Below are 1153433 nucleotides of genomic sequence, written 5' to 3' on the forward strand. Positions count from 1 at the left end.
TGGGTTTTGTATTGTGTTTTTTGAAAGATTATGTTCGTTTCAGATAAATTTGAATGTTATAACAAAGCTTGCGGTTATTTTTAAATGTCAAAAAGAAAATAGCTGTATCGTTTTACTCTTTGTTTATTAAAAGCTCTGTCGAATTCATCAGTTACTAAGTATCTACCTACAACGAACAAAACTATAAGTTTTTTAAGTTTTTGCGCACATTTAATTGGATTGCTAGGCAAGCACATCTGCTATTGGAATGCGTTGTTATCCAAGTCACCCTGTATAAACGAACGAACTTTTACGATCCAATAAGAAACCGATAACCTTCCGCTGCGGTTTGAAACGTTAGACCTGTTTGTAATAAACCCCCGAAATAAAAATTATGATGTTTATAAGGCAAGCGCGCTGAAAAATTTAGATTTGAATTTTACGAGCGACAGTCTAATCAAGCACCTCAGCCATGAACTTGCCTTCTAGCTTTTTTCTGCTTGAGTTTATTCATATTGCGAAAACTAACAAGGATGCTTTTAGACACCGCGCACAAACAACCATAAAATTTTAATGTGAGAATAAATATTTGATATTTGCACTCGTGTCGCCTTTAAAATAAATGGGTGGGTATTTTGAGAACAGAGCAACAGGCGTCTTAATTACGGATTGATATGTATGAAGAAGGAAATGGCTTATTTGGCGGAGATCCGAGTCGGCTAACATAACTGATTCTGTTTAGCTTAACTAGATCCAAACTAATCTCCATTACCGTCACCGACTCGGGGCTACTGCAAATCAGGTGGTCGGAGGGACTGAATACTTGAAATTACGTGTCGCGTGACCGAGGATTTCAGAATATTTGGGTTTAGTTATGGTGTTATTAACATCATAACTGAGGGAAAAAAAGTCAAGGAACCTTCATCAAGCTAATAATAAAGTGTGGCAATTAATTTGTCACCTTGAGTACAAATAGATCTAGTGTGAAAGCACACAGCTCTGATTTTTTTTAATATTCAAATATTACTATTCTAATAAATTAACGGAATCACAGATGAGAATAGTGACAAATAAGAATTGATCCTTTAACACTAAACACCAACTATTATTAGTTATATCAGATTAGAAAAAAGTGAAGTTTTGCTTATAATTGGTTGCCTATAGCATGATACTGAGATTTCGTAAGCTGGTGTCCGTATATCATCAAATTAAGGCACTTAGGTGCAAATTTATGTTTAAAATCACATCAGGACTGTTATTTCAGCGTTAAATGCACTGTGATGATGGATTTCTCTAGGAAACTTGTTGGGCACGTGTTAATGCTTCTGTTTCAGTTCTGCATCACTTACTGAAAAACCGCCACTAGTTGAATATGAGCTTTTAAATGTTTTGATTTTTGCTGTATTTTTCATTATTACGATTTCCAGAATTTGTATGTTTTTGAAATCATTTAGATAAAAACATTTGTACAAAAATTATTGAAAATATAATACATATATGCAGTGCCGAAACTAGCTATAGGCCGAATAGGCCCTTGCCTAGGGGCGCCAACGACAAGGGGCGCCAAATTCGTCCAAAAATTATGTTGTATAGTTTTGGAAATTTCATTGTACCCTATAAAATTTTATTGGCAATAACGAAACGCACAGTAGTACAATAGCAAGAGATATTTACAACTTGCGTACCGGTAATCCCCAGATGTTAGAAACCAGAATAATCCAGGTCCGGGCTGGTACCATCGTTACTTATGAACGGACCATTATTTTATGAGTACAACTACCTGCCAAATATTCTCAGACAAATTAAAGTGAACTGGTGTGAGCCATAAATATTTCTTACGATTGTACTACTGTCTGTCTCGTTATCGTCAATAAAATTTTATAGGGTAGAATGAAATTTCCAAAACTATAGCAAGAATTATGTCATATTAATATTTTTTTATTTTGAACGGAAGCTCAGAAACATGTAACCGGTGCGACAAGTTTTTTAATGTTGATTTTATTTTGAACTTAGGTATATAATATTTATAGATTTATACATATTATATACCTATATGTATAATCACGAATTTTTTTCTTTGTTTTATATTTTATCATAGTATCTGTTTTGCATACGTATGAAAAAATATAAATAAAACTGTTCTGTAAAATTGCATTTTTATGTGTAGGGAAGGGGCGCCTAACGCAAGGTTCGCCTATACCTAAATATTCTTTGGTTTCGGCACTGCATATATGTGTAATATACGTCTGTCGCCCATAACCTGTTATTATGTCTGTCATATTCGGTTGGCTATTAGTCAGGAAACGTTGCGCACTTAACCTGGTCTAGAACAGAAAATCCTGACACTCATTATATGTCTACGAGCTTTATAGTCGTTGAAAACCTTCTGGAACACCAACCTCTAGTGTATAGTAATTACTGCTGGTTATTCCTATGGCTCAAATCCGTTGGCTATTTTCTATTTCTCACTTTGTATGTAATGAACGATTTTGTTTTCAACGACATCCGCACATCTTTGGCGTCACAGTTAATTTGCCACTACTCAGGACGCGTTGCACATTTAGGCTGGAATGAAAGCCCTTACAAGGTATAGACTGGATTTGCAGTCACAAACATTTTCGGTTCAAAAATCGTAGAGATCTGTTTCTATTCTGTTTCCTCTTTCATTTCCCTCCTTCATTGTTACCAGTACGCTTTATATTGAGTCACTGTTTCCAGATGTACTTTCTTGATTCCGTTGCTTTCATTTTTGTATTATAAGCTAGTCCGTCGACCGACTCTCTACTTTTACGTTTTCTCGACCTTTCATGACGCCTACAGTACGAAGAGATAGGTCTCCCGTTTCCGTCTACCATCTATCCGTCTATCCGTCTATCCGTCTGTCCGTCTGTCCGTCTGTCCATCTGTCTGCCGTCCCGGATTTTTATTAAGCAGATAATCTCCGAAAGTACGAGACCGAATTTTGTCAAATTTTGTATTTATATTAGGAATATCATGTAGATAGTAAAACGCTAAACAAAATTTGTCTAATCATCCCCACCAATAATGTAATGACGTCACTTCAAAATTGTACGTAGTAAGTGGGTTTTAAAATAACATAGTCATACACATGTAGTTTATAACTTCGAATTGAGTTTTTACGCAAAACTTCCAGATTTTTGGAAAAAAAAATCTAAATTATGAAACAACATTTTGCAATTCAATTTTGAATCTGCAAAACCGACTGCTGTCTAAAATGTGTGGGTCAAAAAAAAAAAAATGAATCAGTCAATTTATTTAATTATATATAATCCTATATAATCTGAAATCTTGTAGAGGTTTTAAAGTTATTGAAAACATGAAATTGTTAATTAAAATATATCTGTTTATTCTCCACAAAAATACATGACTTCATCTCAAAATTTTGCCGAATAAATTCTACCCAAAATGTGCAAAATAAGATGACTTTTTACTTGTGATTTGTCACTGTATTCATATTTTTTAGATTTGCTTATACAGGTGGCTCAAAAAATTAATGAATGAGTCAATTTATTTTATTGATTAAATCAGGAAAGGCTCACCCCATTTTCTAGAAAATTTTGGGAATACAATACTGTAATTTTTGAATTTCCATTTTACATTAAAGTAAAAAATAAAAAAATAAGCTTTTTTCTAGTTTTATGAGCAAGCAGTAGCCAAGCCTATCCACTCCTTCTTCGTTCCAGTGACTACTCTTAATATTGTTCAGCCTTATTTAGTAAGTTTTAACCCCGCCCACCCACCTTTTTTTTTCTTTTTAAGGATATGTCATTTACAGAAGATCAATCTTATCTTAACAAGTACTAGTGCTCTATTTTCTTAGAGGGTATCTCATTTGCCACAATCAATCTTATCTTAGCAAGTACTAGCCCTTCCCACCCATTCTTTATTTTCTTAGAGAGTAAGTCATTTACCAAAATCAATCTTATCTTAGCCGGTACTGGTCTCGCCCACCGACGATGTTCTCATTCTAACCATTTTATCTCTCTTCAATTGAGATCCACCTCTCATTCGGGCTAGATCAAATGAATCATTGAAATGGAAGCGCGGTGGGTGGGCGGGGTGAATTATATGTTCTTTTGTAAAGTGGGAATTGGAACTAATAGAACATAAGCTGTTAAAATAAGCGTGAATCATATATTTTGGAATTTTAACTCCTTTCTTGTCGTAATATAGAACACGTATACGACGTGCGCCGGAATAGGATGTCGAGTACGAGCTACGAGCTCGGTGTCGGTGTCGGTGTCGGTGTATGTAACAGAAACAGACCAAGTACGATATTTCCTTAATTAAAACAATAAAGGAGGATGTTGTTGTAAACAGTTTTTGCTAATTTATACATCATGCGTCAATAGTGAATGTTATTTAATGAAATTACGAGCACTAGTTAAATTAATAATTTTTAAAGTTGAATTTTGCGAAATTTTTCAGCGTGACCGATTTTTTAAGATATAAATACTGCTCTAGCATTTGTAAATATTTACTTGTTACTTTAGTTGGTAAATTACACATTGTACTTTAATTTTTTTTATACAATATTATTATAATAATTAATTATGATATTTCTATATAACAAATTAATAAAAAAAGCATATTTTATAATAAACAACAATTGACAATACATGGATATTTACTTTAATTAACCCAATCATCATCATTTTGTCAAAAAATACAAATGCAACATATTTTTGGTTTTTATTATTTTTTAAGAGAACATTATTGACTTCCCCGCGTATACGTATTAAATTTATATAAATTGACAACGCAGAGTTAAAACTCCAACCGTGCGTCCCTGGTCAAAGCACTCTTTTTTTTTGTTATACTACTTATTTGCTGTAACATTTATTTCTTATTTCTGAACAGAAAAAAAAAAGAGAACGGGTAGGTGGACGGGGCTAAATTTAACTTTTTCCTACAGAATCTTTTATAAGCAAGCAATAGCCCCACCCACCCACCCCTTTTCATTCTAGTCAAAACTCTTAAATCTTAATATTGTTCAGTGATTTAGCAAAATCAATCTTATTTTAACAAATACTAGCTCCGCCCACCCGCCCTCTATTTTCTTAGGGAGTAAGGAATTTGCCACAATCAGTCTTATCTTAGCAAGTACTACATTACACCAGTCCAGGTTCATATACGTGTCCTTGCAAAAATTACCGACGTTACCACAAAATTGTGTAAAGTAAAAACTCGACTTGAAAATGCTGATTGAATCTGTTTCATTGTACTTTCGGTGCGAGGGAAATTCTGTCGAAACAACTTTCGACCAGTTTTTTCTTTTTATTTCCCGAGCATAAGCTAAGGAAGTATAGTAATCGAGTTCATCGGGCGAATTGCCACTTTTATGTTTTCTCGATGTTTCATGGCCCTACAGTACGAAAAAGTAGTCTTCCGTTTCCGTCTGTCTGTATCCGTTTCTATTAGAATACCACAACCGCTGTTATAGGAACTTTGACCAATGACAGACTAGTTCAGACAGATAGGCGTCGTGACCTTTTTGCTATTCTGTTAATTTGTTTGATTATTTCTGGTTAATAACATGCGACGAATTTTTACTTTCTGGACGTAAGCTAAATAAGTATTGTAATAGTGTCCAATCGATGAATCTTTGCTTTTAGGTTTTCTCAACGTTTTATGATCACTAGAGTACGAAAAAGTATGTCTTCCATTTCCGTTTGTCTGTCTGTCTGCTTGTCGTCTGTGTCAATTTGTACTAGTAGTTCGATTGTTGTCAAATTTTATTTGCATGTCAAGAATATCGTGTAAAACGCTAATCAAAAATTGTTTAATCATCTCCACCATCAATGGGATGAGATCATCTCCGAAATCTACAGTCTTAGTAAATATTATTTAAGTTTTATAAAATAAAATACTCCTGCACTTATAGTATATGAGTTCGTCCTAAGCGTGATGAGGCCGTAATCAAAATTTATCCGTTTGCCTCCTCCCAAAAAAACTGATTACGTCATCTCAAAATTTTGCTGAATAAATCCTGTCTAAAATATGCAAAATATTATGACTCTTTATTTGTGGTTTGTTGATGGATTCATAGTGAACTAGGAAATTGATTTTACATAGGCACAGACCTGTACTTTAACAGTTCGTATATTTTTATTTTAACACAATCGAGGAAACCGTATTTTTCGATTGTATAGGCGATATATTATAGTTTTATTAAATGTAGAGGACTCAATAATTTAGTTTAGTACGAAAAATATAGTCATTGATACATTCGAAAAAATGTGTATCTGCTGTTTTTACAAAAATAGTATAAAACATTTTTGTCGCTTTGAAATTGGAAAATAACATTTAATTAAGTTGATGAAAAGATTTAGTAGCAATTTTCATTTAAGTTTTTTCCAAAACAGCATTTTTCCCGAATATTTTTCAGCGAGCCAAGGGAGCTGTATTTACTAGTCTTGCCAACAAAAGTCTAAAAAAGTTAAAATTGACATAAACATCGATACTGGCTACAGTAGAACTTGTTTCGCTTGGATTTTTGATATAATAACGATATTGGATAAATTTAATTTATTTCAAATTATGTAATAATTTGGTGTTATTAAAAACTTTATTTATCTTTGTAATTTAATTAAATCTAGAAAACTTAGTTAGTGTAAAGTAAACAAAGCAACTAAAAATTTTAGCAGGCAATAAATTATTAATTTAATTTAACATTTACAAATATTTACTACCAATCTTAATGAGCTTTTCCCCTAACACTCTTTAAGCCACAGGTATGCACCTTATTAAACAAACCACTCAATACCTCCCCCGACGCAACCCCGTTTTCCAAGAGCATAAAATACGGAACTTAAACCCCCATAAATTCCGCCTGATGCAACCCCACCTTCGCATAATTAAGAAAATCTAATTACCTCTCGTACTTCAGCATTTTTCAGAAAAATTCAGTTATTGATAGTCGAGTTGATGATAACCATGCGCACGGACATAAAATCCAACGCAACTCTAGTCTCTAGTTGAACGTTTCAGGCAGTTTTCGACCAACGCGCTGAAAACCACCACCACCAGCAGCGCTGAAAATTACGCGCGAGTCTGAAACTTTCCGCGAGTTGGTTGCCGGTTTCGCAATTCTTCCGAAAGTGATGTTACAGTCTCAAGTTTAGAAAAAAATACGATTTAGGCAAAAATGATGCTGTGAGTATTATTGGCAAATATTTGATGTTGTTGCAATTTTTAACAAAAGTTTAAATAAAAAAACAAATTTGTTAATATATAATGAAAAACTTCCATGAAAATTTTGGTTGTAGTTTGTTTATTTTTCAGTGGAATTTTCGCGGAAGCAGCTGAGCTTTTGCTTAAGGATGTATATTTATTAATTACAATTTTATTTTTAGAACTAACATCAAACTATGTTTTTATTAAACACAGAATATCGATTATCGGATTTTTGCGTCGTTTTTAAGTAAGGTGTTACTTAAATTTAAAAACATGTCTTGTTTATGTTTCAGGTGTACTAATTTTAAAATGCTTTTTTAAACTTTTCTTACGAAATAATTCCGTATTTTAGCGAACGTGATTATTTTGATATTAAAATATTTTGTCGAGGGAAAAATTCATTCATAAAAATTAACTCAGGATTAAATTAAATTTTGAAATGACTTCGTGAAGCCGACAGTTTTAATAAAAGCGGTTTTTAAGAGAGAAAGTATGATAAAACTTTTAAAGCACTTGTGTGGGAAAATAATAGCGTCACGTGTAAATAGAATAGGAAACAAATTTATACGAAAAATCTTCTGGATAGAGTTAAAATCATTATTATTATTCAATGGATAGAAGGCCTAGAGATAATATCAGCCATTAAAACGTCTAGCGTTGAAATATGAAGCTATTAAACGATCACTTCTTTTGTCAAGATTATTTGCTATAAACGCCCTTTGTGTGTCCTGAGTTATGTTACAAATATATTGAATTTTTTTTTTACTTCTCCACTCTATTTCAAATCTATGTTCGCCTCTGTTATTCGCTTTTACTGTCCAGAACGATATTTATCGCACAGGATATTTCTAAAGAATGTTTAATTTTATATTCTGATTTCCCAGTTGTTCTTCTTCGTTTCTATTTTTCTTTACTTGTTCATTGTTTTTAACAAGAACCTTTTTGAAACGATCAAGTCATTATTATTTGTCAAGAATCTAACTCAAAATTATACTTAACTTTATGTAAAGTAAGTTTACGTAAAACTACTTAATTCTTCAAAGTTAAGAAAAGGGATAAGAGTTTTTTTATGTTAAAATTGGAGAACCTTTCAACGAGTTGAAATTTTTAAGCGAGCGAAGTGAACCGTATTCCAACTACATATAAAAACGATGCCGTCCCTTAAGAGATTCGTTCAACGAGCGAAAGAAGCAATCTGTTTTAAGTTACTGTTAGTTTTAATAGTCGAATAACAACCGACTTCTTCGAGAGTAGCCTGACTACCGACTACAGATCTATGCATCGTTTGACAGGTGGCCACTATTCTGATCTGAACGGCTTGGAGTTAAGCTGTTTTACTAATATGATATAGTTTTGTTCCTGCCAATAAAAGTGTCAAGAAGTTATAATAGATGAATATAGTCAACAGCAGGATTTATAGTCAGCAAGAAAAAAGATAATTTAAAATTATAAATTCTGATCCTTTGCGTTAATAAAAGTGGTTCAAATTCCAAAAATGTGTTCTTTTTTGCATACCTAAATAATTTCACAAAAATTCCTCCTGTCTTCTCAGACTAGTCCGCACTATTCCACTACGTACTCATGAACTCCTGCTTAAAACTAATAACTCCCAAGTCCAAATCGTCACGTAAACCGATATTCGAACATCGGATCGATTAGAACCCGAAACCTTCCTCTCCAATTTTTCACTCTCTAATCTTCCATTAAGTTTTTCCTTAAGCATCTCAAAAACCCCTAAATTGCGACCCCCGGCGCAAAAACTTTTATCGCAAACACATCAAATCAAACGTAGACAAAGTTAAATTCTTGAGTCAATTTTCTCGCAACAATGCCACTTTTGACGCAGCAAACACAAAGTCAATTTGTAGCCTTTTACAGCAACCCCCGATAAAGTTTAGCTTCTTATACGTGTGCGTCGCCATCGCTACTAGCTGATAAACCTTCTCGGCCATCCCTATAAAGGCAGGTACTAACTGTCGACGTAAAAATGTATTGCCTCGATAAACCGAAACTTTAATTGCTACAGTTAAAAGGTTTAATTCAGGTCGTGACAGGAAATCGCTGGGGTTTTTGAAGCAGTTGGTGTTAATCATTTGATGATGATACGAGGTGTTGAAATTAAATTATTTTACTTTTTCTTCAATTGTCTAGAATTATTGTGGGTATTTTAAAAGCTGGTGATAAATTATGAAGTAATATGTGTATTTGAAACCAGAATAAATCAATAAATCTGTAGCAAGTTTCTCTAACAGTGTAATTGTGTTGATGATAAAGCGAACTAGATCAGAATAGTGTAGGTTACTTGTTAGAATTGTGCGTGGTCGTAGTGATCCCGGCTTATGAAGATAGGGAGAATAACAGCAGGTTGATTATAATAGGATGTTGTAATTATAAAATTTTGAATTTTTGCTGCAAGGTTAATTAATAATATTGAAGAAGTAGATATACTTATATTATGTTGCATTTTTATGTAATCTTTGTATGTGTGAATGTCAGACAAGTTTTAAGTTATGCTCATAAATGTTTTTCGATTCAGATCGTCGAAATCTCTCAAAATTTTGGAAATTTTTGAAAATTTTTACTTTTACCCAAGCATCGTTTAAAATTAACAAAAAAATGTTTTTGTTGATTTTGATTTCCAAAAGTTTTTTACATCTTAATTTATTGGACTGTCAGAATTTTTCCCTACCCAGTTTTTCTGAAGTCGGGTTAAATAAAAAAGCTACATCACACTATTTTGGATATTCATTTGCAGCCTTGATCAGGGACCATCAACATGCTATATTTTTTTCGGTGCGTCGAAATATACCTACTTCCCACAATATTTGTGGAATTTTAGCCAAATTCTTCGTAAGTTCACGAAGTCAGGTTAAGTCAGGTCAGGTTGTGTTATGCCAGGTTAGGTCATGTCAGGTTAGGTCAGGTCAATTCCTGAGTTTTCTGAATTTAATGTCTATATGAAAAATATTAAAGTCAGGTCAGGCCAGGTTAGAGACCTCAGATAAAGTCAAGTCAAAGCAGGTCAGGCTAAGTCAGCTAATATTAGGTTGTATCAGGTTGCATCTTGTCATGTCAAATCAGGTGAAGCAAAGTCTGGTCAAGTCAGTCTCCGGTCAAGTAAATATCTTGTGTCCTACCGAAACTAGTTTTTACAACTGAAACCGAAACTAACTAGTTTTTACAACCGAAATCGAAACCTAAATTTTCTTTTGTCGTGATTCCTCATTGTCATTTCTTAGTCAATGAGTTTTAGCTGCAGATATGTACTCCATGTGTTAGCAAAAATTCATTTATAGTGCGAACTTTACATGTTTCTTGCTCGATTATGTAAGAGCAATAAAACTATTTGACTAAATAATTGTAATAGAGTCCGCTTAACGAATGACTATTCACGTGTTTTCTCGACGTGTCATGACAAGTAGAATACAAAAAATAGGTTTCCCGTTTCCGTTTGTCTGTCGTCTGTGTCGATTTTTATGGGACAGATAATCTCCAAAACTTTTAGACCGATTGTAGTCAAATTGTCTATGTTTATTAAGAGTATCATGTAGATGGTAAAACGTTAACCAAAACTTGTCTAATCATCCGCAGAATAATGTAATAACGTCTCCTAAAAATTTTGCAAAATAAATTCGATTTAAATTTTCTAAAATAGCATGCTCCTATACTTGTGGTTTATGAATCCATCTTGAATGTTTACCCTACACATCCGGATTATTGGAAAAAAAAATTATAATAACTTTTTGCAATATAACTTTGAAACTACAACACCCAATACTATGAAATTGTGCAAACTTTTTGAGGTTATCGTAAGGTTGGCAATCGTTAATCAAAATTTATAAGTCTATGCTTTGTGCTTTGTCAAAACAATAATATTTTTACTTCCCGAGGAAGTATTGTAATCCGGTTCGTCGGCCGACTTTCTACTTTTCCGTTTCCTCGATCGTTCATGACCCCTGGAGTACGAAGAAATAGGTCCCCCGTTTCCGTCTGTCTGTCCGTGTGTCCGTCTGTCCGTCGGTCTGTCGTCCCAATTTTTATTAGACAGATAATCTCCGAAATTACTGTGCCGATTGTTGTCAAATTTTGCATTAATCCCCACCAATAATGTAATGGCGTCACTTCAAAATCGTACATAGTAAATGGGTTTTAAATTATATACAATAACATAGTCCTAAACATGTCGTTTGTGACTCCGTGTTGAGTTTTTACCCGAAATATTATGAAAAAATCCAAATTATAAAACAACATTTTGCAATTTAATTTTGAATCTGCAAAACCGAATACTTTGAAATCTTGCAGATGTTTTAAAGTTATGAAACGCGTGATACATTTTTAATCAAAATATATTTGCTTATCTCCTCCAAAAAACTGATTACGTCATCTCAAAATTTTCTAACTCAACTCGAAAATGCTTGATATGTTTCATTGTGCTTTAGGTGCAAGGGAAGTTCTGTCGAAACAACTTTAGAACAATTTTTTAGAAACTACAAAAAGAAACGAATGATGCAATTTATTCTACTGATGAAATGAGGAATGTTCACCCCGTGTTTTAGAAAATTTGGAAATACAATTCATTATATTATTAGATATATTATTTATACAAATTGATGTAGCTGTCCTTCGTAAAATGTTACAATAAAATTTTTTAATAAAAAAACTCACTTAAAACTTACACATAGCATGCTTCTTTACTTTTGTACTTTTGTCTTGACGTTACATACATATCTTTATTTTCACTTATAGGGATTCTCCTAAAAAAAAATAAAATTTGTATATATCTTATATCTCTCTAGATAATCTTAGATCAATTTTTACTTCCCGAGCGTAAGCAAAGGAAGTATTGTAATCGAGTCCGTCGGCCGACTCTCTACTTTTACGTTTTCTCGATCTTTCATGACCCCTAGAAGACGAAGAAATAGGTCTCCCATTTCCGTCTGTCTGTCCGTCTGTCCGTCTGTCCGTCTGTCCGTCTGTCCGTCTGTCCGTCTGTCCGTCTGCCGTCCCGGATTTTTATTAGACAGATAATCTCCGAAAGTACTCGACCGATTGTTGTGAAATTTTGTACTTATATTAAGAATATCATGTAGATGATAAAACGCTAACCAAAATTTGTCTAATCATCCCCACCACTAATGCGATGACGTCACTTCAAAATTGTACATAGTAAATGGGTTTTCAATTGTATAAAATAACATAGTCCTACACATGTAGTTTACAACTCCGAATCGACTTTTCACCCGAAACGTCCAGATTTTTGGAAAAAAAATCAAAATTATAAAACAACATTTTGAAATTTAATTTTTAATCTGCTAACCAGAATGCTTTGAAATGTTGCAGATGTTTTAAGGCTATAAAGAGCATCATAAATCTTTAGTCAAAAAATATTTGCTTATCCCCTCCAAAAACTTGATGACGTCAGCTCAAAAGTTTGTGGAATAAATCATATCTAAAATGTACAAAATATGATGAGTCTGTACTTGTGATCTATCACTCCATTCATTTTTTTGGATTTGCATATACAGGGTGACTCAAAAAAATTAATGAATGCGTAAATTTATTTTATTGATTTAATCAGGAACTACAAAACCGAATGCTTTGAAATCTTGCAGATCTTTTAAGGTTATAAAGAGCATAATAAATTTTTAGTCAAAATATATTTGGTTATCTTCTACAAAAAACTGATGACGTCAGCTCAAAAGTTTGCCGAATAAATCGTATCCAAAATGTACAAAATATGATGAGTCTGTACTTGTGATTTATCATTCCATTCATATTTTTGGATTTGCATATGCAGGGTGACTCAAAAAAATTAATGAAGGCGTGAATTTATTTTATCGATTTAATCAGGAATTACAAAACCGAATGCTTTGAAATCTTGGGAATATTTTAAAGTTATTATAAGCATGGTAAACTTTTGTTCAAAATGTATTTGTTCATCCCTCCTAAAAAAATTGATGACGTCACCCTTAAATTTTGCTGAATAAATCCTATCTAAAATCCAAAAAATATGATGAGTTTGTACTTGTGATTTATCATTCCATTCATATTTTTTAGATTTTCTTAAGAGGTGGTTCAAAAAAATTAATGAAGTCAATTTATTTTATTGATTAAATTAAAGGCAACACTTATTATTAGTATTACACCCCAACCAACCCAATTTGGTAGACACAAAATTTGTTAAAGGAAAAACTCTGTTGAAACATAAGGGTAGCACGCTTATTTACATCTATTTTAACATTACAGACGTGCGTTTGTTTTGTTCGTTGACTAGGTTCCGCGAATGTGGAATAGACATGTTTATAATCAACCAATTGTGAATTTCACCGTCAAGAATTAAAATAAAACCCAATGTTTTATATAATAAGCGGAAGTGGAAGCAATAAAACCGATGGTCGTTTTGTTTACAGTTTCTCTGTTTGACTCTCACGTATGCTGTTACGCTTGTCATCTTAATTTAAGAATGTTTATACATAAACGATTTTCAGTTGCCTTTCATATTACCAGACAGCGGATTTTTGTCGGGCTACGTCACGTTTAATCGGTACTAATTCCATAAATATAATTAACGATTTATTAATCAAACGACTAAATAAATGAGAACGGGAATTAACAGCAGAGTGCAACGAAACAACGTTATTCTAATCTCAAATAAATGAAGTGCAGTCCGCAACGGCAATGAATTCGCATCCCGTGCGAGCCGTACCGAGTTTGGCCTTGCCTAGCCCGACAGAAATCCGCTCTCTAGATATTACACACCGGCGCCGTATACGTGAGTAAATTGTTTCGTTATTTTATTGATTATAAGAAATCAATATTCAAAACGACCCAATTCATTTTCCCGAAAATTTGGGAACACAATAATTTTATTCTTAGTATTACACTACATCTATCCCAACTGATATACGTGTCCTTGCAAAAATGTTGATGACGTCATCACAATTTTTTTTTAAATTCCCACTACAAAAATGTAATGAGAAAAAAAAACATAATAGGCATGCGGTCGTCAAGTTTCCGACAGCGAGGGAAGTACTGTCTAAACTCTTTAGACCAATTTTTTTAAACTCGTACACATCTGCAGCTAAAATTTCCAGAAACGTAGTCTTAGACTTGGAAATGTTAATGAAAAAAATTTGTCGAAGGTTGTTTTGAGAGAGTTTCCCTCGCCCCTGAAGAACAACAAACCATCGAGTTTTTTGGAAAAACTATAAAATTTGCTTTTGTGAATGTAATTATTTTTATGAGAACCCCTAGCATTTAAAGTAAAGATATGTATCCAATGTTAAAGTAAATGAAAGAAGCATGCTACGGCTCTATTTCAAATGAGTTTTCCTTTATAATATATTGTGATGACGTCATCAACATTGTTTGCAAAGACATGTATTGTCAACTTGGATAGGTGCAATGTAATACTAGTAATAACGGTATTATATTCTCAAATTTTCGGGAGAATGGAGTGATCCGTTCTTCTTCTCGTTAATCAATAAAATAAATTAACTCATTCATTAATTTTTTTGAGTCACCCGGAATAAGTAATTAAAAAAATATAAATGCAACGATAAATCACAAGTACATACTCGTCACATTTTGCACATTTTCGGCAGAATTTATTCGGCAAAATTTTCAAATGACGTCATACATTTTTGGAGGGGATAAACAAATACATTTTGATTACAGATTTAACGTGCGTACGATAACTTGAGGTCTGCAAGGTGTCTGATTTAATCAATTAAATGAATTGACGCATTCATTAATTTTTGAGTCACCCTGTATAAGCAATTCTAAAAAATATTAATGGAAAGTTAAATCATGTTTTGCACATTTTAGACAGAATTTATTTGTGATGACGTCATCAATTTTTTGGGAGGGGATAAACAAATAAATTTTGATTAACGATTTACCATCATTGCGATAACCTTAAAACGTTTGCAAGATTTGAGAGCATTCGGTTTTGCAGTTTCAAAGTTATATTGCAAAATGTTGTTATACAATTTTGAATTTTTTCCCAAAAATCTGTATGTCTGAGGTGAAAATTCAACACGAATTCATACACCTCAAGTGGAAGAGTATTTTATTTTATGAAATTAAAAAGAATATATTATTGTAAATGTTGGAGATGACGTCGTCCCACTGCTGGTGGGGATGTTTAGCCAAATTTTGGAGAGCGTTGTACCATCTACATGTTATTCTTAATATACATACAAAATTCGACAACATTCGGCACAGTAGTTTCAGAGATTATCTGTGTAATAAAAATCCGGACAGACGGCAGACAGAGAGACAGACGGAAACGGGAGTACTCTAGGGAGTCCGCCGATGGACTCGATTACAATATTCGTTAGCTTATCGAAATAGTTCAAATAAGTAATATAGAAATTCTGTAAACATTATTGTTTTTAGCTTGAAGGGGGAAGCCTCATTTAGTAAGTTACAAAACTATGCTTTTACTTCCCGAGCTTAAGCTAGGGAAGTATTGCTATAGGCTTCACGGGGCGACTGGTTAGTTTCGTGTTTTCTCGATGTTTCATGACCCCTAGAGTACGAGAAACTAGGTCTCCTGTTTCCGTCTGCCTGTCTGACAGTCATCTATTTGTCGTTTGTGTCGACTTATATTAGACAAATAACCTCCGCAACTACCAGACCGATAGTTGTTAAATTTTATGCAATATTTTCCGCTTGGTTCATGTAGCCGATATCTGAATCAACTGGTTGGTGATTCAGTTGTATTAATAGCTTACCAAGTTTTTTTTTCACTGTGACTTGTATTATCTACATACTTTTACGTAAATACAGGAGTAACATAAGATAAATAAAAGTTGAGCTTCGAATACTTTTTCATAATTGAATGGAAACTTTATACACGTAACGTTTCGCTCACCACGCGAGCTCTAATTATTCTGTCACGCTCCGCGGACACATCGATCGCTTTGCGAGATCCATTTGAGATTTTGGTAACACCAGTAATGTACATGTAATAAAATACGTTTTTCTCCAATGAAAGTTTACACGCAAAGCCGCCATAAAATTAGTTTCGTATTTTCCACTCTCGTTTACTTTAAAGTGAATCCGGAGGGACACTTAGTTTAAGATGCAGTCTTGTGCACTTTGTCAGACAGCACTGTGTGCTGAATTTTTAAATTCTCAATTTTCTGAAGTTCTTCAAAGATGCATACGTCCACAAAGCTTCTTTGATCTCGAAAACGAATCATGTGAGATTCGCACAGTATGTGCGTATAATAATAATTAGTCGGGGTAGAGCGCCCATTCTTTTATGGGTTATAAAGCTAATGTAATTGTAATCCACCTTTGCTTTTTTAGTTTAATCCTGAAGGACCGTGTTTCCACTTTTACACACCCACGAACCCATTTTTGTAAAACCGTGTTTTCGTATTTATGTACAGTTTATGATTGATGATTACCATTTGAGTTATCTTAATTGCCCCCACTAGATTAAACCGCGGCTTTTAGCGTAGTACCATATGGTCGTAGTAAATTAATTTACTCGATAATTATGCCCCGAAATCGTTCTTAACTCCCCATTACCAAAAAATTCCGCATTTTCTGCGTATTTATACAAGTGGTTCCGTAATCTGATAAATCGCTATTTATTTTAACGAAAGGAAAATATTTACGCGAACAAGAGCCGAAATAAAAATAAAGTCATGCTGAATGCATTGTTTAAGCTAATGGAATAATGCTGTGAGTTCACTTGTGGCACGAATGACAAAAGCAGTGAGGCCATGTACATCTGAGGTAACTTCCGTCAAGCCGAAACTTTCATAATGTAAAGATTCCTTGTTGAAGTTTCGCTAAGTTCAAAGTAAATTTTGAGTCGAGAAGAGGGAAATCTGAAAGTGCGGAAGCTGTAGGCTGTGTAGGGTAATTTTTTGAGGAGATTATTTCGATGCGTGGGAGACAATCCGAGTTTAGAATATTTAAAGTTTGAAGGTCCTAATATGGACCAGAAGCCAGATTCTCATCACCGAAATGAAAATCTATAAGCAGTAAGCACCGAACCTCCTTCGCCTCGCCCGACTGAAAGTTAGGTACGCTACAAAATTTAGAGTGGTTTGAACTCAGACAAGCCTTAAAAAAAATCATGCAAAGGAACAAATTAACGCCAACGCAGTGGAACTACACAAACGACTTTAAAACACACAGCAGTTATAAACAACAATTCTCTTCCCCAGTTTTAAATTAAAAAAGTAATAACGTGAATTATAAAACACAGTTGAGCTATCCTACTAACTGCACCATTTTCGCGACTGTTTGTTTGTCGCAGCTAATAAACCTAAAAATAACGTCGATGTCATTCTTCCTTCTACGCGAAAACATTTATTGACAAATCTGTTAGAGTTTACGAACAAAAATGTCGCTTTACTTATGCATTATGATCTCTCCAAATGACAAGTGACAAAAACTTGTATCCCCCTCTACTAAAACCACACTTCACTAAATTGAATTTTTGAGTTGTTTTTCCGCGTATATTTTAAGACCCTTTCAGCTTCCAATAATACAAGCTCTCCATTTTTTCAGTGGAAGAGCTTTTGATGTCAATACTGATATTGCAAGTCACACGATGCAGCTATAGTCAACAGCGACATAATCTCGTTAACTATAACAAAAGGGACTTGTTTTAATTTAGTTATGAAGATCTTGTAACAAAGACGAGATAATTGTAATTAATAGCACGTTCTGAGTAAAAAGATAATGACAAACATTTGGTTAAAACTGTGTAGCGAGCGATTTGTTAAATGAATAAAATATCACATTCCGGGGAAATACAGGATTGCGATGACTGGTATAATAATTAAAATCTAAATTAAAAGTTGAATTGGGGTAATAAGAAGGGCTTGCAGTGTTCAAATAATATTAAGGAGGGTTTATTATTTCTAGTTCATTGTTCCAGAGGTGGAAGATATTGAAAATTTTCCTCTCTTGTCAGTATGAAATGGGGGAGTTGCGAATGTTGGAAATCTCATATTTGAAGAGATTGCAGTTCGAGATGTTAGAAAAAGTGTCGGAAAAATTCATAAATCTTAAACGTTTACGTGTTCACTCAAAATAAAGCTGCAATACTTTGAATATTATGTAATTAAGTAATATTTATGTCACAAGTGACATAAAAAGTTTTTTTTCCGTACGAGGGTGACGTTTATGAAATGTTAGCAGCTAACAGAGATGAGTTTATCAAAAGCAGTCGTAAAAATCAAATTTATGACGGCAATAATTGCAAACTTTCGTCACCATTTTTGTGTACTATGTAAGCTGTCATTAAACTTGGTTTTTATTGCATGTCTATGTTCCCATTAATAAACTAGTTACTGCGTCAACACCGGTCCAGCCACGAAAAGATAAAAAATAATATTTTTATTTTACGTAAAATGATTCTCTACACAATTTTTTCCATCTCTAAACATCATATATTGACATTCATCTTGGTAAAATTGAGTTACGAAGAGTATGTAATATTTTTTTAACACATCAACGAGTACCTATGATATATTTAAAAGACAAAATAAACAAAAGTTATCTAATCTTCTACACACAACCAACTGCGTAACTATCAACTACTGATGCTTTATATTTACAAAAATTTATGATGAAAAGTTTTCACATGTGCTGTTAATTTTGGCTATTTTTAAAATACGAATAAAAAAGGAAAATAAACACGAGACAGTTACATTTTCAGAATTAGCGTTCACCACACGAGTATAAATGTTTAAAAATAAACTTTTCACATTACAATGTGTGCACACAGTAAACAAAACTGACATTTTTATTAGTTTAATTAAAATAACGTGTTAAAAAGAACGTCAAACATACACAAAAAGGCTTCTGTGTGTTAAATAAAGAAACAAACGTTAATGTAAGTACCTGAAATACAATGCAAGTGAGTCCCCTTTTCATACGTTTATCTTGTATAAAAATGTATTTACTGAATAAAACGCAAAATAAGTAACAAGGTTATTAATAAAATTCCTTATTCATGGAACTGAAATAAATTCTTTGTTGACGTGCTTAAATCATTTTAAACCCCTTATTAAAATTTCATGCTTTCGAGGTAAAGAATTTCATTACTTGTTCAGAATTCATGCACATATTTATATCACCCTGAAATACGACACAGATGTTTATATGCACGTTATCCAGGATAGAAAAATTTCTGAAACCTTGGTTTTGCCAGTTTTAAAGTCTCGAGGGTTTAGCAATAATATCTACATAATAAAACTTTTTGATTTAATTATTACAGAATACGTATTTGTTTATCCTTTTTAGAACCTGGTGATTGTTGAATTATTATTAAATAGTATGTCTTCAGATGTGTTGTTTATGGATATTTTAATATAATTTATATTTTTATTTTGCTGATTCAATCAAAGACGGCTTACCGATTTTTTCCGAAATTCTGGGAACGAGTGTCGAGAAAACCCAGCAAAGTTGCGCCGGATTTATTTTGTAAATAATCGCTGTAATAGTTAGTCGTGTAAATTCGAGTTAGTAAGAAATAAATTGTTGAGTTTACCCACGCCGATTTTATTCACTGGTCAACGTAACAATATCTTGATGAAGCGTTAATCAAAATATATCGACACCTCTAAAACTATTAACTTCAAAAAATCATCCAGAGATTTTAAAACCAAAAAAATTAAAAAAACTTTCTTTGCGAATGAATAGAAAAATATTCCCTAACGATCTTTTCCCCAATTACGTTTAAAATGAAGCAAATCGCCTCATCAATAAATCAAATTAAAAAAGCCCCTTTTTAATTCACTCATTCCGATTCAAATTATATTTCTTAATTTTTATTCCTGCAGCAGCGAAAGGATTAATTTGTTCCGGCCGAGCAGCAAACGACGATTTCTCCGTTTCAACGCCTGCGACGCTACGATCATTGTTTTAAAACCTGTCGCAAATTAGCTCTTCCTGAACCTTGAGCGCAAAACCGAAAGAGAAAAAGAATTGCGTGGAATCAAAAAGGTGCCGATGGGCTTTTTGCGGCATTTTCCCACATCTTAATAAACGCCCGCCGGAGCTTCGCGGATGAATTATCGAAAGAAACCGTGTTAATTTATTACAGTTTATTAAAAGCGGCTCTTTGGAGTTGCTGGATTTTTGTGCGGATTATTTGGAGCGGCCCTAATGGATGATGGAGTTTTCTGGTATTTCGTGAGCGAGGTTTTGTGCGTTTACCTTAGGAGTGGGAAGCGATGATTTTTGCTAACTGGGTTTTTAGTGTTTTTGAGTGTGGAGGAGTCGAACGGTGAAATGGGCTAATGAAAATTTAATTAGCTAAATGTAGAGAAAACGGGATGTACATTGAAAGAAATTATTAATTCATGGCACGGTGTTTCAATGTTAAAGCAAAAGGTCTAGCGATGTACATAAATTAAAGCGGATTTGCGAAGATGTACTGGGAAAGTAATTAGCCTCTAAGATATCCACGTTACTTGAGGTAAGTATCAAGCTGGATACAAGCGCACGAGTATACAAAAGTCAATCAGTGTCGCAGGTTGTGACATAAGCGCAGTACAGTTAAATAACCAATTAAAGGGCTTTTCAGCGGGATTGCACACTCTGAAAATAATATGTATTGATTTATGTAACACGTTTGGAAAGAGCATATTTCTTTATGTAATTTCTTGAAAAAATACTACCATTATACCGGTAATGTGAATGTCGTAATAACATTCGTTTTATGACTAGTTACAAAAAGTGAAGAGTATACGGTAAATATTTATCTTTCACTTCTTGAGCGTAAACTATTGAAGTACTGTAATAGGGTCATTTTCACGGGTTGCTAATTTCATGTTTAATTAAAGTTTCCGTCTATCTGTCTGTGCAGGTCGTAAAACGTTAACCAATGTTATGTCAAATATCATTTGAAATCATTTTCATAAAATAATTGTATATTTTAATGTGAAAAAAAAAATAAAATTAGTAACATTAAATTTTATACGTTGCCCTAGAACTTTCAAAATGACTTTTTGAAATTATTGCAAGCTACTAACAGTGGTTTTCTGGTTACTAATTTTTGTAAGAAACAGGGCTAGTTATAAAGCTAAAGCACCAGTTAACACATTACAGGACACTAACAAATTTTGTTTGATGATCTCCAAAAGTTGACCACAACATCTGAAGAACTTTTTAAATAAATATTTATCATGACTCACTTTGAAGCCAGGTTTTAGTTTTTACGACTATTTTCAAAGGAACTGATTATATTTTCAGTTTTCTCGTAAGAGTCTGTTCAATTTTTTCTATTGTTTCAAAATTGACCCATTTAATTTCTCTAAAATTCCTCGAACAGAGAAATATTGTGATAGTTGCTATTACAAATATTACAACTCAAATGTTTCTCCTTACGAAAAATTAATAAATTGTTTTCATGAAATAAAATAGTTTGTATTACACAAGTTTTCACTATTCAGGCACTTCCACCTCTTGCTGAACAATAACCTGAGTAATTGAATGATTAAATCATTCTTTTCTACAAAGTTTCTTGTAAGAGAAGTTGCTTTAAAAGACACAAGAGGGAAGCCACAAAAGAGACTTAAATAAATTTAAATAGCTTGTGAGACACTACTTTGAAGTCAATTTAACTTCCACGCAAAGTCTAAATTTACTGGTCACGTGCGGTCCACGTGACTGGTAAGACTGCGCTGAGTGGTGTGGTTCCTGGGTAAGAGAGGGAAACAAAACGTGTCATTATTTATTAGTGAAACAGTAAAACAATACTGAACCCTTCTTAATATAATTTAAAACAAAATGTTGTCCTGTGTTGAAGTGTAGAGTTCGCTGGTTTAATAGATAATATTGTCACGAAATAAATCCATACGCCGTCCCGGTACGACGCCTATGGGTTTTCCAGTATGTGCGGCGATGATGGATGACTCATTGTCGGTGACGGCGGCCGGACGCTAAAGAAAAGCTTGGAAGTGGAAGTCGCGGTGGGCGGTCCAGAACAAGCCTAGAAGCGGTGACGGAGACCTTTGCTAGAAGGACCGAGCGGGTGTTTAAATGGGAACCACCACCGGGAGAAGTCAGTGGAGTCTAGACCATGGGAGAGTTATTCTGTACATAATCGCTGTAAATTTGAGTTACTGAGAAATAAATTGTTGAGTTTTACCCACGCCGATTTTTAAATTACCGATTAACGTAACAGTATTTTGAATTATGGATCAGAGGTTCGGAATATCTTTTTTAATTTTTACACTTCTAACAATTTTTACTTCCCGAGCAGATAATGTCTGAAACTATAGGACCGATTATTATCAAATACATAATATGTTAGGAATATTGTGGTTGTCTGTCTGTGTGTCTGTATGTTTGTCGGTCTGTCTGTCACATTATCTCCGAAACTACAGCACCGATTGTTGTCAAATTTTATATTTATGTTAGGAATATCATGTAGACGGTAAAACCCTAACAAAAATGTCCCTAATCATCGCATCAAAATTTTTCATACTTGTTCTTGATGAATCTTGAATTTTTGGAAACAAATCGAAATTGTATGGCAAACTTTTCTACGAGTATAATAGCAGTGTTGCTACAAGTTTACAGTGACTCATCGTGTAATGCACTTGCTTTCAAGCATGTAACACGAAAACGGCGAACGTTCGAATGCAGTATGGGTTTTTTTGTTTCATATTACTGACACTTGAACGGTGTCGGTGTCGGTGTCGAGGAACTCTGTCTGAGTGCAGATATTGTTTGACGAATTATTCTTGGAGCCAAATATATTGCGGTGAGGCGATTAGTGTGCGTAGTCGTTGACGGGCAGTGCCTCCTGTCCGCAGCGGTAGCAAGTAGCAACTCGAGCGAGGTTGAGACAAGAGGAGTGGGAGCGCGTGAGTAGCATGGGCGTGATCGAGAGATCGAACTATTTAATAAAATGTGTTCGTTTGACTGTTCCAACGACTAAATTAGGTACAACAATTGATGCCGTTTTCACACGTTTAATTACTCATTTAAGAACTGATATTTATATCACTCATTTTAGTCACCATAGGCCACTAATAACTGTATTAAATGATTTTAAAAATTATTAATTTAACTAGTGATCGTTATTTTATTAAAAAACCATTCACTATTGACACACATGTTGTACAAATGAGCAAAAAAGGAAGATACATAAGCGCAGAATAAAATTTAATTTAACAAAATAATAGAAACAGACCAAATACGATATTTTCTTAATTAAAACAATAAAGGAGAGTGTTGTAAACAGTGTGTTTCATCATTTAATTATAAGTTTAGCAGTTAATAAACGTTTTCGTGCGAAAACGATGCCGTTAACTCTTACAGACGTCTCTCAAATTATCGCTCTGTTATTTCGTTAAATTAAATTTAATTCTGCGTTTATTTGTCTTCTTTTTTTGCTAATTTATACATCATGTGTCAATAGTGAATAGTTCTTTAATAAAATAATGAGCACTAGTTAAATTAATAATTTTTAAAGTTTGGTTTTACACATTGTACTTTATTTTTTTTATACAGTATTATTATAATAATTAATTAGGATATTTCTATATGATAAATAAATGCATATCATTACTTGGTCTTAGTAACCGTATGATAGAAGTCTTGCCTGAATGCCGGTCATTTGCGGGTCAGTGGTGGGTCTTAATATAATTTAAAAAAGTATATTTTATCATAAACAACAATTGACAATACATGGATATTTACTTTAATTAACCCAATCATCATCATTACTCATCATTTTGTCAAAAAATACAAATTTAACATATTTTTGGCTTTTGTTATTTTTTAAGAGCAAATTAATAATTTCGCCCACGTGTTTGACTTATATAAATTGACAACTCCAACCGTTCGTCCCTGGGTAGATGCACTCTTTTTTTATTTATTTATGTATTAATTAATTAATTAATTAATTAATTAATTAATTTATTTATTATTTATTTATTTGTTTATTTATTTATTGTAAAAAAGTATTGTTTACATCTTGTTCTAGATCATTCAGATTTAAGCAACTTAAAGAATCAAAAATAAATTACCATAACACAAAAGCTATTGTAGTCTTACTTTTACTCCCAGAGGGTATGTTAAGAAAATATATATAAATTAATAATTTCGCCCACGTGTTTGACTTATATAAATTGACAACTCCAACCGTTCGTCCCTGGGTAGATGCACTCTTTTTTTATTTATTTATGTATTTATTAATTAATTAATTAATTAATTAATTAATTTATTTATTATTTATTTATTTGTTTATTTATTTATTGTAAAAAAGTATTGTTTACATCTTGTTCTAGATCATTCAGATTTAAGCAACTTAAAGAATCTAAAATAAATTACCATAACACAAAAGCTATTGTAGTCTTACTTTTACTCCCAGAGGGTATGTTAAGAAAATATATATATATTACAAAAGGGTTCATGCGGAGAATGACGTTTCATGACTTTTAGAGGATGAAAAAATAGGTTTCCCATTTCCGTCTGTAACCTCACCTGAAAATTTTGCATAGCTATTTAAATTTTATAAAACAACATATTTCTACACCTGTGGTTTATGAATCCGTTTTGATATTTTTACCATGAAGGATCCAGATTTTCGCAAATAAATCAACATTGTGTAAAAACCTTTAATAATAATAATATAAGAGAAATGCAATAGCACACTCTGCTGATAATATCTATTTTTTTTAATTTATAGGGATTATCATAAAAAATAATTTTTGCAAAATGAAATTTTAGAATTTTTCTCAGAAGCTGAGATTTGTTGGACTGTATACTCCAGGGTCGAGGCAAATTCTGTCTAAATTGTTTTTTGAATAAATATTTTCATCAATATGTTCATAGGGAGAACGAATAAATAAGTTTTAGCTAATGTTTTGTCATTATTGTAGTAATATTAGTGTGTTATTAAAATTTCAAAAAATTCTAAGCGGAAGTGCAAAATCTCAGTTTAAGTATTTTCTTATTATAAATTGTATATTTAATATTCTGGGGATGTTTTTAAACCATAGACAAAAGCGTGTTTCACAATATAAATTTGCTTGGCAAAATTTTGAGAAGACCTCAATACATTAGTTTTTAAAGGGGGGATTAACCAATTTTTTAATACTTTACCATCTATAGTTCTATATTAAATTATTTTTTTAAAACTTCAGTGTAGTCGTAATAAATTCTATATTCTATATACGACCCACCACTGACCCGGAAATGACCGGCATTCAGGCAAGACTTCTATCATTACGAGTACTAAGACCAAGTAATGATATGCATTGATTAGATTAACAGAACAACTTTCGAGATTCTAGAATTACAGCATACAAATTAGTCTGCTATTATTCTCTAATCTCACCCCATCCCCAAAAGTCCAGCGTAACTACCGACCATTTATCCGCGCATCACATGAAAAGTGACCTACACTACTCTGACCTACTGGTGCTAATCTAATCTGACTGACATGATCAGACTGTTCAAGAAACTTACGAACAATATGACATGTTCCTAACAAAACAGCTTTTTGAATTTTGACAATTATTGAATCATTCAAATGCAAAGACTTTAAATTCTCAATAATATAATATTATTCCGTAGATTCTCTGCCTAATAATATTGCCAACAGACAAACAGGTCCTTAATTAACGCTCGAAAATTGTGAAGGTAGTACTCAACTTATCAACATAATTAACGAACTTTACCAATTATTTCAAATTTTTACAAGGTGATGCTGTTAAAAAATAGGTCTATATCGATTTTTAGAACAACTTTATTTGCGTTCTACACGATCTCTTACTTAACAAGGTTAGTAAATTTAAATTTTCCATATCTTTCCTATTTTTATCCATGTCTGACGTTCAGCAAGGATCAAACCGTAAATCATTATTTTTTATTTGTTTGTGAACCCCTTATAAAAGTTTCTGTACTTTGATATAGCTAAGAAAATATCAGCTGAACATCTTGGCTTAATTTTCATACATAAACTTTGCAGCGAAACTCGTCAAGTTTAAACCAGATTCTGAAACTGTTAATGAAACAGATTAAAGTAAAATTTTTAAATATCTCAGCTGCAAAAATCAGAAAAAAAAGTTAGTTTCAGTAAACCGAGTGATAGTTCTGAAATAGCCTGCTTTTTTTCAGATAACCAAGTATCTATGACCCCAAATTGTATTTGCTTCGACCACAGTGAAAGAATTTTTTTTTTTTTGTTAACTTTTCAATAGACGAGAAACATTTGTAATACGAATAATAAATAAATATTCAAACCTCACTTTTCCACCTCACACGAGAAAATTTAATAAATCGTACACACGCACATCCCCGATATTCAATTTCTCCATTTCGTGACCAATTACTCCTCGGAAGTTTCAAACTGTTGCCTTAACTACAATAAGCTCATTATCAGCTAAGCCTCCACCAAAGTTGACCAGGAAAATCAATCTCCTCTTTTTTAAAGCGCTTCACGTTTTCCTCAATCGCGATTGCAATTTTGTCGCCTCCACTCCTGTTTTATTACATTTTTGCATTATAAAGTCGTCACGTTTCAAGACAGCTGCACAACTTCCAGCAGATGTATTTTATTATGATTTCCGCCCGAAACTAACGTGATAAAACTTTATTTAAAATCGCGACCACAAGAAGAAAACAACTGATTCGGTGATTTGTGGTTGCGGCGGGCTTTCTGATTTTTGTTTATTTATTCACGACTTGCTTTCAACTCAGGCAGAAGTTTTTGCGACGTGAAAGCAAAGCTTAATCTCGTAAGTGATCTGATTTTTAGGCAAACAGCGGTTCGCTGCATGCCGGTGAGACGAGTTTCCACAAAGTAAAACCAATTTTAGGGAAATTAGATATAGCGTCTCTTTGTAATGGTCGCCGGGGTCGAATGGACCCCGAACAAAAATCGAGAGTGTGCTCGTCAATTATGTGTGTAAGTTTAGAGGTAGATTTTTTGAATCCAAAATAAGAGGAAATCTGGGTTGGTTTTCATTCGAATCGTTGTCGCTTCTGTGCTTGTAACAGGTGGTTTTGTTTCCCACGAAAGTGTCTTAAAGTAAAATGTACAAATTGATAAACACTTAACTGAAAATGACGATTTATTTGTATTACGAAAATAATAATTAATGAAAAAGGATAGACAGAAATACTATGGTGCTGGTTTCTTTATTCCTCAAGTAAAATATACGTCGGAAACGGAAATCCGAAATGTAAAAGAATGACATCAGATATTATTTTTGCGATGCACCAAGTATATTTTTTCGTTATATTAGTTCCGCAATATAAAAATAGATTATTCTGTTTATTGATGTCCAGCTTACGCTTTATATCAAACAAACCCGAATAAACAAAACAATAGAGAGAGTAATCGCTATCGATTAGTCCTAGATTACACACTGACTAAATACGTTCGAAGTGCTCGTTTCGGCTCTTGCATATTTGGCAATAATTTGCTCTATTTAACTCTTTTTATTGACATAATAATACCACAAGCTTTACAATACGTGTAATAACACTGTCAAGTAACATTATCTCGATGAAAAGTAAATACTATAACATAACACACGGTAGATAACAGAGGATAACTACATACTCATTATACGTTTTAATTTTAACTTGGAGCTCCATTTGAAGTTAATAGCAATGTTTCTGTAGCTTCCGGAAAACAAATTCAACTTATACTCACCCAAAATTAAACTGGTGGTAATTAAATATGTGTACAATACGAGCGTTAAAGGGTTATCTGAAAGCTTCTCAAACTTTGGGACAAAAGTCGGTGTTAATTAAAGCTTGTAAAGAGTAAATAAGTTGTAAAGTTGTGAATAGGTGGCGTTAAACTAAAGTTGTCGTTTCGGAAAATTGTTCCAAAATTTGAAAAATCTCGATATAGAATTTTCAGTGGTTGTTTAAGTCGTAGCAAAGTTGTAAATGAGGAAGATTAAAGCAGTACGTGTTTTGAACTTTAGAGAATTTCATCAAAGACTAACAAAGCCAGACACCGTAAAACCTAGTGCTTGCTTTGAAATATGGTTTTTAATCAAGTGGAAAACTAGAAACAACAAAATAATTAAGGTATTCGCTGTTAAGTTTGTAGAACTTTACGCGTCGGAATGGAAGAGGAATCGCATCATTTCTGCAAATAAACAAGAGGAGTTAAGTGTAATATTTTGAGTCATAAGTTAAGTAATTTGGTGAGGCATGTGGACGATATTTTCACCATTTTTGACACAAGGAAAATTTTTATGTTGTGGTTAGGTCACTAATATTTTGCCAATATTTTAAATCTGTTGTGTTGGAGCGATGTAAAATTTAGTCGTCGTCTGTATCAGAATTATATCTATATTGAATTTTAAAATCGTCAATTTGTATCCTGGAATTTATAATATAATTATTATCAGATACATACTACATATGTATATTAATTTCATCGGGTATTAATTATCGGTGTATTTAAACTTGTATTGGACAATGAATTTCAAATTTTCCAAATTAATGGATAATATTAGCGGCATATTTATCTGCATTCCTTTTATCCACTTCTATGGTGGGATATTCTGAAAAACATAAACAAAATATATGTGTCATTTTATCATTGCTTTCCTAATCGAGACTTTAATTGTTTGTATATACCATAGTTTTGTTTAATTTTTGAACAAATAAATTAACAAAATTCGTCAAAAACCCAAAACATCACTAACCGAGCTGCAAGACGCAACACTAAATAATCGAATCGAGTTTTACTATCGTTCTTTTTACGTCCAAAAAATCGATTTTAATTAATAACAAACCTAAAATCTCTTCCAAGCACAAAATCTCGATTAATTTCTCCTTGATATAAACCATAAAACCGCCCAGCCAATAAATCCCCGGCCTTGCCACTCCTGTAATTGCACACCGGTTTCTTCACCTTTGAACCGTCCCCTTTTAATTTTTCCTGGGAAATGACAAAATGCAACACTTTAAACACGCCGCCCTCATAAATTTTAATATTCAAGAGCGGGTGATAATTTTTCATGCCCGAAGCAATGTGTAACCCCTCGGTTTATTTTGAATAAAACATATTGGGACGTATGATTTGGATTTATGAGCTTTGCCGTCATGCTCTCAAATCGACGTTATAAATATAAACCGCATACAGGGTTTATGAATTATTCAAAGGAAAACGTTTTTATTATTTTTCCGTACAAGTGTAAATACGCCGAAATGTCAGACTATTAAAGAAAAAAGTTTCGTTGTAGTAAACAAAGTATAAATTATGTCTGCAGCAATTGTGGAGGATTTTGGCTAAGCAGCCAAGAAGAGACCGATAAAATAAATGGGGTGCGGGCAAAAAATTCGCAGGGAGAGAGCTAATTCTGTATGCGCATCGTGGGAAGAAATTGGTTTAGCTCGGGGCTTGTTTAATATTTGAATGTTACATTGTCGGGCTATTACGATGTTTTATGGGTGCTAGTGGCTGGAAAAAACGGGATGAGGTAATTAAAAATTGCCTCAATCTAATTAAAAGATAATTACGGTGAAGCTAAGTAGCTAACTGGAAATTTATTGGTGGAGATAATACGACGTTTAAGAAAAGTTTTCTTGTGCAATCATAACGGACATTAAGATGGATGGAAAAAGATCTGGAGAGAATACAATAAAAAAAAATCTCTACTGAACTAAATCAGAGATTGCTTAAGTTCCATTTCACGATTTTAGAACTTTTGTTAGTGGTAGTGGACCAACATTAAGTTTTCATACACAGGTTTCTCATATTTTCTTAATAATTTAGTTCTTAGGGAAGGTAAGAATAAATTTGAAAAAAATGCTGTTAACAGCATAAATTTGTCAAATACATATATTTCTGTTAAATTTATGTCGACAATAATCGGACTAATGTCCTACGAAATAAGACTTTCTTGAATTATATGTATACGACTTCATTTGATGGAACGTTGGTGGACAGACATCAAAAGGAATGGATCGTTCGATTATGCATATTTTTAATTTATTACTAAAAATCTAGAATAAAATTGTAGCTTCTTTTTAATAATAATTATTAACACTTCATCAATTTTTCGCAAGACGTTTGAGTGTATGAAACTAGTGGTTTTATGAGAATATTCTGTTTATATAATTTAAAGAAACCCTGCATTTTTATGGCTTAAGGTTCATAAAGTTACGTTTTTTTAGGTCTGAAAAAATTATATTGTAGGTCAAACCAATAGAAATTTCGAGAATCGAATATCGCAACCTAAAAATAGCTGCGAGTAAATTAACAGTAAACAAACCCAACGCACGCTGACCAGACTAACCTCATTTAATTGCAGATAAATCAGATAATGGTCCAAAATTAAATACTCTCTAGAAATTCTTCTGTATTTCCTTATTTCCTTTTTCTTTTTTCTTAGTTCTTCACACTGTTTTAACATATCATCCACTCTTACACAGTCACCACCACTCTCATTTTCTTTAGTTCGAAGCTGATTCACTCTCGTTCTTTCGAAATTTCCCTGCCACACTTTTCTCTTTTTTTTTCAGTTATTTCCCACTTGTTTGTATTCTCTAATTTTTTCTCGTCTTCTGGTAGCCAACATCTCTACCTTTTTGACTTACCTCGCCAATCATTTTCCTTCCACTTTCTCTCATTTTTTCAACTTCTACAACAACTCACCCTTTCTTTCATAATACTCGTGCTTTTCTTTTCAGAAGTTTCCTTTCTCCTTTTACTTTAGTTCACCCAACATTTTTGCACAGTTTACCTTTTTTTGTACTCCTCCCTATTTTTATTATGTATTCCATTTCTCTTTCTTCGTTTACTATGATTAGAAAATTGTTATCATACGCTACAAACCACACTCCCACTTTCTCACGACGGCCCTTCTTACCTGTTCTTTTTCGAATATATCGCTATATCGTTTAAGCACCTCGCTAATAAGCTGTGACTTAGCGGACATCCTTGTCTAACACCTCGCCAATACTGTATTAATTATTTAAAAAAGCTCTCCTGCAGACAATAATTTTTGTTTTACTTTTTTTTCATAGGGTCATAATCACTAGTTTCAACCCAACCTAAACGTACAAGGCGTCTTGAGATTCGCTCCTGAATACTTATTATGAAATATAGAGTAGATAATTACGTAAATTATGTAAATCATATCATTTCATTCCGAGGTATTTATTTCAACATAAAACGTGAATTCTGTATCTCAAAAACCGTATTTCATTACTTTCAACTCCGACTCACATTTTTACGATTTATTAATTTTTTCCGCCAACCCGCCGTTTTCAGAACATGTCCTTTCGACCTGCCCTCCACTTTGATTTTAACTTAACCGCAGAAAGATGGTGAAATCCCAGAGGGAAATGCTAAAAACATCGCATAAATTAAATTGTTCCGAAACTAAGCTAAAGCGGATTTTTTAGCAAAGTGTTTTTGTAAATGGAGAAAATTTAAATGGAAATAAATGCTCAAAGTGAAAGTAAACACGATTTTGCCGTGTACGGGCATAACCATTAGTGGATTATTTACTATGTTTTTAATTTAAAGGAATATGTGGCTTCGTTTTACTATTTTCACGACGACGATCAAAGTCAGATTTTCTCGGGCCAATCTTTTGTTCGATCGAAGTTGCTATTCAGTGTGATCTGTACGTAAATGACATCACATTCTTTCATAAATTGAGTACGCAACTGTATTTTTAATATAGGGCTTGAATGGGAGCTTTTAAAGCGACCGATCTCATATCCGTGGAGCTTTCGCGTCCCACACAGAAGCCCGATAGGTCTGGCAAACGTCTCAGCCACAAAAACATGCGATGACAAATGCTCATATTTTTCTTTGTGGAAGGTATGGGTAGAGGAATTTGCATTGGATTTACTTACTTTTGTGTATTTATTTTTTGCGGACAGTTCAATGGAGCGCCCTGTATCGATCCGGAAAGGGAAAGCTCTGGAAGGAGATTTCAGCTTAATTAAAGAGACAAAAAATGTTTAATGCTCAAAACGGTCAGGTTACCAAAAGAAACAACAAAAATTATGTTATAAGTAAATATTTTAAAAGCGGTGTAATTATTAACCAAAAAAAATTCCAAGACGATGACTTTCTTTGGCTGAATTCCAAACTGGTAATTCCTGAATAGCATCATGCTAATATCACTAAGCATTTTTTTATTAAAGCCTGCCAAATTCTACTTGACAAAAACCTTAATCTCCCTAACATTAAACACACCCAATAAAACCATCTCCAGCCGAGCCAATTCCACCTAAGTATATTTACGTTCTCACTCCAATAAAGCTCCTTTCCCCACATTATTCAGCTTATTGTGCGAAAAACTCCACAAAAACTAGACAAATCGCTTTGCTTTTTCACTGTCCCGCCAAAATCAAGAAACAAATTCTCCCACTGCTCTTCGTTCTCGATTAAATACCCCGAAACGAATCTCTTGTTCCAGGATTACGTGGTTCTGGGTTTTCGCTGTAGCTGCCGCCGACAAGATAATGATAGGAATTCCCGCAAGCGGTCCGGCCTTGAGACAGTGTCCTTGCGAAGAGGTCGACGAAGTGGACCGCATCACCGTTGAGTGCAGATGCAGCGGACCCGCCCTGATGGACATCCCCAGCAATCTCCACAAAGAACTGACAATCCTGTAGGTACAAACGCGCTTCGTCTTGTTACCGCATGTATAAGGAAAATCCTTACAGGATAATCGAGGACGCCGGAATCGAAGTCCTGAAAGGCGATTCACTGGTGCCGTACGCCGCCACGTTGAGAGAGCTGTGAGTTTTTCAATCCTACTAGCTTCCCTGTGTTAGTTTAAAACTTGTTGTTGAAAATAACTGAAAATTCGATTTCGGGCCTGTTTAAAACCGGTGTCTTTGTTCTCATAATTGCAGACAACTCCTTCGAACTACTTTAAAACTTTAATTCAAGGAATCGTCTGAAGACAGCACTTCGCTCGAGATTGAAATAAACATTTCGCTTTCCAATTTAAAAGTCAAATTTTAATTTCGACAAGGGTTGAGAAGGCAAATATTGACCGAAGACAGCATGCATAATGCATGATCTTCACAACTATATCGTCGACTTTTAACTAATTAATAATTTAACAACGCGGCTCCATTCACTCGAGAATAGAGTGATTAAACGTTATGTCAACGTAACGAGCGATAAATTTTGTTAACGACACAAACATAAAACTATAAGCTATGACAAACGAGCACGCATAAAACTTATTCATTGCGTTGACGAAATTCATAAACTCGACCTTAATCGATGAGCGGAAACCGAAGGGGATTATACACGAAACTGTTAAATTCTGGTAGTTTGGGTCCTTTATATAATCCCTGAGTCAATATTTTTGATTAATAACGGTAATTAGGTGGTGAAAAATCGCTGGGAAAATTTAAGTATAACGAACTGAAAAATGTCATCTTCTTTAAATCTTTTTGTTCCTTTATTTCTTTCTTTGTCAATTATAGCTAATCAGTTTTTTATCTCTCCAAACGTAATCTGATGTCTTAAAGAGTGCATATTTTAATAGCCTGGAAAGAATCTTTTAAGACTGCAGGTTAAATTATCTTTTGTAAAAAGATGTGCTTTCTGAAGCTTTCATAATGTGTGATTTTAATTTTTTAATAATTTTCGACGTCATCGGAACATGCTAAGTTGGAAGATCTGTTTGAATTAATTAATAGAAAAATCACACGTTTCCAGTTCAAAAGAAAAGTTAAAGCTCGACTTGAAGTGACAAAAAAAAACACTTTGTGCTCGAGATCATATTTTACATTTTTTCTTTCTTCTATTTGCTTGCATTCTGCTTAAATTAAGGAAAAATAGGGATTTTTTGTATCCTCTTCTAGGATTCCTTATTTCATACCCCAAAAATCGAGGATAATTAATATTTGCAATTCTCTGTTATTACAAATTTTTGAATTTTTAACATTTTGTCCGCAAAGCTCCCAGGTTCATTCGACTCTAACTTACCTTTTAAAGTTTCATTTTTAATTTCAACTTGTCATATAATCTTGGGAATTGTGAGCGCTTGTGCTTCTCTCTCCCAGAACTATTAAAATTTATACAGTTGAATGTTGGTTTTTCAGTTCAACAAGTTGGTAACTTATTGATCAATTTCTGACCGTCTGCCTACAAAGATTTCACAATGGCTGCAAAGCTCTCGACTTCATCAGTGAAAATGGTATTGAATGCATCTTATGTTCGCTAATAACCCGGATGCAATTTCTGTTTTATCTAACGATATAAAAGTCCACAATAGATGAATCATAGACCAGACGGTTTTATTAAAATTCTGCTGATCTGGTTTTGAGTAACGACTTCACTGTAGTTAACAGGATAAGAGTAGATGAAGATTGATGATAATTCTTGGATCATTCAGAGATCGAAGCAGTAACTTCGGGGAGAAATATATATGTTGTTTTACTGAAACTAACTATTTTCAATTTTCATGGTTGTCGCTTAACTGCAAATCAAATCTGATGATGCTTAATCCCATTTCTTTCTGATTTCTGATACTATATGGTTCTGATTCTATCCCAATCATCCCTTTCTCTGGGGACTTAGGAACGTGAAATTTGAGGATCGGTTTCCCCTTACGACTTTAACGATCGCAAAGAACAGATTTCTCCAAATTCAACCCTTAAGTGGGTGAAAAGATGTGAACTGTATTTTTATTAATCCCTTGAATACAGGAAAACGAAATGGTTCCCCTTACGACATTTGCAGCCATTAAGAAGAGACTTCCCTACATTTAACCCTTAGGAGTGAAAACGAATTCGTTAAAACTCTTCCGTTTAATGAGTTATCAAGCTAACACAGATTAAGTATGAAAATGCATTCACAACGTCGTAGAATTTTTAAAATTTTAAGGTTTATAAAGATTTTCAGATCCAAACACCTGTTATCACGAAAATTAGAAAACGTAACAGAAAAGCACCAACTGTATGTGTATCTAAATTCAAATTTGAAAGGAATACAGAAGTATTTTGTGAAAATGAAAAAATATGTTTAATAAGACTAGTGAGACAAAATCTGTGTATCGTGTCGAAACTATTTTTTAAGAACAATGAGGGTGGGTGGGCGGGGCTGGTGGCTGCCAAGATAAGACTGATTTTGACAAATGAGATACCCTCTAAGAGAAGAGAGGGTGGGTGGGCGGAGCTAGTAGCTGCCAGGATAAGACTAATTTTGGCAAATGACGTATTCTCTAAGAAAAGACAGGGTGGGTGGGTGGGGCTAGTACCTGCTACGATAAGACTGATTTTCGCAAATGACATACCCTCTAAGAAAATGTAGGGTAGAAGGTATATCAATTGGCAAAATCAATCTTATTTTGGCAAATACTAGCCCCACCCACCCGCCTTTTATTTTCTTAGAGGGCTAGTACCTACTATAATAAGACTGATTTTGGCCAATAAGATCCTTCTAAAGTGACCTGCTAAAATAAGATCGATTTTGGTAAATCACATCTCCGTTAGGAAAATAGAGGGCTGATGGTTGGGGCTAGTACCTGCTAAAACAAGATTGATTTTACGTATCCGCTAAGAAATTTAATTAAATTATTTATTATAAGAAAAGACGCTAGAAGCACTTTCATATTCTTTCAAAGCAGGAATACCTAGAACCTCAAAATTGTTTTAAATTTTCCAAAAAAAAAACGGGGTCCCAAAATTAACTCAAAGACAGATCAAATCAGAATTTTCCAAAAATAGAACACAAAAGTCCCCCAAAATTGTTTTCAATAATTTGCAAAACAAATCTCTATTGGGTCCCAAAATAATACACCTCGGGTACACAAAAGTCCCCCGAATTAAAAAAATAAAAACACTGGGGCATTCAAAACTTTTTCAAATTGTTTTTTCAGACACCCGGTATATCAGTTGACTATTTATTAGTGATTGAAGCAAATTGTTGTGTTGGTAACTCTGAATTATTAGCCGCGATACTAGTATGTCAGTTCGCAACTAAACAGGTCAAACGATTTTATGACGTTCGACCTTGATTGTGCTAGTCTTCTCATCCAAACACTCTTTATTTAACTAGGTAGTCACACTACGTACTCGTTTTCACGCACATTTTTTTAAGTAATCATATCTTCTGAACAACGACCTCATTTCTTATTTGCCACCAACGATCGCCCCAACCTGTCAATTGTCATTAAGTTTAAAGTAAATGTGCAACAATATTCGAAGGGCTTATCATTCATGTTGGGAAGGTTAGGAACCGAGTGATTGGATGAAAAGACTAGCACAATCAAGGTAGAACGCTATAAAAAGGTTGTACCTGTTTAATTGTGCCTCGTTTTCTCATCCAAACACTCTTTTTTATCTAGGTAGGTAGACGTTTAAAGAAATACATATTCATTTACAATGCAGATAGAACGAAACGGCATACCTCTTATGCTAAATTACTGATCCACGTACTCGATTAATGGAAAACTCTGGCATGAAATTTACAAGACAAGAAAAAATATGAGAACCAAAATCTGTTTGTCCAAGGAGTTTTTTAATACACAAAGCTGACACTGAGTTTTTGCATCGGTAGCAACCGTGGAGCAGAAATGTACCCATTCACTTCTAGATTGTATGGTGACGCTGAAATTGACCCAGTTTCAAGAAAATTTCCTAAGGCAATTTTGCTCGAAACGGATATATAGATACAATTTCAGTGAAACTCCATCGGAGCTCCATTTTCACCTGAAAGTGTGTGTGACACCATCACCGAATTTGCCCCTTTGGATGTTTTATGGCAAATAGGTAGCTTCTGTTCCAAAGACAGGGCGATTAGATTTGGTGGAATGGCGGTCGATCACCGTAATCAGCTCTTTCAACTTTTAGTTGGTCAACTGCGAACGGTTCGAAATCCGGATGAATCTCTCGAAGACGACGAATGAGAGCCTTTATTTTACACAATTGCTAAAAATGTGAATAACATCTAAAAAGGAAATTAGTATATTTACTTCGATTTTTGCAATGTGTGCTCGAAAAGCGAGCTTTACTATCTAGTTAGCTAAAGAAATAGTGTTTGGATGAGGAGGCAAGGCACAATTGTCAATTTTGACACGAGTGTGTCTAGAAACCAATGAGAAGATGGCAGCTTCTGAATTGGTGTCCAAAATTTCAATTTTAAAATGTTCTCAACCTGACAAAAAATCACAAATATTAATAGTCACTCGGTACTTTTCTTCATATAATCTGCACTAACCAGACAGACTAGACCAGACTTGAACTGGCTTTATCTGATCTGAACCAGCTAACCCCAGCGTAATTAATTTTTGTTTTCTGTGAAGTTAATGCAGTTTAAGGTATTAACAAAGTTTAAATTTTGCTCTTTTCTGTTTCTGTTGTTGTATTAATAATTTTTGATGCATACACTTCGCACTTCTTACTCTACGACTTTACTAAAAATAAAAATTCGCCTGAAAATGTGTCGATATTCAATCAATAACGACGCGACTCGTGGACGAGTAGTATAATCCAGAATTCCACCTAGTAACAACGAATTTACGTTGACAATTGTACTTACTAATAAAAATGTTTAAAAAATTGTGCTTACGTCTTTTCAATCGGGGAGATAATTAACAACCAACCGAAGATAAAACAGACTCAACAAAAATCGAATAACCTCCCGTTTAACGTAACTTCGCTAAGAAATGTTGACTAAATGATATCAACATGCGCAAAAAACCTTTGATGTAGATAGCAAAGCTGTTTGTCAGACATCAAACTGCGGTTTGATGTTTCGAGCCATGCAGGCTCACAAAACACCAGACTACTGAAAGCTCTTTAATGGTCGACTAAATGAGGCACATCCAACTACACACTCGTCAAAAGAAACACTCCGAGTTCGATTTCTAATTAACCCATTTCCCATAAAACTCTTCAGTTTTTAATAGAATTATCGCAACCCCGCAAACAAACTTATTTCAAGAGAACTTTCCAAACCGAACAAATTCTTATTCATTTGACATTTCTCCAATTTGATCAACAAAATAACATTCGCCAGAACTCTTTGGCAGAGAGAGTGGTATTTTAAGATAAAAAAAAACCTCGATATTTCTGCACTCAAGTTATTGGATTTTTTAGTTTGCTCTGCCCACGTGTTTCAGGAGTCCTTGCACCTAACTAAACTTATCGAAGGAATAACATCGGAAAGGGTATTAGATGCCCGTAAAATCGTGATATCGGAAGAAAAGTTGCCGAGTTTAATCGAACTGTTCTGGGTGGTTTACGACGTTTTTATTTTAGAGTTTGGTCTGACGAGGTATCTATGGAAAAAAAGATCAGACGACTTACAACATCAAGAAATAATATTTAAAGGATTTAATTACACAGTTCCTTTGTATCTTAATGCAACAAAGCTTTTCCTGAAACTAAAAGCAGCTCTTTGCCTCACAGGTGGAATTAAAAATACATTTCTAAGCATCTCATCTGTGTGATCATAACATCATGGTATTAAATTTTCTGTTCCAGGACTCTCGTCAATTTGGAGAACTTTTACTACTTCGAGACAGGCGTATTTCAGCATTTACGACAGCTCCAGACTATGTAAGTAACCCACCGCTCATCAGAATAATTAAATTTCGTCAAACTTTCATCCCGAAGATATTCCATTCTTGTGTCAACAGTCGCCATAAACCGAATCAGCGCGAAATTCTACTTTCACCTCCCACAAACCTCCTCCAGATTCTCCTTACACAAATAACAAACCATCCCTTTCTCACCCTTTGACACCCAGAGCCCTCCATTACGCACTTCACACACGATTTATCTCCTCCTCATCAATAATTAATGCCAAATTGCTTGATCGCGTTTTGATCAAAGCCGAAGGACGAATCCGGCAATCGTCCTTAAACGAATTAAGAAACAGTGGCGTTAATTTCCCACATGAACGGTAATTCAAATGACGCGCTCAATCTCAATGTGTTTAATAAAAGTCGTTTGAGACATAATTAGCCCGCAGTTAGCCAAATTGGTTCGTTTGTGTTTTAAATGTTTGTTTTAAGCTCAAAAATTAACAGGTCAATCACAGTTACAACTGGCACAGTTTTTCGTTAGAGAGATTGTTCCTCATTTTCCCCCAGTTCGATTTTAAGTTGATAGGCACGTAGAGATTGGAGCGGAGAGATCGTAATTCCTGTCGTCTTGATTAATGACACATCGCCGAGATGTCTAGGATAATTAGCTTTTACTGACCTCAAGTTGTAATAGCTTCCAGAAATGGTGGGAATCGCTGGAATTTGGGCCGACGTACTAATCAAACGTTTGCTGTGTTTATTTGGGTGGAAGTAATGGAGAGCTTTTGCAGTTCCGCAGATCAAAAGAAAGAGAATCGGATTAAAATTTAGAGATTTGTGACTTTTGATTTGCGGTGGGGTCATTCACTTTTCCATTTATCTGTTTTCAATAAAATGAGATTTCCAGTTATAATTCATCTTGATTTCCTTATAATAAATTCAATTCAGAGAGCGCTATATTCATGGTGAACAAATTTAATTCATTTGGCAGTTTACTTTTGAGTTAATTTGTAGTGTTATTTTTGTTTGTTTTAAATAAAATTATTTTTGCTGCAGAACTGTTTTCATTTAATTATTACCACTTCTAAAACAAGCTCAGTGGCTATTTCTAAACTAATAGCGTTTGTTTATAAAAATATTACTCATATCTGATTAAAATGTTTCAGTGCTAAAGTTAGTTTTTACTTTGCTTATTTCACTTTTGTTATGTTACTTCTAAACAAGCCCAAGTACTCGAGTGATGGAAAGTTTATTTTATCAAATAATAACTCCTGCTTTCTGTTTACCATAATCTAGATTCTCTTTCTTGTTTATTTTCTGATCTTGAAAATACAGGTATTAAGAACATTTATAACGGCAGTCTTGTTGTTAGTATTTATTGTAAAAAATATGACAAAATTTCGATTAGAAAAAAATTAGAAGGTTAAATAAATGATTTTTCGAATTTTTTGAAACCGTTTGTAGTAACGGTGTGTCAAATTTTTGCGTTTCAAAAATAAGTTCTGGTAAATTAATAGTTATTTGTAATAATAGTTTATATTTAAAATAACACGAGGCTGAGTTAGGCAAATATTAATTATTAAATTATTACTGCATTAAAAACTGGACAAGTAATTTTGAAAAATATGGGAGCCTTTTTTATTTTTATTTCTATTGTATTATCTATCTATCCATTGGAACAATTTTTTCTACACGTGCCAAGCTATTCGGTAAGATATAATGTATAATATAATATTCTATGTCTCAAATCATCGAACAAATTATGGGGTTCATTTTTCTATTAGCAGATTATGCAAACTATTAAATGAGTATCCCCGTCTAGACCTTTTTAATGTACCACCTAATTGTTTTAAAGCAAATGTGAAGTCCATCCTGAGCTGGTAAATTATTTGTAATTTATTTGTTTTTTGTTTTTTGTTTTTGACGAAGTAGTGTATTCACTAAAGTGTACAATGTATATATAATGTATGTATGTATGTATGTTCATCTCTTTTGACTTGTACAAGGATATAATTCCGTAAATATATGTATTATTATATTATTATTATTATTATGGGCATATCGTTAAAAAACTTCCAAAAAAATGTTGGAGGTCCCGAAGATATCTTTTGATCCTGGATCATTCTTCTTGAGTTTCTAGTTAGTAAAGAGAGCAAATTGTATACAAATTAGGGTCTGTTTAACTGAAATAGCTTGACATATTATAAATCCGAAAAATTGTATCCATTCAAAGAACTAAATAAAACAAAATATCTCGATCTCAATGAACATTGCTCTATTTACAATTCGAACCTCTAGAACAATAATCCGGGTCCGAAAATTGTGTCCGGGACTTCCTGATATTCTTTTTTATTTTTTCCCGAACAATTCATCGGTGTCATTTTTTGAAAATATCGATCTTTGAAAAAATTCTGGAGGCCCTGGACAAATATTTTGGGACTGGATTCTTCTTCAGGAGCGTTTAATAGTTTAATTAGTAAAGAGAGCAATTTTTACATCAATTAGAGTTTGTTTAAGCGAAATAAGTAGCTTGACATGGTGTAAGCTGAAAATTTTGACCCATTCGAAGAAATGAAATAAAAAAATTTCTCTGGATCTCTCTGAAAATTGCTCTCCTTACAATTTGAACCTCCTGAATAACAATCCGGGCTCGAAAGATGACTTCGGCCTCCTGATTTTTTATAATTATTATTTAGCGAACAACTTATAAAAGAAATTTCAAATTTGAGAGCTCCTAACTCCGGAACGAGATGAGATACTGGATTTTGGTTTTCACTGTCCGATTTTTTTAAGATTTCTAGTCGAATTGGTTGATTTTCAGGCCGAATTCTAGAGCGGCTCAAAATCTACAGACGAGTAAATCGGACGGCATCATTTCTTTTAAATATCGGTCTCTAAAAAAAAATCGAAAAAATTTTTGACGCCCTGAACAAATATTTTGAGGCTGAATTCTTCTTTAAGAGTGTTAACTTAGTAAAGAGAATAATTTTTACATAAATTATAGTTCGTTTAAGCGAAATAAGTAGCTTGATATGGTGTAAGCTGAAAATTTTGACCCATTCGAAAAAATTAAATAAAAAAATTTCTCTAGATGTGTCTGAAAATTACTGTCCTTACAAGTCGAACCTCCTGAACAATAATCCGGGCTCGCAAAATTACTCCGCCCTCCTGATTTTTTAAATAATTATTTAGCGAACAACTTATAAAACAAATTTCAAATTTGAGAGCTCGTAACTCCGGAACGAGATGAGATACTGGATTTTGGTTTTCACTGTCCGATTTTTTTAAGTTTTCTAGTCGAATTGGTTGATTTTCAGGCCGAATTCTAGAGCGGTTCAAAATCTACAGACGGATATATCGGACCGCATCATTTTTTGAAAATATCGATCTTTAAAAAAATTTTAAAAAATTTGGAGGCCCTGAACAAATATTGTGAGACTCTATTCTTCTTTAAAAGCGTTTAATTACTAAAGAGAGGAATTTTTACATAAATTATAGTTCGTTTAAGCGAAATAAGTAGCTTGACATGGTGTAAGCCGAAAATTTTGACCCATTCGAAAAAATTAAATAAAAAAATTTCTCTAGATCTGTCTGAAAATTACTCTCCTAACAATTCGAATCTCCTGAACAATAATCCGGGCTCGAAAAATGACTCCAGCCTTATGATTTTTTAAATTATTATTTAGCGAACAACTTATAAAACAAATTTCAAATTTGACAGCTGCTAACTCCGAAACGAGATGAAATACTGGATTTTGGTTTTCATTGTTCGATTTGTTTAAGTTTTCTAGTCGAACTGGTTGATTTTCAGACCGAATTCAAAAGCGGTTCAAAATCTACAGACGAATAAATCGGAAGGCATCATTTTTTGAAAATATAGATCTTTAAAAAAATCTGGAGGCTCTGAACAAATATTTTGAGACTGTATTCTTCTTTAAAAGCGTTTAATTACTAAAGAGAGGAATTTTTATAAAAATTATAGTTCGTTTAGGCGAAATAAATAGCTTGACATGGTGTAAGCCGAAAATTTTGACCCATTCGAAAAATTTAAATATAAAAAATTTCTCTAGATCTGTCTGAAAATTACTCTCCTAACAATTCGAACCTCCTGAACAACAATCCGGGCTCGAAAAATGACTCCGGCGTCCTGATTTTTTAAATTATTATTTAGCGAACAATTTATAAAAAAAATTCAAATTTGAGAACTTGTAGCTGCGGAACGAGATGAGATACTGGATTTTGGTTTTCACTGTCCGATTTTTTTAAGTTTTCAAGTCGAATTAATTGATTTTTAGGCCAAATTCTAGAGCGGTTCAAAATCTACAGACGAATAAATCGGACGGCATAATTTTTTTTAAATTACGGTCTTTAAAAAAAATAAAAAAAAATTTGGACGCCCTGAACAAATATTTTAAGACTGGATTCTTCTTTAAGAGCGTTAACTTAGTAAAGAGAGTAATTTTTACATAAATTATAGTTCGTTTAAGCAAAATAAGTAGTTTGACATGGTCTAAGCCGGAAACTTTGACCCATTCGAAAAAATTAAATAAAAACATTTCTTTCCATCTGTCTGAAATTACTCTTCTTACAAGTCGAACCTCCTGAACAATTATCCGGGCTCGCAAAATTACTCCGCCCTCCTGATTTTTTAATTATTTTTTAGGAAGAACTTATAAAACAAATTTCAAATTTGAGAACTCATAGCTCCGGAACGAGATGAGATACTGGATTTTGGTTTTCACTGTCCGATTTCTTTAAGTTTTCTAGTCGATTTGGTTGATTTTCAGGCCGAATTCTAGAGCGGCTCAAAATCTATAGACGAGTAAATCGGACGGCATCTTTTTTTTTTCGGTCTTTAAAAAAAATAAAAAAAAAATTGGACGCCCTGAACAAATATTTTAAGACTGGATTCTTCTTTAAGAGCGTTAACTTAGTAAAGAGAGTAATTTTTACATAAATTATAGTTCGTTTAAGCGAAATAAGTAGCTTGACATGGTCTAAGCCGAAAACTTTGACCCATTTGAAAAAATTAAATAGAAACATTTCTCTCCATCTGTCTGAAAATACTCCTCTTACAAGTCGAACCTCTTGAACAACAATCCGGGCTCGAAAAATTACTCCGGCCTCCTGATTTTTTAAATTATTATTTAGCGAACAACTTATAAAATAAATTTCAAATTTGAGAACTCGTAACTCGGGAACGAGATAAGATACTGGATTTTGGTTTTCACTGTTCGATTTCCTTAAGTTTTCTAGTAGAATTGGTTGATTTTCAGACCAAATTCTAGAGCGGTTCAAAATCTACAGACGGATATATCGGACCGCATCATTTTTTGAAAATACCGATTTTTAAAAAAATCAAAAAAAATCTGGAGGCCCTGAACAAATATTTTGAGATTGTATTCTTCTTTAAAAGCGTTTAATTAGTAAAGAGAGTAATTTTTACATAAATTATAGTTCGTTTAAGCGAAATAAGTAGCTTGACATGGTCTAAAACGAAAATTTTGACCCATTCAAAAAAATTAAATAAAAAAATTTCTCTAGATCTGCCTGAAAATTACTCTCCTAATAATTCAAACCTCCTGAACAACCATCCGGGCTCGAAAAATGACTCCGGCCTCCTGATATTTTAAATTATTATTTAGCGAACAACTTATAAAACAAATTTCAAATTTGAGAACTCGTAACTCCGGAACAAGATGAGATACTGGATTTTGGTTTAAGTGTTCGATTTCTTTAAGTTTTCTAGTCGAATTGGTTGATTTTCAGGCCGAATTCTAGAGCGGTTCAAAATCTACAGACGGATATATCGGACCGCATCATTTCTTAGAAATATCGGTCTTTAACAAAATCAAAAAAAATCTGGAGGCCCTCAATCCACGATATTATGAATTCCAGCGTACTTTTCACGGTCCCTTTTCCAAAGTGGGACAACGTTAGATTGCTTTAACTGCCCTAAATGAACTATTAGCAGTCTTGTGTGAGGAATTAAGAAGTATTATAATGTAACACTTAAGTATAAACATCCAAAAACCTCATTTATAACTTTATAAACAAAGGATGAGTCATAATTAAGTAAATTTCATGAAATCTCCTAGCAAGTGCTTTATCTAAATAATCTCAGGATCGTTAAATTGTGTTAGAACTAGTTAACGATTAAAATCCTAACATGAACTGTGAATTTACAAACAATGAAACAAATGTACCTCACGTGTTAGCGTCGGTCGAAAATTCGCATATTCCGCTTAGAAAAAACCCGCAAGAATTAGCTACGCGCGTTGGGTAAACTGTGGCATCGTCGTCGTTACTGCGCCACCTACTCTCTACCAAACAAGTAAACCTCACTACCTACCCTCTACCTACAAAAAAAAATCCCTAGGAAAGCTACCAACCACCACAAAATAACTAAACGTGCACATGGTTGCCTATGTTTAACGATTTTCTTGACTGAATTGTTTTCCAATTCAAATTATTCAAATCTGGTCACCACAACATAAAAAGTCGAAGTTAAGCATGTACCCAGAAATTACGAATATGTACATTTTGTCTGTTATATATCTGCTTTAAAATATTTCATATTGTCCACACTTGTGTTAATTACATCACTGCTTTTTACCTTATAGATGCTATCATAAAACAGAAATCGCAAAATCACTTTATAATTTTGACTAGACTTAAAGAAATAACCTTCGACCAATTTTTTAAAGTTAAAAACTAAGTGAAATTGCGATCTACTTTTTGGTCGAATTTCACAAATCAAAAAAATCACCCGGTATTTGGCCTTAGTGATGCTTAGTTGCTTGCACGGCGTGTTTTTCGTAATTCATAATTTCATAGTTCACATAATTTTTATAAATGTTTATTAAAATGAAAACGTTATAATTCGTTTCATATTATATACAATTCTTTTTATTTAGTTTTCTCCACCAAAATGTTAATAACGTGATTAATAAATTATTAAATTTATTCGTATTGAGAATTACCCCAGGTACAATTTCCTTTGAGGTTAACTGGTTTTTCTCTATTTTATTTTGTTTTTCAACCTTCTCTTTTAAAAAATATGAATAAAACAGCTAACTTGGTGTTCTCTTGCTAAAAATTCGAATGTTTTAAATCTTCTTAAGACATCATTTCAGGCAACACAACCTAATTTTCTTCCTAGACAAATACTAAAACTTTTAACCATGTTCAAGTTTCCAAAATTTCTAGTCTTTGTAATCTCTCTAAATTTTTAAAACTTTTTTCTTAAAACATAACACAGGAAAATAATACCTTTTTTAACTAGTGGGTTTACAAATTATTTGCTGAAGATTAATGGTTGTTGGACTAATAAATTACAAAATTGTTTCAAATACATAAAAATAATTACATTTTTTGTTTACTTATAAGTCTAAACCTGTCACTCTGTTTTAAATTATCGTAGTTATCCAAACGCAAAAACTTTGTCTTTTAAAATTAGTAAACGTCCTTTTTTTGTAGACAAACTTCGTGGAACATTCAACGTAACCATAAATTACTACAAATTACCACTCCAAATAAAATCTAAATAACTCTAATGAAAATAAAAAAACAGCGAAACGACTTTCCGGAGTTTGCTAAACCGTACATCTCCGCTTATTTCCATCCCTAACGGGCACGCCACTCGAAATTAAGAACTTAGCACACGATAAGAAAAACACCAAGAAAAATTGACCCAATTTAAAGTTTCAAGCGGTTTTAAAGCACGCAGATCTCCCATCTGGCTCGTGGCTCCACAATCAGGCAAGTTGCAACGTGAACAATGAGTTTATTAACGTCGAACTCCTAGGTACAATACTGACAGATCTGCTTACTGCTTTTGATTTCTCTCCAACGACAAACTCGAATAAGTATACGTCGGCAGCAGCGAGTGCAGTTAATATCGGAGCTTATGTCCGGGATTTAGTAAATGCGCTTCGATGATAATAAAGTTTTCAAATGAAACTTCACTGCCGGTGTGTGGATTATCGTTAACGGAGTGGCTAAAATGTGAATAGTTGTATGTTTATAATACTTAAGCGTTTTAAATGTGTGTCCAGATTGAGGGATGTATATTCCAACATGGGTAAAGCTGTGGAAGATTAAACTTGTGTTTATGGATTTATTGTTGATTATTATTTGAGGGAATTGTAGGCCTTATCGTAGTGAAACGAATGAAGACGAGAACATAATTTAGTAGAACGGAAACAAAGTCTGCAACTCGTTCAAAGTTTGTTCGTAATTAGGGCAATCTTTCTTTTGACATATTATTGAACTAGAAGGACCATTTTTTAATAGTCATTCAAATTAAGTTTTTTTTTCTCGTTCTTCGTATTATTTATCGATGTGACACTACACAGTCTCCATTAAATATATCGCAAAGCTTATTAGAAAGTTGGAAATTATTTGGGATTAAAACAGTTTCGTAGAATAATAATTTATGTACTGTTTGCTCATGCAAATTAGAGTAGTTTTAGAACAACTGTGTTGTGTACAATTTATGCGTGCAGTTATTAAGCGTAAATGGGTAAGATAAGATTTCAACGTGGTTTCAAAAACCACAAGTACAGGACTATGTTATTTTACAAAAACTATTACAACACTTCCCTATGTATCTGCGAGCTATAACGATTAACTATACAGTATTCAGTGATATTTAGGTATGCCACTACGTACAAAGAACAGTTATTCGGTCCCTGTTAACAGCAAATGCATTTTAGTGCAGTTTTATAAAAGCTGTTATGCAAAATATACGGGACGACACGACTCAAATTTTGTCCGAAACATACCTACAAAATTCATACTTTTCTGAAGCATAATTAATTAAAGTTATCTTTAAAATTGTGTTTGCAAAGAGCAGCTTATACTTTTTTTTTGGTTATATAAATGGTAAAACAGAGGTTGAACTAACAAAAAATCGGAACTTCTAGATTTTATATTTTATAGGTTTTTGAAAAATTCATTTGCTATGGAATAACTTCAGTAATAATATATGTTAGGATTAATTTAGAACTTTCAGCTTCGTTCAGGTGTGTGTAAAACTTTTGAATTAAATTATATTAATTATAAAAGGTGGATACTAAAACATTCTCATTATTATGAAACACATTATTTTGTTTGTTTATGTAACTATATTTGTGGCATAAAACTAATTATATATACAATAATAAAGCACAAAATTTTGTTCATAGTTTTAAAAAAGTGATAAAATATTTAACTATATGATAAATAATTCCATGCCGCAGTCAAAGTTTAACATTTTTCGGTTAATTAAAGCTATACAACTCTGCTACATGTTTTATGACGTTTCCAACTACCCACAGTTCACGGTAACAACCACCAGATTTCAGGAGAAAAGGTAAGATGTTAGCCTAAAGTAAACTGAAAGTAGAGGTTTGAGAACAATTCTGCTAACTTAATATAAATAAAAAAGTGCCTTTGTTTGGTTATCGTTTATTTCTATAAGTAAATTAGATTTTGACTTTGCACTTTAGTGTTTACACTTTTATAGATTTTTAAAAATCCAGGTGTTTCCTTCGCATACCAAGAATGCCCTTATCGACCTTAGCTATTCACTTACGATTATCAATAACCTCCACCGTCCCCAAATTCCCTCTCAGACATTTACTAATCTAATTTGTAACACAACAGACATCCATTTAATTAACCAAATTACAAATTTGTAATTTACGACATCCCCTCCATCACAAAAGTGAGATCGTTATGTAAAAGCGAAAACTTAGAGCGTCCTAGCTACAACGAAGTAATCAAAACTTTAAATTAGGAAACAACACGGCCTGATTAGATCCTCAGTAAAAAGCAGAAACAGACATCAAATAACACAACAAAACGATTAATTAACACAAATAAAACTAATATCTCGTTTCAGCTACATTCATCGCGCGCCCAAGCTTCTCAAGATCCAGCCCGAAGTCTTCAGCGCCTATTTACCCAAACTGAAAATCCTGTAAGTAGAAATTTTCCGCCATCCGCACCCCATTACACGCAATAATTACAACAATAATTACCATGAATTTGCATAAGTTTCCGCCCTGATAGTTCCCGGGGAAATTACTATCGATATGTGCCTCAAAATGATTAGAATTAATTAAGGAAGCATACGTCTTTGCCACTCCTCGTTATTCGCACTAGGCCAAGCTAATGCGCCAAACCGCAACGTACGGATGCAAATTGTCCCTGCCCGAAGTGCTTGCCTACGGGTTTGTGCAATAAATATGGAGTGGAAGAAAAAGACAATTTCCACTTAATTTGCCGCGGACGCGGCAGATAATTGCTTTCCGGGGGAAATATCCAAAGGAACAAATGTTTGCGAGATGCTCTCAACCGTGCTTGAAAGTTTAATAAAGAAGGCTCGATCCCGATATTAAAAGAAATATTTTTCAGGAGGATCGTCAATACGGGGCTTGAGGAGATGCCGAACTTGAACGGGCTGAACACTTCTTCGGTACTTCACATGATGTAAGTAAAATAGAGAAATCCTGAGGTACAAACTTTACTAGTTTTAAAATTGTGAAGTCAGCCGCGTATCATTACGTTTACTTCAAACTTTAAAGTGTTGCTATCTCATAAATAAAGAGCGGATTTGTATGCACAAAATCTCATGTTCTATCTCGAATACCCTTTGTTTGTCAACAAGTTTTTCCTTGATGCCTGTCATTTTTAGGTACACTAATAATAATAATAATGAACCAGCTTGTTATTTCCCTGCACGTTCAAAATCAAATATCAATAAATAAATAGCTAACGATAAATAGACTATCGGCTGAAAAGAAATGCCATCTTTGTCAATAAAACCACCTTCCCATCAGAGCTGTTCAAAGTACTCAAAAAAAGTACTTGAAGTACCAAGTACAAAGTACTACTTGAAATAGTGTTCAAGTAAAGTACCAAGTACTTACTTTCAGCAAGAGTATTTCAAGTATCAAGTACTTTTCAAATGTACTTGAAGTACAAGCCAAGTATATTACTTCAAGTACTTACGAGTACTTGAAGTACTGGAGGTATACTTCAAGTACTTACAAATACTTGAAGTACTGAAAATGCTTCAAGTACTTTCTAATTATTTGAAATACAGTAGAATTAGATAACTTTTCCTGCTTTTTTAAAAAAGCTTAATATATTTTAGAACTGAATTTTTTTATACTCAGAATTTAAGTATACAATAATACATATTTCCCCACATAAAAAATTGCATAAGCATCAACTTAAATGCAGAATGGTACCTCACTTGTTAATAATACTATGTTATTTATAAACAATATTCTTTTGAAATACTATTACATCTTTCTGTTGACACAATGCCTTCGACAAAATTAACGTATATTGCTAATTTAAAATTTAAAATAAAATACATGACGGCTTTGCTTACTATTAATTTATAACAAAAACATCGGCGCTGTATGGTATTTTCTCAGGCTTCTGTTGCCTTTTTTTAATATTTTGAATTTTGGTTCACCACCAAAACGTTCTGATTTTTTAATAAAGTTGTGTTAAAAATATATAAATTTTATGAACCGGTTCCGTGTTTAAGTTTGTGGGTAGTTTACAGCACCCTTAATCATTACCCATTGTGAAAGTGCACAGGGCCGGATTTGTGAAACTGAAATTTTTCAGAAAAAAATTTTAAGAGCAGTGCGATACATATACATGCTCGTGACATAAAAATGTTTAAGTCACTATGTTGTATTTTCAAAAAAAACGTATGAATTTTTTAAATAAAAAATAAAATGCCTAAAACGAGAGTCCATTTTCAGCGAAAACTATAACTCTTGAAAAATATCAAGGTGATCAAAGTAATTAGTCGTTTTTTACTTTTGCGGTTAGCAAAAATGCTGAGAATTTCGACTTACGTATTTACTATTCTAAAAATTATTAAATTAACCTAAATACTACAGTGACTAAATAGTAAACACGAATCACTACGATGTTTGTCTAACTAAGAGTGTAACTTTACACTGACAAATCACAAATAATAGGTTTGTAATGCTGTTCCGTCCATTTTTACAAAATTTTGTTCCTCTAATGCCACAATACTTTCAGAATTTTCCTTTACATTTTCGATTGGCTTATTTTTTATTTTTACCTGAAAACCCAAAGAAGATGACATTAGTAACTGATAACTACAATGACTTCAGGGAATGCCTAACAACGGGTTTTGCGAAAATTCAGGTAAATATGTACTAAATTTATTATTGTTAAAATATTTCGTAGGGGTGTATTTATCTAGGCAATTATACTAACTAATCGCGAATTTCATTAACTTTGTATTTTTTTATAATGTGAATATGTATTTTGTTCCATTTACGGAAGCGGCCACTGACCCGTTTGGGTATCTTTACCTGATATTGTAAATACAAATGTAAATTCAGTACTTCTGTAACCGTCCTGTATTTAAACATCGAAACCGAACGCTGTCTATTATTTCGCACACAACAAAACAAAGGTCCTTCGAGCAATATCAAAGTACAATTCGGTACTCATCAAAACCATACAATCATGATCGTATCAACTGGATTAGAAAAAACATTAGTACTACGAGCCGAGTTTCACAAAACATATTTCATTTTGAACAATATTGGGTTTATGTAATACGAAAAGTTGTTGTACGGTAATAAATAAAATCCGCACAGGAAAGATAAATGACACTAATTAGTGTGACTTTTAAAATCATTGTTTTTCTGCATTACGTATTTTTAAATTGTTGGTGTTCAAATAATTCATACAAATTAACAGATTATTTGAAACTGTAATGTGAGAAAATATAAGTAGTAATAACAAACTAAGTTTATATGGCTGAACCATGTATAAACAAAAAAAGAAAATTTGGTAAAAAACGAGTGTCTAATATGATAAAGAAAATTAAAATGCAAAATATTTAACATAAAATTGTGTTTAAATTCTACGAGGAAGAGGCGAATATGAAAGTCTGTACCTGCCATCAGCTATTGCTATTATAATAAAAGGGATAATCCCCTGCCGAGTTCTCCGCCCTGACCAGGCTTCTTACTGACAAATACACGGCGGGGTTAATAAACTAATGAAAGAATAAATATCTTTTTGAACGAGTACTGAATCATTTCTCAAATATTTTCAAATCCGACCTTGCACTTTAGCAGGTACGTCAACAAACCCCATTTCCTTTGGAGTACCGGGAAGGTACTGAAAAACTACCCGCAAAGTTAGTTCCAAACCAAAATACAGAAAAGACAAAATTCATATACTTATTCACAACTTTACATCGCTGAAAATTTTACACAGATCTCCGACCCTTCTGCTGTCGTCATCCACTCTCAAATGACATATTTATGACATTTTAGAAATACTTCAAGTACCAAGTACCAAGTACCTAAATATAAAAGTACTTCAAGTAAAGTACTTGAAGTACTTAAAGTACTTGAAGTATTACTTCAAGTACTTTTACTTGAAGTACTGAACAGCTCTGCTTCCCATGATATAGCTTCGTCCAAATCCAAGTTGTGTTTCCTAAACTTGGCTATATAGGTACTTCACGGTTTGGTTTTCCTTAAGTTCTCGTTTGTTCTGGTGGAGAGCAATTTGGTGAATCCTGAAGTACTTTTTTTCTGAATCCAAAGAAGGTTCAACCATCATCATCGTCGTTAGAAATGTCGTCGCTTTCTAATATTTCAGCAATGACGAAGATTTCTTCCAAATTGATTTCTGCTGAAAAATAGGAAGCTGCAAGTGTCTATAGATCGATCGGTTGAAGACTTCTACCACAAGAATCAACCTGTAGCTGCACCATTTACTGGACCTCATCCAACTTTATGAACCCTCCGAGGACACCCTCTGCAACATCACCATGTACCTGTCCAAAATCATGGACCCAAACATCCCTTTAATCAAAATCAAAACCATCCTTGATAGCCTCCTGTTTCAACACGCTATCAACATTTGCCCCAATCTCCTGACCATCTTGCGCAATCTCGAGTACCTCCAATTCATAGCCGACTACCTAGACAACAACTTAAGGGGGAACGCTAGACGAGAGACAAGTTTGAATTGGGCGCCATTTGTTGCCTTAAACGCAACCAGCAATTCTTCTTTTAATCTACCTGACGCGCTGGGATAGACGACTACCGGACATGGGTCATAAAAGTATCGTAAGCCGATAATGCAGAATAATGATAATTTATGACAGGCGGCCCACAACATACCTTCAGCACAGAATAATCATTTCTCGTATTCTTTTGACATATTAATTTTAATATTCGAGATAATTATTATATTATTCAAACAAAATTTAGATACTGTAGAGCAACAAGGCTTATCAAGCCCGTCTATTAGTTTCTTCGCCTAAATGTATTATTAATACCGTTTTCAAATTACACCAAAATTGAAAAATCGAAAACTTAATAATTGAAAAATTGAAACATTTTAAATGAAAAAAATCGGTAAACCGAAAAATTGAAAAATTTGTAAATCGAGAAATTGAACAATCTAAAAATTAAACAATTTAAAAATCGAAACATCAAGGAAAACAAAAAATTAACGGAACATCTAGAACTTAAAAATTGGAAAATTAAAATACCTATCGAAAAATTGAAAAACCGAGAAATCGAAACATCAAAAAATGGAAAAATTGAAGAACCGAAACATTGCAAAATCTCAGAACTGAAATACTGAAAAACTGAAAAATGGAAGGAAAATTGAAAAATCGAAAGAGTGAAAAAATTCAAAACTGAAATCTTGAAAAACTGAAAAATGGAAAGAAAATTGAAGAATCGGAAAAGTGAAAAAATCCAAAACTGAAACATTGAAAAATCCAGAAATCGTAAAATTGAAAAATCACAATTGAAGAAAGAATTGAAAAATCAAGAAATAGAGAAATGGGAAAATCAAAAAATCAGTTAATCGAAAAATTGAAAAATCGAAAAATTTAGAAACGTCAAAAATTAAAAACTGAAAAATAAAAAAAAATTAAAATCGTAAAACTGAAATATCGTGAAGTTAATAAATTGAAAAACTGAAAATTTTTGAAAAAAAAAATCGTATCAAAAACTAAAAATTCAAAAAATCGAGAAATTGAACAATCAAAAAATCAAAATATTGAAATCCCAGTAAGTTGATAAATAGGAAAATTTAAAAAACAACAATTTTAAAAATCCAAGAATTGAACAACAAAAAAAATCTAAGCCTGAAAACTCAGAAAATTGAATGATCGAGAACAAAAAATCTAAAATTTAAAAATTCAACAAATTGAAAAATCATGGAACTGAAAAATCGAAAAGTCGAGATAGTGAGAAATCTAAAAGCCTAAAACTTTAAAAACTGAAAAATTAAAATATCGAAAAATTTAAAAACCGAGAAAACACAATATCAAAAATTTGAAAAATTGAAGAAACGAAATATTGCAAAATTCCAAAGCTGAAATATTGAAAAACCTAAAAATGGAAGGAAAATTAAAGAATCGAAACAGTGAAAAAATCCCAAACTGAAACATTGAAAAATTGAGAAATGGAAAAATGGCAAAATCAAAAAAATTAGTCTAAAGAGTTTAGACACTACTTCCCTCGCTATCGGAAACGTGACGACTGCACGTCTATTATGTTTTTTTTTCACATTAGATTTCAAAGCATTCGGTTTTGTAGTTCTTGATTAAATCAATAAAATAAATTTGCGCATTCATTAAATTTTTTGAGTCACCCTGTATATCCGAATCCAAAAAATATTAATGGAATGATAAATTACAAGAAGAAACTCATCATATTTTGTAAATTTTAAATAGGATTATACGGCAAACTTTTGAGCTGACGTCATCAATTTTTTGGAAGGGATAAGCAAATATATTTGAACTAAAAATTTATTATTGTCTTTATAACCTTAAAACATTTGCAAGATTTCAAAGCATTGGGTTCTGTAGTTCCTGATTAAATCAATAAAATAAATTTACGCATTCATTAATTTTTGGGGTCATCCTGTATACGCAAATCCAAAAAACATGAATGGAATGATAAATCACAAGAAGAGACTCATCATATTTTATACAATTTAGATAGGATTTATTCAGCAAAATTTTGAGCTGACATCATCAATTTTTTAGAGGGGATAAGTAAATATATTGTGATTAAAACGGTCCTGGTTTAATAACAAAAAAATATTCTTCGTCTATAAACTAAGCTCGTCTTAGACAAAGTATTCGTAAAAAAATATGTCGTAAAAAAATGTACGTATGCTGGTCCCGACTGCGATTATAGTTTAAATATTTTTTAGAAAATCCTGTCATGGATGTAGAAACATTTGTGACAGCCAAAGAGGTTTTTTTGAGAAAATTATCTTTGAATTTAGACCAAATTTAAATAGACACTAGGCAACAGGCACATTTGGGCAAAAGAAAGAGAAATTAGGGTTACGGCTTCAAATTTTGGACGTATTTACAAACTTAGACCGACTACAGCAATAGCTAAAACTGTGGAGTCTCTGTTGTACAGTACATTTAGAGGTAACAGTTAAAAATACTATGGACAGCAAAGTGAGGAAAAAGCTGTCAAGTGTTTCGAAATAAATAAAAATATAAAAACTGAACGGTGTGGCTTGTTTATTTCCAAACAATTTCCTTACTTGGCTGCTAGTCCAGACAGGGTTCTAGAGGATAGGAGTGCATTAGTCGAAATTAAATGCCCTTCAAAATCGCAAGATTTGTCTCCCGAAGAAGCGGTTAGAAAAAAAATAATCAAATTTTGTACATTTCAAGTCCAGGGACAAATGCTTGTTACGGGTATTTCACAAGTTTATTTTGTTGTATGGACACCCAATGGAATAAATATAGAAACAATTCATAAAGACGAAGAAATATATGTAAAAAGATGGCAGATAAACTTGGCAGATTTTGCTTTGGCGCATTATTGCCCGAAATAATTGATTCAAGAAGAAAGAGGAACCTGCCTTTGCGAGAGATTTTTTTAAAATAAGTAAAATTTGTTTCTATTTTTTTATGTACTTTAATAATTTATTAGGAGTACATTTTTCATCACCAAGACTTGCATATTTTTATTATAAATATATTTTGAAAATGATCTCTCGGCAAATGAAAACATATACGAGCACTTTTTTCGAGTAAACAATGAAGGGAGAAGTTACTGGGCGTAGGGCTTTTTTAAAACACCTCCTTTCTGGGATAAGTAGTAGATACACTTAGCTACTTATACGTGTTAAACAAAAGCTGTATTTTATATATTTTTTTATTATTATTATAAATATGTTTATTAGTTTTATTAATTAAGAAAGCAAAATATATATAAACAATAATATTACAATGAATTTTTAGTAATAATGTGTATTGATTTGAGGATCCTGAGTGGAGTAAAAATATTATAGTTCCCCAGTTTTAATTCGGTTTTATGATAGTACCTCATTGCGTAAAAGTTAATTTTCTTAACAATAGATTACTACGGCCGGTCCTGGCGGCTTGTTATAAAGCTGAGTTCCTTGACATAAATTAGAAAAATCAGCCGAGAACTCTAACAATCAACTTATGGTAAAGCATACGATAAGGGTTTTAGAGTTCCCTCAAACATATAAGGCGTTTATGACTTCACACCAATTTGACTCCCATTATAATTCAATAGGCCGTCACAACCGGATGTCCTAAACCCACTCACCGATACCTACCTGAAAAGACCTTTTCTGGTAAAAGAACAGGGCAGGACTGAGTTTTGCATTTACCGACAACTGCGCCTTACGATTTTTTTATTTTAAGTAAAAACAAAGTAACTTTGTACTCAATCATTTTTTATTACAACAAATTAGTTAGAATTTTGACATACACAACTATTTACTTAAGGGGAGATTCTGGAAACTCCGATAAGTTGCAAATCGCTATCGAAACTGCAAATACAATGCAACAACAATACATGTTGCTATGGTTTTGAATTTGCGGATCCTTGCAGGCCTTATCGAGTTTCGAGAATCTCCCCCTTAGTAACTACTACTACTGCTTATTTATTGATCGAAATAGTCACTGTCATCATCACTCCACTCTTCTAAATTAACAATTAACGGTTTTATCAACCGTGCCCTGTACTGGACTTTTCCTGAATTTATTCTTCAAGAAGGCACTGTGTTTTGTAGCTTCTGCTACAAACCGCATTTCTATTTACAAATATATGTTTTCGGATCATCGGCAAAATTTTTTGCTACAATATTTCGAAAAGTATTTAAAAATAAATTGCTACAAAAATACTAATTAAATGGCCTATTACTATTAATTTTTATTTATTTGTCACTATTTAGTGTAAGACAATAATAATTTTAAAAAATTTTATTTATCTATGTATTTGTTATTAAAAAAATTAAGCTTGATAAACCTGTTTTTATAATTTGTAAATAAATTTAGTTGTGTTATTACACTTCTTTTCAATTTTTGGAGGATATGCAACTGCATATCTCTCCATATATTAATAAAGTTACAGCATATTTGCATAAATTTCATGCATATTACATGATCATATTTCTCAAAATTTTGCTGGATACTTTTCGCTGTCTAGTCATGTATTATTTTTGATATAACAGCAATATGAATTTACCCTCTGGATTTGAAACAAAGGACGGTGACATCGTCAAAATTATTTGATTTATCAAAAAACATAGTGGACCAGTTTTCTATAATTGCGATCGTACTTATTAAAGATTTTATGTTTTTTGCTTTAAGTATCTTAATAATATTTTCAAATGTGCAGAATAAAGATTAAATAATTAAGGTACGGAAGAAACGTTGAAAACAAAATTACTCTTAGTCCGGTCCTTCGCGTCTCGGCCGTCCCTGGCACGTGGCATGGTTTACATTTACTAAGCTTTATGAACGGTCGGCTGTAAAGTACTTTAAACGTCAAAGCCATAAACGCCTTATAGGTTTGAGGAAACTATACCTGAAAGTCGCTTCCGTAAATTTTAGTGGCGCTCCTATCGGCAAAGTACGGAACTAGCTGCTCAAATTCTGTCGAATTGATACCCATTTTTTTCAATAACTGTTAGTTTTGGTTAAAAACTCTGCTAACCAATAGATCATTAATTTTCCTCTGATATTCCGGTTAAAATTATTCGACGTATTTTGCATTAATTTGTGGTATATTTTGATTTTAATAAACACATTATTATTTAAACAAATTGTACCACTAACAAACATTTAATGATTCTGCGCCCTGTAAAAAGTGATGTTTTATCCATGTGCGAATTTTCAAGCGATTTTATGATGGTTATGACTCAAAAAACTTGAAAAGAAAACATAAAATGGTGCTTTTTTACGATATTTCTCAGCCATATTTTTTTAGTTGATTGAACTGGTCTCTGCGCCCTAGAATATGAAAAAAGCTGCAGTTTGATGTATGACACATCTATATTAATATCATTTTTTCATACAAAAAAGCAAAAAAATGTTATACCTCGTCTAGCGAGTCCCCTTAACCGACGACCTGTTCCTCAAAAACGTGCAAGTCAACCTAAAACTTCTCATCGTTTTTAATGTAACCGACCAAGAGCAACTGTGCTTAATCAACGGACCTCTAAGCATCCAGGAGGTTCTACGGATGAACTCCCAGCTAGGCTAGAAGTTCTGAGGTCCTCGGTGTTGAGAAATGCGACGATCTGTTGCGACGAGGCGACGAGAAAAGTGTAGATTTTACTCGCTTGCTGAAGGTGCCTGAGTGTCAGTTGCTTCAATCGTTTGGTTCTTTGAGTTTGGAAGCAATTTGTGGTACCCACCAAAGGAAATGACGAAGTTGTCGAGGGTATGAGTTGCCGACCTTTTCCATGTTCAATAGGAGGTACAACTATAGAGGGTGTGGGCGTGTGGTCTGCTATGGGTGTTCTTTGAAGTGCATGTTGATACCGACGTACGGAGGGGTACGTTTGGTGAGGGTGTGTATAAACTCTTACGCACAGACCTATAGAAGTTCTGAGAAAAACGGTACTAGGACTTCTGAAAAGGGTGACTTACCGTCAACAAGATCGTTCACTCAAGAGCAGTGGTTCTTGAATAACGAAATAAGTACCATTTTGTGTTTCTCGATTTTGAGGTACCACTCTAAAAGTATTGATTGCGTCAAGTAATATGGATATATAACTAGTTTGTATAACACGTAATGGATAACTGTTTTAAATCTGCTCTCAACTCAAAAAGCCACTTCACCTGAAATCTGACACTCCTGGCTCAATTTTTCCAATTTCGCCTCCCCTCGTCATGCACCGAATCAATTTCTAATGCAAATATATGCAAAATCTATCAATTTAAATAGACTTTACCAATTTCGGTCATGCGGCACGTGTCCGCATAATGAAGTCCAAAAAATCAATTAAGCAAACAAAGGTGGACACTCTGCTAGGGGCTCAATATAAATCTAGCATCCGCTCGAAAAATATTATAATTTATTAATATATGGCTTTGACTTTTCTTATTTCCTCGGGGCGACGTTTATCTTCCCGCTGACATAAAAATCGCGTTAAAAATTGATGATCTGAACTCGCAGCGATAAACATGCGACACTAGTTGTGTAAGATAGTTGGTCGTTAACGTCTTTGTTAGCGTTTTATCATTAGTTGTTTGTGTTATTACAGAGATCTGGAGCACAACCGCATTCAGAGGATCTCCAGCCGGCAAGTCAGCAGGGTGAAAGCCGAGCAATTGTAAGTTGTCACGCAAGGGTGATTTTTAGGGGATAACAAAAAAGGGTGAAAAATCTGTGCGTGTGGGAGATAAAGAGGGATTATGATGGCATGTGAAGAAAAGAAGAGGGAGTAAGCAAACATAAATCACATAGTAGACGTTTATGGTGTTTAAATTATAAAAAGACGTTAATAATTTAACTAAGTAAGAATAAAAGTCGGGGTTTGGACGTGTTTAGAACTTTATATAATTGCAAAAGTTTTATTTTTACCCGGCGCATCCACCAAATTTATAAGAGACATTTAATTTTTTATAACGAAGCTGAAACCAAAATTGATTTATTACTAAATTGTTGTTCATTCCTTTTTCAATTAAAACGCAGAAAATTAATTTTTGTAAACAACAGTCACACCGCCCCCTTGCGTTTTTTTATCGTACGGTATAATTATGTTTAATTGTATTCCACCCCACTCCATAAAAACTGCCTGGAAGCAACATCTATCAACTTCCACATATTGCAAATTCAAATTTTTTGTTCGTCGATTTTACGCAAAATTTTCCGATACCTCGCAACAAAGCCGGCGCATCGGCAAATTTTTCATAACAAACTCGAACAAATAAACCCTGCAATAATTCCGTTTTATTAATACGCGAACTCAAAAATAATAACCCCATAAATTTCCACGTACATGAAATTTTTACCCCCTAATCTATTTCCAGATTACTCAACTACAACGATTTACAACTCGTGGAGGAGGCGGCTTTCGGCGGTTCGGAAATTGCCAAATTGTGAGTAAACGCGGATTTATGTGTGCCGTTTTTAACCGTAGTGGCTTCTTTGTGACGACGCAAATGAAGAGGTGACGCCCCCAGAGTTGGTTGGATAATGCGGGGGCTTACATTTTGGTTATCGAATTAGACGATTTAGCAAAACAATTAGAAAAGTTTGCACGTTGTTCCTTTTGTGGTGTTAATTGTAACAGAATCTGTTCTGCGCTGAATAATTCATCTCGTAATGGAATGTTTCAGGAGCCTGAAGGGGAACTTTCGCTTGAAGAACTTGCACGTGAGAGCGTTTCACGGACTTCAGAGCTTGAGATACATGTGAGTGAACTATTGTTACAAATGTCTACTTAGAAAATAGGAAAATTTAACAATAAAATATAGTTTTTTCGAAAGAGGTCCCAAGGTTTCTTTAATTCTTTCAATAGTAAAACACAAGATGCCCTCAAAATTCTCTCATATTCTCTAAAAGAAGACACCTGGTGTCGCTCCAAATTTTTTCACACTCAAAAAAATAAGGATCAGGGTTAGGGATTTTTTTCAAATTTTAACCCTTATGATTTAAATTAAAAATAAGAAAAAAACTATAAACCTTCTAAATTTCAAGTTCAAGAAGTCAACTTCGTTTTTACCTCCCGAGTGTAAACTGAGGAAGCATTGTACTAGGTCATGCTTTTCTACGTTTCATGACTCCTAGAATATGAAATAATAAGTCTCCCGTTTCTGTCTGTCTGTCATTTGTGTTGATTTTTATTAGGCAGAAAAGCTAATTGAAGGCATGCATATCTTGTAGAAAATTTGTTTAATTATCTCCATCTACAATTTACTGGCGCCACCTCAAAATTTTGCATGGTAAATCCTATTCAAATTTAATAACATTTTATTTAATTTGATTGTTTAATCAAGTGTAATAGACAGAAATTCCAAATATTTTTTATGACATACAGTATAACCTTTATAATCCGAACCCACGATTATCCGCACATCCAGTAATCCAAACAGAGGCTAGTTGAAATCGATATCTCTTTAATCCGAAGAAAAACTCTGCAATCCGAACTGAACTTGAAAACATGCACTTACTTGCAAAAATGACGCAAAATTTTCTTTCTGTACGTGTTTTATTGAATTTTTTGAAATTTTTAAAAATTGTGATATTTCAATGTACTGAATTAATGAACTAATTCTGGAAAAAAGGTTCAAGTTGTCGAAGAAATGAGGCCGGAAGTAACTTTTGCACCCCAAAATCTACAAGAAAAAGTATTTAGTTAAATTTTTAAAGTCGTCGAAAATGGGTCGAAATTTGCTAATATTTACCAAATAACCTGCCCTCTAAGAAAATAAAAGGCGGGTAGGCCAGGCTAATATTTGCCAAAATAAGACTCATGTTGGCAAATGATCTCCTCTTTTAAGAAAAGGTACTAGCCCCCCCCCCCACCCACCCTTTATTTTCTTAAAAGAGTGGGTCATCTGCCAAAATCAGTCTTATTTTAACAAGTACTAGCCCCCCCCACCCACCCTTTATTTTCTTAAAAGAGTGGATCATCTGCCAAAATCAGTCTTATTTTAACAAGTACTAGCCCCGCCCACCCACCCTTATTTTCTTAGAGGATATGTCATTTGCAAAAATCAGTCTAACACTTGCCAAAATAAGACTGATTTTGGCAGATCGCGTATTCTTTATTTTCTTAGAAGAGTAGGTCATTGGTCAAAATGAATCTTATTTTGACAAATACTACCCCGGCCCACCCGCCTTTTAGTTTCTTAGAGGGTAGGTTACTTGGCAAGTGCTATTTCCACCCACCCGCCCTTTGTTTTCTTAGATCATTTGCCAAAATCAGTCTTACTAGATTTTTCACTTTTTCGATTTTTCAACTTTCGAATTTTTCAATTTCTCGCTTTTTAAATTTTCAGTTTCTTGATCTGTCTTTCGATTTTTGATATCTCTGGGCAACTGAAAGAAACTTTCGATTTGTTAATTTTACAATTTTGGCAATTTCCTATTTTTCAATTATTTGATTTTTAAAAATATCCAGAAAATAGATGTTTTTTTTTTAATTTTTGATTTTTGATTTTTTGTTACCGGGTTTTTGGAAGGGAATAAAAAGTAATTTTGATCAACAGTCTGCCATGTTTACTGTAACTTTAAAACATCTGAAAATTTTGTTTCTGATTTTCAATTTTTAGATTCTTCAGTTTTTCAAAATTTCGGTTCAAATAAATTTGTTCTTTTAGTAAAAAAATCGAAAAATGACAACTCGTGAAAAGGAAAAATTTTAACTTGAGAACTTGAAAAATTAAAAATCAAAACATTCCAAAATTGTAACAAAGTTAAAGCTTGAAAAATCAAAAGATTGGAATTAAAAACTTCAAAATTGGCAAACAACTTATCAAATGAAGCATTCAAAAGTTGAAAAATCTAAAAACTGAAAAAAAATGAAAACTGAAATTTCGAATTAGATTTAATAAGATGTTTTTTTTTCAATTTTTCGATATTTCAGTTTTTGATTTTCCGATTATACAATTGTATAATTTTCCGATTTCTCATTTATGCGATTTTTCAATTTCTCATTTTTTTTTATTTTTAGCAAGTACTAACCCACCGCCCACCCTCCCTTATTTTCTTAGTCATTTGTCAAAATCAGTCTCATCTCGACAAGTACTAGCCCTGCGCACACACCCTTTATTTTCTTAGAACAGTAGGTCATCTGCCAAAATCAGTCTTATCTTGACAAGTAGGTACTAACCCCGCCCATCCACCCTTATTTTCTTAGAGGATCTGTTATTTGTAAAAATTAGTCTCGTACTTGCCAAGATAAGATTGATTTTGGCAGATGACCTACTTTTCTAATAAAATAAAGGGTGGGTGGGCGGGGCTAGTACCTTTCCTTAGAAGAGTAGGTCATTTGTCAAAATGAGTCTTATTTTGACAAATACTACCCCGGCCCACCCGCCTTTTAGTTTCTTAGAGGGTAGGTTACTTGGCAAGTAGTACCATAGCGTAAAATTTCATTTTTGAACAAGTTGTCTAAAAATTCTGAAAAAATTCAGAGATATCCCAACGTACTGTTTCCAAAAATATAGCATGTTTATGGTAACGGAGCAATATTTTCGGAAAATTCGGTATGAAGTTCGAATTCTTTGAAATTTTTAAAAATTGTGATATTTCAATGGACGATTTTGGAAAAACAGTTTAAGTTATCAAAGAAATCAAGCCAGAAGTTACTTCTGCAGCCCAAAATCTTTATAGAAGTGTTTAGTTAAATTTCGAAAATCGTCGAGAATGGGTCGAAATTTGCAAAAGGGAATGGGAAATTTCATTTTTGAAAGTCATCTAAAAATTCTGACTAAATTCAGGGATATAGATCCCGAGGTGTTAATCCATTGTTGGTAAAGAATACTTTATTTCTGCTTAAAAAAATAAGGTTTATTTCTTGAAATTTATTTTCAGCTTTTTGGGAAATTGGCTAATCCGAACACACCTTTCCCCAATTAATTCGGAGTATCGAGGTTATACTGTACTAACTTTTTTTTAATGAAACTTTGCGGTTAGGTCAATGTTATTTACACAAAAAAAAATAGGAGTTTGTTAGACTTAGAAATGAAAACATAAAACATCATAAATATACTAAAAATATAATACATATTTATAAATACTTTTTTCATAAAAATTTTGAAAACTCCTATCCAAAAGACCGTTTTAACTGATATATTTTTCTGGTTTTGATAAAAAATTTAAGTCGGTCAAAATACAGAGGATATTCTAATAATAAAAAACATCTTTATGTTAATTAGACAAATACAAAAATTAAATCTATTCTGTTATAAATTATTTTTTATTATTTTAATAACAACGAAAATCTAGTAATTCGTCTTCATTAACCAAAACTGAGTGGTGACGTTATCACACGTCCGCTACACATATGTAATATCATATATCCATTATCCATGACGGTATTTCTAATAAATAACCCATAAATTTTGCATACAAAGTTATAAAGCTTTCAACCCATAAACTTACTATCTACCTATCGATTATTAAATTTTCCGTACATTTGCTTTATCACTGTTTAATGTTACATACTTACAAAATCTATAATAACAGCAAACACACGATTTCTTTAAAAATTTTATTAAACCACTTCTTAAATATCAAAAAACAACATATTTCTTCAATAAGACGGCCGAAATAACTACTCTCGGAGGTTTTTATTTTACACTTATTTATAACGGCTTTGCTCGCTTTATGAAGATAAAACGTATACTTGAAGACCACTCCACGGACCCTCGTAACGAGATTACAGTTGTTAGAGACTAGGTCAATGGGAAAATAAGTTATCAGATCACATAATTAATTTTCTAGGGTTTCCTTGTAACAAAGACGATAACTACTTTAATTCAATGTAGGCGTTCTAGCATTTATATACAGGTGGACCCGAACTGAGACTTTGTATCCATAATTCAGTTGCAAGATTTGTCTTAGGGGAAATTAAATTTACAAAAGGCAAATTCAGGATTCAGACAGACTTCAATATATATTTTTTTTAATTATATTTATCTTTCTTCTTCATTTCAAAGATAATGCAGTTTTTCTTTTGAAACGTGTCTCCATAAACCACTCCTGCTACTTTAGGGTAGAGGTTAGACCATCAAATTTTACAATATATCTCAGAGATTACGTCGTGAAGTATATGCTAGCAATTTGTTAATTCATCTACAACTTAATTAATTCTGAACCCCTTTAAAGCATACAAATCGTTTGTTAGTGGAATTACCGGCAAAACTTCTGCATTATTCGCCATTTATTTTTAAATTCAGAACTCGTCCAAATATTCCTAGTAGGATTATTTAGCTTTAATGATCCCATTCCGGAGAGAGCTCATTACCATTCATTACATTCGATGCGAGGAGTTGAAGTGCGTAATAAGATATTTCCTTTAACGATTTGGGGGTCAGGCCTTGCTTATCTAAGCTACATTTTGAACCGGTAATAACGTCGGGAATCGAAGGTGGACAAAAAGGGTCTGTTATCAGACGAAATTAGCGACATGTAAAAAATCCATTAAACAGGGAGGAGAAGCAGTGCGGAATCCAACCAGTGATTACGTTGCAGTATATTACATGAGTTTTTTGTTCAGACTGTGTATATTTTTTATTTGCTCATATTTTATGTTTATACACGGCAGCAATTGTGTTACATTCAAACTCATAAAAAGCAATAGCTGCGAAAATCCTCGCTTTGATGTAAGTTAAGCTTGCGGTATGCTTTCACTTGTGTTGTTTCAAATTAAACGTTGAGGTTGAGAAATTTCAAACAATTAATTACCCTAGCAGATCTCGAGTTTGCAGCAAGTGAAAGTCGTAGTCTAAAGGTGAGACATTAATATTTTGGTAGCAAAGTTTGTGTGTGAAAAGTTTGCTGTAATTATAATTATCGAGGACACTGTTGATTTTTCCATCATCGACAAAGTTCTAAATTCGTTCCACATTTTTTCAGCGCTTTAGTTTCCGTTACTTTCACCCTTTTAAAGTTTTTTAACAACATTAAGGTTTCAGCAAAAATAGACGTATCGAAAGTTTGCGTGTTTTTAAAGTGATTTTTTCCCTTTTCTGTCACTGTGGTCTGTTTTCAGAAACTGAAATTAATTGTCTTCTTTTTAATAAACGTGAAGTAAAACCATTATTACTTAAGAAGTGCGAACTAGAGTTTGATAATGATGCGTTAACTCATGTGTATAGTTAGTGCAAAATTTTATCTTCGATTCCAAGGTTATCTAAAATATTTTAAAATGTATACATAGGCAGATACAATATGACCATGTTATAGTTTTTTTGTAATTAGAGCACAAAATTATTAAAGTGAGGCGATACAAATATCAATCATTTATAAAAGGATTGTGTTTAAAAAACAATCGTCTGGGCAGCAACACGGCGATTGATTATCGCATTAAAACTTTCGACGTCGCTCTTACGTGTTAGTCAACAAACCATTAAATTCGGTTTTTATCACACGTCGATATCTCCAGTAATAAAGGAAATATTTCCTGTTAATTAAAATCTGAACCGTGAGCAGCGCAATATAGGAAATATACTTTTGATTTCTCGCAAAAATGACTTTCCAGATTGATATTTGACTTTTAGTGGAAATTAGAGGAAAAAAGAAACGAGAGAAAACAATACTGAGGATAGTACGAAAATTTATCAAATGAAAGACGAGATACCTTTGGGGTTTCGCGTAAAAATGCAAGATGTTTCGAAAAGTTACGAGAAATCTTCAGTTTTTTTGGTTTCTTTTCACTAAGATATTTTTCTACGCAGATTTATTTACATTTACTTATTTTTTTTTATTTCATAAAATTTTAATTGTTGCTAGAAATATTTCTACTTTTAATATGTTTTCTTTAAATTGCATTTTAGTGTATTTTTAAGATTCGTGTTTTAATCTTTGACTGGTTTCTAATGACCAAAGTTTCTTGTTCGGATTTGATGTGCAACCTGTTTATTTAATTAAATGATAATCTAATAAATTTCATATTTCGTTAAATAATTTTACAACATATAAAATAATGTGGCTTATTTTTTAATTCATTTGGAATGTGATTAATAGTAGTAAATGTTGTAAAATAATGCGCATCAACTGTGTTTTGTGAAAACAATACAGGGTGTCTCTTTTATTTGATATAACCCCTGTAACTTACTTATTCTTAAAGATAAACCTATAGTTCTTTGAGGAAATTTGTATTATTTTAAAGGAACTATTTCCAATAGAACCGGAAATGACGTCAATTTTTTTTTATGGAACACTAGGTATATTTTTTCATAAGTGGAAAGATTGATTTTTTGTAAAAAGTCATAAACAACCAATATTCTAAAATCATACTTAAAAAGTTATTCAATAAAATAGACGAAATATTCATATTTGTTAATGACAATCTAGTAGCTTGAAAAATTGACACTCATGTCATTTATTCACATAAGTGATCTTTTAAAATGATACAAATTTGCTCAAAGAACTATATGTTTATCTTTAGAAATAAAAAAAAAATTAGGGGTTGTATCAAATAAAAGAAACACATGGTATAGCAATGGGAGGCCAAAATCATACTCAAAAAATTGAAATTAAAGTCAAAACAGAAAATTAAAATAAAAGTATATATATTACTAAACAATATCTTATCAAAATTATAACAAAGTTCGTTTCATAGAATATAAGGCAAACTATAATAAATATAATAATCCATTTGTGTATCGTTAAAAACATGGAAACATTTTCAACACAAATAAAGCAGCTTGTCAGCATTCAAGCAAAATTTACTTAACACAATTTTGAGAGGACGTCATCAAGTTTCGGAAAGGGATGAACGGATGAATTTTGATTAGCGGTTTACCATGTTTACGATAACTTAAAAAGCGTGCAAAATTACAAAGCAGTAGGTTTTGAAGTTTTTAAGTTAAGTACTAAAAGTTTCTTGTTAAATTTTGAATTTTTCCCAAAAACTTACATGCATAAAATTAAAAGTAAAACAACATCTTAGGAGCTATTGGTATTTTGTTTTCAACAAATTTGAAAGAATCTTGAGAGCCGTTTGTGCTTTTTTTCAGAAAAATTTGGTCCAAGGTTGTTTCGACAGAACTTCCCTCGTCCCTAAAGTACAATATAACATCCAGCTTTTTCAAAAAATTATAAAATTTGTCTTTGCGATTTTTTTATAAGAACTCTATGAGTTAATATAAAGATATGTAATGTTAAAATAAATGTAAAGAAGCGTACTACGCGCATGTTTTAAAATGAATGTGCCCTTACAAAATATATGATGACGTTAACAACAAAAAAAAAAAATAATTTGACTAATTCATTAATTTTTTTGAGTCACCCTGTAAAATAGTTCTTAAAACTATTGACATAATGGTAAATTACAAGTATAGGCTCATCATACTTTGCACATCTTAGATAGGATTTATTCAGGAAAATTTTGAGATGACGTCATCAATTTTTGTGGGGGATAAACAGACATATTTTGATTAAAAATTTACCATGCTTACGATAACTTTAAAACGTTAAAAAGCATAGACTCATCATATTTTACACATTTTAGATAAGGTTTATTCGACAAAATTTTGAATAACGTCATGAATTTTTTGGGGGATAAACATTCAAGATTCAAAATTAAATTGCAATATACATATTGTTAAACAATTTAGATTTTTTTTTCCAAAAATAAGAATGTTTCAGGGAAAACTTAATACTGATTAGATAAACTACCACATGTGGGAGCATATTATTTTATACAATTTAAAACCCACTTACTATGTACAATTTTGACCACATGTCATCACGTTATCGGCGGGGATGATTGGACAAAATTTGGTTAGCGTTGTACCCTCTGCAATCAGTACGGCAGTTTCGGAGAAACTAACAAAAATCGATACAGACGGCCGACAGACAGACAGACAGACAGACAAACAGACGGAAATGAGAGACCTATTTGACTCTGGGGGTCATGACACATTGAGAAAATATGAAAGTAGCCAGTCGCCCGCTGGGGAAATAAAAATTTGAAAAAATCATTTGAGCCTCTGGTGGTGTCTTTTTAAAAAAACTAGAAACGATTTTGGGCCCCTGGTGTATTATTATTAAAATTGTAAAGTTTTGGTATGTCATCGTATCGAGTAACATTTCGACAATTCTTTAATAAATTGTTGTCTAAGTTTCGACTATCTTTTCATAAAATGTTTTGCCCACTAAGATCAAATCAAACGTTTAAACCAAAACTTTTAATATTCTCCAACAATAAAAGTTGCAATCCTGTCAGAAATAAATCTGTTTTTTCATAAAATTTCAACAAGCTTCGTCGCAATAACTAGATTTACGTTACCCTCACACCCCTATATCTTTTTACGACATTCAAATATTCTCAAATTTATGCGAATCGAAACAAATTCCTCTAAATTTGATTCCAGGAAATCCAATTTTCCGAGTAAAACACGACACTGAGATAAATCGGGTTTTCTCGTCAATGCATTCGTTGCATCTGGGACTAGTGCGGTAAATTTGCTTCTAATTTCAGAGACTTGTCTAGCACGGCTATCATCTCTCTCCCTTTGGAAGGGCTCCGCGAGATCGACGTTCTCAAGGTCCAAGACACGGAATCCCTTAAAGTGTTCCCTTCAGTGTACAACTTTAAGGTAAATAACAAGTCAGTAGCGTCACATATAATTTCTCTTCACATGTGATTACGACAAGTTAACACTAACAGTAACCGCTAACAATCGCTCAAAAATGACATTTTCATGCCTAATACACCCCCAAAACCCAACCAAATTTGCCCCCATCAATCTTCCTCATTTTTCAGTACATAAAGGAAGCCTGGCTGACCTACCCCTACCACTGCTGCGCCTTCAAGTTCCCCCACACCCACAATCCGTGGGAATATGAACGGCACAACCGCTTCGTGAAACAAATGAAACAGGCTTGCGGAGCGGCCAAAAACACGACAGTCAGTAACGTCCTTCAGGAGAATAATGATCCGTCCTTGAGGGCCCTTTTGCGCTGGATGCCCCTGAATACCAGCCTGGGAGAGAGCGACTCCGAGGAGCAGTGGAACGGGGACGAGGTGTTCCATAACAGCACCATGAATCTGAATAACGGGTTTCCTGTGACGACGGCGGTGTGCGGAGAGATATACCGGAATTACCACGAGGTACAGACCTGTTCGCAAGAACAGGAAAGATAGTTTTTATGATTTATGTAAAGCATGTAAATTAATTAAGATAATTAGTCTAGACAAAGGAGAAAAAAATTGGTAAAAAACTGGCAGAAATTTGCAGCTGAATTATTATTTTACTAAACGAATGTTCAACCCTTTAGTGTGTGTAAACGGGGGAAATATGGTGCTGGAGTTGGGGAAACATGGAGATGTTAAAATTAGTGCAATGTAATAAAAAACGCATGAAAGCTGAGCACATCAAAGCTAAGTGCCACCAGCACTTTGTGCTTTTGTGTTTCCTAGACTAGTACGAGACATGAAATTTGCTCCCGGAATTGTTTAAAACGCTAAAATGAAGTTCTATGTGTAGTTGAGGGCACACTGTCGGGTGAAACTTGATAGATCTTGCGGAAAAGACAGTACTTAAAGCACATTTCGTTTTATTTCTCTCACATTTTATTTTTTGTTGGAACGTTGATTTGTACGATGTGACAAAATGAAATCTGACGCTAGAGACGGAGCTGGAAATAACGTAGTTTACCGAATCGCAATATCAATATTTTGTATCAACATACAAGGAAATAAACTTTGTCTAGGAAAATTTCATGTTTCACAGAAATTCGGGACAAAATTTCAAAGGACAAGATTGTGCCGAACAGAAAGCAACACTTAAGGCTGTTGTTACGTTGGAATAGCACCGATTGAACCTCCATAAAAGTATTGCATATAGAACACAGATTTTCTACGTGTTGTTATTAATCTTACAATAACAAAAAAAATCTGAGTTATTCAATCGTGACCCATTTCTACTAGATGTCATTTTGTGGTGCTCCGAAATAGTATATTTGTAGTTAAGGCAATAAATTTTAAAATTAACTCATAATTTATTAACGACCCTTGCTAAAACTGCTAATATAAAAACTTTTTAAATTCGCTAAATGCGCAGTTTTTCCTAAATATTTTGAAACAGCTACGAATGCTAAAAAAATCTAAAAACAGATTCGTAAACAACATAAAAAACTAGATTAACAGTCTAGATTTTCGTTTCTCGTGATTAAAAAAAGTTTGCTTTTATAGGTCGGTGTAATTTAAACGTGATTCTCTTGATCTGTTTGCATTTTTCTTGCTCGTAATGCTGATGAAAAGCAGTTATACTGACACATGTAAAATAATGAACAAAAATTGTAAATAATTCTTAACGATAAAGGTGAATTTTGGTTATTATGTTAATTATGAATACAATTGATATTTTTGAACAATCGACAATTTAATTTAAAAATGTTTCCTTTTTAGAAAAATAAAATCTTTGTCAAATTTCTTGCTGCTCAGTGTAAGGTACCAAAGTTCTTGGACTAAAATTTACGTGATTTTTGAATTTTTAAATTGCTTGTATATCTAGATTTACTACTTAAAGTGTTCTTGCATTGTTGTATTGTTAAAAAATTAAAAATTGTTGTTATTATTTGCATTATAAAAATTTAACGCTTGGGGTTACTGCACGATTTGCTGCCTACTTAGGCAAATGAGTCCCCATTCCACAAAAAATAACCTAAGCTTATCTCAATTTAGACTTATCATGCATGCTTGTATTTACTTTTACACTTTCAGACAAATTATTTCCACACCTAGTACTCCAGTAATTCACATCCTGACTGAAATCTCTAATTTGCTAATTTCCTCATTCCCGTTCCATTTTCAGGTCAAATGCCATCCGGAGCCCGACGCGTTCAATCCCTGCGAAGACCTAATGGGAAACTGGGCCTTAAGGATTCCCGTGTGGTTCATATCTTTATCAGCGGTCATTGGAAATCTATTCGTGGTGATTGTCATCTCCACGTCGCATTTTCGCCTGACAGTTTCCAAATTTCTCATGTGCAATTTGGCAGTGGCTGATTTATGCATCGGGATCCATCTGCTCCTCATTGCAGTGGTCGACGCTTGTTCCATTAGGGCCTATTTCAATTACGCCATCGACTGGCAGGAAGGTAGGACACCTTTAAATGCGCACATTTGTCATTCCCTCTAAAAATTCGTACGATTCAAGCGATTCTAAAATTCCTCGCGAATGGTTTCCGTGGGACCTTTATTCATCCGAGTAGCTGATGCATTAATATAATCTCATTACGTTAAGTTCTTTGGATGGAGATTTAATGCGGGTCCAAAGTTTTAATCTAAAGCAGCTGCGAGGGCGAGTGGCACCGGTTATCGTGTATCTGGAAAAACGAAAAATAAAAACGCATTTAGCTTGTTATCCTGCGGCTCGTGATGGCAAATAAAGAAAGAAAAGAAGAAACATTGCAGTGTTACGAGTGTGACAATTTTTTTATATTCGATTTTGCCGATAATTCGATCTTTTGATGTGCTTTAGACATTAGAGATGTTGATTCGCATGTTATTTAGAAAAACAATAATTTGTTGTATACTAGATAAAATATATTACCACTTATATAATGTAAAATGCACTATATAAATATTGTCGACGCGTTTCGCCAACCATGTTGGCATTATCTAGACAATACTAACCTAAAGTGGAAAAAGCAACTACACTAGCTTATATCCTATCTACAATACTCTTCTCACTCTCGCCCCTCCCTGACTCCACAAGGGCGTAAAGGGACGAGTTTGGGATGGGCAGGCGATCTGAACTCATTACATGCTACAACCTGTCTAGAAATTTACAATTATTGACAAAATTAACTAATTTTAAACAATTTATAATTCTAGGGTCATCCACAAAAATATGTTGATTTTAAAACTTTCGTAATTCCCAAAAACGTCTTCTTACCCGCCAAACTGAAAAATGTTCTCTCTCATACAGACGTTGGTTATTTAATATATTCTTTAATGATTTGTTGTTACAAGCCGTTTTAGACCAGCAATTCTTCTAAGCAGAGTAACGTTTACGATGACGGAACACTTAGAAAAAGAGAACTGATATCGAACGAAACTAATACCTCAAGTACCTTTCAAAACAATATCTTTAATGCGATTTATGAAAACCAATGAATTTATAATAGCAAAACTTGGTTGTTTGACTGGCAAGTTATTAAATTCGTTGTTTAACCACTTTGAAAGCTTGTAACTAGATAAGTTAATTCCAGAAACAATTGGACGCATCGTTTTACCGGGTATGAATTTTCAGTAAACAATACAATTTGGGAGCAACGGGATTAGAAACATATAATTTAAATTTTAATCCAGAGATAATAAGGTTGTTATCTATTTTGAACATGTTGTTTAATTCTTTGATCATTTTTGGATTTGAGTTTTTAACTATTGACTGATAAGGACCATTTCCGATAAAAACTTTGACCTTGTCAAAATAATCCTCTTTGTCCAAATATTATATAATTTATATAATATTAATATGTTCCATATATTACTATTTTAGTTGCATGTAGACACATGTTATTGCCCTTTCATTCTTAAAACAACATCTGTAACAATTTTAACAGTTTCTGTAATGTCGGCTTCTTCTTGTAAGTTTTTCGCCAATAATTTTTTTTTTAGATAGAAATACATAAATCTACCACAACTAGACGCTTCGAAGTTTCAAAGTCTGATACGAAATACATTCCGTTTTTTTTTATACTTGAAACCGAAGTTTAGTGGTCTGATAAAAGTCAGCAAAATCGACTTTTTTCAAACGTCAGTTTTAGATTAGTTGTTAATTATTTAAATCATCAAAGGTTTGCACCTGCAACGGTGATTTCAGTTGTAAAAATTGTTTCATTTGAGATGAAAACGAAAACAAAAATTACAGGATGCTACAGTTTCTTTAAGCAAGAAATTCAAGTTGGTCAAATCGGCCCTAAAAAGGGAATTTTATCTCGATTTAAAGTTGGGTCTGTTCTGGTAATTTTCACAAAAATATGGAGACATTTAAAGAAGTGGTTTACTTTTTCTTATATTTCTTCTGAAACACTTTTGGTTAAATATTTTTAAATTTAATTATTATCCCGGCGCCTCCACCATTTTTACGTAAAAATCAAAGTTTACCAAATCGCTCCGTAAATGGTGAGTTTGACTCAAGGGAAATTTTCTCTAGATTACGAATCAATGTTTATGTTTGCCAGATCCCTTTTGGTAACCACAACATCCCGTTAAATTAGACATGTGAACAAAATTTTAAAAACACGCGAAATCTAACAAATATAACAAATCAAAATAAATATTTGAATAACACGAATTTAAACAAGCAAGAAATTGAAAAAATTCATCATTCAAATAACTGAATTGTAATACTCAAGTTATTACGGTGGTGTAGCGGCTAATTATGGCAGTCGTGCAAAAAAACAAAGTTGAGTGAAAAATAGACTACACCTTGTGAAGACGCGTAGCGGCATCGGCGCGAAGGGCGTCTCCTTGTGAAAGTTTATTTGTCCCAATCACAGCCACAGGTTTTAAACACTTGTGTTCCTGAGGCTTACTTCCATCTCAGCGAAGCACGTATCCAACTAGACAAACTGATTCACTAGAACTTGAAAATCCGGTACTGCAGATAAACATTCACTTGAAAAGGGCAAGGTCCTGTCAGTGTGTATTATGATTACAAGAAAGGAAACAAGCAAAATTAACTTAGCCACACTATCAATTTTAAATTACAAGAAATTACATGTGTTTAATTTATGCCCTAATTCAAGTTAACAGTTAAGTTACATCATGAATGCAGAGAATTTCCAGCTCCCATAAAACAAAGCACATATGCAATAAACACAACAAGGCGCATTAAATCCTGTCAAAATCAAGAAAATTATTCTGGAGTAAATGTTCAAATTGCAGCTGTGAGACAATAATTCAGATGTTAGAAAATAATACAAAACAAACATAAAATATATCCGCCATTTCGAGTCCATAAAGATATTAATTTAACGGATGATAATTTCCAAGGTCCTTCTCTCAAATGAATCAACGTTTAAGATTAGTTTAAATTCTCGGGTGAGAAGATATGAAGTGTGGATAATGTAATAACTGAGGTAAAAACATCCAGAAATTTTAGATATTATTGTTATAAAAAAATTGGTCCAAGGTTACTTCGACAAAACTTCCCTCGCCCTTGAAGTATAGTCCAACAAATTCCACTTCTTTAAAAAATTATAAAAAAATTTTGTTTTCTGATAAACTTTATATAGTAAAAACCAGTGGTGTAAATGACACTCCGAACCCCCTGGGCCACGGGGGCGCAAATTCCAAAGAGGCGCCGTCCGCAGATATACGAACAATATGAAACACATTCAAAGCCAATAACGAACGGAAAGGCGTGTATTATTATCTGTGTACATGCTTAACTTCGATTGTTTATGTTTATACATCGAAAGAATGTCACGTCGAAATTTGTTTAGTTTGAATGAGTTTGTCTTCTCAAAACAGATGACTAAAATTATTAATTAAACCACAAAAAGACAAAAACTTCTGAATATTGTAATTCTTATTTTATCATTATTGTATAAAGAGGTCCGTATTCTTCACATTTTCGAAAAAAGTAAAGGGCAAAGTTCGGCATCGAACCCACGACCGCATGTCCCTCGATAAAGCCACTACGCCACGAAAACTTATATTCCGTGGTGGGAATATAACGTTATTATACCGTGTAATTCTTTTTACGAAAATTTGAACGTTTAGCACAAAAACTGAATGCGAATTCGGACATTACAGGTATAGGAGTATATTTTTGTATAAGATTCAAATCATTTTAAAATACAATTCATTGAAATTACGTCATCAAATTGTTCGTGGGGATGATTAGCAAAATTGTTGATTAGGATTTAACCATCTACATCATATTTCTAATATACATACAAAATTTGACAACAATCGCTCTAGCAGTTTCGGAGCTTACGTGTCTTATAAAAATGGATACAGATACTAAACCGACACACAGACGGAAACGGGAGATTACTTTTTTCGTACTGTAAGGGTCATTAAACACCAAGAAAACATGAAAGTAAGCATTCGTCCGATGGACACTATTAATATACCTGCGGGATTAATTATATATTCTTCTGCAAAGTGAGAATGGGAAATACTAAAACCTAGGCTATAAAAAATACATAAACAGTCTTATGACCAAGCAGTAGCCCCGCCCACCTACTTCATTCTAGTAACTACTCTTAATATTGTTCAGTTTTATCTTGGTAAATACTAGCCCCGCCCACCCGCCCTTGTTTTTTTCAGGTGTCATTTGCCAAAATTAGTAAGTAAAAATAAGGTTGGTCTGACTAAATCAATTTCTACTGCGTGTTTTTTTTATTATATGTGAATGTGAATTGTGAATTCACAATTTTTATAAAAGAATAAAATATCCCTTCGAACACAATTTTTTCCACTGCGACAGGTGTTTCGGCCGAATTGTACTCGAAAAGCAGGAATAGTTTTTTCTTCCATAGAAATTTAATAAAAAGGCGAACAGGTTAATGGGGATGGTGCATATAAGAAATGTGAATTCACAACCAATAAGAACAAAAAATTGCATGTGTCTATGAAATGGTCAAAGTCTTACACATTGTGAAATAGAAAATCATTAATAAACTAATATTGCCCTAATGACACTCGTTGAGGTGGACTGTGGCGTCGAATACGATTCATACAATATTCTACACACCATAATTTAACACATTTTTGAACTAGCAATGAAACACAAGAAACTGCATTCCGAAAACCCCTACCTCGAACTGAGGATCTAAATCTCGCTAAAAATGCGAACGCATGAGTAATTGCCTACGTTATTGAATGATTTTAATGTCAAATTTTATAATGATTAAACAATGCAAGGTTTAATCAGCGTAAAACGTTTGCTATTATTCCAAATTCAAATTTTCATGTCTTTGGATTGGTTGTATGCATTAATCTAGTTTAAAGAAGGGTACGCTATGTCATTTTGCTCATAATCGAGATATTTAAGGAAATTATTTACTTTCCATATATTGTATGAAATATTTCTTAAAATCTCCCGGCGCCTCCACCATTTTTGCATACAAATTACAATTTATAAGATCACTTCATGCATAAATCTATATCATAGGTGATCAAATTTTTGGTGGGATGATTATATTTTGTGGAAAAAGGTATGAGTAAATTTTTAAAAATATCCACTGTGTTCTACCTCTATAAAAAATGTAAAGTGGCTCTTGCTGCAAATTTTGTTCCTTATTTTTCTGCACAATGTATTTCAAACCTTACAGACAGTGTACGTAAAAATGGGGTAGTCAGTTCATACAAATGCCTATTATTTTCAATCATTCTATAGGTACCTAGAATAACAAAATTGTTTTTTTTTCTCTCTCTATAATGAAGTATCGCCCAAACAGCACCTTCGAAAAGGCACAGAAAAGTGCGCGATCATTAATCATCCCGAAGGATTCATTGTTATTGGTAATCACTAATCGTCATTAACTAAAACTCCTCAAAGCCACGAATTGTGTAGGAGTGTCCTGGATTCGTCTGAATCGGACTTAAATACACAACAACAAAGTCAGCTTCAAATGAAGCCGTTGCATATTTAATCAAAACGTCAGCCACTCGAGAACCTCGCGAATAATACTCGATGGTTCCCGCGCAGCAATTTTTGTAAATTACTTCCCTCTAGTCACTTTTTAATTACTGTCTAATGTCTAAGCGATGAAAAATTCCCGCAAAATGAAAATTAATGTATTTAATCGCGTTTTAACCCTAAACGATACCCATCCATTATCCTTTTGACACAAATCCAATAGCGAGAATGACCGGCGGCAGGATGTGTGGTTATCCTTACCTCCCGTTAATATTTATAGATAGTACTTTACACATTATTTTACCGCCGCACGTGGGCGGCAGACGCACAAACGGGCAAATATTAGCAAAGGCAACGAAAATATTGATATTCGTAATAAATTTTAATCTGCATGACACAAAACGAGGCAAACTTAAACAGAATTATGTAGTCGTTTGGAGAGAGATGAAGACGGAATTTTTGTTAAATCAATAAAAAGTGACATTAATTGCATTTGTGTTGAAAATAATGTGGAGGGCGGCGAAGAAATTTCAGCACGTTATTTACGCCTACTGCTGTTATTGTTCGGGCCGAGAGTACAAGGAGCGAAGTTTTAAATACTGAAAGGAGACAAAAGGAGAGTGGGTTTTGTTCGCAAGAAAAGTCGGTGTGAAGGTGGGAATCAGGCTCCGAATGCCGACGTGCACCCAGCAACGAAAAAAATTGTCAAATAATATTAAATTCCGAAATTTAATTGTTTCCAATTTCAATTTTGACCAAAAAAGTACTCTTCTGCTTATAATTAGGATTATACTATTGAAAAAATTGTCCGTTGAATTGAAAAATTCCGCTTCCATCTTGTCAACTAGATTTCGGTTTAACTCACAGTGCTCCCCTCAGAAATTTCTAGCCAGTTTCGTTTTTCAAAAACCGTTCCTTGAAAGCTCCTTACCTCGATTCGCTTCCCATAATACAACTAACACATTCCTGCATTAGGCGCTGCACGAACGTGGTTACATGCACGAGTGCTTGGTAAATAATTGAGTCGTTGTGGTACGGTTCGGAACCCCACATATCCTTTTTTGTTAAGTGTGGTATCGATTCCTTCACTTACAGCTGTTGTTCTCAATTTTCTTTTGTCTTCAGCAGATCGGAAAAACCGCATTTGCATTGTGTTTGTACAGCGCGATGTTGTGCGTGAAAGTTTGGTAAACTTTCAACTTTTCTTGCTTGTTGCCGTTCTACATATGTTGATGAACATTTGCGAACAATGGAAATTTAGTGGAAAGATTAAGTGGCCATTATGCGATGTATGTTTAGATGCCATCAAATCTTGTTCATGCATGAGGGGTTTCACAAAGGCATTGCTGTAAGTTATTGTTTTCCACTTTGGGATGGGTTAAGTGGAGGGCTTTGCGAAGATAGTTGTGAATGATACTTACGTGAAAATGTTATGTTCGTTACCAGAAAGCCTTTAATGGGAACTTTTGGTTCTACAACCTAAGTTAGACGAGTATTATAAAACATCATGTTAGAAATGTCGTCGTTCTTAAGATGAACAAACAACAAAATTTGTTCAATAAGATTTTAGAGTTAGAAACCGAGCACATGGTTTGAAAAATACTGTTCCAAGATGCCCGCTGACAGAACAAAGAATTTACCTGATGTTAAATTATGCCACACTTTATCGACGATTCAAACAAAGAATTTACACTATGTTAAATTATGCCACACTTTATCAACGATTCAAACAAATAATTATGCCTTCATCGAAGTGATTGGTTACTTAAAACAATTAGGTTTGAAAGTTTATATCGTGAACTGTTTATCCCAAATAAAACACATGATAAATAAACACAAAATGTCTCGGTGATGTGATGATGATATGATGATAATAACTATGATAACTATCTAAAAGAAAAATTTATAATCCCCCTGTACCTCAGTTCACGATATTATAAATTCTTCCGCACTTTCACGGTCCCTTTGGCAATGTTGTGTGAGGAATTAAGTAGTGTTATAATGTAACACTTAAGTATAAGCATCCAGAAACTTATTCATAAGGCGAGTCCTGACAAAGTGAATCTCATGAAATCTCCTAGCAAGTGCTTATCTAAACAAATTCCTGACTGTTAAATTGTGTTAGAACCGGTTAACGATTAAAATCCTAAAATGAACTGTGAATTTACAAACAATGAATAAAATTTACACGTGTTAGCGTCGGTTGAAAATTCACCGATTCCGCTTGAAAAAAGCCGCAAGAATTAGCTACGAGTGTTGGGGAAATTGTGGCGTCGTCGTCGTGACGATTAATTTTCGTTAAACAAAGGCTTTCTCCCTTTTATTAACTACCAAACCAACTAAATTTAACCTAGCTTCCTTAACGCAAGCTGCCCTCACAACAAACAACCCAAAGGTGACGCCACCGAACAGAATGGCTCATCTACCAAACCAGCCAACTCCTACCAACCCTGTCACTAAAATTCCCTAGCAGCTACCAACTACCAGAACAGAACTAAACGTGCATACGGCTGCCCATATTTAACGATTCTCTTGATTGATTTTTCTTTTATTCAAAATATTCAAATGCGATTCAAGTTCGGCCACCACAATAATGGCAAATAAAGATAAATTAAAGACAATGGAAGAAAATAGACATATAAATAACGAATTAACGAAGAAGGAATTAGAAATACGACAAAAAATAAATAAGACAGTAGCGGCATAGGAAAAGAGTAAGATCAAAAGAATCTAAATGGGACCAAAAACAAAGAAGTAACAGAAAGGCAAATAGAAATACGACGAACTAGGTGAACAAAATGGATAAAAAGTAAAAAACACATAATACAAACGCAAAGGGCGAACAAAGGAAATACATTACCTGGAATAGACAAAGTATACCTGGAATTACGGGAACAAAAATAAATAAAAAGTATGACAAAAATACCCAAAGTATACTGGCTTTTCTGGTCAAACATAGATCAAAAAGGAGCAAAATAAGGAGTAGAATTAATAATAATACGAAATAAGTTAAAGTACATAATTAAAGAAGAATATGAAAATGAAAGTATATTAAAGATAGAAATGAAGATATTTGACGAAGAACAGTGGACAATGATAATAGCTGATGAAGAACACGAAGATGCAACAAAAGAAACTAAAGATGAAAATATGATAATAATGAGAGAAGGAAGAGAAAAGGAAGAAACGAAGAACAACAACGGAGAAAGAGCTATTGAAATGGAAAAATCATTCAGTAATAAGCAACATTCAATTCTAATACAGAGACATAAATAAGTACACGAGAGAAGTAACTAGTAAAAATGAAAAATCAATGATAAATTTCTAATCAGAAAAATAAAATAAGTAGAAACCGGTAAAAATGTAAAAGTGAGAAAAGAAACGAAAGTAAGAAGTGAAGACTATTTGATAAATAAAAAGATATAGAATGAAACAAAATATAAATAATTGTGAAGTTAAAGAAACAAAACATCGAGAAAAATATCTAGAGATAGTAAATTAAAGGAATCAGAAATTCTTGAAATAGGAGAAAAATGGATCGAATTCAAAAACAACGTGTTAGATGGAGCAATAAAGAGCTGTAGAACCACAATAACAACAAATAAAAAAATAAAAAAAACAGAATAATGGACCGCAAGAATAAAACAAATAATCAAAAGGAAAGAAAAACAAGAATCATAGATAAAATTTGGACAGCAGATGACCCAAAACTAGAGAGAAAACCAAAAACTATTTTTCGAAACACTTGAGTAGTTAAAACAAGAAAAAAAGAAAGAAGATAATATAACTAACATTAAAGACAAGGTTGGAAACATGATCACAGATCAAGAGAAAATAATGGACAGATGGCAACAAGATTTCTGAGAATTGACAGCGGATGATCTAGCTGAAAAGGAAGAATATGATGAGTAAAATTAACCCCAGGAAACAGAAACGATGCAAGAAGAAAAAATATCAGAAATCATATGAAAGATAAAATAAGGAAACGCATAATATAACCCCCGAAATTATAAAATATATGAGAGGGAAATACAAGCTAATGACTGAGATAATACAAGAAATAAAAATACCAAAAGAATGGAAGTCAGGGATAATATTACCTATTATATTCATATAAAAAATGGGTCAAAAGAAATTTCAATAATTATAGGAGTTTAACAATACTGTTACGATGATCGGCGATTAAAAATTGGCGTAGGTAAAACTCAACAATTTATTTCTTAGTAACTCAAGTTTACTTGATTAATTACACAGCGATTGTGTACAGAATAATTCCGACTCGACTGGAATCGATTTGACTAGACTCAACTTCTCCCATTGTCTGGACGTCACTTGTTGGTTGAAACTAATTCGTTCCCGAAGGTGGCCTCTGTTTAAACCCATACATACATTTCTAGATGTTTTGCAATCGATGTCTTTCTGGAATACCCATCGCGATTTCCGCTTCCAGGTTTTTCTTTAGCGAACGCCACTTAGCCGCCGTCACCGACGATGAGTCACCCATCATTACTTAGAAAGCTCTCGACGGCTCATGGACGTCATGCCGGGGTGGGATAGGGGTTTATTTCGTAACAATCTTGGCAAAAAACATGGAAAGAACACAGACACTCCATGTGGGTTTGGAAAGGGAAGTCGCACACATGAACTAATATTTGTTTTATAGACTTGAAATAAGCGTTTGACGGGATAAGAATAATCCGAGAACAGAGATAAATAGATAAAGGGACAATAAAAGTTATAAAAAAATCTACAAGAAGAATACAAACATAGTCAGAACTAGAACAACGAAGAATCAAAAGAATTGAAAATAAAAATGGTAGGCAACAAGGATGTGTGCTGAGTCCACTCTTATATTCAACAGGTAGAATTAGACGAAGCAATAAGGAAAGCCAAGAAAACAATGAAAACACTAAAATAGAATACTGGTAAATACAACCAATCTGCTTAAATGAACCAATGTTTGCAGATGACATGGGAAAACAGCAGATGATCTACAACGTAATTAGGAATCTTATATCAAAAATACATATGAAAATAAATCTCGGGAACACCAAAACAAGGATAATCTCAGGGGTGCGAAAAAATCGAAAAATGGGTCAAGAAGTAATGAAGGAGTGAAGAAGAAAACGGGAAAAATGTTTATCAAGATGAGAACAACATTCCTAGGAAAAAAGGAAGTAGTGAAACAAAATAAAAAAAAATGAGTGCGTCTACCCAGGGACGCACGGATGGAGTTTCATGTTATTTCAGAATTTTATCGGATAAAAATGAAAATCCTCATGATATAGGTGGTAAAATACTAACGAAACCTTGTTGCCAAAAACTGATTTTTTGAAATTAGCTTTATTGCCTCGTAAAAATTCTATCCTCCTTCGGAACTGATTTCCCAAAAATAATTTCTCCACCTCACGTACTGAATTCGACGCAGTTCCCCAACCCTTCCTCGGAAGTGTTTGCTTACACGAGCACCCTGCTTCCGTTCGACATTAATCCATCATTAATTACAAATTAAATAAAATTCAGCGACCCTTGTTTGTTGATTCCGTTCGTAATCTCACATTGCAGGAAATGGATGTCGTGTCGCCGGGACCCTCACGATCTTTGGTAATGTCCTTTCGGTCTACACTCTGGCCGTCATCACCACGGAAAGGTGGTACACCATCACGTGGGCCATCCACCTGAACAAGCGCCTGAAGCTACGAACGGCGGTTCGCGTGATGATTGCAGGTATGCTATTTTATTTTAGAATAAAATTTTATAACCGCAAAAGTTAGAGATCTGAATCTGAAAGTCGAAATTTGTGTGGAATTGCCTTGAAAACGGGTTTAGTTGTTTTGGGTAAATACGGTTTGTGGAAACAGAAGCAATCGATAAAAATCACAGATAAAGCTTTATGCAAAAGTACACAACTGGGCTGATTGTTTGTTGAACGTTAAAATCGAAATGGTTTCGAAGTAGTATTAACTGAGAATGAGTGAAAAATTTCAACAAGACACTCAAAACTGTTGACGTTTTTTAAGTATAGGATTATATGTAGTAGTATGCTATACTTACTCACTTGTCAGGTGGTAACTTTCAAATATAGTTTAACTTTCAACAATGTAGCTGAAGTTAAAAATGCAATCTAATTATGAACTAAATACGAAGCAACGAATTTCATGTTCAGGTAAATTTGTTACACAAAAATGAAGACTTCACTAACGTTTCAGAAGTGTTAGACTTAAATTCTTGCAATTAATGCTTAACTGTGTTAAAAGTTGCAGTTAAATTTACTCGGAAGTTGGTTAACTTAAATGTTTTCCAGCAGCTAATGAAAATTAAATTCCCTTATTTAAATTAATTATTATTTGGAGCCAACAAATTTTAAATTAATAAAAGTTATTCAGTTTATGTGAAAAGACGTCATTTGGTGAACTAATAATTAAATTGACTAAATTAGATGCAATTATTTAAATTTATCCTAAGCACATAATAAAATTAGGTAAATTACAATTACAAAAGTATATAAAATAATTTTACTAGAACTAAACAAGATTGTGACATTGATCGCTTGTGTTTTAACAAATTACTTAATAGTAAGAAGAAAAAGACATCCACGAATGATTTTTTGGAGTTTGCTTATGTACATATATTTATGTAGTGTAATTTAGATCCACTCTGTTACGTAGAAAAACAGCCGATAAGCACAAAGGCGATAATTTGCATTCTGGAACTGTTGAAGACGACCAAATTTGACGTGGCTTAATGCACACAAAGTCCAAATCCAACGAAAAGTGACAGCAAATTAACAAGTTGAAATTATTAGAGCGTAATCTGAGCCACTGTTAAAGTTCCAAATTTATTCCATGTGGTCTCCAATAAAAAGCGAAAACTGCATCATTATGATATTTATGGTCTTTGAAGTTAGAGCACTTTAACATACTGCGAGATCTGCACGTAGCATCATGGTAATATCCCCTCGAATGAGGATATAAGACGCAGAAGTCGATAAAAAAATTGCCCTATTACCATTCACAAGAGATTTTCAGTTAAAAGCTGTTGCATCTTACAGATGTTTCTGTTCTAACCGAGTGTGTGAGAAAGAGACTACAAAAATATTTAATGGCAACTTTACATCTTTGTGACGACGGGACAAGTTTTCAATTTAAATTTGTCCTCGAACCATCTTAAACCTCATGTTTTAAACTTCATTCTGAGTCAGTCAAAAAGCACGCGTTCAGTGATACCTCATTAGTTTTAAGAGGCAAAAAATAATTAAGAAAATAGTAAAATAGTTTCTTCGACTATACAGAATGTTTTGTTTTTGAAGCGCCACTGTAGTTTTTATGCACAACTAGATCGGTCACTTCTTAAGATTTACACCAAATTTGGTATTGAAATACCACTGTGAATTATGATGATCACAAATAAAATCACAGTAGGGTTATTCATTATTATTATTTTGATATTTGTAACCAATAAGACTAAACTTTGGAGTACAAGGTATAATATAATTTTCGTAAAATAATATCTATGTTTTTGGGTGAGCCGCCCTAATTGAGTTGAATCGAGCTGATCAAGCTTTACCTAACTTAACCTGTACTGAATTTGCTTATCTGACTTGACCTGACTTAATATGAACCAATCTGCTTTGTCTTGACCTATTCACATAATTCACGCTTACCTGACTTGACCTGACCTGTCCTGAACTAACTTAGTCTGAGTTTATCCAATTTGCCCTCGCTGATCTGCCTCTTTTTAACCTGCGGCATTTTCACATGATTTACTCTAACCTGACCTGACCTACCCTTTTCTTAGTGGATAGCTGATTTAATCCCTTCAGTTACCTCGGAACTTAAATTCAGTACGAATACGGACTCGGCTAATATTCTTGGCTTAATGAAGTTTGTCGCTACCTTCTTCCACCACGCTTGAGTCCGAAATCTCGTTTGCGTCACATAGGACTCGAGCAGAAGTTCTGCATTTCCGTCTGTTAGTCTTCAACGGTGCCGCCGCTAACGCTGGTAATTCCTTTCCTCGTCCTCTTTCTTTTTCATGAGGGCCTCCACATATTTATCTACATCATTGCAAGTCGTTTCGTCACTACCCAGCTTAAGACTGCAGGTTCGGGATTGTCCTCTTACGTCTTACAAAGAAGGCAGATCTTGTCGGGAATTTTTCCTGTCATGGTCAAGTAAAATCCGAAGCTTCCATGTCATGTCATTACCTGGCACAGGTAATCTGCCCGTGTTTTCTATACACACAATATCCAATATCTGGAGCCAATCTCCGTGTCCAGCTTACCAGTAAGCCATCGTCCTTAGTCTTACATCAATTCTCTTTTGAGATGTGGGTACAATTTCGGCCCTTTCCATTGCCCTAGGTCAGTTGGGATCATTACTTACTAGATCCTGTGCTGGCGGGGTAGAGACCATGCAGTATGTCTCGTCCTAAGTCTTCGCTCCCTAGTTATACAGTAGGTCGTGGACCTTGGCACTACAGATTATGTTCAGTTGTAACACTTTTAACATTTTTACGCCGATCTACCGACCTGTGTAGGTTAGTTTATTCTCCCTTCACATTTGCTCTTCTTATGTTTGAGGAGTAGTTGTTTGGACCCTTTTCCCTTATCTTAGATAAAGCTGACTGGAAAGTCCGGCATCTCCCTGCTCCAGCAATGTCTTGTCGCACGAGGGGTAGGAGTACTACCCTACACTACACTGTTTTGTCCTACCTCCGCGCACTTATGACACCACTTACTTCTGTCTCACGAGTCAAAACCCTAGCAGCAGTTAATACAATAACGAATCTACACACATTTTCCCTTCTTAACCTAACCCGATCTGAACTATTCTGCCTTGAATTGACCTAACCTGAGTTGTTCTAACTTAACCACACTACCATCAATATTTTTTTTAATTATGGCAAATAACCCTACAGTGCTTGAAAGGGTGACTTCTTCTTCTTCTCTAGTTTTATTTACTGCTGTACAATTTTCGATTAATTGAGTGCAGTTGTATCAACCTCAAAATGTCTTATGAAACCGGTAAATCGTACATTTTTTACTGATAACATAATAGTTTTTCAACAGTACAGGCTCTTCTACTAAAGAGCCCTGTATTTCTATAAAACATAGGTATTTTTCCCGTAAAATACGATCTCCTCTTTAAATAAAAAGCTTCGTACCGAAACAGACTCTCCAAGTCCATTCTGTTACGCTTAAAACAATTTAAATTTCTGGAGCGTCTTTTTTATCGCGATTTTTGTTTGATTTTCACCCAACTGATGTCGGACAGGAAGTCGTTTGTTTTCCTCCGAGTGACCTCTAAGGGCGAAACCCTGTTCCCTTTTTGTCAACCCTTCTCAATTTTCCCTCTGTCGCTTAATAATTCATAATTCCCAATCAAAACGACGAAAAGCACTAAAGAATAAAGTGCCAATTCATATAACTAAGTAATTTAACGATGAATTTGTAAATATTCTTCCAGCATATAAAAATTTTCTTTTAAGGCTGGATCTGCGCCCTCTTCATGGCCTGCCTCCCCCTCCTCGGCATCAGCAGCTACTCCAAGACCAGCATCTGTCTGCCCCTGGAGAACAAGGGCAAAGCGGACACCATCTATCTATCCACGCTGCTGGCTTTCAATGCTATCGCTTTCGCCCTGATCTGCGTGTGCTACGGAAGCATGTACAAGAGCATAAGGGAAGGGGGCCACACGGGATCTACGACTTCCGTCCGGTCCGACCTGACCGTGGCCAAGAGGATGGCGCTCCTGGTCTTCACGGACTTTGCGTGCTGGGCTCCGATTGCGTTTTTCAGCACGACGGCGCTTTTCGGTATGTGCGTGAAAGCTTAACGACTTTTACACGCTCGGGAGAACCGCGACACGGAATGTTGATATTACGCGCTTAAATCAACCAAAGCTTGTTGCGATTGCGAGATTAAAAATTACCATCGATTATGCTGGTTGCCGCACTGAGGGTTTTCTAATTTAATAATAATAAGAATAATAATAATAACATTAATATCTTTAGTGCACTAAAAATCCTGTTACAGGATATTCGTGGAGTCAAGTGCAGGAATAAACCAAGATCAAAATATAATACACACATGCACAACATTTACGAAAAAAAAACACATAAAAGACGAAAATTTATAGACTTAAGTAGTTGGAGCTTCAGTTCGGTCAATTTACCAAATAAATTTATGAGACAAACGTGTCGGTGGGCAACATATTTCGTGATCGCAGGAGATTCTGGAACAAAATTTTGAACCTAAACTTGATCGATACGATGGCCAGTTAATAAAACATTTTTAAACAATGAAATTGTTTAAAACTTTCTAGTAATACATTGTATGTATATCTTTATTGCTTGATAAATTTGACCTTTTTATATCTTGAACGTAATTTATATATCTCTGACGTTTCATATCCGCTAGGATATATAAAGTAGATTTCACGTTTCCGTCTGTCTGTCGTCTGTCGTCTATTTACGATTTTATTAGAAAGATCATTTCCGAAACTAGCGGATTGATGGTTATGAAATAAATATCGCGTATAGATGGTAAAACGTTAACCAATCGTTTGATCATCCACAACCACAATTTGATAACGTCATTTCAAAATTCTGCAAAGCAAATTTTACTGTAGGGTTTTATTGATAAGTTTATTCAGTACAACTCAGAAATAAAACTAAAATCATTTTTCTTGCGGACGCAAAGGTTTGGGTTAAATTGCGTCACTCAACGCAAGCACACTTCTCTCTAAGGGTAGCCAAGGGATAGTGGGAGTTTTGTCATGGAATACAAACGCAACTCGCTCTTCTTGGGGTCGCCATGGGTTGCTTGGAGCTGTGTCACAGGATTCAAACCAATTCTAACCCTTAGAGGAGAACAGAATTTGTGTCACCAAACGCAAGCACAAATTTAACTTTGCTTTTTTCTTGCTCAGGTACCAGAACTTTGTCGTCTTCACCTGGGTCCTGACTTTTGACTGGTCATAGAGATGATGTGCCACTGCAGTTCGGTTGCGCTATTGATTGGCCTAGGAGGTTGCCCCCCATCACATGCTTTAATCTTAAGGTCCTCCTCTGGTGGTCGGTGCAAGAATCTGAAGCAGAAAAATGTGCGCTATGTGCTGATTATAGATATACTTACCTCCCTTTCGGGGGTGGTGTGGTCGGGGATAGGGAAGGCCAAGGGTGGCCGGTCGGTGGGAGCAGCGGGTGGGGTCACACTCCGATCTTATCATCAAACAGAGCCTTGCGGGGCCGCTTACGTCTTCTTGAGGCTTCTCGGACCAAGGGGTTGGGGTGTTCTTCCGCTTTCTTGAAGGTGTGAAGTGTAATTTCGTGCAGAAATTGCTTTAACTTTGGGATGTTGGCCTCCCGAAGAATCTGGTTGTTTCTGACAAACCAGGGGCCCTGAAAGCTTGTCGGAGAATGTTGGTCTGAAGAACTTCTAGACTATGGAATTGGGTTTTGGAAGGTTCGTAGCTCCAGACTACTAAGGCATAAGAAATAGTGGGGCGAACGATTTTTCAATAAAGAAGAAGTTTGTTCTTGATCGACATCTTGCTGCGTTGTCGATTAGGGGCGCCAGGACGCCTTTGATTCCACTGGTCTATGAAACTGAGCTTTCTGTCAATGAAGACACCGAGATATTTTGTTTTGTCCTGCCAAGAGATGCCGAAAGCTTTGGCTACATCGAGAAAGACTATGCTTGTGAATTGTTTCCATTCAATTGACTTTGTTGCGAATTCTACGACCCGAAGAAGTTGGTCGGAGGTGGAATGGTGGGGTCTAAAGCCAAATTGCTCGTCGGGAAGAATGCCTAAGATATCGTTCACGATCTCGGCAAGCCTTTTCCGAATGACCCTTTCAGCGATCTTCTCCACCGAAGAAAGAAGACTGATGTGGCGATGATTTTGGGGAAAAGACTGATTTTTCCCGGGTTTCAGGATAAAGATGCCGTTAACCTGTTTCCATCTACCTGGAGAGAAACGAAATCTGAACATTACGTTAATAATACCTGTCAAGGCGACGATGGCTGTTTGGAAAGGTTTTTCAGCGCTTTGTTCGGAATCTAGTCGAGACCTGGGGCTTTCCTCGGCTTGAGACTTCGGATGACGGTTCGGACTTCATCGAGATTGGTTTCGCGGATGAGTTCGTCGTCGTCTGGTTCTTCCTCTCTAAGATTTTTGACGGTTTTTTCGACGAGGTCTATGTGCTCGTCGCCTGCGTCGGGGTAGATGTACGTCTGGCATTGGTTCTCCAGACTGTCTACGAAGGCGGCGGCTTTATCCTCATCTGTGAAAACGATACCGTTGCGTTGTGTAAATCGATGGAAGTGGGCTCTTGTCGCTTCTTAGCGCTTTGGCCATTTTCCAGGTCGATTAGTCTTCGATGTACAAGAACTCGGGTCTTGGTTCCACTGCTCGTTCTTAAGATTGATCTGTGCTTTCCGGACTTCCCATTGGAGGCGGTTCGCTGCAGTCTGGTCGGCTGTTTCTCCGGTTCGTCGTAAGTGTCGTCTCGCTCTGTTCTTTTTCTTGATAAGGTTCAGGATACGCTGGGATAACGTGGGCCGTTTGAATGGCCGCGCAGGGCGTCGAACTGAGACTGCGTAGATGCAGGCTCGGATACGATTCTCGTAGTTCAGAGTTGCTTCGTGTTAAACTCACCAAAATTACCTTCGATGTGCTCGACGAGTTTCGTCCAGTCCATGGTTGTGATTGTGTCGGTGTGGGTTCGTTGGGTTCGTTCCCAGTGCGCATAATCACCGGAGGATGGTCGGAATGGAGCTTGTCGACGACGGTTACGTCCACTACGTGGCAGAGATTTTTGACGAGCGCAATGTACAGGACGTCCCCTGATGAATTCGCCTTCCGTTCGGGTTGCGTTGTCTGCTGTGCCATTCCTCGTGTTTGACGTTGAAGTCGCCAGCTGCGATGTGGGGTTCGTCGCCATTGATGAGGTCTGTGATGTAGTCAGTTTGAAGCTTGGCACTGTATGGTCTATGCGAGCACGAAACGTGCGGGCGTCCATGTAGTAACATGCAGCGAGGCGCAGAGGTCCTCAACAGTCACCACCGTCGCTTCCAGTTGACGGAAATCTGGAACATAAGAAGCAGAGTATTTAATCTCGTTTCTTACGTAGATGGCAGTTCTTCCTCCTTCTCCGTCACGGCGCTCCGTTCGGTACAGAGCGAATCCCGGTATCTTGGGATCTCTGTGTCCCGGCTGAAGCCAAGTTTCATAAATGAGGACAGCGTCTAACTCTTCGAGCTCATAACGTCCACGCTGGAAACTGCAAGCGTTCCAGAGGCGATCTGAAAAGAATTAAAAATTATTTCGTTACTACCCATTTAATTTAAAAGGAAGGAAAAGAACGCCATCAGGCTATCTGCCATGGATTTGCGGTCCTTAGTGGCGGCGATGGCGTGGAGGAGTTGGGTTTGCTGCGCCTTAAGGTAGGCCTGTTGGCGAGCCGTCAAGCAAACCTTTTTGGTGGAGGTGGTGGGGGGATTGCGAGAGGCCGCTCGCATGGCGGCGTTGGGGGCAGTGCGGGGTGCCACTCGAAGACTTGGCTGCCTTTGTGGGAAACTTAAGGCATCCCTTGTAGTTGGTCGTGTAAATCCGACCACAGTTTGCGCATTTTGCGGATTTGGAGCGCTGTTTGTCGCACTCTGATAAACAGCACCGCATTTGACGCAGCGGTCTTCGGCTGTGTAGTGGCCCTGGGAGTATTGGAAGCTCTGGCAGCGGTGACACTGCGAGGCTTCCTTGGATTTGTACGGCTTCTCTACCTTGATGGAGAGGCCGCATAGAGTTTTTTGTCCAACGGGACTTCAGCAAGAACCAAGGGAAGTTGGCGTTCAAGCCGGTTCATTCTGCTGAGTTGAAATGGCTCGAAACCCAGATCTTGTAGGTCTTCTAGCACATCTTGACTAGGGATGCCGATGGAGATACCCCGTATCACCACTCTCAGAGTTTTCGCCTCTGAAAATGCGAAGGTGTGGTATAGCGCCTTTATTTGTTCCAGGAGTCTTGTGAGACCCCTAAAATTGTCGATGCTGGATTCGAATTCCATCAGCCGAGTTTCTCGCTTTGGAAAAGCGAGTTGATTTCTCTCTCATTTTGGACGAGAGTTCTGGCCACCTCCTGCTGTCACGCAGACGGGAGCGAAGTACTATCGGAGGCAGGGTTGTCCGTTTCCTTGGTATCGGGCTCGTCGACGGCAGTGGAGATATCGTCGGAAGTGACAGAAGGGGTCGTGTTGCCTAGATCCCGATGCGGGACCCAGGTAGGATTGGAGACAACAGACGTGGTGGGGGGGACATCGTCAACGACAGCGAAGGTGCGGTCGGAATTGGTGAGAGGTTTTGTCCTGGCAGTGTCCCGACGCGGAAGCACTGGTGGTTAGGGCTTTTGGGCTTCCTCTTGTCAGCGGGGTGGGCGGACGACTTGCGGGTGGGCGGCCTTGGATGCCGGGGGCTTTGGGCGTGGAGTGGCGACAGTTTTGGGCTTTATGGTCAGAACTTATTGTGCTGCGCGGGATTCGCGGGGGTGTCTTCGTCGCCGTTGAAGACGTCGAAGCGATTCGTCGACGAGAAATTGGGGGTGACAGGCCTCTTGTTGCCTACCCTAGGGGGCAGGCTGGAAAGGGGCCTCTGATCCTTGGGTCCCAACCTCCATTACTTCATCTTCTACTTCTTCTTCTTCTTCTCCTTCTTCGGAGCTGGAAGATTCCTCTACGCGTATTTGCTCCAGTTTCTGCATTCTCCTCTCGGCTTGCTTGGACCAGAGAAGCAAACTGTTCAATCTTCGGGACATTTTGTTGACCGCTGCCAAAATGGCGTTGGCCATACTGTCCTCAGGTGTCATTGTTGGCCTTTCCTCTCCCATTGCTGGGAAAGGAAAAGAGAGTTCTAAAAAGAACTATTAAGCTTCGCAAGACGGCTCACTTGATGCGATGAATCACAGCACAGCGATTAACTCACAAATGCATGCAAGCATGCAAAAGAAGCTCATCACTAGACACTGCACCTCACTTACCAACTGTCTAACTGACAATGAAAAATGAGTGTCTGTTCTAACTTTGCTTTGGTGAAGCTACTCTTTTATAGCAATTGTTCCTTTTTCCCTGGGCCAGAATGGGGAAAACAGCCAATGGATGCGTTGGGGACGGCCCTTTAGAGATGCCTCGATCTTTGTAGGGTGCGCTTCATTTACAGGAAATTTAAAGTGATAGATATAACTTTTAAATGCGCAATGGAATTCCTATAAAAGTATCTATATTGTTGAATTCGTCTCTTTGTAAGTGGGTTAGAACTGTGGCGGCACAATAACACGTCGGTAAGCAGAGTAAAGATAAGTTGTCTTGTGGTGTAGTGGTCAGCATACCTGCCCGGAATGCAAGGAGACGTGGGTTCGAATCCCACCGAGGCACAACATTTTTCTCTGCTTACCTACAGAACCGTTACTGTTGTTAGTTATTGATCCATGTAACAGTTCGTGAATTATGAGGAAACAAATTATTCAGTGCTTAGAAGATATGTATGTAAACTTGTCAAATTTTTTATCTTTGTTTTTTTTTCAGGTCACCCCTTAATCACCGTCACTCAGACCAAAATCCTCCTCGTCTTCTTCTACCCCCTCAACTCGTGCGCCAACCCTTGCCTGTACGCTCTGCTCACGCAGCAGTACCGCCGCGACTTTTTCATCCTGATGGGAAGGTATGGCCTGTGCAAGGACCGGGCCGAGAGACACAAGGGGGCCATCGGCGGTAAACCGCTACCGTACGGTTCTGGACCTCAGTACAAAAGGACAAGTGGTGAAGGAACCGTGAAAATTAACAGTGCTGGGGGGAACAACCACAGGGGGTCGCTTTTAACCACTATCGTTTCGGTGGAGGTACCCATGGTGAGGACTAGTTCAAGGAATAGTGCCCGGTCGCGGCCAGAGTCGCTCACAGCAGTACCCGAGTACTCGTTGCAGCAGATTAATATCGGGATGGTGGATGATTGCAGGAAACACACTTCCACGGATAATTTGTAGAGACTGTGGTGTTAGAGTGTGATTTTAGTTTAATGCCATAAGCTGTTAATCGTGTAAATACATTCCACTCTGTTAGATAATAAAATATGAAAATGTGGTTAGTTATATATTTTTTAGTGATTAGGTATTAGAGGAGAAACCTATTAATACTTATAAGTACCTACATGGTGATTATAATAAATCATACCAAACAGAAAACTGACATTTATGATAGGTAACAACATGGACGAGTGAATATATATTTTTTTCTTCCATGGATAACAAGTCATGCTCGTCCCAACGAGACGGCAAATTTTGAAGACAACTTGACATACAATCTTTTATAATCAACTTGTATATATTTTTGAACAACGGTTACAGAAAAAACATATTTCTAAATACAGAAGTTTCTGAATATCAAGTTTAAGCAAATTCAATTGAACGCTTCGAATTTATTTCTCAATTTGTGTCAGCATCAAACTGTGTTGTTCTTTAATTTTGATCACTGATGTTGTAAACTCTTTTAAGTATTAAAAATCTTTAATAAAACTGAAATTAATAGTGATTAACTTAGGCTTATAACTAATACATATATGTAGTTATAGGCCTAAGAAGAGGCTAAATGAAAGTAGTAAAAATATATAGGCAGGTGTTCTACTCAAAAACGAAAAATATATGTTTTATGTAACGTCTTAAGACCGAACACTCTGTGTATTGAAAATAATTTTGGTATTGTGGTGTCCCAGTATGAATTCAAATTTCGCGCGGAGAACAAAAGCACGCCGCGAAACCGCAATTGAATAACTTGGAGTGGTAGACCATCTAGAGAATTAATGAATGTCACTCTTTAAATTGGTGGCTGATGAGGGGTTGGTAATGGTAATGCATGAAAGTAAAGGGAAAGTAAACTTCTTTTAGTTTTGACATGTCACTTGTTGTTTGTTTGATATGAATATAAGTAATCCAAGTGGTAAAAATTAAGAGATAATAATTTCAACTAAAAATCCAGGATTGCCAACTCAAGTATTTCTGGTCACTCAGTCAACTCCATGGAGGAAGGAATATAATGGAGGGAGTGCGCCGTATCTCGGCAATGTAAATTCTTGGCACCAGTGCAAGCACCTTTTATTACTCTTTTCAATTAGCGCGCCTTTCACCGCGCATGCTTACTTTAATAATTTCATCAGCCAGCACTGACCAGTGTCGTACGATTCTCTTTTTGTCATTTTCGCTTTTAACCTCGTGTTTAGTGTGAACGTTTTGTTTTGAATTTGCGATAAGCGTTTCATGTTTATTTAAAAACTTAAAATGGTTAGTTGCAAATTGTGTAAAGTTACGAGTGGCTCCAGGTCAACAATTGGTAGAGAAAAAACAACGTTTCACAGGTGTCGTATTTTTTCGTTTAATATTTGCTTAAGAGGGATTAATGAATATTTTTGAATTGCTTTTAGGTGTCCCCAGAAACCTGAATTAAAGAAACTGTGGACAGACTTCCTTTATCTTCACCTAGGAAATTCTGTGTCTGTGAACAACTTTTTCCTGTGTTCATTTCATTTTGAAGAAAAGTGTTTTGATAGAACATCAGCCCAGAAAGTTGTTTTAAGGCCACATTCAGTACCAACTATTTCTTATACTTATGAAGAAAGGGTATTAAATAAACTCACATGCTGCATGATATAACAATTAATACATATATTTATTTTAGATTACCAATGTAGTGACCTTTAGAGGCAATGAAACGCATCACACAGAAGTTTGTGACGCACCTTCGGTAGATCCTCAACAGATGACAAGTAAATGAAAATGAAGAGGCCAAAGAAGCTTTAGTTTTCATGCTGGTTGCTATAAATGGCTCTTGGAAAATGCCTGTGGGTTACTTTTTAAGCCATTCTTTAAATAGTGAGCAAAAATTAGGTTTACTAAAACAGTGTTTATTTTTAGTAAAAAGTGTAGGAATTGAAATTAGCAATATTACATTTGATGGTTGTGCGACAAATTTGTCAATGGCATCTGCATTAGGTTGCTCATTTAGCCCTTCTAATTTGAAAACAAACTTTGGTGAAGAGAATATACTTCTTTTACTTGATCCTTCACACATGATGAAATTAATACGTAACACATTTGGTGACAAAAGAAAAATAGTCGATGGAGAGAATAATGTTATTGATTTTAAATACTTAGAACTTCTAAATGAACTGCAAGAAAATGAAGGGCTGCACCTTGCAAACAAACTACGTAGAAGACATATAAATTTTTTTAAACAAAAAATGAAAGTTGCTCTAGCTACACAGTTATTAAGCAGGTCTGTCTCTGAAGCTTTGACGTTTTGTCGAGATATTTTACAGCTAGATCAGTTTAAGAACTGTGGAGCAACGGCTACCTTCATTTTAAATATTAATGACGCTTTTGACATATTGAATTCGCGCAGAATAAAGGAATTTGGTTACAAGCAAGCATTAAATAAGTATAATATTAATCAGGTAAAAACGTTTGTGAATTGCTTTACTTCGTATATATCCAAATTGAGATTTTTTAACAAAGATTTAATTATTCACTCGCCCCGTAAAACAGGTTTTATAGGTTTTGTAGCTGGTTTACATGCAGTATTAAATATTTATGAACAATATGTAGTGGGTGATGGAGGAACGTCAATTTTACAGTATCTGCCCACCTATAAATGCAGTCAAGATCATTTGGAAAATTTTTTCTTCCAAATTAGAAATTTAGGGGGCTGCAATAATAACCCTACTACTCGTCAGTTTAAATCTGCATATAAAAAATTATTAATACACGCAGAAATAAATCACAGTGGTTTTGGAAACTGTGTACCCTTAGAGCAAGTAAATATTTTGACATGTTCGTCTCGAATTAAAAAACTCGAAAATATTATTAATTCTGATCAATTGATATTAACGAGTGACGTACAAGTTACTCAGGAAAGTGCCGTTAATTTTGAACATAATTATTTCTTTAGGCAGGAATCTTTAACAAATTTTTGTGAGGAAGTTGTCATTTACATTGCTGGATTTGTTGCTTTTAAATTAGCCAAATCTTTGAAATGTGAAATATGTATATCATGCCTTTTTGGTATAAAAGAGAACTTATTAGGAAGTTTTGTTGATTTCAAATCAAAGGGGGGATTGAGCTATCCTAGTGACGATGTGATTGCCATTTGCCTACAAAGTGAAAAAACTTACAGAACACATGAGCGAGTACATACCAAACTTAGTAAATGCAAAATTGTAATTGACATCATTGAAAATTTAAACTGTGACAAATTGCTTCATAGAAATCACCTCCATACATCTTTTTTGTTGAAAGAAATAATTAATATTTATTTGAATTTGCGTATAAAATACAGTTGTAAAAGTAAGTCTTATTTAGTAGATTCTGATAGGCAAAGATATACTAAGTTGATTCATTTTAAAGGGCAATACAGTTACAAAATGTGGTTTATTTAAAAAAAAAAAAATGTAAACAACATGTTAAGTTTTATTATATGGAGAAAATCTAAAACATATTTGATTGCGTTGACGTTTTACTTTGTTTCTTCTTATATATATATTTTTTATTCTTATACTATTTTTCAGAAAAGTATCAAGCCTTTAGTTGAAACGAACTCATCTTTGTAGTAATCCTGTATTCTTTTTATTTAAATTGTATGTATTTCCTTTAATCCTTTAAGTGAATTTATCTTTATTTTGTAATATTGTATTCTTTTAATACCCTATAAAAACATTTATGTTATTATTATCTAGTACATATTTGTAAATTAATATTAATTATTATACAAATTATAAAGTACAGTTCTCTTACTGCCTTTTAATAAAATTATTTTAAGACCTACCGCTAACCCGAAAATGACTGGCATTGAGGCAACATTTCTATGATTACTGGTACTAAGACCAAGTAATGATATGCATTGATTGGATTAATAAAAAAAAATCGAGCTTCTAGAATTACAACATATACAAATTCGTCTGTTATTCTTTAACCTCACCCTATTCCCAAAACCTTAGCGTAACTACCAGTCATTTATAATTTTATATAATGATTTTATTATTCTTGGCTAATGTTTTTTCTTTATAATATTATCTCCTTAAATGTTATTCCAAAGATCTCGCAACAATTATACAGCAAAAATTCAAACTTTGATGTGAATTTGGGTTTTTTGTTGATTATAATTATACAAAATAAATTTCTATGAGTAAAATTCAAATTTTAGATATTCTAAAAAAAATATTTGCATTGAATATAATTTTGAGTAGTGGGGCCCCTTATGAATACTATTAAGATACGCCACTGAAGCGGCAGCCATATTGAAGCACCTTTTATTGCTTTCACGCATTTTGGCGCGGGATCACTTATTTGAACTCTCACTCCCTCCATTATATTCCTTCCTCCATGGTCAACTCAGTACCTATGTTCTTAACAGGTCAGGTCAACGTAGTGGATTGGCAGCATTGCTATTATTTTCTGACAGACGAAAAAAATTCAGCCTTTAAATTACAGTTGAACTGATTGAATTAAAATTCCACAACTGTCCTCTGAGATATTTACTATTATTTTTGTAAAGTTTTGTCTTGAAAAGGGGACAAAGGGTCCATCTAGTCATGGTAGAAGGAGACATGGTATAGGCATACGCATCGGGTGTGACGTCAAGTGGGGTGAAATTAGCGCGAAATTTAAAATACAATTCGTTATCCGACAACTAATTGACGTATTGGACAGAGCAATGACAACTCAAGCTGAAATTCCCTAGACTTCCCTAGCGAAGCTCACAAGAGTCACAAGGTCGTTGATGCCACCTAACGTCACAAATGGATGCGCAGACCATTTTTAAATTGGTACATCGGATGCCTATACCATGTCTCCTTCTACCATGCATCTAGTGATATTTCGCTCCGCAGTTGGCAACGCGAATGTCAATACCGAGTAACCGTGAATGTCAACATTACACCTGTACATTTTATTTATAAATATCCGTGTACAAAGCGTAGTTTTAGTGCGTTTAACGAAAAATGACGGATTCGACCCCATCCTTAAGCCAATACTTCGGCGAGAAAACCGACGATAAAATCAAAACGATTGATTTCTCTCAAGAACTGAGCGAAGCTTCCACTAAAATAAACGACCTAAAACTAGATGACAATCTCACAAGTGCTAACAAAAACGAGCCCGAAGTGTGTAGGATATTCGCAGAAACACCACCACAGGCCAAAGATCAAACCACGTCGTTCTTTGATTTGATCGGAAACAACCACACCGGGAATTCCACTGGGTTAATATCGGAACTGGAGATAACATCAAACAATGATGTTTGTGAGAGAGACGAGTGAATAAACGCTTGTTAACGGGTTTTTGTAGGACGGATACTGCCCAAGGGTGGCTCTGGGGTCGGAGGCCGACCGCAGAAGGGACGCTTGGATACCCAGCGAGAGAACGAGGCAGTGCTTGATAGCGTGTTCGACGGCGCCCCCGGGAACGTATTTTCCGGACAGGGAGCTCCTGACGATGCCGGGGGTGCTGCTAGAGGAGGATCTGGTAAACAAAGAGAATTGGCGAAAGTTTTTAATAACAAAAATTGGTTTTAAAGGGTGACAATATTGGGGAGGCTGTCACCTTGTGTCTTGGCGAAGCTGAAGCCGCGCAGAGAAGCGTCTTGACCGAAAGTGACGTCACGCAGGACGAAAGGGGCCTGCGAGAACTGGTCCAGGCCGGTTCTTACAGGTCTGCTATTAATTTAACGGCGCGACTCCTAACCATCTACGGACAAGGTAGAGGTCGTTCTGGTCACGCTAGCAAACATTCTCCACATTCGTTACAACTTTGGTTCACTCGCATTGCCCTCCTAGTAAAAACTAAAGCCTTTGGAGTTGCTCAATCAGAGGCTGCCCCTTTTGGACAGCTCGACAAGCCCGATGTTTTTTATCAAGTAAGATCAACAAAATTGGTTGTGTGTGTTTAATAAAGTTGTTCAGTTTTATCCTGAAATGTATGGGGGACGTCCTGGTTCTATAGCTTCGTTTTCTTTTCGGCTGCTTTTAAGCGAACTACCAATGCACTGTGGCAAACCCAAGGACTCCCTGACTAGGTTATATAGCATGAAATCAACGATCAAACAGGTACTAATTGTTGTTATGTTTATGTGCGTGTTGTTGAAGCTATCAGAGTTGGCTGGTGCACTTGAAGTGACGTCACACGTTAAAAACGAGCTAAGTTTTCTATTTGAATTTTTTTGGTTCTATAGTGTGACACTATAAAAAGTAGGGAATACTTCTTTTACTCAGTAAAGTCCGTTTAACGAACAGATGGAGTGATAACCTTCGCTTTACAGAAAAATGCCTTTGCTTACACATGTTTAACCTTCCGCCGTTATTTTAGATAGTTTCTGACACCTGATTGTGACCTTAATGCACGCATTTTTTCCACCGGCAGATTTTAGCCGTTAGGACTGTTACGCCACTGATGAAATTCCACATCCGCCAACTCTCCATCTTGAATCGTTAAATATATTTATTTATATGACAGATGCTGGATAATTTAAGACAAGGCTTGTGTGAAGATGGCAGCCCCATGGAAATCGGCGAATCCGACCGAGCGGACTCGATACGTCTGTGGGTCGGTCGGGAAACTCGGGTCCTACATTCAATAGTTAATTGTGCTTTAGCCCTTAAAGATTATGAGCTGGCTATGGTTATAATGGAGGAGCTGTGCCACAGGTTGGTCCAACAGAATTATCAAAAAAAAAAAAAATTAATTGATTGTTAAGGGATGGAACATCTCGTCACATGTTGTACTCGGCTTTGGGGCGGCTGCGCTTGCAAGTCGGTGACGTGGCAGGAGCTGAGACGTGTTTCGATGAAGCGAGAGCCTTGAGAGGCAACGTGATGGACTTGAGGGAATACGTGGACCGTGGGCTACTTGCCGTAGCCCAGAACGCCTTCGACGAGGCGTATATCTACTTCCAACAAGCGAGTCAATTAGAGCCCAACAATGTTATGGTAAATTCAACATAACTTAATTTTGTGAAAACATAGATGTGTGCTTGCCTAGCATTTTTCTAGGGTTGCGCTATGTTACAAGTGTGACGTACCGCGCCTTTTACTCTTGTTTTCATTGCAGAGTCAGGTGTTTTTGTTTGCGGAAAATTATCGAAGTTGTGTAAGTTTTGTGTTGAAAATTGTCTGTATATGCGTAACTTGACGTAACCTCACTTTTTAATTCTTTTACGTACACCAATTTGGCACCATGTGTACTAACCTTACTCGAAGTACTAGCCTAATTGGTAAACGTACATTGTTTAACGAATACCAAATGAGTAAGTTGTAGGTTACCATTGTGTTTGACAACGTCACGTAATATTGTATCTGCCGACACGACATACGTAAGTAAATATTAAATAAAATTTGTTGTTTATGTGTACACAAGGTTTGAACCGAAAATTTTTAGATATTTATACTTCTCGAGCGTACGTAATAAAGCCCATTTGACGAATGGTTAATATTATGTTTTTTCGACGTTCCATAAGTGGCTAACCAATATTTTTTATTTATCCACTCCAAAAACTTACTGACGTCATCTCAAAATTTTGCTACTCTTTAAAATGCACATTCATTGTCGCCATAAAATTGATATCGTTAATTTACATCTTTTTATTCGCCGCTTTATGACAAAAATAATCGTAAAACTTGAGAAATAATTTAACGAAGTTGAAATTTTAGCGTGACAGTCATAAATTTTGTCGCTGCTGTATCAACAAGACTTTCGCGCTCTTGGACATGAGGAATCTCGGCTTCGCCTCGATTTCGCAGATATACATATATGATCATATATCATTACCGCACGAACGACACAATTTTATAACCTCAATTTTTTTTTTGCAGATTTTGAACAACATGGGCGTTTGTCTTCTATACGGCGGCCGCCTGAAGGAAGCCATTAAAGTTCTCGAAACTGCCATTGAGACGAATCCGGTTCATGCCCTGCACGAGTCCCTGCTTTTGAATTTGTGCACTTTGTACGACATGGAGTCGTCTAAAGGGCGAATGAAGAAATTCGCCCTTTTGAGGCAAATATCTAGGTATCAAGCGGACGCTCCGACCACGATTTTGGAAAAGCTTTATGGGTAACCTGGGTTTCGTTATCTGTGATTTTGTTGACTTAGTTAATTCGTATGAATTGAAAACATTTCTGGTGCATTTATTTCAGTTAGAGTTGTAATTGCGAGGCATCAATGTCGAAATTAAAGTTTCCATCCAGTACTTGAGGCCTAGAAACGCAATTCGAGATTTACGTATGAAAATGGCCAAAGATTCATGTTCACTCATCACATTCACACACATCACGAACACAACAATGACATAAGTGCCTTAAGAAAGTGGGCATTTTTCATTAGTCATCAAGTGCACGAGTGGTTTGAACTTTGCTTGTCAATTCTTCAACTTTCAGTATTAATTGTTGCCATCAAAAATCATTAAATAGTGTAACTACTTAATGAATTTTGTAGCTTAGTGGGATTGGATGTGCAGGCACAATAATGTAGAGGTTAGAGCGTTTTTGTAGTACGTTGTGATTCAGATTTACACAAAGTCGAGTGTGCATATGCCAAACTAACACTAAGGAGTAGTTGTAAACCCCATATTTTTCAGACGTTCATTTGATAAAGCAAGATAAAGTGTGCTGGTAGCTGTATAAATTCAAAGCAATGTTTTCAGTAGATTGTTTTTGACGATTATTTATTAACAAGTGCAGACTTGTCACTATTTATTACACTAATTTAATAAATGTCTACACAATCTAGGTGTGTTTAATGGTGAGGCAGTGACTCTGTTTTCCCGAATTTTTTCTCCCAGAGTTTTACATATTCTCTTTTCCTTTGTTCCCTTCGAGAGAAGTACTCAGGGTATTGGGCCTTCTCAAGGGGATGCCAGTAATCCAAAACCCAGTCTGGAGGGATAACTTCGCGACCGTATGCAACACCTCCGGGGGAGTTGGGGACTGAAACAGTCACGTTACTTGTGAAATAACAACATAATTTACCAACATTTCCGTGGCAACCAATGCTGTTTCAAAAACAATTCTTCTTCGGCATTCGCGACCAAGTCTTTGGCAACTCTCATATCTTTGATGTTTTTGTTTTCATCGAACTGCTGGCGCATCAACACGGCATAATATCTGTAGACTTCTCTGGAAATTGGAGAGTTATGTAAGGACATAACCTATAAACCGTAAGTGTACCTTCGGTCATACCAGCACTCTAGGGTTCGTAGAGCTTGCTTATAGATACTTCTTACTTTCCGGGTGTGTGAAATAAGTCCCGTGGGGACAGACATTTTACTAGAATTTTGATAGTTTGGCCAATATTGATGTTGTCAAAAAATCTGACACTTTTGACAGTTGTATGACGTAAGACGTAAGTTTGACATGTGGAGCTACAGACAGACTGGTCACTTTTAAACACATGCACTGTCAAGACTATTTCAATAAATCTAAAGTTACCATTTCAATCAAGGATTGCATTGTACAGGGTGCCGCATCCAAGTCTGGATATAGGGAATTAACATGCGAATTGGTTTTTATTTTATAATATCTCCCCAGATCACTTTAAAGCTAATATTGAGTGATGCCTTTGTGGAGGTCGAAGAGGGCTATCGGCCAGTATTTTTTTCAAATCGTTGTATCGCGCTCATTCACTGTAAAAAGGTTTTAAAAATCGTATTTTGAAATTCGCGCCCGATCCGAATTGTCGCGAAGTGTTCCGTCGTACTGTCGAAGTTCGGCGATCGCGTATGTTCATTACCCATGCAAAATTCAAATGTCAAAGTGAAATTAGAAATTATTCTCATCAGAAATCAACGAACAAGTCAAACTGAATTATTTTATCCAGTGTGATGATTATTGTAAGACAAATTAAACGGAATAAATGCACAAATTGATCCATTCATTCGTCATAGTGCGCGACCCCGTCAAACGAGCCATCTCGAACTACAATCAGACCGTATCCAAAAAGCCCAAGATGAAGACTACAAGACTTCGAGCAGCTGGTCTTCCTCAAAACCCCATCAAAGCCCATCGGCAGCATTGCGACATTTTCTGGGAGCCCTCAAGCTAGGAATGTACTCGGGCTGCCTCACTCAGTAATCACTGAACGACTCAAATTGAATTATTTTATCCAATATGACGATTATTGTAGGTCAATTTAAACGAAATAAATGCACAAACTGCACAAAATATTTTATTAGGTTATGTTGCTGGTGCTGATCGAGTCTTTATTACTAAAATCTCATTAAAATGCCATGTTCTACTGCGATTAGATGAAAAAGCGAGGGCCCGCTTTTCTTATTGTGTGATGATAAGATTTGCCATCAAAATAGCTGGCGCTTTTGAAGAGGACCTTTTAATGAACCATTTAGATAACTACAAATAACAAAACTTAACAATTGTTGATGAATGAAGTAATGAAATATTGTACGAATCTGGAGAAATATTGCACTATTTTCAAGAATTGCTCAAAAAGACTGCTCTCAGCAGCTGTACAGTAAGTAAGCCAATCTTCAAAACTCCTACGCGTGTTGATCAGCATTTTAGTTGAAATCTGAAGACAATATTGCTGGATTGCTTGTTTCAGCGCTTCTCTGTTTGTATAGCTTGTCTGAATGCAGATGGTCGTGAAGAAATCTCCAAAGAAAAAATTCTCAGGGGTTTATATCCGGCGATTGCACAGGGCAATGGGGCGGTGCAAACTTTCATTCCAACATTGCGGAAAAATACTGGTTCAAATAAACAACATTTATGCGAACTGTATGGCAGGAAGTATTTGCTGGGCTAGCATATTATCCTACTTCTGAGCATTCAATCCGGATTTAATGAAAAAAGGTGCAATGACATGATGTCCTAGAAACCCCAGTCATACACTGACAATTGCACGCCATTGATAACGAAGGTCATGGACCACGTGAGGGTTGTGTAATGCTCAAATTTGATCGTTCTGACGATTATAACTTCCCTTAAGACCAAATGAACGTCAGTAAAACAAATTTTCCTCAAAAACTCTCCATCAGCCTAGATTCTCTCAAGCGTTCCTTCGTAAAACTCTATATGTGAGAAGTAGTCCACAGGCTTCAATTTTTTGTCATGATGCTTTTTGAAATTCTTCTATCTCATCTGTTTAAGACCCCTAGAAAACGTCGTGCCCACCTGATTTTATGTAATTTTTATCACCTTTGAAAATAAATGTAACTTTATTTTGCGAAATATTATTTTTATTTTTGTTGTTGTTAACACAATAAACAAATAAAACAGTAATACAAAAGTTTCTGAATCTCAAAACACATTCGTAATAGAGAAAAATGCTTTAAAATGTTGATGAGTCAATGTTCTACATTTCCCTCTCAAAAATTTCCTGTAATGAAGATGCTTCCTGGAGGCAAAAAATCCATCCCTGCTTAACGAATGTAAAATCAATTGACTTCCAATCTTTAGTGATTCCAAAAAAAAAGGGTGAAATTTATCCAAATTACCTACTAATTAAATTAACTGTTGAAGAACATGCAGGCCCCCGCTTTTTCATCTAATCGCAGTAGAACATAGCTTACCTAATAAAATATTTTGTGCAGTTTGTGCATTTATTCCGTTTAAATTGACCTACAATAATCGTCATATTGGATAAAATAATTCAATTTGAGTCGTTCAGTGATTACTGAGTGAAGCAGCCCGAGTACATTCCTAGCTTGAGGGCTCCCAGAAAATGTCGCAATGCTGCCGATGGGCTTTGATGGGGTTTTGAGGAAGACCAGCTGCTCGAAGTATTGAAGTCTTCATCTTGGGCTTTTTGGATACGGTCTGATTGTAGTTCGAGATGGCTCGTTTGACGGGGTCGCGCACTATGACGAATGAATGGATCAATTTGTGCATTTATTCCGTTTAATTTGTCCTACAATAATCATCACACTGGATAAAATAATTCAGTTTGACTTGTTCGTTGATTTCTGATGAGAATAATTTCTAATTTCACTTTGACATTTGAATTTTGCATGGGTAATGAACATACGCGATCGCCGAACTTCGACAGTACGACGGAACACTTCGCGACAATTCGGATCGGGCGCGAATTTCAAAATACGATTTTTAAAACCTTTTTACAGTGAATGAGCGCGATGCAACGATTTGAAAAAAATACTGGCCGATAGCCCTCTTCGACCTCCACAAAGCCATCGCTCAATAATAGCTTTAAAGTGATCTGGGGAGATATTATAAAATAAAAACCAATTCGCATGTTAATTCCCTATATCCAGACTTGGATGCGGCACCCTGTATATAAAAAATAACGCAACTCCAGCGAGCACAATACCTTCGGAACATAAGAAATGTTGAGACAATGTTAACATTCTTAATGCAATGATTGAGATTTTCAAAATTTCTAGGTTTTATTTTATCCCTGGTTTTGCTTTAAGATTTGCACCATTAGAGGGCGCCATATGAAAAATTACTCAATGTGTCACATTTCGAAAAATACCGTACATTTTTTTAAACAAAAAGAACGGACCAATCTTGTTTGAAAGTAAAAAAAGGTAGGAAGATTTACGTCACCTAGAGAAATTATTCTAGCTGGTAAAATCGCATTTGTTTCGCGTTATGCAACTTACAGGATGTTACCTGTGATTGAGTTCGCGCCATTACAGAACACAAAAGGGAAGCGATTGGTTGAAGGGCCGCAAGGTCGCCGCCATTTTAGGTCAAAAAGGCGCGTAATTATAAATATATGGCAAGTTAAGAGAGCCTTCGAAAAGACCAAACTTCCGGGAATCACATTCTCAATTTCTCAGTATATGCTTAACTTCGACTGTTTGTGTTTATATAAAATATGAATTTTTAAAAATTTGTCCTTTTAACAAGAAATTTTCAGCAAATGGCCCAGGCTTATCAAAACGCATATTGTTCAAATCAGCTCATCGATATGCATCTCTCAGAATTTTGTGTCAATGTTTAGATAACTTTTCCAAAAACTCATTCTCTCGAAACATTTTCAAAAATTTCATAAAAAGATTTTTTGGTAGATTTTGACTTCCAGAAGTTATTTTTGGCTTAATTTGAAAATTCTTACCATTTTTTGCGTTTCAGAATTTTTTGTGAATTTTTTGACAAATTTTTTTCCAACTAAATTTTTCGAAAATTACGACAGTTTTTCCACTATTCTTTTGAAAATTACCTAAAGAGATTTTTGTAGATTTCTATAGTATCTTAGAGAATTCTTACAATTTTTTTCAAAATTGCCAATATAAAATATGGTAATTTACAGGGTTCTTAAAAAATTTATCTATCAAACGCATATTTCGAAAATGTTGGTCCAGGACCATCAAAACTCAATTTTTTTTTATTAGTTCGTCGAGATTTATCCCGGATTTTTTGAGAATTTTAAGACATTTTCAAAAGCACAGTTGCTTAGATTTAACCTTCCGAAAATTTTGACTATTTTTCTAGGGTTTTCAAACAGCACCTAAAGATATTTTTGTTGAAAATTTCGAACTCCAGAGGTTATTTTGGGGTTCATTGTCTCGAAAATTGTTATAATTTTTTCAAAATCATCAAAATAAAATATGGATTTTAAAAAATGTTTCCTCTCAATACAAATTTTTTGTCAAGTTTTATACAACTTTTCGAAAAGCTCAATTTTTCGATACTTAACAAAACTTTGGAACGTCTTTGAAACTTTTTGGAAAATTGCATAAAACGATTTTTTTCTACAGTTTGACTTCTAAAAGTTATTTTTGGCTTCATTTCTTTGAAAATCTTACAATTTTTTTAAAGTCGCCAATATAAAATTATTGTGGCAATTTTTAGGATTGGAAAAAAAGATGGATTTGAAAACAAAAAAAACTGTCAAACCATTTTTTTAGAAAATCTTTGACGAGTACCACCAAAACGCAATGTTTTTCGAATCAGTTCGTCGATATTTACATTTCAGAATTTTTTTGACAAAATTTTTCCAAAAACTAAATTTTTCGATCCTCCCCTTCCGAAAGTTTCGACCATTTTTCGACGGCTCTTTTGAAAATTACCTAAAAAGATTGTTTGTAGATTTCGAGCTCCAGAGTTATTTTAGAATTAATTTCTAACGTTTTTTTAAAATGTTGCTATACAATTTTGATTCTTTCCCTCAAAATCTCGAATTTAAATCGTTACTATGGAAATGTGGCGACACAATAATAAGCAGTCATAAGCGAACAAAGATAAGCTCCTCCGTAGTCTAGTGGTAAGGGCACCCGCCCGGCAAGCGGTAAACGTGCGGTTCGATTCCCACTAGAAAAGCAACAGTTTTCTTCGCTTACCCTACAGAAATACCCAATTTAACACCTTTAAATTTCACAAGTTTTCACAAGATTAATAGGAGCAAAATCAGTTTTATCTTAACAAGTACTAGGAAAGCCCACCCGCCCCCTATTTTCTTAGAGGGTATGTCATTTGCCAAATTCAGTCTTATCTTACCAAGTACTAATCCCACGACCCGCCCTCTACTTTCTCAGAGGATATGTCATCTGCCGAAATAAGTCTTACCTTAGAAAGTACTAGCCCCGCCCACCCACCCTTTACTTTCTCAGAGGATATGTCATCTGCCGAAATAAGTCTTACCTTAGAAAGTACTAGCCTCGCCCACCCACCCTTTACTTTCTCAGAGGAAATGTCATCTGCCGAAATAAGTCTTACCTTAGAAAGTACTAGCCCCGCCCACCCACCCTTTACTTTCTTAGAGGGTATGTCATTTACCAAATTCAGTCTTATCTTACCAAGTACTAGCCCCACCCACCCACCCTCTACTTTCTCAGAGGATATGTCATCTGCCGAAATAAGTCTTATCTTAGAAAGTACTAGCCCCGCCCTCCCACCCTTTACTTTCTTAGAGGGTATGTCATTTGCCAAATTCAGTCTTTATCTTACCAAGTACTACACTACAGCTCGAAAAAATCCAGTGGGTCTCTAGTGGGCCATGAAATTTATTTTTAACATAATGATGTTAAGTTAATTAAATTTTTTTCAATAATTCTGAGACGGAATTTTTTGGTTTTATTCTTAATTAATATTTCAATGTTTGTAAACTTACTTAACAGTAGCGAAGTTTTTTTCTCCTTGACATTCTTACAGAAATCAAAGTAATTTATCATGCGAACTTTTTACGAAAACTTTACAACAATGGATGATTTTTATTTCCCGAGCGGATTGTAATGAGATCCATGGCCACTTTTGTTTTCTGGACGTTTAATGCCTTCAAGAGTACGAAAAAATAGGTCTTCCGTTTCCGTCTACTTGTCATCTGTTTGCCAGATTTATTTTTGACAGACAATCCCCGAAACTACTGGATCGATTGTTATCAAATTTCGTATTTTTGGTTTTCTCGTGCAGATGCTGAAATGCTAACCAAAATTTGCCTGATCATCTTCACCAACGATGTACTGAGGTCCCGGCAAAAATTTTTATAAAAGTAGCAACTATATTTTATAAAATAACACACTCTTGTAATTGTGGTTTATTAATCTACCTGCTTTTTGTTTATTATTATTATATTTTTTTATTCTACAATTCCCCTTGTTCTTTAGGCATATAATACAAAGCTCCATAACCACAGTGGAGTCTAGCAGAGGTGCGCTCGCTTCGCAGATGGGAGGTCCGGGGATCAATGCCGAGCTGCAGTTTTTTATCAATCTAATCAAGAACGGTTCATACTATTTTCCCGAAAATTTGAGATCTGTTCTGAGAATCTGGTGTTATTAGTAATTACACCGTACCTATTCAAAGTGATATATACAGATGTTGAGATCATAACAAAATTTTGTTAGACAAAACTCACTTGAAACAAACGCATAACATGCTTCTTTAGCTGTAGTTTGACAGTCTACACCACCGTGTCCACACATAGTTTTATTTTAACTTACGAGGGTTATAAAAAAATAAAATTCGCAAAATTTAATTTTGTAATGAAGGAAGTTTTTTCTAAATAACTTTAAATCTTTTTTTTTTTCTACGCAAAAAATAGAGACTGGCAATTTACAACGCTCTTGAGTCATCTACCATTAACAATTTCACCAGAAAATTTTGTCGATTTCTGTGAGAGTTTGTTTTTTGAAATTTGAGATTTTATGTAGTGGGCAAATACTTTTGAGCGATGATATAACTAAAACTGAAAACAAAAATTAAAAAATTCAACGATTATGGCGCTAGTATTGTAAAATTAATATTTTAGTTGTTTTGTTGTTTTGGAATGGTTGTGCTTTTAAATTTCGTAAAAGAAAACTATGAATTTTTAAACTGGCGCCTCTCTAGTATATAGTAGTAATACACAACGAGGTAAGAACATCCGATGAACATATTCATATTTTCCGGTATTTTGGACTATTTTGTGGTTCGTTAGTTTTAAGATTTTGATTTAAAGTTGTCTATTCTGCGTGATACACAAAATACGTCTACAATCTTTCCTTTTTTTAGAAATTAAATTGTGGCTATTTGCCTTTAGAAGTTGCGGCATGTGTCAACCATTGTCAACCACCCCACAGGACTGCCAACCTATACGCCGCGGAAAATCAAAAGTCCTATAAGTGAAACGAAGTTAAAGCGTAAAAGAGTTTTCTGCTGTATATACATTACACGTGGTGGTGGAGCGTCTTGAGGGGGTGTTTGAATATCTTTTGAACGCGTAATATCGCCTTTTCGCGGGGGTTGTTAATTGCCTCTGTGTCCTCCACACGCATGCGCTTAAATTTTTGACGTTTGTGCTGTGATTTCAGTGTCAGAAGTGTTGTGTTCCATAAATAATAGTGTAGAGCCGTAATAGTAAAAATTAAAGTAATTGATATTTGTAGAGGCCCCCGAGACAATGAGCGACAAGAAAGGTAAGTCGGATGGTTCGTTGTGGAGCCCGCGTAAAGTCGGCCCTGATTGTGCCCCATTTGTCGGTTTCCGGGCCCCCGTGTGCTGTTTGCAGTGCAGTTTTTCCGATCGAGCGCCTAATGTTGTCGCGGGGGCAGATTCGGGCATAAAAATCGCATAATTCCATGCAGGATGTTCCAATCAATACTAACAGTTAGGTTATCTTTGTCTGAATCAGGTAACTCACATGTTCTTGCTCATTCTGTTCCCATGCCTTTTTAATAGCCTTGTCCTACATTGCAAATACTGCAGTATATGTTAGGGATTTTAATAAAATGATGTGATTTAGGGCGATTTATATGATGACATGTGTTACTTCCAGCGCCTGGTTTTATACCAACTGAGGAGGAGCCGCGCCTGGATAAGGAGCTCGGACTGCAAAGAATACAGTACATATTTATTTTCATGTGTTTTAAACAGTGGCTGATGCTTGTTGGTTATACCCGCTCAACGATTTTACCTTCACTAGATTTTTGGTTGGGATTGCATACAACACTGCATTTGTACAGAAAAGTTCAATACAATTGGTTACACTTCAGAATCATACCATGATGCAGTGTTGTAACAATTACTGTAGCTGAAGATGTAAAAATTCTCAGTGGTCCAACATTAGACATTTGTGGTCTATTCACTGCATGATGAAGTCCAAAAAATATGAAACCTACAGTCGGCCTATCTAAATTAACCCATTTGTATGTGCGGAACGTCAATAGAAGGGCAAAAAGCCGTTCCAGTTACCACCGTTGAAATTCTAATGACGTTAAATTGCGTGATAAGAGGCGGCCTGAAACGCAGAAACTTTGCATATTTGCTATAATGGGGCTCCAGTCTATTTTAAAACAATTTATTTCTCTTAAACTTTTATATTCCGAGCAGATGCTCATCAAACAGATCGAAATTATTTAATTTCAATTGGAAAAAAATGTCTGCTTCTAAAAACAACTGTGGTTTTATTTGCAAAAGTAAAAAATCCAACCGCGTTCAGTAGCCACCACAGTAGCCAACAAAAAACGTATCGATCCTTGGTTGCGTATTTTTTCCAGTGTTACTTTAAAAAATTATTAATAGCTATACTGACTTCAAAATTGTACAATACAAAGTTTAAAAACCTCAAAAAGCCAATGACAATTTAACAAGAAATTAGATTTTTTATAAATATGTAGGAGTTTTTCAGTCAAATTGATGGAAGTTTCAATCTTTAAGACTGTTTACTTTGACTTTATTATTTTAATAGAATAGAAGAATATTGAGAAATAATTGTTTGAGTTGTTTGCAGTAATTGAAGTCTAAATATACACCGGTCATAGTCACGCTGCACACGAACACAACAAAAATATTCTATTCGTTGAAAATTAGAAACAAAGGTCTTTTATGATTTTCATTATTTTAGTTGCATGTAAAAATAGTCCTTTTTTACGCGATTGACGTGAGAAATTTTTTCACGAAGTTTCGTAATTTTTCCCAACCATTTGTGCGTTTCGAAGTATTATTATTCTGCCCACAAGAAAATTTCTAGCTGGTATTTATTTCGGTGCGTAAAACCGCCCGTTAATTAATTCTTCCTGCCCGCAGTTGTTAAGCAATATGTGCAAGCAAATAAATCAAAATTATTTTTGTGCGTTTTTTTCTGACACGTGTAGGCTTCCAATTTATTTTTTCCCGTTGTGTTGGTGTTCGGAAGGTCAGTGGAAAACGGGTCAATTGACAAGCGTAATTATTACCCAATGCATCATTTTTATCGTCGTATGTGCTGTGAAAAAAAGAGCGTGTCGTTCGAACATGCAAAGCGAGGAACGAGCGAAAATCGATCATTGAAACGAGCCAAATAACTCAAGGAATTCCTTCCTGTTCTCAGTTGAGAAAGTTAAATGTCGATTTCAACTTTCCGCGAGCTCCGCGCTGACAAATAATTAAATATTTATATTCTGGGCGTCTCGCGCTGCTTTATTATTCTGTTTTAGTATTTAATTAGTGCAGTTTTAACTGGCGGAGTTGCTTTGGAATTATAAATGATTTTGCTTTTGGGGCAATGGGGACGAAGACGCTGGAGCGAAATGAGGGAATTTACGAAAATTAAAAACGCTAGCAGGTGGTGCACCATCCATCTGGCAGAGCTTTTGAGTCCTAAAAGAATAGAACAAATACTCAATGAACTTTTATAACAATTAAATAGCAGACCACGTGTTATATAATAAACATGTGGAGTGAATTTTGTTCATAAGATACTAAATACGTCTATGGAAGAAAATATGTAAGCAATCAAAGAAAAAGGAACGTGAAAACTCGTGGAGAAACTGCTTCGAAGCCTTGAAATGCAAACTCCAAAATTAGTAAACCGACGTATGCAGGTGTTGTAAAAAATCACAATTTAGGGACACGCTGTATGAAAATATCCAAACTCAGTTCGGCAAACCGTATAGATAACACTCTAGTTAAAATTATGTGTGGAAAAGGGATTGGAAACGAGATCCGGGACCGGACTTCCCACTGACTTCGTTATTTGGTTACAACACCAGCTGTTGTCCGATACTGATCTTTACCACCTTCACGAGAAGGAAGTACGGATAATGGCCGACAGAAATTTTGCCAGAGATTACAACTGTAGTTCCATTATGTATGTTATGACAAAATTACACCTTATAGTCCAAAAAGCTAAAATCATTTCTCTTCGACACCGAACTCACGATCTTCGTAAATGTCCAGAAAAGTAATAGAAAATAGGACAGGCAATTTTTCCCCAATTGGTGATTATTTCCTTACTTTCATTGAGTCATGATTCGCTCGGAATCAGTTCTTTCAACACCGAACTAAGAAAGTAATATAAAATATGACAGCGGTTTTTCCGCATTTGGTAATCATTTCCCGTTTTTTTCGTGACCGCCTTACCTCATGTAAATGCGAACAATTTAATGCCGTTTTAATCTAAATTATTTAAATGTATTTAAAATCGATTCCGCCAACCTAACGAACGTCACACGAGTCTGTTATTAAGCGATTGTTTATTCATGGGGCTGATTGTTGTGTTACATATTTTTTGTTGTGTGTGGGTGTAGGGTGGTACTTACTGGATTCACCCGGTGTTTGCTACAATGTTGGCTAAAACCGCTGCAGCACCTCTACGTCGCTAATATATCGTAAAACAGCCTTTACCTATCAAATTACCGTACCTCAGTCAAGTCCAGCCTCAGAAGCGGATAATTTGATGGGTCGAGCGTACTCTGCCACAGGTCAACGGGATTTTGTACTTAAAATGTTTGAATTACCTTATTAATAATATGTGACTAATCTAGACTAAGTAATTCTTTGATAGATGATAGTTCTTACTTGTGCATGGTGCTAGGGTATATTGGTTTCGATTAAACAATACTCGATTATCTGACAAAGCAATATACCAGAACACTCGGTCTAATGATTTTTATTTTTGCATGTCTCATAGTGTACAGAATAGGGCATGTAGCCATTTTCGATCCTTGGTACTGATGCAGGTTTTTTGAAACGTTTGAAAAAATCTGTATGTTGAAGATGTTAGATAATTTGATTTCTACTAACTCGTGCTAATTTCCCTTCATCCTAGCTTCTAAATTGAAAATAACAGTCATTAGGCTTGTTTTTTTAGATATTTCGCATGCTTTCGACGGCTTCAGCAGATCAAATGAAAATCAGATCTGCTGGAATCGTGTTTTTTTTTATTTTTGCATGAAAATTTTTGTTTATTGTTATTACGGAAAATACACTTGTCGTGAACCTTATGCGTCTCCAGAGGTGTATTTTCGTTTTTATTTAACTGTTTACATTTCAGTTTGCATGTTTTGCACACCATGTTCATTTTGCATTTGAATTGATAAAGAAGCGAGTCAAAACAAGAAAATGCAAAAATCAAAATTTAGGATCTGTTATTTCTTCGGTTTAATTGCTTTTATAATTTAAAGGATAAGAGAGAAAGAGATTATTTTTTCTCGACCCCTATCCGTTTATTTTGGTTTTGTGTTGTTCCTTCGTTTTCGGTTTTAAAATTCCTACCATTCTTTTTCCTTGTGTGACCGTAAAGCGAGATCGCGCAAATGCAGACTGAACGTATGCATGCTTTCAAAATAATATTTTTTCCTATGAATATAACGTACGAACATTCTAAATGTAAATACTAGCTATAGGAGTATTTTGTATTATATCTAGTCGAAAATCGAATCTGAAAAATTTGTGCAAAAATATTCGACGACCCAGCACTAAAACCAACCGAAAAATATTTTTGCATATCTTCGAGCACTGTGAATGTTTATATTCATATACGGGAACGTCACAAATTTTCAGTGTTTTCCACTATAAATTTTTCTCTCTCGAACATGAATCTTTTTCGTTTCGCTTGGTTTTCAAATTAGTTCAAATTAATAATGATTTGCTAAATTAAATCAAAAAAGTTTAATCAAATTCACAAGTCAATTTGGTTTGGTTTTTATGTTTTCTTTTCTGTGACGCTAGATGGTGTTGATGTTAAAATGGTGTTTTTAATTCGATTTGCAGCTATAGGGGGCGCTGTTCCCCCACCTTCATCTGCTCCAGCATTTACTCCTCAGCCTCCACCGCAGGCTAATCAGTCTGTGCCGACACCACAGCCTTACGGAGGTAATTTACAGGGGAAGTGTGGGAAAATTGCTGGCAGAAATTATGTATATAACTGTATGTATGCTTCTTTAGTGTGGTACTAACAGTATAATCAACTGTAAATAGGAAAATACCAAAACGACGTTATTTATTCTTGTTGCCGCTTATGTAAGCTAAAATGTGTCACAAACGTCTTTGTTTATGTTGTTTTTTGTTGTTTGTTTCTGTAAGTAATTGACCAAATCCAGATTCTATTAAACTGTATTTAAATTCATGCCAAAATTTAAACTTCATGTGACATTTGATACTGGAGATCGACAGCGTTAAGTATCGTCGTCTTATGATTTTTGTATATAAAACAGTTGCTGCGACATGTTCAAAAATATTAACAACAAATTAGGAACAAAAACAGGAAAAGCTGCAATGAAGACTAAAGAAAAAACAAAACTACAATAACAAGCAATTAGAAGAGCGTAAGAACGGGGCTTCTAAAATAAAAGCAATGGAAACATAAAATTGAGCATATTTTGAAACCGTGAGAACGTTTAAGGAAATCCTAAGGATACAAAATTCGCATTGAAACAATAATAAAAATCATTATAAATGTTTACAACGCCATGGATTTAAAGCTAAGGCGGAGTTTCAGGCAACCAATGACGTAACGAGAAACGATTTTAAGATGTGACTTCCATGTTGAAAACACCATTCATTGGTAATTTACTTGCGAGGCGTGATCTGGTCGGCCTATGAAATCGCCGACTTTTATTGTGGACAATCCTATTTATCGAGCGTCCTTGATATTTATTGCACTATTTCAACTAACTAAAAGTATTTGGACAGTAACGGAAGGAAGTTTCGTAAACAGAAAACGTTTGTTCCCACAATGAGAAAAGCCACAGAATGTTAGTTACAGAAGGTCACGCTTTGTGTTGAAGTCAATACTGCTCTTCTAAATTTAGAGGCAATAAATAAAATGCAAATTACATGAGATAATGTTTGCGAGAGAATTGTTTGCGTGCTATCAGTTGAAAAGAATGTACTCCACCTGCTATTTCAACGCGTTATCGCGTATTTGCGAGATTAGATGTATAATTTATCATTTATTGTCATTACAGATAAAACTTAATGTGCTTGTAAATGCATATTTCGATTCTTTTATGCGCAGTTATTAGAGATAAGTGATAACTGTGACATTGTCGCTCTAAGAAATTTATTAAAAAAACACAAAGCGGCCATGGCGCTAGGCGACGTTAACGAACATAGTGACGAAAAAACCATCAACGCAGTGATGGACGAAGCAAAAAGCCTGCCCGAACCGGCAGCAAACAGCGATACGCAAGGGAAGAGTAAGTTCACGATGCCAGCAATTTTCCCCGGAATCGCAGCTCTTTAGTCCGCGTGTAACGGTTTTTCTTATAGTGGTGCCCGGTATTCCCACCGGCTCTCCTTATGTGATACCTGGCCAGACTCAGATATACCCTCAGGGGCCACCTCCGACCTATGATCAAGCCCTGACGCATCCGGCAGCTATTGTGGGCCAACCGGTAAGACTTTCGTGTTTGTAGCGCCATCTACTGACAACAGTTGCAGATGTACCATCCAGGCACCATGTACGCAGCTGGATATCCGACGTACCTAGGGTACCCCACTTATGCTCCCATGCAGTATTATCCGTCTCTAGGTGCATATTCGTATGCGATGCAGCCGGCGCAGCTGAGGCCAACGATCATGATACCTGTAAGTTGTTGAATCTTTCCAACCGGTTTTGTAGAAATTATCCGTGGTTTTTTTGTTGTTGCTTTAAAAACAATCCTAAGATTACATACACAACAAAACCACAAAAAGTATGAAAGGAAAAGAGAAAAGGACCTATTAAGAAAACGTTCGTTCTAGAGAATATCAAACTGGGTGTGATAGAGCTTTCAAAGCCCACCCAATGCAAATTGAACTCTCAAGCCACCTTTGCTGATAAATTACATTACAATTATGTTCATAAGTAATGTCTAGCCTATGTTTGTCCATGTGGGTGCAGACTACATTCTGACTTAACAAAGTCTTCTTACGTCATGTTCGCCTGTTGGGAACATGTAATCATTTGACTAATACAATCGAATTTTTTTTTTCTTGTATCTTTTCGTTCACAACTAGGATTTTTCTTGAAACGCAACTTCTGGTTCTTAGAATTTAATCGGAATTTGATTTTTTCTCTTAATCTGTTTATCTGAATTCCCAATTCCAATACCCAAGTCCGAATATTTTTTATATTTTCCACAATGTTACTTTAGTTTCCTGAATGTTTGCGAACTTCCGGTACCCAGGTCCAAATATATATTGTATACACCTCCCACAATGTTGTCTTTGTTTCTTGAATGTTTTCCAAATTCACAAGAACTTTGTTTTCAACCGTCTCGTCAACGTAAACTTCCAGTTCTTGAATGCCTTAGAATTTGATGCAAATTTCCCCTTTTCAGTACACCTCTATCTGAAGCAATTTTTCCAATTCTAGTACCCAGGTCCAAATATATTTTATGTATCTTCCTGAGTGTTGTCCAGCATCACGAGAACTTTTTCAACAGTTTGTGAAACGCAAAGCTGCTCTGTACTTCCAGTTATTGATTGTTTTGGAATTGTATACCAATTTCTCCTTCTTTTCACTTAACCTCTTTATCTGACTCATTTTTTCCGATTCCAGGACCTAACCTCAAATATCTTTTATGTATCTACCAGAATATTGCCTGACGGGCCAATTTCAAGTTGGATTTACAATTTGGCAAGTCCCCGTTGCCATGGAAGATGCGATGACAGCAGTCGCGATAACGAATCAAATCGCGAATCGCAACAACTGTCATCGCAGTTACCATAGCAACGGCACTTGCGATTTCGCAAATCCAACTTGAATTTACCCCCTTAGTTTTCTTCAACATAAACCGCCTCTGTAGTAGTTCTTGAATGCCTAAGAATTTGATAGAATTTTACTCTTCTTTAGCTTCAAATTCTTCATCTGACTCGGCTTCTTCAATTCCAGTACCCAACTTCAAATATTCGTCAATGTTCGCAAAGTTCACGACAACTTTGTTTTGAACCATTTATTCGACGTAAAGCTGCCCTGTACTTCTAGTTCTAGAATGCCCTAGAATTTAATCCAAATGCCCCTTTCTTTTTGGGTAACCTCTTTATCTGAATCAATTTCACCAATTCCAGTGCCCAGGTCAGGTTTTATATAATATATCTTCAGAATGTTGCCTTTGTTTCCTGAATGTTGGCCAACTTTATTTTCAACCGTTTCTTCAACATAAAGCTACTCAGTAGTGTCACTCCTTGAATGCCAATTCCAGGATGCAGCTTCACGTCTTTAATGTACCAGTTGTTTTCAACCATTCCTTGGACGTCAAGGTACAGAGCTGTCGAATTTTGCTGTCTCTTCTCATTTCGAGAATTGTACAAAAAAAATTCCGAGTATATATTTGATTTGGTTCGGCGCTGATTTTTTTTTTAATTAGCGTTGTTCCATGCTGTTAACTTGTTTGGGTGGCGATTGGCCCCACTGTACTAACCCAACTCGCTGCGGTCCTCTTTTGCAGAACGGATACGACGCCGGCGCGAGGTTCGACGGCATAGGCCAGCCTGTGATCCCCCCCGCTCCTCCTGGCGTGCCACCATCCGCAGCGCAACTGGCGGCCATGGCCGGCCACCAGGTGGCGTTAGGTCAGAAGAAGAACTCGTTTTTAGCCGGCGGTTCAGACGGGGGGTATACCTTCTGGTAGGAGCGTCGGGTGCTAGGTTTAAGCAATTCAAGTTAGGCTAACGAATTTTTTTTTTATTTTATCTAAGGAGCAGGGGTCCGGCGATCCCCGGTCCATATCATTGATTTGATGTCGAAAGTGATTTGGACGTCTTCGTCACTTTTGTACGTGAATTGCTGACAACTTACAAACAAAACATAAAAAATGAAAAACTATAAAAAGTAATAAAATAGGTTATTTTGAAAATGAAAAAAATATTAGAGTACAAGTTAGAGCGATTAGCGATTGGCTGCAACTGTCCGATTTGTGCGAGACTTGGACGGTTCTAGGTAATCTGTATTGTTTGATGATGTTACACTTATCTTGAGCATGGGGCGCTGGTTTTATTGACGCGTTGACGACTGAGATTTGCCTCAGGTGATGTTCCGGTAAGTTGAATTGCGTTGCGTTTCCCGTCGTTTCAAGTGATTAGGCGAAAAATTTAACTTAGTTTCATTTCTTTGTTGAATCCTCGATAAGTGTAGTGCAATAAATGATATTTCCATGTTTATGTTGTTGACATTGTAACTTATTGTTTTAACCACTTTTGTAAAATTTTACTTTTGTTGGAAACTATTACGTAAGTAATAAATTTTTATAGGCAATAAGTTGATTGGGACTCGAACTGACGCAAAAGTCACCGATTTTTTGCCTCAGGACGCCCATTTCGAGTGATACTTCTTTTATTTTTGCTAAAGCGACTAGTTTCGGGATAAATGGGCCGTTATCAGTTCTTCGAGTTGAATTATGGCGTTCTTCTTTCGTTGTAGTATAAGAAAAATAAAAGAACTATCATAAGAGTGCAGCTTAATGTATTACTAGTCAATAACAACTATGAAACAATCGATAGACGATCAATGTACTATCTGTATATCTAAAAGTGAAAAACACCAACAAAAATTTCTTGTTACTTGCCATAATTTTGTTATACTAATGTTTTGTTGTTACTTGAAACTTTTACAATGAAATTGAATTATTGTGAGACTGTAAAGATCTATTGTGAAAAATGTATGCTGTAATTGGAGTGTTTTTTTTTTCCTCCCAAATCCGTTACGTTCCTTTCATGCCATTAATTCTAGGTAAAAACTGATTTTAACAGGTGACTTATTTTTGTTTAGTGTCCTAGAGAATTTCGTGGTGTTAAGGTAAGTAAAGTAAACGAAAAATGCAAATACTTATATAATTTCCCGTGTTTTAAGCGTGCATTGAAATAATGTAGCTTCGAGGTTATATGTGGGATAATTTATGTTTACCACCTGTGCTGCCATCTTTTGGTGGAATTTCGATTGTTTATTAAAATGTACATTTTGTAGGCACTGTTGCCAAGCTGGCATGCAAACTAGTTTGCCATTACTTAATTTGAGAAATTTATATTTCGGTTATTCTTCTGTGACGTAAAGAGTTATGTTTTTGGCGCAGTATCATAGAACGAGTTATGCAAATAGATGAAATGAACTTCCGAAGTGATCGTTTCCATTCCTAGATCACAATTATTTCCAAGATTAATCAAGACCAATCCAAAATCGCACGTCAACGTGTCGTGCAAACTAGTGGCTACATTTTGAGTTACCGCAACTGATAGAGCTAACCAAGAAATTTTAACCTCACCGTGTACTTTTTCTTGTTTGCGCTTGTTTTCTGTTTTAAGTACAATAAAATTTCATATAGTGGAAAAATTAAGAAAAGGACAAGAAGACTACATCCTATATATATACACATGTAACTGAGTAGGCTATATAGCACACCACTTTCGATTGATTTTTGTAGTATTATTAACGTTTATTTTTGCCCGTGGGCTTTAAATAATTCCCATAAATTATATTTTTATATCACAAACAAACCAAATTTGTTGCTTCCTTCACTTTCCCTCTCTTTTCCCCTCCGCATAATTCTTTCATCCAACCTAAACCTAAACCACTTTCAACAAATGCTCCACTGTCTCCTTCGTTGCTCCACAAAACCTACACACTCATTCCCACACCTGAATCTTGCGATTATCTTTTCCTTTTTCCCATTCTCTGTCCAGTCCTCCGTAATAAAATTATTCCCAGGTTATTAACTATTGTACCTGGACTCTTATGCGTTCTCGTCTCTCCTGTCTGTCAATGTCCCCGCTGCCTATGCCTAATACCCAAATACATCTATCTCTCTTTCTCTCTCAGCTTTTCGATTTCTTTACACGCGTACCCATTTCGCTCAATTTCTCCCTAAGTTTCCTTTCTCTTTCCAACATTCCTTTAGTATCTTACATTCCTCTCTTTTATTCATCTTGTCCTCATACCTGACTGCTTTCCTTGCTGCTACCACTGCTTTTCTCTTTTTAATTCCTCTTACAATGAGCCCTGGAGTCCCACTATCCAGTCCTAATACCGATTTCAGATATCTTTCTTGCTTTTCCTCAATCTCCTTATATTCATCAAATCCCCACTCTGCCAGGTACATTAATATACTTTTCACCAAACCACCAAACATTCTCCTACAGTCATGCCCAAACTTTATCTCCCTTTAGTGATTTTTTAATTTATTTATTCAGAGTTTGTTACGGACAGATAGGATGATCGAAGGGCATCTACTTGTTGAATTTATTTCAGATCCTTTACATCCAACCATTTCAAGGATTGAGATGCCTACTTGCATCAGTTTTCTCTTAAACCGTCGAGAAATTTAATTACCTGTATATATTAAAATCGACCCGAGACTAGAAACTCCTTTCTTTAGGACACGAGGTTAAGATTTCCCTCGTTAGGAAGAGCATTGGATATGCATTTCATACCAACTGACTGAGGTTCGGGAACACGGTTTAAGATTTTGAATCCTTATTAACATCAGATGAACGGGTTTTTGATTAACCTTTATATGAGTACCTCGAGCTCAACCCTGAAAAGACTAACACTGGTTGTTCCTTGCATTTGGTTTAGCTGATTTAGAACAGCTTCAACAAAGCTCGACATTTTGTTGAAATACTGGACACCGCTGAAAATGGAAACATTTAACGGTAGCCGATGTACAGTTCTGCGGTTTACGTGGGTCTGGATTAATACTTAAAAAGCCCTAAACAATCTTTCATCTGTATGCTAATCGTTCACCGGTTGGGGCCTGCTCAAAGATTAGTTGTTTGAGGAAACTGGATGTGGTGTCCCAATCTAATTCCTAAGAAAAAATATATTCAAAAGATGTATATAGGGTAAACAACTTAGATTCGCATAGAGTCGGATTCAAACTAGCTCCTGAGGCAGAAATTCTGAAAATAGATGCCTTTAAAGACAGTAGGGTACAGATCTAGTTGTCGTGGATCCGGGTTTCTACTTTGAAAATTCGAGTCAATCTTTTTTGTCTTTATCGAGATCATATCCATGGATCTTTAACAGGAAGAAATATGTGGCTATATTTTTTTTCAAACCTGATCATTAGCTGTTTGAGAAAACTGAACATGTGGTAGAATGGTTGAGACACGGTAATTCCCAACAAGTGATGTTAAAAAAAATATATTCAGGAAGGCCACAGGACGTAAAAGCCCTATGCAGAGGTCTCTTAAGCTAGAATTCAACTCCAGAGTTGACATTTTTCCAAGGGTAAAGAAATCCAATTCCAAAACCTCAGACCATGGGAATAGACGGGACCTCGAACGACTCTAGCTAAAGTCTCGAATGCCATTACTTTTGAAAAACGTGAACGCATTCTGCATTTTTGGTCCTACCAATCAGGATCTTCACAAGGAACTCTGTCTTTAAATACCTTTGTAATAAATGCAATACTCTGTTTCCAACATTCTCACTTGTATCAAGGTAATAAGGGAAATTTTTAGGAGGGAGTTTTATTATCATTTTTAATTACAAAATAAATATTTACTGCATATCACTTACCCTTATACTATGCTTAGTACCGGGTCACTAACTATATATAATCACTTCATTATCAAGACCCAAGTTTCCACGCAGGGGACTTGAACTAGTGTTACGCCCAACATATTTCCACCAATCTTACCTTTAATAATACCTTTAATACACCACAAAAACACTATTCACGCGGCCCAACGTTTATTACGTCCAGATAACTCACCAAAAAACAAAGTACATTCAAAAGAAACCAGAAAATTAAACAAAACCGAAATTTTTACTAATTACGATTAGAATAGAAATAAGTAACTAAACTTAAGCGTACAAATATAATACGTTGCCCTTACGACAACTCCTTGAGATTCCTAACTCTTATCGCCGGCTGTATCGTCGACTTTGCACTTTGCGTGGTACTCGTACTTTGCACCTCACTTACTACAATTTGCTTGTCTACATTAGGTACAGTCACAACCTCGGTGCTCAGATTGGCCACGGTCACAATCTCGCTGTTCACATTAGCCACAGTCACAACAGCATCAGTCGGTTGACTATTTGGCATTAATGAGTTTGTGATCGATTCGAGCTGCGCTACAGCACTCAACGACGGCTGATCCGGTGTAGTCCCATCCACCGCACTCGTAACCGATTCTATCACAGGAAGAGGCCCTTGTGTAGTGGGCAATTGCGCGGTGGGCAACACAGCTGCACTCTGCACGACAATATAGTTTGTGAAGGGAGCACTGGTAGTAGTCAAAGTTGGAGCCCCTTTGAGAATCAAAGAATGGCTGCTAGCCGACGAAAGTATGAGATTCGTGGTGGTCACACTGCTATCTTGGACGGTGCCAACATTGGTTATCTGAGGCTGGAGTTGCTGCGGACCGGTGTTCGAAATCATAGCCTGGCGAGCTGCGCCGCTTACCGGAACGGTTTGAAACATCTGTTTCATACCCAGACCTATCTGGCCGTTAAGGACCGTGTAAGCGGTAGGTTTCGCTACCGTTGGAGCATTCGTGACTGGCACAGTAACATTGTAAGGTTTCAGCTGCTGTGGTACCAAATTTGACCACATGCCGGTCATGCGAATCTGGGGCGGTGGCGTGGTCGGTTTATATTGCACCGAAACCGTGGGACTATATTTCACCTCGATTGGGATTTTGTACTTATGCAAGAATTGCCGCAAATTTTTAAAAATCTTCATTCGGCTGGAATTACCATCCACGATTGGACTATCCTTCAAGCTCGCCTTGATTTGGTTCTCCTTATTTTTCTTCATCGCCTTCAACCGTTTCCAGTTTTTGTACAATATCGCCTTCAACACGTTGAAATCGTTATCGTGGATGTTGATGTCGTTCAAAATTTCACTATTCACAACATTAATTGTCAGTTCGCTACCTTCCATGTCTGGTTGAAATTCAGGCTGCTTATCTTGAGGCTCACTTTCCTGTTCCTTCGACGTTGTCTGATTTTCTTGTATGGGTTGTTTTTCCAGGGGTGCACTTTGATTTTCCTCAGATTCCTCATCGGAAATGCAGATCACGTCGTCACTCCGAGAAATCGGTTCGTGAATACTCTTTGCATGTCCACTGGGACTTCGTTTATCATTTACAGGTATAATTTCCGCGTAATTCAAAAATTGTTCCAATTCACTAATAGCGTCAGCTGTTGCCGCGTCGCAGTCCACGGGAGCGTCATTGACCTTTTTCTTTGGTTTATGAACCGGTTTTGTGGCTTCGGATACCCCCGCTTTCTCCTTCTCCTTGCCAATATCACCTTCCTTCCGACTTCCTCCGCTTTTTCTCTCCTTACTAAGATTTTCTTCATTTGTCTTTGGTTCACTTGTTGCTTTTCTAGGGATTTCTTCAGTCGTAAACTGACTGTGATCAATATCTTCATTCGTTACCTCCACGCGAGTTCTTTCAGTTTTTTCTTCCTCCGTATCACTCTTAGCGAAGTCCTCGAACGCGCTAGCATACTTTTTTGTTATTTCTTCAAGTTCATCTACCCTCGTTAATTCCAACCGCGCTTGTTTCAACTTAACCGGGCTTCGATTTATCGCACAGCTATTACTAACGTGTTCGTCCCTGTTCGCCAACGTGCGAAACCTTTTGTTACAAAACGGACACTTTGTGTGGGTTCGTCTCTCGTGATACTTCAGTTCCTTTAGACTCGGGTGTTGCGAATCACATACTCGACACGTGTACAGGTTTTGCGTTTTGTTTGCGACGGAAACCAAAGAAAAATCAGGTTGGTTACCCCCGTCGGGTGCTTTCGGGGCCAGTCGTAGCGCCTCCGTAAACGTAGTTTTATCGGCATCGCTGTACCTCGAATTCGTCGAACTACGGCTATCAAGGTCGAAAACGATCGGGTCACTTGCGTCACTCATGTCTCTGCCTTCATTGTTCTCGTCTTCGGAATCTGAAATGATCACCGGTTCACCATTCACTATTACCGTCTTCGGAAGTCCGTCTTTAAGGAATGGCCGTGAAGTGAACAACTGAAAGTCTTCGTCGGGGACTGTTTTGGCACCGTTTTCATCGGTTTTATTTGATTTTTTCTGTGCTGCCGACTTTGGTCGAGGGGTTTCCTTGTTGCTAGGAGTATGACAGGAGGCTGCAGACGGTGCTGGAGATGGCGGACCTTCCACGTCTATAATGTCGTCGTTATCGTCAGCGACACGTCTTACAGCAACTTGTTCTTTTTGACTCTGAAGGATGGATTTTAAGGTAATCTCTTCCTCTGACGATGCTTTCTTTTTGGTGGGTTCAACAGTGAGTAACGATTTTAACGTTATACTAACAGAGTCACTGAGCTTCCGGGAAGCCTCATCGGGTTTGGGCTTGCCATTGTCAGTTTGGGAAACCTTCCGAATTTTGACAGAGGTATTATGCGTATCCTCTTTGCTCCTTTTTAGCGTTTCGTTGACGGTGTTTTTAAGATTCTCCTTACCCGGCAAGGTGGTATCGTCGGAACATATACTCATTTTATCACTCGAATCGGTACTTAACCTCACTCTTTTACTGTTATTGAGAGGACTAACGGTTCTTTCTCTCTTTTCATTCTGAGTGGGTTTTTTCCGCTTCTTTGGCACGGAAATCTTTTTTGGAAACGCCAACTCATACGCTTCGGCTTTTACTTTCGCAATGTCGGCATCAGTCATGTTCCTCTCTTTGAAATATTCGTCGACCTCATCGGTTAGTAGCGTAATGTAGGCACCGATGTGTGACTTCAGACAGTTGTTCGGCAGTTTGATGTTGGGGTTTTTCTTGACGATTTCCTTGACTGAAGGGTGGGCGAACTTATACCTCTCCGGGATCGACGGGACTTGTTTTATGGTGATATGTGGGGGTGTGGGAGTAGAGGATTTGCTGGAAGGAGTATCCGGTTTGTTATTTTGAGTAGATCCAGCACTCGTCAGTTGGGCAATGTTATACCCCGCACATCTAGCCTACGAAAGAAACATTGGGTCAAAAACTAGGGTTACTGTAATTAAGTGGAGTAAATACCTTTAAATCTTTGTCGTTTTTGATGGACTTTGTGCGGAATTGGTACATTTTTATGGTAACTTGGCAGCAGGTACTGCACACCATTTGGGTAACGGTGTCGGTCCTGGATATCTGCAAAAAAAAGGAAATCTTAGTGCTGGTAGAAACTCTGTGACGTATCGATCGATATTAAGCTTAGCTCTGAGTTGCCCTAAATGGAAAGGGGGATTAATCGGCTTTTCAGTAAGCCCAAATTGCTGCTATATCTATTTTTAGCTGAATATGGCATCAAAATTATTCAAGTAATCCATTTGGGCGACGTTAAAAGAACCAATAGAGAAAATTTACCCACGTATGCAGTGACAATAACCTTTAGATGACATTTTGATAACTTTAAATACGGATCCAGTAGCTTACTACTAAAGAAAGGCGCGGTAGGGTATCGATCAATTATTTGGCGAACTGTATTACATGAGTCAAGTTGTTGTCGCTTATTCACATACACTTTCATCGTTATATCTTGTTATCGCAATGGGACTTCGTAAACGAAGAGTACGTGTATTCTGTAACCGCTTGTAAGCAAGAATATCTGGCTAAATACCGTGATTTAATAATTCAAGAAACATCGTTAAAGGCCCACAACAATGTAATCAACAGATTTGTTCGAACTGGCAGTATCAAAAAAGAGAAATCTGGTGGAAGACTTCATCTGAGGAAATTGTTGATGATTTGAGACGACTTGAGCAGAATTAAATAATTGAACAACGGGTCCAAAGTATTGACGAAAGGATGTTACAGAACACTTTTAAAATTAAAAAGAGAGTGAATATGTATCTTGAACAGAATGAGGACCATTTTCAACATTTACTGCAATGTTTAATCGCAATAAATTTGTTTCTTTTTATCGTAAGAAATAAGTTTTATTATTTAAAAACATACGAAGCGCTTAGGCAACCAGTTATACACATGTGTGATCTTTGTCATGCGTCCTTGGGCACTTTGTACGGATCTCCGTACAGTTAAATCTGAGAGGCGGCAGGTTTACATGACCTACTGCGACCCTATAATCACTTATAGAAATCCTGTACAATGTACTTGCAAATATCTTTTTGCAGTGAAATATCAATTCCAATGTTTGGCCGTACATTTAAATTTTAAAATTACATCCGTTGCACGGGATCCAACTTATTTGGGATCTCTTTATAGAGTTATGCGTTCTTGTTAAACATCCATATTGCAGTAAAATTTTTGTTAACGTTATGCGTACACTAATATACAAAAAATTACTTATATAGTATACAAATTAGGTTAACTTCTACCTGACCCAGACAAATCAAAGTCGACTGTTTCCGTTTATAGCGTATACCGATGTCGATAAAGTCGATGAGCTATCCTCTCCGACGACGATTAAGTTTCTCGTTGTTTCCGGATATCTGACTATTAGTTATAAAAACGTAAAAACTACAAAATTGTTCAAACCTTATCTGCGTTTGCGTATTCCACGAGCTGTGAAATGCTAATAAAACACATATTGGGCAAAATTTACATTAATTTAAACTAACGCAAACTTTCACTTTCGTTCAACATTTATTATGTGTTAAAATTTACGTGACGTGAATCATCATGTTACCTAATTTATTCAAGAAGCGTGTTTTTTCGTACGTCATGATTGGTTTAATTTTCGTTTCCATGACCCCTAGATTACGAAAAAATGGGTCTCCGTTTTCGTCTGTCAATGTCGATTTTTATGAGACAGACACCCTCTGAAACTTTGTTGCTAGATGGTAAAACGTCAACCAAAATTTGTCTGATCAACGTCACCAAGAATTTGATGCGTCAGCTCAACATTTGGCACAGTAAATGCTATTAAATTTTTATAAAATAACATACTCCTGTAGTTGTGCTTTATGAATCCGCCTTGCTTGTTTATCCTTAATATCGAGATGTCTAATTTCATGTGATTTAAGAATATCGTGTAGATGGTAAAACGCTAGCGTCTTTTTTGTGTATATGTATATGTCGAAACCATGTTTTTTTTTACAGTATTTTGGTTCTATTTTGCCGATGTATATCTTTTCACTACTTGTCACATCCAACGAAGGTCAGTTGTTAAACGAAAAAAAAAATAAAAAAACACTTTGCACATATCTTATTTTTTACATTCGTTTTGTAAAGTCTTAATAAGGCACAAATTAGATATTTTTTATTTTATATTTATTGGTACCAACAAAAAAAGTATCTCATGTGCTTAGAATTTAGTACTCCTATTCGCTACTGTGTAAACTGCTTCTATGGGTACGATTTTTGAAGAAAACGCTGGAAATGCACTTGTACTTTTGTCCACAGCGCCTGGTAATAAAAATAATTACTTAGCCCTTTGTGTATTATTCTTTTCGAAATCTTCAACTAAAACGTAAAAACTTTATTTGAAAAAACATGTACCGGGACATTTTTTAACTCAAAACATATAAGGTATGGGCTTAATCCCATAATACAGATATAAAACATTAGTCTAAGAGTTTAGACAGTACTTCCCTATCTGTCGGAAACATGACTGCATGCCTATTATTAGTGTTTTTTTTTGTTCTTACATGACAACATTTTTGCAAGGACACGTATATCAGTTTGGATAGATGTAGTGTAATACTAAAAATAAAAGTACTGTATGCCCAAATTTTCGGGAAAACGAAGTGGGTCATCTTGAATATTGATTTATAATCAATAAAATAACGAAACAGTTTACTCACGTATGCCGCGTGTAGCAGCAGAGGCGACTCAAAATCATTTATGTATAAGCATTCTTAATTAAAGACAACAAGCGGTAACACTTGTTGAGATTGTAAACGTGCGAGTCAAACAGAGAAACTGCAAATAATACCGATGGTCGTCCACTTTTTTAATGCTTCGACTTCCGCTTATTATATAAAACATTAGATTTTATTTTTAACAGTGTTGTATCTCCAAATTTTCGGGAAAATGGAGTTAACTATTTCTGATTTAATCAATAAAATAAATTGACTCAATCATTAATTTTTTGAGCGACCTGTTAAGCAAAACTAAAACATGAATGGAATGATAAATCACAGGTACAGAGTCATCATATTTTGTACATTTTAGATAGGATTTATTCGACAAACTTTTGAGCTGACGTCCTCAATTTTTTGGAGGGGACAAGTAAATATATTTTGAATAAAAATTTATCATGCTTATCATAACTGTAAATCATCTGCAAGATTTTAAAGCATTCAGTTTTGCAGATTCTAAATTAAATTGCAAACTACTGTGTTTCATAATTAAGATTTTTTTTCAAAAAATCTGGACGTTTCGGGTAAAAACTCAATTCAGAGTCATAAACTAGATGTGTAGGACTATTATTATTTTATACAATTTAAAACTCATTTATACTATCCTCAAACATATTTGGCGTTTATGACTTCACACCAATTTGACTCCCATTATAATTCAATAGGCCGTCACAACCGGATGTCTTAAACCCGCTCACCGATACCTACCTGAAAAGACCTTTTCGACGTGCTGGGGACGGTCGAGACGCGAAGGACCGGACTCGTGTAATTTTGTTTGTTAAAATTTTCAAATTTCAAAATTTCCTTACAGAACATGATTTATACTTTGAAGAAAATTACACAAAGACACAATTATTAGAAGTGTTACACACTCGAAAATTTGAGAAACAATATAAAATAGATGCTATGGCGCGAGATCGTGGATTTAGGGTGATTAGACTTCCGCCGTACTATTGTATATTTAACCCCATCGAACTAATCTGGTCGCAAATGAAAAATAATATAAGAAGGAATAATATGGCACCAAAATTTAGTAGTGCAACAATTGACATAATTAGGGAAGAAGCTTCCAAAATAACTGCCGAAATGTGGGCCAATTGTGTACGACATTCCACAAAAGAAGAAGACCAGTACAGGGCACGGTTGATAACACCGTTAATTATTAATTTAGAAGAGTCGAGTGATGATGACAGTGACTATTTCGATCAATAAATAAGCAGTAGTAGTTAATAAGTAAATAGTTGTGCTGTAATAAAAAATGATTGAGTACAAAGTTACTTTGTTTTTACTTAAAATAAAAAACTCGAAAGGCGCAGTTGTCGGTAAATGCAAAACTCAGTCCTGCCCTGTGCTTTTACCAGAAAAGGTCTTTTCAGGTAGGTATTGGTGAGCGGGTTTAAGACATCCGGTTGTGACGGCCTATTGAATTATAATGGGAGTCAAATTGGTGTGAAGTCATAAACGCCAAATATGTTTGAGGATAGTATACTATGTACAATTTTGAAGTGACGTCATCACATTCTTGGTGGGGATGATTTACCATTACCATCTACATGATATTCCTAATATAAGTACAAAATTTCACAACAATCGGTTCAGTACTTTCAAAGATTATCTGTCTAATAAAAATCCGGGACGGCAGACAGACGGACACAGGAAGTATGTAAGTACTCAACTCAGGTACGGATTTGTGAGGCAACGTTGTAAAACCGTCAAGCTGCAGATGGGTTGCTTATTCTTCATAAGAAAATTGTAATATTTTATTCTTTAAATTAAATCTAATAAACTAAAATGAAAATATTCGTATTTCTATGTGCAGAAGTTTTGAAAAAATAGCTCAACTTTCTGTTTAATCCTTTTACAAATTTAGCCATCCATTACTTTTTGTAATTCAAAACAAGTTTCTTTGTAACGCAGAATTATTTTCACTAAAGCTGGTTTATTATTATTTTTTTAATTTCTTAATTTTTGAAATATCGCCTGATTTAGGCATTTTAAGCAATATAAATAATAGGCAAATATGCATTACACTGCAGAACATGCAATTAGACAAAAACAAATAAGGCTCAAATGAGAATATTTTTTTGTGAAACGCATGGAAGCCTGTTTTAAATATGAAAAGGCATTTGCCCTAAGATCCGCTCTCTACTAATTATGTAGGAGTTGCATACATAGCTTTATATTTTGACAGAAGAATTTTTTCCGTAATTCATTCATCTCCGGTTTCAAATTATTAATAACTTTTAGAATTAAATATTAAAATTTGTGAATTGGCGAGCTAGTTAAACAGTAAAATTTTATTTTTTCATAAGAAATGAGTTCAACCGAACTCGCAGAAATTCTCAAGGAAATCAAAAACATACAAGTTGAGTTCAAATTACAAAATTTTTAAATCATCACAAAGTTTCTATAGTTGGCACCACTGGCACCAAATCACAATTTTTTAGACTGTCCAATCAAGTGATTGTTTACGGACTGTAGATAGTATCATAATTGACGTGATTAAAAGATTGTTTTGAATATAAAAATTGTTTGTAAGGAGAACAAAATCCAAAAAGACGAACTAAAGACGATTTTTTAAACAAAACTCTTGACTTTTCTGTTAGACTGCTTTATTAAATATTTGAAAAGGTTTGGTAAATGTTAAAAAAGTCTCGAAACTTCACCAAGAATTTTTAGCGATAACGAGAGAAAACTAGCACTCAAAGAATATTCGAGAACATTAATATCGCTTCGAGTTCTTCTGAAAAAAATTGATCTAAAAATCAAATATGACAGTTACATATTTGAACGCACATTAACATTATTTGACAATTTATGATGGAAGAAATAAAAGCGACGAGAGATTTCGTGTTTGAAATATCCTTAAGCCAAACAATGAACTGATTACTGGAAATGAAAAGACAAAAGTGCTTATTAAAATTAATCATGAAGCAATTTCGCCGTAGAAGAAGCACTTTGTGAGTTTTTGGTGGTACACAAAGAGTTATTATTCAAAACCCTTATGAAAATTACAGTGTACTCATTAATAAATCGCTGAGATCTAAGAGCGAAATTAGACCCGGAAACGCTGTTTTCAGAATTATACAAATCAAAGACGAAAAAGCTGCTGAAACATAATTCAAAAACCGAAGTTGCTTTGGGGCGTTGTTCTAAACATATGAACGAGTTCGGTGCTTTACAAAGAAAAAACCTCCCAGCTATACTTTGTGTGCGTTAAATTAACAGAAGTTTCTTTGATAAGTAGTATAATTATTTTTGCTTGGCGTTTAGAACGATTTCACACTCCAATAAACACTACGTAATCCATCTTTTTTTTGCATGCATCGTTTGACGTCAATTTTTCTTTATCGCTCAATACCGCAACAATGATAACCACATTTAACAAAACAAACTCACTAAATTTTACGTAGTTCCCTAACCCCAAATATATAGTTTCGAATTTCGTAAAAAAAATAATTATTATTGAAATACGGTACTCAATTTGATTACACATAAACTCACGATAACGTAAGCCCATCCCACTACAACAAGCACGACCCACAAGCATAAAACGTTTTCCGATTGGTCAACACATCACTAACAACGCCCATAACCCCTTTGATTACACGTGAGTAATACGCACCTCAACACCGCACATAACCTCTATGATCTCCCTCAAATTATCGTCAATCGATTTCGGGTCGAATATCCACACAAGATCTTCGGTTGATAGGCACAACCTGCACACATTTTCCACCATTTTCAAAACAAAAACACGATGCACTTCAATTAAAGTAACATAATCGAGTGCACGCGAGACGTCTTTTCGGCGCGAAAACAACGGCTCGGCTGACGGCTGACGGTAATTTAGGTAGGGAGAAAACACGCTAGGCTATTGCGGGGCGTCGGCGCGTCGAAACCCTCGCTACCTGCAGCTCGCCCGATTACCACGTGTCCCGCATTGTTGGCCATGTCTGGTCCCTTCTGCGGTAGGTGCGGTGTTGCCGCTTTTTCGCGTATTCGTCCGGAAACGGAGCGAGCAGTGACCTGTATAAAAAGGCGAGCCGAGTTGGGAATAGATTTATTCCTCCAAGAGCGGAAGAGACGCATTAATGTCAACAAATAAATAATAATTTAGATTTAAGTTCAAAACTTAGAAATATTTTCTTGCCTCTTAAAATGTGTGTGCATATTAATAATAACACTACAGATGTACCAATGTAGAGGCAATATTTTAGATAAAATGGCAAAAGTGAAAAGATATTTCAATATGTCTAAAAAAAGGTCACACAAGTCGTCACATGTTTCCCAAATTTATTTTTATATAGGGCGAACGCTCTTGACATGATTTTAAAATTCAGTTTTCAACAAACAGCAAATTTTGAATCATCAACACATCGTGGGTTATATGCAAACATGCAGACGTGTGGCATGAAAAGTCCAAAAAATAAAGTCGAATGCATTTTAACGAAACTAAATGCCAGAAACGGCTAGTTGCTGAGTCAAAAAATTGGTTGAAGATTATTTGGACAGAACTGCGAAATTTTATTTTAAGATAATTTCCCTAAGTACCTGCGTTAAGAAAATATAGGCAGTAATACTAGTCGTATAAGAAAAAAAAGTGCCCCATGAGGAGATAGCACCGGAACATCTGAAGGTATTGTATAAAAAATCACGGTGAATTCATAAACCACAAGTCCAGGAATATGTTATTTCATAAATTTAAATAGCAATTACTATGCAAAATTTTGAATTGACGTCATCAAATTTTTGGTGGGGATGTCTAGATACATTTTGGCGTAACATAAAAGAGCAAAATTACAGCATCTTAATTTCCAGCTAAATGTCACATAAATGGAAGTACTCTGGATAAAAACATATAATTTGATTAACGAATTACTAGGCTTAGGTTAATTAAACAAATTTTGGTTACCCGGTTTACCACAGCATGTTCCTAAAATACAAATAAAATTTTACAACAATCGGTGCAGTAGTTTCTGAGATTATCTGTCTAATAAAAATCGAGACAGACGAGAGATAGATGGAAACGCAAGACCTACTTTTTCATACTCCAGGACTCATGAAACGTCGAAAAACCATGGAAGTATTGATTCGCTGGATGGACCCTATTACAATATTTCCTTGGTTTACGCTTGAAAAGTAAAAAAATACCATAACCTTCGTCCCGAATCGATCGCATTATCGGTTTTCGCTATATCGTTACCCCTACCACTCCTTTTACACGCTCCGCCCACTTCCAGTCCCAACCCGACCCACATAACCCGCTCGATTCGTGTCCCCAGCCACCTCGATATCCTTCAAAATCAACAAAATAATAAATTCCCACGTACGTACCTCGACACCGCAAGTGACTTTGATAATTTCCTTCATATTATAGGAGATTTTCTCGTTGAAGGCCCAGACGAGGTCCTGTGTGCACGAACACAGTCGACAGACGTTTTGCAACATTGCGTAATTTTTTAACACATTAAACACCGAAAAAGTATCCGTTCCCGAGCGTAAGAACCTACTGCTTCAGACACCGAACATTTTGTTGTAGATGGCTGGGCTCTGATTTGCTTGTCGCCCACTTTCGCTTTGAACGTGCTAACGGAAAGCGGGCGCCGATCAAGACTGCAGCGCAGCGGCGTTGCCAAATGTAGAACGAATGGTCTGTGACATCGGGCCCTGCGGTAATGTTTCGTTTCACTGTTCTATAGTGCCCAGATTAATATTAATTGTGGAGAAGTGAGGTTATGTTCAGTAATATCTTTCTCTGAATTATTACGAACAACACATTTGTTTGGTTCGTAACTGGGCAATCAATAAATTTATTTTCGAAAAGTAATACGGCAAGATTAAATATGTCTGCTATATGTAATTTTCAATTTTCGAATTTCTTGCTCATCCTCACAGATACGAGTTTCTTATTCTAGTATGTTATGGGGGTTAATGGTGATTCCTACAATATTGCGAATATTTTTGTAATCGGTAACTCCTACATCATATTCACGGGTATTTTGATGTTTTACCGCACCGTATTTAGGTTTACGCTTGCTCTCAAGTGAAAGACGGGAAAGTGAGGTTATTTTAGCATTCGTAAATGTGTAAATAAAGAGTGCAATCGTTACGCATACAGGTACCTCATGAGAAATTATGAGTATAGATAAAAACAAGACCACAAGAAAGTTCTGAGTTAAATTTAACTTATTATCTCAGAAAAACTGAAAATACCTAGAAGGGACAACGATCTTCTGAGAGGAAGACCCACAAGTAAGGTTGAAGTTCCATTGGTCTTCAAGACATTACAGAAAATAAATTATTGACATGCAAGAAGGTTTATGGTGAGGTAAAAATAGGGGTACAGAGTAAAACAGCGCAGCAAATAGGAACACCAATAACCTAGACGAGTCCCAATACGATGTGGTAGCCATCAGGTAAAATTCCTGGAGAAGGTCGAATTGTGGGGATTATAATACTTCGTGTAACTACCCAGAAGACCAGTCTCCGAGATGTGTTATATTTTTCGCAAATGAAAGAAACTAATTCAAATATTGAAGGAATGTACGTTGGATAGCTACCGTCAGAATCGTAGCAGTAGAATGACTTGGCCATAGAGATTCTTAACCTTACTAACGACTCTACTGCTCTAAAGATATGTTGACAAGGAAGTTGGTTAATTACAAAGATGAAATTTACAAGAAACGTCACGAGTTATATCCCTTTTTGCCTCGGAAGCATAAAAATTCCATTCCGGAGGGTGAAAAACTACTTGGAAGCATAATGAGCGGACTCCGGAGGAATACGAATAACGTTAAAGTTGTCCAAAGACTCGCGTCCTCGTTGGATTTGGTGAAGGTTAGATTGTATTGTAAGTAGCCTGAATTAAGGCTGTGTACGTTAACAATTATTGTTGTCCCAAAATTTGTGTCCATAAAACAGAATTTGTAATGCGATGACCGAGTTTAATACCTAATGTGTAATATAAGCGCCGCTGAATAACCTTTTTTGTACAGACGGGGCCATTAATAATGATCGCCTCCCGCAGCCATGGTCCTAGACATGGCCTGCCGGAAGCACCCGAGCTGTTGGAGAAAGCTGGATCTCGATAAATGCAGGTCTGTGTTTGCAGTTTAAAATAGCCTACCCTTTCTCGAAAGGTTCGGATACTTTCGGCAGTCGATTGTTAGAACCATGGCCGCAGGAGGCAGTCATTATTAATAGCCCCATCTGTACAGTAGTTAATCACCAGAAGGCTAATCATTCCGACAGGAGGTTGAATTCCACCACCGCACTGGCACTTTGCGTTTTCGCCCGCACTCATCCGGAGCCTGATTATCAGAGACGAAAAAATAACATAGAGTCCTTCTGTTTACGATTTGAGGTTCCGACAGATTGTAAAGTTTGTTTAGAATTATAAGAATTTCATGGACTCCCAAAGTTAATTTGTTTTACAGCCCTGTCGTCAGTTTTATTGTGCAACTAAAGCGCCTGTCAGGGGAAAGCCGATATTTACTGCACCCAAGTACGCCCCACGCCGGGCAGTCTGACAGGCAGGTAGAAATTTCTTGGAAAAGATGCGGTTCGAAAAGGTCTGTAAAACGAATCAACTCTGGAAGTCCATAAAATTCTTATAATTCTAGACAAACTACTGGAATTATCGGGTCAACGGACCGAAGAGAACACTATTCCGGTTACAAAACTAACTCCAGCCCTATACAACGAGAAAGCGTCATCGGCAACCGGCAGATAGTCGTGGAGGACGTGTTACCAACAAGAAAATTGACAGCCAAATGACAGTAAAAGGATCGCCATACTGGAAGTAAAAAATACCTGCCGTCAAAAACACGGATCGTAAGAAGAACAAGGATATATTTCTATTTCGTAAAAATTACTATTTGCCACACATTTTAAGATCGAGTCACATTAGTGTGAGGTTAACATGACCGCCACCATGTGGTACTTAAATATACTATTAAGTTAGGTCACGACCTATGGTAGAAATTTTTCGCAGTAAATGTTACCAGTTCCAGGAATCAACTACCGAATGACGTTTGACGTACATTTTTTCTGATATTTAAAAAACAAAGTCACAGAATCTAACCTATAATGTTGACATTTTTGACCACTTGTATTCAAGGACATTTTTACGCAAATTTCCTTCATTATTATTGTAGCATGGTACGGCGGGACATTCATGTTGCACACTTATAATTAATAATATATTAAACAAAAAAAAAAAAAAAACATAACGTGTCGACCATGGTCAAGCTCGCCGACCGTTATCGCTCTTTCTATCCCAACAGGGGTACCATATGGGTACCACCCTGCCATTTCCCATCATTCAAAACAGCTAGCCTGACATTCCGTATAAAGTCGCGATCTTTTCTATAGAACCACTCCCTAGTGTAAATTTTCAAAATTTGTTTGGTGTAAGCGACCTTGACGGGTTTCTGGGGGAAAACATATGTGTCAAAAATTTGACAGGTTAGATGGCCCCGTTGTCAATGTAGATATTTTATTTTAATAAATAGATGAACAGAACATACAGTCTGCACGGGATACAGTGCGGCATAACTGAGGGCAACCGAAACATTCGTGTTGTGCTAGTTTCGATTGCCATATCAACTACCGCTACCAACCGCGTTCGGCGTAAAGTACTAGATGACAGAGCTACCAACTTGACTTTTTATCGAGTGGTTCCGTAGAAATGACCGCTACTGTACATAAATTTCCACAGCCACCTCGATAATACATACAAATGAATATATGTATAAAAAACGTACCTCTACGCCACAAGTGACTTTTATAATTTCCGTCATATTATCGGGAATTTTTTCATCAAATACCCAGACCAAGTCTTTTGTGCACGAACATACACGACAGACGTTTTGGAACATCGTGTATTAAATTCCAGGTCAACACCAATAGAGATATGAGGTTTCACAGTGCACAGACGGACTTATTTCAACGTATACACGTCCAATACTGTCTTAAAACGCTTTCACTTGATACTGGTTTTAAGCGACAACGGCTGCTGATCGAGGTAACGTCTAACGAACGAGTGTGACGTAGGCCGGATGCGGTGTTGCCACGCCGCGACGACTGCGTGACACAGCGTTTGTCGCAACGAAATTGCAGTAAAGCGATGCGACGATGTCCCTCATTTGTCGCGCATTGCAGTAGCACATGCGCAGTCACACTCACAGCAATTACGGCAAAGTGAGGTTAGGTCTGGACTACGTGCTACTTTTCGCTAGATGGTGTATAAGAGCATTAAATAAATTTTGATTACGGTTTTCCCACATGTTCCTAAGATGCAAATAAAATTTTACAAGAAATGGGTGCAATATAAAAATCGAGACAGACGACGACCGATTGACGGAAACGCGAGACCTACTTTTTCATACTCTAGGGGTCATGAAACCTCAAGAAAACATGGAAATAGTCATTCGCCCGATGGATCCTATTACAATACTCCCTCAGTTTACGATCGGAAAGTAAAAAAAAACTGTCATAACCTTGATTCTGAATCAATAGCGTTATCGGTCTCACTGTATCGTTACCCCTACCACACCTTTCACACGCTCCGCCCACTTCCAGTCTCCACCCGACCCGCAGAACTCGCTCGATTATTCCCCAGCCACCTCGATTTCCTTCAAAATCGACGAAAAAATCCAATTCCCACTTACATACCTCGACACCACAGGTGACTGATAATTTCCTTCATGTTATGGGAGATTTTCTCGTCAAAGACCCAGACGAGGTCCTGTTCACACAAACACAATCGACAGACGTTTTGCAACATTGCGGATTTAGTTTAAGCAAATACCGAAAAAATATTCACACCCAAACGTAAAAACCTGCTACTTTACGCACCGTACATTTAGTCGTACATATCTCGGTTTCTAATTTGCTTGTTGCTCACTTCGCTTTGTATTAGTTAACGGAAAACGGGCTCCGATCAAATCGGCAGCCTAGCGGCGTTGCCAAATGTTGAACGAGTGCACTGTGTTATCGGTGTTGTGGTAACGTTTCGTTTTACTGTTCTATATTATAACATTAATTACGGAAAAGTGAGGTTATGTTCGGGGATACCTTTCTGCTAATTACTACGAACAACAAATTTATTGGGTTCGTAAGAGGGCGTTCAATGAATTTAGTTTGGAAACGTATTTATATAGCAAGCTAAAATATGTTTGCTATAAGTAATTCGTAATCTTTGAATTTCTTAGTCATCCTCACCTGTACGAGTTTCTTATTCTAGTATGTCATAAGGGTAATGGTGATTCATCCAGTATTGCAAATATTTTTGGCATCGCAAACCCCTAAGTCACATTTCGGGGTATCGCGTCGCATTTACGGTAACATATGCTTTAAAGTGAAATACGGAAAAGTGAGGTTATGTTAACATTCGTCAACGTGTAATTAAATAGTGCCAGTCAGGTCAGGTCAGGTCAGGTCATCTAGTATTGCAAATATTTTTGCCATCGCAAACCCCTACGTCATATTTCGAGGTATCGCGTCGCATTTACGGTAACATAGGCTTTAAAGTGAGATTATGTTAACATTCGTCAATGTATAATTAAATAGTACAGGTCTCATACAGTGTTGCCAGAGTGAAATTCATTCCCCCACGCGTTGCCGAAAATTCCCCTACGCACCGTTACAGTCAACCAGCACATTGCCGACAGGAGGGGGGGGGGGGGGGGTTGCACCTACGCCAGCCACCGTTAAAGCAACAACATACATCCAGCAATTTTTCAATAAAATAAAATTTGCAAATGTTATTAATTATTCTCATTATCATGGCTGCAAAATTCCGTTACATTTTGAAGTTTTTGTGCCACTCTTTGGTCAAAATTAAGACACTGGTAGCGGAATTCCGCTACGTTTGGCAACATTGCTCCCATGTAAACAAGGACCACGTGAAAACTTGTATGAGAAAAAATAAGGGCACAAGAATGTTGTGGGTTAAATTTGCAGAAGGGACAACGATCTCCTGACAAAGACCTAAAACTTTATCGCCACATAACCGCCAAGTAAGATTGAACTTCCATGAGCCTTCAAGACAACACAAAAAATAAATTATTGACATGCAAGAAAATTTATGGTGAGGTAAAAAATGGGGGTATGGTGAGTAAGAATGTTGCAAATAGTGGGAACACGAACGACCTAGACGAGTCCTAGTATGATGTGGTGGCCATCGGCTAAAATTAGTGGATAAACTCGAAATCTGATAATACTTCGTGTATCTACCCAGAAGGGCTACCCCGAGGTGTCTTGTCGTGTTTTTCACACATGAAAGAAACGTAATTCAAATATTCGAGGAATGTACGTCGGATAGCCACCCTGAGGATAGGAGCCGAATCTCAATGGCGGATTTTACGTCGTAGAAACAAAATTATAGCATTAATACCCAATAATGTTTTAATAGACGACATTTAAACGTTTAAAATGTGTTATGTCGCTATTCTAACCATTAACAATTGCTTTCAGTTCTTTTTTGAATGACTTGACCACGGAAATTCTTAAGGGTACCTATACGATTTTCACATAACACCACTATCCCGTTTCCAAAAGAAAGGTACCTGTGAGTGCACCTAAAACCTCCAAAGATATATTGACAGGGAAGTTGGTTAATTACAAAGATGAATCTTACAAGGGACGTCACGAATTGTACTCCCGTTTTTGTCCTGAAAGTATGAAAATTCGATTCCAGGGAGCGAAAAAACTACTTTGAACCACAATGACCAAGCCCAGACAAATGCGAGTAACCTTTTAGTTATCCTTTGGCTCGCTGCTTTTGGTGAAAGTTAGGTTATATTCTAAGTAGCCTGAATTAAGATTATGTACGTTAGCAATTATTGTTGTCGCAAAATTTTTCTCCACAAAACTGAGTTTGTAATACGATGATCCTTGCGTTTAATATCTAATGTGGGGTATGAATGTCTCTGGATATGCGTGACTTTGAACGAAAACTAATATTTTTGTGTACAGTAGTTAAGTCATCGGAAGGTTAATCATTCCGACACAAGGTTCAAGTGCACCACTGCACTGGCACGTTGCCTTTTCTCTCACAGACGTTCGGACTCTGATAATGAACCGCCAAAGACGAAAATAGAACACAAAAATCCCGCAAAAATCGCGTTGTTCAAAATGTTGACGATTTTATAATAAATGGTCAAATACGTCAAGATAAACACTTGTTTACATTTCATTCTCTGGTTAATACACATATTGCAATACTAAAACGTAACATCCAAACTTTTTATTGAAGTACCACTTCAAAATGCAAAATATCATCTTTTTGGTGTACTATTTAAATAAAAAGAGATTTTATTACTATTGAAAAATCTATGTAACCATTTGGGCAGAAGGTGAATAAAAGTTCTCATTATGGACCTCCCCCCACCATTCCTATCGAACGCCCCGCCCATTTCCCGTCATCCAACGCGGCTGACCTTACACTCGGTCCACATAAATTTCCACGGCTAAGTTGACATTACATCCATAAATAAACATTCAAAAAAACGTACCTCTACGCCGCAGGTGACTTTGATAATTTCCGTCATATTAGCGGCAATTTTTTCATCAAATACCCAGACCAAGTCCTTTGTGCACGAACACACACGACATACGTTTTGGAACATCGTGTATTAAATTCCCGGTCAACACCAATAAAAATATCGAGCTTCGCAGATCACAGAGGGAATTATTTCATCCCAAATACTGCGTCCAATGCCGCCTCAGCCGCGCTTTCACTTGACACTGGCTTTAACGAACAACGGCTGCTGGCGGGCTGATCGAGGCAACGACTAACGAACGAGTGTGACGTAGGACTGATGCGGCGTTGCCACGTGCTGTAACGCTGCGTGACTCACTATTTCTTGTCGCAATGAAATTAGGGTAATATTATACGTTGCTGTACCTCATACCTCATTTGTCGCACACTGTAGTAGCACACACGCACAGTTAAGGCCACAGCACAAATGGAAAGGTGAGGTTAGGTTCGCATTTCGTAATAGTTTTCTTCGCTAGATTGTCTAATTTTTTGCACCTACCGTTCTAAATTTACCTCGATGCATGTTCTCATGTTCGCCGAGAAGTCGCAGGGTAAGATGGCGTGTAATTTTTGGCGTCGGATATTTGTAATCTTTAAATTGCTTAACCATCCTTTTAGGTACGAGTTTGAAATTAGGATATATTGTAAGGACAATAGTTCCACACCTGTTGTTGTAAATATTTTTGGGATTGCTAACCTCAATTCGAATTTGGGAGAATCAAAGAAATTTTGTTATGTAAATGGGTTGGTAAATATAATCCTTGTATCCACGCATGCGCCCACATTTTAATAGGAAAAAGTCAGGTTATGTTCACAATGTTTCATCATGTTACCTTATCTTATCAATCACCGATGCCGCAAATGAAACATTTCTCCCAGATGTGAGAAGAACCCGAACAGCCTCGTTGTGTGTAACGGCAACCGTCATACGTTGGTGAGTACGTACGAGTAGCACATTTTGATTTTTCGATATTCTAGAAAATGGTATTACATAATATTCAAGTTATCCGGGTAGGAATAAACATACAATTTAGTGGTTCTGCTTGAAAAAAATAGATCAAGAAACGGTGAACTTGAATATACAAAGCGGAACACAACATTACGCCCTTCAAAAATCGAAGAAAACGGTTGAATTCAGAAGCGTGTCCCTTTTTTGGCACCAGTAATTTGTAATTTAATTTTAGGTAATAGTGAGCCCAAGCATTTCCAAATGTAATTTTCTCTCAAAAAAGACGGGACAGCTAATTCGAGATGTATCGCAAGGAAAAATTGAGGATCCTAGTTCAAAAGAAACTTACTTGTTCACCTTGGAAGATATATTAGGTAAATATATACGTATTTAGATTAGTAAGAAGAGTAAGAACATAATAGTGGACCATTCTATTCACGATTTGGTAGTTTAAAAACTAAAAGAAATGTCAGGGCTGACCAATTTAGAATTACATTTTCGCAAAGAAGATTACAATTTTATCTGTTCTGGCACACAATCCTTTATGTTTTGAAAGTATGTAATAGACAAATAATATAAACTACAAGCCACATGGCTAACAAAACAAATCATTGGTCAAATATTTAAATTAAAGGGAAAACAACCTTTGAGGTCGTGTTTTGCTATGGTATGTTCTCCAAAATCTTTAATGACAATTTAATTTCAAACTGATGGTTGTAAATATCAGTTCCCTACAGGTAGTTTTAGTTGAAATTCTCATTATGGATTTAAGTATTACAACAAAAACGGATTAACTACAAATAAAATCGGAACAAAGTCTATACATCAATCACAGGAAAGGGACAGACTAAGATCGATCAGGAACGCCCAAGGTCCCCGATGGCCTCTAAGTCAACGTTTCAAAGTATCGGCACCGTATTGACGTGAAACTGATCTTTGGAATCATCGCAGAACTGGATTATTTAAATGTCTTCAAGACTGACCTGAAGTATACAGCAAAACGGGTAACGATGGATCCCTTGATTCAGAATGATCTTGGAATGCGTGTATCTTTTTCAGGCAGCCTTTGAATTTTAAATGCAATTGTCGATGCTTGTTTTTTTTTTTTTTTAGTAAACCCAGCGAAACACGTATTAAGCAAATAGCGTGAGCGAAACTCGCGGCCCGTTTCTCAACATACAAGAAACTATATAATCAAAAATCAAAAATGAAAGATTTTAATTTATCTGCATCAGGTATTATTTAAAGTGGCGCTTCATAAAATATTACTTAAAATAATTTGATTAGAGAGAATTAAACAAATTCTCATTTTGTTATAAATAAAAAGTCGGACAAAAACGGTGCCTCCCTTCCCTCAATCACAAAACAAAACAAAAAAAAATACCAGGAAGTCTTAACAATGTACCTTCTCCCCACTACCTTTCCCAAATACCCCGCCTACTTTACGTAGCCCCAACCCGATATACGTCACTCGCGCGATTCGTGGAAACTTTCCACAATCACCTCGACATACTCTTAAAACCAAAAAAAAAAAAAAAAAATCAATCTCCAACATACGTACCTCAACCCCACACGTGACTGCGATAATGTCCGTTATGTTATCGGCGATTTTCTTGTCAAATGCCCATATCAAGTCCTGTGTGCACGAACACAAGCGACAGACGTTTTGGAACATCGTGCTCTTATTTGCAACGAAAACACTAACAGCAATTCTCGCCCGTAAATATTTATTTCTCGTACTGTAGTAGCCGCTTTCACTGTTTTATCGTACAGGGGGAACGGGAGCTGCGAATCGAGATGGCTGCGTAACTAGGCGTGACCTCAATGATGCGGCGTTGCCGATCTGTGCGATAACTGTGTGTTTTGTATTGTGTTTCAGGACCAGATTTAGAATAACCGTTCGATTTCAATTTTGTGCGCACAATCGTAGCACCTGCGCACGTGTGCCCCTACTACAAAAAGTGCGGTTATGGCGTCCGTTTTTCACTACATTTTTGTGGAAATTGGAAGATCTACTGAGTTTTTACACGTACCTTGACACCACAAATGATGTAAATAATGTTGGCTAATATGGACTGGTTTCCCGTGAAGACCCACAACAGATTCGTCCTGCGGAAACACAACCGGCATCCGTTGGCACGCACGCCAGGGGGGCACATTTTGCGTGTCTGATATCGTGGGGAGTGTTTTCTGCTAGGTTTGTTCATGTTTTTCACAATTTGAGAGCACTTTTTAGCAGTATGGTTAAATTAATCGGATAGGAATAAATAAACAAGAAATTAAGGTGTTGTTTCCATGGGGACTAGGGTTGCTAGGTCTCCGGTTTTCCCTGAAGCTTAGGAGTTTGGGTGTCATCTGAGTGGAATCTCCGCCCGAAGAACTGGTAAAGTAGAAATTCCATATTCGGGCGGTCATTGGTAAACTTTTTGTGTGAAATGAGTTTGTACCAAGTCAGCAACTAGTAATGCAGATGCAAAATTTTGCTTTTGGTGAAATCCGGTCACTTTTGGTCATCGGTATTAGATATACGTTATTGGCAACCCTAATGGGGCTCTAATTGAAAGATCAACGAATTGGGCAAAGATTTGGATGAAAGTGGTTGACTTGCTAGGACAGTGCTAATATCTTCATTTCTCAGGCATCTTTACTGTTATCATTATGCAATGATTGTCTGTTGCAGGGGTTATCACTGAGCAAGCAATACTGTGAATATTTTTGCGAGTGCCGATAAGGAAGTAGATCGAGGCAGAAGTAAATGTGATGGAAGAAATCCGGAAATAGACGGACCTTGAAACGACAGTACTTTTCCATATAGTACTTAACGAGTAAACTTAAGAGCAGATGTGAAGACTATTGGACACAACAAAATTGTTCAATTTTGAATTCTACAATTTCGGAAAAATATAACGAGAGGGGCTACGGATAAAACAAAATAAGAGAACAAAGGTTAAAACCATGTTATTATGTTATTATAGCCCTGCTCAAACAGAGGTGATAATAGAGTGGTAGTTCCGAAGGCTCAAGTATCGGTCTACGAGGTAAGCGCCAAACATTCTCGGCCTGACATATTTGCCATTGCGCGTCGGGAAATTTGTACAACTCATAAATTACTACAGTCTCCGTAGCAAGTGTGTAAAATTTCAAGCCCCACTGCCCATTAGTTTTGAATTGCTCCAAAGGATATTAAAGGACAGGATGATTGTTGCATATGCTACTAAAAAAAAGATCACAATTGTTTCTCATGACCTCGTTCTGGTTGGCCAAATGAAGTCTAATGAAGACTACCCGACAATCAATCGACACTGTAGAAGATATTGTGTTAAATGATCGGCGTTTGAAAGTATGGGAACTGTTCGCCGCATTTTACATGAGCATTTAGATATGAAAAAGGTAAGCGCAAGATGGGTTCCTAAACTTCACTCCCCTGTTGGGAAACCGCATCAAGTGAATCGCGCGAGATCATTTTTGACGTTGTGTAAAGGCCAGCAGGAAGCAGTTTTGCAGTCAATTGTCACGGGAGACAAAACTATTATATGGTCCTTTATCATGATCCCTTATCCAAAAAAGAATCTATGGAATGGCGATTTCCTGGTGAACCTCCAGCTTATTCAATCTTCCAAAAAAATCATGGCCACAATTTTTTGGGACTGTGAAGGCATGCTGTTGACTGATTTTAACGAAGGAAATACCACTGCCAACGCTACATATTATGCTTCATTACTAGACAGCGGATTTCTGTCGGGCTACGTCACGATTATAGGTGGGGACGCGCTGGATCGCCGGGACTCAGTAGCGGGTGATAGATAATCACTGAATTTAATCGGTACTAATTCCATAAATATAATTAACGATTTATTAATCAAACGGCTAAGTAAATGAGAACGGGAATTAACAGCAGAGTGCAACGAAACAGCGTTATTCTAATCTCAAATAAACGAAGTGCACTCCGTAACCGCAATGAATTCGCATCCCGTACGAGCCGAACCGAGTTTGGCCTTGCCTAGCCCGACAGAAATCCGCTCTCTATTCATTACTGCACAAATTACGAGAAAGTATTCGAGAAAACCGACCGGGAAAATTAAGATATGTTCGATTGCTTTATGACAATGTGCCCGTTAATACCACATGTCTTGCTTAAACTGCTATAGGGGACTATGGATTCTCGCAGGGAAAATGTTTTGCGACGGATAAAGAGGTGCAATTGGTAGTACATTATTTTAGTGATAAAAGATTCAAATTGGTTTTTCAAAGGGATAGAGCTGTTAGTTAATCGTAGTGTTAAATGTATTGAAGTTAACAGAGATTATATTGAAATATATATTTTTGCAACATGTTTTTTTCTTGGTTAGGCCAAGAATATTTGGCGCTTACATCGTCTAAAATGGTTAGCTTCTAAAATTGCTTTTCGCGTACCGCTTGGTCTACCACCGGTGTTTTTGTGGATCATTTTAATACTTAGGAGTTTTGTATTTCCTGAAACTCTTACCATTTAAGTAAAAACATCACTTTTAAGTTGTGTGCAAAATTTAAGAGTGTTCACAGTAGAAGCAAAAGAAAAACCTAAATTATAGAAATGTGGTTGAAAGGATAACAAAATTAAAAAAATAGACGAATGAAGGACAGATCTAACGAGACAATTAAAGCCTAGGAAACAACAAAGATCAGTTGGGTACTTTGTGAACTTTTGAGACAACGCAACTGTTGCATACTTGCACACATCATTATCAAATTCATTATCTAATCAGAGTGGGTTTTAAAACCTAAATACGGAATTTTGTGTATTGTTCTCAGGTAATTCTATAAATTGAAAATCAATTTGGTTTCAGAAAGATTGTATCGGTATTATGAGGAGCATTTTATTAAAAATTTAAGATGAAAACCACTTACTCCAAATAACGTCCTGTCCCGCCGTAACAGTTCAATATCTCCATGACGACGGCTTGTAATAAAAAAAATCAGAAGGTGTTTGTAATTAATTTAAACAAAATTAAATGCCAATGTTAAATCGAACAGTCTACCTTCAATGGGTGTACAATAAGGGGCAAAATTCAAGTTTACAACCGAAAACGTCATGACAACACAACAATATATTATATTGAATATATAACCAAATTTTGTAAACATTGTAGATAAAGGGTTAATAGTATCCTGTTTAGTTTACTCGCACCGAAAGTATCATCTAAAATTTCCGCTGATTTCATGGTAGTTGAACACAATGTGATGCTATAATGGTCCTTAAGCGCAGACATCATCACATATGCCTATAATTGTATCACCAGGTACTGAACATACAGTCCTTCTTCCCAGCCCATACCGGACTTCCATTTCGCAAAATCGCACGGAACACTGCTTTCCAGCCAAAATTTACAGAATATACGTATTTTTATTAAATCTTTATACGGCCTTGGTCCAATGTCTGTCATCAGTATATCAAAACTAAGAAATTCCTACCACGAAGATACTTTTGTGTGTATACTAGTATTTCATAGACGACCGACCTCCCGGTACCTTTGTGATACCTTTTCTGTTCGAAATCCTTTGTCTTTTGATAAGGTAACACTAATACGCACACAGTGGACACAACGCATGATGTATTTGTTCACAACCAACAAAGGAAAATGAATCCAAGTATCAACTTTCCGCAGACACTTACTATTTCACATACTAAAGTGTTGCATTACAAAGTGCTGTCCAGACACCGTATATCGGTTGCAATCAAGGCGGCTGACTCAGCGTTATATGGCCCGGTTATTTGTGCTGCTGCCAAATGGTGTAACAAAAACAAAATTTGTGAATTTAGGGCATGTTCGTTATTTATGTGTCAAAATTAGTAAATACGACCTTTTAACACTACTGGGTTGTGATACATACCGTAATTCCGCAATTAACGTAGAACATTTTCGCCGAACTCGCCAACTTTCCCTTGTAAACCCACGCCACATCTGTGGTCCCTGAGCAAGACCGTTGGGTAAATTCATCAAAGCTGCAAATATTGTTTGCCGGATAAGGCATGAAAGGGCATTAAATTAATCGCATCACAGTAAGCCAAGAAAGTAAAAATTTTCCACGGGTAAACATTTGGAAGGTTTGCCAAGCGGGAAATTTGAATTAAAATCAAGGTGATATAGAGAATACCCACACCTGGCGTAGATAACAAAGACTGAATTTCAGCAAATATGAACCTTGTAGTAATGGAAAGAAGAACGGTTCAGATTTAGGATTCATATGAAACAGCTAAACGAGTGAGCTGAACTTGAAACGTCCTTGAAATCAGGTGCCAAGGTTTTACTTAAGTCGTACTTGCAATATGACCATGCTAAATTAACTAATTAGAAACTACTAAACGTCAATATGTAATATGTAATGGTAAATTTACCAAGTAAGACTTGTAAAAACAAGGAAAACATAATCATTTTGGCACATTCTTTCCGTTTTTTGTATTCTTCTGAATTACGCACATACGTGGCTGAAAATGAACACAAATTTGCATTAATTTCGTGCCAAAAATTTGTAATCTTTGAATATTTAACTTTGTATAAAAATTATCCATTTACTCAGATCGCTGTGTGACATAACCTCAATTTTTCAGAAAATATTCATGATATAAGAAATAGTTTATCTTCTGTAACTCCAAACTGAAACGGGGTACACGTTCCACAAAACAGGATCATGAGTCTTGCCCATACACCTTCCCCCACCACTCCTTCCGGACGCTCCGCCCACTTCCCATCGTCTCGCGTCTCGCATTACCGCCGATTTGTGTGAATTTTCACAGGCAACTTGGTTTTCTTTCAAATGCAGCACTAACTTTCACGTACGTACCTCAACACCGCAGGTGACCTTCACAATGTCCGTCATATTATCAGCAATTTTCTTATCGAAAACCCACACCAGGTCCTTTGTACACGAACATAACCGACACACGTTTTGGAACATGGCGAATTTGATCGCAGTCAAGAATAACAATCATTTTCAGATGCGCACATACACGCATCGAACAAATTTATCGCAGTGTGCTGTGAATTGTAGCGGCTATCGGTATCGGTTGCGATCAAGGCGGCTGCGTTTGAACGTCATGACCTCGTTTTAATGCGCTGTTGCCAAACCATGGCGTCGACAGCAGAAAACCCGTCCCCGTATTTTATTTGACTGTATGTTAATGAACAAAGTCGGATCCCCATGTGCGCACGCAAAACCACAAACAAGTGAGGTTATGTCCGTTAGTAGTGTATTTAAATTGAACTGGAAATTAAAACAGCGATCTGAGATTGTGTTGATGGTACATACCTTAACTCCACAAGTAACGTAAATAATTTTCGCCAAACTGAGCAATTCTCCCTTGTAAACCCACGACAGGTTTGTAGTCCCTAAGCACAACCGGCATATGTTAGGAGAAGCATGACATGAATACATCCTGTTTTTCTGGTGTAGAAAAAGGTTTTGCTAATATTTTTTCAATTATACGTAAATTCGCGACACTTATCACTGCGACGAATTTGTTGCTACGGCAGAAACAAACAACGAACGAGTATGTTTTTTCCATGGCGACTATGTTTCACGAGCTTTGGAAAAACGGTAGGTCACATGTTTGCGCGCGAGATTCAAATCTAAAAATACGTGGGGTGATAAGCAGGCGGCGTGCCGAAAAGAGCCGGGGGTTTAAAACAATTGAATTTAAACGAATATAACCCTAATACAACACAACGCACAAAAGTGTTAGTTACTACACATGGAATTCAATTTTTGGCGCCAAAAAAATGTAATCTTACAATATCTGGGTCATCCGCGTAGGAATGAAGGTGGAATCAAAACATGTTACAGCGGTAACTATTAGATATCTGTTACTATAAATATTTTTGAAATAATTACCCTCCAATTTAATTTCGGCTCTTTTAAAAATTACAAAGTAAGGACAAAGCTTGAAATCATTCGTAAATAGACGCGGAAAAAGGACAAAAAGGCGCGTAATTTAAAATTAAGAATATATTTTTGTTAATTTTTCACCAGGTACTTAATGTTGTAGGAGTAGTATTTAAGTACCCACTGCTATAAAAGTTCTTAGTATTTATTACACGTCTAGAAATTCATAATTTTGTATTTCGGGCCAAGAATATTTCAAAAAACAGGCTCCGTACCAATATACCTTTAACCGCACCTACAGTACTTTAAGTTAAGAATTTTAACGATAACGGGTCACTCTGCAACCTTGAAAACGTACAAGTCATTTTAGATGATTAGCTATGATTTACCATCATGTGCGTTAATTTTTTTTTTTGCGAATACTTTTAACAGAAAAATGGAAAAAGACAACGGCAACGTCTTTTTAGTTAGAAAGATACTCTTTTTGTATATAAAAATAACAAAAACGTGCTTTGCATAGTCGCATCCTTAAAAACGTTTAGTTCTGCGCAGGTTATCAAAATATCAAAAGTTCCCTATACAGTGGACCACCTCAGTAATTTCTGCATTTGCTATAAACTAAAGGTATTGTAAATATTCTTAATGTTTCAGGTCAACACTCCCAAATGCAATTTTTACATTTCAACCTAACCTAATTTCGCAAGACACAAACTGGAAACAAACCTAATCAAAACTGCGTAATGAGGTTTTAATTTAAATCAATGGCATCCGTATTTAATGTACAATCGGACACATAAGTTTTGACCCTATAGGGTCTATAGGCCGACACGCTTTGTCGGCTGTCACAGCGAGTGGGAGTCTTAATCCCTCAGGTAGGTTCAAATTAGGACGAATTTCACGTGTTCATCAATTGAATAAGTTTGAACTTGGAATTTTGCAGCCCAATTGTAAATGAAATAAGTATTAATTCTAATACAAAAATTGGTTAAAGCGTTCTCGAAGTAAGAACACGTAAATTTCGTTGTAGTTTAGACCTACCTACAAATTCTGCCCTTGATGGATTAAGGTTTTCATGTGCCGTGATGGTCGACAAAGCCGGTGAGCCCATAGGGTTAAAACTTATGCGTTTGACTGTAGAATAGTAAAAACATCAGCAAAATAGAGTAAAAAAGGCGCAGATTTCCTACTGGTGAGTAGCGCAACGGTAACAATTCTTTTTTCTGCAAAAATGATTACCGGTACAGAACGGCCACACGTCGAACCCTGAACTTACTATCCAGCTGACTACAGAAAAATGACGCTAACACAACAGCTTGCCCATCAAGTTTGTTCGTATTTAGGCTGGTCACTGAAGTAAATTCTCAAAACTACAACAACCATTTCAAATGTAGAGGAACGACAACTATAAATTCCCAATTCACAAAGGAACTGCTAAAATCTGTCTGTGATAAAGCTTGTAAACGTTTTCTTAATTCATCTTTTTGATATGAAAAAGTTTTTTCTGCAGCTAGGCAACCCCATTATTCTTGTATGCAACAAAATAGTGATGATGATGCCGTTCATCTATTCGAAATATAACCGACCTTGAAGTTTACCCCCACCATCACGTTTTCACCTCCCTCCCTACCAACAGCTGAGGTCAACGACCCGTGTACCCACATAGCAGGCCGTAGTAACCGCTTCAACCATCGTTTATCGCTCACAATTCACACAAATTAAACAAAAAAAAAATTACCTCTACTCCGCTCGTCACGTAGATGATGTCTTTCATATTATCGGCCATCTGGTTGCTAAAAATCCAGATCAAGTCGTCCGTGCCGAGGCACAACCTGCACACGTTGCGAAACATGTTGCAGCACGTCACACGACCACCTGTTTCTAACCTAGTACGCCGAAACGTTACAACCTAAACCCCGTTTGGAAACTAAATGAGAAAAACAATATGGCAGCCAGTAATTATAGAGCGAGTACGGGGATATGCGCAGTAGGCGACGGCACATGCCGTCGGGTCACAGTCGGTGATTTACGGACTTTTTCCCGAGTGTGACGTGCCGGTCAACGCCTGCTAGACCGTCGTTGGATGCGTTTTCTGCTGATGAAGGATAAAAGCGAAGCGAAACCCGCATCAGGCGAGCTTCGAGGAAGGTCAAAGGCCGATTCGAAGAGTGTTGTATTTTTGTTTAGTCTGCTGCCGGACGTGCGATGTTATTGTTGCGTATTACGTTATGTAATGATGTGGAATCCGCTAGAGTTTTCTCTTGAGGTGGGTATACTGTATACATTACAGAAGAGGAGTCTCCGTATCATTTTTACTTTCTCTTAAAAACCAGCCTGCATTATGATTAACAACGACCTTTTATTTCGGATAATATCAGGCGGTCCTGAACATCAAATTAACAAAATTTACTCATTTTGTGTACTCGTAGTTATTACAAATTTAGTTTCCACGTAGGTTAAAAATTTGCAACAATTCTAAATAGGAAGTGGGAAGTACCTACAGTGTATCACAATGGTAAAGGTTATTATGTTACATTTAACCAAGTCAAAATAAGTACCTACGCTATTAACAGTGTGATATTTCAACAGGTTTAAAAAAATGAAAGGTAACGACCCGTGTTAATACACTGTATTGCATCTTTAGGTATTAGTCCCATTACTTCGTTTACTTAATTTAAATTTAAGTACTTTTGTATATCCCGAAGCGTGGAAAACGACATGCGGAATTATTACATTTAAAGCTGGAAACAAGCAGAGAACTCTTAATAATCTAGATTCGGGTATGGGAAGTTAGTTGTGAAAAAACATGTATCGACTAATGCAGACGTACTTTCCATTTTCTATCTTTTTCTTCCTCGTTGTTACATTTGAGGGTTTAGTGCGCAGAATCGAAAATTTCGTCATACTCATGATTCATATATTTTCCCAGAACTTATGTTGCATTTGTGTACAGTCACCGCATCTAGGTACTAACAAAGCTCTGGAAACAAGTCTATTATCAACAGTTATAATATAAGGCAATTGAATTACTATCGAACTTTACCTTACTATTGGTGTGGTTCAGGTATCTAATTTAAGACCTTTAACTTTTACAATTTTTCATAGCGATAATTCTCTGTAAGATATTTTGTGCTGACGATTTGATGGCTGCAAAATATTGTGGGATGAAAAAAAATTACTTGAAACTATTTGAAAGATATACAGTATAATCCGGTTATAACGACATCGAAGGGACCTTGAAATTTTCGTCGTTATAACCGGAAGTCGTTATAACCGATGAATGCTAATTTTATAAATATTACAACTTTATTTAAACAAAATGTAATATTTAATACACGTACATAGGCGCAAGTCAGAAAGGAAAATACATCCAAGGATCATGTAGTAGTTATAAGTAGGTACATACTTCATTAGTCACATATACATACATATATGAACCTACAAATATATACTGAAATGTTACTTAATTTACGTAAAAAAATCTGTTATTTTACTCTGCCCTGTACATTTATTTTTGTAATAAATACCTGTCAGTTTAGTGTCTAGTGTAGAAATACAGCTCAATAGTTTACTATCTTTTAAACCTAAATAAATGTATAATATATTATATGCTTTTGTTGTTGTCTGTCCTTTGTTCCATTCACATGCATTTTAAAAATGTTTAAACGTTTAATGAGAATGTTGGGATTGAGGAGGATGGAATAAGAACGGAGGGATAGTACCGTGAAATTTGTGGCACCGACCTCTCTGAATTTAAACACCGTTTACGACTATGCAGTCGCGTTAACCACGCCCCTTGGTTCGTAAGTATCGCTATGCAGTGGCGGAGCAATTCGGTTTATCTGAACTTATGAAAAATAAGTGTCGCCTATGGAGTACCGGTAAAACGGTAGGGTTTTCTAATCTGTGTCTGTGGTGTTTCATTCTATCTCAAAATCGTACTGTTGGAAGTATACGACATGCTGCCTTCGTAAGAACGAAGGAATAAGAATTCCAACCTTCTCGGTTGGGATTTAGATGAAGATGTACTAAAGATTGGATCAACTTGCAGTGTATAAAAATATTATTCTGTGTTTCATTTCGGTCAAATCTAGAATTTTGTTGCATTAGCTGGAAACCACGTCATCAAATTATTGTCAGTCACACGGAAAATGTCTTAAGAAAATTTATAGCGACACAATAGAACGTGGAAAGTGAGCAGAGATGCCGCCTTATGGCCTGGTGATTATGATGTTCGTGGGAGACATCGACTTGAATCCCACTGAGTCAGACATTTTTGCTCGCTTTCTACAACTGGTTACCACCGACAGGCAACACGCGTTCAAACAGCCTTCGGCCACCGTCCTGCACTTTGTGTTTCGGGGTCCGCAGCTCCAGAGTTCGAGCAACCAACGTAAGAGTGGTCGGAGCGACGCCAACACCTTCGCACTCCAAGACGACCGTGCTCTCGCTCAGGGGGAGTATTGTGGCGGCCCAGTATATAACATATAAAGTAAGCCGAGGTAAATTAACGCCGCCTTATGGTTATGATGCCAGCCCGGCAAGTGGGAGACGTGGATTCGAAATCCTACTGAGTGACATTTTTATTCACTTTCCATAATATCTGTACGTCCAAATTTTTGGACGTTACCCCAATGGCTGCTATGATGACAAACAATTTTTTATTAAAAGTTAACGAAAAGGCTGTTATAGCAAAAAAAATCTCATCGTTAATCTTTCCACAAAAGATTTTGATTAATCAAATAACAAACTCAACGTTGCTTTGGGATATCGGATTTACTTTCTTAGAGGGTAGGTATGTCATTTCCCAAAATCAGTCTTATCTTACTAAGTACTAGCTACAACCAACCCACCCACTATTTTCTCAGAGGATAAGTCATTTGCCAAAACAAGACTTATGTTAGCAAGTACTAGCCCCGCCCACGGGCCCTTTATTTCTTCAGACGGCAGTACTTGCTAAGGTAAGTCTTATTTTGGCAAATAACATACCCTATGAAAAAATAGAGGGCGGGTGGGGGGGGGGGGGCTAGTACTTGCTCAGATAAGACTGATTTTGGCAAACGCCATACCCTCTGAAAAAATAGAGGGCGGGTGGGCGGGGCTAGGACTGATTTTGGCAAATGCCATGCCCTCTGAGAAAATAGAGAGTGGGTGCGCGGGGCTAATAATTGCTAAGATAAAACTTATTTTGGCACATTTTGTTCGGTGAAATTTTGAGGTGACGTAATCAGTTTTCTGGGAGGGGGTAAAGAATAAATTTTGCTTAACGATTTACCATGAATACGATGACCTTAAAATATTTACGAGATTTCCGAGCAATCGGCTTTGCAGTTTCGAAGTTATATTGCAAAATATTCTTATTCAGTTTTACATTTTTTCTAAAACTTCAGGATGTCTAGGGTGAAAATTCGGCACGGATTTACACACCACAAGTTCAAGAGTATCTTATTTTATAAAATTAAATAAACTTTTATATATAAATTTTACAAGATATTTCTACTGATATACAGACAGATCGACAGACAGACGGAAACGGGAGACTACTTTGTTTGTACTCTAGAGGTCATGACATGTCAAGAAAATATGAAAGTGGCAATTCGGCCGATGAACCCGATTACTAATATGTTGGAACTAAGACGTTGAAATAACTATTACTACTTTTAAAAATTGTGGCAAATTACCTGGGCCCACAACTGGAAAGAAAGGAATTTAACATGTGCGCTAGACAAGCATAGTAAAAGAATAGTAATTTCTTTAAGTTAAGCTTGATATCACTCTTGAAACTGCCAAAAAAAATTTGCAGCCTGATGACAAGAATTACAGGACGCCTATAATGGCAACAAAAAATACCTGACCTAGAAAGTAGGAAGGACATAATTTCTATTCCATATATGTATTCACTAAACGTCATCCATGTAAAGTCCAGGGGTGGGATTTTGTTTCTAGCAATACGATACGAAGCGATAAATGACAAGGACGAAAATATAAATTTCAGATGCGAAAGAAAAAGACGACCACATTTTATCGGTACCGATATTTTATCGTTGTAGAAACAAAATTCCATCCCAGTCCTCCAGTCACATTACAAGACATCAGTGACGGTTCCATCTTGTTTTCAGTTAATGAAACAACTAATGTCAAAGAAAGATACATTACAAATTTAAAGAACAATACAGCAGGAAATGATAGGTATTTAATACATGTTAAAGAATTAAGAAACACGAATAGCGTAACAGTTACTGAGTTACTAAATTTATTAACTAACAATTGCTTGATTAATTTTTGTTTAGTACTACCTCAAATTTCGGTTGCTATTATCATTAGTCAGTGATGTTGCTTTTTACATGCTTAAACCAGCAACCAATTAAAAAAATCCCAGATTTAGTTCATTGTAGGTATCCTGCATAGATATTGTAGCCGTCCATAGAGTCGAAATTTACGAATAAAAATAAAATAAAACCGGTTCAAACGGAGCCGACGGTGGCTTGCAAAGTCTGACATCACTCTGGCACACGTTGCACAGAGACGTATTAAATATTAAATATCATTTTTTCTGTTATGATATGTATAATCTGTTTAATTTCTGAGCTGAATCTCGTCAATAAAATCGAAGCTCTGTTCACAGTACACAAGTTGTGGTATGGTATATTCATCGTTGCGGAGGCAGGTGGAGCGAAAAACCTAGTCATCTTAGCAGCAAACACGCCTATAAACTAGTCCACGTGGACTGTTTGTTTCCTGTCATATTTTAGTTTGCTTGAACCAATTGTGTTGCACCAAACGGTTATTACACTTGTTGAAATAAATTTTCAAACTTCCATCTTTCTCTAGATCATCGGTTTCGTAGCTGTGTGACAAATCGTTTGTTGTAGATAGAAAATAGTAAGATTACAGTGACCCTAAGATTTTGTGCAAACAGTCTTAAATACACCCCTGTGTAATGTGACGCGTGTCGTAGTGACAGAACTTGCAAGCCGTCGTCGGCTCGTTTGAGCCGGTTTTATTTTATTTTTATTCGCAAATTTCGACTCTATGGACGGCTACAATATCTATGCAGGCTACTATACTTGCTACATGTGGTCCTGATGGGTTTTTTGAAGTTATTAAAATTAAATTTCGTCTTGTCAAGAGTTTAGTTCCCAACGTTAAAAAGTACTTGTGAAAGCACTCCTGCATGTGTATCTTACAAAAAAAAATCCTGATCTGCTAATACCTCCAGAACCCGTATTAACAAGATGGGGAATCTGGTTGAATCCAGTAGATTTTATATGTAAACATTTTGATAATAGTGAAGATGTCATATGTCAGATGGTTCTAATTCTAATGATATTGGACTATTTATTAATATTGTAAATGAAATCCTTGCTAAAAATCAGTTAAATACTTTACATCCATTACAATTTTGTTTGTAGGTACTTATCACAAATTAAATAACATTAACAATGTAATCCACACGTCTTCGTGAAAACGTAGATATTGGGAACAATTTACACAATCAAGTATTATTTATCTGTGGAAAAATCTCATAACTTTTGTGGTAAAACACTTAAAAAAATTAATCAGGTGTTAAGGGGTAGTTTTCAGGAAAAACATGATTTCAACATCTCCAATTAAAAAAGGTAAATTTGCCAGAATAACTTCATATGCCTATAAAAAAATAAAGGAAACAGCCCGCAATATCATAGAACTTTCTTTTGTAGCTTTACAAAAATAAATCTGTCCACGATATTATTCAGCCAAAAATAAACTCTGTCATAGTTAGTTCCTAAATAATTCACTACATTTCCCAATCCTAATATAAAATCTGGGTCGTTTAATCACCGTCCAAGCATTTTTGCAATGAAACCCATAATGTCTATCAGACTGCTCGAGTCACTGAAATCCAATAGTTACCCATTGCAAGGTCAACACATTTAACCTTATCCCAAATATCTACGTCAACATGCGAATCGAATAAATCTGTGTTCGTCTTCATGACCGCAATGCACTTCGCCAGGCATAGTACGTAGAAAAATACGGAAATGCGCCAGACTTCGCTACCTAAGCATCTAAAAATAAACCTCCACGCAGGCCAGTGACCTTGGGTCGAGCCTAGCTACGCGGGAAACGAATGAACCTCGTCGCAGTAGCGTACAGACAAGGAAAACCGCAGCGACGTTGCCACTGTTAACACAAACGGTGGGATTGAGTTATTTAGAGAACTAATCAGAAAGCAGGCGCTGTATTCTATTCCACGCTATAAATGCAGCGTGCGAGAGTTATGTCTGTCAGGTCTAATGATGCCGTGGGTATTGTCGTTCGAAGCACGCAACCCATGTTTTCAATGTTACAAACCGGAGGTACTAGGATTGAAAGAAGACACTTTGAAAGTCCGAATAAAGAACTGTTTTTGGACCCTTACGTATTTGGACCCTTTTCCTTTGTGTTAACTGTACTTTGAAAATTTAAGCACCACTGGAATGATTTTTATCTAAAAACTATTCGCCCATTTTGGCAACAGTCGACTTACATAAACGGCCTCGGAAATCGTCGTTGGCCCTGCTAGCCTCCTCCAACTCAATTTGTCAAACGCTATGCGTCAAAATTCCAGCTAAATGGAACTAGAAAACAAACTAGACGAAGATTTCGTCTTCTACCTCGGCTTCGTCAACTCTTACCTTAAACATGTGCGGGACAAAGACATTCGCTTTCACTGCGAAGTAAGAACCCGAATTCTCTCACCTTCCTCTAACCAAGCGTTTCCAGCAATGGCTCCAGAAACTGTGCGGAGAGCCGTGTTACGGTATTGAACAAAAAAGGGGACGTAACATCTACTTGTCCCAACTACTTCTGTGCATGCAGACTGGAATTTTCGGAAAAGAGTTTCAAGTGCCTGTCAATGAAGTGAACGTAGCCAACGCTATCGACATTTTCCAGCTAGCACAGGAGGACGACGCACTGGAGCTTCCCATTTGGTTGGAGGACAACGAGGCGGATGTTGGGGCGCGTGGAAAGGACGCGAAACAAGGGAGGACTTACATGGCTACTAGAACATTACCGGATGGACAAGGCGCTTTTGCTTACGTAGCTGTGAGTTTGGAGGAAGAAGAACCCAAATGGTTAGGAGGAGGCGAAGGGTGAGCGTATTTAGTTGTGTCAACTTGGTGGAATAAATCTCGTCTAGCCTCTTCGATCGGCATATGGAACAAAAATTCAAAGAAGAAGTACCCGAGTACGAAATGGAGAAGATCCTCGCGAGGAGAAAGGATCCAAAAGAGAGAGAAAAAGTTGTCACTTTCTACAAAGTGCTTTTGTCAAATATAGAAGATGAACTAGATGAGAAAGTCGCGCCTGGGGAGAACGAGACGATAGTAGGACTTTTAGATCAATTGGAGCAAGACTTAAAGGACCGTGGGGAGTTTGAACCTTTCGAAGACTTGAGCCCCGAAAATCTAAGAATTGAAATGCTTTTGCTTCTCCATGATAGAATTCAACTTAGGATCAACAAGGTGCCAACATTAAAATCTTCCTCGCCTTTCCACTTCTACTTTTCGTATTGTAGGTGCTCAAACGCGAGGAAATCCTCGACGAAATCGAACGCAGCGTCCTCTCAAAATCGGTGTTTGAAACCTCAGTTACTGCCGAAGACAAGTTCCTGCTACCTGCGTACATGTGGGAGCAAGCAATTAACAAAGCTCCAAATAAGAAACATCTGGAGAGATTATTTGAAGTCTACCCCGCGATTCTAATCGAGAAGTATTCTTCTTATTCTAGGTTTTAATTTTTTTTGTGTGTTAAGATTCTTGCAGCTGCTCTCTGACCACAAGGAAGAAATAGCCAAACGAATGCAGCGCCGCCACGAGAATATCGCTGCCCAAATGAAGCACGCATTGCGAAAAGAAGACGAAAAAGGAAAACGAGTAGTCGATGTAAGTTTCTCTGCTCTCATAATTATGGTTATATTCAATGTAACTCTTAGCAAGCTCAAACATCGTGCAATCTTGCTTCTCAAATACACAAAGCAGTGAAGGAAGCATACACAAAGAGGGCGGATGCCATTAAAAAGAACGAACAAAAGACCGCGATACCCAAATCTGCACACTCTGAGCTGTACGATGAGATGAGAGCTGCATTGTTTGACACGTATAAGTCTGTTGAAGTCGAGGCTCAACGAGGAAAGATGTTGGCGGCTCAAATTGGAGAGATTAACGAGCAGACGGAGCAGTGTTCCAAAGTCACTGAGGAGAATGTAAAGAAGATCGAGGAGAAGAATATGGATATAATGAAGAATATCAAGAGGTTAAATGCTGCTATTGACAATCAGCAGAAAAGAATCGATCAGGTGCAGAAGGTGGGGAAGAAAGCTAGTGCAGCAGACCAGTTTGACGTCTTCTTCTAAAAAGATACACAAGTTGTGACGAGATTTTTCGATTAAATAAAGTTTGCAACATTTATTTAGGGTTTCAGATATTTGATGAAAGTAAACGTGAGCTTGAAAGTGCAGATTTTAATAACAGAATTTGTGTAATGTACCCAGTTCATTTGAGCGTTTTTGTTGGAATTCTCATATTGATTGAAATTGTTGTTACGATTATATATTTCGAGGTTATGCAACCAAAAATACGTTGTTGCTTAATTTTGCCGGAAAACTAGTAGCGGATAGATGCAACATGTTCCGTAACAACAGGAACAAGTTTAATATTTTAGTAAATTTGAATAAAAGTATTATTTTGTTATAAAAAAATTTGTTTATACAAATATCATATCTGTGGGTACTATTTCTACTAGATTCATCCTCACATTTCTCGAAGGCGCCGTGGCTTAGTTGGTTAAAGCGCCTGTCTAGTAAACAGGAGATCGGGGGTTCGAATCCCCCCGGGGCCTCGTCCGTTTTTTTTATTCCTTTCTAGTGTTTAAAATATACTTGTTTCCAATCGGTCAGTAATGTGACGTCCCAAACTTTTTAAATCCTTCACAGGCTCCTTTTGACTTCATTTTTATTTCATCGCTGTGAAATGACATGTTCAAACCTACAACGTAAAAAATGGTAATGCTTGTCAAGTTATACATGTCACTTTTTGGATAAGTTATACGGAAATAGACGTTTTACATTAGGATTTTTTTTATTTATTTATAAAGCTATTTAAAATGAGTGCGAATAAAAAAATCTTTCTTTCTTCGCACCTCGGTGAATCTTTTATTTCGAAAAGAATGAAATACCTTCCACCTCGATACCCATTATATAATGCAATACTTTACTGCACCCTGCTATCTTTTTTTTTTGTAAAATTCACTCCATCTACGAAGCAGGAATTTATCACAGTTCTCGAGTTTCCAGCACGAGATGACGCCTCTTATTCTCCGGGCGCTTTTTCTTGCCCCGTTTCAACAGGTTGTTCTTTTCTTGTTCGCTTTTTGGGTCTCTGAATAGAGCGCAACAAGTGGTTAAAATCACGGATCAATTTTGTTATGTTAGCGTTTCGAGGAAATTGAATTTGGTTTAATTATTCAAAAACAGTTGATAAATTTATTTGGAAGATATTAAATTAAACGAGAAATTGTAATTTAATTTTCCAGTTTCCCGGTTTTTGTGTGGTCGTTCAAGTTTAAAGTAATTATTCGTGTTTTGGGAGATAAATATTCGCAATGTATATTTTTTTAGATCACTCGACTGTTATTAGTAGATTGTTTGCTGATATCTACATATTTTTGAAATTTTATCACAAATAGCGATCTTCTAATGTGTGTTTTAGGAGTCAGAGTTATCCACGAACTTCTACTAACAAGTAAAATGCTCACTATGACAAAAACTGGGTTATTGCTACTTCCGAGCCATTTTTTCAAATTGTGTTCACTGAAACTCGTGAATTTAGTTCCTAATTACAATGACTATTTGAATCTTTAGACCCTACAGTTACTGTAACACCATTCCAGCAAAGGCATGATACAGGAAATTTACTATAATAAGCTGAAACTATTACATTCCTTCAGAATTTGTAACCGTTCTTAAGTGACTTGACCTGACCTGACCTGACCTGACCTGACCTGACTTGCATTTTGTCCACTTTCTTTCTCCATCTCGGTCTACTGTTAATTTGCATCCATTTTTGTTCCTATATCTTTCAGATCTTTTATTATTTAGTCTTCCCATCTTCTCTTCGGTTCCCCTTGGGTCTATTACTATATGGCTTCCACTCGTTATTTTATTTACTTTCCTATAATTTCCTTTTCTTTAATTACTTTTACTATATCTTCAGAACCTTTCACGCAATCTTGTTAGACTAGGTAGCACAGTTTCCTTGGATCTTCAACCTCCAGCTGCTACGTAAAACCAAGAAAAAACACTCCAAAACGGAGAACGCAACTCAAATAAAGAAATATCTTTCCTTCACACCACCCTCATTCGACGCGCATCAAAGCAAGCTGTGACACACCAAACGTCAACCATCCCCAGCCTTCTTAATTCACCTGTTACTCCTAGTCCCTCTCAATCCCCGAAGCGGATAATCCGATCCATTAAGTTTCCAGCACGCACCATTAATAATGACCCGAATTATAGATCCAGTATCGATATCGAGGATACTCTCAGTTTCCTTTCACTTAATCCACTCTAGATAAGTTGAAAGTAGCGTATATTTTCCACGGCCCTCCGCAATCAATACGCTTCCAAGGTCGTTCCGGAACCGAAAGGACTTTCCCAAAGGGTAATGTTTTGTTTTTGGAACAACCGAAATGTTATTAAGTGAGTGTATCTTTGGTTGTGAAACGAGGGTTTCATCTCCCAGATAATGCCGTCCGTTATTTAAAAAGCACCCGCAGAGTCAGGAAGCGAATGATTAAATTTGATGGGTCGCTCTGGGTAATCAATTGCAGTTTTATCGTGCCGGAGGGCGAATTCGAATCGAATATTATTTTGTGCTGCTTATCGGAGGTTAAATGATTTTGGATGCTTCGGTGGTTTTCCGCTTCGGATTTGATTTGCTGGGGGAAGGGATGTTTACACTAATCGTAATTTCCAAAAGATGAATATTTGATTAGAAAATGGAGAAATTTTGGTCACTCGATGCTCGGGATTGAAAGGCTGCTGGGGTATCGGTTGTAAGATGGAGTCGGGTGACGTCAGTACAGTCTGGAGAGAGTTTCCGTTCGCATGGAATAGTCTGGAATAGCGATAACTTTTTTCTAGTTCACGAGTTTTTCTAGTTTGTTAATTATTCAAATCTCATATGTAACAAAATACAACCTATTTGGAAGATAAACGAAAATATTGTTATATGGCTCATCAGGACACTAAAAATTTAAGTTAAGCTAAGTATTGATTATAAGCAGATATCGCTATTTGCATACATTCTCATGGAACTGCACACATTCCTGGTTATGATGGTTCGTGTTTACAAGGAAATCTCGGTGATTGAGTCGGATGGTCATGGTTGGTTTCCCATTGTTTGAAAAATAGGAAACCTGAGTTTCGCATTGTTGTGTTTGAACAAAACAAAATATTGATTTGTTTTCAAGAAAATAGTATGCACTGCAATGCGTTAATCTAAAATAACAAAAACAGTATAGGTCAAACACCTAGATACTTTGTGAACAAAATGACAGAATATGTTCATAGAATAGAATTTATTTGTGTTATACTAAGTTATTTTACACGTTAAGACAAAACTTATTATTAAGAAAAAGAGACGAGATTATTTAAAATAAAGGACACAATTCAGTTAACCATGTGATCAAAAATTTAAGGTCATCCAGGTCCAGTCGGTGATCTCCGTATGTGGGCCATTAGTGCACTAGGTTGTTCCTATCTTTCCTCTACGCGTTCAATTTATTTAGTTTACTAGTTTTCGTGGATAATCAAATTTGTTGTCAAGCATTTATTTATTTATTTAGTTATTATCATTAACAATAACATAAAAAATAGCGGCTACCACTTCCACTTGTTGTTGAAGCTCTTCGATAATTTCTGGACACTGTTGAATTATTCAACTTCTAAAAATTTCATAAAGTGAAATGCAGTGTAAAGTCAACTGTAGCTCAACCAAAAGAACTTAATATTTCTAATAATAATTAATTATTATGCGACAGCATGGAAGTTATCGAGATCTCGTTACGAAAATAAACGATTCATAATTCAATACCACATTCGTGCTATTTTTGTATTACCTGCTACATTAATACACATGCACACTTTTTAAAAAACTCATTATACTGTTTAATCTCCAATGTACATACGTAGGTATATATAAAGACACTAACAAAAACTGTAAGCAGAGCCTTGGCATATTTGGACGATATTGTTACGAAATAAACCCATACGGTGCCCCGTTAAGACGCCTATGGGTTTTCTCGAGGGCTTTCTAGTATGTACGGCGATGATCATTGGTGACGGCAGCCGGGTGGCGTTCGTCCAAAGAAAAGCCTGGAAGAGAAAGTCGCGATGGGTGCTCCAGAAAAACCTCGACCGCGATTTATCTAGAAAGGGATTTGTCTAAAATAAGTAAATTATCTAGTTTAAATCCTTTTTTAGGCAAAAATGGTCGGATGCTTTGCATAATATTATCTAAAAAAAAAAAGATATTCATCGAGTTTTACGTTTGCGATTATAAAATGGATGCCGAAATACTCTCCATAAATTAATTCGCACGAAAGAACAAATAACCAACGCAACGTTCTTTCCCTAACCCCTCAATTTTGGTTTTACTTTGTCGTTTTATTCGCTTTAAGCCGCGCCAGTAACCAATAATTAATGCTGAAATATATCAATAGTATTAGCGAACTCTGAGCTCTCGAACTGATGTCATGAATAGAGAAGGAAATGAACAAAAGCCGAAGAAAATCCCTCAAAGGTAGAAAATGAAATTCAAACAGTCATCAATGCGTATTTCTGTACAGGATGTACTCTTCCAGCAGAAGCGACTGTTGAATTTCCTCTGATAGAATGCTGCCTCTTATTCAGACTTAAATTTGAATACACTCGAGAAAATCATATTTTGAAAGTTAACCGGAAGGCGAGATTTCAATGCGAAGGAAGTGAGTCGCGAAGTTTTTTAATTATCTCCGACAGGTCGCTTTTTATTTGGAGGGGATTAAGTTTTTTTTGTGGAAATGTAGAAAGAACGTGTTAATTTTACAATGGTATTGGAGAATAATTCTTTCTGGAGAGTTTAACGTTACGTTTTGTGATTGTGTTTAAGAGAAACAAGTGTTTGTGCAGAACGTGGTTGACGGGTTTGCGGGGCTTTAAATCGATAGAATTCTTTCTTGAAATGGGATTGTTGTTTTTATTGGAACTAATTAAAACGTCAAAAATATAAATATCTGTGCTTTTGAAATTTAATACACAGGACGATAAGGTTAAAAACCGCTTTTAGCTGATAATAACAAAGGTTTGCGCTTGAAAAACTCTAATAATTGAGTAATTTCAAGTGAATTACTTCGCGTGAGAATTCCCAAAATGATCTCCAAATTGCTGTTACATTTCGCATCCCATTCTATCCCGCTGTATCTCCTCTCATTCTAAAATTAGAGTGTCTTCCCTTCCCTCGAACCGTCAAGCCATCCGTCAAGGTGGATGCCTTTGAATATATTACAGAGTGGGGGCTTTCCGGGTTTAGCCACATAAGCTCTTAGAAAGAATTTTTTTTTAGAGAAAAGGGCGGGGCTAGCAAGAGAAAAATGCCTTCAGCTGTTCCCCCAAGATAGCGCTATAGTGAAAAAAAAGTTTATTAAACAGTTTACGCACTCCTGATAACTAATAAGAGTGTTATTTCGAAAACTTATGGTTTGGAACTGTTATAAAAACTCCAATTTGCTGCTAGATTCTCTAGCGTTGTAATAGGATACATTTGTTTTCCCTCTTTTCTTTTTTATATTTTACTGAGCTTGTATTGTCACTTAGAACCCCGAATTAAGAATAATGATTTCAGTAATGTAGGATTCAATTCACTTTTTGTTACCCTTACTAGCAGAGAGCCTCAGCTGTGCCATCCTTGACACTTTCTTCGTGTAGAAGTTGAGGCGGCAAAAGAGTTTCCAAGGGTTGTGGATCTAGTTTTTATTGTCTCTAATATTAAGAAACACTAAAATGCAAGATAGTCCGTGTTGGTTGGAGAGGATGAGAGAGTAAAGAAAGAGAAAAATGTAAGTTTCTGCAAGAATGTGTCCGATACCGTCCAGCACGTAAATGGACTGAATGTATTAGAATGAAAGCTTAAGAAAGTAGAATAATAAGAATGTTTGGGTATAGCAATGAGGAGAAAGAAAAAACAAGATACTGTCCTGGTGAGGTTGATAAGTTATGGTTCTGCCTACCTGGTTGATTTGAAGGGTTTTTCAAGTGAGCTCCAGCTATTTTATTTCTTTCCTCATATTGTTTAAATTTTTTCTGGTAAAAAGTTCCCTAACCTTTAAAATAAATGGGCTGCCGGTTCCTTCCATTGTGTGCCTTTGGTTAATTCGTTTTAGATCTTCTTTGGCATTCGTTGTACGAGTACACGGAACAGACGAGTAATTAAGAAGTTTCTATGTATACAAATTTCATTCGAGATACACCCACATAAAACTTTATGGCAGATAATGAGTGAAACCCCTGCACAATGGCAACAGTAATTTATTGCTTTTAACACCCTATGCGACCAGATATCGGCTCGTTCCGACAGAATTTTTCAGGGCCGTACTGTGTTAAAAAAATAAGGTGAAATAAAAGACAAATTGTATTAGTTAAATAATATTTATAAGATTATAAGTCACTTTCAAACTCAGATGAGTCGTTATTTATTGAAATTATAATTTCGTTAGGCCGTGTATTTACAAATGTTGATTCAACTTTTATAACATAACGAATACAATTCTGCTATTTTTCAGAAGATATGAGTTCTGATTGTTGTTTAATGAGATTTACTACAGCGGGAGAACTTTCTGGACGATTATTATATTTTCTAATATTATATCTATAACACTACCGAAAGCAGGTAAAACTTTCAACTCAACCCGAATACGGCTCTGTATAAAATGACCTGTCAAGCCCTTTTCATAATTTATGGTTGCGGTTTCAGGAGCACCGATTTTTGAGTGATTGGTCCCATAAAAATTTATGTGGGTGTATCTCGAATACGGTAACTATATCTTTTAAAGGTTTTTTCATATTTTGCAGTCTAAGTTAAAATTTCTAAATTTATGGTTGAAAGATTAAAATTCGGCCTCGATTGTTTGTGATTTTGTGTTCTCACAAGGGACTGTCGAGCCTTTGGATTATTACTTACCTTTAAATGACGACATTTATTCTTTCTCTCTGAGGATGGTTTCGCACGTACATCATCGCTAGTGTTAGTTACAAAGTTTGAAGTCCTTTCTGTAGATAGGGACGCTTTTACTTGCATCATATTTGACATTAATCAAATCTAGATCCTAGATCTGAAGTGATAAATGTGAGAAACAAAATCACATTTTTGATTGCTAACGGTAAACAACCGATAATTTATCGCTTCGGTCGCGATATATGAGAAACAAAATCGCACCCCTGATCGGAAAGAAGAATGTTCTACGCTTCTTTTCCCATAAAGAGTTTTTTCTCAAGTCATGTTTAATGCTATCGGAGATATTCTTGGCTTTGGTATCCCGATCGCATAAGAAGTAGGATATTTTTGTGTATCCATGCTTTAAGAACAGGGACGAACCTACACTTATGGACAAACACTGATATTCCGATAAAGATGTGACGCTCTCAAGTATAGTAAAGAATTGGAATGAAATGGAATTAAAAACTCTACGCAAAGTTGTGTGTGCGCTATAAAGACTACACAAGCGGCAGCAATGAATTGTTCTTGCATCGAGTTTAGTATTTTTTTTCGTGAGAATTACGTTCAAACAACAATAACTCATTGGAAACGCTATTTAATAACTTCTGCTTGGGTGCGATTAATTATATTGGTCTGTGGAACTGATTTTTAATTGAATATTTTCCAACGAGGGGCGAACTTATCTCTTGGTGGTAAATTTAATCGACGGATTCGTTTGCCAGGGATTTAGGAATTATCGGTTTGGAAGACTATCTATAGATCAAGACAACATTCGATACCGAACTTTTATAATGCTTTGTTTTGTCATGACTAAATAAATGACGGATTATTTAAAATGTGAATATCAATAATGCAAGTTACCAACATAATAAAATTCTGGGGACACTCTCAGGACAGAAAGGGTTACTCCACACAATTTGTAGCTTAGCGTGGTGGGTGAATTTACGTCGCTCGGTGCAGTCCTCCAATACTAAGTCAAGAGAGGAGGTTGGAGTTGTGCCAGCCAAACGGAGTTCTACCCTTCGCTGACGGAGTGCAACCCTTACATAACGGTTGTCCCTTCTACTCTGGACCATGGTAAGGGTGACAGTCAATGAGAGCCTTGAGGGTCTGTGCCCTCGAAAATGTATTAGCGGTGCTGTGCACGTATTTCCGCATTTTCCGAGATTCAACCCCTACGGGGGTGAAAAGTGGTGACTAATTGTGTATGGGAAAAATATTTCTACTGTAAATTTTTGCGTGGAACCTGATATAATGCTCTTCAGCACAAATAATGTAACGGTATTTCAACTGTTTTTGAGATTCTCCCCTAAGAAGCTCAAATGAGGTGACAAAGTTGGTATGAAAAAAAAATTTGTATGGCGATGTTTAATGCTTTCCAACAGATTTGTTACTTGAAACTTGGGAATTATGTAAAATTGTTTATCCTGACGGTGTCCTAGGTGCTATGCATCACAAATGCATACATTGTTTTGCTTATAAGTGGAAAGAAGAAGCTCCTGCCATGTGGTGCGCCGGTGGTAAAGTGAAACTTCCAACATTTGAACCCTTGCCAGATACTCTTCACAGCTTGATTATGGTTTTTCATCCAGAGCAGCTTCATTTTATGGATGGTATTAGAAAGTATAACAATTGTTTTCAGATGACGTCCTTTGGAGCTAAGAAAATAATGGAAGATGGTTTTAAGCACACTTTTAAAGTACAGGGACAGGTTTATCATTTGGTTGGTAGCTTACCTTGCCCCAACAAGAACCTCAATTTCTTCAAATTTACTTTCATTGGTGATGACGAAAGGGAGGCACATTTTAGATGCAGCAATTTCTCTGGTGTGAAAACATATCTGGTCAAACAATTACAAGCGATGTTGCACGAGAGAAATTCATATACAGGGTTATTCAGCTAAGATGACCCATTTATGTTTTTAAAATAGGCAACCCATAATACCGATTCTACTTGAGCCTGGATTACAAAAAATGTTTCAAAACTGAATTGTATCAAAGTTTGCTTATAAATGTATAGAAACGTCAGTGTCAGAAAAATGCCTATGCATTCTTACAATAATAACGAGAAAACCGACATGTTTGCCGAATCTAAAAGAGATTTTTGTGGGCAAATTGTGTTTTTTTATTGCCTGGTAGGTGAACGAAACACATTCAATAAATGTATGACTGTCATGCAACTGCAATAAATTGCTGACTTTGGCTTCATCACTAAACAAAACATACTCAATAAAATTGGGATTAATTTGCATTTGGTTTCTTATAAAGTTAAAAAAATCCAATCTTTGTGGTTGGTTTGTGGGTCGATGGTTAGAGCGGTTAGGATGACATTTATTTATTTGTCTAGCAATAGCAATTTGTCCCATAACTCCCTCCCATATGAGGATTCTCATTAACTTGTGCAAGAAGTTATACTTCATTTTCCAAGCTAGTCGCAGTCTGGTTCCGTTTTCTCTTGTTAGCAGGCTACTTTCTTACGCAACGAATTTTCTAGCCTCTTGAAAATTTTGGGTGTTGGGGCCACACGGTCAGGGTATCTTCGGGCATACAATTGTGCCGTACGCCTAGACTTTTTGTGTCATTCTCCATTACGCGTCCATAACTAAGGATCTTGACGGTTTTCTCGTTACTGAATACATAGGCGTTTTTCTGACACTGACGTTGACTGACGTTTCTACATTTGGCAAACTTTGATACAATTTAATTTTGAAACATTTTTTGTAATCCAGTTTCAGGTGGAATCGGTATTTTGGGTTGCCTATTTTGAAAACATAATTGGGCCATATTAGCTGAATAACCCTCTATGTATCAAGTATAGTTACTATTATATTATATTGTTATTAGAATAGCTTTGTTTCATCATCCCCCAGTCTGTCGAATTTAAAAACTCACGGGACTCACACTTTCAGTCCTTGTTTTACCCGCTTACATTACGAAAGAAACCTTCTGTCCAAATTTCATGTTTCTAGCTCCAGTAGTTATGTTGATGAATCAATTAGCCGAACAGGACAAACACTTTTATACATTGTTATTAATTAAGACTGCACAAACTTAAAAAGTAATAAAACTGAAATCAAAAAATAAATAAGGGGATGAAAAATAATATGTCCTAATTACGAAATCCGCGCAAGCGGAGCTAGTACAGCAAATATTAGTATAAAATTTAAATGGTGCTAACTAAAAAAAAATTTTAATTGACGTCATTATACAGTGTTGGTGGAAAAGATCAGATAAATTTTGGTTAGCCTTTTATCATTTACACGATAAAAAACAAACAAAAAGTTGAACATTCAGTCTGCAGTTGGGGAAATTATCTGTTTAAAAATTTCGACATAGCCGACAAACAAACAACGGACAATAAAAAACAGACGACAGACAGACGCAAATTATCAAAACTTGCCACGCAACGCCAACTCCAATTCGTTTTATTTTCGTCCCACGGTACAAACTCTCTACACACATAAAATTTACAAAAAAGCTACACAATTCAGGAGCTTCGTCTAGATGGCTTCGCAACCGCAGCAACGAAAAATATCACCCACTTCCAGCCAACAGAAACTACAGAAAAATACCCCCAGATAAATTGAAAAACTGCTTCTTGTTTATGTCAACGAATTCCGCCTCAACCGCCACCACACCATCCAAACATCCCCAAATGAAGACGCCCGATCGAGATAACTCGCCACAACAAACAAACCCTTACTCTTTTACCTGTTGACGCGCAACCCCCATTTTCTTATCGCCGCTCCCGCATCTTGCGTCATCCAGTTCACCGGAGTCCGAATCTCGGCCGATTTCGCAACTCGCCCGGAAAACAATATCAACAACACTGACACAACGAAAATAGCACCGCGAAAAGCGGCCATTAAAAAACGCTAATTGAGTAGCGCGATTGCGAAACGATATAATATTTGCAATAAAATTCGGTGATTTTGCGCGCTGTGACTCAACATGTCGTGGAAGTCGCAGTCGTGATTCGGCACCCCCACTGGCAGGTGCACCAGGAGAAGGTCCTCGAAGCCGAAAACTTCACGACATCCGGACTGCCCGGAATGCGGGGAGAAGGCGCCGATGTCTGCACGCTCCGGGCTGAATTTTTCCGGATTGCCCGGAATCGCGCTGACAAGTAAGATGTGGCGGGACTTTGGTGAGGTGACGGCGAGTGACGCGAACTTGGGCTAAAAAGGTAATGCAGCTTGGATGTTTGTTAATTGTGGCGGCGATTAGGTTTAAGTGGCCGTAAGTTGCGGCTTTGTGCGATTTTAACAGGCGATCGAGGTGTTATTATTTTGTTGCCGGGATTTGCGTGTTTTTGAACGAAAAGGAAGAACGAAATAAAGGTAGATTATTAATTTGTAGGTTAAATCCCGGTTGGAAATATGTGTCTGAGATCAGCAAATGGATTTTTACGCAAAAAATTTGAGTAAATTTGTCCACAATTACAACACACTAACTATACAAAATTTTTCAAACAATTGTAATACCTTATGAACAGGCAAATTTATCCACGTGTTTCTTCAAATTTCTGACTTGCTTTTTAACATAAAAAACGAATTATACATTAATAATTAAGTGTTTATCTAAATTATGAAGTTAAATGACTACTTAATGTGAGGATCAATTTTAAACCTATTAAATTAAAAATAGGGTTGAAATTGAACTACAGGTAAAGGTACATGTTGCGTTGTCAACTTTTCAGTGACAACAAATACACCAATTTTGATACAAACAATTAATTTATTTAATAGTCTTAAATCAGGCTTAAATTTTGTTTTTCTTTTTTTTAGAGTTTGAATTTTTTATATCAAAACAATCACACAGGACACACACAATAGGATTTACTTTGCGAAATTTTGAGGTAACGTCATCAAGTTTTTGATGGGGATGAATACACAATTCTGGTTGGCGTTTTATTACCTACATGTTTAGTAGCTTCGAAAATTACGTGCGTAATAAATTTGACAGCAGACAAACAGAAAGAAATAGGCTAGAAAACATGACGTTAGTCATACGTTAAATGGAGAAGTTCTTTAAAGGGTTCTGTATGATATGACCTGATTTCCGGTCTCGCAACAAATTTATTATTAGAACTGACATTGGAAAGAAAGGTGTATTACTCACATTTGAAAATAACAAAATCTTGTTCACTTGTCAGGCTAAAGAAAAATGTAAAATCATTTTAAAAGATATTTTTTAAAAGTTACTCATCCAAGAAAAATACATATTTAAGACTTATCTAACGCGTCCCATTGTTATTTTTGGCCATAATATTGCCGAATATTAATTTTTATTGATATTCTTGTCTCTAATATAATTTTAGAGGCGAACAGAAAATCGATGAAAAAAGTGAAAAATTAAACATTTTAAAACTAAACGCGAATAGTATCACAACTCTAGTAAAATATTTTTGAAAATTAAAAATTCGGAGATTTTAGTGCCAGATTAAACAGTAACCCAATTTTAAACAAATGATTTTTGAAATAATACATGGCTTTATTAACACGTTTGTCTTCTTTTGAAAGTAACTCATTACCAAGATTATTTTTGTTAATCATATTCATTGGCTATATTCAAAATTAAAATAAGTTGCACATTTTAGATCATTAATAACATGACAGTTAAATATAGAAAAACATACGATCGTTTTCACGTTTATTTTGGATAAATTTTGACGGTTCAATTTTGACAGGACTAATTATTACACTTTTTTTTTTTCAAAAACTGAGTTTTTATAAAAATTAACACTGTACTTTGATTATGTATGGGAAAGGTTTACCTAAATTACCTAATAGATTAGTGTATTCTAAAGTTTGTGTACTATTAATCATCGTGCTTGGAGTTAGTTAAACACAGGCTTATGAAAATGAATTTACCGTATGCAGAGACACACATGCATCTATTACTCTACTGACAAACTGCGGTAGGTTACGGAAGTAAACTTGAAATGAATGGCTTCATTAAGTGTTATTAATTAATTGGTGGGTGCATGTAGAGCGTTCTCGAAAATCATCATCAACAAATTCACAATTACTGTGTATATTGAAAAAAAAAAAAATTTTTTATGATAATCCCTATAAGTTAAGATGAATATGTGTCTGAAGTGTTAAGGCTCCTGCGTCATTTATATTTGGAAGAATTCGACTATTAAGCACGTATAGATAACCAACAACAGTGAGAGCAGATCAAAGTATGCATTTGTGTTAAAAGTAAATGAAATTTAATTGATTTTGACTCCTTCAATTACTGTATTTTTATATTTTCGAGAAAATGTGAACTGTTCTTAATTTGAAATAATACGCTTCAAAGATTAAATTTAGAAACCAGTGAATATCATCCATTGAAGAGAAAATGTCGCTTCTAAAAAAGTTATTACTTTATTAAATTTAAATAATGGGGCAAACCTGAAAAATCTTGAAAAATAACGAATTGTTAACATACTACTACTAAACATAAAGAACGATGAAGACGTGGGTGTCCTGGGCCTCGAGCCCCTGGCTAGAACTTAGTGGGTGGTTGAACCGCTCATAACATAATCTCGTCGACTTAACAATGAAAACCAATGTTAATAATAATAAGGATAGTAACGCGTATTACAACTTAGAGCTATACTTCTAAAAAGAGTTTTATAAAATGTATTTTATACCAAGTACTTAATCGGATGTTTATATATCGTGTGATACGTCAAAAGCAGTACTTGCACTATTTAAAAGCAGGAGGTGTTGATTTCTTATTCCTTATTTGCCTTGAAGCGCTAATTAAATTTTTTGTGTTTGTAGATAATTATTGTTCTTATATCTGCAGTGGATTATAATAATTATATGTCATTTTGAACATAATTGCTATCGACTTTAATATTAGGTGATATGGAAATGTAATGTAACCATTAATGTAATAGTTTCTGGGCGTGTTTTATTGCAAGATGCAAGTGATATAGTTGTGAAAATTTTAATTTCGCATTGGTTGATTGTCATTATTGGTTCCACAACTATTAAAAATATTTTGTAAAGAATTTTATTTGCTTGACATGTACGTAAGGACAGTTTGTCCATTTTTATTTAAATATAACTGTCGTTCTACAAAATGGTTTAATTTTAAAAGTTATAATTTGCAACGTTTTTGGTTTTATCGCCGCGCTGTCGTTGCGTAACATTATTTTATTTTTTTGTATAAAGAATCGAATATGGATGTTATATAAGTTTATATGTAAAAACAAAAACAAAAGGTGAAATACAGCTCTGCAATATATAGGGTTTATATAAATGATTGGTGGAAGCGTGCCGCCTCTGACTTTATATGGATTTTACTAAATGCTCAAGGACTCACAACAAATACCATACGCATCTGTATAACATTTTTAATAAAACTATTTCAGTACAATAAAGAGAAGCACATGTATTGTAGTTAAACGTCACAGTAAAAGTTGAAAATTTCACTATTTTGTTCAAGACACATCTTCACTTTCTTTGTCTTATTTTCAAATAAGTTCTGTAACATCCTTTCGTCAATGCTTTGGACCCACTGTTCAATTTTATGTTGAAACAGGAACTCCTGACTGCTGAGACAATCTTGTCAAAGATGTCAAATCATCAACAACTTCCAGTGAAAGTCTTTCAGGAGATTTCCCTCTGTTGACACTACCAGTTCAAACAAATCTGATGATTAAATCTAGAATTTAAAAGAAAAACGTTAGAACAATAAAAACGATGACTTTAAATGACAAGTTACAAATGACATTAATGACAAGTGAGAACTGTCATTGAGACATAATTTCAACGAACCTAGATTTTTGAAATCCATGACCAAGTACGCCCTTAGCCTCATTTATATGTATATATTAGAGCTTCAATCTTTCACCTCATTGTATACAATCGATTCGTTGCTAAGCGATAACATGACGCCATCAATTTCTTAATTTTGCAACTTATAACGTTTACTATACCAAATAATTATTTATAGTACAATTCGGCCATAAAAATATTAACAAGCTACGTAAAATAATAGGTCACGAACAACTAAAACAAAACATCATCTTCATTATTGCTACTAAACTGCAAATGAGGCTCGATCCAAGTTGACTTTAACCAACTTTCATAGAACCGGTACTTTTGGAAGCAGAAAGAAAATTTCGGCGATAAACAGATGCTCGAAAAGCGGAAAAAACGACGAGCGTCGATGTTTACGCGCTCCGGGAGAGTCCCGGAACTTTGTAACTTTTTCCGGATGTCGGTTCGTGTTGGTGAATCAGATGTGTTTCACTTTGGTGACGCGACGTCGCCGTCGTGTGAAGCGAAGGTGAGCCAAAACGGCAATTAAGTCTGGTTATTTGTTAATTTTCTTGTGATTCGATTTAAGTGGTCGTAAAGTTCACGGCTTTTACACTTTTAATAGACGATTGAGGTGTTTTAGCGGAGCACTTATTATTTACTAGTTTGCAGCTTTCGTGTTTTTGTAATGAAGGTGGAAGAGGGAGAAGGGAAAAATTGGGGAGTTTTTTACGAGGAAGCTACAGTGTCAAGGAGGTTTTAGAGGCGTGACAACACGGAGGGTGACGGTAGAATTTTAAATAAATAAGAATGTCTATTTGAAGTAGGTAAAGTTAGGATTTTTTTCTTTTTAGAACTTGAATATAAAAAAAATATTCATTAATTTGTCATTTTATAAATACTGATGTAAATGAATCTATTTTTAAACATTAAAAAGCGCGACAGATAGATTTTTGTTAAAAATACTCTGTCAGAACAAAGGTTTCTAATTTCTTTGCTGTTTTCGCATGAACAACACGTTGCAGTAGAATCAGGTTGGCTCAATAAATCTTTGTATTGTTGTTTCTTTAACCCTGTCGTGAACTTGAAGAACTATTAACTTTCTATGACTCCTCTGAGGCGAACTTCAGAAAGAATTATTTGTTTCCAGGTGTTGATATCATGATATCTTATTTATTAACTTTGGAGTCGTAAAATGAAATGAGAATACTATTATTTAACTGATAAATAATTGTTTTTACCATTAGTTAAGTCTTAATAACTATAATTGTATGTATAAGTACTATCAGGTGAGTTTTTTTTGGTTTGGTTTAATAGTCAATAATAATTTTAAACTGCAAATTTATATGTAAGTAATTTTTTAAACCTGAATTCAAGGTGCTTAGAATATTTTTTTTTATTGGTAACTTTGAAGGTTACTGTTTAATTTAACTTTAATCCTTACAAGATATTAATGATAAGGGTTGAAAAGATTACTAGACCCGGTATTTAGTAATACCCGATAGTACTATGCATTGCAGTTTTATTATTTATTTTTTAATTATAAATTGCTCTTAATTTTTTCTTGGCTAAATTATAAATACGTTTTTTTTTATTTGGTTTATGTCGGCCCTACTCATTTTACATTGTATGGTATACTTTGTTTATTCTTTCTTTTATCTTCCTATTTATCTTTTTTCTTGATATTCATCGTGTCCCATGATCTATTTGTTCCCAGTTATCTCTGGTCTATGTTAATATTATTATTATTGTTTTCTGTGGTTACAGTCATTTGAGCTGACCAAAATAAAACATCATGAAACTCAAGCAAAGTTTGATTTAATGCCAGTATACTTCATTCATATGCAAAAGCCAGTGTCATTATTAATTGCTGTGTTAATTAATGCAAACACAATATGAATAAACTGCCTCGTTTTCGTGGGATTTGTAAAAGTATAAATGGGTGCGAATATCAAACTGAATTACCAAGTGTACAGAATGTTTTTTTTTTTAAACAACAGATAAAAATAACATTCATTTTTTGTACAGGAACAGAAAAATTTCCAACTAGAATTATATCAGGATAACCACGTTCGCTCAACTACTTTGAGAAAAAATCAATTTAATACTTCTGCCGCGTTATTTTAGTTATGTAGGTAGCTACTTATCCCGAACAAAACTTACGGCGTAACTTCACTCAAACCCGAACCTTTTCCCTCCAGAGTCCTAATCTTTTCTTGTAAAGCTAGAGCGTGCTCAGATTCACAACAACTTTAATACTGAACTTCTTTCTCTTACCGGAAAATTGGTAAAACTTACACAGCCTTAAACAGTCGTGTTACTTTTTCAATAAAACATCATCGTTTATGAACCAGTTTTCACTTTTATCTACTACGTCAACAAACACAAATAATTACACCCCCAGCTACTTAACCCAAAAACGTTAAAAATTCGTTCATGAACAGGTCCATAATTATCCAGTCACTTGCAACATCTGCGCCTAAACCCAAAATCAAAGTCAGATTCGACCGACTGACAAATATTTATTGCCCTTGTCACGAATTGGTCCGGCCGGCTGTCACATGACAGTGAATAATTAGATTTTTTTTCAACAATTAATTCCTGAGGGTAATATTTTCCGCCGTGATTGTTAAGCGTTGTTGTAAATTGGCAGCATTGTTGACAAATGAAGCTCGTTTAAAGGGGATGCGATACGCAGCTCAGCGCTGGATCCATCAACAAAAATAACTTTATTTGGCATCACGGATAAACAGGATTGCTGTTAAGTCTGGAAAATGTGTCTCCGTAATTGAAAAAGGAGAATTGAAATGACTTTTACTGTAGAAATTTTATTTGAAAATATTTCGCAACACCTTTCGGACTATACTATACTACATCGTCATGCAATTGTGATGTTGGAAACTAACTAACATTTACATTACAGAAACCTTGGCTCCAGTTGGTCAGTTCCAAGTCAGTTTGGAACCATGCTTAGTTCGATGACGTAATTGATTGCAGTTGGATGAGTGTTTTACCGACTTCTAGATATTGCTAATGTACATACAAAATTTGACAACAGTCGGTTCAGTAGTTCGGAAATTGTTTGTTCAATAAAAATCGACACAGACAGACAGACAAACAGAGAGACAGACAGACGAAAACGGGAAATCTATTATTTCGTACCCTAGGGTCATGAAACGTGGAGAAAACATTAAAGTGGCCAGTCGCCCGATTGACCGTATTACAATATTTCCTTAGCTTACGTTTGGGCAGTAAAAATGAAGCTAAGATTAACAAAATTTGAAATTTTGCGCCCTTGCAACATATATTTTCATTCTGAAAAGAAATAATATCGTTAATAGCTAGGGGAGTTTTAAACCATAAACCTCTTGTTGCCATCAAGATGTTTTTTAAAGCTAACAGAATATTTATTTGTCAGAATTTCTTTTGAAAGATCCGAGCATTCGATCAAATTTTCTTTGAGTGGAAATAGTTTGCCATTTTGAGTAACAAATTTGTTGAATTGTGTAAAAATATTCCGCCAGAAATCTTAAAAAAAGCCAAGAACTGCGGAAAAAATTATTGCGCGCTAAATTCCAGGGCCTTTCCGGACCAACCTACGTTAATTTTCAACAGTGAAAGAGCGAAAAAGGCATAAAGGAAATAACAGAAGTAATTCTGACTTATCTTGAAATGAGGGTTTCTTAAGTAGTAAAATTTGTTTCATAATCTAAATTTTGTGTCCTTAGAGTCAAATAAATTGTCACCTTCCTTATGGCCGGAATATTCCACGCTGAAAGCTACCCTTAAAAAAATTGCAGTTTTAATTTGTGTACTAATTGTAAAATGTAAATCTAATTTATAAATGATCAATAAATCTAACGTTAGCAGAATTATGTAGCAGTGTACTTTATGAAGCTATAAAATACGTTGCTAATGACGCCATATTTTATAAAGAACAACGTATTTTATAGCAACCTTAATAAGCGAGTACTTACGCACTAGAGAAATAGTATAAATCGTTATCGTTAGAAAATAATATATTATTTAATTTATTTAGGCCCGAGCGGAGTGTGTGTTTAAAAAACAAGTGTGTAGACAAATTTGTAAACGTTGAATTTAATTTTTTAATTATATATAATTTTGAAGTAAATAAAAATGTTTAATATTCTCACTTTAGCATTTTTATAGTTATGCCAACCTTTTCTTTTCTGCAGCCGTACTTTGTTTTCTTATTGCGTGTCGGGCATTTTTTATAAAGTAATAATAAAACAAATAAGATTATAAAGTGGTATTTACTATAAATGTATAATTAGATAGTAGATAAGTCAGGAAATTAAGATCAAAATGTAAATGCTGATAAAAGTTTTATTAGGTATGACACGAAACGTCGAAAAAAAATAATTTTGTTTTAAATATTTTAATTGGCGACTAGTTTCTATTAAGGTGAAGACAAGAAAAATTTACACCAATCTCTTTAAAAAAAAAATTAGTCGAAGTCCAACAAATTCTGCTTCTTTGAAAAATTATAAAATTGGATTTTGCGATGTTTGCTTTAAGATAACCTCTATAAAGTAAAAACTAACGGCATAAATAATACCCACGCCGTGAAGGCGCAAACTGCAAGGGACTGTGAACAATGTAAAGTATATTTAAAGCAGATAACCAACGGGAAAAATGGCCTCTCAGCAATAATAACAAGCTTCAATTGTTTGTTCGTACATCAGAAGAATGTGAGAAATTTATTTGATTTGAATGAGGTTGTCGCCACAAAACAGAGGACTAAAATTTGAGTGACTTAATTTGATCAATAAAAACTTGTTATGACGTCATGAACATAAATAATATACAGCGCGAGAGAAAAAGAGAAAACAAGAAACGGCCAAGTTTGGCAAGTGCGACCGCCGCGCCGGTCCACATAATGATGCATGGCCAGGACGGTTCATGGAAAAACTCAAAGCGGATTCGTAAACTACAAGTATAGCATTTAGATAATTTTACCACAGAATTAAAGAAAAGTTTACATTCTGTTGAGAAAACAGCGATTCAACAGTGAAAAGCTAATTGACTGCCTTGCGGGAAAAATCAGTAGTTAATTACACCTCGATCGTCCCAAACTTAACAATTTGTAAACAGCAGTAAGCATTTTACTTTTCCCTCGTTGTGCAAAGTTTCAGTAACTCACTTATCGGTTAGCAATCAACTCCGTCCTGAATTTCCATAACCATTTACAGTTAAAGTCAAAGTTGAAGGTTAGCTTACAAAACTTCGCTTAATTGTAGATTCCATATTCAAACTAAACATCACATGCAGCCGCCGCATTTGAATTTTTAATTCCTTTTTCGGTCCAGTGTGAAATTCCGCCACAACTTCACCACCTACGCAACCTCAAACCTATGAATACGAACTGTGTGTTGTTTTCGCTTATTTCGTATCTGTTTTGGTTGTCTTCACTAAGTGTTTTTGTTAAAGCTGCATTAGTTGTTAAGGTAAACACTTGCGCAAGCTAGACGTATTCAGTTTTACTTACGTCTGAGTAGTTCCTTTGATGCTAGGGTTTAATTGATGTGCTAATTGCGATTATTTCTTAAGGAGGTGGCGCAGTCTGAGTTCTACTAGATTTGTTGTGAACTCGCAGACATATTTTTCATAGTTCATCGCCCAGGACAACGAACTTTCACAAAATTTTGATTTTGCCTGTCATCAAATTTGAAATTTTTTAATAATCATAGATACTAGTATTTTATATAGAACTGGAAATCTAGGCGCGTATTTTAAGAAAATATTGTGCATCCAAATCCGCTCTCTTTTATATAACAATGCATTATCTCGCTGGGGGAATTGGGTTTCTTCGATTGGCAGACGCATCTCCGCGTTACCAACTTCACAGAGACACTTAATCCTATTCCTCTACTTTTTATTCGAAACACCTACGATTCGTTTGCATTTCTAAACCGATTTATCCCTCGCAGTAACAAATTTTCTCTGTAACGAATAACTCGCTATTATTCTTCTCGTTTTCCTCACGTGTTCGTCCCGCTGACAAAGCGACGAAAAATAAAAAATGTTGTAGTCGTTAAACAGCGAGCATTTTCATATAAGGTATTTTAAACCTCGTTTGCTTGCAACCGTAACTTTCCTAGCGTTAGTTTAGGTTTTTTTTTCTTTTTCCGACTGCGTTAATTATGGCCTGCAGTATAAGCGGGCATAATTAATTCGTCCTCCGTAAGATGCTTTGTAAAGAAGCAACGCTATGGCGTCTTTTGTTGACTGATAAGTGGACTATAATTTGTCATTGTCGTCGTTAAAATTTCTTTGTACGAGATACTTTGAATGGGGATTAGATGGCCGCTGGGTGGCCTCAATAAATTTGATTTGTTTGCATATTTCGCTTCTAAAATTTGTTGTGTGGACGTATTTTCGTTGGAAGTTAGTGTAATGTTGGTTGCAGGTCTATAAAGTAATTGTCTTTGATAGCTCCAATTTAATTTCGAGAAGGTGTCCAAGTATTTCCATTTTTATTGTTGGTAAGTCGCTTTCTGCAATATCTGTTGACTGCAGCGGCTGTACGAAATGACATGTATACCGTAAATGTGGTCATTTCGTGAGATAGATGTAGATACAAACAGGTAACTACTATTAGAACGCTGCCTGGATATGGGTATATAAAGCACTAGATATGATGTTTTAAAACGTTTTCCTGGAAAAAACTTCGTATTACTTATAAACTAATGGTATTAAAAGGATATAGCTGTAAGCTAGACTGAGACAGAGCTACTAACAACTTTCAGTGTCCATTTAATGAAGATGGTTTTAATTCTAGCACGTTTTTACTCTCTGGACGTCAGAGATAAGGATCATTTTGTGAATTCTAATTTTTTAGACGTGTCACAGCTAGTAGAAAACGTACTTCTTTATTTGTTTATCCCCTCCAGAAATATGGATGACGTCATTTCAAAAAATCATTAAGTATACAATTATTGAAAAATATGCTCGCAATATATTTTGTGTTTTTGATAAAATATGTTCAGTTCTGGTTGAGGTTTAATAAATCCACTTCTATTTTATCTGAACAAGAAATAGAAGTTGTGGAATCAAAATTTCCGATATATTTTTTTAAGAAACTACACAATAGATTTCTTCAAAATATTTGGTAAAGTGCAATTATTAGTATTAAAGAATACTAACAAATCTCCAAAATATTGAATAGGTCTGATCTGATAAATGCTCGTATGTGGTAAAGCTAGATTTAATGACAACTTGAATACACATCCTTTTTAATATCAAATGAAATAATTATTATTCGTATGAACATCGTGGCGCGAATTATTTTTTTGCAACCATGACAATTTGCTCAAAAAATAAATTAAAGTTTTTGATTACTGTAGGAAATTTGCATCCCGCCGCAGCAACTAATTTCAAAGTGTCTCAGACACATTTCAGAAGAAAATTAAATTTCCAATTCCAAGTAACTCCACCAGTAAGTTGACACTAATTCAACAGTAAATTCTTAGAGCGTCATATAACTGTATAAACTAATTAAGGTACATTCACGAGTTCTGTGTATAAAACGGGCATCTTGGACCACCGTCCAAACCTGCGTTGTTTCCTTAGAGCAATTTTCTTTAATTAAAAACTCTTCATTCCTTTGTTACACGGTCATTAGCATTTCCAGCTAACTATGGACTAAATCGTCCTTTTTGCAACGTGATACTAGGTCGCTAGTTTTGCGAATCCTGCAAAATGGCGCCCCTCTGCAAAGTCCCCATCATTATCACTTCTCGGTTTAAGTCCAAAGCAATCGATGTTTCTTTGAGGCTAATTATGTTTGACGAGTTTTAAAGCTTACACACTGAGTTTCCTTCTCAGACACTTAATCCCTTCAAGGATTATAAGGTCGTCTATGGAAGTTCCGCGGGTAGGAATTTTCCTTAGGTCGTGAGGGAATTAGGACGTTAGTGGGAGGACGTGAGCCCACCTCCAGGACCAAATAATGATAAATGAGTGAACCCTTTCATATTGATTGCAAACGGGTTGACTTACGGTAGATGTAGTAACAGCGAATGGCACTTATGTATTTAAATTTTGAAAGGACGCATTACGAGCCCATTTTACGCGCTTTCAAGTTTATTTTACTGGGTCTGGCTGGATCTATTTATTTGCTTCTTTTGTGGAGGTAAACTTTGCGCTGTGTTGCTGTGGTTTTAGCTTCGAGTTATGGCTGCGTTTATAGTGGACGGTAAAAATTTCGCTTTAGTTATGGGACATTTCCAGTTTAGTGGGGAGGTGGGTCGATAGCCACCTATGGAAACGGCTGAAGTTGCTTCAAGGGTTGACAAGAACGGCTTACGGAGTTTGGACTTATTGAATAAATTATGATACTTTGAAATTTTGGTGGAGATGTTTTTTTTTTGTAGTGTGGGGTTGAGGGACCGGTAACTCCGCTCAAAACTTTTCGAAAAAAATCTTATGAGTGAAACTCCAAAGCTGAAGATTTTCTAATTTAAAAATAATTCGAACGTCGTACGTTTCTTGTGTTGATCGAAAGTTATTTTGACAGAACTTCGTTCGTTTTTGACAAATCCCGCTTCTTTAAAAATTTATAAGAATTAATTTTGCGATTTTCGTTTTGTAAAATCCTCTATAAACTAAAAACCAGTGGCGTAATTAAATTCTCTGCAACCTCAGAGCCCCTGGGACTCAAATTCTAAGGGAGCGCTGTCCGCACAAGTGTGGACAATTTGAAATATATTTAAAGCAGATGACCAACGTGAAAACATATAGATATTCTCAATTTCTCAGTACATGCTTAATTTCGACTGTTTATGTTTATATTTCGAAAAATTCGACTATTATCACGTTTATATTAGAAGCATCAGTGGTTTAAAGAAAATGAAGTTTGATCGATCTTATCTCCTCAACGCAGAGGAGAGGACCGATTAGCACACTAATTTTTTTTTTCAAAACATTGAAATTTCCAATAACCTTAAAATATGTATATAAAAACTCATTACGGATTCATAAATCACACATGCAGGAGCATGCTATTTTATAAAACATTTATTCAGTAGCATTGTAAGATGACATCATAATTTTTTATGTAGACCATAAACGAATAAATTTTGATTAATCGTGTTCCTCTAATCTTTAAACATCTGCAAAATTTCAGAGAATTCGGTTTTGCATTTTCAAAGATAAGTTGTAAAATACAATTTAGAATTTTTTGCAAAAAATATGGATGCCTAGTGTAAATCACACATGCAGGAGTGTGTAATTTTATAAAATTTAAGGAAAATTTATTCGGAAAAATTGTAAAATGACGTAATAATTTTTTAGGGGGGCATAAAGGATAAAGTTTTGATTAACAATTTACCATGCCCACGATAACCTTAAAACGGTTGCAAGTTTTCAGAGCATTCGGTTTTGGAATTTCGAAATTGAGTTGTAAGATGTTGTTTAAAATTTGGATTTTTTTCGAAAAAATCTGTCTTGATAAACACTCGACACCGATTCATAAATTATTTTATTCGGCAAAATTGTAAAATGGGGGAACATAAACAAAAACATTTTGATTAACGATTTAGCATGCCTATGATAATCTTAAAATGTTTGCAAGATTTCAGAGCATTCGATTTTGCAGTTTCAAATTTATATTGCAAAATGTTGGTTATATAATTTTGATTTTTTTTCAAAAAATCTGTATGGCTACCGTAAAGCTCAAGACGGATTCATAAACCACATGTACAGGAATGTATTGTTTTTATAAAATTTGAGTAATATTTACTAATGCACATTTTGGAGATGACTTGATCCTGTTGTTGTTATTTCTAATACATTAATTAAAATTTGATAACAATCGATCAAGTAATTTAACAGATAATCTGTCCAATAAAAATCCGAACAGACGACAAGCAGACAGACAAAACGGGAGATCAATTTTTTTAGTTTTCTAGGAGTTATGAAATATTTAGAAAACATAAAAGTAGCCAATGATCCAATAAACTTGATTATAATAAGTACTTCCTTAGTTTACGCTCAAGAAGTAGAAATTGGGGGCATTTTTATTGCATAATAAACTGTCAACTGCAGGTACAGTACCAGAAAACTGTCACTTTTAAGTTACATAGTTACAATTTTTTGGAATTTTGAATTTTTGGAATATAAGGTTTTTTGGACTATTCAAGATTTTAGAATTTTTGTGATTCTGTGTTTTTTGGGATAACTGAGATCTTTGCAAGCCTTTTGAAAATTTTCCAATTTTCGAAATTTTTAAATTTATAATCCGATTTTCCGAAGTTCGGGATTTTCAATTTTTTTTTTGTGTATCCAAAATTTTAAGACGGCAATCTTATGAGTTTTATACTTTTTGAGGTTTACGACATTTTTGTGTTATTGAGTTCGGTATTTATGATTAATTTTGATTTTCGGATTTTTAAAGATTTTGGAAATTCACTGAATTTTTGATATTTTTAGCATTTTGCTTGTGTCAAAAATGTAGGAGATTTTTGGCTTTAGTTTTGAAGATTTTTGAACCTATCGGGATCTTTGCAATAATTTTCAAAATTTTCCGATTGTTAGAACTTTTGGAATTTATTAATTTTTAATGCAATTTCATTTTTAGATTTTCTAAAATTTTAAAGAAGCAATTTAAGTTTTTTTTCCTTTTTACTTCCTGAGCGTAAGCAAAGAAAGTATTGTAATCAAGTCCGTCGACCGACCCTCTACTTTTACGTTTTCTCGACCTTTCATGACCCCTACAGTACGAAGAAATAGGTCTCCCGTTTCCGTCTGTCTGTCCGTCCGTCTGTCTGTCTGTCTGTCCGTTCGTCTGTAGTCCCGGATTTTTATTAGACATAATCTCCGAAAGTACTGGGCCGATTGTTGTCAAATTTTGTATTTATATTAGGAATATCATGTAGATGGTTAAACGCTCACCAAAATTTGTCTAATCATCCCCATCAATAATGTGATGACGTTAGTTCAAAATTGTAGATGATAAATGGATTTTGAATTTTATAAAATAACATAGTCCTATACATGCAGTTTATGACTCCGTGTTGAGCTTTTATTCGAAACATCAGGATTTTTGGAGAAAAAAAATCAAAATTATAAAACAACATTTTGCAATTTAAATTTGAATTTGCAAAACTGAATAATTTGAAATCTTGCAGACGTTTTAATGTTATTGTAAGCATGGTCAATTGTTAATCAAAATAAATAATATTAGAAAATAAGAGAACGGGTGTGTGGGTGGGGCTAGATTTAATATTTTTCGACAGAATCTTTTATAAGCAAGCAATAGTCCTGCCAACCCACTCCATCTTCGTTCTAGTGATTATTCTTAGATAATATTGTCATTTATCAAAATCAATCTTATCTTAGCAGATACGAGCCCCGCCCACACACACTGTTCTCATTCTAACGATTTTATCAATCAATCTTCAATTGAGATCCACCTTTTATTTGGACTAAACAAAATGAATCACTGAAATGGAGGCCGGGTGGGTGGGCGGGGTAATTATATGTTCCTTTGTAAAGTGAGAATGGGAACTAATAGAACGTAGGCTGTTAAAAAAAACGTTAATCGTAATTTTTTGTTGTATTACTTATTTGCTATAACATTTATTTCTTATTTCTGACGAAAAAAAAATGAGAGAACGGGTGGGTGGGCGGGGCTAAATGTAACTTCTTCATGCAGAATCATTTATAAGCAAGCAATAGGCCCGCCCACCCACCCCTCGTCATTCCAGTGATTACTCTTCATATTGTTCAATTATTTACCAAAATCACTTTTATCTTAGCAAGTAATAGCCCCACCCACCCGCCCTCTATTTTCTTAGACGGTATGTATCAGTCTTATCTTAGTCAGTTCTACATTGTACTAATCCAAGTTCAAATACGTATCCTTGCAAAAATGTTGATGAGGTCGTCACAAAATTGTGTAAAGTAAAAACTCAACTCGAAAATGCTGGATATGTTTCATGTATTTTCGGTGCGAGGAAAGTTCTGTCGAAAAACTTTCGACCAATTTTTTTAGATTATTACGACCTTTGCAAGCTATTCAAAATTATGTATATTTTGTAATGTTTGTGTTTAAACCTTTTGCAGTCCTGATAACTCTCATGAACTCGAAATTTTTGGATTTTTACTTAAATTCTACTGAGGTCTTTTGAAATTGTTCGCACTCTTAGAACTTTCGTAATTTTTAAAACTTTCAAAAGGTTTATCTAAATGTACAATATTGCTAAATCGGTAAAAAAATTTCAAAAACATATTTCTGTTGATTTGAACATTTTCAGAATACTCACGTAATAATAACAACAATCAGTAGACACAAATGTTGTTACGTTTCATGACTCCAATAGGTCTCCCGTTTCCGTATGTCTGCCTGTCGTCTACCGTCTGACGTCTGGGTCGATTTTTATTAGATAGATAATTTCAGAAACGACCGAATCGATTTTTGTCAAATTTTAAATTTACATTAAGAATATCGTGTAGTCAGTAAAACGCTAACTAAAATTTGTCTAATCAACCCCACCAACAATGTTATGACGTCATGTCAACATTTTGCTTAGTAAATACTAATAAAATTTTATAACATAATATACTTTATGGTTTATGAATATGCTTTGATTTTTAATCATAATTAGTTAATTACTTTACAAAAATATTTGTGCAATATTTACCACATGTTTTACGTAGCCGATATCTAGCGCAGGTACGAGAAAAGTAGGTCGTGTCCGGGTGATGTAAGGCGTTGAATTATTATACTCGTATATTAAATATAAGCACCCATGTCATGATTTTAGAGAAGTGTCGATGAATGCTTTATTATTCCGTGTTTTTTTGGATCCTGTAAAATTTACATTCTGGACTTCCGACAAGCTTTAACCCGACTTCTAGGATGTCGTCGAAGGTTTGAGAACGGCTTAGTGTCGACAGTGTGTTTAGATCAATTTTGGTCGAGGCGTATTACTGAAACGACCATTCTTGGTTTAGCCCAGTGACTGCAACGCCGAGCTCGTGCCCTTGCTAAGATGTAATTAACAACTTCTGCACAATTACGACCGCGGCTCTTCCATCTCGCCTCGTTTTACCAGAGTTACGCCACTGGGGACTCCCCGATCTTAATCCAACTCTGTTATTAATGGCATATCGTTCTTCGTGCCCTTTGAACGACTTTTCGTGATTAATCGGTTATGGCCTGGCCCTTTGATCCCGTCGTGTAATGCTTTATTATATAGCGATAACCGCTATCCTTATAGGATGTCGCACGAAATATCGCCACCTATTATGTGGCTTTCTCGTGTATCGGCTGGCTTTTTCGATGTCGGCGTTTTTGCTCGAAAGAATTCTTAAATTTCGCACGAAATCGGTTTTCTCTTCATTTCGTTTCGTTGAAAAGTTTCTGGAGGGCTTCATGTTGTGGTTATCACGTCGGATTCATTTGCATACGTCAACTCGCGTTTTGGGCTGGGGGAGGTGTCGGTTGGGGCAATTTATGGTCATATTGATCGCGGAATAATTTCGTTGTCGTTTTGGTGGCGTATGTGAAGAGAGGATAATTATTTTGCTAATTTATTTCGGATTGATGGATTGTGGAGGAGGAATTTTTTATGTAAGTGTTTTTTCGGTAGAATGGGTTGTGACCCAACTGAAGTATTTATATCACAATAATAATAATTTATCTCAGTTTATCTAGTTTTTAATGCCATTTTGCAGAAGTCTCATGTTTCCGTTAATTTGTCGTCTGCAGTCTGAAACTACTAGACCGATTATTGTAAAATTTTAAGAATCTCATGTAGACGATTAAACGTTAAGCTTAATAACAATTATTACTTAAATTTGATAAAATAACATACTCCTTGTGATAGAGCAACTCCCTTGAAACATACGTATAGCATGCTTCCGTACCTTTACTCTAAGACAACACACATATTTTTATTTAACTTTAATTTATAGGGGTTATAAAAAAAAATGACAAAATCAAATTTCATAGTATGTCGTGCCGTACCTCAAGTTCTGTCTAAATAACCTTAGGCCATTTTTTTGTTCTTTATAGTTTTGATTTTGCGTCGCTCAATTTTTCACAGTTTTCCGCGTTTCTCGTGGCTCTCTGTTTTAAATCCCGTATGCAGAAAAATTTAAACACTTTCACGCAACCCCGAACAAGAATCCTCTTACAAACCCCAATAAGATAAATCCACCCCAATAAAAATTCAAGTGGAATGCGCGAATCGAAAAAATCCAGGAATTTTAAAATTTTATCCAGTTCTGGTTACTACGTCGCAGGATTGGCTGCGTTAAGCTCGCGTTAATTGACTTTTTTTGTACTAGAGCAAAAATCACAATTAGTATAATTGAGGGGGTGGGTTTTGTTAAATCAGAGGTTTACATTTCCGAGAGTTTTGGATTAATTAAATGTGGATCCGGATGTTTCTGGTGATAATTGGGATGTATTATGCTCCGGATGCGCATTCACAGGGAGAAGAATGAATTTCTTGTATTGCTGGGTAGAAGGGTTGAGGTGGAAGCCGTATTGTCGGGCAGGGGTATTCGAGTTTCTCAGTCATTACGCTGTTGGTAAATTACGCTTGAAATTTTCAATTTTCATGTACGGGAGATTAATGAGCATGTTCGAGAAATGAAGTGGAAATTGATTTGAAAAATTTTATTTGAAGGAGGAATCGGTGGTGTTTACGTCGGGGAGTTTGGTGATAAGTTGTCTACACGAAAAAAGTTGGTGATTTTGGGGGAACTTAATTTTCTTGCCATAAAATTTCGAGGAGGCGCCAGAAATTAATAAAATTTGAATAAATTGGTGTCTACATTGACGCAAAAGTACAAAAAATGAATTGATAAAAAATAGTTGCATTACAAGAGTATGATGCGATGAATAGAAGGCAAAAAGGTTTTATTAATAAGGATTTTCTTTCTGTGTTAAATTACTAAAAGTAGAGATAATGGGAAGAATTATAGGTAAGTTCGAAATCTGCAGTGTCGTAGATTGAAATTTGAGTTCAAAAATCTTCAGCTATTTCTTATTAAGAAGTCACGAGTTTAAAACAAGCAAGAAGAAGTAGACTGAAACTAAACTAAACCAAGTTGATTTTGGTTCTTTTTATCATAAATAAAAGTGAGGGTGGGTGGGCGGAGCTAGTACTTGCTAAGATAAACCTGATTTTGGCAAATGACATACCCGCTAAAAAAATAGAGGGTGGGTGGGCGGTTCTAGTATTTGGTAAGATAAGACTGATTTTGGCGAATGATATGTTTTAAGTTTCTTGTTATGAAAAGAAGACTTAGACATATTAGAAAAAAAACAAGGAAAAACGTAAGCCCCGCCCACCCGCCCTGTCTCGGTTGTGATGATTTATTTCATTGGTCGTGAGCCAAGGGGGTTGATCGTAATTGCAAAATCCTTATTTCTCTACAAGAATGATTTAAAAACATGTTTTTGAGTATCGCGTTGTTGAAGAAAATTAAATCTATTAAGTAAATATAAAACCAAAGATAAGCTCCACCTATCCGTCGCTATCTCAGGGGTGATGAATTTTTCATTCGTTGTCAAACTTTGAGGCGGGGCGTAATTGCAAAATCCGTATTTCCCCACAAAATTTTACCATTTTAAACATGTTTCAAGTTTCCTGTTGTGAAAAGAACACTACACAATTAGGAAAAAAAAGTAATAAACCTTCTCAACAAAATTGGCTTCTATGCTGAACGAATTTAGTACAGTAATTTCAACGTTTTTGTAACGTAATTACTTGTCAGTAGGTTTAGTCCTGATGATGGTGTCAGGGGTATCGAAACATGTTATCCCGCTCATTACAACACAAATTTTCCACTCTCCATTTTTGATAATGTTAAACGTGGACACTTTGAGAAATATATCGAAATTAAGTACTTTATTTGAAAGCCTATTTTGTTAGGAAGTTTCTTACCTTCTTACCTAGCTATTTATTATGTAACTAAAGAACAAGAGGGTTTAAACACTAAAAGCGATAATAATAATAAATAAAATCGAGGTGGATTCAGAAACTAGAAGCACAGGGTTGTGTTATTTTATAAAATTTAATGGTGTTGATTAAGGAAAATTTTAAAGTGACGTTATTTCAGTGTTGGTGGGAATGATCAGAAAAGTTTCGGCTAATAAAAATTGACATAAACAGACAGAGAGACGGAAACTCGAGACCTACTTTTTCATACTCTAGGGGTCATGAAAAGTCGAGAAATATGAAAGCAGCTATTCGTCGGATGGACGCTATTACATTACTTCCTTATTTCATATCTACGTGGTAGCATCATTGGACTCTCTTAAGCAGAAAAGAACCATGCATGGAATAAATTAACATAAATTTCGAAATAATAATAAAGTGCATAGTATAAAAAAAAACGCTTGTGATATAAAAGTTAATAAGATTATACTAAGAAATGCATAAGACAAGTCGATATAATGTCTTATGAGGCGAGTTTTTTAAATGAGATTTTCGATGTTGCATATTTTATATCTGAGAGCAAAAAAGTTGGTCTAAGGTTATTTAGACAAAATTCTCCTCGTCCCCGGAGTACAGTCGAACAACTGTTTTTTCATAACAAATCTTTGCGATGACGTCATCATCATTTTAGCAAAAATAGGTGCACTGTAATACTAATAATAACTACACTGTGTTATTAAATTTTTGATTTGATCAATAAAGAAAAAAGTTGGAAGTGTCGGGGCTTTTCGTATGCAAAGCGAGCGCTTTTTCACAGACCCACGTTTCGCATTTCTTCGTATTATGAACCTAAAGAACAGTTTTGCTATTATAAGAATTTTTAACAATGAAGTTAAAATAATAATTAACAAAATTAAGGTGGATTCATAAGCCGCAGGTACAGGAGAATCTTATTTTATGACATTTAAATAGCAATCATTATGCAAAATGTTGAAGTGACGTCATAAAATTTTGGTGGGAATGACAAGAAAAAATTTTGTTAGAATTATTCCAGTATAGTTTGTGAGATAATCTCTGCCTAATAAACGATCGATAAAGACAACAGATGACAGATGACCGACGACAAACGGCGGAAATGGGACATCTATCCTTCCAAATTTTAGGTATGAAACATCCAGAAAATATGAAAGTAGCCATTAGCTCTATTACATTATATATTACAATACTTTCTTAGTTTACGCAAAATGAATTACTTATATCAAACACACAATTAATTAGTTCTCGTTGGTAATATTAATATGACATTTGTAACGATACTGCCAACTTTATAGACTGAAAAGTTCTCGATTTAGATGACGCAATCACCGAACTTTAGCTCAACTAGTGAAGTCGCCTAAAGCATTTTCCGTAAGGTTTACGAGTCTGAATATGGTTTACGTGCAAGAATTTTGCAAGTTTGAAATGTGACGTAAACAAATTAGGTTTGTTTGATGTTTCGAAGTTTGCAACTACCAAATGTTAGCAACCTTTCGAAATAAAATATTCAGAAACCTAATTTAGTTTCATGATTGGTGTATTATGGACTTAAAATATGTTTACAAATGCAACAATAATGCAAGGACAATATGTTTTGTTTTACACTGATGAATTAAATTTCAGTACATCAATTGTTCAATGCTATAACCTAACATTAAACTAAATCTGTAACAGTTCTTCTTACCAGTAAACTTTTATGGAAACAAACTATATGCAATATACAAATCCGAGAACACAACTTCACAATGAATCAACAAATAAATAAAATAAACGCGACATAGCGTTCCGACAGCAAAATTGTGCCACGTTGTTGAACCCAAATGGCGCATTTTATCTCAGGGATTAACTCACAATAATACCGCCAGAATTTTTATGACATCTTAATTTAAATTCTTTCTTACGTTTAATCAAACGTCGCCAAGTTCCTGTAGGAAAATAAAAACGAAAATGAAATTTTCTTTAATTAAACTGCTAACGCAACTATAGGTTACGAAACCTACAACAGATCCTTCGTCCACTCGCCCCGAGCTTCCTGTACGAAAACAAGGCGAAAGAATGATGCGAAGATTGAATTCCGCACCTTAAGCCGATTAATCCTGAACCTCATTTGGCGGTTTCGCCCCAATAAAAACACCATCATCAATATCCTTTCTGCCAGACATGCAAACCGCCATGTCGGTCATTAGCATATTATTTCCGAACACATCGTTTCGCAAGATGAATTATTTATGTACAGAGCGGCACAATTTTTTCTCATTTTTTGCATGAAATCTCTTAATCCTCGTACGTGTTCATGTTTTACAAATGTGGTAGCGATGGCGTAACGGAAATTGCTTTCAGGCAGATGTCGAGATTCTGTATTAAAAAATATACAGGGATTGCGCTCAAAGTTCGCGCGACGGGCGCTTCGACAGACGTTAATAATTCAAATTTTACCGCTGACGTGATTGTGAGTTCTCGAGACACGCACGTCCACATATCGAAAAAGGTAAAATCTTAAAAAGGTGCGTAATTTCTCCAGGGAGCGGCCAAATGTATCCAAGTCGGAGATTCAAGCAAATTCCGAGAGTTGTTTTTAGCCAGTTCGATATAATATCTATTGTTGGATCTCTGCAGGGGATTGAGGGAAAAAGTTTCTTGCTTGTTTTGGCTTCTATTGTCACAAAATTCAATTTCGGGTTTTAATTTTTCGCTCGTGTTATTTTTACTCGTCCTCATGATTTCTGTAATTTGGGGATGCTCTTGATTGCTAGTGAGTTGGTGTGTTTGTTGAAGAAATACGGAGGAGGAAATAAGATTTCTCTGTTTTATTATAGTGTGTGGCTTTAAATTAAAAAATAATAAGAGTGACGTGTTTACTGTGGAGTTTGTTTGTTTTACTCGGTTAGAAACATCCCTCGCTACGTGCAGGTAAATAATTTGAAATTTGTTTCTGACAAGTTACAGTTTTCATTAAACTTAAAGTGAACGATTAAACCCCCCTGTGGGGTTCCAGTAGACTTGGAATTAGTTGCAAACAAAAAAATTTATTTCGCAAAGTGAACAAAAAAAATTAGACCTGAATTTAAATTCGAAAATTTAAGATTGTAGATTACAATTTCAAATTAATAAAAACCAATTCATAATAGATCAATTTAAATTCTATTATGAATAATAGATTCGTAATATTTTGTAAATAAATAATGAAATATATTTTCGATATAGCATGTTATGAAAGTCATTTATTTAGAATGCTACAGCGGTCGTCGAGATATTCGGAAGTTTAATAAATATTTAAAATATTATACATATACAATGTGTTTGATTAAGACACATAACATGGTGCAGCTGTCCGTGGATAAATAGGGTGTATAGTTTAGAATTTTAAAATGTAACGTTTCTGAGATATTTAAGTACAAAATTAAAAAATTACTGCAATCCCGTGCGACCAAAACAGTTAACGAATAAACATCTTTAAAATGAAAAAAATGTATAAAATCCCTGTACATATTAGAATTAAAATAAATTATAATTTTACATCAACCATATTTCTAACAATTCGTATAATATTTGTTATGTTCTCATTATTATGTGCAGTATTTACTACATCCATATATAACTGATTCAAAGCCTGAGTCATTCCCTCTTTCATATGCTCAGGGCCAGAATTTCCTTCATTTTTCGCTACCTGAGCCGCTTCTAAAATATCTTCAGTATTCTTCTCAATTTGTGTCTGCTTTTCCTTCGTCTCCCTAACATGACAGTCAATATCTGTTAATTTCTTGTCCATATTTTGGTGTCTTTGTTCTTCCAGTTCCATCTGTTGCTTCATTTTCAACGATACATCGTCGTGCTGTAACCTTAACCATTCAATCTGCTGATAACATCTTGCAATTTCGCGAATAACATCCGAATTTGTTTCCAAAAACACTTGCAAAGCTTCCTGGTGTTTGATCTGTCGATCGTTCATCGCTTCTTCATTCTTTTTATTTCGGTCAAACTCCGCCTTCTCATCAACATTCTGCGTTATAATGTACTCCCGGAACTTTTGAAACAATTCTTCCAAATCTTCTTTCTTCAAAATGAGATTTAATTCAAACGGGTCGCCTTTAATCCTTTTTTTGCGCACTTCTTCGACCTTTTCCCATGGAAACAGCCTTCTGTAGCTATACGTTTCGCAATCGCAGCGTCTGTTTTTGAAAAATTAATGCAAAGTTTTCCATTTTGTGGTCCCATTGTGAACGGTTTTTCCGTCTTCAACTTTGTACTTGTTGAGTAATGAACTACCATTAATGACACCTTTACAAAAGTCGTCTTTGGTGATATTCGTGTCTTGTTTGGTCTTAATAAGGTAAGTGACAATTCGGTGAGCTGTGTCTTTAGCCAACTTTTGCATAGCACGTCTAGGGCCTCCTTTACTCGTCAGGTTGCGAAATTGGTATTCAAAACAGAAGAACGTTTCGATAGCTGCTTCAATTATCATTTTTCGGACTTGTTCTTTGTTGTTGTGTTGAAAGTATACCAAGTCTGCCAAACGCTTCGAGTTTCTTCGGTCGAATAGTGTCTGAAACCAGGTTTCGCCTTGTTGAAGACCTGTGCTCACTGTTTTACCAACTAGTGGAATAGCTGTTGCTGCACCACTACCAAGAGAGACGACTAAACTGTTGGGCTTTTTTGGTAATTTGTTGTCATCTAAGAGTGCCATGAAAAAGTTGAAGTCGCCTTCGATGTACCGGGTCAAGTAGTAGGAAAAATCTTGCATGCGTTCAAGGATAAGTTCTTTGGACATTGTGGGGGTTGGAGAAACCTCTTTCGGTTCTTCATCTGTTGATTGATAACTTTGGTATTGTTAGGCATCTTTGAAAAAACTTATCCTGATTTATTTCCATGGCACTGTCAAAATTAGTACGCAGTTGTTACAGCTGTTTCGAACGATTTAATGTGTGAGTAGGCCGATAAGATAACACCGTTATTGATAATGTTTCTATAATCTTTATTTAGATACCAACGGAACAATAATGGAGAAATCACAAACATGCTAAATGTCGTCACCGAAATAGTTTCTTGAGATTTTGACTTCCCTTCGTACTTTTGGTTCCGCGTTGCTGATGCTTTCTCTAACTTCGTTCACCACTCTGATCATTTTCTTCACTTCATAATTGTCCCTTACCAAATCACCCAGTGAAGGATTTTTCTGTTCAGAAACTTCCCGAATCGCCTCTCTAACTTCAACAGCAGTTCTGGAAAAGTCTTCTTGTTTCGTCTTGATTTCGCAGACATCGTTCCGAATATTTTCTATAGTCTGGGTCAAGACCACTTGCCCTTCCCTCGTTTCCACCACCCCTGTATGTATTTCTGAAAGTTTATTGGTGATTTCATGGTGCCTTTCTTTTTGAACTGTTCTCTCTTCTTTGATTATGGTCACGATAACTTCGTTCTGTTCACGACCAGCCTTGATTTCTTCGTAATTTCTTCAAATCTTCAATCACTTCCTTAAACTTTTCCGCAAATGTGGCCACCACTTTTTCATGTTTCTTCCGTTGATCGTCCATCACTTCTTCGTGCTTTTTCTTGCGATCCAACATTGTTTCCTCCGATGTGGTTTTACTCATTACGTACTCTTTAATGTCTGCAACCAACTGTGGCAGTTATTCCTTCTCCAAATAGTAATCCGGTGTCTCGGAGCTTTCGTGTCAGCGTTTTCCCACGCGAAAATCCTTCTGTAGCCATACTTTTCACTGTTGGTGTCTTGATTCCCAAAAAATTCGTTCGTTTCGTCGAAGAATAAACCAACTTTTTTATAAATACTGGACGCCTTCCATTCTGTTTCGTCGTTTTTGACGGTTTTTCCCGTTCTCATTCCGAATTTGTTTTTGACGGAGTCGCCAAACATCACACCTCTACTGAAATCGTCTCTGCTGACGTTTTTGGTTTGCTTGTTCTTCAAAAAGTGAGTAAAATTCGATTTCCTGCTTCTTTACATAATTTCTACATGGCAAGTTTACTTGGCAAATTGTTGTACGAAACAGTAGAAGACATCCGTTGAAGATTCTATCAGTAGTTGTCTCATAGTTTTTTTTTTGTTATTGCCGAAATAGAACACTAAATCTGCCACGGTTCGGGAATTGTTGTTGTCGATTTTGTTGAGGATGTAGATCTCGCCTTCTTTAAGCGCTGAACTGATGCCTTTGCCGATGTATGGGATGGGGGTTGCTTATGGCCGTTACAGAGGTGCTGTTGGGTTTTTTGTGTTGGGCGATCTTCGAGGAGGGTTAGGCAAAAAGTGAGGTTCTTCTCGATGTTTTCTTTTAAGTAGTAGGGAAATTCTCTTAGGCGTTGTATGGATGTTTCTCTGGTGTTTTCTTCTTCTGTAAAGAGTATTTTTAGGTTTGTGATGGGCGAAGCTTAATTTACCTAGTGGGTTTTTGTACATTGTGGCAGCTGTTGAAGTACACTATAAATAAAACGTGTTATGAAATTTTTAGTAGGCAAAAAAAACAAGTTGAATAAATGAAGAGCCTATTACTTCAAAATAGCGAATGTCTGGAAAAAACTGGTATAAGATTATTACTATAAAATTCGATTTTTCGAAATTTTGTTTATTTTATGTTGTATGTAGAGTACTAAGAAATGGGTCTCCCGTTTCCGTTTCCGTCTGTCTGTCTGTCCGTCTGTCTGCCGTCCCGACTTTTTTTTTGTATGTTTTTGTAGAGTGATTCTGCTGTAAGTATTCTCGAACTGCGGGAGTGAGTAGACGTTGTCACACCTTGGTGCGTGATATACGGGGCTGACCGCTTTCACTGGTATCTATTCTATTGATTATAGTGTACACCAAGAGGTTATTAGTATTATTATATTTATTATGTGAGAAATTTAGAAAAACATAAATAAAAGTTCTAAGTTCTACAGTCCGCAAAATTTCAGAAGGGTTATAAAGAACCTAGTGGATTTTAAAATCGCAAACTTCCAAAAATTCAAAAATTCTCCTAGTCCTAAAAGTCACCAGGATTCCAAACATTTTAAATGCGAACAGTATAAAAGATCCAGAACATTGTAACACCAAAAATTTTAAAATTAAAACAATTCAAAAAAATCCAACATTTAAAAGTTCAAAAATCAGTATTCCAGTTTTAAAAGTTTCAAAAATTGGAAAAGGGCCGAAATCCTGAAAATATTTTAAAATCGCATTTTTTTTGATAATCCGAAAACCAATTTGAAAATCTTATAAAGGTTTGTAACCATTCTCACTACTCTCAGAAGTCGTAAAATTCCGAAAATTCTAAAAATCCCGAAATCTTTAAAGTTCCGAAAATACCAAAAAATGTTAAAACTTGAAAGAGTCATAATTCCAAATATGTCTAGAGTTATTTACACAAAACTTGGCTCGTCTCTGAAGTACAGTATTATACAGGTAAAAAAATATATTATCAGAACATGCTTAACTTCGATTGTTTACGTTTGTTTATCGAAAATATTCGACCATTGAACACGTAAAAAGCTAGTTACAATTTAATAACAATAATAATAATAATTAGCGGAAGAATTTGAATGGTTTTGTCTCCTTAAAACGAAGGAGGCGACTAAAATTATTAACAACACACCTTCAGCACAGCAAAGAATAATCATTTCTCGTATTCTTTTGACATATTAATTTTACTATTCGAGATAATTATTATATTATTCAAACACAATTTAGACACTGTAGAGCAAACAAGGCTTATCAAGCCTGTCTATTAGTTTATTCGCCTAAATGTATTATTAATACCGTTTTCAAATTACACCAAAATTGAAAAATCGAAAACTTAATAATTGAAAAATTGAAACATTTTAAATGAAAAAAATCGGTAAACCGAAAAATTGAAAAATCTAAACCGAGAACTTGAAAAATCGAACAATCGAGAAATCAAAACATCAAGGAAAACAATAAAATTAACGGAAAATCTAGAACTTAAAAATTGAAAAATTAAAATACCTGTTCAAAAAATTGAAAAACCGAGAAATCGAAACATCAAAAAATGGAAAAATTGAAGAACCGAAACATTGCAAAATCTCAAAACTGAAATACTGAAAAACTGAAAAATAGAAGGAAAATTGAAAAATCGAAAAAGTGAAAAAATTCAAAACTGAAATCCTGAAAAACTGAAAAATGGAAAGAAAATTGAAGAATCGGAAAAGTGAAAAAATCCAAAACTGAAACATTGAAAAATCCAGAAATCGAAAAATTGAAAAATCACAATTGAAGAAAGAATTGAAAAATCAAGAAATAGAGAAATGGGAAAAGCAAAAAATCAGTTAATCGAAAAATTGAAAAATCGAAAAATTTAGAAACGTCAAAAATTGAAAACTAAAAATAAAAAATCTAAAAATTGTAAAACTGAGATATCGTAAAGTTAATAAACTGAAAAACTAAAAATTTTTGAAAAAAAAAATCGTATCAAAAACTAAACATTCAAAAAATCGAGAAATTGAACAATCAAAAAATCAAAACATTGAAATCCCAGTAAGTTGATAAATAGGAAAATTTTAAAAACAAAAATTTTAAAAATCCAAGAATTGAACAACAAAAAAAATCTGAAGCCTGAAAACTCAGAAAATTGAATGATCGAGAACAAAAAATCTAAAATTTAAAAATTCGACAAATTGAAAAATCATGGAACTGAAAAATCGAAAAGTCGAGATAGTAAGAAATCTAAAAATCTAAAACTTTAAAAACTGAAAAATTAAAATATAGAAAAATTTAAAAACCGAGAAAACAATATCAAAAATTTGAAAATTGAAGAAACGAAATATTGCAAAATTCCAAAGCTGAAATATTGAAAAACCTAAAAATGGAAGGAAAATTAAAGAATCGAAACAGTGAAAAAATCCCAAACTGAAACATTGAAAAATTGAGAAATGGAAAAATGGGAAAATAAAAAAAATTGGTCTAAAGAGTTTAGACAGTACTTCCCTCGCTATCGGAAACGTGACGACTGCATGCCTATTATGTTTTTTTTTCACATTAGATTTCAAAGCATTCGGTTTTGTAGTCCCTGATTAAATCAATAAAATAAATTTGCGCATTCATTAAATTTTTTGAGTCACCCTGTATATCCGAATCCAAAAAATATGAATGGAATGATAAATTACAAGAAGAGACTCATCATATTTTGTAAACTTTAAATAGGATTATACGGCAAACTTTTGGGCTGACGTCATCAATTTTTTGGAGGGGATAAGGAAATATATTTTGACTAAAATTTTATTATGCTCTTTATAACCTTAAAACATTTGCAAGATTTCAAAGCATTGGCTTCTGTAGTTCCTGATTAAATCAATAAAATAAATTTACGCATTCATTAATTTTTGGGGTCATCCTGTATATGCAAATCCAAAAAACATGAATGGAATGATAAATCACAAGAAAAGACTCATCATATTTTATACAATTTAGATAGGATTTATTCAGCAAAATTTTGAGGTGACGTCATCAATTTTTTAGAGGGGATAAGTAAATATATTGTGATTAAAACGGTCTTGGTTTAATAACAAAAAAATATTGTTCGTCTATAAAACAAGCTCGTCTTAGACAAAGTATTCGTAAAAAAATATGTCGTAAAAAAATTTACGTATGCTGGTCCCGACTGCGATTATGATTTAAATATTTTTTAGAAAATCCTGTCATGAATGTAGAAACATTTGTGACAGCCAAAGAGGTTTTTTTGAGAAAATTATCTTTGAATTTAGATCAAATTGAAATAGACACTAGGCAACAGGCACATTTGGGCAAAAGAAAGAGAAATTAGGGTTACGGTTTCAAATTTTGGACGTATTTACAAACTTAGACCGACTACAGCAATAGCTAAAACTGTGGAGTCTCTGTTGTACAGTACATTTAGAGGTAACAGTCATACATACTATGGACAGCAAAGTGAGGAAAAAGCTGTCAAGTGTTTTGAAATAAATAAAAATATAAAAACTGAACGGTGTGGCTTGTTTATTTCAAAACAATTTCCTTACTTGGCTGGTAGTCCAGACAGGGTTCTAGAGGATAGGAGTGCATTAGTCGAAATTAAATGCCCTTCAAAATCGCAAGATTTGTCTCCCGAAGAAGCGGTTAGAAATAAAATAATCAAATTTTGTACATTGACAGACAGAGAATTGAAACTAAAAAAAGAATCATGATTATTACTTTCAAGTCCAGGGACAAATGCTTGTTACGGGTATTTCACAAGTTTATTTTGTTGTATGGACACCCAAAGGAATAAATATAGAAAAAATTTATAAAGACAAAGAAATATATGTAAAAAGATGGCAGATAAACTTGGCAGATTTTGCTTTGGCGCTTTATTGCCCGAAATAATTGATTCAAGAAGAAAGAGGAACCTGCCTTTGCGAGAGATTTTTTTAAAATAAAAAAAATTTGTTTCTATTTTTTTATGTACTTTAATAATTTATTAGGAGTACATTTTTCATCACCAAGACTTGCATATTTTTGTTATAAATATATTCTGAAAATTATCTCTCGGCAAATGAAAACATATACGAGCACTCTTTTCGAGTAAACAATGAAGGGAGAAGTTATTGGGCGTGGGGCTTTTTTAAAACACCTCGATTCTGGGATAAGTAGTAGATACACTTAGCTACTTGTACATGTTAAACAAAAGCTGTATTTTATATATTTTTTATTATTATTATAAATATGTTTATTAGTTTTATTAATTAAGAAAGCAAAATATATATTAACAATAATATTACAATGAATTTTTAGTAATCATGTGTATTGAATTCAGGATCCTGAGTGGAGTAAAAATATTATAGTTCCCCAGTTTTAATTCGGTTTTATGATAGTACCTCATTGCGTAAAAGTTAATTTCTTTAACAATAGATTACTACGGCCGGTCCTGGCGGCTTGTTATAAAACTGAGTTCCTTGCCATAAATTAGAAAAATCAGCCGAGAACTCTAACAATCAGCCTATGGTAAAGCAGGCGATAAGGGTTTTACCTGGAAAATCGCTTCCGTAAATTTTAGTAGCGCTCCTATCGGCAAAGTACTGAACTAACTGCTCAAATTCTGTCGAATTGATACCCATTTTTTTCAATAATTGTTAGTTTTTGTTAAACACTCTGCTAACCAATAGATCATTAATTTTCCTCTGATATTCCTGTTAAAATTATTCGACGTATTTTGCATTAATTTGTGGTATATTTTGATTTTAATAAACACATTATTATTTAAACAAATTGTACCACTAACAAACCTTTAATGACTCTGCGCCCTGTAAAAAGTGATGTTTTATCCATGTGCGAATTTTCAAGCGATTCTATGATGGTTATGACTCAAAAAAATTGAAAAGAAAACATACAATGGTGCTTTTTTTACGATATTTCTCAGCCATATTTTTTTAGTTGATTGAACTGGTCTCTGCGCTCTAGAATATGAAAAAAGCTGCAGTTTGATGTATGATACATCTATATTAATATCATTTTTTCATACAAAAAACCAAAAAAATGTTATACCTCGTCTAGCGAGTCCCCTTAAGCTCCAATGGAGCAAAACATTTTGAATGTTATTTTGGGTGAATGACTGTTATTATGATAATTCTTATTTTATTATTATTAAATATAGGCGTGCGCAACATTATTATATTTTGGAACTTTCAGTAAAATGGGGTGAATCGTTCTTGATTTAATTAATAAAAAACATTGTGAACCATGAGCCAATAGAACCAGCCACCTTTAGGCTGGTGATTTTTGTAGCACAAATGTAATGATGCAATGTTTATTTTTTTTGAGAAAATCTGGGTGTCTAGGGGAAAAATCAAGGCAGATTCATAAACCACAAGTATAGGACTATGTTACATTATAAAATTTAAATGGTGGTAACTAAAAAAAATTGAGGTCACGTCATCAAATTGTTGGTGAGCATGACTAGCCAAATTTTGGTTAGCATTTTTCCTAACCTATTTATAAAATTTGAAAATAGTCGGTCCGGTAGTTTCGGAAAGACAGACGGAAACGCGAGAGCGACTTTTTCATACTCTAGGGGCCATGAAACGTCGAAAAAACTTTACCAACGCTGGCGAAGTTAGAATTCGAAAATCCAAAAAAAAATATGAATAAATCAAAAACACCAACGTATCAACAATTTCAAAAATTAGGAAGTCAAAATTGGTGTTTTAATGTTTAAAAAAATTACAAAACATAAAAATTTAGATTAAAATTTATAAAAATCTCAGGAGTCCTTGATGTTTTGTTTTTCAAAAAAATTTTAAATAATTTTGGTGATCTTTAAAAAATCAAGTGCTAGGGTTTTTGAAAGAATTTGAAACAATCTTGGGGGGCTATGGTGTGTTATTTTCCGGATTTCACAAATGTTGCAGATGAAATTGATTTTTTCCCACACTTTTTGTAGTTTTATCGCAACAAATTTTATTCCAAAACATGAATAAATATATCCGCGCAAAAAATGTTCCCTTAGGTGCACATGATGATGGTTGTTCCGGTTCGAAGTTTGTTAAAATTTTGTTTTGATTTTGTTTGTTATCCCGCGGATTGCTGACAAGTGTATTTTGGTCACTTTCCACTAGAGGCGCCATAGTACCGAGCAAAAAGGCCCGGTACTTGGGGTTGGCGCTGTTATCGACGAGAGTCATCGAGAAACCCTCAGAGAGGTAACATCGCTAAGGTGGGCGTTAAGTGAACGCAGTTGCCATCTTGTGTGACGTCAATCGCGAATTGTTGTCGCGAAACTTAGACACGTGGTTCCTTTGTGCATGCGGTCTACAAACCCTCAACCCAGGAGGCTGAACAAAACAAGGTAGGTGACCTTTTGATGCGTTTGTCAGCTTCGATCCAAATTTTAATATTATTTTTTTTGGAATTGTAAAATCGCCGCGAAAAAAAGGTGTTTTCAAAGCCTTTACGTCCAACAATGGTTTTAGTTTAGAAGTGAGGACAATGCGGTGGAAATAAATGCAATTAAAAGTTTTGGTGTTTCACGGATGAAATATGTTCCTGCAAATGACCCATTCCTTATTGCTAGAGAGCGGAAAATATGCAGCAAAATTTTGGGAAATATGATCATATGATGATGCAAGAAAGTTACTGCATATTTGCATAAATTTGGCAAATATGCAGTAACTTTCTTAATATATGCAAATATATGCAGTTGCATATGCTCCAAAAATTTTTAAAAAAGCGTAATAACCGAACTAAATTTATTTACAAATTACAAAAACAGGTTTTCCGAGCTTATGTTTTATTAGAAAAAAACATAAATCACAATGCAAAGTGTTTAATTACATCTCACTAACACATAAATCACATTTTTAAGAATAATATTCTTATACTAAAAAATAAATATAAACAGAACAAATTAAAAAATGGTAGTAATCGACTATTTAATTACTATTTTGGTAACAATTTATTTTTAAATATTTTTCGAATTAAAAAAAAATTCGAGTGATTCTAAAGTATGTATTTGTTAATAGAAAAACTGCGTACTACGTCCACAGATGTAAAAATACTTGCCGGTTTAGAGCAGGCGCGAAAAAACACAGTTTCTTCTTGAAGAATAAGTTCAGGAAAAGGTTTAATCTATAAATTAATTTGAGTTATCTTCGACATATTGACACACCTGGATCACTTTAAATGTGCTCAATGCAAACTCACGATGAAAAACAATAGGATAACGTCCCTTTGACCACCATAAAACATACCATTAATACACTTAAGTACCGAACAAAAATATTGGAAATGAACGGTACTTCCAAGAGTAATTAGGGCCCGATTTTACCTCCAAACTATCATAAAACCCAAACCTTTTCTAGTTATATGAAGCTCAGGACAATATTTGCAATAGAAAGATTCATGAAATTTCGTCTTTCTAGACAAATACCGATAGAATGACAATCATTTTTTTTTTAAATTAGCACAAAAATTGATAAAAATGGAAAATATGCACTTGTTACTTGAAATATGCAGCAGAAAGCAAATATATGCTAATATGCAATTTTTTTATAGCTGTATTCTTTTTTAATTAGCATGATTTGTTCACATATTAAATATCAAGACTTATATGCAAAAAATAACGGATATGCAAATTTCATAAAATCCGCTCTCTACTTATTGCATTTCACCTCTATTAATATTTACTGACAGCCTAAGCGTCTAGCTCATTTTGATAATAAAGCTTGATAAACCGATAACCTATTTGACGGATATTGTAATTAAGTCAGTTGTAGCCCTATTGTAATTATAAGTGCGACTAAAGTTCATTAAATGAAAAGGTTAACTTGCTCTAGTTAATTAGTAGATATTATTGCATACTAAATTCGTTAGATTTTTTTTCATGTAGCTACGCTGTCACTATAGCTCTTAGAGAGAAGTTTTAGAATATTTTTCTTCTTAGAAAATCCACAAATATCTCAGCATTTGCACTATGTCATAAAGTACATCTCAAGTTACCAATGTAATGAAAGTTTCTTTAACATCTTTCTTTCATTCGATAAAGTTAATAATATCAGACTCCTTTGAAACCAGTTCATGACGTCGTTTTAATCTTTTCTCAATCGAATGGTAAGTCATATTTTAATTTAACTTAATTTTTCTCAACTTAGAGTTATTATTACTACAGGAATAAATCCTGAGTAAATTAACCGAAGTAAAATGAATAAAGTTCACGAAGCTATTGATTCGTAAGCGTTACTTGCATTTTTTTAAGAAACCTCACTCTTCCAGAACATGCGACAATCAGATCTATCTGATACTTAGATTTAAAAAAGTAATTTGTTCGTGAAAAGGTGAGCTGTGATTTTCCACGTGTAGGAGAGAAAAATTTTAAACAAAAAAAAAGAACACTTTTTTTTTTTTCGATGTGTTGTGTGTGTGAGGGCGTTACATTATTTCTTTACCAGTTATCCACATTATCAAACGTCAGGTTTTAATATAACATAAATTATAAACTCACTTTTAAGTCGTCAGTGTTGATAGTTGATTAATTACATTTATAGCCTGGTCAGGAGGGCTGGTGTCGAGGTGAGTCGGTCATAACAACAATTATGCACCCTGTAAAATGCAATTGGGGATGTGAGCCATCGATTCCTAAAGTCGATGTGACGAATTTGCTAATTGGGTGATACTCTTTAATAGCGAGTCCGTGTCATTTTGACTTATCAACAATCAACAAGTTTGGTACTACTTTATCGTGAATATGACTGCTTTAATTAACAATTATTTCATCAATAAGCTCTGTCCAAGAGGTTGGAGTCACAACGGTCGAAATTGTCCGGTACGGAGTGTGCAATGAGTACTAAGGGAAAAACTGAAGACGCACGAAGTACTCGCTCTCGCTACCGACAACAGGGTACAGTACTGAGTCGTGCAATGGGCGAAGGGAAATGAAGGCGCACGACGCCCCGCTTCAGTTACTGTCCCAGGACTAGTACCAAAGAGTGCAAGGACACCAAGGGAAAAACTGAAGACGCGCGAGGTGCCCACTTCGATGACTAGTCCTTTGACCACAAGGCGTCAGGATTGATGTCCGCACCGTATCTGCCTACAACAGACACATCCGCCACAACGGATTTTATTCTTCCGCCTGCGACAACAGGCGCGTCCCGCACTAACGGGCATCCGCAACAACGGATAACAGGTCCCGCTACAACGGGCGTCCGCGACAACGGACAAAGGTATCATAGGAGGGCGGACAGTCTAATTAAATTAGCTCGACATGTCAAGGCTCATTTCATCACTTTTACTATTGCAATATCTCTCAGAATTATGTTAACATTATCTGACAACTGACTCGGTACCACTTATCAATAATCATGTCAAATGCGACAATAACAACAAGGAACGGACTCACCAAATCACAGTAGATAATCCAATTAGCTTTTACAACAATTAACAACGCAGATTACACCTTAGTGAAATCTCACTCACATCACCCCTAAGACCGATAACTTTTTTTTTTTTTTTTAGGTCACACATGTGGTTTCTGTTTTTGCCTGTGACTGCGATAATCTCAGATTTGTTTCGCTCAAGTGCTAAGCCGCCGGGCCACCTGCACCCCTGCATCGCAGGCCATTAGTAGGCGTGTGAAAGGACATAGGCCATTCCCCAGTTTCTGGGAAATATATATTTTTACGAGTCCCAAATTAGCATGAAACTCTTAACTGCATGCTTTTACACCCCAAATATAAAAAATATGAAGAGAAACACATGTTAAGTACAAACCTATCTTACACACGAATCCTTTTTGTTAAATCCTTTGAACAGTCTTTGTAAAAATCCCTCCTTCATCTACCCGTCGCAAGGCGTAACCAGAGCTGTGACAGACGTGTCACCTTTTCAGCAGGATGTATCCGACGTTTTCAGCGGCGATGTTTCAAAACGTACTTTGCTACGTCCAACGTAAACATTTAAACAGGACTCGCGGCTGTTGTCGGAAACAAGACTTACTCAAATAAGAGGCGATTTTTCGTGTTTCCAGCTCGAGTTTATCGTTTTGCTAGTAATTAAAACGGAAGTTCATCCGGAACGTATCATTATTGAGAAGTGCGTGTTTTTATCACGCTTTTATTTAATTAAACTCTGAGATTTAGGTTGATTTAGTTGCGTTTTAATCAATTCTAGGACAGTAGACGGTGGATTATGTGTGCGATTAATGTGTCCTGTTCCAGTTATTTAAAATGAGTATTACATTCGGATAAATGCCAGGATTAATGGTAAATTAAAATTAAAGGTGGGGCTGCGGTCGATGTTATCACCGTAATTAGAGTATTAGTAAAAGTAATTATTGCTATTAGGTTTAGTCGGGCTAGTTTTAGTTTAGTTAAGGGAATAAGCGAGTCAAATTTAATTTAGTGGCGTTTTGCAACGCATTTATGACGTTGTAATGAAATTAGATACTTGGGAATTGATACGGGACTGCTGTGACACGGAGTGGATTAAAATTAATTACGACGAAGTAGTTTATTTTTTTCATGGTTGATTAAAATTTAATTTTGCCTATTTTTTTTACAAAAAATATACCTTTGAGTTTACTTGTTGTCGGTGTTCATTTTGTATCGATTTATTTGTAAAAAGAGCTTTTGGTTTACCTAAATTTACGTGGAAATGGGTTACCAGTGACGAGTGTAAGTGATTGGATAATAATCTTTAAAAAATTTGATAAGAGTGGAAGAAAAGATATGGATTATTGATATTTTCGGTTTATGTAAGCAAGGTTAAAGCTCTATTATTTGTTGATTAGTCTCGTTAAACGAGAAATTATACGGACTCTGATATTGACATTTACGTGACGCTTCGTATTTTCACTTCTTAATAATATGAGTCACAAAATTTCTTATTCTGACATACAAGGCTATTGATTTTATAACGAGTGTCTTTCAACAGTTTTGTATTTGATTTAAGCAGAAAATCTCGGAACAATTGTAGCATTTTTGTTAAGAACGTATTTAGCGTAACTCCGAAAAACTGGTTGCCTAAAAATTAGAAAAAGAAACGTGGTTACGCAGGAATTATATATCTATCAGAGAAAATATTTCAAAGTTAATATAGCGACTGGTTTTCGAAATATTCGGGTTCAAAGTCAATTTTTTTAAATATTCCAAAATTTTGTCGCAATTTTCGAAGAACTGAAGTCGTAAAAAACTTCTGGAGGTCGGAATCACCAAGGGAAATTTTTATTAATTGAATGTATTCATTTAGTTTTATATGTAGATTAGGATCGATTTCATTGAATAAATCAGCATTAAGTATTCGGTTCTTAATCACTCTTATTACAATTTATCACCGAATTGTATAAACATATAGAAATGTCTGGAAAAAAGAGAAATGAAAAGTTGATGTCATAAAAGGAACGTATGAGAATAATTAATATATTATATTTTGCCTTTTTTTTTCCTAATTGTACATAGCTTTTTTTTCACAACAAGAAACTTAAAACATGGTTAAAATGGTACATTTCTGCAAGGAAATATGAATTTTGCAATTATGGAGCGGAGCCTAATTGCAAAATCGATATTTCCTCATACAAATTGTCCATTTTGAATCTTTTAAGTTTCCTATTGTGGAAAAGAAATCTACACATATTGAAACAAAAAGGCAAAATGTAAGCCCGCCCACCCGCCCTGTCTTAATTGTGATGATTATTTTATTCGCCGTGAACCAAGGGGGCGGAGCCTAACTGCAAAATTCTTATTTCTTTACAAGAAATAAAAAACATGTTTTTGAGTATAGTCTTGTTCAAAGAATACTATGTATATTAAGAAAAAGAGGCAAATTATAAACTACGCCCACCCACCCCATCTAAATTTTGATGATTTTTTTTATTCTTAGAAACCTAAAACACGTTTAAAATGATAAATTTTTGTAAAGAATTATGGATTTTGTATTTGTTGTCCGCCCCTAGGTCTACAAACGAATGAAAACTTCATTACTATTTAGATCAGGGCAGGTATGGGTGTGGATTAATATTTGGGTTTAATTTTTTGTTAATATACATAGTATTTTTTGAATAACACGATACTCAAAAACATGTCTTACATGGTAATTTCATGTAGAGAAATAACAAGGATCATCACGATTGAGATAGGGCGGGTGGGCGGGGCTTATATTTTGCCTTTTTTTCTTAATATGCGTAGACTTATTCTTTCGACAACAAGAAAATTAAAACATGTCTAGAATGGTAAAAATGCTTAATCTTTGTCTTTTTTTTTACTCAAAACGTAGTTTTCTTTAAAGAACACGATTACTTAAGATGTTTCACACAGCATTTTTTTATGAAAAAATAAGCATTTGCAATTAAGCTTCGCCTCCCGATTCACACGACGATTAAAAAAAAATGATCAGAATTAAGATAGGGTGGGCGGGCGGGGTTTATATTTTGCTTTTTTTTATCATACGTTGCCTTCTTTTCACAACAAGAAACTTAAAACATGTTCAAAATGTAAAATTTTGCTGGGGAAATATGTATTTTGCAATTACGCTCCTCCCCTAGGTCTAATAGTGAATGGAAAATTCATCACAATTGAGATTGGTGGGCCGTGCCTAATCTTTTTTTTTCTTAATATGTGTAGTTTTCTTTAAACAATACGATAGTTAAACTTGTTTTCAGTTTCTTATTGGGAAAATATGGCTTCGTATATTAAGAACAAATGGACAAAATATAAGCCCCGCCCACCGGCTCCCTTTAAATTGTGATAATTTTTTTATTCATCGTGAGTCGAGGGGCGAAGCTTACTTGCAAAATCCTCATTTCTCCACAAGAAATTACCATGTGAAATATGTTTTCAAAGGGTAAAATTTTCTAGAGAAAATATGGATTATGCAATTAAACTCCGCCCCTCAGTCTACTTAAGAATGAAAAACTCATCAGAATTGAGATCCGACTGGGTGGGGGTTAATCTTTGGCTTTTTGTTTTACTCAAAACGTATAGTTTTTTTTTAAAAACACGATGACTTAAGAACATGTTTTACATAGCATTTTCTTAAAAAAAGTAAGCATTTTGCAATTAAGCTTTGCTTCCCGACTCACGACGAATAAAAAAAATCATCACAATTGAGATAGGGTGGGTGGGCGGGGCTTAGGTATATTTTGCTTTTTTATCATATGTTGCCTTCTTTTCACAACAAGCAACTTAAAACATGTTCAAAATGTAAAATTTTGGTAGGAAAATGTGTATTTTGCAATCACGCTCCGCCCCTCGGTCTAACAACGAATGGAAAATTCATCACAATTGAGATCGGGACGGGCAGATCGTGCTTAATCTTTTTTTTTCTTAACATGTATAGACTTCTTTGAACAATACGATAATTAAACTTGTTTTCAGTTTCTTGTTGTGAATAAAAGACTTCACATATTAAGAACAAATGGACAAAATATAAGCAACACCCACCCACCCCCTCTCAATTGTAATTATTTTTTTATTCATCGTGAGCCGAGGGGCGAAGCTTAATTGCAAAATCCTCATTTCTCCACAAGAAATTACCATGAGAAATATGTTTTGAAAGGGTAAAATTTTGTACAGGGATGTGGATTTTGCAATTAAACTCCGCCCCTCAGACTAATTACGAATGAAACACTCATCAGAATTGAGATCCGGCTGGGTAGGGCTTAATCTTTGGCTTTTTTTTTACTCAAAACGTATATTTTTTTAAAGAAGACGATTACTTAAGAACATGTTTCATATAGCATTTTTCTTATAAAAAATAAGCATTTTGCAATTAAGCTTCGCCTCTCGGCTTACGACGAATAAAAAAATCATCACAATCGAGATCGGGTAGGTGGGCGGAGTTTATATTTTGCTTTTTTATCATACGTATAAATATATAATTGTATTAATCGAAGAACTACAAAAAATCAGCAAATGCACCATTGTGAAAAAGACAAAATCTGTGATCATCTCGGCACACTTTTATTGAAAGCGCCGGCAAAACGACTGCATTTATTTAGAAATATTCTAATCATTAAAACAAACCCTTCTGGAGCTGGCAGCCCTCTTAAAAGGAATTAACTTTTAAACTAAGCTCAACTTCTTAATCATTTCATTGCGCAACAGTTTAATTATTAATAAATTACGAATTACCACGTAAAAACTTTTTCGGGTGAGTGCAATCGGACGGAACCAACATCCAATTTATCAAACCAAAACCAGCTTACATCCTTCACCTCGTAAATTTCCTGTAGCTGAAACCTTCTGCAGCAATGCACATTCCAAATAAAAAATAAAGCAAACTCGCTCATAATTGAATAACCCTGTTGTTTGGTTTCCCTTTTCGGAAATTTAGATACGCGCTCACAGCCAATGCACGACATGAAATATTGCATTCCGTTGTTGCATAGTTGCACACTGAATCGATGTAGACAAACGCAGCTTTGATCAAGTCTACTTCATGGAACAATGCCCGATTAAACCCGACCGTGCATTTCAGGAAAGATTAACCTTTTGTCGCCGAAGTAGGTGGAATGCTGGTGGACGATTTGTTGTGATTGTTGGCCGAATGCGGTCTGCATTTCCACTAAATGGAGCTTCCAAGTCGTTCTTTTAGTTTGAGGGTGGCTTTGGATGATGGAGAGTTGGTTTATGAAAGGTTGGATTTTTAATAATAAATTTGTTGGCTAACAGCACAAATGTAGCAGTATGGAGACAAGCGCCGAAAGTACCGAGTAGCATAACGAGCCAGTCGACGGCGCAATGTTCGTATTTAGGTTGGTATTAGCCTTGTCACTAATAAGTGTCAAATGTCATATTCCTAAAATCGATTTGAAATGCGAATTTTCAACGCAAACGTTTACCTTATTAAAAAAGATGAGCGAAGCTCCAAATGAACCCCAACATTTTTAAATTTCGGCGGACGAGACAATTGCCGATTTGTTGTGAAATAAATTTGGGAAGCGGTAGATGTGCTAACTTCCAGTGGTGCTGACCCAAAATTCATTAGGTAAATATACCCTGAATATTGAAATCAAGACTCGTACAAAAATGGATTTTTTATCATTTTAAACTGAATTTGCCGAGCTATATTTTGCATTAGACCATAATTTTTTAAATTTTATAAATGTACAATAGGAATAACGAAACAAGAAAAAATCTTACAATTTGTACAGGGTTATTATAAATGTTTCTTCACAATAGGTGGCTTAAACAAAAGCAGACGGCAGCAAAGAGACCGAAACTTTTTTTAAACCACCCACGATGCAAAAAACATTTACAATAATCTTGTATAAAAAAGAGCGAATAACTTCAAAAGGAAAAGAAACCATACATTACCGGTTTATACCGTGATATTGTTACGTTATACGTGTATTTAAAATCGGCGTGGGTTAAACTCAACAATTGATTTCTTAATAACTCGAATTTACACGACTGATTACACAGCGATTATGATTCCGGCGCAACTTAGCTGGACTCTGTCTTCGCTCAATTCAATGCGTTAACTGAATAATCTCGTTCCCGAAGGTGGCCTCCATTTAATATATTCACTTCTCGATGTTTCCCAATCGAGGTCTTTCTGGAATCCATCGCGACTTCCGCTTCCAGGCCTTTCTTTAGCGAATGCTGCCCGGGTGACGTCATGGACGACGAGTCATTATCGGTGGACAGACCAGAAACTCTCGACGACCCGTAGGCGTTGTACTGGGGCGGTGTATGGGTTTATTTCGCAACAATATTTGCATACAGTTGCTACGTGTTTTAGTGAACAATTAAGGATATTAGAATTTGCACTAACTAAGTAATACATATCGGGTCCCAGGAAACATGATGCCGTCTTTTTCACGTGAATAAATGGTCATCAATTACGTCATAGTGACCAAAGATTTGACGTGATATTGACGTACCAATGACGGTCAAATGTCTCGTCCAGATAACGTCATTTTCTAACGAACTATTGACGTGATGTAATGACGTCTTAGAGTCGTCATTTTGTAACAAACTATTGACGTGATGTACTGACGTCTTAGAGACGACATTTATTGTCCATTTTAAGATGTTTTTTTATATGTATTTTGATTTTTAGAAAAAAATATGCAATAAATAAAACGCTGAAATAATTTTATATTTTTATATTGTTTACCTTAAATAAAATATTATAATTCGTTATAATCGCCAGGTAAACCCCAAAACAAAAGATATATTAATTAAAGTTAAAACAAGTTAGTGTAAAAAAATTAAATTTACTACAATTCTGTACAACCAACAATGAACTTCAATAAACAAATAAAAAAATATGTCAATTAAACAAATTAAAGATAAACCACTCCTAAGAACACAAACAAATCTACATACAGGTAATTACGAGTATAATTAGTATAAACAAAAAAAAAAAGGATAATATACAATATATAATCAAAAATAAACGTTGCAATAAAATATGCTATTTAAAGAAAAATCAGTTTTAAAGACACAAAGAAATCTATTTAGTTACAAAGAATATTAAAAGAAAACTATAATAAACTATAAATCAGTCTTAAAAACACAAACAAATCTATTTACAAAAAATATTAAAAAAAAAACTAGAATAAAGGGAAAAGACAATTGAATCGCATTGTTGAAGTTACTTGATTTGAAAATGCACTGTAAAACTTTCTAATTCACGACGACTTGACTGTCCCCAATGCACAAAAAAATACCGTTAAGAATTAATTCTGTTTTAACAATCATATTAATAACCTAAGTTTTTTAAATTTGCCTCAATTTATTGCACTGAAAAGAAAAACCCGTTAGAGTGCATGGATTAATGGAAATGCAATCATTTTTTCGTCTATGGGCAATAACAAGCATTTGGCTATTATTAAATTTAAGGGATTACGGCTTAAAGCAGAAGACAAATTCTGCATTTTAAAAATGCTAAATTTACTTGAATCTAAAGGATGATCGTAAAATGGTTGCATTGACAAAAACATATAGCCTATCAGGAAAATCTCGTTGTCAATACTTTTTACAATGAAGCGAAATGTGCCATGTATAGTAAGTTACCAAAAAGTATCGTAGTATTACAGGGATCTACCTGTATACATTATCCAATATTATGTTAAATGCACATATGAATTCATTGTATTTTTTTAACTTCCAAGAAATCTGCTTGTTCTAATAGGCAAAGATAATCTTGTAATTCGTCAAAATTTGTTTAGGTGTGGTCTTGGCGGCATAACTTCTACATATTTTTGTTTCCCTTTTCAGTTGTCAGATTTGATGACGTTTCCATGTTGGAGATTTTTTCACTCGTTTCCTTTAGCATTTCTTTCGTGTCGCATATGTGTTTTGTATTTGTTTCAGATCTAGAATAAAATTATGTTCATTAGCATTAGTTCATCAAAAATTGCAGTAACATAACTTTGCAATATTTTATAGCGCCTCATTTTCAAAAACAATCACCGTAAGTTCTTCATAATCAGTGGGAGTATCTTCAGTTATTAATGGTGGTCTTTCTAGCTTATCTGAAAAAACTGCTTTTGTTATCTACGTACAGTTATCAAAAATAACAGAAACACGTAAAAATTAAAATGATTACTTTATTAGATACTCCTATTAACTTACCTAGAGTAAATAAGTACAACCCACAGTGAATGGCAGAAATTTTCACAAAACTGCGTTAAAAATGAAGTGAGTAACGGATACACGAGAAAGTTTCTGTGGTTGAGAACCAACTGAAAATATTGGAATGCTTCACTGTGAAGTATAAACATAAATACCGAAAAAAGGGAAAGTTCGAATGCACGCCTCAAACATCTGATGTATTGTATAGTAAATACGGAAGTTGAGCATTATTTTTTCATTAGATGAAATAAATTTAATAAAATTAAATATTAAATCACTCTCTAATTTTTTTGGTAACTATCACGTCTTTATAAAATCAAAATTCGAGGAAGGAATTCTTCAAAACCTTGTCCTGTTTTAGGGACAATGGACAAAGAATTTTTATGACTTTGTGTCGTAGGGTCTTTTCACTATTATACGGTCAACCCCGGATGTTCTATTTATAATTGGCCAAGCAGGTACTTACAAAATAACACTTCCAGAGGAATCAAGTTTTCAGAAATAATTATTTTATTAGAAATTATTAGAATGAAAAAACTTGTCTTTGGTGTATTTCTAATAAAGCCGTTGTATTTTTTGCTCTAAACATAATTAAACATTATGAAGGCCACTTTTTAAAGAATACGACGACCCACATCTAATTGATCATATAATCTATAAAAAATGACGAAGAAAAGACGGCCTTTTGACGTCATTAATTGACGTCAGAAGTAAGTCATAAAAATCTCGTCATTATCACGTGATTTTTTGGGCGAATGACGTCGTCGACGAGTTATGACCAAAAATTGACGTGAATTAGACGACAGTCTGCTGCTTGGGGTGATCAATATTAATTGTCATCGAGGCATCCTCGAAAGTGTAGACGTATGTCCTTATCTTAAACGCTATGGATAATTGTGGTGCCCAAAATAAGGGCACTTTTTACGAGTCGGACGTTGTGGATGTAAATTAGTTTAGTTATTTTTAAGAACTTTTATTAGGCCGCAGTTGAAATATGGTTTTTTCGTCAAAATTAAGCCTTTGTGATCGATGTGTACTTTCGTCAATGGTAAGAAAGTGGAAGATTTTGGGGTATTTTCAACAAGACGATGCCACAGCACATGCGGCTAGAACTACAACTTGTTTGTTACGAAATTTTTTTGCAGATCATCGCATCAATCGAAATATAGAGAACCGAACGCCTTCTTTTCTTCACCAGTTTGTTGTCATCATTCTTTGTTTGTAATAGTTTCAAGCCACCGTATCTTCATGATTTTTTTGACACCTATTGACAAATACCTGTAGTTTTTGCAATGCTGTATTTGTCATAGTCTATGTTTCTGATCCTTAAAAAAGTGTCGCTTTGACTGTTGCATCGAAGACTTTTACTATTGTTCTATAGATAACATCTACTTCTTGCGTGTCATACATTGTTGAGGCTTATAATACACTCCTAGCTTTGGTTATTCTTGCTTCTAGCCCTTGAGTACTTCGTTTTCCTTGGCGATTATACAGTCTAAGTATGTAAACTGGTGGATTCGTTCTATTTGTTCCCCATTTACCTTCATATTTACAGTTTTGTATTAGTATTTATTAACTTGTTTTTCTTATTTATTCTTAACCCAACTTTATTTGGAGCGAGTTCATTTTTTCACTAACTTTATCTAATCCTATCAGGAACAACAGTGGTGATAAGACACATTCCTGCCCCAATCCCGTTCTTGTTTCAAATTAATTTGTGAATTTACTTGCATGTGGTCAGTATATTTATAGCTGTTGTATCCCTCCTTTATTTAGTCGATTACCTTCGTTGGTATTCCTCTGTTTCTTTTCTTATCTATTATTTTCATAATTCTGTTGATTATTGTCTGTAGAATACCTCGTTGGACACGCTAAATAGAGTGTCCACTCTCCACTTGTTACAGATTGTTAAGTCGCCCTCTTTCTGAATTTTGATTACTAACTCGGTTTTCTAATCCCTGTTTTATTGCTTCTGTATGTAAGCAAGGAAAAATGTTGCTCCTCCGGTGGGAATCGAACTACAAGTTTACCGCTTGCCGGGCGGGTGCCCTTACCACTAGACTACGGAGGAGCTTATCTTTCTTCGCCTTACCAACGTGTTATTGTGCCGCCACACTTCTCTTGTTTCTTCTTTACTTGGGGGTTTTGCCTCATTCTTTCATTTTGACACATTTCTAGTATTTAGTATCGCTATGTCTTTCCTGCCCACATTTATTACATTTTAAAAGTGTTATAGCCATTTTTTTAAATGTTCTTCAATCGTGGTCAATATTCGCTTGCGTATTCGTCTTCTGATTTTTCTAATGTTTTCAAAGTACTAGCTATGTTTTCTGGAATCTGTCCTTTATCTTTTTTTCGCTTTTCTTTATTAAGTTATTATTATTACTGCTGCTGCTATTTGTTTGTATCTCTTATTTTTTCGCTTCTGTTTTTACAGATAATTTTTTCTGTTAGAATTCCGTTGTCACATTTATTTTTCTCGATGTATAATTGCTCATTCAGTTTTTTTCTTTTGTTGCTTTTAACTCCTAGTATTTTCTGCTTTGTTATATTCTATGCTTTTCGTTTTCATCTTTAATTTTTTGCGCAAACATGTTTTCCCTCGCTAGTCTTATATTTAGTTTCCCAGTTAGAAGGTAATTAACTAATGATCTGATTCTATGTCATCGCCTCCTCTATTGCGTACGTCAGCAGCAATTTACTCATTTTTTGGATATATTGCCTATTTTCTTTTCGTTTTTCCCATTTGGTGTTACTCATGTAACCTTGTGGCAATTTTTATGTGTAAGTACTTTCAATTCAAATGTGCCGCACAATTCCAACAATCGTTCGCCATTCTCATTTTCTTTCCCTATATCTTTTCAACGCCTGCATTTTCTTCCTTAGGAATCTTACTTATAATATGACTTAGTTCGTTATAGAAGCTTTCTTTGTATTCCCATTCTGCTACATCGCTTGGTGCGTAGTACCGTAGGATTGTCATCTTCTTACTATTAATCGGATTCCATTTCGCTAGTGGTTTCAAAGTCATTGTTATTGTTTTCTGTATAATCTAGTAGTATAAGTAAGTAACCCGTATACGATTGCAATAACAAAATGCTTCTTCTGTTTAGTGCCAAAATACCCACCGTGTTATTAGCGGTAAGATATTTGGATATTTTTGCTTTGATTTTGCATTAATAAAAATTCGCGACAACAAAAAAGGAGAATCGATGTATGATCCATCAACTGCCCCAAGAATTTAATTGCAAACATGCACCGTCTCGACCATGCACATTCATCAATGTGATAACGAAAAGTAAGTTTTTGATCAAATAGTACGTCTAGATCTCTAAAAGTATCAGATCTTTAGAGGCAGTTCTCATCCACAGAGTAATTAAAGTGAATTACGTTGGACCGCCTAGAGAAGAATACCACACAATATTTTTCTTCATAGCGAAGTAGAATGTATTCATGAGATCTTTCTTCAACTGATAAAAGGTGGCATTGTAACCTGTAGCAATCCTCTAAAGAGGACCCGGGACTGCACCTTGAGGGACACTTGAACTTTGGGCAAATGACTTTGAATTAAAGACTCTGTACTGCACATACATAGATCTGTGGCGGAGATAAGACGATAGAAGTGAAAGTAATTTTGAGAATAGACCAAAATTCTGCACTTTTTGTATTAAAAGGTCGTTATCAACACGGTCAAAGGACTTAGACAAATCGGGAATATATCCAGGTTTCCACAAAGAAATTGGGTAATATAAGCTTATGATCACTATAAGCGATTTGATGTTATTTATTTGGTGTGTTGTTGATAATAATAATAATAATAATTATTATTAATAGTCCATCTTCCGATTGTAATTACCTCAGTATTAATTAGCGGGCAATTGAGCGCATAGTAAACAAGTGAAAATATTCAGCACATAACCAGCGACGCGCCGCTCTACAAAAACCCAAGCATTTCACATTTCATAGTTCATTGAACAACCACCCTTTTACAGAAAAAACTCAATTTAGAACACTATTGCCTTTATGAAATTCCCGAAACTTTTTATTGGGTCTCGAGTATGGGATATCGAATGCCTGTGCCGTCTGTTGTCTGAATATCATTTTCGTTTAACGAAGAGCGGTCTTAGTTTATTAAAATGGAAACAGTCTACGTTGCATGAGTTTCCAATGCACTTGATCGTAAACTGTTTTGTCGAAAATACGATTTGCTGTCGTCTTTTACAAGCAGGCTTTTAAGCTCAAAGTACGAAATAAGATTGAATAAACGTTAAAACCGTTTTTGCTGCGTCTATGTCGATAAATGAGGCTGTTAGGAAATCGAGTTTGCGTGAGAAAAATGGGTAGGACGTAAAACTGTTAATTGCCACTTGTTCGACAAGTTTACAAGTAATTGAAGCGTTTGGGTTTTGATTAACTTGGTAGCGTTGATTTTTATGAGCGAGGATGAGCGGGTTTCGAACGGGTGGAAATGAATGATTAATGTGGCGATTTTAATGCGAAACGTAAAATAAAGTTTTGGCAATAGTATTTAGTGATTTAATCCCAATCTAAAATAAGTACTGAATACGTTAAAAATTTTTTTTTCTTTTTACGTAAATCATATTGCTGAATAGCTGTTTTAGTGAAAGCTTCTTTTACATACAAATCTGAATGATCACGACCAAAAATCGATACTTCTCAAACACTGTTGTTGCGAACCCCCAGATGCAACTTTTCCAGGCTTTCCTACGTCACTTTGCAGGAAATGTTTACTCGTCCTTTTTATTATGTTTATTCAGATTCGATCCTATGGACACACATGATTTTAAAATTCGCTTGCGAAACTTATATGTATTTCGCAGTGCCAACAACTTCAGGTGCGCTTAAGCGTTCCTTCTCCAGGCTGTGCACGTTAAACAAAAAATCGATTAGGACTTTTAGTTTTCAGAAATAAAAAAATTGACAATGTCAATAAATACTGCCGGTTTAATTAGATAATTAGATTTAATCTGATGGTAAAATGTTGAGAAAAACGTGTCTAATCAATCATCCACATCAACAATTTGATAATGTCTATTCTTGTGGTTTATGAATCCGTTTTGACTGTGTTTCCTAGCCATCTGAATTTTCCCACAAAAAATCCAAATATAATCCAATTTTTAGCAGTGTAAGAGCAATGACAGCAGGGAGGTGTAATAGTACTGTGGAAATTACTCCAAATTAATCCAACTAATAACGCAGACGTTGCTGGTTTGATATCCTGAGGGACCAATTTTTTTATTACACTGTGACTATATTTTACAGCCATATTTTTAATAAATGTCGCAAAATGATATCTTGTAGCGCGATCAGTACCCCTAGCGCCCTCTGTCACGCCCACGCACCACCACTACCCTGCCGCAGCACCCCGGTACTCGCTCGCTCCCTTACCAGAGGGCGGTGCGCCCTTTCACTCCCACGCGACGCATTTCTAGCCGCCTTTACATAGGACCCGAGCGGCCAGATTCGGCAAGTTTTTCCATCTGCGAACTTCACAGCTCATTTGCGTATCACCTTGCATCCGAGGGGTCTTGGAGGTCCAAATCGAGTAGTAAGTCGGCTTGAGTATCAGCGGCGTATCCGAGGGGTCCCGCAGGTCCGGCCGTGGAAAAACGCTCCGGGTGTTCGCGAGTGTACGAGTTATCAGGACTGTTCGTCCGCGGAGTGACCATTTTTAAGAACTCGTGTAACCAGTCTATGTCTATACAGTGTATATACTATGTTTTGTTGAATAAAGTTTTTACGGAATAAACCACGTGTTATAAAAAGTGGCGCCCAACTTAGTGGCACGAAGAAGGCGTCTGTTATAAAAAGTGACGCCCAACGAAGCGGCTCGAAAACGACCACAATTTCGCGAAAAACGAAGATTCCGACGCGAAGAAGTCCGCGAACCAACATCGGGATGACGATTCAAATGTCCGCAGAACAATTCAACGAACTGATAAATGGCATCAGGGATGTCGCGAGGCCCCGAGAAGCCGACCTGCATCCACCTTCAGGGACGAGACACTTCAGCCATTGCCCGGCCCGGTTCAACGGCTCCCGCAACGTCTCGAGTGTAGAGGAATTTATTACAACCGCGAGCCTGTACAAGAGGTTGGAGAAAATTAGTGACGAAGACGCCCTAGAAACTCTACCGATCCTGCTACGCGAGGAAGCGCTGACGTGGTGGAACGGAGTAAGGAATTCCGTCAACACATGGCCAGCCGCAGTCCAACTAATCAGGGACGCCTTCGCCCCGAGGGCCCCGAACCACCGCCTGTTCAAGGAGATATTCAACGAACCTCAGGGGGACGAGGTCTCCACCGACGCGTACATCACGCGCCAACGCGAACGGCTGTCGCGGATGTCCCGGCAGCTGGACGAACAGTGGCAGATGGATATCCTCTACGGACTGCTGCGACGTAGACTTAGAGACCGCATCGCCCGTACGGAAGTGGACACCTTCGCAGATCTCCTCCACAAGGCCCGCGCCGTCGAAGAGAGCGAGCGAGAAGGGAAAAACTCGCGCGCGAAACCAAATGGTAAGGGCCCCAAAGCAGACGAAAACCGAAGTCGCGGCCCCAGACTCCGCTGTGACGTCTGCAGAGCTTTTGGCCACGACACAACCGCTTGCCGCCGGAGACCACGAGGACCTGCCCCAGCTCCCGGACCGGCAACCCGGACGCCCGCTGAGCCAGTGCGTTGTTACGGTTGCAACGCCCCGGGGGTGTTTAGAAGAAATTGCCCCACCTGTAACACGACCGACGCCAGCCAACCCGCACGCAACATGGCATTCTGTGCGCTGAGGTCCGGCACGATCCAACCACGGTCCCGCCCGGCAATCCACATAAAAATCGCCGGAGAAGAAGGCACCGGCTACCTCGATACGGCCGCGTGCAATAGCGTGGCCAGCGCTACATTGTACCGCCACCTGATAAAAACGGGACACAAAGCAAGGACGGAAAACGTGATCGCCACCCTTGCAGACGGCACGAGCAAGCACCTGCAGGTGCCGGCCGTCACGACCAAGGTAGGCGTACAAGGACGACACGTAGAAACCACCTTCATCGTGTTGTCCGACTCTTGCAACACCCGCACCCTGCTGGGCGCGGACTTCATAGAGGACGCGAGAATCATCCCCGACTTGGCGAGACGACGGTTCTATTTTGGCGGCGACATCACGCGGACCTACCCGTTCGTCGACGTCGACGGAGCCGAGGCGCCCGCCAGAAAAGGAGTTCCCACGACCATAAAAGAAGTTCGAATCACACAATCGGAACCCATGGAAGCGGGAGACATCGAAGAAGGCTACGGGCCCCCGCCACCAGCACCGCCGAAACGCGATACCTCCAAGGGACTGGTAACCCCCCACGGCATATGGACCACGTATCAGGCTCCGTACGCGACGGAACACATGTGGGAAGACGCGGAGACCGCGATGACGACGGGCGAAATGGACGAATACGAAATGGGCCTCTTCCCCGACGGGCCCCGGCGACTGTTCATAACATCTCTGCACCTGCAAGCCAACGAAGGCACCGGGTTCACCGAACCGACCCGCGCGAAGTTTGACGACTTGGTGGATGACTTCGCCGACGCTTTTGAGGCGCACGGCCCGCCTACCCCATACGCCGAGCATCGCATCGACACAGGCGACCACGCCCCGATCGCGGTGCCTCCTTATCAGCTGAACGCCACGAAAAGGCAATTGCTCAAGGAGGAAGTAAAGAAAGATGCCGCATGGCAATGGGACTCCACCCACCAAGAAGCGTTCGAGGAACTGAAGCAGCGATTGGCCGACGCCCCCATCCTGCGACAAGCCAACCCCGAAGAACCGTTTGTCTTGCGCACGGACGCAAGCGCTTACGCCCTAGGAGCGGCTCTACTCCAGGGGGAGGGCCCGGAGGAGCGCCCGATCGAGTACGCAAGCCGCCTGCTCACGAACCACGAGCAGAATTACACCACCACGGAGCGCGAAGCCCTCGCCATTGTCTGGGCCGTGCGAAGATTCCGTGGGTATCTAGAAGAATCCTCAACCGTGGTCATCACCGACCATCAGCCCCTCCGATGGCTGATGACATTAAAGACACCGACCGGACGTCTAGCGAGGTGGGCACTGCAGCTGCAGCCGTACCACCTGACCATCGAATATACGCCCGGTAAGGCCAACGTAGTAGCAGACATGTTGTCACGACCCCACCTACCCGAGGTGGCCATCGACTCCGTAGAAGTGGACCTCCCCACACGTAAAGCCAACGAACTACGAAGCGAGCAGCGCAAGGACGAAGAAATTAGGAAGATTATGGACGACCTGGTCCACGCCCAAGCCGAGATTTCCCAGCAGTGGACCTCTCGGGGCTACCTACTCAACCAAGGGGTTCTTTACCGATACTCTCAAGATGGAGAGAGTGAGGAGGCTCAGCTAGTAGTCCCCAAACACGAACGACCCCGAGTACTGGCCGAGTACCACGACTCACCCACCGCCGGCCACTATGGCGTCGAAAGAACATACTATCGGGTCAAGCGAAGATACTATTGGACGGGTATGCGACGATATATTACCGACTACCTGAAGGGATGTATCGACTGCCAACGCTACAAAGCCCCAAATCTGAAGCCCGCTGGCCTACTACAAACCCCAGCAATGGGACACCGCATGGAAGTACTGGCCGTAGACCTATTTGGCCCACTGCCCCCAACCAAAGAACACCACCGATGGGTCCTCATCGTAGAGGACTATGCAACCAGATGGGTAGAACTCTTCACTTTGGCTGAAGCTAGCGCCGAAGCCTGCGCCACCACCTTGGTAACGGAGGTGTTCCTCCAATACGGTATTCCCCGTCGTATCGTGAGCGACAATGGGACCCAATTCATAAGCGCGGTAATGCAGAAAATTACTTTTTGCTTAGGTATCACCCAGAGCTTCACCCCTGTATACCACCCCGAGGCCAACCCCGTAGAGAGAAAAAACCGCGACCTGAAAACGCAGCTCGCCATACAGATTGGCAAACAGCCCCACGAAAATTGGGACGAGAAGATACCCTCCATTCGCTTCGCCATGAACAGCGCATGGTGTAGCGGCACCGGGTACAGCCCAGCGTACCTAATGTTTGGCCGAGACCTCCGCACCGTAGATGACGTCACGCACGACCTCCGCGCAATCACCCTCCGCGAGAACTTCGTACCAGAGGCCACACCGCTGTTACTCACCTTGGACGAAACCTTGAAACGAGCTCGGGAAATACACGAGTCCGAGCAAGACCGGCGAAAACGCGACCAGGACCGTCACCGAAAAACAAGCACCGCTTATGCCCCCGGAGATTTGGTGTTAGTCAAAACACACCGATTGAGTAAGGCCTCCCAGGGGTTCACGTCAAAATTCGCCCCCAAGCAAGACGGACCATACGTGGTCTTACGAAGGCACGGCCCCACGAGCTACGAGATCGCCGCCCACCAACAGCCCGATGTAGTGCTAGGGCTCTATCACGCCTCTGACCTTGTTCCGTACCAACCTCCCACGCAGGAAGCCACCCAGCCCGTGCCACCGGTACAACCCTTGCGACGACGAGGCCGCCCCAGAAAGATCCAGCAGGACCAATAGGCGGGGACGCACCCTATGGTCCTGAGGGGGAGACTGTAGCGCGATCAGTACCCCTAGCGCCCTCTGTCACGCCCACGCACCACCACTACCCTGCCGCAGCACCCCGGTACTCGCTCGCTCCCTTACCAGAGGGCGGTGCGCCCTTTCACTCCCACGCGACGCATTTCTAGCCGCCTTTACATAGGACCCGAGCGGCCAGATTCGGCAAGTTTTTCCATCTGCGAACTTCACAGCTCATTTGCGTATCACCTTGCATCCGAGGGGTCTTGGAGGTCCAAATCGAGTAGTAAGTCGGCTTGAGTATCAGCGGCGTATCCGAGGGGTCCCGCAGGTCCGGCCGTGGAAAAACGCTCCGGGTGTTCGCGAGTGTACGAGTTATCAGGACTGTTCGTCCGCGGAGTGACCATTTTTAAGAACTCGTGTAACCAGTCTATGTCTATACAGTGTATATACTATGTTTTGTTGAATAAAGTTTTTACGGAATAAACCACGTGTTATAATCTTATAATTTTTCCAAGAAGCTGGGTTTGTTGGACTTTGTAATTCAGGAGAGATGGAAGTTCTGTCTAAATTATCTAAGACCAGTTTTTTGTGTTTTCGTACTTTTAGTAGGCAATTACATTCAAACTTAACTATTAATTCTCCGATTGATCGAAATCCATGATTTTTGTTATAGCTAGAAATAAATAATTTATCTCGTTGATAAGCATCCACGGTCCAGTGTGATACAGTATGCTCACTAAATAAATAACCAATAAGGAAATAAATCCCTTCGTAAAACATTCACGTCAGTAGTTGTGATATTATGCGAGTTTAAACACTTCAAAAAGAGAACCAATTACGGTGAAATTAAACTGGTAAATATAAAACTAATTGCTGAACTCATCAACAGAGTCAAGAGCTCGCTTAATTAACAGTTTAAACAAGTTTGTTTTTAAACGTTTAAATCAATTATTTTTTTGAGTGTCTCAGGTAAATTATTGAAGAACCTTGTGTCACTACTGCAAGGGCTTTTCTCTCTCTATTCATACATTGAGGTGAGTGTCGTATTTATCTTTATGTTTGAAATTGCAAACTAAATATTTATAAATGTATATTGCAGCTACGTTCGCTTATTTTCTCTGAATTCTCCTCTGCACATTGCAGGAGTGAATTATTATTACTTGTTTTTGTAACACAAGGGCTCTTTTCAAATCCGCTAAATTACCGCAAAGTAATGGTCTATATATTTCAATTTTGAAACCAAATTGCTAGAATTAATCTTATCTTCGATTAAACGATTTAATGGATGAGCAATTCTGTTTCACTGTTGTATTTGTTGTGTACAGTTTAAATTACAATACACCGTAGTCTTACAAATTTTGTCAATAACAACATAATTGTTATTAATTTTTTATTCAATATCTGATAGTTTACTGTAGTTTTGTTTAAGATGAAATGTTGATGATGAAAATCACTGTTTGTGTCAGCTTATAAATGATGTACCACTATGTATAAGTGTGGCTTACAAAAACTCATGTTCAAAAGGAATCATTGGAATTATTACTCAAAATCAGACTTGGCTCTAAATACAAAGACCTAAGGCGTAAAACTATACTTGAGATTGTTTTGTGGGGTGATCAGGTGACTGAAACAGTACTTGCATTTTGGTGTATTTATTTTGATGTTGTCGGTACGGCAGTTGTGTCTAAAGGGTTATTGGAAGGTATTCGAAATCTGGGGAAGGATAAGTATGACTGAGAAGGTAATTAAATACAGATTATATACAAATATACAAATACTATACAATTTTGTGGGACTTGACAGCCCCCACAGTTTATTTTTGACAGAACCGTTTTTGGTTCGTAGGATCCTTTAAAGGAATACTTTTAGAGTATGTGATCAATATTTGCGTTCACAATTTTTGTGTTTCATCCATAACAAAATTGTCAGTAAACTAGTGAAATTGAAACATAACTTTTCAAAACCATTAAGTCAGCAATTACGACAATGCGCTCCTTCCATATGTACAGCGTCGCAAGGAACGGAAACTGGGAATAAGTTTTTCTGATAAGAGTAATTTATATCTGGTTCCCTACCAAGAGTAACGTATTCACTACATTGTCTAAATTACACCTGTTGTACTTAAACTATAACTCTCATTAATGCAAGACTCATCACTACATAATTTAACTGAACTCGATTTGCCGAACGTAACGTTTTATACCCTTTTTTAAACAATATATGAAACGTAACTAAATCCACATACAAGTGTTCATTCCAAACGCAAACTATGCATTTTCATGAATTTAATATTTGCTGAAATTATCTAAATTGGTCGCTTTACCCTTAACTAAATAAGAAAAATACTCCCTTAACTATGCATTGTTCCAAAGGCAAGGCTTTGATACAAAATTAACTTTCACAAGCCACTAATTACGCTATGAATCCCCTTAATACCCAGCCTTCGCTCCCTACGCAAATTAACATGATAATGGGTTTTACATGCCCATAATTCTAATAGTACCATCAAAAATGTATTTCCAAAACTACAGCGGTAGCAAACGACCCTCCCGGCCGAGACCTCGTCAATTGCTGTTTGTATTGTTTTAGCAAACACGAACAGGACTAGAACGCGTGGGCGCATAGAAAGGATAATACACGGACCGGACGTCCACATTCCTTCGCACTCCGGAACATATGGGCCCGGACGCTGTCAGCCTCCGAGGGCTTAAACGCCTAAATCGCCATATTATGCCCGAAAAATCTCACCGACTGCGCCAATTTTAAGATGTTTGGATGACATTTACTCCAACATTTCTCGCAAAGCTGGTAGGGTAAATGTGTACAAGAGTGCGCATATGTATAAGAGTACGCACTGATGATTTCTGGTTATTAGTGCCATCTGGGTAAGATGTAGTTATACCATTCAGAATTTAATGCTAAACCTGAGATAAAGGTGCAAAAGTGACCTGAATATAGTTTATAGTTTGGTCGTACTGACGATTTTATGTTCACACGTTGTGTGGATGTAATTTTTACCGCTCATAGTTTTAGTTTTTTGTAAGGTACGTACCAGTTCTTTTATTTTACAGTAATAATTTTCATTAGTTGTAACTTTTAAGGTGTCGTTATACACTAACAGTTTTACACTTTCTGTCCATCAAAAGCTTTTAACTTTGAAAACATTAGGTGATGTACAAATGTACAAGAGTGCGCAGCGAGGTATTGTATAAGAGTGAGCATTGCTTGCAATACGTAGTCTAATAGTCTTGGAAATACATATCATACGATAATGAATTATTTAACTCTACTACTTTGTACTGCTTCTCAAGTTGTGTGGTGGTGGTTATGGTGATTTTTTTTTTTATTTTTACTTCCTGAGCGTGTTGTAATCGAGTCCGTCGACCGACTCTCTATTTTTACGTTTTCTCGTCTTTTCAAGACCCCTAAAGTACGAAGAAATAGGTCTCCCGTTTTATGTGTAGTCTGTAGTCACTTATTCCCATTTATTTTCACCTTAGAAACAAATATTTTTTCATAAAATGTAATGCGTACTCATAAGCGTTCAAATGCGCACTCTTGTGCAATGAACTGTCTAAGAGTGCGCATTTACACATCTTGACAAAAATTGAAATTACTCTTAAAATATAGTGGTGTTGGGGCGTACAATTAAATATATCTGATATCTAAACATGTATATAACGAACCTATATCATAAAATTTGTCTATCCAAAAAAATTAAAAAGTTGTTGACAGTTTTACACTAAGTGCGTACTCTTGTACACATTTACCCTACTATTGAAATGGGTTACGAAATCCGATAAGGATTACGGTCGAGGATGTCTAAGGTGAAGGGTCGACTCGGACTGGGCCCTTTGACCCTTTTCACAAAACGCAATAAAACGTTCGGCACTTGACGAAAAATTGTCGCGGTAATAAGAGGAATGAGACGGGAGCAGGTTGCTCGGGAAACTGGCGATGCGTTTCGTGTCTACGACTTAATGAAAAAAGTTTTTCTAGCTAATTTACGGGTTTCTATTTGAATTATCATCTTTCGGCGTGCCGAGATTTAGGCGCGATTGTGACGGGTAATTAGTTTTTAACGGGCAGGGTTAATCGGGTTAACAATTTTCGCGTGCTGTTTTTTAAAGAGGGATGCTAAGGGTGATTTGACGATAATTCCAGCTATTGATGGGGCGCTTGTGGCTTTTTAATAACAATAATATTCACTGCTGACGAAAGCGTCAAGTCCCTTGTCTTCGAACATTTATATTACTTACTGTAAGTTAGAATTATGGATTTATATTCTAGAGTTCAGGACACGTTTCTAAATTATTGTTTTTTTTTTCTAAAAGCATCCGTCATTAAGGGTTAATAGAAAAAAAAACGATTTTTATGTTTCACAGAACTGGTGGTATTTTGGCAAAAGTGAGTTTGGGAAATAATAAAAAATGAAGGTTATAAAACTGTAATACCAACTTAAACCAACCGTAGATTTATCAAAACAGAGACTTGTCAGCTGTAGAAAAAGCAAGCGTCGGCCATCCTCTGGGCGTGCTTTTGAAGCATTCCATCCGACTGCGCCATTTTTCACGACCCTCTTAAATATCGACTATTTATTTTATGTTATTTCTTGTAGCTTTAAGTCCTCGGTTACCTATTCCGAACTAACTCGAAAAAGAGATGAAATAAAAACAAATTGGCTATAAATACTCCCCTCGGTTTATTCACTTCCCTCCGTCAAACTGACAAATTAGGGTTCGCGTCCCTGTGCGGATTGACTTTTTAAGCAAAACAGACCCGACAGTCGTTCGCTTTGTTTTTATATCGTTATATGAAAGTCACGGTTTCTTGTCGTGTATCAAGACACGTTCGTTGCGGAGGTTAAAGTCGAGAGAAAATAAGATGATAAAGTGGTTGTCATAACGTGACATCTGTGTTATTAAGGATGATAAATAAGCGAATCGAGCTTTGAGGTTGTCGATTATTATTTATTTGCGGTATTAATAAAGCTATTGTGTTCAGATTGAGGGGGTGTAGGTTTAATGTTGCTCCTTAATAATTTTAAGAATCAGGAAGTACGGCGGCGCTTTTTTGTTATTTTTTACTTTGCTTAAAGCTAACAGTTGTTAGCTTTTTGCATTAAGTAAAGGGAACACGATTATACAACGGAACCGGTTTTAATGGAATTTTTCATGAACGTGAAATAGCTAGGTATATTTCGCTCTGTTAAAGTTTGTAAGAACTCCACGAAGTTAGCAGCGGTCGCCATTTTTTTGAATTAGTTTGTTCTGTTTTGTTTTGGTTCTTTTGTACATTTAAGTTTAAAAGTGGGGATTAGAAGTTCTTATCCCATAATTATCTGCTGACTGTTATGATGAATTTGATTTCGATTTGATTTAAAGTTTTATAAGAGGTTGCTGTATTGTAGATCGAGAAGTAAAATTTTAATTGAAACTAGGTTTGCTCAAGAAACATTAAATAAGCTTTTGAGAGAAGAAAAGAAGAAAGCCATGCGGACAAAAACAACAGGAAAAGATAAAATCTATGTTTTCGCACAGAATGGAGTTCAGAAAATATACGACCTTCAGACTACTAAGAAAATTAATTACCAAAAAAGTAGTTACAGTTTTAAATTTAGAAAGGGTAGGAAAATTTTGAGGTATATATTGGACGTAGCCTTGAGCTTTTGAAACTACGATTACGTTATCTGCGCCATGATATACCGGGTAAATCAAATTCGTATTCGCACCCATTTATCTGTGGAACTACTAGCTCAAGTATGACTAGTCATACAAAATTTGAAAATTGACCTCTTGTGTCTTTTTGAAAATGTATGAAAAAATCTTGGTAGTCTTTTTTGTGTTTTATTTTTGAAATTTTAAAAATAATTAATCTTAGAGATTCCGAGAAGTGTCTTTTTTTTAAAGACTCGTATGTGAAATAATTTTACGGATTTCTTGTGTTCTGTCTTCCGAAGAATTTAAGAGAGAGATCTTATGGTTTATATTTGAAAAAAATCTGAAAAATTCTAGGGGGTTCCTACATCGTTTTTTAAAGAATATGGAAAAAGATATTTTCGTGGTGCCTTGTTTTTATTTTTGAAAATTTCGTTGAGATCTGTTGTTTTGTTTTTGACTGACTTGGGTAGAATTTTAGAAGTCCCTAGGGATTTTATTAAGTATGTGGTTACGAAAAAAGTGGTCTCCCGTTTCCGTTTGTCTGTGGCATGTCTGTCTGTCAGTCCCTTTGTCTGTGGTAATTTTTTTTTAGACAGATAATCTCCGAAACTACCGGATCGATAGTTGTCAAATTTTGTTTGTATATTGTTACGTTGAACGGGTGATTAAAATTGACCTGGTTTAAGCTCAACAATTTATTTATTAATAACTCGAATTACACGACTAACTATCACAGCGATTATAAAATAATTCCGGCGCAACTTGTCTAACTCAACTAACTGAATAATCCGTTCCCCAAAGGTCGATTCTATTTAAACAGTATGCGGTCCTTCTCGAAACCCTACGTCACCGCTTCTAGATTTCTCCGGGATTCCCATTCGCGATTTCCGTTTCCAGGCGTTTCTTTAGCGCTCCGTCGCATTTAGGATGAATCATCACCGGCGTAAGACCACAGAGTTCTCGACGGCCATAGGCGTCGCACCGAGGCGGCGTAAGGGTGTATTTCATGACAATATATATAAGGAATATCATGTACAACCCTAACCAAATGTGGCTAATCATTCCGACCAACAATTTCATGACGTCATTTCAAAGGGTTCCAAATTAAAATGATTTAAATGTTATACAATAATAAACTTCTACATTTGTGGTGTACAAATCCTTTTGAGTTTTTTTTTCGATTGGCCAAATTTTTGTAAAAAAATTAACACAGTTACAAAGTTTATCTTTGCGATGTAACGTTGAAAAATTAAAGCGAACTTGTTAATAATATTTTCACAATAGCAGCTGAATGAAAAGTACGTGGTAGTTAAACGCGCCAGATTCAAATATTATTTTTTCTATAGTGTTATTGGCTTATCTTTGGGTTTGAAAGGTGGGTTAAAATAGAATGTATCAATATCACTAATATTCTGATTTTTTTATGAATATGGTTATTATTCTAAAAAATGTGAATATCAAATCCAGATTCGTATTTTACCCATTGAACTGAAGCGCTGTCAATCGAACAATTGATAATAGATCTGAATTTCGTTCTAGTTTTTCAGTAAATAATCGCACTAATGCTGGGCGGCTACCGCTATGAGTTAACCTAAATATAATAATATGAATTCAAGCAGATTTAGTTTAATCCCAGTTTATTTTACAAATGTACACAGTCAGTGTCATTAATAATCGGATACTTCAAACATTATACGATTAAACTTGCAACAACGTCCGGATTTATAAAACTGGAAATATTTTGATTTGTCATTGTCATTACGGGGAATCCACGAACATCCAGAGGAAGATTTAAAATTGAAAACATTTAATGCTCACTAATGATTCAAACTGCTTATCAGTGTTCGAAATACGAAATGTCTTTTTAATGGATTAGTGATTTAGAAATCAATAAAATCCCATCGCGACGCCCTATTCTAGTTTTATTCTACTTTGCCAACGATCACGATAATGATGACGATGACCTGAATAACTTCACAATGCCGCAAAAGAAAACAAAATTTTTGTTGTATATCACGAATAATTTCAAAAGATTTTTAATTTGTTTTGGTTCTTCCAGGTTACCGCTCTCATCCACCACCATGCAAAAAACCACCTTCCAGCTCCTCGCCGTCCTCTTCCTTCACACCACCAAAGCCACGTTCAACCACCCTCACCGCGACCGCTCCTCCGATTCCACCCTCAACGAAACAGCTCCCGACTTCGACTATCTAATGCGAGACAAACGCGACTGGGACAACGACAGCTTCATCTACTACAATGACACTACCAACGGGACCTTCTCCGAAGAGGAGTTCATCGACAGTCTGTGGGAGTTCATAGCACCCAAAAGCTGGACCTGGATCTTGATAATTTTTCACACCCTGGTGTTCGTGATCGGGATTATCGGCAACATTCTGGTGTGCGTGGCCGTGTACAGGAACCATACGATGCGAACTGTCACAAACTACTTCATTGTGAACCTGGCCGTGGCTGACTTTTTGGTGATCTTGTTCTGTTTACCGCCGTCAGTGGTGTGGGATGTGACCATCACGTGGTTCTTCGGGGTGGCGATGTGCAAGATCGTGCTGTACTTTCAGGTGAGTTTGGTGTAGGGTAAATAATTTCAGTGATAATCTAGAAAACGAAAAACACGTAACACTAAAAAAGGCAATAATATAGATTATGTTATAAATTTGTTACCTAAATAAGTTCCTGATTATTCAAAGGAGGGAACGGGAAAGTAATAAACTGCATACCTCAGTGTCCCTGGTTTGTTCAACGGAGCGAACACCCTGTAAAGTGTTTATCGCCTCTGGACGCATCACATGCGGCTCTGGCTTAATCCTTGCACCGTGGTAATTATATACCGATTTCCCATACAATTATAATGCCGGCAAATTTGCGCTGAATGCTTTCCCTGATAAATCTCCGTCAGCCATCCTCGAACTAAACTAATACAGCGCCTGTTTAGCGTCAAATGAGGCTCTTCATTTATCACATTCAAGCCATTCATCAAAAAACTTGTAGACTGTCTCTAATCTAGACCTCTTCAGAAATGATTTGCGAATCAAGGCACATAAATATTTGTAATCCTCTCGAGCTGTCGCCGGGGTGCGTTGCGACTCAAACTTTTCGTCACATGGGGTGTGGATGTTTCGATATTTTCACGAGCATTTGCCTCAAACAAATGGAGGCTTAGTTTAAGTGACTGGAGTTGTTATCGGGGCGTGGGAGCCGACGATTGCGGTGTTCGGGAAAACGGGATTGTTCATCTGGGACGTGTTGTGGGGGAGGTTATGAATTGGGGTTAAGAGGGTGTCGAGCGGAGAGACAAATTTATCGTTTGTGAGGGGCTAGAGTCGAGTACCACATATTTATGTTTAAAATTTTCTACTCCAGCTGTCAAAACCGACAATTTTGGCTTTTTAAAACGTTTTCGTTAATTAAATTTTTAAAGCGTTGTTTCTATTTTAACGGAGAGCGTCCACGGAGTTCTTTCGAATTTGCATAAAAAAATTAACACTTGCCGTGTCTTCGGGTCAATGTCTTCGCAGATTTGATGTTTGCTTTTATTAAGGCACAGTCACGATTCGTATTTTTGCCCTTTGCGGATTCTCTGGAGATTCCAATCGGACAAGGGTGGAATTAGAGGGAAGGAAAATGTGACAATTTCAATGTGTAGCGAGGAAGCGACTGGGCAGCGACTAATTTAAACCGACATTTGTTCTGCTGTTTACTTAATGACATTTTGTGCTGATTTGGGTTGATGAAATTGTGTTCTAATTAAGAGAAGTGAGTAGAGCAGCGAAAGCAGCCTCCGAGATTTGCCATTTCATCAATTTTTTATCGGAATGTGGGATCTGTTTTAATGTACACGAGAGTATCGTGTGTAGAATCACGTTTGGGGTTTTCTTTGGTAAGGGTAATAAATTCGCTTGTCTTCGATATTCCTGAAATGTGAATATGCGGATTTTCAATCCCTTTCGAAATAATGGTTTCTTATTTTTTTATCGAAAACGCATTTTGAATATGATGAGCTGAGCAAAATTTATTTGTTCTTGACAATGAATATTGGTATATAAGCGTCACATGTTGTTTTACCGTTTGGATAAGCAACATCAAGGTTCAAGCCCGTAATAGTGTCACCCTTGTCAAAAACAATTTGTTCTATTCACGATTTGAATTTAAGCAAGGAAGTAAAATAATTCTCTAGTTCTGTTATTGAAATTAAGTAATTTTGGTGTTGATAAATGGAATAATAATGCCCGTTTGCACCAGTTCGGCTTAAAATTTAAGCGCGGTTTAACTACTCTATATGCATTGCACCGCCATTTTTTAAACTTGAAGTCTGGTTTAAATTGAACAAAATTTAAACCGTAGAATAAGCTGAAGTTAAAGCTTAAACTGCGCTTACAGACGTTGAAAACATGTCAGGTTATTGAGGTTATGACGTGATTGGATGTGATGTTTTCCTTTGACTCCACAGTTTAGTCGTAATCAAAGAGTTTCCCACGTGACCCTCATGAACTAGTAATAAACATACATACGATAAGTAGTACGCAAGCTGGTGTTCGATTATTTTTCTGGTTTAAATGCATATACATATAGATAGATATAAGAAGAGTACAATAATATAATCATCAATTATGGAAATCGCAAATGCCATTTTCGAAGAAAATGAAGATATTGATGATTTATTTGTACTGGACTTTTTAGAGAATCGGATTCCACGCCAAATATACGAGCGATCTCATTATTTTGATACCTTGGATGAGGTTGCATTTCGCAGAAGATTTCGCCTGTCGAGAGAGAGTGTATTATATATACTTGACATCATTCAAGAACACCTAGAATACCCCTATGATGTGAACAATTCCATTTCGCCAATAAACCAGTTATTGGTTTGTCTACGCCTGTTTTCCACTGGTGGACATCTTCAGAGTGTTGCTGATTTTGTTGGTATGCATGTATCTACGGTGTGCAGAATTGTAAAAAAAGTTTCTAATGCAATTGCAAGCAAATATCAACAATTCGTAGTTTTCCATAGAAATCAAGACACCCTGCGACAAAGACAGCAAAATTTTTTCAACATTGCATCTTTCCCACGAGTAATAGGTGCTTTAGACTGCACTCACATTAAGATTCAGTCTCCAGGTGGTGAAGAAGCAGAAATATATAGGAATAGGAAAGGATATTTTTCAATTAACACTCAGATGATCTGTGATAGTAAATTGAGGATATTAAATGTTGTAGCTCGATGGCCAGGTGCTACGCACGATGCTACAATTTTTAATAACAGCAGAGTGAGTCATTCATTTGAAAACAATGAATTTAGAAATTGTATTTTATTGGGAGATAGTGGATATCCTATAAGAAATTATTTAATGACCCCTTTACTGCAACCTCATGCTCCTGCTGAGCATTTATACAATGAGAGCCATATTAGAACACGAAATGTCATAGAACGATGTTTTGGAGTTTTGAAGCGAAGATTTCCAATTCTGGCTTATGGTTGTCGCTTAAGTCTTGATACAGTACTGAGTGTAATCGTGGCTGCATCAATACTCCACAATATTGCTCTCAATATGAATGACGAAGAGGCACCACCTATACCAGAAGAGTTGGATGAACATGTACTTAACCATCTAATAGAAGAAGGACAAATACCTCATGCTGCAGAAGATCAAGAAAATGGGGGTGCAATTTTTCGAAGAAATCTAATAAATGAATATTTTGGACAATTATAAAAATACGTTTATTTAAACTAGATATAATGCTGTTACATTTCTTCTAATTTTTGCAATTGTTTTTCTTTTATTTTAACATCTAATAAAGCACTTTTTTTTTGCAATTCAGCTGTTTCAATTTGAAGCTGCAACAACTTAGCTGAATCTTCAGCTTCCTTGGTCTGCTGTTGTAGCTTATGCTGCAAAATCTGAAACTGTAGTTTTGCCACTTCTGCTCGTGTAACTGCCATATCTTCATATTTCCGGGCGACCGATTCGGTGGCAGATAATGCTGGTCTTCTACGGTTAACCCAACTTTCTTTATTTTGTACTTTTAAACGTGAATTCAACGGAGTCTTGAGTTGTTCCGCTTTTCGATTTCCCCAATTATTATTTTCGACTGTAGTTTCCTCATCCTAAAATAAAAAAAAAACAACCAGGTTATAAATTGTAATATAAATTTAGAGTACAATTACATTTGTGGTGACAATCAAAATTTCTTCGTCTTCGTCACATCCTATTGGAGCACCCGGAGATGGTAAGATCTCCATCACCATCATGAACGTTAGTTAGTCCAAAAACACTTTTTTGGCTCAAAATATTTAGTGTCGCTTCAAATATGGGGTCGCCACATTTACTTGTAGATGGACCCCCACCAGTTTTATATAAATTGCAGCGATCTGCTTTCTTGTGCTTTTTTTTATATTTTCATAAAGTTTTTTTAAATTTTCGTCGGTTCTTTGAACCAAGGCCGGGGTGGAAGCGTTAAATTGCACCATTATGTTCTTCCAGCACAAGTCTTTTTCTCGCCATGTCACCCCGTCTGTTTTTTTACACTCTAAAATATGTTTATGTTTTTCTGCCAGCTGCAAAAGTAGCAACTTTTCTTCTTTGCTGAAATTAGGTGCACGTGTTCTTTTTTCTGCCATTTTTCACTAATAATCTGTTAACAAAGCAATAATTACATAAACATGAATACACGCTTCCAAACACTTTTATTAGAAAATTCCTTCTTTAGGTACTTACTTTACAATAAATAGGTATTAAACCAAAGGTTTATTTTGATCCCAAAAGCATAGAACACTATAGTAGCTACTAATAAAAACAACACCACGCGACTGCAAAATGTAACGGCTAACTATTGTTTACACAACAAGGCTATTGCTTTACAGTTGAAGGTTATGTTCATGTTATGTTAGATATACTGCCATCTGTCAAAATACTGTCAGAAACCACTACTGCAAAGGCGCTTTTACGGAAACAGTGGTTAATGTAACGCTTTGTTAAGCCGATAGTGGTGCAACGCTCATAGATCTTAAGCCCGGTTTAAACGAAAGCCAAGTTTAGTTAAACCAAAACTTTAAGCTAAACTGGTGCAAACGGGCATAAGTGATTTTTTGTTAGACGGTTTGCCAACAATATCGCCGAGGTCCTTCTTAAGCTGTGGTCAGTGATTTTTTTTTCAGTTGGGAAGTTTGAAATACGATGCCACTTCCTTTCTTATAGTTCCAATCTTACGGATCACCTTTCGACTGTGCTTTTCGTTAACATATTTTTAGAAATTATGACAGTAAATGTAAGTCACAATGCGAACATAACCTTTAATTGTAAAGAACCAGCAATTTGTGAGTTCAACGAACTTGTGAAACACGTGCATCATACATGTAAAATTTTTGCAGATCATTTTTTCACAAATTTGGATGTTACGAATGACATCTACGTTATAAATTCTGGTAAAAAAATGTCCGAGTTTCGCTTGTTGATCACATACTTTAGTATGAAAGAAATGTAACAATGTTTCTAATATATTATTACTAATATTATTATTAATGATGTTATAATTGAATGCTACAAAATACAACTTGTTTGAGGCGGTGTAGGTTAAAATATACAGGGTTTCTATAAATGATTATAGGGTCGAAGCATGGTACAAGAACTATGTCATGGACTTATTTATCCGGATTTTACTCAGTGCCCAAACACTCACGACCTGTGCTCACGACAGATACCATACAAATCTGTATAACTGGTTGCCTAGATTCTTTATATCTTAGTAAAAAATAAAACCAATTTATTACGATAGAAAAAAAAACAAATTTATTATGGTTAAACGTCACAGTAAATGTTGAAAATGTACACCATTTTGTCTTTTTAATTTCAAAAATGTTCTGTAATATCCTTTCGTCAATGCTATGGCCCATTGTTCAACTTCATGTTGCATCAGGAAATCCTGACTGCTAAGACAATCTTGTCAAAGATGTTTATGGATTCTGCTCGAGTCGTCTCAAGTCATCAACAACTTCCTCAAATACTGAAGGTTTTGCAGGAGATTTCCCTTTGTTAACATTGCCAGTTCGAACCAATCTGTTGATAACACCTATAGTGTGAGCCTCTAACGATGTTTCTCGAATTTGAAAATCAGGATATTTGGCTTACAAGCGGTTACAGAATAGACTCACTCTCCGTTTATAAATGTCCCATTGCGACAAAAAGACATAACAATGAAGGTGTCTTGCTCAACAGAATAAACCATTTTCACTTCCTAGCACAATAAAGCAAAATTTTCGTACACAAGCACCAAGAGTTTTGAAAACAACTGTTTTGTTGTTTTGAGCTTGGATCAAAGAGAATTACTGTAATTCAGACTTGAAAAGCGTTAGAACAATAAAAGCGATGACTTTAAGTGACAGATTACAAATGACATTAATAACAAGTGAGAACTGTCGGGGGGATTTTTGAAATAAACTACGCCCTTAGAATCATTTATAAAAACCCTATATATATTACAATTAACTTAAATTATAATTTTACGTTAAACGTATTTCCAAGACCTAGTACAAGCTTCTTTAACCCCGGATTACTATGTACAGTATTTACGAAACCCATATATAATTGATCCACAGCCTGAGTGACTCCCTCTTTAATATGCTCAGATTCAGAATTTCCTTCATTTTTCGTCACTTGAACCGCTTCTAAAATCTCTTCAGTATTCTTCTCAATCTGTGTCTGTTTTTCCTTCGTCTCCCGAACATCACAGTGAATATCTGTTAGTTTCTGGTCCACATTTTGGTGTCTTTGATCTTCCAGTTCCATCTGTTGCTTCATTATCAACGCCATATCGTCTTGCTGCAACCTTAAGCATTCATTCTGCTGATAACATCTTGCAATTTCGCGAATAACATCCGAATTCGTTTCTAAGAAGACACGCAAAGCTTCATCGTGTTTGATTTGTCGATCGTTCATCGCTTCTTCATTATTTTTATTTCGGTCAAACTCCGCCTTCTCATCAACATTTTGCTTTATAATGTAGTCCCGAAACTTCTGAAACAATCCTTCCAAATCTTCTTTCTTCAAAATGAGATTTAATTCAACCGGTTCGACTTTGACCCTTTTTTTGCGCACTTCTTCGACCTTTTCCCATGGAAACAACCTCCTGTAGCCATACGTTTTGCAGTCGCAGCGTCTATTTTTGAAAAATTCGTTGGACTCTTCAACGAAAAGACCCACTTTTGTGTATAAATGCAAAGTTTTCCATTCTGTGGTCCCATAGCGAACGGTTTTTCCGTCGTCTATCTTGCACTTGTTGAGTAATGAAGTACCATTAATGACACCTTTGGAAAAGTCGTCTTTGGTGATATTCGTGTCTTGTTTGTTCTTAATGAGGTAGGTGAGAATTCGGTGAGCTGTGTCTTTAGCTAACTTCTGCATAGCACGTCTAGGACCTCCTTTACTAGTCAAGTTGCGAAACTGATACTCAAAACAGAAGAACGTTTCGATCGCTGCTTCAATTATCATCTTCCGAACTTGTTCCTTGTTGTTATTTTGAAAGTACACCAAGTCTGCCAAACGCTTCGAGTCTTTTCGGTCGGATATTTTATGCAACCAGGGTACGCCTTTCTGAAGACCTGAGCCCACTGCTTTACCAACTAGTGGAATTGTTGTCGCTGCAGCACTACCAAGAGAGACAACTAAGCCGTTGGGTTTTTCTGGTACTTTGCTGTCATCTAAGAGTGCCATGAAAAAGTTGAAGTCGCCTTCGATGTAACGGGTCAAGTAGTAGGAGAAATCTTGCATGCGTTTAAGGATAAGTTCTTTGGATATTCTGGTGGTTGGAGAAACCTCCTCCAGTTCTTCATCTATTGATTGATAACTTTGGTATTGTTAGGCAACTTTGAAAAACTTACCCTCTTTTATTTCCATGGCACTGTCAAAATTCCTACGCAGTTGTTATAACTGTTGGAATGATTTACTGGGTGTGTAAGCCGATAAGATAACACTGTCATTGATAATGTTTCTATAAACTTTATTTAGATACGAATGGAACAATAATGGAGAAATCACAAACGCGCTAAATGTCGTCACCGAAAAAGTTTCTTGAGACCTTTTTTGACTTCTCTTCGTACTTTTGGTTCCGCGTTGCTGATGCTTTCTTTAACTTTGTTCACCACTCTGGTCATTTTCTTCACTTCATAATTGTCCCTTACCAAATCACCCAGTGAAGGATTTTTCTGTTCAGAAACTTGCTGAATCGCCTCTCTAACTTCAACAGCAGTGCTAGAAAACTCTTCTTGTTTCGTCTTGATTTCGCAGACATCGTTTCGAATATTTTCTGTAGTTTGGGTCAAGACCACTTGCCCTTCCCTCGTTTCTACCACCCCTGTATGTATTTCTGAAAGTTTAGTCGCGATTTCTTGGTGCCTTTCTTCTTGAACTGTTCTCTCTTCTTTGATTATGGTCACGATAACTTCGCTCTGTTCACGACCAGCCTTGATTTCTTCGTAATTCCTTCTCAAATCTTCAATCACTTCCCTAAACTTTTCCACAAATGTGGCCACCACTTCCTCGTGTTTCTTCCGCTGATCGTCCATCACTTCTTCGTGCTTTTTCTCGCGATCCAACATTGCTTCCTCCGTTGCGGTTTTACTCATCACGTACTCTTTAATGTCTGCAACCAACTGTGGCAGTTCTTCCTTATTCAAATAATACTCCGGTGTCTGTGAGCTTTCGTGTGACCATTTCTCACGGATCTCGTCAGCGTTTTCCCATGCGAAAATCCTTCTGTAGCCATACTTTTTACTCTTGGTGTCTTCATTCCCAAAAAATTCGTTCGTTCCGTCGAAGAATAAACCAACTTTTTTATAAATACTGGACGTCTTCCATTCTGTTTCGTCGTTTTTGACCGTTTTTCCCGTTCTCACTCCGAATTTGTTTTTGACGGAGTCGCCAAACATCACACCCTTACTGAAATCGTCTCTGCTGACGTTTTTAGTTTGCTTGTTCTTCAAAAAGTGAGTAAAAATTCGATTTGCTGCGTCTTTAGCTAATTTCTGCATGGCACGTCGAGGCCCTCCTTCGCAAGTTATCTTGGTGAATTGTTGTTCGAAGCAGTAGAAAACATCAGCTGAAGATTCTATCAGTAGTTGTCTCATGCTTTCTTTGTTATCGCTGAAATAGTATACTAAATCTGCCACGGTTCGGGAATTGTTGTTGTCGATTTTGTTGAGGATGTAGATCTCGCCTTCTTTGAGGGCTGAACTGATGCCTTTGCCGATGTATGGGATGGGGGTTGCTATGGTACTTATGGCCGTTACAGAGGTACTGTTGGGTTTTTTCGTGTTGGGGCGATCTTCGAGGAGGGTTAGGCAAAAGGTGAGGTTCTTCTCGATGTTTTCGGTTAAGTAGTAGGAAAATTCTCGTAGGCGTTGTATGGTTGTTTCTCTGGTGTTTTCTTCTTCTGTAAAGATTATTTTCAGCTTTGTGATGGGCGAAGCTTAACTTACCTAGTGGGGTGTTGTCCATTGTGGCAGCTGTTGAAGTACACTATAAACAAAAGGTGTTATGAAATTTTTAGTAAGGAAGAAAAAACAAGTTGAAGATATCCGGAAAATCTAGATGTCATGGTAAAAACTGGACACACGAAAAATTTGGTGTGACGTTGGTAGGGATGTTCAGACAAATTTTGGTTAGCGTTTTTATATCTACACCAAACAAACCTCTAAATTTTGACAACAATCAGTCTGACAGTTTCAGAAATATCTGTTTTATAAAAGCAGACACATACGACAGATAGGCGGAAACGGGACACCTATTTTTTCAACGCTAGGGATCAACGAAACATGAAAGTAACCGTTCACCGCATGGACCCTATTACAATAATTCTTTAGCTCATGCTTGGGAACTAAAAATTAATTGTTAAGTAATTGGATTTTACTTTTATATTTTTAAAATTGTAAGTTTATTATACATTAGCCATTTTACGCGGACAAAACGCTGTACTTACCGAACTAATAATGTTCTCGGACTACAAATAAACTCGTGTGTAACTACAATGAATCTACAGTGCAACTAACCTCGCGGCGTAATGAACTTGGACAGGACTGAACGCTCCCATGACTCACTCGGTCTGGGAGTTGGGGATTTCCACGCTGTGTAGTTTATTTTTATCAATAAGAGATAAGTATGAGATAAATTTTTGGAAGACTTAGAAATTATCAGGACGGCACTAGTTTTATGTGGTAATTATACTTATCAAATCATTAACAGGACAGTAATTCTATTTTTAGTCGCCGAATTCGCTACAAGGTTGCAATCATATTAATGTGTAGGTATCGTCGTGTCAATTTTCACAAGGTAACTTTAAGCTTTTAACAATCGTTTTTATTAATACCTAATATTTTTGTGGTATGAAATTAAAAATTATAAATGTGAGTTCAGGAAATAGTCAGTTAAATTTTATGTTTCCAATAACACGTTTTTGATTTGAATGCCAAAGATAAGAAATAATCTCATACCTAAATAAACAAAAATTTAAAGTCTTGGGTGTGGTTAGTTTACAACTAAAGTAAAAAAGTAGTAATTACACTCATTCAATTCTTATTAAACTCGTTCCTTTGGAGCACGAAGAGTGAAGCGAGCAGCTCCAAACAATTCGTGATACAACAAAATGTCTTATTAAAGTAGTAATAGTAAGTAGTATAACTGACAAGGTGATCGTGGGTGATAGTGCATGTGTGCATGTGTGTTGTGCTCCAAAATCTGTTCCTTCCTCTCAGGTTTGAGGAAACAAATTTACACTGAATGAGACATATGTAAAGGGCGTTTGTCGCATTGAGAACAGTGTAATTGTTTTTCGCATCTGTTTAGTCGTTTTTTCTCTGTGTAGTTAGTTTAATTAATGTGTGCAAGAAAACTAGTAATTTTATCTATTGGGTAGCCTCATTTTTTGCCGGTTCCAATCAAAGGTGAACCTCTCACCTTTGATAGGAGTTAGTAATGCCGGGAACGTGTAAAGCATGTGATGGAGACATCAATCGCCGAAATGAAAAGGTTTTTTCATGTTTCCTCTGTAGTAACAAATCTCATGCAAAATGTTTAAAAATTGAAGATGCCGAATTTAAAATCTTGCAGAAATTAAATAATTTTAAATACATTTGTGATGAGTGTTTAATACTTCAAAATTCTGAGAAAGTGGATTCTTTGAAAGCGTCAATTGATAAATGTTTAACTGCCATTGAAAACCAAAATCAAACAATTAACTCTCACGGTACAATAATTAATGACTTGTTGCAAAAAATGCCTAGCTCCTTTCAAAAGGATCATGTTCCGTCCTATGCCAGTGTTACTAATAAATCAACAGTTATTGTACAGCCTAAGAACACTGAGAAAAAAGTATCGGAAACGAAAGCCGAATTGTTAGGAAAAGTTAATCCTGTGGAAAATAATTTGAACATATCTAACGTAAAGTCGTCGCGTAGTGGTGGAGTAATAATCAGCTGCAATAGTAGTAAGGACACTAAAAAAATTGTTGAAATTGTAGAGAATGAACTACGAGAAGATTATAATATAAAACAATTGTCAAATCTGTGCCCCAGAATAAGAATATCAGGTATTCCCAAAGAAATAACCTCAGAAATGTTCTCTAAATCGCTTGTTCATCAAAACCAATTATTGTTTAATGATGTCAATGAAGATTATAAAGTTGTAAGCTACAGTAGCCAACGCAAAAGTGATAAATATCTTCAAGCCGTAGTTCAAATTGACACAGTGTCATACAACAATATAATGAAAGCTGGAAAACTATTAATAGGCTATAAATATTGTAAAGTTTGGGATGCTATCGATGTTCGCCGTTGTTATAATTGTTGTGGTTTCCACCACCATTCTGATAAATGTGATCAGAACTTTCCCATCTGTCCAAGGTGTTCAGAAAAACATAAAGTACAAGAGTGTAAGTCTGATATTCTTAAGTGTACTAACTGTAGTATGTTGAAGGCAACTAATGCTAATATAAACACAAACCATGCAGCCTGGGACATTAACAAATGCACGGTCTACAAAACTCATGTTGAAAACTTTAAAAAAATTATATTTAATTCACAATAGCAATTAAACCCTAATATCAGCGACATTTCTACTTTTTCCGGATTAGCATCTTCAGTTAATTGCAATAGCTCTCACTCAGTACATGATAGAGACCTAATAATCTATTATCAAAATGTAAGAGGTCTTAACAGTAAATTAAATGATTTGAGTAGTTATCTAAATGTTTTCCATTCTGATATATTTGCATTCACTGAATCGTTTCTGAATGACACAGTTCTAGACTCAGAAATATCAAGTAATTACACAATATATAGAAGTGACAGAAACTTTTCTCGTATTAATTGTACAAGAGGTGGAGGAGTCTTAATAGGAGTTAATCCTTCCTTTACTTCATGTAAGCTCGACATTTCTAATTTAGGTTTCGATTCCGTGCCAATGATCGATATTCTAGTTGTCAAAATTAACTCTTCCTTCCAAAATTTTTACGTAGTGGTTGCATATGTACCTCCTAGTCCAAGAACATGTGTGGAAGACATTGATGTATTTTTTGAATACTTAATAGCTCTTTGCTTTACTCTCGAAGGGGACGTAATCATCCTAGGTGATTTTAATATTCCGGCATACTCAGACTCCTTAATGGATCAAATAGGTAGTGATGGAAGGTTAAAGCCCCTTTTGAATTTCTTAGACATGAGTGGCTATCGTCAATATAATTTCGTACGGAATTCTAATTTGCGACTATTAGATTTAATTTTGTCTAACATTGAATGCAGAGTATCAAAAGCTACTGATGTTTTACTTGATGAAGATCATCATCATCCCAGTCTTGAGATATTTATAAAACACAAATTATCATCTAAAGAAAAAAAAATATGTAACGGCAACTTTAAATCTTACAATTTTCGACATGCAGACTTTGCCCTCTTATATGACATGTTACTAAACGTTGATTGGTCGTTTCTAAAAGACATTACGGACCCTAATAAGGCAACATTGCAGTTATATTCCCGACTAGATAAAATCTTTGAAGTTTGTGTTCCTATGACAAAGCGTTTCAATAAAAGACAATATCCGCCCTGGTTCACTGTAAATATAAAACAAATGCTAAAGCTAAAATGGAAATTTTGGTTGAAATATAAACGGTTTAGGGATCCTGCGGTATACTCCAAATTCAAGATTTTAAGATCACAAATCAAAATTGAAATAAAAAATGCATATAATGTATATTTAGAAAAAACTGAAAGTAATATACAGTCAGATCCTACACAATTCTGGTCCTTTGTTCACAGGTTGAGATCTCAAAATGTTATACCAGGAGTGATGACTTATGATTCAAAAGAGTTAAATGATCCGTTATCAATTGTCAACTCTTTCGCAAAGTTTTTTCAACAGCAATATATTCAGTCTCAAGCTTCTGCTGTACATACCATACCGTCGCTTCCTAATTTAAACATTTACCATTATAGTGAAGAGGAGGTGTATCAAGCACTGTTAAAACTAAAAAATAAAATGACATCTGGGCCAGACTGTATTCCAGCTTTTATTCTGAGAGACTGTGCTAATATTTTCAAATCTCCGCTTATGCTTATTTTTAACATGTGCCTCAACTCTGGTGTGTACCCCTCACTATGGAAACAGTCCTCTATTTGTCCAATATATAAAAAAGGGGATAAAAAACAAATTGAAAATTATCGTCCCATCGCTCTTTTGTGCAATTTTTCCAAGGTGTTCGAGATCTTGCTACACAAGAGTATTATGCGTCATGTTCAGTCCTACATCTCACCACTGCAACATGGTTTTGTTAAGGGTCGTTCCACTGAGACCAACTTATGTTTGTTTACACAATTTTTATCAGACACAATCGACACCGGCCACCAGGTGGATACGGTGTACACCGATTTTTCGAGAGCATTCGATAGGATTGATCATTTTAAGTTAATTAACAAATTAAATTCTTTTGGTTTATGTGATCGTCTATTAGACTTGATGAAGTCGTATCTTTTTGGTAGAACGCAGTTTGTGATCTGTAAAGGATTTAAATCGGTAGAAATAAATACAACATCAGGCGTTCCTCAAGGATCAGTTCTTGGGCCTCTTTTGTTTATCCTTTTTATTAATGACATAACATCTTCATTAAAAAGTCGTTGTTTACTATATGCGGACGACTTAAAAATATTTCGAGTAATAAGATGCATAGACGACTGTCTCACATTGCAAAATGACCTACACAGGTTATTAGTTTGGTGTTTGGAAAACGGTCTTTTATTGAATATCGGTAAGTGTGGCGTGATGACATTTTCTTTGAAACATATACTCCTCTTGTTTGATTACATGATTGACGATGTAGTATTACAACGATTTGACGTTGTCAAGGATTTAGGAGTGATATTTGACAAGAAATTGTCATTCAACAATCATGTAGAAACAATGATCATGTCAGCGTCGAAATCTCTCGGCTTTGTCTTACGCAATGGTCGTAATTTTCGCAACAGTGAAACATTATCAACATTGTATTTCGCGTTTGTGAGAACTAAATTAGAGTATGCGTGTAATATATGGGCCCCAGGATATATGATATATGTTAACATGATCGAAAAAGTTCAGAGAAAATTTTTAAAATTTTTACATTATAAGAAATTTGGTTTCTACCCTCCAAGAGGTTTTCCTGAAGAAGAACTCTTACAAACCTTTTCCATCAATAGTTTACTGAAAAGACGTTTATATTTTTCGTTCATATTCTTATACAAAATTGTCGCTGGAAATATCGACTGCCAAGATTTATTGAAATGTATAAATTTGTTAGTTCCAAGGGTAAATGCGCGTAGATATGACACATTTTACATTTTTACAGCTCGCACTAATGTGCGCAAATTTTCTCCAATTTATACCATCTGCGAAAATTACAACAGAAACCAGGATATGTTCGACATCTTTAACACCACTTCAAGAAAAATTAAAAATATATGCTTGTTACAGGCTGAATGATGGTGTTAAATTTAAGTTAGTTTTAATGTTAAATACATTCATCTTACCCCAATAAATGGTTGTACTGTGGGGGTGAATATTAATAATAATAATAATAATAATAATAATAATAATAATAATAACTACATTTACTATTTCACTTCCATTCGTAATTACCTCGTCATAAGAAATGATTGAGTCTGTGAGCACTACTTTTTAAACAAAAATGTAACTTTTCTTACGTTTATGTTGGCATAATGGAAGTAATTGTGTGACAGATATGTCAATCGTGACATGCGATAAATTTAGGTTATGTTTTGGATACATTCTGCAAATAAAAAATGTCAACAACCTGTTAGTCTTGACAGCTGACAACAGGAAATTATAGAAAACATCATGATACCAATGAAATCAATTATTATAAATTTGAAACTTGTGCTAATACATGAGCGAAAAAAATGAGGAATTGTTTCAGTGGGAGATCTTTTTTTTTCTACTAATTTCAAAACTTAAACATGCGTATCAAAACATAAGTTAATGAATCTCTACCAAAGGTACTAGGTTTATAGATGTCACAAAACAAGTAACTTAAAAAAAAACGTACTTTAGAAAACTTTCTCAATCGTTCCAACCCAGCCCTAAATCTAGTGACCCAACACACAACCATTACGTCAAAATAACTTTGACGTCGTTACGAACTTTAAACTTCCCCATGGAACAAATCGAGTATTTCATCTCTGGCGGATTCGGTGGCGTGTGCACTGTCCTCGTTGGCCATCCTCTCGACACCATCAAGATCCGCCTCCAAACCATGCCCCCGCCCCAACATGGCCAGCCGCCCCTCTACACCGGCACCTTCGACTGCTTCAAGAAAACCCTATTCAACGAAGGGCCCCTAGGTTTATACAAAGGTATCAGCGCCCCTCTCGCCGCCGTCAGCCCTATTTTCGCCTTGTCTTTCTTCGGTTTCGGCACGGGCAAGCGCTTTTTCAGCGAACCTGGCCGCCAGCTCAGCTACCCCCAGCTGTTCGCCTCCGGCGGTTTCGCCGGTCTGCTCACCAGCATCGTCATGACGCCGGGAGAAAGGATCAAGTCTTTGCTGCAGATACAGACGACAGGGCCGAAAGTGTACAACGGATCCATCGACTGTGCTAGGAAGTTGTTCAAAGAAGGGGGAATCAAGTCGGTTTATAGAGGCTTCGGAGTGACGATCCTGAGGGATATTCCCGCCGGTGGGGCCTATTTTATGACGTATGAAGGGATTAAGGATTATGTGACAAGAGACACAGGGAGGCCACCTACTTTTTTAGAGACGGTGTTCGCTGGGGCATCGGCGGGGGTGACGCATTGGTTGGTGGGGATGCCCCCGGATGTGGTGAAGACGAGGATCCAGACGGCGCCTACCGGGAAGTACCCTAATGGAATTAGGGACGTCGTGAGGGACTTGCTGATAATGGAAGGGCCTGTTGCGTTCTACACGGGACTTACTCCGGTTATGCTGAGGGCTATTCCGGCGAACGTTGCGTGTTTCGTGGGGTTTGAACAGTGTGAACGGATGTTAGCGGCTATAAAGCGTTGGTGGGGGATAAGCTAGTAGTGTGGGGCGTGACGTCATAGTTTAGCGCTAGTAACTGTTAATTATATGATCTAAGTATTATTACTTTATTAACCAACTGTTATCAGTTGGTTAATAAAACGACCAAAAAAATAATAGATTAAAAAAAACACCCAACACTTTCCTAATTAGTAAAAAAATAAGACACTTCAATTACGATGAGCAGTGTACCTCTCGATTCTTGCAGGAATCACCATATAACGCAGGCATAGATTTTTACGTCCGTTGGGTACAAGATTTTAAATGCAAGGTTACGACCTCCTTAATTCTTTATTTCTCAACAATTACTATTTTACGTTATTTCAGAATTTAATATAATAAATTCTTTGTTCTAAAAATACTCGTAAAATTGATTACGAATTATTTTCAAACTCATCTCTGAAAGGGAAAAAGCAAGTAGCTACGTCAGAATGAGTAACAGTATAGTATCAATTTTCTGTTTGGAAATTGGACAAATTCAGCTTAAACTATGCTTCGCTTTATGTACGTTATTATTAAATGTATGTGTTATATTATTTATTATCATTAAGCTCTTAAACTCATTACTAAAAATAACTAAATTGTCTTCTTCATTCATAATTTAATACATTTATTGAAAGATAAATGAGTAAATACTGAATTATATGCTAAATTATTTATTATTTCCAGTCAATAGCAACTCGTTTATTTTTTACATTATATTATCATTTTTGTAATTTTAGACAATAAGTTAAATAATACGCCGCCCCGGCCTATGGGTTCTAGTATGTACGGCGATGATGACTCATTGGCGATGATGGCGGCCGGAGAAAAGCCTGGAAGCAGAAGTCGAGATGGGCAATCCAGAAAGACCTCGACTGGCTTTAAATAGAGGCCACCTTCGGGAGCGATTATTATTCAGCAAATTCAGTCAAGTCGCGTCCAGCGAATGTTCAGAGAAGCCAGTTGCACCGGAATTATTTTGTACATAATCGCTGTGTAATCAGTCGTGTAAATTCGAGTTATTAAGAAATAAATTGTTGAGTTTTACCCACGTCGATTTTTAAATCACCGATCAACATAACAATATTTTGGATGAACTGAAACTTACTATTTTGGTTTTTGTTGGATAATGTAGATAATAATCAAAATGGACTTATTTCGGCATTAAACTATACATATTTAGTATGTAGTACACCATTAGAATAATAGGGGAAAGTAAACCTCCCAGAAGTTATTAGAAATAGGTTGGTCTTTGTTTTAACTCAAAAAGATATGTTTGGAATGAGGTACACGGAAAAAAATAGCCCCCAAGTGGCGTATACTTACATACGAGTATATTAAGTTTATACTCAGTACGCCACAAAATAAGTTAGTATTACAATAATTTAATGAGCTCACCGTCCACTTCACAAGCGAGATGGGTGTATTTATAGAATCTAACGAGCACCGTTACGTTGGGAAGAATAGCCATTTATTTAATTTGTCTTCGTAATAATCCACAACGCAGATGTATTAGTGTAAGTACGTTCTACTAGTAATGAAACTTCACTATCGACATTCATAGCGAGCTAGTGAGTAAACCGTGATGGAAGTAGGAATAATCTTCGACTATTTACTAACGTTAGACGAAAAGTTAATTAGTATGGCGAATCATAAACTAATGCGAAATTACATTAATATCGCCTTCCTTGTACACTTCGCTGTGGTACTTTTTCAAGCTTACGTAATCACTGCCCGTAATATGAGTTTCGTTCTGGTTATATTTCCTTCAGTTTGCTTTTCGGCCTCAGTAAGTTGGTGCCTACAGGTTCATGTGGATAAATGACCCTATCAACTGCTTTCAGGTAATAATTGTTCTGGTTGTCGTTGTAAGATCTGAAGGAACCGTACAAAAATATTTTCAAACTTTAAAAAATATATCGTTGCCACTGCCCACAACTAGCACAGAAAAAATTTTACCGACTTTCAGAACACTTACGCTACATGTCTTTATGGCTGTATATTTTTCATCGACGGCATATTTTGGTATAGTCATTAATAGAAGGTATTATCAAAACGATCTCTTGTACGTGCTTACGTTGTTAGAAGAATATCTGCCAAGTTACTGGGCAAAGTGTTCCATAGCTCTGTTCTACGCTACAAGTCCGTGCCTGTTATTCTGTTACTTTTTCATCGTTCTTCTCTTGCATTCACTCTTCGTCAAAGTTAAAATTCAGTTTTATATTTTAAATTTACAGCTTTCTAGCATATCAGAAATTCGAGAACCAAAAATTTTTGATACTGACCATCAAGACATGATACATTTGAAACTTCGCTCTTTCGTTAAGCAGCATGTTTGTCTGTTAAAGTATGTATATTTAGCGCGTAATTTTGATCTGTTGTTAAACTGCTTCTTACAGATTTCTGAAGAGTATGGGCAACGAGTTTGTAAACTGGGTCCAACTGCTGGGACTGGGTTACATAATTTGTAATATTTTCATATTTTTCTCTTCATTCAAAGTTTGTTAAAATACAGGTAATTTATGTTGTAAAGACTCTTTTTCAGAAACCAGAGGATTATTTGGATATGTTGACCATAGTTTTTATGGTGATTTGGAATATTTACATTACATTTTTAAGTCTCATCTGGGGTCAGGAATTACAAGAGATGGTTAAAATTATATGTATTTCGAATTTTTTTCTGCTAATGGTGGACGGTTTTAGACCAATGACATCTTTAAAAGTATTTTTGAATGTTCTTGGTATACATGGAACAGTAGAAATAAAAGAAATTTAATCATTGTAATAATCAATGGCTCTCAACCTTTGGCTGTGAGTTTGTACGGCATTGGACCTCTTGGTTACCCCACTTTTATTACTGTAGGTATAGATATGTAAAAATATCTTATCGGGTAAAGTTTTTGATAGCTTTTTAGATTGTCGTATTCAGTTGTTACACTTCTATATAGTCTTCAGTAAGTATCCTCAAATTTTTGGAAGTTTTTTTTCTAAATCATAAAAACTATTAAAACAAATTCTTATAATTTTATAAGAGCAGCTGCTGATATGTATTAAGAGCACTGTAACTCTTCTGAAATTTAATAATAAATTGTTGTAATTTTATTTGTTTTATTCTTCTTATTTTTATTATATTATTTATATCGTTCCTTATAATAATTCTAGCTCTTTGAAAATCTGTGGTCACAGTGAAGTCTGTTTTCAAAATTTCGTTATATATGTATTTGTACTACCTATTATATTTTTCTTGGTATATTAATTCCATTGTTCAAATGTTTTGCAGTTATTCTTCGATTACATTCTCAAAATTTTTATTTTGAAAAAAGCCAAGAATATTCTGGATTCTGGATTCTTAAATTATGGGGGCTGACCGTAGCCAGCCGGCACTTAGGCCTCGCCTTTGGGCCCATTGTACCTTCCCCAAGTCCATATCAGGGTGTTTTCCCGCTCCTCTACTCGTCAAGCCACCCAACTGCTTGAATGTACTTGAGTAATGCAGAGGGTGGAAACTCGCTGATATTTGCCATACTAGGCCAGATGTCCCCTAGTATGGATTCCCTGTAGGAGGCTAGGGCTGGACACTCACGAAGAATGTGCTCAGCTGTTTCCTCTTCTTCATTGCATCCACGACAGATTGGGTCTGTTACCACCCCTATCGTATGTAGATGTTTGTTAAACTGGTAATGTCCCGTAAGGAATCCTACCAGTTTACGCAGTTTGTCCCTTGAAAGTGAGAGATAAAATTTCGTCAACTTACGGTCTGGTGTCGCCATACAAGCTCTACTATGCCGACAGCTGCTCAATTTCACCCATATCTGCTCATGGCGTCTCTGGGTATATTGCTTTACGAGTTCGTTCGAGAGGGCGACCGAAGGCGTGATTGCCGGTTCGGGTCCCCAGAAGGGCATGCGCGCGGCTCGCTTCGCTTGTTCAAATGTTTTGCAGTTATTCTTCGATTACATTCTCAAAATTTTTATTTTGAAAAAAGCCAAGAATATTGTGTCATTTTGTGTTTTGCGGTTACTTCGGTTTTCTAAAATATTTACAAGAACATGATGGCAATATTGGAAGAATGCAGCAGCGGCAGCTAATTTATACAGAGCCAGATACCTCAACAGAAGGGCTCCAAGTAAAACAGTGTTCCGTCGATTGGAAGCAAAACTCCGGGACTAATTTCGACCATTAAAGGCACTCGTTTGCTTACGCTCGTTCTTGCTTACAGTTTCGATTATTAATCGCCTTCATTGACACACTTGTTTATTAAATCTATTTCATCCTTAATTACCTACAAATCTAATGTGTTCATAGAAACGATGATGGTTCTAATGGTTACGACACCTCTCTAACGATATTTCTGAGTTTGTGACATTCAATCTTATGGTGGTTATCGTTTTGGATAATTTACTAAATTTAGACGAATAGTTAATTCGTTTACAGTTTAGCCATTTATAAATTATTATTGTATGTATTAATTTACTCATGTTACCTTAACGCTATTTGCTGAACTGAGTTGTTGAAGCACTTATTTTTTCCACATTTTATCACACTAAAATCATTTTTAGAGGTTTTTTTGATATAGTTATCGAAATATGGTTTGGCCATACCCCGATCATTTTGACTGAATTAAAATGGCAGTGGTAAGGTAGATCGAAGGCGTAAAATTCCGCGATCATATTCATATCTTTTTGCTATTTCATCCCCAATGTATAGTAGAAATACGCTTTGAATGTTGCTTTAATAAATTTAGGAGCTCGGATTTAAAAATTTGTGTTTCAAATGTACTACTTTACAATTTTAGAAAGGTTTCCAAGTACTGAATAATTTCATGTTTAGTACACGAATTCGATATGAAATGGAGAGAACACCACAATAATTTATCAGTATGTACATATAGTACATATGCATGTAAGTAAAGTGCATTTACTCATAGTAAATTTGAAGACAGATATAATGTTCAAATTTTATTAAGTTCTTGATTCAGAATTTTAAGTACTATAAGTAACTTTGTCTATCACTTAGGTCCAAAAATTTTCCAAAAAAAAGGTTAAAATTGGTTTAACGGACCGAAAATTGGCGTCAAATTGTTAATAATCTTCCGCTGGTTGTGATTCTGAAATGGCCGTCACGTTAACTGCTCCAATAAACACGAAAAGTGAATTCAAAATTTCCAAAAAAAGTGGTTAAAATTGGTTTAATCGACGGAAAATTGGTGTCAAATTGTAGATAATCTTCCGCTAGTTACGATTCTGAAATCGCCGTCACGATATCTGGTCCAATAAACACGCAAAGAGAATTCAAAATTTGATTCAGAATTTTAAGTACTATAAGTAACTTTGTCTGTCATTTAGGTGTCTGATTAAAGCGATGCAGCTTAGCCCCCAGCTAAGACTTTTACTGCAGTTTCGGTCAGGGATTATAAGGTATCAGATACGTGCTAAATTTTGCACCCCAGTTCGGTCACGGATCAGAAATGAATCGCAATTTGACCAGGTCCCTAAAAACGTGATACTTTTTTTTGAAATTACTGGAACAATGAATTTAGTTAATGAAGTTTTTATTTTCTAGAAAATCAATTATTGTCAATTTTCTTTATTATTTTTCGTCAGATGGGTGTATTTATAGAATCTAACGAGCATCGTTAGACAGAATAATCATTTATTTGATTTGTCTTCGTAATAATCCACAACGCAGACGTATTAGTGAAAGCAGAACGTACTGTTCCTAGCAGTGAAACTTCGCTACCGACATTCATACGCTAGTGAATAAACCGTGATGGAGGTTATAATCTTCGACTATTTGTTAACTTTAGACGAAAAGTTAATCAGTGTGGCCAATCATAAACTAATGCGAAACTACATAATTATCGCGTGGCTTGTGCACTTCTCTGTATTACTTTTCGAAGTTTACGTAATCACTTCTCGTAATATCAGTTTCGTTCTGGTTCTATTTCCTTCATTTTGCTGTTCGACCTCAGTAAGCTAGCACTAGTTCATGTGGTTAAATTGCCTTATCAATTGTTTTCAGCTGATAATTATCCTGGGTGTCGTTTCAAGATTTAAAGAAACCATACAAAAATATTTGCAAACTTTAAAAAATATATCTTTACCACTACCCAAAACTAACAGACAAAGAATTTTAGCATCTTTCAGAACACTTACAATACATTTCTTTATGGTTGTATTTGTTTCATCAACGGCATCTTTGTGTATAATTATTAATAGAAGGTATTATCGAAAAGATGTATTCTTCGTACTTACGTTGTTAGAAGAATATCTTCCAATTTTCTGGGCAAAGTGTTCACTAGTTGTGTTCTACGCCACAATACCGTGTGTGTTATTCTGTTATTTTTTCATCGTTCTTCTCTTGCATTCAATCATCCTCAAAACTAAAATTCAGTTTTATATCTTAAAGTTGCAGTTTTCTGGCTTATCAAACATTCAAGAAACAAAAATATTTGATACAGAGTATCAAGATATGATAAGTTTGAAACTTCACTCTTTCGTCAAACAGCATGTTTGTCTATTAAAGTATGTTTATGTAGTGTGAATTTGGACGTGTTGTTAAACTGCTTGTTACAGATTTCTGAAGAACATGGGTAACGAATTTGTAAACTGGGCGCAACTATTGGGACTAGTTTACGTAGTTTTTAACATTACAATTTTTTTCACTTCTTTCAAAGTTCGTTAAAATATAGGTAATTTTTCTTATAATGAAACTTTTTTAGACACCAGAGGTTTTTTTGGATGTATGCACCACGATCTCCGCAGTAAGTTGGAGTCTTTACGGAACATTTTTAAGCCTCATCTGGGGTCAGGAATTACAAGACATGGTTAAAATTATTTTTGGGATTTTTATATTTTAACGATCTACTATTTTAGATGAATGCTCTCTTTAAAAGTGTTTTTGGATGTTCGTGGTATGCATGGAACCGTAGAAATAGAAGAAATTTGATGATTTTAATGATCAGTTGCGGTCAACCTTTAGCTGTGAAGTTGTATGGTGTTGGACCTCTTGGCTACTCTACTTTTATTAATGTAGGTGCTAAATATTTAAAAATATTTTAGCTATTAAAGGTATTGGTAGATTTTTAGACTGTCGTATTCAGTTCTGACACTTTTATATAATCTTCAGTAAAGATTCCCAAATTTTTGGCAGTTTTTACTTTTTGACCGTAAGTACTGTAATGTGGCTCATCGGGTGAATGGATGATTTAATGTTTTATTGACGTTTCATGACCCGTTTTCGTCTGTGTGTCTGCCGGCTGCCGTCTGCCATCTGTGCCGATTGTTATTAGACAGGTAATTTTTGAAATTTCCGGACTGATAACATACTCCTATATCTGTGCTTTATGAATCCGGGTTGACTTTTCACGCTAAGCATTAAAATATTCGCAAAAACATTCAAACGGTATAATAATCTTTTATTGTTATAATTGTGTAATAACAACTAAGTATTACTCATATCTTAAGAACATACTAATTAATATTTTGAAACTTGTATATTTTATCTTGTTTTCAATAAATTGATAATTGAAAGCCGTATTATTTCACTTCAGCTACTGATATGTGACAGATAAGAATTTAGTCACCCGTTTTACTTTCTTATTCGGTCGACAAAGCGGTACTCAGCAGAATTGGCAAATGCTTTGCTAATGAATGATCGATGAACAAGCTAAAATTCCCCTTTCGTTCGATACTTCTTTACTACTTATAAAGACAGTTACCCTAAATCAAAGATGAAACGAAATCGCGCGCTGTAATGAATAATTTATTACAGCGCCGGCTAAGTGTAATCCTATACAAGTCATTAAACTTTTCAATTTTTCTTCTCTGCGTCGATTTCCGCAGCTTATTTAGCAGTCGGAGCATTCAGCGATAAAAATATTTGAAAACGCTGGAATCTGTCGGCTGACGTTTATGGATGTGGTCATCGATCAAACCCACAATAAAGAATAAACTTGTAGGCCTCTAAATCTTGACGTCGTTACAATGTTGACATCCGCGATGGTGCACAGAGAGCACAGGTCGACGTCTATCAGCCTGTCAGAAAAATGATTAATAGGAAGCGGGAAACATTAAATCGGCGAAATTTACATGTGGAATACAGAACAGGGAGCAGACGCCGGAAAACTGTGTGGAGCGGTTTCCAAGGGCCCAGAGTTTCAGTTTTTTGAAAAATAATGAATGATTTTTGTTAGTGTTGAAAAAATAGGTAAATGCATAGTGTTAATTGGCGTATTCGTTGTACATACATATATTTATATATGTCTAAAAGTTTTCTTGATTTTTCCTTCTTTATAGTTTATGGCGGATAGTTTTTATTCCATTGATAAATGTTTCGCCATTTGCATTATTACAAGTATTTACTGTCTAGAAAATCAATGATTGTCAATTTTTCTTATTATCTTTCGTCAAATGGGTGTATTTACAGAATCTACCGAACATCATTGAACGAAATAACCATTTGTTTGATTGTTATTCGCAATAACTCACGACGCAGACGTATTACTGTAAGTAGAACGTAGTGTTCCTAGTAACGAAACTGTGCGACCGACATTCATACGCTAGTGATTAACCGGGATGGACACCATAATCTTCGACCATTTGCTAACCTTAGACGAAAAGTTAATCAGTGTCGCGAATCATAAAATAATAAGACAGGCCATTTTTGTGGCGTTGCTTGTGCAAATCTCTCTGCTAATTTTTCAAGCGTACCTACGTAATAATTTCACGTAACACCAGTTTCCTTGTTGTTATATTTCCTTCAGTTTGCATTTCGACTGCAGTAAGCTGGTACTCTATCAACTGGATCAGTTGCTGAATAGATTGGTTTTAGGTGGTAATAGTTCTGGCTGTCGTTGTAAAATTCGAACCAAGCGTAGAAAAATATTTTCAAACTTTAAAAAATATATCGCTGCCAGTGCCCAAAACTAGCAAACAAAGATTTTCATCATCTTTCAGAACACTTGCGCTACATCTCTTTCTGGCTGTATTTTTGTCATTGACAGCGTTTCTGTGTATAATTATCAATATAAGGTATTATCGAAACGATGTCTTCTTCGTGCTAGAAGAATATTGTTACGAAATAAACCCATACGCCGCCCCGGTACGACGCCTATGGCCTATGGGTTCCTGAGTTTCTGGTATTTACGGCGATAACCCAGACAGCGCTCGCACAAAGACAAGCCTCGAGCGGATTACTGGAAGTCTCGATTGCGGCGTCCAGAAAAACGTTCGAAGCGGCGTTCGCTAACGAGAGGCCTAGAAACGGAAGTCGCGATGGATTCCAGAAAGACCTCGATTGGGAAACATCGAGAAGGGAACACGAGTTTAAATAGAGGCCACCGTCGATAGCGGAGATTATTCAGTCGAATCCCGAGTCCAGCGAATGTTGAGTAAGTAAGTCGAGTGAACCACTAGTTTGTACGTCATCGCTGTAATAAATAGTCGTGTATATTCGAGTTAGTAAGGAATAAATTGTTGAGTTTTACCCACGTCAATTTTTTTTATTCGCCCGGACATCGTAACACTGGTGTCAGGAGTGAGATTTGAGATTAATAATTGATTTTACGACGATGTCCGGGCAGATCGGACAAGAATTCGGAAGAGTTTATGCCTGTTGAAACTAGAGTTCAAGCCGCAAAAAAGGGCGAACAAGTAAAGCATGATGGCTATGTTCGCACAAATGGACGCAAGACGCAAGAATGGAAACAATGGATGCGAAAATGGATGCAAGAAACAAAGAAATGGACGAAAAAATGGACACAAGAATGGAAAGAATGGGCGCAAAAATGGAAGAAATGAACGCAAAGCTGTACGCAAGAGATGAGAAAATGAATGCAACAATAGAAGAAGTGAACGGAGAAATGGAAATGATGGACGTGAAAAAAAATAAATAAGCAAATCAGCCTAACTGAAAAATTCCAAAAGGATGTGGAAGTAAACAAGAATGAAATAGGAGATATCAAAGAAGAAATGAAGGACGTAAAAACAAATTTGGAAAATGTGGAAAATATTGTAGGATGAAAAATGGTCTCAATGGAGCATCAGTTAAAGAGTGAGTTAGAAAAACCAGTGGAATGTATAGAAGATCGAGTGGAGAATAAAATGAAGAAATTTGAACAGATAATGAAAAATGCAGCAACCACTAGTTCATGTTATGTGACGTCGGTCCCCAGAACGATTCAGCCACCCACCTATGATGGTCAGACACTTTGGTCATCGTACAAAAAGCAGTTTGAGACAACAGCGGCGGCGAACCTTTGGGGAGAAGAACAGAAAGCTACAGCCTTGGTAATAGCGTTGCGAGGTGCAGCGCTGGTTATACTCCAAACTCTGTCTGAAGAAGATGGAAACAGATACAGTGCCCTAACTGCTGCTCTAGAACTTCGATTTGGGGATAAACATCTAAAAAAAGTTTTTGCCGCCCAACTCAAAACAAGAATACAGAAAACGGGGGAATCTCTACAAGAATTTGAAGCAGATATCAAGAGATTGGTACGTAACGCACCACCTCCTTCCAAGAGAGAGATACTATAAGTATCAGCATATCAGACGTCATCTGATGCCCTAATTCGTACGCTGGAAGTGGAGGCGACGTACAATTCTTCAAGAACATGCCCCAAAGTCAGAGTGGCAGAACTAGAGATGGAAGAAAACGACGGAACAAAGAAGATATTAGAAAAACTCTCACAACAAATGGATGGTATATCTCAAGGATTGATGAATGGTACGCCTCGTAGGAAGAGCCTAGAATGCTATAGGTTGCCAGGGGTATCTCAAATGCGATTGTCGTGCTCGATCACCAGCTCCGAGGAGAGGCACACAACAGAGATCTCCTCAACGAAATGTACAGGAAAACTAAAAGCAACCAGTATTTTGGGGGATGTGCTGGCTGGTGTGAATAAGGCCCCCCAAAGAAGTGAAGATAGGAAGTTTCATCCGAGGCAGTAGTCTTACTATACCGGGGAAGATTAATGGAACTTCCGCAGTAATCACGATCGATGCTGGTGTTGGAGTATCAATTATACGTCCAGGACTCGTGAGAGCTAAAGACCTAGCGACTTCATCCGAAACAATCAGACTGAAGACAGTGACTGGAGAGTCGGCCAATCATGGGCCAGGCAGACGTAGAAATCTACACTGGTAAGCTGAAGATAAGACATCGCGCTCTCGTGGCTGGCATCGAAGATGACTTCATTCTGGGAATGGATTTGATTAGCCGCCATGGATTGACGGTGAATCAGCGGTGCACTGGATCGAAACCTATAAGACTAATCGCGTGCCAGAACGTCAAAGTCAGCGGGAATGCAGAAATGATTGTTCCAGTTAGAGCAGAAATCAAACCCGGACTTGCTCTCGGCATTATTCAACCACCGCACACCTCCAAGAAGAATCTCATGATTGCTACTGCTTTAATCAATACCGAAAATGACATACCTGTATGCGTCGCAAATGTTTTTCCCAAACCCAGGAACTTCAAGAGTGCCGTCTGTGAACCAGTCACGAAGATAGTTTATCATAACAAAGGACTTTCTGATAACACTGGTGAAGAAAGAAAAAGCAACTTAGCAACACAGTGGAATGTTTATATCTGGAGAGTCCTCTGAGCGCACAAACATAGTGCGACATCGGATAAATACTGGAGATGCGCAACCGATTCGTCAAGCTCCGCGAAGACTACCTTTGGCAAAACAAGAAGGGGCCGAAAAACTTACGGAAAATGCTGGATGAGGGTGTTATAGAGGAATCAAACAGTCCATGGTCTTCACCTGTAGTGTTAGTCACCAAAAAAGATGGGTCGACGAGATTCTGCGTAGACTACAGGAAACTAAACGATGTAACCAGGGGCGGCTGGTCAGGGGCGGCAGGGTCGGCCACGCTGTACCAGCATTTTAAAATACTTTGTAAGCGTTGAAATTAGAAAATAAAAAAAGAAATAAAGTTTGAATGTACGTTAGGATAGAACATATTTATTAAAAAATATATTTTATTATATTGTAGGTACAAAATAAAGCATTTGTTGCTAATTTTAAATGCTGATAAACACGCTTTGCCGGCGAGATTTCGGCACGCCGGCGCCGTATCCAGGAAAGCATAATGCTCGATGTTTCGACTTCGTAGCAGCTTACGGTTTCCATCGTTCTCTTTGTCTACTACACCGTAGTAGACAAAGACCTGGCGGAACGTATGTTGCGCCAGGTCCGGCGAGATCCTCCTTCGCCGTACCTAGTAATGCGAATTTCGTTTTTAAAACGCTTAATATTTAAGATAGCTAACAAAATTACAAAACAATAACGGCTTCGATGTTCTTCAGTGCATACTACTTTTTTTTTTTAATAATATAATTGTTGATTTAATACATTTTCCTGTGTATGAATAATAAACGAAAAAAATTACATTAAATTATCTAAAATTTTATTGTTCGTACATAACTTAGCTACAACATAAATGCGCTTTTTCTGTATTTTTAGCATCTAAGCGTTTTCAGATATTTCAGAAATGAATTTAAAGTTTTAAATCATTTTAATTTTAATTCAATAATTATTCAATTAATTTATTTGACAATTTGCCATATACATTTAAAAAAAAATAAATGTAAATGAAGATAGTTAACAGTTGGTACTTTTATTATTACTTTTTTTATATTTTTTAACTGCATGTCATTATTTAATTATTATTATTTAATTGTGGATGCTCGGGGTCGGCAAGCCGTATAGCCGGCGGTCGACGCGGAACCCATTAAAAATAATTTTTTCGGTGGTTCTTAATTAATGATAAAGCAGAACAAGTAGAATTAAGGATTAATAGAATTTGGAATCAAACTGACATTGTCAATTTCCTATAAAAAAATTATTTTAACAAGTCGAGGTCGAAACATTTGAGATGTTTTGTTGTTTTGTACATCCTGGCACGTAAAATGTCAGTGGTTAACGAGTAGCGGCCATACATTACGAAAATATATAACATCAATGTGTAGACTCAAAATATTTGGCCGACTCGAAATTTTGACCCACCAGCCGCCACTGGATGTAACCAAGAAAGACAGTTACCCGCTTCCACGAATTGATGACATACTGACAACATTGTCAGGATCTGCCTGGTTTCCTACGTTAGACCTAAAAAGCGGCTACTGGCACGTTGGTATTCATCCAGAAGATAAGGAAAAGGCCGCTTTTTCTGCCAGAAGTGGCTTGTATCAATTTACTGTAATGCCTTTTGGATTGTGTAATGCTCCGGCTACTTTTGAGACACTAATGGAGATGGTATTGCCAGAGGTGACATGGAAAACATATTTGGTTTATTTAGACGACATCATGGTAATGGGAAAGACATTTGAGGAACACTTGACCAACTTGGAAGAAGTATTCAGCCGAATGAAGGAGGCAAATTTGAAGTTGAATCCAAAGAAGTGCTTCCTCTTTCAAAAAGAAGTACGGGAACAAAGATCAATGCGATTCGCGATTGGCCAAGACCAAGAGATAAACACGAAGTCCGTAGTTTCTTGGGATTGTGCACATACTACAGAAGGTTTGTCAACGGGTTTGCTGATATTGCTGCTCCTCTGCACAGGCTGACGGATTTGAAGTCTCAGTTTCATTGGACTGCTGAATGTGAAGCAGCTTTTAAAAGATTGAAGAACGCACTATGCTCTAGTCCTATTCCTATCCTTGATCATCGGGAATGTTCATCTTGGACACGGACGCGAGCAACATTGGAATAGGTGCTGTATTGTCATAGGTGCAGGACAAGGAAGAGAAAGTCATCAAGTACTTTAGCAGCGTACTTTCGAAACCCGAGAAGAACTACTGTGCTACGAGAAAGGAGTTGCTAGCGATTGTCAGGGCTATTGAACGTTTCCATAAGTATCTGTATGGACGCGAATTCCTGATTAGAACCAATCACGCAACCCTCACATGGCTTCTTTAGAAGAATCCCGAAGAACAAGTAGCTAGATGGTTTGAACGACTCCAACAGTATCACTTCAAAATTCGACACCGGGCTGGTAAGCTCCACAATAATGCGGACTCTTTGTCGAGAAGACCGTGTAAAAATTGCAAACACTGCCACAAGATCGAGCATCGTGAAACGTCGTTCAACTGTGGGAGGACAGCAGTTGTGGAAGATGAAGAATGGACTACGGCCCAGCTTAGAAAAGACCAAGAGGAGGACGTGGATATCGAGCCGTTGTTCAAGTGGAAATAAGATAGGGTAGAACGACCAGCTTGGTCGGAGATATCAGACGAGTCACCCACTTTCAACGCATTATGGGCTCAGTGGGACTTCCTGCATGTCGAGCTTGGGAGAGTCATAATGGGAAATATACATACCATCATGCAGTTGATGCCATTAGAACCAAGGAAGTACTTCAAGAAATGCACAATGGTGATTCTGGTGTCCATTCGGACCAAGGCAGAAACTTCAAGTCAAAGCTATTCCAAAGGATTACTGAAGTACTAGGGATACGGAAGACACGGACTACACCGTTGCACCCGCAGTCATATGAAATGGTAGAACGGTTCAACCGTACCATGGAAGAACATCTTTCGAACGTGGTGGTCGAACATCAGAAAGATTGGGATCGACATCTTCCACTGTTCCTATCGATTTATATACCACGTGTGAAATCGTCCAAGACACGACGGGTCAGACACCGGCGTGGATAGTTTTCGGTAGAGGACCAAAGATTACGTCGATGACTTGAAGGAGAAGCTGCTGAGCGTTCACGAAACGGTGTGCCACAAGATCCGGGTGGCGAGTGACAGAATGAAAACACGCTACGACCTTAAGGGTAACTCAGTACGATTCCAGGCAGGCGATTTGGTATGGCTTTATGATCATCCCCAAAGAAACAGAGTATGGCTTTAAATAGAGGTTACCTTCGGGAACCAGGATTATTCAGTCGAATTCAGTCAACAAGTCGAGTCCATCGAGCAAATTCATTCAAATTGAACCACGGAGTTATTCTGTACATCATCACTGAAATAGTTAGTAGTGTAAATTTGAGTTACGGCGAAATAAATTCTTGGGTTTAACCCACGTCGATTTTAATCGCCGTTCAACGTAACAATATTATTATATTTATATACCAGGTGTGAAATCGTTTTTGGCACATAGGAATTTTGCATGTAAAAACAGAAATTTGAAAATATTGTCTCCCCTATTATGTTAAACCAAAATATTAAATACAAAAATTGTAGAGAATATTATTTATTTTGTAACACCTTATGCCTTTAGAGTGTTTGCTCAAGAGACTTTTTCGCTTATAAAAACATGTCGTTATGATTATAATCATATTGACCGCCGTAGTGTATACCGTATACAATACACCATTCCTTACACTATTTATAAAAATAACGGAGCCAATCAAAAAACTTGACGTTATGCTGTCGCGCATTGAAGTATGTAGGTGTTGACATAACTTTAAACTTCACTAATTGACCACATAATCTAACTTATTATAAAATCTGTCATTTATAACTATAACAACTTAGCACATATGTATGCGCAAAGTAAACTTTGTGTTCTTCCCGTTACAGTAAAATGGTTTGTTTTTTTAAAGTTAATTGGGTAAAAGGGTAGACTGGACTCAAACATATAAGGCGTTTATGACTTCACACCAATTTGACTCCCATTATAATTCAATAGGCCGTCACAACCGGATGTCTTAAACCCTCTCACCGATACCTACCTGCAAATACCTTTTCTGGTAAAAGTCAGTGCCGAAACTAGCTATAGGCCGAGTAGGCCCTTGCCTAGGGGCGCCAACGACAAGGGGCGCCAAATTCGTCCAAAAATTATGTTGTATAGTTTTGGAAATTTCATTGTACCCTATAAGATTTTATTGGCAATAACGAGACGGACAGTAGTACCTACAATAGCAAGAGATATTTACAACTTAAGTTGTCGCGTGCCGGTAATCCCCAGATGTTAGAAACCAGAATAATCCAGGTCCGGGCTGGGACCATCGTTACTTATGAACGGAAATGACCATTATTTTATGAGTACAACTACCTGCCAAATATTCTCAGACAAATTCGAGTGAACTGGTGGGAGCCATAAATATTTCTTACCATTGTACTACTGTCCGTCTCGTTATCGTCAATAAAATTTTATAGGGTAGAATGAAATTTCCAAAACTATACCAAGAATTATGTCATATTAATGTTTTTTTATTTTGAACGGAAGCTCAGAAACATGTAACCGGTGCGACAGGTTTTTTAATGTTGATTTTATTTTGAACTTATATAATATTTATAGATTTATACACATTATATACCTATATGTATAATCTCGATTTTTTTTTCTTTTTTTTATATTTTATCATAGTATCTGTTTTGCATACTTAATAAAAAATATAAATAAAAGTGTTCTGTAAAATTGCATTTTTATGTGTAGGGGAGGGGCGCCTAACGCAAGGTTCGCATATACCTAAATATTCTTTGGTTTCGGCACTGGGTAAAAGCACAGGGCAGGACTGAGTTTTGTATTTACCGACAAATGCGCCTTTCGATTTTTTATTTTAAGTAAAAACAAAGTAACTTTGTACTCAATCATTTTTTATTACGGCAAATTAGTTAGAATTTTGACATACACAACTCTTTTTATTTCAAAACCGTAAGATGACACAAAAAGAATAAAGAATGATTTAGTATCAGTTTTTTGACTCTCCATAACTTTTGTATGTAACGTGTTAATCTAAAATAATTAAGGAACCAATATTTTCAAATTTCTGTGTTTACATGTAAAATCCCTAATGTTCACACACCCGCTATATCTAAAAGTTTTCGTGACATCAGTTTTTATGTTACTAACTAAAAACGCGTTCCTTTTTTTCGGTTAAGGGGACTCGCTAGACGAGGTATAACATTTTTTTGGTTTTTTGTATGAAAAAATGATATTAATATAGATGTATCATACATCAAACTACAGCTTTTTTCATATTCTAGAGCGCAGAGACCAGTTCAATCAATTAAAAAATATGGCTGAGAAATATCGTAAAAAAAGCACCATTGTATGTTTTCTTTTCAAGTTTTTTGAGTCATAACCATCATAGAATCGCTTGAAAATTCGCACATGGATAAAACATCACTTTTTACAGGGCGCAGAGTCATTAAATGTTTGTTAGTGGTACAATTTGTTTAAATAATAATGTGTTTATTCAAATCAAAATATACCACAAATTAATGCAAAATACGTCGAATAATTTTAACAGGAATATCAGAGGAAAATTAATGATCTATTGGTTAGCAGAATTTTTAACAAAAACTAACAATTATTGAAAAAATGGGTATCAATTCGATAGAATTTAAGCAGTTAGTTCAGTACTTTGCCGATAGGAGCGCCACTAAAATTTACGGAAGCGACTTTCCAGGTAAAACCCTTATCGCTTGCTCTACCATAAGCTGATTGTTAGAGTTCTCGGCTGATTTTTCTAATTTATGGCAAGGAACTCAGTTTTATAACAAGCCGCCACGACCGGCCGTAGTAATCTATTGTTAAGGAAATTAACTTTTACGCAATGAGGTACTATCATAAAACCGAATTAAAACTGGTGAACTATAATATTTTTACTCCACTCAGGATCCTGAATTCAGTACACATGATTACTAAAAATTCATTGTAATATTATTGTTAATATATATTTTGCTTCGTTAATTAATAAAACTAATAAACATATTTATAATAATAATTAAAAATGTATAAAATACAGCTTTTGTTTAACACGTATAAGTAGCTAAGTGTATTTACTACTTATCCCAGAATCGAGGTGTTTTAAAAAAGCCCTACGCCCAGTAACTTCTCCCTTCATTGTTTACTCGAAAAAAGTGCTCGTATATGTTTTCATTTGCCGAGAGATCATTTTCAAAATATATTTATAATAAAAATATGCAAGTCTTGGTGATGAAAAATGTACTCCTAATAAATTATTAAAGTACATAAAAAAAAATAGAAACAAATTTTATTTATTTTTAAAAAATCTCTCGCAAAGGCAGGTTCCTCTTTCTTCTTGAATCAATTATTTCGGGCAATAATGCGCCAAAGTAAAATCTGCCAAGTTTATCTGCCATCTTTTTACATATATTTCTTCGTATTTATAAATTTTTTCTATATTTATTCCTTTGGGTGTCCATACAACAAAATAAACTTGTGAAATACCCGTAACAAGCATTTGTCCCTGGACTTGAAAGTAGTAATCATGATTTTTTTTTAGTTTCAATTCTCTGTCTGTCAATGTACAAAATTTGATTATTTTTTTTCTAACCGCTTCTTCGGGAGACAAATCTTGCGATTTTGATGGGCATTTAATTTCGACTAATGCACTCCTATCCTCTACGAGCCCTAACAACTAAATATTGGGACAACAAAAAATTTTTATAAAAAAATCACCAAACTTTTTAACAAAAATGTCATTTATTTTAGATAATTAAAATTTTAAAATTACTTCGTTTTGCAAAACTGTTAATGTTTGCAGCACAACAAAAACTGATTTCTAACTCAAACAGTGACATAAAACTCTAAAACAACGTAACATTTTGTGACACATAAATATTGGGACACAGCAAATTCAGTAACTGGTCATATCTCCTTTTGCATTAATAACTGCAGGAATTCTTGCCATCATACTTTCAATAATTTTCTGCAATATACAGGAGTTGTTACGGTATCCTAAACTCGCTAAATTTCCTGTTGAAGATTGACAATCGCTTGTCATGGATGATTTCCTAAATATTTTTTTATTTCACGCCATACCGTCTATACTAGTTTAGGATCTGGGCTATTCGATGGTCAGGGCAAACATTTATATTATTATTCTTTGTAATAAGTGTTGTAGGTGTGTAACTTGAAGCATCATCCTGTTGAAAAATATAAATATCAACAGGATAAACTGCTTCAGTAGTTGTTAATATTTTTTTACAAAGTCTCTTGACATTTGTTTGAATTTGTAATTTCCCTTCCATGAACGTTGTTAACTGGTCTTTAAATTCCGTTAATAGACATGCACCCCCAAACCATTTTTCTGCTTGCAAACTTGACTGATTGTTTAAGATAATCAATATTAAAATTCCTTTTTTATTTCAATAACTCTTTTTCGACTATTATCTCACCCATACATCAAATTTGGACTCAGCGTTATATATTACTTTTCTCCAATTTTTATTTTGGTCATATTAACCAATTTTTCTTATGGGCAGTTTTTAATTGTGGTTTTACTTTAGCCTAACATAATATAAATAAATAATAAAGTCAATCAAAGATCGCTTTATTTAAGATTTACAATGTAAAAACCAAGGCCTGATTTGTGTATCCATTCGTGACAATATTGTCTTGAAACATTTAGTTGGTTATCGCTATTCCAGCAAGTAGTAATTTCTCTTGAAGTACTCCGTCGTCCAATTTTATAAATTTTCATCAGTTGTCGTTGATCACGCGGCTTCATAAGTGGTGGCCTACCGGGAATTTTACCTTTTATTCCTATGGTACCTCTGTCTGCGTAATATTTTACGATGTTGACCATCGACGACTAAGCTATTTAGAACAAATCTTCACTTTTTCTTATCGATTTTCCCATGCAGTACTGCGAAATTATTATTTTCAGAAATTTTACTAAAACTAGCCCACCACTAACTATTTTCTTCTAAGTGAAACCAACACTAGTATGAAATGCTACGATCCCTATAATAATGGCAGCATTTACCAGCTACTACGTTTGTATTTCGATGGTATACTTAGCAAATTTTCTCGGGTGTCCCAACATTTAAATGTCAGCAAAAATGGCACATTTTTTATTTAGGTGACAATTTTTGCGCTCTAAGAAAATTTATTAATTTGCAAAATACCTCACTCTCTGTCAAAATAGATGCCCATGCAAAATTTGCATTTAGTCCAAACGAATTGAATGATATCAAAAATATGTACCGGATTTTTTTGAGAAATTGTCTGTGTCCCAATATTTAGTTGTTAGGGCTCGTAGAACCCTGTCTGGACTAGCAGCCAAGTAAGGAAATTGTTTTGAAATAAACAAGCCACACCGTTCAGTTTTTATATTTTTATTTATTTCAAAACACTTGACAGGTTTTTCCTCACTTTGCTGTCCATAGTATGTATGACTATTACCTCTAAATGTACTGTACAACAGAGACTCCACAGTTTTAGCTATTGCTGTAGTCGGTCTAAGTTTGTAAATACGTCCAAAATTTGAAGCCGTAACCCTAATTTCTCTTTCTTTTACCCAAATGTGCCTGTTGCCTAGTGTCTATTTCAATTTGGTCTAAATTCAAAGATAATTTTCTCAAAAAAACCTCTTTGGCTGTCACAAATGTTTCTACATCTATGACAGGATTTTCTAAAAAATATTTAAACCATAATCGCAGTCGGGACCAGCATACGTAAATTTTTTTACGACATATTTTTTTTACGAATACTTTGTCTAAGACGAGCTTGTTTTATAGACGAACAATATTTTTTTGTTATTAAACCAGGACCGTTTTAATCACAATATATTTACTTATCCCCTCTAAAAAATTGATGACGTCACCTCAAAATTTTGCAGAATAAATCCCATCTAAATTGTATAAAATATGATGAGTCTCTTCTTGTGATTTATCATTCCATTCATGTTTTTTGGATTTGCATATACAGGATGACCCCAAAAATTAATGAATGCGTAAACTTATTTTATTGATTTAATCAGGAACTACAGAACCCAATGCTTTGAAATCTTGCAAATGTTTTAAGGTTGTAAAGAGCATAATAAATTTTTAGTCAAAATATATTTGCTTATCCCCTCCAAAAAATTGATGACGCCAGCTCAAAAGTTTGCCGTATAATCCTATTTAAAATTTACAAAATATGATGAGTCTCTTCTTGTAATTTATCATTCCATTCATATTTTTTGGATTCGGATATACAGGGTGACTCAAAAAATTTAATGAATGCGCAAATTTATTTTATTGATTTAATCAGAAACCGAATGCTGTGAAAAAAAAACATAATAGGCATGCAGTCGTCACGTTTCCGATAGCGAAGGAAGTACTGTCTAAACTCTTTAGAGCAATTTTTTTGATTTTCCCATTTCTCCATTTCTCAATTTTTCAATGTTTCAGTTTGGGATTTTTTCACTGTTTCGATTCTTTAATTTTCCTTCCATTTTTAGGTTTTTCAATATTTCAGCTTTGCAATTTTGCAATATTTCGTTTCTTCAATTTTTCAAATTTTTGATATTGTGTTTTCTCCGTTTTTAAATTTTTCGATATTTTAATTTTTCAGTTTTTAAAGTTTTAGGTTTTTAGATTTCTCACTATCTCGACTTTTCGATTTTTCAGTTCCATAATTTTTCAATTTGTCGAATTTTTAAATTTTAGATTTTTTGTTCTCGATCATTCAATTTTCTGAGTTTTCAGGCTTAGATTTTTTTGTTGTTCAATTCTTGGATTTTTAAAATTTTTGTTTTTTAAATTGTCCTATTTATCAACTTACTGGGATTTCAATGTTTTGATTTTTTGATTGTTCAATTTCTCGATTTTTTGAACTTTTAGTTTTTGATACGATTTTTTTTTTCAAAAATTTTCATTTTTTCAATTTATTAACTTTACGATATTGCAGTTTTACGATTTTTAATTTTTTTTATTTTTCAGTTTTCAATTTTTGACGTTTCTAAATTTTTCGATTTTTCAATTTTTCGATTAACTGATTTTTTGATTTTCCCATTTCTCTATTTCTTGATTTTTCAATTCTTTCTTCAATTGTGATTTTTCAATTTTTCGATTTCTGGATTTTTCAATGTTTCAGTTTTGGATTTTTTCACTTTTCCGATTCTTCAATTTTGTTTCCATTTTTCAGTTTTTCAAGATTTCACTTTTGAATTTTTTTACTTTTTCGATTTTTCAATTTTCCTTCCATTTTTCAGTTTTTCAGTATTTCAGTTCTGAGATTTTGCAATGTTTCGGTTCTTCAATTTTTCCATTTTTTGATGTTTCGATTTCTGGATTTTTCAATTTTTCGATAGGTATTTTAATTTTTCAATTTTTAAGTTCTAGATTTTCCGTTAATTTTTTTGTTTTCCTTGATGTTTTGATTTCTCGATTATTCGATTTTTCAAGTTCTCGGTTTAGATTTTTTGGTTTTCCAATTCTTCGATTTTTAAATTGTTTAATTTTTAGATTGTTCAATTTCTCGATTTATAGATTTTTCAATTTTTCGGTTTACCGATTTTTTCATTTAAAATGTTTCAATTTTTCAATTATTAAGTTTTCGATTTTTCAATTTTGGTGTAATTTGAAAACGGTATTAATAATACATTTAGGCGAATAAACTAATAGACGGGCTTGATAAGCCTTGTTTGCTCTACAGTGTCTAAATTGTGTTTGAATAATATAATAATTATCTCGAATATTAAAATTAATATGTCAAAAGAATACGAGAAATGATTATTCTGTGCTGAAGGTATGTTGTGGGCCGCCTGTCATAAATTATCATTATGCTGCATTATCGGCTTACGATGCTTTTATGACCCATGTCCGGTAGTCGTCTATCCCAGCGCGTCAGGTAGATTTAAAGAAGAATTGCTGGTTGCATTTAAGGGAACAAATGGCGCCCAATTCAAACTTGTCTCTCGTCTAGCGTTCCCCTTTAAGGGTCCCAAGTCGTCGCCCGCAAAATCGGTTTCAGTGAGAAGAATTATTTTTTGTAACTATGCAACCCAAAGTACCGATCCACGACAGGTAGCGACCCAAGAGAGGAGAGATTATGGTCACTGCAGGGAGTCCGTCATAAAATGCAAATCGGTAAACAACACCAGATAAGCTTATTTATTTTCAAATGAAGGGTACAGGGAAATAACCATCGAAATCCATTTGTATGTTTGTATTTTGAAAGAAATTGAGTTGAAAATTTAAAATGCTGCGGAAAATAGATTGAGAAACCCACAAGGTTCAGTCTAACACAACTTTTTATTTTCTTTATAATGTTTTAAAAATATATAAAATAAACTGTTTATGTTCAAATATAACAGCAAAAAAAATTGGTGGAAAGTTGTTTCGACAGAACTTCCCTCGCACCTAAAATACAATGAAACACATCCAGCATTTTCGAGTTAAATTATTACTTTAGGTACACAATTTTGTGATGAAATCATCAACATTTTGGAAGGACACGTAAATCAATGTGGATTAGACTAAAAATAACAGTATTCCAAAAATTTCTGGGAAAATGGAGTGAGTCGAGACTGATTTAATCAATAGAATAAATTGACTCATTCATTAATTTTTTTGAGCCACCTAGGTATATAAGCAAATCTAAAAAAATATTAATGCAATGATCAATTACAAGTAAAAACTCATCATATTTTGCAGATTTTTAGTAGAATTTCTTCAGCAAAATTTTGAGATGACGTTATCAATTTTTTAGTAGCATAATCCTGAAATTGTGGTTTATAAATACATTATTGAGATTTTTCGGCTTTTCGGTTTTTCAATTTTTCAACTTTTGATGTTTCAATTTTTCAGTATTTTAATTTTTGACATTTTCAATTTTTCCATTCTTCAAATTTTCGATTTCTCCATTTTTTTATTTTTCGATTTCTCAATTGTTCGATGTTTCACTGATACGATTTCGCAATTTTTCAACTTTTCGATATTTTAATTTTTCAATTTTTAAAATTCTAGATTTTTCGATTTCTCGAGTTTTCAGTTCTTCTATGCATATTTCAGTTTTTCAATTTTCGGAATTCATTAAATTTCTGATTTTCCATTTTTTTTTATTTTTCGATTTTCCAGTTTTTCGATGTTTCGATTTTTCAATTATACGATTGTTCAATTTCTCGATTTCTAAATTTTAGATTTTCCAATTTTATTTTTTTTTTATTTTTTCATGTTTGGACTATTTATTATTGCTAAAAATAAAAGTAAAAAATAACTACCAAAATTGTGACTAAAAATATGTAAAAATTAATAGAAAATAGAACACATTGCTGCTAAAACATAAAAATAACTATACTTTCCCAAAAAAATCTATTGCATGATTCCACTAGTATTGCTAATTTAGGACGTTGTGTAATGTGAGACGTGTGTAAACAAAATCATCTAAATAATAACTATTTCCCGCAGAATTTCTGAAGGCTTATAGAGTCCACATTGGCCTGAGCGCGCTCCAGTCTGTGGATCATACAAGTTCTCGGGCGACGATGTATCTAACGAGGCAGTTGAAATACCTGATGTGTCACAGCGCAAAAAGTATTTCTCAAAAAACTTTCAAACGTTGATGTCTTTTTAATCGAAAAAAACACAATTGGCGAACGCAATAATCCAGAATGGTGCGCAGAAAAATCCTTTAGAGACTAACGGAACGTTATTTTGGTAAAATTTGCAAAATGAGAGAACAAGTAACACGGCTAATCCTACTGTACTGTGAAAAACATTTTACATCCCTGCAAATCTAATTCAGCATGTACTGTCCCAAAATCTTTGCATAGAAAATGAAGCAAGGGCAACTGAAGCATTTTGCAGTAACACCAAACTGACAATAAGACAATGCGGTTTGTACATTTTTAGCGGCATCGCCAGACGGCTTAATAAACAAAAACGCTATCGTAGAAATATATAAAATGTCCAATTTAAATAAAGCTCACTCGTAATTCAACGAGGTGATAAATTTTGGGAAAATAATATGATACAGCCCTAGAAAAATTTTATTTATATGCCTTACTTCCGGAGAGAGTAGATTCTCGTTATTAAACAAGTCAACCCATTAGACAAATTGTAAAGAAAAAATTGTACAATTAAAATTTTTTATTTGCATTCGCGTCATGTGTAGTTCATATAAATCTTTCGCCCTTCTAGTATAAACACACACAGGAATAAATAGTAATATTGGAATAGGTTTACTGGAGATATCACGTAAAAAACGTGCCTATAATACTCTACCTCATAGGGGGTGCGGAAAAGAGTATCAAAAAATTAAATTTAAATAAATATGATTGTTCAGGTAAATAAGTGGTTAGTGAATTGATGAGAGTCTAAATCTTGTCAGTTTTGTGTATTGCTTAATATATAAAATGACAGATTAATAAAAAATATTTGAATAATTTTTTCAAAGAAAATATTTTAGTAGAATATATAAAATTATAAAAATTTGCATACTTTTAAATCAAATTATGTCAGCAATGAAAGAAGTCGACTTGTAAAAGAGTTTCAACAATGTTGGTCAGCTAAGAGTATTTATGAGTTTTATGACCTAAAGTACCTGGACTGATTACCTGAAGGGGTCGGTCGGCAAGGCTCCCTGCTGTGTAAAACTCAGCCATTTATTGAAACGGAAAACTTTGTAAATAGGGTTGCCTAGTTTCACTTTATCTTCATTAGTCAGTATTTTTTTAAAAAGCAAATATTTTGATAAATATAAATTTTAAACAAAAATGACCGGGTCTTCCCCATAGAGCTCAATGTTGTCTTTGCACTGATACAAAAGTTGAAGCGAAAAATGCTCTCTCCTTCTCTAAAAATGCAAATTCCTTCGAAGAATGAACGATTAATTAAACACTAAACAATCACTTATTTTAAAAAATATTGTGTCTTCCCCAGAGATTTAGACATAATCTATCAATTGAAATGTCGATCTTTTTTTCAAAGTTGAAATTACGCCCGTAAAATGAAAATCTATTTAGCTCATTTTTCGGTCTACTACTGGGCACCCTTAAGTAAACTATCATTGCAATCTGGTGTCCCGTACACCACTTGTCAGAAAGTTTTATAAAGAACATTACATATGCATCCTTATAAAGTAGGTGTCGTCAGTCCATGAACTTAAACCAGCTGATTATCCTCGTCGTGTTGCATATTGTGAATGGGTTCAAAACAATATGAACAACAACAGAATTTTATTTTTTCCGATGAAGCATGGTTTCATCTATAGCCCCTCGAAAATACATAGTATCGTCACCGTGGCACAGACCGTAGAGCAAACCTGGCGGAAACTTAACAAAAACAAAAATTATAAACACCATTTGACAGACCGCGAAATTTAAAATGGTTTTATGTTGGATTTAAAGTTTATAGTTTATAGAAGTATACAAAATATGAAGTTTTAATTTGAATAAAATATAAAATTTAATCAATAAAATCTTATTTAATAATTATTATTAATTGACTTTAAACAAAAAGAGCACGCCAAGACCACGTGACAACAACGGTTTACGCACTGTCAACTCTGCTGACACAATTTGGTTCCAAACCACGGGAATTTTTTGCGTTACCAACTGCATTTGCTCCACTCGTACAACAATGGATGATGGTACTATGTATTTCTAGGGGCTATAGTTTCATCTAAATGGCTACGTTAATTCGCAAAATTATAGAGTTTGGAGTGCTGAAAATCCTTTTGTTTTTGAAGAAAGGCCTTTACACTCTGTTAAAGTTGGCGTGTGGTTAGCGTTTTCGCGTAGAAGAGTGATTGGGCCAATATTCTTTCACCACACAATTAAGTTGGATGATGAGGAATTGCAATTTGGTTACTTCCAACAAGATGGAGCCCTAGCCCATAAAACAATGGAAAATTTAAGATACTTGCAAGAATTTTATGGGAATCGTATAATAAGTCAAAATCTTAATCCAGAGTGGCCTGCTCGTTCACCTGATTTGACTCCACTTGATTATTCAATATTTGCATGGATGAAAGATAACATATACAAACATCGATTACATACTTTGGAAGAACTAATGGATGCAATTATACATTGCTGTCAAAATATTGATGTAGTGATGTTAGAAAACATCTTTGAAAACAAAAAAAGAAGAGTAGCTTTATGTTTACAGCAAAACGGGGAACATTTCCAGCATCTTTTGTAATTCAAAGTAATCAGCTTTTGGTGAGTGATATAAATTATATAGCGACAAAGTATTAGGTTTTGCTTAATTCTAGCTGACAATGATTTAATAATGAATAATAAAGTTGTGATAACCCAAAGTTCCCGCCTTTAAATTGACCTTGAAACATTTTGAAAGACCCGCGAAAAATTCAAAAATTCAAAGTTTGGCCTTGGCTGTGATCGTCTAACAAATAGGAACCTACGTTGTGTTTTTTTTTTGTTTTTGAAAAATGGCGGGAAGACTTTCATAGAAGTGAGCATATACTGCATGTGAGTTGAGAGCGCAAGAAATAATACACAAAATTAGGGAGGTTGAAATCTTTCCTTAGGAGGAAAAGAAACGAAGAGCGACAGTGACTCAGCGTGCCCTTCTGGTGACTCCGCAGGGCCACGGCGTCATCGGTCTTCATTCCCAAAACCCCCTGGGGTTTTATTCACCGAAATATTACATTTCAAACACCTTAAGATATATGAAAGAAAAACACTCGCGAATTGACAGACATACACATATGAAAACCGAACAAACGGAAAATTCGATACATCTGTTTGGAATCAATGTAAATACTTGAATATCACAAATTTAATAAAACAAAGCAAAACTGAATCAAGTAACTGGATGCAAATACACAAGTTATTACAGGCGTGTGGCGACAGATCTCTTTTTTTTTTAGTTACGGATGTTAACAGGAGCATAACAAAAGTACCCCTGGGGCGTTGTAGCATAAGCGGAGTTTGGGGCTACCGGTCTGGGGCTGTTCTCCCCCCACGACAGTGATTCTATCTATCACAAAGCCTACCCCATACGCATACCTCCATTACGAACGTGCCCTGCGGAACTAGGGCATTACGGTCGCCAGGACCCCCAAGAGGATCTCGGTTATGGACAGAAACCGAGAACTTTACAACATCGGCGGCCGCCCCTGAATCTATCCAAACCTGTGGACTTGTACAGGTGACACGATCAATCTCGCCAGCCCGACTAGGAACCGAACTTCGCTTCTGCCACGTTTTCAGTGTTATTTAACCTCAATTCCATTTTTAAATATTCAATCTCCTATAACTCTGATATTAACAACAACTAAGCAAGTTTTAAAGTTTCAACGAGCAATAAACAATATTTAGATTCGCCATACAATCTTGTGAAATTTTAAACAACAAATAATTCTTGTGTGAGATTAAAGTTGGACATCAAATAATTTATATGATAGAAACATTCATCAGCAAAGTATTTACAAAACAGAATTCAACAAAGATTCATCAAACAGAAGATCTGGTGTGTAATAAACTTGTACAAATAAAAATATTATGTGAGGATAAAACTGTAGAACATGAAATTTACGTTCAATTAAAATTATACAACAAATAAAATTACTGAGGTTAAAATTGTGAGATTAAAGAAATATTGTATGAGGTGGAAAATTGCAGAGTTAACAAAATTTACAGGAGATTAATAATTGCCACACTTTTTCAATAATTCAAACAGAGAGTTTACATTTTGTCAAATTATATCATGATCTAAGTGATTGGTTACTTCAAAAAACCAATTTACTTTGAGAGTTCAAAATACCGCGAACTGATGAATTAATCATGATAACGATGATAACCGCCTAAGGGAAGAAAACATTTTAAACCCCTCCCGCCAGTTCGCAGTATAATGAACTTGTTTAACTGCCGTAAATGAACTATTAGCAATCTTGTGTGAAGAATTTAGAAGTGTTATAATGTAACACTTACGTATATGCATCCAGAGACCTATTCGTAATTAAACATAAGGTGTTTTTCCTGACTAAGTAAATTTCAGGAAATCTTCTAGCAAGTGGTTTATTTAAATAATCCTGATTGTTAAATTGTGTTTGCACTAGCTGACTATTAAGAAAAACTAACTTGATTGGTGAATTTGCAAACAATGAAACAAATTTACAGCACGTGTTTCGTGTTGACCGGAAGTCCGCATTTCTCCGATTAAAAGGGCGCAAGAATTAACCGCGCGGGTTGGGGACAACAAGAATGACGTCAGTTACGACTGATTGTCGTTAAACAAAGGCTTCCTCCCATTTTATTAACTACCAAACCAAGTAATTTAAACCTAGCGCTTACAACGTGTTTACACTCACACAAGCACATCCAGAATGAATCTACGCCATGCAGCTTCCCTCTACCAACCAACCAACCAACCAACCAACCAACCCTCTAACGAAAAACCCCTAGCGCTAAATCGTCCGATTACCAAGCAAGCATTTCCGTGTACACGGTTGCCGATGTTTAACGATTTCCTTTTTGTGATTGAATTTTTTTTTCTTTCAAATTCAAATCATTCAAGTGTGATTTCGCGCCGCTGTTAATTAATTTCAGCGCGAAAACTTTGATTTAAATTCGGTCACCACAATATCTTCATTAATGTACAAGCCATATGTGATGAAAGGATTAAAATTCAAATATTGTGGCACAATAATCAGTAGCTACACATGATAGTACTATTTTTGATCATTGTTCAGTTTAAGATCTGTTTGAAACTACAAAGTTGTGTGCTCTTGGATGTGTCCTAGAATATTTTAAGAGAATTTTATTCTATATTTCTAGATAACAAAAGTTATCAGTTAAAAAATATTTGTTGACACTGCTGATAAATTCCGTTAGTGCTCATTCACAATGAGCATAAAGCATAAGGATGTCCTAAGCATTAATGTATAAAAATTTATGTTTAGTGCTCTATGCTTGTATTTGTTCACAATGAGCATAAGTGCTCATTCACAATGGGCATAAAGCATAAGGATGTCCTAAGCATTATGTTCATTGTGCACAAGTATAGAGCACTAAACATAAATTTTTATGCATTAATGCTTAGGACATCCGTATGCTTTATGCCCATTGTGAAAAGACAGTTTCCTGTGTTAACAGTTGTGATTGTTGCTGTTGTTTTACACAATATTTTAAAACAGATTGTAATATTTTACAGTAAAAATTTATTGGTAATAAAATTATTTTTTTGTTGATTTCATTTATAACAAAAAACATACTAAAAATGTATTTATAAACTAACAATATCTCATGTTATTGTTAACACTACATTAAAAATGAGCATAATTTAATTGAAAATGGACTATTTAATGTTTTAAATTGAAGTAAGTTTGTTTAATTCAATGTCTGGTTCTAAAACCCTTTTCCTAAAATTAAATTCTTCAATTTCTTCTTCCTCTTTTTGTTTTGTAGTTTACAACCGCCCAAGATATTGGTTTTTTAATTTTGCCACTTCACAACACTGCCACTGCTTTGAAATTATGTTTCCATGAACAGCTCTTCTTCCACTTAACCAATTTTTAGTGCGAAGTTACTGATCTATGGCGTTTTTAAAATTATTTGGCATCTAACACGCCAGTGGTTCTAAAAATAAACAGTAAGTTTTCTATCGATAACAATTAAATTTTTACTTACTTCTTTTGAGGTAGTTCGTAAATCAAGACTACCACCCTGTTCAACTAGACTTTTCTGTTGAACATTGGAACCGAAGACTGGGATGTCATCTTGTACCTAAATACACAGGATTTCCTCTGCACCATCTTGGCTATTTGTTGGTTTGATACTTTCATTTTCGCGTCCACTATGTGAGATGTACGTCTCCACAAGTTTTTTGATTTGTGATGTCCATAACTTGACCAAAACAAGGATCCACTGTTTCAAATATTGGACCTGTTCCTTTGCCAATCTTTCTTCTTTCGGCCTCTTTGTCTGCGGCTGTTTTCCGGTCTTCATTTTTCTTGTTCTCATACCAGTTTTTGAGAATCTTTGTCGCATCAGTAAATGACATCCGTCTTTTTATTTTCTATGGTAGCTTTGGATTCATCAACTAAATCCATAATTAAAACCTCCTCTGGTGTATAACTGGTCATTCTTCTGAGTTATTCGGCATTTTGTTGCTTATATTTTTTTTATAAAATGCACGAACACACGAGGCACGGGGGCACGGACACGAATACATTTACGTAACACTTGTAGTGTTAGGTGAAAGCGGTACAGTTAGGCCTAAACACTTGAATGTTTTATGTATTTTTGATGATTTTTGAAAATAACCTCAAACAGAGCATGATATTTAATTAATAGTTCGAATTATTTCGAACCACAGTTGTATAATAGATACGTATGATGATACACCACAGAATACACTAGCATACATTAATATTTACATATGCCTTGTCAGCGACGTCAATTGGCCAATTACCGATCGCGTCGCCTGGTTTTTGACGTTTTAGGGACACAGAACTCTATAAACATCTGTTTATAACCGATGCACCCGATGTAATTAATAAAAGAAATCGTACTTATCGACTCCGATCAAATGCATGGTCGTCTCCTGTGTTGATGCAGTGGCGGAACTGAGGGGGGGGCAGGGTGGGCCATGGCCCAACCAAAAACTTTGCGGCCCACCCTGGTGCCCATCCCAATTTTTCTAGGAATACCGGTGTAAATTTTTAACTTGTTTTGTAACAAAATCTCGAAAACAATTTTTTTTCTCCCCCCAAATGAAGCCTGTGCTCACAGATGATGTTTTCACGCTCTGGAAACTTAATAGCTACCATAAAATTCTCGAATTGACCTATTATGGCACCGGCGACACACAACTTATTATATATGTATACCCACTAGTCTAAACAAATGCAGTGGTTGAATAGTCACGTCGGCTTATTTTTATTATTTTTAAGAAAAAATACGATTGCACACGTGCAAGCACATTGCTTTGGATTTAAAAATCAGTTTCTTTCGGGATTCACAACCGCGAAGATCTTAAAAATGAAACGTAGCATAACTGACTATTTTTTGATACCATCAGTCAAAACTCAAAAGCGGGAGTGCCCAGGGCCATCAACTTCAAAAGCTGTGCTAAACGAAATACAGATTAAAGATGAGGATCAGGAAGGGCATGAAGCTGAAGAGGACGTAACTCTTTTGAGTGATGTGGAAATCGATGAAGGGGACGAAGAAGATGATTTGGAATCTGAAGACGAAATCGATGTATCAGAACCAACATTATCGGCGCCTTTACCATCTACGGCTCTCAAGGCACCGGGACCAGCTGATATTTCACAACTAGTGTCTGATGGACCTTGTCAATCGCATTTAAAATTTTTCAAAAAAACGAAATTTGGTGATCGTTTCCGACAATTTAAGGACGAGTGGTACAATTGTTGGCAGTGACTGGAGTCCAGTGCTTTAACCGATTCGGCATTTTGTTTTTGTTGCAGACATTTTTCTGTGCGTAGTGATGATAATACCGTGCTTGTGAATGTAGGTTTTAAAAACTGGAAACGAGCTTTGGAAAAAGACGCAGGTTTTAAAAGACACGAAGCAAGTTTAGAACATAAAAGCAATCTAGTAAAATGGATTTCATTCAAACAGTTCAACAGTCAAAGAGGTCTATTCTGTATTTTAAAATCTTCAATTGTAAGTGTAGCATCACTAGAAGATGAAGCTTATTTGGCATTAGTTAAAGAAAACAGAACGTATGTGGGAATAGTCACTTATAATACCATAAGTAGTCAAAGTTATGTCGAATATTTTTGCGGTGGTGTCACGAATGGGCATTACGCTTGGATTTAAATACCACGAGTGCGAAAAAAAACGGACAAGTCCGATAAAATTGAGCCAAAAACACGGAGGTAGAAGAGACACTCTTCTACCTCCGTGGCCAAAAAGGACAAGTCTTCCATTTCCGGAAGCGGCCACTGACCCTTTTGGGTCTCTTTTGCTTTACCTGTTATTGTAAATACAAATGTAAATTTAGTACTTCTGTAACCGTCCTGTATTAAACATCGAAACCGAACGCTGTCTATTATCTCGCACGCAAGAAAACAAAGGTCCTTGGAGCAATATCAAAGTACAATTCGGTATCACATTGTCGTATCAACCAGCTTACAAAAAATACTGGTAGGACGAGCCGAGTTGCACAAACATTGGTCCTTCGAGACGGATTGCACAAAACATTCGTCCATCGAGTCGGATTATACAAAACAATAAGTCCTGTAAAGTGTTATAAGTACTATGTGTTTAAACATATGATGCTGATTTGCACGAATAAACAAATTAAAACATTTACCAAAGAGCGGTTGCTAACGATGTCAGAAAAAGTGACTCGATTTGGATTTTTTCTCAAAATAATAATAATATTATCGAATAAAAAAGTATGTTGACAGTATGAAATAAAATACATAACAACATACGTCCGGTAACTCTTTTCGCAGTACTCGTTTCGAAATTAAAGACTCGGCTACCTACTCGTCCTGAAACATATCACTCATACTGTAAAATTTGAGCTACCGGACCGGACCGTATTTAGAATAACTTTAATTACCATTTATGTTTTCATCAACACTAACAAGTATTTAAAATAACAAGTAATAATTTGTTTGTATTGTTTATTCATTATAATAATTCCATTTATTCACCAGAAACTTTTAAACGAAATAAAATCTAATCGACTAGAAATAACGGCAAAGTTGTGCTAGGCTCATCTGGCAACGTTGCAAATTATATAAATGGTTACTATGAGATTTTTACACATTGTTTTCGTCGCCCTCTGTCGAGTGATAGCTTTATTAAATGTATTGTTGCTGCGATTTGGGTTATCTACGCGCGCGATTGGTGTCCAAGCTTTTCGCCGGCGTTTGACGGCCGTAATGTGACTCGATCTTGAAATGTGTGGCAATTAGTAACTTTTATGAAATAGAAATATATCTGTGTCCTTGTTATGCTCCGTCTTTTCGACAGCAGGTATTTTTTGCTTCCAGTATGGCGATCCTGTTACTGTCATTTGGCCGTCAATTGCCTTGGTGGTAACACGTCTTCCACGACTGTTTGCTGGTTACCGGTGACACTTTCTCGTTGAATAGGACTGGAGTTACTTTGTGACTGGAATAATGTTCTTTCCGGTCCGTTAACTCAATAATTCTAGTACAGTCTGTCGTAACCTCAAATCGTAAACACATCAAACTTTCGTTGACAGATAGCGAAAATTACTAGCCTCGCGCTATCTTTGTTTAACACATAGGTTAGGTTCCTCTCTGTCGAATTCCGACCACAGGCAGTTTGCCGTACTTTCTAAAAGTAATAGTAGATCTAGTGACTTTAGACGGCCGACTGTTGGTGCGCCATCTCTTGTTCGCCGGCCGTTGGCCTGTTCGCTCCAAACAATAGCATGGGTCTATCTATATGTATTTAATCAATGCGTGCCACAATAAGACGTCTTATTAAACTAGTATAATAATATACTATTTTCTACGATTCTTTGGGTAGGTGCAGGCTGAAAAGCCATGCAGTTCCCCAGTTTAACAAAGGTAAGTTTGTGCAATAGACATTCCTGTTCAACACGGTGGTAGAAGGAAGGTGTGGAAACAAGCCACTCCAATTTGTTGAATAAAACACGCATCCCAGTAGGCTTATTTACTACGAAATAGTATCCAGCACAGTATGTCCATCTATGTATTAACCACGGTGGTATAAGTAAGGTGTTTCAACTCCATTCATAAATTTTCATAAAACGGGCGCTTAAAAACTGGTATCGTAGTAGGTTGTGGGAGCTTAAGATGACCGCCACGATGTGGTAGTTAATTGTACTATTTGCACCGTCGCCTGCATTGACAGTTGCGCTGATAAAGCCTGCCGAATAGCGAAATTGGACAATATGCAAAATTTGGACACATTTTGCTGAGGGCGCTAGTTATCCTTCGTTGACAGTTGACCAATTTGAATGTACAGAAGAAATTGTTGGTTTATGATGTTCCGTGTAGTTTTAGGATTGTTGGTGAAGTTTTTCATTGATTATTATTGATTGATGAAAATGGTTTCGGTTAATCAGTTACACACCTTCTTACACCTCTCTCTTACACCTTTGTTAAACTGGGGAACTGCATGGCTTTTTAGCCTGCATCTACCCACAGAATCGTAGAAAAAATAATTTTTATTAAAATGAAGAATACAGATTTTTGGCCTCTCCAAAGGAGGTTCAAAGTTTTCTTAAATGAAATTAACGTTCATTATTACGTTATATCAAGAATTTTATTTATTTTTAATAGTTAAAGAATGCAAACCTTTCAAATTTTCCCCAAGAGTGATACTTTTTATCCACGCACAAAACCTCTGCTTCTGCGTTGGAAACTCGTGGTAGGTAACATTTGAATCACTGTTTGAACAGGATGGTATACAACAATGCATTTTTAATCGTATTTTATTAGTTCAAAATTACGAAAATTACATTACAAACAAATGCGTCAAATTCAAATTTGAACTGTCATTCAAGGATAACTAGCGCCCTCAGAAGGAAAATGGCGTCGAAAGTAACTACTGGATTATCTGTCAAAGGTGGCTATTCGGCAGGCTTTATCAGCGCAACTGTCAACGCAGGCGACGATTTGCACTATCGACTGACTTTTGACATGACATTTGACGTATATTTCCCCTCATCTTTCAAAAAGACGTCACAAAACCTATCCTATAAAGCTGACATTTGTGACAACTTGCATTTAAGGACATTTTTACGCAAATTTCATTCTTTTTGTGGACAGTTTCATCATAGTATCCAATAGACGGTGCTAGGAACTTTAAGCTCCCGTGGCCTTCTGGGATCTCTTCGAAAAAAGACCATTTTAAACTCGGAGTTCGCAGACCTGTTATATACGGCCGTGGTATTAACATTTCAACTTGTCAGTGTATTTATGAATGAATTAAGTGACAGATTTGTTGGAGGGAAAATGAATCACAGCCAGAGATATGTAAAAGACTAGATACAGATATTTAATGTTCTCGTGGACATACGTTTAGGCCCAAGATGTCACTGTACGTTTATATCTCCCTCTTTTTCTCTAGCACGTACAATGGTAACCCGATATCTGAAGGTCTCGCTCTGTACGGCGCAACCAATCAGTTGGCGCAACGTTTGTCGTTGATGCCGTTCTTGTGTTTGTGCCGGTCCCTGTCAGACCAATCAGACTGTGGGTGGTTATGATTATTTATAATTGCCGCCATCAGAACGGGCCAATAACAAGACAACCACCTTTTAGAGAGGGATCGATGTAGCCTACACTTGGCAATCCATAGTACTGGTGCTGATATAGAAAAGCATAGGCGACACAAAGTATTGCTACTCTTAGATCATAGATGTTGGCCCTAGATCGGGAAAACTATAACCGCATCTGTCTTTTACATATCTCTGATCACAGCACTACGGTTTGTGGTTGGCCTTTGGTGTGATTGGTGGATGATTCGACATTTGTGATTGGGTTATAAATGATATTGGCATAAATGTCAAAGAATTAATGCAGTTTTCTATTATTTAATTTCAACTGATCTCTCTAGACGTCGCTGCGATGTGGACAGCTAATGACATATAATCCAAACCACGCGATTTGTGTTTTCTACCAATGATTTTGAGGAAAGTTACGAATGAGAATTCCACACCTTACTTCTACTACCGTGCTGTTCAATAACCTGTTAAACAACACAGAACATGATAAACCAACAATTTCTTCTGTACAGTCAAATTGGTCGAATCTCAACGAATGATAGCTTGCGCCCTCATCAAAATGTGTCTAAATTTTGCATATCGTCCAAGTTCGCTATTCGGGAAGCTTTATCAACCCAACTATCAACGCAGACGACGTGCATTGTAAACGAAAATCCCCAAAGTAACCATAATGATTTCCGCTCGACAAGGTGCTTCGAACCGTATTATGGAGCGGCAACAGCGGAAAATTCATTTGTTTTTAAAGCCAAGTTGACTACAATCATTTATGATGACCCTGTATTTGTTTAATAGAAAATCAGTTATTGTCAATTTTCTTTATTATTTTTCGTCGGATGGGTGTATTTATAGAATTTGACGAGCATCGTTAGAAAGAATAAACATTTATTTGATTTGCCTTCGTAATAATCCACGACGCAGACGTATTAGTGTAAGCAGAACGTACTGTTCCTAGTAATGAAACATCGCTACCGTCATTCATACGCTAGTCAATAAATCGTGATGGAGGTCATAATCTTCGACTACTTGCTAACTATAGACGAAAAGTTAATCAGTGTGGCCAATCATAAACTAATGCGAATCTACATAATTATTGCGTGGCTTGTGCACATCTCTGTATTACTTTTCGAAGTTTACGTATTCACTTCTCGTAATATCAGTTTCGTTCTGGTTCTATTTCCTTCAGTTTGCTATTCGGCCTCAGTAAGCTAGGACTTGTTCATATTGTTAAATTGCCTTATCAATTGTTTTCAGATGGTAATTATTCTGGCTGTCGTTCCAAGATTTGAAGAAACCATACAAAAATATTTCCAAACTTTAAAAAATATGTCGTTGCCAGTACCCAAAACTAGCAGACAAAGAATGTTAACATATTTCAGAACCTTTACACTACATTTTTTAATGGTTGTATTTGTTTCGTCAACGGCGTCTTTGTGTGTAGTTATTAACAGAAGGTATTATCGAAATGATGTATTCTTCGTACTTACGTTGTTAGAAGAATATCTTCCAATTTTCTGGGCAAAGTGTTCACTAGTTGTGTTGTATGCTACAGTTCCGTGTGTGTTATTCAGTTATTTTTTTATTGTTATTCTCTTGCATTCAATCATCCTCAAAACTAAAATTCAGTTTTATGTTTTAAAGTTGCAGTTTTCTAGTTTATCAAACATTCAAGAAACCAAAATATTCGATACCGAATATCAAGACATGATACGTTTGAAACTTCACTCTTTCGTCAAGCAGCATGTGTGTATGTTAAAGTATGTATATATAGTGTGTAATTTGGACATGTTGTTAAACTGCTTGTTATAGATTTTTGAAGAACATGGGTAACGTATTTGTAAATTGGGCGCAACTATTGGGACTAGTTTACATAGTTTTCAACATTACAATTTTTTTCACTTCTTTCAAAGTTCGTTAAAATATAGGTAATTTCTCTTATAATGAAACTTTTTCAGAAACCAGAGGTTTTTTTGGATGTATTTACTACAATCTCCACAGTGATTTGGAATCTTTACGCAACATTTTTAAGCCTCATCTGGGGTCAGGAATTACAAGACATGGTTAAAATTATTTTTGGGACTTTTGTATTTTAACGATCTACTATTTTAGACAAATGCTCTCTGTAAAAGTGTTTTTGGATGTTCGTGGAATGGCTGGAACGGTAGAAATAGAAGAAATTTGATGATTGTAATGATCAATTGCGCTCAACCTTTCGCTGTGAGTTTGTATGGTGTTGGACCTCTTGGATACTCTACTTTTATTAATGTAGGTGCTAGATATTTAAAAATATTTTAGCTATTAAAGTTATTGGTAGATTTTTAGACTGTCGTATTCAGTTCTGACACTTTTATATAGTCTACGGTAAATATTTCCAAATTTTTGGCAGTTTTTACTTTTTAACCGTAAGTACTGTAACGTAGTCCATCGGGTGAATGGATGATTTAATGCTTAATCGACGTTTAATGATCTGTTTCCGTCTGTCTGTCTGCCGGTTGTCGTCTGCCGTCTGTGCCGATTGTTATTAGACAGGAAATCTTTGAAATTTCCGGACTGATAATATATTCCTATACCTGTGGTTTATTAATCCTGGCTGATTTTTCATGCTAGGCATCAAAATATTCACAAAAAAATCCAAACTGTATAATAACATTTTATAAGCAACGGTAAACATGACGATTCGACGGCACCGACCTCGGACTTGCAGTACGAAAACGGTCACATGTTCTGTTTCCCTTCATGGGACTTTATTTTTTCTTAACGTACCTACTCCTATAATGCTGCAAAATCAAATTTTGTATTTTTTCAAAGAAGAGCGATTTGTTGGAGTGTACTTCAAGGGCATGGAAAGTTCTGTCAAAATAACTTTCGACCAGTTTTGTTTGAACTAGTAAATTTAATAAGTTTTATTGTTATAATTGTATAATAACAACTATTACTCATATCTTAAGAACATACTAATTAATATTTTTAAACTTGTACATTTTAAATGTTCTTGTTTTCAATAAATTGATAATTGAAAGTGGAATTATTGCATTTCAACTACTGATATGTGGCAGATAAGAATTAAGTTATTGGGATGTTTGTGGATCTCTATAGCTTCTCGAATTTTCCTATTATAGTAATGCAGAATTTTAGCTAGCATTTTTTGGTTGTCAAACAGAATTCGATGACCTCCCATAGCTGACGATGAAAAGGAACCGGATCGAATACAACGTTGATGTTCAACTATTCTAGTTTTAATGGACAAAGAAAAAATTACACTCCTACACCGCTTGCTTAAGTTCTTTATCTAAAGTTTTTGATTCCATCGTTTCTAACGATTTTGTCGCAATATTTAAAAATAGCATTTCCATTCATCAACATGATTTTCCACCTAACCGCAGTACAGCAGCACAACTATTTTAGGGAATCAAGTTGATACCATTTATATTGACTCCTCACCCTTTAAAATATTGTCCCGATGGCCAGTTTTGTTAGTAAGCGTTCGCTACCCGCTTTACTTTCTTATTCGGTCGACAAAGCGGTACTCAATAGAATTGATTAGCAAATGCTTTGCTAATGATAATGAACAATCGATGAACAGGATAAAATTCCGCTTTCGTTCGATACTTCTTTACTACTTATAAGGACAGTTACCCTAAATCAAAGATGAAACGAAATCGCGTGCTGTAATGAATAATTTATTACAGCGTCGGCTAAGTGTAATCCTATACAAGTCATTAAACTTTTCAATTTTTCTTCTCTGCATCGATTTCCGCAGCTTATTTAGCAGTCGGAGCATTCAGCGATAAAAATATTTGAAAACGCTGGAATCTGTCGGCTGACGTTTATGGATGTGATCATCGATCAAACCCACAATAAAGAATAAACTTGTAGGCCTCTATATCTTGACGTCGTTACAATGTTCACATCCGCGATGGTGCACAGAGAGCACAGGTCGATGTCTATCAGCCTGTCAGAAAAATGATTAATAGGAAGAGGGAAACATTAAATCGGCGAAATTTACATGTGGAATACCTACAGAACAGAGAGCAGACGCCGGAAAACTGTGTGGAGGGGTTTCCGAGAGCCCAGAGTTTCAGTTTTTTCAAAAATAATGAATGATTTTTGTTAGAGTGAACCGGAATCATCATAAGTGGTGTATAAAGTGTTACCTCGTCATTGAGTTTTATTGGCTTATTCGTTTTATATACATATGTCTAAAAGTTTCCTTGATTTTTTCTTTCTTTATTTTACTAACTACAAAGGTAAACTTTTTTCAGTGAAGTAACTCGCAAAGCGGATAGTTTTTATTCCATTTAAAAATGTTTCGCCATGTATATTATTATTATAAATAGTTACTGTCTAGAAAATCAATGATCGTCAATTTTTCTTATTATCTTTCGTCAAATGGGTGTATTTACAGAATTTACTGAACATCGTTGTATGAAACAACCATTTGTTTGATTGTTCTTCGCAATAACTCACGACGCAGACGTAAGCAGAACGTAGTGCTCCTAGTAACGAAACTTCGCTACCGACATTCATACGCTAGTGATTAACCGGGATGGACACAATAATCTTCAACCATTTGCTAACCTTAGACGAAAAGTTAGTCAGTGTGGCGAATCATAAAATAATGAGACAGGCCATTTTTTTCGCCTTGCTTGTGCAAATCTCTCTGCTATTTTTTCAAGCGTACGTAATAATTCGTGTAACACCAGTTTTCTTGTAGTTATATTTTCTTAAATTTGCATTTCGACTGCAATAAGCTGGTACTGTCTCAAGTGGATCAGTTGCTGTATCCATTGGTCTTAGGTGGTAATAGTTCTGGCTGTCGTTGTAAAATTCGAACTAACCGTACAAAAATATTTTCAAACTTTAAAAAATAAGTATATCGCTGCCAGTGCTCAAAACTAACAAGCAAAGATTTTCGTGATCTTTCAGAACACTTACGCTACATCTCTTTCTGGCTGTATTTTTGTCATTGACAGCCTTTCTGTGTATATTTATCAATATGAGGTATTATCAAAACGATGTCTTCATCGTGCTCACGTTGTTAGAAAAATATTTTCCATTTTTCTGGGCAAGGTGTTTACTAGTTGCGTTCTACGTCCTAAGTCCGTGTATATTTTTCTGTTATTTCTTCATCGTTCTTCTGGTGCATTTATTCATTTTCAAAGTTAAAATTCAGTTTTCTATTTTGAAGTTGTAGCTTTCCAGCTTACCAAAAATTCGAGAACCCAAAATTTTTAGTACCGACGATCAAGATAAAATAAGTTTGTAAACTGAGCGCAACTAGCGGGATTGATTTATATGATTTGTAATATTGCAGTGTTTTTCACTTCTTTCAAAATTTGTTAAAATATAGGTAATTTATCTTTTAAACCAGAGGCTTATTTCGTTATGTTCACCATGACCTGCACTGTAATTTGGAATTTTTACATAACCTTTTTAAGTCTCATCTGAGGTCAGGAACTACAAGATATGGTTAAAATTACTTTTGAATTTTTTCTGTTTTAACGGTCGACGGTTTTAGACAACTGGTATCTTTAAAAGTGTTTTTGGATGTTCGTGGTATGCGTGGAACGGTAGAAATTGACGAAGTTTGTTAATTGTAATGATCAATTGCCCTGAACCTTTAACTGTGAGTTTGTACGGTGTTGGACCTCGTGGATACTCTATTTTTATTAATGTAGGTATTGGATATTTATATAATTATTTATGCAACTAGTGAGTAAAGTGTATCTTTTTTTAACGAGTAGGAAAATTTGCCGCACGAGCCGAAGGCGAGTGCGCAAATCCGCCGAGTAAAAAAAACGGTTGTCTGTAAAGTCGGTTTACTGACGATAGTTGAACGTGACAACGTCTTAAGAAAATACTGATGGAATGGTAGCATTTTTCAAAAGAAAATTTTAATTTCATTTGTTTAATAGATTTGTATGTATATAGAGAAGGAGGTAATTAGAAATCACAATGAAATTGATCAAGTTAGATTTATTTATACGCATAAATACAATTATGTCAATTTTTTTTTACAATTTAATAGTTTTTACAAGTATAAATGTGCGTTGAGCAATTGTTTTACAACTGTTAAACATGTGTAATATTTAATTTCTTACAATCGTTCCGCGTTCTCGCTTGCACTTCAAGCCTTACATGGAACGCCTCAGAGCGAGGTAACGCCGCATGAGTCATGTTTTTTCGTGCGTGCAGCCGGCTCAATCGAATTATAAGACGTCGTCACGTCAAAAAGCCACTTTACTCACGAGTCGCATAGAAAATTTTTTTCGCGTTCGTAACAAAACTCAACACCCACCAACTTCAAAAACTTTTTCTTTTGGAACATAGATATCAAATGTAGCCGTATTTGCCGTCTTGACAATTTTTTCGAGGCTGCACGAGAAATCTTCATCGCTGTCCGATTCCATTGTCCGAGCACACAAATTACCACAACACACCGAGAAAATTAATACAAACCACTTGTATTGATGAATTATCCTAGCAACGGCAGGCTTCTATGTTTTATTCCGTTAAAAAATGACACGCTACGACACTTTTTTTATTCAAATGCGTGAAAAAATGAACCGCTATGACACTTTTTCTCACGCATTTGAGTGCGATGAAATAAACGTATCCTTTATAAACAAGAATTAATAAAAAATGTTACACTTTTTTTAACGTAGCGTGTCATTTTTTAACGGAATAAAACATAGAAGCCTGCCGTTGCTAGGATAATTCATCAATACAAGTGGTTTGTATTAATTTTCTCGGTGTGTTGTGGTAATTTGTGTGCTCGGACAATGAAATCGGACAGCGATGAAGATTTCTCGTGCAGCCTCGAAAAAATTGTCAAGACGGCAAATACGGCTACATTTGATATCTATGTTCCAAAATAAAAAGTTTTTGAAGTTGGTGGGTGTTGAGTTTTGTTACGAACGCGAAAAAAATTTTCTATGCGACTCGTGAGTAAAGTGGCTTTTTTTTACTCGGCGGATTTGCGCACTCGCCTTCGGCTCGTGCGGCAAATTTTCCTACTCGTTAAAAAAAGATACACTTTACTCACTAGTTGCATAAATAACTATTTAAATATCCAATACCTACATTAATGAAAATAGAGTATCCACGAGGTCCAACACCGTACAAACTCACAGTTAAAGGTTCAGGGCAATTGATCATTACAATTAACAAACTTCGTCAATTTCTACCGTTCCACGCATACCACGAACATCCAAAAACACTTTTAAAGATACCAGTTGTCTAAAACCGTCGACCGTTAAAACAGAAAAAATTCAAAAGTAATTTTAACCATATCTTGTAGTTCCTGACCTCAGATGAGACTTAAAAAGGTTATGTAAAAATTCCAAATTACAGTGCAGGTCATGGTGAACATAACGAAATAAGCCTCTGGTTTAAAAGATAAATTACCTATATTTTAACAAATTTTGAAAGAAGTGAAAAACACTGCAATATTACAAATCATATAAATCAATCCCGCTAGTTGCGCTCAGTTTACAAACTTATTTTATCTTGATCGTCGGTACTAAAAATTTTGGGTTCTCGAATTTTTGGTAAGCTGGAAAGCTACAACTTCAAAATAGAAAACTGAATTTTAACTTTGAAAATGAATAAATGCACCAGAAGAACGATGAAGAAATAACAGAAAAATATACACGGACTTAGGACGTAGAACGCAACTAGTAAACACCTTGCCCAGAAAAATGGAAAATATTTTTCTAACAACGTGAGCACGATGAAGACATCGTTTTGATAATACCTCATATTGATAAATATACACAGAAAGGCTGTCAATGACAAAAATACAGCCAGAAAGAGATGTAGCGTAAGTGTTCTGAAAGATGACGAAAATCTTTGCTTGCTAGTTTTGAGCACTGGCAGCGATATACTTATTTTTTAAAGTTTGAAAATATTTTTGTACGGTTAGTTCGAATTTTACAACGACAGCCAGAACTATTACCACCTAAGACCAATGGATACAGCAACTGATCCACTTGAGACAGTACCAGCTTATTGCAGTCGAAATGCAAATTTAAGAAAATATAACTACAAGAAAACTGGTGTTACACGAATTATTACGTACGCTTGAAAAAATAGCAGAGAGATTTGCACAAGCAAGGCGAAAAAAATAGTCTGTCTCATTATTTTATGATTCGCCACACTGACTAACTTTTCGTCTAAGGTTAGCAAATGGTCGAAGATTATTGTGTCCATCCCGGTTAATCACTAGCGTATGAATGTCGGTAGCGAAGTTTCGTTACTAGGAGCACTACGTTCTGCTTACGTCTGCGTCGTGAGTTATTGCGAAGAACAATCAAACAAATGGTTGTTTCATACAACGATGTTCAGTAAATTCTGTAAATACACCCATTTGACGAAAGATAATAAGAAAAATTGACGATCATTGATTTTCTAGACAGTAAATACTTATAATAATAATATAAATGGCGAAACATTTTTAAATGGAATAAAAACTATCCGCTTTGCGAGTTACTTCACTGAAAAAAGTTTACCTTTGTAGTTAGTAAAATAAAGAAAGAAAAAATCAAGGAAACTTTTAGACATATGTATATAAAACGAATAAGCCAATAAAACTCAATGACGAGGTAACACTTTATACACTACTTATGATGATTCCGGTTCACTCTAACAAAAATCATTCATTATTTTTGAAAAAACTGAAACTCTGGGCTCTCGGAAACCCCTCCACACAGTTTTCCGGCGTCTGCTCTCTGTTCTGTAGGTATTCCACATGTAAATTTCGCCGATTTAATGTTTCCCTCTTCCTATTAATCATTTTTCTGACAGGCTGATAGACATCGACCTGTGCTCTCTGTGCACCATCGCGGATGTCAACATTGTAACGACGTCAAGATTTAGAGGCCTACAAGTTTATTCTTTATTGTGGGTTTGATCGATGACCACATCCATAAACGTCAGCCGACAGATTCCAGCGTTTTCAAATATTTTTATCGCTGAATGCTCCGACTGCTAAATAAGCTGCGGAAATCGATGCAGAGAAGAAAAATTGAAAAGTTTAATGACTTGTATAGGATTACACTTAGCCGACGCTGTAATAAATTATTCATTACAGCACGCGATTTCGTTTCATCTTTGATTTAGGGTAACTGTCCTTATAAGTAGTAAAGAAGTATCGAACGAAAGCGGAATTTTATCCTGTTCATCGATTGTTCATTATCATTAGCAAAGCATTTGCTAATCAATTCTATTGAGTACCGCTTTGTCGACCGAATAAGAAAGTAAAGCGGGTAGCGAACGCTTACTAACAAAACTGGCCATCGGGACAATATTTTAAAGGGTGAGGAGTCAATATAAATGGTATCAACTTGATTCCCTAAAATAGTTGTGCTGCTGTACTGCGGTTAGGTGGAAAATCATGTTGATGAATGGAAATGCTATTTTTAAATATTGAGACAAAATCGTTAGAAACGATGGAATCAAAAACTTTAGATAAAGAACTTAAGCAAGCGGTGTAGGAGTGTAATTTTTTCTTTGTCCATTAAAACTAGAATAGTTGAACATCAACGTTGTATTCGATCCGGTTCCTTTTCATCGTCAGCTATGGGAGGTCATCGAATTCTGTTTGACAACCAAAAAATGCTAGCTAAAATTCTGCATTACTATAATAGGAAAATTCGAGAAGCTATAGAGATCCACAAACATCCCAATAACTTAATTCTTATCTGCCACATATCAGTAGTTGAAATGCAATAATTCCACTTTCAATTATCAATTTATTGAAAACAAGAACATTTAAAATGTACAAGTTTAAAAATATTAATTAGTATGTTCTTAAGATATGAGTAATAGTTGTTATTATACAATTATAACAATAAAACTTATTAAATTTACTAGTTCAAACAAAACTGGTCGAAAGTTATTTTGACAGAACTTTCCATGCCCTTGAAGTACACTCCAACAAATCGCTCTTCTTTGAAAAAATACAAAATTTGATTTTGCGGCATTATAGGAGTAGGTACGTTAAGAAAAAATAAAGTCCCATGAAGGGAAACCGAACATGTGACCGTTTTCGTACTGCAAGTCCGAGGTCGGTGCCGTCGAATCGTCATGTTTACCGTTGCTTATAAAATGTTATTATACAGTTTGGATTTTTTTGTGAATATTTTGATGCCTAGCATGAAAAATCAGCCAGGATTCATAAACCACAGGTATAGGAATATGTTATCAGTCCGGAAATTTCAAAGATTTCCTGTCTAATAACAATCGGCACAGACGGTAGACGGCAACCGGCAGACAGACAGACGGAAACTGGTCATTAAACGTCGATTAAGCATTAAATCATCCATTCACCCGATGGACTACGTTACAGTACTTACGGTTAAAAAGTAAAAACTGCCAAAAATTTGGAAATATTTACCGAAGACTATATAAAAGTGTCAGAACTGAATACGACAGTCTAAAAATCTACCAATAACTTTAATAGCTAAAATATTTTTAAATATCTAGCACCTACATTAATAAAAGTAGAGTATCCAAGAGGTCCAACACCACACAAACTCACAGCGAAAGGTTGAGCGCAATTGATCATTACAATCATCAAATTTCTTCTATTTCTACCGTTCCAGCCATTCCACGAACATCCAAAAACACTTTTACAGAGGGCATTTGTCTAAAATAGTAGATCGTTAAAATACAAAAGTCCCAAAAATAATTTTAACCATGTCTTGTAATTCCTGACCCCAGATGAGGCTTAAAAATGTTGCGTAAAGATTCCAAATCACTGTGGAGATTGTAGTAAATACATCCAAAAAAACCTCTGGTTTCTGAAAAAGTTTCATTATAAGAGAAATTACCTATATTTTAACGAACTTTGAAAGAAGTGAAAAAAATTGTAATGTTGAAAACTATGTAAACTAGTCCCAATAGTTGCGCCCAATTTACAAATACGTTACCCATGTTCTTCAAAAATCTATAACAAGCAGTTTAACAACATGTCCAAATTACACACTATTATCCTAGCAACGGCAGGCTTCTATGTTTTATTCCGTTAAAAAATGACACGCTACGACACTTTTTTTACTCAAATGCGTGAAAAAATGAACCGCTATGACACTTTTTCTCACGCATTTGAGTGCGATGAAATAAACGTATCCTTTATAAACAAGAATTAATAAAAAATGTTACACTTTTTTTAACGAACGTTAAAAAAATTTTAGTTATTATGGTTTTCGGTAGTTTTTTAGATTGTGACACTTTTATATAGTCTTCAATAAGTATCTCCAAATTTTTGACAATTTTTATTTGAACCATAAAATTTAATAAATTAAAGTGTTATAATTTTATAAGAGAGACTATTAGCCATGTATTAAGAACATACGAGATCTTTTCAAATTTGTAAATTTGAAATGTTTTTTTTAATAAAATTGATGGTTGAAAGTTGTGTTATTTCATCTCCAGTACTAATATGTCGTAAAGAATGATTTAATGGAATATCATTTTCCAAGTTATATTTCTCTTTCCTTTTAATAATAAATAATACTAAATTTCTCGGAAAACCTGTGGTCACTGCGAAGTCTATTTTCAGAGTTTCGTTATATTTACATTTTCCTTGGTGTCTTAACACGTTAGCTGCAGTGAGCTTCACAATGTGATATTCAACTAAAATGTCGGCTGCTCAAAATCGAGACAGAGTTCAAATAAGTTGTAAAAACAACAGACTTCTAGGATGTGTTCAATAACAAAATAAAAAAAATTGGTCTAAAGAGTTTAGACAATACTTCCCTCGCTGTCGAAAACGTGACGACGGCATGCCAATTATGTTTTTTTTCTCATTACATTTTTGTGCCGGATCATTTTAAAAAAATTTTGCGATGACGTCATCAACATTTTTGCAAGGACACGTAGGTATATCAGTTTGGATAGATGTAGTGTAATACAAAAAAAAATAGGGCTAGATGGTTGAAATTTATGCGCTGCGTATGGACCACTGCAGACCAGTGGCTCGCAACCGATATTACGCATCGCAAAGGAAATTATAGTAGAAACGTTTACAATAAAATTTTACAATGTCATTACGAGGGGTTGGGTAAGCTGTTCACTCACTGAGTGTCCCACCGCCTTGGCATGCGCCGCTATTGTTCAACCACACGCTTCTATGCGTGATGTTCGACGTCCCGCATGCTGTTGAATGTGTCAAGGTCATCAAAAAAGGTTATGAGTGCAAAAAATTTATTTACAGCACATTATCAACGGAAATACATTACATCGGAAGAATGTCACGTAGACCTTTGTTTAATTTGAATGAGTTTATCGCCCCAAAACAGACGACTAAAATTATTCATAAGCCTACATTGAACAAGATATTCTGAATGTTATTATTATAATTCTTACCTTATCATTATTTCATTGTTATAAAGACGAACGTTTTCCCACATTTTCCAGAAAATGGGGTGGCTCGTTTTTAATTTGATCAATAATAAATTGACTGATTCATTAATTTTTTTGAATCACCTGTTTAAGCAAATCTAAAAAATATGAATGCAATGATTAAAAGTCTGTTCATATTTTACACAATTGCGAAAGAATTTATTCGGCAAAATTTTCAAATACCGTAATCAATTTTTTGGGGTTGATAAACAGATACATTTTCATTAAAAAGTTACCATGCGTACAATAACTTCAAAACGTCAAGATTTCAAAGTATTCAGTCTTGCAATTCTTGATTTAATCAATAAACTAAATTGACTCGGTCATTAATTTTTTTCACACACCCGGATAAGCAAATCTAAAAAATATTTATGCAGTGATAAATCACAATTATAGACTTATCATACTTTGCACAATGCACATTAAGATAACATTTTTTCGGAAAAATTTTGGGGTGGCGTGATCAATTTTTTAGGAGGGGGATGAGCAAACATATTTTGATCAAAAATTTACCATGCCTATGATAACTGTAAAACATCTCCAAGATTTCAAAGCATTCGGTTTTGTAGTTTCTGATTAAATAAATACAATATATTTACGCATTCATTAATTTTTTTTAGTCAGGGTTATGCAAATCCAAAAAATATGAATGGAATGATAAGTTACAAGCACATATTCATCATATTTTCTACATTTTAGATAGGATTTATTTCAAACTTTTCAGGTGACGTCATCAATATTTTGGAGGGGACAAGTAAATATATTATGAATAAAAAGTTATCATGTTTATCATAACTGTAAACCATCGGCAAGATTTCAAAGCATTCGGTTTTACAGATTCCAAATTAAATGTCAAAATGTTGTTTCCTAATTTTGATTTTTTTCCAAAAATCTGGACATTTCGGGTAAAATCTCAATTCGGAGTCTTAAACTACATGTGTAAGGCTATGTTATTTGATACAATTGAAAACCCATTAATACAGGGTGTTATTGAAAGGTACGTACAACAAAATGGACAGTTCTTCGCGAAGTCTAAGAAGTCGGAAAAACTTATTTTGTGTTATCAAAATTATAAGGGGAAAATTAACCCTTATCCAACCTTTTTAGACGCTACTGAAGGATAAATAGGTAAAATTAATTTATTTTAGTAAATCCTAGCAACTGTAACAATAAAACTTTTGTCTAGACTAAATGTTGCTACAGAAACGAAAGATGATCTTTTTATCAGAGGCGTACAACGAATTTGGACATAAATTTTAATAATTTTTATCTCTAAAAGGAGAACACTTTTACCTGAACTTTTTTAAATTTTTAGCACCCATACTTCGAGACCAGTTACCGATTTTATTTTGTACGTACCTTTCAATAACAGGCTGTATGTATAATTTTGAAGTGACGTCATCACATTAGTGGTGGGGATGATTAGACAAATTTTGGTTAGCGTTTTACCATGTACATGATATACCTAATATAAATACAAAATTTGACAACAATCGGTCCAGTACTTTCGGGGATTATCTGTCCAATAAAAATTCGGGAGGGCAGACTGACGGACGGACAGATAGACAGACGGAAATGGGAGGCCTATTTCTTCGTACTGTAGGGGTCATGACAGGTCGAGAAAATGCAAAAGTAGAGAGTCGGCCGACGGACGACACGCTGATTAACAAAAAAAAGGAAAGATTGTTTTGTGGTTTGGCACTGTTTTTTAAGACACTCTAAATTCTATTGAATTCCTTAATAAGACTAGCATTTCATTTATCCCGACTGCTGTCATCGCATCTTCCATGGCAACGGGGACTTGCGAAATTGTAAATCCAATTTGAAATTGGCCCGTAATTGTTTCAAACTTGTATATTTTAAATGTTTTCTTTTTCCAATAAACTGATGGTTGAAAATGGCGTTATTTCATCTCCGGTACTAATATGTCGTAAACAATGATTCAGTGAATATCCTTTTCCAAATTATTTTTCTCTTTTCTTTTAATAATAATAATAATAACGTTCTCGGAAAACCTGTTGTCTATTTTTAGAGTTTCGTTATACGTATTTGTGATATAATTTTCTTGGTGTTTTAACGCGTTAACGGTCGTGAGTTTTACAATGTGATACTCAACTAAAAAGTCATAACGGCTACTCAAAACCTACACAGAATTCAGATAAAGGGCAAAAATGACAGACTTCCAGGTTCAAGTAACGAAATAAAAAAAGATGTTCGTATTTGCAACATACTGATTAACAAAAATTGCAGACATTGCTAAGACATTCTAAATTCGATTGAATTCCTTAATAAGACTAGCATTTCGCTTAAGGTAGTTGTTTTAAATATAAATCTCATTGTCTGTTTTCCGAACGTAAAAATTTGAAATCAACATTTTTGATATTTTCTTCAGTAATGGAAGCCGACATTTTTTCACGAGATTCTAGTGACATACGGAATGTGAAAAATGTATACTTTCCAAGATATTTAATTGAATATCCACAAAGCTGTCTTTAAAGTATCGGATTATTTTCCGAAAATTAGAATGTATTCGTTTTCCACCGCTTTTTTTCCTGAATGTAATATTATTTTATTAACACACACCTGTCAATAAAAAGAGGCTGAAGTAAGTAAATAATTTTGAGAATAAATGTAATTTGTCGCAACGGTACGGTGTCCAGTTACTTAAAGTATTCAAATTACGGTTGTATGTATTTATACCGTGGTAGTAGCCACATAATATCGTACAGTCTATTAATGAGTCGTTGGGTAAATTGTTACTAAAAGCGGTTACCTTATCGAAAAAAAATCTCAACTGACCAGATTTACTGAACCTAACGACCATCTTTTATCTGTTTTTTCGTCCTTAATTACCTACAAAGCTAACACAGTAATAAGTAATTGAAGCGATGGTGGTTTTGATGATTACAACATCTCCCTAACGATATTGAGCTTATGACATAGAACCTCATGGCGTGTGTACTTTTAGATCATTTATTGACTTGAGGCCACGAGTATAAATCAATACGAAATGCCATTATTATTTTGTCGGTTATTCATGTTGCTCTGCGAAGATATTTCTTTCATTTCTTGTTTTTCGTTTGTTGTCAAAACTTATATTAATGTTATCTACTCTTATCAGACAATAACTTTTTTCACCATCTTAAGTAAAATACGACGCAAACATTTAAAGGTACTTACTTGAAAATTCTTCATGTGATATCGTTACCACTGCCCAAGACTAGTAAGAGAAGAGTGTTTTTCAAAACACTTTTACTACATCTTTTATCATTGTATTTTAATCGCTAACAGCATCCGTATTTGTATTGATCAATATCAGGCATGAAGTGTTCAACAATTCTGTTATCACCACATCACCATTACTTATATTTGATTTTTGAGTTTTTTTATTGTTTATGTTTATATTTGGCTGTTGCTGTTTTGTCAGAAATTCCGTATTCAAAATCTTCTCACTATTTTAACAGGATTGATTGGTTTGAAACTAAGTATTAATACTCTAGATGTGTATTTTTCCACAAACTGTCCAATTTCCTAAATTGCAAAGGGTTTATTAGTGTGGTATCATCTGCGAAAAGTATTGCTTCGCTGTTCATGTAAAGGAAACATCACTGATATTAATCAAAAATGGTAGTACTATTTTATTAAAAAAAACTGGACTAATGACTGGACTGTGACATTAATGTTTTAATACCTATTGTTTTTTATTGATCTGTGGATTTATTTACTCATCTTGTTCAGTTTTGTTTTAAATAAAATAGTATCTATTTTGAGCACCTAACTTTGTTAAGCACTAGTTTAACTCAGTTTCTGCAAATGTATTGCAATTTATAAATTGATATCTGGAATTTAAATAGTTAGCTAGCTAACAGTTTTTCTGGTAGTAACATTGAAGCATTTACATCATCAAATGCTTTAAAAAGATTATGAGATTAGAAGATATGCTCTATTTTTTCATATTTTCAAAAGTAATTGCGGTTAGCTCTATAAGTTCTTTTGTGGCAAGTGTTACAGATTTACGTCCTTTAAAACCAGATTGAATAAGCAATAATAATAAATTTTTCGTATAAAGTACCTACTTCAGTTGTCACACATCAACGACACCATGGATACCCATTGTTATCACCAATGGATCAGCCAGAGACTCCGTTCTTGTGTGATACAACACGTTTGCTTAATAAGGTTGTTGAATAATACCAATTTTTTTAAATAACTGCACGTTTTTGCAGCTTTTTGAGAAAATTTTACAATACTTTCATGGGTTGGCTACAAGTGGCTGCAGTTTTGTTTCAAATAAACAGCATTGCAATCATCGTTATTTTCTTAAATGTTTGAACAAATAATTTTTTTTATTTCTTTTAAGATAGGCCCTCTTTCAGAAAACAAACAGCAGTGAAGACATCGTCATGATAATGTTTGTTATGATAGTAAATATTCACATTTCATTTGTGGTTGTTGACTGGGGCCAGAAGTTGCAGGATATGGTATATGTAACTTATTTTCTTCATGAAAAATATTTCTGTGTCATTTTTTACACAGGTGGTATTTTTAATAGAGTTTGACATGTCCGTGGTATTTTTGGAATAAGAAAAATAAGACGGTATTGTTAATTTTTATGGCCAATTGCGTTGAACCATTTACTGTTCAACTGTATGGACTTGGTCGTGTTGGTTATAGCATTTTTGTTAAAGTAAGCATAAGACAGAGCACAGTGTTACAATTAAAAGATGTTTTCAGATTTTCAAGATATTGTATTCCACAAGTACATTACTGTACCAATTTAGGAATTGAATAATTTATGAGATGAGGTAGTAAGAGAATTTTTGTAGTTAATTTAATTTTTGGCAAATTAAATTAAATGTTCCATATTGTACAGGTTATTTTCACCTTTCTTTCCTGTACGTTGTGTTTTTTCTTTTTGTTGTATATTTCTCTTATAGTCTGGTTCACTGCAACTGAAAGTATCTCAGTATTTAGTTAGCAAAAAACACACGATCAATGAACGGTAATCTGGCAAGAAGAAAATTTAATCAAAGACAAATGTTCAAAAATCCATAACTGCCTTTGATCGTGATCTTCAACTGCTCTCTCGGTAGAGTTATTGCCTCAGAAATCTGCCTCAGTTGTTTTTTTTTTTTGTGTAGTAAATTTGTACAAAACACGACAGGTCAGAAGGTGAACCTCAAAATAGTGAAAGTAAATATTAAAAAAGACGATTAATTAGTTTTTTTATCGCTTGTTATGTATAGTTAATTTCACTGTAAAATTAATTGTCAAAATATAATTTTTGAAATACAGACGAAAAGAAAGAAGGTATTTGAGACGAAATATCTTCGGAGTATTTTAAGTTCAATTCTTTATCTATTTGATATATAATTCTTTGTCAGAAGCATTATTTTAAACATTTGGAGGCAAAAAGTGAAAAATTTGGTAAATCTAATTAACAAAGAACATAACTTCGATCATTTAATAGTGATACAAAACTATTCATTGATTTAAAAAATACGTTTATTAAAAAAAAATTTTTATTCGATTGTACCTATTCGAAAATAATTATCAATCTCGTCAACTTGAAAAAATTGTTTTGCTTCCCAATTCTCTAGACCCTGCTGACTTTTACCAGATGAAATCCTTCGCTCATAATTTTAATATTTTCAATTAGTGCTAAACATTTTTAACGCTTGTTATAGAGGCGAAGCCGAGGTTTATAATCTACCGAGTCCATTATTTTCGTCAGTACTTTTCGTAATTCCACATATATCCCATGTAAAATGTAAATTAAAATGTTATTTTGGGTTTCGAAAATAAATCAAATTCTAAAAAATAGCTTGCCATATTTTGGGCTTCGTTACCATGGATCAGTTTATAAACAAAATATAGTTTCCGTTCAAAATTGTTTATTATTATAGAAGCGTAACAGCCGTCGGCCATTATACCCCTTAACGGCTGGCGGTCGTTATGGATGACTTTTCATTTGTCATCCGCTTTGCGATGTTTCCAAAGTTTCCATAGCAATAGTGTATATTTTCATTCGACTATATTATGTATGTATATTTAATTCAGCACTACTTAAGTAGCGACTTTTAGGTTATTTTAGATCTGTCACGCAACGAATAATATGGAAAACTACTGCTGATTAAAGCTTTCTTTATTCTTTATTGTTTCCAGACATTCTGGTAGTTCTTCAATACTGATGATGATCGATTAGTCCTGCTTAGGCTACGTGGTTTCAAGAAAATAACCAGTTAGATTAAATCGATTACATCTTTTATTACATACCGGTTTTGAATTTAATTGTCTACACAGCGTATATTTTATGAAGACTTACAAAAATTATCCATGTAGGTAACAAACCTGTAGTTGAAGATAACGTTTATTATGACTCTTATCAGCACGATTTTCTGCTTACTTCTTGAAACAAAAATTGTCAATTTTGAAGATTGGTCAATTTACTAGCCGTCAATGAAAAGAAAAGTTATTTTTTTACGATACCCTTCAGAGTCTTCTTAATACCGTACCAATGACCATACTGTTACGATGATCAGTGATTAAAATCCGTATGGGGAAGATTCAGCAATTCAGAATTTACACGACTTATTACACAACGATTTTGTACAAAATAATTCCGGTGATTCCCATTTAAAGAGCAACGCGGTCCTTCTCGAAATGCCTCCGTCACCACTTGTAGACTTGTCTGGAGCACCCATTTGTGTCTTCCGCTTCCAGGCTCTTCTCCGGCCGCCGTCACCGACAATGAGTCATCATCGCCGTACATACTAGAACCCATAGGCGCGTACCGGAGCGGCGTATGGGCTTATTTCGTAACAATACATACACGTCATTTCTTCGTCACCCTGTAGAAATTATTTAATAAAATCATTTAAATCAAGTCTATGTCGACGAATTAGCAGGCGGCTATTTTCACACTAGATAACACCACAGCTACGAAAACACAAGATATGGTGCAGTTATTAATAGAACTCTTTGATAATCGCATTGTATTGTTTTCTCATTTTTCCGTATCTCGAAAACACCGTATTCAAAAAACGCCCTGCACACAATCGAAGAACTTACAGAAGCGATTGGAAATAATTGTAATGTTATAACATCTTAGCAATTCCTGAACACTTTCAGTAATATGGGATTACGGATAGCACTTTACACTGAAACTGAGGGGTAACAGTTCTAACTTTTAGTTAGCTTTTCGCAGATAAAATGTGAAACAAGAAACACGTTGTCGACATAGCATTTTAAACATTATTAAATTTCAGTAGTTGCTAGACGACTTTTTTCTCAATCACATGCCATCAAAACTGGGTTTTTACCTTCTGTATAATTTAATACTTCACCTTTGGAATGTTGCCAGAGTTTCCATAGCAGCCGTGGATTTTTGAAGATTTATTGTATATAATACCAGTGGTTAGATTCTTTTCCGCAATGTTTGTCAAGACAGTACGCACTGATTTTTATGCATAGGTTGTTGCAAGATAAACGAGACGTGCTGAAGGTTGTGAAATTTAAATGTGAGAGTCATAAATGTTATGATAGCTCGTAAAAATTAACTTTTGCACTACAAAATTTCAAGAAACACTACTGAATTTAGTAGCACCGTCATTCGTGAAATTTTTATCGAATAATCTTTACTTTTAATTGTCGAATTGTCTACGATGTTTTTATTCCTTTGAAGAATTTCAGTTGTATTGCCGCTTATTAAAAACCAGCGAGTGTATATTGTCGCATCAGGAATTTGTGGTTGTGGACTATCTGCAATTGGACAGGTTCGGTTAGATACTGGTCAAATTTATACCCGTTGAATTGTCTTTGATAGAATTTTCTTCTTGCCAGATTACCGTCAATTGGAAAGTTTGAGTTGAAAATGAAACGATCAAAGATGCTTTCAGAAGTACTTGATTGTCTTTGATCCTGTTTCTTATTGCTTTCTCGTTAGTTAACTCAGTACCAGTTGAGTAGCCATTTTTGGAATATGATATTGATTAGAGTTTTCCTTATTCTCAATCGTTTTCATTCATTGTGGTTGGTTCTTAATATTGATGATGGTCAATTAGTTCGGTTCAATTTACGTAGCTATAAGAAAATAGCACTTTTTTTAATATTTATTATCGATCACAGGTCAATGTTTTATTAAGTACCAAGTAGTTCAATCGATGACAATTTTATTTCCATACACTGCGCATATTTCATGGAACCATCGAAAAATCAACCATGATATTAGTACGAAACTTGTGGTTGAAGGTCCACATTTGTTTGAGACCAGGTCAAAACGATTTGTTACCTACCTCATTAAACATAAACCGTTAGTTTTGAAAACAATGCTTTTGAGAAACTTACTAACGATCAACGAAAAAGTTATAAGTGTTTTTTATCACAAACTAAATAAAAGAATCATGGTTCTGCTACTTCTGTTTCACAGTGTCATACTAACATTGCAGGTATATTTAGCTAAACCAAAAATAATGAGGTTCATTCCAGTCAGTTTTCATACTTATCGCTTTGATAAAATTAGAAGCTGATATTCGCAAATATGAAAATTATTTAAAGGACATCGCACTCCCAGTTGAAAGTTTTAAACACTCTCCTGTAAAAGGTCTTAAAGTGATGCTAGGACACATGTTCGTTGGTGCTATAATAGCTTCACTAACAGGGACAGTGATGGCTTGTACGCTCGACTACGAAAAGGATGTATTTTTGATTATTATTTTACTCGAAAAATGTCTCCCGGAATTTTGGGGGACTTGTTTTAAGTATTTATTTTTATCCACCTTACTGTACGTAGCACTTTGTTACTTTATGTGCGCTGTATATGGACATCTTATCGTCACCAGATTGCTAATACAATTTAAGCTTCTAGAGTGTAAACTGTTCGATATGTCGGAAATCAGCGAAACAGTGGATACCGATTACCATCAATGGGTCAGCCAGAAACTTCGCTCTTGTGTGATACAACACGTTCACTTAATGAGGTTGTACATAACACACGGTTTTTTTAATAACTGAGCGTTTTTACAGCTTTTTGAGAAAATTTTTCAATGTTTTTATGGGCTGGTTGCAAGTGGGTGCACTTCTACTTGAAATAAACACTATCGCAATCATCCTTACATTTCTAAATGTTCGAATTAAAATTTGTACCTTTTTTTTAATCAGACTATTTTTTAGAAATCTAATAACAGTGATGATATCGTCATGATAATTTTTGTTATGGCAATGAATATTCATATTTCATTTATGCCTGTTGACTGGGGCCAGAGGTTGCAAGATATGGTAAAATCATTTTATTCATGAAATATGTTTTTGACTGTCATTTTCAGACAGGCAACATTTTTGATGGTGTTTTGCAATGTCCGTGGTATTTGTGGAATAAAAAAAATAAAGCGTCGTTTTTAATTTTAACGGCCTGTTGCCTTGAACCATTTTCTGTTCAAGTGTATGGACTTGGTTGTGTTGGTTATAGCATTTTGGTTAAGGTAAGTAGCTACAAGAGGGAGATATGTTGGAATTTAAAACGTGTTTTTAGATTTTCAAGATATTGTATTCCACAAGTACAGTACTATATACACTTAGAGACTAAAAAAGTGAGACAATATTTTGTGGTTAATATAATTCTTGGCAAATTAAATTAAAAGTTTCATTACGTACAGATTACTTCGATCTTTTTTTTCCCTAATTTTTCGTTTTTTCTTTTGTATTGTATATGTCTGTTAATGTCCACTTCTGGTTGTCTGCAACTGAAACGGGTGTAACAACAACTCAAAACAGTGGACGGAAATATTCACGCTTCTGATGAACCTACGTTTTATAAATGTCACATATATTTATAAATAAGTATTTGAAAATCGCTTTATCTCTAATTTAACTTATCATCAAAAAAAGATAGCAACATTAAATTTTATAATTTTTCAAGGAAGTTGTTTGACTGTACTTTACGAGCCAGGAAAGTTCTGTCAAAATAACACTTTACACTAATTTTTTCTCGGTCACATAACTAGTACTAAAGCTGGCGATTTACCTTTCGTACAATTTAATAGTCTCTGGACTGCCGAATTTCCTATGATAGCAGTATGTTTTTTAGTTCGAGTACTTTATCTCGAGAGAGCAATAAAAAATACGAACAAAAACTGCCATGGATTTACGAAAATTTGATCTTGATAAAATTTTCGTTTTGTCAGATTATCGTCAATATGAAAGTTTGAGTTGAAAATACAACGATACGGCGTGGTATTTTCGCCACTCGTAGCAAATTGCTTAACCTGTACTTTAATAGTCAAGTAGCAACTATTTTTTTTAACTTATAGGGGTTATCAACTTATCAATTATCATGAAAAATCGTAAAATTAAATTTTGTAATTTTTCGAAGAAGTTGTTCGAGTGTACTTTACGAGCCAAGGAAGCTTTGTTTAAAATAAGACGATACACAATTTTTTTCTCTACCATAATATACTAAAGCTGATTATTTACCTTTCGTATAATTGAATAGTCCGTCTTTGGAGTGTCAAACTTTCCAAACAGTAATATGTTTTTTAATTCGATTACATTATATCGACAAAGCAATAAAAAACACGATGAAAAACAGTCATGGATTTTTAATTATTTTAATAGTATTTTCCCTTATAAGATTACTGGTAATTTAAAGGTTTGATTATAAAATACAACGATCTAAGAGTTAGGCAGACTTTATAGATTATGGATATTATCAATCATTATGTATTAATATTTTATTAACCACCAATCGATGTCAATTATATGTCCTTACATTGCGCATATTTCATGAAACCATTGAACTAATCCATGATACTAGTGAGTAACTTGTGGTTGAACGCAAATGTTTGACTTGGATCAGGTCGGGACGATTTTACACCCTTTAAACAAAAAGTAACAGTTTTAAAGACAATGTTCTTGCAAAATTTAGTAGTAATCCACGAAAAAATTATCAATTTTTTTTTATCACAAACTAAATAAAAGGATCACGGTTTTGTTACTTCAATTTCACAGTGTCATATTAATATTACAGGTATATTTTATAACGCGCAACTATAGTATCAAATTTCTTGTCCACATGTTTTCATCGCTTTGTATATCGTTTGATGTAACTAAATAAAACGATAAAGTGCTAAACCAAAAGTAATGAGATTCATTCTAGTCAATTTTCATGCTTACGGCTATAATGAAATTAGAAGCAGATTTTCGGAAATATGAAGGTTATTTAAAGGATAGTGAACAGCCAGTTGCAAGTTTTAAAAACTTTCCTATAAAAGATCTTAAAATGATGTTGGGTTGGGACACATCTTCGCTGGTGCTATAACGGCTTTACTAGCAGTGGCGATAATAGCTTGCAAGCTTGACCTCGATAAAGATGTATTCTTGATTATTATTTTAGTCGAAAGAGATCTTCCGAAATTTGGGGGCATTTGTTTTAAATACACATTTTTATCCACCTTACTGTATGTAGCACTTTGTTTCTTTATGTGCGCCGTATTTGCACATCTTATGATCACCAGATTGCTAATACAATTTAAGCTTCTAGAATATAAACTGGTTGAGGTATCAGAAGTCACCGAAACCATGGATACCTATTGTTATTACCAACGGATTAGCCAGAAACTCCGCTCTTGTGTGTTACAACATGTTTGTCTAATGAGGTTGTTACACAAAACCCATTGTTTTTTAAATAACTGCACGTTTTTGCAGTTATCGATCCGCATATTTCGTGGAACCGTGATATCAGTAAGAAAACTGTGGTTGAAGGTACACATTTGTCTTGAACCAAGTCAAAGCAATCTGTTACTTATCTCCTTAAACAAAAGTTGTCAGTTTTGAAGCAAATGTTTTTGGAAAATTTGCTAAAGATGAACGAAAAAATTATCACTTTTTTGTATCACAAACTAAATAAAGGGATCATGGTTCGGCTACTTCTGTTTCACAGTTTCATACTAACAGCAGAGGTATATTTTCTGTCGCGTAACAATAGTATGAAATTACTTGTCCACATGTTTTCATCACTTTGTGTATCGATTGATGTAACTACAATGATAAATTGCTAGACCAAAAATAATGAGGTTCATTCCAGTAAGTTTTCATTCTTCTGGCTCTAGTGAAATTAGAAGCAGATCTACACAAATATGAAGATTATTTAAACGACATCGCAATTCCAGTTGCAAGTTTTAAACACTTTTCTACAAATGGTGTTAAGGTGATGCTAGGTCACATATTCGTTGTTGCCATAACAGGTTCATTAACGGTGACAATGATGCTTTATAAACTCGACTACGAAAAAGGATGTATTTTTCATTATCATTTTACTCGAAAAAGAACGTCCGAAATTTTGCGGGATTTGTTTAAAATACACGTTTTTATGTACCTTACTTTATATAGCATTTTGTTTCTTTTTGTGCGCCGCTTTCGAACATCTTATCATCACCAGATTGATAATACAATTTAAGCTTCTGGAGTATAAATAAAGTGCTTGAGGTGCCAGAAATCAGCGAAACCAGTCACAACAGAGACCAATTGATCAAACAGAAACTCCGTTCTTGTGTGGTACAACACGTTTCCTTAATGAGGTTGTTACATAAGACTCCATTTTTTTAAATGACTGAACATTTTTATAGCTTTATGACAACATTTTTCAATGCTATCATGGACTGGCTACAAGTGATTGCAGTTTTGCTTCAAGTAAACACCATTGCAATCATAGTTACTTTTCTAAATGTTCGAACATCTAAAATTTGTGACTTCCTTTTAAACAGGCCCTTTTTTAGAAAACAGACAGCAGTGACGATGTCGTAACGATACTTTTCGCTCTGGTAACAAATATGCATGTTTCATTTTTGGCTATTGACTGTGGCCAGAAGTTAGAAGATATGGTATGTTATTTTATTTATAAAAAATATTTTTGACTGTTGTTTTCAGACCTTTGTGACTAAATTAACTTTTGGCAAGTCCAATTAAAATTTTCATGAAGTAGACATAGATTACTTGTCATTTTCTTTCCCCTAATTTTTTGTTTGTTCCTTTTCTATTTTTTTTTTTTAGATGTCCATGTTCGATAGGCTCTAATTAGGTCCACAACGGGGCAAGTCCGGTCCTGCCTTGGGATACGCACCTCACCTCACGACCCACTGGACGCAGGGCGATTTTTCCCAGACACTATTTGGGCACACAGTTGCAGGGACACTAGAAACTTATATGTTGCTACTGCTATCAAAGTACCCGATGTTGCGATTTACATTGCTGAATTTATTGAAAATATAGATTCACTGTTTGATTCGCTGAATGCAACAAACACATTCTTTGAAGGAAAAAATATAAGAGGGTCATTTTAGAAGGCTCTCTTCACTTACTAGAGTTTTAGTCAAAAATGTTACTGCAGATGAGAGAGTGGGAACATACGACAATATGGGGCTCGTATCACCAACCCAACGTCTCACCAATTTGTAGGAGCGTTAAAAACAGTTGCATTAACTTTTAAATTGAAAAAACCTAATGCTGTAAAATCTTAATTTTAATAAATTAATCAATCCTCTCCTCTCATTTTCTTTTAATGGCTGATGCTTCTAAGTATTTACTCAGAAATTGAGAGTACCTACATTTCATTCGTTGCTTACCTGTTTTAAATATATTTCATATATTCCATAATTTTACGCCTTCTTTGAATTTGCGCCCCCACGGCGCAGGAGCTGCGGGGTGTTAGTTACGCCAATGGTTTTTATTTTATAGAGGTTATCACAAAACGAAAATTGCAAAATCAAACTTTTGGTATGGTATGCTGCTTAATAATCATGTTGGTAACAACAAAAATCCACAAGAATCAATTAACACAGCTCTACAAAATTTATAAAGCACTACCACAATCGTTAGAATTATGTAACCACGTAGTCTGAAGGTTGTAATTCAATTGTTTTATCTCTAGGCTGATCATTATTTAAGTTTCTTGTAAATATATTGTTTAACTTAATGTGATTTAATGAAGTCGTTGCAATAAAAATATACAGATTAAGATCCTAACTGTTTAACAAGAGGTCGGTAACTTGAACAGCTCTTTAAGGAGCGTGATATTGTACAGATATGGTTTTAATTAAAATATTGTGCGGATCCGGCTCGAAGGACCAAAATGTGGCAGTTTAAGTTTCTAGAGTACAAAGTGGCCAAATGTCAAAAATGAATTTAAACCTATGGTGTGCTGAAACACGCGTCGTCTTTAAATAAATTCTTGAATGGTTATGCTACTGATATCAACGGAAAATGCGTAAGTTTTCATAGACACTTTTGCCATCTTTTCAGGAAAAGTACGTGAAAAATATTTGCCATAACAAAACCTTAAAAAGTTAAAGGTAATTGTTCAAACTCTCTTTACACTAATAACATATCTTGAACTTGCTTGGCCTAAACGTGAAAGTCGATCTTGTGTTTTTACCACAGTATCATCTAAGAATAATTTTGTTTGCATGTAAACGGTTATTGAGAAGTTATGATATAATCTTTTTGTTAAGAGTCGATAATGGAAACGTCAATACTTTTTTTGGAAAATTGTTTTTGTAGTACTTAGTAATGTAGTGTCATTACGTAATTTAGGAACTTTTCATAATTTGTCAGTACATAACAAATCGTTACAGAAGTGATTTCTGAGAATGAATTGATTTATTAATGAAAATATGTATCTATATATGTATATATATAAATACTGCAGGTTTGCTTTATGTACTTTTTCGCTAATTGAGTGATGTTTTGTTTTGTAGGCGATCTTTCGTTTTCTCATACTCGTAAATCTACTGGATGGCAATAAGTTTTAAGGCAAGTTTGCAGAATAATAATCGTCAACGTAAATTCCCAGCCTTGATGTTTAAAGCCCAAGGCCCGCTCGCTTATGGATTACCCCGCGATGTCCACGTCCGAGACAAATCACTAATGATTATGTTTTTATTTCTTAACGTTTAGGCCACGTAGGCAGTAGAAAGTCAATCATTATTAAATGCCCGTTCTGTGCTCTACATTGGTAAATACAGGCAGCAATAATCATCCACATAATCTTTATTTCGTTAGATAGGTCATTTATGAAATACGAGGAAGAAATGAAGAAATTATTTTCACCGTCAGTAATAAACTACAACACGATCTGAATTTTTTGTCTTATTAGAACTTATTATTCCCGCAGTTTTCTCTTTATCTGTTAACATTTAAATCTTTAATTCTAGAAATCGTGTCCTTGAAAAACTTACTGAAAAATCGTTCGTTCATGTTAAAACAGACTAAACAAACTGATCGTGTCTTCTACAGTGTTGAGTTTTCTTGCTCACGTGAAAAACTCGATACAAACTGGTACGCAATGAAAATTGTATCTTTATAAATTATTTCATGCGACTATATTAAAACTAGAACATAACTCCCCAAAGAAAATGAATAAAGTATTGGCGTTTCCATTATAGCTTCTTATGAAAATATTTAATATAACTTTTCTAATCACCGTTTACGTATAAACTAAATTGTTCCTAGATGATATATAATATTGTTTACTGTAGTAAAAAACACCTTATTTAAAATTTACATAAGGTGCATTACCTTCAAATTCAGGCCAAAAGAATTTAAGATAGGTACGTCTGAAGATAGTTTCGGCGAAAAATGACTTTTTACTTTTTAAGAATTTGTTTTTGCAAATAATTTTCACATTCTACTCTCAAAAAGTTGGCAAAATATCCAAATTAACATACTATACGCATATTTCAGTTACATCAACGTGATATACATTCAAGAATTAACTTAAAAGGACTCGTACAATTTTTTCATAAAAAAATTTCTCTCACCATATTTCTGTCTCCTCAAAACAGGAAAGCGGACTAATTTAATCAATTTATTAATTAATTAAATCACAGTCGAGCAAAATAGACCGAATATAATTTTGGGCGAGCTTTTATTATAGTATGTAATATTATTACTAGAGCTAGGCGGTCGAAATTTATACGCTTCGAATCGACCCCTACTACTGCAGGCCAGTGTCTCGCATCCGATGTTACGTATCGCGAAGAAATTTACGCGAAAAATAATGTTCACTGAAAGTCAGTTGATGATTTTAAAATCCATATCCACGAAATAATAAGAACAATAATTTTAATAACGTTCAAGTGTCGGTCTCGTTGATAATAAACCGATTGGTGTGAATTATGAAAAATAATACACAACTGGGAAGCGAGAAGCGAGGAAGGCAATACTGCAGCGGCCTGCACTGCTGGCCCGATGGGACGGATAGTGGGGATAAATAAATTTCGATCGCACAGCTCTAATTATTATATACAGGCGGGATCGACATTACTGTATTCTTACATTTACGAGACAATGGGGTGAACCGTTCTTGATTTGTCCAAAAAGAGAGCTACCGCCCTTTCAATCCCCGGATTTTGGATTGGAGTAGTTTTAGTTATCTTTTTATTAAAAATCAACTCAGGCAACAAAAGATGGCAAAGGGCAAACAGGCGACAGACAGACGATAAACACAACACACAGACGGAAACGCGAGACCACATTTTCGTACTCTAGGCGTCATGGAACGTCGAGAAAATATAAAAGTAGGAAGTCGCCCGATGCACTCGATTACAATACTTCCCTCGTTTATGCTCGGGAAAAAAATGTATCCTTATCCCGGACCGGATACAGTTTTTTGAGATTTCGTTCCTAATAATGTAGTTGGAAATGTTATTTGTCTTTTTATCATGCAGTTATTGGAATACTCATTAGTGATTGTTTTTATCTCTTAACGTTAAGCCACGTAGCCAGCAGAAAATAACGACTCTTATTAAAGCCCGATTTTGTACTATAATTTTGGTAAATATAGGCTGCAATAATAATCGAAATTTTTTACTACCATCGACCGCGTATTTATTATATTACTTTCATCATTAGCGATAATAATAAACGACTGTTTTTTTGGATTTCGGGACTCGTGGACATAAAAAATAAGAAGAGATGTTTTCTACGTCGACAGTTTCGCAGTTTATTTTACCGCTTTTTCAAGACGTTCAGTTATACCATTTGCGTCTTAACTTAAAAACGATGACATTAGTAATTTGTAAATGAATGAATAACTGAGATAAAAACAAATTAATTACGAACTTCAAAACCCGACTATGATGTTGAACACAAAATCTAAGTTTTCTATTTATTATTTTTTGGTAAGTGTCGGAATAATATAACTTTAATTCCTCTCTTTCTGACATTGCTGCAAGTATTTGACTCAAAATGCGAAATTGCATTTTTGTTATCACAATTCCAGAACCAATTAAAACACAAATACTGAAAAAACAAAACACCACCCACGGAGCAGTCGCCCAAAAAATATGTATCAGGAGATTTGTCCACCCCTGTGTGAAATATTCTTCAGCTAAGACTCGTATTAATATAACTTTTCTAAAAAAGTCCTTATCTAGAATGATTTTTGTTAATGTAGCCGATGCAACAACAATAAAGAAGAATATGTGTATGAAAACTGTTTTGAAGTTTTCCAAAATCGATTCATGCGGAATATAAATTTTTACTATCGTTCTATAAATTCTTCGAACATCGTTCTCTAACCTCTTCACACAAATAAAAACGAAGATGACCTGAAACAGAAAATTAAATATTTAAGTAACCCATTGTTGCACTTACATCACATGAGACGCATTGAAGTGACCATATTCACTACAAATTTGACGCTATACTTTTCGTAGGTTAAATACATTTCAAAAAATAAAATCGCTATATGAAAGAGAAGCATCGTAGTGGTTATATTTTTACTTATTTCGTGATAAATTAGGTTAATTAGCTTTCCATTTATTAACAATACGTTCTCAAAAGTTACTGCTGTAACAATTTTTTTGTACAATAAAATAATTCTTTTCGCCATAGAAATTATAGACGTCAAGAACTGATAACATTTGTCTTAAGCCACTTAATGCTTCTACGTTAATGAACATTGGCATTTCGATTATCGACTCTTCATGAAAGAATCATAATAACTCCTCTAATCACCGTTTACGTACAAACGAAATTGTTGTTAGATTATAGTGTGGTAAAAAACACCAGACCCACAATTTATGTTACCTTCTGGTCCAGGTCAAACAAGTGTAAGGAATTTTTAAAGGAAGTAAAGAAAAAATGACCTTTGTGCCTTCAGATTTTAGAAATCTCTAGACTCATTAGTTGGAAGTGACACTTCTGCAGTAAAGTGACGGCATGTTTATGTCAAAGATATTTCTGTATTTACTACTCTCATACTCAGCAACACTCAATTTTAAGACTTTAAGACGGAAAGGATAAATTTTTTTTTTACTTTGTTCGTAATTACTGGAAATTTTATGTCTTCTTATCATGTATTAATAAGAATCATGACTACCGATTATGTTTTTATTTCTTAACGTTAAAGCCACGTAGCTAGTAGAAAATGACCGTTATTAAAAGCCCATTCTGTACTAAACTTTTGGTAATAACCACCGATATTTTTACTTCCCGAGCTTTTCTAGAACTTTCACGACCCCTAGAGTACGACGAAATGGGTCTCCCGTTTCCATCTGTCTGTCTGTTTGTCCATTTGTCCGTCTGTTCGTCTGTTCGTCTGTCCGTCTGTCCGTGTGTCTGCCCGTCGGTCTGTCCGTCTGTCCGTCTGGCTGTCCGTTCGTCTGTCCGTCTGTCTGCTATCCCCATTTTTATTAGACCGGTAGTCTCCGAAAATACTGGGCCGATTGTTGTCAAATTTTGTATTCATATTAGGAATATCATAGAGATGATAATAATCCTCACCAATAACGTGATGATATCACTCCAGAATTGTACATAGTAAATGGGTTTTAAATTGTGTAAAATAACATAGTCCTACACATGTATTTTATGACTCCGTGTTGAATTTTTACCCGACAATGCTTTGAAATCTTGTAGATGTTCTAAAGTGTTGATAAGAGATTTTTAATCGAAATATATTTGCTTATCCCCACCAAAAATTGATGACGTCAGCTCAAAATTTTGCCTAATATATCCTATCTAAAATGTGCAAAATATTATCAGTCTATACTTGTAATTTATGATTGTATTAATATTTTTTAGATTTGTTTATACAGGGTGAGTCAAAAAAACTAATGAATCTATCAATTTATTTAAGTTTCGTTCTGGTTATTGGTTCTTACACAAAAGAGCCCATTTTTCTGCTGCCATATAACCTTAGAAAATATGGTAGGAATGTGTATATACACAACATTAGGTCCATCCATTCTAAAATTGGTTTTTTATTTCCCGAACGAAAGCGAGCGAAACTACTGAATCGATTGTTGTCAAATTTTATATGTATGTGAGAGATATCGTGTAGATGGTAAAACGCTAATCAAAAATTGTTACTCACCCCCACCAACAATGGGATGACGTCATCTCTAAAATTTACACTCAACAATTTGCCCTCGACTTCGTCATGTTTTTAAAGCTAGCACTCACTCATTCCATTATCGGCTAATTTCTTCGCAGTTGAGGTTCATCCGCAGTCCGCAGGTACTATTAATTCCCCAATATACTAAAATTTTGTGACGTTTGGATCCTGTGTTGTTGATTAAAACCAGAGCGTCATCTCAGATTTAGTCAAAAATTACCTGGTGTTGCTGTTCTTGGAATTAATTTTTTAAATTTTAATTTCAATTTGGTGAATGTGGGGACTTTTTTAATTTTAATGGTCAATTCTGTAAAACCATTAACCTTTGGAGTATATGGACTTGGCCCCATGGGTTTTAGTATGCTCGTTAAAGTAAGTGTTGTTAATAAGTCTCCGTAAAAAAAGACACGTGTTTTATTTTTTAGATTTTTAAAATATCGTATTCCATTGTTACAGTATTGTATAGAATAAGGTATTTAAACATAAATCACTGATTGGAAGATTTATTCAGTGAATTATGAAACAACCAAAAGGGAAAAATCCAACGAAAATATTTAATAGTAATAGTAGTTTATTGCAGCAATTCTATATATTTTTAAAACAAATGACATTACTGTTCATCAGTAGTTTTTAAAATTAATTTTTTCAAAAGCCCGTTCGTCTAATACATTATAAACAATTAAAACTACGATTATTAATACGTACAATCTTGAGGTGACGTCATCACATTATTGTACATGCTATTCATAATACACATATAAAATTTGACATCAATCGGTCAACTAGTTTGGGAGATTATCTGCCTAACAAAAATTGTCGCATTTTGTATTTTATAGAACGTGTATTTCCACCATACCAAAAGCACACAAAATATTTCTAGACAAAGCTAAACTATGTATTTGTTCGACTGTATTTCAAGGGCGAGGGAAGTTGTGTATAAGTAACCCTATGCCAAAAGAGTTTCGGCTCTGGTATGCTTGATACATTGAGTTACTGTGATCTTTTGCCTTATTCTTAACCCTGCTCCTGAAGATGACACTTACGAAAGTGTGCGAAACGTTGAGCCCAAAAACTCAATTGACGCGGTTCCAATCCGGAAAACGATCATGTATTGATTCCGACCGTGGAAGCCTCCGAAATTATTTCATCATATTTTGCACATTTAAAATAGGAATTTTTCAGCAAAATTTGGGGTGGCGTCATCAATTTTTTAGGGAAATGATGATGAAATACATTTTGATCAAAAATTTATCATGCTTATGATAACTTTAAAACTGTAAACCATCTGCAAGATTTCAAAGCATTTGGTTTTGCGATTCCAAATTAAATTGCAAAGTGTTTCGTATTTTGTTTTTTTTTTTCAAAAGTCTGGACGTTTCGGGTAAAAACTTAATTCGGAATCATAAACTACATGAGTGTCGGACTATGTTATTTTATACAATTTAAAACCCATTTACTAAGTACAATTTTGAAATCATCACATTATTGGTGGGGATGATTAGACAAATGTTGGTTAGTGTTTTACCATCTACATGATATTCCTAATATAAATACAAAATTTGACACAATCGGCCCAGTACTTTCAGAGATTATCTATCTAATAAAAATCTGGGACATCAGACAGACAGACAGACAGACCGACAGATGGACAGACGGACAGACAGACAGACGGAAACGGGAGACCTATTTCTTCGTCCTCGGCCGACGGACTCGATTACAATACTTCCTTTGCTTACGCTCGGGAAGTAAAAACTCATTAACTCATTAACAACTCATTATTCCTATATACGGGAGAACTTTCCTGAGATACTTTCAACATGGTAATTTTTTCGACGAGGACATACACCATCTGGTAATTATTAAATCGACATTAGTGCCTTACCAGAATTTTCGAAGAAGTACATTGCATTTAATTTTAGATCTATGACAATGACGACATCGGCAATAAAGTATTAGTTTTGTCATTAGTAGCAAATGCGTTAAACTAGAGTTTGAATTATCATTAATTAAATTGATGAAATCAAATGCATTTAAATTTTCATTATTTCCTTTGCCCCTTTTCGAATTTCTCTAACAAGTTTACTTACAATCGGCAATGTCGCAACAGCTCACAATGACAGCAGCCAATAAAATTAAAATATTAACGATCCTTATACTGGAATTAATCAAATTAAATCGTCGACAGGGCTTTTCGAAAGGAATACTTACACAAACGCTTATATCCCAAGTTTAAATTAATATACCATTTGCTGATCGCGTCGCTAAGGACTTTTATGGAAGTCAAAACAAAGTGGTCGCATTAGTAGCAATTTCCAAGTAAGATACTCAGCCACCAGAGGAAATTCAGGCGAACTTTAACCTGAACAACTATTTCGATATCCAAGTTAAGTTACAGTGAGATACTTAATTCGCCACGTATGGCTTCAAATAAATCGAATTTCTCGAAACCCCTTGTTAAAGAACGTGTGAAATTAGCAGCCACGGAAGTTTAGAAATATAGTTGTAGTTTGAAGTGCATAATGAAACTCTCTTTGAAAAATTTGTTGTTATAAGCCGTTTTCCGATTATTACCAGGTTCTCACATTTTTGGAAAACTGTTTTCTTCGAGAACACTTTGAAGGAACTCGAAATAAGTCCCAGCTGTTTCATGTCTAGCAAAAAGATCTGCCGATTATCTGATAGGTAATAAGTATGTTGAGACCATTTTTAGTTAATTGGTACAAAAATGTTGTCATCCACTAAAGGAAAAAAGTCATTATTTTTGATCTACAGTGGTTCTTTCATTTGGCGAGGAGAAGTAAATATCGCTTCAGTTGGATGAAATTTTTGCTGCTGTGCTTTCAAAACAATCTATTTTTATTTTTGTTTTCTTATTATGTCCAGTCTTGTTAATATTTCCGATTTTACGGAAGTAATAAAGAATTCTCTTTAGAGTGTTGTGTAATCGGTACAGGAGACAATTTTCATACAATGAGGCATTGTGATTAGATCGCGGAATCACGCGACATTTCAGGTGGACAATTATTTTATCAGTTATTACGTAAACATCTTTATTTTTCTTTCGTCAGAATCTCACGAGCACATTCGCTCAGCCGTTACAATACTGATCATACTAAAACTCAATTTGTCATAAATTCATATGAAAACTTTCAGGACGATAAACGCCAGCAATCGATAGTTACAATATTTTCCTTCAAACGAAATCTTTTGACGTGAGCAAACTAGTTTATAGAGTTGAATACATGAAAGACGCTCAAAATCCATCAAAAGCGAAAAATTAAACGTATCGTGCTGCAATATAGGGAATCTTAAATTAGTTGATTTATTTATCAGTGTCTCTTTGGCTTCAACGTAACGATCAGCTGCATGAAATTCTACAAAGCACGCTTACCTCAAAACGGCAAGGAAAAAACTTAACCTTGTTTGTGAACCTACGGATTCAAAATATGTTGAAAGTGTTCACCGTTATTTTTTAAACACACGCTCACCATTTTCTATATATTTTTGTTTTGTTTATGTTAACACAGCAATGTGCAATTTCTTGTAAGTTATTAAATCTTCAATTATATAACTGATCCCATCGATATTATGCAAATAGAAATGTATCAGGTTTTGTTCGCCTAACATTCTCATGATCCTTTATGAGACGATTTATCTCGGTAAGTTAAGAAGAGAAGATCACCGTCTCCATTTCATCTTAACGAAATTGATGATTTCACTGTGCTCATTTTTTCATTCCCCGTCAGTTTCTCACTTAGCAGATTAATTTTCGACAAAACAGCGTAAACGTAACACATTTACGTTATTTTCTATCAAAACATGTTAAAACGGATTAAGTGACTCCAACTCGTGATAAACAATAGACCCCATTTCGCATCTAGGTCGCAACTATCCAGCTCTCCGAGACCAACATGGAATATTCATTCGAATTCATTTCCTGTCCAGAGCCGCACATACATCAAGAACAAATTACCTCACGTGTAAACTTTAATTAAAACCTGAACAAAAGCTCCCCTTAAATGCAATAAGAAAAAGCTGTTTAACAAACTCCCACTTCACCCAACCACTTCAAAGCCTTCAAAACTAGGTGCATTTTTGCATAACTAGGAACTAGTGTAAGTGAAAAGACAAACATCCTGACGTTCGGATGTTTGAACAGATTTGCATCGATCAACCCTCTAGTATTTAAACGTTCAGTCGTGTGTGCCTAATCCGAAGAAGTTGTGCATGAGCGAAACCAAAATCAACATTTTATGGGTGCACGCTCCAATTCGAGGAGGCAAAGTTGCAAGAGTGTGGGTTTATTGATACTAACAGGTAACAGGAGGGTTTTTATCGCTTAAGAGGGCTTATTTCCGGGAGTTAAGTTGGGGAAATGGGCTCGGGAAGCCTGTTTATGTAAATAGCACTCTAAGGCTTATTGGGGATATGCCGGCTATATTGATGCATGGGATGGATTGGGATAATAGATTTAGTGGGAGCGACCGCAGACACGGTCCTTTAGGAAAAAGATAAGCTTTCAGGAATTACTCTAGTTGGGAATATTTGTTGCGGGCACGGGAGAAACGGCAAGAATGGAGAAGTTTTTTCTTAACGAAAACAATATTTTTGTTACGTTGAGACTGTGTTCAGATGTTGTTTTAGAGCAAGCTTGGGAGTCGTAATTTCAGCACTGCGTCGTTTTTTGTGTTTATGTACACATATACTCGTAGATACAGGTGATCACTGGTCAGCATTTGTGGAAATTCTCCATATATATAGTTATAAAATTTCACGTAGACATTCTATCCGTGGATTCTTTTTTTTTTCCTCCTTTGAGAAGCTAATGGCAAGCCAGAGCAAATAGCACCTAATTCCTACTTCTGGTCTAAGTTCGCACTCATGTCTGTCAAACCCACCGCAACCACTTCACATCGCATCTAACAGATGCAAATTACTTTCCTCGTATTAGTCACTTTAGAAATTTACTTAACTATTCCACACGTTCAACGGTCAGCAATAAAACAAATAGACGCCCCAATAATTTCGCATGACAAACAAAACTCGACAGTTCTAAAACGCCCAGACACAAAAGCAGTAAAACCACTAAGACGAACAATTTGTGGAATCCTGGCGAAATTATGACCTAAAAACTCTACTGAACTACGGCCTTTTTAATAGCGCGATCCTTAACCTCCAGCTCTAATAAATCGGTCAATTAAGCTTCGAACGAGAAAAGTTGGGACAAGCGTTGTTCGTAGTTATTTTAACGCGGCAATTTTGTCAGCCTGGTGTGGATTACACCGATCTCTGAACGTGGATTAACGGAAAGAGAAACGTATCGGAGATGAGAAACCAAATTCGATTTGAAATAAATCGGATTTGGGCGTTCGAATTGGGTTTTTTCGATGTCGATGAATGGGCGAAGGGCGGGGGCTGTGTGGTGTACTTCCCTGCTAAAAAGGATTGTGCAGCATGAGATCGCGTTTTAGGCGGCGAGTACGTGTGTTTGTACAAGGAGTATAGCGGTGATGTGGCTTGTTAATTGCTGTTTGTGGTAAAAGGGATTAGGTCGAGCGCGAACCAAAGGGTTTTAACCAACTGAACTGCAGTTTTTCTAAAACAGAAAGTTAACGGTAAAATTGACTTAACCAAAAATATCTCTGCCAAAAACTTGATGGTGAATTAATTTTTATTGAAAAATAGGGTTTTACAACATTTTTCCCCACAACACCGCAAACACAAACCGAAACTAAACAGTTTTATTTTGTTTGGGCAGTTCCAACGTGGTTGACGAAAAGCCGCACAATTTTTTTTGTGTTTTCGGTAATGTGTAATCCTGAAATAGCACGTTCACACTTTCCACCTCGGTATGTACTATACTATTAGTGTATGCTATGTAAAAAAACATATAAGTACAGTTTTTGACTTGTTTTCTTAGTACAGAGTTTCTATAAATGATTATAGGGTCGAAGTAGGTCATGGATGTGTGCCGCCTATCATTTTATACAAATGTTACTAAATGCCCAAGGATTCACGACAGATACCAGACGCATCTGGATAACTGGTTGCATAAATTCTTCATATATCAAACACATAAAACTAATTCATTACAATAAAAATCAAGAAATTTATTTTGATTAAACGTCACATTAAATGTTAAAATTGTTCAACATTTTGTTCAATGCACATAATCACTCTCTTTTTAATTTCAAAAATGTTCTGAAACATCCTTTCGTCAATGCTTTGTGTAACCAGCCTAACAAGGCTGGGGCGTGAGTTATAAAAAAAAAAAATATTATTTTTGAAAAATTAAATTATCGTTAATCGGGTAGCGTGTTTTTATCTGGTCTTCTACCTGAGAAGTGTTAATCACACATCACAGAAAAATGGGAATTCTCTTACCTTTCGAAACTTCCCTTTTCGCTGCTCGAGGGCACGGAGTCACTCACTAGTACCGCTGTTTCAATGCACTATTATTTTAACGGAAGGGTTGGCCGCAAAGTCCGCGAAAAGAAAGTCCAACTTAGTTGAAAATCGGTCACCCTTATTTATTTACACACACTAATGAATTAATCAAAAATTTACACAAGAAAACCAAAATGAACAAGTGGATCACCGTGACTTCCACAAATTTAGAAAATAAAGCAAATGAAAATTTAACACTGGACAAAAATGAACACTAAGACACTTTGAAGCAAAATTTAAAACAAAGAACGCGTCGAGAAGGAACGAGGTGCACACTACAAAATCCCGACCAGAGAACTGACAAAAATTGACAAAACTACTCTTTTATAATTTCGCCAAGAGTGGAGACTCCACCCGACGTCAAAGGGGCTAACAAAGAAAAACCAATGGGATGAAATTCCCCTGTGTTGGAAAGAAGTGCTCTCTCGTTCTCTCTCGTCTATACCAGCAAAACACCCAAATCGCCGTCGATTTACATATTCCTATCAAAAATTCCCTAACAATAGCAATTACAGTATGAAATAACTCTATCGAACAGCTTTTTGGAGTGACCACTGGCTCGCGACTTAACTAGGATAGCCAGACATAGATCTCGAACCCATCAAACGTTCTTTTACTTATGACTCGGCTGTTTCTCACAGGTGGAAACGCAAACTTTACTCCACCTGTAGTAGGCTAGTTCTATGTCCGTCATCCATCCGACTTTCTAACCTTTTGTTTTCTCAAAACATCTGTACACAATTATTTACAAAGTGAGGAATCGCATCACGCCATTTCGATAACGGGATCTCTCAAACAAAGCCCTTCTCTGCCTCTGTCCCCATCCATCATGGTCGCTATAAAACTGTGCCGTTTCTTGAAATTCGACAAAAGGGCTAGGCACGCTTGAAACTCAATTTACTTTTTTAACGACTCCCTCGGAAAAGATCGGACATGTGGTACTATAAAGTTAACCCGAGGGTCCAGTGCCACATGCAGAGAGGACGGGATGTAGCTAGATGGGACAAAGGAAGTATATGGATCAATTTGTTGGGATTTTCTGGGAAGGTTCGGAAGAAGTGATTTTTAAGGGGTCGTTAACAAGAATTTCGACCCATGATGAACAGCCGAGACAAATCAGCTCGCGACAATGACCTTTTTGGGGTTGCACATGCACTCGTACAAATGCACTTGTTACATTTGGACCCATTGTTCAATTTCATGTTGCAACAGGAACTCCTGACTGCTGAGACAATCTTGTCAACGATGTTTGTGGATTCTGATCCAGTCATCTCAAATCCACAACACTTTCCTCAAATACTGAAGGGAGGAAATTTCGAGTTCAAACAAATCTGTTGCTTACATCTCCTCTAATGTGAGAATGTCCCATTGCGATAATAAGACAATGAAGTTGTCTTGTTCTCAACAGAATAGACCAAGCACCAAGAGTTTTGAACACGACTGTTTTGTTGTTTTTTCCATTTGATGATAAATATGTATCTCATTTTTATACTGAATAATCATAAATTTTTTGTTTAAGGAGTAAAATTTTGTCAAGTTTATTATTGCGCACAAATTTACCAGTTTTACCCATGCCGATTTTTAATCACCGATTATCGTAACAATATGTATGATGTTAATAAAAAAGCTATATGCTACATCTACCTACCTATTTGAAAGGAGTTCCTACAGATTTAAGTAATAAATAATTTTAGAATAAATTTTTATCCCGGCGCCTCCACCTTTTTTATCAAAAATTTAAACTTGACGAAATAAGCTCACTGTGTTATCATTCTTTTCAGAAATTTTCTCAGGATCACGAATCTGTCCTTCCTTTCCCAACATTTTTTCAAATAACGGAGAAAAATATGTTTATAAGGTAAAAAATACTACATTTTTCTCAAAAGCGGTCATTTATTTTCCTTCAGCTCTGTGTTTCTTCCGTAATTTATTTTAGATGTCAAAATATCTAAATAAAATCATAATTTCTTTTAATATACAATATTTCTGAAAGGAGTATCTACAGATTTTTCTGATAAATAATTTTAAAGTAATTTTTTATCCTGGCGCCTCCACCATTTTTATCAAAAAATCTAAACTTGACGAAATGAACTCACAATGTTATCATTCTTTTCAGAAAGTTTGTCAGGATCACGAATCTGTCCTTATTTTCGCAATGTCTTTTCAAATAATGGAGAAAAATATGTTTATAAGGTAAAAAATACCACATTTTTCTCAAAACCGGTTATTTATTTTCCTTCAAGTCTGTGTTTGTTCCATTATCTATTTTGGATATCAAAATATCTAAAGAAAGTTATAGTTTCTTTTAATATAGAGTATTTCTGAAAGGAGTTTCTACAGATTTTTCTAATAAATAATTTTAAAATAAATTTTTATCCCGGCGCCTCCACCTTTTTATCAAAAATTTAAACTTGACGAAATGAGCTCACTATGCTACCATTCTTTTCAGAAATTTTCTCGGCATCACGAATCTGTCCTCATTTTCCCAATGTTTTTTCAATAACCGAGAAAAATATGTTTATAAGCAAAAAAACACCACATTTTTCTCAAAAGCGGTCATTTATTTTCCTTCAACTCTGCGTTTCTTCCGTTATTTATTTTAGATGTCAAAATATCTAAAGAAAATCATAATTTCTTTTAACATACACTATTTCTAAAAGGAGTGCCTACAGATTTTTGTAATAAATAATTTTAAAATAATTTTTTATCCCGGCGCCTCCACCTATTTATCAAAAATTTAAACTTGACGAAATGAACTCACAATGTTATCATTCATTTCAGAAATTTTCTCAGTATCACGAATCTGTCCTTCTTTTCGCAATGTCTTTTCAAATAATGGAGAAGAATATGTTTATAAGGTAAAAACTACCAGATTTTTCTCAAAACCGATCATTTATTTTCCTTCAAGTCTGTGTTTGTTTCATTATCTATTTTGGATATCAAAGTATCTAAAGAAAGTTATAGTTTCTTTTAATATACGGTATTTCTGAAAGGAGTTCCTACAGATTTTTCTAATAAATAATTTTAAAATAAATTTTTATCTCGGCGCCTTCACCATTTTATCAAAAATTTAAACTTGATGAAATGAGCTCACTATGCTACCATTCTTTTCAGGAATTTTCTCGGGATCACGAATCTGTCTTTATTTTCCCAATGTTTTTTCAATAACCGAGAGAAATATGTTTATAAGGTAAAAAACACCACATTTTTCTCAAAAGCGGTCATTTATTTTCCTTCAACTCTGCGTTTGTTCCGTTATTTCTTTTAGATGTCAAAATATCTAAAGAAAATCATAATTTTTTTAATATTCACTATTTCTAAAAGGAGTTCCTACAGATTTTTCTAATAAATAATTTTAAAATAAATTTTTATCTCGGCGCCTCCACCATTTTATCAAAAATTTAAACTTGACGAAATGAACTCACAATGTTATCATTCATTTCAGAAATTTTCTCAGGATTACGAATCTGTCCTTCTTCTCGCAATGTCTTTTCAAATAACCGAGAGAAATATGTTTATAAGGTAAAAAACACCACATTTTTCTCAAAAGCGGTCATTTATTTTCCTTCAACTCTGCGTTTGTTCCGTTATTTCTTTTAGATGTCAAAATATCTAAAGAAAATCATATTTTTTTTAATATTCACTATTTCTAAAAGGAGTTCCTACAGATTTTTCTAATAAATAATTTTAAAATAAATTTTTATTTCGGCGCCTCCACCATTTTATCAAAAATTTAAACTTGACGAAATGAACTCACAATGTTATCATTCATTTCAGAAATTTTCTCAGGATCACGAATCTGTCTTTCTTTTCGCAATGTCTTTTCAAATAATGGAGAAAAATATGTTCATAAGTTAAAAAATAACACATTCTTCTCAAAACCGGTAATTTATTTTCCTTCAACTCTGTGTTTGTTCCATTATCTATTTCACATATCAAAATATCTAAAGAAAAATATAGTTTCTTTTAATATACAGTATTTCTAAAAGGAATTCCTACAGATCTTCCTAATAAATAATTTTAAAATATTTTTTCCCGGCGCCTCCGCCATTTTATCAAAAATTCAAACTTGACGAAATGAGCTCACAGTGTTATCACTCTTTTCAGAAATTTTCTCAGGATCACGAATCTGTCCTTCCTTTCGCAATTTCTTTTCAAATAACCGAGAAAGAGAAATTTATAAGAAAAAAATACCACATTTTTCTCAAAACCGGTAATTTATTTTCCTTCAACGCTGTGTTTGTTCCGTTATCTATTTTAGATATCAAAATATCTAAAGAATATCATAATTTATTTTAATATACGCTATTTTTGAAAGGAGTTCCTACAGATTTTTGTAATAAATAATTTTAAAATAAATTTTTAGCCCGGCGCCTCCACCATTTTTATCAAAAAATTTTAAACTTGACGAAATGTGCTCACACTGTTATCATTCCTTTAAAAAATGTTCTCAGGATCACGAATCTGTCCTTCCTTTAGCAATTTCTTTTCAAATAACCGAGAAAGAGAAATTTATAAGAAAAAAAATACCTCATTTTTCTCAAAACCGGTCATTTATTTTCCTTCAACTCTGTGTTTGTTCCGTTATCTATTTTAGATATCAAAATATCTAAAGAATATGATCATTTCTTTTAATATACGCTATTTCTGAAAGGAGTTCCTACAGATTTTTGTAATAAATAATTTTAAAATAAATTTTTAGCCCGACGCCTTCACTATTTTCATCAAAAATTTAAACTTGACGAAATGGGCTCACGATATTATCATTCTTTTCAAAAATTTTCGTAGGATCACGAATCTGTCCTTCCTTTCGCAATTTCTTTTCAAATAACCGAGAAAGAGAAATTTATAAGAAAAAAATACCACATTTTTCTCAAAACCGGTCATTTATTTTCCTTCAACTCTGTGTTTGTTCCGTTATCTATTTTACATATCAAAATATCTAAAGAATATCATAATTTCTTTTAATATACGCTATTTCTGAAAGGAGTTCCTACAAATTTTTGTAATAAATAATTTTAAAATAAATTTTTAGCCCGGCGCCTCCACCATTTTCATCAAAAAATTTAAACTTGACGAAATGGGCTCACAATATTATCAGTCTTTTCAAAAATTTTCTCAGGATCACGAATCTGTCCTTCCTTTCGCAATTTCTTTTCAAATAACCGAGAAAAAGAATTTTATGAGAAAAAAATACCACATTTTTCTCAAAACTGGTCATTTATTTTCCTCCAACTCTGTGTTTGTTCCGTTATCTATTTTAGATATCAAAATATCTAAAGAAAAACATAATTTGTTTTGATATACGCTATTTCTGAAAGGAGTTCCTACAGATTTTTGTAAAAAATAATTTTAAAATAAATTTTTAGCCCGGCGCCTCCACCATTTTTATCAAAAAATTTAAACTTGACGAAATGGGCTCACAATATCATTCTTTTCAAAAATTTTCTCAGGATCACGAATCTGTCCTTCCTTTCGCAATTTCTTTTCAAATAACCGAGGAAGAGAAATTTATGAGAAAAAAATACCACATTTTTCTCAAAACCGGTCATTTATCTTCCTTCAACTCTGTGTCTGTTCCGTTATCTATTTTAGATATCAAAATATCTAAAGAATATCATAATTTCTTTTAATGTATACCATTTCTGAAAGAATTTCCTAAAGATCTTTGTAATAAATAATTGTAAAATAAATTTTTATTTAGGTGCCTCCACCATTTTTATCAAAAAATTTCAACTTAACGAAATGGGCTCACAATATTATCAGTCGTTTCAAAAATTTTCTCAGGATCACGATTCTGTCCTTCCTTTAGCAATTTCTTTTCAAATAACCCAGAAATAGAAATTTATAAGACAAAAAATACCACATTTTTCTCAAAACCGCTCATGTATTTTCCTTCAACTCTGCGTTCGTTCTGTTATCTATTTTAGATGTCAAAATATCTAAAGAATATCATAATTTCTTTTAATATACACTATTTACAGCATATTTATTTTGAATCAACACCAACATTTTACAACATATTCATTTTAGAAAGTACCACATTCGGATGCTCTGAAGTTCTGTATACGCAGTTATTGCAAACATCATAAATCACTGATCAGAATTCATATATATATAGCATTACAATGCTGTTTCCTTTTGTGCATAAATACATTTAATTTTTGACTGTCTGTGAACATATCTCACTTTTTGGAGGAATTTATAATATACAATAATATTAATAGTTATTTATGCAACAAGTGCAAAAAGTGACTGATTCTTGCACGCGACGTAACAATTCGTCAAGTGCAAGAACACTTTTGCACGTGTTGCATACAATATTTTTTCTACAATCGTGGGTATAATGCACCAGTTTTATTGGAAACTTAAATAAAATTCTACAACAACCAAAAGGTATCATCATGCTGTCTTATGTTAGTTAGTCGTGACTACCATGACAACCAAACAATGTTGTAGTGCTCTGGCAGGGTCGCCATGTAGTGCTTGCCGGGGGTAGGCAGCTTAGCCAGTTTATGCAGTATTGAAACTCAATATTTAACTACTACATATCTTTATTATTCTTCTCCCTTACACCGCTTGGTTGCCTAGACACTTACTGCTTACTTACTAACTTCTTACTCTCTACTTAATACATTTCTTATTAGTCTTATTACATACATTATTGCTTACATCTACATTAATCCCTACGCTAATCATTCACTCTCTCTTTCACACATTACTTATTGATTACTCCACTACACCTTCCGGGATTTCTTAAAAAAAAAAATTGTTTGTAAATACACACTTTTTTTTTTTATATGTTCGTATTACATGTAATTTTACTACTAGGTTAATAGTTACAAGATTCAGTTTCAACACATGTTATATGCATCAGCAAGAAACAATACACTCGTAAACAATTATGTAGGTTAAGATATCTAATGTCAATGTCACAAAAGAATTACTTATTCTAATTATAATACCGCTTAGTTCTGTTTTTATGTACAACTAACTTCTTATTGTCCTTGAATACTTCAACATTGGGCGATAGGTCTTTTGTCACTTTAAAAGGTCCTTCAAAAATTACACTAAATTTATTACCTGTTTCTTTTTTGATTAAAATTAAATCGGCTTTCTCATATTTTGCTGACCTAACATTCCTATCATACACATGTTTCCTTTTAATTTTATTTGTAATTAAATTATTCCTAGCATCTAAATGAGCTTGTTGTAACCTAAACTTCAATTCTAATGGATAACTATTAAAATTATACAAAGGATCTACGCATGTGGTTAAATGCGTTGGAAGACTACATATCTTACCAAATACTAATTCAAAAGGCGTGTACTGAATTTCAGTATGAACAGTTGTATTATAACTGAAACACCAATAAGGTATCCAAGAACTCCAGTTTGTTGCCTGATTATTACACATGGTTCTTAAATATGCACCTAAAACTTTATGTGAATTTTCCAAAGCGCCTATACTCTCATGATGATATGCTGTTGAATGAATTTTATCAATTTTTAGCAAACTGCAAACTTCATTCATTGTACTTGAAATAAATTCAGTTCCTTGATCAGTGGCTATTATTTTAGGAACTCCATATCTTAAAATAAAATTTTCGACAAATGCCTTAGCGATAGTTATAGTTTCTTTGTTTTCTAAGGGATACGCTTCTACATATTTTGTTAGTTCACATTGTAAGGTTAAAATATATGAAAAATTACTTACGTCTCTTTCGATTGGACCTACAATATCTAGATATATTTTTTCAAATCCAGTGCTTGCTGTTGTCGTTATTACCATAGGTTTGTAACCAGCCTAACAAGGCTGGGGCGTGAGTTAAAAAAAAATAATATTTTTGAAAAATTAAATTATCGTTAATCGGGTAGCGTGTTTTTATCTGGTCTTCTACCTGAGAAGTGTTAATCACACATCACAGAAAAATGGGAATTCTCTTACCTTTCGAAACTTCCCTTTTTGCTGCTCGAGGGCACGGAGTCACTCACTAGTATCGCTGTTTCGATGCACTATTATTTTAAACGAAAGGGTTGGCCGCAAAGTCCGCAAAAAGAAAGTCCAACGTAGTTGAAAATCGGTCACCCTTATTTATTTACACACACTAATGAATTAATCAAAAATTTACACAAGAAAACCAAAATGAACAAGTGGATCACCGCTCGCGGTGACTTCCACAAATTTAGAAAATAAAGCAAATGAAAATTTAACACTGAACAAAAATGAACACTAAGACACTTTGAAGCAAAATTTAAAACAAAGAACGCGACGAGAAGGAACGAGGTGCACACTACAAAATCCCGGCCAGAGAACTGACAAAAATTGACCAAACTACTCTTTTATAAGTTCGCCAAGAGTGGAGACTCCACCCGGCGTCAAAGGGCTAACAAAGAAAAACCAATGGGATGAAGAAACCCCCTGTGTTGGAAAGAAGTGCTTTCTCGTTCTCTCTCGTCTATACCAGCACAACCGCTCAAATCGCCGTCGATTTACAAATTCTTATCAAAAATTCCCTAACAATAGCAATTACAGTATGAAATAACCTATCGAACAGCTTTTTGGAGTGGCCACTGGCTCGCGACTTAACTAGGATAGCTAGACATAGATCTCGAACCCATCAAACGTTCTTTTACTTATGACTCGACTGTTTCTCACAGGTGGAACTGCAAACTTTATTCCACCTGTGGTAGGCTAGATCTATGTCCGTCATCCATCCGAATTTCCAACCTTTTGTTTTCTCAAAACATCTGTACACAATTATTTACAAAGTGAGGAATCGCATCACGCCATTTCGATAACGGGATCTCTCAAACAAAGCCCTTCTCTGCCTCTGTCCCCATCCATCATGGTCGCCATAAAACTGTGCCGTTTCTTGAAATTCGACAAAAGGGCTAGGCACGCTTGAAACTCAATTTATTTTTTTAACGACTCCCTCGGAAAAGATTGGACATGTGGTACTATAAAGTTAACCCGAGGGTCCAGTGCCACATGCAGAGAGGACGGGATATAGCTAGATGGGACAAAGGAAGTATATGGATCAATTTGTTGGGATTTTCTGGGAAGGTTCGGAAGAAGTGATTTTTAAGGGGTCGTTAACAAGAATTTCGACCCATGATGAACAGCCGAGACAAATCAGCTCGCGACAATGACCTTTTTGGGGTTGCACGTGCACTCGTACAAATGAACTTGTTACAATACCCCCTCCTTAAAACGAATCAATTTTTTTCCCATTACCTAAATAAATTGAGGCGTTTCCTTTTACATAATTACATCCGTCGCCAGGTTGACAGACTTCCAAAAATTACAGGAGCATTCGGAACCTTCGTTAGGTCTACCATCCAGTACCTATTTCGGCGTTATTTACAATGATCATTATCGACAACCATTGCTTTGATAATCATCGCCACATTCATGCTCGAGTCTCGAACATCAGGAATTACAAGTCGTTCTCGAGAAAACCTCGGTGTTCCGCGTTGAAACATCCATCTGGGACGAGTTAGTGGAACGGTGGAGTCCGGCCTGCTAGGTCTGCTGTTGATGAGTTGATCACCTGCAACAATACACACAAGGAAATATCTGGCGTTATCATACTGATATGCTGACCTGATCAATTTTTCCTTGTCGCTGGTGACTCTCATTGTGACCGTGGCTTTTCCGACTCCACGACAACCGGTGGTTGATCTAATCGTCCTCTTTCTCGCTTCTGAGCACGCTTCCTGACTCCATTAGTTCGCTCGTGTATGACGTCATATTCGGCTCCTGCAGATCCATGGCTCATCTCTGACTGGGCCTTGGCTACGTGTGTCTCCTGGTAATTCCTGTCTGTCTGGCATCGGGTTTACTGAAATTCCTAGCATATTTCTCCTCGCTTCCGGTACCTGTATCCTAGCTATCGATACTTATCTGAAACATACTAAGATTAGCTTTTTCTGCACGAGACTATGGTTGACTCTTGGTACTCTAGACCATGTGTCTTTTCTTCATTTAAACCTCGGGACTATGGATGGGACTGTTGGATTAGCTAAACTTCAAGCAAAACAACATGCAAATTGCTTCTACTAAATTACTGGGCATTACAAATCGCTGCGTTTTGCTGTCTTCGAGCATTCTCTCGATGCGATCGTGCATCGCTGGCTTGCGGACGAACAGGACTCGGTACGGCGGCTTCGCGATCGGTTGGGCATCTCCTGTATAGATACGATGCTTTACTAGGCTCCTTGCCATCATCGGTCTCCCAAATGTCCTGAAGATTTCCGGACAATCTCTCAGAACTGAATCTAACTTGGCCCGTACTTGCGGCTGGAGAAACTTCAGGCCTACCCTATCGACCTGATGGGCGTCTCTGGAACCGCAATGTCCAGCGCTAGACGACCCCTCAACATCCGGCTCTCTCACAGAGGTCACAGTTAAAATTGGCGTGTGTCGTTTGATGATCAGAGGTGTTGGGTTTATATTCAAGATTCTGATGACTATTGTTCTGACTGATTGATCGGTGGTTGGTTGTGCCACAGTCGCTATGCTGCGTGCAATGCAAATATTGGGATTGAGATGGGGGAATGGCTCGCAGATTACAGTTCCTGCAGGAACCCGGGTGTTGACAGGAATCCTGCAATCGCAGCCGTGAAATCCTGGTATTTCTATGTCTTCCCTTGTGCTGAGCAGGTTCGGGTGCTTTAAGCTATTCTTCGAGCCATCGCGAACTTTGAAACCGGCCGAATCTCTCGGTTCGGCAGCACTTGGAAGATTTTCGTGACGGTTTTCCGGGTAGTCATCAGAATCGTCCGGTCTATTGTTTTCCAAATTCATACGGATGTGCCTCCCAGGCTTACCTGCTTGACTGTTGGGGTTGCTACCAACAGCACCGTGTGGGACCGAACTATCCCCTTGTAGCGGCAACTCAAGTCCACATATCCAAAAGCGTTTCTTCCCAAAATCGATCCGCGGTTTGAACTCGTCCAAAAAATCTAACCCAATGAGTCCGTCGGCTTCATACTTTAATTCTTCGCCGCAAATGACAAACGAATGCGAAATTGCCTTATTCCCTAGATCGAAAGTTATGTGAGCTTCTCCATGATTTTCTAACTTGTTTCCCGAAATGTCGGTGAGAAACACTGTGTTCTTGTGCGACACAGGCAGTGACAAACGTTTTATTAAACTAAGTTTGACCAGCGACACGGATGCGCCACTGTCCAAAAGCCAAGTTGTTGGGTGGTTGTTGGTTTTTAGTTTGATGTACATGGCGTTCGCCGAATTAATCTTCAGAATGACGGAATTTAAACTTGTTTCGGCTAATTGCGACGCAGTTCCGAGGCCTCTCTGGAGTTTAAAGAGCACTCCTTGGTACTGTGCCTGCCTATCGAGACGCAATGGTAACAAATTGGCCTCTCCGTCGGACTATTACAACCTCTCGCCACGTGTCCAACTCCGAGACAGTTCCAACAGCGTCCCTGCATTTTTGGATATTTCTGGTTGAACGGCGTCCGGGCTTCTTTTTCCGGGGCTGGTCTACGTGTCCGTGTCGTGTTTCTATTGTCTCTTGTTCTTCCGGTTCCACTTGCATTGGCGTCTTTCGCCTGAACTGCTCTAATGGAACTCCGAACTGCTTCATAGCAATTTTCTTCCATTTGTCTTCCGATCACTGCTTCGTAGTCCTCGGCTATCACTATGGCTTCTTCGATTCTGTAGTAATCACCTGTGCTTAGTATTTTGTTGGCTAGCCTCAGGTCGATGCCTTGTAAAAATTGCTCGACAATCATCCGGTCTCTATGAAACATTTGCGCTGTTGTTAATACATCTTCCGGGAATACTCGATTAGAAATGACTTTCAACCGATGTACGTACGCTCCTAGTGTCTCGTCTGACTGTCGAATGCACCGAGCCAACTCCCTTCTTGCTTCTTCGCGGCTGTGTGGCTTGCTGAAGAGGCTTTTCATCCACGTTCGGAATCCTTCCACAGTCTGAGGACGTTCCGACAACTTCAGCGCCAAATAGTACTCTTTAGCACGACCACGCAGTTTTGTTTCTATCACCTGCAGAGTAACCGCTCTAGACCACTGATGTTGTTGTGCTACAAACTGAATCGCGTCAATGAACATGTCGTAATCGATTCCTCCCGTGTAGTTCTCGATTCGATCGACGACTTGCAATCCCGTAATCGACGCTCTTAATAGGTAGGTGTTGACGTCTTCTGGATTGTTTGGATTACCGTTGGGGCTGGCACTGTTCGTGATAGGTGGATTCCGCATTTGGTCAAGTTGCCGGCTGTAACTTGCCAGTAAATCGGCCTGTGCGTCGTATTGTGCCTTCATCGAGCGTAGCTCGCTCTGCAACGTTTCGATTGTTTGTTGTGTGGTTTCTCTAGAGGTTCCAGGGTCTTCTTCGTCGAAATTAATTCTATCCTCAATGATGTTGTTCGTTGGATCGTGGAGGTTAGTCATGGTGATTAAATGCGGGGCAAATGATAGGAGCGAGATTTAAAGAATAGAGTCGCCGTGTAATAGATGGAGCGAATATATTTAAATGATACGAAAAATCTCAATAATTTGGATAATTTGGGGAATAGCCGGGAATTAAAAGCTCTTTGAAGTGTCTCACAATCTCAATTTCTGGCTCGCAGCCACTGATAAATTCTTAATCTGATCCAGGCAATTTCGAATGATCGATTTTGGAAGTTCAACACAAAACAAAACAAAAACAAAAACAAAAACTAGTGGAGAGAGTGACAAGACCAAGTATCTGAGACCGACCTTCCAAACAAAATTGGACTAGCACTCGCTCTATGAGATGAAGATTTCTACGTCGTAACCTTCAGTGCACTTCCGCGTACACATACCCAATTCTCTTTCCGATTTCCAAAAAAATTTCGATGTGGTCTTCAGTGTACTCCTTCGTACACTTACCCAAGTCCAAAAATGTTCCACCGTCGTCCGTTTGCCTTTTTCTCAATCGCAATTCCACAATTGCAATTCCAGCGTCTCGCCGACCAAAATTGTATCAACCCTAATTTGAACAACAATGACTTCGCAAAACACACAAATTACCCTACCTTATTAGCTACCTAAGAAAAAAAAAAAAAACATTAGCAGTTCTAACTACTCACATAAAATTTTCATGCATCAACTAATCAGTCTACAAATTCGGGGTTTCGTGCACTCGCACACTATGCGTGATTAATGCAAACGCGAATTATCCAAACGAGATGGCGAAATCGCGACCCTGTCGATAGGTATCGTCGGTCTTAATCCTGAAAGAAATTCCTTTTAATGCTGTGTTCAACTATTGTTATGAAATGATGGATCACTAATTCGTCATTAATTAGTTAAATCTGTCTCTACTGGGCTAAGTTAAAAATTAAAGAGCAAAAGAAAAATTAAATGAGCCCGAGCTGTTGTGAAAAAGAAACCAATGAACTTTAAGGTCTGAATATCACAAAGAAACTGTATCTATCCCATTGACCGTTTTCACTTTCTTTACGAGAACATCTGTTTCTGAAGACGGGTACGCTACGCACCCTTCTAGTGGACTAGTGACCCAATTTTGCGCAAAATTTCGAAGAGCAATAAACTCTGGGGGCAATACTACTACTACCGTTCCGAAATTCTCAACAACAATAGGGGTGGTTGACCGATCCGTAGTACCCTATAAACAGCTGGTGGTCTACTTTACGTCGCCTATTGATCTCGGTACAAATGCGTTTCCCTAAATTTGACTACTAATGTCGTTATTAAACTTTTTCTCTTGAATCAAAAATGTGCAATTACTCGGTAAGTCAATTCTTACGAAATCAAAGGTTCTATCAAAATTCTAACAAAAGAAAAATTTACTCTCTCTATTGTTACTAACAGCTCATATTAACAAATGAAAATCCCGCTTTTTAACGACAAGCAATAGGTGTTAACTTGCCGGAGTTTCTGGCAAGAAATTGTAGTGATCCTTTTCAAATGAAAACAAAAAAAAAAACAAAAATTGCGTGTTCCTTCCCGATATTCGTTCGCGACAAAATGATTCGAGTGCGTACCTGAGTTAAACCCAATTGATTAACCTCCTCAAGTAGAAGCATATTAAGTACTATCACGTACCAACGTCAATCTGGACCTTCATTTATTTAATCTCTAAATTACCAATTTCTCTCTCTAATTAACGCTTCGTGAAAGAAAATGCACAAAAATCAAAGCAAAACAAAAATTACAAATAACATTAGCAAAACAAACACTTTTCTTTCTTAGATTATCAAATCTTACCAAAAAATCATTCTCCAGAACTTCTCGGTTCTGATTATGCTACAAATGAACAGCCAAATCTACTATTGCAATAAAAATGATGCTTACTGATAATTAACTCTGTTACTATAATTATAATTACTCTGATTGCTAACAAGATCCGTTACCCTCTCTGTGTTTGTTCCGTTATCTATTTTAGATATCAAAATATCTAAAGAAAAACATAATTTGTTTTGATATACGCTATTTCTGAAAGGAGTTCCTACAGATTTTTGTAAAAAATAATTTTAAAATAAATTTTTAGCCCGGCGCCTCCACCATTTTTATCAAAAAATTTAAACTTGACGAAATGGGCTCACAATATCATTCTTTTCAAAAATTTTCTCAGGATCACGAATCTGTCCTTCCTTTCGCAATTTCTTTTCAAATAACCGAGGAAGAGAAATTTATGAGAAAAAAATACCACATTTTTCTCAAAACCGGTCATTTATCTTCCTTCAACTCTGTGTCTGTTCCGTTATCTATTTTAGATATCAAAATATCTAAAGAATATCATAATTTCTTTTAATGTATACCATTTCTGAAAGAATTTCCTAAAGATCTTTGTAATAAATAATTGTAAAATAAATTTTTATTTAGGTGCCTCCACCATTTTTATCAAAAAATTTCAACTTAACGAAATGGGCTCACAATATTATCAGTCGTTTCAAAAATTTTCTCAGGATCACGATTCTGTCCTTCCTTTAGCAATTTCTTTTCAAATAACCCAGAAATAGAAATTTATAAGACAAAAAATACCACATTTTTCTCAAAACCGCTCATGTATTTTCCTTCAACTCTGCGTTCGTTCTGTTATCTATTTTAGATGTCAAAATATCTAAAGAATATCATAATTTCTTTTAATATACACTATTTACAGCATATTTATTTTGAATCAACACCAACATTTTACAACATATTCATTTTAGAAAGTACCACATTCGGATGCTCTGAAGTTCTGTATACGCAGTTATTGCAAACATCATAAATCACTGATCAGAATTCATATATATATAGCATTACAATGCTGTTTCCTTTTGTGCATAAATACATTTAATTTTTGACTGTCTGTGAACATATCTCACTTTTTGGAGGAATTTATAATATACAATAATATTAATAGTTATTTATGCAACAAGTGCAAAAAGTGACTGATTCTTGCACGCGACGTAACAATTCGTCAAGTGCAAGAACACTTTTGCACGTGTTGCATACAATATTTTTTCTACAATCGTGGGTATAATGCACCAGTTTTATTGGAAACTTAAATAAAATTCTACAACAACCAAAAGGTATCATCATGCTGTCTTATGTTAGTTAGTCGTGACTACCATGACAACCAAACAATGTTGTAGTGCTCTGGCAGGGTCGCCATGTAGTGCTTGCCGGGGGTAGGCAGCTTAGCCAGTTTATGCAGTATTGAAACTCAATATTTAACTACTACATATCTTTATTATTCTTCTCCCTTACACCGCTTGGTTGCCTAGACACTTACTGCTTACTTACTAACTTCTTACTCTCTACTTAATACATTTCTTATTAGTCTTATTACATACATTATTGCTTACATCTACATTAATCCCTACGCTAATCATTCACTCTCTCTTTCACACATTACTTATTGATTACTCCACTACACCTTCCGGGATTTCTTAAAAAAAAAAATTGTTTGTAAATACACACTTTTTTTTTTTATATGTTCGTATTACATGTAATTTTACTACTAGGTTAATAGTTACAAGATTCAGTTTCAACACATGTTATATGCATCAGCAAGAAACAATACACTCGTAAACAATTATGTAGGTTAAGATATCTAATGTCAATGTCACAAAAGAATTACTTATTCTAATTATAATACCGCTTAGTTCTGTTTTTATGTACAACTAACTTCTTATTGTCCTTGAATACTTCAACATTGGGCGATAGGTCTTTTGTCACTTTAAAAGGTCCTTCAAAAATTACACTAAATTTATTACCTGTTTCTTTTTTGATTAAAATTAAATCGGCTTTCTCATATTTTGCTGACCTAACATTCCTATCATACACATGTTTCCTTTTAATTTTATTTGTAATTAAATTATTCCTAGCATCTAAATGAGCTTGTTGTAACCTAAACTTCAATTCTAATGGATAACTATTAAAATTATACAAAGGATCTACGCATGTGGTTAAATGCGTTGGAAGACTACATATCTTACCAAATACTAATTCAAAAGGCGTGTACTGAATTTCAGTATGAACAGTTGTATTATAACTGAAACACCAATAAGGTATCCAAGAACTCCAGTTTGTTGCCTGATTATTACACATGGTTCTTAAATATGCACCTAAAACTTTATGTGAATTTTCCAAAGCGCCTATACTCTCATGATGATATGCTGTTGAATGAATTTTATCAATTTTTAGCAAACTGCAAACTTCATTCATTGTACTTGAAATAAATTCAGTTCCTTGATCAGTGGCTATTATTTTAGGAACTCCATATCTTAAAATAAAATTTTCGACAAATGCCTTAGCGATAGTTATAGTTTCTTTGTTTTCTAAGGGATACGCTTCTACATATTTTGTTAGTTCACATTGTAAGGTTAAAATATATGAAAAATTACTTACGTCTCTTTCGATTGGACCTACAATATCTAGATATATTTTTTCAAATCCAGTGCTTGCTGTTGTCGTTATTACCATAGGTTTGTAACCAGCCTAACAAGGCTGGGGCGTGAGTTAAAAAAAAATAATATTTTTGAAAAATTAAATTATCGTTAATCGGGTAGCGTGTTTTTATCTGGTCTTCTACCTGAGAAGTGTTAATCACACATCACAGAAAAATGGGAATTCTCTTACCTTTCGAAACTTCCCTTTTTGCTGCTCGAGGGCACGGAGTCACTCACTAGTATCGCTGTTTCGATGCACTATTATTTTAAACGAAAGGGTTGGCCGCAAAGTCCGCAAAAAGAAAGTCCAACGTAGTTGAAAATCGGTCACCCTTATTTATTTACACACACTAATGAATTAATCAAAAATTTACACAAGAAAACCAAAATGAACAAGTGGATCACCGCTCGCGGTGACTTCCACAAATTTAGAAAATAAAGCAAATGAAAATTTAACACTGAACAAAAATGAACACTAAGACACTTTGAAGCAAAATTTAAAACAAAGAACGCGACGAGAAGGAACGAGGTGCACACTACAAAATCCCGGCCAGAGAACTGACAAAAATTGACCAAACTACTCTTTTATAAGTTCGCCAAGAGTGGAGACTCCACCCGGCGTCAAAGGGCTAACAAAGAAAAACCAATGGGATGAAGAAACCCCCTGTGTTGGAAAGAAGTGCTTTCTCGTTCTCTCTCGTCTATACCAGCACAACCGCTCAAATCGCCGTCGATTTACAAATTCTTATCAAAAATTCCCTAACAATAGCAATTACAGTATGAAATAACCTATCGAACAGCTTTTTGGAGTGGCCACTGGCTCGCGACTTAACTAGGATAGCTAGACATAGATCTCGAACCCATCAAACGTTCTTTTACTTATGACTCGACTGTTTCTCACAGGTGGAACTGCAAACTTTATTCCACCTGTGGTAGGCTAGATCTATGTCCGTCATCCATCCGAATTTCCAACCTTTTGTTTTCTCAAAACATCTGTACACAATTATTTACAAAGTGAGGAATCGCATCACGCCATTTCGATAACGGGATCTCTCAAACAAAGCCCTTCTCTGCCTCTGTCCCCATCCATCATGGTCGCCATAAAACTGTGCCGTTTCTTGAAATTCGACAAAAGGGCTAGGCACGCTTGAAACTCAATTTATTTTTTTAACGACTCCCTCGGAAAAGATTGGACATGTGGTACTATAAAGTTAACCCGAGGGTCCAGTGCCACATGCAGAGAGGACGGGATATAGCTAGATGGGACAAAGGAAGTATATGGATCAATTTGTTGGGATTTTCTGGGAAGGTTCGGAAGAAGTGATTTTTAAGGGGTCGTTAACAAGAATTTCGACCCATGATGAACAGCCGAGACAAATCAGCTCGCGACAATGACCTTTTTGGGGTTGCACGTGCACTCGTACAAATGAACTTGTTACAGGTTCCTTTATACTGTTACTATATTTCTGTCTTTGGCAACTATCACAATGTTTAACAAAATTACTAATATCCTCTGTCATGCCTTTCCAAAAGTAATATTTTTTAATATTATTTGTCATGCGCTTTACACCCGCATGTCCGCTAGTTGGAAGTAAATGAAAGTCATTTAAAATAACTTTTTTCATATCATCGTCTGTGATTCTTTTAGGATTATTTACAACACATATTCTTGGAAAATCTTTATTATTATTTAATCTTACGGTTTTCTTATATTCATTAATCATACTAGCTAGCTTTTTGACTTCATGCATATTACTTTCATTTTTAATAACGATTAATTCTTGCACATTTATTTCCTTGCATAGAATTTCTAAATCTTTCAACAATTCGTCTCGCGCTATCATTGATAAAGAATTCAGATTCATATACAAAGCTGACAAGGAAGGGTTGTACAGAAAATTTTTATTTTTGGACATTGTATGTTCCAATTTAAGCTTTTTGTTTATTTCTGATTCGTTAGTTATTACAAGTTCTACACTGTCTGCTGGCTTTTTAAGAATCTCTACAACACTCGGATGGCCAGTCCTTATATTATCTAAATTCTCTTCCGCCTTGTTTGATTGTAGTTCATTTTGCATCGTTTTCTGTTTTGCTCTAGTCATAACATTAAGTATTTTTTCATTCATGGTTTTTAACTCATCTGATGTAATATTGTTAATAAAAACACGTGACAACGCATCTGCAGCTACATTATCACATCCTTTTACATACTCTACTGTAAAGTCATATTCCTCTAAACACAACCTAAATTTTGTGAGTCTACTTGATGGATTTGTCATATTGAATAAATAAATTAATGGTCGGTGATCTGTTAAAATTTTGAAATGTTTACCATATAAGTAAGGTCGGAAATGTTTTACTGCCCATACAATGGCGAGTAGTTCTTTTTCAATAGTAGAATATCGTACTTCTGCTTTATTTAAACTTCTGCTTGCATAAGCAACTGGTTTTCTATTTTTATTCGATAACACTGCTCCTACTGCAAACCCACTTGCATCCGTTTGAACAATAAATTCATTGTTTTCAGAAAAATTTGGATATTGAAGCACGGGTGGTTGTATTAACGATTCTTTCAAAGTTCGAAATGATTCTTCACATTCTTTTGTCCAGTTAAAGTTAACATTTTTCCTACTTAAAATATTTAACGGTATGGCAATTTCAGCAAAGTTTGGTATATATTTCCTATAGTAATTTGCAAAAGCTACGAATCTTTTGACTTCATCGGAATTTTTCGGAACGGGATACTCTTTTAGCACTTGAATTTTGATTGGATCGGGTAAAATACCTTCAGAAGTTATGATGTGTCCCAAATATAATATTTCTTTCTTTAAAAATTCGCATTTGTTAGGATTGAGCTTTAAATTTACTTTTCGGAGCCTCTCAAAAACTTTAATTAAATTAGAATTGTGATCGTTCAAATTTCTTCCAAAAACTATTAAATCGTCTAAATATACGAAACAACTTTCATAGTTTAGGCCTGACATTGCAACTGTCATTATACGTGAAAACGAACTAGGACTTGTTTTTAAACCCATTGGAAGCCTCTTCATCTGAAATTGTCCTTGACTCGTTGTAAATGCTGCGAAGGGTCTACTATCTTTATCTAGTTTTACTTGATAATATCCTTGACTAAGATCTAAATGAGAAAAATATACTGCACCTGAAAGTGAGTCAAAAATATCTGTTATGTTGGGAAGCGGAAATTTATCATCCTGAATTTTCTGATTTAAAAGACGATAGTCGACCACTAATCTCCATTTCTTTTGATTACTTACGCCTACCTTTTTAGGTACTAGGAGAATAGGTGATGACCATTCGCTTTTCGTAGGTTCAATAATATTATTATCACACATTTGACGTATCTGCGTGTCAACTTCGGTTTTTGGGCATGTGGTATTCTATAAGGCTTAACGTAAACTGGTTTTGTATTTTCTTTCAAAGTTATTGATTGTTCATAAATATTTGTTGTTGACAATTTATCATTCGGTAAATGAAAAATATCTGCATATTTAGCACAAATTTTCATGATAGAATCTCGCTCTTCGTTGTTTAATTTATCAGCATTGATAGTATCTAAAACTTCTTTAACTCTGTCGACTGAATTTTGTGTTAAATCAAATTTGGAATACTTATAATCACTTAATTTGTGAGTTTCAGGAATCCATGTTTTTAATCGAATTTCCTCTTCGTTAGTATTTAAAATTTTTACCGGTATGTATTTCTGAGTTTCGAGGTCTCGCAACAACTCCTGCTAAAAACACTTTTTCACCTAATTGTTTCGGTAATACTACACAATTTTCATTAGTTGTTATTGGTAAATACTGAATTGTTTCGCAACGTGGTGGAATTACTAAAATATTGTGATTCTGGTCTGATTCCAAAGGTACTGTTACTGTACTGTGGCAATTTGACAATGTCATTGTATTTTCCGCGTAATTAATATTTCCTTTGTGTTTTTTAATAAAATTTCTACCAAGAATTCCATCATTTACACAATTCAAATTTTTAAAAACGTAAAATTTTTGTTGAAAAATGTTTCCCTTTATATCTACAGTTAAATATGCAAATCCTTCTGAAACAATGTTACCTCCTATTCCTCTAATTTTTATTCGATCTTGTTGAATTATAGTGCCATGAGGTAAACAATGTAACTTTATCGCTGTATAAGTATCTACTAAGAACCTTAATTTGTTTTCTTTGATATTAACTTTTCTGCAATCTACTCCTGAATATGCATTGATTTGATTAATTTGCTTGGGCACGAAAAAACTGTTCCCGCATATTTTCTCCTACAGTATGATTCACCTGATTACGGAAATTTGAATGTCGACTGTTTGTAGTGCGATTCTTTAAATTTTGATTATTTGTATTTCGTCTATTTGGAATTTGATTGTATGTATTTCGACCTCTATATTGATTGTTTCTGAAATGATTACCGCGATTGTTGTTAAAATATCGAGCATTGTTATAATATCCAAAATTTTGTGTTCGGTTTGGATTATTGAAGTTAAAGTTACTGTTTGGAATATTATTATGGAACCCCCTGAAATTCCTTTCAAATTGACCACGACTCCTATCCTGATAAAATTTTGATCCTCTGCCACGAGTAGACATGGATAAGACCTGTGAATCATTTTCATGCCTTCAAGTAGCATTTTCATCAATGGCAGATCTAATACAGTCTTTTAAACTGGTAAAATTTCGAGCTGTTATTATCGTACTATAAGTTTGGAATCTCGTAACCCATCTGAAAATTGTTTGATAGCAATTCTTTCGTTCACGGGCTTTAGTACCTTAAAATTATCATCATCTCCATTAGCTTGGGATATTGTTAAATTTACAAAGAGATCTTCAATTTCCTTACCGAAATCGTCTATTGATTTACTACCTTGAATTGTGCGCATTAATTTTGTTTGTAGGGCCGTATCGGATTTCCTAGTTAGAAGATGTATTTTCATGTCTGTAACTAGCGCTTGTACTGAGTTATAAGTACGATTCAGCCTAATTTTTGCGCTTGGAGACAAACGAGTTTTTAAAACAAAATTGATTAAATTTGTTTTATTATTTGTATCCAACATGGTATCGTATAATTCAATGGCATCTAAAAGTTGCAAAGTGACATCTTCTTTACCATTCATTATTGGCAACAGATTGCAAGCTAGTTTGAGATCGAAAGCCATTTTGAGAAAATCGGTGCTTTTTTCTTTCACAAAACTTAAAATTTCGTGGTATACCTTATTAACGGCAGCTACTGATTTTTTAAACTGCTCAACTTCTTCCTCAGTATACAAATTCAAATCTTTATCAAAGTGCGTTATAACTGTTTGTAATTGTAAATATACTATTTTGGCTTCCTCTACTTTTCTAACCAAACATTCACCCTTATTGCGCCGGTCACTCCCTATTTTAATTAAATATGTCCTAATACTTTTCAATTCGTCATAGATTTCCTGTACTGCTACCATCTAAAATTACATTAGAAATCAAACTTGAAACAAATAGCTGACTCTTAACATTGATCATCCGGGAAATGACTACTTATTTCTATTGCAAATATAAAATTCAGCAAAATACAATATACCCACTTCGCTTACGGTGGCTTTTCCTGTATCGTGTATCGATGTCCTATCAAAGTTCATAACTGAAAACTTGCTGCGTTTTGATTACGACACATCCGCTTGTGTCAATATACCTTAATTCCGTGTTCTTCACCTGCACAAAGTTTACAAATACACAAAATTTTATTAAAAGGCCATATTTCACTGCACTGACGAAAACAACGCACAGACACTTAACTAACATCCATCGAAGGTCGTCTGCAAAGATGATGAATTTATTCCTCGGTTATCTCTACCTGTCTGGATCTTCGTAGGTCGTTCCGCCGAATTTCCTGTTGTACTGTCCGTCGCAGGTACTGTTTCATCTTCTTGACGCAAAACAACACAATAACGCAACTAATCACCCCTGCGAGTCCCAGTATTGTCCACTCCATGCTTGAAAAAGAAGTTGCGGCATTTCCAGCGCCTGTTTGGGCTATTATTACCTCCTCCTTTGACTGTGATTTTCCCATTTTTTATCCGGTGACCACGTTATTTTTTCCAATAGGTAGCTGGCAGGGTCGCCATGTAGTGCTCTGGCAGGGTCGCCATGTAGTGCTTGCCGGGGGTAGGCAGCTTAGCCAGTTTACGCACTATTGAAACTCACTATTTAACTACTACATATCTTTATTATTCTTCTCCCTTACACCGCTTGGTTGCCTAGACACTTACTGCTTACTTACTAACTTCTTACTCTCTACTTAATACACTTCTTATTAGTCTTATTACATACATTATTGCTTACATCTACATTAATCCCTACTCTAATCATTCACTCTCTCTTTCACACATTACTTATTGATTACTCCACTACAATGTTTCCAAAAAAAACAATTTGCAAAATAAAATAAAACGCCATAAATAAGTAGTGAGTGAGTGTTTTGAACCGTGCTGACCCCAAAAAGAGCGATTCGAGCGAAAATGAAATTACCGAGAGGGCCAATGCGGAAATATTTAATTTATTGCCCGAGAAATCCCACAAAACAATATGATCTGACATACAACCGGTTCAAAGAATGGTGTGTAGACAAAAATGTTGTGCAGTTAACAGAAACCGTGCTTCTGGCTTATTTTTTCAATCGGTCAACGAAGGTAAAGCCCGAATATTCCATGATACGTGCTTCCCTTTCAGTGAAAGAAAATATGGATATACATCAAATTTGACGTTGATTAGATTGACATTAAAGTGCAATAAAGATTTTCTTGCACTAGTGCAAGAAAGTGCCACTTTTTGCACTCTAAACCATTGACATATGAGTCATTTTTTACACGATTGTAGAAAAAAATTTTTTATTAAATATTTATTCATATACAAATATTTCTCGATTGTAATCAAGGAGAGTGTTTTAAGAGGTTCCATTTGACAAATGTGTTGATACTGTGAAATTCGGTTTACAATTGTGGCAAGATGTTAACAATTTTTTTGTATTTCTCTCCCAAAGTTTGACGACGTTATCTATAATTTTGCTGAGTAAATTGAATTCAAAATGTGCAAAATAATAAGGGCCTTAAACAGTTAAGTAGGTTTTGCATATTATGTATACAGGGTGACTGCGAAATAAGTGCAAATATTTTAACCACGGCATCCCCCACCCTAGTAGAGCCGAAATATAGAAAAAACAAATTAAAAATCGAATGGGGCAAAACCCCCATGAACCACCCTCGATACGAAGGCACTGAGCCACCTTGTAAACAGAGTTGGAAAAACGTTCGAATAAAAACGACCTAAACACTTTCAGTTTCAATTAAAAGTAAAACCGACTTTTTGCTGCTTATCATTCGTTCATTCATTTACTCATTCATCATCGTTAAAGGTCAATGTGAAAGTTTTTTGGTAATTTTGATTCTGATGGATGTTTGGTCCTTGTCACAACGATTTTAGATTGTTTATTGGAACAGAAATAAGAGCAACTTAGAATGCTACTACCTTTTTACAAGAAATTTTGAAAATGTTGTCCTTGACTAGCAATACAGGCGTCAGAGCGTTGCAAGAGGTGTGTTGATAGGTAAAAACCACTTTCACTCGTTGAAGCTCTTCGATAATTTCTGGACACTGTTGATTTCCACAAACGAACTGTTTCATCCAACCGATACACATTTATCGAAAACCGTCTCTTGCAATCGTATTTGTGGACGAGCATGTGGAGTTTGATCGGACAAAAAGTGAGTTACACAACGTGGACAATCAGCGGGCTCCAAACCCTTTACTTTGTCAACATGGTATGGATGTGGCCGTATTCTTTTAATGTAGGATGCACTACAAGCTGTGAAAATCCAACTTCTTCTTTCTGTCCTATCACGGCCACGATCGTGAGTTTGAAGTTGAAGGTACCATGATCTCGGAGTTTTTCTATCACTCATGCAAATGTTCGCCCACACCAATTACCATATCGACACAATCTGCATGGGAAAACTCCACCATAAACCGATTTCACCGACCGCTCGATGCTAACTGGCCCTTCTCGTGTTTTTCACGTTGGGATTAAAAAAGTGCCTGATAAAGTCACTTTTTTGGTTTTTAATCCGACTCGCTCTATTCCATTCATTGTAGTAATTATGTAGGTCACAAAACAGTACAACAATTTACATTTAATTTCAAATAATTTTTTTTAGACACTGCTACTACTTAGGACCGTGAATTTTACCCAGTGACATAATCATATTGTGAGCTATTCCCCATTTTTTTTTTGCATGTATTTCGCAATCACCTTGTATAAGGTCTGAAAACAGATTTGTTAATCATAAATAAAAAATCTTAATTGTTAATTTAAATTAAACCACATTGTGACGTCAGATATACCAACCCACAAAAATGATTTAAGGGAGTCATTAAAGCATTGGCTTAAGCTGAAAATAAAGCTTTAATATGACTCTAAAAACACCGAATTAGAAAAATCTTATTTAGAAACTAGCTGACCCCGTGAACTTCGTTTCACCTACAATTTAATTTTCAATCTGCAAAATCGAATGCTTTGAAATCTTGCAGATGTTTTAAACATATGATAAGCATAATAAATTTTTATTCAAAATATATTTACTTATCCCCTCCAACAAATTGATTACGCCAGCCCAAAATTTTGCCAAATGAATCCTATCTAAAATGTCCAAAATAGGATGAGACTATACTTGTGATTTATCATTCCATTCATATTTTTTAGTTTTGCTTATAGGGGGTATCTCAAAAAAATTAATCACTGAGTCAATTTATTTTATTGATTGAATCAAGAATTGCAAAACTGAATTTTGAAATATTGCAGAGGTTTTGAAGTTACTGTTTGACATGGTAGGTTTTCAATCAAAATATATTATCTGTTTATCAAGCCCAAAAACTTGAAGACGTCATCTCAAGATTTTGTCGAATAAATCCAATCTAAAATGTGGAAAATATCATCAGTATATTTTCGTAATTTATCATTGCATTCATATTTTTTAGATTTGCTTTTACAGTGACTCAAAAAAATATATGGATCAGTCAATTTATTTTAGTGAATAACTCAAGAGTTGCAAAAATGAATACTTTGAGATCTTGCAGACGTTTTAAAGTTATTGTAAGCATGGTAAATTGTTAAGAATATTTATTTATTGCCCCCAAAAAATTGGTGGAACGGCTCACTCGATTTTCGCAGATAATTTTGGGAATACAATACAGTTATTTTTAGTATTACACTGCACCAATCCAAGGTGGTATACGTGTTAATCGTAAATGTTGATTAGGTCATCACAAAATTGTGTGAAGAAAAGACTCAACTCGAAAATGCTGAATATGTTTCATTATACTTTTGGTGCGAAGGAAGTTCTGTCGAAACAACGTTCGAACAATTTTTTGACAATGGTTGATATAAATAAAACTCAGTAGATGCTCATACTCGAAATACGAACTATCTACTCGAATATCAAATCAAAATATTTCTAGTTTTTCTAGATGATATTAATACTTCAGTAGGTAACAGTTGATGCTCAAGTAGCATCTCGATACAACAAAAAAGGACAGCAGTGACAGTGTTCAACCATCAAAGCAAAAATCGAGTCACCAAAATATAAGTTAGTATGGGGTAGACACCTTGAGATGGGAATCTCTATGGCCAGTGTTATAAAAAATGCACTGCACAATTTATGCATAAATAAAAGTTAATTACCTGAAAAGTTTTCGATATTCCTGCTCCTAATGTGTTTTTCAAACTGAATGCACCTTTTGACGACGTTCCACGTTCATGAAAGTCGCCATGTTTAGTCAAAATTCACTCTTACAACGATCCTGCTCGTTTTCTAAGCTGCTTTACAGACAGCTCAGTTATTTGCCACGCCGATGCTCATTTTGAGATTAAATGCTCACAAAACGCGTAGATGTTCAATGTCCGGGGAGATACAATGTTTCCAAGTAGGTACTCAGTACATAGAGTAGATGCTCAGGTATATAAAAGTAATAATTAGAGAGCGGAAAATATGCAGCAAAATTTTGGGAAATATGATCATATGACATGCATCAAATTTATGCAAATATGCAATAACTTTCTTAATATATGCAGAGATATGCAGTTGCATATGCTCCAAAAATAAAAAAAAGCGAACTAAATTTATTTACAAATTGCAAAAACACCTTACCTTTTATTACAAAAAATACATAAATCACATTGCAAAGTGTTTAATTAGATCTCACTGACAAATAAATGACATTTTTTAAGATAATTTTCTTATACTAAAAAATAAATATAGGTAAACAGAACGAATTAAAAAATAGTAGTAATCGACTATTTAATTACTATTTTGGTAACAATTTATTTTTAAATATTTTTCGAAATATTCTAACAAAAATTTTTCCGGTGATTCTAAAGTATGTATTTGTAAATAGAAAAACTGCGTACTGCGTCCACAGATGTAAAAATACTTATCGGATTAGAGCAGGCACAACAAAACACAGTTCCTTCTTGAAGAATAACTTCAGGAAAAGGTTTAATTCATAAATTAATTTGAGTTATCTACATATTGACACACATCTCTATCGCTTTAAATACTTAAATGCAAACTCACGATGAAAAATAATAGGATAACGTCCCTTCGACCACCATAAAACATACCATTAATACACTTAAGTAACGAACAAAAATATTGAAATGAACGGTATTTCCAAAAGTAATTAGGACCCGAATTTACCTGGAAGGATGGCTTAACATCCAGTGGTGTCTCCAAACTACCATAAAACCCAAACCTTTCCCAGTTATTTGAAGCTCAGGACAATAGTTGCAATATGATTCATGAAATTTCGTCTTTCTAGAAAAATGCCGATCGAATGGCATTTTTTTTTTTCAAAGTAGCACAAAAATTGACAAAAATGCAAAATATGCACCCGTTACGTGAAATATGCAGCAGAAGGCAAATATATGCAAATATGCAATTTTTTTATAGCTGTATTCATTTTTAATTAGCATGATTCGTTCACATATTAAATATCAAGACTTATATGCAAAAAATAACGGATATGCAAATTTCATAAAATCCGCTCTCTAGTAATAATGAAGTAGGTACTTCGTACTTTGAATATTAGTTTCTACTCAGTTTTATTCATACCACCCAATGTCTCGCTTCAATGTTTGATTATGTTGATTATGAGCACAACGCTGATCAACTTCCATATCCGAATTACCCATGAAATAAATCATTGCGATTTGTACCTGAGGTAGTTCGTCGCACATTTCATTGACTTCGTGGACCTGTCAGCTTGTCGTCTTCTCAGCAATGTAATGACTAATGAACTTCATAAAACGACACAGAATTATTTTCGCAGTCAATCAAATCTGTAAATTTTGTCTTGAGAATTTTAAAATATTGAAAACTTCAAATTAAATCCTCGAATAACGGTAAAGTTTGAGGTTTTGTCGAAACCAACAAAGTGAATATAGGTAAATAGAATGGCAGATCAAAATTAATAAGAAACTTTCGCAATGTGTAATTAAATTCACTTTAACCAAGACTTTTCTTAAAATAAACGACGTTTTTTTTTTACGAAAAAACAAAGAACGATTTGAAATGCAACATACTTTTCACAATTGCACGGAAGAATTAGTTTTGTATGACACGTCAGTTAGACGACAGGTCCGTCAGAAACACCAACTATTGAAATTAATTCGAAGTGGCGATTCCCATACAAAATTTTTAGAATTTTTTTATTTTTTAACTGTTCTTTTAAGTTTTCCTTATTTTTTTTATTTATAAACCATCCCCGTAATATAAAAAATTCTTCAAATCGATCAAGCCGTTTTTGAGTCTTAGCGAGACTAACAGGAACAGCAATTGATTTTTATTATATAGACGATTAAAAATGGAGGTTGGTGGTAGAAAGGTGAAAATTCAGGGTTATGTGTATTTTTTGATGCTAATTCTTAAAAAAATAAAAATAAAAAATTTTGTCCAAAAAATAGACAAAAACTTTTTAGGGTGGGCCATCCTTATCACTTAGGGGTTTAAAAAATAGTTTACAACCTATTCGCAGACCTACCGAATATACATAAAAAATTTCATACAAATCGGTCAACCCATTTCGGAGAAGTTCGGTTACAAACACTGTGACGCGAGAATTTTATACATAATGCATTATTATTTTAGAACAAATTTCATTATCATAAAAAAGGTTATACTGACTCGACCTTAAAGGATAGATATATGCTGTCGCGGACTTTTCTTTAGAACTTTTAGAGGGGAACAATTTCGTCATACATGATTTTTACGTAACTTGAACCGTTTAAGCAGCGTCAGCAACGGAAGCTGTCAAAGGAGGAATAATTTTCCCGTTTTTCCGAATTTTTCATTGCTACTTCGCTCCTAATGATCGTAGCGTGATATTATGTAGCCTATATGTAGATATGGTACATAGACTATCCAACACAAAAAGATTTTTTGAATTTGAACCAGTAGTTTCTGAGATTAACGTGTTCAAATAAACAAAAGCTTCAGCTTTATTATATAAGTATAGATTAGAAAATAATATGTTTTAATTAATGCTAAATTTTCTACAATTAGTTGTAGAAAACAAGGAGGTCATTGTTAGAACTTAACTTATTTTTGATTTACATCAGTGACCAACCAAAGATGCCAACTTTTTTTTATTTGCCAACCTCATTTTTGCTGCTATTAAGGATAATGTTGAGTTGAACAACAATAATTGTAAAGGAAGTTATGCGCACTTACAAGATTGGTTATTAGGATTCAGATTTGTTTAATTCATGAAAATTAACAGTTTTACCTTTTGCTCTTCAAAAAACTGACATCTTACGCAAACCAGTAAAATTTTGTAACAATCTTTTAGATGCAGATTTACTTGGCAATTATGTAACGAAATTTTGTCCGAAACTTTTTTCGCCAACTAAAATATTTTAAGAAGCTCCCCAGGCTAAAAAGGTGTTTTCTACACAAAGAAATGTGAGAGTACTTACTAGTCTACATTATAAGTCAGAATGTAGATTGAACTAGTAACAATGACGATACTTTGCTTGTTCATATTTGCGGAAGTAATGTTTGTAAAACAGTATCAATATGTTCCCGCTCTAATTAGTAATTACATACAGAACCATTTTAACAATTCAATAAAAGCTTCCCACAACAGCCAACACCCAACGACTCCAAAGCCATAACTCCTTTCAATAGACGTCCCACCATATTTACACTTAGAGCACAACTTACGATCCATTTTTGCATCACCTCGTTTCAATGCAACAATAAAAACGCGATTTTTCGCTTAAACTTCCGAAACGTATTCAGTAGCCACAATAGAGCCGACAACTTTGACTTATTACATATTGTGATGCAATTCCTAGATTTTAACGGAAATTGAATCTGGCGAATAGCTCTGCTATTCACGTTTCAAAACCGATATCTCGCCCTCCATTAATCACGAAAAGGCAACGAGTGCAGTTTCAAGTATCGAACAGTTTCAGTTACAGTTATAATAACGAAAAGAGTTTTTTTTTCGTATTGAGTCGAACTGAAAAGGTGAGCAAATACAGTCTGAATAAGGAACGCTGCGTTGCTTGTAATAGACTTGAAATTCGCTTAGATGCTCGAGTATGTTGACGCAATATTGAGAACGTGAGATGTTGGTTTTTATTTTTCATCGCGGAAAGTGGAATTGCTTTTGTAATAAACAGAATTTAGGAGGTTGGGGGAATAGGGGTTTAATACCGCGATATGGACGTTTGGCCAAGGATTTAGTTAGATGATGGAAACCGGTGTTGAGGGTAAGAGTTAAATATATTCTGTTTCCAACTTTAAGGATTAAGAAAATAAGGCATAGAACTGGGGGAAGTTTCAGCAATGGGTACTAATTTCTGCGCGTATATTGGTTTCCACAACTAATAAGATTTCCAAAGTTTTGCATACCTTATGTGCCCAGTTTCAGCCGGCGCTCCCTCCTGAAAACAATCTTACAGTATTCAGTTTGTTCTTGTAACATTCTCTGTGTACAATGGCAATGAATTTTGCATACGTAATACATCTTTAATGCAGCTTTAAAGCCAGGCCCTCCCAGAGGCCCGTGAAACATGACGTTCAAATGCAAACTCCATTATTATTTCTAGAAATAATAAATCATCGTTCTTCCGCATTTTCAAGACTCCCCGGTGAAAAATCTAATAGAAGCAAAATTGTTCCACCGACTCATTTTTCTCGTTTACTCAATAAATATCGCCACAAAGAAACTCGTTGTACGAGCCCACAGCACGTCCGGAGTTATTACATACAACGCTTTCACAGTGCAGATTTACGTGCTGTATTAAAAGTAGCAACCATCTCAATAATTCAATTAAAAATCAGACGCGCTTAGGCATTCCTTAGTTCCGGAATCTACAGCCGTCGATTCAGTGTGCATTATTTTCATAGCTCCTTCAACTGCAAATTTAATGAGAAGAAAATAACTTTGTCACTCAGCTTAATCCAAAATTGCCGAGGGCAATAAAGATGTCATTTTGTTTGGGCCCCGGAGAATAGTTTATGTCCCATTAAATTAATAATTCACGACGATAACACGATTCCCTTGTTTTTCGCCACGGCGAAGCTTCAATTGCTTGAGACGAGGAAAAAAATTGGAGCAGTCGAGGGATCTTGGACGTACTCTCGTACACTTAACCCTGCAGGAAACATCAAATGCTTGCTAATGGTCTCCGACCATCATTAAATTTACACGTGAACCTCCTTAGTAACTAATTTGATTGTTAACTCGTTTTTAAACTGCCGCCAGACGTTGGTAACATTGTTAAATGGACCGCAAAAATTCGAATTTTATTTCAGTTATTAGATTTACAACGAACGAAAAATAGGATTTGCTCGATAAATGGGACTGGCGGAGTCGGTGAGATAATTAGGGTGGAAGACGGTTTGAGACTACAATAGGAGCTAGTTTTGTTCACTTTATTTTCGTTTCAGGATTTATCTCGGAGATGGAGTAGTAAGAAATACGTAGGAGATGATGAGGGACGGACTGGTTTTCTTGCGGAGATAGAGGGTGAAGAAGTGGACGACTTTTTAAAAAATGACTGTCAATTAATCGTTGTATTTTTAAGAAATGATTTATGTAGTTCGGTCGTATTTAGGTTTATTTCTGTTTCTTCGTCTGAAATTAGTCTGTCAAATTTAATTATATACCTAATTAAAATTGAAACGGTATAAGCACGGTATTCAATTTATTATGGAATTATATTATGAACGAGAAATGATAGGCAAGTATCTCAAGGTCTGTGAAATATAATAATACTAAGTTTATTCGGTTTGTGCTGTAATTAATACATTCAGTAACTATTTTCGAAGCTTGTGTGAATTCTAATCCTGCCATCAGCTATGACAACAGTGTATTAGTTCATAACCTTCTGAATACTCCCATTAATTAATTAATATCTTAAGAAATTGTAATAGTAATTTTTCCGCAGTAGATTTCAAAGCATTCGGTTTTGTAGTTCCTGAGTAAATCAATAAAATAAATTTAAGGGTTCATTAATTTTTTGAGTCACCCTGTATATGCAAATCCAAAAAATATGAATGGAATGATAAATTACAAGTACAGACTCATCATATTTTGTACGTTTCAGATAGACGTTATCAGTTTTTTGGAGGGGATAAGTAAATATATTACGATTAAAATTTTATCCTCATTTTGATTTTTTTCCAAAAATCTAGACGTTTCGGGTAAAATCTCAGTTCGGAGTCATAAACTACATGTGTAAGACTATGTTATTTGATACAATTTAAAACCCAATTACTATGTACAATTTTGAAGTGACGTCATCACATTAGTGGTGGGGATGATCAGACAAATTTTGGTTATTGTTTTACCATCTACATGATATATTTCATATAAATACAAAATTTGAAATCAATCGGCCCAGTACTTTCGGAGATTATCTGTCTAATAAAAATCCGGGACGGCAGACAGACAGACGGACAGATGGACAGACAGACGGAAACGGAAGACCTATTTCTTCGTCCCCTAGGGGTTATGATAGGTTGAGAAAATGCAAAAGTAGAGAGTCGGCCGACGGAATCGATTACAATACTTCCTTTGCTTACGCTCGGGAAGTAAAGATGATTAAAATAATTCTGCTTTTATTTTGTAAATAAGTTAATAGTGGATGAATATGTAAAAACCAACCAATTTTTGTTACTTATGGAAATTTTTTAGTAAAATTTAAATGATCGCTTTTTCTAAAGGTTACACAGTTTCACAGTGGCGACATTCAGATAATTCAAGGAATTAGATTTATGAATTTATCACTTTTAAAGACTTCTTGCACCATTCGTGAAAAAAGCAAGTTAAAAATTGGATCTATTATTATTTATATTAGAATATGTGTATAGTGATAAATAAATACGTTCGTAGTTTCCTCGATTTTGTAAAAAAAAACATTTGGATCAATGTTTCAATACTACATTAATATCCGAAGCAAAAAGGTTTTCTGTTAAATTAATAGGCAAAGTGCGTAGGACAAAATTTCCAACAAATTGTTGGCAATTTTGTTTTATTTTGAAAGTCTTTCAAACAATTTTGGATCCCTGGAGTTTTATTTCTGAAAAAATGAAAAAATCCTGTTGGCACGTGGTGTTATAATTTTCGTTTTGAATAAATATATATTAATGAATTTTGAGGGCCGCTGCTTTCATTTTGGAACAATTTTAAACATCCTCAGCAGCTCCTGGAATTTTGTTTTTAGTAGAATTTGAACGAATGTTGGGGTATCTATTACTGTTGGAACATTTTCAAAGAATCTCAGGGGCTGCTGACGTTGAGTTTTTGAAAGAATTATAAAGAATCTTGGGAGCCTCTGATGTTATGTGGTTTTTCATTATGTAAAAATCTTAAACGATCGCAAAGGCTTCCTCCGTTTTGTTTTCGAAAATTTTTTAAGGGGTCATGGAACACTTAGTATTTTATTTTTGGAAGAAATATTAAAGAATCTCAGAAACCCCTGACATGTTGTTTTTGAAAGAATTTTATGGAATCTTAAGGGCCCTTGTGTTTTGTGTTTGAACGAATTTGAATGAATCTGGAGCTCTTATTAGGGTTTATTTTTTTAAAGAGTTTGGAAGAATCTGGGGGTTCTTTAGGGTTTTAAATATTGTTATTGAAATAATTTTAAAGGATCTTGAAGGTCTCTGGTCTTTAGTTTTTGAAAGAATTGGAATTAATCTGGAGGGCTCTTGGTGTTTTCTTTTAAAACGAATCTGAAAGAGAATATTGAGAGTCTGTAGTATCTCAATTTTGTAAAAATTTTAAATAATTTGAAGGGCCCCCGCTGTTTTGTTTTTGAAAATTTTTTGAAGAGGCACTTTGTGTTTTATATTTGAAAGAATTCAAAAGAATCTTGGAGTCCCTTAGTACTTTGTTTTTGAAAGAATGTTAAGGAATTTCAAGAGCCCCAACATGTTGTTTTTGAATTTTACAAAAACTTGAAAGGATCTTGGGGTCCTTTGGTATTTTATTTTTGAAACACCATTGAAGAACCTCGGGAACCTTTAGCATATTGTTTTTAAAAGAACGGTAGTTTATTTTGAAACAAATTTTCGAGACTTTTATAGTTTGTTTTTGACGGACGTATGTGACATATTTGTATCAAAGACTGTGATATTTTAAAAGCTTTGAAGAGGTCAAAAATCCTATATTTATGTCTGGATTCTGGATTTCTAATTTTATGACCTGACCTGACCTGACCTGACCGTAGCCAGCCGGCACTTAGGCCTCGCCTTTGGGCCTATTGTACCTTCTCCAAGTCCATATCAGGGTGTTTTCCCGCTCCTCTACTCGTCAAGCCACCCAACTGCTTGAATGTACTTGACTAATGCAGAGGGTGGGAACTCCCTGATTTTTGCCATACTAGGCCAGATGTCCCCCAGGAGTCTAGCGCTGGACACTCACGAAGAATGTGCTCATATTTAAAAATATCTAAAAATGCTTTGAAGTATTTGGGATTTAGTTAAAAAATTTACCAACTTAACACTGTATGGAAGTGTTATTCTGAGCTTTAGTTCGATGAAAACTACCCAAGATAGAATCGTTAAAATATTTATGAAATTGTATCAGTAGCAATGAAAGAAATAAAAGAAATAACACTATCGTTATAACAGTTATAAAAAACACACACTTGATCGCAGCTTGTGCCACTTATAACAACAGAAACTTCCTCGTGACATTAAATTCTTTTCATTTAACCAAGCCCAGCGCTCGTGACAAGACGTGAAAGATTTCACCTCAATCCACTGTTTCTCCTGCATTTATTTGACGAAACGAGCGTCACCCCCATAAAAGCGCCACCGTTTAAACTTTGTTTAGTTAAGTCATCGAGCGTGAAGTCTCTTCGTGCAAAAACCTCCAGAAGACCACCAAACCGAATATTAAAGTTGTCCTTTATGTAGTTACCCGTAGCACGGTCAGGCGCATCTACATGCATACACAAAAAACTAAAATTAACAAGCGCAAACACACCCTTTCTGCCAGTTTCTCAACTTTCCGGTAACAGATGGCTTTTCGTTTGTTTTCACCGACTTTCCACGTAAACACTACGTGAATAAAGTGTCGGCGGTGAATTATTAACGTGGCGCTAACATATTTATGGAATTTTTTATTCTATCGTCGGTCAAAGGGAAGCCGTCAAAGGATCATTTTTTTAAATTAAAGAGTATCGGAGCAAAAACTCGGTAATTGGTGGTGAAAGTATTGTGGTTGGAAATGGGTTGATTTGCATGGAAATGTGGATTCGTCGAATGTGGTGATGTGTAGGGTAATTATGAAGGAGCGAGAGTCGGGTCAAAGAGGTGTAATTGATGGCGTTTATTAGCGCTTAGTGGCGACTTTTGTGGCTAAAATCGTAATGAAAATCATCAATAAATGACCAAATGTACGATTTGTTATTAAATTCCTCGCGGGTTGTTCTGATTAGTCGTGAATATTAGCGTTAAATCATTTCAGTTTAAGTGGGGTTGCTTAAAATTAAGTGAACGAAATTATAATTTGCGTCACTGAGCCGAGAATTGGAACATTCGTTTCAATTAGTTTAGTTTCAGTGTGCTTGTCAGTTCGCTGTCAGTGAAAGTCGGTTTTGTACCTGACGTATCGTTAATAAGTCTTGCTATAAACCATTATGCTTATAACACCTGCTGGTATCGAATGAAGGCGGAATTTTAGCTCCCACATATCAATCGTTAGTGAAATATCTGCCAGTTCTAAGAGTGGGTGCGGCCGAACTAACAAGTAAAAGGAGTTACGAAACCCTTTAACTCTTCCAACAAAATTTTATCTGATAAAAAGTAATCTCTATCTCTATCGGTCTTTCTCTCTCTCTCTTATGTTAAAAATGTTGAAAACCGCACGAGTGAGAAGAATTGGTACTCATAAAACTGACAAATACTTTTTTAACTACAACGACAATTGTCTTAAATCAAAGATGAAACGAATATTGTGCGCTTTAGTGTCTGAGTCGAAACATTTGCGTTATTAAAGGTATTTATTCTATAGAAAATCAATTGTTACTTTTCTTCATTATTATCCGTCAAGTGGTCGTATTTATGGAATCCAATGAATATCGTTGGAAAGCATAGGTAACCATTATTTTTTTTCGCCAGATTTCACGACGCAGACGTATTAGTGTAAGTAGAACGTAGCGTACGTAGTAATAAAACTCTGTTACCACATTCGTACGCTAGTGAATAAATCGTGATGGAAATGACCGTCTTCAACCATTTGCTAACTTTCGACGAAAAGTTAATCAGTATCGCGAATCATAAATTAATGCGAAAAGCTAACGCTATCTCGTTACTTGTGCATTTCACTGTGCTGCTTTTTCAAGCTTATGTAATCATTTTTCGTAACACCAGTTCCCTTGTAGTTATGTTTCCTTCAAGTTGCGTTTCATTTTTAGTAAGCTGGTACTGTTTCAGTGGATATAAATTACCATTCGTTGCTTTCAGATCGTAGTTATTCTGGATGCCGTTGTAAGATTCGAAACAAGTGTACAAAAATATTTCCAAACTTTTAAAAAAATATCGTTGCAACTGCCCAAAGCTAGCGAAGAAAAAATTTTACCATCCTTCCGGACACTTACGCTACAGTTCTTGGTTGCTGTATTTTTTTCGTTAATGGCCTGTTTGTGTATAAATATCAATATAAGGTATTATCGAAAAAATCTCTTCTTCGTGTTTTCGTTGTTAGAAGAATATCTTCCACCTTTCTGGGCAAAGTGTGCGCTAATTGTGTACTACGCCACAGTTCCGTGTGTGTTATTCTGTTATTTTTTCATCGTTCTTCTGTTGCATTCAATCATCTTGAAAGCTAAAATTCAGTTTTATATTTTAAAGTTGCAGCTGTTTAGCTTACCAGAACTTGGAGAAGCAAAAATTCTTGATTCTGGCCATCAAGATTTGATAAATTTGAAGCTTCGGTCTTTTGTCGAGCAGCACGTTTGTATGTTGGAGTATGTATATTTAGCGTGTCGTTTAGTGGCGTTGTTAAACTGTTTCTTACAGATTTCTGAAAAACATGGGCAAGGAGTTTGTAAACTGGGCGCAACTATTTCGACTGAGTTACATAATTTCTAATATTGCAGTCGTTTACAGTTGTTTCAAAGTTTGTTAAAATATAAGTCATTTATCTTATAAAGGAACTTTTTCAGAAACCAGAAGTTTATTTCGATATGTTTACAATGATCGGTACTGTTATATGGAATTTTTACATAACCTTTTTAAGTCTCGTTTGGGGTCAGCAATTACAAGACATGGTTAAAATTATCTGCAATTGGCATTTCTCTGTTTTAATGGTCGACGATTTTAGACGAATGATCTCTTTAAAACTACTTCTGGGTGTTCGTGGTATGCGTGGAACAGTAAAAATAGAAGAAGTTTGATGATTGTGATGATCAATTGCTCTCACCCTTTATCTGTAAGTCTGTACGGTGTTGGACGTCTTGGCTACCCTACTTTTATTAATGTAGGTATTAGACGTTTTAAAATATTTAAGCGAGTAAAGTTTTTGGTAGATTTTTAGAGCATGTTATTCAGTTCTGACGCTTTTATACAAACTTCAGTAAGTATCGCCAAGCTTTTTGCACTGCTTTCGGTTAAAGCATAGAAGTTAATTACTAATTAGATCGTTGTAATGTTATATATACAATTATTAGACATGTACTAAAAGCACACTAAGTTTTTTGAAACTTGTACATTTCAAATGCTTCTCTTTCAATAAATTGATACTTGTGACTCTGTTTAATAAAATAGTTTGTGCAGTTTGTGCATTTATTCCGTTTAAATTGACCTACAATAATCGTCATATTGGATAGAATAATTCAATTTGAGTCGTTCAGTGATTACTGAGTGAGGCAGCGCGAGTACATTCCTAGCTTGACGGGCTCCCAGGACGTGTCACAATGCTGCCAATGGGGTTTTGAGGAAGACCAGCTGCTCGAAGTCTTCATCTCGGGCTTTTTGGGTACGACCTGAGTGTAGTTCGAGATGGCTCGTTTGACGGGGTCGCGCACTATGACGAATGAATGGATCAATTTGTGCATTTATTCCGTTTAATTTGTCCTACAATAATCATCACATTGGATAAAATAATTCAGTTTGAGCTGTTCGTTGATTTCTGAGAATAATTTCTAATTTCACTTTGACATTGGGATTTTGAATGGTGAATCCAAAGACACGATCGCCGAACTTCGACAGTGCGACGGAACATGTCGCGACAAATCGAATCGGCCGCGAATTTCAAAATACGATTCTTTAAAACCTTTTTACAGTAAATCAGCGCGAAGCAACGATTTGAAAAAAATACTGGCCACTAGCCCTTTTCGACCTCCACAAAGGCATAACTCAATAATATATTTAAAGCTCATATGATTTTTTTAAGTATGGTAATTTCTAGAATTTTTAATAGCCTATAATTAGTTATTTACAAGTGAGGAACAAATAAAATATTCAACAATATACGCATGGTAACAAGTTTTACTGGCTTCAGAATGTCTTCTGCCTTAAAACCCTTTTACCATGCTGGCAATGTCAAATACTGTATATCTCATATAAAGATAATATTTTTTTTATCACTGTAAAGTGAGAAAAAATCTCTAAAGTTTTCGGCCTAAGCATAATCAAAACTGAATTCTCTTGGCAGTAATTAATCTGTAATTAAAGTCCTCACAACTCACACAAACTCCCGGAGAACTGCAAACAACTTTAACCATATTTTTCAGCAAAGTTGAACCAAAGAGAAAGTTTAAAAATAAACACGCAAAAGTGTTTGGAAAACTGATACTGATTTATTATACAGCAACCCAGCTATTATTTTATATCCGACAATAATTATAATTACTCGGCTTTGAACAACAATAATTTAATATAAGCCGCTTATTTCGAGCTATCCAAATTATATATTTACTAATAAACGCCCGGTGAACGCAAAGCGTGTGGTTTATTCAGTTACATTTATATTTTGCTTCAAAACACGTCAGAAAGGCCTAAGCTATTTCTCTCGTTACTCTGTTTTCGGTAAGGTATTAACCAAGATTTAAATCGAATTATAGAAACGATTTCTCAAGCAACTTGAATAACTGTTCACCGAGTAAATTAGAATCCAGTCGTTAAAGCAACATTTTGGTACAAACCCTCGTCACTCGATGTCGCGGCTTAACAAAGCGCGAAATTTAAATTTTCGATCGCTTTGTTTTATTGCTCAATATTTCATGCTTGAAAGCGCCACACTTTCGATGCGTATGATACAACACGTCATTTCCTGTTCAAATTCGTGTTCAGTTCTCTGAGAAATTCCATATCGTGTTACACCTCAAAAGAACGCAATAAAGTATATCATCGCTCCATTTCCATTGTGCGTTTACCAAACCTTAACAAGACCGAATAAAAATACATTATTCGTTTTTCGTTTTGTTTAAAATGGATATTCGTGCAGAGCTTTACTCGACATAAATCCGACAAGTGCAGTTGCAATATGAAACGAGGGTGTCACATTTTGGTTCAATGGAAATTAGAGGTGCATTTGTTGATGGAAAAACTGTCTGTATTAAGGGTGTCGGCGCTATTATGCATGAACAAGGTTGGAATGTGACGGGAATTTGAAGGGTTTAATTATTTGTGCTTCGGTTTCCAGTCAGGGCTTAAAGCGAAAGTGATAAAAGTGGAATTTGGGAGAAATGTTTCTCGAAATTGGGTGTCAGGCGGTTTGCGAGATTTGACGTAAGAGAATGAGTTTTCGAATGACGGGATTTTGTTGTGATGAATTTGATATGAAAGATGCTACCCGGGAAAATTAGTCACTGTTGTCAGAAAAGGACAAAATTTGAATCCTCGTTTAATTAGATTTGCTGCTGCCAGAACCGAAAATGACATGCTATTTTTAATTTACTAAAGGTATTTTTAACCTAAAGTACCAAAGTTTTATAATATAATTTCTCAATACTTTCAGAAAATCCGTAAGCTGACTAAAGTTTCTTCTTTAATGGTTATTCTTACTTTTGATAAGATTGAACATTCGCCGTGATGTTATTGTCGTTGTATATTTTTCAAAGATGAGGTTCAAGGTTTGCTCATTAATCTTTTATATTAGAGACCTAAATGAGTTTTATCAGACTCCATGAAAATATTTCCTCACGAGGTACAGGAAATGTGTACGCTTTCACCGTCAAACCACCTGTTGCTTTGCCTTCTGTCGTGTATCGAATAATTTGAAAAGGGCCTTGAATTTTGTATTCGTATACAACAGGTATCAGAAAACACATTCGTAACTAATTTAGTACCTATTTCGTTGTGTTTGCGCTCGTTAAGAACGAAATGGAACCGAGTTATTCCAGCTTCGACTGCCAATACACTCACACAAACACAAATGTGAAATAGTTTTCGCAGCACCTACGTGCACTTTGCAAGAAATGGGACCTCTAAAGCGGAAATAAACGCCAAATTAACGCTTCTAGCGCACAGGTAAGCTTCTTTGACGTCGAACATTCCTCAAAGCGAAGTATTTATATTGAATTAGTTGATAAACACGCGACACCTACATATAAAATAAATTGGATCCGAGTTTCCGCCGAACTTCGGTTTGGCTTGAAATTTAATAAAACCGCATCGGGCGAAACAATCCGACGATTTTATTTCGCGAATTAAAACTTTTGAATAAGCGAATTCCGGATGCTTTATCTAGTCGTTGTCTTAATTCGTTATTCATTAAAAAAGTTTCTGTTGTGAGAAACGCCGATGTGGATTGTTTGCTTTATAAAAAGTCTTAAAATAAACGGGGCTAAATTGCTCCCAGGGCAGAGATTTTATTACGTTGTGAAGATAAGGGATTAAGGGAGGGTATAATTTGTTGGGGTTTTGCAACGAGGAGATGTGTTTAGAGCATTTTAGAGGGAAATGGTGGCAAATCGTAATCGATTCCGAAACACGGGTTAGCATTATTCTTAGTGAAAACTTCATTACCAAAACAACTCCTTGAGCTATTTCTATCGTAATATTATAAATAAAAATGGCAAAAAAAACAACAGACGAAAAGAAATAGCCCGGATCCATATGTTCAGACATCTGAAGGTTTGCGTAATGCGGCATACTACAGTAAAGAAAGCCACCAGTTACGAAGTTGCCGTTCGGAACCAATTGGGAGTAGCCTCTAGAGAGTATCATTCTTTTGTTTGACACTTTTTCTAAGAGCCCCTGAAGTCTCTGCTAACCCAAGAGAACACTTACAAAAAAAGTTGAAACACATATTTCTGTTGTGTATATTTCCCATCTATTTTGATAGTAGCTACATTTTATGATAATGATGGCGATTTTATAGTTTGATTTGATTGATCAAACAAATAAAATGTTGAGACATACAGGGTTTTCATAAATATTTCGTACATTCTATGAATTATTACAAATAAAATTTCGTTTCTGTCATTTTCGTCTTAGAGCAAAATTGCATAGTTGTGTCATTATTTAAGATTTTTATCACTAGGTTCCATTGATTACAAATCAAAGTAAAGGCGTCGTGCTTCAAAATTAAAACCTTGCCTGTAAAATGCTATCTACCGCACTCATAATGTAAATAACTAGTTTGGGTCGTCTGCCCATTTAAGTACCGGTTTTCGAATCGCCGCCCCCCAGCGAAAAAACCGGATCACCGTCACCGTTTTTTTTTTGTACGTGTAATTCTTTTGTTTATTTAATTTGTTGTATTTTATTTAATATTAGCCGTAAGTTTTATTATCTTAACTGTAGCTGGTGGCAGGAAATAAGCCCGATTTATTGTGTAAAATATTTTTTGCTGTTTTATTTTACTCTCGTTTTCGTGGGCGCTCACCACCTGAGATCCGTGTCTCCGGCTTGAGGGCAAGCCCAGCGCTCCCTCCCCCGCGGCGTGAAGGTCGCCGCATAAACTTAGGTCGGCCAGACGTGTTTCTTAAATCAGCGACACTAGTCGGCCCAAAGTTTGGCACCCAGGTACGCCGCCACCACGCGTTATCGACGAGATTCCGAACACACTAGAATTTCGTCGCACGTTAATGATTAATTTTATGTTGCAGATCAATCTTTTAATACGAAGTTTGAAATTTCATCCGCTCTAAATTAAATCTATTTTTGGGTTGCCTCGGGGCTTGGAAGGCATTAATGTTTGTGTTAGCAGAAACAAAATAAAGTACTGAAGTTATTCTTCTCTGACAGAAAAAGTCTCAGACAAGAAGCGTATAAAGATGATTGCGCCATTATCAGCGCAATTTGACAACTCAAAAGCGTATATCTCACGTCAGACCCGAACAAACAAAATGTAAAACCTTCGTAAAGACTATGAATCCGCAGTCCAATGATATAAATTAATTTTAAACCAACAGATTCATTGGAATTAACACGGAGCGCCCACACTACCTGGCTACAGGGCAAAGTAATGATCTCACCATTGAGTTTTGGTTCCACAATGCGGAAGTTTTCATTTTATAAACACTTCCTAATTCAATAAAATAACTCAGCAATGCATGCTCGAGTACGAAAAAAGTGGTCTTCCGTTTCCGTCTGTCCGTCGTCTCTGTCGATTTTTATTAGATATATAACTTCCGATACTACTGATACTGTACCGATTGTGGTCAAAGTTTATACGTATTTTAAGAATATCATGTAAATGGTAAAAACGATAACTAAGACTTGTCTAAATTGATCTCCACTAACAATTTCATGACGTCTGATCATTATATTGTTTAATTAAGTTTCTCTAAATTCTATGAAATAATATACTTCGGTACTTGTGGTTTATGAATCTACCTTCTTTTTGTTTATTATTATATTCTATGCAAAATGATGTAATTTTTAAGACAGGCCAAATCCGTCGGCAAAAAAAAATAATGCCGGTTCTAAGACAGGTCAATAACTTGCCGATAGAAAGTAATACTGTTTTTAAGACAGATCAAATAAGGTGGAACGGCACTGGAACGGCAAATGGCTTACCTACTTTTACTACACACGTCAAACAGTCAAAATCTATAGCTATGTCTATTTTAGTCAAATTTGTAAAATATTGAAAGCATATATCTATCAAAACGCAAAATATGCAAACAATGAGAAAGCACATGTGAGCGAATTAAAGAGACATTTTATCCAAAATTTTGTAACTGAGGACACAGATTCGGAACATAACTCTATTTCAGTTTAAAGTTAATTTAGTTTTCAATTGGCGTCATTGTAACAAAATCCCCCACAGAACCCTCACCGTAGCCACTTACGTCGTTCAAATCAAAGTTCGTTATGCCAAATGGCTGTTATTTAGCGCAAAACCTGTTAGGCAAACGATCCTTAATAAGCACGGTAACTCGGTTGCTAAGAAACCAGCAGGATATCCTCGTCCTCTCCAGCTTCCAACTAATGGCTACAAATTACGATCAATTACCGCTAATTCTCCCGTCGAATGATCCATTGAACAAGAATGTTAGCATATTTTTGCCCACACGCCTTATCATTCATCCGCTTTTCGCACTCGCCTCTGCATCTGTCGCCCCTCAAAGTCCCGCTCGAAATCCAGAAATTAATTAAACGGATAAAGCCATTATTCAAAAGGCACTGAATCACGACGCACAATAACCGAATATCGATCAGACGCGATATTACGCGACAAATTTATGCAAATCTAGCATGATGGTGACAATTCGTCTTGATTTTGCATAATTCGAGAATAACGGGAACGCATCCGGAGCGACTAAAGCGGCTTCGACGAGTTAAAAGCTCCTCCTGAAAGTGACGGGGAAAAGTATGGAAATGCACCAGGTTCTTGGAGATGACGCACGTTTGGCTTTATTTGATAATGGGGTGTTCGTACAAGGTGGAGGCGGACGGACCAATTAAGGCCTGTGTTGATTGAGGGAGCGGAGAATTGTCTGTAGGGGTTGACGTGGTGCTTAACGGCCGGATGACAGTTCTTTTAGAAATGTAATGATATTTTGCGTTTGCTGTGAAAACTGCCGGCTGGGAGAATAAAAGGTAGCGTGTGGGGGCGGAAATTTTTGCTTGGGAAATCTGGAATTTGTGTGGGGTGCTGCAGGCGAGAGAGTTTACAATTAAAAGAAAAATGCGAGCAAGGAATTATTAATTTAAAGAGAAACTGTATAGGTTACAATGAGGGGATCAGTTGATTGTTGCTGGTGTCACCAACATCGGACAATCAATTATACATAGATTAACGCCTATTATTACGAAAAAATCAGGGGGATACTCCCATCGTTCCAGTCGGGAGAGTGGGGATGATCTCAAAACATACAAGTTATTAATATTAACAAAACGATCTTCCTCGCTTATAAATTATAAATGTGATGTAGTTGTGTTTTAGTAATGAAACTAATACTTCATTAATTCTTGTAATATATAATTTCTTAGGACTATCTAATCTTAAGTAGAATTAAACAGGGCAAACGATTTTATGACGTTCGACCTTAATTGTGTTAGTCTTCTCATCCGAACACTCGTCTTCATTTGACTAGGTAGTAGTTCCTCGTATTCGTTTTCACACATAATTTTTAAAGTGATTACAAACTCTGAACAACGGTCTCATGTCCTAGTTGTCAACAGAGGTCGTCCCAACCTGTCAATTGTCATTCAGTTTGGAGAAATCAGGAAAAGAGTGTTTCCAGTTTTCGAATTTTATGAAAGGGTGTGGTATTCGACACGCCACAATCCTGTCTTATCATGTGGAATCTAATGATCAAGCCGAATGGGCTCTGGATAATAAAGGATCACGTTTTTTCGTAATTTTCAAAATTTCAGATAATTAAGTACAATCGACTATTTTGTGTTGAGGTAGGTTTACCAGATTCAAATCTCTAGTGTACCTACGTCCCTTTGACCATGCAGTTGCTGATACTGCTGTTTGAAATCCTGGCGTTAATTAAAAACCCCGACCTAATTCATTCGCTTTTTAACATAAAAATCCGCTTCCAATTATTACATCAAAGACACATCCCATGCACTCTCCCAACAAAAAAACCCTTATTAATATTAAATTCCGTCCCTCGTTTTTCCTCCAAAACAAACATGATGTTTCACGTCCCACCAGGGTTAATGAATTTCCATAAAAACATAAGGGCGGCAAGAAACCCTCCGCATTTCCTTTGAGTTCCCACCACGTCCCCCTTCTCTCATGCGAGCCCATTTCAAGATTAATTGCCAAAATAATTCGTTCGTACGCAGACACGCCGAGTTTGTGTTAACACCGAAAAGTTGTGACGTTTCGTCGCACGAGAAGCACGAATTTCGGTGGGAAACGAACCGGGGACGTCCCGCTTGCCGAGTTTCACTTTAATTGCTTATTATTCGGAGCACTAATTGTGTGATATTAATAAATCGTGTGAGCGTTCTGAGTTTTCCTAATGGAATAAGGGCGGATGCGATTTAAGTCGCTTAATTGAGGGATGCGGCGTTTCGGCTCAATTTAACGCTGGATATCCACCTGTTTGGAGGGTCGGCACGTGATCGGATTTCGCACGGGTCGATTTTGTCAAAGGGCTAATTTTAAGACTGCGAGACGGGAAGAATTTGTGTTTACGAGGCGGAGGAATGGGGAGAGGCGGAGGAAAGGAAAAATTCCTCGTTTGGAGGGTCTGAGAAGGGTTCAGGATTGTTTGATAATGATCATTCCCACTAACAATGTGATGAGGTTATCTCAAAATTTTGAATCAACCGAATTTTTATCTTTCCTCCCTTGGACACAGATAATAATGAATCACCCGAAATTTCAATCAATCAAAGCATGATTATTTGAATATGTAGAAAAAGGATCCAATGTCAAAAAAACTAATTGGCATTTTAAAAATGAACAACAGAAAATAGAGCGAAAAGTGGGATAAGTATTTGGAAAAATATAAAAATGAAAAACTAAAAACAGGCTTTGATGGGAAAAAATTCAACAAATGTTCGGATCGTTAAATCTTTGAAAATGCAAATTACTTCAATAGGGTTTGTTGGATATATTGTAATGGAATGAGTAAGTGTCAATTCGTTAGTCAGCAAATGCTTGTCCATTGCAAGGAACTAGGTCATCAATAGTGTATAAAAGTGTAAGTGATAGCTAAAACAAGAGAGTGTTAAGTCTGGGTTTGTAGTGGTAATATGGGTAAATAAATTGATAATAAATATGTATTGGTGTTATTAACCTACCACCATCGGGACTATTAGAGAGGACATCACATGGCGACCCTGCCAATCGGAAGAAAGAGAAAAAAAAAAAGTGTGTTAATACGGCAGTACTACTGCTATTGTTAAAATGGCTAGAATAGAAGATCATGCAAGACGTTGTGAGAGCCAAAGTCAAGAGGTCGTATAGGAGAAGGAGAAACAGCGATACCATCGGAGAAGAAGATGTCTGCGTCGGAATCCCGTTCCAATGGACTCCACCAGTGTGTGATTGTGAAGTGCGGGAGTGAGAAAAAAAAAGGCCTGTAAATAGTTTTTCTCCTAAGTGTAGTAGTGTAAATGACCAGTTTAGACGAACTCAAAAGTCTACAGATAGAAGTAAGCTTATTCAGAAGAAACTTGAAGAAGGACAGCATCACAAGACGTCGGGATGTGCAGGTACTTCAATGTAAAAGTGAGAAACTCAAAGAATTGCGGCAGAAATTTATCGTTGCTAAGAATAATTTTAACAGTCAAGTGCATGTTTTAGATGTGTTAAATAAGGCAAAACGCATTGTCTCAGATATAGAAGTAAGGTTAGAAGAAGGTGAATCAATTTTAAGTAGTAGGGTAGCACGATTAGGGCAAACTGAAGCAGCTTCTGACTCGGCTGAGAGTTCTGATAGCTCCGATAGTGTTAATTCTGCGGGCGTAAATTTTAAAATGACAGAAAAATTCGATTTAAAAACAGCGGCTAGTTTGCTGCCTGTTATGGACGGTTCGGAGAGAGTTACAAAGCAATTAATCGACGGCATTGAGATGTATGATAGTATGCTGGACGATAACGGGAAAAAACTTTTAACTACTTACATTCTAAAGACGCGTTTATCGGAAAGTGCGAAAATTCGGTTGAAATCCAGCTACGCGACAAATTGTCTTTTAATCGCAGATATAAGAAATTATTTACTAACAAAAAAGTCTCCAGCGTCATTATCTGTTCAGTTGAGTAGAGCAAAACAGTACTCCAAATCTGTGGAGGAATTTGGAAGATCGATCGAGGAACTATTAGTAGACCTGACGATAACTCAGGCCGATGGCAACCGACAGGCATTAGAAATTTTAAGACAATCCAATGAAAAAATTGCTATAAACGCTTTCGCAAACGGATTAGAAAATTTTGAGTTAAGAACAGTAATAAAAGCTAGGAACTATGAAAAATTAAGTGACGCGATAAGAGGCGCGACGGATGAAGAAACACCAAAATCGGAAACATCATGTCAAATACACCGTTTACATAAACAAAATTATAATTGGAATTACAATCGCGGTAATCATACCTTCAGAGGTACAACAAATAATTTCAGAGGTAAAGCCAATAATTTTAGAGGTACAACAAATAACTTTAGAGGGACAAATAATTTCAGAGGTCCAACAAATAATTTTAGAGGTACAACAAGAAATTTCAGAGGTTCAACAAGTAATTTTAGAGGATCAGCAAATAACTTCAGAGGTCATGATAGAAGGTACACTAGAGATAATAGTAACCGGAATCAATCAGCGTTTCGTATGAATGCATCAGCTGAACGAGAAGTTGAAAGAGAAAATTCGGAAAGTCAGTTTTTTCGAGTCTAAAATTGTTGACAGTGAAGCTAATGATACGATAGTGTTGAGTATGAATGCAGTGAACTTTGTGCGAGTAAATTATCGCGGGAAAGAACTAAAATTTTTGCTAGATACAGGTGCAACAGTTAGTGTAATTTTTCAAAATTCTATTGCGCAAGATGAGGTTATTGATCAAACACGGAAAATTAAAATACACGGTATTGCTGGTTCGACAGTTTCGCAAGGTTCGGTACAATTATTGCTTAGTTTTAACAATGTTGAAATGCAACAGGAATTTTTGTTGATGAGGGAGTTTGAATGTGGAATGAATGGTGTAATCGGTGCTGACTTTTTCATAAAACATGATGCAATTATCAATTACGAAAAGAATGAATTTTCCTTTTGGAGTAATGACCGGAAAATTTTTATTCCAATTGAATCGCAATGCGAATTTTATACAGAAATTCCAAGCAGATGCGAAATTATCAAATATTGTTATGTCGAGAATAATGACGACTATGTGGTCCTTCCTGATGAAATATGCGAAGGAGTTTACATAGCCGGAAGTATAGTCTGCGCTAGAGATAACTTGATACCTGTGAAAATATTAAACGTTAGAGACGGTAATGTTAAACTGAAAAATTTTCGACCAAAATTAGAGAAAGCAACCAATTATCACATTTGTGAAGCAAAAGAAACTATGCAATCGGTTTCGCGAGTTGACAAATTATTGAAGTTGTTAAAAACTGACGACTTAAATAATGAAGAAAAAATCTCTATTCAAAAAATTTGTGCCAAATATTCCGATGTATTTTTGTTAGAAGGTGATGAACTGACAGTTACTAATATTTATAAACAAAGCATAAGGTTACAAAGTAATGCGACTCCAGTTTACACTAAGCCGTATCGGTTACCACATGCACAAAAAGACGAAATACATCAACAGGTCGGTAAAATGTTAAAAGACGGAATTATCGAAGAAGCTAGGTCAGAATGGTCCGCCCCTTTGCTAATCGTACCTAAAAAATCCGCAGATAATTGTATCAAGAAATGGAGAATAGTCATTGATTATCGGAAATTAAATAAACAAATTCAAGATGAGAAATTCCCATTACCTTGCATTACAGAAATTTTGGATTCTTTGTCTGGTGCAATGTATTTTTCACATCTTGATTTATCACAAGGTTATTATCAAATTGAACTAGATGAGGCAAGTCGTCCTTGTACCGCGTTTCTTACAAACCAAGGGCAATATCAGATGAAACGACTGCCGATGGGTCTTAAAATTAGTCCATCTGCGTTTTCACGAGCAATGACAATCGCAATGGCGGGATTAAATTACACTAGTTGTCTCGTCTATATGGATGATATTGTAATTTTTGGGAACAACCTACTAAATCATAATAAAAATCTAGTTAAAGTTCTGGGAAGATTAAGACAAGTAAAATTACGGATTAATCCAAATAAATGCGAATTCCTAAAGAAAGAAATTTTATACTTAGGTCATGTAATCTCAGCAACCGGAATTTCCCCGGATCCCGAAAAAATTCGTGTTATTCAAAATTATCCGGTGCCAAAGGATGCGAAAGAAACGAAAAGATTTGTAGCTTTTGCGAATTATTATCGACGATACATAAAAAATTTTGCATACATAGCAGTTCCGTTAAATAGGTTAGCAAAGAAAGGTGTAAAGTTCGAATGGAACGATGACTGTCAGAAAGCTTTTGAAACATTAAAAAACAGTTTGATGACACCACCAATTTTAGAATATCCAAATTTTTCAAAGGAAAATATTTTTAATTTAAAAACAGACGCATCGGGTTCAGCGATAGGTGCAGTATTAACAAATGCAAGTGACAAACCTGTAGCATATGCCAGTAGAACGCTCAATAAAGGAGAAAAAAATTACTGTACCATTGAGAAAGAACTTTTGGCAATAGTTTGGGGTGTTAAATACTTTCGACCGTATTTGTACGGGAGAAAATTCATTATTCAGACAGATCACAGACCCTTAGTATATCTTTTCGGAATGACAAATCCTTCCAGTAGGTTGACGAAATTTAGGTTAATTTTGGAAGAGTACGATTTTGATGTTGTATATATAAAAGGTAAAGATAATGTAACAGCGGATGCCTTATCAAGAATAGAAATTAGTTCTAGTGAAATCAAATCAATGAGTCACCGAGTTTTTTGTACAATGAATGTATTAACAAGAGCGCAAAGTAAAGCTGAAAGTAAGACCTGCGAGAACAGTGAATCAGTTTCATCCGAAAGGACTGATCACCCTGGCGTGGTGGAATTGATAAAACAACCTGAAAATTTTTTCGAGTTGCGTCCTATTTATAAAACCGAATTTGACAAAATACTTGCAAGTAAAACAAAAATGTCCAACACGTGTTCTATTTATAAAAGTCATAATTTAATTGTCGACAATGAATCAGATGTTATTTATATGAAATGGGATATTCGATCGGCGTCAGCACTAAGTGAGACGTTGAGAGTACTCAAAGATATTGTTATGAAATATAAGATTCCGGAACTAGTAGTAATTAAAAATAAAAGAGATGCATCATCATCATTTCTGCGTGAAATAATGACTAGAGTTAATGAAGTAAGGTTCAGAGATTTAAAAATAAGCGTAATTAAAGACGTTCAAAGAATAGATGACTTAGAAGCGAGACAAATAATTCTTAACGACTTTCATATATTGCCTACAGGAGGTCACGCCGGTATAAACCGAATGTATAACAATGTAAGGAAGTATTTTTTTTGGACAAAATTACGGAAAGACGTTGAGGAATTTGTAAAGAAATGCGATTCTTGTCAGAGGTATAAGCATGGAAAACACAATTTAGAACCAATGGCGATTACAACAACAGCCAATTCGGCATTTCAGAAAATCTTTTTAGATATAGTAGGACCTTTAGAGCAAGACGTTCAAAATAATCGGTACATATTAACAATACAGTGTGAATTGAGTAAGTTTGTTGAAGCGTATCCAATACCAAATAAAGAAGCCGTTACCGTAGCAGAATCATTCGTTCAAAATTTTATTTTAAGGTATGGTATTCCACAAGAAATTGTTACAGATCAAGGTACAGAATTCTTATCGTCAACTTTCAAAGAGGCTTGTAAAGTATTAGGAATAAAACAATTGAATTCGACAGCGTATCACCACGAAACGTTAGGTGCGTTAGAAAATTCCCACAAACACTTAGGTGCGTATCTAAGAATACAAGTGGCAAAACATCCAAATAGTTGGAGTTCATGGGTTTCATTCTGGTGTTTTTCGTACAACAATAGCGTGCATAGCGAAACACGGTACACACCGTTCGAGTTAGTATTTGGACAAACGTGTCGACTGCCATCGAATGTGCTTACTCGGACGGATCCTCTGTATAGTTTCGACGATTATCCATTAGAGTTAAAATATAGACTTCAGACCGCATGTAATGACGCTAGAAACAAATTACTTTTGTCAAAAGAAAAAAGGAAAAAATTGTACGATAGTCAAATTTCAAAAATTGTAAGATATCCAACTGGTTCGAAAATTATGTTACGAAACAATGTAGGAAATAAGAGTGAGCCAGTGTATAAAGGACCATATACTGTAGTTGTAGACAAGGCACCAAATGTTGTAATTAATATAGGTAATAAATTAATAGAAGTACATAAGAATAGAGTTAAGAAGTATCATGAATAATGTAAGGAAAAATTTTTTTTTGGAACGTGAGAACACGAAAAAAAAATTTTTCTCCCGACCGGGGGAGGTGTAATGGAATGAGTAAGTGTCAATTCGTTAGTCAGCAAATGCTTGTCCATTGCAAGGAACTAGGTCATCAATAGTGTATAAAAGTGTAAGTGATAGCTAAAACAAGAGAGTGTTAAGTCTGGGTTTGTAGTGGTAATATGGGTAAATAAATTGATAATAAATATGTATTGGTGTTATTAACCTACCACCATCGGGACTATTAGAGAGGACATCACAATATATTCAGTAATTTCCGATATAATAAGACCAAAGAGCTTATTTATATTGGTTCTAATCCTTCCTAATCTTAAATATTTCTAAAATGCATATGCTTAATTTATTATCCCGGCGCCTCCACCATTTTTATTAGAAAAATTAAAACTGGATAAATTGGTTTGTAAATAGCCTATTCTAATTGAAAACCTTCTCAGGATGACAAATCTGTGATATTTTGCTTAATTTGGTGTTCTGTCCTAGATATTAATATATAGAAATGTCTTGAAGTTTTCCGATTATTTTTAAAACAAGTAGGTAATCCCAAAAGCCCCTCGATTAATTCCCAGTCCTAAACCGATTCCTTTCCAGAGCTCTGCATTTGACACATTTAATTCATTTAATACCACCGTCACCCCCGAACGAATTTAAAAATTCCATTTAAAATATTCCCCGTCACAAAACATCAACACTCACAATTAAAAAGTTAAAAAAGCTTTTTGTCACTGGAAACTTTTAACAAGACCCTCAAACATCCACAAACATTAATAATTATTCCAGTGCCTTCGCCCCCCGCAAATCCCTTGCGTACTTCGCAACTGCCGCCATTCCTTTCCTGCAACAATCATAATTAGTACTAGCCCACCCGGCAAAATTTTTTCATCTTAATCCAGCGCGAAAATTAAATTTACCTTCTTAATTGACTCAATTAAGTCAGACGTCGGTGCCTTTATTAATTAATGAAAAAAAGCAAACTCGAAGACAATTATTAATCAAAATCTCAAAGCGGAAGAAACTTTGGAGAACCGCTCAATCAAAGTTGACTCGCAGGCTTCGAAGAATTATTTGCGAGTGGATGAATAAATCGCCGTGTTGTGGGAACCGCAAGGTGTGTTTCGATTATTTTTCCGAACCGTCTGGAAAACGGAAAAATCAGTTTAGAAAACGGCGTTCTTGAAGAGGAAAAATTGAGAACGATTTAATTAAAGTGGGTGTATTGTTGCTTGCGTAGAACTTTAGTTTTGAATTTAATTAAAACAGGTACTTTCTTTTGCTTTTGCAATTGGTGAAACGGGTTTGCGTTTGTGGAATTGTTGTTTGAGGGAGAGGGCAGTGTGGGTGTTTTGCTGACAGCGTTACGGATGCGCTCCATTTTTAACTCTTTATCGGGTGGCTGAAAAATGCACGGACGACATCGAAGAAGCCTCATTTATTGAGCTTACCACGCATATTATGACTATATTTTAAGGTGGGATGAGTTTAAAGTAATTTATCCTGCTCTGGTAAGTACAAGGCATTAGTTTTATTTTTATTTGCTGCTTACACGGTTTCAAGTGCGGTGGCAGAATTGAAAGGTGTAAAATTTCTTTTAAAACTTAATTCACTTGGTAATAAATAGACGATAGGGTGTATGTTTTCCACCTTCTAGCGTTTGAAGCTTCAAGGAATTCATTCAAAAACTTCAGAAATGTAAATTTTAACCCTACGGGCTCGAAAATATCAAGGATTCGTTCAAATTTTAGATAGAAATTAAATTTTATTTAAATTTGTAAGTTCTGAGCTATATTTAGTCTTATTTTGAACATTCTGAATGTCTTGACATACTTGCGATATCGAATCTTTTCGTGAAAAGGAAACGGTTGGGACATTACTCAAGATGTTGATTTAAATGCTCGCTCGTTGTTGAAGCCATTATTTGGTGTAAATATATATTACAAAATCAAATAAGTATATTTTTCTACTCATTAAGGTTGAAGTTTGTCATTTTCCCATCGCTGGCAGTGGATGAAATTTCATTTCACCCTCTAGTGGAAAAATACTCGGCCGTCTACGATTTTAACGGGTCGTCCAGCCTGAGCGTTTCGCAGCTAGCGAAACGTGTCGCGTATCGCCTGCACCGACCGCACCGTCCGCTTCGCGCGCTTCGAAAATCATGACGCCTAGGCTGGACGACCCGTTAGTGTTTGACGTTTAATACTGCTAGTTTATTTCCTAATTTCTTAGAAAAAATAGTATATGCAACTCGCGGATGAAGAAATTTCAACGGCTCGAGTTTCTTTTTCGCACTCGCTCGTTGCACTCGCTCGTGTGAAAAAATCACTCTCGCCGTTGAAATTCAACTTCATCCACTAGTTCCATAATGTACTATATCACTCACAGTCAAAATCTTGGAAAAAGTGCTTGTCATTAATAATTTTCCGTGATTCTAAATAATGGTTGCCATTCGACCTAAACCAAACTGGAAACACTCGTATTCCAAGTCTACTGAATATTGATAACGCATTTAGTGACTTCTTTAAAAGTCTCTTATATTTTCTCTGACCCTGATGTGAACTTGGAATCACAAGTATACATTTTTGAACAAACAAATCGACAAAAACTCTGAAAATCTGAAATTGGTACGAATCTAACTGATTCCTAAGCCAACTGTTATCATGTATTTGTTTATTATATAACATCAGAAAATATTTGTGTCAGGAAAAAGTCTAGTTTTAAAAACAATGTTCTTGTGGTACGTGTTAAACACGCACAAACGAGAATTAATACACATTTCTTGAATAGCAGGTTTGTTTTATCAAATGTAATATAACACAGCACGGCCCAGAATTAAACGTAATGTATATTTTCAGTGCTAATTGAAATAATTTGTTTGAGAATGAAATATAAACGACAGTTATCTATTTATTCCACTTAAATGTTTTTTATATAAAAAAAGAGTACGTCGACCCAGGGACGCACGGTTGGAATTTGAACTCTGCGTTGTCAATTTATATAAATTAAACACGAATACGCGGCGCAGTCATTAATTTACTCTTAAAAAATAACAAAAATATGTTGAATTTGTATTTTTTGACAAAAGGATGATTAATGATGGTGATAAAGTAAATATCCATGTATTGTCAATTGTTGTTTATTATAGTAATATTGTATAAAACAATTAAAGAACAATGTGTAATTTACTATATAAAATAACAAGTAAATATTTACAAATGCTAGAGCAGTATTTATAACTTATTCGATTTAAATTACACTAACCGGCAAAAAAAAATCGGCCACCCTGAAAAATTTCGCAAAACCAAACTTTAAAAATTATTAAATTACCTAGTGATCGTTATTTTATCAAAGAACTATTCACTATTGACAGATGATGTATAAATTAGCAAAAAAAAAGAAGACAAATAAACGCAGAATTAAATTTAATTTAACAAAATAACACAGCGACAATTTGAGAGACGTCTGTAAATGTTAACGGCATCGATTTCCCGTGAAAACGTTTATTAACTGCTAAAGTTACATGTAATCAAATGAACACTGTTTACAACAACACCCTCCTTTATTGTTTTAATTAAGAAAATATCGTACTTGGTCTGTTTCTGTTATTTTGTTAAATTTAATTTAATTCTGGGTTAAAGAAGGCATATTCTTTTTTTGCTCATTTGTACAACATGTGTGTCAATAGTGAATGTTTTTTTAAGAAAATAACGATCACTAGTTAAATTAATAATTTTTAAAATGGTTTTGCGAAATTTTTCAGGGTGGCCAGTTTTTTGCCAGTCAGTGTACAAATTACTGTTCAATCATCATTTGATACAGTTATTAGTGTCCTATGGTGACTAAAATAAGTAATATAAATATCAGTTCTTAAATGAGTAACAAAACGTGCGAAAACGGCATCAATTGTTGTGCCTAGTTTAGTCGTTGGAACAGTCAAATGAACACATTTTATTAAATAGTTCGATCTCCCGATCACGCCCACGCTACTCTCGCGCTCCCACTCCTCTTGACTCAACCTCGCTCCAGTTGCTACTTACTATCGCTGCGAACAGGAGGCGCTGCCCGTCAACGCTTACGCGCACTAATCGGCTCACCGCAATATAGTTGGCTCCAAGAATAATTCATCCTGAGGATCGTTGGTGGTCTAAATACGCAATGAATTCTGACAGTGGGTGTGGGTTGTGTTCTCTTGGAGCATTCTAGGGGTCCTAAAAAGTGGAATCAACCACTGTCTGAGGCTTTCATGTACATATTGTTTGACAGTTTATTTCTCTTTCTTTCTGGTGACCTCGACACCAACACCGACACCGAGCTCGTAGCTCGACCTCGAGATCCTATACCGGCGCGCGTCGTATACGTGTTCTATATTACGACAAGAACGGACTTAAAACTCCAAAAAACTACAATTGCGGTCGCTAAAAATAATTATAAATCAAAAAACAAACAACTTTTTAAATGTTTTCGGTATAATAGTGTTCGTCGGCAAATTACGCTGGAACCACGCTCGTTTAAATAACTTTCCTCTTCATTATACTATCACAAACCGTCAGGAACATCTGCGATCTATCCATTTAAAAAGACTTTATCTTTCCATTAATATTTATACCGTACGACAATTTGCATAATGGACTCAATCTATTTACTTTACAGATTAAATTTTGTTGATTTATTATCCTGCATTATACATAACGATTTAAATGTGGACGTGCTTGAAAGACAATCTAAATCCGACGCCTACGATAAAACAAAATCGTAAATATTAATCCGCCGGACGGGCTAAAACGGCCAAACAAATAAAATATTAACATCGTTTTAGACTTTATTTAGAGCAAACGAATAAAACTCGATTTCTATCTCGGCACACTCGGTTCTAATGCACTGGACAGATATATTATTAACAACGATATAAACCTCGTTTAAACCAAATGAATGAAATTATATTTTCTATGCATATTTGATCACAGAAATGTGGATTGTTATTATAAATATTAAGTGGAACAACAGCTATAAAAATCAAATAAAATAATAATAAATTCAGTATTAACTTCAACGGTATGTTTTTTTGTGTGTAAATCTGTCCTGCTGTTTTTTAAATACTTTTGTGCAGAAATAATGGGATTAGAGCTGCAGTGGTTATTTGATTAGTGAGCAGATTTAATATCGTAGCTGCGCTTTATTTTAACTTAATATGCTTTACACTATACGGTTTGAGTTGGAAATCAAATTTCGCAGTAATATTTTGTTAATTTAATATCTTAATAAAAGCGTCCTCTTTTAATCACTAGGATCTATTCTTCTAGAATTGTAAATGAAGAATGGAACTACGAAAGCTTCGTTTTACACCCACTGAAGTAATTGGAGCATGTTTAAGAAAGATAAATACAGAAGTCAAACCTCCGCATCGATATCAAGTTTCCAGTTAAAACTTGAGCAATATTTATTAAGACCTTGAAACCGGTGTTGTTTTTTGAAATTTCCAAACATTTTTTAATTATTGTTTGTTCCACTTTCGTGAAACTTTTACGATGTTTATCTTGAATTTTTTACAAGTTCGATTAACTCCGTTAAAGGTGTATTGTGCCTACCTGAATTATTTATAGCTTTCACAATAAAGTTACAATTTATTTTAACAAAGGATAAATTTCGTAAAATATCTTGAGTTTTTAACTACGGTATTGATCTCTGCATCAAACCGTAAGACGGTTCTTTTATAGTCTGGAAATGATTAACATAAAATATTGCTGCTTCCAACCAGTTACCCCATCTCGTTCTGAATACAATTGAATTCTGAACGGACACTTCATATTTCTTGTTGCCAATGTGCTGTTAACGTTATGAAATTATTTAACCTTTCCTACTATTCAAAATGAATAAATTATCGCAACGTCATTCATAAAAACAAAGAAAAGCATCGGGGCAAGAACAAATCCTTAAACACCGAATAATACGTTGGTCTTGTTTTAGTAGAAATTTGAAAGAAACTAATGGGTTACTTATGGGTTGTTTTAGAACGATTTTGAAAGGATGTTCGAGGTGTCGAGTCTTTTGAAACAAGTTTAGAGATTCTCAAGAGACCCCGGATCTCATAAATTCAATTCTTTGACCACCACTGTAGGGCGTTAGATTTATATTATATATATAAAAAAAATTCAGTTTAACTTGGAAATTTCAATAACTGGAAAAACAAATCTCGTAAAATAAGCATTACTTTTTTGCATACATTATAAAATACTATAGATATAGCATAAAATCCGAGCTCTAAAAATACACAATATTCTTCCATCTGTCGCAGAGTAGAGCCTTCTTTGTGCGTTCTCATCCCAGTGACTATTCAACGTCGAACTTTCCCAAACCACACGGGACGTCCAACTTTTCATAACTCGCCCCTTTTTAATCCTTCCAAATATCCGGTCACCCACAAACTTCGCTAAAATTTTCAAAGCATACAACTTGTTTACGTCCTCGCATAGTCTTTTTAGCAAACTCCGCGCTTCGCAACATACAAATTCTATATTTATCCAAAAAAAATAAGACAACTTCGATCTCTTATCCTTTGATTACAGCTACATCAAAGCTGAATTCCTTTTACTTTAATTCCATTCCACGACATCCAGGTGCGACAAATTGCACTTTTTCCATTATTCCAAGTGCATTTCCGCCTCTGATCCGTTAAATCAGTCTAAAATGATCCAGTCTGCAAATTTTTAAGAGAAATTACTCGACGAGAAGCTTAAAGAAAAGCTGCTAATGAAGAGGTCTTTGCACGATTTTAACTAATTTGCATTTTTATTGCAGAGCGTATCTGTGACGGTATCCGTATTAACGTTGACTTTCATATCAATTGATCGATGGTATGCCATCTGCTTCCCTTTGAAGTTCAAGTCCACCACCGGGAGGGCCAAAACCGCCATCGCGATCATCTGGATCGTCGCACTGGCGTGTGGTGAGTAAAGTTCGTTTATGATATTTATGCTCATATTTTAATATTATGAACTATAAATTCCAATAAATTTCGAGAACAAGATCCAGACGCACTGAGAAATATGTTATAATTGGGTGTATTTTATAGTTTAAACTTATTATCTTGGGGATAGCATTAATATATTTGATTTCAAGATTTGTTTTACTTGTTTGAGTTAGAACGTGAAGCACTCACCGCCGACCCTTTTCAACGCGTGTTTAACATTCCCGTCGAATTCCTTTTTCTTAGGTAGATTGATGCGTTTTACCAGTAGATCATCCGCGAAATAAGGGTCAGACCTTGCGGATTCACTTTAATGCGCTATCCAATACCCCTCTTATTAAAGGAAATTGGATTTGATTCAATCTAGTGAAAGATTTTAATGGAAAGTTGTAGTTGAAAGGGTCTCGAATGCAAAAGTGGACGGTTCGAGCTAACCGTCATCAATAATCATCACTCGAAGTTAAAACGCAAACACCTAGGGTTCTTAGGAGACGCGCTCGGCAACACAAATACTAAGCAACGTCTGAGACAACTTCGCTGCGGAAGCGCTGATGTCTTGTTTATCTCACAAGTTTCTCGATGAAGCTTCCAACAATAAAGTTGGGGACAGGTTGTGCGAGCTTTCATTTAAAGAATCATTATTTGACGTAAAGCTTTTCTCAACTTTTCAGACGACACGAAAGACGGCTTTTGGTAAAGCTCTTAAGTAGTAATCTGTGCGAAAATTTCGCTTTAATTATTTGTTGGTCGATCAATAAGGTTAATAGATGTATTTACTTTTACTTTCTGAGCGTAAACTAAGGGAGTATAAAATTCGTTTCATAGACTGATTCCAAGAAAAAAAGTAAAATTTGTTTTTAATAATTTAATTGGTAAATCGCTTAGCAAAACTGTGACCTGACGACAACAAATTTTTGATGGGGATGATAAGATAAGTCAAGGTTAAAATTTGACCATCTACACGATATTCTTAAAATAAAATATATCTAAAATTGTACAGTTAATATTTGTTTCATAGATAAAATTAATTTAATTTTAGATTTTATAATTTATGAGATATTTATTTCTAAGTTTAGAATTATAATACGTATTACAAAAAAAAAGAAAAAAGTTCGGAAAACATAAGGATCATCACAGCCTCACATACGGTGGTGCCGAAGAAATAGTGAAACAAAAATTACTGGAATATTTAGGCCAAACAGTGAGATACAAATTAAAAGTGAAATATAACTGTCAAGACCAGCAGTAGAGGTTCACACACATTTAAAGATAAAAAGCCGGTAAAAACGTCTTTACAAATAAATATCTGCTACATAATTATTTTAAATAAGCTCCTCGAATAAAAAACAAGGAGATCAACCTAAGATTACGAAATTTCATTAAGTTTTTCACCGTCTGGGGTATTTATTACGTTAAAATTTGACTGCAATTGAAAGAAAAATTTAACTTGGGACCTCAAAGAAGGGAGCACAGAGTCAGTTTTTTCGTTTTGTTTTTCGGCCGTAAGACGTCTAGACGTCCAAATATCTGTGATTTTTTTAAATTTTATAAAAAATGTAATATGTATTTGTGGTTTATGAATCAATGTTTAGTTTTGTATAACAACATTTTCCAATTTAATTTTGAAACTGCAAAACCGAAAGCTCTAAAATCTTGCGGACGTTTTAAGATTACTGTAAGCATGGTAAATCGTTAATAAAAATTTATCCGTTTACCCTCTCACAAAAAATTGATGACGTCATCTCAAAATTTTGCCGAATGGATCATATCTAAAATATGCTAAATATTATGACTTTATACTTATGGATTATCATATTATCAATGCATTCATATCCTGTAGAATTACTTATACAGGGTGATTAAAAAAAATTAATGAGTGACATTTTATTGATCAAAACAAGAACGGTGCACCCTAGTTTCTACATATATATTTATTTTAACTTATAGGGATTATTATAAAAAATAAAATTCGCAAAATCCAACTTTATAATTTTTCGAAGAAACTGAATTTTTTCGTTTGCATTTCAAGTGCGAGGGAAGTTCTGTCTAAATAACTCTAAACCAACTTTTTACTTTCCACGTGTCAGCTAACGAAGTTCGTATTGTAATAGAGTCCATGAAATGGCTATTTTTATGTTCCATGGTCCCTAGAGTACGAAAAATAATTCCCTCCTTTCCGTCTACTATCAATCCAGATTTTTATTCGACAGATAATGTGTTCAACTGTTTCGAAAATGGTTGAAAAATATTAAAAGTGCCAAAATCAGTTTTATCTTATCAAAACTAGCCCCGCCCACCCACCCTCTATTTTCTTGGAAGGTATGTGATTTGCCAAAAACAGTCTTATCCTAGAAAATACTAGCCCCCCCCCCTCTTCTTATTCTAACGACTAATTTTATTTTTGTTCAGTATAAGATCATTCATTTCATTCAGACCGGATAAAATCAATCACTAAAATAGAGGCAGGGTGGGTGGGCGGGGCTAATTATGTTCTTCTGTTGAGTGGGAGTGGAAAAAGGATGTGAAAAAAGTAGAAAAACGCGCGAATCGAAACTTTTTGGTTATACTATTTGCTATAAAATTTATTTCTTATCGCTTTTTGCTAAATTTTATGTATGTTACGAATATTATGGAGATGGAAGATGCTAACCGAAATGTGGCTAATCCAACTTCCCCTCAAAATTTTTCTTAGTAAGTAGGATTTAAGTTTTATAAAATAACATACTGCTGTATTTGTGATTTATGAAGACGTCTTCAAAGTTTTCCCTAGACGTCCCAATTTTTGCAAAAAATCAGAACTTTCTAGCACACTTTTATGCTATAATGTATACGGAGCTCGGACAAGGGTATTCGACAACTCATTGCTTATAGTTTACATTGTTGTTGCTATTATCTATTTTTTATTAATCAAATCAAAAATTGTTTTATTAACGTCGGTATTACACTACACGTCTTGGAATTGACGTACGTGTTGTGATAACCCAAACATCTCGCCTTAAATTGACATGTAAAAAAAATTTGAAAAACCTACGAAAAATTCAATAATTCAAAAATTTGACAGCCCATGCAAGTGGTGGACCCCAAGGTTGGAAAAGTACTGCTAAATAAAACACAAAATCATTTATTCCTCCACTGATAAAAAAAAGCTGCGACTAGGTTGTGCCGGTTGGAGGAATCAAATTAAACGTTGTAAATCAATGCAAATATTTAAATATCACAATTTCATTCTAGAATACAGCAAAATTACGCATAGGGGCCGTTGTAGGAAGAGCGCAGTTTGGGGCTCCTGGTTGTGGCTGTTCTCCCTCCACGACGGTGATTCTATTCTATCGGGAAGCATGCCGCCCAGCACCTTTCTATCACGAAGAAACGTGCCAAGCGAGCAGGCCGTTACGGTCGCAAACTCATGGTTGGAAATCAAGGCTATAAATAAGCTGACAGCGTCACGTCATCCCGACAGCTCCGCTGACTTCTATTCTAGGTCTGCGTCTTTTGTACAGATGGCGCGATAAATCCCGACAGCTCGACTAGGAACCGCGCCCTCCGCTTCTACCACGTGTTTCTGTGTTACTTAATATATCAAACTACAACTGAACAAGTGTTAAAGTTTCAAAGGGAGCAATAAACAACATTTAAATTCGCCATACACTCTCGTGAAATTTTAAACAGCAAAGAATTCTTATCTGAGGTTAAGATTGGACATCAAACAATTTATGATGGAAGCACTAATCAACAAAAATATTTACGTGGTCAAAAAAAACTAGCAAAGATTTATAAAACAAAAAAACATCTGGTCTGATAGAAATATTACGTGAGATTAGGGACTTCAGAGCATGAAAATTTACGTTCAATTTAAATTACACAGCAAAGAAGATTACTAAGGCTAAAATTGTAAGAGAGAGAAAAATTGCAAAGTTAACAAAATCACATGAGGTTAATATTTTACGTCCATTCCAGTTATTGGTTCAATTTTAAGAGCAGGCAATTTGGAGGTTCAAAATGACGTCGGAAGGATGCATCGTTCAAAAAAAAAATGCGTTAAAAATATGTCTCCCAGAAATCTGATCAATGCTGTGGCGCTGTGTAAATAATGGTCTAAATCAAAGGAATAAAATCCACGTCCCACATGACCCACAATGTTGTTAATTTGTCCAACGAGATTTTACAGTTCAAACATGTGCTCGATTTGAAAACACTCTTTCATGGGCGCTGCCAGAACAAAGAATTTACATATGTTAAGTTATGCCACACTCTGTCAACGATTCAAACAAAGAATTTACATTATGTTAAATTATGCCACAATTTATCAACGATTCAAACAAAGAATTTACACGGATATTGAATGATGCCTTGATCCAATTGACTGGTTACTTAAAACCATTAGCTTTGAGAGTTTATATCGTGAACTGTCCCCAGCTTATCCCAAACAAACACATGATAAAAAAACACAAAATGCATCCAGCGCTGCGAGAAAAGCTGCTCGGTGATGTAATTTTCCACGTTGCGAGAAAATATGTCTCGGTGATGATATCGATAATAACTGCCTAAGGGGAAACATTTTTAATCCCCCCATCCACGATAGCATGAATTCTACCGCAATTTCCACGATCCTTTCCCCAGAGTGGAACATCGTTAGGTTGATTTACCTGCCGTAAATGAACTAGTAGCAATCTTGTGTGAGAAATTAAGAACGTTATTATAATGTAACACTTAAGTATATATCCAGAAACCTTATTCATAAAGATGACTCGTAATCCTGACTAAGTGAATTTCAAGAAATCTCCTAGCAAGTACTTTATTTGAACAAAGCATTGACGGTTAAACTTGTGTTAGAACCAGTTAACGCTTAAAATCCTAACATGAACTGTGAATTTACAAACAATACAACAAATTTACACCACATGTTAGCATCGGTCGAAAATCCGCATATTTCCGTTTGGAACAACCGCTATGCAGTGGGGTGCACAGCTACAGCGGCACCAGAACGGTATAAGAGTGTGGCAATCCAACTACATCAATTTCATTCTAGAACACAGCAAAATTTACTGAGATAAACGCCTAAATTTTAAAATTTCTCTAAAAATTGTGAATGCGCAGGGAGAGTACGTGTTCTCTCCATTATTTGAAGAGCTATCGAAAAAATTAGGATAGATTCGTGATCCCGAGAAAGTTTGCAGGGCGACTGATTTGAGCAACTTTGGAATACGACTATAGAAGAAACGGGGTTAGCTTGGTGTGATTTCACCTGGCAGATTTGACAGAGGAGCATGTTATGAATCAGAGATGAACACACAGTTGAATATAATGAATGCTTTTTGCTGATGCTTTAGAAAAAGTTATCAAAATATCGAATTCGTAAAACATGACATTGGTTGGGGTACCTGAGCTTAGAACTATCGATTTTGCAATAAATTTCTCAAACATTTGTTTCAAGTTCCCATAACATTATAAAGTTTCAAAGAAGGTAATTTTCATTCTCTTTAGCAAACTAAACCAAGAATTCACTTATGCGAGGTGAATTAAATGTCTCATTGCATTTAGCTTCGATATGAAAATACTATTGTTTGAAATTGTCTCAAGTTGTTCTTGCTACGTTCTTGGTCGGAAATTGCTAATAATGCGACCAGTTTGTTACGACTAGTATAAAGACTGTTGTAAATCCAGTCAATAAAGTTATATTTACCATTCCGCTTGGGTAAAAGCTTCACAGTGAGTCTTCTTTTCGAAAAGCCCTTTCACTGATGTCCTTTTAACGATTGTTGATAATTGTAATACATGAAGAGGGTATAACCTTTTAACTTTATTATCTGCTGCCATTATGAGTTAGAATAAGTGCCAGTCGCAAAAAATGTCAAAGAATTTAAGTCAATTTGTCCATAAAAGACTACAAAGCTATCTCTAGAGTAGCGGACAAGTGAAGTTTTTTAAATTTATTTGATTTGGTTTTAACTACAAAAAACATTTTGTTCGCTCTCTGGTTCATTATTGAACCAAACTGTTCTTAGGTCACCACTCTCACTGAATAATCCCCATTCCGTCTCGCCCGTCCCGCGGGGGCACCTTCCGCATGTTATTTGCTCCCTGAATCACCGGCCCATAAATCTCCCGCTCCGCATCACCACGTTTCCACAAATTCCATTTTCTTTTTCGCCAGAACGGGCACTTATCGAATTTTTTCTCTGTTCCGGATCTCACAGAGATGTTCTTTATTTGTTTAGTCACCGCCGTGACACGCGATACAACCGGAACTGCATTTCACTCAGCCCCACTTTGAACCTTTTATCGCGCTTTTCTTTCAACTGCCGATTTCTGTTCGAGCCGAACTGGAATTAAGCTGATTTATCGGGAATCTGACGAGCGGAATGCGAGGGCGTGAAATTTGCGATCGGGTTCTGGGTTAATTGCCACCGACTTTTTGTTATTTACCGAGGGAAAAATTGGGGTGGGGCGATGGTCGGGAGGTGCTGATGGGCAGATTAGGGAAGACAGGCGATTAATCGTGCTTCGGATTATGGGATGAGGCTGCCGGAGGCAATAAATTCTAATACGTGCACCGCCTACGAATTACCGACTGCATTTCGTGCCCTAATTGTTGTTTGTAGATGTGCGAGGAACATGTGTTGACAACGTTTATTGGTTTGTGTTTTAGAACAAGCGCATAGGGGGACTTGTGGAAGGGGAAATTTTTAAGTACAATTTGGGAAAAAAAATAATTGCATTTAAAACTGAAATTAACATTGGAAACTCTAAAACACCACGAGTAACATAAATGTAGTAATTTAAACCTCAGCCTCCCGCAATTCCGTTCAAAAACGATCTAAATTTCCATCAAAATAAAAAATTATTAACCACTCCATCAACCGACTCCGATATTTCGGCGTTTCGCTTCGAGCACCTGTGCTTTTGAGTCCTACACAAATATTGACAGATATTGAGGATTGACTCTTCGCCAATAGTTCTATCCAATTTGTAATTCCATCCTGTCGATGTTTAAACACTACCCGATTAGCCAAGTCCTCGTCGTTTTATTATTAAATATTAACACAGAGAGGCAACAAATCTCTTGGTTAAAAATTCCCATTGTGGCAGCGAACACCGTTTCTTTTGTGTTGTGAGTTCGAAGTTCTGCTTTGTTTCATTTATTTGGTTTGTCGGATGAGGAGCTTTAAGTTTTTCTTTCAGAGATGGTAATTATAGCCCGCGAAGTGTATTTTTAGGATTTCGGGGGATTATGAAAAAATCTTTGATAAGCGGTTTTGGAGGATATAAGCTGCGCTGGATGGAAGGGATCTGTGCAATATTAATCAGGTTGTCCATTACGGGTAGTTAATTATGATCGCACACCTGATTTGCTGAGGTTATGGGCGGGATGATGAGGGTGGTGATTATGGGAGAGAATTGGAAGCAGATTGCGACGAAGCTTTGGCAACCTTTGAGGTAAATCTAATAGTTAAACCGGTTAATGAACGCTTCGAACGAATAGAAAAAAAATATAACTGGAGTTGGGATTTGGATGAAGGATATGTGTAATTTTTATTAGTAATACCATGTGTAGGATGAAAATTTGTCATAATCTTGACGATCTATTATCCAACGAAATTTATGTAGCGATGGAAATATAGTTGCGAAACAACGAGTGGTATTTTGTTGGAGCAAGATAAATTGAGTTTGCTTATAAAAATGTGACAAACATATTCATCTTCATCCTACGAATTATATTTTGCAAGATTATTCATTACATTACAGACGAAAACATACAAACCAAAAATTAAATCAATTTATTAAAACCTGAAACATGCACAAAATGAAGGATGTACAATTTTTAAAAATAGATACATAAGTATGTACTTAGAAAATAGTTTATTTACTTCGGTACACAGTAAAGTACCTTCCTCAGGAAGGTTCGTCAACATAGTTTCATTTAATCCAACAAACACGTTTCAAAATTTAAAATTAGATCGTCAAACAAAGAATTGTGTTTCCATGTTGCTCTTCAATTACTTAGGTCTACTTGTTTAGTAGTACCTAACTATACCGGTTTTTCATTGCAAAAAAATCGATACAATTTTTGCAATACATATGTACCCTTTTAGCAATTTGATTTTCAGTCCAAATGATAGATAATACAGATAATAGATATTCGCCTATTGTGTTCCTTAAAACATGCTGTAAGAATTTCGACGAAACTAGTACAAGAAGAACAATTTTTTGTTAATATATTGGTATTCAGTTAATTTCAATTTAAAGTATATTTTCTGAACCATAGGCGAAAAGAAAGACGATATCGTGTCCGAAATACTTTTGGAATATTTTATGAATAAAAGTAAGTATTATACACCAAGGTAGTGAAGACAATCATTATAGACCAAATGCAAATAAGAGCCCAAAACGCGAAGCGTCGAGGACTATAAGTGGGAGTATAAAACACGGACTTAAAAGTTAGCACTTTTACATTCCTGGTGAAAATAATGGCCAATTTTCGTTTGTTAAGCATTACATAACTTCAATCTTTATTATAGACCTTGGTCAATAATAACTTCACTTCCATTATTAACCTTAGTCAAATTTAATTATAATTATTGACTTCAGTAGAGAAAAACGCATTCACTACTCACAGTCCCTGATAATGGTACATTTCTACGCTACTAGAAAAAAAACCGAAATTTTACATCTTTACTCTTTTACCTCTTACCCTCAGCTATGGTAATATCCACTGCTAAAAAAATTAACTTTTATTTTAAACGATTCTAAATCTGACGTTAAAAATGACTATTAATCATATCAGCATCAAAAATTTTCCGCCTCCAGTCTTGTCAAATGAGGTTCATCTGTCACATTTTCAAGAGTTCACTTTATCAATATCTATTCTTTAAAATTTTGGATTCTATTATATTTAATAATACCCTTTCACTCTTTCGTAACTGATTTTTTGAAATTGGGTTTCATGAATGTCAGATTTTTTGTAAAATTACATTACCTCTTTAGCTTTCTATCTATCATCACCTATGTGAGCTGGTAAGCTGGTGGATGCTAAGATAAGACTGATTTTGGCAAATGATATATTCTCTAAGAAAATAGAGGGTGGGTGGGCGGGACAAGTACTTACTGAGATAAGACTGATTTTGGCAAATCATATACCCTTCAAGAAAATAGAGGGCGGGTGGGTGGGGCTAATACTTGCTAAGTTGAGACTGAACAATATTAAAAGTAGTTACTAGAATGAAGAGTGAGTGGGTGGGCGGGGCTACTGCTTGCTTATAAGATTCTGTAGAAAAAGATAAACCCAGCCCCGCCCATCTCCTTTCTCCTTTGCACGAACTTATTTTATTTTTTATAAAATGGGAATTGAATTCTAATTTAAAAAGCCGTAGAGTCTAAGATTTAAAACACAGTCAAAAGTGGTCCCGCCTACTCACTCCTATTCCGTTTCAATTTTTTATTCTTATTGGCCCTGAGGGGGAAAGTGAATTTTATATTTATAAATAATACATTTTTTTTATAAAATTTAATTTTTACTAAATTTTATTTTTTTTTGAACGACTTTTCCGTCAGAGTTTACACTTAAATAATAAAAAATCATATAAATTAGACACAATGGGGTACGAGTGTAAACGCCGCCCCTCTTTTCCGGGCCACTGAAATGATTTATTATAATATTGTTCTTTGGATATAATTCCCACGTTCTGGTATGCTTACTTAACACCAGTTGAATACTTTCTAGATACCTTGTGTGATAAAAACGTTGTCATTAATTAAGAGTAGTCACTCGAATGAAAAGAGGCAAGGTGGACTTTGATAAGTGGTGGAATCTAAGATTTAAAAGAAAGTCAAAAAATCTAGCCATTTTTGACTTTCTTTTAAATCTTAGATTCTACCAATTATCTAGCCAAATTTGATTTTTTTATATTTGAATTTCCAGCGCAAATACTTTTTTCTCGGAGTGTACTTTCACAATATCAAAAACTCTCAATTATGGCCACTCAATGTACTTCTGAGCTTGGTGGCACTTAACACTTAATTTCTCGCAGGCTGAATTTGAACATTTATTCTGGAATTATTATTTTGATTTTAATAATAAGGACAATACGTCGGCGATTACGGTTTCTTTGCGATGTAACCCACATTCGTCTAATTGGTGGCACATGTGGTATCGTCTACGAAATGAAAATAATCGGCAGCCAGAACCGAGTGATTAAGAGTGACGATCTGACGTAGGAAGACAACGAAGAAGCCCACGACTGTCGAGAAATCAAAATTACACCAGGAAGTAGTGTGAGTGAAGGTGAAGAGAAACTCCTTCGAACGCCAGGCTAGAATAAATAAGCACCGGGACAAGGGCGAGACACGGGAAACAGCATCGTGTTAATATCAGTTAACGTGTAAGGATTGCATAGGTTCTAGAAGTAGTTATGAACTGTTAACGACACACTGTTAAGTGACCTTTGACTCGAGGGGGAGTGTTGAAAATTCACGGCACAGTGTGAGTCACAGCGTCATTGCCGTCAGTGGAACTTCAAGCGGTCCATGGTGAATTATTCAGTGCGTGTGCGCGGTTATAGCAAAAGACAGTACTGCCTGTCATTTCGTCTGCTGTGGCGTCCAGAAAAACCTCGAAGCGGCGTTCGCGATCCATCCAGAGGAATGTATGGCTTTAAATAGAGGTCAACTTCGCGAACGGATTCATTCAGAAATTGAATTTTATTTATTAAAATTTCAAAATAAATCAAATTTCTTAACTTAACACGAATAAAAGCAAAATAACTAAAACCTTAAGATAATTTGTGTAAGATTAGATATTAACTTCTTCAGAAATCGATAGGTTTTTGGATAATTGACAACACCGCCACGATTTCTCCCCCATAAAATGCATAGTTCAGCGTTTTGTACGCTTCCAAGTCAAAGCCGAATTGATTTAGACACTGTACTGAAAGAATTAAACTCAGAATTAATTACCAACAATCCCTTCAACCTCTTTATATAAAATTTCGAACATGCATTTTTATTTAAAATGTTGGTTGGTTTAATGACTATTTAATTATTTAAGTTCGAAAACAAGATAAATATTTTAAAATATGATTACCTCAGTACATTGAACCAAATAAAATTTGCTCGGATCTTTTAGAAATGGTCTTTGCTCATATTTCTGAAAATACTTTATACGCCATCCACAAATTTAGTGGTTTTACGACTTTAACTCATCCGCCACCCTTGTCAACGAATAATGTAGGTTTATTGGATGCAAATTTATGACACCATCCCAAACTTCGGTAGCCGCTCTTTATTGTGTTGGGCTCGCACGCTTCTCATTCATGCATTCCTCTTACTTGCTTGGTTTTACGATGGTCAAGCTCATCTGTTTAGTGGCATTAGTTTAAGATGCTCATTGTTCGCAAACGAAGGGCCTGGGAAAGCCATAGTCGTAAAACCACTAAATTTCTGGATGGCCTTTACCTACTTCAAATATACGCGACGTCAATGTTAATTTTGAGCGTATCAAAAACAAACCAGTGTAATACGACAATACACTGTGCATTCTCATATATAACATATAACCAGATTATTAGGTACTAGAAGAATAACGCATTTTCTTGAATCAATCTTCACAATACTCTAATTTTGCAACAAATTTGCACCGCAGTTCGGATATGACCGTTTTAGTGTTAATTAATTTTTTAGAATATGACCATGATTTGTCTTTGCAATAGTGATGATTGTGTCTAACTTAAAATCTACGTCTTAATCAACATCAGAATTATTAGTGAGCTATGAACTTGCCAAAAGTTAATTTAGTGGCTTTACACAATCTTCACCTAAAACATAATTAGACGAATAGAACTATTAATTAACGAAATTAAATTAATAATATTACATTTTGATTAGACAGATTATTTTTGGTATTGGACTTTTTGTCCATGTCATAAATTAGATACCCTTTTGTCTACTAAAGGGCGGTAATTTGCTAAGTCCAGTTTAAATTCAGCACAACGGGACTACGACAGGTTTATTGGAAACAGACCCTAGTCTATTGAAATGCCGCCCAACTCGCTGCAGGCTCCACCCACGTCATGGAAAAATTGTAAAAAACGGTAAACGACCCTCGGACTACCGCACAATATCGCATTTTATTTTTTGGTGGCACAATTTACAAAATAATAATAATAAAAAATCTCCCAGTAGAAAAAATGCTCGTGCGACTTGATCTAGTCTGTATCTCAGGAGTTGGTGAAAGTGTTAAACTTCAATTTCCTCTTATCGACAGCCTACCGGGTTTCTAAAGGAAAAAAGGAACCTGGTTAAATTCAGTCGGTTTTTTTTCTGTAAACAATTATTAACATAGTAGTGATCTAATTGTTCAATCAGTTATTTATCCAGAACAAATTTATTAGTGTGAAAATTTTACAGCTGCAAAGAAACGCCATTATAAACCAGCATTATCGCTTCATCCTCGCTGTGCGCGTTGTGTCGCTTACAACGGAAAGCTTTTCATATTTCCTACAGTTACTTTAAAATACTAATGACTTTTTCAGCTTCGCTGAAATTAACCATGCGTCACCACAACACAACTACATTCTTTCCAATATTTGATACAAAAATGTGCAATTTTCTCAAACTGCACGCCATTTCGTACTTAACTACCAGGATTTATTCGTCGTTTTCACATGTGTTGGACGTAAGTTCGAACTTTGATTATTCTCGCAAATGTACCCCGCTTTGACAACAAATATGAAAGGCTCACAATTTCGCAATAAAATTCTAAAACTGTACGCGCATAAAAATATATATTTCAAACAAACAATTTTGTGTTTCATTTTATGGAATGTTTTCAAATATGAGCTAGCTAGTCGTGACGGAATTCGTCGGTGGCAAATAAATCGGACATAGTTGCATAAAATACCGCCGCTTTATAAACTAAAATAAACTTCTGTCTGTTCGATGGCGTTGATTGCAAACTTCTGCAGAGATTCTAAATTTGGAAAATTAATCCCCGCGTAAGTCAACCCCATTTCCGTGTAGTTAACCAACCTCGAGTTCCCACCACATAAATCAGAAGTTAAAAAAAGAAATAAGCCGCTCACTCCTCAGAAAGAAACAAAGAGACCAAAGCGGATTACATCATTTACATAAAAGGATACAGAATCTGCAAGACCTTACGCACCACGAGACATGCAAGAAACATCTTGAACACGAAATCCTCTCAGATTCTTAGCACAGTTAATTCGACTTAAATCCAATTAGCCTTATAAATGCCCGTCTCGCTGCAACAAGACGTCCGACCTCGCTAATTCCTTCAACGTTCTCGTAACACACAAGAACACGAATCTGCTGATTGTGACACGAATTTGGGACCATCGATTGAAGTCCCAATCAGGTGAATCTGACACTGAAAAAGTGAGACGATGGAAAATTTCAGTGGAAAGGCAAATTGCTGTCAGCGGATGGTCATATTACGGCAATATAGGCAGGGTGTGTTAGTCGGCCGGTAAATGGAAAGGCGTGGACTGGAAAATCGGCGGGTTTGTGGAAAGGGATTATTATTTGTCCCACAAAATTCAAACCAATCCAATCATTTGGTTTAATTTTTTTATTTTGATCAATCGGTGGAAAATAACTGACAATTTCCGGCAATCTGCTTTAGTAATTGTCGAAAATTTTAGGAAATTGAACATACAGTTTTTCTTTATAAATATACGGTTTCCAGTTTTTACTGACGAACAAGTTTTCTTTTCATATTCTGTCCAACGCCTTTCGAATGTCTGATCTCTTTCTTCTAAATTCTTTCTGTCTTTCCTTCAGTTTTTTTTCTCAAGCTAGATATGCTTTAAAATACTGGCACATAGTTTTCCCAATGACCCCCCAAAATTATTTTTGAAGTTTGCACAGTCTTTGTTATCTCCCTTTCTGAATATTGGAGTGATAATGCATATTCAGTAGATATTTCGTCACCCTGCTGCTTTGCCATTCCTCATTTGGTTTATTGCTTCCTTCCTTCAGCTCTTTTCCGTTATTTTTTCATCCAATTTTTGTTGTTTCTGTTGCATTCTGATCATTTTCTTGTTGCGTTTATTATCTGTCTAATAAATATCGACACACAAGAGAATGGAAGACCTATTCTTTCATGATCTAGCAATAACCATTCGCCGGATGGACCTTATTGCAGTACCTCTTTAGTTTAGACTCAGGAAGTAAAAATAAGTGCTTGTAAATTGGTCAAAAGTTATTTCGACAGAACATCTTTCGCCCGTGAAGTACAATAAGACATATCCAGCTTTTTCGAAAAATTCGCTCGTACGGGATGGAAATTCATTGCAGTGACGATTAAATTCAGTACCTAATTATCACCCGCTACTGAGTCCCGGCGATTCATGATTACATTTGTGGCGGCACAGTAATAGCGGCTCTGTAGCCAAGTGGTCAAGGCACCTGCCCGGCAAACGGTTCGATATTTTTCTTCGTTTGCCTACACATTTGCACCAGAGGTAGACTCTCTAGAAGTACGGACAGTAGTAAAGAAAAGAAGTAAAAGATCTTAGAAGAAATAAAAGAGTTCCAGTTTAAGTAATATTCCATTCAAAAGATACTTGACATTTCTAAATTCGGCGTTTTGACAATTCTAAAGTGATTGCTGGACAATGCATTTTGTTTTAACTACTTAAGTAAGTTAAGAAAACTAAAAATTGCTTCCTCGCACTACAACCCTTTCTTGTCTGGAAGAACCTCGCCTCCGTCTAATATTCCCAAGAACCAACTTCCGACAACTTGCAACTTGCCTAAAGATCAAATTACATAAAAGTGGATCTAGAAATTGGATTAAATAACAATTTTCGGGCTATATTGAAAATCACGCCGTAATTTCCTCTATTAAACTCGTTGGTCCCCACTTCTATCTAAAAGGATCGCGAACTCCCAACTATTCGAATTATTAGACTCATCAAGACTCACAAATTGCCTTTCCGGTAACTGTCATTTAAAATTCTCCGACACTTTCAAGTTCGGAAAGTGGTGTCTTAAATTCCGCCGAAGTTTATGAGAACTTCTCGAAGCGATTTCATTTTTCCCGAATGCGTAATTCGGTCTTACTTGAGCTTGACGACGAGCCAAGTTCGGTGGTTTGAGCGAGTTGTTGTCGATTACTGGTAATTATATTCTGGGGTTTTGTAATTATTTGTAGCGTTAGACAGTCGTTGCTAACTCGTTTATATGCGTCTCTGGTGTTTTGCTACGAGTATGCACTGCATAATCTATACGGGTAAACTTAGCCAAGTTTCGTGTAACTCGCGAGCGTCTTCTATTAAGAGTCATTGTCAGAGAACTTGCCACTTAACTATTTACCACAGAAATTTATCAAGGAAACTGAGGCGAGTCCCACAAAGGGATAGAATCTTTCAGGATACAATCTTATTAAGCTAATTATTATAACTGAATTAGTGCTGCATGTGTTAGAGAGCACGCATTTTTCGTGTCGGGACAAAAATGTTTGGCCTGGTGCTGGCAGGAATGTGAATGTGACTGAGGTGTACGTGAAGATTCGCGAAATGGGTTTGAATTTAGTTTACTACGTTGGATTTTTTTCCAGATCGTACAAAAAATCATAACGCTGAAATGTGTTATACCAATTCTAAAAAATGTAGCAACAAATATTACTATGCAATCATTAAGTAATTCCTACTCTTTGGATTAAAAATTCTATACAGTTATACGGGGAATATAATTTAAGTTGCGCGTATTTCTGTCAAACAATTCCATTTTTTTTTTTAGGGCAACAATGGTACTTAAGTGAGTGCGTCAATATCCGTTATCCCCTCTAAATCACAAAATTGACTAATTTATGAGTCATGCCATTTATATTACAATACAAGGAAAGACGTTTATTCTTTCTGCAAAAGCTAAGATATTTACACTTTTTGTCATTTAAAATAAGTTTACTCCTACTATTTACATCAAAAGATAAGATATGTGACTACATCATTACAATATAAGATAAACCGTAAGACCGTAAGACCCCCTAGACAATTCTCTTCAAAAACCATTAATTTCAGTACTAATAATATATTATCTAAATCCGAATTATCTAAGATTATGTATACAGTGATGTACTTCGCCAAATGCGTCAGATAGATCTGTAAGTACAGCGTTTCTATAAATGATTATAGGGTCGGTGTAGGTTATGGAAGCGTGTCGCCTATAACTTTATGCGGATTTTACTAAATTCCCAAGGACTCACGACAAATACCACACGCATCTGTATAATTGGTTGCCTAAATTCTTCATATGTTATTCAAAAATAATCTAATAATTCATTCATTATTGTGGTTAAACATCGCAGTAAATATTGAAAAACAAATTACATTAATGACAAGTGAGAACTATCATAATGAGGCATAATTTCACCGAAGCGGGATTTTTGAAATCCATAGCCAACTACGCCCTTAGAATCATAGACAGAATGCTGAAAAAATGGCGTACCAACTCAACGGTACGTTATTAAATTTTTAACATTTTTTAAATTATTTTTTCTTTGTTCTATGAACAGTTTTATATATATTTCATGCGTTATTCCTGACATACACCTAAAATTTGACAATAATCAGAGATTATGTGTCTAACGAAAATTGACACAGACAAACGGAAACCTGAGATTTACTTGTTCCTACTCTAGAGGTCATGAAACATGGAGAAAACTTGAATTTAGCCAGTCATCGGATGGATTACAATACTTCCTAAGCTTGGGAATTTGGGAAGTAAAAGTATCTCTCCAATATAGTAAAACAAAAAGTCCGTTATCCATCAATTGAAGTTTCAAGTCGTTATAAAAAATGTCTATACAATTGCTTTTAGGTTATATAATTCCTTAAACAAATTTATTCAAATTCTGGAGTTTATTTTTACTTCCCGAGCGTAACCTAAAGAAATATTAAACTTAATTATTATTTTAAATAATTAAACAGATGTCAGGATTTCACCTACATTAAATTTAAATTTAAAAGTGTAATATCCCACCCCAAGCTTGATCGCCCACAAACTCAGGTGTAAAATCAGATAATATTTCTCCCTTAATAGTCATTGTACATCTGCCTGGACCTTAATATTGTATCTAAAGTGAACAAACACAATATAAACTGCTATAGTACAGAGTGAGGAAAAATCGCACAAACCGAGGCAATACTAGCAATACAAATAAGTTATTGTGTTTTGGAATCAAAGGTTAACTTGACACAACAAAGTGTATATATTTTTAAAAATGTAATATTTTTCCGCAGTGAAATAGGAGTTTTAAAAATACGTCCCTGTGACGGCTTCTTCCTGCTACTACGGATCTGTTTACTGAATTATCACCGTCTTTAATTCCAAATAGCAATAAAATCTTAGTTCCGTGACTAAATGCAACCACAAACCCGTCTCTTAATTTATTAAATATTCCGTTCATAACCCCAGAATTCACCCCTATAATAATTAAAAATCACATCGTCTTAATTCCTCCACCCTTAACCCTGCAGAATTCAAATCAGGCTTGATCTTCCCCGAAATTCCTCTAATAACGGTATTACTGCACCACGCTCTCCCTTAATATCGATCTCGCAATTACTTTGACTAACCCCCTTGTGTCTTTTTTGCAGACATTCCGGAGATGATATACGTGACGACCATTCCCAGAGTAGACGAAGTAGACACAGTCTTGTTGACACAGTGCGCGCCGACCTGGTCCGTGGAAACTGACACGATATTCTTCATTTCGAAAATGGTCATGTTCTATCTGATTCCTCTGCTCTTCATGTCAGTAGCTTATCTGCAAATAATACGAGTGCTGTGGAAATCAGGCAACGTACCCCATCAGATTATGGGTAAGCAAGGAAAATTCGGTTACGTGCGCTCGCAGAGATAAGATGAGTTCTTTCGACAAATTTGTTGGAAAATGCAGAATACATTTTGTGCAGAGTCAAACAAAAAGTGCAAAACGATCCCGTTTTCTGCGTCGCGTTGCAAAGTGTTTGTTCCACTTTTAATTAAATAAATATATGTATTTACGAAACCAGAGTGCAGTTTAAACCTACATATGCTAAAATTAAAGCAATCACGAAGCACATTCCAAAACCCAGTCCACACAATGAAACAATTATAGCAGATTCGCTTCCTACATTCAACATTAATAATCACAACGGCTAATTTCAAACAATAACACTGCACAAAGTTTATACAGTACGAGCTATACTGGAATGCAACAATCAAGAGGTTGTTACTAACCTAAATACCACGGAATTTAAACGTCTTGTACTGGACTTTCATGAATGTTTCGTACATCCAGTGACGTGAAATTTAAAAATGGTGCATTAACTAGCTGTTAACCGCAGCTCCATTTGCGTGGATTTCGCAATTTTTATACATTATTTTTCATCCCCTTATTTATTTCTTGATTTCAAGTTTATTACTTTTTAAGTTTGCGCAGTCTAAATTAATAACAATATATAAAATTGTTTGTCCTGTTCGGCTGACTGATCCATCAACATACCAATGGAGCTAGAAACATGAAATTTGGACAGAATGTTTGGAGTTGGAGTCCCGTGAGTTTTTAAATTCGACGGCACGGGAGGGGGGGATGAAACAAAGCTATTCTAATAACAATATAATAGAATAGTAACTATATTTATTTGAACGGGTCAGCCAGTTACAGAAATAAAATATTATAGCAAAGAACAAAATTAATTTGAATAATTTGTTACTAACTAAGTACTTCTTTGTATACAACATTCCTGGTGTAGGTAGGCGAAAAAAAATGTTGCTTCTCTGGTGAGAATCGAACTACACGTTTACCGCTTGCCGGGCGGGTGCCCATACCACTAGACTACGGAGGGCTCTCGAGATTCTTATGCAACTAAGCAAAAGACACTCAGGGCTCCCGACATTCTTATGCAGCTAAGCAAAAGACACTCAGGGCCCCCGAGATTTTTAAGCAACTAAGCACAGGACATTTAGCGCTCCCGAGATTCTTATGCAACTAATCAAAAACACACAAGGCTCCTGAGATTCTTATGCAACTAAGCAAAAACACTCAAGGCTCCTGAGATTCTTATGCAACCAAGTACAAGACACTCAGGGCCCCAGATATTCTTAAGCAACTAGGCAAAAGACACTCAGGGCTCCCGAGATTCTTAAGCAATTAAGCACAAGACACTCAGGGTTCCCGATATTCTTAAGCAACTAGGCAAAAGACACTCAGGGCTCCCGAGATTCTTGTGCCACTAAGCAAAAACACTCAAGGCTCCCGAGATTCTTATGCACCTAAGCGCAGACACTCAGGGCCCCCGAGATTCCTATACAGCTAAGCAAAAGACACACAGGGCCTCCGAGATTCTTAAGCAACTAGGCAAAAGACACTCGGGGCTCCCGAGATTCTTAAGCAACTAAGCAAAAGACACTCAGAGCTCCCGACATTCTTATGCAGCTAAGCAAAAGACACTCAGGGCCCCCGAGATTCTTAAGCAACTAAGCACAGGACATTTAGCGCTCCCGAGATTCTTATGCAACTAAGCAAAAACACACAATGCTCCTGAGATTCTTATGCAACTAAGCAAAAACACTCAAGGCTCCTGAGATTCTTATGCAACTAAGTACAAGACACTTAGGGCCCCAGATATTCTTAAGCAACTAGGCAAAAGACACTCAGGGTGCCCGAGATTCTTAAGCAACTAGGCAAAAGACATTCAGGGTTCCCGATATTCTTAAGCAACTAGGCAAAAGACACTCAGGGCTCCCGAGATTCTTATGTCACTAAGCAAAAAACACTCAAGGCTCCCGAGATTCATATGCACCTAAGCGCAGACACTCAGGGCCCCCGAGATTCTTACGCAGCTAAGCAAAAGACACACAGGGCCTCCGAGATTCTTAAGCAACTAGGCAAAAGACACTCAGGGCTCCCGAGATTCTTAAGCAACCAGGCAAAAGACACTTAGAACTCCCGAGATTCTTAAGCAACTAAGCAAAAGACACTCAGAGCTCCCGAGATTCTTATGCAACTAAGCAAAAGACACTCAGGGCTCTCGACATTCTTATGCAGCTAAGCAAAAGACACTCAGGCCCCCCGAGATTCTTAAGCAACTAAGCACAAGACACTCAGGGCTCCCGAGATTCTTAAGCAACCAGGCAAAAGACACTCAGGACTCCCGAGATTCTTAAGCAACTAAGCAAAAGACACTCAAGGCTCCTGAGATTCTTATGCAACTAAGCAAAAGACACTCAGGGCTCCCGACATTCTTATGCAGCTAATCAAAAGACACTCAGGGCTCCCGCGATTCTTAAGCAACTAAGCACAAGACACTCAGGGCTCCCGAAATTCTTATGCAACTAAGCAAAATACACTCAGGGCTCCCAACATTCTTATGCAGCTAAGCAAAAGACACTCAGGGCCCCCGAGATTCTTAAGCAACTAGGCAAAAGACACTCAGGGCTCCCGAGATTCTTAAGCAACTAGGCAAAAGACACTCAGGGCTCCCGAGATTCTTAAACAACCAAGCAAAAGACACTCAGGACTCCCGAAATTCTTAGGCAACTAGGCAAAAGACACTCAGGGCTCCCGAGATTCTTAAACAACCAGGCAAAAGACACTTAGGACTCCCGAGATTCTTAAGCAACTAGGCAAAAGACACTCAGGACTCCCGAGATTCTTATACAACTAAGCAAAAACACTCAGGGCTCCCGAGATTCTTAAGCAACTAGGCAAAAGACACTCAGGGCTCCCGAGATTCTTAAACAACCAGGCAAAAGACACTCAGGACTCCCGAGATTCTTAAGCAACTAAGCAAAAGACACTCAAGGCTCCTGAAATTCTTATGCAACTAAGCAAAAGACACTCAGGGCTCCCGACATTCTTCTGCAGCTAATCAAAAGACACTCAGGGCTCCCGTGATTCTTAAGCAACTAAGCACAAGACACTCAGGGCTCCCGAAATTCTTATGCAACTAAGCAAAAGACAGTCAAGGTTCCTGAGATCCTTAAGCAACTAAGCGACTTTTTCAAAAATGAAATTTTTAGATACTTCGAGAAGTAAAAATGGCAACATGAATTTGGTAAATTCCTGTTTAGTCGCACCTTGGCTACGACGGCATCAAACCGCCCCAAGGACACACGTGTCACCCAATACAGAAGGATGTAGCGTACGTGCGTGCTCTGTCGGTGGTCATCAATGTAGGTAAGCGAAGAAAAATGTTGCTTTTCCGCTGGGAATCGAACCACACGTTTACCGCTTGCCGGGCATGTGCCCTTACCACTAGACTACGGAGGAGCTTATCTTTCTCCGATTATCAACGTGTTATTGTGCCGCCACAGTGGTAAGGTTTTCATGTGCTAGAATTACCAGACGGCTCGCGGCACTCACTCTGGAATAGGCCACATAGAACTGTCCATGAGAAAAACAATCCTCCACCAGGTCTACTCCGGCCACTTTCACAGTTTGACCTTGTGCTTTATTAATAGTCCTTGCGAAGCAGATTTTCAGGGGGAACTGCAATCTTTTGAATTCAAATGGGTATTCTGACGGTATTAAAGGTATTCGTGGTATGAAAACTTATTTATAATTAGACGAACAAAATCAAACTAGTCCTGACTAAGTGAATTTTATGAAAACTCCTAGCAAATGTCTGTTAAATTGTGTTCGTACCAGTTAACGATTAAAATCCTAACCTGATCGGTGAATTTACAAACAATGAATTACATTTACACGGGTTGGCGTCGTTTAAAATTCACATGTTTTCCGATTAAAAGGTCGCAAGAATTAGCTGCGCGTATTGAAGAAAACGGTGGTGTTGTCGTTACGATTAATTTTCGTTAAACAAAGGCTTCCTCCCTTTTTTTAACTACCAAGCCGACTAATTTAACCTAGCTAACTTACAGCGTCTTTTCACCAGACTCACAAACACACCATCAAATCAACAATGACACTTCACCATGCTTTCAACATGTCGCTACAGAACTACCAACTACCCAACAAGCGTTAACGTGAACATGGTTGCCTGCATGGTTTCAGCGCGAAAATTTGATTCCAATTCGGTCACCACAACGTGTTTCGTTATTTATGTTGAAGAGCATTAATACCAAGTTTCACGTAAATATTTACAACAGAAATGGGTGGGAAATAGTCTTCCTATACAAACTTTACCAGCCCTTTTCACCCTTTTAGGAGTGGAATTTCCCAGGTTCCTTTCTTAATAGGTGCTTACATCACAAAAGGAAACTACTGTCTAAATTTCATGTTTGTAGCTTCAGTACTTTACGCTCTGCGTTGATAAATCAGTCAGGCAGTCAGATCAAACAATTTTATATGTATAGATATGTGATCTGTCACAATAATTATGACATTTGAAACTTCATTTCTGTTTCGTCTTACAAGGAAACTACGAAACTTTTAACTCCCGGTTTTTTGTGAAAGTATGAAAATTGGTTTCCTGGACGTGAAAGAAGCTACATGAAACCATAATGGGATGCCACTTTCGTTTTACGAAAAAATATTTATTTGTTCAATCAATAGCTTAGTAATAGGGGCAACATTATTTCCACATAAAGCCATTCATAAAACAACGTGGACAGCACCAGAAAGTTGAACAAAAAATAAATTGATCAGATACTTACACAAAGAAAATGGAAAAATTCCTTGAAGCATGTCAGAGCAATGAGAGGTGCAAATATTTCTTCTGACTATGAACTTATCAACGCTAAACTAAATCTAAACTTAAAAATAAACCACTCACAAAACAAACGAAAAATAGGCCAAAATTTGACGTGATGAAACTGATGAATTCCAAGATAATTAAAAAATAACAAGAAAATGTAGACAAAGAAATAAGAGACATGAAAATGCCGAGAGTAGATGAAACCGAAGAAAGGTGTGAAGATTTGAAGACAGCGATTAAAACAACAGCCAAATCGGTAAAAGGATATGAAAATAAAAAACACAAGGAATGGATTTCGGTGTCAAACGAAAATGAAGAAAAACAAATAACAAATACCATCTAAGAACAAACAACCCAGAGTCTAGATAGAAATTGCACCTAGAAAGAAAAAAATGAAACCCAAGAAATTCCAGAAATATATACATTGAATACGTTTAATAATTTAGAAGAACTACAGAATGAAATTTCACACTGCTGTTGTTACATAAATGAAAAAGTGAGTGTGTGTTTGGGAAATAACGCTGAACATTTTCAACATATTTTCTAGCGCTGTTTCTTAATAAGCTGCATTTTTGGTGTAAAGGATAAAAATGGTTTATCGTCCACTTAAATAAAGAATTCGTAATATAATTTTAAATGAATAGGCTTCTTTTTACTTCGCATGAATAAAAGTCTCAGTTTTCAACTTAATATCCTGGAATTTATGCAACCAATTAAACACTCAGCAGCAACAATTCCGACAATTACACAGTTCAAAGGAGGCGTAACAAATCATTGCCCACTTGGATATATGAATCATTTTTATTAATGCCAGCTCTTTAAAACTCCGACAAACAAAAGTTTTTTATTGGTGCGAAAGAGCTCCAGAATTTCCTCGCACATCGTAAAGACTTATCCAACTGCACCTTGAAATTTTATTCCGAGGAATCCTGAAAGTATGATTACGGCTTTGCATGCTATTAAAACTCAAAGAAAAATCCAAGAAAATACATTTCAACGGATAAGAAACACAATAAATAACGAACATTTCCGAAACAAATTTTCGCCACTCACGCTACCCAGAGCCGCGAAAATTATGATTACGGCGAAATCTATGACTTATTGCGATAGCTCACAGACGAAGACTATATTATTAGTAAATCGATACGTGCTACGATTTCCTTCCGCTTTTACTAAAGGAAACGCAGTTGTTAAATTAAAATCTAAATTTGTTAGTAATCATATTTCAATTATTCGCCCGGCGCATCCACCATTCTGTAATCTCTGTAATAACCCGCTTTCATAAATTTATTTATTTGTAGGCTGAGTTCGAATTAGATTTTCAGCATCGAATTATGTTATAACAATGAATTTTTTATAAGGTCTTGCCAGGAGACGGCAATGAAAAAGCCGTTTGTGGCACATAATTGTAGGGAAGGAGTTCATAGCGTGATAATCCAATTAGTTTGTGATGGTAATTTTGTAATTTTGGTAGGATGGAAACATGAGTTCTTTGTGGTAGTGTTAATAACTTGTGTTTCAACGTTGATGACTTTTTACTTCCGACGTGTAAGCTAAGGAAGTTTTGTTGTAGAGTCCATTTGTACGAAGACTAATTTCATGTTCTGTCGAGGTTGCTTACTCCTGAAACGTGAAAACGTAAATACCCGGTTTATTTTTTTTTTACACCGTAGTGATTAATTGAAGCAAATAAATTTAATTATTTCGTTAACTAGTTCTTCCCCTCTTTTGAAATTTGAAAACTAAGAGAGCTAACATTTCATTGAATATATTCCAGATTTTACATTCAAAATGCAGCTTTATTCCTACTAACCTAGTATACCAGATTTTCTACTACAAACTCATGTTTACACAGCGAGGGAAAGTTATGAAAACAGTTACATCAAATTACGAAATCCACTTTTATTATTACAGTTAAATAACGTCAACAAATACCAAGGAAAGTCTGAGATGAAACCTTGAAGTTTGAACTTCAAATGTTACAAATGGGGATACTTACAGAAAATGAAATTTCTTAGCTGACGTTTCTAAATATAGAAGCGCGTTTGAAATGATTTATTTCGCTTAAGGCTAAGAAAGTTCACAATATTCGCATAATGTTTTCGATAAAGAGGTATCCCTCGCAGAAGTTTCCACAGGAAAAGTTGGTAAATATTCCCACTACGACGACTTAAATTTCTAAGCTCCTTGCAGAAATTTTTTCTATTTGTAATCACAATGAACCTTGCGGAGTCAAATTTCTTATTTTTTACAAACAGAAACGGAAGACCTACTTTTCATGTTTTAGGAGCAATGAAACGTCGAATTTTTGATAGATTTGTTTTTGTTTTGTAATTGTGACGTGAGGGTAACTTGAGTCGCATCTTGGTTGACTTTTTTCAACTTAATTTGTGTTTGGCCTTATTGTGTACATTTAATAAGTCGTAATAAATAACTGGTAACTAAGGAATAAAGAAGCTTGGAATGCGTAATTTTTTCTCTTTAATGGCGTCAAGTTTTAACACAAAACGAACGCCAAAAAGCGACATTATGATAATTACGAGCCTCCTAAACGTTTTTACGACGATATTACCATAAAATAGCTCAGACAAAATACGAAAGAAACTTCTCATAAAAGAAGATTGTATTTATTATAAAGACGCTCACATTTCATCTCGAAATCCGCCATTCAATAACTTTTCGCTTCCTTGAAACCTCCACGAATTCACATTTGTCACTGAGTACGAATAAATTCTTGTTTTTACTCCCGCCCGTGGCGACTTTTACGTCTCATTTTATATAGTGTACGCAAGGTACATCAATGCGTTATTCGGGCCACAATGTAACCCTAAAATATTGAAGTTTATGCATCCTCAGTGTCGTTCGAATTTCGGGGGCACAAGTTGCGTCGTAAATTCCAAACACATGTCTTATATTGCTGGGAATAAATCGCACGATAAATTTATTAAAGTGACTTTATTTGAGGCAAGTCACGAGCGAAATTGTTACTTAGGGTACGTAGTGTTGTTTTGCTGGGGAATAAATCGAGCTGAGGTCGCGGGAGTACGTACTTTGGAGGAAGTTGCTTTGCGGAATACGAAGTTAAGTTTTTTTAGTTTTTCTCTGAAGTAGTTGTAAGTTGTGGGTTCAAAGCTGAATTACGTAACAAATTTAAGTATCAGAAAAAAAATTCTCTTTAAGGAGCAAAAATTCATAATTTTCAAAATAATTATGATTTTTGAAATTTCATTTTTTGATGTAGATTTAGTGGAATTAGGTAATTTTTAAAATATAATTTTGAACTTAAAATAAGAGAACCATTTCGAACCGATTTCATTAACTTTGAATATGTGCATTAAAATACGTTTTTCTTTGTTGTTTGGTGAGATATAGCAAAAATAAGTGTATAATTGTCATTTTAAGAAAAAATTTAAACTTTTACTAAAAATGGTGGAGGTGCTGGGATAATACAAATTTTCAGTTAATCTTTATCTGAAGAATTTTTAAGAAACTTCTGTGTGAAACAACACAAAATAGAAATTTTTAATTTCATTGTTTTAATTTTTCGATTTTTCAATTTTTCTTCTATTTTTCAATTTTTTCATATTTCAGTCTTGGGATTTTTATAGCATTTCGAGTTTTCGATATTTTAACTTTTCAATTTTTAAAATTTTCGGTTTTTCGATGTCTTGAGTTTTCAGTTCTATATTTCAATTTTTCATTCTTCGATTTTCCAATTTTTCGATCGAAAAGTTAAAAGTGGAAAAATTGATAAATCGAGAGATTGACCAATCAAAACATGGAAACATCCGAATTCTCGATAAATCGAGATCTCAAAAAATTGAAAAATTGAAAATTTAAAAATTCGGAAAATTGAAAAGCTAAAATACAGAAGAACTGAAAATTCGAAAAATAGAAAAATCTAGAATTTTAAAAATTGAAAAATTGAAATATTGAAAAGTTGAAAAATTGAGAAATAAAAATATATAACAGTCAAAAAATTGAATATTTTAAACTTTAAAAAAGGAAAAATTAAAATACAAAAAATACAGGTGTCAAAAAATCGAAAAGTCGAAGAATCGAAATAAAGAAAAATCCCAAAACTGAAAGAAATATCCAAAAACTGAGAAATTAAAAAATTGGAAAATTGAGAAATCGAAAACAAAAAAGCAAAGCCGAAAAATCGAAAAATTGAAGAACCAAAAAATCGAAATTTTGAGAAGTCGACCAATAGTAAAATCAAAAATATATAGATTAATTGAGAAATCGGAAAACTGAAAATTTAGCAACGTCAAAATTTGAAAAATTGAAAAATTGAAATATTGAAGATCTGAAAAATCAAAAAATCGAGAAATCGAAAAATTAGAAAATCAAAAAATTGAAAACCCCAAGAGTAAAAAATCGAAAAACCGAGAAATCCAAAATCGAAACATCTAAAGATTCAAAAACTGAGACATCCAGAAATCGAAAAATCAGAGAATCGAGAAAGCAAGAAAAGCCGAGAAGAAAAGTTGGAAATTGAATACTTGATGAATCGAGAAATTGAACAATCAAAATCTCGAAACATCTAAATTCGATAAATCAAGAAATTGAAAAACCGAAAATTTTTAAAAAAGAACAATTGGAAGATTGAAAATTCAAAATTTCGGAAAATTGAAAAACTGAAACAGAGAAGAACTGAAAACTCGAAAAATTGATAAATCTAGAATTTTAAAAATTATAAAACTAAAACATCGAAAAGTTCCCATTTCTCGACTTCTCAAAGTTTCGATTTTTTAGTTCTTCACTTCTTCACTTTTTCGATTTTTCAGGATTTTGATTTTTCAATTTTTCGGTTTTTTTAAGTTTACGATTTTCCGATTTTGCTTTTTTGACTTTTCGATTTCTCAAGTTTGCAATTTTTTAATTTCCCAGTTTTCGTGTATTTCGTTCAATTTTGTGATTTTTCAGTTTCTCGATTCTTCAATTTTTTTTTTTATTTCCATATTTCTCTTTTGGGATCTTTTTGGTATTTCGATTTTTCGACTTTTTGAGTTCTGAATTTTTCGATTTCCCGAATCTTTACTTTTTGGATTTTCAATTTTTCGTTTTTAAAACTTTAGATTTTTTAATCTTTTGACTGTTTTATACTTCGATTTCTCAATTTTAACTTTTCAGTTTTTAAAATTTTAGGTTTTTCGATGTCTTGAGTTTTCAGTTCTTCTATATTTCAATTTCTCAATTTTTCGATTTTCCAATTTTTCGATGTTTCGAAATACTTATAAATAGGCCAAAATCGAAAAATCGAAAAGTTAAAAATAGAAAAATTGATAAATCGGGAGATTAGCCAATCAAAACATCGAAACATCGAGTACCCAAAAAATTGCAAAATCGAAAATCTAAAAATTCGGAAAATTTCGAAAAATAGAAAAGTCTAGAATTTTGAAAATTGAAAAGTTAAAATATCGAAAAGTCGAGAAATAGAAATATTAAACAGTCGAAAAATTGAAAATTTATAAAGTTTAAAAAACGAAAAACTGAAAATCCAAAAAAGAAAACATCCAGAAGTCGAAAGATCAAAAAATCGAAGAATTGAAATATTGAAAAATCGCAAAACTGAAAGAAATATCCAAAAACTGAGAAATTAAAATATTGGAAAATTGACAAATCGAAAAACAGAAAATCGAAACATAGAAAAATTGGAAAATCAAAAAATTGGAAAGCCCAAAAGTGAAAAATTGAAAAACTGAGAAATCCAAAATCGAAACATCGAAAAATTCAAAAACTTGGACATGGAGAAATCGAAAAATCAGAGGATCGAGAAATCGAAGAGTCGAAAGTTGAGAAGAAAAGTTGAAAATTGAAAACTTGATGAATCGAGAAACTGAACAATCAAAATCTCGAAACATCTGTATTCGATAAATCGAGAAATTATAAAATTGACAAATCGAAAAATTGATAAGAAATAATTGGAAGATCGAAAATTCAAAAATTAAAATATAGAAGAACTGAAAACTCGGGAAATAGAAAAAATTAGAATTTTAAAAATCGACGTATAAAAGTCGAAAAATTGAAAAATCTAAAAACTGAAAGAAATATTCAAAAAAATGAGAAATTAAAAAATTGGAGAATTGAGGAACCGAAAAACTGAAAAAACAAAGTCGAAAAATCGTAAGCTTAAAAAACGTCAACATTTGAAAAATTGAAAAATCGAAATATGTATTTAAAATCGTAAAGTTGAAGAATACAAAAATTGACAAATCGTTATCATTGAAACATCGGAAAATTGAGAAATCGAAAAATAAAAAAATCGACAAATCGAAAATTTGAAGAATGGAAAAATTGAAAAAGCCCATAATTGAAATATTGAAAAATTGAGACATCTAAAGTTGAAAAATACAGCAATCGAAAAACGAAAAATATCAATAGCGTATTTATCAACCAAAAAAATTGTAAGATGACATCATCAATTCTTGGGGGGCATGAACGGATAAATTTTGAGTTTAACATCTAACATGTTTCCAATAGCTATAGATTGGAAATTGTTGTTATTTTTTTTTCCAAAAATCTTGACGTCTAAGATCACGGATCACTCAACATAGATTCATAAACCGTAAACGGAGGATATAAAATTTAAATTACATCTACTATTGTAAAATTTCGAGAATACGTCATTTCATTGTTGGTGACAAATTTTGGTGAGCAATTTACCATTTGATAATACAATTTGAAATGTAAATTTTGCCCTTCGGGAACATTATGTATTAAATCGTTAAAATGTTCAAGAACTTTCTTCACTTATTTGTTGTAAAGTCCGACCAAATGGTTAGTTCATCGTAGTGGATGTATATCAGGTCAGCTCTAACGAAAGTCGCTTTACAGATATATCGCATAGAGACGATATTGGCCTGAGTGCGCTTTGGTCTGTAGATCAAACAAGTCCTCAGGCGACGATTTAGCAAAATATGTCTGTAATACTATAAAATATAGAAAACATTCGATAGTTGATTGTGCAGTTAATCTAATTATTTTTAAATGTCTAAAAGGTCTACAAAAATGGTGGAGGTGCCGGGATAAAAATAAAAGATTTAAAATTTCTCTGGGAAATGAACAGTTTGGAAGAAATTATGAATTTTTATTGAAATTTTATCACAAAAAATAAAACGAATAATAAAAATACACAGGGGCGTTACAATGGGTGGAAAACAAATGAAGCAAAACAATTTTTTTTGATGCATAGTTAGAGCAGAATTTCTATATATAACCTATACCTAATTTCAGTTGTTTTGTACAATTGGTTCTCAAGATATTTAACCGTTTCCATACATCCTAGCGACCCTGTATATAAAATAATATAAAAAATCTACTTATAGCTTCCGAGCTTTAAAACTGATGAGTTTTCGTTTCCACTATTTCCACTTTTGATGCACGTAATTTCCACGAACGCAATAAATGTCTCGCAACTTTTCAGTTCCTCAGCCTCCTCCATAAACATCCGCCACTCCCTCTCCAAGTCTCCAAACAATCCAAAATAATTATCTTGCAAACAGACGCGACGACCGCGTCTACTCAACACTAATATAATAAAACTTGGGCAAATTAATGATCAGCAAATTTGTAAAGTTTTCCCTATGAGCGTACGCAGCTTAACAAGCTTTTTATGACTGCGCCAAAATTTGTTCGCGTTAAATTTTTAAATGACTCTGCAAGGCCGGAATTCTAAAGCGCGAACACAGCTTTTAGATACAATAAACGAAATTACGATCCTACAAACAACTTATATTGACAGATTCATGTAAAAAAATACGACGAGGTCGTTTAAGTGGCCGTAAAAAGTTAAGTTATCGCGCGTTATTTAACGGCGGGAAAATCTTATTGGGCTAAATTACGGATTCGTTGAGCGTTGGCTGTAAACGAAGAGAAACGCCGTGTTTGAATATAAGTAATTTTGCCCAACTTTCGTATTAATGTATATGTTAGTGGTGGAGTATTATTGTTGAGAACGTATCCGTTTCTGGTACGTTGTGTTTATTTTCCAACAAAAAGCGAAGCACTGCTACAAAGTTGACTCTGTTATCACACACACGTTCCTAATTAAGGCAAACATAGCGCAAAACAGAAAATGAAATACATATAACTACATTTCTGCTTTGTACAACTTTATCAGCTTTCTGTTCTCTATTTGCCTCATTGGTTGCAGATGCGAGTGGCGGCGGCGGCGGCAGACAGGTGAACACGTTTGCCATGAACATGAACGCCAGCACCGAAGGGCAGCTTCGTTCGAGACGGAAAGCCGCTAAGATGCTCGTAGCTGTCGTGGTCATGTTTGCTATCTGCTATTTTCCCGTACATTTGCTCTCTATCTTAAGGTAAGGGGCTTTTGCAAGAAGTGATGAGGAGTGACAGGACTAAGGGGCGGATAAATGGGGCTTTTTTCGATGTATTTGGAGGAAAGCTGGTGTTTAGGGTCGGCTGAATTATTCGAAGTGACGAGCGAAAAGTATCGCATGTGTTCAGGGTGATAAAACGCGAAAAGGTGCAGCTGTTACGGTAATGTCAGCATATTTATTAAACGATTATCTATCCGGTGTGCCGCAAAGTGTTACTATTTTACTTTTAACACTTCATGTCCTGATTTAAAGTAAAAATAAAACATAGTCGTAAAATGAGAAAAAATATAATATGTACCGCGGTTTTAGTGGCGACAAAAATTATTATAGTAAAGCAAATTGACTTTGGCCCTTATTGCCGAAGCCGTTGTGTCTCTAATACCTACTAGTATCGATCGAAAGCGGCGCACTTTTACCCTTCACACATCAATCGTTAGCAAAGTAACGAGTAGTGTACGCTATTGCTTAAACCTTTCTAACAAAATTGGCTCATGTGCTAAATGAAGCTGGAGATCTCTGTAGGATATAAAATTTTAAATGCTGCTCAATGCTTCTGCTTATCTCAGAATTGTATTGACTAAAAACGAAAATTCTGTGGTGTCCCGATTTAAACATTAAACGACGCGCTGAGAAAAAACATGCGCGTTTAGGGATTAACGAAATGTGACTCCATTGGTTGGTAGTTTAGGGGTTTGGAATATACAACAGGTAGAAAACTGGAGAGCGCACTTGACCGAGCTCGCGTTTGGTCGTGCGGTAAAAACACGCGTTTAAATTTGGTACGTCAAATTTTGTTTGTAATTTCACCAAAGGGACATTGTTTAAACAGGTGTAAATCGCAGTCGACGTCACGGTCCCTCTCAATGAGTGTAATTACTGTAATAACAGTTAATTAACGATCTAGTTCGAAATGTTGTCAAACTATAAACAAATTCGTCAACACTGTAAATTTACAGTTCACTTCAGGATTTTAAGCGTTCATGGTTCTAACGCAATTTGACAACAATAATAATGGAAATATTCACGTGAAATACGTGGCGGAAATTCATTTATTCAAGCTAAACTCATTTTAATAATGACATGTCTAAAGTTCTAGATCTTTCTGCCTGAATTATTACATTATTCACACTTCATAACTTCTCACTCGAGATTTTAAAATAGTTCATTACGTGTCTTTTAAACCAATCTTAAACACTAAGCTAGTTTAGAGAGTTTGTTTTTGACAGTATTTAATATGTGCTTGTTGTGTTTTTTTAAATGTGCTTTGTTTTATGTAATTTGGGGATTCGGTGCACGATATAATCTTGTTGGACTCATTTTGATTTAATCAATCACTTGAATTAATGCTTAATTTAACATCATGTAAGTTCTTTCTTGTGTAAAAGCCTTGATATAGTATGGTATAATTAAATTTTGTTTGTTTCCTTCCTTGTAATGCCAGTACTCATTGTGTTGTCATCAAAGCTCAGTAGATTTTAACGTAAATTGAAACAAAAACACGGTATCGTGTGGCGGAATCCGAGTGACGGGCCCGCACTCAAAATAAGAATTTTTTCATCTCATTGTCATTGTTCGTGTGAATGTTGTTATAACCGAAACATCCCGCCTTAAACTGACATGTGAAAAAAAAATTGAAAAATTTGGGCTTGCCTGTGATCGTCTAACAAAATCGAACCCTACATTGTGTGATGCATTCAGATGCAAACGAAAAAATGCACTGACAAAAAAAAAGTTGCGACTACGTTACGGTGGCAAACTCGTGGTTGGAAGTCACGGCTATGAATAAGCTGACAGCGTCACATCATCCCGACCGTCCCTGACTTCTATTCAAGACCTGCATCTTTTGTACAGATGGCGCGGCGGCCAGCTCAACAAGGAACCGCGCACTCCGCTTCCGCTGCGTGTTTCTGTGTTATTTAGCCTCTATTCCATTTAAATGTTTAATTTCTATAACTCTGAGATTAAACTTCAACTGAACAAGTGTTAAAGTTTCAAAAAATATCAATCAACAACATTTAAATTCGCCATACACTCTGTGAAATTTGAAACAGCAAAGAATTATTATCTGACATTAAGATTGGACATCGGACCATTTATACGATGCAAACATTAATCAACTAAATATTTACATAAAAAAAACTAGCAAAGATTTATAAAAACAAAAAAAGATATGGTGTGAAATAAAACTTGTGCAGATACAAGTGACATGAGATTAGGAACTGCAGAACATGAAAGTTTACGTTCAATTTAAATTACACAACAAAGAAAATTACTGAAGATAAATTTGGGAGATAGAAAAAATTGTTTGTGAGCCATTGTTATCCGTTCCCATGAACAAGCACATAAATAAAACCATGACAGACAATCTGGAGGTAAAATGGCGTCGGACGAATGCGTCGTTAAAAAAATGCGTTAAAAATTGTCTTCCAGAAATTTGATCAATGCTGTGGCGTTGTGCACATAAATGGTCTAAATCAAAGGAATAAAATGCATGTCCTACATGACCCACAATGTTGTTAATTTGTTCAATGAGATTTTACAGTTCAAACATGTGCCCGGTTCGAAAATACTCTTTCAACATGCCCGGTGCCAGAACAAAGAATGTACCTGATGTTAAATTATGCCACACTTTATCAACGATTCAAACAAAGAATTTACATTATGTTAATCCAAGTGACTGGCTACTTAAAACCATTAGCTTTGAGAGTTTATATCGTGATCTGTCGTCAGATTATCCCAAACAAAACATATGGTAAATAAAAAATGTATCAGGCGTTGCGAGGAAAGTTCCTCGGTGATGTAATTTTCAACGTTGCGACAAAAAAATGTCTCAATGATGTGATGATAATAACGATGATAACTGCCTAAAGGGAGAAATCTATAATCCCCCGTACCTCAGTCCACGATGTTATGAATTCTACTACACTTTCACGATATTTTCCCAGAATGGGATAACGTTAGGTTAATTTTAATTGCCGCAAATGTACTATTAGCAATCTTGTGTGACAAAAATTAAGAAGTGTTATAATGAAACACTTAAGTATAAGCATCCAGAAACATTATTCATAATTAGACAAACAAAGAATGTGTCCTAGTATCAGACCACTAAACGAAATATGCCCAAAACCGAAAAATTCAGATGTATGATAAAATTTGTCAAACCAAAAAACAAAATAATAATTTTCCTAGGAAAAAACTAATTCAAAAAAAAAAAATTTAAAACACTTGCGACTGAAGACTGAACTGAAAAGCATTTATGGTATTCGTAACGACGTCCAGACTTTTATGAATAAAACACTACATTTTATTTTGATTTCAGATGTTGTAATTCACATTTGGTTAATTATGACTTGTCTAGATCCAGGGGAGGCTCAGCATCCCTTAGCCTCCCCCTAGGGGTTATGAAATATCGAGAAAATATGAAAGTACCATATTGCCCGATGGCCTCCATTACTGTACATACGTCCTGACTTTCAAATGATTCAGTTTTGCAATTCTTGATTTATTCAATAAAAAAATTGACTGATTCTTTTTTTTTAAGTCATCCTGTGGTAACTTACAAGTGTAGACTGATCATATTTTGCACATTTAAGATTTATTCAGCAAAATTTGGAGGTGACGTCATCTATTTTTTAGGGGGGATGAGCAAATCAATTGGATCAAAAATTTACCATGCTTATTTGGTTTTGCAGTCCATCAATAAAGTAAATTCACGCATTCATTAATTTTTTTGATTCACTCTGTATATGCAAATCCAAAAAATATAAATGGGAGTGATAAATCACAAGCACAGACTGATTATGTTTTGGACATTTTAGATAGCTGGAGCTGATGTCATCAATTTTTTGGAGGGGATAAGCAAATAGGTATATTTTGATTTAGCTTTAAAATATCTGCAGGATTTGAAAGCATTCGGTTTTGCAGACTCAAAATTAAATTATAAAATGTTGTTTTATAATTTAGATTTTTTTTTTCAAAAATCTGGACGTTTCAAGCGGTGGCGGTGTAAAGAGGGTGCGGTGCGGTGCGGTTTTTTTTTATTTGTAGTAGAGAAATAAGTATTTTGCAATTAAACTCCTCCCCTTGGATCATGACGAATAAAAAAATCATCACAATTGAGATAGGGCGGGTGGGCGGGGCTTACATTTTGTCTTTTTTTCTTAATATGTGTTATCATCTTTTCACAACAAGAAAATTAAAACATGTTTAAAATGGTAAATTTGTATAGGGAAATATCGATTTGCAATTACGCTCCGCCCCTCGATCGAGACGAAAATAATAAAAACCAAAAGTTTTCTTTTTTAATTGCTTAATACATTTTAATTTTCTTTCCATAATACGATTACTTAAGAACATATTTCTCATGGTAATTTCTCGTAGAAAAATAAGGATTTTACGATTAAGCTCCGCCCCTCGGCTTACGATGAATAAAAAAAAATCTTCAAAATTATATTTTGCCTTTTCTTTCTTAATATACACAGCCATCTTTTCATAACAAAACACTTAAAACTTGGTTGCAACGGTTTTTGCAAAGAAACATGGATTTTGCAATTATGGGGTGGAGCCTATTGATATTTCGTTGTACAAATTTTCCAATTTCAACATGTTTTAAGTTTCATGCGCCATATCTAAACAAGCTTCTGATGACTCTTAAATTGTGTTAGAACCAATTAACGATTAAAGTCCTGACATGAACTGTGAATTTTCAAACAATAAAACAAATTTACACAACGTATTAGCGTTGGTCGAAAATTCACTTATTTCCGCTTCGAAAGCCGCAAGAAGTAGCTGCGCGTGTTAGGGAATCTGTGGCGTCGTCGTCGTTACGATTAATTTTTGTTAAATAAGGCTTTCTCCCTTCTATTAACTACCAAACCAACTAAACTACACAACAAATACACTAAAAGTGACGCCACCGAGCAGAATGTGTCATCTACTAAACCAACCAACTTCTACCAACCTTCTCACTAAAATTTCCTAGCAGAACTACCAGCTACCAGCAAGAACTAAACGTGCACACAGTTGCCTCTGTTTAACGATTTTCTTGGTTGAATTTTTTTTTAATGCATTTTCGCACCGCTGTTAATTTTTTTCACCGCGAAATTTTAATTCAAATTCGGTCCCCACAATGTTTATCTGCAATACAATGAATCAGACCCTCTAGCTGGTTGTTTCTTTTGCAAGTAATCGAGTATAGCCTCAGTAATGCCCGTGTTAATCGTACGTCGCGTATTGTAGCTGTGGTTATTGCAAATAGCACGAGTAAAACGTGTCGTTATGTGTCCCCACGCTATGTAGTGATAACACCTTGGGCATTAACATCCAATTACTTTAATTTAGATTTCCCTTTTTCTTTGTGTCTGCAAATTTGTGATTTAAAAATATTTGTATCAAATTCTAACATTTGATTTTTGAAATCTGGAGAGGTTTTGCAAGTGGATGAATAAGTCCCTTCAGACTTAATCATAAGTCAGACCAAATTTTGAATTTGCTCGGGTTTTATAATTTTGTGCGGATGTCTCATTCTGGAGGAATGAGTGCTTTTTCCCCCATTTTTAACGTTATCTTTTGGATAAATCCTAGGTAGCGCAACTGGTTGTACTTTCTCTGAGACGGTTAATGACAATTCTAGGAACAATAGCAGTATGTCGGACCCATCAATCCTGTTTGTATAGTTTGGGTGTATTATAATGTTTTAAACCTTCTAGAGTCACACGCTCCACATTAACTTGACGGTGGGTAGAAAATCCATCCACAACCCTAGCCGATTTTTCGTTACCCATACTTACAGTGCAATGGCCAGCTGTCACTACAGTCGTTTTGTTAAAAATGAAACCGCCATACAAAAAGGAACCTCCATTTTAAACTTCATAAGGGTAGTTTTTAATTTTAAAGAAATTAAACGGTTTGTCTCACCGAAAGATGCAACAAAAAACGTAAAAAACAATATATATATATATATATATCTAGATTTTTGCAAAAGATATTGTCAGACGTATTTGTCTTACTAACACGATTTAACTCATTCATAAAATCACCAATTCGCTCTTCCAAAAGTTTGCTCTCCAGCTCTCTGTAGTAGTGGTAATGTAGGTTGTGTACTTTGCCATAATCCCCTTGAATATCACCTATGTAATGGTGCGCTTAGCACCGTTTTCCTGGGGAGAACCTTAACTCCGGTCCAAGCCGGCCCTTCACTAACCTGACACCTTTCACTCCGGTAGGCGGTCTTGTTCGCTCCGATCGGGCAAATATATATCTACCTGACTCTAATTAGGCTTATTTAGTAGGGGAACACATTCAATTCGTTTTAGATTAGTTTCACCTTTGTTTTTCTGTTGCATGAATTTTAAAATTTGAATTTGAAAATGCACAGGTAAAATTTATGCAAAATTTATAATATGTGCTCTTATCAATTTAGACCAGTCAAGGCGAGGAATTAAGGCACTCCAGATACCAGTATAACGAGATATATCTTTGGACCTGAGTTAATGATCGCCCTTTTCCTGGAGGTGTCAACCTAGTCATCAGCATGTATTGACTAAAGAAATTCTTCTCCCCCTCAAGTCTTCGCGTCAATTACTTACAAATATTCTCTTAAATCTATGAGATAAATAACACCGCAATCGAGAAACCGGGGAGAAATCCAAACACTTTTTCCAGACAAGTTTTTACGATCCCATTTCACAGTATAATACACCCCACGAAGGAGACATTGATATGTGCCCCAACAAAAAAAAGCCATTTGAAGGTGAATTCAGCACTCTAGAACGTATCCCGCGTAGAAGAACTATTAGAGACCGCTATAAAGTGTAGAAACGTCCATAAAAAGTAAATTAGTTAGTTTTAACGTCACGTTCAATCGATAAATACCTTTCAAAAAAACGGCGTGAATACAACTGAGAAAACTCGAAGTTACTGTGTGTAATGTCGCATGAAGAGCTGGTCGGTTGGTGATAACACAACGTAAAAATATAAATGCAATATTCCAAAATCCAATCGTCGAACGAAACTGCAGCTAAATGAAAACCCGTACGTACAAATCGCCAATATATTAAATGAAACAACATTACACTAGCTAGTATTGGCCAAGATAGAATTTTATGTTACTTAGCACGAGTCGTATCCTTTATGCTTCATTAAACACATTTAAGAATCAATTTTCAGCTGCGATAAATCCCAAGCTTTCTCGCTATATGTAAAGTACCGTCAAAGCCCTGTTTCCCGCAAAAGTCGAACCATAAATCCCGCTTATCATCATCAATAAAAATCGAATCGAAAACATAGCAAAGTGACGTCTCCTTGAAATTGCTACAAGCCATCAGCTTCCCACATCCCACCGACTGCGCCAATCAGCGTAGTCGTAACTCACGTTCTCAACTGCTAACTCTCAAATTTCTTTATTAGTGTGGTCTGCACTAACTCAGGCATACTTTATTAAAAATGAAACAGGTTCCGGTGTCTGTTTATCCGCATTATAACAGATTTAAGCCAATAATGCTTTGTACGTCCCTTAGCAGGCATTTAGTTTAATAAATTGCGCAATATCAGGTTCCTGCTGCAATAATCTGCAAGCAGAAACACCAACTGGATCTAATATTTCCATCCAAACGAAAAATGCTTCCCTAGAGTTCGTAAAATGTGGATGGTCTTAGGGAAATGTGAAATTCCCGTCTGCAGTATCCAGTGACGGCCAATTTTGGCTTTGTCCACGAAGGAAATCCGCTGAATTGAGTTTCGCTTTAAAGTTGCTGTGCAAATGTATTGGTTCGTGATAAATGACATCCAAATTTTCTGCTTAAAGAACTAATAGATTAAACCGCTACTTTTAAAATTAATGGGTTACTAAGCACAATATTTGCCAACTTTCTGTTATTAAAATTTAATTCTTTGTGCCAATAGAACACAGGACGTGGACGAAATGAGACTATTACGATCAAGGAAACACTGTCACTTTTGCGATGCAAATTGCCCTTTTCCATAAACTTGTCGCTAATGCCTCCGGCCTCATTTTCTTTGTGGTTTTATCACTCAATCAAGAATTAAAAGAGCAAGAGTTTCCCCAAAGCTATCTAAGGACATCTTTCCTTTCGCCTAAATTGGTTTTATCTCTTTTTTGATGAAGCAACACGATTCTTTATATTTCCTTTAAAAGCGGAGCGTTCTCTCTCGCTGCTAATTAGTAATTAACCTTTTCGAGTTGGCAAAAAACCACTTTTATTGTTCTCGTTTGAAGTTTGCGAATTCTTGCAGGAAAACCGTCGGACTGAAGAACTCGGATGGCAACAGGGCGTTCTCATTGATATCCCATTGGCTGTGCTATGCCAACAGTGCTGTGAATCCCATCATCTACAACTTCATGAGCGGTAAGTTTGACCATAAACTCTGTCATTACCGTTAGGGTTGTGCCATCACTTAAAACATCAAACTAAAGTGTGTCGAGTTTTAAATCGTTCATTTTCTGCTGTTTCACTCACGCTGTTACTCAAAATCTTTATCAGTACAAAGTGATTTTTTGATGTAAAATCAATTGATTTTGTAATTATTATTAAAATTGGTCATAATTAAACGAAAGTATACCTGTTGCTAATCACTAGCAAATCCAGGTAAATTTAAAATATTATTATAGTAAATTAAAACTGATTAAATGAGGTCCACCGGAATCTATTAAATCAGGATACGGCACGACGAAATAAAATACATATCATGAATGAATTCCTTTTCATAAATATAGTCAAAAGTGTAAAATTATTTCAGATTCTTTCAACACTATTTATTAATTTATTATGATACTTTTCATAGTACAGTATTAAACTCTATCTTAATTGAAAAGACGTCGGAACGTGGAAAAACGCAATAGGCCACACACTACAACGTAAGTATCGTCTTCCTCGGCATATTTTCTCTATTAGAGCTTCGCCAATTTTTTTTTGTCCTACTGGAGACTTCTGTTGGTGGCAGAACCGACGTTGAAAGTATTGAGCCTCCAGAAGATTTATATCGCCAAGTTCACCACTGTCAAGGTCGGAGATTCATACCACCACTGTTTGTCACTCCTTCATTGGGAGTGAATTTTTTAATTTAATCATCAGGACTTGGGCCTACGCAAGTGAATTCTTGGATTGGCAGATTAATCAAGCGAGGCCATTCACATTATTTATATGGCAGACCAAAGAGCGATGTCACTTTAGTTTTTCCGTTATAAAAATATAAATACCAGAGGCGTGTTTTAGGTAGTTCTTCACTTAATTAGTGATTTGGTATTTTGTAGGCGATCTTCGGTTTCCTGTACTTGTAAATCATAGCAAGAGGATCAGTTAGGTTTCAGGCAATTTTTCTAAACAATAACCGTCAACGTAAATTCCCGGCCTTGATGTTTGCAGCGCAGTACCATAAAAGAGGGCTTTTTTTTTCTATTTTCAATGATATATGACTCGGTATAACAATATTCATTTAGAAAGTTTAAAACGCTTGTGAATTAAAAAAAAATACGGTGACGTTTCTCAAACAACGTTTTCTCTTATTTTCGTGTTCTTATTTGTTATTTCTAGATTAAAGTAAATAAAATATTGTAGTGTACGAAGAACATTATACGAAGAAAGATTTCCGGAAACAACAAGCAAGTTTAGCAAAAAATTTAGAACCATCTGTGTCTTTCAAAAAAAACGCACACGGACGCTTTTTGCGAAAAACTGCAACAGATAAAGAACCTACCGTGGGGGAAGGATTAATGTGGATCCTCATATTTTCATCAGACAAATACGCGAATAAACGAATACCGTGAAAATGGTTTATTCTGTTGAACAAGACACCTTCATTGTCTTATTATCGCAATGGAACATTTGTAAACGAAGAGTAAGTGTATTCTGTAACCGCTTGTAAGCAAGAATATCTGGCCAAATACAGTAATTTGATAATTCAAAAAACATCGTTAGAGGCTCACATTTGAGATGTAATCAGTAGATTTGTTGGAACCGGGAGTGTCAACAAAGGGAAATCTCCTGAAAGACCTTCCGTATCTGAGGAAGATGTTGATGATTTGAGACGACTTGAGTAGAATTAGCAAACATCTTTGACACGATTTCCTCAGCAGTCAGGAGTTCCTGTTGCGCAACATGAAATTTCAAAATGGGTCCAAAGTATTGACGAAAGGATGTTACAGAACTTTTTTTTTTCATTTTTACAGATGCGTGTGGTATTTGCCGTGAGTCCTTGCGCATTTAGTAAAATGAGAGGCGGCACGTTTCCATGACCAACTTCGACCCTATAATCATTTATAGAAACCCTTAATAATAATGGAATTGTGAATCGACATAATTGCCTTTACTGGGCTTCAGAAAATCCTCACTGGCTAAGAGAAACTAATTTTCAACACATTTGAGGTATCAATGTCAGCATACAATCCTCAATGATCAAATTATCGGACCCAAATTTTACGAAGGAAATTTATTTGGAATTGTGCACCATCACATGACCCCCGAATAATAACAGATTTGAATGAGACATTTCCTCATAGATGGATTACCAAAATGGGGCAATGTGGTGGCCTGCCAGATAGCCAGATCTGACACCTGGCAATTTCGACAAGTGTCACATTGTCTCTGACAAAAAATCTAAGTCAACATTCATTTATTACGTTACTTATTCGAATATCTATTCAAGATTGGATTCATTTAGAGATCTGGGAATAATGTTTAAGCCCAAACTCACATTGTCCCTATATATTGATAATATAATTATTGCGGAAGCGTTCGAATCTCTTGAAGTTACAGTGGGCGGTCTTTATCATCCTAAAGACCTGCCTCAACCTATTTTGTTCGATTACTTCGATTACAGGTTTACTTTTGGGTACCTGCGCCGTCGGCACGCTTCCGTCAACTTTTCTACTTGCCAATATTAAAGGACTGACATTCAATACTCTCTACACTAATATTGTCAACAAATATTTTACTTGTATTAATAGATGATTAGACATATCTATACATATAAAATTGTACTGACTGACTGATTCATCAACGCAGAGCCTAAAGTACTGAAGCTAGAAACATGAAATTTGGACATTAGTTTCCTTTTGTGATGTAAGCACCCACTAAGAAAGGAACTTCGGAAATTCCACCCCTAATAGGGTGAAAAGGGGTGGTAAAGTTTGTATAGGAAGAGTATTTCCTAACCATTTCTGTTGTAAATACACTGCATCCCAAAAAAGCGCAACACATGGAACGAGTGGACGAATTTTATTGAAACTTCAACCACGTACATATATCAAATCAATCGTATAAAATGATTAGCATTTGGATAATATCAGTCAACAACCTCAAGCATATCCCATACATGTTCTATTGGGTTTATATCCGGGGAGCGAGGCGGCCAAGGCAGTGTGTTGACGTTATTGTCTGCCAGAAAGTTCACGATAAGGTAACAACACAGGCTCTAGCACGTGGTCAATGTAACGACGGACATTTAAAGTTCCCGAGATGAAGACTAGAGGTGATCGGCTTCCAATACATATTGCACCCCATATCATCACTCCTGGTGTTATTCATGTATGGTGTCTTTGAATAAAATCTGGATTGCTTCATCCCCTATTGGCCTTCTCACATGCATACGTCCATCTGATTGCCATACCTGGATTCGTCGCTGAAGACGACACTGTTCCACTCATGCTCCCAGTCCTGTCTATCGTTACACCATTGTCGTCTGGTAGCCTTTTATTCAGCAGTCAATGGGAGTCGAAAATACGGCCGGTAAGAATGAAGCCCCAAAGACGCAATGCGACGATAAATCGTGCTTCTGGAGATCGGACGTTCAATAGCTCTCAGCCAATTAATGCCTACTGCCTGAGAAGGTTCGAAAGGATTTCGTATGGCCAAGCGTCTAAGAAGACGATGTTCACGTGGTTGTGAGACTCTAAGGCGGCCTCTACCTCTGCGGGGCGTTTTTTGGTGTTCTTCAGACCATGCCCGCCAAGCTCTAGCCACAGTTATCACATTACGATTTAATCGTCGCCCAATTTCACGAAGCGACAGCCCAGCTTCTTTCATGCCTACAATTCACGCTCTCTCAAAGGGGGTTAATTGATGGTGAAGTGGATTTCTTCGCCTTCTAGGCATTGATTACACTTTTCTTACCCTATCTAAACCGGAACGACCGATTAATTGATGTGACTATACCCAGAATCTTCTAAACCAGCAAAGTTAAACAACTGTCGTTTGTTAAAAAAACAAAAATAGGCATTTCTGCTTCCAACCACTTTTTGATACTTTGATAAGCATACAGTGACCTTTAACCTGACGTACAAAACTTCTAATAAAGTATTCTTTTGGGTGTTGCACTTTTTTTGGGATGTAATGTATTTACGTGTAACTTGGTACTAATGCTCGTCAACACAAATAACGAGACACGTATTTCAGCATTTTTTGAGATTCAATCCCTATAGAGGTGAAAAGTGGTGGCTAAGTTTGTACGGGAAAACTACTTCTGTTGTACATTTTTACGTGGAACTTGGTATTAATGATTCTCAACACATATAATGAAACCCGTATTTTCCGAGATTCAACTCCTAAGGGGGTGAAATGTGGTGCCTAATTGTGTATGGGTAAAATGTTTTTATTGTAAATTTTTGCGTGGAACTTGACATTAATGCTCTTCAACAGAAATAATGTAACGCGTAGCCCTAGGTGCTATGAATCACAAATGCATATATTGTGTAGCTTATAAGTGGAAAGAAGAAGCTCCTGGCATGTGTTGCCAAATAATGGAAGATGGTTTCATGCCCACTTTCAAAGTACAGGAACATTTGGTTGGTGGCTTATTACCCTTGCCCCAGCAAGAACCTCAATTTCTTCAAATTTACTTCATTAGGGAAGACGAAAGGGAGGCAAATTTGAAATGCAGCAAAATCTCTGGTGTGAAACCAAATCTGGTCAAACAATTGCAAGCGATGTTGCACGAGAAAAATTCATATATAAGAGACCTGAAAACGACTCTTCAAAAAGTACCCACAGATTGTGAAAAGTTTGAGATATTGTTTTACAAAATCACGATAACAAATTGCATCGCATCACCGGATCATGGTCAAACAAAATGACGAAAATTGGTTGTTATACTATCGTACCCTTTTTAGTCCATATTTAGTTGAAATGTATGCGAAAATAAAAACGGAAAGACTGAATTATATCAAGTACTACCAAGCATACCTCAGAGCAGATAGTGATGTACATTTAAAAGATGTGATAGGGAGGCAAGAGATATTGCTTAACTTGGTAATAGGGTGGTACTCCTTTCATCGTTTACTGGATCACCTCGGTATATACATGAAAGGACTGAAGATGCATTACGATCGACCTGACCTTATCATCACAATTCCTCAAGAGGATCCTATCCTTCATAAAAATTATCAAGACCAATATGATCCATGGACCTAGCGGCAATTTGAAGAAATCCCCGTGTATGAAAGGAGGTAGCTGTAGCAAAAATTTTCTCGAATTCTCCTGAAAGAAACCCAAACAGGCAATGACGGCTACCCTCAATATGGGTGGATTCACGGTTGAAGTCCGTGGTGTAACTCTAGATAACAGATGGGTGGTACCGTATAATCCAGTTTTATCTCGAACTTTTGGTGCTCAATATAGAGTATTGTAACTCTGTAAAATCTATTAAATATATATGCATATATGTCAATAATATTTGGTCTTCAAAATGATAATGATCAGGGAGCTTACTCTTGACCGAGTGAGTTTTCTCATTTGTGACTTTTTTCACTAAAATGACGTGATTTTAGTGAAATTTCTTAAAAGTCTACTCTTGACACAATGATTCAACTCAGCGATGAGAAAATCCACATGGAAACGCGTGACTTTAAACAGTTGATACTTTTTCGATGAGATTTCTCATTTTCGGAGAGATTTGTATGTTTTTGTGTGTTTTTTACATTCTGAAATATTTTAACGTGTGCTGTTACTATTTTGGTTAGTTTTTTTTTTGGTAATTAAATATTTAAAAAAAAATGGATGATTTTGTAATGCAAAATATTTGAAACGAAGATGCTGAGGATTTGGAACCTGCTTCGCGATGTACTGGCAATCCCTTAACTGAATTGCCCGAAAAACAATTTATCAAATTATTTAGGGTTAATAAGAGACTGTTTAATTATAATACTGTTAGTTTGGTGGGACCACCTATGCGACCAAAACTGTAAATACACAGGTATCTAAGTATGTCTGTCATAAAACTGCCTTCATTTAAGTATATTAGGTACTCTATAAAAAGTACACATTTAAGAAGAATGCAGGTTCTACTTAAAATTTTTAGGTTCTTGCAGCTTTGCGTTTTTATGCAGGTATCAGACAGATGATGGATACAATGCTTATATCGATATTTCCCAACAAAGTGTAAGCCGAAGTGTCCGAGAAGTTACAGAAGCATTGAATAGACCAGAGATTTTAAATGTAATGGTTAAGTTTCCCAGAAACTTCCAAGAGCTTCAATTATACCTAGAAGATGTTCTTATAGATTTTGTAACGATTTCAGATTTGCTGGAATAATAGGATGCATAGACTGTACCCATATAGCCAGTGTACCTCCCCCCATTGTTATGTATCGTTTTAACGTACAACATAAGAGAGTAAGAAGTTTGGTAGAACGATGCAATGCTTTATTGAAAGGACGATTCAGATGTTGTTTAAAGGATCGAGTGTTACATTATATGCCAGAAGTAGCCGGAAAAATTATAAACGCTTGTGTGCTTTTTCACAATTTGTGCATTCAAAATAACATTCCTCCGCCTGAAGATTTGGGAGAAATTAATATTTGTGATAGTACTGAAATCGTCTAGATAACAATTCAGATTATTTTGATACTTATTTTAAGAATTATTTGATGACGATGTGCATGGACCTCAAGAAGAACAAGCCGAAGCACGCGCAATAGTTATCCACCACTCTTCTGGCTTTTTTGTTGTAAAACTTCCCAGACGTCAAATCTGGATTACTTTTCACAAATTTGACCAAGATGTCTTTCTGTATTTCCGTTATTTTCATTGTATTCAATAATTAAAAGTTTTTGCGCTCGAACTTCAAAAAAATGTGTCACTTGTCAATTATTCGCTTCTCGTTTGTTCGATACATTTTAATTCCCACGGCGTTGCCACATATTTTGGTGAAATAACTCATTGGGTGAGATGTATCATCTCACAGGTTGTCAAGAGTAGACACTTATTCAAATTAGTGAAATTAAACACATGACTTTTGTCATCAGTGAGAAAACTCAGCGAAGTCAAGAGTACGGTCCCAGGTCAAATTATATGAAAGTGGTCCATATATATTAGCAGAAACTGTCTGGCGAATCCTGGCTTTTCCTATACATGAAAGATTTCCAAGGGTTTTTCATCTCGTAGTGCATTTGGAAAATGACCAGCGTGTCTATTTTAATACTAACCACTTCAATAATGTAACTGAAAATATAAGTAATAATCAACAGAAAACTACTCCTTCAACATTCTTTGATCTTTGCAAAACAGATAATTTTGTAAAAACCCTTCTTCATGTTGAAGTCTCTTCATACTATGTGTAGAAAAGTACCAAATTTGAGAGACGAAAACGTGGAAACAATGTTGATGGTTCACCGGGAGTCAAAAGAGATCCAGTTTTGGGCAGAGCGTACGCCGTCCACCCTAATGACGCTGAATGTTACTATCTTCGTCTTCTTCTTCATGAAGTGAGAGGACCAACATCATTCTCGGATTTAAAAACTATTGATGGTGCCATTTATTCCACATACCAGTCATTATGCAAAGTTTTGGGTTTGTTAGAAGATGACAAGCACTGGAATGCTACAATGGAAGAAGCTTTTCTTTCTGATTCTCCTTTTAAGCTCAATTTTGTTGATATTTTGCCAAGTAACAGACGCTTTAAGTATATGGGAGAAATAATACAAAAACAGATTATGAATGAAGTGTACAAGAAGTGTCTGATTTCCACTGAAGACACGATGGCTGTCTTTAGGAGGACGATGTTTAGACTATTATGGTTTGCCTCAGCCTATAAGACGTGAAGAAGTCATACAAAACAGAGACTATCTCAGAAAGATTGGCTATGACACACTTTTATTGGTACAAGTAGTATCCAACAACGAAAGTTTATTAAATAAAGAACAATATCAAATTTACAACCAAGTTTTAGATAGAATCGAGAATGGCACTAGTCAAATATTCTTTTTGGATGCTCCTGGAGGTACGGGTAAAACATTTCTTTTAAAATTATTATTGGCTAGAGTACGGAAAAATCGCGGGATAGCTTTGACAGTTGCTTCTTCTAATATCGCAGCCACTTTGCTCATTTTGCTTTTAAATTGCCTTTAAATCTGACACCTCTGTGCCACATTTCAAAGCAGGGCAATATGGCACTGGTCTTGAAAAAAACAAAACTTATAGTATGGGAAGAATGCACTATGGCCCATAAAGGAAGCGTAGAAGCTCTCGGCAAAACTCTGAGAGATATAAGAGAAAATGGCAGTTTGATGGACGGCGTTACAGATCTCTTAGCTGGAGACTTTCGACAAACCATATCAGTCGTACCAAGGGGAACACGAGCCGATGAAGTGAGATCATGTTTAAAATCATCGTATTTGTGGCTCCAAATTAAGAAGCTCGACCTAGAGGCAAATATGAGAGTACATTTAGGAGGTGATGCTACCGTTGCGTTGGTCAGTTTGCACAGACTGTGCTTCAAATAGGAGATGGTAACCAAGTCTGACTACGGTAGTAGATTCTCTTACAGAACTAACCAACAAAGTTTATACCGATATCAACAATATCAAAGCCAAACCCATAGACTGGACATGTGAGCGTCCTATTTTGACCCCCAAAGATGATAGAGCTGCTGGTATTAACGCTCTTTTGTTAAAATCATTTGAAGAAGGAGAAGAAATTCAATATAAATCCGTGTATTCGGTAGTACAAACTGATGATACTATAAATTATATAATCGAGTTTTTAAACACCTTTTACCCAACTGGTGTTTCTCCTCCAGTTATGCAATTAAGGAACTTGAACCCTTCAGATTGCAAAGAACGACTCTCCACCGGAATGTTGTAGAGGCTATGATAATCACGGGATGTACTCATGGAGAAAAGGTATTCATACCACGAATACCTTTACTACAGTCAGAATAACCATTTAGATTCAAAAGATTGCAGTTCCCCCTGAAGGTCTGCTTCACAATAACCATTAATAAAGCATAAGGTCAAACACTGAAAGTGGCCGGAATAGACTTGATGGAGGACTGTTTTTCTCATGGACAGTTCTATGTGGACTATTCCAGAGTGAATGCGGCAAGCGGTCTGGTAATTCCAGCACTTGAAAACCTTACCACGAATGTAAAGTAATAAAATTGAAATAAAAAAATAAATAAGGGGATGAGACATAATATATTCTAATTGTGAAATCCATGCAAGCGGAGCTGTCGGTAACAGCCAGTATCAAATAAAGCTAAAATAGTTTTCCATCTACTTTAAAAAGAGAGGTGCTATGGTCTTTTCGATAATTTAAAGTATATTAGCTACCTAAACATTTCTTTAATAATGATGTACCCATTACGTTGAAATGTATCATAGTACGATATTTAAACAATTTCATCATATTTATTCCACTGTGCCGGACCCTAATTTCAAAGAGGGCTAAATTATGACCTAAAAATCGTTTAGTTCTATAAAGATATAATTCTTTCGACTGAATTAACTGCGACGGACCTGATTTCATTAGTTTTAATTAAGTATTACTGGTTATATTTAAAATTTCCTTGAATTTGCTAAAAATCATTTTACGGGTATTAAGTAAATATTTACTGTAAAGTGTATTTTTTGGCTAAAGTTCATATAATTCTGACTTCTACTGATTTTATACATAAAAGTTGCTTTGTACTGAAGAGGATTATTAAGTAATCATGCTCCACCGCGTTAAAAACGAAAGCCTCTCGTATCCCACCGACTGCGCCATTTGCTGTAATTTTAGTTCTATTTTTGTTAAATTGCGTATAACCTTCCATCAACATTCCTGTCTCCCCATCTCGTAAAATTTTGATTGTCCCAAATTCTCCGGACTTACCACTTAGCGACCCCCTCCGCCACTAAAACCACTTACTAAAAGAGCTCAGAGCTATTAATTGCGAACGGTGTTTTGCGGCTTTGTTGTCAGATCAAAGCGCGCTTTAGCTATATTACTCGAACTTAATTTAAAAACTTATTCGGTCTCACAAACGATTTTTTACTCTCACCGGCTGTATGTCAATAACGGCTCCATCAAAAATAGAAAATTGGATCCGGCAGTGGACTACAGCGGGCGCGAGCTACACTCCCGCGATTTAATTAATCGAGTTAGCAATCGGCTACGAACAGGGTCACACACAGGGGATTTAATCTAGCGAAGATATCGCTAGTGCAGCGTGCACTCTCGTAAAGACGGGGTTTAAGTGATTTTTTGCTAACAAATGGAGCGAAATTTTCACGCGAGGAGCTAATCCGGGGCGTTTTTGCGAGGATCGGGAGTAATCGAGTAAACGATTTTAGAGTCCAGTGCAACGCAAAAAGTTTAAACCCTATCTGCAAAAGCGTATCTAGAGTAAACGGAAAAATGTAATGGAGTGAATGGAACTCCAATTGAGTACATACGATTGTGGCCGCACAAACACAAGTAGCAACGTCTTTCCTCTCCTGGGAAAACCCATCTTTTACTTTGTTAATTGGACTGGTGGTAAGGCGTCAGTAAGTTGTAACACACACAGTGACCAAAACAAAGACGATTTGATTATTCTCAGAATTAAAATCGCAGACAACACCTAATGACAAAGTGATATATGTACGTGCCTAGAAAAATTCACTTGAAACATTTCCATAGCATGCTTCTTTACTTTTAGTTTAACACTACCCACATCTTTTTATTTTAACGTACATAGTAACTCCTTAAAAAATTAAATTCGCAAAATCAAAATTTATCATTTTTCGGAAAATCTGGATTAACCTACTGTACTTCATGAGCGAGGAAAATTTTTACTTTAGCTGTTAAGCGAGTCACGACCGGACATTTTACGTTCAACCGTTATCCTGTTTGTTTAGCGGGCGCACACGAGACTCGGTAAAGATTCGTGTCTTCGACTAGAGTGACCTAGGTGGTTCCTTAGCGACGAGGAGACTCCCACCCGAACGACCACCAGCACAGAAGACGTTAACCGTCAACTTCGTGGTATAAAAGTGACATTTCCGCCTCAGGTCCGACAGGCATATCATCAGCGGTACTAGCCGTTTCAAAGGACTATAGGCTCCAAACGAAGACACATACAATTGTTGCGGCTTAACCGCATACATATGTTAAGCTGATATGTTATTAAGATTTTGGAATCAGAATGTTGTAAGATTAGCACTCCTTAAAATTTGGCAACGTGAAAATTTTACTACGTCCCGGTTTCGCCCCCTTACCTCAAACTGCAAAGTTAACGCATTTAACCTCTACAAATCATACTTGGGTTTCGGCTGTGGTTTTTCATTGGTGGTTGTCATCTGTGCCGTCTGGGTCCAGCCGTGCACTAACACTCTTTTTTGAATGCAGGCAAATTCCGAAAAGAATTCCACCGCGCTTTCGAGCACTGTTGCCAACGTTCGGGTGGTCATGGATTCCAGTTTAGCGCAGTGTATCGAAAAACCGACAAGGACTCTGGAATCGCCTCACGCTCACACTCGAGGACCGATCTGGAGATACAGCGGGTGAACGATTTCGAACCGAGACACAACAGGAAGGGAACTAAGACGAGCATGTTGTTGATGGAAACCTAAATATATTACAAAGCTATAAGTTAATGTGTTAAATCGTAGAGGGTCTCCCAATTTTTTTTTTTTTTTTGAGAGGACAATCACGGCAGACGCTCTATGTTACGTATACTGAATGTACCAATTCAACAGTACGGTAACTGTGATGTACAATTGTAAATTTCACGTTATAACGTTTCTCCTTGTCCCGATGTCGTGGAGTTCAATGTGCTCCCGATGAATGTTCTTACTTTAACTCTTATGGGGAATGATAAACGCTGAAACTTGTAAATTAATGTTGACCAAGATGTTTTATGTAGTACAATGTCAATAAAGTGTAGGTTAAGCGACGGTGTTTCATTACAGCGAGTTTCTCTTTGTTTCAGGCAAGTTTAGGAGAGAGTTTCGATCGTCGTTCGCCAAGTGCACGCCCGCAAACGAAGCATCTGACATGAATTTGCGTAGCAGTACTTGCATTTACCGGTTCACAACGTCCCACCACAGCTATAGGTCGCGCAGCGAAATTATCCCGCTTAACACCATCCAAAACGCAAAAATTCCCGCCCACTATGCCGTAGACTAAATTGCAAAACGTTATTTTAGAGTGTATTGCAGGTTAGGAGCACCAACGCGAACGAAGCGCACTGCGCCTAGTTTCTTAGCACCAACAACTACCTTACATTTGCCTGTTCTTGGTTACTTTACCACCAAACACTTATTAGACTTTACTCCCCCGCTTAACAAATTCTGTACAGTTGAACTTAACGGACCAAGCAATAGAGGCCCGAGTTTGAAGGCTTCAAATCGTGCACCATCTCAAAAATATGTAACAAGTAGTGTAGGTCACATGTTCCGACCTTTTGAAGGCTGTATCGCCCTTGTCCAATAAATATGAGAGAATTCTGAGGATTTTCTTGCCCAAGTCCTTCAGAGGTATGGATTGTACGAGAAACAATCGTCATCACAACGTGGAATTGGATCACAATGAGACAGGATAAAAAGTTAGTATGTAGAGTTTAATAGAAACATGTGTACAGTGCGAGATATTCCAGTGTGTGTCCGGATTAGAATTCATCTGACAGATTACGGTAGGTATCATAACATAAATTACAAATAACGTGGGGCCTAGTATCAATCCTTGCATCACAGCAAATGGCACGAGCAATTATTTTGAATTTAGAATATTGTAGGAGACGTAGGTACTGAAAACGTGCAGATAAATAGGAACTTAAAAATTTGATGCTACTAAAGTAATATTAAAGGGAACGCAAGATAAGTCATAGCATACTATTGAGAGGACAATCACGCCTATCCGTATGGAGCCCTAACGTATAACGTGTTTTGCTCTATATCAGCTCCCAACGTCTCATTGGTGTAGGCCGTTTTCACAAACGGGAGCTCTGACCGAAGCCGACCAAAGCCTTGAATTCCTAATATAGTGGCGGGTGAGAGACCCTGGGACGTTAAGAAGTACAAGCGGGAAGGACCCTGTTACCACGCCAATTTCCGCCGATACTCGTAACCCGAAGCTAGGTGTGGAGTGGCAGGGACTCCCACTACTGATCGTCAGGCCAATGGAGCACTGAAGTTCCGGTCTTTCGAACTTGATACGCTTGCTTGGATGATGGTTCCGAATTAGCCTTACTCGCACGGAAGGCGGCTGAACAGTATCCTCTGTTTGTTAGAATGTAACTTTACGGGGCGGGGTGGGGGGGAAGCTGTCAATTGCCCACTCCACTCTTGCCTCCGTGAGTGCCTTTGCCGCCAGCGCCTAGTCCTTCAGAGAAGGTTGAGTACCGGCTACATTCCTTCTGGAATGGGAGGTAGTCCTTGTGCTGCCTGGAAACATGGTCTGCAGCAAAAGTTCTGCGGACTCTTCTAAGGGGTGGCTGTCAAAGTGCCATCTTCTTTCTTTCCTGAGTCAACGCCTCGTTCTCCTTAAGTTTCAAGTTGAAAAAGGACACCATATAATTGATCCTGCCTTCTCTCCTCCTGATTGTTTTGGCTTCATTCATCCCAAGACCAAATACAACGAGGCTGTCTGGAGAGGCAGCCTCGGGTTTGGCTTCATGTTGGAAAAGAAGCCATTTTTAATGCGAGCCCATTGGATCTGACCCTCCAGGCGGCGAAGTACGACCTCTGCATCCACCGGTGGTCCCGGTATCCACAAGGTTGCTCTCACCAGCCTTGGTAGCTCAGCCAAGGGGACCACGTTAAGTGATGCGCGTTCCCACAGGGGTGTTAGAGAGCGCACTGTTTGTTTTAGCCATTCCAGAGACGTCTCGTCTTTACAGGTTATCCCTAGGATTCCTCCTGCGTACTTGATGCCTCTTAAACTGGCTGCTTCCCGTTGCCAGGCACTGTTCAAGTTGTCTGTCCAGTGCTCCCATCAGGTCATTTTGTACCATTTCCACCTGGGCAGGAGTTAGCTTACCAAGGGACTTGCAGCTACCTCCCTGTAGCTATGTCCTTTAGAGGTGGTCTCCTGCCTCTTCATGCTACTTTGCCTTTGTGCTACCGGAGGTGTGGAGATTGAAGACCGCACTCTCTTTTTTGACCCTGACGTCTTTTTCCCCAGGTTGTTTAGGGTTAGCTATTGTAGCCTGCCCTTTGCCCTTGGAGTTTATCCCGGGGGAGGATGAGTGCGGTTTCGGCGAGTCGGCATTCACCACCTCCGCTTGCAAGCAAGCGTTCCTCCGCCTTTTTACCTCAGCCCCGCAGATTTGCTTCCTTTTAGGAGACTACAACCCCACAGTGGCTGGGTTTTCAGTTTAAGGTGCACCCGAAAGCACTTCCTCAGTGGTTTTAGTTGTTTTTTATTCATATCTTGGATTTTGATTTCGTCCTTTTGCGTCCCTACCCACCACGGAGTCTAACAAGGGGACGTCGAACTTCGACGCCAGGGATACCAGGATATAGCACCCAGGGAAGCTCATCCTACAGTACGCAACGTCAACAAGTGAAGCTACTCGTGCTCAGACTACACTTCCCCCAAGGACTCACCCTATCGGCGGTCTGACCCGACGACGCAGCCGATTGATCTGAGATAGATTAGTCTCGACCTCCCATTTTAGTGGAAATCCAAGCCAAAGAGGCTTATTGCCCAGCCTTGGTGACCTCACTGCACCAAGGGGGCTCAACCTCCAAGATTCACCCTTAACCTACATATCTGGAGAAGGGAAAAACCCAGATCGGACTTCCACCATCCCCAGGAGTGTTTAGTTCCGGGGGTCAGTGATGACATGCCTTCCTATCTGACCTCATACACATTGGGTGGCGGGCGAAAAGGGATATTCTTAGGGCTGGGGGAGCCGCGGGTACTGCTACGAGGAATGGGAGCCCTTCGGGAGAGGAGAAAATTATTAGCCGCAGGTGTCTCGGTAGATCTCAAGGTAGAAGGAAAGGCAAAGATTTATCAGTCCCACTTTGTTCGAAGTGCCATCTCGGCAGACAAGCCTGTAACCTTCGAATGGACTCCAAACCTCACTGGACAGGTATCGCCCTGCACATTATTCAGACTATTCACACATTGGGTTGGACTCGAGGGATTAATGAAAAGCTTAAGAATGATGGCCTTCCCTTCGGGGATGCCCTAAAGCCGAAAGAGGAAGGGTGGGTGTCGCCAACTTCAGCTCCCGGAACATAAAAAATTAATGCTACAGATACCAAACCATAACTTTGGAGTTCCTGTACTAAACTATTGAGGGGAACGCAATTGAATGCCTTAGATAAGGTCATAACATAGTATTGAGAGGATAATAATTCCGTTAGACACATGTATACTGAATTCAACAGTACAGTTATAGTGGTGTACACTTATAAATTTCTTCTTATAACGTTTCACATAGTTCCAATGTTCTGGCATGGTGTCTTTGGACCCGTGCAACGTTAGCTCCGTATGGAGGACAGAAGAAACTACTATACGATTCTATCCAATACATTTAACCGTATTTTATTGTGCTAATGGAGCGCTAACGTTTAGCCCGTTTTGCTCTATATCAGCTGCCACCTTCTCGTTAATGTAGGCCGTTTTCTCAAATGCGAGCTCTGACCGAGGCCTGGGACGTTAAGAAATAGCAACAGGAAAGGCGCTATTACCACGCCAATTCCCGCCGATACTCGTAGCCACAGAACATTCTTTGACGAGCACGAGGCCAGGGGGTCGATTCTCGAACTCGTTCGAATAAGTTCCGCATACGCAAGTGGCCAATTTTCGAGCGGTTTTGAAGATTCGGTATTCTCGAACCGCGCGCACACGTTGGTATACGCAAATGTTCGAGCGTATACGAACGTCAAGTTACGAGTGGGTAGATGCGATCGCATTTTGGTTTGCGAGTGGTGAAAGCTAACCTAAAACTCTGTTTGGTTTTGGTCGTTCTATGTTAACGTCAATATAATATCTTTAATCTGCTGTATTTGTTAATATACATTAATAGAAAGGGTTACCATTCCAAAAATACACAAATTGTAATGTATCAATTTGATTATGGGAATTTTATAATTTCATTTACAGTTTTGACATTTGTGATGCAAATTTAAAAATTTTAAATTGAAACAGCGGATTTCTGTGTAGTACTTACACATAATAGCTACATGCTACATATGTATGAAGAAACAACGCACTATTGCGATATTTTGGCTAGCTACTGCGAACATTTCAAATACGTATACGTGAAGTTGTTTCAAAAATAAAAACTAAAATGAATTCTGAAAGATCATTTACTGTACAAAACGGTTGTAATGGTATGCATAAATATACCTGAATAAACATCGGGTAACCAAACTCTAAGAATTTTCTATAAACTAGGAGAGTACACGCAGTAATAAAGGTATTAATATGCAAATACCTGCTGGCTGTGGTGGTCCCACTCAAAAATAAACATTAAGTTTGTATCTGCATCATTGTAAAAAAATCACAAGAATTTGTATTAAATACGTAGGGTTGCATAAAATCGTAAACTCAACAATTTTTTTTTATCACGATTTTTTTGTTTTTTTAGTATGTCAATTATTTGGAATTAAAATCCTAATTAAAATAGTAAGTATCCGACTTAATGTCATCCTTGAGTCGTACTTCTTAGTTTTGAACAATAAAGAGAATTTATTGTAATTTACATTGCAAAAATGGAATTGATAGTGTTATTAATATAATATTCACTCCTATAATCTTTAAAATACAATTTAAAAGAATTATTGTCGTTCCATTTTGTTGGAAATATTATATTCTAGTTAAAGTTCAACTTATTTTGATATAAATTTGCATTAAAAGGGCCGTAATATGCATATGCATTAGATATTCCAAACTGTAAAGAAAACTTAAAAAAAAAAAACAATAATACTTCAAAGCAATAATTTAAATCGAGCCAATCCTGCTAATACGTGTTTTGCTGCTTAATAAATTTGGAGGTAACAGATTAAAATAGTCCTTCTTGGATTCAAACTCACCCCGCGTGAGTTCTGCCAACCATCGCATTTAAATATCCTCTGTATTTTTCCGCTGTTGCCATATCCTCACTCGAACAGAGGCCTTCGTATGCGCATCGAGTTGCTATTCGCATTGAATCTCGTTCAAGAAGACGGATTTTCGTTTCGAATAGCATCTTGGCATGCGCATCTATTCGTACTCGCATCTTGTCCATAGCATGAACTCCCACTACTGGTCGTCGGGCCACAGGTGAACTGACGTCCGATCTTTCAACCTTGCAAAGCTTGCTTGTTTAATGTGTTTTGAATGAACCTTACTCGTATGGGAGGTGAGTGAGCAGTGTACTCTTTCAGAACGCAGAAGTTAACGCGATTATATAGCGCCTCACGTCTTACAGGTCAATTAATTTATCAATTCTTGAAGTAATACTGACCTGGGTCTACCAATACTCACCGAACGCAAAAGGCCGATGCATAGCATCGGAAGTCCCCAACACGGAGCATTTGTGCTCTGGGGAAACTATTCGAGTAGTATGATGTCTAAAGCGAGTTAACCCAGCGTCCCGCCAAATTCCTCACTGTTTCACATACTCCAAAAGGTTTGCAGAGCGAAATTTACTTCGTAACGAACCTCCTATGGTACAGACTGGGTGGCGAGCGCAAAGGGATTTTCTTAGGGCTGTGAAAACCGCGAGGAATGCGAGTCCCTCGGGCGCGGGGAAACCCCTTAACTGCAAGTGCCTTGCTCGTTCGCAAGGCAGAGAGAAAGGTGAAGGGTTATCAGTCCCTACTTGTTTGAGGTGCCCTCTCGGCAGGCAAACCTGCAACCTCCGGACAGGCTCCAAGCCTTGGGCTGGACTCGAGGAGGTAATAAAAGCTCGAGTTAAGGTGATCTTTCGGAGATCCCACAAGAGTTTTCACGATCTAACATCATTAATAGAAACTGTTCAATAACCAGAAACAGTGTCGTCACATTATGGTGTTGTGAACTACTATAAGTTGGAGAAATTGTTTAAAAATTAACCAACGCTCGAGGGTCCCGAATTTGTTTACTTCGTTTATTCTTCGAGTTAGACTCTTGGAAATGGTAATTTTGGCTTCCTGGCGGTATGTAACCCCTTCGATGTCCTTCGTATGTCATTGGATAAGATTAAATAGTCATTTAAAAAAATTTAGTTTATTATATAATTACATAACAAATTAAATTAATATAATAGTTACAATATTGACTGATCCGTTCTTTCATACTGGCGACATATAAAAGAAAGGCGTATATGGTAATCACACACTATTAGCGGCGCTTAGTACTAAATTATTAAGAATATAATAAGTAAGTTAGTAGAATAAATCAATAAATGTTCACTAAATAAAGCAAAAATCGCCACAAAAATGGTCCCACTTATACCCATCATATACAACAACAAAAAAGTAAAAAAATCACCAAGAAGAGAAAATTTCGAAAACCTTGCGAATTATGGCAACTAAACGCAATTACGTATGTGACTTACACACATAGAAATAAATTATCCTTCGGGCTTCACAGAAAATTGCAACTCTCAACGGTCGCGACGCGCAGTCTCGAAACTGGCGATTTCCAAGCATGCGCGTCCGACGCTCTCTAAATAAATTCTTTTATACAAAAATATGAACATTTTTGAACGAAACCTACACTTCATAACCCTACGTGTCAGTCATTAGTCAAGTCGTGTAAATTTGGAATAAGTTAAATCCTACAATTATCTAAAGTCTAAAAGGCTCCCGTTCCTTCGTCGTTTTCTTCGCTTGACCCGTGGCGGTGTCAGCCGCTCCCGAGGGTTTCCTTAGAAGCTTGGAGACGGCGGTCTGCTGGCCGGCCGGAACGGGGGTGTTGGATCCGGATGGTGTTCGTGTCCTGTCGGCGAAACTCGATTAGTGTGAATTCGTGCCGATTCGAGAGAACTATTGCCGACGTAGGCCAGCACTACGTTAAAAGTTAAGAGTGTTAATTACCTAGCCGCCGTCCGCAGCGTCGGAGCATTACCGATTGTCACTTGTCGTGGTTTGCTTGTACTCCTAGTTAACACATCATAGACATGCCGTTAGTCATGTTACAAGTTCAAAGAAAAATATAAACAGCAAATCAGAATAATCGATCAAACACAAACGTGCCATAAAAAGCGAATGTTTACCTAATCGGGATTTTCGATCGGCTCGATCTGCTAGCCGATGACTTGGTTCTGGTTAGCGGTAGCGTTAAGAAACGTTAGTATCAGTCAGAGAACACAAAAGACGGACCAGACACGTGCAAGAAACGGAAATAACGTGATATACACTACGCATGCATTAACACAGAATTACCCTGAAGATAGAGACATAGAACAAGAGCTTGACGTTGAAGGAGACTCAGGATCAGTGTCACCACTTCCCTTGTACACAGGTATGCGAGACCTGGTTACAGGACATTATCAACAAAACGAAATACTCATGAAGAGGGCGGCCAACCGGTTAGTTAATCATTTTTAACTTAACTGAATGTACCTTTCTACTTTTCGGGACAAGCGTCCTCCAGCGGCTTAAGCCGGAAGGGTTTTTGCGCTTTCACTTGCCTCGTTCTGCAATTTTAATCAAAGATCAACGTTTTATCTGTTAACGGTTAATTCGGTTGGTAAGTTGGCTACCCTGTACTGTACCCACACCAGCGGGGCAAGCGACGGGTTCTAAGTTAACCCCAGCGCTTGACCCCCTACCAATGAACAAACACCCCCAATTTAGACTTCCACTTTTTTTTACCTTGGAGTGGTAACTGACGTTAGTGTTGGGATGCTTGATGCTCGGGGTATGCCTGATGATCTACCAATGTTAGAACATGCCAATATTAGTAGAAGTCATAACGATGGTTCTGATAATTTAGCAATAATAGAAGAAAATTAAAGAGATTTTAAAATTTGCGTTTTAGTGCCATTCCAAAATTAGAAACTGATTCTCTAATAATAATCAATCATATCCGTAACCTTTACCCAAAGTTTGGTAAAATTTCTACCAAGCCCCTAGTTAAGACGCCACCGAAAACTTACTTCACTGCAGGACTAGCTGGCGAAATCAGTCCTGTTGGTGTCCTGGGCCTAGAACCGGTGCCGTTCTGGGGTCGCCTCAACGATGACGTAGCCGAAGGTACCCGGCTGGAGGTCGGCGTCCTTCGTGGAATCCTCGACGGGGTACCATCATCTATCAAGTAATATGCATTCACAAAAGTTCAGAGTGGGTAATACAGGAAAACACGTACCTGTGCTGTCTAGAGAAAGATTTGAACCGTGCCTCGATGGTGGTTTGCTGCCAGGCCTGCTGCCAGTCCTCGACGCCGGTCGCGAATTGGACCTCGACCCACCAGGAGTCAGCGTCGACCTGTAAGACGACGGTTTCCGGGGTGTCCGGAAGGTGGCGCTTTCGTTGTCTGAGAGAGAGTCTGGGGTGCCGGCCGATAACGAAGACTTGGAGGTGCGTGGAAGACTGCCCATCGGTACCGATCGCGCTGAGCGTTCTCTCACCTACACAGAGTTTGTGGTTAAGGGGCGATCTTCAGAGGCAACCGACCGACGCACCAAATCAGGCTTTTAATTCTTTAAGACGTTCGGGAACTTGAGGAGTTCGCGATCTTTGATATGTTCGCGATCTGTGAGAATAGAATTGTGATGGTTGGTGGTAAACGGTGCTCAAACGTGTACTGAGTGTTTAAAATAGGCCTAATTTGGGCGCCGGTCGGTTCGGTCGGTGCAAAAAGGATCTTCGTGTAGTAGTGCCAACAAACTTCTACACTGTTAACTACGTTTGCACAACTCTGCAACAGTGGCTGGTTTGAAGATCCTCGACACAACATAAGCCAACTCGTACTTACGGTTCCCTGTCTTACCTGTTCCGGTGAAGTAAGAACGATCTTCACGGGTTTAACGAACCGAGTAGTTCGAGAATTTGGAAAGAAAAGACCAAGTAATGAGTTTCGTTTCGTCTTACCTGCGCGATACCTACCATCGGGACTTGCGATAGGTACAAGAGTTTGTGGTGGTCTTTTTCCGGCCCGATAACAGCAACTGCGTGTACCGATCAAGAACAAAAACAGACCGGTTGAGTTATTACTCACTAGCATAACGAATGACGTGATGATTGCAAACCAAAGAGAACAACACCGCTCGTACATGCACATGCAAAAATCGGCACACAAGAGTAGTGTACAGTGTGTATTATATTACCCAGTGGTAAGGGGTGTTGAGATTGGGTGGAGCCCAGTGTAAGGTTGGGCCCGCAGTAGAACCAACATGCAAGGGATATGCATTGCCGACCTCTCCTTTGGCCCTCAGCTGCTCGAATATGGGCATCAGCTCCGCCAAGTGTTCGTGAGCTAAACAACGCACATGCGAACATGTCACAGCATTCATTAGAGAAGTTGTGTATAGCGTGGACTAGAAGGCTACTCGTCGGCTGAGAACTGATTTGGCGCGTAAGCCAGAGACTGTCCAAGGGATTTTCGCCTATATTAGTTAATATACATGGTTTAGACAGAGTACTGATTTGATCCATCTCTACCCTGAAAATCGATATTTGCTACTTACTTTTTTCCTCTCCAGTGTTAGATTTGGAACTTAATGATAAATAATGAATTGCAATGACTAAAAATGAGAGTAAAAACCGTAGACACTCTTCTAAAAATTAAACATTAAACTGAAATTAAAAAATATTTTTTTGAACAATGTAATTTGTAGCTTTGTAATGTAAACAATAAAATTTGTATACCATTTTTGTCTCGGCAATCATTCAACTCATACTCTCCAAAGGTCTAGTATAGTAATAGCAACAGTTCTACATTGGACATACCAAAATTAGCGCCTCCAGATGCTGAAGATATTATTAAATATCTTTAAGCAGATATCTGTGTCCTTAAATGTATGGCTTAGGATAAATTGTGTGGCATATATTGTGCTTCCTAGGCGAAGAAAATTGAGTAGACTTAGCAATATGTAAATGCTGCTTACTAGAACTTTAGGGAAAATGAGTTGGCACGTTCCTGTGAAAAAATTAAATAAAAGTTCTATTGTTTAACAAAATGTGAAATTATTTATTATTTAAACAACAAATCTTGTTTGTATCTTAAATTAGTAAAATTACGATTTACTTTTTACACCTAGTAATACAGGAGTATCTGTAACATTGATAACAATTAAAAAAGTGTATATATAAATTAGTTGTCCCAAAAATATTTTTCAATTTCAGTTTAATAATTATTTTTAGACGAGTGTCTGTGCCGTTGCAATATTACCAGTTTTGCGTTTAAGTTGATTAAAATTTATTTCGAAACCCAACGCTGAAAAAGAAGAAAGCAAGCAGCAGCTACGTAAAGCCGAATAATGATGCAATATCGATTTTTTTGATAAAAATGGGGCAAATCAGTACTTAGTCTAAACTATGCTTTGCTTTGCTCAAGCGTCAAACCAGCATTGAATATTAGAAGCGAAAATCCCTCGACCAGTGTCTGGTCTATGCGGGAAACCAGTTCTCAAACGACGTACTGACACTCTCGTTAACCGCTCATCGCCAAGAAGAGCACTCGCGCGTGCGACATGAGATGGTGCGAACAGAAAAAAAAAAGCGACTAGTGCCGGCTTGATGACATGGTATGGTAGAACTATGCTTGACCCTTGTGGCGCGTACACGTGGCGCGACGAAACTCGGATCTCCTGAGGCTTCCCACAGGACTTACCTTGCCGGTGCGACCTGAGCTTTGGCCGGACCCCCATGCGCTACTTACAAGCACCATAACCAAGAGCGGTCCAGTCAAGTGCTCATTCACATGCAACGTAGGTGAGCAGATGACCGAACACCACATAAATGCAATCGAAAAAAGCACTGAAAACTAATACTCCACAACCAACCGGGATCGGGTCGGGGCGAGCGGGTTCGATGCTTTTTTCTCGCTACAGACGGATAAAAGGGTGCTGTGCAATACCTTAGTGATTGGCCCTTGAGGAGTGCGGAGTGATGATGCAGAGGAGCCAGAGGCGGGACTGGAGGCCGATGTTTTGGGCTTGAACGCGGTCATAGTTTGCGATACGCCGTCGGCTAGGATGAATTGTTCACGCAGCTCTATGTTCGTGCGTCCTTTGGCTGTGTGAGGAGGCGGGGACAGGGAGCAGGCGGACGAGGAGGAGTTAACGAAACAAAAGTAGTTAGTGCGGAACGAACGTAAGAGGGAGCGTCGGGGAGGAGAATGAAAGAAAAAAAAAAACAAAAACATAATAAGCAAAAATACTAACTCAAATCGAAAGGCTATGCACGAAGGTTCTAACCTGGGGGCGTCCCACGCGACGCGCGGAACGCCCCCGGAGGCCAAAGCGGTCGCAAGGCGGCCGCTTTGTCTCCTGGATGTGCATATAGTACAGTGAAAACGATACTAATCTAAGTTGCTGTCTAAGTAGCTAACTCATAGACAAAACACAAGTGAACTAAGTATACAAAATAACAAAAGAGTAAAATAAAGGTGTGTGTAATGTATGCGTTAATGAAAATAAAACCATGCACCCAAATTCAAGTCGCCCACAAAAATTAGTAACAAAGAGATGCGTATATTATAAATTATAGTCAGACACCTGGGTTTAGCAACCATTCAACGCGGTACGAATTAAGGTTATATGTTACAGGTTATATATTCGTAGTGTCGGGCAGTATATCAAGTATCCATAATGATAATTAGTTGGGAGCGTCTAAATTTTATTCTTCTGGAGAGTTTTAAGGAGTCTCTCGGACTGCTACAGTAAACATAAAAAAATCCACTTTTTTTTTAATGTGTTTCACACTTTGTTACTAAGTTTTGTTTGAAACTTTAAAATCAAACTCTGCTCTGATCACCAAGTTAAAACACGTGCATTCGCTTACCGAGGGGGCACCAAGGCTCGTGCTGATCGGGTATGTCGGGATGAGGTAGCGGTAAGACTAACGTAACTTATAATCGTGACGTCACAATGAACAACGAAAGTTAACGTAACAAAAACGTGTAAGCGCAAAATAATTTATTAACGTTATTAAATGGGACGTGTTAGAATGGGAAGGAAAACAAAAAATCCCATTAGTACTGATGACACAACGAAGCTGGAAGCGTACGAACAAGTACGGCTTGCTCACACGCGACAAACAAAACATGATCGGATGGACAAAAGAACAAACGAAGCATGATGATGTCCTCAGGAGACTGTTAGATGTTATTTTATTAGAGATGTTTCGTTAATTACATGTTTTTTAATCGCTCCGTTACGCAATAAGGGACAAAGCATGGTTGTGAGTGAAGTCAGTAGATTTGTTACATCGTGTGTATATGTACCGCCGGAATCTCAAACGGGGATTGAAATTCCGCACAATGTATACATCTTTTTGAAGATCATAAAGACACTTACCTCGGCATGGATCGTTCTTTAGCAAGAACTCGTCTAACGCTACCCAGCCGCCTCCAACGCGCACCATTACGGTGCTGCGCAAGATGCGGACTAGACGGAGTTTCTGGCTCTCGCCAAACTGAAAAACAACAATCAGAAAACGAAAATTCACCCCTGAACTACACATACTCTATATTTGCCCTCGCCGACCTGGAACACTCGGAACTTCTGCCTGCAAGTGCACAGCATGACCAACCTCTTCACTTCGTCATGGATCTTCTGGGCATCAGTCTCAGGTTTGTCTTCCCAGTCGGGTCTCAAAGCGGCGATGAACTTCTTCCAGTCTATCAAACTGCGGTTATCCTGGTCGAACATGTCGGCAACGTGTTTCATTTCGAGCCGGGACGTATCGAACTCTGAAATTTCACCATTAGCTCAATCGAACGTCCCACACGCTCACGTACTGGTCTTGATGATTCCTTCGATGAAGTCCTCCCTCGGGATCAGTTCGTTGTTGTCTTTGTCCATCTTCCTGAACAAGTCCGTCAGCCTCGACTTCTTGTAGTTCATGAACTTGAGGAATCTCTTCCTCCAGTCGTCCCAGGAGAAGTTGTCCGCTTTCTGCTTCTCCTTCAAATAAGCCAGATGGTCATACAGCTCGCGTTGTCGCTCCCACGACAGCATCCACACGTGCCTCCACTTGTCGTACAAGAACTTGACACGTGGTGACCGGAATTCGGGTTCGCTAAACGGATAGAAGTAGTTAGCACACACACATGCATAGAAGATGAATGAAAATGAGAATGTGCGTCAATCGGTATGTGCACTTGACGTCGTATTTACACGATATACTTGAGTGTGACCTGCCGTGTGTCGTGTTAGTCCCATGAGATGTCTGAGTGAATGAAAATGTGTACCTGCCAGGTGGGAATCTTGGCCCGATATGGGGTAAGTTGGGATCCGGACTGAGTTCCCGGCCGGGGCTGGAACGGCTGTCGACAAAGCACATGCAACACTCAACATATCTATTTAACTAAAAACAAAAAGTCTACAAACTCAAACAAATCGCAAATAAATGAGAACGTGCGCGGATTGGTTCGGTTTGTCGACTGGTTTCGTACGTTAATCGACACCACCAAATACTTAATCACAGGTGTTAGTAGCACACAAAAAAATAAAAAATTATCACAAACGATCAAAGGGTGAGTGTGTTAGGATCAAGCATTTTACACGTTACAACTGCCACGGTATCTCCACAAATCGCCAAAAAAATTTGGAGCAGCTGGTGGGATTGATTTCTTAGTGGAGATACCACGTCGTAATGTTAGTATAATTATTAAAAAAGTGACAAGATGAGCTAACCTTCCGCGCTGAGAAAGCAGATCTCTGGATCCTTTGAAGCTAGAAAATACACACTCGTCAAGCGATGCTAACATCAGAAAAAACCGAACTTTCACATCCACAAGCTCTCAAACATTCAATTTAGTAACAATGTGAAAGTTCGGTGCCAGACAAATAGATGAAAATACAAAAAGCGACGGTGACGATTAGAAACATACCTTTGCTTGCGCCCAAGAGAGCCGTAATTATCGGGTGAAGTTTCACGAATATCATGCTGTGATCCACGGCTGGTGAGAAAAGCAACACAAACATTAAACATGCAACAAACACAAAAGGTAAGAATTGTGTAAACACAGGTGACGTGATAGAAGAAATCTGTGCTAGTGCTTCGAACACGAGACACATTTAGTGACGACACAACGAGAAACGAATACTTACATAGGTCCCTTGCCCTTAACGAATTTCTTAGGCTCTTTAGCAGTCGTAGCTTTGACTTGTTTGGCCTTACAAACTCTATCCACTTCTCCTTGGCGTTTCTGGGTGTTTTCCATGAACTCTTTGTGGTCGGAGATTAGTTGTTCCGTCGCTGGTATGTCCATCGGAAGCTCCTCGCGCTTGAGGGATATAAGAGTATTCTCCAGCCCCAGCAACCACTGGATGAGTTCCTCCAAACACTCGTCCAAGTCGCGCAGCGACTGCATGTGAGCGGTGAGTTTCTGGTGACGCTGTAACGCCCACTGGGACACTTCTTCCCACCTAGTTTGAATAACCTTGATCCAGTTCTTGATAACGTTGATAGCGTCGTGATGGGCTTTAGCTAACACGTTCTGTGCCAAATCCAGAGTCTGATTTTTCTCGCGTTCCTTCTCTTTGAGTTGGGCCCTGAATTTATCCAAAGCCTGGAGTTGTTCGTACGCGGTAGCCTCATCTTCTGGAGTGCTACCCACGAATCGGAGCTGGTGTTCGGCTTCCGATAACCACTCCAAGAGCATATGAACCGACTTGTGAAGTCTTTCGGCCTCGCGAAGCGCTTCGTCCAACCGATCTGATCTGATTCTTGTAAGTTTCGTAACAGTGTTCCACAACTCGCTCAATTCGTTCAGTTGGCCTCTGATTTGAGAAGCATCAGCTTTGCTGGCTTTGCGTTCGAGGTCGGTTCCGGTTCGTATAACCGACTCCATCTGTTCGTTGCGTCGTTCGAGCTCCTTTTCGAACTGGCGGTGAAGATCCACGAGGTGGTTAACGGTGTCCAAATCGCCGTGAACTGGACTGTCAACAGAAAGCTCTTTTTCTACCTTCTTCAACCACTGTAGCAGCGCTGCGATCGCATCCTTGAATTGACCGGAGTACAAAAGAGCCTCTTCGAGCTTCCTCTGCCTGTCGACGCTCTTACTACAAACAGCCGTCCACTTGGCCTTCAAATCCATCATCATCTGCTTAATAGTTGTCTCGTCGGTCTTGGGTGCCTTCTCCTTGAGCACTTTTCCGCTCTTCATCACGTTGTCGTAAGTGCCTTGTTTAGACGACAGGGTGCGCTGGAACTCCTGATGTTTGCTCAATCGGTTCTTGATTGCCTCGGGGTCGTTACCCACTGATTCGGACAACAAGCGATCCAAAGAGTCTTCAGTTTCGTTCAACCACGTCATGAGTCCTGACCAACCGTCGTGGAACTCCTTGGCTTCCTTGTAACCCAGATCGAGAGATCGGGTGCGTTCGGCCGACTTCGAAGCCACTCTTTCCCACCTGTGCTGCACGCTAACCAGCAAGTTCTTGATGAGAATGACGTCCTGTTTTTGGCTGAAGTACTTCAAGTGCGTGCCCTTCTTGTCTAAGGCTAGCATGACCTCCCGGTGGGCGCTCACGTCCTTTTGGAACACTTTGTGTTCCTCGATTTGCACTTGGATGGTTTCCAAGACCCTCGAAACGGGCTTCAAGTTGGACAAGACCTTCTCCGCGTTGGTCAACCAGTCAACGAACGACTCCAAAGCCTCATGGAACTCAGTCGCTTCTTTGAGCGCAATCTCCAGTTTGATCTTCTTGTCGTTGGCTCGCGAAGTGACTGAATCCCAGCGCTGTTTCAACGTACGTAGATTGTGCTGCAAGTTAGAAGCAGCATTGGAGCCCTTTCTCACGTATTCTTGGCCTTGGGCCAGAATGGTCTCCACTTTGGGTCGATTGTCCTCGATTTCGTTATACACTTCCATGAAACGTTCGAGTTGTTCGCTGGCCGTCTCGGGTAAACCACCCACAGGTTTACTGGCGGTGATGATACCGTCGACGTCGCACAACCACGAAAGCAGGTCTTGGATTTCAGCGTTGAATCTTTGAGCTTCGTTAAGAGATACCTCGAGCTCGCGTTGTCTGTCGGCGGCTTTCTGCATGAGAGAGCGCCACTGGGTGTTGAGGGTGTTAAGTTTGTCTTGCGTGATGGAAGCTTCGTCAGAACCTGGAGGACACCCAAGTGTTGTGTCAACGATCGAGAAAAACGTGTACTTACCTTCGCCGCTTTCGATGATTTGTCGTCCGGCGTCGTTCAAAGTGTCGACGCTCGTCTGGTGCGCCTGGATGTCGTTGACCAACACCTTCAGCTTCGCCAGTTCGATTTCTAGTATTTGTGGGTCTCCCTGGACTGGTTTGAGTTCGTCGAGAGTCTTGTCGGTCTTGCTGATCCACACCAAGAGTTCGTTGAGGGCGTGTTGGAACTGTCCGAGACGCAAGAGTGCGTTCTCGAGCTGTCTCTGACGTTCAACAATGCCTCTCAACAAATCATCCCAGCGCTTGTTGACGGCAGACAGCGGTTCTTTGATGGCAGCGGCTTGGTCGGCTGATGTGCGTTCGGTTAGTTCTTGCGCTTGCCTGTTGAGAATCGGTAAATGAGAAAGTGTCCGAGACAGGCCAGACAATTGGTAGGAAGAGCAGGCAAAACTCAATTGTCTGGTGAAAACCTCAAAGCAATGCAAGCTCGATGTTCGCATAAGCTACAGAAGCAAAACACAGACGGAACGAAACTTGGCCAGTTTCCTTTACGTATACATATGTACATCGGAAGCAAAGAAGGAAGCGCTATCTCGTATCTGCGAAAGAGTAGAGAAAATTTAAACACACAAGACGAAACAAGGAATAAAGCATGCCCAAACGTTGCGTTAACACAAAGGCTAGCAATCAGAAATCTAAAGTTTCCTTGCCTGATAAGACTCCTGTAGTCCACGTGACAGAAAAATATAGAAAATAAACACATTGTTAGGATAGTTGTACTAATCTAAAGCATTTATTAAAGAGAGGAATTTCAACCGAAATTAATTCATCACGTTCTAGCCAATCGAAATTTTGATAAGTATAATACAACTCTATTTCTGTAGACAAACAAAATACTGACCTGTTGAGGGCTTCTACTTTCACCATGTGAGGATCAACTTCGGATTTGAACTTCTTGAGTTGGTCGATTTGTTTCTTGACGGCGTCGATGTCCGTCCCCAAGGGTCCCATTTTAGCAAACTTATTCTCCGCTTTGGCCAAGAATTCCAAAAGATTCTAAAAACAAAACAATAGAACAACCCTAAAAAAAACTCCCGCGTTCTTACTTGTAACGTTTCATGGAACTCCATAGCTTTCTCCATCGCATCAATCAAGTTCTCTTCACGCTTAGCGTACAACGCGGTGATGTTATCCCAAGCGTTATCCAAATCTTCAATATGTTTCTTCACCTCTGGTTTATCGGGTTCTCCGCACAACCTCATCAAATCTTTACCAGACGCCCTGACTTGGTCAACCTCCGGTTTAGTCTGGTCAATTTCGTGTCTGATCTCTTGCAACGCCACTTGTTGTTCTTGGATAGCTTTAGGCTCGACCGCTGGTGGCTCCTGGCTTATCAATGAATCCTCCAAATCTTTGAGGGTCGCCATAATGGCGTGCAGCTCCTTCCAGAATTTCTGAGCGGCATCGAAAGTATCATCCAAAGAGTGTCCTCTGTCGTTGGTAGCTTTCTGCACGTCGTCCCATAACTTGGTCAACTTATCCAGTTTGCGCTTGATGTCTTTGATGGCCGGGTCGGAACGATTCGGAGCTTTATTGATGACATCATCAGCGGCGCGTTGCACAGCAGCATAAGCTTCCTTTCGTTTATCCAAATCACTGACGAGTGCGTCGTTGTCTTCGATTTGGTCTCTAATTTTGGGTGGATGAGCCGAAATGGGTTCGAGATTATTGACTTGGTCGGCCGTATTCGACAGAGCTCGGAGCATTCCTTCGAGTTTGTCCGTGAACTGCGAGCTTTCTTGCAGGGCTTGTTCAAGAGCTAGTTGACGCTCTCTGAGTTCTAGTTTCAAGGCGGTGTATCGGGCGTTGTCGCTGTCGAGCAACTCCTGTACTTTGGAACCGTCGTCGTCGTTGCACAGGCGGATGAGAGCTTCACCGGTCTTATTCAACTTGTCGACCAACGGTTTATGGTCGTTGATACTCTGGATGAACATTTCGTTACGATCCTGTTGTTGTGCGATCAAATCGGGTCTCATCGAAGGCATTGCCAACATCGAAATCTGTTCTTCGATGTCCGACAACCAATTAGCCAACACATTGTGGGTGTCATGGAAGTGTTCGGCCAATGGCAAGGCTTGTTCCAAAATACCTAACCTATCAGAACTCAAAGCGGACACGGTGTCCATGCTTTCGCGCAAGTCCTCCATCTTCTCACGAATGAGCGAGGTGTCTTCACTCGGGGGACTCTCCCTGAGTACTTTCTTGGCGGTAGAGAGCACGTCTCTGACTCTCCCCTTTTGACTAGAAATATCGTCATTGAGAGCTTTGTGTTCTTTGAGTTGCACACGGATCAAATCGGGTTCGGCTGAAGGTTTCTCGGCATCTCTGATCTGACCTTCGACTTCCCTGAACCACTCCAAAAGCTCGTCGATGTCTCCGGTAACCTCAAGAGCTCTCTGCTTACCGAGGTGGATCCTTTCGGCGCGACGCTGAATTTGTTCGGCAATAGCGTCGAAACGTCTGTTATCTCTAGTGACGAGACCTTCGATAGTCGAAGCGCCTTCTCCTGGACTAGCTTGGCACAACTGTGGTCCGAGCAAGTTGATGTGTTCAAGAACGGGTCTTAGTTCTTGGAGGTCCAATTCCAGACGGGCGATCTCACCTTCGTGAGGTTCGGCCGACTGTAAGACACTCTCGGCACCTTGCATCCATTCCACAAGACGGTTGTGGTTGTTGTGGAATTGTTGCACCAGAGGGAGCATATCTTCGGCGTGTTTCAGCAAGTCGACACCTCGGGATGTGAGGTCGTTGTAGCGACGCTGGAGAGAATCAAGCTTATCTTTGAGTTGAAGAGCTTCATCAGATGAAATGTGACGCATGAGTTCTACGCCTGCGTCTACGGTGCCATCGACGTCTTGTTGACGGCCGGAGATTTCTTCGGTAAGACCCTGCGAAACAAACATTAAGAATTTTATACAGTTACGTTAGAAAACACTTACGGTGAGGTCGTCCATTTGCTCAAGTAGTTTGTCGGTGTGCACCGCAAGAACCTTGAAACGGTTCAATCGATGTTCCATGCTGTCCATCCACGCAGCCAAATCTTGGTAAGTGAGCACCAAGTGTCTCAAACCTTGCCTGGAGTCGGTCAACAACTGTCCAACCCTTTCACTGGCGTCCACGAGACCACCGTAACGATCGGTCACTTCTTGTAATTTATCAGCAAGACCAGCAGCCTCGTCCTCACCGACCAAAGCCATCAAGTTCGACGCTGTATCCGCCAATTCTCTAAAATCGGGTTTCTTGCTCAAAATATCGTTGTGTAAAGCATCGTGCTCGCGGATCTTTTGCTGTATCTTCTCTTCGTCGGTCGGAATGAGTTCCATATCTTTGACTTTCTTCTCGCTACGATCAAGCCAATCTTGCAACGGGATCAACTTGTCTTGGAACTCTTTGGCCACTTTCATGGCTTGTTCTAAATCGAGAGTGCGTTGCTGGGCTCCTTCTGTCAATGCATCGAAGCGACCAATCAGGTTCTTCAATTGTTTCTCGATAGCTTTGCGCTCGGCTGGTTCTGCTTCCTTTGCAATTTCGTTACCCATGGAGAAGAGTGACGACATGGAGTTTTGTCTATCGAGTAGCATTTTCTTAAGGAATTTCTGTTCCTGGAGTTGGGCTTTGACCACTTTGTAGTCAGCGGATGGTGGTTTCTGATTGGCGACCAACTCTTCAGTGTCGGTTAACCATTTGGCCAAACCGTCCAACGCTTCTTGGAATTTACCAGACTGTAACAGCGCTACATCCAGTCGTCTTTCGCGATCGTTTAGACGCTCTTTCAAGTCGTTCCACTGGTCGTTCATCTTCTCCAGGTCTTTTTCTAGAGTCGCTGTGTTCACACCTGGCGCAGCTGATTGGATAAGGCCTTGACCAGCTCTGTTACAGCCTTCCACGGCTTTACCAACAGGTTCGACAGTTTTCGCTCTGAACTTCTTGAAATCTTGTTGTTGCGCTCTGATAGTATCGACTTCCGAGCCGACCGGTTTCAGCTTCCTCAACTGATCCGAAGCATCATGTATGTCGTCCAACACGTTAGCGTGTGCCAAGTAGAAATCTTCCAGTTTCTTGTGGATGTCTTCGAGACTCTGCTCGCGGCTCCTAGCCCGGTCGTCAAGTTTTCCCAACTGCTTGCGCAAACTCTCCACTTGCTGGCGTGTCTGCGCCGTATCCGGAGCAAACCCACTATCCACCAATCGCTCGCCTGAACTTATAGCGTCGTTGACGTCATCAGTAGCCTTGTTGATCTTATTCAAGAACTTAGTGACGTCATCAATCTGACCACGCACCGTCTTCAAATCCCGACCCGGTGCCTTCATGTCGTCGAGTTCTGTTTCCAGACCCGACAAATCGTGCGAGAGAGCTTTGACTTGGTCGTTGAACTGCGTCACGGCTGTGGCAGCAGATTGCAATTCGGAACATCTATCGTCGAGTTTGCTCTGGAGTTCGTCGATGCGGTCACCCAAGCTGTCAACTTCGTCCTCCAAATGGTGGGCGTCGATTCCGTTTTGGGCCGCCTCGCCGACGAGGTCCTGTGCTTGTTGTTTTACGACCTGTAATGGTTTCTTGAGTTTGGCGGTTTCTTCGCGAAGGGCCTTGATGCGTTCGAGGAGTTTGGGGTCGCGAGCGGCACCACCAAGAGCATCGTGTGACGCGAGTTTGTCTTCGCAGCGCTCCAAACCGTGCTGGAGATCTCGAATGTTCTCGTTGAAGTCAGAGAGTTTGCGTGACTGGTCCTCGAGGGCTTGCGTGCGCTCGATTAAGTCGTTGTTGAGTTTGTCCCAGCGCTCTTTCAAGTCGGTTAGTTCGTTCTTCACCACTTCTTTATCGATGTCGCAAGCGGAAACGAACGTATCGCCGAGGGTTCGAGTGTTTTCGTACTCGCCCGATTTTTTCCACACTTCGTTGCGGAAGGCTTGGAGTTCTTTAAGTTGTTTCTCCATGTGTTTGCGTTGGAACGATGATGGTTTCAAGGTGTCTAGTTTGTCTTCCGCTTGACGCAACCAAGGTAGGAAACTTTCCAAAACGCGGTAGTACTTGCGGCAGTGCTCTTTGCAAGTCTGGAGCCGGGTTTGACGGTCGACGGCTTCCTTGCGGAGTTTCTCCCATTGTTGCTGGATCTTGTCCAAGTCTCTTTGAAGAGACCTCGAATCGCTCCTGTTATTCCTAGCTAACATATCTCTTCCTTTGTTGAGTAACATGATCACTTCGTGTTCGCGAGCTAGCACGTCTCTGTAGACGGGCTCATGGTGGGCCAACTGTTGCTCCAAGATGTCGCGCATGGCTGAAATAAGCAACTTCTCAGATAGCGACCCCAACTCATCAGACAACCATCCTAAGGTCTTGGCACATGAAGCCTCAAATTGTCGTCCGTCGCGCAACGACCCTTCAATTTCGGCTTTCTTGTGGTCGAGTTTCTTCTGCAAAGCGTTGTACTGTCGCCCTATGGATGCCAATTTACCTTGAATGTCCGCCCGTGATGCTGGATCACTCAAAACGTCACACAATTGAGCCCCAGCAGCTTCCAAGTCAGCCAACAAAGGTCTCTGTCCTTCCAACTGTCGCTCGAGGTTCTCAATTTTGCGCAGCTGCTCTTCAGGATCTTTATCTAATGGAAGTTCATCCAAGTTGTCTGAAATTCCTTGAAGAGCGTCTCTTAGTCGGGTCAATTGGGCATCGAACTCTCGACTGGTATCAGCAGCGGCACCCAAAGAATCCGCACGCTCTTCCAATTTGCTCAAAAGGTCAGCCCACCGCTGCTGGATGCTCGCCAACTTGTTGTTGACTTTTTGCCCGTCGGGTGAGCGTGGGTCTAAGTAAGTCAGAACAGAATCGCCTACGTCAATCAAGTGTTGGAGTTGCGGTTGTTGCGTACGGAATTCTTCCCGTAAGACTTGGACTTGTTGGACTTGTGACTGCACCATTCGCGAGTCGCTCGAAATCGGTCCAAGAACCGTCAACATGCGGTCTTTGGCGGAAAGCCACGACGAAAGCGAGTCATGTGTATCGTGGAACTCCTTCATATCTTCCATAAACTTGATTCGGTTCTTTAAGTGATCGCTGACGCTCTTCCAATGCGAAACCACGTCTTCAAGTTCGTCGTTGAGGTTGTCGGCACCGGTAGCACCAGGTTTGCGTCTGAGCAAGTCTTTGACTTGGCTCTTGGTGGAGTCGAGTAGAGACTGCTTTTCGTACATTTCTTCAAGAACCTGCTTGATTTGGCGGTTGAGTTTGTCGGCTTCGTCTTTGGTTGACGGAACGATGTCTTTGGGGAGCTGTCGTTGGACGCGATCCAAGAAAGCGCTCAAAGTCTTCAAACTGTCTAGATGTTTCTTCAACTCGTCGCGAATCGAGTCGATTTCTGATTGTCGGTCGTTGATTTTAACACCAAGTAAGGAGTATCGGTTATTAATCTCGGACAGTTGTTGCTGGACAGGCGAAAGTTCTTCTAGGTGGAAACCGTCTTGACTGGAACGACGGGACGAGAATCCACTGGAACCTCCCGGTGAGAGGGGACTCAAACCCTTGGTTGGCGACGGGGAACGGGCATCTTGTGGCCTGTATCCACGCTTAGTTGGACTGTAAACTTGGCTTCTGCGCTTCGTGGGTGAATCTGGGCGATCTCCTCTTATCAAATTATCATACGCGGCTCCCACATCATTGACTTTGTCTATGGTCGAGGAATAATCTTTGTACTCTTTCGTAATCGGTTTAAGTTCCTCGTTCTGTTTCTTCAGGGTTTCGATATCTATGGCGACAATTTCAAGTCGCGCGATTCTGTTCTCGAACCGACTCAACCAATCGGTCACTTGCTCGCGCAACGTCTCATACGCATTCAACTGTTCGGATCTCTGTTTCGACAACTTCTGTTTCTCGTCAAGGAGGTTGCCGAGTTCGCGCCATTGGTTCTCCATCGATTTCACTCTGTCCCTCACATTGTTGGTGTCCGTAGTGTCTCTCTTGCTCAACAAATCTTTGCCACCTCTTACAACTTCCTCGAATAATGGCCTCTTGTCGTCCCGATTCGCAGCAATCTCTTGCATACGGGCCGCATACTCCTCAATGGATAACTTGGTGAACTCCCTCGACTCGATTATTTCGACAATACTAGCATGCCATTGTTCGAATTGGGTAGCACCGGCGATAAACACGGTCAACCCTTTGTTTACTTCCTCGAGGAACTCGCCCCGTTTCTGCGCCCTGTCGAACAACTTTTCAAATCTGGCCTTCACGTCGTTCAACTTCGTTTCGATCTTCTTAGCTACTCGAGCGTTGCTCGAGGATGCGATCAGTTCACTCGCTGATAAGTACACCGAGTCGATAGACGAGATGTGGGTGTCTATGTCCGACTGGAAGACCCGGTGTTCGCGCAGTTGCTCGTCGAGACGGTCTTTAATCAACGAAGCAGGTCTCTGCATGTTCTTGAACTGACTCTCTGAGGAATTCAACCACGAAATGATACTGTCAAGGGCGTCTTGGACCCCTTGGGACTGCACCAGCGCGGTGTCCAACTCCTGGCAACGATCGGCCAGAGCATTGCTTAATTGGACGTACTTCTGTTCGAGTTCGATGACGGGTTGTTCAAGCCGGGATATTTCTGACGGGGAGATTTGGCCTTGGAGCGAATGCAGAAGGGCATCGGTGGCCTTTGAACAGGCAATTAGATGCGACGTGGTGCGAGTGACGGTACTTACCTGCTTGGCGTTGTCGATGAGGCGGCCATTGGCCACGAATTCGTTGTTGAGGGCTTTGGCCCGATTGAGTTGATCTTCGACGGATTTCGGATCACCTCCAACGGGTTCGTCTAGGACTTTCAAGGCTCGAGGTTCCGCCTCACGCAGCCACTGCTTGGCTTTATCTACGGCGTCGCTGTATTCGCGTTGGCGGCCTCCGACGCCTGATAACCTGTCCGAGAGGTTGTTCGCTCGGCTTAAGAGATCGCGGTATTGTTGACCCACTATGGACACTTCGCTGCGGACCGGGGAGTCCTGGGCGGAAATGGGTTCGATGTGGTGCAAGCGTGATGGCAGAGAGGTGCGGAAGTCGTTCAAGAGAGCCAAGTATTCCTGGGTTGTGGCACCGTTTAGAAATTTCTTCGGGTCGAAAAACATACTTACCTTTCCCTCGTCGAAGAACTTTTGTGCCGACATGTTGATGAACCGGAGGTCACCTTGGTGGGCGATGACGTCGCTCACGAACTCTTTCGTGCTGTCCGCACTCGAATCCAGGCGCTGTAGGTCGCTCAGTGCTCGTTCTTTGTCTTCCAAGACTCGTCTGGCTTTACCCAACCATTCCGAGAAGATGTTGATTTCGCCTTTGAGTTTCGCTAGTTCGTCTTTAGCTGAGAGTAACTTTCTCAGTATTCGTTCGGTTCGATCGGCGGCTTTGTCGTAGCGTGTTTTCAAGTTGCGGCCGCTCTTTTCCAAAGCAGACACTTCGCTCTTCGAGAGGACATCGCCTGCTGTTAGTACCAGCTGTCGGACTTGGTCTCCGCAATGTGCAACTTGGCTCGAATGCTGGTCGAGATCGTCTCTGATCTGTTTCATCGTGTTGATCTTGTTGCGCAAGTCCTCCTCGACCTCGTGGATGGCGTCCTGCGAGGCGATCTTGTCTTCGACTTCGCCGATCCATTGCAGGAGTTTCGAAAGAGTTTCGTCACACAATTTGTATTTCTCCTCGACGGCTTGCTGCAAGTATTGTCAAGTTAGGGCTGGGATTTGTGTGATGGGGGAGGGGGAGCAGTTCCTACGCTAGTCAAACACAAGGTTGCATACGATACATATTCGCTTCGAGCAGTGGCTCGATAAGGACAATCACAAAACGCGTGAATTCTTCTGCGAGCATTCAGCGTAAGCTAAGGTCCCTAAACCTAACACATGCATTCAAGCGCACACACAATGATCGTGTTAGTGTAATTCAGAAAAAAATCGTGTTACCTATATGAGAACAAAAAAAACCTGAAAACAAACGCATTTTTAGATCACAGTTCAAAACAGTAATAACGTGTCCTTCAGTGACGTCGTTGTCGTCTAAATTGAGTTTTATTCTTATTAGAACGTAAGTTGGAAGCTTGATTTTAGATCGTCGCCTAACTTACTGCGTTACGGTTTGTTATTGAATTTTAGAACGATATCGATGATGGTGAAAGTTGTCATTCGTTTTAGTCCGGTCAGTTTAAAATTCATCTCTAGACTATTCGTGAGCGGTAGTCTAGAGTGAATTGATGATGGGGTTAAGAATGGGATCTTAAAAACTGGAAGCATGTCGTAAGCCATTCCACGTTTTAACAAGTTAACGCGCACAAGAGGCTGTCGCTTATGCCTTTTAATGCACGAATGTAGTAGGACCACCACAAAATAAGCTCCCAGGGCCCGAAGCTGCAAAAAATTATTATTACGTCAGTTTATAATCCAATCAAGTAGTCTAATTGATTGTCGAAGTGTGTTATATTATCCATTTCAAATTTGCCGCGCTGTAAAAAACGTGTAGCATGTGGGCAACGTGCTGATGATGGATGATGCGACAAACACATGAATGAGAACACAATTCAAAATGGATAATCATGGGAAGCACGATAGCATTCTTAAGCAACAACTTCGAGCAATTAATAAAGCAACACACCACCAAAAGCAAAATCCGTGCATAAGTCGAACTTCTGCCCGGATTTCCATTAAAGGCCTAAAATGCAACATAAAACTCACCCTTTGTTCTGCAGGCAATATCAAACCCTTTTCGTGAGCTTTAATAAAATCGATGTCTTTATCGCCGCTCTGATCTCGTATCCTACCATCCACAGCGTTAACGAGTTTGGCGTCGATAGCGTGCAGAAGAGGCACCACGCCTCCACTTTCCGGATCCTTGACTACTGTACTAGATGGGTCTATCAAGTTATCCGTGATGGCCTCGTCCAAAGTTAGACGCTTCCTATCGATAATCGACGTAGTGGTGAACGGGCAAGTGAATCCCCCGGTCGTCGGGTTGTATAAGCCGTAAATGATGGCTTCGATGAGCGTGAAGCCACGAGATGGCGTTATCAACAAGCCACTGTCTATAGCCGTCGGGAGAGGATACAGTTTCGACGTTGAACTATCAAGAACGTTGGCTTTGTCGGCGTCTATGAGGCCCTTTCTGAAGCCTTCAGGAAGCTTTATCAATTTTTTCTTATTGCCGTCTTTGATTAAAGCAGTGTCGGGGTCGATGAAGCCCAAACTGAGCGAGTCTTTCAACGACAGGACTTCCTTCGACTGCGGTTCGGTAAACTTACCGGTACTAACATCGAGGTGATTCGATTCGATGGCTTGGAGGAAAGTGAGGGGTTCTTGAAGGTAAAGGTTCACGTTTTGATCATACACAGCGACGCGCGATTTAACATTGTCTTTCTGTGGCTCGAAAACGACCATTTTGTCGGGGTCGAGAACTTTAGCTTCGAGAGCGTCCTGTACGATTTTGAACTTACCGGTCTGCAAGTCTTTGATGACGGCTTTTTGCGGATCGACCAATTCGAATTTGATCGCGGCTTCGAGGGTACATTCGCGTGCCGTTTTTGACGCCTTAACGGAATCAGTGTGCACCTTTTGTATGAGATCTTCGGCTAAAGGTTTATCCAAAGTGACTAAAATACCTTTTTCTAGAGCGACATCGAAATTATAGGTTTGTTTAGACTTGGCATCCAAAACGCGGCCTTTGTCGGTATCGATCTTACCGTCTTGGATAGCCGCAGGAATAGATTTAATACTACCGCTGAAAGGATCCTTGAACGCGGTGGTTGTTGGGTCGATTAAATTGTTAACAAGCGCTTGGGATATGTCGTAGAACTCAGCGTTGAGAGGATCAGCGAACTTACCAGAATCCGGTCGGTATAAACCGTTGCGGATGGCCTCTTCTAGAGTTAGGTTGCGTCTAACCGTTACGATCAAGCCTTTACGTTTGGCTTCCAGCAACGTGATTGAGTTACCGTTTGGAAGAATGAAAATCCCCAATTCTGGGTCGATTAATTTAATTTCTACAGCTTCAGTTAGCGGGATGTATTTATTTTGTTTGCTATTTTTAACAAGGGAGGTTACAGGATTGACCAACTCGTTGGTACACGCGTCTTTAAGAGTGAACTTGCGACCGGTGGCTGGGTGCACGAACATTCCGTCGTCCGGTTCGTACAGACCCATGTCTATGGCTTCATATAACCCGAAATTGGCGGTTTCAATGTCCACAATCAACCCTCTGTCTAACGCTTCACTCAATTTCATTACTTCGTCAGTGCAAGGGTCTCTAAAGACCCCGTTACGTTTATCGACGATGCCTAACCTACACGTATCCGTCAGTGTGACCAATTTACCGCGTTTCTTATCAAAGTACACCGGTAGCAACGGATTGACGATGAACTTACGAATGGCTTCGTGCAAAGTGATTTTGCGGTCGGTGTGAGGATCGACGACTTTCCCGGTCGGTTCATGGTACAACCCTTGGTGAATTGCGCGTTGCAAAGAAACCGCAGCCTTATTATCTACCAAAATACCCAAATGGAATGCTTTCTGCAAAGAAACCTCGTAATTCTCGCCCTGTGAAAAGTCCTTAACGTTCCCGGTGTTTCCGTCAACGTAACCGTTATGAATAGCGTCCACCAGAGGGATCTTTCGCCACACTCCCACTCTAGTGTCCTTAATGCTAACCGAGTCTGCATCGATCAAGTTAATCTCGATAGCTTCGATCAAAGTCAAGTAGTTGCCGGTTTGAGGGTCCAAGAACAACTGCGACTCTTCGTCGTATAGACCTTTCGCTATAGCTTCGCTTAGAGGGATCGGAGGACCCACTTCTACGAGTAACCCGCGTTCGAAAGCTTCGTTGAAGTCGATAGGTTCGTGTCGCGAGCTAATAACAACCCCTTCTACGGTATCTATGTACCCCTCAACCACAGCCTGCTCGAAAGTAACTAGTTCCTCGTCGATCGTCACGAGGGTAGACGACGTATCTACATACCCGCGATTAATGGCGCTTTCGGTCCTCAATCTCTCTTTACTCTTAGGGTTGATGAATTTCCCGGTCGCTGGGTCGTAGAAGCCTTTGAAAACAGCCTCGGGTAGCGTGATTTGGCTCTTGTAGGGCACAATTAAGCCCCGATCTTGCGCGTCATACAAGTTGTGTTCCGTGTTAGTCAACGGGTCGTATGCTTGACCCTTCACTGGGTCTATAATTCTTAAACTGATCGCATCGTTTAAGGTGATGATGTCGCCCGAACGCGGATCTTTGACTGTGAGAACGTTGGGATTAACTACACCCCCTTCGATGGCCTGTACTAGAGTGATGTTCGCGTTGTTGACCGTGAATTGACCGGTCTTCGGGTCGTACACTTTCTGTGCTAAAGTTTCTTGTAGAGACCAGGGAAGGACTGTGCTTAGAATGTAGCCCTTGAGGTAGGCTTGGTCTAGAGGTAGAATGGGTTCGGTGAGAATACCTTTTTCTGGGTCTACCAAATTACTCTGAATCGCTTCTTTCAATTCTACTATTCTTCCACGCTTGTTGTCCTTAATTCGGGTAGTTACGGGGTCGACGAGTTTGTACTCAATAGCTTTCTGTAATGTGATTTCTTCGCCGGTGATAGGATTCAAGATGGTACCTGAACGAGGCAGGTAGTAGTTCGAGAGTAGTGCCTGCAGGAGGTTAAATACTATGGGTTTGCTACGAATAAGTTGTCGGTCCAGAGCTTGGTTAAGCGGCACCAGCTGCCCAGATTTGGTGTCTTTTAGTTTTCCGTCTTGAACTAAATTAGTTTTCAGGGCTTCGTCGAGTGGAACGAAAGTACCAGCTTTCGTATCTTTGACTTCGCTGATTTTATCGTCGAGGATATGTCTGTCGATAGCTTCAGGTACCACGAGGGATTGTCTAGTTATGGGATCAATAATAGTGGCAGTTTCTGGATCATACAAGCCTTTACAAATTACAGCTTCTAAAGTGATGGGTCTGGGTAAAGCCCGAACGAAACCGTGGAGGAAAGCTTCGGGGAATGTCATGGTTTTTTGAGTAGCAGTGTTTAAAACTAATGCTCTTTGCGGATCGACAATCTGTTTGTCGATTGCTTCGTAGTACGGAATCAGCTGCATGTTCTTCTCATCACGAATCGTAACGGATTTCGGGTCAACAAGATTCGTCATCAAGGCTTTGTTTAACGGAATTGTTTCGTCTTTCGATTTCACTTCGACTTTGACCGGATCGAAATCATCAGTGTCTACAATTTCCTCGAGAGTTAGAGGTTGATATTTTTCTTTCGGTTTATCTCTGACATCTATGATCCACCGTAACTTCACGGCTTCGAAGAATGGGACCCTTTTACCAGTCTTGGGGTCCACCATGTAGCCTGTGTTTTTGTCTATAAGCGGCCTAGTGATAGCCTCGTCCAAAGTAACGTATACTGGTGGTTTGCTGGTTAAATCTTTCACTAAAATCGCATTCGGATTGAAAAGGTCGAGACCGTAGATAAATTCTTGGAATGTGATGTTATCACGGGTCTGAGGATCGATGAAACGACGTGACTTCAAGTCGAAGCAGCCCAATTCCGCTAATTTTTGTGGCGTCACATCTTTAGAAATGGCCAACATTGCAGTCGGCGGGTGTTCAATCAATACTACCGAAGTTTTATCAATAATCTGAACAAGATCAATGGGTGAGAGTTTGTTCTGTTTTAATCCGTCTTGTATGGTGTACGGCAACTCTTTTCCGTCTACTGTGATGCGACAAACTTCGGGCACAATTCTTCCTTGAGCTAAAGCGTCACCTAGAGGCATTTTATCCCCAACAACGTCAATTTCCTCGAACTTATCCTCAATGACCGAAGTTTTCGTTTTCACTTCCTCTTCGCTGCTTTCTAGAACGTTCCTGATCACGGTAATCTCAACCTTTTGCTTCGGAAGTTCTTTAACTTTTTCTTTCGCCTTATCTTTCTTTTTCTCTGCATAATCTTTCACAGCTTTGACGGCAGCAGCCCCCGCCAGAACCGGCGCAACTACTGGCATGGCCAACCCTCCTAGTACGGCAATCAAACCTTTCTTGGTGGCCTCCTTAAAATCGATGGACTTCCCGGTCTTTTGGTCATGTACCTTACCGGTTTGAGCGTCGATCAAGCCCTTTTCTACCGCTTGTTCGACGGTGATAGGTTTTTGAGAGGCGACATCGTAAACGACCGAGTTCGGGTCGATGATTTCCTTCTTGACGGCTTCCTCGAACGTTAGTGCTTTGTGAGGGTCGTTCGGGTCTTGGAACTTGTTCGTGGTTTCGTCGTAAATGGTGTCAAAAGCTTGTGCGATGTTTAGTTCTGTGGTTTTATTAGACTGGGAGTCTTCAACGGGTGTTGCTGAAAGTTTGCCGTCTTGGAGAGCCTCCTTGATCAGGATTTTCTCGCCTGAGTTAGGATCGGTGAAAGTACCAGCCGTCATGTCAACAAGACCTCGGTTCAAAGCGTCCGAGAACGACATCTTGATGTCCTTCAGTGTAGTGGTGTTCTTGGTTTCTTTGTCGTTGATCACAATTCCTTGCTTGCGGGCTTCTTCGATGGATATGATTTGGCCGGTCTGTGTGTTTAGAACTTCGGTAGTGCTAACGAGACTATAACCGGACAAGAGTTCGATCGTTCTGGTGGTTACTGTGTGTACTGTATTAACAGTTTCAGTGACGGTAGTAACGGGGGTTGCACTAACAGCAATTGGATAATGTTTGATCACTAAAAGTCCTTTCTCTACGGCTTCCGTCACGGGTAGGACTTCTCCGCTTTTGGGGTCCTTGAAGGTACCGTTCTCTGTATCAATCAACTTACCGTCTAACGCATCCTCAATTTCCACACACTCAGGTTTCACAGGGAACGGCACCGCCATGATGACCCCTTCTTCGATAGCGTCTTTAAGCGGAATCCGCTCTTTCGTAATGGGATGTTCAAATTCCTTCTTATCCGCATCTACTAACCCTAACTTTACAGCTACAGGGAATGTCAAACCAGCCTTTGGTAACGTCGCAGGACCGGAAGGCACTCTTTCGTCGAAAATCTTATCTTTAACAGCTTCTCGCAAATCTACACTACCTCTACTCGTTTTAACGGTCGCTTTTTCATCGTCAACAACGCCACTCTCAAGAGCCTGCTCAAGAGTGACTTTAGCACCAGTGTGTTCAGTTAAAGTACTTAACGGATCTACGATATCACAGACGATTGCTTCGCTAATACTTAAGTGAGCACCAGTTTCTGGATGCACAACCTTGTGGCTGTGGGGGTCAATAAGGCCTTGTTGGAACAACTCGGGAATCGATAAACTTCGGTTAAGCGGCACGAGCAACTCGTTGTTGGCGCTTTCGGGATCTAAAATACCGCGGACGATCGCTTCGTTGATCGTTAGCAGATCGCCACGTTGAGGGTCAATAATTTTGCCTTTATCTCCGTCAACTTTCTTAGAATCTAGGGCTTCTTTCAGAGTCAAGGTTTCGCCACTCGGAGACACAAAGTTTTCTTTTTTGTCTAAAAGCTTAGCGGTGTCTGGGTCGATCATCCCTTTTTCCACCGCGTCCTTGGGTTTTACAATCTTTTTGCGCAATTTTTGTAATATCACTCTCTTGGCTTCACGCTCGGGGCTCAACGACTGTGCTCGCCCTATTGTGACCTTATACGTGGGTTCGATGGTGATTCTTGCTCGGGTTTTTTCGGCCTCTGAGGGTTCCTCCACGTCGTCGTCCACCTCCATGGGGGTACGCATCACCTGGTCGTATTGCTGTGGAGTGATCACCCCTTGTTGCAGTGCTTCGTGTGCTGTGTAAGTCTTGTTAGTTTTGGGGTCCGTCACCGTGATGGTGCTGGTTACGGTGGGCGTGACGGTGGCGTAGGCGTGCGACGGAGACCGAGACTCCTCGATAAAAGCCTGCGATTGCAATTTATTAAACTCGTCTTGGCCGATTACCCCACGCTGCAAAGCCACTTCGGCCGGGATTTTCTCTCCAGATTTCGGATCCACGACGTAGGTTTTGAACGCTTTAATGACGGTGTAGGTGGCTGCAATGGGTGCACCGACCACCGTCAGAACTCCATATTTGGCAGCATCTACTAGGCTTATCTTGTGACCGGACTTGTTGGTGTAGTCGCCGGTGTCTTTATCTACGATGTTGCGCCTGATGGCCTCACTCACCGGGATTTCTTTGCCGGTGTGTGGGTCTTTAACTGTAACGGAATTCGCGGGAATTTGGTTGCTTTGGATCGCTTGCAGTAACGTGGTTGTTTGATTAGTGTCCGGATTAATTACAAGTGCACTTGATGGGTCGTAGATCACGTTTGGTTGAAGTTGCACGAGCTGAGTTTCTTTGTCATCGGTCATCTTGACCTCGGTGTATGTAGGAGGATGATTATCCAAAACGTTCGAAACCTCGACTTTGTCGGGTCTACCGTCGAACTTCGTAATTTGTAGTAGGCGCTGAGTGGTTGTTTCCACCTCCATTTGACTCTCAAACAAGATAAGTTCTTTGCTAATTGCTTCTTTCATGGTGATTTTGTCGATCCCTAACGTGTAGTGACCCGTGTCGTCAAGAATCTTTTTGCTTAAACTCTTCACCAGACTGACTCTGCGTTGGTTCGACGGGTCAACAACGACGGCAGAAGCCGGATTGATTAATTTAAGAGTAATACATTCTTGAAGACTCGTCAATCTATCAGTACCCGGAATAATAAACAGTCCCGTAACCGGATCAAACAACTTTTGTTTGATGGCGTCTTCCAAAGACCACCCCTCAATCGGTAACTCATAAACTTGTTTTTCGGAGGCACTTTTCTCACTAACCAATAAATCAGTAGTAGCAGTTTGAGCATCTGTCTTTTTAACGTCAATAGGAACTTCTTTACGACTCGTAATCGTAATAACAGTGGAATTTCTTGGAATGGTACCCGTACTACTAATCACCTGGTCCGAATTCTCCGAATCCGGAGCCAACTTACCTTCGCTAATAGCCTGAACGATTGGAATCACTTCCTCGGTATCCGGATCCTTGAAAGTCTGATCCTCGTTATCAATCAACCCCAACCTCAACGCTTGCGTGTACGTCAACTGCGTAGACTTTATCTCCTTGTTCGAAACCGTCACGTATCTCTGCACCAACGTACGCGTAACTTGCGTCGATACGTTCAAATTTAAGAGACTGTTCAACATGGCGGCACCCTCTGGCGTTATCAAATGTTGCGCGATGGCTTCGTTCAGATAAACGACTTCGTTGCGCGAAATGTCGATCAAGTTACCCGTTCGAGGATCGATGTAACCGCGAAAAACCGCTTCAAGCACCGTCAATTCTTTTTGGTTTTCGAAAATACCGATTTTGCGCGTGAGCATGTCGTACACTTCGGGTTTAACTTCGCCGGTTTTGACGCCCTCGGAGAAGGGAACGAGTTTGCCGGTTTTTGAGTTGGTCAAAAGACTACCGTTCGATTTTTTGCTAATGTACCCTTTCGCGTTTGACGCGTTGTAGCTAATATGGTCGGATTTATCCGGGGGTTGGAAGGCGTCAACATCAAAGATTGACTTTTTCACGACCGAGATGATATAACCACGACTAACCGCCTCTTGAATGGGCAACATTTCTCCAGTTACGTTATTTTGGAAATGACCATCCGGAGTGATAATGCCTTCTTTAAGAGCGTCGCCTAAAGTGACTAGTTCGTTTCTGCGGAAATCCAAGATGGATTTGATGGAGTCTACGTCTAGGACGCCGCGAGCTACGGCTTCTAGGATGGATAAGCGGACCGTGTGAGGAGGGAAAAGGATTTTCCCAGACTCGTCCATCAAGCCATCGTCGACCACCTCTTTCAACGTTTTGGGTTTAACGATCAACTGGCGACGTTTCGCCTCAAGGAACGAAAGTTTTTCATGGAAATACACGTACTTGCCCAGCTTGGGGTTAATAAGCCCTTGATCGATGGCTTGGATGACTGTGAGCTTATTGTCGGTCCTTGGATCGACGACTTCGCGTATATCTCCATCAACAACGTTCGTTTTAACCGCGGCATCAATCTGATATTTACTTCCCGAGTTTCTATCCACGATCCAACCCGTCCTGTCATCGATCAACCCTTGGGTAATCGCATCCGACAGCGCCATAGCTCCTGTCTGTAATTTAACTTCCGTGTGCTGCAAGAGGTACCCCCTTCTGTACGCCTCTTTGATATCAATCGTCTCTCCCGACTCCAGTCTGTACGTTCCGGAATTGACATCAACTTTCCCATCATCGATCGCTTGGCTGATCGTCGACGAATGCGTTACCTTTACCCGTTTCTCCGACGGGTCCACGAATCCGTGCTCAGCTTCGTAAATCTTCCTCTGTATCGCTTCCAACAAGGTTAATTCTCTTCCGTCTTCGTAAATCCCGCACGGACTATACAACCCTTCGGCTATCTTCGGCTCGATCACCTCCATCTTCAAAGCCTCCTCGATGGTAACTTGCGTCCCGTCGCTCGAAATCACGATCTTCCCGGTCCTCCCGTCCAGGATCCGGGCAGAAATGGCTTCGCGTACGGTAATGACCTCCCCCGTGTACGGGTTGACTATTCCAGGGGTGTCTGTTATATCTTCAGTACCGATACCTTCGTGGACTTTGTGTACGCGTTTCAAAGACTTGATTTCGGTAAACTGCATAGTATTGCCCCAGTTTTGGGACTCTTGGATGATCTGGGTTTTCGTGGTGTACTTATCGGGGGGTCTCCCGTTGGATATAGTGTCACCTTCATTAACTTGGGGGCGATCTACGGTGTCTGTTATGGTGATGGTGGTACCGTTTTCGGTGCGGACCGGTTTCGTTTGGATGTACCTATATTTTTGGGTTGGTTGAGGCGTTGGGGGTGGAATTGTGGGTACTTACTGTTTGCTGAAGTGCGTCGTGGTGGTGTAGGAGGATGTGTGTTCGCTGGCGCTGCTCATGTGGAATTCGGACCGGAAGGTCCGGTGTGGGCGTGGCTGCATCTGTTCGATGAGTCTCTGAAAGGGGAGAGACGATCAGACTAAACGGTGCTCGCTTCGCTCGCTATATATTTTTGACTATTCGATTATAATGACTACCACAAAGAAAACGTTTAATATTGTAGTGCGGAGGTATTAATAGATGCGTGTTCTCAAAGGGATACATCACGATCTAATTCTAAAGGCACAATTAGGCACGGAACAGACCAATAAACTCCACAAAGTGGTGATTCATTTCGAAATCACTGCTCAAAGTGCTATTCTAAGGCCCGCACTTAATTGTGCTCCACAGATTTAGCCAAGTGCCTCCCAGGGGAAAAACACAATTGGTTTAAGCTTTAAATTAGACATAGCGTCGACAGTCGATTAGAAATTGTACAGCAGTCGCTCAACCCGCTTTATTTTTAACTACATCTGTCGATTAAAATAGAATGAATGGAATGATTTCAGCCAATTCATAACTTTAATTGATAATTGTTTCCAGTTAATTGTGAAAGAAACGAAGCTCCGGCGGTGAGCGCCACGAGGTAGAACCTCAAGGTAACATTTTTGTCGGCTTATTCAATTCATTCATCATTCGCGGCATGAATTAGTACCGTTGTTAAAATTCGAACAGGTGACGCAAGATCACTTGGTAATTCTAAACTACCAGTGTTATTTAGAAGCTTGTAAATGAGACCGTCACAACAAGTTTTATGATTTGAGTGTTTGCCTAACGAAATACACTCCTTCATCAATAAAATGTCAAATTTAGCTCGTGCTGTGAATTCAGGTTGGGTTATTTTCAAATGCGGTTCATTTTGTATTCGATGATTAATTTTTAAGAGTAGGCGAAAAGTTACTGTCTTGCAACCCTGAGTCGTAAATGCTAATTTGCATTAGCACCTTTATCTTTATTGCGTCTGATTAAAGCATAAAATATTTAAGAACCTGCTATTCTTCGTCATGTATTGTGCAATCACCGAAATTATTAACTTGTAATAATGAATTCTGATGCATTGTTTCTCTCCTTGCGCAAATCGTAATTGTTTATTAAATCTGTGAACAAGTAGTTAATTCGGTACTTGGGTAAAGGTCACCCGTACCGATAACATCTAAGAACACATTTTTTTGCTATTAATCTAAAAAAAGTAAACACGGTGTGAACAAACACACTAGATAGTGGATAACAATTTAAATACAATAAATGAAGTCATTTCCAACCAAGTCCAAGCGATAGAAAAAAGCCAGTATTGAAATGAGCCGATGACAATGACGACCACAGTGACATCACCTCTATATAAAGTTTTGTAAGAATTTTCGTGAAACAGCAATCACAATCAATCGAGTGAAGTAAGTATCCAAAATAAGAATTATCATAATGGCTGACCTACTGAAAAGAAAACGCTGTGACTCATTACAAAAACATAATATTTATATATAAAGTTCGAAGCAAAGACCTATAGATAACCGACTTATTTATTGGAATAAAAAATGTTAATTATGCGAAACATATATCAATATACAGTATGCATGGAATGTAGTTAACAAAATGGGTCGTAATAAAAAACCATAACAGCAAGCATACTTGGATTTCGTTCGGATGATTCAAGACAGAAATTTATACGAGGAGTGAAGAAGGCTTTTGCAGCCACAAATCTGTTTTATTATAGATTTCCCCAAGATTGAAAAGTGATTTTTTTTTTATCCAGGACCTGGGTTCAAAAACCAGTTCAAAAAACGAAGAAAATTACGTGGAAAGTATTTTAATGGGCCTAAAGCAAGAGCTAGAATGAAGAAAATGCACTTTTCTCAGGTAAGTTCTACTCCACTTTTTCAAAAACCATAAAAAACCATCAAATACTAACACTCGCTAGATGAGAAAAATGTCACTTCTTTCTCTACAGTTACGAATAAAATGTGTTTTCTTAAAGGTCCTGTGACAGTTCTACATTTGATAAGTGAGGAACGCAAGTGTGATAAATATTTTGATAGAGAGAAAATACTTTCGTCACGGACTTTTCGTAAAATTTTTTCCACAACTGTAAATAAATAAAGAAATGTATGACATTTTACTATTTTTATTATTTGAGTTCTATCCTTTCCAAAGTCCCCATTATAATTAAAATATAACTCAATGTTAAAATATTTCAATTCTAAGTGACAAATGAACCGCAGGACTATAGATTATCGGCCATTTATTGCAACTAAAAACGTAAATTAGGTAATTAAATTGCAGTATGTGTTTAATGTTGGCTGTTTATCTATAAATGCAAACTAGCATAAGAAAGCTGAATTATTAATTAAAAAGAAATAATAACAATAATAATAAATTGTTGGGTAATAAAAAACTACGAAAACGTGAAGGATACTTCGAATTTATTTCAGATGATTGTACGCTTCGGCAGGTTGAACATCCATAAAAATTTTCAAATATTACGAAAACAAAATTGCAAAACCAATTAAAAGTTATAGTAGAAATTTGTTATATGTAAAGTACTGAATTCCTTTTCCATTTATATGATCTAGAAAAATATTGCGTTTTTCAAAAATCTGCAAAACCAAATTTAATTTTTTAATCCTTTCTCTTCCAAAAGTGTCACACACTGAAAAATAAATTTCAAACGGTACAAATGCACCAATCAATAAAAAAATTTCTCAGACGATAGAAACAACAATTTTTGCAACAACAATTTAAAAAAAATCAATAGAGATATTTTCCATAAAAATTGAATTCCACGACGATGTAATTCTTACACAACCACGCAAAATGCACTAGATAATCGCAACCTCAAAAATTCCTGAGAAATAGAAAGTTGAATTTCCCCAGGAAAAAATCGGAGTGTTGCAAAATCCGTCAACTAGGTTGTACCATAGATTAACAATTACCCCAAGCACTAAGATGATGTCATGAAAACGCAACACTTAATCGATGATCATAATTACAGCCAAAACCCCATATTAAAAATTAAAAAAAAGCCCCAAGCATCCTTGCATTTTCTTTCCATAACGGTAAAGCTCCCACCGGAAACCTTTGTTTAGCCAACAACGTAAATATTTAAAAATCCGTGACCCCTTTCCTCTTCTTGTCTTGACCCCCCTTATCAGCGGCTCCATTTTAACCCATCTTTCCACAACCCGTAACATTTTCAGCAGCCGAGACGTCGCCATGGAGCGAATCAATACTGCGGCTGTTGTCGTAGGTTAAGAAATCTGTCAATTTGCTTAACCTAACCGGCTAATTACCGGCGAAAAACGTAACCGGAATATAACCTCAACTCAAAACGCAGTTAAAATGATTAAAATATCAGCGAGAAAGCCGCGATTAGATAACGCAGGTAAATATTTCGTGGCGCTTTTATTTTTATTTTCATGCTCCCGGGAAACGCTCCGTCTTCCAGACGGTATTGATTGGGAAAGTGGGAATACTGACCCATGGGGCGCCGCTGTCCCATGGTATGGTGCCCAACTCGAAGTGGAAGTCGTAGTCGTCACTCATTGTCAATCACAGAGTAATAATAATAATAATACTAACACTCACTAATTTTTTTTTTTTTGAAAAAACCGAACCGAAAATTTTTAGAAAACGAAGTCAAAAACGATAATAAACATGACAAAACTAGTTAAAACAAGTCCGTCGGTTTCGCAGTGCACACCGGCGCGAACCGTGATGTACTAAACCTCAAACTCCACATAGCGAAAAATGATTATCGGCGAAGCTTTCCGAACGCCGCCGACTCTTTAATTAAAAACGTTTTATTTTTAGACTTGATGCATTATTTTCCGACGGATAAAAATCCACAACTAATTAAAAACTGAAACTAGTCGACCCCCTCTCCCTTAACTGTAATAAATTTTTATCACTGCATTGACTTACGCAAGCCCCCTTTACAAACATAAACAATATCATGTTATGGTAATTCAAGTTAATTCCAGCGCTGACTTCACCTGATAATGCATTTTTGCAAAATGGAGTCACGTGGGTCGGTTGTGGGTGAACCTTGAGAGAGCACCCATGGTGGAGGCGCCGTATTTGGGCATGCCGTGGGTGGACGACATGTTTTTCTCCTTACAAATAAAGGAGAAATAAGATTGCATACACCGCGGGTAAAAGCTTTGTTCCACGAAAGTAGCTATTTTTAACACTGCTGTCACACAATTCCACCGATTAGATAATAGAAGTGTCGGTCAAGGTTTTAGGTCTTGGTACTTCTAATTCGCGACGAATGGTTCGGAATTGGAATTAATTCCCAATGCAAATAGACGTCGTAGTAAACAGTTACGACGGGCGTTATAGTCAGCTTTTAACAACTCCAACGCGGCTGTGTTTGTAAACATTTCAAAAAATGTCAAGGTGAGTTTTCGTTGAATTGATCAGGTGAAGATGAGATAATCGAACAAAATATGTGCGTAATTAGAAGAATTCTGGTCGACGTTGATTAAATTCCATAAATCATGGAGATTAGATAATCTCGAAATCGGTTACATCTGATTTATATACTTTGTTTTTGTGTCAAATTCAAATAGGTGTTTCAAGGTTTCTTATGGTTTTTTCGGTCAAATTTGGTGTGGATTTCGAATTTATATATTCTTTGTAGTACGTGAAGCGTTAAATTAGCAGCGGATGGTGTGAACCTTGAATTTATGAGATTACGAAAAAAAGAATGACGAATTTTGGAAACTAGTTCATATCTAAATTTAAAATAGACAAATTGTGCTCGAAATAGTAGTTTCTCCGACGGATTTTTTTGGCGCTTCTATCGGTGACAGGAGCGCCATCTCTTGGCGTTACAGATAAATTTTAGCAACTATTAACATATACAATTTCTTTACCGGTGAGTATGATTTTTGAAAGATATTATTGGAAAAGGAACTATTGTTTTTGTGTTAAAAATAAACAGACAGACAGACAGACAAACAGACGGAAACGGGAGACTACTTTTTTCGTACTGTAGGGGTCATGAAACATCGAGAAAACATAAATGTGGCACTTCAACAAATTTTTAATAGTATTTTATAAATATCACTTTTCACAAATTTTGAAAAACTAAAGAAATTACTGTTTTTACTATTTCAGTGCTTCTCCCACTCAGAAAATTTCCTACTTCCTTCTCTGAAGAAATGGCTGAAAAGCGAAATTTTTCCACAGCTCTTGGAATAATATTGGGGACAAGTGTAAAATATGACTCCGTCACAAATATATACACAATTTTCTTTCATTGAAGAAGAATATAAAAAATTACTTTGATGAGCCAAAGGCGGGCAGAACTAGGACATACTTTGGTCACGCGGTTTAATAACTTTGAAAAACCAGTTTCAGTACTTTGTTCAATAATTAATAATTTTCTCACTGAGCAAAAAATGAGTTTTTCAAATATTGTGTTGATGAAGAAAATCTGAAATGTTTCTTACACGTACTTAAATGGTGCAGTTTTCGACCAAAAAATCTACTGTTATATCCGCCGTCTACAAACTTCTCGACAAGTTTTTCCAGTTTTTATTTCCAGACCGTAAGCTAAGGACATGTTGTAGCAGGTTCATGTTTTCTCGACGTTCATGATCCTTAGTATACCAAAAAAATAGATCTACCGTTTCCGTTCGTCCGTCTGTCTGTGTCAATTTTTCTTAGACAGATAATCTTCAGAACTACAGGACCAACTGTTGTAAAATTTTACATGTATGTTACGAATACATATCGCTAAACAAAATTTGGCTAATCATCCCCATCAACAATTTGATGACGTGCCTTCGCTGTTTTTTTTATTAAATGCCATTTTAAATTTGATAACAAACATATTTCTATATGTGATTTATGAATCCGCCTTTATTTTTTTTACCCTAAGCATCAAAATTATCGCAAAAAACCCAAACTGTATAACAACATTTTACAATGTCTTTAATTTTTTTTTTTTTTTCACTGATACTGCTCATAGAGGCTATCACAAATAAAATGTCCCAAAATCAAATTTTATAATTTTTCAAAAAAGCGTGATTTGTGGACTATAATTCAGCGACGACGAAAGTTCTGCCGAAAGAAACTTCTACGATTTTTTGTAATAGATTCTGTGAATGGTAAATTGTAACTATTCTGAATCTTGCTCAAAATTTTACTTCCAATATACATACTGAAACCATAAAAGCGAAACACGATTTTTAAGATTGTACAATTTTTTTATATTGTTTACGATCAAATTAAACTTGTTACTAAAAACTTTATCATGAATATAAAAGATAACCAAATACACGACATGTCATCGCAAATAGGGTAAGTAAATATATGAAATAAAAAAACCATTACTTTCAAACCATACAAAAACGTTATCAATATTTCTCAATTTTACGATATTCCCCCTATAATGTGTACTCAAAACACGATAACCCACATAAAAATTCAAAGTTTATATTATACTCTGGCGGATATTACAAAACAAACAACATTCATCTCAAATAAAGGGAAGTTCACGATACGCAAAAAGTTGTGACGTCAGAAAGGCACTTAGCATATGGTACATGGTCAATCAATATGCTATATTATCACCAATTATCTTCTTACATTCATCTTTTCAGGATACGTCGATAATTGAAAAGAATATTCACACGATTTTGATTAAAAATCTATTTACCCAGAAATGTCAATTGACCTTAATACCATGCACGGTTTCCTTCACATTTATACAGCCAGACTGAAAATAAAATCATCTCAATAAAAATTAACGTTGTATTTTTGAACCAGTTCAAACAACAGATTAATACAAACTTTTCGCTTTGTTTCACGACTACAAACTGCGACGCTGAAAAATGCGACATCAATTTAAACAGCTTTAATATTATAATACATTTACAAGTTAAAATTTGACGCATCACATCAACGGTAAAATTATTAAAGCCGCGAGAACAGCCATTATTTTTTAATGCGTTTAAAAAATTGTAAGCACACTTAACAGGCTATAAAATCATAGATAATTTTAAAACCACACTTGGCGTCTAAAAATAAAAACTTTATTTAACTGTTATGAAATTGTTTCTCGCAGTTAAAACAGCAAATGAGCAAATGCTGTCAATGCAAACCATAATTCTGACGGTGGCCACTAAAAGTACGCACCGAACTATCTAAAGTAAGTGACATCAGTTGCATAAGTGCAAGCTCTATCGACAAGACAGGAAGATTAATTGGACGTTTATTGCCTTCATTATCAGCTGACATGTAAACACTTAACGCATCTATTAATGCGAAAACTTTCTTTTTGCTCATTTCTGAAAGATACTACTATTTGCACAACAAATTAACGGATTATGTACATACAAGGTAGCGAAATGATCGCAATTTCCACGCAACAGTGAAACTGTTCCAATTCTTTCATAATAACCAAACTAAACGCTCTTCAACGTATCATTAAATTCGGCTTTTACAGCACATTAACTTATAGTTTTGTACTCACCAACGTTACGATGTCCCCTGGAGACCTCGCCGCGATCTCCTGCAGCCGCCCATACAACGCATCAATCAGGTACTGGTACCTAGCGTTCAGGTCGTCCAACTCTTTGGCGACGACGTCTGCACCGCTCGGCCCGCTGTCCTTGCTCCTGAAGGCCGCATTCGCGTCCAGCGACGGCTGCGACTCCAGAAGCGCCTCCCTGAACCTCTGCAGCCCCTTGCTCCAGATCTAGTGTTAGGGTTAGAGGTTAGGGGTCAGTTGTTAGTCCAGTCAGTGCTTTAGTTGACATTACATGAAGCTGTGACTAATGTGAACGTGTGACTGAAATGTGTATGTGAGAGACATAATCACCAGAATCAAAGATTCAAACTCTACGATAACAGTAGCGGGTGCTAGAAAAAATAAGTGACAAAGAAAGGATTTCTGAATACTGGAACAAATGGTTTAAACGTACAAATAATAAAATAATAATAATAATAATCATAATAACGGCCAGTGATTATGTCGACGAGTGTCGGTTCTGGTAGTGTAAATCAATCTTCGTAACATTTAAACAAAGAGGAGATAAAATTAAGCGAGATTTTGAGGTTATAATGGGCGCCACTTTGGATGTGAGTGGCGTCGCGGTTGTTATAACCTCGGCAGTATAGAAGAGGGGTTTAAGGGGCATACTCGTGTCTTCTATTTTGGGGTTCCGACACAACGTAGGCGCCACAAACCCGTAAAACGTATGTAAAGAAAAGCAGTGACAGTGGAAACATTGAGATCTGAGTTGGAAAAAAGTTTGTACAAGATTTAGCCCACCTTCCACCCATGAAGTAGTCAGATTTTAAAAAGAAACATTTAATAGTATTAAAACTTAGTACGTTAATCGAAACGAGAATTTTATTACGGATCGGTTAAAACTCGACGAGAAGATCCACCGGTTCCCTTTTTCCAATTTCTACTGCAAAAACAATTAGCAAGAAAATTGGGACACATTCAAACGACCTCTCACACGATAACCTAACCTATACCTAACATGGTCACTTTTATGGTAAATGACATGGTCGGAAATTTTACCTTCCCCTCTCGGATGAACCTGCCTCCATTGACGTTCACTTGTTCGATGACGGGGGCGCGTTCGTAGACGCTATTCAACAAATTCTGAAACCAGAAGTTAGCCACATTTCACTCAAAAATCCAAACGTACCCTTGTGGCTTCCAGATGTTCCTTAGCTCTATCTTTAATCGGTTGCAAGTTCTCTAACTTTCCGTACTGTTCGTCCAACCACGAGTCCTCACTCTCCTTAGGCTTCTTGTAGTTCTTCAAGAGGTTGTACGCTTGCTCGCAACCGCGCAACCTATCAGCCAACTGCGAACACACGTTGCTCCACCTGCTGTTCAACTTCTGGATTTCTTTCTCTAGTCGCTCAACATCCGTGTGAGGACCGCGCTGGTTAGGTCTCGACTTCTCCGTCAACCTCCTCGTGTTATCAAAATCGTCGTTCAGCTGGTCCATCGCGATCTGCTGCTGACCCACCGCCGATTGCAACTTCAAAAGGTCATCATGGACACCTTCCAGCCCCTTCTCCGTGCTTGGCAACTCGTTAAACAAGGCCAGCTTGCTCTCGAACTCGGAAATCACCAAAGTAGAGTCTTCCATGCCATTCAAGACGATTTCTATGCACTTGAGGCGCTCGATGTAGAGGCTGCTCGTGTTCCAGATGTACTTCCACTTGTCGAGGACCTTTTCCAGGTCCTTTTTGTGTTGAGGGGTCTTCAGGGTTATGCTTCGGAAGGTGTCTTTCACCTGTTCGATCTCGGGTTCCAGGTTTTGGAGCCGCGATTCGAATTCTTTGTGTTCGAGGACCAGGTGCTGAAGCGTGTCGATGTCTCTGGGTAAGTGAGCTATGACGCGCTTGTTTATGATGCGCTCGGCTTCGTCCAAAGCTTGTTGGAGAGAGGAAACCTGCTGGTTGAAGATGCGGGTTTGGTTTTTGCTTTCCTCTGAAAAGGGACAACAAGAAATTATTGAAATGTGACCTATTTTAAGCTCTGAAACTGGTTGGCAAACGCTTCCAACGCTGCAATTTGCCAAAAGAATAACAGTACCTATTATTGTTTTGATTTGGTTTCTAGGATGCACGCTAAACCACGCGAAATATTTAATTTAAGTAGATAAATAAACACAATGATTTAAAAATAAGTAACTTATTAAGATGTTACACCATGTGTGCAATAATAACAAAAACTTACTTGACACACAGTTTTGATAATATTTACATTTACAAAAATTAAAATTTTCAAGCCAAAATTATTCATCTTTGATCACCTAGATCAGATATTATTACCTATTATATCAAAACAAAAGATCAGATCTAAAAATAATTTTCAATATAATCGTGCGTTTAAAAATAGTAATTATCAAACTCTTTCAGTTTACTGGAAAATGAAAAATGAACAACTGTCTACTTCTCATACGGTTGATGATCAATATGATCACTTTATACAAATAATCTTGAATTATTATAATTAAATTTTCCCATCATTATGTATCCCGGCACGGTTGGATGGATGAGGAGTTATCACGTGTAAAACAGATGGTCGTTTTTGGTAGAGTGCTGTTCCACGAATCTAACATTTGAAACTATGCAGAATGAATATAAAATCTTTTATTGGAAGAGAAAAAACATTTTAGTGATCATTTAATTATGAAACATGCCACGTTATAATGCTGGTTTTGGTACACCGTGCATCCTTTTCGGAAGTCCTCAAGGACAGTTATTTGTCTATCTAAAATAATTCCTGCAGAAAACTCACCTTCCGCTCGGGCCCTCTTCTCGAATTCGTCGAAAAGTCGGTTAACTTCGTCCATTTCGCGTTTCAGTCGTCGCAGCTGGGGATCGGACGGATCCCCTTCGGCCATGATCTTATCAGCGTCTTCGTTCAGCGCCCTCCTGATGGCATTGCGCTGTTCGGCCCCTATGGCAATGAACTGGGGCAGGTCCCACCCCTTCACCACCTTGATGGTGGCGAAGATCATGTTCTGCCTCAATCGCAGCTGTTTTTTCTGCCATAGAGCGATCGACCTGTCGTATTGGCGTCGTAGGCGCTCAGCACCGTCGATGGCGTCCTTGTCTGGGGGCGGGATGACGAAACAGACGCCTGGAACTTGGGCTTCGATACCCTTTTCGTTGTGCACGCGCCACTTGATGCGGCCGGAATTGTCCGTCAAGGTGCATTCCTTGTTTTTCTCTATCACAAACTGGAAGGCTTCGTCAGAAAAAATTGTGGTTGAAAACAACTATACCTACATTGTTTTGTTTGTAATTGCAGATGGAGACGACGGTGAGTGCTCGAGTCACCGGCTGTCGCCTCTGCTTCAACGGAACGATTTCCTGGGACCTAGCGATCAGGGTTTGGACTTGGTCCCCGAAGGAGTTGAGTTCGTCTTTGAGAGTCTGCATGCCTTGGAGGAGTTTCTCACCGACGTCCAAGCTGAAGTCACCTTGACTGAACTCGGTATTCATAACGTCGTCTTTCCTAAACAACCAAAGTAAGTGATTAATATTAGTATTGAAATTTCAGCCGCGAACTTACTCTTTGAGCCACTCTTCGGCCGTTTGCACGTCCTTGAAGAACTGCTGATACGTGCGGGTGTTCTGGAGATGGGTTTCGAGGCAATGGGTGAGCTGGAGAAGCCACGCCCACTGTCCCTGCATGGCCGCGATGTGAGCCTCGATCGCCTTAGTCGCTGGGTGGTTTTGTTGTTGGGTGAGGAACTCGCCGCGCTCCTGGATACCGTTGAATTGGTCCTCGCGCTTCTCGAGTTTATTCATCAAACTCTACAACAAAAACCGATTTGAGCGTTCTTACAGCACGGAAACGCGAACTAGGTTACCTCGTAGCCCGATCCGTAATTTTGCTGCGGTTTTGAATGAAAACAAATGATTAGTGAATGAAAATGTAGGGGGTGGAGAAGGTCGTATAACGGTTCGGATGCGCAAATTATCAATCACTTCCCGACAAACAGGTTTCGTTAAGAAAAAAAGCAAACTCATCAAGAGACAGTTAATGGCACTCTAATTACGTAATTACCTCGTAGTATTTCTCCACGGAATTCACGTTCATCTTCACATCGCTCCAATCTCTCGTCACTTCGACTTCCTCTTTTTCGTTCAACCACTGCAGCTCGGCGGTCGCGGATTGGATAAAGTCGTACAGAGTGTCCAAGTCGGTCATTCTATTCGTCGAGAAGGACAGCAAGTCGGCGTAGACCTTCTGCAGCTGACCCAAATGCTGATTGTAGAGAGCTAATTCTTCCCCGCTGAAGTATTGACGGGCTTTAACGCAAACTTCCACCTTGGAGTGGTACTGGTCGATGTGCTTGTGTTCGTTCTGGTGGAAATTGCGCTCGGCTTGAACCGACTGAAGATCGTTTCCATAATCGGCCTTCTTCAGTTGTTTCTGCAAGCCAACCCCTCAACAAAATCCTCTCACACTCACTCCATACTTACCAATTTACTCTTGCACCACTCGATGTGCTCCTGCAAGGACCGGAAGTGCGGGTTCGTCTCCACGTTCCTCGTTTCTTGAACCGTCCTAATGTGCTTCGTGACCGTCCGCTCCTCCACCGGGAAACTAAGGTTGGACAGCGGTCCCACGATCTTGTTGTGCAACAGCCGCCTCAAATGGACCCACCTCTCGTGCAAATTCTTCACTCTTTTGTCCAATTCGCTGGCTTGCGGGTACCGCCCGTTCCTCAAAGTGCTAACATCTCCAGTCAGCCCTTGAATGCTGGCTTCCGCGTTGGCCAAATCTTGGTCCAACTGATCCGCGATCTTTTTAGCTTCGAGGGGATGCATTCGCTCGATCCTCCTCGACTCGTTCCCTATCGTACGCTCGATTGTGTCCAATCCAGCGTCGGTCTGTTTGATTTCGCGGTGGACCTTCTCGGCTAACCTCTGCAGCTTTTCCAGCCGCTTGATCTCGTCTTGTATATGCCGGTCGCGCTCCTGGTACGCGCCCATGAGCCTCTGCCAATTTCTTTCGATATTGTCGATGTGGAGTTCGGGCTCCACGTCCACTTCGCCGATCTGCTTGAAGTACTTCTCCAGGTCGCGGAACAGCTGGGTGAGGTAATTCTTGTCCCTCTGTCTTGGTGGAATCTCGTCTGTACGGAATCTTGAGAGTTCCGTGGCGATCTTTTTCATCTCGATGAGCGTGTTGGGGAATGAGCGGTCTTGCATCAAGCTGTACTTCTCGCGTATCCAGATGTGGAGCGAGGAGGCCAGCTCGCGGTATTCATAGACGCGTTGTTGGGCACCCGAGTCGTATAAGGGGTGGATGGCGGGTGGCTCGGGGAAGACCTCGTGCAAAGAGGAGATGTACGTAATGAGTGACTTCTCATCGGGTTCATGAGTGTCAACATCTGGAAAGGCAAAAAAGTTACGAATTTGTGTAAGGATATTATATTCACTATATCATTAATATGTCCTGATTGTCCAAAACTTTTGTCACACATAGCAAGATGAGTTAAAAAAAAATAAATAGAGTGGGTTCTACAGAAAAGGACTGATTCGTTTGATAGTGTCAAAGTATCATCTTGAAGATACTGTGTCTACCATTGGTTCTGGCTTGATCTTACGGTATGCTTTATCAATCTGCTTAGATTTTCAATCCAGAATGGGTGCGGAATGCGACAGGAATTCGCATTCAACCAAGCGGTCAAGGTCCCATGCAAATGCATTTTCCGAGAAGACCACAACCGCTTAATTAAAAGTCTAATTACAGTACTTTGTTCTTGTTTCGGTGCCTGAGAACAAATCTACAGAACTAACGACCGAACACAATGATGTCATCTCAGGTGGGTACAACCCTGACACCGCTTTCACCCGAGGTAAAAAATTTTCACGTTCCGCAAACATGTACCTTCTGGATCCAGCAGTCTGGTGACTCCGTATTCTCTTTCGGCGATGTAGAAGGCCGTTTCCATGCGCTCGCTGGCTCTTTGCGTTTTGACGGTGCGCCAGTCGATCAAATCGGGTCTGTTTCGGTGGATGATGGCGCTGAAGGCAAGTCCATCTCTCCAGGACTTGGTGAAGTCCTGGACGTGGACTCCTGGGTACTTGTGGGTGGTGCGTTTCGCCCATCGGAGGAGGTAGTCCTTGGCGGAAACGTTAGGTTCTTGGCCCACCACGATGTCAGAGATCTGAAACGACGGAAAATTCACGTCAGGTGTGTCTAAATGAACGCTATGATTCAAGTGATTCAAGAGGAAGTCGTTCAGTTTCCTGGCGGCTCGACATAGAACGCAGAGGAAAAGGCTGGATTTTTTTTGTAGAGACTTAGGCAAATCATAATTTGCATGCAATTATGGTGTGAATGGTGCGAAATGCACACCGTAGGAGTTCTGGAGGCTGGATATGTAAATTTCGTAAACTAATTACCGCTGCATTCTTGCCTGACCACAGCTTCCTAACAGTACTCTAGACCGTCGTCTAAAAATGCGTGATGTCATACCTATTTTTTTCCTAATAACATCATTCACGATTAATTTACAACCCAAATCGCGTAATAATGAAGAATAATAGCAGGAAACCCCGCGATCATTCAAATTTTTATTGCTTCAACCTTATGTTCTGATTTCGATTTTAATTGGTATTCCGGTGTCTATTTTTACAGAGCGGAAAATTGACGGGAGAACGTCAAAGGCGTGTCTCTGCGGATGTGCCTAATGGTGTTAGAATTAAAAAAAAAAACATCTGGTTGTTTCATGTACACACCTACTCTTAATTGGAGGTAATTGTGATATGAAGCGCACCCGACTTAAGTATTTAAATGTGGCTTAATAACAGCCTATTAGTCAGTGCTTCGGGTAAAACGAACAGCACGCCATGCTTAATAATGTTTAAGGAAGCAACGAACTCAAGGATGTGTGGCGGAAAATTAATTGTTTGGCAGTGACCGATAAGGAGCGTTTGTTTTGCATAATTTGTGTTTTGGAAAGCAAATTTAAATATTTGGCTGAGTTTAACACAGAAACGATTTCGAGGAAAAGATTGGTTTCGGTGCAGAGCACACTAATTCATATACAATGACAATGGTGCAGTGGTGCAGTTGTTCGTAATTAAGTACACAGTCAGTTAGGTGTCTACAATAATCGAGGAAACAACCTTGGTGGAAATGAGTCGCGACTAAACAGATTGTCCTAAGTGTTGGGACGTGTAGTTTAATAAACACTAATTAAACGATAATGTATAACAAGTTCATAAATATTCTTCCAATGTTCTACATTTTATGGGTATTCTCCATTGTGGCTGGATTTATTGTCGTTAGTTAAGCTGCCTGTACCCTTGAGCTTTCCAGCGGAAATTTATTCAACACGATTTTGAACTTAGACACCACTGAATCATGTAGCGCAAGGCACTTTCGTCGTATGTCACACATTTTAAGAAAAATTGGCCTCAACATTTGCTAGTAATTCCCTTCGAACCAACATCCCGTTCATGCCAAAGCATATTTTTGCTCAGTTGCTCTGATTTTTGACGAATAACTTGAGAAAACTTATTTATTTGAACCCCCCATTAGTGTCACGACGTAAACGGCGATCCCTTTGAGTACTTTTCTATTCTATTCATTTATTTAGTTTTTATCAAAAAGTTATAACTTATATTCTCTTGGGAGCGTTAACTGCACTCTTTTTCTCAAAAGACCATTAAACCCCTTAATACCCACTCGAGACGCCTGCACTCTTAAACAAACACTCCGAGTGCATCGAGTGTTCGATCTAAGCTCATCGTGTTAAGCATTCTCAAGAACCCAGTTAAACCCATTAAATGCATTAATCACATTTTTCGAGCTTGTCAAGCGAAGTCTGCGATTAATTTAAACGAGATTTATGGATGCAAATTTTGGAAGCGGTCCACATTTAGATCTACTATAACGATATACCGGGTCTTCCCGTTATGAATGTTGATGAGCAACTTTTAATCCGAAAAAACGGAATCCGAAATTCCGTTTATTTTGATTTGTTGGTGACAGGAGCGACTGTGTTTTGTAACGTTTAAATAAACATTGCCAGATCAAAACAAATGTTTATTTTTACGGTGACATAGCTGAATAAATAGTGAGGTAAAAATAAACGCACATCATTAAGTTTGATTCGAGGTATTCAACGCTTTAAATAAACAAAGGTCGTTGGTGTTTTGTTATCACTTCCTCCATGAACCAATCATTATTATTAGCGAAAATAACTTATAATGCAAGAATTAGCTGGACCGGTTTGAGAATACAATATTCGTTTAAATATGCAAACCTCCATCCACTCTCTAGAAAACTCGGGCCTTGCACACATCAAGTTCTTGACCAGCCAATAAATCAAAGCGTGGGTTCTAAACAAGTATTAGTCCCAATATGGAGATGTAACGTTTGATTAGGCGTGTCTATGGATGTCAATGTCGATTCATGCAAATAATAATGTTATTATTCCGACATTACCCACTAGAGGTTTTAAAAGCCAAGAGAGCAAAAACTTTCACGTTTAGACACACCTCTTCAGCGTGTAAAATCGCGAATGAATCGTTTACGTAACGATGAAATTGCATCCGCCGCTACTAAAATTTAACCTGGATTTAGCGAATGAACCTTCTCTGCCGTTATGCAACGAAGAGTCCAGTCTTACCACATTTCCTGCGGTTCGCGAGCAATATAGGTGAGCAGGTTGGGATATGGGTGAGATCATGCGTTGGGAGTCGGTCGAGAGGTGATTTGAATGGGAAATGAGGCGCGAAGTGTCCCTGCTGCATTAATATTAAACAGTTGCTGCATACATAAAACAATCGATTTTTTAACAAAAAGAATCAAGTGAAACACAAAATTGGTTTGTTGCAAAAGGTGCTTATGGTCACGGCACCAACTACTCAAAATTCGTTACGACAAGAAGAATTTTACCTCTTTTAATTTAAATCTTGTCCACGAACACATAAATAAAAATGAACTACAGGAACTTTGACTCAAAATTTAATGTTAACTTTTTATGTCAAAAAACCGCAAAATGTTAAACTGCATTAAAAGGTGAACGATCTATTTTTGAGTACAATTGTATTATATGGTGACTGAAACATTTGGAATATAATTGTAGTTGCTTCATATTCATGTAGATTTACTAATTTTTTTTTGTCATTAATAATTAACAACATGAAAATAGTTCCTTTTAAATCGTAGTCACGGCACCAACTCCACGTCAAAATCGACCAATAAACCGCAAACTCCAGCACCGAAAACAGCAATGACGTCATAATCGTCACTGCGACCCCTCGCCCTCCACCGGAACCCGTTACATCTCAATCTTCAAATTCACGAAAAATCCGCCAAAAAAATCGGCGTTACGTCACGCCTCCGTAAATATTGACGATGTCATAAACAATTAAAACCGCAAACAAGAATGTATCCTCGCATCAAATATAGTACCCAACCTTGACTCGTTTCGGTTGTACGGTTTCCGTAGCTCTAGCCACATCCTCCCTGCTCTGGATGCTCCTTGTGGCGGCCCTTCGGGTCAAATCCTCCGCTGTGCTCTTCTCCTCGCCGCGCGTCAAAGTGGTCACTTTTCTCACTATCCTGGTGGTTATTCTGCGAGTGCCATCCTCAGCTCTTCTACTGGTCTTGGTGGACTCGATCGAGCTCCCCAGGACCTCGGTGGACAGCCGCTTCTTCGTGTACACGGCCTGGAGATTATCAATCTCCGCTTGGTCTGAGAAATGGGTGACTATGGGCGGGCCCAGGACCCTCGAGGACGAATCCTGCGACGCCCCATGGACGAAAAGCCGCTTGGAGGTGGTGCTCTTGTTGCTATCCTTAACGAATCGGTACATAGACATGGTGCATCTTCAGGAACGGCAGCAGGAGTGGATTTGTCTCACAGGATTGAAGCTTTTTTGAAAATTTTTGCCTTCGCACTCGCGCACTACCGCGGCTATGTTGACATTTGCAGCAGCCAGGTGTTACGTCAGGTGAACGTCGGTGAATACTGACGGATCGCAGTTAGCCTTGCTCGTGAAGCGTTGCAACGTGTGTTGGTGGGTACAGGGCCGTACGCGGGCGGTTGGGGCCCCTCTACTGCACATTTTCCGACTTGATCGACTTGTTTACTTATTTGGTTGGCAGTATAGTGGAAAAATGTGCGAGTGGAATTTACGCAAGAAAGAGTGATAATTTGTGCGTCGTGCCAGCTCTCCTTTTAGAAATTTCCATCAACTTGATTGTACGAGTGGTACTAATACTCAAGACACCTTCCATCGGTAACTCCCGCCGGAAATACGAGCAACGGACCGGAAATAATCCGGTGCGCACGATAAAATAAAGCACGTCCGGCGTACCAAGGCGAATATGTTTTGGGTACCACATGCAATAAATCGTTCTGATTTCAGCCGGTGGTACTTGAACGAAACAACTGATAATTTCAGATGATGAGGAAACGCTTTGTCGACCATCTGTGACCGTCTGCAAGGTGCAACTCGGTGATCTATTGTTGTAGACACTTGTTGCAAGATGTGAGCACAAATTGTTGCAGGTACCGTATTATTCCAGGCTTGCGTCACTAGATGTAATCGGGCCAGGTCATTTTTTACTTTCTTAATTAGACGGAAGCTGGAGAAGGGGTTCGAAGACGATTGTTGATAACATGGGGTGTTTTGAAATACTTTCTTTCACTGATAATTAATTAATAGCTTTGAATTTGTTTCGTTTATTTATTTCTTGCTTTACTTTTGCTATAAATAGCAAGTGGTCACGTCGGCATCCGTTCCTCGATATAAGTCCTCACATCCGCTAGACTCACAAACTCTCTACCATTCTCTATTCATCATTATTGCTATTTTCTTGTTATTATTTCTCGCGTTTTTATGAAATTGTCTTCAGTTTCTTTCTTATCCCTCTGTAGAGGTGTTTTTTCTAATTCTTACCGTCACTCATCCCATACTTACACTGAGTAATCATCCCCGTCAAAAACTTGATAATCATCTCAATATTTTGCCACTTAAACCCTACATCTACACCCTTTTATTAGTTGAATTAAACGAGAAAGTGTTCGTTAAACTCGAAAGGCTTGTTCGATTTATGCAACCTACATCTCGCTTTTGTCAATCATTCGTTTTAGCACGAGTGAGATTATTCTGATTGGTAACCTTTCAATTGGAAATTAGCTTTGTCAGTCCAGAGTTGGTCTGTAACGACCAATCAAGTCTGCACATTGTTAGCTGGCCGAGCCAGTATTGTTCTGGTCTTTTGTGCACGCTCTAAAAGCGACTACTAACCTTATTTGTTTGTTGAAATTAATAATTAAGTTGTCAATGCGTCGATTACCTCGATTGTTTTGTGGCCAGTGGCTGACAGCAACTGGAATTTTTATTGTGCGCTCAAGAAAAAAAAAACAAATAGAACTCTAAATCGAAATAATAATAAAAAAATTTCATGTATAACAATAAAGTCGTAGACAAAACTTGGGGACAAAGAAAGCTCACTTGCGTCAAAATTTTCCGGAGATTCGTATATTAATGTCAGACGTGAGGTTAGCCACAATTCAATGTGGTAAAAATTAGGTGAACAACTTAATGTCATTTATACGTTAGGTGATGTTCAAATGCACATTATATCTGTAACTTGTGTTCGATTTTAACACTTACGTAGTGGCTAGAGCTTCAAAATTTTGACAAATTAAGTATAGACTATTGCTGCGAATTAACTTTGCCCATACTCATCACGGGGTATCAAAAATATTGAAATCTTCTTTCTAAAGAATAATTTGGTTCATATTCAGATAAAGTATCGTAACCTGTGGTATATACCAGGTTTTTCTAGAGACATGAAACCGATTTGTATGTTCTGGTTATGTGTTTGATATAAAATGAACACCATTTGATACAGTTGCATATGTCATTAATAAAAATTATAAATAATAAAGGTCGCATTATAGAACCCTGAGGGACTCCATCAGAAGCGCAAGATCCATTTATTTTAACAATCGGTAAATGATTTGTGATCTAGCTCTTTATCCAGGAAATCTGTATAAACAAAACAAACTTGAAATTCATTCTCAAAAATATCAACAATGTTACTCTATCCACTAATAACAGCTTCATTAAAAATCAAGACAATAGATAAATTATCAGATTTCCTAAACTGATTATCATAATTCTAAAAGCTTCCAGAATTACCACGGATATCATTTTCAGTGTTATTAATAAAACCATTATAATAATCACTAATTTACCGCTAATTGTATAAAGCTTTTTATTCGCAAGTTTCTGTTTCTAAATTAAACCAAATAGAATTTTTTTGAGGTGTGTTTTTTAACGGGAACAAAGATAATTGTAAAAAAATCAACACCTACATTAATGTCTCCCGTGCGTTCAATAAAACATAATATTTATCAAATCATGGTCACAATTTATAAAATCATAGAAAATACTATAGTCGTTAATAACAATAAACTGGTTTTTTGGTAGGTTGGTGTCAACGGTTTTAACGATGTATCAAAGTCCGACAATTCAAATTATTTCACGACCACGTGCGTCCATACTCCCATCAAATTCAATTTGGTTAAACGCTAAATCGTGCTCCCACAGCCGCCTTATCACTCCAAATAACAAACCGCCTCATTAAAGTCAAACATGCTCGATCAAGCGGAACCCCATCTCTAAACACTCAAATCCGTCCTTCCTCCACCGCATAGCAACTTCCGATTAAGCCCTCTGCAGAAAATTCCGTTCCCGTGACCCCCTGGGAACTGGATTTTTGCGTGTTTTGACTCTTGATCTCAGATTAGGACGCTTCGAGTTTTCTTCAGTTTTTGTCGGGACAAAGCATAACTGTGACGCTGGAGCGAACGCCCACAATTATCGCTTTATCTCAGGTCGGGCTTATTGGAAAGGTGGAATAGCAGCGGTATGAGATCATTGTGATGTCAGCTGGGTGATTTATAAAAGCGGGCGCCGGTTTTTTTGGGTGCTTTTTTTTAGAAGGTTGGTAATGGTAACGGATGGAGCGTAACGGATTTGGACATTTGGTGGCTGGGCACGATTATGGTGACGTAATGGACAGAAAAAGTGGTGGGTTGTGACGGAGAATTTATGTCGTGTTTGTGGAGTCATGCCACAGCGCCTCTGGTGGTAAAAAATGGCGAATTAAATTGTTAAAATCCATGAGATCGCGATGCGGAGCTTTTTTTTGTGTTTGTGTAAGTCGTGGTGGCGATCGTGCGAGGTGAGTTTAGACACAGTCGGGCCAGCTAACAATTAAGTTATGCAACATTTTGAAAAGTCAAAGAAAGGCCAGATTGCTTCGTCGAGTTTAATTGGTACTTGTCATAAAATGGCACATATTGAATCAGGTACGGAGGCAGGACCGGACTTCTTGGCGGCTCAATTTTATCAATTTTCATGACTTGAATAATCTTTATACTCGTATTTTCAAGTGTTTATATTTTTCGAAAGAATGAAGAAAATTTTCCAAATGTTTCCATTTTCAAAAAATTTTGTTTTTTTTAAACGTTATATTTTTGTAATTCGTAACATGATGAATAAACCTTAGTTAAAGATTTTTATTTTGTCAAAATAAATAATCTTAAATACACACTTGTCAAGGATACATTTTTAAAGATTCCTCCGTAGATTTTCAAAAATTTTACACTTCTTTGAACAGGAGAAAAATCCAATTTGTTATTCTCAAAATTTCCAATTTTTTGTATCCTTTAATATGTTTATAGTGTTATGCCTTTCCAAACTTATTTCTATTTTCGAAATTTTCAAAGTTCGTCCAAATTTTTCCAAAACTTTATGCAAGATAACAAAATTTTGTTCTTAATAATTGAAATTTCAATTCAAGGAATTCCTCTGAAACTGAAAACTTCAATAAGCTTAAATTTTTAAACCTTGTCCCTGCCAGCTCAAAGATTTACAAATTCAGGTGCAATATATTTGTAAAAAATAAAATCCGGAAGATTTCATCAAACCTTGTCAAAATTACGAGTAGCTAGGAAAAAAACGCTAAACAAAAACATCATATTTTTCAACTTAGTCCGTCTCTGAAATATCTAAAAACTCTCCTTTAGGCATCCCGAACCCGCAATTACCCATTAACACACCCATTATTTAGCCAGTGGCAGCCCATCAACGTCTCCCACAAGGCCGCGCCAAAAAACCCCAATTACTCTCTCCACCATTCATCGTTGCCAAGTCAACCCTTACATCAATTACCCAACCTCGCCAAGAAGGTCAACCCTTGGCGCCTAAATTCCCCAGCACGTTTCGTAAAACCTCCTTAGCATAATTTCGCCACATTCATCATGGCCATCCATTATACCAAGAAAACAGATTTTGACACCATATGGCGACACGACGTGGGCCGTATTTGAAATTTGAAGTGTTATTTATTGAAAGAAACCTCGCGACACTTTGCCAAAACCGCGCCTGACTTTATATGGCCAGGATTGTTATACCGCGTGGGCAAAAAACTTCTTCACCGCAAAGCAAACAGTGACGAAAGCGCAAGAACTTAGGGATTTTTGCGTCGCGAGGAATGTCAAAAGGAGCACTAGCTGCTTTCGAATAAGGTAAAGATCTCGAGTTTCTAATGAATGCACATGAAAGTTAATAGAAAAGTGACATTTGATATTTGACCTGCACTGTGCTTTCTATTCCGTTTTTTCTGCTGGCAAACATGCCCTGCACCACTATATCTGTCAAACCAAAAAAAAACAACGACCTATTTCACACGCAACGATATAATCGAAAAGTCGGAATTAATTAGCTATCCTACGATTCGAATCGTGATGCCGCATGCAGCGCCGCCTATCTTGCATTAACTGAACTGCCATCGCCGCCGCGAACCAAACCTGTATTAGCCAGTTCTTCAGCGCTACCAACCGTCGGATGAAATGCACTAGATTTTGATGCAGCAGGTGAAATTTTCTTACCTTTCGTGCCTAAACCGACCCGTGAGCATAAAATTAGAAAATTTTCGATTATAAGTCTGTCTGGAAAGTCATGCACAGAGAATGCAAAATGGCGCTTGGAAAAGAACTGGCTAAATCCAATGATACCAACAGAAAAGTTGTAAAAACTAAATGAAAGTCAAGCGCGGCAGCCGGACGTACCTGGAAGTGTAGGATGATTGTCCAAATGAGGCCTAGGGTGAGTTTTGGGTTGCCGTCGACTATGTCTTCAGATCGGATGTTGACGAGTTTGATTTTTTTGCAGTGGAGGAAATGCAGGGCCGTGTCGATGTTGTGGAGCATATGGAAACGCATCTTTCCTCTCTCTCTTGGCTGAAAAAAAAAAGTTAATTAATATCATAGGCTTCTCGATTATTTTTTTTTTTATAGATCTTAATAAAGACGTTATCTTGGGTGGCAAATAGCACGCTAAATGTTAAAAAATGTAGATTTATGCTTAGCTGTCAAGACTCGATACATAAATTTCTTTAAATATAATATACAAGCCGCATACAAAAATTACAACAAAACTGTCACGTGTTCAATTAAAGACCTAACGATAATCTTAAGTTCTTTCCCTTCTCCGTCTCTAAAAATAAACTTTAAAATGCTTACTTATGTCGTAAGTGGGATTATTACCATACGTTAGGCGTTAGTCGAGTTGTGCAATCACATCAATACAATAATAATGCATTAGTCTACATTAACGAAGAAAATTTTATCTACGACTTCAGAATTGATTCAAAATCAATTTAAATAAATGAAATAAACAATTAAACGAAACATTATTTATACGAGAACGTATAACGTAAACAATGAATTGTTTACCTAACTCAAGTCAAATTTATTCCATTGTCCTAACAGGATATAAAATGTACAAAACAAGAAGAACAATGTTGACAACAAAAAAATTTTGCATTCAAAAATTAAGTAAACACAATTGTGTTTGAAAGTGAGTACAACCTGACATTTTTAAAGTCAGAAACTTACAAAAAAGTCTTTTAATCTTCCAAAAATATTTTTTAGAATTTCAGAAATTTGGTACTCTTATTACAACAAAACCTTTTTTTTTAATCTCAAAACATTCCTATTCTTTTCTCAATGAATGATAAGTTTGTAGTACTAGTCTCCACAGCCTTATATGCAGAATGAATTTCTTTTTAATTTCAATATGCAGAATAAATTTCTTTTTAATTTCAAAACGTTCTATTTTCAACAAAAATTTCCACTTCTTTTTTGCTTTTCAGTTTAGGAAATTCTAACAACAGCCACAAACTATACCGAACAAAAGCCATGCCCAGTGTATTACGCATATTTTGTACTCTCTCAACCCGTCATAATTTAATTTTCCTGATAAATCGGGAGCATCCGTACGCCCGTTTTTTACCACAGAAAAAACATAATTAATTAGCGCCATAAATACTGGCAAACTGTGTGTGAAGTCTGGATGTAGCACATGTGCTCTTCTGCCCGCTAATTAAACTGAAAACGGCGTTTTTGTAGACCCCACGAACACAACTTTATCAACTTCTCACAAAAAACCAGAAATTACAGTTCCTTCTTAAATAATCCGTTACAAATGCTGCGGTTTTTACACAAATCTATAAAAATAACACACATTATAAATCAGAACCTTGTACACGTGCAGCATGTACTAATCCACGGCTATAGATTACGTGGGTTGTAACCTTCACTATTCTCCATTTCCAGCAAAACCATTTTCTTTGTGTTTTCACCCATTTTTTTCAAGCCGCCATACCATCACTTTCTTCACCAAAACCCATCATATGGTTTCTGGTGCGTGGAAAGTAGTGCGTCTCGGGCTTCACCTTCACCTTTCCATCGCAATTGTTTTGGGGAATTGCGATCTCACCTTTGCTCGACTCGGTATAATCATAATGGATAACCACCAAGTCTCATTAAAATGCAAGAAGAGACGTTGAACCCAAGGACGAGTCGATGATGCTCCGAAATGAATGAATGACGTGTAAGGAGCCATCAGGAGAGAAAAAGAGACAGAGGGCGTCTCACTCAATGCGTCCATTTTTTTCTTTTAATAACATCGTTTCCCAAATACATTAATGAGATGTAAATTTTAATGGTAAGTACGTGGATGTTTACTTAAATCGGGCTTTTGTTCGTAATGAGTGATGTATGTGGTGTACTTATGACTTATTGTGAAAGCGGTATGCCGCTATGCGTAATGCCAATGGACTTGTTCATGCCTTGTATGCCAATTAAAATTACTTATGATAAAACTGTTCATTTTTTTTTATTTATTATGCAAAATTGTGTCACTTTTTATGTTTTCCTTGGACGTAATTTTAATGTCTTGGCACTTTTTTATCGTTTTTTTTTTAACGTAATTTAATGTATGTTGTTTTTACTGCACAATTAATATACAGTGTGTTGGTAAAGTATGGAATTATTTGGATAACATCCAAATTGGATCTCCTTTCCATACATTTTTGGAAATTATCTTCTCATTTCTTTGGTTTTTAATATGGCGACGTCTGCGTTTAATAAAACATTATATTATATATTTTCTGACTCATAAAGGAGTTCATTGGGTCATAATCTTTAGTTATTTATAGAAGCACGATAATTTTTGTATTTTGAACTCTAAAATTTTCAAAATTTATTTTTAGTTCAGGAATCTGCGGAATCTATAACTTTCCAATAATAAAAAACAAACACATTTAGAACTACCTTAAGCCCCATTTTTTCACTGGAAAGGACTTTTTAGTGTTCGTCTAGATATTTTTTTGCCAAAGACTAATCCTATGGCATTCTTTGCAGAATAAACTCTAAAGCCAAATTATCCCGAACTGTTAAAAAACCGTTACGGCAACTAATCAATAACCTCGGCGATTCCACCGAAGCCATCTCTAGCATTGTCCGCGTTTCCAGGTCAAATTATTTAAACAAAACAATCAATTTTTTATCCCGCTCGTAAAATAAATAACATTAACATTAGCGCCGAAGTGCTGACAGCTAAGCTTTCACCAACTCAGTCACCGGCTTCCAATAAAAACCTCTATTAGGAAATTAATTACAAAATCGTTTTAATTAATTTGCGCCACAATGACACAAATCGCGTTAAAAACACGACACTTACAAGTTGTTCGCCAGTTAGAACTTCCAAGAGAGAAATCAGATTGTGTCCATCGCGGAGGTCCTCGAAGAGGTCTCTGATTTGTCGATTGGCCTGCAAAACAAAAAATCAGATTAAAAAAAAAAGAAGAATCGAGTGCGACGTGAAAAGCAAACATGCGCTGACTGGTGGAAACGCATTGAGGTTATGTTTCCTACTAGTCGCGCAACACATGCGGCTAATCTACGAAAAAACCATGCAATCACTCCACAACGACCAAACTTACAGATGGCGGACAACATGGCGAATTGTTGACGGTGACGCACACGTGCAGGCACGTGTATGTCTGTAAATTTCGAAAAAACTTGTTATGGGCGGGTTTTTCGATTAGTTGTGGTCTAGACAGTGCAGAAAGAGAGGAAGTAGCACAGACAAAGAACAGACGCGCGTTTGCCGGAAAGCGTCTTTTTGCTTTTTCTTGTACTTAGTTGAGGTAATAACGTCCATGTTTATTTGCGTAAACAATGGCGGACAAATATAGTGGAGGCTTCGCGGTGATGGTGATTAATGAGGTTGTTAAAATTAAGTGGTTTCTCATGGACGAATTAAGATAACGAAGATGTGTACAAAGACATGTTGTTAGCTTCGATTTGTTACTAAGTTCGGATGTCGTGTTTTTCTGGATGACGTCAGGGACTACACCTTCGTACTCCACGCATTTTTTCCCATTTTTAATAATTTATGTAAAGAATGTGTTTATTTACTTATTTTGTTGCATAATTCTCGACCCACTGATCTACTAAATGTGACGAAAACGACAAGAATCTTGTAAATAACAACAAAATATTACAAGATTAAGATCTAAATGGCGCTCTTACAAAAGAAACGCGTCAACACGAAAAATATTTTGTGCACTTTAAAATCTAGATTTCGTTTCGTGGAACTAAAAATTTCGCACTGTGCTGCTAATTTAATTAAATGGGACTTAAAACGTTTACGCTTAAAATAACAGTGTTGTGTTGCTAAAAATTTAAAACACCTACAATTTCAACGTTTCCTCTTCCTGACAACATTGCAAAAGATGAGGATGGAAAATAATCAACAAAAGTTAAATTCTCAAGTAAATTGAAGTTTTAAAAAAAATACAAAAAAAATTACAAAAATATTCAAGGGTACATAAAATAAATTTTCTAAAAGACAAAACAGGTAAGAGATCTTTGAAACCGTCAGTTTCTGTTTACTAATATTAAATCAATCTAGATAACACAATTTACATAAATTCTGAACAATAGAGATAACGAAAACTAAAACTTTAAAGCCACGTGTTACAGAATTTATTCCAATTAATGTTGAAATTTCAAGAAGTGTGCACTTCTTGGCAACGATCAAACACTCGTTTTATTTTCGGAAATCTTCGACAGGCCTCGGGAGACATTCGAAAAACTGCACAAGCACTTCGGGAGTTACCTAGTTACGTATCAAATTTGATCAAAAATATCTGACTTCTTTAAAATTATATTCATAGTTTTTCCCCTTTTTTCCAGCTTGTGAAAACTTCATTAACCGGTGCTACAAACCACTGATCTAATAATAATTATTGCGTTATTGATATTTAGATAAAAAAATAAACAAAACGATATAGAAAATTGTCTCCACCTAATCAGATCTGATTAAACAATTACAATAAAGAACAAGTGTAAATCTCGAGTACTGATTGAATTATGTCTAAACAACTTATTTTTCGCTCAGTCATACACTTGACCTTCCAAAAAACCCAAAACCGATAACGAGAAAACCATTTCAGCCTCCCGTCCATTCCCGGTTTCACAATCACCCTCCCAGCGTATCAATCACAACCATTAGTACGTCACCTCCGACCGACAATTACGGCACCGCTGTACAACTCCGCACGCTTCGACAAAAGATTTATGGAAAATACTTGGAAAGCTTTTCGCTTTCGGCCCATAAATCGCAATTAACATGTTCGAATAATTAACAGACCTGAATACCAACATCCGTACGTTTAAAAATCCATAACGTGTGTTGGCAGCAGTGATCCTTTATTCTCTGAGACCGGCTAACCTGGTTGTGCATACATGGTCGCGATTGACGAAACGCACCTCATTATTCCATCTGTACCTTTAATGGTCTTGATGGAGAAAGAATTTCGTTTTCACCGGGCGACCTCCGCCAATGTTTCGTCGATTCAGCGAGACCGTGAGGAAATGAGCTTTTGGGTGGCGATTAGTGGTACGGGTCGATGCAGGAACGGGTTATTGATTGGAAATGAAAATTATGCAAAGTGGATGTGTGTGAAATTTTATTCACTAGCGATGTACAAAGAAGGATAGTTGTGTTACAACAACAACATTAGTTTCTTTATTAAGATAAGATCTAATCTTTAAAGAAATCTGAAAGCGAATAAAGTTTCCATTCGTTGTATTCTTTCTATGCAACATATATCGTTTTTTGTTTGAATTTTAAATCTTAAATGGAGGATACTTTGACATTTTAAGTTAAGACTAGTCACAATTTAGCAAGAATGCTTTAATTTAAAGACTTCTCTCCAAGTCATCTCTAGATTAGATTGCATTGTTATGTTTTTTTCCTTGACTGCTTTTTTCGTTCTTTACTTCCAACTGTGTCCCCTTTTTCCCGTTTTTTGTTTTTATTCTGAAGTATTTCTTTATCTTCTTGCATATTTTTATGTTCTATATTATCACTCTCTCAGTCTGTCACACTTTCTTGTTTCATGCGATAAAATTGCATGTTTGCATCTTTATTAAATTCCAAGTTAAAATCCTTGCCTGATTCTATTTACAGACTTAAAATGTTGTTTACAGTGCATCGTTTTTATTACCTTTCAGTCGAAAGCTCTTTATTTTATTAACTATTTTTAAAATGTACTCACTTTCTATGTCATTTATTGCACAAATAATCTCTTGTGTTTCATATATATTCCAAACGATTTGATCCAGTCTTTTGAAACTTTTAATCAAAATTTTGATTTTTGTTTTGTGATTATGTTGAAAAGTATAGATCAGAATAAGATCTGAGAATGTCAGTCTTCATTCATTGACTCGATTTTGTCTTTTTGTCAAACTGTTTTTTTTTTGCAAATTTGTCGGAATTATACTGAACCAGTTTTTAGATGGCTACTGAATGCTGGATTAAGTATTTAAAAGAAACATTTTCTACTGAGACTTTTAACTTTACTGTAGAGTAGAAATACTGTAAGAAGGACATGTCAATTCATCGCAACCTCCGTCTTGGGCGTTAACCAGTGGCGTATCTGAATATCAAAAGATGATGTAGTTCTGAGGAGAACCAATTTGAATAGGAGTGCAAAAAACATTCACAAATCACAAAAAGACCAAAGAAAACACGTTTAGATTAAATAACTAGTATCACCAATACAGTTTTCCCCTTCTAAATTTCCAAATGTACCCGTCTAGAAGCCTTTACGTTTACTGCGACGTTTTATTGATGTATACTTCTCAAAGTATTTCCACTTTGCTTACGGTCTTCAAATTTTTTTCCAACGAATCCCTGTGTTTTTACTCCTCGTCAATTGTAATTTAGACAAAAAATCGAAGACTACATGAGAAATTAGATGGTGTAAATCTTCATAGACAATTTTCACTGTAACAAAACAGGTAGGAGTTTCATCCAACTCTTAAATCTTCTATCAATTTTTCTCAGGAAATTCATCTACAATTTTAACGATGGTGTTTTGTTGCAAATGTAATTTTGTAATTTAGAAAAAAAAAACAAAGACGATATGCAAAATTCAGTGGTGTAGATCCTTGTAGATAACTTTCACAATAAACAAATGAATAGTACTTTCATCAGAATCCTTGAATTTCCAATTTTTCTCAATAAATACAACCGCAGCTTTAATGATCTTGTTTTTATTTCTCTAGGCTAGAATTTAGCACAAAAAAATTGGTTGAATGTTATTTCGACAGAGGTTCCCCCGTCCCTGAAGTAAAGGAAAACATATGCCGCTTTTTCGAAAAATTACAAAATTTGATTTTGCGAACTTTATTCTTTTAAGTTAAAATAACGATTTGTATGTAATGTTAAAGTAAATGTAAAGAAACCTACTACGTGTATGTTTCAAGTGAGTTTTTCCTTTACAAAATTTTATAATGACGTCATCAACATTTTTGCAAGGACATTTATATCAATTTGGATACGTGCAGTGTAATACTAACAATAACAGTATTGTATTCTCAAATTTTCCGGTAAACGGAGTGATTCCTGATTTAATCATTAAAATAAATCGTCTTATTCATTAATTTTTTTGAGTCACCCTGTATAAGCAACTCTAAAATTATGAATATGTATAATGGCAAATCACAAGTATAAACTCATCACATGTTGCACAGTTTTGATAGGATTTATTCGGCAAAATTTTAAGATTACGTCAGCAATTTTTTGAAAAGGATAAATAGATATATCTTGATTACAAATTTACCATGCTTACGTTAACTTTAAAACGTCTGCAAGCGTTCAAAATCATTCGATGATTCAATGGAACGATAAATTACAAGCATAGATTTATTTAGCAAAATTTTAAGATGACGTCATCAGTTTTTAAAGGGGTTCGTAAAGGGATAGTTTGTTTCACGATTTACCATGTTTCCGATAACCTTAAAACGTTTGCAAGGTTTAAAAGCATCCGGTTTTGCAATTTCAAAGGTAAATTGTAAAATGTTATACAATTTTGATTTTTTTACAAGGTGAAGGAGTATGTTAATTTATAAAATTTAAATAACATTTACTATTGTAAAAGTTGGGAGATGACGTCATATCATTGTTGGTTGTAGACGATATTCCTAATATAGATACAAAATTTGACAATAATGGGCCCAGTGATTTACGAGATTATCTGTCTAAAAATCGACACAGACACGGATAGACGGCAGACAGACAGACGGAAACGAGAGACCAATGTTTTCGTATTCTATGGGGCAGAAAACGTCGAGAAAACATAAAAGTGGCAAATCGCCTGATGGACTCGATTACAACACTAGTCTAGAAACAGTAAATTGTTAAGTGAAAATATCCACAGTTTGCTCCAAAATAATAACAATAAAGAGGAAAGTAAAGAGTATCTTGTATATACACAGAACAGAATAAAAACCAGACTAAATGCCAATTTGGGAAAAAGGCATCATATATTCGTGTAGTCAAATAAAGGAACAAAGTTAAATATGAATTAATGGTCATTAGTTTTTTCATTTGGAAGCCAAAACTTTGTGTGAAGTCAGTAGGGTAAATAACACCCCCGCGGCCCTTACGCCGGAGGTGGCGGGGTGAGGGGATGTCCCCACAGATCCAAACAATTTTAAATATATATAAAGCAAATGACTAGTGCAAAAAATACGACGTGATCAACAAAAATACTGTTTGAGTAGTAATAGAATGAACCAATTTTGAGAAATTTTTCATGTCCTTCTATTGCCAAACCTGATCCAAACGCTTGGCTACGTCACTTTGAAGGAGCTAAGAAAATGTTATGACATTTTAACAATCGACAACAAATTTTGGGACTTTTTTGTTTATACATCGAAAGAATTCGACTATTAAGCACATACAAATATGACGGTTGCAGAATAAGCGGTGGCGACAGATAAAAAGTATAGATTTATGTTAAGAGAAAATGAAAATATGAACAGAGGAGAAGACTAATTAACAATTAAGCCACAATGGAGCAACATGTTCTGAATTTTTAGTTACGCCACTGTGTTAAGTCTGAACAACCTTTTGTAATTACGGCCTTATATTATATTTATAAATACCAACAGTAAAGAAAAAACATTTTAAGTAAAGCGAAAGTGAAAAAAGTATGCAAATGTAGCATCTACAATTACGAATAAGAACTAAACACATAAAACGAAACAGTAAATAAAATAATCTTGAAGCAAAAAAGAATAAAGTTCCTGTAAAAATATGATTTATTATTCTCCTTTGCTTTTGCTGCTTTTTTCTAGACATCTTTAGCGCTCCCAGGCTGAAAATTCCTCACCGATTGCCGCACACTCTTATTTAAAATTTTATTATCACTTGACCCGTCAATCCTGATGACAGCATCATCTTTCACACCGAACACGTAACCACATATCTATCTAACCCAAAATTACCCATCAACCGATATAAATAAAGAAGAATCATCTGAATGCGCTCCACTTTTAAACCTCGCTCTTGGCACTACCTTAGGTAACCTAATTAGTACGTTTGTAAGTCAACCCAATGCATTTCCGCCGAAAAAACAACCGTCCAATTACCGCCAGTATTTACGGCTTTTTCCTCCATTCTACGACAAAACGCAGCTATTTCAGCCGGAGACGTACGGCAATGGCCTTCGTGGGATCGAGTCTATTTTTACCCGCATTGTTCCAGCGCAAGAAAGCAAGGATTTCGTCCCGATTTGTGACACTCCGTCGAAGGCTGCCGATCGAAAGTGTGTGCAATAAATCACGGGTTTTATCCGCGACGGTGCTACTTCGCTGTGCTTAGATAAGATCTGGCGATTAACATATGATAAACAAGACGTACCTTCATGTATTTCCAGTGCTGCGAAGCATGAAAATGACAAACAACAATTAGCGACATGATGATTGATATTTTACATAAATTAGAGGGGACAATGATGGGGTTATACAACGCTGTTACGGCATAATTGGCAATGCTTGACATGGAGAACAATACGGAGGACGAAAAGAATCGGCCGTAAATGTCAGCAACCGAAGTGGATGTGTGGTAAATCAAGAATCAATTGCGTGGTCATGAGGCGATTATTAAAAATAATGTGAATAGAGCGGCTGGTTTTGCGTTGTTTCGAGCTTTGAAATGAAAAATTGTTTTGTTCTACTGCTTCATTAGTGAGGTCTTCAACAGTACTTAGAGCACTCTGTTTTCCAGAAGTTCTAGAAGCTTCTTTGTTCATTGTCACGATCCAGTTTCTTTGAACTACTAATCTTTCTCTTTTAAAATTCTTGGCTCCTCTCCATCCACAATGATTGTAGACAAATTGTGAGTCACTACTTTGTTCTTCGTCATCTCGATACACAGTTCACTTTAACAAACTTTATTATCTTCTCTGCGATATTTTGTGTTTGAAAATTGTAGTTAACTTTCTTCATTATTCTCGTTCTTTTCCTAAATTCACACATTTTCTTTTTTCCATCTCGTCTGCAGAGGATCTGTAAGCTTCTAGAAGACTGGCAATAAGAGAACTAACTAAAACACAATATAAAACAAGATATTGTTTTTAAAAAATGGCACCACAAAAAGAAATGCAATGAAACTTTTCGAAAATATATTGATTTACCTTTAAAGAAAGACCAAAACATTAAATTATCGAGATTTGAAAACAACGCTGACCGTAAAGAAAAACATCAACATTGAAAGTAAGAACATTTTTGTCCCTTATTAGGAGTATCAAAATATTGAATAATAAACAAAACACCCCGAGTTTCCGAGATTTTTTTTTAATAAAAAAAAAATAAAACGTAAAGTGCCGTGCAGATTATTTCATATTCTGGAAACAAAAACATGAGGCGACTTCAAGATTTTTTCAAACTCTCGAAAACAAAACACCAAGGGTTTTCAGAAATGTTTTCGAATTCTTTAAAACATGAAACACAAGGAACACCGAAGATTCTTCCAAGCACTTTCGAAAACAAAAAACAAAAGGTTTCCGAAACGCCTATGAGTTTTCTAGTATGTATGGCAAGGAGCGGTGGTGACTCATTATCGATGAAGGTGGCGCTCGAATATATAAAATCCTGGAAGCGGTCCGCCGGAATTCGCAGGAATTATCTCCATGGTGGACTCCAGAACAATCTGGAAAGCGACGTTCGCGAACGTTTAAATAGAGACCACTGTTGGGAGAAGTTTTTTAGTCGGCCCCATAATTTTTTCAAACTGTCGAAAACAAAATACTAGGGGTCTCTAGAGATGTTTTCAAATTCTTTAAAAAATAAAACACAACAAGCACCCAAGATTTTTTCAAACTTTTTCAAAAATAAAACACCAGGGTTCCCGAAATGTTTTCAAATCAAAAAAAAAACACAAAGCGCCCCGAAGGTTCTTCCACACGTTTAAAAAAGACTCTAGAAACGCCTTTTGTTTCAAACTTCTTTTTTTTTAATTATTATTTCAGATGTTTAAATTCTGTGATCGAAAAAAAGAGCTCAGGTCTGTAGCTGTCTTATTTTTTCGAGCACAGCCTTGTGTGGTACGTCAAATTAAATCGTTTCAATTATACTATAACCTGAGTTGAAAAATAAACCTTTGGGGTTGTCTACAACAGTCAATTTTTTTTTAGTGACGCCCTATATATTTTTTAGAAATTCTTGTAGATTTTTTCAGAATTCACGTGCCATATTTTATTAAAACATTGTGATAAAAATTAACTAATTTTTGTGTCAATATGGCTATGATGAATTTATTACTACAATTATTTGCATATCACAAATAATGCCAAAATTTTTGCTAGCAGGTTTGACAATTTTTGTAACATACAGAAATATTTAGGCTGTGATACACGAAAATAACAATTCAAAACAAAATTTGATTGCATATTTTAAATTATTAAGGTTTGAAAATATTACAGGATGATAAGTCAAGGATTTCAGAAAAAACTGTACAAGAATCTCAAAAAAATATATAGGTGCCATTAAAAAAAAAGTTAAATATCGTAGACAAAAGCAAATGAACCTTTAAAACAAATTTTTCAAATCACTATGTATTTAAAACGACCTAATTTGACATATCACACAATGCTGTACTCGCAAAAATAAGACAGCTAGGGACCTGGACTTTTTTCCTAACACACGGTATACATTTTGTATTGGAAAATTATTCTTAATAAAATGACGTAATTTTTTAGTTGTGTGTGCCATTTGAATGGCATTATATTTAAAAAAATCTATGTATCCAAACTGCGCCAACTAAAACCTGTTATCCAAAAAGGAGGACCAAATTGAGCCGCTGTGAATTTTATGGTTAATTACAATTTTGAATCGAACTGCCTCCAATCGAAAATTAAAACTCTAAACAAATTCTTCACGATCGTAATGTAATATTAAAAAAAAAAAGATAAAATGTTAATTTTTATCAAAAAAGTTTATTTCAAAGTTTTAACACATGGACAACTTTGTTGTTTAAAAAATTAAATAGTAACGGCAATGCTACCAATGTCATACAATTAGTTAAATTAAATATTATTCAATTTTTCGCTAACAAAATAATGTATTCAGCCCCAAGTTATTTAAATGTCAATCTATATAACACTAGTCAGTCTTGTTCGTACCCTTTAAATACTGAAAAGTAATATATTTATCTATGTAAGTGCTATTTTTGACTACACAGATGCAGAAGTTCCACCACGAAAAGAATTCTCACGGTAAGATACAACTGTCGACGCACGTAAATCGGCGCAGTTTGGTGTTACCCTAGAAATCAAAATTCCGAAGTTTGCCGTTCTACATTTTTTTTTTTTATTAATCTTTTGTCATTTAAATTTCACACGGCATCTTTAGAATACAAAATTTCCATTCAGTAAACCGGTCTTCGCTCCTTGTTTTAGAAACGATTTTATTGCTTACACTCTTGAACAAACAATAAAAATGATTGTGTAATTTTATAGAGTAAATTCTTATTAATTCCTTCTTACTAAAAAAAACACACACTGTATTTTCAAAAAAGGTCTAAATTTTCGCCCTGGCTCGGTTCTAAGGTTCTAAGAGACTTATTACTGCATACTTTATTTTCTGAACTAGGTAATTTGAAAAATTTTAAATGCGCAGTTACAATACGTCATTGATTGCATTCGGATTAAGAATGGAAAGGCGTAACTAAATCAAACAACAAATTAATGAATTGTAAATTTCGTGGACAATTAATTATCCCGCTTTGAATTATTGAAACGAACTTTTGAAAAGAAGTCTAGTATATGCATAGACACAATTGTTAATATTTTTTATCGTATCTATTGAGGAATACAATTGCGTCCATTTGTTACGACTCAACATTGTCTTTTTTGTTTACTTAATAGGATTCGATTAGTTATAGACATACATTAATTCTAAACAAAAAAAATCTTTGATGAAATCATCTACGATACATCATTTTTAGATAGTGAATATTAAGATTGTAGAAGCAAAGAATATTCTCCTTATTTCTGATAATCTAAAAAACTCCGCTGTCTCAAAATCTAAAAAGGGGAAACAACCAGTGAAAAACAATTAAAAATTCCATTACAAGCACAAAGAGCAAACTTCGAAAGACAGCCAATTTGAAACAGTCACGCAACTTCAAAAGCCACACTCTTATTAAACTCAAAGCAAATCACAAGAAACGTCGGAAAATAATTAAATGACAAATAAGCACAGCACTCGTGCCCCAGCCGGCACCAAAACTAATACCTCTAATAATTCTTCCGACACTTCAAAATCCCTAACTGAACGCAACCCACGAAATAAACGAGAAAGTTACGCAAAGAAGTTGAACAATTTGTCAACCGAATATAATAAGAACGCCATCGCTCATTCAAAACATCAAATTTAGATGCTCTCAGCCCCTCCCACGCTTTTTAATAACACGCTGGGGCGTTTCAGACAAGAGACGAAAAAAAGCAATTACAGTTGGCCGTGTTTTTAAATTTTGGTTGGCAATCCTGCTCTGCTAATGATACGCGTCGCCAATATGCCGTAAGATTAAAAAATAAACGACAACGCAGGATTGCCACTTGAATTGTTAAAACACGGTTAACTGGACTTTTTTTGTGGAAGTAGTATTTGCAAGACATTAAATCGGAATAACGCGCAGTTAAGAGAAAGTATAATGCAAAACCCGCTGACATTTCCTGCATTTCTCGTATGATTATAACTTAATCAGGACTCGGTGCATTAAGCCAAGGTAATGGCCTGAAACCAATAGCGATTAGTTCCGCAGAGGTATCGCAGTGATTTAGACTGGTTTTAGACTTTGGAGGGTGTTGGCTCGGTGCCAGGAACTGAAATCGGCGCCTGAGAGAACCCGTCTGGGATTCGTCTGGGTCAGTGGAGAAATGGGGCGAAGAGAGGTTGTCTAGACCGGCGCCTCCACCAATCGTCGTATTCCGAATTGTGTCGGGTCGAGCTATTCTAGACTAAATTCTCACAGAGGGGTGTTTAATTAATGATATTGTATTGACCTGCATATTAGTATTAATATTAATACCATTGTCAATACTCTGTTGGTGTTTCATAGCCGAGACGAGGTCGAGGTTGCAAATCCATCCAAGGAAACAGATGCGGCTTTTTTTGACAGTTTGAATATAATATTTTTCCGAAAATTATTTACCAATAGTTTTTTATTATTCTTATGTGTTGGTCAAAGACGTAAGTGGGTGTACCGATGTAATCTAAAAATAAACTTCAAATATTTAATTCCGCATGTGTCCATCTGATATTATTATGAATGCCATCAGTGATTTATATTAATATTAAATAATTCCGTAACACTTACATATACAGGATGTCCCAGTTAAAACTCAGCGGAATTATATTTTGAGAACGGATAGAAATATTAAAATATTCTTCACCCCATTGTTTTTACCTTGAAAGGGAAAACTTAATATTATAAATAATGCAAATATAATATACATAATGGCGTCAACGTCGCGACGCAAACCAATATTTTTTTAAATTGTAACGTATATTTTCTTAACTTGGATATTTATTTCGTTTTCAGTTGATAAAACATATAGAATTTATAAACGAAAGAATAAACATTGATTGAAATAAATCACTCAGTTTATTTTACAATCAACAAGATCTGTTTCAAAAGCAGTTATTTTAGCATATGTTGGAACTGCGATAAAATGGTGGTAATCCTTTAATTCACTCAACTTTCGTGTTTTTTTTTTTTGTTTATACATTTTATTTATCAACTGAAAATTAAATAAATATCTAGGTGTTGTGTATCATTGTAATCCGTATCAAAATATTTACAACGTACTAAATTAAGCTTTCCTCTTCAAACTAAAAACAATGGGGTTTACAAAATTTTAATATCTCTATCCGTTCTCAATATGTAAGGCTACGGACTATTAACTGGGACACCTATAAGTAGGAAAGGAAATCTCTAATACAGATTACTACATTTCAATTTTTGTATTTCTTTTTTTCTATGCAAAACTTTTGTTCTACTTTAAATTTTATCTGGATTTTTACAAAACTCAAATACTAAATATGCACGCATATTTTATTTAATCGTGTTTAAATATCTCATATCCAACACAGGGAACCCCCAATTGCGTCAAATTCTTTCAAAAACAAAACACCACAGGTCCCCACGATTTTTTAAAATTATTTCCAAAATAAAACGCTGAGAAACTCCAAGATTCTTAAAAGTTCTATCAAAAATAAGACAAATCCCCATGATTCTCTAAAATTCGTTCTAAAACAAACCAACACGAGATGCTAATATTCTCTAAAATTCTTTCAAAAACAAATCATCCGATGCCCCTCAGTTTTTTTTTTCATTCTTTTCAAATACGATTCCGTGGAATTCTGAAATTCTTTCAAATTCTTCAGAAATAAAACGCTGGAGAAACTTGGTATTCTTTAAAACTGTGGCAAAAACTAACCAGCCAGATCTCAAAATTGTCTAAAATTCTTTCAAAAATAAAAGGCTAGGAAATTCTGAGATTCCTTAAAGTTCATCCAGAAATAAAAGACTAGATCCCAGAATTCTTTAAAATCCGTTGTAAAATAAACCAACAGGACTTCTCAAGATTCTTTACAATTCTTTGAAAAACAAAACATCGGGTACCCGCAAAATTCTTTCAAATTCGTTCAAAAATAAAATGCTGGAGAACCCTGCGATTCTTTAAAACTCTCACAAAAATATACTGTCAGAGGTCCTAGAGATCATTTAAAATTCTTTCTAAAGCAAAACCCCAAGATTCTCTAAATTCTTTCAAAAACAAAACATCGGGAGCCCCTAAAACTGTTTCAAATTCTTTAAAAACTAGACACCAGAGATCCCCAAGATTCTTTCAAATTCTTTCAAAAATAAAACAACGGACACCCCAGAATTGTTTTAAAAATATAAAAAGAATTCTAAAATAAACCAACAGGTGCCCTCTAGATGCTCCAAAATTCTTTCAAAACCAAAACATCAGAATTTCGGAGATTCTCTCAAATTCGTTCTAAAACAACCCAACAGAGTCCCAAGAATCTCTAAAATTCTTTAAGGAACCAAATATCGGGTACAAGTGCTTTCAAAAACCCATACTACAGGTCCCCAAGGTTTTTTAAAATTATTTTCAAGATAAAACGCTGGGAAATTCTGAGATTCTTTAAAATTCTTTCAAAAATAAGACAAATCCCCAAGATTCTTTAAAATTCGCTCTATAACAAACCAAGCCTCTACCAGTGGGGGCGGGCCCGCCTGAGACATGTGCCTCGTGTCTCCTAGGACAATTATGGGATTTTTGGTTGCAGAGATGGCGCTGCAGCAGATAAATTTCATTCAGATTAACCTGCAGCATTGTCGCATGGCGACGACTGTTTTGTGTCGTCGTCTAGACAAGATGCAGAACACTATAGCAATAATCCAAGAACCATGGATTGTAAAATCCAGGATCGCAGGGTTGAGCAATTTAAATGGCACTGTTGTTTCAGGTACCACAATAGAATCTCCAAGGACATGCGTCTACATTCCGAGGAAAATTAAAGCCGTCCTCCTACCTCAGGTCAGCTCCAGGGATGTGACTGCGGTAAATGTTAAGTGTAACATAGGAAGAGGCGAAGAGCAACTGGTAATAGCATCTGTGTACTTACCACAGGGAGCACAGGAACCATGTCCAACATGGGAAATGGCGAACTTGGTGGAACACTGTGATACCGGAAATATAAACCTCATCATCGGTGCCGATGCGAATGCCCACTGTCTGTTGTGGGGGAGCAAAGACACTAATGATAGAGGAAGAACACTAGCTGAATATCTTTTATCAACAAATCTAGAGATTCTCAACCGAGGCTGCGAACCAACTTTCGTAACATCACGTAGTCAGTCAGTAATAGATATTACACTGGCTACATGGGATATCTCACAATATATAATGGGATGGCACGTCTCTAAAGAGGCGTCAGTGTCAGACCATAGATGGATCATGTATACATCAAAATGTATAGACATGGAGATAAAGACGTACAGGAACCCTAGGCTGACGAACTGGGCTTTATACAACGAAGAACTGGACGACAGACTGGGGACCTCCGTGCAGTCTATACCAACAGAATACAGTTCGACAGAAGACATAGAGAAAACCTTGACCATTATCAACGACTCTCTAATGTCAGCGTATGAGAAAAGTTGCCCCCTAAAGAAGGAAGGTCTGGGCAAAGGTACACCATGGTGGAACCGAAGGCTCAGCCTACTTCAATCGGGGCTAAGAAAACTTTTCAATAGAGCAAAAAACACTAAGAAAACTGAAGACTGGGAAGCCTATAAAGAGCACCGGAAAGAGTTTAAGAAAGAATTAAGAAAGAGGAAACGGGAAACGTGGAGATCCTTCTGCAGCGACATAACGTCGACTGCTTCGGCCGCAAGGCTGAAGAGAGTTCTCTCGAAGGACCACACACATCAACTAGGTTTCCTAAAGAAAGAAGATGGCACCTTTACAGCCACCTTAGAAGAGTCCGCAGAACTTTTGCTGCAGACCATGTTTCCAGGCAGCACACGGACTACCTCCCATTCCAAAAGGGATGTAGTCGGTACTCAACCTTCCCCGAAGGACTGGGCGCTGGCTGCAAAGGTAGTCACGGAGGCAAGACTGGAGTGGGCAGTGGACAGCTTTTCCCCATACAAATCTCCAGGAGTTGACGGTATTTATCCCGCCCTCCTGCAGAGGGGAATGAGCAGACTACGCCCTATTTTGTTGCCAATGCTTCGGGCGTGTCTGGCTTTCAGCTACATACCGAATGCATGGCGAAAAGTAAAGGTTATCTTTATACCTAAGCCAGGACGACAAGATTACACTTTGGCTAAATCCTACAGACCAATTAGCTTAACATCATTCTTGCTGAAAACGCTAGAAAGACTAAGCGAAAAAGAGATTCGGGAGACTGCTTTGAGCAAGCAACCTCTACATCCGAACCAACATGCCTACATCCAAGGAAGATCCACCGATACGGCCCTACACACAGTTGTAAACCGTATAGAGTGGGCGATGGAGAACAAACTCTTCACCTTAGGAATGTTTTTGGATATTGAAGGAGCGTTTGATAAAACGACTTTCAAAAGCATAGAGCTAGCCCTACGAGAGCACGACGTGGACCTCACCCTAAGTAGGTGGGTGGCCGGTATGCTGAGGAACAGGGAAGTAATGATTAATGTAGGTGGCACTGAGATCGAGGCTGTTGTAGACAGGGGATGTCCTCAGGGAGGAGTTCTCTCTCCTGTACTGTGGGATACTGTCGTTGACAGCCTGATACGACGCCTCAATGATCTTGGATACCACACAATTGGATACGCGGACGATCTAGTCATTCTGCTAACAGGAAAAAACGCAGATACATTATGTGAGATAATGCAAGCTGCAGTAAAAATAGTCGAGGAATGGTGCAGCAGACATACCCTCTCCGTTAATGGAGAAAAGACGGAACTAATCCTGTTCACCAGGAAAAGGAAAATTGGCACACTACAGATGCCAAAAATATTTAACACAACGCTTCAACTTTCGGACGAAGTCAAATACCTGGGAGTTGTATTGGACTGGCGACTGAATTGGAAGAAGCATGTAGATGATAAAGTAGAAAAGGCACGCTCGGCTCTTTGGCAATGTCGTAGGGTGGTGGGAAGGTCGTGGGGTTTAAATCCCAAGATCGCCCTCTGGATCTACACGGCAATAGTCAGACCGATGCTGTGCTATGGAGCTTTAGTTTGGTGGCCCAGAGCCAGACAAAAAACAACAGCCCTGCAACTTGAACACGTTCAGAGAATGGCGTGTCTCAGTGTTACAGGAGCAATGAGGACCACTCCCACAGCGGCTCTGGAGACTCTTCTTTGCTTAGCACCTCTTAACCTTTACATAGAGGAAGCGGCAATGACGACGTCTCTAAGACTTCACTCTCTGGGAGTATGGAACAAACAAGGCCGCACAACGAAGCACACTCGGATCTTAACGGAGGCGTTCAACAGAATACCCTTGTTAAGGATGGGTTGTGACCGAATGGGCACAAAATTAATATATGAGAAGACATATAGAATATCAATGAATGATAATTCAGAAGGACGAGCCGACATAGATATCTATGTCGATGGTGCCAAAACAGATAGTGGTTCAGGAGCCGGCATCTACTCCGAACAACTGAACGCACAAATCAGTGTACCTCTTGGCACCCACACGTCTGTCTTACAAACAGAACTGATGGGAATAATACTGGGAGCTAGAATCATTGCTGAACGTGAAATCGGCAACAAATCAATACGCATACTTACTGACAGCAAGTCTGCACTACTAGCCCTGGACAGCTGTATGGTTCGATCCGGGCTGGTTTGGGAGTGCAGACAAACGCTAAAGTATGTAACGCAGAGGAATAGTGTGGAACTTTGTTGGATCAAAGGACACAGTGGCAACGAAGGAAACGAGAGGGCAGATGAGATGGCGAAGCGAGCCGCGCGCATGCCCTTCTGGGGACCCGAACCGGCAATCACGCCTTCGGTCGCCCTCTCGAACGAACTCGTAAAGCAATATACCCAGAGACGCCATGAGCAGATATGGGTGAAGTTGAGCAGCTGTCGGCATAGTAGAGCTTGTATGGCGACACCAGACCGTAAGTTGACGAAATTTTATCTCTCACTTTCAAGGGACAAACTGCGTAAACTGGTAGGATTCCTTACGGGACATTACCAGTTTAACAAACATCTATATACGATAGGGGTGGTAACAGACCCAATCTGTCGTGGATGCAATGAAGAAGAGGAAACAGCTGAGCACATTCTTCGTGAGTGTCCAGCCCTAGCCTCCTACAGGGAATCCATACTAGGGGACATCTGGCCTAGTATGGCAAATATCAGGGAGTTTCCACCCTCTGCATTACTCAAGTACATTCAAGCAGTTGGGTGGCTTGACGAGTAGAGGAGCGGGAAAACACCCTGATATGGACTTGGGGAAGGTACAATGGGCCCAAAGGCGAGGCCTAAGTGCCGGCTGGCTACGGTCAGCCCCCATAAATTAAGAATCCAGAATCCAGAATCCAGAAACCAAGACGAGATGTCAATATTCTCTAAAATTCTTTCAAAAACAGATCATCCGATGCCCCTCAAATTTTTTTTTGAATTCTTTTAAAAATACGATTCTGTGGAATTCTGAAATTCTTTCAAATTCATTCAGAAATAAAACGCTGGAGAAGCTTGGTATTCTTTAAAACTGTAGCAAAAACTAACCAGCCAGGAGATCTCAAAATTCTCTAAAATTCTTTCAAAAATAAAAGGCTGGGAAATTCTGAGATTCCTTAAAGTTCATCCAGATTCCCAGAATTCTTTGAAATCCGTTGTAAAATAAACCAACAAGACTTCTCAAGATTCTTTAAAATTCTTTGAAAAACAAAACATCGGGTACCCCCAAAATTCTTTCAAATTCGTTCAAAAATAAAATGCTGGAGAATCCTGCGATTCTTTAAAACTCTCACAAAAATATACTGTCAGAGGTCCTAGAGATTATTTAAAATTCTTTCAAAAACAAAACATCGGGAGCCCCTAAAACTGTTTCAAATTCTTTAAAAACCAGACACCAGAGATCCCCAAGATTCTTTAAAATTCTTTCAAAAATAAAACAACGGATACCCCAGAATTTTTTTAAAAATAATTCTAAAATAAACCAACAGGTGCCCTCGAGATGCTCTAAAATTCTTTCAAAATCACAACACCACAGATCCTCGAGATTCTTTCAAATTCGTTCTAAAACAACCCAATAGAGGCCCCAAGAATGTCTAAAATTCTTTAAGACACTAAATATTGGGTGCCCCTAGATTATTTCAAATTCTTTCAAAAACCAATACCAGAGGTTCCCAAGATTCTTTAGAATTATTTAAAAAATTAAAAGGCTGAGGAATTCTAAGTTTCCTTTATTGAAAAATCAAACAGCGAAGATCTCCAGGATCTTTTAAAATTCGTTCTAAAATGAATCAACAGGAGCCCTCAAGATTCTCTAATAAACTGGACCCTAGACTCTTTCAAATTCTTTCAAAAATAAAAGCTCAAAGATCCCCCAGGTTTTTAAAAATTAGTTTCTACAGCAAACCAACAATAGACCCAAGACTCTGTAAAATTTTCTCAAAAACAAAAAACCAGGGATCTCGAAGATTCTTTGAAGTTCTTTAAGAAGTAAAACACCAGAGGCCCACAAGATTCTGTACAATTCTTTCAAAAATAAAACGCTTGAAAATTTTGAAATTGTTTAAAGTTCATTCAATAATAAAACACCAAACATACCCAAGGTTCTTTAAAATTCGTTCTAAAAAAAAACCAACAGGAGACCCCAAGAATGTCTAAAATCCTATCAAAAATATAACATCGGGTGCTTCTGAATTTCTTTAAAACTTTGTTAAAAATACAATGGGGAATTTCGACATAAGTACTTTAAAAAAACAAAACACCAGAGGTTCTGGAAAATCTTTAAAGTTTTTTTAAAAGCAAAACACCAGAGGCCCAGACGATTATTTTTAAAATTCTTTCAAAAATCATCACATATCTCTGCGATTCTTTCAAACTCGTTTTAACCTGATCTGACCTGACAAGTTCAAAACCTGCAAAATTTTTCTTCCGCATTTCTCCCACAAATTCACGAAAACACACCAATTACATTTTCCAAAATTCACCTTTCCTGCCTAAAATCCAGCATCAACAATCGCAAAATCTTTTCCAAATCAATCATTCCCAAACAAGGCGGCTACTTTACCAACGACCCAATCCCCCGCGAACTCTCACCCATTACGTAACCCTCTTCGCCCAGAATCGCATGAATAACCATCGCAGCACTCCTCTCCGTGACGAAACAATGCAACACAATCCGAGGGTGTCCCAACAAACAAAACCAAAAATTACCATACAGATGATTAATAAATTTCGATCGAAATCTGTAGGCGATAGAAAGCTCGTCGTCGGACCATGAATCATAACGTGTTGATTCACTCCACAAAATATTACCTTTTACGGCGTCATTATTATCAGCATTCGAGGAACAACAGCAAGAATATGTGACGAGAATCGACGTCACGAAAAATCACAAACGTGCCCAGGAATATCACGTCGCCGGTAATTAACATCTTGTTACCGGCAGTGAGTCAGGGCGATTTTCTTCGGAACAATCATTCAAATGAGCGAAAAATCGGCGCTAATTAGCGACTGGAGGACGCCAATTAGACGCGGCTTCATAAATCGAGATAAGTAACGGCTTGGAGCGACCTAGAAGAGAATGTTTGAAATATTGGAGTGAGTCGATGGGGTCGATGCGAAGAACCAGAAATGAACACTAGTAAGAACACAGGTGTTATTTTCAAAAAGTTGCAGTTCCGTATTAAACCATTTTCAAGATACCTACTTTTACTAACGACTTCATAATTTTTACGAGTAATAAAAATATCGAGACGACAATAATTACTAGTAACTAAAAATCGTGCATGTGTGCATATTGCGTCACCGGCGGCCTTGCACAGCATAAGCCAACACCGACCGGAAACGCCAAAACACCGAAGGTCCACTCTCTAATTTGCAATCGTTCAACTGTTCCTAATCTTAGACGCCAGGTTATTCACTTTTAAAATCCCACATTCCAATTTCAAGCACCTATAATTTTGCCCCAAAGGTACAAGTGATCTTATCGTCTTCCTCTGCAGACAATGCTCACAGTAACAAACCAGAACTGCAAAACCAGCCGGCGTTTCTCTCGTCCAAATGTTAAACGCTTCTCCTTGTCAAATCCTCCTCCCACGATCTTCCATGTCTTGCAGATCCGGATCTTCGAGACTCTGTCTCCGGAACTTGCTTCTGGACTTCTGCACCCAGCCGGTCCGGAAGTCTGGTCAGCCAGTGCACGATGTCCGTTCTATTTTTACCCCGCCGCGAAATTATTTCTGTGCCGTGAACTTCAACGAATTTCCAAGTCGATGTCAACGACTTCCACATAAATAGATCTGTCGTAACAGCGCGTTTTCCGCAGAAGTTCGTTTTCCAGGCGCGAAGCCACAAGAGGTGTCAGGACGCAAACATCCGTATGACGAAAGGATCAAACACGCCATTCGTAATGTTAAATATCCGTTTCCTTTGAAAAAAAGCGCGAGGCGACAAGGGACAGCGGTTATGGCGATAATATTTTTCATCGACTTATATGGAATATGGTGTGTCATAATGAATTATGAAGTAACAATAACGCAGGTCTTACCTTTTTTAGGTGTTTGTTGACCCATTTCGTGAATGTTTTCTTCTGAACTGCGTCGCGTTCGTCTGGAAAAGAAAAAGACAATTTAGGGTTTGGCGGTTTGGAGGTGATTGAATGTTAGATTAATTATTAATTGGCACACAAGTTGCGGATTAGCGGCTAAGAAGCTTAACTGGAAGTTGACTAATAAGTAATAACTTTCCATTATAATATTATAGTGGTTTCCAAGTTTGGTGTTTGTAATATACGGTTTGCTTGGTTTATATTTGCTCCGATTTGTAATAAATATTTCTAGATTTAATAGATTCTGTGATCGTAAAATGTCAAAAATGCACACGGCGAAGTACAAACCCATAAATAAATCCTTTTACGAGTCATGGTTAACCATGCTGCAATGCTGTAAACTTGGTTTAAGTCATTACTTTGAACTAATAAGTGAATATGAAAGGTAAAAGTTAAACGCTGTTATTGGAATACAACGAAGCAAATACTTTCGAATTCTGAGATATTTTTTACCCAAATACGTACCTGAAATATTTATAAATTACTCACTCTGAAGGTTCCATATAGTTTAAATTAGCAACTGCAAAGTATGGTAAAATAAAAAAAATTTAGAAAGTCAAAAGTAAATACCTTCAATTTAAAAAATAAATTGTTATAATGTAACAGTTTGTCAACTACTTAGTCAGGCAAAAGTTTTTAAAAAGTGAACCGCAGACATGTTCAGACGTTTATTATAATTCTATAATAGCAGATTTTATCAAACAATATAGCGCACGAATTCTGATTTAACCCGCATTTTAACTGCACGCACTGCCAAATTAGGTTAGGCAATTTAAACAAATTAGAGAAGTGGTTAAATAAATGGAATTTAATAATAGTGCTCGTTGGCTCAATCTAACCATCGCCATCGCATTATTCGATATTTGCTCTATATTTCTCTAATTGCATATTGCACACAATATACACGGTGAGTCAATAAGAGCGCGCTCTATAAACCTAAATAAAACTATATTTTTTAATAAACATTCGGAACATTAGACCTCAATTTTAACGATGCTACAACAATGGACATATCTTTCTTTTTCCTTCTGTAAAATATTGCAAGACACCTTGCTGCAATTTTTTGTGAATTATTGCACTGTTCGAAATTTTCAATAAAAAACTGGAGTAACTTGGCAACTTGCAAAAATAAAATAATATGCTCGTTAGGCCTTAACCTTAAGGCATGTAAAAATAAACAAACAGGCTGTTCCATTTAAAAAACTAAGTTATATGTTGCATGTTGCACTTCAAAAACAACGGTCTGGATAGTAGAAAATAGTTTTAATTTATATACCTCCAAAAACCCTACAACTTTGGTTGTAGACTTTTTCTAGCTTCAATGAGGTACCGAGAAACACGCGCTTTTGACTCACCTTGTATATTTAAAACGGCACCAACAATTGAATTGTAAAAAATGTAAAATTATTTTTCGAAAAATACCAAAAATTTGCAAAAAAGCTCGCATAAAGCATCCAATTTGGAGTGACAATAATCAAAAATGCACTAAATATAGACAAATAACAAGTTACGAAATGAACAAGGCTACAAAAAAGAGTCACGTGACGTATTCTCTCAATACTTAAATCCACTTTAACACAATCGAACGGTCTGCGGCGCAACAAATTCAATATGGGAACATCATATTTATCAGATCAGATATCTGTTCCAATTTATGGACAGCTGACACAATGCTAAATTTCAACACACAATACTCAAACACAAACTACTCCCATAAGAGCGTTGTGTAGCTACCAGATATTACACAACAGATAATCAGATTCAAATATCGTGGGTACATTTTAATTAAATTTAATTATCTACCAAATTTTTCAAAAAAAAAACTGATCATTACTCCACAAACACAACAAAATTAATAAAGCAAGCACAAAAACAACGAACTTTAGAAAATTAGTAGCCACAACAAAGCGTGCCGCAACAGTTAACCAATTACAGCAAATTGTTAATAACAAAGGAATAAATCCATCACACGTATAGTTGCTAATAATTCATCATCCGTCAATATTTAATTTACTACTAACGTAATTAAATAATGATCTTCCATTCGTCTTGGTTGACTTGACAACATGAATACCTCTACCTGGTAAAAATTTAATTCCTGAATGCTAAACAGTCACGATAAATGTACTTTGCGATACAAGAATAAAAATGACACTAAAGAATGAGCAAACACATTGGATGCATAAATTAAGATAAAGATGAATCGACTCCTAAACATAACCCGACAGAGAAATTCGATCCATCGAAACAGAAATAATACAAAAATTCATAAAGCTCTCTGGCGCCCTCGCCCACGTGACTCATAAAAATCAAAGCGTCCTCTGTACTCCACATGCACTCGAGATATCAAACATAAGCCTCTTTCACATTACCGCCATGATCGTCTACAGTTACGACCCGGAATAAATTAAAATTCTTTTGTTATTACTTAAAGCGTACAGCCTCCGGGTTATTAAATTATTACACTCGCTGGTTCCGGATGGACGTACGTAACAGTAACGTAACGCAGTCCGTCATTACGAATGATGCGTGAAATGTCATTAGCATGTCTCAATATTTGCTCGTAGTCAGCGTCCAAAATAAACATTACGGGAAGAAGGCTGATTAACATAATGTTGTTGGACGGAAAAACGAGGCAGCAGCGGTTAATTGTTACGTAAGAATGCAAATTAGGGGCGACTTTTTCGATCGACCACGAGATAGGGTTATTTATAGCTTGACCGCGAATCGAAAAAATGGCGGAATTAGAAATGCAAATGGTGGCTGGGGGGCTCTGGAAACGTTGCCGTATGCACGTGGTATTGGTAATTATGCGATTGAATTTTTCGTTCCAGTTCTAATTATGCCTGGTAAATTGAGTAATGACTACCTAGAGATTCGATTTGAAGAGATAATTTGCCGGAGTGTCAGTGCGTGATTGATTTAAATTGAAATGTTGGGCAAATGGTGTTATTGAAAGGCGGATTTTCGGGCAAGGACAGGTAAAAAAAGGGCAGAAATGTGACTGAGGAAAAAACAAATTGAAAATAAAAGATTACTATAAACGTTTATAAAAAAAACAATATGTTAATGCACCATGAAACAAAAAGCTGGGAAGTTGAAAATTAAAATTGAAAAGTAGAATCTCGCATGCTATTTTTATATTTTATGTAAACCCAATAAATGAATGCGGAACTTGTCATATGAGCACGGCATAATTAAGCAGTACTTATAAACGAATCTACACCATTTATTTTTTCAAAAACATAATTTATTTTATTATTCAGTTTATTTTGGACATGAAAAATCGTTCTATTTCACACATATTGTTTTTTATTTTTTAAAATACAGTTTCATCCACTACAGAAAAATGATAACTTTTATTTAAACCACGTAAGCTTGGCCCTTATTTAGCGTAATAATTGATTAACCATAATCACCACTTTTGGAAAACATAACTGAATGCATAGTGTTACGAAATAAACTCATACGACGCCTAAGGGTTTTCTCGAGGGCTTTCTAGTATGTATGACGATGATGAGTGACTGACTCATCATCGGTGACGACAACCGAGCGGCATTCTACTAAAAAAACGCCTGGAGCGGATTGCAGGAAGTCTCGATGGTGAGCTCCAGAAAAACTTCGAAGCGGCGTTCGCGAACTATTCAGAGGAACACAAGATAATTTAAATAGAGACCACTGTCGGAAGCAAGTCAGTAGAGTCCAGTCAATGTTGAGAGAAGTTGAATCTAGTCAAATCCATTCCAGTGAGAAGATAAATAGTTAAATTACTTAGACATTAACAACAAAAAAAACTTACCTAACATACTCATTTTAAAAAACTTTTTGAAAAACAATGCCAAAATTTTCAGTGTTCCAGTTTTTTATTTCCACCGATGGTACATGATCGTAACGCGCAAAATATTAAAACTGAAATCAAATTTTGCAAGGAACAGAAAAATATATTAATTCAATTAATTACAAAAATCGGTTAAAAACATTTTGACATTTAAATTTAACAAAGATGAAGTTTTCGAAAATAACTCGAATTTATTAATTAGAAAAAAAAGCACTAAAAATGAGAGTTGAAATAATGCAGACACAGAGAAAAATTACACAGGAAAAACTGGAAACACGGAGCGACTAATTTTTACTTCTCGAGCGTAAGCAAAGGAAGTATTGTAATCGAGTCCGTCGGCCGACCCTCTACTTTTACATTTTCTCGACTTTTCATGACCCCTAGAGGACGAAGAAATAGGTCGCCCGTTTCCGTCGGTCTGTCCGTCTGTCTGCCGTCTCGGATTTTTATTAAACATATGGGCCGATTGTTGTCAAATTTTGTATTAATATTAGGAATTTCATGTAGATGGTAAAACGCTAACCAAAATTTGTCTAATCATCCCCACCACTAATTTGATGACATCACTTCAAAATTGTACATAGCAAATGGGTTTTAATATGTATAAATAACATTGTCCTAAAAAAAAATCAAAATTTGGAAACCTTTTGCAATTTAATTTGGAATCTGCAAAACCGAATCCTTTGAAATCTTGCAGATGGTTTATAGTTATGATAAGAATGGTATATTTTTAATCAAAATATATTTACTTATCCTCTCCAAAAAATTGATGACGTCAACTCAAAAGTTTGCCGAATAAATCCTATCTATAAAGTATAAAATATGATGAGTCTGTACTTGTGATTTATCATTCCATTCATATTTTTTGGATTTGCATATACAGGGTGACTCAAAAAAATTAATGAATGCGTGAATAATTTTTTTTTATTTAAGCAGGAACTGCAAAACCGAATGCTTTTAAATCTTGGAGATGTTTTAGAGTTATCATAAGTATGGTAAATTTTTGTTCAAAGTTATTTGCTCAACCCCCTAAAAAATTGATGACGTCACCCCAAAATTTTGCTGAATCAATCCTATATAAAATGTACAAAGTATGATGAGTGTATACTTGTGATTTAACACTGCATTAAATTTTTTAAATTAGCTTATACGGGGTGTCTGAAAAAAATTAGACTGAGTCAATTTATTTTATTGATTAAATGAAGAATTGCAAAACTGAATATGTACTTTGAAATCTTAATGTTGTGAAGTTATTGTAAGCATGTTAAGTTTTTAATCAAAATGTATCTCTTTATCAACCCGAAAAATTTGATTACGTCATCTCAAAATTTTGCCGAATAAATTCTTTCGAAAATGTGCAAAATATGATCACACTATACTTGTAACTCACCATTGCATTCATAGTTTTTAGATTTGCATATACAGTGTGACCAAAAAAATTAATGAATCAGTCAATTTATTTAAAAAGGTGAAACCAGAAACGAGGGAAGTTCTGTTTTTATTTTTTACTGTAAATCGCAGTAAGCAATACGAATTGAGTTACAGTTACAGTTACAGTTTTGAAAAAAAAAGAAAATCAATCTTTAGAGAAAAAATATGTTTCACATAGTTTTGAAATATCTCAGATATCAATTACTTTAGAAATTTTTATTTCTTCTGTAAAATGTCTAAATTTATAAAATCTGTACTATGACTAAAATTGAACTTAAAGCGAGTATAACTTTTAGCTATTTAACAGAATTAATATTTTTTTATCACTTGTGATTTACCAACACTAAGAAATGAAAAATTAATCAGCCTGTATACAGGGTGAGCTACTAAGCGAGAAAAGTAGACAAAAGTTGTACTGTTTTTTGAATAGCATAATTATATTAACATTATTTTTCACTCTACATAGTGTTTTGTTTTGAGGCATAGCATATAACTTAGTTTTTTTTTTAAGTAGACCCCTGTATATAATGTTTATTTATGAAATTTTTATAGCTATGTAAGGGTTCACAAAAATTTTTGAAGATCTTTGTTGCAATATTTTAACAAAATTTTAATATACAAGGTGTTTATAAAAAATGTATAACATTACAATTTTCAAATATCAATATTTCACTCTTTTCAAACACAACACCTTGTATTTTACTAGCGCATATTACTCTTTTTTAATTGTCTTCTTTCGATATGTCAGTGTGTTTCTTAAATAACTAATCACTTTAAGTACAGAAAATACTAATAAAAAAAGAGAAGAAAAAACAGAATAAAAAACATTAAGAAAGTATAGCGTGTTCTATTTAAGAAAACTGAAATAACGATATTTGAAAATCGTATTTTTTTAATAAGCCTACTTAATAAGATAAATTTTATTTGCACCACAACAAAACGCGTACCTTCAATTTGTGCCTCTACAAAATATGTTATCACAAATTTTAAAAATAAGCCTGTTGCGATTAGTTTTGTGAATCCTTTCGTCGTTGTCGTGGAATTTCAAAAATAAATGTTGCTTATAAAGGCTAAGAAGAAGTCAATTAAAATACAAATATTAAAATGTATAAACTGTTCCATTTTTGAAAAAACTAAGTGGTGTGTTACGACTTAAAAATATAACACTCTGCACAGCTGAACATAATTTGAGTGTATGGTCTTAAACTATTTTTTCGATTTACAAGGTAAGCATACTACTACTATTTTTATACTACTTGCATTTTTTCTAGCTCACATTATCATTAATAGACAAAAATACTGAATAAAAAGGAAATCAATTTTTTTTTTTAAAACAAGTTCTATAGAACAATAATGGAAAATTTTCATAACTTTTGTGAAGTGTCAAATAATATTCCATGAAATCATCTCACGTGAATCACACTGAAAATATTTGAAACTGAATCAGAAAACTGGATTAGAAGATAAACTACTCTAGCGTCATACACTTAATTGGGAGAAAATTCTTCTCCGTGTTATTAATATCAACTGATAAAATATCAGGTAAAATACCATGAAAAATTACGTCAAATGAAACAACTAATAAAATCCCGCAAGTCATAAATTTATTACACAACACAAAAATAAAATAGACAAATTAAAACCAAGCAAGTTTTTTATGTAGATAAATACGAAACGAAAAATTCAACACAAGACTTTTATACAATAACAACAAAAAGTTGCACATCAATTCCGTATACCTATGAACTTCTGAGCATAAATTTGAAAACAATATTGAAATTTGGATAAACATTAAGCAACAAAAAGTGATAATAATATTAAAAGCTGTAACATTTGAATGTATTTTTAAAAAATTTAGTCCACGAGGCGATTCCGTGTGCACCTAAATTTTCCATCTTTATTCAGCTGCAACACATTTTTTCCAGTCGATCCTTTTAACGACAAAGTTCACCTTTATGCGATATCATGTTGAATTTTTGTCAACCGCTATGATTTGTTGACAATAGGTGACATTTGTAAGGAAAAAATGTATCGTTTATCTATCCTCGTGAATACTTGCCTTATCAAAACTAAATCTGATAGTGAAAAATAACTATAACAGGGTCAAGAGTAAATTTTTCACCGAAGTTTATTCCGACAAAACACACTTTTATCAATTTTAGAAATACGACTCCGTTATAAGAATAGAAACTTTTTCATTACAAATTCCAAACCGATAACGAAAACATCCCTTGTTTGGCATGTTTATTACCAATCAACTCAGGTAAACTCGCAAGTGTCAGTCTTTGGAACTCCATCAAACCACTATACAGATAAGAACAAAAACATGTTTGTTTCGTCTAGTGGAAAACATCGTAAAATTGTCATTACTCTAAGACGTCTCCAAATTTTCTAGATCTCCTCAACCAAGACCTATTTATACTCATGATGCACTTGCCAGAAATTATCATCGTTCGCGACAAACCGCAACCGTACCACAGTGAGGTAATCGTAAGTGGAAATAGTATCAGCAACTTAAAAATTGGTGATTGTTTTTCTCAGATGCACGGTATATGGAACAGCTCACAGCACCTTGTCCCCATTCCTTTGTTAATTTCAAGACATAATGCTAAATACCGAACCAGTCATAAAATATAATAATTTTCTGATTAAGCTGACTTTACGGTCACCAGGAAAGGAAAAGAATCGGACGCTTACAATAACAATAATTTATTTATCTGGATTCCCACAATTATTCGCATAATCACAGGATATGAGCTCAGGAATTATGTGTCACTAATGATAGTTTAAACAGTTATAGTTTGCTAATTAATTAGCTTCTTGTGCGTTACGTTCAAGAAAAACGAATTGTGATCTTCCGAGTTCTTTCACTGTACTCTACTGGTTTGCGAAGTTTTTCAAATATGCGATATTAAAGATTGCAAACGTTGTGTTTGTTTTTATGGTTAACGGCTAAGATGCAAATACCTTCAATAAGAAATTCGCAGTTCAAGTGATGACATTGACGGTTTATGTATTTTGCAAACAGGAGGTGAAAGTGTCAAAAATGACGATGTAGCTTTACAATTTTTAACTTACCTTGGACTTCCTGTATTTTATTTTAGATGTTTGGTCAAACAAAATCAATCAATCTCAGTTATTTTTTATTACACAGTTTGGAATAGTGACAATCTTTACAAGAATAGATTTTTTTAATGAAAAAATGTTCATTCTGGCAAACAATGTAACAAATTTCTCCACAGTCATGCATCTGTCTCTTCTCACTACTGTGTTATATTAAACTAGAAACATCTGCATTAATTTGTACTCATGATTAATCTTCCACGAACACCCGAGAATGTTTGGCGAAGTATTTAAAATCTTTGTTGTTTACATTTGGAGTTCGTAAATTTTTTAAATTTATTCTTGAAACTAGTAACAGAAAGTTTATAACATAATTAACGTATTATATATTCAGCCAGCCTGGATAGGACTCAAAAAAGCACAGATGACCAGATGAAAACACCGAAACCGAAAGAATTACGTTTAAATGTAATAGATTTTATTTTAATATAAGCCTTTACAATTACGGATACTACTTGGTTAACTCTAATAATTTTGCCAATTTTTAAGATTTTCGAAAAAATTAAAGCAATACTAGGTACTTGGTTCGAAATAAATTTTCACCAGACAATATTTTCAAAAATTGTGAAAGCTCTTGGTATACTCTCAGATGTTTTGAATGTGCTAAAACAAACAAACTAATTAAATTTAATACTCAAACCGAAAACACGACAGTTTGAATTTAACAAAGTAAAAGATTTAGTTGGCCAAAAAAATAAAGAATAAAAACTTTTGCAAAAAAATTGCACAAAACACAAGCAATATTTGCCGATTTTGTTAGAAATTTCAAATTTTGTTTATTTCGGCTCCTTAAAGAAAAACTACTACATTGTTGTAACACTCGTTAATAAATTATTATTTAATATTAAAATGTTATCACTAACAATGAGATTAAACTATCTACATCCTGACATGACTCAAAATAGTGGAAATATATGACAAGATTACTTTACGTTAACCACAGAAAAAAAAATAGTCCAATATCATAAACACATTTCTATTGACCAAATTGAGGAGTTTTTCCCTCTCTTCCTATTTTGTAATTACTGTACCATTTTTGCCCCTCATTAACTCAATATAAGAACAAATTTCTCCAATCATTATAGATAACACAGAAGCTCAAACAAACGCAAAATTCCAAAAATTCCAGCGATGCAAAGAAATCCGCAATTTACTCGCATAATAACTATTAAGTTTCCGAGAAATCTAGCATGAGAATCAGACTAACAGACTCAATTATGCAAAAATGTAGATCTACATAGATAACTTAAACGGTCGTGGTACACTTCATGCTATAATTCCACCGCCATATTCAGCACCTAAATCTCAACATGTTAAACGGAATTCAAAAAACACCATTACGCCCGACCAGTGACCACCAACTCGACAGCAAACACGTCTTGGGTAATCCCAATAACCCACTTATTTCCAGTACCATGAAAACATGAACCCAGTTGCACAACCAGGATTAGAACTCGGATCACCTTGAAGCGGAATGCTCTCCCTGATAGCATCTACAATTTCAACATGAAGTTTAATTTTGTATTCGTATGTATGCAGAAAGCATCAATCTCTCTCGTAATCCGATCATTTTTTTAATCTTTTCGACCATTTCGGGCCAACCTCCCACACAAACAATCTACATCGAGGGCACATTTGATGCCATTACGCAATGCTTGAATATCAAAAATAAAATAAATAAAAACACTGAAGTTGTCTGAAATTGCTTTGTAATGCAGCAGCAGCACCCGCTACTGGAAAACAGCATGTTATTATAAGCTGCTCCAAGAAATTAACGCACCACTAAATCACACGAAATTTAACAAACTTTGACTTATGACAAGCTAAACAAAACAAAAGTAGGACTCCCACTACTGTCTGTGTGTCATTCATTGTCTGTTGGCGATTTTCTTCTCTAGTTTCCAAACACAATGTCACAAAGTCAACTATTTTTAAATTTGCAAATAAATAAATAAAGTAAAAGACAATTACGAAACAAGGGTTTTCGGGTGACAGCAGCTTAAAATCTGTGTAATTAGAAATGAATTTAAAAAGTAAAAAATGTTTGTCCAGGACATTACACTTTGAATTTTGTCGTCAAGCACTAGGCACAAAATTAATTTTAAATTTAACGAATTGAAAAATCAAAACGTTGGTTGAAAAAACTTGGTGAGTCCAAAATTTCTGAACATGACAACTGTGGTCACAGAATTCGCAGATTGCTTAAATTCTAAATTTTCTCTTACAACTTTACAAGTCAAAAATTTTGAAAAAAAAAAAATTTGACATATAACTTAAATAACGTAAACCCTTATAGTGCGTAAATTTCTGGAAGCAGCTATTATAAAACTCATTGTAAAAACTCCAATTAGTGCAAACCCACTCGGTTAAGACACCTCCATGCTACTCTTTGCACCCTCCACCGTACCTGAAGTAGCCTCAATAAAACAATCCCATATAGTACCTTTAAACTTGGTCAGGTTTTCCTCATACCCATGGGGCTTCTCGTCCTTCCTCCTATACTTCTCGGGGGGGCCGTCGTAAATAGCCTCCCTGGGGTCAAACCCCAGCCTCTCCTTATAATACGCTTGTGTTGACATCTCACTCAAACATCACACCGCACCAACACAAATCACACGATGTTCGTTGTTCGTTTCGTTGTCGTCGGTTCACTTCTCTCTACCTAAACGGAGCACAAAGTTGCGTTTATTTCTGTTTGGGCGCGAGCTGCTGAGGTGCTTTCTTTACGTGTTATGGCACTTGTTTGAAGAACGCGCGCGCGCCGACCGTCGTTGCGGGACTGACAAGCGGAGCGCGAGTTATGGTGGCAATGGGTTACGATGGTATATGGGACAGGTGGGATGTGGATCGGCACGGAGGAGGCAGAACGTGCCGGGATGGTGACCAAATTTGGCGAAATTGAGAATGGGAGGGATGCGGTGATAAGGATGTGGCCTTGGGGTTGGGCCGGGAGGTTGGAGCGGTTTGAATGGGGCGTGATGTCATGGGTTGGTGTGACGCAACGGTTGGAAAAAAGATAATCGCTTGAGATTTAAGAGTCGTAGTGAAAACTTGATGATGGTTCGCAGAAGTCATGAAAGTTGCATTCACGGTTTTTTCCGTGGATGTGCAAATCATTAATGGTTCTGTGACGATATTGTCTGTCAAACATGGTTTTGTGTTTGTTAAAAGCATTCGAGATGTATTGATTTTGGACTGTGCCCAAAAACAGAAAAAAATATATCGGAAAGCTTTCCGGATTATGCGAATAACCATTCAAAAAACTAGACTTAAAGGGTTTCACAACAACTATTTTCTTGTGTAGGCGAGTTCTACATGTCACGATGCTATAGAACAGAATTTTCCAGACGTGATTTTATCTTGAGATAAGAAGTTTTCTGAACTCGAAGACGTACTTTTTAATTTCGTATACAGGGTGATTCAGGAGGAATGAGCTTAACTAAACCTACACTTTTTCAGCTTTCCTTGATTATTTTCTTTTTAGATTTATCAAAAACATTCGACATCAAAGTTTTAACATCTACGAACCTTTGAATGTCGATTGCTTGTCAAAAATTAATGTACTCAAATAATATTAATAATAATACGGTCTTTGTCGAAATTAAAAGTTTTCCATAAGTAAATAAACATGATGAAGAAAAAACTTGATACGATTTTAATTTATGGTGAATGCAGAAAAAATCCTTCCTTGTTTGAGAAAAAATTGGCCGCCTCTTAAAAAAGCTCGAGAAAAAAACAAGTATAGACCGCTTTTACGATTTGATTTTTTTTCGGCTGAAGCGAATTGTTAATTTTGAAATACCACAAAATTTATGGTTTCAGCAGGATTGAGTTCCTGCGCGTTTTCATAGAAGGGTGAAAACACCCCATTAAATCTACCTCACTGGTGGTTTTAATGCAGGTGAAATGTCATTTTGGGATACGATTGGAGCAAATGGATGAAAATAGTTTGAACAGTTGGTATATTAATGAAATAAATTTTTGTTGTAAACTCCAGATTTTTGCCAAAATTATGACATGGTCCGAGATTACTATGTTTAATATTTTTGATAAACCAATAAATACACATATGAATCCTTTGGAAATACTTCACAAATTTTGAACAAAACAAAAAGAGGGAGGTTTGGAATAATTTCAACAACGTAATGAAACCTGCAATCAAATTGCGTATCGTATAAATGAAGAAAAGTGTAGTCAATTTTGAAAAAAAAAATCAGGACAGACATTTTCATTATAAAGCGACCTCTAAGAACTCGTAAGATTTTTTGGAAACACTAACCAATCTGAGAAACTAAAACACCAAAACGTAATTCACTCACAGCTCACCAATGGAACATTAAACATCGAAAGTTCACCCATATTTTGGAAAACGTAAGTCTAAAAATTGTTTTTTTTTTGGAAATACAGTACGTATTAACTGAATCTTCTTTCTTTTTTCTCGTTTTCTAAACCAAAACACCATTTGATCTATTTTCAACAAAATACAGATTCATGCTGTTAAAAAGGGTTGAACGAAAAATTGTTGAAAATGAAAGTACAAAAGTTACGGACAATTTAAAAAAAAAACGAAACGACTGATTACTTTCAAGTTTTCTCGACGTTTCATGACTCCGAGAGTACGAAAAAATTGGTCTGCCGTTTCCGTCTGTCTGTCTATCTGCATGTCTGTCGTTTGTGTCAATTTTTATTAGGCAGGTAAAGTTCGAAACTGCCGGACCGACTGCTGTCACATTTTAATGTATGTTACGGATATCGTGTAAATGAATAAATATTAATTAAATTTTTATAAAATAAGATGAGTGCTCCTGCACTTGTTGGTTATTAACTTTGAAACTGCAAAAGCGAATACTCTGAAATATTTGAAATGTTTTAAGGTTATAGTTAGTTAAAAATGTTCAGTTTATGCCTCCCACCCCAAAAAGCTGACGTCATTTTACATTTTTGGCCGAATGAAAAGAATACCTTACGCTGCATGTGTAATTTATAAATACGTGTTGAACTTTTACCCTAGAGATCCAGATTTTTGGGAAAAAAATCAAAATTTTACACCTAACAACATTTTACAATTTTCTTTGAAATTGTAGAATATTCTGCTGCGAAATCTTGCAAACATTATAAGATTATCGAAATCGTTAATCAAAATTTGTCTATTTATGGAAAAAAATCTATAAGTCGAGTATTTAATTAATTAGTTCGTTTCTTTCTGTGGAGGATACAAAATCAAGAAATTTCATTTTCTTTTAACACAAATGCTGCAGCTGATTGTTATCTGAACGTGCTAATGATCGAATTCTTTCGAAGTACAAACATAAACAGTCGAATTGGGAATACATTTTTCCCATCTACTTGAAACAATTAATTTATAAACGACATGGATAAAACTCGACAATTTATTTCTTAACTGTGCAGCGATTATGTATAGAATAATTCCGACTCGCTAGGGATGGATTTGACTCAATGACTGACTCGACTCCCGACGGTGGTCTCTATTTAAACCGCCATGCGTTTTTCTAGAGAGTTCGAAATCGCCGCCTTCGACGTTGTTCTGGAGTCCGCCATCGAGACTTCCGGCATTGCATCCAGCTTTTATTTACTCGAACGTCGCCGTCACTCATGACGAGTTCCAACCGCGCATCGTCGTGCATACTAGAAAACCCATAGGCGTCGTACCGGGGCGGCGTATGGGCCTATTTCATAACAATCTATTTCACTTGTGGGAATGTTATTTACTCTGCTAGTTTTTAATTACTTTATTTTTTAATAGTTTAATAGTTTTTAATTAATTTATAGAGGTTATCACAAAACAAAAATCGCAAATTCAAATTTTATAATTTTTCAAAGACGCAGGATTTGTTGAAATCTACTTCAATAAGGGAAGATCTGTCGAAGTAAGCTTCGACTAATTTTACAACTTTTGTGGTCCAAAGTAACTGCTGAAATAATTATTTTTTTACTGGTAGAGCATTTAAAGTACGTTCTTACAAAAGATTGCCAAAAAGGGCATAAAGGTCTACATTTTCATTAAGAAGTTTGAAAAATGATTTTAAAAAAATCCTGAACATGATTTCGTCACAGAATTACATTTATTTTCTAAAAGCCTAATGTGTAGTTAACTTACAAAATGATAAATGTGAAAGGATAAGGGAATGCCACCTTATCCTTATTTTAATAAATTAAAACACCAAAATGTGCCTAGATCCTAGAACATCAGTACTGAAACATTTGAACTTTAAAACCCAAAAATAAATGTTAAAATTTCGAAAAAATTTTCACTTCATATCAATATTAGAAACTGTAAAACAATGTATATCAAAAACCGCAAAATTTTAAATACTAGATTTTGAAAAATTCCAAACATATTGTTACGGTGAAAATCAGCAATCTATTTCTCAATAACTCAAATTTACACGACTGGTTGCGATTATGTACCAAATAAATCCGGCGCAACTTTACTATATTCTCGTGGACTGAACTGGCTGAATCATAATCGTTCCCGAAGGTAGCCTCTATTTAAAGCCATGCTTCCTTTCTAGAAGTTCCACAGTCGAGGTATTTCTAGATTGCCCATCTAGATTGGCTTTTCTCCGGCCGCCGTCACCGACAATGAGTCATCATTGCCGTACATACTAGAATCCATAGACGGCGTATGGGTTTCTTTCAATCTTCGTTTTTCATTGCGACGATTTTCCTAAGAGGTAGTGAAATAGCTCCTTGAGCGATACTATTCATTTCAGGCTTAGAACTACTCTATAAGCGTTGTTTAAGTGCACAGAATTAAAAGAACGATAAGTGGAATAAATAAAACTTTTTCCATTTTCATTTTTTTTACACAACCTCCTTATGGCTAACATCACAACACGATTAAGCTCTCTATGCCCCGATAAAACCGCACCAATAAATTAGAAAGCCGTCTGTTTCGCACTCCGTCCATCCTCAAGCCTCCAGTTCCGTCAATCACCAGACTTTCTTCCCGAGTCTTCGCCGCCGCCAAACTCCGACCAATTAAAACTTTATTGCACCATCCAGCATAAACACGCTCATTTTCGCGACGCCATAAAATCAGTGACGTCCGTCTGCATTCTTAATTTGCCATTAATGTGCTGCAACCTACCAATTTAGATAAATGTAAGAAGATTGACCAAGTCTTCTCGGAACGCTCAATGCGACCTAAAAAGGCAATTGTCGACATGTGTACGCAGCGAAGGTTTTTCCTATTCCATTCCAGCATTAATATTAATGGCGGTTCGATCAACAGGTGGGCGGCTGCCCGTGTGCGCTGCGCGTAATAACGATAATTTAATTAATGCAATTAGACGGCGGCTGCATCTGCTGGAAAAATCGCATTCTTGGGTGCCAGTGTCGGTGAGCGGCATGGGCGGTTGTGGTATTACCAAATCCCCATTCAGAAAACTCACACCTACGGGTGGTTTTAAATACCAGCAATGTAAATACGCCCCCGCTAATGAAGCAACTGTATCTGGTCAGTTTTGCATTTGGTGTTAATATTCTTACTTTCTTTAATATGGTTTTACGTCATACCGTGTAGGACGTGTGCTAATTATCATTCACTAAATAATAATAAAATATAGAAGCTGGATTGTTGCGTCACGGGCCGCAAATGGTCGGATCGGTGTGCGGTTAATTGACGGGTTCGCGAAAGTGACGATTTGGATGACGAATTTTGAGCAAAGAAGGTGAAAAGTTAATTGATTGGACTGGTTTTGAGGTCTTTGGGGAGTGACTAATTGACGGCGACAGCTACGGAATGAGCTCGTTCGTGGCAGAAATTGCAGGTGTATTGTCTTTGTCAAACGAGATGGATTCTTGGCTTTGGAAACAATATGGAATGCGAGAAGAAAGCTCCAAATTTTAGCGAACGCATCAATTCTGTCGCGATCATGAACCTTCAGTGGATGAGGTCCAAATAATTAGGCTGTGAATTGTCAAATTGACCTTTGACAATTGACATTTCTAACCCGTGTAAATACAGTAGTATACGTACTGCTTATTGATTGACAATTTCTACAATTCTACGAAAGTGTGTAAAACTGGGGTAACGAGGTGACAAAATAATTAACAAACATGGAGTACCAGAGCCACACTTAATACCAGAATTTATGGACAAGTTCTGTTTATTTTTTGTATCGTATAGCGATTTCCGTTTTTCTACTACAGATTTTAGATACGGACATGAGCCGTGACTAAACAGTCACCTAAGCCACTTCATGAAGCCGCGGTGTTTTTAGTTATGGCCTGAAGTTGCTTCTTTCCAAACTGATATTTTCTAACTTTTGACTTTTGATCTCTGTTGGATTTGTTTTAAAATGCTACACTGCACACTAACGACTAACGATCAATTTGCTGCCGACCAAATCAACATAGAGGGGTGGCACAGGACCAGAATTGCTGAAGACTGAATTGTGTTAATGGCATGTTTGATCTTTTATAGTCATTAATAATGTTGCTGCGAATCTATCCATGTTGAAATAGCAGCGAGTTAGGAATTCCTTGGTGGGTGAAAAATATGAAAAATATTCTCTAGAGATTAGAATGATGCAAGGATATGAAAAATCAGGTGGAGGATCTGTAGTAAAAACTAGGAAAATTTTCCATTTCCACACTTAATGACACTCCAGGAATTAATTTTAATTCCAAAAAATAAGGGTCTAATATAATAATAGATAAAAAAAGAACTAATCGTGAAATAATATAATAAACACCGGATAGAAATGGATGCTTTTTCCGTAATTTACAGCCAGAGGATGGAAGCAGAAAACTATTTCTCTCTCCACTTGATTTTTTTTTTTTTATTATTGCCATCATAATTAAAAATAAACGACAGTACTCTTAAGCAACAACCGCGTATTGCACCTCAAAATCGCCTCTACCGCCATGATTATACCAATTTACCGAAATCACCAGAAACCTTGGGAACGCTTCACATCAAAGAGAAAGTCCATACATCACCGAACCTAAAAAACACAAACCCTCCAAAAAACCTTACAAAGCACCCAAGAACAAAAAAGTGAAACTCGGAGAAACCATCGAGTGCATTAAGAGAAATTACAGCCATACAACACTAAAACCAATTTAGATCGATCCTCGAATTAAAACGCCACCAGTTCCTTGCCATTAACTTCAGAACATGCTTAAGTACTTCCTTTCCATAAGAACCCAGACTTAACCCACATACCCACGAATTATTTTCAATTAATCGCACAATGGATCCAACATTGGGCAATAGCGACCCCACAATCCGAGGTTACGTTGACGCAACCATAACAGTAATTGATTCTCGTGGTACTCCGAGCTTTTTGCGGGACTCTAAGTGATCTCTGCACGCACGATCGCCTCTTCCTCTCCAGACCAGACATGCAATTCATCTTTTTGCAAAAAAACAACAACGCGTGACGTGGCGTTGTTTATTGCCACATATCGGGTTCGCACCGTTTCCCTACATGGAGCGCCGGGGCTATGGTACCGTGGGCAGAGGTTGGTGCGGTACCCACGCCTGGCCACCTCGTCGTGCACTTGTTATCTCCGGCTTCTGCAAGCGCCACCTCTAACAGCTCGGATAACCTCATTTGAGAAGTGTATCGCACGATCGAAAGTGGTACCTTTGGAGTACCAGCCACTAGAGTTTGAGCAACGCTGTCAATGGGATTATGGGAGACGAATCGATAAATCTGCCCAAATCGGGCTGGGTCATTTATATGCTGATGGTCGCGTTATGGCACACGAAGAGTACCACGTAACAACGAAAGTTTCGGTTTCACTCTCTGAAACTAGTTCTGCGGCCTACGTGGATGTGTGGAAAGACGACGTAGGACGAGAATTGAGATTTTGAAAATGGTGCACTTGTTGGGTTACGTAAGGCGGAAATAACCCTAAATAACAATAATAATATAGATTTATTCCTAACAAGTTTACACCCAATTACAAGGAAACATTAAATATAATACTTGCCGATTAAGCTTTTACAGGTATAATATGGTACTGCAATAATAATTTATTCAGCTACCATTTTTCCACATCATTTCCGAGAAGTGATTTTGTTGAAGTCAAACAGAAGCAGAACTGCTTCGAAACAATTCTTTACTGACGTATGTGAATTATAATCTACAATTCTGATTATTGAAGCTAAAATGAGTTGAGTATTACCATGTACGATGGAAATGTTTGGTATTTGAACAATAGCAGCCAAAAAGTGAGTGTTATATTTGAAGACGGCAGCTATCTTAAAAGACCGTACCTACTCCAAAAAGAAAATTATTATTCATGGAGTACCCCAGGGCTCCATACTGGGACCGTTTCTTATTTTCTAGTACGTGAACTATCTTTCTGGGAGTTTATTTAAAGATGAATTATTTCAATTCGCTGATAGTACCACGATAAGGACAATTACGTCGTCAACATATGTATTACAAGTCTTCTGTCTGCCATTCTGTAAACTGGATATAATCCATTACGGAACTATTAAAAATACATATTTCCAACAGCAAATTTTCAAACGTGCAACAAAGCAATAATTTCTCGAAAAATACTTTTACTTTGTTGGTGTTTCTTAGTCTATTTTGTGGAGGGTATTACTTTGAGGGAGTTTGGATGGCAATGTTTGTACCTGTTAAACAGGCCCCTCACGCAATGAAAATAAAATAATAAGAATAATTGTTGGGCACGTGTTTGTGTGGAAAATTGCACAGCAAGGTGAATGATTCAAAGATGATGCGATTGAACGGTGATTTGCTAATTTGTTTGTCGCTTGTTTTTTCAAGGTACTTCGGGTACGACGAAGATTTATCAGCTGGCGGATTCTTGGAGGTTTTGTTGGAATTTCAGGCATTTCTCGCATGAATAGTATCGGGTTACAGGAAACGAATAAAATATCTGTGTGTTATTTCTTACAGCTAGTACCACCACCAATAAAGTACCGATCTATGTACTTCTTTCAGCGCTTTATGTTTTCGACGTTTTATATGACGAGCACTTCCTCTCATTAAAAAACCCATCACCTCCCCACTTCACCACACTTTTAGCACCTGCTTTAATAGGTCGCATCCTCTCCTTAGCATTGCAAATGTATTATTTTAATATTATTTTCGACGGTGACGCTGCGACCTCCCAAAATATTTGCCATCGCCTCAGCTCAAATATTAGCACAATCCGAGACAATAAAATCCGCTAATTAAAACTTACGCTGCGGCCTTGTGGCGTTCCTCCAGCTCTTCACTCTCGGGATCACCACCTTCGTGCCCCACATTCTCACGCCCGCTGCAGAACAACAAACTGAACGTACGTGGACATTTTTTCACAATTTAAAACGAATAAAAGTAATGGGATAATTGGCGAATTCGAGGAGAGGCGCATTATTGCGACGATCACAAAAACACAATTACTGGAAATTGTTACGGAATCGCCACCCAGAAATTTCTAATTCGAGCGGGCGCTCTCTAATTTATTGAAATTTTTCATGTTTTATGGAAAGCGGCAGCGGCGAATCGTGGAGGCCACTAGAGTTGCAGGGGCGGGACTAAACAAAAAATTATTATCTAGCAATATAGACAATAATAATGAAAAAATTAGGCAACGGACATCAGGGTTTGAATAATTTCAAGATCCTTCTCTAGAAGCTTCCAAAAATTAGTCAGAAAATTTCAAAAAAATCTGTAGGGAGAAGAAAAATGACTAACCAGTAGCCTGCACACACCGAAATTTTACGTTTAAATTATGTTGTAAACGAAATATCTCCAAGTCAATGGATTGACCACAGAAGTCCAATAGAACATCCCCTAAATCGACCACACTTATGGCCTATAGACTTTTTGGGGGGCCATTTGAAATCTGTTGCTCACAAAAAGCAGTCGCAAGATTTTTACAATTTGCGGCAAAGGGTTGTACGAAATTGAGGGTCAATAAGAACGGGGAGTTTTATTGTCAACACCTTTGACGCAAAAGATATAAAATAAAAGGTGGAAGCAGTTAATTTTTTAATCATCACACATCAGTTGGTCCTTCGCTTTAAATTCAAGCGCACGCCCAGTTTGGATAGTTCGAGACGGTTGAATATTGCACAATAAATTTGGTCCTTCGAGCCGGATGAACATTTTCGTTTTTGAGCTCTCGAACATCTTCCCAATAATTTTTTCAATAAAGTGTTACGCAAAACATTTGGACAAATCAGAATTTAACTTTCTGAAGAAATTAAGTCCACGAGTTTGATTAGTTTACCCGCATCTAAAGATATACTTCAAGGCACTTTTGAATACATTTTTTTTCCAAATTTTAATAGATATTTAAGAAACATTCTACCCAAAGATGACTTTCTAAATTATAATTAATAAAAAAAATATTACGTCAAACTGACCAAGGGTCAGAAATACCAATCCAATTTGGAAATTATTCCCAAATACGAAATGTCTGATTTACTTAATTGTTCTGATTTACTTAATTGTTTGAATATTAACTTTAATTTATTATGCTTCTAGTTGAAAGTTTGTGTTTGCACACTTTCATTTTTTATAAAATTCATCAATTTACCGCATTAAATTAACATAAAAAAAGATGGGCTGTGAAGGGGGGTCGTTTTACTGTGACACAACAACAATCACATACTTAGGATTGTTCTGTCGTATACTCGGCCAAAAATTTAGGAGAATTTAAAGCTTTTAAAAAAAGCACATGGTATTTACAGTTCGTGTTGACATACCAACGTTAGTCGCATTTCCTGAATAAAAGTTTCTGGAACTTCTTTGAGACACAGACGTTTTAATTAATCATTTCTACCAATCCGGCATTTCGCTTTCTTCGTTTTCTCGAAAGCTTCAATTTTCTCAAACTCTCTTTTTCGAAAACGTTAGGCCATCAACCGACTATTACGAGTACTTTATTTTTTACGCTTTAGATTCTCTATTACGAATAGTTAAAAACCCAAACCGTATACAAGTGTTTTTTGGTCAACCATTTTCACGCTATTTGAGTATTCCCCAACGAGTCGCCCCTGGACGCTCCAATAAACAAGCATTAGCCGCTCGCTTAATAAAGTCGTGCTGGACGAGTTATCTTATTTGTAAATGTAAATACGAGTTAATTATAGGAGATGTGGATAAATACGAGGAGTGGTTTTTGGTCTGGATGCAGTACGGGTGGTATTAGGCGAATTATCTTTATTGCCACCACGTCAAATATTTAAATAATTGGAGTGCGTACACAGAGTTATTTGCATTACGTAAACGTGTAGACAGTGTGGTTCGTTTCGAGCGATCTGATTTTCTAACGGGATGAGAAATAGCGAAACGGGACCGCTCCGAACGCATTGTTCGGGTTATTAGCATTCGAAAATGGATAAAAGTGTTGCTACAAAAGCTTTGTTCACAAATGGCCACTTTAAAATCGAAACGGGTTTACAAAGAAAGTCGGAATTGGGGCAGATGGTGACTAATGGAAAGAAGTCGGTTGTGTTCTCACGGGGAAAGAGTTGCGAAATATTTGGCAAACAGTAACTGTGAATAAAAAAATTACTGACAGTCGTGGACACAAAACCGAAACAAGAAAGTAATAAATTAATTTATTGATGAAGCGCAAGTTGAGATTATTTATTCATGAAGTAAGGATCAATCTGACATTTATTACTTTGTTATTATTCACGGCCCACTTATAGTGTGATGAGGACAGCCGGCGCTTGGTGCTGTCGAGAATCAATCAACATCACTATTGACGATAATGAGGATAAAAGTGATATATTAGTAATCACAATTCCAAATTCAAAACCCACATCCAGAGAGCATCTACTGTCACAAATCAAACAATTGACGACGTTCGAGGTTACACAGGGCACACGTTTCGGAGGGCCTCAGCATCGATCGACAGTGACCAAATGTTATTTAGTGTCGTGTTGCCAACCAAATTGTGTGTGCCAAACCAGTGCATTCTCGCAACAATGATGATTATAAATATCCCGAATCTGTTTCATGTGAATTAACCTTAAAAAATCTCATTTGGGGTAATCCGAAGGGATTACAAAATAATTTTACTCGGAAAAATACTGCACTTTGAACTCTAAAACAATTTTTATAACGAAGCAACCTCGATATTTCTAAAATAATTTGCAAACAACATGTTTACATACATACAGTGTACTTATTTACTTTTTCCTGGAAATCATCGCATTATAAAAATATTTATCGAGACGGATATTTCTCAAACATTTGAAGAAAGTCTGACATCATTCAGTGCATTTAAGCTGAAAATCCAGAAAGTGATAATAATCTGGAAATATAGGTTCACGCTTCGATTGACAGATTCATAGCGCTAAATAAATACAATATAAAGAGATTAGATTAGATTTCATTTAAATGTTAAATTCCACTAACTCCAGAAAAACCCTTGCTCCTTAGAAATATTTCACTACTATAAGGTATAAGACAACTTCGGCAAGATGGTGCACCACTGCAAAAGACGCAAACAAATTATTGAAATCAAACATTTCATAGGAGGTGGTTTGGCTTGATGCTCTGATCTCTGATATCACGACCCTAGAATATTTTTTGTGAGAGTAGTCAAAGAAAGGGTGCATTTATAACCTTTTGGACACGCAAAAGACCTAAAGGAGAGAATTCAGATCGAATGTGACAGTATTACTGCGAAAATCGTGGGCTCAATAACCAGAAATGAACTACTGCATCGGACGGAATGTGGTTTAGAGGTCGCCATTTTGACATTGGATTCAATTTTTTGTTATTAACTCCAGAATAGTACAACTGGAGGTGTTTTATTTTGCATTAATGTTCAATAAATGGACTTTCATTAACTACTGAAAGAAATATACTTTCTATGGATTTTATTCGTAATTTATTTATATATATTTTTTAAGTTTTCTGTGTTCCGAACTGCGGTATAAGTACAGCTCTCTACATTCTAAAAACTACCTACTAGTGTTCAGCTAGTATTGCTTATCTTCATAATTTTTGTATCTACAGGATTATGATATCAAAAATTCATTGTTTCTAAATCTCGCTTTCACATCGTGCAACGTCAGGATCCTTATATTACTCGCCAGAACACAAATAATGTACTTTTAAGGAAAAATATATATTAGTACTCCACTATACAATAATAGCATTACTACCGGATTAGTAATATCTAAAAAAAGCACTACAATCAATCCTTGATCTTCAAGCCAAAAATTCAACCAGCTGCACAATCTTTTATAAACACTCCACCAGAATTCAAATGATAAGTTAATACAAACAAATTGTACACAAACCTCTGATTCCAATAATGATAACGAGCAAGTTATCTAAGAAGATAACAAAAATGACTGCATCCAGAAAAGCGGGAAAAACAGTAAACGGTAAAACAAAACAGTATCACCATAACCCATCCCATATCCGCGAACCAAGCGCACAAGGCTACAGCAAAAAACCTCCACGTTAATTAATCGATAGAATTATTAATTCGCTACTCCTCCTAATTAGCATTTTTTCTCGAATTATCCGCATTGGCCTCCGATAGACAGATTACACTTACTGTCATAATTAGCGACTCCCTCAAGGCACACCTCATAGCCCCATCCTAGTCTACATTTCACATAGATAAATACAAAACAAAATCCAATTATAGAAAATCATAAATTTTAATGCTAATAGTATTCAACTAAAACTATAAATATATCTGATTAATTTCCATACGTATTACGAAACAAGATCTGAGACAGCACGAAAAGAGTCTACATACAAGGCACGTCGGCTGGCGATATTGTTAAAATACTCACAAATATATGTGTTTTGAGTACAATAGAAAAAAAATTAAAAAATAATAATAAATATTCACGTTGTAGACTTTAGAACAAAAATATAACCATTATAAATTGGAAACCAAATAATAGTAAGATCAAAACTGAGACGTTACCGAAATATGTACACGTTCTATAAAGAAAGTAAAGTAATTTGTTGCAGGATATTACATTCATTATATCACTAGTAAAAAGTACGAAAAGTAACAGACCTAAATTTGATCCTTAAAGAACCCCGGAAGTTGATATAAAGCACCAAATATGTATGTGATTACAATGTTTCACAAACTGTTGTCTGACAATGGGACTGCATGTCTGACAATTTATGTCAACTATAACGCAATACAAGTATTTTAGCAAAGGTTCCAAACGTTTCCGACTATTAAAAGTTAAGTAGGCTTTAGTTGAATTAAGATATACTTCGAGGCTTTTCCAAAACCACGTAAATTATATGCCAAGGATACAACTTCTAGGTTAAAAGTTATTCGTGTCCCACAGGAGTCAGTGTTGTTACCCCGGTTATTGCAACCATTTACTATAGCATCCTTGGCACCGCATCGTTCTTTCTGTTTATAACAACAACAAGAAAAACCATCAAGAGTTCACTACGAAACGTCAAAAAATCCCCGGCTCTCCCCAGGGCGCTGCTCGCGGCCCCGTCCTGTTCCGCGGCGGCCGAAAGCACCTCAGCGCGTTCAAGGTCAACCGGCTCTGCATACCTCACCTCTGCATTTGCATGCCGCCGGAGTCGCCGGATCCGTGCCAATCAGAGGTCAGCACCAGCGGACCTAACCTCAACGCGAGCAAAAAGGCACGACTGATTTCGGGGGCTGACACGACACACACACAACACACGGACGCACGGGGGCATGGCACTCTGTCGCGGCGGGCGCTTGCGACGCTCGATTGTCAAGTCGGTCGGTGCCCACGTAGATAAAAGTACATGTTCGTCGCGGTGCGGCTCGGAGTTGACTAGCACCTGGCGGTCCAGCGGGCGCATGCGCGGCTTATATAATAGCGAATGCGGTCGGAACGCGATGATGATGGGTTGGATGTTGAGTATTTCGGACGGGGTTCTGCGGGTCGCGGAAGAGGCGGGAGGAAGACACGTGGATGAGGTTGGAGAGATGAAAGAGCTGTGGGTTTGGTTTTTGCGGAGATTCTTTGTTTAGGGGACGAGGAGTTAAGAGGTCATCGTGGCGAAGAGGAAAAGCAAGGTACAAGGGTTTGGAAATTCCAATGGTCATTACTTGTGATATAAGATTATCAGTAACAAGGAAGTTGTGGTTCAGTGAGTTTTCGATTGGAGACGCGTTGACTGTCACGTTTTACCTGATGTTATTGGAAGATTTTGATGGTCACAGAAGGAAGATACTTAGTGCAGATGTTTAGGTAGTTGTTTAAGGTAAATTTTAAGACCAAGAAAAAGTTCTGTTCTTGTGAAGGAAGTAGAATGATGTATAGTAGTAGAAATGTCTTTTCTACTCTACAGGTGTTCTTTAGAAGAAGTGGATATCCCATACCCCTTGTCATTTTTTTGCAATGACAGATAAATCTTCCTTAATTCTTTATTTATAACAACTATATACACGACCATTTTTAAGTCTTGAAAGTTTAGAATATTTTCTTTATTTAATTTGTTTGTAGCTCGTTTTGACCATAGATATTTCCGGAACATGTCAGTACGGAATTTCATTTTTATAATAAGACTCGCAAATACAAACACAAACATACAAAGAACTTCTGAGATCAGTAATAAAACAAATACTAATGTAGACATTTTCGCTATTTTTAGAAATAAATGGCTTTTATTTCTCTGGAAAATGCAAGTGGTCAGAGTGAATCATGGGAAAAATACCGGGGTTTGTTTCATAATGTCTGAATTTGCCAAATCATGTTCTATATACCTACTATATTCCCTCGAGCGTTTTTCGGGCACATTTTGAACTACCGTGAAGATCCAGCAGGTATGAAATACACAAAAAACGGTTGTGTTTTTTTTTTTTTTTTTCGAAAAATATGTTGGCTACATTTTCCAGTTTAGAAGATTAACCGACATACCGTCACAGTTCGCATGTATTCAACAATATAGTATTAATTGCCACTCTGCTGTAAATCTTACTATACCGTAATAGGTTTTTTATTTGTATTGTCAGATAGTGCTATCATTATCCCACCATCAATCAAAGTTACAGCCGGAAGAAATAATAAATCAATTATATAAACTAGATGAAAGCTTATTTCTTGGAAACAATACGTCGTAATAAACCCGGGAATAGAATTCGAAATCCAAAGAAAAGGTATTACATAGGTACAAAAATAGCTTCAATTATTATGACGATTATTTCGAAATAATCATTTATGACAATACGGAAGCGTGACAAGGTACATAGCACTTGCGTTCAATACTATAAAGGTACACAACCGCTTTGACGAGCAAGTGATATCTAAGCGGCTGCTATAAATAAACAAACCAACGACAAAACAACAATGTAAAGTTCGTTAAAAACGACCCGATTCAATGATGCTCCCTCAATCAACTCGTCGACTAGCTATTTATAAACTCCAATTTTCATCAGTAGCCGTTAACACTAAATCCATCATCATCTGCATGATTTAAGACGTGCATCTACATCTTTGTGTTCCGAACGAATGGTCCAAGCCTTCGGCTTGCTTCCAATGATTTGCATTCTAGTAATCCTTCGCGAGGCCGCAATCCGACGTACATCCAACCATAAAAGACCAATTCGCTTATGTAAATCCTCTCAAAAAACAATTTGGCGCCATAAAATGTTTGATTTTTTGTTTGAGCATTTGCATAAAACACACATCATAAATCTATAAAAACATATGTTTTCGCTAATTTGGTTTTTGCTATGAATAAACTAATAAACATTCGTATTAGGATAAGTGCTTAATAGCAGCATTCGCCTAGATATTACTGTTATTAATTTGAGATGAGTGCTTGTGTGGTAAAACGTTGGATATTGATGCAAGTTTTTCGAGGCGGAATGAAGCTTATTGCTTCCCCGCTTCATCAAAGGGTTGCTGTTTACATAATAAAAGTCTAGTTTACTCTGTGAAGGCGGTCTTTATGGGATGTAGTTGGGCTTTCAGTTTGCATTTAACAAAATAAACACTGTACAGTTATTCCGGCTCGGGGTTTGTTTAATCCCGTGTTTTTGTTTCGTTTCTTGAATGGGCGTAGATTGGACGAGGTTAGGTTTTTACATGTGGTGGAGCTCGGAAATTTACGGTGCACTCGGTTCATAAATCATTAATAATGAATTTGAACTTTTATGGTTCGTGCATTTATTGAGCAATTTGATGGGTTTGAACCTTTTAAAACTAACACTTTAATCTAGAAATTAGGAATAAAGTTGCACATGCAGTTGTTTATTACACCACATTTTTAATAAATCGTGAGAGAAGTTCATTTAAATTAACAACAGGCGTTTAAAAAATGGAATTGTTGATGCAAAACAAAAAATCCAGAGGAGTCAAATCGCAACATCGCGGTGGCCATAAGTTCTGCATTTCTTCTGTTCATTATTGGATCTCCAAAATGTCATGACTTGAATTAAAGTCTGCTGGAGTGATAAAAGTAGTCGTAATGCAACTCGTCTAGCAGTCTACCAATAAATAACATCAAAATTTCTACTTTTAAAAAATGGAAACAATAAACTTTCTTGCTGCGACCAACCAAAGGCAAAGTTATCTGGACGAATGAGGCGTAAGTTGTAAATTATAAAAACAGAAACAGTTCCTATACACTAAACAATAGAACAAATCCAAGCCCAGAAGTGGAAGGAACCATAACGAACAAGGTGGAACTTGATTTGCAGCTCACGCAAACCTTAAGAAGTGTATGATAAATGAGTCCCCTAGTAATTCTATAGAATTATATTTGCATTCAAGTGCTATCAAACACGTGCTGAACGGTAAACAGCATTTCTAACACTTTACAACACTTGCACAACCAATAACAAATCGATTAGTAAAAAACGCCAGCAGATGTTTTAAGGGTCTTGAAAAAACATAAGAACGCACAAAAAATGCATTTGAAGAGCAATTTACTATTTGTGAACGCACTGTATGATCTAGAAATGACAACTTTAATTAAGAAAAGTTCAACAACAGTCATAATCACAAACAGAAAAAATAAAGCTGTTAAAATAATGTGCATGGAACTGAAAACGAAGAGTCAATTTTATGAAAGACCCCAGCATGCTTGAAAACCTTGAAGTTTGTCAAGAAAATCGTATAAAGCAGTTGAAGAATGTCGTCAAAAAGATCCCTGAAAGTTATTAACATTTAGTACATTTTGCCTTTTTTTCTTAATATACGTTGTAATCTTTTCACAACAAGAAACTTAAAACATGGTTAAAATGGTACATTCTGCAAGGAAATGTTGTGAAAATAAGTCTACACAGATTGAAACAAAAAGGCAAAATTTAAGCCCACCCACCCGCCCTATCTCAATTGTGATGATTTTTTTTATTCGCCGTGAACCAAGGGGGCGGAGCTTAACTGCAAAACACTTATTTCTTTACAAGAAATTAAAAACATGTTTGTGAGTATCGTGCTGTTCAATATAATATAATTCAATAATTTATATTAAGAAAAAAAGGCAAAATATAAAGGAAAAATTTAAGTTGGAAAATCGAAGTGGAAAAAGCAGAAATTTAAAAAATCGAAAAACTGAAAAATCAAAAACCAGACAAAGCAAAATTGAAAAGTCGAAAAATTGAATGACTGAACACTAAAAAGTCAAAAAAATCGAGAAAACGAAACACTGAAAAGTCGAGAAATGGAAAAATCGAAAAATTTAAAATCATAACGTGAAAAATCAATCGAGAAATCGACAATTAAAGAAAACACAATCGATTAATCGAGAAATTGAGAAATCAAAAAATCGAAAATTTAGAAATGTCAAAAATTGAAAAATTGAAAACTTTAAAAATCGAAAAACTGAAAAATCGCAAAACTGAAACATCGGGAATTTGAGAAATTGAAATATGAAAAAATCGAGACATCGAAAATTTGAAGAATCGAGAAATTAAAGAATCGCAAAATTGAAATATCGAAAAATTGAAGAATCCCAAAATTGAAACATCAAAAAATTAGACATGGAAAAATTGAACAATCCAGAAATCGATAAGGCAAAAAATCTGAAAAACTGAAAAATCAAAAACATTCGAAAAATAAGAACTTGAACAATTGAAAGATTGAAATATCGAAACCTCTACAAATCTAGGAGAAATCGAAAAATTGAAAAATCGAAAAACTTAAAAATCAAAAAATTTAATACATATAGAAAAATCAGGCATTTGAAAAATTCAAAAACAGAAATACTGAAGAACTGAAAAATTGAGAAATCGAAAAATCTTAAAATATGAAAAGCTGAAAAATTAAAACATTGAAAAATTGAAGAATTGAAAAATCGGGAAATCCAAACATTGAAAAACTGGAGGAATAGAAAAACTGAAAAACCGAGAATTTGAAAAAATTCCAAAACTGAAATAAAGTAAACCTCGAAAAACTGAAAAATCGAAAAATCTAAAAATCGAAAACCGAAAAATCGAAACATCGAAAAATTCCAAAACTAGTACATACAGAAATTGAAATAGTCCAAAAGCGAAAAATCGAAAACTTAGAAATTGGAAAAATTTGAAACAAAAAAATTTTGAAATAAAAAAAATCGATAAATCGACAAATCAAAAAACTGAAAAATCGGAAGTTCGGGAAATTGAACAATCAAATCTTGGTTTCTCAATGTTTTTTCGTATCGAGAAACCAAGAAATCGAAAAACTGAAAAATCAAAAATTGAAAAATCGAAAACTAAAAACTTTTAAAAATCGAAGGAGAAGAAATCGAGAAATCGAAAAATCAGAAAGTCGAAAAATCGAAAAAATAAAGAATAGAAATAGTAAAAACCCCAAAATTGAAATATCGATAAATTGAAAAATGGAAGAAAAATAGTAATATCGAAAAATTGAAAAATCCAGAAATCGAAAATGCAAAAAATCTGAAAAACTGAAAAATCAAAACCCTGAAAAAACAAAAATTGAAAAATCGAAAAATCGAAGGATTATGATCCCATAAAGTTAGAAAAATGGTATGTATATAAATCGCAGTGAAGTGGAAAAAAAACGACATCGCAGTGTACAAACAAGGAAAAATAGAAAATGTATTAATAGTCAGAATTTATTGGTAACATGCTTAACTTGGGTTGTTTATGTTTATATTTCAACAGAATTCGACTATTAGCACGTTCAGATAACATTCAGCGGCATGCATATGTGTTGAAAGAAAATGAAATTGATTTTTTCTCCTCAAAACAGAGGAGCGGACTGATTAATTAAGGTACAATGGAGCAAAACGATCAGATTATTATTTGGGGTGAGGAGCTGTTATTATCACAATTATGATTTTCTTGATTTAATAAAAAAAAAATTGGAAACGCGGAATCGAACCCCATACGTTTCAGATGTAAAGCAGACCGTCCCGCTACAGAAGGCTTGAACAATAACAATTAAAATAATAATAAACAAAAACAGGGAGATTCATAAAGTGTAGTATTATTTTATGAAATTTAGGTAGTTTATTGTAGAAAATTTTGAGGGGATGTTAGCATGTTGTTGGTGGGGATGAGTAATCAAATTTGGAATAGGTTTTACCATTTACATCTGAAACACAATTTGACAACAATCGGTCCAACAGTTTCGGAAATTATTTGTCTAATAAAATCCGGACAGACGGCAAACAGGCAGATAGACAGACAGACAGAGAGAAACGGCAGTCCTATTTTTTCAGACCCTAGGGGGTCATGAAACATCGCCCGATGGACTCGATTGGAGTTTATGCTCGGCAAGTAAAAGGGGAAAAGATGAAGAATTTGAGGATATACAGAAGATTGATAGAAAAGATGAGGAAGAATTGAAGGACAATCTGGAACATTATGAAATCGGCTGTGTTTTCGACTGAACTTCCGATGGATCATTCTCGAAGACAGTGGAGGACCTCCAGTTATCGTGTCTTCAACAACATTCCTATCTGTCAAACAAAGTTTATGACCTTAGAAAATAATTCCTATGCAACATAGGAAAAATTGTTGTAAAATTTGCTTCAGTTGTAAAGAACACTATCAAAATTTAGCAACAAAATAATGACAATTTTTATTAAAATTTACTAATTTATTTTGTGAATTTTTTATGGCACTTTCCATAAAAAGATGATAACAATTTCTCTTAATTTTGTCTTAGCAAAGTTTTAATATGGCAATTTCAAAGCTTAACTCAAAATTTCTTTAGCCAATTCCACAAGCCTCTTGAAGGATATACAAAAAATTATATATTAATAGCATAGGCATTCTGTTTTGTTTTTAAAAGACTTTGAAAGAATCTTAGGAATCCCTTGTATTTTATTTTTGAAAGAATTTAGAAAGGTCTTAGGAATTTCTGGTATTTTATTTTTGAAAGAGTTTTAAACCAGGATCATAATAATTCATAAAATTTGCGAAAAATGAACGAAATATGGCTATTTTTGAAGAAAAAAAAGAAATAAACACATCTACCCTAATTGATTATTACTTACGCTTTAGTTTTTGTTTTCTAAAGTGCTTGAAATATAATTAAAGATTAGAACTGTCTCTATTTCCAGAATTATCTTTGAATGACTTGATTTCTGGTTCGTAAAAAGAAATAAGGCGTCAAGTTCACCTTCTATTCAATACCATTGTCCTCCGCAATAGATTCTTACAAATCTGTCAATGATTTATACCAAACAACCTATACCTCTTGTTCACCTTCAACCTCGAGTAGGCACGAACATGTATAAACCAAAACCTCCAATTTTTCAAGCTTTCCACAGTCAACACTAGTAGAAACCCACCCACCGACATCTTTAACCACAAAAAAAGACACCTCATCTACTTAAAACTTCGACCCAACTCTGACACCTCCAATTAAACTTCCAACTCCCATTAAACTTTCCACGCTGAAATTCTCTGAAGCCAAATCACTTTAGCCGATGCTCGAATTACCCACACGTCTCACTCAATTTAAACGAACTCAACTAAGGGTTTTAATTTATGTAACCCTGGTCAACCTCAACCACTGCACAACGAATTGACTCAGTGCATCAAGGTTGTTGTCCTCTGCAGAAGCCTCATCTTTATGTGAGACCGAATTACAAGAGTACGGCGTGCCAGCAACGGTACTCTCGCGTCCCATATGGGAAAAGAAAGGCTTTGGTTCCAACAGTGGTCTGGTTTCACGGAAATTAGCAAGAAAATTGAAAATGGCGATTTGGAAGACGGATGTCGCGATAAAGGGGACGGAATGTGTGCTAGTAGTGGAAGTGTTGCGGAAGAATCTGGGTTCTTTCAGTTCTGGTCTGTTGGCTGCAGTTGCTTTTATTTGGCCCGACTAGGTGGGATTTTGTGCAGTTTTTGCTCGAGTGGGTCGCTGAACGTGCTGACAAGAAGATGTCTGCGAACGAAGTGGTAACATATACAGAGTGTTCGCACCAGTTGGCTGTGGAACTACTGACACAGATAATTATAACTGTCGAGTTTTGCGGAAGTGACTATCAACTTTTTTTGTAATAATACTATATAATTATGTGTATCTATTTGTAATATGGGTGCAGTTTTACGACTCAAATACGTTATCAGTTTTTTAGGAACAACCATTCTTCTACAAAGAAAAACATCTTTCTTGGTTACAAATTCAGTGTTAACCCAATGATTTGATGTTTAGTATTCATAAATCTGTTCTAATATGTTTCAGCGGAATCAAAATTAATGTTCCCCAATGCTGTACTCAAAACCATGAAACTTTTTTGTAAAAAATATGAACCACAATTATTCTTATTTTTCACCTTCGAACAACTTATTTTTGTGCTATAATAATAATTCTTTAAGTGTCTGAATAGCTTTGGTTCGTTGCTAGGTAAATTTTGCAATGAGTGTGGGCGAATCTTACACTTATTAGCAATATGTAATACATTGTTAATCTTTTATTGCAAATGCTTTACGATAATAAATCATTATTATTATTATTATTACAAAAAAACGAGAAAAACAACATCATTCAGATGAATGTTCATTTTACGATGTCGCAAGCGCCACACTTCCTCGCATCACTCTAAACTTTATCCTCCACATAAAACACCGTCGCAAAAATTGCGATCCATCAAGTTGTAAAACCGACATTGCCAATCAGACGCCACCACCATTACAAAAACATTAACCATCCATCGTCCGTTTCTCCGATAATGGCAATTCCGGCGCAAATTAAAACATTCATCCTGACAGGTCCTCAAGATACCATCTACTCACTCAAGAAACAGTCGCATATTTTTCTTTATCAGGAAAAATTTCCATAAATATTCCATTTCGACGATTGGAATGTTTCTACAATTCACTTGAGTGGGCTTTACTCGAAGTCTACGAAAACGTGGTGGGCTTGCAGGTGGGTTTTCGTACGACCATGATCCATATGGAATGGAAGAAAAAATTTACTTACCATCTGCGTGCATAAAATTCTCACACACCCTACTGTGCCCTAATTTTGGCCGGATTAGCGTATCGTGCTTTATTGGAAGGCTATTTATCATATTATTAGCTAAAAGCTATTGATTAGGTGGAGTGAGACGGGTTATTATTGGCTTTTGCAAATCAGGTGTGCGGACGCGTTATAATTCAGATCGATTTCAATAAATCAAGAACTGAAAAAATCGTAGTAACGGACGAGGGCACAGCGAGTTTGCACGGTTAGGAATAAAAAAATTTTAGTTTTACCCATTTTTGATAGTTCGCCCAACGATTTTTGAAGAAAACAATAATAATGAAAGTAATTTAAAAAATAAATAAATATTTAAAGAGAAATTTATGGAGATAAAGAAAGACACGAAGAAAATATAAAAATCAACAAACCATAAAAAGTTAAAACTAATCAAATAAAAGAATAAAAGAAGAGAATAAAAAGTGACAACAAGAAGATTGAAAACGGAAATTAAAAGCAATAACATCATAATGACAAGGCTGCGAATAGACGCAGCTAACAGAAATGATTTGAAAATTAAGAACAATAGTAAACTTCATTGAACAAAAGGTAGGAATAAAAGTTCAAAAGGGTCGAAAAATTACAAAAGAGAACTTAGACGAAAAATAAAACGTTATGAAAAACAAAATGAACTTAAAAACGTAGGATGAAATATTTATCAACCACAAACTAACAAAGAAAAAAAAACGAAATACAACAGCAAAAATTCATTATAAACATAAAAGGATGGAATTGAGAAGATGAAAGAAGGTTAAAAGAGGAGGCAACAACATGGAAACTCAAAAACCGAGCCAAAAAACTAGTATGGGAGAGTACAGGAGTCGGACAGAAATAGGAATAGATGACACAATCGGGGATGTAAACGATTGTGAAAGAAGTGAAAGAAGAGAAAATCAAATATGTGAACCAAACTCATTAAAGAAAGAATAATGTCAATCATCATAAAAAAAGGGACAAGAAAGAGAAGTGTACAGTATTAGTAGAATATAACCCAAACGAAAACGCAAAAAAAAAATTGGTAAAAATTTATTCTCGCTTATTTGAAAAATTATAAAATGGGAAATACAGAACAAAAAAATTTGTAGAATGTTATTTCAACAGAACTTCCCTCGCTCCTGAAGTGCAGCCAAATAAATCCCACTTATCTGCAAAATTATGATTTTTTTGCGATTTTTGTTTTCTGATAACCTCTATAAAGTAAAAACCAGTGGCGTAAATAACGGTCCCGCAGCTTATTTGACTTGAATTTTTTCTTCAGTTTTTCATTTTTTTGTTCCTTCATTTTTTCGATTTGTTCTCAAATTTAAATTTTCCAATTTTTCAGCTTTTCAATTCCATTTCTAGATTTTGCAATTTTTCGATTTGAGTTTCTCAAGATTTCAATGTTTAATTTTTCCTTGTGCAATTTTTCGTTTCGGTTTTTTAAGTTCTTTATTTTTACAATTTTTCAATGTTCCGATTTTATAGTTTTTTATTTTTCCAAATTCAATTTTGTCAATTTTTCGGTTTGCAATTTTTCAAGTTTTCTTTTTTCTTTCTTCAATTTCCCTATAATTATGTAACTCATTATTCATTAAATTTTTAGATTTTGCAGTTTTTCGATTTAAAATTTCACGCGTTTTCAATTTTTAATTTTCAATTTTTAGATCTTTCAGTTTTAAAAATTCTACCCTTTTAAAAACATATTTCATATGGCAATTTCTTGTAAAGAAATGAGAATTTTGCAAACTAAACTCCGCCCTTCAGCTCATAATGAATAAAATATTCATCACAATTGAGAAGGGGTGGGTGGGCGGGGCTTATATTTTGTCCATTTTACCTTAATATACGAAGTCTTCTGTTCCCAACAAGAAACTGACAACATGTTTAATTATCTTGTTGTGAAAGAAAACTATATATTAAAAAAAAAACAAAAATTAAGCCCCACCCACCCGCCCCTATCTCAATTGTGATGAATTTTTCATTCTTAACCAGACCAAAGGGCGGAGTTTAATTACAAAATCCTCATTTCTCTACAAGAAATTATCATATGAAATATGTTTTTACATCAATATTACTCTAAAAAACTCTACCCCTTTAAAAACATATTTCATATGGCAATTTCTTGTAAAGAAATGAGGATTTTGCAAACTAAACTCCGCCCTTCCGCTCATAATGAATAAAACATTCACCACAATTGAGAAGGGGTGGGTGGGCGGGGCCTATATTTTGTCCATTTTATCTTAATATACGAAGTCTTCTGTTCCCAACAAGAAACTGACAACATGTTTAATTATCCTGTTGTGAAAGAAAACTATATATTAAAAAAAAAACAAAAATTAAGCCCCACCCACCCGCCCCTATCTCAATTGTGATGAATTTTTCATTCTTAACCAGACCAAAGGGCGGAGTTTAATTACAAAATCCTCATTTCTCTACAAGAAATTATCATATGAAATATGATTTTACATCAATATTACTCTAAAAAACTCTACCCTTGTAAAAAAATATTTCATATGGCAAATTCTTGTAAACAAACGAGAATTTTGCAAACTAAACCCCGCCCTTCAGCTCATAATGAATAAAACTTTCATCACAAATGAGAAGGGGTGGGTGGGCGGGGCTTATATTTTGTCCATTTTATCTTAATTTACGAAGTCTTCTTTTCCGAACAGAAAACTGACAACATGTTTAATTATCCTGTTGTTGAAAGAAAACTCTACATATAAAAAAAAAACTAAAATTAAGCCCCACCCACCCGCCCCGATCTCAATTGTGATGTGTTTTTCATTCCTAATCAAACCGAAGAGCAGAGTTTAATGGTAAAATCCTCATTTCTGTACAAAAAATTATCATATGAAATATGTTTTTACATCAATATTACTCTGAAACATTCTACCCCTTTAAAAACATATTTCATATGGCAATTTCTTGCAGAGAAATGAGGATTTTGCAAACTAGACTCCGCCTTTCAACTTATGATGAATTAAACATTCAGGGTGGGTGGCCGGGGCTTATATTTTGTCCATTTTTTCTTAATTTACGAAGTCTTGTTTTCCCAACAAGAAACTGAAAACATGTTAACTTTCCTGTTGATGAAAGAAAACTCTATATATTAAAAAAAACCAAAGCTAACGTTATTATACCGTGCAATTGTTTTTGCGAAGATTTGAAGTTTAAGCGAAAAAACTGAAAGCGGATTCATATACTACAAGTGTGTAGGAGTATTTTTGTATAACATTCAACTCATTTTGAAATACGGTTCCTTGATACGGTACGGAATATCAGAAAGGCTAGTAAGAGCTATACAAGGATTACATAAAAAGTTGGCTAATTACGTCACAACAAGTCAAAAAAGTTCTGGAGTCAAACAAAGATGCAACTGCTCCTAGTCGAAGATAACGCAATGAAAGAAGCATAAAAAGAGGCAAAAAGAATACGAACTAGGGTAATGAAAATCACCTTGGGAAAAAAACAATGAACATTGGTAGAAACAACAGAAAACATACAATACTACCTAGGAACAGTAGTAACAACAGAAGATGAAAGAAGAGCAGAAGAAATAAAAGAAAAAATAACAACAGAAGGCGAATTATTATAACGCCAAAACACATTTCTAGGAAAGAAAGACCAAACTAAAACAGAAAATAAAACTAAAACTAAAACAGAATCAGAAACACAACATAGTGAGAGAACCTGAAGGTAAAGGCGCTAGAAGAAAAAATATAAGCAACCCAATTATGTATATATGGACATGTAAAATGAATAAGACGCAATAACATAGGGAGACAAGCGTACGAAACCAGAACAATCAAAAAAGAACCAAATATAAGCAAAGAAAAACATGGACAGAAGAAGTGAGATGACCAACAGACATCTGAAGACATATCCACAGACGGAAACGAGACACATGCTTTTTTATGATCTAGGAACTACAACATGTGAAGGAACTACAAAAATTTACCGTTTGTATTACGCTCAGGAACTAATAAAGCTCTTGCCTTCTTTCCATATTCCGGAATAAAACAAACAACATTCTTTGGGATAGAGTCAGTTGATTTCAACTAAACTCGCTAAAAATTGCCTTGACTTTTACCAATAACCCAATCTAATGTAACATGAGCATCTGCTTTAGAAAATCAATGAAACGAAACCGACATTCACGATTACTATTATTATCATTGCGCCAACTAATCCTTGACTAAGCATTTTTGCTAATCCGCCGTATCCATCAGTATCTGACCTCCCGGGTTAACAAATTAATTACGATTTAATACCGCCTGAGCCCCGCCGTTTCCAAAACGTCCAATTAGCGAATTACAAAATAACCGTAAAATTACCGTTGCAGCTTCTCGATATCTGAAAATTTTCAAATCACGTTCCTCCGGCCGCGAACGCTCTTCAGTGCCAACTTCTTGCAGATAGTGACCATCGAACCGCGTAGTGTCCTCGTGCAACGCCAAATCGGGCTTCGAGGAAATTTCGCCCATTCTGCTTTTTTTGGGTGAGTTTCACTCATTTCGTATTCTTAATAGCCCCGGTGTGTAAATTAGCCATGTATCTGTGTTAATAACATCGACCCGTTGTTTATGTGGGCGGTTTTTTCAGCAATTAATTAGTGCGTTGTGAAACTGGATCTATTAGCTTATGAAAAATTGCTTCTCGTATTGTGTAAACGGGGCTCTGCGTCCCTTTTATTCGCCCTACATTGTACACATGCTAGTCGAGGGTAAACAAGCTATCAATTTTCCAATAAAATTTTTATCGGGATGTTACATAATGCGTTTTATGTTTCCGGAAAAAGGGGCTTGGGCGAGATTTATGGAGTAGATGGGGGTGAAGCTCCATTAGTTTTCGTTAATTCGCGTTTTTTGAGTTGACCCGAGAGTGTTTTGTATGCATGCTTAGTGCCAGATTTAATCCTGGAGGAAATAGGACTGTTATGTCCATTTGCATATGGGAGAGGTAAGTATGAATAATTTTAGCGTTTGCTCGAGGTGAAAATAGAATTTGTGGCCGCGGTGAGGGTCGTAGAGAGGATTAAAGGCGGCTTTCAGGTTTAATGTGGATCAATTTTTCAGGGGTGTTGAAAACGCCAGAAAACGAGCTTTACTTGAAATGTTATACTGAAAATGTTTTGAATTTTCTTTAACTATTACGTGTACTTGAATGTGCACCTAAAAAAATTGTTAAAATATCGCCCACAAACCTTAACATTATCTTTGTAAAATTCTTAGTGCAGCTTTTCTTTTAAATTTTCAAATCTACGTTAGGAAGACACAAGCAAAGCAAATGGGCGAAAATAAAAATCGGTTGACGCTTTTTTTTCTGGCATATGCCTAATTAATGCAATTTTATCAAGAAAATATCTAATCAAATGACACATAAATATTAACGAGTTTATTTCGAGATAGTTAATTGTAAACACTACATGTGGAGGCTTTCTCCCAGAGTACATTACCAACTCTCATTTACACAATTAACTAGTGTGTCAACTACAATTAATTAACATTTATATCTAATCAACAGTACGGCTATACCGAGACTATAAATTATACTTAAAAGTAATAGAAACGAATATAATTGCTAAAACACCATATGGTATAATTTTTTAAAAATTCAAAAAGTCTTTACAACAATTAAGGCCAAATTAGTGACTCTATTTTCCTCTAATTAAAATGTTTATATTTGCATCCCAACATTTTAGAATGGATAAACTTATTTATCTTTATACCGAGCTTTAAAATGACGTCATCAATCCTGTAAAAGACATCAACGAATATTTTTTTTAATGTTTTGTAATCACTAAACAATGTCAGTATCCTAGCAAAAATTCTAAATTCAATTACGCAGTTTACATTTTAAACGAGATACACTAAACTCACTGGACATACACCTTTTAAAACTTTTATGACTTAAGCGGCTGAAGCCTTTATAAGTCAACTTGGCTATTGTAAGCTTTATAAACCCGAACCGCAAGGATTATTACTGTCTATTATTGTTGCCATAATTGAGCTGTAAAGTTTTACTCGGTATATGTGAACTGAGTTAAGTTATACAATAGCCAGTTTGACTTGATTTGTGCTTTGGCTTAAGTCATAAAAGTTTTACAAGGTGTATGTCAAGTGAGTTTAGTATATTTACTAAATTTTGAAATGAGGTAATCAATTTTACACATCCTGTTAAAATACAACAAACAATTTTTGGAATTTATTCTTCCGTTTCTTCAGTTTTAACGTTTTTGAAAAAGTTCTGGACGTTTGTTTCAGATGTTTGGGGATTATTTGAATTGACTTCAGATACGTAACGTCCGAAAAATACTGCAGAAGAAAGATCTTTTTTTTAACAAAGCTCTAAATGACTGAATGTTCGCAATCTTCGAAAATTTCTGAAAATTTTTCTCAATCATTTGAAAATTTATAGCAAAAGTGATTCCATATTTGTAATACACACGGATAGAGAATTCCTTGTTGGATCTTTTTTTCATTCAAATAAGAATCGTTTTAACACTTTTGAATACATTTTGAAAAATATTTTTTACAGAAAATTGTGCATATTCTTCTTTCCATTTGAGAAAAACCCAACTTAATCCTGATTTGAATGTTATTTTTCCATTTTTCTCGTCTATTTGGAGAGCTATAGTAAAAATTGCTTGTAAGATAATCTTTTTTCCTACCAATAAGCTCATTTTAATACTTTTTTGGAAAATTTTTGCAAAATGTTTTCCTATTGTTCATAGGTAAAACAAAAATTTACTTGAGAGATACAATCTGACCAGTGACTAGCTTTTTTATTCGAAAAAGCCCATTTTACCCTTTTATGGAATTTTTGGAAAATTATTTTTCCCGTTTTCGCAGCTACTTGAAGAGTAATAGCAAAGTGTCTTCAGAGTCCTACTATAGGAAGCCTTTTATATAAGAAAATCTTTTTTCCATTGCAATAGGCCCGTTTTCACATGCTTTGTAAAATTTTTGGAAAATGTTTCTCGTTTTTCGAAGAGGTTGTGCTACTTTTGTAGAATATATGAAACCATAGAAAAAATTACTTCAGCTTCTTAATCTACGAAAACGTGTCTAAAATTCGGAGCATCTGACTGCAGAGAGACAAGGATAATCGATTTTTAATGAAGCAAACATAAATCAAATTAAAGTGAGATCTTTATTAAGAAATGAAATAGAATGAGTTTTAAACCGAACCCCAATAATTAAATTCCATTTCCACTAATTTAATTAAGTAAATGAGACACTGTGGAAGATCTTCGTCATCCTAACCCATTAGTTGGTATTAATGTAATAATTCTTAATAAATTAGACCATAATTTAGTAACTTAGATTACGTTATATAACACTTACTTTAATCTAATTCGTGCTGTAAGCATGCGTTGTAACCTCATGTAACTTTTATATTCGATTAATTTAATTTTACCAAATTTAAAACAACTTTAAATTAGACATTTTACTCATCTTGGAACTTTTATGATAATGACACAAAAAAAATTACCTACACCTAATTTTTCAAGTGTAAGTCGTCTCATTAGCGCAAAGTGGATCTTGTGCTGTCCCCGAACACTATTTTTAAGTTATCCCGTCACCACCTCATTCAGTTACATTAAAAAAACGACTCTATTTCAATAGCTAAATCTTGAATTGTCCCAAATTGTAAGAACAAACCATTCAACCTCCAAAAACAAAAACACCAACTCAAGCCAACCCACACTCAAAAAACCGCAGTGTCAAGGCAACTTAGGCAACAGGTGCCGTATGTTCTAACCCACCAACACACACAACGCCATCTACCCATCACTAACCCAATTATGCAACTACCAACTCTAGAAACCATTAACTGCTCCACATCAGTATCCAATTCACTCACGCTGCCGGCACCAGATCGTCGTGTCAACGAAAATTCAATAAAACCGTCACGTTCGAAAACTTTTCAAATAACATGGCATAATTTATGACGAATGCCCTTTCGACACGTCAACTTTTCTCGTTTGCCAGATGTCGCCTTGTTTTCGTTTGTTTTGTTGACGCTAATTAATTGTGTAATGTTTACCTTGAGAAGGTCGTCCAAATACAGATTAGTGAATGGTACATCGCTATCTTCGATCGGCAACTCATTCAGCAATTAAAATAATTATTTAAATAATTCGTGACTGAAATAATTGTTTATGTATGGAATTAAGGAGAGAATTAATGGGTGACTTTTTATGAGTGACTAATGGAGGAGAATATGAGGCGTGTTTTTTTTAATCTGGACACATCTCGAGTGACGATTTCATGAATTATGTATGAGTTTTTATGTTAGACAAAATGTTTCTACTGGAAGTGTGTAAAGACATGACAGTTTGTGAGTTGTGGCTAAAGTGTAATAAATGGTGGTACAGAACACGGACATATTTTATCAGCGTGGTAGACCTGCTGCGAATTAATTATAGTCTATTAGTTATATCCTTTATAAGCCTCTGACATTTTAATGCTTGTGTTGTTTACCCGTTTATTGAAAGGTGTATCGTTGGTCAATACCAGAAATTGATGGCGTTTTTCCAGAAATTCGTTTCTGTTCTAGTTGGCGCACGCCTTTATCTCGAAGCTAGGTTTTTGTTTATTTTATTTTCTTGTTTTTAAGGAGAAATGAAAACGAGAGGAACTGTAAATTTTATCATTTCGAAAATGATTACTGTCAAAAAGCTAAAGCAACTAAAGAAATCACAATCACTTCTTTTGAAAAAAATCTGGAAACATGTATCTGTCCGGTTTTCAAAAAATATATTCACGATTTGGGTTTTTTTTTTCTTTTTGCGAGAGGGATTTATACGTGACATCGTGCAACCGCATTTACGAAATTTTCATTAAACAATTAAAAAAATTTCTGATAAAGTTTTTTCTGCTCTCGTCAAACCAATAAGAAAAAAAATATTTTTTGGTATTTTTTATTGTTATTTCTGATTCTTGGTAGTTTACTTTAAACTGATTTGAGTCACTTTAATCTGTTCTACTTGGAAAGTCAAGGTTTCGACCGTACTCTTACACATAAAGTTACACGATTTGAGGATTTCAAAATGTAAAACTCGAAAATACAATTCTGAATGCTAGATTAAATAAAGGATATCTACGTATAGGCAACACAAAATACACGTAAATACGCGACAAGGTAAAAATAAATCGAGCTCAATTTCAGAACTGATAAAACAAAATTAAAAAAAAATGATGACAAATGTTAAATTTATAACTAACTTTTAGTTTAATGTGCCTTATAGAGGAGTAATCTGAAGTTGAAATGAAAATGTTTGCACCGCCAATAAAGTGTACAGTGATTACTAGGTATATCTATTGCAATAAGAAGCTAAATGACCCTATATATTTTTTGACACCCTATATACTTTGTTAGAAATTCGTGTAGAGCTTGCTTTTCTGATTTCACTAATGTATCATGTTTTAATAAAATACTCCGCCACTGCCTTTGATTCAAACGCATTGTGTTAGAAAATACACACTGTTAACTTGTTTATTATATTTGATTTGCGGTCCACCCATAATAGCGAACGAATTACCAATTGCTCCAAAACTATGGTTGCCTTGATATAGAGATGTCCATGTTTCTAGTGAGTTTTCTGATTTGAGAATGTTCAGATCAACATTTCAGCTAGGACACGTATGTCAATTGCGACAAGTGCAGTGTAATACTAATTGGCAGAAATCCCGAGATTATTGTTATCTATGTATCTGTTGTTCATTTAATAGTTACTAGTGAAATACTGTAATAACACGTGGTCATTACGTGTTCACATCAGTAATACTAAAACAATGGGATGTGTTGTTCTTGATTTGATCAATAAAAAAATATAACAGTAACAGAGTAAGAAACAAAAAAGTCCATGGGACAATCGAAGTCCAAAGTCTTACACTGTAAACATGTGATGATGTATAACTTGTGAAAGTTCCGCTTACACTAATATAAGGGTTTGCGATACAATTTTGATTTTTTTTGTGAAAATTTGCAGGTCTCGGGGAAACCTCAAAAGGGATTCATAAACCAGAAGTACAGGAGTATGTTATTTTAATCCTAATCAGTACGAAAAATTTTGAGGGGAAGTCATCAGATTATTGGTGGGGATTATGATTATTATGATTAGCTGTTACCATCTACACGATATTCCTAACTTACATATAAAACTTTACGACAATAATCCGTCCGGGACCTCCGAAGATTATCTGTCTAATAAAAACTGACAGAGACACAGACGGCCGACAGACAAAGAGAGAGACGGAAACGAGAGACCTATTATTTCATAACCTAAAGGGGTTATGAAACGTCGAGAAAACATGAAAGTAGTCAATCGCCCGCTAGACCCTATCATGATAGTGCCTAAGTTCATGCTCGCGAAGTAATAAATAAAACCCATTTTCAGAAAGTTAAAAGCAAAATAAAAACGTTGCATATTCCACAGATGCAAAAAAAAATAATTTACATATAATGAACTTTTAATTTAAAGCGCCTTGTACAGGAGCCGGCTTTATTTATAAACAACGAAGATGTTCGACGTCCCGCTAAGGTCATCAAAACAGGTTATGAGTGCAAAAAGTTTATTTACAGCACATTATCAACGGGAATACATTACATCGGAAGAATGTCACGTAGACATTTGTTTGATTTGAATGAGTTTATCGCATTTTCATTAAAAAGTTACCATGCTTACAATAATTTCGAAACGTTAAGATTTCAAAGTATTCAGTTTTGCAATTCTTGATTTAATCAATAAAATAAATTCACGCATTCATTAATTTTTTTGAGTCATCCTCTATATGCAAATCCAAAAAATATGAATAGAATGATAAATCACAAATACAGACACATCATACTTTTCACAATGCACATTTAAGATAACATTTTTCCGGAAAAATTTTGGGGTGGCGTGATCAATTTTTTAGGGGGGGATGAGCAAATATATTTTGATCAAAAATTTACCATGCCTATGATAACTTTAAAACATCTCCAAGATTTCAAAGCATTTGGTTTTGTAGTTCCTGATTAAATCAATAAAATAAATTTACGCTTTCATTAATTTTTTTGAGTCGCCCTCTATATGCAAGTCCAAAAAATATGAATGGAATGATAAATCACAAGTATTGTCTCATCATATTTTGTACATTTTAGATAAGATTTATTCGGTAAACTTTTGAGCTGACGTCATCAATTTTTTGGAGGGAATAAGTAAATATATTGTGAATAAAATTTTATCATGCCTATCATGACTGTAAACCATCTGCAAGATTTCAATGCATTCGGTTTTGTAGATTCCAAATTAAATGTCAAAATGTTGTTTCCTAATTTTGATTTTTTTCCAAAAATCTGGACGTTTCGGGTAAAATCTCAATTCGGAGTCATAAACTAGATGTGTAAGACTATGTTATTTGGTACAATTTAAAACCCATTTACTATGTACAATTTTGAAGTGACGTAATCACATTAGTGGTGGGGACGGACAGACGGACAGACAGACGGAAACGGGAGACCTATTTCTTCGTCCTCTAGGGGTCATGGTAGTTCGAGAAAATGCAAAGGTAGAGAGTCGGCGACAGACTCAATTACAATACTTCCTTTGCTTACGCTCGGGAAGTAAAAACTACAAAAAAATTAAATATTCCAGTGAGGAAAAAATTTATTGTAATTTTAACATCATGTGTCTTAGATAGTGGTTAACAATTTTTGCGTCGTCAACAAAATGTAAAGTTGCGAAGTGTCTTAATTCCGTTTTTTGTCTATTTTTAACAGATTTACGCCACTATGACTACTGTAACTTGAAAGTTGAGTGCTCGATTGTAATTCTTGCAACCCTAGGAGCACAGGACTCCAAAACGCACAAGCGTAAAGACTGAAGACGCAATTCAACATGAATACGCGATTGAATACAGAATCGATAGGCAACACAAAATACATATAAATCCATGACAAGGTGATAAAATTACTCAATTTCTTAGGCCGAAAAAACAATCCGATTATTAAAAACAATACTTGCAAGTTTTTAATAATTACATGAGATATACAGAGAGGCAGAATTTTATTCAAGGTAGTTCCACCCAACCTTACCTCGAAAACACAAAAAGAACACAAAATTGAAAAAATCAAGCAAGCTAAATAATACAGGGAATAGTTGGAAAGGCAGCAGACTAATCAATTTTACAAAAAAGTTAATTTATTAAAAGGCGAACGGAAACAACTAATACTTTTTCTAACTAAAACAATAAAACTTGAAGGAAGAAAATTAACTGCAAGGAATATCCAAGTTCATTTGCTATTATATGTATGTAATGCAACGGTTGGCTACACTTAATCCTGATGCTTCTAATTTAAAAATTGAAAAATTACCTACTTTTTATCAACTATCATAAACAGTGGCGCCCGTAGAAACACGAGCAGGGGTCAATCATTATCAAGGAGCCCCTGATCCGCCCAGTGTTAATTCAGTCCTTCGAAATGAGGATTTCCCAACGCAAGCTTCCACCTACACCCAGCATCAGATCACAAACAGTCGTATTGTTGTTGAGAAATGCAGATACAGTGGCGTGTACCGTGTTTTATTATTTTTATTAATGGGAATTATAGCTGACTCATAAGGCTGTTACTATGCTGAAACGGCGAAATCGCCTTAAGATCAATAGTAAGAACTCTTTAGGGCTCTTTAAATCAATTTAATTTTACAAACACTGCCTGTGTTGTCCTTAGTCACCTATCAATTTGATTCATAATCTGTGACACGTCGTATAACATCAACCACACTGTAGCAAATGTTCATTCTACCAGAACACAACCATAAAATCGTACCCACTACATTTCATAAGCCGGGTATATTAAACATGAAAACAAAGCGTACTTACAGACACCTTTACACTAAAGCCGACGAATCGCCTCGCTTATTTACCTAGAACAAAAAAAAAACAATCAAACGAAGCTGTCAAAATCAAAACTACTACACTACTAGTAGCCGAAATTATTTTGCGTGACTTCTCCCGTTACAATTCTCACGAAAATGCGTGACCAACAATCATACAGATTTTCATGGATGAATTACACCTCCAGCGAATTGGGGTCAATGGGAATTAAACCATCAGCAGAAATTCATGAACTTTTACGCGAATACAGTTTTCCCGGAAGCAGAATCTTACACTTACTCATAGCGGATTTTTTCTTCACTTGCCACATGCGTCACCCCAAACAAAAAGAATCAGGGCAATGTGAATCATAATGGGCGAAGCTGCGAACACGTTTAACCTGTTTGAAGTATACGACAAAGCTCCGGAAAGAGAAACGAATGACGAAAATACGTTTTCTTTGTGTTCTTAAGTCAGATAGAGCACGCAATTTTAATTGTTTCCTTCAGATTATTTTTATTACTAATTGAATATTAATTCTATGCCGGGACACGCGTCGGTTGTTTTAAAGCTCATCCATCACGGCATTAAAATCTAGAAGTTATCTATGCTTTTATAATTATAATCCTGCCAATTTGCATTTGTGTGAGCTGCTTTTGTTCTTTGGAGTCATTAGTTGCTTTTCACGCTAGAAATAACGGAAAGTAGTGGAAATGAGTTTTTAGAAACTCTTGAGGCACCTGTGGCGGTTATTAAGGACTGACAAATGTTTGATTAACTTGATATAAAACAATTTTCGCCGATACTAAACATCATTATTAAAAATGTGAAATAATAAGGAACCAATTACAGATCCCTGAAGAATACCAAAGTTAGCAATGTTTCCTTAGCTGTAATTTAACAATCCACAGCTATTTTTATTTTAATTTATAGTGCTTACCATGGAAAAATAAAATCCGCAGTCTCTTTTTTTATGACTGAAAAAGTTTGGGCTTTTTTTTAAACAATTTGAAAAAATCTCGGGGATCCCTATTGCTATATCTATTAAGTTATAGCATTGTAATAAAGAAATTAAATTCGTAGAATCAAATTCTGTTTAAGTAACTTTAGTCATATTTTTAGTAGCCCCACCGGGCATAACGCAGCTTGTAAATTGGTGTTCCGCTCCATAAAAAATGCGGGCAAAGAGTAGACGTCAAGTCCCAGGCTTATCATCATACTAGAAACTTTGTAATTTTGTGCTTGTCTGTAAAAAAATAATACACAACTGCGAACTATCATTTCTTTATTTTGACGCATTTTATTTGCATTGATTAATATTTATTTATGACTTGATCGCGTCTGACACGTTCGTGATAGAAACGATTTATCTTTCAATAAAGCTTGCTCCTCGATAACATTTAAAGTAATTATATGTATAAATAAGATAGGTGTGTACCCATTATGTCAACAGTTGTTGAACTTGTTATCTCAATCAGAGTACTGAAGAAATCAAAGTTAAATCATCAATCTCCGTGTTATTTTTAAAAATGGTTGCACTTATTTTCAAAATTTTCGCAGGACTGGTTGGTCAAGCCATGTTTAATTCACACTTCAGTTAATTACTAATTCACTGTATGGAAAAAGCAGCTGTTTTTTACTGCAAAACCAAACACGAACTAGTAGCGGCTACATTTTTAACTCCTGTTAACACCTCATGCGTTAAAATTAGTTTTTCCACTTGTGAACAATGACACTTCTGCATATAATCACATTAGTCAAACGGACTTATTTATAATATACACAGATTAATGTTTAATTTGTGCGAAGTTTAATAATTGTGATAAATGGTTTAACGTTAATAAGTAACAATTACGAGAATTACTCAGTTAAAACAAAAAGCGATAATTTAAATAAGAGCAAAAAACTAGAACAATCTGCGGACGTTTGCGGTAATTCCGATTAACAAATGCGGGCAATCTCATGGTCGAAGTTAATTAAAAACCGAAATGCAATCAGTGAAAAAATAAACACAAACAACACCGTGTTCATCGGATTAACACTCCGGCAAAAATAGTTTATTACGTGAGAACTTATAGGTGTCGTCGAATTCTAACCTAAAAGTGTAACAACTACCGAACTAAGTCTAAAACTTTGCTTAATTATTCGTAATCGTTTTCCCTCTTCCGAGAACTATTAACGACAAAGTAAACACTGCTCGTTATAATCCATTTTGAATTGTAGCGGCTCCTTAATTCGAAAATCGCGTGTTTGCACAACCAGGGAATCACAGGTTCTGGCCCGTGAATGAAGCAATTGCCTAGCAAATATTTAAACTATCCCTGTGACTCAGCCAAGTCGCCGCAAAAACCCATATCGTGGACTTTCTCTTTACTTCAAACACCATAGAGATAAGCACTTCAAAGGATGTGCACAGAACCGTTTTTACTTACTATAAAACAGGTACAATAAACCTTGAATGTGTGCTAAACTAATTCAGACATTCCGCTTCATGGCTCCGGTTGTGTAACAATACGGCGGATTTTTTCTATCTTTTGTGTTTATTATGACATGGCTGTTTACGGCATGTTGAAAAAAGTGAAGACATTAGCATAAAGTTTGAATTATGTTCTATAATTTCCATGTTAGTTGATTCTTAATGATGATCGAACTTAATTTCCATTAATTACCCAAATTAGCATTGTGTGAATGTCATGAGAATTAGAAGATAATAATAAAATATCAAGGAATTGTCGTAAATTGTGATTTTCATGTCATTTCCTTCATTAGTGGGTTAATTCTTGTAATCATGGCGGTGCGTCTAGGATTAGGCCACTTTTCTAATTCATAGATGGCGTGGGCGTTTCATATATCAAGGGAAGGTTAGAGCTAAACGGCGCTATTAACTCCTGTGGTGCATTTAGAAGACACCGTCGAACCAATTTCTGCGGACGTCCACATGGAAATAATCGTGTAAGAAGTATGAACATGACGTGTTGTTAAGATTTATGTCTTAATTTATTTTGATGGGATTCCGGATGGATTTGTAAAAACAGTAGTAACGAACGTCTGCTTAGTAGCCGCTTTCTTAAAATAAGAATCCATGACGAGATGATTAATGACGGTGGAACCATCTTTGGTAGCTTGCTTTTTTAAGAATGGAATGTTATTATTTTTACTTCTGTTTTTACCGAAGGTTCGGTGCTGTCTTTGTCACAACGGTGTCAAGAAAAATTAGTCTAGAAGTCAGTTGCTAAACAAATAACTATCCTACGACGTTAGAAAAAAATTGCTATCAGTGTGGAAAGCAATGAAATAATAATTGCTATTCCTTTACTAATTTAAAGTTGTAGAAAAAGTGCCTCGAAAGCTACATATATAACGAAAGCAGCTCTCCCGTCTTCATCAATAAATTCTGGCTCGCCTTTGGGTTGTTAAATGCGTTATATATTTATGAGGAAAGGAGTCACTTTCCTCACATGTTTGCAAAACGACTCCACGAGTTTTGAAAAAAACTGTCGATTCTCAATGGTACTGAAAAGGAAGTGGGAATTTCCCAAAAGTACTGGAATTGCAAAAAGAGTTAATTTCTTTACTTTATCAAAATAATTTTTTCAAAAAGTGATAAAACCGTCGTGTCTTTTCCTCATTCGCGATAAATTCTCTCTCATCTTGGGGTCAGTTACACATTTTTATTGAAGAATAGATTTTTCAATTTAAATGGCATGTAGATACTACGCAAAATATTGAAATAACATCATCAAGTTGTTAGTGGCGATGATTAGACAAGTTTTAGTTTTCGTTTTACGATCTACACGATATTCTTAACATAAACTCAAACAGACAAAAGACCGACAGACAGCCGGAAGAAAGGGACCTATTTTTTCAAGTCTAGGAGTCATGAAACGTCGAAAAGACATGAAAGTAGGCATTCCCCAAATGGATCCTATTACAATACAATAGCTTACGCTCGGACCGTAAAAAATAAAACTAAAAACAGATTGGTCCAACGCTCACTAGAACTTTCTTCGCCCCAGAAGTAAGTAGTAAGAATAATATCAATTGTGATTTTGATAAAACCATAAAAAATTAGACAAAAAATTGGTCGAATTCGTCAGAACTCCCCTGCCGTCCAGCAAATTCCGCTTGTTTGAGAAATTATAGAAGCGACATAAATAACATCCCCGCGGACCCTGATAACCACTGGGAAAAATGTCCTCTCAGCAATAATAACAGGCTTAGCTCCGAGTGTCTATGTTCATACGTCAAAAGAATGTCACTTAGAAATTTGTTTGCTTTGAAAACGGATGCCTAAAATTATTGAGCCACAATCGAACAAAATGTTCCGATTATTATTATTATAATACTTATATTATCCTTATGAAATAAGGACGTGCGTAGTCTCACGTGAGTTTTTCCATTACAAAATTTTGTGATGACGTCATAAACATTTTTTGCACGTATATCAGTTTGAAAAGGTACTGTATACCCAAATTTCCCAGAAAGAGTAAGTCGTTTCTGATTTAATCAATACAATAAACTGCCTCATTTATTAATTTTTTGGATCACACAAGTATAGAGTCATAATATTTCGTGTATTTCAGAGAGGATATATTCGTAAAATTTTGTGATGACGTTCTCAATTTTTTGGAAAGGGATAGACGAATAAATTTTGATTAACAATTTACCATAATTACATAACTTTAAAACGTTTGCAATATTTCATTGCATTCTGTTTTGCAGTTAAATCGCAAAATGTTACACGATTTTTGTTTCCAAAGATCTGGATGCTTAGGGAAAAACTCAAGACGGATTCATACACCACAGGTGCAGGAATACTTTACTTTATAAAAACAAAACACATTTACTATTTTAAATTTTGGAAATGAGGTCATCAAATTGTTGGTGGGACTGATTATCTAAATTTTAATTAGTGTTGACATACAAAATATTTGACAATCGGTCGAGTAGTTTTGGAGATTAACTGTCTACTAAAAATCGGCGAGGACAGAACAGACAGACAAACAGACGGAAACGGCAGACCACTCTTTTGGTACTCTACGGGTCATGAATCGTCGAGAAAACATGGAACTGGCAAGTCGCCCGATGGACTCCGTTACTATACTTCCTTAGCTTACGCTTATGTAAAAACGCCAAAGAGGTGAGTAAGAAAAGCGACATACAAGGTGACTTAAACCTACAAAAAAAATTGGTCAAAGGTTACTTCGACAGAACTTCCCTCGCTCTTGAAGTACAAAGCGCTAATATCAACTTTTTTGTTAAAATCAGTCTTATCTTAGGAAGTACTAGCAGCGCGCACTCACCCTCTTCGCATTCTAACTACTAATTTTGTTTCTGTTCACTGTAAGTTCATTCATTTCATTCAGTTCGCATAAAATCAATCACTGAAAAGGCGACCGGGTGGCTGGGCGGGCCTAATTATGTTCTTCTGTCGAGTGGCAGTGAAATCTAATAATGGAACAATAGAACAAAAATTAATAATAATTTCCTTTTTTAACTACAAAATTTTTTTTGACGAAACTCTAAAAATTGCTGTATTTCCATTTGCGGTTTTAGAAAAACGGTAGAAATTTCCGAAGAAACGAAGACGAAGACTTGGATATCGAAATCTACAAGAAAATGTCTTCAATTAATTTTGGGATATATCTGAAAAACTGTCGAAAATGTCAGAAATGCCAAAATCAGTCTTCTCTTAGCAAGTACTAGCCCCGCCCACCCTTCGTCTTCTCATTCTAACGACTAATTTTATTTCTGTTCAGTATATCATTTATTTTATTCAGATCGGATAAAATCATTCATTGAAACGGACACAGGGTGGGTGGGCGGGGCTAACTATATTCTTCTGTTGAATGGGAATGGAAACTAATTATATAATCTAGGATGTGAAAAAGTAAAAAAAAGCGGTAATCGTAACTTTTTTTGTTAAAATCACTCTTGTCTTAACAAGTTATAGCCCCGCCCACCCGCCCTCTATCTTCTTGGAAGGTATGTGATTTGCCAAATTCAGTTTTATCTTAGCAATAAGTACTAGCACCGCCTACCGACTCTCTTCTGATTCTAACTACTAATTTTGTTTCTGTTCAGTAGATAATCATTAATTTCATTCAATTGGGATAAAATCAATCCCTGAAAAGGAGACAGGGTGGGTGGGCGGGGTAATTATGTTCTTCTCTCGCGTGGGGGAGGAAACTAATAATGGAATAATGGAACAAAAATTAATAATAATTTCCCTTTTATCTACAAAATTTTTATACAGAGCTATTTTCACGAAACTCTAAACATTGTTGTATATCAATTAGCGACTTTAGAAAAACGGTAGAAATTTCGGAGAAACGAAGGCGAAAATTACTTCTGGATATCGAAATCTACAAGAAAATGTCTTCAACTAATTTTCGGATATAGTTGAAAAATGGTCGAAAATGTCAAAAATGCCAGAATCAGTTTTATCGTATCAAATACGAGCCCCGCCCACGCACCCTGTAATTTCTTGGAAAATATGTCATTTGCCAAAATCAGTTATATTTTAGCAGCTACAAAATCAATTTCATCTTAGTCCAACAAATTCCGCTTTTTTGAAAAATTATAAAAAAAATTTGTTTTCTGATAACCTTCATACTTATATTAAAAACCAGTGGTGTAAATGACACCTCGAACCACCTGCGCCGCGGGGGCGCAAATTCCAAGGAGATGCCGTTCGCAAACATACGGACAACATGAAATATATTTAAAGCAAATAACCAACGGACAAGAGTGTTTTATTATCAGTGTACATGCTTAACTTCGATTGTTTATGTTTATACATCTAAAGAATGTCACATTGAATTTTTTTTAATTTGAAAGAGTTGTTTCCTCAAAACAGAGGACTAAAATTATTAATTAAGCCACAATGGACCAAAATGTTTTGAATATGATCATTATTATTCTTATTTGATCATAATTAAATGCTTGATCAATAAAAAAAAAATGGTCCAAGGCTATCGGTATAATGCCACAAATCCAGCACCTTAAAAAAAATATAAAATTTGACTTCACAATTTTTTTTTGTAATAACCGTTGTAAAGTGAAAACCAGAGGCATAAATAACAGCCATTGTCCTTCTGCACTAGATAATAGCAAGCTGAAGCTCAAGTGTTTATTTATGTTTATACATCGAAAGAATGTCACCTAGAAAAGACATAGTTTGATTGGAATTAGTTTGTCTTCTCAAAACACAAACTAAAATTATTCTGAATATTATAATTCTTATTTTATCGTTATAATAATAATAATAATAATAATATTTATTCCTACAGGTAACACCCAATTACAGGAATAATATCAAACTAACTAAACTAATTCATGACAGTAACTAAAAAGGTATAAATATTGAAAAAACAAAAGTATCTACAGCTAATTAAACATTAACCCAAATTAACGATGCAATTACAAATACTAACACTAGAATCAAAATTAATATCACATAAATGTGCAATTTTGTTGAATAAATTACACATAACCGACACTGGAGAGCGAACTGAGACGTTTGTACGGCTAGAATCAATATAAAACAGAACTTGTTGACGAGAATTAAGACTAGGTACAAGTATATTAAATCTATTTAGAATATCAATGCAGTCTACTTTATTGTGAAATAAATTATATAAAAATCTGACCGCTATTACTTTTCGTCGTACAGCCAAAGACAAACAATTAAAACGAGAAAGTAACATGGAGTGTTCATAACCTTGAGGGGGATAAACACCATCCTCCAAATATACTAAAAATTTGAGGAATCGTCTTTGAACAGATTCTAAATGACGGCAATGTATTTCATAAATCGGATACCAAATTAAAGTACCATACTCCAACTTCGACCTAATCAAGGAACAAAACAATATTTTAAGTGTTCTAATATTACAAAAATTGCTGCAGTTCCTATATATAAAGCCATAGGTTCTAAGTGCAGCAGCAATAGACGCATGAATGTGTTGCACGAAGGTGAGTTTACTATCAAATATTATACCTAAATCTTTGACTGTATGACATCTCTCAATAGTGGAACCATTAATGTTATACTCGTAAATAATATTCATGTGTTTTCTTGAATAAGATACTACATTACATTTGCTTTTATTCAGAGACAGACGATTTGTTATTATTACATTGTTTTTCACATTTTCTAGAAAATGGGGTGACTCGTTCTTAATTTGACCAATAAAAAATTTGTAATGACGCCATTAACATGGATAATACTAGTCACTCCACAAAAGAAAAGTAGTCGCAGCGTTATACCAATGCAAGAAAAAAAACGCAGACGCACGGCTTCGCCGCAACGTTATTATACCTTGCATGTGTTTTTGCGAAGATTTGAACATTTAGCGAAACAACTGAAAGCGGATTCGTAGAGTACAAATATAGGAATATATTTTTGTATAACATTCAAATCATTTTAAAATACAATTTATGGAAATGACGTCATCAAATAGTTGGTGGGGAGGATTATCCAAATTTTGGGTAGCATTTAACCATCTACATGATATTTGTATTAACATAAAAGAATGTAACGACAATCAGTCCAGCAGTTTCGGATATTACGGACTAATAAAATTGGGTACAGACATCAGACCGACAGACAGACAGAAACGGTAACTACTTTTTTCATACTGTAGGGGTCATGAAACGTCGAGAAAACATAAAAGTGGCATTTCGGTCGATGGACTCGATTACTATACTTCCTTAGCTTACGATCGAAAGGTAAAAAGACGACAAAAAGCAGCACAGGCGGCTAAAAATGGCAACAAAAAGGCGGCAAAAAATGAAACAACAAAAATTGGGTTAAAAAAGCGACCAAAAAATTCAACCAAAAAAAGCGGGTTCAAAAAAGCGGCAATTAACACAACAACATCTATAACAGAGGACAAAAAATGCGACAAGAAAAGGACACAAAAAAATCCACCAAAAGATGAGACAAAACAAGACTTCAAAAAAATCGACAAATGGACACAAGTTAAAAAAAGAGACCAAACAATAATGACAAAAAAAGATGATACAAATATGTGTATACTGGTCAACTACACGGTATTTTGTGTATTTAAAATTTTTTATTTATTAACCAAGCAACAGACAGACAGACACGCAAACGGGTGGACGCACAAACGACCGGTATTTTTTAAATTCCACAACCTGAGAAAACCTAACCTGACATTCTGAAAATACGAACACCGTCCCCAAACCACCAAGTGCACCCCCAAGAAACTCCCACATCTACTAAATTACTTCCAACTCCAGGAAACATCCACCTATTACCTACTTCCTCTCTCCTTCCTTTCGCGCCACCCGCATCCCTCGACGCCCGCTCCTCGACCCAAAAAGCCCATTATCCCCCTGTCGCACTGTTCACATGCAAACCACTCGATTCCTCAACAACCGGCCACCTGTTGTATGCACCCTCCGCAGTCCGCATGCAAAGCCCCAATCCCGAAAACGGCACGCACAGCCCTCTCCACGCCCCCATCGCTCCGCTTAATAGCTTTTGTTCTCGAGTTACCAACCGACCAAGACGTCCACTCCATGTGATGTGCACAAACCGGCAACTTTTAAAAGGAATTGCACCGGTTGGGTCCTTGACCTTGTCGGCTGGTGCAGCTCATTCTGCATTGAACTCGCTGAATACGGTGAGTCGTACGCGTAAACACGGACGAATTATGCAATTAAATGCTCGTTTCGGTTGACGGCCAAAGCTGGCGCTCTGGGGGATTTGGGAAATTTATGGGTCGAGATTGAAGGGTTGGGAGTTGGGTGGGGTTTCGTTGTGGATGCTGCCGGCTTTTGGTTTTGTTTTAAGAAATGGAAAGAAGGAAAGAGTGAAGAAGAGTGCAGTGTGGTCCAAGGTCGGGTCTTATAAATTCTTTCACCAGTGGTACTGTTATTAGTACCAGCATGAGAAAGAACTATTCTTTGCATTGTTTAGAGTCAGCAGGATTTATTGTTACTGGGATGTGACTGGACTACATGCTACGAGTACATATTGGATTTTTTATAGCTGCTGTTTGTATGGAATTGCACGTAATCACGTTGGAAGATGTATTGTTTTTGTATCAGGTGATACTAGTGACTGATTACGTGCTGTAGAAATTACACTTTTTCGAACTAGGTTACCTTTTCACCAAAACTGATCCACGTGGTTTTAGGTATCCAAGTCCGAAATAAGTTTTTCAAAAACACACCTGTATTTAATGGAACCAATCATAACTTTCATTCTATCTAAAGCAGAACAGTTTTCGAAAAAAAAAAAAAATAGTATCGGAACATACATTAAAAGATTCAATTGTAAAGAAAACAATAACAATTTTTATCGAAATTGAGAAATTTATTTTATGGCAGCGGCAATAAAGATATGGTAGAGATTTTACATTGTTGAAATTCTAAATGCTCCCGCCTTAAAAAAAAAATGTTCAAGTTTAAATTTTTCAGTTTTTCACTTTCCAACTTTCGAATTTTTCAATTTTTTCGATTTGAGTTTCTCGAGTTTTCAAATTCTAATTTTTCGATTTTCAATTTTTGGAATTTCGAATTTTTCGCTTTTTCACTTTCAGAGTTTTCATGGTCATGATTTTTCAATTTTTAGCTTCTGTTTCTTTAGCAATTTTCTAGTTTCCATATTAAATAGGTAATATGTAATGATAACAATAATTTTAGAAAATTTTGCACTTTCGATTTTATGGTTTTAGAATTTTTCTATTTTTCAATTATTGGAATTTAAAATTTTTTCATTTACTCGATTTTTCAATTTATCGATGTTTAATTTTTCAATTTTTTTAATCTTCAATTTTTCATTTCTTGAAATTTTCGATTTACAATTTTCCATTTGGGTTTTTTTTTCTTTATTTTTACAATTTTTCGATTTGTTAATTTTTTGTTTTTTAATTTCAATTTTTGATTTGCAATTTTTCATGTTTTCATTTTAATATGTAATAAGTTACAATTTTTAAAATTTTTGACTTTTTCAATGTTACAATTTTAGAATTTTTCCATTTTCCAATTATTGGATTTTAAAACTTTTCATTTATTCGATATTTTAATTTTTCGATCTCGAATCAGTAGACCAGTCTTTCAATTTTGCAATTTTGACGATTTTACAATTTTTCGCTTGACAATTTTTGGGTTTTCTTTTTTTTTTAGATTCGACTCGTATTTTCTTCTTCCCACTTTTTCGGTTCATTAATTTTTTTCGAATACATATTAAGTTTGTCGGTTTTCAATTTTTCAATGTTTCATTTTTCCTCTTTTCAGTTCTTCGATTTGCAATTTTTCGATTTTCCACTTTTCCAATTTTGCAATATTTCGCATTTTCGATTTTTCTATTTTTCTATTTTTTCTGATTTTTAATTTATCGATTTTTCAACTTTTCGAATAAAAAAATGGAAAAATTGCAAAATTTTAAAATTGAAAAATCAAAAGTGAAAAAACGATGAAAAATCTAAAAACTGGAAATGAAGAACTTGAAACATAAAGAAACGAAAAATTGAAAAATCCAAAAATTATAAGTTGAGGAAAAACCGAAAAATTGAAATACGTATGTATTGTAAATTCGAAATATCGACAATTAAAGAAATCGGAAAATCGAATAACTGGAAAACCAAAAATTGCAAATTTGAAATATTTAGAAATTGGAAAATCCAGGAATTGAAAATCAAATATCGAAAATTTGAAAAATTGAACAAACGAGACATTATAAAATCGAAAAAACATTGAAAAAATTGAAATGAAAAAACAAAAAACTGTAATATAAAATCGAGAAAATAAAAAATAAAAAATCTGGAAAATATAAAGAAAAATCAAGAAAGTGAAAAATTGAGGAAACGAAAAATTGAAAAATAAAAAATTGAGAAAAAAACAAAAAATGAAATATGCATGTATCGTACATTCGAGATATCGAAAATTAAAGAAATAGGAAAATCGAATAATTGGAAAACCAAAAATTGCAAAATTGAAAAATTTAAAAATTGGAAAATCCAGGAATTGAAAAATTAATAATCGAAAATTTGAAAAATTGAACAAACGAAACATTATAATATCGAGAAAATAAAAAATAAAAAATCTGGAAAATAAAAAGAAAAATCAAGAAAGTGAAAAATTGAGGAAACGAAAAATTGAAAAATTAAAAATTGAGAAAAAACCAAAAAAATTAAATATGCATGTATTGTACATTCGAAATATCGAAAATTAAAGAAAAGAAATCGGAAAATCGAATAATTGGAAATCCAAAAATTGAAAAATCAATAATCGAAAATTTGAAAAATTGAACAAACGAAACATTATAAAATCGAAAGAATCACTGAAAAAATTGAAATGAAAATCGGAAAAAACAAGAAAACTGTGATATAAAGTCGAGAAAATGAAAAATAAAAAATCTGGAAAATAAACAGAAAAATCAAGAAGGTGAAAAATTGAGGAAACGAAAAATTGTAAAAATCCAAAAATTGGAAAATCCAGGAATTGAAAAATCAATTATCGAAAATTTGAAAAATTGAACAAACGAAACATTATAATATCGAAAGAAACATTGAAAAAATTTAAATGAAAAACAAAAAACTGTGATATGAAGTCGAGAAAATAAAAAATAAAAAATCTGGAAAATAAAAATAAAAATTGTAGGAGATGAAAAATTCTAAACAATAAGAACACATTTTTTTTTTTTTGATGTGTGTGAGGGCGTTACATTATTTCTTTACCAGTTATCCACATTATCAAACGTCAGATTTTAATATAACATAAATCATAAACTCACTTTTAAGTCGTCAGTGTTGATAGCTGATTAGTTACATTTATAGCCTGGTCAGGAGGGCTGGTGTCGAGGTGAATCGGTCATTACAACAATTATGCACCCTGTAAAATGCAATTGGGGATGTGAGCCATCGATTCCTAAAGTCGATGTGGCGAATTTGCTAATTGGGTGATACTCTTTAATAGCGAGTCCGTGTCATTTTGATTTATCATCAGTCAATAAGTTTGGTACTACTTTATCATGAATATGACTGCTTTAATTAACAATTATTTCATCAATGAGCTCTGTCCAAGAGGTTGGAGTCACAACGGTCGAAATTGTCCGGTACGGAGTGTGCAATGAGTACTAAGGGAAAAACTGAAGACGCACGAAGTACTCGCTCTCGCTACCGACAACAGGGCACAGTACTGAGTCGTGCAATGGGCGAAGGGAAATGAAGGCGCACGACGCCCCGCTCCAGTTACTGTCCCAGGACTAGTACCAAAGAGTGCAAGGACACCAAGGGAAAAACTGAAGACGCGCGAGGTGCCCACTTCGATAACTAGTCCTTTGACCACAAGGCATCAGGATTGATGCCCGCACCGTATCTGCCTACAACAGACACATCCGCCACAACGGATTTTATTCTGGCGCCTGCGACAACAGGCGCGTCCCGCACCAACGGGCATCCGCAACAACGGATAACAGGTCCCGCTACAACGGGCGTCCGCGACAACGGACAAAGGTATCACAGGAGGGCGGACAGTCTAATTAAATTAGCTCGACATGTCAAGGCTCATTTCATCACTTTTACTATTGCAATATCTCTCAGAATTATGTTAACATTATTTGACAACTGACTCGGTACCACTTATCAATAATCATGTCAAATGCAACAATAACAACAAGGAACGGACTCACCAAATCACAGTAGATAATCCAATTAGCTTTTACAACAATTAACAATGCAGACTACACCTTAGTGCAATCTCACTCACATCACCCCTAAGACCGATAACTCAGTGATACACTCACCTCAACACTTTTTGATCAACCGTAACACGTAATATTAAAATCGTCTTAACCGGTACGCGTCCGTTTTAAAACTCAAATCTTTATCCAGGCCTTTTTAGTTACACCCTCTCGAAAGAAACACAGTCAACCAATCAACCCCAATCAGGTCTATTTTTTTTGGGTCACACATGTGGTTTCTGTTTTCGCCTGTGACTGCGATAATCTCAGATTTGTCTCGCTCAAGTGTTAAGTCGCCGGACCACCTGCACCCCTGCATCGCAGGCCATTAGTAGGCGTGTGAAAGGGCATAGGCCATTCCCCAGTTTCTGGGAAATATATATTTTTACGAGCCCCAAATTAGCATGAAACTCTTAACTGCATGCTTTTACACCCCAAATATAAAAAAATATGAAGAGAAACACATGTTACGTACAAACCTATCTTACAAAATCAAGAAGGTGAAAAATTGGGGAAAAGAAAAATTGAAAAATACAAAAATTAAAAATTGAGAAAAAACAAAAAAAATTAAATATGCATGTATTCGAAATATCGAAAATTAAAGAAATCGGAAAATCGAGGAATTGAAAAATCAAATATTGAAATTTTGAAAACTTAAACGAAACATTATAAAATCGAAAGAAACATAAAAAAATTGAACTGAAAATACGAAAAACTGTGATATATAATCGAGCCAAAATGAAAAATAAAAAATTGGAAAAATACAGAATAAAAATAAAGGTGAAAAATTGAAATAAACCCATACGCCGCCCCATACGACGCTCTCGAGGGCTTTCTAGTATGCACGGCGATGATGGGTGAATCGTTCGTTCCCTAAAGACAAACCGGGAAACGAAAGTCGCGATGGGTACTCTAGAAAGATCTCGATCACGGAACATCTAGAAAGGAAGGATGGATTTAAATAGAAGACACTTTCGGAAACGATTTATTTATTCAGTCAACGAGTCGAATTCAGTCGAGACAGAGTCCAGTCAAGTTGCGCCGGAATTATTTTGTACATAATCGCTGTGTAATTAGTCGTGTAAATTTGAGTTACTGAGAAATAAATTGTTGAATTTTACCCACGCCAATTTTAAATACTCATCCAACGTAACAGTATGTCCAGATTTTTCGAACAATTATAAAATATGGTTTTGTCATTTTTGTTTTGTGATAACCTCTACAGTGTAAAAACCAATGGGGTCAATAAGAGCGCAAATTGTAAGGTACCGTGGTCCGCACAAGTACGAACGGTAGAAGATATATTTAAACCGAATAACCAACAGGAAAACGAACTCTTATTAGCAATTACATGGTTAACTTCGAGTATTTATGTTTATTATGCTTCGAAGAAGAATTCGACTACGAGTATAATCACGTACGAGTATCGGCAGCCGCATAAAAGAGAATGAAATTAGATTGATTTTGTCTCCTTACAACAGACGAGTGGACTGATTTTGGGTGAAGAGCTGTTATTGTAATAAAAATTATTTTCTAATATCATCACGCAAATAAGTTTATTGCAGAAACATTTTTGTAAGGTAATTATGATTAAAACTGAATGCTGATTCGTAAACTACAAGTCTAGGAGTATATGATTCTATAAATTTTTTTAAATATTTATTGTTAAAAATTTTGGGTGGATGGCATCGCGTTGTTGGTGGGGTTATTAATTACAAATTTTGGTTAGCGTTTAACAATCTATAATGATGTTCCTAATGTACATACAAAATTTGACAACAATCGGTGCAGTAGTTTCGGAGATTACGTGTCTAATAAAAATGGAGACAGACGCCGGACAGGCAGACGGACAGACGAAATCGGGAGACTACTTTTTTACGCTCAGGAAGTAAAAACATCAATGGTTCTTTTTACATAGATCAAAGCTCAGACAGAAATCTTACAATTTCTTTTTAGACATCTTCAGACGACATACGAAAATTCATGAGAACTCGAGAAAACATAAAAGTAGCAGTTCAGCGCTCGCTGAAAAAAAAATGAAAAAGAAAAACAGAAGTGTAAGTGTAAGATGTAATATTGTGTCTTTGTCAAAAATAAAATTAAATCTTGACTTTCATTTCATCCATCAATGTCCAAAAACAATGTTCGGTTCTTTCTTAAGAAATTAGACACATCGCTACCAGAGAGGTAAGAACAAGGCGTCCAAACAGAAGGTCTCCGCAAACACAATTTCAACCTATTCCCGTCCACATTTTTTCCACATAAAGGTCAATTAATGGCTTATCATCTCGCATTCCAAGAATTCCAACCAATTTTGCGCGACATTTTTCTGATAATTTTTATTAGCGCAAAACACCGCTCTCGACACCGATTCGTGACACCCCGTTCGCCTTGCCTCGATTCAAAATAAATTACCGAGTGACACTACTAATGAACCTTCCTACGTTATCACGACAATAAATGCTCGTGCAAAATAACATCAAAGGCTAAATGCAACGCATCGCGCTAAAAATAGCGTGACCTTTTTGACGAAACTTTTGTTGATTAACCTTTCCGACATTTTTGGAAATTATCGCGCCGCGATCGAAAAAATGATGGCCAGAAGACGGGATTTATGTGTTTGTTTTGACAGAGTTTATTGGGTTTGTAAATATGCCACACATAATTTGGTCAATATGGATGTCTTTGAGTGGGAAAATAATTGTCGGCGGCCTTATCAGGTGGCCACTTGTTGATTGGTGACGGCGTTGGAATGACATAATGATGTTGTTTTAAATGAGTAAATAAACAATTGTTTAGCGATTGGACGAGCGGTAAGAGGTGGATATAAGTAGTAAGTGTTTGATGTTGGTTTAAGATCACTGAGGAAGTCACGCAAATATTTGCTTGTTTGAAATGGAAATGCGTGTTGTGTGAATAACAGAACAACAAGAGGTGACAGACAAATTACTGACGGCTGAAGATGTCTTGATATAAAATGAGAAACAAATTGGTGGGTGCAATTGTCGACTTGTTTAGAGGTGTTCAACTTTTGCTACCAAGGTTAAAAAAGAAGATTGAGGTTATGTATGAAGTACTTGATGTGATTATTTCTTAAAAAATGAATAAATGTGTGCTATTAACATTACTTGGGTATACGCAGGGTAGTTGGTAGACAAAGCAAAAATCCAAAGGTGTAATATCTGGACTTTCGGGAGGTCAAGGGTTAACAGATCCCTACCGATCCACCTGATAATAAAGATCACTCAAGGTAATCTCGCACCCTTCTATGATAATGCGCAAGAGCAACGTTCTATTGAAACCATGAATTTTGTTGTCGTTCCAAATTAACACTTTCGGGCAGTAATGGTAAATTAATTTAGCGCAAAAGTTGTTACAATATTTCAAATATTTATACTTATGGCAAATTCATTTCCAATCGAAATAATAGATAGTAAAGATAATCTGTGCTCATCGATTGTTGTGTTCCTTGAAATACATTTTTTTATTAAGTAGTTCAAATTTTCTGGGTCACAACCTCCGAAACAGACATTGTGAGAAAAATGAAATATGCTCATACAAATTCAGTTAATTTTACTGTGGAATTAATTTTCAAAAAAAATGTTTCAAACACTGACGAAAAAGTGACTGAGACGATGTGCCTAAAATGTATCCAGAAAAGTTCACATACAAGTTTTTACCCACTTGATATAATTCTTTGTCAGAAGAAGTTCGAAATTATTTCAATTTTACCTAGAATAGAGAGCACTGTTTTAAAAACTGTCCCAAAAAAGACGTAAAATTTCTCTACACTTTATTTTCTAAAAGCACTGATGTTTCCATAATTCACATTGCTACTGTTGCGTGTTCACTTATATCCTGGTTGCACATATGTATTTCCATATTCTAGATTAAATCTTCTAGGTATTCAATGCTTTTTCCGATTTTTTTTTCACTGGGTCCTCGAAATTTAAGAAACTACTATCTGGCTCTGGTTTCGACTCACATTCATCCAGCTGTCAAAATAAAATTACAAGTTAAATAAAACCATAAGCTAACAAAGTGATATATTTTCAGAAAAAAATACAATAATTCCGATGTAAAACCACTTGTAAACAATACCCCTGCATATAAAAACCCAGCGCCTGTGCTACTTCAAGGGTTGCTAATTTAAAAGTATCCACACCCATGCCCATTTCCAATTAAAGGGCTGTTGCTTCAGAACAGACCACATCAACAACGTGCAGTTATATCAAGAAAAGCACCATAACCAGCACAGTAACCACTGCAGTTTTTGGATTACTTATACCCAAAGTTCTCAACAGCAGCACCGAAAGGGCGAATATTAACAGAAGACGTATTAGCAACGATGTCATTCTGCAAAATCATTGACAGTGTGACGGTTACACCTAACCCAACTTTTTCCAAAAGCTACTAGCTCAAAAAACTCAGTAATAAAATCAGAAAATATCTTTCGCTGACTACACCACGGAAAGTGCAAGCAAACACTTGTCACCATGACCTCATCCCACCCATACGCGCACTTCTTGAAAGTAATAATAAACAGTTTATAGCACCTCCATAACTGCAAGTGCATTTGAAGAATGCAGCGTATGCAAGATCTGCAGCTGCAGTTGAATCTTCTTCGTTGGCTATCGCTTAGAGAACGCCTTGACATCGCCGACCCCAGCAAATTCGCCACAAAAGAATCGACACTCACTTAACGCAGCTCTAATTGAATGCAAATGACAGCGACAATTAAGCAATTAAAGTTAATTCTGGAAAATGACTCAGAAGAACACTATAAAACCTGTTATCGACCCTTTTGTCACTCCACGAACTGTTAAAACATAGTCATACCGCACGCAATGGAATCCACCATCAAATCCAACTCTGGCCTTGGTTATATCACAATTACATAATTTTTATGACAGTTAGCACTACCGAAGCAACTATCAATTTTATTGTCGGAATGTTAATACACTCGTTGTGTGTTAATTTTCACCTAACTGTGCACGATTTTCCCACCGTTCTGTTAATTACGACCAGAGGTGGACGAATCGCGGAATGTTCTGATCGCAAAAAGTGATTTTCGAAGAATCCAGGACTGTAAACTTCTAGCTATGATTAATTGCTGGTGTTGACAGATCGCGAAAATATTATGAGAAACCTGGTAATGTATGCAAAGATGTGAAAAATGTGCTAAATTTGTGCGCAGGTTCAAGGCCTGGAACTTTGCTCTGTTGGAAACTTGCACAGTTAAGTCTGTAATAAGTAGTAATCAATATACAGCACTATGGAATCACATTATGAAGATTATGACATAACCATAACGTTTTGTTGGGTGGTCGTAAATAACGATAAATATGTGGTCGCATCACGATAATGGACATAAACAGTCGGATGTCCACGATTGCTGGAAAAAATGTTGTATCGCTTCGGGTCATGGAGGCGTTTTCGACATTATGCAGGTAATGGATTGGTTTTGAATGGGTTTTTGTTTATGTTCTTGATTTTTGCAGTAGGTATGTTGTGTGATCAGATAAGGCGTAACTGTTTTTTCATTAATAATGTTTCGGTTGAGAGGTTTCCAAATTCCTTTCCTGAGTAAGATTTAATCATACCTCAACACCTTTATAATTGATCCAATTTAGCTTGTTAGTTGTAGTAAGCGAGATGCGTGAAAGGATAATTGTAATTGTAGTGCGATGGCATTATTTAGAAGACAAAAGTTGTTACGAACAATAGACGATAATCAATCGGTTACTATTGGTCCCGTTTCTGAAAAAACAAAACCATTATTTTTATTTTATTGTTATACAGTGCTACAGTGACCTGTGAAATTTAAAGCACGTTTGCCACTTCGTGTCATGTTAATTTAAGGAGTAACTGGTGTCTTTCAAATTAAAATATTCCAGCCTACTCGGGTCGTGTTTTGGCAAAAACAACGGTCTGTTCTTTGAAACAAGACACATTTGTTGTGATGTTTTAGTATCGCAATAGAACATTACACAGGATGGTGAATGGATCTACTCAATGCAAACTTGAGCTAGTAGTTTGTCGTAGAGGAGTTCATGAACCTGTATTTATTCAAGGGTTCAATTACTCAGGAACGATACAGACAAGAAATTTTCCAACCATTCATAGCACAAACGGCAGGTTTCACTTTGGCAGTTTTCTAACAATCAAGCTATAAACGGTGTGCTGAAAATATTAGATTATAAGTAGATGTATCACGAAATATTGATAAATGATACCGGGCATGACATGATTTTGCAGGAATGACGAACTAGGTTCAAGGTTACAGCTGAAACTGGAACCATTTCCTGTGAACCGTCTTCACATCATACATTATGGTAATATCAGCCCACTCAGATACCAAATGTGTAAATGTTGATCAAAAACGACTCAGAGTGACAAATAACTTCAAAATCAGCATTTTGAAGAGAACTGTTCGAAATCGTGTTCTAATTATGGACGAAACAATCCAGTGGTTTTTAATCCCTGTCCAGAGTTAATCAAAACTTGCCATGAATTCTGTCCCACTATCACAGTTCTTAATTGCTGTATATATTGCCAATTACTTTTTATCGCCAAAATGTCACTTCAAATTTACGCAGCTTTTATAAATCTACAATACACAATTATATCGTAAACCTCAACCAAACTAGCCAGTACCCAATCAAAAAAACTCCTCTACTAATAAACCGACCATAAACAGATCTATTCAATTAGACGTAATCGTGTTAGTGCAAAAAACTTCCTTTGTAAGGCTCCCATTGTCTAACCGCTAACCGTCAGCCATGTGTCTTATTACCGAAAAAAACAACAAACTGCAAACCGAAATGTTTTAAATTAGTTCTAAAGGTAGACGTCTTCCATCACTCATTAAAACCCAATAAACCCCCACTACAACATGAATTCCGTACATTAGCCGCACCATTACAGTACCAGTAGCAAATATTCCTGCATTTTTTCTGATAATCATAGCCTTGGCGGCAACTTCAGACAACCTTCACGCTTTTGGGCAAATCCGTCGAAACCCACCAAGACGATAAAGCAACGGTCCTGAAGCTACGAGGGGGATTCGAGAAGATCGAACTAGTGCAAAAAAACGACTGGCCATTTTAATTCTCGTGTCAAAAAACGCACTTTTCCTGTTATTACAAACTTTTTATTTAAAAAATTTCAAAAATATACCATGTAGGTTCGCAATAGTGTGTCAGTTTTTCCCGACGGTCCCTCGTACAATGAATTCACCTGTGTATTCTCCTGACTTGGCCTTCAACCTGTAACGGAAACAGGAAGTGGGAACATGTGAGAATCGCCGTGCCACGACCACTTGATTCTATCGAAACTTGTACCGGCGTTCTTGCAACATTCTTGACGAATTAATTTCGTTTTTTTTTTTCTAATTGATGGCAGTGACGCCATCCTGCTTGACATTTCTCAGGTGAATGCTGATGTCAACGGTTTTAATAATTCATGGTATTTTCGACACGTGCGCCACTGGATGATTTATCGCTTCATTGCATTTCAAATAAAGCTACAAATAGACGATTAAGTCGGATCAAGGTAAATTGTAACGAGTTAATTTGCGTGCGAGGAATTATCAGTTGGGAGTGGAAATTAGCACAATGGGATGGTGATTAGTGGAAGTTTGAGTTCGTGGGGTTGAAACTGCGGTTTCGTGATGGGTTGAAAATTTGGAATGGTCTAGTTTAGTGGTTTTGTAAATATGTTTCTGTGAGGGTACTTGATAAATACATGTGTACTTGAGATTACACGTGTTGAAAAATTTGATAATGAGTGAGTGTTTTTGTAAAAAAACAAAGTAAACAATGTGAGGAATGTAGAGAAGGAATTTTCTTTTATGTAACATAATCAAGATTGGTTGCCCTGCAAAAAAGGAGAGGAAATTCGTTTTGGCGACTCTGAAAAATGGTCAGAATTTTAGAAGAAATAGAGCTGTTAAAAACTTTTGCAGGTTAAAATCAATAAAAGAAATTCTTCTAGTGTCAATCTTTGGTGATTTTCAAAGGTGTACGTGAAAACGTCAAAGATTACATATCGATGGTTTTGCAAAATTGACCTTTCGGCGAAGTTGTCTAAAAATCTACAACAATTTTTCGAAATAAATATCAACGAGCTAATATAGGTGCTAATGATCCCAAACCAAGATTGCAGATTATTCTGAAAATATCTCAAAATTTGTCATGTCATTTTAACAATCCTGGAATGTTTGAAGCAATGAAGTCGTCAAAAACTTATGGAGATTGAAATCAACAAATCAACATTATTTTTTTTAATTAACCTGTTACAAACAAAACCAAAATGTAAAATCCTCTTGTCCCATTTTTTAAAGAAAATGTTAAAATATTCTGAACGCAATAAGCGTAAAACGAAAATAAAATGAATATTCAAAGTGCGAAAATGGAAATGCTAAACGTCGCCACACGAGCGCCAATAATTTGCATTCTGTCCACGTCGTATTTGAACTTAATACACTGAGACACTTTAATTATCGTCACCACGTGTTGACACACATCTCTCTATTTTTACCACTCCCAAGCACACGCTAAGTCTCAAAAAGAAAAAATACATGTGCATACACCTATTTGATCCAATTTTAAACACAAACCGTTTGCGTATTATCAGGCTATAATTAGCCCCGAATCTCCATAAATCTCCATTTGAACACAATACAGACGTTTTCCGTTTCGAATCCAGCATGGGACTTTCCCATGTAATAATAACCGCCGACAAGAGTTTCTAAATATGAACCAAAAATGACATCGAAAAGAACATTTGTGACACATCTTGTGACTCAAGCACGCGAGATGTCTGCGAGCAAGCACGGCATTTCCTGAAAAGCCGAAATCTCACTAAACGAAACCGAATTAAAGTAGTTGACGAGATTAAAAGCGAAATGGAATTTTGCACGGTCATAAAGCCGGCTAATAGAGACGTATTAAAGCGCTCGGCGCGAAAAAATTCGACAGGACGCTCAAACAAGTGAGATTTATCTCTTGGTTAATAGAGAAATATTTACTTTGCGGATTTGCAGAACGCCGAAAATTCAATGGAACGCAAACATGGCGTTATCGCCTTATCGCGCCATTGACAGCTAGGTTTTCCGGAAAATTTATTGGATTTGTGATAAGGGGTGACGCGCTTTTCCCCCGTTTTCGAAGTAGCGATTCGCGAAAAACATGGAAAATTTGTTTATAAAACTTAAGAGGTAATGGTCGACGGAGTTTACCCATTTTTCATCCATAATCGCAGATAAATGTTCAGTTTTGGCACGCTAACAAGTGTTGAAAATCCTAGTACTGACCTGCAATTCGAAGTACGGCTCTGTCTGCACTATCTAAGGCTAGGACGGATAAAGGCTGCTCCCGGGTCCATTCCTGAAGGGTGGGATCCTTGTCGAAATCCATTATTCACAGCATAGTTTTCTGGAACAAACCGCTTACTCAGATGGGAATTTTTACCAATAACATGACGATCGTGGTGATAAAAATTTAACATAGTGCAAGCACCTCCGCATTGTGCACCTTGGACAAGCTCAGGAATTTCGCGTAGGATTACCGAAAATTTGATTCTACCCACAGAACTATAATCTGACGAGTTTGTAAACAGTCAAATTGAAAACCAAATATTAGCACTAGCGATCAAACAGGAACGCTCTTTCTGGAAACTATTCGTAATAAACGAACCCTTCCAAATTTGGCCGGTGCCGATGTTTAACCAGCTGATACTGCTCTAATAACCCTGAAAAGCGTTATCGAAAATATGGTGTCATAAAAACGGTATATTACAATGGAACGTTTATTTAAAAGGAATGTTCTTGGTTTAGACCAATTAGTTGAAAACTACTGAAAAGTAAACATTATTACCGAGTGTGGGGCCTTTGTGGTCGTTTTATGGGTGCAAAAAAGGAAAAACGATAAGGCATGGTTATCAGCGAATGTATGAATTTGGGTTAAACACATAGTTTGTGAATTAACGCGCTTTTAGATTTGTTATGAGGGTAAATATGTATACTACGCCTCGAAGCGAAAATTATTAGAATTAGAGGTGTGCGGAAAATTGTTACGCAGAAAAATGTAAGGATAGACAAGCGCGATTCCGCTGGGTTTTTTTATTCATCCGATGATAGAGGGAAGCCTGTTTTACAAATGTTAACAAAATTCCGTAAGTAAAAGTAAGCAGCCACCAATTTTGTTGATTTTTTCGAGACTTTTGGCTTGTATTTTTTAATTTTCTGTAATCAATTAAAATGAAAAATTTTGAGGGATTGTCATCACGTTGTTGGTGGGGATGATTAGAAAAAATTTGGTTAGTGTTTTACCATCTACATGATATCCCTAATATACGTACAAAATTTAGCAACAATCGGTCCAGTAGTTTCGGAGATTACGTGTCTAATAAAAATGTATAGAGACACCAGATAGACAGATAGACAGACAGACAGACAAACGAAAACGGTAGATTACTATTTTCGTACTCTAGGGGTCATGAAACGTCGAGAAAATGCGAAAGCAGCAATTCGTCAGATGGACTCGATTACTTTACTTCCTTAGTTTACGCTCGAGAAGTAAAAAGGTGATACAACCAACATCGTGAATTATAGACGTCTAAAATTATGAAATGTTTGATTCAAAATTTTCATTTGGCCCACATATTTAAACTGTTAGAATATCAGCCTTTTGATTTTTGAGATTTATGATTCCTAGGTATGATTTTATTGACTTTAAAACCTTTGAACTACCGTATGCAACTAGGTCTCGACTTGAGTATCCTTCTATCGTTTGGTCACCACTATAATGTAAATGTGTTCAATCTTGGTGTTCGGCCTAGATTTTTAAAAGCAAGATTTTTACTTCCAGAGCGTAAGCTAAGGAAGTATAGTAATCGAGTCCATCGGACGACTGGCCACTTTTATATTTTCTCGAGGTTTCATAATCCCTACAGTACTAACCAAACAGTTTCGACAGAACTTCCCTTGCACCTAAAGTATACTGAAAGATATCCAGTATTTTTGAGTTGAATTTTTACTTTACAGAATTTTGTGATGAGGTAATCAACATTTTTGCAAGAAAACGTATATCAACTTGGATTGGTACACCGTAATACTAAAAATAACAGTATTGTATCCCACAATTTTCTGACGAAATGGATTGAGCCGTTCCTGATGTCATCAATAAAATAAATTGATACTTTCATTCATTTTTTGAGTCACCTGTATAAGCAAATCTAAAAAATATGAATGCAATGATAACTCACAAGGATATTTTGCACATTCCGGGTAGATTTAGGAATTTAACTCGTTACCATGGAAACTTATATTTGAACACCTTTAAATTTCACAAGTTTTTACAAGATTAATAGGGGCAAAATCAGTTTTATCTTAATAAATACTAGGCCCGCCCACCCGCCCCCTATTTCCCAGAGGATGTCATTTGTCAAAATCAGTCTTATCTTACCAAGTACTGGCCCCGCCCACCCGCCCCTATTTTCTCAGAGGATATGTGATTTACCAAAATCAGTCTTATCTTACCAAGTACTAGCCCCGCCCACCCGCCCCCTGTTTTCTCAGACGATATGTCATTTGCCAAAATAAGACTTATGTTAGCAAGTACTAGCCTTGCCCACCCTCCCTTTATTTTTTCAGAGTACTTGCTAGCAGTTGCTAAGTCTTTTTCTGGCAAATGACATATCCTTTGAGAAAATAGGGGCGGGTGGGCGGGGCTAGTACTTGATCAGATAAGACTGATTTTGGTGAACTTCATGTCCTCTGAGAAAATAGAGGGTGGGCGGGGCTAGTACTTGCCAAGGTAAAACTTATTTTGGCAAATGACATATCCTCTGAGAAAATAGGGGGTCGGTGGGCGGGGCACTTGTTAAGTTAAGACTGATTTTGCCCCTATTAAACTTGTAAAAACTTATTAAATTTAAAAGGCGTTAAATTACAAATTTCCATAATAACGAGTTAAATTCCTAAACCTGAATGGATGTTTATTTTTTAACAACACAGTCATTAATTTTTTTTGAGTTACCCTGTTTAAGCGAATCTAAAAAATATGAATAAAAATTATAAATCACAAGTATAAACTGATCATATTTTGCATATTTTAGATAATATTTATCCGGCAAAACTTTGAAATGACGTCATCAATTATTTGGAGGGGATCAGCGAATATATTTTGATTAAAAAATTACTATGCATGAAAGATCGAGAAAACGTAAATGTAGAGAGTCGGCCAAGGGACTCGATTACAATACTTCCTTCGCTTACGCTCGGGAAGTAAAAGTAGTCTCCCGTTTCTGTCTGTCTGTCTGCATCCATTTTTATTAGAACCGTAATCTCCGAAACTGCTGGACCGATTGTTGTCAAATTTTGTACATATATTAGAAGTATCATGTAGATTAAATAATTTTGCTAATTATCCCCACCAACAATTTATTGACGCAATTTCAAAAAATTCTATGTTTATTTGATTTAACTTCTATACAACAATATATTCCTATAAATGTGGTTTACGAATTCGCTTTGAGTTTTTCCTTAACCAATCAAAGCAATTTTTACTTCCCGAGCGTAAGCTAAGTTTTGGAAATTTCATTCTACCCTATAAAATTGTATTGGCAATAACGAGACGGACAGTAGTACAATAGCAAGAGATATTTACAACTTAAAGCTGTCGCGTGCCGGTAATCCCCAGATGTTAGAAAGCACAATAATCCAGGTTCGGACAGAGACCATCGTTACTTACGAACGAAAATGACCATTATTTTATAAGTACAACTATTGTACTCCCAGTTTAAAGTGGTTTTTATGATAGGTCCATTGTGTCGAAGTTGATGATGGGGACAATTGAGTAAATCCCTACCCATAAATAAGAAAGTGGTCGGTTTCTTGCAGGGCCGTACTTTGTTATTCAACTCATATTGTCCGTCATGGAATAATGAGTTGATAATGTTTATTATCTTGTCATAAAAACTACTTTAAACTGGGAGTATAGTGGCCGTCAAATTTTACCGAATGCTGCCTGGGACGCGGTCGTGCTGCCACTCATTGAAGTGATTAGGATGGTTGTAATTTTTATTACTCTCGACTTGTGGGTCCGTCCGGAACAGGGATGTAATCAGAAAAATTTCTAAGCAAGTTTATAAATGCTCCTACCGGTGATACATTTTGCGTTCAAAACAATGTTTGGACACAGCATATCTCTTATTTAAGTATTACGCTGTATACTGGTCCAAATCTTACTCTGTTTTTACGACTGCACCCTATTGTGTAGGAGTTAAATCCAGCGGTCATAAACCAACAACAGACCAACTGTCTACACTACACAGGGCCGTACTTTCTTCCACCATTTCTTTCACCATTACGCCGATTTTTGTCCACACCTCACACTTTTGTGAATGAAAGCGGATCTGGTCCTGCATAGGTAGCTCCCGAAAAACTTTAAGATGATTTATGAGACGGCTGTTCACACTTTCAATAGACCTCCAAATACTTGCGGTAATTGATATTGCAGTGCCATAAAAACGGAGTACGATTTGGACCAGTATACTAACTGAATAGCACGAGGCATCCGGCCCAAATTTATGGCATCTATAAGCTGTGGTTAGGGGTTTATTGAGCGCTTGAGGCGTTCAGCTTATTGTGATGGCCACTATACAATACCTCTTACCGATAAATTCGAGTGAACTGCTGTGAGCCATAAATATTTCTTACCATTGTACTAGTATCCGTCTCGTTATTGTCAATAAAATTTCCAAAACTATAATTGAGCCCATCGGATGAATGGCCACTTTTGTATTTTTCGCCTTGCCTGTTACTACTATGTTAATCAAGTCATCACAGAAGTGTTTATTTATTAAATTAAGAATAGGTCCTCCTATTTCCTTAAAAATAGAGAAAGCGCCCAGCGATATTTAATAATGATAAAATAATAATTGAAATTTGAGTTCCCGTGGCGCAAGGATGGGGGGTGCTATTAACGCCGGTTCATCGGTTCACCGAAAAGAATCGAGGAATTTTTATGACTATGTTTGTCTAGTTGGATCCTCAAGAAACCCCAGATATGCTGTTTACAATTTGTCACGTATTTAACAATAACACTTTTAATAATTTCAAAAAACTGCACAACAAAAATGTGTCAGACCTACTTGCGGAGTCGTGGCACCTAGACAGCTATTATCATTTTATTTTATGTGTTTGTGGGACGAATAATTAGAGCACAACTTCTTGTACCCCTACCTAATTTCAATTGATTTGTGTAACTGGTTCTCAAGACATTTGGACCAATTTTTTCGACTTGATGTAGTCTATCCACTAAGATGTTTTCCAAGAGATTTTTATTAAATAAATTTAAGGTAGCGTCGTTTCTATAAAATTATGCATGGACTTCAGGAGTAGGCATATGTTCTGTTTAACATCGGGATCAATGCGAACTGAATTAACGTCAGTATGAACTACAGTCATAACAATCACCACTCCTCGTGCTAATATAGGAATTGGCTCACTACTAACACGGATGTTGCATAATTATACTGAAACTAAGTCAGCCAATGACATTTAAGGTGATGTTATCGGTTTAGTTTTCAGTGAATTTACAGTAGATTTTGTTTCACAAATACTAGACAACTAGTTGGAATCTGAACTAAATTTTTTTTTTTTACAATATCTTTGACATGCTATTAGTGTCCGGAACTTATAAAATTGGAGAAAAAATGACCTGTTTTGCTCTAATAAAATCGCAAATATGCTCAAAATCACACTAATATTAGGTCCGACTGTGCCGATCATAGTTATAAAATTCACATTAAAGTAAGTCATGGACATTCTTTGAAGTGTTTACTACGATATTTCAAAAAGAAAAAAAAAATTTCGATTTACGAAACTTCACAATTTTGGTTTAAAACTGATCATGTTTGAAGCTTTATTTTATCCGTTCCATTTGCTGTCTCTTACTACGGTCTCTCTCGGATCGGGGTATAACACCCACCGAACGTTCTTGGACCGATGGGATAATTTATTACTTCCGACATCTTTTGGGTGACAAATTTAATCTTTGCATAAATTTACTTCTGTGTAGTTAGTGAACTCGTTGTGACCATTGAAATATATAAAGAGTAAATTTTGAAATGGGACGAAAGTCTAAGATTCCACTTTCAACGCCACGAAAAAGTCGAAAAAACTTTTATCAGAATTATTATGTCAAAAAAACTACAGACAAAAATGCAGTTTAATCATCATTTGATTAGTTTTACTATTATGTATTATGCTTTTATTTCCTAATTTCTGTACATATAAAAATTTTTGTTTTCTAGACCCGCCGCTGTTTTTATGCACTTACATAAAGTGTAATTAGTCAATGTTACTAATAGAAATTTTATTATTGTTACTTTATATAATCACCAATCCTATTGCTTCTCGGCTTTTTGTCAAAGATCAAAGTGTATTACCTGAAAGAATTTTATTTTGTTGAATAAAAGATTACCATAAACCTTATAATTAGCCGGATAACACTATGCAACAAATTAAAAAAAAATAAAATTCACAGAATGCACAGTATGTAGTTAAAATTTCTTACCTCAAGCTCAATTGAGGATCATGCTTGAAAGAATCGTATCACATCAGGTTTCAAAGTGAAAAGTGTTTATTGAATTTTTTGAAATCATACAAAATTAATAAAACAAAACTTCATTTTTCATTGAAAAAGGTCTTTTTTTTCGAACGATTGGCATTCTTATTGCAGCCAGATCTCGCAGTATCCCTCTGAAGACACCAACAGAAGTCTGCAAGCATGGGTGGATACATAAAAGCGATATTTTTACGATTAACTGCAATCAAGTGACCCAAAAAGTAAGAAAAACAAAACACCCGTTATCTATGTTTTATGATGTGATATGGGTATAAAACATTTTTTTCTTTAGTATATGGAGTATAGGTACCCAACCTATCACATCAGGTATCACAATGAAAAGTGTTTATTGAATTTTTTGAAATCATACAAAATTAATGAAACAATACTTCATTTTTCATTAGAAAAGGTCTTTTTTTTCGAACGATTGGCATTCCTATTGTAGCCAGATCTCGCAGTATCCCTCTAAAGACACCAACAGAAGTCTGCAAGCATGGGTGGATACATAAAAGCGATATTTTTACGATTAAATGCAATCAAGTGTCTCAAAAAGTAAGAAAAACAAAACACCCGTTATCTATGTTTTGTGATGTGATATGAGTATAAAACATTTTTTTCTTTAGTATATGGAGTATACCCTACCTCAAACACTATATGAACTTTCTGTGAATTTTTTAGTGTTGCATAGTGTAACCATTCAGTATACACAGGTAGTTTCTATACCACTTTAGTTTGAACTTAGCCGATACTAACCAGCTAGGGAACCAGTTATAATTGAAATATGTAAACCAAATAATTGAAGTACTTAGTTTTAAGTAAAACAATTGGGTATATTTATAAATACGCATAAATAAAAACGAAACAAATTATTGGTCTCTAGTTTATTTTATAATTTGCATTACATCATGACATATAGGTACGTACTGATGCAGAAATTGGTGATTTTCTCATTGCATTTCAGTATAGGGACACACTCAGTAGAGCCATTTGGACACATAAAATTGATTTTGTTTTACTTGCCACAAATCTTTTTAAGTGTTGCGAAAGTGATTGTTTTGTGTCCGAAAAATAACTGCATTTATAATTATTCGGTTGAGTGCTTTTTTTGTTGTAAATCAATCAGTTTCCCAATTCGATTATAATTGCTTGGACTTACTATTTGTTGTCTTAATTTTTCGAAGTTCATTTTTGTACATATTCAGATTTTTATTTCTTATTAATTTCTTGTGGTCATTTTTCGTATATGAAAATTGAACTGTAGACGAACGAAAATCGAACAATAATACACGACAAACGGGTGCCGAACTGTTACCAAAGATTATGGGTGTCATAAATTACACCCCAGCTTTCCTGAGTTTCAACCAGCCTACCACTACTTCTCGTCTTTATTTTTCTACACGCAAACTTCTTGTGAAGACAATAACACGGCAAAATTAAAAATCCGACAGTTTTCTTTTAGCAAACATCCCCTTAACTGTGCAATTCAAACTATTACGAAGTACTGTGGACACTAGCATCCTGTCTTAATACAGAACTAACTATTGTGATTGTCCTAGTCACAGAACATTAGCTTCGCGAATCAAAAAGTCTAATTTCTAATATTAACAACAGCTAAAACCTATATAAAATACTGACACTTTTCCGCCACCTGCTAGTTGCCTAAACGTAACAAACACGAAGTAAAAATGGGCAATCACGCTGGCGCTAACTGTATATTATTTCCACCTTCCAGCTTTTGCAAAGAGTGAAGGTTGGTTTAAAATTACTACCTCTTCAAAGATATTACATAGGAAAAGGATGCGGATAAACAACCACAATCAATTTTTAATCAGTTTTATGTATCATGCATTAGATATCTTGAGTTACCTAATACTGCAATTCGAAATAGTGGAATACCGACCCAAATCTAGTACTAGCATCCTCAGAGGAATGTCTGTGTTGGATGGAAAAACGTATCTTTTACAAGATAAGCAAATCAACAGACCACTTCCTCAGATTAATTAATACTCCGAAAACTATTAAATGTGTCTTAATATAGAGTATTTATTTCTGGTTTTACATCTGGGATGTGTGCAAATGCCTCTATCAATACAAAAAACTAACAAATGAACAGAAGACAAAGTTGTTCAACGAGTTCTACAAGCTGGATTTGAATTGACATGGGAACAAATCCTGGGCACATTCCATTGTACACGTGGTCTGTAAAAGACTGTCGCCAGCAAACATTTATCAGTTCGATCCGGAACAGAAAGCACTCCCGAACTTTCAAGAACATCTTGTGAAGAGGACACAGAATATTACAGTCTAGAAAGAATCACACCGAAATTCCCTGAAAACCACGTAAAGTTCTGTTTTCCATTTTCCCCAAAAAAATTTGGTACTAACCCGTGTCTGGACACTGACATGGAGCCTCATAAACAAGAAATAAAGACCACGAATGTCCAGAGAATCTGAGATTTCCTGAATCAGAAACCACAGGGTTTCCCTTTTTTACCTAATGGTGACACGTGCATAGTCGGAATATATCCTGAAAAAGTATTGTTACAGAAACTATGCTATTCGAACATGTATTACGGTCGTCATTTGTCCTGTTACAATTTTAGGATTCATATCTGTGACACTAGTGGTGAAATAATGTGCGTGTAGCACGAAGGTCGGAGTCGGGAGCTATCAATAACTTCAAGTTCACCAATAAACGTAACCTTATCGTAGGGTATGATAACTGCCAGTTCGAGAATAAAATGATGATACTGTTCTCCACGTACCTCGCCGGTACTAAGTTCAACAGAATCGACCGTAAATTTCCCAGTATGAGTCACAGCTTGTTGCAACAGGAGATATTTAGCCTTAACTGAGAAGAGGTGCAAAGTTTGATGAGCCGCAGTGGTAAACGTTGCTAAAACAACATCACTGTTCGCTCCAGATATCTTCAATCTCCGAAGATGTTCTCTTAAAAATATCCTCTCAAAGACTAAGCTAAAAGAGAAGAGTTTTGGCACTTGGGTCTTTTAAGTTTTCAAGGCTTCATTCTTGGTCGTCTTAAAAAGGAATATTTTGATTCTTTTCGAACTCAACCTGAAAACCCAGCACCTCCCACCATTCCACTCTTCGTCACGTCCTGTCCATAAAGCGTCCATCAGTTTCCGTCACCACTACTACTACAACGCCACAAATTGTTTGTTTACACTTTTTTATCGCAGTTATTAAACTCCATTGACTCCATTAACCAAATTCGTCGAGGTTGTTGGCCTTTTCTCAAAAATACATCCTCAGGTACCAAATTCCTTCCCAACAAGGTAAAACAGCCGGCACAGATTTCCCGCCGTCTGCAAGCCCACAATTTGGACCCGCGGCCCACGAAATAAATTAATTCCGATTTTAATTGTTGTAAATAATTCAACGTCCACGCGATTGATTCATTGCCATTGCCACAAGAATCGTGAACTCCGCTAACCTCGCCTGATTTTAAACGACTGAGAGACCAGACGAACGTCGTCTTTTTTTAACGTAAACGCAAATAAAGTTCCATTTTCAATAAACGCGATTCATTCCACGTAACTTTGACCGTTAATCTTTGCAAAACACGTGACTTAACTCCTTATTAGGTGAAAGTAAACAAAAGTGGTAGCTGAATGTAGTCCAGCTAGTTTTTGCTCTTGGAAATGTTACGGTTATTAATCGAATATTAGATAATGGGCGGGATTTGCGAAAATTTCCTTGATTTATCGTAAAGTTTAAGGCTTAATTAATTGTCAGGTTTCGAAAGGTTGCTAATAAATAGCGTAAGAGGACTGTGGCCAAATCCGTTTATGTAACGAAGTCTAAAATTGGAAGAGTTTTTCCGTTGCGGATTTGGCAGTTCTTGCGGCGAAGGATAATAATTAAATTACAGTTTCACTTGCACTTTTTTTGGGTCGTAATGGTGAGGATGTTACGAAAATCCGGGCCGCTTTGACTAATTGGGAATTTTAATCGGTTTGCTTATTTTAATACAAAAGAATTGGAGAATGTTGTCTCATTTTCTTATAATGGGATGTTTGGCCTTGGTAGAGTTTTGACACCACATGATCGATCCGCAATACATATGCATAAGCGCAAGTGAAATTTCACGCCTTCCAAAATTGTGGATATTGAACAATTTAACGTTGTTTTCGATTCAGGACATCTAGGGTCTGTCGTTTCTTAAAGTATTACCTAAAAACCATCCTTAAAATCATAGCATATTTTCTAGATGTTTCTAAAGCGGAATTTTTGGCAATTTTAAGCTTTGGAAGTTCTTGTCACAGCCTTACAAATGTATCCAAATTCTGATTCTTGGCCTTCCTCTACTTTCTCAAATCCCCTTTCTCCAATTTTAGACGTCGTTTTCAAAGTCCCCTTTGATATCCCATCTTGTTTGTTTTGTTCTAACAATAAATCTGTTACGTTCTCAATGGGAGGTCTTTGGTTTGGAAACATTTGCTATCATCTCTTAACGTTTTACTTCTGAACTTGTCATCTCGTGTCGTGTTGTTGGACGAACAAATTAAAGATGAAAGTTCGTGAATCAGCTTTTAATCTGAATTCCACGTTATTTCCAGGTTTCTAGATTACGAGACGTAACAATTCAAACCATGATGCTTCATTGTCCCTTTGCATATAAATCCTCCTTATCCTCATCTCATATTCTCCTGTAATTTTAAATCTTTCATTCCTTATATATGGATTCTTCAATTTCTTTCTTTTTGTTCTAGTTTTTCCAGTTACCGTCGTTTCTCATTTCCGATTCAATTTGTTATTCCAGTGTTTCAAAAACTCTTCTCTCTCTCTCTAGTAAATGAATCATTTCTACATTGCCACTACAGTTTGCACTAAACTTACTGCTTATCTTGCTGTTCTCTTTCTTTTGCTATTCTTTCACGTCTTAACTGTCTTTTCCTCTTGTACTCTTTCGGTTTATCTTTAGTTTCGTTCTTTTACTTTCAGGCTGGTATTTCTTGCTTTATTTTTGTAAAACGAAGCAATTGGTGACTGTCCAGATCGCCCTCTATCTCTCCACATTTTTTGCATTTAACACTGCAAAAGGTACTTTGTAGTTTAATTTTTTTTATTTCCTGTTTTTGTAATACATAATTAGTAATTAGTCTAATATTCCGATTTTGGTTCCATAAAAATAACTAGATCTATTGTGGCTTCACATATCACATTCTATAGTCGTCCGGCTCTAACTTTATATGGCAGGATTCCAATGTTATTCAGCCAAACGCCGCCACAAAGAAAGTCATACTAAGGGTAATGTAAACCCGACCGTGGGAATACATCTTTAAGATGAACTATAAAGGCTAAATAAGGCTAAGTCCATAATATCCCTATTATGACCTTTGTTGAACTGTTAACTGCATAACAATGGAACCCTGTCATAGAGCCTGTGGATTACTACCCTTCAGTTAATGTCTCAGAAAAAGATCCTGAACTTTTAACATTCGAATCAAAGCATTTGTTCGTCATACTGTTAGTACTTTTCTGGCATTTTGGTATACAATGGTACTACGTCAAGCGACACAGAAACAAACGACATTTAATTGATCGTTATGGCTATTTTCCTGTCTATTATATCTTTCATACCGTAGAATACAAATGAAACATTCTCGTTTCCATAATTCATGTATCCATTGCGAACTTATTAACTTTTGGTTTGGAACTCCCTGTGTAAATCTGTGAAACTTTTGACAATTATGATACAATTTCTTCACCAGCTAGCCAACCAAAACACTTGTTCCATTCTGTTACTGGGAGAAAATATTTATTTTTGCAAAGAAAGCAATCAACGACAATTCAAAGCTCATCACATACATCCACTTTTCAAGCTCAAAAAATACTCTTTATATTAGAATGGTCATAAAAACAGATTAGTCAAAACTGGCATTTTAATACACATGATTACAACACAAGAAATAAGTTGCATATACGTAACTGATAACAACTCGAGGATTGGTAAAAATAAAAAGTCTGACACGCAATATTACAGTTCTTTACTGGTGTTTACATTTTTTTTGTCCTTGAACATACGTACATCCAGGATGTTTTATTATGTACTGGAAAAAAAAATTATGATGGGAATTTTGATTTGAATTCAATTGTCAGTTAAAGTTTTTGTATTATTTATTATGTCCACACATTTTATACACATTTTTGCGATTCACCACCTCTAACAATCTAATGACGTCATATCAAACCTTAATTAGAATTTGTTGCACTTTTAATGTTGTAAACAAACGATTTCTAAAAATTACATTATTCGATTTCATAAAATTTTATAGACACCTGGAACTGCTTGAAAAATTATACAGAATTAATTAAAAATTAATGACGTAATTTTATTCAGAAAGTACGAGCATAAAATTGTGTTTTCTACTTAGAATTTTCTATATCGAACTAGAGTAAGCCGAAAAAAGTAAAAACAAATTATTTGGACCGAATTTTCCTAGTTCGTGAAGCACAATCGATGTGAATTCGAATTAGTCGTGCTATTTTACCCTACTTAATGTGGCAACACAATGAAAACGAATCGATTTTAGTGTGTTTTCTCTTAAACGTTCAATTTCTTAATTGAATTTGTTAACGTGTGTGTTAACATAAATTAATTTAGCTGTGTAAGCAGACACAATATACACAAAGTTCCAACAAAAAGGCATAAAACACAGCTAACGAAAACTAGTTTTTGTGTAATAAAAGTTTCTTTTCCATAGAATCCGTTCTGACGAAATAATACCAACCCAACGTAAATTAATTTCATGGTTAGATAAATAAACAACTTTGATTTAAATTGTAAATACCACAACAAAATCCGAAATACCTCCAACGGAACGAAACGTTCCTCTTACCCAGTAAAATAATGAATCAAATTCGGCCGTAACATCCTTCCAAAATAAAATAATCAAGAAAAAAAAACACAAAGTCGTTCTATTTTCGTCCACGATGACTCTTAGAAACGTCGACTGCATTATTAACACCCAACCTGTCAAAATCGATGATGACACTCGAAAACGTCACGCGGCAGGTGCAGTAACCTAATTTAACTAACCCCCCCAGGCACCCCAAGAAACCTTATCTCCCGCAAAAACCCACCCCCGAGCCAACTCCGTCCCCTTTTTCCCCAAAATCCCACTCACCACGAATATAACAGCGATAATCCTCGAAGCAACAACAGTAGAAACATGATAAAAATGTTAACAATAAGCGATAAAAACACTAAATGTCACTAAACTCGCTTTTGCACATTAAGCAATGACAGCTGGCTCGCAATGCCACGCACAGCACTACACTGTAAATTTTAATTCCGGGGTGGAAAACGGGTGAATCACAAATTAGAGAGGTTAGGAACGAAAATCAATACTGGAACGAACACGTTATGCGTCCTGAGCGGCACGTGCACGTGCGTTTCGTCGGATCGAGTCGGCTTGTGTCATTTCGGCTCCATTTTGACGTTTCGGTTTTTCGGTTTCGGGGAAATGGGTCTTTGGTTTTTGACAGCGTGAGGTGACTCTCAGCGGCGGAACGAAGCACACTTGCCCACGATGCCGCAAGTACTGAGTTATGATTGCAACGTTGCCGGTGGCTGCATTCGACAACATAGCTCTACCGCTTTGATCAATACGCGCGAGGCGACGAGTTTATTGTTTGCTGAGGGGTTTAGGAGCCGAGGGGGTTGGAGGGAGGTGGAGCTGATGGAAATGCGGGGGCGTGGATTGGTGGAACGATTTTTTAGGTTTTTTTAGTGTGACAACGAGGTCGAATTTTTTGCGAGTGAGATATAATTGATATCAATTGATTAATCTCATTATGGAGATCACTGTGTTATTATCAAGGTAATTGGAGTACATCTGGTGTATTTAAATAGTCGACGAGTTTACAAAGCCTGTGGGGCAAAGTTATTCCAAATTAATAAACGACAAAACAGAAATCTTATGGGCTTCATAAAAAATTATATGAGTAAACTATAAATAACTTGGTATATAGATATAAACATAAATTCCTTGTTCTGTTATGGCAGTGACAAATTATAGTTTATCATGTTATCTTTGGTGCGCTTGCGTCAAATGACGATACACTCTCATTTAACAAAGGTGTAAAATGCTACTCCACTAATTGTGTGTAATAGTAATGCAATTAAACCCAATAAACGAAATGACTACCAGGTGGTTGTCACTACATATTTAAATAATAATATTGATAATACTAAATTTAAAACTCTATAAAATAAACTGGATAACTAAAATATAACTACGTAAACAAAAACTACATATTTCATTCGAAAAAAATGATTATCAAATAGTTAAATAACTGTGAAAATTTGAATACAACGGTTTGAGAGAGCACTATGATTTACCTGGTCTTTAAATATTGAAGAGATAGAAAAGGAGAATATCTATAGAGAACAAGAAGGTGCCGGAATTAAGTTCTGATTTAAACGACCAAAATAATGGCTTCCTAAATTTTATGAAATTAATAAATAACTCTTTTCATCAGCGCCTTAGACCATTCACACTACGTAATACACAATAATGGTGGAACAATATAACTCCGGGCCACAGTTCTATCGGGCCTCTAAGTGTATCTTAAAACAGTGAAAGTAAATATTTATAAATGTAATAAGTCTATTAAAATAAATCTGAAACATTGATTTATAAAACACGTTTTAACAAAAACAAACTACTTACAGTAAGTGCGTAAGTAAATAGATACAATATATTTAAAGTGCTAAAGTTATTAGCACCTTAAATACAATCGAGCAAATCTAGTTTTTACGAAAAATTATAAAATTTGGTTTTGTTAAATTTTACATATTTATTCTATGATAACCGCTTGTTGGTGGTGATGATTAGATAAATTTTAGTTAGCATTTCACCATCTAAACAAAATTTTTAAAGTACATATAGGTAAGATTTAACAACAATCCTTCCAGTAGTTTCTTCTGTCTAATAAAAATCGGGACAGACAGACGGCAGACGACAGGTAGATGGAAATCGAGACCTATTTTTTCGTATGCTAGGTGTCAAGAAGCATCGACAAGGAATGGAAGTAGCCAAAATTATTTCCTCTTGCTTTTAACTGTCCAATAGTTGGTACAGTATTTGAAATATCTTTGGTCCTCGCAATTTCATTTTTAATCAAATGACTGAAAATGAAGATAAGACTTAAGAGTTCGCCTATTGTATTCCTTGAAAAAAAATCTTTGTTATTTTAAAAAAATTTTTAATTATAATTTTGAAAAAGATCTTTTCGCGGAACCCACCAAACCAGATATTGTGAGAAAAATTGGTACAAAGGTATTTCGACAGAACTTTCTTCGCCCCTAAAAGACACAAGGACAAATACCTACAGAGTTTTCGAAAAATTATCAAATTTAAGTTTCTAATTTTATTTATTTTTTTATAATAACCCCTGCAAGTTAAAAGGAGATAAATGTGGACTGTTAATAAAGTGCAGGTAAAAAAGCATGCTATGCCTATATTTCAAGTGAGTTCTTCCATAACAAAATGTTGACGTCATCAAAATTTTAGTAAGGACACGTACATCACGATAACAGTACTGCATACACAAATTTTTAGAAAAATGGGATGAGTAGTTCTTGATTTGATCAAGAAATTGTCTCATTCATTAATTTTTTGAATCACACTGTATAAGTAAGTAATTCTAAAAAATATGAGTGTACTGATAAAACACAAATATAGCTGATCGCATTTTGTGTATTTTAGATAAGATTTATTTGGTAAAATTTTGGGATGAGGTCATCAATTTTTTTTGATAGTGGATAAACGGATACATTTTGATTAATGATTTACATTAGTTTCAGAGCATTTGGTTTTGCAATTTCAAAGTAAAATTGCAACTGTTAAACAATTTTAATCATTAAACGCCAAAAATCTGACCATCTAATGCAAAAACTTAACACGGATTCATAAACAACAAGTGCAGGAGTAAATGTATGTTATATTATGAAATTTAAATAACTTTTACCATCTTAAATTTTGATAAATCCGAAATCTCATTGGTGGTGGGGATGATTATATAAATGTTGGTCAGCGTTGTGTCATCTCCACGATATTCCTAGCATAGGTGTGTAATACTTGACAAAATCGGACCAGTAGTTTCAAAAATTATATCTGTAATAAAAATTGACACAGACGACAGACAGACAGACAGACAGACGGAAACGCCTACTTTTTCGTACTTTTGGGGTCATTAAACATCGAGAAAACATGAAAGAAACCATTCGTCGTGTGGATCCTGTTATAATATTTCCTTAGCTTATGCTTATAATTTTTTCATTAATATTATGCGTTTGTATAATCCCATTATGGGATTAACGTAATAATTAATTTTTAAAATATAATTTTTGGAACAGTAACGAAAAGTGAGTATACTTTAACCAGAACTCTTGTGCGGAGTCTGCCTCAGGCGTCTATTGACTTCCACTAATTTTTATGAGGGCTTAACCACCCACCGTTGTAAACTTGTCTACTTACCCCCCGTAATACAGATAGCAGTAAAATTTTCAAATCTTTACCCATTTAATATAATTCATTGTTAGAAGCATTATTTAAAACATTACACATTGGAACAAACTCTAAGAACAATTTTTTAACCACATATGTATATTTTTTAACTTGTTTTCAATACACTTGACCGTTACACGCAACACGCATAGTAGTACTTATTATTGTGAGACTGATTCCAATGTCTTATTAGAAAAAATGTATATTTTGTTGCCTAACTTCCAACTTAGTGGAATCAGTGGGTGTAAAACTCAAAAAGTCACGTCAGAGATAAACGATGACGTGTACGTTTCCTCTGAGTAATTGGAATACAATTGTTCAAATTTTAGAAGTATCGTGTAGATGATAAAACGCTAATCAAAATTTGTTTAATCCTCCCTACTAACAATTTGATGACGTCGCTTTATCATTTTAAGAAGTTGCTACAGCTAGTTGATGTTATGAAATAGCCATGTACTTGTGGTTTACGAATCAGCCTTGATATGTATCACAATTACTTTGCAAAAAAAATTTTTGTGCAATATGTTCCACGTGGTTTATCTCACTTCAAAATCTAGTGGGACTCATGGTTGATATGATATCATACTGGGAACTGTGAATACGTTTGGACTTGTGCTCTACCTCGTATAAGTTCGAATCCCAATATTAATAAAGCTAAGGAAGTATGTAAAGCAATCCATATCTATATTTTTTTACTTATAAGGGTTATCATAAAATAACCAGAAGTTTTCAAAATCAAATTTTATCATTTTTTGAAAAACTTGTTCTGTCTAAATGACCTTAGTCAGTGCTTTTATTTTTGAACACTCGGGACCAAATACGTAATCGATTTTTTTTCATTTTCCAGATTTTTAAATAACGGATTATATTTTGCAAATAACTTAGCGCTAAAAACATTCCAAAATTTGAGAAACTGGAACTTTCGTCGTGTTTTCTAAATGGCATGTTGCAGGCCGTCAATGTCAAAGGAACATTTTGTTCCAAAATTAGTCTCTATACAAATACTTCTTGGCGAATATGGGCCTCAAGTTTGTGATAATTTTTACATGTAATCTCCATCAATCAAGAATAGCACAGGACTGATTATGGCTAAGATTTGGCTCATGTATGTTTATGGTTTGATTTGAATATATCTAGTGTGTTTTTAACTCGAATAATACAAGGATGATATTCATTTAGAATTTGTGAATAGCATATTCATAAAAGTTGTGTTTTCACTCCCGAGTTACTAATTTTGTTATACAAAAAGACGAAGAGCTTCTATTTTTGTCGTCAGGAGGAAAAGATCCCATGTGTCGAGATAATTTATTTTCGACTAGAACCCGTTTTTAATCCAATGTTAATTCATCTGCATAGGATCCCTTATTATTTTTTAGAATATATCCAGTACCTCTTTCAGCGATAGTGGTGAGTGATTGTTTCAAAATTAAATCTATATATGGTATGTTGTCATTGACGTCAAAGTTGTCAGTGATCTGTGAACATGGTGCGAAGCTCCAGTTCAGTGGACGGATTTATTAGCTGACTATTTTTGTCCAAAAAAATATATAATAAGTTAATAACTTCGCTTTTATTTTATGTCCTTAAAAAATAACAGAACTGAGGCTATCGAAAACAAAATTTAACATTTCTGGATATTGGATTTTTTGTCCTGTGTCATAAACCCCACACGCTTTTGTCTGCTGAAGCATGCTAGTTTGCGAAGTTCAGTGCTAATTCGACACAACGGGACTGCGACAGGTTTATTAGAAAAAGCTTCACACTGTGTAAAAATTATCCAGTCGAATCGCTTCCATCTAATAAGCACTATCAGAGCGCAATATAATTTTCAAATTTTAATTGCTTGCTTGTTACAAATGAGTTAGGAAAACTGTGTGCCACATGCCTAGCTTTACTTACCTACCTCAAACCAGAAAATGCACTGCGCAAATCAAAATTATTGACAACATGCACCGCGACGAAAGTCTATATTGAATGCAACAAGAGCACTGACCTTCCATAATGTCGTTAGTAAGTAATGAAGGCTTTTTTTCGAATTTCATCAGAAATGTTTTATGTGTCTGATTACATTTCCGTGACACTACTATTTACAGTAAGAATGAATACACCGTGCGACAAAAAATTAGTTAGAGTTGGGTGTGGTTTTAAAATCCTGTTGGTATTTCTCTTCTGCGAATTCATGCAATCAACCAATTTCAAAGCTAAGATTATCACGCTGGCAGATGTGACATTTACGTCAGAAATAAAAAAAATAACAATCACGTACTGTAAGATTCATAATTTTCAAAAGACTGAAGACAGGAATAGAAAACTTTGCAAAAAAAAATCTTATAGAGCGTGCGTATTGTCAATGTGACTTAAAAAACTAATTTTTCTCGAAGTCTATGTAACAGAACATCTGCAAAAATAATTATTATCCTTTGTAAGAAAACACAAGCTACCAGTTTTATTTTGGCCATAGAATGGCATAATTAGGATCAAACATTTTAGACAATGTAATGTACTATGATCATTTTATTTATTTTAATTACCATTTAATATATAAAAATCACCCTTTATTACAAAAATAAGGCAAGCAATATCACGTTTTAGTGTTCATTTCAACTTCGATCAAAGCTCCCTACCGAGTTCCAAAGCTCTCCACAAAAACGCCAAAATAAAACCACACCAAATAAAACAAAAAGGACCTCCATGGGCGCGTCCAACGAACCGAAAAGGATCAATATCCTGTATCCTTGAACAACAACGAATGTTTATATTCTCCCAATCCATCATGTCTTGATTGTGTGCTCGAGCAAACACAAGAAACGATATCATAAAACACGCATTAAAATGAATGATAAACAAATAAATTTTAATTTTCAAGATCATAAACTCTATTCGCACTAAAAACAAGATCTTTAAAACATAAGCATATCAATTAATAGTGCGTCCTTACGTAAGAGCGATCTTAACACTTGAAAATGCGGCTTAATTGGTCATAACGCTTACAGCACTTTTTAATAATTAATTAAGAATGCACGTATGCTAATCGCCTATCTACATAATAATAATACTACCAACGTTCACTTTCCACTTCCGGCGAAAGGGTTCGATCTTCAGATCAGTTTAATTGGATCGATTTGATTTTTTGGAGCGGATATTCAGCGTTCTTTTGTAAATCGGGAAGCGATTGCGGTTGCTGCTGTTTCCTGCGTGGGCTGAAGGAGTCGCTGAAGGCTGTGCAGGATTTGGTAACGGTTTGGAGTGGGGGTGAAGATGATTGTTGGTTCGTTTTTAAAAAATGATTTCATGTTTTTATTGACTGATGTCACTTTTATTGTGCCGGTCCATATTTATTTATGACTTTTTAACAAAGAAACGACGGTGGTTAAACAAAGTGACCTTCTGGACAGTAATTCATCATTTAAATGTAAATTGTTGTTAAGCCGGTGCAGGTCTGAAATTACGGCATTGCGTAGAAGGTAGGGGAGACCAGAAGGGATTAGGAACGCAGATCTTCAACAATTTATATGCAAAGCTATTTAGTTTCTACATGACAGGTGTTCACAAGGAATTCTAAAAGTCCAAAAGCGTACTCGTTTGATTGTTGTGTCTTTTATTATTGGCATCAAAATGTTGCATGTTTAGACGTTTTTACTTCCAGAGTAAAAGGGTCCATCGGGCAATTGTTACTTTTGTTATAATATTTTTGATTAGGATATTTTTGGAAGAGTTCGTTAAAACCGTTGAAAGCGATGAAATCATTACAAACGAACTTTTCTACAATTAGTGCATAATTATGACCAGAGCGAATTGGGAAACAACGGTTCTACAACGGATTTAACAATATCGGTTACGATTTAGTTTAAATGAGATTGGTTGTAGGATCAACTGTCGAATGAATATTTTGAATATGATTGGGACTTTGTATGATTGAGAGGGAGAATGCGAGTCTTTATAATTCTAAGTTAGTTTAAGAAAAGTCAGTAACTTCGATAGTTAAGAGTCATGAGAGGTGACTAGTTCTACAGAAGTGCTCAGTGGAGCAAGTTAATGTAAAAGTGAGTACTTCGAGAATTAAGAGTCATGAGAGGTGACTAGTTTGCAGAAGTGCTCAGGAGAGCAAGTTAATGTAAAAGTGAGTACTTCGAGAGTAAAGAGTCATGAGAGGTGACTAGTTTGCAGAAGTACTCAATAGAGCAAGTTAATGTACCTACGATATAGTGAAATAAAGAGAACATAATTCAGAGCAATTAGTGTTATTTCGAAAAGCTCTAGTTATCTCATGAGGAGATAATTGGACACAAGAAAAGTTAGAGTTGGTGATTTTAGTGTTTTGTTATAGCAATTTCTCAAAAAGCGGGAAATTGTTATATCACTTTTATATTTTCTCGACGTTTCATGACCCCTAGAATGTGAAAACAGTTCTCTCGTTTGCGTCTGTTTGTCCCCTGCCGTATTAGACATCTTTATTTTTTCCCTAAACATCCAGAATTTTGAAACAAAAACGATTATCTTTTGGTAGTGCAGTTTGTAATATGAAAAAAAAATCTGATAGAAAAAATGTGTTCTTGTCTCCCCTAGGCGCTCCAATCGCCGCAAGAAGATCTCGACTATCGCATTATAAATGACTGCAGTAAAACAGAGACAACAACATCCCGTTCCTTCATAGCCAAACTTCTTTTTTTAGCTTTTAATGGGCTATTTATTATTATAATTTATTTGATCAACGTTACGCCCACTTGCGTATCTCAAATTTTGTTTAATTAAGCTACATCATCCTAAAAAACAGTAAGTTGTTAGAGCAATTCTTCTTTAACCGTCCTTGTTACTGTTCAAGCGCCCATTATCCACTTATGCAAAAAGCGCTCCGATTATTCTGCTACCTGAAGACGAAATAAAATTTATTAGAAACACTTGGCGTTCTTTTAAAAACTGATGCATCATTTTCCACCTTTTTGTCTATTTCACGGAGAATGACCCCATTAACAACGAGAAATGAATCACGGACCCAATCCTTATGTAAAGCAGGTTTTTATGCTTCCTTTTGGAAGAATGCTAAATAGAGCCATTATTATTCAAAAACCGTCTCCATTTAGAATGTGTAAAATATTGGCGAATGCTAATTCGCGATTTACGTAACGATTTTTTAAAGAAATGTATCAGTTTCGGATTAATTAATACGTGTCAGGAACCGAAGTGCTGATTTTTCTGCGTTTACAGGAAGGTGTGGCAACGTCATTTGTTATTGTTACGTGTGTTGGAATTATTATTATTAATGGTAATGACAACGTTTAGAAAGATCATTAAACATTATTAAACACTTATCGAGGCAGAATGAGTCATTATTTTCTTATCTTTTTTGTATGAATGTTTTGATAGTTTGTTGAGAGGTTGAAGGATTCGCGTTTAATTGAACGTAGGCCGGTTATGTCAACGCACATTGATGACCGAAATAATGAAAAAATTGCTTCCGTACGGCCCTGAAACGCATGCGTTTGGGAGGATAAACGTGGACATAAATCGACCATTTCGATAAAGGGGTAGCAGGCTATAATTATTGAGCGCTAAAAAGTGAATGACGTCATATTATTGAATAAAATTATATTACACAAATTAAATTGAAACTTTTTTTAAAGTGTACATTTTGTGAAGGATAATTGCGTGAAGGATAATACTTGTCCTGGAAAACACACTGTTTCATATCGTCCTGTACAGAGCAGAGTGGCGCAGTGGAAGCGTGCTGGGCCCATAACCCAGAGGTCCGTGGATCGAAACCACGCTCTGCTAGAAGCTTTTTTTTTGGTTTTTGTTTCACAAAATGTGAAATATCGCAACTGAATTTAAAAATAAAATTTTCCAATGCATATCATTACTTGGTCTTAGTACCCGTAATGATAGAAGTCTTGCCTGAATGCCGGTCATTTCCGGGTCAGTGGTGGGTCTTAATATAATAATAATAATCTAATCAATGCATATCATTACTTGGTCTTAGTACCCGTAATGATAGAAGTCTTGCCTGAATGCCGGTCATTTCCGGGTCAGTGGTGGGTCTTAATAATAGTAATAAAATGTTAAAACATTTAAAGTTACTTTATCAAATCACAAATAAGATCAGACTAATTTTAGTTAACGTTCTGCTATCTACGATACATCTAAAATTTCCACGGTATCTACATGTAAAATATCAAAATAGTGGAGTAGTTTCGGAGATTATTTCACCGACAAAAGAAAATATATTTTTCTTTTCTGTCCTTGAGAAATACAGAGATTATTAAAAAATAAAAAAAAATAAAAATAAAAAGTTATAATAGGATTTTCTGAGTAGAGACCGAATATCTTTCAAGATTCGCCAGGATAATGGTGTCTTAAAAGAACAGATAAAACGTTTATTCGAAAATAAAAACAAAACGAGTTATAATGAGTTGTAAAAACAAATAATAAAAAATATCCTTCGAACTTCGCCAGGATAATGGTGGCCTGGAACACTCAACAACAAGCAGAGTGGCGCAGTGGAAGCGTGCTGGGCCCATAACCCAGAGGTCCGTGGATCGAAACCACGCTCTGCTAGCACCTATTTTTTGCCAAAAATAAAAATGATCTCAAACCAAAACTATCTACATCTAGTTTCCCACGCTTGATAAGCTTCGACACTTCGACATTATCTTATCAAAAAATAGTTGTGAATAACTCATTCTTTACCTTCGTGAAATATTGCACAATTTGTAGCAACGCTATTAATCTTCAATGTTTATCATTTCTGTGATTTATGCCATTCCCGTTCCGCAATTTTCGAATTTTTCAATAAATTAACCTTTTGTGGTGACGTCCCAGTTCTACAGACCGCCACGAAAAATGCGTACTGAATTTATATGTGTTATTATTTATTACAGTTCTCGTTTCTTGTTTCACAACAAAAATTTACATATACCTCAGAAGGCTTAGATCATCGCGCAAGGTGGGGCTTCTAAATGTTATATCAGATAATAAAAATAGGACAATGTTAGCAACTGCCGCTGGGAAACGATTCGCTCAGTCTGGGTGGTATTTCGTTGACAACCTTCATTTTTATAGTTCTTCTCTAGTTTCGCAATGTGGTAATGTCACGTTTAATTGTCTTTGTTGTTTTTCTTGAGAAAAGCATCATGAATTAGAGGTAGGTTTAGGATTCAAAGTTGTTTCAGAGTGATGTAAATCCTGTAGAAACCACCCTTGTTTTACGTATGAATAAGTTATAGAATAAGGGTTAGGGACCGTGGGTTAGGGCTAGTAAAGACGCGGAGCGTTGGGTATTGTGTTAGACGGACAAACCATAAAATATTTATAAAACTCTTGTTGGAGCGTATTTTTTTGCAATGTAGATATAAGAAAGCCGTAAAATCAATAGTTCAGGTTTTCATTTTTTTTCTGAAATGAATAAAGACTGTCTTTCTTAAGATTATAAACTTTGCGGTTTGAAAGAACCTCGGGGCTTCCTTGTGTTTTGTCTATGAAAAAAAATTGGAAAGATCTTGCGGATTCTTACTTATGTTTACTTTTTGATAAAATTTCATAAATCCTTGGAGACTTTTAAATAGTCTCTTTTTTATATTAACTTATAAGTGCCATAACAAAAATAAAATTCACACAATCAAATTTTGAAATTGAATTTGTTTTATTGCTTATGGTGCAGGAGCAAGGGAAGTTCTGTTTACATAATTTTAAATCAATTTCTGTGACTAAAAGCACCACCGAAGCTTAACACTAGTGACAAATTTATTAAACATTTATTATTTGACTCGTTGGATAGAGAACCAGCAATACACCAAAAGGTGTATTAATAGTTTAAATTAAATTCCATTAATTTAAAGTTAATAAATCTGACACTAATTCCATGTGATTAACATATCTCGTCGTTTCAAGGTTTTCCAATTAATTATTTAATTTTATTAATTTGTTCGAGTTCGGGCTTCTGCGTTCACGTTATTTGCCACTTAAACGTCCTAAAATTCTAATAAATATTTATCAAAATTAGCAGTAATATAAAATGTTATTGATAACTAGATCAAAGACTGCCGCCTCTTAATTAGGAGCCTAATCAGCTACATGTTTTCTTTCTTGGAATCATTATGTCTGTTACATTTATCAATTAAAATTGCTTAAATTGTTTAAATGTGTGCGTTATTTGAAGATAAAGACTAATGATGTTGTAAATTAGTAACTAGTTGTAACATCTGAAACCTATTTATAACACTACCTGAAATTTCTGGAAAGGTCATTTTTCAAATATTTACATTAGTTAAATTTCAAGTACAAATTTTGAATAGTATTCGCGTTTTTTTAATTTATAAAGTTCATGTTCGTGAGAAATGACAGTTCATGTTGTACAGTTACAAAAAAAATAAGTAGCAAGAAGAAACAAAGAACATAAAAACGGCGTTTATTCGCAAAATCAATACCCCATATAAAATTTCTACACGTACTAAAATTTTTCTCAATAAAAATCACTTATGTTTCTCCCTGAAAAGTAGGTAGTGTGAAACTGGAAGCTTCGCTTGATCTTTGAGCAACGAATTACTCTCTTGTTCCTTTATAATCTTCTGCAACCTATCAATTTCCGCAGTGTGTTCCTGTTTCAACGCTTCCATCTCCTCATGCTGATCCTGAATCCTCTTTTCAACAGTAGACAACTCCTGCCAAGCGTCCCTCTGAACATCCTAAGAAAAAAATAGAAACAAAACAACCCCCAATCAACAACAATACCTTCAACTGATTCCTCAACGTGTCCATCCTTGTCGCTATATCACACCCGATTTTCTTCACGGCTTTGTTCTCCTGCTGCCTCTGGTTCAACGCCTTCAGAAGAGTTTCTTGCTCTGCGACTAAATCTTTGGCAAAGTTCATAGCTTTGTTTAATTGTTTGCGGCAGGCGCTTTTGGCGAATTGTACTTCGTTTAAGGTGTGGTCGAGCTCTAAGTATTTGGCCTCCCCTTTTCTAAAATAACAAACAAACAAAAAATCACGCTATAGTACTATAATAACTAACTTGATTTGCTTTTCTAAGTGTTTGATCGTATTATCTAATTCCTCTTTTTCTTTGGTGTGTTGCGCGATTTTCTTTTCCAAATCGTCAATTGCTTTGGCTTGACTTTCTATGTTTTCTTTCAGTTTTAGTTTCTCTTGATCGTACTGCAATTTCAACTCTTCGTACCACCTAGAATGTGTCAAGATCACAAGACGAATTGAAATTTAATTTCACGGACTTTTTGCACTCGTTCACGCTGGCCGTGTGAACTGACACCGGAATGTAAGCCTGGCGTTCACTTTTAAACTCCTCGTGAACATCCTCCAGCGATTTGTTCTTTTCTTTCAAAATTGTTACTTCGGTTCTGCTTTTACAGTACTGTTCGTGCATAACAGAGTAATCTCTCTTCAATTGTTCAACTACAAAACCGCGTCAAAATTAAAAACCCTCCTAAACCACCCTACCTTTGTATTCGTAACACTTCAAAACCTCTTCTAGCTTGTCTTGCTTTAAAGCACACTTCTTGATCAAAACGTCGTTCTGCTCTTTCAAAGTTTTCAGTTCCTGTTTCAAATTCTTCACTTCTTCTTTCAACTTGGAACTACAGTCGACGTCTTCTGTCAAATTTTTGTGAAGAAATTCGTTCTCTTTTAGCACCTGTTTCAACTTTCCGGTAAAATCACCAATTTCTCGTTCATAGTTTTCGATAATTTCGTCTTTTTCATTGATAGTGTCTTGGTAAGCGTCCAGAAGTGGCCCCAGAGTGTGGTTATTAACCTTCCCCCACGAAATGGGTGTGTGCGAATGGTCCCTATGTAACTCAAAAATCCCAGGGTCGTGCCCATCGACCACCGGAATATTCTCCAAGCTTTGTTGTTGGGGTGTGACGACCCTGAGGTTCAGCGTTCGAAGCTTCTCCTGGTAGCGTTCCATTTGGACGTTCAAACGGTAAACTACGGTTTTCAGCATGTTCACGTCTTCCTCTAGATCTTTCTTAGTGTTTTGAAGAACAGAATTATCTTCGGTGAGTTTCTGGATCGTGCGTTTAAAATCTTCGCAACTCCGGCAGTGTTTGGTGATTTCTAACTGGACTTTGAGGTCTTCAAGAGTGCTTAGAAGCTCCTGCGAATGTTCTTTTAAGTAGCTATTCTCTTTGGAGACCTCCTCGTTCAGACTTTGCAGCGACGAAATTTTCTCTTTGAGTTTGAGGATCTTTCTCACGCTGAGCTCCTCGAGCTCGTTGAATTTGATGATGACGTCTTCGTTCTCCTTAGCAAGTCTCGCATTTTCCTTGCTGAGGTGCCGCCTGCTGATCTTTTGTAAATCGTTCTCCTGTGGCGATTTCTCCTCCCTGTGTTTGTACCTTCTAGAGTGAAAGTTGGCACTGTATGTCTTCTTCGTATCAATTTTGACATCGTCTCCCGCGTTGTGTATAGGAACTTCTAATTTTTTTCGGCGCGGTTTCTGAGCTACGTCCGACATTCTAACCAATCAGAAATTTCGTTCTTCCTTCTTTAAAAAGAAACAGAAGGATGGTGTCTCTACGTACATCTACAATGAGTCATACTTCGAAAATCGATTTGTTCAATGGAGGTATAAATATTTGACTTACATTTTATTGTGTTTACGGAGTATCGACTTAACAATGGTGTGGAGATCAATAAATAACACCTTTGAGGCACTGAATGCGTGAATGAGTGACACGTTAGCGGACATTTGTAAACAAACTATCAACACGTCGTTAGTGGTGGTTGCCATGGTAACGGCGTGGAAATTGGCGCTTATCTCTTATAGGGAGTAAGGGAACTGTTTGAAGTCTGAACGCGAAGGGATAGATGGCGGTAGTGGTATTTTTTTTACATGGCCAACTTCTATGTTAAAAAAATTTTTGTTTTAGAGATTTTAGACGTAGTCAAGAGAAGGTAAAATACGTCCAGCTAGATAGTCACCAGTGTCTTTTTCTTACTGTATATCTTAGGTCTAACGTTTTTCCGGAGCTTAGATTTCTTTATGTTTTTTGACCTGCTCTTTTCAGAATTATTAAAAAAAAAGATATATTTTTTTATTTGTAATATGAGATGTATTATTATGTTTGACCATACAATTTTTGCAGTTTCACTAATAATTTTCTTTTTAAATGAGTTACCGATGATTCGATGAGCCAGCATCTTCACTAGAAGACTTCATTAATTTAAATATAAATTTCCATTCGGGATACAAGATTATTCTTCAGAAAAAGTATATTCGTTTGTCTGGGAATGAAAATTTTGTAATAGAGCAGTTAGTTAATAATACAATATTTTACCTGTAAAATTTCTCTTTCGGCTGGTTTGATTACTTATATGTAACGAGCGTTCAAATAAAATCGACGTCAAGCTGGCTTTGTAAATGTAAATTTAGGGCTTAATGAATGATCCGTTCACATTACCAAAGCCAACTTGACGTCGTTTTTATTTGAACGGTCGTTATTTTCTTGGTTAATTTTTTAGTATTTATTTATTTACTTAATGGATGGTTTGCTAAATGAAAAGTCACTGTCGTATAGCCTATTCTTTTTTGAAACATTAAACCCCCGTCCGTTTGACCATTTGACTATATATTTTATAAACTAGGTACGTTAAAAAATAAAGCTGAATTTTGAAAAATAATCGATATGTTTAGAAACATGGAAATTGTTCTTTTTTTTTTTTTAATACTCGCTTATGGGAGTAAAGATGCACTCAATACGTAGGTAACCAACAATACATTTGCGAGTAAAACCATCTTCGATTTATTCACAGTTAAATTCCACTTCTTCATGTCAACAAAATTTAAGACTATTTAATTTATTTATATTAACTTTAACTTAGATGCCCTAAATTTCTCATAAATATTTATAAACATTAGAAATAATATAAGCTATTAGATCAAGAAAACCGCTTTTTAATGGAGATTTAATCACTTTTTGTTGTAGGAATTATTGTTATTTCTACAAGTGAAATTAACTTGTTTAAATTTGTGTATTATTTCAAGATAAAAATCAATAGTGTGCAACAGTGTCCACGACACTAGTACATGACCTGGTTTGAGTGGAGCGGTCGAACCGTACATCGAAGGCGCCGTGGCTTAGTTGGTTAAAGCGCCTGTCTAGTAAACAGGAGATCGGGGGTTCGAATCCCCCCGGGGCCTCGAAACACTTTTTTTTTATAGTGGTTTCATGTGTTTGCCAAAAAAGTACAACAAAAGTGCGTCTAGTCAATTTAGTGTTGAACTGGAGTTCAAGCATTTCTTTTAATATTTCAAATGGAATACATCTAACTTCCGACGTATTTTTTCATAACTTAAAAAGCTGGTGCCCGAGTCCAAAGTCGGTTACTGCGATCAGTAGCACTCTTAGATCATTTAAAGTATATAATATATAATATTATATGATCTAAGGTGGTATAAATACAAACCGTAATTTCGCCCACTGTTAAAATTTAAAAACGATGTAGTTGATTTGTTTTTAAAATTCACCTAGAAAAATATCATTGGTAAACACAAGTAAGAATTTGCCATTAAAACACCTGTTATCATTGTCGACAAGAACGTGGGGCACTTAAACTTAAATTGGCTACCTTTTTATATGCACTAAAGGTGTTTGCTATATTATATTTTTCAGGCGTGAACTTGTCTTAACTATAATAGTTAAGACAAGTTCACGCCTGAAAAATTCAAAACGCAACTACCAGTACAATTTTAGCTGACCCGGCAAACGCTGTTTTGCCATATAAATTATTTCTAGTGAATATTTTGGTAGTTAAATAAAAAATTAAATTAAAGTAAAGTAAATAAATTATAATTAAATTAAATTATAAATTATACATAAAAATTTATCCTACGACAATGATTATATTCAACAGCCATCTTGCAACCCTATTGCGGATCTGTGGATGAAACTAAAGATACCTACTAGTATCGTTATTAAAAAATGGGGGTTCGTGGTAGAAGGGTGAAAATTTAGGGTTATTTGTATTTTTTGATGCCAAATCTTAAAAAAATAAAAATATATTTTTTCCAAATAATAAACAAAAAATTTTTGGGTGGGCCACTCTTATCATATCACTATGTAATTTGTTTTTCTTTTAATCTGTAGGTTCCGAAGTTGTGAATTATCAGTTTTACATACTACAGTTACAGAAGTTATAAAAATTCTAATTCTGGTCTATTTTATTAATTATACAAACAACCTCTTACAAAATTTGCTAAAACATTAATGTTGATTTCAGTTATCAAGTAACACAGTTAGGATTTATTTATGTATTTATTTATGGCTTTTGGAAAACTGATGACGTCATTTCATAAAATTATTTATAAATGAATTTCTGATCAAATTATTCCCGAATCTAGTATTTATGCAGAAAAATACAATCCACGGTGAAGTAAAAATTCTCAAAAAATATCTTCGATTCGTTTTAAACTAATGATCTGTTTAGATGAACATGTATTTTTGACGAATGTTTTTGTGGTAGATAACGTCTTTGGCTGTTTAACTACATGCGTTCTATTTTATGCTGTAATGCGCTCACCTGCAGATCTACTAGAGATGGCGCCAATCTGCGACAAGAAAATTAATTTGTTGGAACCAGTTGTTATAACAAGAGAAATACAGAGTCCGCAATATTCTACATTCAATCTGTTTGTAAAACCAAGCGCTTGCAGTTGGGTAGTGAAAAACGTCAACGGCCATCGTATGAGCATGAGCGGAGTTGTGACATAGTTGAGTTACCCGAGGTAAGTAAACTTTGAAATATATTGGAGATATATTGGTTTAATAAATATTGTTGAATCTAAATTATGTTATATTTTTTTTTAACTAACTTATTACTTACGCTATGAAAATAAACGAGGTGTATGTTTTATCTTCATTTAAAGTTTTCGTGTCGTTAATACTTGTATCTCTAAATTTTAACGTGGATCACGTTTTCCTTTATTACATTTTTCATTTATATTGTGATAACCTAAACTTTGCGCCTTAAACTGACACTTGAATAAGTTTCAAAAGGCCGCGAAAAATCCAAAAATTCAAAAATTTGGCCTTGGCTATGATCGTCTAACAAAATGGAACCTACGTTGTATTTGTTTTTTTACACTGCGTACGAGTTGAGAGCGCAAGAAATAAGAGACAAAATTTTTGGGAGGGGGCTATTAATCGTACACCCTCTCTAGGAGGAAAAAAGCTGTGTGCGAGAGCGACTCGCGATATGCCACCAGGTTGCCCAATGGGGGGCGAATCGCAAACTCGCTTCTCAGCTCCAAAAACCTCCTAGGGTTTATTTACCCACTTATCATAAATGAAACACAAAAAAAAAATGAAAGAAAGAGACAACCACGAGTTGACACATATACACATATGCAAAACAGAACAAACACAAAAACCCTAGACATATGTAAAATGGATGGCAGCACACGAGTCGCTATGAGTGTGGCGATCGAAGTATATCAATTTCATTCTAGAGCACAGCAAAATTACCCATAGATGGTGTTGTAGCACGAGCGAAGTTGGGGTTCCAGATTGTGGCTGTTCATCCACCACGACGGTGATGCCTATCACGAAGAAACGTGCCACGCGAGCAACCCACTCCCCTGACTTCTATTTAAGATCCGCGTCTTTTGTGTAGATGGTGCGATAAATCCCGCTAGCTCGACTAGGAACCGCAACCTCCGCTTCTGCCACATGTTTTTGTGGCATTTACCTGAATTCCATTTAAATGTTGAACAAGTGTTAAAGTTTCAAAACGAGCAAACATCTAAATTCGCCATACACTCTCGTGAAATTTGAAACAGCAAGGAATTCTTATCGGAGATTAAGATTGGACATCACCAGACAATTCATATGACGGAAGCATTAATCAACAAAATATTTAAGTTCAATTTAAATTATACGACAAAGAAAATTACTGAGGCTAAAGTTGTGAGATAGAGAAAAATTGCATGAGGTGAAAAATTGCAAATCTTAAAAAATTACATGAGGTTAATATTTGCCACGCCGAGGATTGAAACAAAGAATTTACATGATGTTAAATTATAACACAATTTATCAACGATTCAAACAAAGAATTTACATGATGTTAAATTATGCCTTGGTCTTGACTGGTTACTTAAAACAATTAGCTGTGAGAGTTTGTATCATGAACTGTCCCCAGCTTATCCCAAACATGATAAATAAACACAAAATGCATCCCTCGTCACAAGAAAAGCTTCTCGGTGATGTAATTTCCCACGTTGCGAGACAAATGTCTCGATGATGTGATGATAACTGCCTAAGGAGAAAAATTTAATTCCCCGTATCTCAGTCCACGATATTATAAACTTTACCTCCCTTTCACGGTATTTTTCCAGAGTGAGACAACGCTAGGTTAATGTAATTGCCGTAAATGAACTATTAGTAGGAATAAAGAACACTTAAATATAAGCATCCAGAAATTTTATTTATAACTGGATAAACAAGGAATGAGTCCTGACTAAGTGAATCTCATGCAATCTCTTAACAAGTGCTTTATCTAAACAATCTCATGACTGTCAAATTGTGTTAAAACCTGTTAACGATTAAAATCCTAACATGAACTGTGAATTTAGAAACAATAAAACAAATTTACACCACGCGAAATTTTAATTCAAATTTGGCCACCACAATATATTTTGTATTTTTATCAGCTCACGTTTTTAAATTAAAAAGATACTAAGATCTGAAATCGTTAAATCACCATTTGAAATAAACCAATGAAAAACTTACGAAAATAAATATGGTATTCGTTATATCTTACAGTTAATTAGCATCTTTATGTAAAGTTTAAGTGTTGGTTAATAATTCAGTCACTAATTTTTAAGATGCAGTACATTCCCTTTCGTCGCACCTATTATACTTACACTTTTTTTTAATTGATTGTTAACAATGTTAACAATTTAAAGCTAGCTTATGAAAATAATCACTGCGTAATACTTAAGTATAAACCAGTTTGTTTGTTTAAAGTTTCATTGTGTTTAATGCTGGAATTCTATTCATTTGTTTCAATTTTAGTAGTAATTTTGCGGCAAAGAAATGCTTACAGGAGGAGTGTGCGGTTGCTGCACATCTTTCTCTGCGAGAGTAGTGTTCGAGGATATATGCTCAAAGTTCAAGTCGTAAAATACCCCTTCCCGGTTCCATTCCACGGTGATTTTAATTTAATTTGTAATAACTTGCAAAGTTCTTCTTCTCAAGATGGATCAGTGTTTATAACTAAATCATGGGTACCTACCAGTAATTTATTATTATAAAATCTCGAGTGAGCAGTATTAAATGTAAATAATAACTTAAGAAAAACACCCAGCACTTTAGACATATCATAACTAAAATTAATCCTAAGCGAACTTCTGTTACGCCTTTTAAATATTTATATCGCTGCAATAATTATTTAAACGGCAAAACAAATCTAACTAACATATTAATAAACTACAGAAATGTAAAGAAAAATTAACGCAGCCGGATAAATATTGTAAAGTATAGTCCTGAAAAAGAGACTATACTTTATTATCTTTTAAGGCCGCAACAAGATTACCATAAAAGTATGAAATTCTGTCAAATAATATTTATTATTTCTGTTGTTTTCTTATCTACTTGGTGTGGACTTATTTTCAATGCCGCTTCACTTGTTTCATGATTATGTCGTTCTTGTGCAGGTATTTATTCATAAATACAAGAGTAATAAACATTATTTGACAGAAGTTCATACTTTCATGGTAATTCTATTACGGTTTTAAAAGTTAGGTCTGCCACTTTTAATTGCCAGCACTATACTATATTATTCGAAGCAGAAATTCGAAGTTTTAAGACGTAAACAAGTACCTACTAAAATGAGATTTCCTTAAATTAAAAAATGAAGCAGGAAATGATTACAGATTATGATTTAAAAACCTTTAAGTACGTTCAGTACAAATGCACTAATAGTAAAAGTTGTTAAAATTCCATTTTTAAAGGGACAAAAATATGTGAATTTTTTAAAAATTCAAACTTTTAAAAACCGTGCTAAGTGTTTAAATAGGGAAACCTGAAGAGGGACAAGTTAGGACATGGAAAAGCTATAAAAAAATAATTTATGTTTAATAATTTGATGTGGCAGCATAGTTGCGAGCATTGTTTTGACCAATAGGAAATGTGTTGCTTGCGAAAACGAGGAGATGCTCACGCATTGTCTCCCCTAGAGGTACTTACTTGGAATAAACCAATAAATTTCGTAATAAAATTAATTGTTTAAAGCTTTTTATTGTCGCTTACAATTAAGAGCACTTTTACTTTGACAAACTTTAGTTTTGCCGCAATAGTTATATCAATTTGTTCCGTTAAACAAATTATATAAGTAGTTATACTTCAAAAGTGTATAGCGTGTCTATTTGGAGACCCCCTTATCTAAAAAATGATAATATAACAAAAACAAAACGTCATTACATCTACAAGGTAAATTTTAATGTAGACCCGTTTTGTGATAAGAAGATAATAAACCAATTTTAATGTCACTATTTAGTCCAAGCTACGGTAATACATAATTCTGTCGGCATTTTACGCAACTATTTGAATTTCGTGATTTACAGCGTACTGTAAATGATTTATTATTTTCGGTGAAGTGCTTTTCCGAAAATCATAAATTTTAAAGCTCTTGAAAATTTCATAATTGTGTTTTGTTATAAAAATCACTGTTGCGACTAGAAAATTGTCAGTGTGGAAACGTATCAAAGACATAATGTGTAAGTTTTTCCATAATCTTTTCAAAAACCGGTATTAACTCACTATTTTGTAGACGGTCTGAAGCGTTTAGTGTCGACAATTTTGCTCTTGATTCACACCGAGTCGCTCTCGGCAGTATTGGACCCGGAGTGCGACTTTGCACAAGAGGTAGTGTTGGGTCAGGAATACTATATTTACAATCCAGAATATCCCAACAATCGCACGTCTCAGAAATCTTGTCGATGGGTGGGCCAAAGCCCTCCGGGAACCGTTATAGTGATAAGTTGCAATGATGTGTCCATACCAGACGTGAGTATTTTTCGGTAAACTTAATCCATAATCATCAAAAATTTAGTCAAGAGATTGCCAAAACTACAAACTGTCTTTTGCTCCCAACGGGGACCCAAATTTCTTAGACAGTGCAGACTATTGTGGCAGTACGACTTTCACATCATACACGGAAGAAAACTCCGTAGCTATTGGTAACACCGTGTCGTACTGCATATTACGCTTAAACAATTCTTCGTTCCAGGACTGTTTCCTTCTTCTGGAAGTCAGGGCAGATTTCTTTGCACCTTGGCCGCAATGCAGGTGTCTTCTTCTTGTAACTGTGGTCTAAAGCGCCAGGTGGGTGGATTTCAGAACGTGTTTTTATTTTCAAGTAGATGAGAATTGTAGGAGGTCACGAAACTGGGGTTAACGAGTTTCCTCCAATGGCAGCATTGATGGATGTTGCAAAGAACGACTCTTTCTGTGGGGCTACTATAATTTCGGAACGATACGCCCTAACGGCTTCCCACTGCCTCCTCCGCCAAACTGCTGATAATCTGGAACTGGTAGTAGGAGACCACGACTTGTCTACCGGTACAGAGCCTAACCCGTCTGTATTTTCCTCATTTTTGATTTTCAGACCAAGAGACAAATTTTTCTGACCGTATACCCATCATCGACTTCGTCCAGCATCCATTGTACAATATCAACACCCAAGAAAACGATATCGCTGTGGTCGCAACCTCCAGAAGAATTTTGTTTAATTCAGCCGTAGGTCCAGTGTGTTTGCCCTTCAAGTATAATTCCTACAACTTTCTATGGGAGATGGTTGCAGCTCTAGGTACTTGATTGGATTTCTCTGGTTGAAAATTAATGCAACTACTTTTTTTTCTTTCAAGGTTGGGGCTTCACGGACTTTTCGGGTAACAAGGCAAACACCCTTCAAGAAGCCGATCTCTATATTGTTTCTAACCAAGACTGCGATAACGCTCTTCCAGAGAATATTCAAACCACCCAGATTTGTACCTATGCAGACGGTAGAGATGCGTGCATTAGTGACTCTGGTGGTCCTCTTCTGTGGCATGATGATTACAGTGGAAAATTAGAGTTGGTTGGAATTATTTCGTTTGGTTTAGCTTGTGCTACTGACAAACCTGGAGTCAACACGAGGGTCACGGCATTTTTACCCTGGATCGTTTCAGTTACATCCGGTACGAATAAGGTTTAGGTAATGTTGGTTTTGACTGAGTTGTTTCAGATAATCTGTACTGTATCCAGTAGCGAACCATTGATATAAGATGCCCTTTAAAGTGTGTCCTGTATACTGTTGAATTGGAATAAAAATAAATCTCTAGTCTGTGTTTCTTTCTAGTTTTTTAATTACAATAAATGCTAAAAATATCAACTTCGTCTAAATTATTCAGACTGTTCCTTTGTTTCGAAAGGATATTACACACTTCGAGTGTAGCTCGGGAAGTGTTGTTAGGAGGGTCCATTGGACGAATGGTTCAATTCAAATTTTTTAATTTTTGTCGCCTTGTCTTTTTTCCCATTTTTTTTTTGCCCGATTAGCATTTTTTGTCCCATTTTTAGGTGACTTTTGCCGTTTTTCATCGTATTTTATCCCATATCATAAAAACAAAATTCGAAAAATCAAATTTTATAGTTAACTTCAGGGGCGAGAAAAGTTCACAAGACAAAGCGAGGTCGCTTTGGATAAAAAAGTACATCAGCAAGTTTGTTTTGTCACACGAAACGTCTTGATCCCACTTTCAATAAAATACAAAAATGTATCCACGAAGGCTTTATGGAAAATTCTGTAAGCAATCAAATAAACATTAGCCTCCGTCCTAGAATACCACACATTGTCACGCAAGAATTTGCAAAATTTTTTCCTAGCATTCAGTGATAACTCCCTTTATCGACGACAGTCGTATTAGAAATGCAAAAATTTTAACGTACTCGGAAAAACTATAATTAGATCAGGTAGCAGACAACGCATTCATTTGCTTTTTTGCATTGTTGGTTAACATGCGTAAGTAAATCTGTGCAAAGTTGTTTGAGTTTTAATTTTTTGATCGTAGAAGAGGATCTTGTTCTGGGAGTGACAAGTATTGTCTTGTTAAAATGGTTTGTGGTTTTTACTATTGCTATTGACCCCAATTGTGACTACTATCAAGATGTGGTACCAGGACAAGAATATTTTATCTTCAACCAAGAGTACCCAAATATGTATGGACCTTTCACGTCTTGTCGATGGAACGCCAGAAGCCCTCCTGGTACCGTTATCGTGTTAACTTGCGATGACGTACACATACCAGATGCAAGTAACCCATTCGTACTAGACCACAACAAAACATTTTCTTTCAGTCTCAGTATTGCCAAACAGACAGACTTTCCATTTCGACCACGGGAGATCAAAGTTTTAGGAATTCTAGAAGCTACTGCGGAAATAATTCCTTGACGACGATATCAGACAGAAATTTCTTGACTGTTGGTCTATTTTCAGGCAGTGCAACTCGTGGCGGTAAATTTGTTTGCTCTGTAGCAGCCATGCGAGTGGCACCCAGATGGTGTTCGTGTAGCTACCAAGAAGAAGAGGTATTTAACGACTCTGACGGAATAATAAACGGAATTGTTTTTCTTAGACAAAAATCGTCGGAGGTCAAGAGACCGGAATTAATGAGTTCCCATGGATGGCAGCAATACTCGACATCTCCACATATGAAGCGTTTTGTGGCGCGAACATCATTGGAGAGAGGTATGCTCTAACAAGTGCCCATTGTCTTCGTCGTCAAGTACCAACCAACGTTGCGTTACTGGTGGGAGACCACGCTCTGTCAACTGGTAAATTTCCACTTTTTTGAGTTTTTAGATTTAACTCCAAATTCTAGGAAGCGACACACCCGCCGCAGCCCTTTATCCAATTTCAAATTTCTTTATATACCCTAGGTACAACACAACAGACGAAAGTAACGATATCGCAGTACTTAAAACTTCGACACCAATCAGATTCAGTACCAAAGTAGGTCCTGTTTGCTTGCCATTTAGAGCCGGAAGACGCAACTTTCTAAACGAGATAGTCACAGTTTTGGGTATTTTAAAATCTTTTTTTTTGTATTAATTTTATATTGTTTTTTAGGTTGGGGTTTCAAGGATTTTTCAGGTGATAAATCCGACACCTTGCAGAAAGTTAATTTGACCGTAGTTTCAAACTCGTACTGCGCTAACACTTTGAAGCTTCACATTCATCCGACTCAGATGTGTACATATGCACCAGGAAAAGATTCCTGTGTGAGCGATTCTGGAGGGCCTCTTCTTTGGCGAAATGCTCGCTCTGGAAGGTTTCGATTGGTCGGTTTGGTCTCTTTTGGTTTGGCTTGTGCTACAATTGCACCAGCAGTCAATACGAGAGTTACCAGCTTCTTGGCCTGGATAGTTTCTGTTACCAGTGGTAGGAGGTTCGTTGAAAGTGATTTATGCAAGGATCTGTATGGTACTGTTTTTTAGATACTTTGTACTGCATTAAGTAGGACCGCGTAAACTCCAATTTAAGAAAATGAAAACTGATGCTTGTGGGTACTAATTCATTTTGGTTTTATGGTTGCATTAGAGAACAATAAACTTATGAAAACGCGTTTGTTTCATTGATTGGTTAAGTTGATAACAAGCGGCTATTGTTTTTTTTTTGCATTTCTAACGTAGACTAAGTTTTGATTCGTAATTCGAGTCTGTTGATGCTACTAAAATGTAAATAAAAACTAAGTCAAGACACGTCATCATACGTAAAACCTGTGACGTCACATTACAAAAGCGAGCTCACGTTGTATAAAAAAGTACGCAGGGATTCATCTTAAAATGGTGGATCCTGGTTTGTTACATGAGATGTCTTGTATTCATTTTCAACAAGAGGCTCATAAACTTTGAAAAATAGAATACAGACCAAAATTTAGAGGAGTTTTTACGAACATTATGGAGACTGAGGAAAATTCTACAAGCAAGCAAATCTACTTTAGATTCCGTCCTAGAGTACCATACATTGATACCCAGGGCGCGGACATCGCGGACCTTGCGAATGAGTTCTTGCATTATCAGTACATTATTTATTTAGCCTTACTAAGTAAAAAGCAATAAGCAAGGTCATTCATATTATTTACTTGCCAAACTGCATAAGCACTATAAAAAGCTAAATACCATAGGCGTGCCTTAGGTATTTCTTCATTTGTTTCGTGATATGGTGGCTTGTAGGCGATTTTGGGTCTTCTCATACTCGTAACTCTATTGGAAGGGTGGTAGTAAGCTTTAAGACAAATTTTCAGAGCTGTAGTCGTCAACGAAAATTCCTGGCCTTGATGTTTGCAGCGCAAGGCCCGCATGCTTACGGATTGCTCCGCGGTGTCCGCAAGTACCTAATGGGCAAACCAAATGCTGCGTACAAACTATACCAAGCACTAGACAAATGAAGGAGTAAGGCTGAAACACGCCTATGTTTTTATATCATTATTGAAAAAATTAAAGTGATAACGTTTGTATAAGTCACCTTGGTATAATGCGCATTACCTCGTTTAGTTCCGTTGACTTATGTGCTAAAAAATGTTGTTAATACTTGATGTGGCAACATCACTACTTTTTGGTACGTAATCTGTACGTAAAATAGGCGCATCCGGTACATGCTTCCTGGTGTATATTTAGCGGAGTATTGAAATTATCAGGCATAATACCTAAAGATTGATTTGTGGTGCCTCCTCCATGTCAACACACAAACAAAAAATTGGTCTAAAGAGTTTAGACAGTACTTCCCTCGCTGTCGGAAACTTGACGACTGCATGCCTATTGTGTTTTTTTTCTCATTACATTTTTGTAGTGGGAATTTAAAAAAAAATTGCGATGACGTCATCAACATTTTTGCAAGGACACGTATATCAGTTGGGATAGATGTAGTGTAATACTAAGAATAAAATTATTATATTCTCAAATTTTCGGGAAAATGAATTGGGTCGTTTTGAATATTGATTTGTAATAATCAATAAAATAACGAAACAATTTACTCACGTGTACATATCAGAGGCAACTGAAAATCGTGTATGTATAAACATTCTTAATTTAAGATGACAGGCGTAACAGCATACGTGAGAGTCAAACAAAGAAACTGTAAACAAAACGACAATCGGTTTTATTGCGTCGACTTCCGCTTATTATATAAAACATTGGATTTTATTTTAATTTTTGACGGTGGAATTCACAATTGGTTGATTTAAAACATGTCTATACCACATTCGCGGAACCTAGTCAGCTATGTTTCAACCGAGTTTTAACTTTAAAAAATTTTGTGTCTACCAAATTGGGTTGGTCCAATGTAATACTAATAATAAGTGTTGCCTTTAATTTGATCAATAAAATAAATTGACTTCATTAATTTTTTTGAGCCACCCTTTAAGAAAATCTAGAAAATATGAATGGAATGATAAATCACAAGTACAAACTCATCATATTTTCTGCATTTTAGATAGGATTTATTTAGCAAAATTTAAGGGTGACGTCACCAATTTTTTTAGAAGGGATGAACAAATACATTTTGAACAAAAGTTTATCATGCTTATAATAACTTTAAAATATCTCCAAGATTTCAAAGCATTCGGTTTTGTAATTCCTGATTAAATCGATCAAATAAATTCACGCATTCATTAATTTTTTTGAGTCAGCCTGTATATGCAAATCCAAAAATATGAATGGAATGATAAACCACAAGTACAGACACATCATATTTTGTACATTTTAGATAGGATTTATTCAGCAAACTTTTGGGGTGACGTCATCAATTTTTTAAGGGGGATGAGCAAATACATTTTGATAAAAAATTTACCATGCTTATAATAACTTTAAAACATCTCCAAGATTTCAAAGCATTCGGTTCTGTAAATCCTGATTAAATCAATAAAATCAATTGACGCATTCAATAATTTTTTTCAGTCACCCTATTTATGCAAATCGAAAAAATATGAACGGAGTGATAAATCACAAGTACAGACTCATCATATTTTTCACATTTTAGATAGGATTTATTCACCAAATTTTAGGGTGACGTCATCGATTTTTTTAGGGGGGAAGAGCAAATACATTTTGATAAAAAAATTACCATGCTTATGGTAACTTTAAAACATCTCCAAGATTTCAAAGCATTCGATTATGTAATTCCTGATTAAACCAATAAAATAAATTGACGCATTCATTAATTTTTTTCAGTCACCCTGTATATGCAAATCGAAAAAATTTGAATGGAATGATAAATCACAAGAGAAGACTCACCATATTTTGTACATTTTAGATAGGATTTATTCGGCAAAATTTTGTGGTGACGTCATAAATTTTTTAGGAGGGACGACCAAATACATTTTGATAAAAAATTTACCATGCTTATGATAACTTTAAAACATCTTCAAGATTTCGAAGCATTCGGTTTTGTAGTTAAAGAGTAAATCAGTAAAATAAATTTTGCGCATTCATTAATTTTTTTGAGTCACCCTGTATATGCAAATCCAAAAAATATGAATGGAGTGATATATCACAAGCACAGACGCATCATATTTTGTACATTTTAGATAGGATTTATTTGGCAAACTTTTGAGCTGACGTCATCAAGTTTTTGGAGGGGATAACCAAATATATTTTGACTAAAGATTTATGATGCTCTTTAGAGCCTTATCACATCTGCAACATTTCAAAACATTCGGGTTAGCAGATTCAAAATTAAATTGCAAAATGTTGTTTTATAATTTTGATTTTTTTTCCAAAAATCTGGACGTTTCGGGTAAAAACTGAATTCGGAGTCGTAAACTACATGTGTAGGACTATGTTATTTTATACAATTTAAGACCTATTTACTATGTACAATTTTGAAGTGACGTCATCGCATTAGTGGTGGGGATGATTAGACAAATTTTGGTTAGCGTTTTACCATCTACATGATATTCCTAATATAAGTACAAAATTTCACAACAATCGGTCCAGTACTTTCGGAGATTATCTGTCTAATAAAAATCCGGGACGGCAGACGGACAGACGGACGGACAGACGGACAGACGGACGGACAGACGGACGGACAGACAGACGGAAATGGGAGACCTATTTCTTCGTCTTCTAGGGGTCATGAAAGATCGAGAAAACGTAAAAGCAGAGAGTCGGCCGACGGACTCGATTACAATACTTCCTTTGCTTACGCTCGGGAAGTAAAATTGTACTTGTTTAGAAACAATTTAAAACAAGACACTTAAAAATAATTTACCTTAAACGGAAAAAAAGAATCCAATTTAGTTATTTAATAAAATAAAAAGTTAAAGTTATTTTTCTAAAGTAACTAAAACAATATTTTAAGAAAATTTGGTTTTTGTGTATTTAGCTTACCGCCACCTTTAGATAAACGTATAAGTATGGAAAAAGCAAATATATATTTTTTATTCTATACGTTTCCCAACAGGCCGGAGGTCCAATTACAGGGAAACAGGACATATACAACACCCAGAGGCAGGGCGGGAATCGAACCCACGACCCAAGGTATAGCAGGGGCAAGCACGATGCTAACTCACCCACCCGGGTACTAAACAAGTGCAGAAGTACCTAACGCACGTCTATGTTTTTATATTTTTATTGAGAAAAAATTGAAGTAATAATGCTTGTGCAATCGGCAATCCAAAAATGTTAGCGTATAATAATCAGAAAAATATAAATAAGCAGGTAGCAGACGACCCCTTTATTTTCTTTTTAGCATGTTGGCTAACATGCGTAACTTGACCTTTTTTTGTATTTTTATTTTTATGGCCTCAGACGTGGAACTGGCAAGTCTTGTCTTGTTAAAATGGTTTGTCGTTTTTGCTGTTGCTACTGAGCGTAACTGTATCTACTATCAAGATGTGGTACCAGAACAAACGTACTATATCTACAACAACGAGTACCCAAATTTTTATCGCCCTTCGACATCATGTCAATGGAACGTCAGAAGCCCTCCTGACACCGTTGTCGTCTTAAATTGCGAAATAGACATACCTGCTGCAAGTAAATTACACATACTAAACCACAACAAAACATTTTTTTTCAGACTCAGCATTGCCAAACAGACAGACTTTCCATTTCGACCACAGGGGATCAAGATTTTAGCAATTCTAGAAGCTACTGTGGAAATAATTCCTTCTCGACGATATCAGAGAGAAATTTCTTGACTGTTGGTCTATTTTCAGGTAATACAAGTACTGGTGGTAAATTTGTTTGCTCTGTAGAAGCCATGAGAGTGGCACCTAGATGGTGTTTCTGCAGCTACCAAGAAGAAGAGGTATTTAACGACTCTGACGGAATAATAAACAGAATTGTTTTTTCTTAGACAAAATTCGTCAAAGGTGAAGAAACCGGAGTTAATGAGTTCCCATGGATGGCAGCAATCGTCGACGTCTCCATACATAATGTATTTTGCGGAGCGAGTCTCATTTCAGTCCACTATGCTCTAACAAGTGCCTATTGTCTTCGTGGTCAGGTACCAACCAACGTTGCGTTGTTGGTGGGAGACCACGATGTTTCAACTGGTAAATTTCCATTTTTCTGACTTACTAGATTTAATTCCAAATTCTAGGAAGCGACACATCCGCCGCAGCCCTTTACCGAATTTCAGATTTCTTCCAACACCCTGGATACAACATAATGGACGAAAGTAACAATATCGCGGTACTCAAAACTTCTACACCCATTAGATTCAGCTCCAAAGTAGGTCCTGTTTGCTTACCTTTTAGGTACGGACGACGAAACTTTGTAAACGACACAGTCACAGTTTTGGGTACTTTTAATTTAATTTTTGTATCAATTTTAGTTTATTTTTTTAGGTTGGGGTTTCAAAGATTTTGCAGGTCATAAATCAGACACCTTGCACAAAGTTAATTTAACCGTGGTTTCAAACTCGTACTGTGCTCAGAATTTGGAGCAACATATTCATCCAACTCAGATGTGTACATACACACTTGGAGAAGATTCCTGTGCGACTGATTCTGGAGGGCCTCTTCTTTGGAGAAATTCTAGTTCTGGAAGATTTCAATTGGTCGGTTTGGTTTCTTCTCCTTTGACTTGTGCTACTAATGCACCAGCTGTCAATACAAGAGTTACCAGCTTCTTGTCGTGGATAGTTTCTGTCACTAATGGTAACAGATTCTTAGAAAAGTGGGCGGTGTAAAAATTGATATTGTATTGTTTTTAGATACTATATACTGCGTTAATTAGGTCCTTGTAAATTCTAATTTAAGAAAATGACAATTGGTACTTATGGGTACTACTTAATTTGGATTTTATGACTGTATTAGAGTGCAATAAACTTATGATTAACTGATGACTGGTTAACTGAGATTTACTCATATCCCTGTGAAGATGATAATGATTTATTTTCTGTAAACCTTATTTTGTATGATTCTTTGATTACAAATATTTTGAGAAAACTATGTGTTAACTCTTAAAATAGATTCGTAATCAGCAGAAAAACTGGATTAGGAACGTGCGTTTTACAAACAACTTTATTTTGTGCACCAAAAGTGTGTTTAAAGAAAATGTAATTAGTTCATTCAATGAAATAGTTATCGTGATATTTATGATTTATAATTATTTTAAATTTTTATGTTGTGTGCAATTAAAATTTTAGTGCTGATTTCTAACAAATTAGAACAAATTATGTTGTTGTACTTTATTGTATTAATGTGTTGTTAAAAATTCTTTAATTGAAAGTTGTTTGCTTTGCAAGTTTTAACAATGAAAAAATATCGAATGGAGCAACATATAACTGGATGTATTAATACTTTATTACTTTATTTTCTAGTGAGCTTTGTTGGACTAGTGAATACATGATGAGGAACGGTAAATAATATCTGGTTACTTTAATTTGTTTTAGATTTCCTCGTTTTTAATTCTGCTTTTATTTTTGTAATTTCTTAACCGAATAAAAAAATATATATATATTATTTTTGTGCAAGTTTAAATGAATTTTTAGGTGTACATGTGTGTGTTGTCCAACTAACCGTGACTAACTAAAACACCGGTTAAATTTTGCATTTTTTAAATCATTCTAACGGCTAATAATTAAGTATTTTATAAAATAAGAGAACTATTTAGGTGTTTGTGGTAAATAAGTAACAATTATTTAAACTATACTGTTTTTTTCTGGTTTATCTTATCAAATAATTTCTTTATTTAATTTAATTTAATACAATAAAAAGAATTCATATAGTTTTTACAGAAGGATTAATCTTGGATTAAACATACTACATTTGAATGAAACTAAGAGCTTAACTCTATTTTTGTTGTGTTTACAATTTCCCAAAATGAAGTACAAGTTCAGATAAACATTTTATCTTTTTCTACGAAACATTATCTCTAGGTTCGTGTAAGCTGTATTTTTTTATTGAAGTCATTGTCTTATGTGGCCGACAATTAGTTGATTATAAAAATATTTTCTTATCTAATGATTTCACCTGTTCTAAAAATCAATGACTGAAGCGATTATTGTTTAAATTATTTATATTAGATAACACTCGACTTAATTCTGATAACAACAGTTCTAGCAATAATAACTGTATCACTCGATTCTCACAAATAATAACAATAAGTTTCCGTCTTAAGGCACGCTTTCGTAAATCTTTTACTTATGCATAAATTAATAGTAATAATAATAATTAACGATAAAGATAAATGTTGATGTCAACATAAAAAAATGCATCACATTCCTACAAACATCAGCTTTTTCAATTAAGCCATCAATCGCCATCCGGAATCTAATTTGATTTTGGCGAACGAAATATGGCTTTCAAAATTATTTTTAACTCGTAAATAAGTAATAAAAGCAATCATGGAATTTTTATGGCATCTAAAATTCTGTACATTGCATTTGCCGCACCTTATGGCAGTTCGACGGTTTATGAACCGTCAAACGCGGTAGGTCGTGGCGAAACTTCTATTCGCGAATTTGTCTAAACAAATTGAATCAAAAAAACACATTTTAATAACTGTCAAATATCTCTAAAAACTAAAATGTAAGGGCTGTTATTAACACAGATTCATTTTTGAACACCTACAAGGTATACTAGGCAGGTGTTTTCTAACCAGCAGGAGTGGTGGGTTCGCTGTTCACGCGTTGATTACTTGCTTTGGTTACTGCATCGTTTTGGCAATAGTGGTACGGGGTGCTAAGTTTTTTTTTTATTTTAGACTTACGGCTTCTACTAATGGGCTTCAGCACCATTTTTAACTTCCTAATCCCGATGTCGGTAGCAATAGACCCAAACTGCGACTTCGAACAAGAAATGAAGATGGGAGTAAAATATTACGTGTATAACCTAGGCTATCCCGGGCTGTATGCGCCTTCAATTTCTTGTCGTTGGATTGGCAAGAGTCCCGAAGGCACTGTAGTCGTAGTGACGTGTGAAGACATAGATGTGCCACTTGTAAGTACTGCTTAGAATATTTTTATAATGGTTTCAAAATGCTGTTTTAGAGTCAAGCCTGTCAATTAGACCGTGTCGTCGTTTCTCTTACGGGAGATCCACAGTTCTATGATGGGATCGGTTACTGTGGGAAAATTGGCAGAAGTCATCTCTCCGAGAGCAATGCCATATCCATTGGTAGGTACACTGTGATGGTGTAAATTTATTAAATTTGATTTTCAAGTGTGTGGACGTCTTGAATATTTGTGAATAAGGTATGCTCTGTTGGATATTTTGTAGTCTAAAACAAAAAAATCATTAATTAATTAATTATGTAACCAAGGGTTGTTGTTAGCTAAAATCACTTTAGCGCCCCTTTCCCCAGAGTTGAGAGCTATTTCGAAACCTGATGAAGAACGTTTATTTGATGCACAGGGTAAAACTAGAATCTCAATTATCAGTGTTAGCTTTTTTTCCGATTAAACATCTTTGGCCTCGACCCATATAAGTTAAAAATTTTAGGTATTTTTATTTAAATAGACACGAAACTAATAGTGGAGTCTTGACTGTAACGTTTTACACACCAATAAAAAAAAAGTGTTTATGATAAAACCACGTTTTATCATAAACACCTGCCTACAGTGTTGGGGACAAATATGTTTCAAATTATCTAGATATAGATATAGATATATGGAAAATAAAATTATCTAGATACAGATTGTTTTCAATTTTTTAGAAATGTATCTAGATAATAGATGCAAAAAAACAGATACTTTTTAAAACTTTGGCCAATAAAACAACTGATAACAAGTTTTTATTTTTTAATGAATCTTTTAAAATTAATATTTCCAATGTGTTGTCGCCTAAATAATTTTTTTCCATAGGTGCAGAAGAAGTAACTATTTTGTTAAATTTAAAAAATAAGCATTCTACTGCAGTATTCATTCACATTCGATTACAAAACAAATTTGTGCTAATTAAAAAAAATTAATCACTATGTAACACGCAATTATTATTTTTTGGAAATAAATATACCTTTAAAGAAATCTTTTACAATAAAAGATTGTTTTAAATTAATTTAAATTAGCTTTTATAAGTGATTGGTCAATTGAACACCCCTTACAACCAGCGGGTCTACCGGGTTGTCCTGGTAAGCAGGTAAAATGTGTTGCCCCTACAAGCGTTTATTGTAAAATGCAATGAATTATGGTTTATGGTATTTAAAATACCGTCTTATCATTACTTAATATTAATGGACCTCAGATTTATCACCCTTCAAGAATATATAAAGATGGATCGTACTGAACGCTACAATATTGAATATGATGATATTTAAAATATGAGAGTTTCGGTGGACAGACGATTGGCTTAGTATTTAGTCACAGAAACTATTAGTGGACCTCTTATCTCTACTTTTTTCTATGGAACCACCATCACCAACATGAAATGCCAAAATTACTACTACAATAACTAAACTACCAACTGATTAAAAAAAAAACCTAAAACAAAAAAGATGTATTATCTGTATCTGTGGCACTTATTTTTTTTTACCTAAATACAGATATTCTGTGCTTACATTTGATTTTATCTGTATACAGGTAATAGTTACCGAAATATTTATCTAGATAATTTATGTGGATACAAATATCTAGGTAATGCCCAAGACTGGCTGCTATATGTGTTAATTAATTTAATCAAATTACTAATCAGTTGGAATAACGTCAACTTAAAAAAAAACAGTTTTTTTTTAATCTTGGAATGTGCGAATGATAAGCTGTTTTTTATTCATATTAGGTTCGTACAGCTGTCTGTGACTTAATTTTATGTATAATAGTATTGCATAATACATTTGTATTATGGTTATGCTTATATTATTTATATGCTTATATTATTTACTATAACAAATAAATGCTCCGAAAAATGAACTTGACAAACAATATTTAAATCCTTAAAAAAATTACACAAGCGAAACTACGTCCAGAAAAACATAGGCTTAATATTTTGGTTTTGTTTTTCAAGGCTGTTTTGAATTAACAAATTTTCATGGTAATCAACATACCTACGCAGAATATACGGAAGAAAAGCTTGAATCGAATGAAACCAATATCTCATTGTATTACGACATACTTGATTTAGTATCGTAGGATTAGTGAAAACGATTTTACTTTTATATTGTTACAAATGTTAAAATATAACTGTCACTTTTTTTCAAATAACATTTTGATAGATACGCAAATAGTAGTAGTTTTTCATTTAATCAGTAAAGAATTTTTTATAGTACGTCTAACGGAAGGAAATTTTTCGCATTTGATATTCATTATTTTTTTCTGCATACAAAAATTCTTAACCAAAATGTAACTCTATTATCATTTCTAAATTATCAAAAAAAAAGTATAAAGATATATAAACAATAATCGAACGTGAGATCCATTCAACGCAGAAGCTTCTAGTTCTGTCCACTAAATTAAAATTTTCTTATAACCTACACATCTTACACTAAAATTAACCGTCAAGTTTTTGAAAGTTTGTTTTTGAACGTTGATTTTTCAATTCAAACTTTCAAATTGGCGATAACCTAACAAGATAAAAATTTTATCAAAGACAGATCTCCAAAAATTCATGGCTATTTTTGATTGTGATTTTTATTGCTCTCTCCGTATTTTACAACAATATCAAAGTTTAGAAATAGTTTCAACAAATTATAAGCTGACAAGATTTGCAAATCAAAATTTGACATTCCGAAAATTTGATCTTCAATCACATTCAGTGTAAACAAATATCAAGGGTTATTTCAGCTCTTCGTTTAATCCAACTAATTCTTGCGTTGTTTCCCACAGTTTTTCTTGAAATTTTGAAAATTTGGCTGTATAATAATAATCATCAACAGCTCGACAATCTTCAAAGTGTCGTCCGCTATACATTTCGATATTTTTTTCAACAGAGCAGTAGATAGTGGTTTGAGCACCTTCTTCCGACGTCTAAGACCAAAGCAAAATTAACTGTACTACCAAATTAAAAAAAAAAAAACAAACCTTAGCTAACCAATTTTTAACTGGATAACACGATAACCAAAGCGCAGTCGCTTTCCCCATATGTCTGTAAATGTTGGTCTGGACAGCACCTGGATGTAGAGAGTACGTTGTAACGTTGGTGTCTTTTAATCGTCTAGCCAGTTCCTTCGTAAACAATATAATGTAGAGTTTCGTGCGGCAATACATATTGAAATTTCCCATATGTTTACATATATTTTTTAAATTAGCCCCGAAGGCAATCTTTGCCAGAAAAGACGAAACGTTAATAATTCGGCTAGAATCAGTTTTTTTCAGCAAATCTGAAATCAGATATAACACACGTGAAAAAGAGAGAGGCACTTTTATAAAATTGTACTGATCAAAGAAAGATCTATTCACCTAATAGCAGATTTGTAAGAAGGAACATCGAAAAATAGTTAACTTGCATGCTCATGTAGTAACCATCCTTTGATTTTTCTTGGCCTATGTGCATCACTCCGGCGTTATTAACTAAGATGTCCAACCTATCTTCATTTTTATTAATATCTTTAGCAAAGGATCTGACCGATGCAAACGAACTAAAATCGATTAGCTTGATGTGAATATTTGTGTTGTCGGTTTTTTCTATGATGAGTCGACGCGCTTCTGCCGCTTTAGCGTAGTTTCTGCAAGCCAAAATCACTTTGGCGCCCCTTTTGGCAAAGTCGAGAGCTGTTTCGAACCCAATACCTGAAGAAGGTTTGTTTGGCACGCAACGTAAACTTATAAAGTAAATTACCAGTGTTAGCTCCTGTAACAACGGCGGTTTTTCCGATTAAACATTTTTGGCTTCGACACCAACCGCTTGAAAGTTTCAGATATATTTTAAAAATGACTGTCGATGCAAGTGTTATAATAATTACAAACAGGAAACTCATAGCACGACTTTGAGTATAAAGCTTACACTGAAGAATAGATATAGGTTTTATACACACAAATAGCCGACAGAGGATTATTAAGTTAAAATCGGAAAAACAGGTTATTTTAATTTGCCGCAGGCGAAGACAACGCATATGCGTTTTCTTATAACTGTGCGTGACTTATCTAATCTCTATGTATTTTGTATTGCATAACACATATTTACGAAAAAAAGGATCACCTACATGGAACAAAATAATCCTCTGAAGGTTTCAGACTTAACAAAACGGGTTCAAGCCCTTATCTAATAACAGACCAACAATAATAATTTGTAGCAATGAATTGGTTCTATTGTCCGCTTCACATTTCTTCATAGAATTTTTTAAAGTCTCGAAATTTTTATTGTACTCCAGGTGCGAGGAAAGTTCTATCGAAATAACGATTCTTTTAAACGATCCTTGACTCAAACTAATTTTCTTGAACAAAATGTAGCGCCATTATTATTTTTTGAAAAATTCCTGGAGCTGTGTGTACCATATAGAAGTCTACCGTATTGAAAAAGTCCACGATAAAAATGTTGGTCGTCAACAATTTCTATGAGTTTTCTTGGACTTCCGTTTCCAGATACGCATATGAGAGACTAATGATACTAAAGAACGAACAGTTTGACGATGATGTCTTCACAACAACGGTTTTTTTCACCATGTACTTTCTTGAAGGCAACAATTGTCGCAGAAAAATTTACTAGTGTTTGGTTTCTTCTGTAACGAAACTGTTATTTTCAGGTCTCTTTTCCTCCCAATACACCATCGGCGGCAAGTTCATGTGTACCCTCACCGCCATGCACAAGACCCCCATCCCTACAACCAGCTCCAGACCCGCCACTTGCAACTGTGGTTGGAGGAAAAAGGTAAAATCAAATTCCCTTTACTACAAAAAAGGTAGTCGTATTTGCCCGTACAGGTTAAAATAGTGGGAGGAGAAGACACAGAGGTCAACGAGTTCCCCTCGATGGCCGCCCTTGTAGACAAGTTCACTTACGACGCCTTCTGTGGAGCCTCCATAATTTCGGAAATGTACTCGCTAACAGCCGCCCATTGTCTGCTTCGCAAAAAACCCAGCGACTTGGGGTTGTTGGTCGGGGACCACATCTTGTCTACAGGTACGTTCACGTTTTGGATGGTACTGCTGGTACTAAGCGTGAGTTTTAGGTAACGACACTGACGCAGCCACTCTCTATAAAATATCGGACTTTATAATGCATCTTGAGTACGATTCTAACACGCAGGTGAACGATATTGCCATTGTGAAGACTGTGAAGCCTATCGAGTTTAGTCTCGAGGTGGGACCTGTGTGTTTGCCGTTCAGACACACTTGGATGGATTTCTTCGCCGAGACTGTAACTGCTGTGGGTAAGGTTCTGAAATAATCCAGAAAATTTTAGACCAAGAATTGTTTCAAAAATTTTGCATAAAAAACTATTTATTTGACATTTAGAAGAACACGATATTTTCTTCTAGGTTGGGGCTTCACCGACTTCTCCGGGAACAAATCCGACACCCTTCAAAAAGTCGATCTTTCCGTCGTCGCCAACAGCTACTGCGCCAGTGAATTACCGGACCCAGTGACTGACCAGCAAATCTGCACGTACGCCCCTGATAAAGATGCTTGTTTGAGTGATTCTGGAGGACCTCTTTTTTGGGAGGACGAAGAGGCTAGGAAACTGAATCTTGTGGGAATCATCTCGTACGGAATTGGATGTGCAACCGACAAACCTTCTGTTAACACTAGAGTTACTGCTTACTTGCCTTGGATACTTTCGGAAACCACGGGTAATGCTTGGTTGAAATTAGCTGCATCTGATTATTTTGAATGCGTTTTTTTGCAGATGCTGTTTATTGCATTAAATAGGAAGAAGTGATTGACTTAAGGGGATTGTTTTATGTGAAAATAAATTGCTTTGCTTAAGTCTTTGTTTTATTTTAAGACATATGGTCTGATACTTTTCTTGAAACCTCCGAGAAGATTGGAGTACAGTTAACAGTTTCTCGAAGACGAGTCAATGGATCTGTATATCAATTAATAGAACTACAGAATCAAATTTCACATTGTTGTTGTGGTGACCGAATTTGAATCAAAATTTTCGAGCTGAAATTAATTAACAGCGGCGCGAAATCACATTTGAATAATTTGAATTTGAGAAAGAAAAAAAATCATCAAAAAAAATCGTTTAACATAGGCAACCAGGTGCACGGTAACGCTTGCTGGATAGTTGGACAATTAGTAGCGCTAGGGATTTTAGTTAGAGGGTTGGTGGTTAGACAGAGGGCGGTATGGTGGAGCGTCAGTCTGAATGTGTTTTTGTGAATGTAAACACGTGGTAAGAGCTAGTTTAAATTAGTTGGTTTGGTAGTTAATAAAAGGGAGGAGGCCTTTGTTTAACGACAATCAATCGTAATTTCTACGAGGACACAGTTTTTCCCAAACCGCGCGGCTAATTCTTGCGGCTTTTAATCAAAAACATGCTATCTTTCAACCCGGAACATGTGCTGTAAATTTGTTTTATTGTTTGTAAATTCACCAATCAAGTTAGTTTTTCTTAATCGTCAGCTAGTGTTAACACAATTTAACAATCAGGATTATGTCGCCTTCGCTCGCAGCTTCTTTCCTCCTAGAGAGGGGGCGAATTTTTTTTGCCTCTCCTAAAAAAAATGTGTCTATTATTTCTTGCGCTCTCTACTCGCACGCAGTGTATGCTCACTTGTATGAAAGAACGTCCTCCCGCCACTTTTCAAAAAAAAAACACACAACGTAGGTTTCCATCTTGTTAGACGATCACAGCCAAGGCTAAATTTTGAATTTTTGAATTTTTCGCGGGCCTTTCAAACCTTTTCAAGGTCAATTTAAAGGCGGGAAGTTTGGGTTATCAGTATCACATTGTCGAGAATGAATGAAGAAATCTTTTGTGTTTAGAAAGTAACGGTGAATATTTTTAACACCTTTTTTGGTGACGTTTTTTAATATATTTTTTCAATATGAGGAAAAATTGTTTGACGTCAAGTTAATTAAACACTGTTGTCAATTTTCTGTATAATGTCTCACAGTTTATGCAACCAGTTCCAAATTAGCGACCACAAATGAGACAGTTCATTGCGTCCATTTGGATGCAATTAATGATCTCATGAATTGTATAATGACATTTGTGTCATTAAAAACTTCTTATTAACACTCAAATGCTTACTGCTAAATAGTTGGCACTGACAATGTCATAGATTCTAGAGAAAGAAATTAATTTACATTCGGTGCAATTTTATTTTCATCGCAAGTGCAATAAAATTAACACTGGAATCCAAAGGTCTTTTTAATATTCACTTAGTTATTGTGATAAATTTGACTACAAATCGGCCTACATATTTTCTACCCCCTTTAAATCAGATATACACTAACTATGAAGTATGTTCCACCTACTACATATCAAATAAGTATATCTAAAATCAGAAAACTGAACTACGTATAGAAACCAGACTGTCACCTTTGACCTTCTACTAACCGAAAATGTAAAACTGCTTTCCTTCCTTGCTTAAAAAAAATATATAACTTTTTGTAGACCGCTCAAGCGTCGTTGAATAAACAGCGTCAAAATAAATAATTAAATTTTCGATATGTCGAGACGCCCTCACCCTGGTTAAAGTTTAAGCGAAGGTTGCTGCAGTTATACGCAGGTTTCAGTTCGGGCTGAAACCGATCAATAAGTTAGACGGTAGTGTTGGATACAGAGGGCAGCTTTTTCAGCTTTTATGGATGGGTTGATAAAAAAGGTACACGTTGCGGGAAGATAAATCTGTTTATTGGAAATTTTATTGGGGGTTCTCGCTTTTATTATTTGTGAATAATTTTATTTAGAATTTTAAAAGAGGAACTGTTTATTTATCTTCGCATAATTGTTATTGTTATAGTTGTGTCTAGCGCAATGTACCGGTCCGTGCCGGTTCGTTTACCGGTTTATGCTTTCAGCGAAAAGTTTGCCTTGACTAAAAAAGAAGCATCGCTATTATTATCATTGCAAATGAGCAAACGAATTTACCGATTTTTATTATTCTGTGTGATAGCGTGGCGGTTTTTAACAGCTGGTAACAATTTCTACACGTTCGGCACTGTCTTTCTAAAAACTTTAATCTTGAATTTATCAATCAGAGACGAGTGCCCTATCAATGTTAGACGTGTGCTTAACGTGTTGTGAAACCAGATTTATGTTACCTTATTTGCTGCTTGCCCGATTTGACTTTTTGGGTAGTTTGTGGAACCACTAATTTTTACCTGCTGTAAGGCAGGTAAGATTGTTTTTGTGACAATATGGTGATCATTAATGGAATTGTTTTTACTACTATATAAATTGTTAATTATCATAATATGTTTGTAACAACGTAGATTGGCGATTTATTATGCGATCAAGGTTAGCCTTCTTGTGACAATGCGTTCTATTTGATGCCTTGGAAATCGTCTCATTAGTAGAGAAAATGCAGTCGGCCTACATAGATGTCACATTAACGTTCTTTTTTATCACTGTTCCAGTTTTGCTTCTTTTCAAACTTTATCTTAAATGTTCGATTGGTTGGTGCAAAAGTCAAAGAACTCTGGTCGGCAGAACTGCAATTATTACGGGAGCTAACACAGGTAATTTCCTAGATTTTCCTCCGCACTCAACAAGTCAAAAATTCTTTAAGGTATTGGTCTTGAAACAGCTATCGATTTTGCAAAAAGAGGTGCCAAGGTTATCTTGGCCTGTCGAAATTTCAGTAAAGCTGCGGAAGCCCGCCGTCTAATAATCGAAAAAACGGACAACCCGAACATCCATATTAAGCTTGTGGATCTGAGTTCTTTCGAGTCCGTTCGAGCGTTCGCCAGAAGCGTCAACGAAAGCGAAGAGAGGTTGGATATTTTGGTAAATAATGCCGGAGTGGCGCCTCAAAGCGAAGAAAAAACCAGAGATGGGTACCACTTGGGCATGCAAGTCAACTACTTTTCGATGTTTCTTCTTACAAATTTACTCTTAGGTAAATCTGCAGGATAAGAGATTTTCTTTTCCTCTCAGTGTCATATATCGTTTCAGGACTGATGGAAAAAACTGGATCTAGTCGAGTGGTTAATGTTTCATCTTTGATGGCAAATTTTGCTTTGAAGTTCAATTTAAACGATTTGTGTAAACATTTGGGAGATGTAGATATGTATTGTCGCACGAAACTTTGTATTATATTGTTTACGAAAGAACTAGCTAAAAGATTAACGAACACAAGCGTTACAACGTATTCGTTGCATCCAGGCGCTGTTAAGACTGATATTTATAACGACGCGTTGAAAAATGTGATCTATTGGTTCGTTTTTTATCCCATGAAGAATTGGTGTTCAAAGGTATAACAATAAGAACCAAGTTTTTCAGTCGCCTTTAACCGATTATACAGAAACTTGTGGTTGCATAGCGATAAATAACCATCGGTTTTTGTTTAACTGACGAATTTAAAAGTGTAATATTTCTATTTTTGGTATTTCTAGACGCCAGAGGAAGGTGCCCAAACTACTATTTACTGTTCTGTTGAAAAAAATATTGAACAGTTTAGTGGTCAACACTTTGAAGACTGTCACATAGTTGGTGACTATTATTCTGCAAGGAACGTGGAATTAGCAGCGAAGTTGTGGAGCATGACCGAAAAACTCGTTGGTTTAAATAATGAAAAATAATTGCGCTCTAACGATTTTTATTTGTTAGTAACGTAATGTAACACAAATAATTAACCAGTTTGTTAATATAACTGAGTTATAAAAATAAGTATATTGAGAACTATGTTTTGTACGAAGACTCGGTGTACAAGGTTCGAAAACAGCAAACAAGTATAATTATCTCATTTGTTGCCACTAGGTATTTAATTAATTGCATAAAATACATGGTATTAAGTTGAACACAAACAATTTTTTTTCATACAAGTAAAATCAGTATATTCACTTAAAGTGATATGATAAATTCTTTAGTTAAATTGATAATGAGCAATTTTTAGCTACATATAAAACAATTAAATTTTGTTGAGAAGTAGCACTACAAAAGATGTTGAAAATGTTTACCGCTATAAATTTTAAATATTTGAAAACCGAATGGACTTAGATCAGGGGAATATTCCGTCATCATTGAACACATTGACACATGTGGAACCTTTTTTAATAATTTTGTGAGATGTGTTTCATTGAATAGCAGTTCTCAGTGATAATTTTGATAGATCTATTTATGGACTTATGGTTGTTGTCTCAAATGATCAACAACATCACCTGAAGCTGAAGGCCTTGTCGCTGATTTACCTATTCTCAGACTACCAGTTCTTACAAATCAGTTTATCATATACCGAACGTGATTTTGAAAAGAAGCTTTTTGAAATTGAATTTCTGGGAATCTTGCAATGTATTCGTCTTTACAAGATTGCATTAGGAAGATCCATTCACCATTCTGGAATGTTGGGTTGTGATAATAGGACATCAGAAAAAGTGTGTCTTCCTCCAATGAGTTGTTATGGGTTCCAAATGTCATAAGTCGCATTAACATTGGATGTAGGAAACATTTATATTGTCGTATCTCTGTCTTAATTATAATTTCAGTCGGAACAAAACTGCATGAATTGTTTTCAAGTTGGAGTTCTTCGAATTTAAAATGTTTTTCAGAGCATTTATTCACATTTTAGGGTAATTTTCACCTAGAGAACTGCTTGTAAAACGACTCATTTTCAAGTTTATGGAAAGGTAACAAGTCTGTTTATACCTTAACTTAGTCAACAAGTTGAAAACACCGTTCTCTTGGGACTACAAAACCGCAGGGTTTACCGGGACACGCTTCCTACATCTCATTTACTACTGGTTATTAAAGTATAGCTTGAAATAACATTATAATTTGTTGATTGTGGTTTTTAAATAACAGGCAGTTATTTTACTCTCAAAGTCATTTTGGAACCGTCGTCTTAATTTCGTTTTATAATAATTTCCTCAAACTAAGGGGCAATAAATTACTATTCAGCTCTTAGAATTAAAACCATGACGTACCTTAATTCTAACGCGTCTGAATGAAACTTGAAGGGATTAGTTCATTTATCTCCTCGTCTAGCTTTGTTCCGACTGACACTACTGTACTTTGTCTCAACAGCAGCTGTAGATCAGGGGAAATTGATTTCTTTCTTTGCAAAACGTTCTAACATTATCAAACTGTCGGAATCTGCCAAGCTTTATTTCAGATATTTATTGAAGAATTCTCAACGTGTACTGAAAATAAACAAACTTGGGGAAATGAATGGAAACGCAAACAAAGCTATCGATGTATTTACATTTCGCTCGTTAAATCAAATGTCGCATCGTCGATCTCGTTTTATTGACATTGCTGTCGCTTCAAAGAACCATGGTGGCATGTCCACATATATCATTCGTGTTCTTGTACTTATCAGTACTGGTTATACTCCACCAGAGTAAAAATATTTATTGTGGATAAAAATCAGAAAATCTAATAATTATTAGTGGCAATACTGTTGTTACTTCAAGAAAAAACGATCTTTAAACATATTTTTATCCTGATAATTTTCCCGCTTATGTTTTTTCAGAATAACTCCGAGAATGCATTCAATAATGCATCTTATGTATGCATACCTGAAATAAGTAATCAACGGAAAAACATGTTGTCTCACCGTCTCAGAACATGCGTAACTTCGACTGATTATATTTTATACTTCGGAAAAATTGGACTTAGCACGTGTCGATAACAAGCACCTGCGTTAAAAGAAAATGAAAATTAATTCACTGTGTCTCTTCCAAACGGAGGAGATAACTGATTTAATATAAGCTGCAATGGAGCAAAACGGACTGAATTTTGGGCGGGCAGTTATTGTTATGATGATAATTATAATTTTATTATTATTATTAAAAATAGGCCGGCGCGACATTACTATATTCTTACATTTTCGGGATAATGGGGTGAACCCTTTTTGATTTGAGGAAAAAAAGCTGTGGCCCGCAGGCATAGAGCATTGAACCTCGAACTTCTCATCTGCAACTTTGGCGCACTACCACGCTGGCTGATCGATGTTCATACAATATTCTGTCTAAAACACAAGACTGGTTAAACAATAAACAAATATAGTAATAATAGTAATAAACAAATCCAAGGTACATTCATAAACCACAAGTACTGGAGTATAATATTTAATAAAATTTACACAATATAATGAGCGGACGTCATCAGATTGTATATGAGGATGATCAGCCAAATTTTGATTAGAAACCATTTTAAATTATAATAATCGTTATAATCTATTAACTGTATGAAGTACACGCAGATATTTTTGCGTTTTTGTCAGAAAATAACGGTATACGGGGAGAATTAAATGAATCCACTTTAGAAAATACCACACTTGGATGGAAAAGACTGACACGTTTCTCCCAAAGGAAACCAATAATTTTTATTTGGCAAGAGAGCACGAGTTCTTGAAAATAAATTTAGATATTTGGATCTCATTATCGTTCACTCTTGACAAAAATCCAAACGACGATCTTGTAGAGAACATATTCGAGATTTTTTAAATTTATTAATGTTATGTATGTATATATATAAATGTACTTAGTTGCCCCGTAATAACTGTTTTTTTTTGTGTTTAATTAAATGCAGTCGTTTTTGATTAATTTTCTTCAAGGAAAAGTAAACCTCTTACTAATTTCTTTAGTCACACAACCACGAAAACCAACACAAATCTAGATTATCCTGAACGATATTCTTTATTTGCACGCAAACTCCTCAAATAACGTCTAAATGATACCTTCCTTCTAATAATTGTTGATTTCTGCCTTATTAAAATAATTAATTTAGTAACATTTATAACCTTGCTTCCTAGAGTAGAAGGAAACTGAAGGCGCCCCAAAATTGTGAAAATCAAACTTTTGGTTTTCTGAAAAAACTAAAACTGTTTAGATTATCTGGGGGCGGACAAACTTTTTATTTATTATTGTTCCCTCTTCATTGGTACATCGCTCGGTGGTGAATAAGTCGTCAAAAGTATCTCCTTAGCTCATTGACGGCGCTCTTGGTTCATTTAACAAAATTTCAGCTCCATATTTCTCCACAATTAGGAATCTTATCTGAAGCTAAAATAATCGATTTCATAGTTTCTTAATTGATCCAAATTCATTTAGAATTTCGGCCACATATTTTTGACTGTGCATTCCTCCCCGTCTCACTCCTTTTCTCCTAAACTTACAAACTTCCCTCTTCATCAGCACCATCACCCCAATTCCTTCACCTCCTTCTCATCCCCCAATCCCGCAAATCCCCATCCCTTTCTAAATGCCAACTGCGAAGGCCGCACACCAAAGTTGCTAGAGATAGGTCCTAACCAACTCGAATTTTCGCAATCCGACCATTCTCGACCAGCTCTGTCCCATTCCGTCCTCCGTTGCGCCATATTGCGCCATCACGGCGCTGTACCGGCGCATCGATCGCGTGCACGTCCGGAGGCGTACTCTGACGTCACCGTGACGCCGCACCGCCGCCCCTCTCCGCGACGCGGCCGCGTGGATGCTGGGTGGGCGTCGCGACGTCGTCGAGGAATTGGGCGATTTTTGAGCTGCACGGAGGGCGCGTGGGCGACGAAGATGGAGACGAATGTGGTGAGCAGAGATTATCAATAGACGGACGTGACGTCGGTGGCGGCGCTGGAATGTTTTTGTGTCATTGATGGGTTTCGTGGGACGGGGAATTTTTGGGTTTGAGTGGTACGTTGTTACATGCTCAAAACCAGCGTTTTAAAGTAAACTGTGATTAATGGAAGAGGAAATGTATTAAAATCGCCAGAAAACAATTAAAAGCATATTATAAACTCGTAGATAGGTTTCTTCCAATCTAACCTTTTTTATTGTTGGAAAGTTCTACGTGAGTGCAGCATGACTACAATTTTTTGGAAAAATCGTTATATTTATTTTAAGTGGAAACTTATTCAACGTTCCAAATGTAAACAGTTTGCTTAAACTTGGCAATTACATTTAAAATAAATGAATACTGTTGAGGATGTTATTTTTGTCGGCGATCGATTCTATTTATGATAAGTTACTTAGTCGTCTGAAATTCTACCTACGAGCTCTATTCGTTTTTGTACAAAAGGTCTGCTAATTAATTCGCTTGCAGTTTGACTTTGGTAGGTAGCTGCACGTAGCATCAAAGGAAAATAATTAAAATGAAGCCGATGCTGCTTCGTTGTTTTGTACAAACTTAATTGAAACTGTTGGATCCAAAGTTCAATTTAAATTATACTTTTATTTAAGTGTTAATAATTAAAAAAAAGATTTGTGTTACAAGGAACCAATTAAAAACAGATATTTTAGCTAAAAGCATCAATTTTTTAAGTATTTTAAGAACACTTAAAAACTGGAACTCGACAAATACAATAAGGATCCTCAAGAATAAAAACAAGTTCGAAGTATACACAGAGGCAGATATGACAAAAAAAGGTTATACCACAAGTAAACAAAAGAAGAAGAGAATAAGGGTAACCAGGATAAAATCCGGTCAATGAAGCTAACTATGAAAAGAAAACGGATTCATAAACCACAAGAACAACAACATGTTATTGCATGAAATTTAAATAGTATTTACAGTGAAAAAATCTGAGTTGACGTCATCAAATTGTTGATGAACAAATTTTGGTTAGCATTTTATCATCTATACTATCTGGTTAATAAAAATGGACACAAACAGACGACAGACCGACATACAGAAATGGGAGACCTATTTTTTCGTACTCTAGGGGTAATGTAACGTCGAGAACGTCCGAAGGTTCTCGAAATGTTTTTAAAATTCTTTGAAAAAGAAACATGAATGGTTTTATACAGTTTTTATTGTGCTTCACTTAAAAATAACGTTTCCATGAATTAATTGTCTAAAAAGATATAGGTGTATACCTGACTTTTAACTTTTTTTTAGGAAATTGTATGTACAAAACATTTATTTTGGTACTTTGGTGATACTTTTAGCGTAATAGGACTAATAGCAAGCCCCAAAAGTGAGAGACAGAAATAGCTTCAAACACTTATTGTTAGAAGAATGTCTAAATTAAACAAACCTATAAGTTACTGATTTTATCAAGAATCAGTAAGATGGTTGTACTTTTATTATATGTAATAAAATCGGAAACCTGTCGCGCCTAAAATCACTAAGGATAACGTTCCCATCTCCTAATAAAATCCATTCCGGCTAATCAATTCGCGAAACGAACAAACCGTTCCGATCCAGATTGAATCCGCCTAATCGGGTTTCCTGAAGTCTGCACCAAAATAAAACGAACTTGAAACGTGTCCGCTTTTGTCATCGTGCAAATTAAAGTCATTGCTATTAGATTAAATTTTGTTTATAAACAAAAATGGCAGAGCTAAAGGTCTAATTAAAAAGCGATCAACAAAATGATTCGTACCCCGAAAATAATTTGGCTAAATTGAAAGCATTCGCGCACAACAAACAGGAAGCTAATCTGAAAAACAAAAAATAATTAATTATGAAGTCGTCGAAGAGTTCGCTAGAAGGCTAATTTTGAAAGCAAACATCTCAGACAGCGATTTGGCGGATCAATATTTGAGACTACGAGGTAACGCTCCTGTAAAGGTCACAGCTTTGTGCTTTTTGCGCGAAAAAACGGTTATTTAAGCGGAAATTCCCGTTACTGTGTCAATTTTTCCGCAGTCACGGAGTGACATTTGAGAATATGTAGGCGAATAAGGTCACGTTAGTATGCGGTGACGTCAGCGATGTTTTCTAGGGGATGAATAAATAAATTTTAGATAGTGCTAGGAGCAGGAAATCAATGCTAAGGTTGTTTAACATATTCACCTGACGTCACCAGCTGTTTGGTGAAGATGAACGATAAACTGAAAGTATCTACCTACGCTCTAAATCTAGTCAGTTCCTGTCAACGCCAAAAAAAAAACGTGAAATTAAAACGAGTCGTAAAAATCAACCGGAAAACCTCCGCTTGTCGCAAGTTTACAGCTCGTGCTCGTTTGTAAATTGCTTGTTTTCCCCAGGTTGAAGAACGCTTAATTGCAATCACTTTAATTTGAATATTTCAAATAAGCGTCGTAAATCCCCGCTTTATCCAAGCAGGATAAAACACGAGTTTAGAAAAAGCTTTCGAGTGTTCGTGCATATAAAACACGTTTGACGCTTTCTGTGACGTCATCGCAGTGTATAATCACGTGGTACGTGGTGATTGATAAATCCTTAAAGATGTCATCAAGGATAATGAAAAAAATCCATCATTGTTATGAGCAATTTCCTGCGGAAAAATAAGCTCGAAGGACGCAGCTCGCAAAAAAGTTTGGAAAGGAAAGACGGCGATTAGGGACAGATGTGTTGGGGGTGGCAGTTGGCGGCCTGTGTGGCGGCGAAAGGTCTTTGGTGACCTATTTCAGGGGGTAGTTTTACTACGTAGGAGCATTGCTTTAGTATCACAGAGTTGTATGCAGTCATTGAGGAATTCGTTCCAAGAAAGAATCAGAATGAACCAAATGCTCAGCTTTGTCTCGGTTTTTTCTTATTGCCTACAAAGTTGTCATTCATATTTAGCGGCTTGAATAGACTTGGAGGTTGTAACTATTCACTCAAAGTCGCTTATGATGTTACCAGTAATATAACAACACGAGATATGTACCCGCCTACAGTACATAAAAGAGATAAAAGCTTTAGAAACAAGTGATGCCAAGACTTTTAAGAAATTGTTTAAATATTAAGTGTCAACGCAAGTGAAGCAAAATTCCATAACAAGAAAATGCTGTTTGGCACAACAAAAAAATTAGGGTTACAGATTAAAAAGTCAGTGGGAGTGACGTTGAGGCAAATAGATAATGAAGTTATGAGTACGTAAAAAAAGTAAAAAAGTAAAAAATAAAAAAAACGAGGGTTGGTGCTTTTCAATTTGGTGGTGGAACATAGTGAGAGCAAGTGGGATACGCACAGCAGGAATCGATAATAACGGTCTGGTTATGCAGAGAATATTTTATTTATGACAAGGACGAAGGAAACGCTGTGAGGATATTTAGATTATTAAAGTGCCAGGAAGGAAAGTAAAAGCAAGGGCAATGAAAGTCAATGACAGGGAAAGGCGCTGAAATCGGAAATTGAGAATGAACGAATCAAGAAAAACAAAATAAATCGATTCTATGGGAGCCGTAGTGACGTTTGAAAAAGATCAAAAAGAAGAAATATGGAAAAAGCTGACCGGATGAAGAAAATGTGATGAAAATCTGTTAATAGTTCTAAAACATACTACAAAGAGTTAAAAACATTTGAATCTACCAAACGATGTGGTGGTGAAATATAGATAGTATATAAAAATATGAAAAGAACATTTTTAGATATATTTTTAGACGGTAACAGTAACTGAGTAAGAAGGATGAAGGAGATTATATAGAGAGATGCTAAATACATACAAATGAAGCATTAAGTCGTCAAGTAGCTAAAAGGAAGCAAAAAATCCTAAATAGTAGAGAATGAGAATCAGGATCTATAAATGTGTTGAAATTGTAAACGAAGATTTTAGAAAAATTAGCAGAGAGAAACACATAATTAATAATGATTTAGATAAATTGATAATAAACATTCATCAAATAACAGAACATTAAACACAAAAAATGGTATACAGAAGAAATAAAAATTGATTATTCAAATAGGAGATCTGTCTTTTGTAAATTTTTGCTACAGTCTCCGTATTTAACATTTAAGATATTAACATTTTATTAAGCATTTAAGAAATTTTTTTATTGTGTTGTCATGTTTTTTTAACGCCCTCTGTAATTATTCTTCTGTATCCGAAAAGCACTTAAAAATATTTTTTCATACGCGGATTTGTCAAATGGACCGTCTATTTTTATACTCGAATGCAATTTTATGAATTAATGCTATTGGGGTCGGTTATTATATTAGAAACTGGTAGATTTGGAGGTATATAATAGTTAATATTTCCAGTCAATGGTAGATTAAGAGTATACATACTACTTTACTGTAACTACAAATTCATTGTAGCCCCGCCCACCCACCCTATCTCAATTGTGACGATTTTTTTTTAATTCGTCGTGAGCCAATAAGACGGATTTTAACTGCAAAATCCTTATTTCTTTACAAGAAATTAAACACATGTTTTTGAGTATCATGTTGTTCAAAGAATAATACGTAGGTATATTAAGACAAAAATAAAGCCAAAGATTAGGCCCCACCCATACCCGCCCGCATCTTAATTCTCAATCGTGATGAATTTTTCATTCGTTGTCAGATCGAGGGGCGGGGCTTAATTGCAAGATCCATATTTGTCCACAAGAATACCATTCTAAACATATGTTTTAAGTTTCTTGTTCTGGAAAGACGACTACGTATATTAAGAAAAAATATATGTACTAATATACATAGCCATCTTTTCACAACAAGAAACTTAAAAGATGGTTAAAATGGTACATTTTAGCAAGGGAATATGGATCTTGCAATTAAGGGGGTGAGCCTAATTGCAAAATCATTATTTCCTTATACAAATTTTCCATTTTAAAAATGTTTTAAGTTTCATGTTATGAAACAAGGTCTACACATATATTAAAAAAAACAAACGCAAAATGTAAGCCCGCCCACCCGCCCTGTCTCAAATGTGATAATTTTTTTTTTTATTCGCCGTGAACTAAGGGGGCCAAGCTTAACTGCAAAATACTTATTTCCTTACAAGAAATTAAAAACATGTTTTTGAGTATCGTGTTGTTCAAAGAATACTATGTATATTAAAAAGAAGGCAAAATACATACCCCACCCACCCATCCCATCTCAATTGTGATGATTTTTTTTATTTTTAGAAACACACAACACGTTTAAAATGATAAATTTTTGTAAGAAAATATGGATTTTGCAATTAGGCTCCGCCTCTAGGTCTGTCAACGAATGAAAACTTCATTACTATTTAGATCAGGGCAGATATAGGTGGGACTTAATCTTTGGCTTTTATTTTTTTTTAATATACATAGTGTTCTTTGAATAATTACACTATCTAAACGAGTTTTTAATATCGTAATAACTAAAAAAAAAATTGAAAAATCTTTTTTACAGCGCTCAGCTAGGGTTTTCAATTAAATATTTTTTAGTTATGATGTTTTTTAAATTATGAACTGCATTTAAGATATTTTCGACTTTGAACTTTGAACACAAAACCTTGTGATTTTTACTTTTTCATCTGTTTCATTGTTTCACCCAAATTAACTGTAGTTTAAGAGGTCATGAAAGTACAAAGGGAACAAAGTGGGCTCTAGAATTATTTTTTGCGATGCACCACATTTCATCATTTTACTGTGTAATACTGAATATTGCTCGTATACCTCAAGGTTTCTTTTAATCAAATTATATACCATTCTGCTAAAACCTACATCTACTAAATTGTTTAGCATTTTTAATGTACCATGGTATGAAAGGTTTCAGATAAATAATTATAGGGTCGCCGTAGGTCATGTAAACGTGCCGCCTCTCAGATTTGAACTGTACTAAATGCCCAAGGACGCATGACAAAGACCACACGAATCTGTATAACTGGCTCCCTAAATGCTTCATATCTTTTTAAAAAATAAAACTAATTCATTGCGGTTAAACATCACAGTAAATGTTGAAAATGTTAACCATTTTCTTAAAAGTCTCTTTTTAGTTTCAAAAATGTTCTGTAATCCTTTCGTCAATGCCCATCGTTCAATTTCATGTTGCAAAAGAAACTCTTGACTGCTGAGGAAATTTTGTCAAAAATGTTTCTTCCTCAGATAGTGAAGGTCTTCCACGAAATTTCTCTTTGTTGACACTGCCAGTTCGAACAAATCTTGTTGTTGATTACATCTCTAACCACGGTATTTGGCCAGATATTCTTGCTTGTCCCATTGCGATAACAAGACATACCAATGAAAATGTCTTGTTCAAGAGAATTTTCATTGGTATGTGAATTTTCATTTTCACAGTCTTCGCGTTCTACCACAAAAACAAAATTTTCGTACGCAACCACCAAGAGTTTTGAAAACGACTGTTTTGTTGTTTTGAGCTTGGATCAACGGGAATTGCTGTAATTCACACTTGAAAAACGTTAAAACGATAAAATAAAATAACGTTCAATGACAGGTTACAAATGACATTAATGACAAGTGAAAACTGTCATAATGAGGCATAATTTAAGTGAAGTGGGATTTTTGAAATTCATGACCAACTACGTCCTTAGAATCATTTATAAAAGCCCTGTATATGACGGAGTTTTGAATAATTTAAGGAATTAAATATTTCCTATTACATTTGATTATATTTTCATTTATTTATTAGACAGATCACATCCAAAACTACCGGATCGATAGTTGTCAAGTTTTAATGTATGTAAGAAATACCTTGTAAATGGTAAAAGACTAACCAAACGTTGTCTATTCATCTCCACGAACAATTTGGTGACATCCCTTCCAAATTTTGTTGGAAAACGTTACTTAAGTTTTTTAAAATAACAAAATTCTATACTTGTGGTTTATGAATCCGCTTTGGCTCATGACTCATCGATCACACTTTTTTTATTGATTTAATCAAGAACGATTTCGCCCACTTTCTCGAAAATTTAACAATACAGTAATGTTGTACTCGCCGGTATTTAATAATAAAAAAATAAGCGCTGTTATAATAATACTACTTGTCCAAAATAATATTGGGGCCGTTTTGCTTTGAGGAGACAATCAAAATCATTCGAATCAGGCATTAAACAATCGGAGTTAAGCATGTATTGATAATATATTTTCCGTTCGTTATCTGCTTTAAATATATGTATTTGACTTATCGGTACCAGTGCGGACTGCATTTTCCGTGGCGTAAGGACTGTGAGAGTGTCATAAAAATACATAATATTCGTTTTTTTTTCGAAGAAGCTGTGTTTTGCCTGTTGCGGTTTCCTCGTTTGCAGTATCTCTAGTCTGTTTTTTCGCCATATTTCGTTGTTTTTTATTTGCTTTTGTTAACATTCGCTTTCGTTTCTCCTTTTTCTTTTCTTGCAGCAGAAATTTATTGTGTTGTTAATTTGTTTTTCTCGCTTCTAAAAGCTTTCACATCTTTTGCTGCGAAATCCTTGCTGTCTGCAGTAAGTTCTGTTTTTTTACGTCGGGTTTCGTGGTTTCGTTGTCTTGATCATTATTTAAAATATCTTTTTTCTTTAAGTTTAGTTTCGATGTTCTTAAGCATTTCCAATTTTTATTAACGATAAATTAATTCAGACATTATCCAACTTTGAAATTTGGTCCACAGATTTTATGGACGTCGTTTATAACTAATTTATTAATAGTTTTTCCGAGTTTAGAATCGATTTCCTCTATATCGTTCTATACTTGGATTATTCTAAAAATTGACTTTTCTATGTAAAAACGAAATTTCCTCGTGTAAGTTTCGTTTGTGATTTAGAGATTTTTCTAAAACATTAATGGCGCTGTTAAAATCTATTTTAAATTCACCTGTTTTCTTCTCTATAACTTTTGTTTGTTAGTCTAAGTAAGACTTGAAATGTTTCTGTTGGAGATTTTCTTATGATGTTTGCGAATTAGTCATGTTGCTAGTATGAGTACTAAATTGTTACTTTTAACAGCAGTGTTAAATTTTATAGGATTGTCGCCGCACTATTCACTGCCTTGAGTTATCGAATAGTGAGTGCTGCAAAACCTATCGTTATTTAAAGTTAGGTTAAATGTATGTTTCACCAGTCCAGTTAAATTAACAATTTGACATTTAAATTAGCGAGAAACATACTCCTTTAGCGCTTTTTACCCTAAAACGTTATCATGGAAAAAGTTTCTTTTTTAATCAAAACAGCTTTTCACAACCTGACAAAGTTTCTGAGAAGAATTGTTCGTAATTGAAAGGGATTAAACTTCTCACAAAAATAGCCCGTTTTCGGTCAAACCGGTCCCCCCTCACCCTACTTTCTCCAATATTAAAACTCCAGAATCTTCTTAACGTCCTAAAACAGGAAAACCCCCAACCCTCACCCTTATCTTTACATCCGACACGAAACCCATTCGCTAAATTCTCGCTCAATTATCCAAACAGTTGCAAATCTTGGTAAAATTGCGCCACCCGCAAGTCTGATAATTAAATTCGGCACTCTCTTCCGTCCACGACGTCAAATTAAATTAAACTTGGAATGGAGCTTTCAGGTGAAAGCTCGATAAAGCTCCCAAACATTATTACGTGCAGCCTATAAAAATGTAATCTCCCAGTGTAATTCCGCCATAAATTACCACGCGGCTTAATTTATGTAAAAAAATTAAATACTTAATCCTAGTTCCAAGAATATAACGACTCGTGCCACATAAATAACCAGGCACGGAACTTGATCAAATCAAACATTTTTAAAAATTTAATCGTTTTAAATATTCTCCACTTTTATCGTTTGCCCAAAGAAGTTGACGTTTTTTCGGCAGCGTCCGTTACCTCTATTAATAAACAACAACATGCAAGCGGAATTTTACAGTAGCCGCTCCGGATGTACGCAAAAGCTCCGTAGATGTCTGGGTCCGGGAGCACGAACGTGCCCGGAATTGACCGCAAATGCACGATCGAGCCAATCAATAATGTTTTATTTCAGGTTCGATCCGGACCTGGTCCCGACCTAATTCTGGAAGACAGTTTAGGCAAAGGCGGGGCGAAAAAATCGATTTCGAGGGGTGCGAGGGCCACGGGGTGGGATTTTGAAAGAGCGCTGAAAGTTGGGAAAATTTGACGAAATCGCAGCAAAAAGTTACACCGGATGATGCAACATTTAATAAAAGCTGTCACGGAAAAAAGTTAACACGAAGCTCTTACGTAAAAAACAGATAATGAAACGAGAAAAAACTTGGGTTTTTATACTGAAGTTTCATAATCTCCAACAGTTTTTTATTTATGTATATAAAATTTTTGATTTTTTTTTAATTATAGGCTCTAGTTAATCTGCGTTTTGGATTCAACAGGTGAGCTAATTAAATGATTTGTAGAATATACAATCTCATAACATAAATTAAAAACTAATTCAAAGTATGACAGTTTGATGCTAAAGGATTTACATTATGTTATGTCCATTTTCGGTTATATGCGAGCAATATTTATCAAAGAAAGAATAAAACAATTTTTGTTTTATCTTTGCTGCAACACTATATTTATTTGACAGTGGATTTTAGGAATTAGGAATTTATGGATCATTTATCGTAATTTGAAAACGAATTATGACGTCATTAAATTATTTATATTTTATTTTTCTGTTTTAGTTTTCTCATTTATTTCTTTCAACAAGTGTACTTATGAGACTTTAAAATCTGGAGAGTTCTTTACAGTTCGTCATCTAAATTTTAATAATCATATCGTGGCTTAATGTAGTGGTATATTTTTTATAAGATAAAATTAATTAAACTTTAAAAAAAAAGCGACAAAAAAATTAAACTTTATTTCACAAAATGCCTTCACACTATCTTTTATACTAATCTTTTCTTTTCTCTTCTCTTTGTTATGTTTTTTATTTTTCTCAATTTTCCTGTATTTGTTTTTTCTTCTTTAGTTTGATTTTTAACGGTTCTTGTTTTATGTGCTTGGTCTTTCTCATTTTCAATATTTCAGTATCTATTCTTCTAATACAAGAACTAAGTCTAACTTACAGTCCCATATACCATTCTCTATGGTGTTTTTTCTAAGGCTGGTCTTCTTACAGTTATTCAAATTTTTTCACTGTCATACATATTCTTTCATTCCCGTTTGTTTTTTTTTTCGGTACTCTTGATTTCTTTGATTACTCCTTCAGATATCTTTTACACCATCTTTTTTACTTCCCGAGCGTAAGCAAAGAAAGTATTGTAATCGAGTTCGTCGGCCGACTCTCAATTTTTTATTTTCTCGACTTTTCATGAACCCTAGAAGACGAAGAGATAGGTCTCCCGTTTCCGCGTGTCTGTCCGTCTGTCTGCCGTCCCGGATTTTTTGCTTCTGTTTCTAATTGTTTTTCTTTGCCAGTATCGCGCATTTTTTCTGTACAACTGTCTCGTTTTTTCTTGCTTCATTTTTTTATTCCTCCTATTTGTATTGTTCCTTATTTTTTTCCCATTTTTCAAGTCCGCTGTTTTTTCATAGTCACTTTTCTCTTATTATTTTCCTTTATGTTGTATTTCTCGTATCTCCTTTTCGTTGGAATTTTTCTTCTTTATTTTTGTAAAATTATATATAATTTTTTTCATTTTTTCTTCTTCATCTGTTTATTTTTTATTTTATTTGTTCTTTTATCAATTTATTTACAGATATAGACGTGTAGACACTCGTCCTTTGCCTCGATTTTCCTTTCTCGATTATTTCTTTTTCCGTTTAGTTTACCTACTCTTTATCAACTTTGTTCTTACTTTCTCGCTTCCTTCATTTCATCACCTACATTTCTCAGTTTTTGTGCATCTAATTACTGCCAATTTCTCTCATTTAATAGGGTTATTTTAAGGAAGATTTAATAACTTTTTTCGAAGTTTCACAGCCTATAGAATACAAAAGTGTGGGTTTCCCATTCTCAGTCATAATTTAGATAATCTTCGAAACAAGAAAAATATGACTTTGAAATTTCAAATTACTTTAAAAGTAGTAAAAATTTATAACAAGTGATTTTTTCATTTAAGTTGTCAACACAGTATGGCATGAGGGAAAAACAGTTCTTTTGTGTTCGATTTTTTCAAATCACATATAGTTTGCTTCTCCCACACGAACATGTTACAGATAAAATTATTAAAGGTATCACAGATGGAAGGTAAAGTGCTACATATGGTATCGTTTGTAACCTATGAATAATTTTACTCTTCAGTTTCCCCACTTTCATTTATCGACTCGATTCCACAAAAGTCAGTTTTCGGTAATTCCGGTTAGCTCCTTTTGAAAGTCAAATGTTCAAAATTATAAAATTTTAACATCCCGGGGAAGTTTTCGGGTCGAGTGTCACTCTCCACGTAGTCATGAGGTTTCATTCAAAGGTTCGGTGTTTCTGCTTTCATTATTTAATCGTTAATTTTTAAAACTATAACATCCTAATTGTATGCATGTTTGAAAATACGCGTGTGTTTACTGTACGAAAACGATCGATTCAACATTTTTTGATCCTCGCGAATCACCCTCATTACTATTATTATTATTCAACTCAAAACTGCTTTCTCCTGAAAGCTCCCCGTTTCAGGACGAACTCGGACGAAGCGCCGACTCTTGAACGCCTCAACATACGCCAGTTCAGTCCTCAGAAAACTACCGAACGCAGCGCGCCTTAAAATACCCACGTCTACTAAAGTCGAAAATCGCTTGAAACACATGACCGTCGATCGATCCATCCGCCAAAACATGGGTTAAGACTCTTACACATTCCGACACATCAACAAAAAGAAAAAAAGGACATAAACCGACTCACGCAAAAAAATCAAATAAAGGTGATCGCTGTGCGAAAATTCGAAACTTCACCAACAAAAAAAAAAGTAGTGTGGTTCCAAAGACTCTAAAAACGCTGTAGCAAATTATAAAAGGAAAAAAAATAATCAGTGCGTTCAAAAAGTAGCAACTCGTGTCTAGTGCTAGCCCGGACTCGTCGCCATGGCCACCAAGACTCCGGAGATGGCCCGGAACGGGCACGAACTGGCGCCGCTCAACACCCGGAACGGCCCGGAGGGCGGCAAGCCCGGAGTCACCATCGTGCTGCAGGGACCCCGTGGCTCCATCATCTCCAGGGGTAGCGCTCCGGTGGATCAGGACCCGGACCGGGCGGCCTGGTCCGGGAAGATGCAGTTCTTCTTGTCAATTATCGGGTACTCCGTGGGCTTGGGGAATATCTGGAGGTTTCCCTACCTGTGTCAGAAAAACGGCGGAGGTGAGTCACGTGTTGGGGGTTTTCTGGATGTGGTTGCATAACGGGTCGATTGTTTGAAGGTCGCTCGATTCATGGGGATGAATTAAAGGGGGTGGAAGGTGGTCTAGCGTGCCGGGGACGGGGGATCTTTCTGAAGGCTGTTTTTCCTGTGGAAACGATGCCGGTTTGTTTGCTCGGGTTTGTTGGTAAACAGGTATAAGTTACATAATGGGTATCGTTTCAACGAATTCAGCATTGAATGATATGAGTAAATAAATCTTGTTATATAAGTTTTTTAGCATTTTACTTAGCAGGTAAGACTAGAGGGAAATCGTTTAGGAAATAAAGAGAGAATGTTAATAGGGTCAGGATCGTATCAGTAAAAATTTTGTGTAGATACTATTAAATTTGATTTTTTGCTCAAATTGTTCATAAAATTTTGTGAATACTCTACTATATTAATTGATCTGAAAAACATATAATAACCGTTATAAAGCTCTATGATTCCAAAACGTGTATAAACACAAATAAACAAATTAATTTAATTAAAACAAGCATTCGTGCTTAAATTAATTAAGTAGTAAGTTATATTTGAACAGCTTTTGATACACATCCTGCTACACCTACGCGAAATCGATGATATTAATTAAAAGGAATTTATAATTTAAGTTGACATTTAAACAGGGCGATATGGTGCCCAAACACTGCTGAATCAATACGCTGAGAAAATTAAGTCATGTGGACCTGTGATTTTGTTTTCCAAGTTAATCGAGATATTACGTGAGCATGTGGTTAAAGCTAGTTTTAACAACAAGTTTAGTACATAAAAAACGAGCGAACGATTATTTATAATTTTCCATAATAGTAATTCTAAGGTACATAATGCTTTTTTCATGTGGCATGTTTGTCACATGTGCATGTGTATAATGGACTTACACTTTCTAAAACGTCAAAAATTGAACAATGATCATTCATTAGTATAATTTTCTAAGAAATTGTTCAAAAATTTAGTTGGTTCAAACTAGTACCATGACGTACCAGTGTTATATTAAAAATTTGGTCCAAGGTTATTTACACGGAACTTCCCTCGCCCCTGAATACAACATACCTATACAGATTTTCCAAAAATTAGAAAATTTGATTTTATGAATTTTATTTTTTATGGTACCCTCTGTATGTTAAAATAATATGTGTGTACTGATAAAGTAAAGGAAAAAAATTGGTTAAAAGTAATTTCGACAGAACTAGCTTTTTAGAACAACTATAAAATTTGATTTTACGAATTTTATTTTTTTTATGAGACTCGTTATGTATGTCCAAATGAGTTTTCCCTTAACAATATTTGTGATGACGTCATCAACATTTTTGCAAAGGCACGTATATCATTTTGGATAGGTACAGTGTAGTACTAATGATAACAGTATTGTATTCCCAAATTTTCAGGAAAACGGAGTGAGCCGTTCCCGATTTAATCAATAAAATAAATTGACTCATCCATTAATCTTTATGAGTCACCCTGTATAAGAAATTTAAAAGCTTTTAATGCAATGATAAATCACAAGTATAGACTCATCATATTTTGCACATTTTATTTACATAGGATTTATTCGTCAAAATTTCGAAACGACGTCATGAATTTTTTGGGAGGGCATGAATGAATCAATTTTGCCTTATGATTTACCACCGTTAACCTTAAAATATTTACAAGAATTCGGAGCAATCGGTTTTGCAACTTCAAAGTTAAATTGCAAAATATTGTTATTCAGTTTTAAATTTTTCCAAAAATTCTGGACGTCTAGGGGGAAAATTCGAGGCGGATTCACACACCACAAGTGCAGGAGTATCTTGTTTTATGGAATAAAAAAACCTTTTTATTATAATATTAATAATATTTTGGACATAACGTCATCCCATTGGTGGTGGGGATAATTAGCGAATTTTCAGTTAGCGTTTAACTATCTACATGATATTCCTAATACACCTACAAAATGTGAGAACAATAAGTCCAGTAGTTTCAGAGATTACTTGTTTAATAAAAATGGATACAGACATCAGACAGACAGACAGACGGAAATAGGAGACCACTTTTTTCGTATTCTAGAGGTCATGACACGTCGAGAAAATATGAAAGTGGCAATTAGGCCGATGGACTCGATTACTATACTTCTTTAGCTTACGCTCGGGAACTCAAAAAAACATGCTATACGTGTTTCAAGCTGATTTTTCCATACAAAATTTTATGATATTGTCAATCTTTTAATTTTCTGAAAAACGGGATGATCTGTTTTTGAATTGATCAATAATATAAATTGTCTCATTCATTAATATTTTTGGGTTACCCTGTACAACAATTTTCAAAAACTATGAATTTTAAACTTTAATATTTTACACATTTTAGACAAGATTTATTCGGCAAAATTTTAAGATGATGTCATCGATTTGTGGGAGGATAAACGCACTCGTATAAATTTTGACTAACGATTTACTATACGTACGATAAGCTTAAAACGTTTGCAAGATTCCAGAGGCTATTTTATTGAAAACTTCTGGTTTTGAAAAAGTTGGTTTTTTTTTCAAAAAATATAGAATTTTATGATCCTGGGGTAAAGATTTTAATAATAATACAAGATAATCGATTTGATATTTTTAAAAGATTCATATTTCGATGGGGGATTCTGGAAAAATAATAGAAGTTATCGAAGAAATGAAACCTAAAGTAACTTCTAAAGGTCAAAATGTACAAGAAAATGTCTTTAGTTAAATTTCGAACGAAACACTTTCTGAAAAATTTTGGTTTTGAAAAAGTTATCTAAAAATCCATAAAAGCTTCTGGAATGTAGATTTCGACGTGTTAATTCTAAAAATACAGCATCTTTATGGTACCAGGGTAAGGTTTTAGAAATATCCGTTTTGAAAAGCAGTTTTTTTTTTAAATAAAAGAGATAAAATCGAAAGTAACTGCTGGATGTCGCAACGTACAAATTAAATTTTGAGGTGGTCGAAAAAGTCCGAAAATTTCATTTACTGAAAAACTTTGATCTTGGAAAAGTTGTAAAATACACAAAAAAATTTGGAATATAGATTTCGACGTGCTAATTCCAAAAATAAACCGATTTTATTATATTTTTAATTAAAAAAACTGTCATATTTCGAATCTAGAAAAACTGTAGTAATTGAAGAAATGGGGCCGAATTAATTTCTGGAGGTCGAAATGTTGAAGAAAATATTTTCAGTTTTAGTCAGCCAGAAATGGGAGACTTATTGTTTGACACTGTAGGGATCATGAAACGTCGAAACAACATGAATACAATACTTACCTTAGCTTCCGTTCGGAAAGTAAAAATCAGTCTATCGTGTATGACTTCGTTGTGAAAAAAATGACGATCATGTCATGATTACACTTTTTAAATGCGTTTTAACGCGGCAGCTATCATAATAGGCGTCGATATGTAGATATTGAAGAAGGAATTGGAATGTTGTGAATAATAATTTCGATGAAATGCAATTATCGGATACTAGTGAATAATAAAAAAAGCTTTTTATCATCAATCACACATATACGTAATTATCAAAACAGAAAAAATTCGATTTCTACGTATTTATTTCAGGATCAGTGTATGATAATGAAGAAGATTAAAACTTTGAGAATTATTTAGAATAATTTTTCACCAATTTTAACACAATTTCAGTATTTTTTGTAGCCAGCGCGATGCAAAACATTTGTTGTCATTAGTGTTATACTGTATCTATCAAAATTGAGAGATTTATCCCCATTAAAAAAATTGGCTGCATTGTGAGAGACGTTTTGCCTAGACAATTTTAAACTTTTTTTTTCAATAGGTCGGTTTAATTGGGCCTTTATGGTTTTGTGACACATTTTATTTCAGTTTTATTAAGAATTCATTCGTAAATTTATGAATTTTATCATAATATTTATAAAAATAATTTACAAAGTGTTAGAGTCTGTCAGCGATTTCTGAAATTTATACATACATTTATAATTCATTATCAAAACAAAAGTTTTTACGTTTCTTTTCCTGTTTGTTATTAACAAAAGCCAGTACGTTTACTATTGCGGTTATCGACTTGGCGATAATTTAGTTTAATTCATTTTATTAAAAGATTACTTTGAAGAACATATGATTTCAATAAAATTAAACTGGTTAAAAAAATAAACACCTCATGTGCACGAAGATATCCGTGAGAGAAAATATCCCATCAATTACACTGAACCTGGATATAAATGTATCCTCCAAAAATATTATTACATTGGACCAATGTGAATTTCGTATTTGAACTTCCTGTTTCGGGAAAATTTGGTCGTCTAGAATTAAAAATAAAAACTTTGTTATGTTTTTGAGAACAGAATTTTCATTTATTTTATTTACGTGGAGTGTATATAAAAATCGTATAAAACAGTGTCTCTCACATGCGCGCCACTTCATATTGAAATGTATAAACAACTGCCGTCAGTCACTAAAACAGACTGTCTTTTCACTCAAGAAAATTTGGAAATGACGTCCGGACTCTACCAATAAGTAGATGTTAAACGTGGAAACGGGTACTTATTGAACGAAATTCTTGGAAATGATACAAGGTAATGAAGTTAGCCACGAAACCCACCTCAGCCAAGTTTGCGCCAAAACCCCAGCACTCTTTTTAAACAATCGATATCAGATTACCGCAGCACATCGCCATAAAGCCGCCGTAATTCTAACCGTCTACTCTCCTCCACCATTTCTTCAATATTACATGCAAAAAGCCGTTCGTCGACCTGGAACAAAAATGGCCAAAATTCTTCCATTGCCGCTAGTCCAGGTGTGCGTCTTTTTGTTTGACCCCTCGTCTTCAACGGCGATCTCGACCTTGCTCGAATTAAACGGCGTTGTGATCATTTCACCGCAGTTAAATCGTTCTTTCACAATTAAATATCAACATATATAATATAAGTATTATATAACGATCGATAAAAGACCCTGTAGTTACTCGTAATTTTGTCACTAAAACATATATCGTCTTTTACATCGACACGATATGTCAAAAAATGAAGAAATTTATAACAAATGACGAAAATGCCCACCATCGGGTTGTAAACATTTCTTGAGGCGCTTTTTAATGCACAAGTAACTGACCGAAACACGGAAATCTAAAAGACATCAGATATCGCAGTAACAATGAATTTGCGAATATGTGGACCTGCGTTCCCGAAAAAAGACAATCAACCACTAACTAAAATCATGAATATGATCTATGTGGTTAAAATTTTAATCTATTCTATCGTTACGATCAACTGTATCAAGTTTTGTTGAGTACCTATGTCACTACACAACATTTTTATTGTGTGATAAAAATTACAAGTGCACCAATCGTATAAACTATTTAGGTCATTCTGCAACGTAATTAAATGCTCAAGTGAACATATTTGACTGAAAATCTTAACATTGTCTTCGTAAAGTAATTAGCAGCAGGATTTTATGCTCGCTATATCATATATAACAAGTAAGAAAGATAATGAACCTAAATTTAATCCTTGAGGAACCCCGGAAGTTAACAGAACAAACACTGATCTACAAAAACCTAAACATGATAATTTACACAACATTTCAAAATGGTCAATTGCATCAGACGCTTTTTGGAAATCATTGTAAATAACATCCAACATTAAGGGCTGCTGCTGGCACTGTCTCAACAATAATATTGATTCAGTTATGTAAACCTCGTTCGCGAAAATATTGCGCATTGATTCAGGAATTCTTCGAGCAGGTGCAAAGGTGCTATTGATATACGGCGGGCGTCGCGATAGCGGGAAATGTGCAGGATTCGGTGGGTCAAAGTTTGGTGGAAATCGCGAGGATATGGAGAGACAGGAAATTGTGTGGTTGATGGGATCGAGTGACGAATGGAAAAATGAAGAATCGTAATTATGTGTTCGTGAGCGGAGTAATCAGGGTGGTCGCTGATTGGAATTTATTAAAAGGCCGAGGAATGTGAGCTGTGGAAAATTTCCATTGTAGCAGGGCCGGACTTTGATCTTGGCTGGAGTGAGCCGAGCTATACCCACCGCACATCAAACAAAACTAATTTCCTGAAGTTTGCAATTTCTGTGTGCAGCGTTTCGAAATTATGGTTCTTCCTTTGTGGATTATAGTTGTCAGTTATAGGAGTATGATGCGGATCATATTAAATGTTTCGTTCAACATTTTATCAAGGACATTAAATTGTATTAAAATGAAAGAAAATGCGAAAGTTAGAATATTTAAACAATCATGGGTTGCTGTAGTAATCGCGTGTTATTAATTTTAAACAAAAAGCGATTTTTGAGTAATTATTCTAGCATTTTTAGTCACAAATTTCAAGCTATTTAAAAAAAAAATCTTGAAGACTTTCCAAAGCAGCGAAAACTTTCCTATATTACCTATGTGGCTATGCCATTCAACTATAAAGTCAGTTATTTTATTGAAGCATAACCTTAACATAAAAACTACGTTTTTGAAACGAAAGTCAGAGCGATTTCACTCCAAAAAGCCAAAATTTGAACAGCCTCTCTTTGAACCTTTCCAATCTTGAGGAATATACAGGACATTGCTTCCGATGAACAATCTGTAGATTCTGGAGCCAATTTGCTTACTATAAAGAGGTGTGACAGGCGATCCAATAGCGTAGCCGAAGACTATATAGAAATCACAGAAGAAGAAAATAATAATAAAAAAAATTGGTGTAAAGTTATGTAGACAGAACTTCGCCCCAAAAATACAAGCAAACAAATACAGATTAATTGAAAAACTATAAAATTTAATTTTGCGATTTTTTTCTATACTAACACTTTTATTATGGAGAAATAAAGATATATGTGAACTGTTAAAGTAGAGTTAAAGGCGTATACTATATATGTTTCGCGTGAGTTTTTCCATGACAAAATTTTGTGATGACCTGCAGTCACTTTCTGTAAGGAATTCAATAAAATATAAACGCATTGATAAACCACAAGTACGAATATAAAGTCATAACATTTTGTAAATTTTGGAAACCTTTTATTCAGTTTTTTTGAGATGACATTTTCAATCTTTTGGGGAGATAAAGTATAAAATGTTATAAAACTTTTGATTTTTTTTTCTAAAAAACGGGATGTTTGGTATAAAAAATTAAGACAGATTCATAAACCACACATGTAGGATTATATTATTTTATAAAATTTAAGTAACATTTACTATGTACAATTTTCAGGCAACGCGATCATCACATTGTTGCTGGAAATGATAAGACGAATTTTGGTTAGCATTTCATGTCTTACACGATATTTGTTATACATACACTTAAAATTTGACAACAAATGGTTCCGTAGTTTTGGAGATTATTAGTCTTTATTTTATTTTATTAATCAAATCAAAAGAAGAAACACAATCTGGGAAAGAAATTCGTAACCTACAAAATTCTCTTCGAAGGAAATTCTCAAAATTTGGCCAAGGAAATTTCTGTTCATTTTTGGCAATTACAAGAACAGTCGTAAACAATACCAGCGGAAACATAATTTTTTACAATGAGTACGAATTTTGTAGAAACATTGCCCTAGTTGGTGTATCTCAAGGTTCTAACTTTAGTCTTTAATTTTTTGTGTAATTCATTGACGACTTCACGTTAAAATTTCAAAAGTTGATCTGAAACGTAAGACATAAAATACAGTTCTAAGAAACATTTTTAATTCTGTATTTTTCCAAGTTCTCGAGATATCTGCGACTAACTGTGGAACTTTTAATTGTTGTCTCATTTCGCTTAAATTCATCACTTTATTTAAAGCAATAACTTTTTATCGCTTTATATTCATATATCGCGTTACTTAAAACCTTGCCCCAACAATCTCCTTTACTCTAGTTTTCTCCCAACATTTTAATTTTTTTGCTCTTGAACTTTTAATTTAGCGAATCAAATTTCTCACTTTTCAATTAAATTCAATCGTACACGTAGACCTAATCCCAGTAGGAAGCCACATACGGACTCTATTGAAACGAATAATCCTCTTACAGTATTAAAACTCGCAACACAACGCGAAGATGAAAGATACAGTTTTAAATTAAAAATTGGAGCGAACCGAGCTTTCATTTAATATTCTTTTCGTATTTGAAAGCTCTGAATAAATATTGAGATAAACTGTCAGCGTATACAATTTCGCTCGAGATATAGAATTATTTGTCGAATTTTCGTCTTTGTTGACAGCTTGAGTGTTTACTGAAATGTTTCAGTAGAAGTTGTTAAGTTCTCGTCAATGGATTTTATTTTGATGTGTTAGAACGAACGAACATATCGCTTTCACCATACAGGGTGTGCATGAATAGTAAAGCTCCGCTGTTTCTTGAAACCTATAAGATAGCGAAGCAGATTTACGTAATGAACAAGCAAAGTTTACGTTCTAAAAATATTTCTATTTATACGGTTTGTTCTAGTTCTGTGAACACAAATCATATAAGTATATTTACTTATGTGTAATTTTGCAAATTTCTTCAAACATACGAGAAATACGGAAAACACATTCAGTTTTCAATTATTTTGTCTATGTTCTGAAATTTATAGATGATTTCAAATTCTGTTGTTTTGTTCGTGAAAGAATAACAACGCCTACCTGCAAGGTATATTTTTTATGTACAATATAACACACGTTTTTTTGATGTTTGTTATTTTGTTTGACACAAAATGTCGAAGGTTGTGTGTTCATGGATCAATTTTTTTTTCAAACAACTTTGTTGTAATAAAAATTATACCGAGTGTTGCGAGAGTAATCAACAATCCTAGACACCACTAACTAGCTTTCACCATTAGAGAAACTATCCAGTTTACTTAGCAAACCAGCTACAACAAAGTTAGAGTCCCTTTGTGATCCTCCTAAGTGCAAATAACAAAGTGGATAATAGATCTGTTAGAGCATACAAAGGAAACTCATACGCTAGAACAAGAACTTACTTGAACTTCAAAGAGGAAATGCAATTTTAAACCCATAGAGGAAATACCTTTTCGTTGAACCAATAGAAGAAACTACTCTTTATTGGTTCGCCGATAGCGAGATATTTGAAACTAAATCCAGTGTTTACACTCAGAGACAAGACTGAATGTTCGTTCAGCTCTCGAATGTCTGTCACAAAGCTCACGGAAAATCGATACAGTAATTCAATCAGATTTTATTATCAGCTATATGGTTCTCCGAACATAAAAGTTTTATTACTAATTGTTGGAGTAATGTCAAGTAGCGCCATGATGTTTTATGGAGCTTTTCACATATTAGGTGCTTGTAATATTACTATCAAGGTTTCATGAAAACTTTCAGCTAATTTTTCTGGATATGCTTGCTAAGTTTTGAAGCTTTATTTATTTCACGAAAAGTGATAGCGTTTTTGGAAAATGTATCAAAAATAAAAAAATGTATTGTCTGGAAAAGTCGGATTTCACTACGAAAGTGTCAAAGAAGAAAGAAAAAATACCCATTTTAGGAAAAAATCAACCCTTCTAAAAATATTCTCTTCCTGACTACAAACCCCACCTCATGGCTCGAAACCTCCAATCCCGCATCCATCATGTACACTTTTCCACTAATCCGCCCTGCGCCCTTCTGCGTCCTCTTTTCTCGCCCAACTACCCGATAACAGCCCTTAAAGAGTTCAAAGGCCCACATCTACTCGTTATCTCCACGGGACAAAAGTAAAATGTCGTGCTCGTTCCTGCTAACGAGAACGACGCAATTGCAGCAATCGATAAAGGGAACTGGGACAATCGCGTCGGGCTAAAATGTGGGTCGCAAAATACCGTAAAATCGGGCAACACGTGCGAGTGCACAAGACAATTGGGCTAAATCAATATGAAGAATAAATGGGGGACGAGGAATGTGCGCTAATTATAGAAATGCTCGCAATTTATAAATAAGTCCGGCGAAAATAAATCGGTGAACGGTTCCGATTGGAGGATGGACAGGCGAAGATTTGTGTTGTTGCGGAAGGAATGTGCGTGATATGCAAAATGATAATTTGTGGTGGTTCAAGGTGGCTTGTTGGTAGGTCCGATGAGTTTGTTTAGTAGTGGTTTTAAGAACAATGGGGTTGCTCAAATCGGTTTAAGCTGTTTGGCTATGGCTAGGTGACGTCACGTGTCGCTTTTGCGGCAAGCGGTTTTCCTTTGAAGCCATTATCACCTCATCAGTAACGAAAATTTTCTATTCCAAATCTGACATCTGGTAATACATAATTTTGTTTGGTGGTTATTAACTTTGTTCCTTTTGAATTATTAGTTAGTTTTTAGTTATTCCAAAAAGTATTTTATGTTAATTAAACTGTAATATTAATAAAAATAATGTTTCCAAAATTTTACAAAATTAGACAAAGTCATTTTTAAAACATTTCGTTTAAACAATTCAGAAAAATAAATATATAATCTTACTGAAGTGCAAACAATGTTGTATCACAAAGTCCATTTTTAGCAACTATTTATTTAATGATTTTCTGCGATGACGTCAGTAATTTTCTAGAGAGGATGAATAAATAAGTTTTAAACATTAATGTTAATATCTTGTCAATTTCTTGTACATATTTTGGGCTGAATCGAAAAGCATGGAGTACTGATGGTCCCCCACCAAGATTGCAGGGAAAAATAAAAAATCCCGTAGACCAGTAACATTTTTTTTAAGACATTTTTACTGTAACTCCGGAGAAACTGGGTGGCCAAAAATTATTACGACAATCGTGTTTGCGCAGGAATAATACTTTTATCCGGAAAAATAATATAAAAAAGAGTCGGTCACTGGTGACTGGTTTTCAAAATTTTCAAGTTCTCAAATTTTGTTATATGTATTTCATTTTGGTGATTTTGGAATATGATGGAAATGAAGTCGTAAAAAATTTCTGGATGTCGAAATCAATAAAAGAAATACTTTTCATTTTCGTTGTTTCTAAAAAAAAGCAAAACATGTCATACTTATTAGTGAAAAATTGAGCTATTGGGGAAGTTGTCTAAAATCCAAAAAATCCACAAATAAGCCAGCAAACTATAACCTCAAGCAGATTAACAAATTTTGAGATTACGTCAACCAGATTTTGGAAGGGATGAACAGATGACTTGAAGTCCTTTTTATATCTCGATCGATAGTTAATTATAGTTTGTCCAGATAAAAATACTGTACTAATTTAGTGTTGTTTGGAAAAACGAAGCCACCGAAAAACAAAGAGCGTTAATTTAATTCTAAATTTATCTCATTTCTCCACATAGAGTTCCTAATGTAACTTATTTAGCACGGCTTTGGCAACTCCTTTGTCTCCATTTTTATAGTCACCTTGTCATTAAATTGATATTTTATGATTGATCGACCAACTATAAATTGTTACTGATTTTCAACAGTAATTTTCAAAAAATTAAAAACCTTTTCGCTGATTATTTCTATAAAATTTCCTTTCTCCTTCGTCCCAAGGAATCGCTCCCGTCTGAACAATATCTCGACCTTCCTCAGCTCCAAACGTACGCTAATTTAGATTAATCGGAAGCAATTTACGCTGCCATTATGGTTATTTATACCCTAAACCGCACTATTGATTTGTTTGTTTCAAATTTCAATCAAGTTCCGCACACACAACGTGTTAATTACAAATGACGTGTTGTACGAGCTGCGATTAATCTGACTGATGACCTGTTGCGAAAAAAAATTGATCTAAACTCACGAGACCGCGAATTTTATTGATTTAAGTTTTATTAAGATTGATGGAAGGCGTTGAAAGTGGCGCAGGAGATTTATATGACGTCTGCGAAAATATTTTGACGTTGTTTGTGTACAGTGAAGTGACGCAGATTCGTAACGGACTTATTTTTTATATGTTATTATTACTTTAAATTTATTCTGGGCTGTGCTAAATAAACTCGACTGCAACTTCTGAAGAGTGTGCTGAGAATATTAAGTTCACGGTGAACGGTGTGGTTGCGCTATTTTTACACGTCACGATGACAAGCGTGCTCGTTGACCAATCGGAGTGGAGTTTTGTACAAATGATGGTGATCCTGTGTGCATTGATCCGACATAGGTATAAACGTAAAACTTGCACGTTTTTGTTTCCTATTTAATGCATTTTATGCATATCGCGAAACCTATTACACCAAAATCAATAACTGGCTCATGTAAACACCATCAGTTTAATGGTGGCGTGATTTTTGTAATAAAGTGTGTGATGGTTATTATTTGGTGTGATTTGATACGAAAAGCCGTAATATCTGTTATAATTAGTTTCAACCAACAGATGAAGAGGCTTTTACTTTATCTAAACCAAATAGCTGCCATTCGTTTTCGCGTGTTTGACTAAACTTAGTTCAAAAATATATTTTCGCAGGTCGTATTGTTAATTTTTTATTGCAAACAATGTTTACAATGTTAAGAGAATCTTAATGTTATTTTACGCGGCCATAATTTCTTGCAAAGAGCGAAAACTAAGTACCGGAAAGTGTGGTTGGATTTTTTGAGTTTTAGTAGTCGCACTGTTTGGAATCGTAAACAGCGAAAACTACATAGTGTTTTAATGTCTTTTATACACATTGTTAAAGATTTAGGTCACTAAAAATAACCAAGCCCTAAATATTCATTCATTTCAAGTTGCAATTTGATCCTGACACTTGGTTTCTACCGTATGCATAACAGTGAAGTAATACTGTGATAAATTAATTAAACAATAATTTATCAGCGGCGGTTTATTTTTCATTCCTGTCTCAAAAGAAACATCTGAGCAATTATTCTAGGAGTATCTGTAAATAAAGAAACTTTCCTGAAAGCCGATTTCACGTTTGAAACACATTTGAAGTTTATAAGATTTTGGTTTTTAAAATTACCTCGGTGTTTGAAAAGTGTTTATAATTTTCCCGTTTTTGGTATTTTAAGTCTGATTATGAAAGAGTTATTTTCGTTAGGTACGCACGCTAAATGTTTCTATTAGTCTCAGACACAACGCATAACATAAACCAATTTACGCGATGACAAACAAAATTTTGGCGCTTTCCCACATTACGCTTCATTGACGTTTGCAGTCACACCTTTCTTCACGCAATGGAATCTTTAACATTATGAAAATAATATGTTTACGAGCAATGTAAATGTGTAGCTGTCCGAGCCAAAAAATGACTATATTTATCATTTATGTATAGCTCGAACGAAATAAATAGGTGATTTAAAATTAACCGTGCATATCGTAACATAAATTTCAATTATGCACCTCTTATACAGAGCAAACTAGACACATACATTTTTAATTTCAGTATTCTCAGAAGCCTTGCGATTTCAAATTTCAAGGCGTTTGTATATATAGAATTTTATATTTAAAGAATAGTGCAGCAGTGTAACACACTCCAGCCATCAGATAACTAAATTCATTAAAAGATTTCTGTAGAAACGAAAACCAGTAAGAGGTAAAATAATAATTTACATAGAAAGAGCGAAGAAGGAAATTAAATTCTAGAACTCCAGTATATTTAATTATTTTACAAGATTGTGCAAGAAGTTAAGGAGTTTTCAAGTTTTACCATGTCTTATATAACTGTAAAGAAATGTTCTATTCCTTCAGAATGAGCTTTTATGATTATCAAACCAAAATGATTTTCGTTTTGGGCCTTTGCATCCTTCTTTAAGGGGCTAGACTGGACCTAATTAGATCTAACCAGATTCGACCTGACATAACCTGACCTAACCTGACTTGACCTGACTTGATCTGACCTTCATTATTTGGGGTGTTGGGTAGTATGCATATTTATTCATGTTCAATTTTCTAAAAGTTAGCTTCCCTTTTATTTAGTTTCAATCAATTTTTTGCCAATAAGATTCTCTAGATACTTTGTATAAATCTTGGCAGGCGCGGATACAGGATTTCGTTTGGGGGGGGGGGGGGGTAATTTTTGTGCGATTTTACCTATCTCCCAGAAATTGGGTCTAAACAAAAAAAATATTATAAAATTTTAGCTAGTATACTCTTTTTCATATAACATGGGTGACATTTGGTTGTTTTAGTTACACGTATAGTGTACAGTAGAACCTCGATAATCCGAATTAATTGGGAAAAAGGTGTGTTCGTATTAACGATTTGTTCGGATCAGCGATTTTCCCACAAATCTGAAAGGGAATTGAATAACAACTTCATACACAGTTGAAAACAAATTTCAAGAAATAAACCATAATTTTATTAAACAAAATTAAAGAATCCTTTTTGGAATCAACACGCCGGAATCTATACCCTGAATTTTTTCAGAATTTTTAGACGAATTTTTCAAAAATGAAATTTTCCATTGTGTATTACCACCATTTTGCAAATTTCGACCCATTCTCGACGATTTTCGGAATTTAACTGAATACATTTTCTTGTAGATTCTGGCTTCATTTCTTCGATAACTTAAACCGTTTTTATAGATTCGTCTAGCTGAAATATCGCAATTTCTAAAAATTTCGAAAAATTCGAATTTCACACCGAATTTTCCGAAAATATTGCTCGGTTACCATTAACACAGCACGTCGGGATATACATATATCTCTGAATTTTTTCAGAATTTTTAGGAAACTTTTTCAAAAATAAAATTTCCCTCATGCAAATTTCGACCTATTTTCGACGATTTTCGAAATTTAACCAAATACTTTTTCTTGTACATTTCGGGCCTCATTTCTTCGATAACTTCAACCTTTTTTCCAGAATTAGTTAATCAATTCAGTGCATTGAAATATCGCAATTTTTAAAAATTTCAAAATATTCTATACAACATATGCAGAAAGATCTTGCGTCATTTTTGCAAGTAAGTGCGTGTTTCCAAGTTCAGTTCGGATTGCAGAGTTTTTGTTCGGATTAAAGAAGCATCGACTTCAAATAGCCTCTGTTCGGATTACTGGATGTTCGGATAATCGTGAATTCGGATTATAGAGGTTGTACTGTATTTACAAAATGAAATGCGATTTCAAAATTTTGAAATTGGTCAAAATAAACTACCTCGGTCGTGTGTGGGGGGGGGGGGGGGGAATTGCACCCATTGCCCCCCCCCCCCTGGATCCGCGCCTGAATCTTGGTTACGCTTTTGTAGGTAATTCTATTGCATTTTCGATCGGTTCAATGGCACCTTAAATTTAACAGATGTTATAGCAGAAATTTTGAACTTTTGATAAAACAAACACATTTTATATAAAATAATAACAACAAACTGTAATAAAAAATCCAAGCAGTAATAATTTTGACATACTAATAAAAACATTCATTTTTATTACCTTCGCAGTTGCCAAAACAAAAAGTTACGCTCGAGTTAAATCATTTATGTTCAAGTCAACTATCATCCAATTTATCAATGTTAATTTCAGCCAAAACACATGAATCTCAAGCATTTCTTTTTATTTTCAGGTGCATTTCTTATTCCCTTCATCATAATGTTAATCCTAGAGGGCATCCCTCTCTTCCTGATCGAGCTGGGCATCGGTCAAAAAATGAGATTAGGATCTCTAGGTGTCTGGAACACGATCCACCCTTGGCTGGGTGGAATAGGGATCGCTTCCTGCCTGGTCACGTTTTTCGTAGCCCTCTACTATAACGTCATAATAACATGGTGCTTTTATTACTTATTCAACAGCTTTCAGGTAAGTTCGCACACACTATAAATAAGGGTCGCGAAAAAGGGGTTCCTCGAAACGAATCAATATTTCCGTCTGGTGCTTCAAAAAGTCTTACATACTTAATTTCAGCACTATTGGAAATTGGCAACGAAAGAGTAAAAACAGTTATAAGTTCGCTCGTGAATAATAAAAAATCGGCAGATTTATTTTAGACACCTGGGGTGTCCCTGATGCCCTCGTCGTGCAATTCCGAACTCCCATAAAATACGCCACACGCGGAAAAAGAAACGACACCGTAAGCCCAAAAGCTCTGAGCTTATTTAAAATTTATCGAATAGCACAAACCGCAACGCCACTGCCTCAACCTTGACTCTGTTTACCCGCTCACCTTTTTTCACAACGTCCAAATATATCACAGCGCCAATTGACAAAATAAACGCGCCAAAAATAACCCAAAATCCCAAAATCCATTCACGACTCGCCGTGACACTATAAAATTAAATTAAATACGCGCTTCATTCATAAAAGCGGCGTTCGCCAAAGCCGAACAATTGGAATGTTTGATAAAAGCTCCGAGCTTGTGTGGCTAACTGAGCACGAGACAGACGAAAGTGGCAATGATGGATCTGGCTTTTTGCGTACGCTTTACCTTTACATAATTTCAGGCGACGCGTTGTTGCGGCCAAAGTTTGGAATGCACGTCAGAGTGCTGTCATTTTTAACGTGTTTGTCACTTGAGTGTATTTTTCGCGGTGACACGAAGGCCACAGTATGCGCCAACATTTTTGGCACCTTCAAAGCTCGTTTTGGAGTTTTCGCCAAAAGGGACAGAAAAGTTCTTGTACTCTGTCACAATCTAAAATTATTCTTCGTTGCTGAAACCTTCCTAAATATACGCAACCATTTGAATTTGTAACTTCACACGTCAGATATAAATGTCCCAAAGTAATAATTTTCCCTCTAAAACACATTACAACCCATTTATGAACACTAAACATCAAGATTTTTTTTTAACAACATTCTCATAAGCGGAGATTACATGCATGATGGTACTGCATTAAACTGTAACTGTACTTGTACCATTAATAAAAATGAAAAATAATAAAGGACCAATTATAGATCCTTGAAGAACATTAGATGTATTATTGTGGCAAAATAACATCTAGTAAGTGCCATTTTTGCTTCAGTACCCCCTCCCGTGGGAAAACTGTCCCGTCGAAAACGGTACCGTCGTCGAAGAATGCGACCGATCGTCCGCCACGGCATACTTCTGGTACCGAACGACCCTCGACTCCGCCGTATCCATTGACGAGCCCGGTGCCCCCAAATGGTGGATCGTCCTCTGTCTCCTTCTGTCGTGGATCATCGTGTTCTTCATAATGATGAAAGGAATCCAAAGTTCCGGAAAGGTACACCAGATCCTATAGGTACTGTGCAAAAAAAAACATTCTTCATTTCAAGGTTGTGTATTTCACCTCCATGTTCCCGTACCTGGTCCTCACCATCTTCTTCATCCGAGGCATCACTCTCAAGGGCGCTAGCGCCGGCCTGGCCCACATGTACACACCCAAAGTCGTGAAACTGCTCGATCCGAAAGTCTGGCTCGAAGCCGCCACCCAGGTGTTCTACTCGTTCGGGCTAGCTTTCGGGTCTCTGATAGCCTTCGGATCGTACAACCCTCCTAAGAATAACTGCGTAAGGGATGTGATTTTGGTGTCTATTTGTAATGCCATCACCGCGATTTATGCCAGCGTGGTGATCTTCGCTATTCTGGGTTTCAAGGCTGTGAGCAACGTCGACAAATGTATACTGGAGTAAGTGATAAATTTGTGATAACAGATACTAGAGGATGATTTTGCAGCAACAAGCAATTCTTGATCAATAACGGACACTTCGCCAACATGAAACCGTCGGAGATTTCTGAGGTGTCGTACACCGAGGCACTCAAGGCCATAAACAGCTCCCAAATTCGGGAATGTTCTCTGGCTGCAGAACTAGACGGAGTTCGTATTTTTAATTTTTGTTGGATTTGTGTTAAAAGTGTGTTGTAGGCCGCCCAAGGGACCGGTTTAGCCTTTATCGTCTTCACCCAAGCCATCGTCGAGCTTCCAGGTGCTCCCTTCTGGGCTGTGATATTCTTCATGATGCTTCTATCGCTCGGAATCGGCTCCCAAATCGGTATCCTCGAAGGCATGCTGTGCACGATCTTCGATATAGAACTCCTCAAAAGAATCAGGAAACAATATATCACCGGTAAGTGTGTTTTGTTCGACGAAACGCGATCAATTTAGGTTTCCGTAGCTTTCGTTTGCGTCGTCTGCTTCTTCATCGGTCTAATCTTCACGACGGGAGCTGGTGAATACTGGCTCAACATGTTCGATTCGTTTGCTGCTACCATAGGGTTGGTCGTGGTGGCCCTGCTAGAAATGATCTCCGTTATCTACATCTATGGACACGAAAAATTCACCAAGGATATATACGAGATGACCGGTGTTAAACCCGGGATCTACTGGCAAGTGACTTGGAGGTTTCTGGCGCCCATCATCATGGCCGTCATCCTGGTAGCGTCGATAGTGGCCATGGTGGAGAAGCATCCGACGTACGACGCCTGGAGCCCGAAAAAGGTAACCCCAAAATTCCAATATCTCTGTCTTTGCTACCCAAAAAAATAGTTCGATGTATTATCTTTGGATGGATACCTTATACAAATTTGACTGTTAACAACGATTTATGTCTTGTTTTAACTTGTTCAGTAGAGCCATCAATCCTATCGAACTGTTGCAACTGTTTAGTCTGAATTGTTCGACGACAACTCTCAGGAGTAATCCAGTTTCCTTCACTCAGTTGCACAAACTTTAAGTTTTATCATCAATAGCGAAACTAAGAAGAGAAATAAACACATGTGACCTAGATCCATTAGGAACATCTTTAACTAAATTCTAAATTAGGTTAAAGCACTTATGAAATATGATATAATTACTTACATATTTCAGTAAAGGCCAGATTAGGTCAGGTAGTTCTATCTACTGTGCAAATCTAAAGATGGTTTTCTTAAATGAACATTATTATTACTGTTATTATTAAATCGTCTGTTTGATTTCTCTTTCAGGGTAACGTCGTGAGCACCGAGTATCCTGGCTGGGTCCTAGCCATTGCCGTCACCATGATCGCCGCAGGGGTGCTTCCGATCCCCATCGTTTTCCTCCTGCGTCGCTACCAGTGCTTGAAGATGGACATCAACATCCACGAGGGCTCCATCAGGAGAATAGACACCACCGTGTCCACCAAAGAAATGATAACAGACGTGGACGTAAGTGCTTTTTCTTTCTGTGCCTTCTAACACTCGCTAACTTCTTCGATTCGGGTGCCGTAATTCTAACGTAGTAGCTAACTTCAATTTAATTGGTTAGGAGCAATTAACAAGTCCGGACGGACCGTGTATCACTGCTACCAACACGCTCAAAAATAAATTTACTATCGGAGATTTCGAAGTTTAAAGTAAGTAAAGTAGACTACTGGATGGAATTTAATTAGGTGCTGGAACCTGCATGCTTGCGCTTTCCTAACTTCTTACAATGGGCTGGAATTGAGTTTGTCGTAGGCGGAACTTGAGTATAACGAAAAGTTTGAACTAAAGTTATGCAAAAGTTCTAGAGCATGTTTTGCATGCTGGCGTCGAATTGGCTTTAACTCATCGGGGTTTGCTTCCAGCTGGACGACGATGAGGATGTGAGTCCGTTGGGACAGTACCATGACGACGATTCGGACGACGATGGGCCTCAAGTCAATAGCCGTCTAGGAAAAAGCTTTCGTATGGAAGTTATAGATGATTATTGAAAAGAGATGTCTTTATCCTTAGATGATTGTAGACGAAATGTGATATTTTCAATATAGTCGAAACCTAGTGATGTTTACTAAAGTAGAGTAGTTGAAGAGATGTTGAAAGCCCGACGTTGGTGCTAAGTACCAAGCGAGCGGTTTTATTTTGCCCTCGAAACGTCGAAAAACGATCTGATTTCTGGGAAAAGAATAAACGGGTTTTTAGTCGCTGAAATTTTTGCTGATAGTTTTCTAACGCGTTATTGGCTGCTACTAAACAAAATATTGGGATTTCTTGCAATTAAATATAACCAGAAAATCCACAGGGGGTTCTTCTCGATAAGACCAGTAGGCAACATTGTAACAAGAAAAGGGTGAAATAAGACTGACTTTTGCGTACCTACTAATTCTAATAAAATTAAAATTAAAATATTTGTTCCTACTTAACCAAAAAGCACTCCCCTTCAGCTCGATTTCGTCCTTATCTTCCCACGTTTCGAATTTCATAGCTTTGTCACCAGAAAATCAAAACAACTTCGCGAGACATCTCTGAACAATAATTACTTGTTATTAGCTTTAGGTTAGTTGTTGTAAACAATTATTGGTGTACTTTACAATGTAAATAGTGTAAATACGAGTAATTATTTAATTTTAGATCAGCAAATGTATTTCTGTAAATGAGTTAAACATTTGTTCATACCGGTTTATAGTATAGTGCCAAAATGTTGTAAATCGGACAATATTTATTCGTGAAAGCAAATGTGATGCGTAGGTTGAGCGTTCAAGAGAAATTTACAACATTGGCGAATACTATAGTAAATCAAGCAAAGCTTGTTGATATTAGGTAGCTGCCTAAAGCGGCGTGTTCTCAGACAGTTCCCATTCTCTCTCTCTCTTTCTAAAAGTGAGAGAGATGAGGCTTGTACGAGCATACGCCACTGGAATAAGCTTGACGCGCCTCAGAGGCGTACGATAGGCCAATTAAAGATTGTCTTTCTATTAAAAATCCGTCATAGGTACTATGCTAGAAATGTTAAACTGAAAACACAAACGTATTTTTAGTTCAAGATTTTTGCTAGGTGCGGCGTTGGCGAATCTTCAGTAGAAAGCGCTCTAAACGTGTTGAACGAAGAAACAATAATTAATGTTTAAAAATACTCAGTAGAATCATCTTTTTTATTTTGTATCATTTCTCATCGATTTTTTTCGAATAAAAGCAGCCTTTTTTAGCACATTTTTCATTTGTCCATGCACGTAGACCCCATTTCGAAACTGTGTGTGCCTCGATTCAACAATATACTAGCTTAAAGTTCAAACCCAGTGTTGCCAACCCTGATTCTTCCAGAGCGGATCACCACTGCGTTTGACTGTTTTGTATCTGATTTGAATGTTGAATTTTGAGATTTTACGGTTTTTTTAAATGTTGCACACTTGAACATGTTGCACACAATCGAAAATTGTTATTGCTGTGACAAGTGTGGTCACTGTCCCCACGTGTATGTTTGGTTGCCTACTCCACACATGTCGCAGGGTATTTTTTTGAAAAAGTACAATTCAGATTTGCTCAGAAAATAAGTTTAGGGTTATTTTCTGACTGTGAGGTAGCCGTATAGGGTACATTTTCACGATTCTTAGAACTGGCGTAGGGGATTTTCCGATTAGAAGCGGGGGTAACCCGGCTGCTTCAGTAATACAGAGTTTAGTTGATTTTAGTGAGAGAGCATGTCTAGGGTTAATAACGCAAGACTGTTGTAAGAATTGTTTATTATTAAAGATTCTTATGTAAGACGAAGGAAATTGTGTATTTAGAAATAAAAAAAGCATCAAAAGTAAATGTTTTGTGGTTGTTTGACCTTACAGTAAGCGAGACAGTTTTTCGTAAATGGGTGGGTAAACTCCATTTAGTAAAGTGGGAAAATTACAAAAGACATTAATAGAGTTCTGCTGTTAATTGTTTTGTGCAGGACCTACCTTGTATTGAGTATCGGCTGAATAACGAAATGACTAATGAACTTGGCGGTGGCCATGTAAATGTTTACTGATGCGTCGCCATTGGATGTTTACGTCGATTAAAATTATGCAATAGGAACAGTTAGATACTTGCCAAAATAGTGGCAGCATACGTATTTTACGCACAATTTTGAAATTACGAAGATTTTTTGTTTGTTATATCTACATGTATTATCTTTTATTCCTTTTGTTGACTTTTTATCAAATTCACTCCATGTGTTCTGTATGCCATATATTTAAAAAATCGTGTCTGAAATCTCTATATTGAATGTCATTGTTTCATAAATGCGATACCAAACCCTTGAAGCATATTTCAACTGAGATCTTATGAACGCAAAATACGTACTCTTAACTACAAGAATGACATCAATTTCCCTACACTAGGAAATTATACCACCCAGAGATTTTAAATGCTGCATCTATAATGAAATTAATATGATATACAAAACCCAATTTGTATTGTAATTAAAATTAACACCCAAATCACACACAAGAGCTTTTCTTTCCATAACAATTATCAAGGCAAAAATCTCAAATTACATGTTATCGGCTTTTCTTTATCACTGAGGTAATTTTCAAAACACCAGTTAAATATGATTTCAATATTGTTTTGAAGTTTTCCAGACTTATGTGCAGATTTAATTTCAACAAAAACATTTATATCATCGGCAAGCACACTCTTTGCAAAAAGATTTTTTTCCACACCTTTAAAAACAAAACACTACAGGTCCGCGACAGGTTTTGAACTTCTTTCAAAAATAAAACACCAGGACCACCAACGACTCGTTTTTATCAGTCTTAAACAAAATTAGGAATGAACTGTTAATCTACAGAGATTTTCATAAAAAACTTTGTGATGTTGTCAACAACTTTGTAGCAGAGACAAATGGATCAATTTCCGTAGGTACAGTGTAATACTAATAACAGTAATACTCTATTCTCACAATAAACTAAGGTAAGCAATAAACTTTAATCAATAATTTGTTGTGAGACATCTTTCAAAGCAATTCTATCTAAACACACTGATAAAGTGCAAACATAGACCCCATATTAAGATATTCTTACGAAAGAAACCCATACACCGCCCCGGTACGACGCCTATGGGTTCTAGTATGTACGGCGATGATGACTCATCAAAGAAAAGCCTGGAAGCGGAAGTCGCGATGGGCAATCCAGAAAGACTTCGACTGCGGAACTATGGCTTTAAATAGGGGTCACCTTCGGGAACGATTATTATTCAGTCACCGAGTCGAGTCCAGCGAGTGCCGAGAAAATCCAGACAAGTTGCGCCGCAATTATTTTGTACATAATCGTTTTGTAATTAGTCGTGTGAATTTGAGTTACTAAGAAATAATTTGTTGAGTTTATTAACCCACGCCGATTTTAAGTACCCGCTCAACGTAACAATATTTTAATTTTAGCACATTTTGTTGGAAGCACTTGTTAGTGTTAACACCATTTTAATACAATTTTCGAGCTATAACAGTTTAACATTAAACAACCAAAGAATAATATAAACACATAGAACAAGAATTATTATCTATACTTGTATACTTATATAATAAAGCTGAAGCTTTTGTTTATTTGAACACGCTAATCTCAGAAACTACTGGTTCAAATTCAAAACATCTTTTTGTGTTGGATAGTCCATGTATCATATCTACATATAGGCTAATAACATCAGGCTACGATCATTAGGACCAAAGTAGCAATGAAAAATTCGGAAAAACGGGAAAATTATTCCTCCTTTGACAGCTTCCGTTGCTTACGCTGCTTAAACGGTTAAAGTTACATAAAAATCATGTATGACGAAATTGTTCCCCTCTAAAAGTTCTAAAGAAAAGTCCCCTACAGCATATGTCTATCTTTTAAGGTCGAGTCAGTATGACCTTTTTTATGGTAATGAAATTTGTTCTAAAATAATAATGCATTATGTATAAAATTCTCGCGTCACAGTGTTTGTAACCGAACTTCTCCGAAATGGGTTGACCGATTTGTATGAAATTTTTTTAGTATATTGGGTAGGTCTGACAATAGGTTGTAAACTATTTTTTAAACCCCTAAGTGATAAGGGTGGCCCACCCTAAAAAATTTTTGTCTATTTTTTGGACAAATTTTTTTATTTTTATTTTTTTAAGATTTGGAATCAAAAAATATACATAACCCTAAATTTTCACCTTTCTACCACCAACCCCCATTTTTTAATCGTCTATAAAATAAAAATCAATTGCTGTTCCTGTTAGTCTCGCTAAGACTCAAAAACGGCTTAACCGATTTGAAAAATTTTTTATATTACGGGGATGGTTTATAAATAAAAAAATAAGGATAACTTAAAAGAACAGTTAAAAAATAAAAAAATTCTAAAAATTTTGTATGAGAATCGCCACTTCGAATTAATTTCAATAGTTGGCGTTTCTGACGGACCTGTCGTCTAACTGACGTGTCATACAAAACTAATTCTTCCGTGCGATTGTGAAAAGTATATTGCATTTCAAATCGTTCTTTGTTTTTTCGTAAAAAAAACGTCGTTTATTTTAAGAAAAGTCTTGGTTAAAGTGAATTTAATTACACATTGCGAAAGTTTCTTATTCATTTTGATCCTGCCATTCTATTTACCTATATTCACTTTGTTGGTTTCGACAAAACCTCAAACTTTACCGTTATTCGAGGATTTAATTTGAAGTTTTCAATATTTTAAAATTCTCAAGACAAAATTTACAGATTTGATTGACTGTGAAAATAATTCTGTGTCGTTTTATGAAGTTCATTAAAATGATCAGAAGACGACAAGGTCACATAGGTCCACGAAGTCAACCAAATGTGCGACGAACTACCTCAGGTGCAAACCGCAATGATTTATTTCATGGGTAATTCGGATATGGAAGTTGATCAGCGTTGTGCTCATAATCAATATAATCAAACATTGAAGCGAGAGATTGGGTGGTATGAATAAAACTGAGTGGATACTCATATTCGAAGTACGAAGTACCTACTTCATTATTACTCTTATATACTGAGCATGAGCATCTACTCTATGTACTGAGTACCTACTTGGAAACATTGTATCTCCCCGGACACAAACTGAACATCTACGCGTTTTGTGAGCATTTAATCTAGAAACGAGCATCGGCGTGGCAAATAACTGAGCTGTCTGTAAAGCAGGTTAGAAAACCAGTAGGATCGTTGTAAAAGTGAATTTTAAGTAAACATGGTGACTTTCATGATCGTGGAACGTCGTCAAAAGGTGCATTCAGTTTGAAAAACACATTAGGAGCAGGAATATCGAAAACTTTTCATGTAATTAACTTTTATTTATGCATAAATTGTGCAGTGCGTTTTTTCTAACACTGGCCATAGAGATTCCCATCTCAAGGTGTCTACCCCATACTAACTTATATTTTGGTGACTCGATTTTTGCCTTGATGGGTGAACACTGTCACTGTTGTCATTTTTTGTTGTATCGAGATGCTACTTGAGCATCAACTGTTACTTACTGAAGTATTAGTATCATCTCGAAAATCTAGAAATATTTTGATTTGATATTCGAGTAGATACTTCGTATTTCGAGTATGAGCATCTACTGAGTTTTATTTATATCAACCATTGTCAAAAAATTGATCGACCGTTTTTTCGACAGAACTTCCTTCGCACCAAAAGTATAATGAAACATATTCAGCATTTTCGAGTTGAGTCTTTTCTTCACACAATTTTGTGATGACCTAATCAACATTTACTATCAACACGTATACCACCTTGGATTGGTGCAGTGTAATACTAAAAATAACTGTATTTTATTCCCAAAATTATCTGCGAAAATCGAGTGAGCCATTCCATCAATTTTTTGGGGGGAATAAATAAATATTCTTAACAATTTACCATGCTTACAATAACTTTAAAACGTCTGTAAGATCTCAAAGTATTCATTTTTGCAACTCTTGAGTTATTCACTAAAATAAATTGACTGATCCATATATTTTTTTGTCATTGTAAAAGCAAATCTAAAAAATATGAATGCAATGATAAATTACGAAAATATACTGATGATGTTTTCCACATTTTAGATAGGATTTATTCGGCAAAATCTTGAGATGACGTCTTCAAGTTTTTGGGCTTGATAAACAGATATATTTTGATTGAAAACCCACCATGTCAAACAGTAACTTCAAAACATCTGCAATATTTCAAAATTCAGTTTTGCAATTCTTGATTCAATCAATAAAATAAATTGACTCAGTGACTAATTTTTTTGGGAAACCCCCTATAAGCAAAACTAAAAAATATGAATGGAATGATAAATCACAAGTATAGTCTCACCCTATTTTGGACATTTTAGATAGGATTCATTTGGCAAAATTTTGGGCTGACGTCATCAATTTTTTGGAGGGGATAAGTAAATATATTTTGAATAAAAATTCATTATGCTTATCATATGTTTAAAACATCTGCAAGATTTCAAAGCATTCGATTTTGCAGATTCAAAATTAAATTGTAGGTGAAACGAAGTTCACGGGATCAGCTAGTTATGGATAAAGATGACCAGACAACATTCAACACACATATATCATCTCTAACAATTTGTACATGTTTACGAGTTGCAAGTAAGACCATGCGGAACACTCTCTTTATTAGTCAAAAGTTTTATAATCATCAGAAAATTCCCGTTGTCATTATCTCCCTAATTTTACCAAAAAAGCTAAATTTCTTGATGTCTGTAATTAAATAAAACGAAACATTTATTTAATTACAACGAAGGCCAAGGAAATAATAATTGATTTACCTCGAAGAAAAACATATTACAATGCATTGTACAACCAATACATTAGAACGACACTACAATAAATTACCAGTGAAAGGAATATAATTAGCAAGTAAAATATTCACATCTTCTCCTATAGGGTAAATGTGTACAAGAGTACGCACTTAGTGTAAAACTGTCAACAACTTTTTAATTTTTTTGGATAGACAAATTTTATGATATGGGTTCGTTATATACATGTTTAGAGATCAGATATATTTAATTGTAGGTCCCAAGACCACTATATTTTAAGAGTAATTTCAATTTTTGTCAAGATGTGTAAATACGCACTCTTAGACAGTTCATTGCACAAAAGTGCGCATTTGAACGCTTATGAGTGCGCATTATATTTTATGAAAAAATATTTGTTTCTAAGGTGAAAATAAATGGAAATAAGTGACTACAGACTACACATAAAACGGGAGACCTATTTCTTCGTACTCTAGGGGTCTTGAAAAGTCGAGAAAACGTAAAAATAGAGAGGCGGTCGACGGACTCGATTACAACACGCTCAGGAAGTAAAAATAAAAAAAAAATCACCATAACCACCACCACACAACTTGAAAAGCAGTACAAAGTAGTAGAGTTAAATAATTCATTATCGTATGATATGTATCTCCAAGACTATTAGACTACGTATTGCAAGCAATGCGCACTCTTATACAATACCTCGCTGCGTACTCTTGTACATTTGTACATAACCTAATGTTTTCAAAGTTAAAAGCTTTTGATGGATAGAAAGTATAACGAGACCTTAAAAGTTACAACTAATGAAAATTATTACTGTAAAATAAAAGAACTGGTACGTACCTTACAAAAAACTAAAACTATGAGCGGTAAAAATTACATCTACACAACGTGTGAACATAAAATCGTCAGTACGACCAAACTATAAACTATATTCAGGTCACTTTTGCACCTTTATCTCAGGTTTAGCATTAAATTCTGAATGGTATAACTTCATCTTACCCAGATGGCACTAATAAGCAGAAATCATCAGTGCGTACTCTTATACATATTCGCACTCTTGTACACATTTACCCTATAGGCACACTCGCATACCATTAGGTGATCCGTAGTAAAGTGAGATATTAGTTGTCTTTTTTTGGATTAAATAATGAATTTAATAGAGACAAGGAGCTTTAAAGGGACCCAACGTTCAAATATCAAGTATCAAAAGTGTTCAAATATTGATCAAGTTCCATCACCTCAAATCTAGCTGTTTTCAGTCGATCTATCTGAGAAAATATTGACTCTCTCCGACAAGTTGATACTGTGTATCGTGTTGTGTATACATACAGACTTTTACACGGCATTGGATCCTATAGATGATTATATACCAATTCAAAAACTTGGATCGAGTCAATCAGTTAGTTGAAGTTCAAAATGCGTGGTGCAGTCCAATCACTGCAATGTCAAGTGTACCTCAGGGGTCTAACTTGGGACCTCTCTTATTAATATTAAATTACTTGTTATTTACAAAGATTTGAAATTGTACCACTAAATTGTTGACGGGCTCTTGGCGCAGAAAAATATAACTGCGCTAATTTCTTGGTGTACCCAATCGTTTGCATCTAACTTTTGATAATTTTCTTGTTCTAACTTTCGTTCTACAGCAGCTGCTTTATCGCATTTATCCAAAGTTTTCCGGATAATGACTCCTTGAAACCTGTATGTTGCTCTAGTGACATCAAAAATAAGAACACGGGTTACTACTTTAGTATCAATAAAATCTACATCTATCAAACACAAAGTGTACAGAGAAAATTAATAAAGTCTCTTACATTTAAACAAAATGGACACTATCCTGTCAAAACTTTAGCCGCCGTACGAATATTTAAACTCCACAAATTTAAACACACAAGGAAAAACAAGAATCGTCTTTGAAGTAACTGGATGGTAATACACAAGTTATTAGTTATACGATGAGTTGGCGACAAGTTTGACGTCGTTTTAAACACTTGTATTTCTGAGGCTTACTTCCAGAGAGCCAAGGAGACAGCCTGTTTTACTGACGACCGAAATATGATATTGCAGATAAACATTCACATGGACACTGATAATGAGAGGAAAAAAAACTCTACATTTGGGTATAGACTCGTCACTCTAGCGCAACGAATATAATAATTACAAAGAAGGAAGGAACCAAACAAAATATAATCATGCCAAACTCTATCAAAAAATTTCAGCCACCAAAGAATTTAGATGATGTCGATTCTGGTTAATGATTAATTTAAAATGACTTCACAAAAAATCACATCGTGGGCCGAATGAATCAAAATCAAACCTATAAGAAAATATAAAAGCTCTTCTGCTTTCGAGTCCACAATGACATTAATTTAAAAGCTGATACATTTCAAAGTTCCTTTTCTCAGAATGCATCAATGTTTAAAAATAGTTTAAATGCGATAAATGTAATGTAATAATTTAAGTAAAACTTTCAGAGCTTTAGAGACATCGTTACAACAAAATAAGTTAAGCCTGAATAAATTAATTTCCTGCCACGTGTTTTAAATGAACATTATTGTAGTTAAATTGTATGAACCAACCATGAACAATTCAAATTCTTAACTTGAACCGTGATTTTACAAATTATAAAATAAAATTAACACGTATTGACGAATTCCCCAAAGGACAGTGGCGTCGAATGCGACACATTTTATTTAAACAATTGCCCTTTTGTGAAATTACAAACTAAATTTGACGTATTCTTAATTTTAACACGTGTTTTCATTTGTACTGCAACCTAAGACGTGAGGTCAAGACGCTTTTAAAAACTATCTGCGCTGTGTTACAAAATTACCTAAAACTAACAACTTAAAGAGTTACCTTCCACCAATCTACCTAACGCTCTGGGTGGTTGCCTACGTTACTGATGTAGTCTGTAGATAGACAGTATCAAAAAAAGCCTGAAGTACAGTGTCTTTCTAGATAGGACCAGTTCATATTAAGAATATTGTATAATGTAACAAAACGATTTGACTAGATTTTACTTCTCCCATTATCTGGACACAACCAACAGTGGTTCCCCATTTAAACAACCGCGCGGTCCTTCTCGAAGGTCTCCGTCACCGCTTCTAGGCTTGTTCTGGAACATCCATCTCGACATCCGCTTTCAGGCTTTCCTTTAGCGAATGCCACCGGCCGCCGTCACCGACGATGAGTCACCCATCATCGCCGCACATACTAGAAATCCCCATAGGCGTCGTACCGGGGCGGCGTATGGGTTTATTTCGTAACAATATTATAACAAGGAAGAAATAATTCATACTCCGGAATCGAGTTTTTTTAATCATGATTCAGTAGCAATAATAAAATATCTATAACAGGAATGAATCGTGCTAGACACGTTATTAAAATTTTCGGTCAACAGCCAAAACCGACGCACTCTGAAAGATATATTTATTACTTCACTTAATGAAAAAAAACCTCAAGAATCCCTGCATGCAACCCTACCGCAATCCATGTATCCTTGACCAGCATTCCTCTCCGCTGCTACCCCTCCGCTACCAACCCACAAACCCACACCTTCCAACAAATCATCCCCGAAATCCTCATCACCCCTGACTCGCCCTTCACCTCAAAAATCACACTTTTCTCCACGTACGATTGTTGTGAGTGTTACCTTAATAAACACTTCGATTATTTGCAGTAATGGGTTGAGGCGAGTCCGGGCTCAGTATCGTCGAGCGTTCCGCGGAAAAAGGACATGCCTGTGGCAGTCTTCCGGTCGCGACGAGCGCTTTCGGCCTAATGAGTTCCCCGAGTAATCCGATAAGGAGCGTTGTGTAAATTTATCAGGGATTTTCGAGGTTTACGATTTAATTGTATGATGCGATGCGGAATTATTGCGAAATAAATTTGCGCTGGAGGTCTGCTGAGACGAGAACGTGCGTCGAGAGTAAGTAACATTTTTTTAATTGTTATTTAATTGGGTTTTGATTGCGTGCGCTTTGTTTGGTGGTTTTTGGGAGGTGAAGTGAATTGGCGAAGTATGTGATATTGTTGCGGTATTAAAGCGTTAAATAGGTGGCCTTTAACGTTATCGTACTTTTTTATGAGAATATGCTTGGCAGTAAAGGCAATTGAGTGTCAACGAAGAAAGTGTACTAGCGATAAGCATTTTTATATTTAAAGTGATTACAAAAAAAAATAAGATTTGTGTAATTTCGCCATAAATGATTTGGTCAAATTTACGTGGGCATTATTACCTGTATAGAAGTTTCTGCATTATAAAAGTGTACACAATTTTCTACTCCCTAAAACTAGAAATATTTTTCAACAACCCTCAATTGTGACTATGGAAATATACATAGTTGGAAAGATGATTGTACTCTCCGAATGTAAGTCAAGGACAAGTGTCGAATTTCGTGTTTTGTTTCGTGTTTTGTGGCGTTTCACAGCTCGTTAAAAACGAAATGTCGGTCCTCTTTTTCCGTTTATCTGTCTGTTAGCGATTCGACTGTGGTTTATCAGTGCATTTATATTTTTTAGAACTGCTTATACAAGTGGCTACATATTTCATTGAACAAATCAAGAACAAAAAATCCCAGTGTACCTATTCAAATTGAAACACGTATCCTTGTTAAAATGTTGGTGACGTCATCACATTCTTTACTTGTACCTGAAGAGTCCACACGTATATTTATTTTAGCTTTCAGGGGCTATCATAATTGAATTTCAGGGATGTTCTGTCGAAATAACCTTCGACCAGTGTTGGTTGTAAAGATTCCTTCGACAAAAAAATATATGAAAAAATAGGGTCTGACATACACCGAGTAGTCACGTTTGAGTGAGAGAAGGAATTATTCTTAATGACAGTTTTGTATTAAAAAGGCGCTCTTTATCAATCAATGTAAATTTTATAACGTACTTCCAGAACAACTAAAAAGATGTATCAAATACAGTGTTTCACGACTAATACCGAGCCTTACAAAATTGAAAATGCAACACACGATGTGAAAATCTGAGAACTTGTTTGATCTACAGGCCAGAGCACACTCAGGCTAATGTCGACTCTAAGCGCTCAGAAACCATTTGATCCATGATCAAATACACATCCTAACCGGTTTTGACCATAATTTCTAGAGAATAACAAATTATTCAAGTATGTGCATGCATCTCTAATGAAACAAAATAACTTGACAACTAATACTTTCTAAGTGTTAAAAACTAACGTAGTCTTGAACTTGTGGTTTAAGAATCCGCGTTGAATTTTTATAATCTACATTGAGATTTTTCGGTTATTCGGCTTTTCGATTTCTTGCTTTTTTCGAAATTTTAGTTTTGGGATTTTTCAGTTTATTTATTATTCATTTTTTCGATTTTACAATTTCTCAGTTTTTCAATTTCTCGATTTTCAGTTTTTCGATTTCTAAATTTTCCGATGTTACTTAGTTTTACGTTTTGTCAATTTTTCTCTTTTTCAATTTTACGATTTTTTCAATTAATTGATGTTTTGATCTTCCCATTTCTTGACTTTCAGATGTTTGAATTTTTCAGCTTTTCTATTCTTCAATTTTTATGATTTTTCAGGTTTTTGATTTTTGATTTCTCATTTTTCCAATTTTTTAATGTCTCAGTTTTTGGACATTTCAGCTTTGGGATTTTTAGGTTTTTCTTTCATTTTTCCATTTTTCGAAATTTCAGTTTTGGGATTTTTCAGTTTAATATTCAATTTTTCGATTTTACAATTTCTCAATTTTTCAATTCCACTTTTTTCAATTTTTCGATTTCTCAATTTTCCAATATTTCAGTTTTACTTTTTTCCAATTTTTCTCCTCTTCAATTTTACGATTTTTAAATAATTTGATTTTTTAATTTTCAAATTTGACTTTTATACATTTTTCATTTCTTCAATTCTTCAATTTTTCAATTTTCTAGGTTTTTGATTTTTCAATTTTTTAAGGTTTTGATTTTTCGGGTTTACTTTTTTGACTTTTTTGATTTCTCAATTTTTCATTTTTTTTATTTCTCAGTTTTTGGATATTTCATTTTTGAGATTTTTCAGTTTTTCCATTCTTCAGTTTTTCTTTCACTTTTCAATTTTTCGAAATTTCAGTTTAGAGATTTTTCAGATTATTCATTATTCATTTTTTGGACTTTACAATTTCTCAGTTTTTCAATTTCTCGATTTTCAGTTTTTCGATTTTTCAATTTTCCAATGTTACTCAGTTTTACGTTTTTTCGATTTTTCTCCTTTTCAATTTTACGATTTTTAAATATTTTCGATTTTTCACTTTTTGACTTTTATACTCTCAATTTTTCGATTTTTCAATTAATCGATGTTCTGATTTTCCCATTTCTTGACTTTCGGCTGTTTCAATTTTTCAGCTTTTCTATTCTTCAATTTTTATGATTTTTCATGTTTTTGATTTTTTGATTTCTCAATTTTTCAATTTTTTAATGTCTCAGTTTTTGGACATTTCAGTTTTTCTTTCATTTTTCCATTTTTCGAAATTTCAGTTTTGGGATTTTTCGGTTTATTATTCAATTTTTCTATTTTACGATTTCTCTATTTTTCAATTCCATGATTTTCAATTTTCCGATATTTCAATTTTACTTTTTTCCAATTTTTCTCCTCTTCAATTTTACGATTTTTAAATAATTTGATTTTTTAATTTTTCAAATTTCACTTTTATAGATTTTTCATTTCTTCAATTCTTCAATTTTTCAATTTTCTAGGTTTTTGATATTTCAATTTTTTAAGGTTTTGATTTTTCGACTTTACTTTGTTGACTTTTTGATTTCTCAATTTTTCAGTTTTTTTATTTCTCAGTTTTTGGATATTTCACTTTTGAGATTTTTCAGTTTTTCCATTCTTCAGTTTTTCTTTTATTTTTCAATTTTTCCAAATTTAAGTTTAGGGATTTTTCAGATTATTTATTATTCATTTTTTGGATTGTACAATTTCTCAGTTTTTCAATTTCTCGATTTTCAGTTTTTCGATTTCTCAATTTTCCGATGTTACTTAGTTTTGTTTTTTCAATTTTTCTCCTTTTCAATTTTGCGATTTTTAAATATTTCGATTTTTCATTTTTTGAGTCTTATACTCTCAATTTTTCCATTTTTCAATTAATCGATGTTTTGATTTTCCCATTTCTTGACTTTCGGCTGTTTCAATTTTTCAGCTTTTCTATTCTTCAATTTTTATGATTTTTCAGGTTTTTCATTTTTTGATTTCTCAATTTTTCAATTTTTTAACGTCTCAGTTTTTGGACATTTCAGTTTTGGGATTTTTCAGTTTTTCTTTCATTTTTCCGTTTTTCGATTTTACAATTTCTCAATTTTTCAATTCCACGATTTTCAATTTTTCGATTTCTCAATTTTCCGATATTTCAATTTTAGTTTTTTCCAATTTTTCTCCTCTACAAATTTACGATTTTAAAATAATTTGATTTTTAATTTTTCAAATTTGACTTTTATAGATTTTTCATTTCAATTCTTCATTTTTCAATTTTCTAGGTTTCTGATTTTTCAATTTTTTAAGGTTTTGATTTTTCGACTTTACTTTTTCGACTTTTTTGATTTCTCTATTTTTCAGTTTTTTTATTTCTCAGTTTTTGGATATTTCACTTTTGAGACATTTCAGTTTTTCCATTCTTCAGTTTTTCTTTCATTTTTCAATTTTTCGAAATTTCAATTTTGCGTTTTTCCAATTTTTCTCCTTTTTAATTTTACTACTTTTAAATATTTCGATTTTTCAATTTTTCAATTTTTGACTTTTCTAAATTCTCGATTTTTCGATTTTTCAATTAATCGATGTTTTGATTTTTCCATTCTAGACTTTCGACTGTTTCGATTTTCCACTTCTTCAATTTTTTTCGTTTTTTAATGCTTTTGATTTTTCACTTTTTCGATTTTTCAATTTTTTGATATTTTAATTTTTCAATATTTACATTCGAGTTTTCGACTTCCCAGTTTTAGATTTTGTTTTTCAAATTTTCGATTTTTTAATTTTTCGATTTTTCGTCTTCCTGGTTTTAGATTTTCTTTGTTTCAAATTTTCTTTTGTTTAATTTTTCAATTTTTAAATTTTTCGATTTTTCAATGTTTTGAGTTCCCGATTTATCGAGATTTGAATGTTCAGTTTTTCGATTTATCAGTTTTTCAATCTATAACTTTTCGATTTTTTATTTTGGCCTATTTTGGTTTCCCAGTTTTTCCATTTTTCCGTTTTTCGGTTTTTTTATTTTTCCGCTTTTCCAATTTTTTAACTTTTTGTTTTTTCGATTTCTCAATTTTTCAAATTTTAAAATTTTTTGATTTCTGGATTTTTCAATGTTTTGATTGTCAATTTTTCAATTTATCAATTTCTCAGTTTTTAGCTTTTTAATTTTCCGATTTTGGCCTATTTCAGTTTCTCAGTTGTTCGAATTTTCGACTCCTCGATTTCTCGATCTTTTGATTTTTCGATTTCAATTTTCGATGTTTCAATTTTTCAGTTATCCAATTTTTCAATTTTTTGATTTTTTAAATTTTGGAGTTTCGATTCTTCGTTTTTCGGTTTTTAAATTTTAGATTTTTGAATTTTACATTTTTTCGAATTTCTGATTTTTCGATTTTCAGTTCTTCGATATTTCGATTTTTCAATTTTTCGGTTTTACGATTTTTTAATGTTTCTTGACATCTTGGTTTTTCAATTTTTAGATTTCTCAATTTTTCAAATTTTCAGTTATTTTAATTTTTCATTTTTTTCTCAGTGCTAATATCATACAATGTATCGAAAATAACCACAAAAATTGTCACTAAAAAAATTTAAAAATTCACACAAAGCAGAACACAGTGTTTCCAAAACATAAAAACAATTACATTTTCCCGAAAAAAATCCATTGAATTATTACGATTTCAACAATATTCTTAGAGTCGATACTGGTCTGGGATAGAACTCTTTCACAGTTACAAAAGATCTGCGAATTTTTTGTACGCCCTATAACTTTGGAATAAAAATAAATATGTATACAAATTTTGGGAGTATGTCATCAAATTTTCATATAGACTAAACAAAAATTTTAAGTGAACAACTTACCTTGTTTACAATAACCTTAACAATTTAAATTTTTGTTACAAAAATCTAAACGTCTAACGTCAAAAAAAATTGCACATAAGCTAATGGATTGAACTAAAAAAAAACAAATAGTTCTATCAAACTTAAACTGCAAGTTAGCAAACGAATGAGTGAGGAAAACGTTGCACTAAAAACATTCTGAATGGCATCAAAATTGATTCGTATGTGTTTCACGAAAACAAGCTCATCCCTCTTTAAATTAAAATCAGTGGCGTTTGCAAAATTCCAGTATGTATCCTGTCTTGTGTTTTGTACGGGAATTACAGCGCATAATTAAAAAACGGTGGCTTACGTGCTTGAGCACGAGATAACAAAACTTCTGTCGCTGCATTTTCACAAAATAAAATAAATTTGCGTTATAAACATCACAAAAATAAGTGTCTGGGGCGGCAAATCATATCACGTATCCTTTAAAAAAAATAGAACAAAGCGTCAGCTTTTTCCCAGACGTTCAGTTTTCGCCACCCATCAGCTTTCCATTTACAATTATTCTCGCCACATTGTAACCTCCCTGGAGACCTCCATAACAACACTGTTTACAACCAAGCAACGAAATTTTCCGTCAAAATAATTATTCACACTTTATTAAGCAGGTTTTAAGGTGCGCAACATTACCCACCCGACATTTATTAACACACTATTTTATTAAAGTAGCTCCGGCGTAGTGGACCATAAAAACGAAGCAACATATGTGTGACCGTAAAATTACTCTCGTTTGGCGAATCTTGTAACATTTGCCCGACTAAATCTTTTCCTTTATTATACCATAACGTAATGTAGTAATTATTAATTTGCTTTGTAATCGCGCACACGCACTTTTTAACCCAGATAAATATGGAGCAGCTGGCAATAAAGCGTTTTATTTCACCATCAAGAAGCAGATGTATGGGGGAGGTGAATTAAAAGCAAAAATCCGGTGTTTAATCAACAAAGTAATCCCCGGAGGCTGCTTTTTATTACAGGCTCCGGAGAAGTTTGACGCGATTTTGGGTTGTTTGTTTTTGCAGTAGTTTCGCGCTTCCGATTTTATCTTTAAAAAAAAGGAGTGTTGCTAAAATTTCAACGAAAGCAGAATTAGTTGAGACTGTTTTTCATGGTATTAATTAATAAAGCAAAGAAAACTGAGTGAGGCTTTCGACTTATTAACTTCCCCGAAATTCTGTGAACTTAATTTTAGTTCATTTAAGTGTCTGACAAATTAGTTTAAGTTATTCATGTGTTCACACCTACTCCAGTGAGCAAAACTACACGAAAAATTAAGTAGGTGTAGGTATACACAAATTGAAGACCATCTTGTGGCGTGTCGCGCCCTAACAAGATCGAATTCGTATGAAATATTACTATCATCACAAAAACGACATAAATTTAAAAGATGGAATCTTTAATTTGATCACGCGACCTTCCAACAAAACAACACGTTAACATTTTCACAATATGGAAATCCTACAGGATGTCAATACAGTTATTGCGAAGCGTCTACATTTTCGCCAAATTTTGGTGCTTTTTCGTAATAGGAGCATGGTTTTCACTGTAGTTTTCTTTCGTATAATGTGTCTAAAACTAGATAGGAAGGTATGTGACATTGACAATCATTTTCTATCACTCCACTTAACCTCATTAACCTCCACCAAAACACTAAGATGCGACCTATTTAAAAAACTATAAACTACGTCTTACGATTGAGGACACTTACGGAATCGAGCAAAACAGCAATTTCTGTGAAAATAAACGTATCAAAAGGCTGTTATATCAATTACGAGCTGGAAAATGTCATCGCCGAAGAGTGTAAAATAAATTAGACGCGTAAACAGTACTTTAATGTAGTGCTGTTAATTATTTGGTTCTCATTTAGTGTCGCACAACGTTTAAAAAAATTATGTGATGTGTTTATACATAATTTTACTAATTGTTTTTTGCCTTGAGTCTAATATAATAGACCCCATGTAAGAGCCGCTCCCTTGCTAAAAGCTTTGAGTAAGATTTGACCTTTCATCTGTATTGACCAGAGCTATTTTAGGGATTTCTGCTTTATTCTGATAATCGAGATGTGTAGTTTTTGACATGACGAGGATAAAATTAGTAATGCGTCCAGGTATAATTAACCAAAATTTTGAAAAAGTGTATTACATACTTTTATTAATAATACATGTTTTTTACTAGAAAGATTCCTTGGAAATATTAAGATATTTTTTTAGTCTAGAAGACAATTTTGTATTAAAAATTAAACTGTATTCATCATAATTAAATATCATAAAACACGTTTATAAAATCAAAGAAATTACAAAATATTTTTACATCCTGACGTTTCATATTCCCCAAGGTATGAAAAACTAGCCCTTCCGATCGCATTTTAGATCGTATAGATCGCAACATTGGTTTGATTATCCCCACCAACAATTTAATGACGTCATCTTAAATTTTCCAAAGTAAATCTCACTACAATTTTCGATTAAATCCCACTTACATCGGTGTCTTGAAATTCAGAGGAGACAGAAATTACCTTGTACCATTTTTTTTTTACTGAAAGGGTCTTGGAGTTACTAGTGCTTTATTTTTTAAAGAATTAAAAAAAATTAGAGGACTCTAGTGTTTTGTTTTTGAATGTGTTTGAAAGAATCCTGGTGTCTGTTTTTTAAGGACGAAAGTCTTTGGGACTTCTTTGTTTTATTTTTGTAAAAATTTTTTGGGAATTCCAAGTATTGTTTTTAAGAATTTCAAAAAATCTTAGAGCTTTTAGCTTTTTCATATTAACCTAGAGAAGATTTCATAAGAACAAAATTTTAGTGTCCTTAGTCTGCTTTCAAACTTCCTTTTTAGATTTAAACCCGGTTTACAGAAACAATTAAATTTTGGAACTGGATCCACATAGATCTTTAATTAAATATTGGATTGCGGTTAAATTTTTAACACGGCGTTAAAGTACCACGTGTATAAATTGACTTGTTTAACATTTTGGTACCTGCAACCGTTCATTCATTAACTAAAATTCATTCCCCCCAGAAAAAGTGATGACGTCACTTCAACAAAATGAAAAATAGGCCTTACGATTTAGTGTTTCTGGTGTTTGAAAAGTTAAGTCTTTTGTATGTAATTAAGCTTTTCGAAATATTCATAAGATCATAAGATATTATTTAATATTGATAGATAAACTAATGAAATAAATAAACTTTAATTCTAATCAAACATGTTTCCTATAAGATAAAATCTAGTAACTACTTGCAATTTGTAATAAAAAACATCCTTGGTGGTTACGGAATAATCCATCCTGTTCCATGCTAATTCACGTCGAGGTTTTTGTACGAAGTCTGTTGAAATTATAGTCGCCCACTACATCCAACCCCGAAATTACCAGCTTATTGGCTACAAAGAATGAGGGTATGAGGCTATGAGGTGGATGAAGCCATTTTATGCCGCCACCATTCACTGTTGTGTTTTTTTTTTTTTGAACAATGGAACACTTCTTGTACTTTTCTCGACAGTTTTTATTTTCAAAATTTTCTTTTTCAACTTTATAAGTTTGAAAAATTTAAGATTTCTAGAATAACCTTATTTGAAAATCTTCACAATGCAGCAGTTTCGTTGTTCTAATTTTAAACGCATACAGTGTATTAAATTCGGCCTTGTATGTAGCAAATCCACAGATTTAGATAAAAATTTACAACATTCCCCATAACTCAAACTAGTATTCAGATTTACATTCAATCAACTAATCTAAAAACACGTCGAAAGTGATTCAAACACTTCCATTCCTACAAAAATTAATCAGTCTCCACATGACGATGATCACGCCGATAGATTGATTCATCTAGTTGGAACGCTATCTTACGTAAATTCATTTAGGTAACACTATCTTATCAAGGCAAAAGTGGACCAAAAGATTATTATTAAACATTAATTTCCAAAACAAAACATTACGCACCTACGAACTATGCAAACGCGAATCGACTCAAACGCGTCAAAAATCCAAAAAATCGTCAAAATTCGCCAAAATTTACCCAAACTAATCACCGCCTAACTGTAAAATCGGTAAGGTGCGAAAGTAAATATATACTGCTGATAAGACAAAACTGTACGATAAGCGTTAGACCTGTTCGACGAATACTCGTACACAAAATAAAATTTTGAGTAACAGTGACACATGAGTACGAAAACCGAGCAAGTGCAACTGGAGATCTGTGTAAGTACAACTTGATATTTTTGAATCTCAAACGTGACAATGTCTGTGTGGTGATTCGGTTCTACAGACAACACAATTTTGTACAGTGACTCTCCAAAATCTGCAATTTTTCTCGAACGTGAGTTGGCTTCTTGTCAACATTGTATGAATCGATATCTTCATCACGCTGTGTACTACATTAATTGGCAATCCTGCTATTTATTATTAATTTGATTGGCCTTCGGCAAATCGATGGGGGTAAGTAAGGCGATATTCTGATGATACACCGAGTATACGAAAAAACGATGAATATTGTATCGATTGATTCGTTTTCGTGCGTGTTTGCCTGTCGTCAGTGCATCCACAGATCGATACTGTTTGATGTGTCTGCTTGATTTAATTGGTGCAATTGGCAGCAGTGCACTAAAAATACGCCGATTTGAAGCGGTGCTGGAAAAAAATATTATGTAATGGGTTTTATTATGTCATCTATGGTCCGTCATGTTAATTGATCGAGTTAAAATTGATTGTTATTGGCGTCAATTGGGCAGCAGCCGCTTATGAAAGTGATTAAAAAATAATATTCGTTAGTACTATAGTTGCAATAAATTAATTTGTAGAGTAATCACTAAAAAAATGAACAATTTTTAAAAATAAAAAAAAACATTAATTGTTTAGCTGTGGCGTCGCATTTATAACCTGTTACACAAACACTGATTTTCTTTGGCATTTGTTTAAAAAGCAATAACATTTAAGGGGTTGTTACTAGAAATATGTTCTTATTAATTTAAAAAAATATAATCCCGCAGGTCATTTTCTTTTTCTCTGTTTGCCGACGATTCTAACAATAATTTCCAATTTTCGTCTAAAGCATCCCAAGAAATTGACACGTTGTTCTTGATACAAATCTTCGATAATTTTTCTCCAAGTCTGAATTGAGATACCACTTTGTCTAAACGGTAAGCAATTTATTTACGTCGTCCCGTTTGGTAGAAAATACTTAAAACTGTAGTTCGGGAATACCAAAAGCGTCCAAAAATTCGTCACAGACAAACACCTGATTCCACATGAATGTTTCTGGATATTGATAGCATTGATATCTTGACCGATAAAATTTTGAAAAGTGGTCTCCATCCAGTAATGATTATCAGCGTCTTGACCACATACGAACTTATCAGTTTAAAGTTCAGGAACCGATTGCCGAATACAAAGACCTGGAAGACTTCACTTTCTTCACCAATTGATGATATCACTTGAAGTAGTTACACTTGGTACATCGTGACTACAACCAAGAAGACTTTCTAAAGTCATTTCTTTCGTTTCTCTTGTTTTGGCACAAACTCGAGGTAGACGCTTTCGTTTCCTTTAATAACCGAGTGGCCAAGTTTTAAGATCCAAAGAACCAGGTCAAATTTAGCATCACTTAAGGAACCCAGTTCTTTGATTCCACTTGATACTAAGCAGTGAAACTAACTTCTGTTTATTTTCATTACATTTTCGAACAACCCTTAACGAGGTAGCCAAAATTTCAAAATCTTCTGTATATTATTATGTAACATGAAAGGTATGCGTAACATCCAGTAGAAGCAAGCAACTCTTCTCTAGGTTGTTGATAAACACTGTTGTTGATTTGATATGTGTTTAAGACGATTTTCCATCGAAGATCACATTTCAACAGTTTAGCTTCTGTGAATACAGGTTGAAAATGTGCAGCAAAGTGTACATCAACTTCTATAATACAGCAGTTAACAAAAGTTAAAAAATAAAATTTTGGACACATACGACTCGCCTAATGATATCGGTGTACTGTATAATTGATGATTATTTTTGATTATCTAATAGAACATAGTAAATAACATATTCCTACTCATTTGGTAGTATAACTAAGTAAGTTACGCAAGTTGTCTGTACTATATAAATTACCTTATCAACGTTTGAGCCTTAGAATAAAACTCTATACATTATCATTCAGACGTTCATCCTAGTATTGAAGTCTACTTAAATAACGTGCCCTTTTGTAGGTAAGTTATTGCAATAATCTTCTTTTTTTAAACGGTCAAGTTTTAATTGTTTTAATAGAACTAACAATCCATTTTTTAAACATATTGCGACACAAACCAAAAACAAAGCAAGTTGCATTTGCATCTTAATAAAAAGACAGCAACGTCAGTGCAGACCTCAGTTCATAATAAATTAAAACCACCATAAAAAATGTACACCCAGTAACAAGCAACCTTCCATAATTCCATGTAGTGCCTCCACATCACAAACACGCACAACATGCAACAAAAATAATTAGAGAAAACTATGTCAGCATAAAAAAAACGGGTAATGACAATAAAAAAGGAAGCATTAACTTCCAGGACATCGATTACCACTCGCGTCCACTGTTTCTAGCACTCTAATCAGAAATCCATTAAATAATTGCCATCGATTCCAGAACCCCTCGGAAATGGACGAAAGTAAACAGTTCAGGGTTAACCACGGAGGCGACTTCTACAACATCTACGATTTCTTGAACAACCACCCCGGAGGCACAAACTATGTCAAGCCATTTCAAGATAGAGAAATCACCCAGCGGATGCAAAACACCCAGCACTCGAAGGCCGCTTACTACCTCCTGAGGGAATACAAAAGCGGAGGCCGCGACACCGGCGATAAAGGTGAACAGGAAGACTTGGAAGTAATCGTGATTTTGGGTTAAATGGGGGGTTCTTGATGGCTATGCTGCTTTTAGGCCCTGGTGGATTGGGACAAGCCCATGCTGAGCCAGGTGGCGGGACTAGGGGCGAGGTACAACGAGTGGGTGGTGTCTCCCGTGGATAGGCAGCTGAGGCTGTTCGGTAACCCGATTCTGGAGAGCTTGACCATCACGCCATGGTACGTGGTGCCTCTGGTCTGGGTGCCCGTGATAGTGTATTTTATTATCTATGGAGCGAGGAAATACGTACAACTCACGGAAGGTGAGTCGGCTAGACAGGGTAATCAATTTTAAGGGAATATGGGCATGGTAATTGTGAATCTGACGGGCGAAGCAAAGGTTTAGAACTTGCAATTGTGGGCGAGATTTAGAAAATTGTTGTACTTTTCGCAAGTAATAAGTTTTGATCAGTCGACCATTATTGACAAAATTCTTATCGGAATCATCGAATTCGACAGATTGAATTTTCTTTAATAATTCAAATTCTTTTGATCTTTGACTCGCCAATTTGGGTGTTGGCGTTTTAATTGAAAGAAATCATTGAAATAAATTCCATTTCTGATATGTCGCAAGGTTCAATTCTATGATCTTTCGCCAACACTTTTTATTAACGACATTCATGAAAACTAAATTGAACTCTCTTACACTTTTGCACTAACAAAAAACTGTACAAAAAAATATTACAACTTATGATGATTTTCTAAAATTTCAAGCTGATTAAACGAAATAACCGTGTCTACATGTCTTATGTCAGTTATCATTCTGTTTATAATCTTGTTCGTCTGTAATCTGTATTTCGTAGAATTTTTCTAGTTTTTTCAGAAATTGTCCAAAAGTATTTCAATATTTGCGACATTTTTTTGTCAAAAGAAATAACAGAATCTAAATTTTCACCAAAAACAATGTGCTACTTACAACTTGCAGTAAATTGACTTAAAAAGTAATAACGATAACGTTATTGCTTTGTCACTGATAAGCAGAAAAATAAAATAGTAGACTAATTATTTACCAAGCAGGTAGTAGATAGTAGAGCTCTGTTTCCTAATAGACAAATATAAGAATTTGCCAAATTGTAGCCTACGTGTATGTCAAACAGCATATTATGAAACTAGTAATCTTATCTAGAGATAAGCCAAACGTGCTTTAACTAAGAATTACCACTTGTTTGTTGCTTAAATTTACGTAATATTTGCATAATTCAATCCTGACGCGCCTGTATTGATATTAAGCTTTCTTTGCAGGTGCAAAGTTAACATTTTTTAATAACAAAGTAATAAATGTACGCTTTGTTTCAGACACATCTCCAGTTTTACCCACAGTATTAAGTGTTATATCAGGAATCGTACTATGGACGTTAATAGAATATTCCCTACACAGATGGGTGTTCCACATGGAACCTTCAGGAAAATCAAAAGCTATGATTTATGTACATTTCGCCATACACGGCCTTCACCACAAAGTATGTATTTTGTATCCATCTTTCTACAAAAATATTTCACCTAAAAGTTTCCGCGGAAATTTGAATTCGATTAAATTAATTTTTTCGTGCAAACTGACACTTAACCCTTGACTAGATTCACGCATTCATTTTGGTTATATAAGCAAGAATTAACCCAGAATCGCTGATCGTCTGGCGCCAAACCCAGACCCATTAATAAGGAGTGCCCCATTTTTCGTCGACTGCGTCACTAAGCCCAATATTTATTTTCTTTATCATCCAATATTAATATAATTGCATGTCCAACTCATCCGTTCAAGTGTCCTCGTTCTTTTGTAGCAATTTCCATCACCATGGTAATAAATGATACACGTATCAACCCAGTGCCCATAACGTACGCGTGCATAATTTACTACAATCGAACCATTACCCAAAAAAAAATATCGCTGTTCGTCAAAAATTTGTTTTGAAATTAAGTATTGTAGTATTTAATTTAATTTTCAGGTGCCTTTTGATCCACGCAGACTAGTGTTTCCGCCTTTTCCAGCAGCCGTTATTGCCTATGTGTTGTATCAAATATGTACCCTATTTGTGCCCGAGTCAATCATTGTTCTTGTAGTAGCAGGAGGACTGACAGGTACTTACGTTCTTTAGCACTAACACTTTACATATTTTTATTCTCCAGGCTACGTCATATACGATATGATTCACTTCTATTTGCATTATGGAGCACCCAAAGAAGACAGTTACTTTTATCATTTGAAGAGATACCACAACCAACACCATTTCGCGCACCATGACAGCGGTAAGGGCAAAAATGCTGTAATCGAAAATAAAATGAGTTGGCGTTGTCTGTCAACGTGACAGAATGGTCAGTTGTACCACCTATATAACTCGTCTCACAGGCAATTCAATTCGTTTTATTTTCTATGCTACAGTACCTGTAATTTTGAAAGAGTCTATGGGAAATTTTGCAGGCTTTGGAATCAGCAGCGTCTTTTGGGATAAAATTTTTGGTTCAGCGATCAAAATGAGAAAACTCGCTATGGCTATAAAGTGGTGAAAGTCAAATCGTACAAATCGACCAAGTTTTTAATGTGTGTTCGTAAACATGTGTGATTTTTTGTCGTAAGACATATCTATTGTGTAAATTTATTATTATCTTGTTACTAAGATTTTTTGATGATTATAAATATATTTTTTGATTTATTATTTGGCAGAGTTCACTTTTTTGTACCCGTCCATCGTTCATGGTTACATCTATGCTTCCAAGAATATGCCGCAATTTGTCTTTTCCTATTAATCCTCGAAATTTTGTAGAATACATACCAAATATTTTTGAAAGTAAAATGAATTTAACAACAAAAAATTGAAGAACGTGGTTAATACAGCATCGTCAAAAAGGTTTAGGACCAATGTTGTACATCTTTCTAAGCTACGTAACAAAATTATTTTTAACTATACAGAGTGTTCTGATTTTGAAGCGCAGCATTTAACTTGCGTATATTTACATGTTCTATTTGGCCACTTCCACACTTGAAGCATATTTTATTTTTGAAATCGCTATGTGACGTTGCCAAGTTCTAATTTTTCATCATGTCGATGTAAGTTCTTATAAAGTAAAATAAAAAACAAAAATAAGCACCCAAAAACAGTAAAAAGCTGTTCCACTATCTACTGTATTATGTAAAGATAATTAACTGGCTTGCTATACAATGTAAAGCAGTACAAACTAAGGTTTACCAAATTTGAATAAAAATTTCGCGCTGAAAAAATTAATTAAGAGAATCGTTAAAGATAGGCAACCATTTGCAAGTTTAGTTGTTTTTCTGGAAGATGGTAGCTCTTCTAGGGTAATTTGTGGGTAATATCTAGTGAGAGGGTTGGTAGTGAAGTTCACTTGCTTGCTAGAGGGTGAGTTGCGTCACTGTTGTTTGATTGGTGTGAGTGAAAGCACTTGGTAAGGTAGCTAGATTATGTTTAGTTGGTTTGATAGTTAGAAAATAGCGGGAACCCTTTGTTTAAGGAAAATTAATCGTATCTATGACGACGCCCAAGTTTCCCCAACAAGCGTAGCTAATTATTGCTGTTTATAGGCGATTTTTTGACGAGGCTAACACGTGGTGTAAATTTGATTTATTTGCAAATTCACAGTTCATGTTAGGATTTTAAATAGTCATAGAAATTAAACATTTAAATGGAATTGAGGTAAATAACACCGAAACACGTGGCGAAAACGGAGTGCGCGGTTCCTAGTCGAGCTGACGCAGATCTTGAATAGAAGTCAGGGGAGCGGTCGTGATGACGTGACGGTCGTGGCTTGTCCCAACAGCCGGGATTTCTAACCACGAGTTTGCGACCATCAAACTTGTATATTTGGATCCAGTTACTTAACTTCAGATTTTTTCTTTGTTTTTATTAAATTCATGATCGTCGCCTGCGTTGACAGTTGCGCTGATAAAGCCTGCCGAATAGCGAAATTGGACGATATGCAAAATTTGGACACATTTTGCTGAGGGCGCTAGCTATCCTTCGTTGACAGTTGACCAATTTGAATGTACAGAAGAAATTGTTGGTTTATGATGTTCCGTGTAGCTTTAGGATTGTTGGTGAAGTTTTTCATTGATTATTGTTGATTGATGAAAATGGTTTCGGTTAATCAGTTACACACCTTCTTACACCTCTCTCTTACACCTTTGTTAAACTGGGGAACTGCATGGCTTTTTAGCCTGCATCTACCCACAGAATCGTAGAAAAAATAATTTTTATTAAAATGAAGAATACAGATTTTTGGCCTCTCCGAAGGAGGTTCAAAGTTTTCTTAAATGAAATTAACGTTCATTATTACGTTATATCAAGAATTTTATTTATTTTTAATAGTTAAAGAATGCAAACCTTTCAAATTTTCCCCAAGAGTGATACTTTTTATCCACGCACAAAACCTCTGCTTCTGCGTTGGAAACTCGTGGTAGGTAACATTTGAATCACTGTTTGAACAGGATGGTATACAACAATGCATTTTTAATCGTATTTTATTAGTTCAAAATTACGAAAATTACATTACAAACAAATGCGTCAAATTCAAATTTGAACTGTCATTCAAGGATAACTAGCGCCCTCAGAAGGAAAATGGCGTCGAAAGTAACTACTGGACTATCTGTCAAAGGTGGCTATTCGGCAGGCTTTATCAGCGCAACTGTCAACGCAGGCGACGTTCATGATATTCAAATATTTGCATTGATTCAGAACGTTTAATCTGATTTCATTCCAAGTTAGGCAAGTTTTTTGTTGTAGCTGAGAACTAAGAGGTCTTCAACCTGCGCAACTTCGTCGCAGCTTTTTTTCTTTTTTTTTTTTTCAGTGTAGTAATAAATGATTTTGTGTCTTCCATATATTTGCTGTTTGTAGGGTTCCTTTTTTCCTCAGCCAAGGCCAAATTTTTGAATTTTTGAAATTTTTATGGGCTTTTCAAGTTTTTTTTCACATGTTAATTTAAGGCGAGGTGTTTGGGTTATCACAACGTAAATATAACCAGCTATAAAAAAGCCTGTTTATGCTCAATATTTTCTGAACGTATGGCGTAGCTAATGTCTAGGAGAGTGATATGCGAGGCACTCCACCGCCAGTTTAACACTGACAGATGTGCAATGTATATTAGCTGCGCCATTCGTTAAAAAATATTTACACACTGAGTAGTAACTAGAGGTGTTTTATTTTTAATAGCACGTAATGTTTTTTGTATGCATATTTTATGCACACCAACTCACATGATTTCCACTAACATTTTGTAATTGTTCTGGACTAGCAACAGGTGCATTTTTAAAAAATTTAAAAAAAATGGAAAATGAAGAGTTGTGGGTCAAATACAAGGGAGATTTTTACAACATCTATAATTTCTTGACAAAGCATCATCCTGGCGGTAAAAATTATATTCGACCATACAAAAACAAGGACGTCACCTCAACCATGGAACGCACCCAACATTCCAAAACGGCTTATAAGATTTTACAACAATACAGAGTTATTGAAGGTGATTCTGGTTCCAAGAAACAAGAAGATCTAGAAGTGAGTTTTTGCTCTTAGAAAACGATTTGGGTACGATTTTTTGTAGACTTTAATTGACTGGAATAAACCTATGGTGGGCCAAATACACCATCTGGGTGAAAAATACAAAGAATGGGTTCATCTCCCCGTTAACAAAAAAATGCGCATATTTGGTAACCCGATTTTGGAACGCTTTACAATAACTCCATGGTACATGGTGCTAATATGGATTCCAATTAATATTGGTTTATTTGTCCACGGAACTCGGAGATACATCGAGTTGACACAAGGTCGTATGAAAAGTGTCTATATTTTAAACTTTCTCGCATTCTTCAGCGACGGCCCCACTTCTACCAATCCTGTTGCTGATTTTATCGGGAATATTGTCTTGGACGTTGTTAGAGTATTCAGTACATAGATGGGTATTCCACAGAGAACCCTCGGGTAAAAGTATGATCATGATTTACGTACATTTTTTCTTGCATGGCATTCACCACAAGGTATGGGTAGTTATGGAATGATGACAGTTCTCATCCACTGTCGTTTCAGATACCTTTCGACTCACAAAGAATAATATTTCCGTTTTTACCAGCCTCTCTTATTGCTTTTGGACTTTTTCAACTAGGAGCGATTTTCACACCTGAGTCGATCAGATTTCTTGTGTGTGTGGGTTTCATAACAGGTGATTTTATGCTCATTTCTGTATTTCCATATTTTAAAAAACATTTCGTTTTTGCCAAGGTTACGTAATGTATGACTTGTTTCATTGTTATTTACACCACTGTTCCCCAAAAGAAGACACTTACGCCTACAACATGAAGAGATACCACAATCAGCACCATTTTGCACGTAGTGACCGCGGTAAATCAAAAATAAGATTTTTTTCATGGATATTTCATTTCGAAAGCTATTTGTAGGATTTGGAATTAGTACCGACTTTTGGGACAAAATTTATGGAACAGCGATTGCGTTGAAAAAACTCCCTATAGCTATCAAGTGGTAACTTCCAGACGTGTCTGCTTGTATTCAAGTGGTAGATATATCATTGCTTTGATACTTATATTAGTTATATTATAACACATTGTCGCTTTTATCTTTGTTTATATTGATCCTTGTCTGGTCTGTTGGATAATAAATATTATTATTATTATATTAATGTTAATATTATTAACATACTAGAGCTCGCTGTAATTTTACAACTTGGATTTGTAGTTTGTTTAATTAGTTTATTTATTTGATTTTTTTCTGATTAACTTTTGCATTTTTCTTGATCTGCCTTTAAAAAAGTGGCAGCCGAATAAAATTATTCATTTTTTTTAAGCCATAATGGCCTATGCCCGAGCATTCGACGACAACCTCCTCTCTTTTTCATAGTGTTCAAAATTTTCAAAACAATTTTTCCGCTTCCTGTCAGTACACCCATTTGGTACTCAAATTCAGTATCGGCGACTGGACGAAGCGTTTTTCAAACAGATATTTTTGAATAAAATATATCTATGCAAATACAAACACTTAAAATAAACGAAAATGTAAAAAAGTTGGTTCAAATTTAGTTTCGTGTAGTAAAAATACATAAGGTAAATGATAAGTAGCGTATAACAGTTACGTAACGTACGAAGGACACTTTGGAATTTAAAATGTGTGGATTTTAACAATACTACACCCATAAATTTGTTGGTGTTAATCAAAAACAACAGCGTAGTTTTATGAGTGTTTGATTACTAATTTATACATATACTATACATATATCTAAATATACAGGGTTAATTAAATTAAGTTAATATATCTATGTACGTGGCAATCAGTAACTGTATGATGTATTCGGATTAATATCTCTTTATTTAAAAAATATACTACAAATTGCAAAAAGTCTTGGAACAGTGAATCACCCTCGTTATTTGAATGGCGATTTTTGTTATTTTGTCTGCATATTTGAAAAATGAAATAACTTAAGCAATTTATTGATGACAATTTTAATTTTTTCTTAACTTCCAATTTAGAAGGAAATGTAGCCAAGTTTTTTTTTGATGAAATATCTCGTATATATTTTTTTATTTTTGGATGCAAAACAAAAAATAGGTAGACTCAGAAGTAGCAGCAACACAGGTTTTATTTCTATGTTACTATTTCATTTTTCGTAAAATTTGTATGAATACAAAACCCTTGATATTGTTACGAAGATCGGTAATAAAATCGGCGTAGGTAAAACTCAACAATTTATTCCTCAGTAACACAAGGTTACACGACTAATTATGCAGCGATTACGAACAGAATAATTCCGACTCAACTTATCTAGACCGGAATGGATTTAACTAAACTTTAATAGAGACGGATCATTTTAAGTTCAACATGGTGAGTCATCAGAATCTGACAACGGACTGTCAGTCAGTAGCGTAACATGCACACTTCAAAAGGCTAGTTTATAGCGGCAATCGTCCGATCTATTGTAACCAAAATTCTCTCATTAACGCGTGGTAAAACACATAAACGCTTTAGACTCGAGTTTTAATGAAATACACATACCTGGTGTCGTTATTTTTATTGCCCGTAAATCCAAAAAAAAAAAACACATTTTAAACGACCTGATAACAAAAAAGACGCTTGCGTAGAAATGAACCTTGAATATTAAAACAGATTTATTTAAATTTTATAACCTAGTGATTAGAATAATTGTCCCCGCACTATCAACGTGTGAAGCCCATTTCTGAATCCTAATTTCGCATGATTATCCATATTATGGAATCTCAGACAGAAGAAAGTAAATGCTTTTCAGTAAATTACCATGACGATATTTACAACATTTACGATTTCTTAAATAACCATCATCACCCTGGAGGTATAAATTACGTTAAATCTTACGAAGATAAGGACATCACTAAAAGAATGCAAAAAGTTCAACACTCCAAAGCCGCTTTGTACTTACTACGGCAGTATAAAAAAGGAGGTCGTGATACTAGCACTAAAGACAATCAAGATGACTTGGAAGTACGGTATTCGTGATCTTTGATTCGTGCTTTTGATCATTTTGGTCACTACAGAGTTTGGTCGATTGGGAGCAACCCATTTTGGGACAAGTGATGGCTTTAGGAAGCAAGTACAAAGAATGGGTGAATTTACCAATTGATAGAAAAGTACGTTTTTTTGGAAACCCAGTTGTGGAGAAACTAACCATGACGCCGTGGTATTTAATACCTATTATTTGGATACCGATCGCTGTTATTTTTATCATGTATGGAAGGCAAACGTACGTTGAAATAACCGGAGGTACTAACATTTAGAAGACTTTTAAATGCCGGGTCAGTTAATATTTTGACTGATTTTTAGATACTTCATACGTACCCATAGCATTGAGTGTGCTGTTTGGAATTTTGTTGTGGTCATTTTCGGAATACTGCCTCCATAGATGGCTTTTCCACTTTGAACCATCGGGCAAGTACAAGTTCGTGATTTATTTTCATTTTGTCCTTCATGGTCTTCACCATAAGGTACGCAGTGACAAAGTCATACCATTCTTATTTAGTCAAAAAAAACTGTAATAAAATTGCTCAAACTTCCATAAAATTATTTGAAATTTCAGCTACCGTTTGATAAACGTACGTGGATATTTCCTCCTCAATTTGCTGTATTTTTTGTATATGGAAAATTCAGCATATTCCGAATAATTTTTCCTGAATCGATAGTTTTTCAAGTACTAGCAGGAGCACTGTTGGGTTAGTTGGAATGTAATGTTTTATTTTATTTTATTTCTTATTTTGTGTGCTTTCAAAGGTTATATTCTATACGACATGATTCACCTTTATGTGCACAAATGTGCACCTAAGGAAGGAAGTTATTTGTACTACTTGAAGAGGCGTCACAATCAGCATCACTTCGCAAATTCGCAGGCAGGTATTTTAGTAAAATTTAACATGTTTCTGTCTTTTAATCAATCGTTTATCTAGAATTTGGAGTTAGCAGTGGTTTTTGGGATATCATTTTCTGTTCAAACATCAAATTACGAAAACTCGCTATACCTATAAAATTTTAAAACGGTTTTTGAAACAACGAATATTATGTATAATTTATTTTATATTTATATTTTATTACATGTGAGCAAAATTAACTATTTAAGGAAGCTGTAATGGTAAAACATATAATTGAAAAATAATACCTTTACGTACGCAGTGGTAAATAAAGGGTGAAGGTTAATGAATCATTTTATCGCCTTGTAGATGTTTCAGTAAAGTAATATAAGTATCACTGTGAATAAAGAATAGCAACTTATTACGTAGATATTTTGTTTTCATTAAATGTAAATGAAAACAACGTAAAAAAAATTACAACAAGGCTAAAACACACTTTTAGTTTTATTTTTACTACATGGCAATGTTAATTTCATACTTAATTTATATGAGACAACTTACTTTATTAGAGCATGAAAAAAGGTTACTAAGACAAGTCAAATGTCAAAAAATCAAGGGTCAGAACATAGTGGATGAAAGGGCGCCGAAACACTTAGCAGAAGTTACAAAACGGTACTAACATTGCAGAAAACCAAACAAAGAGGAAAGAAATTATAGATAAACACTCTTCCTCTTTCTGGTAGTGGAGAAAAGAGCAGACGTTTAGAAGTGTGATTTAGGTATGTATATTGTCAACAGTCGGATTAAGCTGTCAATTCTTAATCTTGAGATAATTTAAGATAGGTACGAGTGTAGTGGTTAATTATGTGGCGCTCCGCTAGTACCCTTTCCGAGCGCTGCTGGAACGACGCGGGAGTAGCGCGTCTACAGCCCCACTATAGAGCAGACACCCCTCTTCCTAGCTGCCCATTGGTCGAAGCCGTTCCACCCGCGCCATTAGCCAAAGCCACCCCGAGATCTAAATAAAAGGGCTCGCACCACCGTCCACCAAACAGAGTTCTCTTCGAGTTCGTCATCACTCTCCCAAAGTACTGGTTGCCAGTTTTGGGACATCGTGCCTTTCTCCTAGGGCTTTATCTAGAGTACTGGTCGCCGGTCTCCGGATAATTTTGTGAATTGTATTATAGTGTGTAAATAAACATTTTAAAGCCTGGAACAGTGCCCATCCAGATGTCAGTGGGACAGTTTAACCAGCTCTTGGAGAAAATTAGCAATCCAGGACAAAGGCCGGTATCGAGACATTTCACGCAATGTATTGCCAGATTCGGGGTAATTCGTATCAGCGCTTCCGTAGAGGAGTTTATTAACACCATAACGATTTTCAAGACGGTGGATGCACTCGCCGGACTCCCGCTCCTGCTAACGGGCGAAGCCAACCAATGGTGGTGTGGTGTCCGCCAAAATATCACCACGTTCCCCGAGACGACGCAATTGATACGGAAAGCGTTCGCTCCAAGGAAACCGAATTTCTGTCTATTCGGAGATATCTTTTCGAATCGCCAGGGCGAGGAAGTACCGACGTACAAGTTCGTCATTATCCAGAGGGACCGCCTAGCACAATTAAGCCACCCCCTCGACGAAGAATGGCAGCTGAGAGCATTACGAGACCGGTTGCCCCGGACGGATATCAACTCCTTCGCCGAGCTGTTGGAGAAAGCCTGCAGCATTAAGGCGAACGAGGAAGAAAGACATGCAAACCGATTCACGAGGAAGCCACCAGTAGCCATCTTCGTTCATTCGTTGCGACTTCTGTAAAAATTCTCAGTATCTGGGTTTTATCTACAGTACTGGTCGCCGATCTCCGGATAATTTCGTGAATTGTATGTATTTTTGTGTGTAAATAAACATTTTTCACGGAAACTTTCGTGTTTCTCCGGATAACGTTACAAGACATACACTGCCTTTCAAAAAAAATTACAACAGAGAGTAGTAGTGAAAATACGTTCACCAGTTACTCTTCGGCGCCGACTGCTCCTATGACGTGCTCTGAGCCCCTCATTTACCACACCCTGCATATTCGTAAAATTGTGGAAGCATTTCGAAAAAAAAATGCTGCTACGCAAAAAATACGGTTCTCAATTATAGCAAGCCGTGAAAAAGTTCTGGATGTTGTGGTGACCGAATTTGAATCAAATTTTCGCGCCGAATTTAATTAATAGCGGCGCGAAATCACACATTTTGAAATTAGTTGGTTTGGTAGTTAATAAAAGGGAGAAAGTCTTTGTTTAACGACAATTAATCGTAATGATGACGTCACAGTTTTCCCTAATACGCGCAGCTAATTTTTGCGCTTTTTTAATCGGAAAAAGTGCTAATTTTCGACCGACGCTACACGTGCTGTAAATTTGTTTTATTGTTTGTTAATTCACCGATTAGGTTAGGATTTTAATCGTTAACTGGTTCTAACACGATTTCACAGACATTAGATTTGATTAGACAGACACTTACTAGGAGATTTCATGAAATTCACTTAGTCAGGACAACACCCTTTGTTTACAAGTTATGAATAAGTTTCTGGATGCTAATACGTAAATGTTATATTATAACACTTCCTAATTCTTCACACAAGATTCCTAATAGTTCATTTACGGCAGTTAAATTAACAAAATTCATTATGTCGTGACCGGGGGAGATTTAAAATAATTTCTTCCCTTAGGCAGTTATCATCGTTATTATCATCATTACATCACCGAGATATTTCCTCGCAACGTTAAACAGTATGTCCCCGGATTGAGTTCACAAGAGGAAAAAAAACTGTATTTTCTATTTTACAAAAAAATTACATAGGAATAACATTTTTTGCTTATGTAATTCAAAACGAATAAATCAGCAATTAAAACTTCAATATTCCTGGTCTGTACTTTTAAAATTAATTTTTCATATTTCTAAGTTCTTCGTTACTTTTAGTTTTTTGCGATTTGAAGGACACAACCTGACAATATTTAAATTTTAATTGCAGATTTATTCGTTTTAAATATAGCCCCTAAAAATACATAGTATCGTCATCCATTGTTGTACGAGTGGAGCAAATGCAGATGGTAACGCAAAAAATTCCCCTGGTTTGGAAGTAAATTTTGTCAGCAGAGGATTGACCGTAAACTGTTGTTATCACGTGGTCTTGGCGTGCACGTTATTCTTGTTTAAAGTCAATTAATATAACTAATAATTATTAAATAACATTTTATTGATTATATTTTATTAATATTTATCTAATCAACACATTTTAAATTTCGCGGTCTGTCAAATATTGTCAATAACTTTTGTTTTTGTTAAGTTTCCGCCAGGTTTGCTCCACTATGTGTTTTCTAGGGGCTATAGTTTTGAATTAAGCAAAAAATGTTATTTCTGTCATTCTTTTGTAAAATAGAAAATACAGTTTTTTTTCCTCTTGTGAACTCAATTCGGGGACATACTGAAGATTGATTACATCACCGAGGTATTTCCTCGCAACGTTGAAGATTGATTACATCATCGAGGCATTTCCTCGCAACGTTAAAAGATTACATCATCGAGGCATTTACTCGCAACGTTAAAAATTACATCACCGAGACCATTGTTTCACAACGCTAAAATTTACATCACCGAGACGCTTTTTCCTCGCAATGATAACTGGATATTTTTGTGTTTATTTATTACGTGTTTTGTTGGGGTAACCAGTTCACGATAAACTCTCAAAGCTAATTGTTTTAAGTAACCAATCACTTTTGGATCAAGACATAATTTAATATAATGTAAATTCTTTGTTTGAATCGTTGATAAAGTGTGACAAATATTAATCTCATGTAAATTTTGTTAGCTTTGCAATTTTCACCTCATACAATATTTCTCTACCTCACAATTTTAACTTCAGTAATTATCTTTGTTGTATAATTTAAATTGAACGTAAATTTCCATGCGCTACAGTTTTAAGCTCACGTAATATTTTTGTCCGCACAAGTTTTATTTAACATCAGATCTTGTGTTTTCATCGTATAAATATGTCCAATTTTAATCTCACATAAGAATTATTTGTTGTTTAAAATTTCAGAAGATTGTATGGCGAATTTAAATGTTGTTTATTTTTCTTTTTGAAACTTTAACACTTGTTCAGTTGTCGTTAATATCAGAGTCATAGAAAGCGAACATTTAAAGTGGAATTGAGGTAAATAACACCAAATACGAGACAGAAACGGAGTGCGCGGTTCCTAGTCGAGCTGGCGAGACTTATCGCGTCACCTACACAAAAGATGCAGATTTGTATAGAATTCAGGGGCGGTCGAGATGACGTAACGCTGTCGATTTGGCCCAATAGTCGAGACCCAACTACGAGTCTGGTATCGTAACGCCCTGTCGTACGACACGTCCGTAATAAAGACATGCTTCGCGCTACAACGCCACTATGAGTATTTTCGTTACGTTCTTGTTGACTGCTATAATTTTAAATTTGCCGCCACACGTCTGTAATAACTTGTGTATTTGCATCCTGTTACTTTAATTCAGATTATTTATTCGTTTTTATTAAATTTGTGTTATTCAAATATTTGCATTGATTCAGAACGTTTAATTTGATTTCATTCAAAGTTTTTTTCTTTTTGGAGCTGAACAGCAATTGTGATTCGGCCCCCTGTGGGCAGCCTGAGGGCAAGCCACGAGTCACCCTCGGATGCGGCTTTTTTTTTTATCAGCGGAGGAATAAATAATCTTGTGTCCTCCATAAATTTTGTGTTTTATTTAGCGGTACTTTTCCAACCTTGGGGTCCACCACTTGCATCTCAACGCATCCCGCCATTTTTCAAAAACACAACGTAGGTTCCATTTTGTTAGACGATCACAATCAAGGCCAAATTTTTAATTTTTAAATTTTTCGCGGGCCTTTCAATTTTTTTTTACATGTCAGTTTAAGGCGGGATGTTTGGTTTATCACAATAGTAATATAGAAGTATTATTTTTTAATAATTCCGCGCATCGAGTCATTAGACATGGAAAACCAAGATTTTTTCTAGACCTCAGAGCTAGGCAAGGTTTTTAAAGGTAAAATTTGTGGATTTTTTTATGTTTCACATAATTAATTATAATATTGAAAGCAACAATTCAGCCATAGATCAGTATAAGATTAACTGAAATTAATTTAAAAACCAGTATGGAATTTGTATGTAAACAAGTAATAAAAACAAACATACCTTGTTGCTTGTACTGGAACTTCTCCACTCACCCTACAAACAACCTAAGCCTTCCACAAACCTAAATACCTACCCCTAAACATCTTTATTAATTATCCTCAGTAACATATTACAAAACAAATACTGTACAACAGAGTCGGAGCAATCTAAATTAACATCCTACAGGCAACCAAAACTTAATGGAATGAACAAAAGTACATCTTTTATATCTACGTAAGTATCAATATTAAGCACTTCATTCTTAACACCTAACAAACTCCTAAGCGCGATAATTCCTATGAATCTCAGGCTTAATATCATAAACCAAATCCAAGACATCATTGATTACCTGTAAAAACAAGTTAACACACAAACCTCTCAGAATCTCTAACAACTTACAGGACCCTTTTGGCTAGCTATAGCCCTGTTCATATCATCGATCCTCTGTTTGGTCTCCACCTCGATCTTAGCAGCAACGCCCTCCTTCGAGCCCATGTGTTTAGCCTCGAATTCGCGGAATTGACGTTCACGTTCTTTGCGGTATTTCTCGATTTCATCCTGAGCCTCTTCTTTGGCCTGTTTGAGCCTCCTGGCTTTACCTTTAATAAAAAGTTAGTTAACACCATTCAAGCGGGTACGAAACCAAAAATAATAAATAAATAAAGTAAATGTTCCATGGAAACAGAATTGAAGACGAACTTCAACTGCTTTTTCGTAATTTTGTGAAAAGAAATTAAACTCGTGACCAAGTGTCAAACGCAACGCCCACTAAGACGTTTCATGTTTGGGAAAAATACTCACGTTTTCGGGCTTCCGACACTTTTTCCGCCGCTCGCTTTTCCGCAGCAAGTAGTTGTTGAATTCCCTGGGTCTGACTCGCCATTTTTTCGTGCAAAAGACTCGAAAAACTCAACCGTACTGTTCCACTTAGGAGGCTGCTGTCATATGATCAGTAGTTACAGGTTTTGACGTTATGTCGTGGTGGCGCTACTGTCGAACTGGGTCAGAAGGTGATGTGCGCAAAGAGAAAAATTTAAAGTTTTTGTGGTAAAAAATGGGGATTTGCACGTGAGAAATCACGTGTGGTGACCTATAGTCATGTGAGTCGAGCGGTCTTCAAGGTGCAGGTAAAGTATTAAAATTATTTGTCAGAATACAATTTCCTGCGAAAAAGTATCCATCAGAAAAGAGAAGTCAGAAAGTTGTCTAATTGGAATGGAAAATTCTTATTAGAAAATAATTGGACACTGGTCTGCTTCACTAATTAAAAATAATTTTATTCTTGTTAAAAAAAATACAAATAATTGCATATATAGATAAATTTAAGTAGTTGCAAACAAATAAAGCAAACCTTTCGCGAACTGGAATATTTCAGAGCCTCCCAATTTCGATTCCCCGTACACCCTATCCACAAAAGAAATCGGCACTTCCCCCACGCTGTAACTAAATTGCCGAGCCCTCACAATCATCTCCATCTGAAAAACGTACCCTTTCGAAATACAACTTTTGATTAACTTTTCCAAAACATCTTTTTTATATAACCGAAAAGAGCCAGTCAAATCTGAGGCCCCAGGCCTCAACAACAACTGCGTCAAAAAATTAGCTCCTCGCGAAATCAACTTCCTCTTGAAATCCCAGCCATACACTCCCCCGTCCCCTATATACCGCGTACCAGAAACGATATCATAGTCTTTAGATTGTTGTTTCTTGATAAACTGTGGAATGAACTTCGGCTGCAATTATTTCTTTAAACTAAGATTTATTGTTATTGAGGATCTTACATGATGACTCAAATCCGCATCCATAATAAGAATAAAGTTCCCAGTTGCGTGCTTCATGCCGTGGATGTACGCCGTTCCCAAACCCAGCTTCTTCTCTCGGGGTTTTAACAAAATTTTCTCTTCTCCGTAGATTTTTTGGAGTTGTTTAGCGGCGTCCTGAGTTCCATCGGGGCTGCCGTCATCGATGATTATCACTTCGTAATCATAACCGCTAAAAAATGCGTGATACTTGTTGCTTGGTGTCCAAGGGGGCTCACCTTTCATTCATGTATTTGACAATCAGCCATATTATAATGGGTAGATTTTCTACTTCGTTGTACGTGGGTAGTAAAATGGAGTACTTATTTTTGCTGCTTTCGCTCATGTTGGGGTTTTGATCGGGTTTTTGTGTCGCGAAATCTATATTGAGGTTAGGAATGATGACAGCGATGGCAAACAGTAGAGCCAATAAAGCGAAAAGATAATAGTGCATTTATGGTGAAACTCGGAAGATTTTGGCCGTAGGAGTAGCCTAAAAACTACACTATTAAAGAAATAATGGTACTTTGTGCTCAAAAGGTACAGTTTTTTGAAGGATTATCGGTATATCGATGATTACGTATTTATATTTTTGTGTCGTTAGCAGGGTGCCCAGATTTGGCGATTTATCGCCATTTTGGCGACTTGGCGCCCAAGATTAGCGCTGTTTTTTAATGTCGGCGCCAGTTGGCGATTTTGGCGAATTTTGGGGACTCTATTATTTTTCCATTTTTGTGTACAGTTAAGTAATGAAAAAAATCGAAAAAGTCAACAATCAACTATCACTCTCACTCTCATCCCCTCACAGTCGCTCGTCAGTCATTAGTCATCACTCGTCAGTTCATCACACTGAAAGGGTCAATGCATTTTTTAATTAAAATAAATATTAAAAAAAGGATAAGTGCTTTCATTAGATTTCAACAATATATTTTGTTGGCAAAGTCCCTATTATAGCCTCTAGAAAACACATAGTATCGTCACCGTGGAGCAAACCTGGCGGAAACTTAACAAAAACAAAAGTTATTAACACCATTTGACAGATCGCGAAATTTAAAATGGTTTTATGTTGGATTTAAAGTTTGTAGTTTATGTACAAAATATGGATTTTTAATATGAATAAAATATAAAATTTAATCAATAAAATCTTATTTAATAATTATTAGTTATATTAATTGACAATTAATTGACTTTAAACAAAAAGACCACGCCAAGACCACGTGACAACAACGGTTTACGCGCTGTCAACTCTCTGCTGACACAATTTGGTTCTAAACCAGGGAAATTTTTTGCGTTACCAACTCCGTTTGCTCCACTCGTACAACAATGGATAACGGTACTATGTATTTCTCTATATCTCTGGTATTTCTAGGGGCTATAGTCCCTATATTTAATATATGGTTTTGGGTTGGCGATTTTGGCGGCTTTCGAGTCCCTCTATTGGCGATTGCTGTGACAACTGATCTGGGCACCCTGGTCGTTAGGTTGATACTCGTACGTCACTTGTCAAATTTTTTATTCCGGTCCGGGTTCAAAATAAATATTTCAATAAACCAAATAAAGAACATTGGTCGTATCAAAATGATTATCAGTGTTTAGTCTAAATGACGACGTGGAAATGCATGTTGGCACGAAACAGTCGATACAATTCATGTCCAGGATTGACTCATTCACTTATCTCAAGTCTCAAGGACTTTTGTACATTTTCAATTTGTTATGTTGGTACTAAGATGTCATAGGACGTCACCTGCCAAGTGACAGGTGCCACCTGTCCAAAGTAAATAAACAATTACAAATATTTATAAAATGGGCAAAACGTCCAAAGTGGTGATTTGCGGGATGAAGGGGGTGGGCAAAACCGCTATTTTGGAACAGGTCATTTATGGTAACATAACCCCTAAAAGTGTAAGTGGCAGTCCTTATCATAACCCATTACTGATAAAAATTTCCAGGAATTGCACCCTACGATAGAAGACATCTATGTAGCAAATATCGAATCCGATAAAGGAACGCGAGAAAAAGTGAGATTTTATGATACAGCTGGTATTGAGCACTTACAAACTGCCACAGCTAATGGGACTACAAATCAACAGCTCCCAAGGCATTATTTGGCAATTGCTGATGGTTACATTTTAGTGTATGATACAGAAAGGTCGGATTCGCTCGATGTTCTAGTGTCTTTGAAGAAGGACATTGATAAGAATAAAGACAAAAAGGAGGTTTGTTTTGAAAAATGTTTTACCTGTGTGTATCTACAAAGATTGTTTCTAGGTTACTATAATTGTGATAGGGAACAAATTTAAAGAATCTGAAACCACAGAGTTCGAATCTACATTAAGTAAAGCCTCTGCTTGGTGCAATAGAGAGAAGATAAGACATTTTTCTGCTTCGGCGATGCAACGAAACAGTCTCTATGAGGCTTTTGTTTATATCACTAGTAAGTTGAATCCTCCACCAAGCAAAAGTACATTTACTCCACTTTCTATGGGGAGGAAAGTGAAAGATCAAAGTTAATGGTGGAAGCTGTGAAAACGTGAATACTCATACTAGTGATTAGGAAACAGTATTGGCTATAATTTTGCATTTATTTATTCTTATTTATTTAAAATACATAAGTTAAAATAATAAACTTGTTTTTAGTATCTCATATTGTTGTGATTTCAAACTTTGCTGTTAAGAGAAAACTCAGGAAGACATCGCTGTTTACACCATTTTTTACTTCCCAAGCGTAAGCTAAAAAAATACAGCTTTTCTCGACGTTTCATAACCTATGTCATCCGCGGCGTCTTTATTAATTGACAGATAATCTTCAAAACTACTGGACTGACTGTAAAAATTTGTTTGAACATCCCACCAAAAATCAAAATTGTAAAATAACATTTCACAAGTTAACTATAAAACCGATCTTGCAGATGTTTTAAGGTTATAGTAAAGACGGTAAATTGCTAATCGATATTTTTTTTTATCGACTTTAAAGTCATTTAAAAAATTTTGCAGTATTTATCAGGAAAGTTGCTATTTTTTATACGTTCAGAACCATCAACGAGAAACTACTCTGTGATCTCCTTTGTTTTGTATGTGTATAATATTCAAACTTCGGCATCGCGGAAGTGATGCTCATTGCCGTCCGATCGCCAGCGCTATTGCAGTCGTGGCCTACAACTTCGGGAATTCTTAATAATAATTACTACTTTTTCTAAGTTTTCCTGAGTTATATGAGTTTTCCTAGGTGTTAAAATGCTTTAAAAATTAAAAATGACTTTTTAACATCACAATTTTCGTGATGATCTCGATCAGATAAACCCTGAATTGCTTCAAACACCACTGAGGTGACATCGCGCCGTCGTATTTAATATTTGTCTGATTGATTCCCCATCACTTCGGCTGTGCCTAACTCTGATAATGAATTTTAGATGTTTTCAGTTTATTTTTAAACGCGCCATAGATTCTTAATTCTTTCTAAAGGGTTTAATGTCGACAATAGTATATTATTATTATAAAAAAAGTCAAAATTAATTTTTAAATTTAGTTGTTTCAGTGCATTGTAACCACTTGTATAGACAACCAGTTATACATTAGTGTCTGATCGATAGCATTGTCCGAAATAATTTCGAATGCTCTTTTGTTTCGCCTACATCACGCCAACCTGGCAACAATTTTGTATTTTTCGTTCGTGTGTTAATGCGATAATTTTGGAAAACTACAAGATAAAAAAAAACGTGTTTACAGCTTCATATTTATTATGTACAAAATACAGAATAAAAACTTACCCTAGTCATAAGATCTTATAAAAATATTTAAGACTTATCATATAAATTAATACAAAAATACATCCAGTAAACACACTTAAAAAATAAAATCGAATTGAGACTAAAATCTACATGTCATTAACTCTCTTCTTCAGCTGCTTCAACTGCATCTGTATCGCCTCCGGCAGATCCATCCCCACCTGCTCATTAAAATACTTCTCGATCGCATACACCTCCTCCATCCAGAAATCTTTCGGCAGCCTGAACATCTCATCCACGTTCACCTTTTCCTTCAGTCCTTCCAAATTCAGCGCCCCCTTCTGGGGCACCAGCCCGATCGCAGTCTCCTTCGCGCAGTCCTCTCCGTCCAGCCTCCTCAAAATCCAGTCCAAAACCCTTGCATTTTCCCCAAACCCGGGCCACAGGAACTTGCCTTCGCTGTCCTTCCTGAACCAGTTCACGTGGAAGATCTTCGGCAGATTCTGCGTCCTACCCTCCATGCTTAACCAGTGCTCCAAGTAGTGTCCGAAGTTGTACCCGAAGAACGGCCTCATGGCGAAGGGGTCGTGCATGATCACCTTTCCCTTGTGTTCGGCCGCCGCTGTGGCCTCGCTCCGCATCGCCGCCCCCACGAACACCCCGTGCTTCCAGTCGCGCGCTTCGTACACCAGCGGGACTCCCGCCGGGCGCCGTCCCCCGAACAAGATAGCCGAGATGGGGACCCCCTCCGGGTCCTCCCACTGGGGGTCAATGATGGGGCACTGCGCCGCGGGGGTACAGAACCGGGAGTTGGGATGGGCGGCGGGGGTCTTGCTTTCTCCGCGCACCCAAGGCTTGCCGTGCCAGTCGGTGATCTTAACGTCGGGGGAAATTTCAGACTCCATGCCCTCCCAGAAGACGCCGCCGTCGCTGGTGGTGGCTACGTTAGTGAAGAGGGTGTTCTGGAAGATGGTCTTCATGGCGATGGGGTTGCTGGAGTTGGAGGTGCCGGGCGCCACGCCGAAGAAGCCGTTTTCGGGATTGATGGCCCGCAGCTGGCCCGATTTGTCGAAACGCATCCAGGCGATGTCGTCACCGACGCACTCCACCTTGTAGCCGGGGAGGGACGGCGTCATCATAGCTAGGTTGGTCTTGCCGCAGGCCGAGGGGAAGGCGGCGGCGATGTAGCGTTTCTGTCCGGCGGGGTTGGTCACACCGAGGATCTATGGTGGAGAAGAATTACAACTGGACCATATTTAAGCTCGACGTACTTACCAGCATGTGCTCGGCCAACCATCCTTCTTTCTTGGCGATGGTGGAGCCAATCCTAAGAGCGAAGCACTTCTTCCCCAAAAGAGAATTTCCACCGTATCCGCTCCCGTACGAGACGATCTCGTTGTTCTTCGGTCTAGAATTTAACAATTATTACTACGTGTAACTAAGATTGGAGATTACTATTACTATTATTATTAACATAATATACCGTTAGGTAGGTATTGAAAAAGCATCTTTCTTGTGCCAGTAGCTGGAGATCAGTAAATGATAATTCGTGACGTACCTGTGCAAAATGATGGTCCTTTCTGGATCGCACGGCCAGCTCGCCATTTCCACGAACCCGTTGGCTGGGGTTCCTACAGAGTGCAAACATTTGACGAAGTCCGTACCGTCGGCTAACTTTTCTAAGACCGTTTGTCCCATCCGGGTCATTATCCTCATGGAAACTACCACGTAGGCTGAGTCTGTCAACTGTATGCCGATTTTGGCCAAGGGAGAATGGACAGGACCCATTGAAAACGGGACCACGTACATGGTACGACCCTTCATGCATCCCGTGAAGCGATTGGAAATGGCGGCGTCCATATCACGCGGAGACATCCAGTTTCCTAGTTGGCCCTTGATGCCTTCTCTGGTGGTCGGAATGGTTTCGGCCCTTCTTTCGGTCGAGATGAAGGTTTTGGACTCGACACGGGCAGTGTCGGCTGGGTTGGTTCGGGCCAGCCAGCTGGAAAAAAGGGTCATTGAAAAGCGTCACCGGAATATAATGGATAAGAATAAATAAATTGACAAAAAGGAATATGTAAAACTATAACAGTATTAAAAACGAATCATGTAATCAGTGTGATAGAATGACTAACAGTTTTCGCTTGAATACTGTCAATGATACCATTAAAAAAAATTAAGTGAGCTGTAAAAACTATTTGCTACCGTAAGTACCGTTATTCAGCGGTAAGTAGTAAATAATTTGTATAAGTTTTCAATTTAGACAAGTGTTAAGTTTTAGAAAATTATTCACTAATTAGAAAACAAACATAAAAAATGTTTTTTTGTTGTTTCAAGTGATATAGTGGGCACTATATGACACAACAGTACTTTAGAATTGTTGTAACAAGTAAACAATACGAAACAATAAGTGATCTAATTGAAGTAATATTTTTCAAGTGTTCTGTTGGTTTAATCAAGATGAACCTTATAATAATTCAACTTTGAATCTAAATAGATCCCTAGACCTCGAACTGAATCACTTACAGATAAAGTAAAATTGCTGATACTATAAAGGGTGACTAATTCAACAATCTTTGTGCTAAAAGATTTACTTTTAGCATGATTTAAAAACATACTATTGCGTTAACACCAGTTAAACAGACAATTAATTAAGACCACTATCTTCAAATTTATTCAAACAACATATTCTTCAATCATCGGCGAAAACAAATTTTTCGACTTTATATTTAAACCTATCGTTTAAAAAAATTATAAATAAAAGAGGACCTAAAAGTGATGCTAGAGATACCCCGGACGGAACATCGTATGCTTCAGGACATTATTATTCAGTTTGACTTGTTGGCTTCTTTGTCTCAAATAATCTCGAAACCAACTTAATAAGGATTTAACTCCATAAGCTTCCGATTATTTTAATAAAAAAATTATACCTACTTTATCAAATGCTTTGTTAAAATCGGTGTAACTACGCAATAGTAGGTATATTTGGGTAATTTATGGAAACGCTGCACTTACCAGTTCTGGTACTTGGGCAAGGGCACGATGGTCCCCTGCTGCTGCAACAGGCTGAGAAGGTGGCTGTTTTCGTGGTCCGTTCCATCGCAAATGTGGATTTTCTCGGGCTGACACAAATCGATGTTTTGTTCAACGTAGGCCCGCACCTTCCCACTCAGGCTCTTCAGGTCTCCATTGACCACGCTGATCCCTTTCAAGTGGTTGAAAAGGCCTACATTGGGATGGCTCGCTTGCTTGGCAAAACGACCAACTTCGGTCGAAAATCTGTAAGAAAAATTCAAGTTAGGCAAAGCGTCGCTGACAAGAAACCAGTCAAACGAGAACTTACGTGTTGGATTTTTTTTCAATTAACTCAGGCATTTTTCTTTTTGGTCAAAAACGATGTTTAAGTGTAACTCTTATGGTACATAGAATAAAACCCGAAAATGTACTTCAAGTAGAATTTGTCACAATGGGACACAAAGCAGTTTGATCTGTGGTACTTGGCAACTAATTTAACCCGCGTACTAGCCAGAATTAAGGATTGAGGAAAATCGTGTCAAATTTATATTTTCACTCACAAAGAACTGTAGTTATAATGCTGGAACAACGCCAGCAAACCCTTATATACGGTGTTTGGGAACTCCCTCCTGTGTCATAGTGGTGGGGAGGGTCCAAAGAACGAAATCTGCTTTGACAACACTTATCTCCCATTGTAACAATTGTTTAGCCTTTCGAAATCGGTCAGATCAGGCGAAATTGCGATACTAAAATATTCCAATCAATAACTAGCTAAATTTCGAAAGAGGACATATAAACTCAAGACAACAAGAAAACGCGGAAACTTTCTTAGTTGCATCATGCTGCGTTCATTGCTAAAATTGGCCCCCTTTTCACCTACACCTAGTTACACTTTGCTCTCAGGAAATAGCCTAATCTCGATCTGGTAAACAGTTGATTGCCTCATCTCAGAGAACAATCTCGATTTCGAGGACACGGGCTCGACTTTATACCGGTTTCTGATTGGCGGAATCCGCGGGTGTGTGATCTGATGCAATCCAACGGATTATGACCGGTTGCTAGGTGGCATTTCTTCGCAAAATTTCTTTGTTGCGAGGGGTGACGTCAGAGGTTTGTGACGTCAAGACACGTGCAGGACGCAAATGTCGAGTGAATGTAGCAAGACATAAAAATTTGGATGTTTTTGTTGTCGTAGTAAGAAATGTCGATTTGGTTTGGCCAACGGGCGTGACATTCACCTTGAATTGTGGCATGATTAGTTTGATTTTTTTTATCGATGCATTGTTATTCGAAATTGGAGTTCAGATAAACAAGTTAATTATTTCTCTTGAGGGTGATGGAGTGGTGGTCATTGATTTAAGTAGTTGTTGATCGAGTATTGAGAAAATATCTCTTTGTAATTAGAAGTTGTTTTGTAAAGAATCCAAAAGTGCTAGCGTATGATGTTCTAAAATTAGTACGTTGTGGGTATTTATAAGACTATAATTTCCTCTTTCTTTATTTTCGGCGTAACAGAGATTTTCCGTACACGCATAATTTGTGAAGTTTATTTTTAAATGTTTAAATTCTTCGTTCTGGGAATTTGTTAATTTTGACTTTAAAATTTGGTTTTGGAAATAATTTTGTGGCATAGTTTTAGTACAAACGAAAGTTCTTGTCAGGCATGATTTAAAATCTTGTTTTTTGTTCACATTTTATTTACTCCATCCGTCCCTGGGTCGACGCACTCTTTTTTTATTTATTTAATTTTGACTGATTTAAACATCACAGAACATTATTGTCCCATTTTTTCCTGAAAGTTAATGTAATCTTAAAGAATTTATTATAGTTCACCGAAAGTTTTAGTGTGGTTATGGTTGAAAGTTGAGTATCAGACCTTGTGGTAATTTTTACAATCTTGTCACAGTGGGGTGCAGTAAATCCTCTTGACTTGGAAGAATAAAGGTCAAAAATTATTTCAATACACTTGGGTTACCCAACCTTAGAATTTCAAGAATTTTAGAATACCTTCTTTGCTTGAAGCGTTATAAAAGTTATTTTAATATCAGTAAGTCTCAAAGTTATTTTTAATTTTTTTCTGTTTTTTTAACCCTTGAATTTTTTGTCCCACAAGAGACCTAATTTCCATTCATTTAGTTCTGTTGTTGAGGCAATCGTAATTAATTACTTTTGTTTCATCAACTGAAATTGTCTTTGATATGAATTCTGTAATCTTGACTATCGAATTTGTTAGCGGAATTAAAAGACAATTCCACGAAACTAGAGATAAAAAACCAGATCTCTTGAACTTTAACACTGCAACTTGATATCGACTATTTAAAAAATTATCGTATTACATACATTTGTTATGACTGAAAATCGTAAGGTCTAAAAATCACTGTAGTAGATTAATTTTCTACAGTTTTTGTTTTTTTTTTTTAGATATATTAAAAAATGCAACTAATTTCTTAAATCATGTGATTTCCAAAATGGTGACTACTAAACACAAAAATCATAAAATTAGAGTTTTGGATATTTGTAAACGTTATCTTAATCGTTGCATCAAAAAAAAACATTTCCAACACCCTAAACTTTGTAACAAGGTTGGTATCGTCCGAACGATTAAATACCAGGTAACCTCGTGATGAAATTTGTTTCCGCAGTATTAAAATTTTCAGTAATGGGTTGGAGATTCGTACGCTTTTAAATTCTTTTATGTCGTATTTTAAAACACCTGGGACTTTTTTTGTGTATTAGTTTAAGCTTTTTATTTTTATGGCTAACATTTAGGTTATTAATTTTTATTGTCTAAATACCGAGCGAACAATAAAAACACGATCAAAGATAGCCATGGATTTTTGAAAGTTTGTCTTTGTTCGTTGCATTTTCAAATTGACTGCAATCCATGCAATCTGACAAGAACAAAATTCTAGGTATCAAAGACATGGGTACGTTTTTATAACTCGGTCGGTATAAACATTTGGGTTTAAATTTTCTAATTTTCGTAATTTTTAATTTAACTTTCCAGTTTTAAATACTCATTACCACTTAATGAGTTGCATATTGGTGCTATTACGATAACAGTGCATTAGCTCACGATCAACGTACAAAATTTTCCTTGGCATTTCAGAACTTGGTTAAAACCAGCTCAACTAAATAAAAAGATTTTTGTATTAAAATATGCGTGCCATATACAGTGCGGCCGAAATAAAGTAGGGCACCTCTTGAAAGAAATTTTTCAATAAATTTAGTTGTGTAAACTGGACTCAGTTAAATAGGTATCCATCACGTGTATCCATTAAAATGCCATTTAAACGTCAATACATATTTGAAAGTTACATTAGGGAAAGAAAAGTTTACTTTATTATGGCCGTCACTGTAACTTATCGTACTCGTTTTGAAAAGAATAAGTTGAATGTACAGTCGCCTTTATTTTAATTTAAGTACCTACTTTACCACAGTAAGTAGGCTAAATACCTCTCTCTGATAAGGTTAATGCACCCTTAATTATTATCAAATTTAATTTAATTTAATTAAAGACGCTCTGCAGTGGGATCGTACTCATACTGGCATTTGAGGAATAATATGTATGTAAATATTATTGTACAAATAAAGCAGGTATAATTCACGTTGTCAGAGGGAGGTACTTGGCTTAAGCTACTTATTACTGTGCTAAAATACTTAAATTCGACGGGTTTCTTTGTCGTTATGATCTATAATTTTAGTCAAAGTTTCTTAAAGTGGTGAGGCGACTATATGTATTTTACTAGTTGTGTTTTGAAATTTTTAAGACATTTTGAAAAATGAAAAAAAAATTATTTATTATTATTTTTTATTGTTATTTTATTTTTTATATTCTTTGAATCTACTTGCGCATTATTTTGTCATAAAAATGTATAAAAATAACGGATGTACTGCGTCACAAAAGATGCCACTTTCCTGTTTTCATTGTTGATGCTTATCACTTTTACTATTGTTGTTCTGATAAAAGCCAGTGGAGATTATTAGCGATTTATCTGATCACAGATAACTTAATTGTTGACTTTGGTAAGGAAAATTGAAGGACAGTTCCACGAAAACAGATTGAACTGCTACGTACGTGGTCGTACCTTGATACTGCAACTTTATACTTCTAACATTTCTAGAATTTTACTAATCATCGTTTAAAGATCAAAATTCGAAAAATTGTTTTAAAACACTGGAATATCCTTTAGATAATCATTGAATTCATTATATCATATACATCGTAGTTTAATTAATTGAACTTTTTTTTTTTTTTCTAAAGTTTTTTTAGAATCATTGGCATACTTTTTAATTATTATTTAAAACATACAGATTGCCATTTATTGTCAAAAAGAATATTTAAACCTTATTCAAAAATTTTATTTTTGTTAAAAAAATTCTGATTGAGTTTCTTTGCATACAGTACCATTACAATGAAATTATAATTAAATTACCTTTGGCCGTGTGAAAAACTCATCCCATTTTCAAGTTCCACTTACTCCGGCCCTGGTAAGTATATTAGTCCACATGCTATAACTTTATATAAACCCGACGTTTTATATTCCAGGCTAAGGATGCACTCCTGTAGTGCGGTTTATAATACCCCACTATGACCTTGTTTGTTGAAATATTTGACTGAATAACAACGGGATTCTGCTGTATAACATTAGAGCCTGGGGATTACTATATAATACCGAAATGCTTGGAACATGATTTATTACTCTTCTGGGAGTCTTTTCTTACATGACAAATGTTTATTTGTGCTCATCTATGTTTTGAAGAATTATGTCCATAACAAAATTACTATAGCAGCTGTTGTAATTGGTACAGTTTTACAACACCTTGCCAAAATGAAAAGAGTTCTACTGTAAATAGTTTTTCATATAAAACACTTTCACCATTTAATTCTGCAAACGTCTATTGTTTTGAAACATGTTTTTATTTGCTGTTGCAAATTATTTAATACATGAAGATGAACATTAAAATATAGGCTTACAGGCTTAATAGAGCTATTTATCATCCTAGTGATTAATTTTAATCTGCGATTAATTGCTGTAGGGAGAAACAGGCGTTAATTGAAAAAAAATTAAAACTTATTTGTGTTCAGAAAACTTGTTTCTAATGTTAGAAAAATATAACAAAAAAATTGGAACGTCAGGTGTCTTAATTTTTTTATCACAGTCGCTTAGAAATTGTTCCGTTACATATTGGCGAAATTATTACGCATGAAGTGGAACAATTTATAATTCCGCTGCAGGTAAAATACTAAGAAACCCCTAATTATCCTTACAGTTACCCGACTGCAAATTTCAACTACACCGCTATAATGGTTTTCACCTGCGTTATAATAATGTTATGAATAAAAAAAAAATCGTATTGTGATGATAAAAGTACGTATTTAGGCCACACAAATCCGGATTTAACATGGATAAACGCATCATTTTAATTTTCATTTGTTTAGTCGCCAAATGCCGATGGTTTTAGCCATAAGCCACGCACGTCGAGTATCAGATTGCCACCTTTGTATCACCCAGATCGTACATGATAACTTTAATTAAAACAACACTCCTCGTTAATCGTCGTAATTTGCATACCTTGATTACTTTTATCGCGACGAAAATAATTGTAATTAATCTAACGATAACGGTTACATCGTAATCCATTTAAAAATAAGAAGCTTTATCTTTGGAATGCCTAAAATCGACCCAAAATCGCTTCTGCGTACAAATTTCCCTAAACTATTTTTCTGCGATAAATCAGTTTCAGAGAATCATATGACCGATGTTAAAAACTCGTGTTGTAATTCGAGTAAACATCTTAAATTGCCAAACCTTATCACAGCACGAGCTAATTTTAGAAGTCTATTTATGCCAATTCGCACGAATTAGTCTTCATGAAGACGTACGAAGAACGCATTTTCGACGAAATGGGAACATTTCGAAAACCGGGAGCTCGTTTTAGCGTCCGATAAGGCGCAATAATCCCTGCACTCGATCTAATAACTCGTGAACCCGAAGTCCAACTTTGGACTTCGTTGTGCAACCAAAGTCAACGATTATTGGGGCAATGATAACGCTATCGATAATAAGCCGATCACTCACCTTCGCAGCAGAACGGCAATGGTCATGGTCCCGGACTATCTGCAACAAGACAACGAATTGAATTTCGGACTTCTCCTACCCTCCAGGTAGCGTGAAACACCCCTCGAGTATGTGGCGTTATCGCGAAGTTCATTCGATCCCATGACCAACGACCCGATAAGATATGTTAATTGCTAATGACTTACTTTGTTTTTCGAAGAAGTTGCACAAATTTCGCTGGACACGCCGGTTGAGAAACCTTTCACTTTGACCGATCACAGAAAAATAATTATCTGTAGGGTCTTCTCCACAACAATGATAGAAATTGGCATTCACTCGTGCAATCAGTTCAGTTTTATCTTTTATTTCGTTCTGATATAACAAACTTGACATGACCTGAAGATGTGGATTTATGGTGTTTGTGGAGAAAATTTCTCATAGTAGAGAGAAGGTTCCGATGTGGGTTTCTTGGCAAGCGTTGGAACTGACTGGCCCTTCTACTTGGACGGGAAGTTGACATTAGGCGTGTTATGTAATCGTTATTAGCGCAATTATGATAGGGGAGATTGGAATGTTTAAGGACAATGTTTTATTTATGGGCGAAACACGTTCAGTACCTACTCGACTTTGCTTATTAGGGATTTAATTGGATCGCACGTAATTGTGTTAGAAAATGAAACCTGAGGTAGCACGAGAATGGCGGTTGGAAAGTAGAATCGACTTGTATGGGTCATAAAAGTTATAATTATATACTTGCATGTATTACAAGGGAAGAAAGTAACACTCTTTGTTACGACTTCATTAGTAACAAAGTTTATTGGTTATTTCATGTTTTCTTAGCATTCAACAGCTGCCAAAATACGGAAGTGCATGTTTCTTGATCCCTCTCTTGAGACATTCGAATAGTAGACAAAGATCGACGGGCAGACACCGGCTTTTTTCTTCGTCGCCTTACGTAAAGACGCTACCTGTTCCTGACTGGCAGCGGTATGCAACAACTTCCTAAAGAACCTTCACGACTAACGACTGGCCCAGGCTTTCGAGCTAATTCTCTTCGCGTTATTCTTTTTCTTCTGCGGTCAGTCTTTCGTTCTTGGATTGTGTGTTGCAGACACTCAAAGTCATTGAACGTGTGTACATCAAAATCGAACCCTACTGTCTGCGTTTTTTGACGGAATGCGTTCAAATGCAAAGTGGTGAACTCGTATGTTGGGAAAGCGCCCGTAAATAGAGGGTAAATCGTTTATTCCTCCATTCTGGAGAAGGCAAATCAAATGTTACAAATTAATAAAAATATTGGAATATTACGAATTTAAGCACACGGCGAAAAAAGAATCTGAATTAAAATGACTGGATGGTCCCAGCCACGTGAAGTCACATTGCCTTGAAAACCGTGCTTGAAACGCTTTTCTGACAACTCTGAAAGCTGACAAGTGTGAATTTATCAGTGATGAAATTTAAAATATGGCAATCGAGAAATCAGCAAACGTGCTAAGACCCTTGTAATGAGAGCGGAATTTAAGTTCCTCGTTGTAGCGTGCCACACTTGTATAATCTGGAACAAAACCGAGCTACAGACAATAAATTAAACGAAGAGGATATAATATAAAAGCAAACCCTTAAAGTTTTTTGAGCTACCAATAAAACATCAAAATAGCGAATACATTCTAACAGAAAAACGTTTAACTTTATTCAAAATTTTTATTCACAAGTAGGTACATGTTGACACTAAGCGATCCAATTCCATTTATTTTGGGAATTTCATCATGATCCCAGGCATACATCCGATTAAAACACTAGAAAAAAATCACGTTTTTCACAACAGCAAAAATAACTTACCGAGAGCAAATACGACCAAAATTTGTCGAAAAGCTTTTAAAAATATGTAAACGGCAAAAAAACCAGTTCGGACCATGCCTGCCGTAAATATCTGCAATAAAACGCCCAGTTCCAAATCGCAAATTCCAAAATGTTGCAATGGTTCTGAAAAAAAAAAAGGAAAGCACGTTGAACCACTCCATATTCTACCATTCAACTTTACAAGTACTGAAAGTCCCAGCGGAATTTATCAATATCCAAACTTTAGACCATATTCTTCTATTTGCGACCAACACTTTACCGGAGGTTTTGTTTCGACGCAAACACATTTTTAAAAACTCTTCCACAGATTTTGACCATATTGTCCCTGCAATCTGAATATCTTCGTAACACGATGATATTTTTGAGCGTTTTGGACTTACCGACTGTACAAATGGAATTATGATGAGATCTCACAATGCAAATTCGTTGTTTTTGAAGATATTGATCTGAAAATTTCTAACCCGTCTCTAATTCGAAAAACTTTGTTTATCCGGTTTCTATGCACAAAACGTTGTTATGATATAAACGCTAGGCACGCATTGATTTGGATTTGGAAAAATGTTCCGTAACGTTTTGTTATTACGGAATATTACTTATTACTTATCTTACATAGTCGTACCGTAGTTATTTGGGATGTAAAAGCGGAAAATGTAAAGTCGCACACTTATTCCGTTTATGGTATGGAACCATGGAGCTAGAAAGACAGGAGGGAGCATGCTTCATTGAATCAATGTTCTGGATGGATTTTAAATTTTATGGGGGCTGACCGTAGCCAGCCCATTGTACCTTCCCCAAGTCGATATCAGGGTGTTTTCCTGCTCCTCTACTCATCAAGACACCCGACTGCTTCAAGGTACTTGAGTAATGCAGAGGGTGCAGAGGCTAGATGTCCCCTAGTATAGATTTCCTGTAGGAAAATCCAGTCACTTTTTTTACAATGCTCCAAGCATTGGCAACAAGATAGAACGTAGTCTGCTCATTCCCCTCTGCAGGAGGGCGGAATAGATACCATCCACAGATTTATATAGGGAAAAGCTGTCAAATGTCCACTCCAGTCTTGCCTCCGTGACTACCTTTACCGCTAGCGCCCAGTTCTTCGGGGAAGGTTGAGTACTGGCTACATCCCTTTTAGAATGGAAGGTAGTCCTTGTGCTACCTGGAAAAATAGTCTGCAGCAAAAGTTCTGCGGATTCTTCTAAGGTAGCGGTAAAGGTGTCATCTTCTTTCTTTAGGAAACCTAGTTGATGTGTGTAGTCCTTCGAGAGAACTCTCTTCAGCCTTGCGGCCGAAGCAGTCTACGTAATGTCGCTGCAGAAGGATCTCCACGTTTCCCGTTTCCTCTTTCTTAATTCTCTCTTAAACTCTTTCCGGTGCTCTTTATAGGCTTCCCAATCTTTAGTTTTCTTAGTGTTTTTTGCTCTATTGAAAAGTTTTCTTAGTTCCGATTGAAGTAGGCCGCGCCTTCGGTTCCACCATGGTGTACCTTTGCCCAGGCCTTATTACTTTAGGGGGCAACTTTTCTCATAACCTGAGTCGTTGATAATGGTTAAAATTTGCTCTATGTCTTCTGTCGATTTATATTCTATTCGTATCGACTGTACGGAGGTCGCCAGTCTGTCTTCCATTTCTTCGTTGTATAAAGCCCAGTTCCTGTACGTCTTTGTCTCTATGTCTATACATTTTAACGTATACATAATCCATCTATGGTCTGACACTGACGCCTCTTTAGAGACGTGCCATTTCATTATATATTGTGAGATATCCCATGTAGCTAGTGTAATATCTGTTACTGACTCACTACGCGATGTTACGAAAGTTGGTTCGCAGCCTCGGTTGACAATCTGTAGATTTGTTGCCAAAAGATATTCAGCTAGTGTTCTTCCTCTTACCTCTTACATTACTATCTTTGCTCCCCCACAGCAGACCGCACTTGTATCGGTACCGATGATGAGGTATATATTTCCGGTGTCATAGTGGTTCACCAAGTTCGCCATCTCCCATGTTGGACATGGTTCATGTGTTCCCTGTGGTAAGATACGGATGCTATTACCAGTTGCTCTTTGCCTCTTCCTATGTTACACTTAACATCTACAGCAGTCACATCCCTAGAGCTGACCTGAGGTAGGAGGACGGCGTTAATATTCCTGAGAATGTAAATACATGTCCTTGGATATTCTATTGTGGTACCTGAAACAACAGTGCCATTTAAATTGCTCAACCCCGCGATCCTGGATTTTACTATCCATGGTTCTTGAATTATTGCTATAGTCTTCTGCATGTTGTCTGGACGACGACACAAAACAGTCGTCGCCATGCGATAATGCTGCAGGTTAATCTGGATGAAATTTATCTGCTGCAGCGCCATTTCTGCAACCAAAAATCTCATACCTATCTTAGGCCACACGAGGTTTATGTCTCAGGTGGGCCCGCCCCCACTGGTAGAGGTTTCATCCCCTGGGGTTTCTCCCTCTGCCATAGGGATGTGCCCTTCCTGATTCGACGCCTCGTTCTCCTTAAGTTTCAAGTTTAAAGAGGACAGCATATAGTTGATCCTGTCCTCTCTCTCCCTGATTGTTTTGGCGTCATCCATCCCAAGACCAAACACAAAGAGGTTGCCTGGAGAGGCAGTCTCGGGTTTGACCTCGCAATTTTTTAACGCAAGCCCATTGGTTCTGACGCACCAGTCCCGGTATCCACACGGTCGCCCTCACCAGCCTTAGTAGCTTAGGCAAGGGGACCACGTTAAGTTATGCGCCTTCCCACATGGGTGTTAGAGAGCGCACTATTAATGCCTCTGAAAGTGGCTGCTTGTCTTCTCGATGCCAGGCACTGTTCAAGTTCTCTGTCCAGTGTCTGTTTGTACCATCACCACCTAGTCAGCAGTCAACTTACCAAGTGTGTACATCAATTACAGCTACACGGAAATGAGTTGCAGCTACCTCCCTGTAGCTATGTTCTTTAGAGGTAATCTCCTGCCTCCTCATCCTCTTTTGCTTTTGTGCTACCGGAGGTGTGGAGGTTGAAGACCGTACTCTCTTTTTTGACTCTGAAGTCTTTTTTCCCCCGGGTTATTTAGAGGTGGCTATTGTAGCCTGCCCTTTGCCCTTGGAGTTTATCCCGGAGGAGGATGGGCCCGGTTTAGCTTGCAAGCGAGCCTTCGTCCGCCTTTTTACCTCAGCCCCGCTGATTCGCTTCATCTTAGGAGGCTGCAACCCTACAGTGACTAGGTTTTCAGTTTGAGGTGCTCCCGAAGTCATTTCCTCAGTGGATTTACTTGTTTTTTATCCATATCTTGGATCTCGATGTCGTCCTTCTGCGTCCCCACCCACCACGAAGTCGAAGAAGAGGACATCGAACTTCGACGCCAGAGCTAGCAGAAGGATATGACCCTCAGGTAAACTCAGCCTCAACAAGTGAGGCTACTCGTGCTTAGACTACACCTCCCCCAAGGACTATCCCTGTCGGCGATCTGACCCGATGACGCAGCCGATTGATCTGAAATGGGTTAGTCCCGACCTCCCGTTTTGGTGGAAATCCAGGCCAAAGAGGCGTGTTGCCCAGCGTTGGTGATCACACTGCACCAAGGGGGGCTCAACCTCCAGGATTCCTTCATCCCACCTTACGGGTCTCCAAACACGGCACAAACACGCGGGAGGTGGTTCATGCCGTTTTTCATGTTAACTTGAGTGGTCGTTAATAAGCCAAAAGGACTCCTGAGCACATCTAGTAAGTTTTGCCATAACGGGAAACAAAAATTGTTTATATTTGACAGTTTTCGTGAACGGTTTTCCAGCAGTTGCATCATGAAGATACTTAAGCATCTTATAGTTGGGTCCATTTTCATTATATTTATTGGCTTGGTGATTTTTCACGAAATATTTTCTGAGAATTACAAAGTATCGCCCCTTTTGGAATGGCATGCCTTGATACCTAGTTGGGGAGATCTGATGATGCTTTCAGGTCTCCTGGCTATCGGATACGTGATTCAATCCACTCTTCAAGTAAATGATGGGTTTTAATAATCGTAAATTTAAAAAAAAGTTGTAGAACTTTCGAATTGCTACTCCCTACGGTGCCTTTATCATCATGGTAGGTTTCATCTGGGGTATGTTTTGCTTCTACGACCAAGTGATGATGCACGCGTCGAACATCATGAACATTAGTCCACGTGAACTATATTTTGTTTTCGTGCCGGTGATGGTATTTCAGATGTCTTTCAGCATGGACGGACCTTTATTTTTGAAGACGTTGTCGCAAACCTTTGTGATTGGCGTTTTTGGTATTACTCGTAGTGCCGTCGATCGATAAAACTTTAAAACTGATGCTTTCAGTGAATGGTCTTTCAGCTACGTTGTTTGGAATTTTATCCAATGCCGTTATCGCTGCGTCGAGGGACACAGAGGTAGGCATTATTTTCGGGATTACCGCATCAGCTACGTTTCCTCAACGCGTAGTAAACATATTGAAGCAACAATCTACGATCACAAAACAGATAGGCATACTTCTGGAAGGTGAAGCGCTGTTTGTTTTCATCATTGTCGATATAACGTACAAATTTACACTGAGTTATGTAAATCAGCACATGGTATGGTGGTACCAGTTTCTGTTAGTGGGAATTCGCGTTTTATCTACTGGTGTGTAGACAAATCTAAAACAGTTAGGTACCTGTGTATGTATTCTTACGTATATTTTAGGGATCCTTACTGGTTTTCTTTTCGGATACGTCGGTCGCTACATGATGCGCAAAATGTGCACTAACCGACTGAGTGTGTACCTAATATGTCTAGGAATGCCATTCATGGCCCACAGCTTCTCAGAAGTGTACACTTCCGGATGCGGATCCATATCAGTACTGATCATGGGAGCAATGATGGGCATGGAAAGAACAGCTTTACCCAAAGAAATCGACATGTTTCTAATTGACTTTTGGAATGTCGCTGCTTTCATTGTAGACACGGTTTTGTTGTTGAAATGCGCGATGCTGGTAGCCACAAATTTTGGGCCCATACTCCCTTGGTACCAATATCCGCTGACACTTGTTGTGTACGTGATAGCCTACATGGCGCGATTTCTTTGTTTCCTTGTATTTTTACCCATTCTCAAAAAGTTAGGCTACGGAATGAACCTAAAGTACATAATCGTGTGCACTTGGGGAGCGCTCAAAGGTCCTTTTGGCTTATTAACGACCACTGGTGCGGGCGAGTACAAAGTGCACCCAGAACATGGAAGACTTTTCCTCTTTCACATAACCGCCCTTTATTTCTTCTCTGTCTTTATCAATGGGACATTTATTACCCTAATTTTGTCTTTTCTGGGTCTATCCAAAATTTCTATGGCGCGGCAAGTTAATATGAACAACTGCATGAAGCATATCTTCGCAAAAAGGGATAAAACTGTCGCTGTGTTGAAAATGGATAAGTAAGAAGAGAACGTAGATGTAGTAAAAAACTGTGCTTAGATTTCTAGCCGATGTTAACTGGCCCGTAGTCATAGAATCTACCGAGATGGCGCACCCGTATTATACGGGTATGACTGACGAAGAAGATGAAGGTTTTTTAGGTTATAGATTCACTTGGTGCGGAGATTGCAAAAAAGATATTCTTCAAGAACCATCCCAGAAGGAAATGCAAGAAATGATGAAGTATGTGTTGTAATTTTTCTGGTCGCCGCTAATTTCTCGATTCTGTAGAGAAGCCACAATGAGAATATTGAAAGCAAGAAGAATGTGTTATTCGCGTCAGTATGAAAACGGAATGATGACCAAAGAAGGAATAAGAATATTGAGTAGAAATGCAGAACTTGCCATGGATTCTGCGGAGCTGGACATGGGCATAGAAAATATCTGCAAGAATTTTGTCGAAGAGGTTTGTAACTTTCTTTTAATGGTTGAGTTCTAGTCACACCTGCATAGAATATTATTAAAACGGCTGCATTTGCACTACTCAATTTTCCCTTGGTTCTTTGAAATACTGCAAATACATCCTCCGCATTCCTACCCGTATATTTCTTTTAGCTTTTTCTCTCTGACGATGGTCAATTCGTTCTGACCGTTCTTAGTTATTGTTGGTAAATTTTTTAATTGTGTTTCATTAAACGCATGTAGCGGTAATGTTTACTAGATACATAATAAACTTGTTATTACCAAAACGTATACGTAACATTTGTTATATTATTTGAATTCTTACTGCATATTTCTAGTTACAGCCTCTTTCTACCGGGTGTCTTGTAAATGGCGAATTAACTCTTTAGTACGTTATATATGGGATTTCCGATGGGTTTATTATGGTAAAAAATATGTACATATCAGCATACTCATTATTGACTACAAACACTTTGAACGTAGGTTTTTGAAAACTGACAATTTTTGATACGTTAAATATTTTAATTGCTTACTCGATTTTCGTTGATAAGTACCGTTGGTGTGTATCAGATAAACATTGTTGTCAAATGGAATTTTATCAAATTATTACATAAACAACACAGCCTGCTTGCCGTGCGGGTGCCCTTACCACTAGACTACGGAGCAGCTTATCTTTCTCCGCGTACCAACGTGTTATTGTGTCGCCACATAGCCATATTTTCGTACATTCCAACTGAAATCGTATTCGCATGAGCGAAAGAAATGTTAACTAAAAGCTTTGTTATTATTGTGAAAATGAACGAGTAATTAAACATAGCAAAAGAATCAGCTTTAAAAATCATCAGAATTCCACCAAAAAGTAACGAGTTTTTTTACTGTTTTTCCTAGACTGATCAGTTGATTGTTAAAAGTGTAGCGAAGTTAATCCGCCATTTTCCAGACACCCGGTGCAACATCTCACTATATGTATTATAGAATTGGTTCAAACGATTCGTTAGAAAACAGTCTCAAAAATTCATCGTGGACCGAGGTTCTAAATACAAGAAACCAAGAACTTATTGGAGACGCATGTGCTATAAAATTGTGCTGAAGAACACATTATTTGAAAAGATTATGTTTCTTATAGCTATACTACACCTGTTTGTAATTATTGCTGACATGTATTTTAATCCGTCGCTGCTTCCATTGGAAGGAGATGATGATGATCTTGTTGGACATGATTATGTTTTGATGATGGCACAGATTGTTTTTGTCATCATATTTGTTATTGAAGCCGTAATAAAAATTTTAGCTTACTCATGGGTCTACGTATGCTACCATGGATTTCGAACTTATTTCAAGTAAACTTTATTACACACAAAACGCTTTCCATGTATTAGCTGTTTTTAGATCGGTGTGGAATATTATTGATGTTGTGGTTATTGTCGTTTGTGTGCTAGCGATAGGAAGTGATGTGTGGAAAATAGCCACCCACGTACATGATCGCAGCATGTTGCGCCAAGTCATCGATGTTCTCAGACTGCTTCGTGCAGTGCGACTTCTCCAGATATTTCGAATATTCTTCGAGGATGCCATACATATTCTGGACAAAGTACACGATACAGGTTTAGCGCTTTCTTTCGAACTAGGAAAGTGTTACATTGCTGGAGAAAAAGAAATTTTAGATATGCTTCCCTATATGATAGACAATACGAAAATCAGAAACGAAATGAAGCAGAAAATCGAAGAAAATCAACTAGTACTGCAGCAGTTACTTGGTATGGTACAGAAAGATAGATCTTGGATAGCGATCACGGTAAAGACGACCCAGGCCATTCGGATGGTTCTCAATGGCATGAAAGAATCGATTAATCAACTCAAATCCACTGGTAGGCTGTACATGTGTAGACCAATGCGTTTTCACTATCATTGCCAAAATAGGTTGGGTGGACACGTTCGAATACGAGAAGTTGGTAGAGTCGTTGAATGAATGTTACAAGAAAGTCAACGCCATCCAAAAAGTTCAACCTAACTCTCCAAAAACCCTCTTCAAGGAAGTGACATGGATGGCAGATGACGAAAACCTCATCGAATTTCTTTTTGAGAACGTGAAAGTGAGAACATTTGCACCTGATGAAGTGGTTTTTGCAGAGGGAGAAATTGCCGACGGTATCTACATTCTCGTCACAGGTAAGCAGATGAGACGTTCCTCGCTTATTACAACTAACAAGTATCTTTGTTGGAAGGACTCCTGATAATGACCTATAAACCAAACCCAGATACGATTAAAGACTTGAAGGAACGTGGTCTTTTGCCCATAGTGGACTACTTGTCGGTTGCTCAGTATGAACAAGAAGTGGTAGATTTCATTATTTCGGGGAACTGTTTAGGGGAGGTGAGCACCCTGACGGAGAAACCTTACAATTGTACCATAACGGCAAACACCCACAGTCAAGTTTACGTTTTAACTCATGGCGTACTGAAACGAGCTATGGCAATGAATCCAGATCCTGTTACAGGGTTAAACAATTTGTGTTCAATTTTTCACATCTGAATAATTGTCGTTTAGGTTGGCGGCGAAAATATGGAAGGAAGTCGGTTTGCGAATAACTGTTCCATTGCTGATGTCAGTTCCAGCATACCAAACTATTTCTCAAGATCAAATCAAATACGCTCTAGAACGAGCGTTTGTACCAGATCTCAGGAAATACAAAATTTTTGCCGTGACGGAAATTATAGAAGATATAGTTCTTATCAGAGGTGTAGTTATCGATTACAATACCAGAAATATGTTCGTTGCCCCATGCTACATCCCTAGGTATGTTAGTTGGCAAGTTCATTTCTCATTGTTTCGTAATCCGTTACGTAACAGGACGGTACAGAGACTAATTTTGTCGGCTAGTAGTTTGATGAATGCCGCTTTTTATGGTAGTTCACAAACGAAAATGTTAATAGTGCCTTCGAAGGACGTCGACGAATACGATGTGATGGCGTTAGCTAAGGAAACGTGCGAACTGGTATGTATGCGAACCACAGTTGTCGATAACACGTTACTATTACAGCCGTAGGTTAGCACAAGTTCAACTAGTCAGTGTCTACAACACACTGTCAAAGGACGAACGGGTGATTCGAGAAGAAATAGACAAATGCGAAGAGAATTAGCTCAAAGGCGCGGAGCAACCGGCAGTACAACAAGTTCGAAAGCAGAGTCTACCGCCTCGGTAAATAGTTAATTTTTAAAATTAAGTAGTCCGTAATAATTTACTATTTTAGCACGGACATTCTGCGTCGTCCATGATGTTTACAACGAGCCAGTCCGAAACAGGTAGCGTTTTCATGCAAGCCGAGGAAGTAGAAAAAAAGATTGACGCAGATGAAGTTCCTGAAAATAAAGCGCATGCAAATTCGGAGACGTTACCACCACCGGCAACTAACAGACGCAGGCAGTCGTTGTTCTTTTTGTAATTTTTAAATGTTAGATGCTTATGAATGGATTTTGTCTTGTTAATAAATACTGTTACGTAAATTCAACATTTATTGTGTTGATGAGCGTTCAACTGCTATGAGACTACCTGCCGTGACGTTTTCCATATTGATTGCACTGCACTTGGCGCACTTCATTTTGGCAGAATCACTTCCATTCCTTGACAGCCCAATCGCCTATAACTCGACATTGATGAAAATTTAAAAAAAAGTTTCAAAAGCGTTTATTCATCGTTAATCAAAAAATTCACAAATTCATCATTTTCGCATAGCTTAGACATCCCTCTGTTTCGTCAAGTTAGCGATCGTTGTCATCCATCGGTATAAATACGCTACCTACCTCAGATTTTTCATTTCTGAAAGACATGACGGTAGACTTGGTGCTCTGAAACCAAAGTTATTAGTACATCACATACCGAGGCGGAAAACATTCCATTTCTGTAGAGAGAACTGTAATAGTTTAACGAGAGGCGTACATTTATTCAATTACGTCTAAGGTGGAAGAGAAGTTAGAAAGAGCTCGCTTTCAAACTTTTCAAAAGTTTGATATCGACATTACTGACCGATTGTGAATAAATAATTCAATCCAGCGCTTAAAACGTTAAAAACACATACGGCGGCATAACGACTGACAGATGTTCCTATGCTCGATGCAATTGCCCGTCTCCCGCGTGAACTACTTTGGCTCCCCAAGTCGCCCCTTTTTTGTCGTCTTCTTCTCTTGAGTTGATCTTGCGCTGTGTGTTGGAGACACTTGCTCGAAGAAAGGGATCGTATCTAAAAACCTAGTATTTCATGCGCTCGTCGATGGATCGTTGTTACTTACAAGTTCACAAGTTTCTTCGGCCATCAGCATAACTTCTATTTCTTCTACGTCTTGTACGGGGATTATTAACAGTTTGGTTTCTGTCTGGATTGGAAGTTGCATAAGACTGCTTGTTGGCAGAATCAGCTTCTGGACCGTCCTGTACAGAAGCGTAACTACTGTTTAAAACGAAATATAGTAAACGTGTTTTACCGACCTCGGTATATAATTGGGAGCGAAATAGTAGTTTGTTGTATTATAATCGAACACCACGCCTTCGATCAGGATGATGTCTTCTATGACATCTGTGACGGTAAAAGTTTTGAATGCAGATAAATCGGGCACGAAAGCTCTTTCAAGTGCGAATTTGATTTGGTCTTGAGAGAAGGCCTGGTACGCCGGAGTCGACAGTAACAGCGGTACGGCAATTCTCACACTAACTTCTTTCCAAATGCGACACTCCAACCTAAAAGAACGTTATTTAAACGTCGCACTAATATTATTCGGTACTCAACCCGACAGCAGGATCAGGACTCAGTTCCATGGCTCTTCTCAATACACCACGACTCAAAAAATAAACTTGGCTGTAAAGATCCGCCTTGATGGTACAGTTGTAGGACCTTCCGGTTAAAGTACTAAGCTCTCCCATGCAGTTTCCAGAAACTATATAGTCAACAGAGGGGTCTTCATAGCTCGTTCCGGAAAGATAATCCACCACCGGTAGTCGTCCGTAGTCATTCAAAGCCTCGAGTATATTCGGGTCCGGGTTATAAGTTATGATCAAAAGTCCTTAAAGAAACAAATGACTTTCTCGAAAAGCAAACGTTCCCGACCGACCTGTGACCACGATGTAAATGCCGTCGGCGACGGTTCCCTCTGTGAAGACTTCTTCTTGAGGTTCAAAACTCTTAACGGTGACATTTTCGAACAAAAATTCGATTACGCGCTCGTCCTCCGCCATCCAGGCGACTTCTTTGAAGATAACTTTCGGAGGGCTGGGGTTAACTCTTCGGATGGAACTGACTTGTTGGTACAGAGTTTCCAGGAAGCCCATCAACTTCGAGTAGTCGTCGGAATCGATCCAACCCGAGGCTTTTAAGAAATTGATCGCTTCTTTCTTCGCATTCAGTATGGTCCGGATTGCTTGCGTTGTCTTGACCGTGATCGCTATCCAAGGTCTTTCCTTCTGGACCAGACCCAAAAGCTTCGTTATATAAGCTCGATCTATTTCTATTTTTTTGGAAATCTGTTCTTTAATTTCTTTATTATCGATCATGTAGGGAAGCATTTCCAAGATTTCTGTTTCGGTGGTGGCATACGATTTGCCTAGTTCATACGTAAATGACAATTTTGAGTCGTAAGCCTGGTCGATGTAAACAAACACGTCAAGGTAAAACGTTTCAATTACGCGAGCTAGTCGAATAATACGTAGTGTACTTATAACGTTGGATACTTGAAAAGCTCTGTCATTTAGCATTACTTCTGTACTGTGTGTTTCGTTTGAATGAAATATTAAAATATGAAGGACTTGCACGGAACACCCCAACATTACCACAAAGTCCAGTATGTTCCAGAATGAGCTGAAACTTTGTTTCAAGATAAATTTTCGAGTTTTCCAAACTTACCTGAAATATGTTCGAAATCCGTGAGCGCAGACATAAACGTACGAAAATGCCATTATCTTTACTACGAATTCCACAACGTAAAGCAACGCGAATACGATGTTTAATGCTTGTATGATGTGTTCTATCGAATCGTCTACTTCCACCCGTTCATGTCTAGTTATTATATTCGAATTAATGTAAAAATCGACTGCGATAACAATGACATGGAAGAAGACTATCAGAAACATTGCTTTTTCGTATGTTCTATTAGTTACGACCATATGGTAACAAAGCCGACGCCAGTACGTACGTGGGGGTCTAACGCCAGCCTTTTTCTCTCTTATACGATCGAGATGTCGTCTAATGAAGCGTTGACACCAGTTCTAAAACACAAACTGAGAAGCGATTTCGTACGCATCACATTTTACCTCCTCTGTAAATCTGTTATACAGGTCTTCCACTTTAATTTCGGCGTCTTTAGAATCCGCCGCCAGTTCTATTGCTTGATTTAGAAGCCGTATGCCTTCTTTAGACATCATTCCGTTTTCGTACTGGCGCGAGTACGACATTTTCTTCGCTTTTAGGACCCTTATTTTAGCCTCTCTGCGTACAAATCGTCATTATTGGAAAAACGCAAATGCCCAGTTACCTCGTCATCTCTTTAAATTCCTTCACTGTGGGCTCCTGCGGCACGTCTTTCTGACAGTCGGGACAATACGTGAATCGATACCCCAAGAAAAGATCGTCTTCATCGTCTTCCATGTCCACCTGCGTTCGATAAGGATGTCTCAGGTTGGTAGAATTGATAACAACGGGCCAGTTCGCGTCCGCGAGGAACCTGCACACTAGTTAACTTACTCCTTCGGGAAAAAACTCTCACCTGTCTTCTTTCAGCACCCGCACTGTCTTCTCTCTCTTCACAAATAAGTGCTTCATGCAGTTATTCATGTTCATTTGTCGCGGAGTAGAGATTCGAGTAAGGCCTAAGGCTTCCAAAAGCGTGCCCATAAACGATGCGTTGATCAAATGCGTCAAACAGTAAATTCCGAGAATATAGAAGGTGTACTCGTTTAGCTCGGTGCTCCCCTTTTCATACAAAGATGCAAGAATTTCTAAACTGAAGGGTGTCTTCAAGCCGCACCACGCGCAGATAAACATACCTTTCATATCTATCCCGTAACCCAGGCGACTTATAACGCACGAGAATAAGAGAAAGGAAAAAAAGCGCACGACAAAATAAAGAGAATAAGCCGCTAGAACCACGAAATACTCACGCAGAGAAATATACGTAAGTACATAGGTCCCTACCAGCATTGCAGACCTAGCGCAAATAACTGTGTCCAAGATAAAAGCCACAACTTCCCACATGTTGATGAGAAAAACTTCGATTTCTTTTGAAAGTACGGTACGTTCCATGCCAAGCATGACCCCCGCTACCGCCACAGGAATGCTGCCTAATCCAGTAATTAACTTTTCTGTGAAGCTGTAGATGACGAACGGGAAGGCAAAACAAATCATCATTGCGCAGTATTTCTGCGTGTACAGTTTCCTCAAGAAATATTTACCCAAGTATCCGAACATAAAACCCGCAACTAAGCCTGAGGAACGCAAAAGTTTCTAAATAGTACCTGTTGATTCGGCAAGGGTCCGAACTGTCAAACGGAATGGCTTGTTTCCTAAATTTGTCTGACAGTTCAGACTTTTACCTTTCGTTTGTGGCTTACCTCCCATGATGAACCATATCGCTACTAGTACGTACTGGTACCACCAGACCGTTATTTCTAGTAAGGCAGAAGATCTGAGTTCTCGTATTACGTCCGTCGTAATCAGAGTGAACAGCGCCTCAGCTTCCAACAAGACGGCGATTTGCTTGGTTTGCGTTGAATGCTGTTTGAGTATCAGCGTGGCCGCTTTTGGATAGATAGGAGCGATGTAAACACCGAAGATCAACGCATGCTCTAGCTTCCACGTTGGCTCGATAGCTCCTTTTGCCATAAATCCGTATATTATGGCAGTAACTAAAAACACTAAAAAACACAATCTCGACAATCACATCGCGTGCCTGTAAAATACCAGGAACGCCTATCACCACAGTTTGTGGAAGAGTTTTTAAGAATATATACACATCCAAACAGAACGCAATGTTGAAAATCATTATCGGAACGTAAAAGAAGAGGCATTCCTCTGATGAGATCGCCATAAAACTTGATGCTAGGCGGATGACGACATCGTGGCTTGCTACTATGCCCCACAAGAACCCAAGAAGTACGGTGAAAAAGCTGATCGAAATCGAGATTTCGAAACTCTGTAAAACCAAAATCAGCTCGGGAAATATGTCCTAAGTATATATACGCACCTCCAAAAATATGCGGATGATAAACGACAGGAGTATGAACATTACCACAACCAGATGCGGAGTCATAGGGGATACTAACGGGTGATTCTCTATTTCCTTGTAAACAATGATTATATAGTGATAATCGATGGCATACTGATGGGCCAAAATACCACCCACAATTGCCAACAAAACGACTGTCAAAATAATTTTGACTATAAACTTTCCCATCTTAAAACTCGAAAACTAGAAAACACAATTCAGGAACAGCAGTAAATGGGTAAATTGAAATTTTTTGTTGACATCAGAATGTTGAGTAACTATAGTTTTTTCTTGATTGGTAGTTGTTTCGTGATACCTTGATTACACTGTGTAACAAAAAAATTATTATCTTGCTTTTTTCACATTTATCGTTGTATTCTGATGTAATTTTTGACATGCTGTGGTTCGTTTGGTCGAACTGTCCCTATTTTCATTTATTTAATTTTTTTTGTAAAAGATAAAAAATGTATGTATTTTGCGTTTAAATTCGAAAATCGTAGCCACACGCAGGTGTAAATTATCTGCAACTTCTTTTTGTTACATTTGCGGTTATTACAAAACTGTTGACTAAGTGAAACATAAAATAGTTCCTACGACAAAGTTCTGGGTAGCATATGAAGCGTACTTTGAGGAACTATTAAGAACCAGGATAAACCATGGGTTCATCTTGTTTACTGCGGAAGTTGCCGGTCAAGTTTGGAAGCATGGTTTCGAGGAAACCTTACCTAAGTCTGTAGCATTTGCCATTTCCCGTTTTTTAAGAGAACCAAGTAACCATCTTACTGGTTGTTATATATTTTTGTACGGTAAATATATTTTATAATTTAATTGGTGGCAGCCCTCCCAAGCCCCAGGGCCACGCGAAGGTTCATTTTTATTTTTATTTGTAAATAATTTATGCCTTTTTTCTTCTTTGTAGTATTTCCAATTAATTAAACTGCTTTCGTTTTTTTTTTTAATTAAAATTTTGACATTTTTCACTAAACAACAAATAGTTAAATATTTTTTATATTAGGGATTCTCTGTACGAACCAAATTCATATTCTCTAAGTATAGACTAAATTACACCCAAAACCACAAAAAAGTCAGATAAATATTATTTTTCTATAATTTTGTTACATAGTGTTATTTGCACAAAACAGATAAAAATTATCTCTACAAAATCAAAAAGATCGTACGTCTACATATTCTTTTTTGCGACGCTCCTAGGCCTAGGTTTTCTTTTAGGCTAGATGTTCCTTTCCAGCCGAACATCGCGTGTCGGTACGTTGTAGACGTAGACTTGGTTGTGGGTGTCCGCCGTGATCGTGCAGTTGTAGGCCCTTCTTGTTAGCGTACTCAGTTCTCCGATGCAGTTTTCGGAGACGATATAATCGAGGGATGCTTCTTCGAATCTCCTGCTTCCACCAGAACATTCGATTATTTGGTCTGCCACTGGTTGTTGAGCAAATATACTGTTACGAAATAAGCCCATACGCCGCCTATGCGTCTTCTAGTATGTACGCGTTGCTTCTCGTATGTAGTCTGACTCATGGGCCGCGCGGATGCAAGCGGAAGTCTCGATTGCGGGCCCAGAAGACTCTCGATACGGCGTTCTGGATCCATCGAGAGGCACGCACAGGTTTAAATAGAGGCCACCGTCGGGAATAGATTCATTCAATCGAATTCAGTCAGCGAGTGTCGAAAATTATTTTGTGCATAATCGTTGTAACAGTTAGTCGTGTAAATACCAGTTATTAAGAAATAAATTATTGAGTTTTACCTACGCCCGATTTCAATCACCCGTACCCACGTGGATTTTATTAGTCTCATTAGACATCCACAGACGACGCCCGTAATGAAAGTATCTGAGGCAAAATTGTTGGCATTAATCCAGTGTCTACGCTAAAAGCGATATAGAGAACCAAAATATTGACGTAGACGACTTCGGAAAGCAGTTGAGCGAATTAATTGTAGTGGGTGAAGGTACACCATACGAGGCAAATCAAGGCCTTAAAGGCAGAAAAAGGAGTCGGGGTGTTAAATTTCTGGAACCGTTAATGAGATAGGATTGCTGCTGTAAATTCCACGACAATATCTTAAGCAGGTACCGGGGGTTGTAAAAGCCGAGAGTTGTGTGCCTACCACCCTTATAGTTGGTACTATTGATTTTTGTACAAAGTTCAAGCAAAACGGTCGCACTGTTTTTATCACTGACCTGATCTTATATCATCAACTTTAGTATTATAAATAGTTGCTTATTTGGTGTCGAACCTCTCCCACAGCGGCTCTGGAGACTCTTCTTTGCTTAGCACCTCTTAACCTTTACATAGAGGAAGCGGCAATGACGACGTCTCTAAGACTTCACTCTCTGGGAGTATGGAACAAACAAGGCCGCACAACGAAGCACACTCGGATCTTAACGGAGGCGTTCAACAGAATACCCTTGTTAAGGATGGGTTGTGACCGAATGGGCACAAAATTAATATATGAGAAGACATATAGAATATCAATGAATGATAATTCAGAAGGACGAGCCGACATAGATATCTATGTCGATGGTGCCAAAACAGATAGTGGTTCAGGAGCCGACATCTACTCCGAACAACTGAACGCACAAATCAGTGTACCTCTCGGCACCCACACGTCTGTCTTACAAACAGAACTGATGGGAATAATACTGGGAGCTAGAATCATTGCTGAACGTGAAATCGGCAACAAATCAATACGCATACTTACTGACAGCAAGTCTGCACTACTAGCCCTGGACAGCTGTATGGTTCGATCCGGGCTGGTTTGGGAGTGCAGACAAACGCTAAAGTATGTAACGCAGAGGAATAGTGGGGAACTTTGTTGGATCAAAGGACACAGTGGCAACGAAGGAAACGAGAGGGCAGATGAGATGGCGAAGCGAGCCGCGCGCATGCCCTTCTGGGGACCCGAACCGGCAATCACGCCTTCGGTCGCCCTCTCGAACGAACTCGTAAAGCAATATACCCAGAGACGCCATGAGCAGATATGGGTGAAGTTGAGCAGCTGTCGGCATAGTAGAGCTTGTATGGCTACACCAGACCGTAAGTTGACGAAATTTTATCTCTCACTTTCAAGGGACAAACTGCGTAAACTGGTAGGATTCCTTACGGGACATTACCAGTTTAACAAACATCTATATACGATAGGGGTGGTAACAGACCCAATCTGTCGTGGATGCAATGAAGAAGAGGAAACAGCTGAGCACATTCTTCGTGAGTGTCCAGCCCTAGCCTCCTACAGGGAATCCATACTAGGGGACATCTAGTATGGCAAATATCAGGGAGTTTCCACCCTCTGCATTACTCAAGTACATTCAAGCAGTTGGGTGGCTTGACGAGTAGAGGAGCGGGAAAACACCCTGATATGGACTTGGGGAAGGTACAATGGGCCCAAAGGCGAGGCCTAAGTGCCGGCTGGCTACGGTCAGCCCCCATAAATTAAGAATCCAGAATCCAGAATCCAGGTGTCGAACCTAAATGCATTTACAAGGACTATTATGCGAATGAGGCTGGCAACCAAAATGGTCGTAGACAGAAAGAATAAGATTACAAATTTAGGTATCTTCGAAACGTCCTTTGTTTCGTCCTCGAGTGAGTTGTCACGAAAACAACAACCGACAGAATAAGAACTATTCGAAATTTGTGTATTTTGAAACAATATTTACGGGAGTCGGCACTTTCTTAATTTTTAGTGCGCTACTTTAATGTATGGATCACATTTCCATTGCGCGTAAATAAATTGATCTGATGTTCGACTTTCCTTGTTGCTTAACGACGCGTCACTTTTGTAGTGTCATTCATACTCTCGTAAAATCGATGCGTCTACCACTAACACCAGTTTTTCTCTTGTTCTTCGTTTGCCTGTCTTTCCAACAAGGCAAGACCGAAGAGAATGTGCTGTACTCAGAAACGACTGTACCCGACAAATACATATTTTTTTTTGGGACGCTCATAATATTCGCCATCTTACATTATTTCATCTTGGTAAGTGTTCACATTTCCAAGCCCTCATCCGCTAACCGAAGCCACAGACTTGGCAGATTGTTGTCCCGACCGCCATCTTTGCTATAATACTAGGGTTATTATGGGGAGTTGGAAGTATATACTACGACTGGATGCACAATGCGAGCCTCATTAACCGGCTCGCAGTTAACTACATGCCGGAGTTTTATTTGCCGGTGATACTCTTCGCGACAGCTTTCTGCTCGGACATTCGCGCATTTCTGAAATGTTTACCACAAATTTTGATCATTTCAATACCAGGTAAGTACTGAAAACAAACGCGACTTTTTCCTAACATTAAACTTAGTTGGAATCATGGCTCTCGCGCCCACCGCACTCTTGATGCGACAGGTGTTGGACTGGGACTTTGCCCATGCTTTTCTTTTGGGCGGGATGTTCCTTCCTATCTATCCAATGGATGTGGTGCGATTTCTTAAAGAAACATCTGTGCATACAAAATACGTATCGATTTTGTTGCAAGGAGAAGCTCTTATAACGATCTCAGTCGCTATGGTAATGTTTAATATCATACGTTTCTACATCACCGGATTCGTCGTTCATTGGTATCAATTCGCGATGTGCCCCATCCGTATGATCGGCATAGGTAAGACTTTCAGCAACAACAAGTTTATCGAGAAGCGCCAGGACCGTCGCTTTTCAGGCATTCCACTGGGCTGCTTCTTTGGAAAATTAAGTACCATCTTCATGAAACTCACTTACAACGACGTCTCTGAACTTATTATGCTCAGTTTCATCGCATGTTATTTGAGTTTTTATGTAGGTGACTACATGGGCAAAGCCGGAGTTGTTACTTGCATCATAACCGGGATCATGATGGGCAAAGAACGTCCAACTCTCACCAAAGAGGTCGAGGACGCTCTCTTAAGCTTTTGGAAGTTGCTCAGTCTTCTCAACAATTGCGCAATCTACATCGCTATCGGACTCCTAATTCCACCGCTCGTCTATGGTTCGCAGCTCAGCGTCAACAAGTATTTCATAGTTTTCGTCACCTACCTGATGGCCAGCATTTGGAGATTTTGCTCCATGTTTTTGTTTTCCCCGATCCTGAGCAGGCTCGGTTATGGAATATCCTTTAAAGGGCTGATCGTTCTCGCTTGGGGAGGAATCAAAAGTCCTCTCGTAACATTTTTCGTTACGTATGTGACCACAATATTAGGACAAAGTGAAAAGACGGACTTGCTCTTCGTACACACTATTGGCGTCTATATTTTGATGTTGCTCGTTAATGCAAGTTTTGTTCCAATCCTGTTCAAAACCCTCGGATTGTCAGATGTGTCGGTCGCGAAGCAGATAAGCATGGGAAACTGCATGAAGTACATACACGAAACCAGATCAAAGGTTGTAGCCATCTTAAAAATGGATAGGTACTAGATTTTCTTTAGAGACACCTACTTTTTTTGATCTTTTGTCTTGAAGATTGCTCTCCGATGCTAACTGGCCGCTCGTGATGAACTCCACTAACTTGAAGCACCCGTACCAAAAGGTATACCAAACGAAGGCTGCCGAGGAAGACGAGGAAGAAGACGAAGATTTTTTCTTAAGATACAAATTCACCTATTGCCCCGACTGCCAAAAACACATACTGAACGAACCTTCAAAGAAAGAGATGAAGGAAATGATGAAAGAAGCGAAGCTGCGTCTGTTGAAACAGAAAAAAGCGGTCTACTCGAGGCAGTACGAAAACGGAATGATTTCGAAGCATGCCTCTAGAATTTTTCAGCAAGCTGTGGAAGTTGCCATGGACAGCGAAGAATTAGCTATCGAACTAGATGGTCTCTTCCAACTCTTCGCTTCGGAGGTTATAACGCGCTGCAGTCGATTTCGTAAACGATTTTTTTTTCTTTTATAGGATCGTTTGCATACGTTTGTACAAAAACGGCTGCAGGGGTTAGTACGAACTCGAGCGGAGATTCTGCATCCTCCACAAAACAAACTAAAATTGTTTTGCTATCGTATAGTTCGTAATCTTGGCTTTTGTGTTTTTATGTATACAGTGGTTTTACTCAATATGATACAGGCTTCAACTAATGCTGACGTAGAACACGACACCTCCATTGACGCAGAAGATATCACTAACAATGTAATAAGAATTCTCTTTCTTGGTACATACATTGCTGAATTTTGTTTAAAAATTATGGCTTACTCATGGTTGAGCCTTAAAAACGGTTTTCAAACATATTTTAAGTAAGTATGTTGGCAAACTTCTAGGAATTCATCCTGCAGGGACGACTGAAAGATATTTTTCACGATCAATCCTGCACGAAAAACGAACCATGAACTAAATTATGGATAACTTGTAGATTGCGAATGAACATAATAGAGTTCGTCATTCTGGTTCACCTACTAATATATTTGATGGCGGAAGCAATACTCATGATGGTCACTGACTTTGTAATAAAATTTTGGTATGTGAGCTTGCTATACAACACATGGTTGTTGATAAGGATGACCCAGATACTGGCGTACTTTAAGATAGAAAAACTTTTCAAAAAAATTGGAAATCGCTTACTAAAGTTCCTGTGTGCCGAGTACGAGAAAAAGAAAGCTCTCGCTTACGAATTAGGCAAGAATTACATTACCGGCGAAGATGAAATCCTGGAGAACCTTCCTCACATGGTCGATAACGACCGGATCCAAGAACAACTCAGAGAAAAAATTGAACAAGAAAAACTGGAAGTTACAACTAAACTAGGACTTCTACAGATAGAAGCGCCTTGGGTGACTTCAACAGTGAAAACGCGGATGGCCGTGAGAACGGTCCTCAACAGCCTGAGAGACGACATCTTCGAACTGAAAGTATCAGGTTGCGGTAAGAGAAAGAAATCGAAACCGATAATTCAGTGCTGGCTTTCTCAGGATGGGTTGACGACGTTGAATGCAACAAGCTGCTCGATGCACTCGCCGAAAAATACAAAACCATAAGCTCAATAGAAAACCAGGAACCGTCGTCACCTAAACTCATCTTCAAGGAAATTCCCTACATATGCGAGAACTCACACATTCAGCGTTACCTATACAGCAACATCTGCACGCGTAAATTCGATCCTGGGAACGTCGTATGTAAAGAAGGGGAACTGGTGGACGGTATTTGCATTCTGATTACAGGTAGACGATCGATCTTAAATTTCTCGACTATTATAATACGCTGTATTACGTTAGGGATGCTTAAAATAAGTTATACGCCAACCAAAGCGGTCATCGAGAAACTGAAAGAGATGGGTTCTATGCCCGTCGTAGACTACCTCTGTCCCACCAGGTACGAAAAAGGCATGGTCGAATACGCCACTCCTGGGAATACCCTTGGCGAACTATCGACCATCACCAATCGGCCTTGCGACGGTACAGTTACTGCCGAAACTCACAGTGAGATCTATCTTATAAAACGCGAAGCAATAAAGGCCGCCATAAAGATGGATCAGGACCCCGTCAGCGGGTATGAAACAAACTCAACCCTCCAGTCGCGACGAAGCTTTTTTTCAGGTTAGAATGCAAAATATGGAAATCTATTAGTTTTCGGAAGGCAGTGACGGTGCTAATGGCGGCCCCCCTTTATCGCTCCCACACACAAGAAACTATTCTATATATTCTAGAGCGCGCCTTCCTTCCTGATCTATCCAACTATAAGACTTTCGTCGTGTCCGACATGATACAAGACATTCTTTTGATCGAAGGGATCGTTGTGGATTTTCACACCAGAGATCTGTACACCGCACCTTGCTATATTCCTAGGTGCGTTTCAAACGAGTGTTTTTGTTTGTTTGTTTAATTTTTCGAAACTTTAGGGCCGTTCAAAAATTGATGTTGCCAACGAACAGTCATCTCAACATCGAAAAATCAGTACCAACGCAATTGTTAGTTATTCCCGCTAAAAATATCGACGAATATGACATGATGATGCAAGAAGAGGAGATGGGCGAATTAGTATGCTCATTAATGTTAACGCACGACCTGGTGGAAGTTAATATTGCTTTTTCACGGCGAGCTATTTCTTTAGTCGTTCTGGTTCGTAGTTTAAGGTTTCGGCAATGACTCGCTGGGCAATATTAACTAAATCGGTTCGACTGCTAGAATGTTGCAATATATCTTGGTTTACAATAATAGGTGAACGCCAACTCTACCAAATGCCTTCGCCACATAATCGAGAAAAAGGCCAAACAAACTAAATATCGTAAAGCCTCGAGGTTTAAAAGATTGCGACAGTTAAGGAGATCGGGTGCCAAAGGTAGTTCAATTACATTCGTACGTTTATAATATATGATTTAAGTACAACTAAACAATAATTCCGCCCGCAGTTGAGTTCGAAATCTGCGTTTTCCAGAATGTCATCCAGGAGTACGAACAGATCGAACTCCTCCGTGCATTTCTAGTAGTAGTTTATTGTATGTTGTTAATGTTACATTTTAATCTTATTTATTAAATTTCATTAAAAAAACATGCAGTAAAAAGTAATCATTCGTTCATTTCTCTTTGTAATATTTCCTCGGACGCTTCCCTCAAGATCCTCTCTCGCCACACTTCGTACTCTTCAGCGACCTCCTCTTTGTCCTTCGCTTTCGTCGTTGCGTATATATCTTAAATACAGCAACATGTAAACTGAAGACGTTACTGTAATCGCATCAACTTACCTTTCTCCTCTATCTTGTCTTCCGTGACTGCACTCTTCTTGATGTTGCGTTTTTTCGTGCCAGACAACCCCACAGCAGCCGCAAATTTACTAAACTCGTCGACTAGTTCGTTCCATTCAGCTACTTTAAGCCGACTTACCAATTTTAAGCTGGTCTTGTCTATTTTAATTCCATTGAGCCTAAGCCAAACTTACAAGTGTAATGAAATACAAAGTGAGTAAAAGTACTTGCAACTTGTGTACACGGCTGCTGCAGCGTACTGCGGATGTTCGATGTCTTTGATCTTTGTGTCTTTTTCCTGGTAGCTTTTTAAAATAGTCAAAGCCATTTCTTTCGCTTCAGGGCAGCTAAATTGTACGCATAACTCGGAGATGCTTATAGGTTTGTCCAAGTTGAGTATTTTCTGGACGTTGTTTAAAGTGTTTTGATATACGGTTTTTCGCAGGCTAGTTAATTTCAGAGCTACTTCCTGAAAACAGTACATCTTGGGTGTCTGCACTTTAATTATCACAAACAAGGACTGTTTAATTCAAATGTAGAAATACTTTTTCAAGTAGTACGTAAAAAATATTAAATTAGACGAAATGGTAAGTAAGGTGTATAATATGTTGCCTATGCAAAAATTGTCAGGCGTGAGCAGATAAAATGAACACCCTGTACACTACTTGTAATTTAAGACAAATAGCCATTACACTTATCAACCTGTAGACATCACGGTGAAACACAAACTAAACTAAAACATGTTTTCTACGAATTGCAATAACCGGATGACAATGCCGACGGTCCAGACTTTTTTATTGCTCTGACTTCCGTTTATTGAATAAAATCCTACATTTTATTTGGTTTTTCGATGCTGTAATTCACATTTGGTTAATTATAACTTTTCTAGATCTAGGGAAGTATTCCCTATGAAATATCGAGAAAATTTATAAGTACCAAATTACCCAATGGACTCCATTACTGTACGTCCTTAGGTTATCCTCGATAAGAAAAACAATTTGAAAGTGTTTATGTTTACACATCGGAAGAATGTCACGTAGAAATTGGTTCGATTTGAATGAGTGCATCCCCTCAAAACAGGGGATAATCCTTTTATGAGGTGGTGGAACAATTTACAAAAAAAAATTCAATAAAAGACAAAGAGATTAAACAAAACTCATGGTACCGCAAATTTTGTAAGCAGGTGAAAGTTAAAGCTCAAATTAAAAGCTTTGATAGTTGAGAGGGTATTAGGGTAGATTCTATATTTTTAAAACAGAATATGTATTAAATTATGTCCAAGAAACAAAAAGGTTAAAAAAGGAATAACATTAAAAGAGTGTAGTTAAAAACTTCCTAACTTTGTTTCTACCAAAATTTTGTCAAAAACTAAATAAAACATGTTAGAAGAAATTTTTTTATACGCAAATTTTCAGAAAGTAGGGCTCAAGTCCAATTAACAAAAAATTAAGAGATTTTGGGAGTAGCATTTGAGAAAATTTTGTCCAAAGGTCACAAAATAAGAAATTTGCAAGCCATACTAAAGAACATCCTCAATTACCGATGAATTAAAAAAAAAAAATAAATAAATAAATAAAAGATTTGGCATGGTAGTTTTTCAAGTTTTGGGCCCAAGGGCGTAAACTCTCCTTGATAACCCAAAGGTTTAAATTCCACCCAATGAAGTTTGAAACTTATGGAATTAATTGTAAATCAATAATTGATCAAAAAATATGTTGAGCAAACGAGGTCAGCACGCGATTTGCAAAATTAGTTCAGCAAATTTAAAAAATAAAGTGTTATAAAATGTCATAATATATTTATCACGTTTTAATACGAAAACTTGATTTAGTATGATAAACATTTAGACCAGTTCTTATGCTCTAAATTTTTTTTCTTACCTGGTCGAAAGGGATACCCAAATTCATGGCAGCTAAATCTAGACAAATGACTACTTTTGCGGTGTCGCTAACTGTTTTTGACGACGGTTTTGAATTGAGAGTGCGAAGAAAGGCATCAGCTTTTCTGAAAACACAAGTTTAAAAATTTGTGCGTGAATTTGAAATGCTACCTACTGAATGGTGGCGGAGTCTCTAATACCCAAGCGTTCACCGTGGGTTAATAATATCTTGTTGTTTGCCATTATATTGTATTTAAACGATAATTACACAGGATCACTCAACTTTTAAAACTTTGAGAGATTTGACGATTTTGACAGTTGCCGGTAATTTGACAACAAGAAGTACCAACCTAAACCTCTGGGTTTGGTTGTTGCTTGTTCTACGAAAAAAACTGTGAGGTTACTCCTATTCGGAGAGCGTAATTCTATATCGGAGTGATTGTGTGATTTTTGACCTCGGAATGGTGTAGTTTATGAATATAAGTTGCATTTTTCGACAAGCAACTGGGCCCTAAAGTAAAGAATCACCTCGTTTTTGATTCGGTCGGAAATTTAATTTAAAAAACGCAAAATTTTTGAGTGCAGGGATTTTCATACTGAATAGTTGGATCGGGGGCTTGGTGACGTCACCAAATGTCATTCCATAGTTTGTGAGGTTATCAACATTCATTTAAAGAACAAATTATTTGCAGTCTACCAAACATGTGTGTACTTGTGTAAACTTTGACAAATGTCGAGTCCTTACTATCAAATAACGTAATTTTTACGTAACTCAAAAGTACAAGCATGTCTGATGATATAATTTTACTGTCTTCGGATGATGAATGTGAGAGCCCTCCACCAAAGAAAATTAAACCGGCCGGCTTTGGTAAGACTACACAGACTGAAGTTTTTGTTTTTATAATAAATTGGGGTATTTTTTAGAATTTGATGTCTTTGAAAAGTGTAAGTATGAGAGGGAAATTTGGTACTGCAAGTACAGTTTTTTCATGAATTTATCAATGAAATTTTCACTGAATATAGGCAACTTTGAAGTTATTCTGTTTATAAATAAGTGTAATTAATCATGGATGGATTTGTGTGCATTCAAATAATAAAAATTTTTATTATTATTAATTTTATCCCTTTGTTTCAGTAAATAAGCTTACAGACATTATAGCGGTTCCATGTCCAGGTACGAAAATAAATCTCAGTTTTTGTCATAAGGTGACGTTTCTGATCTGTGGCTTTAATTAAGTCTTTTGACATTCATGGTACCCAGTTGTAAAAAATTTTAAACATTGTAAATTCAGAATTCACAAACGTCAGCTTATAAAAGTCAATTAGATAAAAAGATAATTTGTGTAAATACGTTTTTTAGAGAAAAAACAGTTTGTGCAAAAGATTGAAGAAAGTCGTCTTACCATCGTCATTGAAAGCGACGAAAAAAGTATAGTTTTATGATCGTTGATCTTCACTTTAAAATTGTTAACAGACTTTGCAGGTAAAGAAAACGAAAACAACATTGTCAATCTCACAGATGAGTCCTTGGAAGAGTGCGCTGATGAACAAAGTGAGTATACAGAGTCATTATACACCGTTATGTACAAGTATGTCTTGTATTATTACTATATCTATAGCAATTGATGTTTTTTTTTCGGAATAATTAACTCAAATAGATTGTTAATGACCTAAGCTATTTTTACAATTTATGTTTTAATGTACCAGTTTGTGTACTACATACTGCAAGATTCACGAGTGAAATCCATGACAACCGAATATAGTTCTAATTTGCATTTTGCATAAACTTTTTACTTTTTGTGGGGGAGTGTTGTGACGGCCTGCCTGAAATGCAAATTTGTTTTAAATGCCCCGATAATAAAAAAAAAAATCTGTAACTACGTCGCAGTATGTTGATATTTGTATTTTATTCAACAGAAGATGTCAATACTAGCAGCGACTGCCTGATCGTGGCCTCCGACTCGGAAACAGAAGGTAAAACGTCTTCTCAGTCACCCAGAAACTAACCTATCCCTTTCAGAAAATCTAGCGCCTCCACCGAACCCGTCCTCCCCCAAACAACCCGACCAAAACCGCGAAGAGCAAAACGGAATCGAGCAAAACGGCCACGCAAATCACGAAACTTCCCCCGAACTAGAGCCAAAACCAGCGCTCAAGACCAGCACGGTCGAAAACGACGACCTCTTGAACAGACCGTCAACGTCGAAAGCGTCGGACGCTCACAAACTCCTGGACGAGTTTCTCGAAACTTGCGCCAAGTCGCTAAAAGGCTCGAAATACGAAAGCAAAGTGCTGCCCAAGTTCCCGAAAATAAAGAACAACTTCGATAAGTGCGACAGCATACATGGGGAACCTAACTTGAGGAAGATGCTGCAGGAGTACATATCCACGGCGAAGATTTCGGCACCCGAGGCCGTCGTGGCTTTCCAGAGGATGTACTCGTATTTGTTGGACAATATCAACGGGGACGCGATCGAAGTGCCCGAGGAGCATCTCAAGAAGTTGAAGATTTTGGAGAAGACTTGCAAGAAATTGTTGAAAAGACTGAAGATTTTGGAGAATGCTGAAGTGAATTTTGAGGACGAGGACGATTCGACGTATATGCAGATCGATAGGTACTCGAAAAGACTGAATCAGGTGTATGCCAAGTACTGCCAACTGTTGGAAAGGAGTCCGTATGCTGGGCGGTTGCTGCACGAGAGGATCCAGTTCGTGTCTTCCAAGTATAACGAAATTAACAGGGCTATCACCAAGTCGTACAAAAACAACAAATTCCCGAGTTACCACGAAATTGAGAAATGTATACGAAAATGTGTTGCGAAACACAACCTAGGCTTATCAGAAGGGGAAATTAAAGAAGAGAGTAAGCAGTGTTTTACGAAGATGGGGAACCTGTTGCAGATGAGACGGAAAAAGGAGCTGTACGAAGTACATTGCGGATTTATCGCTTTGAACGAAGACCCCGCAAATACGGATGAAAACCTAAAATCCAAATTGCAGGACAGTTTACAGGAAGGTGACAAGAAAATGAAGCAAGTCGTTGACAAATACGCGCAAATGCAAGAAAATAATGTCAGTGTCGAGCTGAGTGAAGACAGTGACGATAGCAATTATAAAGAAAGTGATAGCGAACCGGAAGTGTAATTTAGGAACGTGTCAGCGATTTGTTTTTATATATGTAACTATTTGAATTAGTAACGAATGTTTGGAAGTGTTTTCACGTGTTTGTTTGGTTTTTTCATCAGATAAATTATGTTTTGTAAGTAGTCTCAACTGTGTGACCATTTGAAAAAAGAAATTAAAAAGGTACTTTTTTAAAGGAGATTAAATTGACACGACTTTTTATTTTTCACACCGTATTTCTTCCAGGTGTAATCTTGAAAGTAGCGACTATATCTGAGGCGCATTTTACATTTTTGGATAATGGACGAAAAGTTTGAGAAAGGAGGCTGTTGTATCACAGTTCGTTTTTCAAATAAGTGGCACATTGACACACAAACGGTTACTCTTTAATGTTTTATTTATTGTTTTCAGGCTTATTTGTCCATGATAATTTAGTAGAAAAACTATCGTGTTTACGTCATGGTTTTGGCGGGATTTTTAAAAATCGCAATCCGACCGGTGACAGGCAGAGGACGCAAAATATCTACTGCTACTCTTTCAAAGGGGACCCGACATTAAATTGTTGCATTCTGGTTTGATTGCGAGTAATTGGCCATTTTCGAGAGTTGCAAACGTCACATGTTCTACAATAATCTTCCACATTTTCTCTACATTGTGATAACCCAAACTTCCCGCCTTAAAATTTGACCTTGAAACAGTTTGAAAGGCCCGCGAAAAATTCAAAAATTCAAAGTTTGGCCTTGGCTGTGATCGTCTAACAAATGAGAACCTACGTTGTGTGTTTTTTTTTTTTTTTGTTTTGAAAAATGGCGGGAAGAAGTTCTTTCATACAAGTGCATACACTGTCGAGAGCGCAAGAAATAATTAACAGAAATTGTTTTGGAGGGGGGGAAACGGCACCACCCTCACAGGGGGAAATACGCTGCGAAGATTTACCCCTCAGCGCAAAAACCCCCTTGGTTTTATTCCCGGACGACATTTTATTACATTTCAAACACCTTAAGATATTTGAAAGAAAAACACTCGCGAATTGACAGACATACACATACGAAAACCGAACAAATACAAACCCCTACACATATGTAAATTGGATGGCAGAACCCGAATCATTATAAGAGTGTGGCGATCGAACAAAATATAGAACAAAATATATCAATTTCATTTACGAGCACAGCAAAATACCCAGAGGGGGCGTTGTAGCGCAAGTAGAGTTTGGGACTCCTGATCGTCACTGTTCTCCCCCACGACGGTGATTCTATCTACACCAACGCCTGCTCACACGCATCTCTCCATTACGAACGTGCCCTGCGAAACGAGGCGGTTACGATCGCAGATCCGTAGTGGGGTCCCGGCTATCACGAAACCGGCAGCGTTAAAAACCCGCGATCGCCCCCTGAAGCTATACAACACCCGCGGACTTGTGCAGGTGACGCGATTGATCCCGTCAGTTTGAGAAGGAGTCGCGCGCCCCACGTACACTACGAGTTATGTGTTATTTACCTTCAATTCCATTTAAATGTTCAATCTCTATGACTCTAATATTAAATGACAACCGAACAAGTGTTAAAGTTTCAACAAAGAGCAATAAACAACATTTAAATTCGCCACACACTCTTACGAAAATTCAACAACAAATAATTCTTAATTGAGATTAAATTTGGACATCAGATAATTTATATGAGAGAAACATTCACCAACAAACATTTACAAGATCAAAACTTAGCAAAGATTTAAAAAAACAAGATCTGGTGTGAAATAAGCTTGTGCAAATAAAATATCATGTTAGGTCAAAACTGCAGAGCATGGAAATTTACGTTCAATTCAAATTATACAGCAAGGAAAATTACTGAAGCTAAAACTGTGAGACAAAGACAAATTGCATGAGGTGAAAGATTGTAAAGTTAACAGATTTACATGTGATTAATATTAATTCGTGTCCAGTCAAGTTATTGGTTAAAATTCAAACGTGAAATTATTTAAATGCATTGTGGGCCATTATTACACATACATTTCCCCAAACAAAACACATAAACAAACATGGCAGACAAGCTGCAGTTGCAAAATGGCGTTGGACGAATTCGTCATTCCAAATAATAGGCGTCGAAAATATGCGATGCAAAATACGATGAATCCTGTGGCGTTGTATAAACGATGGGCTAAATAAAAGGAATAGAAGGCACGTCCCCCCATGACCCACAATGTTTGTTAATTTGTTCAATAGATTCAGTTAAAACATGTGCTCGTTTAAAAGAAACAAAATGGACGCTTCAAAATGGCCGCTGCCTGAACAAAGAACGGTGAAAATAACAACTCGTTTGCCGCCATCCAAAATACAGATTTCACAAATATAGCTAAATAAAGCATGGCCCGAACTAGAAATCACTTCCTGTAAAGCCCTACTGCAACGGATTTTAAATGAAAGGTAAAAAAAAAACGAGATTAGTGGAAAAAACAAGCGCACGCGTCGCTGCGTCACGAGGTCAGAAGCATCGTCGGGGCTTGAAATTCGCCGCGAAACAGGTGTTCAAAACATACCTCTCCAAAGATGCGAAGATTTCGACACGGCTTACCGCCAAAAGGAACGCAAAAACCTCGTCGTAAGAACGATGAGAAATCAGGAACACCCAATGGCTCAACGGTGGCTGCTAGGTTTTCCAATGGAACTGGATCAACACTGGAAAAACAAAACACAACAGCAAAAGGCACAGAATAATTCACAATTAAAAATACAACCTGTTGCTCGAAGCGCTCGAAAAGAAGTCGTCTGTTCTCTCCAAGCGATCAAAAGGAAGTGGGTGATCTTACACGAGACAAAAACACCCTAACATTTGCGCATGTCTGTTTCTTTGGGGTTGGTTGCCAACCTTCTTTTCTTCTTCTCACCAACTGTTTCTTGCGCGCGCGAAATTCATTTGAAATTTAAAAATTCGAATTGGATCCTTACAACATCCTCTCCAATAAAATCGATCCTGAACTTTTCTTAATTACACCCAAGTGTCCACCGTAATCCGTAATCGCTACTGTGTAACTGCTTGATAAGTTCAGTTTGTAGAGCAAAAGGTACCACCAGTTTCTGTACCATTGGCGTTCTCGCACAGACGATACAGTACACTCACCTGAACCAAGGACTCCCATTGCGCCAAATATGCTTAAAAAAAATTTCAAATCAAGAAAACCGTTAAACCTAGGCAATCATGTGCAAATTTAGTTCTCCTATGGGAATTTCTGAGTAGTTTCTAGTGAGAGGGTTGGTAGAGGGTGGCTTGGTTTTGTAGAAAAGGGTAGGTGACGCGTCACTGTTGTTTTGTTTTGGTGAGTGAAAACACGCGGTAAGGAGACTAGATTAAATTTAGTTGGTTTGGTAGTTAATAAAAGGGGGAAGTCTTTGTTTAACGAAAATTAATCGAACCAATGACGAAGCCACAGCTTCCCCAACACGCGTAGCTAATTCTTGCGGTTTTTCCAAGCGGAAATAAGTGAATTTTGAACCGACGCCAACATGTGGTGTAAATTGGTTTTATTGTTTGTAAATTCACAGTTCATGTTAGGATTTTAATCGTTAACTAATTCTACCACAATTTAACAGTCAGGAATTTGTTTAGATCACGTACTTGCTAGGAGATTTCATGAGATTCACTTAGTCAGGACTCATCCTTTGTTTATCAAGTTATAAATAAGGGTTTCTGGATTGCTAATAGTTCATTTACAGCAGTTAAATCAATCTAATGTTGTTCTACTCTGGGAAAAGGACCGTGAAAGTGCGGTAGAATTCATATCGTGAACTGAGGTATCGGGGGGATTAAACTTTTCCCCTTAGGCAGTTATCATCGTTATCATCATCAACTCATCAAGACATACTTATTTCTCGCGACGTTGGAAATTGCATCGCCGACAGTCCACGATATAAACCCTCAAAGCTAATTGTTTTAAGTAACCAGTCTCTTGGATCAACGCATAATTTAACATCATGTAAATTCTTCGTTTTAATCGTTGATAAAGTGTGGCATAATTTAACTTCAGTAATTTTCTATGTTTTATAATTTAAATTGAACGGAACTTTTCATGCTCTGCAGTTACTAACCTCACGTAAGTTTTTGTTTGTACAAGTTTTACTTCACACCAAATCTTTTTTTTTGTTTTTTATAAATCTCTGCTAGTTTTTTTTTACCTTAGATGACCGAATTTGAATCAAATTTTGCGCTGAAATTAATTAACATCGACGTAAAATCACATTTGAATAATTTGAATTTGAAAAAAAATTCAATCAAAAAAATATCGTTAAACACAGGCAACCATGTGCACGTTAGCACTTTCGGATAGTGGGTAGTCCTGCTGGGGATTTTAGTTAGAGGGTTCGTAGAAAATGGCGTCTTGGTAGAGAGGTGAAAGCGTCATTGCTGGTTTGGTTCTGTGTGTGCGGGCATGATGAAAAAGACGTTGTAAGTTAGCTAGGTTAAATTAGTTGGCTTGGTAGTTAATAAAAGGGAGGAAGCCTTTGTTTAACGACAATTAATCGTAACGACGACAACACCACCGTTTTCCTCAACACGGACAGCTAATTCTTGGGGCTTCCTAATCGGAAAAAGTGCTAATTTTTGACCGACGCTACACGTGCTGTAAATTTGTTTTATTGTTTGGAAATTCACCGATCAGGTTAAGATTTTAATCATTAACTGGTTCTAACACAATTTAACAGACATTAGATTTGTTTAGACAAACACTTGCTAGGAGATTTCATGAAATTCACTCGTTTGATTTTGTTTGTCTAATTACGAATATCGTTTCTGGATGCCAATACAAAAGTGTTACATTATAACTAGAGAGCGGATTTTATGAAATTTGCATATCCGTTATTTTTTGCATATAAGTCTTGATATTTAATATGTGAACGAATCATGCTAATTCAAAATGAATACAGCTATAAAAAAATTGCATATTTGCATATATTTGGCTTCTGCTGCATATTTCACGGAACGGGTGCATATTTTGCATTTTTATCAATTTTTGTGCTAATTTGAAAAAAAAATTATTGATGTCATTCTATCGGCATTTTTCTAGAAAGACGAAATTTTATGGATCATATTGCAAATATTGTCCTGAGCTTCAAATAACTAGGAAAGGTTTGGGTTTTATGGTAGTTTGGAGACACCACTGGGTGTTAAGCCATCCTTCCAGGTAAATTCGCGCCCTAATTACTTTTGGAAATACCGTTCATTCCCAATATTTTTATTCGTTAGTTAAGTGGTACGTTTAGTGGTCGAAGGGACCTTATACTATTATTTTTCATCGTGAGTTTGTATTGAAAGCATTTAAAGGGATACAGGTGTATCAATATGTCGAAGATAACTCAAATTAATTTATGGATTAAACCTTTCCCTGAACTTATTCTTCAAGAACGAACTGTGTTTTGTCGCGTCTGCCCTAAACCGGTATGTATTTTTACATATGTGGACGTAGTACGCAGTTTTTCTATTTACAAATACATATACTTACTTTAGAATCACCGGAAAAACTTTTTGTTAGAATATTTCGAAAAATATCTAAAAACAAATTGTTACCAAAATAGTAATTAAATAGTGGATTACTACTATTTTTTAATTTGTTCCATTTATACATATTTATTTTTTAGTATAAGAATATTATCTTTAAAAACGTGATTTATGTGTTAGTGAGATGTAATTAAACACTTCGCAATGTGATTTATCGTATGTATTTTTTGTAATAAAACGTAAGCTCGGGAACCCTGTTTTTGTGTTTTATAAATAAATTTAGTTTGTTTTTTTTTATTTTTGAAGCATATGCATCTGCATATCTCTGCATATATTAAGAAAGTTATTGCATATTTCCATAAAATTGGTGCATATCATATGATCATATTTCTCAAAATTTTGGTGCATATTTTCCGCTCTCTAATTATAACACTTCTTAAAATCTTCACACAAGATTGCTAATAGTTCATTAACGGCAGTTAAATTAACAAAATTCATAATATCGTGAACTGACGGGGGCATTAAAGATTTCTCTCCTTAGGTAGTTGACTTCGTTGTTATCATCATCAGACCTATTTTCTCGTAACGTTTAAGATTACATCACCGAGACCTATTTCCTCGCTACGTTTAAGATCACATCACCGAGACCTATTTCCTCGCGACGTTAAAGATTGATTACATCACCTAGACCTATTCTCTTGCAACGTAGAAAATTACATCACCGAGGCATTTCCTCGCAACGTGGAAAATTACATCACCGACCGAGACGCTTATTCCTAGCAACGCTGACTGGATATTTTTGTGTTTATTTATCATGTGCTTTGTTTGGGGTAAACAGTTTACGATATAAACCGTCAGCAGGGCCGTCAGGCAGTGGCGTAGCTAACTTCCATTTGCGCTCCCCCGTAATTTATAGTAAGCGCCTCCATACACCAAATTTAAAAAGTAATACAAACATGTACTTACTCGTTTGGACATTTTAAAAAAATATATCGGTTACGGTATGGTCTGCGCCCCCCGCATTGCGGGGTCTGCGGGGGTTCTATTTACGCCACTGCCGTCAGAACAAATTGTTTTAGCAACTAATCACTTGGATCATCATGGCATAATGTAACATCATATAAATTCTTTGTTTGAATCGTTGATAAAGTGTGGCATAATTGAACATAAGGTAAACTCTTTGTTTGAAGCGTTGATAAAGTGTGGCAAATATTCATCTCATGTACAGTAAGTACACTACATCAGTATCTAAAAAAATTTTATTGGTATTTCAAAGTTAACTATGAATGCAACCCTGGATGTTTCTAGCCCACTATACACTGGCGGCACGCTCCTTTTATTGGCGTCATTATCCCCCTGCATTGTTCGATAATCCTTCAAAGCAGCGGTTGTAAAATTTTACTAGGTACTGATAAAGTGTAGAAACTGTAAATTTGTTAACTTTGTAATTTTCACCTCATACAATTTTTCTCTATCTCACAATTTTAACTTTAGTAAGTTTCTTTGTGGTATAATTTAAATTGAACGTAAATTTTCATGCTCTGCGGTTTCTAACCTCACGTAATATTTTATCTTCACAGGTTACTTCACACCAGATCTTTTTTGTTTTTTTATCTTTGCTGTAAATATTTTGTTGATAAATGTTTCCATCGTATAAATTATCTGACGTCCAATTTTAATCTCACATAAGAATTATTTGTTGTTTAAAATTTCACAAGATTATATGGGGAAATTAAATGTTGTTTATTGCTCTTTTTGATCACTTGTTCAGTTGTCGTTAACATCAGAGTCATAGAAATTGAACATTTAAAATGGATTTGAGGTAAATAACACCGAAATACGTGGCAGAAGCGGAGTGTGCGGTTCCTAGTCGAGCTAGCGAGATTTATTGCGTCATCTGCACAAAAGACGCAGATTTAGACTAGAAGTCCGGGGAGCGGTCGGGATGACGTGCGCTGTCAGCTTATTTATAGCCGTGATTTCCAACCACGAGTTTGCGACCGTAACGGCCTGCTCACGCGGCACGTTTCTTCGTGATAGAGGGGTGCTGGGCGGCATGCTTGCCGATAGAATAGAATCACGTCGTGGGGGGAGAACAGCCACAACCAGGAGCCCCAAACTCCGCTCGTGCTAAAACGCCCGCTATGGGTAATTTTGCTGTGCTCTAGAATGAAATTAATATAGTTCGATCACCACACACTTGTAGAACTTTGGTGCAGCTGTCGCTGTGTGTCCCGCGGCATAGTTTTTATTAAAATTCTGTTCTCTTGTTGAATACCAAAATTTAAATTTGCCGCCACACGTCCATAATAACTTGCGTATTGCATCCAGTAATTCAGATTTTTCTTTGTTTTCATTAAATTTGTGATATTCAAATATTTGCATTGCTTCAGAACGTTTGATTTGGTTTCACTCAAAGTTAGGCAAGTTTTTTCTTGGTAGCTGAGCATTAAAGAGGCGTTTTTTTTCTTATTTTTTTGTCAGTGGAGGAATAAATAATTTTGTGGTGTCCTCCATATATTTTGTATTTTATTTAGCGGTATTTTTCCAACATTGGAGTCCACCACTTACATCTGAACGCATTTTGCCACAAAAAAAAAACAAACACAATTTAGGGTTCCATTTTGTTAGACGATCACAGCCAAGGCCAAATTTTTGAATTTTTCGCGGGATTTAATTTTTTTTCACATGTCAATTTAAGGATGTTTGAGTTATCACAGAATCTTGATTATTTCAAACTTTGAAGATAACCTAGACATGCGATTTCATATGGAAAACACGGTGGATACAGGCACGAAAGTAAACTAGTGAGGCTTGTTTGTCCATGACAATTTAGTAGAAAAACTATCGTGTTTACGTCATGGTTTTGGCGGGATTTTTAAAAATCACAATTCGCTTAAATATTTCTATTGTCTGTAAACGGATTTTTCTCGATGCTATGGTATCTCTCTCCGTATTCGAAGCATAAACTTCTGTCTACCTGGTCCTGGTTCTCTACGTCCTACAGATGTAAAAATTTATTTTTTCATAAAATATTAACCCATTTGGTAAAAAGGTCTAAAGTTAACAGAACTTCCCTCGAACCTAAGCTACAAAATATAAAAGGAATATAGACATACATACAACGTATACCTTAGTCACTTCACTTCCCTGAAATAACCAAACCCCAAAAAATGAAATTTTTATTTCTAAACCTCAACAATCAATCATGAATCTTCGCCAACAGCGCCGCCCTCCTCTCCGTGTTCTGGAACAGCGCCCTCACCAGCTGCCTCAGCTCCTCTGCCTCGAACTCCAGCCCCAACGGCCCCTTCCCGTCGGCCCACCGGTCGTTAATATCCAACAAACTCGCGTTAAGCACGAACGCCAACTCGTTCAACTTGCACCAGCTGGCCACAAACAAGCTCACTTCTTTCGGATCCGTGAACAACTTGGGCGCTCGCGTTTGCACCATCTTGAACAACTCCACCAACTGTTCCGCCGCATCCGACGGGATGTCCTCGAACTTGACCACGGTCTTGACCAAGTACAGGCACAGCGAATTCAGAATGAGTCCCAGGGTCTTGTTGTAGAGGGTGTAGGGCAGCACCTTATGCCACACGGTTTTGAGGAGCTCCTGCTGGCGCAGGCATTGGCGGATGCACTTTTCCGTTGAAGGATCTAGATGCTCGAGTGTGGGTTTTTGCAGACCCGACTCTTTCATGATTTCGTCGATTTGCTTGATCTGGCTGTCGACGTAGGCGTCGAATTTCTCGGAGGCGACTTCGCGGAGCTGGAGCTCGTCGTCGCCGAAGCTGTCCACGCCTACATTACAAAAAAAAAAAAAAAATTGTAAAAAAAAACCGCAGAACTTTAAAGAAAATGTTAATGTAGTTACTAAGTTTAAAGTTCGACTACTCAGTATGCGCTGCGCACGCAGCCTCAATTAAATTTCTTAACCAACAAAAATGTGTTCACGCAATCGGCTAATAATCTCTAACCACTTGGTATTGGTACATTTGTAGTCCGCCAAATTTCAATAATAATAATGATAATAATAAAACTTACTTATGTTTAATAAAACGGGCAATTGTTTTAGGTGGGTGTCCCTCCATCCAGACATTTTGTGCGAAATGTAGTAACAGTTGTTGTAAAATACGGCAATTTGTTGTGGGATCGTTTGTAGTAACTTCTTGTGGTGGTCTGGCACAAAAGTTATATACTTTTGACTTATATTTTTGACCGTGCAAAATAAGCGCCCTGCGCAGACCTCAGACGAGTCAGTGGCTTGCTGCAGAATTTTCTCCAAGAGGTTCAGTAAATCTATGACGCTACGAGAGATGGAGCACCTTGGAAATTCCTCACTTAGCTCAAGCCCGTTGGTTGGAACTTCACCAACTTCCACCAAATCGTGTAAATCTCTTTTCATGAGTTCCTGCGCCATCTGTACGTATTCTTGACATTTCTTGTTAATAAACAGAACATCAATGTTGTTGGCATACTGCAAAATGGACGTTGTATCTTCAGCAAAAATTTGCGACAAGACGAGACTTTTTTCCAACTCTTCAGTCGCTTCTATCACCGTTTTATACTGTTGTAAACCCTCCTGCGTCGACGGTATCGTGTCTTGAAGGCAATGTTTAATTATAAGCTCAGATAAATTGTCTCTGATATCTCTGCCAATATAGCTCAAAGTTGACAATTTCTCATCCAGGGGTATATTGAAATTGGCCAACAAAAACTCGAGAACGGTTTTAATATTAGCAAAAACTTCCACGTAAGACGATTTTTTATTAGGATCCACTGTAACCACCTCCAGAGTTGCAAAACCATTCTCAGCGTTAGTTTTAATTTCAGTGGTGGTATCAACAATCGGAACGAAAACGTGATTCCACAAGAACTTCGTCACGTTGTCTAGACGAGTGACAGACGTTTTATAAAAATACAACGCTGATAACACCTCCTTCATCTTCTCGTTTTCGTTCATTATTTGTATCACACTTTTGTTGTCACTAGGATTGAGAATGACGCTGTCTTTGAACAGATTCGACAGGGTGTTCAAGAGCGAATTTTTCTCTGTTGACACTTTTAGCTTGAGTTCTTGGACAACCGGTAGCTGAAGATCCGGGTCTAAATTATGAATAAAACTCTCCACTCCCAAAATTTTCGTCATGCATTCCAAATAAGACTCGCTTTGTTGTAAATTCGTGATTTCGATTAGCGCCTCGTGAATGTTGTACACTACTGAAACTAAAGACAGCGCGATATTGGATTGTTTTAACAACTCTACGTATTTGTCTAATTCGTCTTTGCCTCTGTCTAACTCTTTCCGAGTGATTTGCTCTACGTTCGTGATTAGTCCACCGACGTCGTCCTGCAGTTGGTTTACTTTACTAGCGAGCGCTTTGTTCTGTCTGGGGCGCTCTATGAAACGTACATACACATTTTCCAAGTATGATAGAACTTCGCCTCTGCACGTTTCGACCGACTTTGCAACTTCAGGGCACTTTTGTCTAATTTGTTCCACTTCCATTTTTTCACAAGACGATAACACTTCTGCCAAGTACGAACTCATTTTTCTTTAATTTCTTTTGAATGTCAACGAATTGTTGGTTAAACGAAACGTCAGTTTGGCAGATTCAAAAACACGACCACGCAGGGCTGCCATCGCACAAAATGTCACTAGCCACGTTGCTATTTTGTAAATTAAAAGAGACAAGCCGTTTTATCCTACAAAAAACATTTGTTTTGTGTTACTTCAGTCTCATGAATGCCAAATTAAACGAATGAAATAAATCACAAACTTAAAATAAATTGTGTTGGACTGGTGTTGGTGGGGAATGTGTCATTTTGATTGACAGTTCATGATTGTGTTGGCAACCTTTCGTAGCAACAGCAAACAGCTGCCCTGTCAATCATAACTTCATAACCTCACTTTCCAGCCCCATTGTTTACATTCATCAGATACTGGAAAAAATGCTTGATGGCTGGTACTGCCGTTCAATGGCAAATGCGGCAGCCCTCGCCGAGGAAGAAGAACGAGCTCAAGAAGAATCAAAATTCAAAAAGGAATACAGGTTCCTCAAACGCAAATTTCACAACTTGGTCTATGTAAGTTTTACTAAATTTTTACCTGTATTATCATTACATAGGCGTTAGTTTTAATTATCACACCAGAAGTTTTGCAAACACATGACTTCAGAGGACAATGTACCTATGAAAACCTGTGCGCATTTGTATCAAGTGTGTTATTTCTTCACAATCTACCACCCTTTTCAAGGAAAATGAGGCCTTAATGGAAGCCCTCCGTGCGGCCCAAAAGCGCCTCCTCGCAATCACCAGAGACCGCACGTTCCTCCTCGACAGACTCCTTCTCCACGAGAAGGTTGACAACTCCACCTCAGAATCTGAAGACACCGACTCCTCGGACGACGGAGAGCCGGTCAAAGTCGAACCACCAACTAAAAAGTTGTATTTCTTTCAAAGTAAGTAAATTGATGATTAATTTAACTGGTTTCAGGCGAAAATTGGATAGTTCGTATAACAACGGCCCCCATGCGGTGTCCGGGAAGTCGCTGCCCGTGGCGAAGAAGAAACGGAATCCGACTCCGCGACCGACGAAGACGTTGTCTCACCATACCCTGGTTCACCTGCCAGGGAGTTCCGCTAATAGTAATATTTTGTCAGATGGGCATATGACGCCTGAAGAGGTGGAGAGGCATCTGCAGTCGCAGAATTATGTCGAGCTGGTGCCCGAGAGGGCGCCACCGACGGTGCCCACGGAGATGTTCAGTAACGAGCCGTCGCTGGATAGCGAGTCGAATGATATTGGAGAGTTGGAGACTTCGCCCAGTAATATGGGGGAGGAGTTGAGTATTGATATGATACCTGAGTAGGGACGAATGCTACTGTGGCGTTTTTGTGTACATATTCGGTAGTTTGTAGTTACATACAAGGACGAAAAAGTTAAATATATTATTTTAATGTAGCAGTGGGTTTACATTTTTGCATGCAACCAGTAATACACAATGATATAATTTATATTCTATTGCTATCGTATTTTTTTGTAAAAAGTTACGTAATAGATTGATTTTCTGTACTTCCAACTTGGAAAAGTATTATGTTTTATTACCCTGAATAAAATAATTAAAAGTGTAAAAAAACGAAACTGAAATACCATGTAAAGTCTACAACCAGAAAAAGCTGCATAAGCTAGTACTAAAATCAAAGCTAAAATTTCAAGATCATTCTAGTGTTACTAAAACTAGAAATAAACTAAAAACCCATTTTAATCAAAATTCCTACCACATGGTACCTTTATGACAAGCATTAGTTGTACATAAATAATTTTACAAAATTTTTCACATTCCAAACGTTGAACTTTTCTTGTTGTGTGAATATGCACCACAAAATACATTCCCGTTTTACAAGATTTTAGAAGTTACAATTTGAATATAGATAGGAAGATATGGTTTTGGAAATTTCATTCTACCCTATAAAATTTTATTGGCAATAACGAGACCGATAGCAGTACACTAGCAAGAGATATTTACAACTTAAAGTTGTCGCGTGCTGGTAATCCCCAGATGTTGGAAAGCAGAGTAATCGAGCTCCGGACAGGGACCGTCGTTACTCACGAACGAAAATGACCATTATTTTATAAGTACAAACACCTGCTAAATGTTCTCCGACAAATTTGGGTGAACTACAATGAGCCATAAATATTTCTTACCACTGTACTACTGTTCGTCTCATTATTGTCAATAAAATTTTATAGAGTAGAATGAAATTTCCAAAACTATAAATATAGTGAACATGAAGCATTATGATTTTGGTCGCTTTTTAAATGCGTTTTACATTTTTGGTTTTTTGCAATTTTACAATTTTATTATTTTATGAAATTGCACCTTTTATTTTTTAATAGACTGAAATCAATACAAATATCTACAATTGCAAAAAAAAAAACATTTGGTCCAGTTTAGAAAATTATTTTTCTAATCAAATCCAATTTTACTCAGTTCTGAAAAAGTAAATGTCTAATGTCGAATTCACAATAAATTTATTAGTAGGCACTAGACAACTTTTTTTTATTCAGCAAAATTAAAATTATGGGTGTTGTTTCTGAATAACTGGTTGCCTATCCAATCTGTGAACATAATTTGGCTGGAAATTACCAAGTAAAATTTCCCTTGAATCATAGCCACAGTCTGTTACTCTATGAAAAACTAATCTCTGTAACGTTAACATTTAACTTTTTTTTCCAAAGAAAAAATATCAATTATTACATGTTTAGTTTTTCCCATTAATATATTTCTATTATTTAATTTTGACATTACCTTTTTTCGCTGACAGTGACTGAAATATGTAAATGTGAATTTAGAGCTTAGTGAATGATTCGTTCACATTTCTCAAGCCACCTTGACGTCGTTTTTATTTGAACGCTCGTTACAAAGTTAATTAGGAAACCTAATTTTCCTAACTTCCAAAGCTCATCCAATATCATATGCAACTTGAAGTATTTTTCAACAACTTATTTAATGTCATTTTTTAAAATTTAAAAAAGCTTAAAATTTTGAGGTATTTGAAATGGCTGTTTCCAAGATGATTTATGTACATTTTGTCAGTTGACATGCAAGCTACAAAGAAACGGGAACTGGAAACCTGAATTTTCGTATTCTGCAACAAAGCTTTACCCAAAAAATAAATTAAACTCAGTTAAAATGATTTTTACTTCTCGAGTCCATCGGGCGACTGGCTAATTTCATGTTTTTTCGACGTTTCAGGACCCCTAGTGTACGAAAAACTAAGTTTTCCGTTTCCTTCTGTTTGTCGTCTGTCTATCTGTGGTGACGTTTATTGGTCGGATAATCTTCGAAACTATACAGAACCGATTGTTGTCAAATTTTATATGCATTTTAGGAATATCGTGTAGATGGTAAAACGCTAAAACTGGAAAATTTCATAAAATAAGATACTCCTGTACTTGTGGTTTATGAATCCGTCTTGAGTTTTAACCATTGAAATCAAGATTTTTGGAAAAGAGATCAAAACTTTATAACAACATTTTGTGATTCAACTTTGAAACTGAAAACCGAATGCTCTGAAATCTTGCAATCTTATCAAATCTTCAGTTTATCCCCTCCCAAAAAAATTAATATTATCTCAAAATTTTGTCGAATAAATCCTATCTAAAATATCCAAAATATTATAAATTTATAAGTACTTGTGGTTTATCGATACATTCACATTTTTTAGAATTTACACCACTTATTCAGGATGACTCAAAAAATTTAATGAATAAGACTTCTATTTTATTGATCAAATCAAGAACGGCTCATCATCTTTTTCCGAAAATTTGTGTAGTATACCAACAGTACTGTTATTATTTACTTCCCTCCTAGAGTACGAAAAAGTAGGTCCTATGTTTTCGTTTGTCTCTCGTCTGTGTCGATTTTTATTAGACAGATAATCTCCGAAACTATTGGGCCGATTGTTGTAAAATTTTATATATATATTATAATGAATTAAAATTTAGTTAATCATCCCCATCATTTTTTTGCGACGTCCCCTCAATATTTTTTTGCGGAAATGCCTTTAAATTTTATAAAATGACATACTCCTATACCTGTTGTTTATGAATCCGCCTTGATTTTTACCGTGAACATCCAGATTTTCGCACAAAAAACCCAAATTGCATCATCATATTTTATACCATTAGAAGGGCACTGAAGTGTGAAAACCCTGTAGTAAGTGTTGAAGTACCAACGCGAAGGTCGCTGATTCGATTGAAGTATATGTCACAATTTTTTCACTGACGAAATCAAGAACGATTCATATAAAATAAGAATTATAATAGCTACCTAGTCATCCACCATAATATTCAGAATGTTTCGCACCATTGTAATAATTTTAGTCGTCCCCTCTGCTTTGAGGAAATTAAATCATTCAAATCGGGCATCTTGCTACGTGCTGAATCGTCGCATCCTTTCGATGTATAAACATAAACAATGGAAGTTAAGGATGTACCTACTGATATTGGGCTGTATTTTTATAAGTACTTATCTCTAATGAGTAATTAATGATATACTGAGGACTGCGCTCTTAGTGAATGGCACTCCATATGTATAGTTTTCCAAGTTCTAATTCGGTTTTATGATGTGTAAAAGTTAACTTCCTTAACAATAGATTACTACTGCCGATGATGGGACAGTATTAAATAAGGATTTAATCATATACTGTATAATGGTATCGGCATGGTTAAATCCTTATTTATGACTGTCCCATCACGGGCAGTAGTACATACCTAATCTATTGTTCAGGAAGTTAACGTTTACACAATGGGGTAGTATCATAAAACCGAATTAGAACTGAGGAAACTATACATATCTATAGTGTTTTGAAAAGTCTTAATATACCTACAACTACCGATTAATAACCATAAAACAATTGTACATATTGGTTCAAATATTAATATAATATGTAACTTTTAACTTTTTAGAGAAATTGATACATTTAAAAAATCATATTTGTACCATTTTTAAACATTAAACAAATTTAAATATTTGTACATATATAAATAAGAACCTTCTGTAAAAAAATTAGTCATAAGTTATAAACCCATCTGCATGTAAAATAATAGCGAGCGTTCAAATAAAAACGACGTCAAGCTGGCTTTGTAGATGTGAATTGAGCCAACTTGACGTGGTTTTTATTTGAACGCTCGTTATATAGGTAGGTATACAAAATTTATAACTAAAAAACATTGATTTTCAAATTCGTGGTTAACAGGGTAATCGGGTTTTCACGAAAATATTAATTTGTGCTTCACTGATTTCGTTAATTGAAAACGCTATATAAAACAAATTAATAACAATAAAATAATCTCATCCGATATCAATAAATATTTGTGTACTTTCTAACAGAGCATAACAATAGTGACAATAAATCTATTTTAATCCGTTTTAGGAAAGCTCGAAAATCTTACAATTACATAATCGTTTAAACTGGTTCACTACTACGCTTTGACCTCCTCTGTACAACCGGTACAGTTGGTTTATGTAACAAAGCTCAGCCATTGGACGCTCTCGCAAAGGCGGAGCACGAACTTAATTTCACAGCATCACTTCTACTGGTCCAGATCAGGCCTTTATCCCGCTCGCCGACGAATAGCAGAAGAGCATCTGACTGCGGAGGGAGGATGTAATGGAGGGACCAACAAGAGGAAAGGACGTTCTTTAACAGTCCCAATCAGCATCCGCAATTGTTCGCTAATGAAAATATAGTACACAAATTTCGTAAGACACTGAAGGATAAAAAAAATAATAATAATAAAAAAATTGAGAAGAAAACCCATAGTATTTTGTACGCAATATTTGTAAATGTTTTATGACCGCTTTATGAGTCTACCACGAAAAGACATTCACAGCCATTAACCCAGAAGAACCACACCAGCCTATCTGCAATAAAATGCTTATGAATACTGATTTATTATGTGTCGAGCGTGCAGAGGAGTTTTACCCAACGCTGAATCGAATTTTTTTCGAATACCTCACGAAAGGACGTTTCGGGAGCATTTGGTGCGTAAATTGTAAAAGTGAAGAACCAACGAATGGTTTACGAAACCATCGGCATTTTCACTGAGCTGACACTCTCCTGTGAATATATTGAGGAGTCGTCCGGGCGTGACCGGTGAGATAATTTTGGCAGATCTCCAAACAGAAAAGCCGGATAGGAATGCGCCTAACGGAGAGACTCTGGCGGTGCGGTGGCGGTTCCCTTCTATGGATCGTGCAGCGGACAAGGCACGCATGCTGATCGAGCTCTCGATTTTTCACAGTTCATGTCTGGATTTTAATTTCATTAGAGCATTACAACGGCAAGGTTTAAATGGTTGAACTTTTTCACAATTATAGAAATTAATAGATAGTTTGTAATTAGGTATCTATATAGTTTTGAAACAACTAGATAAATAAATGGTATGTTTTTTCTTGGAGATCCGCTGTAAATACATAGATATATTACGTAATAAGTGGAAAAATCAATTCGTTTATAAATAATATAGCAGTTGTTCAAGTTCTGCGAGGGTTCAAAATTGTTTTCATTTGGAAACTGTCTAAAAATATCGTTTTTTGCACTTGCTCCGAAAATGAGTGTACTGTATACAAAGAAATGCTAAAGAAGAAGTTAACGTATTGCAAGAAGAAAAAGAAAAAGGAATTCAGTTTCCAGTACATGCGTATTGTTATTTGTTCTTGGAATTTTCAAATTAGAATTAATCAAGTCTGTCCACATGTGTATAGGTAGACGACCTGGAATTTAGCCCCAGATTTTTCTTTGCCATCATCAGATGCAAATCTAATCGGAAACGCTACATGTACCAAGAGCAATAAGTGTGATTTTCTATGGGCATGTGGCTACATATAGTGTGGCCTAATATGACATCTTCAGTCTATTAAGTATGAAAAAGTTTCCTAAGTACACGTTTTAAATGTAATCTGATAATATCTTACTTATAGCTACATCACCACGAAGTGGTTCCGAATTCATCGTGTCAAGAACCAATAAAAATATCATTTTAACGCTCTGGAAGCATTTTCTCTGCGAAACAATCGGCCAAAATATACCCCAACCATGTCAGATTACCTGTGGTAATTTTTTTTAGATGCCCCTCGTTCTCTACGATCACTCGGAACACTAAAAAAATTATCGGTATGCAATCTGACATAAACTATTGAAAATTTCAGGATTCACCAATTTTCCTGAAATTGGATAGGTATATGTTTTTCTAACACATAATATATACCTAAGTACATACTGTGCTGATTAAATTTAGAATTTTGTAGATATTAAACAGCATGCAGAATGGCTAACTGAATATTTTGTTTTTTTTTGTAAAATACGTTATTTTTAAAAAACAATCTTTGAGTTACTAATATTATCTATAAAAATTAGAAAGAGGGTATAGATATGCAAATTAAAGATCAAAAATTCGCGAAAAGAGCTGTAGGCATTCCCAAGAAAGACCGAAGATAGAAATCGGAAGACGTCAAAGATTATGACGATAACATTTTTTTAAGCCATTGTCTGTAGCCAGTGATTGATTCATAGTGAATTAGGTTTGGTTTTTCCACTTCATATATCTTGACATCTTTTCCACTAAATTTTTAATCGGAGACCGGTTAATTTCACAAATTTTGCTCGCTGTTTTTGTTAACTTTGTGTCACTGTTGACAAAAAAATAAACAAAAAAGAAATAAAAAAATGGCGACAAATAAAGCACTATATAAAAAGTGACAAAAATGATAAAAAAAGGAAAGAATCGAAAAGTAGCACCAAACAAGGCTATAAAAAAGGAAACAAATAAAAGACAACCAAAAAAGCGATGATATAAATGCGATTAAAGACGAGTGCAAAAATGGGACAAAAAAAACGAAAAAAAAAAGACAACAAAAGAGTTACCAACAAAATGCAAGTAGTTAAATGAAGGGAGTTAAAAAAGAAACAAAGAAAACTGGAAAAAATGCGAAAATAAAAAGATTACCGAAACGTCATCAAAGACATTACAAATGTGTCAAAAAAATGCGAAAAAAAAAACGAGCCAAATGAAAGCGACACAAAAAAGCTATCAAACAGAAAAAAGGGCAACAAAAAAAACGAAAAGAAAAACAAGAAAACAGGCGATGAAAAAATGAATAAACAGCGACAAAATCGACTACAAAAAAGGCGACAAAAAAAGTTAAAAAAATTGGTCCAAAGTTGTTTAGACAGAATTTCCCTCACCCCTGAAGAACAGTCCAGGAAATTCCACTTCTTTGAAAAATTATAAAATTTGATTTTGTGATTTTTTGGTTAAAGTAAAAACAATATTCGAAGGTTATTTCGACAGAACTTTTCTCACCCTTGATTTTGCGAATTTTATATTTTTTATGAGAACTCCTATAAATTAGAAAATATATGCATGTAATGTTAAAGTAAATGTAAAGAAGCGTGCTATGCGTGTTTCAAATGAGTTTTTTCTTTAAAAAAAATTGTGATGACGTTGTGATTCATTAATTTTTTTGAGTCACTCTGTATAAACAATTCTAAAAAATGTAAATGCAGTGATAAATCACAAGTATACTTACTCATCATATTTATAAAGATACAGTTTCATTAACGATTTATCATTGGGTTTTCCGTTTCTAAAATTAAATTGTAAAACAATAGGTATGCAATTTTGATTTTTTCCAAAAATCTGGATGTATGGAGTAAAAACTAAACACGGATCCATAAACCACATGCGCAGGAGTATATTATTTTATAAAATTTAAATACCTACTCCTAACATTCAATCGGCAAAATTGTAAGATGATCAATTTTTGGTAGTAATTTTGATTAACGATTTATTATACTTCCGAAAACCTTAAAACGTTGCAAGATTTCAGAACTTTCAGGTTTACAACTTCAAAGTTAAACTGTAAAATGTTTTTTTTTCCAAAAATCTTGGGAAAAATTCAAAACGGGTTCATAAACCTCAAGTGCAGGAGTATGTTATTTTATAAAATTTAAATAGTATTTACTATTGTAAAATTTGACGACAACATTCCATTGTTGGTGGGGAAGATTATACACATTTTTGGTGGCGTTTTACCGTCCATGATATTCCTAACACGTCGCCTGAGAACTTGTTTGATCTACAGATCAGAGCGCACGCAGACCAATATCGACTCTAACGACTTATTTATAAGCCGAGTTTCGTTAGTGCTACATTCACTACGAAGAACTAACTTGTTTCGACCATCTGGTCGAACTTTACAACGAATAAGTGAACAAAGTTCTTGAACATCTTAACGATTTAATACATACCTAATGTTCCCAAATTGTATTATCAAATGGTAAAACCCTCACCAAAATTTGTCGCCAACAATGAAAAGACGTAATCTCCAAATTTTACAATAGTAGATGTAGTTTAAATTTTAGATCCTCCGTTTATGGTTGATGTCATCTTACAATTTTGTCGAATAAATGTTATTTAAATGTTAAAAAGTAGCAGTCCTGAACTTGTGGTTTCTAAATACGCTATTGAGATTTCTGATTTTTGTCCTCTTCAATTTTACAGTTTTAAATATTTTGGTTTCCGATTTCTGAACTAATCTACTTTTTTTATTTTCCCATTTCATTTTCACGAACTTTCGATTTTCTTCAATTCTTTAATTTTTCGATTTTTCAGGTTTTTTTATTTTACAATTTTTTGAAGCTTTCCGACTTTGATTTTTTAGTTTCGATTTGTTACTTTTCCTATTTTTTAATTTCTCAATTTTTCGGATATTTTTTTTCAGTTTTGGAACTTTTCATTACTTCGACTTTCCAATTTTACAACTTTTCGATGTTTTCAATTTTTTCGAGTTTTCAGTTGTTCTATACCGATTTTAATTTTTCAATTTTCCAAATTTTTAAATTTTTAATTTTTCAATTTTCTTTTTTTAAATATTTCGATTTTTCAATTTTTTGATTTTTGGATTTATCGTATTCAGATGTTTCGATGTTTCGATTGTTTAATTTTTCGATTTATCCATTTTTCAATTCAAATTTTTCTTCTCGGTTTTTGACTCCTCGATTTCTCGATCCTCTGAATTTTCGATTTCTCGATGTCTTAGTTTTTGAATTTTTCGATGTTTCGATTTTTGGATTTCTCAGTTTTTTTTTTCAGTTATTCGATTTTTCTTTTTTAAAATCTTGAGTTTCGATTTCTCGATTTTTCAGTTTTTCGATTTTTAAATTTTAGATTTTCGAATTTTCACTTTTTGATTTTTTGAGTTTGGATTTCTTTCGATTTCTCGATTTTTTGATTTTTCAGTTCATCAGTATTTCTATTTTTCAAATCAAATTCTGACGTTACTATTATTTTCAATTTTCCGACTTCGCAATTATTAATTTGTTTTTGATTTTCCCATTTCTCGACTTCTCAAAGTTTCGATTTTTCAGTTCTTCACTTCTTCGATTTTTCGACTTTGTTTTTTTGGTTTTTCGATTTCTCAGTTTTCCAATTTTTTAATTTCTCAACTTTTAGATATTTCTTTCAGTTTTGGGATTTTCCAGTATTATGATTCTTGGACTTTTCGATTTTTCGACTTCTGGATTTTTAGATTTTTTATTCTTCGGATTTTCAGTTTTTCGTTTCTTAAACTTCAGGTTTTTTTAATTTCGCGAGTTTTCAGTTCTTCTATATTTTAATTTTTCAATTTTCCGAATTTTTAATTTTCGATTTTTCAATTTTTTGAGATCTCGATTTATCGAGATTGGGATATTTCGATGTTTTGGTAGCTCAATCTCTGGATTTATCAATTTTTCCATTTTCAGCTTCCCAATTTTTCGATTTTGGCCTATTTCGGTTTATCAATATTTCGATTTTTCGACTTCCCGACTTTGCGACTCCTCAATTTCTCGATCTTTTAAATTTTCGATTTCTCGATGCCTCAGTTTTTGAATTTTTCGATATTTCGATTTTTCGATGTTTCGATTTCTTGATTTTTCAGTTTTTCGGTTTTTAAATTTTCGATTTTCGAATTTTTATTTTATTGATTTTTTGATGTTTCGATTTCTCCATTTTTCAATTTTACGATATTTTCATTTTTCAAATTTTGACGTTTCCGAATTGCCATTTTTCCGATCTCTCAATTATGTAATCTATTTTTTGATTTTCCCAATTTTCGACTTCTCGAAGTTTCGATTTTTCAGTTCTTCATTTCTTCAAGGTTTCGATTTTCCAAGTTTTTGATTTTTCAATTTTTCGATTTTTAAGTTTGTGATTTTTCGACTTTGCTGTTTCGACTTTTCGATTTCCTAATTTTTCAATTTTTTTATCTCCCAATTTTTGGATATTTCATTGAATTTTGTGATTTTTCAATTTTTCAATTCTTCAATTGTTTTATTTTCAATTTTTGCAATATTTCAGTTTTGGGAGTTTTCAGTATTTCGACTTTTCGAGTTCTGGAATTTTGGATTTTTCGACTTTTTACTTTTTGGGTTTTCAATTTTTCCTTTATTAAACATTAGGTTTTTGAATTTTTTACACTGTTTTGTACTTCGATTTCTGAAATTTTCAACTTTTCAATATTTTAATTTTTCAATTTTTAAAATTTTAGGTTTTTCGGTTTCTCGAGTTTTCAGTTCTTCGATGTTTCGATTTTTCAATTATTGGATTGTTCAATTTTGTGATATTAAGTTTGTAAATAAAAGCATCGAAATAATAACTATTTCCCGCAGAAATTCTAAACGCTTAGAGTCGACATTGGCTTGAGCGCGCTCCGGTCTGTGGATCAAACAAGTTCTGAGGCGACGAACATACAAGATAATCAGTCTGGTAGTTTCAAGGATTATCTGTCTGATAAAAATTAACACAGACGACAGACGGCAGACAGGCAGACAGAGAGACAGACAGACGAAAGCGAGAGACCTATTTTTTCGTACCCTTGAAGTAATGAAACGTCGAGAAAACATGAAAGTAGCAAGTCGTTCCATGGACTCTATTACAATACAGTACAACTCTGATATAACGAACGACCTACGGGCAGCAATTCGTGTTCGTAATAAACGATTGTACGTACTAAAAGTATAACCAAAGAAATTTGTGTTTTATATGCTATTGAACACTAACTTTAAAAAAGATGTAATAAACTAGATTGTTCAGCACAAAAAAAGTTTTAAATATGTAATTTTATTTTTTCAAAAAGTCTGGTATGCTTAACTCTCATAAGTAGTGTTTTTTACATCCTATTTGTAACAACTATAGTCCTTTCTGAAAATCTTCTCACCTAGTGAATTGTCAGCGACTTTTGCAAGATCTTCTGCTTTCTGCCGAAGAACTTCTCCACTTACTGGAACATTATAAGCTCTTTGCTGGCTAAACTATTTTAGAAGAGCACCATCTATGTCTTTCCTCACCGGTTCACAAAGCCGCTTAAGTTTTTTCAAATTCTTACTAGAGTTTGCAGATCGGATCTTTTCTCGTTGTCCCCATATTGTTCACACAGTGGATTTGGATAGGTGAAATTCTTTGCAGAGGTCAACATTAAAGGCACCTCTTTCTGGTTTTTCAATTATGTATATGTAATTTTGTAGACAAAGTTAACGAAAGTCTTTTTCTGTTATTAAGCGTCATTGTCTTAACGAAGTTAAAACACAACTGACTGCTACATTCCGGATGTTGTTGTGTTCCGTCTGGAATTGTTTCTAGGAAGTTTAAAGCCGATCTTATGTTCAACAGTTCGTTATAAGCAGTATGGTTATAGATTTTCGTACGTTATAAACAGGTGTTCGTTAAAACCGGTGTTCGTTGTATGCGATTAAAAAATGCATTGTTTAGATGGGCATTTAGACGGGACCAAAAAATCCGTTCGTTAAAAGCAGGAGTTCGTTTTATGTGAAGGACGTTATAACAGAGTTCTACTGTACTTCCTTAACTCACGCTCGAGAACTAAAAAAGGTGACCAAAAAGTGACTAACTTTGGTCGTTCCTGAAGTACAGGCCAATAAATCCAGCTTGTTTATTTTATAAAAACTCCTATACCTACGTTAACAACTGCTTTTCATAATGCGGATCATCGAATTCTGTTGGATAAAGTTAGTTTCTTGGGCTTTAGACCATCATTCCTAGTTTTTGTAGCATCATATCAGATAGACTTAATTACATATATCTCCTATAAGGTTATAAATCACAACAATATGTCTCAACATCTAACGTTACTCAAGGGTCTAATTTTGGACCGCTGTTGTTTATTTGTTCATTGACGATCTTCTTATATGGTAAAAAATTAAGACAGATTCATAAACCACAAGTGCAGGAGTATGGTAATTTATAAAATTTAGATGGCACTTACTATGCAAAATTTGGACGTGACGTCATCCAATTGTTGATGGGGTGGATTACAGAAATTTTGCTAAGTGTTTTACTATCTACACGATATTCGTAACATACATTGTAAAATTTTACTACAATCCACCGGTAATGCCGAAGATTATCTCTCTAATAAAATCACCAAAAGACATCAGACAGACGGAAACCGGGGACCTATTTTTCCGTATTCTAGGAGTTATGAAACGTGGAGAAAACATGAAAGTAGTCGTTCACCGTATGGACCCTATTACAATACTTCCTTAGCTTACGCTGGGGACAAAAAATTACATACAATAAATGGTATTTTGTGTTTTTTTGATAAGATTTAGGTACATATCATCCTGCAAATTTTTGAGATGATGCAATCTTTACAGTGTTTACAACAACTTTAAAATATTTAGAGAATTCGGAGGAGTCCATTTTATAGTTTCTAGGTAAAATATTGCTTTCAAATTTTAATATTTTTCCAAAAATCGAAACATTGAAGGTAGAAAATAAAGACGGCCTAATAACCACTTTTATAATAATTGAGTAGGATTTACTTCGCAAATTTTTGAGTTGATGTAATTAATTTGTTAGTGGGGATTCATAAATCAAAAATTTTATAACCATCAGTCCACTAATTTCGGAAATTATATGTTTACTAAAATCACCACCAGACGACAGACGACAGAGTATCTAATTTATCATCAAGTTTAGTATTTGAAGTTGATAATAATTAATAATGCAGTGGAATCGTACGCATAATTCTGTTTGCTTGGACCCAATTCCTCAATTCGTTGAACCTTAACGACGACCTCAACCCACCCACAGCCACATCTCCAAAATCCGCCCCCAAAGCAGCCAAATTCACCCTCTGCCCCTTCATTTCCAGCACCGCGCAAGAAAATTCTATTCGTTTCAGATCAGCTCCTAGCATGTCTCATAATTTCGAGTAGCGTTTTGACCTGAGCAAAACTAATCAATATGCAGAGGCCTGGGAGAGATCGACCGCTCGTTGGACGTGCAGGTATCTTGGCCAGAGCGCTATATCCTCTTCTCCATGGAACTCGACGACGTCCAGATTCCCCCTCGCTTCCCCACCGCCTCTAAATTACTCACCGAATCAACACCTGATTGACACATGAGGAGAGAAATTTGCGGTCGCCATAACTTACTTTATTAGCTGGTACTGGAAGAGACGTGATGGGCATAAAGTGGGTGAGGAGGAAGATCGCAACAATGGGCATGAGTAATCGAACGCTTGTGCTACATCCAGCAAGGGTCAGGCGCCGAAGGATAATCGCACAAACAAGATCCATGCGATATTCAATTTTGCTGCTTTATAAATTCAAAATGTGTGCGGACATGTATTAAATACTGATGTTATTATAAATAACCATATTTTCCAAAATGAATTTGGTCAATTGGTCGAACATTTGCAACTTTTTCAAAATATTGTAAATTTTGATTTGTTTATTTACTCAGAAAATTTACTATGCCATAATTTTTGGTGACGTCATTAAATTGTTGGTGGGGATGATTAGACCAATGTTGGTTGGTGTTCTACCAATTACACTATATTCCAAAGATGCATATAAAATTTGACAATAATCTGTTCGCTAATTTCAATGATTGGGTAGCACAAGTAAACATTATTATTATTATTATTATTATTTTTACGATAATCTTATTATTTTACCGTTTTGGAATGCACTGTCTGATTGTAATGCTGTGACAAATGTAAAATAATAAATCAAATTAAATGGAATCCCTGATGAAAATATATTGCCACCATTTGTTTATGGTTGAAAGTGTTATTTGTCTATTATTTTTACGTTCGCTTTATTCAAATGTCGATTTTGAGATAATGGACGACATAAATTTTGTTTCCAATCAAAGGGTATACAATCACTTAAAACCAAACGCGGTATGTATTGAGTGCTAGATGTATTTTTTATAACGTTAAGTTCATGGTCAAACTGAGATCAATAAGTGTGCTCTCAATTCCCAAATAACTGCACTCTCCAAAAAACATAAGCTTCTTCATAATTTATATTTACCTAATAAGAATTTTTCAGTATCTGCTTTAACTACTTAAATTAACGAAAAAACTGTGTGTGCAACTGACAAACATTGTATAAATTACCCTCAAACTGCTTTATTTCTGTAACAAATTACATATTTTTACCAGCTCATACATATGTATTTCACTACCAGACCCGAAACGAGTATCATTATTTCGTAAATACAAGAAAACGGCGATCATGAAACCTCCAGGGCCCCGCAATTTGCAACTTTTTCAATACTCTGATTGCTTCATTACTTTTGACAGCTTAATAAAAGTCGCAGATTTGGCTCGAAGTAGAGGCAACGAACGAAGAAACTGTTAAATTTCGGACGCCACAAATCAAACCTAACCAAAAATTGGTGAGGTATCAAGATGCGGTTATAGGAATAACTTGCGTCTTAAATTTCCAACCACAAATGGTTTAGATGGACACTAAATTTAGATTTATGGGTGTTGTGTGCAGTACCGTTGGGCGATAGTGGGAATATGGGTGCAGTATCTGCGGTGTGTGATTCTCTGTCGTAAAAATGGGTTTAAAGTTATTTGAAGAGAACTTCCCGAGACCCTGCAGCATAGCCAATGAATGAAACAAGTTTAGGTTCTTAGATAAACGTTAAAATTTGTTCCAGCAATAGTTAATGTAAAAAGGTGACAAAGAATTTCTTTAAAAAGTAAAACACATAGTAAAAGAAATTGGTCTAAAGTTATTCAAACAGAAGTACCTTCAATTAAAGAACCCCAGTTTTCTCAGATAAATTATCGAATTTAATTTTGCGAATTTTATTTTTCATAGTAACGGCTGCAAGTCAAAAATTAAGAATACGTGGGAATTATTAAACTATAGGTTAAGAAAGATGCAATGCCTGTGTTTCAAGTGAATTTTACTTAGTTATAAAATTTTGCCATGACGTCGATAATTTTTAGCAAGGATAAAAAAAGAAGCAACAAGAAAAACGACAAAAAAACTCAACATAAAAACCGCTCTAAAGTTCTTCAGATAGAACTTCCCTCATTTCTCAAGCATTCAGAAATGCGATTCTTGGAAAATATGAAAAAATTGATTTTTCGATGTTTGTTTTGAGATAACCTTTATAAATTAAAAACCTGTCGCGTAAATAACACTACCACAGCCCCTGTGCCTTGGGGGCGAAAATTCCAAGGCGGCGGAGAATATTAAATGTATTTAAGGTAGATATTCCACGGGAAAAACCTCCTCTCAGTAATACTACCGTGCTTAACTTCGAATGTTTATGTATATACTTCCAAAGAACTCGATGATTAGCACGTTTAGATCGGCGGCCGTAAGCATTTGTCTTAAAAGAAAACGAAATTTGATTGATTATGTCTGCTGAAAACAGAGGACTGATCAGTTAATTAAGCTACAATAGAGCAAAACGGCCCGAATATTATTTTGGGTGAAGAGCTGTTATTGTGATACTTATTATTTAATATTATTAAATATAGGCGGGGGTGACATTATCGTATTCATACATTTTCGAGAAAATGGGGTGAACGTTTCTCGATTTGAAACAAAAAAAAATAGAAACGCAGTGGATTCGAACCCCTGAATTTTCACCTACAATTCAGACTAAAGTGACTAAGGTACAAGAACGTTTTTAAACAATAACAACTAATAATAATAATAATAATCAAATACAGGGAGTATTTATAAAGTACAAGTGTAGGAGTGTACTATTTTACGAAATTTAAGTTATATACGAAATTTTGAAGGGATGTCAACACGTGGTTGGTAGAGATGATTAGGAAAATTTTATTTGGAGTTTTATCAACTAGGTGTAATTCCTAATATAAATACAAAATTTGACAATAATAATCGGTTCAGTAGTTTCGGAGATTATCTGTATAATAAAAAATAAAAATCAGAAACAGGAGACCTATTTTTTAGTACTGGTCATGAAACGTCGAGAAAACGTAAAAGTAACGAGTCGTCCGATAGACCCGATATGTTATTTTATAAAATTTAAATTGCAAAATTTTGAAGTGATGTTATCAATTTTTTTGGTGGGGACGATTAAATAAATTTTACATGATCGTTTTCCGGGTTCGAACTGTGTAAATTGAGAAACCCAAAAAGAGTTTCGCCTTTGGTATGGTTGGCATACCGAGTTACCGTGCTCTTTTGCCTTATTGTTAACCCTGCTCCTGAAGATGCCATTTACGAGAGTGTGCGAAACGTTGAGCCCAAAAACTCAATTTTCACGGTTCCAACCCGGAAAACGATCATGTATTGATTTCAACCGTAGAAGCCTCCGAAATTATTAGACAAATTTTGGCTAGCATTTTACCATCTACCCGATATTTCTGAAGTACTTATAAAATTTGACGATAATTAAATAAATATCAACACAGACGATGGAAAACAACAGACAGAGGGAAAAGAAAAATCTATTTTTTGTGTTCTATGGGTCATGAAACGTCGAGAAAACATTAAAGTAGTCGTTCAACGGATGGATCCTACTACAATACTTCCCTGGCTTACGCTCGAAAAGTAAAAACGACAAAAAAATGGTCAGAACAACAGTAAACAGTAAAAAAAAGTCACAAAAAAGGCACAAAAACATAATAAAAAAGACGACAAAAAGCAGCAACAAAAAAAAGGTGAAAAAAAAGGACAACAAAAATAAGCGGCAAAAAGGGGACAAAAACTACAAAGATGGTTATAATAATGACCATCCTGACCCAATATAATGTTTATATTTCTTATTTTAAATTTTATATTCAGAATCTTCTTTTATTAATTGCTAGGTACGACTGATTTCGGCTAATTATTAGCCATCTTCAGGTCTTTATGATACGAACATTTCTAAAAACAAAAAAGCTGAATGTAGAATATACAAAACAAAAATATATATTTTGGCTTAGCGAAAACAGGCGATTAAAAAAAGGGACCAAAAAATACAAAAAACCGACAAAGAGCTACGAAAAATGCGACAAATAAAGGCAACAAAAAAATGCAACTAGAGAAAGGGAGATTAAGAGAATGCTTCAAAAAAGAAAAAAGACGACATAAGAAAAGTTGACAAAAATAAGCCTAAAAAATTGGCACAAAAAGCGACAAACAAACGAAAAAAGGCACGGCTAAACCACAAATATAGACATAGTATTTTGTGCACTTTAGGTAGGTTTTATTCAGTAAAATTTTGAGATAGGTAACGTCATCAAGTTCGGTTTTATGGCTTTTAAGTTCAATTGTAAAATGTTACTTTATAATTTTGACTTTTTTTTTTCAAAAATCTAAATGTCGAAAATAAGGGAATACTGATGACAGTCCAGTAAATTCGGCGTTTAAAAAATGACAACCGTGTATTTCGGGTGTCATAGGGTGGTAGCACGGAGGTAGTGACTGATAGTAACTTTGGTGTTCAACTTTTGCCGTATTTAAAGGGGTTGTAGAAGAAAAGTGGAGGATTTAAGTTGATTACTACAAAAATGTACCATTTTAGACGTGTTTTAAGTTTCTTGTTGTAGAAATAAGTCTACACATATTGAGAAAAAAAAGGCGAAATGTAGCCCCGCCCACCCGCCCTATCTCAATTGTGATGATTTTTTTTACTCATCGTGAGCCAAGAAGGCGGAGTTTAACTGAAAAATCCTTATTTCTCTGCGAGAATTTAAAAACATGTTTTTGAGTATCGTGTTGTTTCCAAGAATACTATGTATACTTAAAAAATATAAAGTCAAAGATTAGGCCCCACCTATACACGCCCCGATCTCAGTTCTCGGTTGTGATGAATTTTTCATTCGTTGTCCGATCAAGAGGCGGGGCTTAATTGCAAGATTCATATTTGTCTACAAGAATTTACCATTTTAAATATGTTTTAAGTTTCGTGTTCTGCAAAGAAGACTACATATATTAAGAAAAAAAGTAAAATATAGGCCCTGCCCACCCGCCCTAATTATGATGATTTTATTTTTAATCGTCGAGAGCCAAAGAAGCGGAATTTAATTGCAAAATCCTTATTATTTATCGACAAGAAATTACCATGTAAGACATGTTTTTGAGTATCGTGTTATTCAAAGAATACTACGTATATTAAGAAAAAATTAAAGTCAAAGATCAAGTCCCATCCATACCTGCCCTGATCTAAACAGTAATGAAGTTTTCATTCGTTGAAAGACCTGGGAGTGGAGCGTAATTGCGAAATCCATATTTCCTTACAAAAATTTACCATTTTAAACGTGTTCCAAGTTTCTAAAAATATCAAAAAAAAAACATCACAATTGAGATGGGGTGGGTGGGCGTTGTTTATATTTTGCCTTTTTTCTTAATGTACATGGTATATTTTTTTGAACAACACGATACTCAAAAACATGTTTTTAATTTCTTGTAAAGAAAGAAGTATTTTGCAGTTAAGCTCTGCCCTCTTGGTTCACGACGAATAAAAAAAATCATCACAATTGAGATAGGGCGGGTGGGCGGCCTTACATTTTGCCTTTTTGATTTAATATATGTAGACTGCTTTTCACAACATGAAACTTAAAACATGTTTAAAATGGAAAATTTGTATAAGGAAATGTCGATTTTGCAACTAGGCTCCGCCCCATAACTGCAAAATTCATATTTCTAAAATATAAGCCCCGCCCACCCGCCCTGTCTCAATTCTGATGATTTTTTTTTTAAATTGAGATGACTTCGACAAATTGTTGGTGGGGGTGATCAAACAAGTTCAGGCTAAATGTTGAATATTCCTAAAATATAGGTACATACAATTTCATAATAATCTGTCCATTAGTTTGGGAGATTATCTGTCTGTTAAAATCGTCAACAGATGACAGGTGACAATTTACACTTGGGAATTGTTTATCTTATATTTATTGTTTATCTAAATTTTTTTTGTTCAGTATTTTTCGTTTATTTTTTAATACAACTACTACTCTGGCATGAGAGCGTCAAGTCACCGGGTGCTAAAATTTTCGTGGCTACAAAAGCAACGTTCTGAGTATATCGTCCGGCGTCTTCCGGCGACCTCGCAAGCCCAGCACAATTTCTGCACCATCAACCTGCGTCCCATATTCGGTCCGATTTATGAAACCCAGGTGTCAAATTGAGCGTTTCGTAACGAGATTATTTGTTCCGATGATAATTAGTATCATTGAACTTGTAATGAGGTCATCGTCCAAGCGCGCGTTATGGTCGCTCTTCATTGCTGTTATCTCTGTTATTCCAGCGTTTTTAAGCACCGCATGAATACCTCTCACAGGTCTTCAAACTCTCCTGCTTTGTATTCAATGGGTCCTCCGCAGCTCCTGCTCTTTTATTTTGTGATGAGGGCACACGCTGCATAACCAATGGCGTTTCCCAATTCGATCAGAAGAGCCAGCGCTGCGTTACGCAAACGCTCGATTTTGGCGCGTTTCGGTTGCGCAACGCGCACTCTTCGCGTATGCGGGTTGCGCAACGCACGACGCCTAAGCCGTTTTAATTGATTATGGATGTTCCGTTTTTCGCATCGATGGACCAAACCGCATAATTTGTCCGCGGACGAACGGGACTTTGTGGTGCCCATGTTGTTTATTGCCGGTATTTATGGGCGTTTTCACGATTGGATGGGCGCGATGCGAAAGCACTTTCTCACACAGGTTGTTTCGTCTAAATCGGGCTTTGGGAAGAGCTGCGGAGGATGATTGAAGCGCAGGAATGGACAAATTGCGACCATTATCTTCAGAAATTCTTTGAATTACTCTTTCGGACGATATGTTCTGCCACAATGTAAGAACGCTGGTTTGGTCTTCTGGTTTTTCGTTATCTTTCAACTAACACTCGAAAAATTTTGACGCATTATACAGTCTGTTTTAAACATGTATGTCATATGTGAATACTTTTAAGTAAATTACTATGGTGTATCTAACACTCATTAAAATATGACAAATTAAGGCCAAACGTTTTATCAAAATTCATCCTTACGATGGCTCACGCTTCTGTACTTATGGAATAGATATTTTTTTAGAAACTTAACGATGTCATCTCAAAATTGTCTTAATAAATCCTGTTTAAAACTCCAAAATATTATGAATCTACTTTAGTGGTTTGTCAGGGCATTTATAATTTTTAGAATTGTTTATTTATAAAGGTGTCTCAGAAGAAAATTAATGAACGATTTATTTTATTGATTACATCAAAAACGGGTTATCTCAGAGTTTTGAAATTCTGAGAATGCAGTGATATTGCTGTTAGTATTACTGTGTACCTACTACCCAAATTTATATATTTGTTGCTATGGAATTTTGGATGACGTCACTAAACAAATTTGTTAAGAAAAACTCACTTGAAACACACCTATAGTATGCTTGTTTACCTGGAATTTAATAATTAATTACTGTAATTACACTAATTTATTAAAATCAATAATTGTAAAAATTTAATTAATAATATAATACGTTTTAATTTTGACTTTTGGTTTCAATAATTGCTTTGTTTAACTATTATTTTTAACAGTGGCGGCTCGTGACCTTTTGAAATGGGGTGACACAATTTGATTGATGATGATGAGTTAAGTATGAAGATATAAAACCGGTTGTTATGACCAATTAATAGACGAAATTGTGTGACGGAAATAAATGCAAAAATACCTACATTCAATAAAAGTAAAAAAATATTTGTCCACATACTTTCGTGCCATAGATCATCCACGCCAGTATTAATCCAAGGAGATCGTTTTAACTCATTACTGAGGACACAAAAAACAATTTATTATTTTTCTCACAACCGCACATCCACAAATATTTATTAAGTCTATTAAAATATCTATGAAAGTCTGTCGTTTTGCCACGAACACTTTTTTTTATTAATAAATTGGGGGAGCTCTCCCTAAAATTTTTCACTAACATTCTACCGTTGCGACAGAGGACAATTTTTTATTAAATATTTTTCATTATTTTTATTTAAAATCAAACAATTTCAGTCGCGCAGAATAAAAATTAAAACCCGCAATTGAGTTACTGCTAATGGACACTGTCGGAACAGGACTAAATTCCAGCCGAATACCACGACTAGACGCACGGTTTCCATGGGAACGGTGTAAACAAAACGTCTCCATAAGACATGATTTGGTCTCCGTCTCCGCTTTTGTCAGCACTTCATCAGCAATAACATATCATATACCCAAGACACAACATCTTTAGATGTAAGTGGATGTAAGTTTTGATAAATTTCATAGAAGTGGAACGAGATAAAAAAATTAGTTTTCATAATTATGACACAAATTTTTTAATTTTAACTTATACGAGTTATTATCAAAGACCCATTTGCACGATAGTTTTTTTTTAAGACTGAAATAATCTTGGAGGTCCCTTGTGGTTTTTGCAAGAATTTGAAAAACTGAGACTCCTAATTTACATTAAAAAAAGGTTACTTGTGGTTTATTTCTGAATAATTTGTAGTAAGTACTGTAATAAGGTCCCTCCGATGAATGTTTTATAGACGTTCCGCGACCCTTGCAATATTGAACAATATGTCTTCCATTTCCATCTGTCTGTCATCTGTTGATTTTGTCGATTTTTATTAGATAATCTCCGATGAAATTAGTAAACTCTATTTAAAATTTATAAAATAACATAGGTACTCCTAAATTTATGGTTTATGAAACCGCCTTAATTTTTTATTATAAGCATTCCAATTTTTGCAAAAAAATCAGAGTTTTGTCGTGTGCTAAAGTTGATGGTCGCGCCGTAAAAATTTTAAACTATTAACGCGAAGTTCGCTGCTTCAAATAACCCATGACTCACAATTTTTTACTCTCCCAGCGTAAACGATAATAGGGTTCATGGAGCGACTGGTTACTTTCTTATTTTTTCGACTTTGCATGACCCCTTGGGTACGAAAAAAATGGCCTTGCGTTTCCGTTTGTCTGTGATCTGTTGTCAATCGTATGTGTCGATTTTAAATAGATGATTTCCGAAACTACTGCACCGATTGTTGTCAAATTTTGCATGTTTATTAGGAATATCGCTAACCAAAATTTGACTAATTATCCCCACCAACAACTTGATGACGTCCGCTCGTTATACTGAATAATTAAAATGATCTAAATTTATTATTTAAATAAATTATTTATTTTAATCTGTCTTGTTCTTTTGACACATGATACGAAGGTGTATAACGCCACCCTAATCCAGTGCTAGCGCGCCTACTTCACAACTGAGACGAAAAGGACGAAAGACGAAAAGGACGACGGACGAAAAGGGCGAAGGACGAAAAGGACGAAAAGGGCGAAGGACGGAAAGAGCGAAAAACGAAAAGTACGAAGGATGAAAAGGACGAAAAAAGCGAAGTTTGAAAAGGACGAAGGACGAAAAGGACAAAGGACGAAAAAGACGAAGGACGAAAAGGGCGAAGGATGAAAAGGGCGAAGGACGGAAAGAACGAAAAGGGCGAAGGACGGAAAAGACGAAAAGGGCGAAGGACGAAAAAGACAAAGGACGAAAAGGACGAAGGACAAAAAGGACGAAGGACGAAAAGGACGAAGGACGAAGGACGAAAAGGACGAAGGACGAAAGACGAAAAGGACGAAGGACGAAAGACGAAAAGGATGAAGGACGAAAATGAAAAAGGACGAAAATAAGAAGGACGAAAGGGGCGAAGGACGAATAGGACGAAAGACGAAAAGGGCGAAAAACGAAAAGGACGAAGGATGAAAAGGACGAAAAAAACGAAGTTTGAAAAGGACGAAGGACGAAAAAGACGAAGGACGAAAAGGGCGAAGGACGGAAAGGACGAAAAGGGCGAAGGACGGAAAGGACGAAAATGGCGAAGGACAAAAAAGACAAAGGACGAAAAGGACGAAGGACAAAAAGGACGAAGGACGAAAAGGACGAAGGACAAAAAGGACGAAGGGCGAAAAGGACGAAGGACGAAAAGGAAGAAGGACGAAAAGGACGAAGGACGAAACAGACGAAGGACGAAAAAGACGAAAGACGAAAAGAACGAAGGACGAAAAGGAGAAGGACGAAAAAGGGAAGGACGAAAAAAACAAGGCCGAAAGATGAAAAGAGCGAAGAACGAAACGGACGAAGGACGAAAAAGACGAAAAGGGCGAAGGACGGAAAGGATGAAGGTTGAAAAGGACGAAAAAGACGAAGGACGAAGGACGAAAAGGACGAAGGACATAAAAGGCGAAGGACGAAAAGGACGAAAGGCGAAAAGGACGAAAGACGAAAAGGACGAAGGACGAAAAGGGAGAAGGACGAAAAAAACAAGGACGAAAAGGACGAAGTATGAAAAGAGCGTAGAACGAAACGGACGAAGGACGAAAAGGACGAAACAGACGAAGGACGAAAAGGACGAAGGACGAAAAAGACGAAGGACGAAAAGGACCACGGACGAAAACGAAGAAGGACGAAAAGGACGAAGGACGAAAAGGACGAAAAGGTCGAAGGACCGAAAGGACGAAGGATGAAAAGCCAACACATATTTTTATTTAAACTTATCAAAAACTTTGATTGAATTATAATTTTTCGAAGAGTCTGTTGTATTTCGGGGACGCGTGAAGTTTTGTTTAAATAACTTTAGACCAATTTTTTTAATGATCAAATCAACAACAATTAACCCCATTTTCATGAAAATTTGAGAATACAATATTGTTGCGTTGGCCTATTTTTAATAATAATAAAATAAGAATTGACATAACTTCAGCTATTCATCCAAAATAATATTCTGAATGTTTTGCTTATTCTAACTTAATAATAATCGCTGCTTGATAGGTGCTTAATCGTCGCATTCTTTCGATGTATAAACATAAACAATCGAAGTTAAGCATGTACTAATAATACATTTTTTCCGTTCAGCTTTAAATTTGCATTTTTGACTTTGTCGCCACCTATGCGGACTCCGCCCATGGTGGCACAGAGGTAGCGGGGGTTTAATTTTTGCAAAAATAAAAAAAGCTTGGGGACTCTTGGTATTTTATTTTTGAAAGCCTAAAGGATCTTAGGGACCTACTGTCTTTTTTAATATATGAAAAATAATGTTAGAGGTTAGTCCAGTAAATTCGGTGTAAAAAAGGGACAACCGTATGTTTTGGGTAGACAGCGATTTTTTATGGATGTCATAGGGTGGTAGGCTGTAAATATAAAGCTGAGAAAGAAGAAGAGTGCATTTGGTTTTTTCTATTTATCTCCGTAACCGTGATGGGCAGAAAAATATGAAAAATTAGGGATGAAAAACTTTGATACAGTTTTCTCAAATCAATGTTTTACCAGTGCAAAGCCAAATGTGAGGATGTATAAATTAAATAAAATAAACTCAAAAAGAAAGAAATAAAACTCTATGATTGAAATTACAAACATTTTTCATCCCTTAGTTTTTCATATTTTTTTGTTCGTAATTTTTTAATATTAATTTTACGCGGAAAATGTATCAACAAAAGTTGTAAATGATTGTGTTGTCTTGCACCGTTATTTTCAATTCTTTAAAAAAAATCGCTGCCTACCCAAAATGTATGGTCTCATGCCGAATGGACTGTATTAGGTTTTATTTTTCAAAAATTTAAAAAATCTCCTTTGGCGTATTGTTTTTGAAAAGTTTGAACGAAACTTGGTTGCATCTAGTGTTTCTTTAATAGGAGAAAGATCTTCAGATTTCCTTGGGTTTTACTATTGCAAACATTAAAAGAAATCTCGAGAACCCTTGGTATATTGTTTTTGAAAGACTTTGAACAAAACTTGGGGACATCTGTTCTTTTTAGAATGCGAAAGAATTTAAAAAAAATCTTAGGGTTCCGTAGTGTTTTGTTTTTATAAGCAGTTGAAAAAGTCTTAGGAGTTCGTAGTGCCATTTTTATAGTATGTGAAAAAATTTCAGGGGTTCCTTGTATTTTATTTTTGATAAATTAAAAAAGAATCTCAGAGGTCTTGATGTTTTGTCTTTAAAAGAATCTCAGGGGCCCCTTGTGTCGTTTCTAATATGTTAAAGTATATTAGGGACATCCACATAATATGACAGAATTGTGTTTTGTTTTTGAAAGAGATTAGGTGCCCCTAATTAGATTGGTAAAGAGGGAACTTTAATTATTTGTTTTTACAAAAACTGCTTAACTACATAGTTATTGTTTTACTTTGTTAAAAAAAAAATTCCACACACTGTACCTTATGAAAAAAAAAAACTATAGACTTTTATAACCAAAAAGCTATGCTTAAAGCAAGGTTGTCCCGGAAAAAGAATCTAATTTTAGAGTACCATCTCCATCGAGATAACCAGAAGGAAGATTGCCGCTCGTACGCAACTTCCTCGACTACTCGGGTCCCCAAATTCGGCAGTGTGCGGAAGCTCAGAGCACTAGAAAACTCCTTGCGCGGATATTACCTCACGCAAATGATCCCAACTAATGACAAGTTGGATGTTGACTTCCGCGTTTCTCCTCGATGGATGTGAGGCGGGCGGACGCGTGCCAACGATGCTGTCTTATTGCTGTCATTAGAGATACTCTGCCCAGTGGATTGTGGAATCGACACCGTCTCATTACCTCCAAACCGCTTATTCGGTACTCCGTTTCATCTACCTTCATTGCAACATTGAGTCCGAACCTATCATCATACGGATGTTGTCAACCGAACGTGAACGGTAAATAATCACTGGAGGAAAATCGTGCAGTCATGAGCCATGTCGTTCTTTGTACCAATTGCAAAACGATTTCTTCACGTGCTGCTGGAATGTAGGACCGATGGGTTGATGCAACGGAGACGGTTTCTCCACGTTGGGTGGAGAGATACGCGCATTTTCACATTTTCACTTTTTTCAAGCGGCTGTGAACAATATTCTGACAAATTATTATTATTATTATCATATTGTTAAACTTGTAGTGTTTTGTAAACCATTTACAGAAGTAATATAAGTATCAATAGTTGTTTTTACATGAACCAAACAATGAAAAATATACAGTCAACTATCAGGGAGGACTGTTTTCAACGAAATAAAATTTTACATTGTCTTTATATGACAAACCTGTAATTAATCTGACAATAGTGACAACACAACGTTGCTGTTTAAACACAGTTTTTAAATAGCTGCCGTGACTTCAGGTTATAATCGCCTAGCTAAAAATTCCCTCAAATGAAAAAGCATAGGTTCACCAATTTCCTATGTCAATGTTCTTATAAGAGAAATAGTTTTCCAGAGTTTATTACAAGGATCATTGACATGGATATCTCAACATAATTTCGCATTCTAAGTCACATCAAGAAATTTAAGCCTTCGGATAATTATCAACCTAAGAAACTCTACAACCAAATTAAAGAAACTTCTCTTCCTTACTGAAGCGATATCCCACGCTCTGGCTTTTCAAAAATGCGATAAAATTAATACATTTAGTTAAACCAAGATTTTTGTTCATTGAGATCATCGTATCATCATACATACACTTCAGAACATCGGGGGCTTTAAAATTTCAGATTTTTCAAAAAAGTACGCCAACATTACTTTCTCATTAAAGAAATTTACTGTTTCTTTAAAGCCCCATTCTTCATGTTGTCTCGTAAGCAAGTCACACGATTGTTTTTTTATTTATTACTTCCCGAGTTTCATAGAATAAGATATTCCTGCACTTGTGGTTTACGAATCTGCCTTAAGTTTTTACCTCAGACGTGCAGATTTTTTGAAAAAAAAAAATTGTAATTTAATTTTGAAACTGTTAAACCGAATGCTACACGTACGCGTTTAAGGCCATCGTAAGCATTGAAAATCGTTATTACAATTTATCCATCCACCCCCCTCCCCAAAAAGTGATGACGTCGTCTCAAAATTTTGTCAAATAACCTATTTAAAATATGTAAAATATTATGAATCTATACCTGTTGTTTATGAATGCATTTATATTTTTTAGAATCACTTATACAGGGTGTCTAAAAAAAATGAATGAGAATCTATATTATTGAATAAATCAAGAACGACTCATTCAATGCTCCCAAAAAATTTGGCAATAGAGTATTGTTATTTTTGGTATTACATTACATCTATCCAAATTGACATACGTGTCCTTGCGAAAATGTAGATGACGTCATCATAAAATTTTGTAATGGAAAAAACTCACTTAAAACGTACGCTTCCTTACCTTTTTTTTTATTTTAACTGTTAGAGTTTATGAAAAAATAAAACTGGCAAAATCAAATCTTATAATTTTTTTTAAAATGTGGATATGTCTCCCATCTCCGTCTGTCTGTCCGTCTGTCTGTCTGTCTGTCTGTCTGTCTGTCTGTCTGCCTATTGGTCTATCTGTATCCATTTTTATTAAACAAGTAATCTCTGAAACTACTGGATTGATTGTTCTCAGATTATGTATGTATATTAGGAATATCATGTAGATGGTTCAACGCTAACTAAAAATTCCCTAATCATCCCCACCCCCAATGGGAAATTTATAATAAAAAGTGTTTTTTAATTTGTTAAAATAAGAATCTCCTGCACTTGTGCTGTGTGCATCCGTGTCGAATTTTCATCCTGGACATCTAGAATTTTTGGACAAAATTCAAAACTGAATAACAATATTTTACAATTTAACTTTGAAATTGTACAACCGATTGTTCCGAAATGTTGTAAATATTTTAAGGTTAACGTAATCATGGTAAATCATTAAGCAAAATTTATTAAATGAGTCAATTTACTTTAATAATTAAATCGATGATGCCATCTTACAATTTTGCCGAATAAATGTAAAATATGCACAATGTTAATTGTAGGAATTACAGCAATTCTAAAATTCTGACCGAATTTGTGGAAAGATTGCAAATGTTGTGAAAGTCCCAAAGATTCTAACCGTTTCAAAGGTTTTAAGGCTTTCAATGATGATAAAAACTCTAAGGACTACAAAGATTTCGGGAATTTCAAAAAATTAAAAAAAGGGCTTCAAAAAATTCCGAAGATTCCACAGATTCCAAATATTTAGAAATTGGAAAGATGATAAAAGTCCTAAATATCTAAAAATATTTATTCTAGAGATACCGAAGTCACTAAAAACAATGAAAATCTGAAAGCTCTAAAGATTACCTATAGAAATTCTAGTGATTTTAAATTCTAGAGATGCTAAAGATTCCAAAGTGGTTTGAAAAATTCAAAAAGTATAAAAGCTTTCACTAGAAACTACGAATTGTAAAGACACTTAAGATTCTAAATAAACTAAAGTTTTAACGTTCTAAATATAAAAAAGATCCAACAAAATCTTAAAAATGTTACAGAACCTAGGGCTACTAGAAATTATAGAAATTTTAGGCTTTATGAAACTCCTCGTAAGTGTTCAAAATTTCCATAGATTGGAAAGGTTTTAAAGAGTCTAAAGACTCTAACGACTCTAAGGGGTCATACGTTAAGATTCTGTTTCGAATACGTGAAAGATTCTAAAGGCTCTAGAGAAGCCAAAGATTCTAAAACTTGTAAAAATCGAGTGAACTGTTAAAATACCAAAGATTTTAAAAATTCCGAAGACTTTTAAGAAAACAAAAATCTTTAAAGACCTAAAAATCGTCAAGATCGGAAAAATGCTTTCTTTAATTTTTATAAATCCTAGAAGCAGTGAAGGTCTTGAACATCCTAATTATTATTTTATAAATCTTGAAGACTGTAAAGATTCCAGAGACTCAAAAAATTCTAAAGATTTAGACTCTTGAGACCTATAAATTTTAGAAAATCTGAAGCAATTTACAAAGTATGGGGAAAATGTGGTAGACCTAGAAATCTTGAAAATATTGGGAAAGGTTAAATATCAAAATTCTGGTACAACTGGAGCCTGATAATTTTAGAAATTTTGGAAAATGTGAAAATTCTGGTCATTTTATGTACTTCGGAAAAACTGAAAAATTAGAAGAAAATAAAAAAATATTGAATCTCAAAATTTCAAAAGTTTACACAATCTTAAGATTGTAGATATTCTAAAAATTCCAAAGTTTCCAAATGTTTGAAATATTTAAGAGGTTTCAAACCTTTCAAAAATTCTAAAGACTCGACATATTAAAAAAATCTTAAAGTTTTCATACACTAGAATTTGCGAATTGTAAAGGTAATAAAGATGCTAAATAAACTAAAGTTTTAGGTTCTAAATAGGAGAAACATCCAACAAAATCTTCAATATTGTAAAGATCTTGGAAGATCTAGAAATTATAAAAATTCTAAACTTTAAAATTTCTACTAATTCTGAAGTATCAAAAATTCTCAAAGATTGTTAAAACTCTAACGACTCTGAAAACTCTAAAGATTCTAAATACTCCAAGGACTCAAACGTTAAAAAGATTTTAAAACTTTGTTCCAAATATTTCAAATATTCTATAATTTGTAAAAAAACGCATGAAGTCTTAACATCATACAAATTGTAAAGATTCCAAAGACTTTAAACAAAACAAAAATCGTAAAAGTCTAAAAATCGTAAAAATCTGCAGAATACTTCCTTTAATTTTTATCAATCCTACAAGTATTAGAGGTCTTGAATACGCTAATTATTATCTCAGAGATTCTAAAGATTCCAGAGATTCCAAAATTTCAAAGACTCTTGAGGTCTATTAATTTTAGAAAATCTGGAAGACCTACTAGAAATCTTGAGAAAACTTCTGGAAATTTCAAAAATGTACTCAATTCTAGATTTTCTAAACATTTCAGTGAATTTGTGAAAATATTCCAAATAGTGTGAAAGTTCAAAAACTTCTCTAAATTTCAAAGATTTCAAAGATTCTAAGGGTGCCAAAACTCTAAGGAGTCGATTAATACTAAACTGACATATGTGCCCTTGCTAAAATGTTAATAATGTTATAAAAAAATATGTATATGGAAAAACTGACTATAAAGATGAATAAAAAGAATTCTCAAAGTTAAAGTTAATAATAAATAGTTTTTCGAAGTTGTATTTGTTCGACTGTACTTTAGAGACTAGGGAAGTTCTGTCTAAATAACTTCCAACCAATTTCTTTTTTAACACTGTGACTGACAACTGGATTTGGTTGGTTGTACTTCCAAGGCAAGGGAAGTTTTGTCCAATAACATAAAACTAATTTTTACTTCCTGGGGGTAAGCTAAAGGCGACTCGCCACTTTCATGTTTTCTCGCCGTTTCATGAGTAGAGTATGAAAAAGTGACAGCCTGTGTCTGTCTGTCTGGCGTCTGTGTCAATTTATATTAGATACATAATCTTCAAAACTACTGGACCGATTGTTGTCAAATTTTGAATGTATATTAGGAATATCATGTAGATGGTAAACCGCTATCCAAAATTTGCAATCACCACCGCCAATGGGATGACTTCATCTCCAAAATTTATAGTAATATATTTTTTTAATTTTACAAAATAAGCTCCTCGTTCACTTGTGGCGTATGAACTCGTATTGAATTTTCCTCTAGACATTAAGATTTTTGGAAAAAAAATAAAATTTTATAACAACATTTTGCAATTTAACTTTGAAACTGCAGATCAGAAGGCTCTGAAATCTTGCAAACGTTTTAACCTTTTATGGTAAATGTGGTAAATCGTTAATTAAAATTTATTCGTTTATCCTCTCCCAAAAAATTGATGAAGTCATCTCAAAATTTTGCCTAATAAATCCTCTCTGAAATATGCAAAGTATTATGACTGTATACTGTATACTTGTGGTTTATCAATGCACTCATAGTTTTTAGAAATATTTATACAGAAGGACTAAAAAAAAATAATGAATGAAGCAATTTATTGTACTGATTCAATTTTCTCGAACATTTGGAAATACAGTATTGTTGTTATTAGTATAACAAGGGAAGTTCTGATAAAATAACCTTCGGCCAATTTTTAACTACTATATCTGCCGAAGACAGCGAATAATAATACTTAATTGGTCAATTTTTGGAACATCCTGGGTGGAATTGATTATTACCGAATACAACGGTGTATTTTTAATTTGCTTAATTGGTTCTTCTTTTACAGTAGTAGGTACCTAACAAAACAATTATTTCATTTTTACTTCCCGATCGTAAGCTAAGGAAGTATTGTAATAGTGCTCATCCGTCACGACGAAACGCCGCTTTTTTGTTCTCTCGACTTTTAATTATCACTAAAGTACGAAAACTTGGATCTCCCGTTTCCGTTTGTCTATCGTCTGTTGTCTGTGTTGATTTTTACTGGACAGAGAATCCCCAAAACTACCGGACTGATTTATTGTTAAATTTTGTGTGTATTTTAGGTACGTCGTCTAGATGAAAACGCTAACCAAAACTTGTCTGATCATCCCCACCAATAATTTGATGTCGTCACCTTAAAAAAATAAAATTTTATAACATTTTATTAGTATCAGGGGAAGGCTGAGCTTTTCTTAGCCTACGACTGCTACATCTATTTTTTTTATGGATTTATTTAATTGTACTTCAAGGGCGAGGGAAATTGTGTCTAATAACATTATAGATCAATTTTTAATACTTGGACCTAAAATACGTAATTATATCATTCCCTATTTTTCCAGTATATATTTTTTTAAATATTGGATCATACTTTGTCAGTTAATTCATTAGTGCTAAAAACGTTCCAAGATTTGCCGCCAGATGGATATTTCTTGCCTCAAGTTCACGATCAATTCGTTCAATCCATCTCCATTGATCAAAAATAGCACGAAACTGGTATTGCCTAAGATTTCGCTAATTTCTGTATATACAGCTCGGTTTAAATACCGTTCGATCCAAAATTTTTTCGATAAAAGTCATATGATCCAAAAAGTTTGAGATAAAAGGAGGCTGTGATTATTGTATAATAATCACAGCCGACTTTTATCGAAAAAAATTTTGGATCATACGGTATATAATGTCGTCTAATCCTGTGCTCATAGTGTCTTTAATTCAAGAAATAATCAGCAAGGATGATAATAACATTCATTTAGAATTAGCGAATAAGAGGAGTCTTATAGGGTACTATAATATATATATATTTAATACATTTTCGGAATGTAATATCTCCATTATTAATTATCAATATCTCCATTATTAATTATCAATATTGCAATTATTTATGGAAATTTCGGAACACGGTTTTCACCAATGTTTTCAGGTCACAAATTGTAGGAGAAACACTGTCGATTTTTTTTTGTCGGAAATCTATGTTATCGTCGACCATCGACGTCAGAATTACAGTGATTTGTGAACATATTCGCTAACTATCTTCCCTTAAAATGGGGTTACAAGAATAAAATCAATTAATTAGTCGAACTAAAAAATTCGGGAATTTTCTTTTCCCCAATTTTTGGTATCAGATTAATTGTTATATTTAGGTAATTATTTTGTAAAAAAAATAGGTCCTAACATACCTCCAAAATTTGCTACTATTCCAAAACAAGCACCGCAAACACAAAATAAAAATAATTTTAGCAATATGAGAGTCTTTAACAAAGTTCTCAGTATGTTTTCACGTCTTATTGTATACAGTTTCACTGAAGAAATGAAGAAAAATAAAATTTAAGATTTCTGTACCATCGATTTTTCGTCGTACGTTACCTATCAAGATCATCCGTCATGGAGCCGATTTCCACTTCCCTTCCGTTCACCTCTACATCCTCAGTGACCCTTTCAGTATGCACCGGCCGTCTCTCTCCAAAACTGCAACGTGTCATCGCCGTCATTTCAATAAAAGAAATCGGCGTGGCGGCGGCCGGTGGCGTAACATCTTCAAGTAGAGAGTACCGTTAGCGCGTCCTGCCTCCTGCGATGTCGTCTTCGTGTCATGCCTATTAAACAGCAGATTCAGGAAGCGGAGGACAATACCAGCAGCAATCGTTCGTTCTAACTGTCATCGACGCCGCCTAAAAACAAATCGCCCGATTTCCGTGTAAAAACACTAGAGATAATTGCGTTAAAGGGCCGTGTAAATGTAAGCGATACGAGAGCGAGCGCGAGGAGCTGGCGACGACGAAACCGTACAATCGAGGGAAACCCGGTTGATGTGGACCTCACATCCTATTATCTACATCCTGGCTCATCCTCTTACGACGGGAGAATCTGCCGAGCCAGAGGTCAGAGCGATACGTGAGAATGGGATTAAATCCGGGGGGCGGCGGGCGAGCGTATCGGGTGGCGGGGGCGGAAAAGCGGTCTAGAGGAAAGAAAAAGGTGGAATTGAGGGTTTTACTTCAAGGATGAGAGCTGAATTGATTTTTGTTACAATTTTCATCAATATTCCACATTGGGTTTGTGGGATATACGATTTTGGAAATAGAACTTAAATTTGTACACCTTTTACTATGATTTTATATGCTTTTATATTATTATGGCAATTTAATTTTTTATAATTATCTGTATTTTATATCCTGTTAGAAACACACCTTAAAAATTCCTCTTGCATTTCTGGTATGTAGGTATAGGAATACACGTAAGAAAGCTTTTAACGATTGTAATAATAATCCTGAAAATGAAATTCATTGTAATCCTAGAACTTCATTGGAAATACGTTAATCAATTTACGATATCTGGTAATTTACATAATGTCATCATTTTAATGATGCTAAATACATATTAATGGATACAGTAATATTGTTGATGCTTTTGCTTCATTTTTTTGTGCTTTTCAGAATAAAACCAGTTGTGATTTATGAGATGATCATGACATTATTTCCATTGTCGATATAATACATAATATCTCCATTACTTGCGATATGGTTGCTGTTGAGTTTATGAAGGTTAATATATGTAATAATCCCTAAACCAGATGATCTACCTCCACTCTTTTATGAAAAAAAGTATGAAGTATAATTATTCTTATCTTTCACTTTCACATAAATAATGTAAATGCTTTACATAAAAATCCATTATTATTACTGTTAATCAGCCACCCTGTATATATAAAACCCAACGCTCTCTCGCCACTTGCTGACTTATCTATCTCGCATTACAGGATGCTGCGCTAAAACTTTTCATTTAATATTGTGACAAGTTGCGATTAGACAATTCGCAATTTATTGCTTAGTAAACATGCGATTTTATGGTCAGCACTATCATGTTGTGATTATGCAAATTTGTTGATTGAAATCATCTAAAAAAGACTGCCGTTACATCATACTGTTTTATGTGCATCGAAATGCACATACGTGCGGCAAATGCAAAATCCGAAGACAATTCAAAACGCGTATCAAAAGTTTTGTTAAAAACGAGAGTCAGCTAAAACTGATACGGTGCGGCTCGTTACATAATTCCGCTTCCGCAATGGACGTTTAATTTATTAGTTTGAAGTTGACGGGGGAAGATTGTAGTTATTTATATAAAGCGCGATGGTTTAGTTTTTGAACAAGGTGCTATGATAATGTTCATCTTGGAGGTTTATTTTTGGTTTCTTCAATTCGACAACTTTGTTTTTTTTTTTGTTGGCGTACTATATTATCCTTGGATAAGACTACACACAGTGTCAACAAAGGGAAATCTCCTGGAGGACCCTCAGTATTGAGGAAGTTGTTGATGGTTTGAGACAAGATTGTCTCAGCAGATAGGAGTTCCTGTTGCAACATAAAATTGAACAATGAGTCCAAAGCATTGACGAAAGGATATTACAAAACATTTTTGAAATTAAAAAGAGAGTAAACATGTGCTTTGAACAAAATGGTAAACATCTTCGATATTCACTGTGACGTTTAATCGTAATAAATTTGTTTCTTTTTATTGTAATGAATTCGTTTTATTTTTTAATAAGATATGAAGAATTTAGACAACCAGTTATACAGATGCGTGTGGTATCTGTCGTGAGTCCTTGGGCATTTAGCAAAATCCGCATAAAGTGATAGGCAGCATACTTCCACCCTATCATGATTTATAGAAACCTTGTATAACCATTAAGAGTAATATTTAATCAAAAATGAAATTTCTCCTTTGCAGTGGAAAATTTCACGGGTGTCTCCCGTTTTTAAAAAATGTAGAAAAAAGAATTCTAGACTTGTTGCTACAAAAAACAATGTTTGTAAAATCTTTTATTTTATTTTAGGATCTAGACGATGGATATACAATAAATATCACCAGCTACTTTTTTATTCACATGGATTTAAGGCTCGAAGGTGAACAATGACGACTTTTGTCACAAACTCGATTTTTAAACAAAAGAGCTTTGTTTGAGTTGGACGTTCTCTACCTCCCAAAAAATTGAAATATTTTGGCTTATCCAGAAATTTTTGTCGTTTTACTGTTATTAAAAATTATTCCAAAATTATTTATTTAGACAGAATTACCTTCGCTCCTCGAGTATATTCGAGCAAATACAGTTTCTATTTCAATGCTATTTTATATTATTTAAATGTAGGCGAGCGCAACATTTCATGCTAAAAATAAAAAATAAAATTGGTCGAAGGTTATTTCGACAGAACGTCCCTCGCTCCAGAAATGCGGACAAAATGAATTACATTTATTTAAAGCAGATAATAATTAGTGGGAAAGAATGAAGTACGTAACGGTGGCATTAAATGCATGCATATGTATTAAAAGAAACTGACATTTGATTGATTTTGTCTCTTCAACAGAAGAGAGGACTAATTAATTAAGTAAGCATACTCGGTTTTTTTGCCCAAAAAGTATACCTAGAAAATAGCAAGATAGTACAAGAACAAAATAAATTGACTAATTCATAAATTTTTCTGAGTCACCGTACCGTGTATAAACAAATCTAAAAAATATGAATGCAGTGATAAATTACAAGTATAGACTGATCATATTTTGCACATTTTAGATAGGATTGATTGGGCAAAATTTTGAAGTGACGTCATCTTTTTTTTTTTTAGGGGGGATGACCAAATGCATTTTGATACAAAATTTACCATATTTATGATAATCTCCATGATTTCAAAGCATTCGGTTTTGCAGTTCCTGATTAAATCAATAAAATAAATTCACGTATCTATTCATTATTTTTTTTAGTCACCCTGTATATGCAAATCCAAAAAATATGAATGGAATGGTAAATCACAAATACAGACTCATCATATTCTGTACATTGTAGATAGGATTTATTCAGCAAAATTTTTAGGTTAGATCATCAATTTTTTAGGGGGGATGAGCAAATATATTTTGATCAAAAATTTATCATGATTATGATAACTGTAAACCATGTGCAAGATTTCAAAGCATTCCAAATTAAATTGCAAAATGTTGTTTCCTAATTTTGACTTTTTTACAAAAATCTGGACGTTTCGGGTAAAAACTCAAGTCGAAGTCATAAACTACTTATGTAGGACTATTTGATTTTACACAATTTAAAACCCATTTGCTATGTACAATTTTGAAGTGACGTCATCAGCGGGATGGTCTGAAATGATCCAAATCCGAAAATTTGACGATGTGCAAAAAACATAAAAACATGATAATTTTCAAATCGACCTGAAATTCTGGATTTTAGCCAACTTGAAATTGAAGAGTACATTTTTTCCATCAGTTACTCGCTTTTCCTGAAATTTCACCCAGAAATTCGCATTTTCCGGACCCGAAAAACTTTTTTTGAGTTCAGAAGCTCATAACTCCTAAACGGAAAGACGTAGCGATTCGAGCTTGATCTCAATCGATTGCCTGAAATTTTTGAGTCGCGTTGGTCAATTTTCAACCAAAATCCTCCATTCGTTTGCGTTCCCGAGAAAGATATATAAAAGGGTGCCATTTTTCAGACGATTGAGTTACTGAAAATTTTCAAAAAATGCAGGCAGCTGTGGAGTGATTTTCTGAGCCTGAATTCTACTTTAGGAGGTTCGAATTAGTGGAGATGGCAATTTTCAGGAAACTGGGTGTCCGCATAAACGTGATGGTCTAAAATGATCCAAATCCGAAAATTTGACGATGTGCAAAAAACATAAAAAAAATGAAAATTTTCAAATCGACCCGAATGTCTGGATTTTAGCCAACTTGAAATTGAAGAGTACATTTTTTTCCATCAGTTACCCGCTTTTCTTGAAATATCATCCGGAAATGCGCATTTTCCGGATCCGAAAAACTGAGGCGTACTCAAAATGGTAAATTTTCGTAGAGAAATATATTAAATATGAGGGTACAATATAAGCCCCGCCCACCCACCCTCATCTCAATTCCGATCAATTTTTCATTCCTTGTCAGACCGAGGGGCGGAGCGTAACTGCTAAATAAATATTTCCGTACAAAATTTAACATTTTGATGAGGTTTTGAGTCTTTAGTTGTGAAAAGAAGACGTACAGTGAGAAAAACAAAGCAAAATCCAAGCCCCGCCCACCCGCCTTATCTCAGCTCTGATGATTTTTTATGCACGGATGGGGCTTATATTTTGCCTTTTTTTTAAGTATACGTAATTTTCATTTCATGACAAGAAACTGAAAATAAGTTCAAAATGGTAAAATTTTGTAGGGAAATGCCGATTTTGCAGTTAATCTCCGCCCCTTGGCTCACGACGAATGAAATAAAATCATCACAATTGGGGTGGGGTGGGTGGGCGGGGTATATATTTTTACTTTTGTTTCTTTGTTAAAGTTGATAATAGTCCTTCTATAACAAGAAACTTGAAACATGGTCAAAATGGTAAATTTTCGTAGAGGTATATATTAAATAAAAAAAAAAACGGCGAAATATAAGCCCCGCCCACCCGCCCTCGTCTCAATTCCGATGAATTTTTCATTTCTTGTCACACCGAGGGGCGGGGCATAATTGCAAAATCCATATTTTCCTACAAAATTTAACATTTTGATAAGGTTTTGAGTCTTTAGTTATGAAAAGAAGACATACAGTAAGAAAAACAAAGCAAAATACAAGCCCCGCCCACCCGCCCTATCTCAGCTCTGATGATTTTTTTATGCACGGGCGGGGCTTATATTTTGCCTTTTTTTTTAAGTTACGTAATTTTCTTTTCAAGACAAGAAACTGAAAATAAGTTCAAAATGGTAAAATTTTGTAGGGAAATGCGGATTTTGCAGTTAATCTGCGCCCCCTGGCTCACGACGAATAAAATAAAATCATCACAATTGGGGTGGGGTGGGTGGGCGGGGTATATATTTTTACTTTTGTTTCTTTCTTGGTAATCTTCCTTCCACAACAAGAAACTTGAAACATGGTCAAAAATTTTCGTAGAGACATATTTTAAGAAAGCGGCAAAGTATAATGATGATTAAACAAATTTGGGTTAGCGTTTTACCATTTACATGATATTCCTACTATAAATACCAAATTTGACAACAATCTAAAATTTCTTAATCTATAACAAACAGAATTTACGAAATTGAAAAAACTACTGCCTAATCTAAAGGTTTTGAATATAAGATTCCTTAAATTTCAAAAAAGAGTAAACAACCGTAGCTGTCAAATTAAATAAGGAACAAGATAATCATTATTTTGAAAATAAATTTGATGGCCTGTAGTAGAGGACTTTTTTCGATCATAAAAATCTGTAGGGAAATAAACAAGTACTATTATTATTTAAAAAACGAACAAAAAGAAATCAAGCTAGTACGTCCCTGTCACTTGTTGGTACAGAACCAAGTGCGTGAGTAAGTCCACATCCGCTGCCAAGAGGATGAGACGCGATCTCGGCTGAAATGGTCAACAGACCGTGTACATCTTCGCATAACAACCATCAAGTTGAAAACTTTCTCACAAGTTGTCAACAATTTTCAACAGCCTTCTCATACGAAAGCACTCGCGTCACACAACGTCAGCCAAATTTTTTCGTGCAGAATCGTCTCATAATCGTTATTTAATACCCCCGATTTTCGAACAAGCGCCATTAGCTGATTGGAACCGGAAGAATTTTTCTTGCTGGTGATGCCCGGAGATATCGCTTATCGTTATCTCAAGGTTCTTTTCCAGCTGACAATGAGAGGAGAAAATGGTCAAGGTTGGACGCTTAAACGGCTATTAAATCATTACGGATGTCATTATGCTGCGTTTGGTTCAGGAATTTGGGAAATTTGTAATTATTGGGAGTTAGGAAATTGTTTCTTCAAATTAGGTGTGTCTCGATATGGACAAGGTGAAACCAATCACCGGTTCGAGTTATGGTTTCAGCTGGAAGATAAATTTTGAGAAAAACATGTCGCGTAACGTTTAAGCGAAAACAGTAGTCGGCTGGAACAACCGTTTCATATTTTTCTTACCGCTTGAATTTCCACTTGCCCGCAATTCTGGTAATCGAATTACCAAGCCGCGAGTGTAAATTCCTCGATACGATCTCTCCATTTCCTCCCGTTTCGCGCTCGACTAATTTGCATACGAAAAAGCCATCGATAATTTTTGTTTTTGTCTAAATTCAATTTAACGTTCGAGCAACTCTCCAGACAATCGTACGTAGAGAAGACCAACATGCCCTATCGGAAGTCATATGTAAGGAAATGAGTCTAACGGCCAAGACAGCTCAGGTGTGTCCCATCTCACCTGTCCGCACACAAAGAGCCACGGTCGAGGGCAAGATGAGAAAGAAAATACTTTCCGCGCACCTGGGCTGATGCGTTTTTCGTGTTTTCCCCTAATTCCGCGCTGGTACATGGGAAGGCAATCGAGCCGAAGGTCACGGACACGGACGACAAGTCCAAATGAGATGCAAACCGAAAAGCAGCGACTTTTCCTGTTCCCAGCACTTAACGACGAAGCGCCGCAAGGACCCACACTAGCGCCGCCGTCGGTTCTCGTTTAATCGAGCGATCTACCTTGGTAATACCGAACGCGTCAAGCAGCTTGTTGTAGTTTGACGGAATTTTAAAAAGTGTGTCTTTTTCAGTCATTGTTACCAGAATCAGCCCATCTGCCGAGATGCTTCACCTTTCGTTCCGAGTAGGCACTTATAATTGCTTATCTCTCAATTATGTATGTATGATGGTAATTAGAGAACTTACTGGACTATGTCGAATCTCTGCGTCCATCCGCTGGCCTCCATCCGCTCTCATAATTTCGTCTCATCTCCAACCGGAAAGTGGAAGCTCTACAGACGTGACATGTTTTGAGAACCGCTCTCCGGAGTTTGGTACGAAGTCGGCGGTGCGTGGCAAACATGCGACGGCTCGAAAATGGGAAAAATTTATTTTATTTATGCAAAGTGCAATCTCGACGGATCTGAGAGCTTAGCTAGCGTGAATTTTGGCGGGGATTTAGATTAAAGAGCGGAGGGCATGCAAAAAGTTTGATTTATGGGCGCCGAAAGGTGGCAGTGTTTGGGGGCAGGAAGTGCCCACGTAATTTGGCGAAGTGATTAAATGAAAATAAGCTATAAAAAGTGTAAGTTTACATTCGACTGTTTGATTTCGTCCACTGAAACCGTGATATGGGAAATGCAATACAGTGTTAGGGCAGATAATTTTTCAAGATTTGTAAAAAAAATAGAAAATTTGACACTCCAAAATAATTATCTTAGACCAAGCCATACAATCGAATAATTTTCCAATTTGAAAACCATCACGCTCATTTAAAACAAAAAAAAGTGTTAGATTACGCTTACAAAATCTGAAATTGTCGGTAAGTGTCGGTTTTGCACTTCCCTAGAGTCTGAAAAAATAGATTATCAGATTGTTTCTGTGGTTTTTGGTGACGTCACGTCAAAATTTTGCATGGTAAATGCTATTTAAATTTTAAGAAATAAAATACTGTATTTGTGGTTTATGAATTCACCGTAAGTTTTTAACCGAAGCATTGAAATTTTTTCAAAAAACATCAAAATTTTATAATATGAGGGGACTAATTTTAGCACAAATCATTAGGCACGTGCCAATGACGCAAATGTAGCGGGTTCTATCCCTCTCATGGGTTAGGTTAGAATGTAACTTGTATTATTTACATTTTTTGATAAAAATTGGATTTATTAGATTGTGTTTTAGGTACTTGCGACGAAAGTTCTGTCTTTTTTTTGTAAATATAGGACCAAAAAAGTTACAACACGTCAAAATAATTAAGTAAAATTTGAAGAATATACAGAAAAAATAATAGGAATTTATGAACGGCAATAATTCAAACAGATTTTGTATAATATTGTTACGAAATAAACCCATACGCCGCCCCGGTACGACGCCTATGAGTTTTCTAGTATGTGCGGCGATGATGGATCACTCATCGTGGGTGACGGCAACCGAGCGGCGTTCGTTAAAGAAAAGCCTGGAAGCGGAACTCGCGATGGGTATTCCAGAAAGACCTCGATCACGGAACTTCCTTAAGTATGGGTTTAAATAGAGAACGGGCATTATTCAGTCAACGAATCGAGTCCAGTGAATATTGAGAATCCAGTCAAGTTCTGCCTGAATTATTTTGTACATGATCGTTGTATGTAATTAATCGTATAAATTTGAGTTACAAAGAAATAAATTGTTGACGCCGATTTTAAAGCATCGATCAATATCATGAAATGTGAAGAAAAAGATGTTTACTGGACAGTGAACTAACAAGTTGGGATTGTGTAAACATTGATTTTGCTGTTTCTTTGTTCTATGACTATTCTGACGGCGTTCCTTCCCTCAAAATATTATAAGGGATCTATTTAGGGTAGATAATCTCCAAAGTTATCGAATCGATTAATGTAGGTAGGTAGTTTAAAATTATCGTGTGGATAGCATAACGCTAATCCAATGTATGTGTTATTAATCAAATTGGGACCATCAAATTAAACAGTATCTCAACAATTAGGTAAAGAAAATTTGGGTCGTAAATTAAGATTAATAAAATTTACTAGGTGTCTAAAAATCTGGTCAACAGCTTCTTTTTTTTCCGTATGTCGTTTCCGTATTGAATTTTATTTTCCGAGCGTAAGCTAAGGAAAGCCCGATTCCATCGGTCGACTTGCTAGTTTCATGTTTTCTTGACGTTTCATAACCCCTAGAGTACGAAAAAAGTGGTTTCCCGTTGACGTTTGTCTGTCGTTTGTCTGTCCGTCTGACCATCTGTCTGTCTGTCTGTTTGTGCCGATTTTTATTAAACAGATGATCCTCGAAACTACTGAACCGATTGTTGTCAAATTTTGGATGTATATTACGAATCTGATGTAGATGGTAAAACGTTAACCAAAATTTGGTAAATCATTCCCAGCAACAATTTGATGACGTCATCTCCAAAATTTATAATAGTAAATTTGTTTTTATTTTTATAAAATTAGATAGTCCTGTACTTGTGGTGTATGAATACATGTTGAATTTTCACCTTAGACATCCAAATTTTTGGAATAAAAGTCAAAATTTTAACTTTGCAACTACAAAACCGAATACTTTGGAATCTTCCAGACGGTTTAAGGTTATCGTAATTATGGTAAATCGTTAATCAAAATGTATTAATTTATCCTTTCCCAAAGAATGACTTCATCTCTAAATTTTGCCGCATAAATACTGTCTGAAATATGCAAAATATGATGACATTATACTTGTAGTTTATCAATGCACTCATAATTTTTAGAATTACTTATACATGGTGACTCAAAACAATTAACAAATGAGGCAATTTATTGTACTGATGAAATTAAGAACAACTTACTCTATTTTACAAAAAAAATGGGAATACAGTGTGTTGTTATTCTATTACACTGCATCTTGCAAAAATATTCATGATGTTATCACAAAATTTGTAATGGAAAAACTTACTTGAAACAAAGGCATTGCAGGTTTCTTTATCCATACTTTAAGATTCCATACATATACCTATTGTACTGTATTTCAGGGGCGAGGGAAGTTCTGTCAAATAACTTTTGAACAATTTTTTAAACTTTTCATCCGCTTATCACATGAACTGTTGTGAATTAATAACCTTTAAAGTGGGTCTGACATCGACATGACGTCATGACAATTATCTATGACGACGAAAAAAAAAAAACAATAAAATAGAACGCAGCTCTTTTGACCAAATTAGACATCCGTTATTTCTTGGTTCCCGTTAAAAATTGATCCGTCATCTCAAAAAAATATAATTATTTATTTGTGATGTGGATTAACTCATTTTCCCCAATTTTTCTGAAATTCAAGGAATATCGAGAGCTGTTTTTTGTGTAATGTAGGTTGTTGTTACCAATTAATAGACGAAATTGTGTGGCGGAAATAAATACAAAAATACATTCAATAAAAGTAAAAAAGTATACAAACGTCTGATTTTTACTCAGAATTTAACAATTTATAAAAATACAAGTTACAATGCATACACCATATTGTTAAAGTTTTAATTGGAGTTTTAACTCCTTTCTTTTCGTATTATAGAACACGTATTCGACGCGCGCCGGAATAGGTTGTCGAGTTCGACACCGACCGAGTTCGACACCGACACCGACACCATTCTGAACAAATGTAATCATGCCGCGCTGGATCACCGGGACTCAGTAGCGAGTGATAATCACTGAATTTAATCGTCACTTATTCCATAAATATAATTACCGAAAACGTAATTAGTAAAATGGGTAAGTAAATGAGAACGGGAATTAACAGCAGAGTGCCATCCGCTGTCTATTATTATAATAATTAATTATGATATTTCTATATGATAAATAAACAAAGAAAGTATTTTTATACTAAACACAATTGACAATAGATAATCATCGTTTTGTCAAAAAATACAAATGCAACATATTTTTGGTTTTTATTATTTTTTAAGGGAAAATTAATGACTTTGCCGGGTATACATGTTTAATTTATATAAATTGGCAACGCAGAGTTAAAACTCCATCCATGCGTCCCTGGGTCGACGCACTCTTTTATTTATACTGTCCTTCACTTATCACTAGAGTGTATTTTTTTATAATGAAGTCTAATTTTCTGTTTTTGTTATTCACAAAATTTTCAATAGTTTGCGTTAATTTTTTTCAGATGATAGCTTCGTGAGTGCATTTAATCTGTCCTGAGTCATAGTCGCTCTTAGGAAACACTTGATTCTTTTCAGGAAGGGCGGAGAATGAAAATGGAAAGCCGCAATTGAGTTACTGCTGCTGGGCACTGTCGGAACGGGACTCAATTCCAGTCCAATATCGCGACTAGACGCACGGTTTCCATGGCAACGTTGTAAACAAAACGTCTACATCATGATTTGGTCTCCGTCTCCGCTTTTATCAGCACTTCATCAGCAACAACATCTTTAGATGTAAGTGGATGTAAGTTTTGATACATTTTATACAAGTGGAACGAGATAAAAAAGGTTTGATAATAATTATTATGACACAAATTTCCGGATAATTTTTCAAACATTGAAAATTGCCCTTTTGAGAATATCTGCGGGCAGATTTTATCATTTATTTCAGGATTTTATTTAAATTTTATTAACTTTAAAATTTGATAAGCAAATCTTATTTAAACTTCATATAGGTATATGTAGGTTTTTGCATAAGAACTAAATAAAACTGTGCAACAAAATTTACATAATTTAACTTATCTATAGAAACCACAATTTCGATAACCGAAGTCACCTGTTCCTCCCTTCCCAAAACTTGATGACGCCACCTCAAAATTTTGTCGTTTGAAAATTGTCTTCTGGATTGTTCTATTATTATTTATAGTCCAATAATGAATCCATCCTACAAGTTATCGTAAAAAAAATAAAGTTATGATATTGATTTCTGGAATTTCTGGATACAATTTTATTTATTTAAATAATTTTTATTTTGTTAGTATTTTACAAACGGTCCTCGGAATTTGTCTAAAATTCTTAGAACAGAATGACGCTGCTAATGTTGCATGCATTATACATATTAAAATTATTATGCAAAAATTATTATCAAATGAATCTTTATTAAAAAAATTCACTCGAACATGCAATGGTTGTGCTTCAGAGGGAAGTTCTGTGTAAATATCTTTACAATAATTTTGTTGTGTTGTCCGAATCTGCAATTTTTGCGACTTCGAACGTGTATCTGCGGATCATTATCCAGAAATTTTGATTCAAGTGATTGGAATCCGTAACAATATACATTTTTAAACTTACTTAAGAAGCGCTTGCTTTAATAAAGTAAAATTTGAATGATTCAAGATCCGGATTCAAGAATCCGCTCCTGATTTGAAAATAATCCGGAAAATGTATACCGGATTTTTTCTACTTCTCCTTTCCAATTGTCGCGAATGCAATGCATTTATTCACTTCTCTCCTTCAAGGCTACCGTGTTCTAATCCTCCGTTTTTGTCCATCTCAATAAAAACACCGGACGCGGTCACCTCCCAGTATCACACACATCACTTAATCCTTAATAGCATTGCAAAACGCTCATTGTTGTCCACTTCGATCTGTCGCTGCCTCACCGGAAAACCCCAACCTCATTAAGCAACGTCGATGTCATCTCGTCCCACAATTTTTCTCCAATCCGAGCCCCAAATAACCGCCACCAGGCAGGACGTTTGTCAATCGAACTCGGGCAACAAAGATGATTTATTAGAAAGGTGCATGAATCAGCAATGAATCAGACTCTGTATCATCCGCGATATCAGGCCCGGCCCTGTCCCCGAGCCACCGCACGACATCAGAATGAATATTCGCGACACACTCCGACCACAGCTTTTAATTAGCTTCAAATATTAATAACGAATTCGACGAAAGTCCGCGAGAAGAGAGGAAAAAATCGATGAATTATTTATGGGCGTCTAGAAACGACGTGAAATATGGAAGTGTCGTCGGCTCGAAATGGGAGAAGATTTTTTCTTAATGATAGGGGATGGACGCTAAATCACCGGTAATGTGGTGATTTAAGTGTGGACAGGTAAAAGTGGATGCCTGCGCATCGGTGCGAGGAGGTTTGAATTTTAATATTCGGGGGAGAGGTTCAAATGCACGTAATTAAGAGGTAATTATGTTGATGGATAATTTGGAGTTTTTTTCTTAATTGGTACATGTGTAGTGCGGAGTCGGGCTATTAACGCGTTGGAAGGAACAGGTAATAGGCGCCGAGAAGAAATTTTTCTATGACCGTTAAAGCGGCGGAAGAGGTGACAGCTTGATTTCTGTGTCGCTGGACATTGAACATATTTTTTTTGGTTTATAATTGCTGGCAATATATAGCCAAATTACTACAACTGTAATGACAGACTAACACAAAATATTAAAAGTATACAATATTTTTCGAGTCCATTGTTTTTCTGTTTTCATCAATTTATGGTTATTAAAGTCCTTTTCAAGACTGCGACATTTTTTACTTATCGAAAGAGATAATAATAATAATTATTGATAATCGACTGCAGTGTTATAGAATCAAACTATCTTCGGCAATCAATAATGAACTAGACCATTGTACGGACAATGTCCAATATGACTAAAGCATATAACCAACAAGAAAAATATACTATAAGTATTAGCTTAACTTCGATTGTTTATGTGTAAACATCGATAGAATGCGATGATTAAGCACGTAGCAAGCGCCTGATTTGATCGATTGATTTTGTCTCCTCAACATAGAGGAGGCAAAAGATTATCAATTAAACTATAGTGGAGCCAAGTTTTCTGAATACTAATTTGGATAAGTAGCTGTTATGTTCTTCTTATTTTTACTTCCCTAGCATAAGCGAAGGAAGTATTGTAATCGAGTCCATCGACCCACTTTTACGTTTTCTCGACTTTTCATGGCCCGTTTGTCCGTCTGTCCGTCTGTATGTCTCTCTCTCTCTCTCTGCGGTCTGTCCGGATTTTTATTAGACAGATTATCTCCGAAACTACTAGGCCGATTGTTGTCAAATTTTGTCTAAGATGTTGAGTCTTTAGCCGAAACGTCCAAATTTTTGGAAAAAATATAAAAATTATAAATCAACATTTTGCAATTTAATTTTGAATCTGCAAAACCGAATCCTTTGAAATCTTGGAGATGTCTTAAAGTTATCATAAGCATGGTAAGTTTTTGATCAAAATTATTTGTTTGTCCCCCAGAAAAAATGAATGACGTCACCTCAAAATTTTGCCGGATAAATCTTATCTTAAATATGCAAAATCCATATAATGAGTCTATACTTGTGATTTGTTAGTTTTATCACTACATTAATATTTTTTAGATTTATACGAGGTGTCTTAAAAAAATTAATAACTGAGTCAATTTATTTTTCTGAATAAATCAAAGATTGCAAAACAAAATACTTTCGAAATTTTGCATACGTTTTAAAGTTTAAAGTTATTGTAAGCATGTTAAAATTTAAAGGTTGTTAAAAAATAAACAGCCAATCAAATTTGCAATTTGACACCCTTTAAATTTAACAGTTTTGTTGGTAATAAAAAACGACCAAAAAAGACTGAAAAAAGAAATGAAAGCGAAAACACCAAAAGCAATAAAAAAGTGGCAAAAAATAAGATAAAAAAATTAATTTTATTAAATAGATATTTTTCAAAACTACTGCATTGATTTTGAAATTTTAGATATAAGTAGCAAAAGAAAAATCAAAAGATTTAAAAAACAGTGGTTCTCCCCGTCCAATGAATTTGATCTCCAAAAACCAACAAGCAGAGTTTTGGGATTAATTTTTTGGGGCAAGGACGAAGTACAGTAGAACCTCGATAATCCCAATTAATTGGGGAAAAGGTGTGTTCGGATTAGCGATTTGTTCGGATCAGCGAATTTCCTAAAAATCTGAATGGGAATTGAATAACAACTTCATACACTGCTGAAAGCAGACTTCAAGAAATAAACCTTAATTTTTTTAAACAGAAATAAAGTATTCTAAAGCAACAATGGATAATAATAATAGATACATCCGAAAAAAATATTACTCCGCTGTCTTTTTGGAATCAACACGTCGGGATCTATTCAGAATTTTTAGATGACTTTTTCAAAAATGAAAATTTCCATATGTATTCGTATAAGGATCCCTTATGCAAATTTCGATCTATTCTCCACAATTTTCGAAATTTAATTAAATACATTTTCTTCTAGATTTTGGGTCGTAGAAGTTACTTCTGGCTTCATTTCTTCGATAACTTATCTTGAAATCTCACAATTTTTAAAAATTTTGAAAAATTCGAATTTCACATCGAATTTCCCGAAAATATTGCTCCGTTACGATCAACACGCTATGTTTTTGGAATCAGCATGTTGAAATCTACGTTCCTGAATTTTTTCACAATTTTTAGAAACTTTTTCAAAAGTGAAATTTTTTCAGTGGTTCCCCCCTCTTCAAATTCCGGTCAATTTTTGATATTTTCGAAACTTAACTAAATACATTTTCATGTAGATCTCGAGCTGTAGAACTCACTTCCGGTCTCGTTTCGTTGATAACTCCAACCGTTTTTCCAGAATCATCCGCTGAAATTTCAAAATTTTTAGAAATTTTCAAAAATTCGCATTTCGTATTGATTCTTGCGAAAATGTTGCTCCGTGACCATCAAGACGCTATATTTCTAGAATCAGCATGTCGAGATCTACGTCCCTGAATTTTTTCGCAATTTTAAGACAACTTTTTTAAAAGTGAAATTTTTGTAATGGTCCCACCCTCTTCAAATTCCGGTCAATTTTTGACATTTTCGAAACTTAACTAAATACATTTTCTTGTAGATTTCGAGCTGTAGAACTCACTTCCGGTCTCGTTTCTTTGATAACTCCAACCGTTTTTCCAGAATCTTCCGCTGAAATTTTAAAATTTTTAGAAATTTTCAAACATTCGCATTTCGTATTGATTCTTGCGAAAATGTTGCTCCGTGACCATCAGCACGCTATATTTCTAGAATCAGCATGGCGAGATCTACGTCCCTGAATTTTTTCGCAATTTTTAGATAACTTTTTTAAGAGTGACATTTTTGTAATGGTCCCACGCTCTTCAAATTCCGGTCAATTTTTGACATTTTCGAAACTTAACTAAATACATTTTCATGTAGATTTCGAGCTGTAGAACTCAGTTCCGGTCTCGTTTCTTTGATAACTCCAACCGTTTTTCAAGAATCTTCCGCTGAAATATCAAAATTTTTAGAAATTTTCAAAAATTCGCATTTCGTATTGATTCTTGCGAAAATGTTGCTCCGTGACCATCAGCACGCTATATTTCTAGAATCAGCATGTCGAGATCTACGTCCCTGAATTTTTTCGCAATTTTTAGACAACTTTTTTAAAAGTGACATTTTTGCAATGGTCCCCCCTTCGGCAAATTCCGGTCAATTTTTGACATTTTCGATTCTTAACTAAATACATTTTCATGTAGATTTCGAGCTGTAGAACTCACTTCCAGTCTCGTTTCTTTGATAACTCCAACCGTTTTTCCAGAATCTTCCGCTGGAATACCTATCAAAATTTTTAGAAATTTTCAAAAATTCGCATTTCGTATTGATTCTTGCGAAAATGTTGCTCCGTGACCATCAGCACGTTATATTTCTAGAATCAGCATGTCGAGATCTACGTCCCTGAATTTTTTTGCAATTTTTAGACAACTTTTTTAAAAGTGAAATTTTTGTAATGGTCCCACTCTCTTCAAATTCCTGTCAATTTTTGACATTTTCGAAACTTAACTAAATACATTTTCTTGTAGATTTCGAGCTGTAGAACTCACTTCCGGTCTCGTTTCTTTGATAACTCCAACCGTTTTTCCAGAATATTCCGCTGAAATTTCAAAATTTTTAGAATTTTTCAAAAATTCGCATTTTGTATTGATTCTTGCGAAAATGTTGCTCCGTGACCATCAACACGCTATATTTCTGGAATCAGCATGTCGAGATCTAACGTCCCTGAATTTTTTCGCAATTTTTAGACAACTTTTTTAAAAGTGAAATTTTTCCAATGGTCTCCCCTTCTGCAAATTTCGGTCAATTTTTGACATTTTCGAAATTTAACTAGATACATTTTCTTGTAGATTTTGAGCTGTAGAACTCACTTCCGGTCTCGTTTCTTTGATAACTCCAACCGTTTTTCCAGAATCTTCCGCTGAAATATCAAAATTTTTAAAAATTTTCAAAAATTCGCATTTCGTATTGATTCTTGCGAAAATGTTGCTCCGTGACCATCAACACGCTATACTTCTGGAATCAGCATGTCGAGATCTACGTTCTTGAATTTTTTCGCAATTTATAGACAACTTTTTTAAAAGTGAAATTTTTGCAATGGTCCCACCCTCTTCAAATTCCGGTCAATTTTAGACATTTTCGAAACTTAACTAAATACATTTTCTTGTAGATTCCGAGCTCTCAAACTCACTTCGGGCCTCGTTTCTTTGATAACTGCAACCGTTTTTCTGGAATCGACCGTTGAAATATGGAATTTTTTTGAGATTTTTGAAAGTTCGCATTTCGTACCGATTCTTTCGAAAATGTTGCTCGGTGACCATAAACTCGCTATATTTTTGGAATCAGTACGTCGGGATCCAATATATTCCTGAATTTTTTCAGAATTTTTAGCAAACTATGTATTTCAAAAATTAAATTTTCCACTATGTACCTCCCTCATGCAAATTTCGACCCATTTAACTAAACACTTTTTCTTGTCGAAAAATCAGACCACTGCAGAATCGCAGAAATTATAAGATTTGCAAAAAAAATGGCGTTTATATCGAATGTTTCAAAAATTTGGTCCGGGAGCCTAAACACACGAAGAGGTCATTTTTCAATAGCTTATGAAGTTTTTCATCATTTTTCTACCACTTTCGAAAATTAGCTAAAGACATTTTTTTGTAGCATTCAACCCATGGAAGTGATTTTAGGTTTCAAAAATTGGTTTTCAAACCAAATATTCAAAAATCTTGCTCTGGAACAATTTAACCTTTATATTTTTCAAATTAGCACTTTGAGATTAAGGGGGGGGGGGGGGGTAACTAACAATTTACCATGTTCCCGGTAACGTTTGCAAGATTTCAAAGCATTCGGTTTTGGAATTGATAATTTAAATTGTAAGATACTACTATATAATCCGGATTTTTTTCAAAAAATCTGGATATCTTGGGTAAAAACTCTACCAGGAGTATGTGATTTTAATAAAAATTAAGTAACATTTACTATTGTAGATTTTGGAGATGACGTCATACTGCATGGTGGAGATTATAGCCAAATTTGACAACAATCGGTGCAGTAGTTTCGGAGAATCCGAACGGACAACAGACAGATTGACAGACAGATAGACATCCAGACGGAAACGAGAGGTCAATTGTTTCGCGTCATGAAACGTCGGAAACATGAAAGTAGCAAGTTGTCTCATAGACTCGATTACAATGCTTCTTTAGCTTACTCTCGGGAAGTAAAAAACAAATTTTTATTTCCATTATAGAGAAAAACTGATATATTGGTTTTGAATTCATCAATCACGCTCCCGTTCGCCAAATTTAAGTCATTAGACCATTATCAATTAAAAAAAAAAGTGAGGGAAGAAGTCGTAAGTTACGCGAAGGAGTGATTTGAAGAACAAAACGAAGAACCTTTAGCTTTCCTAAAACACCTTTAAATCTCGAAAACCATTTCTCCGCCACTCCCCCCAACCCAACCGTTTTTCCGCCTAGCACCAACATGTCGCAACGTTTTCCGCACACAAAGAACCAATTATCTGATCCCTTTACGTAACAACGCCATCAAGATGTAAAAAAGCTACCATCGTCCAGTCTCTCCACAAAACATACCAGATGTTTCCCGCTCTAGGATTTGCCGTAATTGAGTCAGGGCCGGTGTAATGTGGTTCCGGTTGAATCGATCCGGTAACCGACATCTCGTTTCCCGCCAAAGCAAGGTGCACTCGGACACCCCCGTCGTTTCCTAATTGCTAAAACACACATGCTCTCATTTTTGTTCGGAACGAACGGACTGAGAAGCGAGGGGCGGACGCATTATTTTTATCGCCCCAAATTACGCCGGACGAGTGTGGTGATTGATCCAAAACGCAATCGGACGTGGGAAAAATTTTCAGTGATTTTCTTGATACAAATTTTTAGTCTATATCAGTTCATTACGATAATGACAAAAATATCACCGTGTATCAGAATTTTAACTTTAAAGGATTAGCAAAATTTCGTAGGGTTGACAAATGATCTTAAATAGGAACTTCCTAAATCCAGCGTAAAAACGGCTTCTTGTCACTGTGACGTAAAAAATCTTATGTAACATCGCAGATAAATTTACGCACGACCCACTACATCCGAAAAGTTCTCGGTTCCATGAAATCGCAACTAAAGAGCATGAAATTCACTTAGAGCAACAAGAAAGGGAGGTGTCCTTTGCCTCTTTTCATTTTCACTTAATTAATGTATTATGTTCTCATTTGCATATCTCGTTCGAGTTTGACGGTTTTCAGTATTCGGTTCTAACGAGCGAATTTCACTTTCTTGGAGCCGCGTATAATAATTAATTTGAGTATGATGCTTCACGTGTTACACATACCCACATTTGTGAAGTTGTAAATGTAAATTTGGAAACGATGGAAAGTTAACGAGCGTTTGCGATAATTATTTATTGCTGCCGTGGGCGAAGTTTTGGGAACTAGAAGCAAATCGACGCTTATTAATTAATTAAGAAATTAATGGATGGTGCATCTGGTCAACCTACAGCGGCGACTTCGCGGTGGGTCAGCAATAAAAAATATTCCAGTGGGCCCAGTATGGACAAAATTAAGATGTCCCGGCAATTATGTAATCGCACGTTTCGTGAATAATCTTGGGTTTATTTATAGACGTGAACCTTGAACCTGGAATTGTGCAGCGATGAGTTAAAGGAAGAGTGATTAATTAGAATCGGATGCGATATGAGTTTTGTAGTCGCTACATAGCTACAGTTCAATAAAAAATCAGTCATCAAGATGGAAAATCAAAGCGGACTCGGTATGGACCCCTGGCGCACAACCGACGTCCCAGCGCCGCCATAAATAAGCAATTAGACGCCAGCGAGACGCAGTAGCACGAAATATTGCTCGGCTCAATTCCGGCTATCTAAAGTGCATCTCGTTGTGATCAGAGACAATGAAACGTTAATGTTATTCTCGGTAGAGCCATTAGCTCGAATGTCAGCGACGCATATCGCATAACAATGGGAGTGGTGGTGATGTCTAGAACGGCTACATAGAAGTGTATCTGTCCAGCACAATTAGCGACGAGATACATGTACACATCTTACCTGTACACGATCATCCACTTGCACGTTTCCGCCCTGAACACCCACTGGATATCCGCTCCAGAGGCGACCGACTCGCAACGAACATCCTGCACTCGTCAACGGACGATTTATTACATCAAGAGCAGAATTACTTGCGGTGCGACGGTCGGGTCGACGATGAGAAGCTTTTATGGCAGGTTTTATGTTTTCAAGTTGTACCATGGAAACACTTCTTTATAAAAAGTGTGCTGTTGTGCTTTCGAGACGAAGGAAGCTCGCATAACTTGGCAAGCGTTTTTTACTTCTTATGTGAAATTCCGTGAGTTTATCCCTACTAAAGTTTGATGACGTCATATCCAAATTTTGACTTTGGTCCTTGACATAAATTATTATGCTTCTAATACCTGCCAATATCGAATAATCTTAGCGTATTTACCAGTTCTACGAGTAAGGTTTTCTCGACCGAACTAGAAAGTAAAATGAGTAGTGAATACTTACTTATTACACTTTTCTAACAAAATTGGTTCCTATCCTAAATAAGCATAAAGCCTCTGTCAGCTTTTGTCATCAAGAGCGTTTTTCATCACCACTGCAGGTTTCCATAATCCCTAAACACTCGATAGAATAAAGTGGTTTGATTACAGAAAATTTTAAATTCGAAACGAGAGTTTTTTGAGATATTTTAAGCTAAACAGTAGGTTATTTTTTTTAACAATAATAAATCTTTATTTAATAAATTTATTGGCGGTAGATTTTAGATGGAAAATAGTATTTTTTATTAACAGAATAATCTGATCCAGTAAGCAATCGCAAAAACTGACGAAGATTGACAACTTAAAGGACGAAACCTTCGAAAAATTTATAACATTAACATAACGTTCGTGTCTGTTAAAGGACGAAACATTTTCCCGGTTATTCTTATGCTGTTTTTAATTTTCATGATTTTCTTCGTTGACTTCATATTAATAAACTTTATTACACGTTAGTTTTTTTCGACATCTGACTGCAGATCCAAATATAGGCTGAATCCCTGAAAATGTTTTAAAGTTATCGTAAGCGTGGTAAAACGTTAATCAAAATTTATACCTTTATCCCCTCCCCAAAAAAAAATTACATCATCACCAAATTTTCCCGGATCAATGTTATTTAAATTTTATAGAATAACATATACCTGCACTTGTGGTTTATAGTCCGTGTAGAGTTCTTACCCTAGATATTCAGATTTTTGAAAAAAAACCTGTAAATTGTACAACTATATTTATACTCTTCCACCAGTTGTGGTTTATAAGTTCGAATTTCACACCGAATTTTCCGAAAATATTGTTCCGTCACCATCAACATGCTATATTTTTGGAATCAGCATGTTGAGATCTACATCCCTGAATTTTTTCGCAATATTTAGACAACTTTTTTAAAAGTGAAATTTTTTCAATGGTCCCTTCTTCTTCAAATTCCGGTCAATTTTTGACATTTTCGAAACTTAACTAAATACATTTTCTTGTAGATTTCGAGTTGTAGAAGTCACTTCCGGCCTGGTTTCTTTGATATCTCCAACCGTTTTTCCAGAATCGTCCGTTGAAATATCGAAGTTTCTAGAAATTTTAAAAAATTCGCATTTCGTATTGATTCTTGCGAAAATCTTGCTCCGTGACCATCAACACGCTACATTTCTGGAATCAGCATTTTATTTATTTATTTAACAGAGAAATTACAGAGTGGAGGAAAAAAAAATCCTATGGGTACTCTATACAAATTAAACTAAACTTTAAAGTTAACAGAGTTGATTCCTTTTTTGAAGATGCTTGTAGTGGGTGCGGCGACTAGGGTAGCATGTCGAGATCTACGTCCCTGAATTTTTTCGCAATTTTTAAACAATTTTTTAAAAGTGAATTTTTTCCCCTTCTCCAAAATCCGGTCAATTTTTGACATTTTTGAAACTTAACTAAATAAATTTTTTTTGTAGATTTCGAGCTCTAGAGCTCACTTCCGGCCTGGTTTCTTTGATAAATCCAACCGTTTTTCCAGAATCGCCCGTTGAAATATCGAAATTTTTAGAAAATTTCAAAAATTCGCATTCCGTATTGATTCTTGCCAAAAAGTTTCTCCGTGACCATCAACACGCCATATATTTGGAATCAGCATGTTGAGATCTAATTCCCTGAATTTTTTCGCAATTTTTAGACAACCTTTTTAAAAGTGAATTTTTTCCAATGGTCCCCCCTTCTTCAAATTTCGGTCAATTTTTGACATTTTCGAAACTTAACTAAATACATTTTCTTGTAGGTTTCGAGCTCTAGAACTCACTTCTGGCCTGGTTTCTTTGATAAATCCAACCGTTTTTCCAGAATCGTCCATTGAAATATCGAAATTTTTAGAAATTTTCAAAAATTCCCATTTCGTATTGATTCTTGCGAAAATGTTGTTCCGTGACCATCAACACGCTATATTTCTGGAATCGGCTGTCGAGATCTACGTCCCTGAATGTTTTCGCGATTTTTAGACAACTTGTTTAAAAGTGAAATTTTTCCAATGGTCCCCCTTCTTCAAATTCCGGTCATTTTTGACATTTTCGAAACTTAACTAAATACATTTCTTGTAGATTTCCAGCTCTAGAACTCACTTCTGGCTTGGTTTCTTTGATATCTCCAACGTTCTTCCAGAATCGTCCATTGAAATATCGAAATTTTTAGAAATTTTCAAAAATTCGCATTTTGTATTGATTCTTGCGAAAATGTTGCTCCGTGACCATCAACACGCCATATTTCTGGAATCAGCATGTCAAGATCTACGTCCCTGAATTTTTTCGCAATTTTTAAACAACATTTGTAATAGTGAAATTTTTCCAATGGTCCCCCCTTCTTCAAATTCCGGTCAATTTTTGACATTTTCGAAACTTAACTAAATACATTTTTTTGTAGATTTCGAGCTCTAGAACTCACTTCCGGCCTGGTTTCTTTGATTTCTACAACCGTTTTTCCAGAATCGTCCGTTAAAATATCGAAATTTTTAGAAATTTTCAAAAATTCGCATTTCGTATTGATTCTTGCGAAAATGTTTCTCCGTGACCATAAATACGCCATATTTCTGGAATCAGCATGTCGAGATGTACGTCCCTGAATTTTTTCGTAATGTTGAGACAACTTTTTTAAAAGTGAAATTTTGCCGCTTCTTCAAATTCCGGTCAATTTTTGACATTTTCGAAACTTAACTAAATACATTTTCTTATTGATTTCGAGCTCTAGAACCCATTTTTGGCCTGGTTCTTTGATAAATCCAAGCGTCTTTCCAGAATCGTTCGTTCAAATATCGAAATTTTTAGAAATTTTCAAAAATTCGCATTTCGTATTGATTCTTGCGAAAATGCTTCTCCGTGACCATCAATACGCCATATTTCTGGAATGAGCAAGTCGAGATCTAGGTCCCTGAATTTTTTCGCAATTTTTTGACAACTTTTTTAAAAGTGAAATTTTTCCAATGGTCCCCCTTCTTCAAATTCCGGTCAATTTTTGACATCGAGATCTACGTCCCTGAATTTTTTCGCAATTTTTAGACAACTTTTTTAAAAGTGAAAATTTTCCAATGTTCCCCCTTCTTCAAATTCCGGTCAATTTTTGAAATTTTCGAAACTTAACTAAATACATTTTCTTGTAGATTTCGAGCTCTAGGACTCACTTTCGGCCTGGTTTCTCTGATATCTCCAACGTTCTTCCAGAATAGTGCGTTAAAATATCGAAATTTTTAGAAATTTACAAAAATTCGCATTTCGTATTGATTCTTGCGAAAATGTTTCTTCGTGACCATCAACACGCCATATTTCTGGAATCAGCATGTCGAGATCTACGTCCCTGAATTTTTTCGCAATTTTTAGACAACTTTTTTAAAAGTGAAATTTTTCCAATGGTCCCTCCTTTTTCAAATTCCGATCAATTTTTGACATTTTCGACACTTAACTAAATACATTTTCTTGTAATTTCGAGCTCTAGAACTCACTTCTAGCCTGGTTTCTTTGATAAATCCAACCATTTTTCCAGAATCGTCCGTTGAAATATCGAAATTTTTAGAAATTTTAAAAAATTCGCATTTCCTATTGATTCTTGCGAAAATGTTTCTCCGTGACCATCAACACGCCATATTTCTGGAATCAGCATGTCGAGATCTATATCCCTGAATTTTTTCGCAATTTTTAAACTATTTTTTAAAAGTGAAATTTTTTCCCTTCTTCAAAATCCGGTCAATTTTTGACATTTTCGAAACTTAACTAAATACATTTTTTTTTAGATTTCGAGCTCTAGAGCTCACTTCCAGCCTGGTTTCTTTGATAAATCCAACCGTTTTTCCAGAATCGTCCGTTGAAATATCGAAACTTTTAGAAATTTTCAAAAATTCGCATTTCGTATTGATTCTGGCCAAAAAGTTTCTCCGTGACCATCAACACGCCATATATTTGGAATTAGCATGTTGAGATCTACGTCGCTGAATTTTTTTCCAATTCTTAGACAACTTTTTTAAAAGTGAAATTTTTCCAATGGTCCCTCTTCTTCGAAACTTAACTAGATACATTTTCTTGTAGACTTCGAGCTTAAGAACTCAATTCTAGCCTGGTTTCTTTGATAAATACAACCATTTTTCCAGAATCGTCCGTTGAAATATCGAAATTTTTAGAAATTTAAAAAAATTCGCATTTCCTATTGATTCTTGCGAAAATGTTTCTCCGTGACCATCAACACGCCATATATTTGGAATCAGCATGTTGAGATCTAATTCCCTGAATTTTTTCGCAATTTTTAGACAACTTTTTTAAAAGTGAATTTTTTCCAATGGTCCCCCCTTCTTCAAATTCCGGTCAATTTTTGACATTTTCGAAACTTAACTAAATACATTTTCTTGTAGATTTCTAGCTTTACAACTCACTTCTGGCCTGGTTTCTTTGATAAATCCAACCGTCCTTTCAGAATCGTCCGTTAAAATATTGAAATTTTTAGAAATTTTCAAAAATTCGCATTTCGTATTGATTCTTGCGAAAATGTTGCTCCGTGACCATCAACACGCTATATTTCTGGAATCAGCGTGTCGAGATCTACGTCCCTGAATGTTTTCGCAATTTTTAGACAACTTTTTTTAAAGTGAAATTTTTCCAACGGTCCCCCCTTCTTCAAATTGCGGTCAATTTTTGACATTTTCGAAACTAAGTAAATACATTTTTTTTGTAAATTGCGAGCTCTAGAACTCACTTCCGGACTGGTTTCTTTGATATCTCCAACGTTCTTCCAGAATCGTCCGTTGAAATATCGAAACTTTTAGAAATTTTCAAAAATTCGCATTTTGTATTGATTCTTCGAAAAATGTTGCTCCGTGACCACCAACACGCTATACAGGGTTAGTCACGAGAGAATTACTTCTGAAAATTATTTTTACGCAACCCAAAATACGAATACCATGTACCATTTGATACTAACTGAATTTAAAATGAAATGCTTAATCCATGATTGCTTTGAGTTTGGCAATCTCATTTTGACAATTGTGGAAAAGGAGGTTACGCGAGTGCCCATGGTGGTACCGCAGCCAGTCGGAAATCTCCTCCGGCGCCGCTAATAAATTTGTCAGTGTGCCTCTTGATCTTTTGCAACCGATTAATCACGAGAAAATTATTTTAAAAAATTCCTTTTACGGCATTTTATTCAAAGGTTACAACACAAACTCAAACAAGTAAGTAAATAATTTAACTACTAATCTGTTGAAAATGTTGGGCATTTTGGGGGGATGCTACGGCTTTTTTGTAAATGGATGGCCGAAGAAGTCCAGAGGTTGCAGATTTGCACTTCGAAGAGGCTCTAGGTGACGCAGAGATGGCGAATTAACACATGCACATTAGCGGCGAACAACATTGGTAGAGCACTTACGGCTTCAGTATAGCCCAGATTGATCTGACTGTATGTCGTCGATCCAATGGGACTCTAGAGGCGAGTCAACGATGAAAAAAAATGTTAAAAATTAATTAACGTCAAAGTGACACTGCCAAAGTCAAAGCAATCATGGATTAGGCATTTCATTTTAAATTTAGATAATATCAAGTGGTACAGGGTATTAGTATTTTGGGTTGCGTAAAAATAATTTTCAGAAGTAATTCTCTCGTGACTAACCCTGTATTTATGGAATCAGCGTGTCGAGATCTACGTCCCTGAATTTTTTCGCAATTTTCAGACAACTTTTTTAAAAGTGAAATTTTTCCAATGTTACAATGCTACAACTGTGTACCGAAACACGTGTAGCAGTGACTACGAATATATTATTTAAACTCTGAAAGTTTTTTCATTATTATTAAGATTAATATGGAGTTTAAACACGTATCAGCCTCATCAATACAAAAAAAAAAATTAATTGGCGTTTAGTGAATAAATATTGAGGGGACGTCATCAAATTATCGGTGGGGATGATTAGCAAAATTTTGGTTAGTATTTTACTATCTGTACGATATTCCTAATACGAGTATAAACAGAAAATTTGACATCAATCAGTCAGGTAGAGAGATGAAAGATAGATGACGGACAGACGGATACGGGCGACCTATTGTTTCATATTCTAGGGGTCTTGAACTAACTAATTTATTTGACAGACATATTCCCAATTAATCTCGGTCTCTTGGATCATATCGATCTTGGTTTAACTCAGACGTAATAAGACCTACAAGATAAAAACATACAGCACTGTCAAAGATTAAGGAATTGGAAAAGCAAAAAGATAACGAATCTTTCAAGAAACAAAAAAGATCAAAGTTTGTTACAAAGTATATATTTTTGACCTAAATTGTGGACTCATCTAAATTCATTAAACAAAACTAATATTCTACACATGTCACCGTTATATGTATAAAATTACATATCAGCATTTTTTTCTAACATTGATTTTGACATCTTCTGTATACACGCACGTTCCGTATAGGTAATTAGCAATCTTCAACTAATTGGTATACTTATTTGCACAGTAAATATAACTTTTCAGTACCTAACTGTTTATTATGTTGGCTTATAATTGGACCTAAGCGTGTTAGTAAGCTTTTAACAACAATGCTAATACTAATAATAATAATAATAAAGGGCCAAAGTCCATTTTGCTATAAATCACATTTAAAGTGAAAAATAATATGGCTATATTTGAGATTCATTAATCCATCAATATTTGTAACCTTACGTGTTTGGAAAAAAAATCAGAACCGTAGAACAAAATGTTACAATTTATCTATCTCTTTTGAATGTTCTGAAATTTTGCACACGCTCTAAGGTTAATCGTGAACATGGAAATTTCATAAGGTGTGCAAAACCAGAAAACCTTGTGTTCTTGGTCCAATATTTTTCCCGCATCTCCCAACGGCCCGCGTCCCGGCGACGGTTACCCAGCAATAAAAACCTGTTTGCGTCCATTTCCGTGCAATTTTAATGCAAGTCACGCTTAAGTACCGCCATAAATTACGTCTTCCTCCAGCATCTGCCCTTGCGACCGTGTGACCAAAGGGCATCCGAGATAACCCTTCCGCTTCGGTCCAGCTCATTAAGTCTTTGTGTCCGGAAACGATCAGAGGAAGTGCCTTTGTCCTGTGGGGTTTTTTGCATCTTACGCAAACAAACGGGAGATGGTAATAAATGGTTTCGTTTATCTTGGCGAGGTGGTATTTTTCTCTAATGACATAATATGGCTCGTTATGACTGCAATTTTGTCTCTGTGACAAAGCGACGGTAATGGGAGACGCTATTATGGTGAGCTACCTGACGGCCGATCTTATCGTTAGCAGGAGTCAGCGTTTAATTAAAGGCGCTCATTTTTCAATTTTTTACTGCGGCGGGCTCGTTAGCAGGCTGACGGCGATGGCGAAATTTTGAAGAAATTGTCGTTTTTGGATCTGGTACGAAAATTGGAAAACCAAATGGCTTGTTGAGACAGATTTGGTTACCCCGTGTTGTTGTTGGTTTTTTTGCTGACTAACATTGAACTAGAGTCTATCTACGTATGAAGGTTATTAAAATAAAACAGTGTACAATTAATGGTTAACATTAAATGCAAATTAACCGTTCAATCTTCGAGAACTTTAATTACATATATTACGTGACATATAATTAGAGCAGAATTTATTAAATAGTTTTATAAAAATGACTCAAGTCTGACGTCGAAAGGAAAAAGTGTTCAAAATGCAAATTATCGCAATAGGAGGACGCAGTTGCCTCAACAATCTATGTTCTAATTCTATTAATCGAAAAAAGAACATAATAAAACAATTTTGGTGCCAAAATAAGAACATTTAATTGAGGATCTTTATTTGCAATATCATTAAATGAGTTGATGTTTCAACCGATTTTTTTTGCAAGAAGCCCGAGTGAAAACACTGCTGGCGTTATGGGAATACCCTGTTTATGTAATTTACAGTGACCATACATTTTTTTAGTAAGCACATAAATGATAAGTTAAGTTTATGTAGGTACATTTAAGAAAATGAAGTGATCCATAGTTATTGTGTTGTTTCTATTTAAAAGAATTTTGTAATTCCGTTTTACTTTCCGAGCATTAAATAGCGTCCATTGGGCGATTGGCTACTTTCATGTTTCCTTGACGTTTCATGATCCATAGAGTACGAAAAATTTGGTCTATTGTCTCCGCCTGTCTGTTTATCCGTCGTCTGTTGTCTGGGTCGATTTTTCTTAGACAGATAATTTCCAAAATTAATGGACCGACTGTTGTCAAATTTATATTCATGTCAGGTTTATCGTCTAGGTTATAAAACACTAACCAAAATTGGCTAATCATCCCCATCAAGAATTTGACGACGTCCCCGCAAAAAATTTCTTTAGTAAACTCCATTTAAATTTTATAAACTAATATACTCTTATGCTTGTGGTGTATGAATCCGCTTTCATTTTTTACCCTAGGTATCCAGATTGTCGTAAAAACAATATCAGAGTAAGAGCATTGACGTCTAGTGAACTTGGTGATCGTGTCGTAAAATCAAGAACAATTCAGTCCATTTTCCCGAAAAGTTGAAAATACAGTAATGTTGCGCCCGTCTATATTGAATAATAATAATAATAATAATATTTAACCAAAATAGTGTTCAGAATGTTTTGTTCCATTCTAGTTTAATTAATAATTTTAATAGCCTACTCTGTTTTGAGGAGATAAACTCATTTAAATCAGGCAGCTTGCTACGTGTTTAATCATCGTATTCTTTCGATGTATAAACATAAACAATCGAAGTTAAGTATGTACTGATAATATATTTCTTTCGTCGGTTGTCTGCGTTAGATATGTTTATATTAGCGGTGCCTGTGCGGACTACGCCCCCCGTGGCGGAGTTGCGGGGGTTTATTTACGTCACTGAATAGCATGCTTTTTACCTGTATTTCAACAGTCCACATATATCTTTATTTTAACTTTCGAACAATTTTTTTAATATATTTGTGGTCTATTTAAATAATAATTTTTTGAATTTTTAAAGATTACTTCAGGTTTAACATCTAATATTTACAGTTGTTGTTCAGATAAAAAGTATGATTTTATGTTGGTTTGTAGCTGTGGTACTTCTTTGTGGTTTTTGATTATGTAACATGTTGAAGACTGTGTTATTCAAGTATTTGATATGAATTACTATTAGTTTCTATCAGTGGCGGCTCGTAACCTTTTGAAATGAGAGGACACAATTTGATTGATGAGCTAAATATGAAGATTTAAAACAGGTTGTTATTACCAAATAATAGACGAAATTCTGTGTCGGAAATAAATACAAAATACATTCAATAAAAGTAAAAAAATATATATACCTTCGTGTCTTAGATCATCCCCGCCAGTACTAATCCAGGGCGATGGTTTTAACTCATTACTGAGGAGACACACAAAGCAAAATAATTTTTTTTGCATACCTACGTGTTACGTCTATTAAAATATCTACGAAAGTCTCCATTTGCCATAAACACTTTTTTTAAATAAATTGGGGGTGGTTCTCCCTAAATTTTTCAATAACATTTAATCGTCGTGACAGAGAGGATGATTTTTTAAAAAATCATTCATTATTTTTATTTAAAATCAAACGCAATTGAGTTACTGCTGGTGGGTACTGTCGGAACAGGACCCGATTCCAGCTGAATACCACGACTAGACGCACAGTTTCCATGGCAACGCAGTAAAAAACGTCTAAATCACCCATGATTTGGTCTGCGTCTCTACTTTTATTAGCACTTACATCTTTCGTTGTAGGTGGATGTAAGTTTACATACATTTTATACAAGTGGAGCGAGATAAAAAAAAATAGTTTTGATAATTATGACGTAAAGTTGCGGATAACTTTTTAAATATTGAAAATTACTATTTTGCTATGTCCAGTGTATTTGTAGACGTTAATTTTGGTGGGGCACGTGCTCTTGTCCACCCCTGGCACCAGCCGCCCCTAGTTCTATGCTATTGTGTATAAAAAGTATAGGTATTTTTAGACCTTTAATAAGACTTCATTAATCCAGTATTATCTACACAAATTTTCCTTTGCACTGTGTAGGTGTTCATTTTTTATTTTAAGTCGCCACGGATAGATGTTCTTTTTAAGTTTTAACTTGAAATTTTATAACTTCAGTCTTGCTAAAATCCTTTGAAAAATTCATCAAGTTTTTTTTTTTTCACCTTTTATTATATTTATTACTAAATTTTCCATTTTATTTTTGACTAACATTAAAAATTGATCAAAGGTTATTTCGACAAAACTTCGCTCGCCCTTGAAGTATAGTTCGACAAATTCCGCCTCTTCAAAAAATTATGAAAATGGATTTTGCGATTTTCGTTTTTCGATAACTTCTGTAAAGTAAAAACCTATACATTTGAAGCAGGTAACCAACGGGAGGATCTGGAGATATTTTCAATTTCTCAATATACGCTTAACTTCGACTGTTTATGTTCATACTTCGAAACAATTCGACTATTAGCACGTTCAGATTATAAGCATTTGATTAATTAATTATCGCCACTCAGTTTTTTTGCCAAAAACATTCATAAATTTGACGAACATTTACTTATTAAGCAAAATTGTAACATGACGGACAAATCTGGCTTAACGATTTACCATATTTCTAATAATCTTAAAATATTTCCAAGATTTAGCAGCACTTTATGCAGTTCTATAAAATTTAAGGAACATTCGGCAAAATTATAAAATAATGTAATAATTTTTTAGAGTAGGGTAAACGAAAAGAAAATTGATTAATGATTTACCATGCTTACGATAACCTTAAAATGCTTGCAAGTTTTCAGAGCATTCAATTTTGCAATTTTAAAGTTAAATTGTAAAATGTTGTAAAATAATTTTGATTTTTTTCGAAGAAACCTCAACGCGGATTCTTAAATCACACGCGCAGGAGTACCTATGTAATTCTATCAAATTTAAAGAACATTTATTCGACAAAATTGTAAAATGACGTCAGTTTTTTGAGGAGCATACACGCAAAAATTTTGAATAACGATTTACTATGCTTACGATAACCTTAAAATGTTTGCAAGGTTATACAATTTTGATTTTCTTTTTCAAAAATCTGGATGTCTAGGGTAAAAACTCGACACAGATTCATAAACCACATGTGCAGGAGTATCTGATTTTATAAAATTTGAATAATATTTACTAATGTAAATTTTCAAAATAGCATCATCCTACTGTTGGTGGAGAAGATTAGCCAAATTTTGGTTAGCATTTTACTATCATTCTCCATAAAGTTCCTAAAAACATATAAACAACAATTTGACAACGATCAGTCCAGTAGTTTCGGAGATTATCTCTCTAATCACCTATTTTCAAAAAAGGTGATAAAACTGACTGCAGTAACTATCGCGCTATAAGTCTTACAGCTGTGTGTTGTAAAGTAATGGAAAGAATAATTTGTAAACAACTAGTTGATTTCACGATGAAAACTGATATAATCCCTACCACACAGCACGGTTTTCTGCCTGGTCGCTCCACGGTTACGTGCCTCCTTAGTAGTTTAGATAAATGGACCAAAGAAATTGATCGCGGCAATTCAGTTGATGTTATTTACTTTGATTTCCAAAAAGCCTCCGATAAGGTTCCTCATCGAAGATTAATACATAAACTGAATGAAGCTGGTATTGGAAGTCATCTGTTAGAATGGATTTCAGCTTTTTTATCAGACCGGCAGTTTTATGTCAGAATCGGTGACTCATTTTCTGATACTTACGCCGTAAAGTCTGGTGTCCCTCAGGGATCTGTTCTCGGACCAGTTTTATTTGCTATTTATATATCAGATCTGAGTCGGCTCTTAAAATCCAACCACACATTTTACGCTGATGACCTTAAAATCTTTAGTGATCCTAGTAGTAACTATGACATCCTCACTGACGACATTAAGACGGTATTGCAGTGGTGTGGAATTTGTTTAATACCTGTCAACAGACAAAAGTGTGCTGTCCTTCATCTTGGAGGAAAAAACCCCTGTTTACCTTATCAAATTGAAGGCGAACCCTTAAGAGAGGTCGAAAAATACGTGGATCTGGGTGTCACTATCCAAAATGATCTCAAGTGGTCAGAACACATTTTAGTAATTGTAAAAAAATTGGTCTAAAGAGTTTAGACAGTACTTCCCTCGCTGTCGGAAACTTGACGACTGCATGCCTATTGTGTTTTTTTTCTCATTACATTTTTGTAGTGGGAATTAAAAAAAAAATTGCGATGACGTCATCAACATTTTTGCAAGGACACGTATATCAGTTGGGATAGATGTAGTGTAATACTAAGAATAAAATTATTATATTCTCAAATTTTCGGGAAAATGAATTGGGTCGTTTGAATATTGATTTGTAATAATCAATAAAATAACGAAACAATTTACTCACGTATACCTACGTATCAGAGGCAACTGAAAATCGTGTATGTATAAACATTGTTAATTTAAGATGACAGGCGTAACAGCATACGTGAGAGCCAAACACAGAAACTGTAAACAAAACGACCGTCGGTTTTATTGCTTCGACTTCCGCTTATTATATAAAACATTGGGTTTTATTTTAATTCTTGACGGTGAAATTCACAATTGGTTGATTATAAACATGTCTATTTCACATTCGCGGAATCAAGTGAACGCATAAAACAAATGCAGGTCTGTAATGTTAAAGTCGATGTAAATAAGCGTGCCACCCTTATGTTTCAACCGAGTTTTTCCTTTAACAAATTTTGTGTCTACCAAATTGGGTTGGTTGGGGTGTAATACTAATAATAAGTGTTGCCTTTAATTTAATCAATAAAATAAATTGACTTCATTAATTTTTTTGAACCACCTCTTAAGAAAATCTAAAAAATATGAATGGAATGATAAATCACAAGTACAAACTCATCATATTTTTTGCATTTTAGATAGGATTTATTCAGCAAAATTTAAGGGTGACGTCATCAATTTTTTTTAGGAGGGATGAACAAATACATTTTGAACAAAAGTTTACCATGCTTATAATAACTTTAAAATATTCCCAAGATTTCAAAGCATTCGGTTTTGTAATTCCTGATTAAATCGATAAAATAAATTCACGCCTTCATTAATTTTTTTGAGTCACCCTGCATATGCAAATCCAAAAATATGAATGGAATGATAAATCACAAGTACAGACTCATCATATTTTGTACATTTTAGATACGATTTATTCGGAAAACTTTTGAGCTGACGTCATCAGTTTTTTGTAGAAGATAACCAAATATATTTTGACTAAAAATTTATTATGCTCTTTATAACCTTAAAACATCTGCAAGATTTCAAAGCATTCGGTTTTGTAGTTCCTGATTAAATCAATAAAATAAATTTACGCATTCATTAATTTTTTTGAGTCACTCTGTATATGCAAATCCAAAAAATATGAATGGAGTGATAAATGACAAGTACAGGCTCATCATATTTTGTACATTTTAGATATGATTTATTCGGCAAACTTTCGAGCTGACGTCATCAAGTTTTTGGAGGGGATAAGCAAATATATTTTGACTAAACATTTATTATGCTCTTTATGACCTTAAAACATCTGCAAGATTTCAGAGCATTCGGTTTTGTAGTTCCTGATTAAATCAATAAAATATATTTACGCATTCATTAATTTTTTTGAGTCACCCTGTATATGCAAATCCAAAAAATATTAATGGAGTGATAGTTCACAAGTACAGACTCATCATATTTTGTACATTTTAGATATGATTTATTCCACAAACTTTTGAGCTGACGTCATCAAGTTTTTGGAGGGGATAAGCAAATATTTTTTGACTAAAGATTTATGATGCTCTTTATAGCCTTAAAACATCTGCAACATTTCAAAGCATTCTGGTTAGCAGATTAAAAATTAAATTTCAAAATGTTGTTTTATAATTTTGATTTTTTTTCCAAAAATCTGGACGTTTCGGGTGAAAAGTCGATTCAGAGTTGTAAACTACATGTGTAGGACTATGTTATTTTATACAATTGAAAACCCATTTACTATGTACAATTTTGAAGTGACGTCATCGCTTTAGTGGTGGGGATGATTCGACAAATTTTGATTAGCGTTTTACCATCTACATGATATTCTTAATATAAGTACAAAATTTCACAACAATCGGTCGAGTACTTTCGGAGATTATCTGTCTAATAAAAATCCGTGACAACAGACGGACAGACGGACAGACGGACAGACGGACAGACGGACAGACGGACAGACGGACGGACAGACGGACAGACGGACAGACGGACAGACGGACAGACGGACAGACGGACAGACAGACGGAAATGGGAGACCTATTTCTTCGTCTTCTAGGGGTCATGAAAGATCGAGAAAACGTAAAAGTAGAGAGTCGGCCGACGGACTCGATTACAATACTTCCTTTGCTTACGCTCGGGAAGTAAAAAGCTAACTCCTTAATATTTTTGTTATCGAAGTGTTTTCAGACTTTAACTAAAGATTCATTCTTAATTCTTTACAAATCTCACGTCAGACCCTTGTTGGAATACGCTGCCGTCATTTGGTGTCCATACTTTCAAAAAGATATTGCCCTACTGGAACGGACTCAACGACGAGCCACTAAGATGGTTAAAAGTATTCGTGACCTCCCATATTCTCAACGGCTTCAAGAACTATCGCTCAACAGCCTTTCGGAAAGACGTTTAAGAAACGATATAGTATGGACGTTTAAAATATTAAAAGGCTACCTGAAAATAGATTTGTCCACCTTATTTCACATTAGCTGCGAAGATCGCCTGCGTGGTCACCGTTTGAAATTGAAACACGAGAAGTACAAATCCAGATCCCGAGAACATTTTTTAAATAACCGAGTATTTAATGCTTGGAATGCGTTGCCGGCTAATATTATTGATTCTGAAAGTGTCAATATTTTTAAATCAAAGCTTCTTCTGGTTTAAGCATACGTCAGCCTTATCTCTTTTTTACTTCCCGAGCGTAAGCAAAGGAAGTATTGTAATCGAGTCCGTCGGCCGACTCTCTACTTTTACGTTTTCTCGATCTTTCATGACCCCTAGAAGACGAAGAAATAGGTCTCCCATTTCCGTCTGTCTGTCCGTCTGTCCCTCCGTCTGCCCGTCTGTCCATCTGTCCGTCTGTCCGTCTGTCCGTCTGCCGTCCCGGATTTTTATTAGACAGATAATCTCCGAAAGTACTCGACCGATTGTTGTAAAATTTTGTACTTATATTAAGAATATCATGTAGATGGTAAAACGCTAACCAAAATTTGTCTAATCATCCCCACCACTAATGCGATGACGTCACTTCAAAATTGTACATAGTAAATGAATTGTCAATTGTATAAAATAACATAGTCCTACACATGTAGTATACAACTCCGAATTGACTTTTCACCCGAAACGTCCAGATTTTTGGAAAAAAAATCAAAATTATAAAACAACATTTTGAAATTTAATTTTTAATCTGCTAACCAGAATGCTTTGAAATGTTGCAGATGTTTTAAGGCTATAAAGAGCATCATAAATCTTTAGTCAAAAAATATTTGCTTATCCCCTCCAAAAACTTGATGACGTCAGCTCAAAAGTTTGTGGAATAAATCATATCTAAAATGTACAAAATATGATCTATCACTCCATTCATATTTTTTGGATTTCCATATACAGGTGACTCAAAAAAATTAATGATTGCGTAAATTTATTTTACTGATTTACTCAGAAACTACAAAACCGAATGCTTTGAAATCTTGCAGATGTTTTAAGGTTATAAAGACCATAATAAATGTTTAGTCAAAATATATTTGCTTATCCCCTCCAAAAAATTGATGACGTCAGCTCGAAAGTTTTCCGAATAAATCCTATCTAAACTGTAAAAATATGATGAGTCTGTACTTGTAATTTATCACTCCATTCATATTTTTTGGATTTGCATATACAGGGTGACTCAAAAAAATTAATGAATGCGTAAATATATTTTATTGATTTAATCAGGAACTACAAAACCGAATGCTCTGAAATCTTGCAGATGTTTTAAGGTCATAAAGAGCATAATAAATGTTTAGTCAAAATATATTTGCTTATCCCCTCCAAAAACTTGATGACGTCAGCTCAAAAGTTTGTGGAATAAATCATATCTAAAATGTACAAAATATGATCTATCACTCCATTCATATTTTTTGGATTTCCATATACAGGTGACTCAAAAAAATTAATGATTGCGTAAATTTATTTTACTGATTTACTCAGAAACTACAAAACCGAATGCTTTGAAATCTTGCAGATGTTTTAAGGTTATAAAGACCATAATAAATGTTTAGTCAAAATATATTTGCTTATCCCCTCCAAAAAATTGATGACGTCAGCTCGAAAGTTTTCGGAATAAATCCTATCTAAACTGTAAAAATATGATGAGTCTGTACTTGTAATTTATCACTCCATTCATATTTTTTGGATTTGCATATACAGGGTGACTCAAAAAAATTAATGAATGCGTAAATATATTTTATTGATTTAATCAGGAACTACCAAACCGAATGCTCTGAAATCTTGCAGATGTTTTAAGGTCATAAAGAGCATAATAAATGTTTAGTCAAAATATATTTGCTTATCCCCTCCAAAAACTTGGTGACGTCAGCTCGAAAGTTTGCCGAATAAATCATATCTAAAATGTACAAAAGATGATCAGTCTGTACTTGTGATCTATCACTCCATTCATATTTTTTGGATTAGCATATACAGGGTGATTCAAAAAAATTAATGAAAGCGTAAATTTATTTTACTGATTTACTCAGAAACTACAAAACCGAATGCTTTGAAATCTTGCAGATGTTTTAAGGTTATAAAGAGCATAATAAATGTTTAGTCAAAATATTTTTGCTTATCCCCTCCAAAAAATTGATGACGTCAGCTCGAAAGTTTGCCGAATAAATCCTATCTAAACTGTAAAAATATGATGAGTCTGTACTTGTAATTTATCACTCCATTCATATTTTTTGGATTTGCATATACAGGGTGACTCAAAAAAAATTAATGAATGCGTAAATATTAGAGATGTACCGACTGTAGGTCTGGCCGACTAACCGACTAGCCGATTGTTCGGCCAGTAAAAACCGACTAGTCGGCCGACTGTTCGGCTTTGCTAAAACCGGTTTATAAATGCGACAAACAATGTATTTTCTTTCTATTTCTCTGACTACCTTGAACATTTGTTCTATTTTAATAAAAGGAATAACTAAAGTTCCTTTGTTTTCCAAAAAATGTGTTAAATTTGTTTGGATAATTTTAACATTTAATTTTTTTTAGTAACTCAGTACAAAAATAAAGAATAACACAATTTAGGGCCAGTTTATACAATATTTAAACTGAGATTAAGTTGATCGCGCATTTAACAAGGCCATTAGCGACTTCTGATTGGCGTAGACAACATGGTACTTTAACGCAGGGTTAAAAATTAAATCGCAATTAAATATTTAATTGAGGTTCTGTGAACCGGGTTTAATTGTTTTATGTACTATTTTAATTTTAATAAAAAAAGCCGACCGATCGGCTGTTTAGCCGACTAGTCGCCGACTGCAGCCGACGATGAAAAACGGCCGAATAGTCGGCTTTTCCGACCGGTCGGCCACTAGTCGGTACATCCTTAGTAAATATATTTTATTGATTTAATCGGGAACTACAAAACCGAATGCTCTGAAATCCTGCAGATGTTTTAAGGTTATAAAGAGCATAATAAATGTTTAGTCAAAATACATTTGCTTATCCCCTCCAAAAAATTGATGACGTTAGCTCGAAAGTTTGCCGAATAAATCCTATCTAAACTGTACAAAATATGATGAGTCTGTACTTGTGATTTATCACTCCATTGATTTTTTTTTTGATTTGCATATACAGGGTGACTCAAAAAAATTAATGAATGCGTAAATTTATTTTATTGATTTACTCAGGAACTACAAAACCGAATTCTTTGAAATCGACTGCGAAAAAAAACATAATAGGCATGCAGTCGTCACGTTTCCGACAGCGAGGGAAGTACTGTCGAAACTCTTTGGACCAATTTTTTTTTTACTTAAGCATCTGAAGAACCTTTCGTGAGCCCAATAGGCGCTAGCCTCCGCTCAAAGAATGATAATAATAATAAAAATCAGGACAGACGGCACAGAGACAGACAGACGGAAACGGGAGACCTACTTAGGGGTCAAGAGACGTCGAGAAAATATAAAAGTATAAAAAAAACATTACAAAACTTGTCTAACGTTATTTTGACTCAATTTTCCTTTTTCCTGACGTACAAGCGAACATATAGGGTAAAGTCAGGAGAGTTGGACCAGTGGGAGAGACGGTCCATTAGCAATAACTCTGAACCTATTGGAACAATTTAAATTTCCCGCGAACTACAGTTGCATCTATCTGCATTCATGTCGGGACATGTGAAAATACTTTTGTTCCAATTAAATGTTTTGCGTTATTCAACATTAAAATTTTCTTGCGGGCCTGAAATTTCAGCCGCTTACTTTGCGATAACGTTTGTTGGAAGTCTGGTAAGTTTGCATATAAAAGTTATAGACAGTACAATTAATGGAAGCTTTGTCTTTGATTTTAACCTCACTTTACGTGATTTTATCATCTAGTTGTGCCGCAATATAGTGGTCCATCTGTCCTAACATAAAAGGATAGATGGTCCAACGGTGTGACAGAGAGATGGACTTATGTTCCATTTTTTAGAAAATGCCAAGTAATTACATACGAAAAACCAACGCAAGGTAGATTTGTATTCCATCTCTATGGCTATTAATTTTTAGGTCTAGCGGGCAAAATATGGTTGGCTTCTTTTTTGGATTTAATATTGTGTACTATGCAAAAGATGGTTACACAAGAGATGTACGAGCTATGAGGCCCTTTGTCAAACCTATGGAAACACTATTAACAAAAGAAAAAGTAAAAATTTGGTGGTTTATCTATCTTACCTAAAATGGTCCGACTGTCCTACCCTTGACAGGATAGTTGGACCGTTGCAAGCGTTTACCATTTTTTTTTTGATGGATTATCATATTGTGTTGGAACAAAAAAATTACTTGTACCTTAAAGAATAAATGTTCAGCTATGTTCTTGTAAATTTTATATTTTTTTAAGTTGTTCAATAAAGGAATTATATTGACTTTTTTAAAAGGTGGTCCAACTCTCCCGACTTTACCCTACAGCTTGTTCAAAAAAATTATAAAATTTAATTTTACAAATTTTATTTTTTTATGACAACCCCTGTAAGTTAAAATAAAGAAATGTATGGACTGTTAAAGTACAGTTAAAAAGCATATGCGTATGTTTCAAGTAAGTTTTTCCAAAACAAAATTAGTATATGTACTCAAATTATTGGAAAAATGGATTGAGACACCATTATTATTATTTTTTTGCGTTACCTGTATAAGTAATTGTGAAAAATATGAATATATTGAGAAATCACAGGTATAAACTCATAAGCTGTTGCATATTTTAGAATTTATTCGCAACAATTTTGAGATGACGTCATCACTTTTTTAGTAAGGGGGATAAACATATAAATTTGGATTTACAAGATTTCAGAGCATTCAAACTTGCAGTTTCAAAGTTATACTGCAAAAATGTTGTTATACAATTGTTATTTTTTTCCCAAAAATTGGGATGTTTTAAGGTTAAAATCAAGACGGATTTATAAACCACAGTATTTTACGCATTTAAAAAACATTTATTACTAAATCTTTTCAGGAGATGTCATCCCATTGTTTGTGGGGATGATCAAGATAAATTCTGGTTAGTTTTTTACCGCATACACTACACGATATTTCTAACACACATATAAAATTTGTCTAATAAAAATCGACACAGGTGGTAGACGGTAGATAGATAGATAGACAGACGGACAAACAGTACTCTAGGGGTCACGAAACGTCGAAAATATGTGACACTTTCGATAGAATTTATTTAGTAAAAGTTTTAGATGACGTCATCGAGTTTTTGTTGGGGATCAACAAAAAGTTTTTGATTAGCGATTTACTAGCTTTACGATAACTTTAAATCGTTCACAAGATTTCAGAGCAGTCGGTTCTAATTCAAATTGTGACATGTTTTTTACAATTTTGACTTTTTTTTCCAAAAATGTAGATGTCTAACATAAAAAATATGGGCAATTAATTGCGCTTTGAAATAAAAAGGTGTTTCGCCCTCTAGCTACGCAAAAACCCACATGTTGATCTCAATATTCACCGAAAGTCCCCCGAATCTACACAAATTCCTAATCTAGCTTCAACTTAAATTACAATATTTTACCAATCTGCCACGAAACCGAGGCCATTCACGCCGATATGGTCAGATATCAACCCACTCACCTAATTATTGTTAAATATTTAAGGACATGTGGGTGAAATTAGTGAGGTTAATTGTTCCATGCGTCGTCAACTTTCCCTATCACCCAAATTGAGCAAATTGAATGTAAATACCAACCACTACGCGTAACAATAACACAAATCCGCTTCCAGTACCATTTTCCCAAAACCCCCAATCTTACGCAACATCCACATTACGTGCCCCGCGCACACATCCCATCCTCCCGCCCATAAGAATCGCCTCTTTACCATCACACCAACTCCCATTGTTATTCAAGAAAAGTCTCCAGCATCCTATTCCGATCATATCTCCCGTCTTCACTTCTCAGTTGCGCCACACGACGTTTCGACCTCATCTCGCATTCAACAGGTACCGGGCAGATGCATCTTATCAATATTAATAAAATCTTCCCAAGAAACGAGAAACCATAAATTTTCCGAGCACTGTGCGAAACGTTACACCGTAATCCCCAGTGTAAACATCGCTGTGTAGTGGACAATGCCGATTCGACTTGGCCGAAGGACAAAGGACTCGAGACCATTTAATCTCGTAACGGAAGTGGTCCTTTTTCCGGGAGCGACTCGGACGCCAGAACCGGTCGCAGGTAGCTCCGGAGTGAAAAATGAGGCACGTTCGACGTATTAACCCTTGCTTTGAATCACGCCGGAGTGACCAGGGGTGACTCGTGCGATTATTGCGAAGAAATTGTTATGTCTTCGTTGACGAGGCGGAGGTGATTTATGGGTTGGAAGGGGCGAGTTGTAACGAATTTTGGACGACGGGGGCTTGAGGTTGCTTGGATTTTTAGGGGCGAAGAAGATGTAGCGCCAAAGACACAGCGAACAAAAAATTGTCAACAGATAGACAGGCGGAAAGAGAGTTTGGCTCTTTCAATATTTTTGGGTCTGTCCTTTATTCTAACAGTATCTGTGCCTTATAAATTTTCTAAAGTTGTTGCAGGGGCGGCTGGTCAGGGGCGGCAGGGTCGGCCACGCCGTACCAGTCATTTTAAAATACTTAGTAAGCGTTGAAATTAGAAAATAAAAAAAGAAATAAAGTTTGAATGTACGTTAGGATAGATCATATATATTAAAAACATATTTTATTATATTGTAGGTACAAAATAAAGCATTTGTTGCTAATTTTAAATGCTGATAAACACGCTTTGCCGGCGAGATTTCGGCAAGCCGTACCCAGGAATGCATTATACTCGATGTTTTGACTTCGTAGCAGCTTACGGTTTCATCGTTCTCTTTGTCTAGTACACTGTAGTAGACAAAGAGCTGGCGGAACGTATGTTGTGCCAGGTCCGGCGAAATCCTCCTTCGCCGTACCCAGCAACGCGAATTTAGTTTTTAAAACGCTTAATATTTAAGATAGCTAACCAAATTACAAAACAATAACGGCTTCGATGTTCTTCAGTGCATACTATTTTTTTTTAATAATAATTGTCGATTTAATACATTTTTCTGTGTATGAATAATAAACGAAAAAAGTTACATTAAATTATCTAAAATTTTATTTTTCGTACATAACTTAGCTACAACATAAATGCGCTTTTTCTGTATTTTTAGCATCTAAGCGTTTTCAGATATTTCAGAAACGAATTTAAAGTTTTAAATCATTTTAATTTTTCAATTATTCAATTAATTTATTTGACAATTTGTCATATACATTAAAAAAAAATAAATGTAAATGAAGATAGTTAACAGTTGGTACTTTTATTATTACTTTTTTTATATTTTTTAACTGCATGTCATTATTTAATTATTATTATTTAATTGTGGATGTCCGGGGTCGGCAAGCCGTATAGCCGCCGGTCGACGCGGAACTCAGTAAAAATAATGTTTTCGGTGGTTCTCAATTAATGATAAAGCAGAACAAGTAGAATTAAGGATTAATAGTATTTGGAATCAAACTGACATTGTCAATTTCCTATAAAAAATTATTTTAACAGGTCGAAACATTTGAGATGTTTTGTACATCCTGGCACGTAAAATGTCAGTGGTTAATGAGTAGCAGCCATACATTACGAAAATATATAACACCAAGGTGTAGACTCAAAATATTTGGCCGACCCGAAATTTTGACCCACCAGCCGCCACTGAGTTGTTGATATATCACTGCACGATGTTATTATGAGTAATTTTCGAGCACACATTTCTTTAGGTACAGCAGCATTGTTTTCTTAGTGGTAAATCTGTTGAACCTAATGATAATTACTGTTAATTCATACAATTCTTATCTCTTTATTTATTTATTTATTCATTTTTTTTTAATCAGAAACCCAAATCGAATAACTGTCGAATACACTGACTTTTGCGAAGTGCGTTTCGATGGCAAGCAACTGCGTTAAAAGAAAATGAAATTTCACTGTTTTTGTCTCCTCAAAAGAGAGGAGAGGACAAATGACATTAATTAAGCTGCAGCGGAGTATGACAAGTCGAAAAAAGGAGCATGCTATGCGTATCTTTCCAGTGAGTTTTTTCAAGAGAAAAAAAAAAAGAACGGTAAAGTTTGGCATCAAACCGTCCGCCCACGGAGATTTACATCCATATCAGTGGTAAAATGTTGTACCGTGTTAATTTTTTTGTGAAAATTTAGCCGTTTAGGGGAAAAACTCAAAGCGGGGTCGTACACCACAAGTATAGGAGTATTTATATAGTGTATAACATTTAAATAATTTTATAATTTAGAATTATTTGAGGTGATGTCATCAAGTTGTTGATGGGAATGATTAGCCAAATTTTGATTAACGTTTTAATATCAACATGATATTCCTCATATGTATAGAAAACTTACAAAACAGTCGGTCCAGTAGTTTCAGAGACTATCTCTCTAATAAAAATCGACACAGACAGCCAGATAGACAGACAGACAGACTGACAATATTTAATTTTTACGTCCTTAGCTTACGCTCGGGAAGTAAAAATTAAATAAATTTAGCATTTCAACCTCTCTCGTTAATTGTTTTTATTTTATTTAACTGACAGAACAACGATGATAACTAATAGTGGTTTTCAATCTGATCTAATATTAGTTAATTCGGGGGTTCCACAAGAATCTACTCTGAGGTCTTTGTTTTACGTTGTATTTATGTAAATAGCATCACCTTTGATCTAGATTATGAATGTCTGTTATATGCTGACGACATGAAACTACTTATTAAGAAAAATAAAAACTTACACTGAACATCTTCTGTTGCAACCAGTTTTCTAAAACTTGAACTGTGGTGTTACCGTAACAGACTATTAATAAATATTCTCGTTAGGACTTTTGTTTTAAAACTCGTCATAGGTATATGTATTTTCATATAAAACGACAGAATTTATCATATTCAGCACTGAGGAATTCCATCAGTACAAAACTATGTTCGTACTATTCATTCGTTGGGTTATATAATATTCGTGGTATAATTAAAAAGTCCACCAAAAATTGCTCTGGGGTTATTTAGACAGAACTTCCCTCGCACTTAAAATACATTTAGATAAACACAGATTCTTATAAATATTTTAAAAAAATTGCTAATTTTATTTATTTTTTATGACAACCTTTACAACTTAAAATAAAGATATGTGTGGATTGTTAAAATACAGGTAAATAAACATATTAGCCAGTAGCATAGATAACAGTCCACAGTCCGCTGGCGTGGATAAAGTCAGATATATGTAGAGCGGATAGCAAACGGAGAAAATATATTATCAGTACATGCTTAACTTCGAAAGAATGCGATGATGTAACACGATTAAATAAATGGGGGCAACATTGCTGTATTGTCCAGTTTTTGAGAAAATGGTGTGATCGTTCTTAATTACTGGCATAAAATCTGATTATGCAATTTGGTAAAATAAGGGCAGAATCATAAATTGCAAGTATAGAAGTATGTTATTTTATAAAATTTAACAGGCGTTTACTAGCTTACGCCCACAGGAAGCATTTTTTTCATTACTGTACCATAAATCATTTGATAAAAAGTTTATTATTATTTTTATTACTTCTAGTGATTTCCCGTTTCCTTCTGTCTGTCTGTCTGCCTGGTGTCTGTGTCGATTTTTTTAAAACTAGTTAATGGTATGGTAAGTTCCACAGTTTTTACTTTTCGAGCGTAAACTAAGGAACTATTGAAGTAGGGTCCATCCGGTGAATATCTGCTGTGTCGACTTTGATTAGACTCTCCGAAACTATTAAACTAATTGTTGTCAAATTGTACATCTGTCAGAATATCGTGTAGATGGTAAAACGCTAACCAAAATTTGTCTATTCATCGCCTCCAACAATTTGATGACGTCCCTTCATCATTTTGCCTAGTAAAGGTTATCTAAATTTTATAAAGTACGATCTTATTTCTGCCCGCCCCCTCTTCATTCCAGTGACTACTCTTAATATTGTTCAGTCATTCACCAAAATTATTTTATCTCAACAAGTACTAGCCCCGCCCACCCGCCTTCTGTTTTCTTAGAGGGTATGTCATTTACAAAAAAATAGTCTTATCTTAGCAAGTACTACCTCCGCCCACCCATCCTTTGTTTTCTTAGAAGATAGGTCATCTGCAACAATCAGTCTTATCTTAGCAAGGACTAGCCCCACCCACCCACCCTATTTTCATTCTAACGATGTTATTTCTGCCCGCCCCCTCTTCATTCCAGTGACTACTCTTAATATTGTTCAGTAATTCCCCAAAATTATTTTTATCTCAACAAAAACTAGCCCCGCCCACCCGCCTTGTGTTTTCTTAGAGGGTATGTCATTTACCAAAATTAGTCTTATCTTAGCAAGTACTAGCCCCGTCCACCCATCCTTTGTTTTCTTAGAAGGTATGTCATTTGCAACAATCAGTCTTATTTTAGCAGGACTAGCCCCGCCCACCCACCCGGTTTTCATTCTAACGATCTTATTTTTGCCCGCCTCTTCTTCATTCCAGTGACTATTCTTAATATTGTTCAGTCATTCACCAAAATTAGTTTTATCGCAACAAATACTAGCCCCGCCCACGCGCCTTCTTTTTTGTTAGAGGGTATGTCATTTACCAAAATTAGTCTTATCTCAGCAAGTATTAGCCCCGCCCACCCACCCTGTTTTCATTCTAACGATTTTATTTCTGCCCGCCCCCTCTTCATTCCAGTGACTAATCTTAATATTGTTCAGTCATTCACCAAAATTATTTTATCTCAACAAATGCTAGCCCCGCCCACCCGCTTTCTGTTTTCTTAGAGGGTATGTCATTTACCAAAATTAGTCTCATCTTAGCAAGTAGTAGCCCCGCCTACCCACACTTTGTTTTCTTAGAAGGTAGGTCATTTGCAATAATCAGTCTTATCTTAGCAAGGACTTCGTGGTTTATGAATCCGACTTGATTTTTGTCACCATTACTTTACAATTTTTGCATCAAATATGCCGTAGACGAGTTGATTAGATGGCGGATTGTCGAACTTGTGCCCTGCCGCCCTTGAAAGTTTGAATCCGACCCTTATAAATGTTTTTTTACAGTATATGAGTGGTATTATCTACGCTGCCTTTACATATGTGATAAATAAAATGTTGCAAACTCAAATTTTATCATTTTTCGAAAAAACTTGATTTGTTTCGAATGTGTCTAAAGAGCGACGAAAGTTCTATCTACATTATTTTAGACTTTAGACCATTTTTTGTTTGGGGAATTTTTTTGACATTTTGCTTGAACAGCAGAAAACTTTACAATTTTTACATAGACTTCTATAGGTCTAACATATAGCATGTTTTCGTCACTTGCCACCATGGGTAAGAACTGTAACATACAGAAGTAATTCTGATAAATTTATGAGCAGCATGCAAGATTTGTAGGCGGAAATTTATCTTGGTTCTAAAACCATCCAAAGAATTGGTTTATTTGTAAGGCTGGTTAACACTACACACACTGGATACATTATTATAAATGAGCTAAAACAAAATAGATGACAATCATATTAACATGAGTAAGTTATGACTTAGTCTCTAGGTTTTTGGTACGTGACTGTAGATATGCAGTTTCCGAAACTCTGTTCATCATAATTAACAAGGCACTTAGAACAAGTACATTCCCGGACCTTGGGCAAATTACTAGAATCAGTCCTATTTTTAAAAAGGGTGATCCATTTTTACTAGCGAACTCTCGTCTTATTTCCATTCTAAGCAATTTTGCCAAAGTTTTTGAACAGGCATTATCTCGTATTTAATCTACATCTACAAACCTTGCAGTGATTGTTCAAGATCTAAGTGTTGCACTTGATAAACGAGAACAAATAAACGTAATATATATTGACTTTTCCCGAGCCTTTGAAGTTCTTCCTCACAACACTCACAAATTTAGTACCTTTGGATTTAATTCTCCCCTTCTCAAACTGATGGAATCTTACTTAATAAACCGTAATAACTTTGTATTTTACAATGATTTTACCTCTTTTCGTCTTTTGTCAAGATCTGGGGTCCCACAAGGCTCTAACCTTGGGCCTCTTCTCTTCAGTCTATTTAGCAATGACCTTTTGGAATCTTTAAATTGCAGTATCTTAGCTTATGTCGATGATCTAAAAAATTATTCTAAAATCTCAAGTCTTTGTGAGCTTTTACAACGTGAACTTATGAAAATCGTTGAATGGTGCTATGAACACAAACTTATTATTAATATTAGTAAATGTTGCTACATTTCATATTGTCGAAAACTTAATATCCTCGATTCAATAGAAGGCACACTGTTGAACATTGAACGAAAAACATAGATCAAAGATCTTGGAGTTACTTTTGCTAGCTCTTGACTTTTGATGTTCATGTTACCAACATTTGCAATGCTGCGAATAAATCTTTGGGATTTGTCATGAGAACGTCATGTGTCAGCACATGATTCTTGATAAAGTGTACAGGAAATTTTTGAAATTCCTTTCAATCAAAATTGATGGTAATTATCCGGCCAGAGGTGTTGAGATGGAAAGTCTTCTCCAACGACACCACATGTCTTCTTTGTCGGTTCGAAGGGATCCTCAAGCGGCTAACTTCTTGTATAAGCTTATTCACAACAAAATTGATTGTCCATTTATTATCACAGATTAGATTTAATGTCCCTCAGCCAGCATCGAGATATGTTAACATCTTTCAGATCTCCACTGCCCGAACTAATATCCTTCGTCGTTCGCCAAATATCACAATGTGTGGATGTGCAGATAGATATGTAGCTGATATATTTTATGCAAATTAGTTTATACTTGGAATCATGTTTCTAAGATCATTCACAAAGAATTAACAACAATTCTGAATTAAATCCAAGATACTACAATCTATTTCACTTTTATTTTACCCATATTCTTTCAAAACTATGAAATTCATGGAACTATATTGTCGGATATCAGCTAGGTACCTGTAGGCAATGACAATCATTATACACCTATTTGCCCCCAAGTATCGTAGACCTTTTGGGGATTAGACCTGCCACGTGGGGTAAACTGACCGCGGCGCGTAACTGACCAACACCCGCTCTAACAGTGTATCAATACATATCATTGCTTGGTCGTGCCTGTAATGATAGAACCTTTGCCTGAACGCCGGTACTTTCCGGGTCAGTGATGAATCTAAAGCATAATAAAAACAATAATTCAGTTCGCAAAGCATTAAATATTCGATCCACGCCTCCTAAGATGTGCTTAGTAGCGCCTCAAGAATGCGCTCGTCTTGTCTGATTAGTCATTACCCCCGACGTCACCCGTTCGGGGGCGCACTAATTTAGCATACAATGTCACAATGGGCAAAACGGCACGTGTCCGAGTCGCGTCTCGCGACCGGCTATTACCAAGACTCTGTATTAGATGGTTATGACGGCCGGCTGGTCTCCAGCTGTTCTTCGCCTATGTTCAACACACGCAATTTACGGTCAGTCAGTCTCCGAAACGGCTGCTGCTTTGTAGATGATACAGACAGATATCGGGACCACGTGCCCCCAATCAGCTGATTATTATTATGTCGTGGCTCGGACATCTGCTCATCTCATCATTACCTTTTTTTATTCTTTGGCCGCCGGGGGAAACAGAATTTCTGTGTCGAAATCGAACGCGGAGTGAATCATTGAAGAGAAATTTGTGGCGGTGTCAAGGATTAAGGTACAGGTGGTTGGTTTTTTCGGCGCAGCTTCCTGTAATTTATAGGCTGATTATATCTCTGGTTTTATGTTTCGTCAAATAACGGATAATCGGGTTTGAAGTCTGATATTTTTTGGTATTGTAACAGATGCATCAACACATTGAGTGAAACTAACGACTTTAAATATAGACTTAACAAAAAAAGAATAAAAACAGTAAGATAGTGCTAGAGGTGAACCAGACATTTTTTTTTCCCACTGCGTCTATTATACAATCATAGAAATATTTCTTTTCTTTTCTTCATTCATCTGACGCTGTTGGAACAAACAATTGGTCCATATTTCTAGATCCTTTTCTTGTTCCAATTTTTGTAAATTTATAATAACTTTCGACGAACTATAATGCTGTGTAATTTTAATTGTAGGGGAACGAGGGGCTTGTTGTAACAGTTTTTAGGAAAACGAATATAATTTGGTATCTATTAGCTGTTTGACCATTATAAAAGTATCTATCGGTAGTCTAACTATTCCCCTATTGGACTGAACAGGCAAAAGGTCAAAATTGTTCATCTTCACTTCACACCAGGCATTTTCTTAAAAAAAGTGCATTGTTACAACTTGCCCCGTGGTTGGGGCTAGTTGTAACAGCCATCAGACAGGTAGTACCAATAAAAATAAAGCTGATGTTGATACATATTTAGACTTTATTTTTGAAAAATCAACACAACACTTCATTATATACAATTTTTTTTCAGTAAAACTGAAATAAACTTTTAGAAAAAGAGTTAACATTAAAAATTTGAGTGTTGTCTTCTTTTTCTTAATATATCTGGAAAGCGATATATGGCATAGGTCAAAATTTTGGCTCGCTTTTCGTATGCTAGGTATGAGATTTGTAGAAGTGAATTTGGGATAAGTTGTAACATGTTACAACTTGCCCCAAAGCTATTGTTACAACATGCCCCGTAGCACAATTTTCTACATTTAATTACATTTCGTCAAAATTATGTGGCTTAGCGTCAAAGTGTGTAAGGAATATCAAAGCTGAGTAATTTTTGAGCTACATGCAAAACTAAAAGTTTTAAATTAATTAATAACTGATACGAAAAACCAAATTTTACTAAAGCAATATTTTACATTACTTGGCCAAAACGAGACACGTGCACACATCCACTTACTGCGCTGGCTCAAGGAACAGTGGTTGTGATGACATGATGTCTTATGGTGCAAAAATTAAATTCAGTAAAATACCTGACGTTAAAGAGTTTAAATTGTGGGTAAAAATTTAGTGTTACAACTTACCCCTGTTACAACAAGCCCCTAGTTCCCCTACTGTTTCACATTCACCTTCAACATTTTTAGTTTTCAACCTGATAATAGAGTCGCACTTCGTATCTGACATCGTTACACAAATAGAAATGTTTTTTGAACTTTGATCTGGATTATTACAAAAATTTATGACAGTTCGTAACAGTAAATTTTAACAGCCGACGACGTACATTTAAAATTTAATCCTAAACTGTAGTCAAATCGGTGACAGTTTGGGACGGTCAAATTACAAACAAATTATACAATTTTTCTAAAACACTTTACACCATGTAGAAAGTAACAAGATGGGCACTCAGACCTAATCCTCCAATTTAAAAGAAAGTGTTTACTTTTCTCTAGACGCTAAGTGATGTTCTCTTAAGGAAACATACCGTACATATTTTTTTCAGCTGCTCTCTTTACGCGTAAAGTTTGTTTTTGCGCAGAATTTTCTCCTGTCTTGTAACACTTCCCGACGCGCTGTAGATTCTTTTTCTTTGAAATTATTGACAGCACTCTCGACATCCACATTTTACACAAACAGCGCGATCAAATATTAAATCGACCCATAAAATAAACATCTACTTCCCATTCGGCGATAAATTATGCACGACGCCGCTCAACGAAAATTAGCATTTCCACACAGAATTCAAATTACATTAGAGCAGTTATCTACTATCATTTAATGAAAAAATTTAAATTAAAATTGAAATTATAATTGAAGATTGGCGGACAAACATCCGAGGCTGTGTTGTTACGCTGTAATGCAGCTGTCATTCCTTACATTTATCGCTCGCGAGTCCGCTAATAACAATAATTATTTTCCGTCAGACTCGGCATTAGATAAGAAAATGGTGTACTAGAAAACTTTAATACAACGAAGATAAATAAATAGAGCAGTTGCTATGACCCGAGGACGCCACTAATAACGGCCTGCGCAAAATAATTACCTGAGGAAATTTAACCGTTTCGAAACCTGTCGCGAAAATCGACCAAATTTCAAAAATACACAACGTTGGAAAAATTCGCAAGCCCGACCCAGCGGTATTTTTAGCCCGCCACCCCCGGCCCGGCCTTCTCGCGTCGCAACCCCTGTTTCATCAGCTCTGCATTCACGTTTTTGTATCTCAATCTCGTAAATAGAAAGTTTTGTGTCTAACGTCAAGCGTAATGGAGAAAAATGTAGTCTGTGATGTTTATTCGAGTTGAGCGTGACTACTTCCATTTTCCCTTTGGCATTGTGAACCTTCTCCCCATCAGCAGCGGGGATGTCGCTAATGTGTGTGTCTGTTAATTAGGTAAAGTGTCCACCGAGTCCAGATATACAGGGGTGCCAACTGCGTCCGCACACGTGACTGGCTAGGCTGTTATTAATGATCCGGCTTGCTCGATACCGACCTGCATGTAATTACTGGTCGGCTGGGGATTCGGGTTCTGAAGCTTCGTGCGTTGTTTGTGCGAAGGTGGACGATAAAATTTGCAAGGAACTCCGATTTGAGAGTGCTCACAACTAGGTTGCCATGTAAACTAACTAGCGTTGTGGGGGAGTATTTGTGACAACATTGCGAACATCCGCTTATCGTTGTCGACGATATCGTACGTGTGTATACCGATATGATGATACCTCATTCAAGTCCATTCAATCAATCTTTACCGAGAGAGCAATAAAAACACGATCAAAGACAGCCATGGATTTTTGAAAGTTTGTCTCTGATCGTTGCATTTTCAACACAAACTTCCAAATTGACGGTAATCTGACAACACAAAAATCATCACTGGAAAATCTTAAGAATTGGTTCATCTGTAAGGATGGTTAACAATAATAATAATAATAAGGATCGATTTGAAGATGATAATTATATTGAACCAAATGTAAAAATCTGTTGACCTACGTCTTTATTTTTTTAATTTGCGAGAGGTATTTACATCTGCCTCGCAAAATACCACCATCCCTCAACCCCTAATCATCTTTAGGGAAAAGGCGTGTGCGTGTTTACTTGTCCCACGAGTGTAGGGTAATAAACTGATCAGCGATCCCCAAATTAAATGTAACACGAGATGTATAGGGCCGGGAAGCTGTGGCCTTTACGTTGACATTTAGGGCGATCCCTGTGAGGGTTCTAAAATAAATGAATGCGGGGGAAAACCGCAGCCTCCCGCACAATTAAAGCGTGTTTTTTTGCTTTATGGATATTGTTTGATTTTCGATTCTGCGCGCGGATGTGGCTGTGGTGAATGCACTCCTATTGAATCGGTAAGCAGAAATCGAAGAAGACTTACGAATTGCGTGCGTAGTTGTTACAACATCCGATTGAAGGACGAAAGCCAATCTATTCGGGGCTTATTCAGCGATTAAGCCGCGAATATCTCAATCAGCAAATGATTGCGGCTAATTCTGTTCGGTTTTGACATAGGTTGGTATTTTGCCGGGCTTCTTCCGGGATTGGTTGCTACACTGAGCTGGGAATGCTGCAAAAGAACGGTAAGAGATCAATATATGGGTCAGGGTGGTGATGAAACAACGATAGATGATTGCAGAAAACTGTTACAAGTGTAACCTCCACATACAAAAAAAAATGTACTTGAAGTTCTATTTAGAATAAATATATACAGGGTGATCATGGAAGTTCGTACGTTAAATTGGTTTTGGAAAATCTATCACATTTTATATCAAATTTGGCGCTTTTTTATTCCGCCAAACAGTGTGAAAATAAGATACGTAAGAATATTGTATGAGTTTCACATGCTGGTTGTATTTGGCATTTATCGCCAAATTAGAATCTAAAGCCTAAACAATTACTTTTAGTCCAGTATTGCTAACAAGTAATCGAACGAAATTCTAGGTTTACACAAATTAAAACGAAAACTATGCAAACATTTAATTTAACTAGGAGGAAAGCGTCTGTCTGTCGTATGTCTGCCTGTTGTATGTGTCAATTTTTATTAGATATTCTCCGAAACTACTATGTGTCATCAAATTGTATATGTATTTTACGAGTAACGTGTAGATAGTAAAACGCAAATCAAAATCTGACTAATCATCCCACCAATTTGATGACGTCTCCGCAAAATATTCTTTAGTAAAGGTCATTTAAATTTTTTATAATAACATACTCCTTGTGGTTTATAAGTCTATCATGATTTTGTTTTATTTTTTGTTCATTGCGGGGCTGCAGTTTTTTTTAATGTTCAAATCAAGAACTCACTTGAAACATACGCATAATATGCTTCTTTACCTGTAGTTTCACAATCCACATATACCTTCATTTTAACTTTTATTTCGGAGTTATCATAGAAAAATAAAATTCTCAAAATTAAATTTTATAATTTTTCGAAGCTGCATTTGTTTGATTGTACTTCAGGGGCCAGGAAAGTTATGTCTAAATAACCTTAGAGCAAATTTTTTATGTATAGAGCTCTTTTTAATTTTTTTTTTTTCTAAAAAAGAAGTGAAGTTCTGTCCATTTAATCCAGGTCAAGCTTAATAAGGCCAGGTCTAGTTAGGTAAGATAATTAAAAGAAATTAAAGGAAAAAAACTAAAGAACGAAAGTAGAAAAAACAGAAGAAAAAATATATACAGGGTGAGTCACTAAGCACTGTGGTCCTCATTAATTCTTAGAGATGGAAAAAAGTTCGTGAGTAAAGTTATATGGTTCTTTGAATACCATACACTAAAATTGTTTTCGACTAAACAGAGTGTTTTGTTTCCCAGGCATAGTACACAACTTAGTTTTTATTAGTGCCATTCTAGCTTTTATAAATATAGTTTATTTTTTAAATTCCGATGAAACAACAGCGTTATTTTTAAGATCTGTATTGCAATATTTTATGGAGAGATAAACAGAGGAATGCACTTTGTTATAACACCAATTAAAAAAAAATTATTATACTGTGTTAATAAATGAATTAAACTTTACAATTTTCAAATACCGATATTTCAGTTTTTTCGAGTAGAACACCTGTGTTTTATTATTCCATCTTATTCTGTTGTATGTTTGTTTGTTTTCTCTAAATAAAATGCGCTAATAAAATACGGTGTGTTCTATGTGAAAAATATTTGAAAATTGTTATAATTTATTTTTTTTTACAAACCCTAAAAAAACTCTCACATCAAAACCCAATTTGATTTAAACCACAATAAAGAGATTTTTTTTGTTTATTTCTGCACACAATATTTTGTTACACAGATTTAAAAAACAACCCTGATTTTTGTGAACTCTTCCAGTGCTAAAAAATTTCAAGAACATTGGCAACATCACTTCGAAATCTCTAAAATAAACTAGAAAGCCCAGGAAAAGGACAAGCAGAATATATAAAAATCGGTCGAAGATTATTTCGACAGAACTTCCCCAGCCCCTGAAATACAATAAAACAAATCCAGCTTTTTCGAAAAATTATAAAATTTGATTATGCGAATCTAATTTTTTTATGAAAAGTTAAAATAAAGATATGTATGTAACGTTGCAGTAAATGTAAAGAAGCGTGCTGGGCATACGTTCAAAATGAGTTTTCCCTTAACAAAATTTTGTGATGACGTCATCAACATTTTTGCAAAGACATGTACATCACTTTGGATAGGTGCAGTGTAATACTAATGAGAACAGTATTGTATTCCCAAATTTTCGGGAAAATGTAATAAGCCGTTCCTGATTTAAGCAAAAAAATTCATTAATTTTTATGAGTCTCTCTGCATAAGAAATTTAAATACTTTTAATGCAGTAATAAATCACAAATATAGACTCATCATATTTTGAACATTTCGCATAGGATTTATTCGGCAAAATTTTGAGATGACGTCATTCTTTTTTGGAAGGGGATAAACAAATAAATTTTGCTTAACGATTTACCATCTTTACGAAAATATTTAAGAGATTTTCGAGCAATCGGTGCTGCAGTTTCAAAGTTATATTGCAAAATATTGTTATTCAGTTTTTAATTTTTTCCAAAAATTCTGGATGTCTAATGTGAAAATTCGCCACGGATTCACGCAACACAAAAAAAACTTTTTATTATAAATTTTAGAGATGACGTCGTCCCATTGGTGGTGAGGATGATTAGCCAAATTTTAGTTATCGTTTAACCATATATACATACAAAATGTGACAACAATCGGTCCAGTAGTTTGGAGATTACTTGTCTAATAAAAATGGATGCAGACACCAGACAGACAAACAGACGGAAATGGAGACCACTTTTTTCGTACTCTAGAAATCATGACACGTCGGAAAAATATGGCAATTCGGCTGATGGACTAAAAAATTGCGCACCAAATCTATGGCTCGTAGTTCAGGACCATTTATGGCGCAGAGAAAAAAATATTTAAAAAATTCTTTTGTGTAGTAGTTCACTATTTTGTGTTGGGTACCTGAAATGGATCGAACTTTCATTATTCAAAATAATTTCGGAGCTATCTTGTTTTTATTCACCGCATTCTTCAATTTATAATATAGCAAGAAACTTAAAAATTGTTTAGGATGAATCTGAAACAGTCGGTAATTTTTCAAATCGATATTTTGTTTTTGTAAGTGACGTCAAATTGACGTGAGTAATTTTTTAATATTTTTTTCGAACTTGGATTTGTGGACATAATAATGTACCGTTGAGTTGCTGCATCATTTTTTGAACACCCTGTATATATGATATTCCATTAAAAACATAACATTCTGTATAGTTGAAAATAGCTTTAGTAAGTGGTCTTCAAAGAACTCTACAACTTTAGTTTTAGACTTCTTTAGGGCCAATTCTGAATCAAACATGTTAAAATTTAAAGGTTGTTAAAAAATAACCAGCCGATCAGATTTACGAATTTAACTCGTTACTGTGGAAATTTGCAATTTAACACCCTTTAAATTTAACAGGTTTAATTCAGAATTGCCCCTATTATATCTTTAGTAATAAATTTACGTTTAAGACCACGTTTAGTGATTCACCTTGTATACCATAAAAAAATCCCCACAGACGACAGACAGACAGATAGCGGACAGACAAGTGGAAACGGGAGACTTATTTTTTGGTATTTGGGTAAGGGTCATGAAAAGTAGCCAGTCGCCCGATGAACTCGATTACAATACTTCCTTATCAGGAAGTAAAAAGGAGCATTACGATGATAGATTTGTAAAAGCGGTTCCGTAGTGCCTCCCTTTACTTATTTAATCTCAGTTTTCTCTACATTTCAGTTCCGAGCAACAGAATTGAATCATGTTCTTTTCCTTATTTTCTTCCATTCCTTCGTAGCCTGCGTAAGTTTGCAGAAGTTCTTCCAACTGATTCTTCTTATTTAGACAGCTTCGCTGTCTCCTCTCCAATTTTTTTTTGGCTTCCTTCTTGTTTTCCATAGGCATAATTGTAGTATCAACTAGAAAAATTTTTGACATCTTTCGAAGTGTTTGATTTCAAATTTTAACATGTCTGGTTTTTCCTTCTATTTTTCCTAAGAAACGCATTTCCAGTTTTGACCTCTTTCTTTATGTTGTTATTATATTTTTCTTTCATATTTCAAGGTATTTGGTTTCTGAATTGTTAACTATACTTTCCAAGTGCTTAAATTTAGTGCCAATCCTAAGATTTCTACCTCGTATTTTAATTTGGTGCTTCTTATTTATATTCTCTATTATCAATGTTTTTGACTTATCACTACTGATTTTCATATTTATCTTTTCCATTTATTCATTGTTAATATTTATGTCATGTAAATCCTTTTCATTTTTGACCAAATCATCTGTATAGCAAAATTTTGTAATTTTTCTCAATTAAATTTTTCAAAAACACACGTAGTACACTTCTACTTTTCTATTTTGTTTTTAGGTGACCGTTACAAATCTAGTCGTTCTACGTCCCCAACCATGTCTGTGAAGTAGGTATCACTTTTTTGTACTGAATTGTCTTATTTTTTTGGACTGACTTGTCACGTTTTTGAACTCAGATGTCGAAAATTTACTTTTACGTCCTTGGCCCTGTGTTTTTGGCCAACCTTTTTTTAAGTGAAAAAGTCAAAAGCAAATTTTGGTATTTTTACCCCACCTTTGCTGAATATCGTTATGAAACATAACGGTACCAATTTTTTTCTTAATGAGGAGCAAAGTAGCAATTTGGTTTTTATCAAACTTGCAAGACTTTTCTTCCAACAACGAAAACTATTTTCAAACCTCAAAACTACTTACATGACCAATATTTTTTCGTATGGTCGCCTAAAAAACGTGTGTACTTCGGCCAAAAACAGCTTTTTCGGCTCATCTAATTTGTAGCTCTTGTCTAGGCTTCGCCCTTAAACTTCAGATCGGCCAAAAAAGTTTTTCCTTGTGGTCTCGATACACAAATAACTATTTTAATTTTTTCATAACGTTTCATCATCTAATATTTGATTAAGGAAAGGGCTCAGGAGGCTTCCTTGTTTCAAACCTATTTTGGCTATACAATTTTCTGATCTTTCATGCCGTCAGTATACCGGTACTATACCAATGACAGTTTGTGTGTGCTATCTATAGTTTGTGGTATTATTATAAAGAGTTTTAATACAACCGATTAGTTCTTCCCCAATGTTCCTGTTTCTGAGAGCTAGCCATACGTCCTCTTTCTTTATAGGGTAGACGGTCTTCTGTATGTCAATGTGGCTTACATAAATGTTCTTAACTGTTCTAATTGATGATCTTGTCACAAATTTACATATGTTTGAATGATTGATTTTGAACTCAGTAATTCTTCCTTAATCCGCTTTGTCTTCCTTGCAACGTTGTTACTAATGTTTCTTGGAGTCTTTTTTCTAGAACCCTGGAGTGTATTTTTCGTGGTATACCTACTTGTTAACGTTATAGATCTATAATTATTGCACTTTTTGCTATGTCTTTTCTTAAGCAGTTGTTCTCCAACTCTTTCGAGACTTTTATTTTTTCTTATAGAAGATTTTTTCTCTTAATTTAAATAATCGTATTTCATCTTTTCCATTTTTTGTAGTTCAGGGGCTTTTCCAAATTTCATTTTATAAACATGCCTCTTCCTATTCTGTCCTTGTAGTTCCTTCTCCCATATTATCTTTATTCTCTCTTTCTATGTCTGTTCCACTTTTATTGCCATTTTTTTTATGTATCATGTCTACTTCTTCTTATAAAAATAGTTTTCGAAGTTGCTGATAACATGGGTTCATGTTTAGAAGCAAGACATATTTTCATGGTAGTTCTGATTTTAGTTACTGGTTTAATTTTAATGACGATAGCTAGAAATATTTGAACATCCATCAATAAACGTGATGATATTGCTCAAGTTTTATTTCCTGCTTTCATAAATTATTTTTCCTCATATCTTGTAAAGTAACAACTAGAGAAATAAAGTCATTAAACGAAATAATCAAGACATTTAAACACCAAAAACCAGTATCAGTGGTCAATTTCTGTCAGATGTTATACTGCGATGCCCCAAAAGTGACACGAAAAGCTCTGTTTCCCTTACCTCAAAGTAAATTTTTGTTTTTTGGGTTAATCTTGACAACGTGAAATTTGTGTGCCTAGTTTATTATTTCATTTTTTACTAAATCTATTCCAGGCAATAAAGCAATAACATACAATAGGTGCTTTGATTAGAAAAATAAACACAAACAAATCAGGAGGTAAAAAGTTTAAATGAGAAACAAACCACAACTAGAAATAAAAAATTTCTACACGCGGTTGAAACAGGCTAGATTATCATAAAAAATTGTAAAGGATTTGTATACCTACAAAAACCAAATTCCAATTCACGATTCAACATTAAATATTTTAGTCTATAAGAAACCAAAAGCTTGCACCCCCTCCCGACTTCCTTTTCCGTCCATCTTGCCCGCCGCCTCCACGCTCCTCTTCTCCCTCAAACCCAGCCTTCCATCTCTTCGCATCCACCCACCCTTCTCCCCGCAGCTCTCTCGCCCTCGCCGCCCCATCCCTCCGCCCCTCCCGGGCGAATCTGTGTCGCTGCTTCCAGCAGGGTCTATTTTTAGGCAAAGCTGGAGAGGACGTCTCTGGGCGGGGATAGCGTCCACGGCTGCAGGTCGATATCCCGGAGCAAAGCATCGTTCCACGTTGCCCTGGCAACACGCACCTGCCCCCGGGGGCAAAGCGCGAGCTTTCTCTGCACCAGCCGCATCAATTATGCATGAACGTGCGGACACCGAACGCGTCGCGAAGGGAACACCCACAGGCCAGGAGCGGACTCAGAACGCGAGGGTGCATTTCTTCCGCCCCTGCAGAAATTAGCGTCCGGCGCTCGATACCCCGGAGCGGCGAGAAAGCTCGCTAATTGCGATTTTTTTAATATAATTTTAAGGGTAGTTTTTTATTCATTGATTATATTTTGAGGAGTAGAGTGCGAGGCCACGGATTGCATTGAATTTGATATAGTCGACTTCATTTCCTTGTTCTGGGGTCAAATGCCAAAACGTTAAAAATGTCAAAAGGGTCAAGACCAAAAATTATATAGAAATATTTATAGCCTGTTTAATAATTAATAATAATAAATTAATGTATCAAAAAAATTATATGATTTATAATAAAGCATGGAATTGAGGATGCAAAGAATAAAGTATAAACGAAAATTTCATTCAAAATAATTATAATAAAGGATGTGCGACGTACTCAATCTATTAATAATCTTAAGATAAAAGATTGTAAAAAGTCTTTGCCTCGCTTTGCACACATTACTGAAACCCCCATTTACACAATTTCAAATTCTAAAATGTTACCTTGAATGATGTAAGGAAGTTTGACACGTAGAAGAATGCATAAAAACCATCATTATCAGCCCGTTAACTGAATTAGTTAACTATTGTATAAGTAATCATGTCTTCCCAGATTATTTAAAATGCTCGATTATAATTTCCTTTTTTGAAATAGTTTCAAAAGAGATCTTCTTACAAAAGTTACTTCAGATAGTGCTGATTTAATCAAATAGCATATTAGTAGGTACCCAGTCGTTTCCAGAAAATATTACAATTAAAACAGAATTTTCGGATAGGTAGTTAGTGTATCTCAAGGATCAATATTAAGCCCAGTATTGTTTTCCAATTACATTAATGACTTACCTGATTTAATTCCAGACATAATAGAAAGCAGTTTCAAAAACCAAAATCGTATCATCATTATTACAGATAGTAGAAGAAAAAGTGATCTAAGTATGTATATATAGTTTAAGATTATCAAAATCACCCAACAGTAGGTATAAGTGATTTTTCTATTAAATTTTGTAAACATAACTATTATGACTACTATGAAGCATATCTAATCAGAATGGGTTAAAAGCAATGGCGCCAAGGAAATTCGCGCGAAAACTTCTCTCCTAGGGGTTGCATTTTCAACCCTTGCAAAGTCGCGCTTTCCTCCCTCCCGCCATTTGTCGCCTCGCGATTAATCTCCCGACCTCCCGCAACCCTCGCGATAAGCCGAATTTCGTGCACGCACTCGCCGCCCCCGGGGGCGAGTTTTTGCACGTCGCCTTTTATCGAAAAAAATAGTCTATCCCCGCTTCCTGCTCACGAAAGACCGGTTCCAGGAACCGTCTCAGCAGAAGCCGCTCGATAATTCTCTTAAATCATGCAATAAGCGAGCGGGATTTTTTGCCCCCTTTATCAAATGTTTGCCCGAGATGACTCAGAGGCGCGGGAGGGGCGGCAAATGCTGCAGAGGCCAGCGGGGCCAATGAGATCGCGTCTGCAGAGCGTAGCGACGCCGTAGTCGTTGCCTGGAGACCGACGCTGATACAGACACGAGGTGACGCCACGAATTCGGGGGGGCGGGCGGGATCAGCGCCGGTTTTCGCCGCCGCCGCCGAGCTCCGGGAGGCCACGCACTGGACGCGAATTTTAATCCTTCCTTGCGTTGTACTTACAGTACAATGTTTCGATTACCGGTTACTATCGACAAACGAGAAAAGCCAGATTTGATGACATTTTGTATAGCGTTAGTTAACAGTCTCTCTAAATTCTACTTTTTTTGGAAACAGTGGTTAATGATGATAATAATAATAATAAATTTCGTTATGCTGTGTCCATATGACAAACATGTGGCAAGAAAAATATATCTATATATCTTTTTTCCGCGTTAATTCATGTGTGTCCGATACCGCCTTCCAGCCGAAAAGACGCCTCCCCCCGCCGGAAGCTCCCTATCGCCGCCGCCCGATACATACTAATTCCTTATCACGGCAGGATTTTCGGTGCGTTGGTGCGCCCATCATCAGTTCGGCAGTCATAAAACGCCAATGGCAGATAATTCCGGTTGCTATGTGGCAGTTCGGCTATCAGGTGTGCATATGGGATTCTCTTCGTCGCTTGGGGTCATTATCTGCGAGAGGACGTCCTGTGTAATGTGGTTCTAGCGCTGCGATATGAACCCGCATGTGCTATCACCTGCGATACGCCGAGACCTGGGTACGTAATTACGGCACTTCTTCCGCGCGGTTCCGCGGAGGGCGCACATGCCGGTCGGAGATGACTAACGGAAAGTGGATGGGTCGGGGGGCAACCGGGCAGGTGCTGGGGAGGAAGGATGGTGTTGGTGCTTGGTTCGAGAAAAAATTCTCGAAGAGTTGGTATGGTGTGATGGAGGGAAAAAGCGGGACGAGTGCTGCGGTTTAAATGGTTTTATGGGTACGTGACTCATTATGGGTTGTTGGTAATGATCTCTACGTGGGGCGGCTTGTTTTTGAGCACCACTGGCGTGTTACTGTCAGAAGTGCTAGAAGGGATTTAGGAATAAATATTTAATGTCAAAGATAGCTTCTATAGATTTTTCCTTACAAAGAAAAGCCATGTCAAACCAGGTCTAAACAGATCTAGTCACGTCAAGTTTATCAGGTCAGATCAGGTCTAGTCAGAGCAGATCTAGTGAGGGTAGCTCTAGTCAGGTGAAGTCGGATCAAGTCAGCTTTAGTCAGGCCAGGCCTAGTCATATTGGGATTATTAAGTATGAACATTGTTGGGAATGCCGAAAAGAAAAAAGTCAGCAGAACATACGGTTTTGGAGAGTGAAAAATGGAAGAAAAATAGGAGTCCTAGAAAGAGGATTTAGGGAAAATAATTAGGAACAAGAAATTTTGTAGAAATAATGCTGAGAATTCCGTGTGACTGGACTGAAATAAAGAATTTTATGACAGAATTAAAAAAAAAAGAAGAGGAATGATGAAGAGAAAAAGAACATGATAATTAAAAAGTATAAACGAAAATGAGTGAGGACAATAGAAAAACATTTATCGCCAGACAGACACCAGATTAGGTAAACTGAACTCTGGTGAAGTCTAATCAGGTCAGATCTAGCCGAACTCCCAGTTAAAATTTTTTTATCAGTGTATGAGTTAGTTTTTAACGATGGCATTTTTGTGTTAAATGTTTAATTACTTTTTGTTTTCAAAAATTTAAAGAAAACTCAAGTTGTCTTACTAGAATATCAATATCAAGAAAGAAGTAAGAAATAATTTTTAAAATGTAAAAAGAGGCCAACGAAGTTCTTGCCAAAAAATATGGGGCTTGAGTAACTTTCAAATTTGATGTACTTTTAAGAAATAATACTTTAGATACAAAAGATACGTACTTACGTATCTAACGCATCTGAAAAAATAATGTTTCTTCACCACACAATTTTTTGTGATTTACAACCATAAGTAAGGACGGCGAAGTCTTTTATATTACCTGCTACAAAACACCATATGGGTGCTTGAAAAGAGCTGGCGCATATGCAAACGGTTTTTTAACCCTTTAGCTTCAGCTATCACTTTATTTCATCATTTGAGATTTATAACTCCCAGAAATGATAAACATTCAATTACGAGTACGAATATCAAACAATTGTGGCGTGCACAATGGGACTGACGATAAAATAAACTGATCTGATGAACTGGTTACTAAATTATGACTATGTATTTAGATTTCAGTTCTAAGCTGATTGTATGTACGAGTACCAGGCCAGAAAATGATTCGAATGCTTAGACTAGAGGCGTTTCACCCGGTTTTTATGAGCTTCTTCAGGCCCTTCATTTATAGCATTGCTGCTGAGAAAACACGGCAAGCGGAAAATGAATACCCGTTAATGTGTGTGAAACAAGCGTGGATATCAAGAATTGATAAGGCAGTTCTGCTATGGAAGTTTAATGGGCTTTTTTAGAGTATGAACTGATATGGGCTATCGTTGGTGTGTTGAAGAAACGATCTCACATTGAGTCACAAGTAACTATTGCTCCATATAACTGTCACAAAAAATTCAAATTAGACCATATGTCCCGCCGTCCCATCATTACCCATCTTACGTAATATCTTGCCTGAAATAATAACACTGCCCCTCCCCCTCCCACTAATTCACTAATCTCATTTCGCCAAATTAACGACACACTAAACCTGCAATTAGCTTACGCAAGTGAACAAACTACGACTGACCATCTAATCGCCAAAATCTTACGTAAGTCGACCTGTAATCGCATCGGGGCCAAAATGATGACGCAGAGTGAGACGAAGTCAAAACCAAAATTTAGACTCAATTAAAATTAAAAACTTGTATGAATTGATTGTGGTTAACACGTGCCGCTGGACCATTTCAATTTTTTTAACACTGAACCATAGATTTTCGATAGGATTTAAATCGGAACTGCTCGGTGGCTACACCATTAACGGAATATCAACAACATTGAAGTAGGTAGTCGATAACCTGCCCAGCCACGTGAAGACCAGCGTTGTGTTGAATAAATAAAGCATTCGCGTCCATGATGGACATATCCGGCCCTAACATGTTCAACTACGATGTTTTCCAGATAATACTTCGCATTCATGATCTCACACGTTTAGGGACCAAGTATGTGCGATCTTTGAAACAGATTTCTCCCCAAAAGAGTACAAAATGGAACTCTTGGAGAAATATTGCAGCTTCCAAACGTTTCTCCTAGTTTTAAAGTGGACATCTTCTGCAGTTTTCGAATAGATTTTAACTCAGTTTTCGCCAAAGTTGACTTAAATTCAGCTCCCCCCCCCACCCCTCCTACCCCACTTTAAAAGAAAACACTTTTTTACAGCATTTACTTGGGGGCCAATTTCAAATTGGATTTGCGATATCGCAAGTCCCGTTGCCACGGAAGATGCGATGACAGTTGTTGAGATAGATGATAAAACGCTAAGCAAAATTTCTCTGAACATCCTACCAACAATTTGATGACGTTATCTCCAAATTCTGCATAGCGACTGATAACTGCATTTTATAATATTACATACTTCTACACTAGTGTGTTATGAATTCGCCTTAATTTTTACACCAGATTTTCAGATTTCTGTAAAAACAATCAAAACTGTAAAACGAAATTTTACAATTTAACCTAGAAAGTGCAAAATTGAAAACTCTGAAGTCTTAAGAATATTATAAGCATGTTAAATCGTTAATCAAAAATAAATTTACCTGAAAACTGAACTGCATCTCTAATAAACAGTTAAATAATTGATATAAGGAATAATATAACGTATATAAGCTAAAAAATAATTTAATGATTTGCTAGAATACGATCCGTAACGACATTTGTTACCGTTGACAGATGTCATTTTTGACAATTTGTATCGGAATTTTAGGATGTCAATTAAATTCACGTATCAGAATTACGAACTTTGTTGTTTAATATTATCAAAAATTTAATTTAATTATTTAACCATGTTTTTCGAGTTCTACAGAGCCTTCGAGCTTTTCCGTCATTTTTTGATCACCCAATATATATAACGCAGTTTTATCTAGGACACTCTGTGTACTGGTGTCGTAACTTTGTCCAGGGGTTTATTTATAATTTTTTTTTGCGTGTTTTTGGCTCATATTTAACCAATCAAAAATCGTCACTTGTAGGTATATACTCAAATATTTCGAGAAAGAGCAAAAAAAGCATTCCAAATTTTGAGATTTTTTTTCTTAGAGGTTTACAATTCATTACGTAATTTATAAAAGACAGGGCAACGTCGGTTTTTTTTTTCATAAGTCACCACAAACATAAAAAGTGCTTCTAAGTTGCCAAAATTTGAGCACTTCAAAAATACCATATTTTTATTAATTTATAATAAGCTAAACAATAAGAACAAAAATGTAATGACTGAGAATGAAAAGTATTTACACCTTGAAATATACCTATAATATGTAGGACAATGTAGGTATAATTTCAATAAAATGTGTTTAATACGTAGTCGGGGAAATACTTACTTTTGAAATAATTTGTCCACCACCGATCCAAACACCACTGTAGGTAAAATAACTAATGATAAAAAATTCCCCAGACATGCAGACATTTTACAGAAAGGCAAATGTTTATATTTAACAATTTTGGCTACGTATGTTCACATTCGTCCCACTGTGCGGCGATGGAATTTCGCAAAAAAGCCGCGCCGGTTTGTCTGCGACGGTTAAACACTGTATTTGTCCGAGCAAATTAGCGCAGGTTCTTCAATATGATACGACATATGTAGCAGCTCAGGCACCAGCTGATGTTCAAGATGCATCCCCGATCGGGTAGGCGACGCGACCGGCAGATGTTACCAAAGACAGAAGGCACGCGCCTCTCGGTCAATATCTTCGGCGATGGTACCGCTGAAAATTCTAGGACGCGGAAGAAACGGTCGCGGGTCGACGACCCGTGAGGCTGTCGTCGATCCGGCTCCCGCAGGACCGACGACGGAGGCGCGAGGTCGGGTCACGTGACGGCGAGAGCGGCGGCGATTGGGGGAGCGCGGCCGCGAGGTCCGAGAATTTTCGGTTGGGGTATACGTAAGGTCGACTCCCTCATGATACACCTGAGTAAAAAAGTACGTTGATGGAGTTGGAATAATGGTTTTCTTAGCACGTGCTCTAACGACTAGTGGTTATTTAATGTTATGGGGGTATAGAGTGGGTAAAAAATTATCCTATTGTGTAATGAATTGTGTAATGGGTGGCTCGGCGGACTGTCGTAAAAGTTTTATTGGAAGCGTTCGATTGAACGAGGTGATTTAGGGGCAATTTCTTTTGGGAGAAGGTTAAGCTACTGAATTAATTCGCCTGAATGCTTTTTTTAAGATTAAATGAGTATTATGGTGAGCTTTACACGAGCTTAATGTACATTATTTGTATGTAGGTGTAACTAACTACAATCTAGTCTATAAATGTACAAAATCAAAAAATCACATGTCTTTCGTAGGAAGGAAATATATAGATTTATTGTCGAAGATTATTTATTCACGACGCCTGAATTAATTTTAGATTTATTATTTTCTTATTATTCACAACCCACTTTTATTTTGATAGGGTGGGTGGACTATCGGGATAGTGGACGGTTGTCATTGTCAAAAATTAATCAACGTGACTGTTGACAAGATTGACTATATTTTATTACTCAGAATTTTGAATTGAAAGAAGTACTTATCAAGGTTATTTTCAATCACAACTGAAGGAATCCAGATATGGTTTTGAAGGATTAACATGATACATCATAATTGGGTATACAAAATTTGTATAATGTAAGAGTTCCTAATGTCCAAATGCCTGTCAAAATTTTTCAAATACTTATTGATCGTATTGTAGTTATGGACGAAGCAAAGGACGGAATAATTCTGTTGGAGAATAAATAATCATTGGGATACTAGGCAGGAAAACGCATGTTTGCGAGTATGAGTATTGCAAAGCCGAGACGTTAGTCGAGGAGGAGCAACAGGAATACACGCAACAACATTTTATTGAGGTGTGTCGCACAAAATTTCGTCGGCCAAAATGCACATATTTACATTGGTTTAAAACAAAAAAAAATATTTCAATATAAATTTTAACAAAAGTGATTCAAGACAAAAAAAATGACATTAAAATTAACATAATTAACGTCAAATATTTATTAGGTATTTTCTCCTATAAAAAAAAATAAAAGTACAATGCTAACACCCACAGTTCTTCCACATATTCAAAGGGCTGCTAAGAAATTAATAAATGGCTTAGTATGTACTTCAAAAATCAAGTACATATTAAATATTGGATAAAATATTAAATTAAAGTTTGTGCAGTCGTACTATTGGCCCGTAATAAAAAAAATGGTCTAAAGTTATTTAGACAAAACTTCCCTCGCTCTTGAACAACAAATCCAGCTTTTTGATTTCCCGATTAATTTTTTTTTTTTGAAAATCCCTATAAATCCAATTAAAATTCCATAAGTAAATTTCTAAGTAAAGTCAAAGAAAAGTGTTATGTGTATATTTCAAGTGAGTGAATGACGTCATCAATATTTTTGCAAGGACACGTGTATTAGTTTGAACAGGTGCAGTTTAATACTAATAACAACAGTTTACTGTATTCTCAAATTTTAAAATAGGGTAAGTCGTTCTTGATTTGGTCAGTAAAATAAATTGCTTCATTCATTAACTTTTTAAGTCACCCTGTATAAGCACAATTTACTATGCTTACTATAACCTTAAACGTTTGTAAGGTTTCAGAGCATTCGGTTTATCAAAGTTAAATTGTAAAATGTTGATATAAAATTTTATTTTATAAGGACATGAACTACGCGTTAAGAAGTATATCATTTTATAAAATTTAAAAAACATTTAGGTACTACGGTACTAGGTATATACAATTTAAGGTGACGTCATCACATTGTTGGCGGGGATAATTAGACAAAATTTGGTTCGGGTTTTACCATCTACCCGATATTCATAACAAATATATAAAATTTGACAGTAATCGGTCCTATAGTTTTCAAGATACGATTTTATACGTCACAGAATTACTTCGAAAACTGTATACCACGAATATTGATCCCAAAATTAAAATTTGAATGTTTGTCATTACCATAAATCAAAAAATTTGATTCTGCGTATTTATTTTATGAGAATCCTTATAGGTAAGTTAAAATGAAGATAGATATTATATGTAACGTTAAAATAAATGTAACGAAGTTAAATAACAGTATTGTTTCCCAAATTTTCGGGAAAATGGAGTAAGCTGTTCCCGATTTCAGTAAAATAAATTGACTCATCCATTAATTTTTATGAGTCACTGTGTATAAGAAATTTCAAAAGTTTTAATGCAACGATAAACCACAAGTATAGGCTATCATATTTTGGATATGATTTATTCGGCAAAATTTTGAGATGACGTCAACAATTTTTAAACACATATATACATTTTAATTAAAAATTTACCAGGATTATGATAAATTTAAAACATCTGCAAGATTTCAAAGCATTTGTGCAGTTCCTGATTTAATCAATAAAAAAAATGACTCTTTCATTGATTTTTTGAATCACTCTGTATGTACAAAACTCACTTGACATACACCTTGTAAAACTTTTATGACTTAAGCAACTTAAGCCAAATCACCTTTATAAGTCAAACTAGCTATTGTATAACTTAACTCAGTTCACATACACCTAGTAAAACTTTACAGCTCCATTATGGCAACCATGGACAGTAATAATCCTTGAAATTCGGGTCCATTATAAGAGTGGTTTGGCTTAAGCCGCTTTAAGTTATTAAAGTTTTACAAGGTGTATGTCAAGTGAGTTTTGTGTAAGTATAGTTTCCCCAGTTCTAATTCGGTTTTATAATAGTACCTCATTGTGTAAAACTTAACTTCCTTAACAATAGATTACTACTGCCGGTGATAGGACAGTCATAAATAAGGATTTAACCATTATACTCTATAATGGTATCGGTATGATTAAATCCTTATTTATGACTGTCCCATCACGGCAGCATAGATCTTTTAAAATGATACAAATTCGCTCAAAGAATTACACGTTTATATTTAAGAATAAAAAAGTTACAGGAGTTGTATCAAATAAAAGGAACCCTTTATATAATTGATTTAAATTATTAAGATATAAAAAAAATATACCTCAAAATTGTGCTTTTCTTGCTTTTAAATGTCAAATAATTCATACATTACTAGAAATAACTAACCTTCGGGCAATTTCATTTTTAATCGACATAATAAGTATAGTGAAGATATGCTCTAGTTCCTCCATTGAGCTTTTTAAAAAAATATTTTTAATTTTGAGAAAGATTTTTTGCCGAATTTACTAAATCAAAATTGTCCAAAAAATGAAACATAATGTAATAAGAAGTAATTTTTAAAATTTCATTTCTGAAACAGAGCCCAAAAAAAAATGCTTGAATCTTGACATCAGGAGCATTAACACGTTATGCTTTTGGAATCAGTGCGAGGAAATCTATATCCCAGAGTTTTTTGACAACTTCTTCAAAAACAAAATTTTTCAACCCCCCATGAAAATTTTAGCCAATTTTCTAAAGATGTTTTCTTGTCGATTTCGACCTACAGAAGTTTCCAGAATCGCCCACTGAAATATTCAATTTTTTAGATAATAAAAACAATTTATTTACACATTAGCGTATACCCACTTTGGAAATGAACACTTTTTGGTCGAAATATTCTTTTCTCCCTCAGTCTTTCAAATGAAAGTCGTTCTCCACTTTTTTAGTATTTTCAAATGAAGTTGTTTAACATTTTTGCCGCTTTTTTGTTCAATATTTTTTTTTTTGCAAAATTAACTCGAAATTTTATAATTTTTTAAAGATTTGGTGTGTGATGACTGATGAATCTTAGATTTAATAACAAACCCCGAAAGAGATTCTTTAGCTACTATATTTGCGGGCTTGTTTACAAAATACTCTAATATAGCATACCAAATAGTAATACTGAATTGATCAAGATTCTAAAATCACGTCAAATCCAAAATTTAGATATCCGAACTGAATTTTGCACTATTTTTCTTATCGTAAACCTGGCGATTAAAATGTATCTCACCCTTGAACATTACAACGAAAAGCAGTCTAGGTACATCACAAAAGGAAATTTTACGGCGGTGCATATAGAACTGTATTTTAAAGAGTTGCAAACAATCAAAATTTAAATTTACAAAATAGAACAGTATTGTTTGTGTCATTAGAGGAGACATATCCTTGAGACAGTTGCCATAAAAGCATATCACAGAATTAAAAATTTTAATTTGGTACTCGGCACTGCTCGAATTACATACATGTTTACTGTATGCACAAAATAGCATTGACGCAGGTTTTGGCAAGTCGGGCTAGTAATCGGATTAACTTATGCTTTATCAACACGATAGCGATTTGCATTGGGTTTGAAGGATTATATCACTGAAATGATGGCTAAATTACTTAGGTCTCTGTTTGCAAGATTGGTTTAGGGCTACACTAAATTTTCGTTCCCACTAAATATTAATTACTAAGGAATAACCATTAAAAAATTAAAAAAAAACATCTACGTATACAAATCGTTATTATCTATGTTTGTTGTTTTTCAAAAATGCGAGTACATGAATATTAAATAAAAACAAGTAACATTTTTATGTGCAACAATATCGCTTCCATAATTTATTTTCGGTGCTTAAAAATTACATTTTCTAGAATGAATCTTCACTAAACATTTACGATCTTATTAAATCATCAAAATTTATTTACTTATTTAATGCACCAACTAAAAAAAAAACAGTACGAACTAAATTAGAGGAGAAAAAGGTCGCATAGGAAACGAAGAAAACGAGTGACAGCTGATTAAAATTTTATTCAAAACGCGCGATAAATATTCATACCTGCTGCAACGAAATCTGCTGTATTCGGGGGGATAATAATTTTCCAATAATATTCGTCGAGTCCATTGTTCCTCGCGTATCCGCTGACATCTATGCTTTCATTATAAATGATAATCAGGAGCTTCATGTTTTCAATGCCCATCATAGACCGATCTTTAATCTTTTGACCCGAGATTTGATCTTTACCGGACGACGCCACGCCAGATTTTTATCGGACGAAATACCGATTTACGGTTTCCGAAAAGGTTTAATTTTGACGATTTTACAGCGCAAGCGGCGACATTTGTATTCAAATTTTCGCCTCGGCGGAAATTATATTAATAATTCAGGTGTGTTTTAACCCTCGATGCTCCGGTATGGAGTGCGATAAGATCGCTAAAAAAATTTTGAAAAAAAGGGTGCCTGAAGTCGATGATGCTGAAAAAAAAAGTTTTTGTTTAGTGTAGACCTGAAACTCTAATAGCGTATATTTTGAAAAGAGATGTTAATCTTTCAAAAAACACGGTTCAAGTTTGAAGAGAAATTAAAAGATTTGTAATTACTTTCAACGAAAGAGGTGTCATTATTTCAAAGAAGGGATCGAGAGTTGGGACTGCTGGGGTTTCCTTCCCGCCCCATTACACAACAGGTAACGCGAAGATGAGTCATTGTCCGTAAGCGTAGCTTTAAAACATAAAACCTTATCTGAAAATCCCCTATCTAGAACGAAACGAGCGTTGCGCGTATATGAAATATTACGTCAATAACCATGCCAGCAATTTATTTAAAGTCGTTCCATTATGTACATAAAAACATCGAATTATCTCTCCAGAACAGTAAAAAACTATCCAGATAGGCTGACATATTTTCTCGAATAATTAGTTGATAGCGCGAGTGTTTTTCCCATAATTTCTGTAATTATCTGAAAATATGCAAAATTATGAAAGGGGAACTCTTCGAAGCGATAACTGAACATATAGCGACGATAAGGAAAAGCTGTTGCTAGTGCGAAAGGTGACAGAGTAGTTGGTATTCTGGGGAGCACGACTTTTTGATCGTTATTCTCTGGAATATTTTTGGTGTTATCACATTTTTGACATTTTACGATTTTCGCAAATATGTTGGTGATTACTTAACATTTCAAATGCTCGAGTGACGTCTCTAATGCTGGTGACGTCAAGGAATATGTTGAGGTGTTAAAATTAGGACGTTACGCGATAAGCGCTACATTTAAAATTTTTTACACCTTCATTAAGCAGCAAAAATCTGAGTTTATTTTATGATTTTTGCATACATGTGCATTTTTAGCACCGTGCTTGCTATTTTTACATTAAGTCGTACTAACCCGATCCCAACGAATCATAATTAGTACAATATCGTATTTTGTAAATTTCAAATAGTGTTCAAAAATTATGATAAATTTAAAAATTTAACAATTATATAAAAATATTTAGACAATGCCTAAATATTTTTGGTTCTGAATAATGTATATTTAGGACGACATTCAAGACAGTAAAATATATGGCAAGCCTTGTTTAATTTTCAACACTTAAATTAAATCATTTATCAATGCAAAGTAGTTCACTTTTGAGCGCTGAGTCATAAACATGTTGTCGTTGGGTGGCTGTTATCACATGTCACATGGTTAAGTACAGCATAATCAAACACTTGGGCGAAAATAAATAATTGGTCGAAGGTTATTTCGACAGAACTTTCCTCCCCCCTGAAGTATAATAAAACATATCCTACTTTTTCACAAAATTATAAAATTTGATTTTGCTCATTTTATTTTTTTGATGGGTACCCCTATAAGTTGATAATGCTAATAATAAAGGTCCTGTATTCCCAAATTTTCGGGCAAATTTTTTCATTTATTTTTTTTGCGTTGCCTTGTGTCAACAATTCTAAAAAATATCAAGGTAATGATAAATCACAAGTATAGACTCATCATATTTTGCCCATTTTCGATATGATTTTATTCGATAAAATTTTGCGATAACATCAATTTTTTGGGGGACATAAACAATATATTTTGATAAAAAATTATCATGATTGTCATAAGTTTAAAACGTCTGCAAGATTTCAAAGTATTCGGTGTTGCTATTTCAAAATAAAATTGCAAAATGTCGTTATACAACTTTGATTTTTTTTCCAAAAATCTGGACGTTTCGGCTAAAAACTCGACGCGGATTCTTAAACGACAGGTATACAATAATGATTATACAAAGTTGGGTTAGCGTTTTAACATCTACATGATACTCATAAAGCATATATAAAATTTGACAAACGATTGGTTCGGTAGTTTTGGAAATTATAAGTTTAACAAATATCTACTCAAACGGTGGACAGACAGACAGACGGGAACGGGGTACCTCTCTTTTCGTCCTCTAGGGGTCATGACACATCAAGAAAATATGAAAGTAGCCAATCGCCCGATGGAGTTGATTACAATACTTCCTTAGCTTACGCTCGGGAAATAAAAAACATCTTTATTTCATTTCTGCTGCACTTTAATAAAACGCAAAATAAAACTAGTGTTTCGTCTCCCTCATTTAACTTTTGTGTTTCTTTTTGATGATATTTCTTTTTTCCGTACGGTACAAATCTTAAGTATATTTAAAACAGACAACCACCGGGAAAAATGTATAATCAGTACATGCTTAATTTTGATTGTTTACGCTTATTCATCGAAAGAATCCGACGATTAAGCACGTAGCAAGCTACCTGTTTTAAATGATTTTGTCTCCTCAAAACAGAGAAGTTACAGTTACAATGTATAGAATTTTACAACAACTGGTCGGGTCGTTTTGAAGATTATCTGTTTAATAAAAGTCGACACCGACAGACGACGGACAGACAAACGGTTAGAAATGGAAAACCTAGTTTTTCTTACTTTAGTGGTCCTTGAACAATATGAATTTCAACAGTCAAAATTACCTGACATTTGCAGTAAATTATAACAATTGGAAAATTTTTGTAAGTTGACGGTTTTTTTAAATTTTCAGGATACATTTAAAAACAAAAATTTGACAGTAAAAAATTAAAAAATGAGACATTGCCTTTTGTTGTGAAGTAATGAAAATTTCGAATTTTCAAAGTTTGTCCCTTAATTTTTGCTGTGATACGTATTAGTACATTTTATATTTATATATTTTATAATATTTTACGGAAGCAAAAATCGAAGCAGTTCCCACTAACTGAACTGGATTATTTTCAGTTTTACATGAATTTTCTGTACAAATTTTGTATTTATTTAGATTGATTCTGATTGGCACTACAACTAATGTGAAAGCATGTTATAATTTGTAAATTCTGAATTTTTTTTTTGAAAATATTATAAGCAAAAATTTTAGGCCATCCTCAGTTCTACTAATACAATAATTTGTGAATAAAAAAAAAAAACAAGAATATATATACACATACTACATATGCATATATTTTTTTTTTTTGAAAAGAGATTCTGAACATTTTCAAAAATATGCAAATAAATTGGAAAAAAGCACAGCTTTCACACACCCTTTATTAGGTCTTCTTACTATTGACTATTCCATAGTCAAATTCCTTTAAATCTTAGACCGTTGAACAATTTTGAAAACTATTAAAAATCAAAATTTTAAAAATGTGCAAGTCGAATTCGACATCCCTGCCTAGATACTAACTCAAAGCTCAAATATACAGAGAATTACGGCGAAAATAATAAATTCCCCTCCCCACCTCCAATTTTCATACAATACCGCTTACGAAAACCAAACGCAGAGGAAAAGTACCAGTCCTTAAAATCAGTCCAAACTCATCAATATTCATTTTGTCGGACCTTCTTCAACCGTCTCCAGATCCACCATGGGAAAGCCGAAAAATCCTCACTAGAAGTAACTTTCGAGTCACATTCTCCACCAAAACCCATCCTTTTCCCTTCGGCCGACCATCAAAACTACCTTCGACTGCAGGCCATGGTCCATTTTCCCTGACCATCACAAGGGTGTCCGTTTCGTTAAAAAACCATAATGACCATACCTCCACCGTATCTATTTAAATTGGGTCAGATTGCATAGGGCAAAGGGTATCAACCGAAGTGTAGGCAGGTAAAATTCGGAAGGATTACATGGGTCTTAACGTCTGCAGAATGACCATGGCTGAATGGTCATAGCAGGACGTGGCATTTTTAAAACGGCGTTTTACCTGGAATGCGTTTTGTTGACCACGTGAGAAAGGATTGGGAAGGAGCGCAGGTAAATGATCAGGATGTGAACTAATTTTTATTGGGGGTTGTAATGGATAGCGAGGCGGTTGAGTGACCCTCTGACCGGCCAGTGGGTTTTTTGATTTTTAATTTTGCTGGTAAGACGGTTAAGAAGGTTCTGGAAGGGGAATTAACGGTTTCTAGAAGAAAACGGACGATGGTAGTGAAAAAAAAAATTTTTGTTAAGTGGACAAGATATGAGTCACGATGTACCGTGCTAACCTGTAATGAGAGGACTCTAGCGTAGATACGTTGAAGGCTAAGAGGAGGGGGTACGATTTTTACATAAAAGGTGATAACGGACTGATACTATACAATGACTATTTAAACTTCTCAGAAAATACAGCCATAAAATTATGTTATTTATCGTTGCAAGCCAAGTTGTCAATGCCACGGTCAGGTGTTTTATCATCCAATATTATTTTCTGATGTTTCCCTAGAATCTATATTTTGTTTATAAAGCAAACATTGAATAAATTAATTCTTTTTTAGCAAGCGTTTTTCTTTTATAAGTATACTAGAACTCGCTGTTTTTTTTTTTTGTAAAATTTGTAAAATTGGTAGATAAATTTAACCCCTTTTAGCTCCACTTTGACTTCAGTTTTACTGAAAATGAGTAACTTAATTTCACTGTTTCACTGTCGTTTAGAGACCTATGTTTACTTTTTTCGGGTAATTTATTTTAGGGAACATTTTTTCAATTAGATTTCAATGAATCTTAACATTTGTAACGAAGTTTCCTGGCCATATTTTCATGTTTTTTTTCATGGGGTCGTAGACTTGGTTATTTTTTTATAATATTTACAATTTTATTTCTTGCAATATGTTTACTATAAACATACAAAACAAAGGTTTGGAACACTAATATGAAAGTTTTTTTTTCAGAAATAAAAATTGGTGAACATTTTTTTAAAAACTTTTAAAAATTTGAAAAAATTGAATCGGAAATTAAAAAAATCCAAATCAATATTTTTTTTATTATTGGTATCGAAGAAGGTGAGCCCCGGAGGTGCAAATTTCTTTCAAACCTACTTAAAATTTGTTATTTCAAGAAACATTAAAAAATGGTTCTCCAAATGAGTATGAGTTTTCCATAATTAAGAAAATTTTACATCAGTAAAGAAAATCCGGATCACATCTGATCTGAAAATAATCCCGATCAAGTGAATGTCACACGAATTAAACACAATAGATTTTTATGAGAAATTAACATTGTTTATAATGAGAAAAAAAAAGAAATATGGAAACATTAGTGATAATTACTGAAAACAGGAGTTTCTTAAAAACTAAAAAAATGGTAATATTAAATCATTATTAGCTGTACCAATTCATCCACCGTATCAGTATTTTTTTGCGAGAAATTAGAGAACACGAATGTTTTTAAAATTTTAAGATTATCAAAACTGACAAATTTTTAAAATTATTTCTAGACTGTGCTAGAAGCCGCAGCCTTTTTTAATTCTGAAACATTTATTAAAGAAATTGTAGTGATTTAAACACAAGGCACGTAACTTCAAATATGTAAATTTCGGAATTTAGGATAACGTTTTTTGTAAAAACTCGAAATTATTTTTTCTAACGTAGGTTCTAAATGGACATAGATACCTAGCTGAAAATATACCTCAATATCCAGAAAATTCTAAGAAAGAGAATGTTAAAAACCAGAATAAGCTCTGTTTTTCCGTTCAAAAGTTATGGACTGTTAAACTCACAATTTGGTTTTTGGAGTTTTCGTTCAAGAAGAATTTCACGTAAAATAATGAAAGTTTTCAATAACTGATGCGAAAAACGCACTCACCTGAGCAAAATTAGTTTAGAAACTTAATTTCAAGTAGATTGAAACACGTTTATTTTTTGAGCAATTTGTCCGGAGTTTTCCGGTCAAAATTTTCGAATTTAGGCCATATCTCGGTTAAAAATACCTTGATTTGTCTGAAAATGACTCTCGTCCCTAATTCGAACCTTCTGAATAAGAATCTGGAGCTAACGAAAATGTAGGACTCCTGATTTTTTTTTTAATTTTTTATTATTCGAGTCTCCCGAAAATGACACCGTTGGATGAATGTGTAAGTAGATTCTAAATGAACATACCGAAAATACACCTCAATGTCCAGGAAATGCTAGGAAACAAAATATTAAAAACGAAAATACGCTCCCTTCGTCCGTTCAAAAGTTATGGACCATCAACTCAAAATTTGGTTTTTTGAATTTTGGTTAAAGAATGATTTTATTTAAAGTGGTGAAAATTTTCAACAACTGATGCGAGAAACGCACTCAGCGGGCTCAAATTAGTTTAGAAACTTAATTTCAAGTAGATTGAAACATGTTTATCTTTTAAGCAATTTTTCCGGAGTTTTCCGATCAAAATTTTAGAATTTAGGCCATATCTCGGCTAAAGGTGTCTCGATTTATCTGAAAATGTGTCTCATCCTTCTGAATAAGAATCTGGGGCCAAAGAAAATGTAGAAGGGCTCCTCATTTTTTTTTAATTTTTTAATATTCGAGTCTCCGAAAATGACACCGTTCGATGAATGTGTATGTAGATTCTAAATAGACATAGATATCGACCTGAAAATACACGTCAATGCCCAGAAGACTCTAGGAAGCAAAATGCTAAAAACCAGAATTCGGTCTCTTTATACGTTCAAAAGTTATGGACCCTCAAACTCACAATTTGTTTTTTTGAATTTTGGTTAACGAAAGATTTCGCTTAGAATAGTAAAAATTTTCAACAACCGATGCCAAAAACGCACTCGGCTGGACAAAATTCTCTAGAAACTTAATTTCAAGTAGATTTAGACATGTTTATTTTTTGAGCATTTTTTCCGGAGTTTTCCAGTCAAAATTTTCGAATTTAGACCATATCTCGGTTAAAAGTGCCTCGATTTGTCTGAAAATGTCTCCCGTTCTTAATTCGAACTTTCTGAATGTGAATCTGGGGCCAAAGAAAACGTAGAAAAGCTCCTGATTTTTTTTTATTTACTAATATTTGAGTCTCCCGAAAATCACACCGTTCGATGAATGTGTATGTAGAGTTTAAATAGACATAGATATCGACCTGAAAATACACCTCAATGCCCAGAAAACTCTAGGAAGCAAAATGTAAAAAACCAGAATACGGTCCCTTTGTACGTTCAAAAGTTATGGACCGTCAAACTCACAATCTGTTTTTTTTTCTTTAATTTTGGTTAAAGAAGGATTTCGCTTAAAACAGTGAAAATTTTCAACAACCAATGCCAAAAACGCACTTAGCTGGACTGAATTCATCTAGAAACTTAGTTTCAAGTAGATTTAGACATGTTTATTTTTTGAGCATTTTTCCGGAGTTTTCCAATCAAAATTTTCGAATTTAGATCATATCTCGGCTAAAAGTGCCTCGATTTGTCTGAAAATGTCTCTCGTCCTTAATTCGAACTTTCTGAATATGAATCTGGGGCTAAAGAAACTGTAGAAAAGCTCCTGATTTTTTTTTTTTAATTTTTTAATATTTGAGTCTCCCGAAAATCACACCGTTCGATGAATGTGTATGTAGATTTTAGATAGACATAGATATCGACCTGAAAATACACCTCAGTGCCCAGAAAGCTATAGGAAGCAAAATGTTAAAAACCAGAATACGGTCCTTTTGTACGTTCAAAAGTTATGGACCGTTAAACTCACTACTTGTTTTTTTGAATTTTGGTTAAAGAAGGATTTCGCTTAAAATATTGAAAATTTTTAACAACCAATGCCAAAAACGCGCTCAGCTGGACAGAATTCATCTAGAAACTTAATTTCAAGTAGATTGAAATATGTTTATTTTTTGAGCAATTTTTCCGGAGTTTTCCGGTCAAAATTTTCGAATTTAGACCATATCTCGGTTAAACGTACCTGGATTTGTCTGACAATGAATCTCGTCCTTAATTCGAACCTTCTGAAAAAGAATCTGGGGCCAAAGAAAATGTAAATGGACCCCTGATTTTTTTTTAATTTTTAATATTCGAGTCTTCCGAAAATGACACCGTTTGATGAATGTGTATGTCGATTCTAAACGGACATAGATAATTAGCTGAAAACAGACCTCTATGTCCAGAAAACTCTAGGAAAGAGAATGTTAAAAACCAGAATATGCTCTATTTTTCCGTTCAAAAGTTATGGACCGTCAACTCACAATTTGTTTTTTTGAATTTTGGTTAAAGAAAGATTTTGCTTAAAATGGTGAAAATTTTCAACAACTGATGCGAAAAACGCACTCAGGTGGGTAAAGTTAGTTTAGGAAGTTAATTTCAAGTAAATTGAAACACGTTTACTTTTTGAGCAATTGTTCCGGGGTTTCCCGGTCAAAATTTTCAAATCTACGCCATACCTTGGTTAAACGTACCTCGATTTGTCTGAAAATGACGCCTATTGCTAATTCGAGCCCACTGAATACGAATCTGCGGTCAAAAACAAAATGGACAAAGGCTGCTGATTTTTTTTTATTTTTTAATATTTGAGTCTCCCGAAAATCACACCGTTCGATGAATGTGTATGTAGATTTTAAATCGGCACAGATATCGACCTGAAAATACACTTCAATACCCAGAAAACTCTAGGAAGCAAAATGTTGAAAACCAGAATACTGTCCCTTTGTACGTTCAAAAGTTATGGACCGTTAAACAAACAATTTGTTTTTTTGAATTTTGGTTTAAGAAGGATTTCGCTTAAAATAGTGAAAATTTTCAACAACCAAAGCCAAAAACGCACTCAGCTGGACAGAATTCATCTAGAAACTTAATTTCGAGTAGATTGAAACATGTTTATTTTTTGAGTATTTTTTCCGGAGTTTTCCAATCAAAATTTTCGAATTTAGATCATATCTCGGTTAAAAGTGCCTCGATTTGTCTGAAACTGTCTCTCGTCCTTAATTCGAACTTTCTGAATACGAATCTGGGGCCAAAGAAAATGTAGAAAAACTCCTGATTTTTTTTTTTATTTTTTAATATTTGAATCTCCCGAAAATCACACCGTTCGATGAATGTGTATGTAGATTTTAAATCGACATAGTTATCGACCTGAAAATACACCTCAATGTCCAGAAAACTCTAGGAAGCAAAATGTTGAAAACCAGAATACGGTCCCTTTGTACGTTCAAAAGTTATGGACCGTTCAACTCACAATTTGTTTTTTTGACTTTTGGTTAAAGAAGGATTTCGCTTAAAATAGTGAAAATTTTCAACAACCAATGCTAAAAACGCACTCAGCTGAACAGAATTCATCTAGAAACTTAATTTCAAGTAGATTGAAACATGTTTATTTTTTGAGCAATTTTCCCGGAGTTTTCCGGTCAAAATTTTGGAATTTAGGCCATATCTCGGTTAAACGTAACTCGATTTGTTTGAAAATGGCTCTCGTCCCTAATTCGAACCTTCTGAATAAGAATCTGGGGCCAAAGAAAATGTAGAAGGACTCCTGATTTTATTTTTTAATTTTTTAATATTCGAGGCCCTGAAAATGACACCGTTTGATGAATGTGTATGTTGATTCTAAACGCACATAGATAATTAGCTGAAAATACACCTCATTGTCCAGAAAACTCTAGGAAAGAGGATCTTAAAAACCAGAATATGCTCCATTTTTCCGTTCAAAAGTTATGGACCGTCAACTCACAATTTGCTTTTTTGAATTTTGGTTAAAGAAGGATTTCGCTTAAAATAGTGAAAATTTTCAACAACCAATGCCAAAAACGCGCTCAGCTGGACAGAATTCATCTAGAAACTTAATTTCAAGTAGATTGAAACATGTTTATTTTTTGAGCAATTTTCCCGGAATTTTCCGGTCAAAATTTTCGAATTTAGACCATATCTCGGTTAAACGTACCTGGATTTGTCTGAAAATAACTCTCGTCCCTAATTCGAGCCTTCTGAATAAGAATCTGGGGCCAAAGAAAATGTAGAAGGGCTCCTAATTTTTTTTTTAATTTTTTAATATTCGAGTCTCCCGAAAATGGCACCGTTCGATGAATGTGTATGTAAATTCTAAACGAACATAGATATTTAGCTGAAAATATACCTCAATGTCCAGTGTATAATATCCAGCTTCGAATTACACTTATTTTTTATTTTCTTTTTTTTTAATAGGTTTGAATAACCTGGAAATTTTGGAAAACTCAAAGTCTCTAGAACGTAGAAAATCCACAACGTAGTCAAAATAAAAAATTGTGGTTCTAAATATTTTTTCTGTTTCCAAGCGTAATTTGGAAATTTGGAATTTTGAATTTTTTGACAATACTCGGTACCAAAAAAATACAACTGGGCGACAAAAAACCCGTCACAATGTATCCTAAAATTTGCAGTAGTAATATGTGAGTAATAACATGTTGCATGTAAATGCTCTAAAGTTTAATAAACTTTACCTTACGAAACAACAATAGCATTAATAAAAAAGAACTTGACTATTAAACACACTGTTAATTCTCGTACATCCGCATAATAAAACATGCATTTAAGAAAAATTGTTCTTCAAAATAATCCAAATTAAAAAATCATATACGTAATGTGAAAATGTTCAAATGCAAAAAGTGTCAAAAAGTCAAGTGAATTGCGATAACGAGTTATAGTTTATAACTAACCAAACCATGTAACACATCTACAACGAAACGATAACCTCCAGCGACTAAATATTCAGAGAACTATTTTTCTCCTCAAAAACAATAGGAATGAAAACAATCAATATTTGTTAAATGTCACTGAGAGCTATACACTTTAAAATATATCACAATCATTTGTTCGTGTGAAGACAATAGACAAAAGATTTCAATTATAAATGCAAATTAGAGGAAATTGTGTTCACACTGACGCAAGAGCTCCAAAGTATCATGTCCACATTCGACTTCCACTCCTGGACACAAACAACCCATCGAACGGATTTGTTTCGACAGCCTCATCACAGGACATCTCTTTCCATCACCGACGCATTCTCGCTTTCGTCCTTGTTCATCGTTTTGTACAATTGCATGTCTACTTTCCTCCCTATCAGTTCACACTTTCTGCTCTTAATCAACTCGAACAAATTAGAACAAAGTGAAAACAAATCGACAAAAAGAAAAATGCGTTCGAACCAATAGCGAGCACACATTTAAAATGCAAATTCCGCAACACCTCATTTAGCAAACTCATTTACATAACTTCATACTTCCAACGATAACGCTGTTTAAAAACAAATAAACGCACTAGACAATTAGCTGCGGTAATTGAATTAGGCGGCCAATGGGAGATTCGGTTGGGTAGAGGGTTAAGATACCCTTCTACCCCTTCAGGGCGAGGATAACCCTTTACTGACCATCCCACGATTTGCGCAACCCTTTGGATACAGCTACCTGAGATGCAAAATCCACAGAGATCATCAGTCGTGCCTTGACTACCATGTGAGAAACATCTCATGCTCTGTACATACTACAATACATACACCTAGAATAACTTATGAAGAAGAAGAAACAGAAGAAAAACTAAAAAAGAAAAAAAAAAGAAAAAATCGGAACGGAATTGTGATAAAGTCGTGATTAGTTTAGCTCAAAGTATATCGTTGTTATTATTTTATTTTATTTTTGATATTTTACTCGCGTCGTTGCTCGGTAAGGAATTTTATCAATTTGATAATCGTGATAGTAATTAAGTTATCGTCGATTCGTAAATTAAATTATTCGGTTAGGTAAATTCGGTTTGATTCGTTGCGTTAGGTAATTCCGCGCATAATTTAGTCGCGCTCGGTTGATATGCGAAAGTAAGAGTGATAGAAGACAAAAGATCCTTGTTCATTGTTATCTACTGGCACGTGCTTCCATCAACAGCAGACAGGAGCCAGATCTCAGACAAAATGTTGACTGGTGAGTGTTTCTTTTATCTCAACAATTTCTTTGTTATGGGTTAAGCTTTTAAGTTTGTCTGAGGAGTCAAACTGACGCACCGATATTGCTTAGAGGTGGAGATGTCGGAGGATTTTGCGTCCGGAATGCGGGGGGTCGGGTATGTCAGAAATTTGATAATGTAACACCTTTGGCAATATCAAGACGAGTCGTTGGTCGCTTCATACCGAAGTAGTGTTGCTAGATTCGATATCAAGCTGATTATCAATAATATTGATAACAAAGGCATCTATGTTATATGTACGTATAGTGCTTTCAATATTATCAATTATGTGGTTGACGCTTTAAATATGACGCATTTCTGCGGATCTAATAATAATTGATAAATGCAGAATGTGTAGATGCTAACTTAAACTCATGATATACGTAGATTATTATTGCTGTTGATAAAGTTGATATATCAAACACGATTTATGTATCGACTGTTTTCTTAAAATGATAGCTTTAACATGCGAAATGAGCTGATTTTGAAGTAAAATTACAGTTCTTTCTAAGCACTTCCTTGCTGTCAGTGTGAATTAATTTGAATATTTAATTAATTATATTTTAATATTTTTAGACAATAGTATTTTGAAAATTCAAATTAGGGTTATATCCCATATTTGTTTCGCCCAAAGTCAAGTACAAATTTGAAAAAATAATATTTCATTGACGTCGTCTATGGAATCATCATTAACATTTATTTATCAACGGCGTCATTATCAATAATGTTTATTTATGATACCAATGCTACAGATGTTAGTTTAATATTGGTGTAGTTATTGTAAGTGAAAGATATAATAGTTAGGGTTACTTATGCAGGATCGCCAACACATTCAGTTATAAACAGATTTGTGTGTGTAATATCAATATATCAATATATTTTAAACTACATTATTATATGTTGAACCTTGACGCGTTTACACGAATATGTAAATGTCTAGAAAATCAAGCCAGGGTAAGGAGGAATTATTGTAGTGAACGAAGCGAGCTCCACTAGATTACTTCTAAAAATGAAACATTCGTTTTATCGTTTTATATTTCCTGAGCTAGGTAGGAATAAATAGGTCTCCCGTTTCCGTCTGTGTTGATTTTTATTAGACGGACAATCTCAGAAACTGCTGGCCGATTGTTGCTAAATTTTATTCGTACTTTAGGAATATCGTGTAGATGGTAAAACGATAATCAAAATTTGTCAAATCATTCCCACCAATAATGTGATGACGTCATTTCAAAATATTGCACAGTAAATGTTATGTTAATTTTATAAAATAACAGACCCCTATACTTGTGGTTTATGAATCCCCAGATGATTCGCCAAATTTTGGTTATCGTTTTACCATCCATACGATATTCCCATCATGCATAAAATTTGACAACAATCGGGCTAGTAGTTTCAGGGGTTATCTAATAAAAATCGACACAGACAGACGACAGACAGACGGAAACGAGTACTTATTGTTTCCTACTCTAGGGGTTATGAAACGTCGAGAAACATAAAAGTAGCTAATCACCCGATCAACTCGATTACAATACTTCCTTAGCTTGGACTCAGGAATTAAAAACAACACCACAAATCTTGCTGAAGTTCTTTCAGCGAATTATGCGAACTGTAAAAAAGTTGATACAAATATTTTGGTGTCATGATGAGCAAATGTTTCCGGTTTGATCTTCTTCTTTTTTTACACTGCGGCTGGTATTATTCATATTTTTTTAACTAATAGGAGTCTTCATAAAATAAATACAATTTCGCAAAATCAAATTTTATAATTTTTCGAAGAAGCTGTATTCGTTGTATACTAAACTCACTTGACATACACCTTGTAAGCTTTATGGACCCGCACCGCAAGGATTATTATTGTCCATTGTTACCATAACGGAGGTGTAAAGTTTTACTAGATATATGTGAACTGAGTTAAGTTATACAGTAGTCAGTTTGAATTATAAGTGTGCTTTGGCTTAAGCCTGTTAAGTGATAAAAGTTTTAGAAGGTGTATGTCAAGTGACTTTAGTATACTGTACTTCAATTATAGATTCATCGAAAAATTACGTTATCAAATTTAGACAGTGATAACGTTGATAATTCATATTTTGTTAAAATGATCAAACTGAAACTTAGAATGAATACTGAATTATAAAATAAATGTACTTTTTTTCGAAAAAAATGCTGACGTCAGAATAGCATATTACTATTTAATTTATTGTACTATTCAGACAGTTGGAATAACAGGTCATCAAATTTGATATCGACAGATAGCACTGACAGCAGTTACTGATATAATTATATACAGCCTGTTATTGAAAGGTACGTACAAAATAAAATCGGCAATTGGTCTCGAAGTATGGGTGCTAAAAGTTAAAAAAAGTTCAGGTAAAAGTGTTCTCCGTTTAGAGATAAAAATTATTAAAATTTTTGTCCAAATTCGTTGTACGCCTCTGATAAAAAGATTATCTTTCGTTTCTATAGCAACATTTAGTCTTGACAAAAGTTTTATTGTTACAGTTGCTAGCATTTACTAAAATAAATTAATTTTACCTATTTATCCTTCAGTAGCGTCTGAAAAGGTTGGATAAGGGTTAATTTTCCCCTTACAATTTTGATAACACAAAATAAGTTTTTCCGACTTCTTAGACTTCGCGAAAAACTGTCCATTTTGTTGTACGTACCTTTCAATAACACCCTGTATACTGTATGATCCTGTATATTTTAAATAAAAAAAAAGATATTATCTTAATATATACAGGGTGAATCACCACGGGCTCGGTATCTCATTAATTATTATCAGACATAAAATAGTTAAAGAATAAAGTGATACGACTCCTTAAATAACATATACATATTAAAACTATTTTCAACTACACAGAATGTTCTGTTTTTGCGAACATACATTTTTTTTTAATCCGATATACATACACATATTTTATTTTTGAAATTCCAATGTTGTTCGTCATTCCCATTTTCTTGAAACTTCTTATTAAGGCAAAAATTCACAAAAAAAATCATAAAAGGTCATGAAATAATATATAGGGTGCTCTGTTTAAAATAAAACACCTAATTTGTATGCTACGCCTCAAAAACACTGTGCAGCCAGAAATGATTTCAATGCATTTTCTGAATTAATTAATGAGATATCGAGGAGTGCGTGCTTGGTGAATCACACTGTATAATTATACAAATTGTTTTTATATTAAACTTTTCAATTAACAATCTCGTATATTTTTAGTTTCAATTGCATGGTACTGTTATCAGCTAGGAAGCTTAGCTGACGTAATTTAATTTCTATGAGAAAGTATTTAATTATTAATTTCGTTTGGATAATGTTATAAATAACAGCACACAAATTTTCTTGACGTAACTTATGGAAACAGTATATTATTTATCGAACTTGTAATAATGACAGTTACACACGAGGATGAAATTTGCCACACGAGCAACAGATGGTAATCGCCACACATACCAGTAGAATACAATATTTTTCTCCTAGAATATAAATAAAACAACAATAAATAACACAAATTTGTCTACTTGATACACGATTTCAGAATACCAATAACCAAAACTAAGATTAAGGATTATTTTGCGTTCATCAAGATAATTTGTGCTCTGTGTTAATGAGAGTGGAACTGTAATGCATTCCAACTAGTGTTTCACACAACGTACGCCAAAAGCAACCTTAGCTCCTAAAGACGCTCTTCTTATCAGATTGATAAGACCTACCACCATACGCTCGTCCAATTTCGTGCCCCATTTACCCCCATCTGCCCTCGATCCCATTGCGGTTCATCCAGTCACCTGTGGCAACCGACCCAACCCGTCCGAGAGAACGCCACTTGACCCCCGACCTGCGTCCGCTTGACTTTTGGCTCGACCGTCAAACCGGCCACCGCTGTTGCGTAATCCCGGAGAGAAAATGCCCCATCTCGAGCGGTTTCGCGTAATTAGTAACAATTTTCACGCGCAAATGACCCAGAGAAATCGAATAATTCATCTCGACTCGGTTAGAAAACGCACGTACGAATGTTTCGACATCGGCTGGACGAAAACGGGATTTGCATTTGCGTGATCGGAATCGAAGGAAAAAGATTGGGAAAAGGCGCGGAGGAAGTTGTGGGGAGCTGTTTGTTTGCGGTGGCGAGGAGATGTTTGTTGGGTGGAGATTGTAGGTATCGGAGGAGCAGGCCATAAACATGATAATAGTGATAATGATAATTGGGTTTGATAATTTATTGGTTGATAGATTGTTTGGGTGGGCGACAATAATCTGCAATTTATAGAAATGAAAATTTTGGTATCTATGCGACTATGCGTTTGTTGGCTGGACTTAATTATCTTCAAGGTGAGGCATTGCATAAAAAATAAAGTATTAAACTACATCCAGTTGCTCTTACAAGAAAAATGCGATAAAGAATATTATTTATTAGCTTGCGCACGGTGTGAATCATTTCGTTAGAAAACTTATTAACATGCAAGAATTGTACGTGTTTCATATTTACTGATGTTAAATTAGATTGTGTTGTTGAGGTTTGAGTCTTCAAACGGAGGAATATTAATAGTATGGTTGAGTCTGGGGAAAACGAATCCGCTCGGTTGAACAATTAAGGTTTAAATGCTTGTGTGTTTGTTTACGGTTTGGTTCTTCCCGTACTACCTGACGCATAAGATGGGTCGATAACATTATAGCATATTTGTACTTATGTTTTCTAGAAATGAACAATAAATCTAAAAGAATGTGCCTGAGTTTTTTTAAATTGTTAAAAAGGTGTTTTCATATCGAGAATTCGGATTACAATTACAAAATTTTGTGTTACCGGTATGGACAATACAAATTACTTTTAAGTATAACAATATTCCCCGAAAAGTCTAATTTTAATATTTTGAAAAATCACTTAAAAATTTAAGTATTAGAAAGTCCAAAATAAAATAACTCGTAGAACTGCTAAATCTTATACAGAACTAACATTTCGTTTGGCCCCAGTTTTCAAAATATGCCTTAATTATTGTTTCTATTACCAACTTATCCGTTTTTACCGCTTGCTATGCAAACATTTTAGTTTAGTCCGAGAAATGTATTAAAATTTTTGAATGTTGTGGGATAATAATGTAACTATTGCAAGAATATTTCGAAAAAAAGGCAGCACAACGGAAAGCAACATCTGAAGTTCAATCAAGTCAAAGATAAAAAATTAAACACAAAATACTACAAAAATCTAATAAAACTAACATCATTTCCTACACGTTCATTATAAGTTAAAAAAGTGTTGTAAAAAAGTATTTGAAGGTAAAAACTGAAGAAGTATAAGTTATACAGGGTGAGTCACAAAGTGGACGTTTCTCGATATGTCATTAATTGTTATTATTAGAAACAGAAGAAAAGTCAAAGGCCAAATTGTACGGTCGTTTTTAATGAAATATCCTATGTATTTTTACATATTTTGATTAGCCTCTTCTCAGCTTTTACAATTATAGTACAATTATTTCTGAAATTCCGATGGGACATTGCCTTATTTCAATTTTCTTGAAATTATTTAGTAATGGAAGGATTCGCAAAAAAATCACAGTAGGGTTATTTTTAACATACCTATGTGTTACAGTATTTTGTAGAGAAATAAATAAAAGTACACGCTTTGTTGTGGTATAAGTGAAATGAAATTTTCAAATACAGAGTGTTTATAAAAAATTTTTAATTATTACAATTTTCAAATGTCGATATTTCAGTTTTTTCAAATAGAACACCCTATAGTTTATTACTGCATCTTATTCTATTTTTGTTGTTTTTTTTTGTTAAGTAAAGTTGATAGTCACTGTAATCGAGTCCGTCGACCAACTCTCTACTTTTGTTTTCTCCACTTTTCAAGACCCCTAGAGTACGAAAAAATAGGTCTCCCGTTTACGTCTGTCTGTCTGTCTGTCTGTCTGTCTGTCTGTCTGTCTGTCTGTCTGTCTGTCTGTCTGTCTGCCGTCTGCCCGGATTTTTTGGTTGGTTAAGAGACACATCGACATATTAGAAGAATGAGAACAAAAACGCGTACCTGTTTTTATCCTTCCATTGCCAAAAAAAATAAGATAATTGGAATAACGTGGGAACGTCAGATCGCAATTTCAAAAATAAATTGTATACATTGTTATAAAACCTGGGAAGAGAAAAATTAGAGTATTGTCCTTACTAAAGAACCGTACAACTTTTTTCTTTGACTTTTTGTTATATCTCTAATAATTAATGAGATATGAGCACCGCGCGCCTAGTGACTCACTCTGTATAAACCGAAAAATACAGTCAAAATTAAAACTAAAAGAAGATGGTCTTTTTATCATTCTTCAGATTTTTTGCTTGTTTTGAAAGTTACTTACATCAAATCCCAGACATCGTTAAAAAAAAGTTCAAAAAACAATTCAAAATTTTAAATCAAGTTAAAAATATAATATACAGTATGTCCCCGGATTGAGTTCACAAGAGAAAAAAAACTTTATTTTCTATTTTACAAAATAAATTACATAGGAATAACATTTTTTTCTTAATTCAAAACGAATAAAACTGCAATTAAAACTTCAATATTCCTGGTCTGTACTCTTAAAATTAATTTTTCGTTTTCTAAGTTCTTCGTTACTTTTGGTTTTTTCGATTTTAAGGACACAGCCTGATAATATTAAAATTTTAATTGCAGATTTATTCGTTTTGAATTGAGCAAAAAATGTTATTCGTATGTCATTTTTTTGTAAAATAGAAAATACATTTTTTTTTTACTCTTGTGAACTCAATCCGGGGACATACTGTAGATAAATTGATTTTCGTAAAGAAAAAAATGTTAGATTTTAAATGAAACAGCAAACTGAATAATGACATAAATAAACAATTATCGTTATTAATAAACACTGAAAAACTCACATAAAATAAAGAAAAGTGTTTCGAAAATGCTGGGTCCCACACAATTGTGGACAAAATAACAAACAAATAAAATCTACATAGTTTAGTTTTCCACCTGCGAAAATAAGAAAAAATTAAAGGCATCTGGTGTTTTATTTTTATGAATTTGAAAAATCTTGAGTGCTGAGTGTTTTTTTTTAATTTGGGACACCTGTTTTTGAGTTAATTTTGGACTAGTACCTGCCAAGATAAGACGAATTTTGACAAATGTCACCCTCTAAGAAAAGTGAGGGTGGGTGGGCGGAACTAGTACCTGCTAAAATAAGACAAATTTAAAGGCATTTGGTGTTATGTTGCTGGATGAACTTGAAAAAATCTTTTGAGTTCTTAGTGTTTCATTTTTTATGAATTTGAAAAAGTCTTGAATGCCGCAGTAATTTTGTTATAATTTGGGAGATTCTTGGGTAATGAGTACCCGTGGTGACTTTGGTTTTCTATTTTTGGAAAATTCTGACCTGATCTATTTTTGGAATTGAATAGAAAGTAACAGAAACAAAATTTTATAAGAGTATCATTTTACATGTTATCTTTGGAAAACCGTTTATAAAGGAACCACTAGGAATTAATGATAAAAACGAGACATGGAATTAAAAAAATATGGAGAAAATGTTTATCAATAATTGGTACTAAATAAATGCATAACATATTGAAAATAGAGCTAAACAAAATAGTTAAAAAAAAAAAATAAAAACATAAAACTTTTTTTATTTTGAACACCATTGACCTCAAATCCCTAGAATATTGTTGAAAAAATAAATAAAAAATATATAAATCTAATTAAATTAAAAATGCAACATAAATTAATTCTCACAAAGGAAAACGTCGAACATAATTTCGATAGAATTTCCTTCGCCTTTGAAGTATAGTCCAAGAAGTACAGCTTCGAAAAATTAAAAAAATTAACTTTGATAATTTTATTTTGTTTGATGCTGACCCCTTTGACTTAAAATTAATATAAGTGTGGATTGTCAAAGTACAAGTAAAGAAGTATGGTATGCGTATATTTCTGGTGAGTTTTTCCATATGAAAATTTTTTTATGTCAACATTTTACGGAGGACACGTATAATAATTTGAATAGGTGCAGTGTTATACTATTAATAACAGTACTGTATCCTCAAATCTTCGGCAAAATGGGATGAGTAGTAAAACATGTCACCACACTCATTAATTTTTTTGATCACTTAGTATAAGCAATTCAAAAAAATGTGAATGCATTGATAAACCACAATATAGACTCTTAACATTTTACAAGTTTTAGATTTAGTCGGTCATCAACGTTTTTGGGGAGAGGATAAACGGATAAATTTTGATTCATGATTTACTATACCTACGACAACGGTAAAACGTTTGCAAGATTTCAAAGCATTCGGTTTTGCAGTTTCAAAATTAAATTGTAAAATATTGTTACACAATTTTGATTCTTTTACAAAAATCTGCATGTCTAAGGTAAAAAATCAAGACGAATTCATAAACCACACTTGTAGGAATATATTATTTTATAAAATTTTAATAACATTTATTCGACAAAATGTGAGAAATAATGAAGAAACAAATACTTATATAACCTGAAAATAAAATAAAAAAAAAATCAGATACAACAATACACATGTTTGAAATTTAGAACGGTGAATTATCACAAAGAAATCTATGTAATGACTACTACTAGTCTTCGATTTTTTTTTAAATGACATCAACTTTTTCTTTTCAAATTGAATGGAGTATGTTTTTTAAGTTCTTTATAATTTATAATGGCTACTATTGTAGTATATTTGTTTCATAGATTTCCTTGTATTTCTTAATTCTGCTACGTTTAAACTTCAGTCTTTCGAAATACTGAGATATTAGACTTGAACAGGTAAACTGAGACACCCGGTACGTAGAGACATATACGTTAGTCATATATCTATACTGTGATAGAGATGTAAAAAACATCAAGAATTTTATTTCAGCTTAAATTCATATATGGGAAATTATTACTACAAAAAAAAGTCCATCAAATAAAGTTATTTTAAGCTGAAGTTAATAAAATAAATTTTTATACCTGAGACCGATCAAATTTTAAGATAAAAAAATAATAAATAAAAAATATAGAGAGTATAATGTAAGTAGTATTTATGTATATAATTAAGCTCTTCTGTATCTTTTAATAGCGTCACATTGATGAATGTTTTCTTGGTATTTCACAATTTGCAGAACACGAAATTATAAGTTTGCCGGTTCCAGTTATCTTGTACCTGATGTCTGTTGAAAAAATATTGAAGAGGTTGTAACAATCACGAAGTAATTGTTACTAATTTCAAATTCTTGCGCTTCTTTTTTACTGACATGACGCTTGGCCGTGTAATTGATAAGGCGCGAGGATCAGCGGAAAAAGACATACAAAAAGAGAGGGGTTCGGATAAAGATTTAAAAATGGTGGCGAGTAATTCTGTGGGCTGAATTTTATTAATAAAACCCCCTTACAATTATTACACACTAAAATTAAGTGATTAAAAAGGACCAATAACACCTAGGTCCTTTTTTTTTATGTCTCATTTGGTGTAATTTTGGCCATGAAGTCAGAGTGCGAACCATCATAGTGTTGCTGCTATACACCCCTGCTTTTGTGTGGACTGGTTCCGTTGAGATCCCGAATCTTATGGGCCGATGGTACGTCTGATATCTTGGTGCTGTCATTGGTGTCATATTGGTGACTCCCTACCAAACTCTGGAGTCAAGAGAGTCAATTTTGAAATAGCCGTGGGATGTGGTAGCTGCCTTTTTTTTTGCGATTAGCCCGAGATACCATCCCCTAACAACTATTTGGAGGTATTTACTGTACAATTTATGGTTTATGGTGGCAAAGAGGTCCACAAAATGTGATTGTTATAATTGTTATAATTGTTAAGTTATGGTTTTGCTTAGTAGTTATTAATTCGTAGCTTTAATCAACAATTGTTAGTAAGTACGTTAATCAATTAGGAGCATTTTAGAAGGCACTTACCTATTTATGGTTCCGATCCCAGTATTTATTATCAGTTAAAAAATTTATTATAACATACAAGAGTGGCGGCATTGGGAATATTAGTTTTCGTGGCGTAAGCGCATAAGGTAATCAAGAATCAAGGTACAGATTGATTTTACCCTACTTTGTAAACCTTAAGGGTCGTTACACGCTTAAGCGTCATGTCAGTGCCGATCTAGAGTAAGCCATTCCGGAAGTTCAGTTTCAAAATTATATTGTTATTGCATATTTAAAGCAAGTCATTTTGGAAATTCAGTTTCAAAATTATATACATATCAGCGAGTAGGTGTTGTTTCTGTCATTCAACTACCTCTTCTTCCCTCTTCGTCTAAACTTTATTTTTTTCATTTTCTCGTCGACATTCTGTCGACTGGCGCCCAAAATATTGTCACCACCCCAAATAATAAAGATCCACGGCCTTGCCCCGAGTAAATCTAGCTGCCGGTGCTGTAGGTGACGTCAGACGGGAGTGACGTCACAAGGTAAGAGTTTTAAGACTATCATGAAGATAATAACATCTAAGCAAAACTTATTTATTCATTCTCTTAAAAAAAATTGATGACGTCACTCCATAATTTTCTACGCAAACCGCACCTGAATAAATTTTTAATCCACCTAATTGTAAAACATAACAAAATTTTGACGTTTAATTAAAAATCAAAATAATAAAATATAACAAAACAACATAAAAAAAAACATAATTCTATAGTCATTAGCCATGCATATTAGCTCTAAAAAGCAGAAAATTTGTAATAATAGTAGCTTATACTTGTTCAGAAACTGTATTGTCATAAGTCGTAATCATAACATTTATTAATGAATCATTCCCCTCCGGCGTAAGCACGCCACGCCACATCCAGTTATCTCAGTCCTGTCGATCGTATTTCCGTTTAGAAAAAAACATCTAAACAAAAACCTTGACGATCAGAGTTCGAAAATCTCCCCACGCCGCCCCCGCTCCGCATCCGCCGAATCTCTCCTCCACACGCGATTTCCCTCGCCGTACTTTCCTCCCCATTAAGCCCTCATTATCCAAATTGTCGCATTAGTCTCGCAAGGATTTATCTCAATTTCCAAATTGCCCCCATTTTCCGCGCTCGCCCGAATTATGTCATTACGGCGGTCTCCCAGACTCGAGGCACGGACTCGACGCAATTAAAACTAGAAAACTCCACAACACCATTTACCTTATCGCCGCTTGAATTTTAATGATGTACCATTTTGCACGCGTCTTCATAGATAAACGTTTCAATGTTCCACGGCTCATGGTCGCCGCGTAATCGCTTCGGAGAAGTGGCGACTTTACCATGGGATGAGGCAATCTCCGAATTTTGTGGGTCAGATGGGCGCGACCCATGGCGCGGGACTGTGGGAGAATAGGCTTTTTGACGATTTTCGAGCAAGTCTCGTTTAGAACAGGTCCGTTTTGACCGGTGTCGTTGGACCCGGGGGCAACGGGAGTTTCGGAAAGTGGAAGATTTTTCTCAAGACGTGCCACGCTTTAATGGCTTCGGGGAAACGTAATTACGAAAGTGGCGAAGAGAGTGAAGAATAAATTATTCATGGACGCGTACAGAAATTAACAGGTTTTTGCATTTCATGCATTAGGCCGAGATATCATTATGGGTTGGGGCGGTAATGGACGGATCGATGGGCGATGAAAGTTTTATCCTGCTGGGTTTGAGGGCGAATGAAGGACTGAGGAAAACAGGAGTTAGTGTTGGACGAAACGCAAGCATTCGGTGTTTCCGTCGATCTGTCCGCCGATCTGTTGGCGAGTTGTGTAAAACTATGGAATCGATTACTTTGAAAAGTGATACTGCAATGGCAAAAACTGCTCTACATGTATAATTTCGTACGTCAGTTTTATTACAACGTCTACGCAATGGCGCCATTACAGTAACAGTTATTTTATAAACGATTAATGACGAAAAAATTATAATAATTGTCTCTGTCATAATGGGAATAATAGCAAGTCTAGTCCGCACTTTATGTTGATTGATTTCTTGCTTATTAACACCCGCTTTCGAAAGTAAACAAGTGAACCGAAGTACTCGTAGGTAGGTACATGTTCTACAGCGTTCGCTGGATTATATCTGTTACAGTTCGTAAGGAGTGCGAGTGAATTCACAAGATGGGAAATAATATACAGTGTCTTATATTTACAGCATAAAAACCTTTATAACTCATTAAAACGAAAAATTAAAAATTATCCATCAGTGCTTCCAAAAATCGAGTTCGGTTTTACAAAATAATTTCCGTTGGTTTTAACATAGAAGATAAAAAACAAACAAATTGAAAGACTTGTTGATGGCGTTAGTAAACAAACCGCGCCAATCTAATTTTAGTTGATCCTTTAATTTAAGAAGAACCCATCATATTAGTGCTATTTACAGCAGAAAATCTTTCAACTACACCTCTCAATAGTCCGTTGCAATAAATTCCGCTTCCGGTGTGCTGCAAGGTTTGTTTTTGTGAGAAACGTTTACAGATTCATTTACATAGATAGTTGATACCAATAAACATAATGTTCTCGTCAAAAATAGTCTTTAAACATTTTATTATAGCGCAGATAGCATCAACGTTTTCAACGTTTGCATTTATTTGAGGAACTAAAAGTATTATTTGACACTATACTGAGTCTTATTAATCACTTTGAATAAGTTTTTTTTCATTTATTTCTTGGTTCTGAATGAAAATTTCGATATAAAACTTGCGGCTCAACCAAAGATGCCTTAAATTCTCCTTTCCCACCCAAAATGTAGTCCCGCCCACCCGCCCTATGTCAATTGTGATGATTTTTTTTATTCGTCGTACGCCAAGGGGAGCTTAACTGCAAAATCTTTATTTCTCTACGAGAAATTAAAAATTTGGTTTTGAGTATCATGTTGTTCAAAGGATACTATGTAGGTATATTAGGGAAAAAATCCCCCATACTCCCCCCGACCTCAATAGTAATAAAGTTTTCATTCATTGGCAGACCTAGGGGCGGAGCCTAATTGCAAAATCCATATTTCCTTACAAAAATTTACCATTTTAAACGTGTTTTAAGTTTTTAAGAAAAAAAAAATCATTACAATTGCGATGGGGTGGGTGGGCGGGGTTCATATTTTGCCTTTTTTTCTTAATATACATAGTATTCTTTGAACAACACGATACTCAAAAACATGTTTTAATTCCTTGTCAAGAAATAAGTATTTTGCAGTTAAGCTCCATTAATGCTTAGTTCACGGCGAATAAAAAAATATCATCACAATTGAGATAGGGCGGGTGGGCGGGCTTACATTTTGCCTTTTGTTTTAATATGTGTAGACTTCTTATCACAACATGAAACTTAAAACATGTTTAAAATATAAAATTTGTATCAGGAAATATCGATTTTGCAATAGGCTTCGCCCCATAATTGCAAAATCCATATTTCCTTGAAAAAGCCATTTTAACCATGTTTTAAGTGTCTTGTTATGAAAAGATGGCTATGTATATTAAGAAAAAAAAAGGCAAAATATAAGACTAAATGAATTTCATGAAATCTCGTAGCAAGTACTTCTGAACAATTCTCATGGCTGTTAAATTGTGTTTGAATCAGTTAACGACTAAAATCCTAACATGAACTGTGAATTTACAAACAATGAAACAAATTTACACCACATGTTAGCGTCGGTCGTAAATTCGCCTATTACCGCTTCGAAAAGCCTCAAGAATTAGGTACGCTTGTTGGAGAAACTGTGGCGTCGTGGCCTGTTTACTTCTGTCTGTCTGTCTGTCTGTCTATCGCCCCGACTTTTTTTTGTGCGTTTCTGCAGTGATTCTTCTGTAAGTATTCTCTAGCTGTGCGAGGGAGTTGTCGTTGTCACCCCTTGGTGCTTGGTACTAGGGGCAGACCCCCCCATCGCCCCCCCCCCTCCTTAACGCCGCCACTGCAAGTATGACTGTGCCAAAAAATGTATAAGAGACATAAAATGAAGGTGTTCATCCTCTAGTTGCTACTTTATAAGATGTTCCTAATCTCTTTTGTACATAAAACTTTGAAAGTTGCTAAACGATCATCTGTCAGGGAAAAAATCTCGTTTTAGCACAGATTTTGGAAATTTTTAAATATATCAGAAAATGAGCCGTCAAATGTCACTTAAGTTTCATTTTTTCATTGAGGTTTTTTCTGCTACAATCGCTGTCATTGAGGTCAACAACAATGGAAAAGATGCATTGAGATTGACTGGAATGTTACAACGTGGTGCTACCAAAATATTACACCAAGAAATAGAAAGTCAATTTTAAAGTCAATCATGTATATCAGTCAGTTATTTTGGATTTATTCTCGCCTAATTTATTTAAACTTTAGTAAATCAGGTCTGCCACTATGTCATTTTAGTTCATTTAATGACTTATGTTATAAGTAGCTACCTTTTTTCATTCATTTCACAAATTTTTTCTTATTGACTTTGGTTCATTTTATTTTTTAGCTTTTGTATTCTGCAACAGAAGTTGAACTTTGTGTTTCATTGTTATTTGAAATGTTGTTACGCTGTTCAAACTTAGGTGACTTTTTACTTTAGCATGTATGCATATTTTTCGTGTCTTCATTTAAATTTTTCAAAAATACTTGGAAAATAATATGCTAAAGTGACAATACCTTAACAAAAAAAGAAAAAACGGTATAGATAATGTTTGAATTTAATTTGTTTAATTAGCTGACAATTTTTCAAAAGTTAATGATTATTTAAACACCCTTTACAAAATTAACTTATTTAACAAAGATTTGGATTTTGGAGGAACATCTGCCGCAACAGTTAAAAAAAATTCGTTTAATTTAAAAATTGTTTAAATTATATCTTCCTGTTTTGTAATTGGTTACCAATGTTACCATGAACCGTCAATAAATGATATTAGTATTATTATTATAAAATTTTCACTAGAAAATGAAAACTTTAGACGACACTATAATCAAGACTTTATTTAAGTTAACCATTGATCACGGTTTTAGTCTTTTTCATTTTTGTATTTATATTTACCTGTTTTATTTTCTTTGTTTGCCAATGTTAAAAACAGATTTTACAAGAAGAATGATTTAGAAAAAATAAATTACAGCAAGTTATTATTATATATTACAAGAACGCATCAGGCAGTTAAAATCAGTGTATTTTTACTTTCAAAACTTCATGTAGCATGTAGAGTTATAATTTGTTTTTTATTTATTTCTTCGTTTATTCTGCCTCTGTATTTTTTTCGGGGACGATATATACAATACACATACTGTAAGCTCAGTTGACATGTCGATATATACAATACACATACTGTAAGCTCAGTTGACATGTACCTAGTAAAACTTTATGGCTTAGGCCAAACCACCATTATAAACCAAGCTTAAAACTGTAAACTGTAACAAACAAATTTTCAGATAGAGAGTAGACCGAAGGCTGAACAGGCCCGAACTATTAACAATTTTATTTTACTGTTAAAGTCTCTTTCACTAGGTAATTGCACTTACCAGAATTTATAAATGTTCATGTATGTGTATCTAAATAGATGCATGTTTAAATATACCTACATTATATTAGATCCAGTTTTCTCTATTAAATACGACCCTGTGTACATAATATTAAATAATACTGTCAATTATTGTCATAATGTAAAGTCTTACTGAGGTATATGTCAACTGAGCTTATTATAAAATACTACAGTTCAAGCTAATCTGAAAGAGAATATTACAAGGAAAACGGGAAAATATTATGCAAAATTTTACATATGAAATGTGTTTTTCAAGGATCTTTTCTCTCATAGGTACACTTAGTTGAAGATAAAATTTTAAAAATAAGTTTTTGACAGTTTATTGTATGTATCATCATATGTTTTTATTTTGCATAGTCTATATCTTCAATAACGTTTTATGTTTGACTACAACTTCCTGCCACAACAAATTATTACAATTTTTTTCTTTATTGGTTTTTGTTTCTTCAGTAGCTTTTAACTACCTATTACTTAAAATTTTTATTGTGGGTAAAAACATTATTCGTGTTTTCCAAAAGGTGATTACCCGATTTTAATTCTACATTTTGCCTAGAAATGGTTGTTCATAAGTTCATACGCATCAAAATTATTATAACATTTCTGAATTAACAATTTTTTTAAAATTGACAATTCGCAGAAAATTTTAAATCTAATCTAATCTAATCTGATCTGACCTGATTTGACCTGACCTTTTTATTTCTCGAGGGTAAGCTAAGGAAGTATTGTAATAGGGCCCAGCAGACTGTTGTCTACCATTTATGTCGATTTTTCTTGGCAGATAATCGCCGAAACTACTGGACCGATTGTTGTCAAATTTTGTATGTATATTATGAATATGTGGAAGGTAAAACGATATCCAAAATTTGTCTAATCATTCCCACAAACAATTTTATGATATCATCTCAACATTTTGTACAGTAAAGGTTATTTAAATTTTATAAAATAAAGTACTCTTTTTTGTTATTATTGCAATTTTTATTGTTTAATTATTTCTGCACTTTAGAGGTATAGTATAAAGTTCGACAAGAGGGTCCGTGAAGTAGATAATCGAGCGCTCGTTTAGCAACTGAGCTCGAACTCGATCCCGAAATTTTTTACTAATTAAATTTTAGAGAATAGCACCATTAAATCAAAAACAAAATTAGTCCCTTCCTCTGTTTTCAAGAGACAAAATCAATCAAATTCCATTTTTCTTTTAATACAAATTCTTACCTAAATACTTTGATCTGCTGCCGCTGATGCTGGTTATCTGTAAGTGCTTAATAGTCGAATTCTTTCCGTCTTTAAATATATTTCATATTGTCCGCACTTGTGCTTCTCAGCGGCGTAAGGGCCGTTGTAGTTTTATTGACGCCACTGGATAGTACATTTATCTACCTGCAGTTTAACAATGCAGAAGAGATATTTTTATTTTAACTTATAGGAGTTAGGTATCATAAAAAAAAATAAAATTCGCAAAGAAGTTGCATTTGTTCGAATATACTTTAGGGGCGAGGGAAGTTTGGCCTGAGTTGCTTCAATGTTGACTGATTTTCGTCCCTATTTTTTTGTTTGTGCCTTTATTTTTTATGTAATTTTCTATTTTCAAACATTTAAAAAGATTTTAAATGGGCATTCACATGTAGTTGGCAATTCTATAGCTTTTTACCTGTCCAACCCTCGATCGGCTGAAGGAACCGAAATTTTCCCCAATTAAAAATTCATTTCTTCCCTTCTTCGCCCTAACCCTCCCATAAATTAGGCCCACGAGTGTAAATTTCACCCTTGACCCTTGGTCACCCCTTGACCGCTGTCCCGGCCCATTACACGTCTTAATCCCCGCGACACTCGCCCATCACCGCCAAATTTATACCCCGTAAAATTCCGATGGGCTGTCGCCGACCGTTAAAAGCGATAAATCCGGTAGCGCACACCTAATGGATTCTTCCTTTAGCAATATCGCCACGGCCATCTTTCTCCTGGCTACAGACACCTTATCGGATGCATGCGTCAGAAAAATGCTCCTCTTACGCATTCCTTCGACGCTGGTAAACATTGGCCGTCCTCGTCGTCCAAACGCGAACCGCCATAAGCGCGAGCGAGAGGGGGCATGTTGGTTTACGTTGTAATTACCCAAATTGCCCGGCAATTAACAGATGCTCGTAATTAGCGGAGCTTTCACTCGGAATATGCTAAAGAACGACGGTGTGGACGTTCACTTTTTGTTCGGCGGCGGTTTTTGGACTTTTCCGCTGTATTGATTTCGTGTTAGAATGGAATAAAGAGGGATTACTGGCATTAATCTTGCGGCAGGTTGAGCAATCATTGACGACACAATTTCTTTTATCGTTTCCGATTGGCCGATCGATGATGAATTTCCGGAGATTTATTAATAAAATCAAATTAATTATGTAATTTGTTTAGATTTATCGCGTGTTTGCTGTGCGGCGTGCGTTTGACGGGGATTACTGGCGGCGGCGGAGGGGGCATGAGCGGAGGGGGGGTTTCAGGAGACACTTTATTTTAAGTGGGTCGTAGTGGCAAGCACGGCTTCATTAGAACAATTTTTCGGATTTTTCGAGCTGCTTTTCAATTTTGACTTTTATACAGGGTGTACCACATAAACGTTATAAAATAAAAACGTTAACAGAAGTTTGCAAGCAGTATACAACTGAATGTTTAAAAAATGTTTGTTTATTTGCATTACCTTGAAAAAACAAATTTCGTTTTACTATTCGTCTGTTTCAATTAACTTAAATGTTGTTCGCTGGCACTAAAATAAGTGTCTTTTTCTTGATTGTTATTTATGATTTATCACCTTGCGTGTACTGTTGTTTGGTATATTTGCCCATCGAAGACACCTATCCAAATACGCTGAAAGTTATCGGTCTCGCTGTTAAAGTAAATTAATGGCTCCAAGAGCCTTACTATAAATCTATCCCCAGAAAAAAGACAAACAAAACCATAAACAAAGTGCGAATTTTTTAAAACGACCACATTACTTTTAATGCCCCACTTTATCTTGCTTTATCCTCCATTATCGCAGAACATAAATAAAAGAAATGTAAAATATAAAACACAGACATTTTAGATAAAAGCGCAAATAATTATAAAGTAGAGTGCAAGCGACTCGAAGATAGTATATTAATTACAGTTTAGTTACGTGGTTACAACTTTAAAGTTTATCACTTAAACGTACTTGTGCTCATTTAAACCTCCCTGACTTTCATGAACGAAACAAATGTTCAAAATATATTTCTCTGACGATTTTCTCTCAGCGACGAAACCGGTCTCAAAAAATTATCCAGTTTTTCTCCTTGAAACGAAATTTCTCGTTAGCATAGGTCGCGGTGCGCACTGTCAAGGTTGTTTACTATTACGCATATAGCAATTTTGCAAATTTATCGCTCTTATCTGTCTAAGGTGAAAAAATTATTTTTTTCAAAAATCGTATCTACTAATGCTCCACTTTCACGGTTTTACTCGCTAGGCAAATAAAACTAAATTGCACACAACTAGGTCACACCTATTTCGCTAAAGCGTAAATCGACAAGATAAACTTCCATTAATGCATTAATAGATAATTGTGAACGAAAATCATGACCTAGACAATTTTTTCAGTGTAGAGTGAATAAGGACGACGGAATTTTACATTAGTTTTTGGTTTTGGTAAAATGTAAAAAAATAGAATTTATTAGTTTTATTAGATGTATTGGTCACTTGCGCGCAGCAGTCAGCTTACCTGCTATAGTCTAGTTCCCAAAATTGTCATGGGACACTTGCGCGTGCTTCCAGCCTCTTACATCCACTCCAATCAGTTTCACAGGAAGTTTAGCAAAACAAGGACGAACAAATGCGAAAACCGTCCTAGTCTTCAGCGTTTTTGATAGAGGTTTATAATAATATAAACAATAAACATATATATTAGTAATTTAGGTAATATATACAAAAATAAAACGATCAGCAGATTTGCTTTTGTAAAAAGCGTTTCGTATGAAATGTAACGTAATGTAAATTAAAAGTAGTTTCTCAATAATTTGTTTATTTTTTATAAGACGAATCTATGGTAAAAAAATGAAGAAGAAATATTGTCAGCTCTATTTACACGTCCAATAGTTAATAAATCCGTGTGAAGTTATGTCTCTGAAAATTGAATGATTTCTCTGGGCACTTATTTATTTTAAAGTGGCTATAATCATTGGTGGTGTAACCCTTAAAACAATATGCAGATTTTTTTTTTACCGCGGCGCGCAACTGACCCATATTCTACACTGCACCTATCAACTTATCAAGCAAATATTTAAGAAACTCATCCTCATCTTCCATTTTTTTTTTTTTGTAACGCACAAATAGTGAAAAATTGTGATTATTTTCACACACCGTTATTGACAACAAATCTAAAATAGGAAATAAAAAATTCCAAGGTTTTTAAATTTAAGCCACTCTATTTATTTTACCAATATTACACAAACAGTGACTATAATTGTTCTATTCAAATCCACGTCGTCTCATTCACCGCCGCCAGATTGCCCATTCCCCAATTTTAAACCCCCAACCACCCCTCCCGTGTACGAATTGGTGCCGGTCGTCACTTATTTCCAGCAGACAAGATGACAATTTGTTTTGGCAACGATTACGCGTGTTGGCCATCAATTCCGTCAACAATGCAGATCTGCGGTGCCTGGAAAGCCCATCTCCTATTGAATCGTGCTGCTAATACATCACTTGACACCCTCGTGTATGGATATAATAAGGTCAAATTAAGTGGAGCATGAGTTGGGGCGAGGGCTGAAGCTGCAGGCGAATAATGCAAACAATCGCAAAGTCAGCGGAGGGCGAAAGATCGGCGGTGCTAGGTGGGGTGGCTTCGCAGAACTCGCCGGGTGCCAGGTAATCGGGATTAAAGCAATTTGTGTCTGAATAATTACGGGATTATGATGGAAGGGTTATGCTTTCGGGGAAAAACGTGATAGTGAGATAGTATTTAAGTTTCTTTTTGTTTGTGATTGTTAAACCGGCTGTCAACAAGTCGGTATTCTAGTATAGTGTACCCACGGAAATGGTGGTTTTATGGCTTTGAATTTTCCAACCTCCTCGTTTGTGAACAAAGAGCATCTTAAAATAATACCACTAAAGATAAGCCGATCCTGTTTGGGATATAAGCAAAAATACAACAAAAAGCCGATATTTCAGTTATAAACATAAATTGACTTCATGCTAATATCGAACGAAAGCGGAATTTTGGCCTTCCCACATCGATCTTTAGCATTTGATTTGCAAAGTTTTATGAGCGCCGCTTTGTCGACCGAATTAGAAAGAAAAACGAGTAGCGAATGCTTAATACTATACTTAACCTCACTAACAAAATTGACTTATATTAGACGGGGATAAAGACCTTCCTCGGGCACACTCCTAAATCCTGTAGGTATTATTGTTTTCTCTGAATTTTATCGGATAAAAACAAAAAATTTATATCGGTTCTTACTGGCTTACCCAAGCTTATCTAATAAAAAACTTATTACTTATTATTATTTAAAATACTTCAACAGATATGGAACATTTCACCTAGAGATTTTCTGTTTTTGATTTTCTTATGTCGAAAACCCAAATTCTTTACAGCTTTTGGCCGTTTGACTTGCATTTATTTGAATTTATATTTATTTCAGAGCCCTGGTAAGTAATTTCCGGAAAAAATTGTGGAACGCTATTTTGACAACGTCCCTTGCCCTTGAAGTATAATCCTACAAATTCCGCTTCTTTAAAAATTTACAAAATTAGATTTTGCGATTTTCGTTTTGTGATAACTGTTAACATCCCCGCAACTCCTGCGTCTTTAAATATGAAATTTAAAGCAGATAACTAACGGGAAAAAATATAGACATTTTCAGTTTCTTAGTATATGTTTAACTTCGAGTGTTTATGTTTATACATCGACCGAATTCGACTTTTAGCACGTCCAGATTACAAGCACCAGCGGTTAAAAGGACACAAAACAATCTTAAAATACATATCTTCATGATTTCACAGCATTCGGTTTTTGCAATTTCAAAGTTAAATAATAAAATAATGTTATACAATGTTGCTTGATCCTAAGGGTAAAAACTCAACACGGATTCATAAATCACACACGGAGGACTATGTTATTTTAAAAAATTTAAAGAACATTTGTTTGGTAGAATTCTAAGATGACCTCATAATTTTTGGTAAAGCTTTAATCGAACAAATTTTAATTAACGATTTATCATCCTTCCTATAACCTTAAAACGTTTGGGATATTTCATTACATTCGCTTTTGCAATTTTAAAGTTAAACTGTAAAATATAATTTTGAATTTTTTCCCAAAAAGTCAACACCGATTCTAAATTACACATATATGGAGTATGTAATTCTATAAAATATAAGGAATATTTGTTCTGCAAAATTATAAATGGACGTCATAATTTTTTAGGAGGCTACAAACGAAAAAATTTCGATTAACGATTTATTGTGCTTACGATAATCTTAAAAAGCTTGCAAATTTTCGGTTTTGCAATTTTGATTTTTTTTCTCAAAAATCTGGATGTCTAGATCTCGACACGGATACATGAATCACACATGCAGGAGTATCTATGCAATCCTATAAACTTAAACATATACAGGGTTATTCAGCTAAGATGACCCATTTGTGGTTTTAAAATAGGCAACCCAAAATACCGATTCCACCTGGATCTGGATTACAAAAAATGTTTCAAAATTAAATTGTTATCAAAGTTTGCTTATACTTGACTGATGTCAGTGTCAGAAAATTACATTTAGCAAACTTTAATGCAATTTAATTTTGAAACATTTTTTGTAATCCAGGTTCAGGTGGAATCAGTATATTGGGTTGCCTATTTTAAAAATGTATATGGGTCACTTAGCTGAATAACCCTGTATAGTACCAAAAAAGGTGCAAATTAGTAGTAAGTAAAATGGCACCTAGGTTTCACGCTACATTTTGTTTTTTAATTTATTATAAGGTGTTTTATATTTTTTTTTAAGAAAATAGGCCAATTTTGGTGCTGAATAGGTTTTTTTTTATTTTTTTGTAAAAATCTCAAAGTCGGCGGTTTCAATATGCATCCGCTGGAATCATGGTCAAAGTCTTTAGAAATCCATAACTTTTTAATAAAATGGGGCGAAATGTTAAAAAACGCATTAAAAAAACTTCACGACAAAAATGAACTTTTTTTATAAAAAAAATAATAAAAAACTTCAACATCAAAATTGGCCTGCTTTCTTAAAAAATGATACAATACCTTAAAATAGATGAAAAAACAAGTAAAAGATTAGTCGAAGGTTATTTCGACAGAACTTCCTTCGCTCCTGGAATACATAAAACAAATCCAGCTTTTTCGAAAAATTATAAAATTTGACTATATGAATTTTATTTTTTTTTTATGAGAACCCTTATAATTTAAAATAAAGATATGTATGTAATGTTAAAGTAAATGTAAAGAAGCGTGCTGGGCGTACGTTCCAAATGAGTACTCCTTCAACAAAATTTTGTGATGACGTCATCAACGTTTTTGCAAAGACACGTACAGTTCCATCACTTGAACAGTATCTAATAAAATTTTACTGGAATTTCAAAGTTAACCATGAAGGTTGGACCCACAAAACCATAAATCAAAATTCCCTGTATAATAAATTTAAAAACTTTTAATGCAATGATTATAAATCACAAGTATAGACTCATCATATTTTGCACATTTTAGATAGGATTTATTCGGTAAATATTTTGAGGCGACGTCATCAATTTTTTGGAAGGGGATAAACGAATAAATTTTGCTTAACGATTTACCAACTACGATAACCTTAAAATATTTATAAGATTTCAGAGTAATCGGGTTTGCAGTTTCAAAGTTATATTGAAAAATATTATTATTCAGTTTTGGATTTTTTTCAAAAAAATCTAAATGTGTAGGGTGAAAATTCGACACGGATTCACGCAACAAAAGTGCAGGATTATCTTATGTTATGCAATTTTAAAAAACTTTTTATTATAAATTTTGAAGGTGACGTCATCCCATTGCTGGTGGGGATGATTACCCAAATTTTAGTTAACGTTTAACCTTCTACATGATATTCATTATATATACATACAAAATGTGGCAACAATCGGTCCAATAGTTTCGGAGATTACTTGTCTAATAAAAATGGATACAGACACCAGACAGACAGATAGACAGACATACAACCGGAAACGGGAGACCACTTTTTCGTACTCTAGAAATTATGACACGTCGAGAAAATATGAAAATGAAGTAAAAATGCACACCCCTTCGTACATTTACTAAAAAATAAAATAATTATCATCAAAATAGCAGCTGTTTGCCCGGAATAATTTTTGGAACCTTTTAGTCCATCATACCTTAATTAATAGTAAGTAGTTTTTAAGAGGCAAAATTAATTAAATTTCATTTTATTTTACACAAATTTATACTTTTATCTGCCGCCCTTGCCAAAGCATCTGCTCGTGCTTAATAGTCGAATTCTTTCGATGTATAAACATAAAAAGTCGAAGTTAAGCATGTACTGATAGTAGTAATCTCGTGTCAGTAATTTAATTTCGTACCGATTTCTCAACGATGTTTGATCATATTGATCATTAACTACTTCTAAATAAGCTTGACGCCTTTGGTTTTTTTTGGTGACCGTATGACACTTATTCCATCTTCAAAACAGATTATAGTTAATTCAATGTTTTAGATCATTTAGACTGATTGAGTACTCTGGTGTTTATTAGGGCTCCGTCTTGGGTCCGTTATTTTTTACTATTTACGAGTACATAAACGATATTGTTGACTCTCTCAGTGTGCACTACTTACTATATGCAGATGATTTCAAATTAACTTTGCTTTATACTGTGTCAAATTTTTACTGTTTAAGTACGTGAACACTTTCAAATGACAAAAACACTATAAGAATAAAACAAACATTTTTATTAACTAGTAAATAGTGATTTGATAATTGAAAATTTTGGACATAAAGATGTTGCATTCATTTTCTTGGACTACAAAATAGTTGATTTGTAAAAATAATCTTATGATTCAAAATTTTATTACAGTGCTCCCCCAGTTTAAACTGGTTTTTATGACAAGATAATAAACATTATCATTTCAATATTACCCCCCGACGGACAATATGAGTTGAATAACAAAGTACGGCCTTGCAAGAAACCGACCACTTTCTTATTTAAGGCTACGGATTTACTCCATTGTCCCCATCATCAACTTCGACACAACTGACCTCTCATAAAAACCACTTTAAACTGGGAAGACAATAATTATTATCATATCTAAGAAATACATATAAGCAGGAGTTCTTCAGCTATTACAAATACATTATTTTCCGATCTTCATTTAGAAAATTCACTGAACTATTTTGTCTGTCGGATGACTTGTTGGGTATTAGTTTGACATTGGGTTCTTCCGATTTTTTCAGAATTTCCTGGGAAATTCATCAGAATTCATTTTCACGTGGATATTTCTAAAAAATAATGTTGACAAATAAACAAATTAAATATTCGCCAAACAGCCATTGGTTTGATTTAATCTTTTTCTCAGGTAGGTATCTAATTGTCAAAATATTTCATTGCAAAATTTTATTGAAATGAAATTGTCAAACTATGACTTTCCAGACTTGTAACGTAAATTACTATTAAACATTCGTTAATCTTTCTGTATTTTCCGGACAATGGAAAACCTGTACGGTTTGTCCATTGTTTAAGAAAGGTGACAGGTCAGATATTGTGGATAACAGGCCATCAATAACAATAATTAACAATGTAGTTAAAGTGTTTGAATTTGCGATATTTGAAAAATTTTCCACCAGCATATTTCCAAAAACACATCCATCAATCACTGGTAGCAATTCAGCGTCAGGACCTCAACTATTTCTGAATAAGCTTTATGCTGTCGGTCACAGTTCGTTCAACATGGATTATTTTAATTGATTCGGTATACTCTGGTGTTCTTCAGGGCTCCACTTTGAATCCGCTATTTTTTTCGATTTACATAAATGACACTACTGACTCTCAGTGTGCACCGATTACTGCATGATATAATAATATCTGTCATCAGAAAAGTCATCAATGGGATCAAATTTGTCACCTTCACATCAATGACTGGCATTTTTACTTCCCTAGCGTAAACTAAGGAAATAGGTATAGTAAATTATAATCGAGTCCATCGGACGACTTACTCGTTTTATGTTTTTTCCACGTTTCGTGATCCTAGAGTACAAAAAAATTTGGCTAATCATCCCCGCCAACTATTTGGTGACGATAAACATTCGAAGTTAAGCATGTTATGTTGAGAGGATATTTTTCCCGTTGGTTATCAGCTTTAAATATATTTTACATTGTCCATACATCTCGGTGACAATGAGTTATGACAACTGGATTAATTATAAATATGTCAGTATATATTATGTCGTTATATTATATATATACTTATATTGATTTCTGTACCAGCTACTTGATACAGAAATACCGGTGTTTGTCCACCTGTTCACTATGTCGCTAAACGTCCTATCGATGAATCTTAAGATGCCGCCACATTCGTATATATCGTGTTTGTTGGCAAAAGCCCACCACATCCCGACCTTTAACCCTCGCCTTCGGGTCGCACTTTAGCGATTTCTGGCTATGCACACGTGCGCGCTGGGGTTCGCCGCAAATTTTTATGTGTCCATCGTCCAATGGAAGAAATCTCGCTTTATCGTCGGCGCGGTGCCAATCCGGGCAATCTCTCCGATCGTAAAAACCGAAGACAATAGAGACATAACAGTAGTTCAAGCGATCACGTACATCGACATAAACATATTCGACACATTAGCTGGCGATATTGGGACGTTGAACGCCGAGCCGAGCGGAGGGAGCCCTGCACCAGGATACATACGTATACGTACGCATTACATGCTATCGCCTACTCACTCTCTCGTTACACATCACCTGGTGGTGGGGCTTTGTTTTCGTTGAAACCTGCGAGCGGTCTTGTGTGGATTCGTCTTCGACGGCTGTGTGCTAATTCTCGATTCCAAGAAGGATTCTTGGGTGGCGCTTCGAGGTACGAAAGAGGCTGATGGGTGTTTAATAATAGTTCTTTTCTTTTTGGTTTTCATCTGGGGATGATTTTGGCTCTGTTATCGTGGTTGATTACCCTAAGCTCGTTACTACCTTTGTTGTGGGAGAGAAAATTTGTCTTTTGACCGTAAGTACCTACTTAACGTTAAGCCCCCAATTTAAGGGATTATATGATTTACCTGGGAGCTAGTGAGCTTGAATGCGAATTGCATGGTGTGTTGTAAAACTTTCAAATGTTAGCTATAGTAAACCAAAAGCTATAAGGTTATATGGCCATCTTAAAATTATCCCATTGTGTCGAAGTTAAATTGTTTACAATAGAAAAGGTTTTACGGTCGTAAATAAGAAATCTTTGGAAGACGATTTATTGCCAACCGGTAAGCTTAGTGCGAACTACACAAAAAGGGTACTTATTTGCGGTCAACTACTTTTATGATGGTCATATAACCTTATAGCTCTTCGGCTACTTTAACAACCAAGATTTAAAAACCACTTTTAAACAAAATTATCTCAAAAATCTGACTTGCTCACAGGTGAGAATTTAAACTTATATATTAGGTCCAAATTAATTTTTTTCAAAACATTTTCGATTTACAGGGTTTTCAAAAAATGGCGCACCAACTTAACGATATGATTAAATTGACAAGTCCAAGTTCACTTACAAAAGCAAAGCATCGCTTTAAATAGATGGATCAAAAAACGCGAAAATTTGAAAATTTAGCCACTGTCGTCAGATTCATCCAAAATAATTTTTGAGTTTTTTGTAATCTTATGTAATGAAATCTATGGATCTAGAGAAGATGCCTCTAAAATTATTTTCAATAATAAAAATGCAATCGATTTCGAATACCTATCCAACACAAAGTAATTAATTAAAAATGACGAAATTTAAAAAAAACTTTGAAGGGCTATATCTTCTACATATGGATAAAAAAAAAATATTTACACGTCCATTTTCTGACTTGTTTAGTTTCACCTTTGATTCTATTTGCAGGAATTTTAAAATTGGAATTTAAAAAAGGAGAGTAGTTAAAATTTGTCTAAAGTTTACAACAGGTGCTCTTGTCAGTTTAGACGGAAGTCAAAATCCAGGTATAGTGGGAACAGGTATATTTCGTGTTTATTGCTTTTTTGATATTTAACTTATCCCACCCCTAATAATCACCCGGTCTTTGAAGCTGGTTTACCTACCGTCGACAGTACAGCAGTATCTGAAAATCTATCTTGCTATTTATATCCTATTGTATGTTTATGGTTATACTTCTGAGAATGGCAGAGCCATAAAAAAGGAATAGGTCTGGACAAGCCGTACATAGGTACAAGCAGTCAGTGTAACAAGATATGACCTTAGATCGGAGTTGATAATCGCTCAAAAATTCTACTTGTTAATAAATATGTATTTCAAAATTTTAACATAATAGACTTAGCATTTCGATATTTCAGTTTAGATAATAATGGACCTGAAATTTCCCATTATGGTACAGTCGAGGCCTTTAATAATGACCGCCTCCCGTGGCCATGGTGCTAACTATGGACTGCCGAAATTACCCGAGCCCTTAGAGAAAGCTGAATTTTGATAAATGCAGGTTTGTGCTTACAGTTGTAAACCAACTTGCCTTTCTCAAACCGCTCGGGTACTTTCGGCAGTCCATTGCTAGGACCGGGAGGCGGTCATTATTAATGGCCTCGACTGTACAATTTTCCCATGCATTAAGCAATTTCAAGTAAATTAAGTATTAACTAATTAATGAGGTCAAAAATTTGAATTATTTTTTTCAAAATTTTGACTATAGTATCTTAAAGTTTTTGTTACTTGGAATTACTGTGTCGAAATTTCAAGTAATTTATTTCTAAATTTCAGTCATTAAGTAGAAAGTTTCACCCATTTTCCAAAATTTCAGTATAATTAACTCGTCGATTTGTTAACTGATGAACTTCACCAAGTCAGAGTTATTGCTTATTATTTCAAATTCTTAAGATTAAGTCGTTTTTTCAATTTATTGGTCCAAAATTCCTCACTAATTTATCATTTTGACTTATTAATTATCTAGTCCAAAATATTTTTTTTAATTTCAACTTAATTCGACGTTTCCACTAACTAATTAAAGTTTTGACTTTGTCATTCATAAATTCTGACTACTTACTTTGAAATTTTGACTTATTAGTTGAATTTAAACTTTGACTAATTTTCCTAGACACCGAGTTGATTAACTAAGCGTTTCGAGCAATAGACGGCAAACTTCAGGTATGTTCGACTTATTTACTGAAATTTTGACTTCATAGCTTTATATTCTCATTCATCATTTTCAAATTTGAATAGATGTAGTCGAAATTTTTGTTTATTATTTCATACAGTTTAGATTTGCTATGTAGAAATTTCGATATATTAATTACAAAATTTCGAATCTTCACTTATTTGCTCAAAATTTCGACATTGTCAGCTCAAAAATGAGACTATTTAAATATTTTTTTTATATAATTTGCAACCGTTATCGCCATCGCACGAGTTAATATATCTTTCTAAGAAGAAACGTTCCTTAAATTCTGTATTTATTCAATTACACAACCAATATTTTGTTGCATACCTTGATAAAACTTAAAGTCGTCAAAAACCGCTTTCAGTCAACACAGTTAGGTAATCCTATAAATTTATCAACGTTTAAAGCACAATTTCCTTGTTGAAAGTTGCAATTGAATATTTATCCTGAAGTTTTGAATTCCTTATTTTCGTTATAAATAAATAACTGAAAATGTTGTTTACACTGGCCTATATTTAGTGGTTCTACGACTATAATTTTACTATAATATTCGAAAATTAATTTTTACTACCCGAACGAACATTTAAGTAATTCTTGTTTATGGACGATTTTATTAGTTTATTAGATACCGAAATGGTGATCCCCAAAACTATTGAACCCATTACTTTGAAATTTCTAATGCACAATTTTTCAAAATTTTGAGCACCAAATAAGGGCAAGCTTTACCTATTTTTTTTTTTTTTTAATATTAAGACAAACTGGTAACCAACAATATTTCTGAAATAATATCTCCAATCAAAAAAGATCGCATTAAAGCTCTCATCAAATACATTACGAAAACGATCATTTTGCTCATAGCACTTACATAAATATTGTTTATTTGTTTATATCAAAAATAGAATCTCAAAAACGCGACCGATTAATTTTATCTGACACTTCCTATATTATGTGTTATGTACTTTTGATAAGATTTCATTTAATTTTTTTGTCTGCTCTTAAAATCACCTTAATGAGAGTGGTACATACGTTGTACGTAAGGACCAGTTTTATCCACTCTCGGAAATAATTATCCCTCGGCTGTACGCATCGTGCAGTAAATTATCGTTGCATGCATAAATAATCTAACTTTATTTAGACAATTCTCCGCAAGCATAATATAATAAATGTAAAAACCTGTTCAAAAATCAGTCTCATCATGTTTTCACCAGCGAAACTTCGTCACGTAATAAAGCGCGGCAAGAGAACAGAGGCTTTATTCCACTTATTGATATGCACTCCTTTATCTCCTGATCAGAATCAACTTTTTCCACTTTCCCCCCCTGCGATCGATTCCTCGAGATCAACGTTATTACCACACAGCCTTCGCGGATCTCTCGCATATGTCGTCTTTGTCAAGTACCTGTCTCACCTCCATCCCCACCACCGGTCGCCGACCAATCCCAGCCGGTTCACCCACAGCCAGGCGACTTGATCTTTTTAAACTCACTTCGCGTTGCACGTCTTGAGTGAGAGCATCTCCACATTTCACCTTTCTCAGTGTTGATGTTGTGCGACTTCGGACTTGATGCACAGTGACATATATGTATTGCATTGTAGTTTGTGCATTTTGGAGGTGCGTTCATGTGATGGATTACTATTTAGCCGGAACCAGGTAGGTTTTTTGGAATCATCTCGGAGGGGTTTTTGCGGGGGAAAAAAATCCAAGATTAGTGCTCACAGACACTGCTATCTGCCAAACGGAAAAAAGAGTTCGGGCCGCTAGTGATATTTTCCGCGACGCGGTTGCGGTGGCTGCCAGACGCGATTTTCTTCGTTTTAAGATATTTTCAACGACTGAAAATTTCGTCAAAAATCAAGAAAAAGTGCCGAATTGGATATTTTTTCGAAGATTTATCTTCCTTATAACACCCAGGAAACGATCTATGTGTGCGCCAGTTGACAGCATCCACGGTGGTTCCAAAATATTGATTTCATTTTGAAAAATCGTTAAAATTTTCACACAGTTTTTGGTGTCGATGCAGTTCCAAAATTGTCAAATTCGCACCTTTCACGACACTCGACGATAAAATATACACAGTGGCTCGAAACAGTTTTCAAAATTCGTCAAAATTTTCGAAAAAATTTTGAACTCGGGTGCTAAGTTTGGCAAGATTTTATGTAAAAATTGTAAAAAACCCAAAAATCGCGTTGCCATGGCGCAGCTGCATACACACAGGGCGTGTTGGCCACCGTTATCTCTTATCACCCCGTTATGCACAGCCTACTGTCCGGCGAAAACCACGTCAGTGCAATTTGCTAATGAATTTGATTTATCGGTTTGCCACGAATCGTATTCCAGATCAATTACGTCCACGCAATTTGCAATCTCGTCGCGTTTAATTATTATTAAGCAACGATAATTGTCCGTAATTTACGTTAATTGGCGCTGAGTGAAATTGGAGTGGTGTGATTCGGGTTTCATCTCGTTTCGACACGTGTCGTTCGATTGGCTGGAAAAATTCTAATTGCTCGTAAATAGCGTAAACGCGACCCGTAAAAACTTGTAAATTGTAATTTGCTGTGCGTCAGCGAAAATTGGTGGCCAAGGGTTGGCGGTTTTTCTCGCACTTTTCTGGCTTTGGGCGTCCGGGAGGTGCAATTAGAAATCGAACAGTTTACGACATCATTAAAAGCTCGTTACAGATCTAAAAGCATTCCAATTATTACCGAGATAATTATAGGCGCTTATTAGGAATTTATTAGCTCGGCACCATCTTTTTCCACCTTTTACATACTTTAATATTAACAATCCACGAGAGAAACTGGTTCGCTCGGACCCAATCGATTTCCGCTTCCTCAACCCCCGGGTCGAAGAAAAAATCTCGCCACTACGTAAGCAGTAAAGATCACTTGAGCAATCCCCGCCTGATTGGCTAATCCGGCGAAAAAAACCTCAACGCAAAGCGAATTAACAAACCGTAACCAGAACCACATCTCATTTTCGGCGAATTTTTTAATCAGGGTTATCAACCCGATAAAAATAAAACGCGTGACATCACTTTTCCCCTGATTTATTAATTTTTCATGGAGATTGCGGTTTGGGGGATCTTCAGGATAATTGGGTTTCGGTGCGTCGACGGAATTTCGTGGCGTAAGCGAATTCGGATGTTTAATTAAATTAATTATTTATCGTGGAGATTTATTATGCGTGGCGTGTAGTGAAAGTTTTTGTAAAAATTTTACGGGGATTTTTGGCGCTTGGTTGTGGACGCGAATCGGGATCAAGAATGCATAATCATCATGCGATGATGGAAAGGAACTGGACTGCAGAGGAAATGTGGAAAAGTTGCGACTTTTGAAGGAGAAAATGTGCCTTTAATGATGCTGATGTTTAAATTTACAAAACACAAGGAAGGTGTTTTTATTTAATTTTTCTCTAAGAGGTCATGTTTGCTACATCATAAATATTTTTTATGTCCTTACCAGTCCATTACATAAAAACGCGGCGTTCAACAATTGACCCACTAAGTAATCTGATAAACTTTAATGATAATTGGAAATTGCTATTTTATATGCATAACAACAATAATAGCAAATATGTTAAAACCATATAATAAATAAAAATTGTCAGTTATGACTGCATCAAATAACTTTTTCAATTTTAAAAAACAGCAAGTATATTTTATTTTTTTGATATTTAAAAGCCATTTAAAGGTAATTAAAAAGTGATAAACAAAAACAAAGATCCAAATGTAGCTACAAAAATTTCAAATTAGTTAAGCACCACAAATTAAATAATATAATGAGCGGAAACAAAACAACTAATCTCCTACTCTCTTGAGGCGGGTAAAGTATATATTAACTAATCTCAATTCAAGTTAAAACGCTCATCAAGATTTATAGTTAACGGCGGATATTAAACATAAATAAATAATAATTAGTTGTCAAATAATTTATGACAATATGTATTACACACAGTAACAGAACAATATAAAGGCGTTAAATTTTGCAGTAAATAAAAAATATATAAAGTAATATTGGATAAAAATTTATCAAACGTGTTATGTCTATTAAAATATTTATGAAAGTCTCTCGTAGTTGAATTACTGCTAGCGGTCACTGTTTCAAATGTGACCCGATTCCAGCCAAAGACAGCGACTAGAGGCGCGGTTTCCATGGCAACAGTGTAAACAAAAAATTAAGATTAGTCATGACGAGACCTTACCGACGATACATCCAAGACACAATATCTTTAGATGTAAGTTTTGATACATTTGATACAATAGAAGCTATGTCCAGTGTGTTTGTAGACGTCGTAATTTTGGGGGTGCACGTGCCCTTGTGCCCCTTTGTAAACTACTTAAGTGAAATTAAAACTTAACTATAATGTGATATTTAGACAAAATATTTAGATAAACGCCACTAACAGTAGCTAATTATTATAATTCATCGTCTGATAAGGAACCTGTTTGATAGTTATTTAACTAATTCCATAATTTATTGGCAGAGGAAGGAACGGATGATAATATTAAAGTATATGACAGACTAATAGCTAAATATGCAATATATGCATGAGCATGAGGTTACAAATACATAAAATGACATTATCTGATAAAGTTCCGTAAGTTGGGTTACAAGGAAAACTTAATAAAACACACTGACTTAGTTATTTCAGAATCATTACTTAGCTAAAGCGCGAGTTAAAATAAACAAAATATTTTCTTGAATCATAAACAAGTTAATTATTTTACATAAATTCAACGTTAAAAGACCATTTATAATTAATTTGTTAATTCACAAACAGAAGTTAATAATGGCTGCATTGCTTTTATAACTATAATTATTGCAAAAATATACGGATATTGTTTTCTGGCAGTCACTGAAACGTACAAATTACAAATAGCTATGAAATTTAAAATTAACATGAATACATTCTTCATTAACAAACTAAAAAAATCATAGTTGTTTAGCTAATCGAAAGTGTAATTAACTATTATGTAAGAGTTACTATCCAAACACATTTGGACTTATTCACTATATATATAATTAAATTACTTATATTTATAACTGACTTTTACCTGCTGTCAGGAAAAAAATGTCAAAAAAGTAGTTAGAAGTAATAACAGTTATAGAATTTCAAACATAAACAGAAATATAAATACTTGGCAAGTTACTACATAATTAACAGCAGCTAAGTCTATATAATTTATTGACAGAGAAAGAGTTAATTATATATTTTTTAATTTCTAGATAATATATTCGCATTTATTGGCAAATGGTTAGCTAAATTTTAAAAGAATTAAGAAAAACTAAACTAGATAATAGATTGATAGCTCAACATGCAATACACAGATGACACTGTAAATATATAAATGGCATTAGATATCTGATAAAGTTTCGTAGAGATACGTGACAAGGAAAATGTTGATCATAACTAATTCAATGACTCACAACGCTCTGAATTTCCAAATTACTGAGATGAAACATGTAAAAACATCAATTTTTTTGGTACACAACATTTTGAAAATCAATAGACAATTTATGAATTATTTTAATAGTGCTAAAAGGATTTACATTTGACATGACGTTTATAACTATAATTATTGCAAAAATATACGAACACTTTTTTACCACTAACTGAACACTAATTTCTGCATTCTGTATTCACAACTAAAAAAACACAGATTATCTAAATGAAAGTATATTTAACTATTATGTAACTGTTTATATACAAAAAAGATTGGACAATTATTATAAGTAATCTTTGTACTAAGATTAGTTAAAAGCAATTAACAGTTACACTAAGTAACAGAAGCTCACAAAGATAAATTTGTTTAATATTTATTTATATGTGATGATACTTCAACTAAAATTTAATAATATAGATGTGAATAACTTCGAGTAAATATCTAAAATATTTACTCTAGCATAAATAGCATTACATGATAATACTGGTTGGGGATAAGTTATGACATGATTTATGAATGACTAGAGTTGTATAACCGCTAGCGTAAATAAACATTGATTTTTCTCCTGAATTTTTAATTATTAACTGTGGTATCTAATTAAAATAAAAGTTAATAATACAATTCTTAACTTATTATTGGAAAAAAGTGTTAAAGTCTATTTATAAATTTAAATTTGGTGAAATTCAATTAACAGTTACAACTAACGAAAAATGCTCATGCGCAAGTCAGAAAAATAACGCTGCAATAGCTAATGAATCTTTGGCCTTTGATAGTTATAGCATATTAGTTAATAATAACTAAATTGATAATTTATCTACTAAAAAATGAACTTCGCTTATCTTCAAAGAACAATTTAATTTTCTCTGAACAATTTTATTGTGCTTGATTCTAACTATTATTTTCTTCATATGTAATTAAAGTATTATTTTTATCATTCATCACTATATAGATAATAATAGTAAATCATAGCTCATAGATAGCGTTAGATCATTTAATTATTTTAAAAAATATATAAATGAGTATTTGACAGAATTTGGTAAAACAGTAGCTTCCTATAAAGGTAGTTTTCCCTACACCGATTATTTATCAGTCTATAAAAAATAATATCTCTACCGTATGTACACAATAGTTATTTGTGTATCAAGGCCATAAAGAAGAACTTTATCTGCCGATTTGAAGTGTGAGGCCAAGGCGTATCCGAGGCCTACAAGTCAGATGAGCCAGTAAAAGTTCTCTTTAGCCTAGGTACGCACAGCAACAGAACAAAATTGGTACTGTCATATTTCGTAACGATATTCACTAAAGGTGGAGTTCAAATAACGGCGCTTTTGGATTTTTTGTTTAAAAAAATGTTGATCAAAAATATAAGACCAAGGACGCAAAAGTAAGTTTTCGACATCTGAGTACAAAAAAGGTGACACCTCATGGTGCTGATTGTGGACGTAAAACGATTAGATTTGTAATGATCACCAAAAAAAAATATAAACATTTTTTCAACCAGATAGCAATCAGTGCATGGAAATTCAACTTAAGGGGTAGCTAACTCTCTTTGTTCAGAGGTTCATATTTCGAGCTCTGGCGATGAAACACACCAGCCTGAATTCTTAGAAATTACAAAGAGTTTCTGAAAGAAATGGCGTCATCAGTTTCTTGGAAGAAGGAATAAAGAAAACGCATTCTGGAAGAGAATCGATACACAAATTTTGATTATTCCTTTTCTACAGAGTCATGCAGAAATGTATTCTACAAACTGTGAACCATCAGGAAAACCCGAATTAAATATTCAACAATTCCACATCTCCAACGAAACAAAAAAGTGGACAGTATATACGTATTAATACAAAGAAATCGTTTAAACACCATTGTTCGCATGAGAATAGGCAATTTTGACGTTTTGTTATTCACATGCTTATAATCCAAACGCACGGCGATTATCACCGCAACAAAACAACACATCTTCGTAGTATCTAAACCAAACCATTCGCATTTCCTTTCATGTTGGCAAACCCCAAATTCCCCCAAAAACACACACAGTACTTCTTCCGCCTCCTCCTCCATATTGAATTCGTTTTCGCCGCCCGTAACGACCATTATCAGCACGTCAAACGGCGTAGGCCCGAAACATTGTCATTATTAAGCATTTCGTCGAGAACCGAGGGGCGAAAAGCGAGGGGTGGGACTCGGCCGGTGTGTCAGCGGGTGTCTGTGTGTGATATGTTGCCATGGATACGACAGGTACAGACTCGCAGATCAATACAGGTGGCGGCGCCATCTTGGCCCGCCTGCTCTCCTGAGATCGCGGCCCGGGAGGCACACCCACAGCAGGACTGCTGCTGACCCTGCTGACGACATTATGCCGTGATTATGCGCCAACCGGAGCCCACGCACTGGTACACGAGGATACTCGTCTATACGGGAAGTCGAGGCTTTTCGCGGAATTGGAACGAAAACGGAGGCGTTTTGTCTGGTTTTTACGCTGGGGGTGGTTTTGTTATTTGCGAATTGGGGCGGTTGTTGGGTGTCGAAATGGAAAGAGGGGTGGGGGGTGTTAGTACTCGACGCACAATTCATTTCTAGTGTAATTCTAATCGATTCGTTCAAATTTAAATTAAAAACATATTTTGCACACACCTGTCGCGACTATTTAAAATAGAAAAAAATGAAGTAACAGCAACACAATTTTTGAATATATATCTCGTTTAAATCAGTTTTAATTTAGAACAGATCATGCGAAAAAGCCATTTCAAGTTCAATTCAGGAAAGAACAAGATGACGTCATGTGTTTATGGTTTAAAGCATGCTACTAGCCTACGCAGATCGCTGTGTATAATTATTAGCAGTACATTTTTGAGTACGACGATAACTACCAAATGTAGTGTTTTGGCCGTCATGCATTACCTTCAAAAGTTTCATGACGTCATAGCATTCTTACATGGATTGGAAAAACATGTTCAGTGTTAAATTCAAAATATCGGTTGGAAACTTTGAAGAAAAAAAAATACAACAGTAACTTTAGTATAACATTACTTTAAGTATGTTTTTAATGTCTATTAAACTTATTTTTTTCTATTTTTAGTAGTGTGGTACTTGATGTTTGATAAAATAACAAAAAAAAAAAATTAAGTGGCGTCCAGTTTACCTGTTCCACTTCATAACAAGTCCACTATATGTTTAAAACCATAGAAGTGTGAAATTTGGAACGGTTAACAGACATAAAAGCTTGGTCTAACTAAAGTTATTTAGACAGAATTTTCCTCGTCTCTGAAGTAAAGTCGAACAAATCGCACCTTGTTAAAAAAATCAAATAAAATTTTACCCCTATAACTTGAAATAAAGATATGTGTGGACTGTTAAAGTACAGATAAAGAAGTGTCTTAAATAACTCCCCGTCAAGAAGGGCGTTGCGGTTTCACAGGTGCCGATAATAAGTATTAAATATGTTTAAAGCAGATAACCAACCGGAAAAAGATATCATTAGTATGCTTAACTTCGATTGTTTATGTTTATATATCGAAAGAATGCAACGATTAAGCACGTAGCAAACTGCCCGATTTGAATGATTTTCTCTCCTCAAAACAGAAGAGGCGACTAAAATTATTAATTAAACTACAATAGAGGAAATTGTTCAGTATTATTTTGTACCTAAATTCTCAAAAACTTAGGAAAGTAACTACTTTGAATTGAATGATTCAGAATCTTATCTTTTTAAATAATTTAAATATTAGGTACATTGGAACGATTTAAATATAATATGTAACTACCGCTAATTCTGGTGGTAATATTAAGTACAATTAATATTCTTACAATTATGCAAAATCGTTTCAATCCACACTTATTGATACGTAGGAAACCAATTTATTCTCTATTACAATAAATATTAGAGGTTTTACAAACTATAATTTAAAGCGAATTTTAAGGCAATCAGAGTTAATTCACGTTGGTTAAATTAATTTAATTTCTAGTCTGTTTAACTATTTAATTATATTTTATTCCACCCACTTCATCGTTGATTAGTCCCTGTTTGTCATCTAGTTGTTGCTGATAACTGTTCACGTATTAATTTTGATAGTGATTCTAATTTTGAAAATAAACGTGATAGGTAGCAGTCCATAAATTTCATCCGACTTCAGAGGTAAAACTAAACAAAATTTTACTAAACAGGGAGATCTTAGGTCGCATATTTTTTACAGAAAAAGAGGTTAAGGCTGTTATCGTTAATTAATAAAAATAGCGCGGCAGCTACACTATAAAAATCAGTGAGACAACAGTGACTTGCAGTCATTACGGGAAAACCCCATTGCTTATATACTTTATCTTACATTATTTCTTAAATGTCCTTTAATGATTGTGAGAGGGGAAGGACTAAATTATGTTTGTATGGGGCTGTTTTGCCACTATTATATAGATAATATCATAATATCGATCATAATGTGTCTAAAATTTAACATTAACTTAGATTTTTTTATTTAAGAAAAAAACAATTATATGAGCTTCCCTTGATCCTTCTTCTTTCAAGGCGATTAAACACATTTAAGAAGTAATGTAAAATAAACAAGCAATAAATTGTTTACGTAGTCAATACAAGCCAACATTCAATCGTTGATTCTTATTCGACCGATACTGTTTCTTGTCCAATTCTGCGTAGCAACAGCCTTCATTATACCTGGTTATGTCGTACATTATTATTAACAGTATAATATATATATATATAATTATAACATTATTTTAACATTTTTATGGAACACATTTATTGAAAAATATTCTAGTCTATACAGGGTGACGTATGTGCTCCATGGTACGTTGTTAAGAAGGCTCGGAAAGAAGAACTCGAAAAAAATAGTTAAAAACATCTCTGAACCAAACTTTGAAAACATGAAACTTCAAAGTTGAAAAATTAACTTAATTCTAATGATATGTTTTAATGTGATTTTATTGAAAATCTAAAATTCCGATTAAAATGACCAAAAATGGCATGTGCCAACAGGAAAAAATGACGTTGTGGATAGTATTCTAGCAAATTATTATTAAATTGTTAATAACTAATTATTTAACTGTCTGTTTATTAAAACAATTGATAATTGACGAAGTTAATTCTTCAAGTTTGACGTTTCATATTTTCAAAAGTTGTAGTAAGACTATCAATTAGAATTTTGAAAACTTGATTTTTTTGTAACATTGTGAAAAAGTTCTGGAGTTCCTTAAAACTGAATCTCCTTGTACGCAAAATTTCGCTATATTGTTTAATAGGTATCTGTCAAACCACAATAAAATAACCTTCAAATTTAACAAACCCCATGTTCAAAGCCGCTTTCACAAAAACCGACTTATTGACCCATGCACCCATACACGTGCATTTTAATCCCACCGTTACATATTTACCTTAGCTCTGCTCCCCTCGTCTCCCGCTCCACTGTCGAACCAACCCTCAGCCGCCGCCTTTCCAATCCAATAAGTTGAAAAGGCGTCGAAATCTGAATTGATGATGTGGCGTTAGTGGTATATCAGATGCTCATTTTCGCATGCCTCTTTTCATCCCTCATAGAATAAGGGTGGAAGTCAATATGTTTCCCTTAACAATCTGTACCAACACGGCTATTGTACGGGTTGCTAAACAAGCTCATCTCGCATAAAGGCCACCATTCATCACTTAGATTGGATGGCCGCGGGTGGATTCATTGTGACGTGATCAAAACTGTATTGGGGGCGGAAAGCCAAACATGCAGGTGCTGGGAAACGGTAATTGATAATAATAGACGCGGCGGGGCGGGTTGAAATTTCGAGTCTAGACGGTTTGGTACGATTTAAATTTTGCCGAATTTTTTTATCTTCATTTTTTTTGTTAGAATAGGAAAAGTAGGTCTCCCGTTTCCGTCTGTCTGTCGTCTGTTGTAACTTTTTTAGGACAGATTTAGGTCGTGATTTTTATATAAATAAACTGCACTTTACAGTCATTCTGATAAGGTCAATAATAATATAAATGGCTGGACGCTGTGCTTATAAATATGCTGTCATGAGACCTGGATGACCTCAAGCTAATAAACATAGTGGCTGAAAAATTGAAAAATCGTCATAAAATTAATATGCAAGATTTGATGTTCGATAATGGTCCAATCGACGTCGGAAAGCAAATTATAGATATCAAATGTTTTATTTTTATAAGAGTGAGAAATTTCCAAGAGATTTCAGCCCATAAAGTGGCCATCAAATTGCAAGGTTTAAACTTCAATAATATTCCTGTATCTGTTTAATTATCTACATATATCTAATAAAAGCAGCAGACAGACGACAGCCGGACGGAAATGGGAAAACGACATTTTCCAAGGCTATTTTATGAGAATCCAGGTGTTCCTGACGTTGGAAAAAATTTTTTAGTGGAATGACATTCTTGGGAAAAACAACTTGCAACGTTATTCCAACGTTACTAAGACGTCTAACTGCAACATCTTTTCCACGTTAACAAGTAGGTATAGTAGTTTTTGCGACTTTAGACCAACGTTTTTTTTTACGTAATACAGTTTGCAGTTGCACGACATTTCCTCTGATGATAAAAATAACTTTTACCTATAGTTATACATATTCTAAAAATATCAAGTGAACTCCCCCCGCGGCCTTGATGAGGGTGTGAACAGTAAACACAAAGAAAAACGAGAAATATCAATATGAGTACAGGTGTTCGTCGTTCTAATCTTATCAAATCCATTTTCTCATCAATCTTCATTCTCATCTTCAAAACGCCGCCCTTTCCACGCGAAAAATCCCCGGTTCTCCTGTCATGGACGTACGACGAGGGTTATTAGCAAACAAATGTTTTTCTGATTGTCTCAATTGCCAAAAGCCACACGTCTTGCATTCGTAATCAGCGAAAACAATTTGTTTTTGACGGATGTTGGGCACGTTCCTCGCCTCTTCACAGAAAACTAATTTTATAGATAAGACGAGATTTTCTATCTGTGAATATTTTTCCGCTGAACGATGATTCAAGTGCAGTTGCAACTTTATCTTCGATTCGGTTTATCAGAATTAACATTCCGCACATCGTACGGGGAATTAAGTTATCCTGTGCGATAAATCAAACTTCAGCGAACATTTTTTCGGCATGACTGCGTGACGACGGTTCGAACCCCAGCAAGGTAAAAGAATTTTTTATCGCTACTATATTATTTTCGATTTCTAGTTTATTTACTCTCGTTTGCCAATCATCCTCAACCCAATTACCGCCAATTAACCGCCGCCGCCGCGCCACGTGACCTCCGATTTTTCATCCCACTTCGATAATTACGAAGCGGTAAATCGCGATAACGGCTCCATTTCCAAGAACGCAGCACTCCTCGGAGATGTGTTGATCTTCGCTGATAACGTATCAGCATCACGGCAACGCGATCGAACCCATTTCGAGTGAAAGAGCACGAAATAACGAACTTTAGTTCCGCTGGCTGGAGATGAGGGGAGATTTCATTAGAGGCAGCATCGGTCACGCAATGGTGGCAACACTGTCTTTCATAATTTCAAAGCTGCGACGGAAATGGTAAATAAAGTCGAAAATTCGTTAGGTAACGAAGACGCGTCACGGCCGGCCATCGGGGTCTTGCGTTAATTGGGAACTGTGAACGCGAAATGTTCACTTTTGGAGCGATTTTGACTTTATTCGAAAGTTTCACTAAACTTCCTTCAGCAATTATTTATATTTTCTTTATACTATCACTAAATAGTGTGTTATCTTTCCTATGTTAACACCGTTGCTAGGCAGAGATAGAAGTACTTTTATTTTTCTTTGGATTTTTCTCCAAGTGATTCTAAATCTATCGTACTTTATCAAGTTTACTCAAGACTTTAGCTATCAGCAGAATTTAGATAAACAAAACCACGCAAATTTCCCTTTGTGATTTAAGGTGCACCGTGACTCTAGATCTATATTCTCTTTCGTTATTTTTCACGTTTCTAATTCTATGTAAATTCTTCAAATTTAAAGTATGGATTTAGGCTAAAGGAGAACATGAATCTTTCAAATCCCTAAATTTTTGTGGGTGTCCAATTTCCAAACTATATTTTTGTCCGGATTTTGGCAGCAAAGTTCAAACCAGGTGATTCTAGATCTATAGAAATTTTTCAAGATTATTGTTTATACAAATTCAGCTTATTTCGTTCCTTTTTTAGTCTTGGCGACTTTATTGTTCGTGACTTGAAGCAATAAAATAAAAACCTTCTTATTCTAGATCTGTTTAGACTTTTAACAGAACTGAATAGAGATTCTAATTAAACTAAATAAACTTATCTTTAACAGTTTTTTAATTTCTTAATTTTAGATCTTATTTCTACGTTAGGAGAAATTTTTTTACAATACACGGCAGACGACAGAACCCAAACAGTTTTATTTATGAAACGTAGAGAAAATGTAAAAGTAGCTAGTCGCCCAAACAAATTTATTTTAAATCTGTTTTCCTTTATAAAAATGAGCATAATAAAGATAAAAACTGAACCAAATTCTAATTAAGTTTTTCTTGGTGTTCAATTTTGTTACTGTGAGTTCTCATGTACCGAAATTAGAAACTATAAAAACCTTATCACCTTTGATGAAACCAGTTTTCAGTCTAGAACATATCCCTTGCTGTTCAATTTTCTAACTGACATGTTTTCATAAAATAAATTTGTACAAATCTTGTAGTCTTAGACAAATTTATCATAATATCATGTTCCTCAGGTGCTCAATTTTTGCTCTTGCTATTTTTCATAGCAAAATTATAAAATACGCAGATGTTATCAATGCTGCTACTTCTTATGTAATGTGAACCTAAACGGCACGTCGTGTATTTTAAATTGATCTCAAATTTATCAAGAAAAAATGTATCAAAAAATGTTTGCTTGAGTGCTCAAATTTGAGACCGCTCTTCTTCCATTATTAGAATCATAAAATATGAAACGCTTGTGATTCTAACTCTAAATCTAAAACGTTATCGAGGTTAGCAAAACAAAGATAAAACTTAAATCAAACAAGTTTATCCTATGCGTAAGTTTTCCTTAGTGCTCAATTTTGTGACCATATTAGCGGTACTGTAACGGTAAAATAGAAACAATGCAGTTTTAGATCAGTCCAGATTTTGTCAAGCCCACAACTAACTACTACTTACTACCGGAACGTGCTTAAAAATTACAGGCAAATTTTTCATAAACGAGTTTCTCGCAAGGTTAGACTCTAGAGCCGTTATTATTCTCAAACACCACAAACGGTTATTCTTGATACATTCTAGCTTCCATGAAGTCTCTCGTAACACCAGTGGTGACAAAACAACGTAAAACAAATCCGAATTTGTTGCTAGTTGATTTTCCCCCGTGCTCAATTTCGGGATCGTCCTCCCGTGTTATACAATCACCTAGACCCGTTCGGCCGCGCTTGCATGCTTCAAGGTGCAATGTAATCCTCCTTTATCGAAGAAAAATGACACAACGAGATGTAACTTAAGTGGCATTGTGTGTTCGCGGTGTTAACAGCGATGACAATGCGCATTCAGCATCATCGTGGCTTGCGAAATTTCGGCGCTCCATCCAGGTCTGATTTCCTCGTTCGTTATCTGGGCGTCTCTTCTCAAAAATAGAATTGCAGTAATTTGTTTTGAGATAATTTCGCCGATAAAGCGTTATCCTCTTCAAATCGAAAATTGCGAGAGTGAGTGCAATAATAAGATTACTCTCGGGGGGTTATCAAGATCGATTTTGTCAACATGGAAGTGAGATGAATGGAAAAAAGTGATAAGATAAGCCGCTAGGTTTTCCCGAGGAAAACGAGCGAAACGAGCAGTAGAGATGCGGCTCTGACGCAATTAGTGGTTTCTTAGCGATTGTCCATCTCAGCCTGACACATATGTTCAGCAAATGTAGAGAAACATGGATTTCATATAATTACATAAACGCGAACGTCTGAATTATTGTTATGAGAGAGAGACCGGTGCCATACACGCTTTCTTAATTTTGAGATGGAACAACATCCAGTAGACCGCGAACGCTAGAAAACTGTTAATTTTTCATCCTGGACGGTTGATTTGCTCGAGAAAACTGTTAATTCGTGGTTGTGGGTTTGCGCGACGTTTCCAGATGGGTTTTCGGTTTTGGCATTGCGAGAAACGTTGACACACGGTCCATGTTTAATAAATATTAAACCGGCTTGCAACATTTTTGCCTAACAAGCGGATGTGTTTCGGCTAACAAGACATTTTCACTTAATTTATAATAAATGAGTGAGAGGAGCTTGAGCCTCACGTGGATTATTACTATCATTAAGTGTTTTACTTCACAATTGAGAAACTAATGCGATCAGGAAGCTCGAGTTGCGAAAACTCATCGATTTATGGATGGGTTGGTGTGGAAAATTGACGTTAGTGAAACTGGAGTGGTGGAAAAGTTGGCGGTTGCAGGGGAATTTCATAACCAGGAACATCAGAAAAGAGGATGTAAGGAAAAATAAGAAACGTCATAGATAGGAAAAACTGATATAAATGTATGTAGTGAAATAGAAACGTATCGTTGGATTAAACTAAAAGGAAGATATATTTATTTAGTGTTTCTGAACTTCCTTTGGGTTTTTTACTGAAACACAAATTATTACACAAATTACTCTCAATTTGTGTAAATAATTATTATACCAAATCGAATTTTTTGAGCGTTATACTAACTACATGTCTTACAGTACACCCCAAATTTCACGGTAATCCGTCCAGTAGTTCGGAGATTGTCTATCTTCAGTAAATCAAATTTGGGAATTTTACCATCATTCATGTTTCGTGTACCTGGTTACGTTAATAAAAACAAGAAATTAAGAGCCCCTAAGATTCTTTCACACTCTTTTAAAAACAATATAGGGGACACCAAGATTTCTTTCAAATTTTTTGTAAAATAAAATAAAAAAGTCCCCAGATTTGTTCAAATATAACAATGTCACAAATTCTTAAGATTTTGATAGTTACGTTTTGTGTATGTTTCTTAAAATTTTGTTTTTTACTTCCCGAGTGTAAACCAAGAAAGTATTAGTAATCGAGTCCATCGGGCGACTAGCCACTTTTATGTTTTCTCAACTGTAGGATACGAAAACATAGGTAGGTCTCTCATTTCCGTATGTCTGTCTGTCTGCCGTCTGTCCGCGTCTGTGTTGATTTTTTTAGACCGGACCGATTGTCGTCAAATTTTGTATGTATATTATAAATATCGTGTAGATGATGAAACACTGACCAAAATTTTTGTATATGACGTCATCTCCAACTTTTATAGTCGTAAATATGATTAAACTTTATAAAATAACATACTCCTCCAACTTGTAGTTTATGAACCTGTGTTGAGATATCCAAATTTTTGTAAAAAAAAAATAAAAATTGTATAATAAGATTTTACAATTTAACTTTGAAATTGCACAACCGATTGCTCTGAACCCTTGCAGACGTTTTAAGGTTATCGGAAACATGATAAATCCTTAATCAAAGTTTATCCATTTAAGACCCCCCTAAAAACTGATGACGTTATTTTACAATTTTGCCGAATAAAGGTTATTTAGATTTTATAAAATAACGCACTCCTGCAAGTGTGATTTATGATTCCATTGTGAGTTATTACCCTAGATATGCGAATTTTTGGAAAAAAAATCAAAATTGTTAAACATTTTGCAATTTTAACACTGAAACTGTAAAATAGTAAATAAAAAATTATCCGTTAATACCCCTTCCAAAAAAAGTTTATGACGTCATCTCAAAAATTTAGCAAATAAAACTAAAATATGTAGGTACAGTATTAAGAGTCTATACTTATCATTTCATATTTTTTTGAATTGCTTATACAAGGTGATTCAATGAAGCCACATGTTTTATTGGCCATCTCATTTTCTTAAAAACTTAAAGATACAATACTGTTAGTATTACATTGCTCCGATTCAAATTGATATACGTGTAGTTGCTAAAAAGTTGATGACGCCATCAAAAAATTTTTGTAAGGAAAAACTCACTAGGAACATTTGCATGCTTCTTTACCTGCATTTTAACAATCCACGCCTATATTAATTTTAGCACATAAGGGTCATCATGAAAAAGATCTCATAGTTAAATTTGATAGTTTTTGCAAGCTATATTTGTTCAACTTTACTTTAAGGGCAAGGGAAGTTCTGTCGAAATAACCTTCGATACATTTTTTACAATTAAAAACTGAGGAAGAATTGTAAAATTTTTAGGAAACAACTTCAAAAAATATAATTAGGATAAAAAAGTCAGGTTATGGAGACAGAGCAAAATCTTGCTAAAAATCTCACTAATTTCTAAAAATTTTTACAGCTTCCACACAAGTTTACAAATAATTTTTTTTTTTGTATTTTTATGAGATCGAAGAAGACGACTAGCTGTACGTATAATTTTATCAGCTGGAAACTTAGAATAGAAGAAAATACGCTGACAAATTAAAAAAGAGCTTGAAAAAAATTTTAGGTTCACATGAAACAAGGACACGACTTCTCAAAATTTTGATAGTTACCCTTTTTAAAAAAAATTCTGAAAGTTATTTACTTTTCACTGCATGAACGCTGTAAAAGTTTTAGGAAGTACAGCTTGAAGAAAAAGTAATCAGGATAAAAAATTCAGTTTTCAGACGACATAACACGATCTCACCGAGAATGTCAATAATTTCTGAAAATTTTCAAAACTTCTAAAAATTTGAAATGTTTTTTTTGGCGTGAAAGTAAATTCGTTATACGTATTTCACATATTGCACATACTAAATAATTCTAATATTCTTTCGCGTTAAAAAAGACACTAGGGCCATACAATTCCTTGCAACTCTTTCAAAAACTATACCGTAGGGGTTCTCGAGATTTTTTCAAATTCTTTTAAAAATAAAACACCAAAAATCCCCAAGACTTTTACAAAAATTTTATTCTGCGAATTTTATTTTTTAGTGTTAATCCCTACAGGCTAATGTGGATTATTAAACTATAAGTAACAGATTTGTTTACAATCATAATTTTATTTCCAAACATCTAGACGTTCAAGAGGAAAAATAAGGGCAGATTAATAAACCACAAATACACAAGCACGTTATTTTATAAAATTTAAATAGGATTTATTTTACCATCTATAGGATATTCCTAAAATCCACCTAACATTTCACTCGCTCGTGAAGAAAAACGAGCTTTATTCAATATCTAGCCAAAGTTAGTACTGGGACTAGTCCTGCTCTCAATTTACGCAAACGATCATACAAAAAAAGAATAATAATAACTGGGATTTTCCCGCTGTTGATTTTTGTTGTTGACATTATTCCCAGAAGTCAATATCCCAAACCCTCGCCCACGCTTCTAATCGCATCTATTTTCGCACCGGCAATATCTACGATTACGCAAACCTCTAATCCCTCATTGTCAGATCCCATAGCGCGCTCTTCCGCACCATCCGTCGGTCGTCTGATAACCCATGCGTTTTTCCTATCCGGCACGTGAGATTCGGCTGTCTATCAGTTGTTTCGGTTACAAAAGGGGTCCAGAGCACGCGCCGGTAGCAGGTGTTGCTGTGAGCTAAGGGCAGGTGGAACGAACATATGCTCTATCAGATATTCAAATGTATCGGTTAGTTTCTGTTTGTACACACATCGCCAAGATAACTACTAGAGCCAGACGCTGGCGCTGGGATAATTACGCGCTAATTGACGCCGCCACTCAGATGCGGAAGGTGCTAAGGACACTCTTGGTCTTGTTGCAGAACCACGTGAAGTCGAAATGCAAGGGGTTGTCTTCATGCCGCAGAATCCGCAGCAGGGCTCGCCGCCGCCAAATAACCCTCTAGGTGAGTTTCTGTTTTTTTTTATTTTTTAGGAGGCAATCAGCAACGGCGCTAATTAGCGTCGGGCGGTAATTGGCAGGAGAAACGGTAATTATTGGAAAATTGATCGGTTGTTAGTAGAGAGGCGCATTCGAGTTCCGCGTTATGAAATTATTTTTTTATGAAAATATATAAACTGTGGTTGTAAATCTGTTCAAGTTTATCTATTTTTACTCTTTTTATAATTAAGAATTGTAGAAAAGTTAAAAATTTTGTGACAAAGATGTCATCTATTTCTGAAAGTTCAGTTTTTAAAACTGTACAAATTTACCAAAATTTTGTAAAAGGCGAAACTTCAGCAACTTTAAAATACGTAAAGCTCGATTTTTCTCCAAGTTTGTCAGTCTATATCTGTTTTATTCACTCATAGCAAGCGAGAAGTGGATTTTTTTTTCACTTGTAAGCTTGTAACTCTATGTGTACAAGAATTGATAAAGTTATCTTTTCAAGAATTCTGCAGATAAACGCTAGATAAGTTCTTGGGAACAAAAAAATTATTATTAAAGAAATAACAGATAACTAATAGCAAAAAAATCGAGAAAGATTAAACTAAATCCACAAAGCTAGGTTTAAACCATCATAAGAAAAAGATAAGTCATAGATTTTGTGTAAACTTAAGAGCTTGAAAAACAAGATGAGTTTCCAACGAAGTCATAAAGTGATAAACTGTAAAATTAAAATTTTGATGGGCTAACAAGCAGCAAAAAATTCCCGCGAAGGTGACAATTTTAAAAACAACTTATATTACCTAAGGAGAGCTTTGAGCAAAAGTAAAAAGCAAGAAAAAAGCTTGCAACTGTGACATTTTTGTAAACTGTAAAATACACAATAATTAATTTGAAAAAACTACGACATTTGAAATTCACGAAACAATAGATTTAAAATATAATAATACAAGGTGTTTTTAGACGATTTAAAATTAGGAAAATAATAAAATATGCAAAATGATGTAAAGCAGCAACAAGCGTCACTCCTTTAACGTCAACTCTTCTAAATATAGAACAAATTTTACACCAAAACGCTCGAACTTTCCACCAGCCGCCATTAATCGCATAAAAAATCCAACTAGAAACTGAAAAACGAAATAATCACCTCTCATTCCAACGTTTCAAGGTAGTCAAGTACTAAGTCTACAACCCAATGATGTTTAATTAAAATGGAGAAAACCAGAAAAAATAGATAACGACATGTATGTCATACCGTGATAACGCCAACACAATTCTTGAATTTGATTTTTCCAGCAGAAGCACCTTTGATCAAGGTTTTCACAACGGTTATACAAGGCAGAAATCAGCACAGAGTTCGTTACTAAGTACTTTTGGCCGCAAACCTAAATTCTCCATACCCTGTGATTTCCCCACTGTTGTCTACTGCGAAGTCTGTATTTTTATAACCGTGTCAGAACCTTACAAACCGTGTAAAAACGCACGCCACGAATATATAATTATTTAATTAAACCCGATATTATACGTAAAGACAAACAGAAGACTCATCTGATAACTCCGTATTTACTTTCCAATAAATCGAGCATTTCCTTATTTTGATTAATTCCTTGACGTTATCTGCAGAAGCGGAAAACTCACAAAAATCACACAAGTAAATTTCCACCGAAACCGCAGTATCGACGTCCACGAAACACAAACTTTGACCCGGAAAGTAGGTCAGCATACAGGTGATTAATCAACAGTTTCCTATTTGGGTATTGGATTAACCATTCTAATCAAGAGCGAACTCTGGCAGCAATCGGTCGAGATAAAACCGACGCAGTTTCGTGTTTCAGAATATTTGAGAAGCTGTGTCATAACCGGTTCGGAGAAAAATCGACTGATAAGTGCGCAGATGTTATTAATAATTGTCTGAATAAACAACTATCGGGTTATGCTTGAGCAATACCTGTACATGCCAGCGATAGGGTTGGGTAGGCGGCGGCCCGGAAACGCCTCGCCGGCCCTATATTTTGTACACAAATTTGTTGATTGTCGGTCATTGCTGCATACGAAGTGTTGTCGCTACGAGTAGCGTGGAGGACTACCACTATTCACGCCGTGTTTATGATGGCTCGCGCGTGTTAATTCGGCCGCGTTATCGGCCTCGTCATATCCGAGAACAGGAACAGCGCAGTGATTAAGAAAAGTCAACAATCGAAAACACACACAGATCTCGGTCCCATTTATTTGTGTACCTGCAATGAAGTCACCTCATGATAATTCTTTGTCAGTGACATTTGTAATCGCCGAACATCATTTACTTGACCCAAATAGTGTCGGTTATTGTTTAAAAAGTACGCGTTGCGCAACTGAAATTATGGAAAACCGTCAGCGTGTCATTGGAAAATCTCGCATCTTTTTTCTTTCGCCTCGCTTTGTTTTCGTTGTTTGCTTTCGGGGCGCGGTGGGAAAAGATAAAATCTCAGCCGCTGCGACTCGGCCGTGATGTTTTGTTGTTCTTGGAGGAAACTGAGAGAGCGGAAAGACAAGTGATTATGGACCACAATGAGATATTCCGACGAAAAAACCGCAGCAGGTTTCCGACCAAATACCGGCGGATTGTTAACCTTTTAACCAAGATAAAAACAAATTATCGTGCTTTTTCATGTGAGAACTTGAGAAAATCTCGTTTTATTAGGAGGAAGGCAGTGGCGGAGACGCAGCGAAATTTCCCAGGCGAGAATAATTGAGATCTTAGTCACAACCGCGTTTTAATCCAATTTGCCAGACTACACTTAATATTCATACACACTTTTATGCAGACTGTTAAACCGTAAACTGCAAGCAACTGCAAAGCAAACTACTTTCTACCTTGACTTGCACTTTTCTTCTAACGAGATTAACATAAATCGAGAAATACGATTTTTTAGCTCGTGCCACTTGAGCACTGACGAATTTTATTTATTTTTTTACATCAAACTTAATGAAATTTAAATTTGTTTTGGTGGGGATAATCAAACAAATTTTGTTTACTATTTTAGCATCTACACGATATTTCTTACGATGCATCTAAAATTTCACAACAACCAGTCCAGTAGGGGAACGAGGGGCTTGTTGTAACAGTTTTTAGGAAAACGAATATAATTTGGTATCTATTAGCTGTTTGACCATTATAAAAGTATCTATCGGTAGTTTAACTATTCCCCTATTGGACTGAACAGGCAAAAGGTCAAAATTGTTCATCTTCACTTCACACCAGGCATTTTCTTAAAGAAAGTGCATTGTTACAACTTGCCCCGTGGTTGGGGCTAGTTGTAACAGCCATGAGACAGGTAGTACCAGTAAAAATAAAGCTGATGTTGATACATATTTAGACTTTATTTTCCAAAAATTAACACAACACTTTATTATATACAATTTTTTTTCAGTAAAACTGAAATAAACTTTTAGAAAAAGAGTTAACATTAAAAATTTGAGTGTTGTCTTCCTTTTTCTTAATATATCTGGAAAATGAAATATGGCATCGGTCAAAATTTTGGCTCGCTTTTCGTATGCTAGGTACGAGATTTGTAGAAGTGAATTTGGGATAAGTTGTAACATTTTACAACTTGCCCCAAAGCTATTGTTACAACATGCCCCGTAGCACAATTTTCTACATTTAATTACATTTCGACAAAATTATGTGGCTTAGCGTCAAAATGTGTAAGGAATATCAAAGCTGAGTAATTTTTGAGCTACATGCAAAATTAAAAGTTTTAAATTAATTAATAACTGATACGAAAATCCAAATTTTACTAAAGCAATATTTTACATTACTTGGCCAAAACAAAACACGTGCACACATCCACTTACTGCGCTGGCTCAAGGAACAGTGGTTGTGATGACATGATGTCTTATGGTGCAAGAATTAAATTCAGTAAAATACCTGACGTTAAAGAGTTTAAATTATGGGTAAAAATTTAGTGTTACAACTTACCCCTGTTACAACAAGCCCCTAGTTCCCCTAGTCTAGTCCAACGGAGATTGTCTGTCTGATAAAATTAACAACAAACGACACACAGACAGACAGACTGGCGACACAGAAACGAAACCTATTTTATCATATTTTAAGAGCTACAACTTTAGTTGCGTTAATTATTTTAATAGGTTCATATTTAGATCCTGGTTGGTTAACTAAATTTTCGGCAACATTTGCGAAATAATTGTTCAAGTCATTTGCTCTCAATGTATAGGAATTTTTACAATCTTCTGTCCTATGTTTACTAATAATTGACCACATTGCGTGTCTTATTCTTATACCTCATCCATTGTGTCCTCAATTCCGGAATTTGATATAAATATATGTTATACTTATATATCTGGGTGTACCTTCCTGCACAAGCCACCTCCGTCTCCTCGCCCGTACCTCGAATCCACCTAATCACAAAAACCCATCATTGAATGAAATCACTCATACATCTCGCTATCGCATCACGCTGTATGAAATGCACACTTCACCACAACGTTTCCGGGATATCCGCACCAATCTAAAATAAACAACTTCAAAGTAGTACCGCTTTGTTTCAACTCTGTCGTCCTGTTCCAGTTACTGGTATCACCATGGACGCCGATTCCGACCCAGCCAAAGAACTCATAACGAACCAAAGCACCCAAAGCGACTCGGGCGTCTACTCCGCCGCCAACTCCACCATGGAAACCTGCGACACCGACAACCGCAGCGACTGCAGCTCCCCTGAACGCAAGTACGTCTGTCCCATCTGCGAGACCATGCTCACATCCCAGCACGAGTTCACCCTGCACATCCGATCTCATAACAACGAAACCGAGGTGCAGGACGACAAAGGCTTTACGTGCAGGATCTGTTTGAAGGTGCTGAGTTCGAGCTCGAGCTTGGATCGACACGTGCTGGTGCACAGCGGAGAGAGGCCGTTCCATTGCAGGTACTGCGGAGATACCTTCACCACCAACGGGAACATGCACAGGCACATGAGGACGCACACGCAGAAGAGCGAGTACGAGTCGGACGCTAGCTCGGACAGCAACGTCAGCGGCAGTTCCAAAAGTACGGAGTTTAACAACAATCGGATCGAGTCGAAGAAACGAAAGCTGGAGGTGGTGGACGAGATGAATAAGAAACTAGAGAACGGAAGCGATAACGAGACGCAGCAGTTCTACAAGTGTCCGGTTTGTGACCGGAGGGATTTTGATTCGATCGTGGCCCTGGAGGCCCATTTGGAAGACAATCATCCAGATTACCCCGCCAAATGCAACCAGTGCAACCAAATCTTCCAAAATAACAAGCTTTTGACGGTCCATAAAGACACGGCACATAATCACGTCAAGAAGCAGACTGTAGCGGGATTCAAGGATCTGACGTTTGTGGATTTCTCGAGTGAGAAGTTCCCCCACATTGCGAGGTACGAGTGCGAGAAGAACCTTCACACGGCGTCAGATGGCCTAAGTTTCCAATGCAAAACCTGTACGAGGGCTTTTCCTTGTAACAGCTCTCTAGAGATTCACGAAAAAGACTGCGTACTAAACTCGTACCAAAACGGACTGGATTTAACCAAAACGACTCAACCTTCAGAGAAGGATATTCGCAGAAGCGAGTTTTTCTCACGACTGAACCTTCAAGACAACTCCCCGGAGAAGTTCGTACCGCAGATGAGCGAAACGTCGAATAAACTCAGGCAGCAGCTTTTGGCCAAAGTCATGACCAACGATACTACGAAGGATCTGGCCGACATCCAATCCATTATCTCCATGACGACAAATGGGAGTCTTTTGCACCAGCTCCAGGCCAAGAGCGACCTGAACCAGAAACCTAGTCTAGACGACAACGGTCGTACCGAACAGGAAGAAGAATCTCAAGATTTGTTTGCTTTAGAGTTCCGAAAGATGAAGCTGAGAGGAGAATTCCCGTGTCGCTTGTGCACAGCGGTTTTCCCAAATTTGAGGGCACTGAAGGGCCACAATAGGGCGCATCTTAACGGCAACAACAACGGAATGTACAGGTGCAACATGTGTCCGCACTCGTCCATCGATAAGGCGGCTTTGATCAGGCACATGCGCACTCACAACGGGGATCGGCCTTACGAATGCTCCCTTTGTAATTACGCTTTTACCACCAAAGCCAACTGTGAGAGACACCTTCGAAACAGGCACGCCAAGACTACCCGAGAAGAAGTAAAAAAAGCAATAATTTATCACCCGTCTGAAGATCCAACGAACGAAGAACTCAACAAACTCACAAGGGAAGAACGGAAGGTGCACCCTGAGGGTGAGAAGATCTGCGTCACGCCGAAACTGTCAGAGTTTGCGAAACCAGAAGTGACCCCTTTGATTCCAAACTTGCTGAAAGAAACCCTCAACGTACCCCTCAAAGAACCACCTAAAATATTCTCGAATATTAGTGATATTATCCGTAGTGAGAATCTGAAATCCCTCAAAGACCATAGATTGCAGAACGAGCTTTCTCCGTACCTACCCGCATACAATTTTTCTCCGAAATCGTCCAACGTGTCCACTCCACATCCTCCATCCAAGATCCACGTAAAGAACTTGGAAGAACTGAAAGACACGAGTTACGATAATCAGTCAGACGACGAGGAACAAGAGGAGGAACCGATGGATTTGAGCAAGAAGAAATGCGAAGAGAGAAAAAAGATTGAAGTGATACCAGAGGACTTGTCCAAAAAGGTACCACCAAATCCGTTAACAATGAGAGAAATTTTCGCCCATCAGCTTTTAAAGTCGCCACCGAAAATAGATACGGCTGCTTGGTATGCGACGTTGTACAGGAACAGCTTCCCGGGCTTTACCGGGTGGCCGGGTCTCCCTTTAAACCCATTACTGTTCCCGTCGCTACAAGCCCCTCTCCTTCCTCAAGAATCCCAAGATATGAAAGAACGCTTCCAGAGGTTCCAGCTGTGCGGAGGATCCATGATCAGCGATAACTTCGAAAGATTAAAGAACTTCCAAAATCCGGCCAACCAACCGTTCAACAACTTCAAACTAAATGACATCAAAGAAGATATGAAGAAACCCGATGAGCTAAAACCGTTGAGTTTGAACGTGGACACTTCTTACGGTGACAATTTCAAGCTGCATAGCCCCATTCCGCCACAACCCAAACCCGATTTAACCCAATCACCCAATTCCGTCAAAATGGTGATAAAAAACGGCGTTCTGATGCCGAAACAAAAACAGCGGAGATACAGAACCGAACGTCCGTTCACTTGTGAGCATTGCTCAGCGAGGTTTACTCTACGCTCGAACATGGAAAGACACATCAAGCAACAACATCCTCAGTTCTGGTCGCAAAGGCAAAGAGGACACTTGGGTAATCCAGGTAGGAAGAGCCAAATCAAGCCGAACTACTGTGATCTCAGCATACCAAACTACGAAGTACCAAAGAATCAGGATTTTGATGATACCAAAGAACCGATCGATGAGAAACTGAAGTTTGCTATTTTGGCGCAACATCTGAGGGTGAATCAGGAGTTGAAGAAGGATGACGATGACGACTGCGCTCTTGTGATCGACGAGAATGCAGACAAGATTGAGAAGACTGACGACAGTAACCAAAGATTCGAAGGGTTCGAGAGGAGTAGGATTTTGGAAGAGAAACTGAGGGAGTTGCATGCCAAACAGATGAAGAGCGAAAATAAAGTAAAGAACGAGGAGAACCAGGATTTGGTGCCGGTGTCCAGGCTTCTGGACAACGCGTCCCAACAACAATTTAAAGAGTACTTCAAGCGTGAGGGAGAAGAACCAGAAGTGGGTGCTGCTAGCGAGGAGGACGAAGAGGGACTGGTAGCAAGCGGCAGCACGAGCGAAGGGAACGTTTCGGGAACTGACGAAAACAAGTAAGTACTTGCAGACCTTGGGTTTCCAAAGTCTCTACTACTAAACCATTATCTCTATAGGTCAGAACCTGAGGCTTCCGCCCCGGTGAAGAAAAAATCCGCCTACTCCATGGCCCCCAACCGTGTGAGCTGTCCTTTCTGCAGCCGCAAGTTCCCGTGGTCTTCGTCCCTGCGTCGCCATATTTTAACCCACACGGGTCAGAAACCCTTCAAGTGCAGCCACTGCCCTCTCCTCTTCACTACGAAATCCAACTGCGATCGTCACTTGCTCAGAAAACACGGCAACAACGCCACCACTATCACTAACGACGTGGTAAACAACAATGCTAACTATCTAATGAGAAACGTCCCGGAACGACCCTTCAAGTGCTCCAATTGTCCCAGCAGCACTTTCTCCACTTATTCCAACCTCAAGAAGCACATCAGCTGCAAGCACTCCACCAACGCGCAGGGTGATGACATCAAAGCTCAAGGCTACGAAGCTGGTAGTTCCGAGGACGAGAAACTACCATCGTCCGACAACAAAACCGAGTGGGAAGCACCCAAACCCATCGAGGTACCGAACGTGGTACAAAACTCGGACTTGCCCTTCAAGTGCCACCTGTGTGATGGGTCTTTCGCGGAACGCCAGGATGCGCTAGACCACATCAAAGATAAGCATTACGCTGAGTATGATTTATTAATGTCGAAAAATGCGCTGGATAATAATGCGACGACTCCCGAAGATGGGGCTCATCACGAAGACGAAGAGAACGACATGAGGGGGAAGTTTCCGGATTATTCCAACAGAAAGGTGATTTGCGCATTCTGCATGCGTAGGTTTTGGTCAGCTGAGGATCTGCGCAGACACATGCGCACTCATACTGGTGAAAGACCCTTCAGTTGCGACATCTGCAGGAGGAGGTTCACACTGAAGCACAGTATGTTGCGTCACAGGAAGAAGCATAACGTGAACTTTGACAACGAGGTGGGGAACAGCGACGAAGATATCAACAACGCGCCGACGAACTACGAGAAGTTCGTCAGGAGCGAGAATAACAACACGCAGAAGGAGAAGACAGACGAATCGGACGGGAATGAAGGTAGCGATTTGATTAGCAACCTTTTAGGGATAAGGGATAGGTCTTTCATTGACAAGGTACTGACGGCGTCTGCCGACGACGCCGCCAAACTTCTAGGGGTAAAGAACGGGGTCAGAGAATAAATATTTATCGTAATAGTAAATTATATTTATTTATTTAACTGAGTTAGGGTGTAAATTTTGTACCTTTTTGTAAAGTAAGTTTATTTAGAGTGTAAGCACTTGATTTGTAAATTTCACACTGCGTCTAGTCAGGTTATTCCAACGAATAATGTAAAAATCAGAATGAGTATAGACTAGTTCTTGTGTATAAATTTGCGTTATAAATTAATTAATATATTTTTGTACATAACAAAATACGGTCTAGAATACCAAATAATTTCTTGTAATGAACGTTTCCGCGCGACTTTGCCGAGTCGTCCGGGAACCCGTAGGTTTTGCCTTGGACGCTCTGCACGACGCCGAGATCGCCCGATTTTGGCCTCTTGAGGGCGCCCGCACGATCGTGTGTCTTAATATTGCCTTTAGTATTAATCTCACTGTAAAGTAAGCAATATATTTGTATCAAAAATTATATATACACTTTATATATACACCCCGCGGGCTCAAAGTCCGGCGGGACTTTTGAGGGCTTGTTGCATTTGCGCGTATTTTGTATGGATTTTAGACGACACGTTTTTTATTTCTTGTTGCACTTTTTGATTAGTATTGTATTATTCACATTCACGCTGTGTCTTAAGAGTATTTAAGGCTTGGTGCGGCCTCTGCGGGAGGATCGTGCTCACTGAGCATTTTTAGCAATTTTTGAAGCAATGAGTGAATTAGTGTTACGGAGTTGATGCTTTAAAAATTTACCACGGGTTGTCATTGTCATTATGTTCTCGTTCTCCATCGATTTTAGGTATGCCATATTCCTGTAGAGTATAACGTTAAGTTAGTGTAAAACGACATATTATACTTATATTTGTTTGAATATTTCTTTATTTCAATAAATGATAATGCTCATAAGGTGTGCTTTCATTTACTACAACTTCCGTTCGACTTCCACGTCTGTAATCTGTTATTTACTAATTTCATGACCATCGGCGCACTTAAAGCAGGAAACTTTGTTTTTACATGGCCATAAAGGTTGCACTTGAAACATTTATTGTATCAATAGCACTATAATAGTAGGTAGCAGTATCGAGATCAATTAAATAATGACCCACTTTTGAAGATTTTTTTATAAGTTGAAGATTTGTAGTAAAACCTGATACAGAGGTGCACAGTTTCGAAATGATGAATTATAACAATTTGATTCTGACGATTTAATTTTTTCATTTTACAGTAAAACTGTTTTTCAGGATTAAAATTTCGTTTCAATTAGAAATACCGTTTTTGAATTAATTAATTAACTAAGTAAACTGTTGCATTAATAATTTTGATAAAGTAAATAAAAATTCAGAAAAATAATAGCGTACCTATTAAGAAACGACATGCTAATTTACATATTTTAATTGGAATTTAGTCCAGACATTTTTGAGGCGACGTCGTCAACTCTTTTGTGAATATGAATATGGAAATTGTGGGTAGCGTTTTACCATATACAGCTACACAGTAATTACGCCTAAAATTTCACAGTAATCTGTCCATTATTTGTCTAATACAATGGTCAACAGACAGACAGATTGCAAAGAGATGGACCGACGGAAATAGGAGACCGACATTTTCGTATTCTAGGAGTTCTAAAAGATCACGAAAATATCAAATTAACCGTTCGTCGAATAGACCCTATTACAATAACTTATACTCGAAAAGTAAAAAGGAAAGCCAAAACTGAGACTTTATTTTTTCCGTGTTCTGTGCTAATTACCAGTTAACGCAATCCTGTGTTAGGCACTCCAATTTCCACTACTGTTGTACTGGTTGCCAGTATCATTAACATCAGAACCATTATAATGTTGATACTGGTTTTATGGGGCCATAATGTGGAAATAAATAATATAAAAAAAGTAATTTACGTGGCTATTTTTCCATATGTCCGATTAGTGATTAGTTATTACCAAATTTTGATAAAATTTGGAGTACTTTGCTCTAAATTACACATATCATCATCAAAATCGGTTTGCCTTGGAAATTGTGAATCATCATCACATAGAGGTAGATATATATTTTTATTTACATAAATGAGCAAAATTAAATTAAATTTAGCGCTAATTTAACAAAACGTAAAGTCAATCACATTTTGATTTTAGCTTTAAAGGGTTACCAGCAGAACCTTATAAAATTAAGTCCTTTTGCACTGCTTCACATCATTGTTTTCACAACTTACTATAAAATACAAAAAGCAAAACTTAATCTGACTTTCTTTTTCCTTTTTTTTGTTGTTATTGAATGCTAATAATAATAAATAAGTACTATATACATACACGGTTATTCAGCTAAGATGACCCGTTTATGTTTTTAAAATAGGCACTCCAAAATACCAAATCCACCTGAACCTGGATTACAAAAAATCTTTCAAAATTGAATTGTATCAAAGTTAGCAGAAAATGGTACTATGCAAAGGATTAAAATTTCTTCAAAAAGATTTATTCATTCATTGATTATGTTTTTTTTTTTAATACATGTCGGAACTTTTTTACTCTGAACGGAGGAACGGAGATGTTCGTGATTAATAACACTAGTTTACAAGGTTTTATATCCAAAGACTGAAATAGTTGAATCTAAAGGATTTGGGTTCGGGAAATTTAAATCTGAAAGCAGAAAAAATCCAACACGTCAGGTTTTTGAGATATGTAGGTATATAAACATACCCTGTATTTCTTTTCTTTTATACAACTCTTGTAATTTTTTTATTTTTAAATATATATGAACATATAGTTCTTTAAGCAAATTTGTATCATTTTAAAGGATCATTTACGTAAATAAATAACATGAGTCAATTTTTCAAGCTAGATTGTCATCAATGTTTTATTTAAAATTTTTCAAGTATTGATTTTAGAATAATTGGTTGCTTTTGATTTTTCTACGGGAAGTGATAATAAAAATGTGAGGTTGCCCTCACAAAGATCTTTTGAAATGATACAAATTTGCTCAAGCTCAACGAAGATATAGGTTTATCTTTAAGAATAAAGAAGTTACAGGGGTTGTATCAAATAAAAGCAACACCCAGTATATATTATAAACAGTATGACTGAAAATTAAAAATGATTAACACTTTCTTTTATTGGCAGTACTGTCAGTTTCCCTTATAATAGACCAACAGTAACACATTTTCGTCCCAAAAACCTTGATACCTTCTTTTTAAGCATATTTGAACAGGTCTTCCAGCTTTAGGTACTATAATTTTACCACAAACGTAAGAAAACTGATTTGCACCTACTTTGCACGATCTCGAAGACATTTTTATGCGACAATGGTGCATTAACATGAATCAGTTTAACACTAACAAGAAGGTAAAGGCCAAGTTCATTATTTTGGATTTATGAAAAAACCTGACGTGATAGGGATTATCCGTTTTTGGATTTGTTATCAGTAAGTAATTTAGAAGTAGAAAATATTTTTTTTATTTTTGGATACGAAAAAAAGTTTAAATTTGTAAACTAGTGTAATTGCCATGTTCAATTTTCAACATGTCAATTTATTGTTATATAATTGACAAAATTGTAAACAACCATCGATGCATCTAGTTTAAACACAGAACAGAAACACAATAAATTATGTTTTAACTGAAGAAAAGAAGTTAAATATCTTATTTTATGCAGAAAAATCCAATGTCTTCATTATTGAATGATCAATTTCTCGTTCTAGAAAATCAAGTATGCATTTTGACGTAATATTGGTTGCATACTTCCAACGTATTCGCAGTGTATTTTAGATATGATCAGGATCTGTTGCATGTGTGTGGATTTAGTTCAAAATTAAAAAATGCCTCGGTATATAAGTAGATTAGACAACCAGTGAAACAGATGGACCACGTCAAGAGTTCAAATTACCGATCCGTCGTTATCTCACTCACACAATCACCCACCTAGTAACTTTCGTTTTCCCCCGGACACGTTGACATTCCCATTGTTGACGTTTCACTATTTTGACGTTTTTAGGTTACCTCTTAAGTTAAATTTTGTAAATTATTCGAAAATGGCACGTAATAGTTATAATTTACTAGAATTAGACGTCGACAAACTATTCGAAGACCACAAAATTGAAGAAATCATCGAAATCGAGAAACTGCTAGATGCCGAAATCGAGAGAAAAAGGGTGGAACTGAGATCAATGGTCGGGTGAGTTTTGCAGCAATTTTTCAAACGTAGAGCCACCGGTGAATTTTTGTTTGACAGAGACCGCTACAAGGATGTCTTAGCCGCCTCCGACGCTATCAAAAACATGAAAACCATTTCACAGCAAATCGTAGACAACATCCAAACTATCACGGACGTTTGCGAGGGGTTGATTACGAAGAACGAAGACAAAGAGGTGGAGGACGAGGTTAAGGTGGACAGGTGAGAAAGGGAGACGGAAAACGAGTGGAAATTAATAAAAGTGGTGTCGTAGTAAGCAAGATGAGCAGAGGGAATTGATTGTTTTAGTACGGTTGGCGGTTTTTATGAACGATCAGATATGGACAGCGCTGGACAAGGGCGACAATTTAACGGCGGCGCAGTTTTACCTGCTGGCACAACATATCCACATGGGTAGAACTGTCACGATTTTTTTATTTCCAATAAAATGATTCTGTTGTAGGTTTAAACTTGACTAAGAAAGAATATTTAGAAAAGTTGCCTCTTTTGAAACAAATTGGAGCCAACTTGCAAACTTTAAGGGATTTGATTTTCAACAGGATTAAAATGAAATTAGAATTTGTTGAAATTACAGCAGAGGTATGTACGACGTCATTAGTTTGTGGAAGGGATGAATACATATTTTTTTAGGAAACCAGTAGTAACCTGAACGCCCTACTCCTTCTTAAGAACCAAAGCACAAGTGAACTTTTGAATATTTTCATAGCTCACCGGAAAACCACCCTTAATTCAGTTATGAACACCTCTCATTCCAGTGTTCGTGTACAAGTCAGTGCAATGGTGAAGTGTCTCATTACTACCATACATCTACTACACGACTGCTTTGTGTGTAAGTGTGGGCACATAAAAATTGAACACCCCTTTATTAAGTTTGAACTAGGTTATGGGGACAGTAAAAAAGGTCTAATTTGGCAGCAACTACAGAACATAGTTGAGGACTCTTCAATCCCAACCTTGTCAAAAATTGAATTACCTGTAACACCACTGTTAATATACATACCCGACATAGTGAAACAATTCCGACCCAAGTACAAAAGTAACATTGAAGCACCCACAAAAGACAAAATTGGGTTAGAAGACTGGTTAGAAGCGACCAAAACGTCGATTAAAAGTGGTCTCGAACAGTCTTTGAAACTGGTGACTAACGTTAAAGGGTTGCATATAATTAGAGAAGAAGCTTTAAAAATAGGTAACTCATTTTGTTACTAAAACTTAAAGCTATGCCTACTTTTTAAGAATTACCAAACCAATGGGAGCGAATATGTTCTGAATCCGGTTTACCTGAAACGTTCAACGTCTGGTATTATTTTTTTCAAAGTTTGATCACTGAGCGTGCTCGGGAGCTCATCTCGAAGAAGGTATTTTCGATTATTAAGGAGTTGGAGAAGGATATCGGGGAAGTTTTAAAAGGTGATTTGAAGACGGAACGTGGCGAGACTGATCTTAGGTGGTACAGTTGGGTGGAGGAAACCGGTGATGTAAGTCGCACCGAAAACACACATATAGGTATTTCAGTTTCACTATAATAAGTTTGAAAAAAATTCAAAAACTTTTTTTAAGGTTTATCAATGAAGACTTTGGGTTTTTCACAAAACATTGTCACTTTATGTAGTAAACTAGACGGTAAATATCTAGAGTTGTTGGTAGATGTTTCGCAGTACCTGTATGGAAGAGAATACGAAGACGACATAATAATTTTAACACACTTGAAAAACAGGAGAAAATTTATAGATAGGGAAGAGTTGGAGAGTCATCTTAGGGTTGAAAGTACAAAAAATTCTACCACGTGAGTACAAACGCTATTTTAATTTGTGAGTGACGTAGTTTTTTTTTTAGGTTAACAGTATTCCTGCAGGATTTTCTTAAATCCGAAAGTAATCAAACTTTGTTAGTCGCTAGGTCATTAGTGTGCGCTAGGTTTTTACAAGCTATTACCACCTTGTGCCCTCATTTTAATAAATGTTGTACGTTTAATGGTACAACGGATGATTGGAGTAGGATTTGTAGCCATTTTACTCAGTCTAGTTTACAATTTTGGGACAAATGGGTTGATAAGTGTGCTCAAGAGACGGACAGGAGTGCAAAGAGACAATTTAGTGATGTTGGAGTTTGTTCAATGATTTCCATTCTTTTGGTAAGCGGTGTACGTGATGCTATTATGTAGCGAGCGTAGCGAGCATAATTATTATGATTATTAAGTAATTAGTGTAAATATACTCACCGTTTTTTCAGAGATGGGACACCATTGAGATCCAAGAACAAACCGAAGAGAAGGTTTTTAAATCCCAAATTAAAGTGCCATTAAAACCCAGCCTGCTCTTGCACCACCTTCTCAACAAACTCAACAATGACGTAAGCCACGTCCTGCCTCACACCCTCCCCAAGCAAATCCATGTTCAGTTCATTGAGAGAAACGTCGAACTGATCCTCGGCCAGTACAGAGGGTTGTTGGGGCGCGACCTCAACCAGAACCAAGCGCTGCAGTTCCTCTTCGACGTGAAATTCTTGACAACGTTCTGCATTCCGAGGGAAAACGTCCGTCTCGTTGCTCTTTCGCAAGAAATCTGTGATAAACTTCGGGGGAAAATCGACCCTTTCGACTTGGATGTGTTCTATTCGTACTTGCAGAATAACGTGAAGAGGGCGGTGCTGCAGAGTCAGGCCATTCTGGGTAAGACATAGCGACACTGGGGGTGTTTTAAAACTGTTTTCAAAATTTGTTACTATGACAGATGTCATTTAAATAACTACCAATTTTTGCCGGCCAATGGAATAGTAGTGTGATTTTAGGGTGTTTGTTGCCGTCTTCGGCTCAGTTGGCAAATCTGGGAGTCGGGGAGAAGTTTAAGGACCAAGAAAAGGATCCCTCAGTGTTGGCTTTGAGTGTACCTTCAATAGCATTTCCCTTGTTTTGTACTTTTGCGCACCAAATTCCATCGCAGAAGACTACGGCTGTGGCTAATGTGCAGGAAGTGGCTAAGGTTAGTTGCTTGTAGCCACTTTCGCTATTTTGTTGTTATTTCATTCTTATTATCGTTATCTTACTTTTTTAGTATGCGGAACGAGCATTTACCATTTGAGGGTAATATTGGGTGTTAGTTCACTAACTGTGTTGTATTTTTATTTTTAATGTGAACTAACAATAACTGTTGTGTTGATGAACCAGAGCACCAGAGTTGGCTGTGGTTTTAAAACTTTGGTTGGCAGTTCTGTTAATGTTGACATTGCGTGCTGTCAATTAATTATATGATATTCAGCAGTGTGTCTGTGTTAATTTTAACTGAACTGGCTAAAGCAGTTTTTAGTATATACCAATGCTCTTTAAATCTGTCTGCGTTATCCTGTGGAGGTTATGCTCATGCTATATTATAAATGTTAACTTGATTCGTGGCAAAAGTAAGCCACACAAACACAACATATTCTTAACGAAAATAGTTACTAAACTTTAAAATTTTTGTTCGTTTTGCTTCACGTCGATCCAACCAGGATTTATTGCTTGATTGTCAATGTAACGTTAGATGGAAATGTCATCAGTGTTTTTATTTTGTAGGTTTCTTCCCCTCGCCCCACAAAAAGTACTCCGAAGAAGTCTCAAGATCCCACCGCCGCTATCCGATCGAGTGCCGCCGCGTTGTTCGGGGGCCTAACGACGGACTGGTTCTCATAGCATCGTTGGACGCCCCCCCAACATTTTATTTCTTGTTATACGTCTCCACGTACAGCTTTTGTACTTGTAAATATGTATTTGTAAGCCTCAAAGAAAAAATAGACAAATCATGTTTAATAAATCTGATTTACTTTATTTTTAAACGTATGTATTATCACAGGCTTAAGTCAGATGAAATACTAAAATATAGTGTAAAAGTCGATTTTACATACAGAATATTAATCATGTTATTGCATAGGTCATAAATACTAACGCTAAGTCATATGGACATATATTCAATATCTTACACGTTAACTACCTCACAACCTAATTAACTTACTAGTAGAAGAAACGAAAATAAGAATGATCACTCGAATGCGGTGATGTTTACTTGATCGACATTGAGTAATAGCTCTAGACTACGCAATTTATCTAAGTAGTTTATTCTAGAAAATTAGAATTTCAATAAATAGACAGTCCCTTGTTACCGCTGGAAGCCGAGGAAGTCCGTCAGGCGGTCGTTCCAACTGTCTAGCCAATTGTAGAGGGGGCTGTGGGTGGGCACGGTTTTGGAGCTGGGCTGCATGGGCATGTACTCTTCACCTCGGATGCAGAAGTAGCTCTTGATGGGGCCCCGGCACATGGGGCAACGATCGAGCTTCACAAAGCAGCTCGCGCAAATGCAGGTATGCCTAACAAACGTTTTACAAAAAAAAATCGAAATTTTTCCAAAAAAATTACCTGCACGGCAATAAGGCCCTGGACAAAGGGAAATACTGGCAGACGACGCAGAGCTGCTCGCCTGAAGTGTTCCACAAAGCAGAGTCGTCGTTTGTGGGGCAGACCAGGGTGCGTCCCATCGGTCCCGGACCCCCTTCCACCGGTTCCGCCACTGCTAGAGGTATCTGGCCCTCTTCGTAGCCCCCAGGGTTGCCAGTAGCCAAATACAATTGCTACGAGTGATAATCCAACAGTCATAATAATAATAATAATAATAATAATAATAAGGACGTACCTTCAAACATGACAATTGGCCGTTGGCTTGCTTTAGGTACTGGGCCAAAATGCTGGTGGGCAGAGTACAAACCGAGTCCTTGATGTGGACTACGTTTATTAGGGCGACCTGAAATTAATCATTTATTCGTAATTAGTTAGGCTGGTTTAATGACGACTGTAATAAATTTTTCGAGAATGAAGGTCACTGCTGTCGTCAATTCAAAAAACTGGTAATCACTTTTTGTGTTTTTTTTTAATAAATTATAAAACAAAAAATCAACCTTTAATAGTTACATTGACGCGTTTATTAATGATATTGGTAAAAAACAGGTTAGAAATTTAAATTGAGTTTTATCATGTAATATCTTGCCGGCACGTGTTTAAAGTCGGAGTTTGGGAGTGTGGGTGTTCAGAATTTTTAAGTAAAAATGAGCCGTGTGTGATTTTATAAATTTACTTATTTTTGATATTTTTAATGAAAATTAACAAACAGAAAAAACATAAACAATATTAATTCTAGATTTTATAAATTTAACTTGAAGTAATTTCCACAATGAGCCTGACTCTTAAAATTGTAAAATCTGAAATACTGAATTCCTGATATTTTCAAGTCCAAGTCTATGAGACTAAATTTAAAGTTATAATTTCTGAATGTAATTGTGACATTTGAATCCCCATTTCTTCCATTACGAAATTCTGAACTTTATGAAAACCTAATTTAAATTTTTTTCAAATACCAATTTCCTATGTAGTAGATTGGAAGCCTCGGCCTTGAAATACTAAATTTTGATATTCCAAACCGCGATATCTAATTCTGAAGAAGTTCAAAGTAGTGAAATCTTGGATATTAGAACCTAGAATTTTTAAAAGTTAAGCTTTAAAATCGTCAGTATTAAAACTCCCTATTCTTAATTCTAGAGAACAAGAATTCTTGAAACCTAAGATAGAGTTTCTAGTTACTTCAATACCAAAGCCCTAAAAGTTCTAAATTTAACCTGACGTAACTCTACAGTGAAATCCTGCGTCATAAATTTGAAAGTCCTGAAATACTGAAATCCTGAAATTCTGAAGCCCAAATCTCGGAGACTAAATCTAAAGTTATGAATTTCTGGATGTAATTATGATATTTGAAGTATATTTCTTCTGTTTCTAAGATCCCGAACTTTATTAGAATTTAATTTTAATTTTTTTCAAGTCTCAGTTTCCTGTGTAGTAAGTCCGACTCTCTACTTTAACGTTTTCTCGACCTTTCATGACTCCTAGAGTACGAAAAAATAGGTCTCCCATTTTTATTAGATAGATAATCTCCGCAAGTATTGGGTCGATTGTTGTCAAATTTGGTATTTATATTAGGTATATCATGTAGATGGTAAACCGCTAACCAAAATTTATCTAATCATCCCCACCAATAACGTAATGACGTCACTTCAAAATTGTACACAGTAAATGGGTTTTAAATTGTATAAAATAACATAGTCCTACACATCTAGTTTATGACTCCGTTTTGACTTTACACACAAAACGTCCAGATTTTTGGAAAAAAAAATCAAAATTGTAAAACAACATTTTGCAATTTAATTTTGAATCTGCAATACCGAATGCTTTTAAATCTTGCAGTTGTTTTAAAGTTACGATAAGGATAATATATTTTTAATCAAAATATATTTGCTTATCCCCTCCAAAAAATGTATGACGAGTTCAAAATTTTGCCGAATAAATCCTACCTAAAATGTCCCAAATATGACGAGTACTTACTTGCCGAGATAAGACAGTCTTATCATAGCAAGTACTAGCCCCGCCCACCCCCCTTTATTTTCTCTGAGAGCATGTCATCTGCCAAAATCAGTCTTATCTTAACAAGTACTAGCCCCGCCCACCCGCGCTTTATTTTCTTAGAGAGTAGGTCATCTGCCAAAATCAGTTTTATTTTGGCAAGTACTAGTACCGCCCATCCGCCCTTTATTTACTAAGAGGGTATATCATTTGGCAAAATCAGTCTCATCTTAGAAAGTACTAGCCCTCTCGGAAAAAAAGGGCGGGTAGGCGGGGCTAGTGTTTGCCAATATAAGGCTGATAGTGCTAAATAACATACCCTCTAAGAAAATAAAGGTTGAGCGGGTGGAGCTAGTAGTTGACTGATTTTGGCAAATGACCTAGTCCCGAAGAAAATAAAGGGTGGGTGGGCGGGGGCAATGTTTGCTAAGATAAGACTGATTTTGGTAAATGATATACCCTCTACTCTTTATTTTCCCAGAGGGTATGTCATTTGGCAAACTCAGTCTTATCTTAGCAAGTAGGTGCTTCATTTCAAGTAATCGTCAAAGTGACTTTCAGCTGCAAGCTATATAGGAAATAAATTACTCAGACATGAATGATCCAAAGTTTGGTTAAAAATACCCTTAAATGGTTTTTGCACTTCCAGTTTTGCCAGAAACGAAAACAATTTCAAATTTTTAATTGGAATCTCTTTTATAAATTGTTTCAGCCATTACTTTACATATATACTATATAGATTAAGTAAATTCTTTTAAAAAAATATATGTAAAAAATTAAAATTCTTGAATTGTAAAAATTTGTATAAAATAAACTTGTAATAATTAAGATTTTCTTAAAACGTAAAAAGAAATTTTATTCAACAGTTCTATCCAATGACGTTTTTTCCAAATCTTTTGTTTGTCAACTCTTCGTCACAAATTAAAGTCTGACCTGTCCCACATACTATACATATTACAAAGGCGAACGAACAATACCACTGCAATATTGATTGCAACTATGTATGTATTTACCTCATTTGCACTATCTTCTAACGATTTGTTGCGAAATGCGCCTTTGAATATTTTTTTAATACACTAATTAGAAAATTGTAATTAACTTCAAACAACAACTTGTTTGTAATTATCTATATATAGCATAATCTGTTGTTAAGTACGTACACCTACTACCTATTAAATGTTATTAAGAAGCAAATAAAAATCTCTTGTTAGATTGTCAAGTCAAATATACCTCGTGCTCGTATTCTTTATACAAAAAATCATTTTGTGAAAAGAAGCAAGGGAATTAAAATCGAAAAAGATAACAACAAAATAAACAAAAATGAACACTTTGTTGTTTTATTGTGTACCACTAGATCTAAAATTAAACCTTTTAATTAAAAATAAATTATTAAAATTCTTACCGTCTCGTCTGGATGGATGTTATCCTCTGTGTCATTCCTGAACAAGAATATAACCAGAGGATAACACAACCTGGGCGGCGTCCCCAAATTCAGTGTCGTGGCAGGCAGCTTCAAAGTCACTGTTTGATCAGAATGTGGACTTTTCCTAGAAAACGAAGAGGCGAGCTTATTTTTCGTTCAAAAGCAATCGACGCATGTCTTACTTGACTTGCAATCCAGTATATTGGTAGAATCCACTCAGGAAATCTCCCCTTTTTACAGCATCCCTCAGGTCCGACCAAGGCCTCCACAGGAAAATGTGCAATTCGCGTATGTTCACACCCCAGAACGCCTGGATTTGATACTCTACTTGACTAGATAGACTGCACTGTACTTCTGAAAAAAAAAAACAAACAATGCAATGAACATTGTAAGTACGTTAAATTAAGACAGGTCGTGGTTGGTTTTAAAAAGCAAAAAAGGTAAAGGGGTCAAGGCTGCGGACAAATGAGTCAAGAACACTTTCACGGAGTGTGAATAAAGTAATCTTCCAGTAAACAAACGGACGATAATTGTTATTGTCTTGTTCCTATTATTAAGCTAAGGTGTAAAAATAGCCACAAACGGACCACTATTTATCGGGGACCGGCAAGCTTTGTGGTTGCCAGCTTTTTGTTGCCATTTTTGATAAAGTCAGTCGGCTTGGGAGCATTGTAAAAGCAGTTTCTGCTTCAGATCCGCAGGGGGTATATGTTTTCCCATAAATTCGAAGTGCCGGCTTTATTAAGTACTCCAAAGTGTCTACAGCAAGAGTTTATTGATCACTCAAAACAAAAGTAAAGCAGAATGAAACCTTGAATACTTCATTCTTACCCGATTTGGCTGCACAGCGTGCAATTACATGTTTTATTAATTGAGGTGGCTTTAATTTATGAAAATTCATGTGTACACGTGCAAAAAATTGATGACGTGATGTAAAACTGTGTCTTGGGAAAATAAAACCTGCAAAACCAAATCTTACAATTGTCTCAGTTAAAAAGTTAAAATAACGTAACGCAGACCCACATTTCTATCTCGTGTTAAGATTCTGTCAAAATCCAAACAAACTCTATTTCTTCATTGCCTAAACTATTGGGCAATTTTATACTTTTACTTTTCGTCAAATCTGACACCACGAGCCGATCTCAAATATGTTAACACTTCTTTCGGTTCTGAACAATCACGTATGGTTATGTAGGTCAGTTAGTACTAAAAGTGGATATTATACGAGATGCCACGTAATAATTGACCGCGAATATTTTATGACGTAACGACACTTTCGTTTCTTCGTGCTGAGCCTATCAATACCTATAAGAACCGCTATTCGCCGAAAAGAGGAAAAACGAAGGTTCCTTTTTTGCATACGAAGTCATGTTGACCTCGCGATTGTTCTCATCTCGTGACAAGAGATGTAACAGTTTATTTAACTGTAAACTAATATGTATTGTGTACTGCACGTACGTGAAATTACGTTTTTCTGTCCTTGTTGTTGCTTTGTGTTGAGATGGGAACGTGGTAGAAGAGTACATTTTCACTAAATAGAAAAGGTACTGATGTTGGATTTTGACTGTTTCTATTATTAGTATTTTTTTGAAGTAACATTTAAGCGTAATATTATTGTAACAAAGTGTTTAATTTTTTTTATTTAAGTTAGAAGTTTCCGAGAACGGCAATTTTTGGATGACGCAACAATGACAGTTTACATTTAGGTACTATTGCTCATTATCGTTGATCACAAGAGTGCAGTCATCGTTGTCGTGCTTCTTCATCTCTTTCAGTTTCTCGATGATCGGTTCTTTGGTATCGTCATAATCCTGACTATTTGGTACTCTGTAGGTTGGTATGCTGGCATCACAGTACTTCGTCTTGATTTGAGTGTCCTCTTTGCGTCTGTGACCAAAACTAAGCATGTTGGTGCTTGACGTGTCTTTCGATGTTCAAACGTAGAGTGAACCTTCCGAGAAGTCAAATCAGGTTTGGGTTGTTGCGGAATGGGGCTTTATAACTTGAAGTTGTCACCGTAAGAAATGTCCACGTCCAAATTCGAGGGTTTTAGCTCATCAGGTTTCTTAAAATCGATGTCGTTTAGCTTGAACTTGGTGGGTTGGTCAGATTTAGAAGTTCTTTAATTTTTCGAAGTTATGGCTGATCAGTGATCATGGACCCCCCTCACAGCTGGTACCTCTGGAAGCATTCTTCCACATCTGGGGATTCTTGAGGAAGGAGAGAGGGAATAGTAACGGGTTTAACGAGAGGCCCAGCCAACCGGTAAATCCCGGGAAACTGTTTCTATACAACGTCGTATACCAAGCAGCTGTATTTACTTTCGGTGGCGACTTTAAAAGCTGTTGAGCGAAAACTTCTCTCATTGTTAACGGATTTGGTGGTACCTTTTTGGACAAGTCCTCTAGTATCACTTCATTCTTTTTTCTCTCTTCGCATTTCTTCTTGCTCAAATCCATTGGTTCGTCCTCTTGTTCCTCGTCGTCGTCCGACTGATTATTATCGTAACTCGTGTCTTTCAGTTCTTCCAAGTTCTTTACGTGGATCTTGGATGGAGGATGTGGAGTGGACACGTTGGACGGTTTCGGAGAAAAATTGTATGCGCATAGGTACGGAGAAAGCTCGTTCTGCAATCTATGGTCTTTGAGGGATTTCAGATTCTCACTACGGATAACATCACTAATATTCGAGAATATTTTAGGTGGTTCTTTGAGGGGTACGTTGAGGGTTTCTTTCAGCAAGTTTGGAATCAAAGGGATCACTTCTGGTTTCGCAAACTCTGATAGTTTCGGCGTGACGCAGATCTTCTCACCTTCAGGGTGCACCAGTCCCTCTTCGTTCTCCTCGCTAGCAGCACCCACTTCCGGCTCTTCTCCCTCACGCTTGAAGTACTCTTTAAATTGTTGTTGGGACGCGTTGTCCAGAAGCCTGGACACCGGCACCAAATCCTGGTTCTCCTCGTTCTTCACTTTATTCTCGCTCTTCATCTGTGTGGCATGCAACTCCCTCAGTTTCTCTTCCAAAATCCTACTCCTCTCGAACCCTTCGAATCTTTGGTTACTCCCATCAGTCTTCTCAATCTTGTCTGCATTCTCGTCGATCACAAGAGCGCAGTCGTCATCGTCATCCTTCTTCAACTCCTGATTCACCCTCAGATGTTGCGCCAAAATAGTAAACTTCAGTTTCTCATCGATCGGTTCTTTGGTATCGTCAAAATCCTGACTCTTTGGTACTTCGTAGTTTGGTATGCTGAGATCACAGTAGTTCGGCTTGATTTGGCTCTTCCTACCTGGATTACCCAAGTGTCCTCTTTGCCTCTGCGACCAGAACTGAGGATGTTGTTGCTTGATGTGTCTTTCCATGTAGGAACGTAGAGTAAACCTCGCCGAGCAATGCTCGCAAGTGAACGGACGTTCGGTTCTGTATTTCCGCTGTTTATGTTTCGGCATCAGAACGCCGTTTTTTATCACCATTTTGACGGAATTGGGTGATTGCGTTAAATCGGGTTTGGGTTGTGGCGGAATGGGGCTATGCAGCTTGAAATTGTCACCGTAAGAAATGTCCACGTTCAAACTTAACGGTTTTAACTCATCGGGTTTCTTCAAATCTTCTTTGATGTCATTTAGTTTGAAGTTGTTGAACGGTGGGTTGGCTGGATTTTGGAAGTTCTTCAATCTTTCGAAGTTATCGCTGATCATGGATCCTCCGCACAGCTGGAACCTCTGGAAGCGTTCTTTCATATCTTGGGATTCTTGAGGAAGGAGAGGGGCTTGGAGCGACGGGAACAGTAATGGGTTTAAAGGGAGACCCGGCCACCCGGTAAAGCCCGGGAAGCTGTTCCTGTACAACATCGCATACCAAGCAGCCGCATCTATTTTCGGTGGCGACTTTAAAAGCTGATGGGCGAAAATTTCTCTCATTGTTAACGGATTTGGTGGTACCTTTTTGGACGAGTCACTTCATTCTTTTTTCTCTCTTCGCATTTCTTCTTGCTCAAATCCATCAGTTCGTCCTCTTGTTCCTCGTCGTCTGACTGATTATCGTAACTCGTGTCTTTCAGTTCTTCCAAGTTCTTTACGTGGATCTTGGATGGAGGATGTGGAGTGGACACGTTGGACAATTTCGGAGAAAAATTGTATGCGGGTAGGTATGGAGAAAGCTCGTTCTGCAATCTATGGTCTTTGAGGGATTTCAGATTCTCACTGCGGATAATATCACTGATATTCGAGAATAGGTGGTTCTTTGGGGGTACGTTGAGGATTTCTTTCAGCAAGTTTGGAATGAAAGGGTCATTTCTGGTTTCACGAACTCTGCCAGTTTCGGCGTGACGCAAATCTTCTCATCCTCAGGGTACACTTTCCTTTGATGAGTTCTTAATTCGTTGGATTTTCAGACGGGTAATAAATTGCTGCCTTTTTTTACTTCCTCTCGCGTGGTTTTGGCGTGTGTCTTACGCATTTGGTTTTGATGGTAAAGACTTCGGAGCATTCGTAAGGATGATTCCCGTTATGAAAGCTCCCTAATCGATGGACGAGTGCGGATACATGTAGTACCTGTACAACAACGGCATGTTGTGACCGTTAAAGTGTGCTAGATTGTGACCCTCAGTTTCGCGGGAATTCTCTCAGCTTTATCTTGCGGTGCCCTAAGGCAAGTACATGTTGAGATTCTTCTTTCCTTTTTGGTACGACCGTTGTCGTCCAGATTAGATTTTGGGTTAAAGTCGCTCTTGACCGGAATTGAACATCGGCCAAATCTTTAGTTGTGTCACTGACCACGACTTTGGAGCCAAAACTACTACCTGAGTTTCTTCGACGTTTCGTCCATTTGAAAGCTGTTACAAGGAAAAACTTTTGTGTTTTCGAAGAGTTGCTTCCATTGATTGGGTTCACTTGTCAGAATAATTCGAGTTTATCTTCCAAATAGGTTTTCATTTTATTTGACCAGGAAATTTGATTAATTTAAAATTAAATGAATATGTCGAACGATAAAACGCTCTACCGGTTTCCAAACTTACAATAATTACGTATTCAATCTCCCGAAACCTTGAGGCGTCGATTCCTCCGTCATTTCCTTTTAAATCAACCGTGATAATAACCAAAACAATTAAGATAAAAAGCTCCTTCTTTCTTCGGCTACGTGCTGGTAGCCACATGATACGGAAGAAAAAAAAAACGCCCGATTAGTTCGCCGATTACCATAATATCCTTATTTGTAATTATAAATCGTTATGTATGTACAACAATAAAAAAATACATCAAGGTCGATCGATTCTTCGACTTCTTTATGGGTGGTATGTCTGCATGGACTTTTGCACGTAGATGTTCGAGAAGCCGTTTCAGGCCGTTTGCCATGAACAGATGATTTACTGCAACTAAGAAACTGCATTTTAAGTGGAATCACAATCTTGAAGGAAATGAGCTGCTCTGGTAAATATCTTGACTAAATTGTCGCTGCTTTAAATGTCGTTAAATGTGGATTAAGCCCAGATGGGATCGTAATGGGAGCCCGAAAGCGAGGTGGTTGCTTCGGATTACCATAAAATGATATAATTCAAATTTAATTTTTAGTAATCGCGGTAGTAATTAAGAAAACATTTAATCTACGCAAGTTATAGACAATTACGATTACCTTTTGCGTCAAACATTAAAAACAACTTAAAATCAAATTGATTTATGGGTGGAAGGAGGTTAGATGTAAGCAATATAACTTTAATTGTTTGGCATTTTTGAAAAAAATTAAATGCCTCACAACTGACACTTCAATTTTTGTGTCTTGCTACATAGTAAATATTATCTACAAGGTGTTCTCACTGTTGACACTTTTTTCTTAAGTTAACGAACGGTGGCAAAACCGCAATGTTATTCTATTGCTATTACGTTACATGACCAAACTAATATTTGTTTAAATAATAATAAAACAAAATGTCAATGATGCACTCAGTCAAGTTTTAATGGAATAATGCATACTATTAAAATATGTTGAGTCGAAAAGTCACACCGGCTGAAAATGGGTACTTTTCTTGAATGACACAGCTGACATTAGTTTAAAATTTTTATTTATCACTGTTTTATTAACATTTTCCAAGACGTTCTTCCACTATGGATCTTTTTTTAAGTTAACGACCGCTGATAAACCGCAACGTGATTCTCTTGCTGTGTTATGTTACATAACAAAGCCTATATTTATTCAAATCGCTATATAATAAAGTAATACAATGATACAGTCCGTCAATTTTTGAATGGGATGACGCACACTTGAAGCTGCTGCGAGAAGACAAACGATTTGAAAGTAGGACACCACAATTCAGGAGGACAAAGTCGGAAACGTATATGCATATCAAACTGTAGCTTCCATTACAAAGATAATTGTAAGTACACAAAATAAGTTTGTGCGATATCACTTGTCTGAAAAACTTGTCTAGCCGTGAATATTGCTGCTTGACCTTAATTATAAAAATATGCTTACTTAAAAATTTATGTAATTAAAAATATTAACCACGGTGACTTTAATTTCTAAATGATACTGTAATTTTGTAATTTATTCTTCATTAAAATGCAGTTGCAGTTAATTCAGAATGTCGTTTGGCACAATTTTAATATTAAATATTATGACGGCGACTACTGAAAAAGTTTGCTTTTGGAAATTTGGCAATAATATTAATCAAACTATAGTAAGTTTCCTTACATTTAAAGTGATTTTAAACCATGTTACAATAATTTGTTGTTATGACAAAAACTAACTTTAAATTTTAAAGAAACTTTGAATTAATTATGAAACTGGCCCATAATTAGTTCTATCGAGTGTAAATTCAGAAAAAAGCCGGTAGTCTTCGCATAATCTATACGAATTATGATGCAAATTTATTTAAATTTTAGGCCTTTCCTTCATTACAGTTACCTAACGTTTATACTGATGTTCCAGTTATAATGAATAAAAAATGAAGATTAGTAATGATTACAACAAAAATTGTGTTTTCTATTAGATCGATACTTTCTGTCGAGTGTGCCGAACATGATTTTAGAGGTAAAATATAAAAATGGACGAATCCACCTATCGACTCACCATGCTATTCTCAAACTATTTTACCTCTAATGCGAACGAAAATATACAAACACTTCAAATGATAATCAACTAACATAAAACGCAAACATTATGTTTATTGTTTCAAATAAATATTTTATATGTTTACGAATCAAGTTTTTTCTATATAAATCGTAGCTTTGCAAAATAGTTAAAACTTTCCGTGTTTATCTAAAATTCTATATTTTTTTATTATTTCTGGCCAAACTAGCCATGGAAATTTACGAGCTGTTGCACCTTGTTTCAGGTCACCTTACAAATTAAGTGCAAAGAAACACCATGGACCATCAACAATGTATATGTAACATTTTTATCAAGATTCGAGACGCTTTTTATACTTTCTGTGAAAATAAAACCCATATGGTTGAATAAATATGATTCAATTCAGTTACAAGGCCAATTCAATAATTAATATGCGTTCAAAATTTGCATCCTTTTAACATATCCAGGATGTAGGTCTGTAATACTAATAAAGTTATTAGTCTGAAGTAATTTATAATTTTCAAAGAGAAAAACATAAGTTTTTTTTGTCTTGATTGTTGTGAAATTTTGGGCGTATCTGCTTCTGGAATATCGTGTAGATGGTAGAAGGCTAACCAAAATTTGTTTGATCTTTCCCATGGAGAATTTGGTGAAGAAATTTTATGAGATAACATATTCATGTATTTGTGTTTTATTAATCTTAGTTTTGGCTTAGACGTCTTGATTTTTGGACAAAAACAACATTTATCAATTTAATTTACCTAAGAAACTATAAAAACGACTGCTCTGAAATCGGTCAAGCGTTTTAAATACGGTAAATCGCTACCCAACAATTTTTTTATTTATCCCCTCTAAAACTTGTTGACGTCATCTCAATGTTTTGAGTGTTGCGTTTTAGAAAGAGTTTAAAAGAATCTTTGGAGGTTCCTAGTGTTTTTTAAGGATATGTACGTATATTTTTCAAGGTTTTTGGCCTCTTGTGTTTTATTTTTGACAACATTTTTAAAGAACCTGGGGAACCTTCAGGTGCTTTATTTTTGAAAATATTTCAAAGAATTTTACTAGAAGCCCAGAGTTTTTTTAAGAATATCAACGGTAAAATGATACCTGGTAGTGACTACGTAAAAAGGTGTTACTTTTTACAAGATTTTTAAAACGCGTTTTGCAACGTTGAAAGAGGAAGGATCACGCAAAGTCTACATAGCAGAAAGCAAATACTGAAATAAAATAATTTTGTATTTAAGTGTTAAGTTTGCACAACTTTTTTAACAACTTATTTACTGTTGCAAAACGCAAAGTTTGATGTTTTCGTTTTCTTCAATTAAAACGGGTAACAGAATTCAACTTTCAAAAATCAGAAAAAACGTTAAAAAAATGGTCTAAAGTTATTTAGACATAAATTCCCCCGCGCTTGAAGTCCAGGCGAACAAATACAGATTCTTATAAAAATTATAAAATTTAACTTCGCGATTTTATTTAATTTTTTTTTTATTTTATTTAAATTATCAGGAAGATGGGGCGAGTCATTCTTTCCTTGATCAATAACACAAACATCCTCATTCATTAACTTTTTTAAGTACCTTGTACAAGTAACTGCAAAAAATATGAATGCAATTGATGCAAATTATAACATTTTGCATATTTGAGGTAGGATTCATTCAACAAAATTTTGAGATGACGTCATCAACTTTTTTTTCATTAACGATTTACAATATCGACGTTGACCTTAAACCGTTTGCAATATTTTAAAACATTCGGTTTTGCAGTTTCAAAGTTAAACCGCAAAATGTTGTTAAACAATTTTGTGCATGTGTATATTATAAAATTTAAATAACATTTACTATTGTAAATTTTGGAGACGTCATCTCGTTGGTGGTGGGGATGACCAAACAAATTTTGATCAGCATTTTACCATATACACGATACTCCTAGCGTACATATCAAATTTGACAACAATCCAGTAGTTTCCGAGATAACCTGTTTATAAAAAGTGACACAGACGACAGATGGAAACGCGGACCTACTTTTTCGTAGGGTCACTAAACGTCGAGAAAACATAAAAGTAGTCATTTGTCGGATAGATCCTATTATCTAACAATACTTCTTTAGCTTACGCTCGGAGAGTAAAAACGTGTGATCTCTTCCTGTTGTCCAAGTTCTCGGAATTCTTTTTTTTGTTTTTATTATGAAATAACATTTAATTCCAAGATTAGTTTTAGATAGTTTCAATCACAACAAAGTTGTAAAATCCGCTTATCTACTCAATAAAATTAAATTTCCGTGTCTTTGTAAACACTGTGTAATTAAAATAAAACCTGTGCAATAAAAACAACATTAACAACACCTTTGACGCCTGTATTTTATAACTACCCCCCGCGCACCCTCGTGCGTCAAAAACGCCCAATTTGTAATTCAAATATTTGGTACTTAAGTTTACAATTTTATATAAAATAAAATTGTTTACGATTATTGCAAAATCAGGAAACCGTGAACACAATACAACGATGCGGTTATATAACAATCGCCAATAAAAATAAGATTAACACAAAATACGAGTGGAACCGGTCGCGGCTGCAAGAAAATGCCTCGCTGAAACGACTCGATGGCCAAGTTATTTCCTGTGAATCACCCAGGTAAAGGGAGACACCACCAGATAACGACAACAATTACATAAATTAACAATAAAAACCAGCAATTCTGATACAACAGCGTCACTTAATGACATTACCGCATTAGACAACGTGTTATTAGCAATTATTGTTATGAAAAGAGTGATTTCTGCACGCACATGCACAGAAAAGATTTGCATTGGTGTTTGTCACGTTCGAAAGTCACCCACCTGTCGCCAAACGTCAAAAGTTCCTTGAACCCAACTCTGCGTTAACGCCTTTGTCGCAATTACCCAACAATTAAACACTAATGAGAACTAGCGCATAAAACGCCCACTTTCTTGCGGTGGCCGCCAGGGCTCCATCCCGGCGCCGCTGCTCTTCACCAAAAACAACGACTTTTCACAATCGCGTTTTTTTTCAGAAAATTGCGCCAGCAATTACGATTCTCGCGTAAATAAACGCGCGTGGACCGAATTGGGAATGAGCGGAGCTTCAATGTCAGTAGTTCCGATGGAAGAATACGAACGGGTGTTATGAAATGTTGTTTTCTTTCTGGGCACGTAGGCGCGGGACTGCGAATAACAATGGATCATTTAGGGCAAGGATGAAGTGTGGTCCTTTTAGGGACCTGGGATTGGGTACTGCCGCGGTACCATGACCTAGTGGCGTGTTCAACACCAGAATTTTCCTACTGGAATATTTACGATATTGGGTTTCTAAAGTAAGCGCGTTCTTAAAAAAATCATTAAAGATGCAAAAACGAGAGTTCGGTTTTAGGTGAAAGTTATACGGCTTGAATCCGTCATATTTCTTGTCTACTTCAAGGATAACTCAATAAGGTAAAAATCGACAGAAAACCTCGTAACAGTTGCATTTTCGCCTGGAATCGGTCGGTCTGCATTGCGAAGGTGAGTCAGCCAGAAACGGGGACTCAGGAGCCGATAATTATGCACTCTGCACAGAATTTTCGACCAGTTCAACTTCAAACAGAATTGATTCTTATTTGAAAGGTTAACGAATGAGAATCAAGGTTGGTCGTTTCAGGAGGTACTTTTTCTAGGTCGATCGACGATTCGTTTCACTTTTATACGAGCAAAAGAGCCAAAATCATTTTAAAAGAAAGTGGTCACGAGGAACTAGTAGTACCTCGTGATTTTCACATATGCTGCGTTGTTAAATTATACGCTTGTAGTTAGCTCTCAGAAGCTGAAATTTCATGAAATTATCGAATTTTGGCAATTCGTAGAATGTTTGTATTGATGAGGCTGATACGTGTTTAAACTCCATATTAATTTTAATAATAATGAAAAAACTTTCAGAGTTTAAATAATATATTCATAGTCACTGCTACACGTGTTTCGGTACACAGTACCGTCTTCAGGCAGAAGAGAAACTGAACTAAACTGAACTGAACTGAAACCAGTTTCTCTTCTGCCTGAAGACGGTACTGTGTACCGAAACACGTGTAACAGTGACTACGAATATATTATTTAAACTCTGAAAGTTTTTTCATTATTATTAAAATCAATTCGTAGAATGTTTCGTTGGATTTTCCGGCTAATTTTGGAAATACCACATTTACAGAAGGTTGAAGTTTCAAGAGAAAATGAAGCAACGAAGACCCATTTACTGATAAGTAATGGGATTAGCTCCAAATAGAACACCCATTTTTGGCACTAAGAGCATAAACAAAGAACAAATTGCTTCTCAGAATAGACTTCCATATAACGGAGTAAGTAAAGTTCAGATATATTCTGGTAAATCCTGCAAATTACTTGCATTTTTACACCGTAAAAACCCCAGTTACGAAAGAACGATACGGTTGAAAGGATTTTAACACGAAGCGATAACACTGGTTTCTACTTGAGCAGTCAAATTAAAGCGAATATATTTCAGAGTTTTAGAAACTGGACAGAAATTGACCGCAGCTGTTAAATATTGCTCTGAAATCTAGAGAAAAATGACAGTGCACTTCAATTTTCAATTCAATAATTCAAAAGGTTCTTAAAAAGTCCACAGAAATTAATGGTTTTTTGCTTAAACCAAAACAAGCGTTAGAATTTTATTAATCGTGAAAAAGCTTTAAATATCATTTTATATTAAATATTTTTCAAGCTTTATCATGTTGTAATCTGGGAAATTTCAAAAACTTTTCATTTTTAGTTTTCTTATCGATTTTTGTTTTGTTTTAAAGAAGTTATTTTTCACTAAAAGCACTCTTAGCGTTTCTTTATTGCAGACATTTTACTTTTATTTTTCTTGAACCTGACCTAAAACGAGAAATTTTAATTTTTCCCAGCACTGTTGAAAAAGTATACTTTTTCACTGTGATTTTAGAGAAGTAGACATTCTCTTCACTGAGTAAGAAAAATACTGGACGAATAACAATAGCTATTTCTCAACATTTCCTACATTGTTGGAAACAGTAATGTGTACGACGCGTGACGAAAGTGTCTTTTTCTTTTCCACGTAGATATTCTGAACGACCTCCGACTTGTCAAAATACTCTCTACAATCATAAGAAAAAAAATTGGTTAAACATCTACTCGAGATAACGTCATCAACTTTTTGGAGGAGTTGAATGTTTCGAGAGGAGAGGGTAGGTTACGCGTCACTGTTTTTTTGTTTGTGATGAGTGAAAACACGCGGTAAGGGAGCTAGGTTAAGCCTAGTTGGTTTGGTAGTTAGAAAAAAAGGAGACTTTGTTTAACGAAAACTAATCGTACTGATTGCGATGCCACAGTTTTCCCCAACACGCGTAGCTAATTATTGCGGTTTTTCCAAACGGAAATATGCGAATATTCCACTAACGCCAACTCGTGGTGTAAATTTGTTTTATTTTTTGTAAATTCACAGTTCATGTTAGGATTTTAATCGTTACTGGTTCTAACACAATTTACTTAACAGTCGTGAAATTATTTAGATAAAGCACTTGGTAGGACAATTCATGAAATTCACTTAGTCAGGGCTCATACTTTGTTTATCAAGTTATAAATAAGGCTTCTGGATGCTTATACTTAAGTGTTACATTATAACACTTTTTAATTCCTCACACGAGATTGCTAATAGTTCATTTGCGGCAGTTAAAATTAACCTAACGTCCCACTCTGGGAAAAGGACCGTGAAAGTGCGGTAGAACTCATAATAACGTGGACTGAGGTACGGGGGGAATAAAAAATTCTCCCCGTAGGGAGTTATATACATCATCGAGACATATTTTCTCGCAACGTTGGAAACTATATCACCGAGACGCATATTTCTCGCAACGCGGGATGTATTTTGTGTTTATTTATCATGTATTTTGTTTGGAACAAGTCCACGATATAAACTCTCAAAGCTAAATGTTTTTAAGTAACCAGTCACTTGGATCAAAGCCTAATTTCACATCATCTAAATTCTTTGTTTGAATCGTTGATAAAGTGTGGCATAATTTGGTATCATGTAAATTCTTTGTTTGAATCGTTGATAAAGTGTGGCATAATTTAGCATAATGTGAATTCTTTGTTTGAATTGTTGATAAAGTGTGGCAAATATTAACCTCATGCAATTTTGTTAGCTTTGCAACTTTTCACGTCATGCAATTTCCTCAATCTCACAATTTTTAGCCTCAGCAATTTTCTGTGCTGAATAATTTAAACTGAAAATATATTTTCAAGTCTGCAGTTCCTAGCTTCACGTAATTTTTTGTCTGCACAGATTGTTTTTTTGTTTTATAAATTTTTGCTAGTCTTTTTTTCACGTAAATATTTTGTTGATTAATGGTTCCATCACATAAATTGTCTGTTGTCCAATCTTAATCTCAGATAAGGATTCTTTGCTGTTTAAAATTTCACGAGAATGTATGACGAATTTAAATGTTGTTTATTGTTCCTTTTGAAATAACACAGGAACACGTGGCGGAAGCGGAGTGCGCGGTTCCTAGTCGAGCTAACGGTCGCCCCATCTGCACGAAAGATGCGGATCTTGAATAGAAGTCAGGGGAGCGGTTGGGATGACATGACGCTGTCAGCTTATCTATAGCCGTGATTTCCAACCACGAGTTTGCGACCGTAATGGCCTATTAGCGCGGCACGTTTTTTCGTTAGATAGAGGGGCGCTGGGCGGCATGTGCTTACCGATAGAGTAGAATCACCGTCGTGGTGGGAGAACAGCCACAACCAGGAGCCTCAAACTCCGCTCGTGCTACGTTTTGTTTTTGAAAAGACAGAAATAATAATATTTTATTACCTCTCGCTTCCGTCTATCTGTCTTTAGATGTCTGTTACTATTTTTATCAGGCACGTAATCTCAAAGATTGTTATCAACCGATTGTTGTCAAATTTTATAAGTACCTTAAAAACACTGGATAGATGATCAAACGCTAACCAAAATTTGTCTAGTCATCCCTACCAAAAATGTGATGACGTCACCGCAAAACTGAGCACAGTACCTAAATTCTATCCAAATTATATTATAAAATAACATACATACTTATGGTTGATGAATCCGTCCTGATTTTTTAATCTATACATTCAGATTTTTGTAAAAAAATGAACATTGTATTTAACATCATTTTACAATTCAACTTTGACAATACAAAACCGAATGGTTTGAAATCTTGCAAACATTTTAAAGTTATCGTAAGTATGGTAAATCATTAATTAAAATTCATCTGTTTATCCCCTCCCAAAACATGTATGACGTCATTTTAAAATTTTATCGAATAAATCGTAAATATATTGTGAGTCCAGAGTTGTGGTCTTGTCAATCCATTCATTCATGTTTTTTTTAAATGCTTATACAGGTGACTCAAAAAAATTCATGACAATTTATGTCACTGATTAAATCAAGAACTATTCACTCCATTTTCGGAAAAATTAGGGAATACAGTAGTAATTAATTAATTATTAGCATTGCACTGCGAAATTAAATTTTATAATTTTTCAAAAAAAAAAAAAACTGTATTGGTTCCAGTGTACTTTAGGGACGAAGTTCTATCTAAATAATCTTACACAATTTTTTTTATATAACGTCATCAACCATGGTTAATATTTTCTAGTCGTTAAGTTAATGACACTGTCTCATTAATATTTCAAGGCAGCCTGTTATGCAGATTTAAAACAAACTAAATTTCACTCTGCAAAGTTGAATTTTTGTGCGATAATTTGGATGCGTACGGTTCATTAAACCACCGGCAAAGAAGTATGTCAGGCTATTATGTCAACAAACTTTTACTGAATTTGACATGACGTCATTAACTTGTTGGAGGGGAGCAGTAGACCAATTCACATTTAAAGTTTCAGAGTAATTAGGCGGACAGATGGCAGACGGAAACGGGAAATCAACATCAAAAATAGAGAAAAAAAAACAAAACGAGAATATAAAAACAGTAGACAAAAGATTATTAATATCTAGTTGCAGTACTTGGATAAAAGCTTAATTTTCTGTTTCCTATTTTGGAATATTGGATAGACAATCCCCAAAATCAGACCTTTTTTCATTTTTTCCAAAAAAGTTGATAACGTCATCTAACAATATCGTCCAATAGATCTTGTTTTCCAGTTTGGTCTTAAACGACCGAACGGGTTCATAATTTCCCAAGTACCTTTTTCCTCTACCAGCCTCCACGAATAAATCTCTAACCGTACACATATTGCACAGCGTCGAAAGTCACCGGCCCAATAAATTACACAAGAAAAACTCCTTTCAATTCATTTCTAAACGGACATAGTAGTCCAAAATATATTCACCTAATTTCGAAACCAACTGGGCTTATACAACACCTACGATTCCCCGCCACCTAGTACCCCCCAACCCGCAACTCCTTCAACCCCTAAAACGCATCAAACTCATCCGCAACCACAACCAACTCCAAAACCAGCCCCGACAGCCGAACTCTCAGCCTCCAGAAGACTTATTCTCGGCAAAATGCGGTCGTGCCGTTACATAACGCACCGTAACTTCGACACAAATACAGTGAAAGTGAAATTGCATCCAACACGTTCTGTATCTCCGCTCTTTCGTGAATTCGTTCACCAGAACTGGGTAAATGTGTCTTTCGCAAAGCTGCCAGCGTGGACGGGGCTGGAAGACCGGAGATGGGCTGTGGAGATAAAATCTCGCGCGGTTTTCTGTTTTCACTGGACGAGGATCGAAAAAGAGCAAAACGGCGGTTTTGTGACGCGAATGATGTAAGAGAATTATGAAATGCTGCGATGGGTGAGAAATCGAACGTTGATCTTGCGTAGAAAAACATAGGTGGTGTCGTGGTCTTGCCCAAGAAATGTTTTCGAGTGTAGTTGACTTTATTTTATATTTGCCTATATTACGTTAACTGCTTTCGAAAGAAATATAGCTTTATAGAGGAAATATGGTTTGTTATAAAGTTATATGTAACGTAAAACAAATCTAAAGCGTTCAGTAAGAATTCAGTAGTATAGTGTGAAAAATTTTCCCGTGTAAAAAAGTCAAACCCAAATTGTGTTACCGCTGATTTTATCAAACAGATAAACTCCGAAACTATGGAGCTGATTGTTTACATTTAAATTTTAAATGTAAAGTGGTCTACTCCGCCAAAACTTTGATGACGTCATCTCAAAAGCTTAGATAAAGACTAGTTGACATAATAGCCTGACATACTTCTTTGCCTGCAGTTTAATGAACCTTATGCATCCAAATTATCGTGGAAAAGTTCAAATTTGTACAATGAAATTTGTTTTGTTTGTTTTGTTTTGAATCTACACAGCGACTGCTTTTCAAAATTCATTAGAAATATGCCCCGAGATATGGTATTGCTTAAAAACTGGTTAATGTGATTGATTAAATGTAACCAAAACTTTTCGCCATGAAAAAACATATACTGATTAACTTATACTTACTTATTATATTATCTAGTGGTCATACTGATAAATCCAAGGTAAGTACAAACTCAATTATGAAAATTTGTACATATTTTAGTATTCAATGTGTAAGTTTTATCATTTTCGAGTGTAGTATATACATGTATATGCGCATATTTTAACAAAATTTTGTGTGTATAAAACCATGAACGTCCCAGTTGTATAAACCCTACTTCCAACTTCGAGAATCGTCCATTGAAAACCGTTTAAAAATACTGATTACCCAGAAACATATACATATTTAGGTATCTCTCTGAATCAAATACTGTTCAATTCAACGGGAGGTTTTCCCATATATGTGGTTAAATGCAATATTATGCACGAAGACCACCATCTCCCGAAGCATCCATGGTCTTCGTAAAAAAACCGCGGCCATCGCCCCCGTGTTGTTCACTTCGACCAAATTACGAAAATTTCCTCGAATTCTAGCGACATTTTTTTTCGCGTTACCCAATGGACCATCTGAAGCAAGCCTGGTCATTTCGCGGTGTAGCAATGCCGGCAAACAAGTCCAAATGCCGAATTGTGTAACCAGAGACTCGGATGTGGTGCAGAGATGCATTCGACTGCATTGGTCCGGATTTTCGGAGCCGGGTCTACGACCTCGACCAGGTTCCGGCAGCTTCACGAAAGTCGAGAACAAAAATTGCGTTTTTGGAATTATGCGTGCTGATAGAAAACATTACCGTATCGTGAACTTTGGAGAACACCTACGTGACTGGTTTTTGTTGCGAAGGACCCTGAGCGTTGCTAAAAATGCTCAATGCGTTGTTTCGTAATAATTGGCGGTGTTAATTAGTGTGTTTATTTGAATATAGACTTATGGGGATAATTTTTGTTTTAAAACTTGATCGAAACTCATTATGCAGAGTGTTGGTGTTTTACCATCTGTTGGCAATTAGTATCAAGAACGTTTCTTATACTTTAATCACCCATACTCCGCCACGGCCTTCGACTCGAACGCATTATGTTACGAGAAGACACTGTTAACTTGTTTATATTTGCAATTTTTCACCCATGACAAGAAACGGATTAACAGTTGTATTTCTAGTGAGTTTTTCCATTTGAAAATGTTTCGATCAACACTCCTATGCTACTTCAGATACGTGCAATAATACTATCAATTTGATTGCTCAGTAAAAAAATATAGAATAAAAATTGACACAACCGGCTGACAGACTTACAAACGGAAACGGGAGACCTATTTTTTCGTACTCTTGGGGTTATAAAACATCGCGAAAACATGAAAGTAGTCAGTCGTCCGATGGAGCCTATTGCAATACTTCGTTAGGTTACGCTCGGAAAAGGGCAATCTGGTATAATGTCCGATTCAATAGCAAAAATTTATCATGTTATTTCGAAAAAAATCTAGAACAGTTTTATTCAAGGAAAATTTAGAAAAAGAGCTCCAGAAACTTTTAGAAGACTTCTACCGGAAGATTAGAAGAAAAATTTGACTTCCACGGGAACTGATGTGCGCTCGAGAAGATTCTAAAACAATTTTACCCTAAAAAGAGAGGAGACTGAATTTATATTTCAAAGTGCAAAAAAAACTTAGGTGAGTTTCGTAAGTTTCTAAAAGGCTTTTATAGAAAATTAGAAAACAATTTCCACTCTAGGTGTGGATTGACGCTGAACACACAAGCAGCTGCCAGAGATCCCAGAAGATTCTAAAATAGTTTTCTTTTAAAAAGAAATGCCATTATTAAGTTTCTACAAACCTTCTATTCCATAACTACAACAGAATCACTGATGTTGGCAACACGAATTAAATAGCCAAAGTGAGTTCAAGAAGATCATAAAAGGAGAGGTAATTTTTGAAATTTTTTTGTAAAATTCAACAAAAGGAGCTCCAATGGTTCTTAAAGACTTCTACTGCAAAGCTAGAAGAAAATTTCGACTTTCAAGAAATTTGATGTTCGACAGAGTAGTTAAGTATTAGATAACGTTGGTTCATGAAGTTCCTACAAGACAGCTTCGATTTTTGAGAGGTTCCATGTTGAAAACAAGTTAAATAGGTAACACTATTTCAAAAATTGGTCGAAAGTTACTTCGACAAAAGACTGCTTCTCTGAAAAATTATAAAATTTGATTTTGCAGAATTTTCCTTTTTCGTGATAACCAGACTTCGGCAGTGCGGAAGTGATGTTCATTGCCGAACGATCGCCAGCGCTATTGCAGTCGTAGCCTAGAACTTCGGTACTTCTTAATAACAATTACTACTTTTTCGCGGTTTTCCTCAGTTATACGAGTTCTCCTAGATGTTAAAATGGTTTAAAAATTAAAAATGACTGTTCGACATCACAATTTTCGTGATGATCTGGATTAGATAAACCTCTGTGCCTCTAACGCCACTGAGGTTGAGACTGCACAGTCGGCCAGCCAAATATATCTCCTGACGTCGCGCCGTCGTTTTTAATATTTGATAGATATATTTGTGCAATATACAAAGCATTTACACAGGTCAAAGAGCAAACAAAAAAAATATAATAAAATACAAAACATTACCAGTAAAATGTCGTACAAGTACGATTCAACACTAGAAAAACAACAGTTCATGGACTGATGTAAACTACTCACAATGTACATATTAAAACTTATACTCTAGGAATTCATTTGTACTATAAAAGGCATGACGCAGGAGAAGTTTCTTTACCTTTATTTTAAAAGCAGAGCCACATAAAGTTCTGTAGGGCTGGGGTAGGTGATTGTATAAGGATATGTTAATCGACAAATTTTTTGTCTTCGTCAATCTAAAACGTCTTGTTCTTACCAAATCAGCTGTTCGGGTATTATATTTATGAATATGATACTGATGAATCATATCACTACGATTTGAGTGAATTTCTATTACCGTGAAATATATAAAAATGCATGGAAGGGTCAATATATTATTCTCAATAAAAAAAAGACGACAGTGCTCGCGACAACCCAAACCCAGCATCACACGAAGGGCCCTCTTTTGTAAGCGGAATATAGTAATAGATAATGGCGAGTTTCCCCATAAAACAATAGCATAAGACATATTTGAATGGAAAAGCGCATAATAGATAGACTTAAGTGCTCCAAAATTAACGATTTCTTTCATTTTTCTTAAAAGAAATATAGTGGAGGAAAGTTTACTGGCCAGACATTTGATATGGTCACACCAGGACAGGTTTGTATCAATTGATAAACCTAGTAATTTTACTGTGTCAGAGTTCCCTACGAGGTTGCTATTGGATGATATTAAGATTTCTTGTGTTTTATTTTTATTAAGTTTTAGAGAGTTAGAGGCAAACCAGATGTCTGCATATTTTTGCGCTGTTTTGGCTTTGTTTAGTAAACTGTTAATACAACGATCTGACGTGATTAGTGAGGTATCATCGGCGTATAGCACACAATTCGCTTTCTTGTTTATAAAATTATAGAAATCGTTTGTATAAATAATAAAAAGCAGGGGCCCTAAAACGGACCCTTGCGGAACACCAGGTTTTACTGTTGTAAACGCGGATTGCATGTTATTCACTGCCGAACATTGCTTTCTATTAGATAAATACGAAGAAAAGAGCTTGTGTGGAATGCCTCTAACACCATAGAATTCCAGTTTTGTCATTAGCGTGGTATGACTGACACAGTCAAAGGCTTTGCTTAGATCGCAAAGTGTGACCATATTAATTTCACTATTTTCTAAACCGTCGACTACAAGTTCCATAACTCGTAATAAGGCCTGCGTTGTTGCTTTGCCTGATCTGAAGCCAAATTGTGCTTCGTTGATTGCGCGAAATTTCTCAAAATATTTGGTCAGTCGTGATTTAATTAGTATTTCTAAACCTTTGCCAAAGATTGGGATAATGCTAATGGGTCTATAATTGTCAAGCAGAGCCGCGTCGCCCTTTTTCTGGATAGGTATAATTTTGCTAAATTTCAAGCTGTCAGGAAACACCCCACTTCCAAGACATTCGTTAAAAAAGTTAGTCAGAGGCGTTAATATTAAACTCACGGTCTCTTTTAGAATTTTAGAATTGATACCGTATACGTCGGTGCAGTTGGAGTTCTTTAGGTTGTTGATAATATTTGAAATTTCGTTATCACATGTAGGCTCTAAGAAAAAATTATTACAAATTTTAGGCATGGTATTCAACAAAATATCCGGTGTACGTACGTCAGTTTTGTCGATCCCTTTTAGAATTTCATCAGCTATATTGGAAAAATAACTGTTAAATTCATTAGCATCAAATTTTGTGTTTTTCTGATTGGAGTTATTTTTATTTTTATTTCGCAAGCAGTTGATAAATCGCCAGCTGTCTTTGGGAATATTATCAGACTGAGCAATGTACGAGCTGTATGCGTTTTGTTTAGCATTCATTATGGATTTTTGTCTGGTAGATTGCTCATCACTTCGGCTCTGCCTAACTGTGGCGATAACCTCTATGGAATAAAAATAATATAGAAGGTACTAGTCACAGCGTGATAGAAAAAAAGAAGGTTTCATCTTCTTAAAAAAAGACAGTTGGGAGTCCCGAGAAGATTTGAAGAATTAATATTCTTAAAAAAAGTTGGGGTCCCGAGAAGGTTTCATATTCTTACAAAAAAGACATTTGGGGTCCCCGGGAAGGTATCACATTCTTGAAAAAAGACATTTGGCGCCCCCGAGAAGGTTTTACATCTTAAAAAAAGACAGTTGAGACCCCCGAGAAGGTTTTACATTTTTAAAAAAGACAGTTGGTACCCCCGGGAAGGTTTTATATTTTTAAAAAAGACAGTTGGAACCCCCGGGAAGGTTTTACATTTTAAAAAAAGATAATTGGGTCCCCCGAGAAGGTTTTATATTTTAAAAAGACAGTTGGGACCCCCGAGAAGGTTTCACATTAAAAAGGAAATATATTTGGGGCCCCCAAGAAGGTTTTACATTTTTAAAAAAGACAGTTGAGACTCCCGGGAAGGTTTTACATTTTAAAAAAAGATAATTGGGACCCCCGAGAAGGTTTTATATTTTTAAAAAAGACAGTTGGGACCCCGGGAAGGTTTTACATTTTAAAAAAAGATAATTGGGACCCCCGAGAAAGTTTTACATTTTAAAAAAAGACAGTTGAGACCCCCGAGAAGGTTTTACATTTTTAAAAAAGACAGTTGGTACCCCCGGGAAGGTTTTATATTTTTAAAAAAGACAGTTGGAACCCCCGGGAAGGTTTTACATTTTAAAAAAAGATAATTGGGTCCCCCGAGAAGGTTTTATATTTTAAAAAGACAGTTGGGACCCCCGAGAAGGTTTCACATTAAAAAGGAAATATATTTGGGGCCCCCAAGAAGGTTTTACATTTTTAAAAAAGACAGTTGAGACTCCCGGGAAGGTTTTACATTTTAAAAAAAGATAACTGGGACCCCCGAGAAGGTTTTATATTTTTAAAAAAGACAGTTGGGACCCCGGGAAGGTTTTACATTTTAAAAAAAGATAATTGGGACCCCCGAGAAAGTTTTACATTTTAAAAAAAGACAGTTGAGACCCCCGAGAAGGTTTTACATTTTTAAAAAAGACAGTTGGTACCCCCGGGAAGGTTTTATATTTTTAAAAAAGACAGTTGGAACCCCCGGGAAGGTTTTACATTTTAAAAAAAGATAATTGGGTCCCCCGAGAAGGTTTTATATTTTAAAAAGACAGTTGGGACCCCCGAGAAGGTTTCACATTAAAAAGGAAATATATTTGGGGCCCCCAAGAAGGTTTTACATTTTTAAAAAAGACAGTTGAGACTCCCGGGAAGGTTTTACATTTTAAAAAAAGATAATTGGGACCCCCGAGAAGGTTTTATATTTTTAAAAAAGACAGTTGGGACCCCGGGAAGGTTTTACATTTTAAAAAAAGATAATTGGGACCCCCGAGAAAGTTTTATATTTTTAAAAAAGACAGTTGGGACCCCCAAGAAGGTTTCACATTAAAAAAAAGACATTTGGCGCCCCCGAAAAGGTTTTACATTAAAAAAAAAACAGTTGGGACCCCTGACAAGGTTTCACATTCTTACAAAAAAAAAAAAAACATTTGGCGCCCCCGACAAGACATTTTTAAATAAAGAGGCGCGTATTCTCACCTTTTCGAGAAAGTTTAGTAATTTCATGAATAAAAAATCTGTTATCGTGTCAGAAACATAGATAATACACAATGCGAGAGAAAAAGAGAGAAAAAAAAAAAGAAAGAAAATAAAAATCGAAAGGCCAAGTTTGAAATCGAAGGCGTCCGCATTCCTGACTCGTAACCACTAGACCACTACCGGCATACCTTACACTAATGGTAAACTGTTATTATACCGTGCATTGTGTTTTTGCAAAACTTTGGACGGTTAGGGAAAAATTCAAAGCTGATTCACACACCACACTTATAGGACTATATTGTTATATAAGAGTTAAATTAAATAAACATAGAATTCTTTGAAATGACGTCATCAAATTGTTGGTGGGGATGATTAGCAAAGTTTTTGGTTACTATTTAACCATCTAGATAATATTTCTAATATAGATACATGTCTACAAAATTTGACAACAATCGGTCCAGCAGTTTCGGAGATTACGTGTCTAATAAAAATGGATGGACAGATAGACAGACAGACAGACGGAAACGGGAGACTATTCGTCCGATGGGCTCGATTACTATACTTCCTTAGCTTACGCTCGGCAAATAATAAGATTCAAAAATAATTCTATCATAAAAGAAGATTTTTTGGCACTCACCATAAAACCTATACTTAGGAAGTTGCAGGCGGTTCTAGAAGACTATTCTATGTATAATTAGAAGAGCATTTTGACTTTAAAGCGAAAAATTCTAAAATAATTTTATTCTATTTTGTTAGAGTGCCGACGGAAGTGGGGTTGAGAAGTAGACAACTTAAAGACACAGCAATTTCTGGCGTAGCATAAGTTTGAACTTAAAGACGACAATTGACGGAACTTCGCGAAGGTTTTGGATTACGCTATGTTAGGAATGTCGCCCTGGTTAATTGGTACCGGGCAGTTTTCTTCAAACTCTGAAAATATTGTTACGTTGGACGGGTATCTAAAAATCCGCGTGGGTAAAACTCAATAATTTATTTCTTAATAACTCGAATTTAAGCGACTAATTAGACAGCGATTATGTACAAAATAATTCCGACTGGAATGGAATGAAATGTTCAGTTAATTTTCGAAAATAGTTGAAAATGGTCGAGTGCCAAAAAGAGTCTTACCTTATCAAATACTAGCCCCGCCCACCCACCCTCTATTTTCTCAGAGAGCATGTCATTTACCAAAGTCAGTCTTATCTTAGCAAGTACTAGCCCCGCCCACCCCCTGTCTTCTCATTTTAGCGCCTAATTTTATTTGTGTTCAGTAGAAGATCATTCATTTCATTCGACCGGGTAAAAGCAATCATTGAAATACATAGAGACAGGGTAGGTGGGAGGGCCTAACTATGTTCTTCTGTTGAGTGGGAGTGGAAAAAGGATGTGAAAAAAAGTAAAAAACGCGCCAATAGTATTTCTTTGTTATACTATTTACTAAAAAATGTATTTCTTATTTTATGCACCTCACCTGACTTAACTTAACGTGACCTGACCTGTTCTGACTTTTCTATTGTCTCAAATAAACAAATTTTAAACATTTCTGTGAATATACAAAAACCACAAAGTACGTTCTTAAAATAATTGTATTTTGTGAAACTGAAATTAATAATTATTTTCTTTATTTACAAAGTTTTTATACTATTTTGACGGAACTGTAAAAATTTTCTATATTTCAATTGGCGATTTTGGAAAAACGGTAGGAATTTCCGAAGAAATGAAACCGAAAATGACTTCTCGATATCGAAATCAGTTTTACCTTATCAAAAACTAGCCTCGCCCACCCACCCTCTATTTTCTTGGAGGATATGTGATTTGCCAAAATCAATCTTATCTTAGCAAGTACTAGCTAGCTAAGATAAAACTGATTTTGGCACATGACATACCCTTTAAGAAAAGAGAGGGTGGGTGGGCGGGGCTAGAAGCTGCTAAAATAAGACCGATTTGCTTAGTTCTTAAACGTAGCAAAAGAACCAATTTTAAAATCATTATAACTCCACCAAACTGTGAGAATAGTTTTTTTTTTCTATTTTTTCCAGACTCACCAGTTGCTTGTTAAGAGCGTAGCAGAGTTAATCCGCTATTTTCCAGACACCCGGTATAAAAGGCTTAATTGAGAACGTGTGGATAAAGTTTTAAAGGTTCCACTCCAAAATACTAAGTAGTCTCGAAAATTTTGGTAGTAAAGAGTACGTCAGTCGAAGAATTCGACGTTACAAAGAACCGAAAGTGGCAAGTTAGGGTCTTGGAAGATATTGAAAGCAATATGCCCAGCGAAGAAGCGTTAGAAAAAAAATGACGATGACGTCAAAATATACCGCCCTCAAGACTGTAAGTAAGAAAAGAAAGAAAATGAAGAGCAAATATTATGTAGATTACGCCTATTGATTATTTATTATTGACTTACCATAAGGTTCGAACTAAATCAATATTAAAATACAGGGAGAAATTTCACATCAAAACAACTAGTATTAGATCTGATCAAGACTAAGGTAAGGGAAAGGCAAGAGTGCAATGGTAACGGTAGCGTCAAGAAACGAAAGAGCCCCAGAAAGTGGCAGAGCTTTAAAGACAATTTGAGTCTATAGTGATTAGGGGAAGATATTTTTGATTGATTCAAAGAAAAAAGGGTGTTAATAGTTAAACTAAGGTTTCCTATTTAACATTAGTAGTTGAGTTCTGGAACCTTTGACCATAATAATTGAAAAGAACACATCAAAACATAAGGAGCCTTGTATTATCGACCGCTGCCACCTCATTAAGCATTAACCACTAAACATTTGTTATGACTACAACTTCATGTTCTTAATGGAAATAGCGAGCTCAGACAGACTGGATCACACATTATTCCCACTTATTCACCAGACATTATTACAGCTAATTCGTTTCCTTTTTTCCAGCTCTTCGTGAGAAAGTCGCACCAGGAACCCAATTACCAAACCCACTCGAACCGTCTCAAACCGACTTAAACACAAAATTACCAGATTTCACTCCTCATTGTGACTTTGACATTCATGACAGTCGCGACATGTCCAAGTGCATCGACCGTGTCAGCTAGACCCACCCACTCCGGATTATTTTAAGCTCGAATAAAGCGTCACCCACGTTTCTCATCTTTTATTACCCAACACTCGAAATTTACAAAAAAACCAAAAAAACCTCTTAGACATTTCCACTCCACATCGACTTTTCCTGAACTTGAAATTCGTCAAGTTCAAGGCTAAAAAAACAAACGCAGATACGAATCGAACTACTGCCAAAAGCACCACGTCTTGCAAAAACGATAATTTGTTTGGGCGGAATCGCGGAAACGAGAAAAATTAGCCAAGTCTTTGTTCACGCTAACACCGGATATGTTGTCGCATATCAGTCATGTAACATGGCATTAGCATAATGCAATTGAAATATCTACTAGAAGAAGTAGATTCAAGGTTTGACGGTGAAAGCATAAAAATATTCTTTCTTAAGCGCGCACGGTTGCAAAAGTGGGTACTAGGTTTACGACACATGATGGTAAACGGAAAAAAAACTATAGACAATTTTCTCCATGAGACGAAATTAACTTCGTTGCGTCTCGTCTTTGTCTCGTCCTCTTTCGCAGTTAATTTATTCGGTTTCTTTTTGTGGTATCAGCAACGTAATGTACTTTTAAAGTAACTTTTTAATTATGTAATGACTCGGTGCATTCATTGTTATGTACTGTGGTGTTGTGCAACAATTAATCAAAACTGTACGAATGTAATAATTTAATTGTTAGAAACAAATAGAAACAGGTTTGTGTTAATGATTCCACTAAGCACCATTCAAGATATGAATGCATTTATTTAAATAATCTTAAATAGTTGCGTTGCAAAACCAATGTTATCATCTGCATTATTCAGCTGTGGGAAATTTTCTCTTTGTAAAACTATGCACTAGATTTTACTACGCTGATACAAACAGAAGGTTACCTTTAACATATATTACGCACATTTTTTACTTAAATCCGGTGATAATAGACAAATGTAAAAATGAACAACGTTTGTCTAACATAACTATTGGCCAAATCAACGCATGGTATCGATCGACTTTTTTTACATATTTAATGTTAAACGCTCAACAGCTGACTTCAAACTTGAACCAACACTGTAGACCCTTTTTAAATTTTCACGACGTGTTCAAAACATTTGCAAACTTTTAAAAATTCACTCGTTCCCTCAGACAAAAAAATAATTAATAATTCAGAGCGACTTTGAACTTTTCTTAATTAGACTCGTTTAAAATGCTAAAATGTTTAAGCATAGCGCGAATTATTTTCGACTTTTTCAACAGGGTATGTTAAATTCCGTTTGTCACTGGAACTGAGTAATCGAATATATCAAGGCTAAACGGAATTGCCCCAGCTTTACGGAATCAATTAGCACCTTAAAACTAACAACTACAAATAAAATTAACAAATTGTTTTTATGCTTCTGTCAATAATCAACCATTTAGATCGAGCGAAATAAGAATGTTAATATTAACTCTTCTTTTTATGTTCTTGTCAACAAACAACTTTTGTAATAAGACAACAATCAAATGTCACTAGACCCGACTAGAATTAATAATGCGAGGGAAAAAAATCCATTGGGTGTTTGAACCCAGCTGTAGCCATTACGAGGATTTGACAAAAACAATCGCGTCATTTTTTAGCACTCTGACCATAATTAGAGGCTGACAAATGCGAAAATAAGCGTACTGTTGAGTTCGTCTGAGTCTAGGTAATACTGAATTACAGAATTTAAATGTTCACTGATTAAAAGAAAATCTTCAAGAAATTATGTTGTTTACTTGTCTTTGTGGCCTTTAAATATTCCTTTAAACAAATTATCTTACTCGAGTCAATTTATGGAAACTGGTTGCAATTCCATGAAAGAACAGTTAAACAGTGAATATGTATGGGTTGGTGTTGATGAAACTATCGATAGTACGTACAAAGCCATGCAAGTATAGTGTTGATCCTTTAAATACCAAGCCTATTTCAGATCATGACATCTACACCTCTTTTATTCTCTCTTATTGAAGTTTACACAATTTAAATTAAAAAACCTTGGTGTGACTGTGATAGTCATGGACAATGCTCCGATGTGAAACATCCTGAGATACTTCAGGTCACGCTTCTGAGAGCGAGGGAAGTACTGTTTAAACCAATTTTTTTTATCTAATCTTATCTAAAGCTCTGGCTGTTAAGAATATTTGTGTTTCCCTGTATTGCTAATAGCATATGGTATTATTTTTTTAGTATGCTCGTAGTCTATAGAACATGTAAAAAAATGTCAACTGTATCAACTTGAAATAGATATTCAATTCAGGATGAAATTTACGGAGTACCGCACCATCAAATTACCGAACAATAATTACACCGACTGACCATGCCCTCGAGCCAAAGAAAAATGACCAATTATTTTTCCTACCTGAATATGTTGATTTCGACGTTTCTAATAGCTTAAAAGTGAAGGGTATGTGGACTTTCATCATGTTCATCTGAGGTATCCTGGGAGAAACTTGGTGCAGTGAATTCGGAAAGACGAAATCGTCGCCGTGCACTCGCAGCACCATCATGTTTCTGAAAGAAAAAAAAAAATTACAACATTTTATCTAGAACACGTGATACTACTGCACGTTTGTAATAAACGAAAAAAAAATTAATTCCGATCAACGCATCGGTGTATTTTTCGCAGGGTGTTGAACTTTTGGAAAAAAAAGTGCGAACCATTCCGGAGTTGACATAGATAAACTTCCACTTCATTTTTCATTTGCATAATACAATAATAACGCAATAAAAATGTTCCAACTGGCTTGTACTAATTAACGAACCTGTCTTTAGTTAACAAACACGTGGAGCAATGCGCCGCAACTATGAATTTTTTTTCGAATGTTTGAAATAGTTGAAGATATTCTCTTTCATAACAGTAAAAGTCGCACCTAACTGCATTTTTTAGAGGAATAAAAATATTGCTACTTAATGGTCCATAAAAATATTGTTTTTTTAAGGTTGTGTTTGATGATAAATATAGGTATGTGTTAAGTGTTTTTCAATGCGTTTTTTGTTACAGAAAATCGCAGTAACGGAATAATTCCCTTTTTTCTGAGCTTGTAATTTTTTTTCTTAGTCATCTACGCTTAAAATAGCACAATTAATAATTTGAAAATTTTTATGGCCTATAAATATAAAATATACCGTTTTTACCGCTGGTGTTTGATTAAATTTGGGTGTGAAACTGTTTACTCGATAGTTTTTGTCGCCTAGTTTTTCATTCAAATAACTGACTAGACGCTGCAGCGAAAATCAGACGATTTATACAACAGCTAAGACGATTTTATGCAAAAAAATTTACAAAAAATATGTTAGCAGTTCTGTTTACGGTTAACTCTTCGTATTTTATTCCAAGTCTGGGTAACCTAGTTCAGGCAACACAGATTTGTCTATGACCATAATTTTATTCCTTCAAAAAAAATTCAGCTATGTATTGACTTGATTTTTTGTAATTAAAATTTTAGAAAAAAATCTCACGGATAAATACAATTACCAAAATCAAGTAAAATCTAAGGTCGGGATCTTGACATGATTTTCACGATTTTCAGCAAAAAGTCAAGGTTAAGTTTGTAAACAGGATAACATTCAGTTTATTTTTCTGTCCTGAAGTACATAGGAATGCTGTTTTATTCATCACTCTTCACAAAAATGCATCTTGCAATGTACATTCCTGCGGGTTTTAAACTTGTACGATTTTCATTTTTATAATTCCAGTACTTGGCAAGCCTAACGAGCAACATTACACAAATCGGTGCAAAAAATTATTTAGAAACGCCCCTGAGGTACAATAAAAAATTATACTATACTAATATTAACATACATTTTGATTTTTTTTCCAATAAATTTGGTTGTCTGGGGAAAAATCAAGGTAGAGTCATAAACCACAAGTACAGAAGTATGCTATTTTATAAAATTTTATCTTTTTTTTGGGTTTGGACGATCCACAACCCTGTTCAACACTAAAGAATTAATAAGGAACATTTTCTTCGTTCACCCCTACTCCAAAACTGATGATGTCATCTTAAAAAATTACTAAGTAGTTGTTTATTGGAAGATGCTTTGGAATGTGGCCTTACTTGCACTTTAAGATAATGCTTTCAGTTTTTACAAACCTCTAAGTTCTTGGAACCAAAAGTTTAGAACAATGTCAATCTCCATAAAGAAAATAAAAACAAGTATAATCATGGATTGGGATCTTGATAAGGATGTACCGGTTTTTTAACAAAAAGTTTAATTCTTTAAAAACATTATTTTGACATTTATACTTTCATGTCTTGAAACGCTTTAATTATGTTGTTTATTATTTTGCAAGATGTAAATTCTTGTACTTAATTATTTTTATATTTACACTAATTTGAATACCTGTATGCATTATTAAAATATTTATATGAAAAAAAATCACAGAAATAAATATCCAAATTCAAAAATTAATAACTATTTATAAACATGTTGGAACAACAAATTTGACCTTACCAAAGTCATACATGGTCGTGAAAAATTTAAGTAAATTTGTCTAATTTTAATTTCTGAAGAAATTCGTTTAAAAACCAGCACTTCCTTCTTAAATAATATATATTTACAGTGATTTTTATATTTTTTCTTATGCTAGACCACCATGTTAAAAATAGCACAAGTTTGATTTCTAATTTCGATCTGTATAAGAGTTTTCAGTCACCAAAAAGGGCGTAGCTCTTGAATAAAAAAAAAAATAATTAAATTTTAAGTATTTTAGAAAACTTTTTAATCATTTTATATACCTTACAGAATACTTTGCAATCCATTCTAATTTCAAAAAAAAAAGGCTTGACAGTTTCCAGTATCAACTTCAATGTTCTAAAAATGCTTTCGGTCATCAACCACAAAAAATTTTCCACAATTTTAGCCATTCAGTTTTGACAGGCAAAAAAAGCTCTCAAATTATCGAGTCCGATTGGTTTTGTATCACATCAGGGTTATTAACAGCAATTTTAATCTGTCCTTCAAAAACTGGAGATTCCCATGTTTTAAGTACTTAATCCTTTCTAAATTATATATTAAAGAGAACAACGTACAACACTATGCCTTCGGCGCGGAAGCAAAAACTCGTCTAGTTCGCCTACCCAATCGGATAACTGACACACGTCATGTTATACAACTCTGATCTTGATACTTCGGAGATTCTTTCATTCATGTTAGCTCCAACTGTATTATTAAAATAAGTCGATAATTTCTGCATTTTTTTTACATGTTCATTTTTTATTTGTTCTGTTGTAGCTGGTGTAACAGGTCGAAAATTAATTTATTATTATTATAGTTTCACACTCTGTAAGTGCACGCCCACCCAAGCTTTACTGAAGTTCTTTATTACCGACCCTAGAACTAACTACGCTTTAGAATCCACAAGCCAAATTGTTTCCTTGCAAATATTTACAGAGTAAATTTCCTTCTGTAAATTACGAGATTAGTCCTAACGTTAATGTTTCGCACTACAATTTTCTTATATTTTCATAGTTCTCTGCGCAATTTAATAAAAAAAACACACTTAAGCAAAAGCAAATAGTACAAAATCGTTTAAAAAAAATTATCAAAAAAAAGACTTCATAGGGAACCGCTTTACCTTGGTCCATGATTTGTCTGTTGGCGGTAGTTCTCAAGTATAATATTTATTTAAAATTTTTACGAGCAAAAAATTGTTTTTAAATATCTACTACCAAAAACGACTGCAACAACACTGATAAGTACGGTAAGCGTATAATTTACCTGCGAAACACACAAAAACGAAGGCCTTAAATAGGTATACCTCAAGGTGACTTCGCACTCCTATATGTTTTTTGATTTTTTGGTCTGATCTGATTTTCCTCATTGGTGAATAATCCGTATGTCAAAAAACTTGTGTAAACGACAATAAATGGGAGCGCGACTCAAATAATCTTGATCTTTAACGGATTTGGAGATGTCAATAAACACATTAAATGTTAATTAAACGGAGGTTATTAATTTTTTCTAAAAATAACATAAATACACAACGGATATCGGCGTAATTGAAAATTTTCCGGCTCTTTTTGGGCTGAAGTTGCAAAATAACCACTGACAATTCTGTAATAATATTAAAAATAAATATTTAAGTTATCAATATCTTCGAATTACAATTTTAGCCCGAAGTAGTTGAGCGTTTTTTATAAAACACTGTTCTCAAACGACGGCACATTTATAAATTGGGAACAGGACCGGAACGAGTTTACATTGTATCCAAAAAAGGACGCATTGTCTGCTTCACTTTACCATGATTAATGATCGCCCCGACAAAAATGCGCTACTAATTTACTTTTCCAAAACAATGATCGCAACCTTGAATAACGAGATAAGTATGACGAGTTCACTCAAAAAATACGTTCATATTTCACACCTTTATCGCATGCCACCTAATCATAATACAGCTGCTTAATTCACAACCTAATTCGTGCACGCAATCGTAAATCTCCAAATGTGAAAGGTTGTACACTTGCCTGTCGAGCTATGACTCTTTTGTAATTTTTCTAGGATAACATTCAACGAAAAAAAAGTGGGTACTACACCAAAATTCGAACTTTTTATGAACAATCAGAAAAATATATCTATACATAATTATAACAGTGAAAACCGCGAGTTGTTAGTGTTCGCGGTTTTCAAGCTGCGTGTTATGTCATAGTTACATCCTGTCAATTTGGGATATGAGACGGAGCGTCTAAAAAAAGTTGTGTTTTACCACATTATTCTATTTGATGCAGTTTTGACGTTTATCGGCTTAGAAATATACAAACATAAGCACGATGTAAAAAACAACATAAAATTGTGAATTGCTAAAAAATAAAAAGCTAAAAACTGCACTCCTAGAACTCGAAAATGATGAAATTATTTTAATTTTCTAGACATCGAAACACCAGTTTTGCAAATTTAATCTTGTGGAAAATTAGTACTACATTGTTCAACAGGTGAATAACGACGTAGTGGTATAAAGTTATAAAACTGTAACTTGACTCATTATTCATTAATAAAAAAGTCATAAATCCCGCATTTTATGACAACTCAATATTTAATTAAAGACTTGTAGCATTTATGTCCAAATCTAATTTAAAATTCACATCGTGGCTTGTTAAACAACATTTATCTGATTTTGATAATAAAAGTTCGATAACATACAAACCTGCTAACATATTAAGTTAGTTTTTTACTTGTTACCAGGTGTGTCGTTTTGTCTTGTTTACTGTTAATCCATTAGTGTTTAGTTCCTCCCGGTATTTCAGTTTTTGCCCGTTTTTTACATAGTAGCACATTCGAGCCACTGAGCTCTTTTTTATCCGAAGAACACCGCAATACATTGAATTTCTCAGCTTGTTTTCCAGGCTAGTGCACTATTACAAGTCCTAGCATCACTATGTGAGAAACAAAAGATGAATAATATAAAATAATTAATTATGTACCTCACTTAACATTTCAAAGTATAATTCCTTTATTTTATCAAAATTTCTTAAACATTCATTTTTTTAAATAAAATTGTAGCTCTAAAAAATTGTACTTGCATTACAGAGTGTTAAAATTATCACTAAACCCATATAAGCTGATCTTTTTATTTTAAACCTGTGTATTTGTTTATGGTATGAGATAACCACTGCAACAACCATTAACAATGTGATACAATATTCATCAATTATGAACACAAAAGTCTAATAAAAAAAAAAAAAAAACTGGGGATGCCTTATTGCTCAACGCAATATTAAACTTGGCTTTTGTTACACATGTATACCTACAATGAAAGATAATACAACAATGTTGAAGGTGAACCCACTCATTATTTTTAAATATGTAGATGCATACTTTAACAGCTTTAGTTACAAATTTGTAACTACAATATTTACCCCATATGACGCAATATTTTACCAATGACTGTGATTTTACATTCGTACGTCACTAATTAATTTCACAAAACAACACATTTTTAATTCACGTCTTTTTTTACATGAAGATATCAAAATATTTACACATGCAACGAGTTGCTGATATTGTTTGAAGGTTTTACTTAAGTCTTTGTTAAAATAATACAAATACAAACAACAAAATTTTACAAGATTTTGGTGGGAAAACTAAATTTGGTTGACTTTATCTTCTAAAACGTCCTTGTTTCATTCTGCATGTCGTATTTACCATTGCAACGTGCATAAGACAATATTGCTGGAAATTTTGCAAATTTTTTTTATCCAAAAATTTTAGGTAAACGTGTCGGTTGATCAAAAAATGAAAGAGATAAGTGTTTTTTTTTTAATGAGCCAACCTTCCAACGGATGGAGAATTTTTGTTATGTGGTCTTAAGTCAAAATCTGAACTCATATCTTGTGCTTTACTTTTCGTTGTGTCATTTTTCTTAGCAACAGCAGCTACGTGTATGTGATAAACTCTACAACAAACACTTCCACAAAATCGCTACCAAATTCTCAAAAAATAACCCTCAGTGGAACTTTGTCCATAAACAAAAACAATCTTTTACTGAAAATATAAGATTAATTCGTTGCACGGAAAGCGCGTATGCCCGGAATATAAACACCTGATTTAAGCCAAAATCAATTATTCACAGCAGGAAAAAGCGATAATGCCGGTGGCAACAATTTTTCAAATGTAAGTGCAATCGGCGTTTTTTTTGTAATTTAAAGCAACGTGCACTACAACAAAATCAAATGGTAATTTTCATAACAAACTGGAATATCGCTTCTAGTAAAATCGTGTTAACAGTGTCGCAAGAATCGACCTATACTATGGAAATTTTTAAAAACTGGAAAAGTAAACACAATGAATCACTCCAAAATAAATACGACACGGTTTTGCAACACCGTGTCTTGGGCCACCCCAAGGCCGACGTGCCAAGGGGGCGATTTTCACTCGCGCGACAATTGGGGCAATTTGCGGCCCGACGCAATCATGTCATTGGATGCAATTTTCCCATCAACGCGGCGGCCGCTTTCTAAGGGGGCTGCCTAAAAATAAACAATAACAGACCTTGTGATGAACAGGATCATCGCACAAAAACATAACAGCACTGCGACTACGGAAAAAATGTTTGATAATTCAGCCGCGGACACCAGTAAAGTAGTCATTGTCACCATGTCTTCGTACATGGAGGAAGGAGTTATAACATCTTAGCCACACTCAACACATGACAGCGAGGAACGGACTGTTTTCGGAGTTCTTGCACGGTTAATTTTATTTTGCATTGCTACTTGACTAGGGAAACGTCACTTTTGACGTTTGGAGGAGGGCGGTCACGTGGCATAGCAGCACCACTGCCAATCGTAGAAAACCAAACAACTTGTCAACTAAAAATTAAATGAGCTTATTTATAAATATTACGCCCTAGATATGTAACAAACGGTGCGAAAATAAACTGCTATAAACGCAACAGAATAAATGAAATGTAATTTGCCAGAAATATTTCAAACGTAAATCAAAAAGAAAAATGTACGGACTAGGCAACCCACTATACAAACCACATTTTCTTAGTTTTACGTGGTAAATCCAAATCTGTCAGTTTGTGAACACTTTTGTGATTTAATTGTAAAACAAATTAGAAACACAAATGCACTATTCAAGTGAGACAAGTTAAAAATTCCACTTATCACTCAAATTCTGTAAAAAGAAATTTATTTTAAAACAATTTATAAAAACTCACAAGACAGTGTTGATAATACTAAAATAAAAGTGGATAATACTACCAGCTTTAACTGTAATATATATATTTTGTTTACATGTTTATTTCTCAACAATTAAAGATTTCGTGTAAAGAAATTATTCATAATCGTCAACACAGATTGTTCTTATACCAAGATTTCATTATCAATGGTTTAGAAAATGGATTTCTTTATGATCCTGTCATGATATCCTCGGGCGTTCAACAGGGTGTGCCCTGTGGTCCATTTTTATTTTTGTTATTTATTAACGATATTTTTAGTATTATTCAATATTTAAAATAACTTTTTGTTGCGGATTATTTGAAGATGTGCAAAGCGATTAAGAACCTAAGTCACTGTATGTTACTCCAAAGAGCAGTTCCCAGCATGGTACAAAGTCTTCTTGTATGTACCATGGTTCCCAGTACAACATTGCATTTTGATAAATTCTAGCCATTTGAATGGATATAAAATCTTTTTGTCAATTTATGTTTACTTTAGTTGGAGGTTTTCCGTAATAAAGTTTATTGTCAGCATTATTATTATTCTAATAAAGTAAACTCCCGGATATGCAACCAGCAAAACTCCGTCTTGTGTTTACTATGTCAAGGTCGCGCTTGTCAAATATGTCAAAGGGCACTGTTTACCGTCTAAAATTAAAAATGAATCATAAATAAACTTCCACAACATCGGCAGTGCTTCATGTGATCAAAATGGACCACCGGTCGCCCCTCGAGAGCATCTTCGGCATCATTGGGGGCTTGCCCCAGGGGCACGACAAGCCCGTCAAGCATGCCCTTTACAACGCCGTGGCCCTGCTGCTGCTCGTCCTGTGCTGCGCCGCGGCCTGGGCCCTTTTTCTCATCCTCGAGCCCTTCGTCAAGCCGCTCATCTGGGCGCTGCTCGTGGGCTCGGTGCTGCACCCCCTGAAGCGGTCCCTGAGGGACCGCTTCCAGGCCTGGTTCGAGTCGCTGGAGGTGGCCCACACGCCCATCGTGCTGGGGGTGGTGCTGCTGCCCATCAACATCATCAACGACCTGTCGGACTTCATCGGCGACCAGATAGTGAAGAGACTCAAGTTCATTGTGGCTGTGTGTGTGGCTATTCCGGTGGTCCTGTTGATATACAATTTCACGCCGAAGCTGATTGTGTGTATTTTTTATAAAGCGTACCTTTACAGTTATTTCGTGCTGAATTTTTGCCTGGATAATGCGAGTTGGTGGCCGGTGAGTATGTGGGGGGCGAGGGATGGGTTTGAGAGTTTTATTGTAGGTCGGGTTGGTGCTGGTGGGGTACTTTTCGCTGATACTGGTGTTCTGGAAGCCGGAGAATAACACGAAGTTTCATTATACGTCGATTGCGGTGTGGTTGCTGTTGTCATGTTGTTTGGCTCATCAATGTGGGGGGTTCCAAATGCCGGCCTTTATTTTTCTCCAGGTGGTGTTCTTTGGAGGGTTTATCAGTGAGGTTTATGATATTCATAACGAGCTAAATGCTGAAGGTTCATTCTCATGTTTTTGTAAGATCACAATTAACTGATTGATTATAGGTCATTCTATAACATTTTTCGAATCTCTATCCATCGCCTTCCACGACAAGTCCTCTGAAGCGGACGAAGATAGCGACGACAACAAACGACCACCATGTGATATCAAACAAAGCCCTGAATTAGCTCCCAGCGTAACCTCTCGCGAGAAACTCCTTCACCACATTGAAGTAAATCTCGCAAAACCTAACCTCCTTAAAATAACCAAACTTTTTCAAGGGCCAAGAAACATCTGACTCCTCTTTCAAATCAAAACCCTCTTCAGTCAAATTCGACGAGGGTGTCGGCGACACGCCCCAAAAATCAAAACTCAAAGACCCTTATTCCCTTGAACTCTTTGATGAAGAGAAAAGTGAAGTTCTAAAAAGAACTGATTCCGAACTGAGTAATACAAACATTCTGATCACAAATAAGGGGATACATTTAATATCAAAAGACATCCTGAAAACACAGTCTAAGGAATTAAAGCGTTCCTTATCGCAACCCCAATTTTCCAGCGGCGCTAGATTAAAAGGACGTTCTAGTTTGCTTAGCTTAAATAGACAGTTTAGTGCGAAAGGATCCACTCAAAGTTTACTTGATACAGAAAAATACGAGAGTACTTTTTACCTCTACTCGGTTCTGTGGGCGTGCGTTGTAATGCTCTTTTGGAAAAACATAGTTCTTTTACCGTTGCTACCTCTACCCATTTTACTGTATTGTATCAAACATGCCGGGAAGTATTTCGGGTTGTGGAGTTGGTTGTACGAACGACAGAGGAACGCAGTGCTTGCTATTAATGACTGGTGTAATGAAAGACACGACGCTTTAGTACCGGTGCCAATTCGAGGCTTATATAGAGTTGTCCATAAAATTAATACGTTCCTCAAGACGAGTGTTAAAGAAAGTATTGATACAGTAGCGAGCTGTGTTGTGATTTTAGGATTAATTATTTTTCTAACGTGTGCGTCTATTTTTATAGCGGTTCAGGTATGTGCGTTGTGTATACGAACGGTTACGGGTTGTGAAAGTTTTTGTTTTAGATTTATGCTGAAGCGATTATGCTGGTGCAAATGACTGGTAACGTAATAAACCAGACGGTTGTTCATAATCCGGAATTGAGGCAGCTACTGCCGCCGGCGTGGGATGATACCGTGGATTCCATTTTGGATAACGCGTATCAGTATGGACGGGAAGGCATTTCCAAAGCTGTGAGTATTTAGTGGTAGGTGACTCGTTTGAAGTCTTTTTGTCTTCTGTTATGTTAACTTCACCAAGATTTGGTGGTCTGAGTACGTTCAATTGTAATCACCTGCTAGGGCTCAGAACTGAAATTGGCAGTTTCAAGTTCAATGATCCTTACCGTAACAATTCATATTGTGATCACTCAAACATTCCGCCTTAAATTCACATGTGAAATAAAATGAAATCCCGCGAAAAATTCAAAAATTTGGCCTTGTAGCACGAGCGGAGTTTGGGGCTCCTGGTCGTGGCTGTTCTCCTCCCACAATGGTGATTCTATCAGCAAGCAGTGCCGCCCAGCACCTCTCAATCACGAAGAAACGTGCCGCGCGGAAACCAGGCCGTTACGGTCGCAAACTCGTGGTTGGAAATTCCGGCTGTTGGGTCAAGCCGCGAGGGTCACGTCATCCCGACCGCTTCCCTGACTTCTATTCTAAATCTGCGTCTTTTGTGCAGATGGGGCAACCGCCAGCTCGACAAGGAACCGCGCACTCCGCTTCCGCCACGTGCTATTGTGTTCTTTACCTCAATGCCGAGAAGCATGTTGGTGTAATTTTCCACGTTGCGAGAAAATATGTCTCGGTGATATAGCTTTCCACATTGCGAGAAAAATGTCTTGGTGATGTGATGAAAATAACTGCCTAAGGGGAAAAATTTAATCCCCCCGTACCTTTGTGCGCAATATTATGAATTCTACCGCACTTTCACGGTCCTTTTCCCAGAGTGGGACAACGTTGGGTTAATTTAACTGCCGTAAATGAACAATCTTCCTTGTTCATAATTTGATAAACAAAGGATGAGTCCGGACGAAGTGAATCTCATGAAATCTCCTAGCAAGTACTGTTTATCTGAACAAATCTCACGACAGTTAACGATTAAAATCCTAACATGAACTGTGAATTTACAAATAATGAAACAACTTTACACCACGTGTTGGCGTCGGTCGAAGATTCGCTTATTTCCGTTTGGAAAATCTGCAAGAATTAAGCGTGTTGGGGAAACTGGGGCGTCGTCGTCGTTACGATTAATTTTCGTTAAACAAATTCTCCCCATTTTTATTAACTATCAAACCAACTAAACTTAACTTAGCTAACTCACCACGTGGTTTCACTCACACCACACAAACCAAAAGTGACGCATCACGACCCTCTAGCCATCATATCAACTTCTACCAATCCTCCCAACAGAAATTCCCTAAGAGAGCTACCAACTACCAGAAAAGAACTAAACGTGCACATGGTTGCCGATGTTTAACGATTTTCTTGATTGATTTTTTTCAAATTCAAATTATTCACATGCGATTTGGCGCCAGTTTTTTTTCAGCGCGAAATTTTAATTCAAATTCGGTCACCACAATATCAAGGTGAAAATCGTGTCATGAGGTAGTAGTTGACATCGTTTCTTTTGGTAAATGAGAATTGAAGAACGGCGTCGGTTTCGGGCACCAATTTTTTTAAGTGGGACTACTAGAGCATCCGTTCATATATAAATAAGGAATAAACTATAGTCAGTAATAGTATATGTAAAGTCGCGATCTTTTCTATAGAACCACTCCCTAGTGTAAATTTTCAAAATTTGTTTGGTGTAAGTGACCTTGACGGGTTTCTGGGGGAAAACATATGTGTCAAAAATTTGACAGGTTAGATGGCCCCATTGTCAATGTAGATATTTTATTTTAATAAATAGATGAACAGAACATACAGTCTGCACGGGATACAGTGCGGCATAGCGGAGGGCAACCGAAACATTCGTGTTGTAGTAGTTTCGATTGCCGTATCAACTACCGCTACCAACCGCGTTCGGCGTAAAGTACTAGATGACAGGGCTACCAACTTGACTTTTTATCGAGTGGTTCCGTAGAAATGACCGCTACTGTATATAAAATATTACATGTATTTTAATACAGGTCAAAGGTATGATGACTGACGTCGATTCGGCGAAATCCGAAAAACTAGAAAAACAAATCCTGGAACTGTGGGACCGCGTTTATCAATCCTGGATGTCTACAGACGATGCCAACGGCCCTAAAGTCACCTCAGACGCCGTGCGAATGTCTTGGGAAAACTTCATGAGCGACATCCAGCGCTCTCCAGGTTGTCCATCCAAACCAACACATTTTCACTTTCTTAACCACCGTCTCCCACTTTTCAGAAATGTTCAACTTAAACGGAATCATCGACTTCGCCAAGCAGAACGTCGGCACTCTACTAAGCCTACTTGAATCCATCTGGGCAATCGTCAAAGGCAACATCGGTCTAGTCCTCGGCTCGTTCAGCGCCTTCTTGTCCGTGATTCTCGGTGGCGGCACCGCAGTCTTAAACTTCATCCTCAACGGCGTAAATTCACCACCCAACCCCAAAACTGTCAAAAACACCCTGTTTTCAGATCGTCTTCCTGACCACCCTGTTCTACCTCCTCAGCTGCAGCGGCGACCTCTACAAACCCGTCGAGCTGCTCACGAACTTCTCTTCCAGCGGACGCCGCTTCGGTCACGCCCTCGAGGGCGCTATCAACGGCGTCTTCAACGCCTCTTTCAAGATGGCCGCCTTCTACGGGCTCTGGACCTGGTTCATCCACAACCTGTTCGCCGCCAAGATCGTGTACCTGCCGTCGGCGTTCGCGACGATCTTGGGGGCGGTGCCGTTTCTGGGCACGTACTGGGCGTGTTTCCCGGCAGTTTTGGATCTGTGGTTGGCGCAGGAGCGCGGGATTGAAGCGATCTTGATCGCGGTGTTCCAGTTTCTGCCGACGTCGATCGTGGATACGACGATCTATAAGGAGATCAAGGGGTGAGTGGGTGCGAAGTTGGGGTTTTTAGTGATGGTGGTTTTCAGGGGGCATCCGTATCTGACGGGGTTGGCTATAGCCGGAGGGATTTTCTGTCTGGGAGTGGAAGGGGCGATCATCGGGCCGCTGCTGTTGTGCGGGTTGTATGTGGCGATCGATTTGAGTTCTAGTCTTTTCAAGGAGTCTCCTTCTGAGGAACCGCTGAATTTGACGCTGCAGTTGCAAGAGAGATGAGTGAGGGTTGGCTTCTTTGAAGTTTGGAATTTTGCCTAGCGTTAAGTGCACCGATGGCTTAGTTTTTTTGCATTTAATTCTTAATTTTGGAATACTTTTTGTATTTATTGTTATTTATGACGCGAGGAGTATTTATTTGTTGATTTTTTTTAAAGAAATAAACTTATTCGCTGTTGAGAGTTTCTTTTAAAATTATCCTGACATATTTTGTAAAATATGTTTTCTGACACTGCTGACATTTAGGACCGAAAATCTTAGGCTCTAAGAAGCGTTGAACGCTTAGGCTTTTAAGTCATTCAACTTTAATGTAGTTCGACATGTGAGAAGGTTTAGATTCTGTAAAGTCCATTTTCGATCAGATGATGTGATAATCCAAACATCCTTTAATAAAGCAAAGTAAAATCTGATTAAAGTAACTGGATGCAAATACACAAGTTATTACAGGCGTGTGGCGGCAAATTTAAAATTATGGCAGTCAACAAGAGAACAAAATTTTAATAAAAACTATGCTGCGGCAGCAGCACCAGAGCGTTATAAGAGTGTGGCGATCGAACTATGTCAATTTCATTCCAGAGCACAGCAAAAATACCTATAGGGGGCGTTGTAGCACGAGCGGAGTTTGGGGCTCCTGGTCGTGGCTGTTCTCCTTCCCACGACGGTGATTCTATCTATCGGAAGCACTGCCGCCCAACACGAAGAACGTGCCTAGACGAGCAGGCCGTTACGGTAGGAAACTCGCAGTTGGGTTCCGGCTATGGGGTAGAAGCCGACAGCGTTATGTCAACTCGACCACTCGTAAATTATATTCTAATCTACATCTTTTGTGTGATGTGCGCCAGCTCGACTAGGAACCGCGCACTCCGCTTCCACCACGTGTTTTTGTGTTATTTAACCTCAGTTCCATTTATATGTTCAATTCTTATAACTCTAATATTAAACTACAACTAAACAAGTGTCAAAGTTTCAAAAAGAGCATTAAACAACACTTAAATTCGGCATACAATCTTGTGAAATTTTGAACAACAAATAATTCTTATTTGAGATTAAGATTGGACATCAAATAATTTATATGGTGGAAACAAATATTCATCAACAAAATATTTACTTTAAAAAACTAGCAGATTTAGAAAAACAGAAGATCTGGTGTGAAATAAACTTGTGAAGATAAAATATTACGTGAGGTTAGAAACTGCAGAGCATGAAAGTTTACGTTTAAATTATACAAGAAAGAAAATTACTGAAGTTAAAATTGTGGGATGGAGAAATATTATTGTATGAGGTGAAAATTGCAAAGCTAACAAATTTACATGAGATTAATATTTGCCACACAACGATTCAAACAAAGAGTTACATTATGTTCAATTATGCCACACTTTATCAACAATTCAAACAAAAAATGTATATGATGTTACAATATGTCATGATCCAAGGGGTTGGTTACTTAAAACAATTTGTTTTGACGGTTTGTATCGTGGACTGTTTATTTCAAACAAAACACATGGTAAAATGCGTTTCGGTGATGTAATTATCCAACGTTGCCAGAAGTAAAGTGTCTCGGTGATGTGATGATGATAACGATGATAACTTTCTAAGGAGGGAAATATTTAATCCCCTCCGTGAGTCCACGATATTATATTATGAATTCTGCCTCATTTTTCTATGGTCTTTTCCACAGGGGGCAACGTTAGGTTAATTTACTTGCTGGAAATGAACTATTAGCAATCTGGTGTGAAAAATTAAGATGTGTTATAAGTATAGCATCCAGAAACGTTATTTGCAACTTTGTTAAACAAAAGACGGAATCCTGACTAAGTGAATTTCATGAAATCTCCTAGTGAGTGTTTATCTAAATAAATCGAATGTCTGTTAAATTGTGTTAGCACTAGTTAACGATTAAAATCTTAACATGAACTGTGAATTTACACACAATAAAACAAATTTACACAACGTGTTAGCGTCGGTCGAAAATTCGCATTTTTCTGATTAGAAACTGTGGCGTCGCCATCATTACGATTAATTGTCGTTAAACAAAGACTTCCTCCTTTTTGTTGACTACCAAAGCAACTAAACTTAACCTACTCACCACGTGGTTACACTTACAACACACACACCAAAAGTGACGCTTTCACCTTTCTACCAAGCCACCATCTTCAACCAACCCTCTAACTAAAATTTCAAGAAGAAATGCACACTACCCAAAAGCGCTAACGTGCACATGGTTACCTATTTACCTGTTTTTATTAATTTTTTTTTCTCAAATTCAAATTATTCAAATGTGATTTCGCGTAGCTGTTAATTATTTCAGCGCAAAATTTTTAATTCAAATTCGGTCACCACAATGATGAGAAAGAAATATTCGTTTTTACTAGAAACTTATTTAGCACTTTGTATTATGCTTATCTCTCTACTGTATGTCCCAATTTGAAAGTAAAGTAATGACGTAATCCAATTTTTTTTAACTCGGAGGATAATTTGTATGGATAACAAAAAAAAAAACGACAAGTCGTCTAATAATGTTATATTTAAAGGATTTTTAGTTTACCTTTTTCTCCTTTTGTCGCTTTTTGCGCCTTTTTTAGTAGTCACACTTTTTATATATTTTTTTTTGACTATTAATATATCCTCTAAGAAAATAGAGGGTAGGCGGGCGGGGCTAGTATTTGGGAAGATAAGACTGATTTTGACAATTGGATATTGTTAAGAAGAAAAAGCGAATCGAATCGAAAAATGGGAAAACCCAAAAATTGTAACATGGAAAAATTGTAAAGTTAAAAAACTGTAGTTTTGAAAAATCGAAAAATGAAAAATTAGGTATGTATCCAGAAATTGAAAAATTAAAAATGGAAACATTAAAAATTGAAAAAATTAAATTGAATACATAAATGAAAAAGTTTTAAAACCCAATAATTTAAAAATAGTAAAATTTTAAAAATCATAATTATTATTCCATATCTAAAATGAAAATCATAAAATTTCAAACCGAAAAATTGAAAATTTTCACATTCAAAAAAAAAAAAATTATAAAATCAGGACAATGAAAAACCGAAGATTTTAAAAAATAAAGAAAAATGTGATGAAGTGAAATCTCAAACTCAAAGAAACAAAAAAAAAAATAATCGAAAAATTGAAGAAATAAAAAATTTTAAAAAAATTATAAAATATAAACACTCAAGAATAACTGATAAAATAAAGAAAATAAAAAACTGAAACGAAAAACTGAAAATCGATAAACTGAAAAATTATAAAATGAAAACTCGAGAAACCCAAATCGAGTAACTGCAAAATCTAAAAATTGAAAAATTTGAAAGTTGAAAATTGAAAAACTAAAAAATTTAAACTGGAAAACTCGAAAAATTGCAAGTTGAAAAACTGGAAAAAAATAAAAAATTGAAGAATTGAAAAATTCAAGTGACTTCTGCTTCCCGAAATCTACCAGAAAATGTATTTAGTTAAATTTCGAAAATCGTCGAAAATGGGTCCAAATTTGCATAGTACTTGCAAAGAGAAGACCGATTTTGGCGAATGAGATGTCCTCTAAGAAAATAAAGAAAGGGCGGGTGGGCGGGGCTAGTACTTGCTACGAAAAGACTGGGTGGGGCTAGTATTTGTGAAGATAAGACTGATTTTGGCAATTGATATACCCTCTAAGAAAAAAAATTGAGAAACTTAAAAATCGAAAAAATTAATGCATCGAAAAATTTCTAAGAAAAAACGAATCGAATCGAAAAATGGGAAAACTCAAAAATTGTAACATCGAAAAATTGTAAAGTTAAAAAACTGTAATTTCGAGAGATTGAAAAATTGAAAAATTAAATATGTATCGAGAAACTGAAAAATTAAAAATCCAATTTTAAAAAATAAAGAAAACAAACGTAACGAAATAAAATCTCAAACTTAAAGTAACAAAAAAAAAAAAAATTAAAAATTCAAAAATTGCAAATAGAAAAACTGAAGAAATAAAGAATTGAAAAAAGACAAAATTATGAAAGCTAAACACTCAAGAATCGAATAATTAAATAAAGACAATAAAAAATTCAGTTAAATTTCGAAAATCGTCAAAAATGGGTTAAAATTTGAAGACCGATTTTTTAAGAGAATAAATTTGTCAGAAAAAAAAATAATTGCATGGTAATGAAAAAAAAAAATGTAATGCCAAGTTACACCATGGCCGACTAGTATAAAGATTATGGCCTGTTCAAAGGTACCATACGTGCTGCCATCTATTAATAATTCAAAAACGATAAAAGAATTATTAACACTTTTTGAAAGGCACAAAGGCATTCATACCGAAACAAACGACCATTACACGTTTTGAAATCTCATAATGTCAAATCAAATTAAAATTTTGCTAAATTATTAAGTGTAATTATTAATAGATGGCAACACGTATGGTACCTCTTGGACAGGCCATAATCTTTATACTAGTCGGCCATGGTTACACATATATTATTTTTCAAAATTTAAGCAAATTTCAAGGTCGACAACTTACCAGTGTAGTTAGCGGAGATCACAACCCTTGCAAAACTGTAGGGTCGCGGACGTTACAGTAAACAACACGTTTTGTTGTACATTTGTGTTGTACTCGTCTATAATATTGTAAACGAAAGAAAATGTAACTAAATAGTATGTTATATAACAGAAAACACAGAAGTTACATTGCTTTCACTCTCATGTTTCAACACTGCTGCTGTACATAGCAAGGCCTTTAGAGCCGTTTGCATTGAGGGCATAATGCTGATTGTTGTTGACATTAAATGCCAAATGAAAAAGTGACAAGCTGACAAGTTATTAGAAAAACATTCTGATTCAGAATCATAATCAGAATCGAGAGAAATTATGATTGGTGGTATGTCTTCATATGGTGCATTACCCCATTAAACGCTTCCAATCATCCATGATCAGCCGTTCACAATGTCTAATAATATTTTGCCATTTGTCTGCACCTACTGTAGCAAGAGCCTCAAGCCATAAGGACTGTACAACACCAATAGCGCCACCGTCTTCCCGAATATATTTATTGTAATATAGTTTACACTGTTCCCACGCCAGTTCAATTGGAAAATACTGACAGTGGTAGGAATATTGAAAAATAGGTGGATAATTCCTCTTGCTCTCGTCATTTACCCTAGACATATTTATAAATCTGTTCTTTTAGGATCTCTGCTGGGTGCTTTTAAGTTGTTCTTTTAACTTCTCCACTTCGTAAGAACATCATCTATCATAAATATTGCGATAGAACGCGCTCATAGAAACGATTCAAATTTAATACGGTTCTTGACGTCTCAACTGACAGATCAGTCACTATTGCATTGTCGATAAAGTAAAATAAGGAGGTGTAAAAAAATACTAACATACACAGTTAAGAGTAAATTTTTGGGTTTTGCTACTAAAATTTGAAACATAAATAATAAATTAAATTGTATCAAGTGATACCGATGTCAATACTTTAGCCACGTCCACGTCAATACGTCAACATAACCTCAAAAACCGCTGTCACTCTGACACCCCTGTCAGAATGGATTAGTTAACAAAATAACAACACTATCTCAAAAATGGTATCAAACGGCGATAAATGGGTCCGCATCTTCGACATCCCCGAAGTCAGCAAACACAGAAAGGGTTTCACCATTTACAAGGTCATTTCGATGGTAATGAATAAACAACCCCTTTGCCCTCTTATCAGTATTTAACCCATTAGCTGTACCCGGAAACGTGCCCAGACGCGATAACAAAAATCACCGTGTGGAAACGTTTCAACGACTTCAAGAAACTCCATCGAGAAATCAAAGTTTTACACAATAAACTCAACATCAGGGACAAGTATCCGAGCTTACCCAGTTCGACGTTTTTCAAAAGGTACCGTACAACAATTAATTCATTAACCACATTTCGGGCGTTTAGATTCGACGAAGAAACCGTCCAAGCGCGGAAACAAAGCATTCTGAATTTTTTGGAGTACGTGGGTTACCACTCGCACCTATTCACTTCAAACGAGTTCGTCAAGTTTTTCGAGTCGAGTCACACCCCCGTCGAGCAACTGAGCAGTAATATTAACTCGATACGAGCTGACTTGAACTTGCCGGAAGACCCTGAGTACTACATGGGGAATTCTGATGATGATCGTACAATTAGCGACACAGACTCTATAACAACCGTAAGTTTTGTTATTGATTTCATAAATTTTTGTTATTCAGTGTTTTCCAGAGTAGCGACTTTTTCACAGACTCAGCCCCCCAAAGTATAAAACAGCTCTCTAAATCTAAACTCAGCCTGAACACTTCGATCACGTTCTCGCACCACTCCAAAAATTCTGATTCTATAAGCGTGTCGACTACGACGGACAGTATAACGCTTCTGGACGGGCACATTTATCCTACACCCCCGAATACTCCTCACTGTGGCGACGGTTTCGCGCAGTATATTATAGACGCTTCGATACATGTTAATATAGCGGTGGAGTTGGAAAGCGAGAAGAAGTATGAGGCGGCTTTTACGGCATACAAAACGGCGATTGATATTTTGTTGAAATACGGGAAAGGTAGTTTTTTGAGGTGGTGTGATTTTGGGTGATTTTAGGGTTTTAGATGATAAGGATTATGAGAGGAGGCAGATGGTGAGGTATAAAACAGATAAATATTTGATTCGGGCTGAGAAAATTTATAACATGTATCTGGCGACGGAGGTGCAGAATCTGAAGCAAATTGTAAGTAGAAGTGAGGTTTATTTAAAATGTTTAAATAAAAGAGTTTTGATTATGTTCCTATTTTTATATGAAAGTGTCTAAAATTGCAATATATAGTGAGTTTTTTGCGCACATCATAAGTTAAATCGTGATAATGGTTTTTCTATTGCGGATTTTCAAATTTTTTTGGGCACGCACTTAGTTCACAATACTTTTTACAAATTCTGATAATTGTTAGAACCAAAGAAGTAAAAATAGTCCATTTAAAAATAGAAATAATTCCATCATTTTAATCATTTTACTTGATAATTAATATTTTTGATGACATTTGTGCCCTGACATTTACATATATGCAATAAAAAAAATTCCATTTATACAACTCAAGAACTTAAGGTCAAATGGTTATGGCCTATCATTATAATTTTATTGTGACAATTTTTGGTAAATTGTGTACAAAATTATATAAACTAAGCGTCTGTTGAAATCCGTATTGAAAAAGTTATCAAGTTGATCTTGATTTTTGTAAGCATTATGAAGTATGTCTACAATATCTGTAAAATGTCAATAATACACAACCAGATGTATTAATAAAACACATACGTTTTTCGCTATATTTTCTCTTGTCAAAAAAGCAACGCCAACTGGATAGTTTTTTTCAATGAACATCGTTATCTGCTACGTTTAGAAACTAGATATCAGAAATATTGTAAAACAAAATAATAAAGTAATATTAGTGTTATCAAAAGTTGTATAGTAACTTAATTGATATCTTTCCAATTAAACTTTAGCATATGCACATAATAATGATTATGTAACATTTATATTTTACATAATATCAAAAATGAAGGGCCAGTTTATAAAATATCTTAACTGAGATTAAGTTAATCACGCATTTAACGAGGCGTTTAGCGATGTCTGATTGGCGTAGAGTTGGTCACGTGGTATCTTAACCTTCAAACCTTTGTTGCAGTGAAAAATTAAAATGTGAAGTATTAATATTTTCTTGATTTACTTGTTTCTATTTTGAATAGAATTTTTCAGACAGTTATAAAACTGGTATCAAAAAATGTCCATATAAACACAAAGTTCGTATACATGTGTAATTAGCGCGTTTGAAAGTGTTGAAATATTAAAATTTCCTTTATTTTTTTAATTGTTTTTTGGCGGTATGATTTTTTGTTTCCTTCGATTTGAAAATATGTGATACCATCGTTTCCAAAAAATTTTGGGTAAATGACATTGACATGAAAGTCAAATTCTCATTGCTTTTCATTGATCTATGAGAACTTGATTTGCTCATTTTGCCCGAAATTTTTTGGAAACCCCTATATTATTTGAATTTTTTGTATTATTATTTAAAACATGTTTATAAACAGTCGAATATTTTGTAAATGTTAAGATTTTTCAACATTAACTACAACAGAATTTTATTTTTTTGTTTCAAACATTTTCAGATGATTTATATTTTACACAGTGAAAAACCAAGTTAATATTATTACTAGTTTTAATGAAAAAAAAAAGTTAATTTTTTTGTAATTCAGTTTTTTCCTCTGGGTTTTCCACAAAATTTTTGACTGCATACATTTTGTAACAAATATACAGTTGCCGCCAAAAAATTTCAGACGTCAATGTCATTCAGTCGTCAGATAGTGTAAAGCAACCTTTAGATGTTTCTAACCTAATATTTGACAGTCATTTTTAACTTTTACATTTGACACTTACATGAATGTGGCTGTAGCGTAAGCTGGAATTTTGAAAGTTTGACATTCCAGCTGTCCGAAATAATGACAATAAAGTATAGACTACATTAAAATTTTTGACATGATAGAAAAGTGATGTTTGAAATTTTTTGTCGGAAACTGTATATATTTAAAAATTAGCGTATACTGTTAAAAAAATCAATTTCTGGTATTTTTGTATGTATATATATGTATTTGTCTAAGGAAAGGAAGAATTGTAACAGGGTCCATTAAGCGACTGGCTACTTTCATATTTTTTCGACGTTTCATGACCCAAAGTATGAAAAAATTGGTCTCCGCCTATCGTCTGTCTGTCGTGTGTGTCGATTTTTATTAGACAGTTTGATGATTTCACCTCAAAATTGTGCGTGTTATATAAATTTTGTAAAATATCATACTCTTGTATTTGTGGTTCATGAATTTGCCTTGATTTTGTTTGTTATTATTATATTTTGTATTATTCACTATTCCTCGTTGTACTATATTTCCGATATAGATTTTTTTTACATTCTAAAAGTTGGGGAAGTTATCAAATAAATGTATATAAACAATCGTAATTAGACCGTCGATCGCTCCTCTTTCTATTCTGATTTAATAGTTTCTTAGAATAACGCGTTTATATCAATGCAAAATCTCGAGTCCTTTAACAATCATCTGCTTTCTTTAATATTTCTATATTTATGGTTGTTGTGAGTGAAACCTTATTTACAAATCATAAATTACAATACAGTTTATTGTTTTTATTTTCCCAATGACTATTTGGACTAATTTCAGGTTTTCTCGACGTTTCGTACCCCTAGAGTATTAAAAAGTAGGTTTCGCGTTACTGTCTGACTGTCGCCTGTTGCTGATTTTATTGAACATACAATTTTCGAAACTACTGGACTGATTAGATGATAAAATGCTAATAGATTTTTGGAAAAAAAATTGGTCGAAAGTTATTTCGACAGGACTTCCCTCGTCCCCGAAGTGCAGTGCCACAAATCCCGCTTTTTTGATAAATAAAAAAAATTGATTTTGCGAATTTGTATTCAATAAAACAAGTACAAGAGTATGCTATTTTACACAATTTATTACAAACATTTTAGAGATGTCATGACATTGACATTGGGTAAATTTTGGTTAGCGTTTCACTATCTACACGATATTCCTAACATACATATAAAATACAATCGGTCCGGTAGTCCTGGAGATTATCTGTCTAATATAAAGACGGGACAGCAGACAGACAGACAGACGGACGGAAACGGGAGACCTATTTCTTCCTACTCTAGGGGTCATGAAAGGTCGAGAAAACGTAAAAGTAAAGAGTCGCCCGACGGACTCGATTACATTACTCCTTTGCTTACGCTCAGGAAGTGATAAATCACAAGTATAGACTCATTTTGTGAAATTTTGGGATGACGTCATCAATTTTTTAGGGGGGATGAGCAAATACATTTTGATCAAAAATTTTCCATAGTTATGATAACTCTAAAATATCTCGAAGATTTCAAGGCAATCGGTTTTGCAGATTCCAAATTAAATTGCAAAATATTGGTTCATAATTTTGATTTTTTTTCCAAAAATCTGAACGTTTCGGGTAAAAACTCAATTCGGAGTCATAAACTACATGTGTAGGACTATGTTATACAATTTAAAACCCATTTTCTATGTACAATTTTGAAGTCTGTCTGTCTGTCTGTCCGTCTGTCGTCCCGGATTTTTATTAGACAGATAATCTCCGAAAGTACTGGGCCGATTGTTGTCAAATTTTGTATTTATATTAAGAATATTATGTAGATGGTAAAACGCTAACCAAAATTTGTCTAATCATTGGTGGGAATAATGTGATGACGTCACTTTAAAATTGTCACAGTAAATGGATTTCAAATTGTATAAAATAACATAGTGCTGCACATGTAGTTTATGATTCCGTATTGAGTTTTTATCCGAAACGTTCAAATTTTTGGAAAAAAATCAAAATCATAAAACAATATTTTGTGATTTCATTCTGAATCTGCTAAACCGAATGCGTTGAAATCTTGGAGATGTTTTAAGATTATAAAGAGCATAATAAATTTTTAGTCAAAAGATTTGCTTATCCCCTCCAACAAATTGATGACCTCAGCTCAAAAATTTGCCGAATAATTCCTATCTAAAATGTAAAAAATATGATGAGTTTGTACTTGTAATTTATCATTCCATTCATATTTTTTGGATTTGCATATACAGGGTGACTAAAAAAATTAATGAATGCGTAAATTTATTTTATTGATTTAATCAAGAACTACAAAACCGAATGCTTTGAAATCTTGGAGATGTTTTAAAGTTATCATAAGCATGGTCAATTTATGATCAAAATGTATTTGCTCATTCCCCTAAAAAATTGATGACGTCACCCCAAAATTTTACTGAATAAATTCTATCTAAAATGTACAAAATATAAAAATAATATTAATATTTTTTTGGATTTGCGTATACAGGGTGACTGAAAAAAAATTATCATTGCATTTCAGAAGCGAGGGAACAACTTTCGACCAATTTTTTTGCGCTATATTTTTGTCGTCATTTTTTCGCCTTTTTTGCTGTTTTTACTTCCAGCGCGTAAGTTTGGCAACTGCTATTTAAATTTTATAAAATAACATACATAACTCAAGTTGTGGCTTATGAATCTGCCTTGATTGTTTACCCTAGACGTCCAGATTTTTGCAAAAAATCCAAATTTTATAATAACATTTTATAACAGTACAAGTGGAGCGCACAGTAGTCGCCGATTGGCTCGGTTGGTGAAGGGTCAGGCTAATAATGCAAAGGTCACGGGTTCGATCCTTTCATGGGTCACTTTTTTTCTTACACTGTAATTGGTATTACGTATATTTTTTAACTTATAGTTATTATTATAAAATAAATATAATTTCGTATAATCAAATTTTATAATTTTCCTATGAAGCTGGATTTGTTGGATTTTTTGTTCTTTTTTTTTCTGTACCGGTTTTTGGGCCCCAATTTTATCGATGTTTTTTTGATTGTTTTTTGTGTTTTTTCGTCGTTTTTCTTGTCTTTGTTAAAAAGTCGACGACATCATCACAAAATTTTCACAAATTCACGCCGGTTACTGATGTTTTTAGACAAAAAATGAGGACACCCGCAAGCACGACGATCGCTACTTACAACGACCAATCTCAGACCTCTACAAATACAAAGTCGTTCGAGTCATCGCCTCCGGTATGTTAGTGCTGCACGCCGAACTCCAGCAACTCTTTTATATAAAGGTTATACACAAAACCATGAAATTCCTCAACGACAATTTAATTTTACCTGAAAACGTGCCTTATATGGTTAGACTACACAACTACTACAACTGCGAAAATGCCTTATTTCTAGTTCTAGAGTACTGTAGGTAAGCCAGAACCGAAAACACGAAAACCTGATAACTAACCCCGAAATTCCAGCGGAAAGCAACTTTGGGACTACCTGAAATACCGCTCGGAAAACCCCGACGACGTTTACCCCCACGACCAACTCCTGCGCCAGGTCCAGGACATGGATCTCTCCGACCCCGAGTCCGAGCACAGCTACAGCGATCTAATCAACGATTACGCAAGCAACAAAAGCAAGAACGTCCGAAGTACAAAATGCGATGTCGAAAATGATTTTCTGAGCAGCGACGATAGCTACGAAAAAGTCAATTTAGGAGATTTAATCAGCTCGAATAGGAACTTAATGGACGAACCTGTACCATCCGGCGTTCGCCTTCCAGACTTATTAACAAAATCGTCACAACTCGATTGCGAGATAAAGAGAAATTCAGGAAACAACGGCTCGGTTGCAGACAGGAGGAAGATCAGCGAGATGTCGAGTTTTGACGATGTCGACATAGCGCAGAGCTTTCTGGTTCCTGTGGGGGACGTGGTGAAGTGGGCGGCTCAGCTGGTGTTGGCGCTGGAGAAGCTGCACACCTTAGGGGTCACGTGTCAGTAAGTGTGCAGCGAGCGAAGCGAGCTTTCTAACTTATAGGGTTTTTGTAAACAAATTATTTGCTTTTAAGGGACTTGCAATCTCATAATTTGCTTGTGGACGAAGATGGCGACTTAATTTTGACGTATATGTGCAATGCTAACGAGATGTCGGAGGTGTTTTGTAACGGGAGGTCACTGCTTGTAGCACCTGAACTGTATACGTTTGAGCCCATCACAAACGCGGTGGATTGGTGGTGTTTCGGCACAATCTTGTACGAGCTTCTAGTTGGAATGGTATTGACATCTTTGCTATTATTTCTGTTATTAATATTGTTGCTTTCTAGCCTTTAAGTTCGATTCATCCCGATGGTCTGTCTAGTTGTACTAATTTGAAGATTCCTAGGTATGTTTCACCCGAGGGGAGATCGTTGCTGAGACAGGTATGAATGATGATTTTTTGTGCAAGAATATATGTTTTCTTTTAGTTGTTGACGACTGAGCCACAGAAGAGGTTAGGTTTCGGCGTCAACGGCACCGAAAGCTTGAAGTCTCACCCGTTCTTTCATTCAGTGTCTTGGGAGAATTTGCTTTCAAAGTACAATTATTGATGTTTTTATTTCAAAGTGACTGATTTTTGTCTTATTGTTTCACTAGTTTGTATGCTTTAACTCTTGTTATTGTTTTCACGTTTATACAGTATTGAACACTTTCATTATAGACATTCCGTGTATTTTGTTGCTCTTTTACGTAAATAATAAAGCTATTTTAGAAAAGGGATGTTGTTTTTTTAATATGACCCACCATTAAAAACAAAAAGAAAAACAAATATGAATGCCAGAAGAAACAAAAAAAAACACGAAAAAATTAATGAAGGGACTAATTTTTCATTTGTCTCGTTTCAACTACTATCTAGAAATCACGTGGTTGCTAAGTGGCCGATTTTTCTTGATTCAAATAGAAACGACTCGATTGGAGAGAAGTGGAAAACACCACGTAAGAAAACTGGTGCCCGAGAACAAATTTGATAACGAGTTCTTGTTTTCTAAGATTCAATATGTCGCATCCATTACTACTAACAGAACGACTGAAGTTAATATTGGAAACGATAAAATATCTAGGGATGAACAGATACACTTTATAGCAGGATACGTACAACATAAACAATTGGTCGAGGGTTATTTCGACCTCTGTAAGTACCTTTTGGGTCGTCTATCCGTTTAAGTATCGGTTTCTGGAATCGCCGCCCTCGAGCGAAAAACCGTACCACCGTCACCGTTTTTTTTTTCGCGCGATTTCCAGCTTCAAGGTCGCCGCCCCTACGTCCAGGAGGAACGACCGTACCGGACGTTTAATTCTTTTTGTTTATTTAATTTGTCCTGTAGTTAATTAAGACGTAGCCGTAAGATTTATTATTTTAGCCGTGTAGTTGGTGGCAGGGAATAAACCCGATTTATTGTTTAAAATATTCCTTGCCGTCTTATTTTATTATCTTGTTTTCGCGGGCGCTCACCACCTGAGATCCGTGTCTCCGGCTTGAGAATAACCCCGGCGCTCCCTCCCCCAGAGCTTAGATCGGCTAGACGTGTTTTTAAATCAACGGCGCTAGTCGGCCCAAGGTACGCCGCCACCACACGTTATCGGCGAGATTTGGGACCATTCGTCCCGTCCCACCGGAATTTCGTCGCAGTTTTATACGTAGAGATTTCCCTTGAGCAGGAGTGAAATAAACTTATAGCAAAATACGTTTGAAGTAGACAGAATAATAGCCCCATAACAAGCAACGTGGTCAATGACCACGCTTTATCGAACTTCTCTACACCTGCAGTCTACAGTCTACGACGGATGACGAAGTACACGGTTACACGCAACACATTGCATTTCAATTATATAAATTTCTTTAAAATTACTAAGTCGGAGTGTCATCTGTTATTCAAGAAATATTACGTCTCAAAGCTGAAAAAAATTAACTTCTAGAAACGATTAGAATTTAAAAACAGTGTTTTAAATATTGTTATAAAATTTTGATTTTTTCTCCAAAAATTTAGATGTCTGGGGTAAAAACTCAACACGGATGCATAAACTACAAGTGTGGGAGTATATTATTTTATAAACATTAAATAACATTTACTATTGTAATTTTGGAGATGACGTCATCCCATTGTTGATGGGGATGATTACAAAAAATTTGGTTACTTTTTTTATTTACACGAGATTCCAAACATAGAATAAAATTTAAAAACAATAATCGGTCGGGTACTTTTGAAGATTATTTGTCCAATAGACGGCATGCAGCAGACGGCAGACAGACAGGCGGACGGAAATAGGAGATCTATGTTTTCATTCTCTAGGAGTTACAATACTTCCTTAGCCTACGCTATGGAAGTTTTCGAAATATTTGTGTTCAAAATCGAATTTATAAAATGCTGAAAATTTACCATATTTCATTTTTGGTGTTTCTGAAAAAATGGTAGCAATTTTTGAATACATGAAGCCGTAAAAATGTATTTAGGTGAAAATCAATATCCGACGGTGCTCGTGAAAAGGTAAAAAATTTCATACTGTATTAATAAAAGTGTGGTTTTGCGAAGTTGCTCAAAAATCCAAAAAACAAAATCTGGAAGATTTCGACGAGTTGAGCAATTGTAGCATTTTCCTGAAGAGGCTTGAGAAAGATCTACGAAGAATTTTGAATACTTATTCTAACTTAAAAAACTGGTGCCCGAGTTTTTGCCGACTTGCTTGTTCAGATCACGAGTGCCACCACATGCTACTTAATAAAGAGCTAAATTTTGAGTGCGAGCAATGTATGTATAATTAATTTAAGCCCCACAAAAACTTAAATAGTTCTAGATTTGAAGGGTAGCTAGTAGGTATAGAGTTCCATTTAGAAGATAATTTTCTTTAATAGTTATTAAAGTAATCATAACAGAGTGTAAAATAGTCTCTGACGTCACCAATCAGTTCTTAATTCCTCAAACTACCACTTCCCATTTTTCTTTTTCCTGCAGTGCTCTTTAATCAGCCGCTTCCGATCGAGACGCCCACTTTTTTATCTCTCCGTCACTGTACATAACGTAACTCGGCTATAAGTAATTAATTTTCCTTTGGAAGTTAACAGGATTTCTTTGTTCGCTGATTTCTCAGCTAATTACATTTTACAAATAGGAGTTTTTTTCTGTTCTTGTTTTGGCTGGAAGCGTCGACTTGTACAGCAATTGGGTCTGAGGAAACGCATCCATTTTGTTCTGTTCACCAACAGCTGTCCCTGCGGTATATTACGGCAAGGGAGGGTGCGACATGTAATTATACATCACTTCATTATATTTCGCTAATTACTTTCAAATGGCTCCTGTTCAACTTTCTTAGCTAGGGAGAGACCTTCTGTGTGATACAGAGTTAAATGGTCGCGTAATTTCACGTGTTTAACATGGACCAAGAAAGGGAGTCGAGTTCGGGCTCGTTTCGCTCCGAGGCCCGAAAAAGTCGAGTCGGAATTTAAAGCGCACAGAAGCGCAGAATTTACATACTTTTTTGTGCAGCATGTAGAGCGGCAGGTCTGTTTTTGTGCAGTAGAGGGACTACGACTGCAAGGTGCAGCTGGATAAGCATACATTACTTTCGTTGTTTTTTCGCTAGCGAACTAAAAATTTAATTAAACTCCTACGTCCGCGCATTTTTTGCCTCTAATCCGTCCGACTTCCGAGTTTTCTATTAAACAATCCCGATCGGATAGCAGCGTCTAAAGTGACGTCAGAGGAACGGATAGCTGGGGCCCGAGGGCCATCCCTTTGTAAACCACTCGAAATCAGTTCCAGGATTGTGATAAGAGGAATCTTGGGTCAGAGTTGTTTGAGCTTCGCCTTTTAAACTCAATTCCGCTGTTTTTAAAGCGCGACTAGTTAACAGCTACATAATAAAGGCTCGGATAATTTTCCACTAGAAGCTCCGCACCAGCTAATAAAGTGAAAATATAACAACGAAGTAATTAGAAAGCGCAAACATTAAACAAATTGTCTCTGGTTTCCGCAATACGAACACTGTTCGGATTAAGCACTACACGCAGAAAAGTTTTACCAATTATTTGCTGCTTCATATAATTTAATTAAGCAGAGAAGGTGGTGGATTGTCGAGGAGGTGGTGGAAGGAAATTGTGCTTGAGTTGTGCGTCCAATAGTTTGATTTAATGCAGGAAACATATTTAACTTAATTTAATCACGTAACAAGTTTTAGCTTGTTATTCTGTATCTATACATTAACAAAACGTGGACACCGAAGCAGCGACGTAGGTAATGACGTTAGGAAAAAATCTAACTACTCCTATATCTAAAATAGAGGAAGGTTTCAAATTAGACTGGAATAGTTTGCTGAGCTGGTAAGATTAAAAGAAAAATTGAGAAATATTATGAAGTTGTGATGGACCAAGGAAATAAAAGTTACAGTGAAACAGAGGAGAATTTGAAAAATGAACTAAGCAATAACTAGAAAAACGGGCGAGTTTCAGGATCAATAAAGTAGTGCCACTACATAGAAACGAGGACAGATGCAATAGAAAGGAATAATTGAAAGCAAATATTGAGCACACTCGAATTCAAAGGTCATCAAGATTAGCAGGCTAAGTTTAATGTACTTGATTTACCTTGATGACTTCGATTTGGTTGGAGAAAAAGAACCATTTTAAAGCCACACTGATATAGTGGTTAAAATCTGTCAAATCGGTTCGACAGAGATTTTAACCTATAGGAAATTTTATCAAGATTACAAATATTTGTTTAGTTTCTTCGTATGTCTTTAAGTAACGCAGAAAAAAAATTTGTAAACGATTTTATTATTTTCCCGGCGCATCCACCATTTTTATGCACATAATTGAAATTTATCATTGGACATACCAGAAGTTTTAGCGTGTTGGAAATCTTCTCAGGATCACGAATTTGTGTTTATTTTCGCCCTGTCTCTAAAAGTAACGAAGAGAAAGTTATTAATATACCTATAGAAAAATCATTGTTTGTATACTTTTATTTTTTATATTGTTCATATTGGTTCTATTAGTTTTAAACGAAGAAAAAGTATAATAATCTGCGAAGTGTGACCTTCTACAGGGTCGGTTCTGGTAAATAAGGAAGCAGGAAGCGTGTCTGTTATAAACTGACATCAAAGGAATATGATGGGATTGCCAACAACAGGAACAACAGAACATGTGAGAACACTGATAAGTGAATTATTGAAAGAACTCAAACCTTTGTGATAACTCTCAGATTGTTGGTTAAACTGTAAAATTTTATGCAAATTATATGCAGGAACTAATTATTAACAATATAAATAAACAAAATAAATTCGTAGAATAAAAAAAGTAATAAAAGATTGAAATACTTCCTCGAATGAGTGGTGCATCATTTCAAAATCATTTTTGGATTTTCGTGAATATAGAACTCTCTATGTCGTTGTAGAAGTGTTATAAATCATTCGAAAAGTAAAATTCATATAAATATTTGTGCACTATACAGTTGATAAGGCTTTTTATTTTTGAACTTAGGCAACCAATAATACGTCAAATGAAGATTTCGCTGTTCCATTAAAAAATCGTCAAGCTGGTCTTGTAAATATTGTGAAGTATGTCTACAATAAACCTAAAATCTATCTACAATAGCTGAAAACGCGACAGTTGTGCATAATTATGCACTACCGCATGAATTAATAAACGACATGTATTTTCTGCTACGTTTTCTTCTAACCCAACTTGAAAACTTTTTCGACTCAACATCGGTTATAAAATGATGGACATAATAAATCAAGTAGAATAAATGAAAAAATGATGTAAAACAGTAATACTGATCAAAAGTTGAAGAGTAAAGGTAAAAAAGAAGAAAAGAGGAAAATCTATAAAAATATGATTGGGAGAGTTAAAAAACAGAGAAATTTAAAGGCTTGTAATAACTCAAACATCCCGCCATAATTTGACATGTGAACCAAATCTTTAAAACCCGCGAAAAATTCAAAATTTGGGCTTGAACTGTGATCGTCAACAAAAGTGGAACCCTATGTTGTGCGTGTGTTTTTTATAACAGAATGCGTTCAAATACAAACACAAAATATGGAGGTAAAACTGGTTTATTTCTCCATTCTGGGGAGGTAAAAATAATTGCGAAAAAGCCGACCGCTAAGTAAGAGGATTTATTCCCCACTTGCCAAATCCTCTCCAACCTTCACCAATGAAATTAAATGTTACGAATCAGTGTAAATATTTGAGTATCACAAATTACAAAGAAAAAACAAACAGAAGAAAGGGAAATCTGAATTAAAGTAACTCGATGCAAATTTACAAGTTATTACGATGGTGTGTATGACAGTCGAGAATTCAGCAAGCGAGCTACAGCGGACGTTGTAACTCCACATTTCTATGCCCAAAAAACCTGCCGCATATTATACTCTTTAGTAGACCTTCGCAAAACAGCCTAGCTATTGGAATAAGCTACACGTTTCACAACCGTGTGTGCCGCTTTCGCCACGTGAACATGGCCTTTTTATTTCAGATAAGTTCAAATTTTGTCTCCCTCGAAGTTATAACGACGACTGAGTGAGTGTTAAAATTACTGAAATTAATTACGCCGCACTCAAGGATTTCAACCAACAAAGAATTTACATGATGTTAAATTACCTGTTAATTCAAGTTATTGATTGCATTAAATCGCATTCACACGTACAAAAAGAAAACACATGTTCAATACAAGCGGGTCTTGGAAACACTCGGCGTACTGAGAACGTGGTCTCTGAAAACGCCCGAGGTACTTCGATGATAAGCATTCAAATTAAAACCGTAAGAAAATGATTAAACCTACAAAAAAATAGTTAGACCTGAGATAAATTATTAAACCTGTTAGAAAATATTAAACTCCTCCCGTTTTTCGAGTCCACGAGGTTATGAATTTAACCGCAACTTTTCAAGGTCCTTCTTCCCTAATAAATGAATTTTTAGCAATCTAAGAAGCTAAGAAGTGTGTTGCAATGTAGTACTTCAGTAAAAACATCCAGAAATTCTAATTACAACTTGATAAATAGAAGACTGAAGCCTGAATAAGAAATTTCCTAACACGTGGTTTATATTTATGAACAATTTCAAGATTATTAAATTGTTTTAGAACCAGAAATAGTTTGTGGCGTCGCTACGACTAATTTAATTTTCGTTTAAACAGTGGCTATTTTATGAAACTACAAACTAAACTTAACCTAGTTACCCTTAAAGCTCACCACCTGCTTACGCTCACACCAGACAAACAAAAAGTGACGCACAAACCAAAACGAGTCTATTTTCCCAGCTGAAACTTTGACATTCACTAATTCCCTAGGACAGGTTACCACCCTAACTGAATTTCCACATGGTTGTCTATGTTAAGAATTTTCTTAATTTATTTTTCAATTTCAAATTATTTAAATGCTGTTTCGTGGCGTTGTTTTTTTTTTCTCTCAGCGTGAAATTTGAATTCGAACTGGGACACCACAGGGTTTTTTTTTTTTGTAAAATACAATCTAATTTATTGGTCCACATGTAGAGTATGAGAGAATGGCTTGTAGCGCTGTTAACTCTCAAAATAGAATTAAACAAACAAAATGTTGTAGTTATTCGCATTCAAAATCATCCATATTTACATTTAAACCTGCAGTTATTCAATTTAAATATATTGTCGATGGTTGAAGGGAATAATTTGTAATCATCATGGCGATGGGTTTAATTACAAAATATATTTTTACGGTTATAATTAATTCTAATTGCATTTGAAACAACAGTGAACGTCATTAAATTGGTAAAATTTAGGAAAAATTAGTTTAATTAAATTATCCGTGATTTTGAATCTATTTGTCTTTGACAGATTGGTACTGATCTGTAAAATAATCCCCTTTGTCCTGTGACGTTCACAGATAATATTCACAGACAAAAATAGGTCGTAAATGTTTTTGTTCTGAATATCGATTAATTTTGACTTGGCGTCAAGTTGGAAAAATCGTTTATGTACGGTCCAGAAATGTGCATATTCCACAAGATTATTGGGAAACTATTCACGGAATTGACCCCAAATGTCCTGAACAGAAAAGTGTCTTAGGTACCACAATGATCACTGATCACCCAAAACCTTAGTTAAGTAAAATATTAAAGTCTGGCATTTGGAATTCTTTGTAATACAAAAAAACATAACCTTAATGGTTTACAAATTCAAATAATTTGAACTACCCGGTATATATTTCTATCCATGTTTCAAAAAAGCAGGTATTGTGCTCTCTCAAAGAGCAAAATTTTTCTCCGTGTATACGACAGCGGGGTTACGACCCGCAACAGCGGATACCCTGCACCCATTCTTCAGCGGTATCACCCCGGCCAATCTTACACCTTGCGGCTTAGCCTCGTCTCCCGCCTCTGCATTACCGTAAAAAATAAAACTCATCACCGGCTAAATCCGGTGGAAAATGCAATGCAAATGAACCAACGCAGCACTAATTTCCACTCCTATTTTACGCTGTTATTTTCAAAGGAAATCCAGACTCGATTGTCAGTCAAAACAAATTTTTATTAATCGTTTTGGGGCTTGCAACAATGCGCACTAATGGAACTTAATGGAACGCCCGCAGATGGACCCAGAAATTAAGTTTCTTTCAGATAAAAAATCACTGTGATTATACAAAGTGTGGAGCATCTCTCAATTAGCGGACGCGAAGGCGGCGGCGCACTTTGAAACCATTCCTAGTACAAGCACGACACAGAAATTATTTCATCGTCACTGATTTTTAAACAGTTAGCTAATGAATTCATGACACAAATGGAGATTTTGTCAGTAGAAAACAAGTCTAAAAAGATTAAAAATGAAAATTTTGAGTGCTCGATTGATTTTTTCGTTGAAATAAGTAATATCTGACCTCTGGTCATTATTTTCTGGACATAAACTCTATCACTAAACCGTCAAAAACTCAACTCCTACATTTCAATTTTGTAATAACAGGCTTATTAAGTCTCTCCGCCCTTGGACGCCTCCGGGTTTTTAGCAGTGTATGCCGCTTATTCCGCCAGAATTTTTATAGGGGAAACAAAATAATGCTTAAGAAGAATTTATTGCAAATTACATTTAATTTCAATGTGAATTATTGGGTTGTTTATGCGGATTTTTTTATTACTTTGTGCTTACGCTTAATTTTCATGGGAGTTTGGCGAGGGGATTGAATTAAAGTAGTAATGTTGCTGCATTTGCCGGTTCGAATTAATTTAATGTGGATGTTAATAGTACGAGAAAAAACTGATGATTGAGCGGATATTGGGTTTTCCGAAATTAAAATGTTTTGTCGATTGAAAATGCTGCAGTTGGAGGATTATTGAAATTGGAATGGGGTCAAACGTGGAGGTTAGTTGTAGTTTTAATTATAGCGACCACTGTAAAATAGTCTTTTCGACGCAACTGGTCTTCGGACACTAGCGCCATCTGCAGCGGCTCATCTTGAACAATTATCGTAGTAATAAAATAGAAAAGAATACTGCAACTTTCAACTTTTGTTTTTCACCAACATCACTTAGTTAGTTCTGGATTATAATTTTAACGAGAATCTCCTGGTCATGGTTTTGTTTAATATTACCTTTCACAGAAATCGTGACCGAGTGCAAATTTAAGGCTTATTTGTCACAGTATGTTTTCTCCGCAGATTTTACCTATTTCATACGTAAGGCAACCCTCTGGTATTCACAGTGTGTGCTGCAAAGGAGTGTGTTAATTACAGAAGGTGTGAGTATGGTAGTGATGCTTTGTTTCAGACAGTAAATTACGACATTTAATTAGATTTTCTCAAACAATCTCTACTAAAAGAAAACGTGTTTGGCTTGTGAAAACGACCATGTTTAAATTTCTTTTGTGTCGGTTTAATTTGAGGGTAGTGTTTATATTTCTAGTTATAATGTGGCAGCTTTGGGTCGTTTCTTTGTGGTAGTGGGAGTAAATTCGTTAGGTAAGTGTGTGATTATGACCGGACTAAAAAGACTTTAACGAAATAATGACAAAAGAGACACGAACCGGAGATTAAAAGAATGAGGTAATTAGAAAAAAGAAAACTAACTACTGTGTTTGGAGTTTAAAAGATCGTAAGAATTAAAACAACGAACGCCGTTCCACTCAGTTGGAATCGTTTAAATGGGTTTTACTTTTTCTATCCAAATTTTTATGCCATTGTCGCTACATACACTATTCTGATTTAGTCTGCTCAGTGCTAAACCACACGATCAGTTGAATTTTGCCAATTTAACATTAACAGAAACAATATTCTCGTCAGCGTCTTTCATTCCTAAATAACCCACTAACACAATTTCTGAAAGTATTTGCGCCATTTCTATGTTCAGAATCCTTTTCCATTAAAGAACGTTTTCGTTTCTTCTTCCCCAGAAAAACTAATTTCATCACCCTTTCGCTCGCTCATATGCCTCCCGCCCCTGCCGCCTCACAATCGTTTTCTTGCCTGTACAGTATTGGTTTAGAGCTTTTGTATGTTGCAACCGTCATCATCCCTCGCCTGTAATTTCACGGTCCTCGAAATCCTCTTCGACTGCTCATTGCACAACCTGCGATGTATTTATGTGCAAATATATGCAGTTATCTTAACAACGAAACAGAGATCAATGCAAACTCGGATTACCCATCAGCCTGCACATCCGCACTCTGCATATTCCGCATTATTAAGGTGTTTCCGTTTCGCGAAATATTAATTTAACTGAAATGCTCGTTCCGAGTTAAACCTGGAGGATTAATTAAGAAAAAGCTCGACAAGAAGGAGAATTCTTGTTGTTTGAAATGCATTAATTTCGTGAAAACATAACCCCACATTTCTACCGTGATTAATTTCTTTGCGATACACACCTGGAAGCGTTTGTCTGTTGTTTGTGGGTGTTAGTTTATGGTTTGACAAGTAAACAAACATGTTTTTAACCAGTTCAAACACAAGGTGGGGTGCTACTTCGGGAAACGTCATCAACCTCTAGAGTTCGAAATATGGCGGCAAATATTACCGCTTTTATTTGGTTACTGTTTATCGATTTCGCTCTCACATCTTGGTTCTGAGGTTCTTTTCACAAAATATTAATTTAATTGGAGTGTCGGACTTAAACTTGGAGGATTAATTAACACGAGGCTAAAAACGCCCGAATTCCGAACTCGTCGCGAGTCAAGCATACTTAGTAAATATTTTCAAAGGCTTTGATTGGCGTTCCGATAAATTAGTTCTTGCGATACAAACATGGGACAGCGACGACGCTCCGCTCAAGATCACTTCTGGAAAGTTTAATTGAAAAAACGACTTTCTCCGGGAACAGGATAATAAAGCTTAAAACACGACCCTAGGATTGAATGGAGGCCGTGTGAAGGAACTGTATTTTAGGCCCGAATCGATAGCAAACACGAGGGTACAAAATTTTATTTGTTGTAGCGGACAGGAGAGACGCTATTTTCAAGTTTTTAGGAGACAATTGGATTCGGAGGATGACGATGCAGGTTTATGGGAAGAGAAATGGACAGCGTGCGGGGTGGCACGTCGGGACGGATGTCCCGTCTTGCAGATGTGTGTATAATTGGAGCTATTTTGTGACTACAGTGAAAGAAGGAAAACAAATCTGGGGTATACGAAAGTAAAATTAACCCAGGAGCTGGAAATATCAGTGGATGCATTGGCAAAAAAAAAAATCGTTTTCATTTATTTAATTAAAAATGTTTAAGGGTATGATAAAAGTTTACGCATTTTCAGGATTACATAGGTAAGTTAAGATCGACGATAAATTTTAGCTTTCGGGATACTTTTTACTTCCCGAGCGCAAAAAGTGGTTATTCCTACTTTGCTAGTTTAAGATATTGTTACGAAATAAACCCATACGCCGTCCGGTACGACGGTTATGGGCCGTCGATAGCTTTCTGGTCTGTACAGCGATGATGACTCATTGTCGGTGATAGCGGCCTGCGAAGAGCCTGGAAGCGAAAGTCACAAATGGGTGCTATAGACAAATCTAGAAGTGGTCAGGTTGGCCGAGCGACGTTCTCGTTCCATCGAGAGGAACGCGTAGGTTTAAATAGAGACCACCGTCGGGAACAAGTCGAGTTTAGCGAGTGAACGAATTCGTGTAAATTTGAGTTACTGAGAAATAAATTGTTGAGTTTTACCCACGCCGATTTTATTCTCCGATCAACGTAACAGTATTCAGATTTGTTCTCGGGCGCCAGTTTTTTCGTATTTCAATTCAATGAAGAAATATGGTTAATTTATGTATGAGATAGTTGAAACGAGACAGATAAAAACTGTGTTTCTTATTTATTTAATGTTTTTTTGTTAATTACAATTTGTTGTTGCCTTAATAGACGTATATATCTACTCTCATAAAATATTTTGTTTTGCAGGAAATACATATCTGGGGCTGGATTCTACTTGGTGTTGTTACAGTGTCAGTTAGGGTCTATTTACACATTTATTACCCTCCTTAATTTCACAGGCCAATAAAATTTAATGACTACAAAAAATCCTGAATATACCTGGATCCGCTTCAGCAGGAATGGTTCCTCTGAGTTATCTCCGGGTAAATATCTCCAGCCGGCAGTTCGATCTGCGCTCTTCCTTTCCCACACACCACTTTCCCCACCTTAAGTAATATTCCCTTCCTTTATTTAAGCAGCCGAAAATAAATTGCTTATCATACTTCAGTCGAGCGCTTTCTTTTATTTGTAGTGGATAGAAATTCGAACATCATTTATTTTCACCTTAGTATCTCGGTTCGGAGCTAAAGTGTGCGGGATGCACAAAATAATTTAGTGTAGGAAGTGAAAAATGTGCGCAGTTAACTACAATGGAGCAGAGAACTTAGGCGTATATTTAACATTGATAAACTGTCTGCTCATGAGTTATGAGTTTTTAATATCCGCGCTAATATTACCGGAAGACGAGCTGTTGCGAAGCACCAAGAAATTGCCGTGAAGCCGGCGCGCAGCATTTACTAATTTTGATTAAGTGGAGATCGCTATCAATATTGAACTTGAGAGATTTAATTAGTTTTTTGGCGTACTGTTTTCGTTCTTCCCGACGTCCGACGTAATAGAGAGATGAGTAAACAAACAACTTATAAACAAGCTTATCCGTGTGTAACTGTGTATGCATTTGTTACTGTCACGACGCTTCCAGATTGGAAAACACCTCGGCTTTGTGTTGGGATGAACAAATGCGTATCTGTCACATCGCAAGAAATGACAAATAGTTATAATTTTGGTTCAACGGTCGGACACGTACTGGGTCGGGGAGACTTAACCTCGCCGACACATTTTTCGTTAACATCGCTGTTTATTGCGCTATAGATTTTTTTGTTTCTTTTTTATCTTTCACTTAAAATTTACTGTTCATTGTAAGGTTTCTGCTTGCTTATTAAATTCACTCACATTTTTTAAATTAAATAAGTGTATGTGTATGTATCTATGTATATCAGGCACGGGTTGTGATGTCCATTAGTGGGAAGTGTTTTCAGACGCAAATGTCAAAATTATTATAGGACGCTTCATTTTTCAATATATTCCCTTCCAATTTTCATTTTTCACATACGCAACGCATAATTGATTTTTCCCGTGTTACTGTTTACGGGTGGACGCATTATTTTCGTCTTGAGCAACTAATTTCAAGCGTTGCAATTTAGTCTAGTTTCCTGTAAAACATGTTCTAAAAAGGACAAGGAGTCTCCTTACGCTTGATGGGAAATTTATCCTTTTTCTGTAAGAGCCAGAGCTAGCAAATTGTTGCTATGAAAACAAATAAAGTTGGTTTTTCTTGTCATCTTGGCCGTTTGCCACTCAGATTTCAGGGTATTAAGAAATTTGAAGTTCAGTAAATGTTAAATCCCGCTCGAGTGTCGGAACTGGCATTTATCCCAACTCGCTAAGTGTAAACGATTATTTTAGATTGCGTTTTTCAGCTTGTAGTGTCTGAAAAAATTAATGAAACTCAAATATCCTTGATTCTAGGTGTTTAAAGTTGATTCTCGGGTAGCGTTAAAGCGGTATTAGTTAAACTCGCTCCTGCAGCATAAACGATGAAACAAGTTGAGTTTTTTAGACAAATTATAAAATTAAATTTGATTTTGAACATTTTGTTTTTGTATTTGACACATTCTATATGGAATTTCCAGTCTTTTCAAATCCTCGTAAAAACAAAATTGAAAATACATATTCCTAAAATACACCCAGAATTTTACAAGAATCACTCCATTAGCCTACTTTTGTAAAATAAATCGTCCACCTAAAACTCTTTATCATATTTAAAAAAACTGGTGCCCGAGTTCGACATTGGTCCTACTATATGCACTGTCCAAAATTGGGTAACGTCACTTGTTGACATTATTCTTTCTGAAAGGTGATTTCCAGCATATGGCGTGCCGTGATTCCAGCCCCATGACCTCGTGGCATTTTCACCCCGCGAAGACTTTTAAAATCCTCATCGTAACTCCGAACTTCTCAAGTTTTGAACTTTGAAATCGCTTATTAATTATTCCAAAAAAGACAAGACGCGCTTAAAGTGGCGCCACTTGACAAATTGGGTGCACGAGTGGAGACATTAGATCGTGCGACTTTCTTATGAATCCATAAATACTGCAAGAGAGTCTCTGGTGTTGGTGAAGGCGCTGTGCATTGCTCTAAAACCGAAATTCTTCACTTAACTGGAGCAAACCGCCAGAGTTATTAGACTAGCGGTGAGATATAGCCCGTTTAATTCAAGGGGATCCTATAACATAAAGCATTAGAATCCTGAACTTATTGCTATGAAATATCGCTATATCTAGCCGACCCGTCACGGCTAAATTAAAGAGAAAATTATCGGTTCGGAATTTTAGAAGGTAGGCGCAAATAACGCAGCAAAGATTTCTCTAAAAACTCCACCGAATTAAATTTTAAATTGGATCGACGGAGAGCTTTTAATTTGTTGAGATATTTAGTTGCGAGTAAACCGGCATTGTAGATGTTTAAAACATTTCCTTTAATTTCGACGAAAAACAAAACGTTTTTCTCGTCTTTTACGAGGGATAAGCCGGGTCGGCGCTTGATATGTTTACAGAGTAAATGTAAATGCGTTTACATTGCTTAATTTCTGAATTAAAATGGGCCGGAGCTTTCAATATAAAACTAAATTGGACATTTCGGCAACAAAAGACGGGATATCAAAGGATTTAATTAGACAAGAAAGGGCTAGACTAACACTTGTTTACTGCACTATTCTATTTTATTAGTCAGTAGCTTTGAATTAAGACATGGCACCCGAAAATCAGCCTTCCGAGGAAATCTTCAGACGAATTTATACCCTCTTTGACACCTGACATTTTATTTTAATTCAACGATTTCAGTTTTCAGTGCAACTTTCATGATTCATGACTTGCTGGAGTGATGTTACGTTTCCATTAAACATTATATGGTTTTTTATGCATGACCTGTTGGAGCGATGTAACACTATTCGTACTTGTTTTTCTGTTATTTATTTAGTTATTCGTTGGAGGTCTTGGTGACTTTTAACATAACCCGCCACTACGCCCCGTGTCAGCCGCGACAAATTACCCCCGCACACGGTATGATTATGACTTTATTTATTGCGACGTTTCGTGAAATCTCTCCTAGATTCGATTTCTTCGCCCTCAAAAATAAGATATCGCTCCTTCCACCGAGCTAAACATTTAATCCCTGAATTAAGAAAGATGTCGTCTTTTTGTTTTAATTTGATTACTTAGTTTTTCAGAGGCGGCAGAAGGGCTGACTTAGACGAATGTTCTCCGGGCGCTGCTGAAATTAACAAGCAACTCGAGACCACTTTGTCTGAGAAGAAACACGTACTCTTTTCGGAGATAATACGATTTGCTTACACTAATAGAACATGCGGCAATTACAAAAACTCGTCGACGAACTTGAGCAAATTTTAATATGGCGATTTGCATAAATTGGAGACGCACAATTTGTCTAAGGAAAAATCACGAGATCGCGTGGCTCCGCTTCTCTCGCGATTAGTTTGTACATTATTTACGTGGGATTTTCGACGGAATAAATGCGTGTTAGAGGAAGATATATCTTCATTATGTCTTTTTATATGGGGGCCATAAAACAATGAACGTAAACATTGTAGAGAACCCTTCCCTTTACGATCTGTGAGTGGTCTTTTATTGTAACATATGTGCGATAATGTCGAGGATAGTGGGATTTGTTTTGAAGGACGATCCGCTGATGATTACTGCGGAGGAAAAAATGAGATTTTTGAATTGCGAAACGTCGTTTATGGCTTTTCGGCTTACCGAATTTACGTAGTGTATCTATATATATATTCGGGCAAATGTATATAGATAAAGGCATTTGAGGCGAAACACCATCTTGTCGAAACGAGATATAGGCAGCAAGCAGCTGGATTCTAAGTTTATTTATGTGCACAAAATTTTGTTGAAATATACATACATCTGTCAGAATAATAATTATTAGATTAATTCAAAGAGTAATTTGTGTGTCTGGAATTAAAACATTACATTTTACTCGTTGCGTTTTAGCAATAGCAGTAGTATATTCTTCGGAACAAGACACATTTATCGTGAAGTCTTATTATCGTAATGGAATATTTCAAAGTGGTGAATGGATCTGTTCAATGCAAGCTTGTAGAGATTCGTACGTTGCAAGTTGCAAGGTTTTCAAAAATTGAAATTCTAGAGGCTTCTTTATTGAATCACATTCGGGATGTACGTAATAGATTTGTGAAAAGTGGTTCATCATTTCTGCCAAAATTATATCTGAGGACTGGTGTATAATTAAACACATGTCACAAAGGTATTAATAAAAGGTTATATATAAATCACCACTGTGGATGAACTTTTACGTTTGAATATATTTTTCATCACCTGGAGTTTTGTAATTGGTTTCAAAATAACCTCAGGTACTACAAAGATAGGATTAATACTCTTTTCTTGAGACCTCTCTGGATTCTCGTAAGGATGGAGTACGGTTAGCGGTTTCTCGGAGAAAAGATCATGGACCTGTATATTTTGAAGATTTAATAACTGGGCCACGATACTGACAAAATTTTTTGCAACCATTCGTATGAAGGTGTCTTTTATTGCATAATACGATTTTGTTGTCCATTAAATTGTATTGCTTATATATTTTTCGTTTGTCCAGTCATATTTTTTTTTACTTTATAGAGTATAACTATTTGTCTACTCTATGTTCATTTGCATTCTCCAGTTTTTTCCTGTCCTCGTTACTTTGTCTCTTTTATTTTTAGTTACCATTTTCTAAGTTCAATGTTTCATGTTCCCATGTACGTCGTAGATCTGTTTCATTTCCTGCACATTTCATTATTCTCATTTATAAGTAGCTTTCAAATTTTACTTTTTACCGCCCTCGTTACATCATCCAATATTAAATATTAAGGCTTAATACTCCACCCTGTCTTAGTCCATTTCTGGTTGCGAATTCTTGTGATTCATCCTATTATTTGTCCTAGCATAGTTTAAAAAATTAAAATTAAAAATATTTTTAACACTGTTTAGTTTATTATCGTACTGTTGAATCGTCTTCTTTTCATACTCTTCTGTATTTCGTTTTATGGTGTCCTGTCGAGGCCTTTTCCAAGTCTACAGATGCTTAATTATTTTACTATCTCGATTCTATCTTTTGCTTTATAGCGAATACGTGATTCTCTTTGTTGTTGTTGTCCTCCTTCTTTTCCTTAAATCATACCCTAATTCTTCTATATGTTTCTATTTTTCCTTTCAACCTAATATCTAATAATCTTTTGTATACTTTCACGACTTTTAAAAGTCTTGTTTTAAAAATTTATCGCTCTATAGTATTCTAGTAGAGTCCATCGGGCGAATGGCTACTTTCATGTTTTCTCGACGTTTCATGACACCTAGAGAAAAAGCAGATTTCCTGTTTCCGCCTGTCTGTCTGTGTCGATTTTTGTTAGCAACGGAGGTCAGGTCTGTCCTGGTCATGCAAAGATTGTGCTGCCTTTGGGAATACCATGAATCACCTTGAAGGCGCCATTGTTGCACTTCAAAATGAAATAAAATCATTAAAATCATCTACTGCAAGTCCATCGGAAGTCAAATATTATGATATATGGATTAACAGAAAATAATGGAATATCGAAGGAGGACCAAGCTAAATTAGATACCATGGTTGCTATGGGAATGTTACAGATTCTTGGAACTTCCGATATTCCCACTGACAGTAAGCTTTTTAGACTAAGTAAATTAGATCAGACTAATCTAAATCATCATTTGAAAAATATGTACTTTTGCAACTCGTCATATGTCTACCTTTGATTTTCCAACTCCTAAAACCAATATTCTGTTATATTTGTTCGGTGAATAAAATCGGCGTGGGTTAAACTCAAGAATTTATTTCTTACTAACTCGAATTTACACGACTAATCATTACAACGATTATGTATAAAATAATTTCGGCGCACCTTCTCTTGACTCAACTAGCTAAATCATAATCGTTCCCGAAGGTGGCCTGTATTTAAAACCCATACTTCCTTCTAGATGTGCTCGATCGGGATCTTTCTGGATTGCCGTTCGCGATTTCCGCTTCCAGGCGTTTCTTTAGCGCTCTATCGTTCCGTCGCATTTAAGATGAATCATCATCGGCGTAAGACCAGAAAGTTCTCGACGGGCCAAAGGCGTCGTACTGAGGCGGCGTATGGGTTTATTTCGAAACAACTCTTTGGAAATCTCCCATTACTTATATGTTTAGAAATGCTAACAAAGAATATGATGATATTTTTGCTATTATGTAGTTTGCAATTTCAACTTGTTTTTTTCTTTTTATTTGTTACAAATTATTAATAACAGTTGAGTTAGATTTAGATCTAGTATCTATTTTGTTTGTTGTATTTATTTGTATCTGCTTTATATTGAGTGTTACTTTGTTATTTCGTCCCGTAATTGGTGGCTGTTGGGCAAATAAATTCAACCACTCACCCAAAATAAAATTCGGACCGATTTCTTCCATCGTAGCTTATAATTAATTAATTAGCCCTCTCCTCTGTTTCGAGGAAACAAAATTAATCAAATTTCATTTTCTTTTACCACAAATGCATATTTTGATCTGCCGCAGCTGATTCTAGTTACGTGCTTAATAGTTGAATTCTTTCGAAGTATGGACCTAATTTCGGAGTTAAGTATGTACTGAGAATACATTAGTTCCCGTTGGTTATCTACTTTAAATATATTTCTTACTGGCTTTAGGGGTTATCATAACAAATATCACAAAATGAAACTTAATAATTTTTCTAAATAACCTTTGACTTTTTTGCATAGAGTGGGTCGCTGAGCCCGCAGTTCTCGATATGTCATTAATTTTATTAAAGATAGAGTAGCATATATTTAAAACTGTTTTCGACTACACAGAGTATTTTGTTTTTGAGGCATATACACAATTTAGTTTTCTCAAGTCTGTTTCTAGGCTTTATAAGCATAGTTTATCTTTGAAATTTTGTTGCGACGTTGCCACGTTATTCAATTTTTTTTTAATTTTTTGGCAATGCAAGGGTTCACAGAAAAATCGGAATAACGTTATTAAGATCTGTGTTGAAATATTTCATGGAGATGTAAATATCGATATTTCAGTTTTTTCAAACAGAACACACTGTGTTTTATTACTGGATTTTACTCTATTTTTTGTTCTCGTTCTTTCAATATTGTTACGTTGTATAGTTGTTCAAATTCGGCGTGGGTAAAACTCAACAATTTATCTCTTGGTAACTCGGGTTTACACGACTAATTACATAGCGATTATGTACAAACTAATTTCGGTGCAATTTGACTGGCTCTTGTTAATATTCGCTGGATTCGACTTGACTCGAATGAATAATCCTCGCTCCCGAAGGTGGCCTTTATTTAAAGCCATATTTCCCTTCTGGAGAATCCGCAGTCGAGGTCTTTCTGGATTGCCCATCGCGACTTCCGCTTCCAGGCTTTTCTGTAGTGAATGGCGCTCGGCCGCCGTCATCGACGATGAGTTATCATCGTTGCACATACTAGAAAACCCATAGGCGTCGTACCGGGCGGCGTCCATACGTATTATTTCGTAACAATATGTTGGTATATCCCTTAAAGAAGTAAAAAATCTCAATAACTATCAAATTTAAATATAGAAAATATTTGACAGAAAGAAAGAGAGCAAAAACAATATAAGATGTACTAATAAAATGCACGTGTTCTATTTGGAAAAACTGAAATATTCAAATTTGAAAATTGTTCTAATTATTTTTTATAAACATACGGTATAATTAAAATTCAATTTTATTTATACCACAATAAAGCGGTTATCTCTCCACAATATATTGTAAATCAGATTTTAAAATTAACCACATTGAGATTTTTTTGTGAATCCTTCTATTTCTAAAAAAAAATTAAAAAAATTGGAATATCTTCGCAACCTCACATTGAAATTTCGAAAGTAAACTATGATTATAAAGCCTAAGAAGAGGTCAACCATAATGTGTAGAGTATTCTATTTAAAACAAGTAAGTTTTGTGTTACGTCTTATAAACAGAACACTTTATAGTGTATTATTTCTAACAAGTCATGAGTAGTGACTCACGCTGTATATTATACCTCAATTTCTCATTTCTTGTTAAAATGGTGATATTGTTTGTTACCAGCAGTATTTTAGAAGTTACTCCGTCATGTTTTCCTTCACTTACTATATTCCTTTCTAATTTTTGTTCCGTATGTTCGTTTTCTTTTTTCATATTTAGTATTTCATCGAATTCTTTCCAACGCTTTATTAGATCTACTTAATTAACCAAGTTTATATTTGTTCATTTGTTAGTTTTATTTCTTGAGTTTTTTTAAGGTTTTGTAGAAAGTACATATAGTGTTCCAAGTGCTGCTTCGTTTTTACGACTGCATGCTATTGTGAAGAAGTTAAGTTTTCCACAATAGGCCTCGGCCGCACGTAAACCAGCGGTCATAAACTATCCAGAGATCAACTGTCTACACTACAGAGGGCCGTACGCGCCCGTAAACCCCTAAGATGATTTATGGGACGGCTATTTACATTTTCAATTCCTAATACTTGCGGTAATTGAGATTGTAGTGCCATAAAAACGAAGTCAGACTGGGACAACTATACTAGAAAGGATTTCCGTGTCTGCCTCCATTCTTGTCCCGAATTCTTCACAACTTTTTAGTTCTACGTTTTTCCTTTGTTTCTTGTACATAAGCTACGTATTATTATTGCTGATTCTTAAATAATTTTCCCTCTTTAGTTTAGTTTCTTCTTTTATTGCCACGTCAAAAGTTTTACCGCTACCTTTTAGAATATTGTCTATTGGTTCCTCTTATTTTCTACTATTGTTTCTCATTTTTATTCTGTTTCTTCCACATATATCTTTCTTCTTTAAGAGGGGAAGAGTATGAATTAGAAGAAAGGTAGACGTTGACATACCAGGAATTACCGAAGCTAAACAGAAAGAGAAAGGAAAAAAAGTGCTGAATAGAGAAAATAAACTAATATAGTCGGCAACAGAACAGGAGCAAAGAGTAAGAGAAGGAGTCCGATGTAATATGTAATATTAAAACTACAAATACGTACGAAACTGGACTGGATTGATACAAAAAATATTAAAAAATAAAACAACAATACTGGTCGTATATGAATCGGGTGAAAGATGACGAAATTGAGATTAAAGATATGTTTAATTAATTAGTGGAAGATATAATAAAAAGTAGACTACTGATAATAGAAATGAACTTCTTAGAAACATTAAGAAACATCAGCGAAACGTGCATAATAGATTTTTCCCTAAGGAATAACGGAATTCCTTTTGATAAAGCTGGAATAATAAAAAAAAATATATCTAGAAATATGTACTCTCTAGTTAGTAAATCATAAATATCTGTTGCAAATCTGAACTAATCATAAACCTGTAACCTTTACTCGTGTAATTGCGTACTCGTCTCTCAGTACACATTTGCGCCGCGTCCCACAACAAAGAAAATGTTTTTTCCTTATCGTATTTCACGAATTCTTTGTTCAGGTGCCAATTAGATTTTAACCCTGTTAGCAACAACTCTGGCCATTCCTGCCGCCATCAAAGCCATTGTAAATTCACAAAGCAATCACGAAACTACGACAAGAAATCTCCAATCTCTAAATCAGAAACCATAAAGTTACTCTTTCGGTATGAAGGAACGAAACGCAAACCATGCATGCAACCAATTTTATAACAACACAAAAAAAAAGATAATGAATGCATTAAAACAACATGAATACTTAATTTAAATGTACATACAAACAAATGAATTAATTACTGTTTCATGACAAAACTTTTTTAAATTTAGGAGCTTTAATGTAACGTCAGACGCAACGTTTCAGCGCAAAATATTATAATTAACCACGATTTAAATTGTGTGATTCTGAAACAAACGTTTTGTGTCGGAACGCAGTGCGTGATAAGTTCATTAGCACGGCGATGGATTATAATTTCTGAATGTTTGCCACTACTTAAACTTTCAACGAAATGGAAGAATTCCCGGCAAAACTGCTGCATTTGTCCCGACAGCTTCATAATTTATCACATGTTATTGGTGTTAAGAAACTTCCCGCGTTTATCATTTTCGACTTGGACGTGCGCGAAGTTTTCAATTTTATTTTACACTAGTTCATTGTTATAAATCTTTAAATATCGAAGGAGTCGCGACGGGGATCCGTTTTCGAACTAACAAGACGAGAGACGGATTTTTTCCAGGGTAATATTTTTTGATAATGATGTGATATGTAAGAATAACATCGTCGAAAGTTGACAAGAAAGCTCACCTTTAAGCGAGGTAATCCGGGGTTTGGAGCGACCCGATTGCTTTGCTACTGTCACATGAATGCAGGTTTAATATAATTGAATATCCAGGTTATTCGATAGGTACGGTTTCGTGGATCCGGCTATTCGGGATCTTATGCACAAAGATGCATTTATTGGATGGACGAAATGTGGGGTTAATGCTGCAGCTGCAGCTGCGGTAAAATTCCGTCTGTATGAATAAAATATGTTTTGGGATGGATTTAAGACTGCGGTTGCATTGTTTGCAAATATAGAATCGGGGTGAAAGTTAACTGAAAATTGACTAAAAATTGTGACGGTGCTGAAATATGAAACAAAATCATCGCAAATGGGATTCAGGGTCAATCCAAGTTGTTTACTTTTAAGAAACTCACTAAACTAAAGTAGGGTAATGGTTTGGTGCTTACTTTTTAATTTATGTTAATGGAAGTTAAAATCAAATCAAATTTAAATTTGTCGGTTAATGACGCAAATTAGTAACCGCCGCGAACTGAAGTCATTAAACATAAGTATCGGTGTACAAAGCGAACTTAAATTCGTTTGATTAAAATTATGCAACGCAAGAAGTTTCATGAAAGTTTAATGGTGGAACTATCTAATTTAAAACAATGTTGAATTATTTCAAAAGCGATCATTCGGTAAATTAAACGTAAACAAGTTTTCTGAATAATGGAAATTGAAATGTAACAATTACATCAGCTACATTAAAAACAAACAGTTGATCGATTTAAACATTTAAAATTTATATATGTTTTTCAATTCTGTGGAACGAGATTCCAAATTTGTGTCTGGTAGTTACATTAAATTTAATTCGATCTACGGTTATTCTGTTACAGTAACAGTGTCGTGATTGTTGAATAGTTTATTCGTGTGACATGACAAGTGTAGAGAGGAATTTTTGTACATTAAATTTTGATATATCCACTCAGAATTTTGGTTCCTATCTTGTGATTTCGACTTATTCGCCCCATATTTCAAGTCACTGACTCAAATTTTTTACTTACAAATTCGAAATTTTGGTTAACTGATTTATTTTGTCTTTCGATTAGAGCAACTAAAAAGTTCAGTTGAATATTTAGAAGTATCATCGCTATTAATTCTAAATTTCTGCTTAAATGAATTGAATTTTTGAATTATTCTGTTGTTATCTTGAATTATTGTGTCGAGATTTTCATTATTACTTCTAAATTTCGGTCATTAAGTCAAAAGTTTCACCTATTTTAATGAAGTTTGAGCCCAATTAACTCGACATTAAGAATTTAAGGTTTAGATTTAGGAACTAAAATTTTGGTTCATTAAGTTGAAGTTATTGACTAGTTATTATTTTGAAATTTTGGAATATTTAGTCGATATTTCAATTATTGTTCGAATTTTTTTTATAAACATTTGTTACTTAATTCGTTGTTTCGACAGCCGAGTTTAAATTTTGACTTATTTTTGCAAAATTTTGATTTAATTAACCCGAAGTTTCAACTAATTAATAAAAATTTTGACTTATTCTTACTTGAAGTATTAATTTAGTAGCTCCATATTTCGAATTAGCAAGACGACTACCATATTTAGAGATTTTGATTAAATTAACTGTATTTTTTTTTAAATTAAGGTAAATGTAAATTTGTTATTCAAAAATTTCTTGACTTATTAAATTTAAGTTTATTAACTCGTTTTTCGAGCAAAAAAGATCATAGTTCTTCTGCTAACTTGAAAATTTCGATTCGATTAACTCGAAACTTGTGATTTACTAGTGAAATTTTGACTTCCTGTCCTTAACTATATATATCTCGATTCGTCATTTTCAAACTTGAAGAGATGAAGTAGAAATTGACTCAATGATTCAAAATGTGGCTAATGTAATCGAAAGGTGATTAATTTTCTCAAATTTCCGACTTAATAAATTCTAGATTTTGTTTGATAAACAAAAAAATTTAAGTTGAGGATTTTAAAAAAGATTAAAAATTCAGCGGACCGTCTCAAAATACATCTTAATTAAATCGACAATTCGACTTGTTTTTGGGTTACTTTGAATTATTAAGTTGAAATTGCACGTCCTTTACGACTGATGGCAAGAAATTGGTCGAAAGTTGTTTCCACAGAGCTTCCCTCGCTCCTGAAGTAAGTACAATAAAACATATCCAGCATTTTCGAGTTGAGTTTTTTCTTTACACAATTTTGTGATGACGTCATCAATATTTTTGCAAGAACATGTATATCAACTTGGATTGGTGCAGTATAATACTAAAAATAACAGTATTGTATTCCCAAAATTTTCTGGGAAAATGGAGTGAGCAGTTCCTGATTTAATAAATTTTATTTAACAAAATTATGAGATGACGTTATTAAATTTTTGGAGGGAATAAACAGATATATTCTGATTAACAATTTACCATGGTTACAATAACTTTAAAACGTCTGCAAAATTTCAAAGTATTCAGTTTTGTAATTCTTGACTTATTCGATAAAGTAGGTCATCAATTTTTTAGGAGGATGAGCAACAACATTTTGATCAAAAATTTACCATGTTTATGATAATTTTAAAACATCTGAAAGATTTCAAAGCATTCGGTTTGGCAGATTATACATTAAGTTGCAAAATGTTGTTTTGTAATTTTGATTTTTTTCCAAAAATCTGGACGTTTGGGGTAAAAACTCAACACGGACTCATAAACTACATATATAGGACTATGTTATTTTATACAATTTAGAACCCATTTACTATGTATAATTTTGAAGTAACGTCATCACATTATTGGTGGGGATGATTAGACAAAATTTGGTTAGCGTTTTACCATCTACATGATATTCCTAATATAAATACAAAATTTGACAACAATCGGCCCAGTACTTACGGAGATTATCTGCCTAATAAAAACTGGGACGTCAGACAGACAGACGGACAGACAGACAGACGGAAAAGGGAGACCTATTACTTCGTACTCTAGGAGTCATGAACGGTCGAGAAAACATAAAAGTAAAAAGTCGGCCGACGTACTCAATTATAATACTTCCTTCGGTTACGCTCGGCAAGTAAACATTGGTCGCAGGTTAATTCGACAGAATTGTGCTCGTTGTTGAAGTACAATAACACTCCAGCTTTCTCGAAAAATTATAAAATTTGATTTTGCGAATTTCATTTTTGATATGAGAAGCCCGATAAGTTAAAATAAATATATGTACGTAATGTTATAGTAAATGTACAGAAGCATGTTTTTTATATGTTTCAAATGAGTTTTTCTTTACAAAATTTTGTGATGACGTCTTCAACATTTTTGTCCAAAGACACGTACATCATTTGGATAGTGCATTGTAATACTAATAAAAACAATATTGTGTTCTCCAGTTTTCGGGAATGGAGTCAACTGTTCCCCTGATTTATTCAATAAAATAAACTGACCCATCCATTAATTTTTTTGACTGAATATGAATGAAATAACGTCATGATTTTTTTGGGGGATAAACAAATATATTTTGGTTAAAAATTTACCATACTTACGATAACTTTAAAACATCTGCAAAATTTCAGAGCATTCGGTTTTGCATTTTCAAAGTTAAATTGCAAAAGATTGTTAAAAAAATTTGACAATTTTTCCAAAAATCTAGATATTTTGGATAAAATATCAACACATATAAATTACATGTATGGGACTATATTATATTATACAATTTAAAACTTATTTATTAGTACAATCTTGAGATGACGTCATCACATGGTTGGTGGGGATGATAAGACAACGTTTGGTTAACGGTTTATCAACTACATCATAGTCATAAAAATTTGCCAACAATCGGTTCGGTAGTTTCGGAGATTATGTGTCTAACAAAAATTCACACGGACGGCGGTAGATAGACAGACCGACGGAAATAATAATAATAAGCTTTATTATCCAACGAACAGTTAAGTTCATAAAGGATACAATAAATCTAATTACAATAAATAAACCATTTAACATACATAACTACTGTAAAATATATGAAACTACAAAAAGTAAAATGATAAAATAATAAAACAACAAAATGACAAAGTGGTGCAGTGATTTCTGGAAAAAAATAAATTTACAAATAAACAAATAAATTGATCAAGTAGGCACTATCGGTAACAATCAGCCAACACAATATTCTTGCAACTTACAATAAATGACGAAAGATTAACATTAAATAAATGGGACACCTATGTTTTTGTACTCTAAGGGTTATGAATCATCTGTTAAACGGGGCTGCTTCGGATTCTGGGGAGGCGGTGACGCTGCAACGGGACGAAAGGGCGGGTTGCGTATTAATTTGAAAAATTGGCTAACGTATCCTCAAAATTTCAACTTAAAAAATTCCAGATTTTGCATGATGAAAAAAAATCACTTGAGTAATTCAAAAAGTTTAAAAGTTCAGTTAACCATTTTGTTGAAAATAGCAATTAAATCGACATTTCGGCTTAAATTGTTTGAAATTTCTCGTGTTATTTCGAATTATTAAGTCGAAATTTTATTTATTAAATGAATTTAAATTTTAGGTATTAAATGTGACGTTTCGTTTGTTTCACCACAATTTCAACCTAATTAAGAATAATAATAGTTTACTGGAAGTAGAGACTATTTTGTAGAGCACTAAAGTCGAGCACTATTTCCTAGGCTATATAGTAATGTTTTATGATGATGCGAAAATCTTGGGGTTCGACTTCAACATCGTTTATCGGATCAATGCAATCATTATAAGTCTAATGTTAAGCTAAGGAACTTTAGGCTGGTAGAGTGGAACAAAATTAAAAGCTTGAATATATCTAGAGGAAGATGTGTTTCAAAGTTGTTTTACACCAATTTATGTCTTACGAGTACAGTAATAAAGTTCCCTAATTCTGCGTCCGGCACAAAACCGGCTTACGATGTAAATTGTGCCGTCAATGGACCACACCAAGACCTCGATATTACTAGAAGATATTTTTCGGTCTAATTTGATAAATTTAATTCATGTATTTCTGGCGTTGGAATTTCCTTGAAACTCGTACAGCAGTCGTATGTGGCGCTCTTCTCCTCCGTTTGCAGTGCGAATGCCGCCCCCTTTCTGACGTCTCCTAATATGTAAACTTCGCGAGCAATTAAATTTTTCAGGCGCTTTGAGGCGCGGAATGCAGGTGAAATTCATTTAAGTCTCAGGTGCTCCCCGAGTAAATTTTCACACCACTAACTTTAATGAAAAGCAAATAACACTCGGGACATATTAATTTCATATCTGTCATTCTAGCTCCATTCCTCGCGAAATTTATTAACTCGTGATTTATGGGCGCCCCGAGAACGCCGTTAGCCGCAAAGAAATCCGCACTTGATAAATCCGCGAGCGACTCTGAATCAACAAAACGTAAATACGTCAAAACGACAAATATTGCGGCGGCGAGATTAGACGAGCACAAAACAAACGGTGTTTAATTTTTGCGTACCGGCAGCGATTTATCGAATGCATACCGTCGAAAGCAAACATTTGACGGAATCGCAGTCATTATGGACGAGATTGTGTCGGCGGGCCTTTATGACGCGAGTTGTGAAATGTGGCCGCTGCAGTTTGTGGACAAACGGTGTTAATTTCTGCTGGTGCCGCGTTTGGAAGTGCCACGATGAATGGGAATTTTGATTGGCTGCGAAATGGTGGAGGCGCCGGGATACGGCGACGGGGAACAACGGTTTTTGCGGGAACCGCAAGGTGGATTTCTTGCGCAAGATGTGCAACACGTTTTGTAATTGGTTTTACTCTGGTATTTGAAGCTGTGACACTGATACGCACAAAACAGATGTATTTTTACTTCCTGAGCTAAAGCTAGAGTATGAAAAAATAAGTCGCCCGTTTCCGTGTCTCTCTGCTGTCTGTCTGTCTGCCGTCTGTCCGAATGTATGTGTGATTTATGAATCCGTGTTTAGTTTTTACCCTTGGCATCCAGATTTTTGGGAAAAAACTCAAAACTTTACAACAACATTTTACAATTTAACTTTGAAATTGTAAAAACTGAATGCTGTGCACTCTTGCAAATATTGTAAGGTTATTGGAAGCATGTAAATCGTTAATTAAAATTAGTCCGTCGTTTTACAATTTTAAAATTAATTAAAATACGCTCATGGCACTTCACAATGGTTACTTATAAATATATAAGTATATTTTACAGTAGAACAGCTCTTATTTTTTTTTTAACTTATAACGTTCCCACTGAGGAAATCTGCTGAGATATACATTATTTATATATCTAATTTAATATTGCGGTACCCTAATATTAAATAATTGTAAGATCATTGAACTATGTAACGAAAAAATTGTGTCCTTATTTCTAATATTTACTAGCAAACCTAGGTACATTACGATATCCTTGTATTTTTGCTATAATATATACCTACTACATTTCAAATACATCAACTTAATCCATTTTCGTTGCACTTTATCTAATTCATCTATATAAATCTGAAAATATGGATACCAAATCACCGTACAATATTCTAATGTGGGTCTAACTAATGAAACATATAGAACTGGCAAAGCTCTTATATTCCTAAAGTCACTCACCACTCTTTGTAAGAAATCTATCATACGATTAACTTTACTGAATACAGATTCAATTTGTAATTTAAATGTTAATTTCTTATCAAGAATAACACCCAAATCCTTGCTGTTGTCTGCAGCTTCTAAATTCATATCCTTTATAAAATAACTAGGGGGATCACCCTCAGATTTCCGGCTGTATCGTAAAGCTTTACGTTTGTCTCTATTGGGGTCTAAACTATTTATACAACACCATTTTACTCAGATCATCTTGTATGGAGCCAGCATCTGTTTCAAAGCAGTTAAATATTTTTGTGTCGTCTGCAAATAGTAGAAACTTAGATTTCTGAATTTCCTGTTTAACGTCATTTATGTAAGTAAGGAAAAGCAATGAACCCAGATGGGATCTTTGAGGAACCCCACACATAACTTTATAACAGCTAGAACAGAATCCATTGGCTTTTACAACTTCTTTACCCCCTATGATGAATGATTTAAACCAAGATAGAAGCACCCATTTTTTTAAACTCAACAAGCCTATCTTGTTTCTCAATTATCATAAGATTTATAAATTTTGAAGAATACTACTTATCAACTTGTCCAATATTTTAGGAATACATGACTGAATACATACTGGTCTGTAATTATTTATTTCGATTATGTCGTTTTTAAATTCAGCAATAACTTATGCGTGTTTTCAGTCCTTTAAAAATTGCAGATGAAATTGATAAATTATACACCCTTTGCAGGGGTTCCACAAGAGACAATGCGCATGATTTAACAAATGTTGGCGGAATATCGCCACCTTTCATCACATCTAAACCAAGCATTACATTCATTAATTCAATCCTCGCTACATAAACAGAATAGAAATTGTGCATAAATTCTATTTGGTATATTGCGTATATTTTGACTATTGATATAAGTAGACTTAAAGTGATTGACAAAACTTTGGTTAACTTCCATATTAAAATTTCCAAATACAAATTTATGAGTGTTTTTGGAAAAAAAAACCTACTGGGTGTGGATATTTAATTAATCGGTTTTCTCTTCGCGTTGAGGAGCATTTCTGTCGACATAACCTTCGACCAATTTTTTGATGGCTGGATTAGTTGCGGTTTATGATGAAAATACATATATTTTTATACATAATAGAAAATTTTACCTTTTTTAGAAATTTAAAATATTAAGTTACTTATAGGAATTAGTCCAACGTCAGCAAATGCGACTGATTTACAATTAAGTGATTCGTATTCTAGAGCGATCCTTTTTTCGATATATGTATTGTTTTAAGTATATTCTTGATATTCCTGTCGATTTATCTAAATCATTGCAATCAAACACATTGTAAGAATATTTCGGACGCAAACTTTTGCCCTCACCTTCAAATTTTGACCCTGTAGTCCATAATTTTGTTCCTCTTGTTTAAGGTTGTTAATTCTCATCTCTGGTTTTCTATTTCAGTCATTTCGATTTTTGTTTTGTTTTAGTACCCTCTAGTTAATTATGGTTGTTCTAGAATGCTTTCGAAAATCCTTATACAGTGTGTTATTGAAAGGTACGTACAAAATAAAATCGACAATTGGTCTCGACGTATGGATGCTAAAAGTTAAAAAAAGTTCAGGTAAAAGTGTTCTCCTTTTAGAGATAAAAATTATTAAAATTTATGTCCAAATTTGTTGTACGTCTCTGATAAAAAGATCATCTCTCGTTTCTATAGCAACATTTAGTCTTGACAAAAGTTTTATTATTCAGTTGCTAGGATTTACTAAAATAAATTAATTTTACCTCTTTATCTTTCAGTAGCGTCTAAAAAGGTTGGATAAGGGTTCATTTTTCCCTTATAATTTTGATAACACAAAATAAGTTTTTCTGACTTCTTAGACTTCGCGAAGAACTGTCAATTTTTTTGTACGTACCTTTCAATAACACCCTGTATTATGCGATCGTTTTCCAGGTTGGGACCGTGGCAACTGAGTTTTTGGGTTCAACGTTTCGTACACTTTCGTAAGTGGAAGGAGCAGGGTTGAGAAATTAGGAACAAGGCAAAAAGCACGATAACTCATTACGTCAACCATACTAGAGGCGAAACTCTTCTGGCTTCTGACCAAAGCCAGCATGTCCCTCCTATGCGACTGAATTATTCAGAAAAGTCCCTGTAGCCGAGTCCTTAACACTAATCCGTGAATTGCTCTCGAGTGACGGATAACCTCCACATCTTGGCGATCTCGCGGAGAAATGTCTAACCTCCACATATTTTACCTTCCAAGGCCAATTCTATAAACAAATCCATGGTACTCCCATAGGATTCCCTCTCTCACTAGTCGTCGCCAATATTTTCATGGAAGCGTGTGAAGACACAGCCACTGAATCCGCCCAACTCAAACCCAAAGTCTGGTTCCGCTACATGGAGGATACATTTGTCATATGGCCCCATGATCCAAACGCCCTTTCAGTCTTTCACGACCATCTCAACAGTCAACACCCCGACATTCAGTTTACCATGGAAGTGGAGACCAACAATTGCCTTCCTTTTCTTGATGTTATGGTAACCAGGTTACCCGAAGGTCGACTTGGTCATACAGTCTATCGAAAACCTATCCATACCGATCGATATCTTCACCGTCTGTCCAAAATACTCGAAAGGCAAAAAGTTAAAACAGTCTTCAAACCTGCAACTACAGTTGCACAAATTCTTCCTTCTGCCAAAGATTCTCGCCAAGCTCTAGACTGTAGAGGAATCTACATCATTTCCTGTTCCTGTGGTGTAAAATATATAGGAGAAACTGGTCAGTTCATAAAAATTCGAATTCAAGAGCAGAAACGTTGTCTCAAAACAGGTCTTCTGTCCCACTCTGCTGTAGCTGAACACCAACATGAAACCGGTCATTCTGGTTGAAAATTCCCAAGTTCTGCCCAAAGCACCACATTTCTATGATCGGAAAATCCATGAAGCTATTGAAATCCATAAATGTTCTCATAATCTCAACCGGGACAATGGTTATCTGTCAAATATTTGGAAGCCCACACTAGATGCAATTGCTCGTTTATCTCCCCCCACTCTGCCCGGAGCGGGCCAATCAGCTTCAACCACGACGGTTTCCCCTACCACGTCTCTATAAAAAGGTCACAACCACATTCTTTGCCTTCTTCCTAATTTCTCAAACCTGCTCCTGAAGATGCCATTTACGAAAGTGTGCAAAACGTTGAGCCCAAAAACTCAATTGACACCAATCCGTAAGACCGTGGAAGCTTCCTAAATTATTCCTTGTATTATTTGCAATTTTTGAATTTTGAAAATTAGAGTATTTTTGTTTTTTCCAGACTGTTTAAAATTCCTGTTATTCTAGGATTCCAAGGAAATTTTCCTCTTACAACTTTGTTCTATACTACCAAAATTCGCAAAAGTAAATTTAATCCGGATGGAATATATGTATTAAAAGGTATATCTGGTTATTTGTTATAATCCAAATTTTTGTACTTTTTCTCGACTTGGAATATTTAATTTCGAAATTCCAAATATGTAGTATGTTTTCGGAAATCACTCAAATTCACGTTAAATGACTTCTGTCTTCATCGTCATGCTTGATATGAGAACACAGTCATTCTACATCTTAATAATTCTTTGTAAAATTTGTTCTATTTATTTTGCTCCATTTTTTTGGTTTACCGTTTCGTTAATCTTGTTTTTGAAATAACAGTATTAATAATAATAATACTTTATTGATCCTAACAGGTAAAGAACCCAGTTGCAGGAACCATTGTTCAAAATAACACAAAATTGATGCTTGGGCGAACTAAAAATAAATAAAAACATAATTCGGTCTACTGAATTTACAAACCAAAACAAAAACTAGATTATCGATGAAATTTATAATCTAAAAAACTAAGACAAACTCCGAATAGTAAAAGAAATGCACCTCTCGATATGACAAAATTTAATCTTGACAATAATTCAGGGCAGTCTATGTTCACATTCAGCAAGTTACAAAGAAACCATATTACGAATCAATAAAGGGCCCAAGTTTGAATCCTATGGAACTCCTGAGGATTGAGTAAAGGAACTGGAGGTGAGGTTTTGATATTTGATCATAAACACTGTATTGTTTAGATAAGAGAAGGATAATTTAATTAATGATTCCGAAAAGCCCAAGTGGTTTAATTTTTCAAGAAGTAAGCTATGACCAATTTGGTCGAAGACTTTGGTGAAATCTGTGACACAATATCGCATCGTCTGTTGCAATCAATGAGCCTTGTTGATCGGGAGAAATCAAGTGCTCAATCTCACTGTATGATATTGTCTCGAGAATCTTCGCGAAAATGCATTTTGCCTACCGTTTTTGGAAATTGGACAAACGTAAGCTTTTTTCCATAATGATGGAAAGATTGCGTTTTTCAAAATGAGATTAAAGATACGCAGTATAATTCCATCAACCGCCTCTGTAGACGTATATTTCAATATTTTTAATGTGCTTACAACAGTATCAACTGTGCTATTAAAAGCTACAATTTGTGAACTTAGATTCGTTGTTAGTGATAGCTGTAGGTCAACATGACTGGATTTAATAAAGACACTATTAAAATGCTCCTCAAAAGTGTTGACGACATCCAATGGATTCGAAAGCTCAGTGCCATTAAATTCCCGGAATTCTAGATGAACCCTTTTTTGCTTGAATAAAGTTTCAAAATTTTTTTGGATTTCTAGTTCCTAGAAATAAATGGAAAAGTCTAAAATATTTTCGTGTAATTATTGTAATGAAGTAAATTTTGGCGGGCCGGAAGTCGAGGCAACACCAGAAACCGTCGTTGAGTCTTTGAGCTTCGGAAGAGCGAAGAGAGACTGAGTTTTGGAGCAACGCAGGATGATAGAAAACAGTTCCTATCGGATACCGTACCGATCTGTAAGTACCTCAAGTAGCCCCTGCACCCTACCGTTCGCCGCCCCGAGAACGTACCATGGAAATCGCTACACAATTTTCAGTACTATTCTAGACATGCAGTATTATCCTTATTTATAACAAAGGATTCTTAATTAGTACCAAAATATGTTGATACATACAAGGTAACTACGAGAATATACTTATAAGCTAATTGTCAACATTCATTACACATGTTTTTATTTCTCTTTAGTGACTCTGTTTTTAAACAATGACGTCTCATGTAGTTAAGCTTGTTGATTTTGAGATTTATAAAAGCAACAACCATTTCGTACATCTTAGACATATTTCTCACGAGGTAAGTAACTGTAACCCGCTCGATCAAAAATCCGTAATAATAATAATCTCCTCTCCCCTTCCCGCTCCTTTCAACCCTCCTCGTAGCCCGTCCGCCGCGATATTTTACCTTCGGATATGGATATAAATGTGTTTGCCGTGCACAAATCCAAATAAAACTCGGCAAAGTGTTTACTATAGGGATCAGAACCCCTCCGGCAGTGCAAGCCCGTCTTGGCTATTGTACCTGTTGCAACTCGAAGCAAGCAAAGGCGATTTCGAAATCTAAATTTACAACACTAACAAATGGTAAAAAAGGCGAGGATTAAGGCTAATCCTTGGGAGCTTAGCAGGGAGGAATGTAATCAGTTAGTGGTGTGCTCGACGCGAAAAAATGAGCCAAGGAAACTAAATTATTCGCAGAGGCTAATGAAATTTTTCTGTTAATTACGTAATTAAACGCCTGTTAATGTTACGCTTTTCATCACCACTGCGATAATTTATCGAGGGTAAGTTGGCAAAAAACGAACAAACGATCGAGTTGGGGCGACGTGAAAAGCGTAAATAAGGCAAAATTCGGGCTGAATTTTGCCTGGAGGGACTGTGATTTTTTATTTTTTTACTTTTTCACGGTCAGGGTCTTGAAATTAATGAAGTTTAAGCGGCATTAAAATACAAACGCGAAATTATGGGACAATGTGAAAGCTTGATATTTATTAATTATTGTATTATGCTTAATGCCAGACCTTTGGTCGTCTACTTAGGGTTGTGCGGTCTGTATTGATCACGATAGGGTCTGCTTCATTTCTAAATGTCAGAGTATCACCAGTAAAAACTCTTTACTATTCATTTTTGTATCCTATAAACTGTGGAAGGTAGAGAGAACGTGAAAGTGAAAATTCGTTTAATGAACCGTATTACAATATTTTATCCAAAATTAGCGTGCAGGGAAAGTGGCTTTTTTTATCAAATAGTAACTTTAATATAGATTATTCTCGATTTTTTTTTCTTAATTTGTTACGTACTATTTTTAGACGGTCTATTTTATAATAGGCCTTGCATTCTCTAAATTTATTTCAATATTATTTCTACATTAAGATTCAAAAACAGTGACAAATCTACAAAGAATGTTAGGTATTCAAAAGAAACCAGAAGATACCATCAACTTGTAGAACAGAAAATTCTCCACATATTCAATAAGTACTTGTGTGTGAAACTAGATAATACTAGAATTCAAGTGACGTTTGGTAAAACTTCTGATATCATCTAATATTGTACTTGCTGATATGTATATTAGACATATCGATTATGACACTTACATGTCACGAAAATTTTGTGAAGCGGATGCAATTAAACTATGTCATCTTTTCCTAGTAGAGATAGTAGGTGATTATTAATTTCATCATTTCGTCTCTACATTTTTTCGAAGAGTAGGACAGAAATAGATAGCGTAGGCAATCGGAACGATTTTCCGGTGCTTTGGAATGTGTTACTCATAAACAAATTTAGTTCTGAGGTTATTTTAGACTGATTTAAAAAAAGCCGCAGTTGCCACCAAAATTCTTTGAAATTTTTCCAAAAGCAAACACTCAGTACGTTCAAAACTTACAAATTCCTCTAAAAATAAGACACACGGTGTCCCTAAAAATTTTTCAGACTAAACAAAACACCCCTAAATTTTTTCCACATTTTTCCAAAAATAAAATATCAAAGGTCGCCAAGATTCTTTGAAATTGTTTGCAAGATAAAATCCTGGGCGCGTCAAGATTATTACAAATTTTTCCAAAAACAATACACCAAGGATTTCCAACAATATTCTAGATTCATGCATAAAGAAAATAAACCCTAAGTTTCTTATAAATTCTCCCAAACGAAGACATTCGGAGTGGCCGAGAATCTGTTAGACCCATTCTGAACAACAAACACCAAAGACCACCAAGATCCCTTGAAAGTTTTTCAAAAAATCAAAGCTCTACAAAATTCTTCAAAAATATGCTACCAGCCAACTCTTATATTCTTTTAAAGTATTCTAAAACAATTTGGTCGAAAATTACAGAACTTTCCTCGCTCCTGAAGTACAGTGAAACATATCCAGCATTTTCGATTTGAGTTTTTTATTTACACAGATTTGTGATGACGCCATCAACATTTTTTGCAAGGAAACGTATATCAACTTAGATTGGTGCAGTGTAATTTTAAAAATAACAGTATTGTATTCCCAAAATTTTCTTGGAAAATGGAGTGAGCCGTTCCTGATTTAATCAATAAAATTGACTCATTCATTAATTTTTTTGAGTGAGCCTGTATAAACAAATCTAAAATGAGGTCCTTAATTTAATCAATAAAAATTGGTTGAGGGCTATAACTATAATCCGACAAATCCAGCTCTTTAAAAAAATGATAAAATTGATGATTTTACGACTTTCGTTTGGTTATAGCCTCTGTACAGTAAAAACCAGAGGCATAAATACTACTAGGTAATAGCAATCTGACACTCAAGTGTTCATTTATGTTTATACATTGCAAGAATGTCACGTAGAAATTAATTTAATTTGAATGAGTTTGTCTTCTGAAAAGAGGACTAAAATTATTAATTAAACCACAATCGAATTCGGTTCATTGAGATGACGTCATCAAATTCTTAGTGGGAATGATTACCCGGGGTGTCTCTAAAAATCAGACCCATTCTCAACAAAACACCAGGGGCTCTCAAAATTTTTCTAAAGACAAAATTAAGGGCTCTCAAATATTCTTTGAACTGTTTCAAAAATAAAATACCTGGACCAAGAGTCTTGCGAATTCTTCCAAAAATAATACACCAGGGGTCTCAAGAACCTTTTAGATCTATTCTTAAGCAATACCAAGATCCCAAGATTCTTAAAAATTCTTCCAAAAACGTAACACCAGGGATTCTCAATTTTCTTTGAATTTTTCCCAAAATAAATGAAAACCCTGTCCTATGATTCTTATAAATTCCTAAATTCACCCAAAAGAAGACATCTAGAATCGTCAAAAGTCTTTTAGACCCATTTTAAACAAAAAACCAAGGGCCACGAAGATGCTCTGAAAGCTTTTCAAAAAATAAAACACCAGGAGCTTCGAAATTACTTCAAATTTTTCCAAAAGTGCGCTGCCAGCCACCTCTAAGACTCTTTCAAATTATTCTGAAACAAAACACCAGGGACCCTCAATATTCTTTGAAATTTTTTCGGAAACAAAAAATCCGAATCTCCAAAATTCTTACAAATTCTTTCAAAAACAACACAACAGGGACTCCCAAAAAACTTTCAGACTCATTATACTTCAGATATTATAGAGAGTAAACTAAGAACTAATACCCGATCGAAGTTCTTTTATTGTAATTTTTAATTGACATTCTTGACATTCTAAGTCTAAGACTACGTTTCTGTCAATTTTATCTGCAAATGTGTACGAATTTAAAAAAAAGTCGATATAAGATTATCTAGACAGAACTTCCCTCGTCCTTGAAGTACAATACAAGATATCCAGTTTTTCAGAAAAAAATACAAAATTATTATTATTATTATTATTAAGGAATTTTACATCTATTTAAGTATCTTCGGATTGAATGCCCCTAGAATGTAACTCCAAATGTTGTTGTGACTGACTGTTTCACCATGGGGAGCTATAAACCAGTAATATAATTTAAAAAGTATACAACTCATAAATATCGTTCAGAGCGCTCCTTGTGATCGTTTTCTGGTAAACTCGCAACAAGATCTGACGATATCTGACGTTTCGAAGGCGATACGGGCGTTCCTCCGATCAGCGCCAGCGAGTTTTCTTTTAGCCTCAAATTTAATTAGCCGCGATTTAACGTAATTAGTTAGTCTGCGCGCACGGGTTGACGTTTATAATCGGCTTAATGTTTGTTTGTCACCGTTACACTTAAGATATTAAAATGAGCAAACTAAGAAGTTTAGCGTTGAATGTTAGACACATTTTAATATACAGGTGGTGAGAGCGGCAGATAATTAAAGCTATAGCTCACCTGCAACGTTACGCAGCGTCTTAAATGGAATTACCGCCATCATTCCTTGTCAAGTGGGCGTTTTCATCTCGTTCGATTACGTAATAATCGCGCAATAAACGTCCTTAATTTTGTTATATTCGGAGACGGAGGAATTAGTCGGGGCGCAAACCCGATACAGAGCCGGCTTTGGGTGCGCGCATCCGCTTAATTAATCGTTCGATTAATTCGGTCGGTGTGTCGGTTAATGAACATTTTACCTGCGAATACGTAATAAACCGTTGTCAACATCCCTAATTGACGCGCTTCGGTAATGTATTCATGGAGGGTGCCATTGAACTGTCGCGACCAGTTATTTATCTGTCAACTAGAGAACAATAAAGATAATGGCTCGCGGAGAGGTAGACGTTTTAAAGGCAATCAACATCTTATATAACAGGAGCAAGGAATTTATTGTTGTGCTATATATATTTTCGAGACGTTTCTCTATCTTGGCTTGCGCTATTCGTCTTTTGCCGGGCCACAAATTAAATTATATTGTCATTCAATGAGAAATGCTTTTGTGTGTTCGTGGGAAGACGGCGACTTGCTGAAATGTATGCCGGTAATTTGATAAAAATACACCAAGACTAGGCCAGACTTGCTTGTTCTACGCAAAAAACTACGCGCATGAGAAGATTCGGGTATGCGGAAAATCTGAGGCTTTCCAGGTTACATAAATAGTACAAAGTGATCGCTGAGGTCCGAACGTGTTGCCTGCAATCTTTAAACAAGGGATCAACCAACAAGAAAGCTAATAGTAATAGGACAATACAGTCTGTTAAACAGTTAGCTACCCTTGGGACTATAAGTAACCAGTACACTGAACGTAACGAAACTCAATCCCTACAACATGAAAAAATTTCAAAACACTCTCCCGGAATAGGAAGTGGAGTTTCAGCTACGAGCTCGTTGTCGGTGTCGGTGTCGAGGTCACAGAAACCGGTCTGAACCGAGTCTGAACATCTGCATATAACGCCGCGCTATATAAAGAGAGAGATAGAGAAATAAAACTATCAAACAATAAACGCTTCAGAGAGTGGTGCTGATTCCGTCTCTTAGGACCCCCAGGATGCTTTAACAAAACACAATCTACACCTACTCCCAGAATTTGAAACGATCCTCAGGATGCAGAAGTGATGCACAGCTAACTCTCGCAACTTTCTCTGAGTGCAGAAGTTGCTTGACGAATTATTCTTGCATCAAGGTATATTACGGTCAGGCTATCAATGTGCCTAGGCGTTGACCAGCAGCGCCTCCTGTTCGCAGCGGTAGTAACTAGCGACTCAAGCAACAAGCGCGAGAGTAGCGTGGGCGTGATCGAGAGGGCGCTACGGTTCATGTTACTATTTAATAAAATGTGTTCGTTTGACCAGAGATAATAGAGGTACGACAGCTTTTGAATTCTCCATAAGAAATGCATGGGAGTGAAGTGAACATAGAATTTGACATAAAGGACCGTTGGAGGCGCAACATTTGTGGTGGTAAACCTGAATGTCCTAATGTATGTATATGTTAAATATTACTAAATATATTACTAAAAGTGACATAACGAACGAAAAACGCGAACTCTGAGATAACCCCAATTAAATATGATGCGATGGTTTCAAATTATAAAAGGACAGTGATAGTCTGTTTTTTAGGTTGCTTCTGTCGTTCCCTATTATGGAATTTCGATGTGTCAAATATACTTAATCGCACAAATAATGACAAAAGGTAATCATGGGGGAGATTACTACATGGATGTTTGTATGTTATTAAGGCCAGCTGATTTTTAAGTTACCTACCAACTTGAAGCAAAAATATATTATGTTCAAATGAACTAATGAAATTATTCTATTTTTAAGAGAAAATTAATGACTTCGTATACGTGTTTAATTTATATAAATTGACAACGCAGAGTTAAAATTCCATCCGTGCGTCCCTGGGCCGACGCACTCTTTTTTGTTGTTATCGTTAAAACCTTTATTTGTGCAAAAATCTTTCAAAGTATCACTACAACACTGAGTTCCTGTTGTTTGATAAATTTTTTTTTTAGATTATTCTTCTTTCAACTTAGGCAAGATTCTTTTAAATTCTTCGTAAACAAAACGCCATGGAACCCAAGGTTCTATTAAAAAAAAAACACCAGGTTTCTCAAGATTTTTTTTCAATTGTTTTAAAAACAACGGCCACCAAGCTTATTTTAGAGATGTTCTAAAATAAAACATCAAAGGCTTTCAAGACATTCTCAAATTTTTCCAAAGACAAAATATCAGGAATCCTTAAGATTCTTCAAAATCCTTTCAAAACCAACTTAGATTTTTTCAAAATCGTTATAAAACAAAACAATAGAAACTGACAACATGCTTTCACATTTGTTTTAAATTAAACACTAGGGGCTTCAGGACCTTTCAAATTCTTCCAAAAACAAAAAATTAGGATCTATTAAGATTCTTTAAAATACCATCAAAATGACTCCAGTTGCTCCCAGATTTTTTCAAATTTTTTAAAAAATATGACGCCAGTGATCTGAAAGAATCTATAATAATTTTTTTAAAAAACAAAACATCAGGGATTGCCAAAATTCTTTCAAATATAAAAAATAAATTAGTACTCAAAATATAAATATTTTCAAATTGTGTGAAAAATATCGACAAAGGCCCTCAAGCTTCTTCCAGAGACATTCAAAAATAAAACAAGGGATTTTCAGAATTATTTGCAATTAAAAAAAGATCAGGGCTCAAAATACCAGGATTCTCTAAGATTCTTTAAAATCCTTTTAAAACCAATGACAAGGGCCCTCAAGATTCTTTAAAAATCCTTATAAAGTAAAACAGTTGGAATCTCCAAGATTTTTTCAGATTTGTTCTGAAATAAAACACCAGGGGCTCCAGGATTCTTTAAAATCCTTTCAAAAACAATACATTAGGAACCCCTAGAATCTTTAGAATGTATTAAATACGACACCATTGACTTTCAAGAATCTTTCAAAATAAAACACAAGAATCTCAAGATTCTTTCATATTGTTCCAAAAATAAAACATTAGGAAACACCAAAATTTTTTGAACGATAAAAAAAATGCAACACCAAGGCTCCCAAACTTCTTCCAGAAACATTTGAAAATAAAAGGTGAAGTGTCTCTAAGACTCCTTAAAATTAAAAAAAACCTCCGGGACTCTCACGATTCTTAAAATTTTTTCCAAAGACAAAATACCGAGAATCCCTAAGATTATTTAAAATTATTTAAAAAAATAATGACCAGGATGTGCTTCTGAATTCTTTCAAATCGTTATAAAACAAAATATTAGGGACCAAAATTCTTTCAAATTTGTTCTGAAATACTTTCAAATGCTTCCAAAACTAAAATATCAGGGGCCCTAAATTTCTTCAAAATCACACCTGTTCCTCCAAAATATTTGCAAATTCTTCAAAAAACAAAACAACAATAATCTAAAGATTCTTCCAATATATTTTCAAAAATACGAGGCTAGTGGCTTTCAAAAATCTTTCAAATCTTTAAAAAATAAAACACCAGTTCGAACAAGTTTTTTTTTGTAGCACAATAAATCATAATTTGAAATTCTGAGAATTGCTTAACTTGTTTACATTGAACTCTACACAATTAAAAAGATTTATGTTTGGACCTGTATTTGTCAATAAGACTTACAAAACAAAGGGCTTTCAATCAAAATACTGACAGAACGGTTAGGAAATTCTATTAAAATTGATTGATGGTTTCTTATTTGTTAACTGATTAACAGAAGAACCCAAACTTTTGATAAGGTCTTGGACTTACAAGTATATATATAAAACCATAGACTCCAGTAAAACTAAGTCAAAGTACTAGACGGCGAAAACGATAGAACAATGAAGTTATTGGTGTTTCTGACTGTAGCAGCATGTTCGACACATGCTGAAGATATCAGTGGTTTAGTAAATCCAAATGTTAGATTTTCCGGTGATTTGTACGACGTAAGTAATTTCATGCAACATTTTTTTATTTTTACTGATTTTATTAATTTGCTAGGCTTTTGCACAATTCGATACAACTATTCTCGGTCCGTTTTCTATTCAAGCCGTTGTGGCTGTCACCGAATCTGGTACTAAAGACACAACTGCTAAAGAAATCATGAACAATATGTTGAGCGAAGTCTACGACTGGCAAGTACAAGACACATACGGAAGTGCTATGCTCACGGTTCCAGCAAACATAACAACGAAAATGTTTTCCGACCCTGGTATTTCAATAACAGACGACTATAAAGAAACAGAAAGTACTGTCTATGGCGGTTCTATAGAAAATATGGAATTTTCCAATGCACAAATCGCCGCCGCAAATTTAAACCACTGGCTTCAGGAACAAAGTAACGATTACCTAAATTCTAGTTTTTCTAGTACTGATTTTAGCGAAAACATAGCAAGTGTTACGTTAAACACCTTATTTAAGAAGATTACCTGGGCAAATCCTTTTTCCGCTGATCGGACCGTACTTGCAAATTACACCTATTACAATTCTAATGGCCGACTTACGTATGAGAGTGTATACATGATGACGCAAGAACCAGTAATATACAACTATTACGAAAGTACGTCTCTCACCGCAACATTTTTGGAAGTACCTTTTGAAGATCCGGACACTACTTTGACTATTGTTCTTCCTGATACTGTGAATGGCCTTTCTAGGGTTGAACAACGAATTTCAGACGTTATAAAAACCCAAGATTATATACAAAGGCCTGTACAACTCTCGCTTCCTCGTTTCCAGGGGTTAGATGGTCCCAGGTCGCTTAAGGAAATCATGCAATCTAAGGTAGATTAATCTAACTTATGTTTCAAGTTAAACTGATAATTGTTTAAGTTTAATGTTAATGAGGCTTTTGGTACCAAGGCTGATTTAAGTGGCATCGCCGGTTTTCCAGGAGATCTTGCTATAAATGATGTTTTGCACAGTTCTTACATTACTTTCGGCGAAGACGGAGTGGAAGCGGTTTCGGGTATGTAGACCATTTTCGATTTAAGTATGCAGATTATGACAGAAGTTCTCTTTCGTGCTTTGGAACATAATTTTCCTTATTTTTCAGAAGCTGCAGTTACAACAAAGTCTTTTCCACCCCGCATTTTCGAAGCTAACCATCCATTTTTGTTCTACATTAAGTACAAAGGAGTGGTACTTTTCATTGGAAAGTACGTTCATCAATGAACCGTTTTAAGATAATATGTTATTTCTTTAGTAGACACATTGTAGTTTATTTTATATTAGAAATTTAAATAAATATTGCTCTATTATGTAGTGTTTTACAATGTAACGCAATTGTTCCAGTGATTCGTAAAAAAATTGCGTTTAGGTTCTTTCTTCAAAATTAAAACTCAAAAGATTTTTTACGATTAATATTTTTTCATAATCCCTGCCTGTTATTTTGTTATAACCACTCTCTCTGTTCGATCGATATGTCACCCAAAACAACCATGGTCATTATAATTAACAACCACGGCCATTATATAAGAATAACTATGTGTTTCCAGCTCAACCAGGAGCGAACGCTAATTACTTGATTTATAAAAAAAATAATAAAATCCTAAAATCGGTTCTTTTGAAAGTATTATGAAAACGTTTGGTGGTTTGTTTTTGAAAGGGTCTGAACAACCTTGGGAGGTCGTAGGGCTTTTTTTAAAATATATAAAAAAGTAAACCCCCCGTTCCGCCGCCTCCACCCCTGCACTAGGCTCCAATAAACGCAAACTAATCTGCTTGTTTCGAATTGCAGCCTTTTTACACGTCGTATAAAGCGCGTGTGCCGTAATAAAATACGCACAGAATGGAATTACAGATATAAATTCCGCCGTTGAAGTCTTTATGAGATAGGACCTCTTGGCGGAAGATCTGGTCTTAGGTTTCATTATTTTTTACAAGCTCTTTGCTTTATGTGCGCTCAAATGGGAACTGTATTTCCGGCTCGTAACGCCACAACCAGGCAAGAATCCGTCGATGTCCGATCCGCGCCTCGCGGACCGGACACCTGCAAATTCCTCAGCGTTCATTCTCTGGCAGATTCCGTTCTAAAAAACGAAACGCAGAAGCGAGTAAATAGAAATTACGGCGCAAAGTTTTCCCAGTTCGTATATTGAGCGGTTGTAACTTTCGGTTATGTTGTGCCTACTCGAGTGAACTCCGCTAGTGTTGTGCACAACTCAAACAGATCTTAAAATGACGCAGGCCTGTGATACGCCGAGATGTGAATAATTAAACACGAGATTAAGTTTTTGTTTTAACATTTCGCTGATTTTTCGTTTTGTTTTCGAGTGCGAGCGGAGTCGTAGGCGTGATTGTTTCAAGTCGGGATAAAAGTTTGCGAGCAGTCAATAATTACTTCCACTACAACATTTCTAGAATGCTTTATGAAACCGGGCGGGATTAGCTGAGCCCGGATTCCGGCACAATGGACTCGAGGTTTTTCTGGTCGGGAAGAGTTTTCAGAGAGCCAACTATTCATTTCTACTATCTCCAAGATTGGCAGTCTCGTGTAGTACCGTAATAACCCAAAACCCAGCTAAAATGACGTTAGGCGGTTCACGTGAACAGTATGGGACAAGCATAAGCTTTTTTCTATAATGATGCAAAACTCCATTTTTGAAACTGACAACGCAACTAGAAAATTTACGTATAAAGACATAACAAGTGCACGACATTAATCAACATTTTTGAGAACACTCCACAAAAGCACAGTCGAATGACTCGTTTCAAATTAGAGCCATGCGATTTCTGCACTCTGCAATAATAAAAGCTATTTCCGATGGAAAAAAAAATGCAAACAGCGAGCTTCGGTTATGAGGCTTAGGGCTTGAATACCAAATTCAAATTGATAACTTTTGTTCGGAATTAAAAAAGCAGATGTAAAATAGCGGCGCGAGTCATTGTTAGATTGTGTAAACTATTTAAAGCTCGCATTGAAATTGATTTTAGGGGATGTTTTAATCTGAAGCTTTTCCAGGGTTCGGAGATTATAATTGTCAATTCCGGCATGAATTAATTGTTAAAAATGGAGTTTTGCAATTAAGCGTGTCAATTTTAATGAGCCATTTTATGTGTTATTGGGCTGTTTCTAAAATAGTTATCCGAAATGGTATATTTATCAAATGCAAATTACTTTGTACGATTTAATGAAAACGGAGCGATATTGACCAAATTAAGAAAAAAATTGACATTTTAGTTAGTCCTAGAATAGAATATTTTTCAATTCAACGGGTATTTTTATTCCGTTTCTTACGTTTTTATGTCATACGTGCAAAATTAACGTGTGCTGGACTATTTTCACTGTTAACGGACTGCGAAAGCTAAATATGAAGGATTTTCTCTGGTCTGCGTAATTAAAATTAAATATGTCTGGTCGCAGTGTTGGTTATCTCTCAATGTAGCGATTCCGAAATGTTTGAATGAATGCAGACTCTATAATACATTAGCCATAACATTGCGAAAGTTTCACGTTTGGTCTCAAAGCTCATCAGAATTCTGCACCGAATCGGTGCTTGCAAGCATATTTATTAACTGCAGTAGCCAGCTGAATTGGCAAATGTTAGTGGTGGTGGGCAATAAAGCGAATTTGTGTATTTACAAAATCAGGACTTTTGTAAGTGTGACGTGCATACGTCTAACGTTAATATTTTATTTGTAATTGGACTAAATGGGTAATAAAAACGGTACGATGTTTTCAAATGTTCGAGGTGTTGGTGTTCTGTTACGTTTGTATTATTTTAATACGAATATGTGCAATGAATAAATGAAATATTTTCTTGAGGTTTCATAGCTTATGAAATTTAAAAAAGTAAGTTTTAGTCTGTCTTGTTCTAAAAACGTGATGACATTAATGAAAATTTTGTGACATGCTCCTTTATTTATAATTTAATCATGTGTTCTTATTTTTAATAACAAATTTTATAGTTGTATTTACGTTAATCTATTGTTTAAAACATGTTTTATCATCTTTGAGTTTAAAAATCTTTGGTTCGCAATTAAAAGTTATCAGTTTATCCCCCCCCCCAATTGATGACGTTATATTAAAATTTTGCTGACTAATTCATATCTAAAATGTGCAAAATGTCTATATTTGTGGTTTGCATTTTTATTTTTACTTCCCGAGCAAAGGAAGTACTGTATAGAGTCCATCCAGTAAATGGCTACTTTCATGCTTTTTCGACGTTTCTCTAGAATACGAAAAAGTAAATGGGTCTCTCGTTTTCACCTGTATTATTTACGAAACTACTTCATCAATTTGCATAGTAAACGTTATTTAATTTTTATAAAATAATGTACTCCCGCATTATTCGTAGTTTATGAATCCGTTTTGATTTTTATCAGAATTACTTCATAAAAGTATCTTTTACATAATATTTTCCACGCTCGTGTGGGCTCGAATTGCATTCCTATCGAATGTTTCACAACGATATTTAGTAAAAGTGGACTTCAAATAGTGGAGCTTTTGGGATTTTTATTTAAAAAATTGTTGATCAAAAACACAAAAGTTCGTCCAAAAAAGTGACAAGTGAGTACAAAAAAGTAATTTTGACATTTCAGTACAAAAAAGTGACACTTTATAGACGTCATTGGGGACGTTAAACTACTAGATTTGTAATGGTCGCCTAAAAATCCATTTTATGTAAAATAAGGTTCCACCGAGATTTGAACTCGGATTGCTGGATTCAGAGTCCAGAGTGCTGACCGTTACACCATGGAACCTCTGAAACATTTTAACTGTGTCATTATCATTAAAGCTAATAGAAGTATTAAGTGTATATTAATAGATTTAAATAGTGGATTTCTTCGTTCAGCTGGAAGGCAGACTAATTCCATTAAGAAATAATTATTTAATAGCCCATGTACATATTGTCCACAGCAGTAGTTTTTGTTTTCAGGCGATGAACTAAAATTTTAGTAATTTTAGTAACTTTTTAATGTGTTGCCACAAAAAAAAAAAAAATTAGTGCACATAACAACAAAATACAGATTCGTGAATATTTTACTGTTCCGTTAAACATTTTTTTCTTGCAAAATAAGGTTCCACCGAGATTTGAACTCGGATCGCTGGATTCAAAGTCCAGAGTGCTGACCATTACACCATGGAACCTGTGTAAATCTTCAACGGTAATTAATATCATTATTATTATTATTAATGATATTGCTAAAGTTAATAATGTTATTAATAGTCATTTACAATATGATAAAATTCCTGTTCGTTGATAATTATTAAACTAAAATTAAATATAAATATATACCTAATCATAGAAATTAGAAAAAATGCAGATACTGAATTGACTAAAACAAAAAATAATAACATGATTCAGTGTATTTATTAAAAATATGTGGTGTTGTATTGTAGCATATATGTATGTAGTATATACTCTAGTATTTTTAGTATTTAGGTGATGACTGATGAATGATAAAAATTCTTATCTTTCAAAGTCCTACTTTTAATGTTTCGCTGTCAAAAAAAAAGTGTCAACATTTCGAATATTTCATTGGTACTTGAAGGGTTTAATTTATACAAATTTTATACAAAATAAGGTTCCACCGAGATTTGAACTCGGATTGCTGGATTCAGAGTCCAGAGTGCTCACCGTTACACCATGGAACCTCTGAAAGATTTACACCATTTTAAATGTAGCAACATTTTGTAAGTTAATAGAAGTGTAAAGTATAGATTACTAGATTCAAATATTGGTTTTCTTTGTTCAACTGGAGGGCAGATTAAGTACATTAAGTAAAATATGGCCCACTTACATATTGTCCACAGCAGTAGTGTTGGTTTTTAAGAGGAGAAACCAAAATGTAGTAATTTTTAAACTGGAAAGTTAAAAAAAAAAAGGATTTAGTACACATATAACAATGACATTCCGATTCATGAATTCATATTATTATATTAAATATTTGTTTCGTGCAAAATAAGGTTCCACCGAGATTTGAACTCGGATCGCTGGATTCAAAGTCCAGAGTGCTAACCGTTACACCATGGAACCTTTCTTGTAAGACTGCAGGTCAGAATGGGTGAACAAAGTCATTATATTTTTAATTAAATGATAACTTCTCGCCGAACTTGAGATAAAAAAATAAACATATTATGTGATATGCGTATCAAAAATAGTATTAACTACAATTTATTTATATAACTGTTGGGTCAGCGTAATAATTTTAGGCGAACTATAATAAAAAATTCTTAGATAAAGTACATACTTTAGAAAGAAAAACAATATATTGTACTTTTTACCAATCCATTTCCCTTTAAATGTTTTATTTAAATCGTTCACGTTATGCGGTGGTGTACTATCTTGTTGAAGATGAATCCTTTGTTTATACCTGTCTAGAGGAATATTTTTTTTTACGTAAAGAAACTCTCCAGTTTTAGATTCTAGTTTCCGTTTCCTGTGTGTATTTGATGCTGAGTAAGTATGAAACTATAAAACATTTCAGCGAATTCAGCTAAAGGCTAAAGCTAATGAAAAACTAGCGCTGGCGGACTTCAAACATTATTGATAGAATTTCCGATACAGGCTCCTCTTAATGAGTGAATCGTGTAAATATTCCTGAAAAGCAAAAAGTTTACTTATTTGGCTCCCAGCTTTGAGTTTTTTTGTGCTCCCATCTGTCTGCTCTTTTTGCAGTTTTGTGCAAGATTTTGCTCCAACTGCCTCGCATATTTTTATTATTTATTAATTTGAACCAACAGTTTGTATCCTGCAAGTCTGTTTATAATTCCAGAATTTCCTGCCCGAACAGATTTGTGTAACGTTATCTCGATGACAATCAAAACATTTCCTCTAACGTGCCGTGCACTGAACTATTTCAATAATACCTGCAGGCAAGCAAAGCAGTTCCATTGTGCTCACGATGAATTATTAATCCAAATTAATAATTAACTCTGACCTATTGATATCTCGAACCAGCTCAAAATTAAGTCCACAATTATTTCCAACTTAACTCCGATCCGTCAACTTGCTGCGCCAATAAAACCGCCTCGAGCAACTTTACGCCCTGGAAACACTCATTCCTCGTATGTGGGTTAATTTCCCCGAATAAAAAGTGCAATCCCTCCTCGTAAATAATATTAATGGAGAATTTGCGTGTCATTTTTATGGCGGTAGTTTTGATGTAAGAACACAGTTCGCAGATTAATAAATGAATCGCAATTGATTTATACCCGGGAAAGTGGGAGAGGAGTAGCCAAGAAATTTTTATTTGCCAGCCCATTACCCGCGAAGGTCTGACGTTTAAACATTTGTAAAGTTTGCTTATGTAACACGTCATCTCCCGCAAAAAGCTTATAGAAACGAAAATGTATTTCAGCCGGTTCTTGTCTTACAAAATGTAGTCATTTTTTAAAGCCGCACTACATCACTTGTGCCACTTTTCACGCGGGAAATGCAAAGCGAGAATTACGCGGAGTGTATGAGCCGGCAAATGCACACAGAAGATTTTTTGCCGAAATAGATGTGTCAACACCCGGGGAAAGTTATTCCCGTTTCCGCATTTTTTATATAGTGTAAACGGGCTTTGTTCAAAATTCTTTTAATTTTACTTCATTTATTTAAATCCTACTGTAAAAGTATTTTTACACACAACAATGAAACCAAAATTAGGTAACAAAATTTGAAATTTTTACTTAAACCGATTCTCCCGTTTCCCTCTCTCTTTCTGTCTGTCTGCGTCTGTCCGGATTTTTATTTGACAGATAATTTACCGATTAAACGAATTTACCTTGTGAAGTTCGATCGGAATTATATGAGCGTCCAGCACGTATATATTCAGAAGGTAGTTCTGCCCAGCTAAAAAACTAATTTCTTGCTCTCCGGTGTTGTTGGTACCAGCGCGTCGGTATCATTTTTTAGGGTACGTTTCTCCCTATTTTTTGTAACAAGGGGGGGGGGGGGTTCTAGAAAGAATATCGCAAACCTTTGGTGTGGGTTCGATATATACGTGCTGAACATGACGACTGCATGCCTATTCTGTTTTTTTCTCATTACATTTTTGTAGCAGGACAATTTAAAAAAAAATTGCGATGACGTCAAGAACATTTTCGCAAGGATACGTATATCAGTCTGGATAGATGTAATACTAAAAAGAAAAGTACTGTATTCCCAAATTTTTGGGAAAATGAATTGGGTCGTCTTGCATATTGATTTATAATCAATAAAATACGAAACAGTTTACTCACGTATGCCGCGTGTATTAGCAGAGGCGACTCAAAATCATTTATGTATAAGCATTCTTAATTTAAGACAACAAGCGGTAACACTTGTTGAGATTGTACACGTGAGAGTCAAACAGAGAAACTGCAAACAATACCGATGGTCACCCAGACTTTTTTATTGCTTCGACTTCCGCTTATTATATAAAACATTGGATTTTATTTTAATTTTTGATGGTGTAGTTCACAATTTGTTGATTATAACTTGTCTATACCACATCCACGGAATCTAGTCAGCGCAAAGAAACAAATGCACGTCTGTAAAAAGTAAATGTAAATAAGCCTGCTATGTTTATGTTTCAAACGAGTTTTTACTTTACAAAATTTTGTGTCTATCAAATTGGGTTGGTGCAATGTAATACAGGGTCATCAAAATTGATTGAGAGAGTTGGTATCCCCTGTTTTTGTCGTGAAGTTTGTCAACCTTATGACAGATTTGTTTAAGGTTATATGGCAATGAATTCAGTGGCGTGACAAAAATTAGAAACTTCAAATCCGACAACTAATGTTTTTACCAAAAAAAAGTCGAAAAAAGACGCCACTGAGTTTTGAAATTTGAAACTTGAAACTTCAAATCTGACAGCTAATATTTTTATACAACTTAATAAACTAATATAAATACAAAATTTCACAACAATCGGGCCAGCACTTTCGGAGATTATCTGTCTAATAAAAATCCGGGACGGCAGACAGACGGACAGACGGACAGACAGACGGAAACGGGAGACCTATTTCTTCGTCTTCTAGAGGTCGTGAAAGGCCGAGAAAACGTAAAAGTAGAGAGTCGGTCGACGCACTCGATTACAACACTTCCTTTGTTTACACTCGGGAAGTAAAAAGGTCAGGAATAGTATTAACATTATTATTATTGGTGTCTTCAAATAATATATTAAAGTGTCTACTATTATTATGACGTGATGAGAATTACAGTGTATTTCTTTGGTACTTAACTCAGTACTCGTACATCATTAAATATTCCAAGTGGCCTAAAGGAGGTCGATACACTGCTACTACAAGTAAGTTGTATATTGAGATACAAGTACGTGAAAGTTCACAAGTAATTTCTGACAGCATATTAAGTGACTTTGTCTTTGATTTTCCCCTACTCATAGCTTCATGTTTGTGTTCCGAACGAGCAAAAAAACGAAGCACTCACACATTCATCTAAATGACGGCCTCTGTTTTCATTTTATTATATGTTTAGAAACATAATCTGTACTGCTGTTATTATCTTTTAATTGCTATGAATATTGTGTTACTTTTTACACTTTTTTTCACGCCTTTCATTGGTTCAAACATTTCAGTGAGCTTAATACTGAGAAAAAAAGAAAAACCTTACTCCTGTTTAAACAAAAATTATGCGATTATCACATACTTCACTTTGGAGGTAACTCGTGAAGTACAAGTGAAATTTGTGGCGTCGGTTCAGTTTAACCGTTTAACGTGGAAAAATTTCAGTACACAAGTAGTCCGCAAGGGCCGATTCCTCCATGAGCCGCTCAAATTCGTTCCCCGCAAGGTGTTCCCGCGACAGGTGAAGCCTTCATTAATCACCCCCTGTTCCGTAATAGCTCGCTTACATCCCGCCGCAGGCCCGGAGTGACCACGTGGCGCTCCGGTCCGCTTCCGGCTCGCAATTTGTTTGGATTTGGCAGATCATACATAAAAAGCAATGCACCTTTCTCTGGTCCGGGCAGCCAGATTTATGGGCGAAATGTCAAAGAGCCGCTCGCAATTTTGCCGGGAAACTTTCGCTCCTCCATTCTTTCTGCGTGGAAGGATAAAGATGGCAAGTTTTTTCATGCCGAACAACATTCGTGACAAATTATCCCGGTAAATCGTATGATTAAACAATAAGGAGAGCGAGAGTGGTGCGCAGGGAGATGGAGGCGGCACAAGGAGCATTGTGTGTAATGAAGGGTCAAGGGAAAACTTTGTTACCAGGCGGAGATAGTGATCGTTACGTGTGCGGATTGCGTTTAATATAAATAAAAGGGCGCTGCAAGGGCATTGCTGGCGGAGCGGGTAAGTGGGGACATAAATTTTAAAATTTTAATGGAGGAACACGCACTTGGCTTAATCGGAGCGAGTAATTGCGGGTTAATGGGTAAAAATAGCAGGAGGAATGAGGCGATCTTTGAAGTGTGGTCGTGGTTTAAATTCTGCGAAATGTCACGAATGGGCGCCCGGAATGGATCGGCTGAATAAGTGTCGATATTCACCCGAACTCCCACAAGAATGGTAATGTAGAAGGCATGCACGGGTGGGTTTGTAATTATGTTATTAAAATTATTATTCAACCGTTATTGCATTAATTATAACAAAGTTATGAAACACTATTTTCCTAGAGTTATTGTTATTAACATTATCAATATTACTTTATACACACTGACTCGAAATGACCGGTATTTAGACAAGATTTCTATCGTTACTAAGACAGAATGACTTTCGAGAACTTAGAACAACAGTACAGATTTGTCTGCTATTATTCTCAATCTTGCCCATTTCCCATGAACCTGTTGTGACTATCGATCATTTATTCACGCGTCATCTATGAAGTGATGTATACTACTCTGATCTAGTTTTGCTATCTTACTTTGAATAACAAGATCAAACTGTTCGAGAAACTTTCGAGTGTATTTAACTTATAGTATATTTGTTGTTTATCAATTCATTCATATTTGCTAGAATTACTTACACAGGCGACTCAAAAGAAATGTATGTATATGGCAATTTATTTTACTGATCAAATCAAGAACGACTTATTTTATATTTTGAAAAAAAAAAATAGGAGTACAGTACCGTTATTATCAGTATTACACTGCACCTATACAAATTGATGAATGTGTCGATGTTAAAATGTTGATGACGTCATCTAAAAAATTTTCTAATGAAAAAATTCATTTGAAACGCACCCATAACATGCTTCTTTACCTTTACTTAAACACTATACAAATATAGGGACCAAATTCGCAAAATAAAATTTTATATTTATTCCAAAAAACTGGATATCTTGGATTGTACTTCAGGAGAGAGAGAAGTTCTGTTTAGATAACTTTGGACTAAAGTTTTTTTTTGTTAAAACAAAATTTTCCTTTCTTTACTCTTGTCTTGTTTATCTATATAACGTTAAATATGTAATTCCAAAAAAAGTTGGCTGCTTTCTTTTATAACTGCCTTGATGATTTTTGGGTTTACCCCACTTCATCCTGGTGCTCTTTTGATATTGGTGCTTCTTATTGGTTCTTGGATATGTCCCGACTTGATTATTCTTTCCTGGAGGAGGAGAAATACTGTTGCGTATTTTTATAGTTCCCAACTTGGAAATAAGGGACTCCCCAGCGTGGTGTTCGTGCCTACCCATAAAACTCCCTTCTCCTCTATCCTTCAGCAAGAAACCACTACGGAAAGTACTTTCCGAGCACCCCAAGTCCTGTCATTCCAGACCCTAACGTCTTTTATAAATATTTTTGTAGATCCTTCATATAATGATCACCTGAGTGGCCATTTATCTAATATCTGTTGTTTATGCTTCTTTTCTATGTTCTTTTCCCTTTTTATGAACTATCTCTTCCTTTACTTGTATGTAGTTCTACCGATGGGAAGCCTGAAATCGCTAAGATAGCCGTGTGTACAGTCCTACTGTTACCCTTATATTCTATTTAGGTATTCTAACATTTGCTTATATGTAGTATTTGAGCTTTATATCTTTCGACCAAGTAATTGGCCCACATAGTAAAGTTGAGAACGCTGCTGTTGCGATGATTTTCTCCCGCCGTATAGTTCCTCCTATGTTCGGCTTAATTCTGCTCAACTGGGTTACCATATGGTATATTTTTCACATATTTTTATAATGATATAAAGGCGTTTTTCGGATTTGGACAGTGGGGAATTTAAGAAAGGTTTCGACGTTTCGCCGACTTTCGTAAGGGAATCTTCAGAGAACGGATACAAGGAACTATACGGGAACATTTAGAACTATCAAACATAGGACAAACACAAAGGGAAAGTTAATGTCATCTTAAATACGTCTGAATACGTTACCAAAATCAATAATCTTGTAGAGGACGGTTCCTATGCCCCAATTCCACGTAATCCTACTTCCAAAATTGGAAGAGAACTCTCTGCATTGTTAAAACTCGCAAATCTTCCCGAGAATGTTTAAAAACAACACATTTCAAAAAATTCCAAACCACCTCGTCTATATGGTCTTCCAAAAATTCAGAAACAGGGCATTTTCCCAAGATAGATCGTCAGCATCATTGATTCCCCCACGTATGCCACTTCTAAATATCTGGCAAACATATTAAAAGATTACGTCTTTCACATGTCTTAAATTTCAAACATTTTGTTCAACTCCTGTCGAATTGGTGATGTAATGATTTGAACAAAATGACATTTTGGTAAGTTTCGATGTTACGTCGCTATATACCAAAGTCCCTGTCCCAGATTTGGTATCTATTATTCGTCAAACTCCATCTCAAGATGGTAAACCGGATATTCTAGCTGATTTAGAGATTTTTCGTATAGGTATCCGGTGCACCAGCGGGATTTCCTCTTTCTCCAGATCTTACAAATATTTTCATGGCGTCCCTTGAATAAATCGCTTTAAAGTCGTCAGATTTGAAACCCAAATTATGACTTCGATATGTGGACGATATTTTTATTAGTTGGACCGTGGTAAAGACATACTTTCGTACCTCTTAAATCATCTCAATAGTCAGCACCCCGATATCAAATTCACAATGGAAATCGAAAACAATGGGTCACTTTCTTTTCTTGATGTGTTAGTCAAACGCTCACCCGTTTACGTCTTGATCATTCCGTCTATTGAAAAGTCACACACACAGAGACCACTGTCTTCACGCAGAATCTCATCATCATTCCTTCTAAAAATTTTCTATGGTAAATTCTCTGATCCACAGAGCATCTCGATTTCAGATCCTGAAAACCTCCAATTAACAAAATTTGGTTAACATAGCTACAAACTCAATGACATTCGATCTACTATCCAGCGTCAGACAAGTCCACACTCCCGAAGAGTCAAAGATACAATTTCTATCCCTAATATATTTAAGGATTTCCTGCCACGTATTCACAAAATCACGGATCGTGTGGCGAAAATTCTCAAAAAACACGTCAGAATCATTTTTAAACCACCCTGTAGGTGGTCCATTTTCTATCTTCTCCAAAGGGCAGACTTTGGAGTCGTCATCTAAAGGTATTTATCGTGTGGGGTGATCAGGTGATTGAAACAGTACTTGCGTTTTGGCGTATTTATTTTCATCTTGTCGGTACGGCAGATAAGGGAAGAGTCTTGGAGTTTGTGAAATTGAAATGAAAAGAATGGTCGGTAGAAAGCGGTGGAAACAGTTGTGTCTAAAGGGTTCTTGGAAGGTATTCGAAATCTGAGAAAAGATAAATATTACTGAGAAGAGTGAACAAAAGATAGGTTTTACGACATGCAGGTGGACGAAGAGAAAGTTTCGGGGTGATACTGGTTGGAAGTAATTAAATACAGATTATATACAAATATACAATTTTGTGGGACTTGACAGCCCCCACAATCGTATCCCTGTTTATGGGGTTCATGGGGTTCAATTTTCCAGCGTGCTTAACATACATTTCATAATATTTCCCATAGTGAGTGTACACCCGATTTCATTCTTTCCTATTATCTAGCCATTTTGGGCAGTAGAAAACCGCATACTCAGAGGTATCGTCCATATACACGCATTCCAGGCACGTAGGATCTTCAGCTTTCCCTATTCTATGTCGGTATTGTCCGAAGGTGCCGTGTCCACTTAGGAATTGGGTGAGCTAGAAGGTCAGCGTCATTTCTTTCCAGCTATTATACCACGGAATGATATCCGACATAAGGTGGTGCATCCACATATCTTTTCCACTATCAGATCATCTCCTCTGCTCTTCTGTATCTTCTTTCGGAGGCCACTAGGTCTAAAGGTTTCAGGCCACTCAGAATCCTGGCCATTTCCGTGGAAGTGGTACAGTATCCTCGGCATTCTCGCAAAGCCTGTCCACGCTGGCACGTATCCACTCTCTTGAGTACGCTTTGGTCTTCATCGCTGGCGCCCAAAACTCCGCAGTGTATAATATCATATCTGGACCCGGAGACTTCCCCATCTTCATGCGTAGCTGGTCAGCGGAACCGGCTCCTATTCGTCTTCAATCGATATGAGTATTTGCTGTACAGGTCTCATCGGGAATAATTGGTCAATCGCGACCTTCAGTTTCTTAGTGACTATTATAAAATCTTTTCCCCAAGGATCCGTATCTAACTTGTCGCATAGCTCCTGCCATCCCCTGGACTTTTTTTTCAATATTTTGTTGTTTAGCGTTTTTTTAGCTTTTTTATACGAAGCCGCATACTCCCTCAGGAGAGACGAGTCATTTGCGCAGTCTTTTCTCCTAGTTCTTAGTCTAGCCAGCTTCTTTCCTAGGCCTGATCTACCCTGACCTCACCTGACCTCACCTGGCCTGACCTGGCTTCACCTGACCTTATTTGAGGTGACTTGACATGACCTGTTGCGATCTGATCTCCTCTGACTCGACCTGACTCGAAATGACTTAAGCCGATTCAACTTGACGTGTTGTGGTTTAGGTTTACACAAACTAAGTATATTTCCCTTCACCATTGTAAATTTTGTTAGAAACTTTGAGTTGCCAAATTCAGTTTCATGAGCACGGACTTTTCTGCAGATGGATGTTCAGAGAAGTCTATGACAATGGATCCAATGGTGCCATTACATGACTTGTCTTCTTTCGAAGAACTGCACGGAATTTAAACTTGCAAATGCAAATCTCATCATCTTGCTTACTTTTAAAATTTTATTTTGAGATAATAAAAAGAGAAGAGTGAAGGAATCTAGTCAACGGATCAACATTCTCGTAAATGTTAATGTTTTTTTTTGTATACACAATATTCATATCACGTTTTCGCCTCATTGCTTGATTATAAAACTAATGGAAGTAAAGTCCACGCGAAGTCCAACTTTTCAGTCTATTCTCCATCGTTCGAAATCTCTATCTAACCCACACTCACCTGGCAAAAGCCCCAGAAGCCACAATAAGTAAACCTGCTTCTCACAACAAAAGCCCACCTCGCTCCGACCACCGTTAATTAACTACAGTTAATTAAACCAATTTTGACTCATGTTCTGTGCATTTCGGTGCAAGCCCCGGGGCCTCAATCTATGCATTTCGAGCACGCTTTAACAATTCCATAAAGGCGAACGACATCGACGCGGCCAAATTCGACTCCTCATATTCCATTCGGCCGTCGACGCTTTCATTGTCTGGCGGCGTGCGGTTTCAAGTTTGCATCAACGGCTAAATAATGTGTCAGTTATTCCAAGTACAGATGCTATCCGAAGTTGATGATACAGCCGGCTTATCGTGATTCTGTAATAATAGGCAGGACTAAGCATGCATTATGCATCGCAAGCCACCAAATCTCTCACCGAGGTCCCTGCGCTAATTTAAGGGGTGACGAATTTCCTCTCGACACGATACTCCCTCGACAACGGGCCTAATTTAATAATGGCGATATAAAAAGCCCGAAACGCTTAGACGCGGGGAGAGTGGCGGTTTTTCGGTGGGGGCTATCGAAGATGCGACGGGCGCTGGCGACGCGTAAGCAAATAGGAAGATATAATTGGGTTAGCAACTGTGAGGGCTTCGATTGAAATGTAGACGGTTTAATGATGTTCGATCGGGATTGACCTAGGATGAAGTGTTTACGATTGGGCTTAATTGACTTGCTCGACTTGTGTGGGTTCGGAAGGAATCTGGACAAAATCTGGGGCGGTCTTGCGGATTCTTGGTTTATGATGAAGGGAATAAAAGTGTCTACGGTAGGCGAATTGTGATAAGTTGCTTTTTATTTTATTGTTTTTCTTTAGGTGTTTGGAAAAGGAAATTACTGCTTTACCCTTAGGGCAGCATAAGAAAAAAATGAAATCCTTTCAGGTGGTAAATATTGATGAATTTTCATTTGCTTGTAGGTGTTACTGTTTCTTAGTGTGTACACTTTTATGTACATATTTTTTTAACGTCCATTTTGCTGATGATTGTAAACAGCGTTTGAGTGACTTTAACTGTAAAAGTAGGTTAATGCATTTGTGTTTTTCTTTTGTATATAAGTAGAGTGGCATGTTAAAAAACAGACTTGGAACTTTTAGTTCAATTTTTTTAACCTCAAATCTGGGTTTTCGTAATAGAACTTTCGAGTTTTAACGAACTTTCGACAGCTAACTTTCGGTGTCGGTGGCAGTATCTATAATGCGAAGAACACTTGATGTTTTATTATTTTTAAAAATGCCACAAAATACTAGATGACAAACAATTTTTAAAACACTTTTACACTTTTGAACTTCACTTTACGAAAACCCAATACGAACTACACGAAAAGAATTCGAAAAGAAAGTTTTAGGAGGGCTTGGTATCAAATCTCTTCTTAAAAAAGCAAGAGACAATTATTTTAAAACCTCCCTATGTACTTAGCTGTGCAATAAAATTTGTTCATTGATGATTTACGGAGAAAAATAGATTTGGTTCAGTTAAGTCTATAATTTCAGTAATGCGCCTAATTGGGGGTGCCCATAAATGAAGTCTTGGAAAAACCCGTTGCTTTCGTTACTTCAACTAGAATTCGTTCCTCAGATTTTCGGCAAAATTCCAAACGTACGTATCGACACATTTATTTTTGCGACACCCTCTACGTTAAGCACTCTTCTATCGCTTATCCGGGTGTCGCAAGCTTCTCCAAACTGCAAAAGTTGTAAAGTAGCTGGCTGCAATATGCAAGCATCCAAATGTTCAATTGCCTGTAAAATCGTTCTTAGCTCGGCCATAACCTCCTCGCTCAGCCATCCGAGCTCATAAAACTCAACTTTCGGCAATTCTTCCTTGCCTGTCGTCCTAATTTCGCACTAATTGGTCCGAATTTCTCGAAAAACGCCCATCAAAAAATCGCCAAAGATAAACATCGTCACGTAATTGCACCATAAGATAAAAACACGGCCCTAATGAAGCGAATAATTTCGACATTGCTTTTCTTATCGACTGCCATAAATCAATACAGCTCTTACTCTAAGTTCCCGTTTGCTGAAATAACGTTTCGTTTCCTCGTCCCTCCGTTCGCTTTATTCTTACATAATGAATCGCGGGAGGAATGCCGTTTTTTTCGGCGAATTTTCTCTTCATTAGGGACGGATTAGGGGGCGACATGCGGGGGCAGGGTGACCCAGGGGGGCGAAAATCGCATCTGCTTAGTCCCTCGATTAATATACATTTTTTAGATTCTGTTGAGTTTTCTCTAAATTGCATTATTGATGATTTAAATAAAAATCTCTCGAACTCGAACGAATTTTCGTCAAACTGCAGTGCGATTGCTTTAAATGTTGCAAGTGCCGCTCAAATGTCAAATAATAATAAACGTTAAAATTTAAACGACGTGAAAACAACTTACTGGCGTTCAAATATTTACTGGTGACGAAAAATCCTCTTCGATCTAATAATAAATTCGATAATTTTCTTTTCCTTTTTCAAAACTATCGGCGTCACGGAACTTTTCTCTGCACCTCCGCGGAGTTGAGAAAATCCGTTGCCTTATTTAAACTTCGTTAAAACTTGGACATTTTATTGAGAACACAAGTTCCGAACTATCTACTGCTGCACTATTATTTTTCTATTTTTTGTCTTTTATGAAAAGTACATAGTGTGAAACCTGAAACTCGCTTCTTTTTCCGGTTTTTTTTTGAAGGGTTGGGCGCGCCGTAATGAACGCATTGTTGGGGGCTGAGACAAAGCAGTTAATTAATGAACACAACAAAGCTGAATTGTGGGGTAATTATTGACTAATTTATTGCAGAGGGTTGGCTTCGATCATCTGGATCAGCACGAATGCCATTGTTTTGGTATTTTTGTTTTTGTGTTTCTTTTGCCTTGTTTTGATAATTCTAATCGGGTTTGGTTTTTTTGGTTGAGTTTTTCCGTTGGTTGGTAAAGTTTGTTAAAAAACGGAATAATTAAAAGGGGATTAAAATCGCGATGTACTTTTCCAATTGGAGTTAAAGTAGGTAAGTATGGGATTAAGTCTTGTGTGCAAGGATTGGCTTTTACAAACGAAAGATAAGCTCATCTCTTGTGGATTTTATAATGAATTTATGAAAGAAAGTTTGCAATGCCGGCTTAAAATTCTTCCTCGCGAAATCTACTCATTTAATTTTATCATTTCTATGCTTTTGGATAAATTGGATGGAATATGTGGTGGGTTTTCTACTCAGAATGGTAGTAGTATTCGTGTTCAGGGAACTTTTGTTTAAATATATTTTGCATATAAATTTATAAAACGAAGAACACAACAACACTACTCGCAAAGTAAAATGTTACAGGACATAACAAAAAAAAAGCATTGTCAGTTTCAGGGGAAAACATGTAACTGTATATATATATAATAATGAAAAAATACATATTAGTATTATAAAAAAGTAATGTCTGTACAAAATTGTCTTAGGATAGCTTAGATCAGGTCAGATCAGACTAAGTCAGTCGGAACAGGCTAGGTCACCTCCAAGCCAAACCAGGTCGGGTTAGATAAAGTAAGGCAGGTTACATCAGGTCGGAAATGTAAAGTCAGATCAATTCAGCAATTGTTGTAACTTGAGTACTTAAGAAGAAGAATATTAATGTTTGGTTTGGCTTAGAATACAGTCAATATGAGTTCTTTTTGATCAAACTTTTTTCTAGATTTTTACGAGCGTAACCTAAGGAAGTATTGTAAACGAGTCCATCGGGTAACTGGCTACTTTCATGTTTTTTCGATGTTTCGTGGCTCGTAGAGTACAAAAAATTAGGTCTCCCGTTTCCGTCTATCCGTTGTCTGTCCGGTTCATATTAAACAGCTAATCTTGGAAACTACTGGACAGATTGTTATCAAATTTAAATGTGTGTTGTGAATATCGTGTAGATACTAAAATAGTAACCAAAATTTGTTTAATCATCCTTACAAATAATGGGATCACGTCGTCTTCAAAATATACCACAGTAAATGTTTTTTATATATTTTTATATTTTACAATATAACACACCCCTGTACTTGTAGTTTATGAATCCGTGTTGAGTTTTATTTACAAATTAATTTTGAAATTGCAAAACCGAATGCTCTGGAATCTTGCACGTTTTAAGGTAATCAGAAATATGGTAAATCGTGAAACAAATTTATTTAATCATCTCCACCTACAATTAAATGATTTAAACTTTTTTTTTTCATAGTAATTCATATTTACACTTTGTAACATAACATACTCCTATATTTGTGGTTCATGTGTCTGCCGTGATTTTAGCACAATTACCTTACAAACATTTTTGTGCGCATATTGAACATTTGGGTTATGTGAGCTTTGCTCGTGCTAGTTCGATCCCATCCTTGTCGATATTTTTTTTCTAGTACACTGAATTTGTTTGAATTTTCGTCTTCAGGGAGAAGTCCTGTATAAATGACTTTAGACCAATTTTTTCGAAAGTAGTCGGAAAATGAGATGACGTCATCAAATTTTTGGCGGGAATAGTCAAATAAATTATAGTTAACGCTATATTATCTACGTAATATCTAAAATTTCACAACTGTTAAATTAGTAGTTTCAGACTAATAAAAACGTCAGCAGACCACACAGAACAGATAGACGAAACGGGGAACTACTTTTTCATATTCTAAGATTTACGAAACGTCGAGAAAACATGAAATTACAATAAATACTACCCTATGCTCGTGAAGTAGAAAGAAATTTAATACAAAAATACAATATGTGCCAGCACAATTAGCAACAATTCATTTATGTTTATTTTATTTATTTGATTCATTTATAGAAAACGGATCGTATAAAACATTTCCCCCCCGACTTGTTAAAGCAAAGAGAAGTGACGGTAAAATTTCTTGACAGATAACTGCAACTTTTTGAAACTTTACACTGAAGAAGCGGGATTTGATCGACTATACATCACGGGCGGAGAAGCCCTGTCGAAATAAGTTTCGACCAATTTTTTATTATTAAAGGTTGCATTAATTAATTCAACTCACTTCTTGACAGATTTCAACTTTTAAAAAGATGTTTTTATGTATATTTTTTAGTGTCATGAGTCAGACAACAGTGTTTAAGCAAAAACGCTTAAAAATAAGTTTGAAAAAAATACCTAGAAGAATGAAAACCCTTTGAAATATAAGAGTAGTTATTTTCGACCTTTTATTCAGATCAAAAGCATTACGTTGATGGCCCTCATTTTTCTAACTCAAACTGTTTTCAACAACAGAGCGAAAGTTATTAAAGTGCAAAAACAACTACTAGAACCCATCTAAAAGAAAGGATCGACGTAAGCATCTATAAAACAAAAGAATATAAAGAAACTCGTCTCGTATTTATTATTTCAGCGGCGAAGAGTAGCGACATTCCAAAATAGATTATCAGCGAGAGAATTATTTTTCAATTATGATAACGGCACGACGTTAACAGTGTACAACGGCGAAAACTGCAGCTGCTCGTTTCCACAAAACGTGCTCTATTATATTCGCCTAGACCGTTCCCAGCAAGTGTCTCACCGCATTTACCATTAACAACGACAAGTAAATAACAGCAAATACAATCATTTAGACAAACCTAACTGCAGCGTTGGCCCCCAAATTTCTCCATTTAAACAAAAACGCGGACACCAGCGTCCCTTTCCGTTAATTTATAATTTACAAAGTTGAAAATTTCGCGCCCATTCCGGGCCTCCTTAAGTGTCCTCGTGCAGCGTCCCCTCTTAAAGTTTGTCCCTCACATCGCGAAACTTTTTTATGTTGTTCGCGAATAAAACAAACTTGTTTACGTTTATGAAAATTAAATTAGAAGATCGTGCGTAAGTTCCGCAATTTCTCGAACAGAAGCTGTGCAGACGTTGTTTTTCTATTAAAAGATAAGACATTCCTGTGTCATCTTCCTGCGAGCTTCCGGAGGCTAATGTGACCGCTGAGAAATTCTCATTAATGTAAATGATATACTGTGCAATATAGCCGAGCCGAGCTCGTATTTCAAAACCCATTGGAACGCGTGGATTTTAAGCTGCCCCTGACATTCGAATAATGTTGGCTTTTTTCGGAAAATTGCCTGGTGGCTGAGATTGCGGGGCGGTGGGAGGGGGGGGGGGAGTCGACGCGATTACTGGTCAATAACGACTTGTTCTCAGTTCAAATTACCAATTTTGTAATAGGGTCCATTCGGGAACGGCTACTTTCACATTTTCTCGACGTTTCATAACCTTTAGATTTAGTCCCGTCTATCTGTTGTGTGTTTGTTTGACGTCTATCAGTGTCGATTTTTCTTAGACAGATAATTTTCGAAACTACTGGATCGGTTATTGTCAAATTTTGTGTGTATATTAGGAATACCCTTCATGGTAAAACGCTAATCAAAATTGTTCTAATCATCCCCACTAACAACGTGATGACAACCCCTCAAAGCATTTCATAGTAATAAGTAGGGTTGATTGTTCTTTATGAATTCGTCTTCAGATTTTCCCCAAGAAATCCAAATTTTCGCAAAAAAAATCGAAATTGTACCGCAGCCTTCTATGTTGTTGCGTGGCCGATGACGTCGAGTATTCGGTTTCGAACATCTAACGCGAAAATCGTTTACGTTTGAATGCCACATGGAATTTTTTGTTTTTTTTGCTATTACTGCTATTATCTATTATGTTTTTTATTCTCAAGAATGGAACACCCTGTTGTGTTATTATTGGTATTACACTGCATGTCGGAATTGACAGACGTGTCCTTGCTGAAATAGTGATGATCCAAACATTCTCAAATGGGAAAACACACTAACCAGGCATAGCCTCTACCTTCATAAACGCATTCATATTTTTGGAGCAATTGTTAATCCGTTTCCTGTCGTTGTCACTCCAGACGAAATATAAATAAGTGTGTTTTCGTAAGATAATGCGTCAGAACAAAAGCTCTACAAAAATAATCGATCATTTATGTTCCATTTCCCTTTTTGTTGTTCCATTGGCCCATACGTGGAGCTTTTTTTAGCAGTACAGTCTTGGTTGGTAACCGGTGCAGCGTCGACTCATCTAACCCAGGCTAAGCGTGCAGCGTGTTCTGAGTAAACGTGAAAAGTTTATCCAATCTCGTTGTTGACGAATTACTTAGTTCTTCTCCAACTGGTCCATAATAATTTGACATTCGAATTATTCATCATAATTTTCCAGAAATTTTCACTCACCTTTATAATGATCAAATCTGTTAATTAGCGTCACATTTGAAAAACCTCGTTGACGCAGCGGATTTCCCGTTTTATGTACATTTCGTCAATAGCTACTCGTACACAGGATACAAGAATTAATCCCACTAAATAAACTATTAATTTACAATTTAAAATTTCATCAGCCTATATCGAAAATAATTGTACCGCCGCTATTTGCATCATTCCACCCCAAACAATACCACACCGATTCCACGTATTCGGTTAACTCACCCGCACGCCGCCCCCTTTCGATCGCCGCCACCAAATTAATTTTTAGTCGAGCTTCATCCCCGTATTTCTCACAATTGTGTGATGGATTAAGTCGAGTTTCTTATTTCAACTTTTTTCTGTGCAGCGGCACATTAATAATTTGAGGGATCCAGCAGGAACGGAAAGTCTCGACGTCGACCGCACGACGTCGAACAAAAGACTTTCAAAGGTATGACGTTTGGAAACGGTGTTCACTTTTAAACGTATACAACATATGCTGAATACAAAAGCGATTTTATGCTAGGCACATGATACAGCTTGTCAGCGATTCAAAGAAAGTTTCTTTTCCCTTTGACATCGCCGGGGTAAGACGATTATGGATACCGCTGCGGCTCCTCTTTCGTTCTGATCTCCAGAATAATGTGATTTTCGGAACGAAATGTTTATACAAAGCTTCGGTAAACACTGGGCGGCGAGGGCAATTTTTGGGTACGGGATAATTAATGGCAGGTGCCTGAGGTCGTGGGTTGAGCTATACTTAGAACGTTTGGTATCCCCTTACATAGAATATCATGTCAGAGACGTACTTACAAAATTTCGTTTAAAATAAATGTTTCAATGCAAAGAATATTTGCAAGGACCGTACGTTTATTTTTACTTTGGACGTGGGCGCCGTTTACGGGGGCGGTTGATCGGGCGCTATCTCCTTGTCGACAAACCCGAGCCGGAGAAATGGATGGCGAGGGGGTCTCGTGAATGACAACGCGAGATAGAAATATTGCTCTGGTTAAAATGAAAATATTCGGGCTTTATACCACCAACTATAAAGCTCAATAAGAAAAACTGACTAAAAGAAAGTTGCAGACAACAAAAAGAAAGGAAGCCCGTTTAAGGTCGTCCTGTGGTCTCTCTGACCACACGTTAGTGAGTACGGAAAAAATATAGAAAATAACGTTAGAAACGCTCAAATGTTTGTGTTGATTGTCGAAGTTATCTAATAATTATAATCTCATTGTGCAAAGGAATTCTCATCTGAACATTTCTTTATCTAACTAGGTAGTCCCGCACCGGTGCTACTTCCATTCACAAATTTTTAAACTGATTACGTTCTCTGAATAATCGCGATCTCGCCTCCTATTTTAGATTATAGTTGGCGATGCGCTTCATTATTGAATTTGTGCGCTTCTACGTACTACGTTCTGTTAATTATTTCCTTTTAGGGTTCTAATACCTTTTCCTTAGCACAATAGGAAAAGAAAAACGCCACAAACGCTTACATTCGTCACGGTCGCGAGACTGGATAGACGTTAGAACAGCTGATCACCGGCCGGCATCATCGCCGCAGCTGTTTGTGTTCCTCGCCCTCCAGCGAATTTAACCAGGTCAACACCCCTCAGGGAAGTGTTTCGTCGGCATTATCACTATTAGTACCTAAGGAATTCCTCATGGTTTTGGGGCAGGATCCCACCACTCCCTTGCAATGCCTAGTACTACCTAGTTAGATAAAGAAATGTTCAGATGAGAAGACTAGCACAATTAAGGTCGAAAATCATAAAATCGTTTCAATACTTCCAAATTTCTTTGAATTCTACCCGAGTACAAAAACATCTCGTTAATAACTTCAATAAAAAACCACTTGGACCCAAATCTGGCGACTTTGAACCAGTGACTTATGCCATCATGATCTATCCAACTAAATGTCTCGGTAAATGATTCGGGTACTTTCGGTGGTCCACAGTTCGATGAGCATTAATTTCGGTCTCGAGTGTATGTCCCTGCGCAGCTGCTGCTTTAGCGCAACGTTAAGTATATATCACGGCGCAGCCAGACGGATCGCCCGATTTAGCGGAACCAGTGACTTATGCCATCATGATCTATCCAACTAAATGTCTCGGTAAATGATTCGGGTACTTTCGGTGGTCTACAGTTCGATGAGCATTAATTTCGGCCTCGAGTATATGTCCCTGCGCAGTTGCTGCTTCAGCGCAACGGTAAGAACATATCACGGCGCAGCCAGACGGATCGCCCGATTTAGCGCCGCCAAATTTCCTTTGGATTTGCTTAAAGCGCGTCCACTTGGCCATCTCATCGTAAACACGGCGCAGTGAAAAACGTCCGGGAATGTATTCGACGTCGCGAGCAAACCGTTCCGTCGGCATCCGGCCATCCGTCAGGCATTCAAGTGAAATGTTGTCGAGTCGGTTTCCCTCGGCGGAGAGTGCGTGTAAATTCGTCACCGAGAGTAGGGTGCAAGTAGCGGGCCATTGTTATTTGAAGCGGTTTAACGGTCCGTTAAGCCGAACTCCGTAGCTCTAATGCCGGCAGAGGTGGCTAAAGCGTGCCACCCATTTGTTGTGTACAATAGGTGTGCGCTGTTTAGAGATAAATCAATTACTAACCGGGCCCGGATAGTCAATGCGACGCTCTAAGGGTCAATTAGAATTTGCAATTCATGGGAGTGAAACGAGTGCGCCATAAATTTCACGTTCCTCTGGCCGAAAACTTAGTTTGGACCAATTAATTCGGGCCTGTTCTAGGTCGCCGACAAACCCGATAAATTTCGACACTTTATAGTTTATTTACTGGCCGGTATTTTTCGACTAGCCCGTTCGGTGGCGGCCAAATTATGTGGTTACGCCACTTTGCTGTTTTATTTTCTCTCGCCGGCGGCTGTGCGCGGACGATTGTTTTTTCGAATTTTTTACGACGGCGATGGAGGCAGGGGGAATTGGGGGATAAAGCGACGGAGATGTGTTCTTAATCACGCTTTTTTCAAGGACGGGCTGTACGTCCATTAAAAGCTTCGTGAGGGCGAAGGGTTTGAGATACACGAGAAAATTCCCAGACGAACGTTATTTTCTCTCTATATAAACTAAATTCAAATCTTTGTTTTTGACCAAGAGTTGGGGTGGAGGCTATGGTGGGGGGACAGAACGGTCTCATACAAGCGATTCAATCAAAGCGGTCTTATCGCATAGTAAATTTCCTTTATCACTCCTTGCCAGAAGCCATTCACTTCTAATATCTGTTACGAAAGAATCCCATACGCTGCCCTGGTACGACGCCTATGGGTTCTAGTATGTACGGCGATGATGACTCATTGTTGGTGACGGTGCGGCGGCCGGAGAAAAACCTAGAACTGGAAGTCGCGATGGACAATCCAGAAAGATCTCGATACAGAACTACTAGAAGGGAAGTATGCGTTTGGAAATTCGTTCTCTAAGGGGAATGAAAATTTTAATGTTCGTTCCGTCTTGCATTTTCAAAGTACAAGCTTGAAATTTTAAATTTAGGCTTCTGTTATTATTCTTAACTACACAGAGTGTTCTATCTTTATGCATATATCTTTACGCGTTTTAATTGACCTCTTCTTAGGCTTTAAATCACCATTTACTTTTGCAATTACGATGCTAAGTTATTCCAATTTTCTTGAAATTTCGTGTTATTATTTATAGTGCTTATAGATTTATGATCACACCGGTTTCCTTACGGAGCAGGCCGCGGCGACGGAGGATCTTTGACACCTATCCTTGTACATTTCTTTCTCTTCCTCAACTGTCCTCTTTAGTCCTGCTTCTTGTATTACATAATTTTTAAGATATATATAAAAATCAGAAGTACCTAGGTACTTTTAGAGATAAAACATCCAAGTTTAAAAGAAGTAGGCTATAACTGCCATAATTATGACAAAACGGTTATGGTAACAAACCTAAATTTTCGTGAACGAAGCCGTTGGCAGAAGTTAGTGTAGCTATAAATCTGTCAACAATGAAATTTTTATGTTAGTGAGATGTCAGTAGTGGACCACTGGGTTCCATTATCATTTTTGTCACAATCATTGAGCACTTTTTAATGTCTTGGCTCAACCAGTGGGTGGAAATAGCTACTTCCCGGACACGAACTCCGCCAGACGCTGGATTACACCTGCCATCACTTGTGTCACCCCTTCTTGAAACGTTTTATATACGTTTACAAATAAACATTTAGAGAACGCAATGAAAATTTGTAGTCTTCAGTTTAGATCTCCTTAGGTCTCATCAGTGCAGCATATTTGAACGAATATTTTGTTGTATTCGTGTCACATTCATTATCACAATCACTGGAGACTTCGTCGTAGCTTATACCACTATTCGCTATAAATATTAATGATCTAATTTCGTCGATGAGTCTGTTATGTTCGTGATTATCTGTTATTACTTTATCCGTGTGTTCTGTAGATTTGATTCACACATCGTGCGTGATTTGTTGAACCGCTTTTTCCTACATTTTTATTACATCCAAATTTTTTCTTCATTTCCGATATATTTATCGAAATTTACTTCCGCTATACATCAAACAATTCGACTGGTTTGTTGGAACTCTTCGTGGAGTAGGTCATCCACTACTTAAACTGCAACCAAGAGTTATCTGCACCAGTTCTATCTTAAACTATCGTAATGATTGTCACCTTAATTTTTTTTTAGTAAACTGCCTTTTTATTTTATAAAATAACATACTCCTACACTTGTGGTTTATGAATCCGTCTTAATTTTGTATGCTAGTCATCCAGATTTTCGCAAAAAAAATCTAAATTTCATGGGTCATTTTTTTCATTGATCAGATCGTGAACGATTCACCCCGTTTTCTCATAACTTTGAGAATGAATTAATGTTGCGCCCGTCTATATTTAATAATAATAAAATAAGGATTATCATAACAATAACTACCTACTTAAAATGGGCCTGTTGACAATACAAGACGCATAATGGTTTATGGCAATAAGGGGTTAAAGTCAACTTGCTTTTTCGTATTCTACATATACAAACCCGGCACCCCCGCCATCCTCTCCCTTTCGTTTCGGAATTCACGTTCCGCCCCTCGAGCCGTCGAAAACAATTCGCTGGGAACGCACTTTATCTAAAAGTCGCATCTGAATGCAGAAAATATCTCATGTAAAAAATTTGCCAGTCGTTATTTTTATGTCCGTGACTACCGTACGGCAGGTTTGTGTCCTCGTGGGGTTCCCGGGTCCTGGACTTTCGCCATTAAAATTCCGCTCATGTTTCTAAGGTGAATATGCACACGGCGAGCGGCCTTTGAAGTTCGCCCAGTCCAAGGAATTTCAGTGGCGGCGGTCGCCTTGAGCAACGTCGCAAACGAATTAATCATTATGGCGAATGGGCTCGGGTAGGCCTCTGTGACTAACATTCTGTCTTACATTTTACATGAAGCCGAACTAACGATTTATTATTATTTTAGAGGCGTTGCGGGCGAGTTTAAGACTTCGGAGGGGCTAATTAAATGTCGGTTGGGTAAATAAGAAATTTGGACGTGGATTTAGAAATTCGTTGCAATGGTTAGTGTTGTGGTGGTTGTTTTGTTAGGGGAATATGTAGTAGGAAAGTAGGAGTGATAAAGTTATCTTTTATCAAATTTCAACCTTAAGGTTTGCTTTCAAAGATAGCTAATTTTACAGAGAATGTTATCGCCTTTATAGGATTTATTTATTTAGTTTTTTTTACTAAATTGTTCCCTTTTCTGTCAATGCAGGCAACCAACATTCTCTTTCTTCGGGTAAGCTTTTGATTTATGATTTCATTATAGAGGGGTGGTCTTCTATTGATGGATTAGGTGCATTTTAAAGTCTGACAAGAAAAATGAGAGTAATATGCAAATATGGTGGTCGTTGTTGCCTATTTGAAGGTACTCAAATTGTAATATTAATGTTATTATTACATAGTAAAAATATATGAATAATAATAACTTATCAAACGTGCGTGTGCATTTTGCATAAAATTGGGTGAGTCGTTTCTGATTTGATCAATAAAATAAATTCATTAGCTTTTTTGAGTCACCCTGTATAAGCAATTCTAAAAACTATGAATGCATTAGTAAAAAACAACTCCTGATAATTACTGCACATTTTAGATTTATTTTTGCAAAATTTTGAGATGACGTCATACATTTTTCGCTTAAAGCGTTTCCAAGCTTTCAGAGCTATTGGTTACGCTGTTTCCAAGTTAAATTGTAAAATGTTACTCTATTAGACAATTTTTTTTTACAAAATTCTGATCTTGGCGAAGAAGTCGGAGAAACAGATCTCCAGTGGGTCTCGTGAGTGGCTTTATGTCCTGGTACCCGCTATAAAACTAAATAAGTGATTAACTCTCTTCCTGGGGGCGTCAGCGATTTCTAGTTAGGCGGTGCTGCTGCGGTTCATGGGGAGGCGGCGACGCTGGCGGATGGCTGCTTCCATATTTTTTCGATGTATCATGAACCTAGGAGTACGAAAAATGGATCTCCCGTTTCTGTCTGTCTGTCTGCTGTCTGTCCCGGTTTTTATTAGACAAATAATCTCTGAAACTACTGGACCGATTGTTGTCCAATTTTGTATGTATATTAGGAATATCATATAGATGGCAAAACGCTAAGCAAAATTTTTCATAGTAAGTAGGGTTTAAATTTTATAAAATAACAAATTTCTGTACTTGCTCTTTATAAATCCGTCTTTAGATTTTCACCGGGGAATACAAATTTTTGGAAAAAAAAATGTACGGTAAGCTTTTATAGCAGTATATTCGGCTTTCGTACAAGGTTTTTGATTCCGGTTATGGCGTGATGTTTCCTTTCGAAGGCGAAAATTGCATACATGCCCCTGCTGAAATAATGTTGATCGGAACATTTTTGAATGGGAAACCTCACAAATATATACAAGTATACTCTTGCAATGCCTAAATATTTTTGGAGCAATTGTTAAATCGATTCCTATGATAAGGACACTCCAGAGTTTAGATCAAACATAAATGTGTTTTCGTAACATAATGTGTTGGAATGCTATACAGTGGCGATGATTAAAATATGATATATTAACGAATTTAGAAAAACATGCTCTACAAAATATAGCGTGCCATTAAAAAATAAATGGGATGCCGCAGACAAACAAATAAAAATTTTAGGGTGTCAAAACAAATTTATAGGATGCCATTTACCTTCTTATATTTTTTTAATTTTTTAAAGACGCGGGATTACTTGGACCGTCTTTCCGAGACGATGGAAGTGCTTGAAAGTAACCTTCGAGTATTTTTTTATACTATAGGGGTTATGAAACGCTGAAAAATATGAATGTAGCTAGCCGCCCGATGGACCCTATTTTAGCTCGTCCATAGTTTGAGCTCGGGAAGTAAAAATTCGCAGTGCAAAGTTTCACCGACCTCGTTATCATTAATAGAAAAATTAAATACTGGAATTACATCCTGCGTACTCATATTAAGTCAGAACTACCTCAAAAGAATAAGTAAACTAGACTGAATAAATTATACTCAAAATTAAAATTAAAATAAAAATTAAAAAAGAGAGTGCGTCGACCCAGGGACGCACAGATGGAGTTTTAACTCTGCGTTGTCAATTTATATAAATTAAACACCTACACGAAGTCATTAATTTTCTCTTAAAAAATAAAACGCTCTCATTAGTTTATTCGAACATAATACACTTTTGCTTCAAGTTGGTAGACAACTTACAATTCAGCTGGCCTTAATAACATACAAGTATCCATGTAGTAATCTCCCCTATTATTACCTTTGTCATTATTTGTGCAATAAAGTATATTTTATACACTGAATTTCCATAATAGGGAACTATAGAAGCAACCTAAAAAACAGAGGAAATTAATCATTTTGTCCCATTTATAGAGCATTTACCAGTTCCATCGGTTAATAATTACTTATAGGTGTAGAAAATCATCGGTTTACTTATCAGTGTTATTTTTATAGAACTATTCTTCTACTTACCGACAATATATTGTTTGTTAAAATGTACGTAACTGTAATTACATACATACATACATACATATGCAATTAAAATGACTGTTCTTTTATAATTTGAAACCACCGCATTATGTTTAATTGAAGTTATCTCAGAGTACGCATTTTTCGTTCGTTATGTCACTTTTAGTAAAATATTTAGTAACATTTAAGATACACATTAGGAAATTCAGGTTTACGCCCCCAACGGTCCTTTATGTCACATTATGTGTTCGCTTCACTCCCATGCATTTCTTATGGAGAATTCAAAAGCTGTCATACCTCTAATATCTTTGGTCAAACGAACACATTTTATTAAATATTTGTAACATGGACCGTAGCGCCCTTTAGATTAGCCCACGCTACTCTCGCGCTTGTTGCATGAGTCGCTAGTTACTATCGCTGCGAACAGGAGACGCTGCCCGTCAACGCCTACGCACACTAATGGCCTAACCGCAATATATCTTCATACAAGAATAATGCGTCGAGCAACCTCTGCACTCAGACAGAGTTCCGAGAGTCAGCTGTGCATCACTTCTACATTCTGGCAGTGGGTGTAGGTTGTGTTTTCTTAGAGTATCCTAGGGGTGCTAAGAGACGGAATCAGCACCACCACCTCACGAGGTGTTTCATGTACACATTTTTCTCTCGCTCTCTCTTTCTCTTTCTATAGCGCGGCGTTATATGCCGATGTTCAAATTCGGTGACCTCGACACCGACACCGACACCAAGCTCGTAGCTGGAACTCGGCATCCTATTTTGGCACGTATACGTGTTCTATAATACGACAAGAAAGGAGTTAAAGCTGCCAAAGCATATTCATGTTGTTAAAATATGGTACACTTTTTTTTCACGAACGTAAGTTAGGAAGCACAGCCTTAGCGTCCATCCGGCGAATGGCTACTTACGTGTTTTCACGACGTTTCATGATCCCTTAGAGTATGTAAAAATAAATCTTCCGTTTCCGTCTATTTGTCTGTTGTGTGTGTCGATTTTTGTCAGACCGATAATCTCCTAAACTACGGAATATATTCTTGTCAAATTTTATATGTATTTTAGGAATATTGAGTAAAGCACGGATCAAATTTTGTTTAATAAACGCGACCAACAATTTGATGATGTGTCATCTCAATTTTTTGCCTGGTAAAAGCTATTTAAATTTTATAAAATAACATACTTCCCTCTGTGGTTCCTGAATACGCCTTTGACTGTAACGTTAGCCGTCTAAATTTTCACATTTACAGTTAATTAAGACATTGAATTGGTTTTTTATGGTTCTAAAGGAACTAGGGTTTTTGCGAATGTCCTAGAATTCAACTCAGGTATACTAAATTCACTTGACATACACCTTGTAAAAGTTTTATGACTTAAGCGGCTTAAGCCAAAGCACCCTTATAAGTCAAACTGGCTATTGTATAACTTAACTCAGTAATAATCCTTGCCGTTCGGGTCCATAAAGCTTACAACATCCAGTTTGTCTTATAAGGGTGGTTTGGCTTAAGCCGCTTAAGTCAAAAAGTTTTACAAGGTGTGTGTCAAATGAATTTAATATACAACAGTTTACTAGTTTTCTGTCGAGTCTATAGTTTTATTTCATTTGTATTCAAGTACACTATTGTTTCAAAATCTATATTTTTTCATGCATTCTTCCTTGGAGCTACAATATATAAATTTAACAAACTAAAATAATACTGCTTTTTTTTATCGTAGCGTAAATGTATTGTAAAATTTCGTCTTCTTTTAGTCGATATTCGACTGAGTTTCTAACTACACTTGAAACAAAAGTGCTCTTATAAAATAGAACCCATCTAAACTTGCTTACAATTATACATCTCACAGCAGCAATACACCCTCTAACCTTTAGTGTATATAATACCTATAATTTGACACCGAGTGGTCCATCTGTCGATCCACCCCATTAAAACTCACAGGTTCTAGTAATACTAGTTTCATATGATGGAATGAAAAGTTTTTGAGGTATAAGAGCATTAAGTGGTGAACATACACATGGGATCCAGATCACAGTCAGACTCAACGTGAAAACTTGGAACTTATCTTACTACAAACATATAAAGAAATTTTAAAAGCTCTAAGTTGTTCTTTACCGTACATCGAAACTACCACTTAACTTTAGACACGTGTTAAAAAAAGTTTACACCCTCTTCTCGACTGCTCGAAAGTTCGCATCCAGCAAGATTTCGAAACTATTTCAATTTGTCTCATCTACAACTCGACTTTTCCTCATACTTTACACCCAATAGAATTTCACTCCGTTCAACACTCCTTGCCCCTAAGTCCTAATTGTCAACACTATTCCACCTATCGCCAAGTTCCCGACTGCAGCTCATGCATCTGCACCCCATCGATCCCTTTTCCAAACCTAAAATTAGCCAAGTCTATTCCATTGAGGCGAAGACGAAATTCCTTGGTTCGCAGCTCGAGTTATAAAGATGTCACCTGCCATCACGCCTTGATGCACAACTTTGTAAAGCACAGACATAAAACCATGCTGGCGTATATAAAAGTCATTACGTATTACTGTTGAAACGCGAGAGTGGCTTTCCTTGGTATGTAGAACCTAAACCGTTTCGACGTTTATTGCTGTTATATTAAAAATCTTCATTATCTGGAATAACAGCGTCTTCGCTGATTATCCAGCCTTTCCCGCACACGTTCAATTACACTCGGGCCAACGAGAATGCTTCCGTCATCGCTGAAAAACTTTATGTTTTATTCAAAGTGAACGTTTACTTTATGCGATAAATTAATTTCGGCATGAAAATATTCGCAGAGCCGTGTAGATGCTTTCTGATGTAAAAGTTGTGCATTATGAAGTTCTATTTTCGCAAACGGTGCACTTTTACAGGTCAGGTATGCTTTTCTTGTTCTTGGTAAGTAACATCACTCCATGTATTTTTTTTATCAAGAATTCTGCTACAATTCTGGAAATAGTTAGTCACTATTCACTACTGTTAAAATCCAAGAATAGTTTTCCTTTGTGTGTAAAGCGACTTCTTTTCAACGTGCATCTGGGTATGTTGAATTAAAAATTCTCATTATTACGTCTTGTCGGTTATCCCGTTTCCCCTACACATTCAATTACACTCTGACAAAACGAAAATGCCTCCATCATCGGCATCCGATCGTTCAAAGAACTTAATCTAACCGGAGAATTTGGATGGAAGTACGATGTCCGTGTTCTTTTTTCGGACAGGTCCTAATAAAAACCTAAACCGCTTCTAATTCCCTCTCGTTTGTGTTGGCTTATGGCTCGGTGGCGGCTCCTTAGGAATGTTCAGGTTTCGAAATATCCTAGTTAGATTATCCTGGTGCAGGGTAATGGACGCCGGATTAGACACGGGACGCCTCGAGATAGCCTCGCTGCAACGTTAACTTAACCTATTTCGGTTTTTATTTTACAGTTTTATCCTTGGCGCATCCTTATTGCCGCATTAAACTACTCGGGCGTGGTAATCGACCAATAACTTCGGAATTAGATTTTATTGTAATTCCTGCATTATTCAGGTGCTGGTTGTGTACACTTTTCCTGATTTTTATAGGAAAGTACACCTGCTGAATCTGAGCATGGAATTTATGCCATCCGAGGTAATCTGGTAATTTGCGGAACATACAGCCGAGCAAGTAAATTCTACTTCATGAACTTGAAATGCCTTGTAATTGTTGATACCGAATGCAAAAGGAACCTCCGATACGACTTTGTTAACCTCCAAGAGCTAATTCCTGTTCTACATTTACGAGTAGCTCGACCCTTTTGTTTCTATTTTTGAAAAAGTGCAAAAAATACGGAGATCCTGGTGTTTTGTTTTGAAAACGTTTGAAAGAATCTTGGTGTTCCCTTGTGTGTTCTTTTTAAATATGTGCATGAATCTTCTAAACCATTGAAAAACCTGCCTGGTGTTTCGTTTTGAACAAATTTGATCGAATTTTGGGGGCGCCTAGTGTTTTTTTTAATGAAAGAATGTTCAGGGAACCTTGCATTGTGTTAGGGAATGATTATTGAAAAAAATCGCAAACCTCTGTCATTTTGTTTTGAAAGGGTTTGAAAGAATCTGGCGCCTTCTACGGGACCGGTTGCTCGGGCGCCAATTCCTTCTCTGGAGAGAGAGCACCTTGGAAGAATAGATCTCTTGTGGGTCTCGTGAGCAACTGTGCAAGAAATAATCTCCAGTTAAAATTAACCAAAATATTCGGCTCGGCAAGGTCATCCTGTAGCCTCCTTGCTTCGGGTCTGGGGAAGGCCGAGATGCCGAAACGGAGACGATACGTCGCTCGGTGGCGATAGCACGATAGACGGTGTGAGCTTTATCGTGCTAGCGTGTACAAAAAACAGACACGGTGGTGGTTATAACGGGACGGTCCCTAGATTCTTCGGGGGCGCCAAGTCAATTTCATGCAGTGCCCAAATTGGTACTGACGGTACGGTATGTTTGGGTACGGTGTTTACACTACTGCAAGAACTGTCCTTGCACTTCCAAATCTCTCCTCGCTCTTCTCAAAGTCCCCTGGCCCTGGTAGCTTTATCGCAGCTTCCGCACCCCGAAAACTTCATTCATTACATTCCTTTTTCGGATTCCTGTTGATTTATTTTTAAAAAAGTTGAAAAGAATTTTAGAGACCCTTAGTACCTGTATTTAAATATGCGAAAAAATTTGAATTTTGGGTTTAGTTTATTTATTTAGATAAAAGGACAATACCTAAATATACATAATAATAATAATAATACTATTAAAACAGATCTGGTAATTAGTCTTCTACCACGATTAACAGTTTTTTGAAGACAATATTCTGAGGAGCTTGGAAGTTTTATAGTGTTAATTCAGTCAGCTCTAATCATTAAACTTTTTAAATTTCATAATCAGGTATTATATCATATAATGACTGATTTGTTTCGTAGAAGAGATCACATATTCGAGTGATTGAACATAAGGAATTCTTAAAAAACTACAAATTTACGAAATATATTAAAGCAAGAAATTTAGTATATATGGGAATAATTCATTAAAACAACTTATTGTCAATCATAAAGAAGTTAGCATGTGTATGTTGCGACGAAAGTTTGGGGGCGGACGGTGACGGTCCAGAATTTCGTCGACATCGCGTGGGGGTGGCGTACCTCGGTGCCAAGCCCTAGGCTTATAAAGTTACCTTCACGCTACCCGGGGTGGCGCCTTCGGTCGGGAGCGGCGGTGCTCGGGCGCCAGGTTCCTCTCTAGAGAGGGAGCACCGGGATGATACGGATCTACAGATGGTTTGATGAGCGCCCGCTGAAACAAGAAATAAATCGAGGAAATTTTTCTAACAACAATAGGGTTTTATTCCTTTCTACCAGCTATATAAAAAGAACAAAATGTTCGCCACGATCGTTCCCTCCCGGACGGCGACTTCCTTCGGGACAGGGTCCTCCTGGTCCTGAGGGCGGCGACTCTGGAACGGGGAATTGTGCGGGGCGGTACGACGACCCGGGTGAGGAGCGCCGCTGAGGAAAACGACGCATGCTCAACGGTTTCGGTTTCGTGCCTTCAACGAAAAAAAAAAAAAACGATTCGCAAATAGGCAGAAAATACAAAACGGCACTTACGATGCTGCTGGGGTTCTGTACTTCTCCAAAACTGAAGGAACTCTGGGCAACAGCCACAGTGCGGGACGAGAGACTTCCTTTTTTTCCGACAACTCGAGAAAGTATCCTGTTTTCTGGCCGCGTTGGCGCAGTAATCGCGGATTTACCCCCGGCTCTTGGTACTTGTCCTGGTTTATTTTATATTTAATCCATAACTTGAATGACACATCAATATCAGGAAAATTGGTCGAAGTTTATTTCGACAGAACTTTCGTCGCGCCTGAAGTACAAGTCGAACAAATCCTGCTTTTTTGAAAAATTATAAAATTTGACTTTGTGATTTTTGTTTTGTGATAACCTCTATAAAGTAAAAACCAGCGGTCTAAATAATACGCCGGCAGGCCCTGCACTGTGGGGGCGCAAATTCCAGGTGGACTCCGTACAGGCAATGTAAAATATATTTAAAGCAGATAACCAACAAGAGAATCTCCTCTCCGCATTAATAATATTCTTAACTTCAAGTGTTTATGTTTAGTCATCAAAAAAATGTCACTTAGAAATTTATTTGATTTGAATAAGTTTGTCTCCTCAAAGCATAGGACTAAATTTATTAATTAAGCGCGAGAAAAAAAAAAGGGAACGTTTAAGTTTGGCATCGAACAGCGATCCTGAGTTACTGGTAAATTGTTATTATTATTGCGATAATTTGGCCGTTTGCGGAAAAAGTTCAAAGTGGATTCGTACACCAGAAGTACAGCAGAATACTCTTGTATAATATTTAAATCATTTTAAAATAGAATACTTTGAGATGATGTCATCAAATTGTTGGTGGGGATGATTAGCCAAATTTTGGTTAGCGTTTTACCATCTACATGATATTCCTAAAAACATTCAAAATATGACAACAATCGATCCGGTAGTTCCGGAATTGATCATCTGTCTAAAAAGAATCGACACAGACGGCATATAGATAGGCGGTTGACAGACAGACGGAAACGGGAGACATTTTCGTACTCTAAAGGTCATGAAACGTCGATAAAACACGAAAGTTTTAAGTCGCCCGATGGACTCGATTGCTATACTTAAAAATATAGCATCGCTTGAAAATTTTCTAAGACTGAAATTGATTAAATTTAAACGAACAAGACAAAAAAGTTAATATTTTCTAAATTATCCAAACATGAAAATTTCGGAGATAACAAGACTTTCTCCTTATTTAACAACACAACACTTAGATTTTGATGTATTTATTACTAAAGCATAATTTTGTTCAAAATAAGGAAATCAATTTTTGACACTGTAAAAATGCAACGTGTTCAGACAGCAAACGCCAGAATGAAGCTGTGAAGTTATACTATACAGGGTTTTTATAAATGATTCTAAGGGCGTACTTGGCCATGGATTTCTAAAATCCCGCTTCGCTGAAATTATTCTTCATTATGACTGTTCTCATTTGTCATTAATGTCATTTGTAATCTGTCATTTGAAGTCGTCGTTTTTCAAGTGTGAATTACAGTAATTCTCATTAATCCAAGCTCAAAACAACAAAACAGTTATTTTCGAAACTCTTGTTGCTTGCTTACAAAAATTTTGTTTTTGTGGTAGGAAGTGAGGACTGTGAAAATGGTTTATTTTGTTGAACAAGACATTTTCATTGTTATGTATTGTTATCGTAATGGGACTTCGTAAACGAACAGGGGGTGTATTCTGTAACCGCTTGTAAGCAAGAAGAATATAGTGATTTAATAATTCAAGAAAAGTCGTTAGAGGCTGACATTAGAGTTATAATCAACAGATTTGTTCGAACTGACAGTATCAACAAAGAGAAATCTCGTCGAAGACCTTCAGTGTTTGAGCAAGTTATTGACGATTTGGGACGACTTGAGCAGAATCCGCAAACATCTTTGACAACATTTTCTCAGCAGCCAGGATTTCCTGTTGCAACATGAACTTGAACAATGGGTTGAAAACATTGACGAAAAGATGTTACAAAAAATTTTTGAAATTAAAAAGAGAGTGAACAAATGTGTGACTTTATTGTGTATTTAATCGCAATAAATGTGTTTCTTTTTTAGGCAACCAGTTATAAAGATGCGTGTGATCTTTGCCATGCGTCTTTGGGCGTTTAGTAAAGTTCAAATCTGAGAGGCGGCACGTTTACGTGATCTACTACAACCCTATAATCATTTATAGGAACCCTGGACATATTTTTGCTTCCCGAGCATAAGCGAACGAAGTGTTGTAATAGGATCCATAGAGCAATTGGCTATGTTCATGTTTTCTCGACGTTCCATGACTCCTAGAATACGAAAAAAGTGGTCTCCCATTTCCGTCTGTCTGTCGTGTGGGTCGATTTTTATTCGACAGAAACTACTGGACCACTGTCTTCAAATTTTATACGTATTTTAGGAGTAATGTAAGGATGATAAAACGCTACAACATATTCAAGCTGAACCCTATAATTCGACGTTAGCAGCGTGCTTTAAAACCATACCATTACGATCATGCGACTTAAAAAGAGAATTAATATCACTATGTAACTGAAATTATGTACCATCTTTAAATCTGATTAAACGGTATGTCTTTAAATCGTTCTAAAAATAACTACTGTGACCTAAAACTCATCCCCGAGGTACCCTAGTCGAACATGGTATATTTCAGTTAAATATTATTAAGTTTGATTTGATGGATTCTTTGTCTCAAGTAATCTAGAAATCAACTTTAAAAGAGATCTTTAACACCATAAACTTACAATTTTTTTGATAAATTTTCAATAATTTGGGGGCTTTTGTGACTTGTCTTGTAGGAGCTTTAAAAAATCTTGTGAAATCTGGATGTTTCTTTTCTGAAAGTGTTTTAAAGGATCGTGATGGACATTTAGCTTCTTTTTTATCTTAACTGATATGAGGTTAGAATTAAATTAATGTATCTCACAAATTGGGCTACTTTTATTCTCTGTGCTGCAAAGACGCGGAAGGTTCCGTTTCAATACGTAAATATAGACCAATTTTTTCATCTTTGTGTGCTTTGGTTTAATCCAGAGATTTTAATCACAATATTCTCTTGACCAATTTTTCTGCTCTTTCCACCGCCTCGGAGCTCTACACCCCACCCCCGCCTCTGCAATTCTCCAAATGCACCCACCTAGCAAAAGTATAAATAACCGTGATTTATAGCAATCGCAAGATCGCTCCGTGCAAGAAATTTGACATGTATGAAAATAAATGTTGCGAATGAAAAATGCAAGATATTATTCTATTGTAGGCTTTCGTTTTGGGTTCGAGCAGCGGCAGGTGTTCCGGATGACATCTGTCATTCCATTTATCCTCTGGACTCGTTCCATCATAATTCATCTTCGCTGAAAGCCCTCTTACAGAATTAAACAATGAAACACCTAAAAATATTCGGCGAGTTTGCCCCAAATCCGAATCTCTCTCTCTGCGTTCGCAAACTTTAGCTTTCAAAGCAAACTTTGCCCGGAGTTGTTCCAGAGGAAGTCTCTGGATGCTGTTAGCGCGACATCTGCTGCGACTCGTGTGAATTCGCGACATCAAACGAAATGGGCGAGTTTAGCGGGAACCTGCCGTTACGGGATGCACTTCAGCAGCTTTTACGGAGATCGAAAACAAAGTTTAAGTGTGGGTACAACGAAGATATGGACGTTCGGGGAGGGTTTAGCGGAGGAAACAAGTCGAGGTGTGTTGGAAGAGGCGTCTTACGGAGATTCAGAGCAGTGGTGGATAAATTAGCCCGCAGGAGCGCGATTTCTGCCCTAAAAACTACAGTTTCTACTTAAAAACAAATGTCGATCAGGTTATCAAACATTGCTAAGTGCTTATAGAATGTAACCTATTTGAATTAAAAAAATATATGAGAATAAAAGTAATAAAAAGATTAGCGAATATTTTCTATTTGCTTTATGCAACATGGGAGATAAAGTCAGACTGCTATCTGAGCTGCGCCAAAATTATTCATTTGCTGAAATAAAACATCAATTAAATTATCATAAAAATGAATAGAAGCGTGCTCTATAAACAAGCGAGAGAGAATTTTATAGTGAGTTTTTAATTAGTAATAATTTGGCTCGAAGATCTTGTTAGCTGTAAGTACGCATCTCAATAAAAACAAGAATTTTTCTCTCACAAACATTAATCTTGACGAGTTAAGCAATTATTTCAGCAATTTGTTTTCTTAATTAAAATAGTTTAAAACTTGATAATGTACCTCTCACGATGTTAATGAATGAGTGTATTGGCAAAATAATAATTCATTCTGATATACTGAAAATATTTCAGGTTATTCGAATACAGAAAGGGGTAGTATTAACTGAAAACAGTTTTAAGTAAATTTATATAAAAAAACAAAGATTTTCAAGCCACCAGCAAGCTTATAGCAGACTGGACAGTTTGCAGTGTCGTTAATAAAGACAAGAAATAGCAACGACCTAGATTTAAGTCTTGAGGAAATCCAGACGAGTGCAAATATGTTTGTTGCTTAGTTTCAATAAGACACTCGATGTCAGAAAATTTTAATTTTTCTATTCAAATAAAGAGATCAGTTTCATTATAATTTTACGTGCCTTATTTTGTGTACTTGTAGTCATTATTAAATATCAAAAGAAGAAAAAAAGAAAGTTTTATAATTAAGTTAAATTAATTAAATGCGAAACAAATTAATAGTCACGATTTTTTTTTATTATTTCACAGATATTTAGCCTGCCGTGATAATGTGTCTGTTATAACGATTAGTTGCACATATTCATGTTAATCCTGATAGATGATTGTTATTTTTTAATGTACTCATTACAGCTATATTTCAACATTTTCATTTAAAAAAGCTATCAATTTATTTGGGTTTTTGAATCAAAACTATACAAATGGAACTGTGACATGTGGTACACTTATAATTGCAAAACCCATTTGCTTCCGGTTTTGCATTATTTAAAATTTGTTGTGTGATGCAACTGATACCAGTGTTTATAGCAATTAAAAAAAATGGTCGAAGTTTATTCCGACAGAATTTACCTCGTTCATAAAATACAATACAACAGATCCACATTTTTCGAAAAATTATTTCTATTTAATATTATTTTTTATGATAACCCTTGTAAGTTAAAATAAAAATATGTATGTATGTAATGTTAGAGGAAAGGTACAGAAGCTGGCTACGCATTTGTTTCAAGTGAGTTTTTACAATAAACAACATTTAAATTCGCCATACACTCTTGTGAAATTTGAAACAGCAAAGAATTCTTATCTGAGATTAAGATCTGGTGTGAAATAAAACTTGCGCAGACAAAAAACATTACGTGACGTTAGAAACTGCAGGGCATGAAAATTTACGTTCAGTTTAAATTATACTGCAAAGAAAATTACTGAGGCTAAAATTGTGAGATAGCGGAAAATTGTATGAGGTGAAAAATTGCAAAGCTAACAAAATTACATGAATTTAATATTTGGTGTCCATTCGAGTTATTGATTAATTTTCAGCAGTGAAGTTATTCAGCTGCAAAATGTTATTTATGTGTCAAAAAGATGTCTTCCAAAAATGTGATCAATCCTGTGAAATTTACCTGACGTTAAATTATGCCACACTTTATCAACGCTTCAAACAAAGAATTTATGTTATGTTAATTTATGCCACACTTTATTAACGATTTAAACAAAGAATTTAGATTATGTTAAATGATCCAAGTGATTGGTTACTTATAGTAATTAGCTTTGGGAGTCTATATCGTGGACTGTCCCCCGCTCATCCCAAACAAAACACATGATAAATAACCACAAAATGCATCCAGCGTTGCGATAAAAAAAAATGTCTCAGTGATGTGATGATGATGACGATGATAACTGTCTAAAGGAAAAATTTTGGAATCCCCCGTACCTCATTTGTCGATATTATGAATTCTGCCGTAGTTTCACAGTCTTTTTCCAGAGTAGGCAACATTAGGTTAATTTTAACTGCCGTAAATGAACTATTTGCAATCTTGTGTGAGAAATTAAGAAGTGTTATAATATAACAATTTAGTATAAGCATCCAGAAACGTTATTCATAATTTGGTAAACAAAGAACGGGTCCTGACTAAGTGAATTTCATGAAATCTAGCAAGTGTTTATCTAAACAAATTCCTGATTGTTAAATTGTGTTAGAAATAGTTAACGATTAAACTCCTAACATGAACTGTGAATTTACAAACAATACACAAATTTGCCTATTTCCGCTTCAAAAACCGCAAGAATTAGCTACGCGTCTTGGGGAAAACTGTGGCATCGTCATCGTTGCGATTAATTTTCGTTAAACCAATACTCTCCCTTTTTTATTAACAACCAAACCAACTAAACTTAACCTAGCTAACTCACCACTTGGTTTTCACCCCACCCTCTACAAAGCAAGCACCACGCTCACTACCAACCCTGTAACTAAAATTCCTTAGGAGAACTACCGGCTACCCAACAAGAACTAACGTGCACATGGTTGCCTATGTTTAACAATTTTCTTGATTGAATTTTTTTTTGAAATTCAAATTATTCAAATGCGATTTTGCGTTGTTGTTAATTATTTTTCTGCTAGAAATTTGTATTCAAATTCGGTCACCACAATATGTTGATTATAATTTTGTCATGTTCACGATAAATTTTACAATTTTGATTTTTTTCCGAAAAATCTGGACGTCTCGGGTAAAAACTCAACACGGATTTATAATTTATCACATGTGTTAGGAGTATGTTATTCTATTTCATTTAAACCCCATTTACTATGTACAATTTTCAAATGACGTCATGATTGTTGGTGGGGATGATTGGACAATGTTTGGTTAGCGTTTTACCATCTATACGATATTCACAACACACATAAAATTTTACAATAATCGGTGCCGCAGTTTCGGAGATTACCTGTCTAACAAAAATCAACACAGATGACAGACAGACAAACAGACAGAGAGGCGGAAACGGGAGGCCTATCTTTTGTACTCTAGGGGTCATCAGAAGTAGAGAAAATATAAAAGTAGCCAGTAACCCGATGGACTCGATTAAAATATTTCCTTGGTTTACACTCGGGAAGTAAAAATTATCAATGTGCTGTTCTTGCATAAGATTTTTTGTTTTCTAAATTTTTGAAAATTAAATTTGACAACATTAAGTTGCAGTCAACATTTTGAAAGTCTCAAGATATAAATTTCTCAAACAAGTTGAAGTGTCGTAGTCGTCGAGACATCAGAATGACAAGCCCTCTTTCTCAAGAGTGTTATAAACGAAAACAAAAAGAGTGTGTGAAAGCTTCTCGATCGTAGTAAATTAATTTGTTTACAATTATTTTCGGCGACGAGGTAAATTAGCACGTTTTAATTCTCCAAGTCTTTACAAAGCAGCTTTATTTATTCACCGTAGCTAATATTACTGCTACTTTGTATCAGTTAACACAATGTAGCTTCACTAAAGGGAATAAAACAATCACGTTCGTAATACAAGGCACAGCTAGTTAGTTTATAGCATTTCCTTCTTTTTAATAGCGAATAATCACACTCTGAATTTTCGATCCACATACAGATAATGCCGACCACTGCGTGCATACAAGGAATTAGCTTTTGTGGAATTTGCCTTCTCTTGCATATGTCAACCACAACCCTGTTCCGACGTGTATTCTGCAATGTTTAACTACATACTCTATTTGAGCAACGTGCATAGAGAAACGGATGAACATACAACTTTGATTAATTAAATCACAAATATTAACAGACAGATAATTTGAAGCAGTTCTTGCAGTCTTTATTCTACGTTCCAATTCCAGGCGGCCGTAGTAGTAGCAAAACCTCGCTGACGTCACTTCTCCCACCTTCGCAAATTGCTCCACACTCTGCGCCGCCAATCCGCGTTCCACTTTAAAAAATTCACGCCGTCTGGCGTCACGCGACCACGTGATTGATCACAATGTTTAATCACGAGCGGGCAAATTCCGTTCGTGTGCGTTCGCGTTGGCCAAACCGACTCACCCTCTGTACGTGCACGCCATTCAATCTAAATTAATGTTACTTGTGCGGTATCGTGGAACAAACCCTTTAGTAATTCATATTAATTGTTCGAGGCACACTTCATCCTGTAGTATATCTCGCGAACGCCCGGTTTCGACAACGTTATTATTTAAGGCATACAACGGCAGACTGCCTTTGTCCGAGTTCCTCAACCAGAAATCCATTTCGTTATTACTACTTCCCGTTCCTCTTCCTGGGAGAGATGATTTATTTCCAAATAGGATCTTGCGAATGTCCAGCGGAATTTTTTCGACCGATTTGGGCCGAGCGCGCCGAGGATGCGTCGAATTTGGGAGTTTTTGTTTCGAGTTTGGGGTCGTGTGTTGCTGGAATTATGTTATTCCGGTTTTCTTCTTATTAGGGTTCTTTGCGGTGGTTTTTTCATGCGTTGTGACTCCAGGGCGAACTTCGGTGGTTATGTCACAAAAATTCAATCTCTTTCAAGACATGAAAATCGAAAGCATGGGTGTCTAATTCTTCCAGGAAATCTTCATACGCAATTACCGTAAAAGTCATACCATGATGGTGAAAGTTACAAAACATACCCGAAAGGGAAATTAGGTGTCCACTTCTTCTAGGAAATATCTGTAAAGTGTTTAGATATAAAGGGAAATCTAGCAGGAGCATAAAATTTAAACTGAACTTCTCAAGTGTACGATTTGTTCAGGTTACAAGGTGTCACCACACGAAAGTGAAGTATAACATATGACCAATTCCAGTACTCGCTTAATTCTTCCAGGAAATCTTTACACCCAACCATTAATCTGAAATATTTGGTTTAAAATGCTTTCAGAATACCTCCACGAACAGCAATGACGAAAGTGGTAGGTGTCTAGTTTCTCCAGGAAACCTCCATAAATCATTGTCAGAATTTAATTTATTACATTACGAAATCGATACTTTTTTTTTGCTTGGTTGTTCCATTCCAATTCTGTACCTCCGCCATCTCCCACCTTTCTCTAATTACTGATAACAAATCAATATGCATACACTGTTTCCCCTCACGTAATAATTAGTATAAACATAGACGAAAACATTTTAATTGGATTATTGTTGACGCACATATTCGTAACGAAGCTTTCCTCTGCACAACACATTTCTGCGAGGTAATTTAATTATTATTTCTCTATAAACGCACGCGTGTACTGAGCTCCATCATCATAATATGGGGATCTTGCAAATACCTGCTCGGATTTGCCGTAAATTGATTCCGTTTAATTTAACTATCGGCGTATAGGCATCTGCTGATCCGCCGTATACAAACTGATCTGATTTCCGTGCATTGTCAGGGTCCGAAAATCGAACAAATCGATCTGGATAATTGGGGCGGATTTGGCAAATGGAACATCTGCCTGCATTGTCAAAGGCTTACCAGTACTGTAAATCGTTTGTAGCGGCAGTTTGAATATAATGCCACAAACAACAGCTAAAATATTTTTAATATATTTGCTTGTGACGAAAATGGCAAAAATATCGTCCACAAATCTCAAAATAATATGACTTTCTTGATAAATCTTTTTCGAATCGTTTCATATTCTTACGCCGTGAAAGAAGAAAACGAATTGCTGTTGTAAAAATTATCCGTTGAACTGAAAAATATTCAGACATTTGTTGTAGTTTCCACTGTAAGTATTTTTGTGATTTTGTTTGTTGTCCTAGTTGGAATAACTTCAGCTACATCCGGGGCTTGATTTGTCTCTGTAAACCCAGCTGCAATAATAATTTGGCTACTTTGCGCCTGCCCCCGTCGCCACCGCGCTTTCAAATTGGTTAAATTTTTGTTATAGATGATCTCCAACTTCCCCCTCTATATATCAGCGCGCAGTCGATGTATATAATCCCGAAAGTAGCCAGGCCAGCGTAGATCCTTTTTAGAGGTGATTAACTGCGTCTGTCTTTACGCAGTATTGTACGGGAGCCGTCTATCACTTCCTATTTATCGGATATTTTGCTCCCTCGGGAACTCCCTCGACCCCATATCGGGGTTAGGAACCGCACTTCGAATTCCGACCGTGTAAGACCGAGTCGGTGAGAATTACGACGCTACTCGACAATTTATGGCGGGTTATTTCTATAAGTTGATATGATATTCGATATTGTTATTTTTACGCGGATGTATGCTCGGCGAGACATCGTAAAGCGGAGTCGCAAAAATTCCACCTCGTAAAAGGTGATGGAGTGGAGTCGCGTCGAAGCACAGAGAAAGAATGTGCGAGGAATGGTTAGGGCAATTTCTGGCTCGACGATACGTTTGCGGGCGAGTTTATGCAGCGCTCGTGGGACGGGTGACAAATAAGTTGTGCGTTTTCAAAACGTTACGGGAACACACTCCGCCATTTTCTTTCACAAAGCAAACGCGATAACAACTTGGACTGAAAAACTATAGAGTGATAACCAGTTCTATTATTATTGTCACCAAGAAAGTTGAAATTCTTCCGCAGCTTTATCTGTTTGTATTAGCTCTCCGCCGGCCATAAATAACCGAAACCGGCCGAGACTGCGTACGTAGCAAGTTCCAAACCGTCATTTTAACCTACTTTTAACGAGGAAATCGCCGAAGATTTGTTGCTAGCGTCGACTCCGATAAACTCGTCTGATCGAAAAACTACTACTTCTTTCCTTACTCAGTTTGCTCGTATAATGTTGTCGTATATAATTTATATAGAGTTTCCTCGCCGAATCATTTCGAGTTTAGGGAACTCTAATTGGTTGTATCGAGAGATCTGGAAACACGCAGCCTAATCACGCATCCGATTTGCGCTAAAAATAGTCGCGTGCGATATTTCGCTCCAACTAATAGAGAAATGGAAGTTAAAACTTCCACCGAAATTAAATCGCCGAAAGGGGGCGAGATTGTGAAGTAATTTATTTTTTTGTTGGCGGTTTAGAGATGGAGATTAAATAATTTTGGAAGAAAAACGAGCCAAATTTGTCGCGTGCGCTATCAAAAGTTGCTTTATTTTTATTTTTGTTTAATATTTTATATAGTTTAGTGGACGGCTAGATTTCTTAATACAGTTTCCTTGGTTAAGTAAAAAGTGATTGGTAACTTTTTTGCCTAAGGTGGATAAGTCAATTTTCGGTTATTTTATCATTGCAGAATGAAAACCCTACTATCTGGATTTTGAACTTGATTCTACTGCTTAGTTGTATTTAATTATGTATCGTTATAAATGTGATCCTACCATTTTTGCTACACTCATTTACATAATTATTCTATTAATTTCCAGGAACAATTTAGTTCAGGTAGATAATTTTGCAGCTGCAATAAACATATAGTTTAAATAAAACGTTACTTGTACTAGAAATGTCTACGTCAAATATCGAACAAAATGCTGAACGATGAAGGGTGAAATTTAATGGTGGCGGTTTATGACTTATTTGTGAGAGAAAAAAATCTGGAGTGACTATTCTCATCCAATAGGCTCAAATACATACAGCTCTCGCATGTGAAATTACATAGTTTTCGCACTATCAAATGACTTTAATATAATTTGAAAAGGATTTTCATGTTTCTCCCACTTCGGTACATCATCCAGTGTCACACAAATTCACATGTTTAACACGCCAATGGATACACAAAGTCACGAATCCTGTGGCAAAAATTCTCAAAAATAAAAAATCAGAACCGTTTCTAAAGTAACATATTTTCAACCTTCTTCAGAATACAAATTTCCAGAGTCATCGTCTGAAGATATTTATCGTATTGCCTGCAGCATAGGTGAAACTGGTCGTTACACCCAAACTAGAATATCTAACACCAACGTTGCATTCGATCCGGTTCCTTCTCGTCATCAGATATAGCAGAACATCAACACGATGCAGGTCATCAAATCCTGTTTGGCAGTCATAAAATCCTTGCGAAAATTTCACACTACTTTAATAGGAAAATTCAAGAGGCAATAGAAACTCACAAATATCTCAATATAACTTCACAACAGACACAACGATTTCCCTCTTTCTTTTGATGGGAAATCGGTCATCTCTACTTCAGTCCACCACCCCGCCACTCTGTAAAAAAGTTTTGGTAATAACATAAAAAAAATTGGTTCAACATTACTTCGATAGAACCTCCCTCGCCCTTGGAGTAGGTACAGTTCGACAAATCCTGCTTCTTTGAAAAATTATATAAAATTTTTGTTTTCTGATAATCTTTATATTGTAAAAACCACTGGTGTAAATGACACCTCTGGTGACAATATGAAATATATTCAAAGCAAATAACCAACGGAAAATAGTGTATTATTATCAGTGTACGTGCTTAACATGGATTGTTCATGTTAATACATCGAAAGAATGTCACGTAGAAATTTGTTCAATTTGAATGAGTTTTTTCCTCTAAACAGAGAACTAAAATGAGTAATTGAGCCACAATGGAACCAGATATTTTGAATATGATTCTTATTTGATCATAATTAAATAAAGACGTGGGTATTCTCACATTTTCTGTAAAGTGAGGTTCTTAATTTGATCAATAAAAAATTGGTCGAAGGCTATAAGTAGAGAGCGGAAAATATGCAGCAAAATTTTGGCAAATATGATCGTATGATATGCACTAAATTTATGCAAATATGCAGTAACTTTCTTAATATATGCAGAGATATGCAGTTGCATATGCTCCAAAAATTAAAAGAGAGCGTAATAACCAAACTAAATTTATTTACAAATGACAAAAATATGTTTCCCGAGCTTACGTTTTATTACAAAAAATACATAAATCACATTGCAAGGTGTTTGATTACATCTTACAAACACATAAATCACATTTTTAAAGGTAATATTCTTATACTCAGAATAAATATAAACAGAACAAATTAAAAAATCGACTATTTAATTACTATTTTGGTAACACTTTATTTTTAAATATTTTTCGAATATTCTAACAAAAAGTTTTCCCGTGATTTTAAAGTATGTATTTGTAAATAGAAAAACTGCATACTACGTCCACAGATGTAAAAAATAGAGCAGGCACGACAAAACACAGCTCCTTCTTGAAGAATAAGTTCAGGAAAAGGTTTAATACATAAATTAATTTAAGTTATCTTTGACATATTGATACACCTGTATTACCTTAGATGCTTTCAATGCAAACTCACAATGAAAAATAATAGGATAACGTGCCTTTGACCACCATAAAACACACCATTAATACAGTTAAGTAACGAACAAAAATATTGGGAATGAACCGTGTTTCCAAAAGTAATTAGGGCCTGAATTTACCTGGAAGGGTGGTTTAACACCCATTGATTTCTCCAAACAACCATATAACCCAAACATTTCCTAGTTATTTGAAGCTCAGGAGAATATTTGCAATGATTCATGAAATTTCGTCTTTCTAGTTAAATGCCAAAAGAATGACTTTTTTTTTAATTAGCACAAAAATTGATAAATATGCAAAATATGCACCCGTTACGTGAAATATGCAGCAGAAGGCAAATATATGCAAATATGCAATTTTTTTATAGCTGTATTCATTTTTAATTAACATGATTCGTTCACGTACTAAATATCAAGACTTATATGCAAAAAATAAAGGATATGCAAATTTCATAAAATCCGCTCTCTAGCTATAAGTATAATCCGACAAATCCAGCTTCTAAAAAAATGATAAAATTTGATTTTACGATTTTCGTTTTGGGATAATCTCTGTAAAGTAAAAACCAGCGGCATAAATAACACCGCTGCAGCCCCTGCGTCATACAGACAATGTGAAATATATATATTTACAGCACATAACTAAAGGGATAAAATGTCCTTCAGCACTAGGTAATAGCGGTCTGAAGCTCAAGTGTTTATTATGTTTATACATCGAAAGAATGTCAAGTAGAAATTAATTTGATTTGAAGGAGTTTGTCTCCTCAAAACAGAGGACAAAAATTATTAATTAAACCACAATCGAACAAAATGGTCTGAATATTATAAGTCTTATTTTATCATTATTATATAAAGACGTGTGTATTCTCACGTTTTCGAGGAAATGGGGTGATTCATTCTTAATTTAACCAATAAAAATTTTGTAATCACGTCATCAACATGGATAATACTAGTCACAGCACAAAAGAAAAGTAATCACAACGCATTACACGAAAAAAAAAAAACAAAAAGCCAAGTTCGGCATCAAATCCACGACCGAACGTCGCTGGTTCTCCGAGAAAGCCACTGAGTCAGGGAGACCTACATTACGTGTTGGTAATTTAACGTTATTATACCTTACGAATGATTTTGCGAAAATTTTAACGTTTAGTGAAAAATCTGAAAGCGGATTTGTATATTACGAGTATAGGAGTATATTTTTGTATAATATTCAAATCATTTTAAAATATGCTGCATTGAAGTGACGTCATCAAATTGTTGGTGGGGATGGTTAGCCACATTTTGGTTAGCATTTAACCTTCTACATGATATTTCTAATATATATACAAAATTTGACAACAATCGGTCCAGCAGTTTCGGAGTTTACGTGCCTAATAAAAATGGATACAGACACCAGAAAAACAGACAGACAGATGGACGGAAACGGGAGACTACATTTTTCGTACTGTTGGGGTCATGAAACGTCGAGAAAACATAAAAGTGGCAATTTGTTCGATGGAGTCGATTACTATACATCCTTAGTTTACGCTAAGGCAGTAAAAATTCGACATAATTGATCAATGGTCTTAGTACAAAAAATTGGTCCAAGGTTATTTCGAGAATTTCCCTGACTCCTGAAGTACAGTTTGAAAAATCCTGGCTCTTTAAAAAATTATAAAAATTGATTTTGTGAAATTTTACTTTTACGTGATAACCTCTACAGAGTAAAAAAAATAGGTGTTATTAGTTATAGTATAATAGAAAAAGGGCCATGTAACTGCTTGCCCCGGCGCAGCGTTGCGCTCCTTGGCCGGCGTTGTTTGTAAAAGGCTATTACATCGATTTTTTGCGAAAATTTTGATGTCTAGAGGAAAAACTCAAAGTGGATTCATACACCACAAATGTAACAGTATATTATAAATACAAAATTTGGCAGCAACAAGCAGTTCGACCTTTCGGCCTCCGTAAGGACCTTTTGGGTCATCTGCTCGATTGCGTACCGGTTTTTGAATCGCCGCTCCCGAGCGAGATACCGTATCACCGTCACCGGTTTTTTTTCTATCGTCACCGTCACAAGTCGAAACCGTCGTGCATGCGTCGTGTACCGCCACCGCGCTCTCCTGTCAGGTCGCCGTATCGTCGTGGCGCCATTTCTAGGTTCAAAGTCGCCGCCCCCAGGTCCACACGGAGCCCGTCTTGAAGGAAGTCGCCGTCCAGGAGGGAACGACCGTGCGAGACTTCTTATTCTTTTTTTTAAAACCATTTTGTGTTTATTTTATTTAAGATTAGTCGTAAGTTTTATTATTTTAGCCGTGTAGATGGCAGGAAATAAACCCAATTTATTGTTCAAAATATTTACAGCCGTTTTATTTTATTTTCTTATTTTCGCGGCCGCTCACCACCTGAGATCCGTGTCTCCGGTTTGAGAGCAACCCCGGCGCTCCCTCTCCCGGAACAAAAAATAGCCTTTAAAATAAAATTTTAATAAAAGAGGGACAAAATATATCTAATAAGGATTATTAAGCAAAAAAACTATCAACCTAAGTCTGTTTCCCTCGTTTTTAAGCTAGAATGAAATTGGGAAGAAATTTGCCCCATATTAACCCGAGTGATACCGCCTTAAGACATGTGTTTTGTAAAGACTCAAAGAACCTTTGTTAATAATAATTGACAATATTTTACCGTTTTAGAAAAGTCAATAGAGTCCCAATAGAATCGTTAACTTAACACGAAATTAACCAGTGGTTGGAATTCCATGGTATTACATTTCAAAAGCCAGTTTCTTAATCGTGAGCTTTTAAATTTTAGCAAAAAACATTTCACAGTATGTTGGATAAAAATATTGGTCTAAAGTTATTTGACAGAACTTCTGTCGCCCCCGAAGTACAATTAAGCGAACAAATACAGATTCTCCGAAAAATTTTATAATCAAATGTTGCGAATTTTTATTTTTTTATGATAACCCTTATAAATTAAAAAAATAGTCACAACTTATTTCGACAGAACTTTCATCACCCCCGAAGTGCAATAACATATATCCAGCTTTTTCGAAAAATTACAAAATTTGATTTTGTCAATTTTATTTTTTTATAAGGAGCCATATAAGTTAAGATAAGATGTATGTAATGTTAAAGTAAATGTAAAGAAGCTTGTTACACGTATGATGTTTCAAATGCGATTTAACTTTACCAAATTTTCTGATGACGTTATCAATTTTTTCCAAGGACACGTATATCGATTTGGATATGTTCACGGTAATACTGATAACAATAGTATTCCTATTTCCAAATTTTTGGGAAAATGGAGTGAGCTGTTCCTGAGTTAATAAATAAAGTAATTTGACCTATTAATAAATTTTTTTTGAGTCACGCTGTATAAGCAATTCTAAAAGATATGTATATAATACTATGATAAATTACAAGTAGAGACTCATCATATTTTGCACATTTTTGATGGAATTTATTCGGCAAAGTTTTGAGATGACGTCATTAACTTTTTGGAGGGGAAACACAGATATATTTTGATTACAAATCGCGAATCATAATTTGGAGATAACATCGTCAGTTTTTAGGGAGGTCGTAACCGGATAAATATTTTATTTATGAACCTACGTTAACAGAATTTAGTTTATAATTAGTTCTATGCAGGCATCACTTTATTAACACGATTGATAGATAGCAAATTAATACTAAAAAAATTGTCACAATTTTTTTTTATTTTACTATAAAATTATACTTCAAATTTCTATATTTATTACTTTTGATACGTTTTATTTGCTTTTGTGAAATAATATTTTCTTAAAGCATTTTCTGCCCTCTGTTTTTTAAACACATTTTACGAAAGTAATGAAGCATCTATTTTTGAGACTCATGCAATTATTTCATTTATTATGCTTTTCTGAACAATTCAATCTAAAATTTTACCAAATTTTACGTCAAGTTGCACTAGCAAACAATGTTAGCTAGAAAATTAATTTTTTTTTTTAATTAAATGGTACTTGTGGAATATACTTTGTTTCGTTGCTTGTTTTAAAGCAGTTAATTTACGTATCCATGGAGGCTATTATTTCGCATTTGCAGATTTAATATATATACTTTTGGCTAATAAATTAAAAAAAATGTTCAAGGTGTCCTCTTTTCGCTGAGATTTATCGGTCTAATAAGCAACCGGAGAGACGGACACATAGACAGACAGACAGACAAATAGACAGAGGGATAGACAGAAACCCGACACCTATTTTTTCGACTCTAGGGGTCATGAAATGTCGAAAAAACATAAAATTATGTAGATAGTGCTGACGAAATCTTACTGACTGTGATAATGAAAGCGACAGTGAATAATAACACCTACAAAAAAGTCATTGGGACATAATTACTATTTACATTATGCCTTTCTTTAATATTAGTAATTTCGCTCCAAGTATTTATTTTTAGAATAGACAGTTGTTTATTATGTTATTATGGTAGAATTTTGATTTTTATGCCATACAATTTTGAGGTAACTACTGGAAACTCATAAAAGAGGCAAATACTTTGCTAACGATTGATTTACATAGGTGTATTTGCCACTTTCGTTGGATACTAGTAGGTATTAGAAGCATAAAAGTTTATGACAAGAAAACTCAAAGTCAACTTGCTTTATACATATATAGAATATATGATGTGAAACAATCTGCCGCTCTAATGAAAAAAAAATCTGCGGTTAGTAGATGGTTTAAACAAAGCGTTTCCACTTGCTTTTTTAAACTTTTCGTTCCTAGACACCGCTTCCGCCGGCAGACTCTATATCGTCCGCACTCTCGTTGTTTCCACTTTAAGCGCATATAATTTGCCCTAAGTATTTTCCATAACCGTTCCGAGTAAAACGTCGTATTTTATTCGACATAACCGTGTGGTTAAACGAAGTTTGCGAGGCAGAAAAAGCCTTTTAGATATCTCAGCATGAGGTTAATGTACACAAGTACTTATTTTAGAGGTTATAACGTTTAACGTCTGTTTAACGGCAAAAGTATTTCATGATCGCTCAATTTTCGTCGGGATAATTGCCGCACACACGCACCTAAAATATCGCCATTACCCGAATTGCTTATAGATGTAATAACCTTTTGTGCGGCGGGCGAAATGTAAAAGAGGGCAAAGGGAAATGTGAGCAGGATCCGCGTGACTAGAATCGCATAATCCCGGCTTTCCCAAACCGCACTCGATACTGATTGGGCCAAATTAGTTCAAATTGGTGCATTTCTGGGCTTTTGTTAACAAGGAATTCGGGGGATTAACGCCTTTATGGGCCATCGACGGAAAGGAGTGCGTGATAGGGGTGAATCGGTCGAAAACCGGGCTAGAGGGCGAATTCGTGAAAAACTGAACTTTGAGCATGTAGTGCACAGGCACAAGTGCTCTTAGTACTTAGAGAGAAGTTTCTTATGGAATATAAATAAACATTCACGTTTAACGTATAGAGTAACGTCCAAATAAGAAGACACATAGGCGTTCGAATATTAATTAATTCGGGATAGAGAAAGAAAGATTATCTAATTAAAATAATCGTATTCGAGTTGTGCCGACACGAAACAATGCCCATTCTCAACAAAACGCTTTCCAACCAACGAAAAGCGCTATTTATTTGAATAACAAATGGCCCCCGTAACCTTTGTCAAGTTGACGCTTAGATTAGAAAACCGATAGGCATTATCTAATCTAAAACAGCCCCCTATATTCCCAACCTTTAATTAGTTATATGAGAAAGTCACAGCAGCATTTATAGCTGATCGTACGTTTTAGTGCTGAATGTGCAAAAATAACCTCGCCGTACCTATAATATATTCCTGCCAAAGAGAATTAATAGAGCCAATATATTACGACCGACGTGTCATTATTTTATTGATGTTTTAAATAATGCATTCATTAGGGTTGTAACAAGGCGGGGATTGGAAAGTTAATTAAAATAAAACGTCAGCGAGGAAAATTAATGAATTATTTTCCGAACTTTTTTAACAAACTTAATTAATTAGTAGATCTGTGATCAGTTTTTTCGCGTCCGGGGAGGCTTTTTGTTTGGAGGGGCGCTTCGCTGCGATGAATTATTCTGCTGATTTATTCAAAGCTTGTGACGGTTGTAAACAGTTAAAAGTCTCGGTGGAAGGTGTCGATTAGGGAACTGAGACTCCAATAACAACTTATAAATATTAGATTGGCCCTTTCCCTGATTGCGGCTTCGCAAAGTTAAAATCCTGTTATTTGGAACGACTTTAAGCGGCCGGTTTGTCAACGTTGTGTATATTTTTGGCTTTACGTACTTAGGGGGGATTGTGCGAGCTGCGTGGGCGCGACACCAGCAAAAGCAAATTTATACTCATACAGGAGTCAGTTTAACGAAAATAGTATGGAAAAAAATGGACAAATTTTCTTCACTTATTGGCAGAAATACTTCGAAGATGACCAAAAAATTCCTAAAATTTAAATTTCCGGAATTTTACATTTTTGCATAAAAATGGAGGAGGCGCCGGGCAAAAATATTTCAATAATTTTTAATTTCAGAGTTTTGAAATAAGTTTCAGTTGAAATGATTTCGAATAATAGAAATTATGTGTTTCTTCCTATCTACACAAATTAACAAACCAAAAACAGAAAGAATTTCTTTACATTTGATTTTCATTGATTTGTTCAAAATCTGTAATTCCTCTTAGAATCAGCTTTCAAAACCAATGTAACTAAAGCGCCAGTCGAATAACATTTTAAGAATTTTTATTCCAAGAATTTTGAACAAAGTAACGGAATCCACCAAATAAAAGAATCCACCAAACACAAAATTGAGCGAAATTGTATGGTATTCTTATTGAGCGATTTCACCAACTTGAATTTTTTTCTTTAAAACTTTTTCTTTTCGCTTAGAGTAAACAATTTTTAGAGGAGTTTAACGAACATTAATTTTTTGCCAAATTGGTGTAATTGTCAGCTCCAAAAAATACTATTGTAGGAGCAATTTTACCGAATGAAACAATTTTTTGTAAAGTATGAATTTTCGTTCTCCTAGGAGCTACGTTCAAACGGTCTCACGAAAGCGGTTTCATAAAGCGCTTCCACAATACTACTGTAGGGTAGCTCTTTAAACCAATTTTTCTCGTATATATCCAAAACCACTGGATGCTTTCCTTTAAGGAATCAATTAAACTTCGTCGATCAAATAACGCGAGGGCAAATAACTTTGCTGTAAAATTCGCGTCTGTATAAGAACAACCAGACCGACACCTCTAAAGACGGGTTAAAGCGTCGCGGTCAAAACTTTTTATTTGCTCATCGTAAACATTTGTTGCTTTAGAAGTTAATGAAAACAAAGAGAGGTTTTTGTAGCGACGCTGGAAACAGAGAGCGCTCTGGGAGTAAGTCAGTGTTGCTTGCAACTGCTAATGCAGGAAATAAGAGTTTGCTGCATAGTGCATTTTAACTTGGCCGCTCCGGGTAAGCCTGTCGACATTTTCCGGTGGGTAATTGTTTAAAAGTTTAATGAAGCCGGAGTGTGTTCGAAGCATTTAACGAGATTCACATTTAACAATTTGATAATTTAATTATTTACTTAGAATTTGTTGAAATGTGGATTCGGAGTTTACGCGTGGATGGGATAGTTTGGACAAATTAAGGAAAATGTTAAAACTTGTTTTGCTAGAACTGCGGTCGGCGAATGTTGTAAAGTAAGGATTATTCACTCTGTAGACAATTTGAAATTGGAAAATACTGTGGTGTATGTTAGGCGCATGATGGTTTTATGTTACTTCAAAGTTATATGGTTGTTTTTCCGTGCGGTTGTTACATAAAACTGAGGAAATTTAACCTTAATTCGGAATACAAATGTATTTTCATGTTTTGCTTATTTTGTCTAGGCATAAAGCGATATTTTTACATTGCATTTCGTAACTGCTGTGCGCAGAATTCTAAGATCACAAGCTGCTCCAAATGCTGTCCTTTAGACACAATCAATATTTTATTCTTTACTATTTTAAAAATAGCTGAAATTTTCACAAATGTGGCTAAAAGGTCACAGAAAATGTATTAAAGCTTATCAGTTATTTAAAAGTTTTCGATTGCAACTGCAGCCACTAGATTAATTTTAGATGAAGCTGGACCGTTACAAATCAGATTATTGAAAGGGTAGAAAATATTCTGCTCTCAAAATGTTTCACATGGTTCACTCCAAATGAAAATCGTGCAAAAATTACAAGTCCGTGTTTTCTTTGTTGAAGAACTAGTTGAACTCCATCAGTTATATGATCTCCATATAATTTAATATAATATAATATAAAAACTAAGTTTTCCACTTGGTTTGTTATTTTATTCAGGTGTTAACATATACACATGAATAAATAAGTAATTTATATTGTTTGAAATCATTTAAAGTCAATCTTCGTTAAAATTTTTAAAATAAAAATAACTGAAATATGTCATTCTTCAGTTTTGAAGTTCGTCGAACTGTTCCGGAAATACTCCATTTTTCCAAGTTAACAAATTTGTACGAAACATTGGTGAAATCGTTCGGTAAGGAGACCATTTAACTTGACTTTATTCTGTGTTTGGTTTGTGTAGACTGTAGATGTTAAGAAACGTGACGAAATATATAATTTTTATTATTAGATGTTGTTTCAAGTGAAACAATTTTCATAATTTCAGAATTTACAAAATACAAATAAATTATTGAAATATATACCGGGTGTCCCAGCGTATCTGGTCCACTTAAATATATCAATTATTTTAAAACATAAAAAACTAAAATTTGTGGTGTTCAATATATGTAACAGCGTATTAAATGGATAGATTACTGGCGTCGTATTAGTTTCAGTTTTGCCGGAAGTGACGTCAATTGTCTTTTTTTTAATACAAAAGGGTATAACTTTTCAATACACTAAATAGTGCTTTTTATGTCTTTTCAATACAAACCATTATATATACATAATGTATAATTTGTTTTACTATTTGCTATAAGATTTATTTCTTATTTCAGGAGAACAAAATGGGAGAACGGGTGGGTGGGCGGGGCTATCTTTAACTTTTTTCTACAGAGAGAGCAATACTACTACTGCTTATAATTTTTCGATTTGCAATTTCACGAGTTTTCAGTTTTAAATTTTTCAATTTTTCGACTCACTAATTTTCCATTTCTTCAAATTTTTTGTTTTGGTTTTTTATTTTTGTTTATTTTTTCAATTTTTCGATTTTTCAATGTTCTCATTTTTCTTTTTTCAATGTGAAATAATTCCATTTTCAGATTTTGAATTTTTCGTATTGAGTTTCTCGTGTTTCCAATTTTTCGTTTTGGTTTTTAATTTTCTTAATTTTTTCGATTATTCGATTTTTCAGTGTTTCGATTTTATCATTTTTGTTTCTTCAATTTTAGTGTATACTCCTAGTTTTTCTTCTTTCATTTTTTCGATTTAAAATTTTCCGAGTTTTAAATTTTTTTCAGGTCAAGTCAGGTCAGTCCTTGCTAAGATAAAACTGATTATGGCAAATTACATATCCTCTAAGAAAATAGAGAGCGGGTGGGTGGTACGAGTATTTGTTAACATAAGACTAATTTTGGTAAATGATTGAACAATATTAAATGTGATCACTAAAAGGGGGTGGATGGACATAGTCCTGTTATGACCATCCATCTCCTATGAAGATCCTAAAAGAAAAAATTAAACTTAGCCCCGTTCACCCACCCGTTCTCTATTTTTTTTTCTTCTGAAATAAAAAATAATAAACAAAAAGTCATGATTAGCACTTTTTTTTGCAGCCTACGTTTTATTAGTTCTCATTCCCACTGTACAAAAGAACATATAATTAACCTACTAAATACTTGGGGTTTATGAATCCGCCTTGATTGTTTATCCTAGGCATCTAGATTTTCACAAAATTGCATCATCACATTTTATACCAGTAGAATACCACTGATGTGCAGTGGACTCCGTACTTATGCCGTAAAATTGTTTAATTATTAACTCAAAGGTTGGTGGTTCGAGTAACTCAGCTCACAATTTTTGTTTATTGATCAAATCAAGAACGATTCACCTATATATAATACGATCATTTTCCGGGATGGCACCGTGTCAATTGAGTTTTTGGGCTCAACGTTTCGCACACTGTTGTTAGTGGTATCTTCAGGAACAGGATTGAGAAATTAGGAAGAAGGCAAAAGAGCACTGTAACTCAGTATATACCACATACCACAAACCGATTCATCTAATTTTCTCGAAAATTTGAAAATACAGTATTGTTGCGCAGGACTATATTTAGTAATAATAAAATAAGTATTATCACGATAACAGCTACTTCTTTTTTAACTAGACAAAATCATTCAAATTCGTCCACTTATTCTGGTCAACCAGTTCGATACATGCTTAATGATCGTATTCTTTCGAGGTATAAAAATAAACATTCTAAGTTAAGCATGTACTGATAATATGTTTTTGATTGTCTCCTTTAAATATATTTATCGGTGCCTGTGCCCTCCGTGTCATAAGGGTTGCAAAAATGTTATTCACACCATGATAGGATGTTATTTACTTAAATGTTTTAAAACGTCCATAGGCAACTGATATTTTCATAAAATCAAAGTTTAAAGCAAAATAAAAAGAACAATAACTTGAAATTAAATGTTCAAATTGATGATCTTCTGTTTTCTACTTGTTACTACTTGTAATATTTCTTAGTTAATCCTATCACATTCTAGCCTAATTCTTTGCTTAAACTCTTCTAAGTCTCTTAGAGGTTGCTGATACACCTTATGTTTTAAATAGCCTCCCCAAAAAAATTGAGAGGTGTTAGATCTGGAGACCTGGCAGGCCACTGAATTGCTCTATTTTTGCCAATCCATCTATAAAGAAATGTATCATTCAAATCATTTGTTATTATTCGCGCTTTATGTAGTGGTGCACCATTTTGCTAGAAATACATTTTTTCCCTCACGACGAATGGAATATCTTCTAATAACACAGGAAGTTCGAATAAAATTACGAATTTAGATTTCTTTCGTAGAATTTAGGCCCGATAATTTGACTATTGATTATTCCACACCAAACATTGATACCACAAATGTGTTGAAAATTAACTTCTTTTAGACAATGAGGATTTTCTGAAGTCCAGTAATGGCAATTATGTCGATTCACAATTCCATTATTCAGTTTCATCTGATCATAAAATATTATCACTTATGATACCCTCTTCACGTGCCTCCGTTAGTCAAGCAATTAAATCCAATCTTCTTTTAAAATCATGTGGTACTAATGCTTGATGTAAATGAATTTTGTAATCACGATATTTGGCTGTTTTTAAAATACTTTGTATAGAGGATTTTTAAATATTCATTTCTTTGCGTATTTGCCTGATGGAAATATGGATCTACATTAGCCCTCCCGAAGACACTTACGGTATGTTCTTCATCTGTTGCTGTTTTTCGGAAATCTTTCTTCGTATAATGTTGTGGATTGTCTCTATTTTAAGTTTTTGGCATTGTTTTCCATTTTCTGACACTAGATTTTTTTATTTATTTTAATCTAGAAGTGACAAGCCAGAACACGAAAATAAACACCACCGTATTTTTTTTTTAAATTAACAAACGTTTTAAAGCTTCTAGATGGTTACTGTTATACCGAGTCATCTATCATTAAAAAGAGAAAAAAATGCTCTCTTTTGTAGTACTATAAACTGTACAGTTTTAGATTTAGAAAAAAAAAATGATGTCATTTCTGGTGACACTGAAGCTAGCACGATGCCAATAGCCCACTCATTTATTAGACTCTATTACATAAATTGAACAAGTTCAAATTTTTATGTTTTAAAATAATTGAGATATTTGAGTGGAACAACTACACTGGGACAACCGGTATATATATAGTCGCCCGGCGCCTCCACCATTTTTATGAACAAATTTTTACACTTAAAAACAGAACAATTAAAATTATCTTAACGATTAGACACCACGGTATAATTTGGAATAAAAAATTTTAACACTTCGAAATTTAGGTTCTTTGCTTGAAATGGCTTGTGTAATTAGACACAAGTTTCTAAGAAGGTTGTAGATTTATTGATCCACAGATGCAAAAGATATGTACTAAATTATATTACTCATTTTAGCGCAAGTAGCGCTAGTGAGCTAATATAGTTGTTATTTAACCCAAATTGGAGCTATAACGTATCCATTACTTAAGGGCGTCAGAAAACCAGCCATTCCCTTACATTTTATTTACACCAGTAACGCCCACCTTCTGCCATCGATTTCGGCGGCCCCATCCCCCATAAAAACCCGAACTCGCGAGATAAATAAACGCACCTATTAAATTCCAAGGTAAGAGCAGAAGTGTTTTATCAAGATTTCCATTAAGATGATGAGAAGAGCCTTCGGGGTGTCTGCGAGCGTCCCTCTTTTGCCATTTGATCTCTAATTAGTCCCAGCGGTGGTCTTATCGTTTTTCCGCTCCTTCCGCGTAACAAACGCTCGAAATCTATCGACTCTGCGCGGAAAATCCGCGAAATATGTCGTCCTTTCATTCCGTAAACGAACCCGAATTACGGTTACAAATTAACGTGAAGGAAATGAGTCGGACGTTCAGCCGTGACATTAATTATTTTTGACGATTATTCTCGTTTCGTGTTTTGTGCAGCACGGATTCGTTGCGAGCGCCTCCTTAATTAACACTTTATGGTCCGCGTCGAAGCTGCGACGAAACAAATTTTTACACTCATTAAAAGTAAAGCGTTCAGTTATTTCGTTCGCCTGCTTGCGCTGTCTTTGACGGCGACGTTTCGCAGAGAGAAAAGTTTTTATTTGGAAATATGAGACGCGACTTGCCGACTAACTTCGCCCTACAACAGTTGACACTGACTTGATGTTTGTGTTGTAGTTCCAGGACTTCTCAAATACGAGGATTTTCTTTCGGAGCCACCAGCACGTTCGGGGCAGAATACACGCTTTTATAGGGCACGCACTAAATATTTTTTTAGGGCAATAACCAACAACCGGGCCAAATGTGGACCCAGATACAGCCCAAAATTGTTATTTACAGTTACACGATTGGGATATAATTTTAAAAGGGCTAAACGTATCGTGCTAAACATAACTTTCAAATATTATAGTTAGGGTTGTTGGAAATTATGTATTTTTGTCTAAGAAGTGACCCATAACAAGACAAAATTAATCTGTCACAGACACCGTGTTTCTAATAGTAGTGATGGACAACTCGGGCACCAGTTTTCTAAAATTAACTAGTTAGTGTGGCAACTACAATCCAACACTTTTACCAAGGGAATAACCGGAGAATGCAGACCACGCACCAACGTCCGTTAAAAGAAATGTCGGGTGTAAGAGCCGTGATAACATCCGAGTATTTTAAAGTCAATTTATACCTCTCAGCTACTTAGTTTTGATCTGGACTGGATCGTCGGGTGCCTTACAATAAATCTCTTGACTTGGAAAAACTTGGTGCAAATTTGTTGTAAAGCATTAACCCTTCCTGTACGTATATTAATAAACGATTAAGGCTGTGAAGTGCTTCGGAGTCTTAGTTTCCGCTAACTTTAAAACCTCGTCTCAAATTACGAGGAATCTGTATTTTCCGGAAGGTGAAGCAGCGGCAGCAAAGGGGCGCTCAATATTTCGTATATAACGTGCCGTATCTTGAGAATCACAAAGGAATTCCATTTTCTATAAATTATAAGTTACAAACGATATGAGTGTGTTCCTCCTCTATCAATTTCTCTAACAAAAGATGGCTATCGACATATTTTCTCCAGTTATCAATTCCGGCTCTTGCAGTTTTGGTCTTTATGTATTTGGTTTTGGCAACGTCCGACACATAATACTCAATAATGCCCTCATATTGTTCTTTTATCTGTTTGGGAACTTGTCGAGCATAAAAAATCAACTCCGACAAGAATATCCGAGTAAATAGATTTTAAGTTTAAATGCTCCTTTTATGTCGTTGCCAAGTTAAAAGCCCGGATTTTAAGATGTCGTGTTTTGCTTCGGCGTAATGCCGGACACATGACACAAAGCTTCGGCTGATCGAATGAATCACCCCCTCGAAGCGGATGCTGGGTGCTGATTGCGGTCATATAAAACGTCAATCACGCAAATTAGATTCTTAGATTACGAATAATGACAGCTTCGTGTAGGAAAATTCTGTCCCTTGACATTTCACTTAGTCGATCATTAACATGTTTGGTTCGTTAAATTCCACCAACCACAAGTCGACTTTGTGCCATCGGAATATATTAGTTCTAACAAGTGTAGTCACCTGTCTCGGTTGTGTAATGTTAACAATGTCTCGAAGACAATTAAAGCGTTATAATAGCGACCCCCGGTCGAGTTCTTGCACCGAATGAAAAGCTCCTTCCCCCACGACTGCTCCCTTTAAATCAATAACAATGTGACTGATTTTTAAATAAACCTCCCCATGATAAACGATCGTCTCCTGAAACCATTAGATGTAAAAGCATATCGCTTTTCTGGATTATCAAATAGATTTGAAAGAAAAATGTGCGTCAATATTGGTTTAGTTGAAAAGCTCAGTTTTAAGCTGAGAGCGATTGGCTTCCTCTTGTTTCTTCAAATCCCAAATGGCGAACCAAGTAACATCTCTCACTTACATTCATACATCAAGTTTGATCTTTAATTAGGATTCATTGCTACAGGAAGCCGTGATGCTCTGCATGGCTCACAACGGATATTCTCGTAATGATGAATGACGGAACGGTTAATTGATATATACGACAGATAGACGAATACAGGGTGTTGCACTGGTTCTTAAGTGCATTGCCTGGCCGAATTTTACATAATTGGCTTGTACGAGCTTCTAGTTTCCGTGTGAGAAATCAAATTATTTCCAGCTGTATTGAGGCACATTTTCGCATTTCGAGCGTAAGCTGTAATGGGAGCAATTTGAGGAATGGCTAATTTTTGTTTTCTCGTTTCATGACTTTCAGAGTATGAAAAAGTAGGTCTCACTTGCTACTTAAATTTTAGTTAATAACATGATACTCTACTTGTGGTTTATTAATCTGCTTTATTTTTACCTTTCACTTATAGACTGTTGGAAAGAAAAATTAACAATGCTAAAATAACTTTTTACATCATAAGCATAGCAAATCTAATATTTTGTGTTTAAGCCATCCAAACACTTGATGACGCCATCGTAAAATTTTGTCGGATAAAGTCTATCTAAAATGTACAAAATAGCATGGTTCTAAATTTGTGTAATCACAATTTTTTATAATCTTGTTTTTTTGTTGTTTTATGTCGTAATTATTTGTAGCCTTTTCGTCGTTTTTCGTTTGGTGGCCTCTTTTTGTCGCTTTCTTTAATCCTTTTTTTTATACAAAGACGACACAAAAGTGCCGAAACATCAAAAAGGACATAAAAAAACTACCAAAAAAAAGGAAATAATTTCGGAGGTTTCCACGGTCGAAATCAATACATGATCGTTTTCCGGGTTGGAACCGTGTTAATTGAGTTTTTGGGCTCAACGTTTCGCCCACTTTCTTAAAGATGCCACTTACGAAAGGCTTGGAAACGTTGAGCCCAAAAACTCAATTAACACGGTTCCAACCCGGAAAACGATCATGTATTGATTTCGACCGTGGAAAGCTCCGAAATTATTTCCTTTTTTTGGTAGTTTTTTTATGTCCTTTTTGTTGTTTCGGCACTTTTGTGTCGTCTTTTTGTCGTTTTTCTGACGTCTGTTTTATTGCCTTTTATTTTGTAGCATTTTTGTGGTCTTTTCTCCTGTTTTCTTTGTCGCCCTTTTCGGTTGCTCTTTTTTTTTTTTTGTAGTTTTTGTTCTCATTTTCATTTCCTGAGCGTAAATTGAGTAATCGGGTTCGTTGTACGACTGGCTACTTTTATGTTTTCTCGACGTTTTATTTTTATTTTTTTTTATTTTATTAATTACGTCCCCCAACAGGCACTGAGGCCTAATTACAGGGGAACGGGACATACACGTTACACCCAGAGCCATGGCGGGAATCGAACCCACGACCCAAGGTGTAGCGGGCAAGCATGATGCTAACTAGCCCACCCCGGGTCGTCTATAAACCCTAGAGTACAAAAAATAGGCATCCCGTTTCTGCTGTTTCTCTGTCCGTCTGCAGTCTGCCCGCATTTATATTAGAAACTTCGAAACTACACGACCGATTGTTGTCAAATTTTATATGTGTTTAGGAATATAGTGTAGATGGTAAAACGCTAACCAAAATTTTGCTAATCATCGCCAACAACTATTGAATGACGTTATATCCAAAATTTACATTAGTAAATATTACTTCAATTATATAGAATAAGATACTCCTGCCCATGTGGTTTAAGAATTCGTGTTGAGTTTTTACCCTAAACATCCAGATTTTTTGAAAATAAACCAAAATTGTATAACAATATTTTGTAATTTAATTGCTACTCTAAATTTTTTTCGTTTTTACCCTTCCAAAAATTGATGATACCGTTTTACAGTTTTGCCGAAAAAAAAGTCCGTGTCGACGTTTTACCTTAGACATCTAAATTTTCTTGAAAAATATTTCAAAATTGTATAACAACATTATTCAATTTTATTTTGAAAATGCAAAAACTGACTACCGTGAAGTCTTGCAAATATTTTAAGGTTATTGGAAGCATCGTTAATCAAAATTTACCCGTCATATTACAATTTTGTCGAACTGTCAAAGTTTTTCAAATTAATGAGTGTTTTTGGGAAAAAACTTAGCCAATCAATGAAATTTCATTTTCTTTTAACCGCTGATGCTTGTAATCTGAACGTGCTAATAGTCGAATTTACCCCACTGGTTACTTCCCGAGCGTATGCTAGGGAGGTGCGGTAATCGGGTCCATCAGACGACTAGCCACGTTTATATTTTTTCAACGTTTCATGGCCCCCAACAGTACGAAAAAGTAGTTTCCAGTTTCCGTCTGTTTGTCTGTCTGTCTGGTGTCTGTATCCATTTTTATTAGACACGTAATCGCAAAAATTGTTGAACCGATTGTTTTCAAATTTTGTATGTATATTAGAAATGTTATGTAGATGGTTATATGCGAATCAAAATTTTGCTAATCAACCCTACCAACAATTTAATGACGTCATTTAAAACAATTCGATGTCGATAGGAGTGCGGAATTCGGGCCGGAGGTCTCGGATTCGATGTCAAACTTGGCATTTGGTTTTTCGTTTTTTTTTCTCTTTTTCTCTTGTATTGTGTATTATCGATATTGATGACGATTTTCTAAAATATGAAAATACGCGCGTCTCTATTATAGTAATGATAAAAAAATAATTATAATAATGATTTTCAGAAGATTTTGTTCGTTTGTGGTTTAATTAATAATTTTCATTTGTTTTGAGAAGACAAACTCATTCAAATTAAACTAATTTGTTGTTGTATCAGAAAAGAAGAAAATGAATGAAAAATTTTGAGAACAACTAGTGGAAGAATTTGAAAAGTTTTTGTGGATTTTTGGTGTTTTGTTTTATGAAAGAGGGTCCTTAACATATTAAATAATGTTGCTACTAAGAATAGTGTTCAAGAACTACTGTACTCACGAGCTATTTATTCTATATTTTGATCGGCTACAATATTTTGTTGAATTGGATTGTGGGGTCAATGGTTTGAGATTGTTAAAATGTTGGTCATACTATGACTCTTTAAGGTTTTAGTTCCGGACACATTTCCGGAGCGTGGAAAAGACTTTGTCCACCTCGACTGCCAGCTCCACGCTCCTCGCCTACCGCCTCGATAATTAATAATAATCCAGTCGCAGGTCGAGGCAGGAAATGGCAGTCTGAATACTCTCTTTAACCAGTCGTAAATCAGTGCGGACATCCGAGCTGACCGCGAAACACCCCACATCACTGCTCTCAACACGAATTCGCTCTTTTTACACTCGACTTATGATTAATCGTCGCAAGTGTCATTAAGATGCCGAAATCGAGCCAATTAAGAGTGGCCGCGTTTTTGTCTCATCCCCGGAAAAATCCAAACGGTGGCGAATAGTTTTAAGGAAGTTTGTAAATTATTGGATGTTTTGTGGCACTTTCTATCCTCGGGGAGTATGGTAGACGTATGGGTCCAGAGTAACGACCGAGACAAAATGGAGTCACCTAACTTTTCAATTTACTTTGCTAAATCACCTCAGTTCCTGTGTTGCAAAACTTGCCGCTCTTCCATTGGCCGCATGAATAATGTACCATAATCGATATTCGCCAATTGAAAACGAATGTTGTCATAACTTTCGGGCATCAGTAATTCATCGGGGCTGCGGACTGGAAACCCTCACTACAAATGAGCGCTACTCAAAATTCGGTTTGTTTGTTGAAGTTTTTACTAGAAGCTGACGCGGCTAGTAACGACGTGCCGCTATAATAGAGTTAAAACGCAACACTCTGTCACTTTAATGATGTCTCTACAAGAATCACTCCCGAATCCAAACTGCACCAATTCCAATGAAACTTTCCAGCATTCCGATGGAAATGTCCAGGCAATTTATTTTGTTCCGAGCACTCTGTTATTTCGCACGCCCCGAACGTGCGAGTAAGACGATTCGGCTAAATCTCACATGTCAACTGACGAACCGTCGGCACAGAAACCCCTAATTGCCAATTAATAATTTCTTGTTTGTTCACCCGGTGGCAGACAATATTTGCTCGCCAAACAGATCCCTCGGCTTCGATTTGCTAATTTCATCTTTTTATTGTAATTGCTTACAAATATTCATTCGACGGAAAGTCGATGTTTACATAATTAGCATTTTGTAAAATGGTGTAACCCGTATTTGCGTGGCTCCCTCTGGCTTGTTTGGTTTTTGTCTGACGCCGGATAACGAGCACCAAAAATGCTATAATTTAGGTGCGCACTAACGCCAAGTCGGCGTACGTCCAAAATTAATTTTAAAATAAATAAAAATCCGCGGAACAAATTATTGCACGTGTGGTGTATTTAGCGCTCAGTTATCCCACGCGATCTCTCAAAATCGTCCAACCCAAATATTTTCGCAGGTCGTGTTGTATTTTCCGGCGGAATTATCTCACCGCACAATATTTTTCATTATCGATCAATTAGATTAAGTCCTCCGTGAGTCTTTCGAGCAAAATCCTTAATTTAATATAGGAATCATTTTAAAGCTGGAGATTCAGCGGCTCGGCTCGATCTAACGTACCAATTAATTTCCTCGCTCAATTTGGGACCATATTAGAAGCGTCGGAGGATGTCACGTTTCCCACAGTAGCATTTTTATGAAGCAAAAACGAGAGTTCTAACAAGAAAGGGGAGTAGTTGGATTCAACATAACTTTCATTTATTGTTTTTACGGGGAGGGTGAGAGCGAAATTTAAATTAGACGTTTCGCGCTGTGTGTGTCGGTGTGGGTTTTTATTGCTTTGTAAATAGTGGCCCGGAGTGGAGTTTTGAAGATGAAATTTACCTTGTTTGCTTGTGTGGCACGAGAAATTTAATTAGTGTCTTTGTGGCTCTATTACACACTAGCCCGCTTTTTATTTCTAAATTGGAAAACGATTTATCTTGCGGCACAAAGCGCTTGTTTACTGCCTGAATGTCCTGATTCGTATTTATGGAAGGCGAAGTATATCTTGGGTGCTGGACGTAAGTTATGGCCGAGGGAGGATCCGTAAGGGCAATGGCAAAAGCTTAATCATAAAGTGAAGTGCGTATTTTACCACGAATTGTGACCACGTCAAACAAGGTCAACCAGAACATCTCTAATAATATTTAGTCGCCAGATTTTGAGGTAAGCGTTATCGTTTCATGCAAACGATATTTCGTACACTTTTAGCACATCGCGACAAGATGGGTTTTCTATTTCGAAAGTTCTTTTTCGTGAATTCTGGTTACATTATAAGCTATGCCTTTGGTGATGACTAGAATTAGGCACAACCGAAGTGATGGGGAATCAATCAGACAAATATTAACTACAACGGTGCGAGGTTAGGCGATAAATTTGGCTGGCCGACTGCGCAGTCTCAATCTCAGTGGTTCTTACTTTTCTTACTTTTTTGCCACAACTGCTTCAGGTGTCATAATCTCATAGTCATTTCTTATTATCAATATTTTTACTTTAAAATATATCTCTGAAAATGAAGTTTTAAATGCTAAAAATATCTCCAAATTAAACCGGACCCTTAAAACAGATCTTCACACTAACATTGAAAATTATCTTTAATCGACTGACAAGCTTCCAGCATTTTCTGAACCCATGAAGAACCCTTAACGTTTTTTCAGTGTTTAAGGAAAGACAGATAGATAGATAATGCGAATGTAGTTGGCGAAACGCGTTGACAATTTTTGTGTTTTTTCGGATTTGTGGGGTAATAAGTTTCATTACTTGCTATATTCAGATGATCTTATAAATTATTTTTAACAATTAAGGGTTCTTAATTGTTTAATTATCACACTGACTGTTCTAAGTACTTGGCTGAAATTTACTTCAAGTTTCTCGGTTTCGACTGTGGACAACATCATTTGTAACACTGCGAAATCTCGAAATTACCAGTAAATGATAAGCATTTTTTTCTTCCGCGGAATTTGACATCTTCTGGGTCAACGCACGTAAATTCATCTCTATCCTGAGTTATGACAACTAACCAAAAATATGTTGATATACAGGGTGTCCCAGAATTCGCGCCATTCCCGTGAATGACATGTTCCCTGTCCCGAACTGTGCCGTAATTCGCAAAAAGAATTGTCCAGGCTTTAACCGTGTGAGAACTGGAAGGCGATTAAGTTGACCAATAGAGAGGCTGCTTTTATATCCGAACGTTTCTATGTTCAAAGTTACCTATGCCAAGAACAAAAAATCGGGTAATACTAAAGTTGAATGAATTTTTTCCGAATCCCCCTCCGTCAACAAAAGGAAACAGAAGTGTGGTTATAAATTTAATCATTTTGACAATTGTTTGTCATAAACTGTCACGAAGTTTATCACTGACCTGAAGAGACGCTTCTGCGCCAAAGATGACTGATTAATGTACACAGAGACGTCAAGGTTTACTTTAAGGCAAGTAGCATGGGACAGAAGTTATTTCTGCTGCCATTCTAGTTAAATTGTGTTTAACTGGGCTGTACATGTCATAAGAGAAGCTGTTTCATTTCATCGTAGGTAAATAATACATTTATTACTATTCTACATAGAGTAGCTACCGAAGAGCAGGTATTAGAAGTCATTTTCTTAGAGCCCCGTGAATAATCGTCGGCACCCAGACCAACATGTGTTTCACCGATTGTTACATCGAGCAAGAGAAGATCTTTTCAACCTAGTCGGAAAGGCCGTGCTGGGGCTCCACGGAATGTACGTGTAGGTGCTGAAGAGCAAGTGTTAGGAAACATGGAAGCGGATCCTAGGAGAAGTGTCCTCTACGTAGCGCAAATTAGTGGATGTTCAAGATCGACCACTCATCGTATCCTTCAAGAGAGAAGACTGCATCCTTACCATTACACGAGAGTGCAGCATCTGCGACCAACCGACTACCCGCGACGAGTACATTTTGCTCAATGGTTACTGCGACAAAATGAACTAAATCCTGATTTTACACGGCGCATTCTTTTCACCGACGAATGTTCATTTTCCCGAGAAGGAATGTTTAATGCACACAATTGGCATTTCTGGGCACACGAAAATCCACATCTCACTAGGGTGAGAGCATATCAGGAGCGATTTACTATTAATCTATGGGCTGGAATCATTGGTACTACTGTGGTAAAAATTTTAATGCATCTGATAAAATTATCAGATTACCTGATCGCCTTAATGGGGATGCATATGCTAATTTTCTACGACTAGAGCTTCCGGCATTGTTGGAAGACGTTCCTTTGAATGTACGGCGGAATATGTGGTTTCAGCACGACGGCGCTCCTCCACATAATTCGATACTTGTACGACGAACATTGAAAAGAGTATCGTCATAGGTGGATTGGGCGTGGCAGTACTAATATCTGGCCTCCTAGATCTCTAGACCTTTCTGCTTTGGACTTTTTTTTGGAATCAAATTAAAAATTACGTATATAGAGAACCCCTAGATATGTTAGAAGAACTGGAAGAGAGACTGCACGAAGCCTACGCTACAGTTACTCCTGAGATGTTACATAATACACAACACAACATAATTCAACGAGCTAGAACTTGCATTGAAGTTAATGGTGGTCATTTTGAGCACATTGTTTAATAACGTTACAGTACAACGATTCCAGCCCATAGATTAATAGTATTGCTCTTGATATGCTCTCACGTTAGCGAAATGTGGATTTTCGTTTGCCCAGAAGTGAATTGTGCGCATTAAATATTCCTTTTCGGGAAAATCAACATTCGTCGGCGAAAAGAATGTGCCGTGAAAAATCAGGATTTAGTTCATTTTGTCGCAGTAACCATATAGCAACATGCACTCGTCGCGCAGTCGGCTCGTCGCAGATGCTGCACTTTCGTCAATAGTAAGGATGCAGATTTTTCTCTGTAAGGATACGATCCATGATCGATCTTGAGCATCCAATCATTTGTGCCACTTGTTCTTCACCGTCTATGCGTATAATCCCTGGAGCCCCAGCACGGCTTTCCGCATAGGCTGAAAAGATCCATCTTCTTTTGCTGGATGCAACAAACGACGAAACACATGCTGGTCAAGGAGCCGATGATTGGGGAAAAGACCTGTATATTCGCGCACAGCAGTGGCTGCATAGCGTGTACATTCTCCATAAATTGTTTGTATTGTTCTTAAAAAAAATTGCAACTATTGTTATAATTTTTATTCGTATCTTTTCAATCTCTAGAAAGTATGTACTCACAACTTTAAAGAAACTGTCTTAAATCATCATGTGCAACATCAATATTATTCTTGAATAAGTCTCAGTTTTCAGTATCTTCCCCACATGATTGACACCACAGCAGATACCTATGATCTTAATACACCAGAGAAGTGGAGTCTCGTCTATTTTTTCGTTGCTTAGATTAGGTATCAGCAACAAAGCTGTTCAGTAAAAATTGATACTGTTTATTGAAAATCATAATCACTGATTAATCAAAAGCGATATTTATGTTTAAATACACTTAATAACGTTCTTTGAATGGACATGTGGTACTCTTTTTTAGAAATAACGATAAACTTAATATCAGGCATATGATGCATTCTGAAAATGTACTAATTTTCGTTAAAAAGAACAACACATTATTCACGGGGCTCTAAGAAAATCACTTCTAATACCTGCTCTTCGGTAGCTACTCTATGTAGAATAGTAATAAATGTATTATTTGCCTACGATGAAATGAAACAGCTTCTCTTATGACATGTACAGCCCAGTTAAACACAATTTAACTAGAATGGCAGCAGAAATAACTTCTGTGCCATGCTACTTGCCTTAAAGTAAACCTTGACGTCTCTGTGTACATTAATCAGTCATCTTTGGGGGCAGAAGCGTCTGTTCAGGTCAGTGATGAACTTCGTGACAGTTTATGACAAACAATTGTCAAAATGATTAAATTTATAACCACACTTCTGTTTCCTTTTGTTGACGGAGGGGGATTCGAAAAAAATTCATTCAACTTTAGTATTACCCGATTTTTTGTTCTTGGCATAGGTAACTTTGAACATAGAAACGTTCGGATATAAAAGCAGCCTCTCTATTGGTCAACTTAATCGCCTTCCAGTTCTCACACGGTTAAAGCCTGGACAATTCTTTTTGCGAATTACGGCACAGTTCGGGACAGGGAACATGTCATTCACGGGAATGGCGCGAATTCTGGGACACCCTGTATGTAGGGTTTTTGTAAATGTTTCTATAGGCGTAGTTGGCCATGGATTTCAAAAATGCCGCTATTATGACAGTTCTCACTTGTTATTAAGGTCATTTGTAACCTGTCATTTAAAGTCATCGTTTTTATTGTTCTAACGATTTACAAATTTTGTTTTAGTGCTAGGAAGCGAAGACCGTGGAAATGGTCATTGTTGTCTTATTACTTTGTACTAGAATTCAATATTTGGAAAACATTTTTAAGATTTTTTCGGTGCGAAGCACAAATTCCGTTTTGTTTTTCTCTCAAAAGAGGCTTTTTTTATATTTTTTGGAAAATTTTTGAACAATTTTAAAAACATCTCAAGTTTTGTGGGTCATTTTGAGGGCTAAAGTAAAAGTGGGCTCAAGTTCGTAATCTGCAAACAAGCGTTTATTTCCACTGAAATTTTAACATCTTTTTTAGAAAATTTTTGGAAAATATTTTCCTATTTTTCTCGGTTATTAGAAAAAGTAGAACAAAATATTTTCTACAGGGTTGTAGTCTGTGAGAAATTCTCTATAAACTAGTGCTTTGTATCTTTCTATAAAAGTCCTTTTAACATTTTTTGGTATTTTTTTTAATACACAATCTGCGGAAAATATTTTGGCAGTTGGAGCTTTTTGCTTCTGCTTTTTTTTCTTTTCAGAAGGGGCTGGCTTTATATTTTTTGGAAAATTTTTAAAACTTTCTGGGGGACCCCAAGTGTTTTTTTTTTTAAGAATATTAAATCTTCTCGGGGCTCCCTACTGTCTTTTTTTTTAAGAAGGTGAGACCTTTTTTTCTATTGCACTGTGACTACTACCTTCTTCTTTTTACCCCATAAAGGTTATTACGAAAAAGTAAAATTCCGCAAAATCAATTTTATAATTTTTCAGAGAAGCAGTATTTGTTGGACTATACTTCAGAAGCGAGGGAAGTTCTGTCGAAATAACTTTCGACCAATTTTGTACTTCTGGAACGCTAAGGAAGTATGTATGTAATAGGGTCCATCCGACGAATGGCTGTTTTCATATTTTCTCGACGTTTCATGACCCCTACAGTACGAATAAATAGGTCTTCCATTTCCGCCTCTCTGTTGTATGTCTGTCTCTCGTCTCTCTCGATTTTTATTAAACAGATAATCTCCGAAACTACTAGACAGATTGTTGTCAAATTTTGTATGTATATTAGGAAAATTATGTAAATGGTAACAATGAATACTATCAATAAACAATGTGAATATTTTCACATTAACAGAAGAAACATTTTATTATTGCAATAATACAATGGTGGGTTACTTATCATAGCTACAGTGCTTAAATTAACTTATAATAACTTGTTCGATCTGGAAGTAACAATAATCTATAGCTGTTACCAAAGTTAAATATTTAGCGATTTTTCTTTTCCTTCCGTTGGTCTACAATTGGGTTTTTTGACTGTTGACAATGGGACATTCGGAAATGGAGAGTGGGTATCCTCTGTAACCGCTTGTAAGCAAGAATATCTGTCCAAATACCATGATTTGCAAATTCAAGAACCAATGTAAGAGGCTCACATTGGAGATGTAATCAAAAGATTTGTTCCAACTGGCACTGACAACAAAGGGAAATCGCCTGGAAGACTTTCGGTATCAGAGGAAGTTGTTGATGATTTGAAACGACTCGAGCAAAATCCGTAAATATTTTTGAAAAGATTGTCTCAGCAAAGCATTGACGCAGGGTTGCTACAAAACATTTTTGAAACTAAAAATAGACGAAACATTTTCAATATTTATTGTGTGATGTTTAACCCGTAAGCGCGCGCATTTCCTTTGGTCGCGTAAGCACTCGCGCTGGGTCAATTTGACCCAAAACGATTTCACGGACGTTTCAGGTGTTTCTATTAAAACCAAACTCAATAAAGTACTTCTAATGCCTTTCAATATGAAGTATAAATATCATATAAAGTAAAATTTTTATTAAAAAAAAATGTTACAAAAAAAAAATACATATTTGTCGGCTCCCATCAAGTGCAGGTAATTGGTATGGGTCGACGCAGGTAAGAATAATTAAGGTTTTCATGAAACCGGAAGTCAATAGGGATTAAGGGAAAAAAGATATTTGACAAAATGTACGGTTTGGGTTATTTTTACCCACGCGCGACTGCTTACGGGTTAACTACAATAAATTGATTTTTTAATCGTAAGGAATTAGTTTTATTTTCTATTCAGATATGAAGAATTTAGGAAACCAGTTATATAGGTGCGTGTGGTATCTATCGTGAGTCTTGGACATTTAGTAAAATCCGCATAAAGTGATAGGCGGGACGCTTCCATGACCTACTTCGACCGTACAATCATTTATATATAGAAACTCTGTGTAAATGTTATGTTCAGATCTTTGTCCGTTATCAATACTTTGATTGATCTACTCCTCGGCCATGCAATGCATAGCTATTCGCCTTAGAGCAACGAATTTTTTTTGTTTTATACGCGGTATGATCTTGCCGGTACAGCTACCGGTAGAACATTGTAACTTTGCAGCTCAGACAGTTGTTGGTGAGCAGGGTGGACTTAAGTTACTGAAAGTCTGTCACACTCTTTTAGGTTATTCCTTTTTTTATCACTCTGTTACACGAGGATAGGTCAAATTAAATCAGGTTAACTTTCATTAATTAAATTTCAAACATAGCAAAATAAAATTAACAATAAGTTCCAGCTGTCATAAGTTTATATAAAAATTGTAGAACAGATTGGGACAATTAAATTAAGATATTTAATGAAAGAACTAAGATATTCGACTTTTAACAATTAAATTAATCTTATGAACCAGATGAATCTAATGCAAAAATAAAAGTTTAAATTCTATGCGAAATTGAAGCGTTGAAAGCATATAAAAAACTTTGTATTAATGTGATAGTCAGCCATAGCGATAGCGATAAGCCTAAAGATATTGAAGCGACAAAAAAGTTAACATAGAAAATTACAATATGGAGAAATAATATGGAATTATAATACAGAAAAACGAATCTACAAAATATAGCTGAAATGTGTACTGATTGGCGTTTCAAAGTGTAAGAAACTTATCTAATTATTAATTTATTGAACGCAAAGAAACACAATTACAAGTCTCAACCAAAGCGAAAGTCAAATTTTGCAATATTTCAAAGGCGATAAAAACGATAAAGGACTTAGCTGGTGTAGACCCAAGAACATTTGTAGCTGGTGGAATGGCAGCGATCTTACAGGCGAAGCAACAACGATCTGCCCCAGGAAGTTGATAGTAGTGATCTGGAGTCGTTAGGGAAGCGATATTCGGCGTCTTCTTCGACTTGGATTTTGGAAAATCGCCCTATTCCACTATGGCAAAGCAAAAACGGTAACAATACGAACTCTGAGAAAGCCTCAAACGCTATCCCTCGGAGATAGTTATCCTTCGGATCATCTCGACCAAATCTCTTCAAAATGGAAGACTGCTCTAATCCTCCCCCCTTAGGGAAACTTTTGACCCGGTAATGAGGGATCTTAATAAATCTGTATTTAAGGTTAACTTTTAATTGAAGTCGTATGCGCGTGTCTTTGGTTGGCATTAAGAAGTCGTACCGATATTTTAGGTTCGCGTAGGCTGACTATTATCGTACTTGGTGAGATGTTATTTGTTTGATTCGCAAAAGAGCTAAAGTGGAGAGAAGAAGCGTGAATATGAAAGTGATGGTAAAGTAGAAATGGAAAGATAGAAGGATTACACTGTTTGGGGTGTCAACAAAGAGTAGAAAGGAAGGGAAGATCATCCCCAAAACAGTACAATGGTACTCTGGTAAATAGAAGAGAGAAGGCGAGAGGAAAGATAAAAGTGTAAGGAAAGAGGTTTGGGTGATACGGCACCTGGGGAGGCAGAGACACACCCGGTGCAGCCGCCCGCTGAAATTTGAGGGGTAAAAAATCACTGAAAATCCTGAACAAAGGGAAAGTATGCAACCAGTTATACTCGTTCTTACTTTGACTACTTCAACACTACCATATATTTTTTTGGACCTTTTAGTATTTTTATTTGTCTTTTGTGGTGTTCAAGACCGATGTTAAGTATCCGAGCATTTGTGTGGTCCCTAGATTACGCCCCACACACCGACAAGTAAAAGTAGCATGCTACAGCACACTTTCTGGAACAAGGGGCTGGGAATGTGGTACCGGGTACTTCTACCGCATTGATGCTCCGCTGGTAAGAGGTCCTGGGGCGGCTAGGAGTACGAAAAAACTAGTCCCTCCGGTACCCGGGCCACACATCCCTTTTGACTGGTTCGGGGCCAGGTGTGGAGTAGCACGGAACTCCCACAACTGGTCATCAGGATGGAGTCTACCAGGTCTACTCGTTCGAACTGAATAGGATGAAGAACTATCTTCAGGCTGAAGATTGTTCTTAGCCTAAAAAAAATTTTTTTTTCGGCTAAGTCTAATTCACAAGAATTAGACTTACCCGTATGGAAGGCGTGGGGACAGTAGAACCACTATAGAGTGAACTTACTTGGTGTAACACTTTGGGCCGAAATTTTATATAATATGTCAACACAACCGCCTGCTGCTTGCAGCAGGTCCTGCATCTCAAGACTACCGAGTCTCGAAGTGATGTTTTACCTTCAGGTTAGAGAGCGGTTTGGGTTGTATGATGACTAGAACGAGTTAACTCACCAGGTGTGAGGTTGATATCCACCATCGGGTTAACAAGTTAGCAACCTCTCTTCCAATAGTACAGACGGGGTAGCGAGTGAAAACGTTATCCCGGGACTACGTGGGCCCGAGTGTTGTGAAGGGTAAGGAGCAGTTTCTTAAACGCTGGTGTATAGCTACCTCTCAAGGCAAAGTGGCTGCATTGGTCTTGGGCTAGAGGGAGTACTTAAAAGCTTCTTGATTGTGATCTTTCCCCTAGGGCTTTTTTTGCGCTGATCCACAGTATTTTATTCACCTTTCACTTTGGTGCAAGTTTATATAGGCGCAAAACGTACCTACGTTAATTTTTGGAATATAAACCTAAAAAAGCAAAAACGAAGATTCCTAGAAACTGATTTTTAACTATGAATTTTACATTGATTTATTGATAAATATCGCTGTAACTTTAAAAACCGCTCCATGAAACATCCCTTCTAATCTTACTTTTCTTGTTATTTTGTTTGTTGTTGCCTCCTGGAGAAAAAAATTTTTACATTAAAAACAGTTCCTTTCAGAACCGTACTGCTTTTGTGTGTATTCACTCAAAAATGGCATTTCCATTAGAGAAGAAAATGTTTTTGATTGAGTTGTATTTTCGAAATACGGATAGAAGGTGTGTAGGATTCAAGCAGCTTGCCATGAATTTCAGGAAGAATTTCTCAATAACATCGTCGGCTATGTTCATTTTTCCAACGCATTACAACGATTATGACAAAGTTACGAGAACCTCGTCTCGGTAAAGAAAAGAGAGAAGTGGCGGGCCAGAAAATAAGAGAATTTCAGCAAATATTGGAAACGTTAGACAGGTAATGATGCACACCTCTATAGAGCATCAAATCTACATGTTTATTTTGAGGTTCTTCATCATCCTCAAAAAATTGGTGTTTGGGCTGCGTAATAATCACGTGATTAACTGGCTTATTCACTGTAATTCTGTTAGACAACTTTCATTTTAACTTCAAACTCATTTTATTAAAAATCGTATTAAAAAGTATCAACCAGTTTTTCTTTTACATTTGTCATTTTTTGACATTAATCGGGTATATACAGAATCCTTTCCAGTCCTTTCGAGGATGACTCTATTGCAAATTATGTTGCTCGTCCGATATATATCTTTAATTCCGTATAGACAATTAATACAGAGTAAATATGTTTTCAGCCCCAAACTGTTTTTCGATATGTTAGTTTATAATTTTAGCTGTAAAGTGTATGAGCCAGCTTTCAATGATAATAAATAGACGATAAACTGGCTTTTGGTGACGATTTTATTATCTGTCCTCCCAATTCGGCTCGAATTTTACGCATCCCACTTCATATTCCAAACAGGTTGAATTATAAACCCGCTACCAAGTTTTACCTCATTGTGGTTTTAATTACGGCTTGAACGTCTCGCGATATTTCATTTAATTTCGAATCGCTTGTCAGAACTTGACTCGCTTTAAAAAAATCAGTTGTACGCTTTCCGAGTTACGTCCTCGCTCGACAAGCGCCGAATATTGCCGAAATGATTAAGTAAGGTCGACGGAGAGTGGAAGTACGGTAAGCAAATAAAAGTGTCATTTAAACGTTGTGTCACGCGTGTTGCAGAACTGCCTGCCTCGAGCGGACCATTTGCGAACATCTGGGATTCTCGAGGCGCCCTAGATTACATCCGAGACGATGCCTCTTTGCATAGGTAGCGGGGAAGGTTCGTTAGATGGGTGTGCATTTCGGAACGGTTGTATATTCGCTCTTATCTTTCCATTGTAGTGGCGATGGAGGTTTTATGAGTGTCGGAGAAAGCGTGATTGCCGCACTCGCACATTCGCAGCGCTTCTGTTTCTTATTTCTCTTCATCTGGGCCGAGGGTTATAAATGAAAATGATGACAAGGAGCGGGAGCTCGGAGTGTTACTTAAGATGAAAAAATTTCTAGGGGTGGGAGCACTTTGCATTTTTAATAAACCGAGTAGTGCGGATTTGGGAACATTTTTTATCGCCGTTGGGATAGTTCTTCGCTTTTCCGAAATCCACTGCCTTTTTCTGCTAATTTAATTGTTGTTTCAGTGACATTTGTCTTAGAAATATAACTAAGAAGTCCAAAGCTGATGTCCGAATTTTTTTACTTCCCGGACGTAAGCTTAGAAAGTATTGTGGTAGGGTCCATCCGGTGAATGGTTTCTTTCAGTACGAAAAAATAGATCCCCCGTTTCTGTCTGACCGTCTGTCTGTCGTTCGTATAGATATTTATTAGACAGATAATCACCGGAACTAATGGACCCATTGCTGTCAAGTTTTATATTTTAGGAATATCGTATAGACGTATTGCTTCTACATCATGGACGAACTTTTCGTAAGGATTACGAATGCCTAACTTAATTATCTTCCGACTCCAATAATAACAACAATAAACAGCAGAGTCTAAATGCCCCCGTGGCCGCCTAATTGTGCCCGAACATTTCCAAAGTTTCCTTTGATTTATCGACATTTAAACAAATCGACGCTCGCTGCTTCTCTCAAAACAGACAATTTGCTCTAACAAAACACATTATGTAGTGTAAACCGTTCTTCGGGTTGCATTTCCAATTTCCCCGTGGAAATTAAAAGTGGCACGGGACGTCATTCATTTTTCGTGTTGCGACTCTAAACCAATTCCGAATTCATGACGGATTGCATTCTCGCCATAAACTACAATAAAGTGTGCTAGAATATTGCGTCAACCTTTAGAGATGTCGGCAATTGAACGTCGATTCGTCAGCAAATGGAAATTCTTGGCTGGTTTAAAGACAGCGACTGGAGCTCTTCTTAGCCGCAGTTTTATTAAAAGCGAGCTGTTAGCCTGGTCGGTGCACAAAATACGACTAATTTAGTCTACGAGCGCAGCGCTTTTTATCCCAGTCGCCCCTCCATCAGCTCAAGTGGCCGAAGCCACGCCCCTTCTTGTCCCGCTAATGAGCGAGGCGCCTTCAAGGTCGAGGGGCAGTTCGCTGACCCTCAGCTTATGACGGGTTTATTCCGCGTCCGCGGCGACCGGAAGCCCGCTGTCCGGTCGTTAGTGCGTCGTTACGATTTAGGCCAAGAGTCTCTCGCCACAACGCGTCATAATTTAATTAAAGAGCTTCCTCAAATGAAGGTCATTCGTATTTTATTGGTCTCCGGTCTCCTGATCCTTGCCAGCGTAAAAGCACCAAGGAATAGTTTTATTAGTGGCCATAATAATAATATCTCGGAAACGAGGTTAGCGTTTTTAACCCCGACTTTAGCACTTCATTGCCCAGCCATGCGTTTCCTTTAATTGGTCATTACCGGATCGGGCTTCGATCATTTTATCTCGGACTATTATGTCGGATGGACGAATGTTGTTATTAGAACCATTGATTTATCGATTTCCCATTAACTCGATTGTGGCCAGTTTCCTGTTATGATTGCGGCTTCCGCACAACGAGATAATTATCCCGGTCTTTGCGATGCGCCTTTTTTGCTCTTCGTAGTCTGTTGCATACGCGTTCTCTATTCAAAACGCGACGTTGGAATAATGTATGGGGGTAATACGTCATAAACATGTTGGGAACGTCGTTTTTCACGGCTATATTTGTAGCAGATATGTGCTAGTACGCGAAAAACGAAGCGTAATGGTTACGAATTATCGGGCGAATGTGATGTATGCTCGTTGGGAGAAACGCAAAGCGGGATTATGAGCGACAAAACTATGTCGCGAATGCGAATCCGGAATGTCGTCTTTAATTACCAACAAATGGAGAATCGCCACGAATGCTGCACGGTACATTACAGAAAATCGCTACATGAAATATCCAATATTACAGTTAAAAAAGATACTTTTTGAGGAACTGTATTGCGAACTTACGAAGCAATTATTCATGAATGACAGTCTTGCGAGGCCAAACGTGGACTTTTAGCAAAAGTGGTGAAAAACGTTCCTGACAAGTTTCGTCGTGATAAATGCAGGTAGTCTAATGGGATCTGTGGAAGATGCTGGATAACTATTTTCATCTCATTCCAAATCATCAGACAGCATGAATACGGAGTGCTTCTTGTGGTGCAAGACATGTGTCTTGCAAAGATTCCTAGAACCCTCGTTAATAATACTGGACAAGTGGACAATGTTTGTTACCATACTAGAAAAGTGTTTCTCTAGGGTCGCGAATTCATTCGGTGGTTGGAACTTCACAGTATTACATCTGAAAGCAGGTTGGTTAAAACTGAGCTACTAAACTTAGTAAAGCAACATTTTAAGAGTATACCTACTTTATATATGTATGTTGTCCATGAATTAGCAGGAACATATGGCCATGAAGTTTAAAGACTTCCACTTTACCGCTGCGGTTTTGGCCCAAAGTCTGGTTGTGTTTTTTCATGTGTTCCTTTCTCTTGATTCCCTCTTCTGGTCACTGATTCTTTTGCTGCCAAATCCTCCATAACCACCTCTCTATAAAATTTTCTGTCGTTTTCCTAGTCGTTGTAATCTTCTCTTTCATTTTTTTCTAATATAGACTCCTTCTACTATATTTAAGTAACAACTTATAATGTTCACTCGTTTTAATTTTTAGTTCGGTTGAGAAAGCAATAATTATAGATCTGCCAAATACATATTTGTTAATAATAATTTTAATTAATATTTTTCGTTGCAGTAAACAAGACATAACCTTATACCGAAACAAAAATATTGACGCACAATTGCTGATTTGCATATAAATGGCGGCTTGTTGACGAGATTGGTTGTTTTAAAGCTCTCTCTGACTAACCCAAGAGTCCCTCAACGTCTCCGCCAAATCCAAACCAACATCCTGTGAAATCCGAACCTCGCAAAAACCCAATACACACCAACGTTAAAAATAGAAAAGCCCGAACTGTGACAATATGACACTGCAATCTACTCTCCCTCTAAACCAAAGCAGTGGTCAGCCGACTAAAAAATTAAAAAGAGAAAAACACGAAACACCGTATAAATCAGAGTCGCAAAAAGGAAACTCGCTGGCGACAACTCCAAACTTTACACATATCGAGACTTTTTCACATTTCAGTATCTGCAGCGAACATTTAAAAATGTATCGGGAACACACTTACAACACTCTTAGTCGCTATGGCGCGTATTCGGGAAAGAATGAAACCAGAGGCGTCTGAGTATTTTTTTTTTACATGTTGTCACTAACATTTACGCTCGCCCCACCCGAAGCTTATATATCGGTGACCGCGATGGCATGAGTAGTCGGTGTCCGAATTGTGTACAAGCGTAAATGCACAGTTTGATGGTTCATTATTTCGTTATGGTTATGAAATCAGGGACTCGTAAGTCGTCGAGTGCTCGTTGGGGTGTGCCGCCCCTGCCTCAGATCGAAGAAATCCGCCGAAACATCCGCCACCTTTCTCGTTGTCAGTAACGTGTTTTACACCTCGCCAATTTCGATCCCCTGGCTCAGCATATGTCGCTTCGAGCCCACTTCAACCCTTGTGTATGTATTATGGGGGTGTTGGGCCAGTGTTGCGGTACAATCGGACGGCGGGATGATTTAAACAGGGGTGGGGCTGGATTTCGATTAGAATTATTTGTCCGGAGAGGCAGGAGCAGGGGTTGTTGTGATAAACCGGATGAATTCATGACTTTGCTAGCGTTATTGCAGTTATTGCTTTGTATTAATCGAGGTGGCGACACGATGGGATGGGTCGGGGCACTTGTTGCGTATTGTGCGCAAGGCCTTGCGGTCGTCTGCATCCACTGTAATTAATTAATAACATTTAATTGGTTGTCCTGTGAACTTTCAGAGTCCCTTTGACGTGAGTGAGTTACGAGAGGAAGGTGGAAATTGGCAATGTAATAGTATGAGACTTTGTTGTGTGTTGAAAGATTATTTTTAAGATCAGGAAATAAAAAAATGTGCTAAGTTTATTTCCGCAGACCTCCTGTACACCGTGGGGCCACGAATTACACAAATTGCATAAGTACGGACAATGTAAAAATGATCTCTCAGCAATAATAACAAACTGTATCTTCAAGTGTTTGTTTATACATCGGAACAATGTCACGTCGAAATTTGTTGATTTTAATGAGTTTGTCGCCTCAAAATACAGGATTAAAATTGTTAATTAAGTCGAACAGAATGTTCTGAATGTTATTATTAAGAGTATATATATTTCTTATTAAATAAAAACGTGCATATCTTCACCTTTTCGAGAAAATGGGGTGACTCATTTTTATTTTGATCAATAAAAAATTTATTACGGCTTTGGCATCGAACATGTGACCGCCTAAATTCAATGGCCACGGACGGTTATGTCGTGAGTATCTGTAACTGGGGTCATACCCTATAGAGCATTGGCTCGGTTACTATACTTCCTTAGCTTACGTTTTTAGCACGTAAATCCCTATTTGGGTCATAAATACGTTGTTTTCGACCATTGCTGGTCGATTCGTGTCTTACGCCACGACCTTCAATAAAAAACCCACCTCTTTCTCTGTTTATTTTTAATTACACTTTTCCGTGCTTTAAACCTCGGCCAGGGCCCTCGCCCTCCGCGGCCCCATTAAAAATATCTTCAAAAATCCATTAATACTGACAAATTATCGCAGAGGTCGCCACCGTCCCCTAATGGATATTCCCGTGATTAATGCTCCCGTCAAAGAAAAAACAACTTTATTTCATTCCGAAGGGCCGGGGTGCATTCTGCGGAAAGCCCTTATTATTTTTTGCCCTCGTACAATGGGTCTGCGCGATCTCTTTGAGCGCTTCGAGTGCGAGTTAACTGGCGATTTTTCCCTTCCCCGCCGTCCGAGACGTATAAAACCAATTTACCCAAACTACTTATTACAATTCCCTTGACGGAGAACGGAAATAAACACAACAATGCATTCTCGCACCTCGTGTGGCAGAAAACCGATAAATCGCCGTTAATATTGATTGTTATCGGACAGATGGATTGTTGGCGTGAGTTTCGCCGCTTCGTTGTGTATCTGATAAAAAGGCCGCCGGGGCTAGGGCTCGTAATTATTTGTCTTTATGAATAGGAGGCTCGGTGCGGTTGGTACACGACTAAAGGTGGTTTCGAAGAAAAGTGCAAGGTGGAAAGCTGATAGTTGGAGTTATTTATAACCGTAGATTGGGGAATTATGAATTTCAGAGGAAAATTAATTCGTGCAGCGAAGTAGTAAGTAATATTTCTTAGAAAAATGTAGCCTTAATATGAAAACCTACCCGTATATTGTATACTTACAATTAACATAATGCCATTATTTCATTTATTTTTTGAAAAGTCTTTGAATAACATAATAGGCAACAGGTGGTTTTTGTAGATCCAAAGAATTCCTCGTCTTTGTCATTACTACGGAGTACCCCAAGATTCAGTCTTCGGACCTATATTATTTATCTTTGTGTTAATTATGTAACATTGAAGTCTAAGTCATATGATCCTGTTTGCACAAAATACAACTTTAATTAATTAAAATAGAAGAGTTGTTTACTCGAAACCTTCTTAATTTAAATGATCCAAAAATGTTGTAATTTTCCTTTGCCTTAAGACAATTACCATCGTCACAAAATTTAGTAACTTGTAAACTTTTAGGTGTTCATCTTGATAGGGGTCTAATTTGCGACGATGACATAAGCAAATTTATATTGAGTTGTGTAAAAAATATTTACCTTCGAAACACCTTATCCCGACTTTGAACTTTTGCCCCATTAAAAATCCACCAAAAATTCTGCGTGATTTCAATCAGCTGAATCGAAAAACATATAGTGTGTTGATAGTCCCGGACCAACATTGCAAGCAAACATCGAAGAATTGTAATAGGGTCCACCGGGGGACTGGCTGCTTCCATGTTTTCACGAGGTTCATCAACCTTAAACTACGAAAAAGTAGGTCTTTCGTTCCGTTCCGTCTATTAAGTCGTCTGTCTGTCGTTTATGTCAATTTTTACAATGTTAGACAGTCTAGAATATATTTTATTTTTTTGCATCTGTTTTTAGTTTTTAGAAATTTAAGATTTCACAAAAAATCGCCATGATGTTATTTTTCACATCTGTGTTGTATATTGTTTGTTATGGTATCAATGAAACTGGATCTTTTATACAGAGTGTTAAAAAAAATCTAAAATAATGCCATTTATTTAACTTTTTTCAAACAGTGTATCTTACTATGTTTTTGATCTTAGTGACTCACCCTGTATATCAGAAAATATAAAAAATAGAGTTCAGATAGTTTACTTCTGTTATGTCAACAACCTCTCAGTGATACCAATAAGGACGATTGTTGTTTGCCGATAGTTCTGTATCTTCTTTCTTAAATGCCTTCTTGATTATGTTAGTATACAAAGTGTTTACAAAAATTGTAGACCGGCGAACGGCTACTGCCACGTTTTCTCGACCCATAGAATGTGAAAAAATGGGTGAACGTTTCTGCCTGTCGTCTACGTGGATTTTTATTAGACGGAAATTTCCGAAACTACCAGACCGATTGCTATCAAAATTTATATGTATGTTAGAATTATTGCGTAGTTGGTAAAACGGTAACCAAAGCTTGTTTATAATCATCCGCACTAACAACTTGATGACGTGACCTTAAAATTTTGCGTGATCCATGCTATTCAAATTTTGTGAACTAACTTGTTACTATACTTGTGCTTTATGAATCCGCCTTGAATTTTTACCCTCGGAATCTATATATTTTTCCGTTTCCTCGATATTTTGGTATAAAGAAAATACTTCAAAAAAAGAAAAAGCAAAAAAACAATAATATATAGGGTTTTGTATGAGACAAAGTTGAGGTTTGATTATTTAAAAACAATCACATTTTAGACTATTTTTAAAAACATTCTATGTACCAACACTCGCTGAAGAAACCTGAACTAATAGATCCCAATTAATATAAAACAAGACTGCGTACAAAAAAAAAAAAAAAAAATTAAAGCACGGCAACAAAACGATCAAATGAACGAAATTTGGTTTGTATAATAACAAAATTTCAAAAAAATTATTAATTAGTACATGTTTAACTTTGATTGTTTATGTTTATATATCGAAAACATGCCACGATTAAGCATATAACAAGTTGCCTCTTGAAAATACAGAAGACGGCTAAAATTATTATTAATTAATTTGCAATGGAGCAAAACGTTTTGAATATTATAATATTACTGGCTACCCGACCCGGCTTTGCACGGGTAGCACAGATATGCATTCCGGAGGTTGTATATTTGTTTATTGAGTTGCATATAGATTATCGAAAGGTAAGTTTTTAGTTTTTTTACACAATTTATACAAAACTTTCATAAATTATATAGCAAAACCTTCCTCGTGAATCGTTCTATCTATAGGTGAAAACCATATGAAAATACGTGCAGTGGTTCTCGAGATTATCACGTACAGACAGACAGCCAGACAGACAGAGACTATGTGTTATACTATGTACAGATAACCTCCGAAACTACTAGACTGATCGTTATCAAATTTTGTACGTATATTAAGAATGTTATATAGATTGTGGAATGCTAAGCAAAATTTGTCAAATCATCCTCACCAACAATTGACGTCAACTTAACATTTTGAGTAGTAAGGAATTATTAAATTTTATAAAAAACGGTACTTCTGCACTTGTGGCTCATGAATTCGCCTTGATTTTTTGTTTATAACCCCCCATTTTACAATTTTGTCGAATAAATTGTTCTTAATTTTATGAAATAACGTACTCCTGGATGTGTGATCTATGAATCCGTGTTGGGTTTTTACCTAGGTATCCAGACTTTTGGTAGCAAATCAATATTTTTCAATTTAACTTTGTAATTGCAAAACCGAATGTTCTGAAGTTTTGCAAATATTGTAAAGTTATTGGAAGCTAAGTTAATCAAAATTTGTACGTTTATGCCCCACTAAAAAATGATGACGTCATCTTACAAAGTGGCCGAATTCGTCAAATTTATCACTGTTTACACTAGACATCTGGTTTTTTCTGAAGAAAAAACTTTGTGTGCTTAATTAATTAATTAGTTCTCTCTCCTGAGTTGAGAAGCTAAAATCGATCCAATTTCATTTTCTTTTAATACAAATTCTTACGTTGAACGTGCTAATAGCTGAATTCTTTCGAACTATAAGCGTAAACAGTTGAAGTTATGAATGTACTGAGAAATTGATAATACATTTTTCCCATTGATTATATTCAAGTGTGAGGGTAGTTCTTTCGAAATAGCCTTGCTGTGTACCTAGATACATTACTGAAAAATTTCGACGAGCTTAATCGCAAAGCGTAGCCTGTTGATGGTCTTGAACAGGTCTACGTCGAAATTCCCAAAGCAATTGTAACATTTTTGCTAAGAACTTATTTAGATAATCCCTGACATTCAAGGACCGAATTTTACTTGTTTCAGCGACGTTTATTGTCTTTTCTAAGATTCTTGTGTTTTTTCAGTAAAATTCTTTAGTTGCCAATTTTTAGAACATTATATAGACGACGGGGTTTGGATTTTTTCGGAATGTGTGTTCAAAAATACCCTTCAGGGATTTCAACAATGAATAGAGTTCTTTTCGATTTTAGAATTAGGGTCACGTGAGACGAGGGCATAGGACCCGTCCTCTACAAGACTATTGATTTTGTTGACGTATTCAGTGTTTAAGATGACAGTGGCATTCCCTTTGTCTGCCGGAAGAATCGTGATATTAGATTTGGATTTGAGGCTGTGAGCAGCAATTTCTCGCCTCTGGACAGATTGGATTTTGGAATTTTGGGGCTTCTGCCTGTTTCGGAACGAAGAATGTCTGCGTTGCTTCTAATCACACGAATAATAAATAATAGTAGAGGTCCTGAAAATTGCTGAAAATATAGCCCTCTCTAGATATCGATTGGTACAGTTCGTACATCTTGAGACTTCAACAGGAGCAGGTTTGTTTATAGTTTAAGGGTCTGTAACGATTATAATTCCGTCTGATTCTTTTTTAAGAAAAAGTCAGACGGAATGAAAGCTGCTTATGTCTGCTGCGAGAGGGATTAAAGTGGGGAATGAAGTTACCTTTCGAGTGGAAATTCGAGCTGCACATGAGAATTTAATCTCAATTAAAATAAAATCGTTATGACTTAATTAAATGTTCTGACGTAGGAGTATTATTTATTTAAAAGTGGCTCAGAACAGGCAGAGTTTATTTGGATGCAGTGAGGGATATAAAACTGTCGGTCTCTTCGTCTTCCATATCATGTTTCTAAACGTCGCCGTCGCCCCGAATATCCTACCAAGAAAAATATACCTACCGCTCCTAAAATAAAGGGTATAAGAATGTCATTCAAATTTTCCAAGATGTAGTTTCCTTGATCGTGTGTCTATCCACAAACTGACATATTAAAACCCTTCTGATGTACGACATGAATAATATCGGAGCGCGGATCCTCTTACCGCTCCCTTTACTTTCAAGACAATATGGGCCGTCGTCCTTATCGGAAAGTAATTCGTATCCTTGTATTCATTCCCTTCGACAAGCAGGCAATTTCGCAAAACAAGTTCGACTCGTCGCTAATTTATGCAGCGATGACGCCCCAATTAAAGCCGCGAGAGTCGATTTCACACGTCGGCTCGCCGAATGTGGGTCTGTGGGTAATTGATGTGTTTAGAACTAATATATTTTTTGCCCTCCCCTATCTGGAGCGCCGTAATGGATTGGGTCGGTAAGGGTTAGCGCTCGAGTTATCACGGGAGAAAGATACAGTCACTTGAGTTATGAGAGCGGAGAAGCAAAGGGTTGGAAGTCAAGAGAATGGTACTTGACAAGGCTATAGACGCGTCGAAGCAACTCGGGCCGGCCATTTATTATTTTTTTGACGCTACACTTAAAACAAAGTGAAATTCGACATGGTTTTTATTCGACGGCGGATCGATGGCGGCGGCGAATTTGGGCGGGAGGCAGAGGTGACAAACGTTTCATTAGTCACGTGTGCGGCGTTGTAGTGCGATGATAAATTCGGTTCCGGATGGAAGGGTCGAGGGGAAAATTCAAGGTTTTCTTGTAGCGGCCTACAAGTAGCAAAATAACTTGAATGTCTGCAAACGAGGTGGAGATGTATGAGATGCCACACTAGGGGGCGAAGGCTTGACAACTGTCAAATATCTGCCAACGATAAAAATAGTAGATGAGAGCATTTCACGTTCTCTCAACGTTATACAGTTCCTATATGAGAAGGTAGGTCTGACGTTTCCGTAGTATGTCTGTTGGCGATTTTACTAGACACCTAATCGTCGAATCGTTTAGAGGCCAACAAACTTTTGCTAGATAACTCTTGTCTAAAGGGTTGCGGTGTTATATTTTTTACCCTTCATCTGCAGATTCAAAAACATGTAATTTACTTAAAAAACTGAACTTATTTGATGTGATTTAGGGGCAAGGATGTTCTGTTTACACAGCTTTAGACCAGTTTGTCGTATCGATCCGGAAAATGATTTTTCTTATTCAAAACTCTGTAAGGATTATGGATATGTGCTTATTTTTTTCTTTTCGATTAATGCAAAAAAAATTAAATTTACGCAGAAAGTTGAAGTTGGTTGAACCCGTCCAGAAAGCTCTGGTTTAATTATAGTTTCAGTCCTGTATTCCTTGAATTATTTTTTTAAAATATCAATATATATATGCTCTATTATACTCTATTCCCAAACCTTATTATTTCAGGTTTGAATTTCTTAAAATCCTCTAAAATAAAATTATTATCCCGGCGCATCCACCATTGTTATCGCAAAAATTTTAAAATTGGTGATCAACTTGCAACAATACAAATCTGTGCTTATTTTATTTTTTCCTTTCCAAACAAGAAAGAAAAATTATTCTTGATCCAAAAATTAAAAATGGATGGATCAATCCTAAAAGGTGTGCTTTAATTTCATCGAATTCTGTAGCCTTATTATTTTGTTCAGATAACAGGATATTTAAAGAGACGAAAAAAGGATTCTCAAATCGCTTAGAGAAAGGATTATTTTTTCATTTGCAAAGTGCTCAGATTTCTGTTCAACTTCGCCATATATTTTTAAACAACAGGGAAAATTGTCCAACAAAAAAAATTTAAAGTCGGTTTAATCGATCCGACAAGGGATAAAGTCCTTTGCTTGAATTATGTTTTCGTTGTGTTATTGTGTTCAGATATAAATAGAAAGATATTTAAGGAGGCGTATAATTTATTCCTAAATCATGTTAAGTATTTCAAGCGAAATATCTTAAAATCCTATGAAGTCAAAATTAAAATTATAAATATTCCTGCGTAATTCTTAAAAATAAAATATGCTTTTGAATAAAAGAAAAACGGCAATACTTTATACTTTAGTTAATACATTATAAGCCGTGAAATGTCGAGAAAACATGAAATTAAATTCGGAAAAAAAGTATATAAAAATTCACTGAACAGTTGATGAATTTTTTTTTTACAGTTTAGTGTAAAAATTTAGTCAAAAGAAAAATTTGAAAAAAATTACATACCAGTGTTTAAATTGGAAAACGACTGCGGAAAACACACTGTATATGTTTCTCGTTTTTTGTTTAAAAGAACATTTATTCGTTGACATTACCTAATGAGGTGTAAAAGTTTTAAATGTGTTCGCTACGAATTTTCTATTTTTAGTCAAAGTAATTGTGTAAACTTGTGTTAATCAGTTCAAATGTGAAGATATTTAAGAAGATGCATAATTTATTGCAAAAAGTTGTCATTTCAGGTTTAAATTTCTTAAAATCTTGTAAAGAAAAATAATAAAAAAAATATATAAATTTTAGCCCGGCGCATCCACCATTATTTTCACAAAAATTTAAAAATTCGTGAATCAGCTTAAAAAAAATGTTTTATATAGGAAATTTTCTCAGAATTACAAATTTGTACTTACATTATTCTGTGTGGTTGCAATGGGTTGAATTCTATAGTCGTATTATTTTATTTATATATCGGGATATTACAAAAGATATTTAAATTATTTTAAAAATACATATTACACCAGGCGTAAATTTTTTAAAAATACCTAAAGTAAAAATAAAAAAGTATTCTCAAATCGCTTAGAGAAACGAATATTTTTTCATTTGAAAATGCTCAGAATTACAGATTTCTGTTCAATATCATCACATATTTTTAAACTGGGAAAATCGTTTTACACAAAAAATTTAAATCCGTGTAATCGATCCGAAAACAGATAAATTAAGTTGCTTGGATTCTGTTTTCGTTGTATTATTGTGTTCAGATATAAATTTAGATATTTAGGAAGACGTATAATTTATTCGCAAATCTCATTTGAAGCGAAATGTCTTATCCTCTAAAGTAAAAATTAAAATTATAAATATCCCTAGGTAATTGTAAAAAATGAATTTTGCCTTTAGAACAAGAATAACGTTGCTTGTATCTCAGACTATATTTATATAAATATTTATCCAATAATGCTTTGGGTTAAATAGATAAATTTAATTTGGGGTTCTGTGGCATTAGAACAAACTTTTTCTTATTGTTTTAGCAAAATAATAAAAAGTTCTATTCTGTATTTTTAAGACAAATTTTAGTGGGTGTAAGCAAATACATTCTGGTTAGGGTTTTACCGTCTAGATGATTATTTAAAATACACTTAAAATTTTACAGAGGACGACAGACACGAAAAAGGACACGACTCTAATACTCTATAAGCTGCGAAATTCGAGAAAACATCAAATTAGATAATTTTAAAAACGACTCTTCCATTAAAAAAAATAAAATAAAATGTCACTTAAAAAAAAAGTAAAATATCTGCTCGGTTTATTCGTTATTTACTTTGTGACTACTCAGACTTCCCCATTACATAACTCGAAGAAAACCGAAATTATTTTTATTTAAAAATTTCAGATTTAAGGATTTTTTGCGGAATATATATTTGCACTGAAAAGGATTATGATGTAAATTTTCCAGAATAAAACGGAGTTAATTTTAAAACTACCGAGTTATATGTGAATCCAGATCAATAAAAAAAAGTGAACAAATACGGTTTTGTTTTGATGGACCGTGGTAGAAATATACTCGTCCTAACTGAAAGATGTATTGGAGAATTTTACAACCTGATACAAAAATCAATTCCATTTATTTTCCATTCTTAAATGGCAAAATAATTATGATTTTGGATAAAGTAACGTAAGATTTATTTTTTGTCGAAAGTTTTCAAATGTTTATGGAAATAACTAAAATTAGACTAGCGATTAAAACAATTTATCTTCAAAAACCCTAATTTCTTCGCACAGAGTTTTTCGTTGACAAGACAGCAGCTTTCGACGTTCCAAATATTCTGCTCATTTGTGAAAATAATAACAAGAATTAGAGAGCGGATTTGATGAAATTTGCATATCCTATATTTTTTGCATATAAGTCTTGATATTTTGTATGTGAACGAATCATGCTAATTAAAAATGAATGCAGCTATAAAAAAATTGCATATTTGCATATATTTGCCTTCTGCTGCATATTTCACGTATCGGGTGCATATTTTGCATATTTATCAATTTTTGTGCTAATTTAAAAAAAAAAATGTCATTCTTTTGGCATTTAACTAGAAAGACGAAATTTCATGAATCATTGCAAATATTCTCCTGAGCTTCAAATAACTAGGAAATGTTTGGGTTATATGGTAGTTTAGAGAATCCACTGGGTGTTAAGCCATCCTTCCAGGTAAATTCAGGCCCTAATTACTTTTGGAAATACGGTTCATTCCCAATATATTTGTTCGTTACTTAAGTGTATTAATGGTATGTTTTATGGTGGTCGAAGACACGTTATCCTATTATTTTTCATCGTGAGTTTGCATTGAAAGCATTTAAAGTAATACAGGTGTGTCAATATGTCGAAGATAACTTAAATTAATTTATGGATTAAACCTTTTCCTGAACTTATTCTTCAAGAAGGAGTTGTGTTTTGTCGCGCCTGCTCTATTTTTACATCTGTGGACGTAGTATGCAGTTTTTCTATTTACAAATACATACTTTTAAATCACGGGAAAACTTTTTGTTAGAAGATTCGAAAAATATTTAAAAATAAATTGTTACCAAAATAGAAATTAAATAGTCGATTACTTCTATTTTTTAATTTGTTCTGTTTATATTTATTTTTTAGTATAAGAGTATTACCTTTAAAAATGTGATTTATGTGTTAGTGAGATGTAATCAAACACCTTGCAATGTGATTTATGTATTTTTTGTAATAAAACGTAAGCTCGGGAAACCTGTTTTTGTAATTTGTAAATAAATTTAGTTGGGTTATTAAGCTTTTTTTTTATTTTTGGAGCATATGCAACTGCATATCTCTGCATATATTAAGAAAATTACTGCATATTTGCATAAATTTGGTGCATATCATATGATCATATTTGCCAAAATTTTGCTGCATATTTTCCGCTCTCTAACAAGAATGATTTAAAATTTGAAAGTGGATATCGGTCTAAATACACACATGAATTAAAACTTAATAGACCTGTAATGTAATTGTCGATCTACACTTCTTGGACCCATCACACCCGTGATAAGAGATTTCAACCAACAAAGTATTTATTACCATAAATAACTAAACAAAATAAGTTATAAACTAACCAGCATGAGGTGCATTTCGAAACATTCATCGCCCGTAAAAATCCAAGCGGAATAAAAATTCACAATTATAATTTCTACAATTACGCAAATTTATTCAACATTACAAGCAGCATTCAGAAAAATATCATATTATATAACAGAAAATTAACATACAATCGCGTAACTGTTATAAAAGCACAATTTCGAATAAACATTACGTAAATAGGATTGCATTGAGGCAATAATTTCTCTTTTTACAATTAAAAGCCCGATTTAGGTCATAAAATGTAAAATAACAGATGTGGAAGATCAATAAAAAACACAAACTAAAATAACGTCGTCAAACGCGATACTCTAAATGGATTTCATTTATAATAATTACAAAACATAACAAAGTATTATTTCTCCCATACGTCAATTTATAAATAAACTACGTAGTATTTAGACCTTCAAAAACCCGATAATTGCGCACGTTACAACCGTAACTACAATTTAATGGGAGCTTCCCGACACATCAATTCTATTATCCAGTCAAAACAATAAGAATTTAACGCAACGAGTACGTTGGCGTTCCACGTGACTTCGATTGGTTCATAATAACATGAATAAAGAGTAAACTTTTTAAAAGTTATGAAATGAATGTGAAAGTTGTGAGCATTTGAATGGGATTTTGGATTATTACAATTTAAAAATAACACTTTTTATTTCAAAATTACTAAAAACATCGGTATTTTTTCGTAAAAAATGATTTCGAAGAGATACCAGAAATGTGAGTTTTCAACGCTGATGGGATAAAAATGAGAAGAGGGTGCCACGTAGGCTAAATATTGACAAGGCTATAACAGCGTCTCTCATTTATTATTTTTCTGGCGCTACACTTGAAACAAAGTGAAATTCGACACGGTTTTTATTCGACGGGCGATCGATGTCGGCTTGAGGAGGTGACAAGCATTTCATTAGTCACGTGTGCGTCGTTCCATTGTGATGATAAATTCGGTCCCGAATGGAAGGCTTCACGTAGAAAAGTTTTTAAGCGGCGTCTTTATCAAACACTTTAAAGTTTTCTCATATCGTCATTTCGTATTGCATAATATAAGTTGGAGCAAGTTTGACTTGAGTCATTTGTTCGGGCGCGAGGGGAGTCGCAGACAATGCGCGTGTGAGCAGGGATGTGTTTTTGTAAATAGGGAGTGTTTTAAGGGAGGAAGTAATTAGAATTTTGTAGTTAATTGCTTATGTAAGAGTAAGTTAGAGAGTTAGTTAGACCGAGGGTTATTTATTGCACTTTATGAAACACGAAACCTGCTTTCAAAGTGCGTTAACGCTGTTATGGTGCTGAATTACAAACGAGGTTTTTACGAATAGACTTAAAGGGATGACTACGGCGGTGTCGATGGATGTTTGCATTAACATGTGCCGGGTTTTGTTTTACTTCACCTTTGATAACAACCCTTTCTCTATTTGGGTGTCTTTCGGCAATCCTTACGCTCTAAGGAATCTCACAACCAGAGGAAACGAGAGAGAGAGAGAGAGAGAGAAAGAATTTACTTTTTATTTGCGATCAAATTTTTACCCTTTTAATTAATTCTGAAGAACAATTAAATAAGTCGAAAAAATGTGTAAACACATTCTGTATTCAGCTGCTAACGTATTTTTTTGGAACAATTATGTGGCGAAAAAATTATTTATAAAGTTTAAACACCGCAACAAGAAATCGCATCATGCAGTACAGAAGACATCATTCAAAAATATCGATTGAGAGATTTTCATTACTACGAAATGATGGAGGAACAGATTTCCAGAACTTGGAAAATTTATACAGCAGCAAGTTTTAGAACTTCAGAGATATTTACTCAGAGGAGTAGAAGGAAACGCACTGTTTTGTGCCACAACAGGAGCAGACTTGAACCGCACTTCCACAAATCAAATTTATTAAAAAAATGCCCACTAGAAAACGTTATACTTGGGCTAAGACTACAAGGAAAATTTTTCAAAGACTTAGACGAAAGTCAAAATTAAGTAGCTATTACCAATCATTACAGAAAACCTGTCGTCAAAGACCCAAATGTAAGAAATCACTGTTGTCAATTATGTAACGAACAACTTGAAACGATTGTGGAATATTTGACACACTTTTCTGGATACATAATGTAACACACTGTCGGTACTATCAAAATGAAGGTGTTTAAATTTTTTTATACGTAACTTAGTTCGATTCAACTGAAAGTTCGTTGGCTGAGCAGTTTTAGGCGCTAGATTTAAACAAATCTAACGATTTTATGACGTTCGACATTGATTGTGTTAGTTTTCTCATCCGAACACTTTTTCTTTAACTAACTAGGTAACGCTCTCTGAACAACGATCTCATCTCTTATTCGACGCCACAACCTGTAATTAAGTTTAAAGTAAATCTGCAAAATATCATCAGTGTTAGGAGGAGAGGGAAAGAGTATTTGGATGAGAAGAGTAACACAATTAAAGTCGAACGTCATAAAATCGTTTGACCTGTTTAACTGTGCCTCGTCTTCTCATCCAAACACTAGTTCTTGATCTAACTCGGTAGGCGTTTTAGGACATATTTTGTAGGTGTTAAAACCAGATATGTATTTATAATCTAGATATAGCTTACTAAGCCATATGGATTTCTTTATGGTAAAACAGAACGCACAACAGAATCTGAGAATTCAGTTCGCATATAATATGATACACCCATGCTACAACCATCCATATTTGATCGCCGAGTAACAGACAACATACGATAAATCTTGAAAATTGTTTTCTACCAGTTTTTGTGTGTGGTGACTACAATTTAATAAATAAGGTGGAAATTATAGCGATTCTTATATTCTTTTTTTTGCTGGTGGTGAATCTCGTATCCAAACTGTTAATACAACGAGCCTACAATTTAAAAATTGTGCGTGAAAACGAGTATGTAGCATTACTACTTAGATAGATAAAGAAAGAGTGTTCGGATGAGAAGACGAGGCACAATTAAACTGTTTGATGTTTAAAATTCTCCATCTGACAAAGTAGTTGATTTTTTCAAACTGTAATACAACTGTCAAGTACCAAAACCCTCAACCAAATTACCAACATGTCATATATTTATAAAAAAGATCTGTCCGCACTCAATCCTCATTATTTAAGTAATAGTTATAAAATGGACAGAAATTAACAATATCATCTGTGTAGACAAGTTTTATCTAACGATTCCACCGTGCAACCATGTGTTTTAGTTTTTGCAAACAGGGTGTAAAATGGCCTCGTTGTATTTCGTTACAAGCTTATATATGTTGGTACACCTGTACGCTTTGTCCACCTGCAAGCATACATCCTCTCCCCGTTGAAATCCCCAAACAACTAGTTCTTGTCGGTGCGCAAAACGCTTTTGTTACAACTAAAACAACATCGACGCTCAACTTCCGGTTGTATTTTACACGTTGTTCACCGTCCGGGATTTATTCCACAATTCATGCAAATGACTGCTCGAAAAAAGCTCGCAATTTAATTCGGGATAAATTACGAAAATAATTCCGCGTACAAATTACATTAGAATTACTTTGCGGCCGTTGTTTCTTTCAGGTTAGAGCGAATCACTTTATAAACTTCATATTTATGTACCTGGGCTCGGGCCAAACTCAACAAACTTCTAAGTGCTGCGGCTGGACTAATATAATATTTCATTTAAACGAAACCGCTTTCACATTCACAAAGAATACGGACCTGGAAAGAGAAACGGCCTCGTGAATGTTTCATCAAAGGCTTTTAATTAGGGGCTTATTAATTAGGATCTCCCTCGGAGGACCCCTTTTTTGCTTCCGGAGCGATGGCTAATGGAAGTATTGTGATGTGGGCGTTTCGACGAATGCCGCTAATTTTACCGCTTTCCGCAGCTACACAAACACGAAAACGTAGGTTTACTCGTCACGCGCGGCGGGGCGAGAAAAATCAGCACCTTTGATTTTTTCGTAATCCGGTCCTGTCGGCTCGTTCCGTCGATTTTATTGAGACCGTCTTTCTGCTGTCAGTCGCGACAGGCACGTAGCAGCGGCCATCGATGGCTTATCCGAAATATTAGGGTAAACAAAAAAGCAAAAGGATAAGATGGAAGTTTTGCGATGTTTGCGGAAAGCGATCCGCTTGAATTGTGCGGAAAAACAAAGAGCTTGAACTGGGTCGGAATGAGTGCTCGTTATTGAATCATATGACGGTTTGAACGAGGCATTATGGAACTATAACAATCCATTAAATGTAGAAAGTGCTCGTTGCTGCTAAGCTGTTAATGAAGGACGTCGTTATTTTGCCACTGATGTAAGGGCGTTCATTACATCCAATTAGGGCTGAAGGACCGGAATTATTGCAATCTGATTAGATCTAGCGCGATTTATGTCTCTGCTATACAGACGAAATTAGTATACAATTAATGTAATGCGGCTGTTGTTCTTGTAGAAGAATTATTCGTTGCATGAAGTTAGGCGGAGCGATAAATGGAAACACTATATAATTTAAAAAAATCGCATAATAGGGGGCTGTGGTACGCGTACTTCTTGGCAATAAACTTTAGTGTTCTAGTTTTCAGCTTCTACTTGCACTGATTACAATCTCTCTGAATTAGACATTTTTTGAAGCGCGAGAGAAGCAACAATAGCTATTGTTACGGTCAGTTTGATCAAAAAACGATTTCTAGGATATCGTTAAGGGTAAAAGTACTGATAAAAAGACTCGCAAGTTGCAGGTTCTCTTCCAAGCCACATTAATTCGTGCTGTAGTTAGTTATAAAAATTAGATTACATTTTTCTGTTGTAAATCTTGTCAACACAACGTTAGAGTTTTTATTTTATTTAATAATAATCAACTAATAACACCATACAATTTTTTTTACTAATTAAAAAAAATTTGATTTGTAAAGTCCTTTCTAAATCAATAAATCGTAATTTAATGCGTTAAAAATGGTGGAGGCGCCGGGATAACAAATTTTTCTGAAAATTATTTTTGAAGCATAAATGATGTATGTTAAGAAGAAACTGTACCATTTTCAGATATCTTCATCTTCGAACACAATAACACAACAGTTATAGATTTGAGCAACAATTTATGGCTTCCTTCCAAACAGATTTGAGCATTTTTTATGTTAAGTCTTTACGAAAATTCATTGTATGCGTATTTAACAAACCATCCAGAATCGCTCGTATAAATTACGCCTCATTAATTCACTGGTACTCCATTGGAAAACATTTGCTAGCTAATTTATCAACACATACAAAAGGTAACCATTTTATCAAGTGTAACATGCAATCGGCTGAAAATTGTTTCATAAACAGTTTATGTATTTCGTGCCACGGTTTTGATTTAGTTATATGGAGCAATATGATGTACCATTCTCTAGGGCACTCTAAAATATAAATCATATTATTTATATTATCTGCAACAAAAATATTTCCCCGACACGGTCACAGCGCAGTACAATCGACAAAACACATTTTTTGTCCGTGGTTTTTCACCCGATAAAAAATCTCCGTATTTACAGTTGTCAGTTGAAAAGTTTTTTATTAACTGGATGCCGTTTACGCGCGTTACACAACAACTAAAAACGTCAATCAAATTTTGTTGAATAAAACTCATCGAATAAATTTTCCAACTACGTCATCAACTTTGTAGCGGGATAACTCCGTACGTTTAAACTAAATAAATCTTTGAAGACCTGACAGTTTTTTTTTTGTTATGAACGCCATCTCTGCGACCTGCCCTGAAAGCTTCGAAACTGAAGTCCGTATTATTACTCATTTATCACTCATTCGCCAGACCAAAGCCTCTTCTGATCATTTCCCAAGCTCCAGTCCATCACAGCAAACACATAACTCAAATCCCATCAAAACTGTACGTTGTACAGCCTCGGGTGTTTGCCGTTAGCCAGATTTATGGCTATTCGTTTCGAATTCGTCGTTATTTAAAATTTCCGTGAGCTCCTGCTGCTCGCAGGCTGTCATCTCGCATTATGCAAAACTCCCGTCTGAAATCTCGAAGGTGCTAATTAGTTATTTCGAGTAAAATGTCTCCGCTATGTAAATTGGTCTTGAGCTCCTTTCGGTTCTGGATTATCCGGATTAGTGGTGGAATCGTTAGTTCATGTTTAATTACAGTCAAGATACAAATGTGTATTTAATAGAGAAATTTCTAAGAAAAACTCGATTCGAAGTTCTTTAATATATTCAGTGAGGCGGCCGGGATTCCGCAGATTGCTCACTTGCTCCTTCTATTCTGTCAAGTTCTTGCGGAGTCATTATTGGAAATTTTAATTGTATTCGTTTAATTGCAGTAGTTGGGGTGAGGTAGATATTTAGTTTTTTTTGTTTCTGCGAAGATTCTGAATTCTTGGTGGATTTCATTAAACACCGACAGCTGCCGTAGAAGCTTGGATTGATGAATAAATAATTTCGTTTTTTGACGTCTCACAGCTTCTAGAATACAAGAGTGTCGATCTGGGTTGCTTTCTGTCTGGCTATGATTTTTCTAGACAGATATTCAAAACTACTAAGCTGATTATTATGACATTTAAAGTGGACTTCATTTTTTTCAATAATATGACTATATAACTACAATAGACACTTTTTTTGTGCAAAAACTACAGCTTCAATTAATTTTACACATTTATAAAATTTTTCTCAATAATGGAGTCGTTAATGCTGACATCTTAGAGTCGGTTTACACAAAAGAAATTTTCCCCATTGTTCAGATGTGTAATTATCAAAAAACTTAAAAAGGAGTCTAATCTATAGACATAGAGAAACCCATACTTTCAGTATAAACCGTTTTGCTATAGAGGATTTCATAATACTGTCTGAAAAATAAAAAATAAAGCAATTTCTGATCTGGATCGCATTCCGATATTGTGTGACTGTGCAGGTGTGTTTGCATACCCTCCTTCCATAATTGTCAGTCTATCTGTCTATCTAAAAAAAAAAGACAAAAGGGAAACTGAAAATTACCGACAGGATGCTTTGCTTTACAATTTTCTACGGTATTTGAGATCCTATTACAAAATGTCGTCATAAAGCACGTTTATTCTTCTATATCTCCGCTCCAACATAATGTTATAAAAGGGCGATCTGTCGAAACTAACTTGTACCTGTTTACTCAATTTGTAAAGGAAAGTCTAGACGTTGGAATACGAGTCGATACTATTCACAAAGACTTTCAAAAGCGTTCAATAAATTGGGTCGTTATGAAATTCTTAATCGAATAAAGTCGTTTGGTTTTTTCATGATTTAAAAAGATGTTTTAATTTAAGTCCAGCTGATGTGAGATAATGTGTTGTGTGTTGTGGTTTTGAGTCCGTCGAAAATAACGTCACGTCAGGAATGCCTGAGGGACCTGTTCTAGGACACCGCTTTTTCATTCTTTGTGTAAATGACACCGTGGATAGTTTGATTTGGTAGGTCTTGTTATTTAAACGACTTGAAAGCAATTTTAGTATTCCAAACCGATTTACAGCAAATTGGAGACAGAAAAATATGTGTGATTTATTAACGTTATCTAATAAAGGGTGTTTATAAATGATTCTAAGGGCGTAGTTGGATTTAATTACAGTGAATCTCGTTGATCTAAGTTCAAATAACAAAACAGTCGTTTTCAAAAATTTTGTTTTTGCACTAGGGGCGAAAACCGTGGAAATGGTTTATTCTGTTGAACAAGACACTCTGTGTTATGTTTTATTATCACAATGGGATAGGCACTGGTAAACGGAGAGTGGTGTATTCTGTAACCGCTTGTAAGCAAGGATATCTGGCTAAATACCCTGATTTCCAGATTCATGAAACCTCGGTGGAGGCTTACACTCTAGGTGTAATCAAGAGATTCATTCGAACTGGCGTGTCAACAAAAGGAAATCTCCCAGAAGACCCTCACTATCTGAGGCAGTTGTTGATGATTTGAGACGACGACACATTTGACACGATTTTCTCAGCAGTCAGGAGTTCCTGTTGCAGCATGAAATGGAAGAATGGATCCAAAGGATGTTACAGAACATTTTTTAAATAACAAAAAAAAGAGTGAATATGTGCCTTGAGAACAAGATGGTGAAGCTTTATTTTGTAATAACATAAGATATGAAGCATTTAGGCAACCAGTTATACAGATGCGGGTGGTATTTGTCGTGCATCCTTGGGCATTTAGTAAATTACACATAAAGCGATAGGCGGCACGCTTCCAGTGCTTACCTCTATCCTATAATCATTTATAGAAATCCTGAATAATGTGGTTACTTTTTCTTTAATATGCATGCGCATGAAGAAATATTATTTTAGACGCATTTTATTAAAAATTTCATTGAAAAGTATCCGGCATTTTACATTTGTCATTTTTTGACATTTACTAGTGTGATTTGATAAGTAACATGCTAAATCGTTTCCAAAGATCACTCGATTACAAATTATGTTGCTCGCCCGATACAAAGTTGAACAATAAGAATAATTAGGTTTTATATTCTGTACAAAATAGTATCATGGCTTCGTGCACAGCGTTGAGCAACATTAATTTTTATTCCAGAAAGAGCATTTGATATATCCAAGAAACCATGAATTAACTTACATATAAAACACAACTTGTAAAATGTTTCTAGCGACATAAAGCAGATATAATTTAACGCAGAGTGAGTAGGGAACGGTTTGTAACGAGAATTTATGTCCACAAAATATAACAAAAAGTTGTCTGCACTGAATCCATTACTCATTATGATATCAATATAAAACGTACACCATATATAATCACTGGGTGATTCTGCTCTAGTTACTCATGACGCTGACGACAGCAGGGTGTATTTTGGGTTGCTTAATCTAGCGTCGTTGCCATAGAGAACATAAATACTACGAAATTACTTCTTGGTCTTGTTTCCTGGAATTTCGTGAAGACTTTCCCAATGTTGAAAGCCACTTTTGTCAATTTTTGCGTTATATGGTTAAGTTATTCCGTCACATAGGAAGCGTTGGAAGAAAATCAGGGAGAGGCAGCTTGGTTTCAGTTCTCAGGGTACATGAATTCACAAAACATGCGAATGTGAAAAATTGGTGTATTTGTTGCTATTTGAACAAAACCCTTGTATGGACCCATTTTCTT

The 1153433-nt window shown here is 35.9% G+C and overlaps 40 protein-coding genes, 5 long non-coding RNA genes and 8 other non-coding genes across 123 annotated transcripts; 33 read left to right on the plus strand and 20 right to left on the minus strand.

The window, feature by feature from the left end:
• Window positions 1–7007: 7007 nt before the first annotated feature.
• On the plus strand, window positions 7008–93402 carry LOC135124088 (lutropin-choriogonadotropic hormone receptor-like). 3 transcript variants are annotated; one of them, XM_064048952.1, is made up of 15 exons: window positions 7008–7155; window positions 32580–32774; window positions 32830–32904; window positions 38614–38688; window positions 48544–48621; window positions 49059–49133; window positions 59244–59312; window positions 60013–60081; window positions 60322–60396; window positions 69141–69258; window positions 69426–69773; window positions 71479–71764; window positions 82834–82995; window positions 86758–87084; window positions 92848–93402. In XM_064048952.1, the coding sequence occupies exons 1-15, from the start codon at window positions 7148–7150 to the stop codon at window positions 93303–93305; spliced, it is 2418 nt and encodes an 805-aa protein (XP_063905022.1). In that variant the 5' UTR covers window positions 7008–7147; the 3' UTR covers window positions 93306–93402. The 3 variants fall into 3 exon arrangements, with proteins under 3 accessions (XP_063905022.1, XP_063905025.1, XP_063905023.1); XM_064048955.1 differs by lacking the exon at window positions 86758–87084; XM_064048953.1 differs by lacking the exons at window positions 7008–7155; window positions 32580–32774; window positions 32830–32904; window positions 38614–38688 and adding an exon at window positions 47900–48012.
• Window positions 93403–98200: 4798 nt separating this feature from the next.
• Window positions 98201–102084, plus strand: LOC135124447 (trafficking protein particle complex subunit 12). Its single transcript, XM_064049506.1, has 7 exons — window positions 98201–98602; window positions 98652–98828; window positions 98881–99219; window positions 99266–99409; window positions 99816–100006; window positions 100057–100288; window positions 101171–102084. Exons 1-7 carry the CDS (start codon window positions 98306–98308, stop codon window positions 101414–101416), a joined length of 1626 nt encoding a protein of 541 aa, XP_063905576.1. The 5' UTR covers window positions 98201–98305; the 3' UTR covers window positions 101417–102084.
• Window positions 101995–102708, minus strand: LOC135124448 (NADH dehydrogenase [ubiquinone] 1 beta subcomplex subunit 9-like). Its single transcript, XM_064049507.1, has 3 exons — window positions 102525–102708; window positions 102331–102473; window positions 101995–102284 (listed from the first exon to the last, which is right to left on the minus strand). The coding sequence occupies exons 1-3, from the start codon at window positions 102617–102619 to the stop codon at window positions 102094–102096; spliced, it is 429 nt and encodes a 142-aa protein (XP_063905577.1). The 5' UTR covers window positions 102620–102708; the 3' UTR covers window positions 101995–102093.
• Window positions 102709–102918: 210 nt separating this feature from the next.
• Window positions 102919–104540, plus strand: LOC135124450 (uncharacterized). The gene is made up of 2 exons (XR_010279789.1): window positions 102919–103186; window positions 103241–104540. It is a non-coding gene; the product is annotated as an uncharacterized LOC135124450 (long non-coding RNA).
• Window positions 104541–109899: 5359 nt separating this feature from the next.
• Window positions 109900–119604, plus strand: LOC135124451 (DAZ-associated protein 2-like). Of its 3 annotated transcripts, none has more exons than XM_064049508.1 (5): window positions 109900–110167; window positions 114723–114824; window positions 116223–116347; window positions 116388–116540; window positions 118385–119604. In XM_064049508.1, exons 1-5 carry the CDS (start codon window positions 110152–110154, stop codon window positions 118565–118567), a joined length of 579 nt encoding a protein of 192 aa, XP_063905578.1. In that variant the 5' UTR covers window positions 109900–110151; the 3' UTR covers window positions 118568–119604. The 3 variants fall into 3 exon arrangements, with proteins under 3 accessions (XP_063905578.1, XP_063905579.1, XP_063905580.1); XM_064049509.1 differs by having other exon boundaries at window positions 109910–110167; window positions 116394–116540; XM_064049510.1 differs by lacking the exons at window positions 109900–110167; window positions 114723–114824 and adding an exon at window positions 114841–116149.
• Window positions 119605–122605: 3001 nt separating this feature from the next.
• On the minus strand, window positions 122606–158643 carry LOC135124452 (uncharacterized). Of its 9 annotated transcripts, none has more exons than XM_064049520.1 (3): window positions 158570–158643; window positions 125925–126035; window positions 122606–125866 (listed from the first exon to the last, which is right to left on the minus strand). In XM_064049520.1, the coding sequence occupies exons 2-3, from the start codon at window positions 126006–126008 to the stop codon at window positions 122765–122767; spliced, it is 3186 nt and encodes a 1061-aa protein (XP_063905590.1). In that variant the 5' UTR covers window positions 126009–126035; window positions 158570–158643; the 3' UTR covers window positions 122606–122764. The 9 variants fall into 9 exon arrangements, with proteins under 9 accessions (XP_063905590.1, XP_063905584.1, XP_063905586.1 ...); XM_064049514.1 differs by lacking the exon at window positions 158570–158643 and adding an exon at window positions 151799–151992; XM_064049516.1 differs by lacking the exon at window positions 158570–158643 and adding an exon at window positions 149026–149208.
• LOC135124455 (uncharacterized) lies at window positions 141542–150994 on the plus strand. 8 transcript variants are annotated; one of them, XR_010279791.1, is made up of 4 exons: window positions 141542–141805; window positions 141873–142381; window positions 142439–145593; window positions 150715–150994. It is a non-coding gene; the product is annotated as an uncharacterized LOC135124455 (long non-coding RNA). The 8 variants fall into 8 exon arrangements; XR_010279795.1 differs by lacking the exon at window positions 150715–150994 and having other exon boundaries at window positions 142439–145241; window positions 145320–146532; XR_010279797.1 differs by lacking the exon at window positions 150715–150994 and having other exon boundaries at window positions 142439–145241; window positions 145329–146532.
• On the plus strand, window positions 158594–160493 carry LOC135124453 (uncharacterized). Its single transcript, XM_064049521.1, has 6 exons — window positions 158594–158759; window positions 158806–159176; window positions 159224–159548; window positions 159602–159795; window positions 159839–159968; window positions 160019–160493. The coding sequence occupies exons 1-6, from the start codon at window positions 158655–158657 to the stop codon at window positions 160436–160438; spliced, it is 1545 nt and encodes a 514-aa protein (XP_063905591.1). The 5' UTR covers window positions 158594–158654; the 3' UTR covers window positions 160439–160493.
• Window positions 160494–160849: 356 nt separating this feature from the next.
• On the plus strand, window positions 160850–160923 carry Trnat-agu (transfer RNA threonine (anticodon AGU)). The gene has a single exon. It is a non-coding gene; the product is annotated as a tRNA-Thr (tRNA).
• A 10398-nt stretch (window positions 160924–171321) lies between these two features.
• LOC135124456 (orexin/Hypocretin receptor type 1-like) lies at window positions 171322–433530 on the plus strand. 4 transcript variants are annotated; one of them, XM_064049525.1, is made up of 7 exons: window positions 171322–171521; window positions 232381–232900; window positions 381742–381889; window positions 399526–399750; window positions 412727–412895; window positions 421170–421282; window positions 432514–433041. In XM_064049525.1, exons 2-7 carry the CDS (start codon window positions 232403–232405, stop codon window positions 432735–432737), a joined length of 1377 nt encoding a protein of 458 aa, XP_063905595.1. In that variant the 5' UTR covers window positions 171322–171521; window positions 232381–232402; the 3' UTR covers window positions 432738–433041. The 4 variants fall into 4 exon arrangements, with proteins under 4 accessions (XP_063905595.1, XP_063905596.1, XP_063905594.1 ...); XM_064049526.1 differs by lacking the exon at window positions 171322–171521 and adding an exon at window positions 181523–181604; XM_064049524.1 differs by lacking the exons at window positions 171322–171521; window positions 432514–433041 and adding an exon at window positions 433097–433530 and having other exon boundaries at window positions 231994–232900.
• On the minus strand, window positions 236083–237142 carry LOC135124461 (uncharacterized). The gene is made up of 3 exons (XM_064049530.1): window positions 237056–237142; window positions 236506–236972; window positions 236083–236445 (listed from the first exon to the last, which is right to left on the minus strand). The coding sequence occupies exons 2-3, from the start codon at window positions 236587–236589 to the stop codon at window positions 236083–236085; spliced, it is 447 nt and encodes a 148-aa protein (XP_063905600.1). The 5' UTR covers window positions 236590–236972; window positions 237056–237142.
• Window positions 237271–240242, plus strand: LOC135124462 (uncharacterized). Its single transcript, XR_010279798.1, has 2 exons — window positions 237271–237605; window positions 237945–240242. It is a non-coding gene; the product is annotated as an uncharacterized LOC135124462 (long non-coding RNA).
• On the minus strand, window positions 238776–240304 carry LOC135124458 (uncharacterized). The gene is made up of 2 exons (XM_064049528.1): window positions 240214–240304; window positions 238776–240165 (listed from the first exon to the last, which is right to left on the minus strand). Exons 1-2 carry the CDS (start codon window positions 240227–240229, stop codon window positions 238829–238831), a joined length of 1353 nt encoding a protein of 450 aa, XP_063905598.1. The 5' UTR covers window positions 240230–240304; the 3' UTR covers window positions 238776–238828.
• Window positions 240316–242438, minus strand: LOC135124457 (uncharacterized). The gene is made up of 3 exons (XM_064049527.1): window positions 242380–242438; window positions 241810–241849; window positions 240316–241763 (listed from the first exon to the last, which is right to left on the minus strand). Exons 2-3 carry the CDS (start codon window positions 241826–241828, stop codon window positions 240388–240390), a joined length of 1395 nt encoding a protein of 464 aa, XP_063905597.1. The 5' UTR covers window positions 241829–241849; window positions 242380–242438; the 3' UTR covers window positions 240316–240387.
• LOC135124459 (mitochondrial carnitine/acylcarnitine carrier protein-like) lies at window positions 247569–249938 on the plus strand. Its single transcript, XM_064049529.1, has one exon. It carries the CDS (start codon window positions 248028–248030, stop codon window positions 248907–248909), a length of 882 nt encoding a protein of 293 aa, XP_063905599.1. The 5' UTR covers window positions 247569–248027; the 3' UTR covers window positions 248910–249938.
• A 5765-nt stretch (window positions 433531–439295) lies between the features above and the next one.
• On the minus strand, window positions 439296–597854 carry LOC135124490 (microtubule-actin cross-linking factor 1). Of its 33 annotated transcripts, none has more exons than XM_064049564.1 (39): window positions 597453–597854; window positions 583983–584103; window positions 514287–514348; window positions 494124–494183; window positions 493862–493951; window positions 490906–491076; window positions 481683–481962; window positions 480269–481182; window positions 479850–480218; window positions 479352–479596; window positions 479066–479294; window positions 478572–479016; window positions 476962–477758; window positions 476832–476915; window positions 475773–475997; window positions 468257–468372; window positions 459097–468205; window positions 457513–458082; window positions 457090–457461; window positions 452344–457041; window positions 450451–452292; window positions 450246–450400; window positions 450055–450066; window positions 449367–449725; window positions 447308–449315; window positions 447088–447156; window positions 446891–446929; window positions 446446–446520; window positions 445993–446273; window positions 445718–445944; window positions 445550–445667; window positions 444109–444266; window positions 441397–441658; window positions 441188–441338; window positions 440904–440963; window positions 440472–440561; window positions 440303–440350; window positions 440124–440186; window positions 439296–440025 (listed from the first exon to the last, which is right to left on the minus strand). In XM_064049564.1, the coding sequence occupies exons 2-39, from the start codon at window positions 584083–584085 to the stop codon at window positions 439875–439877; spliced, it is 25107 nt and encodes an 8368-aa protein (XP_063905634.1). In that variant the 5' UTR covers window positions 584086–584103; window positions 597453–597854; the 3' UTR covers window positions 439296–439874. The 33 variants fall into 33 exon arrangements, with proteins under 33 accessions (XP_063905634.1, XP_063905639.1, XP_063905632.1 ...); XM_064049569.1 differs by lacking the exons at window positions 444109–444266; window positions 583983–584103; window positions 597453–597854 and adding exons at window positions 442122–442198; window positions 525182–525400; window positions 539253–539468; XM_064049562.1 differs by lacking the exons at window positions 444109–444266; window positions 583983–584103; window positions 597453–597854 and adding exons at window positions 442358–442506; window positions 525182–525400; window positions 539253–539468.
• LOC135124500 (uncharacterized) lies at window positions 469368–470375 on the plus strand. Its single transcript, XR_010279801.1, has 3 exons — window positions 469368–469686; window positions 470046–470149; window positions 470268–470375. It is a non-coding gene; the product is annotated as an uncharacterized LOC135124500 (long non-coding RNA).
• Window positions 552481–636134, plus strand: LOC135124497 (venom serine protease-like). 4 transcript variants are annotated; one of them, XM_064049606.1, is made up of 8 exons: window positions 552481–552581; window positions 630044–630279; window positions 630330–630456; window positions 634952–635076; window positions 635130–635328; window positions 635378–635578; window positions 635687–635998; window positions 636055–636134. In XM_064049606.1, exons 2-8 carry the CDS (start codon window positions 630061–630063, stop codon window positions 636075–636077), a joined length of 1206 nt encoding a protein of 401 aa, XP_063905676.1. In that variant the 5' UTR covers window positions 552481–552581; window positions 630044–630060; the 3' UTR covers window positions 636078–636134. The 4 variants fall into 4 exon arrangements, with proteins under 4 accessions (XP_063905676.1, XP_063905675.1, XP_063905679.1 ...); XM_064049605.1 differs by lacking the exon at window positions 552481–552581 and adding an exon at window positions 628676–628696; XM_064049609.1 differs by lacking the exon at window positions 552481–552581 and adding an exon at window positions 629679–629770.
• On the plus strand, window positions 606540–606611 carry Trnam-cau (transfer RNA methionine (anticodon CAU)). The gene has a single exon. It is a non-coding gene; the product is annotated as a tRNA-Met (tRNA).
• On the plus strand, window positions 607320–607391 carry Trnam-cau (transfer RNA methionine (anticodon CAU)). The gene has a single exon. It is a non-coding gene; the product is annotated as a tRNA-Met (tRNA).
• On the minus strand, window positions 609236–611547 carry Cep89 (Centrosomal protein 89kDa). 2 transcript variants are annotated; one of them, XM_064048957.1, is made up of 7 exons: window positions 611438–611547; window positions 610290–611376; window positions 610064–610244; window positions 609847–610014; window positions 609564–609795; window positions 609379–609517; window positions 609236–609320 (listed from the first exon to the last, which is right to left on the minus strand). In XM_064048957.1, exons 2-7 carry the CDS (start codon window positions 611305–611307, stop codon window positions 609295–609297), a joined length of 1764 nt encoding a protein of 587 aa, XP_063905027.1. In that variant the 5' UTR covers window positions 611308–611376; window positions 611438–611547; the 3' UTR covers window positions 609236–609294. The 2 variants fall into 2 exon arrangements, with proteins under 2 accessions (XP_063905027.1, XP_063905026.1); XM_064048956.1 differs by having other exon boundaries at window positions 609242–609517.
• Window positions 612920–612993, plus strand: Trnat-agu (transfer RNA threonine (anticodon AGU)). The gene has a single exon. It is a non-coding gene; the product is annotated as a tRNA-Thr (tRNA).
• LOC135124466 (venom serine protease-like) lies at window positions 618342–620171 on the plus strand. The gene is made up of 8 exons (XM_064049535.1): window positions 618342–618567; window positions 618621–618856; window positions 618903–619029; window positions 619080–619174; window positions 619213–619411; window positions 619458–619658; window positions 619717–620028; window positions 620076–620171. The coding sequence occupies exons 1-8, from the start codon at window positions 618564–618566 to the stop codon at window positions 620096–620098; spliced, it is 1197 nt and encodes a 398-aa protein (XP_063905605.1). The 5' UTR covers window positions 618342–618563; the 3' UTR covers window positions 620099–620171.
• LOC135124467 (venom serine protease 34-like) lies at window positions 621322–622454 on the plus strand. The gene is made up of 5 exons (XM_064049536.1): window positions 621322–621418; window positions 621466–621664; window positions 621712–621912; window positions 621960–622271; window positions 622328–622454. Exons 1-5 carry the CDS (start codon window positions 621371–621373, stop codon window positions 622348–622350), a joined length of 783 nt encoding a protein of 260 aa, XP_063905606.1. The 5' UTR covers window positions 621322–621370; the 3' UTR covers window positions 622351–622454.
• On the plus strand, window positions 623391–628122 carry LOC135124465 (venom serine protease-like). The gene is made up of 7 exons (XM_064049534.1): window positions 623391–623450; window positions 626639–626862; window positions 626910–627140; window positions 627189–627387; window positions 627435–627635; window positions 627682–627993; window positions 628050–628122. The coding sequence occupies exons 1-7, from the start codon at window positions 623411–623413 to the stop codon at window positions 628070–628072; spliced, it is 1230 nt and encodes a 409-aa protein (XP_063905604.1). The 5' UTR covers window positions 623391–623410; the 3' UTR covers window positions 628073–628122.
• On the minus strand, window positions 633045–634186 carry LOC135124504 (retinol dehydrogenase 11-like). Its single transcript, XM_064049615.1, has 4 exons — window positions 634048–634186; window positions 633669–633998; window positions 633291–633589; window positions 633045–633236 (listed from the first exon to the last, which is right to left on the minus strand). The coding sequence occupies exons 1-4, from the start codon at window positions 634184–634186 to the stop codon at window positions 633045–633047; spliced, it is 960 nt and encodes a 319-aa protein (XP_063905685.1).
• A 2549-nt stretch (window positions 636135–638683) lies between the features above and the next one.
• On the plus strand, window positions 638684–639902 carry LOC135123922 (retinol dehydrogenase 11-like). Its single transcript, XM_064048780.1, has 4 exons — window positions 638684–638840; window positions 638891–639220; window positions 639277–639575; window positions 639717–639902. Exons 1-4 carry the CDS (start codon window positions 638684–638686, stop codon window positions 639900–639902), a joined length of 972 nt encoding a protein of 323 aa, XP_063904850.1.
• A 15567-nt stretch (window positions 639903–655469) lies between these two features.
• On the plus strand, window positions 655470–677313 carry LOC135124470 (uncharacterized protein). Of its 2 annotated transcripts, XM_064049539.1 has the most exons (10): window positions 655470–656098; window positions 671452–671684; window positions 672848–673069; window positions 673122–673474; window positions 673522–673663; window positions 673712–673913; window positions 673962–674284; window positions 674770–674970; window positions 675071–675158; window positions 675372–675460. In XM_064049539.1, the coding sequence occupies exons 1-9, from the start codon at window positions 655825–655827 to the stop codon at window positions 675155–675157; spliced, it is 2037 nt and encodes a 678-aa protein (XP_063905609.1). In that variant the 5' UTR covers window positions 655470–655824; the 3' UTR covers window position 675158; window positions 675372–675460. The 2 variants fall into 2 exon arrangements, with proteins under 2 accessions (XP_063905609.1, XP_063905608.1); XM_064049538.1 differs by lacking the exon at window positions 675071–675158 and having other exon boundaries at window positions 675372–677313.
• An 8652-nt stretch (window positions 677314–685965) lies between these two features.
• Window positions 685966–700858, plus strand: LOC135124473 (fatty acid 2-hydroxylase-like). Of its 3 annotated transcripts, none has more exons than XM_064049543.1 (7): window positions 685966–686185; window positions 697948–698190; window positions 698245–698470; window positions 699504–699667; window positions 700151–700283; window positions 700332–700451; window positions 700624–700858. In XM_064049543.1, the coding sequence occupies exons 2-7, from the start codon at window positions 697960–697962 to the stop codon at window positions 700707–700709; spliced, it is 960 nt and encodes a 319-aa protein (XP_063905613.1). In that variant the 5' UTR covers window positions 685966–686185; window positions 697948–697959; the 3' UTR covers window positions 700710–700858. The 3 variants fall into 3 exon arrangements, with proteins under 3 accessions (XP_063905613.1, XP_063905611.1, XP_063905612.1); XM_064049541.1 differs by lacking the exon at window positions 685966–686185 and adding an exon at window positions 695118–695528; XM_064049542.1 differs by lacking the exon at window positions 685966–686185 and adding an exon at window positions 695587–695765.
• A 2442-nt stretch (window positions 700859–703300) lies between these two features.
• Window positions 703301–704772, plus strand: LOC135124090 (fatty acid 2-hydroxylase-like). The gene is made up of 6 exons (XM_064048958.1): window positions 703301–703711; window positions 703758–703980; window positions 704027–704190; window positions 704240–704372; window positions 704432–704551; window positions 704608–704772. The coding sequence occupies exons 1-6, from the start codon at window positions 703484–703486 to the stop codon at window positions 704691–704693; spliced, it is 954 nt and encodes a 317-aa protein (XP_063905028.1). The 5' UTR covers window positions 703301–703483; the 3' UTR covers window positions 704694–704772.
• Window positions 704773–706572: 1800 nt separating this feature from the next.
• Window positions 706573–707532, plus strand: LOC135124091 (fatty acid 2-hydroxylase-like). Its single transcript, XM_064048959.1, has 4 exons — window positions 706573–706675; window positions 706729–706954; window positions 707015–707175; window positions 707268–707532. Exons 1-4 carry the CDS (start codon window positions 706574–706576, stop codon window positions 707403–707405), a joined length of 627 nt encoding a protein of 208 aa, XP_063905029.1. The 5' UTR covers window position 706573; the 3' UTR covers window positions 707406–707532.
• A 5289-nt stretch (window positions 707533–712821) lies between these two features.
• Vha13 (Vacuolar H[+] ATPase 13kD subunit) lies at window positions 712822–713716 on the minus strand. The gene is made up of 3 exons (XM_064049547.1): window positions 713532–713716; window positions 713130–713329; window positions 712822–713079 (listed from the first exon to the last, which is right to left on the minus strand). Exons 1-3 carry the CDS (start codon window positions 713611–713613, stop codon window positions 713011–713013), a joined length of 351 nt encoding a protein of 116 aa, XP_063905617.1. The 5' UTR covers window positions 713614–713716; the 3' UTR covers window positions 712822–713010.
• Window positions 713717–713981: 265 nt separating this feature from the next.
• LOC135124474 (dolichol-phosphate mannosyltransferase subunit 1) lies at window positions 713982–715495 on the minus strand. Its single transcript, XM_064049545.1, has 4 exons — window positions 715074–715495; window positions 714769–715022; window positions 714512–714722; window positions 713982–714463 (listed from the first exon to the last, which is right to left on the minus strand). Exons 2-4 carry the CDS (start codon window positions 714981–714983, stop codon window positions 714053–714055), a joined length of 837 nt encoding a protein of 278 aa, XP_063905615.1. The 5' UTR covers window positions 714984–715022; window positions 715074–715495; the 3' UTR covers window positions 713982–714052.
• Window positions 715496–715719: 224 nt separating this feature from the next.
• On the plus strand, window positions 715720–717168 carry LOC135124475 (NF-kappa-B inhibitor-interacting Ras-like protein). The gene is made up of 3 exons (XM_064049546.1): window positions 715720–716431; window positions 716479–716745; window positions 716798–717168. The coding sequence occupies exons 1-3, from the start codon at window positions 716333–716335 to the stop codon at window positions 717038–717040; spliced, it is 609 nt and encodes a 202-aa protein (XP_063905616.1). The 5' UTR covers window positions 715720–716332; the 3' UTR covers window positions 717041–717168.
• Window positions 717169–718248: 1080 nt separating this feature from the next.
• On the minus strand, window positions 718249–727797 carry LOC135124477 (phosphoenolpyruvate carboxykinase [GTP]). 2 transcript variants are annotated; one of them, XM_064049549.1, is made up of 6 exons: window positions 727538–727797; window positions 727353–727391; window positions 721270–721533; window positions 719813–720256; window positions 719530–719662; window positions 718249–719477 (listed from the first exon to the last, which is right to left on the minus strand). In XM_064049549.1, the coding sequence occupies exons 2-6, from the start codon at window positions 727376–727378 to the stop codon at window positions 718404–718406; spliced, it is 1941 nt and encodes a 646-aa protein (XP_063905619.1). In that variant the 5' UTR covers window positions 727379–727391; window positions 727538–727797; the 3' UTR covers window positions 718249–718403. The 2 variants fall into 2 exon arrangements, with proteins under 2 accessions (XP_063905619.1, XP_063905618.1); XM_064049548.1 differs by lacking the exons at window positions 727353–727391; window positions 727538–727797 and adding an exon at window positions 721598–721857.
• A 1245-nt stretch (window positions 727798–729042) lies between these two features.
• LOC135124478 (uncharacterized) lies at window positions 729043–729774 on the minus strand. 2 transcript variants are annotated; one of them, XR_010279800.1, is made up of 4 exons: window positions 729572–729774; window positions 729373–729523; window positions 729171–729314; window positions 729043–729127 (listed from the first exon to the last, which is right to left on the minus strand). It is a non-coding gene; the product is annotated as an uncharacterized LOC135124478 (long non-coding RNA). The 2 variants fall into 2 exon arrangements; XR_010279799.1 differs by having other exon boundaries at window positions 729368–729523.
• Window positions 729775–731535: 1761 nt separating this feature from the next.
• On the plus strand, window positions 731536–738537 carry LOC135124481 (sodium/hydrogen exchanger 10-like). 3 transcript variants are annotated; one of them, XM_064049552.1, is made up of 14 exons: window positions 731536–733192; window positions 733239–733470; window positions 733523–733825; window positions 733886–734609; window positions 734650–734832; window positions 734881–735055; window positions 736027–736391; window positions 736441–736919; window positions 736972–737220; window positions 737277–737550; window positions 737600–737848; window positions 737903–738047; window positions 738099–738251; window positions 738304–738537. In XM_064049552.1, exons 1-14 carry the CDS (start codon window positions 732995–732997, stop codon window positions 738493–738495), a joined length of 3921 nt encoding a protein of 1306 aa, XP_063905622.1. In that variant the 5' UTR covers window positions 731536–732994; the 3' UTR covers window positions 738496–738537. The 3 variants fall into 3 exon arrangements, with proteins under 3 accessions (XP_063905622.1, XP_063905623.1, XP_063905621.1); XM_064049553.1 differs by having other exon boundaries at window positions 736441–736655; window positions 736716–736919; window positions 737600–738047; XM_064049551.1 differs by having other exon boundaries at window positions 737600–738047.
• A 185-nt stretch (window positions 738538–738722) lies between these two features.
• Window positions 738723–743702, minus strand: LOC135124482 (sodium/hydrogen exchanger 10-like). The gene is made up of 13 exons (XM_064049555.1): window positions 743279–743702; window positions 742996–743227; window positions 742647–742949; window positions 741803–742520; window positions 741572–741760; window positions 741351–741525; window positions 740944–741305; window positions 740156–740898; window positions 739834–740107; window positions 739536–739784; window positions 739340–739478; window positions 739129–739290; window positions 738723–738898 (listed from the first exon to the last, which is right to left on the minus strand). The coding sequence occupies exons 1-13, from the start codon at window positions 743486–743488 to the stop codon at window positions 738812–738814; spliced, it is 3843 nt and encodes a 1280-aa protein (XP_063905625.1). The 5' UTR covers window positions 743489–743702; the 3' UTR covers window positions 738723–738811.
• Window positions 743703–747113: 3411 nt separating this feature from the next.
• On the plus strand, window positions 747114–751707 carry LOC135124494 (sodium/hydrogen exchanger 10-like). Of its 2 annotated transcripts, XM_064049600.1 has the most exons (13): window positions 747114–747294; window positions 747342–747573; window positions 747620–747916; window positions 747974–748697; window positions 748750–749131; window positions 749183–749517; window positions 749634–750136; window positions 750190–750438; window positions 750493–750766; window positions 750814–751062; window positions 751116–751254; window positions 751435–751572; window positions 751626–751707. In XM_064049600.1, exons 1-13 carry the CDS (start codon window positions 747127–747129, stop codon window positions 751698–751700), a joined length of 3765 nt encoding a protein of 1254 aa, XP_063905670.1. In that variant the 5' UTR covers window positions 747114–747126; the 3' UTR covers window positions 751701–751707. The 2 variants fall into 2 exon arrangements, with proteins under 2 accessions (XP_063905670.1, XP_063905669.1); XM_064049599.1 differs by having other exon boundaries at window positions 750190–750766.
• LOC135124499 (origin recognition complex subunit 6) lies at window positions 751690–754167 on the minus strand. Its single transcript, XM_064049611.1, has 5 exons — window positions 754013–754167; window positions 753839–753962; window positions 752186–752427; window positions 751959–752137; window positions 751690–751904 (listed from the first exon to the last, which is right to left on the minus strand). Exons 1-5 carry the CDS (start codon window positions 754078–754080, stop codon window positions 751783–751785), a joined length of 735 nt encoding a protein of 244 aa, XP_063905681.1. The 5' UTR covers window positions 754081–754167; the 3' UTR covers window positions 751690–751782.
• Window positions 754168–754250: 83 nt separating this feature from the next.
• On the plus strand, window positions 754251–757170 carry LOC135124496 (death domain-associated protein 6-like). Of its 2 annotated transcripts, none has more exons than XM_064049603.1 (7): window positions 754251–754705; window positions 754762–754782; window positions 754973–755011; window positions 755198–755266; window positions 755312–755389; window positions 755755–755811; window positions 755858–757170. In XM_064049603.1, exons 1-7 carry the CDS (start codon window positions 754624–754626, stop codon window positions 756979–756981), a joined length of 1470 nt encoding a protein of 489 aa, XP_063905673.1. In that variant the 5' UTR covers window positions 754251–754623; the 3' UTR covers window positions 756982–757170. The 2 variants fall into 2 exon arrangements, with proteins under 2 accessions (XP_063905673.1, XP_063905674.1); XM_064049604.1 differs by having other exon boundaries at window positions 755321–755389.
• An 8448-nt stretch (window positions 757171–765618) lies between these two features.
• On the minus strand, window positions 765619–768263 carry LOC135124483 (centromere/kinetochore protein zw10 homolog). Its single transcript, XM_064049556.1, has 2 exons — window positions 766497–768263; window positions 765619–766253 (listed from the first exon to the last, which is right to left on the minus strand). The coding sequence occupies exons 1-2, from the start codon at window positions 768001–768003 to the stop codon at window positions 765652–765654; spliced, it is 2109 nt and encodes a 702-aa protein (XP_063905626.1). The 5' UTR covers window positions 768004–768263; the 3' UTR covers window positions 765619–765651.
• Window positions 768264–768304: 41 nt separating this feature from the next.
• Window positions 768305–769527, plus strand: LOC135124484 (uncharacterized). Its single transcript, XM_064049557.1, has 3 exons — window positions 768305–768539; window positions 768709–768896; window positions 768949–769527. Exons 1-3 carry the CDS (start codon window positions 768405–768407, stop codon window positions 769322–769324), a joined length of 699 nt encoding a protein of 232 aa, XP_063905627.1. The 5' UTR covers window positions 768305–768404; the 3' UTR covers window positions 769325–769527.
• Window positions 769528–930243: 160716 nt separating this feature from the next.
• LOC135124493 (ras-responsive element-binding protein 1-like) lies at window positions 930244–942962 on the plus strand. Its single transcript, XM_064049597.1, has 4 exons — window positions 930244–930324; window positions 932959–933042; window positions 937591–940873; window positions 940934–942962. Exons 2-4 carry the CDS (start codon window positions 932976–932978, stop codon window positions 942075–942077), a joined length of 4494 nt encoding a protein of 1497 aa, XP_063905667.1. The 5' UTR covers window positions 930244–930324; window positions 932959–932975; the 3' UTR covers window positions 942078–942962.
• Window positions 942963–945991: 3029 nt separating this feature from the next.
• Window positions 945992–950025, plus strand: LOC135124495 (conserved oligomeric Golgi complex subunit 1). Of its 2 annotated transcripts, XM_064049602.1 has the most exons (13): window positions 945992–946219; window positions 946277–946438; window positions 946491–946630; window positions 946680–946816; window positions 946868–947066; window positions 947118–947426; window positions 947474–947743; window positions 947798–948023; window positions 948074–948371; window positions 948470–948908; window positions 949028–949218; window positions 949291–949319; window positions 949788–949869. In XM_064049602.1, the coding sequence occupies exons 1-12, from the start codon at window positions 946077–946079 to the stop codon at window positions 949315–949317; spliced, it is 2541 nt and encodes an 846-aa protein (XP_063905672.1). In that variant the 5' UTR covers window positions 945992–946076; the 3' UTR covers window positions 949318–949319; window positions 949788–949869. The 2 variants fall into 2 exon arrangements, with proteins under 2 accessions (XP_063905672.1, XP_063905671.1); XM_064049601.1 differs by lacking the exon at window positions 949291–949319 and having other exon boundaries at window positions 945993–946219; window positions 949788–950025.
• LOC135124498 (cell growth regulator with RING finger domain protein 1-like) lies at window positions 950012–989004 on the minus strand. The gene is made up of 7 exons (XM_064049610.1): window positions 988757–989004; window positions 982128–982279; window positions 954258–954429; window positions 954055–954199; window positions 950899–951006; window positions 950625–950836; window positions 950012–950575 (listed from the first exon to the last, which is right to left on the minus strand). The coding sequence occupies exons 1-7, from the start codon at window positions 988873–988875 to the stop codon at window positions 950368–950370; spliced, it is 1116 nt and encodes a 371-aa protein (XP_063905680.1). The 5' UTR covers window positions 988876–989004; the 3' UTR covers window positions 950012–950367.
• Window positions 989005–990014: 1010 nt separating this feature from the next.
• LOC135124501 (transmembrane protein 245) lies at window positions 990015–995389 on the plus strand. The gene is made up of 9 exons (XM_064049612.1): window positions 990015–990650; window positions 990697–990925; window positions 990974–991140; window positions 991190–991939; window positions 991993–992160; window positions 994098–994284; window positions 994343–994527; window positions 994577–994980; window positions 995026–995389. The coding sequence occupies exons 1-9, from the start codon at window positions 990138–990140 to the stop codon at window positions 995210–995212; spliced, it is 2790 nt and encodes a 929-aa protein (XP_063905682.1). The 5' UTR covers window positions 990015–990137; the 3' UTR covers window positions 995213–995389.
• Window positions 995390–1000670: 5281 nt separating this feature from the next.
• Window positions 1000671–1008347, plus strand: LOC135124502 (ribosomal protein S6 kinase delta-1). Of its 2 annotated transcripts, XM_064049614.1 has the most exons (10): window positions 1000671–1000860; window positions 1000911–1001068; window positions 1001114–1001366; window positions 1001417–1001750; window positions 1001797–1001915; window positions 1006744–1007015; window positions 1007068–1007592; window positions 1007664–1007868; window positions 1007919–1008014; window positions 1008060–1008347. In XM_064049614.1, the coding sequence occupies exons 1-10, from the start codon at window positions 1000765–1000767 to the stop codon at window positions 1008180–1008182; spliced, it is 2181 nt and encodes a 726-aa protein (XP_063905684.1). In that variant the 5' UTR covers window positions 1000671–1000764; the 3' UTR covers window positions 1008183–1008347. The 2 variants fall into 2 exon arrangements, with proteins under 2 accessions (XP_063905684.1, XP_063905683.1); XM_064049613.1 differs by having other exon boundaries at window positions 1000911–1001366.
• Window positions 1008348–1050006: 41659 nt separating this feature from the next.
• Window positions 1050007–1051447, plus strand: LOC135124092 (serpin B4-like). 2 transcript variants are annotated; one of them, XM_064048961.1, is made up of 5 exons: window positions 1050007–1050133; window positions 1050189–1050525; window positions 1050580–1050971; window positions 1051020–1051155; window positions 1051243–1051447. In XM_064048961.1, the coding sequence occupies exons 1-5, from the start codon at window positions 1050029–1050031 to the stop codon at window positions 1051359–1051361; spliced, it is 1089 nt and encodes a 362-aa protein (XP_063905031.1). In that variant the 5' UTR covers window positions 1050007–1050028; the 3' UTR covers window positions 1051362–1051447. The 2 variants fall into 2 exon arrangements, with proteins under 2 accessions (XP_063905031.1, XP_063905030.1); XM_064048960.1 differs by having other exon boundaries at window positions 1050189–1050971.
• Window positions 1051448–1054820: 3373 nt separating this feature from the next.
• Trnaq-cug (transfer RNA glutamine (anticodon CUG)) lies at window positions 1054821–1054892 on the minus strand. The gene has a single exon. It is a non-coding gene; the product is annotated as a tRNA-Gln (tRNA).
• A 316-nt stretch (window positions 1054893–1055208) lies between these two features.
• On the minus strand, window positions 1055209–1055280 carry Trnaq-uug (transfer RNA glutamine (anticodon UUG)). Its single transcript has one exon. It is a non-coding gene; the product is annotated as a tRNA-Gln (tRNA).
• Window positions 1055281–1055715: 435 nt separating this feature from the next.
• Trnaq-cug (transfer RNA glutamine (anticodon CUG)) lies at window positions 1055716–1055787 on the minus strand. Its single transcript has one exon. It is a non-coding gene; the product is annotated as a tRNA-Gln (tRNA).
• A 310-nt stretch (window positions 1055788–1056097) lies between these two features.
• On the minus strand, window positions 1056098–1056169 carry Trnaq-uug (transfer RNA glutamine (anticodon UUG)). The gene has a single exon. It is a non-coding gene; the product is annotated as a tRNA-Gln (tRNA).
• Window positions 1056170–1153433: the final 97264 nt, after the last annotated feature.

This window comes from Zophobas morio, unplaced genomic scaffold (genome assembly GCF_036711695.1).
Source record: "Zophobas morio isolate AGI-343-1 ecotype UQ-CSIRO unplaced genomic scaffold, CSIRO_AGI_Zmor_V1 ptg000007l, whole genome shotgun sequence".
In the NCBI taxonomy this organism is placed as follows: domain Eukaryota; kingdom Metazoa; phylum Arthropoda; class Insecta; order Coleoptera; family Tenebrionidae; genus Zophobas; species Zophobas morio.

Bases quoted from the DNA above. Each gene is read 5' to 3' on its own strand.
- LOC135124466 (XM_064049535.1), top strand. The intron at 619,412-619,457 runs GTACAGAGCCTA...TTTGATTTTCAG, and splicing joins AGACCACGACTTGTCTACCG to ACCAAGAGACAAATTTTTCT. The intron at 619,659-619,716 runs GTACTTGATTGG...TTTTCTTTCAAG, and splicing joins GGAGATGGTTGCAGCTCTAG to GTTGGGGCTTCACGGACTTT.
- LOC135124504 (XM_064049615.1), bottom strand. From the start codon at position 634,186: ATGAGTTTCCTGTTTGTAATTATTATAACACTTGCATCGACAGTCATT. The intron at 633,999-634,047 runs GTAATTTACTTT...AACCTTCTTCAG, and splicing joins TGTTACAGGAGCTAACACTG to GTATTGGGTTCGAAACAGCT. The intron at 633,237-633,290 runs GTTTGTTTTTTT...CTTTGGTCTTAG, and splicing joins TTAAAAATTGGTTAGCTAAG to ACGTCGGAAGAAGGTGCTCA.
- LOC135124477 (XM_064049548.1), bottom strand. From the start codon at position 721,629: ATGCCTGAGTTAATTGAAAAAAAATCCAACAC. The intron at 720,257-721,269 runs GTAAGTGCAGCG...CCTTTTTTCCAG, and splicing joins TTGCCCAAGTACCAGAACTG to CTGGCTGGCCCGAACCAACC. The intron at 719,478-719,529 runs GTAAGTACGTCG...TCTCCACCATAG, and splicing joins GGTTGGCCGAGCACATGCTG to ATCCTCGGTGTGACCAACCC.
- LOC135124453 (XM_064049521.1), top strand. From the start codon at position 158,655: ATGGAACTAGAAAACAAACTAGACGAAGATTTCGTCTTCTACCTCGGC. The intron at 159,796-159,838 runs GTATTCTTCTTA...TTGTGTGTTAAG, and splicing joins CCCGCGATTCTAATCGAGAA to ATTCTTGCAGCTGCTCTCTG. The intron at 159,969-160,018 runs GTAAGTTTCTCT...TGTAACTCTTAG, and splicing joins AAGGAAAACGAGTAGTCGAT to CAAGCTCAAACATCGTGCAA.
- LOC135124498 (XM_064049610.1), bottom strand. From the start codon at position 988,875: ATGTACGAAGACATGGTGACAATGACTACTTTACTGGTGTCCGCGGCT. The intron at 954,200-954,257 runs GTAAGACATGCG...TTCGTTTTCTAG, and splicing joins TATACTGGATTGCAAGTCAA to GAAAAGTCCACATTCTGATC. The intron at 950,576-950,624 runs GTAATTTTTTTG...AACGTTTGTTAG, and splicing joins AGGGCCTTATTGCCGTGCAG to GCATACCTGCATTTGCGCGA.
- LOC135124470 (XM_064049538.1), top strand. From the start codon at position 655,825: ATGGCCACCAAGACTCCGGAGATGGCCCGGAACGGGCACGAACTGGCG. The intron at 671,685-672,847 runs GTAAGTTCGCAC...TTTTTGCTTCAG, and splicing joins ACTTATTCAACAGCTTTCAG to TACCCCCTCCCGTGGGAAAA. The intron at 674,285-674,769 runs GTAACCCCAAAA...TTTCTCTTTCAG, and splicing joins ACGCCTGGAGCCCGAAAAAG to GGTAACGTCGTGAGCACCGA.
- LOC135124501 (XM_064049612.1), top strand. From the start codon at position 990,138: ATGGACCACCGGTCGCCCCTCGAGAGCATCTTCGGCATCATTGGGGGC. The intron at 991,940-991,992 runs GTATGTGCGTTG...TTTTTGTTTTAG, and splicing joins CTATTTTTATAGCGGTTCAG to ATTTATGCTGAAGCGATTAT. The intron at 994,285-994,342 runs GTTGTCCATCCA...CCCACTTTTCAG, and splicing joins CGACATCCAGCGCTCTCCAG to AAATGTTCAACTTAAACGGA.
- LOC135124493 (XM_064049597.1), top strand. From the start codon at position 932,976: ATGCAAGGGGTTGTCTTCATGCCGCAGAATCCGCAGCAGGGCTCGCCG. The intron at 933,043-937,590 runs GTGAGTTTCTGT...GTCCTGTTCCAG, and splicing joins GCCGCCAAATAACCCTCTAG to TTACTGGTATCACCATGGAC. The intron at 940,874-940,933 runs GTAAGTACTTGC...TTATCTCTATAG, and splicing joins TCGGGAACTGACGAAAACAA to GTCAGAACCTGAGGCTTCCG.
- LOC135124482 (XM_064049555.1), bottom strand. From the start codon at position 743,488: ATGGGAAAGTTTATAGTCAAAATTATTTTGACAGTCGTTTTGTTGGCA. The intron at 741,761-741,802 runs GTGAGAGTTTTT...ACTAGTGTGCAG, and splicing joins CGGGTGCTGAAAGAAGACAG to GTTCCTCGCGGACGCGAACT. The intron at 740,108-740,155 runs GTCGGTCGGGAA...TGTTTCTTTAAG, and splicing joins CATTTACATCGTGGTCACAG to GACTTTTGATCATAACTTAT.
- LOC135124474 (XM_064049545.1), bottom strand. From the start codon at position 714,983: ATGCACTATTATCTTTTCGCTTTATTGGCTCTACTGTTTGCCATCGCT. The intron at 714,723-714,768 runs GTGAGCCCCCTT...CGCATTTTTTAG, and splicing joins GTCAAATACATGAATGAAAG to CGGTTATGATTACGAAGTGA. The intron at 714,464-714,511 runs GTAAGATCCTCA...AAATAATTGCAG, and splicing joins ATGCGGATTTGAGTCATCAT to CCGAAGTTCATTCCACAGTT.
- LOC135124452 (XM_064049512.1), bottom strand. From the start codon at position 144,410: ATGAACAAACCTAGCAGAAAACACTCCCCACGATATCAGACACGCAAA. The intron at 126,036-144,236 runs GTACGTGTAAAA...TTTTTTTTGCAG, and splicing joins ACATCATTTGTGGTGTCAAG to ATATCCAGGACCGACACCGT. The intron at 125,867-125,924 runs GTATTTACTCCA...TTTCTTTCGTAG, and splicing joins AAAACGACAAAGATTTAAAG to GCTAGATGTGCGGGGTATAA.
- LOC135124459 (XM_064049529.1), top strand. From the start codon at position 248,028: ATGGAACAAATCGAGTATTTCATCTCTGGCGGATTCGGTGGCGTGTGC.
- LOC135124475 (XM_064049546.1), top strand. From the start codon at position 716,333: ATGGGCAAAACGTCCAAAGTGGTGATTTGCGGGATGAAGGGGGTGGGC. The intron at 716,432-716,478 runs GTAAGTGGCAGT...AAAAATTTCCAG, and splicing joins GTAACATAACCCCTAAAAGT to GAATTGCACCCTACGATAGA. The intron at 716,746-716,797 runs GTTTGTTTTGAA...GATTGTTTCTAG, and splicing joins AGAATAAAGACAAAAAGGAG to GTTACTATAATTGTGATAGG.
- LOC135124502 (XM_064049613.1), top strand. From the start codon at position 1,000,765: ATGGTATCAAACGGCGATAAATGGGTCCGCATCTTCGACATCCCCGAA. The intron at 1,000,861-1,000,910 runs GTAATGAATAAA...TTAACCCATTAG, and splicing joins TTTACAAGGTCATTTCGATG to CTGTACCCGGAAACGTGCCC. The intron at 1,001,751-1,001,796 runs GTAGTTTTTTGA...TTAGGGTTTTAG, and splicing joins TTTGTTGAAATACGGGAAAG to ATGATAAGGATTATGAGAGG.
- LOC135124091 (XM_064048959.1), top strand. From the start codon at position 706,574: ATGCAAAAAGTTCAACACTCCAAAGCCGCTTTGTACTTACTACGGCAG. The intron at 706,676-706,728 runs GTACGGTATTCG...TGGTCACTACAG, and splicing joins ACAATCAAGATGACTTGGAA to AGTTTGGTCGATTGGGAGCA. The intron at 707,176-707,267 runs GTACGCAGTGAC...TTGAAATTTCAG, and splicing joins TTCATGGTCTTCACCATAAG to CTACCGTTTGATAAACGTAC.
- LOC135124461 (XM_064049530.1), bottom strand. From the start codon at position 236,589: ATGATGGTGATGGAGATCTTACCATCTCCGGGTGCTCCAATAGGATGT. The intron at 236,446-236,505 runs GTAATTGTACTC...TTTTTATTTTAG, and splicing joins TTTTGATTGTCACCACAAAT to GATGAGGAAACTACAGTCGA.
- LOC135124465 (XM_064049534.1), top strand. From the start codon at position 623,411: ATGTTGTTAATACTTGATGTGGCAACATCACTACTTTTTG. The intron at 627,388-627,434 runs GTAAATTTCCAT...TCCAAATTCTAG, and splicing joins AGACCACGATGTTTCAACTG to GAAGCGACACATCCGCCGCA. The intron at 627,636-627,681 runs GTACTTTTAATT...TTATTTTTTTAG, and splicing joins CGACACAGTCACAGTTTTGG to GTTGGGGTTTCAAAGATTTT.
- LOC135124092 (XM_064048960.1), top strand. From the start codon at position 1,050,029: ATGAAGTTATTGGTGTTTCTGACTGTAGCAGCATGTTCGACACATGCT. The intron at 1,050,972-1,051,019 runs GTAGATTAATCT...TAATTGTTTAAG, and splicing joins AGGAAATCATGCAATCTAAG to TTTAATGTTAATGAGGCTTT. The intron at 1,051,156-1,051,242 runs GTATGTAGACCA...CTTATTTTTCAG, and splicing joins CGGAGTGGAAGCGGTTTCGG to AAGCTGCAGTTACAACAAAG.
- LOC135124473 (XM_064049541.1), top strand. From the start codon at position 695,490: ATGAGTACGAAAACCGAGCAAGTGCAACTGGAGATCTGT. The intron at 698,191-698,244 runs GTAATCGTGATT...TGCTGCTTTTAG, and splicing joins GTGAACAGGAAGACTTGGAA to GCCCTGGTGGATTGGGACAA. The intron at 698,471-699,503 runs GTGAGTCGGCTA...GCTTTGTTTCAG, and splicing joins ATACGTACAACTCACGGAAG to ACACATCTCCAGTTTTACCC.
- LOC135124483 (XM_064049556.1), bottom strand. From the start codon at position 768,003: ATGAGTTCGTACTTGGCAGAAGTGTTATCGTCTTGTGAAAAAATGGAA. The intron at 766,254-766,496 runs GTAAGTTTTATT...TTTGTAATGTAG, and splicing joins GCCCGTTTTATTAAACATAA to GCGTGGACAGCTTCGGCGAC.
- LOC135124456 (XM_064049523.1), top strand. From the start codon at position 232,301: ATGCCGCAAAAGAAAACAAAATTTTTGTTGTATATCACGAATAATTTC. The intron at 412,896-421,169 runs GTAAGGGGCTTT...GAATTCTTGCAG, and splicing joins CATTTGCTCTCTATCTTAAG to GAAAACCGTCGGACTGAAGA. The intron at 421,283-432,513 runs GTAAGTTTGACC...TTTTGAATGCAG, and splicing joins CATCTACAACTTCATGAGCG to GCAAATTCCGAAAAGAATTC.
- LOC135124451 (XM_064049508.1), top strand. The intron at 116,348-116,387 runs GTAAGACTTTCG...TACTGACAACAG, and splicing joins CAGCTATTGTGGGCCAACCG to TTGCAGATGTACCATCCAGG. The intron at 116,541-118,384 runs GTAAGTTGTTGA...CCTCTTTTGCAG, and splicing joins GGCCAACGATCATGATACCT to AACGGATACGACGCCGGCGC.
- LOC135124448 (XM_064049507.1), bottom strand. From the start codon at position 102,619: ATGTCTGTCCCCACGGGACTTATTTCACACACCCGGAAAGTAAGAAGT. The intron at 102,474-102,524 runs GTACACTTACGG...TCCAATTTCCAG, and splicing joins GAGTGCTGGTATGACCGAAG to AGAAGTCTACAGATATTATG. The intron at 102,285-102,330 runs GTTGGTAAATTA...TGACTGTTTCAG, and splicing joins GCATTGGTTGCCACGGAAAT to TCCCCAACTCCCCCGGAGGT.
- LOC135124496 (XM_064049603.1), top strand. From the start codon at position 754,624: ATGTCTGATGATATAATTTTACTGTCTTCGGATGATGAATGTGAGAGC. The intron at 754,706-754,761 runs GTAAGACTACAC...GGTATTTTTTAG, and splicing joins AATTAAACCGGCCGGCTTTG to AATTTGATGTCTTTGAAAAG. The intron at 755,012-755,197 runs GTACGAAAATAA...TACGTTTTTTAG, and splicing joins TATAGCGGTTCCATGTCCAG to AGAAAAAACAGTTTGTGCAA.
- LOC135124090 (XM_064048958.1), top strand. From the start codon at position 703,484: ATGGAAAATGAAGAGTTGTGGGTCAAATACAAGGGAGATTTTTACAAC. The intron at 704,191-704,239 runs GTATGGGTAGTT...CTGTCGTTTCAG, and splicing joins TGCATGGCATTCACCACAAG to ATACCTTTCGACTCACAAAG. The intron at 704,373-704,431 runs GTGATTTTATGC...GTTTTTGCCAAG, and splicing joins GTGTGTGGGTTTCATAACAG to GTTACGTAATGTATGACTTG.
- LOC135124499 (XM_064049611.1), bottom strand. From the start codon at position 754,080: ATGGCAAACAACAAGATATTATTAACCCACGGTGAACGCTTGGGTATT. The intron at 752,428-753,838 runs GTAAGAAAAAAA...TACTGTTTTCAG, and splicing joins TGGGTATCCCTTTCGACCAG to GAAGTAGCTCTGAAATTAAC. The intron at 752,138-752,185 runs GTACTTTTACTC...AGTTTGGCTTAG, and splicing joins GCCGTGTACACAAGTTGCAA to GCTCAATGGAATTAAAATAG.
- LOC135124447 (XM_064049506.1), top strand. From the start codon at position 98,306: ATGACGGATTCGACCCCATCCTTAAGCCAATACTTCGGCGAGAAAACC. The intron at 98,603-98,651 runs GTTTGTGAGAGA...GGGTTTTTGTAG, and splicing joins AGATAACATCAAACAATGAT to GACGGATACTGCCCAAGGGT. The intron at 99,410-99,815 runs GTACTAATTGTT...TTTATATGACAG, and splicing joins TGAAATCAACGATCAAACAG to ATGCTGGATAATTTAAGACA.
- LOC135124484 (XM_064049557.1), top strand. From the start codon at position 768,405: ATGCTTGATGGCTGGTACTGCCGTTCAATGGCAAATGCGGCAGCCCTC. The intron at 768,540-768,708 runs GTAAGTTTTACT...ACCCTTTTCAAG, and splicing joins AATTTCACAACTTGGTCTAT to GAAAATGAGGCCTTAATGGA. The intron at 768,897-768,948 runs GTTGTATTTCTT...AACTGGTTTCAG, and splicing joins GTCGAACCACCAACTAAAAA to GCGAAAATTGGATAGTTCGT.
- LOC135124494 (XM_064049599.1), top strand. From the start codon at position 747,127: ATGCGTCTACCACTAACACCAGTTTTTCTCTTGTTCTTCGTTTGCCTG. The intron at 750,137-750,189 runs GTTGCGGTAAGA...TGGCTTTCTCAG, and splicing joins CTTCGAACTGAAAGTATCAG to GATGGGTTGACGACGTTGAA. The intron at 751,255-751,434 runs GTATGCTCATTA...TTACAATAATAG, and splicing joins AAGAGGAGATGGGCGAATTA to GTGAACGCCAACTCTACCAA.
- LOC135124497 (XM_064049605.1), top strand. The intron at 635,329-635,377 runs GTACGTTCACGT...CGTGAGTTTTAG, and splicing joins GGACCACATCTTGTCTACAG to GTAACGACACTGACGCAGCC. The intron at 635,579-635,686 runs GTAAGGTTCTGA...ATTTTCTTCTAG, and splicing joins CGAGACTGTAACTGCTGTGG to GTTGGGGCTTCACCGACTTC.
- LOC135124495 (XM_064049601.1), top strand. From the start codon at position 946,077: ATGGCACGTAATAGTTATAATTTACTAGAATTAGACGTCGACAAACTA. The intron at 946,817-946,867 runs GTATGTACGACG...ATATTTTTTTAG, and splicing joins TTGTTGAAATTACAGCAGAG to GAAACCAGTAGTAACCTGAA. The intron at 948,909-949,027 runs GTAAGACATAGC...GTGTGATTTTAG, and splicing joins GCAGAGTCAGGCCATTCTGG to GGTGTTTGTTGCCGTCTTCG.
- LOC135124467 (XM_064049536.1), top strand. From the start codon at position 621,371: ATGCGAGTGGCACCCAGATGGTGTTCGTGTAGCTACCAAGAAGAAGAG. The intron at 621,419-621,465 runs GTATTTAACGAC...TGTTTTTCTTAG, and splicing joins GTAGCTACCAAGAAGAAGAG to ACAAAAATCGTCGGAGGTCA. The intron at 622,272-622,327 runs GTAGGAGGTTCG...ACTGTTTTTTAG, and splicing joins GATAGTTTCTGTTACCAGTG to ATACTTTGTACTGCATTAAG.
- Vha13 (XM_064049547.1), bottom strand. From the start codon at position 713,613: ATGGCGAGTCAGACCCAGGGAATTCAACAACTACTTGCTGCGGAAAAG. The intron at 713,330-713,531 runs GTGAGTATTTTT...TTTTTATTAAAG, and splicing joins AGTGTCGGAAGCCCGAAAAC to GTAAAGCCAGGAGGCTCAAA. The intron at 713,080-713,129 runs GTAAGTTGTTAG...TTGTTTTTACAG, and splicing joins TAGCTAGCCAAAAGGGTCCT to GTAATCAATGATGTCTTGGA.
- LOC135123922 (XM_064048780.1), top strand. From the start codon at position 638,684: ATGCAGTCGGCCTACATAGATGTCACATTAACGTTCTTTTTTATCACT. The intron at 638,841-638,890 runs GTAATTTCCTAG...AAATTCTTTAAG, and splicing joins TATTACGGGAGCTAACACAG to GTATTGGTCTTGAAACAGCT. The intron at 639,221-639,276 runs GTAAATCTGCAG...ATATCGTTTCAG, and splicing joins TCTTACAAATTTACTCTTAG to GACTGATGGAAAAAACTGGA.
- LOC135124481 (XM_064049551.1), top strand. From the start codon at position 732,995: ATGAAGATACTTAAGCATCTTATAGTTGGGTCCATTTTCATTATATTT. The intron at 736,392-736,440 runs GTAAACTTTATT...AGCTGTTTTTAG, and splicing joins GGATTTCGAACTTATTTCAA to ATCGGTGTGGAATATTATTG. The intron at 737,221-737,276 runs GTAAGCAGATGA...CTTTGTTGGAAG, and splicing joins TATCTACATTCTCGTCACAG to GACTCCTGATAATGACCTAT.
- LOC135124088 (XM_064048952.1), top strand. The intron at 38,689-48,543 runs GTAAGTAACCCA...ATCTCGTTTCAG, and splicing joins TTACGACAGCTCCAGACTAT to CTACATTCATCGCGCGCCCA. The intron at 87,085-92,847 runs GTATGTGCGTGA...TTTTTTTTTCAG, and splicing joins CAGCACGACGGCGCTTTTCG to GTCACCCCTTAATCACCGTC.
- Cep89 (XM_064048956.1), bottom strand. From the start codon at position 611,307: ATGTCGGACGTAGCTCAGAAACCGCGCCGAAAAAAATTAGAAGTTCCT. The intron at 610,245-610,289 runs GTAGGGTGGTTT...GCGGTTTTGTAG, and splicing joins GAAGTGTTACGAATACAAAG to TTGAACAATTGAAGAGAGAT. The intron at 610,015-610,063 runs GTCCGTGAAATT...GACACATTCTAG, and splicing joins AGCGTGAACGAGTGCAAAAA to GTGGTACGAAGAGTTGAAAT.
- LOC135124490 (XM_064049561.1), bottom strand. From the start codon at position 525,317: ATGTCAACACAAGCGTATTATAAGGAGAGGCTGGGGTTTGACCCCAGG. The intron at 514,349-525,181 runs GTACTATATGGG...TTTCTTTTCCAG, and splicing joins AAACCTGACCAAGTTTAAAG to ACGAACGCGACGCAGTTCAG. The intron at 440,562-440,903 runs GTAAAAAAAAGT...TCCTGTAACCAG, and splicing joins ACGTCAGTTACCACTCCAAG to GTCTCGCATACCTGTGTACA.